At 39.4% G+C, this 1,153,433-nt stretch overlaps 5 protein-coding genes, 1 long non-coding RNA gene, 1 other non-coding gene and 2 pseudogenes across 7 annotated transcripts; 6 read left to right on the top strand and 3 right to left on the bottom strand.

Moving 5' to 3' along the window:
- Positions 1 to 161,111: 161,111 nt before the first annotated feature.
- On the bottom strand, positions 161,112 to 164,716 carry LOC147629868 (cationic amino acid transporter 6, chloroplastic-like). Its single transcript, XM_086810876.1, has 5 exons — positions 164,278 to 164,716; positions 163,964 to 164,186; positions 163,161 to 163,509; positions 162,759 to 162,990; positions 161,112 to 162,006 (listed from the first exon to the last, which is right to left on the bottom strand). Exons 1-5 carry the CDS (start codon positions 164,678 to 164,680, stop codon positions 161,408 to 161,410), a joined length of 1,806 nt encoding a protein of 601 aa, XP_086667002.1. The 5' UTR covers positions 164,681 to 164,716; the 3' UTR covers positions 161,112 to 161,407.
- A 311,879-nt stretch (positions 164,717 to 476,595) lies between these two features.
- LOC147629869 (small nucleolar RNA U3) lies at positions 476,596 to 476,798 on the top strand. The gene has a single exon (XR_015267806.1). It is a non-coding gene; the product is annotated as a small nucleolar RNA U3 (small nucleolar RNA).
- A 35,109-nt stretch (positions 476,799 to 511,907) lies between these two features.
- LOC147629870 (uncharacterized) lies at positions 511,908 to 512,417 on the top strand. The gene is made up of 3 exons (XR_015267715.1): positions 511,908 to 512,025; positions 512,109 to 512,192; positions 512,285 to 512,417. It is a non-coding gene; the product is annotated as an uncharacterized LOC147629870 (long non-coding RNA).
- A 293,180-nt stretch (positions 512,418 to 805,597) lies between these two features.
- LOC147629871 (uncharacterized) lies at positions 805,598 to 806,243 on the top strand. Its single transcript, XM_086810999.1, has 2 exons — positions 805,598 to 805,798; positions 805,884 to 806,243. Exons 1-2 carry the CDS (start codon positions 805,598 to 805,600, stop codon positions 806,241 to 806,243), a joined length of 561 nt encoding a protein of 186 aa, XP_086667125.1.
- A 5,163-nt stretch (positions 806,244 to 811,406) lies between these two features.
- LOC147629872 (putative L-type lectin-domain containing receptor kinase S.7) lies at positions 811,407 to 814,749 on the top strand (annotated as a pseudogene).
- A 180,565-nt stretch (positions 814,750 to 995,314) lies between these two features.
- On the top strand, positions 995,315 to 999,118 carry LOC147629873 (cationic amino acid transporter 6, chloroplastic-like). Its single transcript, XM_086810877.1, has 5 exons — positions 995,315 to 995,763; positions 995,855 to 996,077; positions 996,511 to 996,859; positions 997,030 to 997,261; positions 998,274 to 999,118. The coding sequence occupies exons 1-5, from the start codon at positions 995,361 to 995,363 to the stop codon at positions 998,867 to 998,869; spliced, it is 1,803 nt and encodes a 600-aa protein (XP_086667003.1). The 5' UTR covers positions 995,315 to 995,360; the 3' UTR covers positions 998,870 to 999,118.
- Positions 998,872 to 1,002,285, top strand: LOC147629874 (pentatricopeptide repeat-containing protein At2g34400-like). Its single transcript, XM_086811000.1, has 4 exons — positions 998,872 to 998,942; positions 1,000,681 to 1,000,795; positions 1,000,878 to 1,000,972; positions 1,001,187 to 1,002,285. The coding sequence occupies exons 1-4, from the start codon at positions 998,872 to 998,874 to the stop codon at positions 1,002,283 to 1,002,285; spliced, it is 1,380 nt and encodes a 459-aa protein (XP_086667126.1).
- Positions 1,002,286 to 1,002,477: 192 nt separating this feature from the next.
- Positions 1,002,478 to 1,003,823, bottom strand: LOC147629875 (UDP-glycosyltransferase 85A7-like). The gene is made up of 4 exons (XM_086811001.1): positions 1,003,492 to 1,003,823; positions 1,003,115 to 1,003,405; positions 1,002,771 to 1,003,011; positions 1,002,478 to 1,002,718 (listed from the first exon to the last, which is right to left on the bottom strand). Exons 1-4 carry the CDS (start codon positions 1,003,805 to 1,003,807, stop codon positions 1,002,478 to 1,002,480), a joined length of 1,089 nt encoding a protein of 362 aa, XP_086667127.1. The 5' UTR covers positions 1,003,808 to 1,003,823.
- A 32,479-nt stretch (positions 1,003,824 to 1,036,302) lies between these two features.
- LOC147629876 (actin-depolymerizing factor 11 pseudogene) lies at positions 1,036,303 to 1,036,853 on the bottom strand (annotated as a pseudogene).
- Between the last annotated feature and the right edge of the window lie 116,580 nt (positions 1,036,854 to 1,153,433).

Raw genomic sequence — 1,153,433 nt, forward strand, 5'->3', positions numbered from 1 at the left:
AATGATTATTCCATAACTAACTTCCATATAATGATTATTCCATAACTAACTCCCATATAATGATTGCATAATCTTTACATGTTTTTTGTTATCCCAATTTAGGCTATAACCTTAGTGCTAGTCGTCATCTAGGTATTATAAATGTCGCCCTTAGTGCGGGCTCTCACTAAGGGCAACCGTTGCCCTTAGTGAGGGTGTAGTAAGGGCCCTCAGTAAGGGTGGTGGTTCCCTTAGTGAGGGTGGGGGATGGCACCCCCTACTAACTAAGGGTGTCGATCACCCTTAGTTGGTGGGGGGGTCACCAACTAAGGGTGACGATTGCCCTTAGTTGGTGGGGGGGTCACCAACTAAGGGTGACGATTGCCCTTAGTTTGGTTACTCCTCCACCAACTAAGGGCGATGGTCACCCTTAGGTGGTGGGGGAGGGGGGCCTTAGTTGGCGACTCCCAACAAAATAAGGGCAACCATTGCCCTTAGTTGGTGGGGGTGTTGCCCTTAGTTGGTGACCCCCCCCCATCAACAAGGGTGACCACCGCCCTTAGTGGGAGGCGCACGTGCCTTCCCCACGCCCCCATTATGTAAGATTCCTCCCTCCAACTTTTGAGATGTAAAGGTGTAAGAACCTCCCCTTCTGCTCTTGTAATCATCCCCTCTTTGAAATGGAAGAAAGATCTTGTTTTGGCCTAGAGAGAGAAAATATCTAGAGAGATATAATTCAAAATTGAGATATCTTTGGATACAAAAATTCTCCTAGTGTCTAAAATGGATTCCCCTGAAACAGAAGTTCAAAATGAACTTTCCAATGTGCATTAAGAATTAATTGAAAATGGTCATAGGGCCTTAGCCTAAGGGGCTACATTTTCAGAAATTTTGGGATTATGGTCCAATTAAGGTTGCAATGGGCCAATTGGATTAATCCAAGCGTTGGGATGAGATAAATCCAAAGAATAAAAGAAAATACCCAAAAATGAGTAAATTCTCACATAAGATGAAGAGTTGACTGAGTACAAGGTTTATTAGTTAAAAATTAAGAGATATTAGTAAAAAAATTGAGATATTTTGGAGAAATGATGCATTTTTGACACCTTGGTATAAGGAGAGGGGGACCTTTGAGGTAGGCACCTTTTTCACATGTGTGGTTGGGTTTTTTAATTCAAAAAAATGTGATATTTTTATCTCTCCTCTCTCCTCTCTCCTAGAACAAACTAGATAGAAAAGGGAGCCAAATTGATCCAAATCTTGTCCAAATTGAGTCAAACTAAAGCTGGAAAATTCTAGAAACCATTTGGACTTGGTTAGTGGCCTCCCTCACCTATAAATAGACCCTCGTTCCTTTGTATTTTCATATTGGAGCTATACCATGCTAGTATTATCTTAAAATAATCATATTTCTATTATCACTTAAAATTTTCTCTCTCTTGGGAGCTTGGAGCTTCTCTCTCTCTCCAAAAACTCTTGAAGTTGCTCTTCTCCTCTTGGTGGACCAATTGATTGGTTGGAGGCTTTACCTGCTAATAAAGAATCAAGCCAAACTTGGAGGTAAAATTGATTTATATGGTTTTTTCAAATTATCTCAACAACGACTTTCTTCTCAACCCCTCTCAAGCTTGAGAAGCTTTCAAAATGCTAGTTTTTATTCAAATCAAGCTTTCCCTAAGTTTATTAATGTTTATTAAGCATTAAGTTAATCTTTATGCTTAATTATAATGCTTTCTTTAAGTAAATCTCTCTTTCTAAAAGAGTTGCCATCTTTATGGCTAAATCTCTCGGAAAAGAGATGCTTCTCAATGATAGTCTCTTAATTCAAATCTAAACTCTAGGCTCAATGAGCTTGTAAGATTCCTCCCCAGCCTCTTAGGATGTCCGATATCTTCCCCTGTAATCAAATCCCTCTTCAGAAATATAAAAGATCTTGTTTCTACCAGCAGTTTTGGCCTAGAGAGAGAAAATCTTCTAGAGAGTGGTAATTCATTTTTTAAATATTTTTGGATAGAAAAATATCTCATCTTATTAAAATAAGTTTCCCTGAAACAGAAGGTCAAAAATATTTTCAGAAGGTGCATTAGAAATCAAGTGTAATCTGTTCAAGAAGATTTTTTCAAAATTTTAAATTAACGTTCCTATGGGCCAATAAGATCAATCCATGTGTGGGGAGGAGATTAATCCAATTTGTAAAAGAAAAATACCCAAAAATGAGTAAATGCTCACATAAGATGAAGAGTTGACTATGTACAAGGGTTATTAGTAAAAAACTATGAGTATTACTAAAAAAATGAGATATTTTGGGTATAATGATTCCATTTTGACACATGTGTAAGGGGAGTCCCTTCAAGGAGGCGCCTACTTCACATGCTTGAATGAGTTTTAAACTCAAAAATAATGTGATATTTTTATCTCTCCTCTCTCTTGGATCAAACCGAATCAAAGGAACCAAACTAGGTCTAAATCTAGTCCAAATTCAACCAAACTGAATTTGGAAAATTCTAGAAATTAGTTGTTCTTGGTAAGAGCCTCCCTCTCCTATAAATAGAACCTGAGTTCTTTGTAAAAAAATAGGAGAATTATACTATGCCAGAATTATGCTGAAATAATGATAATTTTTACTATTCTCTAAAATTCTCTCTAAATTGAAGAAATTGGAGCTTTCCTCCTTCTTCAATCTCCATTGGTGGCTCTATCAATATACCAAACCAATTGATTGGTTGGGGGCCTCTATTGTGATCAAAGAATCAAGCAATTTGTAAGGTAAAGTGTGAATTTTGATCTTTTTCCATAATTTCTCGATGTTTCTCTCTTCTCAACCCCTCTCAAGCTTGAGAAGCTTAATTGGAATGGTTTTTTAATTCTATTGAAGTTAATTGATGAATGGTAGTAAGGAAATACATTAATTTCTATTTATGCTTAATTTGAATGGTTTTTATGATTTTTGTCTTCTCTAAAATGATTATGATGTTATGCCTCATTAAAAAAAGGCATTCCCATCTCTTCTTTAAATGACATTGAAATTTATTTACAATGGCATGAAAGGGATAATAGTTATTACTGCAAAAGGTTTGTACATAAAAAAATGGATTGTTTAAAACCATTACATAAAAAAATAAGTCGTCACATCACCTTCTTGAATAAATGGAGCATCAATAAAATACAAAAATGATAGTACACTTCAACAAACGAAGAGCGTAGCTACGTGAAGAACTGCCAAAATTTAAAAGAATCTATATATGGAAAAAAACATTCATGCAGCTATGCACAATGCAGCTACATCCACGTATATAATCATGTGAATAACCATGTAAACATGTATAGTTATGGACATAATCGCCCCTGTAGTTGCATATATAGTTGTAGACAAAAAAAAAAAAAAAACGGTGACATAATGGGGGAGGGATGTGGGGAATGTGTCTCCACATCTCTCCTCTATTTTATTCCCGTTTGTTTTTTAAATCACATTATTTAAACTTTTTTGTAAGAACACTAGTTAATCACATTTTTTTAAAACACTTAAAAAATAATCATAATACAATAATGTCATAGATTATATTGCAAATTACATAAGGTGTTTATGTCCAAAAATGAATAAAGATGAAGACATCAAAAAATAATTAAATTAATGTATTATATTTGTCTTCATGTTCATCTTTGGTCGCATCTTCACCACGTGCACCACCACCTTCGTCATCACCGTCACTTTCAACATTGTCGTCTTCCGACGTTAAATAGTGATACAATGCAAACGAGTTAGCTTTCATCTGTCAATTTTGTAGGCAACACCATTTTATGGTTTTAATGTTGCGGTTTAATTTTGGTGTTGTGTTACAGACAACTAGTGTAAGTTAATTGGAATGAAAAACTAGATTTTTTGATAGAGGATATGCTATACATCTTGGCAGCTAGCGCATTGCCAAATGACCACAAAGCATAAATTTTGGATATTTTGATTGATGGAAATTGGCAGAGGCTGAAGGATTTGCAAATCCCTAAAAGTAAGTAATAATTATTTTTCATATCTTCTTAATATTTACAAAGCACTCTATTTTGTTTGAATAACAATTTCAATGGCTGTATTTTCTTATACCTAGGATGAGAATTAACACTTTAAGAATACATATACGATGGGAATTACTTTTTTTGAATTTAAAAAAAAAACTTATTTTACACAATTTTAGAAAACTTCGCCGTAACCTCCTTTGTATGGCTGACCATTTTTCAAATTTTAACTCTCTAACATCAACTAGAATTTCACCAAGAGTAATTAAATCATTCTAATGTAAACAATTTCTACTTATTTGAGAAAAACATTATGAAAAACTTGATTCTATTCATTCATCTAGGATAAAGTTGGATGTGATGAGATGTATAGACGTGAATGTGAATGAATGGATGGATGTGAATGAATGTGATGAGATGTGAATTTGAGTGAATGGATGAATGTGATAAGATGTGATGTGATATGGAAAGATGTGGATGTGCTGTAATGTGGATGGAATGAATGTGATGTGATATGGATAGATGTGGATGTGATGTAATGTGGATGGAATGAATGTGATGTGATGTGGATGTGATGTAATGTGGATGGAATGAATGTGATGTGACGGAATGAATGTAATGTGGATGGAATGAATGTGATGTGATGTGGATGGAATGAATGTGATGATGTGAATGGATGTGGTGAGATGTGAATGGGTGTATGAGATGTGAATGGGTGTGATGAGATGTGAATGGTGTCCTCCCTTCCATGCCTTCTATGTAGTTTCCCCTCCACCCTCCTCAGGAATCGCCCATGAGTACACTCCTTTCTTTGTCACCTCTCTACCTTTTAGTATCCCCTTTGAGTTTGGAACTCCTCTCTTGGGTGTCGCCCATGAGTTGGGAACTCTCCTAAAATGAGCTCCTCTCCATATTTGGGTGCATCCTATGAGCTTCCCATGCCTTTCTTGGGTGCCTTCCATGAGCTTGTCACTCTTGTACTCAGTGCCTCTCCCCACCCTCATGTGCGGCCCCCCTGGGTTTTCCTTGCCTCACTTGGGTGACACCTATGCAGACATCACTCCTCCGTCTTTTTTGCGACCCATGATCTTGATGCCACTCCTCCTCAAAGTGGTGCCCATGCACTTCCTGCCACTCCTTGAAGTGTTTCCATGTGCTTTCTTTCGCTCCTCACTTCGATGCTCATGACATTGTTGACTATGTGCTAAGTCCACCCTCATGTGTTGCTCATGAGGCATATTCTCATGGGAAACCATGGCAATTCTATCTTTAACTATTAATTTTTCAACCTTAATGTGGAATCATAGTTTAGTGTACTAGATGCATTTCTAGGCATTTCCATGATTTGAAGTCCACATTTGGGGAGGGTCGGTGTTGGTGTGCTACAGAACCCAATATAGACCTATATCTCACTCTTTTGTAAGATGCATTCACATGGATTAACTACTAGATGCACACTTACGATGATTGTTTCTATTAGTGGCATACTAGGTACACATTATGCCACTTTTCGCATACCTTAGATTCATCATCGCACATGAACTTTAGGTGGGGTTTGTGAGGAGATGGATCTTGGAGAGTGGGGTTAAGGATGCTCTACTAAAAGATAAAAAACACTTGTGGGTGATGAAAAGTAGTAACTACTACATGAAAATGTTGGTCTTAGGGAAAAAAAGAAAAAGAAAAAAAGAAAAAAGAATAGAGGGGTTCATATCATGATGTAGCACCACACACTATAATTTTCATCCAATCTTATATGGATGTGTTATAAATTATAGCTTCGAATGTGTTCTCATGAGGTTATATGGTCCCTTGTATCCAAAATGTCTTCATGGAGTAGTGTTGTCCAAAATTATCATTTGGCTTCATATGTTTCTCAAGGAAATAAAAAGTACCCTCAGGACTAAATTGCCAAAGAAGCTAATAGTGATGAGCGGCTTAATCTTGCTCCGAGAGAAAACATCATCTCACAGTTGAGCAAGTGAGCTTTTGGAAATGAGTTTCAATATTGATCTTCAAGGTGGAGTGTGACAAGAAATCCCTCATTATGAAGCAGGTGGGTATACATCCTTGCCAAGTTACAATAAATTCAGTTCTAGAATAGGCAAGCCCACTAGACAAATAAGTACTAGAAAAGGACAATGAGACCTTGAAGGAAAAATATAAAGTTTTCTTGATGGAGAAGGAGAGCATATTGAAGGAGCATGAGGTGGCTATAGAGGAGAGCAAGAGGTTACAAGCTAAGTTCAAGATTGATCATATACATTTATTACCTGTGTATGTTTTTTTTTGTGATTCAATTTATAATCTCTCTTTTGTAGCTGTATCATGTTATTTACACCATAATATCAAGTTTCCCATCTGAGAGCATGCTATAAATTTGGAAGAATCAAAACATAGATGATGTGATGGAAGTATGCTACTAAAGGTGGAAAAAGGAGATGACTAAACCATCCTTAAGATCTCAATTTTGTCATAGCTTGTGCTATGAAGCATGAAGTCAGGGATCCACATTCTACCCAACATCAAAAGTAGTAGCTAGGCATGCAGATGATTGAGTCATCCTTTCAAGATATTCAATTTTATTGTAGCCTATGTTACAAATCATGAGGCCAAGGATCCACCTTCTACCCCCATGGAATATTTTTGGGAGCGTGGTAGTGCTATTTCAGAAACTACCCAAAAGATGTATATAATCTCTTCTTTAACTACTATGAGGATGAGTTTGGTTGGGTAGAAATGGTGTGGTTGATGGCACCTATATATACTAATATTATCTACTCTATCCACATAGTACCCTACGGGTGGCTCCCTAAGTTCCCCTACTAGAGAATGAGGGGAAGAAGTGCACGGACTCCCTCCTATGAGGGGGAGCACTGCATGGTTTCCCTCATACGTATACATAGGTGCCAATTCCCACTTTCCACACTATTATCTATGTATATGTTATTTTTCCTCTTCTATACTCTCAACCGCTTGAGTGTGGCAGCTCCCCCATAAGGCTACGTGGCTAACTCCCACCACAAGAGTGTGGGGCTCATGAGTCACACTCATGCTTGTTGAGAGAAGCTCACACGAAGATTAAACTTCATGATTTTATTCTGCAAGAAGATGTGGCCAGTTTCCCACAGTCATGGATCATCTTCAATTTTCTCATAAAAGGCCTTCCTAAGATCATATTCATGGATCATCTTCAATTGTCTCATAAAAGGCATGCCTAAGATCACATATCGAAAGTGTTAATTCCTTCAAGTCCATGATTAAAAATATGTAACCAAAGGTTAATCCACATGAGGTCACTCAGTTCACTCTTATCACACCCATGGGTAAAGAATTAGGGGAAATTCGAGCTCCAAAATGGCCCTTTAAAGGCTTTCTCTCTCTTCCTGGAATCTAGAAAAAGTGCATACATAATATTATTATATTGGATTCCTCTCCTTTTCTTTACTCTAAATTCCCCTTTTTTATATTTTCTAAAGATATTCAATGCGCTTATTTTATTCTAATGTTCTTAAATTCTACATAACTTCAACCACTATACGAGTGAAAATTCACAAATGTGAAAATCTAGTACTCTATAAAGTAGAAAAAAACGTACAATAATATTCATAGCATATGTAACTATGAAACTATATTTTTGACATAATTACAACATGGAACTCGAAGATGTTCATTGGAAATAGTTGCAATTTCTAAAAGAACTCAAATATATCTTGAAGCAAACTTAGTATTTTGAAGAAAAAAAACAGTGCATATAAAAACGTTTAATCTATATTCTTTTACCTTTCATGAAGTTATGGTGGTTGTTGTTAGGCAAGTTTCCCTCATTTAAAAGCCACTCTTCTCCATTCGAATTTCCCTCCATTCAAATCTTCATTCTCTCAAGGAAGCCTGTAAGATTTCACCTAAATCCCCTGTTTCCTCACATACGATTTATGCATGGATACCAACGAGGATAGATTTGACTTTCTGGTGTCTTCAAGAGGAACCAAAAAGTCATAACCTGATTCTTTTACTATTAGGAAGTGTTATTGCATCAAGAAGGGTATCAGAAGAAATGTTGCTCTACAGTGCTCAATGGAGGTATGAATATGTTTAGAGGGCATTAATTGTTATGTTATTTAAAACGCAAGTGTCTAAAATTAATGATAATATTTTACTACACTTATATTTTTGTAAATAAAGAAATTAATTACAATTTTAGTATTGTTTTATGGTCTGTAGAACATCAGAAACAATTCTAAGAAGTGATTTATATATGTGGACTTGGATGATGAGTATGCTCCAAGGTCTTCTAAGGTCGACCCTTATGTAATGCAATAGGTCAGAGAATTAGGGAGAAGTCATGTTGATATATAGGTGGAAGGATAAATTTACCCACCTTATCCCTCAACCTAACAACCACCTAAATTTTCAAACCTAGCTTCTTTGATCAAATATGTTTGTGAGGGAAATGCTAGCTTTCTTGGTCACACAACAAGGATTTCTAGTCAAGTGCAAAACTTTTTGATATCGTCACACAAAGGATGATGATGATGAAGAAACCTTGGATCAAATGGTTAAATTCTCGACTATCTAAAAAGGAGAATGAATACAATGAGTTGGTAGAAGTTTTTCATGCTCAGCATTTTCCAAAACCATGAATTGGAACAAAAAGCAAAGGATCTAGAGGCCAAGAACTACAAATTAAAGGTGGAATTAGAGAAGACATTCAAATGTGGGCCCACCTCTAATTTGGATGCACATGAACAAGTAAGAGAACAAAGACCGCATACTGCATTGTTAAAAAATAGTGGACAATACAAACGCAATATACATGCCAAGACTATTGTAACGTCCCTCCCAAGCCATGTATGTATGTGTCTCTTTTAATATAGATTTCAATAAGAAAAGAGAGTGTAATTAGAAAGAGTGAGACAATAAGGCTAGAAACATTAGAAAAGTGTTAGAATAAAAATATTAGCTCCAAAAAAATTCAAAAGAAATAAGAACATAAGAAAGAGATAAGTATCCCCAAAAATAGAATTTCGATTTTGGGTGATAAGAGGTCATATTTAGAGTACTTTTACACATTTAGAGTCCATGCATACTAAAAATGTGGAAAAACAACGCGTTTCTAAAGATGGTGCATTTGCGGCTATATACAGACGTTTTTGCCTATTCTGCCCGCGCTGGCTTGTAGACCAGATGCCTTCCCGTTCTTTTGACTGGTTACATGACTATATTCTGAGTTTTCATCAGAGAGTTATGACCGAAACAGTTTGCTGTTTCTATCAGGGTCTCTACATAGAGAAAACTGTGAGAAGACAGCAAGTAGCCTCAAGGTAATCCTAGAGTTTGAGATGCATATATCCCTTCATTCTTATCTAATATCTTAGAAAAGAAGCTTAGATTTTCTATGGTCTTTCGGAGGAAGAGACCAAAAACTCCATAGCTTTTCTTTTAGAGAAAGAATAGTATGCCGTAGCCTTGTAAGAGAAGGTTATTTTGCCATAGATCTTAGAAAGAGAGAAGAGTCACAGTATGAGTAAGAGGAGATAAAGCTTGGAGATAATTGGATGATTTCAATCATAAGAGAAGGTATTAGAAGACTCTATATTCTAAAGCTCTTGTTAATAAAACGAGCAAAGGCAACGATAAACGACAAATTTCTATAAGGTATATACATATTTTGTTTTTCAATTATATATCATTCTTAGGGGTTGAGGTATGGCCCCGGCTTCTCTATTGATTGTTACAGTGATCTATTTGATTGATTTACCATTTAAAGTTTGTATTCTTTTAAGCAATAGCATATGCCTGAATAAAGAATGTCTTATCGCAATCTCAAGTTGAAATGCTAAAATCTTTGTGAAAAGGATTGTTTTCTTGAGAAGGTAACATGGATTCTAGTACTATGGTTTAGTTGAATAAATGGATTGCTATCTTGGTTAAATTAAGGTACAGGTATAACTTCTCCCTGCCTTGACGCTGCCCCGTTCTTGTGCTTGTATAGCCGGACGGCGGAGACGTTAGTAAGGCCCGGAGTTGGCCCATGGTATCCCTCATACCATTGGGAGAATGAGGTTTGCCGATTGAGGCAAGTGATTGTGATGATGCTGCCTAGTTCTGAGGGCCCAGGCTAGTGCGGTGAATTAGCCCACCCTAGTGCGCAGACATCCCTCTGAGGGGCGGGAGGATCGAGCGATGGAGCCTGAGAGGGCGACATGCCGGCTTGAGTCCTCGCCAGCGGCCGACGATGAGGTGTATGGTCCCGTAGGGTTTTGCCCAGCATGTGGAGGCTGGAAGGCCGAATTCTAGATCATCGGCGGTATAAAGGAAAAGAATAAGAGAGCCAGTTTGGCTTGTATGAAATTGATTCATGTTTAAACTTTGTTTTTATAAATCTTATCTTTGGCATTATTGTATTCTGGAAAAAGACAAAGGCTGTTTTAATAAACCTTGTGAAAGGGCCTTAATTAAGGAACATGTTTGTTTATGTCAAACAGTGTGGTAGGATTAATTAGAAAACAAATTGACGCGTGAGTAGGGTGGAAAGTGGGAGGATGGAATGCCCCGACGGCACCATCCTACGGACGGGTGGACCCGATTAGTCGGGTAGCTTTCCAACATATTAAGTGAAAGCCCTACGTTAAATAGGTTCTCGGGCAACTCTATTCTAGAAGACTAGGCCAGCGGCTGTGCCTTGCATGGATGAGTAAAAAAGCGTTGCCTCTAGAAATCAAGACTTGTAGTTGCCCAATTTATGTGATCAATTACCCTATGGGTGATTTGATTTTAGAAGACCACGCTCCCCCTGCAGGATAGAACTAGGTCTTACCTATGAATCGTATCCTTGAATCTCTGTATGGTCAAGGTGTCGATGAGTAGGAAATTTTCTCTAAGATAAGACTTAGTGGACTATCTTAAGCGTTTCCCCCATTTGTGGAAGGGGGGAACCTTACAACTAATAAGCTGGAGAACCTTTAACAAGACAATGGAGAACTCTCATAAGCCTTGTCAAGACAGATTTCTAATTAAAAGTTTAAAATAATTAGTGATGATCTTGTGCATGCACGATTTCAAGATGTGAAGAATGCATTTACTACAACTAAAGATCAAGGTATTAATGACAAAGTGTATTTAAGTAGAGAATCCTATGCAATGATCTACAAACAAATGGATGTAGGTTTTAAGTCCGTGTGACAAAAAAAAACGGTAACTTCATTGTCATACCCTTTTAGTGTCATAAAAGCAAGGAAGAATTGAATAACTATGTACTTGAAATCATTAGTGAGCCTAAACACATAGTTCACTTGTATGTATTGAAGAATTTTTCTAAATAAGTGACCTTCAATTTAAATCCAAACAACAATTATGTCTTGGATGTGTGCAAATTGCAAGCTTTAATGGTGAAGTTCTATGATATGTCTGTTAAAGAATGTGGTGGCACACTGAAATTTGTACTAAAAATTGATGAGAGTGAATTTATGAAGAATAAGAAGATAGAAAGAGTAAGTTTGACATTGACGTAATAGGGCATTGGATCCTTCCATAAAGCAGAGTGATCCTTAGTACTTCAGTGTTCAATCTAAAAACAAAATTTGGTGGCTCACAACATTTAAGGTTCCAAAAGAGGATCAGAAGATCCTAAAGATGTTTTTGAATTTATAGAGATTCCCACAGCGGTTCAACATTAGAAAGCAAGTCAAATTCTACATGTGGATGGTTAGAGACTAAATAGTGGAATGGCATCTTGTAGGTGATCTGAAGACACTAAAGTGCATGTTTGGTATCTCAACTGTTGCAAATGTATAGTCCGCTTCTTTGTATTGCATGCGCTCAAGGAAAAGGGGTAAGAATGGAAAAAGGCTTGGAATATGCATGCTAGAAAGGATGGTGCACTGAATCATGATAAATTCATATAGGATGGCAGAACAATGGTTAGGGTGGCTCCAAAGTGGGACCCTATACTTGACATTCCTTTAACATGAGTTCATCCTTGTACACTACATGCCATCTATAGAACTGTGAAAATTTTGGTTTATGAATATATATGTTTTTTAGATAAGATGCAACCAACGTCAGATCCCTAAGCAATGTGTAAGAGAGTGGAGGAGGTTTCTTCATGCATGGGTCTACACAAAAAGGGAAAGTGGAAATCAAGAAAGATGAGAAGAGGTCAGGTACAATGTAAACCAAGTATTGGTGGAGCTAAGGCTAGAGAATTGTTCTCACCACAAAAGAACTATGAAGGCCATTTATTAGTTCTTCAACCATGGAAGTACGAGGCATGGAGGAATTTACACATGGTTTGCAAATGGAGTAATAATGGCGAGACTATAATTTTAGAGGCTAATGTATGGATTGCCTTTGATGATAAGGTTGCTACACTTCTATACAAAATGACATTCAATGAAGAAGATACCAACAAATAGGAGGATGCAGTTAGGAAAGAGGAGAAAGAAGCCAAATCCAATAGAACATATTGAATTCATGGGGCTTAATGCTTTGGATATTAAAAATTTGATTCTTCAATAAACTTCACAAATATAGATCAATGACTTAAATAAAATTTTGATTCGTTTCAATTTATGCTTGATTATATTCACCACATCCCATGGATACTTTCAACAAACGTTTAGACATTAAAAACATGGATATGACAATAGAGACAAATCAAAACGCCCCTGCTCGTACTCCATGATCTATAATCAACAATTTTACTTTAGAAGTGTCATTATATTACATTAAAAAACCATTTTTTAACAAGGGATTGGAGTCTCCTACTAGTCCTGATCCTGCCAACTAGCATCCTCTAGTGCATGAAACTTTTCCCTCTTTGAAGATGGCTCGGCATCATCCTACATCTATAAAACTGGCGGAACTCTCAATCATTTGAATCTTAGAGGGTCCCTTTTGCCATATTCACTTAGCATCTTGGGATCCTTGATCCCACATGTTAATCCATATTTGGTATAGGATAATTAATATTTTCTCATTAGACAATACACTTCGAAGACCTGCCCAAAGATTTGTACTGCGATGACGAGAATCACTTCTCCAAAGGCACGATTTTTTCTACATTTCCCCTAATAACGGGGTATTCCCCAAGATACCTAGATAATGTCTTGATTGCCAATAATCAAAATTTAGCTTTATTCTTTGAAATTTGTTTGTTTAATATATTGAACTATGGAAGTTTTAGCCCGTTAATATACTCTCCCAATGCCTAGCCCTTTCTGAGTCCTTCCACTCGTGATCATGATGTGCACATAAGAAAATCATCCTCATACATTACCAGCTACAAAACAAAGTTGTCCATAATCCAGCAAAATCAATGCAATAAGAAGCTTCATCATCATGATATATAAAATTATTGTAATCACACCTTTTGATTCTCATCATTAAGTAAATCATTTATCCATATGTTGATTGATGATTGGGCATCTGGGATATATGAAGACTTCTCTTTCCTTCCCAATTGATGAATATTGAGTATTTGCTGAATATCTTGAAATTCCTCTTTAGTGGGAAGGCTAGCTTCATAGTAGTGAAGAGAATCCTCCTACATCATTGATAATATCTAAGCAGGTGTATGGAACTCACTTTCCTTGCATTTGAATCCAGTAGAAGATGCTTATCCACACATGGATCAACCAAATCATCATCTTCTTCAAGATTTTGTGTGATGATGGCGAGACAATAGTCCTCCCTTGATGTCCAACAACACTTGAATATATATTAACAAGACATATTGGTTATCGTCTATTAGATATTATATTAACAAGACATATTGGTTATCGTCTATTAGATATTTAGGGAGTACTAAGGTCGGAATCTCCTTTGTTTCCTCTATCATAGTGGGGTCCTCGTCGGCAGCTATAACAACTTGGGTGTCCTCTCTTCTGAGGGTGTCAATGATAAAACATGTGATTATAAATGAAGCACACTCGGCGGGGGGTTCACCTCAAAAAAATTTAGTGTACCACGTGCGATGAAAAGGAGGGGTATTTTAATTCAAATTTTGGAAACATTTTAATAGGATTACAATAACAAGAGGGGTATTTTAATTCAACTTAAAAAAAAACTCCGTTAGTTCATAAGTAAAGAGGGGTGGTTTCATTGGGGGGAAACTTTTAGTTAAGGGTTTTTTAAATGCCCCTTGAACGCACGTGATACATATGATTTTTTAGAAGTGCACCCCCCAAGGAAGCACATAACCATCTTAACGATAAAAGTTTGTCTGCAATACTCACCAGGAATCAAGAGGCTGAGAAGCAAGTGTTCCTTTTTAGTAGACAAGTAAGTGGGAATATTGTAGTTAACGAGGACAATTGGCCATGTTGTCCACTTAATAGACGTTAAGCCAAAAGGGTTGATCCCGTCAATGCTAGGCCAAGACGTAAGTGTCATGGCTGGCTCTTAAAGGTTGGCCATTCCCTCTTTATATGTTGAAAAGCTTTGCAATAAGCATGAATTCTTAGTTTACTATCTCGAATCCTGTTATGTGCATGCCATGTTTGCAACTACACAAGATTGGGGGGCATCGAAACAACATCTCTAAACGAGGTGCAAGGGAAAAATGATGCAAGCACTTTTTCGGTCATAGAATCCTCTTTGTAGCATGGTTCTTTACACTTTGGAAACTCCATTACATTGGATAACTCCTTTTTGAACAACACACAATAATTGATGCAAGCATTAATGTGGTTATAATCCATATCGACTAGCGCCATCATAGCCTTAACCTCAGCTCATGTCTTTGTTGAAGAGAGAGGGAGAGAGACGAGACAAGAGACACCACATATGCTCCACAAGAATGAATCATATTAGTCACAAGTCACATATATATAGGCAAGACCTAGAGTGAGTTAGGGCTAGCTATATATAGCTCCAACACCCCCACTCAAATAAAGGTCTCCAGCTGCGAGTAAAAAAACCCTTGGGAGCCGCAAGGGATAAACCCAAGCTCCTACATATAAATGTACAATGCCACCTTAAAGTCCATGTGTAATGTGATTCTATATACAAAGTACAAAGAATAAATGTGCATGATGTGAAGTAATGTGTGAAGTGTCCTAAAGTCTATAGGCTATGTACAAGTCTAAAAACATTTGACATGACGTGAGATGTGCTAATCTCCAAAAAGAGAGGCTGCCCACAACTCCAAGTTCTGATCGCAAAAGTGTAAACCGAGCTTCATGAAGTCCTTTGGTGAGAATGTCTGCAATCATTCAATCATTTGGACAATGTTCTACCATTATTGCTCCTGTCCTTACTTCATGTAAGATCCCTGTTCCCACCGAGCAACGGATTCAGGATACTGGCAGCAGAAGTAGCACTTCTCGTGCGGGACAGGGGTCCCACATTCGGGGTCTCACCCATGGATATCCGGATAAGAGACTAATCCGTCGGTTGTTCCAAAACCAAACCCGGAAAAACTTCCTTTACCGGAAAGCACGGGTGATTCCACCAGGAAAACTTTTACTCTAACGTAGTCAAACCCTTACTGATCAAACAGATCCGACTGCATCTATAAAGATACTTGGTCAGATCAAGGAAGAAACTTGCACTTGGATCATTGGGATCAACGCTTTTTTCCCTATCAAGAGACACAGCCGTTGATTCCTATCCATAGAACAATTACTATCCGGGATTTACTTTATCTATCGTAGTAACAGAATTTGAGTCTCGATTTACGGATCCATCAGTCCAGCCTAACCCCATCCAATCCCATGGGTTAGCCAACCGCCCAACCACTGTAGTGATGGGATCCAATTAAGAATTTGGTTAGGTTTTGTCCCGGGTACCAAGGAAAAGAGTTCCAAGGCCCCCTAGCCAGAAGTTCATGCAAAATAAAACTAGTCACAGCACTTACACACCCAATATGAAATTGCCTTTTCACAGATTCAACTAGTTTTAAAACAATCCTTTAATAAAACCATAGTATCACTGATCACCATCTTCCAAATTATCCGGTTGATTCAATTTCCCATCATTCCTTCATCAGAGTATCTATGGCATCATTGGCAACTAGAACGCTCACCACCTGTCCACTCAGGGGCCGTTTCAATAGTTCCTAGCCCATAATACTCGACAATATAATCACTTATCAAGATGGACTCTCGTTGAAGATCAGCAAGATCAACCAACAGATCCATATAAAGAGCCATGGACTCATCTGTTGAGAACCAGCAAGGTCAGTCAACCAGATCCATGCCCGGTTTCAGAAAACAACTCTTACTCCTTGTTCCAATATCTTCCTCGACGCACGCGTGGGTATCCTGGGCGACCCAGAGCCTGAGCATCGTATGGTCAGCGCCCTCTAGGATCCTTCACAGGTGACCTAGCGCTTCACTCATAGGCCGCTTCCTTGGCCCCTCATCCACCGTACTGGAAGCTCACCATTTTAATCGCACCGAGGCTGGTCAAGACCTCGGCCGACCTTGCTACGCGAGACGTCCTCCATTGACTCTCCGTTCAATAGTTGTAACTTTATCAGTTAGTTCTCCACGACCTTAATCACAAGATGGTCAAAATGCTTTCCGAGCATTCTTGACATAAAACAGTCATTTACAAACATCATTTACAAACACTCACAAAATACAGTTTCTATATCGAATTCCGTCTTTCCACATTATCCCTCCTCAATCCACATTACTTATTCCACATTACTTATCCCTCCTCAATCCACATTACTTATTCCACACTCCCTTCATATGTACTCATTCTCATCCATTCATTCATATCAACGACACATTATTTCCCATACACATTCACCTTCATTATTCTTCATACACATCCATGCATACATCCATTTTCACATCCTTATTTATACATTCACATCCACATACATACCCATACATACAAATCCACATGCATACATTCACATCTACATGCATACATCCATACATACATACATCCATTTCCTCATTCCCATTCATATAACGCCATACGCCTTCTCATCTATTCTTTTCCATCACATCCATTCTCACCCTATCACAACCCATATATATCTTATCCCATCACATACATTTCTTACCTCATCCCATACACATCCTATCACTTCTTAACTCATCGTATCCCATCCTAACTCATCTCATATGCATCTTATCATATCTTATCACTTCCCATATCTTTTTATGCATACCTCTATGCATGAAATTCAATTATGCTAAAAGTAACACTTTTATAATAAAATATTCATCTCTTATGCATACCTCTATGCATGAATTTCAATTATGCTAAAAGTAACACTTTTATAATAAAATATTCATCTCTTATGCATACCTCTATGCATGAATTTCAATTATGCTAAAAGTAACCCTTTTATAATAAACTATTCATCTCTTATGCATACCTCTATGCATGAAATTCAATTAAGCTAAAAGTAACACTTTTATAATAAAATATTCATCTCTTATGCATACCTCTATGCATGAATTTCAATTATGCTAAAAGTAACCCTTTTATAATAAAATATTCATCTCTTATGCATACCTCTATGCATGAAATTCAATTAAGCTAAAAGTAACTCTTTTATAATAAAATATTCATCTCTTATGCATACCTCTATGCATGAAATTCAATTATGCATAATATAAAAATCAATTTCTCTAGGATTACAATGAATATCTTTCAATTAATCTAGGATGATAATTCCTAGAATATGGTAGGAAATCCTCTTTTCATGCTTTGAATGAAATTATTTTATGTGTAAATTTTTATAAAACTTTGCCATAGCTCCGCTAGTATAACTAATAAATCTCAATTATTTTAAAAGATAAGGCTTATCTTTAAGGAAATGATTAGAATGATCCCTAATTGGATCATCAACTCTTAATGGATTGAATCAAAAATAATCATGGAATACATAAACTAAAAGTATAGATAAAAAACCATTAATTTATTCTTAAGCATAGATTAATCTTGGATTAAGGAAAAGCTTTATGAAAAGCTTCATTTGGATTAAGAATGGGTCATGAGTATGACTATTTCTTAAGTGAGAGAGAGAAAAAAACCATTAGAATTAAACATAAATGGAAATTTATGTAATTCTTTACTATCATTAATCAATTAACTTCAATAGCATTCAAAAACCATACATCCTTATCTCTATGAAGATCCATCGTATCTCTGGTACCCAAGTGCCCCCTGCTAGGGGAGCCCAAGCCTGCACAGCTGCTCTAAAAGAAGCTCTTTCCAAGGCTTAGTGCCTGGAAGCAGCCCCCGAACAATAAGCTTCCCCAATAAGGCTCTACTCTAATCGATTGGATCTATAATAGCCAAGCCTCCCTGGGCCAGCGGAAGTGTAATAACTGCCCAAGCAACCTTTGCCCGGGCTGGCTGACCATCCTGCCCAGACCAAAGAAAGTTCCTGATGATCAGCCTCTGTACCTCGCTGATGCAAGAGCTTGAGAAGATCCAGCAAGACGTAATGTACCACATGGTTGCTAAAAACACCTGATTTGCCACCACCACCCTCCCAGCCAAGGATAGCCGAGCTGTACTCCAATACAAAAGCTTATTCCGAATGCTCAGAAGAAGTGGGGCAATCTACTACTCAGGTGACAAATCTAGTCCAATCTGGCATCCCAAATATCGCACTGCTGTGCTAGGAGGAATCCATCTAAACCCCGAGTCTGGGATCCATGCCGGAGTGGGAGCGCTACTGATCCAAAAGGCCACTGTCTTGCGCCAACTCCCGAAGCTGCACTAAAAACTTGGAGTGACTGCTCTACCCGAAGAAGATTGGCCTCCTGGCCATGCAAAAATAAGCCCGTGTCATCAACAAACTCAGCATCGAGTAGGTCCTCCCCTCGAACTGGGAGCTGGAGTCCTTGCAAACCAACCTCCTCGGCCGTCAGATACATGCTCATAGCCTCAGCAAAGAAGAGAAAAAGAAACGAGACCAGAGGACGGACTGATCCGGTCAACTCAAAACTCAACCCTCTGCCTCCTGCAATCACCTGACTACGAGCTGTGGAATATAGAGCCACCACCCCTCGAATCCACCCTGGCTCAAAGCCCAGGCAAAGCATAGTGCCCTCTTAGAAGCCCCAATCGACTCTATCGTATGCCTTCTCAAAATCAAGAAGCATCACGACCAAGTCCTTACCAAGAAATCTAGCTCGGGCCGTCTCCTCCCAGAAGGTGAAAATGTTGTCAAGGATACTACGCTCCTTGACGAATCCTGTCTGGGTAGTATGAATCAACTCCCCCAGGAAGGGCTGGATCCTCAAACTCAAGGCCTTTGCCAAGACCTTGTAGACAGTATTGAGGATCGTAATAGGCCTCCAATGCCGAATATCATCTGATACTCCCTCTCCCTTGGGGATAAGAAAGATCAAGCCCTCTGCAAAGCTCTGTGGCATCACCCTAGTGTCCAAAATATACTGAAAGCCCCTACGGAGGCCTGGCCCCAAAAGGTCCCAATAGCGCATAAAAAAGGCAGGCGTCAATCCATCCTCCCCTGGGTAACTATGATGCGGGAGGACCCTCAAGGCCTCAGCAAGCTCAACCTCTGAGAGAGGCTCACCCAGAACTCTACGCATACGATCTGTGACCCTTCTCTGCACATGGGCCCACACAGTCTGTTTGCAAGCATCCCGAGCCTCAGTGGGGCTGGCTCCGCTGAAAGCACGTCTCTATAGAACCCAGTGGCTATGGCTCTGATCTCCTCGAGCTCAGTAGCTACCGATCCGTCCGGCCTCCCAAGCTGGCGGATTCGTGCTCGAGCATGGCAGGGCCTAGTAATCTCAAAAAGCTCCCCAGTCACTCTATCACCAAGCTGCGTCCACTGAGAGGCCTGGCGGCGATAGTAAAACTCATGTCTTTGCTCCTCTGCCTCTCTAACCTCCTGGCGTGCCTGGCTCAGCTGCTGGGACGCCACCCACTCACATGTAGGCTACTGCTCCTAAAGGCGCTGAAGCGAAGCAAGGCTATGTCTCGGTCGGCGCTCCCTCTCGCGGGCCTCTCCCAACCGTGTCAAGGCTGTAGCGTGCAAAAAGGAGCTAAGCTCAATGAGTCCCTGGGCACACTGGCGTGCTGTCAGAGCTCTGACTATCATGCCATATCCTCTCAACGTCCTCAGCGAGACTAGGATCTGTAAGTACCCTCTCTGGGATCCTCAACTGCGATGCTGGTCTCCCGTGTCCTCTCCTCAAGAGTCAAAATAAATGGCGCATGGTCTGAAAAAGAGGTGCCAGCAAGAATGCCAACGGAGCCCCCTCACTCCCCTAACCTGTCGCCCACATAAAAGCGATCAATCCGTGATAGATTAGTCCCTCCCTGCTGCCGACGATCCGACCGAGAGAAAATAAGACTTTCCTAAGAGTGGGAGAAGGCCTCATGCTGCCATGCATCAGTGATCCTCAATGTCATGCAAAATCGCTCCCAAGCTGCAAGCTCCGTACTGTGCACTGTAACATGACTGCCTCCCACCCTATCGACCAGGTCCTCAAGCATGTTGAAGTCTCCCCCGACACACCAATGTGCGGCCTCTGGTAATGCATCCGTAACCTGGGTCCAGAACTCTGCTTTGGCACTAGCATGGTTGGGCGCATAGACATTGAGCACGCCAAAGAGCTCATCATGCGTCCTCAGAATGACATACTGTGCTCTACCAGGCACAATGATCCCGCGATCCACAATGGCCTGCCGCCGCCATACATCCACAATGACCATACATACGCCTCCTTGCCCACCCAAAGGGCCAAATCTTGCAGACCAAAAGGTATCCCATCTACCAAGAATCACCGAACCATATCTCTGGATCCTGCTCTCACCCAAATGGTGCTCCTGCATCAACAGAATATCAATACTGCCCCCGACCAGGCATCTCTGAAGCTCCTGCCTCAAGCAACCATGATATCGTATATAATGTGCACCGCCAAGGCCCTGTACATTCCATGAGATGATCCTCATGGATGACCTGCTGAGGTGGATGCTGTCTCAGCCGTACGGCGGGCCTTCGCAAGCGGCTTGGATGGAGAATAGTCCCCATCCGAGCGGCTGCGAATCTGCCCACCCGGTATACTGCAAGAATCCCGGATCATGCGCCAATGGCTACAGTGTCCCATGGCAACTGCCTCTCGCTCAGACAGAGCACCCTTGTGTATACATACATATCCAGGGTCGCGTTGTCGTGACGTGGGCGGTGTCGCTGGGAAAGCGCGGGGCTTTTGGATGTGAGAGTAACAGGTCACCAAAGACGGCTTTCACATTGTCATTTCACATAACCTCTTGCTTGATTACATGACAACACAAAACCTACATGAGATACAACTCAAAGGTGCTGATTTTTTTACATAAAGAGAAGGTATTCACACCAAAACATTAACTGCCTTTCACAAAAATTACTTCACTTTGGTGTCTCTGGAATTCCATTCTCCATTTCCTGGCACTGTATACATGCAAAATCAGCATAAACTACTCATGGAAATCAGGTCCACCACCAAACATGCAACATGGCCCTCCTTGATTATGAGAAGAAATGCCTCCCCAAGCTATCAGCAGCATGCAGCAAAGGTGTTCACCAACGCTCCATCAGGAAGCTCCAAACAATAAAAAAGACAAAAAAGGAACAGCCCAACCAGTTCAGCATGCAGGTGATCACTTCATCTGAAAGTATGTCCTTGTTCTTGTCTTCTATGCCCTCAGTCTGCACACACATTGTCTCATAGCATGCTTTAAATTGTCCGCTTCAGAGAAAGCAGAAAACGCTCCTACAGCATCCCCAGTACTACAGTTCTACATCCTGAACAAAACACCTCTTTCCTGTCTTCCGCTTCTCACACTTGAAAGCTATAAACCTCCAGTGAAAACAATACTGACCACCTTCGCAGAGTCAAGGCCCTCCCTAATATTTGCTCTGTTCTTTTTTAGCCTTCCTCCTCTGCACTGCTGGACAGCCCACGTTGCTCCTCATGTGGCTCTTCAAGCCCACACATGATCTGTGCAGCCTTCATCGAAAGAGTCCTGCACATCAACCCTTGTCAGTCTTCTCTGCTCAGTGTTCCCTTCACTCACACAGGTGGCTCTAGCCATGAGTTCTCCACGATTCCCGAAAACCTGCAGCTACGCCTAGCCACAAATCGCCCAGCTCCCCAGTTGTCAGCGTTTCCTCAGTAGCTGTGCTCCACGCCTCTGTCTGCTCGTTGCCCCCGTCCTCAGTCAGCTGCCAGTTGCTGCTTTATCTTCCCTCCCACCAGAGCTATATGGCGACTGGCTTTTCTCCTCCACGGCGTCTGCCCAGGCTCCAACCAGCACTTACTGCCCACCATCGTAGTGCTTGCTGCATACCACCACCCTCTCCGCCACTAAGTATGCCCAATAGAAGCCCACCCCAAACTGCCCTATCATGCTCACCTCTGCACCAACGCTGTACCACCCTTGGCTCTGTCTTGCAGCTATGCGAGAGAGCCCCCAACAGTTAACACGTCAGCCCACACGACCAGTTACCTTGTACAAGGTGGCTGCTTCTCACACGTCGGCAACAGCAGAGTCACCAGAGCGTCGCCTTCCATTAGCTTCCACACGACCAGAACTCTTCGCCTGAGAGCCTCCTCAGCAAAGCGACCCCCACACACACAAGGCTACCTCTTTTTCTCTGCAGCAGCTGCCGCACCCTGTTCCCTGAACCCTCTGGAAAAATCCTCCTCGCCAGCTTCTTCATCTTCTCGAAGATGCGCTGGCAGCCCTCTCAAAGCTCCACGCCCTTACTGCCAGCTGGCCACATCATCCTTTTTATTTTATTTATTATGAGGAAAAAGACCACCATGTTATTCTTTTCACACCAAGTCCATATCTCCATACCTTTTTTCTGCCCATGCCCACATACCTCAAATGCGACCTTGAGTGCCCACTCATTTGGACGCGCATACAACTCAAGTGGCCGAACAGTTGAGACCATCTCCAGCTACGTTCCGGACGAGCTTGCTTCCAGAATTTCAACATTGTCTCTGCACATTCACTTCCATCAAAACCCATAGCCTGATTGCCGCATCCACGACGCCCACACTGAGTCAATGGGTGCCCCCATGACTTTACCACAACACGAACAACACTCATGTACACAGTGGCACTTAATCTCATACATCTGGATTTACATTTAATGGCCTCACATGCATGGTTTCACACCATAGACGCGCCATAGCACGACAGCGTGCTAAGTCGGCCACAATGCGAACGACCAAATGACGAATCCCTGAGGCGTCCACACTCCCGGGATCAATGAAAAAATGAGCGAACTCCCATAGTTAGCCTATCACATCTGTCACCTCCAGATCGCTCACATGATGAGAAAACTCAATTGCCTGAGTCTTCAAGGTGCTAAGAGCGACCTCCAGGGTCCACTCCCGGTCGCAAGGGCCACAGAGAGGGAATGAGAAGGCCACCGCTGAATCAAGTGCCTCCTCCCCGCGAGCCGGAGGTATCACTATATGAACTCGGATGGGTGCTAGCTCATGGGGGTCCTCTGCTCCAAAAAGCCGTGTGAAGGAGTAATCAAAAGCCTCCGAACGCTGTCTAGTGTCGAGACGGCTTAGCCGACTGCGGATAGAGGATATCTGTGAAGCCCGAATCGGCATGGTAAGTCTCCTCTGCGGTGCTCGAGCAAGGTCGGTGCTCAAAGCCCTCCGGACTGGAGGTGAATGCCAGGGGACTGCCAACGCCTCCCGAGGAGCTAAGGCGAGCGAGGGGGGAGGAGGGGGGGGAGAGGGGGGTGGGGAAGGAGCCGCTGCCAAAATCGGAGCGAGGACGGGAGGAGGCGAAGGAGGAAGCGAGGCGGGAGGGGGGGACGGGGGAGAGAGGGGGGGCGAAGGAGGGGGTGCTGGCATCTCTTGGTCCTGAGTCGGTGCTAGGGTCTCCTCCTGGAGGGGAGCAAAGCTGTTCCTCACGGGAACCCAGTGATGCTGAGTCTGTGGCTGCTGCTGCATCGGTATTTGGGCGTGCTGTTGGGGCTGTCTCCCTCGTCGGTGCCCCTGTCTCCAGGCTGCCACTCCGAGGTCTCTGTGGGCTGAGCAGGTGTCCCGGAGGCTCCCTGTCGAGCCGCATCTGTGGGCAGGCCCTTAGGGGCCTGCTGCTCTGCGGTGCTAGTCGGGGTCTCCTGCGAGGGCAGGCCTTGGCCAGGTGGCCGACCTATCTACAAATAAAGCACTGGTTCGGGAGCCCCGAGAACTCCACTCTCTGATCAATCCATCGCCCCCCTATCCTAGGTAGCTGAATGACCTTCAGAAGGGAGGAGATGTCTGGAACCAACACTCTAACCGAAGATGGTTGATCTTAAGATGGGTCCAATATGGTAGCCGAAAAAAAATGGAGTACCTACACAAGGGATTGCTCTATGTGACCTTTAATCCAATTAGAGACTACACAAAACAAGATTGAAAAAACATTACTATACCTGTTCATGCCATCTGGAGGAAGAATATTTGTAGACTCCCAAATACGCTTCCAATCTGTTGCACGAAGTGTTTGTGGAGGAATGTTACTCTTACTAGCAACATATTTAGGATGATCTGAGGGGAGAAATCGATGATGATTATCGAATATGGTCTTACACAAACCGTCAGCATACTCATGTACTAACGAAGGGCCACAAAAAGGACATGTATGTTTACCTGATGTTTTCAAACCTGTTAAAATATAAATAAAAGTTAGAATAATAAAGTCAATATTTATAATTAATATATATAGTCAATAGTATTAGAGTAGGGAGGTAATTAGAATTCTTACCAGAACAATCGCTGTATCCTGGAAAGTCATGCATTGTCCACATCAACACTGCTTTTAAGTCGAAGGGTCGAGAGGAGGGAGGCCTACTAATGTCCACCACCGCAACACCTCTCCATAGTTCCTCCAACTCATCAATCAACGGTTCAAGATAAACATCCATATGCTTGACTTTATGTTTCCCTGGAATTAGAAGGAATAACATAAGATGTCCCTTCTTGATCGCCATTGATGGTGGAAGGTTGTAATTCACCAACACAACTAGCCACACGCTATATGCAGTGCTTTTGAAACCAAATGGATTCACTCCATCCATACCTAGGCCAAGTCTCAAGTTTCTGGGCTCTGTTTTAAAGCTGGGCCACTCATCTTCAATATGCTTCCAAGCAGGAGTGTCTGCGGGAATTCTCCACATGCCATCATCCGATCGATGTGAGGAATGCCATGACATGAGCTCTGCTATGGATTTGCACTTGAACATGTGTTTGATGCGAGGAATTATAGGAAAGTGTCGCAAGACTTTACGAGGTACATCAAAAAAAGAATGCAATCATTGACGCATGCATGTATGCGATCATAATCCAATCCTCCAAGAAATGTCACATAGCGCCTCGCTATGTCTCTTGAGGTGGGTAGTCTATTTCCCTTTGGAAGCGTGTTTGATAATAGCCTGCATCCAATATCATCAATTATAATTAGTCTTAAATCCTAAACCTTAAACCACTAATTCAAATTTGTAAGTTAGAATGCTTACTTCAATAATGCGTCAAGACTTGCATTGCTCCATCCATAAACTGTTTGTATATTGAGTAGTTCAAGTGAAGCACGTAAAATAGAGAATGTGCACCCTTCAAAAACCGGTGTCGATGAAGCCTTGTAAAGATGCTCTTGTTCCATATCATCGTCGTCCATACCTTTGGGATCATCCTTAAAAAGATTCCGCACCATATCATCAAGCACTTCCTCTTCCACAACTTCGTGGGGTGCAGGGCTATTGTCATCCCTTTCCCACTCATCTGTGACAATAGATCCCGAAGCTCCAGCATCATCTCGTCGATGCTTTGCGTGCTCTCGTCGCACGTAGGGCACCATGTTAGGGTGTGGTACTACATCCTGCTTCAATTAGAGTTTATATATTACAACTCTATTAATTTAATTTGGATACCATGAGTCATTTGAATACCATCAATTTACATCTACTCACCTCTAAACCTGTTTGATTCCATTCTCCATACATGGAGATGTGATTCAAGGTAATTCGACGTGCTCGTACAATGCATCCTTGACATCGATTACACATACATTTGATCCGTTGTCCCAACCACACATCGTGAGCGATTACGATGACGCATTGTCTCATCTTCCCCAGAACTGCTTGAGGAGGTTGATGACATCCTATGTACAAACCAGAAAACACAAAATCATAATATGTTTTTAATGAAAGTATAAAAATTGCGTGTATTAATGTGGCTATTTCCTAAAAATTGTGTGTATTAACGTGGCTATTTTCTAAAAATCGCGTGTATTAACGCAGGTAATTCTTGCAAAACGCGTGTATAAACGTAGCTAAGTTATCATACACGCGTTTATAAACGCGACGATCTGTTTAAACTAAAAATAGCCCGCCTTCCCCAAATAAAGATTTTGAACTAACATATCTGTTCTTTTTCGTTTTCGCCTCTTCCAACAGAAACGAAACCTAAGTGCAAGGAGGGAGCAGAGAAGGAGCACACACGGGAGGAAACCGACTAAGAAAGAAGACTTACTTTTTCAGAGGTGAGTCAGTTTGTCCTTTGCCTTGTCTCCTTCCTCAGATTTGTTTATGCTATTTTCTCTTTGCTTTTTGGGTTTGTCTCCGTCCTTTTGCTTCTGTGCACACGATTTTGGGTGAACGATTCTGACAGGGGCGACAGTGGGCCTTTTATAAGGACACATTGTCGGAGGTCGGTCGCTTTCAAAATTTTTTTTGCGCAGGTCGCGTGTAGAAACGCGTGTATAAACGCATGTATCCTGTCTGCACAGGCTGTTCACGCGGATATACACGCGTTTCTGGACGGGTGTATACACGCGGTTTATATACGCGTTTCTGGATGGGTGTATACACGAGACTGCGTTTCCTGTTTCTATGGTTTGCAGGCTGATAGGTGACTTGAATGATGATATTTGTGTGAGTCAAGAGACAGCCCATGATGTACATGAGGATTATTTTTACAGATTCTTTATGGATATTCCAGGTTCTTCATCTGATCCATTTGCATACAGCAATTGGCTGATGGAGATGCTAAATCATTTTGGGCGACATCCTGGTCCAGTTGAGCTTACAGAGTACATGTATGCCCATCCCCCTCCTTCCATGCCTGGTGTCTATACCCCTATCGCGAGTATGCAGGGCACTCCAGTGCCGTCTATGCCTACGAGTCCGACGAGACGGCATGCAGCTTCTCCTCTTCCACGTCCACCGAGGAGACATACCTCGTCCCAGACACACTCACGCACACCCTCCCAAGCACCATCACGTCAGGGCTTATAGCCACCATCACGTGCTCCCTCAAAGCCACCGTCACGTCAGGGCTCACAGCCACTGTCACGTAGACAATCCCCCAGTCGTGACTCCACCCGCAACAGTAGGAAGAGTGGGAGTGGAGGATGCGGCGGGTGCTTTGGTGGGGGAGGTGGGGGAGGTAGTAGGGCACGCGGTGAGAGAGGAGATAGAGGGAGAAGAGTTAGAGGAGACAGTTTGGAAGAGGAGGAGATGAGAGAGGTGGAGGGAGTGATCTGCTATGATGTGACGGATAGGGGTGGGATAGTGATGGATGCGAGGGGGAGGGAGGTAATGGAGTACATGTGTGGGGTAGTATCAAACTTGTATAGAAATTGTTTTATTAAATTTAAAGATCAAAATAGCCGATTAATTGGGGAGATGATAGAGGCCGTACATAGTCGGTACCCCAATCCCCCACATGCTACATTCTCGGATGTATGGGGAAGGACGCGAATAAGGGAGATCTTAAGTAATAAAAGATCTCACCTTAAAAAACTCGCGTATGATGATGGGCTAAATGTAGCTGCGGGTGGCTATCCTGCCGGAAAACCTGCCACTGCGCACAAACGCGAGTGGAAGGAGGCAAAGAAACGAGCAGAGGGTGGCATGAAGAGCAGGCAGCATGTGGAGGCACGACGGATCCAGATGGAGACCATTGGATCTTCGCATTTCGGATCTGGCGGCGTCGAGTCATGGGAGGCAGAGTTCGTAAGTATCTTGCCACTTTATTTGATTGTTTACTTAATTCATTGATTCTATGATTGTTTTAATCTTACAAATTGCGTTGATTATGATACAGCGACGGGTTACGGGGAGGAAGCCCACAACCCACGATACTGCATATGCTCGCCGGCATAGCAGACGTGACACGTGGGCCATCTTCAGAGCCGAGGGACGTATTACGAACGCGCAGTTTGAGATGGCCATGAGACCATACGGTCGACAGGTACTTGAAAACTCTAAACGAATGATTTTGGTTTATTGAATTACATATATATATACTTATATACTATATATTACTTGAATAGGCACAAGCTGGTGATGATTCACCCGCCGCCACTGGCAGAGGGTGGACGTGAGCACTACTCATCGGACATTCCGACCGATGTGAGCTCATCTGAGCATGGAGGGAGCACCGAGTCATCATCTGGGTCTGAGTAGTACTCAGACTTATAGTATCACATTCCATATTGAGGATGTGGTTGTATATATTTTTTTGTAAACTGAAGCCATGGGCTACTTCGAGATATGGACTCCCTTGTATATATGTGTGAAATTTTGATAGTAATATTGAATCGTGAATCGATAGTATTACATTCATGTCTGTCTTGAATCGTGTATTGACAATGTATGCATTCATGTCGTTCTTGTCTTAATCTTCCTCATGGATATGTTCTTCGTGGATGGTCTAATGCACAAAAAAAAAATCCAGAGTGTTATTGGGTGCTGGAATGCTGGAACAGCATTCAAGCACCAAATAGCACTCTCTGGATTTTTTTTTTGCTCTCTGTTTGCGTGTATAAACGCGTCAGAACTGCTAAAAGTTGCGTGTATATACGCGGAAAATCTATAAAACACGCGTGTATAAACGTGTCAAATCTGACAAATATGCGTGTATATGCGCATCTAAAGTAACAAAACGCGTGTATAGATGCTTGTATCAACGCGTCTAAATGCATCAGAACACGTGTATATGCCCGTGTATAAGCGCATCTGAGCAGTCCTATACACGCGCTTTTACATGCATGTCTCTGGACGCGATGATACACGGGCCCGTTACTTTTTTTCACAAGTCATTTTTAGCGGCTAGGAGCGCGGGTATGAGCTCGATCCCTTGTAGTGAACCCCAACAACTTCACCTAAAGTTCAACAAGAATGGAGGCCCAAGAAACAGCAAGCAAATCACTCAACCACTCTCGTCGTGCATTCAACATCAACGCAAGAGCTTGTCTATTCAAGCAAACAATCAACTGTCTTCCCTATTGCCTTGAAATCGTTTCAGCAACAAATTCAAGATCAAATACGGAGACTTAGGAGCACATTAAGAACAAAATAATAATGCTCTTGTCACTGCTCTATTAGTGAGAAATGAGCACACAAGAAGCTGTTTCTTGGAAATCATGATCTACATGACCCATGAAATAAAATTAAAAACCCTCGGAATCAAAACATGCAACTTCACCGAATTAAGCCATATTATGCAATAGCCACTATATATTTGTTAAGCTTATTGCTTACTATTCTTTTGGCTAAATTAATGTAGCAGCTGCTCCATGAGTACATATCTATACTCATGCACTGGATAACATTTGCACCAAAGCCTCACATCGACAACTTCCAAGTACATCTCTGGATGGGGGGGCCATGGTGGGCGAAAGCCTGGTTAATGATATAACCCATTGCCTAGAATTTTCCTTCAAATTACAAACCTCTCCAAATGACACCAGCATCTTCACAACTCAATGATTTTGAATCCCTAGTGAAGATCTCTATATTAGCCTCGCGAGTCGACGTAATTCTTTCAATCGTCACTAACAAGTGGCTACTTCAATTCATAGCAGTTCAATAAGAGTCTATATGACTCAATTCATGTACTTCATGTAAATCTGCTTCATAAGAGCACTTAAATATACATAAAAAAATAAAAAGCACATGGGAAAAAAAGACAGGATCAGGTCCTACTTAACAACATTTGACAAGAATCGTGCCACACAAAGGGACATCTTCACAAGCCAATTACTTCAAATGATGAATGTCATTTCAATGAATGAAATGAGGAACTGAGAATCAGAATCTTGTTCTGATAAGTCTATGTTCCTCCGGATCCTTCTCTCTTTTCTCTCCCATTATTAACATCTCTTAGTGTCCCCACTAACAAATATCACATGTAACCTTGCAGATGATTGCCAAAAACAAATTGAGCCCAAAAACAAAAGGGGACTCACACAATTTTTTATATATAAAAAAATGCAATCATTCGTAAAAAAACCCCAACCCCCCACCTCGTTAGGAATTACCAATAGACCACTAACCTCTTCATTCATTAACTAGCTTTTTTTACTTCTTCCGGAGGAACAAAGATATTTTAAGCTTATTCAAAAAAATGGATATTTGTATTTAGTTAAAAGAAGAATTTTTATCGTATTTAAGTAGAGAAAGATTTGAATTAATTTTTGGTGACAAAAGAGGAATTTTCACCAAAATTCCACCTAGAGAATTAGAGTTGATAGATTAAAGTGGTAGAAAGAATATCTTTAGATATTTATGTGAATAATTTACCAAATTGATATTTCCTAAAATTAGATTAAATGGAAGAAGAGTATTTTCATAAAAATCCGATATTCTCATATAAAACCATTTCTTAATCTATCATGGTTAAGAAGGAATGAAATTCAAAAAGTTGGAAATTTCTTACGGTGGTTAGAAGTTCAGTAGATGTTTATATGAAGAAATCCTTATTAGAACTAAACTGGATGATTTTGGTTAGACCACAACTATGAGAGGGACGGTTAGTAAACTACTTGTCCATCTCTTGTTCTGAATCAAGCAAAAAACTTCGTGATCAATTCTAGTTCTTAATACAAAGAATAGACTACCATTGAGTTAAACTAGTTTTCCCTTGACCGAAATCACCAAGAATCAAGTTGGACAGTCAGTCAAATGATGGGTAGATTACCTTGATGAGAGATCAATGATTCTTATTATGAAAATATGGATTTAAGAAAAAGGATTTTGTGGAACCAATCTTAAACCAGAAATTTTACTTGCATAGAACCTATGTTTTCTTTTAAAAGACTATTTTATGCTAGAATGCTGGAGGAAGCATTTGGTATGTGTTTAAACTAAGAAGAGGCTCGTTTACAACAGTTGGCAGGGAGTCGTCGAGAGACGTCGCTTGCGGCAAAGCCTACCGAGATCTTGACTAGCCTCGGTACGGTTAAAATGGTTCGCTTTTGGTACGATGGGCAAGGACCGACAAAGCGGTCCCTAAGTGAAGTGCTAGCACACCTAAGTAGGATCCTGGAGGGTTCAAATGACCAGGTGATGCACGGGCTCACTAGTTTCTAGGACACCCATGCATGCGTCGAGGAAGATTCGGATGGACTAAAAAGAATGACTTTTGTGAATCAAATTTTGATATTGGATCTCGTTGGTTGGCCAGCTGGTCTTCAACGGAGAGTCCAGATGATATATTTTGTAATACAATGGACTCAATATTTTGGAGGATTATGATCAGTAATACTATGATTTTCATTGAAGGATTGTTTTAAAGACATCCGATTCTGTTATAATGGCAATTTCATATTGGGTGTGTACGTGGTATGCCTACTTTAATTTTTGCATGGACTAGGGGGCCTGGGAACTCTTTTCCTCATCGGTACTCGGACAAAACATAACCAAATCTTTATAAAGGAATCCCACCAATACAGTGGCTAGGCGGTTGGCTAACCCATGGGCCGGTTGGCTGGTCGGGGGATTCCTATGATACAAATAAGTTACGATTAGTTATGTTAGTTAGATTAAGTCCTAGGAAGACCCTTGTTCTGTGGGAAGGAATCACTCGTTGTGCCTTGTTAAAGAAGGAAAAAAGCGGTGATTCTATGGACCAAGTGCAAGTCTCTTCTTTGATCTAACCATGTGACTTCAGGTTTGGTCGGATCAGTTTGAATAGTTAAGACTTTGACTCGTTAGATTAATTCTCCCCTTAGATCATTTCTTGGCGGAATCACCCGTGCCTTCCGGGCGAGGGAAGTTTTGCGGGTTCAGTTTCGGAGGAACCGCCAGACTAGTCTCTTGTCGGGATATCCGTGGGGCGACGAGGCCCCGAGTATGGATCCCTACCCCACGTGAGAGGCTAACGCTACTTTCGCCTCCAGCGCCCTCGGAGGGGGCACCGTCGAGGGGGCGGGGGTTTCACAGCTGGTATCAGATCTTTGTTGAAAGCTAATAAGGAAAAATGAATTCTTATCAAAAATTTGTAATAAAAACTCAAGCTAGATCTGAGGGGAAAAAGCATGGTCGACTCTTGTTGCTGCTGCAAGCAGCAGAGAGGAGAAGGCGGCTGTAGCGAAGAAGTCGAGGTAGTTGTTGGAAGCGTCTAGCGAGTCGACCTCATCTGTTGGTAAACTATGCAGCACGAGCATATCCTACGAAGTATTGGAAGTACCATTTGCAAGCGTCGGCACTGGAGAGGCCGTGGGTGAGCTGCGTCGTGTCTGCGCTGAAAAGAGTGCTAGAGCCGAAGGCGAGGATAAAGGCTCACTGGAGGCGTCTGGCTAGATACCCCCACTCGTGTTGATCAGGAGGCGGAGGTTGTGGGGTGGCGGAGAAGGGGGTGATAGTGAAGTAGAGATCTGCACAAATCAATCGAGAAGAGAGAAGCCTAGAGTCCAAAAAGGAGAGACCCTTGTAAGTCTTGCGGCAGAGAAGAGCCTCGCCACACAAAGAAACCATCATTCATTACAATATAAGTGAGCAAACCGTAGCTCACTGCTCACAGAGAAACAACACTGGCTAGAAGTTGGCGGCGAAGGCGAAGCAGCTGAGAACGAAGGGGCCGAGGAGGCAGCCGCCAGCAGACACACCCGCACAGCAGACAAGGAGGAGAAGGGCCGGCTGTGCTGCTGGAGGTGAAGGTGAAGGCGGCAGCTGTCTGCTGGAGGAGCTGACCACAGTAGGAAGAGAAGAGGCAGAGAAGGCAAAGGTAGGCAGCTGCAGTAGAGAGCGAGCGCAGGCGTGGCCGCAGTAGAAGGTGTCGAATCACAAGCGATAAGATAAGGTTAGTATTTTTATTTTTTTATTTTTTATTTTTTTTGTTTTGTTTTTTGGTTAATCTTTAATTTTTTAAAAAAAATCTGCTATTCCTGCATACAAATTTTCATGTTTTCTGCATTTTAAAAAAAAATAGAAATAAAAATAAAAAAAATAATTAAAAAAAGAGAGCTATAAATTAGGTGTTTTCTTTGGAGTCCACATTTTCTACATATTCTGTATTTTTTAATTTTTTGTAATTTTTTGCATAATTAGTGTAATCTACATAATTAGTATTTTTAGCATAATTCATATTTTTATGTAATTATTAAAAAATAAATAAATAAAATAAAAAATAATAATAAAATATGTATCTACTCACATATTCATGTTAGTTGCATTTAGTGGTTAGGTACGGTTTATAAAAAATATATATATACATATATATTTATATATACACATATATATATATATATAAATTTAAAAAAAATTTAAAACTGGACACAACAACGTGCTAAAAATAGCGTATGCATCTACGCTCGGGAACAATACTAGGGGGATGTAACACTAGTGCACCATCTAGGGTAACCACTCAAGGGAGCGGCACTCAATTGGTTGTTGGCAACTTGGAGAGCATTCTCGAGACATCTTTGGAGTCTCAAACAAAGAGCCTCTTAAGAACCGAGAGTGATATTTCAATGGACATAAACGAGTCATTTGGCATGAATAGACCATCCACAGCCATTGGTATGGTAGATTCTGCTAATCCATTTGAAATCCCAGATGGGGAGTTGATTGACAACATGAGACTCCATTTCTTGTATACAAATGCGCATGGCGGTGAGATCTACAAAGATCCAATGAGCTGGTTTGTTGTTAAAATTGTAGACATTCATTTTGCATTTGAACCAACACCATGGGTAAACTACCAAGACGATATGTACATGGATAGAAATGGAGTACGCTATGAGGTCACCAAAAATCCTGAACAAGTGGATGCTTTGGGTGTACTTCAACCTAGCGCACAAGCAAAGCAGAAAAAGGAGCTTCCATCGGATCCAAATGTGCTAGGAACATCGCGCAGACCTGGTACGCCCATTTCTTTACTTGAAGAATTGTTTTCTGAGCTTTTAAGCAAAAAGATCAAGAATCTGTGCGAGATTGTGTAAATAGGCTAAAGCAGTACATCAATCGATGCCCTGACGATGAGAAGCCAAGCCAAGGAAGATTAATTTCTATCTTCCTGGAAGGCTTACGAAACAAGACACTTCACGCTCATTTGTATGCAAAGAAGCATGTCATCTTCAATGAGTGTTGCATGGATGCCATGGATTACGATGACAACTTTGACATGACTGGCATGGGAAACCAACATAGTCATCAGAATGTAAACGTAGCTCTGGGAAGGGCTTTGACTCTAGTGTGCCATTAGTTAATCCAGATCAGATTGCCAAGATAGTATTGAAAAAGATGGGGCAATACTATAGACCTTCCTAACGACCCCAACCATCATACATGCATACTGTACCTACAGGCCCTTACGTCTGTGGAGAATGTGGAGGTAGCCATAAAACCGAGCAGTGCCCAACATTCTCACCATTGGTTGGCAATCAACCAACAAAGAAGTGGTGCCAGCTTTGTAAATGGAACTACACACATGTGACTTCGGACTACAATCACATTGTAAGGATACAAAGGGAATACTATAGACCTTCCTAACGACCCCAACCATCATACATGCATACTGTACCTACAGGCCCTTACGTCTGTGGAGGATGTGGAGGTAGCCATAAAACCGAGCAGTGCCCAACATTCTCACCATTGGTTGGCAATCAACCAACAAAGAAGTGGTGCCAGCTTTGTAAATGGAACTACACACATGTGACTTCGGACTACAATCACATCGTAAGGATACAAAGGGAACAAGCAAACAACTCTGCACCTAGACAGCAAGTTGTGAACCATGAGAGCACCTTAGTTGCTCAAGAGCAAGCACGGCCGGTGCTAGGAGCTCAACCTCCTCCACCTGGCACAGCTTCCTTTAGATATGTGGAATATGAGAATCCTGAATTAGGTATGGAATGGTTAGCTCTCAACTATGCTACATCGAAGTGGAGCATCCTCTTGTCGAACCCTACTTTGAGAACCCAACCGGACCAAGTCTAGTTCATGACTTTAATGGAGACCCAAGCTCTTTGATGCTTATAGGATGTCAGCCAACCAAGACTCAAGGTTATCCACGACCATATCCTACAAAGAGACTATACCCCACAACAAATAGGACCATGCTACGAATGTGGTGGACCACATTGGGCGAGAGAATGTCCAAACAAGAAACGACCCCTCTTAGCTAACATAGGCACAACATCTACGTTTCCACCTATAGAGAGGTTTTGCCAAGGGTGTAGCATTGACCATTTACCAAAGGATTGCTTGTTGAAGCTTGCGGATCCGGCAGCACAAAAAGCTAAAGCGCCCCTCAACTATGTTGAAGTGATTCCATCACCCACGACATCTGAGGAGGAGAATGAACTAGTGTCGCTAAGAGTAGTGACTAGAGCCTAAGTGCAAAAGAGTGTCAAAGAGGTTGTTGAGAAACCCTCTGAGATTAAGGTTCTATCCAAAGATGGAAAAGAGAGAAAGAAATCAACTCGACGTAAACCACGCAGCAAGGGGAGTAAGAAGTCGAAGGAGCAGAAGAGCTCTGATGGAGGAAACTCTATCCCAAAAGAGCTAGAAGGAATGTTGAAAACGAAACAAATCGGAGAGAAAACTCAAAATGAGCAAAAGGGAAAAGCATCCAAGTCTAAGGAAAGCTCAAGAGGATCAGTCCTTGTGGACAAGGTGTATGAGCCTTTAGATGCAGCGCTTCAAGCGTATAATAGTAGGATCACAGCTCTGATCGAGCTGCCTAAGAAGCTGCAAGAATATCCCAACCCTTGTGAAGAGACAATTAACTTGGCTATCCATAAGCAGTTGATTAGGGATACTCAGACTCTAATAGACAGCCCACCACCTATGTACGCAAGAGGACCTGCTTCTCTGAAGCCTAACTTAGAGACGATACCAGAAGCCACGCTAAGAATGGAAAAGGGAAGTGAAGTTGTATCTCTACATTTCCTAGAAATGCCTAAAGGAGATGATTTACCTCATATCAATGCAGAGGAGTCAAAACCATTGACTACCCCGGATTTTGGAGATGAAATTCCTGAAATAGAGGAAGCAGTAGCAAGGGAGATGTGGGAAGCGGTGCAAAAACAAGTTGAGGATCTAGCATCTTCTGACAAGTCACCACCCTTCTCTATAGTAGAATTCTCGAGTCAAAGGGTTCAAGAATTAGATGCTTTATCTCTACCAGATGATGCTCAGGCTGTTGTCTCAGCTCGGAGCAACAAGCTCACATGCAAGACACTGCCCTCATATTTAGGGCTGTACGAAGCACATAGCCAAATCATGCGAGTACCATCAATGACACGACAACCTCATCAGGAACGAGACATAGGAAGTTTGCAAGCTTTAATGTCGGCACCAGTTACGTGTAACATTCCACTCGCAGAGTTCTTAAAGCTTAGGCCAAGATTGTGGGGAGAAGTGGCTACACAATTAACGGAGCAAGGATTGTGGAACCAGAACATCCAAGTTAAGGAGTTGTTGAAGGCAAATGCTTCTGAGCTAATGCTTCAGCAAACAATTCCGGTTCCTGTGAGCAAAGTTGGTAAGCATTGTGAAGACGACGAAGGAAATGCTACGCTTCTTATGGAGATCAACAAAATTGAATTTATAGCTATTCTAGATAGCGGAGAAGGGGTGAGTATAGCAACAAAAACTGTATGGGAAATGTGGGAAAAACCTGCAATTAGAAGTACAAGGATGAGTTTGCAATTGGCAGACGAAAATCTAGAGAGTCCCATAGGATTGCTTGAGAACGTTATAGTCAAGTCATGTGGCATTGAGTACGGACATACCTTTGCTATCGTAGACTTTGGCAAGAACACAAATTACGAAGTGATCCTAGGAAGGCCATTCATGCGCCAATTCAAAATGATTCAAGACTGGGGTTACAATTACTTGTACCTTAGACATGAGAATGTAACCACGAGGGTGAATCTAAAAAACCATGCTTATCAAGATGTGACGCACTCTCCTGTGGATGAGTTTGATTCCGCTTCTTCAGAAGCATCGGGAGCAACTATGTCTGAAGGAAGAGCTGATCTATGGATCTGTGGAGCATCTTGTCGAGAATTGCAACCTGGAAATGTTACCATAGACATAAGTGTGACAAAGGAGGCGTATATCCCTATACCTTTTCCTGAGAACTTGATAGATCCCTTAGAATGGAACCATGTTTTAGCTACCATAGACACTTGTGCATTGCCAAGGCAAACACAGTTCTGTGATCCAAATGGGTATGAAATTATTCCCGTAAGAATGCTAAGACCAATCTATACAGAGGAACCTCAAGAAGCCCCTAGGTATGAAGCAAACAAATCATTATTGCTAGGAGATATGGTATCTGTAGAGGAAGTATCCCCTCTTGAGTACAGCTCAGCTGACAAAGGAGATGAGGATAGATGCTTAGAATCCTCTGATGGGAAGGATTCTGATGATGATGCCATAGTCCCTGAATCAGAGTTAGAGAAGATAAGATTGTTGTTAAAGGGCAGAGAGGTCTTGCTGAGTATTCCTAGTGACAAACCGAAATGTAAGTTTGCAAGAGTCACCGGAAGTTCCACAAAGAGAAGTCAAGGAAAAGAGACAACAACAACAAAAAGAAAGAGAAGATGTGGATAAAGAAGACTTTATTCCACCTCCAACCTTTGTAAGTAAGAACGAGTACTTGTACTACTTGGGAGCTGATGATTGCATCAAAGACGAGATGAAATGGAGATACGGCTTTCAATCAGTGCAAAAGCTAAACGGGAAGGAGAGTGACAACCCAAAGAAGAAGAGGAAATGGAAACCGAAGCTAAAATCTAAGGCTTCAGTGCATTCAGTCAAGACTGAACAAAGCACCATGACAAGAGTGGAGCGTAAAGCTCTAGTGCAAGAACAGAAGAGAATGCTAAAAGCACCATGGTCTTCCATGAGTGATGACTCAAAGGAAGAAGAGGATACCACAAATATCCCCTCAAACTTAAGAAATTCACCATACAAGATCGGAAAATAGTCTTGCAACAACCTATTCGACAGAAACCTGAGGAACTAGGAGTTTCCTATGATGGCCCTGAGGATGCCAAGAAAACAGACCTGGCAGAACCAAGCAAAGAGCCACGTAACGTGTGGATTGCCACAAACTTAACGGAGGAAGAATTGCTAATCGCTACTCTGAGATAATATCGAGATATATTTGCTTGGAGTTACAAAGACCTTAAGGGGGTAGATCCAAAGATCTGCCAACATACAATTCCCATGCGAGAGGATGCCAAGCCGTCCAAGCAGCGTCCTTACACATACAACGATAATTTTGCCAAAAAGATCAAAGAAGAGATTGACAAGCTGTTAGCAACTGAATTTATTTATGAGATTGAACATACAGAATGGGTTTCATCGATTGTGGTAGTACCTAAGAAGAATGGAAAACTACGAGTATGTGTTAATCTAAAGAAAGTAAATGCTGCTACTGTCCGAGACCACTATCCGCTTCCACTCACTGATCATGTATTGGAGAGGGTAGCTGGTAAGAGGGCATACAGTTTTCTTGATGGATTTTCGAGCTACAACTAGGTATCTATTGATCCCAAGGATCAACACAAAATTGCATTTGCTACAGAATGGGGAGTGTTTGCATATAGAGTCATGTCTTTTGGTTTGACTAATGCTCCATCCACCTTTTAGAGGCTGATGAGCCATGCGTTCAAAGAATACCTGCGATTATTTCTTGAAATATTCATGGATGACTTGTGTGTGCATTCCATAAACAGAGAAGAACACATAGAGCATCTCAAAAAAATCTTTGAGAAATGCAGAGTGTATCGCATATGCCTTAACCCTGATAAATGCAAGTTTATGGCTAGGCAAGGGAAGATTCTAGGCCACATTGTGTCTAGGAATGGTATATCCACGGATGCGGAAAAGATAGCTGTTATTGTTGAGCTACCTAGACCTTACAATGCAAAAGGGGTACAAGTTTTCATGGGTCATTGCGGCTACTATCGTAGATTTATCTACATGTACGCTGAAATAGCACGGCCATTGTACGCACTCCTTGTTGTGTTTGAATGGACAGAGGATTGTGAAGAAGCCTTTGAAAAGCTGAAGAAAGCATTAGTGATGGCACCTATTCTCAGGTCGCCGGATTGGGATAATTTATTCCACGTACATATAGATGCTTCGGCTTTTGCAATTGGCTGTATCTTAGCTCAACCACGCGAGAACAAAATGGACTTTCCAGTCTCATATGCTAGCCACCAGTTGAATAGTGCTAAAAAGAATTACACCACCACGGAAAGAGAAGGCTTAGCTATGATCTATGCTGTGAAGAAGTTTCGGCATTACCTTTTGGCCAACAAATTTACATTCTTCGTAGATCATCAAACTTTGCTTTACCTTGTGCACAAGCCATGTGCAATCGGAAGGATTGTACGCTGGTTTGTTATTCTACTTGAATTTGAATTTGAAGTAGTGGTAAAGAAGGGAAAAATGCATCAGCCCGGCGGGCTGATCATCTTTCTAGGATAACTTCAGAAGAATCACCCATTGGTATAGATGATGATATTCCTGACGCTACTCTATTCTTGGTTGAGACAGCACCAAGATGGGAAGAACCCATCATTCAAGTTTTAACGACAGGATTTGTTAACACCATTAGTCCCACCAATGAAAAGATAATGACCTTAGAGCATTGTGCATTGTGATCCTTATAAGCTTCTTTCTGGACGATTGTATAAATTGGGAAGAGATGGAATACTCCGTCTATGCCCTGACCCTGATCAATATGATGAGATTATCTCATATGTCCATGTGAGCCTAGGAGGCAGACATGTCTCTGGAAAGGATACGGTTAAAAGAGTTTTGTGGGAAGGATATTGGTGGCCAACACTTCATGCTGATATAGAAGAGTACGTACGGAATTGTTAAATTTGTCAACAAAGGAAACCCATTCCTCATGTGACTCTATTTTATATTTCAACAACACCCAATTGGAGTTCGTACATTGTGAAGTATTTGACGCAGGGTCATACGGATGATAAGATGCCTAGGCATAGAAAGAGAGCCATAGAGGTAAAAGCAGCGAGTTTTTAGATTATTGAAGGCCAGTTGTACAAAAGGGGCAAAGATGGAAACCTACGGACTTGTGTTTGTGAGAGTGACTACCTTAGCGTATTGACTCATGCACATTCAGGAGTTGGGGGTGGACATTTCTGTGGAGAAACAACTGCCAAACTTATACTATGGTCAGGACTATGGTGGCCTACGCTTTTTCATGATGCAACAGAGTATGTCAAACGATGTGATCAATGTCAAAGAGCCAAAACTCCTACCAAGTATAAGGACATGCCATTGAGACCAATTATGGGGGTTAGAGCTTTTGCCAAATGGGGAATTGATTTTGTGGGACCGATTAAACCAGCACGCCATACACATATCATTGTAGCCACAGATTATCTTACAAAGTGGGTAGAAGCAAAAGCCACAGTAAAAAATGATGCTAGGACCATTGCAAAGTTTTTATACGAACATGTGTTTACACGCTACGGTTTACCTATTGAGATTGTGAGTGACCAAGGTGTGCATTTTATCAATGAAGTCATTACCTTTCTTTTGGAAGACTTTATGGTCATCCATAAGAGGTCAGCGCCTTATCACCCGCAAGAAAATGGTCAAGCTGAGAGCACAAACAAGACTCTTTGCACTGCGCTTACAAAGATTGTTGAGGGACATAGAGCAGATTGGGAACAGAAACTTCACTCAGTTCTATGGGCTTACCATTGCTACAAAATGTCCATAGGCATGACACCTTTCAATCTAGTTTTTGGATTGGATGCGATCCTTCCGATAGAATTTATTGTACCTACACTTCGAGTTGCAAAACAACTTGAGTGGACGGATCATGAATTCTCTACACGGATCGATGAATTGGAGAGGCTAGATGAAGACAGGCTATTGGAAGTCATTGGCATGTATGCTGAAAAACGATGCCAAAAGCGTTGGCATGATACGCATGTGAAGAAGGGTTGCTTCAAGAGAGGTGATCTAGTGTTGCTTTACACATTGAAGAAACAAAAACGCAAGCTGAAAATGCGAGAACTTGGTCCATTTGTGATCAAAGAGCTTAGTGCGAGTGGTGCAGTAAGGTTGGAAACCTTAGACGGAGAGCCAATTACTAACTTCATCAATGGTAGCCGCTTGAAATGCTATGAAGAACCTCTAACAGATGATATGCTGATATGCATACATGCTAGTCAGACAAGTAAAAAAAGCTCAAGCTTTGTTACAAAGTTAAGCAAAAGAAGAAGCTAAGGCTAGAGTAGCAGTAGCACGAGAGCGCCGCAAGGCAGCTATCATGGCCATCCACTTGAATGATGATGAAGACTTTGTAGATCCCTTTCATATTGATGTAAGGATCCCTACTCAAAGAGTAATCTTTGCAGCGTCTACACTTATAGATATGGGAGCTGACTGCGATGTTTTGTCTTATGAAGCGTGGACATCATTAGGCCAACCATTGCTCACCAATGCATCATCGAACTTCCAGAGTTTCTCTGGTGATGAAACCCCAGCCCTAGGCAAGTGTTGTATTAATATGTCCATTCAGGATCAATCTATGCACAGACTTTTTATGTTGCTTAACAAGAGCCAAGCAGTGGTGGTGGATGTTGTTCTAGGCAGATCATGGATTAGAATCACCAGATGCAGTATAGACTGGAACTCATGACAATACACCTTGTTGGTAAATTCTACTCACCACCTTCACACACAAACCCTACTACATGTCTAAGAAAACATTCAGGATGGTGAAAGCTCCAGAGGCTAGCACACAACTTCAAAGAGTAGATCAGTAAGTCACAAGGCCAAATACCAAAACCAAGATCGGGCTGTATCTCGAGGCCCTATTCAAAGGTAGTGTTCAAGCAAGAGTAAAAAGAGAAAAAGTCAAAGGCGCAAAGGAACATGCCCATGTGAAGCCTAAAATCACTAAGCCATTTAGAAAGACCCTAGAACCAGCAGCCACCATAGAATAGGGTAAGAAAAGATTGTTTGAGTTTGGGGAAAGGAAGGTCATCACCAAGAAGGGGAAAGGAAGGTCATCACCAAGAAGGGGAAACTTCTTAAAGGAGTTTCCAGTGGAGGAATGGAGGTGCCGAATAGTCAATAGATGGAAGAGGATCTGGCTTCACTAGGCCGATCCATGCTGTTGACCCAGAGACTAGAGCAACATCAACAAGAAACCTCTAGGAAAGAAACATTCACCCATCATCAACTAATGGGCCCCACTGTGTTGGATCCACCATGCCCAAACCAGCCCCAATAGTGCCAGGCGGCCCATCTAGTTTTTTGGAAACCATAGAATTGGACTGGATGTAGGGAGTATTAGATTACTTGAATAAATGCATGACAAATGTCCCCAAATAAATGTCAAAACTACAAACAATCATAAGGAAAAAAGCTGTGGCATGTTCTAAGAGCACAAAGTCACGCAAGAATTGAGAAGCTAGCAAGAACCACTATAGGAAGAACTGCACAATCTTGAGGAGAGCATAAGCCAATCAAGTGGAAAACCTACAAAGGCAGGTATCAAAGATCCAAGAGGCCAAGAAAGGGCTAGGACAAGAGGCCTCCTCCCCCTCACCATCGCCTCATCTCCATCCGATCTCCCCCCTTGCCCCCCATTGCTTCGGCCACTCCAGGCACCTGGCAGAGCCAGGGGATGGTCTGCGCTAGCGCAGACCATCCCCCGCGCTCTACTGGGTGCTTGGAGTGGCCGGAGCAACGGGGGGCAAGGGGGGAGATCATGACCGCCTGGACTGCCTCCACCTCCACCTCCACCTCCACCTCCATCTCCATCCACCTCACCCTCCACCTCCATCTCCGCCTCCAGCATCGCCGCCTCCTCCGCCTCGAGCGCCGTGGCCGTCGACCCTCAAATTGCCACCTCCATCGCTGTGAACGCCTCGCCCTCCATCGGGGCAAGGGGGGAGATGATGACCGCCTGGACTGCCTCCACCTCCATCTCCACCTCCACCTCCACCTCCATCTCCATCCACCTCGCCCTCCTCCACCTCCATCTCCGCCTCTAGCGCCACCGCCCCCTCCACCTCCAGCGCCACCGTCGGCCCTCAAATTGCATTTCAGATAGCTATGAACACCTCATCTCCATTGCACATCTCCCTCCTTGCTCTCGTTGCTCCGGCCACTCCAGGCACCCGGCAGAGCCGGGGGATGGTCTGCACTAGGGTGGAGATCATGACCGCCTCCACCTCCACCTCCATCTCCACCTCCACCTCCACCTCCATCTCCACCTCCACCTCCACCTCCATCTCCACCTCCACCTCGCCCTCTCCCTCACCATCGCCGCCGCCCTCCACCTCCATCTGTATCCACATCGCCCTCTCCCTCACCATCGCCGCCGCCCTCCACCTCCATTTGTATCCACATCGCCCTCTCCCTCACCATCGTCGCCACCCTCCCCCATCTCTAAGCGCCCGGGCCATCTTCTCCACCGTCGCCACCTCCAACACCGTCGTCGGCTCTCAATTTTTCAGAAAGAGAAAACAACAACAGAGAAAAGTACCTTACTGTTCAAAGTTCACAGATGCATTCCCCAGTTGAGTTGAGAGTATCCACACCACCTCTTTTCCTTCACAGTAATCTTGAGATTATAACAAAAGATGTTTCTTTACCCATTTCATTCAAGATGGTTGGGTCTTTGATTTTGTAAGATTCCTCCCCAGCCTCTCAAAATGACCAACATCTTCCCGTGTAATTAAATTCCTCTTCAGAAATATAAAAGATCTTGTTTCTAACCGTTTTAACATAGAGAGAGAAAATATTCTAGAGAGAGAATATTCAGATTTTGAATATTTTTAGATAGAAAAATTTCTCATATTATTAAAATGAATTCTCCTGAAACAGAAATTCAGAAAGAACTTTTCAATGTGCAATTGGAATTAATTGGAAATGGGTATAAAGGACCTTAGCCTAAGGGTCTAGATTTTCAGAAATTTTTGGATTATGGTCCAATTAAGGTTCCTATGGGCCAATAGCATCAATCCATATGTAGGGAGGAGATAAATCCAAATTGTAAAAGAAGATACCCAAAAATGAGTAAATGCTCACATAAGATGAAGAGTTGACTATGTACAAGGTTTATTAGTGAGAAACTATGAGTAATATCAAAAAAATGAGATATTTTGGGTATAATGATTCCATTTTGACACATATGTAAGGAAGGGGAGTCCCTTAAAGGAGGTGCATACTTCACATAAGATGAAGAGTTGAAAATGTACAAGGTTTATTAGTAAAAAACTATGAGCAATATTAAAAATATGAGATATTTTGGGTATAATGATTCCATTTTGATACATATGTAAGGAAGGGGAGTTCTTTAAAGAAGGTGCATATTTCACATGCTTGAATGAGTTTTAAACTCATAAAAATTGAGATATTTCATCTCTCCTCTCTCCTCATTCAAGTCTAGCTCCAAAAGGTTAGCTTAACTGACCTAAAAATGGTCAAAAATTGACCAAACTAATTTAGAAAATTCTAGAATCAGTTTGTTTGGTTAGGAGCTCAATTTTTTCTATAAATAGAAGCCTTCTCCTTGTTGAAAAATATATAGTGTTTATGCATCGTTACTCTACTCCAACTAAGCTAAGAACTGTGAATTCATTAATAATTCACTAGTTTTTGAAGCTTCCCTCTTTCTTCAATCCCCATTGGTGGCTCCATCAACATACTTAATCAATTGATTGGTTGGGGGCCTCTACCGTGAACAAAGAATCAAGCAATTTGTAAGGTAATTAGTGAATTTTGATCATTTTCTATAATTTCTTAATGTTTCTCTCTTCTCAACCCCTCTCAAGCTTGAGAAACTTAATTGGAATGGTTTTTGAATGTTATTGAAGTTAATTGATGAATGGTAGTGAAGAGTTACATAATTTGATGAATGCTATTGAAGTTAATTGATTAATAATAGTTAAGAATTACATAAATTTTCATTTATGCTTAATTCTAATGGTTTTTATGTAATTTCTCTCTCTCACTCAAGAAATGGTCATACTCATGACCCATTCTCAATCCAAATGAAGCTTTTCATAAAGCTTTTCCTTAACCCAAGATTAAGCTATGCTTGAGGCCAAATTAATGGCTTTTTTCTATACTTTTAGTTTATGTATATTGATGATTCAATCCATTATGGATTGATGATCCAATTAGAGACCATTCTAATTATTTCCTTAATGATAAGCTTTATCTTTTAGAAAAATTTGAGATTTATCAGTCATAGTAGCGGAGCTATGGCAAAATTTTTATAAAAATTACGCATAAAATAATTTCATTCAAAGCATAAAAAGAGGACTTCCTACCATATTCTAGGAATTATCATCCTAGATTAATTGAAGATATTCATTGTAATCATAGAGAAATTGATTTTTATATTATGCATAATTGATTTTCATGCATAGAGGTATGCATAATAGATTATTATTTTAACATAAAAGTGTTACTTTTATCATAATTAGATTTCATGCATAGAGGTATGCATAAAAGATTATTATTTTAATGTAAAAGTGTTACTTTTAGCATAATTGAATTTCATGCATAGATGTATGCATAAAAGATGATTATTTTATTATAAAAGTGTTATTTTTATCATATTTGGATTTCATGCATTATGCATAAAAGTTGATTATTTTATTATAAAAGTATTACTTTTATCATATTTGGATTTCATTCATAGAGGTATGCATAAAAGTTGACTTTTTTTAATTATAAAAGTGTTACTTTTGTCATAACTAGATTTCATGCATAGAGGTATGCATAAAAGTTGATTATTTTATTATAAAAGTGTCACTTTTATCATATTTGGATTTCATGCATAGAGGTATGCATAAAAGTTGATTATTTTATTATAAAAGTGTGACTTTTATCATATTTGGATTTCATGCATAGAGGTATGCATAAAAGTTTATTATTTTATTATAAAAGTGTGACTTTTATCATATTTGGATTTCATGCATAGAGGTATGCATAAAAGTTGATTATTTTATTATAAAAGTGTGACTTTTATCATATTTGGATTTCATGCATAGAGGTATGCATAAAAGAATTACTATTTTAATATAAAAGTGTTTCTTTTATCATATTTGAATTTCATGCATAGAGATATGCATAAAAGTTGATTATTTTATTATAAAAGTGTTTCTTTTATCATATTTGGATTTCATGCATAGAGGTATGTATAAAAGTTGATTTTTTTTATTATAAAAGTGTTACTTTTATCATAATTGGATTTCATGCATAGAGGTATGCATAAAAGTTGATTATTTTATTATAAAAGTGTGACTTTTATCATATTTGGATTTCATGCATAGAGGTATGCATAAAAATTGATTATTTTATTATAAAAGTGTGACTTTTATCATATTTGGATTTCATGCATAGAGGTATGCATAAAAGTTGATTATTTTATTATAAAAGTGTGACTTTTATCATATTTGGATTTCATGCATAAAGGTATGCATAAAAGTTGATTATTTTTTTGTAAAAGTGTTACTTTTATCATATTGGATTTCATGTATAGAGGTATGCATAAAAGATATTCTTTTTATACTAAAAGTGTGATTTTCATCATAAATGGATTTTATGCATAACTTAGATGCATAAGAGAAATTCTTTTTTTCTAAAAGTGTAATTCCTACTAAATTGAATTTATGCATAAAAGATTGATTTTTAAATTCAAAGTGTCATTCTCATCTAAATTGAATTTATGCACAAGAAGATGCATAAAAGAATGGAATTTCAATTCAAAAGTGTTATTCTCATCCAAATTGAATTTATGCATATGAAGATGCATAAAAGATGGATTTTTAATTCAAAAGTGTCAATTCTCATCTAAATTGAGTTTATGCATAGGGAGATGCATAAGAGATGGAATTTTAATTCAAAAGTGTCATTTTCATTTAAAATAAATTTATGCATAGGAAGATGCATAAAAGATTGATTTTTAAATGAGATGTGATAATATGTGATAAGATGCGTATGGGAAGTGATAGGATGTGATAAGAGGTGTATGAGATGTGATAAGATGTGATAAGATACGTATGGGAAGTGATAGGATGTGATAAGAGGTGTATGAGATGTGAAAAGAGGTGTATGGATGTGATAAGAGGTGTATGAGATGTGAAAAGATGTGTATGAGATGTGATAGGATATGATAAGAGGTGTATGAGATGTGATAGAATGTGTTAAGATGAGTTAGGATGTGTTAAGATGTGTATGGGATGAGGTAGAGAGTGTATCTGATGGGATAAGATGTATATGGGATGTGTTAGGGCGAGAATGGATGTAGTATGGTTGGATGTATGGATGTAGATACGGATGTATGTATGTATGTGGATGTGGATGTATGAATGAGGATGTGAAAATGGATGTATGTATGTAGATGTGGATGTATGGATGTGAATGTGAATGAAGATGTGGATGTGGATGTATGGATGTAGATTCGGATGTAGATGTATGTATGTGAATGTGGATGTATGAATGAGAATGTAAAAATAGATGTATGCATGTAGATGCGTATGTATGAATGTGAAATTGGATGTATGTATAATGTGGATGTATGAATGAGGATGTGAAAATAGATGTATGCATGTAGATGCATATGTATGAATGTGAAATTGGATGTATGATGTGGACGTACGAACAAGGATATGTATGTAGAATAATGGATGTGAATGTGTATGTGAAATAATGTGTAGTCTATATGAGTGAATGGATGAGAATGAGTACACATTGAATGGAATAGGGAAAAAGTAATGTGGTCCGAGAGTGGATAATGTGGAAAGACGAGAGTTCGTTATAGAAACTGTATTTTGTGACTGTTTGTAAATGATTGTTTTATGTCAAGAATGTTGGGGAAGCATTTTGACCGTCTTGAGGATTAAGGTCATGAAGACCGAACTGATAAAGTTGCAACTACTGACGGAGAGTCAATGGAGGATGTCTCGTGTAGCAAGGTCGACCGAGGTCTTGACCAGCCTCGGTTTGATTTAAATGGTGAGCTTCCGGTACGGTGGATTAGGGACCAAGGAAGCGGCCTATGAGTGAAGCACTAGGTCACTTGCGAAGGATCCTAGAGGGTGCTGACCATACGGTGCTCGGGCTCTGGGTCGCCGAAGATACCCACACGTGCGTCGAGGAAGATATTGAAACAAGGAGTAAGAGTTGTTTTCTGAAACCGGGCATGGATCTGGTTGATTGACCTTGCTGGTCCTCAACGGATGAGTCCATGGCTCTTTTATATGGATCTGTGGGTTGATCTTGCTGATCTTCCACGGAGATTCCATTCTATTATATGAATATATTACCGGTTACTATGAGCTAGGAACTATGGAAAAGGCCCCTGAGTGAACAGGTGGTGAGCGTTCTGGTTGCCAATGATGCCATAAGTACACCGATGAATGAATGAATGATGGAAAATAAGGATTCAACCAGAGACTTTGAGGATTGTCATCAGCGACATAATGGTTTCATTAAAGGATTGTTTGAAAGTTAATTGATGCTGAGAAAAAGGCAATTTCATATTGGGTGTGTAAGTGGTGTGACTAGTTTTATGTTTGTATGAACTTCCGGCTAGGGGGCCTAGGAACTCTTTTCCCTGGTACCCGGGACAAAACCTAACCAAATTCCTAATTAGATCCCATCACTACAATGGTTGGGAGGTTGGCTAACCCATGGGACTGGATGGCCGGATTGATGGATCCGTAAATCAAGACTCAATTTCTGTTATTACGATAGATGAAGTAAATCTCGGATAGTAATTGTTCTATGGATAGGAATGAACGGCTGTGCCTCTTGATGGGGAAAAAAGCGTTGATCCCAATGATCCAAGTGTAAGTTTCGTCCTTGATTGACCAAGTACCTTTAAAGGTGCAGTCGGATCAGTTTGCACTTGGATCCCAATGATCCAAGTGCAAGTTTCGTCCTTGATTGACCAAGTACCTTTAAAGGTGCAGTCGGATCAGTTTGATCAGTAATGGTCTTGACTACGTTAGAGTAAAAAGTTATCCTGGTGGAATCGCCCATGCTTTCCGGATAAAGGAAGTTTTTCCGGGGTCGGTTTTGGAAAAACCGACGGATAAGTCTTTTGTCCGGATATCCGTGGTGGTGGACGAGGCCCCGAGTGTGGGACCCTAGCCCACGCAAGAAAGGCTACTTCCGCTGCTAGCACCCCGAATCCGTTGCGCGGTGGAAACAGGAATCTCACATAAGCTTTATCCCTTAGAAAAATTGAGATTTATCAGTCATAGCAGCAGAGCTATGGCAAAATTTTTATAAAAATTATGCATAAATTAATTTTATTCAAAGCATGAAAAGAGGACTTCCTACCATATTCTAGGAATTATCATCCTAGATTAATTGAAAGATATTCATTGTAATCATAGAGGAATTGATTTTTATATTATGCATAATTGATTTTCATGCAGAGGTATGCATAAAAGATTATTATTTTAACATAAAAGTGTTACTTTTATCATAATTAGATTTCATGCATAGAGGTATGCATAAAAGATTATTATTTTAATGTAAAAGTGTTACTTTTATCATATTTGGATTTCATGCATAGTAAAGATTATTATTTTAATGTAAAAGTGTTACTTTTATCATATTTGGATTTCATGCATAGAGGTATGCATAAAAGATTATTATTTTAATGTAAAAGTGTTACTTTTATCATAATTGGATTTCATGCATAGAGGTATGCATAAAAGATTATTATTTTAATGTAAAAGTGTTACTTTTATCATATTTAGATTTCATGCATAGAGGTATGCATAAAAGTTGATTATTTTATTATAAAAGTGTTACTTTTATCATATTTGGATTTCATGCATAGAGGTATGCATAAAAGATTATTATTTTAATGTAAAAGTGTTACTTTTATCATATTTGGATTTCATGCATAGAGGTATGCATAAAAGATTATTATTTTAATGTAAAAGTGTTACTTTTATCATATTTGGATTTCATGCATAGAGGTATGCATAAAAGATTATTATTTTAATGTAAAAGTGTTACTTTTATCATAATTGGATTTCATGCATAGAGGTATGCATAAAAGATTATTATTTTAATGTAAAAGTGTTACTTTTATCATATTTGGATTTCATGCATAGAGGTATGCATAAAAGTTGATTATTTTATTATAAAAGTGTTACTTTTATCATAATTGGATTTCATGCATAGAGGTATGTATAAAAGATATTCTTTTTATACTAAAAGTGTGATTTTTATCATAAATGGATTTTATGCATAACTTAGATGCATAAGAGAAATTCTTTTATTCTAAAAGTGTAATTCCTACCAAATTGAATTTATGTATAGGAAGATGCATAAAAGATTGATTTTTAATTCAAAAGTGTCATTCTCTTCTAAATTGAATTTATGCATAAGAAGATGCATAAAAGATTGAATTTTAATTCAAAAGTGTCATTTTCATTTAAAATGAATTTATGCATAGGAAGATGCATAAAAGATTGATTTTACTTCGGAAGTATTAATCTCCTTAAATGGAATTTATGCATAAATAAATGTGTAAAGAAATCTTATATCAAATATATAAGAATTATCTTGTATTCTATAAATAGATATGAGATGTGATAGGATGTGATAAGAGGTGTATAAGATGTGATAAGAGGTGATAAGATGCTTATGAAATAAGTTAGGAGGTGATAAGATGAATTAAGATGTGATAAGATGTGTATGGGATGAGGTAAGAAGTGTATGTGACAGGATAAGATGTATATGGGTTGTGATAGGGCGAGAATGGATGTGATGTAAAAGATTAGATGTGAAGGCATATGGGGTTATATGAATGGGAATGTAGAAATGGATGTATGTATGTGGATGTGTGGATGTGGAGATGAGAGTGTGGATGTATGAATGTGAAAATGGATGTATGCATGAAGATGTATATGCATAGATGTGAATGTGGATGTAGATGTGGATGTATAGATGTGAATGGAAATGTGGATGTGGATGTATGTATGTATGTGGATGTACATGTGGATGTATAGATGTGAATGGGAATGTGGATGTGGATGTATGTGAATGTGGATGTAGATGTGGATGTATAGATGTGAATGGGAATGTGGATGTGGATGTATGTATGTATGTATGTGGATGTAGATGTGGATGTATAAATGTGAATGAGAATGTGGATGTGGATGTATGAATGAGGACGTGATAATGGATGTATGCATGTAGATGTGGATGTATGGATATGAATGTGAATGTGTATGTGAATTAATAATGGATGTGGATGTGGATGTATGTATGTATGTGGATGTGGATGTATGAATGAGGACGTGATAATGGATGTATGCATGTAGATGTGGATTTATGGATATGAATGTGAATGTGTATGTGAATTAATGTGTCATCGATATGAGGAAATGGATGAGAATGAGTACACATTGAATGGAATGTGGAATAAATAATGTGGACTAAGGAGGGATAATGTGGAAAGATGAGAGTTCGATTTAGAAACTATATTTTGTGACTGTTTGTAAATGACTGTTTTATGTCAAGAATGCTGGGGAAGCATTTTGACCATTGTGTGGACAAAAATAGAGGCTGATAATTTGTACATATGTGTGCATGGCGTGTGTGAAGGTTTTGCTTTTGAGAGCGTTGCCAAGTGTACAGGCTGGGTGGTTTGGCAGTAAGCTGGTATATGCACATGTTTTTTTTTCGGAGCAGATGCGGGAGATCTGGAGTTTTATGGCAACAATATGGTGTGCAAATGGTTGCTAAAAGCAGGGCACCGACTGGGAAATTGTCGGGTTTAGTAAGTGAGTGCTGATGATGATGAGTTTGTGGGCAGCATTGTGTTGGAAATGTGTGGACGCCATTTTTTCTGAAAAAACACAAGAAAAGGAGGAGCCCTTAGTATTGGTAGCCATCATTATTGAGCTTTATAAATAAAAATATAATGTAGAGTGGCCACCCTATAAATTGCCATGTGGAGACTATTATGGGATGCCAGCTCGCTATCCAGAAGCTGCGAGAACGTGAAGGGAGTAGAGGAAGCGCCGCTCTGGTGATAACGGGTGAAGAGAGAAGCCGCGGGATATATGGTGTATGCCTGGTTAGAGAGCTGGCAAAGAGGACGGTTTGGAGAGGCCGCTTCGAAAAGGTGGATATGCAGGTACTGGTGATGGAGAGGCTCTTGGGTGAGCAAGCAAGCGCAAGACAGTAAGAGGCCCGTGTGTTTTTTGTGTGGCTAGCTGCAGCCACAGGCGGTGCAGGGAAGCGTGGGCTAAGGAGGTTAATTGTGTGAAGGGTAGGGGGTTTCTGGAGCGTGCAGGTGACGGGCTGGAAAGTCACCTAGGAGCAGCAGATGGAGGGGCCGTCACAGAGGATAGGAGTGGGGCTGCGGTTGGTGACTACTGGTAGCCAAGGGGAGCCACGTGGGGGTAAAAGGCAACGAAGAGGAGTTGACTGGGCGGAGGAGCCTGAAGGGTGACGACTGGCGCAGAGCACCCGATGATGAGAAGGCTAGATGAATTAACATGTGGCGACTGGGGAGGCACCAGGGAACGAGGAGAGTTGAGGTCGGAGCCCAGGAGTTGGCCGCCTTGTGGACAAGTGGAGTGCAGTTGTAGGTACGTGGCTAAAAGCTGCAGCAGACAGTGGTAATTGCAGACTGGCACAAGGGGAGGCTCTGAAGGGAGAAAGCCAAAGTGGAGTGGTTGCATGGTGCTGGAGGTCGCCTGGGGACAGTGAGAGGCAGAAGTTGGTGCAGAGCAGCAGACGTTGGACTACTGGGGTGGCCTATGCTAGTTTGAAGGTGAGCCGAGGCAATCCATGGTGGAGTTATTGCTGGGAATTGTGAAGAGCCCGGGTGATCAGTGGTCTGCAGGCACAGAGAGCCAGGGAGAGAGAGTGTGTGTGTGGTTTTTTTTATGGATTTCTACCTCTTCTGGAGACTCATGCCAGAGTTGTAAATTCTCTTTGATTAGCTGTGGTGGCTGGTGTTTGGTGATGCTAGAGAGTTCTTTTTGTTTCTTCGTTTGTTTGGGTACAAGTTGTGACAGCCAGATCTGAAATACAAGTCTTGTTCATGCTCTTTGGTCTGGTTTTCTGGTGTGTTAATATGCGTGTGTTTATATGCATGTGTAGAAGTGTGGCACCCTATAAGGGCGTAGACAACTTTACCGCTTCCGTGCCATCACCGTCTTGTGGATTAAGGTCATGAAGACCTAACTGTTAAAGTTGCAACTGCTGACGGAGATTCAATGGAGGACGTCTCGCGTAGCAAGGTCGACCGAGGTCTTGACCAGCCTCGGATCGATTTAAATGGTGAGCTTCCGGTACGGTGGATGAGGGACCAAGGAAGTGGCCTATGAGTGAAGCGCTAGGTCACCTGCGAAGGATCCTAGAGGGCGCTGACCATATGGTACTCGGGCTCTGGGTCGCCGAAGATACCCACACGTGCATCGTGGAAGATATTGGAACAAGGAGTAAGAGTTGTTTTCTGAAACCGGGCATGGATCTGGTTGACTGACCTTGCTGGTCCTCAACGGATGAGTCCATGGCTCTCTTATATGGATGATTGATCTTGCTGATCTTCAACGAGGATTCCATCTTGATTTTTATATATGAAAATATTGTCGGGTACTATGAGCTAGGAACTATTGAAAAGGCCCCTGAGTGAACAGGTGGTGAGCGTTCTGGTTGCCAATGATGCCATAAGTACACCGATGAATGAAGGACTGGAAATATGGATTCAACCACAGATTTTGAGGATTGTCATCAGTAAGATAATGGTTCATTAAAGGATTGTTTTAAAACTGGTTGAATCTGTGAAAAAGGCAATTTCATATTGGGTGTGTAAGTGGTGTGACTAGTTTTATTTTTGCATGAACATCCGGCTAGGGGGCCTGGGAACTCTTTTCCCTGGTACCTGGGACAAAAATCAAATTCTAAATTGGATCCCATCACTACAGTGGTTGGGAGGTTGGCTAACCCATGGGATTGGATGGGGTTAGGCTGGACTGATGGATCCGTAAATTGAGACTCAATTTCTGTTATTACGATAGATGAAGTAAATCCCGGATAGTAATTGTTCTATGGATAGGAATCAACGGCTGTGCCTCTTGATGGGGAAAAAAGCGTTGATCCCAATGATCCAAGTGCAAGTTTCTTCCTTGATCTGACCGAGTGTCTTTATAGGTGTAGTTGGATCAGCTTGATCAGTAATGGTCTTGACTACATTAGAGTAAAAAGTTAACCTGGCGGAATCGCCCGTGCTTTCCGGGTAAAGGAAGTTTTTCGGGTTCGGTTTTGGAAAAGCCGACAGATTAGTCTTTTGTCTGGATATCCGTGGATGAGGCCGCGAGTGTGGGACTCTGCCCCGTGCAAGATGTGCTACTTCCACTGCTAGTACCCCGAATTCGTTGCGCGGTGGGGACAACGATCTTACAGACTTGGAAGGTATTGTTTCATGTTTCTTCTTTATCGAGAGGCTTAGCAAGCACTAGTTCATGAGGCTTAGCACTAGTTCTATTTGTGGTAGAGATGGTTGGGTCTTTGACTTGGAACTAATATAAAAAGATACATATAATACTTAGAACCAATAAATGTATATATTTGTATATATTTTTTTATATTTGTAGATACATATATATTTGTATATTTTTTATAAAAAAATTTATCGTGACCATTCTCAATCGTGATTGCTCCACCTTGTTTTATCATTTCAACCGCCTTCATTCTCAATCGTGATTGCTCCACCTTGTTTTATCATTTCAGCCGCCTTACACACCTGACAATGATTGATTTGGCCTAGATACCTGATCTTCTATTTTTGTTTTATAAAGTCCACCTATTCCTTCATTTTTATATTTTCATTTCACATTTTTGTCTTTCCTATCCTATCTGCATCTTTGTATTGCCTTCCCTATGGAGCACACTGTCACCTTTGAGTGGGAGCTTGATGGCTGCACCAGCAAAAAATCTCAAACTTTAATACTTCTCCACCAGACTATGCTTGTCAGTCATGGATATCTACAAGGGTTTCTGCCTTCATCACATGCCTTTTCTAGAATGAAAGCTACTAGGACCAATGGAAGCCTATAGGAAATCATCGCTCATGATATGGAGGGCAATAAAAACTACCTTGTAGATATTACTCGAAGTAAAACATATATGCTACAATGTAGTCCTTTCTGTGCTGCTGATAGTCTTAATTCTAGTGCTAATGACATTGCCCAAGATGTCCGACATCTGGAGACCTCAATGGTGGTGGAGAAAGAATTAGGGACACAAAACACCCATGTTCATATCTCGAGCTCCTCCTCTGAGAGTGATTTGAATGGCTCAGCAACTGTTTTGCAACCAGGTGAAGGCACAAGCAATCCAAAACCTTCGAAGCACAATATCTCTGAAGATGAATGTATTGCTTAGAGAGTATACTTTCAGTTCTTCGTAAGAAGGAGCAACCTTCTCTTCTACGTTCATTGTTGAAAAAAGTTACTCGAGTCATCCAAGTCCAGGAGGTGCCAAGACATTATGATGGTGATTCCATCCTAGAGTTTCCACCAACATATGGCAAAATAGGAAATATGGAATGGAGAAAAAATATGATGGTCAACTATGGACACGTCTAGTAACATCAAACCTTTTTGTAAGTTGTACCGTGCGTATTAGATATTGTGTTGGTACTTTGGAGTGCCATAGGCTCAGCTGTCCTTTTTACTTGAACAATTAAAGGTATAACAACACCTTCTTTCATGGACATCTAACAAAAAAGATTGCAGTTGGACTTCTGACAGAGGATGAGAAAACTAAAATAGTTTGTCACTTTTGTCCCAAAACTGCACACTATGTGCAAGTGTGTAGATGTGTTGTGTATTACTACGTAATGCTTCGTGACACAACTATTACAAGAATGATGCTCCACACTGGGCTGCATAAACATCCAATTCAGCCAGGAACTTCAAGGTCAATGTTGGAGCGCGTGAAAATGTTTGTTTCTCAAGTGTTGAAAGCCCAGAGAAGTGCAGATCCTCGAAAAATACAAATGGATATTGTGAAGGATATGTTGTTTTCCTCCATGATGAATCAAAATGATGAGCTACCTACAAGTATTGGGGATCATGAGCTTTGCAATTTTTTGGAGGAGTTGAGTCCTCTTGTGGAAAACCAGAGGTGAGCATTCATTCTGTAACTTAAATATATTTGGATGTATTTTTCTACATTCGGTCCTCTCTTTATTGTGAAATTATGTTTTTTAGGTTTAGACGCATCGTATCCTAGGAGAAAAGAAAATTGATGCCGGGTAGGAGAGGGCTTTGATAGCATCCTTCTTATACAGAGAAGATCTCGCTATTCATTTATACAAGGTAGCCGTTTCCCAAGAGAACAAGGTGGCCCTGATGGACAAATGTTATGTCTTTAAGATGTCTTTGTGAGGACCAGCATCAGGCGTGGACTTGGTGAATCGCATGCGGTGTGATAGTGGAGGTGACTTGGCAAAGTCTTGGGTTTTGTTTGATCACACTCATCGAGTTTTTGGTTGGTCAACAATGGCTTGTCATGTTTATGACCCAAGGTGAGATTGTGTACTATTTTTTCCTTTCTTTCATTTACCTTGAATGATAGCTGATTGAAAAAAATTCTCTCCAAAATCCTATAGTGTTCAAGAGCTGTTGACGATTGCCACATGCGAAATGAAGGAGGAGGATACAAATAGCCAAGTACTATTTTGGGAAATGCTGAATAGCACAATGGAGCAATGCGGTTATGCACCCGCACACTTCTATGGGTTTATGGGCTGATGAACCAGGGTCAACTTGGTGTGCAGTTAGGACCGTTTTTGATGGGGCTCCGCACAACATTATGGAGGACATGGAGCGAATGTGCTTATTCCATTGGAAACAAAGTTTGATGAAGCATGCTAAACAATGCGTGAAGGCAGAAAGTTAACAACACCATATGACTTGTGTGAAGAATGGAGATTGGCAACCAATAAGGAGTCAGCTTTCTTAAAAAGTAAAGATATTCGTGAGTGGTGGAGAAATGGACATGTTCATGAGGGAAAAGTATCAGTAATAATGGATACGTGGATGAGTTGGTGGAAAGTACGAATAGCACATTGGGGCAACCTCATGTCAAGGGTGAGAAATTTTATGGAGAAATGATATGTTGTATGGATGTATTTGCATTGGAGTCAATTTTGTGAATTCATGTATGAAACCTCTTGTGTGCAGGTGGTCTTAAGCTCGGTGGATTTAGCACAAACCCCTCGAATAAACTTATCTGAAAGTGTACATGGTAGTTGGCTTGCTGGTGAAGGATATAAGGAAAAGGTTAGCTTGTATGATGCGTGCATTTCAAATATGGCAAACGCTTTACTACAAAGTGGAAAAAGCAATATGCATATCAGATGGGGAAACACAAAGGTGAGGGACCAAGCTTGAGCAAGTTGCTGGACAGGGTGGCAGCAAGGTCAAGACCGACACCACCACAAGTGGCTCGCATGGTCCATGAAACAGTAGCTAATACTCCTATGTATGAGGAATCAAGGCCTCTACATGGAGATAAGGAGACTATTCAACGGAAGAGGGTGAGGACAACGGAAGTAGACCAATGCTCACATCTTCCAGGTTATGTCATGCAGAGCAGACATCATCAAAATCGGGGAACAGTAAGAAGAGTAAGTTTTGGAGATAGATATAGAACAAACAGTGTAGCAAGTCATGCTTCAAGGGGAGGACCAAAAAGTCCAATGACTGGAGGAGAAACAAAGACGTCAGACATGAAGAGCCTAAAAAACAGTATGGCACAATGAGAAGAGGATGTAAAGGAAGAGGCCATTGGGGACGCACAATGTGGGCCATTAGACGAACCCCATTGAACTCAAAAGTCAAATGTTTGGGAGGTATTGATGGAAGAGTTAAGTGAAACTCATACATACAGGGAAGCTCTATTGGAGTTGTTGCCCCTAGCTTCTACTCCAGAGCGACGACATCCTGGTCCGGGAGGGCCAAAGGCTCAAATGATGTGGTTTTGTCCTTCAGATGTTTCGTGAACACACATGGCATGTAGATCCAAACATAATCTACAAGCCATCATACCTAGATATGTGGAAAGTGGATGTTGGGACCAACATAACCAGCCAAGAGGTAGAGAAATTAGTAAAGGCAGGGTTCAAGTTAGATGTTACTGAATGACATTAAGAACCTTTCGTGTCAGGGGTGGGAGAAACGTCCACACAAGCAGCGGGCAACAAAGAAAGTGACAAGAGGCCACATGATGCTACACATAATACAAAGAGATCAACCAAGTGGCGGCATTGGATCTCCAAAGAAACAGAAAAGAGGATTGGTAGTGCCAAGGCCATGACAGCGACAGTCCTTAATGAGAGTGCAATGTAGCCGTCCCCCTACTCTATTTTTCATTTGGCATGTGAGAGTGGAGAGGACTATTTTATACACATCAAGGTACAACCTTGGTGTACATGTCTTGATTTCATGCAAAGAGAATCTAGAGAAAAGTCTTACGTTGCATGTAAGCATATCTATTTTGTCTTCTTGTGAGTTTTGGGATTACATAAGAATGAGGATATGGTAATGCATCAACCGACATTATCACCAGAGGATGTGTGCAATATACTATCACATCCTTGAAGCAAGGATGTTTGTGCCTATACTTAAGCTTTAATCAAGCCTCTCATGTTTGTTCCTACTTAAGCTTGTAAGGAAATGTGAAGTCAATCTTTTTATAAGAAAATTTGAACCCAATATTTTTGTCTTGCTTTGGGATGGAGTATACTGTCACGTACTCTAAAGTCTTATTATAGCTTGCAATGCTATGGTAAAGGAGTTGTACCAACCATATATCCTCTTGTAAGGAAATGTGAAATCAATCTTTTCGTAAGAAAATATGAGCCGGGTATACTTGTTTTTACTTGTGTTGAAATAAATATTGGAAGAAAGGTACATGGATAGGTATGTTTGTGCCTATATTTAAGTTTCTTTGACATAAAATGTGTGTTTATATGTACGAAGGCAGGAAGGCAGGTATGTAGGTATGTATGTATGCATGCACGTATGTATGTATGCATTGTACAAATGTGTGTATATATGTATGTATGTATATATGTAGGAAGGTAGGTAGGTAGGTAGGTAGGTGTGTTTGAGAATATGCATGTATAATGTATGTATGTGAATGTATTTATTTATCTTTCATAAATACTTACTATATAAAAGCTCACCAAAATGTATCATTTTTCTTACAAGCTCGCATAAAACTATCTTATCTCCAAAAAGCTCGCCAAATAAAGCTCGCAAAAAAGTCAAACCCTTTCCATAGGGCTTTGATAATGGTGATTCAACATGAGAAACATCTTTTGGATTCTCTTAAAGTGTTGTCTTCATAATTTGAGTGTTCCCACCTCAATTACAACATTTTCATGCCAACTAAGCCCATAAGATGATGGATTTAGAAATGACCTTTGTGGTTGTGACCAGCCCCTTGTCCTATCAAGAGAAGTGTCAATCTTTTTCACACACCTTTCCACTTCATTTATCCCATCACCAAGCTTCTTGAAGCCCTCGATCATAGCATTGAACATTTGCTCCACGAGAACATTGCTTTGCCGTATATGCTTCACTATTTTGCCTCAAAAGCTCCCTGTTTTGGAAGCAAATATCCCTTTGTGCATCCTTCATAGCTTCAATGATAGTAACCTTTAGCATATCCAAAGTAATGTGCTCCAAAGAAACTTGTGCACTTTCACTTGTGTGCCCTGACATGCCCCCATTCACCATGTGATCACTCATGTCATGTAAAGGCATTCCCTGTTATTCAGAGTCACCCATAGTACCAAATTAGGTTTTTGGTGCTACGGATGTCGAAATTGAAAGATTAAAGTCTTGCCATGTTTGTCTCGATGGTGGGAGGAACACTTATATCACCCTAGATCACCACTTTGAACACCCCTATACCTCTCTGTTTTGACTTTTAGTTGACAGTCAACTATGAGGGGTTGACTATCCAAACCATCAAGGAATTGGAAACTTGTTGGCTCATTGGGAAGCTATTTAGTAGTGTTCTTAAGCTATGTAAACACCTTCAATTTAGTCCGCCTTGTTTTTGACTGAATTAGGATTTTCAGTCTGACAAAACTGTCCACTTTGTACCCTAAGATGGTGTCCAAATCAACCACTTCATGGCTAGTTAAGACCGCTTTAAGACACCCTTTTAAGAATTCCAAAGACCCTTGAGATATCTTGAGTGGATTGGGACTGAATTGAACTTATTTACCCACTACTGCAGAGCACAGGAAAATCATAAATAATTTACCATAGTCTCCTCGTAATTTGGCCCAAATCTCAGTAAAATGCAAAAATACTTGCCCAATATCCACTCATGATATAATGCCCCAAATGATCATCATCAAAAGCATATGCTTGCTCATGTAACCCTTATGCCTTGACCACTAATAAACATCCATGGCATACCCAATCAAGTGACCAATGGCTTCCATAGCCTCGGCATGCTTGCAATATAGTCGATTGTGTGTCAAAGAAGAGCTTTATTCTTGGCCGATCTCTCGGCCAAGCCTTCCTACCCTCGTACCTAGTCCAATTCTAGGCACAAGTAAGAGCCAAGTCTTCACATCCAAGTACCTAATCCCCCTCCTTACCGCTTTACCAAAAGCACACACGACAAGGAGAGTTCATGCCATGCTCCCCCCGGGCCTCTCCTCCAATGCCCGAGGTACCCTTTCAAGAATACTAGATACTATGAATTGAAGTGGGATACAAGTGAAGTTTATGTGGATGTAGCTTCAAAAGGATAAGATAGGAGTACTTACAATGTTTTTAGCATGACTCATGCTATTTCATTTCATCATTACAAAGAGCATGTACTCATGCTTTCCCCATTCATCCAAAGTGGTTCCGTCACATCAATTACACAAAAACAACATCCACATAGCATCCAAAATCATGTGATTCACAAGCACAACTCACTAATTTGCATCACTTCAATCCCCTTTGCCTTTATTCCATGGCTCTCATCAATGAACCAATCAATCAATCATATGGCAAGTAGACTCCAATTGGTTTAATGAACACCAAAGGAGTGATGCTTGCTTAATGCTTAAGCAAATCAAGAGCTCATATGCTGCATTCCAAAATACCTTCAATGGTGGTGGATGTAATGGCCATGCAAAAGCTTCTAAGTCTCATGAGCATTCCACCATTGCAATTAGCATGCAAGTGTTTAAAGCATTGACAATCAAATGCTTCAATCTATGGTTTCAAAAAGCTGGAAGAGAGGTTTTTAGAAATCTTGAAGCCATAGTGATCAAAAAGCTAAAAATGTCTTCATGCAATGCTTCCATCAATGGTGTTTAATGGAAGAGAGGTTTTCAAAAAGATTGAAGCCATAATAATTTTAAAAATAAACTGAAAATGCCTCCCACCAATGATTTCATATATATTATATCTTGATTAAACCTCTCTTTGCTTAATCCAAAATGCAGCTTCAAGGATTTATGGAGGAATTAAAATTGTTGTAAATTGTTGCTATTACCTTGAAGAGAATCCCTAAATTCGTGGGATAAATTGCTATAAATTGTTGTAAACGCAACGATTTTCTACTGTAGTGGCCTCAATGAAAAAGCCACAATGGAACCGGAAAAGAAACGACGTGACTTGCTACTCAAAGTCACCTCTGCTAAGCTTTTCTTCATTGCTACTCTCCATGACTGTGCATAGCATGAAGTAGAAAAAAAACGCAGCAAAATCGTAGCCACTAAAGTCCCTTGTTGCCAAGATTAATCTTGCCTAAGCTTAGGCTAAGCTTAAGGAAAAATTCTTTTGCTAAATGGAGCAAAAATTGCACCAAAACGGCCATAAAAAACCCTCAAACAGCACGCGTGTGTTAGTGAATCTCTACGCCATAGCACAAATTATCTAGCTCATTGGAAAGATCTTGAAATGCTTCATCAAAATCCTGAGACAATGTTGATCAATGGTAACAAGATGAACCCTATTTCCCTTAAAATCCAGCATGTGGAAAAGAAGAAACATAAATGTTTTGAGTAAGGCCACTAATCATGATTAATTCAAATTTTCCCCATGATGGAGTACCACATGATGAACACTCATGATGGAGTACCACATGCACTCAAGGGAGTACCACCATAGCCATGGAAGCATGGAGCTCCAAGAAGTATGATTTGATTAGTAAAAGCGTGTTATGCTCCTAGTTACAATATTCAGTTATATACTTGTCCACCTTTTCACACTCATTAATGTTGGGCCTCCATACTTGCCCAGTCATATCCATGCCCATGGGCTCTCTTTGAGTCTAATTCCAAGTCCCCTTCATTACACAATGGTCCTCACTGTGAGATGGCATGGCTACTATAGGTAAGTGAGCTAAGTAGCTACCACGAGCTAAGCTATCTAGAAAATCACCCACCATGCTCCATAAGGTAAAAGGAGTTTTGGTAACATTAGTTCATAGAATGACGGTGTAAGTATATAAGTTCTTGCCCTCCTCCCTTTCTCTGCGAGCTCTTCCTATTCATTTCTTACTTGATAGGGTCCTCCTAGTGGGTAAAGTATACTCACATCATCATGCCGTTGTGGTGTCTCTCCTACCATTTACTACAATAGTCTTGTCCCACAACACCTAAAATAGGTTCTATAGTGCTAGCATAATTAGGACGTTGCGTACAACATGTGATGCTCACAGGTAAAACGTGGTGCAAGGGGATGCAACTGTAGGTAAAATAGGTCCACAAAAGTTTATCCACTTGGGGGTGTCACTCAATAATATATGTGACTATCATGTGAGTTCAATAGAAGGACAAAATAAATTCTAGTTTTTGATATTTTTTTTATTTACAGAGGGGTATCATCTAAAGGATTTTGGAAAGAAATTACAAATTTGAATAGGAGAAGTGTGTGTTTTAATAATATAAAATTCACAAATAAGGGACTTTTAACACACGTGATATACAAGATTTTGATATACTAGGCTTTGATATAGTGAACCCCCCTATGTTACTCCAAAACATCGCTCCTCTAGTGGTGCATAAAAATCGTGTAAGTGGCTTGGCGAGGAGTAATACTTAGTCGCCCTTGATAGTACTATTACTAGCAATCCGGGTCCAGGATAGGGTCACTCGTATCGATCCACAAAAAGTCCATTCTCATGGCCTGTAGTCACAACATATTCATACTTCATTCTCTTATTTGACATGTGCTCTTTCTCCTCATCTTTTTTAATATTTTATTTGTTATAGTTAGTCAAATTTTTAGTATTTGTATAGTTGCTATATTGTTGTATTCTATTGGTGCAAGCTATATTGTCATGGGTTAGCTTTTTCTAACAGGCTCCCTCTTGATATGGACATTAAATTTTATTGGGGAGAAAAATGTGGAGGGTAAAAGTAATAATATTATCATAAGTCCCCCCTTCTGCTTTCTATCATACCTTAACCTTGCAAAAGATATTGTAGGTTTTTTATAACCATCCCTTCCAATTGTGCTTCATCAGTGTTGCTGGCTAGGAGAGCCCTTTGTTACTTGTCGTGGCATGTGAATTTATAGCTTTAATGGTGATAAAGTTCTCTCATAAGGCCGGATGGATCTTATGGGTTCTCGCTTATCGATGAGCAATGAAGTTGACACTTGTGGCAAGGGCGCAATTTGTACTTGCCGAGTGGGGGTCGCTCCAGGGAGATCAATGGTGTTGGGACTTGGATAGCCAACAATGGTTTTGTAACATTTTGTGATGTAGAAGCTTCACTACAATTGCCATATCTTGTATATGATAAGGTTTCTCTTTGGGATCCAGACTTGTTTGGGCATTGGTGGTGGTGAAGGTTCTTTTACAATAGTTTTCCCTTTGTTGGCATTTGAGCTATTGAAGCCTTTATCCATCATTGATGAGGAGATTTGGAAATTTGTAAGCGGTGGTAGTGAGACTAGTTATATACTTTTATGTTTTGGTATCTAAACACATTGGTTACCTGCATAGTATCCTTGAGCTTTCAATAAGGGTTTGCGTATCCATTTTGGTGTAACTTGTAATTTGGACTTCTTGCGCCATTTATTTTGTTGAGGCCCTCTTTGCTTCGTTGGTTGAGGTGGTACATATGGATAAATTTCCATAACCCATTACAAGGTAGATTTGAGTTGTCCCGTTTTTGTAGCTTTTTGTATCTAGTCATCCTTTGACATGCAAGTGTTTGCCTTGTGGAGGTAAAAGAATCAAGAGTTCCTTGAATAGTGGATGCTGAAGTGGAGGGGGTTTCCTTGGATTTTGTGGATGTTGAAGCTTACTCCTCGTTGTTGTAATTCTTGATAATAGTAAGAGTTGGCAGGGGTTTATGAGTAAAATGTTCAGGCATGGCTCCACCCATGGAGACACACCTTGTCGACCAGTCAATCATACGTTCAACGACTTTCATCCATGTGTGACGAAGTATTACCGGTTCAAGTAATGTCCTTTTGCAGGCATAACTAGAAAGTCTACCACTAGGTACTTATTTCCATCATAGTATGTCTCTATTTGCAGTAGCCCGAGAACCTTGATCACTCACTAGCTCAACAAATGGACATCCAAAGTGGGTAATGATGTTCTTATAGAAAAACTTAGTAGTCTCCATGTCATTAGCTTTTCGTGAAGCTCTTTCTTTAGGCCATTTCATTGCATAATCTATGGCAACAATGATGAAGTGTGCTTATGTGCCATGTGTAACAGCACTAATAGGCCCAATAAAATCTAACCCCATTTTTCAAAAGGTTTGTTGACTCTAACAGGATGCAGTGGAATTATTTCCTTCTTCTATGGCTTTGCACAATTTTGGCACTCGTCACATCCTTGGATAAATAGTGCACAATATTTGAAGATCATGGTACACCAATACCTCGATTGGACTATTTTTCTTGTCGTACATCACCTACAAAGTGTCCACCCAGAAACCCCTTGGTGTGCTTGTTTGATGATGTATAAGTATTCATCCTTGCTGGGGGCATCTTAATATGTCATCTTTACCACCTCTATAAAGAGATCCAGCAATAAGTTCGTAAGGCACACTCTCTTTTAGCAGCTTTCTTGCTAAATCTTTACGTAGTTCCCTTCCTTTTGGAAAACCATTAGCTAAAAAGTTAATGATTTTCTCGCTCCATTATAGAATAGTCTCAACCTTGAGTAGTGTAGCATCTAGTAACTCGTCGTCAACTCTGATTGGTGCTTCACTATTAGATATGCGGGAAAGATGATCGGCCCCATGACGTGTTTCTTGCCATGCCTTACAACAACCACTGTAAAATCAAACTCAAGAATAATCAACAACCACCTTTTCAATCCTTCCCATGGAGCATGGTTTGTTTACCAGATACAACAAGGCTTGATGATCAACATAGAAAAAAAAATATTAGCAAGAAGGTAATGCCAAAATTTCTTTACAGCATAAACCATTACTAACCCTTAATGCTTAGTGGTGGTGTAATTCATTTCAGCCTCATCTAGTTGTTGCCAACTTGCAAAACTAATAGAATAGTTAAATTTGTGGTCCCTTGGCTATGCTAGGACACATCCAATTGAAAAATTAGAGGCATCAATGTGTACATAAAATATGAGATCCTAGTTAGGTGTTGCAAGATTGGAGTACTGGCCAAGGCTTGCTTCAGTGCATCATAAGCTTGTTGAAAATCCTCTCTCCATATAAATACAATCAATAGCTTGTACAAAGAAAAAGCTACTTTTTCATAGAAAAGAATAAATTGATGGTAGTAGCCGACATGGCCCATGAATCTCTCAACTCCCTTGTAGTTGGTTGGTGGGGGTAATTCCAAGATGACCTTGATTTTTCTCTCATCAGTGGAAATCCCATTTTTGGACACTATATGCCCAAGAATAACTTTGTGTTTCACCCAAAATAAGCGTTTGTAAGGGTTAAGGATATGACACCTTTTTCAAACACCCTTTTTAGGCATGCTAGGTTCTCTTTACAAGATGAATGAATGCACAAATTGTCTAATAAAGCTTCAAGAAACTTTCTTAAAAAGTCCTTAAAAGTGGTATTCATAAGTCTTTGGAATGTGGTTGGTGCATTGGTTAGACCAAATGGCATAATTGTGTAAGCATACACACCATGCTGAGAGATAAAAATTGTTTTGGCTTGGTCCTCAGGTGCAATCAAAATTTGATTATAGCCTGAATATCCATCCAAAAAGCTATAAGCCTCCTTTTCCACAACTTGTTCAAGCACATGTTTTGAATATGTCACGGGGTAGTGATCCTTGTCATGGCAACATTCACTTTCTTCAAATAAACACACACTCTAAGTTTTCTATTTCTCTTGGGAACAACCATAATGGGTGAGACCCATTTTGAGTGTTCAATCTCCATAGATGAATCCATACTCAATGAGTTTATCAATATCCTCCTTAATGATGCTTGTATATTTGGAATTCATTAGATAGGGTTACTATTGTACTGGGGTGTACCATTGGGATGGTGCCTTATACCACCTCTGCAAGAACTCCCTTCATATCACGGCATGTCCAAGCAAAGCAATTCCTATAATCCTTGAGGAGAGCTACAAGCTTAGCCTCCTCAACCTTATTTAAGTCCTAATTGGCTATGTAGACAGGCTTATGATCTTCTCCTGCTTCAGCCAAATCTACTTCCTCGACCTTTGTAGGCCCATCATATACTCCTCCACTCTCACTTGTGGGGTTACATTTGGCATTATCAAACACTAACTTGAGTTCCCCTATGGTGTATGACTTGTAATGCTAGGTGCTAGGTGCTAGGTGCTAGGTGTAAAGCAGGCTCATTTCCCTTTCCTTCATTAGTTTCTTCACCTGCAGCCTTAGCTCTTGTTCCTCCTATAATGCGTTCACAATTTTGTTTCCTTTTAGCTAACTGATTCAATCTTGGTTCATCAGAGACTTCTACCTTAGCTATATTAATTGGGCATGACCTACAACACGTGACCTTTTGTAACTCCTCTCCCCAATTGTCTATAAACTTTTGATGTAATTCTACTACACCCATGTACTAGAGCCATTGGGCAATAGTTTTTCTTTCTTACAGCCTTCTATGATGATTAAGAGATGCTCCTTGGTATTTTTAAGAACTTCATCCCTTTCTTTCAATTGGGAATCCATATCAGATTTAGAGCTACTCCCTGTAGTTTCTTTTGATGTTGTCTCCTCTTTTTTTGTGGTGGTAACCAAGGAGCTTGTGTCGCTTTCACTCTCTACCTCAGACTCCTCACCACTATTGGTGCTTGATCTTGAGTCATCCCATGTCGCTTTCACTCTCTACCTCAGACTCCTCACCACTATTGGTGCTTGATCTTGAGTCATCCCATGTGAACTCAAGTTCACTATAACCAATCCCCTCAGAATCAAAAGGTAGAGTATGAATCATTAGGGGCACAATCTTAGGGAGCTCTTCACCCCATCAGGTGTAACCCATGTAGATTCTCTAGTTCCCCAACAGCTATTCATTGTGTCCATAAAATGTAGCTAGTTTAGATAATTTGCAGGCTCAATAGCTTGTTTGTTAGCATCCTTGTGGGGGGCTAGAGCCTTCCGCACATCATTCTCTTCTCTATAAGTATAGTAGTATTGTAGTGGGGTTGAATAAGTGGTGGTGTTTGAACAGTTTTCAGAAAGTCCTCCACTACCCATAGGATGTATGCAGTGTAGACATGGTTCTTAGATCATTCATGTACCATCTTTGTCTCTCTCATGAATGAAAATCCTAAGATCATTTCATATAATTTAGGTTGTTTAGAAAATTCCATAACAATGAAGGTATGTTTAACTTGATGTTTAAGAACTTAATGTTTAAATCTCGTAGCATCCTAATAGGTTTGGGGACCATTCTGTTAGCCATCTTGACAATGATGTATTAGACTTCTAGACATGGCTTGGCTATCATCTCCCAACATTTCTTGGTGATTATGCTTACTTTTGCATCACCATCTATGACTCCCATTACTGTGATGCCCTTGGCGTGACTGGTAGTAGTGCGTTACACTCATCACCTTCAAAGTATTGTCCTAGTTTGTTAAGTGTAATTTAAACCATAGATTTGGTATTTTCTTCTTCCACTAGGACTATTGATTTGGGTATAGCTCCAGGTGTCTCCACTGTATATTGGGGATGTTCCTTACGTATGTCAGCAAATGGTGGTAATATGACATTGATTTCTCCATTAAGGAGAGCTCTTATTGTTTCAATTCAAGATCTCCACTCAATTGGGTGGTTATAGCTGTACTGGTTGTGAGGCCATAAATTCTAATAATTTGGGGATATTTAGTGGTGCATTCATGAACTCTTTTCCATAAATAGGTGTGAGATTATAAAATCCATCTCCATGATGGGCTCAGAGTTTCCATATGGTAGTTTTTCCTTAAACCAATAAGGGATCAAATTATAAGAGGTTGAGGCATCAATCTCTTCCCTGGCGACACTTGGCACATCTAGAGGTATGCAAATCTCAGTAGTAGTAGATGTTAAGGTACTAGGGTGTATACTATCAGAGACTCTCACTTGCTTGAGTTTTGGTTCAAGATCCTCTTTTGTTTTCATAAATAAATCACTAAATTCTTAGAGTTTCTCAATCTCCTTCTGAGAGAGGGTCAAGATAAGAGCCAAGTTTTGTCATGTGTAATCTAGTTTCAGGAATTGCAAGTTCTTGTGGGGTCTCCTTCCCTGTGCTCTTGGTTTTGGAGGGTCCTACCTTGTTCAAAATCGGACCTTGTGTCCAAGGAGTCCAAGTCCTTATCTAGGTCCCTAATGAAGACTAGCTCTTGAGGTGTCCCAAGGTTTTTCTTTTTAATTTTCATCATTTTCCCATTCTTAACCAACTTTTTTCTCCTATTTTCCTTATTCTTCTCTTAGATTCTGCTACCAAGGCCACATATTATTTCTTGAGAACATTGTGGGCTTTTAGCTAGCATTTAAAGAAGTGTGATCTAGATTTTTTAGGATAGATCTGTCATTGAGTTTGATTACTTACCCCAATCATGTTTAGGGGTGTGATGATGGGTCCATCTGTGGACTTGTCACCACAATCTTGTTGTTGCGGCAGTATTTAATCCAATGATCTATCCCACAATGGTTACAAGTAGTTTGTGGCATGTTTGAGGGTACCGTTTGGTTGAGTTGAAGAAAATTAAAAGGGAATTCCTTAACTGGATGGGGACCTTGATAGTTGTAACATTGAAGAGGCAATCTTCTAGCTGTGGTGTTTATGTCCCGACCCCTTCCCATTGCAGCAAGTTGGTAAACTAGCTTGACTCCCTCTCTTCCATAAACTACTAATAGTTGATATGAATCTCTATGGGGACCTCAAAGAGGTGGGGGATGGGTTTGACAATCTTGGTAATCAATAGGCTCCTTGAAGCTTACTTGATTAAGAGGTGTCACCCTTGGTGGAGGTGGTTGGGATCCCAAGACTGGTGGTTGTAATGGCACATTGGGTACATGGTGCATGCCCTTTGATAGGAGTTGTTGCGTGGAATGTTCAACCATTTCTTGATTTATTACAGGACGGAGAGATGGTGTTTGTTACAGTACCAACAATGCTAGCTATGGTCAATTGTGTTGCCAATAGCCTATAGGCATGTTAGGCAATCTCAGACTTTGTGACCATAGCACACCCACAAAAGCTATAGTTACCATTGTAACAAACTCTTGAAATTGGAAATTTGCTATTGGTATGTCCTTGTTGCGACAAATGGAACACCAATTTAGATCTCTCCTTGGGTACATGTGCGCATTGTCCGAAGCCTTGGTAGCCTTCATTTCCTCTTGGAGGGCTTTTGAGAAGTCAGTCCAAGTCATTTCCGCTAAAGTATTACCTTTAGCTATAGGTTTTGTAGTGGCTGGTGCTGCTATGACCATTGGCTATTGACGTAACAGACTTAGAATTTGAAGGTCTTACTCCCTTTATCATCAAGTTATCCTTAAATTGGATGGCATTAGCCGTGACATCCTCCCACATGGTGATACCTCTAATGAACAAAACACTATGGATATGTTCATGTCAAACCTATGGAGGATAAATCAATCAAGCAATGTTGGAAAAGCACTCATGTAGAGAACAAAATGAGAGTTCAAATGCTTAAGATGACTAATAAAATATCTCACTGACTTTTCTTCTTTCTCAGATTTGTGTAACTCTGAAACCACACTCCACAAACCTGTCTCATGCACAATTACTTTAGGAATAACCTTTGAATCCCAATAACGTTTAGATGTTCTTCAACTCTCAGTCTGATACCAATCATCACCAGCCTTGCAATCTAGTGTAAGGCTAAATTTGTTGGTCTTTGCAAGCTCATTCTTCTTACCTAAGGCCTCGCAAACTTGATCAAAGACCTCGAGCTGTCTTCTACGATCGCCCTCTCCATTGAACTTGTGTGTAAGCTTCAAGATTTGTGTAGCCTTTTGAGAGCTACTTTGTCCATTATCTCTCATGATTGGTCCTATACTTTCAGCCATAGTTCTCCCCATTTCTTGTGTGTAAAGGCTACTGGATTAGTTGGAAGCATTGCTGTTGGAGGTATTGGTACAACATGGGCAACATGTGGTATGAAGGGTTCTGTTTGCGAGCATAATGGCATGAATCCTAGAGGAGTAACGTGAGTCCAATAGGTGGGGGGTCATATAGGAATTCCCATAAATACTGATGGCATATGAGCCTAAGGGCACCATTGGTCTAGTCATTTATGAGGATTTCTTTCTTTCTCTAGGGTGCATTGGCAAAGTAGAAGAGATGCAAGGAGTCAAGGATCTTGGATAAAGGTTCCTTCTTTTGCTGCCCTAGCTGATGAGGTGGATGCATTAACTAGGCCTAGAGCCATTGTTATAGAGACTTTTTCAACTATGGGAAATCTTGCATGGTTGGTCATAGGTGGTGTTGTTATGAGTGGTGTAGGACCTATTACCACAAAATCTAGAATTGTGCTAATAGCATCTTGGGTTGGTACCTCTCTACTATGGTCTCAGAATAATGTAAAGTCTAATCTTGTAGATTCTTGGAGTCCTGTGTAACCTAGAGCAGCAGTTGGGGCTTGGTCCATCGTGTAGGACTTTGGGTGATACTACAAAAGTAGGATCCACTAGAGTTAGGGTTCTTACTTCTTGCGAGACTGAGGATCCTTCCATCGACTCAAAATTTAACGATGTGTCATTGGCCCCTAGTGCAGGTCCTTGTACAATGCTAAACTAGGTTACGACCAAAGGTCTTGGCCTAGTGTAGGCTAGTATATGCTGAGCTCAATAGATGCGCTATCATCTAAATAGGACTCTAATACATGCCTAGATTGTATTAGATACACTGAGCTAGTGTAGGCTAGTATATGCTGAGCTCAATAGATGCGCTATCATCTAAATAGGACTCTAAGACATGCCTTGATTGTAGGTGCATGTGAGTATGGGGTATTGGAAGATCCTACAGATGCCCCATACAAGGTTGAGATTTCTATTCACTTTTTTGGGAAAATTTTCAAGCTGTCCCAAGTTTTTCTGAAACACGTTTCTGGTGTTTCTCTTAACCTGTCTTAACACCAAAAATAGTATACTTTTTTGGGTATAAAACCGGTCATGCGCTAGCTCCCATAGTTAAGAAAGCTCCTTAACTATGTAAAAATGTAATTTTTTGGGGTGTTACACAAGGTGCATCAACACGATCACAATAGCCTAAAATGATATTGGGTAAACTTATGTGTGCACTTTTCAAAAAAATTCCATACACTGCCCCCGGACCTTTTACATTTTCCTTTTTTTCTTTTTTATTTTTAAAATTTTTACTATTTTACTTTTTACGCTTTTGATTTATGGTTTTCGGTTTATGTTTTACGTTTACTCATTGGAAAAGGTTATTCCGGAAATCTTTTACTTGGGTCTGCACACATTTAATGCATCCAACCACTCAAAACGTAGCTGGAAATGGATATTGACAAGCTTTTAGACTTTTTGGGCTAGTGCCCTTGAAGCATGGATGCATTAAACACAGACTACTTGTCAAGATGCCCCATATTAGAGAGAGAATGAAGCTTAATTAACTCATGTTAATTACACTTATGCAAAAAGCACAAAATGTACAAAAAACACACAACTTTATGTGTTGCAAATCCTCCCCTAATTTCTATTTTATCTCAATTTCTCCACGTAAGGAGTCCAAATCGAGATAAATACTATGCTAGGAAATCAATTTTATGGTGTATTTAATAAGATTTTTTCAATTTCATATTCAATTGACTATTGTTTTCTTTTCAAATTTTAAAAATTCAAAAAACCAAAATTTGAACTTGTAAATGATAAGTTGGAGTAGAGTTAACCTAAATGCACAAATTACACAACTTATTGCAAATGCAAAAATTACAAAAATACGTGTAGAAATTACAAAATATGAACATAAATTCCTTAAGATTTCAATAACAATGTAATAAAATGAACAGATTTTCAAAATTTCATTCCTATTCTTGAAAAAAAAAACAAAAAACATAAATCAACCATATGCACCCACATATTCAAAATGTATTATGGCTATGTGGTGGGGTTATTTCCAATAGGAGCGCCACTTATGGCAAGCCCTTGCACCATAGAAGGAGTGCATCAGCAAACCAATGTCGTGGGGATTTGCCCGACCATACGCAGGAGCATAAAACAACTTAGTCAAGAAGCCAATATTCCATGAGCTAGCTCACAATTGCATGGGCAAGGTATGTCACTCACCTTGTGAATACTTGTACTCAGATTCTTGTAGAAGACAATGTTACCATGTAGGCGCACTCCAAAGCTCCACTCACCACCAGTGCCACAACCGTCACACTACACACAGAGAAATCTTGACTCTCCTCCCAGCTTACTCTCTCACATCCAAGCATGCACATATAAGATCTCACAAAAGCAAGCAAACAAGAAAGGAATAGCATAATATAGTAGATAGAGAAGAAGAGCGCTCTATTGAATTAGCATAAAAGAATGAGTCATGAGAGTTACATTTTAGGATTTGTAGGTGACCTCTAGGGTTCACACTCTTAGGCAGCAGCAGCGAAAGTTAAAAGTATGGTCCTTGGGCTCATTTAGCCACCCTCGCAAGTGTAAACACCTATTCTAAAGCTAGCACTCTCCACCTAAATTCTCGTGATGTGCCTTTAATATAGAAGCGGCGAGCAAACACGTAAAATATACAAAACATGGTTTTTATGTGAATTTCAAACATTCTGGTGCTTGTGGCCCCAAAGGTGGTGAAAATGATGTGGTGGCCGGCATCAATCCCATAGAGGTCTCTCGCAAGGGTTAACATTGTAAATCATACATATTCATATAGTATGCATACATTTGGATCATACATCTGACATTTGGAAGCATACAATATAAATCTCATCGTATACACGTTTGATTCTATGAAAAACAAAAATTGTTAGAGATCTTCAATTTTGATTTTTTGACATTTAAAGTACCTTCTTTTCAAGTGTGCTAAAAGATTAAGTTTTTTAGAGGGATAGGTTTAACCTTAAAAAATCCATTTGATGTACTGTGGATGAAGAAAAAGACAAAATCCATTCGGATGATAGTGCATTAAATGATGTGAGGTCCTCCTATAACCTACCTTATATTTGCAACATCACACTTATGACATGAAAGGAAATTACATCAAGAATATTTTCACATAAATGCTAGTGAGGAATCAATGGATCTCAGGGAGTATGCATTTATAGAAGGAACTATGATTCAATTTTATCTCCTTCACCAACCAATAATTTAAATAGTTTGTTAAGGGGAGTTGCACGTTACTTTAGGATGAAGAGGCTATCATAAAATATCGTGTCCTTAGGAGGAACAACAAGAAGATTTAGAGTTAAGGGGAGATGCAATTTCAAGGGACCTTGAAAGACAAGAGTAGGGACCTCTGGGAGAATGCTCACCTTTAACTTTCCCAAAGTTGCAAATTGAAGAGTTAGCAATTGAAGAACAAGAAGAAGAAGATGTTATGTTAATTTCCCTTGGAAGGATTCACAGAACAAGAGCTTTCAAAGCATCAAAACGCAATGATATACATTCACCAAAAGTAAAAGAGTTGGAAAGAGTGAGACTATGTATCAGTTAATTATGTAATAGCCATCAAACTAGAATTCTTAGGAGTGATTTTTTTAGAGTAAATGTCCATAGATAGATTTAAACGAGTCCTTGAGAGAAGTAAAAACCTAGCTCTGAATATAAATGTTGGTTACACCAGATTCATTAGAGACTCGGGGTGACTCTAGTGTAAGAATCTTATGAAAAATGAGACTCGTGTGGGTGACTGTAATGTAAGAATCTTATGAATAATTTGTGAAACATAAATTTAACCAATTAAGGAATCCCTAAATTCTACTATGAAAATAGATGTAGAAACTATAAATCTGAGATAAGCGGTCACACCAAGAGTGAGAGTAACTCCAAGTGTGATAGAGTCCAAAACAACAAGAGTACATACTATGAAATTAGGTCTGCATGTACGTTTAAGAATACACAATAGCGAAAGCTAGATCACCATAATACAAAGCACTAAATTATAGAAAGAAGTGGACTCGAGTAAAAAATGTTATTTCTTATAAAAGCTTGACTAGAAAATAAGGATGTCCACCCACCCATGTGCTCCAAGAAAAGATCTTCGATGGTGATCTAAACAAAATCTAGATGGAGGGAGGATGGAGGATGTCTTCCTTACAAGAGTGCTTGAGCAGCACAATGAACTAGATGATAAAGGAAGGGTGTCAAACTAGTTTATATAGTGCCCAAGGATGACATGGATGTGGGTTGGCCATGTGGGCCAACATGCATTCTTGGCATCCTTCTAATGTCCAAACAAGGAACTACTATTAGTATACACTCAATGCCTGCCTCTCAGCATGTATCTCACTTTGATGTATAAATGCACATTTGTTAGACCCCCGTTATGGATGAGTAGCCATGGTGTATATGTATTTAGTGGGAACCCCAGCTTAGATGCCGATGGGGTCATTATTGTGACCATTGATGATGGTTTAGGAGATGCTACCCCCCTAGCGAGGGTTCGGGGGGGTGGAAGGCCCTGAGGCGATCGTATGAGAAATATTCCCTCGGATACCAAGTCCATCATTAGTGGGAGGTGGTCGGTGGCTATGTTCTTGATACGCGGGTGGTGGCCGTATCTATGCAGTGTAATCGCCCTCATTGTATACGCATCTACCACACAGCCTACAATACTATATATGGACATGGTTATGGTTACCAGGAGCTACTAAGGCATCCAATGCTTGTGAGTATCCACTCCCTTCTACACCTCGTACCTACTCCATCCAAATTCTATCTAGATCTCCATCTAGTCTCTACTTGAGAGCGCATGGGTGGACAACACCATCACTTGTACCTCTTTGGTATAATTAGAATTTTAAATTCTTTCCAGTGTGTATCTATTGTGCTTTGTCTTGCTATCTCTTTCTGCTGTGCCATATTCTAATAACTATGTGGTGTCTAGGTGCTTATCACAATGGCTACTCCTCATAAAGGAGGCCTTACAAAATAAAGTACATCCGTCACCCATAGAAATAACACGAGGGTGAAGCATTGAGAAAAATCTTTTTCAATAATACCAACATTGCCAATTCATCCATACATTGACACTAGGATTGCTTCGATGATACGACGTAGAATGTTGAAATATCAATGTGTGAGAGTGCAACAAGTGTAGAGAAAGAGGGAGAGAATGCACATTAAAAGGGATCAAGAAAGACTAAAAGAGACGAAGAAAGACTAAGGGTCCTAGCTCAAAGGTTGATTTATATGGAAAAGGTGAAGTCAATGGATAAAAAGTAGCACATAAAAAGCACAAGGTGACACATGGAGTGTGAGCATTTATTGCCACATGGATGGCACAAGGGTGGACATAGCTTGTGATTTGGAAGCTCCATGAGAGCTATAAAAGGATGTACTTAAATCAATTTTCATACAAGATGATTATTGTGTCTTTTTTCTTGAGTTATTTCATTGTTAATTACATTATTTTTCAAGACTTCTCGCTCTCTTAATCACTTAACTATGGGGTTAATTAGTTTTGATCTTCCATCATAGACTAGCCTAACATGGTGTCTGATCCATGGTGGCTAGGATGTGGTGGATCTAGTTTAGGCTTAAATTTGGACTCCAAATCTTCCCTCAATACCTAGATATTTCCACCCAAAATTTAAATTTTAACATTTCCCCCCAAATTTTCAAGTTTAAAATATTTCTCCCAAATTTTGAAATCTTGAATCTTTCCCCCCAAAATTTCACATTTCACTCTCCATCTTCTCGAGAGGGAAGACACACCTCATTCTCTATTGGGAACTATTTGTAACAAAGGACTTTACAACAAAGGAACTATTTGTAACAAAGGACTTTACAACCAAGAAGGAGAATAATAAGTTCAACAAGTAAAATATTTCAAAGTATATGTGTATTAAGTATAATGCAATAAAGTGTTTATTATTTAGTATGTTTACCTATTTAATTAAGATTAATATTTATCATATTAAATATAATATAATCTTACATTAATATAAAGTATATTGATAATAAGCTATATTAATGTAAGGTTATATTATAGTTACCTAGGATTAATGTGTATCCAATAGCTTGGGAGTGTAGGGTTTGCCCCTTTTAAGCTAAGTGCAAGGTGAAAAAAATCAAAATATGTACTAGGAAAACTTCTCAAAGGTTTGCCATCTAAGTACTTTTCCTAGTTGATGCCCCTTATTTATGTCTTTTGTAAAGCTGGTGTAACTCAAGGTATGTATACCTTCAAGTGAAAACTTAGAGAAAGACTTTAAGTGTTTTTTTTTCCTTTTTTCTTTTAAGAAGAAAACCCACTTTCTTAAGAGTTTGGAGGGAGAAACTTTTGCCTTGCCTCCACAAGCCCATTTTTTAGAGGTGTCTATAGTTATTTAAAGGGTGATTGAGGTGAGATTTTTTGGCTTTATCTTCACTTCACCTTCTTCCTAGATCCTTAAAAGACTTCAAAGAGGGTTTTTGTTTTCATCTAACATAACCTAGGTAACTATCCAAATTAAAAAAACTTACCTAAAAAAACCTAATCTATCTCTCTATCACTTTGTCACTCACATATGCTCTCTCTCCCTCTTGATTTTATGCACTGGGGCGTTGATCTTCCTCCCTCGTGACTCTGTCTGCAATAGTGATGATCTTCCTCCCTCGTGACCCTGTGTGCAACAACGATGATCTTCCTAGCTCTCCCCGGTGCGCGTCGGTCTAGTTAATATGACTTCTCTCTCTCTCTCTCTTTGCCACCCTCTTTCCCTCTTTCTTTCAACTTCATCTCTCCCTCCCTTCCTCTTGGGTCCCTCTCTATTTCGCTTAGAATAATTATAAATAAGTAGCTATTTATTAATACTAATTGAATGAGTACTAATAAATTAAGAATAATAATAGGTATTATTAAGGTTAATTAATATTATTATCAATATAATTCATTTAAATTTTTTGGGGAGAAGGGAGAACAAAGCTACAAAATCCCCACACTTAGGAACACAGAAGGATATGTACATCCACGTGATCACGCGAGGAGCTAGGCAGGGTTCGAACACACAACACACTACTACACACACCCAGTCGAACCACTACACCAACTTTATATTTATTTAGTATGTTTACCTATTTAGTTCAGATTTATATTTATCATATTATTGGTTTGATGTGTTTTGATGTCTTCTTGTACTCAGGTGGCTCCCAAGGGAACTTGTTCTGGATAAAATCCAAAAACATTCTCTAGAGATTTTGGCGAACTATGTCTCCATCTTGAAGGGCATTGTACTGCCATCTGCTTATACACTCCAGGATTGCTATGAGTAAGTGAAGATAGAAGCACAGAGATACATGTTTCCATTGGTTGGAAAGATTGAAGTTTGTTCATGACACAAAGAGGTGCAGGCTCTGAAGAAGGTGGATATGGTGCAGATGGCTTCACAACGTCTAGTGAAAGCAACCAAAATGTGCATTGTTTTTTCTTTTTTCAACAAATATTTACTTTGTTTGAAGGAGAGGCATCTTTTTGGCCTGTTTGGGAAAGGCAGTGGATCTCTATGGGTAATGTGGAGACCACCATGTACCCCCAAAATTTCCATGGATAATTGTCCATGGGAGTTGGATAATTGTCCATGGTAGTTGGACATGGAGAAAGACCACATTCTAGAACAAGAGAAAGAGGAATTTAATGATGGGAAAGGGTACATGGGATGTGGGATGATCCCCCATTGTCAACACAACGTTCGTTGGGAAATTTGTGAAAACTTAATTAGGAGTCTGTTAGTTGTTCTTCCTAAGTTTGTTTGGGGGGTTTCAGGTGAAAGAAAAATAAAGTGGGGAGCCAATTTTGTTGAGCCGTATGTGGACCACATTGATGATGAGGATGAGCTGCCTTGCACTGGTGACGAGTGGGTGGCTTCCTTCTTTTGTAATTCTTGTGAACATTGCACTGTGGTGTTTGTGTGAAGGTTTTTCTTTGTTTTGTGCTCTTGCGCAAAGACTCTTTCTTCATTTGCATCTAACTTGAAGCTTCCTCTTTCATTCATTTTTTTAAAGGGAGTACACTACGTGTTTTGATGGTGTCTCTCCGTCGTGCATGGATGTGACTGGGGACTACATTGTGATCGGCCAGGCTTTTTCTAGTGGTCACAGAGACCCTATATACACATGCATCAACGAGTTCTTCACATTGAAGAATAGCCCTATGAGTGGTGCGCACAATAGGAAAGGGAAGCAGGTCCCCTGGGTGTGGCAATCTTTATTTTGTTGGACCTCCCATTTGGAGGGAGTCTCCACGGGAGTCCATAGAGGCCTCCATGAGTTGTGTTCATAGAGGACCATGTCCATTACGGTCTGTCTTTGGCAGCTTCTTCTCTTTCAGATAGTGGTTGGTTGGTGGTGGTGTCCTACATGGTAGGTTAGATCTTTCCTTGAAATCAATTTTATGTTCGCCAATTACTTGTTATGGGATCCAACTTAGTTAAGAGATTTGTGGAGGAGGTAGCATGGGGTGGATGGAGTGCTACTCACGAGTATATGAGTTTGAGATTTGGCGACGGATTGTGGTCTTCCATCACTCAGCATATGGTTACATTTTTGAACAAGAGGGCATCATGACAAAGGTAATGTGACTTGCTCTTTTTATGTGATGTGTCAGTTGCGTCACTGTTTCTATGGTGTTATGTAACTCGATTCTATTTGCATGGTAGAGTTTATACATGTTTCTTAAATGGAAACGTTGTTTCAGACTTCCATGATGTACTTTGTTCACAAAAGAGGGATGTTTGCACCCACTTTCACTCCAACGCGAGTAGTCCATTATTTGAGGCATTTCGAATCGGAGCCATGGACTCATGTGTTATACATTACCTCTGCTAGTGAGTGAGCACACTATCAGTGGTGAATTGGAGACTGAGGTGGGCTAGAGATGAGCCATACATTTCTTTCATTCTTCTTGGAGATGCTTTATCATCCACATGGTATTTTCCTAGAGTTAGGGTGTGGCATAATGCCTGCTCTAAAGGCATGCCTCCATTCAAAGAGATCATGTGTTTCATATGTGTTTCATTGGATGTAGATGATGCCATCATCTCTAGCTATGTAGATCCACACTTGTGTAGCTACACAATTGTAGGCTCTTCTTCGAGGATGATAATGAATGATATCTTAGATGATGAGATCAATGCTCATGCGGGGGTGAACCCCTATGATGACTAGTCAGCTTTAACAATTCCTTTTTGACTTCTTTTACTCCTTTTTGTAACATTTGGTGTGGAGGTTTTCTACTACACCGACATTCCCATTGTTCTTTTTTGTGTCTTTATCTGTATCATATGGAGTGTTCCTTGTTCTCACTATATGTCACTACAACACGTTAGGGGGCACAACCGCATTTCAGAAGTGCCTTTTTTTCTTGGGATGTTAGGAATTTTGTTCGCTTCTCTGTAGTGAAATATCATTGTTGAGAGCAACGTTGCTAACAATAGAATTTCCCTACTCCACAGTGAAATTTCATTGCTCCACAATAAAATTTCATTGCTGGTTGGACAGTGTCTTTAGTAGTGAAATTTCGCTGCTATATTGTGATTTTGCTGTTGAACAATAAAAATAGCAGCGAAATTATGGTGCTATTTTTGTTGCATGAAATTTTAGAGAGTTGTTGGATACTAAATTCTAAAAATACATACACACAAAAAATGATATATAGTTTTAAAAAAACATCCATTAAAACCCTTAGAGCCATGTTTGGAGAAAAAAAGAGATAGTTGAAAACTTTTGAGAAACAAAACAATGTCAAGATCATGAATCTATCCCATCTTGTAATAAATCCATATGTGTTGCTTCATCAATGTCTATATCTAATAGAAGCTAAAAGAAAAGATGGGGTTCTATAGCAATATCAATATCAATATCACTATCATGATCCAATGAAGCATTGTCATGATTGATAGGCGACTTATCATCTTCCTTCCGATTGATGTTTCTCATGCTCTTCATCGGCCCCATCCAAAATGTTTTCTTCATCGTCTTCTTCCAATGAGCCGATTTGAGGTAGTACTTGCACTTTATCCAGATCAAGGATAGCGAGCATGATATGACCTTTTTGGATCACCACCCAATAGAGGGAGGTTGTAATTCACCAATACAATAGGCCAAGGAGACCATGATGTGGATTTGAAGCCAAATGGGTTAACACCATCCATGCCCAAGACAAGACGTAAGTGACGAGGCTCATCTTTAAACTTTGGTCATTGATGCTCCACATGTTGCCATGCCAGTGACTCAGCTAACAATCCTCATGATGCCATCGACGATCAAGCAATGTGTATCATGCCATGTCATGAGTTCTGCAATCCCCTTACCTTTAAACATGTGTTGGATACGAGGAATGATAGGGAAGTGTCTCAGAACTTTTCGGGAAACTTTATATCCTTGCAAATCATCCCTATAGCGGCTCTCCCCACATTGTAGACATTGTGTTGCATCTTTATTTACCCCTTTAAATATCATGCAATCATTGGGACATGCATGTATTTGTGTAATCCATACCTAACATAGAGAGAATTTCACGACACCCATCTCATGAATCTTCTTGAGAAGCCTACAACATAGGGTAAGAAATCATATGTCAAAGGAGAGTATATAGAACATGAAATATTTTCTATTTGAGAGAATAGAATGAGGCAGTCTTACCAAAGAAGACTTGTGACACTTGCATCACTTCATCCATAAGTTGTTTACAAGTTTAATAGCTCCACGTTTACTTGCAGTGTGGAGTACAAACATTCCTCATACAAAGGGGTGCTTGTCTCTCTATGCAAATTTTCCTCCTCTTGTGACATTGGAACTTGCTCACTATCATGTATGACCTCCTGTCCAAAGAAGTCATTCACCATGTCATCCATGATGAGATTCTCTTTCTCCTCATGTGGCAATGATGGAGGGACCTCATTCATTGGTTGGGGAAGATGAGTCTCAGCCATGCTTTCCATATGAAGCCTTGCCACCTTTCACACTCTACCCGATGTCACCGAATGGTGTAGCATGTTACCTAGAGTTGTCCTATGGTTCTCCTCCATGTCATCATTTGCACTTGGTCGTGCCACTGCCTCATGAAGACCATATGTCCGCACATGCGTAATTGTTATATGATGTTGTCGTATATACTGGCACTTGCATTGATCACATATAAATCAAATTATTCCTCTCAACCATGCCTCAGATCCAACTTCTAGCCCTTGATGATTAGTGTCAAACATCTTTAACCTAGCCAAAACCAATTAAGGGTTCATAAAAAACACACAACAACATCCAGTACTATAAACAAAAAATTACCCAAGGTTTCGCTGCTAAATAGTGACCACAATAGTGTTTTTTCCCAGCGTAGCAGCCAAAAATATGTTTCTCAACAGTGAAAATCCATTGCCTGCGTGAAAATATGATGCTCACCAAGCAAAGCTAACAACAAAATTTTGCTGCTCAGAAGCGACCTACGAACTGTGACTCCCGCCTAAATCGCGCTGACGGGTTTCAATACCTACCTACTTCCGCTATCCTGCACATGCACAGCCTACAGCTGCACTCCCACTACAACTCATTTCTCAAGGGTTTTGCATCAATCAAGTCTCCCTCTCCAAGGTAAGCCCTTTCTTGCTTTCTTCATGGTTTCATGGTTTTGTTCAATCTTTGTCTTCTTCCAAGCTTTCATGGAAAGCTTGAACATAGCTTTATGTGAGCATTTATCCCTTCCCCTCTCTTTCCTCTCCCTTTCCCTAACCCTAGCCTAATGCATAGAGATCTAATAGAGAGCTTTGATGGAGAGCTCTCCATCAAAGATTTCTATTAAGCACTCTATACATAGAGCTACGGTTTAGGCTTAACATAAACTAGTTTTTCCATTCACTTGTGCGTTAAGAGTAGAATTTAGGGTACTCACCTCTTTTTTCTCTTGTTCTTCTTGCTTACTAATGTGTTAATGAGAGGACTAACTTTTTTATTTATTATGTTTCTTTTTTGTAGGATTATTCAAGTGAAGAGCAAAGTTTTGTGCATAGCCTCTCATACGGTAAGCCCTCTTTCTTCATTTTGGCTTATGCTTCTTGTCTTTGTGTTTTTGCACCCTTGGGTTTTGGGGATTAGGGTTAGGTCAATGGAAAATAGGCTTTATGCATAGCCCTCTTATGCAATAGGGACTTATGCATAGGCCTTATGCATAGCCCTCTTTTGCAATAGGGTTATCCATAGGCCTTATGTAATAGGGCTTATGCATATCCTTATGCATACTGCATATGTAAAGCCTTATGTAATAGGGCATAGGGCTATGCATAGGGCTTATGCATAGCCTTATGCATAGGCTATGCATAGCCCTCTTATGCAATAGGGATATGCATATGGCCTTATGAAATAGGGCTTATGCATAGGCCGTATGAATAGGGTGTATGCATACCCTTATGCATAGGGATAATGCATAGGCTTATGCATAGGTCGATGTATAAGCCATATGCATAGGCTGTATGCATAGGCCTTATGCTGCATAGGGTGTAGCATACCCTTACGCGCATAGAGCTTATGCATAGGCCCTATGCATAGCCCTCTTATGCAATATGCTGTATGCATAGGGCTTATGCATACGCATAGGGCCGTATGCATATAGGCCTTATGCATAGGGTGTATACATAGGGCATATGCATACCCTTATAATAGGGTTTATGCATAGGGTATGCATAGGCCTTATGCATAGGCCCTACGCATAGCCCTCTTATGCAATAGGCCATATGCATAGCACTTATGCATAGACCGTATGCATAGGCCATATGCATAGACCTTATGCATAGGCCGTATGCATAGGGCTTATGCATCACATATGCATACAGCTTATGCATAGTGCTTATTAACTAATGAACTAATGTTTTGATTTATTATGATAACTTTTTTTAGGTCTATTCAAGCGAACAACCACTAAGGGCATAGGCCACGCAACCGTTCATACGGATTTGGCTAGTAGAGGTAAGCCCTCTTTGTTTATGCTTCTTCTCTTTGTGTTTTTGCACCCTTGCACTACAACAGAATGAGGGTTTAGCAGCGAAAATAGCAGTGCTTTTATAGCTAGAAGGGTGTGGAGATGTCGGATCTATATCGCTTCTACTAAACACATTGCTATTTTTGCTGTAATGGGTTCGCTACTCGGCAGCTCTATTTCGTTTCTCAATAGAGATATTGTGCTGCTTAGCAGCGCTATTTTGCTGAGCAATGAAATAGCACTACTATTTTCGCTGCATTGGGTTCGCTGCTCTCAACAACGAAACTAGCAGCATTATTTCGCTGCTCTCAACAACGAAACTAGCAGCATTATTTCGCTGCTCAGCAGTGATATTGTGCTACTGAGCAACGAACATACTGCATAATAAAAAAAAAGCTGGGGCAATCTAGAGACTAGTTTGCTCAGGACTCCCCAGTCTTCCGTGGCTCTTTTTTTCTAATGTAGACACAGTAAAACTAACATAACTTCACATCATCATGGAAAAGTGTAATGTAAAACTTACAAATACCAAAAAGAAAAGACATTTACAAACCATGGTTTTAGGAATGTCAAAATTTAATTACAATACTTAGCAGAATTACATAAGTGTATGTTTCCAAAAAACTCATATAGAAGATAAAGCATAATAAAAACCTATGGAGCTAGGGGCTATCTAGATCTCATGAATGCTGTGCGATTGGTATTGTTCTTCCGACTCTAGCCCCTTCACTTCTCACATTTCCATTGCTATCGACATGGACATTGCACCACCGTTTCTAATTACATGATCCTAAAATGCAATAAAACTAACACAAGTGAGAAAGTTTTGCAAGAACAAAGAGATTTAGGGTTTAAGAATGTACTTACTTACCATGATTACTGTGGAGTGGAAAAAAGAACAGGGGAACAAGCCTCTATAGCTTCCCACTCCCCCAACCTTGGAATCACTAGCACAAAACAGGGGCACCATAGTCAAAGTAAACACCCAGCAAACACATACACTTCCACTATGTGCATGACGAGGTAATTGAAGGCTAGCACAAGGTGCACTGTGAGAGTGTAAACCCGTGGACTACACCACCAAACACGTCAATCACGCCTTCTCCTGCAAATCAACACACACAAGATACCAACACACAACCATAGCCAGATACATCACCAGTATCATTCATCTTGAATTCCCAGTCAACACTTCATACAAGCTTTTTCCGACACAGAAGCTTTTCCTCACACAACCATCTCACATACACGACACCTTCACATCAACACACAAGATGTATACTCACAAGGCTATCCCTACTCGCTACTAGGAGCTGCACCCCAGCAAGAAAAAAACTCTCTGGTATCACCAGACACCAGCCACCGAGAACTGGCAGAGCAAACAAACAAAAAGAACCCATCTCTTTCATCGCCAGCGCACAGCTGCAGTCGTTGGCCTTCCTCAGAAGGCTCCCAGCAACTTGCCTCCACTTCTCTCTCCTTCTCTCTGTGTGCTACCAGCCGCACGCCACCACCTCGCTTCTCTCTACAGTCGACCCCACCGTTACCCCAGGCGACCCACTCCACAACTTCACTGCTGCGAATAGCTACATCTCCAAACTCTCCACTACCAACAACTGCCAGCATCAAAACCAACCAAAGAAACACCTACCCCTCACTGCATCCAGAGGCGGCAACCACCACACAGTACATCGCTCTCTGACGTCGTCACAAGCCGACCTTCACTTCACATTCAACGCCTTCTCTCTCTGCTGCTTACAGTCGACATCTTCTTCTCTGACATCGTTGTGCTCTCCCTTTCTCTTATTGCAGTCCACACCACCACCTCCTTTTCTTGGCTTTGCTACGGATGCCTTTGTTCTGGAAGAACCCGCCACCCTAGCCTGAATCGGCATCTTTCCTTTTCATCGAATTTCCCTTATGCCATCTCCTTCACTACCATGCACACACGTAGCCACCTTCCTTTAATGCTTTCCTTTCTAGAACCATCTCATGCACACACTAAATTGGCATCCCCAACAATTAATTGCCCACATGTACTTGCACACCTTCGAATACAACCTACAAGTGCCCACTTTATTTTTTTGGGACACGCACACATAGAGAGCGACCGAATGACTGATACCATCTCCAACAGACCACGCTCCGGACAAGCCTGTACTAGCCTACTACCAAACCATCCACTCTGTACACCTGCCAGGGCATTCAGGGCAAAGCTTTTTTGCATGCCATGCATCCCATATGTACACAGGCCCAAAACACCTTTACAAAATTTTGCCTAACACTTACCAAGCATCTCCTCTAGTAATAACAATATATCCTTCATCTTGTACCCTATTAAATAGAGCTTGCAAACCCCGTTGTATTGCAAAAGCATGTTTTTCTTGCGTAGTAGGGAGCTAGCTCACTGCTTCAAGCTATAAACATACAAACAAATGAGTATTTTATAAAGTTATTATTAAAGATAACCTTCTTTAATCAAAAGATAAGATACAATGTGAGGCTAATATATACTTATAAATATTGTTGCGATATCGACTCCTCCTTCACGTGTAACATCACGCCTCAAGTTATTTGTCATCTATCCAAGAAAAAACGTAAATACTTAAAATTCTTATGCATAGGAAGCTACCGACAAGCGTTGGAAGCTTCCGGCATGCATTGGAAGCTATCGTCTTGCGTTGGAAGCTACCGGCATGCGTTGGAAGCTACCGGCATGCGTTGGTGGTTGCTACCGACATACGTAGGAAGCTACCGGCCTCCTGCATAGAAAGCTACCGGCATGCATTGGTTGCTACCGACATGTGTTGGTTGCTACGGGCATGCGTTGGGAACTACCGGCATGCATTGGAATATATCGGCATTCGTTGGTTGCTACCGGCATGCGTTGGAAGCTATCAGCATCATGTGTACATTGCTATTAGCGCATTGGTTATCGGCATGCGTTGGAAGCTATTGACATGCGTTGTTGCTACCCACATGCATAGGAAGCTACCAGCATGCATTGGAAGCTATCGACATGCGTTGGTTGTCTACTGGAATATGTAGGAAGCTACCAGCATGCATAGGAAGCTACTGGCATGCGTAGGTTTCTACCGGCATGCATTGGTTGCTACCAGCATGTGTAGGAAGCTACCGGCATGCTTTGGTTGCTATCGTCATGCATTGGTTGCTACCGGCATGCATAGGAAGCTACCAGTATGCATTGGTTGCTATCGTCTTCCATAGGTTGCTACCAGCATGCATTGGAAACTCTTAGGCATAGGAAGCTATCGGCATGCATTGGTTGCTACGAACATGCATAGGAAGCTATCGGCATGCATTGGTTGCTATCGGCTTCCATAGGTTGCTACCAGCATGCGTTGGAAACTCTTATGAATAGGAAGATACCGGCATGCGTTGGTTGCTACCGGCATGTGCTGGTTACTACAGGCATGCATATGAAGCTATTGGCATGTGTTGGTTGCTACCGGCATGCATAGGAAGCTGACAACATGCATTGGCGGGGCAGCTACTGGCATGTGTTGGTTCCTAAACTCATCCCTGCAAGTAATTGTCTTGCAAAAGGAGCCAATGGACAAAACATTAAGGTTCCAAGTTACTTTAGATACACTACTCAAACAATTGAAGGTAATATGGAATTTACATTCCATGTTACCTCCTCGATTCCCTTGAGTATAATGTCTTCCTTGTTGGTGAAACTTGGATAGGTGAATCGTTGTATTCAATAGATGAATCCATGCAAACAGTCACCTTGAACACTCCTGCAAGCAATGTAAAATTGCTCTACGGGAGGAAGAAACCTTGCACAATGAACCTCCAACAGATCTTACAGAAAAGATCCCTAGGATTCTAGTTGGACTGGACATTTGAAATAAAATCACCACAGCTCAAGCACAACTTTATCCAATATGAGAAGACAATCTCATGACTCTTGAGCTATGGGATTTATTAGGTCAACCAACACTCACGGCACATCCTGAAAGAATACACTATACACAAGACTTGAACATGCCATGTTTGGGGTACTTTGAACATACAATGTATATTGAAACTAACCCCCTCACTTGTAAGTTTTTTGTGGTTGAGTATGTGTTGGAAGAAGATTTGATCTTGGGGAATAAATGGACAGCTGCCCAAGCACCACTGTGCTTTGCGATAGAGTCATCATCATGGTCAATGATAAAAAGTTGACAATACCATAATACTGTGAGGAAGAGGATCCGACTTTAATGGATATCTATGATGCTGAACGCAAAAGGATACAAGCCTCTTCCACAAAAGCTCCTCTACACAATGACCTACCATCTGTGTCAACAACCAACTCTGATAAAGCCTCTACTCCTTCAACCCCATCCTCACCTACGAAGTTCAATGCCAGAACCTCACAATCAACATCTATTCCTAAAGAAGTTCCCACAGCCAAATTATCTATCTCTAATAGGGAACTTAAAGGAAAGGCCCAAGATCCTATGCATCTTCATCGACAAACCTCACCAAAGGAGACAACCACATGCTCAAAGTCCTCATCATTCAACAACCAATCCACAAGAGACTCTAACCTCATCATCAACAATGCCAATGAGTCTCAAACCTGCAGCCTTAGCACCACCCAAAGTCAAGGAGGTCCCCAAACCTTCCACATCAACCCTAAAGAAAACTCCACCAAGACTCCCACACTCACGATATCTTAATAGTATCAAACTGTGGGTGGAGAAACAGCTACTTGTACCTCAAGACTACTGGTGCCAATAAAATTTGGGTGCCTCAACAGTCAAAACCTCTTCGTCAACGTAGCACTCGAAAGCCAAGGAAGAAGAAGAGTACTCCACAACACCATCCACAAAAGCCTATGCGAGTTCCTAAAAGAACTCCACCAAGACTCCCACAGAGGAAGAAGTGTCTTCCCCCGAGATGGTCCTCTGACCATATTCATTAAAAGTGGAGGATTCCAACGAAGCTGGTAAAAATAGAGGGAACCAAATGGGTGTTCTTTGATGAAGGAAGGACTATGAGAGAAAATGTTTTCCTGACTCGGTGCAAGTTGAACAGGAATCAACAACTACTTCAAGAATAGTAGCAAGAGGAAACGATAGGGTGATGTATCAGGTTTTGTGACTTCTGTTTTAGGCTTGTTTTACCGGTGACATGTACGATGAGATGGTTGCTGTAGGTTTATTTATATAATATAATATATATAGATATTTCAAAAAAAAAGAGTTTGTGTATCTTTTGATTGTCCAACCAGTAAATTTTAGCAATTAAAAGTTCTACATTATATGCATCTTAGTTATTATATTAGATGACTTCTATGTATAATATGTGTTGACTTTTATGTGTGTGTGTGTGTGTGTGTGTGTGTGTGTGCGTGCCTGTATGCGCGCGTGCTCACAAGCTAGTCTTTTCATTAAAACAAATGACTTTTTTAGATTATCTTTGTATAAAAGTACTCACATGTGTTTTTTAAAAAAAGTAAATAAATAAATTCATACCATAGTACTTGTGCAATATGCCATGATAATTAGGCATGGAGAGAGTGTGAATGTTCCATAGTTTAACAAAGCTACCATCTATGTACAGAGCAAGTGAGAGTTGAGTATGCACACCAAGATCATATAATATCATAGTAGGATAAAGAGGTAGAGGCATCCTCTACCCACAATATATTTAGAGATTAGTGCAAGATATTATGGATTAGTACTTGGTTAACTAGGTTCTCTTGAGTAACTATATTTAGAGATTAGTGCAAGATATTATGGATTAGCACTTGGTTAACTATGCTCCCAAGGTTCAAGGTTGGAGTGTGAGATTTTTAACTCTAATTATAGCACAATGGAGCATGCAAATCTCTTAGATAGTCTAAGAGTCTCTTAATTTAAAAGATTGTTTTGTGCATTAGACTCACATTCAGTGCACCGTCGTCAAGTATTGTTGCAATGGTTGTGAATGGATATATATATATATATATATATATATCAAGTAATAGTAATAGGATTCATTAACTAGCGTAATGTGAAACAAGAGCAAATCGCCAAGACACGGTGCATGGTGAGATCTAAATACTTGCATGCATGATTATCAGCTACAGCAACCTCTTCTCACATGAACTGACAATTAATTCTCCTTCCATTAAGCCATGGGTCTTTTCCAATTCAATCCGTTCCGAAAATGTCAACCTTTTTTCACCGATACGGATGGCGACTCCTTGTGCGATTTACTGGTATTGGATTAAGCATTTACAAACTGATGAAAAAATTGACATTTCTGGTGTTCGACGAGGCATTTGGAAATCATAAGAATCATCCGAATCAGCGGCGTGATATAAAATCTTAGAGAGGCGTGTTTGCTGTGGAATTTTCGATATCCATGTACTTGCACTGTGCGTGCAAGGTAAGGTTGGAATGGTAGAAACAATGAGATCAAATTACACTGAAGGGGCCGCGCCGGGTGTAGCTAGGAAGCCATGTGCAATTTACACGTTTTTCTAGCTCTAATGAATCGCATGCTTTAGCTTCTGTTAAAACGCGCACGTTACCCCTTCACTTCAATAATGAGCAATTATATCATCGGTGATGATTTGGAATCAATTGTAATTATTCTCACGCGCAATATCACTGAAATCTTGACGCTTTTGATAGTAGCTTGCCTAACCTTTGCATGTGCGCTAATTAAGCTAATCTATCAACTCTGCGATCATCATGATGATACACGCTTAGCTTGTGACAACATGGTGAGAGGCAAACCAAGACTACTTGTTGATGGTGAGCTTAGGTTACGTTTGCGTATACCCAATGTTTTATTCTACAAGGGACGTTTGGATTCGACGAGACATTCAGCATTACCCATAATCCCATCCATGTGACCCTTGACCTTTTATATATAGAAGTAAAACCGAGTACAGCAGCATAGAAATAGAATATTGTGGGTAGCCTCCATGGCCGACCATCCAAAATCAGTGACAAGGGTGTTGGGAGGTCAACATAGCTACCTCTAACATGGTTTCATAGTTTGAAATGTGGATCATGTTGGATCGACGCCTTTCTCACGTTGCTTTGCAAGAGGGGGGGCACTAGCTAGTCTATATTTATCCTACACTTCATGGGAGCTACATGCATGGATCCTATAAGGTCCAAAGGGGGTGTCATCCTCTTCCACTTCCCTTACGGCTATGATTTTGAGGGGGGATTTTGAGGGGGGGAGCCAATTGAAATGCTTGGGACTCTTGTTGGAGCAGACACTAGCCTCCCATGTGTTCAAATTGTGGCTTACATGGAGAGCCATCTAGGATGCATTGGGAAGGATGTTAGATGGTCAATATACCATGTACATAGGCTTCCTTTAATATATAAGGGCAACTTCCTTTAGAAAAAGTCCAAAAGAAATTTTACATTAATTCTTAGTATTCACACAAGAACTCTCAATATGAGGCTTTATATGTATTAAATCAAATGAGTTTCTTTAGAAGATTCAAATACAAACTTTAACATTAGATAAGATAGAGTCTCATGCTAAATTTAGTCATATGGAGTCTTTATACATCTCATTTTCACCTCAATGGGGTAGATTACCTAAATATTTTGTTCGCTTTTTTATTTTTAAAAGACTTAAAATAAATTAACCTTTTTAGGGCTTCTTGTGGTTTGAATTATTAATCTATTAGTAATCCTTTATAAACCTATCTATTAGTATATTGTGTTATGGTTTTCTTCATTCATATTAAAAAGCTTTTCTTTCTCTCTCATAAATATTGTGTGGTGTGATGGTCATGTAAAAAGGAAGAACACAATAGGCTATTTATAGTTTAAGGTATTGCAACATATATATTTATGTAAGAATGAGTATGTCCTAGAAACATATCTACGTTTTGCATCCAGTACTCAAACTGGAAAATACACTACTGAAAAGACAAAAGTAATCCACATCATCTTGAACAATGTCATGGACACCACATTCTACTCCTTTGGAAGTAGAACTATTTTTGTTTCATGTTTTAGCTATCGTACGCCATTGTTTCGACCTCAAATAAATATAGTGCTTGTCACCAAAGAAAAAAAAGGAAGAATACTATAGGCTACTTATAGTTTAAGAGGTTATAGAGACTTTCTATTCACAACAACATTTGGCCATAAAGTGTTATTAAACCCATTTCGTGTGAGTGACCCTCTTTTTCCTGCTTACAAAATTAAACCCATGATATGTGAGTATACTTTAAAAAGTACATCTATGTTATGTTTTACTTATAAACTTTATCTTTTTAAATCCTCATGGTAGGCTTACATATTTTATTTTGAGAACCCTTATTTATGAACCTTGATGGCTTAACATGGTTCCTTATTTCCATAAAAGATTATAAATTTATCTTTGGCACATTAATAAACCTCTAATATTATTATATTATGTATAAGTTTTGGTAAACTTTTATTTCTTTGACACATTAGTAAACCTATAATACTAGTATATTAGAGGTTGTGTGTAAGTCTTTGGTGAGCTTTTGTTTCTTTAACTTATTAATAAACCTCTTATATTATTTGTGCAGCTTTTTGAGAAACTTTTGTGACTTACGCTTTTTGAACCCACATGGTAGGCTTATATTCATTGTTATTTTGAACCATGAGGGGTTCTAATAGGATGTCTGCAAAAAGTCCCTTTAGTTATGTTTTTTTAAAAACTTTCTACTAATAAGAGATGAACATGTACGAATTTATGGACTCTTTGGACCACATCACTCGTATAATCCTATAGTGGTCTCTTAAAAATTCATTACCTAGACTTAGCAAAGATAAAAATTATACCATCAATACCTTTAAAACCTCGTTATTGTTTTGTTCAATCTTCTTTCAAACCTTGTTTTATTTTTTATCTTTATCTACAAACTTTGCACCTCATTTTTCTATACCAAACAAAATAGTACAAGGATATAGAAGACATATTAAATTATCTCTTTACTTTAAAAAATGTTAGTATTATCAATGGCGATAATGATCTTGAACATGTATATAGCTTATCTCTAGAGTCTACAGCCCCACTAGGAGGAGAAGCCACAAATACCACCATGTCGTCGCATGTATAAGCCAGATCATTTGTAGAAATTTGTGCCATTTCCAGTATATGTAGGACACCATTACCATGAGATAGCATAGATCATCATCGCTAAAAAGGAAAGGCCGCATCTTCTTCTTTCATTTCTTCACACTGGATTCACATTGACAGCTTTAATAGCCTTCTTCTTTATACACATCTATAGGAGTCGAATGCAACATTCTTTTCTTTCTCCCATGAGAGCATGGATAGTTTCTCTCACTGTACAAAAAAAAGAGGGGCTAGAGGTGTTTATAGCGTAGCTTTTATAAAAAGACCTGGAAAAGTGTCAGGGCATAAGTGCCACTATAAGCAACACTATAAGCGCCACTATATCCCATGCTGACCGCCACTATATCCCACGGTATAAGTGCCACTATATCCCAAAGTATAAGCACTAATATTTGCCATGTTATTTTCACTATATCCCACGATATAGTGCCACTATAAGCGCCACTATATCCCATGTTGACCGCCACTATATCCCACGGTATAAGTGCCACTATATCCCAAAGTATAAGCACTAATATTTGCCATGTTATTTTCACTACTGAGAGGCATTAATAAAAATGATAGCGTTGCTATTTTTGTCGTTTTAGCAGTGTGTTGATAAAAAACAACGTCGCTATTTTCGCTTTTCACCTAGTGTTGATTAAAAAATCAACAGCGTGGCTATTTTTGTTGCTCAGTGTGACACTGATAAAAAAATGCCCCAATCTACCCAAAAAATAATATTTTAGTATATTAAAGAAAGTTCTAATTTGTACAAACAAACATATCAATATATGAAAATACATTTGAAACATAGTAACTCCCGAAATATTATTTGTATTAATTCCAAAATGTCATAAAAGGCGAGTTACATCCAAAATGGCATAACATGTAAGCTACATTGAGTATGGAGTTACACAACATAAAACACAATAGGCCGGTCTCTACTCCTCCTCCTCATCATCATATTCCTTCTTGTCCTCCTTGCTTATTGCCTCCTTGTCATCTTCCTATATTATACAAGATTAAGTAATATTAAAACACAAATTAGATAGATTATAAAACCAAAGGAAGTGAAACTTTTAAACTTGTTCAAACAAGTAACTTATAGTGGGCATAGCTTCATAGTTTAAAGCGACACCCTTGTTGCAACAATTCAAGCATGGTCGAGATTCCATTTCGATAAGCAAACTTGTACTCCTCAATCACGAGAAGGAGAAAAGCCAACTAACCACATTTTCCTATGTTAAACACACATAAAAAAAGAACAATTTATATAATTTTTAATTCTTTGAAAACTAAATTTTTAAATAAAAAATGTTAAGGGTTAAAATAATTACATACAACGAGGAAAGATGGCCCTCCACTCGTTCCAAGATGATAAGCCCCTCTTTTATGCATGCACTCGGGCTACTTCTCTTTGTTGCTTGAGTAGATCGTGATTTTCTCAATACGTCTTTTTGTCCTTCTTCCAATTGTTTTTTGATTCTCCTGGTTTCTTGATGCCACCACACTTGATGGCCATGGCAATTAATGATTTTGTATGACTCACATGTCCACGCATACGATCTAGCATCTTAAGGTCATTAAACTGTAAGTCAGGCTGTGGTACATGAAACTCTGTCTTCAATACACTTAGAATGTATTTCTTCTTTGTATTGTCTTGATTTATCCAGTCAATTCCCTAAATGTTTCTCAACTCAAGATTTACAAGGTGATTTATGCATGCTATAACATGCCTCTCCTTTCTATCCTCAATGATGCTCCCATATGTCCTCCTTTGGAAGCAGATCTATTACTTCCCCCAAAACAACCACCCCCACTAGAATGACGACCTCCATTAAAAGGAAGAGAAGGGGAAGACCTCCTATCTAACGAGGTCATGGTTTGAGGTTGTGGACTAGGTGCAATAGAAGAAAGGGGAGTGGGACAGTTGCAACCTCCATGTGAAGGCCCTCCACCCCCCAAACAACCACCCAATCACCTCCACCAAAACTACCCCACTAGAACAATGAGAAGAGGTATAACTCCTATATCTGATGAGGTTCTAGTACGAGGTCGTGGACTAGGTGCCACAAAAGAAAGGGGAGTGTACCGATTGCACCCTAAAATGGGCTAGATCCTACAATGGGAGTGGATAAGGGTTATAGGAGTGAGTATCGCACCCAAGAGTAGAACCACCCATTAGAGTACCCCCCATCAGAGTAGGGTTAATTGTGGAAGAAATTGAGGGTGGGGAAAAAAGGTTCCATACATTCTTTGCCCCATACTGATGCAACAGGCTAGTGGCCAACTGTGAGAGCCGTTCCATGTCCAAATCATCAATAATGGACACTGAACAATAGACCATTGGGTTTCGTGAGTCTGGATTGTCCCCCACATGTCTACATTATCAAAATGAGGTTATCATGTTTATAGAATAAGGAGGACTTAAAAATCAAATCTATTATGTGTATACCTTACGCATACACTCTATGCATAAGCCATAAGCTTGACATCCAAATAAAGCATAAGATAATATAAAAACTGAAACCCTGGCATCCAAGGGTGCAAACCAAATAAATGATAAAAATAAGAACATTGGAGTTTACCTTAAGAGATGGCATGATGCTCGGGATACTTGAGTTGCTGTATGTAGATAGAACGTAGACCTGTTTTTACACTCTAACACAAGAATGCTTAAATCTTAAATAACATAAGAAAGCTCAAAGCTTTAATAACACAAGAATACTTTAGACATATTATACTTCTCATGTGATATTAGAACTTTATTAATTCATTCGAGAATACTGCTGAGACAAGCAGGGTGGACAATGCCTCTTTTGGATCATAGCTTTTGAGGACTTTTTACACGCTCTGCAATATTAAAGACAAAGGTAATTTCTCTTTTAAAAGAGAATGATAACTAGTGAAAAGCTCGAGGGTTGTCCATCCACTATAGCCACCTACTCTCGGATAAGCACTCCTAACCTGACTTAACCAACATTTTAAATGGCCTACAATAATGCCCCATATCTCTATGCACAAGACTTGTGCAAAATCTCTATGCATAAGGTTGCGTAAAACGTACGCATAAGCCTTATGCATAAGATTGCATAAGGCTTATGCATAACCTATAAGCTTTATGCATTACGCAAAACCCTAAACTTCGCACCCAAGGGTGCAATAAAAATGAGTTTACATTAATGATTACATGAATAAGAGAGACTACCTCAACAATGTCAAGCTGAAGGAGGGGGCAACAATGCAAGACCTATAAAACATAACCTTAAAAAAAGTGATCAGTAACACATTTATGAGAAAAAAAAAAGCACATGCTTTAAGCTTTATGAACCATGATAGCACCATAATAATAATAAATTAAGCTTTAAGATCTATGCATGCATTCATAGAACCTATGTATGCTCTAATATATGACATGATCTCACTTCACACTACTTGCACGACCTCCTTACATTAGCATGCAATGTTACTTCTCACTGAAATCTAACATAAGGAGGTCTAGAAATCATTGTGATGACTATGTCTATACACGTAAAATCATGAATAGATCATAAGAAATATATGCTATATGTATAAGAGAGTATAAAAATTCAAAAAGCTTATGCTCTCCATCCATTCATAGCACTCCGCATCAAAAACACTTTATGCATAGATACATAACGCATGAAGTCTTATTCATAAATCTCATCCAAAAGCTTTATGCATAAAACCTTATGTGTTAATCTTTAAGCATGCTCTATGTGAGTGATTTATGCTTTAGAGCTAGATGCATTAAGCTCTATGCATAGAGCTTAATACATTGAGCTCAATGCATTAAGCTTAATGCATACAGTAAGCTATATGCATAGAACTTAATGCATAGATCTTAATGCATGAAGCTTACTACATTAAGCTCTATACATAGAGCTTAATGCATTGAGCTCAATGCATTAAGCTTAATCCATACATTAAGCTCTATGCATAGAACTTAATGCATAGATTTTAATCAGGGATTTAATATTCACGTGATCACAAGTTTTTTCTTGTTAATAACACATGTGAACATGTTAATAACATGTTTACATGATTACACGTTCACAAAATAGCAGGTTGCTGGTAACCTGGTAACCGGCCAAAATCCCACCGGGATTCAAAAAAACCCGACGGGCCCGTCGGGTATAATTAAAACCCACGCGAGAACCGTCGGGGCCATCAAAATTCCCACCGGGCAACATATTTCTATATATATGAAGCCCACGGGGGGCCCTTGGGGATTTATTACTTGACAGCAGTTTACACACAGGTAATGTCTTATCTGCATGTGGGTAGTGTGGGTGTGTGAGTACTCGTGCGGGCAGCCGCCCAGGGTCGACAAATCTGATTTGTAGAGACGGAAGTCAGAATTTGTAGTCAGTTTTGCAGTCAAAATTCAAAAACAATATCTGAATCATAGATGACATTTGATTTGCAGACTGAATCTGCTTTGCAGCAAGAAGGTAACTTTTTATGGTAAATTTTTAAAGGAGAAATCATAATATTATCAATTTAAAATATTTAAAATTTTAAGCAGCCAATTAAATGAACTTTGCGGATCCCTGTACAACATCCATGGCTCTCCGTTTAGCAAATTTAATGGGTCTCGGATTGGTGTGGTGCATCTTTCTTGAGGGCTGAATATGATTGTTGTATTTTAATTATGTGAGTGTGTCATGCGGAGTAAGAAGAAGAAGAAAAAATGTGAGGTTTGCATGAGTCGAAAGCATGAGGTAGAGGATTGTCCGTGTGCAATTGATGAGTGCTCAAAGGGCTATGCATGTAGGAAATGGTGTATGGTTGACCTATGCACAAAGTTTCATAAAATTATCCATAAAGTGCATATAGCATCATCTTGGGAGGAAATGAAGAATGCATTGGGAAGGTTAGATGACTTTGAGGATGTCTTCAAGAGTGCATATGAATGGTTAGCTGATCACAAAGGAGACAAGCGAAAGTCATGTTCGAGTAGGAAAAGCATTGGGAAGTTACAAAAAGCATGTGAGAAGTTGAGAGATGCATATGCGGATGAGTTTGAAGGGGAGTCAAGTGATGATGATGACATTTGGATTGGCATGGAGTTTGAAAGTCATCAAGTGGGAGTACCAAAGATGGTGAAGAAGGAGGTGCAAAAGGAGCTTGGCCAAGGGAGCCTCAAAGAGCCCTTAGATACCCCTGTACTATTAGAGTATACTCATGCAGTGACTGTGGAATTTCTATCAAACATATCTACACAAGAGAATTTGCAGTTGGAAGATGTTGCGGGATCGATACATGAATCCCATAAACAGATTTTGAACTTAGAAACCCAATGTGCTGAACAAACCTTACAGGAGTTTACACATGCTGATTGTGATGGTTTGTGAATTCAAGCAAAAAGTCAGACCATTGTGTCTGATGTCAAGGATCACGAAAATCATATTTTAGATTTTGAATGTTTTGAAGGACATATTTTGATGTCACAGGTTGATATTCAACAAGGAGATGTTTCAATTGCAGAGAATTTGAACAAGCGGATTGCTTTTTGTTTGGGACTGAATTGGGCTGAATCAGATAAAGGTCTTATCGATCAGATTGAGCAGGGGGATTGTCAAGAGCAAGTCATTGAAGAGTATAAAGTAGGTTTGACAAGTTTGGAGGATCAGCATATGATGTTTGACATGCAGGATGATGCAATTTTAAGCTTAAGTTTGATGGATGTGCATTCTAAAATGGATGTGGGAAAAGTTGTTCTCAATTCAAATATATTTTTGTTGAATGATGTGTGCTTTCAAGTTGATGACAGAATGGAGGTGGATTTGTGCAAAATGGAATGTCACATGTGGATGACAAATTCTAAAATACAGATGATGGCAGCCTCAGGAAACCCATTCCATCGTTGGATCACTACTACACACACATTCCCCAGGATGATCACTACTACACACACATTCCCTAGGATGATCACTACCACACACACATTCCCCAGGACAATGTGTGTGTTATGAGCCAGCCCCAAGAGACCCATTCCATTGTTCAATCAACACCTCCTACCATACAATGTGGATGCAGATGGTGTCCTCGTGATGATGGATGCATGAGGAAAGCAAGTCACGAACCCTATGCATATACTTGCGAACTTGGAGTTCATGAACTCCTTCAAAAAGTGGAAAGCACAAGATGAAATTTCTAAGCAATATGTTATGGATGTGCTTAAGTTGGAGTTCCTCGTGCCACATGCGCGTCTTTGCTTCTCCGACGAGTGGATGAAGAGGTGGATCAAGCTTTTTCTCTCTAATAGGAGATAAAATATCAAGAGAGCAGCAAAGAATAATTTGGAGAAGCCTAGCATGTGTACGGACGAGGAGTGGAGCATGCACATAGCTTCATGAGAAAGCACCCACGTGCTTTTCAACAACAAGCAGTGGCAAGTGCTTCCCGACTACGAAAGTAAGGGGCTTTGCACATCGGCTCCGGTAGGAAATCCTCCTTTTTTGCTCATTTTGTAAGTAGTCATTTCTTCTCTTCTTTCATATCATTTTGTACTATATTGTTTTCTTCAAATAATTGTATATTTTCTTAATTGTTTTTGGTAGAGGGAGGTTGTTGGGCATGACCCAACAAAGGAGGAGGGAGACTGTGGGCATGGATGCGTACGCAAGGTGTACGCAAGGTGTACGCTTGGATGAGTCCATTTTGGAGACTTAAGCAGATGAGGTAAGTGAGCCTAAACCATTCTTGTTTCTATGTCTAATTGTATTTTAATGCTCTTGCTTACCTTGCACTTGATGGCATGTATGTAGGATGAAGGGAAAGAAGAAGAGGAGGATCCAGATTATCAGCCTGAAGCAAGTGAAGAGGACGAGGAATCAGATGATGAAGATCACTCGTAATCCGATGAGGATTCCACTTAGACACCTCTGCATTATAAAAACTTTATGTATATATGGCCAAAGGCCCAACAATTTCTAAAACGTAATAACTTTTTGGGCTCAATTACATTCTCCACAATGTATGTGTTTCTTATATTTGTGTGTATGTTATAAATATAAAACTGTGACTCTGTTTTTGATTTAGGAAAAAGAGTTGGGACAGATTTGGGAGTCCTGTGCAGACTCCCCAGTTTGCCCCAGCTCTTTTTTTGCTTTGCAGAGCATTCACTGCTCAGTAGTGAAAATAGAAGTCGCTGCTCAAGAGTGAAAATAGTAACTCTTTTTGGGCGAGGAATCGTATGATGAAGATCACTTAGAACCCGATGAGGATTCCACACCTCTTCATTTTAAAAACTTTATGTATATATAGCCAAAGGCCCAACAATTTCTAAAATATAATAACTTTTTGGGCTCAATTGCATTCTCCATAATGTATGTGTTTCTTATATTTGTGTTTATGTTAAATCTAAAACTGAGACTCTTTTAATTTAAAAAAAAGAGATGGGACATACAGGGGAGTCCTCTGCAGACTCCCCAGTCCGCCCCAGCTCTTTTAATTTAAAAAAAAAGAGATGGGACATACAGGGGAGTCCTCTGCAGACTCCCCAGTCTGCCCCAGCTCTTTTTTTGTTGTGCAAAAATAGTTGTTGCTGAAAATAACAACTCCTTTTTTGCTATGTAGAGCATTAATTTCGTTGCTCAGTAGTGAAATTAGCAGCGAAATATCGCTGCTTGATAGTGATATTTTGCTAATTCGCAGAGGCGAGATGTCACTGCTGAGCAGCGATATTTTGCTGCTAAGGAGCGAACCCATTGTGGTGAAAATAACAGTGTCTCTAGCAGGTAAAAATGGCCCGACACCTACCTATCCTTCTAGTTATAAAAACACTGCTATTTTCGTTGTGAGAAACTCATTCTGTTTTAGTTGTGGCAATGGATGACTATTATTATCTTGATGTTTTGGGTATTTTACTTGTCCTTGGAACAAGTAGTATGGACACCGGCACTTAATTTCGTATTTGAATTCACCATGTCCTTTCGATCACTCTCTTTTTCGTTGACGATTTGAAATGTAATTAACAAATATATCCTTAACCTTTTGGGATTCAATGCAGGCTATGTATTGTTAACACATGTGTGCTTTTGTTGTCATTGTAGTGCATTGTCGGCCTCTTACACCTAGGATGCAACTCAAAGAATGCCTGTTGAAAAGAAGTATGAGAGGATATTCGTGATTTTATATGGATGATGAGTGAGGAGGGTTAGATAGTGTGCTAACAACCATCCTCTCAAATGATGTGTTTGATGTATTTGATGTCATGACATATACACTTTGAATGCCATTTGGATTTTATTTGGTTCATGGCTATGATGAGTGTGAGGAGGGTTAGATAATGTACTAACAATCATCCTCTCGAATGATGCATTTGATGTCTTTGATGTCATGACATGTATGCTTTGAATTCCATTTGGTTTTTATTTGGTTCATGGCTATGATGAGTGTGAGGAGGGCTAGACAGTGTGCTAACAACCATCCTCTCGAATGATGCATTTGCTATCTTTGATGTCATGACATGTACACTCTGAATTCCATTTGGTTTTTATTTGGTTCATGGCTCTCGCATGTATTGGTAGATTGTCAATATGAGCCAATGCTTGAAAAACACATGCTTGTAGGGTGATAAAGTGTTGATTGCTTTGTCTTGCATTGACTGTATTTTTGTACTCTGAGGATGTTGCATGATTTTCCATTTAGGGCTGCATGTTAAATCGAGAAGACTGAAATGATTTTAAAATATATTAGGAAGACTAAAATGACAAGACTTAAATGATCTAGGGCACAATAGGGTTTTTACCATCACTTGAGTTTGGGGCTTGCTCGGTTTTGTTTGCTCAGTGTATTGTATACCTCATCTTGTGTCTTCTTGTGTTGGTGTACGAGACTATTGAAGGTAATGCATGCAACTCCACCATCACTCTGAAGGGGGGTTGTTGGATATTTTGGAGCTATTTTGGAGTCTAGTTTAGTGTCCTTTGTGGTGTGAACACCCCTTATTTAGGTTTAGGGTCAAAAGACAAAGTCCTTTGTGCCTATAAAAGCATGTACTTGGGTCCTTCATTCTTACACAATGAGTGTCATTCAAGTTGTGGAATCTCTCTCACACTTGAGCTCTCTCTCTCTCTCCCTCTCTCTCTCTCTCTCCACACACTCCACCATGATGATGAAATTTCATCCTCCATAGTTCCATGTGTGATTCTATGGATGCCAACACTTCCATGCTCGAAGAAGGGTATCATCTAGTGGAAGTGTGTTCATACTATTAGGGGTCGAGGTTCCCACTCGTTTCCAAAACATTTTTTGAAAGCTCATAAGAGTCTATAATGGAGTTGATTTTGATTTTCGAGAGATTGTAGTTTGTCCCATCAAGCTTACCTTCGGTGAAGGATTGTGGACAAATGCGTAGGATTGGTGCAACAATAGATCAAAGCAACAGGATTGGTGCAGTATCCAAGGTAGAAGCCATCACTCCTAGTATTCTATGAAAAGAAAGACTAGTTTTTATACACTATTTTTGCTAAAAAGCACCTAAGATTTGATACCATATAAGAGTATAGCATACTGGAAAGATAGATAGGAAAACAAAGTGTAATAGACAATCATGGAGAGAATTTAAAATTATTTCCATTGGCTATTAAAATTTAAAAGTACCTAAGCTCTGGTACTATATAAGAATATAGCAGAGCGGAAAGATAGATAGAAAAACAAAGTGCAATAGATAAACAATGGAGATAATTTAAAATTCTAATATAGGTACAATATGTAATGGTGTTGTCCACCCGTGCACTCTCAAGTAGAGCTTAGATGGCGACCTCGAAAGACTCTAGATAAAGGTACTAAGTGTAGAGGGTGTGGATAATCATAAGCAATGGATACCTTAGCTTGTGATAACTATGTCAAAAATTTAATGGCTAGATTTTTTAAAAAATTATGGCAATCATTGTTAGAAGGCTTGTGAAACTTTTATAACATAATAATAAAAATTTCAATATTAATATAAATTACTCCAAACTCAGGTAGATTTAGATAGTTGTAATCTCGGGGGTTTCACTATATGTAAGATCTCTATATCACGTGTATTCAAGGCTTAATTTAAAAATCCCTTATCTATAAATTTTTCATGAATAAAATATACCTTTTTTCTATTCAATCTATAAATACCCCCTTTAAATGGTATCCTTCTGTATGTAAAAAATGTGTTAAAAAAGGATTTAGAAAACCCCCTCCATTGAACTCACGTGCTACACTTACATATTTATGAGTGACCCCCCCAAGGTTGTAATGGTCAATTTGATTTAAATAAGGGTTAATTTGAGTTTGGGAAGCCTATTTTTCATCCCCCATACAAACGAAAATCCTCATTTTGTGTCCATACAAGTTCAAAGACAACCATATTTAGGTTTGGTACTCTAGGCTTGGTAATGAATAAAGAATAGGAGCCATACCAAGCTCAAACCCAAGACTATTTAAGTTTGGTAATCTAGGCTTGGTAATGAATAAAGCATAGGAGCCATACCATTTGTATGCCTAATTCAACTTTTGTATCCTAGGCTTGGTGGGCACATGCCTCCTACATGTCTATGCCACCCTGTGTCCATCTCAACTTAGGGAGAACACTCCACATAAGCACCATGCCACATCAACTGCCCATGTCAATATGGTCAACCTAGCTGAGTTGCTAAGTCATCTTTCATGACACCTTTATGTACCACTTCCTAATATGTTTATATGGCATGTCATCTTATCATGTGATGCCATGTCATGCATGCATGTACATATGGATATGCCCTACCATTATCTCATCACACCACATCATCATCCACCCCACCCATGGCTACATGCATGCATGCGTCGAAACTTTAAATGGATTTTTAAACTATAGTTTAATTTATAATAACTTACTATAAAAATATTTTTATAAATAAAATATGTTTTCAAGCAACTCCAAGGAGAAATTAGCTATAACACTCCATATTTAAATTAAAAAATATAAGTTAATAAGTTAAAAATAAGACAATACATATGATTAGGAATATATAAAAAGTGTAAAAATATTAGATATTAAAACTATATGATAATGAGCTAGGTACTAAAAAAGTGCTCAATGTAGGTAGTTGAATCTGAAAACGTGCAAAAGGAAATTGATGTGCCCATTCGTGGGAGAGGCGCGTTTGATTCTGGGGTTGGCAGGGTCGTGTAGGAGTCCGAGACCTCTTGTGAAGTAAATCAATCTCACTTGCTTTCCATCAACGAGATTCTCCAAATCTCTTCATGAGCGTCAATTGCTTGTTCTTCTTGTAATGAAAGAATTGTCACTGACCTTTCAACCGTTCAACACAAACCTAGAAAACGCACATCATTTGTCCTAATCATTAAGTGCATTATAGACAGTATTGTGCATGTTTGTCTTAATCCGTTGACAAACGTGCCAAGGTGAGATAATAAAACCCCACATGCAAAATCTTCTTTCTTCTTTTGCGTAAATTTTCTATAGCTTACGTTTTCATTTGAAAAAGTAGATCACTAGCCATGCACAAGTCTATTAAAGGGACTAGCTATTTATGCAAGGTCTCTTTTGATGCAATCATAAAGCCACACTAAAGTGGATCTTTGAATTAACTAATTTGAGAGGTAATGACTACCTTGATTACAACAATATGGCACTCCACATTCCCCCTTAACATGATATAATAAAAATAATCACAAAGTCTCAAATTCTTCTCATTTTGTCTTGTCAATATTCTATGGTTTGGCAAAGATTTTCTTTTCATTGTGCATGGCATAGAGGATTTCTGCTTTCCTTCTTTGCCAAAATATTACCAAATCTGAGAATATCTTTAGAGCTTGGTTGTCAGCTGAGGGGTGTTGTGTTCATGATGTTTTCTAGGTGCACCAGTTAAAGCCCTCTCTTGAGCTTAATGAAGTTTGCTATTCATCTTCTAGGTGCACCAATAAAGCCTCTCTATTGACCCTTTCTAATAGGTTCATAATGACTCTTTTAAGGACCCCTAGTAAAAAGTTCAATGTTATTTCTAAACTCTCTCTCTCTCTCTCTCTCTCTCTCTCTCATTACTTCAAAAAGATGTTAAGTGTAATGTGATTAATCACATGATTTTGAGAAATATACTTGCTAAAGGTGTTGTCAATCCAATATTACGAGGACTCTTGAAGAGCTTATAACGCTATTTTCCAAACTAATTGTTAAGCCATTTTGTATCCTAATTTTGTAATAGTAATTTGATGTAAGGTGTTGACAATTTTCAAGAGTCTTTGTTTTTAGTCTATGATGTCCATGTAAAGGCTGATGTTATAACACCACAATCATTTTTTAGTTTGTTTATGGACTGTCTGGATGTTTGGCCTAGTGTGACCCACAATCACTTAAGTCTTTTTTTTTGAATCCTCGACCTAGTGTGAACATATGGCCATGGTATAAAAGTTGCTTTTGGAAAAAAGGTGTAAATAGACTCTTACACATAATTTTAGAATCTCTTTTCAAACTCATGTGTAAAGAAATGTAGAGTGTAAATTGAGAGAGCTACTCATTATGTGTTGTGCCTCTCTTGTTCACTTGTATTTATGTGTGAGGGAGTGACAATGAGAGAGTTAGCCTTCTTCCTTCTTGTGAGCTAAAGAAACTGTGGTGAGTGACACACCCATAAAGTAGACTTTGTGAGTGGAATGACCAAACGGAAGTAGCATCTTGGTGTTCCAACTCATTTATGGATGGGTGGCTAGTAAGTTGCCCATGTTAGTTATATCAGCACTTGTTCTAGCCTAGGTTAGAGTGAGAAGTAATATCTTTTGCGGGGCTAATTGGTTTCCTTTTGAAAACTTTCCTTGCTAGCAAACCTGCACACTTGAGATGTGAGTGGAGTGTGTGTGAGTAGAAGTTTTTTTTTTTGTTGATTTTTTTTTGTTTCTTTATGTTGCATTGAAACATGAGGACCATTAGAAAGAATGGGAAAATTGGGTAAATGAGTGTTTCGCTTTGTTTGCATGCTTAAAGTTTTATTCAATTTCACTTATTTTTTTCCCAAAAACTTAAAAATTCATTAAAAATAGTTGTAATACTTCCAATGAGTTAAAATGAGTGTATTGATGCTTGTTGCATCTAAAGAAGCTCATAAAGCTCAAACATTAGGAAAAAAGGGAGCTCATTTTGGGGCCTTTTACGGTTTGGAAAAATAAGCTCCATTTACAAGGGGAGACGTAGACTCATTGGTTTCTTGGTGGGTATTGACAAGGGTAGGTGTAGAGCATGCAGAAAATTCTATATCAACGTGTGAATGGCATGAGGAGCTAGAAGCTTCCTGTGAGTCCTCCCTTCCTGAGCTAGGTGGTATCGATCGATATCATTTGGGAATCCAAACTAGCTCTGGAAGAAGTGGTGTGGAGTACTCCGTTACCTCTCCCTTACCACCACGGTCTTGAATTGTCGTTGGGGTGGCAACATTTGGCTTACAAGATTTTACAGGCGATGCAGAGGAATTCAGCTTATGTTTAGGGACCCAAATCTGGTCATTCCCTTCGTAGTACCCTTGGGCTGCTCTAATAATATTTTAGGAATCTAACGTGATGTTACCTTGCCTTTTCTAGGGCGGGTAGCTGCTATATCTGGGCAATTCCCATCCACCACATCCTATATCCCAAATTTCCACATCCTAGTTTTATATTTGCAACAAAAAGTGATTTCGGCTGTTTGAAATTCCTAAAGCCTTCTCCTCGCGTTTTCCTGCAAATTCATGAGGCAGCCTGCTGGAACATGCCTTCAGTCATTTCAACCAGCCCAATTCAAAAGTCTACCTGCTTGTGGTATCTATTCTAATATCTAAGCTACATCACATCCCAAAAGTATGTGTGTTATACTATTAAACAAGAAGATAAGGATATAGAGAGTCTTACTGACCTGAAAGCTATCTATTTGATTGGGGATGGATATCAATAGAACCTAGAAGTTTGCAACAAAATGCGAGGAGAATGCTTAACATTTTTCAAATAGCCCTATATAGCGTTTTCCTGCAAATTCCTATATTTCTTTTGGTTTTCATTTCTTCCTCATTGTTTTGCTTTCTTTGGCCCTCGGGAATTCTTCCTAGTATCATCTACTATCCAGGAATCTGTGAGGTGATCCTAGCATTTTTGATTGGAGATGGATATCAACAAAAATGGAAAATTTGCACAACAAAATGCGAGGAGAGTACTTGACATTTTCCAAATGGCCCTACATCGTGTTTTCTTGCAAATTCCTGTGTCCCTTTTGGTTTTCACTTCTTCCTCATTGTTTTGCTTTCTTTGGCCCTGGGGATTTCTTCCTTGATGATGAGAAAAGTTTTTGCTTTGGAACAGTTGATTCTCAGGCCCCTCCTTTCAAGAGGAAGTTGGACTTTTCTGCTGCTATACTTAGACCACAGCAATCACCAGGTGAGTCATGTGTGCTCATGAAGGGAGTTGTTTGGTGATATCCTATACATTCCCTGATTGCATATGTCAGCATATAGAATTCATGATATATAAATTTTGGTTCAGGCAAAAAGAAGAGACTGGAGCAGAAAGCTGAGTCTTCCCTCTCAAAACAAAAGGAATCAGAAGAGCACAAATCTCCAGATTTGCTCCTATTTGACTTTCTTCACAAATTCAAGGCTCAGAGGAACTTCCACATATACCATAGTATTTTCAACAGGGAGTTCACTATGAGCTCTGTACTGGAGCATCACAGAGATTTTCTTTCAGACCATTGGGATACCTTCAAACAACTGACAGAGGCAGGAAGAATTGTGGAAGGTGAAAAGGTTTTTGTGCATATAAATCATATTGTCTCCACCATTGACAGGCTGAGGTACCATGTGAATAGAAGATTTGACAGCCTACCTGAGGAATATAAATTCAACTGTAACTTGCACACTAGAAAGTGTAGAGTGCTTGAGGAAACCATGGCATTCCTTATGTAAATTGTCTTCAAACAGTACTCTCTAGAAGAGCAAGGGCAGGAGGCTGAAGAAGAAGACACATCTGAAGCAGAGGAAAAAGAGGATGTTCCTGTGGCAACAGAAATGGCAGAGCAGGAAGAAGATATCACTCTCCAGGATGAGGGGCTGCAAGCGGCTGCTCTTGACCTTGTTCAACTGAGGACTGAAACTCTTAGGGCAGCACAGCCAGTTGAAGATTTTGATGTTCAGAGCAGCAACTATGCAGTGCCCATGCTTCCAGGTGTCTTGATTGGTGGTAAAGATTATGTCTTCCTCCATGATATAGAGTGTATGTTCAATTTGAGGGACGACTATGCCATTTCCCTTATTGCCCAGGCTTCAAGGCTTAACAAGGAGGTTGGCATAGAGGAGAAGGTATGATCTTGTTACTTCAAATCAAATACTTTATCTTGTGTTTAAATGTTTTGTAGTTGTGTATTGTCTCACTCCAATCTTTTGATATGTGGCAGCTACAAATTGAGGATGACACATTCCTCCAGAGAACAAGTGGAAGCAGGTCGGCTGGGTTTGGCAAAATGTCAAGCCTAGCTCATTATATTCATGATCTAGGCAGTGCTAAGATCTTGATTTACCATAGGCAGTTGAGCAACAATGGAGAAGCCATTGTTTACTTCTTTAAATGTTTGTCTAGGGTTTTAGGTGGACATGATTTTTCTTGGCAAAAGGAAAAGATCATTTTGATAGAGAGGTTGTCTGCCATAGATATATTTGGGGATTATGTGAATAAGCAGGCCTCTAGGGCCTACTTATTTGGGGATTATGTAAATAAGCAGGCCTCTAGGGCCTCTTACTTTTTGTCTTACACTTCTTATGCATTAGCATGTGGTGTTAAGGAGCCCAAATGTCTGGAGGGCTATGGAAAACACAAGCTCATAAGGTTTCGAGAGCCACCCATGATTGCATCAGGCGACACAATCCAAGAAAAAGAACACGTGGAGATAGGTGAAGACAAGGATACCCCTCCCAGACAAGCAACAGAGGCAAGCATTGATAAATAGACAGTCGACATCAAGCCAACAAGGAAGAAAAAGAGTCTAATCAAGATCAAAAAGAGAGTTCCGATTGGCAGGCCCTGGGAGAAATAGGATTTAGTCATCAAATATAGCATAAACATTATGTTGAAGTTGAACTGATTTGTACAAAGTCTTTGATCCTCTACCTTTCCCTTTTGCATTTGTCCCATCACCGTACGACACTTCAGTACTCTTCCCACACTCAGTAGCTTCTAAAAGCATTTGACTCAATAGTGTGTCTAGCATAATTAAGTAGTATTGATTGAATTTTTTGTGTGTAGCTCATGAATGTATTGATGCTTGTTAATATAGATCACATGTTTCATAAAAGAAATACTTTTGATAGAGTCTCAAAACATATAGGCATAACACCAAGAGTCACTTGTTCCACAAAATAAAAATCTATTGATTGAGTTTGAAAACATGTGGATATAACACCAATAAGTTACAAACTGCTATTCATGTTTACTTGTCCATTTATGGTTTCTAAATATCTTCGAATCCCTCCATTGTCTATGTCTCTCTGCTGCCATTGAATTGTCCAAAGTTTGTCTTCGTCTTTGCTTTTGGGCTAGAATAAAAGCAAGCTTGACTTTGGAGCTAGCAACTTTTCTTTTACCATGCAGGCTCTGTAGTATGCCTCGGTAAAACCATTGGAAGACTTCCTTCAGACTATTTGCCTTTTGACTCCCTTCGTAGTGTTGTGTGTGTCTGAAAAATGCATTACGTGCCATGTAGTGAGACTTCTCCATGCCTTGGGTAGACCAAATTGCTGGGCATCCATACTTTTTGACAAAATAGGGAAGGTGGTTGTAGATGATATGCTGTTTTCACAGAGACATAAGAATGCATAGTAAGTTATAAAAAAAAAGAGGATCACACTTAAGTAAAAGAACAAGACAGAACTTTACCATGTAGTGAGTTATATTGCAGGCTGTCCACGCGTCTTTCATTGACTTCCCAAAATGTTTAATTGCCTCTTCAAAGTTCTTGTAATCACTTTTTGTCCATGTTACATTGTCACAGAACATGAAGAGTTAATCAAGAGACCTCCACACCTCTGCCTTCACATTTCGTGCTTCCCCATCTTCCTCATGATCTTTCACGGCATTATGGACTTGCTTCCACAATCCATAATTAATCCTTGAAACTGTTCTACCTTGCCTTACTTGCTTACTATTGTGTTTGGGTCAAGACAAGAATCTTCTTGCCTTAACACCACCAATAGAGAATTGATTGGTACCTCCTTGCCATTGGTAGACTTTTTAAAATCCTTTGTGATATGAATATCACCTCCATGCAGACCTATATCGGATAACACTTTTTCCAATGCTTGAAGAGCATCCTTTATATATTTTTTTCAGGACGGAGTTTCCAAGCAAGTCCAATATACAAAAATACCAATTTCTCAATAATTCGACACAGACCATGCAATGTGCATATGTGAACATTACGTAGTCGAATGTCAAGAATAGCCTTGACGTCAGGGTCAACTTTATCTCTATTAGGTGCTCTCTTCCACCATTTGGAATCCATTACTTGAGCTGATTCTTTGCAGTAAAGACAAGGAGACTTTGAGTTGCCTCCTTTACTAACGTTATACATGCACTTAAGTGTTTTAAGATCCCCCGCCATGTGCCACTCTACTTGAAAATCACCTTTTCCTGCAACATGGAGATTCTCTCCTTGCACTTGTCTTTTATTTATTCTTGGTATTTCCGTGTGGTGAAACACCCAATCTAGTGTTTCATGGTCTTCTGTCTTTACCTGTGATTATAGAAAATGAAAGTCTTACTATAAAAGATTTGAAAACAATGACTAAAATCAAGTACGAAACAAAAAATGATCATACGAGGAACGAGCCTAACCACCATATGTGTTTCTCCGACTGCACACTAAAATACTTCGAACTCGCTTCAGTCATTCAATGATGTATCAAGTGCTCCATTCATCAATGTAATAGTAATCCTTTCCATTTTCTTTTCCTTTACAACCTCACACTCATCCAGTTTGATAACAAATTTCAAAATGCCTTTGCACTCCTCAAATGTTATTCCATAAAACTCGACCATTCTTCTTTGAAGTTGCTGTAGATCTACAAATATATTGTTTCAAGGGTCATACACAGTGGTTCCATTACCACCATGAAATATTTCTTCAATATGCTTGTCAATCTCATAGTCTTTTTGTATAACATGAATCGTGGAAGTGTGGCGGTATCCATGTAAATATTTTGAAAAAGTGCAATCATCAAGTTCAGTGATGGATTCTTTATGAGAGGTGTGCACACGTCGTCAAAAGAGATGCAGAATCTTCGGGAAACAAAAAAAAAACTAAGGAGATATTTAATGCAAAATCGTGTTAGTTAGACAAAAGATTATCTTATTCCTTTCTGAACTGACAGTTCTGTAGTCCTTACTGACAGTTCTGAGCCACGTTTTCGTATTTTACTATTTTTGAGGTCTTTTAGGAGAGAAATAAATCAAAAAATAGTGAATTTCTTACAGGGCTCCAAAATGAGCTCCCTTTTTCCCTAATGGTTACTTGTTGCAAAGCTAAAAAAAATGAACTTGCTAAAAACTCAAAGTTACTTGATAATGTCAAAAAGGTGAACTTGTTAAAACTTAAAGTTACTTGAAAATCTAAAAAAGTGAACTTGTTAAAATGTGTTTCTTTACAACTTGAAGTCTTGGATTTATGACTAAGTCATATAATGAATAACTCATTTTATATGTGATATAAAATAAAAATCTTATCTTCCAAGATTAGCACATATGGTAAATATAATCAACCAATCCATCGAGTACCACATGGCACACTTATTGGTACATTTCCTTGATATGTCATACAATTCAAAAATATGTCATTATATGTAATGAGTTGTACACTAACATTGGTAGATGGAAATTTGAGTATCATGCATATGTTTCAATTGTATGTTGAACATATTATTTTATACGTTAGATAAATCAGGTCAAACACCCCAAACATTTCATATAGTACATCATACTTCTAAACTTGTACACGTACGATTGATTCATGTGTCCTAAATTTGAGCCCAAACTGCTAGGTGATTTGATCTTGTATGGAAAGCCCTTGCACCATAGAAAGAGTGCAGTAACAAACCAATGTCATGGGGCTTTGCCCAACCACACTACTCGAGAGCATAAAATAGCTAAACCGAGAACCCAATATCCCATGGCCTAGCTCACAATTGCATGGGCAAGGTGTGTCACTCACCTTGTGAATACTTGTGCTCGGATTCTTGTAGGAGATGATATTTCCGCACAAAGCTCCACTCCACCGCCATCGCCATTTCCCGCACTCCAAAGGAAGCTCAACCCTCCTCAAGATTACTCTCTCACACTCTCTCTCTCTCACACATACAAGTAGGTAAGCACATCTAAGAGCTCAAACAAGCAAGAAATAATATAGTAGATAGAGAAAAAGAGCACTCTACTGAATTAGCATAAAACAATGAGTCATGAGAGTTACATTTTAGGTTTTATAGTTAGGTGATCTCTAGGGTTCACACTCTTGGGCATCCAAAGTTAAAAATCAAGTCCTTGGACTCATTTGGCCACCCTTGCTAGTGTAAAAACCTATTCTAAAGCTAGCACTCTCCACTTAAAATCTCGTGGTGCACCTTTAATATACAAGCGGTTGAGCACACACATAAAATACATAAAATACATAAAATACATAAAACATGTTTTTCAAGTGAATTCCAGACATTTTGGTTCATGTGGCCCAAAGGTGGTGAAAATGATGTGGTGGCCAACATCGATGCCATAGAGGTCTCCAGCAAGGGTTAACATACCCCCCTTCCCGATGTAGATTCCGTCCTTGGAATCTCTTGATAAAGATGTTTGAGGCTATATGTTGGATGCATGTTGGCATTGAAAATGTTGGAGGTCTTTGAAGATCTACAAGGCAACATGGTAGAATGAGTAAGATGCTCTTGTGGAAAATACTAAAATTTAGGCGTTATATGCAAACACCTAATCAAGCAGTGTGAGGAAAGATTTTTGCAACTTCTGAAATTTTCTAGTTAAGACAAGGGTAATATTAAGGTTGGTCCAAATTCAGTCTAAACTAAGATGGAGAAAAAAGCATGCCTTGGGTTATGACCTTAGTCTCTACACACTATTACCTTGATGAATCCATCTCTGGCTATTATTTAGCCTCATAAATGAAATTGCTAAGTGATTATTTACAAGTGTTCAATTTGATTCTTTTATGTTTTTTTAATTTAACAAGAAGAGAAAAATATAAAAGTAGGGAGCCACCCTGCAGAGACCTAAGCAATGGCCCAAAGACCTCATACAAGATTCTCTACCAACTGCTAATAAGTACCTCTACAACAATGGTTTTTTTTAATTGATGGGTTTTTAGCCACAAGGTCCCATTCCATGGAGATCAAGGCTACAGTTCCAAGGCTTCATCACTAAGAGACAAAAGTCCTATCTAGATTGCACATGGCGATGGTTCTCTTTCTTGTGGTTTTTTTTTATTTAAACTAGTTTCACTTTCACAATTCACCTAGGAGGCCCTACTCTAACTAAAGAGGGCACATTAAGGAAGATGGAGTGTTTGGCATACTCCTTTGGTAGACTTTAAGGTCGATCTCAGGAAGTATTGAACTAGGATTAAATCCTAAATGGTTATTCAAGTAGTAACAAGAAAAGTGAAAGACCAGTCACATAATGATGTAAGCAAGCATGCAAACAAATACTAAATGGGTGAATCATAAAAAATGTTGAGAGATGTAATCGTGGTGATGTGTGTATGTGGGAAAGCACCCTAGAGGTGCAAGATATTATGGCAAGATAAGAATTCCACATGTAATATTGAATGGTGTGTGAGTGTTGACCAAGAGAGTGGAAAAGGAGTTGCCACATGGATGATGATGTGTAAAGTGGGATAAGGCTAGAGGGCCTATATCATTGTATGGTTCATTTGTGAGATGCAATAGAATTGAGTGTTGAGTGTGCAATCTCTCTCTCTCTCTCTCTCTCTCTTATGGAGTTCTTAGTGTGGTATAATCCACCTTAATTATGTTGCTTAATCTATGTCTATCACCATGATCAATCCCATTTTAGGATTGTTTAACATGGTATCAGAGCTTGAGTGGTCTCTTGGTCATCTATATATAGTTTTTCTTGGTTATGAGTTCTTTGATTAAGCATTATTTTTAATTTATTATGAAAAAAATAAGCAAGCACACTCATATTATCATTTATATTTGCATTTGTGAGAATTTGAGAGAGATTTTCATTAGAAGATGACGACTAGAAGCTGCCAATTGAAGATTGCATCAAGGGAGATGCAATGGAGCCACCATCGTCAAGATTGAAGTTACCTCCACAACATCTTGGTCGCTTCCTTGTTTTTACAGTTTTATTTTGCCTCCCCCATGATGCAAATCTTCACTGTTTTTGCCTCATTTCAGTTTTGGTTGAGCATGGATTTGCTCAAGTTGGAAGGGTTGCTTTGTGATGGGACAGTTAATCCCATGGTTCTTTTCTTGCGGCGGGTAAAGAGGGGAGAAGGTGCAGGGTTTCTTTGCGATGGGAAAGCAAGTTTTGGCTCCTTTGGAATTCCATGTATGTGCATCAAGTAGAGGATGCACTCATGAATCTTGCTCAAGGATGATGAGCATCATTGGTGAAGGCCATTGGAGTCTCTCACAATTGCACCTAGGAGGGTTTCTCATTGGGAGAAACATGATGGAAGCACCCTAAATGCATGAAATGGAAGAGCATGTGCTTTCAAAGGCCATGTAGATGGTCAAGACCTCATGCAAGAGGTCAAGGATGCAAAGCATTACCGCTAAGTGGAGTTGCATACATAGAGAACTTAGCGCTCAGCATGGGAGCTCATGATGACCATATTATTGGTTGGAAAATTAATTATAATGGCAAATCAATAGTAGCAAGGACAAGCTACATGGTTGAAGAGAAAAATAATCATTGGCAAAGGTAGTCAATGGCAGTCTGTAGTGGAAACTTGGAAGCTTCAATTTCAAGCAAGAACATAGAAAGAAAGCTTTAAGGCCATCATTGGAGGAGGAAGCACCAATGTGAAAGCAGCATAAAAGAAGTGAAAAGCCTGCAAATGGAAGCTTAGCAAGCTTACTATGAAGTATTGTTGGTGCATAATTGAAGGGTAGTAACAAGAGTTTACCATTAAAGCTCGTATGAGCTTGCACAATATGTACAGGTAAGGAAGAAGACCTATATTTGGTTCCAACTATGGCAAGTAAGCTTGACAAGTTTTGTCTATGGCACTGAAAGGCTACAGAAGTAGCATCAGGTAGCATGAGTTAGCACATTATGTGCTAGAGAAATGGAGCCAGAGAAGGACGCAGTAGGATGAGCCACAACAATGCAAGCTTTTCATAAATGCTCAGAGAACAGCAGGTATAGTAGTTGGTGAAGAAGAAGATGACCATGAAGCGGGTTCCAGTGCAGAAAGAAAAAGAATGGCATAGAGGTAAGAAGGTTGCCAACAAATCTGCAGTGCTCTGTTGTTGCAGTGTGGGTCCATGTTGCAGAATTGGCATTCACAGTACCAAAGCTGGATAGTTGGAGTCCAGCTATGCAAGACGCATCTAGGACTCTAGGTTTGCAAAAAGAAAACAACATCGTAGCAAGGTCACAGGCATGTATGTAGCCGATTCGATGTAACTTGCAGATGTGGGGCCACGCTTGGCCAATTTGGTGCACTGTTTTCTTATAGTCGTCAGTGTAGAAGAAGTCAACACGAGTGTAGGAACAAAAAAAGGTAGACCAATAAACAACTAGCAGCTGGGCAGTATGAAGATAAGCTCAAAGATGCTTCGGAGAAGCTGTATGAAGCAGTGCAAGAAACAGCAGTGTAGTGCGCTCGGGCTATAGGTATATTTTGGGGTGCCTGTGTACGTGGCACCCAATGGGCCCAGTCACCCGGTCAATGGCCGATGATGGGCCCATTTGTAGACATATGTCCATAAGGTGTTATGGACATGTGTTTATTTCACAAGTGTGCACGCGGTGTAGTGGATAGGAGCTTTGCCTCCCTTGGCAAGGACCGGGGCTCGAATCATAGAAAACGCACCGACGTGTGTTCATAACTCTTTTGCACGGCTGTCTGTACCACTGTCTGTACTAAGGCGGTCACCGTAGGTGACCGCTCATGCTGGGGCCCGCGGGGGTGCCACCTGCGCTCGTTACCACATCAAAAAAAAATCCTTCATAATAATGAGAAAAAAGAAGAGCTTCATTTGGCAGCCACCACCGTTACGAACCATTGGCAGCAGTCAGAAGTCAGAATGGTATCCTCGGCTCAATAACACAAGCCCTTACCTCCAACGCGCAGGTGCAAGAAATTTTATGAAGATAATCTTGGTTGTGGATAACATTTTACAATATTGGATGTGGGTATCTCAAATAAATGTGTATGGTGTAAAAGAGCCTTAGCTAAAGGCAAGTTCATATGGAAGAGATATACAGCACATGAATGGTTTTTTGGTGATGAAGTGGGGTCACAAAGCGGTGTCCTCATAGCGAGATACGAGGAGTGCAAAGTGGTCATTCAATCCACACTTCGATGAGCCAGATGAGCTCCAATTTTAGAGGCACAAAAGGATGGATGTAGCCCTAATGAGAGACATGGTGATCTCGGGAGCCATGTATGTTTCTTTTTATTATATTTGTATGAGGGTTCCCTGCCTAGGCCATGAAGAGCCTCAAAAATGGATTGTATTTCTTTTTTCTTTTCACCCATGATTATGAGGGTAATCGTACTCGAGCAGATGAAAGCTCAAAACGAGAATAGTTTGTAATCACCCACATTGGTGTATGAGGGTTGCCCTGTCACATGAGGTCACCGAGAATCTTAAAATGGTTATTGTGATGTGTGCATGAGTGATGCATGTGTGAGGTGCATGCGCATGGGTTGGTTCCCACCCGAACTTCTATGTTCAAATCGGACTCTCAGTGGCTCCGCTGTGAGCGAGTTAGCTCAAAATGGTCTAGGTGTCTAAGATGGTAGACATGCGCACACATGTTCATTTGATGGACACTCCAATGTATCATTGAGGGGGAGTGTTGAGAGGTAGCGATTGTGCAATTGTTCAATGCTACATTTCATCAAGTCCACCCATGAATCACTTCCATAAACCAAAGCATCATCATCATCATTACCCAAAGCATTTTCATCATAAATGTAAGCATAAGGATCACAATAAACCAAATTATTTCTTTTATCCACACCATCATTTTGTGAATCCACATCATGTGCCACATCTTGATGGTTGGCAACCACAATACCTCATGCAATGTAACACCATGAAGATCTTCATAAGAGTTGTCTCCCTCATCAAGAAGAGTCTCATTGCATTCATCTTTATCCAAACAATTCTCCCCAAGAAGAGATCAATGCATTTTCTCTTCATCTTCCCCATCAACACTTGCATCTTCATGGCTGTCCCACTGGTTCATTTTCACACATCCATACATGCATTGAAGCGACTTGACATAAATCATTAGCATCACCTTCATCACTTGAAGTATTCCCATAGCAATGGCTTCCAATAAGAGATGTGGAATGAAGTGAAATCCTAGTAGAAAGGTCATGTATAGACGAGGTACGCTTGTAAAAGAGCTCCACTAACAACATGATCTCATTAAGAGCAATTTCATTGTCAATATCCATGATGCATTGGACCACTTGCATGAACGCTTTGCCTAATTTCTGCACAAATCCACCTATGATCTCCTTCTCCTCAATGTTAGGCACAAAAGTAGGCATCCCAATTTTGAATCCATTCCTTGAGCTGTATATAAGTGACTCCTTCCCCGTCAAAAGAGAACAAAGCTTCTAGAAATGATTCACCATGCTTGAACCATAAGCTTCCAATAGGAGTGGAAATCATACGAATCTACGATCCACAAATTCATCCTTTTTCAAGGACTTTGGTAACTTGGAGTGTATGACCTCATCATACAACCGTGCATACCTATCTTTGTCATCTTCATTGGAAATTATGGCTATTTTCTTTTGCTTTGACTCCATTAAATCTTGCCTATGCTTTTCTTCCTTTCCATAGGGCTTTGACAATGGTGATTCAACATGAGAAACATCTTTTGGATTATCTTAAAGTCTTGTCTTCATACTTTGAGTGTTCCCATTGGAAGTTCCCACCTCAATTACAACATTTTCATGCTAACTAAGCCCATAAGATGATGGATTTAGAAATGACCTTTGTAGTTGTGAGAAGCCACTTGTCCTATCAAGAGAAGTGTCAATCTTTTTCACACCTTTCCACTTCATTTATCCCACCACCAAGCTTCTTGAAGCCCTCAATCATAGCATTGAACATTTTCTCCATGAGAACATTGCTTTGCCGTATATGCTCACTGTTTTGCCTCAAAAGCTCCCTGTTTTAGAAGCAAATATCCCTTTGTGCATCCTTCATATCTTCGGTGATAGTAACCTTCAACATATCCAAAGTAATGTGCTGCTCCAAAGAAACTTGTGCACTTCCACTTCTATTTCCTGACATGCCCCCATTCACCATGTGATCACTCATGTCATGTAAAGGCATTCCCTCTTATTCACGGTCACCAATGCTACCAAATTAGGGTTTTTGGTACTACTGATGTCGGGATTGAAAGATCAAAGGCTTGCCACCACGTTTGTCTCGATATGATGATTACTAGTTATATACTTTTATGTTTTGGCATCTAAATACATTGGTTACCCTCGTATAATCCTTGAGCTTTCAATAAGGGTTTACGATATCCATTTTGGGGTAACTTGTAATTTGGACTTCTTGCGCCAATTATTTTGTTGAGGCCCTCTTTGCTATGGATAAATTTCCATAACCCATTTCAAGGTAGATTTGGGTTGTCGGTTTTTTGTAGCTTTTCTTATCTAGTCATCCTTTGACATGCAAGTGTTTGCCTTGTGGAGGTAAAAGAATCAAGAGTTCCTTGAATAGTGGATGCTGAAGTGGAGGGGGTTTCCCTGGATTTTGTGGATGTTGAAGCTTCCTCCTCGTTGTTGGTAATTCTTGATAATAGTGAGAGTTGGCAGGGGTTTATGAGTAAAATGTTCAGGCATGGCTCCACCCATGGAGGCACACCTTGTCGACCAGTCAATCATACATTCCACAACTTTCATCCATGTGTGACCAAGTATTACCGGTTCAAGTAATGTCCTTGCAGGCATAACTAGAACGTCTACCACTAGGTACTTATTTCCATCATAGTATGTTTCTATTTGTAGTAGCCCGAGAACCTTGGTATTCATACCATGGGTATCTTTCACTTTTAAAGAGGTATTTTACAAGTTGAGGTTTTCCCAGTTGGTTCCATGCATTGAAGAAAATTAGATTGTGACTAGCCCCTATATCAAGCAATGCATTGTAAAGCCCCTTACCATAAGGGCTAGGCAATTGAATGGATGCATGTAGAGGTGCAAATCCATACACCATTGGATTCCATTGAAACCATTTGATGCTTCTTCAATCATTGGTGTGACATTCAAGCCATCTTTATGCTTGGAATGTCAAGATACATGCCAAGATGGAAGGTCTTCATCAACATTTAGGGCTTCCAAACTAGAAACCCTAATTTCATGCAATTGGACAAAGATTTCTTATTGGTTTGCATTATTGATGCCTAGTGTTGAAATGTTTGAGGATTTTTCCATTCTTAACGTCATTCATTAAAATCACATAGCCTTGGAGTGAATTCATGCAAGGTCAAGATACTCATTGATGCTATGTGAATGAATTTTGATGCATTGGTGCATCTTGGTGAAATTGGAATGCATTGAAGTCAGGAATCAATACTTGTAATGGCACATGGTATGCTTATGTGAATGCTTAATACATATGTACTTGGAGGTGTTGATTACCCATGTTTTTGGCATGCCTATGTAAGAGGCATACATGTGTTTTGATTGATACTTTTGGAGCTATATGGTGTTGTGTAAGAAATTGGTCTTGATGAGATTGACATTATGATATTGTACATGAGTTCATGCAAAACATTGTAAGTCATTCTACCTATATCTTTGAAGTCAAATCACACCTCACATCACTTTGTACCCACATTCTATTCATAGAATCTTGATGTGTGAGAGGGTACCTTGGAATTTGGTTGGAGATGCCAATGGGAGCATGTCTTATATCTTCCTTGCCACCGTGAGTGCCGTGGTAAAGAGGTAAGGAAGAGGATTAGGTACTCAAAGTGAAGAAATGGCCCCAACTCTTGCCATTGGACTCAACTTTGGTAAGAGGGTGGGAAGGCTTGGCTAGGAGATTAGTAAGCAAAGCTCTCCATCAACAATCTATTTATTGGCTCAAACATCACATGTATTATTCCATTGGTCAATGCATTATGTAATGAAGATATACCTTGATGCTATGTCAATTGCCAAGAGAACATTGGCTGTGGTTTGCGTACATCAAAAATTTGAGATTTGGTCACTAATACAAAGAAGACCATGGAAAAATTTTCCAAAATTTACATGCATGGTTGGGATTGAGGGAAATTGTGAACACATATAAGTTTCTTTTGGATGCCAAAGATGCTTGGAAACAAAAAGGGTGGTACATGTGGAACATGCAGAAGGCAAATGGGTACCAAAGGAGCTCTTGAGCAAAATATGAAGATTCACAAAACCCTAATTTAGTAAAATTACATTAGGGATAGAGTTTGGGTGATTATATAGGCTCTTATTACTCCCTCATACCTTCCCAAAAAGCCTGAAACCTCTCCGTTCCAACATCATTTGGATCCCCAACTTGCCATTTTTCATTGGAGGTTAAACTTGTGCCTAGTGAGAAACAAACGAGCTATTTGGGACAAATGACATCATAGGATGGATGTACATCATTAGTTATTCCCAACAATCCATTGTACACCCGAATACGATGTCGTTTGGGGGTCAAACCTATATGGTTTACTTTGACCAGAAAGTCAAAACAGAGGATATCTACACTTTGTCTTTGGCCAAACCCTCTTAGTTATAGTTAGTACTTGTCATCACAAGCCCACACATTGAATCTCATCCAAATCCAATAACTTTTGAATACTCTATAGCTAAATTTTGATTTTCAGCAATGTTGTAAAAACCCTAAAACATAGAATATTAGGGATATTCAAAAAATTTCTATTCTTGAATATTTGCATTCTATACATCAAGAGATTTCAATATAGCCCTAGATCATTTAATTCTGACATCATTCAAGCCTTCTACCAGCCATTTCTCATTTTCAGCCATCATGCCAAGGGAATGTCTGTCTAAGCAAGGAATGGAATTTCATGAGATAAGGGAAGATAGGGAAATGGTGAATGAGGATCGTGTAGAAGAGATTGATGATGAGGGTGTGAATCTACAAGATGACAACATTATAAATGATGCGGCATGTGGCACATAGGGTCATGTGCAAATTGTGCCAAGTTTTGCAAATGTGGTCAATACATCAAATCATTTGGGGGGGAGCAAATGCACAAGAAATTCCCAAAATGACAAATAACACCATATTAGTGAATTTGGGAATTTCCCAATTCCCATTTTTGAATACTTAAAAAAGAGGACATGGATAACATGTTTGTAAGTTTCTCAAAACCCTATCATATGACCTATCGTTGGAAAGCGCTTGAAAAATGGAATCTAAAGAGCTATAAAGCGCTCATTTTGGATTAGTGGTGTTCAAGTTATGGTTAATCCAAACTTTTGACCACGTGTCCCAAACTTGTGAGAAATTCCCATATTCCCCAATATGCTGTTAAATCATATGTCACAAATGATGATGATGATGAGATGCATGATAGAAATCATGTCTCAATCATTTGTGGAACCCATTGTGCAAGAGCTAAGGGACTTACGTAATGGGATGAAGAGGAAGGATAAAGACAAAGGTGGATCATCTTACAAGGATGGACAAGCTTATATTGAAGACAAAGAGGATCAGCACCCAAGTTTCAATTCTACTCATGGTGATATGCGGCGCAAACCAATGTTTTACATACACACCCAATGATGTTAAAGGAAAATTTTATGCATCTCCATATGAAAGATCAAGATTCCCAAGGGGTAATGTTTGTATTCCATATTTCAAGGGAAATACTCATTGAGGTGGCGCTTCAAGACCTCATATTGAGGAAGGGTTTGATGATGCGTTTGAGAATAACAATGGTCAAATGTCTTCTTATTCACAAGCAGTGGATGGAAGAAAACAAGGTGTTAAGTTTCATGGTAGAGCCACTACTAGTGAAAGCAAGGAAAGATCAATCAATATATGTGAATTATTGGTAGTTCACCTCTTACTTTAAGGGGAGATGGAAGAGCTATCATACACTCTATTTTGAAAGAGGTTTTACTAAGGAAAAACAAGGACTTCCATTCACAATCACATTTGGTCATTGTATAGAATATGACTATACGGGGCTTTATGCACACAGTGTGGGTGTTGAAGTGGATGAGACGCTTGCTGTAATTTTTGGACAGCAAGTACATGAGGAGATCTCTATGCCGATTCTCTCTAGACAAGACACCACCAATGTACTCGTGGCCAATGGGAATACACAAGTTGAAAATGGTAATTCTTGGATTACTTCCATAAGTGCTTTGATGGATACATTTTCAGCTTATGATATGATGCCATGAGATCATAAAGACTTGATCAATGAGGATATTTTGGATGTGCATGCAATTGTGTTTGACACAAGGGATGATGATTCATGTGATGATGCACATGCAGATGAGGATGCATTTGACATATGCCATGCACATGTGGATGAGGATCATACATATGGTGAAGACATGCATTATTAGTTATGTTCACATTAGGCATCTTGATGATGATGCTTATGCAAGTGTTGATGATTCATCTACCATCATTATTTGTAATGTGGAGATCATCTATGTTGATGCGGATGATGGTAGTATGCATGTGCTACATATGATGAGGATGAGTTTTATGATGCTAGTGAGCATGTGCATGACATTATCAATGTGGATGACATTGATGTTATGGATGAAATTGATGATGAGGTTATTCAAGCAAGTGAGTAGCTATTAGACACTTCATGGAGGTTCTATGATGGGAACCCTGTCTATGACCCTTTCTTGGGAGATGAGTGGAGAGTCTATGATTTTTACCTCTATGAGGGTTATATGGACAGTTATGAGGATTATGCCTTGGTACATTTGGATCATGCTCAAGTAATCATTTGTGATGTAGATCATGCCTATGGACCTATGCATGGTGATGGATGTAGTGGAGACATGGACTCACATTTTATGGAGCATGCTATGGAGTATGGGGCATTCTCTTTTGATGATCATGGATGCCTATGCATTGATACAGACGTAGTCTATCAGGCATTCACTCTTGGACATGATGTATTCACCTATGATCTGAGTGGGTGGTGCTATACGGGCTATCATGTACCCGCAGGATCCTATGCATGGGTGCAATATCTTTTTGATCCAGGGGGATATTGGATGTATCTCATTGATGGATGTGGTGCATGATATTATCCATTTGATCCAGGAGGATGCAAGATTAATACAATTATGGGTCAGGCATGCCGTGGATCTCCATTTGATCAAGGTATCATTATCTCTAGCCTCACCGATGACAACCCTCCTATCCTTTCCATTCAATCTGGGCGGGTGCTGTGGACATGTTTTGATGCCAGATACATCTAGCCATGAGTGCATTTTTGGCTTTTGTATATAGCCTCTTGTATATGCTTGTGCATGACCACCCTTTGATTTCGAGGACGAAATCATTATAGGAGGGGATGGTTTGTAACGAAGTAGATTTGGTGTCACACGCACATGGGGAATGGATCCTAGGCACTTGGGTTTAGAGTCATTTACATATGTGCCTTTGGGGGCCTTGGGCCATAGGATACATTGGGCTCATGGGCATTGCACATGGGGAATGGATCCTAGGCACTTGGGTTTAGAGTCATTTACATATGTGCCTTTGGGGGCCTTGGGCCATAGGATACATTGGGCTCATGGGCATTGTACACACAACTTATGATCATTTTTTAGAGCTACTTTCTTGAATCTCTCATGCCCAAGCTTTCATGGTGAGCTTCTCCCATATGAGATGTGAGGATGGTGACCCACGCCCATGTTGTTACTCCATGCCTTGAGTGACCAACCCTAGTTTCTTCCAGCAATAATGTGTAGGGTAAGTGGGCCATTGGTCTAAGTTAAGAATTCTATTATAAAATCTCCTTAAAATCTTTAAAATTTTTTGTTAAGGAGGCTAGGGAACCTACGTTAAGAATGTTATTATAAAATATCCTAAAAACCTTTAAAGTTGTTTGTTGAGGGGGACCAAGGGGCTAATTTTAGAATGCTACTGCAAAATCCCCTGCAAACTTTCAATGTTTTTTTGTTAAAGCCTCTATTTTACGTTTTTTCTATCATTGAAATTGCCTTGCTACAAGGAATTTTATCCAGACATTTACTTGTGTAAAGTGTTGGAAAGATAAGGATTTCACTTTGCCAAAATAAGAACAAGAAAATACTAATGGAAAAAAAAGTAATTATGTAATTTAAGCATAGAAAATGGCAATCCAAAGCAAGCATGCAATATTTTTACCTTGTTTTTTTTACACTTTGAAACTACCTTCTACACTTTTCTCGCGCTTCTATATGGTAGACTTGTGTTTATTGTTGGGGGAAATTCTCTTATCACTTCTCTTACCCTATTGTATGAGGATGGGGAAGGGCGGTTTTAGAATGTGTGAGTGTGTGTGTGTGTGTGTGTGTGTGTGTGAGAGAGAGAGAGAGAGAGAGAGAGAGAGAGAGAGAGATTCTTAATTACCTTTTCCTTTTACCTTTTTGCTAGAGGCTTGAAGGTTGAGTTCCCACCTTGTTGAGTTTTAGATGTAAATCAATCCTCAAAGGTGAGAAAACCATTCTTGATTCATGTGTTAAATGAGGTGATAAGGTTGTCTCCCTGTAGGACGTTAATGCACCTTGATGCTAGATCTTTAGTAATAGCTAGAATTCCTATCATTGTCATCTTATCATGAAGGTTCTTGATCCTTGCATATTTGAGGTTCTTCTCCATGAGATAGTTTGTTCAAGGCTAACAAATTCTCAATATTGAGGATCCTTACCTAATATCAAGTCATGTGTTAGTTCTTTAGAAATGATTACGACTTTTGCTACCATTGACATTACTCAATTAGAGCCATAACATAATCATTGATGCTAGTGATAATGAAATATAGCATCTCTATATTCCTTCTTCACTAAGACAAAATAAGAGTAAGACACTCAAAAAAATCACATAATTTGGATCTCTTAGACCCTATGTCTTTTTGAGGATTGTGCTAGATGGTGTTACCCCATAATTGTAAGTTGATAGAACTGACCTAATCTTGAACCTTGACAGGACTAGTTGTTGATTGCCAGGCTTCTCTTTGAAACAAAACACTGGTGGGAAAACCCTTGCATTATAGCAATGAGTTGTGTCATTTACGTTGTGTACTAGAACTAGCCAAAAAGTCTTGGTCAAAGCCATGGTTGTGATAATAAGAAATTTGAGATTGTGGTACACACACAAGCACAAGCACAAGCACAAGCATAGGATCTTCCATGGGAAAAGCTAATAATAGAGTGAAAGTAAGTAGGGCATGGATAACAATATGGATATCATTTATAAAAATTGATTACAACAAGTGGCTTCTAACCCGTATGCTGTAGCAAAAGGAAATTTGATGGTTATCATATGAATGTAAAAAGTGATAAGATTGAGGCTATATGAAAAGATGATGCAAGTACATAAATGTACTAAAGAAATTATAGAGGGGTTGCAAACATAGTTTACATAAGGCGTGCAAGGTCAATCGATTGTCTAGATAATAGTCATTTGACTAGATAATAGCCGACCACTACAAGGTTGGTTCCAACTCCCCCAATTGATAATACCACAAAAACTTAGGTGATATTAGGCTACAAAAAGGCCTATAGTTATGGCACAAATTTTATACCCATTTAGACTTGTCTAAACACTCATACCGATGTGATACCTTGACAACAATTTATCTTGAGAAGATCTCATGTACCCTTAGTAAGACCGGATGTAGACATATAATCTCCTGCCTATATACAGTATCTTTGATATTGTAGCAAACCTATTTGATCCATTTCTAACCATCTAGCCTTGTGTTAACCCAATTCTAGGGTTAACAAAGGCTACCGCCATTATCTTACATCAAGGAGTCACGATAGATACACCAAAGGGTCATACATTCAAGATATGAAGCAATAGTGTCCAAAGTTACAACTTGGACGGGTGCCCGTAATGGTGCGAGGGAGTATTTATGGTGATTCCCGCTTCAAGAGCGTGTGGTAGCAAGCTAGGATAAATTCCTAAGTGATATACTTCATGGATATATTATGGAGTAGTCATTATAATAGCATTAGGCGTCTTATGAGCCAAAAGTGCCCAGCCGGCTACAGTTTAAGTGACTGTGAACACTTATGGAATGTATATAAGTGAATATCTCTCATAATACAAGAGACTATCCCATTGTGCAATTGAGTCTTGCTCTTGATAATCTTGTTACTAATCTCTCTCCCTAATGCATGCTAGTGAGTGTGTGTGAGTGAAGTGAGGTGAGAGGAGCGACGAGTACCCGTAGTGCAACGCAGCGGTGCGACAATGCTCACGACGGGAGGCATGGTGGAATTGATTCTGAAAGAGTTGTAGAGCTTGGAGACCTCAAGGGTTATGAGCTTAGCCATTGGAAAGATCCTCATGATAGTTGTGGTTCACCAAGTACTCTCCGTTTGGATGTGTTTCAAGGAGGGTTAGGGTGAGCCTTAATATTTTTGGCGTTGCTGTCAGGGAGAAATCCCTTCGCTTTTTCCATGATTTTTTTTCTAATCTACACATTACCCTTTGCCCATTATCTTGATTAATAGTTTTCCATGAAAAAGATGTGGATTTGATAGTGATTTGTGTATGATTTGGTGTAGAATAGCTCTCTTTCTTGTTTTTGAAAAGAATACCTTTTGCTTAATTTTTAGCTTAATTGGTTGTTTTTGTTGTTGTTATTGTGGTTTTTCATGTTCTTAGTTCTTGCACATAGTTTGTATTAGGCTTTGGTTGCATCCATTGCATCAAACAATGTAATAGAATGTAATTTTTAGTGAATGTTAGCTTTCTTTTTGTTTAACATAGAGCTAAGATCATTAATTTTAGCTTAATTGTATATTTGTTGTTGAAATTGTTTGCATTAGAGTGTTAGCAAGCATTAGGAGTAGCTTAATCTTTCAAAAATATTCTTAAAACCATCAAAAAATCCTTGAATTTGACTAATTTCTCTTAATGGACTGGTTTTTGTTATTAAGGGTGATTAATCTTGTCCAAGAGGTAAAAAATTTAGAAAATGTGTTAATTGGGGGTCTAAAATGATCATATGAGTAGTCGAAATTGGTGTTTTTGAGTGCTTTGAGAGCATCTAGATGCATCAAAACACCTAATTACATAAATTTTTTCATTAATTAGAGAAATTTGACTCTCTTTGCTTAATTTTTTCTTAAAAGAGGAGAGCACAATTAAGAGTCTAATTAATATCCTATTTTAGATTAATTTACACATTTATTGATGTACAAAGATTAGCATTCCCTTGCTCTATCCAATGATGTGCTCAATTGTGTGAATTAATTAGAGTCTTTGATTAGTGTAAAAGAGAAAAAGATTAGTGAAAAGATTAATCTTGGATTAATTTTTAATCATTTCTTTACATAACTCATTAAGGCTAATGAGCATTCAATGAGTAGATGCTCATGAGTTGTCAAATTGTCCATTTGGGAGTCATTTATGAAGGATGTAAGGAGTGTCATAAAAAGGTTGACTTTTTTGATTTCCACGTACCTTTTTGGAAAAATGCCCATATCTCTTTAATTTTAAATTCAAAAAATACCCCCCAAGAAGGAAAATTTGTATTTCCCACTAGACTCCCAAAAAAAAAATTTAAAGTTTCCGTGAAGTCCAATTCACAGCCTGAACCGATAAGGGTTCATGGCGTGAGACCCTCAAATCACGCGACCCAAAAAAAATGAATTTAATTTTTTTGTGAAGTTCGATTTACGACATGAACCGATAAGGGTTCATGGCGTGAGACCCTTGGTTCATGCGACCCCAAAAAAAAATTCTGTGAAGTCCAGTTCATGGCATGAGACCCTTCGTTCACGCGACCCAAAAAATAATATTTTTTTTTCCCCGTGAAGTTTGGTGCACGACGTGAACCATTTCTGCAACTTCACGACCTAAGGGTTCATACCCTCGGAACCCGCGAACCCGCGCCACAAAAAAAAAAGAATTTAATTTTTCCGTGAAGTTCGATTCACGACGTGAACCATTTCTATAACTTCACGTCCTAAGGGTTCACGCCCTCAGAACCCGCACCAAAAAAATGAGTTTAATTTTTACGTGAAGTCCAGTTCACATCGTGAACCATTTCTATAACTTCATGGCCTAAGGGTTCACGCCCTTGGAACCCGTGCCACAAAAAAAATGAATTTAATTTTCTCGTAAAGTCCGGTTCACGGCATGAACTGATAAGGGTTCACGCTGTGAGACCCTTCGTTCATGTGCCAAAAAAAAAAACGAATTTAATCTTTTCGTGACATTCGGTTCACGACGTGAACCGATAAGGGTTCACAGCATGAGACCCTTCATTCAGCGCGACTAAAAAAAATCAAAAAATTTAAAATCAGTGAAGTCCGCTTCAGGGTGTGAAAAGGGGTTGGTCGACAAAAACAAAACACCCATGTTTGGAGGCTCGTATCTCCTAAACTGTATATCCGATCAAGGAGTGCTCTAGAGCTCATCAGAAAGCTGACATCTTCGACTTCGGACTTGGCCGTCCGAAGTCTAAATTGATCATTTTGGCCTCCAACCAGTAGCCTTAAAACTCGACTCAGAAATCGCGGCAAAAAACAGCCCAAAAACTAAGAAAATCACAAAAAATAGCATGAAAATAATGAGGAGCCATATTCGGGATACTTTTTGATGGTCCAAACGATAAAATCACGGATAACTGAGGGAAACAAAGTTGTAGTACTCCAAAAATACTACAACTTTCTCATACAAAGTTTTTCAAAATTCCTTTTGGAACACCCTCCACCAAAAGGTGTTGCGAAACAGGGAAAAATTTTTAAATTTTTTTCCATCTTGAGACAACGATGGAAAATAGGTTTTAGGACCTCCTCTCCCATTTGGGAAGATACTAGCGCATGCTTTTCCTAGAAAATTATCTCTAAGGTCGTTCGCGTACGTATAGTGCCTAGGCTAATTAGGACAAATGGACACCCATTTGACCCAATGAAGAGAACACCAAGCCTCTTGAGGCTATAACACGGGCTGTGAAAGAATATAAATAGCAAAAAAAAAACTGTGTTTGCTCATTAAGGAGCATTTACGCAATTAGACATGGCCACGATAGAAAGCTTGCCTGGGATCAGACAAGGACTGGACCTAATGGGCTGACATCTTCGAGCCATTGAGATATATGCCGCAAATACACCTCTCAATACCATTGGCTATGCCAATAACAAGCGTGTTATCGAGTTTTACACCCCCTATCACTTCGATTCCACCAGACTTTGATCCCTTACCTATCAATCCCCCCACAAATCTTATAGGTACCAACCCTTTCTTGGATGCCCACACCTTGAACATACTGACTAGGAAGGGGGATAGCCCAAGGACTCAGTGAGTCTCTCCTAACAAAAGCACTCACCTTGAACATACTGACTAGACTAGGAAGGGGGGTAGCCCAAGGACTCAGTGAGTCTCTCCTAACAAAAGCACTCACATACGGTCTCAGTGACTCATACAGAAATACGACCAAAAATTTTCAAAATTATAGGTAAATACAACAGAACAACATACCCTCTTCAATTCATTCAAATGTTTGAACAGAGATGTAAAGCCTTTGGAAATCCCAACTGCCCCACTAAGGTACATGCATTGATTCTTAGAGGAAAAAGCTAGTCAATGGTTCATCACATTGATGCCAGCGATCAAGTCCAACTTTAAAACCTTGAAATCAGCCTTTATACATGGCTTTTTTAGACAAGGTGATCAGTGGAGTGTAGCAACAGAACTCTATTCAATTGAGCGTAAATCAAATGAATCCATTAGAGATTTTATCCTTCGGATAAAAATCTTGGACTCACGATGTGAGTCATGAGAAAAATTAAACCATTCTTAATTGAAGAGATGTTTCATGCTGGGCTTAAAGGATAATAGCTATCATTGTATCCAATCCGGAAACATTCGATCAATTATAAAAAAGCAGTACATTTAGATGACAACGTGATGGAAGATTATCATGCTACGACGTGTTCCTCATCTAAACCAAGTAAAGCAATGGCAAAAGAAGGATCGATCTCGGAATTGACATTCCCCGAATTCTATGCAGCCTTGCTTAAAACCTTCCAATCGACATCTCTAAGAGAGGTTGAGAGCCTTCAAAATCGGACATCCTTAATACCTCTACAAGTGAGGAACGAAATGCCTTGTGTTGAGTGCAATCACTATGACCATCCCAATCCCCATTATGCATACAAGGTACCTGTTCTTCTATACTGCATATATTGTAAAACCTTTGACCATGATACTAAAAAGTGTCACGCTTCATCCATAATTGACTCAAAACCTCCGTCTCCCGTGCACCAAACAGAAACAGTCCACCAAAGTGTAGAAACTATTCAAGAAGTAGTTAATCGAACACTTCAGTGTTTCTATTATCGTGGACCTCAGAAGGTGGCAGACTGCACAGTTTGGAATACTTCCATGCCCATAGTCACTGACACCTTGCCACCCATGTGTGAATAATGTGGCATTGGTCACATGTTCCAAGATTTCCCAAGATGAGTTGCTTCATTGCAACTTGCCCCATAAAATACAACTCTTAATATCTTAAGTGTACAAAACGGGCAATTGTCCACAGTACCCTTGAATGTGCTTACATGTTTACAAGCCAAGGCACAAGAAACAGGCAAAAGGAACACAAAAAAAAAAGACAATACCTCAACATGGTTGGAAGAACATGCTTTAAAACATAACCCAAAACAGAAAACAAATCCTTCTAAACCCAAGAAAGATAAGGGACTATAAACTATCAAACCAAGGTTGAATTAAAAGATAGGGAAAAGGAGCCTGTAGAGGACATAAACCCAAATGAGCCAAAAGATAGGGAAAAGGAGCCTCTAGAGGACATGAACCCAAAATAGCCAAAACCTATACATGATGCAAAATCATCCATCTCAAAGACAACCACACAAACCTTAAAACCCATAAGTGCGACACATGGTACAAAAGCCCAAAAGAAAATTTGATCTTGTCACATGGGCAAACATAATGAAAAAATGGCAATCCAAAGAAAGTCAGAAAATGAAACAAGTTCTAGTATGTCACTAAGTGAGGATGAAACAAGTTTTGACTCTTCACTCAGTGCACCACATAGACCAATCAAAGAACTAGAACCTGTGAGAAAGAAGAGATGAGAGAAGAGACAATATACTCAAGAACTCATCAGTGAACCACTAGCCAACTTGATTAGAAATGAACTACAATGCCTCATATATATAGGAAAGTTCCTCCACCCAAAAATGTGTGTAAATAGGAAAAAATGGAAATGAATGCTATAAATCCCAAAAATGCCTAGAGGCTAAAGAGTGTGCCACTAGCGTGACACCATCTGGAGATGACACCTATCCAACACCTCCTCTTCAGGTCCAGATGGGAGGTCAAGATGGGAGGACCAATGCCAACGCGCTGAAGAAGATAATCCAAGATAGGTTAAGGAAGAGGCTTAGTAAACAAATCAGCAACATTATCTTTGGTAGGACAATACTCAACCTGAATGCAACCTTCAGAAATCCAATCATGAACAAAATGAAAATGAACATCAATGTGTTTGGATCGTCCTCGAATAACTGGATTTTTGGCTAAAGCAATAGCACTCTGTGAATCTGAGTAGATGAGTGTCGGAGTAGATGAACATCCAAGGTGATTCAGAATTTGAGAAAGAGCATCAGACCTCTTAGGTAAGAAATAAACCCATGATTTGCGAGAGAAGTCATCCACAAGAAGCATATAATACTTGGATCCACCAAGTGATTGTACTTCCATAGGTCCTGCAAGATCAGCATGAATAAGCTCAAGTATGCGTGTGGCCCTATGAGTAGCCTCCTCTGGAAAAGAAGCCCGATGTTGCTTTCCTTGAGCACAAGAAGAACAAATATGATGGCGAGGTTTCTTAAGCTTTGGTAGACCTGTAACCATGTCATGTGAGACAAGATGTTGCAAAGTAGCAAGAGAAACATGGCCAAAGCGAAAATGCCATAGATCACTATCTTCATTAGAAACAAGTGCTTTAGGAGAAGCAAATAATTGATGAAGATGAGACTCATGTGGTGGCAACTGTGCTGTAAAAGAGCTTATATGATAAAGCCCAGCATTTTGATAACCATGTGCCACACAAGAAAGTAACTATCTATCAATGATTTCAATCACTTCATCATCAAAGTAAACCCCAAGACCTTTAGAAGTAGCCTTAGAGATAGAAAACAAGTTGGAAGACATCTTAGGCACATGCAAAACATCATGTAAGATAGCATCTCCAAAAGAGACATCACCAATACCAATCATCACAGGGAGAGACGAAGCATCACCAATGTGTACTGATGAAGAGATAGACTTATAGTTTTCCAATAAGGAAGAACTATTCGTCATGTGAGAGGTAGCACCACTGTCAGCAATCCACTCATCCGTAGTATGCGTATCAAGATCTTTGATTACCACAAGTGATGTGCCACATGAAGAAGTAGAAGACATAGCAACATATGCAATCTTGGTGTTACCGTCTTCCGTCTTGTCTTTGTTTTTGTCAAGAGAAGATATTGATGTAGAAGAACCCTTAGATTTGGATTCAAGTTCAGCTTTTACCTTCTTGGATGCTGCCTTCTTAGCAAAACAACGATCCTCCGTATGGCCACTCTACGACCACAGAAAGTGCACTCCTTGGAAGAATCCTTTAATTTGTCCTTGTCACCTTTGGTTGAAGAATCTTTAGCATTGGAATTAGAGCTTTTGCGTTGATCATTCCCCTTGCCTTTGCCTTGGCTTACAAAAGCCGAGTCCTTTTTGTTTTGCTTGTGATGAGTAAGGCACTTATCATGAAGAAGACCCATAGTCTCTTCAAAGGAAGGGAAAGGAACTCGAAGAAAGATGTTATCTTTGAACGATTCAAAAGAAGAAGACAATTTACCAAGTAGCTTCTGGACCGGATTGCTTACCAATGTACCAAACTCTTCAAGTTGCCGCTTGATTCGATTGAATTCTCCAAGCTTCTCCACTATGTTGTCGGATTCGGAGATAGAAAGCTTATCCAAATCTTCTTCCAACTTAGACATCTTAACCGTTGAAAGTCTTCCATATTGCATTTGTATAGCGTGCCATAATTGTTGAGCCGTACTACTTGTAGAGAGAAATTGAGACACAACCAATGTAGACATGCCATGCACAAGTAAAGCTTTGGCCCGTGCATCCATATAGGTTTGATATTGAGGAGACACCATATGAGGAGAAGTGATTATAGACCACACCCCGACGCTTTCCAAAAGAAGTTGCATAAACAAGGACCAAGTGTGGTAGTTGTTTGGGGTAAGCTTTTGTGAATCGAAAAGACTTGGAAAACTCAAAGATTGAGTGAATGGGTTAAAGGGCTGATATGATTGAGTGGGGAGAGGAGTAGTAGTGGAAGTAGTAGAAGGAGGAATCATAGTAGATGAAGTTTCCATAAAAGGCATAGATGATGTAGGGGGATATACAATAGAGGGCATAGAAGTATGTGGATAGGAAGGCATAAAGGAAAAAGAAGAAAGAGAGAAAGGATCCGTAGAAGGTAATGGATATGACGGAAAAGAGAAAGTAGAAGCACCTACTGTAGAAGGTAATGGATATGACAGAAAAGAGAAAGTAGAAGCACCTACCGAAGAAGGAATTGCACCAACTTCCGTTGTAGTAGTTGCCGGTCCAACCGTCTCGTAGGAGCTATAGGATCTATAGTATCTTCAAGTTTGCCTTTGTCTTTTGGAGTAGAGGACTTCGGAGATCCCATAGGGAGAGGACGGTGGGAAAACACAAGGGAAGAAGTGTCATACCTCCAAAAATGCAGCCAATAGATGGGATGTCCACCAAGGAAGTATCTCTAAAATATGCACAAAGATAGTGCAAAAACGCAGCCACAAAATGCAGCCGATCTATGAACCAATAGACTCCGTAGAAACCACCAAAAGAGGGCTGAGAATGTAGCCTTAGGTAGAAGGAGTATGGAAGAGTGGATTGTCTACAAAAACGCAAACACAAAGTGTGTAGCAAAATTGAATTTTCAGCCGCAATAGAAAGGTGTAGAAAAGAGAATGAATATGTACCTCAAAACACCATGAAGGGGGCTGAAGTTGATGATGAAAACGCAGCCAAGAAATGGCTACAAATCTCTCCACAAGAAGCCTCCAAAAAACGCTACAGCATGTAGGGAAAACTAGTTGGCAATGTTTTCACCACAAGTAGAGTTTAGGACTCGGATTGAAGTGCTTTAAAAACACACTTGTAGAGGATGGTAAGGGGCTGGTTTGAAGCCTTTTGTATCATTAAATGAGTGCAAGGATGATGAGTAAGGGCTTCTCTAAAAAACGCAAGCAGAAATTCTGCATGCAGATAGTCTGCGAAGAATAACTCAAAAACAGTGAGGAATTTGCGAAAACTTTCTTCTACAAAGTTGTAGACCACGATGATTCCAGTAGGTCAAGCAGGCACAATCCTCAAAAACGCATTTGTTTATCAAAAATTCAAAAAATAAAAAATGCCATTGAAAGCGTGGTTGTTGAAGAGGACTAGAGGTAGAGAGGAAGAAGGATAAGGAGGCTCTATGTGTGCCACCACCTTGCTCTGATACCATGTGAGAAAGAAGAGATGAGAGAAGAGACAATGTACTCAAGAACTCATCAATGAACCACTAGCCAACTTGATTAGAAATGAACTACAATGCCTCATATATATAGGAAAGTTCCTCCACCCTTTCCTCCACCCAAAAATGTGTGTAAATAGAAAAAAATGGAAATGAATGTTATAAATCCCAAAAATTCCTAGAGGCTAAAGAGTGTGCCACTAGCGTGACACCATCTGGAGATGACACCTATCCAACAGAACCCACCCAACCACCCCAAATGGATAAGAACGATCACATAACATATGCGAATTTCAAAAAGCAAGCTCAAGAGAGCATGCTTAGCTTCATTGAATGTCTTACAGGGTCACTGGGTGTGATTGAGCCTCATAATACCAATCCTAAAAAAGTAACCAAAATACAAAGCCCAGGGGAGTATCGCTTCCCCTTTCAAGAGGAAGACATGCTCTCTACAGAAGAGTCATTTGAGACAGATTGCACAAACTATATGCTTGAGAAAGCATGTGAGGAGTTTAATACTCCCCTTATTATGAGATTAAAGCAGTCTCTCAAAACCTCATTTGAAGGAATACTCTTCTCTCCTGATAAAGCCAACATCACATCGACACTTGCATCTTTAAGGGCTTAACATGAGTTGTACCAAGAAATAAAGAACTCCATAAAACAAGACTATGAGGATTCACAAGTTTCCAAACAGACCTTATTAAGAATTGTCAAAGGGCCAAGTGTGCCAGTGTACACATGGATACTCTTGAAAAAGATGAGAGCCAAACAAAGGATGAAAGTGAATGGGAGTATGAAACAAAAACAGGATATGAAGTTGAAACAAAAACTAAAACATCCATGGTTCCTTTGAAAAACACCCATGTTTGGAGACCCGTATCTCCTAAACCAATGAAAGGCGTTCTAGGTCTCATCCAAAAGCTGACATCGAGCTCTTCGACTTTCGACATGGTCGTCCGAAGTCAAAATCGATCATTTTAGCCTCCGACCAGTAGCCTCAAAATTCAACCCGAAAATCGAGGCAAAAAATAGAAACCATGAAAAATCATTACAAAAAGCGTGAAAACGATGACGAGCCATATTCAGGTTACTTTTTGAGGGTCTAAACAACAAAATCACGAACGACTCATGGAAACAAAGTTATACTCCAAAAATACTACAAATCTCTCGTACAAAGTTTTTCAAAATTCCTTTTGGAACACTAAAAAACGTGCTGCAAAACAAGAAAAAAAATCTATTTTTTTTCGTCTTGAGACAATGATGGAAAAAAGCTTTTAGGACCTCCTCTTCCATCTAAGAAGCTACTAGCCTACACTTTTTCCAAAAAAAATATCTCTAAGAGGTCGTTCATATATGCATATACCGCCTAAGCTAATTAGGCCGCATGGACACCCATTTGACCCAACGAAGAGAACGCCAAGCCCCTTGAGGCTGTAATGGGCTGTGAGAGAATATAAACAAAAGAAAAAAAAGTTTTTGCTCATTAAGAAACATTTACACAATCAAACGTGGCCACGATAGAGGGATTACCAGGGATCACACAAGGACTGAACCCAATGGTTGACATCTTCAAGCCATTGAGATCTATGCCACAAATGCACCTCCCAATACCATTGGCTATGCCTATAACAAGCATGTCATCAGGTTTTACACCCCCTATACCTTCGATCCCACATCGGGCTTTGGTCCCTTACCTATCATTCCCACAAATCCTATAGGTACGAACCCTTTCCTAGATGCCCATGCCCTGGACATACTAACTAGTCTAGGAAGGGGGGTAGGCCAAGGACTAGGTAAGTCTCTCTCAACAAAATCACTCACATACGGTCTCAGTGACGTACAAAAATATGACCGTATAAATTTTCAAAATTATGGGCAAATATGAGAGAACAATACACCCTTTTCAATTCATTCAAATGTTTGAACAGAGATGTGAAGCCTTTGGAAATCCCAACTGCCCCACTAAGGTACATGTGTTGAACCTATGCTTAGAGGGAAAATCTAGTCGATGGTTCATCACATTGATGCTAGTGATCAAGACCAACTTCAAAACCTTGAAATCAGCCTTTATACATAGCTTTTCTAGACAAGGTGATTAGTAGAGTGCAGCACCAAAACTCTATTCAATTGAGCGTCAACCAAATGAACCCATTAGAGATTTTATCCTTCGGATAAAAATCTTAGACTCACGATGTGAGCCATGGGAAAAATTAAACCATTCTTAATTGAAGAGATGTTTCATGATGGGCTTAAAGAATAAAAGCTTACACAACTTGATCATTGTATCCAATCCGAAAACATTCGATCAATGTTGTAAAGATTGAATACGTTTAGAGGACAACGTGCTGGAAGATGATCATAATACGAGGTATTCCTCATCTAAACCAAGTGAAGAAATGGCAAAAGAAGGATCGATCTTGGAATTGACATTCCTCGAATTGTATGTAGCCTTGCTTAAAACCTTCTAATCGACATCTCTAAGAGAGGATGAGAGCCTTCAAAACCAGACATCCTTAATGCCTCTACAAGTGCGGAACGAAATGCCTTGTGTTGAGTGCAATCACTATGACCATCCCAATCCCCATTGTGCATACAAGGCACATGTTCTTCTATACTGCATATATTGTAAAACCTTTGACCATGATACTAAAAAGTGTCCTGCTTCATCCATAATTGACTCAAAACCTCCATCTCCCATGCACCAAACAAAAACAGTCCAAAGGGTAGACACTGCTCAAGAAGTAGTTAGTCGAACACTTTAGTGTTTCTATTATCGTGGACCTCACAAGGTGACAGACTGCACAGTTTGGAATACTTCCATGCCCATAGTCACTGACACCTTGTGACCCATGTGTGAACAATGTGGCATTGGTCACACGCTCCAAGATTGCCCAAGATGAGTTGCTTCAATGCAACTTGCCCCACAAAATATAACTCGTGACATCTTAAGTGTACAAAACGGGCAATTGTCCACGGTACCCTTGAATGTACTCACACGCTTACAAGCCAAGGCATGAGGAATGGTCAAAAAGAACCCAAAAGACAATACCTCAACATGGGTAGAAGAACATGCTTTACAACAAAACCCAAAACAAAAAACAAAACCTTCTAAACCCAAGAAAGATAAGGGACTACAAACTGTCGAAACCAAGGTTGAATTAAAAGATAGGGAAAAGGAGCTTGTAGAGGAAATAAACCCAAAAGAGCTAAAAGCTATACAAGATGTAGAAGAATCCACCTCAAAGACTACCACACAAACCTCAAAACCCATATGTGCACCAAATTATACAAAAGTCCAAAAGAAAATTTGATCTCATCGCATGGGCAAGCATAATGAAAAACTGACAACCCAAAGAAAGTCAAAAACTGAAACAAGTTCTAGTACATCACTAAGTGAGAATGAAACAAGTTCTGACTCTTCACGCAATGCACCACATAGACCAATCAGGAAACTAGAACCCACCCAACCACCCCAAATTGATAATAATAATCACATGACATATGCAAAAGCAAGCTCAGGAGAGCATGCTTAGCTTGGTTGCTTGTCTTACAGGATTGAAGAGCGGTTCTCTCTACCGTGCAATATAGTGCTCATAGAGTACTACCGATCAACAGATGTGTTAAGAAACACAATGTCAATCCAAGGACTCGACCCGATTAGTGCATGAAGGCTTATCCCTTGAGGGAGAGCTCACATACACGAACCACCACTTGACGATTCAACCATTCAATGCCTCAATCAATCTCTCAATCCCTTAAACCCACTACACTAATCAAGAGAACAAGAAATGCATGGCAATCTCTTAATCCCATTCAAACATTGATTAAATCTTAGCTTTCCCTAATGTCAGCAAACCCATAAGCGTGCATCTACTAACCCCACAAGCTTAAGCAAGCATAGAATGTAACATTCACAAACCCACAAGCTCATAGAGAGAGTCTATCCATGAATAACTCATTGCAGAGCTTGCATCAATGGAGACTATACACACACACACTATAAGCATGCATACACAAGAGAAAGAAAGAAGCATTCAACTAATCATAGATTAATCTACTTCAATGATGCTAAAACAGATTAAGAAAAAGAAGTGGAGCTATACTCATTGGACCTTGATGCTCATTAGAGTACAATAGAGAGAGAGTTAGAGAGTTGCCATAGCTTGAGAGCTCAAGAGCTTCACTTAATAGCTTATGAGAATGGCCAAAAACATCCCCTTTCTTTAGCTAACATCTCTTTTATAGAGATGTCACTAACCCTAACCCTAGGCCTCTTTCACACATGGGCGGACAACCCCATAAGTGAGCCTTGCTTAATACACTTAGAACTCTCATTTAGAACCCACATTGGCCTAAAACAATTTACATTGCACTTCGGCACAAGAATATGGAAAAATTATGTGCGTCTTTATGTTCCCATGGCTACAATCCCGCTCTCTCGCATTAATTGCTTCCGGCCTCCTTCCATAATCCGTGTTCCCATGAGTGTTCCCGTGGAACATTCCCCCCTTCCTAGATCGCGCACGTCCTTGGGCGTGGTAGAAACAAAAGCTGCAAAAAACAATGGAAGACAAGTAAAGCCTTTTATTGAAAAAAAAACTAGCAATGACAATCTCACACGTGAGCATGCAAGTGAAAGGCCGATTAGAGTTTTAAAAGAGTGCTAAAAGAAGCGAGTAAAGACTAGTCAAAGTGAGACTAAGTGGTAGATAGTGCTATGCAAAGGCAAGTGTGCTTGTACACCGTAGGTTAGGACCGTAGTCTCAATGTCCTACAAGTGTTTAAGTTATTCCTAAGTGGCAACCCTACTCCTAAATATAAGTTATGGTGATTGAACCTGTCTTCTTCTTCTTTCTTTCTTTCTTTTCTTTTTTTTTGTGTAAAGAGCAGAAGATTAAAGAGAATTATTATTTTTAGCTTGATAAAGAGGAAGGTTCCATCCCAATGAGACCCAAGAAATGGCCAAGAGACCTCTGCCAAGAGTATCTAAAGGCCGCTAAGTATCTCAAGGGCGACAGACCCTTTTCTTTGTTTTTGACATACAGAGTATCCCATGAAGATGAGGGCATCAGTCTCGAGGGCGCATAATGTACCCAAGAGTCCTACCAGCATCTATCAAGGCTATAGAGTCCTTGTAGGTCTTCTTCTTAATCTTTTAGACGTCAATGTTCACCCCATGGAAACCAAGGCATCGGCCCCAAGGTGGTAAAACAACCCAAGGTCCTACCAAGCATTCCACATGGTCGTAGACACGTAATGTCACAAGTCACTTCTATATATTTTTTAGGGCATGTGTTTCGTGAATTTTTGTTTATCGTAGCACCTACCCCATACCTAAGAGGTAGCTACCACTAGGGATAACTAATATACTTCTAGAGCATAAGAACTTGGCATACTCCGTTGGTATATGTCTTACACTATCTTCAAATAGAAATACCTTCTACTGAGTCCTCTAAGAATCTAGAAATCACTCCACATAGTAACAACTAATTTAAAACTTAAACCAGCCAACTGTTTGTGAGCATGCAAACAATATATGCAAAAGTGAAAAGCACATAAAGAACAAAAGATTATGATTTGAATACACCTGTTGTAGTGCTCGTTGATGTGGCACGTTTGTCTTGATGCATTGCTGATGTGCAGATTGCTTCTTTTGCTCTTTGTAGGCATTGCATGTCTCCCCCCTTCCTAATTTGTGTGCACGGTAGGTGGACTATTGGAGCGTGTTTGTATGCTCTTTTTTAGCTGAGATCTCTGCAAAATGTCTTATTAACAAACAAGAAAAGAAAAGAATAAAATTTGTTATTGGTGCCAATCACCGAATATAGCCAAGGGAAAAAACCCACTGGGAGAAAAGTGCCTTGGCTTGTTGATCTTATTGTGGAGGTGATGAGCTTATCCTTGCACTGGCGGTGAATCCGTGTCCACAGAAAGATTGTATCAATCAGTTCAGGAATCAAGGACAACCCTATACAAAAGCCGGCCTCTCGGGAGAAGGTGGTAGAGGAAGGAGTGCTTCCTCGCTAAAATATGGCATTGGTTCTATGGAAAGGTTAAGCAGACAATTCCGATTTTGGAATTGCTCAATATAGGTGCTCATAGTGATCCAAAATAGACATGTTGAGGCTGGGGGAAGAAGGGCAAGATAGGTGGTTGCAAGTCATTTATGCATGTATCCCTCCATTGTTGTGCTTGAACCTCCTAAGGTAATCTACGTTGATTTGGTCCTCGGTCTGGTACTCTCACATCAAGAAGTTTATGGCATTGGGGTGTAATTCCCACAATTTGTTTCATTAAGCCCATGCCATATCGTCGAAAAAGTAAGAGCAGCATAGCCAACAAATGTGTGAAGCTTCCCCCTAATACGAGTTGTGCACACTCTTGACAATGTGGAAATGGATGATGTTGTTGATAGAATAAAGTGACAAAGTGATGCCCACAGCAAATTTCACCTAAGGGAGCATAAAAGTACCTAGAATGAGTTTGAAAAGGAGGAGCACTATAACCCCCGCGACGTTCAGGTTGAGTACTATCAGGGCCAATGCATGGTGGACATGTATCTCGCCAAGTATCCATCAGGAGGTATTTGGGCGTAGAACAATCCCTATCAAAAACAATGTAGTTAAGATCATCTCAAAAAGAACACAATCCTGTAAAGGCAGAAGGAACCACATTAGTAAAAGTGAGACTATTCAAACAGTGATCTACCAAAGAGCTTCAATTGTAGTGTTAATGTCTTACCTTTGTTTTTGGGTATGTCCTTCTTAAGAGGTGGGAAGGATAGCAATTGTCGAGGAATTTGAGCAAGATAAGAGGATTTAGGCAGTGAAGTGCTAGAATCTATGCTCAAAGGAGACTCATGTAAAGTTGGATTTTTCTTAGGTACACAAGTTGATGGTGGAAGTTTGTAACAAGGATAAGTTGGGACAACTGGTGATTCAATACATGTTTGGGGAAGGTCAACACAAGGAGATTTGTAGGTGCTATCACAACCACCTATCCTATCTTGAGGTTGTGTTGATTTCCTTTGCATCCACTGATATGAAAAACCAAGAGTGGCTTTTGGAATCTTATTGATACACTCTTCTAGCTCTAGCAAACCATGGCATTTGGGAAGCCAAAGTGCTGTTGCACCCTCATAATAGCCTTGTGCTTTAAGAACATGCTTTGGGACCCAATGAGTAACAACTTGAGGTTTAGGCTTGGAAAAGATATGCTTTTTAGGAGGTTTAGTAACTAGGCTAGATGGTACAAGTTTGTACGCATCTTTGGGTAGCCAAATTGACAATTCCTTCTTGCTTGGCCTACTTTGAGCAGTGACTAGAGTAGTTGGAACATGCCAGCCATGGCCCTCATTTGAGGACTCATCGATTATAATCCACATCATTTGTCTTGGCGCTTGAAGAGCAGATGTTGAAAGTGGGTTGTGTAAGGTAGAACTACCATCCTTTTGACATGATAAAACTCGTGGAGCAGCAGATCCCAAGATGCAATCAGAATCAATTTGCAATTTGTATTGTCTATTCTTCCAATCTAATGAACAATTGGTAGCACTTAACCATGATCGACCAAGAACAACCTCTACCACTGTGTTGGACTTACTAGCCACATAAAAGGGAACTGACATCTGGTGATCCTGAATGGACATCATAATGATACATTTTTCCTCTATGGGGTTATCTTCACCCGATAAGGTTCGTAAGTCAATAGGAATGTGCACAAGTGTTGGTTGTCCCAAGGCTACCCATGTGTCAAATGAGAGAACATTATAATCTGCACCAGAGTCAACTAAGGCAAAGACAAAGTAGGTAGTCTCATGAAGATGAAGACACACGTGAATATTGAAAGGATCGACATATTGTTCATCAGTAGCCAACTGTAAGATCAACACAGAAGCCTTACGATGCTCCTTGGCTTTTGCAACTCTAGCTTTAGCTTCTTCTTGAGCCTGACGTTTAAGTAGGTCATGTGCTTCTTTCCGTGTGTGGGCAGCATGCATTTATTGAAGCATGGCTTCAATTAATGGTTCATTGTATTTCTTGAGACGACTTCCATTAATGAAGTTAGGCATTTGCTCACCTTCTAGTGTCTCTAAACGCACTGCACCACTAGGAGTAAGCTCATTAATCACAAACGGTCCTAGGCCACATTTCTTGAGCTTTCGCTTATGCTTTTTAAGTGTGTACAAGAGCACAAGGTCCCCTTTTTTGATTCGGCTAGCTGTTACATTTCGATCATACCATTGCTTTTGTCTCCTCTTCTCGGCATACATCCCCATTACCGCCAATAAGCGAGTCTCATCAAGATTTTCCAATTCATCAATGCATTGAGAAAGCTCATGACCAGTCCAGTCCAATTGTTTAGCAACTCGTAGAGTAGGTACAAGAAATTAAATGGGAAGAATTGCATATAGCCCAAAAGCAAGCTCAAATAGGGTTGTGCCCACAGATGTTTTATAGGCTGTTCTATATTGTGCCCAAAGAACTGAGTGCAACTTTTGCTCCCAATCAGTCCTATGTCCCTCAACAATCTTTGTGAGTGCTGTTGTGCAGAGAATCTTGTTAGTACTATTAGCTTGACCATTGGTCTGGGGATGATAGGGTGCAGAACGCTTGTGAAAATTACCATAAATTCTTGAAGTAAAAACTCTATGACCTCATTCACAAAGTGCACACCTTGATCACTAATGATTTCAATAGGTAAGCCATAGCGTGTAAACACGTACTCATACAAGAACTTGGTTGTGGTTCTGGCATCATTTTTTACTGTAGCCTTTACCTCTACCCATTTGGTCAAATAGTCAGTTTTGCAACTGTAATATATTCGGCATGCGTGTGACGAGCTGGAGGCTTAATGGGACCAACAAAATCAATACCCCATTTGGCAAAAGCACGTGTGCTTAACATAGGCCGCAATGGCATATTGTCCTTTATGATGGGAGGTTTTGTCCTTTGACAATCGTCACAACGTTTTACATATTCTTCGGCATCCATTTGTAAGGTTGGCCACCAAACCACCTAATCAACTTAGCTGTGGTATTGCCCGAAAACACCTGCATGTGCATGAGTCAAGATTTTCAAGTAGTCACCTTCACATGCACACATGCGCAAGTTGCCATCCTTGCCCCTCTTGTAGATTTGGCCCTCTATCAGCATATATTTGGCCGCTTCAACTTCAATAGCACGCTTTTGATATTTAGGAATGGTTCGATCAGTATGACCATGCTGAAGATAGTCCACAATATACTTACTCCAACTTGGTGTAGTTGAAATTTGGAATAATGTGACATTATGAATTGGTTGTTGAATTTGACATGAAGCACATACGAACAAATTTTTCAGCATCCGCATGCATGGTAGGCCACCATTGCCCATCCTGAGTTATACGTCGCACACAAGTAGTAAGCTGATGCATGGATTCCACCAATACCCTCATGTGCCCATTCCAAGATCTCCTCATATTGGTCAGGGTTAGGTATAAGCCACAACACTCCACCATTACCCTGACGATATAATCTCCCTGAGATTAGCTTGAATGGTCGCCATAGGTCCACATTAGGACCCACTAGTTGTATCTGCCCACTTGTCAGATGGGTTCAGACCATTTAGGAGCTGTCTACAAGGAAAAGTGTTGAATCTAACATATCACACCCAGAGGAGCTTCTCCAGAGGTGATTCGAGACAAATGATCTGCCCTAAGAAAAGTTGTTCCTTTTCGGACTGCCACTTCAAAATCAAACTCAAGAAGGATGACAAACAACCTCACAATCCTTCCAGTTGCACAAGGCTTATTCACCAAATATAGCAGTGCTTGATGGTCCACAAAAAATATAAATTTGTTCGCCAAAAGGTAATGGCGAAACTTTTTCACTGCATATATCATGGACAAACCTTCTCTTTCTATTGTGGTATAATTCTTCTCAGCATTGTTCAACTGTCGCAACCATATGAGATTGGGAAATCCTTATTATGTTCTCTCGATTGAGCCAAAATACATCCAATTGCAAAGTTTGAAGCATCAATATGGACATGAAAGATTTGGTTCCAATCTGGTGCCTGTAAGATGGGTGCATACACTAATGCTTGCTTCAACTTTTCAAAGGATTCCTCACACTCGTCAGTCCAATTAAACCTTACAAGAAGAGCATATAATGGTCTGGCTATGACAGCGTACATGTAGATGAATCGACGATAATAGCCACAATGTCCCATGAATATTTGTACCCCTTTAGGGTTGATAGGCCGAGGTAATGAGACAATGACATCAATTTTATCCATATCTGTTGAAATACCATTGCGAGAAACAATATGGCCCAAAATCTTCCCTTGTCTTACCATGAATTTGCACTTGTCAGGATTCAAGCATATACGATAAACTTGACACTTTTGAAACACAAGTCTGAGGTGTTCTATATGATCATCACATGCTCTTGTGAGTGAATACATAAATCATCCATGAAGATCTCAAGAAATAGCCTAAGGTACTCCTTGAATACATGACTCATTAACCGCTAAAAGGTTGCAGGTGCATTTGTTAGACCAAATGGCATAACACGATAGACAAAGATGCCATCTTCAGTACGCAAAGGCTGTCTTGTGTTGATCCTTCAGATCAATTGACACTTGATTGTAACCGGAGAATCCATCCAAGAAACTATATGCCTTTTTCCCTGCAACACGTTCCAAAACATGATCCGTGATTGGAAGTGCGTAATGATCACGTACAGTAGCTGCATTTACCTTCTTGAGGTTTACACATACTCGAAGTTTGCCATTTTTCTTGGGCACCACTACAATAGGGGAGACCCATTTAGTGTGTTCAATCTCATAGATAAATTTTGCCTCTAAGAGCTTGTCTATTTCTTCTTTTATCTTTCGTGCAAAATTCTCATTGTAAGTATAAGGACGTTGCTTGGAAGGCTTTGCATCCTCTCGCAATGGAATTGTATGCTGACATATGCTTGGATCAACTCCTTTGAGGTCTTTATAACTCCAAGCAAAAACATTACGATACTCCTTTATTGTTTGAATTAATAACTTCTCCTCATCTAAGGACAAGTCTGTGGCAATCCACACATAGCGAGGCTGTTTTCTTGGCTCAGCGATATCAATTTTTTTTGCATCTTATGGACCATCATATGAAACCCCTGGCATGCTTGGCTTTTGTTGCATGGGCTGTTGAAGAACAATCTTCCGATCTTGAAGAGTGTACTCTATGAAGTTGGGGGGAACATTGAGACCTTGTTCTTGTCCACTTGAGTCATCACTAATTGAAGACCACACGGTTTTGAGCTCTCTTTTGCAATCTTGCATCAGAGTTTTTCGTTCAACCTTTATCTTTGCACTTTCGACACTCTCTTTTGAATTTGTTTGAGACTTGAGTTTTTGTTTTGGTCTCTTTGTTTTTTTGCAATTTTTGCTAACAGTTTTTAGCTTTTCTCTAGGTTGGAATCCATCTGATCATTTTACTTGGTTTTTGATACTATCTTGTGCTTGGACATAGTATAGATATCCATTCTTTCCTGAGAAGTGAGGTGGTGGTCGAGAGTGTTCATTCTTAAACTCCTCGTCTTCTTTTTGTATTCTCTCACATCGTTCCCTCTCATCTTGTTTACGGATTCTCTTATAGCTCTTACAGCATTTACGTTTAGGTCGGCTTCGAGGGATCTCTACTTGAACCTCCCTTCCTCTCAAGAGTAGGCGTGCCTTTCCTAACTCTTCCTTGGGGATTATCACATCATCATCAAAATCAGAGTCCCATCCATCTTCCTTATCAGCATCATTAGCAAATTTGAGTGTTAAATCCTCCACTGAGACTTCCTCTACATGCAGTGCTGTTGTGGATGCATCCCCATAGTACAAATCATCTAGAAGGTCACGTGGTTGTACCATTCGTATAGGAATAATGTCATATCCATCTGAGTCACAAAACTGAATTGGCTTAGGTAAAGCACATGTCGATAATGTTGCAAGGACATGACTCCATTCTAGGGGATCAATTAAGTGCTCAGGGAAGGGTTGTGGAATGTATGCCTCATCTGATACACTTCAATTACCCTTAAGTCTCTCAATGTTGAAATCCTTACATGAGGCTCCACACATCCACAAATCTTCTCGCCCATCTGACAATGTAACTCTTGAGCCCTCAGATGAAGCCTCGGGGGGGTCACTCGTATAAATATGTAAGTATCACGTGGGTTCAACAGAAGGACATTTTAAATATTTAAAACTTACAGAAATATATTTACAGAGGGGATTTATTTATTGTTTTTTTTTTTAAATTTACAGATTTGAATAGGAAAGGATACATTATATTCACTAAAAAATTCACAGATAAGGGACTTTTTAAATAGGCCTTGAACGCACGTGATATAGAGGATTTACATATAGTGACCCCCCTGAGGATGAAGCCGAATCAAACTCATCTATTGGAGACCGTGTTACATCACGATATGAGTGATTATTAGGTTGACCCTTGTGATGACAGAATCATGTCGAAGGGACAAATAATTGTATCCCCAAACTTGAATCATTTGAAATTGTCGCATGAATGGTCTACCCAATATCACTTCATAGTTTGGATGCTTTCCAAAATCCACTACTATAAATGTGTGCTCATATTCAATCCCACATGTGGTGACCAATATGTTCTCTAGCAGCCCAATGGGATGTTCTAAGCTTCCATCTGCTAGCTGCAAGCGCATCCTTGTACTCCTAATAGCTAGTTTGTCCCAATTTTTCCAAATGGACCTTGTCACAATGCCCACTCCTGCACCACTATCAAGTATTGCAGTTGAAGCTACTTTTCGCACTTCTAATGGGAGGGTACCATTTCCCTGATCGTCCTCACAAAATTTTCCTACTTTGTTGATAGGAACTGGCATAACATGCTTTGTCTCAGGGTGTATAGTACATTGATGGTGACCCTTTTGTAGCAATACCTCCTCTGACAAACATGTGGCAATATCATTCCACAACTCTGGTCGAAGCTTTATCAAATCAAGCAAAGGTAAGGTACAAGCCACTGGTGCTGACAAAATAGCTTGCACGATACCCATATCCATCTCTTTGCAAACCTTCTATGCATGGAGGGTATCCTCAAGGTTTGAGAACAGTTCTCATATTCTCCCAAATAGAGATGGTAAGGTTTTCATTGTATGCTTACTTCTAGGAGAAACAATTATTTGAACTTCCTCCTGGGTGCTTGGGCGTCTAAAGTTATTTTCTGTGCCCCTCGTAAAATCCACTTCAGAGAATGGAGGTGAAATAATAGAGGACATATTCTCCTTAACTTTCTCATGAACTGCTGCCCACATCTCATTTGCCATGTCCTCGTTAGCATCAATTACTCGACTCTGGGTGGGCTTCTCATCTTCTGGGCAATGATTAATGTACTGCTTCATCCTATTTACACAGTCTCTAACACTCTCAGTTTCGCCTTGCTTGAAAGAGTAGATGTTTGCTACTGTGTCATGCTGAATCCCCATCAAGGAAAAAGCAGCAATGAATCTCTCTTCCAAAACTCGTAAAGAAGATTTATCTAAAGCCTCTAGTGCCTAAAACCAAGCAAGGGCCTTTCCCTCAAGAGTGAGCCCAAATCCTTCAATTTGCGTATGCTTGTCAGTCACTTGCTCAGCTTGAACTGCTTGCCTAAATCATGGTCATATGGATCTCCCGACACTTCGTACTTCTTTACCAGTTTCAGCTGAAGAGTTGATGGCCTTACTCGTCTTGAATACTCATCATCAGGCCTACGGCCTCTCACTCTCAGTGGTTCCTCTCTTTGGTAAGGTGGTCCATATGCATCCCAAATTGGTGTGGGTCCCCTATTACCTGCCTCACCAACCCTCTCCATAGATCTTGTTACCGGCATTTCAGGAGGTGCATTTATGGGAGGCCGAGTGGGCTCCCCTACCCTCCGATTGTCATAGTGAGAGAAACGTTGTTGTGGTGTGATCCGTGGTCGCACTTTTGGTGTAGGATAATATCTTGGTACTAGAGTTGGGCTACTTGCAGTGGTCCACTTTGATGTTGAGGGTCCCTCTCTAGAACTCTCGTAGGGGAGGAGCAACAGTTTCTCTAAGAAAGGTTGTCTCTCCTGGTTTAGCTGTATTAGTTGAGAACACTTCCAAGAATAATGGTTGTCCTCTCCATGTGAGCTCATGAATCTCCTTCCAATCTAAGGTTCGGTATTCATTGGCCCATTTATCAACGATTCGGTTCTTGTATCCTGCAAGCTTCTCAACTGCCACCACAAGTGCTAGAGGAAGATCTAGCTCTGGCAATCTAGTTGTGGCATAATATCCTTCTAAAGAGTCCTTATAGACCTCGTGAAGTGGTTCATCCTAAAAGACCTTTGTCACTAGAATTTGTCGTACAAACTCCCATTGGTTCTCAGCCCCCTGATCCATTTTGCTCTTGCCTTTCCTGTCCCTTTCCAAATTTAGATCTACAAAAAGTAAATCATCTATGGATGGATTTGAGGACTGGGCATTGGATGGTCCAGGCATGTCCGGCTCAATGAGCCAATCATCTCTAGACTCCCTTGCTCCGGAAGGCTTCGATAAGTCTAGGAGCTCACTCTTAGAGAGTCCTCCTAACTTGTCTACATTCTCTGGATGATAGGTGACTTCGTAGCGAGCACCATCTCCGCCCATGTACATGTTACTCTGGTCATTGACTAGAGGTTCTCTATCAAGCTCTGAGAAAAAGTCTGCAATCTTAACGAGATACCATTGTTGTGGATCCCTAAAGATCTCAGCTCCTTGAGCATTCGTGTAGACATATTGAAGTCTCACATTGAGTGGTAACCCCATGATGTCAGCTTCAAATGGATTAAAAGATCTTGTGGGTGTCCTATTTGGGGCTAAGGGATGACTATTTGACGGCCCTAGATTGTCCATAGACAATGAGCTAGTTGTCCTGGAAAGGGTATCAGATTGGGATTCAAAAAAGGTTTCAGCAATATCTACCAAATTTCTTACCGATTGGGTCCCACTTTCTTGCGTAGGCACTCTAGAAGGTGCTCTAGACCCTATGGCAGTGTCTATATGACGTCCCGACCGCAAGTGCATAAGGTCAAATTTTAAGTTTTTTTTATTTATTTTTTATTTTTTATTTTTTTTATTTTTTTCCAAAAAAATGTAAAAATTTTCAAGTTCGCTCAAACTTTGCCAGAACCCATTTTGAACCCCCTCGAACACATTGGGCCAAAAAAATAGCGTATTTTCAGGATCAAAAATCGCCTAAATTTTTCCATAATGAACTCACTATGGGAAAATGGTTCCGGGACCAAAATTTCAACGATGGGTGTTTTCTAACTCCTCTCAAAAAGTTAGATAACCTCCCAATTTTTTGTGGCAGAAAATGATAAATTTTCCACTCTTTTTTTTTGCACCCCCTTATCCGGTGCCGCCGATGGCGGTCTTTATGGTGCGGTGTGTGGGTCTCTCCACGCGGTGCGCTGTTCATGCACAGGCGCCTTCTTTTATTATTATTATTTTTTCTTTTATGAAGTGCGTACTCAATGCGTGTGCAGGGAATTCAATGCGTGTGCAACTATGAGATTTGTAGCGAATTCAATGCGTGTGGCAGGGAACTCAATGCGTGTGCAGCTGTGAGATTTGCAGGGAAATCAAAATGTTCAATCTTCATGTGTGTGTACAGATTTCAGTTTCTCTACAGGTGCAGGTTTAACAGAGACCTAAAATGCACAAAATTAAAGATGTAGAAAACTAAACTAAGAACAGAAAATAAAACGAACATGCAAAAAATTGAAACTATAAAAATTAACCTCAGACAGCAAAAATTATCCTCAAACAGAATGACAGAAATGCAAATCAAGCCTCTCTCTTTCGCACACAAATTGAAATTGGTAGGTTTAGCGCCTACCTCCAATCCTTCCCGTGTGTTGAATCCTTGTCCTAACCTCAAGGGAGAGGCGTAGCTAGCCAATCGCACTCAAATTGCAAGACAATAAAGATAATTTAGTAAAAAATTAGTCTTAAATAAATACCAAAATTAGTCCCAAAGCCTACTCTCCTATCCAACGGTTTTGCAACCGATTGGAGCTTAACAAGGAGTGGTAGTGTGTGTATGCTACTCAACTAATATAGGCACTTGTTCCCCGACAGCGGCGCCATTGAAGAGCGGTTCTCTCTACCGTGCAATATAGTGCTCATAGAGTACTACCGATCAACAAATGTGTTAAGAAACACAATGTCAATCCGAGGACTCGAGCCGATTAGTGCATGAAGGCTTATCCCTTGAGGGAGAGCTCACATACATGAACCACCACTTGACAATTCAACCATTCAACACCTCAATCAATCTCTCAATCCCTTAAACCCACTACACTAATCAAGAGAACAAGCAATGCATGGCAATCTCTTAATCCCATTCAAACATTGATTAAATCTTAGCTTTCCCTAATGCCAGTAAACCCATAAGCATGCATCTACTAACCCACAAGCTTAAGCAAGCATAGAATGTAACATTCACAAATCCACAAGCTCATAGAGAGCGTCTATCCATGAATAACTCATTGCCAATGAAGTGGGAAAGAGCTTGCATCAATGGAGACTACACACACACACACTACAAGCATGCATACACAAGAGAAAGAAAGAAGCATTCAACTAATCATAGATTAATCTACTTCAATGATGCTAAAATAGATTAAGAGAAAGAAGTGGAGCTATACCATTGGAGCTTGATGCTCATTAGAGTACAATAGAGAGAGAGTTAGAGAGTTGCCATAGCTTGAGATCTCAAGAGCTTCACTCAATAGCTTATGAGAATAGCCAAAAACGTCCCCTTTCTTTAGCTAACATCTCTTTTATAGAGATGTCACTAACCCTAACCCTAGGCCTCTTTCACACATGGGCAGACAACCCCATAAGTGAGCCTTGCTTAATACACTTAGAACTCTTATTTAGAACCCACATTGGCCTAAAACGATTTACATTGCACTTCGGCACAAAAATATGGAAAAATTATGTAATCCGTGTTCCTGTGAGTGTTCTCGTGGAACAAGGATCATCGGTTGTGATTAAGCCTCATAATGCCAATCCCAAAAAAGAAACCAAAATACAAAGCCTAGAGAAGTACCGCTTTCCCTTTCAAGAGGAAGACATACTCTCTACAGAAGAGTTATTTGAGACAGATTGCACAAACTATACGCTTGAGAAAGCTTGAGAAAGCTTGAGAAAGCATGTGAGGAATTCGATAATTCCCTTATGAGATTAAAACAGTCTCTCAAAACCTCATTTGGAGGAATGATCCTCTCTCCTGATGAAGCCAACATCACATCGGCACTTTCACCTTTAAGGGCTCAACATGAGTTATACCAAGACATAAAGAACTCCATAAAATAGGACTGTGAGGATTCAAAAGTTTCCAAATAAACCTCATTAAGAATTGTGAGAGGGCCAAGTGTGCCAATGTACATATTGGGTACTCTTGAAAAATCTGAGAGCCAAACAGAGGATGAAAGTGAATAGGAGTATGAAACAGAGATGGGATCTGAAGCCGAAACAAAAACTGAAACATCCATGGTTCATTTGGAAGATTCTATCATGGTATGGTTGGATTTTCCTACAGGCAATGATGTTAAGCACAAATGCGCATTGATTAGCCCTCAAGCTAGTCATAACATCATGACAATAGACACTTAGGTGTCATTGGGACAACCTAAACTCATACCTACAAGTAATAGTCTTGCAAGAGAAGCCAATGGACAAAACATCAAAGTTCCACGTTACTTTAGCTACACTACTCAAACAATCGGTGGAGATATGGAATTTACATCCCATGTTACTCTAGCTTCCCTTGAGTATGATGTCATCCGTGGTGGAACTTGGAAAGGTGAATCATTGTATTCAATAGATAAATCTATGCAAATAGTCGCCTTAAACACTCCTGCGAGCGACGGGTAATGTACAATTACTATACGGGAGGAAAAGACCTTGGAGGAGCTGGAACTTCTAACATATCTTACTGAAAAGATCCCTACGATTATGGTTGCATTGGAAATTTCAAATAAAATAACAACAGCTCAAGCATAGCTTTATCCAACATGAGAACACAATCTCATGACCCTCAAGCTACGGCATTTGTTAGGTCAACCAACACTTACGACACATCCTAAAAGAATTCCCTTTACACCAGACTTGAATATGCCATGTTTGGGGTACTTTGAACATACAATGTATATTGAAACTAACCCCCTTACTTGCAAGTTTCATGTGGTTGTGTATGTGTTGGAAGCAAATTTGATCTTGGGGCATTAATGGACTATTGTTGCCCAAGCACCACTATGCTTTGCTAGTGATAGAGTAATCATGATGGTTAACGACAAAAAGTTGGCAATACCATACTGCAAGGAAGAGGATCCAACTTTAATGGATTTCTATGATGCTGAATGCAAAAGATTACTAGCCTCTTCCACAGAAGCCCCTCTACACAATGACCTACCATCTGCGTCAACAAACTCTGATAAAGCATCCAGTCCTTCAATCCCATCCGATACCAAAACCTCACAATCAACAGCTATTCTTGAAGAAGTTCCCACATCTCAACCTTCTATCTCTAACAAGGAACTCAAAGGAAAAGACCCGGAGCCTATGCCTCTTTATCGACAAACCTCACCAAAGGAGACAACCACATGCTGGAAGGCCTCCTCATCGACAACCACTCCACAAGAGACTCTAGCCTCATCATCGTCAACAATGCCCATGAGTCTCAAACGTGTAGCCTCCATGCCAACCAAAGTCAAGGAGTCCCCAAACCTTCCATATCAACCCAAAAGAAAATTTCACCAAGACAACCACAGTCAAGGTATCCTAATAGTATCAAAATGTGGGTGGCGAAGCAACTACTTGTAGCTAAAGGCTACTATGAAGGTACCAATCAAATTTGGGTGCCTTGACAGTCAAAGCCTCTTCCTCAATGCAGCACTTGGAGGCCAAGGAAAAAGAAAAGTACCCCACAACACCATCCACAAAAGCCTATGCGAGTTCCTCAAAGAACTCCACCAAGTCAACAAGTGTGGGTACCAAAAACACTACTGCAAGCACAAAGGTACTACCAAAGAAATACCGAAGCTTGGATTCCCAAGCACATCATAAAGTCCCCTAAGCTTACACAAAGAAGGGAGCCTCAGCACCAAGCACATCTGCCACCTGTTTATAATGTTCATCAAAGAAAGGTGCATGTGCATGTGTATGTGCTTCAACAACAAGGATATTATGATGGTAATCCCATCATATGGTTGCCAAAATGCCTCACCACCGACTTTAACCCTGACAGCTTCACCTAAAGTTTGACAAGATTGAAGGCCCAAGAAACAACAAGTAAATCAGTCAACCACTCTCGTGCATTCAGCACCAACACAAGAGCTTGTGTGTTCAAGAAAACAATTAGCAGTCTTACCTACTGCCTCGACAACATTTGAGCAACAAATTCAAGAATCAATACCCACGTCTCCAAAACGGAGACTTATAACGCATCAAGGACAAATTAACAATGCTCTTGTCACCCCTCTCGATGTGAGAAATAAGTGCACAAAAACCTATTGCTCGTAAGTCATGACCTAGCTGACCCATAAAATCAATTAAAATAAAAAAACCATCGAGGTCAAAACCTGCAACTTCATGGGGTCAAAACTTGCAACTTCATGAGATTCCATCTCACGGAATTCTAGTTCACGGCCTGCACTTTGACGGAATTCCATCTCACAGAATTCCAGTTCATGGCCTCCACTTTCACGGAATTCCATCTCACGGAATTACATTTCACGGAATTCCATCTCACGAAATTACACTTCACAGATTTCTAGTTCATGGCCTACACTTTCATGGAATTCCATCTCACGATATTACATTTCACGGAATTCCAAGTCACGGCCTGCACTTTCATGGAATTCCATCTCACGGAATTATATTTCATGGAATTCCAGTTTACAGCCTGCACTTTCACGAAATTCCATCTCACAAAATTAGAGTTCACGGAATTCCATCTCACAGCCTACACTTTCACGGGTTTAGGCCATTTCACGAAATATCCCTTCACGCCAAAAACCTGCACTCTCATGGGATTAGACCATTTCACAGAATACCCCTTCATGGCCAAAAAACCTGCAATCTCACGAGTTCAGGTTTCTCACGGCTTAAGAACCTACACTTTCACGATTTAAGCCTCATCACGGATTAAGCCATCTCACACATTAACACTTTCCCAAACAATCTTCAATAGCCATTATATATTTGTTAAGCTTATTGCTTACTATTCTTTTGGCTATGTTAATGTAGTACCTGCTCCATGAGTACATATCCATACTCATGCATAGGAGAACATTTGCACACCAAAACCTCAACACATCGATTTCCAGGTACATCTCTAGGGGGGGACGATGGTGGGCGAAAGCCTGGTCAATGGTACAACCCATTATCTGGAATTTTCCTTCAAATTACAAACCTCTCCAAATGATGATACCATCTTCACAAATCAATGATCTTCAATCCTTAGTGAAGATATCTATATCAGCCTTGCAAGTTGACGTAATTTTTTCAATCCTCACCAACAAGTGGCTACTTCACACAGAGTAGTTCACTAAAAGTCTATATGACTCGATTCTTGTACTTCATTTATATCTACTTCATAAGAGCACTTCAATGTACATAAAAACATAAAAAGCATATGGGAAGAAAAAGACAGGAACAGGCCCTACTCAACAACATTTGATAAGAATCTTGCCACACAAAGGGACATCATCAAAGGCCAATTTCTTCAAATGATGAAGGTCACTTCAATGAATCAAATGAGGAACTGAGAATCACTATCTCATTCTGATGATTAAGTCTATGTTCCTCCGAATCCTTCCCTATCTTCTCTCCCATTATTAACATCTCTTAGTATCCCCACTAACAAAGCTCACATGTAACCTTGCTTATGATTGCCAAAAACAAACTGAGCCATTTAAAAAAAAGCGGGCTCACATAAATATAAAAATGTAATCATTTGTAAAAAAATCCCACCCTCCATCCCATTCGGAATTCCCAATAAAAACCACTAACCTCTTCATTCACTAACTAGCTTTTCTTATTCCTTTCGCAGAAACAAAGACCATTGAACGTCACTCAACATCAAAGCCATCGACAAAGCTTGTTCATTCTCCCCACACAAAGGTCTTCAACGCAATCATAAGGATGCGATCGCCATCAGGAAGGGAGGATGCTAACCGAATTCTAGGGTTAATAAGATCTACCGCCATTATCTTACATCAAGGAGTCACGATAGATACACCAAAGGGTCATACATTCAAGATATGAAGCAATAGCATCCAAATCTACAACTTGGACAAGCACCCGTAATGGTGCAACGCGGAGTATTTATGGTGATTCTCGCTTCAAGAGCGTGTGGTAGAAAGCAAGTTAGGATGAAGTCCTAAGTGATGTACTTCATGGATATATTATGAGAGTAGTCATTGTAATAGCATTAGGCCTCTTATGAGCCTGAAGTGCCCGGTCGGCCACAATTTAAGTGAGAGTGAACACTTATGGACATGTATATAAGTGAATATCTCTCATAATACAAGAGACTCTCCCATTGTGCAATTGATTCTTGCTCTTGGTAATCTCTCTCCTCCCTAATGCATGCTAGTGAGTGTGTGTGAGTGAAGTGAGGTGAGAGGAGGGATGAGTACCCGTAGTGCAACGCGATGGTGTGACTACACCGTGGAATTTCTTCTCAATGAGTTGTAGAGCTTGGAGACCTCAAGGGTTACGAGCTCAGCCACCATTGGAAAGATCCTCACACGCGACAGATGTGGTTCACTAGGTAATCTCCTTTTGGATGTGTTTTAAGGAGAGTTAGGGTGAGACTGAACACCTTGAACAGTTCATCATTGTGTCTAGTGTCAAAATGAGTCTTGTTGGACATTTAGAGTGCTAAACCATGGTTAATTCTTAAAAAATGTACAATTATAGAGTGGTCTATTGTTTTTTAACACACATACAGACATGTTTATGTGCATGTGCACGTGCATAAATAAATAAATAAATACATAAGACATCCCTTAGGCTTTGAAAAGTGCTTATATTTGTAAAACATGAGTTAATCATATGCATGTAGTATAACTCATACCTAGCACTATACAACTTTTAACATCACAACCAAGTTGGCACACCACATGCAACACATAAGTCTTCACAAATGCAAGGAGCAAGATTTTAAATAGGATCTCTATGTGAGGAGCTAAATGTGTAAATGAGAGTAAGAATCCATAGTGCTAACTCATTACACACACAAGAGAGAGAGAGAGAGAGAGAGAGAGAGAGAGAGAGAGCATCTATAAAATAAAAATAAAAGGCTATGTAAGTTAATGATGTTGTTGAATGAATGGTATACACAATTTGTTTATGTTGCATGGTCCCACCAAAATCTAATGGGAGTATCGCATGGAAAATAACCACAAGACATATTGTTAATTTTCATTACATGATATGTTTGGTTTGTTGTCATGGAATGATTTATGAAACTGACATAAAATTAAAAATTTATGCCGTAAAATCATACAAGTTTTTCCAATTTATGTAATACCTTAGCACTACTACTGTGATTGAACTTTACCCTTGTTTTGAAATATTTCTATTTCCTTTTCAAAAGATGAGGTTTACTTTTACATTGGCCCAAAATGTCGATGTATAATTTTGGTCCTCTTTGAATCCTTTTGTGTCCTTTTCTTGCCTCCTCTCTCCCTTCCTAAAAACATTGCCCAAACAAGACTAGCGTTTTGAGAAGATGTCTCCTTTTCTCTCACCCACACCCACTTTATTTTGTAGTGATATACACTATTAAAAAAACTCCACATCCCAAAACCATATCATTAGAGAACACCGTGTGTAAAGGGATACCATGTATTGTGTCATAGTGCAACAACAGGTTTCCACTATCCACAACCACAACTGAGAAAACACAACCACAAGTGAGAAAACACACATCATGTAGAGATGTAAGAGAAGTTTGTTGTAGAAAAAATATATTTTATATCTTCCATTCTAAACTGTACATGTATGAATATTTGAGGGAATGTGCCAATCTACTCCATTGTCTTTCAACCTTTGACTCAGAGGCTTTGTTTTAATTTGATGACCATGTAAGGGAACCTATTTAACTAGGGCATCATATACGAAAGTAAACAAATTTTGAGGTGGACCTTATGACATGATTATATTAACCACAAATACAGACATTATGAATGGAAGATTGCATTGTGTGCACTAATGACCACCAGCTATAATTAATATAAATGAAAATTTCTTCTAATGTTTAGACTAGTTCAAGCATGGTAAGGACCTACAAGAAGCAGCGAGAACAAAACAAGAGAATATTCATACTCTTATGCATGTGAGAGCTCCCATGCATTGTGAGTTCTCTCTTATGCATAGAGAGCTCTCATGGATATAGATCTCATGTAGGAGAACTCTTACACTCTATGCAAATTTTGACCTCTCTATGCACGACAGATCTCATGCATCTTTTTTTTAAATGAGAGCTCTTACACTCTATTCAAATTGGATTTCTCATGTAGAAGAGCTCTCAAGAATTGAGAGCTCTTCTTCATAGATAGCTCTCGAGAACTGAGAGCTCTCATGCATTCTCATGATTCGTGATCTAGATCTTTTGCACATAGACAGCTCTCATGCATATGATCTCATGGAAATTACAGCTCTCATGCATATAGAGCTCTCATGTATAGAGATCTTATGCATAGATCTCACATGTGTAGAGGTCTCTTGCAAGGTAAGAGCTATCATGCATAGATCTCTCTTATATGCTAAGAGATCTCATGCATAGAACTCTCTTATGCATAGCTCTCATGTATAGAGCTCTCATGCATAGAGCTCTCTTATATGGTAAGAGATCTCATTCATAGATGTCTCATGCATAGATCTTTCTTGTATGGTAAGAGATCTCATGCATATATCTCTTGTATGGGAAGAGATCTCATGCATGAGAGCTCTTACACTATGAGAGCTCTATGCATTCTCTTACATTGTGAGAGATTTTATGCAGCATGCCAATTTAAAAAAACTCCCATATCACCCAGCTATGTGTGCCATTAATAGAAAGGGTTTAGGGGTTTGTGTTTACCTCGAGAGAAGGGAAAGGTGTTGGGGACCAAAACAAGATCTATGCAAATAGCTCTATGAATATCTATAAGAATATAGCCAAAAGGATTTCAAGAAGCTACAAAATAGCTTCTTGAATATCTATGCAAATAGCTCTATGAATATCTATGAATATAGCCAAAAGGATTTCAAGAAGCTACAAAATAAAATTTAAAAAAATAGTTTGAAGACACATTAACTTAGGATATGAGAATTCTAATGCATAGATCTAGGGTGAAAATTAGGAAGAAATAAAATATTTACATATCCTTAAAAAATTAAAACGTATAGAACTTAATAGAGTTACCTCATAGGATTTGAAAAAGAATTTAAAGAATCTATAAAATAATTTAAACAAATATTAAACATTAGTAGCTTAAATTAAAATGAAACTATCTCACACAAATGTTAACCCTTGGGGTTAACACCTAGGCTGACCTTGAGCTTCATTGACCACTCTAGGTGCATGTGCACGCACATGATTGGTTCACATTGTATTATTCATTTGATGCACATATTATATGGTTTACACCTTAGGCATAAGGTTGATTGGGTTCAACCACACCTCATTAGTTGTAATATATGAAATCTCACCCATGCTTGACATGTGGCATTGTATTTTCTATATAATGAGGGCATGGGTGAGGGAGAGTTCATTCCCCTTTACACTAGAGTTGGAATCTACTTTTGTGTCTTGTCCTTGAGTGAGAGTGTGAGCTTTCTCTTGTGCAAAGTTTCCTCTTCTTTCCCTTGCCCTCTTGTTAGTTCTTATGTGAGAGATTTCTTTTCCCTTCTTCTTGTCATGTAGCTAGTGAGGTGTGAGGTTGTGTTGCAAGAGGGAGGTTTGTGTGCTGGAGGGTTTTCATCTTGCTTCAAGGAAGATGGGGGGAGTGTATCCATCTTTTCTTGGGTTTCTTGCATGTGGAATGGTGAGAGCACTGTCTATGTCAGTGAGCTCTTAACCTTATCCTTGGTATTGTTCCTGGTGTTGAAGAGAGGGTTGTGTCAAGGGATGTATATAATGCTTCGATTGGGATTGTTAATGGTTTCTTATTCCTTAGTTCATTTCATTGATGAGGGTGTTAGGTAGTGTAGGTTGCCTCCAACCCTCACTCTCTCTTCATTCCTCTCGTCGTTAAGAGCTTGTGTGAGAGGCTTGTAGCCATTTGGGGCTCAAGCCTCCTATATGTCTTCCATCGGCATCCGAGATTTAAAATAGGATCTCTAAGTTTGGAGCCAAATGTGTGTAAGAGTGTAAGAAGCCACTGTGCTAACACTTGACAACACACATGCATGAGAGAGAGAGAGAGAGAGAGAGAGAGAGAGAGAGAGAGAGATCATATATAAAATAAAAATAAAAGTCTATGTAAGTTAATGATGTTGTTGAATAAATGGTATAGAATTTGTAAATGTTGTATGGTCCCACAAAAATCTAATGGGAATATAACATATGGAAAAGAGCCATAAGATATATTGTTAGTTTCCATTACACGACATGTTTGGTTGGTTGTCATAGAATGATCTCTGGAATTGATATAAAATAAAAATTTATGCCTTAACATCATACAAGTTTTCCCTATTTGTGCAATATCTTAGCACTACTACTGTGATTGGACTTTATGTACAAAAGAACAAACTCTTCTTTTTTTAATATTTTTATTTCTTTCTCAAAAGATGATTGATTTACTTTTACATTGGCCCAAAATGTTGCTCTATAATTGTGGTCCTCTTTGAATCCTTTTGCATGCTTCCCTTGCCTCCTCTGTCCCTCCCTAATAACATGGCCCAAACAAGAGTGGCATTACGAAAAGATGTCTCTTGTTCTTTCACCCAATCCCACTTGATTTTGTAGTGATACACACTACTAACAAAACTCCACTTCCCAAAATCATATCAATGAGAACACCCTGTGTAAAGGCATATAACCATGTATTGTGCCATGGTGCAACAAGTTTGTAAATAAGCCTTCACTTTCCACAACCACAACTGAGAAAACACCACCACAAGTGAGAAAACACACATGATATAGAGATGTAAGTAGAAAGAATATCTTTAATATCTTCCTTTCTAAATTGTACATGTATGCATATTTGACGGAATGTGCCAATCTAGTCCATTGTCTTTGAACCTTTGAGGTTTGTTTTCGATTTGACGACAGGGCTGAGGGCACCTATTAAACTAGGGCAGTATATACGAAAGTAAACACCTTTTGAGGTGGACCATATGACATGAATCTAACAACAACAGATGAATGGAAGATGGCGCACCAGTGACCACCACCTCTAATGTTTGGACTAGTTCAAGCTGATGGAGATTTTCGATGGAGGCAGTTGTGGAAAACGCGCAATTGTTGGTGGCTGGCGCCACCTTTACGGTAGTGCAGAGGGGCTTCCTACTAGCTGCAATGAAAAGGCCTGGCCTTGGCCGGGAGCATCGTCAAGTGGTATAGTGGTTTCAACTGATTTGATGGCGTGTGAAGCTGCATCGTGAGAGGCGTGTACACTGTAGGCCAGGTAGCAGAGCAAAGCAGCAGCCGACCATATCCCAAACCTTACAAAGGCTTGCACTTTGATCGAGCCCATCAGGAAGACATTGAGAAATATTGAAGCTACCGCCAGGAATGGCATCAGGGGAGCTTCCCAGTCGACTTTCATTCCATCATCAATGGTTGGGACCAGTACTTTGAAGGTAAGTGTCAAAACGAGGGCAACTGCAATCCCTAGTGCCAGCCCAGTACTGGCCTTACCTTCCCCCATTTGACGCCAGAACGTGACAAATCCAATCGACACGCATGATATTGAAATCAGAAAAGCTGCTGTCGGCCAAGGATTTGTGACTCCGCTCAACACATGACGCCTCACGATCAAGGCATTCGCAACCATGTAGAACACAAAGAGTGTGCCGATTGCAATCAGATCGAGGAGTACGTGCATGTCTGTGAAGAGAGCCACTATCGCAGTGCACGCACCTGCAAAATTAACAATAAGTAATTAAGGTCTACATGCGAAGATGAATTTGCTACTTCAGGTCTCCCCTTTATTAAAAAAAAAAACAATTCCTAAATTAGTAGTGTAAGTAGTCATTCAAAATAAAATTTATAGAATTCAAAAAAAAATCTCTCAAAAAGTACATGAAAATGCACATTCATTTTAGAATATTTTGATTTTAAACAATTTTTGAAAAAATCATGTAAGAAATTAAACGAATAATGTAATTTTAAGTGATAAATAGTAATAAATTAATTCTCGAAAAAAAAGTCATCATTAAAAGTTATTTAAATGTGACATAAATAACAATATAGGATTTAAAATAGTAAAGAAACATTGACTAGTTATATAACAAATTTAAAGTAAATGAGTTCGAAGAGTAACATGAATCTGATTAACCGGTGTGAAGAGAGGGAACCAACTGACTTAGCAACTCGACTAGACAGACTCTCTGGAGTCTGCAATGCTCATGGTGGAGAACTTCATTCTTCCATACAATTAGTTATTATATATACTATTTAATCGCCTACAATGATTGAATCAGACAATGGTGTGACAATAGGTTCGCCTTATAATACGGAATTGCCTTGCAGCATATATATATAATGGTACCCAATCGACTAGACTCTAGCTGCCGACCATTGCTATATATCCATTAAGGCGCAGCAATGCGAAAGTGGAGCATAAAATAGTACTTGATTAGATTTTAATAAATCGTTGCAGTTGAACTCACCTAGTACTATGGAGGCATTTAGAGGAGTCCCTGTGCGAGAATTTATTCTAGCAAACCAGCTTGGAATCACGTTTGCACGGCCTATCACACACAGATAGCGAGCTTGCCCTAGCATGGACACTAGTAGTGAGCTCAAAATACCAATACATGCGCCAACTCCCACAACATTGGAACCCCATTTCCACCCAGCTTTTTGCCGTAGAGCCATGGAGAAAGGTGCCGTTGGGTCTATCTGCAAGCAACATAATCAAAATATGCCACATACTAAATCAATAATTGATCTAATGATCACATTAACCATAAAAATTTCTGTGAATTCATTATAAAGTTTTATCTGATAAAAATTAAGGCAATAACCTCGCGCTAGTTGGATGAAGAGACCAGCTAATTATATCAATATACCTCATCATAAGGGAGAAGCATGACAATGGCCGCGGCCAGCAAACAGTATAGCACGGTTACCAAAACCACGGAGCCAGCTATGCCAATGGGCATTGTTTTGGAAGGCTTGTGCACTTCTTCGGCCATTGTTGACACGGCATCATATCCGATGTAGCTAAAATACACCAAAGCTGCTCCATTGAAAATGCCCTTCGCTCCAAAAGGAGAAAAACCTCCGGGGGAGTTGGGATTGCCAGGCTTTGTGAGGTTGCTTAAGGAGCCATTGGCAAAACCAGCCACCAGTATGAATGCAATCAAAGCAAGGTGAACGACGGTGATGACAACGTTGAGATTCGAGCTTATCTTGGTGCTAATGATCATTACCAACATGAATAACAGAAGGTTATAATTACACACAGCTACATAGATATAAATATGAAACTTCATCTTGGTGCTAATCATAAACATGAACAATAGAAGGTAACACACTGTCTGTAACTTTTGTTTATTGATCTGAATCAATGCCTTTAATTTGATAAGCCTTTTCTAATTATCAAGGGCGACTTTAATTATAAGTGTAGACATCTCTTCAATAGAACGCTGCCTAACAATCTTAATCATTCTTTTACACTACCCAACCTTTGACGTTCTTAATTGGCATAGACTAATAATAAAGTGATTGTATTACACATAATTGCTTAAAGAATAAAATATCAACCTTTGATATAAGCATTACCACTGTGAAATTTTCCTCATTTCATGGACATGATGTTTTGTGAGATAGGCTATAATTAGTGCCATTGGAAAAGTGTTATTTATAATACCTCCAACATATGCAAATTGTCAGAAGGATGATGACTGCAACTGCCGGGAAGTCTAGCATGTTGTAGCCGGGGGCTAACCCTTCAGCTTTGACACGCCACGTATCAGGGTTACTGACTCCGAACACAGTAGCTAAGTAGGAGGTGAAGCTACGAGCAACCACAGCATTGGATATCACGTACTCCATTATAAGGTTAGCTCCCGTAAGGTAAGCGGCAAATTCACCTTAAAAAACATCAAAGAAAGTTAATTCAGATCGCACTGCACTAATACGACCTTTAATAAGCTGATATAATTAATTAGACTGTGGTCTTACCTAGGGTTACGCGAAGGTAGCTGAAGGCGCCTCCAGCTGAGGGGACGTGGACTGCGAACTCGGTGTAGCAGAGGGCGGAGAGGAGGGCGCAAACGCCAGCTATGGCGTATGAAATAACGACGGCCGGGCCGGCGGAGACGTGGGCGGCTTGGCCGGTGGTGACGAGGATGCCGGCACCCATCATGCCACCAACACCCATAGCCATAACGTCCACCCAGCGGAGCCTACGTTGCATGTGATTATACCCCGGGGGATATCTCTCTGCTTCAGCCGTGCTAACAGCCGTAAACCTCTCCGTCAGCCGCGTCGGCGTCTCGCTCACCGCGGTGATGTACGCCGTTAGGGAGGCAAACGAGCTTGTGCAGGCATTTTCAACATCTTCTACGGCAGCGTCGACGCCCATTTCGCAGTGTGATGCTTAAAGTCTACCTGGACTCATGTATGTAATGCAAGTGTGGTGAGGATGATAGTGCAGCGTGGTAGCAGGAATCCATTATTAAAAGCTTTTTCCAGCGATCCGGGCGGGGCCCAAAAAAGGAGAATGTGAAAGGCCTGATTTGCACGGCACTCTCTCGCACGCGACTCTTTCGATTGTTTCGTGGCTCGTTCTCGTACATCACACAAGTAATAATGTATCACACCCAACAAAATCTCCCTTTCTTCCTTTTGCCAATGAGATTGTCAATCTTTTCCACATAATCTGGGACCCCCCCCCCCTTCAAATTACAATCTCTCTCTCTCACACACACGCCCCACACGTATGACGAAACCCCAATACTACATTAAAAAGATTTCATGTTTCTAGCTCACATGACTAGTGTGAGAAAAAGGTCTGACCCAAATGGTGAGAAACCTCCCTCCCTTAATAAAAAGGTACTAACTCCTAAATTTTAGAATTTTGAATGTACTTATAACTAGAACTCCCCAACATTGTGTGTAAGGATCGTGCCCATCTCTCTCCCTCACTCCTATGGCGTGCATAGTTTTCCTCTCTCTCTCTCTCTCTCTCTCTCTCTCTCATAATAGAAGATATATTATCAAAATTACTTTACAAATGGCCACATGGCCGCCATGTGATGTACTAGCATTCTCTCACTAATTACTCAGAACCACAGGTGTAGCTCGGAGTACCCTCATCCAATATATAGCCATGTCATTCTCCACCATTCTCCACCGAATGAGTTGATCACAAGGAAGAGCCTTGCCACAATAGTAGCCCTTATATACGACCTATGTGAGCTGTAATACTTACTTTTGTATCAAATATGAAGGTATTCCTACTTAACCAAATATGCCACAAACCTATCCACCTGAAAAAATGAAAGAAAACTGAATGTTTTGGATTATCCGGCCCATTCGGAATCTTGCCAAAAGTCCAGTCTATAACCTTTACTGGTCTTTCTCTCAACGGAATCCATATGTGAGAAAATAAATCCCACACCTTCTTTACCACCGAACATGAAATGAAAAGATGCGGGCTTGTTTCCAATCATCTCTCTCTCTCTCTCTCTCTCTCTAAGCTTGAAGGGCTAAGCATCTCCCTTTGTTTGTCACAAAACATGAGGGAAGGAAGGGTTGCAAGGGGGGGTTCGTTGCTTGAACATGTGGAGAAGGGGTGGTGCTCGAGATAGGTGTCATGTGGTCAAAACCTTCATAGAAATAAGGTTTAACAATCGGGCCCGTAGAGCCAATTAACTAATGCACTATCAGGAATTACGTGCATATGCACTACTAATATGAAAAGGGCCCAATGAATGTGAACGTAACTCTCTCTTCCAAGGTCTCTAACCACAAGGATCACCTAATGGTGCTACCATACATATAAAATATACCTTCACACACATCACTAGATTCACAAGCTTCCACATCCCCACATAGACTTGTGATGTGGTCGCTCGAAGGGTGAACCATAACATAGCTAGTAAACTTGTTTTAACAAATTGTTTGTAGGCTAGTGGTGAGGAGGTGTCTAAACTTGAAACTAATCATGTAAGTTTGATCCTTGGTGGTGCATAGTTTTGGTTTCTTCTTACATTTCAAGGCTTTTTTTTGTTCTCAAGGTGGTAGCCTAGTGGATAAGGCTTTGGACTTTCTATGGGAGGTCTTGGGTTCAAATCCTCATAGAGACTCCTTATACTAAGTGTGTGTTCGCATGTAGGTGGTGGGCATGTAGGCTACCATCTGCACACCTTAGGTCGTCATTGTTTGATTGTCTTGAAGCGTGCTTTCACCCTCCTTTTTGCAACGATCTGGTAAGAGTGTTGTGCAATGCTTGGCCTTCAAGCTCACGCTTTGGATTAGGGACGATGGTTACCATAGACATTAAAGATTGTGACTCAACTTGCGATGCCTAGTTTTACCAAATTTGTGCAAGGCCGAGCGACTAACTTGTGGTGTTCATCGTGCAGCTTGTCCACATTGCCTATAAAGTGTGGTATCCCCTTGGGATACTCGGGTGTTTGTAGCCGGGTGAAATTCCTATGTAGTACGACTAGGAATAGAATAAGACCTCATGGATTCCAAAATTTTGTGGGGTTCATCCTGCAGCTTGTTGTCCACACTACCCATAAAGTGGCCAATATTTGCAAAGGGTGGTATCACCTTGTGGTACTTGGGTGTTTGTAGCCGGGTGAAATTTCCCTGAATGGGACTAGAAATAGAATAAGACCTCAAGGCTCATGTACTAGAAATAGAATCAGACCTCAAGGCTCATGGATTCCAAATTTTGAAAATTCAGTTGTAAAACAGATTACTTTTTTCAATAAAATCCGATTGAGGTTGAGCTTCAAAGTCAACAGTCTTCCATTATGATGATGGTGTTGTGCGCATGCGTAATCTTGGCTTGACAAATCTTGTGTCTTGTAGCTCACTGCAAAATTCATAGTACTAGCAGCAGCGGCGAAGCAATTGGGAGGGTGAATAAAAGGTAATGCTGGCGGCGCTATGACCTTTCTCAGGTACCCAGGAGACCGGCACGTGCCGGTAGACTACCCGCTTCTCTGCCGTGGAAGGCGAAATGTGTCGTGTTGTTGTACCGAATTTGAAAAAGTTGGCACCAACTCGCCTGGATCGGGGATTCAGTGGTGTAATGTTAAGAGGCTGTGCGACATGAAGACATCGATAGCAATATGGGGGAGGTTCCCATCGGGCCTGACCCTGCTCAAGCACGCTTTGACTGTAAAGACTTGGTGTGAAGCCTTGAGGACAACGTCCCTCAAGATGGGGCCTAGGGTGAGCTAAAGAGGGGGCAGCGTAATACTAGGTACGGCTTTCATTGATCTCACGAATGAAATCATTACATTTTCGTCTTGGATAATGATGACTCCCAAACTTGATTTTGATGGTCATCCCCACGAGTTTAATATTATAAATATTCTCCCAAAAAAAGAGTTTTTTATTCGAAGAATACACTCTTCATTTTTCACCAAATTGGAAATTTAAAGAAAATAGCCATACTTTTTGAAAAAATTGCATTGCTACTAGTGTATTTTTTAAAGGTGGTTCAATTCATTCTCAACTAGCCATTTTGAGTTTTGAACTGGCCAAAGGTTAAGATGAGGCACAACTTTCCCAAACACTACCTTCCAATCACAAAAATGTAATTCTTTTGATAAATGCAAGAGAGGGTACTGAAATTAGCTACCATTGCAACCATGATAGTAGCTCAATTAGTAGACGGAGATGAGTGTTATCCCAAAGGTCGTGGGCTTGACCCTTGTTGTTGTGACTATGGTAGATGTTTAAAGAGAATGAGGAGGAGAGGGAGAGCTTCAAAACCTAGCAAGCAAACACACACACACAAGAGAGAGCAAGACGCAAGAGAGAGATGGATAGCTGAATTTTCTTCTATTCTATACTCAACCAACATAACATAAAGATTCTTAAGAGTACACACTATATGGGTTAGTACTCAACTACTACAACATAAAAGAGTCGATCCATAATGTGAACTCAACTAAATGAGCTGGTGTTATAACTATGCTAGTCTTTAGCAATCCAAAATGGCTGTCACACAGCCTGTCATCTCACTGGCTGCATATCACCCATAATCTCACCAACCATGCTAGTGGTATAGATGCGGAAGCTATTACACCCAGGCGGGTCATCAATGTCTATCGTAGTACTAGTTGAGCTCGATATCTTAACACTCCCCCTCGAGCTCAACTCCAGACACTGCACTCCAAGTAAGCTCCCGTGGAGCTTCTCTAAGCCCAATGCCTTCGTGAAGATGTCAACTACCTGATCCTTTGTGCTGACATATACCAAATCTACATCTCCTACTAGAACCTTCTTCCTCACAAAGTGATAATGCACCTCAATGCGCAAAACTATTATCCATTTAAAAATCAATATTATTAAAAAAATTTACAAGTCTAAATATTTATCATTACTAGATATATAAATATATCTTAAAATTTATATTTTGTTTTATAATTATATAACTACATTTTCTTTTATAATGTATTTTTTTTAAATTTTATTTAAAGGTTTTTTCTACACATAAAATTATTTTATGAAATATTAAATTTAAAAAATTAAAATTTTTAAATTAAATAACATGAACTTTAAAAATAATATTATTTATCTAATTTTAAAATATAGTCCTTTAAAATTAGTGATTTTGAATTCTTTTATATTAATAAGTTTAATATATCTTATTATTTAAAATTTTATATTTTATTTCTCTTTTTTTTTAAAAATACTAAATTATTCTTTTCAAGAATATATTTTTGAGAAAAATGGAAAGGTGCCACATGTCACAAGCGTGCATGCCACATGGCCTTTTCTTGACATGTGGCACTATTATGGCTGATGTGGTAATTCCATGATGTGGCATGCCATGTCATCAAGTGCGAGGTGGCATGCAAAGGTGGCAAGAAGATGTTACAGTAATGATGACTAGGATGATAAGGTGGGAAGTCAACTAGGTTGATCATGTTAACATGGAGGGTGGAGGTTGCAAGGTGCTTATGTGGATCCTCTTGAAGCTGATGTGAACATAAAGTGGCATGCATATATAAGATTTGTGTCTCCCCAAGCCTCACAAATGGCATGATATCTAGGCTTTGAATATTACTAAGCCTAGATTTGCAAACCTAATTAGGATTGGTTTTAGACTTGAAAAGGGGAGAGTGGACACAATATGGGAATTTTCACTTGGGAGGATTGAAAATGGACCTTCCCATACTCGAATTAAGCCAAATTGTTTTTAATAAATTCATGGTAACAAGTATATTGATCCCTAGAGTTTTTCAGATTGAAAGATTCAATATTTGATTTTCTAGAATAAAATTACAATTGATTTAATGGGCCCCTAACAATCATTACAAAGCTTCCAAAGTAAATCTACAAAAATCCAACTGTTAGATTTGTAATTTTACCTTAGATCCACATCCTACTACTCTTTCCCAATCTAATCATCACTAGATCCATATACAACTTGAGCATTTTAAATGGTAGATGTGGTGGGAGGACAAAATAGTGTGTTTTTCAACAATTCTAATGCCTTTTAAATGATATAGAAAATAGTAGAACACATCAAAAATTACTCCTCTATGTTATTTGAATTTGTGATATTCAAAGTGGCAACATCATATAAGTACTAATGTAAAAGTTATGGGCAATTTACTCACATTTAGTGTACAGGTCTGTCCAAACCTTCGACAAGGCCTATATACAATTTTGGTCCAAAGAAAAGGGCATTTGCAATTATTGGGATATTCGATCAGATTATAGCTTTAGTAGCCCAACTTTGCATCTGATGTTTCATTAGAAGACCTTGAAGTGAAAATCCTTGCCGAACTAGGAGAGATTGGCTATTATTTTTTTTAAAATGCTTGTTTTCAGGCTAAACCCAAGGGCGCCCAATAAATGAAACTAGATAACCTCATCTTTCAACCACCCAACTATGCATCATCTAGTAAACAAGGAGGTGATGATAGAAGTGAGCAGCTTTTTGTGATGCAACACATGCTCAGTTCCATAATAGGAGATGTGTCAAGATCTCAAGATACATGGTATGTGGATTCTGGTGCCTCTAACCATATGAATAGTCATGCTGAGTGGTTTAGAGACATGTAGAAAAAAAAACTAGCTTATGTAGAAACAAGTGATGATATTATGCATCCCATTGCGCATGTGAGTAAAGTGCCTTTGTCTATGCAGGATGACAAAATGAAGTACTTGGTAGATGTACTTCATGTTCCAAATATTACAAAGAACCTGGTTTCTGTTGGACAGATGATTGAGCAAGGTTTGCAAGTGAGGTTTAATCCTCAAGGATGTTTTTTGGAAGACTTCAAAAATCAATGTCGCTTGGTTGCACATGGCAACAAAAATGGTAGGATGTCCATGTTTATGCATGGAATAGGTGTCATTGCAGATATTGACATATGGCACCAGTGCATTGGTCATGTGAATGTACTACTGAAGTCTATGCAGGCCCAAAATATTGTTGTAGGTTTGCCAAAGTTTAAGGTTGAGGGTATGCAGAAAGTATGTGAAGCATGCCATCTTGGTAAGGAGGACAAACCTGATTTACCACATGAAAAGCATGTCAGTGCAAGGCCATTAGATGTTATACATTCGGATGTATGGGGACCAACCAAGACTACAACAGTTGTAGGTTGTAGTTATTATGTTACATTCATTGATGACCACAGTGCTAGGAAAGTGTGGTGACTACAATAGTTGTAGGTTGTAGTTATTATGTTACATTCATTGATGCCTACACTAGGAAAGTGTGGGTTTACCGCATGAAGGAGAAAAGTGAGGTGTTTTCTCACTTTCAAAGATTTAAAGCCTTGGCCGAGAAGGAAAAAGGCATGCAAATAAAATGCCTGAGCTCGTATGGTAAGAGAGAATATTTCTCCAATGAGTTCAATGATTTCCTGAGGAAGCAAGGAATCAAGAGACAGTTTACATGCAGGTACACTCTGCAACAACAGAATGGTGTTGCAAAAAGGAAAAACATGCACATTGTAGAACCTTTCTTATGATGTGGATGAGTCTCCTTTGCTTTGGATAGTTCATGAAGAACAAGTAAAGGAAATGGACACATTTTGTGATAGCTCATCCTCATAATTTAGCATTAGCTAATGCTCCATATGGTTTCAAAGCTCCGAGATCAGTTAATGTGAAGTATAGAGTAAGTGCTTATAAAAGAGTCATTTAAACTTTTCATAAAGTGAGTACTTGTGAATCATGGGCACTAGTATTTTTTCATGCTCATGATCAAATCACGGCCATTCAAAAAGTTTTCACAGATCTAAACATGGTGAAGCAAATAATTATATGGTAGTATTTCTACCTTTTGTTCTCCTTTAGCCTTTTTTTTAATGTTACTCTTGTGGTATTTGTGAATAGTGTCTTACTTGTAGGACCAAACCCAACATCCATGGGTATAAACTTGATGGGCTTTCTTGGGCATGTAAGTTTGTAACAATTTTTTGTTTTCACTCTCCATTTGGACTAAGAGCTCAAGGGACATATAATTTTGCATTGAAACTAAATCATACAAATGTGTTTAAGAGACTAGGCATTTGCTAAGAAGTTCAGGCATAAGGCTGGTGCATAAATGCAAGTGCCACCATAGGCAAGCTAGCCAGATGTCGCCGTGTGTCCAAGATCATTCATAACTTTTTTTAAGATCTCACTCCCTTTTCATAATTTATTGTTCTCTCTCCCTTATTGACCATCTTGACCTAGCCTTTACCTAGCTGAGTGTAGGGCTATTATTGATATTTGTGAGTGTTGAGAGAGGAGAGCGGGTGCTAAGATTCTTTATAGTGTTTGTCACTAATATTCATCCATAAAGAAGAGGAATACTTTTGATGCATTGGCAATATCCTTATTGCATAAAGAAACTGGTCATCATGAACTTCCATGCTGAGAAGTTATTCTTATCCAGCTTCTCGCTCACAATTTGGGATAAATTGTCAAACATGATTACCTATAGCAACTTACTAAACACTGTTTGTAAAAAACTTATGCACTTGCAAAAAATCTATAATCTCCCACACTGTGGTATTGTAAACTAAGTATAATACCATTGTATGTGAACCAGTCACATACACATACATTCGCTAATATCTGCAACACTTAGATTCTTTTCAAACACTATCTTGCAACTAAATTTTTGCGCTACACATTCTCAATGGAGTAGAAATTAGGCATATATAGTCAAAATCAACTCACAGAGTGCCTACAAAAATTTTGCAATGCCAAATTCGGTCCCAAAATGTGCTTGAATCATGTAGAAATGTGCAAACATGTTAGCTGCATATAATATGGTCTTCTTCCTTTATCAAAGAGGATGAGATAATTATTTTTCTTATCTACGTGTAGCTCTCACGGGGCTACAAACAGTGTTGGTCCAAAAGTAAAGAGGAAAAGAGATGGAAATACCCTAAGTTACCCGTGTACTACTTCCTTACTTACCTTGTTCTTGCCTCTTTCTTTCCTCCTTAGCTCTCACAAAAACTAGAGCTTTGATACCTAAAGAAAAGACAGGGAGAGTGAGAGCTCGAGTTCCTACAAGAAAACACACACACACACACACCCCCACAAGAGAGAGATGGATTGTTGAATTTTCTTCTATCTTTTTCTTTTCTCTACAACCATAAACTAAAGAGATAAGAGTAAATACTATAAGAGAAAGTACTCTTCTACCATAATATACAATGATTAATCCATAGTGTGAACCTCACTATATCAGCTGCTGGCAGCTACTATAATTATGCCATAATCTATTAATCCAAATTAAATATGGTTGTTACTTAGCTGCTTGTTGTCCCTGCTGGTGCTTTTGGCATATCAGCTGTAATCTCACTGACCATGCCACTAGTTGAGCTTGATATCTTAGCATGCCTTAGCATTGAAGCATTCTAATATGAGACTAGAAGAAAATGTAGGCTCCACTTTCAAGGAGAGAAAGTGAAGATTCCCTGGGCCATTGAAAAGTTATACATTCATATTTGCATTCATGTTTAAGGTTATCTTGATCACTCAATCATGAGAAGTTCTTGATTTCTTATCTAGATAGATGTGATGTATTGATTCTAATGTCATGGCATCCATGTCTCGATCCTAAAAGTAGTACTTTAGACATTACATGTATGCTTACGAGTACTTATGGAATTTCCTTTGGTGGAGTCAAATTTTACGAAGGTAATATTCTACAACCCTGTAAGAATCATAATGTAATAAGAGTTGGATGGGGGCTAGAACACTTTTGACAAGGAGGACAATGACAAAAAGGATGTTACAGTGGAGAGTAGTGAGAGGGAGGAGGTAGAGGAAGAAGTATTTTCCCTCGAGATGGTCCTCTAACCATATTCATCAAAAGTGGAGGATTTCAACAAAGCTGGTAGATAGAGAGGGAACCAAATGGGTGTTCTTTGATGAAGGAAAGACTGTAAGAAAAGATGTTTTCCTAACTCACTGTGCAAACTGAATAGGAATCAACAACTACTTGAAGAAGAGTAGAAAGAGGAAATGATAGGGTGATGTATCAGGTTTTGTGGCTTTTGTGTTAGGCCTGTTATAAAGGTGACATGTACAATGAGATGGTTGATGTAGGTTTATTTATATAATATATATAACTATTTTCCAAAAAGAAGAGTTTGTATCTTTTGATTGTCCGACCAATAACTTTTTGCAATTAAAAGTTCTACATTATATATCTTAGTTAAATTTATTTTATATGATTTTTATGTATATATGTCGTCTTTTGTGTGTGTGTGTGCACACACTCACAAGCTAGCCTTTTCATTAAAACAAATGACTTTTTTATATTATCATTATATAAAAGTACTCCCATGTGTAAAAAACATGATAGATATATTCATAGCACAGTACTTGCACAATATGCCATGATAATTAGGCATGGAGAGAGTGTGAATGTTCCATAATCTAACAAAGCTACCATCTATGTACAAAGCAAGTGAGAGTTGAGTATGCACACCAAGATCATATAATAATATAGTACGATAAAGAGGTCCTCCACCCACAGTATATTTACAGATTAGTGCAAGATATTATGGATTAGCCCTTAGTTAACTAGGTTAGCCTGGTTAACTATATTTAAGATTAGTGCAAGATATTATGGATTAGCACTTGGTTACCTATGCTCCCAAGGTTCAAGGTTGGAGTGTGAGATTTTTAATTATAATTATAGAACAATGGAGCATGCAAATCTCTTAGATAGAGTCTCTTCATTTAAGAGATTGTTTTGTGCATTACGCAGTTCTCACATTCTTTCATTTATGATATAAAATTGCACCATCATCGAGTATTGTTGCAATTCACTACAAGGAAAAGCGACCATAGGCGCGTTTATAGACGTGTTTTGACAACGTGCTTTAAAATGTTACGGGCACGTTTATAATCGCGTCTATAAACATGCATCTATAAGCGTATCTATACTGATATAAACGCACTTATAGACACGCATATAGACACATAAATAGACGCCTTTATAGCCTTTGTTATAGACGCGCTCTAGATTTAAAAAAAATTTCCATAGAGCTACCTGTGTAGATGTAGAGCTACATTTTCTACACATACAACTGCATTTTCTGCATAGGCAGCTTTCTGGTTTAAGGTTTTGCTTACTTGTACCTAGACAAATCAAGATCAGCAAAGATATCAACATAAAAACTTAAATTAAAGATAGATATGCACAAAAAGATTTGTGAAACACACTTCAAATATTGATTAAAGAAGATAAGAAATTACATTTTATATCAAAAAATTTCTCCATACATGATCGTAGCCCCATAAGGCTTGAATAAAAACATAGATACATAAAGAAGATGAAAAATTTCATCTGATATCTAAGAAATTATCCATACATGATAGTAGCCACATGAGGCTTGAAAAAGAAACATAGTTGAATAAACCAAAACTATACATGAAGAAAAACTACAAGGAGAGGAGTCATCACTCTTCCAGTCATCTTGTCCACCGCCTACATAAAGTGAAGATATATATAAATAAAAATAGAAAGTTTATAAAGGTCGAAACATGTTTTGTAAATAAAAATAAAAAGTATTACCAGCATTGGTGTTCTCCTTGCTCGATTGTATTGTTCGTCGGAGATGATCCCTTCATCATGAAGGTAATCCCATGTATCTCCTCTACTGTGGTGATGATGGTAGCCAGTCTTTGCTAGGGTAGGATCTCTACCCACAATGTCATGCTACATCGTGAAGGTAATCCCATGTATCTCCTCTACTGTGGCAACGATGGTAGCAGCCAGTCTATGCTAGGGTAGGATCTCTACCCACAATGTCATGCTACATCACAAGACAAACATTATAACACAACTCAAATAGAGATAATACAAAGAAAAGACATGAACTTGCACTATACATACAAACTCTGCCTCTCCCATGATGCACGATCTCCAGATCCAAAGTGCGACGATCCATATCGCTCCATTTGTATTCGTCGTGCTTCTCTTTGTTTTGTTGGTTCATTACTCCTTCTAGGACCTCCTTCTTGGCTTTCTTCCACTCACTCTTATGAGCAATAGATGGCTTGCCGTGTCCATTTTGATTAGCATCTATTCGGGCTTTCTCCTCCTTTGCATGTCTCCTTACTAGAGACCTCCTATTTTGAAGTATGTCTTTGATTTTATGTTGCGCCCATCTATTGTTAAACCTTTGGTTGTGATAATTAGGATACTTCTTGTGGATAGCTTTAATGCAATCATCCACTAGGCTCTCGCTTTGCTGCTTAAAATGTATAAAGCAGCCTTTATAGTGTGCAAAAACTACTTGATGCAAGTAGTTTACCACCTCCTTCCCACGAGAGTCATCAACTATGCTGCCCACATCTATGATATCATAATATGATATATCACCATGATGTGGTGGTGACTCTGAAGAACTATCCCCACCCCTAAAGCACTACCCTAGGCATCATCTATCTCCTCTACCTCCACTCGTAGTGCTAGTGCGGCGTGAGGTACGACCGCCACTATCTCCATGACTACCCTCCCTACGATGACGACTATCACTCTCTCATGAGAGCCATGACGACTATGAGGTGTCACATCTCCTGAAGGTGGAGGTGTAGGAGATGCATAAGTACTAATTGGGGCTGACCGATGAGGGGTGAATGTAAAGGCAGGTGAAGTGCCTAGCTAGGGTAAAGTGCTTGGCAAGGGACTCTGTTAGGCTTTGGGCGGCGGACCTGATGGTAAAGGGGTGCCTACTACATATAGGTTGCCAACTGCTCAGGGGTGGGAGTATAGCCAAAGATGCTCTCTATCTTCCTAGCAAACCGTTGCGATGAGAGCCTCAACCTATGGGTCTGTGTTGGGACAAGAGGACGAGGACCCAAGCCACATCTATACAAACAAAGAAAATATGAAAAAAATATTATGAAATGAAGACTTCCCGGCTCTTTAAGTCAATTGACCTTGGGAATCATCTCATTCTTCACAAAACACAAAAAATAAACAAATATTAAGAAAGCATATAAGCCGTTATGCAAGTTGGGAATCATCTCATTCCCGGCACTATATGCGTTATATGCAAGCTGTTACGCAAGCCTTGCATAAAGCATTATGCATAAAGCTTATGCATCAGTTCCTTAAGCGTGAGGCCTTCTGCATAAAGCCTTAAGCATGAGGTCTGAAGCATAAAGCTATGCATGAGGCCTTATGCGTAAATCTATGCATGAGGCCTTAAAGCTATGCATGAGGCCTTATGCATAAAGCTGCGCATGAGGCCTTAAACATAAAGCTATGCATGAGAAACATAAAGTTATGCATGAGGCCTTAAGCATGAGGCTTATCCATAAAACTATGCATGAGGCCTTATGCATAGAACTTATGCAAAAAGCACTATGCATAAGGCCTGAAGCATGAGGCCTTAAAGCATGAGGCTTTAAGCATAAAACTATGCATAAAGCCTTATGCATAAAGCACTATGCATAAGGCCTTAAGCATGAGACCTTATACATAGTTTTATGCATGAGGCCTTATGCATAAATCACTATGCATAAGACCTTAAGTATGCATGAACATTATGCTGCATAAAGCATTATGCATAAAGCTTATGCACAAACCTACAAAACAAATCCCTAGCACCCACCAAGGGTGAAATAATAATAGAGGAAAGAGAGAAAAGATATGAAAGCACTTACCTCTTTTTCTTCATGGTGAAAGAAAGGATTAGAGGACCTACAAAACCAACAAAAGGGTGAGCAAAAGAATAGTAAAGCTTATGCATAAAACTATGCATGATGCGTTATGTTTAAAGTACTATGCATAAGCATAAAACACTATGCATTATGTTTAAAAAAATACTATGCGTTGTGCAAGCCCTATGCAAGCCGTTACGCTTAGCATGAGGCCTTAAGCATAAAACTATGCATGAGGCCTTATGCATAAAGCTTATGCACAAAAGGGTGAGAAAAAGATTAGTAAAGCTTATGCATAAAGTGATGCATGAGGCATTATGTTTAAAGTACTATGCATAAGCTTAAAGTACTATGCATAAACTTAAAGTACTATGCCTTAAGCATAAAGCTTATGCATAAGGCCTTAAGCATAAAGCTTATGCATAAAGCATATGCATAAGGATAAAGCTTATGCATAAGGCTTATGCATAAAGCTATGCATGAGGCCTTATGCATAAAACTATGCATGAGGCCTTATGCATGAGAGCTTATGCATAAACTTATGCATAAAGGCTTATGTGCAAACCTACAAAACAAATCCCCAGCACCCAAGGGTGTAATAATAATAGAGGAAATAGAGGAAAGATATGAAAGCACTTACCTCTTTTTCGTGATGTTGAAAGAGAGGATTAGAGGACCTATAAAACCAACAAAAGGGTGAGAAAAAGATTAGTAAAGCATAAGGCATAAAGCTTATGCATAAGGCCTTAAGCATAAAGCATAAAGCATAAAGCATAAGGCTTATGCATAAGGCTTATGCATAAAGCTATGCATGAGTTCTTAATACTTATGCATAAAGCTTAGCATGAGGCTTATGCATAAAGAATAAGGCCTTAAGCATAAAGCATAAAGCTTATGCATAAGGCTTATACATAAAGCGTAAAGCATAAGGCATAAAGCCCATGCATAAGGCTTATGCATAAAGAATAAAGCTTAAGCATAAGGCCTTATGCATAAAGCTTAAAGCATAAGGCATAAAGCTTATGCATAAGGCTTATGCATAAAGTATAAAGCTTAAGCATAAGGCCTTAAGAAGAATGAGGCCTTATGCATAAAGCATGCATGAGCATTATGCATAAAGCTTATGGGAAAACCTACAAAACAAATCCCCAACACCCAAGGGTGCAATAATAATAGAGGAAAGATATGAAAGCACTTACCTCTTTTTCATGATGTTGAAAGAGAGGATTAGAGGACCTACAAAACCAACAAAAGAGTGAGCAAAAGATTACTAATGCATACATACAAAACCAATAAAATATTAAGAAGATTAGTAATGCATACATACAAAAGATCAGTAATCAAATATTAAGAAAATATAATAAACAAACCAAGAGGCCTACCTTGGTTATTTGTGATTTTTGAGGTGAAAATCTATAAAATAGCCAAAAAAAAGTGAGCTATATAAATACTTGATTGTCTTTTACAAAAGAAAAATAGGATTCAAGAAGAAGAGCAAGAGTAAGAGCAAGAGCAAGAAGAAGAACAAGAAGAAAAGGAGCAAGAAGAAGAATAATAGAAAGAGACTCACCACAACCTTAAGGTACGTACTAAGGTAAACTCTTACTCCACAGTCCTTTGTAAAGTAGATTTGCAGCATGGTGATGGAGCTTGAGAGGGTGAGAGAGCGTTAGAAGCTTGAGAGGGTGAGAGAGGATTAGAAATAGGGCAGGATGCTTTTTGGAAGAACTGTGTTTTGCCAAAATACTGGCAAAACACTCTCGAGTTTAATTCTTGATCTTTTTCGCCGCAGTGCACGTCTATAAACGCATATGTACACACATCTAAAAGCGTGTCTATAAACATGCCTATTCTGCAGAGTAGATGCATTTATAGACACGTGTACAGATGCGAAACAGAACAGTTTTTAAACACACATAGAAAGATGAAAATTATTTATTCTTTTTTGAATATGCAGGATGTCTTCATCAATCAGTACTTCTAGTGATGAGTGATGAGTCCCTTCGTGTTCAAAATCAAGATCGTTGGTTGCAACAACAAAAAAATGTATGTGTGATTATTGTTGAGGATGTATGCATCGACAATGTAGCATTACGATGAATCAAATTTCAATGTATGGAAAATGGAAACCGACGGGGTCAATGGTAAGTATACTTTGCTTAAATTGTAAGAATTTAATTAAGAATTAGTATTCAATGGAGACTCACATTGAAATACTCGTGTGTGTAGGATAATGTGCTGCACCCTTCTATGTTAACTCATAGGTGGCGTCAAGAGGCCAAGCATTGTAGAGAAATGGCAGAGGCTTCACAAAACGTAGAAGTGGTGGAGGATTAGAATGATGGAGATACAAGCCCACCACCCTTTTCTCATGAGCTGGTGGAGGAAGAGGTTTTAGAAGATATGGTACTTGCTCTATTTGCCAATGAGCGTAGTGAAAATGAAAAAGCCATGGAAAATGATCACCTTTATAATGCGGCTTCGACCCCACTTTTTGAGGGATGCACATATTCCATTCTACTTTTGCTGCTCTCGAGTTGCTCAACTTGCAAACAATCTATGGATGGATCAATGCAAGTTTAAATGCACTTCTCAAGTGAGTTTTCTACTTTAATAAATTGTCTACTTCCATTATAGATTTATAAGAAGAAATTAATTCTTTTATTACTATATTTGATTGTTTTGTTGATAGGCTTTTATCGAAGATGCTTCCAAAGGAGAATAAATTGCCAACCTCAAGAGACCAAGCAAGGCACTTTGTGACATCTATTGGAGGCTTGGATTATACTCGCATCCATGCACGTATCAATGATTGTGTTCTCTTCCATGGGATACATGTGGCGGTTCAAGAGTGTCCTATTTGTGGGGCGAGCCAAAATATCGAGAGAACCTTAAAGGTCTACATGTGCCGCGTAAGGTGTTGCGACATTTTTCCATCATTTCTCACATCCAACACATGTTCAAGTGCAAATCTATTGTAGAGCTCATGTCATGGCATTCCTCTCATCGATCGAATGATGGAAAGATGAGAATTCCCTGCGCAGACACTCCTGCATGGAAGCACATCGAGGAAATGTACCAAGCTTCAAGGAAGATCCTAGACATTTGAGACTTGGATTGGGTATGGATGGTGTTAATCCTTTTGGAATCAAGAGCACCTCATATAATATATGGCCAGTGGTAGTGGTGAATTACAACATTCCTCCATCCATGGCAATAAAGAAAGGACATGTCATGTTATCCCTTCTCATTCCTGGGAAACATAAGGTAAAGAATATGGATATATATCTTGAGCCCTTGATTGATGAGCTTGAGATATTTTGCAGAGGTATCCATGTGCATGACATATGTGAGCCTCCATCTTTCTCTTGAAGGCCATCTTGATGTGGACAATGCACGGCGAGTATTCAGGTGAGTCAAATGGGTTTCTATTCATGATGACTCTTTATTATCATTGTATTGTCTTTTGACATGCTTGAATGTGTATGTTGTTTAGGTCTCTCCACATCTAGATACCATGCATGTTCTATTTGTGGTCCATCATTGGTGGCATCTAGGTGAGAGAGCTCGAAGAAAGTGATATATGAGAATCATCATCGATTTCTCCCTCATCATCATCCCAAATTTGTTCGTTCTTGAATGGGAGTCCCTCCACATCCACTAAGTATGGGAGATTAAAAGGCATTAAGGAATGGAGTGGAAAGTCCTCCTCCTCCCAGCATGAATAGGTAATATATCTTTGACATAGAATTCCAATATAAGCTTTGATTCGAAAAGATAATCCTCTTAATATTTATTATTATTTGATAAGGTACTCTATCTTCTTTTGCCTACCATATTGGATGAGCCTCAAAATCAATCATCTTCTTGATCCAATGCACATCTTCAAGAATGTCGCCCCTCTAATATTTGGGAGCACTTGAGAGGAACTCCGGACTCCTTGCTTATAAGAGAGGATCTACAAAGCATAGAGAGGATACAAAGAGCTTGGCCACGAGAGGGACCAAATGGGAAGACAATTCTACCTCGAGCACCTTAGATATTGACAAAGAAAGAGAAGTTGGTGTAAAAGATGCCATTACTACATTATGTACTCCAACGGGATGCATGAGGTGTTTAAAAGGTTCCTTCACAACAAAGACAGAGAAGAGAGGTGTTAAGCAATTAACAGATTCGAATGGCTTTAAAACAATTCTTAAATAGAAATCGTAATATTTCTGATCATCATTTTCCAAAATTTTGAGTCCATTGTATTACAATAATATCCTCTCGACTCTTCGTTAAACATAAAAGCTCCATTGTTATTGTTGATGTATCAAAGAATAATCATATGCTGCAAGATTAGCAATGTCATTGCACACTCCACACTTCTTCAATGGCAACAAAAAACTCTATTTTTATAGGATGATAACTCATTTTATCATTAACAAGAGAAAAAATTAACACATTTGCAGAGAGAACCTCTATAGGATGTTAAATCACAATGGATATCTTTGATTTTGGTAAGAAACACCTTTATCATTTCACCTTCATTCACCTTCTCTTGTTGAAGCTGATTTTTGAGATTTTCAATCCTTGGGGGATTTGTGGTCTTGTACTGGGTCAACAAACAAGGCCCAGGCTTCTACAACTGTGGAGATATGTTAGAGCATGATTAGTACAATATCTTCCACTCTCTTTATTATGTCACTGAGAGCATCTGAGTCCCTTTGTCTCGAAGCGTGGATAAGGTCGGTAACAAGTGGTACATGGATGTTTATATCCCTTGTTTAGTGGGGGTGAAAACATTAAAACCAATGATTCTACCCCAAAGGAGAAAAGAATATCCTTAAGCTTGAACTTCTAATAATTTGTGCCATTAAGCTTTCTATATTGACACCAAATGGTGGTGGGTGGGGTCTTGCAGAAGATACCATTTCTCTAAAGGATTGCTAAAAAATAATTTGCAAAGAAGTTGTGTAGTATCAACATGGAGCTTTGATACCATATGTAAGAGCTTATAATGTGTAGTGTATACAAGAGATTACTCACAATAAGTAGGATCTTTCACAACACAAAACTTTAAAACTTAAAATTTCACAACAATAGAGATAGAGAAGAATACTTTATTATTGAAGTGATACAAAAGATGGTAAATCCCCACACCCATGTGCTCTTAAGTACAAGGGATCTTCAATGCTAAGGTTGTATACTAGTAGAGGCTAGGGAGTAAACTAATAGTGTGATGAATGATGATCTGTGTGGAGAAGGGGCTAGCTTTGTATTTATATAAGCTTGTATACATGGGGTAGCTTACCGCATCAGTCCATGGTCATAGATAGTCAATGACAATGTCCGTGATGTAGACTTGACCCATAAAGATGTTCTAGTGATTGCATAAGTCCTTCCACCTCCCACCACCAGCAGAGCTGAGCTCATATTAGGCCCTATTTGATCCCCATAAGGTTAGCATGGTGCCCAAGAGTAATTATAAGTAAGAGGTTGTTTTAGCTGATAATCATGCATGCAGGTATTTAGATCTCACCATGCACATCTTGGCCATTTACTCTTTTTTCACATTGCGCTAGTTAACAAATCCTATTAGATGGTCGTGGGTGATATATCATCCACAACAATCACTACAACATAAAGCAAGCATAGACGCATAAGTTACAGGAGCGTCTATAAGCGCGTCTACTTCTTTTGAAATTAGACGCTCTTGTAGACGCGTAAGTTACGACTACGTCTATACTCGCGTTTATAAACGCGTCTAGTTCCTTTAAAATTAGACGCGATTATAGATGTGTAACAAAGTGTATTAGTGGTACACATGCACATAGGAATGGACCTAGGCATATGGGGTTAGGGTCCATTTACACATGTGGAGCAAGTTTTTTCACGTGAAGATACACGCGATCCTGGATGAGATTTTACACACTCATTTACACGTGACTTCATGATGCATGATACACTTCATGATACATGATGCATAAAAATGGATTCTTTTTACAGATTCTTCATGGATCTAGGTTCTTCATGCGATCCATTTGCGTATGGTACTTGGATGATGGAGATGCTAAATCATTTTGGGTGCCACCCTGGCCCAGTTGAGCTTACAGAGTATGTGTATGCACATCCTCCTCTCCTAGATTCCCTGGTATAGTCACCCCGCTCCTGAGTGCCCATGTCACTCCACAACCTTTTGTGCCTGCGAGTCTGGCGAGATGGCAGGCTTCTCCTCTCCCATGCCCATCGAGGAGACATACCCCTTCCATGACACACTCACGCACCCCCTCCTAGGCACTGTCACGTCAGAGCTCACAGCCACCATAACATACTCCCTCACAGCCACCGTCATGCTTAGTGTCACATCCACAGTCACGTACACAATCCCCTAGTCTCGTGACTCCACCCGCAATACTACAGAGGAGAGCAGATGCCGCAGTAGGGAGAGTGGGAGTGGAGGATACGGCGGATGCTTTGGTGGGGGAGGTGGTAGGGCACGTGATGAGAGAGGAGATAGAGGGAGAAGAGTTAGAGGAGACAGTAAGGATGAGGAGGTGGTGAGAGAGATAGAGGGAGAGATATACTATGATGTGATGGATACGGGAGGGATAGTGATGGATGCGAGGGGGAAAGAGGTAATGGAATACATGCGTGGTGGGGTAGTATCAAACTTGTATAGAAATTGTTTATTACATTTAAAGATCAAAATAGCCGATTAGTTGGGGAGGTGATAGATGATGTACATAGTCAGTATCCCAATCCCCCACATGCGGCATTCTCGGATGTATGGGGAAGGACGCGAAAAAGGGAGATCTTAAGTAATAAAAGATCTCACCTTAAGAAACTTGCGTATGATGATCAGGTAAATCAAGCTGTGGAGTGGCTATCCTATCGAGAAACCTACCTGCCCCACAAACGCAAGTGGAAGGAGGCAAAGAAACGAGCAGAGGGTGGCGTGAAGAGCAGGTAGCATGTGAAGGCATGACGGATCCAAATGGAGACCATTGGATGTTTGCATTTCGGATCTGGAGGCGTCGAGTCGTGGAAGGCAGAGTTCGTAAGTATCTTGCCACCTTATTTGATTTTTTACTTAATTCATTGATGCGCTGATTGTTTTAATCTTACAAATTGTGTTTACAAATGACGGGCTATGGGAAGAAAGCCCATAGCCCACAAGACTGCATATGCTCGCCGGCGTAGCAGACGTGACACATGGGCCCTCTTCATAAACCGACGAGAGACAAATTACGGATGCGAAGTTTGAGATAGCCATGAGACCGTACGGTCGACAGGTACTTGAAAACCCTAAACAAATGATTTTGGTGTATTAAATTTTCAATTACATATATATATATATATATACTTATATATGATATATTACTTAAACAGGCACAAGCTGCTACTGCACCTGCTGCCTGCTGCTGATGCTCCTATCGTCGCTGATGATCCATCCACCGCTGCTCTTGCTCCTGCAGGGTGAGCACTACTCTTCGGACATGTATACCAATGTGAGCTCATCTGATCCTAGAAAGAGCAGCTCGTCATCATCTGAGTCTGAGTAGGACTCAAACTTATAGTATCACATCCGTATTGAGGATGTGGTTGTATATATATTTTGGTAATTGAAGCCATGGGCTTTTTTAGACAAACCAAATTGATTTTGTATATATTTGTTTATAATTGAACCCATGGGCTACTTTGACATATGGACTCCCTTGTATATATATTTTTACATAATGAAAGCCATGGGCTTATTTCAGCACATAAAATTTTGATAGTATTGCATTCATGTCTTTCTTGAATCATGTATTGATAATGTTGTTCTTGAATCCTGTATTGACAATGCACAAAATGTTCTTCGTGGATGGTGCAATGTACCCAAAAAAAATCCAGAGAGTGCTATTGGGTGCTCGAATGCTGGAATAAGTTTCACGCTTTCCTTCGTAATCAGCACTAGAAGCTCACCTCAAAATTAAGTAAGCCTATGCTTGCACTTGCGCTTTGATCTGAAGTGAAACAGCACTCCAAACCATCCACAATAGCGCGCGATTCAGGAACCCAGTAGCACTCAAATCATAGACATTAATCAAGCATTGACCACTCCTTGGTCTTGATTAGGAGGGGAATGTCTGAAACCCTAGGTAAATGCTTTGATCTAGATGGAAGAAACCTTGATTCGCAAAGGATCAACCGGAGGATAGAAGAGAGAGAAAAGCATAAACATTTTGATTAAGAAACTAATCATGATTAGTAGCAAATTTCCCCCAATTTTGGTCATGCTTTTCAAATTTTGGAGTAGCTATCCGAAATTTTGGTCCATAGTGACCCATAGCCCTCTAAAACTTAGATCCTACAAGTAAAATAAGATCACAAAATTGTATCCAGAACAAAAACTTATACTATGTCTTATGGTTTCTTGTGTATAGATAAAAATATATGGTAATCACAACCATATGTAAGCTCCTCCTCATCGTCGCTTATAACCTCATCGTAAGCTCCTCCTCATCGTCGCTTATAACCTCGCCACTATGTTTTGCATGTTGTATGATTTGTTGAAGCCATATATTAGAAGGAAACTCTAGAAGTTGAGCAAGTGAATTTGGGTATGGCAATGCTCTAGTTGTTTGACTCTTTCTAAAATTCAAACGAACTAGGTCTCTTTCCCTCTTGCTAGGCTATATCTCTCAATCCATTTCTCCATAGCACTTGAGTTGAGGATGCAAAATTTATTAATATTCTCTTGCAATGCAATATCCATTGTTCTCTGAATCTCTTGTCCTTGAGGCTCTTCCCCAACGAGCCGATCATCCTCTTCTTGTGTCCATAATCGGGGCATATCAGGGTGTGACGTACTAAGAAATAATGTTATGTATACAAGAGATTCTTGAACAAGCCATCCCATTGCCATAGTGCCCTCAGGTCAAGATTTTTGACAAACAAAACCTTATAATGTCTTCATAAATCTCCCGAGGAAAAACATCCATCGACTATGAACAACATTGAATATAGCAACCTCGTCAACCACATGAACAAGTAGGTGCAATTGAATGGTCAAGAAACTTGTTTGGAAAGAATTTCTCTGTCATTGTTACTACTTCAATGGAGTTTAGATGAGCTACTTCTAATGTATTTCTTCTAATCTCCTTCTTTGATATCCACCATACCACTGCACTAATCTTGTATATTTTGGCTCTTATGTCTTCCACCAAGGCAAACCTGAACCAGTCATAAGACTGCAAACCACTAATATCTTCATCTTTTGTGAATTCTCCATTCAAGCAATGCATACAACCAGTGGGAGTATGAAACTCACTTATGCACTTATTTACAGGCCGCTTTGATTAAGACCCAAGGTGCTCTAGTAGGGAGAATCACCTTCCCATTAGTTCTGCTCTGTGACCATAATTGTTGCATGCGATCCACCTCTTGTAGATCATCCCTTTGTGCCTTTCTCTCTTTAGTACCCTGTGATTATTTTCCAAAGCATATTGGTTATGTTCTTGAAAATGTGCGTAGGGTCAAGAAGATGATTGACTAAAAGATCACTCCAGTATAAGAGTAGATACAAGATGGATAGCCTCTTAATCTCGGAGGTGAACAAATTGGATCCACTTCCCCTGCCCTCCTCCAATCACTTGGCTTTAGCACACAAGGAGGCCTCCCTAGAAATCTCTCTCGCAACTCATGGTTGTCAAGGATATAATTTTTGTGGCCCTCGTAGATAACCTTCTTCAAAGATGTTGAGCACTAAGCCTCTAATCCAACCCCACATATTATGATGAGATATGCAAATAATACAAAATGATCAAAATCATGGAATTAAATTAGATCAAGAAATCTTAGAATAATTAACTTACCAGAGCACTCTCCATAGCCCAGCCAATCATGCATGGTCCACATAAGTATTCCTTGCACTGTTGCATCCCTTTCTCCTGCTTCCGAGCCTATGAGCTTGGATAACATGCCATAACATGCGTAGCTTGTCAACTAATGGAGCCAAATAGACGTCCATGTTCTTAACCTTGTACTTCCCTGGAACTATCAAGGAAAGTAAAAGGTGCCCCTTTTTTATTGCTAACCATGGTGGTAAGTTATAGTTCACTAGGCAAACGAGCCATGTACTCCATGATGAGCTTTGTAAGCAAAATGGATTGACTCCATCCATTGCTAGTCTGAGACAAATATGACGAGGATCTTCCCCAAAGTCCGCCCACTTCTCTCTTTTCCATGCTAGAGAATCAGTAAGCACACGCATGCCATCCTCTCTGGATCTCTAGTGTTTCGATGCCAAGTCATTAAAGATGCAATGGATTTGTATGTGAACATTTTTGAATACATGGAATGATAGGGAAGTGTCATAAGACTTTATCAGGGACCCTTTGTCCTTGGACATCTTGCCTTTATCTTGATGAACCACATTGTGGACACTCATGTGAAGAGTGGGGTACTCATGCCGAAAGAGAATACAATCATTTGGACAAGCATGGTGTGTGTTTGTAAGATTCCTCTCCCAACCCCTTTTTGATGTCTAGTATCTTCCCCTGTAATCAATCCCTCTTCAGAAATATAAAGACCTTGTTTCTAACTATTTTAGCCTAGAGAGAGAAAATATTCTAGAGAGAGAATATTCAGATTTTGAATATTTTTGGATAGAAAAATATCTCTTATAATTCAGATGAGTTTCCCTGAAACAGAAATTCAAAAAGAATTTTCCAATGTGCAATTGGAATTAATTGGAAATAGGTATAAAGAACCTTAGTCTAAGGGTCTAGATTTTCAGAAATCTTTAGACTATGGTTCAATTAAGGTTCCTATGGGCCAATAGCATCAATCCATGTGTAGGGAAGAGATAAATCCAAATTTGTAAAAAGAAGATACCCAAAAATGAGTAAATTCTCACATAAGGTGAAGAGTTGAAAATGTACAAGGTTTATTAGTAAAAAACTATGAGCAATATTAAAATGATGCCATTATGACACATATGTAAGGAAGGGGAATTCTTTAAAGGAGGTGCATATTTCACATAAGATGAAGAGTTGAAAATGTACAAGGTTTATTAGTAAAAAACTATGAGCAATATTAAAATGATGCCATTATGACACATATGTAAGGAAGGGGAATTCTTTAAAGGAGGTGCATATTTCACATGAGATGAAGAGTTGAAAATGTACAAGGTTTATTAGTAAAAAAACTATGAACAATATTAAAATGATTCCATTATGACACATATGTAAGGAAGGGGAGTTCTTTAAAGGAGGTGCATATTTCACATGCTTGAATGAGTTTTAAACTCATAAAAATTGAGATATTTCATCTCTCCTCTCTCCTCATTCAAGTCTAGTTCCAAAAAGTTAGCTTAACTGACCTAAAAATGGTCAAATATTGACCAAACTGATTTAGAAAATTCTAGAATCAGTTTGTTTGGTTAGGAGCTCAATTTTTCCTATAAATAGAAGCCTCCCCCTTGTTGAAAAATAGATAGTGTTTATGCATCGTTACTCTACTCCACCTAAGCCAAGAACTGTGAATTCATTTAATAATTCACTAGTTTTTGGAGTTTCCCTCTTTCTTCAATCCCCATTAGTGGCTCCATCAACATACTTAACCAATTGATTGGTTGGGGGCCTCTACCGTGAACAAAGAATCAAGCAAGTTGTAAGGTAATTAGTGAATATTGATCTTTCTATAATTTCTTAATGTTTCTCTCTTCTCAACCCCTCTCAAGCTTGAGAAGCTTAATTGGTATGTTGTTTTTAAATGCTATTGAAGTTTATTGGTGAATAGTAGTGAAGAGTTACATAATTTAATAAATGCTATTGAGGTTAATTTTCATTTATGTTTAAATTCTAATGATTTTTATGTAAATTCCCTCTCTCACTCAAGAAATGGTCATACTCATGACCCATTCTCAATCCAAATCAAGCTTTTCATAAAGCTTTTCCTTAACCCAAGATTAAGCTATGCTTGAGGCCAAATTAATGGCTTTTTTCTATGCTTTTAGTTTATGTATATTGATGATTCAATCCATTATGGATTAAGGATCCAATTAGAGATTATTTTAATTATTTCCTTAATGATAAGCTTTATCCCTTAGAAAAATTGAGATTTATCAGTCATAGCAGCGGAGCTATGGCAAAATTTTTATAAAAATTATGCATAAAATAATTTCATTCAAAGTATAAAAAGAGGACTTCCTACCATATTCTAGGAATTATCATCCTAGATTAATTGAAAGAATTTCATTATAATCATGGAGAAATTAAAATTTAATATCTTGCATAAAGGATAAATTTTTATATCAAAAGTGTTATTTTTACCATTTTTATTTCATGCATAGAAGTATGCATAAAAGAAAAATTTTTATATCAAAAGTGTTACTTTTATCATTTTTAATTTTCATGCATAGAAGTATGCATAAAAGAAAAATTTTTATATCAAAAGTGTTACTTTTATCATTTTTAATTTTCATGCATAGAAGTATGCATAAAGGAAAATTTTTATATCAAAAGTGTTACTTTTATCATTTTTAATTTTCATGCATAGAAGTATGCATAAAGGAAAATTTTTATATCAAAAGTGTTACTTTTATCATTCTTAATTTTCATGCATAGAAGTATGCATAAAGGAAAATTTTTATATAAAAGTGTGACTTTTATCATAATTGAATTTCATGCATAGAGGTATGCATAAAAGTTGATTATTTTATTATAAAAGTGTTACTTTTATCATAATTGGATTTCATGCATGGAGGTATGCATAAAAGATATTCTTTTTATACTAAAAGTGTGATTTTCATCATAAATGGATTTTATGCATAACTTAGATGCATAAGAGAAATTCTTTTATTCTAAAAGTGTAATTCCTACCAAATTGACTTTATGCATAAGAAGATGCATAAAAAAAAATTTGATTTTTAATTCAAAAGTGTCATTCTCATCTAAATTGAATTTATGCATAGGAAGATGCATAAAAGATTGAATTTTAATTCAAAAGTGTCATTTTCATGAATTTATGCATAGGAAGATGCATAAAAGATTGATTTTTCTTCGGAAGTATTAATCTCCTTAAATGGAATTTATGCATAAGTAAATGTGTAAAGAAATCTTATATCAAATATAAGAATTCTCTTGTATTCTATAAATAAGATATGAGATGTGATAGGATGTGATAAGAGGTGTATAAGAGGTGATAAGAGGTGATAAGATGAATTAAGATGTGATAAGATGTGTATGGGATGAGGTAAGAAGTGTATGTGATAGAATAGGATGTATATGGGTTGTGATAGGGCGAGAATGGATGTGATGTAAAAGAGTAGATGTGAAGACATATGGGGTTACATGAATGGGAATGTGGAAATGGATGTATGTATGTGGATGTGTGGATGTGGAGATGGGAGTATGGATGTATGAATGTAAAAATGGATGTATGAATGTGAAAATGGATGTATGCATGAAGATGTATATGCATAGATGTGAATGTGGATGTAGATATGGATGTATAGATGTGAATGGGAATGTGGATGTGGATGTATGTATGTATGTGGATGTAGATGTGAATGTATAGATGTGAATGGGAATGTGGATGTGGATGTATATGAATGTGGATGTAGATGTGGATGTATAGATGTGAATGGGAATGTGGATGTGGATGTATGTATGTATGTGGATGTGGATGTATGTATATATGTGGATGTGGATGTATGAATGAGGACGTGATAATGGATGTATGCATGTAGATGTGGATATATGGATGTGAATATGAATGTGGATATGGATGTGGATGTATGGATGTGGATATGGATGTGTATGTATGAATGTAGATAAGGGATGTGGATGTATAAATGAGGATGTGAAAATGGAGGTATGCATGTAGATGTGGATGTATGGATGTGAATATGGATGTGGATGTGGATGTATAAATGAGGATGTGAATGTGGATGTGAATGTGAATGTGGATGTGAATGTGGATGTATGGATGTGGATATGGATGTGTATGTATGAATGTGGATATGGGATGTGGATGTATAAATGAGGATGTGAAAATGGATGTATCCATGTAAATGTGGATGTATGAATGTGAATGTGAATTAATGTGTCGTCGATATGAGGAAATGGATGAGAATGAGTACACATTGAATGGAATGTGGAATAAGTAATGTGGACTAAGGAGGGATAATGTGGAAAGACAAGAGTTTGATTTAGAAACTGTATTTTGTGACTGTTTGTAAATGACTGTTTTATGTCAAGAATGCTGGGGAAGCATTTTGACCATCTTGTGGATTAAGGTCATGAAGACCTAACTGTTAAAGTTGCAACTGCTGACGGAGAGTCAATGGAGGACGTCTCGCGTAGCAAGGTCGACCGAGGTCTTGACCAGCCTCGGTTCGATTTAAATGGTGAGCTTCCGGTACGGTGGATGAGGGACCAAGGAAGCGGCCTATGAGTGAAGCGCTAGGTCACCTGCGAAGGATCCTAGAGGGTGCTGACCATACGGTGCTCGGGCTCTGGGTCGCCCAGGATACCCACGCGTGCGTCGAGGAAGATATTGGAACAAGGAGTAAGAGTTGTTTTGTGAAACCGGGCATGGATCTGGTTGATTGACCTTGCTGGTCTTCAATGGATGAGTCCATGGCTCTTTATATGGATCTGTTGGTTGATCTTGCTGATCTTCAACGAGAGTCCATCTTGAATTTTTATAAGTGATTATTTTGCCGAGTATTATGGGCTAGGAACTATTGAAAAGGCCCCTGTGTGGACAGGTGGTGAGCGTTCTAGTTGCCAATGATGCCATAGATACTCTGATGAAGGAATGCTGGGAAATTATGAATCAACCGGATAAATTGGAAGATTGTGATCAGTGGTACTATGGTTTCATTAAAGGATTGTTTTAAAGTTAGTTGATGCTAAGAAAAAGGCAATTTCATATTGGGTGTGTAAGTGGTGTGACTAGTTTTTATGTTTGCATGAACTTCCGGCTAGGGGGCCTTGGAACTCTCTTCCTTGGTACCCGGGACAAAACCTAACCAAATTCCAAATTGGATCCCATCACTACAGTGGTTGGGCGGTTGGCTAACCCATGGGATCGGATGGGGTTAGGCTGGACTGATGGATCCGTAAATCGAGATTTAATTTCTACGATAGATGAAGTAAATCTCGGATAGAAATTGTTCTATGGATAGGAATCAACGGCTGTGCCTCTCTTGATGGGGAAAAAAGCGTTGATCCCAATGATCCAAGTGCAAGTTTCTTCCTTGATTTGACCAAGTACCGTTAAAGGTGCAGTCAGATCAGTTGATCCGTAATGATCTTGACTACGTTAGAATTAAGAGTTATCCTGGTGGAATCGCCCATGCTTTCTGGGTAAAGGAAGTTTTTCCGGTTTCGGTTTTGGACAAACCGACGGATTAGTCTCTTGTCTGGATATCCGTGGGCGAGGCCCCGAGTGTGGGTCCCTGATCCGCGCATGAAGTGCTACTTCCGCTGCTAGTACCCCGAATCCGTTGTGCGGTGGAGACCGGGATCTCACAGTTGGTATCAGAGCATTTGGTTAATAAAGATCAACTGAGAAACCAATTATGTCAAAAATTTATCAAGAAGCACAAAAAAAGGTTGTAATTGTGTGATATAATTCATACAATTTGATATTCAAACTGAAATTCATAATTTGGTAATTGGGTCTTTAGATGGAAGTACCGCAATTATATAGAATCCTTGACTTGCTTGAGGCCTAGACATGATGGTATTTACCTTATAATTCCAAGGGCCGTGACTATACGTATATACCGAGAGTATAACTGCAGCTCTTTACTGACAGTATATACGAGTAAATCTAAGACTTGAAATTATAAGCGTTAATGCTATCCAGATGATGAATTCGAATGTGGTTGATATGATTTTTAATTCTGTTTGAGAATTGATGAATTGATTTGGATTCTGATTGAAAAATGATGATCCCTCAAAATTGGTTGAAGTGTAATAAGCTGAGCGAAACCTCAATGAGGATGAATTGGACGAGTCCCTGTGATGATATTCATAACTGGAATGATGATAGTGATTTCAGCAAATCACTATGAGATTAGTGGATTGTGCTGTCAAAGTGCTAGTGTTAACACTTGACTTGGTATATCAAGTTAAGGGATGACAAATTGAAAACTTGCTTGACTGAAATTCCCGTGGAGGAATGTTCAGAAAGAAAAATTTTCGATCTGATGGACCATTATCGTGTTAAAGATATGAATGATATGATCTGAAATGAATTGTTATTTAATGATGAGTTCTATATAAGGGATATTTATCCCCGTATTCTGTTGGGTTGACCAGAATATAAGGAACCCTAGAATAAATTGGATCTTAAGAAAAAGAGTTGTCCTCTACTTGGCGAGATGAGGACATCTCGCACTTTTTTAAGTGGGGTAGAATGTAAGATTCCTCCCCTGCCTTTGAGGTATACAGGAGTAAGAATCTCCCTTTTTGATCTTATAATTATTCCCTCTCTAAAATAAAAGAAAGATTCTGTTTAAAAAAAAAGGAAGACCCTTTTCCTAGAATACTTCTCAGGAGTCACGCTGTTTTAAGGATTCAGAACAATGAGTTCAGAAGTGAAAATCGATGTTTTGGATACCAAGGTTTTGGTTTTCATTCGAGTACGGTCCAAAAGAAGTTCTTTATCTCTTGGGGAGTATAAGAACTTATCCCCCAGATATTGTGAGCCTTATATCTGAATTCAATGAAAGTAGGTGACTTAGCCTACAAGCTTCTTTTACCTCCTCATCTCAAAGTTCTTAATGTATTTCATAGAAATATGTGCCAAACCCAAATCATGGAAAGATGGTAAAACTTCAGTGGCAAGTTACCGTTGGCTTCTAAGTTATGCTAGCTCCTTCCTTTATATAAGTCGTAACTTTTACTTGTCGTTCACAGTAATCTTACTCCCATCGATCTCCTTTCTTTCTTAATCTCCTTCATGGCTTGGCAACAAGAATTAATTTTATCCATAATGATTCCTCACCTTCAAGACGCAAGTGAGTCTGTGAAGAAGGATTTTATAGAACAGTATGAGCGCTCACTTTTTCCTCACCTAGGAACTTCTGTAGCGCAGACCAAATGGCGGACCTATCAAGACATAACTAGGGTAACACCCTGGGGTCAGCAGCACTTTCGTAACAATGTTCGCTTGGCCATGGTTATCGAAGCCTTGGGTTTGGGTCCTCGATACTACTGCGTCATGAGATCAAGACATCTTGGGTTTTCTGAGCGGGTCTTCTTACTGGCGTGTTTTCTTCCTCATGAGAAGATATGCCTTTACCCCGTTTTTGGCTTGCCTCTCAGAGGTCCTTTTGTTAGAACACCTCATACCACTGAGATAGGCGCAGCAATAACCCACAGAATCATTCCCATAGATGAGTTACCTTATACTTGTGCAGCTTGTGAGGACTGCTTTTGTGACCATATGATGGACGGGCTTATGGAAGTGTAAAGAGTTCCTCTATCTTTACTGTATAAGTTCCGAGAATGAATAAAGTTTAAATCTTGTTCGTATTTTGAATCTTGCTCTCTTTAAGACTTATCTTGGTGGTTAATCTTGATTAAAATTTTTCTCTAAGTCTCATATTCGTGAATCTTGCGAAATTACCCCTAGTTTGCGAGATGAGGGCATCTCGCGTTTTTTTAAGTGGGGTAGAATGTAAGATTCCTCTCCCAACCCCTTTTTGATGTCTAGTATCTTCCCCTGTAATCAATCCCTCTTCAGAAATATAAAGACCTTGTTTCTAACTATTTTAGCCTAGAGAGAGAAAATATTCTAGAGAGAGAATATTCAGATTTTGAATATTTTTGGATAGAAAAATATCTCTTATAATTCAGATGAGTTCCCCTGAAATAGAAATTCAAAAAGAATTTTCCAATGTGCAATTGGAATTAATTGGAAATAGGTATAAAGAACCTTAGTCTAAGGGTCTAGATTTTCAGAAATCTTTAGACTATGGTCCAATTAAGGTTCCTATGGGCCAATAGCATCAATCCATGTGTAAGGGAACCCTTCCTCAAAAAATTGAAGGTACCCACTTCTCTCCCTTTCTTGTTTCTCTAGTATGCAGCTTCTAATTGTGTCCTCTCCCTTCCCCCATCCATCTCTTGTTTTAGTTTTTTTTTTTGTCTCTAATATGCAGTTTCTAATTGTATGTTTGTTTTGTAGCTTCTAATTTATTGAGATTCCAGGTATAGCTCTTTACCTTTCTCTTGTTTTTGTTTGTTCATTTGCTTTTTACTTATTTTGGTAATTTCACCCTTGGGTGCTGGAGTTAGACCTAGATTATATTTAAGCATGCATGCATGTAACTGAAGGTATGCTTAAGGCTTGTGTATATGCTTAAGCATTATGCTCAAGCTCTATGCAAAAGGCTTAAGCTTAGACAAAGAGATTGAAGCTTCTGCATAGAGCTTCAAGTTTCTTGCTTATGTAAAGGTTTAGGGTTTATGTCTGTTGCCAATACAAGTGAATGGGTGTGTGCAGGAGCAAGCCCTTAGCAAGAGGCTGTAAAAGAGAGTCTGTAAATGAGTGGGTGTAGCAGTGAAAAGGTGAGTGGAATCTACTGGGAGAGAATAAAGGGGAGCATGAGAAGTTCTAGGATGTGTGGAGATATTCTAGGAAAAGTGAAGAGGTGGAGAGAATCAAGAAAAAGAGGTGGAGTGAATCAAGGAGAGATCAGTGGGATTAGATGCTTGGCATCTTGTGGATGCAAACACTATAAATTGAGGCATTGGCCTAATGAGTATTTGCTGGTTTTTGAGTATCCATGCCTACATTAAGCTATTAGTTAATTTCTCACTAATCTCATCCTAATCATCATCTAATCACTCACTAATGATGTTGATTCTTGCATTTGATCCACCATAGCTCGTCACATTGCTACAAATTTTACATGGTATCAAAACCAAGCTTAGGATTCATGTGGTTTCTAAGCCTAATTACCCTTTTAATAATTCTACTAATCATAATTATGAGATAATCCAATTTTTAGCTTTTTTTCAACTAGCCTATGTACCCCCAGCTGGTGGAGAAGCTCTCTCTCCCTTCACACATAACCATTGCTCTAGCCCTTTTAGAGGCACATACTAGACTCAAGGTCCTACACACAGCTCAAGGGAATCGGGCTAATTGAGTGTAGAAAGGCAACGATAGTGCAATTTTTAGGCGCCAGAGAATTCGGGAAAAGAGCTTCAAGCGACGCGCCTGCTTCGAATCGGTCTAATTCCAACTAGGCCGAGGGGTTTTCAAGCATGATCTACAAGGTGGTGAAATTGGTTTTTAATTTCATCATGAAAGATCCCTGCCCCCTTTGCGCAATGAATTGCGGGGTGCTAGCAGCAGAAGTAGCACTTCTTGCGCAACACAGAACCTCTCACTCGGGGCCTCGCCCACCACACGGATATCCGGACAAGAGACTAATCCCTTAGTTCTTCCAAAAACGAACCCGAAAAAACTTGGATCGCCTAGCAGACATAGAGGATTCCTCCAGGATACTTTATTCTAACGTAGTCAAGGTTATCATTAACCAAACTGATCCGACCAAACCCGTAAGTCACATGGTTAGAATAAGGAACATACTTGCACTTGGATCATAGAGACCAACGCTTTTTTCCTCATCAAGAGGCAGAGCCATTGATTCTTTTCCATAGAAAAAATACTATTTGGGATTTACTTCATCTATCGTAACATAATAGAATTGAGTCTCATTTTAGAGACCATCAGTCCAGCCTAACCCCATCCAATCCCATGGGTTAGCCAACCGCCAACCACTGTAGTGATAGGATCCATTTAGAAATTTGGTTATGTTTTTCCCTGGGTATGAGGGAAAAGAGTTCCCAGGTCCCCTAGCCAACGCTTCAATCAAACTGGTCACCTAGCACTTCACTCATAGGCCGCTTCCTTGGTCCCTCATCCACCGTCCGAAAGCTCACCATTTAAATCGAGGCTGGTCAAGACCTCCGCCAACCTTGCTATGCGAGACATCCTCCGTTGACAACTTTATCACTTAGGTCTCCACGACCTCATTCACAAGATGGTCAAAATGCTTCCCCAGTTTTCTTGACATAAAATAATCATTTAAAAACAAGTCATAAATACAATTTCTAATGAACTCTCATCTTTCCACATTGTTCCACATCATTTCTCGTTATTCCACATTCTTCTACATCAATTCACTTTGCTTATTCCACATCCAGTCATATATATTCCCATCATCCTTCATCCATTCTCATCCAATCATATCATATTACATCTATCCACATCTCATCACATCGATCCACATCACATCACATTCATCCATATCACATCTCATCACATCCAATTACATCTATTTAGATCCTCATCACATCACGTCACATCCATCCTCATCACGTCTCATCCATTCACACCTACCCATATCCACATCACATCACATCTCATCCATTCACATCTACCCCAATCCACATCACATCACATCATATCCATTCACATCACATCTCATCCATTCACATCTACCTAGATCCACATCACATCTATCCATTCCCATTACATCACATCCATTCAGATATCATCATATCACATTCACATCCATTCACATCTCATCGCATCCACTCACATCTCATCACATCCAGTCACATCTCATCACATCCATTTATATCTCATCACACCCATTCACATCCATCATACCTATTCACATCCATCACACCCATTCACATCAATCACATTCATTGCATCCACATCACATCACATACATTCCATCCACATCTCTCCTTATCACATCACATTCATTCCATCCATATCACATCACATTCATTCCATCCACATCTATCCATATCTCATCACATCTATTCACATCTCATCACATTCATCCACATCCATCCATTCATTCACATTAACATCTATCCACATCCATCCATTCATTCACATTTACATCTATCCACATTCATGCATCCATTCACATGCACATCTATCCACATTCATCCATCCATTCACATACACATCTATCCACATCCATCCATTCATTCACATTCACATCTATCCACATCCATCCATTCATTCACATGCACATCTATCACTTCACATCTCATTCTCATCCACATTACATCACATCCACATCTATCCATATCTCATAACATCCATTCACATCTCATCACATTCATCCACATCCATCCATTCATTCACATTCACATCTATCCATTCACATGCACATCCATCCATTCATTCACATGCACATCTATCCACATCCATCCATTCATTCACATGCACATCTATCCACATCCATCCATTCATTTACATTCACATCTATCCACATCCATCCATTCATTCACATGCACATCTATCACTTCACATCTCATTCTCATCCATTTACATCACATCACATCCATTCACATATCATCACATCTCATATACATCTCATCACATCCATTTACATCACATCACATCGCATCCTAATCTCATCACATCGCATTCACATCTTATCACATCGCATTCACATCTTATCACATCACATTTACATCCCATCACATCACGTTTAAATCTCCTCTTATCACATTCACATCTCATCTAATCACATCGCATCCATTTACATCCCGTCACATTCATTTACATTCATTCGACTCTATATCACATCCACTTTTAGTACTGTTTTCTACTTTCAATATCGATGGGATTTTTCTAAGTTTCTGCCAATTGCTTGGCCTAGTTAAAGGTACTTTTTCTCGATGGACATTTTCATATTCTTTCTCAAATTTCTCAAGTGAAATATATTCAATATTCTTCTTTTGAGTAAAAGATTCAGGGGATTTACAAAAATCAATTCTACCCATATTTCCCAATCAAATTAATAATGCTTAAAATTTCACTTTTGATAAATACTCATAATTTGAATTATGCCAAAAATTACTCTTTTACCATTTAATTTATTGGATCTCAATTATCATGGAAATTCCTCTTTTTTGCATAAAATAATTTTATCAAAAATTCCTCTTTTTCCATATAATTACTTGAATCTCAAATATCATGGAAATTCCTCTTTTTGCATAAAAATAAATTTACCAAAAATTTCTCTTTTTCCATTTAATTACTTGGATCTCAAATATCATGGAAATTCCTCTTTTTGCATAAAAATAAATTTACCAAAAATTACTCTTTTCTCTTAATCAATTAATTAAGCATAATTATAATAAAAATATTTCTCATGAATATGATGAAAATTATTCTTTTTGCATAGGATGTCCAGTCCTAGAATATGGTAGGAAGTCCTCTTTTAGCATTATACATAAAAATAAGATATGTATTATTTTTTAAAAAATTTACCATAGCTTTGCTGCTATTACTAATAATTCTTAAATTTTTCTAAAGAATAAAAACTTGTAATAGAAATATGATAGTAGTTCCTCTTTTATGCTTAAAATCAAATTATGAATTCAAATCATAATTCTAACCATAATCATAAACTTAATTATGATTATCTCACTAGATTAAGCTAATTCCATTATTTCTCTTTTTCCAAATTGATAGGATAATCTATTTCTTATTTAGAATCAATCAAAGTAGTTTTTAACTACTTATAAATAATCTAAAAGACATAACCATTATTTTGTTAACACAAAACCATAAAAATACCTTTTTCTTAATCTCTAGCTTATCAAGCCTAGAGTTTAGCTTTGAATTGAGAGACTATCATTGAGAAGCAACCTTTTTCAAGGGATTTAGCCACCCATAAGGATGGCTATTCTTTTAGAGAGAGAGATTTACTAAAAGAAAGCATTATAAATAAGCATAAAGATTAACTTTCTCTTAATTAAGCATTAAGACTTTAATGGAAAGCATGATTTGAATTAAAATAATTATTTAAAAATCTTCTCAAGCCTGATAGGGGTTGAGAAGAAGAAAGTCATTGAGATAAATTGAAAAAAAACCATAAAATTTGATTTTACCTCCAAGTTTGGCTTGATTCTCTATTAGCAATGAAGCCACTGACCAATCAATCGGTCCAACAAGAGGAGAAGAGAAACTCCAAGAGTTGTTGTAGAGAGAGAGAGCTCCAAGCTCCAAGAGAGAGAAAAATTTAAGGGATAGTAGAAAATATGATTATTTTAATATAATACTGGCATGATATAGCTCCAATATTTTTTTACAAAAGACTAAGGGTCTATTTATAGATGAGGGAGGCCACTAACCAAGTCCAACTGGGTTCTAGAATTTTCCAGGTTCAATTTGACTCAATTTGGACAAGATTTGGACCTCCAAGTTGGTTTGATCCAGGAGAGAGGAGAGATAAGAATCTCACAATTGTTTTGAATTAAAAACCCTTCCACACATGTGAAAAAGGCACCTACCTCAAGAGTCCCCCTCTCCTTACCAAGATGTCAAAAATGTATCATTATTCCAAAATATCTCATTTGTTTAGTAATATCTCATAATTTTTAACTAATAAACCTTGTACTCATTCAACTCTTCATATTATGTGAACATTTATTCATTTTTTGGTATTTTCTTTTATTATTTGGATTTATCTCATCCCAACACTTGGATTAATCCAATTGGTCCAGTGGAACCTTAAAGTGACATAAGTCTATGCAATGGATTCAATACTAATAGTGTATAGAATTTAACACCAATATTTCCTGTGTGATCTCTAGGTGGCCCCTTCATCAATCAATGTGGATATTCTTGCTCTTGTTTAGCCCCTTCATCAATCAATGTGGATATTCTTGCTCTTGTTTGGCCATGTGAACCTTTCTTATTATTATACAAAGGGATTTCTAAGTTCCAAGAAAAACATTGCACAAATTAGTTGAGTGTATTACACTTAAACAATCTAAGAATTACTTTTTAAGTTGTATTTAGTACCTTCAACTATATCTTCAATGGATATTTCCTCCACATTGCCTATCTATCTTGGATTGTTTATGAAACTGCATACATTATAATGAATAAGCACCCTTCCACACTGGGTTGGTTAAGTATTTAAACAAAGATGTTGATTGAAGTTATATGCAGTTCAACTTGGAAGCCTTATCTTTATAATTGGCGATAGAAGACCATGCATATGACCTGATGTTGTTCAGAGAGGAGCCAAGGGAGGCTTTACTCTTTTCATTCCTTCCTTCTTTCTTCTTTGTTCACAAAGAATCCATATGTTAGTGATAAATTATAGTATAGAAAATTTTAGAAAACAATTTCTCAACCTACTTGTGTAGGTATCTCAATTTTTTATAGGTTGTAGTGAGGTATCTTCATCATTCCCACTACCTTCTCCATCCTTGCTATCATCATCCTCTTCTTTATCTTTGTCAAAGAAACCCTCGAGATCCTCCTCTCTGTCTTCATCAGTGTTATTACTAGATTCTTTGTATTGCTCCTCTTTGGCTAGAACAGGTATTTTCTTACCTTTTTCTCTTCTCAATTCGAAGAATTACTCCCTAAACATCAATGTCGTATCATATTAGTGGTTAAAAATCCTTGTGTATGAACAACACTTATGTAAGAATACTATATTAAACTTTTAATGGTTTTGTCCCTCTTGTCCTCAATGCTTGAGCATATAACTTCTGCTCCTCTTTCAAAAATTAATCTTTATGGAAGTCAAGGAAGAGTTGATCCAATATTCCTCAAATTCATTAGGCACCAGACTCTTCTTCTCCTAGCATTTTTGAGTAGTACCTTGCATCGAAGGAATTTGATTCCATTTGGAGTCCCTCATGACTTTCTCAATGAGGTTGAGTCTTTTTCCCAACCCTGGAGCTCTTGTGCAATGGTGTCTACATAACAATGTACCACATAATCTTATAGATTGGCAAAGCAAGATTTTTTTAAAAAAAACATAAGAAGAAAATACTTCTTTTACCAAATGTTTTGTAGGCCGAATCATGATGGATTTGATTTCCTCATGAAGATATACAATTTCACCATTCTCTATTGGGAATTGTAGAGGTACTGTTTGGGGTTCTCAAACACAACACAACTAACTACTTCTGACACAGCAAAGACACCCCCATTAGGTAACACTAACTTCAATTCCCACATCAGGCTAAACACAAAAAGAGCATAGAGAACACGGATTGAGCAGAGATTTGCTAAACAAGATAGAGAATAACAGAACAGAACTGAAATACCATGTTTGATTGATCAAGATGAATCATACATTTCTTTCTCCTTCTTCTTCTCTTGTAAAAGACGACTACAAAGCCCCTATAAATAGGCGACTTCAGACAGTTTTGACGGTTGTAACTAGAATGTCACAAGACACTAACAGATGATATCCGACTAACCAGATCATAACAAACTCCGACTGATCAACAATCCGACTGAGTAGAATTCCGACTGAGCAAAGATACATATATCCGACTAAGCAACTATTAGGTAACTATTAGGTATTCTATCTGTAGTTCAACACATGGCACAGCCCGGTGGTTGATTTCAAGGAAATCGGACTTGAATTCACAATCCCTTGATCAGAAAAGACCGGCCACATGACAAAATTTTGATGCTGCTTCTTCAAATGTCAGGTACAACATCACTTTGCTGCTCAGCCTGCATCCCTTCAACAACTGAAACCTCCTTCAAAACTTCAGTCATCTCTGCTGATTTATCTTCCACTGAAGTCTCCACTGGCTGCTCACTCTGACTTGCTGTTTGCACACTCAAATTTATAATAGGTACTTCCACCTGAACTTCTAGGTCCTGAAACATTTCCTCCACAGTCCTATCACTCTGAATCTTCACACTCTACATCTCTTTCAGTTCCTGTACCTGCTGAATCCAGTACTCACGTTCTTTCTTCAACTGTCCAACCTCTTCTACCAATCTTGCCTCATGCTGAGTTACAAACCCTGTTTTCATAACATCATAGGGATAATTTATCATTGTAGACATCCTCTCCTTGATCATTCCCCAAGAATCCTGCATAGTGCTATGCATTTGTTGCTTCAGAATCTGTACATCCCCTTGTGCCATCAGCACTCCATTTACATCCAACTCTTCATTCATCAACATCTGTTTTTCCAGCACCTGTAAAGGCTGAAGTCTCAATTGCATTATTTCATTATTAACCTTCATTTCTGCATTATCTTTAGCCAATTTGTCCAACTCAGATGTAACCCTATCATCCATTTTTGCTGTCCATTCCTTGAAGATTCCTAAAGACATCTTAACCTTAGCTATCTCCAATGCATGTTGTTCCAATAACTGAGCCTTTTCAGCAATATGCGTCACCTTTGTCTGCTTCAATTCCTCCTCAAGCTGCTTCATCTGTGCACTTTTATCCTGGTAATCCTCTGAAGTTACTATCTCATTCACAAGATGCTGCTGCTCAATCTTTTCCTGCTGACTCTCTATGAAATACTGAAGTGCCTTCAGATACTGCTGAGCATTACTCACATCCTTCACAACAAACCCTGGTTGATTCACCACCTGTTCTCCAAACTAAAGTTTTGCAACTAACTTGCTTCCCCCCAATTCAAGTTTCCTCTTCTTGGACAGTGTAAAACTCTTCCCCAGCATCTTGGGTGTTTGTGAACCTGATGCATCAATCAAAGTCTGCACTTCTACACCCTCTACATACGGTTTTTTCTGAGCTCCATATATCACCTTGAAGGCCTCTGTCGGACTGTACCCAACTGTAAGCATGCTCTGATACAACTCCTTCTTGTCAGGCTCCAACTCATCACATTCCAACCCCTGCTCTACAACCTTCTCAGACTGCTGCTCTTTCTCTACGTTGCTGTATTTTTCTTTATCTGGCAACATAATCTCTCCCACTTCCACTTTCTGTGCATACTGAAACATTGCAGCTAAATAAGCACTCAACCTGCTATTTGATTGTGTCTTTCTCTTGTCCGACCCAAATATTTCTCCATGAATCTTGTCAAATAACCAATGTGCCCAGCTAACCTCCTCTCCTTTCTCTGCCCAAGACAATGGTGCATAATTTTCCTTCGACATGTAATCAAATTTTATAATAGAGCACATTCTTTCAAGATACCATTTGAGCTGTTCCCTCCTAGCATAGTTGACATTCCTTAACATATAATACTGTCTACCCCCTTCTCTGGGACCAAACTCCTTCTTCAAGGCTTCATCAAGACATTTTGGGATCACAGCATCCGAAACATAGGGTAGTTTAAATACTTCTGCAACCATTTCCACAGTAAGACTCACCTTTGAAGAAATTGCGCCTTTTGTTTTTTTGAGTATCTCCACCTGGCTTTTAGCATAGAAGTTATTCCTCCAGTCATCCCATGGCAAGCCTGCAAACTCCTGCAAACCGACTTGCTTCAACCATGTTGCATTCCCGGGTGCTGTCTTGTCTAGCTCTACTTTGAAATCGGTGTAGGGATCCATCAGCGACTGTGTAAGTTTGCCAGTAGACAACGGTGTAGGAAGCTCGTCTTCTTCCTCAGCCGCACGCTCCTCTTCCTCAGAGCTGCTAACATCAACTCTCATCGTTGCTCCCTTCCTACGAAGCCTCTTCTTCAGAGCATCCCGCTGCTCATCCTCCGCTGGTGGTTGCATGCCTGCAGAGCTCTTAGCTTTCGGCATGGTGAAAGGCGAGTGCAAGGAAAACGCAGAGAAAATGCGCGAGTGGTCTTGCATGGACGCTGGACAGAAAGGACCTCGCACACGCTTGTACGCGCGAAAAGTGCGATCAAAATCTGGCTGCCTCGAAATGATACTCTCCTTAAGTGTCCACTCACCGCTCAAATCAAGGTACCATGCAAAATTGTTAAAATTTTCAAAAACTCCGACTCTCTGAGATCCGACCCAGCAAAATCCAACTGAGTCCGAATCCGATGCAGACCCATATCCCTGTATTGTCGGACTTTCTTCTGGATCCATTTTCACCTGTTCCACCTGTATCAATGCTGAACTTGCCCAATCCAAATGTGGTGGTTTTCCTTGAAACTTTTTCAACCTGAACCCATTAATTGGTTTCTCAACCCTAGTTCCAAAAACATCAGCCACAATAAAGGTTCCTTGTCCCAGATCTTCAACAATTTGATAAGGCCCTTTGTATCTCAGTGTTAGCTTACCAGGATGAGGTCCCAACCTGGAATTGTACACCATCACCCAATCACCAACCTGAAACACCTTAAATTTGACATTCATACTCACCCAAGCCTGTCTTCTTCTTTGAATCACCTCAGTGATGTAAGAACTGACTAATCTGTCCTCTTCCAACTGCATCAAATACCTGCTCCTGTACTTCACTGACAAACTTGGAGACATTTTCTCAGCAGTTACTCTTAAACTTGGTACCACAAATTCCATAGGCACAACTGCTTCTAATCCATATACCAACCGGAATGGTGTCATCCCTGTTGTAACTTTAAAAGCTGTTCTATGAGACCACAAAGCAGAGTCCAGCTTCAAGTCCCAATCTTTCTGGTTATCCTGCACAATCTTCTTTAGGATCCTTACCAATGTCTTGTTGGTACTCTCAGCTTGTCCATTCGCCTGGGGATGATAAGCTGTAGACTTTTTGTGCATAATCATATGAGTTCTTGTTAGTTCAGAAATTACATCATTCAGAAAGTGAGTTCCCCTATCACTTACCAGTTCTACAGGACACCCAAACCTGGTCATGATATTGTGATACAAGAACTTTGCAACACTTGCAGCCTTGTTATCCTTCAGAGCTACAGCCTCAGCCCATTTTGTACAATAATCAGTAGCAACAAGGATATACCTGTTACCTCTTCGAGTTGTTGGTTTGACAGGTCCCACAAAATCAATTCCCCACTTCTGAAATGGTTCCAAAGGCAAAATAGGATGATCTGATATTCTATCTGAATTATCTGGCTGTCCAAGCTTTTGACAAATCACACATCTCTTGGCATATTCATGGGCATCTTTCAAAACTGTAGGCCACCACAAACCAGCCTGCAATATTTTCTTTCCTGTAATATCCCCTGAGAAATGTCCTCCTGCTGTTCCTGAATGTGCTTCCTGAATTACTGCCTTCTGCTCATACTCAGGTACACATCTTCTTATCACCTGGTCAATTCCCTTTTTGTACAATGCTCCAGCAATCACTAAGAATGGTCTACTCTTCAAAGCAAACTTCCTTCTCTGATCTGGAGTAAATTTTACTGGCATAAATCCCTCAGTTAAAAATGTCAAAAACTGATCATACCAGGAATCCGACTCAGCAGCCTGAACTTCAAACAATGGGGCATCTGGTAGATCATCATCCACACCACTTGGTGCTTCTCCAGTTTCCAACCTGCTAAAGTAATCAGCAATAGCATGCTCTTTTCCTGGAGTATGGACAATCACAAAGTCAAACTCCTGTAACAAAAGCATCCACCTGGCTAATCTTCCTGTCAACAATGGCTTCTTAATCAGATACAGCAGGGCTTGGTGATCCACATGAAATATTACCCTGTTCCCCAACAAATAATGCCTGAACTTATTCAAGGAATATACCATACCCAAAGCTTCTCTTTCAGTCACAGCATAATTCCTTTCTGCAGATGATAATATCCGACTGGCATAAAATACTGGCCTGTACCATCCTGTCACCCTCTCCTGCATCAGAATTGCCCCTACTGCTACATCTGAGGCATCAACAAAAATATGGAAAGGTAGAGTCCAATCTGGTGACTGCAAAACTGGTGCAACAGCTACCATTTTCTTCAACAATTGAAATGCCTTCTCTTGAGGCTCAGCCCACACAAAAGGCACATCCTTCTTAGTTAAATGTGTCAATGGTGCACAAATATTGGCTAAATATCTGAGGTACCTGGCATGCCATTTGATCTGACCCACAAACCTCATTACTTCCTTCACATTAGTAGGAGACTTTGCTGTTTGAATAGCCTCAACCTTCTTCACATCAATTGCCATGCCTTCCTGTGAGATCACATGACCCAACAAAATCCCACTCTTCACAGCAATCACACTCTTGTAAGGGTTCAAGGCCAGTCTGAACTGCCTACACCTCTCCAAACACAACTTCAGATGCATCAGATGTAAGTCCTTCTTACCAAAAACAGAGAAATCATCAACAAATACTCTCATGAAGTCTTGTAAGTGTGGCTCAAAAACCTTATGTGCCACATAATTGAAGGATGGTGGTCCATTTTTCAAACCAAAACTCATGACAGTAAAATCATATGCACCAAACTCAGTGATGAAAGCAGTTTTATGCTGATCCTCCTCAGCAACACTAATCTGATTGTAACCTGAAAAGCCATCCAGAAAGCTATACATTTCATGACCTGCTACAGCATCTAACACTGCATCACAAAATGGCATTGGAAAAGGATCTGTTATGGTTGCTGCATTGAGTTTCATGTAATCAACACATACTCTCAGCTTCCCATTTTTCTTAGGCACCACAATTATTGGAGATAACCATGTCACCTGGCTCACAGGTTTAATGAACCCGACTGCCAACAACTTATATATTTCTTCCTTCACCTGCAATGCAAAATTCGGATTCATCCTATACCTTTGCTGCACCACTGGAACTGCATCTGTTCTTAAATTAATCCGATGCTGATGTAATGCAGGATCTATACCCTTCACCTGAGAATACTCCCAAGCAAAGACATCTATATAGTCCTGTAACAACTGCAAAAGATCCTCCAAAAATTGTCCTTCCACCTGCACACTTACTTTCACCATCCTTGGTTCTGCATCTGTACCCAAATTCAGTTCCTTAAGATCATCTTCTTTAACCCGACTGGACGTGCCATACTTCTTGTCATAAATCCTTACAGCCATCTCTCCTGCCTCCTTTTGCTCTTGTTCCATCTGTTCCTTGGTAGCAATCTCTGTTTGCTGTTCCAGCAACTGTCTGAACACTCTCCCTTCAATCTCTTGACCTGGCAAGAACTCAGACTCTTCCTGATTCTGATATTCCACAAGCTGCAATATTCTTTCTACATCAACATCAAATAGTGGCACCACTGTTGGATTAGCCATTAAAAACTGTTCCTCCTCATCATCTTCTATTTCTTCAGCAAGATTAATTGTCTGTGCAAACAATGGCTTTTCTTTAAGAGACATATTTCTCTTACCCTGCATGGTTACAGTAATCTTCTTTTTCCCCTTGGTCAGAACCACCACATTCAATCCCCAATCCTGTTTAACTTTAGCCATTCTAAACCAAGGCCTACCCAGTAACATTTCATAAGGTGATAGTGATTCTGACATTCTGATTACCACAAAATTTACCAAGAATCCCATACCTGCAACTTCAATTTCCTGCTGCTTCAAAATTCCCAATGGTTGCACCCTGGTTTGATCTGCCATTTTCACCTGAAATGGTGCTGGGGCTAAACTTGCTGCACCCATTTCTTTGTATACAATTTCAGGGAGAATGTTAACCCCTGATCCTCCATCCAAAAGAACTTCATCAAACACCCTGCCCTGGTACTCAACCTTAATGACAGGAACCACAAAGTCAACATCTGCTGGATCAATGCTATTAACTGCTGGAACCAAAGTCGGATTATCTCCTGACTGCTGATCCTGAAGTCTTTTAAGCAATCTTTCCTTAAATGCTGGAACCAAAGCTAACAACTGATCTAATGACAATTGCAAGGGAGAATTTATGAGTACCTCAAACCAATCTTTGTCCCTTTCATCCTTCATCTTCACATGGCTTTCTGACTGATGCAGAACTAACTCTTCTTCATCCTCCAACTCCGATTCTTCTTGCTTGTCCTGATGCTTCAAAATTCTTCTTTGTACCTGGTCCCTGATGCCTTTTTGTTCCTTCCAATCAATTGGTCCTTTCTGTTTAGACCTGGTAACAGCCAATACCTCAATATCCTCAATATCCTCAGTATGCTCTTTGCTTTGCTGCTCCTGTATGTTTGGACCTTGCTTTACCTGTACCTGTTCATCTTCTAATTGAATCATGATTACATTTGCTTGAGCTGCTGGTTGATTCTGTTGTTGCTGCTGCCCCTGCTGGTTATTCTGATTGTACCTAATCACTGGGACACCTCTTTCTTCTCTATGTTTCACCCATAAGGCACATCCTGGCCCTATCCAATGATCTGGTGCTGAACAATAAACACAAGGCATGACTCTTGCCTGTCTTCCTTCATTGTTTTCCTGTTCCCTCCATGGTGGTCTATCAGATCTTGCTCTCTGAAATACTCCTCTGCCCCTAGTTGGAGCAGCCTGGTTTGCTGCAACCTCACCCCTGCCTCTACCTGCATAAGGTGTAGTCTGACCCCTGTTCTTGGGATTATACCAACATAAAGCTGTCGTATGCCCATCCTTGTCACAAATTTCACAGAACTTCTTTTCTTTTGGTGCTGCAACAGAATAACCTATCTTTCTCAATTTACTTACCAAATCCTCCTCTTTGGATTGCTTTGCTTTGGTCTTGTGCTTTTTCTTTGTCTTCACCTCTTCTTCCTCACTGTCGGATCCTACTTCTGAATCCTCCTCCTCAGAAGCGGATGCTGACTCTGGCTGGTCATCTGAATCCGAATCATTCTTTCTGGTGTGTTTGCCCTTGCCGCTTCCAAGTCTTTTCTCTACTCTAGCTGCTGCAATTACCAAATCATTAATTCCACCTGCAATATCAATGCTAGCCACTGCATTTTTAAGCCCACTTCTCAATCCTTTCAGAAAATAACCTGCCAGCATCTCATTGGTGGGTCTCTCATTTCCCTGTAACCTTTCAACCAGAATTCTGAATTTCTGAGCATAGTCCTCTACAAGCATCTTCTTCTGTCTGATGTCTCGGAGTTTTCTTAAAATGTCTGTTGGAGTCTTTTCCCTCCTGAATCTCTGTAAAAAGGCTATTCTAAGATCATCATATGTTGGGAAGTGTGGTATCCCATATTGGCTAAACCAACTCATGGCCTTCCCTTCTAGAGTTGCTGCAAATTGCTGCAATTTAACTGCATCATTGTACAACACAGTATACCTATTTGCTTCCCATTTTGTCTCAAACTGAGCTACATGACAATCAGCATCCTCCTTAGATCCTCCGCTGAATTTAGCTGCTTTCACCCTAGGGTTGGGTAGTTGTTGAGCCATCGGATTTGGCTGAGGTGGTTTCCTAGGTCTTTGCCTGGTAGCCCCCCTTAATGGGTTGAACTGAAGACTCCTTCTAACTCCTACAGACCTTCCTGTCAGGATTAGGGCGCCTAGAAGTCCCCCCACTAGCCTCCTCTCTGGTGCAACTGAACTTTCCCCCCCTTGGCCTATAACAATTTCTTCAGGGATTTGGTGTTCCTGATCATCTTCACCCTCGTCAGCATAATGAAACGGGTCAGGGTTACCAATTCGGGCCTGAGCCCTGGTATAGTAAACCCTTCCTACTCTTCTGTCCCCCTCTGACATTCATTTCCCTTCTCGTAACAGAACGGGACCAGCAGGATCGCCAATGTGTTTGGGGTTCTCAAACACAACACAACTAACTACTTCTGACACAGCAAAGACACCCCCATTAGGTAACACTAACTTCAATTCCCACATCAGGCTAAACACAAACAGAGCATAGAGAACACGGATTGAGCAGAGATTTGCTAAACAAGATAGAGAATAACAGAACAGAACTGAAATACCATGTTTGATTGATCAAGATGAATCATACATTGCTTTCTCCTTCTTCTTCTCTTGTAAAAGACGACTACAAAGCCCCTATAAATAGGCGACTTCAGACAGTTTTAGACGGTTGTAACTAGAATGTCACAAGACACTAACAGATGATATCCGACTAACCAGATCATAACAAACTCCGACTGATCAACAATCCGACTGAGTAGAATTCCGACTGAGCAAAGATACATATATCCGACTAAGCAACTATTAGGTAACTATTAGGTATTCTATCTGTAGTTCAACAGGTACGATTCTATCTTTACAAACATCGATAGAAATGCCTACATTTAGGCAAAAGAACACAATGAACTCTATGTCGTCCCAGCTTTAATTTGCAATACAATATTAGAACTAGCATGTACATTGTTGTGAACAAGATTCACGTGATCTCCTCTTGAAAAAGCCATACTATTTGCTAAACATAAAAAACAAACCAAAAATAAAAAATTGATTTTTTTTCCATCTTAGTAACAAAAGCAATGGAAAACTAATGACTGATTCAGATAGCTTGATTAATAACAACGATTAATAATCTATCAATTAAAAAAGTATCAAATAAAAATCTATCAATTTATCTCCAACAACAATAATTTTAATGATATATCATTTAAAATACATATGGAGAGGAGGGGGGGGGAATGGGCGCTAGCACCCAATCCCCCCTCCCCCTAAGGAGAGCAATGAGTGACGGGCCCTCCCCTTTCCCCCATTGGTGGGTAATGTGGTTCACGACTATTGCTCTCCTTAGGAGGAGAGCAAAAAAGAGGTTTACCAGTGGATTTGTGTTTTTGTTTGGGAGTTCTTCAATGAGTTGGAGCAGTAAGAAACAACCAAGAGTTACTTTGTTTAGTACAAAGGTAGAGTACATGGGTGCTGCTATGGCATTTTGTGGGGTAGCTTGGTTTTAGAAGCTACTTGGTGATATGGGTGAGCCTTTGGATAGGGCAAGTTTCATTTATTATGACAACATGAGTAGCATATAGTTGGCAAGTAACCCAGTATACCATGTTAGAATTAAGAACATTGAGGTGCATTATCACTTTGTGAGAGAGAAGGTTCTAGTAGGTGATGTAGATTTGATATATGTTAGCACAGAGGATCTGATAGGATGACATCTTCATGAAGGCACTGGGCACATAGAAGCTCCATAGGTTTAGGACCTTACTTAGAGTGTAGTGTGTGGAGTTGAGTTGGAAGGGGAGTGTTGAGATATCGAGCTCAACTAGTGCAGCAAGCATTGGTGACCCTCCTGGGTGATAGCTTCCGCACTTATGTCACTAGCATAGTTGGTGAGATTATGGTTGATATGCTACCAATGGATGACAAGATGTGTGATAGCTACTTTGGAGTACTAGAGTTATAGCATGGTTATAGCACAAGCTCATATAGTCAAATTCACACTATTGATTAACCATTGTATGTTATTGTAGGAGCGTAGTTTTCCTTCTAGTATGTACTGTTATCTTTTTAGTTGTATGGTTGTAGAGAAGATAAGAATATTGAAGAAAATTTAGCCATCCATCTCTATCTTGTGTGTGAGTGTTTCCTTGCAAGGAAATTAAGCTCTCCATCACTCCGTCATTCTCTTTAATTACCTAACTTGCTTGTCTAGCCAACTGTGTGCACCATAAACATCAAATAACCTATGAGAAACCCTTTAATTAATGTGAACTTGGTGTAAGGTAATTGTTGGGGTGAAAATGACAATCCGATTGACAGTAATGCATTAAACCATACTTTCTTAAACACACCCAACCTTTGGTTCCATCAACGATAATCCGATTGACAGTAATGCATTAAACAATACTTCCTTAAACCCACCAAGCACTCAGCAAAGTGCTTTAGTATTAAGAAGGTAATATAAATTTAAAATCTACCTTAAAGGGAGGAGATTTGGATTAGGAACATGGAATGAAAGAAAAGTAAAGAATGAATTTTAGATTTCCAACCAAGTGTCCTCCACAAGGGTAATCACATAATGTCTCCTTAACCACCATAAGCATGTAGCCTCAAAGCCAGGTAGGCATAGGAATAGTGCTATCGGAAAACCACCAAACCCAATCTCATGGTAGCTAAACCCACTTGAAAAGGATGCCTATGAGGTCTGTGTGCATTGTTGTGCACTCTAGACAACTCCTTGGCTACCACTTGTGGTAAAGCTACTCATAACCTAGGGCCATGACTACTATACCAAACATTGACTGCTTATCAGTTCCACCGTCTGCTAGCTATTGGTGTCACTTCGGTTGTCTGAACCATACTAACCATTGATTTCCCCTCAATGGCTTGCGTAAATCTTTCTTAAGCAAGCTTCTAGCTATGCATCGCAGCTCGACCCGTACATAATGTGGGCTTTTTCAAATGCGAAGAGGACGAAGATGGACATGCCTATGGTGAGCTTAAGCAAGCTATGGAGGATCGAATAGTCCCATCATGTGTTGGGCTGTACAGAGGTGGAGAGAGAACAAAGTCGAAGAGGAATGAAATGCTAGCTTGAGAGTATTGCACGAAGATGGACATGCCTATGGTTAGTTAGGAAAGCTATGGAGGATCAAACATTCCCATCATGTTGCGGTGTAGAGAGATAGAGAGAGAACAAAGTCGAAGAGGAATGAAATGCTAGCTTGAGAGTATTGCACGAAGATGGACATGCCTATGGTTAGTTAGGAAAGCTATGGAGGATCAAACATTCCCATCATGTTGCGGTGTAGAGAGATAGAGAGAGAACAAAGCTGAAGAGAAATGAAATGCTAGAGAGAGTATTGCATGATTCAATGAGTGTTTGATTGATATAAAACCCTTCACCAAATACATGCTTTTATAGTCATAAAGCCTTATCTTTTGACTCAAACAAGCTTGGACTAGTTCTTCCCAAGGAATCATCCTACACACTTGCACACTTGCATAATATCTAATCATTGTTCTCACACAAACACACACTACTAGTACATATTAGTACACTCACCAAGAATGTTTGATTGATATAAAACCCTTCACCAAATACATGCTTTTATAGTCATAAAGCCTTTTCTTTTGACTCAATCAAACTTAGACTAGTTCTTTCCAAGGAAGCATCCTACACACTTGCACACTTGCATAATATCTTATCCTAAGATGTTGTTCTCACACAAACACACACTAGTACATATTAGTACACTCACCAAGAATGTTCACATACTATGGCTACAAGCTACCCCTTTGACTTTGGAACCCATACAATGATAAATAGTAGGAGAACATGTGTTGTCTCCAACATCCCCCTATAATAAATGTTCTAATACCTAGGGATTGATACAATGATAAATACACATATGTTTTATCAAGTGAGACATATCTGGATACATTAGAGATCTATTGCCTATAGATTTGATACAAATCCAACTTGGAGGTTGGTTGTCAAATGTCAGGCCAAGAGGTCTTTGTGGTAGCAAGAGTAGCCTGAAAAGTCCAATCTAAGTCAACAATAAGATTGGCCTTTCTGGTGAGGCCTCCACTTCATTATCTTCTTTTTTATTATTTTCAACAATCAAAGCTTTGCTCTTTTGCTTCAAAAAACAGTTTGTTTCCTTATTACTTTTCTCACCACCGAATCCATATGATTAATTTAGTCTCTTTGTCCTAGGTCTGGAACTCTACCTTTAGCACAAAACACTAATTACTTTGTATTGCTAAACGGGTAAAAACAATTACGGTCAAACTTACACTATCAAGTCTAAAGCTACTAAAATGCTATCCCTACTCTAGAACAAAGGAGATACATATTGCCATGCTTAGTAAAGTGAAATTTATAAACAATCAAGCAACAAGAAAAATACAGAAAACATTAAAGATTGGCATGAGTTCACCTGTTTCTGTTAAAGCGCTGGTTGGTGAAGAACTGTTTGCACTTGATTGTATGACTGTCAGTTGCGGTACTAAAGCGGAAAATGTAGTTTGGTGCTTGTATCTATTTTATTCCAACAAAATAAACTAAACAGAAAGAAAATTAAAAGGACAAAAAATAAAAAACATTGGTGCTAAACACCGGATTTGGCCGAGGGGAAAAACCCAATGGGAAAAAGTGCCCTGGCTTCTAGTTCTTATTAAGAGAGTACAAGTGCTAGTCTTGCACTGGGGATGGATGTATGTTTGCATTCTCAGGTGGGTGGACATCAATAGCTTCAGGATGTAAAGATAACCCAGAACGTAATCCTACCCATGGAGAAGATGGCAAGGGAAGAAGTGCATCTTCACTAACATATGGTATGGGCACAGTAGGAAGGCTAAAGAGGCACCTATGGTTTTGAAACCGTTCTAAAGACTCACTCACATTGAGCCAAAACTCACATGTAGATTCATTGGGAAGAAGAACCTGCAAAATGGGAGGGGTTAGCAAACGAAGGGTGTCTTCGCGCCATGTTTGAGCTCTTTTCTCTTCCGGGAGTCTGTTGGTTGGGTCCACGTTGCGGCATCATAATTGCCCAGAGATTATGTCGTTGAGGTGTGACCCCCATGATCTGCTGCATCATACCAGTGCCATAGCAACGGAAGTATGTGCGACACTGCCAACATATATGGGAAGCATTCCCCAATACCATACGAGCACAGTCTCGACAGTGTGGAAACGGATGATGTTGCTGGTAGTATAACTCCACAAATTGTCTTCCACAGCAATCCTCACCCACTGGGGCATAAAAATATCGGGAGTGCGTCTGAAAAGGTGCAATGCTGTAGCCCCCTTGTGATGGTCAGGGTGAGTGCTATCTAGGTCCAAAGATGGACTGCATGTGTCCAGCCAAGTCTCCATTGGTTATTCTACACAACACATAAGGGAGTGTTCAGAATTTTTTTTTAATTTAATGCCAGTTGAACAAAGAATGCTAGTATGTACAGGCATGACAGAAATAGAGCTAATAGATTCGATAAATGAATTGCCAAAAAAGTAGCTTTAATAGCATGATAGCTCTTTCAAGAATGAGTTTGTTTTTTGATGTAACATTATGCAAATTGTGGGGTGTTGACGTATGGCACAGGTTCCTTTTTGTTGGACTCTTTTTTGGTAGCCATTTCAGAGTACGTGCAAGAGATTGAAGTTTAGTCGGAGCTGAGATTTTAGCGATAGGTATAGGAAATGCATTGGGACAAATAGGAGGAGGTGTGAATGGAGATGTTTGAACACTTCTGAGCTTTGGCAACCATATGGCAGCTGTGTTCTTGCCATCCCATTGGGCTTTCAAAATTTTCTTGGGTCTTCAGAGTGCCCAACTCTCACACCTATGACTGTAGACTTATGGCTGGTAATGTAATTTGATTAGGGAAAGAGTAGAATATTGACGACATTCCAAATAGTTGGAGTTGTAGGAAAAACGCTCTTTCCTTGATAGTCAGGGAGTCTACTTGTGTAGGAGCCAGATTGAAAGTTGTCAGCTTTGTAAGACAAACTTTGACATTACTTGTGTTTTGAGGAATAGACTCTGAACTTGATTCGGTTGCAATATCCTCCTTCTGATGTGTTGCCTCTAGGATAGAAGTGAGTAAAGGTACCCACTTGCCTTTTTCTTCTCATGTCAGTTTGGAGTATCCCTTCCTATTCGAGACCTTCTGATGATGTCCGATTGACGCGTCAGCTTGTGTTTCCACCTGGACTCTTTCAGGCTTGGTAAGGCGTGGTTTCCAGTATTGATTTGGTTTCTGTAAGTGAGGTGGTATTGACTGCTTTTGTTCTTGAGTAGATTCAAGAACATAATTATGTTTTGCTGTAGTAGTCCCTGCATTCTTTTTTGGTAGCCACAAGGTGGTAGCACCCTCGTAGTAGCCTTGTGCTTGTAGAACCTTCTTTGGGATCCACCGTTGTTGAGTGGTCTTGTTGGAACTGTTGGTTTTGGTGAACCTCCTCTTTAGCTTTGTATTCCTTGGATGTTCCTTAGCAGCATTGGGTCTTGGCTTGCGAGCTGCTTTAGGTAACCAAATTTGAATTCTAAGTGCTTCCCCCCTTCCGTAGCCTTGTGCATATAAGAGAGATGTTGGCACATGCCATCCTTGAGTATTGTCATTGTCATTATTCACCCAAATCATTGGATCTTTTGAGGATGTCTCTATCACAGTAGGGATGGTTTCCACTTTTTGAAAAGATGGGAGTGCCGAAGCACTTGATCCTATAAGGTGAGTAGAATTTACCAACAAGGTGTATTGTCATGAGTTCCAGTCTATACCGCATCTGGTTCTAATCCATGATCTGCCTAGAACAACATCCACCCCCACTGCTTGGCTCTTGTTAGCAACATAAAAAGTCACGTGCATGGATTGATCCTAAATGGACATATTAATACAGCACTTGCCTAGGGCTGGGGTTTCATCACCAGAGAAACTCTGGAAGTTCAATGATGCATTGGTGAGCAAAGGGTGGCCTAATGATGTCCACGCTTCATAAGACAAAACATTGCAGTCAGCTCCCGAATCTATAAGTGCAAACGCTACAAAGATTGCTCTTTGAGTAGGGATCCTTACTTCAATATGAAAGGGATCTACAAAGTCTTCATCATCATTCAAGTGGATGGCCATGATAGCTGCCTTGCGGCGCTCTCGTGCTAGTGCTACTCTAGCCTTAGCTTCTTCTTTTGCTTGACTTTGAAACAAAGCTTGAGCTTTTCTACGTGTCTGACTAGCATGTATGCATATCAGCATATCATCTGTTAGAGGTTCTTCATAGCACTTCAAGCGGCTACCATTGATGAAGTTAGTCATTGGCTCTCCATCTAAGGTTTCCAACCTTACTGCACCACTTGCACTATCGTTGATCACAAATGGACCAAGTCCTCGCATTTTCAGCTTGCGACGTTTCGGTTTGTCACTAGGAATACTTAGCAAGACCTCTCTGCCCTTTAACAACAATCTTATCTTCTCTAACTCTGATTTAGGGACTATGGTATCATCATCAGAATCCTTCCCATCAGAGGATTCTAAGCATCTATCCTCATCTCCTTCGTCAGCTGAGCTGTACTCAAGAGGGGATACTTCCTCTACAGATACCATATCTCCTAGCAATAATGATTTGTTTGCTTCATACCTAGGGGCTTCTTGAGGTTCCTCTGCATAGATTGTTCTTAGCATTCTTACGGGAATAATGTCATACCCATCTGGATCACAGAACTGTGTTTGCCTTGGCAATGCACAAGTGTCTATGGTAGCTAAAACATGGTTCCATTTTAAGGGATCTATCAAGTTCTCAGGAAAAGGTATAGGGATATATGCCTCATCCGTTACACTTCTATCTATGGTAACATTTCCAGGTTGCAAGTCTCGACATTTCAAGGTTGCAAGTCTCGACAAGATGCTCCACAGATCCATAGATTAGCTCTTCCTTCAGACATAGTTGCTCCCGATGCTTCTGAAGAAGCGGAATCAAACTCATCCATAGGAGAGTGCGTCACATCTCGATAAGCATGGTTTTTCAGATTCACCCTCGTGGTTACATTCTCATGTCTGAGGTACAAGTAATTGTAACCCCAGTTTTGAATCATTTTGAATTGGCGCATGAATGGCCTTCCTAGGATCACTTCGTAATTTGTGTTCTTGCCAAAGTCTACGATAGCAAAGGTATGTCCGTACTCAATGCCACATGACTTGACTATAACGTTATCAAGCAATCCTATGGGACTCTAGATTTCCATCTGCCAATTGCAAACTCATCCTTGTACTTCTAATCGCAGGTTTTTCCCACATTTCCCATACAGTTTTTGTTGCTATACTCACCCCTGCTCCGCTATCTAGAATAGCTATAGATTCAATCTTGTTGATCTCCACAGGAAGCGTAGTATTTCCTTCATCATCCTCACAATGCTTGCCAACTTTGTTCACAGGAACCGGAATTGTTTGCTTAAGCATTAGCTCAGAAGCCTTTGCCTTCAACAACTCCTTAACCTGGATGTTCTGGTTCCACAAACCTTGCTCAGTTAATTGTGTAGCCACTTGTCCCCACAATCTTGGCCTAAGCTTTAAGAACTCTGTGAGTGGAATGGTGCACGTAACTGGTGCCGACATTAAAGCCTGTAAACTCCCTATGTCTCGTTCCTGATGAGGTTGTCGTGTCACTGATGGTACTCGCATGATTTGGCTATGTGCCTCGTACAGTCCTAAATATGAGGGCAGTGTCTTGCATGTGAGCTTGTTGCTCCGAGATGAGACAACAGTCTGAGCATCATCTGGTACAGATAAAGCATCTAATTCTTGAACCCTTTGATTCGAGAATTCTACTATAGAGAACGGTGGTGACTTGTCAGAAGATGCTAGATCCTCAACTTGTTTTTGCACTGCTTCCCACATCTCCCTTGCTACTACTTCTTCTATTTTAGGAATTTCATCTCCAAAATCCGCGGTAGTCAAAGGTTTTGACTCGTCTACATTAGTATGAGGTGAATCATCTCCTTCAGGCATTTCTGGGAAATGTAGAGATACAACTTCACTTCCCTTTTCCATGCTTGGCGTGGCTTCTGGTATCGTCTCTAAGTTAGGCTTCAAAGAAGCAGGTCCTCTTGCGTACATAAGTTGTGGGCTGTCTATTAGAGTCTGAGTATCCCTAATCAACTGCTTATGGATAGCCAAGTTGATCGTCCCTTCGAGGGTTGGGATATTCTTGCAGCTTCTTAGGCAGCTCGGTCAGAACTATGATCCTACTATTATACGCTTAAAGCGCTGCATCTAAAGGCTCATACACCTTGTCCACAAGGACTGATCCTCCTGAGCTTTCCTCAGACTCGGATGCTTTTCCCTTTTGCTCATTTTGAGTTTTCTCTCCGATTTGTTTCGTTTTCAACATTCCTTCTAGCTCTTTTGGGATAGAGTTTCCTCCATCAGAGCTCTTCTGCTCCTTCGACTTCTTACTCCCCTTGCTGCGTGGTTTACGTCAAGTTGATTTCTTTCTCTCTTTTCCATCTTTGGATAGAACCTTAATCTCAGAGGGTTTCTCAACAACCTCTTTGACATTCTTTTGCGCTTGGGCTCTAGTCACTACTCTGAGCGACACTAGTTCGTTCTCCTCCTCAGATGTCATGGGTGATGGAATCACTTCAACATAGTTGAGGGGTGCTTTAGCTTTCTGTGCTGCCGGATCCGCAGGCTTCCACAAGCAATCCTTTGGTAGATGGTCAATGCTACACCCTTGGTAAAACCTCTCTATAGGTGGAAACGTAGATGTTGTGCCTATGCTAACTAAGAGGGATCGTTTCTTGTTTGGACATTCTCTCGCCCAATGTGGTCCACCACATTCGTAGCATGGTCCTGTTTGTTGCATGGTGTATAGTCTCTTTGTAGGATATGGTCCTGGATAACCTTGAGTCTTGGTTGGCTGAGATGCTATAAGCATCAAAGAGCTTGGGTCTCCATTAAAGTCATGAACTAGGCTTGGTCCGGTTGGGTTCTCAAAGTAGGGTTCGACAAGAGGATGCTCCATTTCAATGTAGTATGGTTGAGAGCTAACCATCTCCATTCCTAATTCAGGATTCTCATATTCCACATATCTAAAGGAAGCTATGCCAGGTGGAGGAGGTTGAGCTCCTAGCACCGGCCGTGCTTGCTCTTGAGCAACTAAGGTTCTCTCATGGTTCACAACTTGCTATCTAGGTGGAGAGTTGTTTGCTTGTTCCCTTTGTATCCTTGCAATGTGATTGCATTCTGAAGTCACATGTGTGTAGTTCCATTTACAAAGCTGGCACCACTTCTTTGTTGGTTGATTGCCAACCAATGGTGAGAAGGTTGGGCACTGCTCAGTTTTATGGCTACCTCCACATCCTCCACAGACATAGGGGCCTATAGGTACAGTATGCATGTATGATGGTTGGGGTCGGTAGGAAGGTCTATAGTATTGCCCCATCTTTTTCAATACTATCTCGGCAATCTGATCTGGATTAACTAATGGCACACTAGAGTCAGAGCCCTTCCTAGAGCTACGTTTATCATCCGGATGACTATCTTGGTTTCCCATGCCAGTCATGTCAAAGTTGTCATCGTAATCCATGGCATCCATGCAACACTCATTGAAGATGACATGCTTCTTTGCGTACAAGTGAGTGTGAAGCGTCTTGTTTCGTAAGCCTTCCAAGAAGATAGAAATTAATCTTCCTTGGCTTGGCTTCTCATCGTCAAGGCATATATTGATGTATTGCTTTAGCCTATTTACACAATCTCGCACAGATTCTTGATCTTTTTGCTTAAAAGCGTAAATTTGAGCTACCGCATTGTGCTTAATTCCCATTTTTGAAAACGCAGCTATAAAGCTCTTTTCTATCCCATCGAAAGATCACTTTGCCTCAGGCTCTAAAGTCTGAAACCATGATAAAGACTTACTCTCTAGCGTCAAGCCAAATCCTTCGATTTGTGTATGCGTATCCGTGACGACTTGCTCTGCTTGTATAGCTTGCTTAAAAACTGCTATATGGTCATATGGGTCACCGGATCCGTCATACTTCTTGACAAGATTTTGTAGCGTAGATGGTCTCACTTTTCTAGAATATTCATCATCATGTCTCCTATATGAGTCTCGGCCTCTAAATCTAGGCTCTTCAAATGTCAGTTCACTTGGTCTATGGGGTTCTCTTAAAGGTACATATCCACTTGCTCGTGGTCTTTCTTCTCCCCTAGATTCTCTAATAGCACCGGGTCTCCTCTTAGGATCAATCGTTGGAAAGACTGGTCCTTTAGCAGTTGTTCGCATGGAAGGTGCTGGTCGAAGAGCCACAATTGGGGTTCTAGCCCATGGTGGTGCTAGTGTTTCTCCTCGAAAGGCAGATTCATCTGGACATGCCGTGTCTAAGGTAGACACCTCAGTGAAAAGGGGCCTTCCTTTCCATGTCATTTCCCTAACCTCTGGCCATTCAAGGGTTCTAGAGTCGTTCCCCCATCTATCATGAACACGCTTAGTGAAACCTTCTAGATGCTCTACAGTTATTGTATGCGTGACTGGAAGCTCTAAGCTCGGGTGCTTAGTGGTTGCATAGTAGGTTTCTATCACATCCCTATACACCTCTTTAATTAGGTCATCTTGATAGATTTTAACTATTGGAATTTCTTTTACTATGTCCCATGGGTTTTTCTTGGTCTCTTTTTCTTTTCCCGTTCTTTCTCTATCCTCCCAATTCCTGTCGAAAAACAATTCTTCAAATAAAGAAATGGGCGTACCAGGTCTATGCGATGTTCCTGGCACATTTGGGTCTGATGAAAGCGCCTTCTTCTGCTTTGCTTGTGCGCTAGGTTGAAGTACACCCAAAGCGTCCACTTGTTCAGGATTTTTGGTGACCTCATAGCGTACTCCATTTCTACCCATGTACATATCGTCTTGGTAGTTTACCCATGGTGTTGGTTCAAATACAGAATGAATATCTGCAATTTTAACAACAAACCGACTCATTGGATCTTTGTAGATCTCACCGCCATGCGCGTTTGTATACAAGAAATGGAGTCTCATGTTGTCAATCAACTCCCCATCTGGGATTTCAAATGGATTAGTAGAATCTGCCATACCAATGGGTGTGGATGGTCTATTCATGCCAAATGACTCGTTTATGTCCATTGAAATATCATTCTCGGTTCTTGAGAGGCTCTCTGTTGTTTGAGACTCCGAAGATGTCTCGAGAATGCTCTCCAAGTTACCAACAACCGATTGAGTGCCGCTCCCTTGAGTGGTTACCCTAGATGGTGCACTAGTGTTACGTCCCCCTAGTCTGGTTCCCGAGCGTAGATGCATGCGCTATTTTTAGCACATTGCAATGTCCAATTTTTGATATATATATATATATATATATATATATATATATATATTTTAAAACCCTACCTAACCACATGAATATGTGTGTAAATATATTTTTTTTTATTTTTTACTAATTACACAAAAATATTAATTATGCTAAAAATACTAATTATGCAAATTACACTAATTATGCAAAAAATTACAAAAATTTAAAAAATGCAGAATATGCAAAAAATGTGGACTCCTAAGAAAACACATAATTTATAGAAAGTTTTTTTTATTATTTTTTATTATTTTTTTAACTTTTTATTATTTTTATAAAAAAATGCAAAAAACATGAAAATTGGTATGCAGATTTTGAAAAATTTAAAAATAATAAAAATAATAAAAATAAAAAATAAAAAATAAAATACTAACCTTATCCTTGCGAATCCTGCGCCGGCACCTTATCTTCGCCTTCGCTTCTCCTCGTCTGCTGCGGCTGCTTTCACCTCCTCGCTCCTCTACTGCCAGCCTCCCCTTCGCCTTTGCTCTCTGCTACCTTCAGCGGCCAGGCGCCCTCCTCCGCCTCGCCTGCTCTCTCTGCTGTGCGGGTGAGCTGACGCCACCTTCTCCTCCTTGCTCTCAGCTTCGCCTTCGTCGACGCCTTCTCTTTCAGCTCCGCCTCCTTCTTCTCTTTCTGCTGCCGGCACTTCTCCTCCTAGCCCTTCGCCACAGGCTCCTTACCCTCTACTGCCGCCCTTGCCTCCTTTGCTTCCTTCAGCGGCCAGGCGCCTCCACAGCTGCCGGCCACCTCACCTCTAGCCCTTCACGTTCTCTGCAGCCCTCTCTTCCTCGCCTTTGCCTTCTTGCCCTCTTCTCTGCTGACGTTGCGCCACCTCACCTCCAGGCTCTTCTCCTTCGCTGCGTAGTTTCGCCGGCCACCTCTGCTTCGCCGGCCACCTCAGATGCAGTCGCCGCCTTCGCCTCCTTGCGGCACCTTCAAAAATGCATGGGCCTATGCCACCAACTTCGTCCCCGACATGTCCTTTATCTAGCCGGTGTTGTTTCTCTGTGAGCAGTGAGCTACGCCACCGGCCTGCCAGCTCCTTCACCTCCTTGCGGCCCTTCAGCGGCCAGGCGCCCTCTCTCCTGAGGGTGAGGCAGAGATGGCCGCCTTGACTTGCATCCTCTACAAGCTTTGGATGTGCATTATTCAAGGTTTTGAGGACCTTCTAATTAATCGTTTAAAGATCCTCCTCTCGGCTTGGAGGAGTCTCTCCAAAATCAAGTCTAATGTGATAGACTTTTCAATTAGACTCGACCTTCTAAATAATCCATTAAATATCCTCCTCTCAGCTTGGATGAGTCTCTTTGTTGCCGTGCACACAAGACCAGCCACAAAGCACTTTAAAACTAATTTTTTCTAACTCTAATCTATGAACAAAACATGAACACAACAATGAAAGCAACCATCTCAACCGCACAAGTAAGTACTAATCTACTTTTTCTCTTCTAATCACTAGCTCCGAGATTCCACACTCGTGCTAACCCTAAACCTAAAAACAAAAAGAATTAGTGGTAGTAATGCAAGTTTCTCAACCAGTTTTGAGTCTTCTCCCCGGCAGCGGCGCCAATGGAGAGACGGAAGACTCTTTACACTTGTAGCAAGAGTAGCATGATCCGTGTGTAGCTCAATCCAATGGGATTTGCATCCCTTTCGGAGCTAGGGATTCAACCCGTACCGGTGCACGGAAGCTTATCCACGAATGGAGAAAATGCTATGAACACCACTACCTTGACATAGACTTTACACACACAAGCTCAATCTTGCCATAGCTCATTCACTCATCATCCCACTCATTCATGCATCCAATACAAGAAGAAAGCTAAGCTAATGCATACACAAGCTCAAAGCATACTTCATTCTCAAGCACTTACTTCCCTAGCATACACACAAACCTTGAAGCTTAATGGAACTTGAAATAAACATGCATTCTCATTCACTACTCAAGCAATGCCTTGCCCATGGATAAGCTACAAGCTATGGAGAAGCTTAAGCTTGAATCCACTACCACACAAAGCCTAATAGAGAATCCACAAGCATCAACAAAGAAGCATACACACTAGAGAATAAAGATGAGAAGAGAGAAAAACATCATCTCATTGCATTGAATTAGAAGAGCATTGCTCATACAATAGAGTAGATGGGGAGAGAGAAGAGCTTGCACCTCTATGAACAAGAGGGAGAGCTAGTCTCAAGAGAGCTCAAGCATGAGTTTGGCCCAAGTGTCGGTGAGCTCTCAAATGAGCAACTATTTATACTAAAACTCCTAAAACTCCCAAAACTTCCCATGTGGGATTATTCTCAAGCCCACTCCCACACTCACCTACAACTTGGAACTCTCTACAAGAGCCCTAAATAAGAATGTCAAGTCTCTTGTTTTCCTGCTTCCATCTTTGTGTTGCATCCTTGCATTGATCACCACTCGTCACGCAACACTTGCTAAACAATGAAACGATATACTTGCAAAACATCAAGCCTCTCTAGCAACCACCTCTCCAAGAAGAGCCCTTTCTTTTGACCAAATATTTAAGAGAAACTCTAGTGATTCAATAAATTATCATTCAAAATCAAACTACATGATGAACATAAAGATAATGATAACTAAGTACATACATGTTGAAAAGAATTCAAAATTATACAAATTCTTGACAAAAATAAAGATAAATGAAATTAAATACATATATATCATGAATGAGTTCATTCTCCACATCATGTTCCCGTCCAAGGTTCAAGTCTTTAACTTGATCACTATGAATTTAGAATACATTTTTTGGTGAGGAATAGTGTACAAATGTGGATAAGATAAGGCATGTCACCTATGTTACACATTTTTTAAAACTATTAAAATAAAGTATTATATGAAATTAGCTTCTATATAGAAATCTATGCTGAAAGGTTACTCTTGTTGAAGAAAGGTTACCTTGGTTGCTTGAATTGAGGCACAATGCGCCAGCTTTGTAGCCTCCTCCATTGTGTATAGGCATGCAAAGAAGCCAAATTGAGAGAGACACAAGTCGGTAAATTTAAAGGCCGAGGTATATAGATTATCATCAACTCTATTCCAAGATGGAGTCTTATTTATGGAGCAACCCTCTCCAACAATGTCAGATGGGAAGTCACCAAATATTAGCTCAACACAATGATCCAACATCTTCCCTTTCACCTTGCCTATAGTACAAATTATATTCAATGCTTCAATAATTCCACTCATAATGGTGGAGGGTTGCTTCCAATTCTACACATCCAAAGCCAGATCTACAATGCTTGCATTAAAGGTAAATATAATTCCTATCACAATTTTAAATGCTTGCATTAAAGGCAAATATAATTCCTGTCACAATTTTAAATGTTAGGATGGCTAGGTCAAGTAGGGACCTTCATTGTGATATATATGGAGACTCAATTCACCTTTTGGTTTCAAAATTTCTACTAGTGAATCTCCAATGTTCTCAATTTCCTCTCCACCAATGCTACTACTCTCTGCCTATGTTACTTGCCTCTTCCTTGCCCTGCAAGCCTGTTCTACTGTAAGATTCCTCCCTAGCCCCTCAAGATGTCCAGTATCTTCCCCTGTAATCAATCCCCTCTTCAGAATAATAAAAGATCTTGTTTCTACCTATTTTGGCTTAGAGAGAGAAAATGTTCTAGAGAGAAGCTATTCAATTTTTAGATATTTTTGGATGGAAAAATATCTCTTCTTATTAAAATAAATTTCCCCAAAATAGAAGTTCAAAAAGAATTTCAAAAGGTGCATTAGAAATAAATTATAATCTGTTCAAAAGGCCTTATCCTAAGGGTCCAGATTTTTCTGAAAGTTTTAGATTAAGGTTCCTATGGACGAATAAGATTAATCCAAATGTAGGGAGGAGATAAATTGAAAAATAAAATAAAAGTCCCCTTTAAATGAGTTAATGTTCAGAGAAGATGAAGAGTGGACTAAGGACCAAAGGAAATACTAAAAAAAAGAATTTTTGACACCTCAGAGAGTGGGGATTCCCCCTCATGAAGGAGGCACCTATTTCACATGTGTGGTGGAGTTTTAAACTCTTAAATAATGAGATATTTCATCTCTCCTCTCTCCTAATTCAAGTCTAGTTCCAAAAAGTAAGCTAAACTGACCTAAAAATGGTAAAAAATTGACCAAACTGATCTAGAAAATTCTAGAATCAGTTTGTTTGGTTAGAGGCTCATTTTTTCCTATAAAAAGAAGCCTCCCTCTTTGTAGAATCTTAAAAGTGTTTTATGCGCTGTTACTCTACTCCTCCCCCAGAGCAAAAAACATTAAATTCATTAATAATTCACTTGTTTTTTACTATTTCCTCTACAAAGAATTGGTGGCCACTCTTGATCCAAGCAAAATTAGAACCCTCAATCCCTCAAGCCAAAGGATAGCTCACAAAACTCCATGTAAGTTAGAAATTTTACTTTTTTCTAATTCTACTCTATGGTTTTATGATTTTTTGCTTTTTTTAATTTGAAATTGAATGTTATGCCTTGATGGAAAGGCTTCCCCCTTCTCTTCATTGTGAATTCAGCCCTTCTTTATCCAAGATGTGTAATTAAATAAATAGAGCTAAACTTTTCGTATTGTTTTCTCTTTAAAAAAATGAGAATTGATTAGATTAGAGTGCTAAATTCATCTTGGGGTGAATTCTAAGTAGATTTAGAATGTAAAAATTGAGAAATGGTCAGCCATACAAAGGAGGTTATGGCAAAATTTTCTTAAATTTTGTGGAAATACGTTTTATCTTTATGTTATTCAAAAAGAGTAATCTCCTCCGTTTGTGTATTCTAAAAGTGTTATTTTTATTCTATGCATAGAAAGATGTATATTGGAAATATTTTTATTATAAAAGTGTTACTTTCATCAATATTGATTTTTATGCATAAAGTGATGCATAAAAGATTTTTTTTAGTGTTACTCTCACCAGTATTGATTTTTATGCATAAAGAGATGCATAAAAGAATTTTTTTATTATAAAAGAGTGATTTTCATTAGATTTAAATTCTATGCATAGAAAGATGCATATTGGATATTTTTTATATTATAAAAGAGTGATTTTCATTAGATTTAAATTCTATGCATAGAAAGATGCATATTGGATATTTTTTTATTATAAAAGTGTGATTTTCATTAGATTTAAATTCTATGCATAGAAAGATGCATATTGGATATTTTTATTATAAAAGAGTGATTTTCATTAGATTTGAATTCTATGCATAGAAAGATGCATACCGGATATTTTTTTATTATAAAAGTGTGATTTTCATTAGATTTAATTTCTATGCATAAATAGATGCATAAAAGGATTTTCTTTTATATAAAAGTGTTATTTCCATTGAAGTTGGATTTTATGCATAAAAAGAGGCATAAAGAATTTTTATATCAAAATTAGAGTTCTCTTTGATTCTATGTTTAATTTCCATGAATAATTGATAAATGAATAAGTAAATACACTGTGAGAGAAAATTCTATCGTTTCATATTCACTCGGACAGTAATGAGAAAATTTAAAAAATATATCAAAGTCAAAAATTTAGATAAATTGATTAATTTATTCCTCATAAGAATTCGTGATTAGTTTAGAAATCAGTTAAGTGAATATTCAATGAATGAAATTCAATAAAATAGTGATTGAAATATCACCCCCTTTCGAGAAAGGTAGTTCAGAAAGAATCTTACCACCAGAATCAAACCCAGAATCAAACTTTGACCAAGACCAAACTCTTTGTCAGTTTCAAGGAAAGACGATGTGACCAGTTCAGGAAAATACACTCAAAATCACCCACCGAATCAGAAACTAAGTTGAGACCCTTTGATTTTGATCTGAGGATCAAGGTTACAGAATTCTAGGAATTCTGTTTGGAATTCAGACGTGCGATCTCAGGAAGTCTTGGGATACGGATTTAAGATATGCTTATTATATTCAAAGAAAATCAAAACTGAAAACTTGCATAGAAACCCTATTTTTCTTAAACGACTATCTTATGCCAGAATGCTGGAGGGAGCATTTGGTATATGTGTTTTTCTAAGGAAAGTTTGGTTGCAACAGCTAGTGAGTGTTCAAAGGACAGCTCACGCGGTAAACCTAGGTGTCTTGACCAGCCTCGGTAGAGTAAAAATGGTGTGCTTCCGGTACGATGTTGGACGAGGGCCGACGAAGCGGTCCTTGAGTGAAGTGCCAGGACACCTAAGGAGGATCCTGGAGGGTTCTGACCTGCAGGCGATGCATTTTCTTAGGGTGCCGCAAGGACACCCATGCGTATGTCATGGAAGATATTGTATGATGGATCAATGTTTATTTGTAATCTATTAGTGGATCTCATTTTGCTGACAGTTGGTCTCAACGGAGAGTCCAAAGTGATACTATTTTTTGTGAGAAACAAGGATTGGATGAAAATTTTGAGCTATGACATCTATAACCAATAATTGTTTATTAATGGATTGTTTTATAAATTAAAGTTTAAAGAGGAGTGTGTGTGTATTTGTATTCTAAAGTAAAAGTTAAGAAAGGCATTCAATTATGGGTGGGTGAGTACTTGTCTGGTTCTACCAATTCCAGTGGTTGGGTGGTGTTAACCCCCCATAGGCTAGAATTAGGAGAGTTTTAATAATAAAATTGATTAATAGGAATACGCTTAGAACTCGAGTAGTTAAATAAAAGCCTGAAGACTTCTCAAATGAATAGATCAATAGATGTGCCTGATTCAACTAGGAAAAAAGTGTTGATTCCTTCAAGTTAAGTCTGTGATAATTTTCCTTCTATCTGGTTTATTCAGATAAAGGTTATTTTAGTCTCTTGACCTCGTTATTCATTAAGAAATTCAAAAAGGTGGAATCGTCCCTATTTTCTGGGCATGGAAAATGTTTTGGTTTTAGTTTTCGGAATGACCACCAGCTTAGTCTCGTGTGCCCGGACATTATTTGAGAGCAAGGCCCCGAGTGGGAAACCCTGCCCCGCGCAAAAGGGAGCTGCTTCCACTGCCAGTAACCGAGAATCCGGTGTGTAGAGGGGGAAGTGGGATTATTTGCATCCTTGATGTAGAGGGGGAGGAGACACCCCTGATAGATAAGACGGGGGAGTCTTGGAGTGATGTATGGAAGACTACGAATAATAGGTTTGAGAAATTCTTAAAGAAAAATACATAGCGGGGTCTATACCTTAGGGGGAAAATGATCCACATACTTGATGATGGAAACAATCACCACAAAGCATTCATGGATTGAATCAAAAGAGGTGAGTATTATATTATAGTTGTTTATGTCAATGGTAAAATCTTGTATTCTGCTTATTTATAATTGTGTCTTAATGATGTAGAATACCAAAATGACTTGGTAATGCACTTTAGTGTTGCTTGTGATTTTGTTTCATTTAAGAAAAATGATGTTAGGGAACTCTTGTTTTCTCTCACCCGATTGAACAACTAAGAAATTTATCTCTCTCGATTCAACTTATGTATTCTCTCCTCTGATTGACCAATATGAATTTTGGGATGTTGATTGAAATGTTGTCCTATGTGGTAGGATAAATGACTCTGGGTTTGTTCCCAACACATTTGGAGATAAGCTTTTTTAGATTATAAGGAAATTTGGGAAATCAGACCTATATTGTTGAATTTGATGAAGAAGATAAGAAATGGACTGAAGCAAAGTTCAGCAAGATAGTTGATGCAAGAGGAAAAAAGGGCTGGTACAAGATTCCAATTCAAATACTCACAGAACTTGTTTTCAAGGTAATTTCCTACTCATAACTTGCATTTTTAAAAATGTCAGATCACATATATGTCTTCCATTTGCAAAAAAGTGAAAACATGAACTTTAATTAATTGTTCTTGTTTTGTTATATTATGTTTTCTATCAAAGGATAAGATGGGAAAAAAAAAGTGGATGAAAAGAAAAGGGCATGGATGATGAGGCTAGAAAAAAGGTCATAAGAGAGGTGGAGGTGTTATATAGAGGAAAGGCATAGAAGTATGCGAGGCTTGTAGATCCTCACAATGGTGAGTGTTACTGGTGTGTTGTGCTATCTCTTTGCCTTGGCATGAGCCAAGAAAACATGTTGCCATAAAGGATAAATTAAACATGATTGCTACTGCTTACATTAAATATGAAGACAAATCCTTTCTTGTGGGGATGCTTGACAATTCCCAATCTCTTATATGCACCTTGGGGTACTTACCTAGAGACAAGAGGAAGATACGAGATTGGTTTCACGTAATTGTTTATTGGCTTCAAATTTTTGAATTAGGGGTATCTTTATTACATGACATACATAATGCAGATAGGGTGAGGCTTTCTAATGACATTGTGTACATAAAGTATGTCATAACCAATATAAGAAAGTACTTTAAAAAGGCTTTCAAGACTCATCAAGAAAGCATTGTAGTCTTTGCAAGGCTACACAACATTGTGAGATGAAAAATAAGCCCCTCCTAAAGCCAATTCATAGATGTATAAAGTGTACACATGAGGGTGTGAAGTGTAAGATTCCTCCCCAGCCTCTCAAAATGTCCAGCATCTTCCCCTGTAATCAATCCCTCTTCAAAAATATAAAAGACTTGTTTCTAACTGTTTTAACCTAGAGAGAGAAAATATTCTAGAGAGAGAATATTCAAATTTTTAATATTTTTGGATAGAAAATTATCTCATCTTATTAAAATAAGTTCCCCTGAAACAGAAATTCAAAAAGAACTTTCCAATGTGCAATTGGAATTAATTGGAAATGGGTATAAAGGACCTTAGCCTAAGGGTCTAGATTTTCAAAAATTTTTGGATTATGGTCCAATTAAGGTTCCTATGGGCCAATAGCATCAATCCATGTGTAGGGAGGAGATAAATCCAATTTGTAAAAGAAGATACCCAAAAATGAGTAAATGCTCACATAAGATGAAGAGTTGAAAATGTACAAGGTTTATTAGTAAAAAACTATGAGCAATATTAAAAATATGAGATATTTTGGGTATCCAAAAATGAGTAAATGCTCACATAAGATGAAGAGTTGAAAATGTACAAGGTTTATTAGTAAAAAACTATGAGCAATATTAAAATGATTCCATTATGACACATATGTAAGGAAGGGGAGTTCTTTAAAGGAGGTGCATATTTCACATAAGATGAAGAGTTGAAAATGTACAAGGTTTATTAGTAAAAAAAAACTATGAGCAATATTAAAATGATTCCATTATGACACATATGTAAGGAAGGGGAGTTCTTTAAAGGAGGTGCATATTTCACATAAGATGAAGAGTTGAAAATGTACAAGGTTTATTAGTAAAAAAACTATGAGCAATATTAAAATGATTCCATTATGACACATATGTAAGGAAGGGGAGTTCTTTAAAGGAGGTGCATATTTCACATGCTTGAATGAGTTTTAAACTCATAAAAATTGAGATATTTCATCTCTCCTCTCTCCTAATTCAAGTCTAGTTCCAAAAAGTTAGCTTAACTGACCTAAAAATGGTCAAAAATTGACCAAACTGATTTGGAAAATTCTAGAATCAGTTTGTTTGGTTAGGAGCTCAATTTTTAGAAGCCTCCCCTTTGTTGAAAAATATATAGTGTTTATGCATCGTTACTCTACTCCACCTAAGCCAAGAACTGTGAATTCATTTAATAATTCACTATTTTTTGGAGCTTCCCTCTTTCTTCAATCCCAATTAGTGGCTCCATCAACATACTTAACCAATTGATTGGTTGGGGGCCTCTACCGTGAACAAAGAATCAAGCAATTTGTAAGGTAATTAGTGAATATTGATCTTTTCTATAATTTCTCAATGTTTCTCTCTTCTCAACCCCTCTCAAGCTTGAGAAGCTTAATTGGTATGGTTTTTTAAATGCTATTGAAGTTAATTGGTGAATAGTAGTGAAGAGTTAAATAATTTAATAAATGCTATTGAAGTTAACTTTCATTTATGTTTAAATTCTAATGGTTTTTATGTAATTTCTCTCTCTCACTCAAGAAATGGTCATACTCATGACCCATTCTCAATCCAAATCAAGCTTTTCATAAAGCTTTTCCTTAACCCAAGATTAAGCTATGCTTGAGGCCAAATTAATGGCTTTTTTCTATGCTTCTAGTTTATGTATATTGATGATTCAATCCATTATGGATTAATGATCCAATTAGAGATCATTTTAATTATTTCCTTAATGATAAGCTTTATCCCTTAGAAAAATTGAGATTTATCAGTCATAGCAGCGGAGCTCTGGCAAAATTTTTATAAAAATTATGCATAAAATAATTTCATTCAAAGCATAAAAAGAGGACTTCCTACCATATTCTAGGAATTATCATCCTAGATTAATTGAAAGATATTCATTGTAATCATAGAGAAATTGATTTTTATATTATGCATCATTGATTTTCATGCATAGAGGTATGCATAAAAGATTATTATTTTAACATAAAAGTGTTACTTTTATTAAATTTTAATTTTCATGCATAGAAGTATGCATAAAGGATAATTTTTATATCAAAAGTGTTACTTTTATCATTTTTAATTTTCATGCATAGAAGTATGCATAAAGGAAAAAATTTTATATCAAAAGTGTTACTTTTATCATTTTTAATTTTCATGCATAGAAGTATGCATAAAGGAAAAAAATTTTATATCAAAAGTGTTACTCGTATCATTTTTATTTTTCATGCATAGAAGTATGCATAAAGGAAAATTTTTTATATCAAAAGTGTTACTTTTATCATTTTTAATTTTCATGCATAGAAGTATGCATAAAGGAAAAAATTTTATATCAAAAGTGTTACTTTTATCATTTTTAATTTTCATGCATAGAAGTATGCATAAAGGAAAATTTTTTATATCAAAAGTGTTACTTTTATCATTTTTAATTTTCATGCATAGAAGTATGCATAAAGGAAAATTTTTTATATCAAAAGTGTTACTTTTATCATTTTTAATTTTCATGCATAGAAGTATGTATAAAGGAAAATTTTTTATATCAAAAGTGTTACTTTTATCATTTTTAATTTTCATGTATAGAAGTATGCATAAAAGAAAAATTTTTATATCAAAAGTGTTACTTTTATCATATTGGATTTCATGCATATAGGTATGCATAAAAGATATTCTTTTTATGCTAAAAGTGTGATTTTCCTCATAAATGGATTTTATGCATAACTTAGATGCATAAGAGAACTTCTTTTATTCTAAAAGTGTAATTTCCTACCAAATTGAATTTATGCATAAGAAGATGCATAAAAGATTGATTTTAAATTCGAAAGTGTTAGTCTCCTTAAATGGAATTTATGTATAAATAAATGTGTAGAGAAATCTTATATCAAATATAAGAATTCTCTTTTTTTTTTTTTTAGATATGAAATGTGATAAGATGTGATACGAGGTGTATGAGATGTGATAAGAATTGATAAGATGCGTATGAAAAGTGATAGGATGTGATAAGAGGTGTATGAGATGTAAAAAGATGTGATAAGATGTGTATGAGATGTGATAAGATTTGATAAGATGCGTATGGAAAGTGATAGGATGTGATAAGAGGTGTATGAGATGTAAAAAAAGATGTGATAAGATATGTATGAGATGTGATAGAATGTGTTAAGATGAGTTAGGATGTGTTAAGATGTATATGGGATGTGTTAGGACGAGAATGGATGTAATATGGTTGTATGAATGTGATGTGGATGTATACATGTAGATGTATATGTATGAATGTGAATGTTGATGTGGATGTGGATGTATGGATGTAGATACGGATGTGTATGTATGTATGTGGATGTGTATGTATGAATGAGGATGTGAAAATGGATGTATGTATGTAGTTGTGGATGTATGGATGTATATATGTAGATGTGGATGTATGTATGTAGATGTGGATGTATGGATATGAATGTGAATGAAGAGGTGGATGTGGATGTATGGATGTAGATACGGATGTGGATGTATGTATGTGAATGTGGATGTATGAATGAGGATGTGAAAATGGATGTATGCATGTGAATGTGGATGTATGAATATGAATGTGGATGTGTGGATGTGGAAATGGAGGTATGGATGTATGAATGTAGATGTGGATGTATGCATGTAGATGCGTATGTATGAATGTGAAATTGGATGTATGATGTGGACGTACGAACATGGATATGTATGTAGAATAATGAATATGAAGATGTATGTGAGATAATGTAGTCTATATGAGTGAATGGATGAGAACGAGTACACACTGAATGGAATGTGGAATAAGTAATGTGGTCCGAGAGTGGATAATATGGAAAGACAAGAGTTCGTTATAGAAACTGTATTTTGTGACTGTTTGTAAATGACTGTTTTATGTCAAGAATGCTGGAGAAGCATTTTGACCGTCTTGAGGATTAAGGTCATGAAGACTGAACTGATAAAGTTGCAACTGCTGACAGAGAGTCAATGGAGGACGTCTTGCGTAGCAAGGTCGATCGAGGTCTTGACCAGCCCCGGTTCGATTCAAATGGTGAGCTTCCGATACGGTGGATGAGGGACCAAGGAAGCGGCCTATGAGTGAAGCGCTAGGTCACCTGCGAAGGATCCTAGAGGGTGCTGACCATACGGTGCTCGGGCTCTGGGTCGCCGAAGATACCCACACGTGCGTCGTGGAAGATATTGGAACAAGGAGTAAGAGTTGTTTTCTGAAACGGGGCATGGATCTGGTTGATTGACCTTGCTGGTCCTCAACAGATGAGTCCATGGCTCTTTTATATGGATCTGTGGGTCGATCTTGCTGATCTTCCACGCAGATTCCATTCTATTATATGAATATATTGCCGGTAACTATGAGCTAGGAACTATGGAAAAGGCCCCTGAGATAATAGGTGGTGAGCGTTCTGGTTGCCAATGATGCCATAAGTACACCGATGAAAGAATGACTGGAAATAAGGATTCAACCAGAGACTTTGAGGATTGTCATCAGTGACATAATGGTTTTATTAAAGGATTGTTTTAAAGCTAGTTGATGCTAAGAAAAAGGCAATTTCATATTGGGTGTGTAAGTGGTATGACTAGTTTTATGTTTGTATGAACTTCCGGCTAGGGGGCCTTGGAACTCTTTTCCTTGGTACCCGGGACAAAACCTAACCAAATTATTAATTGGATCCCATCACTACAATGGTTGGGCGGTTGGTTAACCCATGGGACTGGATGGGGTTAGGCTGGACTGATGGATCCGTAAATCGAGATTTTAATTTCTATTATTACGATAGATGAAGTAAATCTCGGATAGAAATTGTTCTATGGATAGGAATCAACGGCTGTGCCTCTTGATGGGGAAAAAAGCGTTGATCCCAATGATCCAAGTGCAAGTTTCTTCCTTGAATTGACCAAGTACCGTTAAAGGTGCAGTCAGATCAGTTGATCCGTAATGATCTTAACTACGTTAGAGTAAAGAGTTATCCTGGTGGAATCGCCCATGCTTTCCGGGTAAAGGGAGTTTTTTCGATTTCGATTTTGGACAAACCGACGAATTAGTCTCTTGTCCGGATATCCATGGGCGAGGCCCCGAGTGTGAGACCCCTACCCGCGCACGATGTGCTACTTCTGCTGCTAGTACCCGAATCTGTTGCGTGGTGGAGACTGGGATCTCACAGTTGGTATCAGAGCAGGTTTTGAAAGCTAATAAAGATAATTAAATTCTTATCTGAAATTGGTAATAAGAATTCAGAAACAGCATTTTCATAATGTATTTTCATTCCGTAAGCTTCTTTAATAGAGAAATTTTAATCAAAGAAATTGTTTTTATAGATGGAAGTTCCACATTTATCTAGTATTCCCGACCTCACCCAGTCTCAAGATATGATTGCATTTGCCTTCGAGCATCTCATCTCTTCCGCTTCAACTCAAACAAGCCGAGCAAGACTCGCACGCCATTTCGCGGATTTATATTTTCCTACCCCAGCGGAGAGAATACAACATAAGTGGTTTGCAGGGCAATATGTCCACGCCCATTGCAACCGCCGTACAATGCTGTGGCAGAATCTCTCATTGACTATGATTCTGTTAAAGCTGAAAATGGTGCGTGGTGTCATTCTATATCATTCGACACCTCGAAATTTCAGACTTTCATGTCGAATTTATAGACTCCTTAGTCGATTTATCCCTAAGGAGAAAATAATAACTCCCTTCGTAGTTAGAGAACTTACGTAACAGGGCATGACTATGGCCCAGTACCGTCGTCTTATGCGTCTCTCGAGGAGATTTTGAATTTTGGAGCCGAGCCACTCTATGTACTTATTGCAACTTGTATATAAATATACAAATGTTTTTTTACGGACGATCGGATAAAGAAAAATCTATTTATCAGACTTAAGTCATAGATCTCCAATAAGATCAACTGAGGAGCCAATTATGTCAAAAGTTTATCAAGACGCACAAAAAGGTTGTAATTGTTTGATATAATTCATACAAATTGTTAATTCAAATTGAAATTCATAAATTAGTAATTGGGTCTTCAATTGGAAGTACCACAATTGTATGAAACCCTGACTTGCTTGAGACCTAGACATGATGGTATTTACCTTATAGTTTCGAGTATCATGACTATCCGTATATACCGAGGGTATAACTGCAGCTCTTTACCGACAGTATATACGAGTAAATCTAAGACTTGAAATTATAAGCGTTAATGCTATCCAGATGATGATTTTGAATGTGGTTGATATGATTTTTAATTCTGTTTGGGAACTGATGAATTGATTTGGATTCTGATTGAAAAATGATGATCCCTGAAAATGGGTTGAAATGTAATAAGCTGAGCGAAAACACAATGTGGATGATTGGGACGAGTCCCTGTAATGATAAATGATGAAAATGATTCAGCAAATCACTATGAGATTAGTGGATTGTGCTGTCAAATTGCTACTGTTAATACTTGAGACGATAGATCAAGTTAAGGGATGACAAATTGAGAACTTGCTTAACTTAAATTCCGTGGAGGAATGTTCAGAATAAAATTTTTCGGTCTAATGGACCATTATCGTGTTAAAGATATGAATGATATGATCTGAATGAATTGTTATTTAATGATGAGTTCTATATAAGGGGATTTATCCCCATATTCTGTTGGGTTGACTGGAATATAAGGAACCCTAGAATAAATTGGATCTTAAGCAAAAGAGTTGTCCTCTACTTGCGAGATGAGGACATCTTGCACCTTTTAAGTGGGGTAGAATGTAAGATTCCTCCCCCAGCCTTAGAGGTATGCAGGAGTAAGAATCTCCCTTTCTGATCTTATAATTATTCTCTCTCTAAAATAAAAGAAAGATTCTGTTTAAAAAGGGAAGACACTTTCCCCAGAATACCTTCTCAGGAGCCTACTTGTTTTAAGGATTCAGAACGATGAGTTCAGAAGTGAGAACCGGTATTTGGATGCCAAGGTTTTGGTCATCAGTTAAAAAGACTGCCCAACTCCTACCATGGAAAGGGCACAGGGAAGTCTAGAACCCAAATTCAGAGACCAATTCCTTCATACCAATCTAATCAGGGTCCGTCTCGGACAAGATTGCTTAACTCCATTAACTAGGTCCGACCCATTGATTAGGGTCGAGATGACCAGTCAAATGCTTGGCGACTTAGAGCATCAGATGCAAGCAATTCATAAAGATATAAACGCTGCCTAGGATTGACAGAGACAATATACGGATAAGAAGAGGACAGTCAGAGAAATCAAAGAAGTAGTTATAATCTTCAATTGAATACGGACCAAAAGAATTTCTTTATCTCTAGGGGAGTATAAGTAGTTATCCCCCAGATATTGTGGACCAAAGGAAGTAAGTGACTTAACCTACGAACTTCTTTTATCTCCTCATCTCAAAGTTCTTAACGCCTTCTATAGAATAATGTGCCAAACCCAAATCATGGAAAGACGGTAAAACTTCAGTGGCAAGATACCGTTGGCTTCTAGGTTACGCTAACTCCTTCCTTTATATAAGTCGTAACTTTTACTAATCGCTCACAGTAATCTTACTTCCATCGATCTCCTTCTTCTTAATCTCCTTCATGGCTTGGTAACAGGAATTAGTTTTATCCATGATGATTTCTCACCTTCAAGACGCAAGCAAGTCTGTGAAGAAGGATTTTATAGAACAGTATGAGCGCTCACTTTTTCCTCAATTGGGAACGTCTGTAGCTCAGACCAAATGGCGGACCTATCAAGACATAACTAGAGTAACACCTTGGGGTCAGCAGCACTTTCGCAACAATGTCCGCTTGGCCATGGTTATTGAAGCCTTGGGTTTGGGTCCCCGATACTACTGCGTCATGAGATCAAGACATCTTGGGTTTTCTGAGCGGGTCTTCTTACTGGCGTGTTTTCTTCCTCATCAGAAGATATGCCTTTACCCCGTTTTTGGTTTGCCTCTCAGAGGTCCTTTTGTTAGAACACCTCATACCACTGAGATAGGCGCGGCAATAACCAACAGAATCATTCCTATAGATGAGTTACCTTATACGTGTGTAGCTTGTGAGTGCTGCTTTTGTGATCATATGATGGATGGGCTTATGGAAGTGTAAAGAGTTCTTCTATCTTTACTGTATATGTTCCAAGAATGAATAAAGTTTAAATCTTGTTCTTGTCTTGACCCTACTCTCTTTGAGATTTTTTTAATTGGTGATTAATCTTAATTAAAAAGATTTCTCTCAGTCTCATACTTGTGCATCTTACGAAATTATCCCCAGTTTGCGAGATGAGGGCATCTCGCGTTTTTCAAGTGGGAGAGAATGTAAGATTCCTCCCTAGCCTCTCAAAATGTCCAGCATCTTCCCCTGTAATCAATCCCTCTTCAGAAATATAAAAGACTTGTTTCTAACTGTTTTAACCTAGAGAGAGAAAATATTCTAGAGAGAGAATTGATGTGATAAGAATTGATAAGATGCGTATGAAAAGTGATAGGATGTGATAAGAGGTGTATGAGATGTAAAAAGATGTGATAAGATGTGTATGAGATGTGATAAGATTTGATAAGATGCGTATGGAAAGTGATAGGATGTGATAAGAGGTGTATGAGATGTAAAAAAAGATGTGATAAGATGTGTATGAGATGTGATAGAATGTGTTAAGATGAGTTAGGATGTGTTAAAATGTATATGGGATGTGTTAGGACGAGAATGGATGTAATATGGTTGTATGAATGTGATGTGGATGTATACATGTAGATGTATATGTATGAATGTGAATGTTGATGTGGATGTGGATGTATGGATGTAGATACGGATGTGTATGTATGTATGTGGATGTGTATGTATGAATGAGGATGTGAAAATGGATGTATGTATGTAGTTGTGGATGTATGGATGTATGTATGTAGATGTGGATGTATGTATGTAGATGTGGATGTATGGATATGAATGTGAATGAAGAGGTGGATGTGGATGTATGGATGTAGATACGGATGTGGATGTATGTATGTGAATGTGGTTGTATGAATAAGGATGTGAAAATGGATGTATGCATGTGAATGTGGATGTATGAATATGAATGTGGATGTGTGGATGTGGAAATGGAGGTATGGATGTATGAATGTAGATGTGGATGTATGCATGTAGATGCGTATGTATGAATGTGAAATTGGATGTATGATGTGGACGTACGAACATGGATATGTATGTAGAATAATGAATATGAAGATGTATGTGAGATAATGTAGTTTATATGAGTGAATGGATGAGAACGAGTACACACTGAATGGAATGTGGAATAAGTAATGTGGTCCGAGAGTGGATAATATGGAAAGACAAGAGTTCGTTATAGAAACTGTATTTTGTGACTGTTTGTAAATGACTGTTTTATGTCAAGAATGCTGGAGAAGCATTTTGACCGTCTTGAGGATTAAGGTCATGAAGACTGAACTGATAAAGTTGCAACTGCTGACGGAGAGTCAATGGAGGACGTCTCGCGTAGCAAGGTCGATCGAGGTCTTGACCAGCCTCGGTTCGATTCAAATGGTGAGCTTCCGGTACGGTGGATGAGGGACCAAGGAAGCGGCCTATGAGTGAAGCGCTAGGTCACCTGTCTGCGAAGGATCCTAGAGGGTGCTGACCATACGGTGCTCGGGCTCTGGGTCGCCGAAGATACCCACACGTGCGTCGTGGAAGATATTGGAACAAGGAGTAAGAGTTGTTTTCTGAAACGGGGCATGGATCTGGTTGATTGACCTTGCTGGTCCTCAACAGATGAGTCCATGGCTCTTTTATATGGATCTGTGGGTCGATCTTGCTGATCTTCCACGCAGATTCCATTCTATTATATGAATATATTGCCGGTAATTATGAGCTAGGAACTATGAAAAAGGCCCCTGAGATAACAAGTGGTGAGCGTTCTGGTTGCCAATGATGCCATAAGTACACCGATGAAAGAATGACTGGAAATAAGGATTCAACCAGAGACTTTGAGGATTGTCATCAGTGACATAATGGTTTTATTAAAGGATTGTTTTAAAGCTAGTTGATGCTAAGAAAAAGGCAATTTCATATTGGGTGTGTAAGTGGTATGACTAGTTTTATGTTTGTATGAACTTCTGGCTAGGGGGCCTTGGAACTCTTTTCCTTGGTACCCGGGACAAAACCTAACCAAATTATTAATTGGATCCCATCACTACAGTGGTTGGGCGGTTGGCTAACCCATGGGACTGGATGGGGTTAGGCTGGACTGATGGATCCGTAAATCGAGATTTTAATTTCTATTATTACGATAGATGAAGTAAATCCCGGATAGAAATTGTTCTATGGATAGGAATCAACGGCTGTGCCTCTTGATGGGGAAAAAAGCGTTGATTCCAATGATCCAAGTGCAAGTTTCTTCCTTGAATTGACCAAGTACCGTTAAAGGTGCAGTCAGATCAATTGATCCGTAATGATCTTGACTACGTTAGAGTAAAGAGTTATCCTGGTGGAATCGCCCATGCTTTCTGGGTAAAGGGAGTTTTTCCGATTTCGATTTTGGACAAACCGACGGATTAGTCTCTTGTCCCGATATCCGTGTGGGCGAGGCCTCGGAGTGTGAGACCCCTACCCGCGCATGATGTGCTACTTCCGTTGCTAGTACCCGAATCTGTTGCGTGGTGGAGACTGGGATCTCACATGAAGGCTAAATGATATATGGCTATCAAATGGATAAAAGCACAGATGCGATAAATCAAAATAGAAAGCACATGGGAGACATAAGGAATAAGGGCAGGATGCATCCTAGAAGAAGGAAGGGTGGCGATGCAAACTCAAAAATCAAGATTGATTTCTTTGTTAGTGAACTCAAAGAGAGGAGCAAGCAATTATCAAAGAGAGAAGCTGGATATACCGCAATGGAGTGGACTTGTGGTGGGTTTGGTTTATGGAAAGTTGCAGACAAAAGGTCACATTATATGAGAAGGCCTGACTATATCAGAGTAGAGGGAGGCAGAACATCAAAGAATTTGTTAAGAGGTGGGTCTCTTAGTTTCTATGTATAGAACCTCTTTTAGAGACTTGGCCCAAGTGAGAATCGCTTAACGACAATAGCTAGGTGTCTATGGATGTTGTTACCTGAGAAATTTCAAGTCGTGGGAGAAAGTGATTCAGTGAAGAGACATCTATCAATGAAGAACACTACAGTATTTTGTTTTCTTTTTTTCTCTTCAAGCCTCAAGTCTCAGGGCTATTGAGACACTGAAGTGTTTTATATACGTAGGAAAATCTAAGAGTTTGAGTTGTATGAGTGGAAAATGTTTGTAAAGTCTATTGTCTTGAAGTTGTTTTGTGACATGTTAGCTGAGTTGATAGATTTTATGAAGATTAAGTCCTTATGGTTATCAGTTTGATGTTGGAGAAATCAATTATGAGTTAGTTTTACTAAATCAGAACCAATTAAAAAAGTACAAGAATAGTTAAGCGACATTAGCTGAGAGTGAGATGAGAGTCAGCTAAGGACATAGGAACCTTGTACTAGCTGGTTTGCGTGGATGATGAGAAGTGCTTGAGAGCCAGGTCCAACAGTTTGATCTATCTGTGGGGTCAGCCAAGTGGTTTTAAGGTTAGTTCCATGGTTGGTTTGAGTGGTGTGATGGTTTAGAATTGTTTGTGGACAGAAAGGAGAGGAATTATGGTGTCTATTTATTTTTATTTGGAGAGAAGGGTATGCCTCAGATAGAGCAGACAGAAGGGAGACGAAGAGATGGCAGCAAAGGACATTTGATTGATTCAGAAATCTTGAGAAGGAAGCCTTGAAGACTAGCTAATGCAAATAAGAGGAAGCCAATGTTAGCTAGATCAGTTTTAGAAACCCTTGGAAAAATAGTCATTTTAAGGTAGCTATGGGTCTACGACTGTCACTAGTGAACCAACAGAGTGATATCATGCTGAGATAAGAGTGGCCTAAGGGCTTGTTAATGCCAGAGGACACATGTGTGGAGGTTTTTGTTCTAGTTGAGCCTTTTGAGTCTGTTTACTCGGTTTCTATCGTACGATTCTACATTAGAATTTTGAGATAGAATCTAGTATACTTCAATCAGACAAGGGTCACAAGGTGGTTAACAAAGAGTCCAGGAAAGTCTTGGGGATGTGAGTGTGAGAAGCAGCTAATGGTGGAGAATAACTGAGGGATTCTAGAGGAGATTTTTTTGCCTTGAATAATAAGGAGGATTTCAGATAATCAGCTTTTGGAAAGGAGGGCTGACCTGAGAGGATAGTACGGTGGAGGGGGCACCAGGTAGGGAGGTTGGGAGGGTTTTGATGAGTGTTGGAGTTTCCCAAGGAGTAAGATGGAGCTAAGAGGATAGAAGCCAAGTTGATAGGTGCCCTTGGAGCTGGGAAGCTATCTAGAGAAGGGGTTTGAGAGCCTTGGGAGAAAACTGTGTACCTCCAGATTTTCTGAAAAAGGATAAGTTGTGTATTTGAGATATCCAAGAACTTTTGATGAAGTGTTGCATGGAGGAATCAAGCGAAGGTGTATTTGAGATATTCAAGAACTTTTGATGAAGCTATAAGGATGGCATCAGAATAGTGGAGGAAGAGGATGAGAAAGCAGGATCTGGAAAGGGAAGAAAGGAAAGAAAGGAGGCCTATGAAATCATCTTTTCCAATGAGTTTATGTATTTAGAGGGATGCTTATGTGGAAGCCCCAAGAGTTGAGGAACCAGGTAGAGAACATAATGGATTATATCAAGAAATTCAAAGGTTGACTTAGAAGGTGAGGATTTTAAACCTTGATGTCCTGGGGGTTCTAGAAACTAATTGGAACCAAGTAGAGAACATAATGGATTATATCAAGAAATTCAAAGGTTGACTTAGAAGGTGAGGAGTTTAAACCTTGATGTCCTAGGGGTTCTAGAAACTAATTGGAATTACGTGTAGGTACAACATGATGATGTGAATATGATTGCAATCATTATGGAAAAAGAAGAGTCATTTGATGAATCTCATGGTGTAGATCTAGATCAAAGTCTGTTGGAAGAAGAGATGGAAGTCCCATGCATTAAAGTCCAGGGAGCTTTGGAGCTGGATGCTAAGATGCATATTGAGAAAACTTTCACAACTTTGAAGGATAATCTAGAGTAAGATAGTGTTGTGAAGATATGTGAATACATTTTAGGGGTGATCAGGAGCTCAATGGATGTTAGGAACAATGCATGTAGAGAGGTCAAATTGGAGGATGTTGCTCCATGTTTTATTGGTACCTTTCTTCACGAGATTGATGTTGACTATTTTGATGAAGTTGCTAATGGCAATGGTGTTATAGTCAAAGTCGAGCCCTTAGATGTGGGGTATGTGGGTATCCTGCTAGAGGAGTGTGATGTAATTGTCTATGGCATGTGCAATGCAAAATATTTGGAGAATACGCAGAGTTTGCATAATGTGAAGAAAAGGTATGGTGATGACTTTTATGTAGATGGAGTTTTGCAGAGAGAAGAATGTTGTGAAAAAATTTGTGGCTCTATGTTGGAAGAAAATCACCTTATGTATGTGAATGTTTTTGGTGATGCCCTGAGAGTCATCTAGAGGAAAATCTCTTTAAAGATAAGGACATGTCTAGGAGAGGAGACAATGCTTTTTTAACTCATTGGTCAATGGTGAGTCTAAATGCAGAATTCATTCACATGTATTCAATAATTTTGCTAAAGAAGCAACCTTCGATTTAAATCCAAACAGCAACAATTATGTCTGAAATGTGAGCAAATTTCATGCTATTATGGTGAAGTTCTATGATATGTTTGTTAAAGAATGTGGTGGGACACTAAATTTTGTACTAAACCTTGATGAGAGTGAAATTGTGAAGCTCAAAAGATAGAAAGAGTAAGTTTGACATTGATGAATAGGGCATTGGATCCTTCCATAAAGCTAGGTGATCTCCTCAGTCCTTCAGTGTTCAATCTAAAAATTACATTTGGGGGCTCGCAACATTTGATATTCCAAAAGAGGCTCATGAGATCCTAAAGATGTTTTTCAATAGAGAGATTCCCACTATGGTTCAACGTCAAAAAGTAGGTGAAATATTACATGTGGATGGTTTTGGAGACTACTCAATGGAATGGCATCTTGCAGGTGATATGAAGACACTAAAGTGTATGTTTGGTATCTCAAATGCTACAAATGTAGAGTTTTCTTGTTTATATTACATGTGAACAAGGAAAAGGGATAAGAATGGAAAAAGGTGTGGAATATGCATACTGGGAAAAATGGTGCAATGACTCGTGATCAATTCATATGGGATGTCAGAATAATGGTTAGGAAATGGATGGAAAGTGGGACCATATACGACATTCCTTTAACAGAGTTAATCATTGTACACTACGTGTCGTCTATAGAATTGTGGAAAATTTGGTTTGTGAATATATGTTTTTTTTTCATATAAGATGCAACCAATGTTAGATGCCCAAGCAGTGTGTAAGAGAGTGGAGGAGGTTCTTTCATGTTTGGGTATACACAAAGGGAAAGTGGAAATCAATAAAGATGAGAGGAGGTCAGGTGCACGTGGAAATGTGCCATACAAACCAAGTATTGGTGGATCCAAGGCTAGAAACTTTTTTTCACGCAAAAGAGCCATGAAGGCCATTTATTAGTTCTTCAACCATGGAAGTATGAGGCATGGAGAAAGTTACACATGGTTGTCGCAAATCGAGTAATAATGGCAAGACTAGAATTACAAAGGCGAATGTGTGGATTTCCTTGATAAGGTTGCTACACTTCTATAAAAATTGACATTAAACAAAGAATATGCAAATGAATTTAAACAAGTTATGACCACATTTAACAAGTACATGGTGGAAGCATGGACATCAAATAGCATAACACATTATATGGTAAGATCCCTAATTTCGTATGTTCCTATGTTGTTTAGTGATTCTTATTGAAAATAACCAATGTGCACATGTCACTTTTATTCCAGTACATTTTGGAGGCTCATGGTCCCTATTTTACAAATCAAGGAAGCTTAGCTATCTTGTCTACCCAAGGCATGGAGCACTCACATTGGCAAGCTTGTTTGTGGGTTTCAGAAGGCCGTGACCTCCCATGGCAGTTGAATCCATGAAGTTAGTGCATTGAGGCAATTACTCATGTGGTGGTATACGAGGATTGCAATTAGGTTAGAGGAGAAAGAAAGTCAAAGCCAATAGAACATATTGAATTCACAGGGTTTAATGCTTTGGATATTGAAAATTTTATTCTTCAATAAACTTTACAATTATAAATCAGTGACTTGAATTAAATTTTGATTCATTTCAATTTATTTTTCACTATATTCAACACCTCCCATGGATACTTTCAAACTTTTAAACTTTTAGACATTAAAAACATGAATATAACAATAGACCCAAATCAAAATGGCCTTGATCATACTCCACGATCCATGATCAACAGCTTTACTTTAGAAGTTTCATTGTATTACATTAAAAAACTTATTTTTTAAAAGGATTGGGAATCGAGTACTACTCCTAATCTTGCAGACTAGCATCCTCTAGTTCGTGAAGCTTTGTCTCCTTTCAAGATGGTTTGGTATCATCCTGTAGCTCTGTAAAACTTGCAGAGCTCTTAGTCTTTTTAATTTAGGAAGTTCTTTAAGATTTCGTATGATGACGGTGAGACAATAGTCCTCCCTAATGTCAAACAATGCTTGAATATCTATTAACAGGTCATACTGGTTGTCACCTATTAGATATGTGAGGAGGACTAAGGTTGGAATGTTCTCTGTTTCTTCTACCACAACAAGGTCATCTCATCAGAGGCTGTAACAACTTGGGTGTCTTCTCTTATGAGGGCGTTAGTATCAAGATGCTCTTACTGAGGTCCCTCTCCTGGCTTACAGTCAATTTTATCTCCTCCACAACCTCCTGAACTTCATCATCTTTTGCACTTGGAAAGTTCCTCTCACCTCTCCTCACCTCCTTATATTAAAACTTTCTCATCCTGAAGCAGCAAATGCAAATAGCAAATAAACCCATAGTGGTAGTAGTCAACAAGACAACATTTATGCTTGTGTCCTCGCACTTACTGTGTGTCTTCTTGTTATTCTTTGGAACCTTTGAAATATCCTTGTTTACCTTATCTCTTGAGGATATGGAAGGAACAAGATCGTCACACATGCATGTACTGTCTAGGATGACTCCGTCATTCATGTTGAGATATCGAGCTCGTCTAGTGAGGCGGTGGCCACTGATGACCCAGCTGGGGGATAGGCCCCACACTTACACCACTGGCATGGTTGAGATCTTGGGTGATATGTGGCCAGTGGGATGACAGGCTGTGTGGCAGCCATTCTAGAGACTGGCATAGTTATAGCGCCAGCTCATTTAGTCGGGTTCACACTATAGAGAACCCGTGTATGTATTTGGTTGAGTACCTTTCATATTGTGTGTACTCTTATCTTGTATATGGTGTGTTGAGTGTTGAGTAGTGAAGAAGAAGATTTTCAGCCTCTCACCTTGTGTGTTCTCTATTAGGGTTTGTGAGTGTGTGTGTGTGCTTGCAAGAGCTCAAGCTCTCTTCCCCCCTGCATCTTTTCATGGTATCAGAGCCTGGTTCGTGCTAAGGGCTGAGCTGCAAGAAAGAGAACCACAGGAAGCGGTATGAGGGTAAGAGCTTCAACTACTCTTCCCTATTGTGTTGGTGACTACACCCTTGTCGGGAGCTCTACGGGAGGCACCGGCACGGTCTCTGATTGAGGAGCTTTCTTCGCGGGAGTAAAGCTATAGGGCAACTATACAATCCTATTGGACTACTATTTTTGGGCCGAAAACGCGTTTCAGGCGCGTCTGGACCTCCGTTTTTTAGAAAGCAGGCGATTTCGAGCACTGCGGGTAAGTCATCGATTCTCTGCAGAACTCTGTTTTAAGAACTGCAGGAAGACAGATTGACTGTGCAGACAGTGTGGGTGCTGCAAAGAGGTCTATAGTTGCCATTGGGTGTATGTATGCACATTGACGTCACTGGTTGTGACATTTGAGATTACGACAGTACCGCTGTGCAGAAAATACAGCAGTTTGTGCAAAAAAAAAACCAGAGTGCAGTTTCTGGTAAACTCGTGTGTTTGGCAAGATGTCAAATGATGGGATAAATCAGATTGGGGCTGAGAAGCTTGACAAGAATAACTTCCATAGGTTCAGGTTGACGAATTTCCTAATGGGAAAAGGCTATTGGGACTACATAGAAGGTGAGCATGAAGAAGCACCGGAGATACCGGATATAAATCCGACTGCTGCAGATGTGAAAGAGTTTAAAGACTGGAACCAAGGAGCCAGGAAGGTTATGTATTGGCTATCCATTAGTATACAGGACACCATGATTGGGCACATTCAGGATGCCAAGTCCCCCAAGGAGGCGTGGGACACCTTGGTAAAGCTCTATGAAACAAATACCAAGGCACGTAAGATACAGTTGAAGAATGAACTTCATACTGTGGAGAAAAAGAGCATGTCTGTGAATGACTATGCGTTGAAGATAAAGGGTATTGTGGAATCCCTTGCATCTATTGGTGTGTCAGTAGATGATGATGATAAGGTGGAAGTCTTTCTACGTGGTCTCAGGCCACAATACAAGGCGTTCAAGACATCCATTCAGACTCGGGAAAACATTCCCAACTTTACAGATTTGGTGTCTATGTTGATTATCGAAGAGAAGAGCTTGGGTGAAGACCAACAGTCTTCACAAAGCAAAAACAGTTCAGAGCAACAGGCCTTCTACACGAGTTCAGGAAGAGGACGAGGTAGAGGAGGCCATGGACACAGTCAAGGAGGTGGCCGAACAAGTAATCAGAATTATGGTCAGCAGCAGCAGCAACAACAACAGTCCCAGAATCAACAACAACAACAACAACACGCAGGTGGAAGAGGCAAATTCAGAGGCAAGGGGAGTCAAAGAGGCCGTGGAAACTGGCAAAGGCAATATAATGATGCACGTGAATGCTATTATTGTGGTAAGCCTGGACATGTGCAGGCAGAATGCTATAAGAAGCAGGCTGACATGCAAAATGGGAAAGTGCAGCAAAACAACTATGCATCCTCAAGCAGAAATAATGAGGATAATGAAAGGTTGTTTGTTATGCAGCATGTCGTGAATGCCATGTCTGAAAATGTTGATGCAGCACAAAAAGATAATGTATGGTATGTGGATTCAGGTGCTTCGAACCACATGATGAGTCATGGGGAGTGGTTCAAGGAGATGAAAAACCCGGAAAGACCAGGTTTTGTGGAAACAGGGGATGACCCTGCTCATCCAATTGCCCACGTTGGAGATGTGTCATTGTCTATGCAGGATGGCAAAGTGAAGTACCTTGCAGATGTACTTCATGTACCGAACATAACAAAGAATCTGGTTTCAGTTGGCCAGATGATTGAGCAGGGTTTGCAGGTTCGTTGTTATGTTGAAGACTTTAAAGACAAGTGCAGGTTGGTTGCAAAAGGCAACAGAGTGGGCAGAATGTTTACATTGAATGTAGACATGCCTAAAATGAGTGCTGCGATGTTTGCAAATGGTTCAGGAATTGTTGCAGACACAGACATTTGGCATAAAAGGATTGCACATGTAAATGTGCAGAGATTGAAGTCTATGCAGACAAAAGGAATTGTGACAGGGCTGCCAAAATTTAAAGTGGAAGGTATGCAGAAAATATGTGAAGCATGCCAATTTGGGAAGCAAACAAAGCATGTGTTTCCACGTAACAGATATGTGAGCAGAAATGCACTAGATATTGTGCATTCAGATGTATGGGGTCCTACGAAGACCATATCTATGGGAGGCTGCAGGTATTATGTGACTTTCATTGATGACCACACAAGGAAATTGTGGGTATATTTCATGAAGGAGAAGAGTGAGGTGTTCACTCACTTTTAGAATTTCAGAGTTTTGGTTGAAAAGCAAACAGGGAAATATGTAAAGCGCCTAAGGTCAGATGGAGGGGGAGAGTACTTCTCCAATGAGTTCTCTGAATTCTTGAGGAAGAATGGTATTCAGAGACAGTTTACATGCAGATACACTCCGCAGCAAAATGGAGTTGCTGAGCGGAAAAACAGGCACATTGCTGAGATTGCGCGAGCATTGATGGAAGAGAAGAATATGCCGCATTGCTATTGGGCTGAGGCTGTTTCTACAGCAGTATACATCATGAACAAGACTCCAACTACAGCCATACATGATGTAACTCCAGAGGAGAGGTTTACTGGCAGAAAACTAGATTTGTCTCATCTGAAAGTCTTTGGATGCATTGCATATGTGCATGTGCCAGATGAGCTGAGAACCAAGCTGGATCCAAAAGCTGAAAAATGTGTGTTTATTGGATACTCCCTTGAGCAAAAGGGGTATAGGTGTTATAACCCTGCTACACGTTGTCGTGACGTGGGCGGTGTTGCTAGGAAAGTGCGAGACTTCTGGCTATAAGAGTAAGTGGTTGAACTTCAAGGGGAATCACCAGCAAAAGCTAGAACCATCATAAATTTAAGACTCAGCCATACATGGGTAGTCAAAGCAAACGAAAGCCTCATGATCCAAGCCAAAAACGGGCATTAACATAGCTTGATTCATAAAACTCAACACATCAAACCCCAGAAAAACATCTCATAGGTATATACATCCAAGATTCACGGTCAGCATTGGCACCATAGTTCATATCAAAGACAAGGCTGACATCATCATAACATGTCATAAACATAGGACCTCAACTTTATGAACCATCACATCATATTCACAATACTGAGCCTTCAAGGCTTATGCATTCACTTTGCATTCCTTGGATCATAGACACATCAACAATATTTGCCAAGAGTTAGATTCCAAGCTTCACACCAACAAAATATAGCAAATCATATGATTTTGATCCCATGAAAGCATCACATAAAAACCACATGGTTGGGCAAGCTGTCCCACCCTCAGCACTTCCACATCAACCCTGGACAGCCCTGTATGCCTTAATTCACCTTTGTAAAACTGTATGAAGAAGTTGACCAGCTTAGTAGAGCCTGTATGCAAGTCAGCCAGCCTCTGGAGAAGTCGGCCAGCAGCATAGACACATCAGCACCACAATTGTGTTTGACCACGCTTTCAAAGTGAATTGATCAAACAACAATTTACATCAGCACAACGATCTGTATTCTGATTGCAGCTTCTCTGTACTAAACAACAGGAGAAGATGGTGACTCAGGCCCATTACACCTGCACGAGTTACTATGCAGCACCCATAGTATTTTGTTCTCTCGCCTTGAAAACTGCGACTCAAAGAGATAGCCTTCTTTTTCTCCTTCGCTGCACTCTGCAGTTCCCCGCCTGTCACCTACGGCGGCTCCTCCAGCAGCCACACCTACACGCTCCAGAGCTCCTTTGCTCTTCACACCGCGATCACCCCACGTCTGTCTGCTTCCGCCAGCTTGTGTAGCCAACTGCAGTGTCTCTCTCCACAAGGTTGCTCTCCCTCCACGGCTATTCAACGCAGCATACGATCTCTGCCTTTACTCTGTGGCCGCCTCTCCTCTCCAGCCGTCCTCTCTATATCCAATTGCAGCCCGTCACCTTTATTTGTTGGAAATTACAAGAGGCGTATCGCTAGATGCAGCCTGAATTCCTCTGTATTTTGAAATCCTACATGACATGAACAGAAACGGCCTCCTCGATTTTATTCCTTCTGGTTAGTTGGCAGACTGGTTCTCTCTTTTTTCTGCAGACTCCCTTGTGATATGCGTTCCTCTCCCACACTCTGGTTTTCTTCTTATTTTCCCCGCAAGGAAATCGGCGGCCCCCACCACCTTTTTCAGCTGAAAACACGTTTATTCCATTTTGAAATTCCACGCTGCGCCTACCATTCCATGCATATCTTTTGGAGTGATAACCATTAAAAAAAATCTAACTCCTTCACACCACAACTTTGCTAAGGGTGTTTCCAAGCCACATCAAGCTTCATTTGGCATCTTATTACACATATGACCTTGCCATCAGAAGCATATGATCATGACCACGAGCATTATATACCATAAAAGTTTTTTGTCTCAGTGTTAATATCGACTCAGCCATGATAGACACGTCTTATGAGCATTTCACCATCTCATGGAATCAGTAAAAGCAGTCAAACCCACAAGCATAATGCAGTCCTATCAAGGCACAGGGTTTCTGCTATCTCCAAAAATTCTCCATAAGCATAAAAACTCCACGATTCACACCACACTGTCAGAGGCTTTGAGACCTGGCTCAGCCTCAGCTCGTCTTATTGAACCTCATTTACAATATGAACATATGTACTCAGGCATCATATAATGACTCGTCATGGCACTTAACCCCATGCATCTGGATTTGCATTTAATGGTCTCATATGCATGGTTTCACACCATAGGCGTGCCATGGCACGACATCCTGGCTCAGCCTCAGCTCGTCTTATTGAACCTCATTTACAATATGAACATATGTACTCAGGCATCATATAATGACTCGTCATGGCACTTAACCCCATGCATCTGGATTTGCATTTAATGGTCTCATATGCATGGTTTCACACCATAGGCGTGCCATGGCACGACATCCACCCCCTCTAAACCTGCACATCCTCTGGTATGTGCCAAATCATCATCAAGATCCACATATAACTAGATGTCATCTTCTTCTTCTACATTACCAGGAAGATGATCCTCTTCCTCTTCAGCCATATCCATGTTATCATAATCAAACCTCTCATCCTGAGTTCCTTGTGAATCAAAAGGATCATTGTCAAGCCTTCTTTTAAACATCTTGATCCTTTTGCTTGCTACAAGATTCTTTATCTCTGTTCCATCAAGCTCACATAGAGTATACGTGGCATTTCCATGCACATGCTTGACAATGTAAGGGCCAAACCATCTTTTTGCAAACTTCCTTTGAATAGTGAACTGGTTGTCAAGACTACTATCATACATCAGGACCCAATCACCTTCTTCAATAGGTTTTGGCCGGAGTCTGTGTCTTCTATCAAATCTTTCTTTATTTTTCAACCTTGCATCTTTCAAGCGAGCTTTAGCAAGCTCTACATCTTCAGGCCTCCTCTCCAACTGCCTTATTCGCAATGCAAGGAGGTCTTCCCCGCTCAATCCTTCCATCCAGGGCAATACATTCCAAGTTGGAACTACTTCTTCAACTGGCATTACTGGCTTCTGACCATACATTAATTCTGCAGGCATGTATCCTGTTCACTGAGCTATGAGTTGTACGGTCAGCCCACAAGGCATATGGTAGCAGCCTTGGCCACTCTCGCATTCTTTCTCTGCATGCCTTAGCCAAAGCTTTAATGATTGGTGGAGGATGTCCTCGTTCACTTTTACCATTGCCCTCAGAATTGCAAGCACATGTTAGGGACAGTTTGATGCCAATTCTAGAGAAGAATTCCCTTGCTTCTTCAACATCTAGCTCACCCCTATCAGCTGTTATTTTCCCAACACAACCATACCGACAAATCACATCTTCCAAGAGAAATTTGCATACTGTTTCCGTACTCTTTGTTCTAAGAGCACGCTGATGGCACGGAAGCGGTAGAGCTGTCTACGCCTTTATAGAGCGCCACACTTCCACACACGCATGCAAACACACCAGAACACCAGACCAAAGAGCATGAACAAGACTTGTATTTCAGAAAGGACCTTGACCTTTACAGAGGTGGATATCCCAAAATATCCCAGACACCAGCTTTATCAGCACCCGCTCGCAATCAGCCCTCTCCAGCTCCTGGTCGCTCCAAATCCCTTCGCTCCTTGCTTCTCTGCAGCCGACCTTTTCACTCTCTACTTTGCACCTCAGTTGAAGGTTTCTCTGCTACACCACCCCAGCACACTGCCAGTCCTCAAGCAAAACCACAGCAACCACTTTCTTTGTCTCCAACCTAACAACCAGCCCAAAGCCAATAATACCAAGGCGGCTCCTTTAATTCGTCGCCAGCTCTGTCTGCACTCAAAGGCTCCCAGCTCTTTAGCGGACCACCAACTCTTGTGCTACCAGCCGCCCTTGCTTCTCTTGCGGCTGTAGATGAACCTAGTCACACACAAAACGGCCCTTTGTCTTCCATCCAAGCTCTATTCTCGCTACCCATCACAAGCCTACAGGTTTGCGCTAGCCTGTCAGCTGCGCACACTCTCCACACTTCTTTGCTGCACTTCACAAGAACTTCCACAACTCTGCGCCAGCCACTCGCATTTTGCCTTTCGCCAGCAGCTACCTCTTCACACTTTACTCTGCGCCAACCACTGCGCCCATCAACCCATAGGCGGCCTTCCTCGCCAGTCACCTTCCTCGCCTACAGCCCGTCACACCAACCTTCAGACCAATCGATGTCCCTCGCCAGGCAGCTTCTCTCACGGACCCCAGAGCCTCCTGCACAGTCGACGTCCCTTCCTCCACTCAAACAACACGGCCTCCTTCCCTCGCTTGGCTTCTCTGCACCGTGGCTGCAGTTAGCCACGCAGACACACAGCCCCCCATCTCTTCGTGCTCTCCCGGCTGCGTCTAGCTGCACTTCACCTGCAGATCTCTACACGGTAGCCATACCAGCAGCCATGCCTGCATGCTCCCCCGGCCCCCAGAGAGTCTCCTCGCTCTCTGCTTGTCCCCTGCGCAGCAACTCAGTGACGTCCTCTCCACTGCTACGTATAGCACCTGCGCCTCCGAGAGTCCCCCCGAACCCTGCACATGGCGAACATACTCTTCTTTTGAAGCCTACGCCAACTCGCCAGCTTCACCAGCTTCTAGACTGTGTGCTGGCGGCCGCTCCAACCTCCACGTAGATTTCCCTCCTATGGCCACGTTCACCATTTATTTATTTTATTTTGAAAAAGAAAGGCCACCATGTACTCTTTTCACACCATGCCCATATCTCCATATCTTTTTTCTGCCCATGCCCACATACCTCAAATGCGACCTTCAGTGCTCACTCATTTGGACACGCATACTGTTGAGAGTGTTGATATCCCAAGCTCATCTACATCTTCATCGGCAGTATATCATGAGCTTGAGAGGGGCTGTTGAGATATTCAAGCTCGATGTCAGTGTGAGCCAGCTATGCTATGTGCTGGCAGATTAGGTAGGAACATGTGTGAGACATAAATGACCGCGTGTCCAGCTGGTCATAGTGTGTGGACATTAGCTAGGGTTAGTAGAGTGTGGACACATCTCATTGTGTGTTGTGTGGAATATGGATTAGGGCATTATGCTTTGTGTGAGAGTGGATATGGCTTCCCTCTATGGTTAGGGTTTGCAATATACTTTAGGGTTTGCTCCTGTGTGTGTGTCTCCTCCTCCATTTACCGTTCTTTCAACATGGTATCAGAGCCTTGTGCTGTTTATTAGGGTTTATGTGTGAGTGAGTGAAGAGGGAGAGGAAGAAGCTGTGAAGCTGCCATTGGAGCTGTGAAGCACCGAATCTTATCAGATCTGAAAGCTAGGCCTACCGGGTAAGGTCTTCTAAACATCCTTGAGCGGATTGCAAGTGAAACAGGCAAAAGCAAAGCATTTTAGAGCAAATCAAATCAAGGTAAAATTCTGTTTTTTGAAGGTTTCCATTAAAGCTTGGGAACATTGATGTATGGTGGAAATATGTGTGATTCTGGCAAAGCAAACATGTATCTGACAATGAGAGATGTATTGGCAACTTCTATGCAAGCCCTACTATGATTTTGGAGCAATTTACATGCATTTGATTGAGTGAAATTACTGGTTTTTTGAGCTCTCACAAAACAAAGAGAAGACAGTCAAAAATTGATGCATTTGGAGCCTATTTTTGGTGAAAATCAAAGCATTGGTGGGTTGCACACATACCCAAGTGTGTTGGGCACCTAAATACAACATCAATTGTCACTTCAATCACTCCCAAACACCCTGAATGCAGGCGGCGCAGCCAGATAGGAGAAAACAGAGCAATTTTCTGGTTTTTTCACCACGAGGAGGTCGATTATCACTCGTTTGCTTGATATCTTCCACAACTCTCTTAGCAATTGGATGCTTTACATCTTGGAGAAGAGGGCTATGTGATTTGTTTGGTCAATGATGCTTAATTGAGCTGGGAATGAGCTGATTAAAACAGGCTGTCCACTGGTTGCAGAGAAACAGAGCATTTTAATCGAGCAATTAATATTTGGTGTTTTACAATTGGACAAATTCCTCTTACATGGAGTTGATGGACACTATTGCTAAGCCAATGAATGCCTGGTTGCTCAATTTGGTGAAATATTGAAGAAATTAGAGCCAAATCATTACTGGTTTTTCTGGTTTTTCTGGTTTTTCCAAAAACAGAGAAAGGGGTTTTCAAAATTGATAATTACACATGTCAGATGGAGTTGATACTCAACATTGAGGTTCATTAGGTGTCAATGCAAGTTGCCTATACTTGATTGCACCATTACATTGCGATCTGGAGCCTTGGAAGGCGTGTCAATACAGGGTATCCCGCACTGAGTGAGACAGTTCGTCTTGGATGATTACAGGTTGATTTTCTACATCAAATTTGGAGTTTGTTGGCTATATTGGAGTATCTGGAACATTCATTGGAGTGTGGTTGAGCTGAGGAAGGCTCATTTACAGATTTGAAGTGTGTGGAAGGTGTATGCATTGAGCAACATGTCGGACAATCCAGTTCAGATTGTTGGTGAAAAGCTGGATAGGAAGAACTTCCAGGCATGGAAGTACAGGATAAAGAGTTTCTTGAAAGGGAAAGGATTTTGGAATCTCATTACAGGTGCTGAGCCAGAGCCTGAGCTACCTCGGCAACCTACACAGCAGCAGCTTATTGCTCATAAGCAATGGTCAGAGAGAGCATTCAAAGTGCTGCATTATTTGTCTATATGCATTTCTGATGCTATGCTCATACACATTTAGGATGCTGAGAATCCCAAAGATGCATGGGATACTTTGGTCAAGATGTTTGATACAGATACGAGTGCTCGCAAGTCTCAATTGCGACACAGCAGATACACAATGTGAAAAGGAATAAAAGGAGCATACATGATTATGTGCAAGAAATCAAGAAGTTTGCAGATGCATTGGCCACAATAAATGCCCCCATGCCTGATGATAATTTGGTGGATATTGCCTTGCGTGGTCTTGGCAAGGAATACAAATCTTTTGATACATCTATCTCAGTGAGGAGTACAGGTCTACCCGACTTCGATGAGTTGGTTTCCCTCTTGTTGGTTGAGGAAATCAAGCTCAGTGATTCATTTTTGGATGCATCTACTAGCCATGATGATGGCAGAAATCAGGCTTTCTACTCGCAGAGAGGCTTTAGAGGCAGGGGGAGATTCGCATCACGTGGACGTGGTGGTAATGGTCGTGGATGGCAGGATAGACCTCCACAACAGAATTTTCAGCCTTCTTATGGTGCTTGAGGTGGTCGTGGATATGCACCACAAAGAGGCAGAGGTAACCCCCGTGGAAGAGGACGTTGGCAAGGCCAATAAAATGCTATGCAAGATGTGGAATGCCATTATTGTGGCAAATATGGTCATATGGCGAGAGATTGCTTTCGCAAACAGAATGATTTGAGAGGGGGAAGAGCACAACGTGGTGGTCATTATGGTGGAAACTATGCACAACATGGTGGTAACTATGCATCAAGTAGCAATGATGGAACTGCAAATCATTTGTTTGCCATGAAGCATGTTGTGGGTTCTATGACGACAAATGCTGAGAATGATGATACATGGTACATGGACTCAGGAGCATCAAACCATATGACATGTCATGGTGAATGGTTTGAGCACATGAAGCCCATGGATGTGAAGGGCTATGTGGAAACAGGTGATGATACCCAGCATGTCATTACACATGTTGGAAGTGTACCATTGGTCATGCATAATGGTCAGACAAAGTCTATGTCAGATGTGCTGTATGTGCCTTCGATCACTAAAAGCTTGGCCTCAGTTGGTCAAATGGTAGAACAGGGATTACACGTTAGATTCAACGAGCATGGATGCTTCGTTGAAGACTTCAAACATGGATGTAGAGTGATTGCTAAAGGCAAGAAAGAAGGAAGACTGTTTAAGCTGGATGCTGGAATTCCTGAGCTAAAATCAGCCATGTTCTCAAAGAGCAGGAATGTGGTACAGGATATTGATATGTGGCACAAGAGGATTGGCCATGTAAATATACAGAGATTAAAGAACATGCAAACAAGAGGCATTGTCAATGGATTGCCTAGGTTCAAATATGATGGACATATGCATGTTTGTGAAGCCTGACAGTTTGGGAAGCAGGCAAGATTGAGATTTCCTAGAGAAGGAAATATGAGTAACAGGCCACTTGAGATAGTACACAGTGATGTATGGGGTCCTGCACAAAACCCATCTATCAAAGGCAGCTTATACTATGTTATATTCATTGATGACTTTAGTAGGATGACATGGATATACTTTCTCAGGGAGAAGAGTGAAGTATTGGAAAAATTCATGGATTTCAAAGCTTTTGCAGAAAAGCAGTATGGCTGTTGGATTAAATGTCTGAGGACAGATGGAGGTGGTGAATACACCTCAAAAGCTTTTGAGCATTTCTTGAGGAAGCATGGAATAAGGAGACAATTGACATGCAGGTATACACCTCAGCAGAATGGTGTGGCTGAGAGAAAGAATAGAGTTATATGTGAAGTGGCAAGGGTGATGCTTAATGAAAAGAGCATGCCAGATTACTATTGGGCAGAAGCATGTGCTACTGCAGTATACATATTGAACAAAACACCTACAGCAGCCATTCATGGAAGCACGCCAGAGATGCGGCTCACAGGTTACAGGCCAGACATTGGACATCTTAAAGTTTTTGGATGCATAGCCTATGTGCATGTGCCTGATGAAAGAAGAAGGAAGTTGGATCCTAAAGCAGAGAAATGTATATTTGTGGGATATGCACAGGATCGAAAAGCCTACAAGTGTTATAATCCACAAACTAGACAAGTGGTCATCTCACGTGATGTGGTGTTTGATGAGCTTGCTAGTTGGTATAGAGCAAAAGATGAGGGTGTTATTGAGTCACTTGAGGCTGATGTACATGTGAACTTGCCACCACAAGCAAGTTCTAGTTCTACTACTATGTCTGGGCCAGCAGCAGAAGCTGAGAGTAGCAGTGTACGTCCATGGTCAGGACGTTTGAGGCATGAGAGTGTAAGCACTGGGAGTAGTGCTATGGATAAAGGTAAAAAGAAAGTCGAAGGAATTGGAATCACAGGATATGAGTCATCCAGTTCTGAAAGTTTGGATGAGGAGCTTGGCATACCTGTTTTACGCACACCTGGTGCTAGACAGGACAGATATGTGCCACCACATGCTAGAGTCACAGGTGTACAGAGTGACCCGCAGGCATTGCGGAGATCCCAGAGGGTCAGATATCCTGTTGACAGGTTGACATACAGAGATTTTGCTATGCACTATGCATACATGACATCTATGGTGAAGCATGTGGAACCTACATGCTATACAGAGGCTATTGGAGAGCATGTATGGAAAAAAGCAATGGATGTGGAGATGGACGCATTGGTCCATAATGATACATGGGACTTGGTTGCACTACCAAAGGACAAGAATGTTATTGGATGTAAATGGGTTTACAAAGTGAAGTGCAAATCTGATGGTTCTATTGAAAGACATAAGGCAAGATTGGTAGCAAAGGGTTATGCACAGACCCAAAGATTGGATTATGATGAGACGTTTAGCCCAGTGGCTAAGATGGGCACAGTGCAAGCAGTCATTGCTATGGCTGCAGCTAATGGCTGGGAAATGCATCAGATGGATGTTAAGAATGCATTTCTGAATGGAGATCTACAAGAGGAAGTGTACATGGCACAGCCAGAAGGGTATGTACACCCTAGATATCCCACTCACGTATGCAGGTTGAAAAAGGCATTATATGGTCTGAAGCAAGCACCACGTGCTTGGAGTGATAAGATGAGTAGATATCTTATCTCACTTGGTTTTCAGACTTCTACAGCAGATTCTTCACTGTATGTGAAGAAGACACAGCATGGGATTGTTTTACTAGTCATCTATGTGGATGACTTGATTATTACAGGTGATCATGGTGCAGATGTGATGCATGTCAAGAAAGCTTTGAGTGGGCAATTTGACATGAAAGATCTTGGTGAGTTGAGATACTTCCTTGGCATTGAAGTGGTGAAAGATCATGCAGGTACTTGGTTAGTACAGCGCCAATATGCCTTGGATATGTTGGCAAAGTATGGCATGACAGGGTGTAAGCCTATGAGTACACCATTGGAGCAAAATGTGAAGTTGCGGGCTGATTATGGCGAGGAATTGGATGATCCTTCTATGTACAGGAAGATGGTTGGTAGTCTCATATACATGACTATCACACGCCCGGATTTGAGTTATGCGGTGGGGCTAGTCAGCCAGTTTATGCAGAGCCCCAGGAAACCACATTTGGATGCAGTGAGACGCATCATGAGATATGTGAAAACCACAACACATTATGGTTTATTCTATGAGAGTGGTAAAAGCTTGGACATACATGGCTACACAGATGCTGATTGGGCAGGTAGCGCATATGACAGGAGGTCTACTAGTGGATATGCTTTTACACTTGGCAGTGCTGTGGTGAGTTGGAGTAGCAAAAAGCAACCTACAGTTGCTTTATCCAGTACAGAGGCTGAGTACAGAGGTGCAGCCATTGCTACGTGTGAGGCTATATGGTTAAAGAGTCTCTTGGCAGATTTATGTGAGCCTCTTGATGGCAAAGTTGTCATACATTGTGACAACATGAGCAGTATGCAGTTGGCAAAGAATCCAGTATTTCAGGCGAGGACCAAACACATAGAGGTCCATTATCACTTTGTCAGAGAAAAGGTGCTGGATGGTACAGTTGATCTTCACTATGTGAAGACTGATGAGCAGGTGGCTGATATCTTCACGAAGCCACTTAGCAGGGAGAAGTTTGAGTACTTCCGGACTATGTTGGGAGTACATGGGATGAGCTTGAGGGGGAGTGTTGAGAGTGTTGATATCCCAAGCTCATCTACATCTTCATCGGCAGTACATCATGAGCTTGAGAGGGGCTGTTGAGATATTCAAGCTCGATGTCAGTGTGAGCCAGCTATGCTATGTGCTGGCAGATTAGGTAGGAACATGTGTGAGACATAAATGACCACGTGTCCAGCTGGTCATAGTGTGTGGACATTAGCTAGGGTTAGTAGAGTGTGGACACATCTCATTGTGTGTTGTGTGGATTATGGATTAGGGCATTATGCTTTGTGTGAGAGTGGATATGGCTTCCCTCTATGGTTAGGGTTTGCAATATACTTTAGGGTTTGCTCCTGTGTGTGTGTCTCCTCCTCCTCTACCGTTCTTTCAACACATACAACTCAAGTGGCCGAACAGTTGAGACCATCTCCAGCTACGTTCCGGACGAGCTTGCTTCCAGAATTTCAACATTGTCTCTGCACATTCACTTCTATCAAAACCCATAGCCTGATTGCCGCATCCACGACGTCCACACTGAGTCAATGGGTGCTCCCATGATTTTATCACAACACGAACATCACTCATGTACACATGTACAAGTTGAGTCTGAGGTTCCCAAAAAACTACACACATATTTAGCAACCCCCTTTCTTCTGCTGAGACATTTATGTCCAGCAGCTGCACAATCAGAAACCACTTATCCCCCTGGATCAAACAAAAATCTCGGTGCATCTACCTTCCAATTCTTCAAGCATCCTTCTCCATCAAACAGCCATTGATACACCCTGTTCATAGCCTTCCATTTTCAGCAACCCCCTAGGCTCACCATATATGGCCTCATCACCATCTACTATTGTACTTCCTCCTCCAAACCAGCTCACATATCCTTGTGAGGGAAACAACCATCTCTCACCTCTATTCCCCTCTGACACATCCGACTCCCACTCATAGTCATGTACCGAAATAACGGACATCTCATCATCAATTCTCATCTCATGGTCACCCAATTTGCCACCCACATCACTCGCTTCCAACCCTTCCTCTGGGCTAACTGCCAGATCCGAACTATAACCAAAACACTCATCCATATGTTGAGCATCCACATGTGGTGTGTTCACCATACACTCACTTCCCTTCAGCCCATCAACATCACACACAACAACCTCATGCACTGTAGACTCATCATTGTCGCTTTCCTGCAGTTTCTCCAGCTTCAAGACCATTGGCGATCCTTCAAGATTCTCCACATCTTGCAAAGGCATCCCTACCAAGTCCAAGCTCCCCAAACTCCCAGGCAAAGCATCTTAGTCCCCCTGACCAACAACAATAGCCTCACATGCATCCTCACCACTCACAATCACCAACTCATTCTCTTGGGCATGACAAGGAACACACACCTTATGATCAGCATCCGCACCTGCGAAATCTATCGCACCATCATCCAAAGGAGCATCCGGCTCACCATCAGTCACACTATCACCCTCTTCCTGCTGCACAACTGGCATGCAAGTAATCTTCCCCAAGGAAGCCATCTTCAACAGATCATCCAGTGCACTATCCAGTACACTGTCCAGCTCACCATCCACACTCTCACAAGCTGCAATATCCAACTCATCACCTGAATCATCCATAGATACTCCACCCATAGTATCTTCATTAGTAACACCTTGATCATCACTCTCTACCTTGACTGGCTGAAGTACTGGCACCTGAAAGTCATTACTCTTCTCTGAATCAAAGAGGTCATCCAAGTTATATCCATACTCAAACTCATCAGGCTCCACAGCACTAGCATCACTTTCACAATCCACAGTATCATCAATAACCTCATCCTTCTCCTCCTCACCTCCTGTAAGCTCTTCAGGGTTGATTCCAAAAACCTTACTCTTCTCCATTTCCAACAGATTAATCTGTCCCATATCCTGCTCTCCAAATGTGACCTCATGGGCCTCACAAACATTTGGCTTAATTGCATCCTTCACCTGCATACTAGGACCAATCACCCTATCACTCATTCCCATAGACAATTGATATATTCCACCATTAGCTTTGGCTGGTCTTTCACATTGTGGACTGATATGACCCCACTCACCACAATTCCGGCATTGCACATCACACGGATACCCTCTCCCTCTTCCAATATCTGCTGAATTTCCTCCACATCCAGATGATGCATTAGTCTTCCTCCCCATATCACTTATGCCTCTTCCTCTTCCTGTAGATTCTATCCAATTCAAGCTTAAAGACTTCATGAGCTCCACTGCATCATGAACCTCCCTCCTCAAAGAGTCCTCTTGTTTAGGAACAACAGCAGCTTTTCTTCCAGGATGCATACTCTCAATCTGTGGCACCTTCACAAATCTCTTCGGCTCTTCCTGCATTCCCATGTGTCTCTCAGACGCTTCACCTTCCACTCCTTCTCACGAGCAACTCTGACAGCCTCCTCAAAGCTATCCAGGTTCTTCAGGTCCACTTTCAGACGGATTGTTGGCTCCAGACCAGCCACAAACCGCTCCCTCTTTATCATCTGTGGGGGTACTTCAGGAATCAAAGCCTCACACCATAGACTCCACAGTCTACCAAACTCTATCAAATACTGATCCACATCCTGACTGTCCTTCTGCTGAATATTACACAACTCCTTCCACACTTCATTCGGACTCCTCACACGGGCAAACTCTCCCAAGAATGCAGCTCTGACTACACGGTACTCAGGATCCTATTGATGAATGTTCCTGTGTGTAGTCACAAACATCTGTAGCCATGTTTTTGCATCACCCTGTAAGCAATAAGCCAAAATCTGAGAAAGGATCTCCGGGGTTGCCCTGTCTTTCATCAAGGCTGTAAACTCCATCTTTTCCAGAAACCTGACTGCACTTTCCTGTGGCAATCCCCAATACTCTGGAAAATCCTGAGCCATCTTTCCAAATCTTGCTTCACACAGCCCCTATCTTCTTTCACAAACCAGAGGAAATATGCTCCTCTGTGGAGGCACCAAAAAGTGATGGCACGGAAGCGGTAGAGCTGTCTACGCCTTTATAGAGCGCCACACTTCCACACACGCATGCAAACACAACACCAGACCAAAGAGCATGAACAAAACTTGTATTTCAGAAAGGACCTTGACCTTTACAGAGGTGGATATCCCAAAATATCCCAGACACCAGCTTTATCAGCACCCGCTCGCAATCAGCCCTCTCCAGCTCCTGGTCGCTCCAAATCCCTTCGCTCCTTGCTTCTCTACAGCCGACCTTTTCACTCTCTGCTTTGCACCTCAGTTGAAGGTTTCTCTGCTACACCACCAGCACACTGCCAGTCCTCAAGCAAAACCACAGCAACCACTTTCTTTGTCGCCAACCTGACAACCAGCCCAAAGCCAATAATACCAAGGCGGCTCCTTTAATTCGTCGCCAGCTCTGTCTGCACTCAAAGGCTCCCAGCTCTTTAGCGGACCACCAACTCTTGTGCTACCAGCCGCCCTTGCTTCTCTTGCGGCTGTAGATAAACCTAGTCACACACAAAACGGCCCTTTGTCTTCCATCCAAGCTCTATTCTCGCTACCCATCACAAGCCTACAGGTTTGCGCTAGCCTGTCAGCTGCGCACACTCTCCACACTTCTTTGCTGCACTTCACAAGAACTTCCACAACTCTGCGCCAGCCGCTCGCGTTTTTCCTTTCGCCAGCAGCAACCTCTTCACACTTTACTCTACGCCAACCACTGCGCCCATCAACCCATAGGCGGCCTTCCTCGCCAGTCACCTTCTCTCCTTCTGTGTTCACCAGCCTTTGCCTTTAACGCCAGCACCCTCTGTGACCAGCCCGTCAGCTTTTGCAACTGGATCTCTTCCCTTCGCACGGGAGTCTTCTTTGCACCTACCTCTTCTCACGCCTGCAGCCCGTCACACCAACCTTCAGACCAATCGACGTCCCTCGCCAGGCAGCTTCTCTCACGGACCCCAGAGCCTCCTGCACAGTCGACGTCCCTTCCTCCACTCAAACAACACGGCCTCCTTCCCTCGCTTGGCTTCTCTGCGCCTGTGGCTGTAGTTAGCCACGCAGACACACAGCCCCCCACCTCTTCGTGCTCTCCCGGCTGCGTCTAGCTGCACTTCACCTACAGATCTCTACACGGTAGCCATACCAGCAGCCACGCCTGCATGCTCCCCCGGCCCCCAGAGAGTCTCCTCGCTCTCTGCTTGTCCCCTGTGCAGCAGCTCAGTGACGTCCTCTCCACTGCTACGTATAGCACCTGCGCCTCCGCCGAGAGTCCCCCCGAACCCTGCACATGGCAAACATACTCTTCTTTTGAAGCCTATGCCAACTCGCCAGCTTCACCAACTTCTAGACTGTGTGCTGGCTATCGCTCCAACCTCCACGTAGATTTCCCTCCTATGGCCACGTTCACCATTTATTTATTTTATTTTGAAAAAGAAAGGCCACCATGTACTCTTTTCACACCATGCCCATATCTCCATACCTTATTTCTGCCCATGCCCACATACCTCAAATGCGACCTTCAGTGCTCACTCATTTGGACACGCATACAACTCAAGTGGCCGAACAGTTGAGACCATCTCCAGCTACGTTCCGGACGAGCTTGCTTCCAGAATTTCAACATTGTCTCTGCACATTCACTTCCATCAAAACCCATAGCCTGATTGCCGCATCCACGACGTCCACACTAAGTCAATGGGGTGCTCCCATGATTTTATCACGACACGGACATCACTCATGTACACATGTACAAGTTGAGTCTGAGGTTCTCAAAAAACTACACACAACGCCCCTCTACCTGATTTGTCAAATCTTCTCTTGCAAGTGCTATGTACCGCATCTGCCAAATTCCCAAAGGCATTGTAACTAGATCCACTACCCATTTGTAGTGCATGGCAGGTCGGTAGGTTGGTTGCAAGCCATCACGATGTCGCACATTTGAGTACATTTGACATATCATGCATGTTTCCACATATCGGGAAATATCCTTGTACATTCCTTTCCACCAATATTTTTCCTTTATTTTGGTAAAGGTGGCCCACACACTTCGATGTCCAGCCCAGAGACTCTCATGGAATTCTTTCACAAGCTTCCCTTGAGTCTCTTTATCACATATGACTCTCTGTGTGGCATAGCATTCCTCTGCTTAGGATGCTTCCAGAGGTACCCATCCTTTAGAAAATAACCATATGCTTTTTTGCGGATCCTCTTAAATTCTGAGTCAGACCAACTTCCCTGTCTTGTCAGAGTACTCAAGTATTGACCAATAAGCAACCAATCTCCTTCATACATTTCCTCAGTAAAAGACTCAAGTGCATTTGATAGGCAAATATGGTCCCCCTTTGCATATGCAATAGTGTAGAACTTTGTACCCACATCATCAATGTCACTAATCATCTCTTTTTCATCTTCATACCTGGCTCTTGATAGCATATCTGCAACTGAATTATCTTTTCCCGTAATATGCTCAAACTCAGGATTTAGTGACTTGATATAGGCAATCCACCTAAGCATAGTAATATCTGGAGTGGTACAACTTGCTATCATCCCAAGAAGTGGCAAGCAATCAGTTTCCACAAGTACAGATGCCCCAATAAGATATTCTTTTTCACATTTTAGAGCAGTGACTATTCCCCATAACTCTCTCTTGATCTGCGGATATTTTCTTTGTCGGATGCTTAATACCTTTGCTCCAAATCTGATTACATACCTGTGATCATCCTCCTCATCTTGCCCTACTGCCCATCCTATCCCAGTAGGACTAGTATCAACTGTAACAATCACAGGCCTGCCACACTCATAATCTGCCTTCCTCAGAGTAGGTGATGATTGGAGCAAACATTTCAGCTTCCGCATAGCTTTAGTATGTGCTACATTCCACAAAAATTTTTGATTTTTCCTCAAGAGTTGATAAAGAGGATCTGCTACATGCGCATAATGTGGGATCCAAATAACATAAAAGACACATGCGCCAAGAAATCTCCTCAGCTCTGTAACATTAATGCATATCTCTTTCATTCTTTGTATTGCATCTATCTTGGCTGGACAAGGTCGGCGTCCATTAGTGCTACAAAGATGTCCCACTATTAGCACTTCACCAACTCCAAACACTGATTTCAGTCCAAACAAAGTAAGATTCACTTCTTCAAGCCTGGATAGAATCATATCACAATCCTTTATATGATTTGCCACAAACTTGTGGCACCCTTTTGAATCCAAATCCCCATCTTTGTCTTTCTCATCACAGCCTTTTATTGGCACATCATCCAGAAATGGCATAATTATTTGTGGTATGAAGTCTCGCAGGACTTTATTCATTCCATTCATCATATGTGCCACTGAGTTGGTGGCTCCCTGTGGGGTAAGGTACACATCCGTACTAATCCCAAAGGAGTTCTCATTGTGGTCAAGTCCCTGCTTTGTATATCCAGCTAGAACTAATCATATCCCGAATACAGATCACCCATAGAGTATATAGCTTTCCCTGCAATTGCTTCTGCAAACTCATCCACAATCGGACCTGCTCCCACATTCCTGATTGTGACTTTGTTTACAGGTTGCATGTCTTGAATAAAGCGCAATGTCCCATTTTTCTTTGGCACAGTAAACCATCTGTTGGAATATGGAGCACATGATGGCTCCAAAATTCCCATCCTAATCTTTTCTTTTAGTAATTCCATCAACTTTGGCAAGAGAGCCTTTGGCACTGGAATTGGCCGCCGCAGGTTCCAGGGCGCATGTGGAACAGTAAAGATCACCATTGGTGCTATTACACTTGGATCAACACAGCCTATCTCATGCGGCTAAAAAGCAAAGGCTTTCCCATGTCTCACAAGCATTTCCTCAAAGCATTTCTTTTCAACTGGCAACAGGAAATCCTTCTCACCAATCTCAGCTCTTTTAGAGTTTCCTGTGTAAACTTATGCCCAATTTTCTTCGGATCTCTAAGATTTGGTTGCATAGAAGCTTCATCTATTTTCTCCTTGCTTCTTGGTGGCAAAGGCAAGGCAACTGGTCTTACCTTCTTTGCAACTGTTTTGTACTTTGTATCAACATGAGCATCCATCTCGCAATTCATGTTTTTACATTCCACCCCCTCAAATTCCCGGATTATATTATACATCTCCACAGATGACACCTCTATCATCTCATTTCCACCCTGTAAGCATGCTCTTCCCATATCAAAAAGCACATCCATAGTATCTACAAATGACACCTCATCAAGCACCTCTGAAATAAACTCATTCTTCTCCAAAAGACCACACTGCTCAAGACTTTTTTGTTCATTTTGTACATGTCTACGCATGCCATGCTTCAAATCCTTGCTTTTTACAAAGACCAGTGACCCATAGCTAGAGAATCCTTGAAAATTTGCTGAAAAGTTATTTACATTGATTGAGTCCTGCGAGAACTCATTTTCCCTCGTACCATTGGAATCCCGCTTTACAATGGCACTTGGCCAAAATCCCTCATCTCCCTGTAATTCATGAATTCTCTGTTTATCTTTGGGAGTGACTGTGCTCGAAGAGACTCACGATTCCTTTCATGGTTAATGCAAACTGTCAAAAACTGAACAGCTTTTTTGCCATCTTTACTCCTTATTCTTGCATATGCCGAGCCATCATCCAAAACCTTTGTTTCCATCCTTACAGCTGTAATGTAGGGTTGCCCAAGGATGAGGGGATACGATGACATCTCCTGAACAAAAAAGTTCTGATCATCCTTCACATCCCCTATAGTTACCCTTACATTTGGACATGCTGCATAGAGCTCTCCAGATGAGTTATTAGCTACTTTAATCATCCACCCATGATCCACATCCATTGGCCACTTACATTTGTTGTAGAGATTTTTAGCCATAAGATTTATTTCAGACCCATGATCAATTAGAGCGACATATGGCTCTTCCAAATCACCTATCTTGACAAGGGTTTCAGTAGTTGCTCTTGCCCAATGGCTCCTGGAGTAATGACTCTTTGTAAGAACTTCTTTTTCATCATCCTCTTCCACAAAGCGCACTTGTCGTGCCCCATCAGCAGAGTGATTACATTCCACCACATTTTCTCTCTCTTCCTTTTGCTGTACCTGTACTCCATGAGTCTTGGAAGTGCTTGCCTCCCCTTGTGATGGAATAGATTCAATTATGGACTGCCTTTTTCTTCGTATAATATCAATTATCTCATCATGAAATTCTTTCTTTGCAATCCCCAAGACTTCCCCTAGTGTAAATTCCACCCTGCTGTTTAGAATCCTCTCTTCAAGCACCTTTTTGAGATCTGTTGCAGCTTCAATATCAGATTGAAGCTTGTAGAGTGGACTTTTCCCTTTACCCTTCTCCTTCTCATGCTTCATTTTTGCTGGCACTTCTTCCATTGATACTTCCTGTGGAGGTCTGCTATGCAGTGGAGGCATATTTGATGGCCCAGGATCCTTCTTTTCACTTCCACGTGTAACTCTTTTTGATGGCCCTCCTTCCTCATTTTTCCTTTTACGCTTATCCTCTACCTGTGCCTCATTATTCTGGCATTTAGCAATGTAGGCATGAACAGATAAAGAATCCACAGGCTCCTCCCAACCAGTCTCAAGACGTATACAGTCACCTGCCTCATGCAAAGCTTGCTTAGACACCTTCTTTGATGCAATTAATTCCATTGTTGATGGCCAAAAGTCTTCATTCTCATAATCTTCATCATTCTCAGATCCCTGCTTTGATTGACCAGCCTTTAATCCATAGGTTGCTGCCTCAACCATAGAGATGGCATGACTAGCAGCCATATCCTCAACCAGCTTTTTCATCCCTCCCTTCCCAAAGTTTGTACTCAATGGAAGTCTAGTCTCTGTAAGGTGGATTTTCCCATCTTTGAAAAACACAAGTTGATTTTTAAGGGCTTCTTTATAGCTAGCACAATCTTTCTTTGCATGTTCTGGGTCATCACACCATATGCATCTGTATATAAACCCTTCTTTACTTTGAGGCCTTTGCATAGAAGCCTGCCCTAATGGTAGCCCCTTTTCTTCAATCCTGGACATCTTCAATTTTAGGTCACGCATACCCTTAATAAGCTCATCCATCGGCCCTTCTACCTTTGGGATTGTAGCAGCTGGTTTTGGTAGATTCTCAGGGGTAACAGCAGTTATAGGGGTTGCAGAGCTCATCACCATTTTATCCCTCCTTCGTTGCCGCTTTGCTAGCATAGTGACCGCATCCTCAACATCATTCCAATCACTCTTTAGTCCCTGCTCTGTATCCTTATCCTCGAGGAGAATTTCTAGTTTTTCTTGGAGATCTTTCCCAGCTGCTTGTAAGAAGAGCTCTGTTTTTTCTCTGTCCAAAGTTGTACGCTCTATCCTTGACAGCTGGGCATAGCGCTTCTCAAACTCTCTTAGCAGCTCTGTGGCAGAAATTCCCATTTTAGGTTTTGTGACCCATTCCAAGAAAGTTCGTTTGGTCACTCGCTCAGAATCCTCCATGAAATATTCATCCTTTAAAGCAAGCTTGAACTCCTCCCAATTTCTGCCACCATGTGCTGTCTGCAATCCTCTTATGCGCTCTCTTATTTCAGGAACACATACCAGCTCAAAACTTCAAACCATATCCTCCTCAGTCACCCTGTTTAGCTCCATTTCCTTTATGTAATTGCGCAGGTACTTTGTGATATCCTTTCCATCAAATTGATCCACCTTTTTCACAATTGATTGTAGTGCTTTGGTCGTGGAAATTTGTCCCCTCTCAGCAGCTTGCTGCTGTTGCATGTACATAGTAAACATCTGAAACATCTGCATAACTCCGGGGTCAAAATGAACCCCCTGACCCTCAGAATTCTCAGCCATAGCTTCCCTGTATATTTCACCACACTCTCACCCCAGCAGTTTCACATCGGGTTCACCAGAAAGCTTTCGTGACGTGGGCGGTGTCGCTGGGAAAGTGCGAGACTTCTGGCTGTAAGAGTAAGTGGTTGAACTTCAAGGGGCATCACCAGCAAAAGCTAGAACCATCATAAATTTAAGACTCAGCCATACATGGGTAGTCAAAGCAAACAAAAGCCTCATGATCCAAGCCAAAAACTGGCATTAACATAGCTTGATTCATAAAACTCAACACATCAAACCCCAGAAAAACATCTCATAGGTATATACATTTAAGATTCACGATCAGCATTGGCACCATAGTTCATATCAAAGACAAGGCTGACATCATCATAACATGTCATAAACATAGGACCTCAACTTTATGAACCATCACATCATATTCACAATACTGAGCCTTCAAGGCTTATGCATTCACTTTGCATTCCTTGGATCATAGACACATCAACAATATTTGCCAAGAGTTAGATTCCAAGCTTCACACCAACAAAATATAGCAAATCATATGATTTTGATCCCATGAAAGCATCACATAAAAACCACATGGTTGGGCAAGCTGTCCCACCCTCAGCACTTCCACATCAACCCGGGACAGCCCTGTATGCCTTAATTCACCTTTGTAAAACTGTATGAAGAAGTTGACCAGCTTAGTAGAGCCTGTATGCAAGTCAGCCAGCCTCTGGAGAAGTCGGCCAGCAGCATAGACACATCAGCACCACAATTGTGTTTGACCACGCTTTCAAAGTGAATTGATCAAACAACAATTTACATCAGCACAACGATCTGTATTCTGATTGCAGCTTCTCTGTACTGAACAACAGGAGAAGATGGTGACTCAGGCCCTTTACACCTCCACGAGTTACTATGCAGCACCCATAGTATTTTGTTCTCTCGCCTTGAAAACTGCGACTCAAAGAGATAGCCTTCTTTTTCTCCTTCGTTGCACTCTGCAGTTCCCCGCCTGTCACCTACGACGGCTCCTCCAGCAGCCACACCTACACGCTCCAGAGCTCCTTTGCTCTTCACACCGCGATCACCCCACGTCTGTCTGCTTCCGCCAGCTTGTGTAGCCAACTGCAGTGTCTCTCCCCACAAGGTTGCGCTCCCTCCACGGCTATTCAACGCAGCATACGATCTCTGCCTTTACTCTGTGGCCGCCTCTCCTCTCCAGCCGTCCTCTCTATATCCAATTGCAGCCCGTCACCTTTATTTGTTGGAAATTACAAGAGGCGTATCGCTAGATGCAGCCTGAATTCCTCTATATTTTGAAATCCTACATGACATGAACAGAAACGGCCTCCTCAATTTTATTCCTTCTGGTTAGTTGGCAGACTGGTTCTCTCTTTTTTCTACAGACTCCCTTCTGATATGCGTTCCTCTCCCACACTCTGGTTTTCTTCTTATTTTCCCCGCAAGGAAATCGGCGCCCCCCACCACCTTTTTCAGCTGAAAACACGTTTATTCCATTTTGAAATTCCACGCTGCGCCTACCATTCCATGCATCTCTTTTGGAGTGATAACCATAAAAAAAAATCAAGCTCCTTCACACCACAACTTTGCTAAGGGTGTTTCCAAGCCACATCAAAAGAAGCTTCATTTGGCATCCTTATTACACATATGACCTTGCCATCAGAAGCATATGATCATGACTACGAGCATTATATACCATAAAAGTTTTTTGTCTTAGTGTTAATATCGACTCAACCATGATAGACACGGCTTATGAGCATTTCACCATCTCATGGAATCAGTAAAAGCAGTCAAACCCACAAGCATAATGCAGTCCTATCAAGGCACAGGGTTTCTGCTATCTCCAAAATTCTCCATAAGCATAAAAACTCCACACTGTCAGAGGCTTCGAGACCTGGCTCAGCCTCAGCTCATCTTATTGAACCTCATTTACAATATGAACATATGTACTCAGGCATCATATAATGACTCGTCATGGCACTTAACCCCATGCATCTGGATTTGCATTTAATGGTCTCATATGCATGGTTTCACACCATAGGCGTGCCATGGCACGACATCCTGGCTCAGCCTCAGCTCGTCTTATTGAACCTCATTTACAATATGAACATATGTACTCAGGCATCATATAATGACTCATCATGGCACTTAACCCCATGCATCTGGATTTGCATTTAATGGTCTCATATGCATGGTTTCACACCATAGGCGTGCCATGGCACGACAACGTGAGTTGAGGGTAAGCAGGGATGTTGTCTTTGATGAGATGAGCAGCTGGTATGCTGCTGAAAAAGAAGCTGCTGGGGCTGATGTGAGTGGAAGTGTGGTTGCACAGAATGCAGGTCAGCAATCATAGTCCTTGAGTGGACGAGGAGAGTCCTCATCTAGTGGGTTTGTTGATAGACCATGGAGTGGTAGGCTGCGTCATAATACCAGCCCTGCAAATGTGATTACTACATCACGAAAAGGAAAAGAGAAAGTGGTTGAGCCCCTTGGTATGCCTAACATTTCTGCAGGGCATTCTCATGTTGATGGAGAATCTAGTGGCTCAGATATGAGCCTTGATGAGGAGCTTGGGATCCCAGCTATGAGAACACCTGGTGTAAAGAAGGCTATGGAAGCCATGAATGAAAAGCTGCGAAGATCAGGGAGAGTGAAGAACCCTGTGCAGAGATTTACATATGATGGTTATGTGGCACATCACTATGCATATATGGCAAAGGTTGTGTAGGTTGTAGAGCCCACATGCATTGATGAGGCTGTTGGAAATGTGTGTTGGGAGAAAGCTATGGATGAGGAGATGGATGCACTATATGGAAATGAAACTTGGGATTTAGTGCAATTGCCTGAAGGCAAGAAAGCCATTGGATGCAAGTGGGTGTACAAAGTTAAACATAACAGTGATGGAAGCATAAACAGGTACAAGGCTAGATTGGTAGCCAAAGGATATGCGCAGACATATGGGATTGATTATGAGGAAACTTTCAACCCAGTTGCCAATATGGCAACAGTGAGAGTTGTGATAGCAGTGGCTGCGTCAAAGCAATGGTCTTTACATCAGATGGATGTAAAGAATGCATTCTTGCATGGGGATTTGCAAGAAGAGGTGTATATGCTGCAGCCACCTGGTTATGAGGATGTGGGTCACCCCGAGCATGTTTGCAGGTTGAAGAAAGCCTTGTATGGCTTAAAACAAGCACCAAGAGCATGTTCTGACAAGGTTTCTGAATATCTTGTCACTATTGGCTTTCATGCAGCCAATGCAGATTTCTCATTGTATGTGAGACATGGTGATAGAGGAGTTGTGCTTGTTGTCATCTATGTAGATGACTTGATCATTACGGGGGACCATGATGCAGAGATCTTTGATGTAAAGATCTTGCTTAGACAGAAGTTCGAGATGAAGGATCTGGGGGAGCTCAGATATTTCTTGGGCATTGAGGTGATTAGGTCACCACATGGTATTAGATTACTGCAGAGGCAGTATGGCTTGGACATGTTGTCCAAATATGGTATGACAGGCTGTAAGCCTATTTCTGTGCCATTGGATCAGAATGGCAAGTTGAGTGCAGATTCAGGAGAGATCTTGGAGGATCCTACTATGTACAGGAGCATAGTAGGAAGTTTGATCTACATGACGATCACCAGACCAGATTTGAGCTATGCTGTTGGGTTGGTGAGTCAGTTTATGCAGGTTCCACGGAAACCGCATTTGGATGCAGTGAGACGCATACTGAGGTATGTGAAGTCTACTTTGCATTGTGGACTATTCTATGAGACTGGGATAGAGATATGTGTACATGGGTACACAGATGCTGATTGGGCTGGTAGTATCTCAGATAGGAGATCTACTAGTGGATTCATGCTTTCTTTGGGGAGTGCTGCTGTGACTTGGAGCAGCAAGAAGCAGCCTACGGTTGCTCTATCGAGTACAGAGGCCAAGTACAGAGGAGCTGCTATGGCAGCATGTGAGGTAGCTTGGTTGAGAAAGCTACTTGTAGATTTGGGTCTATCAGTGGATAGACAAGTCATTTTCTGTGACAACATTAGCAGTATACAGTTGGCCAGGAACCCAGTGTTTCATGCTCGTACGAAGCACATAGAGGTCCACTACCACTTCGTCAGAGAGAAGGTCTTGGCAGGAGACCTTGACCTTGTTTATGTCAGCACAGAGGATCAGGTAGCTGACATCTTCATCAGGGCTTCGCTTGGTGTACATGAGATGGAGTTGAGCTCGAGGGGGAGTGTTGAGATATCGAGCTCGTCTAGTGAGGCGGTGGCCCCACTGATGACCCGTCTGGGGGATAGGCCCCACACTTACACCACTGGCATGGTTGGTGAGATCTTGGGTGATATGCGGCCAGTGGGGTGACAGGCTGTGTGACAGCCATTCTAGAGACTCGCATAGTTATAGCGCCAGCTCATTTAGTCGGGTTCACACTATAGAGAACCCGTGTATGTATTTGGTTGAGTACCTTTCATGTTGTGTGTACTCTTATCTTGTATATGGTGTGTTGAGTGTTGAGTAGTGAAGAAGAAGATTTTCAGCCTCTCACCTTGTGTGTTCTCTATTAGGGTTTGTGAGTGTGTGTGTGTGCTTGCAAGAGCTCAAGCTCTCTTCCCCCCTGCATCTTTTCAATTCAAAGTTGCCTCCCGGTATTTGTTAAGCTCACCCTAACATGTCATGGGAATTTTCCAATCTGGTGATCTCAAGCTAGGCTCAACAGCTCCACCATAACTGCTCACTGCCATCCTCCCGTACTCATCACACCGAGGCAGTTACTCTATCCAGCGAGCGACGGGTGGGGAAACATCTCTCGCACAGATCGTGTGGTGGGATATCCCACAAAATATGATCCCGATGGTAGCCTAATTATTCAATAAAGAGGGAGAGAAGAAGTAAGAGGGGAGAATCAGAGAAAGGTGATTAGTACTAATCACTCCCAAATCCTAACCCTAATCATACATGCTATATTAGAGTTGCAAGAGAGAGGGAGAGAGAACACTCCACTTCTATTGCACAAATGGGAGAATGAGTTACAAACAAGAGAAATTGGCTTTTATAATTTCAAGCCTTTTCCCACTAGGCTGCCAGAGTAAGTGACTTGAGGTGCCTAAAGCATAGTTACAAGGCTTTTCTCTATGGTTTGGCCAACTGACCAAAATCCTCTTATTTGTGCTACAAATGTAAGATTCCTCCCCAGCCTCTTAGGATGTCCAGTATCTTCCCCTGTAATCAATCCCCTCTTTAGAAATATAAAAGATCTTGTTTCTGCCTGTTTTTGCCTACAGAGAGAAAATGTTCTAGAGAGAGGTTATTCAAATTTTGAATATTTTTGGATGGAAAAATATTTTTTCTTATTAAAATAAGTTCCCCCAAAACAGAAGTTCAAAAAGATTTTCAGAAGGTGCATTAGAAATCAAGTATAATCTGTTCAAGAGGCCTTATCCTAAGGGTCCAGATTTTTGAAAAATTTTAAATTAAGGTTTTGAGGGGCCAATCAGATTCATCCAAATGTGTGGAGGAGAAGATAAATAGAATAAATAAAGAAAATCTCCCCAAAAATGAGTAAATACTCACATAAGATGAAGAGTGGACTAAGGACCAAAAGAATTACTAAAAAAATGGATTTTTGACACCTCACAATGGGAATTCCCCCTCATGAATGAGGCGCCTACTTCACATTTGTAATGGAGTTTTAAATCGTAAAAAATTGAGATATTTCATCTCTCCTCTCTCCTAATTCAAAGCTAGTTCCAAAAAGTAAGCTAAACTGACCTAAAAATGGTCAAAAATTGACCAAACTGATCTGGAAAATTCCAAAATCAGTTTGCTTGGTTAGGAGCTCACTTTTTCCTATAAATAGAAGCCTCCCCCTTTGTTGAAGCTTAATAGTGTTTTATGCACTTTTACTCTACTCCACCCCAGAGTCAAGAACTATGAATTTCTTAATAATTCATTAAGTTTTGACCATTCCCTCTTCTAAAGAATTGGTGGCCACTCTTGTTGCAAACAAGAGTAGATCCCTCAAACCATCAAGCCAAAGGAAAGCTCCCAGAATTCTTGTAAGTTAGTAATTTTACCTTTTCTTTATTCTTTTAATGGTTTTTCTAATCTTGTTTTGTTTAAATTGAAAACTCTAATGCTATGCCTTGCTGGAAAGGCTTTCCCCCCTCTCTCATTCTTAAAATCAGCCCTTCTTTATCCTAGTTAAGTGATCTAATAGTGGGAATTAAACTTTTCATATTGTTTCTCTTTTAAAAGTGAATTTGATTAAATTACAGTGCTTAAAACCAATTGGAGATAATTTTTAAGTAATTTTTAAGTTAGGAAAATTTAAAAATTTATCAACCATACAAAGGAGGTTATGGTGGCAAAATTTTTCTAAAATTTGGTGAAATAAGTTTTATCTTTTATCATCCAAAAAGAGTAATCCCCACCAATTGTGTATTCTAAAAGTGTAATTTTGATTGTATACATAAATAAATGCATAACGAAGTTTATTTTTATTCCAAAAGAGTTATTCTCATCAATTTTCATTTTATGCATAGAAAGATGCATAAAGAAATTTATTTTTATTTCAAAAGAGTTATTTTCATCAATTTTCATTTTATGCAGCAAAAGAGTTATTTTCATCAATTTCCATTTTCTACATAGAAAGATGCATAAAAAATTTTATTTTTATTCCAAAAGCGTTATTTTCATCAATTTTCATTTTATGCATAGAAAGATGCATAAAGAATTTTCATTTTATGCATAGAAAGATGCATAAAGAAATTTATTTTTATTTCAAAAGAGTTATTCTCATCGATTTTGATTTTATGCATAGAATGATGCATAAAGAAATTTATATTTATTTCAAAAGAGTTTTTCTCATTAAAATTGAATTTATGCATAGAAGATGCATAAAAGATTTATTTTTATTTTGAAAGTGTTATTCTCCTTAAAATGGAAATTATGCATAAATAGATGTGTAAAGAATCTTTATATATAAAAAATAAGGATTCTCTTGCATTCTAAGAATGGATGTGGATGAGTGTATGTGAAAGGATAGATGTGGATGTGTATGTGATAAGTATGGATGTGAATGTATGTGAAAGGATAGATGTGGATGTGTATGTGATAAATATGGATGTGGATGTATGTGAAAGGATAGACGTGGATGTGTATGTGATAAATATGGATGTGGATGTATGTGAAAGGATAGACGTGGATGTGTATGTGATAAATATGGATGTGGATGTATGTGAAAGGATATATGTGGATGTGTATGTGATAAGTATGGATAAGGATTTATGTGAAGAATAGAAGTGGATGTATGTTAAAGAATGGATGTGGATGAGTGTATGTGCTGAAAGGATAGATTTGGATGTGTATGTGAAAGGATAGATGTGGATGTGTATGTGATAAGTATGGATGTGGATGTATGTGAAAGGATAGATGTGGATGTGTATGTGATAAATATGTATGTGGATGTATGTAAAAGGATAGATGTGGATGTGTATGTGATAAGTATGAATGTGGATGCATGTGAAGAATAGAAGTGGATGTATGTTAAAGAATGGATGTGGATGAGTGTATGTGAAAGGATAGATGTGGATGTGTATGTGATAAGTATGGATGTGGATGTATTTGAAAGGATAGATGTAGATGTGTATGTGTATGTGATAAATATGGATATGGATGTATGTGAAAGGATAGATGTGGATGTGTATGTGATAAGTGTGGATGTGGCTGGATGTGAAAGGATAGATGTAGATGTGTATATGATAAGTATGGATGTGGATTTATGTGGGAGAATATATGTGGATGTAAATGTGGGAGAATATATGTGGATGTAAATGTGATGGATATGAACGAGAATTGAAGCGATGAGATGTGAAGTAAATTGGATAGATATGAATGATAAGGGATGTGAATGAAAAATATAGGATGTGAATGAATGATAAGGGATGTGAATGTATGTGATGTGATGTGAATCGGGATGATGTGAATGAATGATAAGGGATGTGAATGGATGTGATGTGATGTGAATCGTGATGTGAATGAATGATATAGGATGTGAATGAATGATAAGGGATGTGAATGGATGTGATGTGATGTGAATCAGGCTGTGAATAAATGATAAGGGATGTGAATGGATGTGATGTGATGTAAATTGGAATGTGAATGAACGATAAGGGACATGAATGAATGTGTTAGCGTGTAAATTTGGATGTGAATGAATGAAATGTGATGTGAAATGAATGTGAAAAGATGCGATGTAAACTGGATAGATGTTAATGTATGTGAAGTGATGAGATATATGGGTAGATGCAAGTGGGTGAGATCTGATGAGAAAAATGAGGAAATAAGTGATCTCAAGATAGAAAAAGATGTGATTAGATGAGAATGGGAATGGGAATGCTTATGAAATAATGTGGATTGATGTGCATGGATGTTTGAATGATGTGGATTGACGTGTGGATTGATGTGGATGGATGTATGGAAGATATGGATGGATGTGTGGATAATGTGGATTGATGTGGATTGGTGTGTGTATGATGAGTGAATGATGTGGATGATGTGGATGGATGTATGAATGAGGTGGATTGATGTGTGGATAATGTGGATTGATGTGCATGGATGTTTGAATGATGTGGATTTACGTGTGGATTTATGTGGATGGATGTATGGATGATGTGGATTGATGTGTGTATGATGCGATTGGATGTGATTTGATGTAGGAATGATGTGATGTGATAGGGATCGATGATGAAAATAAAATTGTGGTAAGATGAAAATAAAAGATGAAGTCTAATGTGTGTTGAAATATACAAGTGAATAGGGTGTGTGCGGGAACAAGCCCTTGGCTAGAGGCTATAAAAGAGAATCTGTAAATGTGAGAGAACCTGTGAAAAGGTGAGAAGAATCTACTGGGAGAGAATAAAGGGCACGAGGAGATTTAAGAGATATGGAGATATTCTGGGAGGGGTGGAGAGAATCAAGCAAAAGAGGTGGAGTGAGTCAAGGAGAAATCAGTGGAATTAGATGCTTGGATGTAAACTCTATGAATTGAGGCATTGGCCTAATAAGAATTTGGTAGTTTTTTATTATCCATGCCTACATTAAGCTATTAGTTAATTACATGTCTTAATTATCATCTAATCACTTTGTCAATGATGTTGATTCTAGCATTTGATCCACCATAGCTCATCACATTGCTGTAATTTTAGCATGGTAAGAGAGTCAAGACTAGAAGCCATCAAGTTTATGAGCCCATTATCTAGTTAATTAGGATTAGTAGATAATTAGAAAATAATCAAATTTTTAGTTATTTTCAAGAAGCTTTCTGTACCCCTAGCCACCCCAGTGGAGGAGCTCCCTCTCCTTGTGGGCTCAAAATTAGCCCAAACCTCTTTAGCCACACATAGCCAGCCTCTCCACGATTCATCCAAGCTAATCAAAAGCGCAAACTGCCAACGCAAATTGCAAAAAATCGTGAATTAAGAGGCACCATTTTTTTGAGGTGAATTTGATTTCTCTGCTGCTCCAGATCAAATGGGTCTAATTCCTCTTAGCCCTGAGGGTTTTCAACAACCTGATGAAGTCATAATTTGATTTGATCAAGTCTACAGTGAGATCTAAGCTCTTCATCAAATCTGTAGGTGACTTTGGTAAAACAGAGATTAAGCATTCAATGTTTGGTCAAATCTTGTGTTTATTGGATTAATCCTCTACTAGACTAGTTGCTATTGATGGCCTTGAAAGGATTTGAGCTCATTTGAACTCTAAGGCCTTAGATTTGGGCTCCCCGCATACTCTGTTTTCTACACACAAAATAGAGAATTAATTTGTTAATCAGTGATTAATCAATGCTAATCACTATTTTTTGGTGCAATTGAGGGTTCAAATTAACCATTAGATATCTGATACAGATTCCTATAACTTCAGATTGCGATTCGGAGTTGGTTTGATACTCCAACCATTCCGTACAAATTGGTTACCCTTGATTTAATATAGTTTTTGGTAAAATTATGTTGATAAATTTGTGGTAATCATTATTTTACATTTAATCCTTGGTTAATGCCTGCAAATCACACTCAAATTCAAGATTATTCATAGATGGAGTTGCATTTGGGAATGTGCATAAGAATGAATGCTATATGCATTATGTATTGGGCACATTACATCAGTGTAAAAATGGGATCAGACACTGCCCTTGTCCAGAATAAGGCAAGAGGTAAGACCTCTTGCATAGATTTGGATTTGCATTGCATAATGATACAAGATAAAAATCAAAAGCCTAAAAGAACTATCAACAAAACATTTAAACATGTTACTCACATGGAGCAAGAAGAACTGACGGACAAGCTTATGGCCCCAGCCATGAAAGATTAAGAACATCTCTTTCCAAGAAGAGGATCCACACCAAGAAGAAGAGCTAAAGGAAGCATTGAAGGAAGACATGGACGCGTGAACAGAAGCTTCCACAAGAAGACTGAAGGAAAAGGAAGACATGGATGCGTGAAGAGAAGTTGCCACAACAAGAAGACTGAAGACAAGAGAAGATGTGAGGCTCCAAAGAGTGAGGAGCCATGTGAAAATCTCTGACAGAGATAGAGAGAGAGAGAGAGAGAGAAACCCCACAACCCAATGTAACCTACCCCAACAAAGTAAAACCACCTTTGAGCCATCGATGATGTAGGCCACGTGGTAGATGTATGTGTGAGCACTTTAGTCAAGGTCGTGAGCACTTATAGTAGCCTTGGACACATAGAGAGAGAGAGTGCCAAGGACTATGATTTTAGGGACTTGAGGCACTAGTCGCGGACTATTAAGTAAGAGAGAAACTTGGTACAGGGTCCAGGTGTGCTAAGTTCAATTGAGGGGAGGTGTGCTAGGCACTGGTCTCGCGGACTATCAAGTAGGACTATCAAGTAAGAGGGAAACTTGGTATAGGGTCTAGGTGTGCTAGGAGTATTCACTTGAGGGGAGGTGTTGAAATATACAAGTGAATAGGGTGTGTGCGGGGACAAGCCCTTGGCTAGAGGCTGTAAAAGAGAATCTGTAAATGTGAGAGAACCTGTGAAAAGGTGAGAAGAATCTACTGGGAGAGAATAAAGGGTAGCATGAGGAGATTTAGGAGGTGTGGAGATATTCTGGGAGAGATGGAGAGAATCAAGCAAAAGAGGTGGAGTGAATCAAGGAGAAATCAGTGGGATTAGATGCTTGGATGTAAACTCTATAAATTGAGGCATTGGCCTAATAAGAATTTGCTGGTTTTTGATTATCCATGCCTACATTAAGCTATTAGTTAATTACTCACTAATCATATCTTAATTATCATCTAATCACTTTGTTAATGATGTTGATTCTAGCATTTGATCCACCATAGCTCATCACATTGCTGTAATTTTAACAATGTGAAAGGATGCGGAGTAATGAGAAAAGATAAAAATATTGTGGAAACTGTATTTGTTTGTGAAATTTGTTTTTAAATGACTGTTTTATGTCAAGAATACTGAGGAAGCATTTTGACCGTCTTGTGAATGAGGTCATGAGACCTATTTGGTTTAAGTTGCAACTATTGACGGAGAGTCATCGGAGGATGTCTCGCGTAGCAAGGTCGACCGAGGTCTTGACCAGCCTCGGTTTGATTAAATGGTGAGCTTCCAGTATAGTGGATGAGGGACCAAGGAAGCAGAATATGAGTGAAGCGCTAGGTGACCTGCAAAGGATCCTAGAGGGTGCTGACCATACGGTGCTCAGGCTCTGGGTCACCAAAGATACCCACATGTACGTCGGGGAAGATATTAGAACAAGGAGTAAGAGTTGTTTTCTGAATTCGGGCATGGATCTGGTTGATTGACCTTGCTAGTCCTCAACGGATGAGTCCATGGATTTTTTATATGGATCTGTTGGTTGAACTTGCTGATCTTCAACAGAGATTCCATCTGGATATTTTTATGTGATTATATTGCCAGGTACTATTAGCTAGGAACTATAGAAAAGGCCCCTGAGTGAACAGGTGGTGAGCGTTTTGGTTGCCAATGATGCCATAGGTACACCGATAAAGGAAGGAATTAGAAATTAGGATTTAATTGGATAATTAGAGGAATATGATCAGTAACACTATGGTTTCATTAAATGATTGTTTTAAAGATTGTTGAATCTGTGAAAAAGGTAAGTTCATATTGGCTGTGTAAGTGGTGTGACTAGTTTTATGTTTGCATAAGTATCCAGCTAGGGGGCCTGGGAACTTTTTTCCCTGGTACCTAGGACAAAACCTAACCAAATTCCTAATTGGATCCCATCACTACAGTGGTTGTCTAACCCATGGGACTAGATGGGATTAGGCTGTGGACTGATGGATCCATAAATCGAGACTCAACTTTTGTATAGTACGATAGATGAGGTAAATCCTGGATAAAAATTGTTCTATGGAAAAGAATCAACGGCTGTGCCTCTCAATGAGGAAAAAAGCGTTGGTCTCTATGATCCAAGTACAATCTTTTCCCTGATCTGATTATGGGACTTACGGGTTCGGTCAGATCAGTTCAGTTAGTTCAGGCTTTTGACTACGTTAGAGAAAAGTTATCGTGGAGGAATCGCCCGTGCTTTCCAAGTTCAGTTTTGGAAGAACGGATGGATTAGTCTCTTGTCTGGATATCCGTGGTGGGCGAGGCCCCGAGTGTGGGACCCTGCCCCGTGCAAGAAGTGCTACTTCCGCTGCTAGCACCCCCAAATTTGTTGCGTAGTGGGGTCAGGGATCTTACATCAAAGCTCAATACTTTGGAGTGTATTTAGGGTGTTTCCCTCATCAAATGACAAGATTTATAATATAGCGTCAGCTCCCATTACATAAGTGCACAAACATAGTTGTTGTAGGAATGTGTTAACCAATTGTGGTTAACATACTCCCCTTCATAAACGCAATCACGTCCTTGTGATTGGTAACGGGAGAGTGTCACACTTGGTTGTTTCTTCTGTCTCTCTGGAAATCAGAGGAGGTGAGGGAGTTAGTAAAATGGAAAGAACTTAGTGGAGTACTGGCGAGACGATTAAGTATCCTATTAGTTATATGGGCTTTTATGAGGTGGATTATTTGTATAGGCTAATAGTACTCGTTATTTTGTGTTTAGTGTTTTTTCTTATTTGTCGCCTTTGTGGCAGGACATCCTCATTATAGATGAGTTAGAGTACTTGAATTAGTAGACTAGTATGGAATACTTAATGGCTAGTATCCAAGTGGTAGGTGGTGGCATGAATAAGGAGTTAATAAAAAAAGGGTGTTAGTAAGAAATTGGTGAGGGGGGAACTCCAGAGGGACAAGGAGGCAACACCCATGGAAACTACTTGTTGCGGGTGTGGTGTTCTCTCTTTTTTTTTCTGTGCTTTCTCTTCTTCTATTCATTGTAGCTCAGGGAATTGGGATCTTGTGTTGATAGGAATGGTAGTCGATGGCAAGGATCCAAAGCTGTTGTTGAGAACAAGAAGAAGTTATGGGTGGGGTGGATTAGGCATGAAGCACAGTTATTTGGGTGAAGAGGGGGTGATTAAGAAGATCAAGGCAATGGATTGTACCATGGACCACTCTTGTGCCCACCATGGTCCCCCCTTTGAGAGATGTACCTAGATGGCTTTTGATGATGAGGCTTTAAGAGGTGTGTGCGCATAGGAAAGATCCCTATGAGAATTGTAGGTGTTGTGAATGGGTGAGGGAGAAAGGTTTTCCTCTGGTCTTGATCACCTTGATATTCCTAGTCACCTAGAGACTGTCTTTTTTTTCTGTTTCTTTTTTTTTTTTTGTTCCTCATGTGGATGAGGAACTACATGTGCTTATTGGTCAACACCCCTAAAGAGGGTTTTGTACTGATTAGCCCATTTGGCTAGATTTGTGAGATTACCCTTACGTTTATCCTTGAGTTTGGTCTTTATGTGGGTGAGGACTTACATGTGTTTATTGGTCAGCACCCCTAAAGAGGGTTTTGTACTAATTAGACAGTTTGGCTAGATTTGTGACCTTACCCTTGAGTTTATCCTTGAGTAGTTAGATAAGCTCTAAAGTTTGAAGTATTGCCCCTTGGTTTGGTGACAAAGTCAAGGGGTAGGATGGAGTGTCATGGAAGAGGCTCCTTTGGGTGAGAGGGCTAGGAAAATGGTGCTTTGGAGTGGCCATGCATTGTGTGTGGGAAAGTCTATAGGATTTAGTTGGACCAACTGTTGAGGTATATGTTGTGGGATCCAAATGATGGAGTTGCCAGCATGAAAGCCTTGATATTTGAAGAGGCGAGTGGGCACCCATGCTTGCCGAGTGATGAAGGTCCATGGTTTTCAAGGCTTCTTGGCTTTTGATCGATAAGTCTTTCATCTAGGAGTAGGTTGTTAATGCTGAGGATAGGCTATTGATTGTGGCTTTGGGAGCCATAGGTGTGCGGTGCCTTCATGGAAGCCTTGAGCTTTGAGCATGCTTTGCAAGGCACCAACAATCGTTGGCTTCGCTATGCTTGGGGTTGCCTAACCTGTGGCCGTGGGACCTTGTGTCATAGTTTTTTGGGGAGTCTTTGTGGTAGATGGGCATAGGAAGCATTCTAGGTAGACAACTGTCAGGGTTGCCTTCATAGTAGCCTTGTGCTCATACTAGGCGGTTGGGGATAAGCCAACGTTGAAGGTTTTTCTTAGGGGTGGTATTTGTTGTCTTGGTGTGCTTCTTGTGCTTGGGTTTCAGAGATGGTCATTTGGGGATCCAAAGTTCTATGTAGCCATTGTAGAATTCCTTAGCTGTAAAAAGATTCTTGGACACCCACCATTGATTATCATGATAAGGTAACATGTCGGGGTTATTACAGTGTGGGTGGTTGTCGAGGACGTAGAGTTGAGGGGGATTGTCGAGGATGATGCTTGATGGAGGGTTTCAATAGTTCCCTTTTCACCAAAATTTGGTGAGGCATGGGGTGGGGGAACAGAAGCATTTGTTTGGACATTTCGACTCTGATCAATGGGTTAGACCAAGTCAACGATTTAAGGCAATCTTAACCATACAAAGCATTGAAAGGACTCATCTTAATGCTCCGATGATAAGAAGCATTGTAAGAAAAATGACTTAACCACCGAAGGATATCTTCTATTACTCGATTCACCGTTTTCGTCTGGCCATTTGTTTTCGGGGTGATAGGCTGTGCTGAGATCCAAGAAAGTTCCTATTACTTCAAAGAATGTAGCCCAAAATTTTGATGTGAATTTGGGATCTCTGTCACTTACTATCCTCCTAGGTAAACCATGCAATCTGAAGATCTCGTTAAGGAAAACTCTGGCAATATCCACTGCAGAGTATGTTTCTTTCATTGGAATCAGATGGGCAACTTTGGTTAGCCTGTTTATGGTCTTTTTTGTCTAATCTCCAAATGTTTCTCTCTTCTCAACCCCTCTCAAGCTTGAGAAGAATTCAATTGAATGGCTTTTGAATACAATTGAAGTTCTTTAATGAAATTGTAATGATAAAACACATAAATTTCCATTTATGCTTAAATTATAATGTTTTTAAGCATTTCTCTCTCTCCCCAAAAGAGTGGTCATTCCTATGACCTATTTTATATTCAAATGAAGCTTCTCATGAAGCAATTCTCTAATCTAAAAGTAATTTCTGTGCTTGTCAAATTGAGGTCAATTAAGTAGCTTTTTATTGCTTTGATGCTATTTAATTTATGGAAAATTTATGAATCAAGCCCATTATTGGATATTGATCCAATTAATGGTTTTTCTAATCATAGGGATATTAATAAACTTTATGCTTTCAAATTATTTGAGAATTATCAGTAATAGTAGCGGAGCTATGGCAAATTTTTTGAAAAATTAACACATAAATCATTTTCATTCATAACATGAAAATAGGACTTCCTACCATATTCTAGGATTAATCATCCTAGATTAATTGAATGATTCTCATTATAATCATGAAAAAATTGATTTTTATGTTTATGCATAAATAGTTAATTAGAAAAAAGAAGAATTTCTAGTAATCCATTTTTATGTTAAAAGAGAAATCCACATGACAATGGAAATCCATGTATCCAATGAAGTAAGTGAAAAATTGTGATGCTAAAATAATTTTTATTTTATCCAAAAATTAAAGAAGGATTTTAGTTAAATTTATTTTTTTAATAGATAAGTTTAAATGATGAAAGAGGAATTCCCACCATATTGGAATTCAAATATTTAAATGAGGAAAGTGTAATTTCTAGTATAAAGGAATTAATGGAGATTTTTATTTAAATTTTAAGAGAAAATTTAGTTAAATTTATCTTTTTGCATAGATAAGTTAAAATGATGAAGAGGAATTCCCACCATATTGGAATTCAAATATTTAAATGAGAAAAGTGGAGATTTTTATTTAAATTTTTAAGAGAAAATTTAGTTAAATTTATCTTTTTTCATAGATAAGTTTAAATGATGAAAGAGGAATTCCCACCATATTGGAATTCAAATATTTAAATGAGAAAAGTGGAATTTTTAGCTTAATGGAATTAATGGATATTTTTATGTAATTTTTAAGAAGAATTTTAGATTGATTCAGTTTATGGTAAAAGAGGAATTCCCATGATAATTGGATTGCACTCATTGAAATTAGAAAAAGAAGGATTTCAAGTTTATTAAAAAAAATAGGTATTGATATTTTAGTTAAAAGAAGAATTTTTATTATATTTAAGAAAAGATGGATTTGAAATAAATTTTAGTGTCAAAAGATGAATTTCCACCATAATTCTACCTTATGAATTAAGGTTGAGAAATTATATGATAGAAGGAATATCTTTGGATATTTTAATTGGTTAAATCACTAAATGGATATTTACACAAAACTAGATGTTTATCTGAAGAGAATCATTGTAGAACTAAACCAAATGAATTCGGTTAGATTATGAGGAGGGACGAACAGTAAACCTTCTTGTCCATATCTGGATCTGAGTCAAGTAAAAATTTTGGGACCATTCTAATCACAAAGAATAGACTACCGGAACTAAACTAGTTTCTCCTGACCGAACTCACCAATAATCTAGTTGGACAATCAGACTAAATGATGAGTGGATTACCTTAATGAGAGATCAAGGATCCTCATTATGAAACTGGGAATTATGGAAAAAGGGTTTTTGGAACCAATCTCAAACTGAAACCTTACTTGCATCCATTGGAACCTCTGTTTTTTTATTCAAAGGACGGTTTTACACCAGAATGCTGGACGAAGCTTTTGGCTTATGTTTTTCTAAGAGGAGGTTCATTGGAACAGCTGGTGGGGAGTCGTCAAGGGACGTTGCTCGCGGCAAAGCCTGTCGAGGTCTTGACAGCCTCCTCGGTACGGTTAAAATGGTGTGCTTCTGGTACGATGGGCGAGGACCGACGAAGCGGTCCCTGAGTGAAGTGTTAGGACACCTAAGGGAGGATCCTAGGGGGTTCTGACTAGGCGATGCACGGGCTCGCAGTTGCTAGGACACCCATGCGTATGTCCAGGAAGATTTTGGATGGACTAAAAGGAAAGATTTTTGGAAACCAAATTTTGATACTGGATCTCGTTGGTTGGCCAGCTAGTCTTCAATGGAGAATCCAGAGGATATTATTGTAATACAATGGACCCGGAATTTTGGAAAATGATGATCAGAAATATTATGATTTCTATTGAAGGATTATTTTAAAGCCAGTCTAATCTATTGAAGGATTATTTTAAAGCCAGTCTAATCTATTATAGTAATTTCATATTGGTGTGTACGTGGTATGCCTACCTTAACTTTTGCATGAATTGTCGGCTAGGGGGCCTGAGAACTCTTTTCCTCGGTACCCGGGTAAAAACACAACCAAATCTTTATAAAGGAATCCCACCAATACACTGGTCGGATGGGGTTAGGTTGGTGGATCAGAGGATTTCTGAGAAACAACTAGATATGATTAGTTATGTTAATTAGTTTAAATCCTAAGAAGACCTTGTTCTGTGTGGGAGGCGATGAGCGGCTATGCCTCGTAAATGAGAAAAAAAGTGGTGATTCCATGGACCAAGTGCAAGTCTCTTCTTGATCTGACTATGTGACTTCAGGATTGGTCAAATCAGTTTAACTAGTTAAGACTTTGACTCGTTAGAGTAATTCCCTGTTAGAAGATTTTTCCCTGGTGGCGGAATCGCCTGTGCCTTCCGGGTGAGGGGAGTCTTCCGGGCCCGGTCTCGGAGAGGGACCGCCCGGGCTAGCCTCTCGTCCTCCCCGGACATCCGCGGGCGAGGCCCCGAGTGTGGATACCCACCCTGCATGGGAGGCCGACACCGCTTTCGCCACCGGTAGGTGCACTGCGGCGGGGGAGGGGATCCCACATACATTGAATGTAAATATGTCTGAACTGAGTGTTGCAATGTTTGCAAATGGTTCAAGAGTTGTTTAAGATACATACATTTGGCATAAGAGAATTAGGCATGTAAATGTGTAAAGAATAAAGTGTATGCAGACTAAAGAAACTATGCGGCTACCTAAGTTTAAAGTTGAAGGTATACAGAAAGTATGTGAAGCATGTCAATTTGGAAAGAAAACAAAGCATGTATATCCACATGATAGAAATGTGAGAAGGAATGTACTAGATGTTGTGCATTCAAATGTATGGGGTCTTGTGAAGACCATACCATGTCTACAGGGGGCTGCACGTACTATGTAACATTCATTGATGACCACACGAGGAAAGGGTGGGTGTATTTCATGAAGGAGAAGAATGAAGTGTTCACTCAATTTCAAAATTTCAGAGTGATAGGCTGAGAAACACACAAGAAAGAATGCGAAGTGCCTAAGGTCAGATGGAGGAGGAGAATACTTCTCCAATGATTTCTCTGAATTATTGTGAAAGAATGGCATTCAGAGATAATTTACATGTAGATACACTGTGTAGCAAAATGGAGTTGCTGAGCGGAGAACTGGGGGACACCATCCTCCTAGCTGCAAGGGTACCAACTAGACCTGCAACTGCCCCCAACCCTCCAGCTGACTCAATCAGTCACTTTTTCACCCTCCCAACCTCCTTGTTAGACCTAGCTAGTGGCTTCAAATGTGCTCCCAGGCTAGCACTCACCTCTAGCACCTCATATATTTCATGAAAAAGACTCTATTGACCATAGCTAACAACCAGCTCATGCAGAACAGGCTAATTTTGCCTTCAAATGTCTCCACTTGGCTCCAGGTAGAAAACTATCCTCCAGGATCCCTCGTTGTTCTCTAATGTTAGCTGACCTTTTATTCCCAACCCCAGGACCTTACTGGACCCTTGCTGATCCATAGCTAATAGCAGTCATTCAGTGATACTCTTTTGACTGCTCTAGATGAGAAACACCTGGCCTCACAAAAAAAGAGTAAAATGACTTCGAAGACATAATTGGGGGTAGAAATTTCCTTCCACTGGTCTGCCAGACCATCCAAGACCTTTAGGCTGCTCCAAATCCAAAGAGATATCACTCTCAAGACTCTCAGCTTGCTCCAAATGACTATATTCTTACTCTTCTGATCATTCTGACTCAACGGACTCTACTAGGTTAGAAATTCTCTTTTCTATGTCCGTAGACACCTCTAAACCCTAAGACCACTTCAAACTAATCAAGATATCTCACTATAGGCACTCTGTTGAGAGCAGCAGAGCAAGCTCACATCTGACTATCTTGTCAAAACTTACCCATTTGCCTCACTCTCCTCTTTGTCAGGTGAAATGTTTAAGCTCCCAAAACATTCAAACCTAGCTAGGATCCATCACTACAAACCCTGAGTTGATAGCAAATGACATCATGATGCCATAGAAACACCTTATGCCCATTAGCCTTTTTGATATGTTTGCTGACAACAAACATTGCAAAATATTACACACACTCACTCAGACAAGCTAAAGCAAGGTCACTACTCTTTTAGCTAATGATATTGATGCCCACTTGACACCTAGCCAACTGTGTATTCTCTCTTCTAGCATAGATTGAGCTAATTCTCACCCAGCAATAATTTACCAGTCATTAGATTCACACAAAGATATGCAAACTCCACAAACTCAATGAAAGATACTCATACACAACAATTAAACATCAATAGAAAGATCTCCCAAACCATCCACAGTTGACACCACCCAAACTATTAGATTTCTTTTGATGGACAGGAACTCCTCAATTTCTCAATAGTCTTGAGACTTGGGGCCTCAAGAAATTCAGAAGGCTTTGGGGTTCTCCACTGATAGATCTTAGCGAGATGACTGCTCTTCACTACATCATCTTTGTTAAAAAATAGGTAGAGGGAGAGGAGACACACACACACAGGAGCAAACCCTAATGTATATTGCAAACCCTAACCATAGAGAGAAGCCATCTCCCTTCTCACACAATGCATAAAGCCGTAATCCATAATACACACAACACACTATGAGTTGTGTCCACACACATCTAACCCTAGCTAATGTCCACACACTATGACCAGCTGGACGCGGTCATTTATGTCTCACACATGCTGCTACCTAACATGCCAGCACATAGCATAGCTGGCTCGCACTGACATCGAGCTTGAATCTCAACAGCCCCTCTCAAGCTCATGATGTACTGCCATAGATGAAGATGTATATGAGCTTGGGATATCAAGGCTCTCAACACTCCCCCTCAAGCTCATCCCATGTACTCCCAACATAGTACGGAAGTACTCAAACTTCTCCCTGCTAAGTGGCTTTGTAAAGATGTCTGCCACCTGCTCATCAGTCTTCACATACTGTAGATCAACTGTACCATCCAACACCTTCTCTCTGACAAAGTGATAATGGACCTCTATGTGTTTGGTCCTTGCATGAAATACTGGATTCTTGGCCAACTGTATACTGCTCATGTTGTCACATTGAATGACAACTTTGCCATCAATAGGCTCACCCAAATCTGCCAAGAGACTCTTTAACCATATTCCTTCACAAGTAGCAATGGCTGCACCTCTATATTCAGCCTTTGTACTAGATAAAGCAACTGTAGGTTGCTTCTTACTACTCCAACTCACCATGGCACTTCCAAGTGTAAAAGCATAACCACTAGTAGACCTCCTATCATATGAGCTACCTGCCCAATCAGCATCTGTGTAGCCATGTATATCCAAGCTTTTACCACTCTCATAAAGTAGACCATAATGTGCAGTGGTCTTTACATATCGCATAATGCGTCTCACTGCATCCAAATGAGGTTTTCTAGGGCTCTGCATGAATTGGCTTACTAGCCCCACATCATAACTCAAATCCGGGCATGTGATAGTCATGTAAATGAGACTACCAACCATTTTTCTGTACATAGATGGATCATCCAACTCCTCACCAAAATCAGCCCGCAACTTTACATTCTGCTCCAAAGGTGTACTCATAGGCTTACACCCTGTCATGCCGTATTTTGCCAACATATCCAATGCATATTGGCGTTGCACTAACCATGTACCTCCATGGTCTTTGATCACTTCAATTCCAAGAAAGTATCTGAACTCACCCAAGTCTTTCATGTCAAATTGACCACTCAATGCTTTCTTGACATGCATCACATCTGTACCATGATCACCTGTGATAATCAAGTCATCCACATAGATGACAAGTAAAACAATCCCATGATTTGTTTTCTTCACATAGAGTGAAGAATCTGCTGTAGAAACCTGAAATCCAAGGGAGATAAGATATCTGCTCATCTTATCACTCCAAGCACGAGGTGCTTGCTTCAAACCATATAATGCCTTTTTCAATCTGTATACATGAGTGGGATATCTTGGGTGTACATAACCTTCTGGCTGTGCCATATACACTTCCTCTTGTAGATCACCATTTAGAAATGCATTTTTGACATCCATTTGATGCATTTCCCAACCATTTGCTGTAGCCATAGCAATGACTGCTCTCACTATTCCCATCTTTGCCACTGGACTAAATGTTTCATCATAGTCCAAACCTTGGGTTTGTGCATAACCCTTAGCTACCAATCTTGCTTTATGTCACTCAATGGAACCATCATACTTGCACTTCACTTTGTAAACCCATTTACAACCAATGACATTTTTGTCCTGTGTGGTAGTGCAACCAAATCCCATGTATCATTATGAACCAATGCGTCCATCTCAACATCCATTACTTTCTCCCATACATGCTTTCCAATAGCTTCTGTATAGCATGTAGGTTCCACATGCTTCACCAAAAATGTCATATATGCATAATGCATAGCAAAATCACGGTATGTCAACCTGTCAACTAGATATCTGACTCTTTGGGATCTCTGCAATGCATGCGGATCACTCTGAACACCTGTCACTCTAGCATGTGGTGGCACATATCTATCCTGCCTAGCACTAGGTGTGCGTAAAACAGGTATGCCAAGTTCCTCATCCAAACTCTCTGAACTAGATGACTCATAACCTGTAATTCCAATTCCTTCAACCTTCTTCTTTCCTTTGTCCATAGCACTACTCCCAGTGCTCACACTCTCATGCCTCAAACGTCCTGACCATGGACGTACAGTGCTACTCTCAGCCTCTACTGCTGGCCCAGACATAGTAGTAGAACTAGAACTTGCTTGTGGCAAGTTTACAGACACATCAGCTTCAAGTGATTCAATGACACCCTCATCCTTTGCTTTGTACCAACTAGCAAGCTCATCAAACACCACATCTCGTGAGATAACCACTTGTCTAGTTTGTGGATTGTAACATTTGTATGCCTTACGATCCTGTGCATATCCAACAAACACACATTTTTCTGCCTTAGGATCCAACTTCCTCCTTCTCTCATCAGGCACATGTATATAAGCTATGCATCCAAAAACTTTGAGGTGTCCAATGTCTAGCCTATAACCTATAAGCCACATCTCTGAAACAAACCTGTAATCCCTGTTCCACCATTTGACCAACTGAGGCCAAGCTTTTTGTGATAGAAGGCACATACGATACATCTGACATAGATTTTGTTTGACCATTGTGCATAACCAATGGTACACTTCCAGCAGGTGTAATGGCATGCTGAGTATCATCTCCTGTCTCAACATAGCCTTTCACATCCATGGGCTTCTGTGAGATCCCTGTTCCCACCGCGCAACGGATTCGGGGTACTAGCAGCGGAAGTAGCACATCATGCGTGGGTAGGGGTCTCACACTCGGGGCCTCGCCCACGGATATCCGGACAAGAGACTAATCCGTCGGTTTGTCCAAAACCGAAACTGGAAAAACTTCCTTTACCCGGAAAGCATGGGCGATTCCACCAGGATAACTCTTTACTCTAACGTAGTCAAGATCATTACGGATCAACTGATCTGACTGCACCTTTAACGGTACTTGGTCAAATCAAGGAAGAAACTTGCACTTGGATCATTAGGATCAACGCTTTTTTCCCCATCAAGAGGCACAGCCGTTGATTCCTATCCATAGAACAATTTCTATCCGGGATTTACTTCATCTATCGTAATAATAGAAATTAAATCTCGATTTACGGATCCATCAGTCCAGCCTAACCCCATCCGATCCCATGGGTTAGCCAACCGCCCAACCACTGTAGTGATGGGATCCAATTTGGAATTTGGTTAGGTTTTGTCCCGGGTACCAAGGAAAAGAGTTCCAAGGCCCCCTAGCCGGAATTTCATGCAAACATAAAACTAGCCACACCACTTACACACCCAATATGAAAATTGCCTTTGTCTTAGCATCAGCTAACTTTAAAACAATCCTTTAATGAAACCATAGTACCACTGATCACAATCTCCCAATTTATCCAGTTGATTCATAATTTCCCATCATTCCTTCATCAGAGTATCTATGGCATCATTGGCAACTAGAACGCTCACCACCTGTCCACACAGGGGCCGTTTCAATAGTTCCTAGCCCATAATACTCAACAATATAATCACTTATCAAGATGGACTCTCGTTGAAGATCAGCAAGATCAACCAACAGATCCATATAAAAGAGCCATGGACTCATCCGTTGAGGACCAGCAAGGTCAGTCAACCAGATCCATGCCCAGTTCCAGAAAACAACTCTTACTCCTTGTTCCAATATCTTCCTCGACGCACGCGTGGGTATCCTGGGCGACCCAGAGCCCGAGCACCGTATGGTCAGCACCCTCTAGGATCCTTCGCAGGTGACCTAGCGCTTCACTCATAGGCCGCTTCCTTTGGTCCCTCATCCACCGTACCGGAAGCTCACCATTTTAATCGAACCGAGGCTGGTCAAGACCTCGGCCGACCTTGCTACGCGAGACGTCCTCCATTGACTCTCCGTCAGCAGTTGCAACTTTATCAGTTAGGTCTCCACGACCTTAATCACAAGACGATCAAAATGCTTTCCCAGCATTCTTGACATAAAACAGCCATTTACAAACAGCATTTACAAACAGTTTACAAATACAATTTCTATATTAACTCTCATTTTTCCACATTATCCCTCATGCAATCCACATTACTTATTCCACATTTCATTTATATGTGTACTCATCCAATCCTATCATTTTCCATCTCTTCACTTCAGATTCCTTCACATCACATATCATATATTCACATCCATATCCACATCCATACATCCACATCCACATCCACATTCACATCCATACATCCACATCTACATGCTTATCTCCATTTTCACATCCTCATTTATACATCCACATCCCATATCCACATTCATACATACACATCCATATCCACATCCATATCCGCATTCATACATACACATCCATATCCACATCCACATGCATACATTCATTATCACGTCCTCATTCATACATCCACATCCACATACATACATACATCCACATCCACATTCCCATTCACATCTATACATCCATATCTACATGCACATTCACATCCATACATCCACATCTATATCCTCATTCACATCCATACATCCACATTCATGCATCCACATCTACATGCATACATCCATACATACACATCCACATTTACATCCATGCATCCACATCCACATCCTCATTCACATCCATACATCCACATTCATACATCCACATCCACATCCACATTCACATCCATACATCCACATCTACATGCTTATCTCCATTTTCACATCCTCATTTATACATCCACATCCCATATCCACATTCATACATACACATCCATATCCACATCCACATGCATACATACATCCACATCCACATTCTCATTCACATATATACATCCATATCTACATGCACATTCACATCCATACATCCACATCTATATTCTCATTCACATCCATACATCCACATTCATGCATCCACATCTACATGCTTATCTCCATTTTCACATCCTCATTTATACATCCACATCCCATATCCACATTCATACATACACATCCATATCCACATCCACATGCATACATACATCCACATCCACATTCCCATTCACATATATACATCCATATCTACATGCACATTCACATCCATACATCCACATCTATATGCTCATTCACATCCATACATCCACATTCATGCATCCACATCTACATGCTTATCTCCATTTTCACATCCTCATTTATACATCCACATCCCATATCCACATTCATACATACACATCCATATCCACATCCACATGCATACATACATCCACATCCACATTCCCATTCACATATATACATCCATATCTACATGCACATTCACATCCATACATCCACATCTATATGCTCATTCACATCCATACATCCACATTCATGCATCCACATCTACATGCATACATCCATACATCCACATCCACATTCACATCCATGCATCCACATCTACATCCTCATTCACATCCATACATCCACATTCATACATCCATACATCCACATTCATACATCCACATCCACATCCACATTCACATCCATACATCCACATCTACAAGCTTATCTCCATTTTCACATCCTCATTTATACATCCACATCCCATATCCACATTCATACATACACATCCATATCCACATCGAGATGCATCTTATCATATCTTATCACTTCCCATATCTTTTATGCATACTACTATGCATGAAATTCAATTATGCTAAAAGTAACACTTTTATAATAAAATATTCAACTTTTATGCATACCTCTATGCATGAAATCCAATATGATAAAAGTAACACTTTTGATATAAAAAAATTATCCTTTATGCATACTTCTATTCATGAAAATTAAAAATGATAAAAGTAACACTTTTGATATAAAAAATTATCCTTTATGCATGATATTAAAATTCAATTTCTCCATGATTATAATGAAATTCTTTCAATTAATCTAGGATGATAATTCCTAGAATATGGTAGGAAGTCCTCTTTTTATGCTTTGAATGAAATTATTTTATGCATAATTTTTATAAAAATTTTGCCATAGCTCCGCTGCTATGACTGATAAATCTCAATTTTTTCTAAGGGATAAAGCTTATCATTAAGGAAATAATTGAAATGATCTCTAATTGGATTATTAATCTATAATGGATTGAATCATCAATATGCATAAACTAAAAGCATAGAAAAAAGCCATTAATTTGGCCTCAAGCATAGCTTAATCTTGGATTAAGAAAAAGCTTTATGAAAAGCTTCATTTGGATTGAGAATGGGTCATGAGTATGACCATTTCTTGAGTGAGAGAGAGAAATTACATAAAAACCATTAGAATTTAAACATAAATAAAAATTAACTTCAATAGCATTTATTAAATTATGTAACTCTTCACTACTATTCACCAATTAACTTTAATAGCATTTAAAAAACCATACCAATTAAGCTTCTCAAGCTTGAGAGGGGTTGAGAAGAGAGAAACATTGAGAAATTATAGAAAAGATCAATATTCACTAATTACCTTACAAATTGCTTGATTCTTTGTTCACGGTAGAGGCCCCCAACCAATCAATTGGTTAAGTATGTTGATGGAGCCACTAATGGGGATTGAAGAAAGAGGGAAGCTCCAAAAACTAGTGAATTATTAAATGAATTCACAGTTCTTGGCTTAGGTGGAGTAGAGTAACGATGCATAAACACTATATATTTTTCAACAAGGGGGAGGCTTCTATTTATAGGAAAAATTGAGCTCCTAACCAAACAAACTGATTCTAGAATTTTCTAAATCAGTTTGGTCAATAATTGACCATTTTTAGGTCAGTTAAGCTAACTTTTTGGAACTAGACTTGAATGAGGAGAGAGGAGAGCTGAAATATCTCAATTTTTATGAGTTTAAAACTCATTCAAGCATGTGAAATATGCACCTCCTTTAAAGAACTCCCCTTCCTTACATATGTGTCATAATGGAATCATTTTAATATTGCTCATAGTTTTTTTTTACTAATAAACCTTGTACATTTTCAACTCTTCATCTTATGTGAAATATGCACCTCCTTTAAAGAACTCCCCTTCCTTACATATGTGTCATAATGGAATCATTTTAATATTGCTCATAGTTTTTTTTACTAATAAACCTTGTACATTTTCAACTCTTCATCTTATGTGAAATATGCACCTCCTTTAAAGAACTCCCCTTCCTTACATATGTGTCATAATGGAATCATTTTAATATTGCTCATAGTTTTTTACTAATAAACCTTGTACATTTTCAACTCTTCATCTTATGTGAGCATTTAAGGGACTCCCCTTCCTTACATATGTGTCATAATAAAATCATTATACCCAAAATATCTCATATTTTTAATATTGCACATAGTTTTTTACTAATAAACCTTGTACATTTTCAACTCTTCACCTCATGTGAGCATTTACTCATTTTTGGGTATTTTCTTTTTACAAGTTGGATTTATCTCCTCCCTACACATGGATTGATGCTATTGGTCCATAGGAACCTTAATTGGACCATAGTCTAAAGATTTCTGAAAATCTAGACCCTTAGGCTAAGGTTCTTTATACCTATTTTCAATTAATTCCAATTGCACATTGGAAAATTCTTTTTGAATTTCTGTTTCAAGGGAACTCATCTGAATTAGAAGAGATATTTTTCTATCCAAAAATATTCAAAATCTGAATATTCTCTCTCTAGAATATTTTTCTCTCTCTAGGCTAAAACAGATAGAAACAAGGTCTTTATATTTCTGAAGAGGGATTGATTACAGGGAAAGATACTAGACATCAAAAAGGGGGTGGGGGAGGAATCTTACATTCTACCCCACTTAATAAATGCGAGATGTCCTCATCTCGCAAACTGGGATAATTTCGCAAGATGCACGAATATGAGACTTAGAGAAAAATTTTAATCAAGATTAACCACCAAGAAATGTCTTAAAGAGAGCAAGATTCAAAATAAGAACAAGATTTAAACTTTATTCATTCTCGGAACTTATACAGTAAAGATAGAAGAACTCTTTACACTTCCATAAGCCCGTCCATCATATGATCACAAAAGCAGTCCTCACAAGCTGCACAAGTATAAGGTAACTCATCTATGGGAATAATTCTGTTGGTTATTGCTGCACCTATCTCAGTGGTATGAGGTGATCTAACAAAAGGACCTCTGAGAGGCAAGCCAAAAACGGGATAAAGGCATATCTTCTCATGAGGAAGAAAACATGCCAGTAAGAAGACCCGCTCAGAAAACCCAAGATGCCTTGATCTCATGACACAGTAATATCGGGGACCCAAACCCAAAGCTTCAATAACCATGGCCAAGCGGACATTGTTACGAAAGTGCTGCTGATCCCAGGGTGTTACCCTAGTTATGTTTTGATAGGTCCGCCATTTGGTTTGCGCTACAGAAGTTCCCAAGTGAGGGAAAAGTGAGCGCTCATACTGCTCTATAAAATCCTTCTTCACAGATTCACTTGCGTCTTGAAGGTGAGGAATCATTATGGATAAAACTAGTTCTTGTTGCCAAGCCATGAAGGAGATTAAGAAAGAAAGGAGATCGATGGAAGTAAGATTACTGTGAGCGACAAGTAAAAGTTACGACTTATATAAAGGAAGGAGCTAGCGTAACTTAGAAGCCAACGGTAACTTGCCACTGAAGTTTTACCGTCTTTCCATGATTTGGGTTTGACACATTTTTCTATAGAAGGCATTAAGAATTTTGAGATGAAGAGGCTAAGTCACCTACTTTCATTGAATTCAGATATAAGGCTCACAATATCTGGGGGATAACTTCATTGAATTCAGATATAAGGCTCACAATATCTGGGGGATAACTTCATATACTCCCCAAGAGATAAAGAACTTCTTTTGGGCCGTACTCGAATGAAGACCAAAACCTTGATATCCAAAACATCGATTCTCACTTCTGAACTCATTGTTCTGAATCCTTAAAACAGGTGGGACTCTTGAGAAGTATTCTAGGAAAAGGGTCTTCCTTTGTTAAACAGAACTTTATTTTATTTTAGAGAGGGAATAATTATAAGATCAGAAAGGGAGATTCTTACTCCTGTATACCTCGAAGGCTGGGGAGGAATCTTACATTCTACCCCACTTAAAAAGTGCGAGATGTCCTCATCTCGCAAGGTAGAGGACAACTCTTTTTCTTAACATCCAATTTTATTTTGGGGTTCCTTATATTCTGGTCAACCCAACAGAACACTGGGATAAATATCCCTTATATAGAACTCATCATTAATATTCAGATCATATCATTCATATCTTTAACATGATAATGGTCCATTAGACCGAAAAATTTCCTTCTGAACATTCCTCCACGGGAATTTCAGTCAAGCAAGTTCTCAATTTGTCATCCCTTAACTTGATCTACTGATCAAGTGTTAACAGTAACAATTTGACAGCACAACCCACTAATCTCATAGTGATTTGCTGAATTCATTATCATCATTCTAGTTATGAATATCATCACTGGGACTCGTCCCATTCATCCTCATTGTGGTTTTGTTCAGATTTTTATATTTCAACTAATTTCAGAAATCATCATTTTTCAATCAGAATCCAATTCAATTCATCAATTCTCAACAGAATTAAAAATCATATCAACCACATTCGAATTCATCATCTGGATAGCATTACGCTTATAATTTCAAGTCTTAGATTTACTCGTATATACTGTCAGTAAAGAGCTGCAGTATACTCTCGGTATATACGGGTAGTCATGGCTCTTGGAATTATAAGGTAAATACCATCATGTCTAGGCCTCAAGCAAGTCAGGGATTCTATATAATTGTGGTACTTCTATCTGAAGACCCAATTACCAAATTACGAATTTCAGTTTGAATATCAAATTGTATGAATTATATCACACAATTACAACCTTTTTGTGTTTCTACATAAATTTTTGACATATTTGTCTTCTCAGTTGATCTTTATTAACCAATTTGCTCTGATACCAACTATGAGATCCCTGTTCCCACCGCGCAACGGATTCGGGGTACTAGCAGCGGAAGTAGCACATCATGCGTGGGTAGGGGTCTCACACTCGGGGCCTCGCCCACGGATATCCGGACAAGAGACTAATCCGTCGGTTTGTCCAAAATCGAAACTGGAAAAACTTCCTTTACCCGGAAAGCATGGGCGATTCCACCAGGATAACTCTTTACTCTAACGTAGTCAAGATCATTACGGATCAACTGATCTGACTGCACCTTTAACGGTACTTGGTCAAATCAAGGAAGAAACTTGCACTTGGATCATTAGGATCAACGCTTTTTTCCCCATCAAGAGGCACAGCCGTTGATTCCTATCCATAGAACAATTTCTATCCGAGATTTACTTCATCTATCGTAATAATAGAAATTAAATCTCGATTTACGGATCCATCAGTCCAGCCTAACCCCATCCGATCCCATGGGTTAGCCAACCGCCCAACCACTGTAGTGATGGGATCCAATTTGGAATTTGGTTAGGTTTTGTCCCGGGTACCAAGGAAAAGAGTTCCAAGGCCCCCTAGCCGGAATTTCATGCAAACATAAAACTAGCCACACCACTTACACACCCAATATGAAAATTGCCTTTGTCTTAGCATCAGCTAACTTTAAAACAATCCTTTAATGAAACCATAGTACCACTGATCACAATCTCCCAATTTATCCACTTGATTCATAATTTCCCATCATTCCTTCATCAGAGTATCTATGGCATCATTGGCAACTAGAACGCTCACCACCTGTCCACACAGGGGCCGTTTCAATAGTTCCTAGCCCATAATACTCAACAATATAATCACTTATCAAGATGGACTCTCGTTGAAGATCAGCAAGATCAACCAACAGATCCATATAAAAGAGCCATGGACTCATCCGTTGAGGACCAGCAAGGTCAGTCAACCAGATCCATGCCCAGTTCCAGAAAACAACTCTTACTCCTTGTTCCAATATCTTCCTCGACGCACGCGTGGGTATCCTGGGCGACCCAGAGCCCGAGCACCGTATGGTCAGCACCCTCTAGGATCCTTCGCAGGTGACCTAGCGCTTCACTCATAGGCCGCTTCCTTGGTCCCTCATCCACCGTACCGGAAGCTCACCATTTTAATCGAACCGAGGCTGGTCAAGACCTCGGCCGACCTTGCTACGCGAGACGTCCTCCATTGACTCTCCGTCAGCAGTTGCAACTTTATCAGTTAGGTCTCCACGACCTTAATCACAAGACGATCAAAATGCTTTCCCAGCATTCTTGACATAAAACAGCCATTTACAAACAGCATTTACAAACAGTTTACAAATACAATTTCTATATTAACTCTCATTTTTCCACATTATCCCTCATGCAATCCACATTACTTATTCCACATTTCATTTATATGTGTACTCATCCAATCCTATCATTTTCCATCTCTTCACTTCAGATTCCTTCACATCACATATCATATATTCACATCCATATCCACATCCATACATCCACATCCACATCCACATTCACATCCATACATCCACATCTACATGCTTATCTCCATTTTCACATCCTCATTTATACATCCACATCCCATATCCACATTCATACATACACATCCATATCCACATCCATATCCGCATTCATACATACACATCCATATCCACATCCACATGCATACATTCATTATCACGTCCTCATTCATACATCCACATCCACATACATACATACATCCACATCCACATTCCCATTCACATCTATACATCCATATCTACATGCACATTCACATCCATACATCCACATCTATATCCTCATTCACATCCATACATCCACATTCATGCATCCACATCTACATGCATACATCCATACATACACATCCACATTTACATCCATGCATCCACATCCACATCCTCATTCACATCCATACATCCACATTCATACATCCACATCCACATCCACATTCACATCCATACATCCACATCTACATGCTTATCTCCATTTTCACATCCTCATTTATACATCCACATCCCATATCCACATTCATACATACACATCCATATCCACATCCACATGCATACATACATCCACATCCACATTCTCATTCACATATATACATCCATATCTACATGCACATTCACATCCATACATCCACATCTATATTCTCATTCACATCCATACATCCACATTCATGCATCCACATCTACATGCTTATCTCCATTTTCACATCCTCATTTATACATCCACATCCCATATCCACATTCATACATACACATCCATATCCACATCCACATGCATACATACATCCACATCCACATTTCCATTCACATATATACATCCATATCTACATGCACATTCACATCCATACATCCACATCTATATGCTCATTCACATCCATACATCCACATTCATGCATCCACATCTACATGCTTATCTCCATTTTCACATCCTCATTTATACATCCACATCCCATATCCACATTCATACATACACATCCATATCCACATCCACATGCATACATACATCCACATCCACATTCCCATTCACATATATACATCCATATCTACATGCACATTCACATCCATACATCCACATCTATATGCTCATTCACATCCATACATCCACATTCATGCATCCACATCTACATGCATACATCCATACATCCACATCCACATTCACATCCATGCATCCACATCTACATCCTCATTCACATCCATACATCCACATTCATACATCCATACATCCACATTCATACATCCACATCCACATCCACATTCACATCCATACATCCACATCTACAAGCTTATCTCCATTTTCACATCCTCATTTATACATCCACATCCCATATCCACATTCATACATACACATCCATATCCACATCCAGATGCATCTTATCATATCTTATCACTTCCCATATCTTTTATGCATACTACTATGCATGAAATTCAATTATGCTAAAAGTAACACTTTTATAATAAAATATTCAACTTTTATGCATACCTCTATGCATGAAATCCAATATGATAAAAGTAACACTTTTGATATAAAAAAATTATCCTTTATGCATACTTCTATTCATGAAAATTAAAAATGATAAAAGTAACACTTTTGATATAAAAAATTATCCTTTATGCATGATATTAAAATTCAATTTCTCCATGATTATAATGAAATTCTTTCAATTAATCTAGGATGATAATTCCTAGAATATGGTAGGAAGTCCTCTTTTTATGCTTTGAATGAAATTATTTTATGCATAATTTTTATAAAAATTTTGCCATAGCTCCGCTGCTATGACTGATAAATCTCAATTTTTTCTAAGGGATAAAGCTTATCATTAAGGAAATAATTAAAATGATCTCTAATTGGATTATTAATCTATAATGGATTGAATCATCAATATGCATAAACTAAAAGCATAGAAAAAAGCCATTAATTTGGCCTCAAGCATAGCTTAATCTTGGATTAAGAAAAAGCTTTATGAAAAGCTTCATTTGGATTGAGAATGGGTCATGAGTATGACCATTTCTTGAGTGAGAGAGAGAAATTACATAAAAACCATTAGAATTTAAACATAAATAAAAATTAACTTCAATAGCATTTATTAAATTATGTAACTCTTCACTACTATTCACCAATTAACTTTAATAGCATTTAAAAAACCATACCAATTAAGCTTCTCAAGCTTGAGAGGGGTTGAGAAGAGAGAAACATTGAGAAATTATAGAAAAGATCAATATTCACTAATTACCTTACAAATTGCTTGATTCTTTGTTCACGGTAGAGGCCCCCAACCAATCAATTGGTTAAGTATGTTGATGGAGCCACTAATGGGGATTGAAGAAAGAGGGAAGCTCCAAAAACTAGTGAATTATTAAATGAATTCACAGTTCTTGGCTTAGGTGGAGTAGAGTAACGATGCATAAACACTATATATTTTTCAACAAGGGGGAGGCTTCTATTTATAGGAAAAATTGAGCTCCTAACCAAACAAACTGATTCTAGAATTTTCTAAATCAGTTTTGGTCAATAATTGACCATTTTTAGGTCAGTTAAGCTAACTTTTTGGAACTAGACTTGAATGAGGAGAGAGGAGAGCTGAAATATCTCAATTTTTATGAGTTTAAAACTCATTCAAGCATGTGAAATATGCACCTCCTTTAAAGAACTCCCCTTCCTTACATATGTGTCATAATGGAATCATTTTAATATTGCTCATAGTTTTTTTTTACTAATAAACCTTGTACATTTTCAACTCTTCATCTTATGTGAAATATGCACCTCCTTTAAAGAACTCCCCTTCCTTACATATGTGTCATAATGGAATCATTTTAATATTGCTCATAGTTTTTTTTACTAATAAACCTTGTACATTTTCAACTCTTCATCTTATGTGAAATATGCACCTCCTTTAAAGAACTCCCCTTCCTTACATATGTGTCATAATGGAATCATTTTAATATTGCTCATAGTTTTTTACTAATAAACCTTGTACATTTTCAACTCTTCATCTTATGTGAGCATTTAAGGGACTCCCCTTCCTTACATATGTGTCATAATAAAATCATTATACCCAAAATATCTCATATTTTTAATATTGCACATAGTTTTTTACTAATAAACCTTGTACATTTTCAACTCTTCACCTCATGTGAGCATTTACTCATTTTTGGGTATTTTCTTTTTACAAGTTGGATTTATCTCCTCCCTACACATGGATTGATGCTATTGGTCCATAGGAACCTTAATTGGACCATAGTCTAAAGATTTCTGAAAATCTAGACCCTTAGGCTAAGGTTCTTTATACCTATTTTCAATTAATTCCAATTGCACATTGGAAAATTCTTTTTGAATTTCTGTTTCAAGGGAACTCATCTGAATTAGAAGAGATATTTTTCTATCCAAAAATATTCAAAATCTGAATATTCTCTCTCTAGAATATTTTTCTCTCTCTAGGCTAAAACAGATAGAAACAAGGTCTTTATATTTCTGAAGAGGGATTGATTACAGGGAAAGATACTAGACATCAAAAAGGGGGTGGGGGAGGAATCTTACATTCTACCCCACTTAAAAAATGCGAGATGTCCTCATCTCGCAAACTGGGATAATTTCGCAAGATGCACGAATATGAGACTTAGAGAAAAATTTTAATCAAGATTAACCACCAAGAAATGTCTTAAAGAGAGCAAGATTCAAAATAAGAACAAGATTTAAACTTTATTCATTCTCGGAACTTATACAGTAAAGATAGAAGAACTCTTTACACTTCCATAAGCCCGTCCATCATATGATCACAAAAGCAGTCCTCACAAGCTGCACAAGTATAAGGTAACTCATCTATGGGAATAATTCTGTTGGTTATTGCTGCACCTATCTCAGTGGTATGAGGTGATCTAACAAAAGGACCTCTGAGAGGCAAGCCAAAAACGGGATAAAGGCATATCTTCTCATGAGGAAGAAAACATGCCAGTAAGAAGACCCGCTCAGAAAACCCAAGATGCCTTGATCTCATGACACAGTAATATCGGGGACCCAAACCCAAAGCTTCAATAACCATGGCCAAGCGGACATTGTTACGAAAGTGCTGCTGACCCCAGGGTGTTACCCTAGTTATGTTTTGATAGGTCCGCCATTTGGTTTGCGCTACAGAAGTTCCCAAGTGAGGGAAAAGTGAGCGCTCATACTGCTCTATAAAATCCTTCTTCACAGATTCACTTGCGTCTTGAAGGTGAGGAATCATTATGGATAAAACTAGTTCTTGTTGCCAAGCCATGAAGGAGATTAAGAAAGAAAGGAGATCGATGGAAGTAAGATTACTGTGAGCGACAAGTAAAAGTTACGACTTATATAAAGGAAGGAGCTAGCGTAACTTAGAAGCCAACGGTAACTTGCCACTGAAGTTTTACCGTCTTTCCATGATTTGGGTTTGACACATTTTTCTATAGAAGGCATTAAGAATTTTGAGATGAAGAGGCTAAGTCACCTACTTTCATTGAATTCAGATATAAGGCTCACAATATCTGGGGGATAACTTCATTGAATTCAGATATAAGGCTCACAATATCTGGGGGATAACTTCATATACTCCCCAAGAGATAAAGAACTTCTTTTGGGCCGTACTCGAATGAAGACCAAAACCTTGATATCCAAAACATCGATTCTCACTTCTGAACTCATTGTTCTGAATCCTTAAAACAGGTGGGACTCTTGAGAAGTATTCTAGGAAAAGGGTCTTCCTTTGTTAAACAGAACTTTATTTTATTTTAGAGAGGGAATAATTATAAGATCAGAAAGGGAGATTCTTACTCCTGTATACCTCGAAGGCTGGGGAGGAATCTTACATTCTACCCCACTTAAAAAGTGCGAGATGTCCTCATCTCGCAAGGTAGAGGACAACTCTTTTTCTTAACATCCAATTTTATTTTGGGGTTCCTTATATTCTGGTCAACCCAACAGAACACTGGGATAAATATCCCTTATATAGAACTCATCATTAATATTCAGATCATATCATTCATATCTTTAACATGATAATGGTCCATTAGACCGAAAAATTTCCTTCTGAACATTCCTCCACGGGAATTTCAGTCAAGCAAGTTCTCAATTTGTCATCCCTTAACTTGATCTACTGATCAAGTGTTAACAGTAACAATTTGACAGCACAACCCACTAATCTCATAGTGATTTGCTGAATTCATTATCATCATTCTAGTTATGAATATCATCACTGGGACTCGTCCCATTCATCCTCATTGTGGTTTTGTTCAGATTTTTATATTTCAACTAATTTCAGAAATCATCATTTTTCAATCAGAATTTTCAATCAGAATCCAATTCAATTCATCAATTCTCAACAGAATTAAAAATCATATCAACCACATTCGAATTCATCATCTGGATAGCATTACGCTTATAATTTCAAGTCTTAGATTTACTCGTATATACTGTCAGTAAAGAGCTGCAGTATACTCTCGGTATATACGGGTAGTCATGGCTCTTGGAATTATAAGGTAAATACCATCATGTCTAGGCCTCAAGCAAGTCAGGGATTCTATATAATTGCGGTACTTCTATCTGAAGACCCAATTACCAAATTACGAATTTCAGTTTGAATATCAAATTGTATGAATTATATCACACAATTACAACCTTTTTGTGTTTCTACATAAATTTTTGACATATTTGTCTTCTCAGTTGATCTTTATTAACCAATTTGCTCTGATACCAACTATGAGATCCCTGTTCCCACCGCGCAACGGATTCGGGGTACTAGCAGCGGAAGTAGCACATCATGCGTGGGTAGGGGTCTCACACTCGGGGCCTCGCCCACGGATATCCGGACAAGAGACTAATCCGTCGGTTTGTCCAAAACCGAAACTGGAAAAACTTCCTTTACCCGGAAAGCATGGGCGATTCCACCAGGATAACTCTTTACTCTAACGTAGTCAAGATCATTACGGATCAACTGATCTGACTGCACCTTTAACGGTACTTGGTCAAATCAAGGAAGAAACTTGCACTTGGATCATTAGGATCAACGCTTTTTTCCCCATCAAGAGGCACAGCCGTTGATTCCTATCCATAGAACAATTTCTATCCGGGATTTACTTCATCTATTGTAATAATAGAAATTAAATCTCGATTTACGGATCCATCAGTCCAGCCTAACCCCATCCGATCCCATGGGTTAGCCAACCGCCCAACCACTGTAGTGATGGGATCCAATTTGGAATTTGGTTAGGTTTTGTCCCGGGTACCAAGGAAAAGAGTTCCAAGGCCCCCTAGCCGGAATTTCATGCAAACATAAAACTAGCCACACCACTTACACACCCAATATGAAAATTGCCTTTGTCTTAGCATCAGCTAACTTTAAAACAATCCTTTAATGAAACCATAGTACCACTGATCACAATCTCCCAATTTATCCAGTTGATTCATAATTTCCCATCATTCCTTCATCAGAGTATCTATGGCATCATTGGCAACTAGAACGCTCACCACCTGTCCACACAGGGGCCGTTTCAATAGTTCCTAGCCCATAATACTCAACAATATAATCACTTATCAAGATGGACTCTCGTTGAAGATCAGCAAGATCAACCAACAGATCCATATAAAAGAGCCATGGACTCATCCGTTGAGGACCAGCAAGGTCAGTCAACCAGATCCATGCCCAGTTCCAGAAAACAACTCTTACTCCTTGTTCCAATATCTTCCTCGACGCACGCGTGGGTATCCTGGGCGACCCAGAGCCCGAGCACCGTATGGTCAGCACCCTCTAGGATCCTTCGCAGGTGACCTAGCGCTTCACTCATAGGCCGCTTCCTTTGGTCCCTCATCCACCGTACCGGAAGCTCACCATTTTAATCGAACCGAGGCTGGTCAAGACCTCGGCCGACCTTGCTACGCGAGACGTCCTCCATTGACTCTCCGTCAGCAGTTGCAACTTTATCAGTTAGGTCTCCACGACCTTAATCACAAGACGATCAAAATGCTTTCCCAGCATTCTTGACATAAAACAGCCATTTACAAACAGCATTTACAAACAGTTTACAAATACAATTTCTATATTAACTCTCATTTTTCCACATTATCCCTCATGCAATCCACATTACTTATTCCACATTTCATTTATATGTGTACTCATCCAATCCTATCATTTTCCATCTCTTCACTTCAGATTCCTTCACATCACATATCATATATTCACATCCATATCCACATCCATACATCCACATCCACATCCACATTCACATCCATACATCCACATCTACATGCTTATCTCCATTTTCACATCCTCATTTATACATCCACATCCCATATCCACATTCATACATACACATCCATATCCACATCCATATCCGCATTCATACATACACATCCATATCCACATCCACATGCATACATTCATTATCACGTCCTCATTCATACATCCACATCCACATACATACATACATCCACATCCACATTCCCATTCACATCTATACATCCATATCTACATGCACATTCACATCCATACATCCACATCTATATCCTCATTCACATCCATACATCCACATTCATGCATCCACATCTACATGCATACATCCATACATACACATCCACATTTACATCCATGCATCCACATCCACATCCTCATTCACATCCATACATCCACATTCATACATCCACATCCACATCCACATTCACATCCATACATCCACATCTACATGCTTATCTCCATTTTCACATCCTCATTTATACATCCACATCCCATATCCACATTCATACATACACATCCATATCCACATCCACATGCATACATACATCCACATCCACATTCTCATTCACATATATACATCCATATCTACATGCACATTCACATCCATACATCCACATCTATATTCTCATTCACATCCATACATCCACATTCATGCATCCACATCTACATGCTTATCTCCATTTTCACATCCTCATTTATACATCCACATCCCATATCCACATTCATACATACACATCCATATCCACATCCACATGCATACATACATCCACATCCACATTCCCATTCACATATATACATCCATATCTACATGCACATTCACATCCATACATCCACATCTATATGCTCATTCACATCCATACATCCACATTCATGCATCCACATCTACATGCTTATCTCCATTTTCACATCCTCATTTATACATCCACATCCCATATCCACATTCATACATACACATCCATATCCACATCCACATGCATACATACATCCACATCCACATTCCCATTCACATATATACATCCATATCTACATGCACATTCACATCCATACATCCACATCTATATGCTCATTCACATCCATACATCCACATTCATGCATCCACATCTACATGCATACATCCATACATCCACATCCACATTCACATCCATGCATCCACATCTACATCCTCATTCACATCCATACATCCACATTCATACATCCATACATCCACATTCATACATCCACATCCACATCCACATTCACATCCATACATCCACATCTACAAGCTTATCTCCATTTTCACATCCTCATTTATACATCCACATCCCATATCCACATTCATACATACACATCCATATCCACATCCAGATGCATCTTATCATATCTTATCACTTCCCATATCTTTTATGCATACTACTATGCATGAAATTCAATTATGCTAAAAGTAACACTTTTATAATAAAATATTCAACTTTTATGCATACCTCTATGCATGAAATCCAATATGATAAAAGTAACACTTTTGATATAAAAAAATTATCCTTTATGCATACTTCTATTCATGAAAATTAAAAATGATAAAAGTAACACTTTTGATATAAAAAATTATCCTTTATGCATGATATTAAAATTCAATTTCTCCATGATTATAATGAAATTCTTTCAATTAATCTAGGATGATAATTCCTAGAATATGGTAGGAAGTCCTCTTTTTATGCTTTGAATGAAATTATTTTATGCATAATTTTTATAAAAATTTTGCCATAGCTCCGCTGCTATGACTGATAAATCTCAATTTTTTCTAAGGGATAAAGCTTATCATTAAGGAAATAATTAAAATGATCTCTAATTGGATTATTAATCTATAATGGATTGAATCATCAATATGCATAAACTAAAAGCATAGAAAAAAGCCATTAATTTGGCCTCAAGCATAGCTTAATCTTGGATTAAGAAAAAGCTTTATGAAAAGCTTCATTTGGATTGAGAATGGGTCATGAGTATGACCATTTCTTGAGTGAGAGAGAGAAATTACATAAAAACCATTAGAATTTAAATATAAATAAAAATTAACTTCAATAGCATTTATTAAATTATGTAACTCTTCACTACTATTCACCAATTAACTTTAATAGCATTTAAAAAACCATACCAATTAAGCTTCTCAAGCTTGAGAGGGGTTGAGAAGAGAGAAACATTGAGAAATTATAGAAAAGATCAATATTCACTAATTACCTTACAAATTGCTTGATTCTTTGTTCACGGTAGAGGCCCCCAACCAATCAATTGGTTAAGTATGTTGATGGAGCCACTAATGGGGATTGAAGAAAGAGGGAAGCTCCAAAAACTAGTGAATTATTAAATGAATTCACAGTTCTTGGCTTAGGTGGAGTAGAGTAACGATGCATAAACACTATATATTTTTCAACAAGGGGGAGGCTTCTATTTATAGGAAAAATTGAGCTCCTAACCAAACAAACTGATTCTAGAATTTTCTAAATCAGTTTGGTCAATAATTGACCATTTTTAGGTCAGTTAAGCTAACTTTTTGGAACTAGACTTGAATGAGGAGAGAGGAGAGCTGAAATATCTCAATTTTTATGAGTTTAAAACTCATTCAAGCATGTGAAATATGCACCTCCTTTAAAGAACTCCCCTTCCTTACATATGTGTCATAATGGAATCATTTTAATATTGCTCATAGTTTTTTTTTACTAATAAACCTTGTACATTTTCAACTCTTCATCTTATGTGAAATATGCACCTCCTTTAAAGAACTCCCCTTCCTTACATATGTGTCATAATGGAATCATTTTAATATTGCTCATAGTTTTTTTTACTAATAAACCTTGTACATTTTCAACTCTTCATCTTATGTGAAATATGCACCTCCTTTAAAGAACTCCCCTTCCTTACATATGTGTCATAATGGAATCATTTTAATATTGCTCATAGTTTTTTACTAATAAACCTTGTACATTTTCAACTCTTCATCTTATGTGAGCATTTAAGGGACTCCCCTTCCTTACATATGTGTCATAATAAAATCATTATACCCAAAATATCTCATATTTTTAATATTGCACATAGTTTTTTACTAATAAACCTTGTACATTTTCAACTCTTCACCTCATGTGAGCATTTACTCATTTTTGGGTATTTTCTTTTTACAAGTTGGATTTATCTCCTCCCTACACATGGATTGATGCTATTGGTCCATAGGAACCTTAATTGGACCATAGTCTAAAGATTTCTGAAAATCTAGACCCTTAGGCTAAGGTTCTTTATACCTATTTTCAATTAATTCCAATTGCACATTGGAAAATTCTTTTTGAATTTCTGTTTCAAGGGAACTCATCTGAATTAGAAGAGATATTTTTCTATCCAAAAATATTCAAAATCTGAATATTCTCTCTCTAGAATATTTTTCTCTCTCTAGGCTAAAACAGATAGAAACAAGGTCTTTATATTTCTGAAGAGGGATTGATTACAGGGAAAGATACTAGACATCAAAAAGGGGGTGGGGGAGGAATCTTACATTCTACCCCACTTAAAAAATGCGAGATGTCCTCATCTCGCAAACTGGGATAATTTCGCAAGATGCACGAATATGAGACTTAGAGAAAAATTTTAATCAAGATTAACCACCAAGAAACGTCTTAAAGAGAGCAAGATTCAAAATAAGAACAAGATTTAAACTTTATTCATTCTCGGAACTTATACAGTAAAGATAGAAGAACTCTTTACACTTCCATAAGCCCGTCCATCATATGATCACAAAAGCAGTCCTCACAAGCTGCACAAGTATAAGGTAACTCATCTATGGGAATAATTCTGTTGGTTATTGCTGCACCTATCTCAGTGGTATGAGGTGATCTAACAAAAGGACCTCTGAGAGGCAAGCCAAAAACGGGATAAAGGCATATCTTCTCATGAGGAAGAAAACATGCCAGTAAGAAGACCCGCTCAGAAAACCCAAGATGCCTTGATCTCATGACACAGTAATATCGGGGACCCAAACCCAAAGCTTCAATAACCATGGCCAAGCGGACATTGTTACGAAAGTGCTGCTGACCCCAGGGTGTTATCCTAGTTATGTTTTGATAGGTCCGCCATTTGGTTTGCGCTACAGAAGTTCCCAAGTGAGGGAAAAGTGAGCGCTCATACTGCTCTATAAAATCCTTCTTCACAGATTCACTTGCGTCTTGAAGGTGAGGAATCATTATGGATAAAACTAGTTCTTGTTGCCAAGCCATGAAGGAGATTAAGAAAGAAAGGAGATCGATGGAAGTAAGATTACTGTGAGCGACAAGTAAAAGTTACGACTTATATAAAGGAAGGAGCTAGCGTAACTTAGAAGCCAACGGTAACTTGATAGAAATCGGTATGCTCCAAGCTTCACAGCTTCAATGGCAAGCTTCATAGCTTTTCTTCACAGCTTCTTCCCCCTCTTCTCTACTCACTCATAAACCCTAATAGATAGCACAGGGCTCTGATACCAAGTTGAAAAATAGGTAGAGGGAGAGGAGACACACACACAGGAGAAAACCCTAATGTATATTGCAAACCCTAACCATAGAGAGAAGCCATCTCCCTTCTCACACAATGCATAAAGCCGTAATCCATAGTACACACAACACACTATGAGTTGTGTCCACACACATCTAACCCTAGCTAATGTCCACACATGACCAGCTGGACGCGATCATTTATGTCTCACACATGCTGCTACCTAACATGCCAGCACATAGCATAGCTAGCTCGCACTAACATCGAGCTTGAATCTCAACAATCTTCATTCACGACTTGAAATTTCAAAGAAATGAGCATCAATAGATATCCAGATGCTATCATGGAGTAGTTTTGACTTGGACCAAGTCTCTAAACAGAGGTTATGTACAAAGAATCTAAGAGACACACCTCTTAGCCAATTCTATGATCTTTTTCCTCCCTTTTCTTTGATCTAGCGAAGCCTCCTCACATAGCGTTGCACTTCTCTCTCTACAACCTTCCATAAATAAAACTAGTCTCTGTAGGAGTCACACTCCATTGCAGTCTACCTACCTTCTCTCTCTAGTAGTTGCTAGCTACCTTTTCTCAGAGAGTCGTGTCAAAAGATCTCGATTTCTCTTCTTGAATGTCATTGCCTCCTTTCTCTCCTTGTCGAGGAGAGCCTTATGTCGCCTGGCTTCCATGATCGCCCATATTGTTTCTATTTTTGTTTAGTGCACCTAAACTTTTACCCTTAACTACCACACATCTCTTGCCACCTTGGATTCACACCAAGACTACTATCTACAAACTCCTTCTATCTACACATTGTGTTTTGGAGGGACTCATGTTGCTCCCTACCTATAGCCAATCTCCCTAAATGAAACACATTCACATGTTTCACTATCTTCTTTTGCTCCAGACTTATCTCACCCTCTAACCATCCTATAGGGCTTTATATAAAACCAAAGCTTAATCAAGCACCTCATCATCCTCCTAGATCAAAAGGGGTATAAAAACATCTCTCACTATCTTTGGTCTATTCTGATCCACCTGCCTCAATCAAATACTTTCAAAGATTATGTTTATAACATCAATGCGCCACCTCTCTCAAATATAAATACCTAACAAGACCTTCTCTCAGCCCTTTTTCTATTCCCTCCACTCATAAACACCCTTGACTCACCATGATATTCGGTATTCTTTTCAACTCTACATGTCTTCGTCAAGCCTTCATTAAAAAATTCATTATGTTGCCATTCAACTATACCATGCCTTCATATATCATTCTCCTCTTTCCCAAATACATCTTTACAATTAAAAAGCTTTCCATCCAGTCCATCTTCAGGTACACCATCAAAAACATTCTCATACATAAGACCATTATTTTCCAACATAGAGTCATAGATTTTATCATCGCATTCCCCCTCCTGTATAACAACATCGATATAGAAGACATCATCACACTTATTCTTCAGATCAACCCAATGCTACATCTTCTTCAAAATTCTCTACATCACGTAAACCACATCCAAGCACATCACATTCATTGAGTTGGATCCCCTCATCTGTTATGTGTACATGATATGTGCATATACTAGGAGGCTAACCCACATTAGGCTTGTGAGCATGGGAGTATGGGAACAAGATCTAGTGGAGCATGGGTTAGGATTAACCTTAAGGGTTGAGGTTAGGGTGAGGCATCCAAGGGTCACACATGGGAAATGGAAAGTCAAGACTTAGGGTTTTAACATCATCTAAGGGCTCATTATCATCTATAGTACCAATCCCATTATCAACTCCATCCAAACATTTAACATCCATCTCATCAAGAAAGGTTCAAACCAAACATAGAGAATCATCCTTGAACCCCGCTTGTCCACACACATCATCCTTAACATCCACTGAGCTCCCAGTCATCTCTATAATACAATTAGAATGCTCCACAGAGTTTTCTTCCTTCATATTATCCTTCAAAATTGTGTCAGCTTCTTTAATATTCACCTTAGCATCTAGCTCCAAAGTTCTCTGGATAGCAGTGCATGGGACTTCCATCTCTGTTTCTAATAGACCCTGACTTAGATCTATCTCATAGGACTCATCTGATAACTCTTATCCTTATATTATAGCTCCAACCATATTCATATATCCACATTTCCCCTTAGGCGGCACCTGATCCCAATCAGCTCCAAGAACCTCCAACACAACAAGATTAAAGCTCCCAACCTACTCAATCAATCTTTGAATTTCTTGATGTAGTCCATTCTGCCCTCTACCTAGTTCCTCTGCCCCCCTTGGGGTTTCCACACATGCTTCCCTTGCATATGAAAAATTCATTAGCAATGCTTCCACCATAGGCTTTCTTGCCTCCCTTTTGTTTCTTTCCAGCTCCTGCTTCCTCCACTATTCTGAAGCCAGCCTCATAGCTTCAACAAAGGTTGTTGGACCCCTCAATTCTACCTTTTCCTTGATTCCCTCATGCAACACTTCAACAAACTTATCGTTTTTCAAAAAAATGTGGAGGTATGCAACTTTCTCCTAATGCTCTCTGAATCCTTCTCCAAATAGATTCAAACCTATCCCCAAAGGTTAGGATATCCTCATCCTCTGGCAATTTAACTTGTTAATCTCCATGCATAGATCTTCAAGTCTTTTTGGATTCCCCTACCTTCCTCTCAAGGCTTCCTTTAAATTATTCCATCTTCCTCTCCCAATCTCTTTGGCTTTATATTCAAACCATTCTCTGGCTACATCTTCCAACAACAAATTTGCCATCCTCAACTTATAGGCATCTTCATCTCTGTTATCCTCAACTTATAGGCATCTTCATCTCTGTTATCCTCAAAGCCACAAATTCAATCCTCCTAAAAGGAACTAGGCAGAATCCTCATTCTTCTGACCTATAAACACTTCATATCCAAGATCATCCACCATTGGTCCTCAGTTGACTAGCAAGTGGACTCCAACTTGCTGGATGAGAGCCCTTAATAGGAATATTCTGTTGATCCTCAATGGGGGAATCAAAACAATGTGTGGTGGCTGGTTGATGGCCTCTATACACCACTAGTAGGCACACAAGAAGAAGACACAGTGGGGTAAGAACTAGGGGGACACTCAAATCCAGCTCCGAGGGCACCAGCCAAACCTGCAACTATCCCCAATCCTTCAACTCACTAAATTGGACACTTCTTCACTCTCCCAACCTCCCTATAAGACCCAGGTGATGGATTCAGATGTCCTTTTAGGTTAGTAGTCATCTATAGCACCTCATATCTTTCATCAAAAAGACTCTCCTAACCACAATTGATAAAAACCAACTGACCAATTTCTCCTCTCACTAACGTAGAATTGGCTGATTCTGCCTCCAAATATGTCTAGTTGGCCTTAGGAAGAAAACTGTCCTCTATGATCCCTCCATTGTCCCTCTAATGTCAACTAACCTTTTATTCCCAACCCCAAGACCTTCCTAGACCCTTGCTAACCCACAATTGATAGCATTTGATACTCTTCTATTTGCTTTGGCTGAGAAAGACCCAGCCTAATAGAAATAGAGTAAACTGACTCAAAAGACATAATTGGCGTAAAAACTTCCTTCCACTTGTCGGCATACCATCCCAAACTTTTTGGCTGCTCCAAACTCAAAGAGATATCACTCTCAAGACTCTCAGCTAACTACAGATGAATTATGACACTTCTAACCATTCTAACTCAATCGAATCTACTAGGTCATAACTCCTCTTTTTTGTCTCCACAAAAACATCTAAACCCTTAGACCACTTCAAAAAACTGATCAAGATATCTTTCTATAAGCACTCCGCTATGATAGTAGTAGGCTCACATATGACTGATTTCTTAAAACTAACCCATTGAAGCAGACTCACTCTCCTCTATGTCAACTAAAACTTTTAAGCTCTCAAAACATTCAAACCTAGATAAGATCCATCACTACGAACCCTCAGGTGCTCTAAAAGCAATTGACACCTTGCTGCCATAGAAGCCCCCTATGCCCATTAGCCTTTTTGATTTGGTGATAGATGCTGACATTCTAGACTATTAGACCTGACACACAAACAGTTTACACTCACTTAGAGAAGCTAAATCAAGGTCACTACTCTTTTAGCTAATGATAGTGATACCCAGTTGACTCTGTATTCTCTCTTCTGGCACATGTTGAGCTAGTTTTGGCCCAACCATTGTTTACTAGTCATCAGAATCACATACTCAGATACTCAAACTCCACAAACTCAATAAAAGCTACTCATACACCACAACTAAACATCAAAACAAATATCTCCAAAACCATCCACAGGAGATAGACAAGAACTCCTCAATGTCTCAATAGCCCTGAGACTTGGGGTCTCAAGAAAAAAGAAGAAAAGTCAGAAGACGTTAGGGTTTTCCACTGAAAGATTGTTAAGCGACCATTCTTCATTGCATCATCTTCATCCACGACTTTAAATTTCACAACAACCAGCATCAATATATATCCAACTGCTACCATCAAGTAGTTTTGACCAAGACCAAGTCTCTAACAGAGGTTCTATACTGAAAATCTAAAATAAACACCTCTTAGTCATTTCGCTAAACTTCTGTCTCCCTCTACTCTGATCTAGTCAAGCCTCCTTAGACAGTGCTTCCCTTCTCTCTCCAACCTTCCATAAATAAAACCAGTCTATAGGAGTCCACTCCACTGTAGTCTACTCACCTCCTCTCTTTAGTATTTGCTAGCTACCTTCTCTCAGAGAGTCCTATCAAAGGATCTCAATTTCACTTCTTGAATATCATTCCTGCCTTGCTCTCCTCCAAGAGCTTATGACGCCGAGCTTCCATGATTGCCCATACTGTTCTTATTTTTTATTAACGCACCTGCACTTTTACCCTTGGCTGTCACCCATCTCTTTCTACCTTGGATTTGCAACACTACTATCTACACACCTTCTATCTACACATTGTGTTTAGGAAGGGCCCATTTTGCTCCTCACAATGTCAAGGGAGGAGAGCTAGATTTTTTAAATTCTCACTCTCTCTCTCCGCAGCACAATCAAATTCTCTATCTTTTATGCCTAGTGATGTGGTAAATGATTTTTGTGGTCTCTTTTTCCTCATGAAAGCTCATCATCATTAAGGGTCCTAAACACAAATTGGATTCTTGCTTAATCCTTGTTGTGTTGCACATGCACATGATATTGGGGTGGAATTACTTGAAAGAATCCCTAAAGTTTTTAATCACCACCAATTAAAGAGGGAAAGTGATATTTTTATTGTGGTTAATTTAATGCCTCCCTACCAAGTGCATTTACAAGTGTGGTGTGCTATTGTTGATTGGACACCTTGTGCACATCTTGTGAAATTTAGTGTTGTAGATCTAAGTCAGAATTCTAAGTGGGAGTAGATGAGACTCACTATAATGCTACTTGCATTATAAGCTTGAGGACTTATAAGACTAGAACTTTGATTCTCCACCCAACCATATCCCAAATGGACCCTAACCATCTGCACCATCTACATCCCTTTTACTTTCAACTTAATGCCTTTTAACCATTGCTTTAGGTATTTCTGATTTGAAATCCTCTTAACCTTATTTATATACAAAGGTTTTACATGTAAAAAAATCATTTCCAGTCTTACCTTATAGTGTTTCCTTTTAGTCTCATAACACTCACACACTAAGATCTATGGGGATGATTAAGTTGATAATTGTCTGTTGTACCACACAACCATTGAAATTGTTGCGTTGCTAGTTGGTGAGGAGAGTTATTAGTTATAAATCTTCTACCAGAATTGGAGGTGGGAGTAGATGAGACTCACCCACCCACCATTGGCAAGGAGTTTTATTTTATTAGAGTGGCAAGTTGGTTGTTGATTACTGCAAACCTATATTAATAGCTTGTGGTTTAGCACTTTGTTTTATTGCAATAATGGTGTGAAGGAATCTTTTATGGTGTCGTGTTTGTGTATTTAATTTCCTTATTTACTTCACATTAACATATCAACTAGAATCTAATCTGTTAAGAGAAAAATTGTTTGTGTCCTACCTAGCACGTGGGTCTCCTCACTCACAAACATGAGCCTCATGCCTCTCAGCCTCCTTCATGTTTCCTCTAAGGTGTGAGTCTGTAATGAATTAGGTTTGGGTGCACATGCACATGGGGGGGATTAGGCACTTGGGCTTAGGGACATTTACATGTGTACTTTTGGGAGCCTTGGGCTATATAGGCATAGGGCTCATGGACATTGTACCCTTTCTTATCATATTCACTCTATAGACATTCATGTCTTCTTGGTGCTCATGCCCAAGCTTTCATGGTGGTGAACTTCTTCCATCATATGAGAGGTGAGGGTGGTGACCCACACCCATATTGTCACTCCATGCTTTGAGTGGCCAACCCTAGTCTCTTGCATTGGTATCAGAGCTTGGCTAAGATCCCTAGGATCAAAGTCCTTGGCTTAGATCTTTGCTTAGGGAGTGATTAGTGAATCATTTTTGGATTATGCTTAATCTAATTTTTAGTATGTTTTTTTTAAATCTTGATTAATGATAATCATTTTTGGATTACTATTAATCTAATTTTTAGAAATGTATTTTCTTAATCTTGATTAGTATTAATCATTTTTAAAATTTATTTTTACACAGTTTTCAGATTTGCTAATTTCTTGTTTGACAAGATTAGCAAAGAAATTTCTAGTAATCATTTTTAAATTTGTATTAAATACTATTTTCAAAACCCTAATTCACTTTAGTGTTTGATTTCTTGAACTTCTTGATCTTGATTTTTGAATTAGGGTTTACAGAGATTTTAGCAACCAATATTGAGGGATTTTCTTGCAATATCTTGCTTAGAGAGCTCACAGTTCCAAATTTTAATCCTTTGAGCTCTTATTTCTTCAAGAACAAACCTTACATTCCAAGATCTTGAGTTCTTGGAAGAAACATTGCAAGAAACATGTTGTGTAGAAAATCTAGGTTGCTATGCCTGCAGAGTTTTCAAAAAATTGTGCAGATTTTCATATTACTGTGCAAAGTATTTAGATTGTAGAGTTTATGCATAGTATAGATTGTTGTGCAGAAATTTGATATAGTTTCAAGAAAGTATGCAAAATCTTGGTGCAAATTTCAAGAGTATGTGTAGTTAATATAGATTTTCAAGGATTGGTGCAGATCTACAGTGGAGAACAGAGCAATATACAAATTATGCAAAGTTTATTGTGCTAAAATCAAATCTTGACACAAAAAGTGAATAATTTTCAAGAATAGTGCAAAGCAACGCAGATTTTTCAAGAGATTACAAAGACAGTGCAGAAATCAAATCTTGAGAAGATCGGACAACACATCAACAATTTCATAAACATTGAAGAACTTATGAAATTTCAAACAAGTATTGGACCCCATTTCAACATTCTTGGCCAAGATCAACATACAACAACAAAACTAGAGTACAACAACAAGCTGGGAACAGAAGGCTCATTGACCAGTCTGTCATCAACGAGCTCTTAAGTTTTTAGCCTTTCAGCAAAAACTAATCCACATTCTAGGATTTTGAAAAGAAAACCCGGTCCACAAATCTCTTCTCTCAGCAAAATGCATAGTAAGGAAGGGCACCTTCACCGATAGTGTCAGAGGCAACACAGGCTTAACTACTTTCAGGCAAAAAAATAATTATTGCAAAAAACACTATAACATACCGGCTAGATACCGACTGTACCGCCGAGGATATTGTGAGAAAGAAGAGATGAGAGAAGAGACAATGTACTCAAGAACTCATCAATGAACCACTAGCCAACTTGATTAGAAATGAACTACAATGCCTCATATATATAGGAAAGTTCCTCCACCCTTTCCTCCACCCAAAAATGTGTGTAAATAGCAAAAAATAGAAATGAATGCTATAAATTCCAAAAATGCCTAGAGGCTAAAGAGTGTGCCACTAGTATGACACCATGTGGAGATGACACGTATCCAACACCTCCTCTTCAGGTCCAGATGGGAGGACCAACGCCAACGCGTTGAAGAAGATAATCCAAGGTAGGTTAAGGAAGAGGCTTAGTAAACAAATCAGCAACATTATCTTTGGTAGGACAATACTCAAGCTGAATGCGACCTTCAGAAATCCAATTACGAACAAAATGAAAATGAACATCAATGTGTTTGGATCGTCCTCGAATAACTAGATTGTTGGCTAAAGCAATAGCACTCTGTGAATCTGAGTAGATGAGTGTCGGAGTAGATGAACATCCAAGGTGATTCAGAATTTGCTGAAGCCAAAGTGCTTCAGAAGTGGCATCAAGATATGACTTGTACTCTGCTTCGGTCGATGAAGAAGAAGTAATTCGCTGCTTTTGACATTTCCAAGAAACAAGTCCTTTACCAAACATAAAACAATAGCCTGACATGGAACGCCTAGTATCAATACACTCTGCCCAATCAGAATCTGAGTAACCAATAAGTGTATCTCCACCTGCATAAGAAATGCCATACTCAAGAGTTCCATGAAGATATCGAAGAACCCTCAAAGCTGCGTGCCAATGAGATCGTTGAGGCTGTGAAGAGAACTGGCTGAGAATACTCGTAGCATAGGAGAGATCTGGCCGAGCGTTAACCAAATAAAGTAGAGAACCAATAAGCTGGCGATACTATGTAGAATCAACCTCAGGGGAATCATCATCTTTGGATAATTTGGAATTAGGATCCATGGGACAAGTGAGTGATGCACAATCACGCATGCCATATTTCTCAAGCAACCTTAAAGTATACTTCTTTTGACAAAGAAAGATGCCAGAAGCAAATTGCCACACTTCTAAACCAAGAAAATAGTGTAGTCTAAGATCAGTCATGGCAAATGATGTTGTGAGTTGAGTTTGAACCCATTTGAGTAGATCCAAATTAGAGCTAGTGAGTGTCAAATCATCCACATAAAGCACAAGAATGCATATATCATCATCCACAATAAGCACATAAAGATTAGGATCTGCATGAGTCCTCTCAAAATGTAGAGAAAGGAGAAAACTGTCAATCTTCTGATACCAAGCTCGAGGAGCTTGCTTAAGACCATAAAGAGCTTTCTGTAATAAATACACATCATGTTCATGACCCTGTGCAATAAAACCTTCAGGTTGTTCCACATAAACTTCCTCCTCTAGATCTCCATTCAAGAAGGCAGATTTAACATCCATTTGATATATAGGCCAGGCATAGTGAGAAGCAAGAGCAAAAATAACACGAATAGTAGATATCTGGCAGTAGGAGCAAAAGTTTCATCAAATTCTTCACCTTCTCTTTGAGCATAACCTTTAGCAACAAGGCGTGCCTTGTACTTATCAAGAGTACCATCAGAATGAAACTTGACTTTGAAAATCCACTTAACACCAATGACCTTTTTATGTGAAGGTCGTGGAACTAACTGCCATGTGTTATTAGATTCAATAGAAGAAATCTTTGCTTGCATTGCTTCACACCAATGTGGTAAGGAAAGAGCTTCCTTAACCGTTTCAGGCTCAAACACATCACAATATTTACTGAAGGGCGTGTACGTAAGACACGTGTAGTAGATTGTTGAGCATCTGAAAGTGATATACCTGAATCCTGAAGTAGAGAGAGAACCCATTTTGGAGGACCAGAAGTCCGTGTAGAATCCAATGAAGTAGTAGGTGTCACAATCAAAATGGATGAAGGGGATGAAGCAGGAACTGATGGTGTAGATGAGGATGAGGCTGTAGGGAATGAGAGAGGCCCAAGCTCAAGAGATGGAAATGGATCTGAGAGAGATGTAGAAGGTGGTAACTCATCAAGACCAAAAACATGCTCATCAAAGATGGCATCACATGAAAGAATAATATCCTCACGCGAGGAGTGTAGGGTATGGTGGTTTGTCGTTGTATGCCTTTTGAAGCTAGAAAATCCTCAAATGCTATAAACTCACCTCCATTGTTAGTCCTGAGAATGGGCAAGACAAACCTTAAAATGAGAAAGAGCATCGAACCTCAAAGATGGCATCACACCATTCTGCTAAGGAGTGTAGGGTATGGTGGTTTGTCGTTGTATGCCTTTTGAAGCTAGAAAATCCTCAAATGCTATAAACTCGCCTCCATTGTCAGTCCTGAGAAAAGATACCTTTTGACTTGCTTGATTCTCCATTTGGGCAAGCCAAACCTTAAAATGAGAAAGAGCATCAGACTTCTTAGGTAAGAAATAAACCCATGATTTGCGAGAGAAGTCATCCACAAGAAGCATATAATACTTGGATCCACCAAGCGATTGTACTTCCATAGGTCCTGCAAGATTAGCATGAATAAGCTCAAGTATGCGTGTGGCCCTATGAGTAGCCTCCTCTGGAAAAGAAGCCCGATGTTGCTTTCCTTGAGCACAAGAAGAACAAATATGATGGCGAGGTTTCTGAAGCTTTGGTAGACCTGTAACCATGTCATGTGAGACAAGATGTTGCAAAGTAGCAAGAGGAACATGGCCAAAGCGGAACATGCCATAGATCACTATCTTCATTAGAAACAAGTGCTTTAGGAGAAGCAAATAATTGATGAAGATGAGACTTATGTGGTGGCAACTGTGCTGTAAAAGAGCTTATATGATAAAGCCCATCATTTTGATAACCATGTGCCACACAAGAAAGTGACTGTCTATCAATGATTTCAATCACTTCATCATCAAAGTAAACCCCAAGACCTTTAGAAGTAGCCTTAGAGATAGAAAATAAGTTGGTAGACATCTTAGGCACATGCAAAACATCATGTAAGATAGCATCTCCAAAAGAAACATCACCAATACTAATCACAGGGAGAGACGAAGCATCGCCAATGTGTACTGATGAAGAGATAGACTTATAGTTTTCCAATAAGGAAGAACTATTCGTCATGTGAGAGGTAGCACCACTATCGGAAATCCACTCATCCGCAGTATGCGTATCAAGATCTTTGATTACCACAAGTGATGTGTCACATGAAGAAGTAGAAGACATAGCAACATATGCAATCTTGGCGTTACCGTCTTCCTTCTTGTCTTTGTTTTTGTCGTGAGAAGATGTTGATGTAGAAGAACCCTTACATTTGGATTCAAGTTCAGCTTTTACCTTCTTGGATGCCGTCTTCCTAGCAAAACAACGATCCTCCCTGGCCACTACGACCACAGAAAGTGCACTCCTTGGAAGAATCCTTTGATTTGTCCTTGTCGCCTTTGGTTGAAGAATATTTAGCATTGGAATTAGAGTCTTTGTGTTGATCATTCCCCTTGCCTTTGCCTTTGCCCTTGCCTTGGCTTACAAAAGCCGAGTCCTTTTTGTTTTGCTTGCGAGTAAGGCACTTATCATGAAGAAGACCCATAGTCTCTTCAAAGGAAGGGAAAGGAACTCGAAGAAAGATGTTATCTTTGAATGATTCAAAAGAAGAAGGCAATTTACCAAGTAGCTTGTGGACCGGATTGCTTACCAATGTACCAAACTCTTCAAGTTGCCGCTTGATTCGATTGAATTCTCCAAGCTTCTCCACTATGTTGTCAGATTCGGAGATAGAAAGCTTATCCAAATCTTCTTCCAACTTAGCCATCTTAACCGTTGAAAGTCTTCCATATTGTATTTGTATAGCGTGCCATAATTATTGAGCCGTACTCCTTGTAGAGAGAAATTGAGACACAACCGCCGATGTAGACATGCCATGCACAAGTAAAGCTTTGGCCCGTGCATCCATAGGAGGAATGGCCTCCTCTTCCATAAGAAGAATGGTTACATTCATGAGATTGTTAATCCATGTTGTAGTTGAGTTGGTTAGGCTATTGTCTTCCTCTTCCTCTTTGAGTGTTGAATCTTCCTCTTTCTCTTGTTGAAAGAAGGGCTTTATGATTTGTGCTTGTAGAAGCACTTGTAGAGCCACCATCATGAATGTTCTTCATAGCTGCTTGTCTTTGATCCTCATCCCTAAGAATCTGCTCCGTCTCATCTAGTGATGGTTTTTGCCTTAGAACGATTAGACCTTGAACAAGGCCCCCATATCCTTCCTTCAAGGCATGAATGATGATTGTAGATAGCTCATTATGTGTCATTTTGTCTCCAACAGCAACCAATTGTTGATGTAGATCTTTCACTCTTTTGATGAAGTTTGTGGCAGTCTCTCCTTTATTCCTCTTTCTATTGGTAAGCTCCGATCTCAAAGCAATTTGCCATGACGTACTCTTTCACTCATAGATGTTCGTCAAGGTCTCCCAAGATTTCTTAGGAGTCTTCACATCCATTAGATGGCTGAGAATATCATCCTTGACACTCAGCTTCATCATATGGACTGCAAACATGGCCTTCTTGTCCCATTTTGCCAATGCTTCCTCATCATCAGCTTCTTCATCATCATCAGCTTCATCCGGTCTATCCATAGAAACTATCTCCCAATAATCTTGAAAGAAAAGGAGTGATTCCATCTTCATTTTCCAAGTGGCGTAGTTGGTTCCATTGAGCTTCTCAGCTCCCTCCAAGTGTAGACTGTGCAGACTAGGTGCCATTCTCTGCTTCAAGCAAACAAAGCAATGAATGGGGATTTTCACTCACACCAAGATCATGTAAGGCAAGACTCTAAGATGCCTGCTCTGATACCAAGAAAAGAATTGGAGATGGAGAGGAATTGAGACATGTTCTCAATCAACAAGACAATTCCAATATGCAAGAAACAATACTGCACTTTTATTCAATGGAGTAGAGTAGCAATGACTACTACGTACAAATCATGGGCTAATCCCCAAACCCAAAACTAACACCAAGAGGTTCAATAAGCTCTGATATGTCAATGCGTACAATATCAAGAGTGTTGGCTACAATCAGCACCACACTACACTCTCAACACTACACAGTATGTGTGTGTCTCACTCTCCAACTATATCCAAGACTGCAAACTGCAATTGTAGAAGAATTGATGTATCTCACACTTGTGAGTGAACCACCACCAATCCTTTGGTAGGTAGATGCTCCATAATATGGGAAACAACTATTCTTCACGCTCCATGAGCTAGAGGATCAATTTTCTTTAGTTATTGAGGTCGCCAAGTAGGTAGGTAGGTGTAGTCCAGAATTCTACAGAGGTACGTAGATAGCTAACTTGCAAGATGTATATATCATTCTAGAAATCTGATCTGGAAGATCCTAACGGTGAGGTTGTTGTCCATAAAGAGAGGAACAATTCATCTCTTAACTGCTCCAAACGTTAACGGTGGGATTGAGAGATATTAATACTTGCATACAGCAAAGTTAGCATCCAAAATTTTTCTCCTTGATTGAAGGAGTCTCTTTCACGTGATGTGTGCTATCAAAGGTACATCCAAAGTCAATTCTATGAACTTAGGCATGTACATTAAAACATATCACCATCAAGGTATCAACCTTGACTTTGCTCAATCAACCTTTGTGAAGAGATCGTATTGAGCTTGCATACTTTAACAGGAAGCATGGCCAAGGGGTGGCTAATACAAGAGTCACTAGTGTACATTTTTGAGTTCCTTGGTCAAAAGGAGGAGGATATGCCTCTGTTGTGGAAAAATAAGGACAATGAGAAGATAGTTGGTGAGGTCTCCCAAGGTAAAGGAAAGGACCAAAGAATGAATTCAACACTAGCAGAGAGAAGGCCAACAAGTTTTGCATGTTGAATCATCCTACCATGGAAAAGTGGCTTCAAAAGTATGAATATGTGAAGGTGGAACAAAGAAATGCACGACAAGCCTTTAGGAGACAAAATAGACAACGAAACATCAGGTACCCTGAGGAATTGGAGGATTTGTCTCCTTTCATGAGCCTAATATGGCTAGACAATGCTTTAACAAAGGCTCGAGAAGAGGGTCAAAGAGTCACTGACATCGAATGGGAGTTTTGTAAAGGTTACAGTGGAAAGGTATATAATTAATGATCAATACTACATTACTTGTATTTATTGTATGACTCTGTCATGCAAATAATTACTACATTCTTTATTTGCAAAAGTAAAGATGATTATTATTTCATGTTGGTGTGTGTTACTTTGTAGTATTTATCATTTGGAGCATTATGGTCAACGGATGACATTTTTGAGTGGAGCGGATAGACAAAAATTGTACAACATTTGAATCTAGAGTGATGGCAAAGTTTGAGCAACAAAGCCAAACAAGTGCAAGTGACACAAACATTTGTATATAAGATATAGAATATTTTGGGGCTTGATTCAAGATATTCTAAAAATATATTTTTAGTTAACCTTTTACATGTTTATCTTTGATGTGCAATGGTTTAAAGTGATCATGGAAGGACAGGGTGCAACTATCCATAGAGATAGATGAGGTTTTGTGGAAGTTTACTCCACAAAATTATGGAATGATCTACGTGATACATTCGTTCCTCCACAACATTGTGAATAGGTATATATAAATGATGTTATTTTTATAATAATTGATTAGTTATTCTTGCATACATTTTATATATACATACAATTTATATGTATGGTCAAAAATTAAATATGAGGTCGTTTTTCAACCAAATCCGGTTGACAAAAAGTGGTGGTAAATTAGTGAAGTTGCTCCTCGCTCTCCAAGCAAATTTATAAAGATAAAGAGCTTATACATGTCTCTATGGATACTATCTCTATGGATACTTCGACAATAAGTACGACACCATCAATGACTAATGTCAAAAGTGAAGAGGATTTCGAAGTTATACGTCCTAATGATATACTTGATCATAATGATGTAGTGCAGCTTGTAAAAGCTGAGAATGAACAAGGTAATGAAGTGGATGAAATTCCAATAAATGGTACCTCAATTGAAGTTACCTATGAATCAGATAATAACCATGAATTCATTTTGATGAAGAAATATCATTGAGTGGAGAGCTAATCTATATAGACATTTTTACACATTCAGACTTGGCACAAGATGAACGAGAGGATTACATAATGTAATTATCAAGTAATTGTATAGTTTCAAGTTATATTATACTTTTTCACAAATTTCTACATGCAAAAAAAATTGAATTTTTCTCCAAATACTGACTCTAATACCGAGCCTAATTCCACTTCTTATACTGAGGCTATTACCGACTCCAATACTACCGAGACCTAATACCAACTGTAATATCGAGCCTTATTATCGACTCTGATACCAACCCTAATACCAAGCCCCGTAACTTTCACCTAAAATTTGATCCCCAAAAAACTATATTCCCAAACTATCGGGTGCTCGGTATCTGGTCAATATGTTGTAGTGAAAGTAAGTTGATAGTTATAGGAAAATCTTGATGCATGCCTAGCAAAAATGGTTTCAATCCATGCATGATGAACAAATTTGCAGACAGTTGCATATATACATGGAAAGGTTAATGAAATGCATGCCAAATTTAACAATCTAGAGCATTTGCTTGCAAAAAGTGTGTTAGAAGACTCAACAGAAGTGCCATCACTGAGTTGTGGATGTGTGCATGATCCTAAGTGGATCCTCTAACAAAGAGGATTAATGTCCTAACAGTATACATCAATTAACAGTTAACAGTTTAGGAAGGGATACGCATATGAAATTCTTACAATGCTTTGAAGAAAGTTTGAGCAACAAATATCCAAAGACATGTGGTCTTCTCTGTAAACATTTTGTAAGATTCCTCCTAGCCCCTCAAGATGTCCAGTTTCTTCGCCTGTAATCAATCCTCTTTTCAAAATAATAAGAGATCTTGTTTCTACCTGTTTTGGTCTAGAGAGAGAAAATGTTCTAGAGAAAGATAATTCAGTTTTTAGATATCTTTGGATGGAAAAATATCCCTTCTTATTAAAATAAATTTCCCCGAAAGAGAAATTTCAAAAAGAAACTCCTAAGGTACATTAGAAATAAATTATAATGTGCACAAAAGACCTTAGCCTAAGGGTCCAGATTTTTTAAAAATTTTGGATTAAGGTTCTTTTGGATCAATAAGATTAATCCAAATATAGGGAGGAGATAAATTGAAGAATAAAAGAAAAACCCCCCAAAAATGAGTAAATGCTCACATAAGATGAAGAGTGGACTACTAAGGACCAAAGAAAAGAGTAAAAAAACTGAATTTAGACACCTCAGAGTGGGGATCTCCCCTCATGAAGTAGGTGCCTTTTTTTCTCATCATTACCCCCAATTTTTAATCAATAAAATGATATATTTCATCTCTCCTCTCTCCTATTTCAAACTCCTATTTCAAAACTAGCTCCAAAAAGTAAACTGACCCAAAAATGGTTAAAAATTGACCAAACTGATCTCAAAAATTCTAGAATCAATTTTCTTGGTTAGAGGCTCACTTTTTCCTATAAATAGAAGCCTCTCCCTTTGTAAAAGCTTAATGGTGTTTATGCACTATTACTCTACTCCTGTCCTGAGCCATCTACATTGAATTTCTTAATAATTCAATTGTTTTTGGCCTAATCCTCTCCAGAGTGAATTGGTGGCCACTCTTGCTTCAAACAAGAGTAGAACCCTCAATCCCTCAAGCCAAAGGAGAGTTTACAAGCTCCATGTAAGCTAATTTTCTTACCTAACAAATTTTAAATCTATGGTTTTCTTGATTTTTATGTTTTGCAGTTAGTTGATTGCTATGCCTTGATGAAAAGGCCACCCCCTTCTCTTCTTTACATTCCAGCCTTTCTTAATCCTAGAAAGATTAACTAAGGGATTAATTAAACTCTTCTTATTATTTACTCTCTTAAATTTAGAAAATTATGTAGATTAGAGTTCTATGAATCTAATTTGGGTTAATTTAAGTTAAATAAAGAATGAAAAAAATGAGAAATGGTCAGCCATACAAAGGAGGTTATGGCAAAATTTTCCAAAATTTTGTGGAAAAGAAGGTTTGTTTTTATGTTATTTCAAAAGAGTAATTCTCACCATTTTTGCATCTAAAAGAAATATTCTAATTACTCCATGTACATATTCACCTATGAATATGCATGGTTATCACTGATATTAATTATTAAATTTGATTTTTATGCATAGAAAGATGCATAAAGGAATTTTTTTATTATAAAAGTGTTATTCTTATTAAATTTAATATATATGCATAGAAAGACGCATAATGGAAGAACTATTGTGAGACAAACCATCTGGACTGAAATACCCAAACCTGGTCAGATCTTAAAACTTACCTCAGGAAGAGGTTTTGTCCTCCGGGCTTCCTGGAAACCAAAATGAATGAGTTCTTGGAACAACTGAAGCAGGATAGCTAGATGATTGAAGAATACCATCAAGCATTTGCCCTTCTCCTCAAATATTCTCCACTTTTGGATAAAGAGTAGCTGATGGCCAGATTCATTCGACGGATGAAGGAGACATTGGACACATTAGTGGACACATTAGTGAAAAATGCCAAACTAGTCTCAATGGTGGTGGGCTAAAGCTATCAGAATGCCAAAGGACTTTGCTAAAGCATTTGTTGTTAAGGTCCCGCCAAAGCCTACACCCTCAAACGTTAAAAGGTTCTAAACCCCAGGAAGTGCTTGAAACTTTCCACCCCCAAAGAGGCACCAAGGCCCTAATCAGAACAAAGATGCTGGGAGATTCAGAAGTGAAGGAAGACCCTTCCCTCAGAACACCTTCTCAGGAGCCCCACCTCTTTCAAGGATTCAAAGGGATGAGCTTAGAAGTGAGAACAGGTGTTTTGGGTGTTAGGGTTTTGGTCACTAGCTTAAAGACTGCCCGACTCCGTCCATGTCAAGAGGATAGGGAAGTCAAGGACCCCACAAGAGTGCAGAGACCAACCCCTTTGTATCAGGGTCCATCTCGCCAAAATCAGGGCAATCCTAGGAGGACTCTAGCTCAACCATCTGCCTCTGTTCAGAGTAGTCTCAGAACTCCCTCTCCCAGAACTAGGGTAACCAAAGAGAAAGAGTTCCGCCCCAATCTAGAGCAGCCAGAGCAGTTACGATACCAGAAGTAGTGGAAGAGGAAAGAGGTCATATTTATGCCGTGATTGAAAACGAAGGGCCGAATTGTCAATTCTCTATCATCCATACTCTAGCTGAGTATAAGCGTAAGCCATTCAAGCTTTTGATTGATTCAGGCAGTACTCATTCATATATTTCCCCATGATGCTTGCATAAGCTAGTCTTAGAACAGAAATCAGGGAAACCTATGCAAGTTGAATTAGCGAGTGGGAAGATTCTTTTCACTCACCACCATGAGACACATTGTATTCAGTTTAATCTAGATGGGAATGTAACTGACTGCTAGTTCAGAGTCTTACCTTTGGGAGATTTTGACAGAATCCTTAGAATGGATTGGCTCCACAAAAATCAAGCTAACATTCATTGTCACAATGGAACCATTTCCTTCTGTGACCTTCACGGGAACAAAGTTCAAGGAACTGAAATTTCTAGATCCCCAGATCTGCTTAGTAAAAGCTTCTAGGTTACTGAAAGGACTTAGAAAGAAGCAGCTCATTTATGTTGTCAAAATGAATCTGGTAGACACAAAGTTAAAGGCTAAAGAACCAGAATGGTTAAGTGAGTATGATGATTTATTTCCAGCAGAGCTAACTGAGATGCCTCCATTCGAGAAGTAGATCATGAGATAGAATTGACCCTCCGAGCTCAGCCAGTAGCCCAGCGCACCTACAAAATGCCAGTCCCTGAAGCCATTGAACTCAAGGAACAGCTTAGGCAGCTCTTAGAACAAGGGTTTGTAAGACCTAGTGTTTCACCTTGGGGAGCGCCAGTTCTCTTTCAGAAAAAGAAGGATGGAACGTTAAGACTCTGTGTGGATTATAGAGGTCTCAATCAACTGCTGCTGATAGTTAAGAATACGTATCCTATCCCCAGAATTGATGAGCTTCTAGACAGGCTAAATGGATCCCAGATCTTCACAAAGATAGATCTCAAATCAAGGTATTACCAGATCAGGATTAATGATCAGGATATCCCAAAGACAGCCATCAATACTCGCTATGGGCACTATGAATTTACTGTCATGCTATTTGGATTGACAAATGCTCCAGCTACATTCAATCGCCTAATGTAGGAAATTCTCAGAGAATACTTGGATGATTTTGTTCTTGTTTTCTTTGATGATATTCTGATTTACTCAAAGAATGCAGCTGACCATGAAGCTCACATCTGTAAAGTTCTTGTTGAGATTCTAAGGAAGCACCAACTCTTTGCAAAAAAGAGCAAATGCACTTTCTCTATCGACCATGTTGAATACTTGGGCTTTCTGGTATCCAAAGACGGAATTTCTCCAGATTCCGCTCTAGATTCCGCAAAAGTCCAAGCAGTCATAGATTGGCCTGAACCAAAGACAGTGAAAGAAGCTAGAGGATTCTTGGGATTAACTGGTTGTATAGAATTTTTATACCTAAGTATGCTCTCACATAGCTTTCCCCCTGACTAATCTTCTCAAGAAGAATACCTCGTTTTAATGGTCTATCAGGTGTCACAGTGCTTTTGATAAGCTGAAGACGGCCTTGGTAACCAATCCAATTCTGAAGTTGCCAAATTTCTCTCTACCCTTCAAGGTAGTAACTGATGCTAGTGGTTTTGTCCTCGGAGGTACGCTCATGCAGGAAGGTCATGTAGTGGACTATGAATCCCGAAAACTCAAAACACATGAGAGAAATTATGTTGTCCATGACTTGGAGCTACTTTCAGTAGTCTATGCCCTCAAGTTATGGAGACATTACCTACTGGGTCAAAGATTCACTTTGACGATGACAGATCATTAGAGCTTAAAGTGGATCTTCACTCAGAAGGATCTCAACATGTGCCAAAGAAGGTGGATGCAGACCCTGCAGGAATTTGATTTTGAAATCAAGTACCGCCTAGGCAAAGAAAATGTGGTAGCAGATGCCCTCACCAGAAAAGCCTCCTTGCTTGCAAAATCATAGTGGTGTCAAATCCATTGATTAATGAAGCAAGAGAGAAGATCATGCAGGTATATTCTTTGGCCCTATTGCTACCCTACTTATGCAGGAAAGCAAAACTCCTCAGGAGTTGAACCGAGTTCAAGGGTACAGCCTGGATGAAGGAATTATGTATTATAATAGCAGGCTATGCATTCCCAATGACGAGGAAACTAAGGGTCAAATTTTGAATGAAGCCCATGATAGCCTTATAGCAGGACATCCAAGTTTCATCAAGACCTACATGTATGTAAAGAAAAGCTTCTTTTGGATTGGACTAAAAAAGGATGTACTTAATCATGTACGTCAATGCCTAATATGTCAGAAAGTCAAAGCTAAGAGAGTAAAAATGCTTGGGAAGTTACATCCATTAGACATTCCCCAGATGAAGTGGGAATGTATCAGTATGGATTTTATTACTAGACTACCTTCAGTGCAATCAGGTTACAACTCCATCTTCGTGGTAGTTGACAGACTAACCAAAGTTGCCCATCTGATTCCTGTAAAAGAATCCTATACTACAGTAGAGGTGGCTAGAGTGTTCCTCAAGGAAATCTTCAGATTGCATGGCCTACCCAAGAGAATAGTAAGTGATCGAGATCCCAAATTCCCGTCAAGATTCTGGACTGCATTCTTTGAAGCAGTAGGAACTTTTTTGGATCTGAACACAGCTTAGCACCTCGAGACTGATGGTCAAACAGAAAGGGTGAACCAAGTAATCGAAGATATACTTTGGTCATGCTGTGGCAAGGAACCCAAGAAGTGGCTAAGCTATCTGCACCTAGATGAATTCGCCTACAATGCTTCTTATCACCAAAGTATTGGGATGAGCCCTTTCAAAGCTCTGTATAGACAAGACTGCATAACACCATTACTTTGGTCCGACCCATTGATTAGGGTCGAGATGTCCAGATAGATGCTTCATGGAGCAGTAGATGCAGTCAATCCCCAAGGATATAAAAGCTGCCCAGGATAGAGAGAAGTTGTATGCAAATAAGAAGAGGTCAGACAAAAAATTTGAAGAAGCAGATATGGTCTTCATTCGAGTACGCCCCAAAATAAGTTCTCTATCTCTTGGGAATTACAAGAAGTTTTCCTCCAGATACTGTGGGCCAAGGGCAGATATAAATCCAACCTGAAGAGATCCTTGATGTTCGAGAGAAGGTTCTCAGGAATAGAATTCTGAGAGAATTATTAGTCAAATGGAAGTTCTATCCTTTTGAAGACGCCACTTGGGAGAAAGAAGCCGAATTGATGCGGGATTACCCCTAGTTTGCGAGATGAGGACATCTCATGTTTTTCAAGTGGGAGAGGATGTAAGATTCCTCCCCAGTCCCTCACGATGTCTAGTTTCTTCCCCTGTAATCAATCCCCTTTTTCAGAATAATAATGTGAGATCCCTGTCCCCACCGCGCAATGGATTCGGGGTACTAGCAGCGGAAGTAGCACTTCATGCGCGGGGCAGGGTCCCACACTCGAGGCCTCGTCCACGGATATCCGGACAAGAGACTAATCCGTCGGTTTTTCCAAAACCGAAGCCGGAAAAACTTCCCTTACCCGGAAAGCACGGGCGATTCCACCAGGAGAACTTTTTACTCTAACGTAGTCAAGATCATTAACTGATCACGCTGATCCGACTGCACCTATAAAGATACTCGGTCGGATCAAGGAAGAAACTTGCACTTGGATCATTGGGATCAACGCTTTTTTCCCCATCAAGAGGCACAGCCGTTGATTCCTATCCATAGAATAATTACTATTCGGGATTTACTTTATCTATCGTAATAACAGAAATTGAGTCTCGATTTATGGATCCATCAGTCCAGCCTAACCCCATCCAGTCCCATGGGTTAGCCAATTGCCCAACCACTGTAGTGATGGGATCCAATTAAGAATTTGGTTAGGTTTTGTCCCGGGTACCAAGGAAAAGAGTTCCAAGGCCCCCTAGCCGCCCGGAAGTTCATGCAAACATAAAACTAGTCACACCACTTACACACCCAATATGAAATTGCCTTTTTCTTGGCATCAGCTAACTTTAAAACAATCCTTTAATGAAACCATTATGTCACTGATGACAATCCTCAAAGTCTCTGGTTGAATCCTTATTTCCAGTCATTCATTCATCGGTGTACTTATGGCATTATTGGCAACCAGAACGCTCACCACCTGTTCACTTAGGGGCCTTTCCATAGTTCCTAGCTCATAGTAACCGGCAATATATTCATATAGCAGAATGGAATCTCCGTGGAGAATCAGCAAGATCAACCCACAGATCCATATAAAAGAACCATGGACTCATCCATTGAGGACCAGCAAGGTCAATCAACCAGATCCATGCCCGGTTTAAGAAAACAACTCTTATTCCTTGCTCCAATATCTTCCACGACGCACGTGTGGGTATCTTCGGCGACCGAGAGCCCGAGCACCGTATGGTCAGCACCCTCTAGGATCCTTCGCGCAGGTGACCTAGCGCTTCACTCATAGGCCGCTTCCTTGGTCCCTCATCCACCGTACCGGAAGCTCACCATTTAAATCGAACCGAGGCTGGTCAAGACCTCGGTCGAACTTGCTACGCAAGACGTCCTCCATCGACTCTCCGTCAGCAGTTGCAACTTTATCAGTTCAGTCTTCATGACCTTAATCCTCAAGACGGTCAAAATGCTTCCCCAGCATTCTTGACATAAAACAGTCATTTACAAACAGTCACAAAATACAGTTTCTATATCGAACTCTCGTCTTTCCACATTATCCCTCCTCAATCCACATTATCCCTCCTCAATCCACATTACTTAATCCACATTCCATGTATTCATTTTCATCCATTTACTCATATCGACGACACATTATTTTCCATACACATTCACGTTCCTTATTCTACATACACATCCATGCATACATCCATTTTCACACCCTCATTCATACATCCACATCCACATACATAACCATCCATCCACATCTCCATGCATACATCCACATCCATAATCACATTCACATCCATACATCTACATCTACATGCGTACATCCACATCTCCATGCATACATCAATATCTCCATGCATATATCCACATCCATAATCACATTCACATCCATACATCTACATCTACATGTATACATCCACATCTCCATGCATACATCAACATCTCCATGCATCTATCCACATCCATAATCACATTCACATCCATACATCTACATCTACATACATATATCCACATTTCCATGCATACATCAATATCTCCATGCATACATCCACATCCACATTCTCATTCACATCTATATATCTACATCTACATGTATACATCCGTTTTCACATCTACATCTACATGTATACATCCGTTTTCACATTCATACATCCACACTCCCATTTTCACATCCACACATCCACATACATACATCCATTTCCTCATTCCCATTCATGTAGCCCCATACGCCTTCACATCTATTCTTTTACATCACATCCATTCTTGCCCTATGATAACTCATATACATCTTATCTCATCACATACACTTCTTATCTCATCCCATACACATCTTATCACGTCTTAACTTATCTTATCACATCCTAACTCATCTCATATGCATCTTATCACATCTTATCACATCTCATACACCTCTTATCACAGCTCATACACCTCTTATCACAGCTCATACACCTTTTATCACATCCTAACTCATCTTATCATATCCTAACTCATCCCATATACATCTTATCCCATCACATACACTTCTTACCTCATCCCATACACATCTTAACTCATCTTATCACATCTTAACTCATCTTATCACATCCTAACTCATCCCATATGTATCTTATCACATCTTAACACATCTCATACACCTCTTATCACATTTCATACACCTCTTATCACATCTCATACACCTCTTATCACATCCTAACTCATCTTATCACATCCTAACTCATCCCATATACATCTTATCCCATCCCATATACATCTTATCCCATCACATATCTATTTATAGAATACAAGGGAATTCTTATATTTGCTATAAGATTTCTTTACGCATCTAATTATGCATAAATTTCATTTAAGGAGACTAACACTTTTGAAATAAAAATCAATCTTTTATGCATCTTCCTATGCATAAATTCATTTTAAATGAGACTGACACTTTGAATTAAAATTCAATCTTTTATGCATCTTCCTATGCATAAATTCAATTTAGATGAGAATGACACTTTTGAATTAAAATCAATCTTTTATGCATCTTCTTATGCATAAATTCAATTTAGATGAGAATGACACTTTTGAATTAAAATCAATCTTTTATGCATCTTCTTATGCATAAATTCAATTTAGTAGAATTACACTTTTAGAATAAAAGAATTTCTCTTATGCATCTAATTTATGCATAAAATCCATTTATGATGAAAATCACACTTTTAGTATAAAAATATCTTTTATGCATACCTCTATGCATGAAATCCAATTATGATAAAAGTAACATTTTTACAATATAATAATCATCTTTTATGCATACCTCTATGCAAGAATTTCAATTGTGATAAAAGCAACATTTTTACAATATAATAATCATCTTTTATGCATGCCTCTATGCAAGAATTTCAATTGTGATAAAAGTAACACTTTTACAATAAAATAATCATTTTTTTGGTAACATTTTTATAATAAAATAATAATTTATTTTTTTTCACCTCTATGCACGAAATTCAATATGATAAAATTAAAATTTTTATAATAAAATAATCATTTTTTTTCTTTACAGTTTTACAATAAAATAATCATTTTTTTTCATACCTCTATGCATGAAATTCAATATGCTAAAAGTAACACTTTTATAATAAAATATTCATCTTTTATGCATACCTCTATGCATGAAATTCAATTATGCTAAAAGTAACACTCTTAGAATAAAATATTCATCTTTTATGCATACCTCTATGCATGAAATTCAATTATGCTAAAAGAAACACTTTTATAATAAAATATTTATCTTTTATGCATACCTCTATGCATGAAATTTAATTATGCTAAAAGTAACACTTTTATAATAAAATATTCATCTTTTATGCATACCTCTATGCATGAATTTCAATTATGCTAAAAGTAACACTTTTATAATAAAATAATCATCTTTTATGCATACCTCTATGCATGAAATTCAATTATGCTAGAAGTAACACTTTTATAATAAAATAATCATCTTTTATGCATACCTCTATGCATGAAATTCAATTATTCTAAAAGTAACACTTTTATAATAAAATAATCATCTTTTATGCATACCTCTATGCATGAAATTCAATTATGCTAAAAGTAACACTTTTATAATAAAATAATCATCTTTTATGCATATCTCTATCCATGAAATTCAATTATGCTAACAGTAACACTTTTATAATAAAATAATCATTATAAAAAAAACTTAACATTAATCAATTAACCATTCACCTAGGATAGAGAATGGTTGGTTTTGTTAGAGAAGAGAGGGGAATGCTTTTTGTAATGAGGCCTAATATTATAGAGAAGACATAAAGCATAAAAACCATTTAAAACCATAAAAATCCATAAAATAATTAAAGAAAGAAGAATCCCCGACTTACTAATGACTTTGAAAGCTTTCCTTTGGCTTCATGGTTTGAGGGTTCAACTCTTGTTTGAACAAGAGTGGCCAACCAATCTTTGGAAGAGGGAAATGTCAAAAACTAATGAATTATTAATAAATTCATAGTTCTTGGCTTGGGTGGACTAGAGTAACCATGCATTAAACATTGTTGAGTTTCAACAAAGGGGAAGGTCTCTATTTATAGGAAAAAGTGAGCTCCTAACCAAACAAACTGATTCTAGAATTTTCCAACTTAGTTTGGTCAAATTTTGACCATTTTTAGGTCAGTTGAGCTAACTTTTTGCAACTACACTTGAACTAGGAGAGAGGAGAGATGAAATATCTCAATTTTTATGAGTTTAAAACTCATTCAAGCATGTGAAATATTCACCTCCTTTAATGGACTCCCCTTCCTTACATATGTGTCAAAATGGAATCATTATACCCAAAATATCTCATATTTTTAATATTGCTCAGTTTTTTACTAATAAACCTTGTACATTTTCAACTCTTCATCTTATGTGAGCATTTACTCATTTTTGGATACCCAAAATATCTCATTTTCAACTCTTCATCTTATGTGAGCATTTACTCATTTTTGGATACCCAAAATATCTCATATTTTTAATATTGCTCATAGTTTTTTACTAATAAACCTTGTACATTTTCAACTCTTCATCTTATGTGAGCATTTACTCATTTTTGGATACCCAAAATATCTCATATTTTTAATATTGCTCATAGTTTTTTACTAATAAACCTTGTACATTTTCAACTCTTCATCTTATGTGAGCATTTACTCATTTTTGGATACCCAAAATATCTCATATTTTTGATATTACTCATAGTTTCTTACTAATAAACCTTGTACATAGTCAACTCTTCATCTTATGTGAGCATTTACTCATTTTTGGGTATCATCTTTTACAAAATTGGATTTATCTCTTCCCCACACATGGATTGATCTTATTGGTCCATAGGAACCTTAATTGGACCATAATCCAAAAATTTCTGAAAATTTAGACCCTTAGGCTAAGGTCCTTCATACCCATTTCCAATTAATTCCAATTGCACATTGGAAAGTTCTTTTTGAATTTCTGTTTTAAGGGAACTTATTTTAATAAGATGAGTTATTTTTCTATCCAAAAATATTCATAATCTAAATATTCTCTCTCTAGAATATTTTCTCTCTCTATGTCAAAACAGGCAGAGACGAGATCTCTTATATTTCTGAAGAGGGAATTGATTACAGGGGGAAGATGCTGGACATTTTGAGAGGTTGGGGAGGAATCTTACATTCTCTCCCACTTAAAAAACGCGAGATGTCCTCATCTCGCAAACTGGGGGTAATTTCGCAAGATGCACGAATATGAGACTAAGAGAAAATTTAATTAAGATTAACCACCAAGAAAAGTCTCAAACAGAGCAAGACTCAAGACAAGAACAAAGATTTCAACTTTATTCACTCTTGGAACATATACAACAAGATAGAAGAACTTTTTACAATTCCATAAGCCTGTCCATCATATGGTCACAAAAGCAGCACTCACAAGCTGCACACGTATAAGTCACCTACTTTCTTTGAATTCAGATATGGACCACAATATCTGGGGGATAACTTCTTATACTTCTCAAGAGATCAAGAACTTCTTTTGGGCCGTACTCGAATGAAGACCAAAACCTTGGTATCCAAAACACCTATTCTCACTTCTGAACTCATCGTTCTGAATCCTTGAAACAGGTGGGCTCCTGAGAAGTACTCTGGGAAAAGGGTCTTCCTTTTTTAAATAGAATCTTTCTTTTATTTTAGAGAGGGAATAATTATAAGATTAGAAAGGGAGGTTCTTACTCCTGCATACCTCGAAGGCTGGGGGAGGAATCTTACATTCTACCCCACTTAAAAAGTGCGATGTCCTCATCTCGCAAAGTAGAGGACAACTCTTTTTCTTAAGATCCAATTTATTCTGGGGTTCCTTATATTCTGGTCAACCCAACAGAATACGGGGGTAAGTACCCCTTATATAGAACTCATCATTAAATAACAATTCATTCAGATCATATCATCCATATTTTTAACACGATAATGGTCCATTAGACCGAAAAATTTCTTTCTGTGAACATTCCTCCACGGGAATTTCAGTCAAGCAAGTTCTCAATTTGTCATCCCTTAACTTGATCTAACGAGTCAAGTGTTAACAGTAGCAATTTGACAGCACAATCCACTAATCTCATAGTGATTTGCTGAAATCATTATCATCTTTCTAGTTGTGAATATCATCACAGGGACTCGTCCCATTCATCCTCATTAAGGTTTCGCTCAGCTTATTACATTTCAACCAATTTTCAGGAATCATCATTTTTCAATTCAGAATCTAAATCAACTCATCAGTTCTCAAACAGAATTACAAATCATATCAACCACATTCGAATTCATTATCTGGATAGCATTCATGCTTATAATTTCAAGTCTTAGATTTACTCGTATATATTGCCGGTAAAGAGCTGCAGTTATATCCTCGGTATATACGGGTAGTCATGATACTTGAAAGTATAAGGTAAATACCATCATGTGTAGGTCTCAAGTAAGTCCGGGATTCCATATAATTGCGATACTTCCATTTGAAGACCCAATTACTAATTTACAAATTTTTAGTTTGAATATCAATTTGTAGACCCAATTACTAATTTACGAATTTTTAGTTTGAATATCAATTTGTATGAATTATATCACACAATTACAACCTTTTTGTGATTCTTGATAAATTTTTGACATATTTGGCTTCTCGGTTGATTCTCATTAACCAAATGCTCTGATACCAACTGTGAGATCCCTATCCCCACCGCGCAATGGATTTGAGGTACTAGCAGCGGAAGTAGCACTTCATGCGCAGGGCAGGGTCCCACACTCGGGGCCTCGTCCACAGATATCCGGACAAGAGACTAATCCATCAATTTTTCCAAAACCGAACCCAGAAAAACTTCCCTTACCCGGAAAGCACGGGCGATTCCACCAGGATAACTTTTTACTCTAACGTAGTCAAGATCATTAACTGATCACGCTGATCCGACTACACCTATAAAGATACTCGATTGGATCAAGGAAGAAACTTGCACTTGGATCATTGGGATCAACGCTTTTTTCCCCATCAAGAGGCACAGCCGTTGATTCCTATCCATAGAACAATTACTATCCGAGATTTACTTTATCTATCGTAATAACAAAAATTGAGTCTCAATTTATGGATCCATCAATCCAGCCTAACCCCATCCAGTCCCATGGGTTAGCCAACCGCCCAACCACTGTAGTGATGGGATCCAATTAAGAATTTGGTTAGTTTTTGTCCCGGGTACCAAGGAAAAGAGTTCCAAGGTCCCCTAGCCGGAAGTTTATGCAAACATAAAACTAGTCACACCACTTACACACCCAATATGAAATTGCCTTTTTCTTAGCATCAGCTAACTTTAAAACAATCCTTTAATGAAACCATTATGTCACTGATGACAATCCTCAAAGTCTCTGGTTGAATCCTTATTTCCAATCATTCATTCATCGGTGTACTTATGGCATCATTGGCAACCAGAATGCTCCACCTGATAAAATACATTATGAACTTTGAGATGAGGAGGTAAAAGAAGCTTGTAGGCTAAGTCACCTACTTTCTTTGAATTCAGATATGGACCACAATATCTGGGGGATAACTTCTTATACTTCTCAAGAGATAAAGAACTTCTTTTGGGCCGTACTCGAATGAAGACCAAAACCTTGGTATCCAAAACACCTATTCTCACTTCTGAACTCATCGTTTTGAATCCTTGAAACAGGTGGACTCTTGAGAAGTATTCTGGGGAAAGGGTCTTCCTTTTTTAAACAGAATCTTTCTTTTATTTTAGAGAGGGAATGATTATAAGATCAGAAAGGGAGGTTCTTACTCCTGCATACCTCGAAGGCTGGGGGAGGAATCTTACAAATAAGAGATCTTGTTTCTACCTGTTTTGGTCTAGAGAAAGAAAATGTTCTAAAGAGAGGTAATTCAATTTTTAGATATCTTTGGATGGAAAAATATCCCTTCTTATTATAAAAAAACTCCCTCGAAACAGAAGTTTAAAAAAGAAACTCCTAAGGTGCATTAGAAATAAATTATAATGTGCACAAAAGACCTTAGCCTAAGGGTCCAAATTTTTAAAAATTTTTGGATTAAGGTTCTTTTGGACCAATAAGATTAATCCAAATATAGGGAGGAGATAAATTGAAGAATAAAAGAAAAACCCCCCAAAAATGAGTAAATGCTCACATAAGATGAAGAATGGACTAAGGACCAAAGAAAAGAGTAAAAAAACTAAATTTTGACACCTCAGAGTGGGGATCTCCCCTCATGAAGTAGGCGCCTTTTTTTCTCATCATTACCCCCAATTTTTAATCAATAAAATGATATATTTCATCTCTCCTCTCTCCTATTTAAAAACTAGCTCCAAAAAGTAAGCTCAATTGACCCAAAAATGGTCAAAAATTGACCAAACTGATCTGGAAATTTCTAGAATTAAATTGCCTGGTTAAAGGCTCACTTTTTTCTATAAATAGAAGCCTCTCGATTTCTAAAAGCTTAATGGTGTTTATGCACTGTTACTCTACTCTTGTCCTGAGCCATCTACATTGAATTTCTTAATAATTCAATTGTTTTTGGCCTAATCCTCTCCAAAGCGAGTTGGTGGCCACTCTTGCTTCAAACAAGAGTAGAACCCTCAATCCCTCAAGCCAAAGGAGAGCTTACAAGCTCCATGTAAGCTAATTTTCTTTCTTATTTACAAATTTTAAATCTATGATTTTCTTGATTTTTATGTTTTGCAATTCATTGAATTAAATTCAAATGCTATGCCTTGATGAAAAGGCCACCCCCTTCTTTTCTTTACATTCCAGCCTTTCTTGATCCTAGAAAGATTAACTAAGGGATTATTTAAACTCTTCTTATTGTTTACTCTCTTGAATTTAGAAAATTATGTAGATTAGAGTTCTATGAATCTAATTTGAGTTAATTTAGGTTAAGTAAAGAATGAAAAAAATAAGAAATGGTCATCCATACAAAGGAGGTTATGGCAAAATTTTCCAGAATTTTGTGGAAAAGAAATTTTGTTTTTATGTTATTCCAAAAAAGTAATTCCCACCATTTTTGCATCTAAAAGAAATATTCTAATTACTCCATGTACATATTCACCTATGAATATGCATGGATATATTAATTATTCAATTTGAATTTTATGCATAGGAAGATGCATAAAGGAATTTTTTTTATTATAAATGTGTTATTCTTATTAAATTTAATTTCTATGCATAGAAAGATGCGTAATGGATTTTTTTTAAATTATAAAAGCGTTATTCCCATTGAAATTGAATTTTTATGCATAGAAAGATGCATAAAGGAATTTGTTTTATTACAAAAGTGTTATTCTTATTAAAACTCATTTTTATGCATAGAAAGATGCATAAAGAAAAAATTTTATTATAAAAGTGCTATTCTTATTAAATTTAATTTCTATGCATAGAAAGATGCATAATGGATAGAAGTGTTATTCCTATTAAATTTAATTTCTATGCATAGAAAGATGCATAATGGGAATTTTTTTATTATAAAAGTGTTATTCCCATTGAAATTGACTTTTATGCATAGAATGATGTATAATGGAATTTTTTATTATTATAAAAGTGTTATTCTCATTAAATTTTATTTTTATGCATAGAAAGATGCATAAAGGAATTTTTTAATTACAAAAGTGTTATTCTTTTTAAAATTGATTTTTATGCATAGAAAGACGCCTAAAGAAATTTTGTTTAATTATAAAAGGGTTATTCCTTTTAAATTTAATTTCTATGCATAGGAAGATGCACAATGGAATTTTTTTTATTATAAAAGGGTTATTCCCATTGAAGTTGATTTTTATGCATAAATAGATGGATAAAGAATTTTTATATCAAAATTAAAATTCTCTTAAATTCTATGAGTATTTGATAAATGAATATTTAAATACGCTAAGAGAGAATTTTCTATCATTTTATACACACGGATTGTAAAAAGAAAATTCAAGAAATCTATCGAGATCAAAATATTCAGATAAGTGATTAATCTATTCCTCATTGGAATTCATAACTAATTTAGAAATCAGTTAGGTGAATATTTAAAGAAAGAAATTCAGTAAAATAGTAACTGAATTATCAAACCTTTTCGAGAAAGATAGTTCAGGAAAAATCTTATCCGACTCGAACCGTGAATCAGACTATGACCAAGACCAAACTCTTCTGTCAGTTTCAAGGAAAGAAGGTGTGACCAGTCTAGAAAAATCCACACAAAACACCCGCCAAATTTGAAACTAAGTTTGAGACCCTTCGAATTGATCTGTGGGTCAAGGTTAGAGAATTCGAGGAATTTTGGTATGAAATTTAGAATTCCGTTCAAGAAGTTATGGGGATACTGAATGAAGAAATACTCATTGTATTCAAAAGAAAATCAAACTAAAAACTTGCATAGAAACCCTGTTTTCTTAAAGGACTGTCTTACTCTAGAATGCTGGAAGGAGCATTTGGTATATGTTTTTATAAGGGAAGTTCGATTGCATCAGCGGGGAGTATTTAAAGGACGGCTCACGCGGCAAAGCGTGACCAGCCTCGGTATGGTTGAAAAGTGGTGTGCTTCCGGTATGATGGGCGAGGGCCAACGAAGCGGTCTCTAAGTGAAGTGCCACGACACCTAAGGAGGATCCTGGAGGGTTCTGACAAGGCTATGCACGGGCTCGCGGTGCCTAGGACACCCATGCGTATGTCATGGAAGATATGTATGATGGACAAAATGATTATTGTAATTCGAAACTCGATCTCGTTGTTGTGACCAGTGGGTCTCAACGGAGAGTCCAGAGAGTGATACTATTTTTTGGACTGGATGGAAATTTTGAGTTATGATATCTGTAACCAATAATTGTTTGTCAATGGATTATTTTATATGTTAAAGTTTTAAAGAGGAGTGTGTGCGTATTTGTATTCGCAAGCAAAAGTTAAGAAAGGCATTCAGTTATGGTGGGTGGGTAAGTAATTGTCTGGTTCTACCGATTCCAGTGGTTGGGTGGTGGCAAACCCATGTAGGCTGGAATCACTAGAGTTTTAATAATTAAAATTGAAATAATAGGAATACGCTTAGAATTCGAGTAGTTAAATAATACCCTGAAGAATTTCTCAAATGAGTAGATCAACGGCGGGTGTGCCTGATCTCGGGGTTAGGAAAAAAGTGTTGATTTCCTCAGATGATTAGATCAATGGCTATGCCTGAATTTGGGTTAGGAAAAAGCGTTGATTTTTTCAAATTAAGTGAGTGATAGTTTTCCTTCTATTTGGTTTAATAAGGTGAAGGGTAGTTTAATCTCTTGAACCCGTTAGAAAAATTCATCAAGAAAATAAAAAAGGTGGAATCGTCTCCGTTTTTTGGGAAAGGAAAATTTTCCCGATTTTGGTTTCGGAATGACCACCAGATTAGTCTCGTGTCTGGACATTCGAGGGCAAGGCCCCGAGTGGAAAACCCTGCCCCACACTGCTAGCAACCGGGAATCCGGTGCGCGGAGGGGACAGAGGGGTCTCACACATTTGAAGAAGCCATGTGTGAGTAATAAGGGTTATAAATACTTAGCATAAGCAGTGTATTAAAAAAGATATACTAGATATCTAATAAGACTGGAGTGTAGCCATAAGGAAAAACATTGCTTAAAGAAGCTTGCATTCAACCATCATTTTTGGACATGGTAGATACGAGCTTGGCTAACATGGCATAGTTCTCCAGTTGCTATCTATAATTGAACTCGGCTTGGAGTTGCATAGCTGGTTAGCTAGCAATCATTATTTTGCAAGCTTTTCACAACAATAGAAAGTTTTCTCTAAAACTCTTGAAGGTCATCACCGCGAGCTTCAATACAGCCAGGCCATCACAAGCTCTCAACACCAGTAAATAGATTGCAATAACTACACATAAAACGGAGCATCTAAGCATCGTTACCTTCACGCACTAGGAAGCAGCATGTACAAGCAGTGCACAGTATTCACAGTGCAACAGTGGAGTGAAGCAAGCTATAGAAGGATTCATTCATTTACACCATGGCGTCTATAAGATTCCTCCCTCTAGCTTTTGAGATGTAAAGGTGTAAGAACCTCCCCTTTTGTTCTTGTAATTATTCCCCTCTCTGAAATAGAAGAAAGATCTTATTTTACCATGTTCTGGCCTAGAGAGAGATAATCCAAAATTGAGATATATAATAGAAGTTCAAAATGAGCTTTCCAATGTGCATTAGGAATTAATTGAATTTGTATATAAGGGACCTTAGTCTAAGGGTCTACATTTTGAAAAAAAAATAGATTATGGTCCAATTAAGGTTTCAATGGGCTAATTGGATTAATCCAAGTGTTGGGATAAGATAAATCCAAAAGAATGAAAGAAAATACCCAAAAATGAGTAAATGCCCACATAAGATGAAGAGTTGACTTAGTACAAGGTTTATTAGTTAAAAATTATGAGATATTACTAAAAAAAATGAGATATTTCGGAATAATGATGCATTTTTTACACCTTGGTAAGGAAAGGGGGCTCTTGAGGTAGGCGCCTCTTTCACATGTGTGGAAGGGTTTTTAATTCAAAAACATTGTGATATTTTTATCTCTCCTCTCTCGTGGATCAAACAAAATAAAAAAGGGAGCCAAACTGGTCCAAATCTTGTCCAAATTGAGTCAAACTGAACATGGAAAATTCTAGAACTGAGTTGGACTTGGTTAGTGGCCTCCCTCACCTATGAATAGACCCTCAGTCATTTGTAATAAAATATTAGAGCTATACCATGCCAGTATTATATTAAAACAATCATATTTTCTAATATCCTTTAAATTTTCCTCTCTTGGGAGTTTGGAGCTCTCTCTCTCTCTACAACAACTCTTGCAATTGCTCTTCTCCTCTTGGTGGACCAATTGATTGGTCAGGGGCTTCACTACAATTAGAGAATCAAGCTAAATTTAGAGGTAATTTTTTTTATATGATTTTTTCCAATTTATCTCAATCACTTTATTCTTCTCAACCCCTCTCAATCTTGAAAAGCTTTCAAAATGATTGTTTTAATTCAAATCAAGCTTTCTTTAAAAATCTTAATATTTAATTAAGAGAAAGTTAATCTTTATGGTTAATTATAATGCTTTCTTTAAGTAAATATCTCTCTATAAAAGAATAGCCATCTTTATGGCTAAATCCCTTGAAAAAGGATGCTTCTCAATGATAGTCTCTTAATTTAAAGCTAAACTCTAGGCTTGATAAGCTAGAGATTAAGAAAATAGTAGTTTTATGATTTTGTGTTAACAAAATAATGGTTAATTCTTTTAGATTATCTATAATAAGTAGTTAAAAACTACTTTGATTGATTCTAAATGAGAAATAGATTATCCTATCAATTTAGAAAAAGAGAAATAATAGAATTAACTTAATCTAGTGGGATAATCATAATTAAGTTTATGATTATGGTTAAAATTATAATTTAAATTCATAGTTTGATTTTAAGCATAAAAGAGCAACTACTTTCATATTTTCATTACAAGATTTTATTCTTTAGAAAAAAATTAAGAATTATCAGTAATAGCAGTGAAGCTATGGTAAAATTTTAAAAAAATAATACATATCTTATTTTTATGCAGAATGCTAAAATAGGACTTCCTACCGTATTCTAGGATTGGATATCCTATGTATGTGGATAGATGTGAATGTGAATGAATGGATGGATGTGGATAGATGTACATGTGAATGAATGGATGGATGTGTTGATAAATGAGATAGGATGTGTGAATGAATGGATGGATGTGGATAAATGAGATAAGATGTGAATGGATGTGATGAGATATGGATAGATGTGGATGTGATGTAATGTAATGTGGATGTAATGAATGAGATGTGATGTGGATAGATGTACATGTGAATGAATGGATGGATGTGGATAAATGAGATAAGATGTGAATGGATGGATGTGGATAAATGAGATAAGATGTGAATGGATGTGATGAGATATGGATAGATGTGGATGTGATGTAATGTAATGTGGATGTAATGAATGAGATGTGATGTGGATAGATGTGCACGTGATGTAATGTGGATGGAATGTATGTGATGTGATGTGGACGTGATGTGATGTGGATGCAATGAATGTGATAGATGTGAATGGATGTGATGAGATGTGAATGGATGTGAATGTGATGTGATGATATCTGAACGGATGCAATGAGATGTGAATGGATGTGATATGATGATAGCTGAATGGATGAGATGTGATGTGAATGGATGAGATGTGATGTGATGTGATGTGGATTGGGGTAGATCTGAAGGAATGAGATGTGATGTGATGTGATGTGGATACGGGTAGATGAGATTGGATGAGATGTGATGAGGATGGTGTGACATGATGTGATGAGGATCTGAATAGATGTAATTGGATGTGATGAGATGTGATGTGGATACGGGTAGATGAGATTGGATGAGATGTGATGAGGATGGTGTGACGTGATGTGATGAGGATCTGAATAGATGTAATTGGATGTGATGAGATGTGATGTGATGTGATAGATGTGATGAGATGTAATATGTTATGATAGGATGAGAATGGATAAAGTGTAAGATCTCTTTCCCCACCACGCAACGAATTCAAGGGTGCTAGCAACGGAAGTAGCACTTCTTGCGCGGGGCAGGGTCCCACACTCAGGGCCTCGCCCAATGGATATCCGGACAAGAGACTAATCCATTGTTTCTGATAAAAAACAGAAGCAGGAGGGAGCACACACAAGAGAAGCAAACCCCTACCCTTGCTTGTTCTTATCACCTCAATGCCAAGAAAGAACCTTAAATCACCAAGGTCTTTCATATCAAACTCTTTGCATAAAGAGGCCTTAACCTCATCAATTCCTTTCCCACAATCACATGTGATAATCAAATCATCAACATAAATGACTATCATCACGATACCATCATGTGTCTTCTTCACATAAAGTGAAGAGTCTGCATTTTCAACCACAAATCCAATACTGACAAGATATCTGCTGATCTTGTCACTCTAAGCACGAGGTGCTTGCTTCAAACCATAGATTGCTTTCTTTAACCTGCAAACAAAGGTATGATATTTTGGATGTATATATCCTTCTGGCTATTCCATGTACACCTCTTCTTGTAGTTCACCATTCAAGAAAGCATTTTTTACATCCATTTGATGTAAAGCCCAACCTTTTTGTGCTGCTAGTGCAATGATAGACCTCACTGTAGCCATCTTAGCCACTGGGCTGAAAGTTTCATCATAATCAAGACCATAAGTTTGTGCATATCCTTTAGCGACCAGCCTTGCCTTATGTCTCTCTAGGCTGTCATCTGCTTGCACTTGACCTTATACACCCATTTGCAACCAATTGCATTCTTTCCTTGAGGTAACTCAGCCAATTCCCATGTATCATTTTTGTCCAAAGCATCCATCTCTTCATCCATGGCTTTCTCCCATACATGCTCTCCAATAGCCTCTGTATAGCATGTAGGTTCCACATGCTTCACCATAGATGTCATGTATGCATAGTGCATAGCAAAATCTCGATATGTCAATCTTTCAACTGGATATTTGACTCTCTGGGTTCTCCGCAATGCATGCGGATTACTCTGTACACCTGTAACTCTAGCATGTGGTGGCACATATCTGTCCTGCCTAGCACCAGGTGTGCGTAAAACAGGTATGCCGAGCTCCTCATCTACACTCTCAGAACTAGATGACTCATAACTTGTGATTCCAATTCCTTCGACTTTCTTCTTGCCTTTATCCATAGCACTACTCCCAGTGCTCACACTCTCATGCCTCAAACGTCCTGACCATGGACGTACACTGCTACTCTCAGCTTCTGCTGCTAGCCCAGACATATTAGTAGAACTAGAACTTGCTTGTGGCAAGTTCACAGGCACATCTGCCTCAAGTGAGTCAATGACTCCCTCATCTTTTGCTTTGTACCAACTAGCAAGCTCATCAAACACCACATCTCGTGAGATGACTACTTGTCTAGTTTGAGGATTATAACATTTGTAGGCCTTTCGATCCTGTGCATATCCAACAAATACACATTTCTCTGCCTTAGGATCCAACTTCCGTCTTCTTTCATCAGGCACATGGACATAAGCTACGCATCCAAAGACTTTGAGATGTCCAATGTCTGGTCTGTAACCTGTAAGCCGCATCTCTGGCGTGCTTCCATGAATGGCTGCTGTAGGTGTTTTGTTCAGGATATACACTGCAGTAGCACATGCTTCTGCCCAATAGTAATCTGGCATGCTCTTTTCATTGAGCATTGCCCTTGCCACTTCACATATGACTCGATTCTTTCTCTTAGCCACACCATTCTACTAAGGTGTATACCTGCATGTCAACTGTCTTCTTATCCCATGCTTCTTCAAGAAATGCTCAAAAGCTTTTGAGGCGTATTCACCACCTCCATCTGTTCTCAAACATTTAATCCAAAAGCCATATTGCTTTTCTACAAGAGCTTTGAAATCCATGAACTTTTCCAGCACTTCACTCTTCTCTCTCAGAAAGTATATCCATGTCATCCTGCTGAAATCATCTATAAATGTCACATAGTATAGACTGCCTTTGATAGATGGATTTTGTGCAGGGCCCCATACATCACTGTGTACTATCTTAAGTGGCCTATTACTCATATCTCCTTCTCTAGGAAACCTCAACCTTGCCTGCTTTCCAAACTGACAGGCTTCACAAACATGCATATGTCCATCACATTTGAATCTAGGCAATCCACTGACAATGCCTCTTGTTTCCATGTTCTTTAATCTCTGTATATTGACATGTCCAATCCTCTTGTGCCACATGTCAATGTCCTGCACAATCCCATTGCTCTTTGAAAACATGGCTGAGCTCAATTCTGGTATGCCTGCATCCAATTTGAACAACCTTCCTTCCTTCTTGCCCTTGGCAATCAATCTACAGCCATGCTTAAAGTCTTCCACAAAACAGCCATTCTCATTGAATCTTACTCAACCATTTGGCCTACTGATGCCAAATTCTTTGTAATGGATGGTACATATAGTACCTCTGACATATTTTTCACATTTCCATCATGCATCCTCAAAGGCACACTGCCAACATGTGTTATAAGTTGCTGAGTATCATCTCCTGTGACCACATAACCATTTGTACCCAATGGTTGCATCTTCTCAAACCACTCACCATGACATGTCATGTGGTTTGAGGCACCTGAATCTTCTCAAACCACTCACCATGACATGTCATGTGGTTTGAGGCACCTGAATCCATATGCCATGACTTATCTCCAGCATTCTGAGAATCCATTGTCCCCATAATGTGCTTCATCGCAAAAAGATGATTTGAACTCCCATCATTGTTACTAGTAGATGCATAATTTCCATGTTGTGGTCTTCCATTCCTCACATCATTCTGCTTTTTGTAACAATCTTTTGCCATATGTCCAAGTTTGCCACAATAGTGACATTCAATCCCATTCAAATTTTGTTGAGGACCTTGCCATCGTCCTCTACCATGAGCACCTGTTCCAACTCTCCCCCTATGGGATTGAAATCCACGACCTCCACGTGATCCAAATGATGATTGTGAATTTTGAAAATTTTGATTTGATTGTGGTTGAGGAGACCTGTCATTCCAACCACGTCCTCCACGGACTCGAGAAGTAAATCTCCCCCTGCCTCGAAAGCCTCTAGATGAGTAAAAATCCTGATTCCTTGCATGCTCATCATTACTGGATGAGGATGCACCACCTGTAATATTCATACCACCAAGTCCAAGCTTCAATTCTTCCACAATGAGCAATGACACAAGCTCATTAAAGTCTGGCATTCCTCCCAACCTTACTGAGATGGAAGTGTCAAAAGATTTGTATTCTTTACCTAAACGACGCAATGTGAGGGCAACCAAATCATCATCATCCATTGGGGCATGGATTGATGACAAGGAATCTGCATAAACCTTGATTTCCTGAACATACTCATGTATACTCCTATTCCTTCGTGTTACACTGTGAATCTGTTGCTTTAGTTGTATCTTCCTTGCACCAGTGTCTGTCTCATACATTCGGCACAATATACCCCATGCTTCTTTTGGTGTATCTGCATCTTGGATGTGAATAAGCAAGGCATCTGTTACACATATTGAAAAATAATGCAACACTTTCGAAGACCGCTCTACCCATTGCTTGTGAGCCAGCAACTGAGCATTATTTGGTTGAGGAGGTAGGAATGGCTCCGGGTCTTCATCCGACACGAGACTCCATAAACCTTTGCCTTTCAAAAAACTATTCATTCGAAACTTCCACACTTGAAAGTTAGTTCTGTCAAGCTTCTCTCCAACAATTTGTATCGGACCATCTCCCATGTTGGGATGTACCCCTTTGATCACAATGTATGAAGTACCTGTAATGCTCCAAATCTCTCCAAATCACATCAAATGATTGCAATATATGTGCTTTTGGATCCCACAATGCTTCATCAACAATGTATACTCGATCAAGGTTGAAAACAAATGATACTTCTTCACAAAAAATTTTCTGGTTTTTTTTTTCGCCAGAGAACCAGTCAAAGATCTTGCTCTAATTCCTTCAAATATTGTTCAAATTTTATGTTTATGCATTCATTGGCTTCATAACACATTTCTCCAACATATCCTAGAAGGGTTTGATCAAATTCTTCAAGGTTAATGAGAACCACCAATTTTTGTAGCTCCCTGGTTTGCCTTTTTCTGCATATGTTAGGTACCACCTCTCACTAAAAGTGCTCTATCTCCTTCAAATCTTATCCAAATTCAAAACTTTTTGAATCAAAAGTTTAGCAACTCATAGGACTTTACTTGTACCAAAGGAATTAGGCCAATTTGATATAAACAAGGATTAATGCCTTGATTAATAATGCTCTGTTTCTAGACAGACTTTCTCCAAACCTGCACACCTCTGATAAATGACTTCAATGAGCTCCAAATACATCAAATGAGATGCAACCAAGCTTCAAAATGCCTTAGCAATGTCTTTGATAAACTCCCCAAGCTTTGAATGGCATCAAATGGAGTAGTAATGAGTGAATTAGACCAAAAAGTATTCAACCTGTCCAAGAACCTGCACAGAGATGCGCCGCCTGCTCGAGAGGGTTGTAGAAGAGGGGAAATTCACATTTGAGTGGATAGGTCTCTTAGCAATGACCTAATCTATCATGGGTATAAAGGGAAAGCTCCAATTTTGAGTAGAATTGCCACGTTTGATCCTCCACGGGGCATGTATTCTCTGGTTTGCAGGAGTCAAAAAAACCAGAATTTTTCTTTCACAAATCTCCTGAAATACATCAATGTTTCATGCAATGGTTTGCTCCAGTGTTGCTAATACATGTGCCCTTTCACAATACATGAGAACCTCTGTGTTTCCTTTGTATTTGCCCCAATACATTTGACAAAATACATTCCTTCACAAGCTTTCCATGAAAGCTTCAAAACCAGAAATTTCCTGCTTGCTTTATGCACTTGCTCTTTGGCACCTGCAATCTGCTCAAGGGAGTTTTGCTACTCTTACCAGTTAGGCCAAGCTTTAGATCTGTAACCAAGGTGAGCTCCACAGCTTTCTTTTGCTCCACAGCTTTAGTGGAAATCTTCACAGCTTCTTCTTCTTCTTCCCTCTTCTCTCACTCACTCTCACAACACAACTAATGAGCTCTAGGCTCTGATACCATGATAAAAAACAGAAGCAGGAGGGAGCACACACAAGAGAAGCAAACCTCAATCCATATCCATCAATCATAAAGAAGGAGAGAAGCCATAGTCACCATCTCTCTCACACACACAAAGGAGAACACAACATAGTGTTATGTCCACACTACAAAGTAAACCTAATGTAATGTCCACACCACACATGACCAGCTGGACGCGGTCATAAACACACCACACGATATCTATCTACCATACTGTCACTCTGTCAGCACCCATGTGCTATCCTCCAGCTGTATCCGAGCTTGACATTTCAACAGGTTCTTCCAAAACCGACCCCGAAAAAACTTCCCTTGCTCGGAAAGCACGGGCGATTCCTCTACACACACGTAGTCAAAAGCCTTAACGAACTGAACTGATTTGACCAAACCCATAAGTCCCATAGTCAGATCAGGGAAAAGATTGCACTTGGATAGAGACCAACACTTTTTTCCTCATTGAGAGGCACAGCCGTTGATTCTTTTCCATAGAACAATTTTTGTCGAGGATTTACTTCATCTATCGTACAATAACAGAATTGAGTCTCAATTTAGGGATCCATCAGTCCAGCTAGTCCCGTGGGTTAGCCAACCGCCCAACCACTATCCCCGGTAGTACCAAGAAAAAGAGTTCCTAGCCCCCCTAGCCGGATATTCAAGCAAACTTAAAAGTAGTCACACCACTTACACACCCACTACTTACACACCCAATATGAAATTGCCTTTTTCACAGAATCAGTTATCTTTAAAAACAATCATTTAATAAAACCATTGTGTCACTGATCATAATCCTCAAAATCTCCGGTTGAATCCTTATTTCCAATCATTCCTTCATCGGTGTATCTATGGCATCATTAACAACGAGAACGCTCACCCCCTGTCCACTCAGGGGCCTTTTTGATAGTTCCTTAGCTCATAGTAACCAACAAAAAATTCACATATCAAAAATGGAATCTCCGTTGAAGATCAGCAAGATCAACCAACGAATCCATATAAAAGATCCATGGACTCAACCGTTTAGGACCAGCAAGGTCAATCAACCAGATCCATGTGCGAATTCAGAAAACAACTCTTACTCCTTGTTCCAATATCTTCCACGAAGTACGTGTGGGTATCTTCGACGACCCAGAGCCCGAGCACCGTATGGTCAGCACCCTCTAGGATCCTTTGCAAGAGACCTCGCGCTTCACTCATAGGCCGCTTCCTTGGTCCCTCATCCACCATACTGGAAGCTCAACATTTTAATCGAGGCTGGTCAAGACCTTAGCCGACCTTGCTACGCGAGACTTCCTCCATTGACTCTCAGTCAGCTGTTGCAACTTTATCAGATTAGGTCTCCGCGACCTCATTCACATTCACTCACATCTTGACATAAAACAGTCGTTTAAAAATAGTTCAAAAATACAGTTTCTATAACGAACTCTCGTCTTTCCACATTGCTCCACATCAAACCACATTATTTAATTCCACATTCATTTTATAAGTATTCCTATTCTCATCCAATCTCATCATTTTCATCTCATCACATCTTTCCTCAATTTATCCTCATTAGAATCTCATACACTCACATCTACCCATATTCACATCTCATCACATCACATTCATTCACATCTCATCCATTCAGACCACATCACATTCACTCACATCTCATCCATTCAGACCACATCACATTCACTCACAACTCATCCATTCAATTTACCTTACATCTCATTCATTCACATCTATCCCGATTCACATCCCATCACATTCACATTCATTCTCATCACCATTATATCACCTCACTTCTATCCACATCATATCTCATCACCATTATATCACATCACTTCTATCCACATCATATCTCATTCATACACATCTCATCTCATTCATCCACATCCATCCAATCGTTCACATGTACGACTACTCATATCTATTCATAAATTCATATCTATCACTTCACATCCACATATATTCATGTCACATCACATCACATTCTTTCACATACACATCTATATCCGTTCTTTCACATACATCCACATCCATTCTTTCACATACATCCACATCCATTCTTTCACATACTCATTCACATCCACTCTTCACATACACATTCACATCCATTCTCCTCATACACATCCTTATCCATTCTTTCACATACTCATTCACATCCATTCCTCACATACACATTCACATTCATTATCATCACATACATTCACTCACATCCAATATCATTCATTTACATTCTCATTCACATGAGATCCATCCCATCTATTCATTCATCATCTATCTAATTCAGATCTTATCTCATCACATCTATTCACCTCTATTCACATCACATACATCCATCCATTCTTCTCATCTATCTAATTCCCATCACATCTATTCACCTCATATTCTCATCACTTCTATTCACATCACATCCATCCATCCATTCACATCTATCTGATTTGCATCACATCTCATCACATCTGTTCACCTCATATTCTCATCACTTCTATTCACATCACATCCATCCATCCATTCACATCTATCTGATTCGCATCACATCTCATCACATCTAATCACCTCATATTCTCATCACTTCTACACATCACATCCATCCATTCATTTCCATCTATCTGATTCACATCACATCTATTCACCTCTCATTCTCATCACCTCTATTCACATCACATCCATCCATTCATTCACATCTATCTAATTCACATCACATCCATCCATCCAATCATCATCTATTTTATTCACATCTTATCTCATCACATCTATCTGATTCGCATCACATCTCATCACATCTAATCACCTCATATTGTCATCACTTCTAGTCACATCACATCCATCCATTCATTCCCATCTATCTGATTCACATCACATCTATTCACCTCTCATTCTCATCACCTCTATTCACATCACATCCATCCATTCATTCGCATCTATCTAATTCACGTCACATCCATCCATCCAATCATCATCTATCTGATTCACATCTTATCTCATCACATCTATTCACCTCATATTCTCATCACTTCTATTCACATCACATCCATCAATCATCTATCTGATTCACATCTTATCTCATCACATCTATTCACCTCACATCTCATCACCTCTATTCACATCACACCCATCCATCCAATCATCACATCTATTCACCTCACATCTCATCACATCTATTCACATCACACCCATCCGTCCAATCATCTATCTAATTCACATCTTATCTCATCACATCTATTCACCTCATATTCTCATCACTTCTATTCACAAAATTTAAACATAGAATTTAAGAGGATTCTAATTTTTGATATAAAGATTCTTTATGTATCTATTTATGCATAATTCAAATTTAAGGAAAGTAACACTTTTGAAATAAAATTAAATCCTTTATGCATCTTTCTATGCATAAATTCAATTTTAATGAGAATAACACTTTTGAAATAAAAATAAATCTTTATGCATCCTTCTATGCATAAATTCAATTTTAATGAGAATGACAATCTTGAAATATAAAAAAATCTTTTATGCATCCTTCTATGCATAAACTCAATAATAATGAGAATGGCACAATAAAAATAAATCTTTTATGCATCCTTCTATGCATAAATTCAATTTTAATGAGAATGACACTTTTGAAATAAAAAAAAATCTTTTAGAATGCACAAGCAAAAGGAATTACTCTTTTAGAATAACCTAATGATAAACTTTAGTTCCACAAAATTTAAGAAAATTTTATCACAACCTCCTTTGTATGGTTGACCATTTCTCAATTTTAACATTCAATTTATGACTTGAACTAATCCAATTTATGACTTGAACTAATCCAATTTGAATTCTAATATCTCTAATCTACTCTATTTTTCAAAAATCAAGAGAGTAAGAGTTTAATCAATCTTTTAATTAAACTTTCTAGGATTAACAAGGACCGAATTGTAAAGAAGAGAAGGGGGTGACCTTTCCATCAAGGCATAGAATGAGATTTTAATTCAAACATTTACAAAGCATAAAATTTAAGAAAACCATATATTAGAATTTAAAAAAAAGTAGAAGAGTTTTTGTGAGCTTTCCTTTGGCTTGAGGGATTGAGGGTTCTACTCTTGTTTGCAGCAAGAGTGGCAACCAAATTCACTTGGAGAGGATTATGTTGAGATATGGAGCTTATCTAGCGAGGCGGTGGACACTGATGACCCGCCTACGGAATAGGCCCCACACTTACACCACTGGCATGGTTGGTGAGATCATGGGTGATATGCGGCGAGTGGGATGACAGGCTGTGTGGCAGCCATTCTAGAGACTGGCATAGTTATAGCGTCAGCTCATTTAGTTGGGTTCACACTATAGAGAACCCTAGTATGTATTTGGTTGAGTACCTTTTCATATTGTGTGTAGTCCTATCTTTGTATATGGTGTGTTGAGTGTTGTGTGAAGAAGAAGAAGATTTTCAGCCTCTCACCTTGTGTGTCTCTTTTAGGGTTTTGTGACTAAGCAAAGGGCTCTCAACTCTTGAGCATGATTCTTGAGATATCCACTGTGCAGGAGGGCAGTGCAGGTGGGAAGGTGAAGTGAAGGGGTAGTGAAAGAGTAAAAGTTGTTTTTTGTTTTTTTTTTCCATTTCTTTTGTCTTTTACTTCCCAATTTAGGGTTTGGACCCTTTTTCACATTTTGTCCTTCACACTTTGGCCATGCCAATTCCATTTTGGCCAAGCCAGACCTTTGGCCATTTCCGATGCCCATTCATTTTTGCCAACCCACACTCTAGTGCTTTTGATCACTTATCCTCGCCCATATTCCATACTCTTCCTCACCCGACAAAGCATCTCTCAAGGTGGCAAACATCTTCTTGTAGGAAGTAATATGCTTTGTAACACTTGAATCAAAGAAAAATCAACACCCAATAATGATAGACAAGAGGAATGTAGATCACTGCATGTGACTATTAAATCATAGCCATCATGTGTGAAATTAGCTTCCTCTGAATTTTTAGTTATGGTGGCAACAAGAACTTATTGCTTCTTCTTCTGCTCACTCGATTTTTGCTTCCAACATTCCTCAATGACATGACTAGGTTTACAACAATAGTTGCATATCTTCTTCTCAGATTTCTCCTCTTTGGGCTTAGGGGATAGTGCTGTACCCTTAAGTTTAGCACAAGAAGGATCCCCAATTTTTTATTTGCCATAATAGGAGGCATCAAAAACTTGATTGTTGCAAGTAAGCATGTTGTTCCGATTGGAATAAGATTTCTCTTCGTACAAGAGAGATACCAACTCATCAAATGTGTACAAATCTATATTCCTCTTTGTTAGGAGGCGAAGAGTGGTAGCAAATTATGGATAGGACTCAGGGAAACCATTGACATCTAAAGAGATAACAGAACTATTAGGAATCACCTCATCAATATTGATCAACTACTATACTACCAAAAAATCCTATATATCACATGCGTTTTAGGAGTATAACCCCACAAAAATGAGTAAATACTCACATAAGATGAAGAGTGGACTAAAGACCAAAGAACAAAATTAAAAAACTGAATTTTGATACCTCAGTGTGGGGATCTCCCCTCATGAAGTAGGCGCCTTTTTCTCATCATTACCCCTAGTTTTTAATCAATAAAATGAGATATTTTTCTCTCTCCTCTCTCCTATTTCAAATCTAGATCCAAAAAGTAAGCTGAACTGACCCAAAAATGGTCAAAAATTGACCAAACTGATCTGGAAAATTCTAGAATTAGTTTTCTTGGTTAGAGGCTCACTTTTTCCTATAAATAGAAGCCTCCCCCTTTTGTAAAAGCTTAATGGTGTTTATGCACTGTTACTCTACTCTTGTCCTGAGAGCCATCTACATTGAATTTTTTAATAATTCAATTGTTTTTTGCCTAATCCTCTCCAAAGTGAATTGGTGGCCACTATTGCTTCAAACAAGAGTAGAACCCTCAATCCCTCAAGCCAAAGGAGAGCTTACAAGCTCCATGTAAGCTAATTTTCTTTACGAATTTTATTGAAAAATCTATGGTTTTCTTGATTTTTTTGTTTTGCAAATGATTGAATTAAATTCAAATGCTATGCCTTTGATGAAAAGGCCACCCCCTTCTCTTCTTTACTTCCAACCTTTCTTAATCCTAGAAAGCTTAACTAAGTGATTAATTAAACTCTTCTTTTTGTTTACTCTCTTGAATTTAGAAAATTGTGTAGATTAGAGTTCTATAATTCTAAATTGGATTAATTACGTTAAGTGGAGAAAGATAAAAATGAGAAATGGTCAGCCATACAAAGGAGGTTATGGCAAAATTTTCTAGAATTTTGTGAAAAAGAAAGTTTATTTTTATATTATTCCAAAGGAGTAATTCCCACCATTTTTGCATCCAAAAGAAATATTCTAATTACTCCATGTACATATTCACCTATGAATATGCATGGATATCACTGATATTAATTATTAAATTTGATTTCTATGCATAGAAAGATGCATAATAGATTTTTTTTAAATTATAAAAGTGTTATTCTTTTTATTAAAATTAATTTCTACACATAGAAAGATCCATAAAGGAAATTTTTTATTATAAAAGTGGTATTCTTATCAAAATTGATTTCTATGCATAGAGAGATGAATAATGTAAATTTTTTATTATAAAAGTGTTATTCTTATTAAATTTGATTTCTATGCATAGAAAGATGCATAAAGAATTTTTTTTATTATAAAAGTTTTATTCTTATTAAATTTTATTTCTATGCATAGAAAGATGCATAAAGGAAATTTTTTATTATAAAAGTGTTATTCTTATTAAATTTGATTTTTATGCATAAATAGATGCATAAAGAAATTCTTTTTATTTTAAAAGCGTTATTCTTGTGAAATTTGATTTTATGCATTAATACATGCATAAAAGGATTTTTTTTATAAAAGTGTTATTCCCATTAAAGTTGATTTTTTTGTATAAATAGATGCATAAAGAATTTTTATTTAAGAATTAGAATTCTCTTCTATGTTTAAATTCTTTGAGTATTTGATAAATGAATAATTAAATACTCTAAAAGAGAGAAATTTCTATCCTTTTATACTCACACGGATTGTAAAAAAGAAAATTTAAGAAATCTATCGAGATAGAAATATTCAAATAAATGATTAATTTATTCCTCATTGGAATTTATAACTAATTTAGAAATCAATTAAGTGAATATTCAAAGAAAGAAATTCAGTAAAATAGTAACTGAATTACCAAACCTTTTCGAGAAAGATAGTTTAGGAAAAATCTTATCCGACTCGAACCTTGAATCAGCCTATGACCAAGACCAAACTCTTTCGTCAGTTTTGAGGAAAGAAACTGTGACTAGTTTAGAAAAATACACTCGAAACTCCCGCCAAATCTGAAACTAAGTTTGAGGCCCTTTGAATTGATATGTGGATCAAGGTTATAGAATTCGAGGAATTCTGGTATGAAATTCTAAATTGTGATCAAGAAGTTTTGGTGGGAAAAACTAATTCAAGAAATACTCCTTGTATTCAAAAGAAAATCAAACTGAAAACTTTCTTAGAAACCCTCTTTTCTTAAAGGATTGTCTTACGTCGGAATGCTGGAGGGAGCATAAGGTATATGTTTTTCTAAGGGAAGTTCGGTTGCAACAATTGGCGCGGGAGTGTTCAAAGGACTGCTCACGCGGCAAAGCCTACCTAGGTCTTGACTAGCCTTGGTACGATTGAAAAATGGTGCGCTTCCGGTACGATATCTCTTTCAGAAAAAGAAGGATGGAACGTTAAGACTCTGTGTGGATTACAGAGGTCTCAATCAGCTGCTGACAATTAAGAATAAGTATCCTTTCCCTAGAATTGATGAGCTTCTCGATAGGCTAAATGGAGCCCATATCTTCACAAAGATAGAGCTGAAATTAGGGTATTACTTGATCCTCAGATCAAAATCAAAGGTCTCAACGTCCACCCGTCCATAGGATAGTGCCGTTGGGGCATTCCATCCTCCCACTTTCCACCCTACTCACGCGTCAATTTGTTTTCTAATTAATCCTACCACACTATTTGACATAAATAAACATGTTCCTTAATTAAGGTCCTTTTTCACAAGGTTTGTTAAAATAGCCTTTTTACACAATACAATCATGCAATACAATCATGCCAAAGACAAGATATATATATAAAAAGTTTATACATGAATCAATTCCATACAAGCCAAACCGGCTCTCTTAATCTTATACTGTCGATGATCTAGAATTCGGTCTTCCAGCCTCTACATGTTGGAAAAACCCTACGGGACCATACACCTCATCGTCGGTCGCTGGCGAGGACTCAAGCTGGCCTGTTGCCCTCTCAGGCTTTATCGCTCGATCCTCCCGCCCCTCAGAGGGATGTCTGCACACTAGGGTGGGCTTATTCACTGCACTAGCCTTGGCCCTCAGAACTAGGGAGTATCATAATCTCTCGCCTCAATCGGCGAACCTTATTCTCCCAATGGTATGAGAGATACCTTGGGCCATTCCCGGGCTTTACTAACGACGCCGCCCGGCTACACAAGCACGGAACGGAGTTAACGTTGAAGCTAGAAAAAAAACTTGCACTCTTTAAAGATAATAATTTCAATGCAATTTATTGAATATAGCATTACACAATTCGTAAAGATAACAATTTCAATGCAATTTATTGAATACAGCATCACATAATTCGTAACTTCATACAATTTTATGTCATTATTTTAAAAGGAAAAGATACACATTTATTAACACTAATTTAAGAAAAAACTCTTCTTTAAAAAAATAACCAAGCTAACCTGGCCACCATTTCCTTGAGGAGCTTGAAAAGGGAGGGTTGGAGCCGCATCGGGAGCATCTTCCCTAATCTCGTTGTTGCGCGCTCCATTTGAGGCAATATTTTGACATCTCCGAGAAGGGGCCATCTTGGGCGTCGCCTTATAGTGCTCGCTCTCGTGATCGAAACGCTTCAGTCGGATCTCAATTTTGAGATCGTTTGCTCACCATATGAGCAAAAGATTATAGCGCATGAACCCTTTCTTAAGGCAAAAAACCCTTATTAAAGTCTACGCAAATGGGGGGGGGGGAATTGTGAGATGTCCTTAAGAGAAAAAACATGGAGAGGGCTGTGAGGGTTGCTGTAAGTCTACGGGGGGGAGAGAGAGAGAGAGAGAGAGAGTTAAGGACACTGCCTCCTAGCAAGAGGTGGATGGAGGAAAATTGCCTTATCTGAAAAGAGGCAAATGAGGGGGGTGTGAGAGGGGCGGCTGTACCACCGCAAGTGCGTTGCACAGGGACAGATAATGGTATGGACGATGGTACAACAGGACATACGCGTGTATAATTTCATCTTTGTTTACACCTTAAGATAGCAAATGAAGATAGACTCCTCGGTCAAGGTGGAGGTGAACGAATTTTTATTGGCAAAGACTCAGCCCTCTGCCAGTATATTTCAAGGATACCTCCAAGCGTCCTGATCATTTACAATGAAAAATATTCAGATGATCCACACATTCCATTGATGGCCTTAAAGTTTTTGTCATCATAATTAGGATATGGAAGGATACAGCACAATGTAGAAAATATAATGTTGATAGAGGATGAGGAAGCTATACGTATTTTTGGATATGCACCAAGGTTGTGGGCATCGAGGGCAGGATAATTTTTGTGTTATGTGGCGTATGCAAAAGCAATTCCTGATCTGAATACCCATGCTGTTGGAGGCTATCAACACCAAAAGCTATTAAGTTCTATAGGAAAACTACCCAAAGAAGACAAGGCTAAGTAGTTATCCAAAGGTGAGGGCCAACAACTGCCCAAAGAAAGCCCTAAAAAGGAGGGGAGTCTCTTTGAATGAAGACAAACAATTGAAGCGAAAAAGAAGACTTTTTTAAGAGTCTTTTTCCACTTATATTGAGAATAAATTTTATTTCAATTTATGTCACTTTGAATTTTTCTCCTTCTCAATCACCATTTTGCATAAAGATACACTTTATTTAGCATGATCAATATTTATAATATACTAATGTTAATAACAGTGATTGTTTTTGTGTTGTATAAACTAACCTGATTTTTAAGAATTTCATTGTATCATTGCATTTGCCTTTGGTAAAATGTGTTGAAAAGTTCTTGTAGTGCATTTTTTTTTGTTTTTCCACCACCATGTTGAGTTGTACCACCACCATGTTGAGTTTTTTTATTTTTCCACCACCATGTTGAGTTGTACAAAAATAGTTGATACGTGTGTCATAGTGTGTTTTTTTAATGCCTTGAGTCTTCCATGTAGCAAGAGGCCCTTGGTTCCTCACAAATTATGGGCCATGTGCAAAAACAATTGCTTCACATAAAAAAAACATAATAATCATTTTATATCATATTAATTAGTCAATATACAAATTACATGAAGAGAAAACTCTTACTTGGTAGAAGGTTATGTCCTTGTTTCCCCAGACAGTTACAATTGTTTCCACAAATGTCTTGATTGTTGTTTTAAACTCACTTGCGTAATTGTCTTCACTCGTTTGCTTACATAAGAGTTTTATAAAATTATCAAGCTCTATCCGGCGCCTCATACAAAGCTTTGTCATCCTTGGATCACTAGCTTGGTTAGTTGTTTTCTAGCATAGAGATTTCCAACATTCCCATACTGATGTAACTTGTTTGTTTTCATATCTTTACAAGAACCTCCTAGCTTTGGCTCCTCCCATTGACACATTTGTCAGAACATTACTAGTGGTACTTGATTTGTTGTCATCCTTTTGAAATTGCACATGTCCACCATGAAATCCCATGTTAGAAAGTAAAATCTCACATTGCTCTAAACATGCATCCTATAGCTCTAATGGCAAAATGGAATGAGCATAGTCAAGATGAAGCTCTAGTATTTTAATTTCTGCATGTAAACTACAAATGTGAACTCTCTCTAGTTATATAGGAAGTATGGGATCCTAATTGGGATCCCTAGGCACAATACATGGTTCATCCTTGAATTCGGCTACTTTTGTTGACTTTCCCTTGCTCCTGGTCTTTGATTTCCCTTTATCCTTGGTCTAGTCTTTATCACCAGTTACTTTCTTTGTCTTGTCTCTAGATGGAGGCTTTGTACAATCCATTGTAGGGTTGTACCAATCCGTACTATTCATTCACAGAGGCATGGGTTTACACATCTAGGACCACCACACACCCCATACATGTACTTCAATGCTTTCAAGTCGGCATTCATGTGCCACTCGACTATCAGCACTATATTGATTCTTTCCATTTTTTGATGTTTGATAATTTATGCCTAATCAAGCTTGATAACAAAAATAAGATTACCCTCACAGTCCTATATTGTGTGCTGATAGAACTTCACTATGGCTGATCGGACCCTTCTAACATCTATAAATATGTTATTATATATATAGTTGAATATTGATTTCTTTTTTAAAAAAAACTTCTCTAAAGTTATTAAATCGTCAATGTGTTTGTATTCACCTATTGTAAGATTCCTCCCCCAGGCCCTCAAGATGTCCAGTTTCTCCCCTGTAATCAATTCCCTTTTCTGAGAATAATAACAGATCTTGTTTTTATTTGTTTTGGCCTAGAGAGAGAGAATATTCTAGAGAGAGATAATTCAATTTCTAGATGTCTTTAGATGAAAAAATATCCCTTCTTATTAAAATGATTTTCCCTCGAATAGAAATTCAAAAAGAACTTTCCAGCGTGCAATCGGAATAAATTGAAAATAGGTAAAAAGGACCTTAGCATGAGGGTCCAGATTTTTTAAAAATTTTGGATTAAGGTTCCTATGGACCAATAAGATTAATCCAAATGTAGGGAGAGAAGATAAATTGAAGAATAAAATAAAATTCCCCAAAAATGGATAAATACTCACATAAGATGAAGAGTTGACTAAGGACAAGGTTTATTAGTTAAAAAAGAAGAGATATTTAGAGGAAATGATGCATTTTTGACACCTTAGTGTGGGGAATTCCCCTCATGAAGGAGGCACCTATTTCACGTGTGGATGAGTTTTAAACTCACAAATAATGAGATATTTTCATCTCTCCTCTCTCCTATTTGAACTAGATCCAAAAAGTAAGCTAAATTGACCTAAAAATGGTCAAAAAGTGACCAAACTCATCTGAAAAATTCTAGAATCAGTTTGCTTGGTTAGAGGCTCAAACGTGTTATTCTCATTAATTTTGATTTTATGCATAGAAAGATGCATAAAGGAATTTATTTTTATTTTAAAAGAGTTATTCTCATTAATTTTGATGCTATGCATAGAAAAATGCATAAAGGAATTTTTTTTATTTCAAAAGAGTTTTTCTCATTAATTTTGATTGTATGCATAGAAAGATGCATAAAGGAATTTATCTTTATTTCAAAAGAGTTATTCTCATTAAATTTGATTTTATGCATAGAAAGATGCATAAAGGAATTTATTTTTATTTCAAAAGAGTTGTTCTCATTAATTTTGATTTATGCATAAAAAGATGCATAAAGGAGTTTATTTTTATTTCAAAAGAGTTATTCTCATTAATTTTGATTTTATGCATAGAAAGATGCATAAAGGAATTTTTTTAAATCTCAAAAGTGTTATTCTCATTAAAATCGAATTTATGTATAGAAAGATGCATAAAGGATTTAATTTTATTTCAAAAGTGTTATTTTTCTTAAATTTGAATTATGCATAAATAGATGCATAAAGAATCTTTATCTTAAAAAAATAGGATCCTCATTCTATGTTTAAATTCTGTGGAATAGAGGTGATGAGATTTGAGGTGAATAGATGTGATGAGATAAGATGTGAATCAGATAGATGATTAAATTCTGTGGAATAGAGGTGATGAGATTTGAGGTGAATAGATGTGATGAGATAAGATGTGAATCAGATAGATGATTGGATAGATGTGATGTGAATAGAATCAGATAGATGATTGGATAGATGTGATGTGAATAGAAGTGATGAGAATATGAGATGAATAGATGTGATGAGATGTGATGCGAATCAGATAGATGGTTGGATAGATGTGATGAGAATATGAGATGAATAGATGTGATGAGATGTGATGCGAATCAGATAGATGGTTGGATAGATGTGATGTGAATGGAAGTGATGAGAATATGAGATGAATAGATATGATGGGATGTGATGTAAATCAGAGAAATGTGAATGAATGGATGAGATGTGATGTCATGTGAATTAGGATAGATGTGAATGAATGAATGGATAAGATGTTATGTCATGTGAATCAGGATAGATGTGAATGAATGAGATGTGAGGTAAAATGAATGAGATGTGATGTGAGCGAATGTGATGTGGTCAGAATGGATGAGATGTGAGTGAATGTGATGTGGTCTCAATGGATGAAATGTGAATGAATGTGATGTGATGAGATGTGAATGAATGTGATGTGATGAGATGTGGATATGGGTAGATGCGAGTGGGTGAGACTGATGAGGATAAATTGAGGAAAGATGTGATGAGATGAAAAATGACATGATTGAATGAGAATAGGAATCCTTATGAAATGGTTGTGGAATTAAATAATGTGGGTTGATGTGGAGCAGTGTGGAAAGACGAGACTTCATTATAGAAACTGTATTTTTGAACTGTTTTTAAATGACTGTTTTATGTCAAGAATGCTGGAGAAGCATTTTGACCGTCTTGTGAGAATGAGGTCGTGGAGACCTAATGTGATAGTTGCAACAGCTGAATGGAGGGCGTCTCGCATAGCAAGGTCTCGACCGAGGTCTTGACCAGCCTAGGTTTGATTAAAATGGTGAGCTTCCGGTATGGTGGATGAGGGACCAAGGAAGCGGCCTATGAGTGAAGCGCTAGGTCACCTGCGCAGGATCCTAGAGGCTCACCATATAGTGCTCGGGCTCTGGGTCACGGACAAAACCCACGCATGTGTCGTGGAAGATATTGGAACAAGGAGTAAGAGTTGTTTTCTTAATTCGTGCGCATGGATCTAGTTGATTGACCTTGCTGGTCCTCAAACGGATGAGTCCATGGCTCTTTTATATGGATTCGTTGGTTGATATTGCTGATCTTCAATGGAGATTCCATTTTGATGTGTGAATATATTGCCGGTTTCTATGATCTAGGAACTATCAAAAAGGCCCTTGAGTGGACAGGTGGTGAGCGTTCTGGTTACCAATGATGCCATAGGTACACCGATGAAGGAATGATTGGAAATAAGGATTTAACCAGAGATTTTGAGGATCATGATCAGTGACACAATGGTTTCATTAAATGATTATTTTTAAAGATAGGTGATTCTGTGAAAAAGGTAATTTTATATTGGGTGTGTAAAGTGGTGTGACTAGTTTTAGGTTTGCATGAATATCCGGCTAGGGGGCCTGGGAACTCTTTATCAAAGTCAGATCAAGGAAAGGATTGCACTTGGATCATAGAGACCAACGCTTTTTTCCTCATAGAAAGGCATAGCCATTGATTCTTTTCCATAGAACAATCTTTATTTGGGATTTACTTCATCTATCGTACCATAACAGAATTGAGTCTCATTTTAGGGATCCATCATTCCAGCTAACCCCATCTAGTCCCATGGGTTAGCCAATCACCCAACCACTGTAGTAGTGATGGGATCCAATTAGGAATTTGGTTTGGTTTTGTCTTGGGTACCAGGGAAAAGAGTTCCCAATCCCCCTAGCCGAATATTCATGCAAACTTAAAACTAGTCACACCACGTTACACACCCAATATGAAATTGCCTTTTTCACAGAATCAGTCCAAGATACCGGAATTTTTAACAATTCCATCTTTAAAAATAATCATTTAATGAAACCATTGTGTCACTGATCATAATCCTCAATATCTCCGATTAAATCGTTATTTCCAATCATTCCTTCATCGGTGTACCTATGGAACCAGAACGCTCACCACCTGTCCACTTGAGGGGCCTTTTCGATAGTTCCTAGCTCATAGTAACCGGCAATATATTCACACATCAAAATGGAATCTCCGTTGAAGATTAGCAAGATCAACTAATGGATCCATATAAAAGAGCCATGGACTCATCCGTTGAGGACCAGCAAGGTCAATCAACCAGATCCATGCGCAAATTCAGAAAACAACTCTTACTCCTTGTTCCAATATCTTCCACGATGCACGTGTGGGTATCTTCAGTGACCTAGAGCCCGAGCACCGTATGGTCAGCACCCTCTAGGATCCTTCGCAACAGGTGACCTAGCACTTCACTCATAGGCTGCTTCCTTGGTCCCTCATCCAATGTATCGGAAGCTCACCATTTTAATCGAGCCGAGGCTGGTCAAGACCTCAGTCGACCTTGCTACGCGAGACGTCCTCCATTGACTGTTCGTCAACTGTTGCAACTATCAGATTAGGTCTCCATGACCTCATTCACAAGATGGTCAAAATGCTTCTCCAGCATTCTTGACAAAAAACAGTCATTTAAAAACAATTCAAAAATACAGTTTCTATAACTAACTCTCGTCTTTCCACACAGCATTCTTGACAAAAAATAGTCATTTAAAACAGTTCAAAAATACAGTTTCTATAACAAACTCTCGTCTTTCCACATTGCTCCACATTAACCCACATTATTTAATTCCACAACCATTTCTACCCATATCCACATCTCATCACATCACATTCATTCACATTTCATCCATTCAGACCACATCACATTCACTCACATCTCATCCATTCAGACCACATCACATTCACTCACAGCACATCTCATCCATTCAGACCACATCACATTCACTCACATCACATCTCATTCATTTTACCTCACATCTCATTCATTAACATCTATCCTGATTCACATGACATCACATCTCATCCATTCATTCACATTTATCTGATTTGCATCACATCTATTCATCTCATATTCTCATCACTTCTATTCACATCACATCTATCACATCTATTTATCTCATATTCTCATCACTTCTATTCACATCACATTTATCTGATTTGCATCACATCCCATCACATCTATTCATCTCATATTCTTATCACTTCTATTCACATCACATCTATCCAATCATCTATCTGATTCGCATCACATCTTATCACATCTATTCATCTCATATTCTCATCACTTCTATTCACATCACATCTACCCAATCATCTATCTGATTTACATCTTATCTCATCACATCTATTCACCTAACATCTCATCACCTCTATTCACACAATTTAAACATAGAATTTAAGAGGATCCTAAATTTTTTTATATAAAGATTCTTTATGCATCTATTTATGCATAATTCAAATTTAAGGAAAATAACACTTTTGAAATAAAATTAAATCCTTTATGCATCATTCTATACAGAAATTTGATCTTAATCAGAATAACACTTTTGAAATAAAGATAAATTCCTTTATGCATCTTTCTATGCGTAAAATCAAAATTAATGAGAATAACTCTTTTGAAATAAAAATAAATTCCTTTATGCAACTTTCTATGCATAAAATCAAAATTAATGAGAATAACTCTTTTGAAATAAAAATAAATTCCTTTATGCATCTTTCTATGCATAAAATCAAATTTAATGAGAATAACTATTTTGAAATAAAAATAAATTCCCTTATGCATCTTTCTATGCATAAAATCAAAATTAATGAGAATAACTCTTTTGAAATAATAATAAACTCATTTATGCATCTTTCTATGCATAAAATCAAAGTTAATGAGAATAACTCTTCTGAAATAATAATAAATTCCTTTATGCATCTTTCTATGCATAAAATCAAAATTAATGAGAATAACTCTTTTGAAATAAAAATAAATTCTTTTATGCATCTTTCTATGCATAAATTCAATTTTAATGAGAATGACACTTTTGAAATAAAATAAATCTTTTAGAATGCACAAACAGAAGGAATTACTCTTTTAGAATAACCTAAAGATAAACTTTAGTTCCACAAAATTTAAGAAAATTTTGCCATAACCTCCTTTGTATGGCTGACCATTTCTCAATTTTAACATTCAATTTGTTACTTGAATTAATCCAATTTGAATTCTAATATCTCTAATCTCCTCCATTTTCTAAAAATTAAGAGAGTAAATAATGAAAAGAGTTTAATAAATCATTTATTTAATCTTTCTAGGATTAAGAAGGGATGAATTGTAAAGAAGAGAAGGGGGTGGCCTTTCCATCAAGGCATAGCATCAGATTTTAATTCAAACATTTTCAAATCATAAAATTTAGGAAAACCATAGATTTAAAATTCACAATAAGTAAGAATTAAGCTTACATAGAGTTTGTAAGCTTTCCTTTGGCATGAGGGATTGAGGGCTCTACTCTAGTTTGCACCAAGAGTGGCCACCAGTTCTTTTCAAGAGGATTTGGTAAAAAACAATTGAATTATCAAGTGAATTCAATGTATTTGACTTTGTGGAGGAGTAGAGTAACGGTGCATAAACACTATTAACCTTTTACAAAGGGGGAGGCTTCTATTTATAGGAAAAAGTGAGCCTCTAACGAAGCAAATTGATTCTAGATTTTTTCAGATCAGTTTGGTCACTTTTTGACCACTTTTAGGTCAGTTTAGCCTACTTTTTGGATCTAGTTTAAACAGGAGAGAGGAGAGATAAAAATATCTCATTATTTGTGAGTTTAAAACTCATCCACACATGTGAAATAGGTGCCTCCTTCATGAGGGGAATTCCCCACACTGAGGTGTCAAAATTGCATCATTTCCTTTAAATATATTTTCTTTTTTAACTAATAAACCTTGTCCTTAGTCAACTCTTCATCTTATGTGAGTATTTACTTATTTTCGAGGGATTTTCTTTTATTCTTCAATTTATCTCCTCCCTACATTTGGATTAATCTTATTGGTCCATAGGAAGCTTAATCCAAAATTTTCAAAAAATCAGGACCCTCAGGCTAAGGTCTTTTTTACCCATTTTCAATTTATTCCAATTGCACACTCGAAAGTTCTTTTTGAATTTTTGTTTTAGGAAAAATCATTTTAATAAGAAGGGATATTTTTCCATCCAAAGATATCTAGAAACTGAATTATCTCTCTCTAGAACATTTTCTCTCTCTAGGTCAAAACAGATAGAAACAAGATCTGTTATTATTCTGAAAAGGGGATTGATTACAGGGGGAGAAACTGGATATCTTGAGGGGCTCGGGGAGGAATCTTACATCCTATACCACTTAAAAAATGCGAGATGTCCTCATCTCGTAGGTGGAGTATGATCTCTTTCATCTTCGTCTTCTTCTTCAATCACTTCAAGTGTTACTGTCATGGAAGTGGATGGCCGATTTGGAAACAACTCTCTTTTACTTCCCCGATTCTGAGACAGAGGTCTTGCATTACTTTGGTTTGAAACTGTGGGTTGCTTAGAGGGTCTACCTCTGGGATTTCCCTGATTTTGGCAGGTAGAAACCTGATTACTCTGGAAGGAAGGAGCTGGAGTCTGAAATCTTAATCCCTGATTTCCCTTCCATGAAAACCTTGATCCAAAAGGAGTTGGAAAATCCATAGTGCGATGTCCAAATCCTTGACAGTTATAGCATTTCGCTCCCTTGTTTAAGGGTGGAACTTCTGAAGTTGAATTCCAGGGGATTGAGTTTCGAGAAAAAGACATTTCTTCCATTCTAGAACTTCCCATATCCTGGGCGACCCTGATATCTCTTAGGCCGTGGTGGCAGGTTGGAATCACCTTCTGGAACTAAAAACCTTTTGAAAGGTGATGGTGCTAGCTTTGGTGAGACCTTGACATCAAAGGCCTTGGAGAAATCCTTCGCCATCTGCACTGCTTCGGCCATGGAAATTGGCTTGGCGTTCTTCATTCAGAGGTGGCCAGTATTTGAGAAGGAGAGCAAACGCATGGTGATATACTTCAATAGTTCTACTCCCTTGGGTTAGCTCTAAGAATTTGTTCATCTTTGTTTCCAAAAAATCGGGAGGACAAAACCTCGTCCTTAAGTAAATTTTGAGATCATTCCAAGTCTAGGTATTCCGATCCAGACGGTTTGTCTCGTAGTGGTTTCTCCATGCCACTCTGGCTATTTCTACTATCTTCAGCCTTGCAAGAGCTATTTTTCTCTTCTCGTTGTACCCGGTGACATCAAAGTACTCTTCCGTTGCTTCGATCCACTTCTCCATAGCCTCACCCAAGTTTTCCCCTTCACCCTTGAAAGGCTTAGGCTACAAACTATGAAGAGTTTTACGAACATCCAAATCGAGATTTTCCACACAGAGTTGGGGGTTATAATTACTACCACGACCACCTCGATCCATGTTCCTATCAATACGAAAAATCTTGTTAAGTCCCTTTATTTATGATTCAAATCTGATTTTTTATTCATCTGATTCTGGGGTTCTTTAGATAGGTCGGTTCCCCACAAAATCGTGGGATAAAGATACTCGCATTATCAGATAACAATTCATTCAAAACATACCATTCATATCTTTAACACAATAATGGTCTATTAGACCAAAATTTCCATCTCAACAGTACTCCATGGGGGGGGATTTCAATTTTTTAGATTTTTAATTTGTCATACGTTAACTTGATCCACTAAGTGAAGATTTAACAGTAGCAATCTGGCACAATCCACTAATCTCATACTGATTTATTGAAGTCATTATCATTATTCGAGTTACGAATATCAACACAGGGACTCATCCCATTCATCCTTATTGTGGTTTTGCTCAGTTTATTGCTTTTCAACCAAAAATTCAAGAATCCTCATTTTTTTCAATCAGAATCCAATTCAACTCATCAGTTCTCAATCAAAATTTTAAAATCATATCAACCACATTCGAATTCATCATCTATATAGCATTTTAGATTATAATTTCAAGATCTTAGATTTACTCGTATATACTGCCAGTAAAGAGCTACAGGTACACCCTCGATATATACAAGTAGTCACGGTCCTTGGAACTATAAGGTAAATACCATCATGTTTAGGCCTCAAGCAAGTCAGTGATTCCATATAATTACAGTACCTCCATCTGAAGACCCAATTATCAATTTAGGAATTTCATTCTGAATATCAATTTGTATGAGTTTCATCACACATTTCCAACCTTTTACTGCTACTTCTTAAATTTATGACATTCTTGGCTTCTCAGTTGATCCACTTTAGCCAAATTGCTCTGATACCAGCTAAAAGATCCCTGTCCCCCACCGTGTAATGAGTTCAGGGTGCTAGCAGGCGGAAGTAGCACTTCCTGCGCACGGGGTAGGGCCCCACACTCGGGGCCTCGCCCACGGAGATCCGGACAAGAGACTAATCCATCGGTTCTTCCAAAATCAAAACCGGAAAAGCTTCCCTTGCCCGGAAAGCACGGGTGATTCCTCCATGATAAATGTTTCTCTAACGTAGTCAAAAGCCTTAACAAAGTGAACTGATTTGACCAAACCCGTAGTATCAAAGTCAGATCAAGGAAAGGATTGCACTTGGATCATAGAGACCAATGCTTTTTTACTCATAGAGAGGCACAACCATTGACCCTTTTCCATAGAACAATTTTTATTCGGGATTTACTTCATCTATCGTACCATAACAGAATTGAGTCTCATTTTAGGGATTCATCATTCCAGCCTAACCCCATCCAGTCCCATGGATTAGCCAACCGCCCAACCGCTGTAGTGATGGGATCCAATCAAGAATTTGGTTAGGTTTTGTACCGGGTACCAGGGAAAAGAGTTCCCAGGCTCCCTAGCCGGATATTCATGCAAACTTAAAACTAGTCACACCACTTTACACACCCAATATGAAATTGCCTTTTTCACAGAATCAGCTATCTTTAAAAATAATCATTTAATGAAACCATTGTGTCACTGATCATAATCCTCAAAATCTCTGGTTAAATCCTTATTTCCAATCATTCCTTCATCGGTGTACCTATGGCATCATTGGTAACCAGAACGCTTACCACACTTGTCCACTCAGGGGCCTTTTCAATAGTTCCTAGTTAATAGTAACCGACAATATATTCACACATAAAAATGGAATCTCTGTTGTGAAGATCAGCAAGATCAACCAACGGATCCATATAAAAGAGCCATGGACTCATTCGTTGAGGACCAGCAAGGTCAATCAGCCAGATCCATGCGAGAATTCAGAAAACAACTCTTACTCCTTGTTCCAATATCTTCCACGACACGTGGGTATCATTAGTTACCCAGAGCCCAAGCACTGTACAGTGAGCACCCTCTAGGATCCTTTACAGGTGTGACCTACGCTTCACTCATAGGCCGCTTCCTTGGTCCCTCATCCACCGTACCGGAAGCTCACCATTTTAATCGAATCGAGGCTGACTTGCTATGCAAGACGTCCTCCATTGACTCTCCGTCGTCAGCTGTATCAAATTAGGTCTCCACGACATCATTCACAAGACAAAATGCTTCTCCAGCATTCTTGACATAAAACAGTCATTTAAAAACAATTCAAAAATACAGTTTCTATAACGAACTCTCATCTTTCCACACTGCTCCACATCAACCCACATTATTTAATTCCACAACCATTTCGTAAGGATTCCTATTCTCATTCAATCACATCATTTTTCATCTCATCACATCTTTCCTCAATTTATCCTCATTAGATCTCACCCACTCGCATCTACCCATATACAGTTTCGGTCAGATCAGTTCAGTTAGTTAAGGCTTTTGACTACGTTAGAGAAAAATTTATCCTGGAGGAATCACCGGTGCTTTCCAGGCAAGGGAAGTTTTTTCGATTATGATTTTGGAAGAACGGATGGATTAGTCTCTTGTCCGGATTTCCATGGGCGAGGCCCCGAGTGTGGGACCCTACCCCGTGTTCGTTGTTTTTGCTAGCACCTTGAATTCATTGCATGGTGGGGACAGGGATCTTACAGCTGGTATCAGAGCAATTTGGCTAAAGTGGATCAATCGAGAAGCCAAGAATGTCATAAATTTAAGAAGTAGCAGTAAAAGGTTGGAATTGTGTGATGAAACTCATACAAATTGATATTCAGAATGAAATTCCTGAATTGATAATTGGGTTTTCAGATGGAAGTACTACAATTATATGGAATCCCTAACTTGCATGAGGCCTAGACATGATGGTATTTACCTTATAGTTCCAAGGACCATGACTACCCATATATACCGAGGGTATACCTACAGCTCTTTACTGGTAGTATATACGAGTAAATCTAAGATCTTGAAATTATAAGCTAAAATGCTATCCAGATGATGAATTCAAATGTGGTTGATATGATTTTAAAATTCTGATTGAGAACTGATGAGTTGAATTGGATTCTGATTGAAAAAAATGATGATTCCTGAATTTTTGGTTAAAAAGCGATAAACTAAGCAAAACCACAATGAGGATGAATGGGACGAGTCCCTGTGTTGATATTTGTAACTCGAATGACGATAATGACTTCAACAAATCACTATGAGATTAGTGGATTGTGCTGACAGATTGCTACTGTTAACTCTTGACCTAGTGGATCAAGTTAAGGGATGACAAATTAAAAATCTATAAAATTGAAATCCCCCATGGAGTACTGTTTAGATGGAAACTTTGGTCTAATAGACCATTATTGTGTTAAAAATATGAATGATATGTTCTGAATGAATTGTTATCTAATAATGCGAGTATCTTTACCCCACGATTTTGTGGGAAACTGACCTATCTAAAGAACCCCAGAATTAGATGAATCAAAAATTAGATTTGAATCATAAATAAAGGGGCTTAACAAGATTTTTTGTATTGATAGGAACATGGATCTTGTCGTGGTAGAAATGATAACCCCCAACTCGATGAGAAAGAGCTCGACTTGGATGTTCGTAAAACTCTTCATAATTCGCAGCCTCCTAGGGCCTTTCAAGGGTGAAGGGAAAAACTTGGGCAAGGCTGTGGAGAAGTGGATCGAAGCAATAGAAGAGTACTTTGATGTCACCGGGTACAACGAGAAGAGCAAAGTAGCTCTTGCAAAGCTGAAGATAGTAGAAACAGCCACATTAGGAACTCAATGGAGTCTTCTTGGGCCCTTTTATTTGGCAGTTTAAGGGAGTCAAACCTTTTCTCTTAAGAAGAAACGTTTTCTAATTAGAAGCTTCAAAACGGCTACTTTATTCGAATTTGAATTTTGGGGGGGAAATGGAATTTAAAATCTAGCGGATAAAACCATATCATGTAACATATCTATGGAAAGCTCTTGATGCGTAGATCACGGATCTATAATCGCCGCTCAAATCGGAGCTTGTATGTAGAAGTTATGGAGGTCCGAAAATTGTAAAATTGCCCCCTCCCCTTTTTGGGGGAAAAAGTGCACCCTTTGACCACTCTTACACCTCTCTTACAAACCATTGGTTTTTGCTTGCATGGCGGGCTCCTATTTGTCAAAAAGTTAAACGTTTCCATAACCTCATGGCAAATTAAAGGGCCCAAAAAGACTCCATTGAGTTCCTAATAGAGTGGCATGGAGAAACCACTGCGAGACAAACCCTCTAGATCTGAACACCCAGACTTGGAATGATCTCAAAATTTACCTAAGGACGAGGTTCTGTCCTCCCGACTTTTTGGAAACACAGATGAACGAATTCTTAGAGCTAACCTAGGGGAGCAGAACTATTGAAGTATATCACCAAGCGTTCGCTCTCCTTCTCAAATACTCACCATCGATGAATGAAGAGCCAGGTTCATTCGGGGACTGAACGAACCTTTGAATATTTTGGTGAAGAACACCAAGCCAGTTTCCATGGCCGAAGCAGTGCGGATGGCAAAGGATTTCTCCAAGGCCTTTGATGTCAAGGTCCCAGCACCATCACCTTTCAAAAGGTTTTTAGTTCCAGAAGGTGGTCTGGATTTACTAGTGCGCTAGACCTTGAACTTTGGTCGTCACCCCACTGATGTCAGGGCCAGTACCCTCTTGGAATTTGAAGTTATCTGTGAAATCCATAGCATCATGGCAACACTCATTGAAATTTGTATGCTTCTTTGCATAGAGATGTGTGTGCAGTGTTGAACTTTTAAGTCCTTTTAAGAAGAGAGAAATTAATCGTTTCTGGGTGGGCTTCTCATCTTCTGGGCAACAATTAATGTACTGCTTCATCCTATTTACACAGTCTCTAACACTCTCAGTCTCGCCTTGCTTGAAAGAGTACATGTTTGGTACTATGTCATGTTGAATCCCCATCAAGGAAAAAGCAGCAATGAATCTCTCTTCCAAAACTCGTATAATAAAGAAGATTTGTCTGAAGCCTCTAGTGCCTGAAACCAAGCAAGGGCCTTTCCCTCAAGAGTGAGCCCAAATCCTTCAATTTGTATGCTTGTCAGTCACTTGCTCAGCTCGAACTGCTTGCCTAAATGCTGCTACATGGTCATATGGATCTCCCGATCCTTCGTACTTCTTTACAAGTTTCTGAAGAGTTGATGGCCTTACTCGTCTTGAATACTCATCATCGGGCCTATGGCCTCTCACTCTCAGTGGTTTCTCTCTTTGGTAAGGTGGTCCATATGCATCCCAAATTGGTGTGGGTCCCCTATTACCTACCTCACCAACCCCCTCCAAAGATCTTGTTACCCGCATTTCAGGAGGTGCATTTATGGGAGGCCGAGTTGGCTCCCCTACCCTCCGATTGTCATAGTGAGAGAAACGTTGTTGTGGTGTGATCTGTGGTCGCAGTTTTGGTGTAGGATAATATCTTGGTGCTAGAGTTGGGCTACTTGCAGTGGTCCACTTTGATGTCGAGGGTCTCTCTCTAGTGAATTCTCGTAGGGGAGGAGCAACAGTTTCTCCAAGAAAGGCTGTCTCTCCTGGTTTAGCTGTATTAGTTGAGAACACTTCCATGAATAATGGTTGTCCTCTCAAGATGAGCTCACGAATTTCCTTTCAATCTAAGGTTCGGTATTCATTGGCCCATTTATCAACGATTCGGTTCTTGTATCCTGCAAGCTTCTCGACTACCACCACAAGTGCTAGAGGAAGATCTAGCTCTGGCAATCTAGTTGTGGCATAATATCCTTCTAAAAGAGTCCTTATAAACCTCTTGAAGTGGGCCATCCTGAAAGACCTTTGCCACTGGAATTTGTCGTACAAACTCCCATTGGTTCTCAACCCCCTGATCCATTTTGCTTTTGCCTTTCATATCCCTTTCCAAATTTAGATCTACAAAAAGTAAATCATCTTTGGATGGCTTTAAGGACTGGGCATTGAATGGTCCAGGCATGTCCGGCTCAATGAGCCAACCATCTCTAGACTCCCTTGCTCTCGAAGGCTTTGATAAGTCTAAGAACTCACTTTTAGAGAGCTCCCCTAATTTGTCTACATTCTCTGGATGATAGGTGACTTCGTAGCAAACACCATCTCCACCCATGTACATGTTACCCTGGTCATTGACTAGAGGTGCTCTATCAAGCTCTGAGAAAAAGTCTGCAATCTTAACGAGATACCGTTGTTGTGGACCTCTAAAGATCTCAGCTCCTTGAGCATTCGTGTAGACATATTGAAGTCTCACATTGAGTGGTAACCCCATGGTGTCGGCTTCAAATGGATTAAAAGATCTTGTGGGTGTCCTATTTGGGACTAAGGGATGACTATTTGACGGCCCTAGATTGTCCATAGACAATGAGCTAGTTATCTTGGAAAGGGTATCAGATTGGGATTCGAAAAAGGTTTTAGCAATATCTGCCAAATTTCCTACCGATTGGGCCCCACTTTCCTGCGTAGGTACTCTAGAAGGTGCCTTAGACCCTATGGCAGTGTCTATATGACATCCCGACCGCCGCAAGTGCATAGGGACCGAAATTTGGACGATGGTGTTTTCTAACTCCTCTCGAAAAGTTAGATAACCTCTCAATTTTTTGCGGCAGAAAATGAAAAATTTTCCACTCTTTTTTTTTTACACCCCCTTATCCCGGTGCGGTGGCGGTCTTTATGGTGCGGTGTGTGGGTCTCTCCGCGCAGTCGGCTGTTCATGCATAGCTGCCTTCTTTTATTATTATTATTTTTTTTCCTTTTTTGAAGTGCGTGTGCAGTGAACTCAATGCATGTGCAGTTGTGAGATTTGCAGCGAATTCAATGCGTGTGCAGCTATGAGATTTGCAGCAAATTCGAAATGTTCAGTCTTCATGTGTGTGTACAGATTTCAGTTTCTCTATAGGTGCAGGTTTAACAGAGAACTAAAATGCACAAAATTAAAGATGCAAAAAACTAAACTAAGCTAAGAACAGAAAATAAAACAAACATGCAGATGCAGTTCTCTCTACCGTGCAATATAGTGCTCATAGAGTACTACCGATCAACAAATGTGTTAAGAAACACAATGTCAATCCGAGGACTCAACCCGATTAGTGCATGAAGGCTTATCCCATGAGGGAGAGCTCACATACACAAACCACCACTTGACGATTCAACCATTCAACACCTCAATCAATCTCTCAATCCCTTAAATCCACTACACTAATCAAGAGAACAAGCAATGCATGGCAATCTCTTAATCCCATTCAAACATTGATTAAATCTTAGCTTTCCCTAATCCCTGCAAACCCATAAGCGTGCATCTACTAACCCACAAGCTTAAGCAAGCATAGAATGTAACATTCACAAACCCACAAGCTCATAGAGAGAGTCTATCCATGAATAACTCATTGCCAATGAAGTGGGCAAGAGCTTGCATCAATGGAGACTACACACACACACACTACCAGCATGCAGCATACACAAGAGAAAGAAAGAAGCATTCAACTAATCATAGATTAATCTACTTCAATGATGCTAAAACAGATTAAGAGAAAGAAGTGGAGCTATACTCATTGGAGCTTGATGCTCATTAGAGTACAATAGAGAGAGTTAGAGAGTTGCCATAGCTTGAGAGCTCAAGAGCTTCACTCAATAGCTTATGAGAATGGCCAAAAAACGTCCACTTTCTTTAGCTAACATCTCTTTTGTAGAGATGTCACTAACCCTAACCCTAGGCCTCTTTCACACATGGGCGGACAACCCTTGCTTAATACACTTAGAACTCTCATTTAGAACCCACATTGGCCTAAAACGATTTACATTGCACTTCGGCACAAAAATATGAAAAAATTATGTGCGTCTTTATGTTCCCATGGCTACAATCCTGCTCTCTCGCATTAATTGCTTCCGACCTCCTTCCATAATCCGTGTTCCTGTGAGTGTTCTCGTGGAACAACCAACCTTTGGTATTATCTCCCCAACTAGTCTCTTCTGCAACCACACTAGTACAGTAATACTCGATGACATTACCAATGGAGTCTGAGAGTTTATTGAGTCCAAAACAAGAGCACTATATGAGAAATATGATTCATATGTATATCAAGAGCAACCGCCAGCCATTGACTATGCCTCCTTGTTTTGAAGCCATGTATCGTGCAACAAAGACTAAGATACTTAAATAACATACATGTCTAGATTTGTATATACATCTCTTGCTTTCACCAAACCAAAATATATTCAACCCCTTAAACATATGCAAAGGGATATGTATATAAATCTTCATAAGAGCTCACTAGATGACACTTTTCTTTGAGATACTCTCCTGTTCCGAGAGTCCACCAACAAGAGAGCTATGACATTAGGGCTAAAAATGTTTAAAAAGAGGCCACATTTTAATCACTTATACCAGATTTGGATTAATCTTTGAAGGAATAGAAATGTGACATTAAATATGACATTGGGTGTCATATCCACTTTTTACTAACTTCACTAGTTATGGCTATTTTAGTGGGTTATCACCACTTTAATGTGATACAACACGGCTATGTCAACATCACTTTAGTGGTGGGTTTCAACTTCAAGGGCCTATCCTCACGTGCCAAATGTCAATACTTCAAAAAGAAAAAATTTAAAATTTAGGTTCCCCCAAAAATAAGTAAATGCATTTGAATTCCCTAATCTACCATGAGTGTACCTCTTTGTAATCATCTTTTGTGTCATCCTCTCCTCTATTCATAATCTAACAATGTAAAGACAACAACCTAACCTGAGGTGCACTCCAAATGCCATTTCATCATTCATTCTTCATAATGTTAAAGATGATGTGAGGGTGTGTGGAATGGCATAAACTTTAAATTAAATGATTTGGTGATGATGCAACCGTCATGCAAAGGTCCTCATAGAATAAAAAGGCAAAGAAGAGGCTTAGGAAAATACCATTGGAAGGGACGTATCTTGGAATTCAAGATAGCAAAAGATTGATGGAAGGCAAATGTGCAACATGTGTATACGACAAGAGAGATTCACATGCATCCTTCTACTCTAGCATCTGCATCACAAGATCATTGTAAGATATCTTTTGTCATCCTACTTATATTGTTTATGATTCTATGGCTTATTCACATGTGTTGTGTATGTGATAGATGTTTTTAGTGGCAACCTGTGGAGTCATTCACCAGGACTTTCAAAGCCATGCATGATGCTGATCTTGGGAAGGTATTATTTTTTGATCAACCATTTGCTTTTTTCATTGGTAAACATATAGTTTTATACAATGCTAAGTATATTGTCCCTACAAGACCAGAAGCTTATAGAAGACTAGAGAGTTTGGCTATACCAATCCTAAATTCTTTAGATTAGGACTTTCCAAACAAAGATACTCTATTAGCATTTAAATCCAAGATTGTCTTGGATATTTTTAGAAGTCTATGAAAGCATTTCGAAGGATTTCTAAGAGGATTAGGCTATCATGGTTTATACCTCTTCATGTGTTTAGGAGGAAAAAAGAAATGTGGCTATCTACACATATGTCTGAGTTTGACTTGGATAATGTAGTTGGAGCAGAATGGAAAGTGAATGAAATCATCCATAGGGGTGATCTTATAAAATTTAATGCTTGCATTGAATTTGTGGTGATGGCATACATCTCTTTGCAAACATTGTACATTATCTTAGAGTACTGACAATGAAAAAAGAGTAGAGGGACTTGCATTGAATATGTGGTGATGGCATACATCTCTTTGCAAACATTGTACATTATCTTAGAGTACTGACGATGAAAAAAGAGTAGAGGGACTTGGATGCCACTAGATTTAGAGGAAAAATTAGTGTAGTATGACCTAACAATCAACTTGAGTGATGATGACAATAGAGTCATCTCTATAAATACAAAATGGACATTGAGGGATGTGCATACGTCCTTGGAATTTCTATTAGACGCCATACCATCAGACTACAAATTTAAGGTAGATGGTATTATGGTGGGAAGAAGGTCCAAAAATACTTTTAGTTGCATGAAAGTTTTGCCCCCTATAATCGTGAAGTTTTCTTAATCCAATATAATTTTGCACCCATGTATCTCATCTTGTTGATTCATTTTGAAAAATAGTTATTCAACATTATTAAGACAAGATGAATAATGTTAAATGAGAAACAATATATTTATTACAATGGTAGTATCTATACAAATTGGTTGCTTACAATGTATGAGAACAGAGAACTATCTACTTTAGAGGGTCACTGTCCATAGAAGCCTTGACCTCTTCGTCTTCCGGCCTTGGTTGGCGTGGACTCTAATTTCTTAGATGTTTTCTTTGACGTGACATCTTTTTCCTTAGATTGTTTTTTTTCCAGAATCCTTTCCCTTCTCCCTATGTATGTCGTTTTCTTCTTCCCGAATTTCAACAGAGACATCATAGGTACTTTCCTTTTTGATGGCTTCTTTGCCATCATAGGTGGGTTTGATGGTGGTGGTGAATTTGGATTTGCAGGAATATTCACATGATTATCGAGCATTAGTCGGATTGCCTTTGCTCTCACCTAGCAAATGTATGTGTTTGTATAACACAAAGTTGTGAACTGTAAACAATCATGACCAAAACCTTAGTATATATTAGGATATAAACAACTTTGTGTTTGTATAACACAAAGTTGTGAACTACAAACAATCATGACCAAAACCTTAGTATATATTAGGATATAAACGTTTAAAGAAAATATTTAAATTTTTACCTACTCTTTTTATGTGTCGATCAAAAATACTCATAGCTACTCTTTTTGATATGTTTATTAGAAATTCTGATTGCAAATATCTCCATGTGTTTGTGACCACTCTCCATCCACATGAGCTTTTGTCAGTTTGTAATGAAAACTATAGCAATGATAGTGCTTCTTTAGACTTTTAACTAAAGCTTTATTACAAACTTAAAAGTTATCATTTATGTTATGATTACTTACAAGCAAAATGAAAAACTAATGTGGAGTTTTATTTTCGAGGAGTGGAGGATGAAGTGTTCCTAATGTTCCTATTATGTGTTTAGATGCCCTGCAAAATAACAAATTGCATAAATTATTCAATCTAATACACATTGAATCTTAAACACAATCTCTATTAATTTTAAAAACTTACAATTTGGCTTCTCCATGCATACCAAACATGGAATTGGAGAAAAATGTCTTTTTTCTCTTGATATCAATTATAATTATTGAGATATCGAGCTCATCTAGTGAGGCGGTGGACACTGATGACCCGCTTGGGGGATAGGCCCCACACTTACACCACTGGCATGGTTGGTGAGATCATGGGTGATATGCGGCCAGTGGGATGACAGGCTGTGTGACATCCACTCTAGAGACTGGCATAGTTATAGCGCCAGCTCACTTTCTTGGATTCACACTATAGAGAACCCTTGTATGTATTTGGTTGAGTACCTTTTCATATATGTGTACTCTTATCTTGTATATGGTATGTTGAGTGTTGAGTGAAGAAGAAGAAGATTTTTAGCCTCTCACCTTGTGTGTTCTCTATTAGGGTTTTGTGAGTGTGTGTGTGCTTGCAAGAGCTCAAGCTCTCTTCCCCCTGCATCTTTTCATGGTATCAGAGCCTGGTTCATGCTAAGGGCTGAGCTGCAAAGCAAGAGAACCACAAGAAGTGGTACGAGGTTAAGAGCTTCAACTACTCTTCCCTATTTGTGTTGGTGACTACACCTTTGTCGGGAGCTCTACGGGAGGCACCGGCAAACGATCTCTGATTGAGGAGCTTTCTTTGCAGGAGTAAAGCTATAGGGCAACTATACTGTCCTATCGGACATAATTTAGAATTTTGTGGGCCGAAAACGCGTTTCGGGCGCGTTTGGACCTCCGTTTTCAGAAAGCAGACGATTTCAAGCACTGCGGGTAAGTCTTTGATTCTCTCTAGAACTCTCTTTTAAGAACTCAAGGAAGATAGATTGTCTGTGCAGACACTGTGGGTACTGCAAAGAGGTCAACAGTTGCCATTGGGTGTATGTATGCACATTGAGGTCACTGGTTTGTGACATTTGAGTGTACTGTAGTACCGCTATAGAAAATACAGCAGTTTGTGTGTAAAACAAACCCGAGTGCTGTTTCTGGTAAAATTGTGTGTCTGGCAAGATGTCAAATGATGGCATAACCCAGATTGTGGCGGAGAAGCTTGATAAGAATAACTTCCATGCTTGGAGGTTCAGGTTGACAAATTTCCTCATGGGAAAGGGCTATTGGGACTACATAGAAGGTGAGCATGAAGAGTCACCAGAGATACCCCAACTACTTTGCAGATGTGAAAGAGTTAAAAGACTGGAACCAAGGAGCCAGGAAAGTTATGTATTGGATCTCCATTAGTATACAGGACACCATGATTGGGCACATTTAGGATGCCAAGTCCCCCAAGGAGGCGTGGGACACCTTGGTAAAGCTCTATGAAACAAATACCAAGGCACTTAAGATACAGTTGAAGAATGAACTTCATACTGTTGAGAAAAAGAGCATGTCTGTGAATGACTATGCATTGAAGATAAAGGGTATTGTGGAATCCCTTGCATCTATTGGTGTGTCAGTATAGATGATGAGATGATAACGTGGAAGTCTGTCTACGTGGTCTTGGGCCACAATACAAGGCGTTCAAGATGTCTATTCAGACTCGGGAAAACATTTCCAATTTTACAGATTTGGTGTCTATGCTGATTATAAAAGAGAAGAGCTTGGGTGAAGACCAACAATCTTCACAAAACAAAAACAGTTCACAGCAATAGGCCTTCTACACAAGTTCAGAAAGAGGACGAGGTAGAGGAGGCCGTGGACATGGTCAAGGAGGTGGCCGAACAGGTAATCAGAATTATGGCCAGCAGAGCAGCAACAACAACAATCCCAGAATTCACAACAAAACAACAACAACACACAGGTGGAAGAGGCCAATTCAGAGGCAGGGGGAGTCAAAGAGGCCGTGGAAATTGGCAAAGGTAGTATAATAATGCACGTGGATTTTTTTATTGTGGTAAGCCTGGACATGTGCAGGCAGAGTGTTATAAGAAGCAGGCCGATATGCAAAATGGAAAATTGCAGCAAAACAACTATGCATCCTCGAGTAGAAACAATGAGACAGGACTCCAACTGCAACCATACATGATGTAACTCCAGAGGAGAGGTTTATTGGCATAAAACCTGATTTGTCTCATCTGAAAGTTTTTGGATGCATTGCATATGTGCATGTGCCAGATGAGCTGAGAACTAAGCTGGATCCGAAAGCTAAAAAATGTGTTTATTGGATATTTCCTTGAGCAAAAGGGATACAGGTGTTATAACCCTACTCCACGTGAGTTGAGGGTAAGCAGGGATGTTGTTTTTTATGAGATGAGCAGCTAGTATGCTGTTGAAAAAGAAGCTATTGGGGCTAATGTGAGTGTCAGTGTGGTTGCACAGAATGCAAGTCAGCAATCACAGTCTTTGAGTGGACCAGGAGAGTCCTCTTCTAGTGGGTCTGTTTTGATAGACCATGGAGTGGCAGGCTGCGTCATAATACCAGTCCTGTAAATGTGGTTAGTACATCACATAAAGGAAAAGAGAAAGTGGTTGAGCCCCTTGGTATGCCTGACATTTCTGCAGGGCAATCTCATGTTGATGGAGAGTCTAGTGGCTCAGAGATGAGCCTTGATGAAGAGCTTGGGATCCCAGCTATGAGAACACCTAGTGTAAAGAAGGCTATGGAAGCCATGAATGCAAAGCTGTGAAGATCTGGGAGGGTGAAGAATCCTGTGCAAAGGTTTGGTTATGTGGCACATCACTATACATATATGGCAAAGGTTGTGCAGGTTGTAGAGCCCACATGCATTGATGAGGCTATTGTTGGAAATGTGTGTTGGTAGAAAGCTATGGATGAGGAGATGAATGCACTATATGGAAATGAGACTTGGGATTTAGTGCAATTGCATGAAGGCAAGAAAGCCACTGGATGCAAGTGGGTGTACAAAGTAAAACATAACAGTGATGGAAGCATAAACAGGTATAAGGCGAGATTGGTAGCCAAAGGATATGCGCAAACATATGGCATTGATTATGAGCAAACTTTCAGCCCAGTTGCCAAGATGGCAACTGTGAGAGTTGTGATAGTAGTGGCTGCGTCAAAGCAATGGTCTTTACATCAGATGGATGTAAAGAATGCATTCTTGCATGGGGATTTGCAAGAAGAGGTGTATGTGTTGCAGCCACCTGGTTATGAGGATGTGGGTCACCCCGAGCATGTTTGCAGGTTGAAGAAAGCCTTGTATGGCTTAAAACAAGCACCAAGAGCATGGTCTGACAAGATTTTTGAATATCTTGTCATTATTGGCTTTCATGTTGCCAATGCAGATTTCTCGCTGTATGTGAGACATGGTGATAGAGGGGTTGTGCTTGGTTGTCATCTATGTAGATGACTTGATCATTACGGGGGACCATGATGCAGAGATCTTTGATGTAAAGATCTTGCTTAGACAAAAGTTTGAGATGAAGGATCTAGGGGAGCTCAGATATTTCTTGGGCATTGAGGTGATTAGTTCACCACATGGTATTGGATTACTACAGAGACATTATGGCTTGGACATGATGTCCAAGTATGGTATGACAGGCTGTAAGCCTATCTCAATGCCATTGGATCAGAATGGCAAGTTGAGTACCGATTCAGGAGAGATTTTGGAGGACCCTACTATGTATAGGCGCATAGTAGGAAGCTTGATCTATATGACGATCACCAGACCAGATTTATGCTGTTGGGTTGGTGAGTCAGTTTATGCAGGTTCCACGGAAACCGCATTTGGATGCATTGAGATGCATACTGAGATATGTGAGGTCTACTTTGCATTGTGGACTATTCTATGAGATTGGGACAGAGATATGTTTACATGGGTACACAGATGCTAATTGGGCTGGTAGTATCTCAGATAGGAGATCTACTAGTGGATTCATGTTTACATGGGTACTGTAAGATTCCTCCCCAGCCTCTCAAGATGTCCAGCATCTTCCCGTGTAATCAAATCCCTCTTCAGAAATATAAAAGATCTTATTTCTAGAGAGAGAAAATTATTCTAGAGAGAGAATATTCAGATTATGAATATTTTTGGATAGAAAAATAACTCATCCTATTAAAATAAGTTTCCCTGAAACAGAAATTCAAAAAGAATTTCCAATGTACAATTGGAATTAATTGGAAATAGGTATAAAGGACCTTAGTCTAAGGGTCTAGATTTTCAGAAATTTTTGGATTATGGTCCAATTAAGGTTCCTATGGGCCAATAGCATCAATCCATGTGTAGGGAGGAGATAAATCCAATTTGTAAAAGAAGATACCCAATGCTCACATAAGATGAAGAGTTGAAAATGTACAAGGTTTATTAGTAAAAAACTATGAGCAATATTAAAAATATGAGATATTTTGGGTATCCAAAAATGAGTAAATGCTCACATAAGATGAAGAGTTGAAAATGTACAAGGTTTATTAGTAAAAAAACTATGAGCAATATTAAAATGATTCCATTATGACACATATGTAAGGAAGGGGAGTTCTTTAAAGGAGGTGCATATTTCACATAAGATGAAGAGTTGAAAATGTACAAGGTTTATTAGTAAAAAAAACTATGAGCAATATTAAAATGATTCCATTATGACACATATGTAAGGAAGGGGAGTTCTTTAAAGGAGGTGCATATTTCACATAAGATGAAGAGTTGAAAATGTACAAGGTTTATTAGTAAAAAAACTATGAGCAATATTAAAATGATTCCATTAAAACACATATGTAAGGAAGGAGAGTTCTTTAAGGGAGGTGCATATTTCACATGCTTGAATGAGTTTTAAACTCATAAAAATTGAGATATTTCATCTCTCCTCTCTCCTAATTCAAGTCTAGTTCCAAAAAGTTAGCTTAACTGACCTAAAAATGGTCAAAAATTGACCAAACTGATTTGGAAAATTCTAGAATCAGTTTGTTTGGTTAGGAGCTCAATTTTTCCTATAAATAGAAGCCTCCCCCTTGTTGAAAAATAGATAGTGTTTATGCATCGTTACTCTACTCCACCTAAGCCAAGAACTGTGAATTCATTTAATAATTCACTAGTTTTTGGAGCTTCCCTCTTTCTTCAATCCCCATTAGTGGCTCCATCAACATACTTAACCAATTGATTGGTTGGGGGCCTCTACCGTGAACAAAGAATCAAGCAAGTTGTAAGGTAATTAGTGAATATTGATCTTTCTATAATTTCTCAATGTTTCTCTCTTCTCAACCCCTCTCAAGCTTGAGAAGCTTAATTGGTATGTTTTTTTTTAAATGCTATTGAAGTTTATTGGTGAATAGTAGTGAAGAGTTACATAATTTAATAAATGCTATTAAGGTTAATTTTCATTTATGTTTAAATTCTAATGATTTTTATGTAAATTCTCTCTCTCACTCAAGAAATGGTCATACTCATGACCCATTCTCAATCCAAATCAAGCTTTTCATAAAGCTTTTCCTTAACCCAAGATTAAGCTATGCTTGAGGCCAAATTAATGGCTTTTTCTATGCTTTTAGTTTATGTATATTGATGATCCAATCCATTATGGATTAATGATCCAATTAGAGATCATTTTAATTATTTTCTTAATAATAAGCTTATCCCTTAAAAAAATTGAGATTTATCAGTCATAGCAGCGGAGCTATGGCAAAATTTTTATAAAAATTATGCATAAAATAATTTCATTCAAAGCATAAAAAGAGGACTTCCTACCATATTCTAGGAATTATCATCCTAGATTAATTGAAAAAATTTCATTATAATCATGGAGAAATTGAATTTTAATATCATGCATAAAGGATAAGTTTTTATATCAAAAGTGTTATTTTACCATTTTTATTTTATGCATAGAAGTATGCATAATGGTTAAATTTTTATATCAAAAGTGTTACTTTTACCATTTTTATTTTCATGCATAGAAGTATGCATAATGGATAAATTTTTATATCAAAAGTGTTATTTTTACCATTTTTATTTCATACATAGAAGTATGCATAATGGTTAAATTTTTATATCAAAAGTGTTACTTTTACCATTTTTATTTTCATGCATAGAAGTATGCATAATGGATAAATTTTTATATCAAAAGTGTTATTTTTATCATTTTTTATTTTCATGCATAGAAGTATGCATAATGGATAAATTTTTATATCAAAAGTGTTATTTTTATCAATTTTTATTTTCATGCATAGAAGTATGCATAAAGGATAAATTTTTATATCAAAAGTGTTATTTTTATCAATTTTTATTTTCATGCATAGAAGTATGCATAAAGGATAAATTTTTATATCAAAAGTGTTATTTTTATCAATTTTTATTTTCATGCATAGAAGTATGCATAATGGATAAATTTTTATATCAAAAGTGTTATTTTTATCAATTTTTATTTTCATGCATAGAAGTATGCATAAAGGATAAATTTTTATATCAAAAGTGTTATTTTTATCATTTTTATTTTCATGCATAGAAGTATGCATAAAGGATAAAATTTTATATCAAAAGTGTTACTTTTATCATTTTTATTTCATGCATAGAAGTATGCATAATGGTTAAATTTTTATATCAAAAGTGTTACTTTTATCATTTTATTTTCATACATAAGAGTATGTATAAAGATATATTTTTATTATAAAAGTGTTACTTTTATAAAAATTGATTTTAATGTATAGAGGTATTTTAAAAAAAAAGATAAATTTTATTCGGAGATCGACGTAAATGAATATTCCTCGAGAAATCCATGTTTTGAAATTGTAAACAAATATTCATTGTAGGAAATTTTAGAAAAAGAGAAACTAACATAGTACCTTTCGAGAAGATAAATTTAGAGAGAACCTTTCAGACCTAAACTTGGACTTAGATTATTGATCAAGGCCTAATTCCTTGGTGAGTTTCAATCAATGACGATGTGCCCAGTTCGGGGAAAATGTATTCAATCATCCATCGAATCAAAAACTAAGTTAAGACTTGTGACTTGATCTAAGAATCAAGTTAACAGAATTTGAAGAATTCTGTTTGGAATTGAAAATTGAATCTAGGGATTTATGATATACTCATGGTAGTCAAACAAAAATCAAAACTATAAACTTGCATAGAAACCCTGCCTTCTTAAAAGACTGTCTTACGTCAGAATGCTGGAGGGAGCATTTGGCATATATGTTTATCTAAGGGAAGTTCGGTTGCAACAGCTGGCGGGGAGTGTTCGAGGGACAGCTCACGCGGCAAGGCTTGCCGAGGTCTTGACCAGCCTCGGTATGGTTAAAATGGTGCGCTTCCGGTACGATGGACGAGGGCCGACGAAGCGGTCCCTGAGTGAAGTGCCAGGACACCTAAGGAGGATCCTGGAGGGTTCTGACCAGGCGATGCACGGGCTCGCGGTGCCGAGGACATCCATGCGTATGTCGAGGAAGATATTATATGATGGACCTATGTTTTTTTTTATAATCTATCACTGGATCTCGTTGTTGACTTGCTGGTCTCAACGGAGAGTCCAGAGTGATACTGTTTTGTTGAGAAACAAGGACTCAATGAAAATTTTGAAGTATGACATGTATAAATCGTAAATTGTTTATCAAGGATTGTTTTTATCAAAGTTTTAATAAAGAGGAGTGCGTGCGTATCTGTTTTCTAAAGCTAAAGTTAAGAAAGGCAATTCAATTATGGGTGGGTGAGTACTTATTTGGTTCCACCGATTCCAGTGGTAGGGTGGTGGCTAACCCATGGGCCGGATGGGGTTAGGCTGGAATCAGTGGAGTTTTAATAATCAAATTGCAAAATCTTAGGATTACGCTAAGATTCGAGTAGTTAAATAATCTCCTGATAAATTTTTCAATAAGTAGATCAACGGCTGTGCCTGACCTGGATCAGGAAAAAAGCGTTGAATTTACTAAAATGATCAAATTATATCAGTGATAGTTTCCTTCTATCTGGTTTATCCAGTTAAAGGATAACTTAGAATTGATCACGTTAGAAAAATTCGTTTTAAAAAAAAAATTCATAATGGCGGAATCGCCCCCGCTTTCCGGGCATGGGAATTTTTCCCGGTTTTGGTTTTTTGGAGTGACCACCAGCCTAGTCTCGTGCCCGGACATTCGAGAGCGAGACCCCGAGTGAGAAACCCCGCCCCGCGCATGTGGGGGCTGCTTCCGCTGTTCGGCTACCGAGAGTCCGGCGCGCGGAGGGGGCGGAGGGATCTCACAGTTGGTATCAGAGCGAAATTGAAAGCTAATAAAGATAATTAAATTCTTATCTGAAATTGGTAAAAGAATTCAGAAACAGCATTTTCATAATGTATTTTTATTCCGTAAGTTTCTTTAATGAAGAAATTTTAATCAAAGAAATTGTTTTTATAGATGAAAGTTTCCCATTTATCTGGTATTTCCGACCTCACCCAGTCTCAAGATATGATTGCATTTGCCTTCGAGCATCTCATCTCTTCCGCTTCAACTCGAATAAGCCGAACAAGACTCGCGCGCCATTTCGAGGATTTATATTTTCCTACCCCAGCGGAGAGAATTCAGCATAAGTGGTTTGCAGGGCAATATGTCCATGCCTCTTGCGACTGCCGTGCAATGCTGTGGGAGAACCTCTCATTGGCTATGATCTTGTTAAAGCTGAAAATCGTACGTGGCGTCATTTTGTATCATTCAACGCCTCGGAATTTCAGGCTTGCATGCCAAGTCTACAGACTTCTTAGTTGTTTTATTCCTAAATGGAATATAATAGCTCCCTTGTCAGTAAGTGGACATTTGTATCAGGGCATGGCTATGGCCCAATACCGTCGTCATATGCGTTTCCTAAGGAGATTTTAAATTCTGGAGCCGAGCTGCTCTATGTACATAATGCAACTTTTATATAAATAAAAAAATGTTTTCCGGGAAAAAAAAATTCCTGTTATATAAATGATTGTTTACAGCAGTGGACGATCTGCTGATAAAGAAAAATCTATTATCGGACATATGTCATAGATCTCCAATAAGATCTTGTCTTGTTTAAGAAATTGTTTTTTTTGAACTCTTAAGTCATAGGATCTCATGAATAATATCAAAATAAAAATTTATTAATATATAAATTTTGGCAGAATCATGAGACGAGGAAACCGTGGTCGTCAGCCAGACCCTGTCTCTGAAGATGACGAGCTTGACCTTGATGTTCGCAAGGCTCTTCATAGGACTCAGCCAGGACCCTTCAAAGGAGAAGGGGAGAACTTGGGCGAGGCTGTGGAGAAATGGGTGGAAGCCATGGAAGAGTATTTTGACGTCACAGGATACAATCAGCGGAGCAAAATGGCTCTTGGCCGGCTGAAAATAGTGGAAACAGCCAGGGTAGCATGGAGGAACCACTGTGACACCAATCATCTGGACAGAAATACTCAATCCTGGAATGATCTAAAAACCTATCTAAGAAAGAGATTTTGCCCTCCTGGATTTTTAGAAACCAAAATGAACGAATTCTTAGAACTAAAGCAGGAGAGCAAAACCATCGAGGAATATCACCAGGCCTTTGGCCTTCTACTCAAATATTCACCACCTCTTGATGAAGAGCAACTCATGGCCAGGTTCATTCGAGGAATGAACGAACCCTTGGACACACTGGTCAAAAATGCCAAGCCAGTGTCCATGGCTGAAGCAGTAAGAATGGCAAAAGATTTTGCCAAAGCTTTTGTAGTAAAGGTCCCACCAAAACCTGCACCCTCTAACTTTAAGAGATTCCAAGCCCAGGGAAGTACTTCCAACTTTCCACCCCCAAAGAGGCAGCAAGGCCTGAATCAGAATCAGGATGCAGGAAGATTCAGAAGTGAAGGAAGACCCTTCCCCCAGAGTAATTTCTCAGGAACCTCACCACTTTCAAAAAATCAAAAGGATGAGCTCAGAACTGAAAATCGATGTTTTGGATGCCAGGGTTTTGGTCACCAGTTAAAAGACTGCCCGACTCCTACCATGTCAAGGAGACAGGGAAGTCAAGAACCCCAAATTCAGAGACCAACCCCTTCATTCCAGTCTAATCAGGGTCCGTTTCGCCCTAGCCAGGGAAACCCCAGAAGAATTCCAGCCCAGCCATCTACCTCTATCCAGAGTAATCTCAGAACTCCTTCCCAGAATTGGAACAACAAAAGAGAAAGAGTTCTACCTCAGACTGCAGCAGCCAGAGCAGTCACAATTTCAGATGTAGGAGAAAGGGCAGATCTATGCTGCAATTGAAAATCAAGGGCCTAACCAGCAGTTCTCAGTCATCCATACTCCAGCAGAGTATCAGGGTAAGCCTTTCAAGCTTTTGATTGATTCAGGCAGTTCTCATTCATTCATTTCCCCTGGATGCTTGCGTAAGCTAGTCTTAGAACAGAAATCAGGGAAACCTATGCAAGTTGAATTGGCCAGTGGGAAGACTCTTTTCACTCACCATGAGACAGATCTTATCCAGTTCAATCTAGATGGTAATGTAACCGATTGTCAATTCAAAGTCTTACCTCTAGGAGTTTTTGACGGAATCCTTGGAATGGATTGGCTCCACAAATATCAAGCTGACATACACTGTCACAATGGAACCATTTCCTTCCATGACCTTCACGGGAACAAAGTCCATGGAACTGGAGTTTTCGGATCTCCAAACCTTCAGTTAGTAAAAGCTTCCAGGTTACTGAAAGGACTTAGGAAGAAGCAGCAAATTTATGTTGTCAAAATGAACCCAGTAGACTCAAAACTTAAAGCTAAAGAACCAGAATGGTTAAGTGAATTTGATGATCTATTCCCAGCAGAGCTAACTGAAATGCCTCCAATTCGGGAATTAGATCATGTGATTGAATTGAACCCCGGAGCTCAACCAGTAGCCCTACGCTCTTACAAAATGCCAGTTCCTGAAGCCATCAAACTCAAGGAACAGCTTAGGCAGCTGTTAGAACAAGGGTTTGTAAGACCCAGTGTTTCGCCTTGGGGTGCGCCAGTTCTTTTTCAGAAAAAGAAAGATGGAACACTTAGACTCTGTGTGGACTACAGAGGTCTAAATCAGCTGACAGTTAAGAATAAGTATCCTATCCCAAGGATTGATGAGCTTTTGGACAGGCTAAATGGAGCCCAGATCTTCACAAAAATAGATCTCAAATCCGGGTATTACCAGATCAGGATCAATGATCCAGATATACCAAAAACAGCCATCAATACTCGCTATGGGCATTATGAATTTACTGTCATGCCGTTCGGATTAACTAATGCCCCAGCTACATTCAATCGCCTAATGCAGGACATCCTCAGAGAATACTTGGATGACTTTGTTCTAGTTTTCTTTGATGACATTCTGATTTACTCAAGAAATGCAGCCGACCATGAGACTCATGTCCGAAAAGTTCTTGAGGTTCTAAGGAAGCATCAACTCTTTGCCAAAAAGAGCAAATGCACTTTCTCTGCCGACCACGTTGAATACTTGGGTTTCCTGGTATCCAAAGATGGAATTTCTCCAGATTCCGCAAAAATCCAAGCTGTCATAGATTGGCCCGAACCAAAGACAGTGAAAGAAGTCAGAGGATTCTTGGGATTGACTGGTTGGTATAGAATTTTTATACCAAAATATGCTCTCATAGCTTCCCCCCTGACTAACCTTCTCAAAAATAATATCCCATTTCAATGGTCTGCCAAGTGCCAAAGTGCTTTTGATAAGCTGAAGACCGCCTTGGTAACCAGTCCCATTCTGAAACTGCCAGATTTCTCTCTACCCTTTGAGGTAGTAACTGATGCAAGTGGTTTTGCCTTGGGAGGTGCACTCATGCAGGAAGGTCATGCAGTGGCCTATGAATCCCGAAAGCTCAGAACACATGAGAGGAATTATGCTGTCCACGACTTGGAATTGCTTTCAGTAGTCTATGCCTTAAAGTTGTGGAGACATTACCTACTGGGTAAAAGGTTTACTTTGATGACAGATCATCAGAGCTTAAAGTGGATCTTTACTCAGAAGGACCTCAACATGCGCCAAAGAAGGTGGATGCAGACCTTGCAGGAATTTGATTTTGAAATCAAGTACCGCCCAGGCAAAGAGAATGTGGTAGCAGATGCTCTCAGCAGAAAAACCTCCTTGCTTGCAATTACTGTAATATCAAATCCTTTGATTACTCAAGCAAGTGAGAAGATCATGCAAGATAGATTCTTTGGCCCTATTGCTACCCTACTTATGCAGGAAAGCAAAACTCCGCAAGAGTTGAACAGAGTTCAAGGGTACAGCCTGGATGATGGCATTATGTATTATAACCGCCGCAGGTTATGCATTCCCAATGATGAGGGAACCAAGAACCAAATTCTGAATGAAGCCCACGACAGCCTTATTGCAGGACATCCAGGTTTCATTAAGACCTACATGTCCGTAAAGAAAAGTTTCTTTTGGCCTGGTTTGAAAAAGGATGTGATGAATCATGTACGTCAATGTCTGACATGCCAAAAAGTCAAAGCTGAAAGAGTAAAAATGCCTGGGAAGTTACATCCATTGGACATCCCCCAGATGAAGTGGGAATGTATCAGTATGGACTTCATTACTGGATTACCTTCGGTGCAATCAGGTTACAACTCCATCTTCGTGGTAGTCGACAAACTAACCAAAGTTGCCCATCTGATTCCAGTAAAAGAAACCTACACTGCAGTGGATGTGGCCAGAATGTTCCTCAAAGAAATCTTCAGATTGCATGGCCTACCGAGGAGAATAGTAAGTGACCGAGATCCCAAATTTACTTCAAGGTTTTGGACTGCATTTTTTGAAGCAGTGGGAACTTTCTTGGATCTCAGCACAGCTTATCACCCTGAGACCGATGGTCAGACTGAAAGGCTAAACCAAGTAATTGAAGATATACTTCGGACATGCTGTGGCAGGGAACCCAAGAAGTGGCTAAGCTATCTGCATCTACTCGAGTTCGCCTACAATGCTTCTTATCACCGAAGTATCGGGATGAGCCCTTTTAAAGCTCTGTATGGACAAGATTGCTTAACTCCATTAACTTGGTCTGACCCATTGATTAAGGTCGAGATGTCCAGACAGATGCTTGACGACATGGAGCAACAGATGCAGTCAATTCGTAAAGATATTAAAGCTGCCCAGGATAGACAGAAGCAATATGCGGATAAGAAGAGGGCAAATAGAGAATTCAAAGAAGCAGATATGGTCTTCATTCGAGTACGGCCCAAAAGAAGTTCCTTATCTCTTGGGAAGTACAAGAAGTTATCACCCAGATATTGTGGGCCATATCTGATTACAAAGAAAGTAGGTGACTTAGCCTACGAGCTTCTTCTACCTCCTCATCTCAAAATTCATAATGTATTTCATGTAAGCCTTCTAAAGGAATATGTTCCAAACTCAAATCATATGCTTGATGATGAAATCCTAACCTCTTCAACCCAAGGACACATGGAACTCCAACCTGAAGAAATTCTCGATGTTCGAGAAAAGCTTCTCAGGAACAGAATTCTCAGAGAATTATTAGTAAAATGGAAGTTCTATCCTTTTGAAGATGCCACCTGGGAGAATGAAGCCGATCTGTTGCGGGATTATCCCCAGTTTGCGAGATGAGGACATCTCGCGTTTTTCAAGTGGGAGAGAATGTAAGATTCCTCCCCAGCCTCTCAAGATGTCCAGCATCTTCCCGTGTAATCAAATCCCTCTTCAGAAATATAAAAGATCTTATTTCTAGAGAGAGAAAATTATTCTAGAGAGAGAATATTCAGATTATGAATATTTTTGGATAGAAAAATAACTCATCCTATTAAAATAAGTTTCCCTGAAACAGAAATTCAAAAAGAATTTCCAATGTACAATTGGAATTAATTGGAAATAGGTATAAAGGACCTTAGTCTAAGGGTCTAGATTTTCAGAAATTTTTGGATTATGGTCCAATTAAGGTTCCTATGGGCCAATAGCATCAATCCATGTGTAGGGAGGAGATAAATCCAATTTGTAAAAGAAGATACCCAATGCTCACATAAGATGAAGAGTTGAAAATGTACAAGGTTTATTAGTAAAAAACTATGAGCAATATTAAAAATATGAGATATTTTGGGTATCCAAAAATGAGTAAATGCTCACATAAGATGAAGAGTTGAAAATGTACAAGGTTTATTAGTAAAAAAACTATGAGCAATATTAAAATGATTCCATTATGACACATATGTAAGGAAGGGGAGTTCTTTAAAGGAGGTGCATATTTCACATAAGATGAAGAGTTGAAAATGTACAAGGTTTATTAGTAAAAAAAACTATGAGCAATATTAAAATGATTCCATTATGACACATATGTAAGGAAGGGGAGTTCTTTAAAGGAGGTGCATATTTCACATAAGATGAAGAGTTGAAAATGTACAAGGTTTATTAGTAAAAAAACTATGAGCAATATTAAAATGATTCCATTAAAACACATATGTAAGGAAGGAGAGTTCTTTAAGGGAGGTGCATATTTCACATGCTTGAATGAGTTTTAAACTCATAAAAATTGAGATATTTCATCTCTCCTCTCTCCTAATTCAAGTCTAGTTCCAAAAAGTTAGCTTAACTGACCTAAAAATGGTCAAAAATTGACCAAACTGATTTGGAAAATTCTAGAATCAGTTTGTTTGGTTAGGAGCTCAATTTTTCCTATAAATAGAAGCCTCCCCCTTGTTGAAAAATAGATAGTGTTTATGCATCGTTACTCTACTCCACCTAAGCCAAGAACTGTGAATTCATTTAATAATTCACTAGTTTTTGGAGCTTCCCTCTTTCTTCAATCCCCATTAGTGGCTCCATCAACATACTTAACCAATTGATTGGTTGGGGGCCTCTACCGTGAACAAAGAATCAAGCAAGTTGTAAGGTAATTAGTGAATATTGATCTTTCTATAATTTCTCAATGTTTCTCTCTTCTCAACCCCTCTCAAGCTTGAGAAGCTTAATTGGTATGTTTTTTTTTAAATGCTATTGAAGTTTATTGGTGAATAGTAGTGAAGAGTTACATAATTTAATAAATGCTATTAAGGTTAATTTTCATTTATGTTTAAATTCTAATGATTTTTATGTAAATTCTCTCTCTCACTCAAGAAATGGTCATACTCATGACCCATTCTCAATCCAAATCAAGCTTTTCATAAAGCTTTTCCTTAACCCAAGATTAAGCTATGCTTGAGGCCAAATTAATGGCTTTTTCTATGCTTTTAGTTTATGTATATTGATGATCCAATCCATTATGGATTAATGATCCAATTAGAGATCATTTTAATTATTTCCTTAATAATAAGCTTATCCCTTAAAAAAATTGAGATTTATCAGTCATAGCAGCGGAGCTATGGCAAAATTTTTATAAAAATTATGCATAAAATAATTTCATTCAAAGCATAAAAAGAGGACTTCCTACCATATTCTAGGAATTATCATCCTAGATTAATTGAAAAAATTTCATTATAATCATGGAGAAATTGAATTTTAATATCATGCATAAAGGATAAGTTTTTATATCAAAAGTGTTATTTTACCATTTTTATTTTATGCATAGAAGTATGCATAATGGTTAAATTTTTATATCAAAAGTGTTACTTTTACCATTTTTATTTTCATGCATAGAAGTATGCATAATGGATAAATTTTTATATCAAAAGTGTTATTTTTACCATTTTTATTTCATACATAGAAGTATGCATAATGGTTAATTTTTTATATCAAAAGTGTTACTTTTATCATTTTTATTTTCATGCATAGAAGTATGCATAATGGATAAATTTTTATATCAAAAGTGTTATTTTTATCATTTTTTATTTTCATGCATAGAAGTATGCATAATGGATAAATTTTTATATCAAAAGTGTTATTTTTATCAATTTTTATTTTCATGCATAGAAGTATGCATAAAGGATAAATTTTTATATCAAAAGTGTTATTTTTATCAATTTTTATTTTCATGCATAGAAGTATGCATAAAGGATAAATTTTTATATCAAAAGTGTTATTTTTATCAATTTTTATTTTCATGCATAGAAGTATGCATAATGGATAAATTTTTATATCAAAAGTGTTATTTTTATCAATTTTTATTTTCATGCATAGAAGTATGCATAAAGGATAAATTTTTATATCAAAAGTGTTATTTTTATCATTTTTATTTTCATGCATAGAAGTATGCATAAAGGATAAAATTTTATATCAAAAGTGTTACTTTTATCATTTTTATTTCATGCATAGAAGTATGCATAATGGTTAAATTTTTATATCAAAAGTGTTACTTTTATCATTTTATTTTCATACATAAGAGTATGTATAAAGATATATTTTTATTATAAAAGTGTTACTTTTATAAAAATTGATTTTAATGTATAGAGGTATTTAAAAAAAAAGATAAATTTTAATCGGAGATCGACGTAAATGAATATTCCTCGAGAAATCCATGTTTTGAAATTGTAAACAAATATTCATTGTAGGAAACTTTAGAAAAAGAGAAACTAACATAGTACCTTTCGAGAAGATAAATTTAGAGAGAACCTTTCAGACCTAAACTTGGACTTAGATTATTGATCAAGGCCTAATTCCTTGGTGAGTTTCAATCAATGACGATGTGCCCAGTTCGGGGAAAATGTATTCAATCATCCATCGAATCAAAAACTAAGTTAAGACTTGTGACTTGATCTAAGAATCAAGTTAACAGAATTTGAAGAATTCTGTTTGGAATTGAAAATTGAATCTAGGGATTTATGATATACTCATGGTAGTCAAACAAAAATCAAAACTATAAACTTGCATAGAAACCCTGCCTTCTTAAAAGACTGTCTTACGTCAGAATGCTGGAGGGAGCATTTGGCATATATGTTTATCTAAGGGAAGTTCGGTTGCAACAGCTGGCGGGGAGTGTTCGAGGGACAGCTCACGCGGCAAGGCTTGCCGAGGTCTTGACCAGCCTCGGTATGGTTAAAATGGTGCGCTTCCGGTACGATGGACGAGGGCCGACGAAGCGGTCCCTGAGTGAAGTGCCAGGACACCTAAGGAGGATCCTGGAGGGTTCTGACCAGGCGATGCACGGGCTCGCGGTGCCGAGGACATCCATGCATATGTCGAGGAAGATATTATATGATGGACCTATGTTTTTTTTTATAATCTATCACTGGATCTCGTTGTTGACTTGCTGGTCCCAACGGAGAGTCCAGAGTGATACTGTTTTGTTGAGAAACAAGGACTCAATGAGAATTTTGAAGTATGACATGTATAAATCGTAAATTGTTTATCAAGGATTGTTTTTATCAAAGTTTTAATAAAGAGGAGTGCGTGCGTATCTGTTTTCTAAAGCTAAAGTTAAGAAAGGCAATTCAATTATGGGTGGGTGAGTACTTATTTGGTTCCACCGATTCCAGTGGTAGGGTGGTGGCTAACCCATGGGCCGGATGGGGTTAGGCTGGAATCAGTGGAGTTTTAATAATCAAATTGCAAAATCTTAGGATTACGCTAAGATTCGAGTAGTTAAATAATCTCCTGATAAATTTTTCAATAAGTAGATCAACGGCTGTGCCTGACCTGGATCAGGAAAAAAGCGTTGAATTTACTAAAATGATCAAATTATATCAGTGATAGTTTCCTTCTATCTGGTTTATCCAGTTAAAGGATAACTTAGAATTGATCACGTTAGAAAAATTTGTTTAAAAAAAAAAAAATTCATAATGGCGGAATCGCCCCCGCTTTCCGGGCATGGGAATTTTTCCCGGTTTTGGTTTTTTGGAGTGACCACCAGCCTAGTCTCGTGCCCGGACATTCGAGAGTGAGACCCCGAGTGAGAAACCCCGCCCCGCGCATGTGGGGGCTGCTTCCGCTGTTCGGCTACCGAGAGTCCGGCGCGCGGAGGGGGCGGAGGGATCTCACAGGTACACAGATCTACTAGTGGACAGAGATATGTTTACATGGGTACACAGATGCTAATTGGGCTGGTAGTATCTTAGATAGGAGATCTACTAGTGGATTCATGTTTTCTTTGGGGAGTGCTACTATGACTTGGAGCAGCAAGAAGCAGCCTACAGTTTCTCTATCCAGTACAGAGGCCAAGTATAGAGGAGATGCTATGGCAGCATGTGTGGTAGCTTGGTTGAGAAAGCTAGTTGCAGATTTGGGTCTATCAGTGGATAGACAAGTTGTCATTTTCTGTGGGACAACATTAGCAGTATACAGTTGGCCAAGAATCTAGTTTTTCATGCTCGTACGAAGCATATAGAGGTCCACTACCATTTCATCAGAGAGAAGGTCTTGGCAGGAGATCTTGACCGTGTTTACATTAGCACAGAGGATCAGGTAGCTGACATCTTCACCAAAGCATTGGGTACAGAGAAGCTCCACAGATTCAGGGCTTCGCTTGGTGTTCATGAGATGGAGTTGAGCTCGAGGGGGAGTGTTGAGATATCGAGCTCATCTAGTGAGGCGGTGGACACTGATGACCCGCCTGGGGGATAGGCCCCACACTTACACCACTGGCATGGTTGGTGAGATCATGGGTGATATGCGGCCAGTGGGATGACAGGCTGTGTGATATCCACTCTAGAGACTGGCATAGTTATAGCGCTAGCTCACTTTCTTGGGTTCACACTATAGAGAACCCCTGTATGTATTTGGTTGAGTACCTTTTCATATATGTGTACTCTTATCTTGTATATGGTGTGTTGAGTGTTGAGTGAAGAAGAAGAAGATTTTCAGCCTCTCACCTTGTGTGTTATTTATTAGGGTTTTGTGAGTGTGTGTGTGCTTGCAAGAGCTCAAGCTCTCTTCCCCCCTGCATCTTTTCAATAATTACACTCCAATGGCTCCTAAAAAATAGAGAAAAGAAAAAATAATTGTTAGAGATGTATAAAAAGACATAAAACAAAGTAAAACATATTTGAAATAAAATACTTACTTTTCATTATATGGTACAATTACATATTGCACCTTTTCAATGTCGCATCTCCTCAACCATTCTTCCAACCGTGCGAAATTGGTGCTTGCTTCTCTTACATAAATTGAGACTATGGGTTCTAGCAAAAAGATAGCAAAATAGGCCTCTAGGAGTAGGGTGGAAAAAAGAAGCCTACAAAAAACAAACAAGAGGATAAATTAGGTAGTTATCTTCAAAAAATAAATCAATAGATAAAGTTTTAAAAAAGATATCTTACATACTTGAGAGATATCAAGATCACAACATCATTTATTTATTGATTTCTCTCTAACAATATATACATGTCTGAAGGTGCTATGTCAAGATACTCTGCACGATCAGCAAAATCCTTCACATGAACAACAAGTTGTCTAGGTACATTCCTTAAATCTTGTAGATTCTATGTCAACTCATCTCCCATTTTTATTTCTTCATCAACCCTCCTTTCTTCCTCAAATTCCATCTGTTCTTTGGCCTTCTCATTCTTTATTTCATCTGCAGTCCTAGTATCCCTATCATGGGTAACATTCTCAATCTTAATACTTGCATCTTTAGGTTTTCTAGCGGACATTCAAAATATTGAATTCTCTAGGATCACTCAATGGTATAGGATGAAATAACTTCTTAAATCAATATCTTATTAGCCTACAGGTGTGCATATCTTTGTCCATAAAAGTGACCCTATGCACATGGGCAGAAAAAATGTAACTATCAATAAAAAAGTCTATGATGAAATCCTCTGAAGCTTCTTGAAGGGAACATATTGCATTGCTAGTCCATCTCATCCCAAGCTTCCATTCATCACAAATCTGTCTTCACAACTCTCATGAAAGTAAGCTTGGGCATGAGTAACTCAACATGTTTATGAACTTTCCTTATCTCTCTTAGGGAATTCAAATGCTGATTGATTCTCTTTTTCAACTTCTTCTTTTGAAGATGCGCTTTTACTGTTTTCTCTACCAACCCTAGACTTGGTCCAAATCTCCTTACTATTTTCTTTATTCTAGCCATCTAAGCTAAACCTATCAATCAACAACAATCAAATATGGCTTCATATAAGAACTTGCTTCATTTTGGATACAGATATGGTGGAAAAGAACATATACTATATATCATATGTACATGCAATTCATTATACAGATATGGTGGAACATGATACAGTACAACATTTCATATGTACATGCAATTTATGCAGACCACTCTAGGAGAATAGAAAATGTTACACAAAATTCAACGGCCTAGAAACAGGTGCGGGTTAGTGTGGGATGCTCAAGCAAAAATGGAAAGACAACGCGATATAAGATAACATGTGTCACCGGATCGTCCTAATTGCACCATCTTTCCTCAATGGTTCCTAAGCAAGTGGATGCCATTTCACTCATACATATGCTATTGTTGCTTCAAATCCTACACTCCCCGGTGAAAGCCTCCATTGGGAAACACTCTTGACTAGATGTCCCCCAGACCAGGTTGCTGGGGGAAGCTTTGCACATTTTTGATAGAAAGATAGAATAATTATGGCTATACATTGGGGTTAAGACAAGGGAATAAGGGGAAGCATCACCATTAGCTTAGAGGACTAGCATGAGCATAGCATAACATAGAAAGAAAGTGCAAGGGTAGCGATCTGGAGTCAAAAGATCCACAATAGTGTGTGTTGTCTTTCCTAGTTTGGCAGATGGGGAATCTCACAAACATGGAGGAGCTCAAGGGGCTGATGGGAAGGCAGGTTGTGCGTGAATGGACGGGTCGGATTGTGTAGATGTACCTCGTTTGAGGTTCTTAAACGGTCTTGATTTCATCTTGTTATCTCGAATGAGATATGTGGAACCGATGAGATTGCATCTCTATACCTCGAACGAGATATTTCAGTGGGTCAAGATTATATTTCAATATCTCGTTCGAGATATGTGGATGCTAGAGATGGGCTGGTTGAATATGCTGAATGTACATTTGAGCGGGATGTCTAGGGGGATCCACGGTGGCATTGATGTGGATCCGAGTGACATGAATATCTCGATACCCACCCATGAAGCCACAACAACAGCAGCAGAGCGAATGAGGAGTGTACTACCTACAGGTCCTCATCTTTGTGGAGCATGTGGCGGTAACCATAAAACTGAAGAATGTAATACCTTTTCTCCTCTAGTCACAAACCAACCCACAAAGAAGTGGTGCCAGGCCTGTGCTTGGAATTATACCCACACCACACAGGAATGTACTCGCATTGCAAGAATGAGACAGGAGCGTGAGCAGCAAAGGGGTGCAGTGGCTCCACAAATGCATCAACAGTATACTAATTTTGAACGTAAGCCACCGCCGATGGCACAAGAGCAAGCACGACCTGTACTTGGAGCTCAACCTCCTGCTCCTGGGACTGCTCCTGTGAGGTTTGTTGACTACGACAACTCAAATATGTGTAGAGACTTGGTAAACCCAAGCTATGTGGAGGAGGAATATGCATCAGATTCATCCAAGGAAAATCTCTTTGAAAGTCTTGCATATCCAAGCCAAGCACTGGAGCCTCAACCGCCGGGGGAACAAAATTCTTTGATGTTGCTAGTTGGCTACCAACCTAGGACTCCAGGCCCCTCAGGTCAATGGCAGCAAAGGAAAGTAGAAGCCAAACTAATGGGCCCCTGTTATGAGTGTGGAGAACCCCATTGGGCTCGTGATTGTCCACATCGCCCAAGGCAAGCAGCTCGATCCAATACAAGAGTACCACAGTTTCCACCAATTGAAAGATATTGTCTAGGGTGTTGTGTAGAACACTTTCCAAAGGATTGTTTGTTGCTGAAACCACATGAGGAAGGCACCTCTCAACCAAAGGTCTCACTCAACTTTGTAGAGGCAGTTCCATCGCCACCTTCATCAGAGAATGAGGATGTTGTGCCACTTAGAGTCATGACTAGATCACAGACACGAAATGCCGAAATGCAGACTGATGAGACACCTCGAACTAGGGATGCAAAGGCAAATCTAGTGGACAAGACCCTACATTCCAATAGAAAAAGGACCACTAGGAGGAAAAAGAACCGCAACAAGCAAACTAAGAGTGCATCCAGTAGTTCTCAAGAAGTCTCTAAACAAAACATGAAGGATCAAGCTTTTACATCCCAAGAAGTGCATGAGGAGCATCAACCTCAATCTGGGCCTAGTGCTAAACAAGATGAGGCTAGTACAATCGACGATAGTTCTGGGGGTTCTATTTTTTTGGATAAGGTGAACGAGACTCTAGATGCCATCATTGATGCTCATAGAAGTCGCATTGCAGCTTTATCTGAGCTACCCACGAAGCTTCAAGAATACCCAAACCCTCACGGGTGAGGAGAAGATCAATCTAGCTGTACATCAGCAACTCATTAGGGAAGCTCAATCAATACTTGAGGGCCCACCTCCACCTATCCCTCGAGGCCCAACCTTTCTTAAGCCAACATTAGAAACCATACCAAAAGTGTCATCAAGTTGGGAAATGAAAAGTGAGCTGATCTCACAAGCTCATAGCGAGAAGTCTGCACCAATTGACACCCCATTGAAAGAAGGCATTCTGCCACCACCTAGTCTTGCCTTCCCATGCAATGATGAAGTTATTGATGCTAACGAGGACATGGCAAATGAGATGTGGGTAGCAGTTCATGAGAAAGTTAATGAGAATATATCCTCTATTATTTCACCTCCATTCTCTGAAGTGGATTTTACCAGGGGCACAGAAAACAACTTTAGACGCCCAAGCATCCACCAGGAGGAAGTTCAAACAATTGTTTCTCCTAGAAGTAAGCATACAATGAAAACCTTGTCATCTTATTTGGGAGAATATGAGAACTGTTCTCAAACCTTGAGGATACCCTCCATGCATAGAAGGTTGACAAAGGAGATGGATATGGGTATCGTGCAAGCTATTTTGTCAGCACCAGTGGCTTGTACCTTACCTTTGCTTGATTTGATAAAGCTTCGACCTAAGTTGTGAAATGATATTGCCACATGTTTGTCAGAGCAAGTATTGCTACAAAAGGGTCACCATCATTGTACTATACACCCTGAGACAAAGCATGTTATGCCAGTTCCTATCAACAAAGTAGGAAAATTTTGTGAGGATGATCAGGGAAATGCTACACCCTCCCATTAGAATTACGAAAAGTAGCTTCAACTGTAATACTTGACAGTGGGGTGCAGGAGTGGGCATTGTGACAAGGTCCATTTGGGAAAAGTGGGGCAAACCAGCTATTAGGAGTACCAAGATGCACTTGCAGCTAGCAGATGGAAGCTTAGAACATCCCATTGGGCTGCTAGAGAACATATTGGTCACCACATGTGGGATTGAATATGAGCACACATTTGCAGTAGTGGATTTTGGAAAGCATCCAAATTATGAAGTGATATTGGGTAGACCATTCATGCGACAATTTCAAATGATTCAAGATTGGGGATACAATTATTTGTACCTCCAACATGATTCTGTCATCACAAGGGTCAACCTAAAGAATCACTCATATCGTGATTTAACAAGGTCTCCAATAGATGAGTTTGATTCTGCTTCATCTGAGGGCTCAAGAGTTACATTGTTAGATGGGCGACAAGATCTGTGGATGTGTGGAGCCTCATGTAAGGATTTCAACACTGAGAGACTTAAGGGTAATCAAAGTATATCAGATGAGGCATACATTCCACAACCCTTCCTTGAGCACTTAATTGATCTCCTAGAATGGAGTCATGTCTTTGCAACATTATCAACATGTGCTTTACCTAAGCCAATTGAATTTTGTGACTCAGATGGATATGACATTATTCCTATATGAATGGTACAACCATGTGACCTTCTAGATGATTTGTACTATGGGGATGTATCCACAATAGCACTGCATGTAGAGGAAGTCTCAATGGAGGATTTAACACTCGAATCTGTTAATGATGCTGATAAGGAAGATGGATGGGACTCTGATTTTGATGATGATGTGATAATCCCCGAGGAAGAGTTAGGAAAGGCACGCCTACTCTTGAGAGGAAGGGAGGTTCAAGTAGAGATCCCTCGAAGCCGACCTAAACGTAAATGCTGTAAGAGCCATAAGAGAATCCGTAAACAAGATGAGAGGGAACGATGTAAGAGAATACAAAAAGAAGACGAGGAGTTTAAGAATGAGCACTCTCGACCACCACCTCACTTCTCAGGAAAGAATGGATATCTATACTATGTCCAAGCACAAGATAGTATCAAAGACCAAGTAAAACGATCAGATGGATTCCAACCAGGAGAAAAGCTAAAAACTATTAGCAAAAATCGTAAAAAAACGAAGAAACCAAAACAAAAACTCAAGTCTCAAACCGATTCAAAAGAGAGTGTTGGAAGTGCAAAGATAACGGTTGAACAAAAACCTCTGATGCAAGATTGCAAAAGAGAGCTCAAAACCGCATGGTCTTCAATTAGTGATGACTCCAGTGGACAAGAACAAGGTCTCAATGTTCCCCCCAACTTCACATAGTACACTCTTCAAGATCGGAAGATTGTTCTTCAACAGCCCATGGGACAAAAGCCAAGCATGCCAGGGGTTTCATATGATGGTCCAGAAGATGCAAAAAAAATTGATAGCGCTAAGCTAGGAGAAGAGCCTCGCTATGTGTGGATTGCCACAGACTTGTCCTTAGATGAGGAGAAGTTATTAATTCAAACAATAAAGGAGTATCGCGATGTTTTTGCTTGGAGTTATAAAGACCTCAAAGGAGTTGATCTAAGCATGTGTCAGCATACAATTCCATTGTGAGAGGATGCAAAGCCTTCCAAGCAATGTCCTTATACTTACAATGAGAATTTTGCATGAAAGATAAAAGAAGAAATAGACAAGCTCTTAGAGATAAAATTTATCTATGAGATTGAACACACTGAATGGGTCTCCCCTATTGTAGTGGTGCCCAAGAAAAATGGAAAACTTCGAGTATGTGTAAACCTCAAATGCAGCTACTGTACGTGATCATTACCCACTTCCAATCACGGATCATGTTTTGGAACGAGTTGCAGGGAAAAAGGCATATATAGTTTCTTGGATGGATTCTCCAATTACAATCAAGTGTCAATTGATCCAAAGGATCAACACAAGAGAGCCTTTTCTACTGAAGATGGCATCTTTGCCTATCGTGTTATGCCATTTGGTCTAACAAATGCACCATCAACCTTTCAGCAGTTAATGAGTCATGTATTCAAGGAGTACCTTAGGCTATTTCTTGAGATCTTCATGGATGATTTATGTTTTCACTCACAAGAGTGTGATGATCATATAGAACACCTCAGACTTGTGTTTCAAAAGTGTCAAGTTTATCGTATATGCTTGAATCCTGACAAATGCAAATTCATGGTAAGACAAGGAAAAATTTTGGGGCATATTGTTTCTCGCAATGGGATTTCAACAGATATGGATAAAATTGATGTCATTGTCTCATTACCTTGCCCTATCAACCCTAAAGGGGTACAAGTATTCATGGGACATTGTGGTGGCTATTATCGTCAATTCATCTACATGTACGCTGTCCTAGCCAGACCATTATATGCTCTTCTTGTAAAGTTTAATTGAACTGACGAGTGTGAGGAATCCTTTGAAAAGTTGAAGCAAGCATTAGTCTCTGCACCCATCTTACGGGCACCAAATTGGAACCAAATCTTTCATGTCCATATTGATGCTTCAAACTTTGCAATTGGATGTATTTTGGCTCAATCGGGAGAACATAATAAGGATTTCCCAATCTCATATGCTAGTCGACAGTTGAACAATGCTGAGAAGAATTATACCACAACAGAAAGAGAAGGTTTGTCCATGATATATTCAGTGAAAAAGTTTTGCCATTACCTTTTGGCAAACAAATTTATATTTTTTGTGGACCATCAAGCACTGCTATATTTGGTGAATAAGCCTTGTGCAACTGGAAGGATCGTGAGGTGGTTTGTCATCCTTCTTGAGTTTGATTTTGAAGTGGCAGTCCAAAAAGGAACAACTCATCTTAGGGCAGATCATTTGTCTCGAATCACCTCTGGAAAAGCTCCTGTGGGTGTGGATGATGATATGTTAGATTCAACACTTTTCCTTGTAGAGACAGCTCCTAAATGGTCTGAACCCATTTTAGAAATTTTGACAAGTGGGCAGATACAACTAGCGGGTCCTAATGTAGACCTATGGCGACCATTCAAGTTAATCTCAGGGAGATTATATCGTCAGGGTAATGATGGAGTGTTGCGGCTTATACCTAACCCTGACCAATATGAGGAGATCTTGGAATGGGCACATGAGGGTATTGGTGGAATCCATGCATCAGCTACTACTTGTGTGCGACGTATAACTCAGGATGGGCAATGGTGTCCTACCATGCATGCGGATGCTGAAAAATTTGTTCGTAACTGTGCTTCATGTCATATTCAACAACCAATTCATAATGTCACATTATTCCAAATTTCAACTATACCAAGTTGGAGTAAGTATATTGTGGACTATCTTCAGCATGGTAATACTGATCAAACAATTCCTAAATGTCGAAAGCGTGCTATTGAAGTTGAAGTGGCCAACTATATGCTGATAGAGGGCCAACTCTACAAGAGGGGCAAGTATGGCAACTTGCGCATGTGTGTATGTGAAGCTGACTACTTGAAAATCTTCACTCATGCACATGCAGGTGTTGGGGGTGGACACTTTTCGGGCAATACCACACCTAAGTTGATTAGGTGGTCTGGGCTTTGGTGGCCAACCTTACAAATGGATGCCGAAGAATATGTGAAACATTGTGACAATTGTCAAAGGACTAAACCTCCCATCACAAAGGACAATATGCCATTGCGGCCTATGTTAAGCACACGTGCGTTTGCCAAATGGGGTATTGATTTTGTCAGTCCCATTAAACCTCCAGCTCGTCACACGCATGCCAAATATATTATAGTCGCAACAACTGACTATTTGATCAAATGGGTAGAAGCAAAGGCTACAGTCAAAAATGATGCCAGAACCACAGCCAAGTTCTTGTATGAGTACGTGTTTACACGCTATGGCTTACCTATTGAAATCGTTAGTGATCATGGTGTGCACTTTGTGAATGAGGTCATAGAGTTTTTACTTCAAGAATTTATGGTAATTCACAAGCGTTCTGCACCCTATCATCCACAGACCAATGGTCAAGCTGAGAGTACTAACAAGATTCTCTGCACAGCACTCACAAAGATTGTTGAGGGACATAGGACTGATTGGGAGCAAAAGTTGCACTCAATTCTTTGGGCATATAGAACAGCCTATAAAACATCTGTGGGCACAACCCCATTTGAGCTTGCTTTTGGGCTAGATGCAATTCTTTCCATTGAATTTCTTGTACCTACTCTATGAGTTGCTAAACAATTGGACTGGACTGGTCATGAGCTTTCTCAACGCATTGATGAATTGGAAAAGCTTGATGAGACCCGCTTATTGGCGGTAATGGGGATGTATACTGAGAAGAGGAGACAAAAGCAATGGTATGATAGAAATGTAACAACTGGCCGATTCAAAAAAGGGGACCTTGTGCTCTTGTACACACTTAAGAAGCATAAGAGAAAGCTCAAGAAACGTGGCCTAGGACCGTTTGTGATTAATGAGCTTACTCCAAGTGGTGCAGTCCGTTTAGAGACACAAGAAGGTGAGCAAATGCCTAACTTCATTAATGGAAGTCGTCTCAAGAAATACAATGAACCATTAACTGAAGTCATGCTTCAACAAATGCATGCTGCCCACACACGGAAACAAGCACATGACCTACTTAAACGTCAAGCTCAAGAAGAAGCTAAAGCTAGAGTTGCAAAAGCCAAGGAGCGTCGCAAGGCTTCTGTGTTGACCTTACAGTTGGCTACTGATGAACAATATGTCGATCCTTTCAATATTCACGTGTGTCTTCATCTTCATGAGACTACCTACTTTGTGTCTGCCTTAATTGACTCTAGTGCAGATTATAATGTTCTCTCATTTGACACATGGGTAGCCTTGGGACAACCAACACTTGTGCACATTCTTATTGACTTACGAAGCTTCTCAGGTGAAGATAACCCTATAGAGGGAAAATGTGTCATTATGATGTCCATTCAGGATCACCAGATGTCAGTTCCCTTTTATGTGGCTAGTAAGTCCAAGGCAGTGGTAGAGGCGGTTCTTGGTTGATCGTGGTTAAGTGCTACCAATTGTTCATTAGATTGGAAGAATAGACAATACAAATTGCAAATTGATTCTGATTGTATCTTGGGATCTGCTGCTCCATGAATTTTATCATGTCAAAAGGGTGGTAGTTCTACCTTACACAATTCACTTTCAACATCTTCTCTTCAAGCTCCAAGACAAATGATGTGGATAATCGATGAGTCCTCAAATGAGGGCCATGGCTAGCATGTTCCAACTACTCTAGTCACTGCTCAAAGAAGGCCAGGCACGAAGGAATTGTCAATTTGGCTACCCAAAGATGCGTACAAACTTGTACCTGCATCTAGCCTAGTTCTCCTAAAAAGCATATCTTTTCCAAGCCTAAACCTCAAATTGTTACTCATTGGGTTCCAAAGCATGTTCTTAAAGCACAAGGCTATTATGAGCGTGCAACAGCACTTTGGCTTCCCAAATGCCATGGTTTGCTAGAGCCAGAAGAGTGTATCAATAAGATTCCAAAAGCCACTCTTGGTTTTTCATATCAATGGGTGCAAAGGAAATCAACACAACCTCTTCAAGACAGGATAGGTGGTTGTAATAGCACCTACAAATCTACTTGTGTTGACCTTCTCCAAACATGTATTGAATCACCAGTTGTCCCAATTTCTCCTTGTTACACAATTCCACGATCAACTTGTGTACCTAAGACAAATCCAACTTTACATGAGTCTCCTTTGAGCATAGATTCTAGCACTTCACTGCCTAAATCCTCTTATCTTGCTTAAATTCCTCGATAATTGCTAACCTTCCCACCTCTTAAGAAGGACATACCCAAAACCAAAGGTAAGGCATTAAAACTACAATTGAAGCTCTTTGGTAGATCAGTGTTTGAATAGTCTCACTTTTACTAATGTGGTTCCTTATGCCTTTACAGGATTGTGTTCTTTTTGAGATGATTTTATCTACATTGTTTTTGATAGGGATTGTAATGATGGATATGAGTGTATAAAGTTTGAAGTTTCTAAATTTCATTGTTCTATGCCCAGATACCTCCTGATGGATACTTGGCGAGATACATGTCCCCCATGCATTGACCCTGATAGTACTCAACCTGAACATAGCGGGGGTTATAGTGCTCCTCCTTTTCAAACTCATTCTAGGTACTTTTAGGTGAAATTTGCTGTGGGCATCACTTTGTCACTTTATTCTATCAATAGCATCACCCATTTCCACATTGTCAAGAGTGTGCACGACTCGTATTAGGAGAAGCTTCACACATTTGTTGGCTATGCCGCTCTTACTTTCGACGATATGGCACAGGCTTAATGAAACAAATTGTGGGAATTACACCCCAACGCCATAACCTTCTTGATGTGAGAGTACCAGACCGAGGACTAAATCAACGTAGATTACCTGAGGAGGTTCAAGCACAACAATGGAGCGATACATGCATAAATGACTTGCAACCACCTATCTTGCAAGCCCTCCTTCCCCCAGCCTCAACATGTCAATTTTGGATCACTATGAGTACCTATATTGAGCAATTCCAAAAATCAGAATTGTCTGCTTAACCTTCCCATAGAACCAATGCCATATTTTAGCGAAGAAGCACTCCTTCCTCTACCACCTTCTCTAAAGGCCGGCTTTTGTACAGGGTTGTCCTTGCATCCTGAAGTGATTGATACCTTCTTTCCAGCAGAAGTGGATACGGATCCACCACCAGTGCAAGGGTAGGCTCCTCAACTCCACAATAAGATCAACAAGCCAGGGCACTTTTCTCCCACTGGGTTTTTTCCCTCGGCTATATTCGGTGATTGGCACTAATAACAAATTTTATTCTTTTCTTTTCTTTTCTTGTTTGTTAATAAGACATTTTGCAGAGATCTCAGCTAAACAAGAGCATACAAACACGTCCCAATAGTCCACCTACCGTGCACACAAATTAGGAAGGGGGGAGACATGCGATGCCTACAAAGAGCAAAGAGAAGCAATTTGCACAACATCAGCAATGCATCAATGCAAACGCACAACATCAACGAGCACTACAATAGGTGTTTTCAAATCATAATCTTTTGTTCTTTATGTGCTTTTCACTTTTGCATATATTGTTTGCATGTTCACACACAGTTGGCTGGTTTAAGTTTTAAATTAGTTGTTACCATGTGGTGAGTGATTTCTAGATTCTTAGAGGACTTAGTAGAAGGTATTTCTATTTGAAGACGGTGTAAGATATATGCCAACGGAGTATGCCAAGTTCTTATGCTCTCGAAGTATATTAGTTATCCCTAGTGGTAGGTACCTCTTAGGTATGGGCTAGGTGCTACGATTAATAAACAATTTATGAAAATCATGCCCTAAAAAATATATACAAGTGAATCGAAACATGACGTGTCTACAGCCATGTGGAATGCTTAGTAGGACCTTGGGTTGTCTTAGCACCTTGGGGCCGATGCTTGGTTTCCATGGGGTGAACACCGACGTCTAAAAGATTAAGAAGAAGACCTTCAAGGACTCTATCGCCTTGATAGATGCTGGTAGGACTCTGGGGTACATTATGGGCCCTCGAGACCAATGCCCTCATCTTCATGGGGTACTCCTTATGTCAAAAAGAAAGAAAAGGGTCTGTCACCCTTGAGATACGTAGCGGCCTTTAGATTCTCTTGGCGGAGGTCTGTTGGCCATTGCTTGGGTCTCATTGGGATGGAACCTTCCTCTTTATCATCTTTTACACACACACACACATACACACACAAAAAAAAAAGAGAAAGAAAGAAAGAAATAAAGAAAGGTCCAATCACCATTGCTCATATTTAGGAGTAGGGTTGCCACTTAGGAATAACTTAAACACTTGTAGGACATTGAGACTGTGGTCATAACCTGTGGTGTATAAGCACACTTGCCTTTGCATAGCACTATCTACCACTTAATCTCACTTTGACTAGTCTTTACTCACTTCTTTTAGCACTCTTTAAAACTCTAATCGGCCTTTCACTTGCATGCTCACATGTGAGATTGTCATTGCTGTTTTTTTTTTCAATAAAAGGCTTTACTTGTCTTCCATTGTTTTTTGCAGCTTTTGCTTCTACCGTGCCCGAGGACGTGTACGATTTAGGAAGGGGGAATGTTCCACGGGAACACTCACGGGAACACGGATTATGGAAGGAGGCCAGAAGCAATTAATGCGAGAGAGTGGGATTGTAGCCATGGGAACATAAAGACGCACATAATTTTTCCATATTTTTGTGCCGAAGTGCAATGTAAATTGTTTTATGCCAATGTTGTCCGCCCATGTGTGAAAGAGGCCTAGGGTTAGGGTTAGTGACATCTCCACAAAAGAGATGTTAGCTAAAGAAAGTGGACGTTTTTTGACCATTCTCATAAGCTATTGAGTGAAGCTCTTGAGCTCTCAAGCTAAGGCAACTCTCTAACTCTCTCTATTGTACTCTAATGAGCATCAAGCTCCAATGAGTATAGCTCCACTTCTTTCTCTTAATCTGTTTTAGCATCATTGCAGTAGATTAATCTATGATTAGTTGAATGCTTCTTTCTTTCTCTTGTGTATGCTGTATGCTTGTAGTGTGTGTGTGTGTAGTCTCCATTGATGCAAGCTCTTGCCCACACTGGATAGACTCTCTCTATGAGCTTGTGGGTTTGTGAATGTTACATTCTATGCTTGCTCAAGCTTGTGGGTTAGTAGATGCACGCTTATGGGTTTGCAGGCATTAGGGAAAGCTAAGATTTAATCAATGTTTGAATGGGATTAAGAGATTGCCATGCATTGCTTGTTCTCTTGATTAGTGTAGTGGATTTAAGGGATTGAGAGATTGATTGAGGTGTTGAATGGTTGAATCGTCAAGTGGTGGGTTGTGTATGTGAGCTCTCCCTCATGGGATAAGCCTTCATGCACTAATTGGGTCGAGTCCTCGGATTGACATTGTGTTTCTTAACACATTTGTTGATCGGTAGTATTCTATGAGTACTATATTGCACGGTAGAGAGAACCGCTCTACATTGGTATGAACATTGTTGCTGGCTAAAGTAGGTAATATTTCTTGAAAACGAGAAAGATTTGGCATATTTCAAAGATTCCATAAAAAAAGGCCAATTTTTTACCTCTTTTTCAAAAGTGGTCTACGCATGCATATAGTACCATCCAAAAATGATAACATTTAGGACACTGTGCATTTTTTAATAAAACATGAGATGGAAAAAAAACTTGGCTTGCTTACTTTTTGATATTACAACTAAAAATCTAATAATAATTATTTTAAAATATACCAAAATGGAGACATCATTTATCATTACCATCTTCAATTCAAAAAAGAAATTGATACAACTCTAAAAAAGAGCTATTTTCTAGACATACAACTCATGGCATAGTTATTGTTTCTCATCACGTCACTGCTACCTATACCATCACCATCACTAGTTGGTGTGCCTTCCCTAAGGAGGTAGATGAGGCATGCTCTTCATCACTATCCACAAAGACAGTTTTTTCTTCTATACCTTCTCGGTGTCCGTCAGTCGAGACCCAACACTATTAAGAGACTAAGGTTTTGTAAAAGGGGAAGAGAAGGGTGTGTGTGTGAATGGACTTATGGTCCACTAGCTCACCTATTTAAAGGTGGAGCTAGAAGGCATTTTTTAGATGAGCAAGAAGCCTAGTTGTATTTTGAGAAACTTAATATAAGCAAGATATTTTCTTGTATTTTGTGAGTCTCTCTCCTCCACATAATGATCTGAGAAGTTTTACTAGTTCATTTCACAAGCAACCTCCCTAAGCAGAGAGCCATGGAAGGCAGATTTATTTGGGGGCTTGGGCATTCCCATCCCTCTGCTAGTACATTCACACCAACCCCCACTCCTTTGCATATACCCATGTGCACCCCACCTACTCTCATCACTCATGTACATGTAGATGTGGTAGTAGTTTAGGTGGTCGTTGTGGTGGGAGTGTTGGTAGAGATGGATCTACCCCCCCTACACATCAGTACCCACCATCTCCTCACATACAATGCACCATGCACACCTAGGAGTCTAAGAATCCTCACAAAAAATCCACAAAGATAGTTTATCATGTGCGTAATGGAGAGGTGGTGTAGGATGAGACAGGGAAGAAGATGAAAGTGTGTATTTGCCAACTACATAAGATTTAGTTTATGCATGAGGTGATGAAGAAGTGGGAATATTTAGAGCAAGACAAAAATAACTTCGTCATCTCACAACTTAAGAGCGAGTACACTGTTGAAATGGACACACCAACTACTATTGTTGGGGCTGGTAGCATTCTTTCCTTAGGGGATTATCTCACATAGTGAATTTAGGGATTCAAATTGAATATATAAATTGAATATAAATTTAGGGATTCAAATTGAATATATAAATAAGATAAAAGGGGCCCTTCTCTTCATCCCTCCAACATCCTTTATGGGTGATTGGGTGATGGGATACGGAGGTTGGGGGGCCCTTATGTTGTGTCTGAGAGGCATTCTTTATGAGTATTTACAACGCCGAACTCTAATCATACATTGGTATCAGAGCCGAAAAGGCTATATGTTGGCTATTGTCGTCGTACTTTGTGTGATCATTCTTTAACAGGGTTGTTGTGGGAGTCACGTCCAGACGACACGTGGCTGGTGGTGATAAGTTAGGTGATGCAAGCTATGTGAGGTGGCATGTCGAGCATTCACTGGCTAGCACGTGGACATTTGAGTTGGGTGTGTGCGTGGTGTTTTCAAGTTGCTCTTGTAGCTCCTTTTCCTTTTGTTAAAGGTAACTTTCCTATGGTATAAGTTTCTCTCTCTCTTCTTTAAGTGTCTTTTGAAGTGGGACACAACTTTTGGCATGTTCCTCAAGCTTTTCTTGTAGTTCCTTTTCCTTTTGTTAAAGGTCACTTTCACATTCTATAAGTTTATCTATGTCTTCTTTAAGGGTCTTTTGAAGTGCAACATTTATATCTGTTCATGAACCCATGTTTTTTCACTTGTGTGAGAAGTCTCTCAAGTGCTATGAGTTCTTCAACTCTACTTCAATTAGCATCTCAATCATGTACTAATGGACTTATAGTCTTGTCTTTAAATTGCTTCTTTAAATCTATAAACGAATAGCTTTACCTCATGATATTGTCTTCTACTCAAATTTATTTCCATAGTGATAAACTCTAACGAGTGATCAATCGTTATAATTGTATGATTTTGACAGATTATTCACGCTCTTATATGCACCAAATTGTTAAGAACTGAAAGGTTAAGAGAAGAAGCTTATTAGGTATATGAGACATGTTTGATGGAGATAATTGGTAATCTCCAAGAGAGTTTTCTCCCAAAAAATAGATGATCCCCTACTTTTTATTTCCTTTGCTTTTGGAAGTAGGATGATCTACTCTTGTGTTCTTCTTGCTTTTCAAAGTATGATAACTTTTTTGTATTTTTTATTAAAAAACTTTCATATAATCAAACAAGCTTAAAAACAAGTATGATGATAGGTCCTTAAAAAAATATGGCTAGTATTTAAGGAGTCTTCTTCTTGCACTTACATTTAACTCCTCGCTACTTGAACAAGACAAGGTGCAATCACTAATGATGAAAGAATTTACATCAGAAGAGTAGGCTATGAATAAAGAGAGAATACAAATTTGTATGTGGTTAGAGGAAAAGATGAAAGTATATAATGATGTGACTAGAGGAAAAGATGCAAGTTCACAATGATGTGCACATGAAGATTGACCAAGGAATCAAGGCTAAGAGACCTTCACACTAGTGAATGTCAATAAATGACAAGAAGAAATTTGGAAAAATAAAGCAATAATTGGTTATCATTGTCATAAACCCGCACAAATGAAAAGATCTTTCTAGAAGCTTAAATGCCTCAATTACCATAAGACATAATTCTTTGCATATCACTAGGGCTTGTTACACATGCAGAAAGATGGGACACTAGCTCAAAATCATTCTCAAAATAATCTACTACAACCAAGACACATGATATGGTGAAGGAAGCTAGTATCCAGACAATATTTCTCCAACATTATTAATGAGAAAGAAGACTTGATCAATAATGTGGTTAAGGGGGAGGATATGAAGGTTGTGCAATCAAACAATGAGGTTTGACATTCAACAAAACCATCAAAGATGTGACTCCACGAATGTGTCACTAAATTAGAACAAGGATGCTAAAGTTAAGAATATGAATAACCATCATATACATGAGGCTTATTGTTGAAATAAGGGAGAAAAGAGAGAGAAGACTTGTTAACATGGAGTGGGGAACATGGGACATCATTTACATGGAGTCCAATACCTAGGTGAAGGTCACCATGGAAGCTTGGGCATGATTTCCAAGAAGACATAGATGTCTATATGATAAAAGGGACATCGTTTACATGGAGTCCAATACCTAGGTGAAGGTCACCATGGAAGCTTGGGCATGATTTCCAAGAAGACATAGATGTCTATATGATAAAAGGGGTAAGAAAGGGTACAATATCCATGATTCCTATACCTAATATAGACCAAGGCTCCCAAAAGTACACATGTAAATGACCCTAAGCCCAAGTGCCTAGGCCCCCATCCCCCATGTGCATGTGTCTACCAAATCTACTTTATTACAAACCATCCCCTTCTATAATGACTTTGCCCTCACAATCAAAGTGTGGTCATGCACAAAAAAAAATATAATGGCTATATACAAAAAACCTAATACATGAGTGTGTCTCCACCGTAGAGGACCAATACCAATACCAATACATGAATCTCATAACACTTTATGGTCAAATGGAAAAGATAAAGGACTCTTGTCGATGATAAGGCTAGTAGGGTATCCTCTAGGATCAAATGGAAAAGATATCAGTGTCTCCCTGATGAGGTAATCTATACAACTACGACTGCATAAATGTAATTTTAATCCAAGACATAGGCTCCAAATCCACGGATCTCAAACCACCTTGATTGAATGGAAAAAATAGAGAGCCAATGTTTGTGAGATGAAGCCAATGTGAATGATTAAGCTAATGCTAGTGACGAAGCTAGGTAGTATGAGTCCCTCTGGTCAAATTTATAAATATAGTATGCACCATGGGATCATCGAATTCAATGTATCAATAGCTCTTGGGTCCAAAGGAAAGCTCAAGTTTGAGGGATATCTCATAAGCCCATCCTTGCGAAACTAAAACATGGAATTCACATCCAATGTATCTCCCAAATGGAAGCAACACTCCTAGCTAGAATGTCAAATGGTCCATGTAGATGAAGACCAAGAGACATCACAAATGCCATGTAATCATCTACCATACATCCCAAGTGGCATATGATGCACCCAAAGATGAATGTTAAAGCTCCAAAGAAACTAGGGTTACAATCATGGAAACCAAAGAAACACATCTCAAAATTGGCATCACGCAAAAATCCATGTGAACCAATGCCATCATTCACTATAGCATATCTCGAATCATCTAAGGCATGATCCACTGCGTCAATGTGTGTATAGGCATGATACAAAATATGCAGCATGCCCTCATGTGTGAAACACTATGCATATGTGTGGTCCTCCAAAAAAAAAAGCATTCTCAATAGGATCACCATAAGCATCATCATCACTAAATACTGATAGTGTATCCACACATGAGACGGCAGTGGCATCATCCACCAAATCACTGACCATGTCATCCTCACAATATCTAAATTAATCATGAGCATGGTCTATGTACATCAATGGTATCCATGTGTAGCCTATATCCCAAGGTAGGTTAACCTCTGTAATCAATGGTATCCATGTGTAGCCTATATCCCAAGGTAGGTTAACCTCTGTAATCACTGTAATCACACTAGATCTAAGAAAATGTCCAAATCAAATATAAATCTCTCTAGATCCAAAATCCTACCTCTCTTGCAAGGTCTATCCTTATAAAAATCATCACTACTCTCATGCACTATCCTTGACTTCTCAAATACATGAACTCTATCCACATGATTAGTGCAAGGAATGCTATGAATACTAGGAGTAGTGGCTGCATCGGTGATATCTCCACAAATAGAAATCCTTGAAGAATATGCTGATGCATTTGGACACTAGGAGCTCAGATCTATGCTCATAGGTGTGTCTTGCACTCGTATATGCAAAGAATCACTAGGAGCTCAGATCTATGCTCATAGGTGTGTCTTGCACTCGTATATGCAAAGAATCACTAGGAGCTCAGATCTATGCTCATAGGTGTGTCTTGCACTGGTATGCTCATAGGTGTGTCTTGCACTCGTATGCAAAGAATCACTAATCTCAAGTGTGGTAATGGATGCATCACTAATCTCAAGTGTGGTAATGGATGCATCACTAATCAAATGCACACTATCCTCAATAATGTCACCAGAATGATCCGTAGAAAAGATGATTGTGGCATAGAAGTGTTGATTCTTGGTATGCTCATTGCCATCTCTACCCTCAAGAGCATGTCCACACGATCTGACTCACACACATAAATATCACATACATCATCATCATGTGCATGTGTTAGTGGCATCATGTGCATATGTGTTAGTGGCATCATGTGCATGTATATCACTATGATCTTGTGCATGTGTGTGTGATATATCAATGTCATCATGTATATGTGTGTGCAATACATCATCATCATCATAAGAAAAAGCTCAATGTATGATATGTCAAAAAATCCCAAGTACATAGGCCATGTTCCTTTTATAGTCCTAAAGTCATATGTGCCCTAGTACTAAATGCCTAAATATACCTTAAGTCTCCATGTGCCTAGGCCATTCCCCATGTACATGTGTATCTTAAAATCACTTTATTATAACCACCCCATCCTACAATGATTTAGTTCTTGAAAGCAAAGGGATCATCACAAATAACATATATAAGAGGCTATATATAAAAGCCAAAATCGACCATAACTAGGTGTCAATGCCAAAGCAAATGGATGTCAAAAACATCAGGTGTATTTGAGCCATGAGTCTTGTTATTGCATTCACAAATGGGATAGGATTTCTCAAAATTGATCTTTGAGTTAGCCCTCCCACTCCAATCATGTTGAGCGGTGTGATGGTAGGACCATTCTACTAATTTGCAACCACCACTTTCATTGGGCAATCTTTTATCCAATGATCTATGCCACAATGATTACAAGTTGTAGGTGGCATCTTGGAAGATGTAGCTTGGGTGATTGGTTAGTCCCTGATGGGACATACAGAGACTTGGTGTGGTCCTTGACAATGATATTGAAAAGGCATTATCTTAGCATTAGAGTTGATGTCTTGACCTCTTCCTATTGTGGCTAGCTGGTATACTAGATTGACTTTGCCTCTTGCATTGACTACAAAATAGTTTGGATAAATCTGTGTGGAGTCCTCAAAAACATGGGAAGAACTGTCCAAGTCAACCTCGTATTTTGGACACTCAAAAGGCTCCTCTAAACCTATATCATTCAATAGTGTGATCCTCAGGGGGGTGGAGGTTGAGGTCTCAAAACTAGTGGAGGTAATGACACATTTTGTGCATTGTAAATCCCCCTTGTAAATAGGTTGTTGTGCCATTTTCTCATCATTGGGTTAAGGTGCTGCAATAGGCATTATGTCTTATGACTATGATGGAGCTAGTACTAATGAGGTATGCAAGCATTTGCAAGTGTTTGCAAATGCGTGTGGCCTCATGACCATAGCGTCTACAAAAAGTACAATTTTCATTAGAGCATGCCCTTAGGGGACTAGAAACTCACTAGTCGAATTCCCTTGTCGGCAGATTAAGCACCATTGAAGGTCTCTCCTTGGGTACATATGTACATTTTCTAGAGCTCTATTGGCCTTCATTCCCTCTTGGAGTGCTTTCATGAAATCTGTGAAATTCATCTCTGCTAAAGTCTTACCTTTATCCATGGGTTTAACTATAGAAGCTCTATGTCCCATTACTCTGGAAGAAACATATTTAGAATCTGATGTTTTGGCTCTCTTAACCATCAGGTTATCTTCTAGTTGGATGGCATTTGTATTGACTTCATACCGTGTAATGATCCCTCTAATGACTAAGCCATTATAAATCACTTTGTGGTTAAGCCCATGGAGGAATCTATTGAATAGTTGATTACTCAAATAGCATTCATACGGAAGGAAACGAGAGTTCAAATGCTTGAGATGGCTAATGAAATCTCTAACTGATTCCTCTTCTTCTCCTTCAGCTTTGTGTAGTTATGAAGCTACACCCATAAGACTCCTTCACACACAAATTGCTTAAAGAAAAATCTCCCAAGAGCGGTGAAGTTCAAGTGTTCCTCAACCCTGAGAGTTCAATACCAATCCCAAACCTTACATGCCTAATTGTAGACTAAAGGCATTGGTCTTGGAAGCCTCATTTTGTTCTCCTAGGGTCTCACACACTTGATCAAATACGTCCAAATGTCTATTAGGATCACCATCTCTAGTGAATTTATGAGTTAACTTGTCTATCTAGGCACCCTTTCCATGGTTATGTTGACCACCACCCATCTCTCACAATAGGCACCATGCTTTTTGTTGTGCTCTTCCCAAGGGCTCTGCAATAGCAACAACAAAGTCTGTGGGATAGAGCTGGTGCTAGCAAAACAAGAGCAAGGATAGGTGCATGTAAGGTTGCACTACGTGGTATTGCATGAGGATGCTTGAAAAACCAATTTTGAGGTATGTTTGCCTAGATTATTTCAAGTTCATGCCCAAATTAATGTTTTTCATTTTTGAAATCGAAAAAAATATAAAAAACCAGAAATGCAAAAATCAACTAAAACATGAAATACAGAATTGAAAAGCATGATTTTTATAGAAATCGACCAAAAATAAATACACATTTGAAATTATAAGAAAAAAATGCATCAAAAAACATAAATAATGCAATAAAATGATAATTTTTGAGATTTTTATTAATGTTCCTTTCTTGAAAAAAATAAAAATTTCACAAAAATGAACCACACAAGCATTCAAGATGCATTGTGGCTATTCCCTTGCACGACACTACTTATGGAAAGCGCTTGCACCATAGAAAGATTCCAAGAACCAACCAATGTTGTGGGACTTTGCCCAACCACACTCAGGAGCATAAAACAGCTCAATCAAGAAGCCAATGTTCCATGACCTAGCTCACAATTACATGGGCAAGGTGTGTCACTTACCTCGTGAATACTTATGCTTGGGATTCTCGTAGGAGATGATGTTTCTACATAGCCGCACTCCAAAGCGCCACTCCACTGTCGCCACCACCGCCGTAGTCCAGAGGCAGCTCATCCCTCCTCATAGCTTACTTTGTCATCACACTGACTCTCTTAGATGCAAACATGCAAGCACACATAAGAAAGTAAGCAATATCACAAGATAGTAGATAGAGAAGAAGAGCACTGTATTGAGTTAGCATAAAAGAATGAGTCATAAAAATTACATTTTAGGTTTTGTAGTAGGTGACCTTTGTCTTGGGCGGCCAAAGTTAAAATATTGGTCCTTAGACTCATTTGGACGCTCTCTAGCTAGTCTAAACACCTATTTTAAAGCTATCACTCTCTACCTAAAATCCCGTGGTGCGTCTTTAATATACAAGCAGTGACCACCACACATGTTAAATATACAAAACATGGCTTTCAACAAGTGAATTCCACACATTCTGATGCCTGTGGCCCAAATGTGAGATCCCTGTTTCCACCGCGCAACGGATTCGGGGTGCTAGCAGCGGAAGTAGCCTTTCTTGCGTGGGCTAGGGTCCCACACTCGGGGCCTCGTCCACAGATATCCGGACAAAAGACTAATCCGTCGATTTTTCCAAAACCGAACCCGGAAAAACTTCCTTTATCCGGAAAGCACGGGCGATTCCACCAAGATAACTTTTTACTCTAACGTAGTCAAGACCATTACTGATCAAACTGATCTGACTGCACCTTTAAAGGTACTTGGTCAATCAGGGACGAAACTTGCACTTGGATCATTGGGATCAACTCTTTTTTCCCCATCAAGAGGCACAGCCATTGATTCCTATCCATAGAACAATTACTATCCGGGATTTACTTCATCTATTGTAATAACAGAAATTGAGTCTTGATTTACGGATCCATCAGTCCAGCCTAACCCCATCCAGTCCCATGGGTTAGCCAACCTCCCAACCACTGTAGAGATGGGATCCAATTAGGAATTTGGTTAGGTTTTGTCCCGGGTACCAGGGAAAAGAGTTCCCAGGCCCCCTAGCTGGAAGTTCATGCAAACATAAAACTAGTCACACCACTTACACACCCAATATGAAATTGCCTTTTTCTCAGCATCAACTAACTTTCAAACAATCCTTTATTGAAACCATTATGTCGCTCTGATGACAATCCTCAAAGTCTCTGATTGAATCCTTATTTCCCGTCATTCATTCATTAGTATACTTATGGCATCATTGGCAACCAGAACGCTCACCACCTGTTCACTCAGGGGCCTTTTCCATAGTTCCTAGCTCATAGTAACCGGCAATATATTCATATAACAGAATGGAATCTCCGTGGAAGATCAGCAAGATCAACCCACAGATCCATATAAAAGAGCCATGGACTCATCCGTTGAGGACCAACAAGGTCAATCAACCAGATCCATGCCCGGTTTCAGAAAACAACTCTTACTCCTTGTTCCAATATCTTCCTCGACGCACGTGTGGGTATCCTCGGTGACCCAGAGCCCGAGCACCGTATGGTCAGCACCCTCTAGGATCCTTCGCCGCCGCAAGTGACCTAGCGCTTCACTCATAGGCCGCTTCCTTGGTCCCTAATCCACCGTACTGGAAGCTCACCATTTAAATCGAACCGAGGCTGGTCAAGACCTCGGCCGACCTTGCTACGCGAGACGTCCTCCATTGACTCTCCGTCAGCAGTTGCAACTTTATCAGTTCGGTCTTCATGACCTTAATCCTCAAGACGCTCAAAATGCTTCCCCAGCATTCTTGACATAAAACAGTCATTTACAAACAGTCACAAAATACAGTTTCTATAACGAACTCTCGTCTTTCCACATTATTCACTCTCGGACCACATTACTTATTCCCTATTCCATTCAATGTGTACTCATTCTCATCCATTCACTCATATAGACTACACATTATTTCACATACACATTCACATTCATTATTCTACATACATATCCATGTTCGTACGTCCACATCATACATCCAATTTCACATTCATACATATGCATCTACATGCATACATCTATTTTCACATCCTCATTCATACATCCACATTATACATACATCTAATTTCACATTCATACATACGCATCTACATGCATACATCTATTTTCACATCCTCATTCATACATCCACATTCACATACATACATCTACATCCGAATCTACATCCATACATCCATATCCACATCTTCATTCGCATTCACATCCATACATCCATATCTACATACATACATCCATTTTCACATCCTCATTCATACATCCACATCTACATACATACATACATCCGTATCTACATCCATACATCCATACTACATCCATTCTCGCCCTAACACATCCCATATACATCTTATCCCATCAGATACACTCTCTACCTCGTCCCATACACATCTTAACACATCCTAACTCATCTTAACACATTCTATCACATCTCAAACACCTCTTATCATATCCTATCACATCTCATACACATCTTATCACATCTTTTCACATCTCATACACCTCTTATCACATCTTTTCACATCTCATACACCTCTTATCACATCCTATCACTTCCCATACGCATCTTATCACATCTTATCACATCTCATACACCTCTTATCACATCCTATCACTTCCCATATGCATCTTATCACATATTATCACATCTCATTTAAAAATCAATCTTTTATGCATCTTCCTATACATAATGCATTTTAAATGAAAATGATACTTTTGAATTAAAATTCCATCTCTTATGCATCTTCCTATGCATAAACTCAATATCGATGAGAATTGACACTTTTGAATTAAAAATCCATCTTTTATGCATCTTCCTATGCATAAACTCAATTTAGATGAGAATTGACACTTTTCAATTAAAAATCCATCTTTTATGCATCTTCCTATGCATAAATTCAATTTGGATGAGAATAACACTTTTGAATTGAAATTCCATTCTTTTATGCATCTTCCTATGTATAAATTCAATTTAAATGAGAATGACACTTTGAATTTAAAAATCAATCTTTTATGCATCTTGTTATGCATAAATTCATTTTGGTAGGAATTACACTTTTAGAATAAAAGAATTTCTCTTATGCATCTAAGTTATGCATAAAATCCATTTATGATGAAAATCACACTTTTAGTATAAAAAGAATATCTTTTATGCATACCTCTATACATGAAATCCAATATGATAAAAGTAACACTTTTACAATAAAATAATCAACTTTTATGCATACCTCTATGCATGAAATCCAAATATGATAAAAGTCACACTTTTATAATAAAATAATCAACTTTTATGCATACCTCTATGCATGAAATCCAAATATGATAAAAGTCACACTTTTATAATTAAATAATTAACTTTTATGCATACCTCTATGCATGAAATCCAAATATGATAAAAGTCACACTTTTATAATAAAATAATCAACTTTTATGCATACCTCTATGCATGAAATCCAAATATGATACAAGTCCAATTTTATAATAAAATAATCAATTTTTTTGCATACCTCTATGCATGAAATCCAAATATGATAAAAGTCACACTTTTATAATAAAATAATCAATTTTTATGTATACCTCTATGCATGAAATCCAAATATGATAAAAGTAACACTTTTATAATAAAATAATCAACTTTTATCCATACCTCTATGCATGAAATTCAAATATGATAAAAGAAACACTTTTATAATAAAATAATCAACTTTTATGCATACCTCTATGCATGAAATTCAAATATGATAAAAGAAACACTTTTATATTAAAATAATAATTCTTTTATGCATAACTCTATGCATGAAATCTAAATATGATAAAAGAAACACTTTGATATTAAAATAATAATTCTTTTATGCATACCTCTATGCATGAAATCCAAATATGATAAAAGTAACACTTTTACAATAAAATAATCATCAATTATGCATAACATAAAAATAAATTTCTCCATGATTACAATAAAATTCTTTCAATTAATCTAAGATGATAATTCCTAGAATATGGTAGGAAGTTCTCTTTTCATGCTTTGAATAAAATTATTTTATGTGTAATTTTTATAAAAAAATTTGCCATAGCTCCGCTACTATGCCTGATAGATCTCAATTTATTTTGAAGGATAAAGCTTATCATTAAGGAAATTATTAGAATGATCCCTAATTGGATCATTAACCCAATAATGGGTTGAATCATCAATATTCATGAAATATATAAACTAAAAGCATAGAAAAAAGCCATTAATTTGACCTCAAGCATAGATTAATTCTTGGATTAAGGAAAAGCTTTATGAATTCATTTGGATTGAGAATGGATCATGAGTATGACCATTTCTTGAGTGAGAGAGAGAAATTACATAAAAACCATTAGAATTAAGCATAAATGGAAATTTATGTAATTCTTAACTATCATTAATCAATTAACTTCAGTAGCATTCAAAAACCATTCCAATTAAGCTTCTCAAGCTTGAGAGGAGTTGAGAAGAGAGAAACATTGAGAAATTATAGAAAATGATCAAAATTCACTAATTACCTTGCAAATTGCTTGATTCTTTGTTCACGGTAGAGGCCCCCAACCAATCAATTGGTTAAGTATGTTGATGGAGCCACCAATGGGGATTTAAGAAAGAGGGAAGCTCCAATTTCTTCAATTTGGAGAGAATTTTAGAGAATAGTAGAAATTAGCATTATTTCAGCATAACTCTAGTATAGTAAAATTCTTCTATTTTTTTCAAAGGACTCGTGTTCTATTTATAGGAGAGGGAAGCTTTAACCAAAGCTAACTGAATTCTAGAATTTTCCAAATTCAGTTTGGTTGAATTTGGACTAGATTTAGATCTAGTTTGGTTCCTTTTTTATTCGGTTTGGTTCCATTTTGATTTGGTTTGATTCAAGAGAGAGGAGAGATAAAAATATCACATTAAATGGAATTATTATACCCAAAATATCTCATATTTTTAATATTGCTCATAGTTTTTTACTAATAAACCTTGTACATTTTTAACTCTTCATCTTATGTGAGCATTTACTCATTTTTGGATACCCAAAATATCTCATATTTTTGATATTACTCATAGTTTCTTACTAATAAACCTTGTACATAGTCAACTCTTCATCTTATGTGAGCATTTACTCATTTTTGGGTATCTTCTTTTACAAATTGGATTTATCTCCTCCCTACACATGGATTGATGCTATTGGCCCAAAGAAACCTTAATTGGACCATAATCTAAAATTTTTGAAAATCTAGACCCTTCCTTTATACCCATTTTCAATGAATTCCAATTGCACATTGGAAAATTCTTTCTGAATTTCTGTTTCAGGGGAATTCATTTTAATAAGATGAGATATTTTTCTATCCAAAAATATTCAAAATCTGAATATTCTCTCTCTAGAATATTTTCTCTCTCTATGCCAAAACAGGCAGAGACAAGATCTCTTATATTTCTGAAGAGGGAATTGATTACAGGGGAATATGCTGGACATTTTGAGAGGCTGGGGAGGAATCTTACATTCTCTCCCACTTGAAAAACGCGAGATGTCCTCATCTCGCAAACTTGGGATAATTTCGTAAGATGCACGAATATGAGACTTAGAGAAAAATTTAATTAAGATTAACCACCAAAAAAAAAAAGTCTCAAGGAGAGTAAGATTCAAGACAAGAACAAGATTTAAACTTTATTCATTCTTGGAACATATACAGTAAAGATAGAAGAACTCTTTACACTTCCATAAGCCCGTCTATCATATAATCACAAAAGCAGCACTCACAAGCTGCGCACGTATAAGGTAACTCATCTATGGGAATAATTCTGTTGGTTATTACCGCACCTATCTCAGTGGTATGAGGTGATCTAACAAAAGGACCTCTGAGAGGCAAGCCAAAAACGGGGTAAAAGGCATATCTTCTGATGAGGAAGAAAACACGCCAGTAAGAAGACCCGCTCAGAAAACCCAAGATGTCTTGATCTCATGACGTAGTAGTATCGAGGACCCAAACCCAAGGCTTCAATAACCATGGCCAAGCGGACATTGTTACGAAAGTGCTGCTGACCCCAGGGTGTTACCCTAGTTATGTCTTGATAGGTCCGCCATTTGGTCTGAGCTACAGAAGTTCCCAAGTGAGGAAAAAGTGAGCGCTCATACTGTTCTATAAAATCCTTCTTCACAGACTCGCTTGCATCTTGAAGGTGAGAAATCATCATGGATGAAACTAATTCTTGTTGCCAAGCCATGAAGGAGATTAAGAAAGAAAGGAGATCGATGGAAGTAAGATTACTATGAGCGACAAGTAAAAGTTACAACTTATATAAAGGAAGGAGCTAGCGTAACCTAGAAGCCAACGATATCTTGCCACTGAAGTTTTACCGTCTTTCCATGATTTGGGTTTGGCACATTTTTCTATAGAAGGCATTAAGAACTTTGAGATGAAGAGATAAAAGAAGTTCATAGGCTAAGTCACCTACTTTCTTTGGTCCACAATATCTGGGGGATAACTACTTATACTCCCCTAGAGATAAAGAAATTCTTTTGGTCCGTATTCAAATGAAGACTATAACTGCTTCTTTGAATTCTCTGATTGTCCTCTTCTTATCTGTATATTGTCTCTGTCGATCCTGGGCAGCGTTTATATCTTTATGAATTGCCTGCATCTGTTGCTCTAAGTCGCCAAGCATTTGACTGGTCATCTCGACCCTAATCAATGGGTCGGGACCTAGTTAATGGAGTTAAGCAATCTTGTCCAAGACGGACCCTGATTAGATTGGTATGAAGGAATTGGTCTCTGAATTTGGGTTCTAGACTCCCCTGTGCCCTTTTCATGGTAGGAGTCGGGCAGTCTTTTTAACTGATGACCAAAACCTTGGTATCCAAAACATCGTTTCTCACTTCTGAACTCATCGTTCTGAATCCTTAAAACAGGTGGGCTCCTGAGAAGGTATTCTGGGAAAAGTGTCTTCCCTTTTTAAACAGAATCTTTCTTTTATTTTAGAGAGGGAATAATTACAAGATCAGAAAGGGAGATTCTTACTCCTGTATACCTCTAAGGCTGGGGGAGGAATCTTACATTCTACCCCACTTAAAAGATGCAAGATGTCCTCATCTCGCAAGTAGAGGACAACTCTTTTGCTTAAGATCCAATTTATTCTGGGGTTCCTTATATTCCGGTCAACCCAACAGAATATGGGGATAAATATCCTTTATATAGAACTCATCATTAAATAACAATTTATTCAGATCATATCATTCATATCTTTAACACGATAATGGTCCATTAGACCGAAAAATTTCCTTCTGAACATTCCTCCACGGGAATTTTAGTTAAGCAAGTTCTCAATTTGTCATCCCTTAACTTGATCTACCGTCTCAAGTATTAACAGTAGCAATTTGATAGCACAATCCACTAATCTCATAGTGATTTGCTGAATCATTTTCATCATTTATCATTACAGGGACTCATCCCAATCATCCACATTGTGGTTTCGCTCAGCTTATTACATTTCAACCCATTTTCAGGGATCATCATTTTTCAATCAGAATCCAAATCAATTCATCAATTCCCAAACAGAATTAAAAATCATATCAACCACATTCGAATTCATCAACTAGATAGCATTAATGATTATAATTTCAAGTCTTAGATTTACTCGTATATACTGCCGGTAAAGAGCTGCAGTTATACCCTCGATATATACGGTTAGTCATGATACTTGGAATTATAAGGTAAATACTATCATGTCTAAGCCTCAAGCAAGTCAGGGTTTCATATAATTGCGGTACTTCCATTTGAAGAACCAATTACTAATTTACGAAATTAGTTTGAATATCAATTTGTATGAATTATATCTCACAATTATAACCTTTTTGTGCTACTTGATAAATTTTTGACATATTTGGCTTTTCAGTTGATCTTTATTAGCCAATTCGCTCTGATACCAACTGTGAGATCCCTGTTTCCACCGCGCAACGGATTCGGGGTGCTAGCAGCAGAAGTAGCCTTTCTTGTGCGGGCCATGTTGAGATTCAAGCTCGATGTCAGTATGAGCCAGCTATGCTATGTGCTGGCAGATTAGGTAGGAACATGTGTGAGACATAAATGACCGCGTGTCCAGCTGGTCATAGTGTGTGGACATTAGCTAGGGTTAGTAGAGTGTGGACACAACTCATTGTGTGTGTGTGGATTATGGATTAGTGCATTATGCTTTGTGTGAGAGTGGACATGGCTTCCCTCTATGGTTAGGGTTTGCAATATACATTAGGGTTTGCTCCTGTGTGTGTGTCTCCTCCCCCTCTACCGTTCGTTCAACATGGTATCAGAGCCTTGTGCTGTTTATTAGGGTTTATGAGTGAGTGAGTGAAGAGGGAGAAGAAGAAGCTGTGAAAAGAAGCTGTGAAGCTGCCATTGGAGCTGTGAAGCTTGGAGCACACCGAATCTTATCAGATTTGAGAGCTAGGCCTACTGGGTAAGGTCTTCTAAACATCCTTGAGCGGATTGCAGGTGAAACAGGCAAAAGCAAAGCATTTTAGAGCAAATCAAAGTAAAGCAAAATTCTGGTTTTTGAAGCTTTCCATTAAAGCTTGGGAACATTGATGTATGGTGGAAATACATGTAAATCTGGCAAAGCAAACATGTATCTGACAATGAGAGATGTATTGGCAACTCTTATGCAAGCCCTATTGTGATTTTGAAGCATTTTGGAAGCATTTAAATGTATGGAAGTCTTTGGTTTTTGAGCTCACACAAAACAGAGAGAAGACAGTCAAAAATTGATGCATTTGGAGCCTATTTTTGGTGAAAATCAAAGCATTGGTGGGTTTCACACATACCCAAGTGTGTTGGGCACCTAAATACAACATCAATTGTCACTTAAATCACTCCCAAACACCCTGAATGCAGGCGGCGCAGCCAGATAGGAGAAAACAGAGCAATTTTCTGGTTTTTTCACCACGAGGAGGTCGATTATCACTCGTTTGCTTGATATCTTCCACAAATCTCTTAGCAATTGGATGCTTTACATCTTGGAGAAGAGGGCTATGTGATTTGTTTGGTCAATGATGCTTAATTGAGCTGGGAATGAGCTGATTAAAACAGGTTGTCCACTGGTTGCAGAGAAACAGAGCATTTTAATCGAGCAATTAATCTCTGGTGTTTTACAATTGGACAAATTCCTCTTACATGGACTTGATGGACACTATTGCTAAGCCAATTAATGCCTGGTTGCTCAATTTGGTGAAATATTGAAGGAATTAGAGCCAAATCATTACTGGTTTTTCTGGTTTTTCTGGTTTTTCCAAAAACAGAAAAAGGGGTTTTCAAAAATTGATAATTATACATGTCAGATGGAGTTGATACTCAACATTGAGGTTCATTAGGTGTCAATGCAAGTTGCCTAGACTTGATTGCACCATTACATTGCGATTTGGAGCCTTGGAAGGCGTGTCAATTCAGGGTATTCCGCACTGCGTGAGTCAGTTCATCTTGGATGATTACAGGTTGATTTTCTACATCAAAATTGGAGTTTGTTGGCTACCTTGGAGTATCTGGAACATTCATTGGAGTGTGGTTGAGCTGAGGAAGGCTCATTTACAGATTTGAAGTGTGCGGAAGGTGTATGCATTGAGCAACATGTCGGACAATCCCGTTCAGATTGTTGGTGAAAAGCTGGATAGGAAGAACTTCCAGGCATGGAAGTACAGGATAAAGAGTTTCTTGAAAGGGAAAGGATTTTGGAATCTCATTACAGGTGCTGAGCCTGAGCCTGAGCTACCTCGGCAACCTACACAGCAGCAGCTTATTGCTCATAAGCAATGGTCAGAGAGAGCATTCAAAGTGCTGCATTATTTGTCTATATGCATTTCTGATGCTATGCTCATACACATTCAGGATGCTGAGAATCCCAAAGATGCATGGGATACTTTGGTCAAGATGTTTCATACAGATACGAGTGCTCGCAAGTCTCAGTTGCGACAGCAGATACACAATGTGAAAAGGAATAAAAGGAGCATACATGATTATGTGCAAGAAATCAAGAAGTTTGCAGATGCATTGGCCACAATAAATGCCCCCATGCCTGATGATGATTTGGTGGATATTACCTTGCGAGGTCTTGGCAAGGAATACAAATCTTTTGATACATCTATCTCAGTGAGGAGTACAGGTCTACCTGACTTTGATGAGTTGGTTTCACTCTTGTTGGTTGAGGAAATCAAGCTCAGTGATTCATTTCTAGATGCATCTACTAGCCATGATGATGGCAGAAATCAGGCTTTCTACTCGCAGAGAGGTTTTAGAGGCAGGGGGAGATTTGCATCACGTGGACATGGTGGTAATGGTCGTGGATGGCAGGATAGGCCTCCACAATAGAATTTTCAGCCTTCATATGGTGCTCGAGGTGGTCGTGGTTATGCACCTCAGCGAGGCAGAGGTACCCCCCGTGGTAGAGGACGTTGGCAAGGCCAACAAAATTCTATGCAAGATGTGGAATGCCATTATTGTGGCAAATATGGTCATATGGCGAGAGATTGCTTTCGCAAACAGAATGATTTGAGAGGGGGAAGAGCACAACGTGGTGGTCATTATGGTGGAAACTATGCACAACATGGTGGTAACTATGCATCAAGTAGCAATGATGGAACTGCAAATCATTTGTTTGCCATGAAGCATGTTGTGGGTTCTATGACGACAAATGCTGAGAATGATGATACATGGTATATGGACTCAGGAGCATCAAATCATATGACATGCCATGGAGAATGGTTTGAGCACATGAAGCCCATGGATGTGAAGGGCTATGTGGAAACAGGTGATGATACCCAGCATGTCATTACACATGTTGGAAGTGTACCATTGGTCATGCATAATGGTCAGACAAAGTCTATGTCAGATGTGCTGTATGTGCCTTCAATCACTAAAAGCTTGGCCTCAGTTGGTCAAATGGTGGAACAGGGATTACAGGTTCGCTTCAATGAGCATGGATGCTTCGTTGAAGACTTCAAACATGGATGTAGAGTGATTGCTAAAGGCAAGAAAGAAGGAAGATTGTTTAAGCTGGATGCTGGAATTCCTGAGCTAAAATCAGCCATGTTCTCAAAGAGCAGGAATGTGGTACAGGATATTGATATGTGGCACAAGAGGATTGGCCATGTAAATATACAGAGATTAAAGAACATGCAAACAAGAGGCATTGTCAATGGATTGCCTAGGTTCAAATATGATGGACATATGCATGTTTGTGAAGCCTGTCAGTTTGGAAAGCAGGCAAGATTGAGATTTCTTAGAGAAGGAAATATGAGTAACAGGCCACTTGAGATAGTACACAGTGATGTATGGGGTCCTGCACAAAACCCATCTATCAAAGGCAGCTTATACTATGTTACATTCATTGATGACTTTAGCAGGATGACATGGATATACTTTCTCAGGGAGAAGAGTGAAGTATTGGAAAAATTCATGGATTTCAAAGCTTTTGCAGAAAAGCAGTATGGCTGTTGGATTAAATGTCTGAGGACAGATGGAGGTGGTGAATACACCTCAAAAGCTTTTGAGCATTTCTTGAGGAAGCATGGAATAAGGAGACAGCTGACTTGCAGGTATACACCTCAGCAGAATGGTGTGGCTGAGAGAAAGAATAGAGTTATATGTGAAGTGGCAAGGGCGATGCTTAATGAAAAGAGCATGCCACATTACTATTGGGCAGAAGCATGTGCTACTGCAGTATACATATTGAACAAAATACCTACAGCAGCCATTCATGGAAGCACGCCAGAGATGCGGCTCACAGGTTACAGGCCAGACATTGAACATCTTAAAGTTTTTGGATGCATAGCCTATGTGCATGTGCCTGATGAAAGAAGAAGGAAGTTGGATCCTAAGGCAGAGAAATGTATATTTGTTGGATATGCACAGGATCAAAAAGCCTACAAGTGTTATAATCCACAAACTAGACAAGTGGTCATCTCACGTGATGTGGTGTTTGATGAGCTTGCTAGTTGGTATAAAGCAAAAGATGAAGGTGTTATTGAGTCACTGGAAGCAGATGTGCCTGTGAACTTGCCATCACAAGTAAGTTCTAGTTCAACTACTATGTCTGGGCCAGCAGCAGAAGCTGAGAGCAGCAGTGTACGTCCATGGTCAGGACGTTTGAGGCATGAGAGTGTAAGCACTGGGAGTAGTGCTATGGATAAAGGCAAAAAGAAAGTTGAAGGAATTGGAATCACAGGATATGAGTCATCCAGTTCTGAAAGTTTGGATGAGGAGCTTGGCATACCTATTTTACGCACACCTGGTGCTAGACAGGACAGATATGTGCCACCACATGCTAGAGTCACAGGTGTACAGAGTGACCCGCATGCATTGCAGAGATCCCAGAGGGTCAGATATCCTGTTGACAGATTGACATACAGAGATTTTGCTATGCACTATGCATACATGACATCTATGGTGAAGCATGTGGAACCTACATGCTATACAGAGGCTATTGGAGAGCATGTATGGGAAAAAGCAATGGATGTGGAGATGGACGCATTGGTCCATAATGATACATGGGACTTGGTTGCACTACCAAAGGACAAGAATGTTATTGGATATAAATGGGTTTACAAAGTAAAGTGCAAATCTGATGGTTCTATTGAAAGACATAAGGCAAGATTGGTAGCAAAGGGTTATGCACAGACCCAAGGATTGGATTATGATGAGACGTTTAGCCCAAAGGCTAAGATGGGCACAGTGAGAGCAGTCATTGCTATGGCTGCAGCTAATGGCTGGGAAATGCATCAGATGGATGTTAAAAATGCATTTCTGAATGGAGATCTACAAGTGGAAGTATACATGGCACAGCCAGAAGGGTATGTACACCCTAGATATCCCACTCACGTATGCAGGTTGAAAAAGGCATTATATGGTCTGAAGCAAGCACCACGTGCTTGGAGTGATAAGATGAGTAGATATCTTATCTCACTTGGTTTTCAGATTTCTACAGCAGATTCTTCACTGTATGTGAAGAAGACACAGCATGGGATTGTTTTACTAGGCATTTATGTGGATGACTTGATTATTACAGGTGATCATAGTGCAGATGTGATGCATGTCAAGAAAGCTTTGAGTGGGCAATTTGACATGAAAGATCTTGGTGAGTTGAGATACTTCCTTGGCATTGAAGTGGTGAAAGATCATGCAGGTACTTGGTTAGTACAGCGCCAATATGCATTGGATATGTTGGCAAAGTATGGCATGACAGGGTGTAAGCCTATGAGTACACCATTGGAGCAAAATGTGAAGTTGCGGGCTGATTATGGCGAGGAATTGGATGATCCTTCTATGTACAGGAAGATGGTTGGTAGTCTCATATATATGACTATCACACGGCCGGATTTGAGTTATGCAGTGGGGCTAGTTAGCCAGTTTATGCAGAGCCCCAGGAAACCACATTTGGATGCAGTGAGACGCATCATGAGATATGTGAAAACCACAGCACATTATGGTTTATTCTATGAGAGTGGTAAAAGCTTGGACATACATGGCTACACAGATGCTGATTGGGCAGGTAGCGCATATGACAGGAGGTCTACTAGTGGATATGCTTTTACACTTGGAAGTGCCGTGGTGAGTTGGAGTAGCAAAAAGCAACCTACAGTTGCTTTATCCAGTACAGAGGCTGAGTACAGAGGTGCAGCCATTGCTACTTGTGAGGCTATATGGTTAAAGAGTCACTTGGCAGATTTATGTGAGCCTCTTGATGGGAAAGTTGTCATTCATTGTGACAACATGAGCAGTATACAGTTGGCAAAGAATCCAGTGTTTCATGCGAGGACCAAACACATAGAGGTCCATTATCACTTTGTCAGAGAAAAGGTACTGGATGGTACAGTTGATCTTCACTATGTGAAGATTGATGAGCAGGTGGCAGACATCTTCACGAAGCCACTTAGCAGGGAGAAGTTTGAGTACTTCCGAACTATGTTGGGAGTACATGGGATGAGCTTGAGGGGGAGTGTTGAGAGTCTTGATATCCCAAGCTCATCTACATCTTCATCGGCAGTACATCATGAGCTTGAGAGGGGCTGTTGAGATTCAAGCTCGATGTCAGTATGAGCCAGCTATGCTATGTGCTGGGAGATTAGGTAGGAACATGTGTGAGACATAAATGACCGCGTGTCCAGCTGGTCATAGTGTGTGGACATTAGCTAGGGTTAGTAGAGTGTGGACACAACTCATTGTGTGTGTGTGGATTATGGATTAGTGCATTATGCTTTGTGTGAGAGTGGACATGGCTTCCCTCTATGGTTAGGGTTTGCAATATACATTAGGGTTTGCTCCTGTGTGTGTGTCTCCTCCCCCTCTACCGTTCGTTCAACAGGCCAGGGTCCCACACTCGTCGGGGCCTCGTCCACAGATATCTGGACAAAAGACTAATCCGTCGGTTTTTCCAAAACCGAACCCGAAAAAACTTCCTTTACCCGGAAAGCACGGGCGATTCCACCAGGATAACTTTTTACTCTAACGTAGTGAAGACCATTACTGATCAAACTGATCCGACTGCACCTTTAAAGGTACTTGGTCAATCAGGGACGAAACTTGCACTTGGATCATTGGGATCAACGCTTTTTTCCCCATCAAGAGGCATAGCTGTTGATTCCTATCCATAGAACAATTACTATCCGGGATTTACTTCATCTATCGTAATAACAGAAATTGAGTCTTGATTTATGGATCCATCAGTCCAGCCTAACCCCATCCAGTCCCATGGGTTAGCCAACCTCCCAACCACTGTAGAGATGGGATCCAAGTAGGAATTTGGTTAGGTTTTGTCTCGGGTACCAGGGAAAAGAGTTCCCAGGCCCCCTAGCCGGAAGTTCATGCAAACATAAAACTAGTCACACCACTTACACACCCAATATGAAATTGCCTTTTTCTCAGCATTAACTAACTTTCAATGAAACCATTATGTCGCTCAACAATCCTTTAATGAAACCATTATGTCGCTCTGATGACAATCCTCAAAGTCTCTGGTTCAATCCTTATTTCCTGTCATTCATTCATCAGTGTACTTATGGCATCATTGGCAACCAGAACGCTCACCACCTGTTCACTCAGGGGCCTTTTCCATAGTTCCTAGCTCATAGTAATCGGCAATATATTCATATAACAGAATGGAATCTCCGTGGAAGATCAGCAAGATCAACCCACAGATCCATATAAAAGAGCCATGGACTCATCCGTTGTTGAGGACCAGCAAGGTCAATCAACCAGATCCATGCCTGGTTTCAGAAAACAACTCTTACTCCTTGTTCCAATATCTTCCTCGACGCACGTGTGGGTATCTTCGGCGACCCAGAGCCCGAGCACCGTATGGTCAGCACCCTCTAGGATCCTTTGCAGGTGACCTAGCGCTTCACTCATAGCCTGCTTCCTTGGTCCCTAATCCACCGTACCGGAAGCTCACCATTTAAATCAAACCGGGGCTGGCCAAGACCTCGGCCGACCTTGCTATACGAGACGTCCTCCATTGACTCTCCGTTAACAGTTGCAACTTTATCAGTTCGGTCTTCATGACCTTAAATCCTCAAGACAGTCAAAATGCTTCCCCAGCATTCTTGACATAAAACAGTCATTTACAAACAGTCACAAAATACAGTTTCTATAACGAACTCTCGTCTTTCCACATTATCCACTCTCGGACCACATTACTTATTCCCTATTCCATTCAATGTGTACTCATTCTCATCCATTCACTCATATAGACTACACATTATTTCACATACACATTCACATTCATTATTCTACATACATATCCATGTTCGTACGTCCACATCATACATCCAATTTCACATTCATACATACGCATCTACATGCATACATCTATTTTCACATCCTCATTCATACATCCACATTATACATACATCCAATTTCACATTCATACATACGCATCTACATGCATATATCTATTTTCACATCCTCATTCATACATCCACATTCACATACATACATCTACATCCGAATCTACATCCATACATCCATATCCACATCTTCATTCACATTCACATCCATACATCCACATCTACATACATACATCCATTTTCACATCCTCATTCATACATCCACATTCACATACATACATATATCCGTATGTACATCCATACATCCATACTACATCCATTCTCGCCCTAACACATCCCATCAGATACACTCTCTACCTCGTCCCATACACATCTTAACACATCCTAACTCATCTTAACACATTCTATCACATCTCATACACCTCTTATCATATCCTATCACATCTCATACACATCTTATCACATCTTTTCACGTCTCATACACCTCTTATCACATCCTATCACTTCCCATACGCATCTTATCACATCTTATCACATCTCATACACCTCTTATCACATCCTATCACTTCCCATACGCATCTTATCACATATTATCACATCTCATTTAAAAATCAATCTTTTATGCATCTTCCTATGCATAATGCATTTTAAATGAAAATGATACTTTTGAATTAAAATTCCATCTGTTATGCATCTTCCTATGCATAAACTCAATTTAGATGAGAATTGACACTTTTGAATTAAAAATCCATCTTTTATGCATCTTCCTATGCATAAACTCAATTTAGATGAGAATTGACACTTTTCAATTAAAAATCCATCTTTTATGCATCTTCCTATGCATAAATTCAATTTGGATGAGAATAACACTTTTGAATTGAAATTCCATTCTTTTATGCATCTTCCTATGCATAAATTCAATTTAAATGAGAATGACACTTTGAATTTAAAAATCAATCTTTTATGCATCTTCTTATGCATAAATTCAATTTGGTAGGAATTACACTTTTAGAGTAAAAGAATTTCTCTTATGCATCTAAGTTATGCATAAAATACATTTATGATGAAAATCATACTTTTAGTATAAAAAGAATATCTTTTATGCATACCTCAATACATGAAATCCAATATGATAAAAGTAACACTTTTACAATAAAATAATCAACTTTTATGCATACCTCTATGCATGAAATCCAAATATGATAAAAGTCACACTTTTATAATAAAATAATCAACTTTTATGCATACCTCTATGCATGAAATCCAAATATGATAAAAGTCACACTTTTATAATAAAATAATCAACTTTTATGCATACCTCTATGCATGAAATCCAAATAGGATAAAAGTCACACTTTTATAATAAAATAATCAATTTTTATGCATACCTCTATGCATGAAATCCAAATATGATAAAAGTCACACTTTTATAATAAAATAATCAATTTTTATGCATACCTCTATGCATGAAATCCAAATATGATAAAAGTAACATTTTTATAATAAAATAATCAACTTTTATGCATACCTCTATGCATGAAATCCAAATATGATAAAAGTAACACTTTTATAATAAAATAATCAACTTTTATGCATACCTCTATGCATGAAATCCAAATATGATAAAAGAAACACTTTTATAATAAAATAATCAACTTTTATGCATACCTCTATGCATGAAATCCAAATATGATAAAAGAAACACTTTTATATTAAAATAATAATTCTTTCATGCATACCTCTATGCATGAAATCCAAATATGATAAAAGAAACACTTTTATATTAAAATAATAATTCTTTTATGCATACCTCTATGCATGAAATCCAAATATGATAAAAGTAACACTTTTATAATAAAATAATCATCAATTATGCATAATATAAAAATCAATTTCTCCATGATTACAATAAAATTCTTTCAATTAATCTAGGATGATAATTCCTAGAATATGGTAGGAAGTTCTCTTTTCATGCTTTGAATAAAATTATTTTATGTGTAATTTTTATAAAATTTTTTGCCATAGCTCCGCTACTATAACTGATAAATCTCAATTTATTTTGAAGGATAAAGCTTATCATTAAGAAAATGATTAGAATGATCCCTAATTGGATCATTAACCCAATAATGGATTGAATAATTAATATTCATGAAATACATAAACTAAAAGCATAGAAAAAAGCCATTAATTTGACCTCAAGCATAGATTAAGCATAGAAAAAAGCCATTAATTTGACCTCAAGCATAGAAAAAAGCCATTAATTTGACCTCAAGCATAGATTAATTCTTGGATTAAGGAAAAGCTTTATGAAAAGCTTCATTTGGATTGAGAATGGGTCATGAGTATGACCATTTCTAGAGTGAGAGAGAGAAATTACATAAAAACCATTAGAGTTAAGCATAAATAAAAATTTATGTAATTCTTAACTATCATTAATCAATTAACTTCAATAGCACTATTATGTAACTCTTCACTACCATTCATCAATTAACTTCAATAGCATTCAAAAACCATTCCAATTAAGCTTCTCAAGCTTGAGAGGGGTTGAGAAGAGAGAAACATTGAGAAACTATAGAAAATGATCAAAATTCACTAATTACCTTACAAATTGCTTGATTCTTTGTTCACGGTAGAGGTCCCCAAACAATCAATTGGTTAAGTATTTTGATGGAGCCACCAATGGGGATTTAAGTATGTTGATGGAGCCACCAATGGGGATTTAAGAAAGAGGGAGGCTCCAATTTCTTCAATTTGGAGAGAATTTTAGAGAATAGTAGAAATGGAATTATTATACCCAAAATATCTCATATTTTTAATATTGCTCATAGTTTTTTACTAATAAAACTTGTACATTTTCAACTCTTCATCTTATGTGAGCATTTACTCATTTTTGGATACCCAAAATATCTCATATTTTTTATATTACTCATAGTTTCTTACTAATAAACCTTGTACATAGTCAACTCTTCATCTTACGTGAGCATTTACTCATTTTTGGATATCTTCTTTTACAAATTGGATTTATCTCCTCCCTACACATGGATTGATGCTATTGGCCCAAAGGAACCTTAATTGGACCATAATCTAAATTTTTTGAAAATCTAGACCCTTAGGCTAAGGTCCTTTATACCCATTTCCAATTAATTCCAATTGCACATTGGAAAATTCTTTCTGAATCTCTATTTCAGGGGAATTCATTTTAATAAGATGAGATATTTTTCTATCCAAAAATATTCAAAATCTGAATATTCTCTCTCTAGAATATTTTCTCTCTCTATGCCAAAATAGGCAGAGACAAGATCTCTTATATTTCTGAAGAGGGAATTGATTACAGGGGAATATGCTGGACATTTTGAGAGGCTGGGGAGGAATCTTACACCAAAGGTGGTGAAAATGATGTGGTGGCCAACATCGACACCACAGAGGTCTCTCGACAGGGTTCACAACATGTAAACACAAGCACTAGTGTTAATCATTTTTTATTTTTTTTAATGAGAAAGTTAACCATTCTCCCACCACTTGTGTTGATGTGATGATGAAGCTAGCCATGTATCCTCTAGGATCAAATGGATAGGCATGATGCACATCACGGACCCCCACCAAAGCTAACATAATAGTAGATATTGGATTAAGAGAAAAGCTTAAATCTAGGAATAATATCACAAGCCCATCCTTGTAAAACCATAGTGTGAATCTAACACCCAGGGAAGGAAGCACAAAACTCCTAGCCAAAATGTTGAGAAGTACTGGCACACTATGTAGGCCAAAGCCAGGATGTGTTGTAGCTACATCAATATTATGCCACATAAACAAATACTATACATCAAAATCCCAAGTGGCATGTGATACACCGACATATAAATGTCTTGACTCCAAATAACATAGGATTGTGTCGACACAGCCATGGAAGCTAAAGGAAAATAACTCATGGGGTCAACATGCAAGATCAAATGTGAACCAAGTCATCCCATGTAACATCACTCAAAAAATAAAATGCATGATCCACTACATCAATATGTATATGAGCATGATCCATACCATGCACCGTATCCTCTTGTGCACAACCCTCTATATGTGTGATTCTCCAAGATAAAAGCATGATTTGCCGATAGGATCACCATAAGCATTATCATCACACTGAATATTGACAATATGACCACACATGAAAGATAAGTAGAATCATCCACCAAATAAGTAACCATGGAATTACCAAGGTCACTAAGTGTTATGGCTCACCCAAACCCTCGTCACAAAACACATTCAACAAGAAGATTACTTGGCAAACTACAAACTGTCGTGGTGGGGATCTTTCCATTGGTCGAGCTCGTAACCCTTGAGGTCTCTAAGATCCATAACTCCTTGAGAAGCAATTCCACCATGCCTCTCGCGAGAGTTGTCACACCACCGTGTTGCACTACGTGTACTTGTCCCTCCTCTCACTTCACTTCACTCACACACACTCACTAGCATGTATTAGAGAGAGATTAGCAAGAGCAAGACTCTATTGCACAATGAAAGAGTTTTTTGTATTATGAGAGATTTTCACATATATACATGGCCATAAGTGTTCACACTCACTTAAGCTATGGTCGGCCAGGCACTTTAGGCTTATAAGAGGCCTAATGCTATTACAATGACTACTCTCGTAGTATATCTATGAAGTAGATCACTTGGGACTTTATCATAACTTGCTACCACATGATCTTGAAGTAGATCATTATGGGCACCCATCCAAGTTGTGTATTTGGATACCATTACTTCATATCTTGAATTTATGACCTTTTGGTGTATCTACCTTGACTCCTTGATGTAAGATAATGGAAGTAGCTCTTGTTAACCCTAGAAATGGGTTAATATTTCCCCCTTCCTAATGTCGTTTGTGTCCTCGTGTGATCACATTCAAGACCTCTGTGTGGAGAGAATTGACAAGCTTTATTGATGTCTTTTAGTGTTAAGTGATGTTCAATGGTCCTCGTTCCTCTGGAAGGAATAAGAAAGGCTATTTAGTAAATGAAAAGGTTAGTAATTAGCGGGAATTCCTAACGGGGTGGGGATGGTGGGGATTTTTGCGAATGATTACATTTTTATATTTTTGTGAGCATTTTTTATGTGGGTTATATTTTTTGCTCACTTTGTTTTTGTCAATCATAAGCAAAGTTACATGTTATTTGTGTTATTTGAGAAACTAAGAGATGTTATTAATGGAGGATAAGAAAAGGAAAGATCCAAAGGAATGTAGACAAAATCATCAGAATGAGATTATGATTCTCAGTTCCTCATCTGATTCATTGTAGCAACACTTATCTCTTGAATAATTTAGCCTTTGATGATGTCCTTTTTTGTGGTAGGATTCTTGTCAAATGTTATTCCTGCATGCTTCTTCCCATGTGCTTTTTATCTTTTATGTATATTTAAGTACTCTATGAAGTAGATATACATGAAGTACATCAAATGAGTCAAATGGACTCTTATTGAGCTGCGGCTTGTTAAAGTAACCTCTTATTGGTGAGGCATGAAAGAATTAAGACCCAACTTGCGAGGCTAATATAGACATCTTCACTAAGGATTAGAGATTAATGTATTGTGAAGACTTTAGTTTTCATTTGGAGAGGTTTGAAATTTGAAGGAAAATTTTAGGTGATGGGTTGTACCATTGATCAAGCTTTCTTCCACCATGGCCTTCCCATCAGGAGATGTACGTGGAAATGTTTTGATGGTGAGGCCCTAGTGAAAATGTTCTCCAGTGCATGAGTATTAATATGTAATGAACTATTACATTAATTTAGCCAGAAGAATAAGAAGCTATAATCTTAACAAAAATGTATTAGCTCTATTGAATATCTTTGGGAGTTTCTTGTGATATTCTATCATTTTTAGGTATCCCATTTGTGTGGATCCCTTGTGTTTTTGTTTTTTTGTTGTTGTTTGTTTTTTTTGGTTACCACCTTCTTGCGAGCAACAGGTTTTGGCCATAGGCTCCTTTTTTAGAGAATAGGTTTTTATGTCTGCAACGTAGCTTCTATACTCATGCTTCTCATCTAGAGTGGTGCAAAGAACATTGTGAGTTTGTCCTTGATGTGTTCATAAGTCTCTGTTTGCAGACGCAGGAATGATTCTTGAATTTGTGGCTCAATTGTTGTCGAGGCGGTAGTTTTAGCTTCTGGTTGGTTGCCATTGGTGGTGATTATTGAATGCGCAAGCTCTTACATATGTGTTGAATGCACAAGATGGGTTGAGTGGCATGCTTGGTAATGATTTGGAATCCAAGCTTTGGTATTAACTTGGTAGTACGCTTGAGCTTGCAATAATATTTTTGGTACCCACACTTGTTGAGTGGATGGAGTTCTTGGAGGAACTCACATAGGTTTGTGTGGACAACATTGTGGAGTACTTTTATTCTTCCTTGGCCTTGCAATTTTGCATTGAGGAAGAGGTTTTGATTATTGAGGCACCCAAATTGGATTAGCACATTCGTAGTAGCCTTGAGCTACAAGTAGTTGCTTCTCCACCCACATTAAGATACCTTGATTTTGTCTATCATGATTGAGTTTTCTTTTTGGTTGAAGCGAAAGGTTTGGGGCCCTCCTTGATTTTGGTTGGCGTTGAGGCTATGGGTTTGCGAAGTCCTCATAGGTGTTGTTGTGATAATGAGGCTTGAGTCTCTTGTGGAGTCGTTGGCTGTTGATGTTGAGGCTTTTGAGCATGAAGCCTTATCCTTTGGTGAGGTTGGTTAATGAAGAGGCGTTGGCTTCGGGGATTTTCCCTTGAGTTTCTTGTCGGTATGGTATTGTCAACTTTGTGTTGTTGGCCATCATGATGACCCTATTTGTAAGATTCCTCCCCAGCCTTTCAAAATGTCCAGCATCTTCCCCTGTAATCAATCCCTCTTCAGAAATATAAAAGACTTGTTTCTAACTGTTTTGACCTAGAGAGAGAAAATATTTTAGAGAGAGAATATTCAAATTTTTAATATTTTAGGATAGAAAATTATCTCATCTTATTAAAATAAGTTCCCCTGAAACAGAAATTCAAAAAGAACTTTCCAATGTGCAATTCGAATTAATTGGAAATGGGTATAAAGGACCTTAGCCTAAGGGTCTAGATTTTCAGAAATTTTTGGATTATGGTCCAATTAAGGTTCCTATGGGCCAATAGCATCAATCCATGTGTAGGGAGGAGATAAATCCAATTTGTAAAAGAAGATACCCAAAAATGAGTAAATGCTCACATAAGATGAAGAGTTGAAAATGTACAAGGTTTATTAGTAAAAAACTATGAGCAATATTAAAAATATGAGATATTTTGGGTATCCAAAAAGGAGTAAATGCTCACATAAGATGAAGAGTTGAAAATGTACAAGGTTTATTAGTAAAAAAACTATGAGCAATATTAAAATGATTCCATTATGACACATATGTAAGGAAGGGGAATTCTTTAAAGGAGGTGCATATTTCACATAAGATGAAGAGTTGAAAATGTACAAGGTTTATTAGTAAAAAAACTATGAGCAATATTAAAATGATTCCATTATGACACATATGTAAGGAAGGGGAATTCTTTAAAGGAGGTGCATATTTCACATAAGATGAAGAGTTGAAAATGTACAAGGTTTATTAGTAAAAAAACTATGAGCAATATTAAAATGATTCCATTATGACACATATGTAAGGAAGGGGAGTTCTTTAAAGGAGGTGCATATTTCACATGCTTGAATGAGTTTTAAACTCATAAAAATTGAGATATTTCATCTCTCCTCTCTCCTCATTCAAGTCTAGTTCCAAAAAGTTAGCTTAACTGACCTAAAAATGGTCAAATATTGACCAAACTGATTTAGAAAATTCTAGAATCAGTTTGTTTGGTTAGGAGCTCAATTTTTCCTATAAATAGAAGCCTCCCCCTTGTTGAAAAATAGATAGTGTTTATGCATCGTTACTCTACTCCACCTAAGCCAAGAACTGTGAATTCATTTAATAATTCACTAGTTTTTGGAGCTTCCCTCTTTCTTCAATCCCCATTAGTGGCTCCATCAACATACTTAACCAATTGATTGGTTGGGGGCCTCTACCGTGAACAAAGAATCAAGCAATTTGTAAGGTAATTAGTGAATATTGATCTTTTCTATAATTTCTCAATGTTTCTCTCTTCTCAACCCCTCTCAAGCTTGAGAAGCTTAGTTGGTATGGTTTTTTTGAATGCTATTGAAGTGAATTGATGAATGTTAGTGAAGAGTTACATAATTTAATAAATGCTATTGAAGTTAATTTCCATTTATGTTTAAATTCTAATAGTTTTTATGTAATTTCTCTCTCTCACTCAAGAAATGGTCATACTCATGACCCATTCTCAATCCAAATCAAGCTTTTCATAAAGCTTTTCTTTAACCCAAGATTAAGCTATTCTTGAGGCCAAATTAATGGTTTTTTTTTCTATGCTTTTAGTTTATGTATATTGATAATTCAATCCATTATGGATTAATGATCCAATTAGAGATCATTTTAATTATTTCCTTAATGATAAGCTTTATCCCTTAGAAAAATTGAGATTTATCAGTCATAGCAGCGGAGCTATGGCAAAATTTTTATAAAAATTATGCATAAAATAATTTCATTCAAAGCATAAAAAGAGGACTTCCTACCATATTCTAGGAATTATCATCCTAGATTAATTGAAAGATATTCATTGTAATCATAGAGAACTTGATTTTTATATTATGCATAGTTGATTTTCATGCATAGAGCTATGCTTAAAAGATTAAAGTGTTACTTTTATCAAATTTTAATTTTCATGCATAGAAGTATGCATAAAGGATAATTTTTTTTATATTAAAAGTGTTACTTTTATCATTTTTAATTTTCATGCATAGAAGTATGCATAAAAGATAAAGTTTTTATATTAAAAGTGTTACTTTTATCATTTTTAATTTTCATGCATAGAAGTATGCATAAAGAAAAAAATTTTATATCAAAAGTATTACTTTTATCATTTCTAATTTTCATGCATAGAAGTATGCATAAAGGATAATGTTTTTATATCAAAAGTGTTACTTTTATCATTTTTAATTTTCATGCATAAAAGTATGCATAAAGGATAATTTTTTTTATATTAAAAGTGTTACTTTTATCATATTGGATTTCATGCATAGAGGTATGCATAAAAGATGATTATTTTAATGTAAAAGTGTTACTTTTGTCACAATTGAATTTCATGCATAGAGGTATGCATAAAAGTTGATTATTTTATTATAAAAGTGTTACTTTTATCATAATTGGATTTCATGCATGGAGGTATGCATAAAAGATATTCTTTTTATACTAAAAGTGTGATTTTCATCATAAATGGATTTTATGCATAACTTAGATGCATAAGAGAAATTCTTTTATTCTAAAAGTGTAATTCCTACCAAATTGACTTTATGCATAAGAAGATGCATAAAAAAATTGATTTTTAATTCAAAAGTGTCATTCTCATCTAAATTGAATTTATGCATAGGAAGATGCATAAAAGATTGAATTTTTAATTCAAAAGTGTCATTCTCATCTAAATTAAATTTATGCATAGGAAGATGCATAAAAGATTGAATTTTAATTTAAAAGTGTCATTTTCATTTAAAATGAATTTATGCATAGGAAGATGCATAAAAGATTGATTTTTCTTCGGAAGTATTAATCTCCTTAAATGGAATTTATGCATAAGTAAATGTGTAAAGAAATCTTATATCAAATATAAGAATTCTCTTGTATTCTATAAATAGATATGAGATGTGATAGGATGTGATAAGAGGTGTATAAGAGGTGATAAGAGGAGATAAGATGAATTAAGATGTGATAAGATGTGTATGAGATGAGGTAAGAAGTGTATGTGATAGGATAAGATGTATATGGGTTGTGATAGGGCGAGAATGGATGTGATGTAAAAGATTAGTTGTGAAGGCATATGGGGTTATATGAATGGGAATGTGGAAATGGATGTATGTATGTGGATGTGTGGATGTGGAGATGAGAGTGTGGATGTATGAATGTGAAAATGGATGTATGTATGAAGATGTATAATGTGGATGTAGATGTGGATGTATAGATGTGAATGTGGAATGTGGATGTGGATGTGGATGTATAGATGTGAATGTGGAATGTGGATGTGGATGTATGTATGTATGTGGATGTAGATGTGGATGTATGTATGTATGTGGATGTAGATGTGGATGTATAGATGTGAATGGAAATGTGGATGTGGATGTATGTGAATGTGGATGTATGGATGTGATTGTGAATGAAGAGGTGGATGTGGATGTATGGATGTAGATATGGATGTGTATGTATGTATGTGGATGTGTATGTATGAATGAGGATGTGAAAATGGATGTATGTATGTAGATGTGGATGTATGGATGTGATTGTGAATGAAGAGGTGGATGTGAATGTATGGATGTAGATACGGATGTGGATGTATGTATGTGAATGTGGATGTATGAATGAGGATGTGAAAATGGATGTATGCATGTGAATGTGGATGTATGAATATGAATGTGGATGTGTGGATGTGGAAATGGAGGTATGGATGTATGAATGTAGATGTGGATGTATGCATGTAGATGCGTATGTATGAATGTGAAATTGGATGTATGATGTGGATGTACGAACATGGATATGTATGCAGAATAATGAATATGAAGATGTATGTGAGATAATGTAGTCTATATGAGTGAATGGATGAGAACGAGTACACACTGAATGGAATGTGGAATAAGTAATGTGGTCCGAGAGTGGATAATATGGAAAGACAAGAGTTCGTTATAGAAACTGTATTTGTGACTGTTTGTAAATGACTGTTTTATGTCAAGAATGCTGGAGAAGCATTTTGACCGTCTTGAGGATTAAGGTCATGAAGACTGAACTGATAAAGTTGCAACTACTGACGGAGAGTCAATGGAGGACGTCTCGCGTAGCAAGGTCGATCGAGGTCTTGACCAGCCTCGGCTCGATTTAAATGGTGAGCTTCCGGTACGGTGGATGAGGGACCAAGGAAGCGGCCTATGAGTGAAGCGCTAGGTCACCTGCGACGAAGGATCCTAGAAAGTGCTGACCATACGGTGCTCGGGCTCTGGGTTGCCGAAGATACCCACACGTGCGTCGTGGAAGATATTGGAACAAGGAGTAAGAGTTGTTTTCTGAAACCGGGCATGGATCTGGTTGATTGACCTTGCTGGTCCTCAACAGATGAGTCCATGGCTCTTTTATATGGATCCGTGGGTTGATCTTGCTGATCTTCCACGGAGATTCCATTCTATTATATGAATATATTGCCGGTTACTATGAGCTAGGAACTATGGAAAAGGCCCCTGAGAGAACAGGTGGTGAGCGTTCTGGTTGCTAATGATGCCATAAGTACACCGATGAAAGAATGACTGGAAATAAGGATTCAACCAGAGACTTTGAGGATTGTCATCAGTGACATAATGGTTTTATTAAAGGATTGTTTTAAAGCTAGTTGATGCTAAGAAAAAGGCAATTTCATATTGGGTGTGTAAGTGGTATGACTAGTTTTATGTTTGCATGAACTTCCGGCTAGGGGGCCTTGGAACTCTTTTCCTTGGTACCCGGGACAAAACCTAACCAAATTCCAAATTGGATCCTATCACTACAGTGGTTGGGCGGTTGGCTTACCCATGGGATCGGATGGGGTTAGGCTGGACTGATGGATCCGTAAATCGAGATTTTAATTTCTGTTATTACGATAGATAAAGTAAATCCCGGATAGTAATTGTTCTATGGATAGGAATCAACGGCTGTGCCTCTTGATGGGGAAAAAAGCGTTGATCCCAATGATCCAAGTGCAAGTTTCTTCCTTGATCTGACCGAGTATCTTTATAGGTACAGTCGGATCAGCGTGATCGGTAATGATCTTGACTACGTTAGAGTACAAAGTTATTTGGTGGAATCGCCCGTGCTTTTCGGGTAAAGGGAGTTTTTCCGGTTTCGATTTTGGACAAACCGACGGATTAGTCTCTTGTCCGGATATCCGTGGGCGAGGCCCCGAGTGTGAGACCCCTACCCGCACACGATGTGCTACTTCCGCTGCTAGTACCCCGAATCTGTTGCGTGGTGGAGTATGGGATCTCACAGTTGGTATCAGAGCGGTTTTGAAAGCTAATAAAGATAAATAAATTCTTATCTGAAATTGGTAATAAGAATTCAGAAACAGCATTTTCATAATGTATTTTCATTCCGTAAGCTTCTTTAATGAAGAAATTTTAATCAAAGAAATTGTTTTTATAGATGGAAGTTCCACATTTATCTGGTATTCCCGACCTCACCCAGTCTCAAGATATGATTGCATTTGCCTTCGAGCATCTCATCTCTTCCGCTTCAACTCAAACAAGCCGAGCAAGACTCGCACGCCATTTCGCGGATTTATATTTTCCTACCCCAGCGGAGAGAATACAACATAAGTGGTTTGCAGGGCAATATGTCCACGCCCATTGCAACCACCATACAATGCTGTGGCAGAATCTCTCATTGACTATGATCCTATTAAAGCTGAAAATGGTGCGTGGTGTCATTCTATATCATTCGACGCCTCGAAATTTCAGACTTTCATGTCGAATCTATAGACTCCTTAGTCGATTTATCCCTAAGGAGAAAATAATAGCACCCTTCGCAGTTAGAGAACTTATGTAACAGGAAATGACTATGGTCCAGTACGGTCCTCTTATGTCTTCTGAAGAGATTTTGAATTTTGGAGCCGAGCCACTCTATGTAATTATTGCAACTTGTATATAAATATACAAATGTTTTTTTTACGGACGATCGGATAAAGAAAAATCTATTTATCAGACTTAAGTCATAGATCTCCAATAAGATCAACTGAGGAGCAAATTATGTCAAAAGTTTATCAAGATGCACAAAAAGGTTGTAATTGTTTGATATAATTCATACAAATTGTTAATTCAAATTGAAATTCGTAAATTAGTAATTGGGTCTTCAATTGGAAGTACCACAATTGTATGGAACCCTGACTTGCTTGAGACCTAGACATGATGGTATTTACCTTATAGTTTCGAGTATCATGACTATCCATATATACCGAGGGTATAACTGCAGCTCTTTACCGACAGTATATATGAGTAAATCTAAGACTTGAAATTATAAGCGTTAATGCTATCCAGATGCTGATTTTGAATGTGGTTGATATGATTTTTAATTCTGTTTGGGAACTGATGAATTGATTTGGATTCTGATTGAAAAATGATGATCCTTGAAAATGGGTTGAAATGTAATAAGCTGAGCGAAACCACAATGTGGATGATTGGGACGAGTCCCTGTAATGATAAATGATGAAAATGATTCAGCAAATCACTATGAGATTAGTGGATTGTGTTGTCAAATTGCTACTGTTAATACTTGAGACGGTAGATCAAGTTAAGGGATGACAAATTGAGAACTTGCTTAACTTAAATTCCGTAGAGGAATGTTCAGAAGGAAATTTTCGGTCTAATGGACCATTATCGTGTTAAAGATATGAATGATATGATCTGAATGAATTGTTATTTAATGATGAATTCTATATAAGGGATATTTATCCCCATATTCTGTTGGGTTGACCGGAATATAAGGAACCCCAGAATAAATTGGATCTTAAGCAAAAAAGTTGTCCTCTACTTGCGAGATGAGGACATCTTGCACCTTTTAAGTGGGGTAGAATGTAAGATTCCTCCCCCAGCCTTAGAGGTATACAGGAGTAAGAATCTCCCTTTCTGATCTTATAATTATTCTCTCTCTAAAATAAAAGAAAGATTCTGTTTAAAAAAGGAAGAACCTTTTTCCTGAATACTTCTCAAGAGTCCCACCTGTTTTAAGGATTCAGAACAACGAGTTCAGAAGTGAGAATCGATGTTTTGGATATCAAGGTTTTGGTCTCGAGTACGGCCCAAAAGAAGTTCTTTATCTCTTGGCAAGTATAAGAAGTTATCTCCCAGATATTGTGGACCAAAGAAAGTAGGTGATTTAGCTTACGAACTTCTTTTATCTCCTCATCTCAAAGTTTTGAATGTCTTCTATAGAAAAATGTGCCAAACCCAAATCATGGAAAGACGGTAAAACTTCAGTGGCAAGTTACCGTTGGCTTCTAAGTTACGCTAGCTCCTTCCTTTATATAAGTCGTAACTTTTACTTGTCGTTCACAGTAATCTTACTCCCATCGATCTCCTTTCTTTCTTAATCTCCTTCATGGCTTGGCAACAAGAATTAGTTTTATCCATAATGATTCCTCACCTTCAAGACGCAAGTGAGTCTGTGAAGAAGGATTTTATAGAACAGTATGAGCGCTCACTTTTTCCTCACCTAGGAACTTCTGTAGCGCAGACCAAATGGCGGACCTATCAAGACATAACTAGGATAACACCCTGGGGTCAGCAGCACTTTCGTAACAATGTCCGCTTGGCCATGGTTATCGAAGCCTTGGGTTTGGGTCCTCGATACTACTGCATCATGAGATCAAGACATCTTGGGTTTTCTGAGCGGGTCTTCTTACTGGCGTGTTTTCTTCCTCATGAGAAGATATGTCTTTACCCCGTATTTGGCTTGCCTCTCAGAGGTCCTTTTGTTAGATCACCTCATACCACTAAGATAGGTGCGGCAATAACCAACAGAATTATTCCCATAGATGAGTTACCTTATACTTGTGCAGCTTGTGAGTGCTGCTTTTGTGTTCATATGATGGACGGGCTTATGGAAGTGTAAAGAATTCTTCTATCTTTACTGTATAAGTTCCGAGAATGAATAAAGTTTAAATCTTGTTCTTGTCTTGACCCTTACTCTCTTTGAGACTTTTTTAATTGGTGATTAATCTTAATTAAAAAATTTCTCTCAGTCTCATACTTGTGCATCTTGCAAAGTTACCCCCAGTTTGCGAGATGAGGGCATCTCGCGTTTTTCAAGTGGGAGAGAATGTAAGATTCCTCCCCAGCCTTTCAAAATGTCCAGCATCTTCCCCTGTAATCAATCCCTCTTCAGAAATATAAAAGACTTGTTTCTAACTGTTTTGACCTAGAGAGAGAAAATATTCTAGAGAGAGAATATTCAAATTTTTAATATTTTTGGATAGAAAATTATCTCATCTTATTAAAATAAGTTCCCCTGAAACAGAAATTCAAAAAGAACTTTCCAATGTGCAATTCGAATTAATTGGAAATGGGTATAAAGGACCTTAGCCTAAGGGTCTAGATTTTCAGAAATTTTTGGATTATGGTCCAATTAAGGTTCCTATGGGCCAATAGCATCAATCCATGTGTAGGGAGGAGATAAATACAATTTGTAAAAGAAGATACCCAAAAATGAGTAAATGCTCACATAAGATGAAGAGTTGAAAATGTACAAGGTTTATTAGTAAAAAACTATGAGCAATATTAAAAATATGAGATATTTTGGGTATCCAAAAAGGAGTAAATGCTCACATAAGATGAAGAGTTGAAAATGTACAAGGTTTATTAGTAAAAAAACTATGAGCAATATTAAAATGATTCCATTATGACACATATGTAAGGAAGGGGAATTCTTTAAAGGAGGTGCATATTTCACATAAGATGAAGAGTTGAAAATGTACAAGGTTTATTAGTAAAAAAACTATGAGCAATATTAAAATGATTCCATTATGACACATATGTAAGGAAGGGGAATTCTTTAAAGGAGGTGCATATTTCACATAAGATGAAGAGTTGAAAATGTACAAGGTTTATTAGTAAAAAAACTATGAGCAATATTAAAATGATTCCATTATGACACATATGTAAGGAAGGGGAGTTCTTTAAAGGAGGTGCATATTTCACATGCTTGAATGAGTTTTAAACTCATAAAAATTGAGATATTTCATCTCTCCTCTCTCCTCATTCAAGTCTAGTTCCAAAAAGTTAGCTTAACTGACCTAAAAATGGTCAAATATTGACCAAACTGATTTAGAAAATTCTAGAATCAGTTTGTTTGGTTAGGAGCTCAATTTTTCCTATAAATAGAAGCCTCCCCCTTGTTGAAAAATAGATAGTGTTTATGCATCGTTACTCTACTCCACCTAAGCCAAGAACTGTGAATTCATTTAATAATTCACTAGTTTTTGGAGCTTCCCTCTTTCTTCAATCCCCATTAGTGGCTCCATCAACATACTTAACCAATTGATTGGTTGGGGGCCTCTACCGTGAACAAAGAATCAAGCAATTTGTAAGGTAATTAGTGAATATTGATCTTTTCTATAATTTCTCAATGTTTCTCTCTTCTCAACCCCTCTCAAGCTTGAGAAGCTTAGTTGGTATGGTTTTTTTGAATGCTATTGAAGTGAATTGATGAATGTTAGTGAAGAGTTACATAATTTAATAAATGCTATTGAAGTTAATTTCCATTTATGTTTAAATTCTAATAGTTTTTATGTAATTTCTCTCTCTCACTCAAGAAATGGTCATACTCATGACCCATTCTCAATCCAAATCAAGCTTTTCATAAAGCTTTTCCTTAACCCAAGATTAAGCTGCCAAATTAATGATTTTTTTTCTATGCTTTTAGTTTATGTATATTGATGATTCAATCCATTATGGATTAATGATCCAATTAGAGATCATTTTAATTATTTCCTTAATGATAAGCTTTATCCCTTAGAAAAATTGAGATTTATCAGTCATAGCAGCGGAGCTATGGCAAAATTTTTATGAAAATTATGCATAAAATAATTTCATTCAAAGCATAAAAAGAGGACTTCCTACCATATTCTAGGAATTATCATCCTAGATTAATTGAAAGATATTCATTGTAATCATAGAGAAATTGATTTTTATATTATGCATAGTTGATTTTCATGCATAGAGCTATGCTTAAAAGATTATTATTTTAACATAAAAGTGTTACTTTTATCATATTTGGATTTCATGCATAGAGGTATGCATAAAGGATTATTATTTTAACATAAAAGTGTTACTTTTATCAAATTTTAATTTTCATGCATAGAAGTATGCATAAAGGATAATTTTTTTTATATTAAAAGTGTTACTTTTATCATTTTTAATTTTCATGCGTAGAAGTATGCATAAATATAAATTTTCTATATTAAAAGTGTTACTTTTATCATTTTTAATTTTCATGCATAGAAGTATGCATAAAGGAAAATTTTTTATATCAAAAGTGTTACTTTTTTCATTTTTAATTTTCATGCATAGAAGTATGCATAAAGGATAATTTTGTTATATCAAAAGTGTTACTTTTATCATTTTTAATTTTCATGCATAGAAGTATGCATAAAGGATAATGTTTTTATATCAAAAGTGTTACTTTTATCATATTGGATTTCATGCATAGAGGTATGCATAAAAGATGATTATTTTAATGTAAAAGTGTTACTTTTGTCACAATTGAATTTCATGCATAGAGGTATGCATAAAAGTTGATTATTTTATTATAAAAGTGTTACTTTTATCATAATTGGCTTTCATGCATGGAGGTATGCATAAAAGATATTCTTTTTATACTAAAAGTGTGATTTTTATCATAAATGGATTTTATGCATAACTTAGATGCATAAGAGAAATTCTTTTATTCTAAAAGTGTAATTCCTACCAAATTGACTTTATGCATAAGAAGATGCATAAAAAAATTGATTTTTAATTCAAAAGTGTCATTCTCATCTAAATTGAATTTATGCATAGGAAGATGCATAAAAGATTGAATTTTTAATTCAAAAGTGTCATTCTCATCTAAATTAAATTTATGCATAGGAAGATGCATAAAAGATTGAATTTTAATTTAAAAGTGTCATTTTTATTTAAAATGAATTTATGCATAGGAAGATGCATAAAAGATTGATTTTTCTTCGGAAGTATTAATCTCTTTAAATGGAATTTATGCATAAGTAAATGTGTAAAGAAATCTTATATCAAATATAAGAATTCTCTTGTATTCTATAAATAGATATGAGATGTGATAGGATGTGATAAGAGGTGTATAAGAGGTGATAAGAGGAGATAAGATGAATTAAGATGTGTATGAGATAAGGTAAGAAGTGTATGTGATAGGATAAGATGTATATGGGTTGTGATAGGGCGAGAATGGATGTGATGTAAAAGATTAGTTGTGAAGGCATATGGGGTTATATGAATGGGAATGTGGAAATGGATGTATGTTTGTGGATGTGTGGATGTGGAGATGAGAGTGTGGATGTATGAATGTGAAAATGGATGTATGTATGAAGATGTATAATGTGGATGTAGATGTGGATGTATAGATGTGAATGTGGAATGTGGATGTGGATGTGGATGTATAGATGTGAATGTGGAATGTGGATGTGGATGTATGTATGTATGTGGATGTATAGATGTGAATGGAAATGTGGATGTGGATGTATGTGAATGTGGATGTATGGATGTGATTGTGAATGAAGAGGTGGATGTGGATGTATGGATGTAGATACGGATGTGTATATATGTATGTGGATGTGTATGTATGAATGAGGATGTGAAAATGGATGTATGTATGTAGATGTGGATGTATGGATGTATGTATGTAGATGTGGATGTATGGATGTGATTGTGAATGGAGAGGTGGATGTGAATGTATGGATGTAGATACGGATGTGGATGTATGTATGTGAATGTGGATGTATGAATGAGGATGTGAAAATGGATGTATGCATGTGAATGTGGATGTATGAATATGAATGTGGATGTGTGGATGTGGAAATGGAGGTATGGATGTATGAATGTAGATGTGGATGTATGCATGTAGATGCGTATGTATGAATGTGAAATTGGATGTATGATGTGGACGTACGAACATGGATATGTATGTAGAATAATAAATATGAAGATGTATGTGAGATAATGTAGTCTATATGAGTGAATGGATGAGAACGAGTACACACTGAATGGAATGTGGAATAAGTAATGTGGTCCGAGAGTGGATAATATGGAAAGACAAGAGTTCGTTATAGAAACTGTATTTGTGACTGTTTGTAAATGACTGTTTTATGTCAAGAATGCTGGAGAAGCATTTTGACCGTCTTGAGGATTAAGGTCATGAAGACTGAACTGATAAAGTTGCAACTGCTGACGGAGAGTCAATGGAGGACGTCTCGCGTAGCAAGGTCGATCGAGGTCTTGACCAGCCTCGGCTCGATTTAAATGGTGAGCTTCCGGTACGGTGGATGAGGGACCAAGGAAGCGGCCTATGAGTGAAGCGCTAGGTCACCTGCGAAGGATCCTAGAGGGTGCTGACCATACGGTGCTCGGGCTTTGGGTCGCCGAAGATACCCACACGTGCGTCGTGGAAGATATTGGAACAAGGAGTAAGAGTTGTTTTCTGAAACCGGGCATGGATCTGGTTGATTGACCTTGCTGGTCCTCAACAGATGAGTTCATGGCTCTTTTATATGGATCTGTGGGTTGATCTTGCTGATCTTCCACGGAGATTCCATTCTATTATATGAATATATTGCTGGTTACTATGAGCTAGGAACTATGGAAAAGGCCCCTGAGAGAACAGGTGGTGAGCGTTCTGGTTGCTAATGATGCCATAAGTACACCGATGAAAGAATGACTGGAAATAAGGATTCAACCAGAGACTTTGAGGATTGTCATCAGTGACATAATGGTTTTATTAAAGGATTGTTTTAAAGCTATTTGATGCTAAGAAAAAGGCAATTTCATATTGGGTGTGTAAGTGGTATGACTAGTTTTATGTTTGCATGAACTTCCGGCTAGGGGGCCTTGGAACTCTTTTCCTTGGTACCCGGGACAAAACCTAACCAAATTCCAAATTGGATCCCATCACTACAGTGGTTGGGCGGTTGGCTTACCCATGGGATCGGATGGGGTTAGGCTGGACTGATGGATCCGTAAATCAAGATTTTAATTTCTGTTATTACGATAGATAAAGTAAATCCCGGATAGTAATTGTTCTATGGATAGGAATCAACGGCTGTGCCTCTTGATGGGGAAAAAAGCGTTGATCCCAATGATCCAAGTGCAAGTCTCTTCCTTGATCCGACCGAGTATCTTTATAGGTGCAGTCGGATCAGCGTGATCGGTAATGATCTTGACTACGTTAGAGTACAAAGTTATCTGGTGGAATCGCCCGTGCTTTCCGGGTAAAGGGAGTTTTTCCGGTTTCGATTTTGGACAAACCGACGGATTAGTCTCTTGTCCGGATATCCGTGGGCGAGGCCCCGAGTGTGAGACCCCTACCCGCACACGATGTGCTACTTCCGCTGCTAGTACCCCGAATCTGTTGCGTGGTGGAGTATGGGATCTCACAGTTGGTATCAGAGCGGTTTTGAAAGCTAATAAAGATAATTAATTTCTTATCTGAAATTGGTAATAAGAATTCAGAAACAGCATTTTCATAATGTATTTTCATTCCGTAAGCTTCTTTAATGAAGAAATTTTAATCAAAGAAATTGTTTTTATAGATGGAAGTTCCACATTTATCTGGTATTCCCGACCTCACCCAGTCTCAAGATATGATTGCATTTGCCTTCGAGCATCTCATCTCTTCCGCTTCAACTCAAACAAGCCGAGCAAGACTCGCACGCCATTTTGCGGATTTATATTTTCCTACCCCAGCAGAGAGAATACAACATAAGTGGTTTGCAGGGCAATATGTCCACGCCCATTGCAACCACCATACAATGCTGTGGCAGAATCTCTCATTGACTATGATCCTATTAAAGCTGAAAATGGTGCGTGGTGTCATTCTATATCATTCGACGCCTCGAAATTTCAGACTTTCATGTCGAATCTATAGACTCCTTAGTCCATTTATCCCTAAGGAGAAAATAATAGCACCCTTCGCAGTTAGAGAACTTATGTAACAGGACATGACTATGGTCCAGTACGGTCCTCTTATGTCTTCTGAAGAGATTTTGAATTTTGGAGCCGAGCCACTCTATGTAATTATTGCAACTTGTATATAAATATACAAATGTTTTTTTTACGGACGATCGGATAAAGAAAAATCTATTTATCAGACTTAAGTCATAGATCTCCAATAAGATCAACTGAGGAGCAAATTATGTCAAAAGTTTATCAAGATGCACAAAAAGGTTGTAATTGTTTGATATAATTCATACAAATTGTTAATTCAAATTGAAATTCGTAAATTAGTAATTGGGTCTTCAATTGGAAGTACCGCAATTGTATGGAACCCTGACTTGCTTGAGACCTAGACATGATGGTATTTACCTTATAGTTTCGAGTATCATGACTATCCGTACATACCGAGGGTATAACTGCAGCTCTTTACCGACAGTATATACGAGTAAATCTAAGACTTGAAATTATAAGCGTTAATGCTATCCAGATGCTGATTTTGAATGTGGTTGATATGATTTTTAATTCTGTTTGGGAACTGATGAATTGATTTGGATTCTGATTGAAAAATGATGATCCTTGAAAATGGGTTGAAATGTAATAAGCTGAGCGAAACCACAATGTGGATGATTGGGACGAGTCCCTGTAATGATAAATGATGAAAATGATTCAGCAAATCACTATGAGATTAGTGGATTGTGTTGTCAAATTGCTACTGTTAATACTTGAGACGGTAGATCAAGTTAAGGGATGACAAATTGAGAACTTGCTTAACTTAAATTCCGTAGAGGAATGTTCAGAAGGAAATTTTCGGTCTAATGGACCATTATCGTGTTAAAGATATGAATGATATGATCTGAATGAATTGTTATTTAATGATGAATTCTATATAAGGGATATTTATCCCCATATTCTGTTGGGTTGACCGGAATATAAGGAACCCCAGAATAAATTGGATCTTAAGCAAAAAAGTTGTCCTCTACTTGCGAGATGAGGACATCTTGCACCTTTTAAGTGGGGTAGAATGTAAGATTCCTCCCCCAGCCTTAGAGGTATACAGGAGTAAGAATCTCCCTTTCTGATCTTATAATTATTCTCTCTCTAAAATAAAAGAAAGATTCTGTTTAAAAAAGGAAGAACCTTTTTCCTGAATACTTCTCAAGAGTCCTACCTGTTTTAAGGATTCAGAACAACGAGTTCAGAAGTGAGAATCGATGTTTTGGATATCAAGGTTTTGGTCTCGAGTACGGCCCAAAAGAAGTTCTTTATCTCTTGGGAAGTATAAGAAGTTATCTCCCAGATATTGTGAACCAAAGAAAGTAGGTGATTTAGCTTACGAACTTCTTTTATCTCCTCATCTCAAAGTTCTGAATGTCTTCTATAGAAAAATGTGCCAAACCCAAATCATGGAAAGACGGTAAAACTTCAGTGGCAAGTTACCGTTGGCTTCTAAGTTACGCTAGCTCCTTCCTTTATATAAGTCGTAACTTTTACTTGTCGTTCACAGTAATCTTACTCCCATCGATCTCCTTTCTTTCTTAATCTCCTTCATGGCTTGGCAACAAGAATTAGTTTTATCCATAATGATTCCTCACCTTCAAGACGCAAGTGAGTCTGTGAAGAAGGATTTTATAGAACAGTATGAGCGCTCACTTTTTCCTCACCTAGGAACTTCTGTAGCGCAGACCAAATGGCGGACCTATCAAGACATAACTAGGGTAACACCCTGGGGTCAGCAGCACTTTCGTAACAATGTCCGCTTGGCCATGGTTATCGAAGCCTTGGGTTTGGGTCCTCGATACTACTGCGTCATGAGATCAAGACATCTTGGGTTTTCTGAGCGGGTCTTCTTACTAGCGTGTTTTCTTCCTCATGAGAAGATATGCCTTTACCCCGTTTTTGGCTTGCCTCTCAGAGGTCCTTTTGTTAGATCACCTCATACCACTGAGATAGGTGTGGTATTAACCAACAGAATTATTCCCATAGATGAGTTACCTTATACTTGTGCAGCTTGTGAGTGCTGCTTTTGTGATCATATGATGGACGGGCTTATGGAAGTGTAAAGAATTCTTCTATCTTTACTGTATAAGTTCCGAGAATGAATAAAGTTTAAATCTTGTTCTTGTCTTGACCCTTACTCTCTTTGAGACTTTTTTAATTGGTGATTAATCTTAATTAAAAAATTTCTCTCAGTCTCATACTTGTGCATCTTGCGAAGTTACCCCCAGTTTGCGAGATGAGGGCATCTCGCGTTTTTCAAGTGGGAGAGAATGTAAGATTCCTCCCCAGCCTTTCAAAATGTCCAGCATCTTCCCCTGTAATCAATCCCTCTTCAGAAATATAAAAGACTTGTTTCTAACTGTTTTGACCTAGAGAGAGAAAATATTCTAGAGAGAGAATATTCAAAATTTTAATATTTTTGGATAGAAAATTATCTCATCTTATTAAAATAAGTTCCCTTGAAACAGAAATTCAAAAAGAACTTTCCAATGTGCAATTCGAATTAATTGGAAATGGGTATAAAGGACCTTAGCCTAAGGGTCTAGATTTTCAGAAATTTTTGGATTATGGTCCAATTAAGGTTCCTATGGGCCAATAGCATCAATCCATGTGTAGGGAGGAGATAAATCCAATTTGTAAAAGAAGATACCCAAAAATGAGTAAATGCTCACATAAGATGAAGAGTTGAAAAATGTACAAGGTTTATTAGTAAAAAACTATGAGCAATATTAAAAATATGAGATATTTTGGGTATCCAAAAAGGAGTAAATGCTCACATAAGATGAAGAGTTGAAAATGTACAAGGTTTATTAGTAAAAAAACTATGAGCAATATTAAAATGATTCCATTATGACACATATGTAAGGAAGGGGAATTCTTTAAAGGAGGTGCATATTTCACATAAGATGAAGAGTTGAAAATGTACAAGGTTTATTAGTAAAAAAACTATGAGCAATATTAAAATGATTCCATTATGACACATATGTAAGGAAGGGGAATTCTTTAAAGGAGGTGCATATTTCACATAAGATGAAGAGTTGAAAATGTACAAGGTTTATTAGTAAAAAAACTATGAGCAATATTAAAATGATTCCATTATGACACATATGTAAGGAAGGGGAGTTCTTTAAAGGAGGTGCATATTTCACATGCTTGAATGAGTTTTAAACTCATAAAAATTGAGATATTTCATCTCTCCTCTCTCCTCATTCAAGTCTAGTTCCAAAAAGTTAGCTTAACTGACCTAAAAATGGTCAAATATTGACCAAACTGATTTAGAAAATTCTAGAATCAGTTTGTTTGGTTAGGAGCTCAATTTTTCCTATAAATAGAAGCCTCCCCCTTGTTGAAAAATAGATAGTGTTTATGCATCGTTACTCTACTCCACCTAAGCCAAGAACTGTGAATTCATTTAATAATTCACTAGTTTTTGGAGCTTCCCTCTTTCTTCAATCCCCATTAGTGGCTCCATCAACATACTTAACCAATTGATTGGTTGGGGGCCTCTACCGTGAACAAAGAATCAAGCAATTTGTAAGGTAATTAGTGAATATTGATCTTTTCTATAATTTCTCAATGTTTCTCTCTTCTCAACCCCTCTCAAGCTTGAGAAGCTTATTTGGTATGGTTTTTTTGAATTCTATTGAAGTGAATTGATGAATGTTAGTGAAGAGTTACATAATTTAATAAATGCTATTGAAGTTAATTTCCATTTATGTTTAAATTCTAATAGTTTTTATGTAATTTCTCTCTCTCACTCAAGAAATGGTCATACTCATGACCCATTCTCAATCCAAATCAAGCTTTTCATAAAGCTTTTCCTTAACCCAAGATTAAGCTGCCAAATTAATGGTTTTTTTTTCTATGCTTTTAGTTTATGTATATTGATGATTCAATCCATTATGGATTAATGATCCAATTAGAGATCATTTTAATTATTTCCTTAATGATAAGCTTTATCCCTTAGAAAAATTGAGATTTATCAGTCATAGCAGCGGAGCTATGGCAAAATTTTTATAAAAATTATGCATAAAATAATTTCATTCAAAGCATAAAAAGAGGACTTCCTACCATATTCTAGGAATTATCATCCTAGATTAATTGAAAGATATTCATTGTAATCATAGAGAAATTGATTTTTATATTATGCATAGTTGATTTTCATGCATAGAGCTATGCTTAAAAGATTATTATTTTAACATAAAAGTGTTACTTTTATCATATTTGGATTTCATGCATAGAGGTATGCATAAAGGATTATTATTTTAACATAAAAGTGTTACTTTTATCAAATTTTAATTTTCATGCATAGAAGTATGCATAAAGGATAAATTTTTTTATATTAAAAGTGTTACTTTTATCATTTTTAATTTTCATGCATAGAAGTATGCATAAAAGATAAATTTTTTATATTAAAAGTGTTACTTTTATCATTTTTAATTTTCATGCATAGAAGTATGCATAAAGGAAATTTTTTTATATCAAAAGTGTTACTTTTATCATTTTTAATTTTCATGCATAGAAGTATGCATAAAGGATAATTTTTTTATATCAAAAGTGTTACTTTTATCATTTTTAATTTTCATGCATAGAAGTATGCATAAAGGATAATTTTTTTATATCAAAAGTGTTACTTTTATCATATTGGATTTCATGCATAGAGGTATGCATAAAAGATGATTATTTTAATGTAAAAGTGTTACTTTTGTCACAATTGAATTTCATGCATAGAGGTATGCATAAAAGTTGATTATTTTATTATAAAAGTGTTACTTTTATCATAATTGGATTTCATGCATGGAGGTATGCATAAAAGATATTCTTTTTATACTAAAAGTGTGATTTTCATCATAAATGGATTTTATGCATAAGAAGATGCATAAAAAAATTGATTTTTAATTCAAAAGTGTCATTCTCATCTAAATTGAATTTATGCATAGGAAGATACATAAAAGATTGAATTTTTAATTCAAAAGTGTCATTCTCATCTAAATTAAATTTATGCATAGGAAGATGCATAAAAGATTGAATTTTAATTTAAAAGTGTCATTTTCATTTAAAATGAATTTATGCATAGGAAGATGCATAAAAGATTGATTTTTCTTCGGAAGTATTAATCTCCTTAAATGGAATTTATGCATAAGTAAATGTGTAAAGAAATCTTATATCAAATATAAGAATTCTCTTGTATTCTATAAATAGATATGAGATGTGATAGGATGTGATAAGAGGTGTATAAGAGGTGATAACAGGAGATAAGATGAATTACGATGTGATAAGATGTGTATGAGATGAGGTAAGAAGTGTATGTGATAGGATAAGATGTATATGGGTTGTGATAGGGCGAGAATGGATGTGATGTAAAAGATTAGTTGTGAAGGCATATGGGGTTATATGAATGGGAATGTGGAAATGGATGTATGTATGTGGATGTGTGGATGTGGAGATGAGAGTGTGGATGTATGAATGTGAAAATGGATGTATGTATGAAGATGTATAATGTGGATGTAGATGTGGATGTATAGATGTGAATGTGGAATGTGGATGTGGATGTGGATGTATAGATGTGAATGGAAATGTGGATGTGGATGTATGTGAATGTGGATGTATGGATGTGATTGTGAATGAAGAGGTGGATGTGGATGTATGGATGTAGATACGGATGTGTATGTATGTATGTGGTTGTGTATGTATGAATGAGGATGTGAAAATGGATGTATGTATGTAGATGTGGATGTATGGAATGGATGTGAATGTATGGATGTAGATACGGATGTGGATGTATGTATGTGAATGTGGATGTATGAATGAGGATGTGAAAATGGATGTATGCATGTGAATGTGGATGTATGAATATGAATGTGGATGTGTGGATGTGGAAATGGAGGTATGGATGTATGAATGTAGATGTGGATGTATGCATGTAGCTGCGTATGTATGAATGTGAAATTGGATGTATGATGTGGACGTACGAACATGGATATGTATGTAGAATAATGAATATGAAGATGTATGTGAGATAATGTAGTCTATATGAGTGAATGGATGAGAACGAGTACACACTGAATGGAATGTGGAATAAGTAATGTGGTCCGAGAGTGGATAATATGGAAAGACAAGAGTTCGTTATAGAAACTGTATTTGTGACTGTTTGTAAATGACTGTTTTATGTCAAGAATGCTGGAGAAGCATTTTGACCGTCTTGAGGATTAAGGTCATGAAGACTGAACTGATAAAGTTGCAACTGCTGACGGAGAGTCAATGGAGGACGTCTCGCGTAGCAAGGTCGATCGAGGTCTTGACCAGCCTCGGCTCGATTTAAATGGTGAGCTTCCGGTACGGTGGATGAGGGACCAAGGAAGCGGCCTATGAGTGAAGCGCTAGGTCACCTGCGAAGGATCCTAGAGGGTGCTGACCATACGGTGCTCGGGCTCTGGGTCGCCGAAGATACCCACACGTGCGTCGTGGAAGATATTGGAACAAGGAGTAAGAGTTGTTTTCTGAAACCGGGCATGGATCTGGTTGATTGACCTTGCTGGTCCTCAACAGATGAGTCCATGGCTCTTTTATATGGATCTGTGGGTTGATCTTGCTGATCTTCCACGGAGATTCCATTCTATTAGATGAATATATTGCCGGTTACTATGAGCTAAGAACTATGGAAAAGGCCCCTGAGAGAACAGGTGGTGAGCGTTCTGGTTGCTAATGATGCCATAAGTACACCGATGAAAGAATGACTGGAAATAAGGATTCAACCAGAGACTTTGAGGATTGTCATCAGTGACATAATGGTTTTATTAAAGGATTGTTTTAAAGCTAGTTGATGCTAAGAAAAAGGCAATTTCATATTGGGTGTGTAAGTGGTATGACTAGTTTTATGTTTGCATGAACTTCCGGCTAGGGGGCCTTGGAACTCTTTTCCTTGGTACCCGGGACAAAACCTAACCAAATTCCAAATTGGATCCCATCACTACAGTGGTTGGGCGGTTGGCTAACCCATGGGATCGGATGGGGTTAGGCTGGACTGATGGATCCGTAAATCGAGATTTTAATTTCTGTTATTACGATAGATAAAGTAAATCCCGGATAGTAATTGTTCTATGGATAGGAATCAACGGCTGTGCCTCTTGATGGGGAAAAAAGCGTTGATCCCAATGATCCAAGTGCAAGTTTCTTCCTTGATCCGACCGAGTATCTTTATAGGTGCAGTCGGATCAGCGTGATCGGTAATGATCTTGACTACGTTAGAGTACAAAGTTATCTGGTGGAATCGCCCGTGCTTCGCGGGTAAAGGGAGTTTTTCCGGTTTCGATTTTGGACAAACCGACGGATTAGTCTCTTGTCCGGATATCCGTGGGCGAGGCCCCGAGTGTGAGACCCCTACCCGCACACGATGTGCTACTTCCGTTGCTAGTGCCCTGAATCTGTTGCGTGGTGGAGTATGGGATCTCACACTATTACTAGAAAAGCATAGTGGCGCTTGTGCAACAATAGTCCATTTATGCCCCAAGATCAAATCTACTTCCAACATATAGGCAACCACAAAAAATTTACACATAAGGGGGTTACATCCTATATACACATAAGGGGGTTACATCCTATATACATTGTTTGTTCAAATTACCCTAAACATGGCATGTTAATGTCATGTGAATGGAATTTTCTCAAGATGAGCATTGAGTTTTGGTTGACCTAACAAATCCCATAACGCGAGGGTCATGAGAATGTGTTCTCATTGTGGATAAAGTCGTGCTTGGACTGTGGTGATTTTATTTTAAATTTCTAGTCCAACCTTAACACTTGGGATATTCTATGTAAGATATGTTGGGAGTGTGTTAGATATCCGTAACGCCGCTACGGGCATTACCACGAGAGGGGACGGCCTCTGGCTCACCACCCAGCCATAGAGGAAGAATGAGGATTGCCCCTCATTCCCCAAGCTATATAGTGTGTGGCCTGCCGTCCACACTAGCCTGGCCGCCCATGACTCCGCATGGGCGTCCTCTCCCACTGAACCCCGGATATGGCCATCCGGTCTGCCGTCGGTCAAGGCATTACAGCCTACGTGACATTACCCCCCCCTTAAGAAGAGTTTTTGTCCTCGAAAACAAACTGGGGAAACCTTTTGGAAATTGCACTACGGCATTCCCAGGTAGCTACCTCCTCATCCCTATCTGTCCATTTAACAAGTACCTCCTGGTACACTTTATGTCGGGTCTGTCTATCACGATACTGTAGAATCTTTTCAGGTTCATGTGGTATCTTTGGTGGTTCTATCAAGTCCACCAAAATCTCTGGAGAAACTGCGTTCTCTAACCCGTGAACTGATTTCTTCAGTTTACTGACATGGAAGACAGGATGGACTTGAGAACTCTCCGGTAACTCAAGTTTATATGCTACGTCCCCAATCTTCTTAAGGATTTTAAAAGGACCACAATATCTCGGAGAAAGTTTATCACACTTTCCCGTTTTCATGGTTTCTGACTGCGTAGGAACCTTGAGGAATACAAAGTCACCTTCTACAAAGGTCACCTTTCTTCGTCCTTTATCCGCATAAGTTTTAGCGCGATCCTGAGCGCTACGAATGCTCTCACGTGCTTCTCTGAGCATATCATTCATATCTTCAAGGAAATCCTTGACAGATTGAATCTTCTCCTTTTCTAGGCCTACAGCCATTGGAGATCTCGGCTGGAATCCATACATTAACATGAATGGTGTAAATCCAGGTGCTGAGTGTTTGGAGCTGTTATAGGCAAACTCCAGTAAGGGTAAGTACTCTTCCCAATTAGATTGCTTCTTACTAACATAAGAACGCAACATATCCTCTAGAATTTGGTTAACTCTTTCAGTTTGACCATCAGACTCCGGATGATCTGCCATACTCATACTCACAGTAGTATCCAGCTTTTTGAAGACTTCCCTCCAAAAATGACTGCTGAACTTTCTATCTCTATCCGACACTATATCTGCGGGCAGGCCATATAGCTTGTAGAGATGTTCAATAAAGAGTTTTGCCAACTCTGGCGTTTTAACAGTTTTCTTCGTGGCAATAAACTTTGCCATTTTAGTTAACCTGTCCACTACCACCCACACCGAGTCATTCCCTCGTGGGTAAACCAGTAATGAAATCCATGGAAATGCTTTCCCATTTCCCTTGAGGAATCTCCAGCGGATGGAGTAGTCCTCCAACCTTAAGACATTCATGTTTATTGACCTGGCACTTATTGCATTTCAGCACATAAGTCTGGACGTCCTTAAACAAACTAGGCCAATAAAACTGTCTTTTTACTAGTGCATAGGTCTTCTGAATCCCGGGATGACCCGTACTTGGACTATCATGACTTTCTTTAAGAATTTGGGCCCGAAAGTTACCAATAGTTGGTACACATATTCTACCCTTGTAGAGTAAGTACCCGTCGTCAATGGAGTAATTAGCATATTTCTCCCCCCGACGAAGTTTATCACTCCCCTTTGAAGGCCTGGCAGTCAAAGGTGATGAAGGGCCTACGTCAGAACTCTCCGGTTCCAAACTATACCCAAAAGACACGGCTAGTCTCTCCGGACTAACTCTCGCTTCCCTTCCCGTTGCACCTTCGGCCAGTCTCTCCGGACTAGCAATACGTGCCAACGAGGGAGGTGGTCGCATCTGTGAAGAAGTGCATACGCGTACAGCGCGCCAGACCTCTGTAAAAGATGGATCATGCTCACATAAACCACGTAGGGACTTCAAGAAATCATTCTTGAAGACTGTGAAACTAAGTTCATTAATCTGTGGCATGCGACTAAGTGCATCTGCCACCACGTTATACTTACCTTTCTGGTAACGTATCTGAAGGTCAAACTCTTGTAGAATCTCCACCCACCGAGCTTTTCTACCCTTCAGTTCATTTTGACTTGAAAGCCATTTCAGACTTTCATGGTCCGTCCGGACCTCAAAAGTGGCACCATATAAATAGTGTCTCCACTTTTTCAGTGCATGAACTATCGCTAGTAACTCTCGCTCATAAGCCGAGTAGTTACGTTGCGCACGATCTAACTTTTTACTTTCAAATGCAATTGGGCATCCCCTTTGCATAAGTACGGCCCCAATGGCCTCATTACTAGCGTCTGTTTCCAAAACAAACGGCTCATTCGGATCGACAATTGTCAAAACAAGTGCAGCTGCCTTGAGCTTGTCAAAGCTCTTCTGTTGGGCGTCCCCCCAACTAATGTTTTTTGTTTTTGACCGTCAGTCAACGGGACTGCGATCTTCCCGTAGTCCTTCACATACTGTCGGTAGAACCCCGACATGCCAAGAAAAATCTGCAGTTCCTAGAGATTCTTCGGCGCTGGCCATTTAAGAATAGCCTCTACTTTTTCTGGCTCCATCCGCGTACCATCGGCGGATATAATATGGCCAAGGTAGTGAATTTCTGTTTCAAAAAATTCACATTTGCTTTTCTTTACAAATAATTTGTGCTCTCGCAACAACTTGAACACTAGACGCAAATGCTCTATGTGTTCTTTCTGTGTCTTACTGTACACAAGAATATCATCTAGGAAAACTACTACGAATTTTCCCAGATATGGACGTAAAATACTGTCCATCAGCCCAAATGGCATAACCAAAAACTCAAAATGCCCGAAACGAGTCCTAAATGCTGTCTTCGCAACATCTTCTTGTTTAATTCTAACCTGATGATACCCAGATCTCAAGTCTATTTTTGTGAAGTATCTCGATCCATAGAGTTGATCAAACAACTCATCCATGCGTGGCATCGGATACTTGTTCTTAATCGTTATCTAATTAAGAGCCCTATAGTCTATGCACATCCGCATAGATCCGTCTTTCTTCTTTACCAGAAGAATAGGCGATGCCCACGGACTTGAACTAGGCCGAATAAAGCCTTTGTTCAAATATTCCGTTAATTGTTTTTCCACCTCCTGTGCCTCGGAGTGGCTTAATCTATAAGCAGGTTTGCTTATAGGTTTTGATCCTGGCATAACTTCGATGCCATGGTCTACTTCCCTAGATGGTGGTAAACCATCTGGTAAATCATCAGGAAAAACATCTTGAAATTCCTCTAATAAATTCGTTAAAGTATCTACGTACTTTTTCTTTAATGTCTCATTCACCTTGGATTTTTTCTTGTTTGAATCACATGCATGCCAAACAGGGTTTTCAAACAGTGGGTCTCGTCCAAGGTTATTTTGTTTTTCTTGTTTGTCTACGCAAACATCATTTATCGTTTCATCTACGGAAACAGAATTCAAAAGAGGGTAACAAGCATATACCTCTGCTATCTGGTCTCTGCGGACCGCTGTACACAACTCCATGGAGGAAATAAGTGGTGTGGCAGGGACAGTACGGTCGCCCTACAGGGTGATGACTCTACCTCCATGCTCAAAACATAGCGTGTTATGTAAGTAATTCCGAGCTAGACTAGGGCCCAAGCCATACAGCCACTCCCTGCCTAGATATACGTCTGCTCTGGCTAAGTGCATGACCTGAAAGTCAAGCGGAGCCTTGTAGTCCTGCATAGATAATGGGACTCCCAATACTACGGTATTCCATACCGTTTTGTCATATCCGTTGGCTAGGCCAACAGTATACTCATGATCACTCCGGGTCTCAGTCAATCCCAATTTCTTGACTAACGAGTAGTTCAAGAAGTTGTGACTAGCTCCATCATCAATAAAAACTGTGACTCTACGGCCACCTATGGTGCCATACATGCGCACCATGTCATGCGGACCTACAGTAGGCTGCCACATCACTGGTGTCACTGAACAAGCGTGATGCTCATCACAATGACACACTATCACCTCTCTGAACTCTGCGGAACTGAGAGGGAGTCTCTGCACTGTATGCAACTGCCTAGAAGATTTACCATCTTTTTTGGGCTCGTTGCCACTCGTGCTGGCTTTAGGCTTTGGACACTCAGCCTTCGTGTGCCCTACTTCATTGCAATTAAAGCAGCGATTTTCCTTTCGCGCTTTAATATATTGCTCTTTCTTTTGGTTTTCGGTGTCTCTTTTTTTTCTGGATGGTCGCGGTTTTTTAGACCAATGACCACCCTGTCCTTCCTGGTCCGTCCTATCCCCTTGTTTGTCACTGCAGAACCCTTTTCTTTTGAGGCTTGACCTCCTCTTTTCACTACCCTCGGCCCTGCTAGAACCACCACGCGCACTACGACGCTTGATGTCATCGAATATCTGTGCATATTGAATTCCCCCTGCTAAGTCTTTAGGCTGTAGGGGTTCTACGTACTCAAGGTAATCATCTTTGAGGCCTCTCTTAAAGCCCCGCAATGTTTGGAATGCATCGATTCCTTTTAACTTGAGTACTATCTCCCTATAGTTTGAGATGTACTGAGTTAGGGATTTGTTCTCCATCGAGCACTTGTTCCATAACTCCCAGGTTCTCTCTGCCTCATTAACAGGCAAAAATTCTTTTCGAAACATTGTTTCAAATTCCGTCCAAGTGGCAGGGCGAGTTGTCAGACTCATCCACCACTTGTACGCTTTGCCGGTTAAAGAGAGGCTAGCCTCTACGGGCTGTATACGGCTAGGCTGCTGTCGCAGCGCGTGCAAATCTGACCACTTCGCTAGAAACATATTGATTGAGTCCTTGTTTCTCTCCTTTTTCTCGCCACCAAAACTAGGCGGCTTTAAGTCTTTTAACAACGACGAAGCTGTCACTACGGACGGCCCCGCAGGCGCGGCCTGTACTCCTGCAACCACTGGCGAGGCTATGCTCACCCGTGCTGTAGGAGCTCGGCTACCACGAGGAGTCGGAGTATTAGCCGAGGCGGCTGTCAGTGCATCTAAACCGTGTGGAGATGCTCTGTAGCATCGTGACTAAATCAGCCTGGACTTTACCCATAGTATTCAATTTGGCATTAAGATATTTAAACAGTCCACTAGAGAGCTCCGTCTCTGTCAGGACATCAGCAGGGTCTAGTAGGTCATAGTCATCATCGTCATAATCCAAGAGGTCCTCCTCGGTCCCCTCGGCGACGTCAGTGTTCATGTCCTCTGGCTCATCGGCCAGAAAGGGGTCATCAACCAATGCGGCCGCTGCGGGCTCGCTGGGTCCTAAGGCAGGGTCAATAGACGAGGAGGGCGCTGGCGGATCACGAGTGATCGATAAGCGCGCTCTAGACCGCGAACAACGGTCGGGCGTGTACGGCCTGACAATTCGGTCGGGGTCAAACCCGCGACCGAGGACAAGAGACTGGAAAAACCTAGAGAAGTAGAAGGCGGTGGGGACACACTACCCCTAGCAGACATTTTTAATTCTTGCAAAAAATAATGCGAGAACTCGAAAATTACTAAAAAAAACGCTAATAAAAATGAGCAATGGTGGAGAGAGAATAATAGTCACCCCCCTTTACGGTCGCCTGTCGATTTGTTGCGTTGCGAGCCCCTACAAGGACGCTTCCGGGATGCTCCAATCCACGAGAAAATATGCCTGAATTCATAACAAAAATTAATCTCCAGAAACACTTATTTCGTGTCGGGATTATTTCTTGCGGGGATGATTTTCTTCCCCAGCCGAGAAAGAGGGTTCTTTGAATTCTTTCATATAATTCACAAAAATGAATAATGAAAATTATTTTTATTTTAAAAAAAATAAATGTTTTTTTATTTTTTATTCCCTTTTTTTCAGGCCGTTGGTGGCTGGCTGCTGGTTGCTGGTCGCCGGTTGTTTGGTGGGTTGGCTGGCGCCATTCCTGGCCGGCGGCTGCCGCCTGGCTGGCCGCCATGGCTGGTCGGCGCCGCCGCCCATGGCTGGCCGCCTCGGCCTGCCTGGCCTCCGCCGCCAGCCTGGCTGGCTTGGTCGTGTTAGACGAGAAGGCGACGTTGCCAGATACTGTGGAGGCTACTGAAGCTCGCGCCCCACAAACACCGTCACACACAGCTTCGAGTAGCTAAATGCGACGGCTTGTTTCTCTCATAGCGCATCGAAAGCAGACAGAGGTGCGAGCTGAGAATGTTCGGTCGTACATCTTGCCTGAGCATTCCTGCTCTGACAAGTCGCACAGCCCGAATGACGAAAGGAGGCTCAGCCGCCAGAGCGTGAATAACTTGCCAGGGCTGCTGGGTGTCCCCGCCCTCCGCCCTGCGCCTTGATGACCGTCCCGCCGTGCTCATTCCGCCGGTGGTGAAGGCTGCTGGGCGATCTGACGGGTGTTATCCCCACCCCGCCATTAACGTATAAGTGGGCTGGCCTGGCTGGTTTTCGCCGCCCCACCCCCCACACACACAGGTTTCGTGGGGTTGGTCTGCCCCCCCCCACCTCAACACTGTCGTTTTTTTTTTGAAAACCTTCAACGCACAGTTTTTCAAAGCGATTCAACGCAGAGAAAAAAAATGAAAAACAAACAAATTTTGCTTACCTCGATGCTCTGTGTGACGGGGAGAGAGAATGAGAGAGAGAGAGAAAGAGTTCTTCCCTTCCAAAGTCTTGGCCCTCCTCCCTCCACACATTCCCTTGTGGAGATAAGGGTGAGAAGATTGTGGATGAAAACCACCTCGGTCCCCCGTTCGCGCGCGGACTCTCACGATCCCTTCGAACCATGCTCTGATACCAGTGTTAGATATCCGTAACGCCGCTACGGGCGTTACCACAAGAGGGGACGGCCTCTGGCTCACCACCCAGCCATAGAGGAAGAATGAGGATTGCCCCTCATTCCCCAAGCTATATAGTGTGTGGCCTGCCGTCCACACTAGAGCCTGGCCGCCCATGACTCCGCATGGGCGTCCTCTCCCACTGAACCCCGGATATGGCCATCCGGTCTGCCGTCGGTCAAGGCATTACAGCCTACGTGACAGAGTGTCAGCTCCTCCAAGGTCTTTTCCTCCTGTAAGAGAAATTTCACAATGCTTTACACGAGTGTTCAAGGTGACTTTTTGCATGGATTCATCAATTGAATACCATAAGTCATCTACCCAAGTTCCACCCAAGATGACATCATACTTAAGGGGATTTGGGGTAACATGGAATCTAAATTCCACATTGTCCGTCGATTGTTTGAGTATCATAGCTAAAGCAAACTGGAACTTCAATGTTTTGTCCATTGGCACCTCTTGCAAGACCATTGTATTTAGGGATGATTTTAGGTTGTCCTAATGACACCTAAGTGTCTATTGTCATGATGTTATCACTAGCTCGAGGGCTGATCAATGCACATTTGTGCTTAGCATCATTGCCCATAGGAAAATCTAACCATATCATAATAGAATCTTCAAGTGGAACCATGGATGTTCCCGTATCCAATTTAATATCAAGTCCTTTATTTTAACCTTGGTTTTGAGAGTTTTTTGGCCCTTTTTTTTCTTGGGTTTAGAAGGTTTTGTATCCTATTTTGGTTTTTGTTTTAAAACATGCTCTTCTACCCATTTTGAAGTGTTGTCTTTGATATTCTTTTCGATTTTTTCACATGTCTTGTCTTGCAAGAGTATACACACATTCAAGGGTACCATGGACAATTACCCATTTTGCATACTCAAAATGTTAAGAGTTGTATTCTGCAAGACAAGTTGCATTGAAGAAACTCGCCTTGGGAAATCTTTGAATATGTGATCGATGCCACATCGCTCACATATGGGTTGAAAAGTTGAAAAGATGCAATGGAGAAGGGATCTTGAGCTCTTACAAGCACACACACACTCACACAAACCCTAGAAGAGAACACACAAGATGAGAGACTAAAAATTGTTGTTCTTCTTCAACAAAAGAGATCTACAAAGGAGATAAAGTGACTAACACACACACTAAAGTGGAGTGGGTAGATGTGGACTAGTCGATGGAGTCCATATGTAGAATCTCTAGCAAAGATATGTTGGTGCTAGCTACCAAATCCATTAGTGACATAAATGTCGGGCAGTCATGCAAGTGCCTTGTGAGTGTTAGTCCATGTGGAGCTTGACATCTCAACACTCCCCCTCAAGCTCAACTCCAGCTCCTGAACTCCAAGCATATCTCAAAATCTACAGAGCTTCTTAGCTCCCAAGGCCTTTGTGAAGATGTCAGCGACCTGATCCTGTGTGTTGACGTAGGCCAAGTTGATGTCACCTACCAAGACTCTCTCCCTGATGAAGTGGTAATGTATCTTAATTTTTTTGTCCGCACGTGGAAAAGTCGGTTCCTAGCCAACTGTATACTACTAAGATTTTCACAATATATGATAAAACTTCTCTCCACATGCAACCCCAAATCAGCAAGTAGCTTGCGTAACCAAGCTACCTCACATGTTGCCAGTGGGCAGCTCCTCTATACTCTATCTCTGTACTCGACAAGGCAACTATTGGTGGCTGCTTCTTACTACTCCATGTCACAATAGCACTCCCCAATGAAAACATAAATCCACTGGTAGATCTCTTGTCTGAGATGCTACTTGCCTAATCTGTATCTTTGTACCCATATAACTTAAATGGTACACATGCTGCATACAACAATGCATAATAAATAATGACCTCAAATACCGAAGTGTGCATCGCACACTCTCAAGATGTGGTTTGCATGGAACCTGCATAAACTAGCTCTCTAAGCCAACATTGTAACTCAATTTTGGCATGCTGATCGTGACATAGATCAAACTCCTTACAATCTTCCTGTACATAGTGGGATCCTCCAACACATATTCTGCATTCACACACTGAGCTTTCCATTAAGATCTAATGTCACCAAGATTGGCTTACAACCAGCCATCACATACTTGGACAACATGTCCAATACATACTGTCTCTGTGACAGCCAAATACCATCCGGTGTACGAATGACCTAAATGCCCAAAAAGTAGCATAAATCTCCCAAATCCTTTATGTCCAACTTCCTTTTGAGAATACTTTTCACGTGCTCAATATCTTCCAAGTTGTCACCCCCAATAATAATATCATCTACATAGATGGTGATGATCACAATACCCTTATCACTCTTGCGCACATACAAAGAGTGATCTGCATCTGCCATATGAAAACCAAAAGTGAGAAGATACTCAAAAATCTTGTCATGTCATGCTTGTTGAGCTTGCTTCAGCCCATACTACAGGGCCTTACAAAGATTTGATACATATCGTGGGTGAGACCTTTATCCTTAAAATTAGGTGGCTAATCCATCTACACTTCTTCTTGCAAATCACCATTGCACGAACACATATTTTACATCCATCTAATGTAGAAACTAGCAATAGCACTAAATCCCAAGTCTCATTTCCATACAATGCATCCATATCCTCATCCATAGCTTTCTCCCAATATAAATTTCCAATAGCCTCATCAAAACATGTGGCTCTACAACATGCATAACTTTTTCCATGTAAGCATAGTGAGGTGCCACGTAACCATCTTAAGTCAACCTCTGCACAAGGTTTTTGACTCTTCCAAATCTTCATAACTATGCATTCATGGATTTCAAAGCCTTCTTTACACCAGGTGTCCTCATTCTCGATATCTCAAGCTCCTCATTAAGGCTCATCTCTAAGCCACTAGACTCTCCATTAACAAAAATAATGCGCTGCAAAAATATCAGGCATACCAAGGGGCTTAACCACTTTCTCTTTGCCTTTATGTGATGTACCAGCTACATTTCCAAGACTGGAATCATGATGCAGCCTACCACTTCATGGTCAATAGAACCATTGCATGAGGACTCTCCTGGTCCACTCAATGTCTGTGATTGTTGACCTGGATTCTGTGCAACCACATTTCCACTTACATCAGTCCCCAAGATCATCTTCTTCAACAGTATACTAGCTACTCATCTCATCAATTATAACATCCCTGCTTACCCTGTTTTATGAAACTTATACCAAAATCTTTGTTTTTTCAAGCTCTATCCATTGATATTTTCAATACTCTTTTCTAAGTAGCACATAAAAAGTTATGGCTGTGTTTGAGCAGAGAGATTTGTGTATTTGGGATAGTTTTGATACTTCTCACTAAAACAATCATACCTTTGTGCTCGCTTCTTCGCTTTTTATGAAACTTATATCAAAATATTTTTTTTTCAAGCTCTATACATTGATGTTTTTGAGACTCTGTTTTGTGTAGCACAGAAAAAATTATAGCTATCTGATGAGAGCTGATTATTCACTTTGGGAAGTTTTATTGGTTTCTTTCTTTTCTTGAAAATGATGCGGCCCAACCATCCGATCCATCCAAATGAGCCGTTTCAATATACTCTTGTAGTCCTCTCCAATTGGAAGTCTCTTTTGCTTCACTTCATGAATCAACCATTTGCTTCCTTTCTCTATCTTTTCCCTCTTCGCTCATTAGAGCTTAGTGTGACCACATGAGTAGCTTGCTTCCACATCTATTATAAGAAGATCCTCTACTCCCTTGGGCGACGTCAACCCACCATGCATCTTGGAAGTTACTTCTCTAGTGAGGAAAATCGGTACCTCTCCCCACAACTGCAACCAAGTATAGTAACAGTGTTGGTAATGTCTACTAAAACAGTCATAACTTTGTGCTCGCTTATCTGTTTTTAGATGAAACTTATATGAGAATTTGTGTTTTTTAAAGCTCTATACACTTGTGTTTTCAATACTCTATTTTGAGAAGCATAGAAAAAGTTATGTCTGTCTGATCAGAACAGACAGTTTTGACACTTCTCACTAAAACAATCATAACTTTGTGCTTGCTTTTCTGTTTTTTATGAAACTTATACCAAAATCTTTGTTTTTTCAAGCTCTATCCATTGATATTTTCAATACTCTTTTCTAAGTAGCACATAAAAAGTTATGGCTGTGTTTGAGCAGAGAGGTTTGTGTATTTGGGGTAGTTTTGATATTTCTCACTAAAAAAATCATACCTTTGTGCTCGCTTCTTCGCTTTTTATGAAACTAATATCAAAAAAAAAATCAAGCTCTATACATTGATGTTTTTGAGATTCTGTTTTGTGTAGCACAGAAAAAATTGTAGCTATCTCATCAGAGCTGATTATTCACTTTGGGAAACTTTATTGGTTTCTTTCTTTTCTTGAAAATGATGCGGCCCAACCATCCGATCCATCCAAATGAGCCGTATCAATATACCTCTTTCACTTCACATCGTATTGAGCCAAAATATTTTCTTCCAGCAAAGACTTACCCTCACTTTGGGAGATGATCGCTTGGCTCAAATTAATGCTTCCCCAGAGCCTTCTTTCCTACTTCCTCCTCTGGACTACAATCTCACCTTCGATGTCTATGTATTTGTTTTGATCTAGGGAGATAGAGGGAGAGAGTTTGTTCCTTTTGATTTCTTTGATACCAAGACGGCCTCCCCTTCCTCAACTTTTAGGTTTGAGATGTGACCGAAGTTAAACCCCCAACTTTGTGTCACATCTTTTGGTGGAGATGACGGATAGGTTTTGCTTAGAATCCTTCTATTATAACCTCATGATCCCGATTGATTCAAAGAAGGGAAGATCATCTTTGAAAGAAAAATTTTATGGCTTCTACCCATCTTTTGGTGTAAGATTTTCAGCATTCCAATGTTCCATGGATCGGAAGGAGAAGACCCAAGGAGTTATCTCCGAGAGTTCAATCGTGCATGCCGCTTAACGGGTTGGTCTATGAAGAAGCGGACTAAAATTCTTCCAGACTTCTTGCCAGAAGATACTAAGAGTGATTGCGACAACTTGATTGGGGCAATGAAGGAGAGATTTGGGACACTGGAGTCACCAAATGCTTTACTATTGAAGTTGGATCCAAAAGGAAGGAGAGTCAGTTTCTACCTTCTTAGTGAGGTATGAGGCCTTGTTCATTAAGTATTAACGGGATGCTTTACATGTTGTTGCTTCTTCTTCATCATCTTCTACAAGGAACTCTAAAAAGTGTTTAGCAATGGAGCACCTTAAGATGAGAAAGTTTGTCACATGGCTTTGGATCCTGGCTTGCGTGGAAAAGTTCTTAGCAAGATTCCTAGTAATTTCAAAGAGGTGCTTCACATTGCTTTTAAAAAGGAGGCTGCCCTTCAAATTGAGGTTGCGTTCCAACCTTGTGCAAATGTGCCAACTCAACCACCTCCGGTAGAGGTAGCCTCAACATCTCAGGTACCAGCTCCATCCACTGGATCACAATATTGCACAACTTATGGCAAAATTTATTGATTTGAAGTTGCACTTAGTCAATGCAAGGCTACCTAAGGCTCCATGTACTGAGGATAAGCCTAGGGATAAAAGCAATGTTATGTGCTATGAATGTCAAGAAAAGGGACACTATCATCTTGAATGTCCAAAATTGAGGAAAAGAGAGGATAAAAGTGTAGCACTTCTGGAAGAAATATATTCAGAAGAAGAAGAAGAAGAAGAAGAAGAAACCTTGATTCCATTGATGGCAAGAAGGAATCGTAGAACTAGGAGTGATGATGAAGAAGAAGAAGAAGAAGAAAGAGAAGAAACAAAAGAAGAAGAAGAAGAGAAAGAGGAGAAACAAAAGAAGAAGAAAAAGTCATCTAGGAGGAAAATTGGATAATCGGATTTTCCTCTTAGACAAGGATCTCTTAGTTATAACCTTTTATAACAGACCTTATGGAGAAAACTGCACAAATCACATTTGGACAACTTTTGGCACTCTCTCCAAAACTGAGGAAGGAATGGGGTAAGTTAGCTAGCACAAGAGAGTCCAAGAAAAAGAAGAAGAAGGGTAATGGGATCCCTATGGCTCAAAAGGTAGACATAGATATGGGGGATAATGTTCTGTGAGATTGATGTCATCATTGATGGGCGAAGAATTTCTAATGCATACATTGATGGAGGTGCATCAATAAATGTCATGAGTGAAAAAATAATGAAAGATGCTGATTTGAAGTTGACTTCTATTAACTCTCCCTATCGCATCAAAATTGCTAATAATACTAGGGTGAAAATGCTAGGAGTGGTAAAGAATCTGGTAGTGGATGTATGTGGTATCTCTGTGCCTACAACTTTTGAGGTTATTCTTAGCCAGATGCTAGGGTTTACCCATTGATCTTGGGAAGGCCATGGCTTTGCCATGTGAAGGCGTTCAAAAGTGGGAGATAGATGATCTCATTCTTCAAGGAGAGCATAAGAAGATCCGCCTACAACATTAAGAGTCGCCACATGAAAGGGGTAAGAGATGAATCTTCAACGTTCGAGAGTTCAGAGTCAGAGTCATCCAATGATGAGGAGATAAGTGACAGCTCCAGGGTGTCCATCTTAGAAGGAGAGGTGGAAGGAGTTGTGTTTGGCCTTTGCCTAGGCATCGATTGGTGGGGGGGACACTGAAGGAGAGGGAACCTTGGTGGAAGAATATTCTTCAATCATGCCTGAGAAAGAGGAACTCATCAATCTTCGCCAAAACAAAATGGGCTTCTTCTTGATGAGTCCGTTAACAGGTAGTACTGAGAGGGAGAATTACTTGAAAATGTTGGATGGTTTTCATAACCTTTTTGCAAATAGCTTCTCACAGGTACACCAAGTTACCTTAGTAGAGTACAAAATTGATCTCAAACCCCAAAGCAAGCCAGTGGTGCAATGGTTGTCAATTGGGAGTGGTACAAGAAGAGGTGCTCAAGAAGGAGGTAAATAGCTTACTTCAAAAGCTGGTTTTATTTTTCTAGTAGAAAATTCAGAGTGGATTTCTCCAGTGTGGTCATTCCCAAGAAGGGTGGAAAATGGCATCTTTGTGTGGATTTTTACCCTTTAAATGCATGTACAAAGAGAGATTATTTTCCTCTACCCTTTCAAGATGATATCTTGAACCAAGTTGTAGGCCATGAATTTTATTCAGTGTGTGATGGATACTCTGGATACTTTCAAATTCGGATTTGTGAGGAAGATCAAAGGAAGACCTCATTTGTTACCCCCTGGTGGGGAGTGTATGCCAATAGGGTGATGCAATTGGCTTAACCAATGCATCAGCAACTTTTCAACAACAGTTCATGAGTTAGGTATTTGCACCTTACTTTGAAAGTTTAAGGAGTCTTTTTGGATAATTGTTGCATTTATTCAAGTCGTGTGGATCACTTGGAAAAGTTGAGGATGGCCTTGCAAAGTGTTGATGATGTAAAGGGTTGTCTCAATCCTCGAAAATGCCGCTATGAAAGAAGCTGGTTCTTTTGGGACATGTTATCTCCGAGGAAGGCATAGAGATGGACCCTGAGAAGGTACAAGCAATTATGGACCTTCCACCACCTTCCAATGTAAGGGAGGTAAGGAGGATTTTAGGTAAAACAAAATATTATTAACGCTTTGTTGACATGTTTTCTAAGAAGATGTATCCTATAAATTTGTTGACAAAGAAAAATCTTTCCTTCCAATGGGGACTAGAGCAAAATCAAGCCATTTGTTTGCTTAAGGAATGCATGAGTCAAGGTCAGATTATGCAACCTCCTAGGTGGGGGGATGACTTTTATGTGAATCCAAGTGTGTCATCACATTCAATGGGTGCTATACTCTTGCAAAAGGGTGATCAAGGACACATGAAACTAGTATATTATGCAAGTTAACAAATCACTGATGCTGAGGAGAGAGATGGTGAAATAGAGAGAGAAGGTTTATCTTTGGTCTTTGTAGTGAAGAAGGTCAGGTCATACTTGTTGCCTCACCCTTTTTTCTTCCTTACATCTCAGCCTTCTTTACAATTCCTCATTCGTAAACCCAACCCTGCAGGAAAGTTTGCAAAGTGGCTTTGTGAGCTTCAAGAATTCTCTTTCACTTTTATTACAAAAAGAACCACTGAGCCTCTCTTGCAGATTTGCTTACAGCAGGTAGGGAAGAAGAAGAGGAAGGAACTAGGACAGGGAAACAAGTATGTGATGATTTGGAGACTCCACCAACCGCTTTCACTCTGCATTTTGATGGAGCCTTTAGCCCTTCCAAGCAATGTGGGGCTTGGGGGGGATAGTCTTATTTGATCTAGAAGGAAAACAGGTACGGGCCAAGGGTAGGGAATTTCTAAAAGCTATATCAAATAATGTGGCTGAGTACAATGCCTTGATTTTTGGATTAGAAGATTGCCTAAAGGAGGGCGTGAAAGAGGTAGAGGTTAAAGGGGATTCTCAACTAGTCCAAGAAAAATATCTTGCTTATTAAATTGTTTATGAATACAACTAGGCCTTGCTCAATTTAAAATGCCTCCTAGCTCCATCTTTAAATAGATGAGCTAGTGGACCTTAAGTCCCTTCACACTCACACCCTTCTCTTCCCCTTCTACATAACCTTAGTCTCTTAATAGTATGCACATTGGGGATTTGGATGGACGTAGTGATGGTAATTAACACAAGGCGTTTCACCCATCACTTTGAGAGGAATTAAGAAGGTTTGGTTTTGAGGGAGGTTATCCTCTCTCTAACACTTTGGATTAAGTCTTTGAAGCAAGATTGGGTAGAATTTAGGGAATGAAAAGTTTGAGATCAATGTTTCTTTAGTCGTTTCTTCACTAGGTTTAGATGAGGATCATCTCATATCATGATCATCCTTCATCATGTCGTCATCTAAGTGTATTGCTTTTTTACAACAATGATCGAATGTTTCCAAATTGGATACAATGATCAAGTTGTGTAAGTTGTTTTCTTTATGCCCATCATGAAACATCTCTTCAATTCAGTATCTTGGGGGATTCGCTATATGTAAACTCTCTATATCACGTGCATTCAAGGACTAATTTAAAAACCCCTTATCTGTAATGTTTTCATGAATAAAACACACCCTTTTTCTATTCAATATGTAAATACCCTCTTTAAATAGTACCCTTTGTATGTAAAAAAGGGATTTAAAAAACCCCTTCTATTGAACCCTCATGCTACGCTTACATATATATGAGTGACCCTCCCCCCCCTTGAGTTCAGTATCGTTTAGTTTTTTCCATGGCTCACATCATGAGTCCAAGATTTTTCTCAGAAGGATAAAATATCTAATGGTTTTGTTTTGTTTTTTCTTAATTTTATAAAGTTCTCTTGTTACACTTCACCTATCACCTTGTCTTGAAAAGTAGTGGATAAATGATATTTTCAAGGTTGTGAAATTCATCTTAATCGCAGGCATCACATCGATTAGCCTTTCCCACACTAAGCAAAGGTTAAATGCGTGTACCTTGGTGGGGCAATTTGGATTTCCAAAGGCTTCACATCTCTATTCAAACATTTGCATGAATTGAACAGGATGAATTGTTCCATCATATTTGCCCATGATTTTGGAAATCTGTATGGCCATGTTTTGAGATGAGTAACTGAGGCCGTGTGTGGGTGCTCTTGTGGTTAGGATCTCATTTAGTCCTTGGGTAACCCCCCTTCCTAGATTAGTCATCAGTATGTCCAAGGTTTGTGCATTTATGGGTTGCAAAGGATTGGTACTTTACACTTTTAAAGGCTTAGGACTTGTGGTAGTGCTAGGAAAGGGACCAAATCTCAAAGGGATAAATCTAATAGGGGGTGTACAACCCGATGACATGCTTGTTGTCAGCATGGCAAATGGTATTGGGAGGTGCATTTGGGGCATGGATCTCAATGGCTTGAAGATTTCAGCCATTGAGTTCAATTGGGTGGGTCAATGTAGTCCCTCTATTATTGCCATATCTTGACATTGCCAGTTGCTCCTTGATGAGCAGGCACACGTTTCATTTTTTTGGGTTTTCCTACAACCGATAGCCTCAAGTATTAAGGGACTAAGGTTATGTAGAAGGGTGTAAGGGACTAAGGTTATGTAGAAGGGTGAGAGAAGGGTGTGAGTGTGAATGGACTTAAGATCCACTTGCTCACCTATTTAAAGTTGGAGCTATGAGGCATTTTGTAGTGGAGCAAGACCTAGTTGTATGCATAAACAACTTAATAAGCAAGATATTGTTCTTGTACTTTGTGAGTCTCTCCTTTCCACACACTTGATCTAGCATGAGCACCACGTTTTCTCAACATGGTATCTAGAGCCAGGTTGATTAGAACCACTTGTGGTGTAGAATAGGTCAAAAATCTTCATTTTTTCTTATCTTCCCTTGTGTGGAGCACAACCCTCTGCTGGTGGAGGCCTTCCAGCAGCTTGTAGAGAGCATATCTCTTAAAACTTTCTTCATGGGAGATGTAGAGGAGCGGTAGGCGCTTCAGATCATACTGCCAATTGTTTGAATGGTTCACACTCCATCGCGGCATTTCGACTGTAGTAGCCCGACGTCAAATTTCTGTAGCGCAGCAGTCTGTACATCCATGCTCAGCATGTAGTCCATCATTGCCCATGGGACTTGAGGGATTTTGAAGCATTGTTCTTGTACTTTGATGGTCTCTCCTCTCCACACACTTGATCTAGCATGAGCACCACGTTTTCTCAACATCAAGAGGCTTGGGGCACCTTTCTCTAGGTTAAATGAGGGTCCGTTTGTCCTAATTTGTTTAGGCATTAAGTGCACGTGAACAACCTCTTAGAGATATTTTCCAAAAAAAATTTGTGTGCCACTACTATCCCATATGGAAGCCGAGGTCTCGAAAGCACATGTGATTGCCCTCTTAGGATAAACTTTTCCAAAAAAAGTGAACGCCCTCTTAGGATAAATTTCTTTTAAAAAAGTGGATGCTAGTAGCATCCCAAATGGAGGAGGAGATATGAAAACCTATTTTCCATCACTCTCTCAAGATTTTAAAAAAAAATTGGAAAGATTTTTCCTATTTTGTAGCCCATTTTTTATTGTGTTCCAAAAGGAATTTGGAAAAATGATGTATGAGAGAGTTGTTGTATTTTTGGAGTACTACAACTTTGTCTCCCTATTTTTTTAAAACAATTTTAATGTTGTTTAGATACTCAAAAAGTAGCCTAAACATGGTACACAATCATTTTCGAGCTATTTTGGGTGATTTTTAGTGCTTTAAGGCCCGTTTTTTGCCTCCATTTCTGGGTTGAATTTTGAGGCTCTTGGTCAAAGGCCAAAATGATGGGTTTTTCCCTCAGACGTTCAAGAGACCAATTTCGAAGAGCTCAATTCAGGCTTTTGGATGAGCACTAGAATGCGTTCATCGACCTCACGGTTTAGGAGATGTGAGCCTCCAAACAAGGCTGTCTTCTATACTCTTCCCCCCCCTGGGACCCTTTTCACGGCGTGAAAGTCAGGGACCTTCCATGCCGTGAAATGGAGCTTTTCACGATTTGTTTTTCTTCACAAACCTTTTTCACACCGTGAAAGTCGAGGAACTTTCACGCCATGAAATGTATCTCATACGTGAAAGGGGGGTTTCATGGATTTTTAAATTTATTTTTGCTTCACGGACCTATCTCACACTATAACGTAGAGGATATCTCACACCGTGAAATGCATCTCACATGTGAAAGATATTTCATGATTTTGTTTTCACAACGTGGGTAACTTTCATGATGTGAAAGTGCAGGACATTGTAGAGAGCGAGAAAAATAGAGATGCCTCTATAGCAGCACTCTCCCACAGCTTAGAACAACCCCAAAGATGAGAAAGGGGGAACAGCTAGGGCTGGACCATACACTCGCAAACACACCCAATATCACACACATGCTCAAATGCACATCCACCCTCTTCAAACCACCCGAACACACACCTAGATCCACCCAAATGCACACATCTGCCAAGAAAGAGGGGAGTAGGTCACATCAACTACTTAACCCTCGTAATTCAATTGATATTCGTGGGCATAGGGATGATAACCCTCGTGTACAAAGGCTATACGCCAATAAGCAACAATCAAGAGGGAAATGATGAAGAGAACCTCACTCACATCAATCCTCACAAAAAACAACTCACAACATTGTCATCATGGCCACCACAAGCCTACACATCAAAAATCCACAAACACCACACTCATACTCAAGCCCCATTGGCACACACCACTCCAAACACCATAGCTTTTTCATTTGGCAAAGCTTCAGCAAATTTCGAACACACTCAAAGAATAAAACAGAGGCACCACCCATGAGAAGGCAAGGGACCTACACTCAACATCACCATCCTCGTGCATGGGAAAACACCAACATACAATAACAACATCTCAACACTTATCTCCGACACGAGGGCACCTCAATTTCAATGATGGGAATAGATATGACTGGATGTAGAATAAGCAAAGTGAATTGATTTAGAAGAATGTGGAATAACGAGAAATGATATGGAACAATGTGGAAAGATGAGAGTTTGTTAGAAACTGTATTTATAACATGTTTTTAAATGACTCTTTTATGTCAAGAATGTTGGGAAAGTATTTTGACCATCTTGTGAATGAGGTCATGGAGACCTAAGTGATAAAGTTGCAACAGCTGACGGGCAGTCAATGGAGGACATCTCGCGTAGCAAGGTTTGTCGAGGTCTTGACCAGCCTCGGTTTGATTTAAATGGTGAGCTTCCAGTATGGTGGATGAAAGACCAAGGAAGCGGCCTATGAGTGAAGTGCTAGGTGACCTACGAAGGAGCCTAGAGGGTGCTGACCATACGGTGCTCAGGCTCTGGGTTGCCAAAGATACCCATGCATGCGTCGAGGAAGAAAAATGGAACAAGGTGTTAGAGTTGTTTTTCTGAATTTGGGCATGGATTTGGTTGATTGTCCTTGTTGGTCCTCTCAGTGTGCATCGAGGAAGAAAAATGGAACAAGGTGTTAGAGTTGTTTTCTGAATTCGGGCATGGATCTGGTTGATTATCCTTGCTGATCCTCTCATTGGATGAGTCCATGGCTCTTTTATATGGATTTGCTGGTTGATCTTGCTGATCTTCAATAGAGAGTCCATCTGGATTTTGTTATGTGATTATATTCTCGGGTACTATGAGCTAGGAACTATTGAAAAGGCCCGTGATGAGTGAACAGGTGGTGAGTGTTCTGGTTGCCAATGATGCCATAGGTACACCGATGAAGGAATGATTGCAAATTAGAATTCAAGCTGGATATTTTGGAGGATTATGATCAGTGATACTATGCTTTCATTAAGAGATTGTTTTAAAGAAAGTTGAATCTGTGAAACAGGCAATTTCATATTGGGTGTGTCAGTGGTGTGACTATCTTGAAGTTTGCTTGAAGCACCGGCGGCTAGGGGGCCTGGGAACTCTTTTTCCTAGTACCCCCAGGACAAAACATAACCAAATTTCTAAATGGATCCTATCACTACAGTTGTTGGGCGGTTGGCTAATCCATGGGATTGGATGGGGTTAGGTTGGACTCATGGATCCCTGAAATGAGACTCAATTCTATTAAGTTACGATAGTTGAAGTAAATCCCAGACAACCCTTGTTCTATGGAAAAGAATCAAGATGTGCCTCTTGATGAGGAAAAAAGCGTTGGACTCTATGATCTAAGTGCAAGTCTTTTCCTTGATCTGACCATGTGACTTACGGGTTCGATCGGATTAGTTTGGTTAGTTAAGGCTCTTAACTATGTTAGAATAAAAATATCCTAGAGGAATCGCCTATGTCTGCTGGATGAGGAAAGTTTTACCGGGTTCGGTTTTGGAAGAACTGAGGGATTAGTCTCTTGTTTGGATATCCATGGGCGAGGCCCTGAGTGAGAGGTTTTGCCCTACGCAGTAAGAAGTGCTACTTTCGCTGCTAGCACCCTCAAAATTCGCTGCGCGGAGGGGGAAGGGATCTTTCATTTAAGCCTTATGCATAAGGAGGTTTAAGTATAAGCCTCTTAGGCTTATGCATAAGAAAGAGAGAGAGAGAGATATAGAGAAGATAATACCATTCAAAAACTTTAAACATAAGAATCTTATGCATGAGAGAGAGAGAAAGAGAGAGTGAAGAGAATACCAATCAAAAACCCTAATTCTAAACATACCATTCAAAAACCATGAATATATGAAGAGGTGGGAGAGACAAGTGGGATAGAGATTACCTTATGAGGAATCATCCTTAGGAGAAGAATTAAGAGGAGACTTTGTTAGGAGAGGACAAAGGATGAGGTGTAGCCATCATGAGGAAGAGGTACAACACAGGGAGCAAAGGGGAGGGAAGCGTAGCGAAATAGTTGCGACTCGACACGGGCAGGTTTATTTGAAATTATTTTATTTTTTTAACAGAGCGTCTATAATTGCATTTATAGGCACGTCTAGAGACGTGTCTATAAGAGCGTCTATATCATATAGACGTGCTTATAGACTTGTCTATAGACGTGTCTATAGACGTGAGTATAGACGCGCCTATATACGCACATATAGCCATGTAAATAGCCGCTTAAATCCCGCCAAAATGCAAATTTGCCCATGGCCCCTCTCTCACTTCCATCTCTCTATAGTTTGCGAGTCTATGTTCTCATTCTCTTGTAGTGTGCCAGACTACAAATCGTTGGAAGATCTAACTCTATCTCAGAGGGGTAAACAGGGTCATCCCATAGGTCATCTACTCACCAAAATTGTTGATGATGAAATCCCAACTCGATGAAGGAAGGACAAGATCCGCACTTGGCTCAAGGAAGTCAATGCCTTTTTCTCCCTCGTGTGAGGCACAACCATTGACTCATTCCCCAAAAATAAATCTTGTCTAGGTCCTTAACTACTACGGAATGCTCTTTCCCTATAATATATGTTGGATAGTACCCGACTAATCGGGTTCTCTCGTCCAAATAATGGTGCTATCTTGGCATTCCTTCTCCCACTTTTCATGAGTACTCACCCATCATTTTTAGTTATCTAATTAAAATACCACACTATTTTACTTTGATACATAGAAATAGGATAATTAATTATTTTTGTTACAGTTTTCATTAAGATAGCCCTTTCAAATGATTTTGAAGATAGCCTTTTGTCAAGCACAAGAAATTTATCAATAGAATTTCAAAACTTCAAATTCATATTCCAAAATCCATTGCCAAAAACTAGCAATAATATTACAGCTTTGCTATGGCGAGCTTAGAGGGAAGCAAGAGAGAGTGTAGGATAGACATTTCTGGATCATCTCCACTCACTTTACACAACTTTCTCCTTATGATTTCTTCTAGATAATTCAAGTGAATTATCTTTATACCTAGTTCACAAACTTACTAGTGCGTGCTAATGGCGTGCTCCCTGATCTAGGTGTTTCCCGCTTAAACAATGAGTAACATCACAATTCCTCCCCCTTAAGAAATGTTTTCATCCTTAAAAACATCATTGGAAGTTGGGAAACCATTTCTTAATGGTGCTTACTCTCTCCCACATGTAGAACTCTCTTCTGATGAATAATCTTTCCACTTAACTAAACATTCTTTATAGATAGTATGTCTAGTTCTCTTTTCACGAGTGTCTAGTATCTTCTCTGGCTCATGTGGAAGTGATTGTGTGTCAATGAGTTCTACTATATTCTGATCATCTTGTACAAGGTTATCAGATTCACCCAGTCTCTTTTTGAGCCTGCTTACATGGAACACTGGGGATGTACTCCACTTGTTTTTGGTAAATGTAGTTTGTAAACCATATCTCCTACTCTCTAAGTACTGTGAAAGGTACACAATACCTAGGTGATAACTTTGGACATGGTCCAGTATTCATGGTCTCAGATTGTGAAGGCACTCTTAAATAGACTTGCTCTCCTTTCTCAAAGGTAAGAGGTCCCCCATGAGGATTAGTATAGGCTCTAGCTTCTTAAGCTTTCCTAATACAACTTTTTCAAGACTTAGCATTCCATTCATATCCTATGGAAAATCTTTAGCTGCATGTACCTTTACAAACTCTACTATAGGTAAATAGTCTTCTCCCAATTACTTTGCCATTTAGTAACATATACTCATAACATATCTTCTAGGATTTGGTTAGCTCTTTTAGTTTGCCCATCTGTTTGTGGATGCTCATATCAGCAGTGCTCATACTAAGTTTAGTATCTAATCTTGTAAAGATAGCTCTCCAAAAATGACTATTGAATTTCCTATCCCAATCAGATACAATGTCTGCTCGTGACCATACAATTGGTATAGGTTCTCAACAAACAATCTAGCCAATTTAGCAGTTTTTACATGAGATTTAGTTGGAATAAACCCAACCATTTTGGTTAACCTATCCACAATTACCCAGACAGAGTTGTGCCCTCTCTGTGTTTTAGGTAATCCTATAATAAAATCCATGGAGATACTCTCCCATTTCCGTGAAGGAATGTCTAAAGGGTGGAGAAGTCCTCACAATTTCAGTCTCTCGGCTTTATTGATATGGAATTTACTACATTTGACTACATAGTCAAGGACATCCTTATACATTCTTCACCAATAAAACTATCTTTTAACAAGGCCATAGGTCTTGTTAACTCTTGGGTGTCCCACACTAGGACTATCATGACACTCATAGAGTATCTGGCGCCTCATTTCTTGGTCCTTTGGAACACACACTCTACCCTTGTGAAGTAGGTAGCCATCATCTATGGCAAAATTCTTCCACTTGAATCCTTCTTGAGCACTCTCGTCAATGCTTCCTCATTGGAAACCTCATCATTAGAATCCCCTTTTTCAATGGTTTCCCATATCTTGGAATATGCAGGATCAACCTCACATTTCCCTCTCATTGACTCAAGAAGATCATTAGTGAATTGAGTAAATCTCAACTCCTTTATCATTGGCATTTGACTAAGGGAATCTACTAGAACATTTTATCTTCCCTTATGGTATCTTAATTCATAGTCGAACTCTTGTAAGAGCTCGGCCCATCTAGTCTTACAACCCTTCAAATCCGTTCGATTAGAAAGCTACTTAATGCTCTCTTGATCAAAAACTATCATAACTTTGGCACCATACAAATAGTGGCTCCATTTATTCAAAGCATGAACTATAGCATACTAGTATTACAGTTTCTCTATGGCGAGAACGTTTTGGATCAACTCCACTCACTTCACATGACTTTACCCTTGTGATTGCTTCTAGATAATTCAAGTTAATTATATTTAGACCTAGTTCACACACTTATAGTGCGTGCTAATGCCATGCCCCTTGATCCAAATGTTTCCTGCTTAAACTATGAGTAACGTCACAAATAATTTGGGTATATTCCCTATCACCCACAAAACTAACGACACCTTGGGTCCATAATCCTATTCTTTATTCCATCAAAGGGTCTAGAATACGGTACTCCCATTTGACTCAATCGTGGGAGGGGACTCCAAGGGCTCTCCATCCCTCTTCATCGATAGATAGGGAATCAGTATTCAATGCTCGTAGCCTCAAGCACCCCCTCCCCCTCTAAGGGTGTGCCACTACTTGGTTGGCTTTTATTTCCACCACTTGTCCCTTGCTTTAGTAATAACTACTTGTAGCTCATCCACCTTAAACCAAGTGGGGCAAAAATTCTAGGAGATGGAGGGAAAGTCCTGGCTATCTTTGTAAGCTGCCTTAGAACCTCTCTTCATCTAAACAATCATGGCATGGAGTATCAATTTCTCAATCAAGTAAACCACATCAAGCTATCACGGATTTAGATTTTCAAAAAGCCTCTCTAACCTAAGAAGACATTTCTTTTCCAAACAGGTTACTTTCAACTAAATTAAAATAAGTATGAATGCTCCTTGATCTCACTGGCATGAACACCATTGGTTTTAGATAGTTTTCTTAAAGACATTCCTAGGTCAACTAGGTCTCGAGAGAGAAAGATGCATGCCTTAAAATCAATGCATAACTTGAAATGCATCCTACCTCGACCATATTTTGAATGCCTTAAAATCAATGCATAACTTAAAATGCATCCTACCTTAAAATCAATGCATAACTTGAAATGCATCCTACCTGGCATCTGTGGCAAGGAAATGGTTTTCTCTGAAGTGCCTCATCCATCATTGGAACAGGTGGTACTTGGGCCACACATCCACGTCTATGGGCCATTTAAAATCAAACCTCGCTTAAACAGTTAGAGCAAAGAAAAAGAACTACCGTAAATTGATGAAATCACAAAAAGGTGAGAATTATACATTAAGAGTACCTTAAAATTGGGAAAACAATCCTAAATTCTAATTCTAGAAATTTTCCTAAATTAATCAAAAATTTTAGGGATTTTCCACCTGTTGTTTTAATTTTGTAGCTATTTTGGGATACTTTATCATACTTTTCTTGCATAAAAATGATTTATTATAATTTATAAATAACATATTTTAGAACATCAAATCTATGTCTCTAGTTTAATTGAATTTTCTCATTTTTTAAAAGCAATTTTCACTATAATTTTATAGCTAATTACCTAATTTCTATGCTAGTAAATATTTGTGCAAATCAAAAAATTAAGAAAAAATGTGGGAAAATATAAATCAGTTGAAAAAATTAACTCCATTTTTTTCCAAAATTTAATATAATCCTTCAATACTTGTCCCTAATTTATTACAAGAAAAATGGATAATTTTATGTCATTCTGAATTTTATGTACCCTAATTAAAAACATGGTTAAATTATCAAAAAACTAAAACACTTACATTCCTACATTTTCAACCTATAATTTATTAGTTGATTCTGAAATTTCTAGTCAATTTGAGATAATTTTCACATAAAACGTGCATAAATTAATATTCTAAATGCTCTAAATTAGTGAAATTCAAGAAATTTTAAAAAACTTAAAGAGAATTAATCTAAGTAATCTAACTACTAATTTTAGGTATTTTAATCAGCATAATTAGTTCATTTTCAATAAATATTACACCTAAAATTATAAAGAATAATTAAAATCTACTAAATTTTTATGTGTAGCTTGAGGTTAGATATAATTTTTTTATCAAGGTAGATAGATAAATAATCTAAGTAATTATGCAATAATCTAGAGAATTTACACCAAGCTAGAGAATTTACATTGAGATTTCAACATTATTAGAGCGTAGAATTGAAAATTAAGAAAATTGACATAATAACAACGTACCTTGAGAGAGAATTTGAGAGGTCCAAGGTTGAAGCATGAGAGTCTCAACTCACCCACCAAATGAGAAGGAGATGTCCCTTTATACACAGGAGAGTGCTTGGGGCAGAGCCCTTACACTTTTACGTAGAAAGGGGAGGCCCAAAAGATCCAAAAAGTCATGAATTTTTTCATGCATTTAGGTGTGTTTTCAGCCCTATATTCACCCCTATGCATGCTCCCTTTATCCCTTAGAATGGTGGAAAGTTGTTTGACCACTTTGGTTAAAGCTAGGGAGAGGATAAACCATTCAATTTATCACTTCTTTAATTTTTCATTGGTGGACAAATAACCATTCAACCCTTGCAATTAAATAAGCATTTCAACCCTTGCAATTAAATAATCATTTCAACCCTTGCAATTAAATAACCATTAAACTTTTCAAGTTGAATTAAATGGTAAGGGAGTTTTTTACAGGAGTAAGGATGTGCAGATAAGTACATTACACCATCAAGCCTACTCTTGATTAAATCCATAGTGGAAACTCTCCCTTTCAACTTCTACATAAGCTCTATGATTTTTGATTTTATTTTTGCACATATGCATGAGTATCCTTCAGTTATTTAAGCTCTTTCTTCAAGGACACTACTTCAGCAGTGAAGCTGTGAAGCTGTGAGGCCTTAGTGGGAGTGGTCATGCTTGCTTGTCCCATAAAGTTCTCCTACTTTTTTGACTTTTATAATCGAAAAATCTCTTGAGTATTTTGTAATCTGAATGGGCTTGTTGGAGTTCCACCTTGTATGTCATTTATTCAACTCTTCGAGACTAGGTAGATTACATTAGTTTTTATCTCCTATTTGGCCGGACAACTAGAGTGTGAAATGGGCACTTAAGTTTTGTATAAAAGTGAGTGAAAGTGAGGAGATAAGGGCTTTTTGACAAATTCTTGTACTCTCAAGAGAGCTTCCGTTGTAGAGAAATTGAGCATTATTGCTTGAAGTTGAAAATGGCCATGGCAAAAGCAGCACATTGATTTCTCTCTATTCATGTATGATGTGTGGAAAGATTATTAAATTGTGGGTTGCTCATTCTCTCTTCTCAAATATATACTCTATCTTATGCTTAGAAAAGCTATTGAGCTTAACCAAGTGTTAAATCTTTGAATGTATGATGTGAAGAGCTTGCAAAGGCCTTCAATGTGTTAATTGTTAAGATGTCAAGCTCAACATGAGATAACACAAATAATAGGCCTCGATGACCATTACGGCATTCACTTCACTAGTGTGTTTGGTATTTGATGATGCGATAGATCTTTGCCAGTGATTCTACAGTTGGCCTACACCCACTTACACATCGAGTTATGGCATACTTACTTTGCCAGCTCACCTCTCTAGCATGTTCACATTAATTATGTGTCTTCAAGGAGGCAAAATGAAGATAGACTTGAGCAGTTGTTTGTTATGTAGCACATGATGAATACAATGTTTGTTTGTTATGTAGCACATGATGAATACAATGATTACAAATGTATCCACACGTGAGGATGTACAATATGTAGATTCAAGTGCTCTAACCACATGTAATCTCAAGTGTGGAGAGTGGTTTGGAGAATTGAAAGACCCGGATATACCAGGTTATGTGGAAACAAGTGATGACACAGCTCATCCCATTGCTCATGTTGGTAAAGTGTCTTTATCTATGATGGAAAAATGAAGTACTTGGCTAATGTACTTCATGTGCCAAATATTACAAAGAATCTAGTTTTTATTGTCTAGATGATTGAGCAGGGTTTATAGATTTGGTTTAACTCGGATAGCTATTGTGTCCAAGAATTTAAAGATAAATGTAAGTTAATTGCAAAGGGAAAACGAGTGGGAAGAATGTTTACGTTGGATGTAAATATGCATGAGGTGAAAGCTTCCATGTTTGTTCAAAGTGTCGGGGATGTAGAAATTTGGCATAAGCGCATTGGTCATGTGAGTGAGTAGGGATTGAGGAATATGTAGTCAAAACAAATTGTTCCAGGTTTGCCCAGGTTCAAGGTTGATGTGAGTGAGTAGGGATTGAGGAATATGTAGTCAAAATAGATTGTTCCAGGTTTGCCCAAGTTCAAGGTTGATGGTATGCATAAACTATATGCAGCATGTTAGTTTGGAAAGCAAACAAAGATTGTCTTTCCTCATGAAAGGAATGTATGTAAGAAGCCACTTGAGGTGGTTCACTCAGATGTGTGGGGTCTTACGAAGACTACGTATATGTATGGATGTAGGTAATATGTTTCTTTCATTGATGACCACACACGAAAAGTGTGGGTCTGTTTCATGAAGAGAAAAGTGAGGCTTTTGCTCACTTCAAGTATTGCAAAAATATGGTTGAGAAAGAAATAGCTTTTTAGGTTAAATGCCTAAGATCAAATATGGAGGGGGAGAGCACCTCTCCAATGCGTTTTTTTATTATTTGCATAAAAATGGCATTCAGAGGTAGTTCACATGTAGATACACACCATAACAAAATGGTGTTGCTGAATGAAAGAAAAAACATATTGCAGAGGTTGCGCATGAATTGAGGTCTGAGAAGAATTTACCTCATTCTTATCGGGTTGAAGCAATTTTTACTGATGTGTATATTATGAATAGTGATGTACATGATGTAATGCTAGAAGAGAAGTTTACTAGCAGAAAACTAAATTTGTGCACAATCTGGAAAAATTCAGCAGCAAATTAGACTCCAAGGCTGAGAAATGTATATTTGTGGGCTATTCCCTTTAGCAAAGGGAATACAAGTGTCACAACCCTCTCACACATGAGTTGCGAGTGAGCAAGCATGTTGTGTTTGATGAGATGAGTAATTGGTATGGTAATGTAAATGAGTCAATTGGGGCTACAACTAAAGAGCACAAGGTTACACAAAATATAGGGCAACAATCACATAATTTGAGTGGACCAAGAGAGTCCTCTATTATTGGATCTATTGATTGACCATGTAGTGGTAGGCTATGTGCACAGGTCATTCCGTCGGGTAAGTCACATGTATCATGAAAAGTCAAGGAGAAGGTTGGTGAGTCCCCCCCATATGGATGATTTGTCATCCAGATATTCTTTTATGGATGTAGACTCAGATGGCTTTGAGCAAAGTCTTAATGAGGAGTTTGGGATTCTAGTTGTTAGGACACATAGTGCGAAGAAGGCAAATGAGCTACAAAGATGCCTTGTAGTGACTTGGGCCCATGTAGGTCAGGTAGAGTTAGAAATCTTATGCAGATATTGTTATATGATGGCTATGTAGCTCATCATTATGCATACATGGCTAAGCTTGTGCAGGATGTAGAGCCCACATGTTTTGAGAATCTTGTTAGCAATGTGTGTTGGGAGAAAGCAATTGATGAAGAAATGGTTGCGCTTGATGTGAATGAGACTTGGGATTTGGTGACTTTTCCTGAAGGCAAGAAGGCTATTAGATGTAAATGGGTCTACAAAGTAAATCATAAGACTAATTGGAAGCATTGAAAGGTACATGGCAAGGATAGTCGCCAAAGGATATGCTCAGACGTATAGTATGGATTATGAGGAAACTTTCATTCTTGTTGCTAAAATGGCAATCATGGGAGTTATCATTGCAATGGCTGCATCAAAAGGTTGGACCTTGCATAAAATGTATGTAAAGAATGCCAGCTTGCATGGTGAATTACAAAAGGAGGTGTATGTGGAGTAGCCACTCGCTTATGAGGATGTTAGTCACCCAAATTATGTATGCAGGCTATGTAAAGCCTTTTATGGATTGAAACAAGTGCGTTGAGAGCATGGTATGATAAAATCAATGAGTATCTTGTCACCATTGGCTTTCATATGGTGAAATAAAATCATTCACTCTATGTGCATAAGAGTGATTGGGGCATTGTATTCATTACCATTTATGTGGATGAGGTGGAGCATGTAAAAAGTCTTCTCAAGCAAAAACTTGAGATGAAGGATTTGGGTGAGCTGAGATACTTTCTTGGCATTGAAGTGATTAGGATGTGTGAGGGCATATGGTTGTCCACAGATGGTTGTCCACAGAGGATGTATGCATTGGACATGTTGTCCAAGTATGTTATGGTTGGTTGTAAGTATATTTTTGTACCATTAGATCAAAATGGCAAGTTGAGTTCCCATGTAGGTGATGTGTTAGAGAATGCCACTATGTATAGGGAGATAGTTGGCAGTCTCATATACATGTCTCATATACATGATGATCTCACGAGGCTAGACATGAATTACATTGTTGGCTTGGAAAGTCAATTTATGCAGGTTCCTAGAAATCCACATTTAGATGGTGTGAGGTGCAGAATATGATGTGCAGTCCACACTTGATTATGTGCTCTTTTGTGAGGTAGGTGTACCATTGGAGTTGTATAGTTGCTAGAAGTATCTCTGACAAGAGATCTACTGGTTGATTCATTTTCTCTTTTTGGGAGTGTGGATGTGACTTGGAGCAACAAAGAAATAGCTGAGAGTTTCTTTGTCAAGTATAGAGGCAGAGTACAGGGGTGTTGCAGTGGCAACATGTGAGGTAGCTTGGTTACACAAGCTACTTGATGATTTGGGCATGCATGTGGACAGGAAGGTTTTTGCATTTATTGTGACAATCTTAGTAGCATACTATTCGCTAGAAACTGAGTGTAGCATGCACACACCAAACACATTGAGGTCCTATCACTTCATTAGGGAGAAGGTCTTGGAAGGCGACATCAGCTTGGTTTACGTCAACATAGAAGAGCAGGTTGCAGACATATTCACCAAGGTCCTCCCCAACTCCTTAAAAGTTGTTCCCAAATTTAAGCTTCAAGCCATATATTCAAGATATATATCATGTCCCATCAAGTGAGAGACACGAGACAGTCTCTCAGAATCCAATATAACTGAAGAGTCCATGTCCCAAATAAATGGGCAAGACAAAATAAGTCTCCATAATACCAATATCAAAATCATGTCCCAAATAAATGGGCAAGATAAAACAGTCCCATGAGTCCAAATATCATAATCATGTGCCAAAATGAATGGGTAAGAATTCCATGGAAGATATGCTAGACAAAGGCACAAGAGCCAACTATGTTTCAATTGTCAATATTAATGAGATAATCATATTCCAATGAAAATCACCAACAAGGTGCTAAGACACTTAAATAAGTCCCATGCACAAGAAACTAGTGCCTCGCACAGAAACATGTGCTATGCACAGAAACTAGTGCCATTCTAGATCACAAACCATGGTTTTAGAAAATCGGGTTCTCCATAGTTAATATCATAGGTATACCCTAGTTCTCCTAGTTTATAGCCATTTTGGCCAAATGAGAAACAACAAATATAATCCATAAGATCCATGTATCTGTATAATTGAGTAACAAACAAGCTCAAGACACACAAAAATTTGCCAATACACATGATCCTTGGCGTACACATAAGTCCCATGCCAACCGGGTATGCAGTCCATGTTGGTACTTTGATCACACACCTTGGATGAGAGGTGGGCTCAAGTCGCAGGCATAGATAGCCTGGTGTTCCATAAGCATTTCTGCTACACAATTTATAGGCATTTCGGCCACCAATTCACACTACCCTCTCAAGTGCCCATGTTCTCTTCCATCTTCTCTCTATTGTTCCACCCATACATGGTAGAAATAGTATTCAAGCGAGCATGTAGGACAAGAGAATACTACACAAGGTATGTTGTGCTTGACACTACCCTAAAGTGCCCATGTTCCCCTCCATCTCCTCTCTATTGTTTCACCCACACATGGTAGAAACAATCTTCAAGAGATCACATAGGACAAGAGAACACTACACAGGGTATGTGAACCATGAGTTCCATAAGTCCAATGCATCCCAAATTAAGGGAGCCATAAACAATGTTTCCCTGAAACTATCTCAAGGCAAACAACAACACCTTTCTCCTTGCATGGCTATACAAGGGTTAGTGAACATAAAAAACACTTCATAGTATAAATAGCAAAAGCACCAACTTTGCAAACTCAAAGTATACTTAGCTTTTATTTGCCAGGTTGGTATCTCCTCACCATATCCCGAGATATATCTCCATATAGCTTACTTGTAAGCTTGATAATATAATTCATAATATCTATATGGAAAGAATTCTAAACGTGTGCACATAAAGCCAACTCCATACTTCCAAGATAAATTTTGTGAATTCATAAATCCTTAGACCAATATGTCTATTGCTCATGCTCATGCTCTTGCTTCGTAGGCTATGAAGTGGTTGACCATGCTTAACAACAATGATGGTAAGTGTGGTCTCCGCTTGAGATCTTTTCTCTTCCTTATTGATAGAAGGAAGCCTCTGCTTCCAAGGAAGCATATGCTCTGATACCAATGAAACTCACGGTTCTTGGGGGACTAGGGCCTTTGACACACTTATTGATACCATCAATGCATATTAAAACATTTAAACATGGCCAGAGCCTTAACTCACATCCATCCTCACTTTGCATAAAACATTGTTAATCCCATTTTGGATTAGCAAGTATGATCCTCCAATTGAGGACATTAATAAGTGTCATGAAAAGGCACTATAAAAGTTGTACATTATGAGATATTGTCCACCCAAGGTCTTAGTTAAGTAAGTTTTGGGCACCCAAGTGTGAATAAGGGCCAAATGTATGTAAGACATTTTCTCATAATGAAAAGAGAATCCCCCTTTGTGCTATTAAGAGCTCTTCTTTTTGTCTTGAAAGATATTGAGAGAGAGCATTCTAGCATTTGTGCCTCTTCTATGCTTCTATGTTTCATGATTGTGTGATAGAGTGAGAGAGAGTGATTGCCTTATGCAACGGTGCGAGCGACTCTATAGTGACAGCATGGAAGTGGAGCTTGGAGGTTTGGAGCTTAACAAGTGAGCTTAGAGGCCTCAAGGGACTCAAGTTTGAAGCATTGGTAAGTGCCCTATGATAGTTGTGTTCTATTGCTTTTCCTTTAGGTGAATGCATTGAGTTCCTTCTTGGAGGTGTGGTAGCCTATAACATTTTTGGTGCCACTACCGGGGAAGCACCTTTGTTTCTTCTTTCCTCTTGGAGTTTCAGCTCCCATTGCATAAGATTCATGATTGCCTTTGCATTCTGGTATTGCGTTGTTTAGGAAATGAATGGATAAGATTTGTGTGGAAGTTTAAAAAATGTGAGAAATTGGTTGTGTTTGTTGTGTATGTGTGTGGAGTGGTCTTGGAAGAGAGCTTCATTGTTTTTTCTAGTTAATTTTGATAGTCAACATGAACGAGCAGGTTGGTGTTATGTTTTTTCTTCTTTTCAAAACATTTCCAAAAATCAAAAAAACAAGGAGCCAGTAACTGTGCCTTGAACTTGTATTACACTCCTTAGGCATGGCACAATCATTTTGGAGACGATTGAAGAAGTATTTTGCATCCAGAATCACATTAGTCGTCGACGCGGGAAGTTCCCATGTGAAACTGCAAGAAAATCGTTCATGACGTGAACCGTCAACTTCACGCCGTGAACCACTCCTGACATCAATGCTGCGATTAACGGTGCAATTCACGGGATTGCCTTGCCAAAAATACGTAGCCTTATCTTGACACCTCTGACACCATGAGGTCTGACAAAATTAAGAATCGTGAACATGCAGAAAATCGTTCACGATGTGAACTATTTCAGAACACTTCACGGCGTGAACCATTCTTACTTCATGACGTGAACCATTTTAGAACCCTTCACGGCGTGAACTATTTTTAAGTTCACGTCATGAACCATTTTAGAACCCTTCATGGCGTGAACTATTTTTTAGTTCACGACGTGAACCAATTACTTTTCACAAGGTGAAACATTACCTCTTCACAGCATGAACTTTTTCTACAATCTCACACCTAGCAAGCAAGTCGGAAATATGACTGTGGACTAGATCAATAATGCAATACTAGAGAAAATGAAGGTAAAGGCATGAGCATAACCATCTTTACTCCCATAGGAAATTGGTATGGTGCTCTATGTGCAGATTGAATCACACTACCACTGAATGTCCATAGTTAAGAGTAAGGCCACTACTCTATTATGCACACTGTGTCAAACTAGGGAATCATGACACTTCCATGTGCAAATATCCAAGGTTCCAAACAGTTTTCCAACTATCGGCACACCGAGGGCTCCATTGGCCTTACGAGCACCACCTATGTAAATCACCGTAGCTATAGAGGACAGCCCAACTCTTCCTATTTACCTAGGGGGATGATTCGGGTACATGACACTTCACCTCTACTACCATCTGTTCTACAACCACCACAGGCTAAATTGATTGAAGAGCCATTTCAAAAGATATTGATATGGTACGTCAAGTAGAACTTAGTGGAGAGTATTATGAGGAAGCTGTGAAGATTGCACCTGAATTCTACAGAATAACATGCTAGTACCTGTGTTTCAAACCACGATACAGTGGAAGGGTAAGGACATGAACTCAAACATGAGGAAGGGTAAGGACATGAACTCAAACATGAGGAGAGGACCGCTACAATGTTTTGTCTTTGGTGGGCCACATCGAATTGTTGAGTGTCCAAACAAGAATGTAGTTCATACGCAGCAACCCCAATAATTGACTTCCCCACCCAATGACATGCCAGTACTTACTTGTACTAAATGTGGCATTGATCATTTGATCAAGGATTGTCCATACCATGCAAGTGGTTTGACTTCCACTTCTAAAATCAAGCCACCATCTGGACCATTAGTGTGCAACCTCGAAATATCACACCATTCAATGTCCTGACACACGAGCCCAGGCCCAATTGGGGGACAAGGGGAAGAACCAAGCAGATGCGACCAGTTCTAGAACTAGCCAGAGGAGAAGAGTAAAAAAAAGTGGGTAAGGGTGATACCAGGGTCACAATCCAAAATGGATCCAAAGAAGATATGATCGACACTAGGTCCACCCAACCGAGAGAAGCAGCAGATCAAGCAATCAACCAAAAAGAGCTTGAACTAGAGGAGCAAAGGGAAAGACCATCAACACCTAAAGGAGTCGGTGAGTATCCAAATTTCGAAGAGGAGATAAGGAAGCTCGAAGATGCGAGGGCCTTAGTAGAATAATGTTAAAGGCTTCATGAAGCTAATCTAAGGGGTCTAACCATGTCAGGGATACAATGTATCCAAGAAATGAGCCAATAAAGGAAAGAGAATTGGACATACCTACTCCAATTCCAAAAGAAATGGAAGAGGGATCTTAAGCAAACACAATTTTTAGGATGTTTGAGGAAAATGCGCAGGGTGTGTCCATCCATTCCTTCCTTAGGGATGGATACGAGACACACACATGGAGGGAACCCTCAATTCCCAGAGAACCCAAAGACATAGGAAGCCTCACGGCTGTACTGTCCATGTCTGTGCAAATGACATTGGGGAAACTGCTACACAATTCACCAACACTATGGATAGACATAAAGGAATGGGTGGAATTGGCAGAAAGAAACATCTCATCCATTCACTCATATCGACATCACATCATTTCACATACACATTTGCATTCATTATTCCACATACACATCCACATTCGTACATCCACATCCATACATCCACTTCCACATCCGCATTCATACATACGCACATCCATATCCACATCCATACATCCACATCCACATCCACATTCATACATCCACATCCATACATCCATTTCCACATCCACATCCATACATCCATTTTCACATCCACATTCATACATCCATTTCCACATCCACATCCCCATTCACATTCATACATCCAAATCCAAATCCACATTCACATTCATACATCCACATCCACATCTACATTCATACATCAACACATCCATTTCCACATCCACATCCACATCCACATCCACATCCATACTTCCACATCCATATCCACATCCACATTCATACATCCACATCCACATCATCCATTCATCCATCTACATCAACCCACATCATGCACACATCAAACCACATCATCCATACATCAATCTACATTAATCTACATCATTCACACATCAAACCACATCATCCATTCATCCATCTACATCAATCCACATCATTCACACATCAAACCACATTATCCATATATCCATCCACATTAATCTACATCATTCACACATCAAACCACATCATCCATACATCAATCTACATTAATCTACATCATTCACACATCAAACCTCATCATCCATTCATCCATCTACATCAATCCACATCATTCACACATCAAACCACATCATCCATACATCCAACCACATTAATCTACATCATTTACACATCAAACCACATCATCCATACATCAATCTACGTTAATCTACATCATTCACACATCAAACCTCATCATCCATTCATCCATCTACATCAATCCACATCATTCACACATCCGATTCACATATCATCATTCATTCACGTCCCTTATCATTCTTTCATATCACGATTCACATGCCATCACGTTCCTTCACATCCTATACCATTCATTCACATCCTAATTCACAGGACATCACATCCATTCATCCATTTTTGTTTATCTGATTCATATCACTTCCATCCATCCATTTACATCTATCTGATTTCTATCCCATCTCATCACATCTATTTATAGAATGTAAGATAATTTTAATTTTTTAATATAAAGATTCTTTACGCATCTAATTAGGCATAAAGACAACTTTAGTAGGAATAACACTTTTATAAAAATCCTTTTATGCATCTATTTAGGCATAAATTCAATTTTAAGAAAAATAACACTTTCGAATTAAAAATAAACTTTTTATGCATTTTACTATGCATAAATTCCATTTTAATGAGAATAACACTTTCAAAATAGAAATCAATGTTTTATGCATCTATCTATGCAATAAATTCAATTTCAATGAAAATAATACTTTCGAAATAAAAATAAATCTTTTATGCATCTTTCTATGCAAAAAATCAAAATTGATGAAAATAACTCTTTTGAATTACAGATAAAATTCTTTATGCATCTATTTATGCATAAAGTCGAAATTGATGAAAATCTCTCTTTTATATATAAAAGAATTTCTTTTATGTATCCATTTATGCATAAAAATCATTTATGATGAAAAACACACTTTTCATATAAAAAGAAATCTTATGCATAGAAATCCATTTATGATGAAAATAACACTTTTATAATCAAAATAAAAATTTCAATATGCTTCCTTCTATGCATAGAATTGAATTCTAAAGAAAGTAACACTTTTTTAATAAAATATTTTTAGTATGCTTTTTTCTATACCTAGGATGAAAAATAACACTTTAAGAATACATATACGATGGGAATTACTCTTTAAAAAATAAAAGGTAAAACTTATTTTACACAATTTTTAGAAAATTTTACCATAACCTCCTTTGCATGGCTGGCCATTTTTCAAATTTTAACTCTCTAAAATCAACTAGAATTTCACCAAGAGTATTTAAATCATTCTAATGTAAACATTTTCTACTTATTTAAGAAAAACATTATGAAAAACTTGATTCTATCCATTAATCATTCATCTAGGATAAAGAAGGGTTGGATTTACTAAAGAAGAGAGGGGAATGCCTTTTTAATGAGGCATAACATCATTATTCACTTTAAAGAAGACAAAAATCATAAAAAACCATAAAATGAAATAGAAAAGAGAAGAATCTCCAACTTACAAGGAGAATTTGAGAGCTTTCCTTTGGCTTGATGGTTTGAGGGATCTACTCTTGTTTGAAACAAGAGTGGCCACCAATCTTTAGAAGAGGGAAAGGTCAAAAACTAATGAATTATAAGTAAATTCACAGTTTTTGGCTCTGGGGAGAAGTAGAGTAACAGTGCAAAAACACTATTAAGCTTCAACAAAGTGGAAGGCTTCTATTTATAGGAAAAAGTGAGCCTCTAACCAAGCAAACTGATTCTAGAATTTTCCAAATCAGTTTGGTCAATTTTTAACCATTTTTAGGTCAGTTTAGCTCACTTTTTGGATCTAGTTGAAACAGGAGAGAGGAGAGATAAAAATATCTCATTATTTGGGAGTGTAAAACTTTCCCACACATGTGAAATAGGTGCCTCCTTCATGAGGATAATTCCCCCATACTGAGGTATCAAAATGCATCATTTCTTGTAAATATCTCTCTTTTTTAACTATTAACCTTGTCCTTAGTCAACTCTTCATCTTATGTGAGTATTTACTCATTTTTGGGGGATTTTCCTTTTATTCTTCCATTTATATCCTCCCTACATTAGGATGAATCTTATTGGTCCATAGAAACCTTAATTTAAAATTTCAAAAAAATCTGGACCCCTAGGATAAGGCCTCTTGAACAGATTATACTTGATTTCTAATGCACCTTCTGAAAATCTTTTTGAGCTTCTGTTTTAGGGGAAATTATTTTAATAAGATGAGATATTTTTCCATCCAAAAATATTTAATAACTAAATCATCTCTCTCTAGAAGATTTTCTCTCTCTAGGCCAAAACAGGTATAAACAAGATCTTTTATATTTCTGAAGAGGGATTTGACTACAGGGGAAGATACTCGACATCCTGAGAGGCTGGGGAGGAATCCTACATTCTACCCCACTTAAAAAACGCGAGATGTCCTCATCTCGCAGGTGGAGTATGGTCTCTTTCATCTTCTTCTTCTTCTTCAATCATCACTTCCAGCGTTACTGCCTTGGAAGTGGACGGCTGATTTGGGAACAACTCTCTTTAACTTTCCCTATTCTGAGAGGTGGAGGTCTTGCATTACTTTTTTGGATTGAAACTGCAGGTTTGATAGAGGGTCTACCTCTAGGATTTCCCTGATTTTGGCGAACAGAACCCTGATTACTGTAGAAGGAAGGGGCTAGAGTCTGGAATCTTGATCCCTGATTTCCCTGCCCTAAAAACCTTGATCCTAAAGGACTTGGGCAATCCATACTGCGATGTCCAAATCCTTGACAGTTATAGCATTTCACTCTCTTGTTCAAGGATGGAACTTCTGAAGTTGAAATCCAGGGGATTGAGTTTCGAGAAAAGGACATTTCTTCCATTCTGGAACTTCCCATATCCTGGGTTTGACCCTGATATCTCTTAGAAGGAGGAAGGTTGGAATCATCTTCTGGGAATAAAAACCTTTTGAAAGGTGATGGTGCTGGCTTTGGCGGGACTTTGTCATCAAAGGCTTTGGCAAAATCCTTCGCCATCCGAACTGCTTCAGCCATAGAAACTGGCTTCGCATTCTTCACCAAGATATTCAAAGGTTCATTGAGTCCCTGAATGAACCTGGCCATCAGCTGTTCTTCATCCAGCGGAGGCGAGTATCTGAGGAGGAGGGCGAATGTTTGGTGATATGCTTCAATAGTTCTACTCCCCTGGGTTAACTCTAAGAACTCGTTCATCTTTGTTGCAAAAAGTCAGGAGGACAGAACCTCATCCAGGTTTGGGTATTTTGATCGAGATGGTTTGTCTTGCGTGATTCCTCCCTGCAACCCTGGCCATTTCCACAATCTTCAACCTAACAAGAGCCATCTTGCTTCTCTCATTGTAGCCAGTTACATCAAAGTATTCCTCCATGGCCTCAATCCACTTTTCTACAACTTCACCTAACTATTCCCCTTCACCCTTGAAGGGACTAGGCTGCGATCTATGAACAGAGTTTTACGAACATCCAGGTCGAGCTCTTCTTCATCGAGTTGGGGGTTAACATTTCTACCAAAACGACCTCGATCCATGTTCCTATCAATACAAAAATTCTTGTTAAGTTTCTTTATTTATGATTCAATCCGATTTTTGATTCAACTGATTCTGGGGTTCTTTAAATAGGTCGGATCCCCACATAATCATGGGGTAAAGATATATAGAACGCATTATCAAATAACAATTCATTTAGAATATCTCATTCATATCTTTAACACAATCCGACTTTTGACTCAACTGATTCAGGTCGGCTCCCCACATAATCATGGGGTAAAGATATATAGAATGCATTATCACATTAGGGAAAAAGGGAGCTCATTTTGGGGCCTTTTACGGTTTGGAAAAATAAGCTCTCAACCAATGAACAGAGGGCCAACGTAACGTTGGAAATTCACAAAAATAAAAGAAAATAGATAAAAGAAACAATATTTTATGTAGGTACAAGCGTGCTACATTAATGTGGAGATTGGTTTTTTATTCTCACAAGATCTTTGGACATGAAGATAGAATCTAGTCTGACATTTTCTCTGACAAGGGCCTTCCCGCTTCCACCTCCCTTTGAACTTTGAATTGTTGTGCTGCCTTTCCTTCGAAAGGTCTACCATTCTACACCACTACCTCATTGTGCAGCAACCTCTTCTTTTCCAAAACTGCTCCCTTGATCCAGTTTGGCTTAGAGTAAGATGTTTCTTGTCAACTATCTGTCTGCCTACTTTCTCTTTCTTGAAACTTCACTTTGTTATCTTGTTTACATTACTTTGCTGTGGTTACAGATTCACAAGGTATCCATGGTGAATAAAAACTATGGTCGTTCTTGTGGAAGACGCTCTGTGGATGATAATGCTATGAAGGCAGAATTATACCACACATCCTTACCCCGTCGACGTGCTTCTTCTATTTCTTCGGTAGAGAATTCAAGTACAGTCAAAACGGAAGGAACTTGGGAAAGGTTTACTGTTTCGAAAGGAGCATGGGTGCTCATGCAACCTAGTAAAAGAAAGAGACCCCAGACAAAAAATATTTTCTTGGCATCATGGAAGGGAAGAGTACGAGATTTTAAAATCACCAGAGGAAAGATATCGGTGAAAGAAGTTTTGATTCAGCATGTGTACATGCATAAAGAACTTGTCTTGCGAGACTATCCAAATGATCTTCCGCAACACAGGCCTAATTGTATATTTTTCTATTGTGGTTTTGTTCTTTATGAGGTGCATGGATTTTTAAGACAAAGCTTTCTTTCTTTGCTTATTGATATTCTTGTGTTATTTTATTTCAGATTTATACCCTTCATCGTATGAGACATGGCAAAACATCGATTGTGTTCTGGGATTTATAGATGTTTTGCATGGATCGATAGGAGAACAACAATACGAAGGTCGATGTGCAACAGAGCTAGCTCAATCCGGTATATTTTTTACTGATCATTTTTATCAGTTGGCTGGACAATGCAAACACACATGGTGTGTTAAGAAAACAAGACCTTCCAGCATGGAATTCAGTGGATTGGCCTCTCCCACATTTTAGTGTTACAGAGGCATATAGAGCCAAGCTTTTCAAAGAAGTACAGAAAGCTCTGAGGCCCAATATTGCCACAAGGATAATAAAAATTTCTTTGTGCATGCCTCTCACAGTTTTTGTAGACTTGTTTAATACCTTTCCAGTGAAGGTTTCAAAAACAATGTTCACAGTTAAAGCAACAAGTCTGGCATGCATGCCACAATTTTTGGATAAAGGTTGGGATAAGAAGACATGTAGTTCAGTGTTTTGTGAGGTTGTCCAACCTTCTATGCAACTGAAGTACATGGTTGCATCACAAAATTTCATTTTTTCTTTTTATTATAAGCGCAGTCGAATGCTAGGTACAAAACTAGTCCCTATGGATCAAGATGAAGATTCTTTTGGTGCAGAAAATAAACTTCTTGATATTGATGTTGTTGAGAATGGTGATGTGCTAGTCAATATCACATTAAGACAATGTTGATCCCTAGCTCAATTGCGCAATGACATTCTATTTGAGACAGAAGGTTCTATTTCAAAGGACTTTTTATTTATCTACAACAATAAGAAGGTATACCATGTGACTTATCCTAGTCTCATTAAGCACTGCTATTAGTTTACTTTACCCTATTATTTCATATTGCTTTTTTGCAGGTGCTCAAAAGAAGAGAGAGATCAATAAAATGCAAAGACATTGAAAATTTTAAAATTGAGATAACACAGACTCCATAAACAAAGGTATTATATTCAGAAATGTAAAATTCTGTACAGAAGTGTTTAATTACATATGTAGAACATATTCTTGACAACAATTTTCTATTTATCTGAAGGTTGATCTAGAGGCTGCTCTACATGGTCCAAGCTCACCGTATCATCTTTATTTGGAGAATCTACTTTCTGTTGCTCCATCTTGTCGTGTACAGTCTCTTGGTGCTGCTCCATTGTCTCCTCTACTGCCCCTGGAGAATCTGTTTGCTGTTGCTCCATCATTTCCTCAATAACATCAGCAGCAGCAGGTCCTTGTTCTTGTGGCTTCTCCTCATCAGCACTAGGTTCTTGTTCTTGTGGCACCACATCTGCATCATCTGTGTCATCAAGGTGTATGACACCTTCTCGGACTTTAGAGCTCTCGCCTAACTCGACAGTAGCTGGTACAATAGGTTTGGGGAAGGCATACTTCAAAAACTTCCAAATTATATCAGCTCTGAAACTATACACATAGCTCGAGTTGAAGCTATCTTCTCTCATCTGCAATGAGATATGATGATTTAGAACACTTTGTACCAATATCAAATTTTTTGAAGCTAAATGAAAATTATTTTTTCTTACAAGCTCTGGCTGTCCTATCTCAAAATAGCTTGAAAGTATATATTTGGCACTAATCAGCACTCTCCAGCCACAGCTACTTGAATCATCTTGTTGTGGTGTCTGGATAGTTGGAAAGATATGTTAGAAAGTGTTAATGTCTGAACAAAATAAAATTATTCAATAAGTTCAAAGGCATAGCATGAAATAGACATCAGTAGAGGGAGCAACTTTCTACCTCTAAATCTATTGGCTCTATTGAATCCAAAAGATTGACATTAGGAGGACACTCATCCAATGCATCTAGAAGTCTTCTAATACAACTGCAATACATATAATTCAGTTAGTGTGCATTAAATCCAAATAATGAAGTTTGAAGTTAAAAATAGCACACAAACCACTTACAATTTAACCTCTCTGTGTGTGTTTCTAAGAGAGTTGAATAAAAAGCATTGCTTCTGCTGGATGTCAATAGAAGCAAAGCTCCAGTGGTCACTGCATAAGGAAAAAAGCATTAAGAAATCAAAGGCTACAAGAGTACTCAATCTTGAAGGAAAATCCCAAAAGAAGCAGCCACACACATACTTGTTATGGTATGGAAGTAGCAAAATATCAACATGATCAAAATCACAGTGTCTGAACCAATTGGAAATATCCATGGGAGTTTCCTTTGGATCTCTTAACTTGAAGGAAATTGCAGGATCAATAATATAAACTGTATGCTGTACAGCATGGTTCAGCCAGCTTCTCATCATGCTACATTGGACAAAACAATAATTAATAAGGTGTAAGGGAGGAGGTACAATAAGGATTGTTTTGCAAACAAATGTAAAATAAAAGACACTTACTAGAGCATTGCAAGAATGATAGTATCTGAGCAATACTCATTCTTATGAGCCAATGCTGCCAAGCATGCTCTTGTCAAGTCAAAATTATTCTCTGAAAAATCATCTTCAATATGGACAACTATGTTAGGGCCCAGCTCCTGCAACCTTCTTTGTATCTGTAGCTCCATCTGTACAGTCTCCACATTTATAGCAGATTTGGATTCCTCTATTTGCTGCTTCAGTGACTCCTCATAAGCAGCTTTCCCTCTGGTGCTCATTGAGTGGGTCACTTCAACAACCTTCACCTTGTCTGCCTTCAATTTCCTTGTAGGTGGAATTAATAATATGTCTCTCATTTTAATGTCCTACCATTCCACAGGATGGACCAGCTTGTCATACCTCCACCTCACTCTGGACAATGTGTTGAAGTCCTTGGCCATCAGAGTTACCCTGTGAGCATGGGTTGCTAAGCATTGCATCTTCAAAGTACTTCTCCAAGTAATCCTCTGCCATTTCCTGTAAGGAAAGAATGGCAGTCTTGTTCCACCTAAAACCAAGGTGCCAGCTATCACAAATTTCTCTCACTAGCCTCTGAAAAGGTGCCTTGGGGATTGCAAAGCCTATAGCTTTTTGCTGTTTCCTGATCTCCTTTAGCACACCAGCAGAATGCTTTAACCTCTTGGACTTTTGCTGCAGCATGCTCATTGGCTTCCCCTTCCTGCCATGTGCAACTCTTCCTTTTGTAGGCACACTAGTTTCCTTGACATCAGCCCCAGCTGCTGCTGCTGCAAGCCCTGGCCCCTTGCCAGACCTCCTTGCAGTTGCCTTGGTTCTTGCTTCACTCTGAAAAGGTCCATACAAAGCAATAGTAAAAGATTAGAAACATGGAGAACATAGAATGATTAAAGAAGGTGATGACAAATTGGATAAAGCAAAATTAAACAATTTGCAACAAAACGCGATTATGATGATTTGAAATTTGTAACAGCTCAAAATCGTGTTTTTTTGCAAATACTTCAAATAACATGCTATTGCATTCATATGATGAATTCTCTATCTTTCCAACTATAAACAATATGTATTGAGTTTATAGAAGAACTATGCAGGCCTGAAATGGGTGGATGAAGAAGCATTTTAAAATTTGCAACAAAATGCGATTTGGACTATTTTGAGATTTCTAAAATCCTCTCCTCGCGTTTTGCGGCAAATTTTAGAGACAACATACTTCAGCATGCCTTTAGTCATTTCAGTGTGTATGCAGCTTGGTGCAACATGGATTGAGCCTATGGACATCAAGAAGTGATCAAACTCTCATTCAACAGGCCCAAATAAAAAGTCTTCCTGCTTCTACATGCAGTGGAGAAAATCTAAAAAATGCATATAATATTTATCATAATATGTAACCTACATCACATCAATCAATTCCTTACCCTAATATACTATTAAACAAGAAGAAAAGGAAAATGATTTTCTTACTAACCTGGAAGCTATCTGCAAGTGTGCTGTGCTGATGATGAGTATCCTGTGCTGGGTATGAACCTTTGCTGCTAGTCTGGATACTGATGGTGTAGAGTAGGGAGGTAGAGATGCAAGAGAACTGAGTTAGGAGAGTAGATTATTACAAAATACAAATAATGCAGTTATTAAATACCACACGTGTGAGATATAGTCGTTTTTTAACACGTGTGGGTCCCACCAAATCTTTTGGAATTTGAAATTTATGGGTCACTTTTTGCCTTGGAAATTGTGCCAATCATGATTTCATAATTAGATCCATTAACACTTTTCCCTCCCCGTATTCCATCCCTGCCAGCACCCTCCCATCATCCTTTTCTTTCCCACTTTGACCACTTTCTACCCAACACACTCCATCCACTCTGCAACCTGTCTGAAGACTACTACCATTACCAGATCTCCAGGTTACCAGTGCTACAGCTCAGTTTTGGAAGAGAGCAGGAGAATCTCCAGGGCTATTCCAACAGTATGGAAGAGGAAAAGAAAGGTCAGAGATCTATACCCTTTCCAATGTTTTCTGATATATATTTCTTCCATCTGTAGAATTCTTAAATCTCAGTGCCTAGAAATCTAGCAGATCACCCTAGGATTTGATTAGAGATGGATATGAGTAGGATTCAGAATTTTGCAACAAAATGCGATTATAGTGGTTTACATTTTCCAAATGCTCCAAATCGCGTTTTCCTGCAAATTCTGATATTTGTTTCAGTTTTTTATTTTTTTCCTCCTTCTTTTAATCTCTTTTGCACTGGGGAATTCCTCCTTGCATCATTTACTGTCCTAAACATTGTGAGATATCCCTAGCACTTTGATTGGAAATGGATGTCAATAGAAATTTAGAATTTGCAACAAAATGCGAGGAGAGCACTTTACATTTTTCAAATGGATCTGCATCGCGTTTTGTTGCAAAGTCTTGTGTCTCTTTTGGTTTTTACTGTTTGCTCATTGTTTTGCTTTCTATGTCCATGGAGATGTCTTTCTTGATGATGAGAAATGTTTTTGCTTTGGAACAGTTGATCCTCAGGCCCCTCCTTTCAAGAGGAAGTTGGACTTTTCTGCTGCTATACTCAGACCACAGCAATCACTAGGTGATTCATTTGTGCTTATGAAGAGTTTTGTTTGGTGATATCCTATACATTATCTGATTGCATATGTGAGCATATAGAATTCATGTTATATAAATTTTGCTTCAGGCAAAAGCAAGAGACTAGAGCAGAAAGGTGAGTCTTCCCTTTCAAAACAAAGGGAACCAGAAGAGGACAAATCTCCAGATTTGCTCCTATTTGACTTTCTTCACAAGTGCAAGGCTCAAAGGAACTTCCACATATACCACAGTATTTTCAACAGGGAGTTCACTATGAGCTCTCTCTTGGACCATCACAGAGATTTCCTTTCAGACCATTGGGATGTCTTCAAACAACTGACAGAGGCAGGAAGGATTGTGGAAGGTGAAAAGGTTTTTGTGCATTTAAATCATATTGTCTCCATTGACAAGCTGAGGTACCATGTGAATAGAAGGTTTGACAGCCTGCCTGAGGAATATAAATTCAGCTATAACTTGCACACCAGAAAGTGTAGAGTGCTTGAGGAAAACATGGCATTCCTTATGTACTTTGTCTTTCAACAGCAATCTCTAGAAGAGCAAGGGCAGGATACTGAAGAAGAAGATATATCTGTAGCGGAGGTAAAAGAGGATATTCCTATGGCAACAGATATGGCAGAGCAGGAAGAAGATATCAACCTCGAGGATGAGGGGCTGCAAGTGGCTGCTCTTGACCTTGTTCAACTGAGGACTGAAACTCTTAGGGCAGCACAGCCAGTTGAAGATTTTGATGTTCAGAGCAGCAACTATGCAGTGCCCATGCTTCCAGGTGTCTTGATTGGTGGTAAAGATTATGTTTTCCTCCATGATATAGAGTGTATGTTCAATTTGAGGGAGGACTATGCCATTTCCCTTATTGCCCAGGCTTCAAGGCTTGACAAGGAGGTTGGCATAGAGGATGACCATTCACTGCTAGCTTTGGAAACAACCTTTGATCCTGCAGAGGCCCTTACTATTTGTTTTAAAGAGGCTGAAAGTTTCCAAGAGCCAGATGAAGCTGCCTTCCAGCTCACCCAGGAAGCTATGAATCTCTCATCACTTCATAAGGAAAAACTTAAAGAAGAGGCTGGACTGGAGGGGAGAGGAATAAATCTTTGGAAAGATGAACTTCTTGTTGCTGATGAAAATGAGAGGGTATGATATTATTACTTCAAATCATATACTTTATGTTGTGTTTAAATGTTTTGTAGTTATGTATCATTGTCTCACTATAATCTTTTGATACATGGCAGCTACAAATTGAGGATGACACATTCCTCCAGAGATCAAGTGGAAGCAGGCCAGCTGGGTTTGGCAAAATGTCAATCCTAGCTCATTATATTCATGATCTAGGCAGTGCTAAGATCTTGATTTACCATAGGCAGTTGAGCAACAATGGAGAAGCCATTGTTTACTTCTTTAAATGTTTGTCTAGGGTATTAGGTGGACATGATCTTCCATGGCAAAAGGAAAAGATCATTTTAATAGAGAGGTTGTCCGCCATAGATATATTTGGGGATTATGTGAATAAGCAGGCCTCTAGGGCCTCTTACTTTTTGTCTTACACTTCTTATGCATTAGCATGTGGTGTTAAGGAGCCCAAATGTCTAGAGGGCTATGGAAAACACAAGCTCATAAGGTTTCGAGAGCCACCCATGATTGCATCAGGCCACACAATCCAAGAAGAAGAACACGTGGAGATAGCTGAAGACAAGGATACCCCTCTCAGACAAGCAACAGAGGCAAGCATTGATAAACAGAAAGTCGACATCAAGCCAATAAGGAAGAAAAAGAGTCCAATCAAGTTCAAAAAGAGAGTTCCGACTCGCAAGCCTTGGGAGTAATAGGATTTAGTCATCAAATATAGCACAAACATTATGTTGAAGTTGAACTGATTTGTACAAAGTCTTTGATCCTCATCAGTTCCTTGTCCGTACGGACGATCAGTACCCTTCTGCATTTGTCCCATCACCGTACGACACTTCAGTACTCTTCCCACACTCAAAAGCTTCTAAAAGTGTTTGACACTCAGTATTTTATTGGTAAGGATCAACAGTATGTCTAGCATAATTAAGTAGTATTGATTGAATTTTTTGTGTGTTAATATATGGATGTATTGATGCTTGTTAATATAGATCACATGTTTCACAAAAGACTTACTTTTGATGGAGTCTCAAAACATATAGGCATTACACCAAGAGTCACTTGTTCCACAGAATAAAAATCTATTGATTGAGTTTGAAAACATGTGGACATAACACCAATAAGTTACAAACTGCTATTCATGTTTACTTGTCCATTTATGGTTTCTAAATATCTTCGAATCCCTCCACTGTCTATGTCTCTCTGCTGCCATTGAATTGTCCAAAGTTTGTCTTCGTCTTTGCTTTTGGGCTAGAATAAAAGCAAGCTTGACTTTGGAGCTAGCAACTTTTTTTTTAGCATGCAGCCTTTGTAGAATGCCTCGGTAAAACCATTGGAAGACTTCCTTCAGACTATTTGCCTTTTGACTCCCTCCATAGTGTTGTGTGTGTCTGAAAAATGCATTACGAGCCATGTAGTGAGACTTCTCCATGCCTTGGGTAGACCAAATTGCTGGGCATCCATACTTTTTGACAAAATAGGGAAGGTGGTTGTAGATGATATGCTGTTTTCACAAAGACATAAGAATGCATAGTAAGTTATAAAAGAAAAGAGGATCACACTTAAGTAAAAGAAGAAGACATCACTTTACCATGTAGTGAGTTATATTGCAGGCTGTCCATGCGTCTTTCATTGACTTCCCAAAATGTTTTATTGCCTCTTCAAAGTTCTTGTAATCACTCTTTGTCCATGTTACATTGTCACAGAACATGAAAAGTTGATCAAGAGACCTCCACACCTCTGCCTTCACATTTCGTGCTTCCCCATCTGCCTCATGATCTTTCACGGCATTATGGACTTGCTTCCACAATCCATAACTAATCCTTGAAACTGTTCTACCTTGCCTTACTTGCTTACTATTGTGTTTGGGTCGAGACAAGAATCTTCTTGCCTTAACACCACCAATAGAGGGCTTGATTGGTACCTCCTTGCCATTGCTAGACTTTTTAAAATCCTTTGTGATATGAACATCACCTCCATGCAGACCTATATCGGATAACACTTTTTCCAATGCATGAAGAGCATCCTTTCTATTTCTTTCGGGACGGAGTTTCCAAGCAAATCCAATATACAAAAATACCAATTTCTCAATAATTCGACATAGAGCATGCAATGTGCATATGTGAACATTACATAGTGGAATGTCAAGAATGGCCTTGAAGTCAGGGTCAACTTTATCTCTATTAGGTGCTCTCTTCCACCATTTAGAATCCATTACGTGCGCTGATTCTTTGTAGTAAAGACAAGGAGACTTTGAGTTACCTCCTTTACTAACGTTATACATGCACTTAAGTGTTTTAAGATCCCCCGCCATGTGCCACTCTACTTGAAAATCACCTTTTCCTGCAACATGGAGATTCTCTCCTTGCACCTGTCTTTTAATTATTCTTTGTATTTCCGTGTGGTGAAACACCCAATCTAGTGTTTCATGGTCTTCTTTCTTTACCTGTGATTATACAAAACAAAAGTCTTACTATAAAAGATTTGAAAACATTGACTAAAATCAAGTACGAAATAAAAAATGATCATACCTGGAATGAGCCCAACCACCATATGTGTTTCTCCGACTGCACACTAAAATACTTCGAACTCGCTTCATTCAATGATGTATCAAGTGCTCCATTCATCAATGTGATAGTAATCCTTTCCATTTTCTTTTCCTTTACAACCTCACACTCATCCAGTTTGATAACAAATTTCAAAATGCCTTTGCACTCTTCAAATGTTATTCCATAAAACTCGACCATTCTTCTTTGAAGTTGTTGTAGATCTACAAATATATTGTTCCAAGGGTCATACACAGTGGTTCCTTTAGCACCATGAAATATATCTTCAATATGGATATATGGTCCAATAAACTCATCTATACTTTCATTCAAATGACCTCATCTTCCACACTGTTGCTGGATTTGGCAGTAAAACTCGTTTAATCCTTTGATCTCTCAAAGTTGAGGATATCGCATGGAAAATCAAACTATATCCCTTCCTGCTAACTCCACTAACATCAAGAGCCTCTTGGATTGTAGTACCATCAACTTGATTATTGGATATAAAGTCCTCTACAACATTGCGTTTGATTCTTTTGTATTTTTTTTCTTCAATCAAACCTTTTGCTACACCACAAGAAAGCAATCCTTTCATTTGTTTAACTGGAAGAAGGTTGGGATCCATATTTTCTTTTGCAGGCTCCAATAATTTCCTATAGTAACAATATAGTAACAACACAATATGCCTATATTATTCAACACTTCCAATCCTGTTTTGCATTAATGGACAAAATACATATAGTCATTTGAGAGTATTTTTGAGTTTAAAAAATAAAAAATTGCAAACTAACCTTGCTTCCTGAATTCTTCGCTTGCATCCACCAGTCCCAGCCTTCAAATTTGCAATGTTTTTAATCTTCCTACTTCGTTGTCTGTCTCCAAGCATGGTTCTCTTCCTTCTTGATCTTGTTAACTCTTTTTTACTCTTTGAATGCTCCTCAATTTCATTCTGCAACTGCTGCTCCAATTTTGCACGAATAGCTATCTCTTGAATCCTGGCTCCCTTTTCTTGTAGGTACATTATTTTATATGTTTCTGCAAATGCAAACTGTGCTGAAATATAACCAAGAAGTCCATTTTGTCCATCGCCCGCAAACCTCAATAGTGTGGTTGGATTGACAAATGGAGGTGTAGAGTTTTGTACTAGACATTTTGGATATATACTTCCATCACACCATAAGTCAATATGTTGGAGCCCTTCTCTTCTCATATTTTTCCGTTTTGTTGAGCATTTAGCACCGTATCCTTTCGTCTTTTTTGTGCTGGAGCATATTGTTCTTCTAAGTCGATGTGAAGATGATATAATCGCTTCTTCTGAGATTGTACTTCACTAGTATCGGCCATTTTTGTGCTTCTGAGGTTGCAAAGTTGGCTTGTCAATCTCATAGTCTTTTTGTAACATGAATTGTGGAAGTGTGGCGGTATCCATACAATCATTAAGTTCAGTGATGGATTCTTTATGAGAGGCCTGCACACGTCGTCAAAAGAGATGCGAAATCTTCGAGAAACAAAAAAAATTAAGGAGATATTTAATGCAAAATCGTGTTAGTTAGACAAAAGATTATCTTATTCTTTTCTGAACTGACAGTTCAGTGGTCCTTACTGACAGTTCTGAGCCACGTTTCCATATTTTATTATTTTTGAGATCTTTTAGGAGAGAAATAAATCGAAAAATAGTGAATTTCTTACAGGGCCCCAAAATGAGCTCCGTTTTTCCCTAATGAATAACAATTCATTTAGAATATCTCATTCATATCTTTAACCCAATAATGGTCCATCACACTGAATTTTTCAATATGAACAGTCCTCCATGGGGATTTCAATTTTTTAGATTTTTAATTTATCAACCCTTAACTTGATCCACTAATCAAAATTTAACAGTAGTAATCTGCCAGCACAATCCACTAATCTCATAGTGATTTGTTGAAGTCATTAACATCATTCCAGTTATGAACATCATCACAGGGACTCGTCCCATTCATCCTCATTGTGGTTTTGCTCGGCTTATTACATTTCAACCAAATTTCAGGAATCATCATTTTTCAATCAAAATCCAAATCAACTCATGAGTTCACAACAAGAATTTAAAAATCATATCAACCACATTCGAATTCATCATCTGGATAGCAATAATGCTTATAATTTCAAGTCTTAGATTTACTCGTATATACTGCTAGTAAAGAGCTGTAGTTATATACTGCCAGTAAAGAGCTGCAGTTATACCCTCCGTATATACGGATAGTCATGGTCCTTGGAATTATAAGGTAAAGACCATCATGTCTAGGCCTCAAGAAAGTCAGGGATTCCATGCAATTGTGGTACTTCCATCTGAAGACCCAATTACTAATTTATGAATTTCAGTTTAAATAACAATTTGTATGAATTTCATCACACAATTCTGATCTTATACTGCTACTTCATAAATTTTTGACATTTTTGGCTTTTTGGTTGATCCATATTAGTCAAATTTCTCTGATACCAGCTGTGAGATCCCCCTCCCCACCGTGCAACAGATTCGGGGTGCTAGCAGCGGAAGTAGCACATCTTGCACGGGACAGGGTCCCACACTCGGGGCCTCGCCCACGGATATCCGGACAAGTGCCTAATTCCTTGGTTCTTCCAAAACCAAACACGAAAAAACTTCCCTTGCCCGGAAAGCACAGGCGATTCCTACAGGATAAAATTTTACTCTAACGTAGTCAAGGTCATTACTGACCAAACTGATCCGACCGAACCTAAAGTCACTTGGTCAGATCAAGGAAGAAACTTACACTTGGATCATAGAGATCAACGCTTTTTTCCTCATTGAGAGGCACAACCGTTGATTCTTTTCCATAGAATAATTTTTGACCGGGATTTACTTTATCTAACGTACCATAACATAATTGAGTCTCAGATTTAGGGATCCATCAGCCTAACCCCATCCAGTCCCATGGGTTAGCCAACCGCTCAACCACTGTAGTGATGGGATCCAATTTAGAATTTGGTTAGGTTTTGTCCCGGGTACCAGGGAAAAGAGTTCCCAGGCCGCCTAGCCGGATATCCATGCAAATTTAACATTAGTCATGCCATTTACACACCCAATATGAAATTGCCTTTTTCACAGATTCAGCCATCTTTAAAACAATCATTTAATGAAACCATAGTATCACTGATCACAATCCTCCAAATTATCCGATTGAATCTTAATTTCCAATCATTCTTTCATCGGAGTATCTTTGGCATCATTGGCAACCAGAACGCTCACCATCTGTCCACTCAGGGGCCTTTTCAATAGTTCCTAGCTCATAGTACCCGGCAATATAATTACTTATAAAAATCAAGATGGAATCTCCATTGAAGATCAGCAAGATCAACCAACAGATTGATATAAAAGAGCCATGGACTCATCCGTTGAGGACTAGCAAGGTCAATCAACCAGATCCATGCCCGATTTCAGAAAACAACTCTTACTCCTTGTTATAATATCTTCCATGACGCAATTGTGGGTATCTTCAGTGACCTAGAGCCCGAGCACATTATAGTCAGCACCCTCTAGGATCCTTCGCAGGTCAAGCGCTTCACTCATAGGCCGCTTCCTTGGTCCCTCATCCACCGTACCGGAAGCCCACCATTTAAATCGAACCGAGGCTTGTCAAGACCTCGGCTGCCCATGCTACATGAGATGTCCTCTGTTAGCTGTTGCAACTTTATCAGTTAGGTCTCCACGACCTTAATCACAAGACAGTCAAAATGCTTCCCTAGCATTCTTGACATAAAATAGTCATTTACAAACAGGTCACAAATACAGTTTCTATAATGAACTCTCATCTTTCCACATTATCCCTCATCAGTCCACATTACTTATTCCACATTCCATTCATATGTGTACTCATTCTCATCCAATCACATCATTTTCCATCTCATCACATCAGATTCATTCACATCACATATCATTTATTCACATCCCAATTCACATATCACATCTTATCCATTCACTCATATCGACGTCACATCATTTCACATAAACATTCGCATTCATTATTCCACATCCATACATCCACTTCCACATCTGCATTCATACATACACATCCATATCCACATCCATACATCCACATCCACATTCATACATCCATACATCCATTTTCACATCCACATTCATACATCCATATCCACATCCACATCTCCATTCATATTCATACATCCACATCCACATCCACATCCACATTCACATTCATACATCCACATCCACATCTACATTCATACATCAACACATCCATTTCCACATCCACATTCATACATCCACATCCACATCCACATCCACATCCATACATCCACATCCACATCCACATCCACATCCACATCATCCATTCATCCATCTACATCAACCCACATCATCATGGCAACAGTGGGATAATACGGAAGGGCATGACACATGTTGAGATGGCAAAATCAATCATACAGGGCTTCATAGATAATAATGCCGATCAAATGCCACATAGGTCAAGGACAACTATGCATGGAGCTCGCGAGACCCAACGTGTTCTACCAACAATGTACAAACAGGTGGACATATTGCGTGAAGTGAATGACACACTTGTCTGGTTCGAATACCGGCCACTGTCACAACCATCATTCTCAAGCTTGTGGAACACAGAGTTCAAGACAGTTAGTTTATCAAAAACCAGTACCTTCTCAAAATGCGACATTTGTACGGCAATCAAGGTCAAGTTGGAATCAACAAAAAATCAAGAGGAGCGTGCCAGATACATGGCACAAACAAGGGCACACATGTTGAAACAAATGAGTTGTAGAAATCTATACTATGCTTGGAGGAGCTCTTCCGAAATGAACCCAAACAGGTATTTGTGTATTATACATGATAAGATGGACCAGAGCAAGACTGCCATACCACAAATTAAACCAGTTCCTAAATCTCTCAATGGGGTTGAGAGGCTTCCAGTATCCTTAACAGGAATGCTCAATCATGGACATGGACAAACAGCTTATGGTCACTTTGCCTTGGGGTTATGGCCAAGTGATCCCAACTTCACAATTTCATCTCTCTCAAAATGTTTAAGAAACTTAGAAAGAGGAGAGCAACACATGTATGGTGACTTGAGCTCACAAAACTCAGATGCTGAACCACGAACAGATCTTTTTGATTGTGTTTTGTCTACTATGGCCCTGTATTAGCATATGGAAGTACTGAAGGAGAGAAATGCATATTGCAAGCAGAGCATTGAGGATGCAGATGCAGAGACAGAAACAAATGTGGATATAGAGGGAAATTGTTCTTCACATGTGCAGTCAGTCTTTCATACTAACACACATGTGCAAGATAGGGGCAATGGAAATGCATCAAGTTTAATGCCATCAAATTCAAGGACATTTTTTAAGAGATTGCCAAGGACGTTGTTGTTGCAACTTGACAATTGTGGTTCTGAAAATAAGAACCGTTATGTATTTGCCTATCTATCCCTATTGGTTGCACGAGGAGTGTTTGACATGGTGCAGCTTGGTTTTCTTATGGTTGGTCATACTCATGAAGATATTGATGCATTGTTCAGTCGCTTCTCTGAGAAGTTAAGGAAACAAACCATTTTCACATTTCCACATTTGATGAAGATCTTTAATGAGTGTGTTAGCATGCATCCTCAAAGGCTTTGTCAAGGGATGCTTACATGATGGAGCCGATAGCTTGATTGGACATTCAAAGCCATTGCAATTCAGGTTTTATAGGAGTGATGGAATACCTTTGATGCAATACAAAGTACACCCCAAAAATGTTGATTGGTTACCAGAAAGCGGTATAGAGTTATGGAAGAGAAATGACTAGGGAGGACCCAAGCTTCCTGAAGGTTTTCCAAAAGTATTGCCACCCTTTGAGTATGTTAAGGAAAATGAGAAGGTTGTGGAGGGCTTAAAAAAACATGTCAATTGGTGGAAAGAGCACTTGCAAGAGAAAGGAGACCAAAGTGATTATGCTAAGTGGATCAATCCGGTCCTTGCCTATTGGGAGAATCTTATGCTAGACATGCAAACCCCTAGTGCAAGGGAAGACATTGGATTTTATGACTTTTGGCCAAGGAGTGTATGCAAAAAAGCTGAGCCTCTTAACCTTTAAGTGGAGGATAATGTAGATGAAGGGTTTGATGTAAATGAGGACCATTATTGTGGTCCAATGCGCAACAAACCTACTGAAGAGTTCAACCCGACTCTTGATGTGTCTAAAGGAGATTTTGCGCTTGTACAACCTTGTGATGCAAATTACCCAATATGGTTGGGAGTGACAACAAGTGATGTTGATCAAAACAACAACTCGATAAACTACCTACAAGTTCAGATACAATATTGGGCACCAATTTCAAAGAAGAAGAATGCAAGTGATGTGGAGGTTTATAAGGATTGCTGGAACAAGTATTGGCGAGAGAACAGAAATGATCCTCAGCGCTGGGAAGATACTAGCTGCATCATTTGGGCATGGAAGCCCAAGGGTGGACGACTTCCAGAGAAAATCAAGATTCCAAAGGCTATAATACTGAAGGCCAAACAGAATCAATTGAATCAACATGTCAGTGCAGTTGAGCAAGAATAATTTGTTAGCATATGGGCAACTAGCTTCGTAATCTTTTAGCAATGTTGTATGAAGCTACCAAACTCATAGTTCGATCATTATTCAGATTGTAAGGCTTTCTTAAGCTTTTAGATTTATGGTTCACCCATTGTTCAAGAATTTTGATTCAATACAGATGGTGATCTTTTTAATTCTATCACCTAGACTTTCTTACAACTTAAAGTTACATTGAATATCCTTTCTTTGTTAAAATTTCTGTATTTGATGGTCAACTGGAGGCTATGTGATATAAACAAGCTTAATTCCTGGTGTGCAGGAAAATTTACATCCCACCACCAACATCATATACACTTGTTACAAATGTACAATAGTATATAAATCATATCGCATTATTCAAATGCTTGTTGAGAACATCCAATAATAAATCTTGCAGATCGTACAATAAACATTGTATTGGATCTAACAACAAAGAATGCTTGTTGAGAACATCCAATAATAAATCTTGCATATCGCACAGTAAACATTGTATTGGATCTAACAAAGAATTGTCCCAAAATTGTGCATATTTCCCAAAATTCCTAAATTTGAGTTAAAGATAAATTTAGGAATTTTGGGAATTATTCGAGTCCCATTTCTTATAGGATTGGTTGGAAACTCGGTATTTTTATGTAGTTTGAGCTAACATCTATTTGTTGGTGCACTCTTTGTGCCAATAGATTATATCTTGACACAACTATTTGGCGTATTTGTTTGTAGTTGTATAGATACATACGTGACACTAAACTTAATTGAGATTATACAACACCTTTCATATGAAGAAGATAATGTTAAATACTATCTCCACTTTGAGACATTGAAGTAAAAACATGGGGTTTATTTAATTTGCCAAAAGAATTCTAAATATCATTATAAAAAGGAACCTTAGAAAGGAGAGATCTCTAAAGGGTGTGATGTTAGAAACAACAAAACAAAAAATAAATCTCAATGACAGTAACAATATGCTAAGTTTACGATTGATCCACAGATAAAAACCCATCTTAGATACTATATCAAGATTATAAATCATGATATATATGCTCAAATTTGAGGGACATTGAAGTAAAAACATGGGATGATAATGCCAAAGAACACTTGCTACATTCAATGAGATTATTACATTCAAGCTTACAATTTATCCGAAGACAAAAACCCTTCGTCAAGATAATAATTGAGTACAAATTGTATCTCAAACATAGCGTTTTCTCATGTATTGCTCCAATACATACAAAGTTTCTCTATCGTAAGCTGCTTCATTTACTAAAGTGTTGCAAGTATACTCCCGTTTGTTCTTTGCATAAATCCAACCAAGTAACCATGCACTGATTGTTGTCTCCAAAAAACTTTGAAGCTCCTCTATATTTTGATTCCACATCTTTGGAAAAATCAAGTAGGTTCCGGGCATATTCCACATTACATTGTAGAGGGTATCATCAAAAATTAGTGTGTTATTTCCATCCAGGTCATGAAAAATTCTCCATGCTACATCTAAGTTTTTGTGGTATACAAATCGATATCCAATAAGAAGATCCGTCTTTTGACATGCTGCATGCCCTGCTACGACCTTAAACTTTTGATGGTGCCGAGGAAAGCACAACTCAAGAATGCATCGAGTCCTTTGTAGTCTATTAGTACTCGAGATCCATACCTCAAACCATTGCATACAAAAATCAAGGAAAGTGAATGCATCTTTGCGAATCAAATGCCAAACACTTGTATTCTCTTCCACAAGATGCATATGTTTGGCCCAGTCTGGACATACATCACCATGTTGCATCTCAATGGTCTTATGTAAAACACCATTGAGTTCAAGTATCAATACTCTTCTTTGTTTCCTTATTGTATCTGGGGGTGGTGGAACTCTTTTGCCTCTAGGTACATAAGTCACCAATGATTGGTCCCACCTCAATAGTAAGTTTTCTGCACACTTGAAATCAAAGCTATATGCTTCAACATATCCTGTTGAAAACAAAATGTTTGGTTAATGTACATTCAAAATTTTGAATAAATATATTATGTGCCAACAACATAAATTCATCCATGATATGGATGGTCTTAAACCTTCATAGACAAATGCTCCAATACCTCATTAGTTCAACCAAAAAAATAAAAGAGTGAGTATATTGTCAATGCTAAATTTCATCAAATTTATTGAATATGATGTATAAAAGATTTTCACTATTGAGATAATTGAGTCTATCCAAATTAAATTATGAAGATATTCATAGCCTTACACCTCGACAAGGCAATATATTCAATAAAAAACAAACACATCTTTATTGCAATCGAATTGCAAATATTGACAAAAGAGATAATCAAACAGTCAGTTTGAAGGCATTTGATTTCTTGATACAATAGTGTAAAGATTTGGCTCGTACAATCCAAAAATTAAACCCATCTAAGCACATTGTTTTGGCCAAATCCTAAGTCTATCTTATGGGCTTTTAGGTACAAAATGGCTCCAAACATTCTGCACCCAACAAGTCTTGATATTTGTGCAGATCCCATACTTCAAACTGCACGTTTAGACCTCAGAAATGGTTTCCTTCGACCTGCAGCAACAACTAGTTTGGGTTAGGTTGGAATCTGATTATACTGTCACTCAATGTTTAATGAAACCAGACATTATCCTACCCATAAGCTCAAGTAAGCCTTTTGTAGCCTTGATATGTATGCTTTTGCTGCAACTCCACTTATGAGATGACCACGATCATATCCCAAGCGAGTAGCATAAGCAATAGCGTGTTGATCACTCAAAATCCTTCTTTTGTAACACACTTTTAACAAGCTTAGCTGGTCTTTGGATAGTAATGGTACTCTAGCTTTGGATGCCAACATTGCTAGATCCTTGCTTATAGATTCTACTTCTCTTTTTTCCCCTCTTGATTGGACATACTTTAGCTTATCACCATATAATGGTAAGTGTGAAGATGCAGAAGATGAGTTTTCCACTTCTTCTCGCAAAAATAGGGAGGTGAATTGGAGCCATTCTTCCAGTACATCTTGAAAATCGATAAATAAATTATGGCCATGTGTGATAGGAGATTGACCTAGCCGATTAAGCAAAATAATAGACCTAATGTCATTTGTATTATTTAGATTTAAAAGGTAGGGTAGAAGGTCATTGCACAGTACGTAGTCGTGCCCTCCTTGAAAACTTTCAGGGAAGAGACAGTTGTCTTTTGGATTAACACATCCCTTGAAAGGGCTATCATCAATAAGCAATGTATTCTTCTTATTGCAAATATCTTGGAACTGATTCCAAACCTTGAGTAAAGGTTTAAACATAGCCTCAACAGTAGGCTTATCTGGCCTATACACTTTTCGAAGATTATGGATATAACATTCTTCTTGTCCCCACACCATAAAGAAATGATATTTCTTATGTGCATACTGTTCAAGAGTGTTTACATAGGCACAAACATTCTTGTGTAGCATGGTGGACCAAATACCAACATGAAAGTACTGGCAAATCTCATCCAAAAATTCAAAACACCCGGGGCAAATAACAACTGTGGTGCGACCAATATCAATTCGAATACAATTTGTTTGTGGATGCCTCTTCTCTTCCTTGTTGAGTAAAACTCCATTAAGATCAAGTATAAGTGCATGTTTCTTTATGGTGATTGCACGAGGAATATTTTTTGCATACAATACAGAAGAATGATAACACTTTAATGTGTTTACATACTTAACAATATTAAAACAAGTGATCCTATATTATCAATGAGAGCTAATTACAACAAAACATCCACAAGTTTACTTTCGTTTCATGCTCCCATACTCATCTATGACAATGGCTCCTAGACTTGATTGCATTTCCCTATTGATTGGTGAAGATTGAAATACTAATCTATCTCCATCTCTCTCAAAAGAATATAAACTTCCTAGAGGCCTACTCTTTTGTGTATCAGAACGTAGCTCCTCAACACGTTGCTCTATTTCTTGCGTACTTAACTTGTGATTGTTAGAAGTAGCTATACCTGCAAAAACAACTCTCGCTGAGAAACATACTTTTTAACACACAAAATTGCTGAATAAATCATCTTAAATAACATCCTATTGAAAAAGATATACCTTTAGGTTTCTTGGCACCCTCTGCCACCACAGAGTCCTTGATTTCAACTATTCTCTCTTTATTCGTAGCATATGTAGCCTCATCAATTTTTCAACACCCTCTGCCCCCACAGAGTCCTTGATTTCAACTATTTTACCTTTATTTGTAGCATATGTAGCCTCATCCATTTGTTCAACAATCTCTTCTTGTCTCTCCTTGGTTGCAGAAGTCTCTTGAAGCTCTTCATTAACTTTATCTTTATTCTCACTAACCTCAACATTAACTTGCAAATTAGGAATGTCCTTAGTCTCTTCCTATCACTTGAAGGCCTTGAAGATGTTTGCAAAGCTGAATCATCGATGTGATCTACCTCCACCATGTTGTCTTCATTATTTCTAGCATTTAAATCATGAGAGTTGATCTCTCTAGTAGGGCTTTCATGATGATGTTCTAGTTGAGCAATGTTATCTTCGTCTTTCCCTTCTTTGTATATATCTGTAAAATTAAAATAAAATGCTATTACTTTTAGGATTTAAATAATACACCAAGGCTAATACAATACTAGTCATTTTTATATCTACACATATACTTTGTATCCAAACTTAGATTACTAAACTTCGACTGATGTACCATAATGAATTAGGAACCATAACATAAGAGTCAAACTTGAGTTTGAGCCTCACTTACAAGGGCAACGTAAAGATCGCTCAACTTGAGATTGTGCGTTGTGTTGGAAGACATCCCCAAGGTTGGACATAAGTGGAGGTACGGTTGAAACTTAAGTTTGAGCCTCACCGCTACACTAGGATATGGAGTAAGTGTAATTTCTTAATAGTAAGTGTGCGTCATCATTTGTATTAGGCTCAAACTTAATTTTGAGCCTCATTGCTACACTAGGATATGGAGTAATTTCTTAATAGTAAGTGTGCATCATCATTTGTACTAGACGTTGGCATGAAATAAAGGATAAAAAGCCAATGTATTAATCAAAAGACAAATAATTATTTCAACAAATCCACACTTTGAACAAAACCTATGCTAATATTAGTTGTTGATAAGCTCCTTTCAATGATCACCATTTGTTGTACATTCATAATAAGCACTATCAATGCACTTTTCTACCTTTCTTTGGTTGAGAGCTTGATGGACTATGAGCATGGAAAGCCTTGTTGACATCTGTATCCCCAATCTTCTCAACGGCCATAGCAACCCCAACATTTGTAGCTTCCATGGCTTTTGCAGAATCCAATATATCATCACCATTCCCACCTTCATCATCATTTTCATGCCTTCCAATATCTTCAAAATTGTCTTCGGCATCCTCATTGAATAGATCATCATTCCCTTGGTCCTCTTCATTCCTTTGCCCTGCATCTTCAAAGTCTGTAGCATCCCCAAATTCTTTATCATCATCTGTGTCATTTTTGTTGTCAATATCATCACCTTCCTCTTCGTCCTCTGTACTTGGTGGGTCATCAATGTGAAGATTTTGAAGGTTCTTTTTTTCTGCATCATCTAGTGTTTGCTTTTTTGTGCCGCCACTTGCACCACACCACTCTTGCAAGGACGGGTGACCATCTAAAAGAGCAGAGCACTTTGATTCTAATGCCATCGCTTCCAAATCATCTTTGCATAAAGCAATACATCGTCTCTTCTTTAGCAAGCTCTCCTCTAGCACAACTCCACCACAATATATCTCTACAACATAGCTCTGTTCAGGACAAAACCCTGTGATGAGACCATCAATAAAGCCTTTGTTGATGAATTCTCTATTTTGGCCACTAGATCCTGAGATGAATACAGTTTTTGTGAGAACCTTATCAATGGCCTCAAACTTGTCAACCTTGCTGATGAAAAGAATAACAGTTGCAATCTCAACTGTTCCAGATGTCCAGACATCATCTTTTTGTGTGTGGATCACACCAAATTCATAGTGCACCTTTGTTGACTGGCTAGAAATCCCTTCAATAAGCATTCCAATGGTGATGAAATCAACAAAACACACAAGAATATATTCATATTGTGAGTTTAGTGTGTTCAAAGCAAGTGCCAACTTGGAGAAAAATTCTGACGAGAGCTGCTCCTTTGTACCATGTAGGTCCATGATTGCCAGCTGAAATGGTACATGCTCTTCACTACAAAAGGCTATAATCTTTGTCATATCAAAACCCACCCCCCTAATTTTCCAAGGAATAGACTCTTGTTGAGATACAATACCCATAGATGCTCTATATAGGTGATTCAGTAAAGTTACTACACTTTTTGGAAGTGAAGGATTTTTTTTGAAGGATTGAGAGCATCCCTAACAAAGGACTGGCTGTAACTCCTCAATTGATTATACTCATACTCCCCTAGCTTATATGTCTCACACACCTGTTCCCAAGTAATCTTTTCCCTTGTCAGATCAAAATAGAAGGCGGTTATTGCATCTTTGAGAACTCGATCTGTTTTTAGCTTCCAAGCCATCTCCTCCATATCCATTCTTTGATGGGTTTGCTTTCCCTTTTTAAGAAATATTCTCTTGTCAAGAAGTGATGTTTGAATGTCCAAAACTTCACTCTTCTGAAGGCCTAAAATGCACCTAAACAACGTTGGGCCTAGTTGGACTGTTCCTGGTGCCTGCTGAATTTGCCCACTCTTCAAAGTTGGAAGTCTGAGATTTTGATCAAGACCTTTAGTTTGGGTTTCTCCCTTTGTATTTGGTAGCAAGCCTTTTGCATAAAGCCTCATGATCTTAACCCAGTTCTGCCATACATCATCATCACATAGAAGCAAGTGTAAATCATTTTTGACAAAGTTCTTATGTAATGTGTGCTCCGTGGTCTCCACAAAGGCCTGCAAAGTTGCAAAGTAAGAAGTTAGCCCCCTCACTATAGATATCACAAAATATTAGGAGGAATTATGCATCTATGGGTTTTCAATCATTTGAAGCTTATGCTCAAACTTGAGTTTGAGCCTCACTTGCAGTGCTAAACTAGTATATAATGGTGATGCTCGATCTTAGGTTTGAGCATCACCTCCGTATGCAAATCTAGCACTTGCAAGTGAGGCTCCAACTTAAGTTCGAGCCATAATTAGATATGCAAGTGCTACACCATCACAGAGAGATGAGGCTTGAAGTTCAATTTCAAACCAAACTATTAAGTTTATGTAGTTTGAGAAGAAGCCTTACATGCATCTTTCTTATGCTACTGCTATACTTAAAACTATAGATCTATGAAGAAGTAAAGAAGAAGTAATGTAGGTCTATGATTTACCAAGATATAGCAAAGAATCAAAAGAGTACCTTCCAAGACTCGTCCATCTTCGGTTGATTGACACCAGGCAAAGGTTTACTAGGACGACCGTTTGCATGCCATTGTGCTCGAGCTTGTAGAAGTTGATCGAGGAATGGCTCCTTTTGCATTGACTTTGCAACAGATAAATTCGCATCCTTGGAAATGTCACGAGAAATCTTGGGCGGGCAATTTACAATTATCTTAGATCTCCTGAACCTGAATTGCTGACGCAGTGGAGGGGTCACTTTAGCCATATCTAGAGCTTGCAAGCTTTTTGCAGCACTAATGGAGTGTTGACCAGAGATAATCCAATATTCAACTTTATGAATATCTTCTTTTGCGAGTTTATCAAGGGGTTGTTTTGTAGCACGATTACAGGGCATCAAAATTGCAAGTATCTCCTCTTGCTTTGGGTCCTCAATAAAGTCTTGGGTCAAAATACGAACCCAATCCTTATTTAACCTTCTATACACATAGTTTGAAGGAGCAGGATAACATTTCATCACATCAATGTTGAAGACCTCATTTAGACCAAAGGGATAATTTCCCTTCTTTATTTCTAATGAGATAATTGCTTTGCTGCCCTTGTTTAGAGTCTCAACCTCCATTAGCTCGTCATCGGACGCATCTATCTCCTTTGAACCACTTGCTGGTTTTGTCCTTTGCCTCTTTAAAGAGATTTCTTGAACCTTTGTAGAGTGCTTTGCCTTTCTCTTCTTTGCAAGTGCTTGCTCCTCTTCTTGCACTTGAGAGCCTGCCATGTCTTCAGCTGCTATTGTGCTTACATCAAGGGCTTTTATTTTGCCACCCTCCTTTTTATGTTTTAAAGAAGTTGCACCAGCATTTGTAGATGCTTCAAGTGCACTCTTCACTATGGCCCTGCCTTTTTTCTCCACAATTTTCCTAACTTGAGTGGTTGTCTCCTTTTCACGTATGGACTTTTTTCGTGAATCCAAAGCCTTCTTTGCATGCCTCACTGCTTTCACCAGGTCCTCCACATTATCCACCCCTGAGTCTTCTTGATTGGAAAATTCAATGATCTTCAATCCTAACTTTACAATACAATTGTCCTTTCCTAGTTTACTGCCAGTCATGTTTGCTGGGTGAAAAGTTTCCAATGATAAGCAAAACTTATTTGCTTTTGTAGTTTCTCCTTCTGGCAATACAGTGCATGTGAAGCATGGGTTTGCTCTTGCATCCACATCATCCTTTGCGCCTACCACAATCCCCATATCTCCCTATGATGTATCACCTTGAGACAAAAACAAATGGAGGACTCCTTTAAAGCTTGCACTAGCATCGTAGCTATCCACAAACCATTTTACTCCTTCTTTGTTACTCAATTCGAAGGTTTTATCCACCTTAATTCTAGGAGTGACACTTTTAGCTTGAGTTGTTGTTTCGAGAGCATCCAGAGTAAAGATTGGTGCACCATGTGGTTGCGAGGTAGCGGGCGCTCTGCTAGCTTCCATTCCTGTGAAGCAAAAAAAAGTTTCAAAACCTTAGAAAAAAATGGATTTAAATACTACATATCAAATCAAAACCTATCAAACTTAAGAAACTTAATGCATGCTACAAAAAGTTTTCTTGAATAGCAAGAGCCTCACTTGCATTTACTTAATCTATACAGAAGCTCGACTTAAGGTGGAGCCTAGATCCAAGTTGTGCACTCATATGCTAGGGGTACGCTAGCATAGAGAGACAAGGCTCAAACTCAAGTTTGAGCCTTAAGGCGAAGTTCCATGTATGGGAGGCTTGAACTTAAGTTGGAGTCTTAAGAGGCCAGAGTACACTAGCATGGAGAACAAAGGCTCAATCTGAAGTTCGAGCCTTAAGGCCAGTGTACACTAGCATCGAGAGCCAAGGCTCCAACTCTAGTTCGAGCCTTAAGGCCGGTGTACACTAGCATGGAGAACAAAGGCTCCAACTCAAGTTCGAGCCTTAAGGCCGAGGTGCACTAGCATGGAGAGCAAAGGCTCAATCTGAAGTTCGAGCCTTAAGGGACCGAGATGCACTAGCATGGAGAGCAAAGGCTCAAACTGGAGTTCGAGCCTTAAGGAGCCGGGGTGCACTAGCATGGAGATCAAAGGCTCAATCTGAAGTTCAAGCCTTAAGGGACCGGGATGCACTATCATGGAGAGCAAAGGCTCAAACTGGAGTTCGAGCCTTAAGGGACCGGGATGCACTAGCATGGAGAGCAAAGGCTCAATCTGAAGTTCGAGCCTTAAGGGGCCGGGGTGCACTAGCATGGAGAGCAAAGGCTCAAACTCAAGTTCGAGCCTTAAAGTCAGAGTACACTAGCATGGAGAACAAAGGCTCAATCTGAAGTTTGAGCCTTAAGGGACTGGGATGCACTATCATGGAGAGCAAAGGCTCAAACTGGAGTTCGAGCCTTAAGGGACCGGGATGCACTAGCATGGAAAGCAAAGGCTCAATCTGAAGTTCGAGCCTTAAGGTGCACTAGCATGGAGAGCAAAGGCTCAAACTCAAGTTCGAGCCTTAAATCCAGAGTACACTAGCATGGAGAACAAAGGCTTAATCCGAAGTTTGAGCCTTAAGGCCAGTGTACACTAGCATCGAGAGCCAAGGCTCCAACTCAAGTTCGAGCCTTAAGGCTGGCGAGAGCCAACTCAAGTTCGAGCCTTAAGGCCGGTGTACACTAGCATCGAGAGCCAAGGCTCCAACTCAAGTTCGAGTCTTAAGGCTGGCGAGAGCGAAGGCTCCAACTCTAGTTCGAGCCTTAAGGCCGGTGTACAATAGCATGGAGAACAAAGGCTCCAACTCAAGTTCGAGCCTTAAGGCCGGTGTACACTAGCATCGAAAGCCAAGGCTCCAACTCAAGTTCGAGCCTTAAGGTTGGCGAGAGCCAAGGCTCCAACTCAAGTTCGAGCCTTAAGGCCGGTGTACACTAGATTGGAGAACAAAGGCTCCAACTCAAGTTCGAGCCTTAAGGCCGTACACTAGCATCGAGAGCCAAGGCTCCAACTCAAGCTCGAGCCTTAAGGTTGGCGAGAGCCAAGGCTCCAACTCAAGTTCGAGCCTTAAGGCCGGTGTACACTAGATTGGAGAACAAAGGCTCCAACTCAAGTTCGAGCCTTAAGGCCGGTGTACACTAGCATCGAGAGCCAAGGCTCCAACTCAAGTTCGAGCCTTAAGGTTGGCGAGAGCCAAGGCTCCAACTCAAGTTCGAGCCTTAAGGCCGGTGTACTAGATTAGAGAACAAAGGCTCCAACTCAAGTTCGAGCCTTAAGGCCACACTAGCATCGAGAGCCAAGGCTCCAAGTCAAGTTCGAGCCTTAAGGTTGGCGAGAGCCAAGGCTCCAACTCAAGTTCGAGCCTTAAGGCCGGTGTACACTACACTAGTTTGGAGAACAAAGGCTCCAACTCAAGTTCGAGCCTTAAGGCCGGTGTACACTAGCATCGAGAGCCAAGGCTCGAACTCAGCCTTAAGGCCGGTGTACACTAGATTGGAGAACAAAGGCTCCAACTCAAGTTCAAGCCTTAAGGCCGTACACTAGATTGGAGAACAAAGGCTCCAACTCAAGTTCGAGCCTTAAGGCCGGTGTACACTAGCATCGAGAGCCAAGGCTCCAACTCAAGTTCGAGCCTTAAGGCCGGTGTACACTAGCTCTCGATGCTAGTGTACACCGGTGATGGCACGGAAGCGGTAAAGCTGTCTACGCCCTTATAGCATGCCACACTTCCACACACGCATGCAAACACACCAGAACACCAGACCAAAGAGCATGAACAAGACTCATATTTCAGAAAAGACCTTGACCTTTACAGAGTCGGATATCCCAAGATATCCCAGACACCAGCTACACCAAGCACCGCTCGCAATCAGCCTGCTCCAGCTCCTGGTCGCTCCAAAATCCGTTCACTCCTTGCTTCTCTGCAGCCGTCCTCTTTGTTCTTTGCACTGCACCTCAACTGAAGACCACTCTCTCCTTCACCACCAGCACATGTTGCAGATGACTCAGTCTCCCCAACAGCCCACTATTCCATCATCTCTCTCTTTCTCTTTGTACCACCCACTACGCTGTCCGCTCCAGCCTGTCACCTCTTTGACCAGCAGCTCCAGCTCACTCTAGGCTCCACACAAACACCTAGAACCCACACTCACCAGCCATTACAAAGCTTCACCTAGCACGCTTAGTGCTTCTGGAAGGTGGTCTCTGCTTATCACCAACCAGCGACCCCATTGTTCACTTCTACGTCCAGCCACTTGCGCCAGTCACCTTGTCTCTTTATCGCCCAGCTCCTCTACAAACCCTTTCTTACACATGCACTCCACAGCCAGCTCTCTGTCAGCTTCTTCAGCAGAATCATCTGCTTCTCTGCGCCCAGCTGCACTCACTACTGTAGCCCACACACACAACACACCAGGGGGTCTCTTCCCGTCGGTTCCCCGCCGTCTCCACGTTCAAGCAACTCGGCGGCCGCTCCAGCCACCGCACAAACACTCAAAGCCTTCTCTGCACCTTCTGCTGCGCTCGAGGCCCCTCCTCTAAGCAACCAACACGGTGGCTCCTTCACCTCAGAGAGTCCCCCCACTGCTGTAGTGCCACCACACCCGCGGCTGCACCCCGTCGGCTCCCTGTCAAACACACACACAGCGGTGGCCTCCTGCCCCCCGTCTCTGTGTCCACTTCTCTCCCCGCTGCTCTTCTCTGCAGCAGCCCCTCTCGTTGGCTCCTTGCAGTCCTACTCCCTTGCACTCCTGGTTGTCTCCCTCCTCTGCGCTTCCCTGCAGCGCCTCACACCAACACACACCCGGGGGCCTCCTCCCAGTCGGGTCCCCTTGCAGTCCCCCCAGTCCCGGCTGCACCAGTTCTACACGACCCCCTCCTCAGCAACCACCCGCCTTCCTCCTTTTTCGTTTTTGCAGCTGGCGCCGACTCCACGATCACCTGCTTCCAGAAGCATGCGTTGGCAGCCCCCTCAACGCTCCACGCACACACCTTTTTATGGCCATTTTATCCATCATTTATTTATTTTTTTCAAAGGCCTAAAGATGGCCACCCATATTGCTTTCACACCCACTAATTTTAAAGGCAACAAAGGCCCCTTCACCTATTAATTGCCCTCCCTTCCTCTTTCTTCAATGCGACCTTCGGTGCCCACTCATTTGGACGCGCACACAACTCAAGGCGACCAGTTGAGACTATCTCCAGCTACGTTCCGGACGAGCTTGCTTCCAGAATTTCAACGTTGTCCCTGCACATTCACTTCCATCAAAACCCATAGCCTGCTTGCCGCATCCACGACGCCCACACCAAGTCAATGGGTACTCCCAGGACTTCACCACAACACCAACAGCACTCATGTACACATGTACAAGTTGATTTTGAGGTTTCCACAAAACATCACACATATTTAGCAACCCCCTTTCTTCTGCTGAGACATTTATGTCCAGCAGCTGCTCAATCAGAAACTACCTATCCCCCTGGATCAAACAGAAATCTCGGTGCATCTTCCCTCCAATCCTTCACGCATTCCCCTCCATCAAACAGCCATTGATACACCCTGTCATAACCTTCCACTTCCAGCAACCCCCTTGGCTTTTCACATATAGCCTCATCACCATTAACTGTCACACTTTCTCCTCCAGACCAGCTCACATAACCTTGTGGTAGAGACAACCACTCCTCACCTCTACTCCCCTCTGACACATCTGACTTCCACTCATAATCAGATACCGAGATAACACTCATCTTATCATCAACTCCCATCTCATGGTCGCAATCCAACTTGCAGCCCACATCACTAGCTTCCAACCCTTCCTTTGGGCAATCTGCCAGACTCGAACTATAACCAAAACACTCATCCATTTGCTGAGCATCCACATGCGGTGTGTCCACCATACACTCACTTCCCTTCAGCCCATCAACATCACACACAGCAACCTCGTGCACTGTAGACTCATCATTGTCGCCTTCCTGCAGTTTCTCCAGCTTCAAGACCATTGGCGATCCTGCAAGATTCTCCACATCTTGCACAGGCATCCCTACCAAGTCTAAGCTCCCCAAACTCCCAGGCAAAGCATCCTGGTCCCCCTGACCAACAACAATAGCCTCACATGCATCCTCACCACTCACAACCACCTCATCCTCTTGGGCATGACAAGGAACACACACCTTATGTTCAGCATCCACACCTGCGAAATCTATCGCACCATCAACCAAAGGAGCATCCAGCTCACCATCAGTCACACTATCACTCCCTTCCTGCTGCACAACTGGCATGCAAGTATTTGTTTCCTTCTCCAAGGAAGCCAACTTCAACAGATCATCCAGTGCACTATCCAGTACACTGTCCAATTCACCATCCACACTCTCACCACAGGCTGCAATATCCAACTCATCACCCGGATCATCCATACGGGCTCCATCCACAGCATCTTCACTAGTGACACCTTGATCATCACTCTCCACCTTGACTGGCTGAAGTACTGGCACCTGCTCACAATCCACAACATCATCTATAACCTCATCCTTCTCCTCCTCACCTTCTGAAAGCTCTTCAGGGCTAATTCCAGAAACCTCATCCTTCTTCATTTCCAACAGGCTAACCTGTCCCATACCGTGCTCTCCAAATGTGACCTCACGGACCTCACAAACACTGGGCTGAATTGCATCTTTCACCTGCATACTAGGGCCACTCACTCTATCACTCATTCCCCAAGACAATTGATATATGCCACCATTAGCTTTGGCTGGTCTCTCACATTGCGGACTCATATGACCCCACTCACCACAATTCCGGCATTGCACATCACACAGATACCCTTTCCCTCTTCCAATATCTGCTGAATTTCTTTCAAAACCAGATGATGCATCAGTCTTCTTTCCCATATCACCTATGCCTCGTCCTCTTCCTGCAGATTCTATCCAATTCACACTTAAAGACTTCATGAGCTCCACTGCATCATGAACCTCCCTCTTCAAAGAATCCACCTGTCTAGGAACAGCAGCAGCTTTCCTTCCAGGATGCATACTCTCGATCCCTGGCACCTTCACAAACCTCTTCGGCTCTTCCCGCATTCCCATCTGCCTCAAATGCTTCACCTTCCACTCCTTTTCACGAGCAACTCTGACAGCCTCCTCAAAGCTATCCAGGTTCTTCAGCTCCACCTTTAGACGTATCGTTGGCTCCAGACCTGCCACAAACCGCTCCCTCTTTATCATCTGCGGGGGTACTTCAGGAATCAAAGCCTCACACCATAGACTCCACAGTCTACCAAACTCTATCAGATACTGATCCACATCCTGACCATCCTTCTGCTGAATGTTACACAACTCCTTCCACACTTCATTCGAACTCTTCACATGGACAAACCGTGCCAAAAAGGCAGCTCTGACTACACGGTACTCAGGATCCTGTCGATGAACATTCCTGTGTGCAGTCACAAACATCTGCAACCATACTTTTGCATCACCCTGCAAGCAATAAGCCAAAATCTGAGAAAGGATCTCCGGGGTTGCCCTGTCTTTCATCAAAGCTGTAAATTCCATCTTCTCCAGAAACCTGGTTACATTTTCCTGTGGCAATCCCCAATACTCCGGAAAATCCTGAGCCATTTCCAAAATCTTTCTTCACACAGCCCTTATCTTCTTTCACAAACCAGAGGAAATCTGCTCCTCTGTGGAGGCACCAAAAAGTGATGGCACGGAAGCGGTAAAGCTGTCTACGCCCTTATAGCATGCCACACTTCCACACACGCATGCAAACACACCAGAACACCAGACCAAAGAGCATGAACAAGACTCATATTTCAGAAAAGACCTTGACCTTTACAGATTCGGATATCCCAAGATATCCCAGACACCAGCTACACCAAGCACCGCTCGCAATCAGCCTGCTCCAGCTCCTGGTCGCTCCAAAATCCCTTCACTCCTTGCTTCTCTGCAGCCGTCCTCTTTGTTCTTTGCACTGCACCTCAACTGAAGACCACTCTCTCCTTCACCACCAGCACATGTTGCAGATGACTCAGTCTCCCCAACAGCCCACTATTCCATCATCTCTCTCTTTCTCTTTGTACCACCCACTACGCTGTCCGCTCCAGCCTGTCACCTCTTTGACCAGCAGCTCCAGCTCACTCTAGGCTCCACACAAACACCTAGAACCCACACTCACCAGCCATTACAAAGCTTCACCTAGCACGCTTAGTGCTTCTGGAAGGTGGTCTCTGCTTATCACCAACCAGCGACCCCATTGTTCACTTCTACGTCCAGCCACTTGCGCCAGTCACCTTGTCTCTTTATCGCCCAGCTCCTCTACAAACCCTTTCTTACACATGCACTCCACAGCCAGCTCTCTGTCAGCTTCTTCAGCAGAATCATCTGCTTCTCTGCGCCCAGCTGCACTCACTACTGTAGCCCACACACACAACACACCAGGGGGTCTCTTCCCGTCGGTTCCCCGCCGTCTCCACGTTCAAGCAACTCGGCGGCCGCTCCAGCCACCGCACAAACACTCAAAGCCTTCTCTGCACCTTCTGCTGCGCTCGAGGCCCCTCCTCTAAGCAACCAACACGGCGGCTCCTTCACCTCAGAGAGTCCCCCCACTGCTGCAGTGCCACCACACCCGCGGCTGCACCCCGTCGGCTCCCTGTCAAACACACACACAGCGGTGGCCTCCTGCCCCCCGTCTCTGTGTCCACTTCTCTCCCCGCTGCTCTTCTCTGCAGCAGCCCCTCTCGTTGGCTCCTTGCAGTCCTACTCCCTTGCACTCCTGGTTGTCTCCCTCCTCTGCGCTTCCCTGCAGCGCCTCACACCAACACACACCCGGGGGCCTCCTCCCAGTCGGGTCCCCTTGCAGTCCCCCCAGTCCCGGCTGCACCAGTTCTACACGACCCCCTCCTCAGCAACCACCCGCCTTCCTCCTTTTTCGTTTTTGCAGCTGGCGCCGACTCCACGATCACCTGCTTCCAGAAGCATGCGTTGGCAGCCCCCTCAACGCTCCACGCACACACCTTTTTATGGCCATTTTATCCATCATTTATTTATTTTTTTCAAAGGCCTAAAGATGGCCACCCATATTGCTTTCACACCCACTATTTTTAAAGGCAACAAAGGCCCCTTCACCTATTAATTGCCCTCCCTTCCTCTTTCTTCAATGCGACCTTCGGTGCCCACTCATTTGGACGCGCACACAACTCAAGGCGACCAGTTGAGACTATCTCCAGCTACGTTCCGGACGAGCTTGCTTCCAGAATTTCAACGTTGTCCCTGCACATTCACTTCCATCAAAACCCATAGCCTGCTTGCCGCATCCACGACGCCCACACCAAGTCAATGGGTACTCCCAGGACTTCACCACAACACCAACAGCACTCATGTACACATGTACAAGTTGATTTTGAGGTTTCCACAAAACATCACACACCGGCCTTAAGGCTCGAACTTGAGTTGGAGCCTTGGCTCTCGATGCTAGTGTACACCGGCGTTAAGGCTCGAACTTGAGTTGGAGCCTTTGTTCTCCAATCTAATGTACACCGGCCTTAAGGCTCGAACTTGAGTTGGAGCCTTGGCTCTCGATCCTAGTGTACACCGGCCTTAAGGCTCGAACTTGAGTTGGAGCCTTGGCTCTCGATGCCGGTGTACACTAGCATCGAGAGCCAAGGCTCCAACTCAAGTTCGAGCCTTAAGGCCGTAGATTGGAGAACAAAGGCTCCAACTCAAGTTCGAGCCTTAAGGCCGGTGTACACTAGATTGGAGAACCAAGGCTCCAACTCAAGTTTGAGCCTTAAGGCCGGTGTACACTAGATTGGAGAACCAAGGCTCCAACTCAAGTTCGAGCCTTAAGGCCGAAGTTGAGTTCGGCCTTAAGGCCGGTGTACACTAGATTGGAGAACAAAGGCTCCAATTCAAGTTTGAGCCTTAAGGCTCCAACTCAACTCGAGCCTTAAGGCCGGTGTACACTAGCATCGAGAGCCAAGGCTCCAACTCAAGTTCGAGCCTTAAGGCCGGTGTACACTAGCATCGAGAGCTCTCGATGCTAGTGTACACCGGCCTTAAGGCTCGAACTTGAGTTGGAGCCTTGGCTCTCGATGCTAGTGTACACCGGCCTTAAGGCTCGAACTTAAGTTGGAGCCTTGGCTCTCGATGCTAGTGTACATCGGCCTTAAGGCTCGAACTTGAGTTGGAGCCTTTGTTCTCCAATCTAGTGTACACCGGCCTTAAGGCTCGAACTTGAGTTGGAGCCTTGGCTCTCGATGCTAGTGTACACCGGCCTTAAGGCTCGAACTTGAGTTGGAGCCTTGGCTCTCGATGCTAGTGTACACCGGCCTTAAGGCTCGAACTTGAGTTGGAGCCTTTGTTCTCCAATCTAGTGTACACCGGCCTTAAGGCTCGAACTTGAGTTGGAGCCTTGGCTCTCGATGCCGGTGTACACTAGCATCGAGAGCCAAGGCTCCAACTCAAGTTCGAGCCTTAAGGCCGGTGCACACTAGATTGGAGAACAAAGGCTCCAACTCAAGTTTGAGCCTTAAGGCCCCGGTGTACACTAGCATCGAGAGCCAAGGCTCCAACTCAAGTTCGAGCCTTAAGGCCGGTGTACACTAGCATCGAGAGCCAAGGCTCCAACTCAAGTTCCAGCCTTAAGGTGGAGTCTATATCCAAGTTGTGGAGTCTATCTTGGATCAGTTTTATAGGTTCTCGACATATGTGAAGATACAAAAGAGAGCAGCAAGTGGTGCTAACAATCTACGACGAGCAACGATCGACAAATGACACACTTAGCGTGCAATCAAGTAAGCGTTTATATTAGTGTAGACAATCATTTAAAGAAGGACTTACTTTCTGAAGTCTCCGATGTTGCACAGTCTTGATCTTGACGGATGCTTGAGGTATCCGAGGAAAGGAAACCGCTAGAAACGCAGGGCTGTAGGGAGATCTGCTCCAGGGTGCGCTTGAAACGCAGGGCTTGATCTGCTCCAAGGTGCGCTTGAAACGCAGGGCTGGATCTGCTCCAAGGTGCGTTTGAAACGAAGCTCTGCAGAGGGCGCGTTGGAAACGCAGGGAGCGGAGAGTTTTTGCTGCGAGAGATCTGCTTCAGGGCGCGCAGTTTTTTTGTATGGGTGAAACGGGAGGTCGGCCGTTTTTTTTTGTGAGGGAAGACGAAGGCGGGTGCGCAGGTTTTTTTTGGCGAGGTCGAACGATTCTAGTTGTTTGCGAGGGAAGGGGAAGGCGATTTTTTTTCCGAGAGAGAGAAGGCGAAAAAAATTTAGGGGTCGGGGGGGAATTTCGGGGTGCGGGCGGAATTCCGTTGGGGGGGGGGGATTTCGAATTTCCGTTGGGGGGGAATTTTTGAATTCGAATTTCCGTTGGGGGGGAATTTTTGAATTTGAATTTGGGGGGGCGGCCGTTAGGGGGAATTTTTGAATTTGAACTTGGGGGGGGCGGCCGTCAGGGAGGCTAGCTGCGCTGCCGGGAGAGGGGGGGTTCTGCGCGACGCGCCGACGGAGGAGGAGCTAGCTGGGGGGGGGGGTTCTGAGCGCGCCGACGGAGGAGGAAGGGAGGGGTTCTGCTCGCCGCCGGGAGGGGGGGGTGTTCTGCGTGCGCCGACGGAGGAGGAAGGGAGGGGTTCTGCTCGCCGCCGGGAGGGGGGGTTCTGCGCGCGCCGACGGAGGAGGAAGGGGGGAGGAGAGAGGGTGGCTGCAGCGGAGGGGGAGTGGGTTGCGCCGGGAGGGGGGGGTTGTGCTCGCCGCCGACGGAGGAAGGGGGAGGCGCGCGACGGAGGAGGAGAGAGGGTGGCTGCAGCGGAGGGGGAGCTGGTTGCGCCGGGAGGGGGGGTTGTGCTCGCCGCCGACGGAGGAAGGGAGGGGGAGCTGCTCGCCACCGGGTTCTGCGCGCGTCGACGGAGGAGGAAGGGTGGCTGCAGCGGAGGAGGATTTGCAAATGTTCGAGGGAGGACGGAGGAGCGCCGGGCCGGCTCGGCAGAAAGCTGGGTTTCGGTTTCGGTTTCATTCCCCAAGCCCAGGCCCAGGCCCAGGCCCCAGGTCCCAGGTCTTTTGATAATAGTTACTTTCACTTTTGGTTATATACTCATCTTCATCCACACCCCACTTGTTCTATGGGATTAGGCTAGTTTCCCCACTTGTGTAATAGACAAGGCTCGAACTCAAGTTTGAGCCTTGAGCTTGAGATTTCTTGTTTTCTTCCCTATTTTTCCCATACACCCAATATACTTATATACTCATCTTCATCCACACCCCACTTGTTCTATGGGATTAGGCTAGTTTCCCCACTTGTGTAATAGACAAGGCTCGAACTCAAGTTCGAGCCTTGAGCTTGAGATTTCTTGTTTTCTTCCCTATTTTTCCCATACACCCAATATACTTATATACTCATCTTCATCCACACCCCACTTGTTCTATGGGATTAGGCTAGTTTCCCCACTTGTGTAATAGACAAGGCTCAAACTCAAGTTCGAGCCTTGAGCTTGACCTTGAACTTGAGATTTCTTGTTTTCTTTCCTATTTTTCTCATACACCCAAATATACTTATAAACTATGCGATTAAAAATTCAACTACAATCTATATAATGCACAATGGCTCATTCCCGACATGAACCCAAACAGTAATTTGTGTATTATACATGATAAGATGGACCAGAGCAAGACTGCCATACCACAAATTAAACCAGTTCCTAAATCTCTCAATGGGGTTGAGAGGCTTTGTAAGATTCCTCCCCCACCCCCTTTTTGATGTCTAGTATCTTTCCCTGTAATCAATCCCTCTTCAGAAATATAAAGACCTTGTTTCTATCTATTTTAGCCTAGAGAGAGAAAAATATTCTAGAGAGAGAATATTCAGATTTTGAATATTTTTGGATAGAAAAATATCTCTTCTAATTCAAATGAGTTCCCCTGAAACAGAAATTCAAAAAGAATTTTCCAATGTGCAATTGGAATTAATTGAAAATAGGTATAAAGAACCTTAGCCTAAGGGTCTAGATTTTCAGAAATCTTTAGACTATGGTCCAATTAAGGTTCCTATGGACCAATAGCATCAATCCATGTGTAGGGTGGAGATAAATCCAACTTGTAAAAAGAAAATACCCAAAAATGAGTAAATGCTCACATAAGATGAAGAGTTGAAAATGTACAAGGTTTATTAGTAAAAAACTATGAGCAATATTAAAATGATTCCATTATGACACATATGTAAGGAAGGGGAGTTCTTTAAAGGAGGTGCATATTTCACATAAGATGAAGAGTTGAAAATGTACAAGATTTATTAGTAAAAAACTATGAGCAATATTAAAATGATTCCATTATGACACATATGTAAGGAAGGGGAGTTCTTTAAAGGAGGTGCATATTTCACATAAGATGAAGAGTTGAAAATGTACAAGGTTTATTAGTAAAAAAACTATGAGCAATATTAAAATGATTCCATTATGACACATATGTAAGGAAGGGGAGTTCTTTAAAGGAGGTGCATATTTCACATGCTTGAATGAGTTTTAAACTCATAAAAATTGAGATATTTCATCTCTCCTCTCTCCTCATTCAAGTCTAGTTCCAAAAAGTTAGCTTAACTGACCTAAAAATGGTCAAATATTGACCAAACTGATTTAGAAAATTCTAGAATCAGTTTGTTTGGTTAGGAGCTCAATTTTTCCTATAAATAGAAGCCTCCCCCTTGTTGAAAAATAGTTAGTATTTATGCATCGTTACTCTACTCCACCTAAGCCAAGAACTGTGAATTCATTTAATAATTCACTAGTTTTTGGAGCTTCCCTCTTTCTTCAATCCCCATTAGTGGCTCCATCAACATACTTAACCAATTGATTGGTTGGGGGCCTCTACCGTGAACAAAGAATCAAGCAAGTTGTAAGGTAATTAGTGAATATTGATCTTTCTATAATTTCTCAATGTTTCTCTCTTCTCAACCCCTCTCAAGCTTGAGAAGTTTAATTGGTATGGTTTTTTTTTAAATACTATTGAAGTTTGAATAGTAGTGAAGAGTTACATAAGTTAATAAATGCTATTGAAGTTAATTTTCATTTATGTTTAAATTCTAATGATTTTTATGTAAATTCTCTCTCTCACTCAAGAAATGGTCATACTCATGACCCGTTCTCAATCCAAATCAAGCTTTTCATAAAGTTTTTCCTTAACCCAAGATTAAGCTATGCTTGAGGCCAATTTAATGGCTTTTTTCTATGCTTTTAGTTTATGCATATTGATGATTCAATCCACTATAGATTAATGATCCAATTAGAGATCATTTTAATTAATTCCTTAATGATAAGCTTTATCCCTTAGAAAAAATTGAGATTTATCAGTCATAGTAGCGGAGCTATGGCAAATTTTTTATAAAAATTATGCATAAAATAATTTCATTCAAAGCATAAAAAGAGGACTTCCTACCATATTCTAGGAATTATCATCCTAGATTAATTGAAAGAATTTCATTATAATCATGGTGAAATTGAATTTTAATATCATGCATAAAGGATAATTTTTTTATATCAAAAGTGTTACTTTTATCATTTTTAATTTTCATGCATAGAAGTATGCATAAAGAAAAAAATTTTATATCAAAAGTGTTACTTTTATCATTTTTTAATTTTTCATGCATAGAGGTATGCATAAAAGTTGAATATTTTATTATAAAAGTGTTACTTTTAGCATAATTGAATTTCATGCATAGAGGTATGCATAAAAGATATGGGAAGTGATAAGATATGATAAGATGCATGTGGATGTGGATGTGGATGTATGAATGTGGATGTATGGATGTGGATGTATGGATGTGGATGTGGATGTATGAATGTGGATGTATGGATGTGGATGTGGATGTATGGATGTGAATGTGGATGTGGATGTGGATGTATGAATGTGGATGTATGGATGTATGAATGTGGATGTATGGATGTGAATGAGGATGTAGATGTGGATGCATGGATGTAAATGTGGATGTGGATGTATGGATGTATGCATGTAGATGTGGATGCATGAATGTGGATGTATGGATGTGAATGAGGATATAGATGTGGATGTATGGATGTGAATGTACATGTAGATAAAGATGTATATATGTGAATGGGAATGTGGATGTGGATGTATGTATGCATGTGGATGTGGATGTGGATGTATGAATGTGGATGTATGGATGTGAATGTGGATGTGGATGTGGATGTATGAATGTGGATGTATGGATGTGGATGTGGATGTATGAATGTGGATGTATGGATGTGAATGTGGATGTGGATGTGGATGTATGAATGTGGATGTATGGATGTATGAATGTGGATGTATGGATGTGAATGAGGATGTAGATGTGGATGCATGGATGTAAATGTGGATGTGGATGTATGGATGTATGCATGTAGATGTGGATGCATGAATGTGGATGTATGGATGTGAATGAGGATATAGATGTGGATGTATGGATGTGAATGTACATGTAGATAAAGATGTACATATGGGAATGGGAATGTGGATGTGGATGTATGTATGCATGTGGATGTGGATATGGATGTGTATGTATGAATGTGGATATGGGATGTGGATGTATAAATGAGGATGTGAAAATGGAGATAAGCATGTAGATGTGGATGTATGGATGTGAATGTGGATGTGGATGTGGATGTATGAATGTGGATGTATGGATGTGAATGAGGATGTGGATGTGGATGCATGGATGTAAATGTGGATGTGTATGTATGGATGTAGGCATGTAGATGTGAATGCATGAATGTGGATGTATGGATGTGAATGAGGATATAGATGTGGATGTATGGATGTGAATGTGCATGTAGATATGGATGTATAGATGTGAATGAGAATGTGGATGTGGATGTGGATGTATGTATGTATGTATGTGGATGTGGATGTATGAATGAGGACGTGATAATGAATGTATGCATGTGGATGTGGATATGGATGTGTATGTATGAATGCGGATATGGATGTGGATATGGATGTGTATGTATGAATGTGGATATGGGATGTGGATGTATAAATGAGGATGTGAAAATGGAGATAAGCATGTAGATGTGGATGTATGGATGTGAATGTGGATGTGGATGTGGATGTATGGATGTGGATATGGATGTGAATATATGATATGTGATGTGAAGGAATCTGAAGTGAAGAGATGGAAAATGATATGATTGGATGAGTACACATATAAATGAAATGTGGAATAAGTAATGTGGATTGCATGAGGGATAATGTGGAAAAATGAGAGTTAATATAGAAATTGTATTTGTAAACTGTTTGTAAATGCTGTTTGTAAATGGCTGTTTTATGTCAAGAATGCTGGGAAAGCATTTTGACCGTCTTGTGATTAAGGTCGTGGAGACCTAACTGATAAAGTTGCAACTGCTGACGGAGAGTCAATGGAGGACGTCTCGCGTAGCAAGGTCGGCCGAGGTCTTGACCAGCCTCGGTTCGATTAAAATGGTGAGCTTCCGGTACGGTGGATGAGGGACCAAGGAAGCGGCCTATGAGTGAAGCGCTAGGTCACCTGCGAAGGATCCTAGAGGGTGCTGACCATACGGTGCTCGGGCTCTGGGTCGCCCAGGATACCCACGCGTGCGTCGAGGAAGATATTGGAACAAGGAGTAAGAGTTGTTTTCTGGAACCGGGCATGGATCTGGTTGACTGACCTTGCTGGTCCTCAACGGATGAGTCCATGGCTCTTTTATATGGATCTGTTGGTTGATCTTGCTGATCTTCAACGAGAGTCCATCTTGATAAGTGATTATATTGTTGAGTATTATGGGCTAGGAACTATTGAAACGGCCCCTGTGTGGACAGGTGGTGAGCGTTCTAGTTGCCAATGATGCCATAGATACTGTGATGAAGGAATGATGGGAAATTATGAATCAACTGGATAATTTGGGAGATTGTGATCAGTGGTACTATGGTTTCATTAAAGGATTGTTGATGCTAAGAAAAAGGCAATTTTCATATTGGGTGTGTAAGTGGTGTGGCTAGTTTTATGTTTGCATGAAATTCCGGCTAGGGGGCCTTGGAACTCTTTTCCTTGGTACCCGGGACAAAACCTAACCAAATTCCAAATTGGATCCCATCACTACAGTGGTTGGGCGGTTGGCTAACCCATGGGATCGGATGGGGTTAGGCTGGACTGATGGATCCGTAAATCGAGACTCAAGCTTTTGTTTTTACGATAGAAAAAAATAAATCCCGGACAGTAACTGTTCTATGGATAGGAATCAACGGCTGTGCCTCTTGAATGGGGAAAAAAGCATTGATCCCAATGATCCAAGTGCAAGTTTCTTCCTTGAACTGACTAAGTATCTTATAGATGTAATTGGATCATCTCGATCAGAAATGATCTTGACTACGTTAGAGTAAAAAGTTATCCTGGTGGAATCGCCCGTGCTTTCCGGTAAAGGAAGTTTTTTCGGGTTCGGTTTTGGAACAACCGACGGATTAGTCTCTTATCCGGATATCCATGGGCGAGGCCCCGAGTGTGGGACCCCTGTCTCGCGCGAGAAGTGCTACTTCCGCTGCCAGTACCCCGAATCTGTTGCTCGGTGGGAACAGGGATCTCACAGTTGGTATCAGAGCCTTTGGTTAATAAAGATGAACTGAGAAGACAAATATGTCAAAAATTTATCAAGAAGCACAAAAAGGTTTTAATTGTGTGATATAATTCATACAATTTGATATTCAAACTGAAATTCGTAATTTGGTAATTGGGTCTTCAGATGGAAGTACCGCAATTATATAGAATCCCTGACTTGCTTGAGGCCTAGACATGATGGTATTTACCTTATAATTCCAAGAGCCACGACTACCCGTATATACCGAGAGTATACTGCAGCTCTTTACTGACAGTATATACGAGTAAATCTAAGACTTGAAACTATAAGCGTTAATGCTATCCAGATGATGAATTCGAATGTGGTTGATATGATTTTTAATTCTGTTTGAGAATTGATGAATTGAATTGGATTCTGATTGAAAATTCTGATTGAAAAATGATGATTTCTGAAATTAGTTGAAATATAAAAATCTGAACAAAACCACAATGAGGATGAATGGGACGAGTCCCAGTGATGATATTCATAACTGGAATGATGATAATGAATTCAGCAAATCACTATGAGATTAGTGGTTGTGCTGTCAAATTGTTACTGTTAACACTTGATCAGTAGATCAAGTTAAGGGATGACAAATTGAGAACTTGCTTGACTGAAATTCCCGTGGAGGAATGTTCAGAAGGAATTTTTTCGGTCTAATGGACCATTATTCATGTTAAAGATATGAATGATATGATCTGAATATTAATGATGAGTTCTATATAAGGGATATTTATCCCAGTGTTCTGTTGGGTTGACCAGAATATAAGGAACCCCAAAATAAAATTGGATGTTAAGAAAAAGAGTTGTCCTCTACCTTGCGAGATGAGGACATCTCGCACTTTTTAAGTGGGGTAGAATGTAAGATTCCTCCCCAGCCTTCGAGGTATACAGGAGTAAGAATCTCCCTTTCTGATCTTATAATTATTCCCTCTCTAAAATAAAAGAAAGTTCTGTTTAACAAAGGAAGACCCTTTTCCTAGAATACTTCTCAAGAGTCCCACCTGTTTTAAGGATTCAGAACTGTAAGATCCCTGTTCCCACCGAGCAACGGATTCGGGGTACTGGCAGCGGAAGTAGCGCTTCTCGCGTGGGACAGGGGTCCCACACTCGGGGCCTCGCCCACGGATATCCGGATAAGAGACTAATCCGTCGGTTGTTCCAAAACCGAACCCGGAAAAACTTCCTTTACCGGAAAGCACGGGCGATTCCACCAGGATAACGTTTACTCTAACGTAGTCAAGATCATTTCTGATCGAGATGGTCCGATTACATCTATAAGATACTTAGTCAGTTCAAGGAAGAAACTTGCACTTGGATCATTGGGATCAACGCTTTTTTCCCCATTCAAGAGGCACAGCCGTTGATTCCTATCCATAGAACAGTTACTGTCCGGGATTTATTTATTTATTTTTTTCCTATCGTAAAAACAAAAGTTTGAGTCTCGGTTTACGGATCCATCAGTCCAGCCTAACCCCATCCAATCCCATGGGTTAGCCAACCTCCCAACCACTGTAGTGATGGGATCCAATTAAAAATTTGGTTAGGTTTTGTCCCGGGTACCAAGGAAAAGAGTTCCAAGGCCCCCTAGCCGGATGTTCATGCAAAATAAAACTAGTCACACCACTCACACACCCAATATGAAATTGCCTTTTTTCCAACCAGATTCAACCAGTTTAAAACAATCCTTTAATAAAACCATAGTATCATTGATCACCATCTTCCAATTTATCCCATTGATTCTTAATTTTCCATCATTCCTTCATCAGAGTATATATGGCATCATTGGCAACTAGAACGCTCAGGGGCCGTTTCGATAGTTCCTAGCCTTTAATAATTTTCCATCATTCCTTCATCAGAGTATATATGGCATCATTGGCAACTAGAACGCTCAGGGGCCGTTTCGATAGTTCCTAGCCTTTAATACTTGGCAATATAATCACTTATCAAGATGGACTCTCGTTGAAGATCAGCAAGATCAACCAACAGATCCATATAAGGGGCCATGGACTCATCCATTGAAGACCAGCAAGGTCAATCAACCAGATCCATGCCCGATTCAGAAAACAACTCCAACTCTGTTCCAATATCTTCCTCGACGCACGCGTGGGTATCCTAGGCAACCCAGAGCCCGAGCACCGTATGGTCAGCACCCTCTAGGATCCTTCGCAGGTAACCTAGCGCTTCACGCATAGGCCGCTTCCTTGGCCCCTCATCCACCGTACCGGAAGCTCACCATTTTAATCGCACCGAGGCTGGTCAAGACCTCGGCCGACCTTGCTACGCGAGACGTCCTTCATTGACTCCCCGTCAGCAGTTGCAACTTTACCATCACGACTTTAATCACAAGACGGTCAAAATGCTCCCCCCAGCATTCTTGACATAAAACAATCATTTACAAACAGCATTTACAAACAGTATTTACAAACAGTTTACAACACAATTTCTATTTTAACTTTCATTTTTCCACATTATCCTTTATCAATCTACATTACTTATTCCATATTCCATTTATATGTATACTCATCCCATCACATCATTTCTATCTCATCACTTCAGATTCCCTCACATCACATATCGCATATTCACATCCATACATCTACATCTATATGCGTACATTCACATCTACATACATACATCTACATCTCTATGCATACATCTACATCCACATTCACATTCACCTCCATACATCTACATCTATATGCATACATCTACCTCCACATTCACATCCACATCTATACATCTACATCTACATGCATACATCCACATCTCCATTCGTATCTACATCTACATCTATACATCTACATCTACATGCATCCATCCACCTCCACTTCCACATCTATATCTATACATCTACATCTACATGTATACATCCACATCTCCATTCACATCTACATCTATACATCTACATCTACATGCATCCATCCACCTCCACATCCACATCTACATCTATACATCTACATCTACATGCATACATCCATATCTCCATTCCCATCTACATCTATACATCTACATCTACATGCATCCATCCACCTCCCTATCCACATCTACATCTATACATCTACACCTACATGCAAACATCCACATCTCCATGCATGATAAAATTCTTTTAATTAATCTAGGATGATAGTTCCTAGAATATGGTAGAAAGTCCTCTTTTTATACTTTGAATGAATTTATTTTATGCGTAATTTCTATAAAAATTTTGCCATAGCTCCGCTACTATGACTGATAAATCTCAATTTTTTTCTAAGGGATAAAGCTCATTATTAAAGAAATAATTAGAATGGTCTCTAATTGGATCATCAATCCACAATGGTCTCTAATTGGATCATTAAGAAAACAATTAGAATGGTCTCTAATTGGATCATCAATCCATAATGGTCTCTAATTGGATCATTAAGAAAACAATTAGAATGGTCTCTAATTGGATCATCAATCCATAATGGTCTCTAATTGGATCATCAATCCATAATGGTCTCTAATTGGATCATTAAGAAAACAATTAGAATGGTCTCTAATTGGATCATCAATCCATAATGGATTGAATCATCAATGTGCATAAACTAAAGGCATAGCAAAAAGCCATTAATTTGGCCTCAAGAATAGCTTAATCTTGGATTAAGGAAAAGCTTTATGAAAAGCTTCATTTGGATTGAGAATGGGTCATGAGTATGACCATTTCTTGAGTGAGAGAGAGAAATTATAAAAACCATTAGAATTTAAATATAAGTGGAAATTAACTTCTATAGCATTTATTAAATTATGTACCTCTTCACTACTATTCACCAATTAACTTCATTAGCATTTAAAAAAAAACCATACCAATTAAACTTCTCAAGCTTGAGAGGGGTTGAGAAGAGAGAATCATTGAGAAATCATAGAAAAGATCGAAATTCAATATACTTATCTTATGATTTGCTTGATTCTTTATTCACGGTAGAGGCCCCCAACCAATCAATTGGTTTAGTATGTTGATGGAGCCACCAATGGAGATTGAAGAAAGAGAGAGGTATCAAAAAACTAGTGAATTATTAAAGAATTCACAGTTCTTGGCTTAGGTAGAGTAGAGTAACAAGGCATAAGAGACTATCTAATTTGGCTTAGGTGGAGTAGAGTAACAAAGCATAAGAGACTATCTAATTTGGCTTAGGTGGAGTAGAGTAACAAAGCATAAGAGACTATCTAATTTGGCTTAGGTGGAGTAGAGTAACAAAGCATAAGAGACTATGTTTTTCTTTCAACAAGGGGAGGCTTCTATTTATAGGAAAATTTGAGCTCCTAACCAAACAAACTGATTCTAGAATTTTCCAAGTCAGTTTGGTCACTTTTTGACCATTTTTAGGTCAGTTAAGCTAACTTTCTGGAACTAGACTTGAATGAGGAGAGAGGAGAGATGAAATATCTCAATTTTTATGAGTTTAAAACTCATTCAAGCATGTGAAATATGCACCTCCTTTAAAGAATTCCCCTTCCTTACATATGTGTCAAAATTGTATTGCTCATAGTTTTTTACTAATAAACCTTGTACATTTTCAACTCTTCATCTTATGTGAAATATGCACCTCCTTTAAAGAACTCCTCTTCCTTACATATGTGTCATAGTTTTTTTACTAATAAGCCTTGTACATTTTCAACTCTTCATCTTATGTGAAATATGCACCTCCTTTAAAGAACTCCCCTTCCTTACATATGTGTTTATTTACTAATAAACCTTGTACATTTTCAACTCTTCATCTTATGTGAAATATGCACCTCCTTTAAAGAACTCCTCTTCCTTACATATGAGTTTATTTACTAATAAACCTTGTACATTTTCAACTCTTCATCTTATGTGAGCATTTACTCATTTTTGGGTATCTTCTTTTACAATTTGGATTTATCTCCTCCCTACACATGGATTGATGCTATTGGCCCATAGAAACCTTAATTGGACCATAGTCTAAAGATTTCTGAAAATCTAGGCCCTTAGACTAAGGTTCTTTATACCTATTTCCAATTAATTCCAATTGCACATTGGAAATTTCTTTTTGAATTTCTGTTTCAGGGGAACTTATTTTAATAAGATGAGTTATTTTTCTATCCAAAAATATTCATAATCTGAATATTCTCTCTCTAGAATATTTTCTCTCTCTAGGTTAAAACAGTTAGAAACAAGGTCTTTATATTTCTGAAGAGGGATTGATTATGGGGGAAGATACTAGACATCAAAAAGGGGGTTGGGGGAGGAATCTTACATTCTACCCCACTTAAAAAACGCGAGATGTCCTCATCTCGCAACTTGGGATAATTTCGCAAGATGCACGAATATGAGACTTAGAGAAAATTTTAAATCAAGATTAACCACCAAGAAAAGTCTTAAAGAGAGCAAGATTCAAAATAAGAACAAGATTTAAACTTTACTCATTCACGGAACTTATACAGTAAAGATAGAAGAACTCTTTACACTTCCATAAGCCCATCCATCATATGGTCACAAAAGCAGTCCTCACAAGCTGCACAAGTATAGGGTAACTCATCTATGGGAATGATTCTGCTGGTTATTGCCGCACCTATCTCAGTGGTATGAGGTGATCTAACAAAAGGACCTCTGAGAGGCAAGCCAAAAACGGGGTAAAGGCATATCTTCTCATGAGGAAGAAAACATGCCAGTAAAAAGACCCGCTCAGAAAACCCAAGATGCCTTGATCTCATGACACAGTAGTATCGGGGACCCAAACCCAAAGCTTCAATAACCATGGCCAAGCGGACATTGTTACGAAAGTGTTGCTGACCCCAGGGTGTTACCCTAGTTATGTTTTGATAGGTCCGCCATTTGGTCTGCGCTACAGAAGTTCCTAGGTGAGGAAAAAGTGAGCGCTCATACTGTTCTATAAAGTCTTTCTTCACAGACTCTCTTGCGTCTTGAAGGTGAGAAATCATCAGGGATAAAACTAATTCCTGTTGCCAAGCCATGAAGGTGATTAAGAAAGAAAGGAGATTGATGGGAGTAAGATTACTGTGAGCGACAAGTAAAAGTTACGACTTATATAAAGGAAGGAGCTAGCGTAACCTAGAAGCCAACGGTAACTTGCCACTAAAGTTTTACCGTCTTTCCATGATTTGTTTGACACATTTCTCTATAGAAGGCATTAAGAATTTTGAGATGAGGAGATAAAAGAAACTTGTAGGCTAAGTCACCTACTTTCATTGAATTCAGATATAAGGATCACAATATCTGGGGATAACTTCTTATACTCCCCAAGAGATAAAGAACTTCTTTTGGGCCATACTCGAATGAAAACCAAAACCTTGGTATCCAAAACACCGATTCTCACTTCTAAACTCATTGTTCTAAATCCTTAAATTAGGCGTGACTCCTGAGAAGTATTTTAGGAAAAGGGTATTCCTTTTTTAAACAGAAACTTTCTTTTATTTTAGAGAGGGAATAATTATAAGATCTGAAAGGGAGATTCTTACTCCTATATACCTCGAAGGCTGGGGAGGAATCTTACATCCTACCCCACTTAAAAAGTGCGAGATGTCCTCATCTCGCAAGGTAGAGGACAGCTCTTATTCTTAAGATCCAATTTTATTCTGGGGTTCCTTATATTCTGGTCAACCCAACAGAACACTGGGATAATTATCCCTTATATAGAACTCATCATTAAATAACAATTCATTCAGATCATATCATTCATATCTTTAACATGATAAGGTCCATTAGACCGAAAAGTTTCCTTCGGAACATTCCTCCACGGAAATTTCAGTTAAGCAAGTTCTCAATTTGACATCCCTTAACTTGATCTACCGGTCAAGTATTAACAGTAGCAATCTGACAGCACAACCCACTAATCTCATAGTGATTTGCTGAATTCGTCATCATCATTCTAGTTATGAATATCATCACAAGGACTCGTCCCATTCCCCCTCATTGTGGTTTCATTATATTTCAACTAATTTTTAAAAATCAACATTTTTCAATCAGCATTTTCAATCAGAATCCAAATCAATTCATTCATTCTCAAACAGAATTAAAAATCATATCAATCACATTCGAAATCATCATCTAGATAGCATTAACGCTTATAATTTCAAGTCTTAGATTTACTCGTATATACTGTCAGTAAAGAGCTGCAGTATACTCTCGGTATATACGCGTAGTCACGGCCCTTGGAATTATAAGGTAAATAATATCATGTCTACGCCTCAAGCAAGTCAGGGATTCTATATAATCGCGGTACTTCTATCTGGAGAACCAATTACCAAATTATGAATTTCAGTTTGAATATCAAATTGTATGAATTATATCACACAATTATAACCTTTTCGTGTTTCCTGATAAATTTTTGACATATTTGTCTTCTCAGTTGATCTTTATTAACCAAACGCTCTGATACCAACTGTAAGATCCCTGTTCCCACCGAGCAACGGATTCGGGGTACTGGCAGCGGAAGTAGCGCTTCTCGCGTGGGACAGGGGTCCCACACTCGGGGCCTCGCCCACGGATATCCGGATAAGAGACTAATCCGTCGGTTGTTCCAAAACCGAACCCGGAAAAACTTCCTTTACCGGAAAGCACGGGCGATTCCACCAGGATAACGTTTACTCTAACGTAGTCAAGATCATTTTTGATCGAGATGGTCCGATTACATCTATAAGATACTTAGTCAGTTCAAGGAAGAAACTTGCACTTGGATCATTGGGATCAACGCTTTTTTCCCCATTCAAGAGGCACAGCCGTTGATTCCTATCCATAGAACAGTTACTGTCCGGGATTTATTTATTTATTTTTTTCCTATCGTAAAAACAAAAGTTTGAGTCTCGGTTTACGGATCCATCAGTCCAGCCTAACCCCATCCAATCCCATGGGTTAGCCAACCTCCCAACCACTGTAGTGATGGGATCCAATTAAAAATTTGGTTAGGTTTTGTCCCGGGTACCAAGGAAAAGAGTTCCAAGGCCCCCTAGCCGGATGTTCATGCAAAATAAAACTAGTCACACCACTCACACACCCAATATGAAATTGCCTTTTTTCCAACCAGATTCAACCAGTTTAAAACAATCCTTTAATAAAACCATAGTATCATTGATCACCATCTTCCAATTTATCCCATTGATTCTTAATTTTCCATCATTCCTTCATCAGAGTATATATGGCATCATTGGCAACTAGAACGCTCAGGGGCCGTTTCGATAGTTCCTAGCCTTTAATAATTTTCCATCATTCCTTCATCAGAGTATATATGGCATCATTGGCAACTAGAACGCTCAGGGGCCGTTTCGATAGTTCCTAGCCTTTAATACTTGGCAATATAATCACTTATCAAGATGGACTCTCGTTGAAGATCAGCAAGATCAACCAACAGATCCATATAAGGGGCCATGGACTCATCCATTGAAGACCAGCAAGGTCAATCAACCAGATCCATGCCCGATTCAGAAAACAACTCCAACTCTGTTCCAATATCTTCCTCGACGCACGCGTGGGTATCCTAGGCAACCCAGAGCCCGAGCACCGTATGGTCAGCACCCTCTAGGATCCTTCGCAGGTAACCTAGCGCTTCACGCATAGGCCGCTTCCTTGGCCCCTCATCCACCGTACCGGAAGCTCACCATTTTAATCGCACCGAGGCTGGTCAAGACCTCGGCCGACCTTGCTACGCGAGACGTCCTTCATTGACTCCCCGTCAGCAGTTGCAACTTTACCATCACGACTTTAATCACAAGACGGTCAAAATGCTCCCCCCAGCATTCTTGACATAAAACAATCATTTACAAACAGCATTTACAAACAGTATTTACAAACAGTTTACAACACAATTTCTATTTTAACTTTCATTTTTCCACATTATCCTTTATCAATCTACATTACTTATTCCATATTCCATTTATATGTATACTCATCCCATCACATCATTTCTATCTCATCACTTCAGATTCCCTCACATCACATATCGCATATTCACATCCATACATCTACATCTATATGCGTACATTCACATCTACATACATACATCTACATCTCTATGCATACATCTACATCCACATTCACATTCACCTCCATACATCTACATCTATATGCATACATCTACCTCCACATTCACATCCACATCTATACATCTACATCTACATGCATACATCCACATCTCCATTCGTATCTACATCTACATCTATACATCTACATCTACATGCATCCATCCACCTCCACTTCCACATCTATATCTATACATCTACATCTACATGTATACATCCACATCTCCATTCACATCTACATCTATACATCTACATCTACATGCATCCATCCACCTCCACATCCACATCTACATCTATACATCTACATCTACATGCATACATCCATATCTCCATTCCCATCTACATCTATACATCTACATCTACATGCATCCATCCACCTCCCTATCCACATCTACATCTATACATCTACACCTACATGCAAACATCCACATCTCCATGCATGATAAAATTCTTTTAATTAATCTAGGATGATAGTTCCTAGAATATGGTAGAAAGTCCTCTTTTTATACTTTGAATGAATTTATTTTATGCGTAATTTCTATAAAAATTTTGCCATAGCTCCGCTACTATGACTGATAAATCTCAATTTTTTTCTAAGGGATAAAGCTCATTATTAAAGAAATAATTAGAATGGTCTCTAATTGGATCATCAATCCACAATGGTCTCTAATTGGATCATTAAGAAAACAATTAGAATGGTCTCTAATTGGATCATCAATCCATAATGGTCTCTAATTGGATCATTAAGAAAACAATTAGAATGGTCTCTAATTGGATCATCAATCCATAATGGTCTCTAATTGGATCATCAATCCATAATGGTCTCTAATTGGATCATTAAGAAAACAATTAGAATGGTCTCTAATTGGATCATCAATCCATAATGGATTGAATCATCAATGTGCATAAACTAAAGGCATAGCAAAAAGCCATTAATTTGGCCTCAAGAATAGCTTAATCTTGGATTAAGGAAAAGCTTTATGAAAAGCTTCATTTGGATTGAGAATGGGTCATGAGTATGACCATTTCTTGAGTGAGAGAGAGAAATTATAAAAACCATTAGAATTTAAATATAAGTGGAAATTAACTTCTATAGCATTTATTAAATTATGTACCTCTTCACTACTATTCACCAATTAACTTCATTAGCATTTAAAAAAAAACCATACCAATTAAACTTCTCAAGCTTGAGAGGGGTTGAGAAGAGAGAATCATTGAGAAATCATAGAAAAGATCGAAATTCAATATACTTATCTTATGATTTGCTTGATTCTTTATTCACGGTAGAGGCCCCCAACCAATCAATTGGTTTAGTATGTTGATGGAGCCACCAATGGAGATTGAAGAAAGAGAGAGGTATCAAAAAACTAGTGAATTATTAAAGAATTCACAGTTCTTGGCTTAGGTAGAGTAGAGTAACAAGGCATAAGAGACTATCTAATTTGGCTTAGGTGGAGTAGAGTAACAAAGCATAAGAGACTATCTAATTTGGCTTAGGTGGAGTAGAGTAACAAAGCATAAGAGACTATCTAATTTGGCTTAGGTGGAGTAGAGTAACAAAGCATAAGAGACTATGTTTTTCTTTCAACAAGGGGAGGCTTCTATTTATAGGAAAATTTGAGCTCCTAACCAAACAAACTGATTCTAGAATTTTCCAAGTCAGTTTGGTCACTTTTTGACCATTTTTAGGTCAGTTAAGCTAACTTTCTGGAACTAGACTTGAATGAGGAGAGAGGAGAGATGAAATATCTCAATTTTTATGAGTTTAAAACTCATTCAAGCATGTGAAATATGCACCTCCTTTAAAGAATTCCCCTTCCTTACATATGTGTCAAAATTGTATTGCTCATAGTTTTTTACTAATAAACCTTGTACATTTTCAACTCTTCATCTTATGTGAAATATGCACCTCCTTTAAAGAACTCCTCTTCCTTACATATGTGTCATAGTTTTTTTACTAATAAGCCTTGTACATTTTCAACTCTTCATCTTATGTGAAATATGCACCTCCTTTAAAGAACTCCCCTTCCTTACATATGTGTTTATTTACTAATAAACCTTGTACATTTTCAACTCTTCATCTTATGTGAAATATGCACCTCCTTTAAAGAACTCCTCTTCCTTACATATGAGTTTATTTACTAATAAACCTTGTACATTTTCAACTCTTCATCTTATGTGAGCATTTACTCATTTTTGGGTATCTTCTTTTACAATTTGGATTTATCTCCTCCCTACACATGGATTGATGCTATTGGCCCATAGAAACCTTAATTGGACCATAGTCTAAAGATTTCTGAAAATCTAGGCCCTTAGACTAAGGTTCTTTATACCTATTTCCAATTAATTCCAATTGCACATTGGAAATTTCTTTTTGAATTTCTGTTTCAGGGGAACTTATTTTAATAAGATGAGTTATTTTTCTATCCAAAAATATTCATAATCTGAATATTCTCTCTCTAGAATATTTTCTCTCTCTAGGTTAAAACAGTTAGAAACAAGGTCTTTATATTTCTGAAGAGGGATTGATTATGGGGGAAGATACTAGACATCAAAAAGGGGGTTGGGGGAGGAATCTTACATTCTACCCCACTTAAAAAACGCGAGATGTCCTCATCTCGCAACTTGGGATAATTTCGCAAGATGCACGAATATGAGACTTAGAGAAAATTTTAAATCAAGATTAACCACCAAGAAAAGTCTTAAAGAGAGCAAGATTCAAAATAAGAACAAGATTTAAACTTTACTCATTCACGGAACTTATACAGTAAAGATAGAAGAACTCTTTACACTTCCATAAGCCCATCCATCATATGGTCACAAAAGCAGTCCTCACAAGCTGCACAAGTATAGGGTAACTCATCTATGGGAATGATTCTGCTGGTTATTGCCGCACCTATCTCAGTGGTATGAGGTGATCTAACAAAAGGACCTCTGAGAGGCAAGCCAAAAACGGGGTAAAGGCATATCTTCTCATGAGGAAGAAAACATGCCAGTAAAAAGACCCGCTCAGAAAACCCAAGATGCCTTGATCTCATGACACAGTAGTATCGGGGACCCAAACCCAAAGCTTCAATAACCATGGCCAAGCGGACATTGTTACGAAAGTGTTGCTGACCCCAGGGTGTTACCCTAGTTATGTTTTGATAGGTCCGCCATTTGGTCTGCGCTACAGAAGTTCCTAGGTGAGGAAAAAGTGAGCGCTCATACTGTTCTATAAAGTCTTTCTTCACAGACTCTCTTGCGTCTTGAAGGTGAGAAATCATCAGGGATAAAACTAATTCCTGTTGCCAAGCCATGAAGGTGATTAAGAAAGAAAGGAGATTGATGGGAGTAAGATTACTGTGAGCGACAAGTAAAAGTTACGACTTATATAAAGGAAGGAGCTAGCGTAACCTAGAAGCCAACGGTAACTTGCCACTAAAGTTTTACCGTCTTTCCATGATTTGTTTGACACATTTCTCTATAGAAGGCATTAAGAATTTTGAGATGAGGAGATAAAAGAAACTTGTAGGCTAAGTCACCTACTTTCATTGAATTCAGATATAAGGATCACAATATCTGGGGATAACTTCTTATACTCCCCAAGAGATAAAGAACTTCTTTTGGGCCATACTCGAATGAAAACCAAAACCTTGGTATCCAAAACACCGATTCTCACTTCTAAACTCATTGTTCTAAATCCTTAAATTAGGCGTGACTCCTGAGAAGTATTTTAGGAAAAGGGTATTCCTTTTTTAAACAGAAACTTTCTTTTATTTTAGAGAGGGAATAATTATAAGATCTGAAAGGGAGATTCTTACTCCTATATACCTCGAAGGCTGGGGAGGAATCTTACATCCTACCCCACTTAAAAAGTGCGAGATGTCCTCATCTCGCAAGGTAGAGGACAGCTCTTATTCTTAAGATCCAATTTTATTCTGGGGTTCCTTATATTCTGGTCAACCCAACAGAACACTGGGATAATTATCCCTTATATAGAACTCATCATTAAATAACAATTCATTCAGATCATATCATTCATATCTTTAACATGATAAGGTCCATTAGACCGAAAAGTTTCCTTCGGAACATTCCTCCACGGAAATTTCAGTTAAGCAAGTTCTCAATTTGACATCCCTTAACTTGATCTACCGGTCAAGTATTAACAGTAGCAATCTGACAGCACAACCCACTAATCTCATAGTGATTTGCTGAATTCGTCATCATCATTCTAGTTATGAATATCATCACAAGGACTCGTCCCATTCCCCCTCATTGTGGTTTCATTATATTTCAACTAATTTTTAAAAATCAACATTTTTCAATCAGCATTTTCAATCAGAATCCAAATCAATTCATTCATTCTCAAACAGAATTAAAAATCATATCAATCACATTCGAAATCATCATCTAGATAGCATTAACGCTTATAATTTCAAGTCTTAGATTTACTCGTATATACTGTCAGTAAAGAGCTGCAGTATACTCTCGGTATATACGCGTAGTCACGGCCCTTGGAATTATAAGGTAAATAATATCATGTCTACGCCTCAAGCAAGTCAGGGATTCTATATAATCGCGGTACTTCTATCTGGAGAACCAATTACCAAATTATGAATTTCAGTTTGAATATCAAATTGTATGAATTATATCACACAATTATAACCTTTTCGTGTTTCCTGATAAATTTTTGACATATTTGTCTTCTCAGTTGATCTTTATTAACCAAACGCTCTGATACCAACTGTAAGATCCCTGTTCCCACCGAGCAACGGATTCGGGGTACTGGCAGCGGAAGTAGCGCTTCTCGCGTGGGACAGGGGTCCCACACTCGGGGCCTCGCCCACGGATATCCGGATAAGAGACTAATCCGTCGGTTGTTCCAAAACCGAACCCGGAAAAACTTCCTTTACCGGAAAGCACGGGCGATTCCACCAGGATAACGTTTACTCTAACGTAGTCAAGATCATTTTTGATCGAGATGGTCCGATTACATCTATAAGATACTTAGTCAGTTCAAGGAAGAAACTTGCACTTGGATCATTGGGATCAACGCTTTTTTCCCCATTCAAGAGGCACAGCCGTTGATTCCTATCCATAGAACAGTTACTGTCCGGGATTTATTTATTTATTTTTTTCCTATCGTAAAAACAAAAGTTTGAGTCTCGGTTTACGGATCCATCAGTCCAGCCTAACCCCATCCAATCCCATGGGTTAGCCAACCTCCCAACCACTGTAGTGATGGGATCCAATTAAAAATTTGGTTAGGTTTTGTCCCGGGTACCAAGGAAAAGAGTTCCAAGGCCCCCTAGCCGGATGTTCATGCAAAATAAAACTAGTCACACCACTCACACACCCAATATGAAATTGCCTTTTTTCCAACCAGATTCAACCAGTTTAAAACAATCCTTTAATAAAACCATAGTATCATTGATCACCATCTTCCAATTTATCCCATTGATTCTTAATTTTCCATCATTCCTTTATCAGAGTATATATGGCATCATTGGCAACTAGAACGCTCAGGGGCCGTTTCGATAGTTCCTAGCCTTTAATAATTTTCCATCATTCCTTCATCAGAGTATATATGGCATCATTGGCAACTAGAACGCTCAGGGGCCGTTTCGATAGTTCCTAGCCTTTAATACTTGGCAATATAATCACTTATCAAGATGGACTCTCGTTGAAGATCAGCAAGATCAACCAACAGATCCATATAAGGGGCCATGGACTCATCCATTGAAGACCAGCAAGGTCAATCAACCAGATCCATGCCCGATTCAGAAAACAACTCCAACTCTGTTCCAATATCTTCCTCGACGCACGCGTGGGTATCCTAGGCAACCCAGAGCCCGAGCACCGTATGGTCAGCACCCTCTAGGATCCTTCGCAGGTAACCTAGCGCTTCACGCATAGGCCGCTTCCTTGGCCCCTCATCCACCGTACCGGAAGCTCACCATTTTAATCGCACCGAGGCTGGTCAAGACCTCGGCCGACCTTGCTACGCGAGACGTCCTTCATTGACTCCCCGTCAGCAGTTGCAACTTTACCATCACGACTTTAATCACAAGACGGTCAAAATGCTCCCCCCAGCATTCTTGACATAAAACAATCATTTACAAACAGCATTTACAAACAGTATTTACAAACAGTTTACAACACAATTTCTATTTTAACTTTCATTTTTCCACATTATCCTTTATCAATCTACATTACTTATTCCATATTCCATTTATATGTATACTCATCCCATCACATCATTTCTATCTCATCACTTCAGATTCCCTCACATCACATATCGCATATTCACATCCATACATCTACATCTATATGCGTACATTCACATCTACATACATACATCTACATCTCTATGCATACATCTACATCCACATTCACATTCACCTCCATACATCTACATCTATATGCATACATCTACCTCCACATTCACATCCACATCTATACATCTACATCTACATGCATACATCCACATCTCCATTCGTATCTACATCTACATCTATACATCTACATCTACATGCATCCATCCACCTCCACTTCCACATCTATATCTATACATCTACATCTACATGTATACATCCACATCTCCATTCACATCTACATCTATACATCTACATCTACATGCATCCATCCACCTCCACATCCACATCTACATCTATACATCTACATCTACATGCATACATCCATATCTCCATTCCCATCTACATCTATACATCTACATCTACATGCATCCATCCACCTCCCTATCCACATCTACATCTATACATCTACACCTACATGCAAACATCCACATCTCCATGCATGATAAAATTCTTTTAATTAATCTAGGATGATAGTTCCTAGAATATGGTAGAAAGTCCTCTTTTTATACTTTGAATGAATTTATTTTATGCGTAATTTCTATAAAAATTTTGCCATAGCTCCGCTACTATGACTGATAAATCTCAATTTTTTTCTAAGGGATAAAGCTCATTATTAAAGAAATAATTAGAATGGTCTCTAATTGGATCATCAATCCACAATGGTCTCTAATTGGATCATTAAGAAAACAATTAGAATGGTCTCTAATTGGATCATCAATCCATAATGGTCTCTAATTGGATCATTAAGAAAACAATTAGAATGGTCTCTAATTGGATCATCAATCCATAATGGTCTCTAATTGGATCATCAATCCATAATGGTCTCTAATTGGATCATTAAGAAAACAATTAGAATGGTCTCTAATTGGATCATCAATCCATAATGGATTGAATCATCAATGTGCATAAACTAAAGGCATAGCAAAAAGCCATTAATTTGGCCTCAAGAATAGCTTAATCTTGGATTAAGGAAAAGCTTTATGAAAAGCTTCATTTGGATTGAGAATGGGTCATGAGTATGACCATTTCTTGAGTGAGAGAGAGAAATTATAAAAACCATTAGAATTTAAATATAAGTGGAAATTAACTTCTATAGCATTTATTAAATTATGTACCTCTTCACTACTATTCACCAATTAACTTCATTAGCATTTAAAAAAAAACCATACCAATTAAACTTCTCAAGCTTGAGAGGGGTTGAGAAGAGAGAATCATTGAGAAATCATAGAAAAGATCGAAATTCAATATACTTATCTTATGATTTGCTTGATTCTTTATTCACGGTAGAGGCCCCCAACCAATCAATTGGTTTAGTATGTTGATGGAGCCACCAATGGAGATTGAAGAAAGAGAGAGGTATCAAAAAACTAGTGAATTATTAAAGAATTCACAGTTCTTGGCTTAGGTAGAGTAGAGTAACAAGGCATAAGAGACTATCTAATTTGGCTTAGGTGGAGTAGAGTAACAAAGCATAAGAGACTATCTAATTTGGCTTAGGTGGAGTAGAGTAACAAAGCATAAGAGACTATCTAATTTGGCTTAGGTGGAGTAGAGTAACAAAGCATAAGAGACTATCTAATTTGGCTTAGGTGGAGTAGAGTAACAAAGCATAAGAGACTATGTTTTTCTTTCAACAAGGGGAGGCTTCTATTTATAGGAAAATTTGAGCTCCTAACCAAACAAACTGATTCTAGAATTTTCCAAGTCAGTTTGGTCACTTTTTGACCATTTTTAGGTCAGTTAAGCTAACTTTCTGGAACTAGACTTGAATGAGGAGAGAGGAGAGATGAAATATCTCAATTTTTATGAGTTTAAAACTCATTCAAGCATGTGAAATATGCACCTCCTTTAAAGAATTCCCCTTCCTTACATATGTGTCAAAATTGTATTGCTCATAGTTTTTTACTAATAAACCTTGTACATTTTCAACTCTTCATCTTATGTGAAATATGCACCTCCTTTAAAGAACTCCTCTTCCTTACATATGTGTCATAGTTTTTTTACTAATAAGCCTTGTACATTTTCAACTCTTCATCTTATGTGAAATATGCACCTCCTTTAAAGAACTCCCCTTCCTTACATATGTGTTTATTTACTAATAAACCTTGTACATTTTCAACTCTTCATCTTATGTGAAATATGCACCTCCTTTAAAGAACTCCTCTTCCTTACATATGAGTTTATTTACTAATAAACCTTGTACATTTTCAACTCTTCATCTTATGTGAGCATTTACTCATTTTTGGGTATCTTCTTTTACAATTTGGATTTATCTCCTCCCTACACATGGATTGATGCTATTGGCCCATAGAAACCTTAATTGGACCATAGTCTAAAGATTTCTGAAAATCTAGGCCCTTAGACTAAGGTTCTTTATACCTATTTCCAATTAATTCCAATTGCACATTGGAAATTTCTTTTTGAATTTCTGTTTCAGGGGAACTTATTTTAATAAGATGAGTTATTTTTCTATCCAAAAATATTCATAATCTGAATATTCTCTCTCTAGAATATTTTCTCTCTCTAGGTTAAAACAGTTAGAAACAAGGTCTTTATATTTCTGAAGAGGGATTGATTATGGGGGAAGATACTAGACATCAAAAAGGGGGTTGGGGGAGGAATCTTACAAGAACAATGAGTTCAGAAGTGAGAATCGATGTTTTGGATATCAAGGTTTTGGTCTTCATTCGAGTACGGCCAAAAGAAGTTCTTTATCTCTTGGGGAGTATATGAAGTTATCCCCCAGATATTGTGAGCCTTATATCTGAATTCAATGAAAGTAGGTGACTTAGCCTACAAGCTTCTTTTATCTCTTCATCTCAAAATTCTTAATGCCTTCTATAGAAAAATGTGTCAAACCCAAATCATGGAAAGACGGTAAAACTTCAGTGGCAAGTTACCGTTGGCTTCTAAGTTACGCTAGCTCCTTCCTTTATATAAGTCGTAACTTTTACTTGTCGCTCACAGTAATCTTACTTCCATCGATCTCCTTTCTTTCTTAATCTCCTTCATGGCTTGGCAACAAGAACTAGTTTTATCCCTAATGATTTCTCACCTTCAAGACGCAAGGGAGTCTGTGAAGAAAGATTTTATAGAGCAGTATGAGCGCTCACTTTTCCCTCACTTGGGAACTTCTGTAGCGCAGACAAAATGGCGGACCTATCAAGACATAACTAGGGTAACACCCTGGGGTCAGCAGCACTTTCGTAACAATGTCCGCTTGGCCATGGTTATTGAAGCTTTGGGTTTGGGTCCCCGATACTACTGCGTCATGAGATCAAGGCATCCTGGGTTTTCTGAGCGGGTCTTCTTACTGGCGTGTTTTCTTCCTCATGAGAAGATATGCCTTTACCCCGTTTTTGGCTTGCCTCTCAGAGGTCCTTTTGTTAGAACACCTCATACCACTGAGATAGGCGCAGCAATAACCCACAGAATCATTCCCATAGATGAGTTACCTTATACTTGTGCAGCTTGTGAGGACTGCTTTTGTGATCATATGATGGACGGGCTTATGGAAGTGTAAAGAGTTCTTCTATCTTTACTGTAGAAGTTCCGAGAATAAATAAAGTTTAAATCTTGTTCTAATTTTGAATCTTGCTCTCTTTAAGACGTTTCTTGGTGGTTAATCTTGATTAAAATTTTTCTTTAAGTCTCATCTTCGTGCATCTTGCGAAATTATCCCAGTTTGCGAGATGAGGACATCTCGCATTTTTTAAGTGGGGTAGAATGTAAGATTCCTCCCCCACCCCCTTTTTGATGTCTAGTATCTTTCCCTGTAATCAATCCCTCTTCAGAAATATAAAGACCTTGTTTCTATCTATTTTAGCCTAGAGAGAGAAAAATATTCTAGAGAGAGAATATTCAGATTTTGAATATTTTTGGATAGAAAAATATCTCTTCTAATTCAAATGAGTTCCCCTGAAACAGAAATTCAAAAAGAATTTTCCAATGTGCAATTGGAATTAATTGAAAATAGGTATAAAGAACCTTAGCCTAAGGGTCTAGATTTTCAGAAATCTTTAGACTATGGTCCAATTAAGGTTCCTATGGACCAATAGCATCAATCCATGTGTAGGGTGGAGATAAATCCAACTTGTAAAAAGAAAATACCCAAAAATGAGTAAATGCTCACATAAGATGAAGAGTTGAAAATGTACAAGGTTTATTAGTAAAAAACTATGAGCAATATTAAAATGATTCCATTATGACACATATGTAAGGAAGGGGAGTTCTTTAAAGGAGGTGCATATTTCACATAAGATGAAGAGTTGAAAATGTACAAGATTTATTAGTAAAAAACTATGAGCAATATTAAAATGATTCCATTATGACACATATGTAAGGAAGGGGAGTTCTTTAAAGGAGGTGCATATTTCACATAAGATGAAGAGTTGAAAATGTACAAGGTTTATTAGTAAAAAAACTATGAGCAATATTAAAATGATTCCATTATGACACATATGTAAGGAAGGGGAGTTCTTTAAAGGAGGTGCATATTTCACATGCTTGAATGAGTTTTAAACTCATAAAAATTGAGATATTTCATCTCTCCTCTCTCCTCATTCAAGTCTAGTTTCAAAAAGTTAGCTTAACTGACCTAAAAATGGTCAAATATTGACCAAACTGATTTAGAAAATTCTAGAATCAGTTTGTTTGGTTAGGAGCTCAATTTTTCCTATAAATAGAAGCCTCCCCCTTGTTGAAAAATAGTTAGTATTTATGCATCGTTACTCTACTCCACCTAAGCCAAGAACTGTGAATTCATTTAATAATTCACTAGTTTTTGGAGCTTCCCTCTTTCTTCAATCCCCATTAGTGGCTCCATCAACATACTTAACCAATTGATTGGTTGGGGGCCTCTACCGTGAACAAAGAATCAAGCAAGTTGTAAGGTAATTAGTGAATATTGATCTTTCTATAATTTCTCAATGTTTCTCTCTTCTCAACCCCTCTCAAGCTTGAGAAGTTTAATTGGTATGGTTTTTTTTTAAATACTATTGAAGTTTGAATAGTAGTGAAGAGTTACATAAGTTAATAAATGCTATTGAAGTTAATTTTTATTTATGTTTAAATTCTAATGATTTTTATGTAAATTCTCTCTCTCACTCAAGAAATGGTCATACTCATGACCCGTTCTCAATCCAAATCAAGCTTTTCATAAAGTTTTTCCTTAACCCAAGATTAAGCTATGCTTGAGGCCAATTTAATGGCTTTTTTCTATGCTTTTAGTTTATGCATATTGATGATTCAATCCACTATAGATTAATGATCCAATTAGAGATCATTTTAATTAATTCCTTAATGATAAGCTTTATCCCTTAGAAAAAATTGAGATTTATCAGTCATAGTAGCGGAGCTATGGCAAATTTTTTATAAAAATTATGCATAAAATAATTTCATTCAAAGCATAAAAAGAGGACTTCCTACCATATTCTAGGAATTATCATCCTAGATTAATTGAAAGAATTTCATTATAATCATGGTGAAATTGAATTTTAATATCATGCATAAAGGATAATTTTTTTATATCAAAAGTGTTACTTTTATCATTTTTAATTTTCATGCATAGAAGTATGCATAAAGAAAAAAAATTTATATCAAAAGTGTTACTTTTATCATTTTTTAATTTTTCATGCATAGAGGTATGCATAAAAGTTGAATATTTTATTATAAAAGTGTTACTTTTAGCATAATTGAATTTCATGCATAGAGGTATGCATAAAAGATATGGGAAGTGATAAGATATGATAAGATGCATGTGGATGTGGATGTGGATGTATGAATGTGGATGTATGGATGTGGATGTATGGATGTGGATGTGGATGTATGAATGTGGATGTATGGATGTGGATGTGGATGTATGGATGTGAATGTGGATGTGGATGTGGATGTATGAATGTGGATGTATGGATGTATGAATGTGGATGTATGGATGTGAATGAGGATGTAGATGTGGATGCATGGATGTAAATGTGGATGTGGATGTATGGATGTATGCATGTAGATGTGGATGCATGAATGTGGATGTATGGATGTGAATGAGGATATAGATGTGGATGTATGGATGTGAATGTACATGTAGATAAAGATGTATATATGTGAATGGGAATGTGGATGTGGATGTATGTATGCATGTGGATGTGGATGTGGATGTATGAATGTGGATGTATGGATGTGAATGTGGATGTGGATGTGGATGTATGAATGTGGATGTATGGATGTGGATGTGGATGTATGAATGTGGATGTATGGATGTGAATGTGGATGTGGATGTGGATGTATGAATGTGGATGTATGGATGTATGAATGTGGATGTATGGATGTGAATGAGGATGTAGATGTGGATGCATGGATGTAAATGTGGATGTGGATGTATGGATGTATGCATGTAGATGTGGATGCATGAATGTGGATGTATGGATGTGAATGAGGATATAGATGTGGATGTATGGATGTGAATGTACATGTAGATAAAGATGTACATATGGGAATGGGAATGTGGATGTGGATGTATGTATGCATGTGGATGTGGATATGGATGTGTATGTATGAATGTGGATATGGGATGTGGATGTATAAATGAGGATGTGAAAATGGAGATAAGCATGTAGATGTGGATGTATGGATGTGAATGTGGATGTGGATGTGGATGTATGAATGTGGATGTATGGATGTGAATGAGGATGTGGATGTGGATGCATGGATGTAAATGTGGATGTGTATGTATGGATGTAGGCATGTAGATGTGAATGCATGAATGTGGATGTATGGATGTGAATGAGGATATAGATGTGGATGTATGGATGTGAATGTGCATGTAGATATGGATGTATAGATGTGAATGAGAATGTGGATGTGGATGTGGATGTATGTATGTATGTGTGTGGATGTGGATGTATGAATGAGGACGTGATAATGAATGTATGCATGTGGATGTGGATATGGATGTGTATGTATGAATGCGGATATGGATGTGGATATGGATGTGTATGTATGAATGTGGATATGGGATGTGGATGTATAAATAAGGATGTGAAAATGGAGATAAGCATGTAGATGTGGATGTATGGATGTGAATGTGGATGTGGATGTGGATGTATGGATGTGGATATGGATGTGAATATATGATATGTGATGTGAAGGAATCTGAAGTGAAGAGATGGAAAATGATATGATTGGATGAGTACACATATAAATGAAATGTGGAATAAGTAATGTGGATTGCATGAGGGATAATGTGGAAAAATGAGAGTTAATATAGAAATTGTATTTGTAAACTGTTTGTAAATGCTGTTTGTAAATGGCTGTTTTATGTCAAGAATGCTGGGAAAGCATTTTGACCGTCTTGTGATTAAGGTCGTGGAGACCTAACTGATAAAGTTGCAACTGCTGACGGAGAGTCAATGGAGGACGTCTCGCGTAGCAAGGTCGGCCGAGGTCTTGACCAGCCTCGGTTCGATTAAAATGGTGAGCTTCCGGTACGGTGGATGAGGGACCAAGGAAGCGGCCTATGAGTGAAGCGCTAGGTCACCTGCGAAGGATCCTAGAGGGTGCTGACCATACGGTGCTCGGGCTCTGGGTCGCCCAGGATACCCACGCGTGCGTCGAGGAAGATATTGGAACAAGGAGTAAGAGTTGTTTTCTGGAACCGGGCATGGATCTGGTTGACTGACCTTGCTGGTCCTCAACGGATGAGTCCATGGCTCTTTTATATGGATCTGTTGGTTGATCTTGCTGATCTTCAACGAGAGTCCATCTTGATAAGTGATTATATTGTTGAGTATTATGGGCTAGGAACTATTGAAACGGCCCCTGTGTGGACAGGTGGTGAGCGTTCTAGTTGCCAATGATGCCATAGATACTGTGATGAAGGAATGATGGGAAATTATGAATCAACTGGATAATTTGGGAGATTGTGATCAGTGGTACTATGGTTTCATTAAAGGATTGTTGATGCTAAGAAAAAGGCAATTTTCATATTGGGTGTGTAAGTGGTGTGGCTAGTTTTATGTTTGCATGAAATTCCGGCTAGGGGGCCTTGGAACTCTTTTCCTTGGTACCCGGGACAAAACCTAACCAAATTCCAAATTGGATCCCATCACTACAGTGGTTGGGCGGTTGGCTAACCCATGGGATCGGATGGGGTTAGGCTGGACTGATGGATCCGTAAATCGAGACTCAAGCTTTTGTTTTTACGATAGAAAAAAATAAATCCCGGACAGTAACTGTTCTATGGATAGGAATCAACGGCTGTGCCTCTTGAATGGGGAAAAAAGCATTGATCCCAATGATCCAAGTGCAAGTTTCTTCCTTGAACTGACTAAGTATCTTATAGATGTAATTGGATCATCTCGATCAGAAATGATCTTGACTACGTTAGAGTAAAAAGTTATCCTGGTGGAATCGCCCGTGCTTTCCGGTAAAGGAAGTTTTTTCGGGTTCGGTTTTGGAACAACCGACGGATTAGTCTCTTATCCGGATATCCATGGGCGAGGCCCCGAGTGTGGGACCCCTGTCTCGCGCGAGAAGTGCTACTTCCGCTGCCAGTACCCCGAATCTGTTGCTCGGTGGGAACAGGGATCTCACAGGCTTCCAGTATCCTTAACAGGAATGCTCACTCATGGACATGGACAAACAGCTTATGGTCACTTTGCCTTGGGGTTATGGCCAAGTGATCCCAACTTCACAATTTCATCTCTCTCAAAATGTTTAAGAAACTTAGAAAGAGGAGAGCAACACATGTATGGTGACTTGAGCTCACAAAACTCAGATGCTGAACCACGAACAGATCTTTTTGATTGTGTTTTGTCTACTATGGCCCTGTATCAGCATATGGAAGTACTAAAGGAGAGAAATGCATATTGCAAGCAGAGCATTGAGGATGTAGATGCAGAGACAGAAACAAATGTGGATATAGAGGGAAATTGTTCTTCACATGTGCAATCAGTCTTTCATACTAACACACATGTGCAAGATAGGGGCAATGGAAATGCGTCAAGTTTAATGCCATCAAATTCAAGGACATTTTTTAAGAGATTGCCAAGGACGTTGTTGTTGCAACTTGACAATTGTGGTTCTGAAAATAAGAACCGTTATGTATTTGCCTATCTATCCCTATTGGCATGAGGAGTGTTTGACATGGTGCAGCTTGGTTTTCTTATGGTTGGTCATACTCATGAAGATATTGATGCATTGTTCAGTCGCTTCTCTGAGAAGTTAAGGAAACAAACCATTTTCACATTTCCACATTTGATGAAGATCTTTAATGAGTGTGTTAGCATGCATCCAGCACCCTTTCTCCTACAAAAGGTGGCAGACTTCAAAGGCTTTGTCAAGGGATGCTTACATGATGGAGTCGATAGCTTGATTGGACATTCAAAGCCATTGCAATTCAGGTTTTATATGAGTGATGGAATACCTTTGATGCAATACAAAGTACACCCCAAAAATGTTGATTGGTTACCAGAAAGCGGTATAGAGTTATGGAAGAGAAATGACCAGGGAGGACCCAAGCTTCCTGAAGGTTTTCCAAAAGTATTGCCACCCTTTGAGTATGTTAAGGAAAATGAGAAGGTTGTGGAGGGCTTAAAAAAACATGTCAATTGGTGGAAAGAGCACTTGCAAGAGAAAGGAGACCAAAGTGATTATGCTAAGTGGATCAATCCGGTCCTTGCCTATTGGGAGAATCTTATGCTAGACATGCAAACCCCTAGTGCAAGGGAAGACATTGGATTTTATGACTTTTGGCCAAGGAGTGTATGCAAAAAAGCTGAGCCTCTTAACCTTCAAGTGGAGGATAATGTAGATGAAGGGTTTGATGTAAATGAGGACCATTATTGTGGTCCAATGCGCAACAAACCTGCTGAAGAGTTCAACCCGACTCTTGATGTGTCTAAAGGAGATTTTGCGTTTGTACAACCTTGTGATGCAAATTACCCAATATGGTTGGGAGTGACAACAAGTGATGTTGATCAAAACAACAACTCGATAAACTACCTACAAGTTCAGATACAATATTGGGCACCAATTTCAAAGAAGAAGAATGCAAGTGATGTGGAGGTTTATAAGGATTGCTGGAACAAGTATTGGCGAGAGAACAGAAATGATCCTCAACGCTGGGAAGATACTAGCTGCATCATTTGGGCATGGAAGCCCAAGGGTGGACGACTTCCAGAGAAAATCAAGATTCCAAAGGCTATAATACTGAAGGCCAAACAGAATCAATTGAATCAACATGTCAGTGCAGTTGAGCAAGAATAATTTGTTAGCATATGGGTAACTAGCTTCGTAATCTTTTAGCAATGTTGTATGAAGCTACCAAACTCATAGTTCGATCATTATTCAGATTGTAAGGCTTTCTTAAGCTTTTAGATTTATGGTTCACCCATTGTTCAAGAATTTTGATTCAATACAGATGGTGATCTTTTTAATTCTATCACCTAGACTTTCTTACAACTTAAAGTTACATTGAATATCCTTTCTTTGTTAAAATTTCTGTATTTGATGGTCAACTGGAGGCTATGTGATATAAACAAGCTTAATTCCTGGTGTGCAGGAAAATTTACATCCCACCACCAACATCATATACACTTGTTACAAATGTACAATAGTATATAAATCATATCGCATTATTCAAATGCTTGTTGAGAACATCCAATAATAAATCTTGCAGATCGTACAGTAAACATTGTATTGGATCTAACAACAAAGAATGCTTGTTGAGAACATCCAATAATAAATCTTGCATATCGCACAGTAAACATTGTATTGGATCTAACAAAGAATTGTCCCAAAATTGTGCATATTTCCCAAAATTCCTAAATTTGAGTTACATCAAACCTCATCATCCATTCATCCATCAACATCAATCCACATCATTCACACATCAAACCACATCATCTATACATCCATCCATATTAATCTACATCATTCACACATCAAACCACATCATCCATACATCAATCTACATTAATCTACATCATTCACACATCAAACCTCATCACCCATTCATCCATCTACATCAATCCACATCATTCACACATCCGATTCACATACCGTCATTCATTCACATCCCTTATCATTCATTCATATCACGATTCACATGCCATCACATTCCTTCACATCCTATACCATTCATTCACATCCTAATTCACAGGACATTACATCCATTTATCCATTTTCATTTATCTGATTCATATCACTTCCATCCATCCATTTACATCTATCTGATTCATTCACATCCTAATTCACATGCCATCACATTCCTTCACATCCTATACCATTCATTCACATCCTAATTCACAGGACATCACATCCAATAATCCATTTTCATTTATCTGATTCATATCACTTCCATCCATCCATTTACATCTATCTGATTCCTATAACATCTCATCACATCTATTTATAGAATGTAAGAGAATTTTAATTTTTTAATATAAAGATTCTTTACGCATCTAATTAGGCATAAAGACAATTTTAGTAGAAATAACACTTTTATAAAAATCCTTTTATGCATCTATTTAGGCATAAATTTAATTTTAAGGAAAATAACACTTTCGAACTAAAAATAAACCTTGTATGCATTTTATTATGCATAAATTCCATTTTAATGAGAATAACACTTTCAAAATAAAAAAAACTTTTATGCATCTATCTATGCATAAATTCAATTTCAATGAAAATAATACTTTCAAATAAAAATAAATCTTTTACACATCTTTCTATGCATAAAATCAAAATTGATGAAAATAACTCTTTTGAATTAAAGATAAAATTCTTTATGCATCTATTTATGCATAAAGTCAAAATTGATGAAAATCTCTCTTTTATATATAAAAGAATTTCTTTTATGTATCCATTTATGCATAAAAAGCATTTATGATGAAAAACATACTTTTAATATAAAAAGAAATCTTATGCATATATTTATGCATAGAAATCCATTTATGATGAAAATAACACTTTTATAATCAAAATAAAAATTTCAATATGCTTCCTTCTATGCGTAGAATTAAATTCTAAAGAAAGTAACACTTTTTTAATAAAATATTTTTAGTATGCTTTTTTCTATACCTAGGATGAAAAATAACACTTTAAGAATACATATACGATGGGAATTACTCTTTTTGAATAATAAAAGGTAAAACTTATTTTACACAATTTTTAGAAAATTTTACCATAACCTCCTTTGTATGGCTGGCCATTTTTCAATTTTTAACTCTCTAAAATCAACTAGAATTTCACCAAGAGTATTTAAATCATTCTAATGTAAACATTTTCTACTTATTTAAGAAAAACATTATGAAAAACTTGATTCTATCCATTAATCATTCATCTACTAGGATAAAGAAGGGTTGGATTTACTAAAGAAGAGAGGGGAATGCCTTTTCAATGAGGCATAACATTATTATTCACTTTAAAGAAGACAAAAATCATAAAAAACTATAAAATGAAATAGAAAAGAGAAGAATCTCCAACTTACAAGGAGAATTTGAGAGCTTTCCTTTGGCTTGATGGTTTGAGCGATCTACTCTTGTTTGAAACAAGAGTGGCCACCAATCTTTAGAAGAGGGAAAGGTCAAAAACTAATGAATTATGAGTAAATTCACAGTTTTTGGCTCTGGGGAGAAGTAGAGTAACAGTGCAAAAACACTATTAAGCTTCAACAAAGGGGAAGGCTTCTATTTATAGGAAAAAGTGAGCCTCTAACCAAGCAAACTGATTCTAGAATTTTTCAGATCAGTTTGGTCAATTTTTGACCATTTTTAGGTCAGTTTAGCTCAATTTTTGGATCTAGTTGAAACAGGAGAGAGGAGAGATAAAAATATCTCATTATTTGGGAGTTCAAAACTTTCCCACACATGTGAAATAGGCGCCTCCTTCATGAGGGTAATTCCCCCATACTGAGGTGTCAAAAATGCATCATTTCTTCTAAATATCTCTCTTTTTTAACTATTAACCTTGTCCTTAGTCAACTCTTCATCTTATGTCAGTATTTACTCATTTTTGGGGGATTTTCCTTTTATTCTTCCATTTATCTCCTCCCTACATTAGGATGAATCTTATTGGCCCATAGGAACCTTAATTTAAAATTTCAAAAAAATCTGGACCCCTAGGATAAGGCCTCTTGAACAGATTATACTTGATTTCTACTGCACCTTCTGAAAATCGAAAATGTATGCATCACTTCCTCCTCCGAATTTTAGTGAAAACTAGATGCATGTGTTAGATACCATAGATGTGATGCAACCCAAAGGGACCCAATATGTGGAATCTCAAACGGTTCTCACTACCTCTATATGTATAGTCAATCGGCAACCCATTTATGAAGAATCAAAAGAGGAAGCCTCTAGCATAGAAGGGATTGGATCACAAGGCCGTACCAACGCTCAATGCCTCAGAAGATGGCAAAAACAAAAACGATATATTGCTTGAAGAAATGCCCTATTACGAAGAAAACCCACGGATGCCCAGTGGGGCTGAGATACCTCGAAGCCACTAAGGTACACGATGAGTTTTATAAGTATTGGGGTGAGTAATTGAGTAAGATATCACTGGGGGAAAAACATAAGGAGAAAGTCATCCTTCAAGAGCTAGAAACACCTAAGCTTATGAAAGCTGGGCGTTGAAAACGAAACAAAGCTCTGGTAGAAGCCAATCGAGATAGAAAATTCATGGCTAAAACCAAAAGTGAAAATAAGGATAAACCAAACTTGCTCTTAGTATGAGACCATTTCAAAACCTACATTGTTGAGATGAATGAAAAGTGGTCCAACTAATGGCAAAAAGGGTTAAGGAAGATGGGATGTCCACATCATACAATGGCCCAGATGAAGTGAAGGAAGTTGATATTTGCGAGACCAGGGGAGGAAGCCAAACCTATATATATTGCTAATAAAGGACTTGACTTCGGCAGAAGAAAGTGAGCAAGTTACCCTCCTTAAGGAATTTAAGGATTTTTTCACCTGGAATTACAAGGAGATGAAGGGTGTACCACCGGAGGTGGTGTAGCATACGATCCCAATCATGGAAGGATCAAGACCAACCTGGTAGAAACCATACCAGATGAATCCTAAGTATGCAACGATTGTAAAGGAATAATTAGATAAACTTATTGCTGTGGATTTCATCTATGAGATAGAACATACGGATTGGTTTTCACCAATTATAATAGTGCCAAAAAAGATTGATAACCTTAGGGTATATGTTGATTTTAAAAAGGTTAATGCAGCTACTAGGAAAGACCATTATCCATTTCCCTATACGAAGCATGTTTTGGAGAGAGTGGTGAAGAAGCTTACAGCTTCTTGGATGGATTTTTACGCTACAATCAGGTGTCAATAGCACCAGAGGACCAGCATAAGATAACTTTTAGTACAATGTGGGGGATGTTTGCATACAAAGTCATGCCCTTTGGTCTCATCAATGCCCCAGTAACATTCCAATGATTGATATGCATAGCCTTCAAAGACTACTTGTGAGGTCCCTGCCCGCCCGCTCTGGGACTCCTGCCGATGACGGCAGAAGCGGCGTCGGCCTCCCGCGCGGGGCAGGGGTCTTGCACACTCAGGGCCTCACCCACGGATGTTCGGGATGAGAGGCTAGGGGTCGGTCCCTCCGAGACTGGGCCCGGAAGACTCCCCTCACCCGGAAGGCACGGGCAATTCCGCTAGGAAGGGGAAAATCTTTTAACTAGGAGATTACTCTAACGAGTCAAGTCTTGACTAAATTAAACTGATTTGACCAAACCTGAAGTCACATAGTCAGATCAAGAAGAGACTTGCACTTGGTCCATGGAATCACCACTTTTTTCCTCATTTACAAGGCATAGCCGATGATCCCTTCCCATAGAACAAGGTCTTCTCAGGATTTAAACTGATTAATGTAACTAATCGTATCTAGTTGTTTCACAGGAATCCTCCGATCCAGCCACCAGTTCCAACAAACCTCCTTTAGAAAAACATAAGCCAAATGCTTCCTCCAGCATTCTGGCGTAAAACAGTCCTTTGAATGAAAAACAAAGTTTCCAATGCAAGTGACATTCCAGTTTGAGATCGGTTCCAAAGACCCTTTTTCCAATAATTCCCAGTTTCAATAATAAGGATCCTTGATCTCTCATGAGGGTAATCTACCCATCATTTTATCCATTTATCCAGCTAGATTCTTGGTGAGATTGGTCAGGGAAAAACTAGATTAGTTCCGATAGTCTAGTCTTTGGATTTAGTAACTGGAATTGGTCACGAAGTTTTTGTCTGATTCAGTTCGAGAGAAGGACAATTAGGTTTACTGTCTAAACTCACGTAGTCTAACTAATTTCATTCAGTTTAGTTCTACCAGGATTCCTTTCAACTAAACATATAGCTTTTGGGTAAATATCCATTTAGTGATTTTACCCATTCAATTATCCAAGATATTCTTTTTCCCACATAAATTCTCAACCTTAATTCATTAGGTAGAATTATGATGGAAATTCATCTTTTGACATCAGAATTTAATTCAATTCCATCTTTTCTCAAATATCATGGAAATTCATCTTTTAACTAAAATATCAATACTTATTTTTTTGAATAAACTTGAAATCCTTCTTTTTCTCATTTCAATGAGTGCAATCTAATAATCATGGAAATTTCTCTTTTTCATAAATTAAATCTATTAAAATTCTTCTTAAAATAACCATTAATTCTTTTAAGCTAAAAATTTCACTTTTCTCATGTAAACATTTGAATTCCAATATAGTGGGAATTTCTCTTTTATCATTTAAACTTATCTATACAAAAAGATAAATTTAACTAAATTTTTCTCTTAGAATTTGAATAAAAATCTCCATTATTTTCTTTGCACTAGGAATTTCACTTTCTTCATTTAATTAATTGGATTCCAATATGGTGAGAATTCCTCTTTTATCATAAAAATTTATCTATACAAAAAGATAAATTTAACTATATTTTCTCTTAAAAATTAAATAAAAGTCTTCATTAATTCCTTTGCACTAGGAATTATACTTTCATTATTTAAATATTTGAATTTCAATATGGTAGGAATTCCTCTTTCATCATAAAAATTTATCTATACAAAAAGATAAATTTAACTAAAATCTTTCATAAAATATACATTATTTTAGCATTCCAATTGTTTTCTCTAAATCATTGGAATACATAGATTTCCATGTCATGGGGATTACTCTTTTAACATAAAAATTAAATTACTAGAAATTTCTCTTTTTTCTAATTTACTAATTATGCATAAACATAAAAATCAATTTCTCCATGATTACTATGAGAATCATTCAATTAATATAGGATGATAATTCCTAGAATATGGTAGGAAGTCCTCTTTATATATTATGAATGAAAATGTTTTATGTGTAAATTTTCTAGAAATGTTACCATAGCTCCGCTACTATTATTGATAATTCTCAATTTATTTGAAAGAATGAAGTTTAATATTATTGATATGATTAGAATGACCACTAATTTGATCATTATCCAATTATGGATTGATTCATACTTTCTCTATAAATAAAAATCATAAAAGCATTAAAAAGCTATTATTTTGGCCTCTAATTAAACAAACAAAGAAATTACTTTTGAATTAGAGAAATGCTTCATGAGAAGCTTCACTTGGATTGAGAATAGGTCATAGGAATGACCTTTCTTTGGGGGGGAGAGAGAGAAATGCTTAAAAATCATTAAAATTAAGCATAAATGGAAATTTATGTGTTTCCTTATTATTATTCATAAAAGAACTTCAATAATAATTAAAAACCATTCAAACTAAAGCTTCTCAATCTTGAGAGGGGTTGAGAAGAAGAAACATTTGGAAATTATAGAAAAAAGACCATAATCCACTCTTTACCTCCTAGAATGCTTGATGCTTTAGTCACTGTAGAGGCCCCCAACCAATCAATTGGTTTGGTATGTTGTAGGAGTCACCAAGAAAGATTAAAGAGAGAGAGAAGCTCTAATCTCTTTAATTTTATAGAGGTTTTTAGAGGATAATAGAAATTAAGCTTAGTTTAGAGTAATACTGGCATAGTTTAATTCACAGATAATAATAGAAATTAAGCTTAGTTTAGAGTAATACTGGCAGAGTTTAATTCACAGATAATAATACAAAGGAATGAGGGTCTATTTATAGGAGAGGGAGGCCACTAACTGAGTCCAACTAAGTTCTAGAATTTTCCAGCTTCAGTTTGGCTGAATTTGGACAAGTTTTGGACCAATTTGGCTCCCTTTTTTATTTGGTTTGATCTAGGAGAGAGGAGAGACAAAAATATCCAATTATTTTTTAGTTTTAAACTCATCTAAGGATGTGAAATAGGTGCCTCCTTAAAAGTCTCCCTTTTCCTTACACATGTGTCAAAAATGCATGATTACTCCAAAATATCTCTTTTTTTTATCAATACTTCATAATTTTTAACTAACAAGCCTAGTACTTGGTCAACTCTTCATATTATGTGGGCATTTACTCATTTTTGGGTATTTTCTTTTATTCTTTAGATTTATCTTGTCCCAACACTTGGATTGATCTTCTTGGTCCATAGGAACCTTAATTGGACCATAATTAAAAAAAATTCGAAAGTGTGGACCCTTAGGCTAAGGTCTTCTGAATCAATTTTAATTAATTCCAATTGCACTTTGGAAAATCTATTTTGATTTTCTATTTCAGAGAAACATTTTTTGATATTTGTAGAATTTTTTTATCCAAAAATATCCCAGTTTTGATTTACCACTCTCTAGAAATTTTTATCTCACTAGGCAAAACAAGGCAAAAAGGATATTTTCTTGTATTCAGAAACATAGAATGATTACAAGGGATTGAAGTAGAGGCTTATTCAATATTCAAGCTGAGGAGGAATCTTACACTACTTGCAAAAGTGGTTGGAGGTATTCATTCATAATCTGTGTGCACACTCTTGATGGGCAGACCATCTGATTTGCCTAAGGAAGGTTTTTAAGCAATGTCGATTATATCATATATCCCTAAACCCTTTAAAGTGCCAATTTTGGGTTAAACATGGTGTGATATTGGGAAACATTGTCTCAAAGAACGATATATTTACGGATGATAGCAAGGTTGTTGAGATTCAAGCTCGATGTCAGTGTGTGCCAGCTATGTTATGTGCTGGCATGTTAGGTAGCAGCATGTGTGAGACATAAATGACCGCGTCCAAGTGGTCATAGGTGTGTGGACATTAGCTAGGGTTAGAAATATATGGACACAACTCATAGTGTGTCTTGTGTATTATGGATTATGGTTTTATGCATTGTGTGAGAAGGGAGATGGCTTCCCTCTATGGTTAGGGTTTGTAATATACATTAGGGTTTGCTCCTGTGTGTGTGTCTCCTCTCCCTCTACCTATTTTTTCAACATGGTATCAAAGCCTGGTGCTCTCTATTAGGGTTTATGAGTGAGTGAGAGAAGAGGGAGAAGAAGCTGTGAAGAAAAGCTATGAAGCTTGCCATTGATGCTGTAAAGCTTGGAGCACACCGATTTCTATCAGATCTGAGAGCTTGGCCTACTGGGTAAGGTATTCTAAACATCCTTGAGTGGATTGCAGGTGATTCAGGCACAAGCAAAGCATGTTAGGGTTGCCCAAAGCAAAGGAAAATTCTGGTTTTTTAGAAGCTTTCCATTGAAGCTTGGAAGCAGTGATGTATGGTGAAATAAATGCAAATCTGGCAAAGAAACATGTATGTGACAAGGATGAATGTGTTGGAAACTCATGTACAAGCCCTACACTGATTTTGGAGCAATTTTGATGCATTTGAATGAGTGAAAATTATTGGTTTTTTGACTCTCACAAAAAAGAGAAATAGAGGTCAATTTTTGATGAAATTGGAGTAAGTTTTTGGCAAAAATCATACCATTGATGGATTGCACACTTGCCTAGGTGTGTTAGGCATCTAATTGCATCATCAATTAGTACTACAAACACTCTAATTCCCCCCTACAGCAGGCGGCGTAGCATCTACAGAGAAACAGAGTACTTTCTCAATTTTTTGATAAGTGGACTCAAATCCACTGATGTGACTGGTTAACTTCCAAATTGGCTTAGAAAATTTGTGGTACACAAATTTGTGGCTTAGAAAATTTGTGGTACACACTAGTGAGAAGGATGATACATGGTTGGTTTGATCAATTATGCCTTATGGAGCTGGAATTGAGCTGATTAAACATGCTGTCTCTACTGGTTACAGTGAAACAGAGTGTGATTAATCGATCAAAAACTCTCTCGTCTTACACAATTGGTCTAATTCCTTTTACATGGAGTTAGTGGACATTATTTCTAAGCTAATGAATGCCTCGTTGCTCAATTTGGACAAGGATTGACGAAATTAGAGCAAATCTACTACTGGTTTTTCTGGTTTTTCTCAGAACAGAGAAGGGGGTTTGACAAAATTGATATGTATACACCTCGGTTGGTGTTGATTTGCAACATTGAGGTTGTTTAGGTGTCAATGCAAGTTATGCACACTTGATTGAACCACTACATTGCAATTTGGAGCCTTGGAAAGCGCATCAAAGTAGGGTATCTTGGACTGCGTGAGCCAATTCATTTTGGATGCATACAGTTTGATTTTCTACATCAAAATTGAAGTTTGTTGACTACTTTGGAGTATCTGGAACACTCATTGGAGTGTGGTTGAGCTGAGGAAGGCTTGTTTACAGATTTGGAAGTGTGCCGAAGGTGTATTGCATTGAGAAAATATGTGGGATAATCCAGTACAAATTATGAGTGAAAAGCTGGATAGGAAGAGCTTCCAGGCATGGAAGTACAGGATCAAAAGTTTTTTGAAGGGAAAAGGTTTTTGGAATCTCATTACAGGTGCAGAGCCAAAGCTGGAACTACCCCGACAACCTACACAACAGCAGCAGGTTATAGCTCATAAGCAATGGTCAGAAAGAGCATTCAAAGTGTTGCATTATGTGTCTATATGTATTTCAGATGCTATACTCATCCACATACAGGATGCTGAGAATCCCAAGGATGCATGGGATACATTGGTAAAACTGTTTGATACAGACACTAGTGCTTGCAAGTCTCAATTGCGACAACAGATACATAATGTGAAGCAAAATAGAAGGAGCATACATGATTATGTACAAGAAATAAAGAAGTATGCAGATGCATTGGCAACAATCAATGCCCCCATGCCTGATGATGATTTGGTAGACATTACATTGCGTGGTCTTGGCAAGGAGTATAAATCTTTTGATACATCCATCTCGGTTCAGAGTACAGGTTTACCAGACTTTGATGAGTTGGTTTCACTCTTGCTTGTTGAGGAAATCAAACTCAGTGATTCTTTTCAGGATGCATCTACTAGCCATGATGATAATGGCAGAAATCAGGCTTTCTACTCACAAAGAGGATTTAGAGATAGGGGGAGATTTGCGTCACGTGGCCATGGTAATGGTCGTGGATGACAGGACAGGTCACCACAATAGAATTTTCAGCCTACATATGGTGCTAGAGGTGGTCGTGGATATACACCTCAGAGAGGCAGAGGTAATCCTAGTGGTAGAGGACATTGGCAAGGACAACAAACATCTATGCAAGATGTTTGTTGGCAAGGACAACAAACATCTATGCAAGATGTGGAATGCCATTATTGTGGGAAATTTGGTCATATGGCGGCACGTGATTGTTTCCACAAACAGAATGATTTGAGAGGGGGTAGAGCACAACATCGTGGACATTATGCACAACATGGTGGTGGAAATTATGCATCAAGCAGTAATGATGGCAGCACAAATCACTTGTTTGCCATGAAACATGTTGTGGGATCTATGATGACAAGTGCTGAAAATAATGACACTTGGTATATGGACTCTGGAGGAGCATCAAACCATATGACTTGTCTGAAAAGATGCAGGGGGGAAGAGAGCTTGAGCTCTTGCAAGCACACACACACACTGACAAAACCCTAATAGAGAACACACAAGGTGAGAGGTACTCAACCAATACATACACGGGTTCTCTATAGTGTGAACCCGACTAAATGAGCTGGCGCTATAACTATGCCAGTCTCTAGAATGGCTGTCACACAGCCTGTCATCCCACTGGCCGCATATCTCCCATGATCTCACCAACCATGCCAGTGGTGTAAGTGTGGGGCCTATCCCCCAGGCGGGTCATCAGTGGCCACCGCCTCACTAGACGAGCTCGATATCTCAACATCCAATGCTTTGGTGAAGATGTCAGCTACCTGATCCTCTGTGCTGACATAAACAAGGTCAAGGTCTCCTGCCAAGACCTTCTCTCTGACGAAGTGGTAGTGGACCTCTATGAGCTTCGTACGAGCATGAAAGACTGGGTTCCTGGCCAACTGTATACTGCTGATGTTGTCATAGAAAATGACAACTTGTCTATCCAATGATAGACCCAAATCTGCAAGTAGCTTTCTCAACCAAGCTACCTCACATGCTACCATAGCAGCTCCTCTGTACTCGGCCTCTGTACTCGATAGAGCAATCGTAGGCTGCTTCTTGCTACTCCAAGTCACAGCAGCACTCCCCAAAGAAAACATGAAGCCACTGGTAGATCTTCTGTCTGAGATACTACCAGCCCAATCAGCATCTGTGTACCCATGTACACATATCTCTGTCCCAGTCTCATAGAATAGTCCACAATGCAAAGTAGACTTCACATACCTCAGTATGCGTCTCACTGCATCCAAATGCGGTTTCCGTGGAACCTGCATAAACTGACTCACCAACCCAACAGCATAGCTCAAATCTGGTCCGGTGATCGTCATGTAGATCAAACTTCCTACTATGCATCTGTACATAGTAGGATCCTCCAAGATCTCTCCTGAATCTGCACTCAACTTGCCATTCTAATCCAATGGCACAGAAATAGGCTTACAGCCTGTCATACCATACTTGGACAACATGTCCAAGCCATACTGTCTCTGCAGTAATCCAATACCATGTGGTGACCTAATCACCTCAATGCCCAAGAAATATCTGAGCTCCCCTAGATCCTTCATCTCGAACTTCTATCTAAACAGGATCTTTACATCAAAGATCTCTGCATCATGGTCCCCCGTAATGATCAAGTTGCACTTTCCCATTTTGCATGTCAGCTTGCTTTTTATAACATTCTGCCTGCACATGTCCAGGCTTACCACAATAATAGCATTCACGTGCATCATTGTACTGCCTTTGCCAATTTCCACATCCTCTTTGACTCCCCCTGCCTCTGAATTTGCCTCTTCCACCTGCGTGTTGTTGTTGTTGTTGTTGATTCTGGGACTGTTGTTGTTGTTGCTGCTGCTGACCATAATTCTGATTACCTGTTCGGCCACCTCCTTGACCGCGTCCACGGCCTCCTCTACCTCGTCCTCTTCCTGAACTCGTGTAGAAGGCCTGTTGCTCTGAACTATTTTTGCTTTGTGAAGACTGTTGGTCTTCACCCAAGTTCTTCTCTTCGATAATCAGCATAGACACCAAATCTGTAAAGTTGGGAATGTTTTCCCGAGTCTGAATAGACGTCTTAAACGCCTTGTATTGTGGCCCGAGACCACGGAGACAGACTTCCACCTTGTCATCATCATCTACTGACACACCAATAGATGCAAGGGATTCCACAATACCCTTTATTTTCAACGCATAGTCATTCACAGACATGCTCTTTTTCTCCACAGTATGAAGTTCATTCTTTAACTGTATCTTACGTGCCTTGGTATTTGTTTCATAAAGCTTTACCAAGGTGTCCCACGCCTCCTTGGGGGACTTGGCATCCTGAATGTGCCCAATCATGGTGTCCTGTATACTAATGGATAGCCAATACATAACCTTCCTGGCTCCTTGGTTCCAGTCTTTAAACTCTTTCACATCTGCAGCAGTAGGATTTATGTCCGGTATCTCCGGTGCCTCTTCATGTTCACCTTCTATGTAGTCCCAATAGCCTTTTCCCATCAGGAAATTAGTCAACCTGAACCTCCAAGCATGGAAGTTATTCTTATCCAGCTTCTCAGCCACAATCTGTGTTATGCCATCATTAGACATCTTGCCAAACACACAATTTTACCAGAAACTGCACTCTGGTTTTTCCTGCACAAATGCTGTATTTTCTGCACAGCGGTACTGCAGTCCACTCAAATGTCACAACCAGTGACCTCAATGTGTATACATACACCCAATGGCAACTGTAGACCTCTTTGCAGCACCCACAGTGTCTGCATAGTCAATCTGTCTTCCTGCAGTTCTTAAAACAGAGTTCTGCAGAGAATTGATGACTTACCCGCAGTGCTCGAAATCGCCTGCTTTCTGAAAAACGGAGGTCCAGACGCGCCCGAAACGCGTTTTCGACTTGAAAATTTCAGTCCAAAGGACTTCGAAGGACTATATAGTTGCCCTATAGCTTTACTCCCGCGAAGAAAGCTCCTCAATCAGAAACCATTTGCCGGTGCCTCCCGTAGAGCTCCCGACAAGGGTGTAGTCACCAACACAATAGGGAAGAGTAGTTGAAGCTCTTACCCTCGTACTGCTTCCTGTGGTTCTCTTGCTTGCAGCTCAGCCCTTAGCACGAACCAGGCTTTGATACCATGAAAAGATGCAGGGGGGAAGAGAGCTTGAGCTCTTGCAAGTACACACACACTCACAAAACCCTAATAGAGAACACACAAGGTGAGAGGCTGAAATCTTCTTCTTCTCTACTCAACACTCAACACACCATATACAAAGATAAGAGTACACATAATATGAAAGGTACTCAACCAATACATACACGGGTTCTCTATAGTGTGAACCCGACTAAATGAGCTGGCGCTATAACTATGCCAGTCTCTAGAATGGCTGTCACACAGCCTGTCATCCCATTGGCCGCATATCTCCCATGATCTCACCTGTGAGATCCCTGTTCCCACCGAGCAACGGATTCACGATACTGGCAGCGGAAGTAGCACTCCTCGCGCGGGACAGGGGTCCCACATTCGGGGCCTCGCCCACGGATATCCGGACAAGAGACTAATCCGTCGGTTTGTCCAAAACCAAAACTGGAAAAATTCCCTTTACTCGGAAAGCATGGGCGATTCCACCAGGATAACTCTTTACTCTAACGTAGTCAAGATCATTACGGATCAACTGATCTGACTGCACCTTTAACGGTACTTGGTCAAATCAAGGTAGAAACTTGCACTTGGATCATTGGGATCAACGCTTTTTTCCCCATCAAGAGGCACAGCCGTTGATTCCTATCCATAGAACAATTTCTATCCGGGATTTACTTTATCTATCGTAAAAACAAAGTTGAGTCTCGATTTATGGATCCATCAGTCCAGCCTAACCCCATCCGATCCCATGGGTTAGCCAACCGCCCAACCACTGTAGTGATGGGATCCAATTTGGAATTTGGTTAGGTTTTGTCCCGGGTACCAAGGAAAAGAGTTCCAAGACCCCCTAGCCGGAAGTTCATGCAAACATAAAATTAGGCACACCACTTACACACCCAATATGAAATTGCCTTTTTCTTAGCATCAGCTAACTTTAAAACAATCCTTTAATGAAACCATAGTACCACTGATCACAGTCTTCCAAATTATCCGGTTGATTCTCAAATTTCCCATCATTCCTTCATCATTAGAGTATCTATGGCATCATTGGCAACTAGAACGCTCACCACCTGTCCACTCAGAGGCCGTTTCCATAGTTCCTAGCCCATAATACTCGGCAATATAATCACTTATCAAGATGGACTCTCGTTGAAGATCAGCAAGATCAACCAACAAATCCATATAAAAGAGCCATGGACTCATCCGTTGAGGACCAGCAAGGTCAGTCAACCAGATCCATGCCCGGTTTCACAAAACAACTCTTACTCCTTGTTCCAATATCTTCCTCGACGCACGCGTGGGTATCCTAGGCGACCCAGAGCCCGAGCACCGTATGGTCAGCACCCTCTAGGATCCTTCGCAGGTGACCTAGCGCTTCACTCATAGGCCGCTTCCTTGGTCCCTCATCCACCGTACCGGAAGCTCACCATTTTAATCGAACCGAGGCTGGTCAAGACCTCGGTCGACCTTGCTACGCGAGACGTCCTCCATTGACTCTCCGTCAGCAGTTGCAACTTTATCAGTTAGGTCTCCACGACCTTAATCACAAGACGGTCAAAATACTTCCACAGCATTCTTGACATAAAACAGCCATTTACAAACAGCATTTACAAACAGTTTACAAATACAGTTTCTATATTAACTCTCATTTTTCCACATTATCCCTCATTAATCCACATTACTTATTCCACATTCCATGTATATGTGTACTCATCCAATCACCTCCTTTTCCATCTCTTCACTTCAGATTCCTTCACATCACATATCATATATTCACATCCATATCCACATCCATACATCCACATCCACATCCACATTCACATCCATACATCCACATCTACATGCTTATCTCCATTTTCACATCCTCATTTATACATCCACATCCCATATCCACATTCATACTTACACATCCATATATCCACATCTACATCCACATACATACATACATCCACATCCACATTCCACATTCACATCTATACATCCACATCTACATTCACATTCACATACATCCACATCCACATTCCCATACATCCACATCTATACATCCACATTCCACATTCACATCTACATTCACATTCACATACATCCACATCTACATTCACATTCACATACATCCACATCCCCATTCCCATTCACATCTATACATCCACATCTACATCCACATACATACATACATCCACATCCACATTCCACATTCACATCTATACATCCATATCTACATCCACATTCACATACATACATCCATTTTCACATTCCCATTTATATAACCCCATATACTTTCACATCTAATCTTTTACATCACATCCATTCTCGCCCTATCACAACCCATATACATCTTATCCTATCACATACACTTCTTACCTCATCCCCCCATACACATCTTAATTCATCTTATCACATCCTAACTTATTTCATAAGCATCTTATCACCTCTTATCACACCTCTTATCACATCCTATCACTTTCCATACGCATCTTATCAATTCTTATCACATCTCATACACCTCTTATCACATCTTATCACATTTCATATCTTTTTTTTTTAAAGAGAATTCTTTTATTTGATATAAGATTTCTCTACACATTTATTTATACATAAATTCCATTTAAGGAGACTAACACTTTCGAAATTAAAATCAATCTTTTATGCATCTTCTTATGCATGATTTCAATTTGGTAGGGAATTATACTTTTAGAATAAAAGAATTTCTCTTATGCATCTAAGTTAAGCATAAAATCCATTTATGAGGAAAATCATACTTTAAGTATAAAAAGAATATCTTTTATGCATACCTATATGCATGAAATCCAATATGATAAAAGTAACACTTTTGATATAAAAATTTTTCCTTTATGCATACTTCTATGCATGAAAATTAAAAATGATAAAAGTAACACTTTTGATATAAAAATTTTCCTTTATGCATACTTCTATGCATGAAAATTAAAAATGATAAAAGTAACACTTTTGATATAAAAATTTTCCTTTATGCATACTTTTATGTATGAAATAAAAATGATAAAAGTAACACTTTTGATCTAAAAATTTATCCATTATGCATACTTCTATGCATGAAAATAAAAATGGTAAAAATAACACTTTTGATATAAAAATTTATCCTTTATGCATACTTCTATGCATGAAAGTAAAAATGATAAAAGTAACACTTTTGATATAAAAATTTATCCATTATGCATACTTCTATGCATGAAAATAAAAATGGTAAAAATAACACTTTTGATATAAAAATTTATCCTTTATGCATAATATTAAAATTCAATTTCTCCATGATTATAATGAAATTCTTTCAATTAATCTAGGATGATGATTCCTAGAATATGGTAGGAAGTCCTCTTTTTATGCTTTGAATGAAAATTTTTTATGCATAATTTTTATAAAAATTTTGCCATAGCTCCGCTGCTATGACTGATAAATCTCAATTTTTCTAAGGGATAAAGCTTATCATTAAGAAAATAATTAAAATGATTCTCTAATTGGATCCTCAATCCATAATGGATTGAATCATCAATATACATAAACTAAAAGCATAAGAAAAAGCCATTAATTTGGCCTCAAGCATAGCTTTATCTTGGGTTAAGGAAAAGCTTTATGAAAAGCTTGATTTGGATTGAGAATGGGTCATGAGTATGACCATTTCTTGAGTGAGAGAGAGAATTTACATAAGAATCATTAGAATTTAAACATAAATGAAAATTAACTTCAATAGCATTTATTAAATTATGTAACTCTTCACTACTATTCAAACTTCAATAGCATTTAAAAAAAAACCATACCAATTAAACTTCTCAAGCTTGAGAGGGGTTGAGAAGAGAGAAACATTGAGAAATTATAGAAAGATGAATATTCACTAATTACCTTACAACTTGCTTGATTCTTTGTTCACGGTAGAGGCCCCCAACCAATCAATTGGTTAAGTATGTTGATGGAGCCACTAATGGGGATTGAAGAAAGAGGGAAGCTCCAAAAACTAGTGAATTATTAAATGAATTCACAGTTCTTGGCTTAGGTGGAGTAGAGTAACGATGCATAAACACTATATATTTTTCAACAAGGGTGAGGCTTCTATTTATAGGAAAAATTGAGCTCCTAACCAAACAAACTGATTCTAAAATTTTCTAAATCAGTTTGGTCAATATTTGACCATTTTTAGGTCAGTTAAGCTAACTTTTTGGAACTAGACTTGAATGAGGAGAGAGGAGAGATGAAATATCTCAATTTTTATGAGTTTAAAACTCATTCAAGCATGTGAAATATGCACCTCCTTTAAAGAACTCCCCTTCCTTACATATGTCATATTTTTAATATTGCTCATAGTTTTTTACTAATAAACCTTGTATATTTTCAACTCTTCATCTTATGTGAAATATGCACCTCCTTTAAAGAACTCCCCTTCCTTACATATGTCATACTTTTAATATTGCTCATAATTTTTTATAAATAAACCTTGTACATTTTCAACTCTTCATCTTATGTGAAATATGCACCTCCTTTAAAGAACTCCTCTTCCTTACATATGTCATACTTTTAATATTGCTCATAATTTTTTACTAATAAACCTTGTACATTTTCAACTCTTCATCTTATGTGAAATATGCACCTCCTTTAAAGAACTCCTCTTCCTTACATATGTCATACTTTTAATATTGCTCATAGTTTTTTTACTAATAAACCTTGTACATTTTCAACTCTTCACCTCATGTGAGCATTTACTCATTTTTGGGTATTTTCTTTTTACAAGTTGGATTTATCTCCTCCCTACACATGGATTGATGCTATTGGTCCATAGGAACCTTAATTGGACCATAGTCTAAAGATTTCTGAAAATCTAGACCCTTAGGCTAAGGTTCTTTATAGCTATTTTCAATTAATTCCAATTGCACATTGGAAAATTCTTTTTGAATTTCTGTTTCAGGGGAACTCATCTGAATTAGAAGAGATATTTTTCTATCCAAAAATATTCAAAATCTGAATATTCTCTCTCTAGAATATTTTTCTCTCTCTAGGCTAAAACAGATAGAAACAAGGTCTTTATATTTCTGAAGAGGGATTGATTACAGGGAAAGATACTAGACATCAAAAAGGGGGTGGGGGAGGAATCTTACATTCTACCCCACTTAAAAAACGCGAGATGTCCTCATCTCGCAAACTGGGATAATTTCGCAAGATGCACGAATTATGAGACTTAGAGAAAAATTTAAATCAGGATTAACCACCAAGAAAAAGTCTCAAAGAGAGCAAGATTCAAGATAAGAACAAGATTTAAACTTTATTCATTCTCGGAACTTATACAGTAAAGATAGAAGAACTCTTTACACTTCCATAAGCCCGTCCATCATATGATCACAAAAGCAGCACTCACAAGCTGCACAAGTATAAGGTAACTCATCTATGGGAATGATTCTGCTGGTTATTGTCGCACCTATCTCAGTGGTATGAGGTGATCTAACAAAAGGACCTCTGAGAGGCAAGCCAAAAACGGGGTAAAGGCATATCTTCTCATGAGGAAGAAAACACGCCAGTAAGAAGACCCGCTCAGAAAACCCAGGATGCCTTGATCTCATGACGCAGTAGTATCGGGGACCCAAACCCAAAGCTTCAATAACCATGGCCAAGCGGACATTGTTACGAAAGTGCTGCTGACCCCAGGGTGTTACCCTAGTTATGTCTTGATAGGTCCGCCATTTTGTCTGCGCTACAGAAGTTCCCAAGTGAGGGAAAAGTGAGCGCTCATACTGCTCTATAAAATCTTTCTTCACAGACTCCCTTGCGTCTTGAAGGTGAGAAATCATCATGGATAAAACTAATTCTTGTTGCCAAGCCATGAAGGAGATTAAGAAAGAAAGGAGATCGATGGAAGTAAGATTACTGTGAACGACAAGTAAAAGTTACGACTTATATAAAGGAAGGAGCTAGCGTAACTTAGAAGCCAACGGTAACTTGCCACTGAAGTTTTACCGTCTTTCCATGATTTGGGTTTGGCACATTTTTCTATAGAAGGCATTCAAACTTTGAGATGAGGAGATAAAAGAAGCTCGTAAGCTAAATCACCTACTTTCTTTGGTCCACAATATCTGGGAGATAACTTCTTCCCAAGAGATAAAGAACTTCTTTTGGGCCATACTCGAATGAAGACCAAAACCTTGATATCCAGAACATCGATTCTCCTTCTGAACTCATTGTTCTGAATCTTAAAACAGGTGGGACTCTTGAGAAGTATTCAGGAAAAAGGTTCTTCCTTTTTTAAACAGAATCTTTCTTTTATTTTAGAGAGAGAATAATTATAAGATCAGAAAGGGAGATTCTTACTCCTGTATACCTCTAAGGCTGGGGGAGAATCTTACATTCTACCCCACTTGAAAAGTGCGAGATGTCCTCATCTCGCAAGGTAGAGGACAACTCTTTTTCTTAAGATCCAATTTATTCTGGGGTTCGTTATATTCTGGTCAACCCAACAGAATACGGGGATAATTATCCCTTATATAGAACTCATCATTAAATAACAATTCATTCAGATCATATCATTCATATCTTTAACACGATAATGGTCCATTAGTCTGAAAATTTTTCTTCAGAACATTCCTCCACAGGAATTTTAGTTAAGCAAGTTCTCAATTTGTCATCCCTTAACTTAATCTACCGTCTCAAGTGTTAACAGTAGCAATCTGACAGCACAATCCACTAATCTCATAGTGATTTGCTGAAATCATTATCATCATTCCAGTTATGAATATCATCACTGGGACTCGTCCCATTCATCCTCATTGTGGTTTCACTCAGCTTATTACATTTCAACTAAATTTCGAAAATCGTCATTTTTCAATCAGAATCCAATTCAATTCATCAATTCTCAAACAGAATTAAAAATCATATCAACCACATTCGAAATCATCATCTGGATAGCATTAACGCTTATAATTTCAAGTCTTAGATTTACTCGTATATACTATCGGTAAAGAGCTGCAGTTATACCCTTGGTATATACGGATAGTCATGATACTCGAAACTATAAGGTAAATACCATCATGTCTAGGTCTCAAGCAAGTCAGGGTTCCATACAATTGCGGTACTTCCAATCGAAGACCCAATTACTAATTTACAAATTTCAATTTGAATTAACAATTTGTATGAATTATATCAAACAATTACAACCTTTTTGTGCGTCTTGATAAACTTTTGACATAATTTGCTCCTCAGTTGATCTTATTGGAGATCTATGACTTAAGTCTGATAAATAGATTTTTCTTTATCCGATCGTCCGTAAAAAAAACATTTGTATATTTATATACAAGTTGCAATAATTACATAGAGTGGTTCGGCTCCAAAATTCAAAATCTCTTCGAGAGACGTATAAGACGACGGTACTGGGCCATAGTCATGCCCTGTTACATAAGTTCTCTAACTGCGAAGGAAATTATTATTTTCTCCTTAGGGATAAATCGACTAAGGAGTCTATAAATTTGACATGAAAGTCTGAAATTTCGAGGTGTCGAATGATATAGAATGACACCACGCACCATTTTAAGCTTTAACAGGATCATAGTCAATGAGAGATTCTGCCACAGCATTGTACGGCGGTTGCAATGAGCGTGGACATATTGCCCTGCAACCCACTTATGTTGTATTCTCTCCACTGGGGTAGGAAAATATAAATCCTTGAAATGGCGTGCAAGTCTTACTCGGCTTGTTTGAGTTGAAGCGGAAGAGATGAGATGCTCGAAGGCAAATGCAATCATATCTTGAGACTGGGTGAGGTCGGGAATACCAGATAAATGTGGAACTTCCATCTATAAAAACAATTTCTTTGATTAAAATTTCTTCATTAAAGAAGCTTACGGGATGAAAATACATTATGAAAATGCTGTTTCTGAATTCTTATTACCAATTTCAGATAAGAATTTAATTATCTTTATTAGCTTTCAAAAGCGGCTCTGATACCAACTGTGAGATCCCTGTTCCCACCGAGCAACGGATTCACGATACTGGCAGCGGAAGTAGCACTCCTCGCGCGGGACAGGGGTCCCACATTCGGGGCCTCGCCCACGGATATCCGGACAAGAGACTAATCCGTCGGTTTGTCCAAAACCAAAACTGGAAAAATTCCCTTTACTCGGAAAGCATGGGCGATTCCACCAGGATAACTCTTTACTCTAACGTAGTCAAGATCATTACGGATCAACTGATCTGACTGCACCTTTAACGGTACTTGGTCAAATCAAGGTAGAAACTTGCACTTGGATCATTGGGATCAACGCTTTTTTCCCCATCAAGAGGCACAACCGTTGATTCCTATCCATAGAACAATTTCTATCCGGGATTTACTTTATCTATCGTAAAAACAAAGTTGAGTCTCGATTTATGGATCCATCAGTCCAGCCTAACCCCATCCGATCCCATGGGTTAGCCAACCGCCCAACCACTGTAGTGATGGGATCCAATTTGGAATTTGGTTAGGTTTTGTCCCGGGTACCAAGGAAAAGAGTTCCAAGACCCCCTAGCCGGAAGTTCATGCAAACATAAAATTAGGCACACCACTTACACACCCAATATGAAATTGCCTTTTTCTTAGCATCAGCTAACTTTAAAACAATCCTTTAATGAAACCATAGTACCACTGATCACAGTCTTCCAAATTATCCGGTTGATTCTCAAATTTTCCATCATTCCTTCATCATTAGAGTATCTATGGCATCATTGGCAACTAGAACGCTCACCACCTGTCCACTCAGAGGCCGTTTCCATAGTTCCTAGCCCATAATACTCGGCAATATAATCACTTATCAAGATGGACTCTCGTTGAAGATCAGCAAGATCAACCAACAAATCCATATAAAAGAGCCATGGACTCATCCGTTGAGGACCAGCAAGGTCAGTCAACCAGATCCATGCCCGGTTTCACAAAACAACTCTTACTCCTTGTTCCAATATCTTCCTCGACGCACGCGTGGGTATCCTAGGCGACCCAGAGCCCGAGCACCGTATGGTCAGCACCCTCTAGGATCCTTCGCAGGTGACCTAGCGCTTCACTCATAGGCCGCTTCCTTGGTCCCTCATCCACCGTACCGGAAGCTCACCATTTTAATCGAACCGAGGCTGGTCAAGACCTCGGTCGACCTTGCTACGCGAGACGTCCTCCATTGACTCTCCGTCAGCAGTTGCAACTTTATCAGTTAGGTCTCCACGACCTTAATCACAAGACGGTCAAAATGCTTCCACAGCATTCTTGACATAAAACAGCCATTTACAAACAGCATTTACAAACAGTTTACAAATACAGTTTCTATATTAACTCTCATTTTTCCACATTATCCCTCATTAATCCACATTACTTATTCCACATTCCATGTATATGTGTACTCATCCAATCACCTCCTTTTCCATCTCTTCACTTCAGATTCCTTCACATCACATATCATATATTCACATCCATATCCACATCCATACATCCACATCCACATCCACATTCACATCCATACATCCACATCTACATGCTTATCTCCATTTTCACATCCTCATTTATACATCCACATCCCATATCCACATTCATACTTACACATCCATATATCCACATCTACATCCACATACATACATACATCCACATCCACATTCCACATTCACATCTATACATCCACATCTACATTCACATTCACATACATCCACATCCACATTCCCATACATCCACATCTATACATCCACATTCCACATTCACATCTACATTCACATTCACATACATCCACATCTACATTCACATTCACATACATCCACATCCCCATTCCCATTCACATCTATACATCCACATCTACATCCACATACATACATACATCCACATCCACATTCCACATTCACATCTATACATCCACATCTACATCCACATTCACATACATACATCCATTTTCACATTCCCATTTATATAACCCCATATACTTTCACATCTAATCTTTTACATCACATCCATTCTCGCCCTATCACAACCCATATACATCTTATCCTATCACATACACTTCTTACCTCATCCCCCCATACACATCTTAATTCATCTTATCACATCCTAACTTATTTCATAAGCATCTTATCACCTCTTATCACACCTCTTATCACATCCTATCACTTTCCATACGCATCTTATCAATTCTTATCACATCTCATACACCTCTTATCACATCTTATCACATTTCATATCTTTTTTTTTTTAAGAGAATTCTTTTATTTGATATAAGATTTCTCTACACATTTATTTATACATAAATTCCATTTAAGGAGACTAACACTTTCGAAATTAAAATCAATCTTTTATGCATCTTCTTATGCATGATTTCAATTTGGTAGGGAATTATACTTTTAGAATAAAAGAATTTCTCTTATGCATCTAAGTTAAGCATAAAATCCATTTATGAGGAAAATCATACTTTAAGTATAAAAAGAATATCTTTTATGCATACCTATATGCATGAAATCCAATATGATAAAAGTAACACTTTTGATATAAAAAGTTTTCCTTTATGCATACTTCTATGCATGAAAATTAAAAATGATAAAAGTAACACTTTTGATATAAAAATTTTCCTTTATGCATACTTCTATGCATGAAAATTAAAAATGATAAAAGTAACACTTTTGATATAAAAATTTTCCTTTATGCATACTTTTATGTATGAAATAAAAATGATAAAAGTAACACTTTTGATCTAAAAATTTATCCATTATGCATACTTCTATGCATGAAAATAAAAATGGTAAAAATAACACTTTTGATATAAAAATTTATCCTTTATGCATACTTCTATGCATGAAAGTAAAAATGATAAAAGTAACACTTTTGATATAAAAATTTATCCATTATGCATACTTCTATGCATGAAAATAAAAATGGTAAAAATAACACTTTTGATATAAAAATTTATCCTTTATGCATAATATTAAAATTCAATTTCTCCATGATTATAGTGAAATTCTTTCAATTAATCTAGGATGATGATTCCTAGAATATGGTAGGAAGTCCTCTTTTTATGCTTTGAATGAAAATTTTTTATGCATAATTTTTATAAAAATTTTGCCATAGCTCCGCTGCTATGACTGATAAATCTCAATTTTTCTAAGGGATAAAGCTTATCATTAAGAAAATAATTAAAATGATTCTCTAATTGGATCCTCAATCCATAATGGATTGAATCATCAATATACATAAACTAAAAGCATAAGAAAAAGCCATTAATTTGGCCTCAAGCATAGCTTTATCTTGGGTTAAGGAAAAGCTTTATGAAAAGCTTGATTTGGATTGAGAATGGGTCATGAGTATGACCATTTCTTGAGTGAGAGAGAGAATTTACATAAGAATCATTAGAATTTAAACATAAATAAAAATTAACTTCAATAGCATTTATTAAATTATGTAACTCTTCACTACTATTCAAACTTCAATAGCATTTAAAAAAAAACCATACCAATTAAACTTCTCAAGCTTGAGAGGGGTTGAGAAGAGAGAAACATTGAGAAATTATAGAAAGATGAATATTCACTAATTACCTTACAACTTGCTTGATTCTTTGTTCACGGTAGAGGCCCCCAACCAATCAATTGGTTAAGTATGTTGATGGAGCCACTAATGGGGATTGAAGAAAGAGGGAAGCTCCAAAAACTAGTGAATTATTAAATGAATTCACAGTTCTTGGCTTAGGTGGAGTAGAGTAACGATGCATAAACACTATATATTTTTCAACAAGGGTGAGGCTTCTATTTATAGGAAAAATTGAGCTCCTAACCAAACAAACTGATTCTAAAATTTTCTAAATCAGTTTGGTCAATATTTGACCATTTTTAGGTCAGTTAAGCTAACTTTTTGGAACTAGACTTGAATGAGGAGAGAGGAGAGATGAAATATCTCAATTTTTATGAGTTTAAAACTCATTCAAGCATGTGAAATATGCACCTCCTTTAAAGAACTCCCCTTCCTTACATATGTCATATTTTTAATATTGCTCATAGTTTTTTACTAATAAACCTTGTATATTTTCAACTCTTCATCTTATGTGAAATATGCACCTCCTTTAAAGAACTCCCCTTCCTTACATATGTCATACTTTTAATATTGCTCATAATTTTTTATTAATAAACCTTGTACATTTTCAACTCTTCATCTTATGTGAAATATGCACCTCCTTTAAAGAACTCCTCTTCCTTACATATGTCATACTTTTAATATTGCTCATAATTTTTTACTAATAAACCTTGTACATTTTGAACTCTTCATCTTATGTGAAATATGCACCTCCTTTAAAGAACTCCTCTTCCTTACATATGTCATACTTTTAATATTGCTCATAGTTTTTTTACTAATAAACCTTGTACATTTTCAACTCTTCACCTCATGTGAGCATTTACTCATTTTTGGGTATTTTCTTTTTACAAGTTGGATTTATCTCCTCCCTACACATGGATTGATGCTATTGGTCCATAGGAACCTTAATTGGACCATAGTCTAAAGATTTCTGAAAATCTAGACCCTTAGGCTAAGGTTCTTTATAGCTATTTTCAATTAATTCCAATTGCACATTGGAAAATTCTTTTTGAATTTCTGTTTCAAGGGAACTCATCTGAATTAGAAGAGATATTTTTCTATCCAAAAATATTCAAAATCTGAATATTCTCTCTCTAGAATATTTTTCTCTCTCTAGGCTAAAACAGATAGAAACAAGGTCTTTATATTTCTGAAGAGGGATTGATTACAGGGAAAGATACTAGACATAAAAAAGGGGGTGGGGGAGGAATCTTACATCACCAACCATGCCAGTGGTGTAAGTGTGGGGCCTATCCCCCAGGCGGGTCATCAGTGGTGGCCACCGCCTCACTAGACGAGCTCGATATCTCAACATTGTCATGGTGAATGGTTTGAGCATATGAAGCCTAAGGATGTGAAAGGCTATGTGGAAACAGGAGATGCCATTACACATGTTGGAAGTGTACCATTGGTTATGCACACAATGGTGAAACAAAGTCTATGTCAGATGTATTGTATGTGCCTTCTATTACAAAAAGTTTGGCCTCAGTTGGTCAAATGGTGGAACAGGGTTTACAGGTTCGTTTCAATGAGCATGGTTGCTTCATTGAGGATTTCAAAAATGGATGTAGAGTCATTGCCAAAGGAAAAAAAGAAAAGGCAGGTTGTTTAAGCTGGATGCTGGAATTCCTAAGTTAAAATCAGCCATGTTCTCTAAAAGCCAAAATGTGGTACAGGACATTGGCATGTGGCATAAGAGGATTGGACATGTGAATATACAAAGGTTAAAGAACATGCAAACAAGAGGCATTGTTAGTGGGCTACCTAGATTCAAGTATGATGGGAATATGCATGTTTGTGAAGCCTGTCAGTTTGGAAAGCAGGCGAGGTTGCAATTTCCTAGAGAAGGCAACATGAGTAGCAGGCCACTTGAGATAGTACATAGCGATGTATGGGGTCCTGCACAAAATCCATCCATTAAAGGCAGTTTATATTATGTGACATTCATTGATGATTTCAGCAGAATGACATGGATATACTTTCTCAGAGAGAAAAGTGAAGTGTTGGGAAAGTTTATGGACTTTAAAGCTTTTGCAGAGAAGCAATATGGTTCTTGGATTAAATGTTTGAGGACAGATGGAGGTGGTGAATACACCTCAAATGCTTTTGAGCATTTCTTGAGAAAGCATGACATAAGAAGACAATTGACTTGTAGGTATACACCTCAGCAGAATGGTGTCGTTGAGAGAAAGAATAGAGTCATTTGTGAAGTGGCCAGGGCGATGCTCAATGAAAAGAGCATGCGAGATTATTATTGGACAGAAGCATGTGCTACTCCGGTGTATATACTTAATAAGACACCCACAGCAGCAGCCATACATGGAAGTACGCCAGAGATGCGACTTACAAGTTTTAGGCTAGACATTGGACACCTCAAAGTTTTTGGATGCATAGCTTATGTACATGTGCCTGATGAGAGAAGGAGGAAGTTGGATCCTAAGGCAGAAAAGTGTGTGTTTGTTGGATATGCATAGGATCGAAAGGCATACAAATGTTACAATCCACAAACTAGGCAAGTGGTTATCTCACGAGATGTGGTGTTTGATGAGCTTGCTAGGTGGTACAAAGCAAAGGATGAGGGTGTCATTGAGTCACTTGATGCTGATGTGCATGTGAACTTGCCACAAGCAAGTTCTAGTTCTATTTCTATGTCTGGGCCAGCAGAGGCTGAGAGTAGCACTATACATCCATGGTAAGGACGCTTGAGACATGAGAGTGTCAGCACTAGGAGTAGTGCTATGGATAAAGGAAAGAAGAAGGTTGAAGGAATTGGAATTACAGGTTATGAGTCGTCAAGTTCTGAGAGTTTGGATGAGGAACTTGGAATACCCGTTTTACGCACACCTATGCAAGGCAGGATAGATATGTGCCACCACATGCTAGAGTGATAGGTGTTCAGAGTGATCCGCATGCATTGCAAAGATCCCAAAGGGTCAGATATCCAGTTTGACAGGTTGACATACCGTGATTTCGCGATGCATTATGCATATATGACGTCTTTGGTGAAGCATGTGGAACCTACATGCTATATAGAAGCTATTGGAAAGCATGTATGGGAGAAGGCAATGGATGTTGAGATGGACGCATTAGTTCATAATGACACATGGGATTTGGTTGCATTACCATACAGGACAAAAATGTTATTGGTTGTAAATGGGTTTACAAAGTGAAATGCAAGTCCCCGATGGTTCCATTGAGCGACATAAAGCAAGATTGGTAGCTAAGGGTTATGCACAAACCCAAGGCTTGGACTATGATGGAAAATTTAGTCTAGTGGCAAAGATGGGAACAGCGAGAGCAGTCATTGCTATGGCTACAATTAATGGTTGGAAAATGCATCAAATGGATGTGAAAAATGCATTTTTAAATGGTGATCTACAAGAAGAAGTGTATATGGCACAGCCAAAAGGGTATGTACACCCAAAGTATCCCACTTATGTATGCAGATTGAAAAAGGCATTATATGGTTTGAAGCAAGCACCTCGTGCTTGGAGTGATAAGATGAGCAGATATCTTATCTCCATTGGATTTCAAGTTTCTACAGCAGATTCTTCACTCTATGTGAAGAAAATAGATCATGGGATTGTTTTACTTGTTATCTATGTGGATGACTTGATTATCACAGGTGATCATGGTACAGATGTGATGCATGTCAAGAAAGCATTGAGTGGGCAGTTTGACATGAAAGACTTGGGTGAGTTGAGATACTTTCTTGGGATTGAAGTGATCAAAGACCATGCAGGTACATGGTTAGTACAACGCCAATATGCATTGGATATGTTGGCAAAATATGGCATGACAGGGTGTAAGCCAATGAGTACACCTTTGGAGCAGAATGTGAAGTTGCAGGCTGATTTTGGTGAGGAGTTGGATGATCCATCTATGTATAGAAAGATGGTTGGTAGTCTCATTTACATGACTATCACACGCCCGAATTTGAGTTATGCTGTGGGGCTAGTAAGCCAATTTATGCAGAGCCCCAGAAAACCTCATTTGGATGCAGTGAGACGCATTATGCGATATGTAAAGACCACTGCACATTATGGTCTTCTTTATGAGAATGGTAAAGACTTGGATATACATGGCTACACTGATGCTGATTGGGCAAGTAGCTCATATGACAGGAGGTCTACTAGTGGATATGCCTTTACAGTTGGAAGTGCCGTGGTGAGTGCCGTGGTGAGTGCCTTTACACTTGGAAGTGCCGTGTGGTGAGTTGGAGTAGTAAGAAGCAACCTACTGTTGCTTTATTCAGTACAGAGGCTGAATACAGGGGTGCAGCCATTGCTACTTGTGAAGGAATATGGTTAAAAAGTCTTTTGGCTGATTTGGGTGAGCCTATTGATGGCAAGGTTGTCATTTATTGTGACAACATGAGCAGTATACAGTTGGCCAAGAATCCAGTGTTTCATGCGCGGACCAAACACATAGAGGTTCATTATCACTTTGTCAGAGAGAAGGTGCTGGATGGTACAGTGGATCTACAGTATGTGAAGACTAAAGTGGCTGACATCTTTACCAAGCCACTTAGCAGAGAGAAGTTTGAGTACTTCCATACTATGTTGGGAGTACGTGGGATGAGCTTGAGGGGGAGTGTTGAGAGCCTTGATATCCCAAGCTCATCTACATCTTCATCTATGGCAGTACATCATGAGCTTGAGAGGGGCTATTGAGATTCAAGCTCGATGTTAGTGTGTGCCAGCTATGCTATGTGCTGGCATGTTAGGTAGCAGTATGTGTGAGACATAAATGACCGCGTCCAGCTGGTCATAGTGTGGAGATTAGCTAGGGTTAGAAGTGTGTGAGACATAAATGACCACGTCCAGCTGGTCATAGTGTGTGGAGATTAGCTAGGGTTAGAAGTGTGTGGACACAACTCATAGTATGTCTTGTGTATTATGGATTATGGTTTTATGCATTGTGTGAGAAGGGAGATGGCTTCCCTCTATGGTTAGGGTTTGCAATATACATTAGGGTTTACTCCTGTGTGTGTGTCTCCTCTCCCTCTACCTGTTTTTTCAACAAAGGTCAAGTTGATCTTGAAACTTTCACCACCCACTAATTACAAAGGTGTGCAAAGATTTATGGGTCACATTGGGCATTACCGCCGCTTCATAATCTTCTATGCTGAAATTGCCAAGACATTGTACAAGCTACTCATTGTCTTTGAATGGACTAAGGAATGCCAGGAAGCATATGATCGATTGAAGCAGGCATTGGCTGGCACGCCAATTCCAAGACCCCCCCAATTGGGACCTCATATTTTATGTGCATATCGATGCATCAAACTTTGCTATTGGATGTGTACTAGCACAGCCCAATGAGTTCAAATTGGACTATTTAGTATGCTTCGCTAGTCATTAATTGAATGATGTAGAGGTGAATTACACCACCATAGAGCGAGAAGGGCTGGCCATGGTTTACATTGTCACAAGAAGTATCGACATTACCTATTGGCCAACAAATTCATATTCTTCGTGGACCATTAGCCTTATTATACCTGGGGAACAAGCCTTACACCACAAGAAGTGTCACACACTGGTTGATATTACTATTGGAATTCAACTTTACAGTTACAGCGGTAAGGAAAGAGACACAACATGTGTTGGCCGATCATATGTCAAGAATTCCAAATGGGGAACCAGCAAACTCGTGTTGATGATGACCTCCTTGATGCTTGTTTGTTCAAACTGGACATGGTGTTGATGATGACCTCCTTGATGCTTGTTTGTTCAAACTGGACATGGTGCCCGAATGGAGCGACGAGATATCAAATTATCTATCTTATGGTTTTTGTACCCTTGAACAAAGATAAAATGCAGTGGCTTATCAAGCTTGTTGTACCTTATCAATTAATTACGAGAGAACTATATAACCTAGGTAAGGAGAATGTCCTAAGAAGATGTGTGAGAGAAGATGAGTTCGTCAATGATATTGGATGAAGCTCATTCAGAGATAGCTGGAGGGCATTTTGCTGGAGAGATTATAGCTCGCAAGGTACTTCAAATAGGATTATGGTGGTCTACGTTGTTCGGGGACACCATAGAGTTTGTCAAAAGGTATGAAGAATGTCAGCGATTTGCTATCCCATTACAAAGGGACAAGATGCCGCTCACCCATGTTATTGTAAGACAACCCTTCGAGAAATGGGGGATAGATTTTGTTGGACCTATCCATCACAAGCCCGACATCTGATTGTGGTGACCACGGAATATTTCACCAAATGGGAAGAAGTCAGAGCCTCGAAGCGAGCTGATGCACAAATAACAACAAAATTCTTAATTATCCCGAGATTCGGCTGCCCATTAGAATTAGTTAGTGATCGTGGCTCACATTTCATTAATGAGGTGATTGATAATTTACTTGTTGGATTATTAGTAGTCCATCGGAAATCATCACCTTATTATCCATAGGCTAATGGTCAAGTAGAGAGTACAAACAAAATTTTTTGTACTATCTTGATGAAAACTTTGGAAGTAAGTTGAACGGATTGGAAGCATAGCCTTATGGGCATACCAAATATCATATAAGGTAGCGACGCGATACACTCCCTTTCATCTAGCTTATGGTGTTGAGGCACTAATGCCTATGGAATACCTAGTTCTGAGCTTAAGGATTACAGTGCAAGAACGTCTGACGGAGAATGCCTTAGCTAAAAGGTTTATCGATTAAGAGAAGCTTGATGAGACCAGACTAATTGCATCCCCTGGACTCATGGTCGAGAAACTATGCAGAAATCATTGGTTCAACAAAAACTTGAAATAAAAAGAATTAGAAATGGGGGACTTGTCCTCATGTATGGTGTAGGAAATAGCAGGAAAAAGAAACTCAGGTACAAAGGCCTAGGACCCTTCTGAGTGTCTGAGATCACATCTCAGGGGCCGGTTAGAATTGAGACAATTGACGGCATACAGATGGAGGGTTACGTCAATTGGGAGCAAACTCAAAAAGTATTTTGGACCACTGACCCAAGAGATGCTCTTGCAAGAACATCTCTTAAAATAACAAAAATAGCTTGCAAAGGAAAAAATCCGGCAAGTTCAAGAAGAAGCTAAGACAAGGGAGGCCAGAGCCAAACAATTACTCCAGAAGATAATGTTGCATGTGAACATGGCTTCCTTAACTCTCTTGGGGGGAGGAAGAGGAATTGAACATTGAGCTAGCATGACTCAGGGTGTTGACTCAGGGTGGAACTCTCTATGGCTAAATGCCATGCAATGAGCATTGCATTAATAGATATGGGATTAAGTCATAACATGATCTCATTTGAGACATGGGTAGCCTTAGATAGACCACACCTTAAACCCACCAATGCACAAGAGCGCAACGCACTTGACAACTACAAAAGCTGAGGGATTTTTAAGTATTAACATTTCCATCAAAAATAATTCCTTGGTTGGAAAGGTGTTTTCCATGCCTGCAAGTTCCATGGAAGAGTAAATGATCCTAGGACGATCTAGGATTTGCACCAAAAATTGTAATAGCCAATGAGAGAAGAGGACTTCGCTGCTGAATGATAGTGACAATGTTATATTCGTATTTTCATAGAGCCTGAAATACACAAGAAGTAGGCCATGATTGAGGAGACAGCAACACCAAGCACGCTCTCCGTGTGGTACTCCTCCATACGTCAATGCCAACCTGGGTGCCAAGAGCCTCGCCCATCGACATAGGCACAAACACCGGATCTGTAGGAGCTACACGAAGGGCTGGTGGAAGCCACCTACCCTGGTCCTAGAGATGGCCTCGGCCACACCACCACTAGGCCAATGGCTAGTGTAATCCACCTTCTCCCCTAAGACAAACTCCGCATATAATTGCTTTGTGAAGTATATGGGAATCTGGCGGTTTTTTGACATCCTCCCATATGCGACAACATATCGACTATAGATATGTGTCGCCATACAAGGATGCGAACACCGTGAAATAGTAAGGGCCTTGCCTACCTAGGCCTCATCCCATGACTATCAAGAAAAAGATCTAAGTAGGCTCCATCCCTAATCAGACCAAGATCACAAACCTGACAATATGTCACGCCATGTGACATAGGAGCAATGCGATGGTGGGCTATCCACTCATCTACAACATAAACAATATCCTGAAGGCTACGAAGCGACGATAGCATTACCTCCAAGTCTGCCAAGATATGTAATGTAGACGGTGTGTCTATAACACTCCTATGCATAGCTACTAATGCGGGGTCTATCTCCGCGAGAGATGAGGTCCATAATAGACGAGCAGCCCTCCTCGCGGCCCTCCATGCTAAAACCTAAGCCTAAAACAAACGGGCAAGGTGTAAGGTCTAATGTGAAAGATCCAATGCTTAGTGCTAGTAGCACTAATGAAGCTAGTAGCACTAATGAAGCTATTAAATAATGCCATTGGGCCCACTAATGCTAGTAGCACTAATGAAGCTAGTAGCACTAATGAAGCTATTAAATAATGCCAATGGGCCCACTAATGCTAATCCAAATCAAGAGAGCAAGGAGAGTGAAAGCAACTTGTGACAATGAGGCGAAAAAAAAAACTTTCCAATTTTATAATCTCGATCAAGGTTCGGTGGCATGCACTTTAGGGTTTGCAAGATGTACGCTCTGGATGTACGCACGATTTTAGGGTTAGTGAGACAAACTGCCAAGATACACATTTGATTTTAGGGTTGGTGAAGGATCGACGCCTGCGATTTGCATTCACTACCTCATTCGAGGTACATGGACGGCTTAGATTTTAAGTCATTATCACGATCGAGGTATGTTTGACGGTCGAGATTCATTTCATACCTCGATCGAGATATGTAAACGGTTGGGATCGCATGTTTAAATGTGCATGAATGGACGGGTCAGACATTAGGAGAAGGTTGAGGTCTATAGGGGCCCTTTAAGCTACCATATTATGATTTTAATGACTTTTTGTTAAAATGTTAAGTTTCTTTGACTTTAGATACCTTCTTATTCTTCAAATGGCGAGAAGTTTGAATTTCAAAGTTTCCCGCCAAAATTGAATTTAAAATTGAGTGGGCAAAACCATATCATGTGACATATCTATGGAAAGAGCTCAGCGAGTAGATTCTGGATCTCTAATCTCCGACAAATTTTGAGCTCATATGTAGAAGTTATGGATGTCCGAAATTTCAAAAACTTTCCCCCCCACTTTTTGGGAATGAAAAGTACAAAAAGGCATCTTCTAGAGAATCTTTTAACCACCTTTAATCACCCAACATTTTTGTATACATGGCATCACATGATTGGCCCTTTTCCTTAATAACCTTTTAATCACATGGCATCTTAAAGGGCCCCTATCGACCTAAACCTTCCCCTAATGTTGTGTAGATGTACCTCGTTTGAGGTTCTTAAACGGTCTTGATTTCATCTTGTTATCTTGAATGAGATATGTGGAATGGATGAGATTGCATCTCTATACCTCGAACGAGATATTTCAGTGTTCAAGATTATATTTCAATATCTCGTTCGAGATATGTGGATGCTAGAGATGGGCTAGTTGAATATGCTGAATCCACATATCTCGTTCGAGATATGTGGATGCTAGAGATGGGCTGGTTGAATATGCTAAATGTACATTTGAGCGAGATGTCTAGGGGGATCCACGGCGGTGGCATTGATGTGGATCCGAGTGACATGAATATCTCGATCAAGATAGTGTGGTGGTGCTGGTGACATGGATGGTGACTTGAAACCCAGACTTGCTAGCATGGCATTAGTTGGTATCTCATCCGAGATATGTCACTTTAGGCTTGGGAGGCATATGTCATGTTTTAATTTATGGCGATATCATGATTGAGGTACTCCACCTGAGATGCGTTGATGTCCCAATTTTAGAGAGATTGAACAAAAATGAGTACCCTCATCTTGCAACCAACCAACATTAAATTCAGATTGGCTAGGTCACATTCATAAGTTGCAATCCATGCAACAAATAGATGGCAAGGATGTGAATGCAATAATAGAAGATGAAGATAATCCATTTAGTGATGTTTTATTGTATGGAATTAATACTGTTCCAACAAGTAGTTGATCTCAATGGCTCGCAGATAAACATTGCGCCAAGTGAAGGAAATCATCCTCTGAGCTTATTCAAAGATGAGCATTGTGAGGAACTATCATTCCCTTCTATTTTCTATGGTGAGCCACTAAAATATCACGATCTGGCCATCAAAAACTACCACATTATATCAAATGGGAATTATTGCATAAGGATAGGTGATTTGATCAAAGCATCAAAAATCTATTTTTTAAGGCAATGGAAATCATGACACAAAAGGTGTCTTCTATATGCAAAGGAAAACTCAAAGAACATTCACTTCATCATGTGTTAAAGATGTTGCACAGGACACCAACATTGAAAAAATTATGCATTCAAGGCTAGGCTACAAAGATTTTGACACTTTGCGAACCTTGGCTAATTAAAAAGAGAAATTAAAGAAGAATTTGTTTACAATGATACGATAGCTAGGGGCTCCCATGTTTTTTGTTACTTTTTCATCGGCTGAAAAGCGATGGGAGCTGTTGATAAATTGCCTCATTGCCCTTAACCCACAGGTGTTCTCAACAAAGACTCATCTTTGATGACATTATGCTAAGGAAACGCTTGGCCCCTCAAGAAATTATCCACTTGTTTTTAACAAGAGGTGCAGGAATAGGGAAGACATATACCTTACTTCTGCTTGTTCAAGGTCTTATTAGAGTGTACAATCAACGCTCTAATTTCACCCATGACTCACCCTCTATACTTATGTTGGCGTATAGGAGCAAGGGCACATTTAACATTGGGGACACCACTATACACTCATCAGCACTACACTTGCCTTTGGTAACTACTTCACGTACAACCCTTGCTCCTGAAAAGCCGGGCGCGCTCTCCGGATTGTATGAAAACTTGCAATGTGCCATCTTTGATGAGGTTTCTCTCATAGGGAGTAACACCTTTTTCCTAACTAACGAAAGGTTGTGAGCAATTAAACAAGTTCATGATAAGCCATTCGGAAGTCTTGGCATGATCTTGTGTGGTGACCTTTGCCAGGCTAGCCCAGTTCGTGACCATTAGGAATTTTTTGGATGCAAAAAGAGCCTCCTAAGGATTCCTAATTTTAAGGGATTAGAGCTTAAAAAGTTAGGCTTAAGGGAGACAAAGGCTATGATGACCCCTATTTTTTGCCTTACCACATCAGCCATACCCCCCTAGTTTCACTTTTTAAAGGGAATATTCTCATACTCTCTCTTACTTTTTGACTTTTCTCACTCTCTCTTACTTTTTGAATTTTTTATCTCTTCACTCTCTACAAATTGAATCTTTCTTGTCAGTTTGAAATCTCCTTTCTCATTAACTCCCACCATATCTCCCTTCCACATCAGCAAAAAATTCTCGTATTTAGGTGGGTCCCAAAAAGTAAAAAATTTTATTTTATTATTTTTTTACATTTTGAGGTGGAAAAAACACCACCCAACCAATATGTATGAATTTTTTATCTTCACTACTCTCTACAAATTGAATCTTCTTGTCAGTTTGAAATCTCCTTTCTCATTAACTCCCACCATATCTCCCTTCCACATCAGCAAAACATTCTTGTATTTAGGTGGGCGCCAAAAAGCGAAAAAAAAATTATTTTTTATTTTTTTACATTTTGAGGTGGAAAAAACACCACCCAACCAATATATATGATGAAAATAATTTTTCCCTCAAAAAAGCTTGTAATTCAAGGGTCACGTCAAAAGCCTGTCGTCAGGAGCCATCCATAAGTAACTGTCAGGTCCCCACAACCCCATAAACATAACTAACTGTCAGGAACCACTACATCCATGAGATCCCGAAATAGTGGGAACCCCAAAAATTATTATTTTTTAATTTTTCTCATAAATGTAATTTATTGATGAAAAACTCCACGTTAGTATATTTGTATATCAAAAATATCATTTTCTACTTAGAAAAACGGATTTGTGCTAAACCTCCAACAACAAAGTTTTAACAGTCTCTCTCACTCACTCTCTCTCTCTCTCTCTCTCTCTCTCTCTCTCTCTCTCTCTCTCTCTCTCTCTCTCTCTCTCTCTCTCTCCCCCTCTCTGAGGATCTCTCTGCTTTAGCTTCTTCCTCTGCTTAGCTATGGAGCCTTTGCAAGCTATGTGTGTAGCCCCTTGTGAAGCTAGAAAACGAAAGGTTGATTTACACATTCGTATTCCTGAAGAGTATGGTAGCTCTAAAAAAACACATCCTACTAATGCACAATCTATCCAAGCTCTCGTAGGATAGCTAAGGAGAAAAATGTAGATCTTTGGGTTGATGGGCATCTCTATCCAATTGACCCTTCATTAAGAGCAAACCCTCCTTTCCGCAATTTATCATCTTTTATGTAATTTGTTGGTGAAGGAGAGCTTGGCTTGTTAGGATACTGTAGAAGATTGACTACAAGTGGAGCTTGGCAAACCCATATTCTCCAATCTCAATTGCAAGCATCACAATTCAGCCTTTTACAATGTCAAGAAGGACTTAAAACATCATCAGATAAAATGAAAGAGATCCTCGCAGAGAATGTGGAGAAGGATGCAAAGATTCAAAGGCTAGAGGAACTTATCAAACGACTCAAAGTAACGCCAAATAGTGCTCCTGAACCTAAAAAGACATTGGCTGGTATAGAATCTCTTGTGTTTAAAGGTGGAGCACGGAAGAAAAGGATTCGTACAACAAAGTAAGTAACATAAACTTTCAGTGATTTAAACAAAATAGTCATGATTTATGTTCTGCCAGGAATTTTTTGCAAGAGGTGTGTGGTTCTAATGAAGAGGGATGGAAGGATTCGGTCAGAGCCATTCTGAATACCAAGGATATTCTCTCAATTATTACTGACCCTCATCATCCTAAAATACGTATTGTCAGCAATGTGGTGAGCGAGATTACCACCTCCATTGATTCTTCGCGTTAATTCAACATGCTTGTGATGCGGCTGGAATCAGCATGAAAGGGTACCAAGCAATCCGTCAGGTTGTAAAAGATGCATTTCTAAGACAAGGAATCACTAGCACTTTATTTCCTACACTCAAGGTGATTCACAATGTCAAGCATATCAATAATGATGATGTGCAGCGAGCTATATGTAAGTTTTATCATGTTGAGGAGGGCACACTAACATTAGACACAGGGTCAAGCAGAAAGAAAATCAAGACAACAAGTACAGAATTTCACTATGATGTTTACAATAACATCTTTGTTCATATTGAGAGACTACAACAAGCTATGGTGAAGTTCTATGGTCTTTCAGGTGAGAACTTGCAATTGCTACTATTCATGTTTTTCAGTAGAAAATGAAGACGATTATTTTTTTTGAATATTGAAAATTACGGTTTATTTATAGTTTTGGGAAGCGCACTTTCATTTGTGCTCAAGCTAGATGAGTGCCAAATTGTGAAAGATCGGAAGCTAGGACGTATGATCATTATGCTCATGAATGAGGCCATGATATGTGCATGGGAAAAGACTACCAAACCAAGTTTTAGTGTGCAATCTAAGAAAGAAGTCTGGTGGCTTGGTGCATTTGAGAGGTAGCGAAGGAGACACATGAGGTATTGACGTGGATATTTGAAAGGACTCCCTGGATAACAGATGTAATCAAAAAGCAAATTGATGGTCAACTTTTAGATGTAGAAAACATAGGAAAGTTCAAGGTGGATTGGCATCTTGGGGGAGGATTGAAGACAATTAAATGCATGAAGGGTTGTGCTCAAGGCGCGACATCAAGATGGCCTTGTCCATACTGCAATGCTCAGATTGATATTCCTAGGCAGAAAAAGACAAATGGAAAAGGTATACAGAAGGTTGGTTCTGTTGGAAAGGATACTTGGAAAGGTCCCAAGAAAGGGAAGAAGCAATAGGAAGATGTAGTAGATCCAACCGAGTCAAGTGATGATGAAGATGAGGAACAACCAAATGCAAGATGGGTGGAAGGTGTCATGTCTCCTGATATGCTAGGAAAACCAAACTGGAATTCAAATTGGAGCCCCATCATTAATTTTGTACTAAAGAATATTCACTTTTTGCACACTTCATGCAGTCATGAGAATATTTAATCGATTGCTTAAGTGCCATATCGATTATGCATTCACAATGCCTACACAAGAGAGGAAAGTTACAGCCCTTGGTAAATTAGAGCATCTTTTGAATTCTCTGGGCTGCCATGGCAGAAACATGAAAGTGAATAAGTAGGCCTCTGGTATGTCATATGAGGTTGCTGAGAAGGTCTCCATGACTGGTGGATCAAAGGCAAGGAGATTTTTGGAGAAGCCAGCAAACATAGAGAATTCAAAGAAGACTTGGAGACTCTGGAGAGACCTGTGTGCAATCACCACAAATGTAGATTGTCTAATGCCAGCTCTTGTAAATATACGCAAACAGGTTTGGATAAATTTCAATAACATGGTTCGCATTATGAATCAAAGTAGCACAACTGCCCAGAACGAGCATCATTCAAACAACATATCATAGAATTCACCAAAAGTGTGCTAGGTGCTTGGGGGGAGAGTAAAGTAACACACTATATGTACAGTAAAAAAATAAATTGGTATTTTAACCTTGACTTTTTCTAATTAAATTCTATTATCATGTGTACCGCACATAGTTTATGCACATGGTGGGTATTTCATGAACAAGTATGGATCGCTCGACATGTGGAGTACCTAAGATTAAATTCTATTGTCATGTGTACAGCACATAGTTTATGCACATGGTGGGTATTTCATGAACAAGTATGGATCGCTCGACATGTGGAGTACCCAAGGGATGGAGAAATCACATTTTAAAGCAAGGGGGGTTTATTTCAAAAATACAAGACATGGAGGTGGAGCTTCTGTAGGGCAGGAACACGTACAAACTATCTACAAGAGATGTTCAATTGGTTTTATCACAAAACCTTTGGAAGGGTATTGGTTAGGGAGCGGGCCCAACAATCTAAGCTTGCGCAAGAGGCATGCAAGGCTGCAAAAAGTCATGCTCAGTGCTTGAATGGTTGCAGACCAATGCTCCCCATAGGCATGGTGCTTGGCATGCACGAATGAGGAGACAATGGAGGCGTTGGGTTGTGCATGCACCAACATAAATCTAGATGTAATAAGGCTAAGAAAATAAGTTTAGTTAGGTTTTTTTGCCCTTAAAAAAAACTATTAATAGTTCCTTCTCTCACTTAATTTTCATTTCACTTTTTTAGAGAGCTTGAGCTCAAGATCTAGGTAGGCACCCATGTAAGGACACGAGCACATCATGACGTTAGCATAGTCGTACATGGATATGGCATGCACCAAGAACACCGCACGTGTTACCATGCCTTCACAAAACACAGTGCAAGGCACCCAATGACCACATACTGGTGACACCATGGAAGAAAGTGACCCCTTGGATTCTAGGACATGCCCAATGGGATCACCAGAGTCCAACCCTCCTCCCACAGCAACACCAACACACACATGCAGGCCCTTCTAGTGGGCACAAGCGTGTGAAGAAGACCCCATAATACAACCACCCCAGAGATCAAGACAGAGAGGCCGATGATGAGCAGTTCGACTGGGTTGGTGAAAACATTCCTACATTGCATAGTAGCACCATAGGTGGCAAGACCCTACTACTAGGACAGGGTCCCCTACCTACCCGCGAGAACCTTGATGATACACAGACCTGTACCACAGCAATAGGGGAGGAGGAGGATTCAGACTATGAGAGAGACCAAGAGGAAGGTTCCTACAAGTGCACGTAAGCGTAGAAAGGTCAAGCTCTTCAAGCCAAGAGAGTCCAAAAACCTCACCAAAATGCACCAACACAACACAGAGATCTCCAAGGAGAAGGATGCGCCAAGGGCATAGGGCTCTACAAAAAATCAAGTTTCATCAGAGGAACACTGAGTTGCTGATAATAAGAAGAGCCCCTTTCGCTTGCACAGTGAAGGAGATTCTCCAATGATATAGAACAGAGTTTCGTGTACAGCAGGGGTTGCCCTTGAAGCATTGCAAGAAGCCTCTAAGGCTTACCTTGTTGGGCTTTTTGAAGACACCAACCTCCTTGCTTTGCAATACATGCAAAGAGGATTACCATATCTGCTCCAAGGGCATGCAACTAGCTCGGCGCATTTCGAGGTGAGCGAGACACGATCTAGAGATCTTAGATGTTAACCTTATTTTTGAAGCAACTCTTTTGTTTCAAACCTCCCTTTGTAAAACAAGCCTATTTGGCTTTCATATGTAACCTTCTGATAATTAAAATTTTAAGTTTCTCTTACAATGTCTTGGTGTCATCATGTTTGTTTAACATGGAGTGTCATGTGCCAGTTTGTCACCCAAGGCATCAGAAATGCTCCTAGAGAACTGAGGAAGCTGTGCCAGAACAGTGCGAATTTGGCCTCTGTTTACGGCGATGTAGACTCAAAATTCACATTGTTCTGGCACTTATCCCCTAGCCACTCACGATCATTTCTGACACATTTATAATGAAGTTGAGCACACGAATTATGAGAAACAATAGTTTACAAGATAAAAACACCTTTAATCATTTGTATAAATACAGTGTTTATCATCCACCAATGCATCATAATTACTCCTTGAGGACTGGGGAAGGTATGCTAGAACAGTGCGAATTTAGGCTCTGCATAGCGGCAATGCAGGCTCAAAATTCACACTACTCCCCTAGCCACTCAAGATCATTTTCTGAAAACAACTTTAATCATGTGTAAAATTACATTGTTTGTCATCCACAAATGCATCAGAATTGCTCCTGGAGGACTGGGGAAGCTATGCCAGAACAGTGCGAATTTAGGCTCTGAAGCGGCGGTGTAGGCTTAAAATTTGCACTGTTTAGGAACTGCTCCCCCAGCCACTCAGGATCATTTCTGATGCATTTATAATGAATTTGAGTACATTAATTATAAAAAATAGTAATTTACAAGATAAAAATACCTTTAATCATGTGTAAAAATATATTATTTGTCATCCAATGCATAAGAATTGCTCCTAGAGGGCTGGGGAAGCTATGCTAGAACAGTGCGAATTCAGGCTCTACAATAGTAGTGCAGGCTCAAAATTCACACTGTTTTGGCACTACTCTCGCAGCCACTCAGAATCATTTCTGATGCATGAAGTTGAGTACATTGATTATGAAAAACAATAATTTACAAGATAAAAATACCTTTAATCATGTGTAAAAATACATTAGAATTGCTCTTGAGAAGGGCTGGGGAAGCTGTGCCAAAACAGTGCCAATTTGGGCTCTACAGCAGCGATGCACGCTCAAAATTTGCACTGTTCAAGCGCACTGCTCCCCCAGGCTCCCAGGGTCATTTCTGATGCATTCACAAAAACATTGATGGTACAAACTAGAAAAAACAATGATATACTTGATGAAAATATTTTTGCAAAAACTGTATTGTATTCATAATAAGAAGTGATACATCATCTTTACGAAAGCTTTCTTACAATATTGAGCTTCCTTCTCTTGTTATTGGGAAAAGTGTGCTTAAGGAGTGATTAGGCTATTTCTTGAGGATCCTCTATGCCTATGCTTTTAGCTATACCTATACGAGCAAGAAGCTTACCCCTAAATCCAGAACCAAAAACATCAAAGGCAAGGGAGTTTTTAATCAAAACTATACATTTGGTGCTCTGTGCCATCATAGAGGCTACACATAGCACCTTAGAGAGGGCTTTCAAAAAGAAGAGAGTGAAGGCAGATTGAGGGGTGTAGTCACTGTGGATAATGGCAATGCCATCCACAGGAAGCCGACCAAGATAGTGCGCCAACGTAGCATCATGTCCATGGACCTTGGCCTCGTCTCTGCTGCCGCCGCCTCCCCTAGCAAATGCGTCAATTTCAACCACCCTCTGCAATCAAAGGAAAAATCAAAATATTTTCCTATACATAATTACAAATGTTTCTAAGTTGTAAAAGAACAATTATTACCTCTTGCTCAATGTCTTCTTTTGCCAAAGTGTTGTTGGGGGCGGAGAGGTCAATCGAGGACTTAGCCTCATCCTTTTTAGGTGCTTTGGTCTCGTCCATCACTCTAGCAGCAAGGGTATCCTTTTCAGCCTCTAGCTTGTCTTGTAAGGTTTTGAATTCCTCCTCTGGAACTAGGGCTTGCTCCGCGGTCTCAACCACAGTTTCCTTGACCAAAGCAACTGTCTCTACAATAGATTCTCCAAGGGGTAATATAACACTATCTAGGTGAGGACCGAGGTTGGATGTATCAAGATCCACCTCACATCGCATGCATATAATGCCCAATCATTCATCTATTCTCTCAAGCCAGCTACCTTTTCAAGGTCATGAAGAAATAAGTATTCTTCACCTTCCACTACAATGGTGCTCAAGAGATTGATCTCAAGCTCTGGCAGCACCTTGCTCTCCTCGTGTGGGGAAGATGGCCTCGCATCTTCTACTACAGTGGGCTGTTTAGGTGCAGATTGTGCACCCTCTGGAAAGTGCTCTGATGCAAGCTGCTCTTCCACACCAGCACTCGTTCTTCCTACTACCTTCACTTCCTTGTCCCTTAAATACCCTGCCAACTGCAATGCAGGCATCTCTACCTCCTCGCCCGCGCTGATGAGGAGCGCAAAAGTGGTGAGCCACGAGAGGAACCTAGTTCCTAAATTGCCATTCCCCAACCTCTTCACCTCCTGCTTATCAAAGGTACAGTAAGCTCCTGCGGGGATGCAGATGTCGATGAAGCGTTCAAGGCACTAGTGGATGTAGGGGTGGGCATATTGTTGAATGTACTTAAGCAGCTCAACAGGCACCCATCGATCATTGTGGCAATGGGGAAAGGTGATGGAGTGGGGAGCCAAGTATTGCTCCATGTATTTAATCTGCGTCTCATAATGTTGGGACGCAAGGGCAAGCAACTTTTCAAAGTTGACTTCACGAGCGAACATGACAAAGAGCTCGCTCTTGCCCACCCACGGGGTGGTGGAGAGGAACTCACAGAAGTTGTCAAAGTGGGTAGCCATATGAATGCAAAGAGATAGTGTGAGCTCGTGCTTGGTTTTTATCGCATGAAAATGAGAAAGAAGACACCTTTGGCTATTTATAGTTAAAATTTAAAGTTTGGCCTTTTCACACTAGACCACTAGACAAAAAAATTACAGTTTGCAAAAATATTAAGATTTTAATTAAATAAAGATTGGTTAAAAAAGATCCTGTTACAAAATTACAAGCATGTTATCTAATCTAAAATTGTTATAATGTCTTCATTTTTTGCCCCTCTTGTGACATTTACTTCATGTTGATCTCCATCTCGTTGACTTGAAAGCTTGTCATTGCCTTCACCTTGATCCTGAAACTCTTGCCCCTCACGTGCATCAAAACACCTTGCTACTGAAAATTCAAGGTCCCCCATTTGCCATGATTCTAAGACCATGGTTGTCCCCTCCTTACGCTTCCCAATCTGTAAAAATATAGAAAGTGTCACAATAACCAAAAAGTGTAGGGGTTAATTCTAGACATGTAGTGGAATCAGATATACCTTTCTTCTTATCAACTTGAAACTTGACTCTTCCACATTATCAAAGCCCATGATGCTAAAGTGTTGATGCAGGTCTACTAGGCTCCAATGCTTGCTTGCTGCCACTCACTCAATCCATCCATTTTGCATCATCTCACGGCTACCTCAATAGGCATAATTTCTTCTTCTGAGGCTTGAAGTGGGATCCATGTCCCATGCTTTTGCATCCATCTTTGCTAGTGCAGACGCATGTACAAAATAGAGCATGCCTTCAAGAACCTGAAAGACACTGTAGAATCTACTACATTACACTTGTACACACAACATCACCTTGATGTGACCCCTCATTAACCTCCCAACCCTCTCCTAGTAATCCTTGAATGAGGTCAAATCGTACCTCCTTACAAATATACATTGTTTTTGTTTGGTGCATTGGCATGGAATTGAACATGTGCATAAAAACATGTAAAGGACAAAACCAATTTCTAAGCCCTACTTGTTGAGATATCGGGCGGTGGCCACTGATGACCCGCCTGGGGGATAGGCCCCACATTTACACCACCACTGGCATGGTTGGTGAATTCATGGGAGATATGCGGCCAGTGGGATGACAGGCTGTGTGACAGCCATTCTAGAGAGACTGGCATAGTTATAGCGCCAGCTCATTTAGTCGGGTTCACACTATAGAGAACCCGTGTATGTATTGGTTGAGTACCTTTCATATTGTGTGTACTCTTATTCTTGTATATGGTGTGTTGAGTGTTGAGTAGAGAAGAAGAAGATTTTCAGCCTCTCACCTTGTGTGTTCTCTATTAGGGTTTTGTGAGTGTGTGTGTGTGCTTGCAAGAGCTCAAGCTCTCTTCCCCCCTGCATCTTTTCATGGTATCAGAGCCTGGTTCGTGCTAAGGGCTGAGCTGCAAGCAAGAGAACCACAGGAATCGGTACGAGGGTAAGAGCTTCAACTACTCTTCCCTATTGTGTTGGTGACTACACCCTTGTCGGAAGCTCTACGGGAGGCACCGGCAAACGGTCTCTGATTGAGGAGCTTTCTTCGCGGGAGTAAAGCTATAGGGCAACTATACAGTCCTTCGGACTAAAATTTTTGGGCCGAAAACGCGTTTACGGGCGCGTCTGGACCTCCGTTTTTCAGAAAGCAGGCGATTTCGAGCACTGCGGTCATCGATTCTCTGTAGAACTCTGTTTTAAGAACTGCAGGAACACAGATTGACTGTGCAGACACTGTGGGTGCTGCAAAGAGGTCTACAGTTGCCATTGGGTGTATGTATGCACATTGATGTCACTGGTTGTGACATTTGAGAGTACGACAGTACCGCTGTGCAGAAAATACAGCAGTTTGTGCAGAAAAACCAGAGTGCAGTTTCTGGTAAAATTGTGTGTTTAGCAAGATGTCTAATGATGGCATAACACAGATTGTGGCTGAGAAGCTAGATAAGAATAACTTCCATGCTTGGAGGTTCAGGTTGACGAATTTCCTGATGGGAAAAGGCTATTGGGACTACATAGAAGGTGAGCATGAAGAGGCACCGGAGATACCGGATATAAATCCGACTGCTGTAGATGTGAAAGAGTTTAAAGATTGGAACCAAGGAGCCAGGAAGGTTATGTATTGGCTTTCCATTAGTATACAGGACACCATGATTGGGCACATTCAGGATGCCAAGTCCCCTAAGGAGGTGTGGGACACCTTGGTAAAGCTTTATGAAACAAATACCAAGGCACGTAAGATACAATTGAAGAATGAACTTCATACTGTGGAGAAAAAGAGCATGTCTGTGAATGACTATGCGTTGAAGATAAAGGGTATTGTGGAATCCCTTGCATCTATTGGTGTGTCAGTAGATGATGATGACAAGGTGGAAGTCTGTCTACGTGGTCTTGGGCCACAATACAAGGCGTTTAAGACATCTATTCAGACTCGGAAAAACATTCCCAACTTTATAGATTTGGTGTCTATGCTGATTATCGAAGAGAAGAACTTGGGTGAAGACCAACAGTCTTCACAAAGAAAAAACAGTTCAGAGCAACAGGCCTTCTACACGAGTTCAGGAAGAGGACGAGGTAGAGGAGGCCGTGGACGCAGTCAAGGAGGTGGCTGAACAGGTAATCAGAATTATGGCCAGCAGAGCAGCAACAACAACAGTCCCAGAATCAACAACAACAACAACACGCAGGTGGAAGAGGCAAATTCAGAGGCAGGGGGAGTCAAAGAGGCTGTGGAAATTGGCAAAGGCAATATAATGATGCACGTGAATGCTATTATTGTGGTAAGCGTGGACATGTGCAATCAGAATGTTATAAGAAGCAGGCTGACATGCAAAATGGGAAAGTGCAGCAAAACAACTATGCATCCTCAAGCAGAAATAATGAGGACAATGAAAGGTTGTTTGTTATGCAGCATGTTGTGAATGCCATGTCTGAAAATGTTGATGCAGCACAAAAAGATAATGTATGGTATGTGGATTCACGCGCTTTGAACCACATGACGAGTCATGGGGAGTGGTTCAAGGAGATGAAAAACCCGGAAAGACCAGGTTTTGTGGAAACAGGGGATGACACTGCTCATCCAATTGCCCACATTGGAGATGTGCCATTGTCTATGCAGGATGGCAAAGTGAAGTACCTTGCAGATGTACTTCATGTACCGAACATAACAAAGAATCTGGTTTTAGTTGGCCAGATGATTGAGCAGGGTTTGCAGGTTCGGTTTAACCCTGATGGATGTTATGTTGAAGATTTCAAAGACAAGTGCAGGTTGGTTGCAAAAGGCAACAGAGTGGGCAGAATGTTTACGTTGGATGTAGACATGCCTGAGATGAGTGCTGCGATGTTTGCAAATGGTTCAGAAATTGTTGCAGACACAGACATATGGCATAAAGAATTGGACATGTGAATGTGCAGAGATTGAAGTCTATGTAGACAAAAGGAATTGTGATAGGGCTGCCAAAGTTTAAAGTGGAAGGTATGCATAAAATCTGTGAAGCATGCCAATTTAGAAAGCAAACAAAGCATGTGTTTTCACGTAACAGATATGTGAGCAGAAATGCACTAGATGTTGTGCATTCAGATGTATGGGGTCCTACGAAGACCATATCTATGGGAGGCTGCAGGTATTATGTGACTTTCATTGATGACCACACAAGGAAAGTGTGGGTATATTTCATGAAGGAGAAGAGTGAGGTGTTCACTCACTTTCAGAATTTCAGAGTTTTGGTTGAAAAGCAAACAGGGAAATTTGTAAGGTACCTAAGGTCAGATGGAGGGGGAGAGTACTTCTCCAATGAGTTCTCTGAATATTTGAAGAAGAATGGTATTCGGAGACAGTATACATGCAGATACACTCCGCAGCAAAATGGAGTTGCTGAGCGAAAAAACAGGCACATTGCTGAGATTGCGCGAGCATTGATGGAAGAGAAGAATATGCCGCATTGCTATTGGGCTGAGGCTGTTTCTACAGCAGTATACATCATGAACAAGACTCCAACTGCAGCCATACATGATGTAACTCCAGAGTGCCCATCTTCTTCCCACTAGATGAGGGACCTGCATTTTCCTTGGGTCTAGCTGTATGCCTTACACGAGCCATCTGAAAACGCAAGCAAGTGCAAAAAACTTAGCTATTCAGTAGTACACGATTAACAATTCACCATAAAGCGAGAGAGGGTGGCCAAGAAAGCAATATGCACTTCCTCGCGTTATGGTGAATCCATTCACCACATGAATCCTTTGAGCTTTGATCTTGCGTTATAGTGAATTGATTCACCATAACGCGAGACTAAGGGCCAGTCAAAGCAAAACAATCCTCCTCGCGTTATAGTGAATCGATTTACTACAACGGGAGGAGGATTATCGCGAATCTCTTACCATTCCATCTTGCATTTTGGTGATTCGATTCACCATAACACATGGAGCCGTATTGAGATTCTAATGGCCCATCGTCTACTTTAAGGTGAATCGAATCACCATGGCAGAGGGCAAACAATCAAAGAAAAAACAATGGAAGAGGGCAAACAGTCAAAGAAAAAACAAAACAATCAAGGAATATACAAGAAACTCACAAAACAATCAAGTAATATACAAAAACTCACATTTCATGCGTGGGAGTGAATGGAGACTGTCGTGTAGGAGGTGAATTAATTGACACCAATAAGAGGTGGATTATCATGAATCCTTTGCCATTTGATCTTGCGTTATAGTGAATTGATTCACCATAATGCGAGACTAAGGGCCAGTCAAAGCAAAACAATCCTCCTCGCGTTATAGTGAATCGATTTACTACAACGGGAGGATGATTATCGCGAATCTCTTACCATTCCATCTTGCATTTTGGAGATTCGATTCACCATAACACATGGAGCCGTATTGAGATTCTAATGGCCCGTCGTCTGCTTTAAGGTGAATCGAATCACCATGGCAGAGGGCAAACAGTCGAAGAAAAAACAATGGCAGAGGGCAAGCAGTCGAAGAAAAAACAAAACAATCAAGGAATATACAAGAAACTTACAAAACAATCAAGTAATATACAAAAACTCAGATTTCATGCATGGGAATGGATGGAGACTGTCGTGTAGGAGGTGGAATATTGGTTCAGTACTGTGGGGGTAGTCGGAAGTCACCTGGAGGCAAGCAGGAGGACGGACAAGGCGAAATCGATAAGAGGACAAAAAGGTGACGTGATTAATGGCTTTGATTAGTCTTTAGAGCGAACACACGTGCTGGCGGGCTGTTAGGGTGACTAGGCGGTGCTAACATGTCGCATAGCATTAAAAAGGGTTTTTAATTGCCTCTCTTGTTTTGATTAGTCTTTATAGCATGCACACGTGTTAGGTACATGGCGGGCTGCCATATGTGGCATTCATGGAATGGCGGAAGAAAACGTGGCGCTGACGTGTCACATAGCATTAAAAACGGTTTTTAATTGCCTCTCTAGGATACCTATCTCATTTATTACCTCTCTTGGAGTTCGTATTCTCATTTATCTCCCCACCAACGGCCTTCATCTCCATCAAACGACTATCTCCTCCAACCCTCCTTCATCAATCATCCTCCTTCATCCTCCTGTATCAAACGACAAAGACAAACCTCCAACCTCCTTCATCTCCATCAAAGATAATGACAACCTCCTTCATCTCCATCTCCTACGACATTTGTATACAATTCGTTTTCTTGGTATTTTTATCTCTTTTGTGCTTCCTTCTTCTTTTGTTATTTCGTTCTTTTGGTTTCATTCTTGCAGAACTCCTTGCTTTGTCTTTTCATCGCACTAAGGTGAATTGAAAACCTATGACTCCTCCAATTATGGTGAATTGACTGCTGCGAGGAAGACTATTTTAATTCGTTTGGCACCTCCTCTCTCAGTATGGGTACTTGAGAAGTATCTTTATTTGTAATTCACCATAACGTGAGAGGCAGCGCCAAAGGATGAAAAAGTCCTCATGTTGCGATGAATCAATTCACGAAGGTCCCATAGGAAGCACAATATTCCTCCTCGCATTATGGTGAATCGATTCACCATAACGCGAGAAGAGGTCCTTGACGAAGCTGCAATTTTATTTACGTTAGGGAAAATAGATTCACTACAACGCGAGGAGGAATACCTGGATTCCTCTGGCATCTCCTCTCGCGTTATGTTGAATCCATTCACCACACAGAGATTTGGTGTTTAAGACCGACTGTCTCTTGATTCATTGCTTGAACTAATATTTTCCATGTCTTATCTAAACCCTTGAATTTAGCCATGGCACAAGTTCAAGTCGAGTTTGATGCGGACGAAGAGATTAAAGAAACACCTGCAACTTTGTTGTATGACTTCCTCTACAAATGTGGACGTCGTGATTTGCACCCTTCGATTTCGTTGATGTTCAATTGCGATTTTTCTCTGGAGGATATACATTTTCTAGCCATCCCGAATACTTTGAAGAGGCAAAGCAAGAGTTTGATGAGCTCACAAATGAAGATACAGTGATGATTGATGGGAAAAACCACATTCATTTTAATCTCAAGGTGTCGCCGGAGAAGAAGCAGAGGTTAAACAGGGATTGGCACAAGGTACCATGTGATAAGAAGAGAGCTTTGCCATGCCCTTTTCACAAAAGAAAATGCCACTTGATGGAATACTCTTATGCCTTCTTATGCATCTTGCACATGGACATGCAATTAACAGATGAAGAATGTACAGAGCCGCATGCGACAAATGAAAGTGAAGACACGGTTTCTCGTTAGGCTAGTCCCACCGTTGAGGATGTTGCTGAAGAGGAGGACACTCCTCATGTGATTGAGGAGTTCAATGTTGAAGAAGAGAGGAAGCTCAGTTCGGCGGTTGATATTGAGGCAGTGAGAGAACAAAACACTGATGTAGGTCAGCTCTTGTGATTGAATCAGATGACTTCTCCCCCATTCCAACGCCATTACTCCCCTCCTACCAAGTAGGAGATTCAGAGTATATATTGCTGATAGACATACAACATGTATTTAACTTAATAGATAAGTACTTACTAGTGGATAGCCATGTGAAAGACACCGAGTTCCTATCTGCTCTGCAGCAACACTAAAGATGATCTATGCTATGCCCTTAAATATGAAGGAAAAGATGTCACAGAGGAAGAGCTACAAGAAGCAAGGGAAGGACTGAATATTACCAACATGGGAGGGTTTAGGGATGTGCCAAGTAAGACAACGGAAATCGTTCCTAGTTCGAGCACAAATTTATGGCAAGACGCCCTGCTTGAAGCAGATGAGAACCAAGAGGTTATTTTCTTCTGTTGTGTTTTTGTACTTTTGTTGCGGATTTGGCTTTATCAACTTTGTCCTGAAATGTTTGGTGATGTTGTTTCTGGGCTAATGCTCCTTTATTTTTTCAGTTGGAAATATATGAAGACACATTCCTCAAACGTGCTTCAGGCAAGCGTATGGTGGGATCGAGCCACGATTCGACACTAGGAACATATATACATCGCCTAAAATTCCCTCAAATTGTGATATTTCATGCTAGCTTCTCCAAGGACCATGCAAGTTTTCCTCTGATGGCGATAAAGACTCTATCCAAGTATTTAGGTGGCTATCACTTAAGGCTGAATGCAAACAAGGCAATACTTTTGGAGCGGCAAGCAGCTGTTCGAATTTTTGGGGAGGGACCAGGAGTATATTCGTTGAGATGTAAATATTATTTAACATATGCTGCTTACGGCTTGGCATGTAGAATCATAGATCCTAATCTATTGAGTGATTGCGGGAAGAAGCATCTTCTTAGAACAGCAAGGCCAATGGTCCCTGTTGTGCCATTGATAGAGGATGAAGAAGATGTTGAGGGCTCGGCTGGGGGAAGTCTCTGCTCCAGATTAACAGATTTAGATTGTTCCAGTTGTTGCTAAGAAGTTTCCTTAAATTTCTCAATACTCTTCTTGCTTATCATTAAAAACTATGAAATGTATATATATTGAAAACATTTATATGGGACATAGATGAAAGCTCTTGTTCTTTTAAAATCTTTTAAAGTTACATCATTGTTTTATAATATGTATTTCCATAATCAATTATCTTCCACACTCTGCCCTGTCTTTGTCATTGTCTTAGCCATTCAGCATGATTCTGCCTTCCCTGTGAGGAGACATATATTGATCGTCTCCGTTCAGTCTGCATCTCTCTTATTGCACATGACACAGCTGATTTAGACTGTTTGATCTTCACACGAGCCCTCACTTGAATCTGCCTATACCACCACTAACATAGTTGCTTCATAGGATTACTTTTCTTCACTCCTCCTCCATGTTGAGTGGCCCTTTGATAGGCACAACGTGCTTGCCAATGAGATCTTTCCATGCCTTGGGTAGACCAAATCCCAAGGCTTCCAAACTCTTCCGCAAAAAAGGTTCCATGTGCATGCAAAATGTGCTACAAATGCTCAACAACAACAAGACATTTAGTATCATACAATATATTTTGAACAACAATAAAAACTCAAAGCTGTAGGTATTCAAGTAATAACCATGTATTGTGTCAAGTTTGTCGCACCCCATGCCTTTTCATATAGCTAGTGTAGAACTCTATCACAACTGCCTCAAATTTCTCAACATCCCCATCTTCAAACCTTGCTTTTTGCAACAAAGGTGCTAGGCGATCAAGTGCCAACCACGCTTTGGCCTTTGCCACCCTTGCTTGTCCTGAAGAGCCTCGATCAGGTACAGCTGCATGAAGCTTCCTCCACACCTCAAAATCTGTACCCAGATGACCTCTCTGGGTATGATTAGATAAGAACTTTCTGGCTTTTGCACCTCCAAAACATGGTTTGCTAAGAACATTTCCTGTCTTCCTTGATCTTCTCAAGTCCTTCTCAATCTTCACTTGACCACAATGTAAACCTGCATCTGAAAGCACTTGCTCTATTTTTTTAATAGTTCTTTCACTCTCTAATGTTGGTTTCATAATCCATGAAACTTCGATGTACATGTAGACTAGTTTCTCAATTATTCTCACCAGCGCATGCAAAACACAAATATAAACTCTGATCAAAGGGATAGCGAGAATTGGATCCCAATTAGGATCCACTCCTGGAGCATCATGATTTGGGGCTTCACGCCTATTACTGATTGCATTTAGGCATTTCCATTCTCTCTCTTTTCCTCCTTTGGAGACACCTCATTCGGTCATGCAATACAGGCAAGGATACTTGGCCATTGCTCCTTGGGAAATACCAAACATGCATTTCAAGGTTTTAAGATCTGCAGCCAGGTGCCATTCAACCTCATATTCACCATATCCTTCTACATAAAGCTTTTCACCATTCGACTGCTCTACTGGATAGTGGAAGGAAGCTCAGTCTGGTTAAAGTACCACTTTAGAATTTCATGGGTCTCTGTTGGAACCTGTTAACAAGAGGCCAGTTAAATTGTCTACAACATCTAATGGATAGCAACATAATATACTTTTTTTAAAAATGGATAGCACGTCACCTCAAATGCAGCCAGCCACCAAATCTCATTTTCGGATTGTACACTAAAGTGCCTCTCATTAGCATTACTGATACTTGCATCCAAAGCTCTATTCATTAAAGTCAAGCTAACCCTTTCCAGCTTCTGTCCTTTGATCACCTCACTCTCATCAAGTTTTAAAACAAATTTCAGCCTTCCATTGCACTCATGTACACTGATGTCATAAAATTTCACCATAGCCATTTGTAATTTCCGAACATCCATAATGAAATTGTTGAACTCTGTAAGCTCTATGATTTTCTGTTCCCCGCTCTTTTTAGTCACTGTCAATGTACTAGACACGTGACAAGGCTCTCCAACAAGTTCGACCATTCCCAAGTTGCGAATATTTCGAGCTTTGTTCACGTGAAATGGTTTTGGAATGGGAATTACTGTTTTTTTTCCAAGCTTAGAATTGAAACCTTCTTTAACTTTATTAAACAACATCCTGTAAGACTTTGTGCTTATGCAGCCATGTCACATATACCTTGTGCATCTGCAAGAGTGAATGCTTCACTCACCTTCTGCAAGGATTGCTTTGCTATGTCTGATCGAAGTCTTTCAAACTTAGGATGATGTATTGCTGACTCCACGATGTCTTTTGTCAGAACTTTGCCAAATATATTAGAACCTTGCTCTTTTGGACCCACAACATCTGTGACCATCCTGAAGCAACAACGATAGCTATTTCGGTCCATCATTCATCTAACTATACCACCCCCACACCCAATCACCCCCATCTCTAAAAAAGGAACTAAAGATGAAAATGAAAAGTGAGTGCTCAAAGAAATTATAGATCCCAATACCTGCAAGCTTTTACACGACGCTTCCATTGGCCACCTCCAACATTGAATTCTTCCAATGGTTTGAACTGTCTCTTGTGTAATCGAGCACCCAATGGCGTGTCTTTCAAATATTATAATTTTTTGTTGAGCTTTTCAAGTTGTTTTCTAAGGTGTGCATTCTCACTCTCCAAAGTGAAATTATTGATTTCTCGAACTGCCAAAATTTCATTCTTCTCTTTAATAGTGTCCTGCATCTTACGAATAGTCTGCTGCTACAAATGATCAATCTCTTTTTGTAACCCAGAACAAACTTTTGCTTTGTCCTCATATGAAGCTTGCAAAGCTGTTGTTTGTGAACGATGCCAAGTAAAAATTCGCACCTTCAAGCATTTTTATTCTGGCATCTCTATCACTCAAATGTCTTTCAAAGATACTTTGACATTGGCCAAACAATCTTTTGCAATATCCAAGCAATCCATTTTCACCCTCACACAAAAACTTGAAGAAACTTGTCAACCCAAAGAATGGTGGAGATTAAGAGGAGGTTGGATGATCTGGTGGGTAAATACTACCATCCAACCATAGGTCCATATTTTTCTTTCCTTCATTTCGAAGCTCAGTAATGTGGGCTTCACATGCTTGCCTAGACCAATTTCTCTTACACAGCAGGGAGCATAATCGGCTTATACTTGGAAGTGGATGTCCACCTTTTTCTTCTTTTGTTTCATAGGTTCCATTGCATTGTTCTGTGCTTTAACAACACCAAAAAGCATCATGAACTCACACTTTAACCAAAAGAAACCAAAGATATTACACTTATCTCCCGTGTGAAGAAGATTGCTTCATTAAAACCAAAAGACAACATCACTAAATAATACCTCCTTGTCCATCAAACAAACTTGTTGGTATCCTGGATGCACCAAAATGTACACAATACTTATAAGCACAACCCTCACTTGAAAAAGGTAAGAAATGGGATTGTTATTCATGCACAAGTAGGTATGGCGCATGAAGAACAAATACTTTTCCATTCTTTTTCAAAACTTGTCGCCTTGAGAAGAAGAGAAAATCAAAAACTTCCCGCTCAAAACAATTCGGATTTGGAGTGGTTGTGGTTGTGGAATTGGGAAGACAATGAGGGAGACAATGCAAGATAATGGGTTGCAGGATAGGAGGGGATTACCCTGGGCCGACTCCCGGCCTCGCTATATCCTCCGCCCGGCTACACAGGCAAGCACGGAGTTAGCTAAGGGGGGGGAGAAGCTGTACCTGCATGTTAGCAATAAACCAGCAGTATATCCAATAAAAAGAGACATAGCCTTTATTCAATGAATTCACATATTAACAAAAACCATCGTTTCGGAAAGACAATGATTCAAAAGCAAGATTATTTTCCTATAACTTTACTTAAGAGTAACCATAAGGTACTTTAGGCCATCTATACTAGGGGTTTAACCTTGGTCCCTTTCCTATTATTTCGAATCTTTGCATTAAGCTTCATAAGAGAGAATTTTACTTAAACTTATTAAATGACCAACCTGGTTATCGTTTTTGTGCCTATTCGCTTCAAGAGGGGCGAAGTCGATTTTTGCAAGGACGCGATTCGCTTCATTTCCTCCTTGGGCAGCGCGTGGTTCTTCAATTCGGCGGCGTTTCGGCGCCATAGGAGCACTAGAGTTTTAAGAGGATAGAGAGAGAACGAGGTGAATATAAGAGGTTGGGAGCGTGGAGAGAAAAGAGAGAATTCTATTGGTTCAAACGGATTCGAAAACAGAGTCCGTTTGGGGTAGGAAAAGCTTGTTGGGCTTATGGGTAGGAACGACGTCTTAGCCTAAGTTTAAGTCGCCGCATATGGGGGGGGAATTGAGAGGGTGTCCTTAACTTGGAGAGCTCTTGAGAAGAGTGTGCGTCTAGGGGGGCCTAGGGAAGAGTAAGGCAAGGGTTGGAGGAGAAGCACACTTTAAGTCTATTCACACAGGGGGGCGAGAAGAGTGTAGGACATGTCCTAGAGCTTGAGGGAGGGCTTGCGCGTAGGGCCTTGCTGGGGGCTTGTCTGGAGAAGGGGGCTGGGAGGGTCCTTTTATAGGTGCTAGAGGGTGGACGTCCGGGTGCGGGAAGGTGACACCTGGGTGGTGTAGGTGTCCGGGAGAGAGTGTGGGCGTGAGACACCTGGGGGGGAGGTGTCTCGAGGAGAGAGAAAGTGTGACACATGGGGGTGGAGGTGTCCCCAAGAGAGAGAGAGCGCGACACCTGTGGATAGAGGGTTCTGGGAGGAGGGGGTACGTGCAGGGGTGTGCTGGAGGGTGCGTCTAGGTCGTGTACACGCTTGGGTGTCTTGGGTGGATTGTCGGTTTTTTTCACGGGCGGCACCCGTGGTGGGGCCCACGCCGGCCGCCCGCCGTCGTCCCGGGGGGGTCAAAAAAAAAATTTTGACGGAAATGTCCGGTCTTGCCCCGTGACCATGGGGGCGTGTTCCATTCGTTGATTAGACGCCTGGATAGTTACTATTTTAGGTCAGAAGTTCGCAAATTAAAGGCTTAAAAGCTTAATTAAACCCATTCCGGGTGCCCGTTTTTAGTTCAAAAAAAACTATTTTAAGCGTAAAATTACGCGTAGATTCCAAATTTGGATTCAAAATTACAAATTTCTAAGCAAAAATGGCTCATTTTCCAAAAATAGAAGTTTTTTGATCATAAAAATGACAAACTAAGTTATATTTTTCAACTCTAAAGCAAGTACATTGTTATTTACAATGGGTATGTTACATCCTTCCCTACTAAAAGAACTCGAGATGTCCTCATCTCGGCACGAATTCTGGGTAATTCTTTTGGAGGGTTGACTCTTCCTCCCAAGTGGCATCCTCCTCAAGGTAATCTTTCCATTCCATCCCTAAGGATTCTATTGCGAAGCACTCTTTCTCTAGAGTCGATGATTCTATTAGGTCTCATTTCAAGGACTCCCTGAGTTGGCATTACAATTTGTTCATCATCAAGAACATGATCAAGATGAGGCACATATGGCTTTAGTAAGCTTACATGGAATACATCATGGATTTTGAGGTGGGTTGGGAGGCGAAGTTTGTAGGCATGTTTTCCCAAACATTTGATGACTTCATAAGGCCCACAATACCTTGGACTCAGCTTCCTAAATTTTCCAAGAGATAAAGAACTTCTCTTTGGCCGCACTCGAAGAAAAACTTTGTCTCCTTGCTGGAAAATTCTTTCAGATCTTTTGGTATCAGCATAATGCTTCTGTCGATCCTGGGCGGCTTTAATATCCTTACGAATAGCTTTGGTTTGTTCTTCCATTTCTTCAAGCATCATCCTAGAGGCTTCAACCTTTAGTGTGGGGTCAGAGAAATTTAAGGGGGATAAACATTCCTGACCATAAAGAGCTTTGAATGGTGACATCCCTATGCTTTGGTGATAGGATGTATTGTAAGAGAATTCCACTAGAGGGAGATACTGAATCCACTTCTTTGGTTCACGCCCACAATAGGCTCTCAGGATGTCTTCTATAACCTGATTAACTCTCTCAGTTTGACCATCTATTTCTGGGTGGTAAGCTGTACTGAAACAAAGTTGTGTTCCAATAGCCTGGAATAATGATGTCCTGGAATAATGATGTCCAGAACTTTGAAGTGAAGTCAGAGTCCCGGTCACTGACTATTCTTTTTGGCAATCCATGAAGCCTAAAGATTTCCTTGATGAAAAGGCGGGCAATATCAGAAGATTTAAATGTCTTCTTTACTGGGATAATATGGGTCACTTTGGTAAGCATATCCACAACTACTAAAATAGAATCATATCCTCCTTGTGTTGTGGGAAGACTTGTGACAAAATCCATACTGATACATTCCCACTTCATCTGAGGAATGTCTAGAGGTTGGAGTTTCCCAGGCATTTTGATTCTTTCAGCTTTAATCCTTTGACATGAAAGGCATTGTCTGATGTATTGAAGGATATCTCTCTTCATTTCAGGCCAAAAGTAACTTCTCCTTAAGACATTCAAGGTTTTTGCATAACCTGGGTGTCCTACTACGGGGCTATCATGAGCTTCATACAAGATCATCTTCTTTAGTGTAAGATCTTTGGGAATACATAACCTATGCATGAAGTAGAGGCATTCATCATCGAGGGTGTACCCCTTGATCAATACATTTTCCTTTTCTGTGGGTGCCTCCTTGTGAACTAGGCTTACCAGCTTTTGGTAATCAGAGTCATGAGGTGAAACCTGCTTTACCTTCTCTAGGATGGGGTTATTTGGCATAGAGATTGCACTTAGGAAGGATTTGCGACTAAGGGCATCTGCTACAACATTATCCTTTCCAGGACGAAATTTGATATCAAAATCAAACTCTTGCAGAATCTCAATCCACCTCCTTTGCCTCATGTTGAGATTGGGCTGGGTGAATATCCACTTTAAGCTCTGGTGGTCAGTTACAAGCAGAAACTTACGGCCTAGGAGATAGTGTCTCCATAACTTGAAACAATGAACAACTGCAAGGAGTTCCAAATCATGGGTGGCATAATTGACTTCATAGGATTTAAGCTTACGAGAAGTGTAAGCCACAGGCCTTCCTTCTTGAATTAAGACACCACCAAGTGCAAGGCCACTAGCATTAGTGACAACCTCAAACTCTTTGGTGAAGTCGGGGAGCTTCAGAACTGGTGCTGAGGTGAGGATAGTCTTAAGTTGGCTAAAACTGATTTGGTGGATTGGTAACCATACTATCTTACATTCCTTCTTGAGGAGATCAGTTAAGGGTGTGGCTATCTTGGCATAATCCTTGATGAAGATCCTATACCATCCTGTGATGCCTAGAAACCCACGGATTTCTTTGACTGTCTTAGGGGGTGGCCATTCCAATATATCCTTGACTTTGGCAGGGTCTACTGAGATGCCCTTTGAGGAGACAATGAACCCTAGATATTCAATTTGGGAAGTGAAGAAGGTACATTTGCTTTTCTTGGCATAGAGCTTATGTTCACGCAGTATTTGCAATACTTTGCGTACATGCTCCTCATGTTCCTCTTTTGACTAAGAATAGACCAAGATGTCATCAAAGAAGACAAGGACAAATTCATCCAAGTAGGGTCGGAAGATATCCTGCATCAGGCAGTTGAAGGTGGCGGGAGCATTGGTTAGTCCGAATGGCATGACTGTAAATTCATAGTGGCCATAGCGGGTATTGAAAGCGGTTTTGGAGATATCTGATTCCTTGATCCTAATTTGATAGTAGCCAGACCTTAAATCCATCTTGGAGAAAACTTTGGATCCATAAAGTCTGTCAAGAAGTTTGTCGATGCGAGGAATGGGGTATTTGTTTTTGACAGTGACCTTGTTTAGGCCTCGGTAGTCAATACAAAGACGAAGTGTGCCATCCTTCTTTCTCTGGAAAAGAACAGGCGCTCCCCATGGGGAATTACTAGGGCGAATGAATCCTTGCTCAATGAGCTGCCTAAGTTGTTCCTTGAGCTCTATGGCTTCAGAAAGAGACATTTTGTAAGGTCTCCTTGAAACTGATTCAGCCCCAGGGATTAACTCAATCCCATGATCTACTTCTCGAGATGGGGGTAGTTTTGTAAGTTCCTCTGGAAAGATATCTGAAAACTTCTGGAGCCAAGAGGGTTCTAAATCTGGGTTGCTTTCTTCTACCTTGTTGAGTTTGACAAGGAAGATCTGTTGGCCCTTGCGCACTCCCTTAAGAAGGCGATTAGCTTTGACCAAATGAAATTTGGGTTTACCTGTTTTTCCCTGGGCTAATACTACCTGTCCTTGACTATTCTTAAAGGTGATGCTTCCTTCAGCACAGTGAATGTCAGCATTGTTTGCAATTAACCAATCCATACCAAGGATTCCATCATAAATCCCTAATGGTAAGCTTCTAAAATACCCATGGGTTGATTCACCATCCAATTCAAATTCAAGATCTCCCACACAATGTTGGGATACTTCTTCTTTTCCACTAGCTAACTCAACAATCATTGCTTGGGCTGGTTTTTGATCTAACTGTAACTTACGCAAGCATTTTGGAGAAAGAAATGAATGCGTACTACCACAATCAATCAAGAGCTGGAAAGATCTACCTTGATAAGTAGCTGGAGCTTGGATAACAGAAAACTGCTGATTAGGTCCTTGATGTTCTACAGCTGCATGAATGGTGGCTTGCTCTTCTTCTTCCATCTCTAAAGTCGGTTCACCAATCATAGAGCAGACACGGGCAATCACTCCATGACCTCTACCACGTCCACCACTACCTCGTCCAGCCTGGCGGTTATTAGGAGTCCCACGACCTTGAACTCCCCGGCCGCCTTGTGGAGCAGGAATGACACTAGGATTGAGAGAGGGTCTTGCAAGTTTGGGGCATTCATTCCGAAAGTGACCAACTTCATTGCAATAAAAGCACCTTTGGTCCCCATAGGATTCTGAAGTGGAATTAGCATAACTGCGGGGGATAAAATTATTGGGGTACTGACCAATAGAGTTGTGGCGGAAATTCGATTGGTAATTCCTCTGAAGGCGCCCCCTTGGGTTAGACTCAGGATAGACTCTCTTCTTTGTTTGACCACTCTTTACTTCTTTAGCCAGAGGTTTGGCTCGGGTAAGAGCATCTTGCAAGGTAGTTGGCCTCATTTCTTCAAGGCGAGAATCCAAAGGTTCATTCAGTCCTTGGCAAAATCGGGCCACTTGTTGAGTGATCGACATAGGTGGAGCATATTTGCCAAGTGTGACAAATTTTGAGTAGTATTCCTCCAAGGTTAAGCTAAGCTGCTTGAGGCTGAAGAACTCGTTTATCTTAAAAGATTCATGAGATGGGGGAAGATAACGGCCCTTCACAGCTTGCTTAATGTCACTCCAGGTTTGGGTATCTTCAGTGACGCCCTTATCTCGGCACCATTGCTTCCACCAAAGTTTTGGCGTCCCCGGTAAGACGGAATCTGGCAAGCATGGATTGATTCCCAATTCCTGTACCAGCAGCCGAAAAGTAATCATCCATGGCTTCTATCCAAACTTCTGCATTCCTTTCAATCTTTGAACCTGCCCCATTAAATGAGGGAGGTTGCATTTGTTTGAGGAGAAGCTTCTTCTCCTGTGTATCTGTATATAATGCATTGGGAGCAAGAAGTTGACGATCCTGGTTATCAATATGAAGCTAAATTTAGAATCATGTCACTTAGGCGGTTTAATACACATAAGACAATGAGTGTGAAAATCAAAACCTTTTATTCCAAGCTTTAATATTTACAAGTAAACCAAGCCATTTACAAGGATTGGACTAAATCCAATCTTATTTATTTACATGGTAGTCTTCTAGGGAACCTAATAAAGATCTGCGGTGGTAGCATTGAAAAAGTAGGGGGGTTCTCCCATGGTTTCAAGAATCCGATAAGTCTCTGGTAGGGGAGGTAAACCTCGTCTAGAAAGACGGGTAACGGCTACTCTATCAGGGGATACAACTTGAGTCACCCTATCATAAACCCATCGATTCTGCAACACGCGATTCCCATCGATAGTGACATAGGTGTTACGAGGAGTGCCAATAAACCAGAACAGGCGAACCATCCGCAACATCTCGGCATATCGGCGGATCTGCCTCAAGTCGTTGGTGAGATTGCCGATGTGCTCAGCTCGAATGATGAAATAGGTAGATCGACGATGCCAATACTCAGCTCTGTTCCATCCCCTTTCGATGCGAGTGTAAAAAGGAAGGGTTAGCTTGTCTACAATGTGCATCATAGTGTCACAGAACTCGAATTCAGAAGAGCGACAAGCAGTCATGAACATGCATTGGAATACCAGGAAGCGAGAATAGGGATCCATCTCGTCCTCCTGCGTCCAGCCGTAACTAGATTAGTTTAACAAGAATTCCTAGAGCAACAAGAGAATACAATATGAAATCTCCCAAGTCTAAACCTGCTCTGATACCACGTGTAAGGACCCCGACCCGTAGAGCGGGGGAATCCTTTTGATAGGCAGTTAAGTCTCGTGTTATTTTTCGATTGACGACACCTCGATCTCGTAGAAATACGAGGTTACGAGCAAACGGACGGACCTAACTCTATCTCGCAAGGGAAGCGTAGTCATCCTAAAGGAAATTCTAATCCCCAGCACGAAATGTGCGTGGAGATGGAACAAGACCCACACTTGGTTCAAGGAAGCCAACGCCTTTTTCCCCCGTATTTCATGAGGCACGTCCGCTGGCTCGGTCCCCTAAAACAAATCTTGTTCGTGACTCTACTATTCCCTAAGTATCGTAAGTTACGACTAGTAGAAAGCTACCCAACTGATCGGGTCCACCCATCCTTAGAATGGTACCGTCAGGGCATCCATTCTCCCACTTTCCACACACTCACCCGTTCGATTGTTTTCTAATTAAGTCCTACCACAGTGTGAAACACTTAAAAACAATTTCCTTTGTTAATTAATTACACTTGATTCCTTAAAAAAAATCTTCCTTAGCACAACATTGAAATCAACAAACATACTTATAGTAAAAAAAAAAATTACAAAGACCCTGGAACCGGGCCGATATTCCAATCCAAACTTCATGTCCAAACCATAACCATAACCATAACCACAATCCAATCACAACCACAACCACAACCACAACCACACCGATGATCTAGAATTCGATCTTCCAGCCTCAACCAGCTGGGTAAACCTCACGGACCGTCTCCCCTCGTCGTCAGCCAGCCGATGAGGGCCAAGCCGTCTTGTCACCCCCTCAGGTACTGCCGCTTGTACCAAACCCTCTCGCCCTTCGGAGGGGACGTCTCCTCATGAGGTGGGGGTTAAGTCACCGCACTAGCCTGGACCCACAGAACTAGGCAGCATATATACATCACCCTGGTGGTGAAATCCAATTCCCAGTGGCATAGGAGGGGATTACCCTGGGCCGACTCCCGGCCTCGCTATATCCTCCGCCCGGCTACACAGGCAAGCACGGAGTTAGCTAAGGGGGGGGAGAAGCTGTACCTGCATGTTAGCAATAAACCAGCAGTATATCCAATAAAAAGAGACATAGCCTTTATTCAATGAATTCACATATTAACAAAAACCATCGTTTCGGAAAGACAATGATTCAAAAGCAAGATTATTTTCCTATAACTTTACTTAAGAGTAACCATAAGGTACTTTAGGCCATCTATACTAGGGGTTTAACCTTGGTCCCTTTCCTATTATTTCGAATCTTTGCATTAAGCTTCATAAGAGAGAATTTTACTTAAACTTATTAAATGACCAACCTGGTTATCGTTTTTGTGCCTATTCGCTTCAAGAGGGGCGAAGTCGATTTTTGCAGGGACGCGATTCGCTTCATTTCCTCCTTGGGCAGCGCGTGGTTCTTCAATTCGGCGGCGTTTCGGCGCCATAGGAGCACTAGAGTTTTAAGAGGATAGAGAGAGAACGAGGTGAATATAAGAGGTTGGGAGCGTGGAGAGAAAAGAGAGAATTCTATTGGTTCAAACGGATTCGAAAACAGAGTCCGTTTGGGGTAGGAAAAGCTTGTTGGGCTTATGGGTAGGAACGACCTCTTAGCTTAAGTTTAAGTCGCCGCATATGGGGGGGGAATTGAGAGGGTGTCCTTAACTTGGAGAGCTCTTGAGAAGAGTGTACGTCTAGGGAGGCCTAGGGAAGAGTAAGGCAAGGGTTGGAGGAGAAGCACACTTTAAGTCTATTCACACGGGGGGCGGGGGGGGAGAAGAGTGTAGGACATGTCCTAGAGCTTGAGGGAGGGCTTGCGCGTAGGGCCTTGCTGGGGGCTTGTCTGGAGAAGGGGGCTGGGAGGGTCCTTTTATAGGTGTGGAGTGTGGACGTCCGGGTGCGGGAAGGTGACCCCTGGGTGGTGTAGGTGTCCGGGAGAGAGTGGGGGCGTGAGACACCTGGGGGGGAGGTGTCTCCAGGAGAGAGAAAGTGTGACACATGGGGGTGGAGGTGTCCCCAAGAGAGAGAGAGCGCGACACCTGTGGATAGAGGGTTCTGGGAGGAGGGGGTACGTGTAGGGGTGTGCTGGAGGGTGCGTCTAGGTCGTGTACACGCTTGGGTGTCCCGGGTGGATTATCGGTTTTTTTCACGGGCGGCGCCCGTGGTGGGGCCCACGCGGCCGCCCGCCGTCGTCCCGGGGGGGTTAAATTTTTTTTTTTGACGGAAATGTCCGGCCTTGCCCCGTGACCATGGGGGCGTGTTCCATTCGTTGATTAGACGCCTGGATAGTTATTATTTTAGGTCGGAAGTTCGCAAATTAAAGGCTTAAAAGCTTAATTAAACCCATTCTGGGTGCCCGTTTTTAGTTCAGAAAAAACTATTTTAAGCGTAAAATTACGCGCAGATTCCAAATTTGGATTCAAAATTACAAATTTCTAAGCAAAAATGGCTCATTTTCCAAAAGTAGAAGTTTTTTTTATCGTAAAAATGACAAACTAAGTTATATTTTTCAACTCTGAAGCAAGTACATTGTTATTTACAATGGGTATGTTACAATAAAGAACTCAAAAATGACGCACTTGCTTTGTCCATATCACCATCCCAAGGGATCGCTTACAAGGCCCCTTTTTGAGTCCAAATTTTCCCTAATGTGGAGCCCAGACTCCATTCTCATCTCTTGTATTATGCAACACAAGCTCTTCCACCTTCTCCCTAGGTCTTCTCTCACAATACTGGAAGAGGCCATGGTGGTAAGAAAAGAGAAGAAGGGAAAAGAAAAGCTTGTTTTACAACAGAGGAGTGGAGAGGAGAGAAAGTTCAGGGTTTTAAATGCAACAATGGAAAGCTTAAAAGAGGGTTAGAGTTTGAGAATAGGCTTCCTGAACCTAGAGTAAACTAAAGAGGGATAGAGTTTCTGTAGCAATGGAGAGGGAGGGAGCTTGAGAGAGAGAGAGGGAGGGAGAGTGAGAGGGAGGGAGATTGAGAAGGAGGGAGAGCTTGAGAGAGATGGAGTTTCTGCAGCAACAATGGAGAGCTTAGAAAAGGAACAAAGAGGGAGAGGGAGCTTGAGAGACTGAGGGAGCTTGACAAGGAGGGAGAGCTTGAGAGGTATGGAGTTTCTGCAGCAATGGAGAGATTAGAAGAGGAAGAAAGAGATTCAAAATGAGCTTTCCAAACCTAGAGTATGTTGGGGGAAAGTTTGAGAGGAAAAACACACTTTTGGGAAAAAGTTAAAAATATTCAATTTTAGGGTTTTTAATCTGCACGATTCTAGGTGGGGGGACCTCTAAGTTTGGGCCCAGGAGGTTGTTGAGATATCGAGCTCATCTAGTGAGGCGGTGGACACTGACCCGCCTGGGGGATAGGCCCCACACTTACACCACAATGGCATGGTTGGTGAGATCATGGGTGATATGCGGCCAGTGGATGATAGGCTGTGTGATATGCGGCCAGTGGGTGATATGCGGCCAGTGGATGATAGGCTGTGTGATAGCCATTCTAGAGACTGGAATAGTTATCGCGCCAGCTCACTTTGTTAGGTTCACACTATAGAGAACCCTTGTATGTATTTGGTTGAGTACCTTTTCATATGTGTGTACTCTTATCTTTGTATATGGTGTGTTGAGTGTTGAGTGAAGTAGAAGAAGATTTTCAGCCTCTCATCTTGTGTGTTGTCTATTAGGGTTTTGTGAGTGTGTGTGTGTGCTTGCAAGAGCTCAAGCTCTTTTCCCCCCTACATCTTTTCATGGTATCAGAGCCTGGTTTATGCTAAGGGCTGGCTGCAAGTGTCAGGATAAAATCTGAAACGTGTTTTGGGTCTGTGTACATATGCTATGTGTGGTATGTGAATAAAGCTTTGCTCTGAAATGCCCTGGCAAATGTATAGGTTGAGTGGTTTTACAGTGAGTCAGTATATGCACGTGTTGTTTTGGGAGCAAATGCTGGGATTTAAAAGTCTTATGGCAACTTCATGGTGTGCAGATGGTTGCTGAAAGCAGGGCACCGACTGGGAATTGGTCACGATTGGTAAGTTGATGTAGCTGATGATTCAAGGCTGTGGGCAGATATTGTAACTTTTGTTTTGGAAGGTCCGGCCCGGTGTAATGATTTGAAGCATAAGGAGAGAGGAGTCTTTTAGCATTAGTGTGACCATTATTTTGTGGCTTTGAGGCTTTTAAAAAAATAAAAAAATATAATATAACATGGCCAATAAAAAATAGCTACGTGAGGGTTCTTTGTGGCTGCCAATGCACCATCCCCAGAAGGTGGTGATGAAGGAAGATGAGTTGGCCGCTTCGAAAAGGGGAGCCAGGGGTCCAGTAGCGGGTAGCACTAGCCGAGGCGCTGCAGAAAAGAGAAGAAGGCCGTCTTGTACGTGAAGAAGATCGCTGGCGCTGCAGATAACCAGAGGCGAGGAAGGGCACCAGAGAGGAAGCGGCGCAGGCCACGTGAGAAGGTGGCCTTGCTTGTAAGTGCGGGCTGGTGTAACCAGCGTGGTGAAGCCTTGGTGTAAAAGGCTGGAGCGCAGCCAGATGTGCGAAGGAAGTATAGGTGGTGGCCACCTTGTGAAAGCTATGGAGAGGCTTCTTCAAGGGCTGGCGGGTATCGTTGCTGCAGAGAGGCGAGAGAGGTAAAGTTGCCGCCTAGAATAAGATGATGCTGAGGCACTCGAGAGACAGAAGCTGGCAAAGAATTGAAAGAGCCACCTAGTAGGAGCAGGCTAGGGACTGGTGATTGTACAGGAGAGGCACAGTCGGGGAGGTGATCGTGGAGAGCTCACGACTGGGAGCTACCTGTGTGAGTGAGGGGAGCATTGAACAAAGAAAGCTGGCAAGAGAGGATGCACAGGGCGCAGTTGCTGGGACTCATGAAAGGGCTGGAGATGATCGAAGAGAAGGCTACGCAGCCGTAGGCGAGAAGGGCTAGTGTGTGAGATGCTGCAGAACAGAGGCGAGGGGAGCCACAGGCTGGCGGTTAGAAGAGTTGGCCGCTTTGTCGGAGTAAGAAGGGACGCCTGGTGGAGTTGCTGCAAAGGGAGAGGCAAGCGAAGGAGCCGCCTTGTGAGATGAAGGCCTGGAGCGAATGAAGTGCAGAGGCGCTGGGGACCAGTGGACCGCCTTGCTGAAGAGAGAGGGAGCTAGAGAAGAGGAACGCTGGAGTGCAGCCCGCAGGTGTAAAGGGGTGTAAAGGGCCAGTGGGCCACCTTGGGAAGAGCGAGAGGGAGGCAAGTTGTCAACCATGGCTGTTTAGTGTGAGGTTGCCGCCTGTGAGCAGTGGAGGCGCTTGAGAGGCGCAGGCCTTGTAAGAAGGTGGCCTTGTGAAAGGAGACCTCCTAGTAGCAGAGACTGGCAGCTACAAAGACTCTCTGGTAATTCTGCAGAGTTGAGGCGAAGTTTGATGTGGCTTGGACTGGATACAAGAGCAAGGTTGGTGAGGGTGTGTGAGCTATGAGAGGGAGTGTGTGATGTGTTAATAACGGAAATGGTGGCAGTTGTGAACTTGTCTTTGTGTGATTGCTAGCCTACTGATGTGATCAGGCTGGAGCTCAACAAGCTTCTATCACTATTTTCTATGTTTGTGTTTGGACAATTATAAGTTTCCCTCTGTACTCCCCTGATTGAATTGCAAATTAAGAAATAGAGGTGTCTTGTTTTTCCAATTTGAGCCTGTGGGTGGTGTGTGATAATGGTGAATGGATGAGGGTAAAGGAGTAAGGATATGAGGAAAGGTGTGGTCTGTTTTGCTGAATTTCTTTCCAGCTAGAGAAGCTGGTGGTGTCCCTCGCGCTTGTGAGTGTTCTGAAGGTGGTGAGTCGGCAAGCTATAGTGGCCTTCTTGTGTTCCTAAGCTGCCTCACCATCCTTCTGGTGCCCCCACTAAGGATTGCTCAAGTGTCTCTTACGAGGGTGTATGCCCCAGAGTAGGAGATTGAAGGAAGGTGTTTTCTGCTTTTTAATCCACTGAGGAGCTTTGAAGAGCTCGTCGCCATCAATTGGCGGTTGTTGAATTTAGGTGGATGTGCAAAGTGGTGGTGGTGGATTCGACATCGATTTGACGATCAACTGTGGCTTAAAGAGGAAGCAGTGCTGCAGGTGGCCAGGTATCTCAAGTGGTCTATTTAAGGTTGTGTATGGCATAAGATGGCCATGAATGTTTATTGGGCGAACCTTGGCATCCAAGCCAAGTGGTTAAACTATGTGGATGCTATTGTTCCATTTAATGGATATGGCGATGTGGCCGAGTTTATAGCATATGCAGAAGACAGATGCCGAGTTCTTGGCGTATGGGGTGATGAGGTCAAGGCCAGTTTCTTGTCCCAAGCATTCGAAGGTGAGGTCAAAGAGTGGTTTATTGAATTACCATGGAGAGTGCAATCTAGTTGGAAGGCCATCCGATACCAGTTGTTGGCACATTTCAACCAAGGATTGTGTTTAAACGCCTTGCATGCTTTGAAGGAGCAATGGCAGCTGATAGGAGACTATGAAGCCGCTTTCAATGTGGTCTGGGGAGCTTATGTAAAGGTCTCATTCTTTGATGAGATAACATTGGTACAGTTGAAGGACATGAACCTAAGGGTCTATAGGGCAGCCAAAGATGAGCTTGCAGCTATGAAGAGTTTCCAGCTGGAGGCATTAGTGATGATGAAATCCACTCAAGTGGTGCAGAAGATTAAAGAAGCCTTGGAGACAACAGCAGAGTCAAGCAACGACAAAGACCAGCAGGCTTTGAGATGCCTTGTGGATTTGAGCTACTTGGAATTGCCTCCAACAATATGGCTAGAGACCGATACATCGGATGAAAGAGATGAGGATGAAGATACTGCGAGTGCTGATGACAGTGAAGAGAGTGCTTCACTTGAAGATGAGAAAGAGGGCAGAGGCCAAGAGGATCCGTCGATGACGGTGACACCTTTGGGTGAAGAGAATGGTTTTGTAAGGGTCGACAGTGTTGGTGATGCCTTCTCTTGTGTCGAAGAGACATTGCTATGTGAAGACCTTGTCCAAGATGAGATGACCGACGACTTGGCAAGTGTTGAGGAGAATGAAAGCAATGAAGTGTTTGAAAACAATTTGAATGCTCAGTGCCAGGAGCGGCTTGTAGCGGAGGTAATTCCCACTGATGTGGTAAATGTGTATGCAGGTGTGCCTAGTGATGTGGACGACTTTTCAAGCCTTGAAGAAGAATTACCAGCAGAAGGTGTGTATGCTATGGCTAATGCAAATGGCCATTCACTTGAAGTTATGGAGTTGCAGAGGTTGCCTGTGAGGCTGGATGATGATGTACAGGTTGTAGACCAAGGTTGGAAGCAGGAAGTGGAGACCACACAAGTGCAAGGTTTTGTGAGTATAAATGTTATGGCTAGTATGGTTCAAAATGCTTGCTTGTTGGTGGTCATTAGTGAACTGGCCATGTCTTTATTGTGTTGGGGTGGAAACTTGTTAAGCATATGCTATGCCCAAGTGGTGGATGAAGAGTTAGGGGTGCTGTCTGATGATGAAGATAAGAGCGGTGATGAGGTGGATATGGTCAGGGAACAAGTGAGGAACCACTGTGTATGACCCTTGGAACAATATATTTGTAGATCTACAACAACTTCAAAGAAGAATGGTCGAGTTTTATGGAATAACATTTGAGGAGTGCAAAGGCATTTTGAAATTTGTTATCAAACTGGATGAGTGTGAGGTTGTAAAGGAAAAGAAAATGGAAAGGATTACTATTACATTGATGAATGGAGCACTTGATACATCATTGACTGAAGCGAGTTCGAAGTATTTTAGTGTGCAGTCAGAGAAACACATATGGTGGTTAGGCTCGTTCCAGGTATGATCATTTTTTTGTTTCGTACTTGATTTTAGTCATTGTTTTCAAATCTTTTATAGTAAGACTTTTGTTTTCTATAATCACAGGTAAAGATAGAAGACCATGAAACACTAGATTGGGTGTTTCACCACACAGAAATACCAAGAATAAATAAAAGACAAGTGCGAGGAGAGAATCTCCATGTTGCAGGAAAAGGTGATTTTCACAGCAAGTCCATAATGCCGTGAAAGATCATGAGGCAGATGGAGAAGCACGAAATGTGAAGGCAGAGGTGTGGAGGTCTCTTGATCAACTCTTCATGTTCTGTGACAATGTAACATGGACAAAAAGTGATTACAAGAACTTTGAAGAGGCAATTAAACATTTTGGGAAGTCAATGAAAGACGCATGGACAACCTGCAATATAACTCACTACATGGTAAAGTTCTGTCTTCTTCTTTTACTTAAGTGTGATCCTCTTTTTTTTTATAACTTACTATGCATTCTTATGTCTCTGTGAAAACAACATATCATCTACAACCACCTTCCCTATTTTGTCAAAAAGTATGGATGCCCAGCAATTTGGTCTACCCAAGGCATGGAGAAGTCTCACTACATGGCACGTAATGCATTTTTCAGACACACACAACACTACGGAGGGAGTCAAAAGGCAAATAGTCTGAAGGAAGTCTTCCAATGGTTTTACCGAGGCATACTACAGAGGCAAAGTCAAGCTTGCTTTTATTCTAGCCCAAAAGCAAAGACGAAGACAAACTTTGGACAATTCAATGGCAGCAGAGAGACATAGACAATGGGGGGATTCGAAGATATTTAGAAACCATAAATGGACAAGTAAACATGAATAGCAGTTTGTAACTTATTGGTGTTATGTCCACATGTTTTCAAACTCAATCAATAGATTTTTATTTTGTGGAACAAGTGACTCTTGGTGTTATGCCTATATGTTTTGAGACTCCATCAAAAGTATTTCTTTTATGAAACATGTGATCTATATTAAACAAGCATCAATACATCCATGAGCTACACACAAAAAATTCAATCAATACTACTTAATTATGCTAGACACACTATTGATCCTTACCAATAAGGTACTGAGTGTGTACTGAGTGTCAAACGCTTTTAGAAGCTACTAAGTGTGTACTGAGAGTGTGTACTGAGTGTCAAACGCTTTTAGAAGCTACTGAGTGTGGGAAGAGTATTGAAGTGTCGTACGGTGATGGGACAAATGCAAAAGGGAAAGGTAGAGGATCAAAGACTTTGTATAAATGAGTTCAACTTCAACATAATGTTTGTGCTATATTTGATGACTAAATCCTATTACTCCCAGGGCCTACCAATCCGAACTCTCTTTTTGATCTTGATTGGACTCGTTTTCCTGGAGAGTGATATCTAATTCTTGTTCTGCCATTTCTGTTGCCACAGGAACATCCTCTTTTTCCTCTGCTTCAAATGTGTCTTGTTCTTCAGCCTCCTGCCCTTGCTCTTCTAGAGAGTACTGACTAAAGACAATGTACATAAGGAATGCCATGGTTTCCTCAAGCACTCTACACTTTCTGGTGTGCAAGCTACAGTTGAATTTATATTTCTCAGGCAGGCTGTCAAATCTTCTATTCACATGGTACCTCAGCCTGTCAATGGAGACAATATGATTTATATGCACAAAAACCTTTTCACCTTCCACAATTCTTCCTGCCTCTGGCAGTTGCTGTTTGAAGGTATCCCAATGATCTGAAAGAAAATCTCTGTGATGCTCCAATACAGAGCTCATAGTGAACACCCTGTTTGAAAATACTATGGTATATGTGGAAGTTCCTCTGAGCCTTGCATTTGTGAAGAAAGTCAAATAGGAGCAAATCTGGAGATTTTTGCTCTTCTGATTCCTTTTGTTTTGAGAGGGAAGGCTCAGCTTTCTGCTCCAGTCTCTTCCTTTTGCCTGAACCAAAATTTATATATCATGAATTCTATATGCTGACATATGTAATCAGGGAATGTATAGGATATCACCAAACAACTCCCTTCATGAGCACACATGACTCACCTAGTGATTGCTGTGGTCTAAGTATAGCAGCAGAAAAGTCCAACTTTCTCTTGAAAGGAGGGGCCTGAGAATCAACTGTTCCAAAGCAAAAACTTTTCTCATCATCAAGGAAGAAAACCCCAGGGCCAAAGAAAGCAAAACAATGAGGAAGAAGTGAAAACCAAAAGGGACACAGGAATTTGCAAGAAAACACAATGTAGGGCCATTTGGAAAATATCAAGTACTCTCCTCGCATTTTGTTGTGCAAATTTTCCATTTCTATTGCTATCCATCTCCAATCAAATGCTAGGATCACCTCAAAGATTCCTGGACAGTAGATGATACTAGGAAGAATTCCCCAGGGCCAAAGAAAGCAAAACAATGAGGAAGAAATGAAAACCAAAAGAAATATAGGAATTTGCAGGAAAACGCGATATAGGGCTATTTGGAAAATTTTAAGCACTCTCCTCGCATTTTGTTACAAACTTCTAGGTTCTATTGATATCCATCTCCAATCAAATAGATAGCTTCCAGGTCAGTAAGACTCTCTATATCCTTATCTTCTTGTTTAATAGTATAACACACATACTTTTGGGATGTGATGTAGCTTAGATATTAGGATAAATACCACAAGCAGGAAGACTTTTGTATTGGACTGGTTGAAATGACTGAAGGCATGTTCCAGCAGGCTGCCTCATGAATTTGCAGGAAAATGCGAGGAGAAAGCTTTACGAATTTCAAACAGCCGAAATCGCATTTCGTTGCAAATATAAAACTAGGATGTGGAAATTTGGGATATAGGATGTGGTGGATGGGAATTGCCCAGATATCTGGACATCAAGAATTCTATGGATGGAAGAAATATATATCAAAAAACATTGAAAAGGATATAGAACTCTGACCTTTCTTTTCCTTTTCCATGCTGTTGGAGTTGCACTGGTGAATCTTCTGCTCTCTCCCAAACTTGAGCTACAGCCTAGGTAACCTGGAGATCTAGCAGTGGTAGTAGTCTTCAGGTAGGTTGCAGTCTGGATGGAGTGTGTTGGGTAGGAAGGGATCAGAGAGGGAAGGAAAAGGATGATGGGAGGGTGCTGGCAAGGATGAAAGACGGGGAGGGAAGAGTGGTTATGGAACTGATTATGAAATCATGATTGGCACAAGTTCCAAGGCAAAAAGTGTCCCATTCACAGTGCCAAGTTTCAAACTCCAAGAGATCTGGGTCCCATCCACACGTGTGAAAAAACGGCTCCATCATTTAGTATCTGCCTTTTTGTATTTTGCACTAATCTTTTCCCTCTTGTTTAATCTCTCCTGTCTTGGCCCTCCCCTCTCAGCTCTCTTGCCTCCCTACCTCCCTACTCTGCACCATCAACATCCTGACCAGCAGCACAGGTTCATCCCCAGCACAGGGTATTCATCAACAGCACAGCACACCCACAGATAGCTTCCAGGTCAGTAAGACTCTCTATATCCCTATCTTCTTGTTTAATAGTATAACACATACTTTTGGGATGTGATGTAGCTTAGATATTAGAATAAATACCACAAGCAGAAAGACTTTTGAATTGGGCTGGTTGAAATGACTGAAGGCATGTTCCAGCAAGTTGTCTCATAAATTTGCAGGAAAACGCGAGGAGAAGGGTTTAGGAATTTCAAACAGCTGAAATCGCGTTTTGTTGCAAATTCACTTTTGGGGCCTTTTTTGGCCGTTTCTGGGCCTCCGGATGTCCGATTCCAGCATTTCAAGTGCCGCTTTTGGGGTTTTGGGCCGTTCCGGACGCGTTTGCAATGTCAGAATCACCAAATTCTGCACAGAAAATAATTTTTTTAAAGATTCAAATTGGATCACCTTATTAATGTGACACGCTTCTATGAACATACAGTACTATTTATTTTTCTTATTTTCATCTTCTTTTGTTGAATTTTCAACGTAACGTTGGCCCACTCCTGATTGGTTGAGAGCCTATTTTCTCTCTCTTCTAAAATGCCCCAAAATGAGCTTCCTTTTTTCCTAATGTATTGTATTTAGTTGTAAAGACAGAGAAATCACTGCAGGAATGTACCAACATGTTACTTCAAGTATTTGCAGGAAAACGCGAGAGTGAGCTATTAGGAATTTCAAACTGTCGAAATCGCGTTTTGTTGCAAATTTATAAATGTTGCTTCATCCACCCCTGTCATTGCCTTTTTGTATCATTCCATGTTCTCCATGGCTGTAATCTCTTTCCATTGCTTTGTGTGCAGCTTGTCAGAGTGATGGCTAGAACCAAGTCAACTGCAAGGAGTGCTGGCAAGGGGCCAGGGCTTGCAGCAGCAGCAGCTGGGGCAGGTATCAAGGAATTTAAGGGAAGAGTTGCACATGGCAGGAAGGGGAAGCCAATGAGCCTGCTCCAGCAAAAGGCCAAGAAATTGAAACATGGTGCAGGTGTGCTAAAGGAGATCAGGAAGCAATAGAAAGCTATAGGCTTTGCAATCCCCAAGGTACCTTTTTAGAGACTAGTGAAAGACATATGTGATAGTTGGCACCTTGGTTTCAAGTGGAACAGGACTGCCATTTATTCCTTATAGGAAATGGCAGAGGATTACTTGGAGAAATATTTTGAAGATGCAATGTATGGCAGGACATCAAGATGAGAGACATATTATTAATTCCACCTACAAGAAAGTTGAAGGTAGATGAGGTTAAGGTTGTTGAAGTAACCCACTCAAAGAACACCAGAGGGAAAGCTACTTATGAGGAGTCACTGAAGCAGCAAATAAAAGAATCCAAATCTGTTATAGATGTGGAGACTGTACAGAGGGAGCTGCAGATACAGAGAAGGTTGCAGGAGCTGAGGCCCTAACATAGTTGTCCATATTGAGGATGAAACTTCAGTGAATAATTTTGACTTGACAAAACTATGCTTGGCAGCATTGGCTCATAAGAATGAGTATTGCTCAGATACTATCATTCTTGCAATGCTCTAGTAAGTGTCTTTTATTTTACATTTGTTTGCAAAACAATCCTTCTTGTACCTCCTTCACACCCTACCCTAATTATTGTTTGGTCCAATGCAGCATGATGAGAAGCTGGCTTAACCACGCTGTACAACATACAGTTCATATTATTAATCCTGCCATTTCCTCCAGGTTAAGAGATGCAAAGGAAACTCCCATGGATATTTTCAATTGGTTCAAACACTGCAATTTTGATGTTATCGATGTTTTGCTACTTCCATACCATAACAGGTATGTGGATGACTGCTTCTTTTGGGATTCTTCTTTAAGATTGAGAACTCTTGTAGCCTTTGATTTCTTAATGCTTTTTTCCTTACACAGTGACCACTGGAGCTTTGCTTCTATTGATATCCAGCAGAAGCAATGCTTTATATTCAACTCTCTTAAAAACACACACAGAGAGCTGAAATTGTAAGTGGTGTGTGTGCTATTTTTAACTTTAAACTTTATTATTTTGTTTTAATGCACACTAACTGAATTATATGTATTGTAGTTGTATTAGAAGGTTTCTAGATGCATTGGATCACTGTCCTCCTAATGTCAATCTTTTGGATTCAATAGAGTCAATAAATTTAGAGGTAGAAAGTCATTTCCCCTACTGATGTCTATTTCATGCTATGCCTTTGAACCTATTGAATAATTTTGTTTTGTTCAGATGTTAACAGTTTCTAATATATCTTTCCAACTGTATAGACACCACAACAAGATGATTCAAGTAGCTGCGGGGCTGCTGGAGAGTGCTGATCAGTGCCAAATATATACTTTCAAGCTATTTTGAGATAGGACAGCCAGACCTTGTAAGAAAAAATAATTTTCATTTAGCTTCAAAATAATTGATATTGGTACAAAGTGTTCTAAATCATCATATGCCATTGCACATGAGAGAAGATAGCTTCAGCTTGAACTATATATATAGTTTCAGAGCTGATACAATTTGGAAGTTTTTGAAGTATGCCTCTCCCAAACCTATTGTACCAGCTACTGTCGAGTTGGGTGAGAGCTCTAAAGTCCGAGAAGGTGTCATACACCTTGATGACACAGATGATGCTGATGTGGTGCCACAGGAACAAGGACCTAGTGATGATGAGGAGAAGCCACAGGAACAAGGACCTGCTGCTGATGTTATTGAGGAGAAGATGGAGCAGCACAGCAAACAGATTCTCCAAGGGTAGTAGAGAAGATAATGGAGCAGCACCAAGAGATTGTACAGGACAGGATGGAGTAGCAGAAAATAGATTCTCCAAAAAAAGATGATACGGAGAGCTTGGACCATGTAGAGCAACCTCTGGATCAGGCTGTAGATAAATAGAAAATGGTTGTCAAGAATATATTCTACATATACAATTAAACACTTCTGTACAAAATTTTACTTTATTGAATATAATACCTTTGTTTATGGAGTCAGTGTTATCTCAATTTTCAAATTTTCAATGTCTTTGCATTTTATTGAACTCTCTCTTCTTTTGAGCACCTGCAAAAAAGCAATATGAATCAATAGGGTAAAGTAAACTAATAGCAGTGCTTAATGAGACTAGGATAAGTCAGATGATCTTGTTTTCTTAACACACCATGTGTGTTAGCATTGTCCAGCCAACTGATAAAAATGATCAGTAAAAAATATACCCGATTGAGCTAGCTTTGTTGCACATCTTCCTTGGTATTGTTGTTCTCCTATCGATCCATGCAAAACATCTATAAATCCCAGAATACAATCGATGTTTTGCCATGTCTCATACGATGAAGGGTATAAATCTGAAATAAAATAACACAAGAATGTCAATAAGCAAAGAAAGAAAGCTTCATCTTAAAAATCCATACACCTCATAAAGAACAAAACCACAATAGAAAAATATACAATTAGGCCTGTGTTGCGGAAGATCATTTGGATAGTCTCACAAGACAAGTTCTTTATGCATGTACACATGCTTAATCAAAACTTCTTTCACCGATATCTTCCCTCTGGTGATTTTAAAATCTCGTACTCTTCCCTTCCATGACACCAAGAAAATGTTTTTTGTCTGGGGTCTCTTTCTTTTGCTAGGTTGCATGAGCACCCATGCTCCTTTCGAAACACTAAACCTTTTCCAAGTTCCTTCCGTTTTGACTGTACTTGAATTCTCTACCGAAGAAATAGAAGAAGCAGGTCGACGGGGTAATGATGTGTGGTATAATTCTGCCTTCATAGCATTATCATCCACAGAGCGTCTTCCACAAGAACGGCCATAGTTTTTATTCACCATGGAGACCTTGTGAATCTGTAACAACAGCAAAGTAATGTAAACAAGATAACAAAGTGAAGTTTCAAGAAAGAGAAAGTGGGCAGACAGACAGTTGACAAGAAACATCTTACTCTAAGCCAAACAAGATCAAGGGAGCAGTTTTGAAAAAGAAGAGGCTGCTGCACAATGAGTCAGTGGTGTAGAATGGTAGACCTTTCGAAGGAAAGGTAGCACAACATTTCAAAGTTCAAAGGAAGGTGGAAGCGGGAAAGCCCTTGTCAGAGAAAATGTCAGACTAGATTCTATCTTCATGTCCAAAGATCTTGTGAGAATAAAAAACCAATCTCCACATTAATGAAGCACGCTTGTACCTACATAAAGTATTGTTTCTTTTATCTATTTTCTCTTATTTTTGTGAATTTCCAACGTTACATTGGCCCTCTGTTGATTGGTTGAGAGCTTATTTTTCCAAACCGTAAAAGGCCCCAAAATGAGCTCCCTTTTTCCCTAATGAGGGGTTGGCTAAGTATGTCAGGATAAAATCTGAAACGTGTTTTGGGTCTGTGTACATATGCTATGTGTGGTATGTGAATAAAGCTTTGCTCTGAAATGCCCTGGCAAATGTACAGGTTGAGTGGTTTTACAGTGAGTCGGTATATGCACGAGTTGTTTTGGGAGCAAATGCTGGGATTTGAAAGTTTTATGGCAACTTCGTGGTGTGCAGATGGTTGCTGAAAGCAGGGCACCGACTGGGAATTGGTCATGATTGGTAAGTTGATGTAGCTGATGATTCAAGGCTGTGGGCAGATATTGTAACTTTTGTTTTGAAAGGTCCAGCCCGGTGTAATGATTTGAAGCATAAGGAGAGAGGAGTCTTTTAGCATTAGTGTGGCCATTATTTTGTGGCTTTGAGGCTTTTTAAAAAAATATATATATATATAATATAACATGGCCAATAAAAAATAACTACGTGAGGGTTTTTTGTGGCTGCCAATGCACCATCCAGAAGGTGGTGAAGGCGTGAAGGAAGATGAGTTGGCCGCTTCGAAAACGGGAGCCAGGGGTCCAATAGCGGGTAGCACTAGCCGAGGCGCTGCAGAAAAGAGAAGAAGGCCGTCTTGTACGTGAAGAAGATCACTGGCGCTGCAGATAACCAAAGGTGAGGAAGGGCGCCAGAGAGGAGGCGCAGGCCTCGTGAGAAGGTGGCCTTGCTTGTAAGTGCGGGCTGGTGTAACCAGCATGGTGAAGCCTTGGTGTAAAAGGCTGGAGCACAGCCAGATGTGCGAAGGAAGTATAGGTGGTGGCCACCTTGTGAAAGCTATGGAGAGGCTTCTTCAAGGGCTGGCGGGTATCGTTGTTGCAGAGAGGCGAGAGAGGTAAAGTTGCCGCCTGGAATAAGATGATGCTGAGGCACTCGAGAGACAGAAGCTGGCAAAGAATTGAAAGAGCCACCTAGTAGGAGCAGGCTAGGGACTGGTGATTGTACAGGAGAGGCAGAGTCGGGGAGGTGATCGTGGAGAGCTCACGACTGGGAGCTGCCTGTGTGAGTGAGTGAAGCACTGAACAGAGAAAGCTGGCAAGAGAGGATGCGCAGGGCGCAGTTGCTGGGACTCATGAAAGGGCTGGAGATGATCGAAGAGAAGGCTACGCAGCCGTAGGTGAGAAGGGCTGGTGTGTGAGACGCTGCAGAATAGAGGCGAGGGGAGCCACAGGCTGGCGGTTAGAAGAGTTGGCCGCTTCGTCGGAGTAAGAAGGGACGCTTGGTGGAGTTGCTGCAAAGGGAGAGGCAAGTGAAGGAGCCGCCTTGTGAGATGAAGGCCTGGAGCGAATGAAGTGCAGAGGCGCTGGGGACCAGTGGACCACCTTGCTGAAGAGAGAGGGAGCTAGAGAAGAGGAACGCTGGAGTGCAGCCCGCAGGTGTAAAGGGGTGTAAAGGGCCAGTGGGCCACCTTGTGAAGAGCGAGAGGCAGGCAAGTTGTCAACCGTGGGGCTGTTTAGCGTGAGGTTGCCGCCTGTGAGCAGTGGAGGTGCTTGAGAGGCGCAGGCCTTGTAAGAAGGTGGCCTTTGTGAAAGGAGACCTCCTAGTAGCAGAGACTGGCAGCTACAAAGACTCTCTGGTAATTCTGCAGAGTTGAGGTGAAGTTTGATGGACTGGATACAAGAGCAAGGTTGGTGAGGCTGTGTGAGCTATGAGAGGGAGTGTGTGATGTGTTAATAACGGAAGTGGTGGCAGTTGTGAACTTGTCTTTGTGTGATTGCTCGCCTGTTGATGTGATCAGGCTGGAGCTCGACAAGCTTCTATCACTATTTTCTGTGTTTGTGTTTGGACAATTGTAAGTTTCCCTCTGTACTCCACTGATTGAATTGCAGATTAAGAAATAGAGGTGTCTTGTTTTTCCAATTTGAGCCTGTGGTGTGTGATAGTGGTGAATGGATGAGGGTAAAGGAGTAAGGATATGAGGAAAGGTGTGGTCTGTTGTTGCTGAATTTCTTTCCAGCTAGAGAAGCTGGTGGTGCCCCTTGCGCTTGTGAGTGTTCTGAAGGTGGTGAGTCGGCGAGCTATAGTGGCCTTCTTGTGTTCCTAAGCTGCCTCACACAAGCAAGAGAACCACATGAAGTGGTACGAGGGTAAGAGCTTCAACTACTCTTTCCTATTTGTGTTAGTGACTACACCCTTGTCGGGCGCTCTACGGGAGGCACCGGCAAACGATCTCTGATTGAGGAGCTTTCTTCGCAGGAGTAAAGCTATAGGGCAACTATATTGTCCTATCGGATCGAGTTTTTTGGGCCGAAAATGTTGAGATATCGAGCTCGTCTAGTGAGGCGGTGGCCACTGGCTGATGACCCGCCTGGGGGATAGGCCCCACACTTACACCACTGGCATGGTTGGTGAGATCTTGGGTGATATGCGGCCAGTGGGATGACAGGCTGTGTGAACCATTCTAGAGACTGGTTAAGTTATAGCGCCAGCTAATTTAGTCGGGTTCACACTATAGAGAACCCGTGTATGTATTTGGTTGAGTACCTTTCATATTGTGTGTACTCTTATTCTTATATATGGTGTGTTGAGTGTTGAGTGAAGAAGAAGAAGATTTTCAGCCTCTCACCTTGTGTGTTCTCTATTAGGGTTTTGTGAGTGTGTGTGTGTGTGCTTGCAAGAGCTCAAGCTCTCTTCCCCCCTGCATCTTTTCATGGTATCAGAGCCTGGTTCGTGCTAAGAGTTGAGCTGCAAGCAAGAGAACCACAGGAAGCGGTACGAGGGTAAGAGCTTCAACTACTCTTCCCTATTTGTGTTGGTGACTACACCCTTGTCGGGAGCTCTACTGGAGGCACCGGCAAATGATCTCTGATTGAGGAGCTTTCTTCGCGGGAGTAAAGCTATAGGGCAACTATACTGTCCTATCGGACTTGTCCTACCGGACAACATTTTCTGGGCTGAAAACGCGTTTCGGGTGCGTCTGGACCACCGTTTTTCAGAAAGCAGGCGATTTCGAGCACTGCGGGTAAGTCATCGATTCTCTGCAGAACTCTGTTTTAAGAACTGTAGGAAGATAGATTGACTGTGCAGACACTGTGGGTGCTGCAAAGAGGTCTACAGTTGCCATTGGGTGTATGTATGCACATTGAAGTCACTGGTTGTGACATTTGAGAGTACTACAGTACCGCTGCAGAAAATACAGCAGTTGTGCAGGAAAAACCAGAGTGCAGTTTCTGGTAAAATTGTGTGTTTGTCAAGATGTCTAATGATGGCATAACACAGATTGTGGCTGAGAAACTGGATAAGAATAACTTCCATGCTTGGAGGTTCAGGTTGACGAATTTCCTGATGGGAAAAGACTATTGGGACTACATAGAAGGTGAGCATGAAGAGGCACCGGAGATACCGGATATAAATCCGACTGCTGCAGATATGAAAGAGTCTAAAGACTGGAACCAAGGAGCCAGGAAGGTTATGTATTGGCTCTCCATACAGGACAACATGATTGGGCACATTCAGGATGCCAAGTCCCCCAAGGAGGCGTTGTCGTGACGTGGGCGGTGTCGCTGGGAAAGCGCGAGGCTTCTGGCTGTGAGAGTAAGTGGCTGAACTTCAAGGGGCTTCACCAAGCAAAAGCTAGAACCATCATAAATTTAAGACTCAGCCATACATGGGTAGTCAAAGCAAACGAAAGCCTCATGATCCAAGCCAAAAACTAGCATTAACATAGCTTGATTCATAAAACTCAACACATCAAACCCCAAAAAAACTTCTCATAGGTATATACATCCAAGATTCACGGCCAGCATTGGCACCATAGTTCATATCAAAGACAAGGCTGACATCATCATAACATGTCATAAACATAGGACCTCAGCTTTATGAACCATCACATCATATTCACAATACTGAGCCTTCAAGGCTTATGCATTCACTTTACATTCCCTCAGCACTTCCACATCAACCCGGGATAGCCCTTAACAGTAAACAGTCGTTGACTGTTTTCAAGTCATTTTTCCGCACTGCTTTCTGTAGCATATGCTGTAGGTGCATGGAATCCAGCAGCTCAGAGTGCCCATTCTCACGTGCCACATCATGGGGTGTCTTCTTTTCATGGTTTCTGACATTGATGTCGGCACCTTCTTTGAGAAGAAACTGTACAATTTCTTCAAAACCTGCAGCTGCAGCAATGTGTAGAGGTGTGCAGCCGTCCTGGCACTGTCTATTGAAATCGGCCCCACCTTGAACCAGCCTCACAAGCACCTTAGAATGCCCAACTGTCGCAGCCTCATGCAAAGGTGTCCTCCCTCTTTCTCCCTTTTTCCACGTGCCCTCTGTGCCAGTCAGCTGCGCAGCTCTTCTGTGCTTGCTGCTGCACCAGCCACTTTGCTCTCCACTCCAGAACTCGTAGGCCACCACACCTTCCAGCCGTCGTCTGGGTCTGCACAACAACACCTCCGCGCTTTCCTTTCTGCAGCGCCTATACCAGGCAGCTATCCGCTACCCGAGAGTCTCCTCCCTACAGCCGGCACCTCAGTCACCACCTCTGAGGCGGCCACTATTCGATTCGCTGCAGCTCTTCTCTCCAAGCGATCTTCTACAAGGTAGCTTCTCACCTCGTCTCGCCTCTCTGCAGCAAATCCTCCTGGCGTGTTCCCGCTTTATCACCAATCAGCCTCTACAATCCAAGGCCGCCCAGCAGCCCTTCTTAGTGCACCCGGCAGCCCACACGGCGGCTAACTGTAAACTGTTCTTGCTCTTCTCTCCAAGCGCCTGCAGCCAGCAGACCGTCTTTATTCCTGGCGGCCACTTTTCCTCTCTCGCTTTTCTGCAGCGTTCCAGCCAGGGTCCGTTGCGCCCTCTGCTCCCTGCACTTGTAGACTACCACCGCCTCTCTGATCCTCCCTTCCGCAGCGCCAGCTCGCCACCCTCTGGAACATCACGCTGGCCGGCTTCCAGAAATATGCGCTGGCAACTGTGTTTATCTCCCACGTGATTATCTTATATGTGGCCATATTTTCCATCATTTATTTTATTAAAGCCACCAGTTTTTCCATTTCACACTAAATACCCAAGGCAACATAGCCCCTCGTTATTTTTTTTTATGCCCTTCCTTCCATACACACTTCAATAAAGCTTCAAGTGCCCACACATACCAAATGGCCGCACACACATACGAACCATCGAATAGCTGACATCTTCTCCATCATCTGACCTCTCACCCGACAGGCCTGCAACAAGCTCAAAGCCAATACCGTCAACCCTTAACACCTGGCGACGCCCTTAAAAGCAAAACCCTCCACACGCCATACATCCCATATGTACACAGGCACTTAATCCCATGCATCTGGATTTGCATTTAATAGCCTCACATGCATGGTTTCACACCATAGACGTGCTGTGGGGCAGGACATCCACCCCCTCTAAACCTGCACATCCTCTAGTATGTGCCACATAGGTCCTGTATCTTAGCAATCACATCTGAATGGTTTTGCTTTCCCACCTGGATCAAATACCAACCGCTTTTGGCATATGTGCCATATCCTTTGCTCATATGAAGCCCTATCCTCACTTAGATTCCCTGCATATGCATGATTACCCTCATCATTCAAAGTGGGATGCTCTTCAAAATGATTTGCTTCAAAATTTTCCTCAGGCCATCTTTGAAGCCTTTGCACCACATATTGTATGGCCACACCAAGTAACAACTGCATTAACAGCATGGAACACACACTTGGTAACATCCCATCCAAATCTACCGTGCCCGAATCCAGCTCACCCACTGACAAACATTCATTCTTCTCATCCAAAGACGGAAAAGCATCAACACATACAAAGTCCAACAAGGCATCATCGAGAATAGCCTCCAGATCTGAATCAATCTCATCACAATCATTTGGCTTACATAACACCTGCATATCCTCACTTGCAACCGACAGTTGACTAGCATCAAGCATAGAAGAGCCCAAAGCTGATGGGGATCTATTATATACCATGAAATCATCCAATGCATCATCTAGGATAGCATCCAATCCAGGATCAATCACATTGAAGCCATTATCATCTTGCAATCCCACATGTTGATTATCATGAACATTCATACCCCCATAACTATATCCATTTGGTTGCTCATATGCAGCCTCATGAGGCTCTGTGACCACACTTTGCATATCCTGCATGTTATCTCCCAGTATTTCTTGATACCTGTCTGTAGATGGGCTTAGATTTATGGGTCCCTCACCCGAGTACCCTTGAATCTGTATGTCATTGAACCCTGTATGATTCAAAAAGACAGATTCAATTTCCCTCTCCAAATCATCATCATAAACAGGCTTCCAAGCTCGAGATTGTTGCTCACAAACGTGGTTGCAAGGTAACCCTGACACTGATGACATAGCATCACCCTGTTTATTGTTGGAACACCCTGTTAGCATTCCAGAATAACCCAAATCCAAAGAACCTTGGCAACCAGCTTCAGAAGCAACATCACTGTTGGAATCACCCATATCACTCACCCCCTCTAAATCAATCACACATACTTGTGGCCCATCTGCATATTCATGTACATCATCCTGCTTATAAGCATCATAACCAGATAAGAATGCAGTAATGATAGCATCTTCTTCTTGTCTTAGATCTTCAAACTCTGCAATCATGCTTTCAGCAAGAAGCATTGGTTCCTGCTGTTCTTCACACATATGATACGACACCTGAGGAATACCCTTCAAATGAGCACTTTCGTCATGAGAATCCTCAAGTTTACACAGCTTACTTTGATTTCTAATTTCCAATCATCCTTTCATCAGTGTGCCTATGGCATCATTGGCAACCAGAACGCTCACCACCTGTCCACTCAGGGGCCTTTTCAATAGTTCCGAGCTCATAGTACCCGGAAATATATTCACTTATAAAAATTCAAATGGACTCTCCATTGAAGATGAGCAAGATCAACCAACAGATCCATATAAAAGAGCCATGGACTCATCTGTTCAGGACTAGCAAGGTCAATCAATCAAATCCATGCCCGAGTATAGAAAACAACTCTAACACCTTGTTCCATTTTCTTCCTTGATGCACGCGTGGGTATCCTCGGTGACCCAGAGCCCAAGCACCATATGGTCAGCACCATCTAGGATCCTTCTAGCGCTTCACTCTTAGGCCGCTTCCTTGGTCCCTCACCCACCGTACCGCGAAAGCTCACCATTTAAATCAAATCAAGGGTGGTCAAGACCTCGGTCGACCTTGCATCGTCCTTCATCCATTCTCATATCCAATCACATCATATTACATCTCATCACATCTATCCACATGTATCCTCATCACATCTCATCCATTCTCATCTACCCATATCCACATCACATCACATCACATCCATTCACATCTCATCTCATCCATTCACATCTACCCCGATCCACATCACCACATCCATTCACATCGCATCCCATCCATTCACATCTATCTCGATTCACATCACATCACATCACATCCGTTCTCATCACATGTCATCTATTCACATCTATCCCGATTCACATCACATCCATTCACATCACATCTCATCCATTCACATCTACCCTAATTCACATCACATCACATCACACCCATTCTCATCACATCTCATCTATTCACATCTATCTCGATTCACATCACATCACATCACATCCATCCTCATCACATCTACCCTGATTCACATCACACCCATTCTCATCACATCTCATCTATTCACATCTATCTCGATTCACATCACATCACATCACATCCATCCTCATCACATCTCATCCATTCACATCACAAAAGATCACATTCATTTCACATCACATCACATCACATCCATTCACATCTATTTACATCACGTTACATTCACATCTATTTACATCACGTCACATTCACATCTATTTACATCACCTCACATTCACATCCATTCACATGTCATTGCATCTATTCATATCCATCACATTCATTGCATTCCCATCCCATCACATACATTCTATTGACATTACATTACATCACATCCACGTCTATCCACATCATATCTCATTCATTCGCATCCATCACATTTATTCACATCACATCCATTCCCATCCATCACATTACATCCATCCATTCACATCCATCACATCACATCCATTCACATCCATCACATCATATCCATCACATTCATTCTCATCACCATTCCATCACATACATTCTATCCACATTACATCACGTCCACATCTATCCACATCATATCTCATTCATACACATCCCATCTCATATTCATTCATTCACATGAACGTCTATTCACATCTATCCATTCACTCACATTTACATTTATCACTTCACATCTTATCACATTCACATCCACATATATTCACATCACATCACATTTCATCCACATCTCTTTACACATCACATCACACCCATACATATCATCACGTCTCATTCCTATCTATCCACATTCACATCCACATCCCTTTACATCACATCACATCCACATCCGCATCCACATTACATCACATCTTATCGCATCCACATCCACATCCATTTACATCACATCACATTTTATCACATAACCTTACATCTCATTCTCATCTCATCATTCACATCCACATTCATTTACGTCACATTTGTTCACATACACATCCACATCCATTTACTTCCCATCTCATCCACATTCATTTTCATCACATCACATCCTATCACATCCCATTCACATCTTATCACATCCATTCACATCCTATCGCATCCCATTTACATCTTATCACATCCACTCACATTCTATCCCATCCCATTCACATCCTATCACATCCCATCCCATTCACATCCTATCACATCCCATTCACATCTTATCACATCCATTCACATCATATCCCATCCCATTTACATCTTATCACATCCATTCACATCCTATCCCATCCCATTCACATCCTATCCCATCCCATTGACATCTTATCCCCATTTAGTAGCTTTTCCTACTTCGATACAGATAATGGTACTTTTTCTAAATTTTTGCCAATTGCTTGGCCTAGATAAAGGTTCTTTTTCTCGATGGATATTTCCATATTCTTTTTCAATTTCTCAAGTGAATTATATTCAATATTCTTCTTTTGAATAAAAGAATTCATGGGATTTACAAAAATCAATTCTACCCATATTTCCCAATAATGCTCAAAATTTCACTTTTGATAAATACTCATAATTTGAATTATGCTACAAAATCCTCTTTTTTCCATTTAATTTATTGGATCTCAAATATCATGGGAATTCCTCTTTTTACATTTAATTGATTGAATTCTAAATGTCATGGGAATTCCTCTTTTATCATCAAGAAAATTTATCTAAAATTCCTCTTTTCTTTAATAAAAATATCCATTAATTCAATATGCCAAGAATTTCACTTTTACTTTTTAAATGATTGAATTCCAAATGTCATGGGAATTCATCTTTTATCATTTAAATATTTCTCATAAAATAAATTTATCTAAAATAAAATATCCACTAATTCCAATATGCTAAGAATTTCACTTTTACTTTTTAAATGATTGAATTCCAAATATCATGGGAATTTCTCTTTTATCAGTTAAATATTTCTCATGCATAAAATAAATTTATCTAAAATTTCTCTTTGAATTTTAATAAAATATCCATTAATTCCAATATGCTAAGAATTCCACTCTTTCTATTTAAATGATTGAATTCCAAATTTCATGGGAATTCCTCTTTTGTCATTTAAATAAAATTTACCATAATTTTCTCTTTTCTTAACTATTTAATTATACATGAACCTTAACAATTAGTTTTCCATTGAATGTGATGAAAATAATTCTTTTATCCTAGGATATTCAATCCCAGAATATGGTAGGAAGTCCTCTTTTCAAGTATGCATGAGAATGAGTTATGTATCAATTTCTTAAAAATTCTACCATAGCTCCGCTGCTATTACTAAATTGTGGAAGAGCTAGGGAGAAGGTGGAAGAGCTTGTGTTGCATAATACAAGAGATGAGAATGGAGTCTGGGCTCCACTGGGTTGAACTTCAAGGGGCTTCACCAAGCAAAAGCTAGAACCATCATAAATTTAAGACTCAGCCATACATGGGTAGTCAAAGCAAACGAAAGCCTCATGATCCAAGCCAGAAACTGGCATTAACATAGCTTGATTCATAAAACTCAACACATCAAACCCCAAAAAAACTTCTCATAGGTATATACATCCAAGATTCACGGCCAGCATTGGCACCATAGTTCATATCAAAGACAAGGCTGACATCATCATAACATGTCATAAACATAGTACCTCAGCTTTATGAACCATCACATCATATTCACAATACTGAGCCTTCAAGGCTTATGCATTCACTTTACATTCCCTCAGCACTTCCACATCAACCCGGGACAGCCCTTAACAGTAAACAGTGGTGGACTGTTTTCAAGTCATTTTTTCGCGCTGCTTTCTGTAGCATATGCTGTAGGTGCATGGAATCCAGCAGCTCAGAGTGCCCATTCTCACATGCCACATCATGGGGTGTCTTCTTTTCATGGTTTTTGACATTGATGTCGGCACCTTCTTTGAGAAGAAACTGTACAATTTCTTCAAAACCTGCAGCTGCAGCAATGTGTAGAGGTGTGCAGCCGTCCTGGCACTGTCTATTGAAATCGGCCCCACCTTGAACCAGCCTCACAAGCACCTTAGAATGCCCAACTGTCGCAACCTCATGCAAAGGTTTCCTCCCTCTTTCTCCCTTTTTCCACGTGCCCTCTGTGCCAGTCAGCTGCGCAGCTCTTCTGTGCTTGCTGCTGCACCAGCCACTTTGCTCTCCACTCCAGAACTCGTAGGCCACCACACCTTCCAGCCGTCGTCTGGGTCTGCACAACAACACCTCCGCGCTTTCCTTTCTGCAGCGCCTATACCAGGCAGCTATCCGCTACCCGAGAGTCTCCTCCCTACAGCCGGCACCTCAGTCACCACCTCTGAGGCGGCCACTATTCGATTCGCTGCAGCTCTTCTCTCCAAGCGATCTTCTACAAGGTAGCTTCTCACCTCGTCTCGCCTCTCTGCAGCAACTCCTCCTGGCGTGTTCCCGCTTTATCACCAATCAGCCTCTACAATCCAAGGCCGCCCAGCAGCCCTTCTTAGTGCACCCGGCAGCCCACACGGCGGCTAACTGTAAACTGTTCTTGCTCTTCTCTCCAAGCGCCTGCAGCTAGCAGACCGTCTTTATTCCTGGCGGCCACTTTTCCTCTCTCGCTTTTCTGCAGCGTTCCAGCCAGGGTCCGTTGCGCCCTCTGCTCCCTGCACTTGTAGACTACCACCGCCTCTCTGATCCTCCCTTCCGCAGTGCCAGCTCGCCACCCTCTGGAACATCACGCTGGCCGGCTTCCAGAAATATGCGCTGGCAACTGTGTTTATCTCCCACGTGATTATCTTATATGTGGCCATATTTTCCATCATTTATTTTATTAAAGCCACCAGTTTTTCCATTTCACACTAAATACCCAAGGCAACATAGCCCCTCGTTATTTTTTTTTCTGCCCTTCCTTCCATACACACTTCAATAAAGCTTCAAGTGCCCACACATACCAAATGGCCGCACACACATACGAACCATCGAATAGCTGACATCTTCTCCATCATCTGACCTCTCACCCGACAGGCCTGCAACAAGCTCAAAGCCAATACCGTCAACCCTTAACACCTGGCGACGCCCTTAAAAGCAAAACCCTCCACACGCCATACATCCCATATGTACACAGGCACTTAATCCCATGCATCTGGATTTGCATTTAATAGCCTCACATGCATGGTTTCACACCATAGACGTGCTGTGGGGCAGGACATCCACCCCCTCTAAACCTGCACATCCTCTAGTATGTGCCACATAGGTCCTGTATCTTAGCAATCACATCTGAATGGTTCTGCTTTCCCACCTGGATCAAATACCAACCGCTTTTGGCATATGTGCCATATCCTTTGCTCATATGAAGCCCTATCCTCACTTAGATTCCCTGCATATGCATGATTACCCTCATCATTCAAAGTGGGATGCTCTTCAAAATGATTTGCTTCAAAATTTTCCTCAGGCCATGTTTGAAGCCTTTGCACCACATATTGTATGGCCACACCAAGTAACAACTGCATTAACAGCATGGAACACACACTTGGTAACATCCCATCCAAATCTACCGTGCCCGGATCCAGCTCACCCACTGACAAACATTCATTCTTCTCATCCAAAGACGGAAAAGCATCAACACATACAAAGTCCAACAAGGCATCATCGAGAATAGCCTCCAGATCTGAATCAATCTCATCACAATCATTTGGCTTACATAACACCTGCATATCCTCACTTGCAACCGACAGTTGACTAGCATCAAGCATAGAAGAGCCCAAAGCTGATGGGGATCTATTATATACCATGAAATCATCCAATGCATCATCTAGGATAGCATCCAATCCAGGATCAATCACATTGAAGCCATTATCATCTTGCAATCCCACATGTTGATTATCATGAACATTCATACCCCCATAACTATATCCATTTGGTTGCTCATATGCAGCCTCATGAGGCTCTGTGACCACACTTTGCATATCCTGCATGTTATCTCCCAGTATTTCTTGATACCTGTCTGCAGATGGGCTTAGATTTATGGGTCCCTCACCCGAGTACCCTTGAATCTGTATGTCATTGAACCCTGTATGATTCAAAAAGACAGATTCAATTTCCCTCTCCAAATCATCATCATAAACAGGCTTCCAAGCTCGAGATTTTTGCTCACAAACGTGGTTGCAAGGTAACCCTGACACTGATGACATAGCATCACCCTGTTTATTGTTGGAACACCCTGTTAGCATTCCAGAATAACCCAAATCCAAAGAACCTTGGCAACCAGCTTCAGAAGCAACATCACTGTTGGAATCACCCATATCACTCACCCCCTCTAAATCAATCACACATACTTGTGGCCCATCTGCATATTCATGTACATCATCCTGCTTATAAGCATCATAACCAGATAAGAATGCAGTAATGATAGCATCTTCTTCTTGTCTTAGATCTTCAAACTCTGCAATCATGCTTTCAGCAAGAAGCATTGGTTCCTGCTGTTCTTCACACATATGATACGTCACCTGAGGAATACCCTTCAAATGAGCACTTTCGTCATGAGAATCCTCAAGTTTACACAGCTTACTTTGATTTCTAATTTCCAATCATCCTTTCATCAGTGTGCCTATGGCATCATTGGCAACCAGAACGCTCACCACCTGTCCACTCAGGGGCCTTTTCAATAGTTCCGAGCTCATAGTACCCGAAAATATATTCACTTATAAAAATTCAAATGGACTCTCCATTGAAGATGAGCAAGATCAACCAACAGATCCATATAAAAGAGCCATGGACTCATCTGTTCAGGACTAGCAAGGTCAATCAATCAAATCCATGCCCGAGTATAGAAAACAACTCTAACACCTTGTTCCATTTTCTTCCTTGATGCACGCGTGGGTATCCTCGGTGACCCAGAGCCCAAGCACCATATGGTCAGCACCATCTAGGATCCTTCTAGCGCTTCACTCTTAGGCCGCTTCCTTGGTCCCTCACCCACCGTACCGCGAAAGCTCACCATTTAAATCAAATCAAGGGTGGTCAAGACCTCGGTCGACCTTGCATCGTCCTTCATCCATTCTCATATCCAATCACATCATATTACATCTCATCACATCTATCCACATGTATCCTCATCACATCTCATCCATTCTCATCTACCCATATCCACATCACATCACATCACATCCATTCACATCTCATCTCATCCATTCACATCTACCCCGATCCACATCACCACATCACATCACATCCATTCACATCGCATCCCATCCATTCACATCTATCTCGATTCACATCACATCACATCACATCCGTTCTCATCACATGTTATCTATTCACATCTATCCCGATTCACATCACATCCATTCACATCACATCTCATCCATTCACATCTACCCTAATTCACATCACATCACATCACACCCATTCTCATCACATCTCATCTATTCACATCTATCTCGATTCACATCACATCACATCACATCCATCCTCATCACATCTACCCTGATTCACATCACACCCATTCTCATCACATCTCATCTATTCACATCTATCTCGATTCACATCACATCACATCACATCCATCCTCATCACATCTCATCCATTCACATCACAAAAGATCACATTCATTTCACATCACATCACATCACATCCATTCACATCTATTTACATCACGTTACATTCACATCTATTTACATCACGTCACATTCACATCTATTTACATCACCTCACATTCACATCCATTCACATGTCATTGCATCTATTCATATCCATCACATTCATTGCATTCCCATCCCATCACATACATTCTATTGACATTACATCACATCCACGTCTATCCACATCATATCTCATTCATTCGCATCCATCACATTTATTCACATCACATCCATTCCCATCCATCACATTACATCCATCCATTCACATCCATCACATCACATCCATTCACATCCATCACATCATATCCATCACATTCATTCTCATCACCATTCCATCACATACATTCTATCCACATTACATCACGTCCACATCTATCCACATCATATCTCATTCATACACATCCCATCTCATATTCATTCATTCACATGAACGTTTATTCACATCTATCCATTCACTCACATTTACATTTATCACTTCACATCTCATCACATTCACATCCACATATATTCACATCACATCACATTTCATCCACATCTCTTTACACATCACATCACACCCATACATATCATCACGTCTCATTCCTATCTATCCACATTCACATCCACATCCCTTTACATCACATCACATCCACATACGCATCCACATTACATCACATCTTATCGCATCCACATCCACATCCATTTACATCACATCACATTTTATCACATAACCTTACATCTCATTCTCATCTCATCATTCACATCCACATTCATTTACGTCACATTTGTTCACATACACATCCACATCCATTTACTTCCCATCTCATCCACATTCATTTTCATCACATCACATCCTATCACATCCCATTCACATCTTATCACATCCATTCACATCCTATCGCATCCCATTTACATCTTATCACATCCACTCACATTCTATCCCATCCCATTCACATCCTATCACATCCCATCCCATTCACATCCTATCACATCCCATTCACATCTTATCACATCCATTCACATCATATCCCATCCCATTTACATCTTATCACATCCATTCACATCCTATCCCATCCCATTCACATCCTATCCCATCCCATTGACATCTTATCCCCATTTAGTAGCTTTTCCTACTTCGATACAGATAATGGTACTTTTTCTAAATTTTTGCCAATTGCTTGGCCTAGATAAAGGTTCTTTTTCTCGATGGATATTTCCATATTCTTTCTCAATTTCTCAAGTGAATTATATTCAATATTCTTCTTTTGAATAAAAGAAATCATGGGATTTACAAAAATCAATTCTACCCATATTTCCCAATAATGCTCAAAATTTCACTTTTGATAAATACTCATAATTTGAATTATGCTAAAAAATCATCTTTTTTTCATTTAATTTATTGGATCTCAAATATCATGGGAATTCCTCTTTTTACATTTAATTGATTTAATTCTAAATGTCATGGGAATTCCTCTTTTATCATCAAGAAAATTTATCTAAAATTCCTCTTTTCTTTAATAAAAATATCCATTAATTCAATATGCCAAGAATTTCACTTTTACTTTTTAAATGATTGAATTCCAAATGTCATGGGAATTCATCTTTTATCATTTAAATATTTCTCATAAAATAAATTTATCTAAAATAAAATATCCACTAATTCCAATATGCTAAGAATTTCACTTTTACTTTTTAAATGATTGAATTCCAAATATCATGGGAATTTCTCTTTTATCAGTTAAATATTTCTCATGCATAAAATAAATTTATCTAAAATTTCTCTTTGAATTTAAATAAAATATCCATTAATTCCAATATGCTAAGAATTCCACTCTTTCTATTTAAATGATTGAATTCCAAATTTCATGGGAATTCCTCTTTTGTCATTTAAATAAAATTTACCATAATTTTCTCTTTTCTTAACTATTTAATTATACATGAACCTTAAAAATTAGTTTTCCATTGAATGTGATGAAAATAATTCTTTTATCCTAGGATATTCAATCCCAGAATATGGTAGGAAGTCCTCTTTTCAAGTATGCATGAGAATGAGTTATGTATCAATTTCTTAATAATTTTACCATAGCTCCGCTGCTATTACTAAATTTTTTTAATATTTTTGAAAAGAATAAGACAGTAATGTAATTATGATAGTATAACTATCTTTTAACCTTACATCCAATTTATGGATTTAACTCATAAGATTACCATAATTTACTAGCATATAAGTATAAAAAACCATTTTCTTAACCTCTAGCTTCACAAGCCTAGAGTTTGATTTTTGTGAATTGAGAATTTCTCCATGGGAAGCATCAATTGAATAGAGAATTGGTCATAGGAATGACCATTCTTGGGGAAGAGAGAGATAAACATAAAAAGTATCCATAAATGTAAACTTTTCTTAATTATTCATTACAACTCTTAAGAAAAGCTTGATTTACATTATAAACACTTAATTTAGAAACTTCTCAAGCTTGAGAGGGGTTGAGAAGTGAAAACATTGAGAATAGTAGAGAAAAACCATAAAATTACACTTTACCTCTTATTTTTGCTTGCTTCTCTATCTTAGAAGAAGCTCCCAACCAATCAATTGGTTAGTGTGTTGAAAGGAAAGCTCCAAGGATGATTGAAGAGAGAGAGAGGCTCCACTCTCTCCAAAAGTAGAGGATTTCTTAGGGATAATAAAAAATATCATGATTTTAATGTAATACTGGCATGGTATAGTTCATAGATTTTTTTACAAAATAATAAGGATCTATTTATAGGTGAGGGAGGCCTCTAACCAAGTCCAACTAGGTTCTAGAATTTTCTAGGTTCAGTTTGGCTAAATTTGGACAAGATTTGGACCTAGTTTGGCTCCCTTTTGGTTTGGTTTGGTTTGATCCAGGAGAGAGCAGAGATAAAAATATCACAATTGTTTTGAGTTAAAAACTTCACCACATGTGTGAAATAGGCGCCTCCTTGAAGTCTCCCTCCTCCTTACCAAGGTGTCAAAAATGTATCATTATACCAAGATATCTCATTTTTTTAGTAATATCTCATAATTTTTCACTAATAAACCTTGTACTCAGTCAACTCTTCATCTTATGTGGGCATTTACTCATTTCTAGGTATTTTCTTTTATTCATTGGATTTATCTCCTCCCCACACTTGGATTGATCCTATTGGCCCATAGAAACCTTAATTGGACGATAATTCAATTTTTTTTGAAAATCTAGACCCGTAGGCTAAGGTCCTTTATACACATTTTCAATTAATTCCAATTGCACATTGGAAAGTTCTTTTTGAATTTCTATTTCAAGGTAAACCATTTTAGACACTAGGAGGATTTTTATATCCAAAAATATCTCAATTTTGGATTACCTCTCTCTAGACATTTTCTCTCTCTAGACCAAAACAGGGTAAAACAAGATCTTTCTTCTATTTCAGAAAGGGGAATAACTACAAGATTAGAAGGGGAGGTTTTTACACCTATACACCTTAAAAGTTAGAGGGAGAAATCTTACATGCTACTACCCTACTTTAAAAACGTGAGATGACCTCATCTCATAGCTAGAGGACAACTCTTTCCCTTAAGATCCAACATATTCTGGGGTTCCTTATAGTCTGGTCAACCCAACAAAATCCTAGGATAAAGATTCCTTCATATAGAACTCATTATCAGATAACAATTCATTCAGAATATATACATTATAATGGTCCATTAGATCGAAAACTCCATCTGAACATTCCTCCATGGGAGTTTGAGTTATGCAGGTTTTTAATTTGTCATCCCTTAACTTGATCCCCTGATCAAGTGTTAACAGTAGCAATCTGTCAGCACAATCCACTAATCTTATAGGGATTTGTTGAAGTCACAATCATCATTCTAGTTATTATCATCATCACTGGGATTCGTCCCATTCATCCTCATTGTGGCTTTGTTAAACTTATCTTCTTTCAACTAGAATTGAGGAATCATTATATTTCATCCTCATTGTGGCTTTGTTAAACTAAACCCGAAAAAACTTCCCTCACCCAAGAAGCATAGGCGATTCCTCCAAGATACTTTTATTCTAACGTAGTCAAGGTCATCACTAACCAAACTGATCCGACTAAACCCGTAAGTCACATAGTCAGATCAAGGAAAAGACTTGCACTTGGATCATAGAGACCAATGCTTTTTTCCTCATCGAGAGGCACAACCGTTGATTCTTTTCCATAGAAGAAGGACTGTCTGGGATTCACTTCATCTATCGTACCATAACAGAATTTAGTCTCATTTTAGGGATCCATCAGTCCATCCTAACCCCATCTAGTCCCATGGGTTAGCCAATAGCCCACCAACCATTGTAGTGATAGGATCCATTTAGAAATTTGGTTATGTTTTGTCTCGGGTACCAGGGAAAAGTGTTCCCAGGCCCCCTAGCTAGCGCTTCATGCAAACTTCAAGATAGTCACACCACTTACACACCCAATATGAAATTGCATTTTGCACAGATTCAGCTATCTTTAAAACAATATTTTAATGAAACCATAGTATCACTGATCATAATCCTTCAAAATATCCGGTCGAATTCTAATTTCTAATCATTCCTTTATCGGTGTACCTATGGCATCATTGGCAACCAGAACGCTCACCACCTCTCCACTTAGGGGCCTTTTCAATAGTTCCTAACTCATAGTACCCGAAAATATATTCACTTATAAAAATCCAGATGGACTCTCCATTGAAGATCAGCAAGATCAACCAACAATTCCATATAGAAGAGCCATGGACTCATCCATTGAGGACTAGCAAGGTCAATCAACCAAATCCATGCCCACATTCAGAAAACAACTCTAACACCTTGTTCCATTTTATTCCTCGATGCACGCGTGGGTATCTTCGACGACCCAGAGCCCAAGCACCGTATGGTCAGCACCCTCTAGGATCCTTCGCAGGTCACCTAGCGCTTCACTCATAGGCCGCTTCCTTGGTCCCTCATCCATTGTACCGGAAGCTTACCATTTAAATTGAACCGAGGCTAGTCAAGACCTTGGCCGACCTTGCCACGCAAAACATCCTCCGTTCACTCTCCACCATCAGTTGTTGCAACTATATCAATTTCATCTCCACGACCTCATTCACAAGATGGTCAAAATGCTTCCCCAGCATTCTTGACATAAAACAGTCATTTAAAAACAGGTCATAAATACAGTTTCTAACGAGCTCTCATCTTTTCACATCATTCCACATCATTTCCCGTTATTCCACATTCTTCTAAATCAATTCACATTACTTAATCCACATCCAATCATATGTATTCTCATCGTCCTTCATCCATTCTCATCCAATCACATCATATTACATCTCATCACATCTATCCACATCTATCCTCATCACATCTCATCCATTCTCATCTACCCATATGTACATCACATCACATCACATCCATTCACATCTCATCTCATCCATTCACATCTACCCTGATCCACATTGTTGAAAATACAAGTGAATAGGGTGTGTGTGGGAACAAGCTCTTGGATAGAGGCTGTAAAAGAGGAGATGTAATTGTGAAAGAACCTGTGAAAAGGTTAGAAGAATATACTGGGAGAGAATAATGGGTAGCATGAGGGAGTTTAGGAGTGTGGAGATATTCTGGGAGATATTCAGGGAAAAGAGAAGAGGTGGAGAGAATCAGGCAAAAGGTGGAGATATTCTGGGAGTGAATCATGGAGAAATCAATGGGATTTGATGCTTGATGTAAACTCTATAAATTGAGGCATAGCCCTAATGAGAATTTGCTGGTTTTTGAGTATCCATGCCTACATTAATCTATTTGCTAATTATTCACTAATTACGTCTTAATCATTTGCTAATCACTTTGTTAATGATGTTGATTCTAGTGTATGATCCACCATAGCTCATCATTATGCTCAAATTTCAACATGGTATCAGAGTCATGCCTAGAATCAATCAGATTTATGAGCCCATTAGTGAATTAATTAGGATTAGTAGGTAATTAGCAAAAAAATCAATTTTTAGTGAGTTTTTCATCTTCCCCTTCACCCCCAGTCAGTGGAGGACTCCATTCTCTTTGCACACATAACATTAGGCTAAGCCCTTTTAGGCACTTATAGTAGACTCATAGGGCTACACTGAACTCAATTCTTGTGGGCCAATTCAACGCAGAAATGCAGATTTTTGCAGAATGAAGGGCACCATTTTTCTGAGGGATTTTTGCCATTGCTACTTGCTCAAATCAAATTGCTTCAATTCCTCCTAGCCCAAGGGGTAATCCAGCATGCTCTATAAGCTGGTGAAGATAGAAATCAATTTCATCAAGTCTACAGTGAGATCCAAGCTCTTCATCAAATCTGCAGGTGACTTTGGTAAAATAGAGACTAAGCTTTCATTATTTGGTCAAATCTTGTGTTTCTTGGCTTAATCCTCTACTAGACTCATTGCTATTGATGCCTTTGAAAGCATTTGAGCTCATTTGAAGTGGAAGGCACTAGATATGGGCTCCCCGCATACTCTGTTTTCTGTACACAAACCAGAGCATTAATTTGCTAATCAGTGATTAATCAGTGCTAATCACTGTACTTTGGTGCAATTGAGGGTTCAAATTAACCATTAGGTATCTGATACAGATCCCTATAACTTCAGATTTCAAATCGAAGTTGGTTTGATACTCCAACCATCCCGTACAAATTGGTTACCCTTAATTTAATGTAATTTCTGGGAAAATTGTGCTGATAAAATTGTGAAAATCATCATTTTGCATTTAACCTTTGGTTAATGCCTGTAAATATCACTCAAATTCAAGATTATTCAGAGCCAGAGTTGCATTTGGGAATGTGCATGAGAATGAATGCTATACGTATTATGTATTGGGCACATTGCATTAGTGTAAAAACGGGAACAAACACTGCCCTTGTCCAGATTAAGGCAAGAGGTAAGACCTCCCGCATAAATTTGGGTTTGCATTGCATAATGATACAAGATAAACATAAAAATCCCAAAGGAACTATCAGCAAAACATTGAAACATGTTGCTCACATGGAGCAAAATGACCTGACGGACGAGCTCATGGCCCTAGCCATGAAAGAAGAAGAATATCTCTTCCCAAGAAGAGGATCCACACCAAGAAGAAAAGCTGAAGGAAGACATGGACACGAGAAGAGAAGCTGCCACAAGAAGAGAAGCTGCCCCAAGAAGACTGAAAGAAGAGACGGACGCGTGGAGAGATGCTGCCACGGACAAGAAGACTGAAGACAAGAGAAGATGTGAGGCTCCAAAGAGTGAGGAGCCATGTGAAAATCTCTGAGAGAGAGAGAGAGAGAGAGAGAGAGAGACCCCACAACCCAATGTAACCTGCCCCAACAAAGTAAAACCACCTCTGAGCCACCGCCGATGATGTAGGCCACGTGGTAGATGTATGTGTGAGCACTTTAGTCAAGGTCGCGGGCACTTATAGTAGCCTTGGACACATAAAGAGAGAGAGTGTCAAGGACTATGGAGTTTAGGGATTTGAGGCACTGGTCGCGGACTGTCAAGTAAGAGAGAAACTTGATACAGGGTCCAGGTGTGCTAAGATAACTTGAGGGGAGGAGTAGACACTGGTCGCGGACTACTAAGTAAGGGGAGGCAAACTTGGTATAGGGTCTAGGTGTACTAGGAGTATTCACTTGAGGGGAGGTGTTGAAAATACAAGTGAATAGGGTGTGTGTGGGAACAAGCTCTTGGATAGAGGCTGTAAAAGAGAAGATGTGATTGTGAAAGAACCTGTGAAAAGGTTAGAAGAATCTACTGGGAGAGAATAATGGGTAGCATGAGGGAATTTAGGAGTGTGGAGATATTCTGGGAGATATTCAGGGAAGAGAGAAGAGGTGGAGAGAATCAGGCAAAAGGTGGAGATATTCTGGGAGTGAATCATGGAGAAATCAATGGGATTTGATGCTTGATGTAAACTCTATAAATTGAGGCATAGCCCTAATGAGAATTTGCTGGTTTTTGAGTATCCATGCCTACATTAATCTATTTGCTAATTATTCACTAATTACGTCTTAATTATTTACTAATCACTTTGTTAATGATGTTGATTCTAGTGTATGATCCACCATAGCTCATCATTATGCTCAAATTTCAACACACATCACATCCATTCACATCACATCCCATCAAGTTACATCTATCCCGATTCACATCACATCCATTCTCATCACATGTCATCTATTCACATCTATCCTGATTCACATCCCATCCATTCACATCACATCTCATCCATTCACATATACCCTGATTCACATCACATAACATCACACCCATTCTCATCACATCTCATCTATTCACATCACATCACATCACATCCATCCTCATCACATCTCATCCATTCACATCACAGCAGATCACATCCATTTCACATCACATCATATCTATTTACATCACGTCACATTCACATCTCATTGCATCTATTCACATCCATCACATTCATTGCATTCCCATCCCATCACATACATTCTATCCACATTACATCACATCCACGTCTATCCACATCATATCTCATTCATTTGCATCCATCACATTCATTCACATCACATCCATTCACATCCATCACATCATATTCATCCATTCACATCCATCCATTCACATCCATCAAATCCATTCATATCCATCACATTCATTCTCATCACCATTCCATCACATACATTCTATCTACATTACATCACGTCCACATCTATCCACATCATATCTCATTCATACATATCTCATCTCATATTCATTCATTCACATGCACGTCTATTCACATCCATCCATTCACTTACATTCACATTTATCACTTCACATCTCATCACATTCAGATCCACATATATTCACATCACATCACATTTCATCCACATCTCTTTACATCACATCAAACCCATATATATCATGATATCTCATTCTTATCTTTTCGCATTCACATCTCATTCCTATCTATCCACATTCACATCCACATCCCTTTACATCACATCACATCCACATCCGCATCCACATCCATTTACATTACATCACATCTTATCGCATCCACATCCACATCCACAAAAAATTCCGATCAAGAAGTTTTGGGGATACTGATTCAAGAAATAATCCTTGTATTCAAAAGAAAATCAAACTGAAAACTTTTCGCATTCACATCTCATTCCTATCTATCCACATTCACATCCACATCCCTTTACATCACATCACATCCACATCCGCATCCACATCCATTTACATTACATCACATCTTATTGCATCCACATCCACATCCACAAAAAATTTCGATCAAGAAGTTTTGGGGATACTGATTCAAGAAATACTCCTTGTATTCAAAAGAAAATCAAACTGAAAACTTGCTTAGAAACCTTGTATTCTTAAAGGAGTGTCTTATGCAAGAATGCTGGAGGGAGCATTTGGTATATGTTTTGCTAAGGGAAGTTCGATTGCAATAGCTTGTGGGGAGTGTTCAAAGGACGGGTCACACGGCAAAGCCTACCTAGGTTTTGACCAGCCTCGGTATGGTTGAAAAATGGTGCGCTTCCGGTACGATGGGCGAGGGCCGACGAAGCAGGCCCTGAGTGAAAAGCCAAGACACCTAAGAAGGATCCTGGAGGGTTTTGACCAGGAGATGCAGGGGCTCATGGTGCCTATGAAACCCATGCGTATGTTATGGAAGATATGTATGATGGACGAAATGATTATTGTAATCTATTACTGGATCTCGTCGCTCGCTAACCAGTTGGTCTCAACGGGGAGTCCAGAGTGATACTATTTTTTGAGAAACAAGGGACTCGATGGAATTTTTGAGTTATGACATCTGTAACCAATAACTGTTTGTCAATGGATTATTTTATACGTTGAAAGTTTTAAAGAGGAGTGTGTGCGTATGTGTATTCGAAAGCAAAAGTTAAGAAAGGCATTCAATTATGGGTGGGTGAGTAATTGTCTGGTTCTACCGATTCTAGTGATTGGGTGGTGGCTAACCCATGGGCTGGATGATGGGGTTAGGCTGGAATCAGTGGAGTTTTAATAATTAAATTGAAATAATAAGAATACGCTTAGAATTTGAGTAGTTAAATAAACACCTGAAGAATTTCTCAAATGAATAGATCAATGGTTGTGCGTGACTTCGGTTAGGAAAAAAGTTTTGATTTCCTCAAATGATTAGATCAATGGCTGTGCCTGATTTCGGTTAGGAAAAAAGCGTTGATTTCTTTAAACTATGTCCGTGATAGTTTTCCTTCTATCTCGTTTAATCTGTGAGACCCCTCTATCCCCTCTGTGCACAGGATTCCCGGTTGCTAGCAGCGGAAGTAGCTTTCTCTTGTGCAGAGCAGGGTTTCCCACTAGGGGCCTCGCCCTCGAATATCCAGACACGAGACTAATTTGGTGGTCATTCCGAAACCGAAATCGGGAAAATTCCCCTTGCCCAGAAAACGGGGACGATTCCACCTTTTTGATTTTCTTAACGAATTTTCTAACGGGTTCAAGAGATTAAACTATCCTTCACCTGATTAAACCAGATAGAAGAAAAACTATCACTAACTTAGTTTGAAGAAATCAACGCTTTTTTCCTAACCGAGATCAGGCAGCACAGCCGTTGATCTAATCATTTGAGGAATTCAATGCTTTTTTCCTAATCGAGATCAGGCACAGCCGTTGTTCTAATCATTTGAGGAATTCAATGCTTTTTTCCTAACCGAGATCAGGCACAGCCGTTGATCTAATCATTTGAGGAATTCAATGCTTTTCTCCTAACAGAAGTCAGGCGGCACAGCCATTGATTTACTTGTTTGAGAAATTCTTCAAGTTTTTATCTACTCGAATTCTAAGCGTATTCCAATTATTTCAATTTAATTATTAAAACTCCACTGATTCCAGCCTAACCCCATCCAGCGCATGGGTTAGGCCCATGGGTTAGCCACCACCCAACTACTGAAATAATCGATAGAACCGGACAATTACTCACCCACCCATAATTGAATGTGAATATTCACTTAACTGATTTCTAAACTAGTTACCAATTCCAATGAGGAATAATTTAATCATTTATCTAAATATTTTGATCTTGATGGATTTCCTTAATTTTCTTTTTACAATCCATGCGAATATAAGACGATAGAAATTTCTCTCTCAGAGTATTCAATTATTCATTTATCAAATACTCATATAATTTAAACATAGAGTTTAAGAGAATTCTAATTTTGATATAAAAATTCTGTTATATCAAAATCAAAATATTTATGCATAAAAATCAACTTCAATATGGGAATAACACTTTTAATAAAAAAATCCTTTTATGCATAAAATCAAACTTAATAGGAATAACACTTTTAAAATAAAAAGAATTTCTTTATGCATCTATTTATGCATAAAGATCAATTTTTATAAAAATAACACTATCATCAATGAAGTAAAGAATTAAGCAATTAGTTACATGAGTGGAAAGAGCATATAAAGAGCTTCCTAGCCATATGATTAATTTTAGAAATCAATACCCGAGTGATGAGTAATTACCAGTTGAAATTTGGGTATTGGACCACAAAAACTGCACTTCCCTCTCTTTGCATGAAACATCGATTTTCACGTAGCCTCTTGCTTCTCAGCTCCTTCATGATTCAAGCTAGAGGGTAAGGGTTAACATTGCTCAATGGACAATCGTAAAGATTTACCTATGGTCCCCAAAGTCTTTCCACATTCTCATTTACTGCTAAAACCATTGGTACCTCCAAAGGAGGGCGGCAATAAGGCAAGGGCTTTCTTGAGAAGTCACAGGCCCACCAAGATAATAACTCCTTATCCCACTTATCATGAATCATCAAAGAGCTTCAAAATTGGGTTAAGCATGAGGAGCTAATACTAAATGAGATATTCACATGTAAAGAGAGTGTTTGAATAAGGGTTTGAAAGATAAGAGAATGGCAATGACACAAAATGCTCAATTGAGGAGGCTTCATTCATTGATTTGAAAGGGAGAGGAGGGCTCCTTTTATAGGTGTAGAATCACCCTCTCTTCCATTGTTACAAATTACAACATAAAAATCTTCAACCCTTCAGTGACATAAGGGTAGATGTCACTATCAATTGTCCTCTTAGTCTAAGTCTTCTATTGATTATTAAATTGAAGACTTTTTGACTTTGAAAGTGTGATGAGATAATAGCCAAGTCAAGTGGCATGTAGGTGGAGATCCCACTTACACATGGCGGAATTCTCCTCTTCCATGTAGACCTTCTAGAAGAATCTTTCCCAATTATGCACCTACACACACTCCTCCACATGCCTTCCACACTCCCCAACTTGTAGCCTTATGGTGAATACCATATTAATAATACAATAAAAATCCATATGAGCATGAAGGCCCACTTTTATTTTCCACATCACTAGCCTATCTACCATACCAAAGTATTTATCAAGCATACTTGTGGCATTTACAATGTGTGCACCCTAAATCAAGTAAAACCATTATATTTGAAGATAGAATGTTGTTATCAAGGTAGCCGCCAAGCTTTCGCATTACCACGCCGTTATTCCATTGTGGGCGTCGCAATATTCTTGGACAAGCTTCCACCTTATTATCATTGAGAAACCATCAAAATATGCACAAAATTGAAAATGAAAGATATCAATTTTTCATGTCACATCTTTCCCCCCCGAGCAGATCCTCCATGCTTGTCTTGGGGGTCTGCTGGCCATGGTGCTCGTCGTCGAGGGTAAAATATCTTTAGCCGGTACTCATTGGCATGTTCGGGAGCCTCCTCGCCACTTGCATCCTCTAGAAGATAGGTGTTATTTTTGAACTTTTGCTTTATCTTGAAGGGGCCTTCCCATCGTCGAAGAAGTTTCTTATCTAGCCGTTTCTCCACATGGCCATCATACCACATGACTAAGCTTGCTTGCTTGAGTTCTGGCTTCTTCTTCTTCTTCGTGTGAGAGTTTCATGCCTTGCCTTGCACCGTTGTTGTGCAGCCTCCAAATTTTGAAGTGCCTGAAGTCGCCTCTCATCCAAGGTCTCCAGTTGTACAAGGCATTGGGCATGTGTTTCTTCTTCATTATTCAAGCGTGCAAAAGATGTGTGAAGGCTTGTGATTTCCAATTCTATTGGCAAAATAGCCTCCATTCCATAAACTAACTGAAAAGGTGTGAAACCAAGAGAGAGTTTGTGAGTTGTCCTATAGGCCCATAGGACCTCTGGCGAATGCACATCCCATTTTCTCTTGATAGTATCCACTAGCTTAGATAAAGATCCACAAAGCAGTCCATTAGTTTTTTCTACTAAACCATTACATTGGGGATAATAGGGAGTTGACATAGCATGCTTTATTTTTAATTTCTGCACCAAAGCTTCAATCAAGTAATTCCTGAAAGACCTCTCCCCATCCGTAAGGATTTCCAATGGACACCCAAATCGGGCACATATGTATTCCTTGAGAAAGGATGCCACAGCTACTGCCTTATTATTGACACCATGGCCTTTGCTTCTGCCCACCTTGTTGCATAATCTGTGGCCACCAATATGTAATACTTCCCATGTGAGGAACGAGGAAGTGGGCCCACAAAATCTAATCCCCACCTTTCAAATGGACCATATGCTGGGATAGGGTTTAAGGGTCCGGGAACCAATTGCTTATGCCCATATGCCTGGCATACTTCATAGCTTCTGCACCACTCATAGACATTTTTGCTAAGTCAAGGCCAATAATACCCTGTGTTGGATCCTCCGAGTTGTGCTGGCTGAGGCAAAGTGACCTGAACATTCATGACATAATTCCATAATCCTTTTAGATTCTTCCAGGCTCACTACCCTCCTAAGAATCTTATCCTTACCTTGCTTGTAAAGAACATCCCCTAGAATTGTGTAAGGATGAGCTTTCCTTGTAAGCCTTTGCTTCTGTTGAGGATTCAATCCAGGAGGGAAGTATCCTGTATCTAAATAGTGTTGAACATCTTGGAGCTCAGGCCAACCTATATCCATTAATGCAAGAGTAGCTACTTTGAAAGAAGCCAAGGTTTTAGTAGCCAATTCATCAGCCTTTTGATTATCTTTTCGTGTTAACAGGCACAAATTTACAAAACTCAAAAGCTTCTTTTAACTCCATTGCCCTCTTATACAATTATTGGAGATTAGGACTCCTTGCCTTATATTCTCCTTTCATTTGTGCGGATGACCAATTGTGAATCCCCTTTAACCTCTACTTCTTTAATTTTATCTTTTATGCAATCTTCTAATCCCCAAATTAATGCATTATACTCAGCCACATTATTTGATATAGCCTTTGGAAATTCCCTATCCTTGGCCCATACCTCTTTTCCTTCTGGATCAAATAAAACTATCCTCCTAGCCCCACATTGCCTAGAAGGGCTAAAGGCTCCATCAAAATGCATATTGAAAGCAGTTGGTGGTGTCTCCAAATCTTCATATACTTCTTCCTTTGTTCCTCTTCCTTCTTCCTCTTCCTTCCTTATAAGCAAATCTGCAAGAGAGGCCCTAGTGGAGTTTTCTGTAATTAAAGTGAAAGAGAATTCTTGAAGCTCGCAAATCCACTTTGCAAACTTCCCTCCTGTAGGATTGGGTTTGCGGACCAAGAATTGTAAAGAAGGTTGAGATGTGAGGAAGAAAAAAAGGGTGAGGTAATAAGTAGGACCTGAACTTCTTTACTGCAAAAACAAGAGACAAACCACCTTTCTCCATTTCACCATACCTCTCCTCGGCATCAGTCAGTTTGTCGGCTTGCATAATACACTGGTTGCATATGCCCTTGCTGTCCTCAAAGGCAGGACTAAAACCACAGGATCACATCTCTGTGAAGATCCATCTAATACTCTGCGGCAACAAGCCTCGAAGGCTCGGCCTTTTGCAAGAGTATAGCACCCACTGATGAATGTGATGAGACACTTGGGTTCACATAAAAGTCCTCCCCCCACCTAGGAGGCTGCACAATTGGACTTTGACTCATGCATTCCTTGAGCAAACAAAAAGATTGAATTTGATCGGGCCCCCATTGGAAAGAAACATTCTTCTTTGTTAACAGATTTATAGGATACATATTCTTAGAGAACATGTCAACAAAGCGCTGGGCTTACTTTGGGGCTTGAGATCAATCTTGTGCTCTACTAGGGTAACTTGGCGTACTTGTGAGTAGCTGTTTGCAAAAGGTTAGGAAATCCATCCATTATTTTTAAGTAATTCTCCCTTTCAGTACCTGCTGCTATGGACTCATCAAGAAGTTCATTTTGTTGGTGAAGACTAGTGAGGTCCACATCTCCTTTCTTGCACATGGTTGAAGAAGCTTCCCCTTCCAAGGCTCCATTGCCTTCAGCATCCCCTCGATCCCTTCCCAAGGAAAGACCAAATGCAACTCCCTCCACCTCCCCTTCTGAGATGGAATCCTCGGAGCTACCACTTGTCTCCTCTTCATCGGATGACTCTGACTTTGAACTTTTGAAAGTTGAAGGTTCATCTCTTACCACTTTCTTGCGACGACTCTTGATGTTGTAGTGGACCTTCTTATTCTCACCTTGTAGAAGAAGATCACTTGTCTCCCACTTTTGAATTGCCTTCACTTGGCAAAGCCATGGCCTACCCAATATCAATGGGTAAGCCCTAGTATCAGGCTTTGTAGGAATGACCTGGAAAGTTGTAGGCACAGAAATACCACATACATCCACTCCCAAATTCCTGAGAATTCCTAAGGTTTTCACCCTAATATTATTAGTAAGTTTGATGCGATAGGGAGAGTTAGAAGAAGACAACTTTAAATCGGCATCTTTCATTGTTTTTTCGCTCGTGACATTGATTGACGCACCTCCATCAATGTATGCATTAGAAATTGTTTTCCCCTCAATGATGACATCAATCATAGGCACATCATCTCCTACATCAATATCCACCTTTTGAACCATAGGAGTCCCATTATCCCTCTTCTTCTTTTTCTTAGATTCCCTTGTGCTAGTTAGCTTACCCCATTCCTTTCTGAGCTTTGGAGGGAGTGCCAAAAGCTGCCCAAATGTGATTTGTGCCGTTTTCTCCCTAAGATCTGTTAAGAGGTCATAACTAAGAGATCCTTGTCCAAGAGGAAAGTCAGATTGTCCAATTTTTCTCCTAGAGGACTTCTTCTTCTTCTTATTTTTCTCCTCTTCTTCAGATTTATCTTCTTGTTCTTCTTCTTTGTGACTCCTAGTTTTATCTTCTTGTTCTTCTTCTTCCTGACTCCTAGTTTTATGACCCCTTTTTGCCATTAATGGCATCAATGTTTCCTCTTCTTCTTCTCAGCATGTTTCCTCTAAAAGTGCTAAACTTTTATCCTCTCTTTTCCTCAATTTTGGACACTCAGTGCGATAGTGCCCCTTCTCTTTGACATTCATAGCATGTGACACTACTTCTATCCCTAGGTTTATCCTCAGCTCGTGGAACCCTAGGTGGCCTTGCATTGACTAAGTGTAACTTCAAATCAGCAAATTCTGCCATAAGTTGTGCAATGTTATGATCCAAGGATTGAGCTTGTACCAGAGATGTTGAGGCTATCTCTACTCGTGGGGTGGGGTTGGCACACTCGGAGAAGATTGAAATGTGGACTTGTTATGAAGAGTGGCCTCCTTCTTAAAAGCAATACAAAGAGCCTCTTTAAAATTAGTGGGATCTTTGCTAAGAACTTTTCCATGCAAGCGGGGATCTAAAGCCCTGATAAACTTGCTCATCTTAAGGTGCTCCATTGCTAAAGAACTCTTTGAATCTTCCATAGAAGGTGAAGAAGAAGAAGCAACAACATGTAAATCAGCTTGTTGATATTTGATGAATAAGGCTTCATACCTCACTGAAAAGACAGAAACTGACTCTCCTTCCTTTTCCAAAATTTGATCCAATTGCAATAGTAAAGCATTTGGTGACTCGACTATTCTAAATCTCTCCTTCATTGCTTTGGTCAACCTTTCCCAATCATTCTTGGACTCCTTTGGCAAAGCCTCATGCCAAGTTAAGGCCACACCCTCCAAGAAATGTGGAAGTATTTCTGCCCTCTCCTTCATAAACCAACCCGTCAAGCGGCATGCTCGGTTAAACTCTCGGAGATGACTCCCCGGGTCTTCTCCTTCCGATCCTTGGAACACCGGAATGTTGAACATCTTGCACCAAAAGATGAGTAGCAACAAAGGGAAATTTACTTTTTTCAAAATAACTTTTCTTTAATCATGCGGGACCTTGAGGTTATAATAGAATAATTCTAAGTAAAACCTGCCCGCTGTCTCCACCAAAAGATGTGACACGAAGTTGGGGTTTGGACTTCGGTCACTTCTTAGAATCAAAACACACTTGTATGAAACCTCACAGCCTCCTCACCTCCCTTTCTCTCCCTAGGTTAAGATAAAGATATACACATCAAAGGTGAGATCACAATTCATGGAAGGAAAGATGAAAGGCTCCGGAGAAGCAAGAATTTCTACCAGTCTTGCAGCTCCAAACAAGAGGGCGATTCTTTGTTGGAAGAAAATCTTGCAACTCAGGATTATGTGAATGGAAACATACGGGGAATATTGGTAAGGTTCATCCGTTCCAATTGGGTGATTTGGTCGAAACAAATTAAAGAAAATGAATATAGCAATCACTTATAACAGGATAAGACACATGCGATTGGCCTTTTGATAAGAGATTAAGAGGAATTAATCATTATTAAGAAGAAAGAATGGCCAAAAGTCTATAAAAACAGAGATACACAGAGAATTACAGTTTTAAATACATATAGATTGTGCAAAGAGGATTACATAGGTACGTAGATCTTGAAAAGAGCTTCGCACCCATATAAAAACTTTCAAAAACGGACAACCGAGTGAAACGTTATGAGCATTTTACTACAAGACTATAAAACTACCAAAATTCGCCTAAAAGTTAGCAACTTTGGGAGAAATTCTGATCATCAATGAAGTAAAGGATTAAGCAATTAGTTACATGAGTGGAAAGAGCATATAAAGAGCTTCCTAGCTATATGATCAATTTTAGAAATCAATACCCGAGTGATGAGTAATTACCGATTGAAATTTGGGTATTGGACCATAAAAACTGCACTTCCCTCTCTTTGCATGAAACCTTAATTTTCACATAGCCTCTTACTTCTCATCTCCTTTATGATTCAAGCTAGAGGGTAAGGGTTAACATTTCTCAATGGACAATCGTAAAGATTTACCTATGGTCCCCAAAGTCTTTCCACATTCTCATTACCGCTAAAACCATTGGTACCTCCAAAGGAGGGCGGCAATAAGGCAAGGGCTACCTTGAGAAGTCACAGGCCCACCAAGATAATAACTCCTTATCCCACTTATCATGAATCATCAAAGAGCTCCAAAATTGGGTTAAGCATGAGGAGCTAATGCTAAATGAGATATTCACATGTAAAGAGAGTGTTTGAATAAGGGTTTGAAAGATAAGAGAATGGCAATGACACAAAATGCTTAATTGAGGAGGCTTCATTCATTGATTTGAAAGGGAGAGGAGGACTCCTTTTATAGGTGGAGAATCACCCTCTCTTTCATTGTTACAAATTACAACATAAAAATCTTCAACCCTTCACTGACATAAGGGTAGATGTCACCATCATTTGTCCTCTTAGGCTAAGTCTTCTATTGATTATTAAATTGAAGACTTTTTTACTTTGAAAGTGTGATGAGATAATAGCCAAGTCTTAGTGGCATGTAGGTGGAGATCCCACTTACACATGGGGGAATTCTCCTCTTCTATGTAAGCATTCTAGAAGAATCTTTCCCAATTATGCACCTACACACACTCCTCCACATGCCTTCCACACTCCCCAACTTGTAGCCTTATGGTGAATACCATATTGATAATACAATAAAAATCCATGTGAGCAGAAGGCCCACTTTTATTTTCCACATCACTAGCCTATCTACCATACCAAAGTATTTATCAAGCATACTTGTGGCATTTACAATGTGTGCACCCTAAATCAAGTAAAACCATTATATTTGAAGATAGAATGTTGTTATCAAGGTAGCCGCCAAGCCGCCGCATCACCACACCGTTATTCCATTGTGGGCACCGCAATCTTCTTGGACAAGCCTCCACCTTATTACCATTGAGAAACCATCAAAATATGCACAAAATTGAAAATGAAAGATATCAATTTTTCATGTCACACTACTATGGTGAGGCAGGTAGTCGCTGGTGTGCTGGAGATACCATAGGTGCTTGAGATGGGTATTGCTTTATTAGAGGATGCCAATGAGGAGTATACAGGTTTATTTAGTGAAATGGTAAAGTGAGTAGGAGGGTTTGTCAAAATTGCCTTTGTATGTTGACACAAGTGATGAGGATGCTAGCATGAATAAGTAGTCATATGTGCATGAATATATGGATAGTGGTGTGGGTAAGGATGTTGATGCTTTGTTGGATGACACCTTGAAGAGTGTTTGTTGTTTGTTTGAAGAATCTATTGTTATAGGTGATGCTGCATAAGTTTATCCCCATGTGAGTGTTAGAGTATGTGTCAACAATGATGAAGTGTTAGATGTTGTGTGCAAACTTTGGAATAAGGACACGATGGATGCTGTGACCAAGAGATGCAACAAGTGGTTGAGTTAGGCTCTTTGGATGCCAATGTTTAGGTTGTTCCTGGATTTTGGTAATGATGGTGTGGAGAATAGAAATATGTGTGAAAGTTTGATAGAGAAAAAAATAATTGCAAAGTGTGGTGAGTTGTGTGAAGAACTAACATTTGACAAGGATGGAGAGCTAGCGAGAAGGCAGAATAGAGAGTATGCATGGATGATGCAACCATTTGATAGGGTGCAAAGTGCTAAGGATGTTATTTGCATATTGTTTACTAGTATTTGATCTAGGTGGGTGGATGAAGGTAGTTGGATGGCTTTTGAGAATGGCACTGTCATACCCATTCGATCCAAGTGGATGGCTTTTGAGAATGGTGTCATACCCATTTGATCCAAGTGGATGTTGAAAAGATGTATGGAGCCTTCTATTGATGTTTATAAAGTTGTATAAAGTGGTCTGTGTAGGAGAGGATTTTGAAGCTTAAAAGATATGGTGAAATACTTTCAGTGTTTCACCTAGGAGTTGGGAAATATGTGAAGAGAATCATGAGCCCATCCTAAACATGATGTGTAGAAAAAGATATGTATATATGATAGTGAGAGATGGATCCCAAGTGGCCAAAGGTAGCACATGGCAAAGTGGTTAAAGAGAATGTTTGCCAATGAAATAATAAAGTGCATGGGAAAACAAAGAAGATGAGAGGTGCTACTTTCTAGAAGAAAACAAGGTGGTGATGCAATCCAAGAAGGAGAATCAGGGAAGTTTCAACGAGAGTTGTGACAGAGGTGGGTGTGTCTCACCAAGAGGGACTGTCCAAGAAGAGGTGGCTAGAGAGACCACCAGAGAGAGAGCGACTGAGGTGGAGATGTGACCTACAAGACAACTTTCTTTGCATAGGCTAGAGTTCCTACAATTTTTTTCAAGTTTTGAGAAGAGAAAGATAGTGCATTGTGAGAGGTTTGGTTGGATAAGAGCAAAGGGAGAGCTAAAGACTAGAAGATCGGCTAGGAGGTATGTCCTCTAGGATCTCTATGTATCACCTCTATTAAAGACTTGATTCAGTTCAATACCTGCTCACAAGTACAGTAGTTGTTGAGTGTCAGCTAAGTGCTGATTTATATGTGTGTGAAGATAGTTTAGTGCAGAATTACTAATGTAGTCTATTTGTGGGGGATGCCTATGTTGTTTTGTGTTTTCTTTTGATATTACCTCAGTGCCTAGTCTTGAGATCTTGTAATGGCCATATGGGGAGGGATGCATCACAAGGACTTAATATCTCCAAGTGAGAGACACGATAGTAGCACTCCACCCAACCAATAGTATCTCCTATAATTCAATGAAAGGGACTTTAAGAAACAAATTAATAGAAGGTACACATTTGTAAAGAGGCTAGGATTATTACCTCCTATGGAGGCATCACAAGAAGCACTCTAGAATATAATAGAGCAAAAGCTGCCAATGAAAAACCATAGCAAACATGATCCTCTAAATGTGCATCCCATTGTGGACGTGGCACCTATCAGTGGAGGACTCCGCCAGATGGGAGATCCAAGAACACCAAATCTACAGCCCATGACACTAATCATCCCTTCCTAAAATATCTTCTTCCCTTACTTGCACACCTAAGCATATGCTCATGGACTTCAGTGTAGGTGGTGTTCTTTAATCCCTCAATGAAATCATGTCCTATCTCCACATAATCACGAATAGAGTTGGGTTCTGTGTGTAGCACAACAAGGCCCATGGTATCCTTGTGATAATAAACATAGGAAATGGATTTCTTTTGACATGTAGCCTATCACGCCCACCTACACAAAAAACGGTAGACACATAACTCAAAAACATAGGAAATGGATTTCTTTTGACATGTAGCCTATCACGCCCACCTACACAAAAAAAGATAGACACATAACTCAAAGGAAGATAATTCTTAAAGATTGTTACAACATAAAGCATAGATTCCCACACATCTTGTTAACACTTTTATATTAAAATAATAATCTTTTATGCATACCTCTATGCATGAAATCTAATTATGATAAAAGTAACACTTTTATGTTAAAATAATAATCTTTTATGCATACCTCTATGCATGAAAATCAATTATGCATAATATAAAAATCAATTTCTCTAGGCTTACAATGAATATCTTTCAATTAATCTAGGATGATAATTCCTAGAATATGGTAGGAAGTCCTCTTTTCATGATTTGAATGAAATTATTTTATGCGTAATTTTTATAAAAATTTTACCATAGCTCCGCTGTATGACCGATAAATCTCAGTTTTTCTAAGGGATAAAGCTTATCATTAAGAAAATAATTAGAATGATCCCTAATTGGATCATTAATCCATAATGGATTGAATCATCAATATTCATGAAATACATAAACTAAAAGCATAGAAAAAAGCCATTAATTTGACCTCAAGTATAGATTAATCTTGGGTTAAGGAAAAACTTTATGAAAAGCTTCATTTGGATTGAGAATGGGTCATGAGTATGACCATTTCTTGAGTGAGAGAGAAATTACATAAAAACCATTTGAATTAAACATAAATGGAAATTTATGTAACTCTTAACTATCATTAATCAATTAACTTCAATAGCATTCATCAAATTATGTAACTCTTCACTACCATTCATCAATTAACTTCAATAGCATTCAAAAACCATTTCAATTAAGCTTCTCAAGCTTGAGAGGGGTTGAGAAGAGAGAAACATTGAGAAATTATAGAAAAGATCAAAATTCACCACTTACCTTATAAATTGCTTGATTCTTTGTTCACGGTAGAGGCCCCCAACCAATCAATTGGTTTAGTATGTTGAAGGAGCCACCAGTGGAGATTGAAGAAAGAGGGAAGCTCCAATTTCTTACAAATTGGAGAGAATTTTAGAGAATAGTAAATATTAGCATTATTTCAGCATAGTTCTAGAATAGTAAAATTCTTCTCCTTTTTTTCAAAGGATTCATGTTCTATTTATAGGAGAGGGAGGCTTTAACCAAAGCTAACTGATTTCTAGAATTTTCCAATTTCAGTTTGGTTGAATTTGGACTAGATTTGGACCTAGTTTGGTTCCTTTTTGATTCGGTTTGGTTCCCTTTTGATTTGGTTTGGTTCAAGAGAGAGGAGAGATAAAAATATCACATTATTTTTGAGTTCAAAACTTATTCAAGCATGTGAAATATGCACCTCCTTTAATGGACTCCCCTTCCTTACATATGTGTCAAAATGGAATGATTATATCCAAAATATCTCATATTTTTAATATTGCTCATAGTTGTTTACTAATAAACCTTGTACATTTTCAACTCTTCATCTTATGTGAGCATTTACTCATTTTTGGATACTCAATTTATCTTATTTTTTTGATATTACTCATAGTTTTTTACTAATAAACCTTGTACATATTCAACTCTTCATCTTATGTGAGCATTTATTTACTCATTTTTGGATACTCAATTTATCTCATTTTTTTGATATTACTCATAGTTTTTTACTATAATAAACCTTGTACATATTCAACTCTTCATCTTATGTGAGCATTTACTCATTTTTGGGTATCTTCTTTTACAAATAGGATTTATCTCCTCCCTACACATGGATTGATGCTATTGGCCCATAGGAACCTTAATTGGACCATAATCCAAAAATTTCTGAAAATCTAGACCCTTAGGCTAAGGTCCTTCATATCCATTTTCAATTAATTCTAATTTCACATTGGAAAGTTCTTTTTGAATTTCTATTTCAGGGGAACTTATTTTAATAAGATGAGTTATTTTTCTATCCAAAAATATTCATAATCTGAATATTCTCTCTCTAGATTATTTTCTCTCTCTATGCCAAAATAGGCAGAGACAAGATCTCTTATATTTCAGAAAAGGGAATTGATTACAAGGGAATATGCTGGACATTTTGAGAGGCTGGGGAGGAATCTTACATGGTGCCCAAGAAAAATGGAAAACTTCGAGTATGTGTAAATCTTAAGAAGGTAAATGCAGCTACTGTACGTGATCATTACCCACTTCCAATCACGGATCATGTTGAACGAGTTGCAGGGAAAGAGGTATATAGTTTCTTGGATGGATTCTCCAGTTACAATCAAGTGTCAATTGATCTAAAGGATCAACACAAGACAGCCTTTGCTATACTACTACTGAAAATGGCATCTTTGCCTATCATGTTATGCCATTTGGTCTAACAAATGCACCAGTAATCTTTCAGCGGTTAATGAGTCATGTATTCCAGGAGTACCTTAGGCAATTTCTTGAGATCTTCATGGATGATTTATGTGTTCACTCACAAGAGCGTGATGATCATATAGAACACCTCAGACTTGTGTTTCAAAAGTGTCAAGTTTATCGTATATGCTTGAATCCTGACAAGTGCAAATTCATGGTAAGACAAGGAAAAATTTTGGGCCATATTCTTTCTCGCAATGGGATTTCAACAGATATGGATAAAATTGATGTCATTCTCTCATTACCTCGGCCTATCAACCCTAAAGGGGTACAAATATTCATGGGACATTGTGGCTGTCCTGCGTTGTCCTGCCAGACCATTATATGCTCTTCTTGTAAAGTTTAATTGGACTGACGAGTGTGAGGAATCCTTTAAAAAGTTGAAGCAAGCATTAGTGACTGGACCCATCTTATGGGCACCAGATTGGAACCAAATCTTTCATGTCCATATTGATGCTTCAAACTTTGCAATTGGATGTATTTTGGCTCAATTGGGAGAACATAATAAGGATTTTCCAATCTCATATGCTAGTCGACAGTTGAACAATGCTGAGAAGAATTATACCACAACAGAAAGAGAAGGTTTGTCCATGATATATGCAGTGAAAAAGTTTCGCCATTACCTTTTGGCAAACAAATTTATATTTTTTGTGGACCATCAAGCACTGCTATATTTGGTGAATAAGCCTTGTGCAACTAGAAGGATTGTGAGGTGGTTTGTCATCCTTCTTGAGTTTGATTTTGAAGTGGCAGTCTGAAAAGGAACAACTCATTTTAGGGCAGATCATTTGTCTCGAATCACCTCTGGCTAAGCTCCTGTGGGTGTGGATGATGATATGTTAGATTAAACACTTTTCCTTGTAGAGACAGCTCCTAAATGGTCTGAACCCATCTTAGAAATTTTGACAAGTGGGCAGATACAACTAGCTGGTCCTAATGTGGACCTATGGTGACCATTCAAGTTAATCTCAGGGAGATTATATTGTCAGGGTAATGATGGAGTGTTGCGGCTTATACCTAACCCTGACCAATATGAGGAGATCTTGGAATGGGCACATGAGGGTATCGGTGGAATCCATGCATCAGCTACTACTTGTGTACGACGTATATCTCAGGATGGGCAATGGTGGCCTACCATGCATGCGGATGTTGGAAAATTTGTTTGTGACTGTGCTTCATGTCAAATTCAACAGCCAATTCATAGTGTCACATTATTCAAAATTTCAACTACACCAAGTTGAAGTAAGTATATTGTGGACTATCTTAAGCATGGTCATACCGATCGAACAATTCCTAAACATTGAAAGCGTGCTATTAAAGTTGAAGCGGCCAACTCTATGCTGATAGAGGGCCAACTCTACAAGAGGGGCAAGGATGGTAACTTGTGCATGTGTGTATGTGAAGCTGACTACTTGAAAATCTTGACTCCTGCACATGCAGGTGTTGGGGGTGGACACTTTTCGGGCAATACCACAGCTAAGTTGATTAGGTGGTCTGGGCTTTGGTGGCCAACCTTACAAATGGATACCGAAGAATATGCGAAACGTTATGACGATTGTCAAAGGACCAAACCTCCCATCACAAAGGACAATATGCCATTGTGGCCTATGTTAAGCACACGTGCTTTTGCCGAATGGGGTATTGATTTTGTCGGTCCCATTAAACCTCCAGCTCATCACACACATGCCGACGAATATATTATAGTCGCAACTAACTATTTGACCAAATGGGTAGAAGCAAAGGCTATAGTAAAAAATGATGCCAGAACCACAACCAAGTTCTTGTATGAGTACGTGTTTACACGCTATGGCTTATCTATTGAAAACGTTAGTGATCAGGGTGTGCACTTTGTGAATGAGATCATAGAGTGTTTACTTCAAGAATTTATGGTAATTCACAAGTGTTCTGCACCCTATCATCCCTAGACCAATGGTCAAGCTGAGAGTACTAACAAGATTCTCTGCACAGCACTCACAAAGATTGTTGAGGGAGAACAGCCTATAAAACATCTGTGGGCACAACCCCATTTGAGCTTGCTTTTGGGCTAGATGCAATTCTTCCCATTGAATTTCTTGTACCTACTCTACGAGTTGCTAGACAATTGGACTGGATTGGTCATGAGCTTTCTCAATGCATTGTTGAATTGGAAAATCTGGATGAGACCCGCTTATTTGGCAGTAATGGGGATGTATGCCGAGAAGAGGAGACAAAAGAATTGGTATGATCGAAATGTAACAACAACTGGCCGATTCAAAAAAGGGTACCTTGTGCTCTTGTACACACTTAAGAAGCATAAGCGAAAGCTCAAGAAACATGGCTTAGGACCGTTTGTGATTAATGAGCTTACTCCTAGTGGTGCAGTGCATTTAGAGACACTAGAAGGTGAGCAAATGCCTAACTTCATTAATGGAAGTTGTCTCAAGAAATACAATGAACCATTAACTGAAGTCATGCTTCAACAAATGCATGCTACCCACACACGGAAAGAAGCACATGACCTACTTAAACGTCAGGCTCAAGAAGAGGCTAAAGCTAGAGTTGCAAAAGCCAAGGAGCGTCGCAAGGCTTCTGTGTTGGCCTTACGGTTGGCTACTGGTGAACAATATGTCGATCCTTTCAATATTCATGTGTGCCTTCATCTTCATGACTGCCTACTTTGTCTCTGCCTTAATTGACTCTGGTGCAGATTATAATGTTCTCTCATTTGACACATGGATAGCCTTGGGACAACCAACACGTGCACATTCTTATTGACTTACGAAGCTTCTCAGGTGAAGATAACCCTATAGAGGAAAAATGTGTCATTAGGATATCCATTCAGGATCACCAGATGTTAGTTCCCTTTTATGTGGCTAGTAAGTCCAAGGCAGTGGTAGAGGTTGTTCTTGGTCGTTCATGGTTAAGTGCTACCAATTGTTCATTAGATTGGAAGAATAGACAATACAAATTGCAAATTGATTCTGATTACATCTTGGGATCTGCTACTCCACGAGCTTTATCACGTCAAAAGGGTGGTATTTCTACCTTACACAACCCACTTTCAAAATCTACTCTTGAAGCTCCAACACAAAGGATGTGGATAATCGATGAGTCCTCAAGTGAGGGCCATGGCTGGCATGCTCCAACTGTTGGAGCTCTATATATGGCTCACTCTACCTAACTTGGTCTCACCTATATATATGTATCTTGTCCTCAATATGAATCAGTCTTTGGGAGCGTACATGATGTGTCTCTTGTCTCGTCTCTTTCTCTCTACATTTCAACATGGTATCAGAGCATCTATGAGGGAAGCATCTATGTCTTCTTGTTAAATTCATGATTATAATTTCATGTCTTACAAGATTGTTCTTTGATTATGTGTTGTCTACATGATTTTATAGCTTAACTTGTTGTAATTAGAGTTGTTTCTTAATCGCGTCCTTAGGTGCAGGTGCGTAGATTGTATTGTGCTGGTGAATCCTATCAAAAAAGTTTGTCAAACGGAGTTGTGAGTCAAAAGTTATGACAGTTCAGGCAAACTGCATCTGTAAAACAGCAAAACAGGTTCTTTGTGTGAGCACACAGGTTTCGTCTTCATCAAGTGTCTTTGTGAGCACACAGGTTTCGTCTTCGTCAAGCGTTTTTAGCAACCCGCCCAAATCTAGCTTCTTCGTCAAGCGTTTTTAGTAAACCCCCAAATCTAGCTTTTTCGTCAAGCGTCTACCAATGAATCTTGCGTCCCACGTCTCGGATTTTGCTATTTTTAGCAAAGCGACCAATCTAGCTTTTTCATCCAACGTCTACCAATGAATCTTGCGTCCCAAGTCTCGCTATTTTGAGGACTCTTTTCTTATTGACGTCTCTTATCTCTTGCAGTCGTCCTTGTCTATGGTGTGCAGATTTTGTGATTTTATCTTATACGTCTTCTCACAGATAGATATGGCTATGACTGTTCTCGTCAATGGTTTTCCTTCTGGCCAACGTTCTATTCCTTCTTTTCAAGGCCAAGGGTTTCCCGATTGGAAAGCAAAGATGCTGTTAATTCTTGACGGCGATGAGCTCTCAGATGTTGTTATTGGCAATTCTCTATGTCCGTCTCAGCCTATTATTCCGAATTCTGACAACGTTCTTATCACGGAAGGCCCTGTTTTTGATGCATGGCGTCTTGCTTATATGGATTGGCAGAGGCGTGATAAAGCAGCTCGTCGGTACATTCTTTCTGCTCTTAGTGATTCTCTCATGCTTGATGTGTATGACTTTCCTACTTCCCATGACGTATGGGAGTATCTTATAGCAAATTTTCAGAAAAAGTCTGTTACAGAAACACTTTATTTGAGAGGTTTGCTTTCAAAGTTACAGTATGAAGTTGGTACTGCTATGACGGGACATATTGATTCTTTCAAATCTATTATTAATCAACTTGCTGCTGCGGGTGATCCTGTTCCACGAAAGCAACTTATTATAATTCTTCTTGATACAATAAAGGATCCGTCTTATGACAACATTGTTACCATTCTTTCTAACAAGGACGGTCTTGATTTTGACCAAACTTGCATATCTTTGATTGAGTATTCTCAACGTCAACAACGACGTAGTGTTGGTCATGATGCAGTTATGTTTTCACAACAAGAGGAGCCTGAGTCACAACAGTTGGAACGGGCCTTTAATGTGCGAAGGCGTTCTTTTCAACGAGGCAACCGTAGAGGTGGTCGTCATGGTGGTAGTTTCTCTCGTCTCAAATTTCCTAACAAGCATTGTTCTTACTGCAATAGGAATGGTCATACTGAAGATGACTGTTGGGCACGTCAATATGATGAAGAACACAACATTACCACAAAACAACCACGTTTATCTAGAGATTCTTCTTCTTGTGATTATTGTGGAAAATCTGATCATTCCTCTTCCATGTGCTTTAAGCGTCGATTTGATGTAGATAGAAATCGAGCATATGCAGCCGAGCATCATGATAATGTTATGCCTGAAACAAGTTGTGTTTTATGTTCAGTTCCCCCAGACAGAATACTTCATGTACGTGATGGTTCACTTTTCATTATTGATTCTGGTGCTACAGGAAATATGACATATGAATCTAAGTGGCTACATAACTATCATTCTTTACCTGTTAAGCGTGTTGTTTATCTTGCTGATGATACAACTTGCCAAGTCAAGGGCATTGGAGATTTATATCTTGGCACCTTATCTTCTTCAACTCGAGTTTTACGAGGGGTTTTACATGTCCCAGAACTTCAACGTAATCTTCTTTCAGTCGCAAGACTTGTTGATCTTGGTTTGTTTGTTGGATTCGACCACACCAAATGCCGCATTGAGAAAGATGGACAGATTATTGCAACTGCTTCTCGTAATGGCAATTTGTTTGAGCTCTCTCTTAATGATGCTGTAGCAAATGTTGTCACTGCTCCAGGGGATCATGATTGCAAGATATGGCATCATCGCTTTGTTCATGCTGATTTCTCAAAGCTTCTTAATCTTCATCGTCAAGGTCTTGTACTCGGAATGGATCTTAAAGCTCATCCTCATATGGGAATCTGTGAGTTTTGTGCTCTTGGCAAACACAATCGTAAACCCTTTCCTATCTCGAATTTAGTTCATTCTCATGATTTGTTGGATCTTGTTCATATCGACATTTGTGGACCTTTGCCTCCATCGAGAACACAACATCGTTATTTCATTACGTTTATTGATGATTACTCACGGTATACAGTTGTTTTCTTGCTTCAACAAAAATCTGAGGCGTTATCTGTTTTTAAGCAATTTCACAAGGCTGTCGAACTTCAAATTGGACGTCGCCTCAAGAAACTTCGCAGCGATAATGGTGGAGAATATGTGTCTCGTGAGTTTGAGAGTTATTGTACGGACCATGGTATTCATCATGAACATACAATTCCATATTCACCTCAACAGAACGGTGTTGCTGAACGTAAGAATCGCACTATTATCAATGCTATACGATGTATGCTGATTCATTCTGGGTTATCTCGTGTCTTCTGGAGTGAAGCTCTCTTGACAGTAGTCTTTGTTCAGAATCATCTCCCTACTACTGCTCCTTCTGGTAAGATACCCATCACAGCATGGACAGGTGAAATTCCTTCTATATCTCATTTTCGAACCTTTGGATGTATTGCTTACATTCATGTTCCTAAAGAAACACGAGCAAAGCTTGATGCTCCTGGCCTTAAAGTTATTTTTATAGGGTATTCTGACACTTCCAAAGGCTACAAATTCTATGACCCGTCCTCCAAGAAAGTGCTTGTGAATCGTGATGCTATTTTCAATGAACAGCTTATGGGCGGTACATGGTCCATGGATGATTCTGATGATACTAAATCTTTGCTTCAAGCTTTTCCATTCTTGTGTGATGATGAATCTTCTTCTATAGAGCAAATTTCCTCTTCACAACCATCTAAAGAGCAACTTTCCTCTTCACAACCATTGATTCCGAATGCTGTCATTGATGATGTTGACATTTTTATTGATCTGCCTATTGATTTTGAGCATGGTTCTTGTCATGTTTATGATGAAGATTTTGAGGCTAATGTTTTCTCTACTTCTGAAGATCCAGCCACGTACAGTGATGCTATATGTTCTCCACAAAAGGATCAATGGCAAGAGGCTATGGAAGCAGAGTATGATTCTCTTATCTCTAAAGGTACATGGATACTCACTGAGCTACCTCCTGGCCGTACTGCCATTAAGTGTAAGTGGGTATATAAGACAAAATTTAAAGCAGATGGATCCTTTGACAAATTCAAGGCACGTTTAGTTGCCAAAGGTTATTCTCAAGTTGCTGGCGTTGATTATCACGAAACCTTTTCACCAGTTGTTGGCATTACTAGTATTCGGGTTTTATTGGCATTTGCTGTTCAATTTGACTTAGAAATTCATCGGATGGACGTGCGCACAGCTTTCTTGAATGGAGATTTGAATGAAGAAATTTACATGGAGCAGCCAGAAGGATTTGTTATTGCAGGGAAGGAAGATCTTGTTGCTCGTCTTCATAGGGCTTTATATGGTCTTAAACAAGCTTCACGGGCCTGGTACATCAAGTTTGATCTTTTTCTTACCTCCCATGGTTTTCTCTCTTGCTCTTCTGATCCCAACTTATTTACCAAACACCAAAATGGTAGTTTTGTAATCCTTGCCCTTTATGTGGATGATACAATCCTTGTTTCCAATGATTTGGGATTTCTACACCAAAGTAAGCAGTTGTTATCTTCGGCATTTGATATGGTGGATCTTGGAGAGCTTCACTCGTGTCTTGGCATTCAGATTCAAAGGGATCGCAGTAAAGGTATTTTATTACTTCGACAGTCAAAGTTTATTGAAGATACTATTAAGAAGTTTGGTTTGGAATCTGCACATTCAGCAACTACTCCTTGTCTTGCGAGTTCCATAAAAACACTTCTGATGGTGGTGGCCAGCTTGTTACAAATCAACCATATGCTAATTTGGTTGGATGTCTTCAAGTTGTTGGTTTGAACACTCGTCCTGACATTTTGTTTATTGCTAACTATCTCGGGCAACACCTTGCATGTCCTTCTCTTAAGCATTGGTCTTCAGCAAAGCGCGTGTTGAAATACTTGAAAGGCACTATAGATTATGGTTTGGTTTATCAACGACAATTCACATCCGACTCCATTCCATCTCTTTCTCTTTTGGGTTACACAGATGCAGATTGGGCCAGCTCACATTTATCTATGCGATCTACTAGTGGCAATTGTTTCTTCATTAATGGTTGTCTTATTTCTTGGACCAGCAAGAAACAACGTTGTGTTGCAGTTTCTACAACCGAATCTGAATATGTTGCGGCATCACTTGCAGCTCGTGAACTCATTTGGCTTCGACAAGTGTTGACAGATATCGGCCATTCTCCTCTTTCTAGTACACCCTTGCGGTGTGATAATCAGAGTGCTATTAGTCTTGCAAAAGACTATGTCCAACATAACAAGTCAAAACATATTGCTGTGCATTACCATTATGTTCGATATGAAGTACGCAAAGGCACTATCATGATTGAACATTGTCCAAGTGACCAGATGATTGCAGATATTCTTACCAAAGGTCTCAATGAGTCACGCTTCATTCTCTTGTGCTCAGAGCTTGGAGTTGCCTCGGGCTCACTCTTTCTAGATTAGGCTCTTTACTCTTATGGTAGCTTTGTACATAAATCGTTGTAATCTTCTAGACACCATGCACTTTGCACATTCCACAATTGCTCACTATGACCTCTTGGTCCTTTTGTATATTTGTACATAGATGCACAATGCACTTTCACATCATTACTTCTGGTTCATATTTTCACATTTGTATAGGGGCTTGGGTTTTTCCCTTGTACTCCCCAAGGGTTTTTTCATCCATAGCTAGAGACCCTTGTTTGAGTGGGGGTGTTGGAGCTCTATATATGGCTCACTCTACCTAACTTGGTCTCACCTATATATATGTATCTTGTCCTCAATATGAATCAGTCTTTGGGAGCGTACATGATGTGTCTCTTGTCTCGTCTCTTTCTCTCTACATTTCAACACCAACTACTCTGGTCACTGCTCAAAGAAGGCCAGGCAAGAAGGAATTATCAATTTGGCTACCCAAAGATGCATACAAACTTGTACCATCTAGCCTAGTTGCTAAACCTCTTAAAAAGCACATCTTTTCCAAGCCTAAACCTCATATTGTTACTCATTGGGTCGTCCCAAAGCACGTTCTTAAAGCACAAGGCTATTATGAGGGTGCAACAGCACTTTGGCTTCTCAAATGTCATGGTTTGTTAGAGGTAAAAGAGTGTATTAATAAGATTCCAAAAGCCACCCTTGGTTTTCCATATCAGTGGGTGCAAAGGAAATCAACACAACCTCTTCAAGAACCTCTTCAAGATAGGATAGGTGGTTGTGATAGCACCTACAAATCTCCTTGTGTTGACCTTCCCAAAACATGTATTGAATCACCAGTTGTCCCAATTTCTCCTTGTTACACTTCCACCATCAACTTGTGTATCTAAGACAAATCAAACTTTACATGAGTCTCCTTTGAGCACAGATTCTAGCACTTCACTGCCTAAATCCTCTTATCTTGCTCAAATTCCTCAACAATTGCTATCCTTCCCACCTCTTGAGAAGGACATACCCAAAACCAAAGGTAAGGCATTAACACTACAATTGAAGCTCTTTGGTAGATCAGTGTTTGAAGTCTCACATTTACTAATGTGGTTCCTTATGCCTTTAGAGGATTGTGTTCTTTTTGAGATGATCTTATCTACAATGTTTTTGATAGGGATTGTAATAATGGATATGAGTGTATAAAGTTTGAAGTTTCTAAATTTCATTGTTCTACGCCCAGATACCTCCTGATGGATACTTGGCGAGATACATGTCCACCATGCATTGACCCTGATAGTACTCAACCTGAACATCACGGGGGTTATAGTGCTCCTCCTTTTCAAACTCATTCTAGGTACTTTTATGCTCCCTTAGGTGAAAATTGCTGTGGGCATAACTTCTCCTCCCTGTTCCACGGGAACACTCACGGGAACACGGATTATGGGGAAGGAGGCCGGAAGTAATTAATGCGAGAGAGCGAGATTGTAGCCATGGGAACATAAAGACGCACATAATTTTTTCATATTTTTGTGCTGAAGTACAATGTAAATCATTTTAGGCCAATGTGGGTTCTAAATGAGGTTCTAAATGAGAGTTCCAAGTGTATTAAGCAAGGCTCACTTATGGGGTTGTCCACCCATGTGTGAAAGAGGCCTAGGGTTAGGGTTAGTGGCATCTCTACAAAAGAGATGTTAGCTAAAGAAAGTGGACGTTTTTGCCATTCCCATAAGCTATGGAGTGAAGCTCTTGAGCTCTCAAGCTATGGCATCTCTCTAACTCTCTCTCTATTGTACTCTAATGAGCATGAAGTTCCAATGATGAGTATAGTAATCCAAGGACTCGACCCGATTAGTGCATGAAGGCTTATCCCATGAGGGAGAGTTCACATACACAAACCACCACTTGTTGACGATTCAACTATTCAACACCTCAATTAATCTCTCAATCCCTTAAATCCACTACACTAACCAAGACAACAAGCAATGCATAGCAATCTCTTAATCCCATTCAAACATTGATTAAATCTTAGCTTTCTCTAATGCCAGCAAATCCATAAGCATGCATCTACTAACCCACAAGCTTAAGCAAGCAGAGAATGTAACATTCACAAACCCACAAGCTCATAGAGAGAGTCTATCCATGAATAACTCATTGCCAAAGAAGTGGGCAAGAGCTTGCATCAATGGAGACTACACACACACACTACAAGCATGCAGCATACACAAGAGAAAGAAAGAAGCATTCAACTAATCATAGATTAATCTACTTCAATGATGCTAAAACAGATTAAGAGAATGAAGTGGAGCTATACTCATTAGAGCTTCATGCTCATTAGAGTACAATAGAGAGAGAGTTAGAGAGCTGCCATAGCTTGAGAGCTCAAGAGCTTCACTCCATAGCTTATGGGAATGGCAAAAAACGTCCACTTTATTTAGCTAACATCTCTTTTGTAGAGATGCCACTAGCCCTAACCCTAGGCCTCTTTCACACATGGGCGGACAACCCCATAAGTGAGCCTTGCTTCATACACTTGGAACTCTCATTTAGAACCTCATTTAGAACCCACATTGGCCTCAAACGATTTACATTGCACTTCGGCACAAAAATATGGAAAAATTATGTGCGTCTTTATGTTCCCATGGCTACAATCCCGCTCTCTCGCATTAATTGCTTCCGGCCTCCTTCCATAATCCGTGTTCCCGTGGAACATTCTCCCCTTCCTAAATCGTGCACGTCCTCGGGTGCGGTAGAAGCAAAAGCTACAAAAAATAATGGAAGACAAGTAAAGCCTTTTATTGAAAAAAACAAAACCAGCAATGACAATCTCACACGTGAGCATACAAGTGAAAGGCCGATTAGAGTTTTAAAGAGTGCTAAAAGAGGTGAGTAAAGAGTAGTCAAAGTGAGACTAAGTGGTAGATAGTGCTATGCAAAGGCAAGTGTGCTTGTACACTGTAGGTTATGACCGCAGTCTCAATGTCCTACAAGTGTTTAAGTTATTCCTAAGTGGCAACCCGACTCCTAAATATGATCAATGGTGATTGGACCTTTTTTTCTTTTTTCTTTTTTCTTTTTTCTTTTTCTTTTTTTTTCCTTTTTCTTTTTGTTGTTGTGTGTGTGTAAAAGATGATAAAGAGGAAGGTTCCATCCCAATGAGACCCAAGCAATGGCCAAGAGACCTCCGCCAAGAGAATCTAAAGGCCGCTAAGTATCTCAAGGGCGACAGACCCTTTTCTTTCTTTTTGACATAAGGAGTACCCCATGAAGATGAGGGCATCGGTCTCGAGGGCCCATAATGTACCCCAGAGTCCTACCAGCATCTATCAAGGCGATAAAGTCCTTGAAGGTCTTTCTTAACCTTTTAGACATTAGTGTTCACCCCATGGAATCCAAGGCATTGGCCCCAAGGTGCTAAGACAACCCAAGGTCCTACCAAGCATTCCACATGGCTGTAGACACGTCATGTCTAAATTCACTTGTATATATTTTTTTGGGCATGATTTTCGTAATTTTTTTATTAATCCTAGCACCTAGCCCATACCTAAGAGGTAGCTACCACTAGGGATAACTAATATACTTCGAGAGCATAAGAACTTGGCATACTCCGTTGGTATATATCCTACACCGTCTTCAAATAGAAATACCTTCTACCAAGTCCTCTAAGAATCTAGAAATCACTCACCACATTTTAACAACTAATTTAAAACTTAAACCAGCCAACTGTGTGTGAATATGCAAACAGTATATGCAAAAGTGAAAAGCACATAAAGAACAAAAGATTATGATTTGAATACACCTGTTGTAGTTCTCGTTGATGTTGTGCAGATTGCTTCTCTTTGCTCTTTGTAGGCATTGCATGTCTCCCCCCTTCCTAATGTGTGTGCATGGTAGGTGGACTATTGGGGCGTGTTTATATGCTCTTGTTTAGCTGAGATCTCTACAAAATGTTTATTAACAAACAAGAAAAGAAAAGAAAAGAATAAAATTTGTTATTGGTGCCAATCACCGAATATAGCCGAGGGAAAAAAACCCAGTGGGAGAAAAGTGCCCTGGCTTGTTGATCTTATTGTGGAGTTGATGAGCTTACCCTTGCACTAGTGGTGGATCCGTGTCCACTTCTTCTGGAAAGATGGTATCAATCACTTCAGGATGCAAGGACAACCCTGTGCAAAATCCGGCCTCTAGAGAAGGTGGTAGAGGAAGGAGTGCTTCCTTGCTAAAATTTGGCATTGGTTCTATGGGGAGGTTAAGCAGATAATTCCGATTTTGGAAATTCTCAATATAGGTTCTCGTAGTGATCCAAAATTGACATGTCGAGGCTGGGAGAAGGAGGGCTTGCAAGATAGGTGGTTGCAAGTCATTTATGCATGTATCCCTCCATTGTTGTTCTTGAACCTCCTCAGGTAATCTACGTTGATTTGGTCCTCGGTCTGGTACTCTCACATCAAGAAGGTGGCATTGGGGTGTTATTCCCACAATTTGTTTCATTAAGCCCGTGCCATATCGTCGAAAGTAAGAGCGGCATAGCCAACAAATGTGTGAAGCTTCTCCTAATACGAGTCGTGCACACTCTTGACAATGTGGAAATGGGTGATGCTGTTGATAGAATAAAGTGACAAAGTGATGCCCACAGCAATTTTCACCTAAGGGAGCATAAAAGTACCTAGAATGAGTTTGAAAAGGAGGAGCACTATAACCCCCGCGATGTTCAGGTTGAGTACTATCAGGGTCAATGCATGGTGGACATGTATCTCGCCAAGTATCCATCAGGAGGTATCTGGGCATAGAACAATGAAATTTAGAAACTTCAAACTTTATACACTCATATCCATCATTACAATCCCTATCAAAAACATTGTAGATAAGATCATCTCAAAAAGAACACAATCCTCTAAAGGCATAAGGAACCACATTAGTAAATGTGAGACTATTCAAACACTGATCTACCAAAGAGCTTCAATTGTAGTGTTAATGCCTTACCTTTGGTTCTGGGTATGTCCTTCTTAAGAGGTGGGAAGGATAGCAATTATCGAGGAATTTAAGCAAGATAAGAGGATTTAGGCAGTGAAGTGCTAGAATCTGTGCTCAAAGGAGACTCATGTAAAGTTGGTGGATTTGTCTTAGGTACACAAGTTGATGGTGGAATTGTGTAACAAGGAGAAATTGGGACAACTGGTGATTCAATACATGTTTTGGGAAGGTCAACACAAGGAGATTTGTAGGTGCTATCACAACCACCTATCCTATCTTGAAGAGGTTGTGTTGATTCTTGGATTTGAGAGTGGATTAGCAAGAGCTAAGGAGGATCAAACATGGTTATAGTCATGATTAGGTCATGATTAGAAACATGATTAAGAGTGGATTAGAGATACTAATGAGACATGGCTTAGGCATATTCATGTAAACACACTAGTTACTTCTTCATTAGCAAGAGCCTCTTATATAGGCAAGTAGTACATGACCACATGACATCACCTATGATGTCTTACAAGCATAAAAGGCCATCTCCCCCCATGTGGGTATGCCATCTCCCCCATGTGGGTATGCCATAAATGAGAAATATTCCCTCTAGGCTATATTTGATGTAGGCGCCCTTTTGTGGAGGTGTCTTGAGTGAAGTAATCAAGGTTACATAGCCCCTTTCAACCTTTGAATGGATTTGGGTGTAATATCCAACAAACCCTCCTTCAACCAAATCCATGACAATGCTACCTTTATGATGGCAATTCTAGGTTCTAGTTACAACATACAAAAACTAGTTATGATGACCATGCTGGTGCCCGTAGGTCTTATTCCAGTTAGGTTTACAATGCTAGCAATGATGGATGATGCTAGAATACCATAGTAAAGCTTACAATGAGATAGTTATGTTTAGGATGGAGAGGTTTTTAAACATGGTATGGGCTATCCCTTGATTTTACTCAAAAGGCCCAATCTTCTTCGATAAAATTGGCCTCTTCGGAGGCCTCTTCTTGCAGCTCTTCTTTGTCTTGACTTGCGAGAAATGCCTTTTGTGCCTTTTGTTTGAAGAAACAATTTTCTTCAATATGATTGTCCTTGCCGCAGAATCCACAAGTCTTCTTCTTTCCTTTTGTGTCGATGAAGTTCTTCTTCTTGAAGTGTGACTTGTTGTTGGAGAAGTATGCCCCTTCCATTATCCCTATATTCTCTTGCTTCTTCTTGTACTCCTCAAGGAGTGCAGCTTCAATGGCTTCTAAAGTAGGATCCGGAAGATTCATGAGAGTTGACACTAAGTGCCCATATTCATCATAAGGCATGCTTTTCAATAAAACTGCAATGGCATCTTCTTCATCTATTGGTGCTCCTATTGTTGCAAGTTGTGACATTAGGCTTTTCATATAATTAAGATGAGTAGGTAAAGACTCAGAAGCTTTCTTTTCAAGTTTAAAGAATTGGATTTTCAGCCCTATCTTGGAATGCTTCCCTTTTGCCCCAAATAATTTCTCTAAGATTTCCCATGCTTCAGCTGAGTTGTTTGCATTAGAGATATGATGTATGTAGTTGTCACTTAGACCTAATGCAATTATGGCAAAAGCTTTCTCATCTCTAGGTAACCATCCTTGTTCACCATCTCTAGTGGTAGGTTTTTTCTCCTTTCCACTAGCAACTCCCCACAGACCTTTCTTCATGAGAATAAATCTTACTCTAACTTGCCAGGTATGAAAGCCTACCCCATTAAACTTATCAACATGGAATGAGGATGTAGACATGATGATAAAGCAAGGTCTTACCACTTGAGTATCCCTCAAGGGCAGTGTCTAATGCTTTTACAAGATTAGATACCTTCACCAAATAGATGAAGGTTATTTATGAAAAATTCAGACCAATCATGCCCTCCTAAAACATTGTTTGCTCTTGAGTTGTAGACATTGTTTCTTACCCGTCTCCTCGGCTTTCTGCTTTTCTTCTTAGGCCTCAAATGTTGAATGTTCGATGATTCAGCATCAGATGGTTCAGCCATTGTGATTCAAAAAATGATGTAAACAATATCATCATCACAATATATTAATATCATCAAGTATATGGTGACCAATGTGATAAATGCTTTCAAAACAACTTCCAAAAATTGGGTCACTTGGAGTACTTGAAGGAGGTAGAAGCCTAGGTCAAAGCATCTAATGCTTTAAGTGCTTTAAATATCAGAGATTTGAGACTATTTTAAGCACAAAACATTGGTGATTAAGTTGAATAATCACCCATTAATTTACTGTTAAGAACTGAAGCTTCAGAAGCTCTGTCAGTCCTACAGCCACCAAACCACGCAGCCATTCGTGATTCTGACCAGATCAGCGTGTTCGCAGCCTACGAAAACCCTTGAGGCTCTGAGGAATTAGAGCTTGGTGACGCGATGGCGATGGGGCAGCGTTTTCCCCCAAATAAAAAGGCGCCGGTTTCTGCTGCAATGCCGATGGCTCCAGGCAATTTCTGGCTAATTCCGCCCGTCAGCACCTTCGTGTTTGAGTTGAGAATGGGCAGCTGAAAGCTTGTGGTGAATCTTGAAGTGGGTAGTGAGATATTGAAGCTCCATGGACTGCCTGTCTTTCAGCCTAGATAATAGGAGAGGATAAGATATGATTAAGTTAATAAATTGCTAATTAATCCCTAATAAGTGAGCTTTGGATGATGTAAAACCTGCTCTGATACCAAATCTTGGATTTGAGAGTGGATTAGCAAGAGCTAAGGAGGATCAAACATGGTTATAGTCATGATTAGGTCATGATTAGAAACATGATTAAGAGTGGATTAGAGATACTAATGAGACATGGCTTAGGCATAATCATGTAAACACACTAGTTACTTCTTCATTAGCAAGAGCCTCTTATATAGGCAAGTAGTACATGACCACATGACATCACCTATGATGTCTTACAAGCATAAAAGGCCATCTCCCCCCATGTGGGTATGCCATCTCCCCCATGTGGGTATGCCATAAATGAGAAATATTCCCTCTAGGCTATATTTGATGTAGGCGCCCTTTTGTGGAGGTGTCTTGAGTGAAGTAATCAAGGTTACATAGCCCCTTTCAACCTTTGAATGGATTTGGGTGTAATATCCAACATTGATTTCCTTTGCACCCACTGATATGGAAAACCAAGGGTGGCTTTTGGAATCTTATTAATACATTCTTTTACCTCTAGCAAACCATGACATTTGGGAAGCCAAAGTGCTGTTGCACCCTCATAATAGCCTTGTGCTTTAAGAACATGCTTTGGGACCCAATGAGTAACAATATGAGGTTTAGGCTTGGAAAATATGTGCTTTTTAGGAGGTTTAGCAACTAGGCTAGATGGTACAAGTTTGTACGCATCTTTGGGTAGCCAAATTGATAATTCCTTCTTGCTTGGCCTTCTTTGAGCAGTGACCAGAGTAGTTGGAACATGCCAGCCATGGCCCTCACTTGAGGACTCATCGATTATTCACATCATTTGTGTTGGAGCTTCAAGAGAAGATTTTGAAAGTGGGTTGTGTAAGGTAGAAATACCACCCTTTTGACATGATAAAGCTCGTGGAGTAGCAGATCCCAAGATGCAATCAGAATCAATTTGCAATTTGTATTGTCTATTCTTCCAATCTAATGAACAATTGGTAGCACTTAACCATGAACGACTAAGAACAACCTCTACCACTGCCTTGGACTTCCTAGCCACATAAAAGGGAACTAACATCTGGTGATCCTGAATGGACATCCTAATGACACATTTTCCCTCTATAGGGTTATCTCCACCTGAGAAGCTTTGTAAGTCAATAGGAATGTGCATAAGTGTTGGTTGTCCCAAGGCTATCCATGTGTCAAATGAGAGAATATTATAATCTGCACCAGAGTCAATTAAGGCAGAGACAAAGTAGGTAGTCACATGAAGATGAAGGCACACATGAATATTGAAAGGATCGACATATTGTTATCAGTAGCCAACTGTAAGGCCAACACAAAAGCCTTGCGACGCTCCTTGGCTTTTGCAACTCTAGCTTTAGCCTCTTCTTAAGCCTAACGTTTAAGTAGGTCATGTGCTTCTTTCCGTGTGTGGGCAGCATGAATTTGTTGAAGCATGACTTCAGTTAATGGTTCATTGTATTTCTTGAGATGACTTCCATTAATGAAATTAGGCATTTGCTCACCTTCTAGTGTCTCTAAATGCACTGCACCACTAGGAGTAAGCTCATTAATCACAAATTGTCCTAAGCCATGTTTCTTGAGCTTTCGCTTATGCTTCTTAAGTGTGTACAAGAGCACAAGGTCTCCTTTTTTGAATCGGCCAGTTGTTACATTTCGATCATACCATTGCTTTTGTCTCCTCTTCTCGGCATACATCCCCATTACCGCCAATAAGCGGGTCTCATCCAGATTTTCCAATTCATCAATGCATTGAGAAAGCTCATGACCAGTCCAATCCAATTGTTTAGCAACTCGTAGAGTAGGTACAAGAAATTCAATGGGAAGAATTGCATCTAGCCCAAAAGCAAGCTCAAATGGGGTTGTGCCCACAGATGTTTTATAGGCTGTTCTATATGCCCAAAGAACTGAGTGCAACTTTTGCTCCCAATCAGTCCTACGTCCCTCAACAATCATTGTGAGTGTTATGCAGAGAATCTTGTTAGTACTCTCAGCTTGACCATTGTTATGGGGATGATAGGGTGCAGAACGCTTGTGAATTACCATAAATTCTTGAAGTAAAAACTATATGACCTCATTCACAAAGTGCACACCCTGATCACTAACGATTTCAATAGGTAAGCCATAGCGTGTAAACACGTACTCATACAAGAACTTGGCTGTGGTTCTGGCATCATTTTTTATTGTAGCCTTTGCTTCTACCCATTTGTTCAAATAGTCAGTTGCGACTATAATATATTCGGCATGCGTGTGACGAGCTGGAGGTTTAATGGGACCGACAAAATCAATACCCCATTTGGCAAAAGCACATGTGCTTAACATAGGCCGCAATGGCATATTGTCCTTTGTGATGGGAGGTTTGGTCCTTTGACAATCGTCACAACGTTTCACATATTCTTTGGCATCCATTTGTAAGGTTGGCCACCAAATCCCAGACCACTTAATCAACTTAGCTGTGGTATTGCTTGAAAAGTGTCCACCCCCAACACCTGCATGTGCATGAGTCAAGATTTTCAAGTAGTCAGCTTCACATACACACTTGCGCAAGTTACCATCCTTGCCCCTCTTCTAGAGTTGGCCCTCTATCAGCATATAGTTGGCCGCTTCAACTTCAATAGCACGCTTTCGATGTTTAGGAATTGTTCTATCGGTATGACCATGCTTAAGATAGTCCACAATATACTTACTCCAACTTGGTGTAGTTGAAATTTGGAATAATGTGACATTATGAATTGGCTGTTGAATTTGACATGAAGCACAGTTACGAACAAATTTTTCAGCATCCGCATGCATGGTAGGCCACCATGCATGCACATGCATGGTAGGCCACCATTGCCCATTGTCAGGCGTTTTTCTGAGACGTCTTTTTGGCTAGTGTATATATGGTGTGCATGGCTTGTGTGCAGAGGTTGGCTTTGAATGCGTGTGCAGAGTGATTTTGTGGATGGTTTTGTTTTGAGGCTGGTTCGAAACGTGGTCAGCTTGAGATGGTTTCAGCACTCGGTCGCTTATTTGTGTGGGCGTCCAAGAAATACAATGGGCACAAGAGTTGCAATTGAAGGTGTGGAAGGCGTGGGCATTTAGAGGTAATGGGGCCATGTGCCATGGACATGGTGTGAAAGGTTGGAGTGGCCATTTTAGGTAAAATAAATATATTTAATATTATATGGCCAAAAAAAGCAAGGGAAGCGTGGAGCTAGTGGTGGCCGCCAGCGCACATGTTTGGAAGCTTTGCGAAGGTGGTGAGTCGGCGCTGCAGAAGAAAAGCGAAGGCCGTGTTGTTTCTGGATGGGGGTTCCCAGGTGCAGCTGCAGTAGGAAGCCAGAGGGTGCGCGGCTGGAAGACAGAGCAAAGGGGGAGCTCTTGGGCGTAACAGCTGGTGAGTGTAGAGCGCAGTAAGAAGAGAAGCCCTGGGGTGTGTGGCCATCGTGCAGAGGCTGGCCCCCCCTTGTGAAGTGCAGCCACAGGCGGACAGTCGTCGAGGTGAGCCTGGTTGATGGGCTGACAGCACAAGGTTCAACGAGTGGAAACAGTGCCAAGCGGGCTGACCGCGTGAGAAGAGAAGCAGGGTAGGGTGCGCAGCAGCTGTTGGGTTGGCGACTGCTGATTTGTAGAGATGAAGTGGGTGCAGAAGGCGTCACAGGTGACTGATTGGCGTAAGGAGCTGGTGTGAAGGCTGGTCGCCTTGGTGACTGGGTGGCGGCTGCTGGAGCGCACACCCGTGTGAAGAGGCGAGGTTGGTGCACAGCTGAAGGGCTGGCGCTTACAGAGAGCAAGAGGAGCGCAGTGTAGCTACGCTGCAGGTATACGGAGTGGAGACCCTCCCGTGTGAAAAGGCGAGTGGACGCCAACGTGGGTTGACAGGCTGCCAGCATGAGTGGACGGGCTGGTGAGCCTATGGACTGTGGGCGCAGCTGCAGGACACACACAGAGGAGACCTCCCGTATGAGAGAAGACGGCGATGGGCGCAAGGTAAGAAGAGTGTGAAGTGTGGACAACGTGTGAAGAGGAGAGAAGGCGTTGGCTGGTGGGGCGCTGCCTGTGGGAACGAGACGGGTGCTGGCATCAAAGGGAGCTGCTAGCGGGGACAAAGAGGAGCAGATAAGCTGCAAGTGACAGGTTGGCTGGTGTGGGCCGCCTAGAAGACAGGACAGAGGACAGAGTGGGTACCGAGTGAGATTGAGAGAAAGGTTGGTTGCTGCTTGGTGGTGGGCCGGTAGCAGGGCAGATAAGCTGCCTGGGTTTGTTGGGAAGCTGACAGAGGATCAGCCAGAGAGTGAGAGAGAGACGTGTTTGGGTAGCTGCTGCTGACGACACATGCAGAAGTGATGGGTCGCAGAGGACTCGAGGGTTAGCTGGTGTGGGCGCCTTCTGGAGCGAGAGTGGCCGGGTTCATTCTGATGTGGTTGGTACAGCAGGCAGGCGAGTGGATTATGTGGTGATCGGGGATGTGGTGTATCCTCGGCGGCTGACAGGCCTGAGTGTTTTGTTTGTGAGTTGTGTGAGTAAGGCTTCTGTGTCGGGAGAAGCTTGTATGATGTTTTGATCTGGAATATAAGCTGGGTGTTTGTCTTGGTTTATGGTGCCCCTGTTTTGGGCTGTCTGTCTGGCGTGGGTTGGGTGGTGAGTGAGAGAATTATTCCAGCCGATGGCTGGTGGTGCCCCCGTTCGTGTGTGTTATTCCAAGTTTGCGAGGTGGAAGGGCTATAGAGGCAGGTCTTTCTTTCTTTTTTTCACCTCACATCCTTCTGGTGCCCCCACTGAGGAGTTGCTCAGGCATTGTGTGACTGAGGAGTGGCTCTTTCTGGTATAGTTTCACTGAGGATTTCTCAAGGATTGTCCCACTGAGGAGTGGCTCTGGCGTTGTTCTTTGCCTAGAAGGGCGTGTGTTCTACTGAAGAGAGCTCAGGGATTGGCATAGGTTGTCATGATGTGGTCCTATCCAGAGTTTCATGGCAGGAAGGGTGAAGATGTGGTTGACTTTTTGGAGCAGATGGAGTTGGCATGCATTAGCAACCATGTCACAGATGAAGAGCAGGTTCTGAAGCTGATAAGGATCTTTTTGAAGGGAGATGCCAGAAGCTGGTTTAAGGGTTTTGAAGCATAGGATGCTGGTGTTTTGACCTTGGACAGGTTGAAGGAAGGGCTTTTGGAGCGATTTCAGCAAGTGGAGGATTCGAGTGTGCTTTGGCAGGAGCTGAGCATCTTGAAGCAGGTACATGGACAATCACTGGATGATTTTGTGAAGGTATTTACATGTTTGTGGGGTAAGTGGTGTATGACATTGAAGCAGGGAGTTCCTCCTATGTTTCTGAAGAAGAGCTTGTTTATTGATGGTTTGCTACCCCATTTGAGGGTCAGGGTTGAGTTGAAGAATCCCAGGTCATTTGATGATGCTGTTAGGGTTGCTAGGGAAAAGGAAGGAAAGGTTTTGAAGCAGATGGAGATGGGTATATATCCGTATGAGGGTGTTGTGTCTGTAAGGGATAAGCAGGTAAATTTGGTTGAGGTGGATAAGAGTCCTATGGAAAGGTTGATTAGACAAGAGCGTCAAAGGCCGAGACAGGTACAAAGGGGTATGTTTTATATGCCTTCTGATTTTTTTCCAAAGTTTGAAAAGCATGTGCAGGTGGATGAGAAGCAGTGGATGAGAAGCAGGTGAAGCTGGATGAAAAGCAAGATGAGGAGTTGCCAGTGGATTCTTCTTTGGATTTGGACGTCGTGGCTGTTCACCATGACAGGGATCTGGATGATATGCATGTGCATGGAAGTAAAGAGGATGATGCCTTGGGATTAGCTGATGATAAGAAGGAAGAGGAGCTGGATACAGGGTGCTTTGAGGATGATTCTTTGCCAGATTCTGCAAGGGAGGAGGATGGGGTAGAGACTTCTGATGAAGTGAAGACGGATGCGGATGTGGAGAGCGTGGAGGAAGATCCTATCATTATGGATTTTCTTGGACAGCTGGATGATGGTATGGTACCTGCGATGGATGATGTAGATGTTGTTGCATCTGATGGATTAGGTGCTGGGGAGTCTTTGGACGAGAATACCAGGGGGGTTGGCAACACTGAAGAAGGTATGCATGCTGATTTGGCTGATGAGGAGCGTTGTGAAGTGAGTATTGTGCCTGAGGATGATATATGGGAAATTGCTAGCCTGGATGAACAGGAGCCAGAGGTGGAGATGGATGCTGATATGGCTGAGAGTGTGGCAAAGGCTTCTTTGCAGATTGCTGAAATGCTGAAAGCAAAGTCTCTGGAGGACAAGGATTCTGAACCAGTTGAGCTGGATGGTTGTGATGAGATGCCTGAAATACAGGAGCTGGAAGTGCTGGTGGATACTGCTGATGGAGAGGATGTGGATTTTGGTGTGCAGAAAGGTCAAGATGCTGGAACCTGGCCTTCACAGGTGTTGATGGATTGGATGCTAAATGCTGGGATGCCACAGGTTTTGAAGACGAAGAGGTTTGTTGTGGGTGAAGTGGATGTGAATAATTTGATGATGCATGTGGTGGATGTTTGGTGCGCAGTGATGCAGCCATGGTGTTTAACGGATGCTGGGGAATGGGATGGTGAACAGATGTTTCCTTTTGATCCTGGTGGATAGTTATCGGACTATGCTGAATGCTGCTGAGCATGAATGCTCTAGCAGATGGGGGGGTGGCAAAGTATGTCAGGCGTTTTTCTGAGACGTCTTTTTGGCTAGTGTATATATGGTGTGCATGGCTTGTGTGCAGAGGTTGGCTTTGAATGCGTGTGCAGAGTGATTTTGTGGATGGTTTTGTTTTGAGGCTGGTCCGAAACGTGGTCAGCTTGAGATGGTTTCAGCACTCGGTCGCTTATTTGTGTGGGCGTCCAAGAAATACAATGGGCACAAGAGTTGCAATTGAAGGTGTGGAAGGCGTGGGCATTTAGAGGTAATGGGGCCATGTGCCATGGACATGGTGTGAAAGGTTGGAGTGGCCATTTTAGGTAAAATAAATATATTTAATATTATATGGCCAAAAAAAGCAAGGGAAGCGTGGAGCTAGTGGTGGCCGCCAGCGCACATGTTTGGAAGCTTTGCGAAGGTGGTGAGTCGGCGCTGCAGAAGAAAAGCGAAGGCCGTGTTGTTTCTGGATGGGGGTTCCCAGGTGCAGCTGCAGTAGGAAGCCAGAGGGTGCGCGGCTGGAAGACAGAGCAAAGGGGGAGCTCTTGGGCGTAACAGCTGGTGAGTGTAGAGCGCAGTAAGAAGAGAAGCCCTGGGGTGTGTGGCCATCGTGCAGAGGCTGGCCCCCCCTTGTGAAGTGCAGCCACAGGCGGACAGTCGTCGAGGTGAGCCTGGTTGATGGGCTGACAGCACAAGGTTCAACGAGTGGAAACAGTGCCAAGCGGGCTGACCGCGTGAGAAGAGAAGCAGGGTAGGGTGCGCAGCAGCTGACGGGTTGGCGACTGCTGATTTGTAGAGATGAAGTGGGTGCAGAAGGCGTCACAGGTGACTGATTGGCGTAAGGAGCTGGTGTGAAGGCTGGTCGCCTTGGTGACTGGGTGGCGGCTGCTGGAGCGCACACCCGTGTGAAGAGGCGAGGTTGGTGCACAGCTGAAGGGCTGGCGCTTATACAGAGAGCAAGAGGAGCGCAGTGTAGCTGCGCTGCAGGTATACGGAGTGGAGACCCTCCCGTGTGAAAAGGCGAGTGGACGCCAACGTGGGTTGACAGGCTGCCAGCATGAGTGGACGGGCTGGTGAGCCTATGGACTGTGGGCGCAGCTGCAGGACACACACAGAGGAGACCTCCCGTATGAGAGAAGACGACGATGGGCGCAAGGTAAGAAGAGTGTGAAGTGTGGACAACGTGTGAAGAGGAGAGAAGGCGTTGGCTGGTGGGGCGCTGCCTGTGGGAACGAGACGGGTGCTGGCATCAAAGGGAGCTGCTAGCGGGGACAAAGAGGAGCAGATAAGCTGCAAGTGACAGGTTGGCTGGTGTGGGCCGCCTAGAAGACAGGACAGAGGACAGAGTGGGTACCGAGTGAGATTGAGAGAAAGGTTGGTTGCTGCTTGGTGGTGGGCCGGTAGCAGGGCAGATAAGCTGCCTGGGTTTGTTGGGAAGCTGACAGAGGATCAGCCAGAGAGTGAGAGAGAGACGTGTTTGGGTAGCTGCTGCTGCTGACGACACATGCAGAAGTGATGGGTCGCAGAGGACTCGAGGGTTAGCTGGTGTGGGCGCCTTCTGGAGCGAGAGTGGCCGGGTTCATTCTGATGTGGTTGGTACAGCAGGCAGGCGAGTGGATTATGTGGTGATCGGGGATGTGGTGTATCCTCGGCGGCTGACAGGCCTGAGTGTTTTGTTTGTGAGTTGTATGAGTAAGGCTTCTGTGTCGGGAGAAGCTTGTATGATGTTTTGATCTGGAATATAAGCTGGGTGTTTGTCTTGGTTTATGGTGCCCCTGTTTTGGGCTGTCTGTCTGGCGTGGGTTGGGTGGTGAGTGAGAGAATTATTCCAGTCGGTGGCTGGTGGTGCCCCCGTTCGTGTGTGTTATTCCAAGTTTGCGAGGTGGAAGGGCTATAGAGGCAGGTCTTTCTTTCTTTTTTTCACCTCACACCCATCCTGAGATATACGTTGTACACAAATAGTAGCTGATGCATGGATTCCACTGATACCCTCATGTGCCCATTCCAAGATCTCCTCATATTGGTCAGGGTTAGGTATAAGCCGCAACACTCCATCATTACCCTGACGATATAATCTCCTCGAGATTAACTTGAATGGTCGCCATAGGTCCACATTAGGACCAGCTAGTTGTATCTGCCCACTTGTCAAAATTTCTAAGATGGGTTCAGACCATTTAGGAGCTGTCTCTACAAGGAAAAGTGTTGAATCTAACATATCAAGGAAAAGTGTTGAATCTAACATATCATCATCCACACCCACAGGAGCTTCGCCAGAGGTGATTCGAGACAAATGATCTGCCCTAAGATGAGTTGTTCCTTTTTGGACTGCCACTTCAAAATCAAACTCAAGAAGGATGACAAACCACCTCACAATCCTTCCAGTTGCACAAGGCTTATTCACCAAATATAGCAGTGCTTGATGGTCCACAAAAAATATAAATTTGTTTGCCACCAAAAGGTAATGGCGAAACTTTTTCACTGCATATATCATGGACAAACCTTCTCTTTCTGTTGTGGTATAATTCTTCTCAGCATTGTTCAACTGCCCTAGCATATGAGATTGGGAAATCCTTATTATGTTCTCCCGATTGAGCCAAAATACATCCAATTGCAAAGTTTGAAGCATCAATATGGACATGAAAGATTTGTTCCAATCTGGTGCCCGTAAGATGGGTGCAGTCACTAATGCTTTCTTCAACTTTTCAAAGGATTCCTCACACTCGTCAGTCCAATTAAACTTTACAAGAAGAGCATATAATGGTCTGGCTAGGACAGCGTACATGTAGATGAATCGATGATAATAGCCACAATGTCCCATGAATATTTGTACCCCTTTAGGGTTGATAGGCCGAGGTAATGAGACAGTGACATCAATTTTATCCATATCTGTTGAAATCCCATTGCGAGAAACAATATGGCCCAAAATTTTCCCTTCTCTTACCATGAATTTGCACTTGTCAGGATTCAAGCATATACGATAAACTTGACACTTTTGAAACACAAGTCTGAGGTGTTCTATATGAACATCACACTCTTGTGAGTGAACACATAAATCATCCATGAAGATCTCAAGAAATTGCCTAAGGTACTCCTTGAATACATGACTCATTAACCGCTGAAAGGTTGCTGGTGCATTTGTTAGACCAAATGGCATAACATGATAGGCAAAGATGCCATCTTCAGTAGCAAAGACTATCTTGTGTTGATCTTTTGGATCAATTGACACTTGATTGTATCCGGAGAATCCATCCAAGAAACTATATGCCTTTTTCCCTGCAACTCGTTCCAAAACATGATCCGTGATTGGAAGTGGGTAATGATCACGTACAGTAGCTACATTTACCTCTTTGAGGTTTACACATACTCGAAGTTTTCCATTTTTCCTGGGCACCACTACAATAGGGGAGACCCATTCAGTGTGTTCAATCTCATAGATAAATTCTGCCTCTAAGAGCTTGTCTATTTCTTCTTTTATCTTTCGTGCAAAATTCTCATTGTAAGTATAAGGACGTTGCTTGGAAGGCTTTGCATCCTCTCGCAATGGAATTGTATGCTGACATATGCTTGGATCAACTCCTTTGAGGTCTTTATAACTCCAAGCAAAAACATCGCGATACTCCTTTATTGTTTGAATTAATAACTTCTCCTCATCTAAGGACAAGTCTGTGGCAATCCACACATAACGAGGCTCTTCTCCTGGCTTAGCGATATCAATTTTTTTTGCATCTTCTGGACCATCATATGAAACCCCTAGCATGCTTGGCTTTTGTCGCATGGGCTGTTGAAGAACAATCTTCCGATCTTGAAGAGTGTACTGTGTGAAGTTGGGGGGAACATTGAGACCTTGTTCTTGTTCACTTGAGTCATCACTAACTGAAGACCATGCGGTTTTGAGCTCTCTTTTGCGATCTTGCATCAGAGTTTTTTGTTCAACCGTTATCTTTGCATTTCCAACACTCTCTTTTGAATCTGTTTTGAGACTTGAGTTTTTGTTTTGGTCTCTTTGTTTTTTTATGATTTTTGCTAATAGTTTTTAGCTTTTCTCCTGGTTGGAATCCATCTGATCATTTTACTTGGTCTTTGATACTATCTTGTGCTTGGACATAGTATAGATATCCATTCTTTCCTGAGAAGTGAGGTGGTGGTCGAAAGTGTTCATTCTTAAACTCCTCCTTTTCTTTTTGTATTCTCTCACATCGTTCCCTCTCATCTCGTTTATGGATTCTCTTATGGCTCTTACAGCATTTACATTTAGGTCGGCTTTGAGGGATCTCTACTTGAACCTCCCTTCCTCTCAAAAGTAGGTGTTCCTTTCCTAACTCTTCCTCAAGGATTATCACATCATTTTCAAAATCAGAGTCCCATCCATCTTCCTTATCAGCATCAATAGCAGATTCGAGTGTTAAATCCTCCAGTGAGACTTCCTCTACATGCAGTGCTATTGTGGATGCATCCCCATAGTACAAATCATCTAGAAGGTCACACGTGGTTGTACCATTCTTATAGGAATAATGTCATATCCATCTGAGTCACAAAATTGAATTGGTTTAGGTAAAGCACATGTCGATAATGTTGCAAGGACATGACTCCATTCTAGGGGATCAATTAAGTGCTCAGGGAAGGGTTGTGGAATGTACGCCTCATCTGATACACTTCGATTACCCTTAAGTCTCTCAATGTTGAAATCCTTACATGAGGCTCCACATATCCATAGATCTTCTCGCCCATCTGACAATGTAACTCTTGAGCCTTCAGATGAAGCAGAATCAAACTCATCTATTGGAGACCTTGTTACATCACGATATGAGTGATTCTTTAGGTTGACCCTTGTGATGACATAATCATGTCGGAGGTACAAATAATTGTATCCCCAATCTTGAATCATTTGAAATTGTCGCATGAATTGTCTACCCAATATCACTTCATAGTTTGGATGCTTTCCAAAATCCACTACTGCAAATGTGTGCTCATATTCAATCCCACATGTGGTGACTAATATGTTCTCTAGCAGCCCAATGGGATGTTCTAAGATTCCATCAGCTAGCTGCAAGCACATCCTGGTACTCCTAATAGCTGGTTTTGTTAGAAAACATGGGAGTTCAAGGATGGATTGAGCACATGATTAGAGCAAAGATTAAGAATTAGGAAGCAAGGCTATGCTTAAACATGGCAAGATTAGCTAAAGACAAATCATATGAGTATAATGACAATGTGAGTAGGGCAAAAGCTTGATAATTTCTTCATTAGATGAGGAGCCTTTAAATAGGCTAAAGTACAAAAGGATTGAGGAGATTAGGATCTAATCCTAATCAAGATGCTTATCACTTGCCTAGAAGCGAGCACCCAAAGCCTAGAGTAGAGTGCAAGATGTAGAGATTCTCCACTAAGGCATATAAAAAGCTAAAAATAGAACCATCCAAAAAAGGAGCTACTAACCCTTAGAGAAATAATCTACTAAGGTCCACTACTAAAGCCATGCTACTAAACCTTAGAGAAATAATCTACTAAGGTCCACTACTAAAGCCATGTAGAGGGGCCATAAATTCCAATACTCTCCCTGGACCTCAACATGGCCAAGAAGTGTGAAGGAATACCAAAATACCCTCCCATGTTCCAAACACTAACTATGGGACTATCCAAGAAGATTTGCCCTCCCAGGAGGCAAATGTCTAAAATGTTACATGAGCTATATCATATGGTGCTAAGAGGTAACCTACAAAAGTCCCACTACTACTACTAAAAAAGTTACATGAGCTACATCATGTGGTGCTCAGAGGTAACTATCCAAAAGTCCCACTACTACTACTAAGAAAGTTACATGAGCTACATCATGTGGTGCTCAGAGGTAACATACATCAAGAAAACTTCAAAAAGCCCAATCAGAGTCAATAGAAGCAAAATTTGCTTCTTCTTCCTTTGCCAAAACTTCTTTTTCCTCAACCAAGTGTGCTTTATCCTTCTTTTTAAAGCAAAAATTCTCTGAATGACCTTTAAGACCACAAAAACTGCATATCATCTTCAACCTGCATGTGTCAACTTTGCGTCCTGACTTTTCACAATGGGAGCACGATACTTTTGATTTGCTTAATACCATTGCATTGTCAACTTGGAAGTGACCTTCTTTGTCCATTTTTCTTTCTTCTTCCAGGATAGAAGATTGTTTGGGACATCATAGCATAGCAGAGGCTACACTCCAACCCACACACTTTGTTAATCCGTGAATGCAACCCGGTTAGCGCATAGAGGCTATCCCGAATGGGAGAAGATGAGTTAACCACACACTAATGACTTCTAGTCCTACTCCTTCTTCATCACTCAAGCAATCAATCTTACATAATCAAAGCATCAAGATTAGGCTACACTTAAGCATAAAAATGCAACTTACGCAAAGAATCTAACATGCAAAGAGCTATCACACAAGCCTCAACTACACATCATTTCATGCACAAGCTTCATCACATGCACTCTACAAATCAGATTTTAGCATCAAAACATCATTAAAAAATCTAGATTAGCAAGTGTGTAGACCATAACCTCATATCATTGAAAATGTAGAGAATAGAGAGTACAAGATTGAAGCATGAATGGAGATGGAGAGCCTTGGGAGAGAACATGAGAAGGAGATATGGAGCAAGCTCTCTCTATGAGCCTCTCAACCAAATGACCAAAGAGTCCTCGCTAGCTCTCAAATGGGCCACCTTTTATACAAAAACTCTAGAACTCCCAAAAGTTCCCATGTGGGATTATTGTCAAGCCCTCTCCCACATTCATCTACAACTTGGAACTCTTTTCAAGAGCCCTAAGTGTCTTTTTTGTTGCATCCTTGTATTGATCTTCATTCGTCATGCAACAAAGATTCTACCTTTTTTAAGGTTAGATCTGGTACATTCTTTAAAGTGGTGATCAAAGTGCTGTAAGTGGAAGGTAAACTTTTAAGCAAAACAACCAATGACTATTTCATCTTTTAGAATTTCTCCTTCACCGGCAAGCTGAGAGAGAAGACTTTTAGCCTTATTGAGGTGAGTTGAGAAACTTTCATTAGCTTGCATCATTATCCCAAAAAATTCTATCATGAGGTTCATTAAGGTGCCTTTCCCTTTGGCTCCAAATAACTCCTCCAATGTATCCCATGCTATTTTGGAGGTGTTGCATGCACTAATATGATGAATGAAATTATCATCCATACTCAGCACTAGAAGGGCAAGTCCCTTTTCATCTTTAGTTATCCATTCTGCTTTCTCATCTTCTTTGTCTCTGCCATTTGGACATTTATTATTACCATTGACAATATTCCAAAGTCCCTTCTTTATGAGAAGGAATTTTGCCTTGACTGACCAAGTAAAGAAATTAGTGCCATCAAACTTAGTAAGCCCTTTATCCTTGTGTTCTGACATGCCAAAAAAAACGACTCACTCAAACAAATTACATGCATGGGAAATCAAAGTTGCCTTCCCCATATAAATGTAATACTTCAAGATAGGATGATGGAATCCGAGAAGTGGGTTTGTTTTTGGCATGAACTTTGTTAATGGATTTGACTTTGGCTTTCTTCACGGCTTTAATATATTTGACATACTTTGCATTGTTGGAATCACATGAAGAGGGCATGTTGAGCTTACAAAAAATAGTGATTAATATCCACTAATCACTCATTAGTGATTGAGTTCACTATTTTGAAAAACCAAAAAACTGGGCCACCTTGGAGTGAAAGAATGGATGCCTTTCACTAAATATTTTCAAAAAAGCTTCAACATGCTTCAATAGCAATGTGTCCACATGATAATCATCACCCTAAACACTTGATTAAGTAAATAAATCATTACTTAATCTCTGTTTTGACCAAAGTACCTTCTGTAGTTGCCACAGTGCTAGAGGAGCTATAAGCAATCGTTTTCAGCCAAATCTGATGCTACAAGCGCGTTCGCCATGCCCGAAAACCCCCGGGGCTGAAGGGAATTAGATCAATTTGTAGTGGTTGACTCAATTTTTGCAAAAAATCAGATTTTTCCCTTCATGATGATGGCGACAATGATTCCACCTGCTGTGAGCTGCGTTTTGCTTCGTGCCTTCACGTGGAGGGTCGCCTAGGAGTTAGCTTGAAGCCCCTAAGAGGGCTTGATCAGTGGTGAAGTGGTTTGTGCACAGCAAGGCAAAGTTCAGCTATGGGTGCAGATGAGCTATGGTGAGAAAAGGTAAAAGTGACTTAATTAATGAGGGATGATTAACAAATGAGATTAGGGACTACACATAGCTTGAGAGTGACTAACTTGGCTTTGATACCATGTTAGAAAACATGGGAGTTCAAGGATGGATTGAGCACATGATTAGAGCAAGGATTAAGAATTAAGAAGCAAGGCTATGCTTAAACATGGCAAGATTAGCTAAAGACAAATCATATGAGTATAATGACAATGTGAGTAGGGCAAAAGCTTGATAATTTCTTCATTAGATGAGGAGCCTTTAAATAAGCTGAAGTACAAAAGGATTAAGGAGGAGATTAGTATCTAATCCTAATCAAGATGCTTATCACTTGCCTAGAAGCGAGCACCCAAAGCCTAGAGTAGAGTGCAAGATGTAGAGATTCTCCACTAAGGCATATAAAAAGCTGAAAATAGAACCATCCAAAAAAGGAGCTACTAACCCTTAGAGAAATAATCTACTAAGGTCCACTACTAAAGCCATGCTACTAAACCTTAGAGAAATAATCTACTAAGGTCCACTACTAAAGCCATGTAGAGGGGCCATAAATTCCAATACTCTCCCTGGACCTCAACATGGCCAAGAAGTGTGAAGGAATACCAAAATACCCTCCCATGTTCCAAACACTAACTATGGGACTATCCAAGAAGATTTGCCCTCGCAGGAGGCAAATGTCTAAAACGTTACATGAGCTATATCATATGGTGCTCAGAGGTAACCTACAAAAGTCCCACTACTACTACTAAAAAAGTTACATGAGCTACATCATGTGGTGCTCAGAGGTAACTATCCAAAAGTCCCACTACTACTACTACTAAGAAAGTTACATGAGCTACATCATGTGGTGCTCAGAGGTAACATACATCAAGAAGACTTCAAAAAGACCAATCAGAGTCAATAGAAGCAAAATTTGCTTCTTCTTCCTTTGCCAAAACTTCTTTTTCCTCAACCAAGTGTGCTTTATTCTTCTTTTTAAAGCAAAAATTCTCTGAATGACCATTAAGACCACAAAAACTGCATATCATCTTCAACCTGCATGTGTCAACTTTGTGTCCTGACTTTTCACAATGGGAGCAGGATACTTTTGATTTGCTTAATACCATTGCATTGTCAACTTGGAAGTGACCTTCTTTGCCCATTTTTCTTTCTTCTTCCAGGATAGAAGATTCTACCTTTTTTAAGGTTAGATCTGGTACATTCTTTAAAGTGGTGATCAAAGTGCTGTAAGTGGAAGGTAAACTTTTAAGCAAAACAGCCAATGACTATTTCATCTTTTAGAACTTCTCCTTCACCGGCAAGCTGAGAGAGAAGACTTTTAGCCTTATTGAGGTGAGTTGAGAAACTTTCATTAGCTTGCATCATTATCCCAAAAAATTCTATCATGAGGTTCATTAAGGTGCCTTTCCCTTTGGCTCCAAATAACTCCTCCAATGTATCCCATGCTATTTTGGAGGTGTTGCATGCACTAATATGATGAATGAAATTATCATCCATACTCAGCACTAGAAGGGCAAGTCCCTTTTCATCTTTAGTTATCCATTCTGCTTTCTCATCTTCTTTGTCTCTGCCATTTGGACATTTGTTCTTACCATTGACAATATTCCAAAGTCCCTTCTTTATGAGAAGGAATTTTGCCTTGACTGACCAAGTAAGAAATTAGTGCCATCAAACTTAGTAAGCCCTTTATCCTTGTGTTCTGACATGCCAAAAAAAACGACTCACTCAAACAAATTACATGCATGGGAAATCAAAGTTGCCTTCCCCATATAAATGTAATACTTCAAGATAGGATGATGGAATCCGAGAAGTGGGTTTGTTTTTGGCATGAACTTTGTTAATGGATTTGACTTTGGCTTTCTTCACGGCTTTAATATATTTGACATACTTTGCATTGTTGGACTCACATGAAGAGGTCATGTTGAGCTTACAAAAAATAGTGATTAATATCCATTAATCACTCATTAGTGATTGAGTTCACTATTTTGAAAAACCAAAAAATTGGGCCACCTTGGAGTGAAAGAATGGATGCCTTTCACTAAATATTTTCAAAAAAGCTTCAACATGCTTCAATAGCAATGTGTCCACATGATAATCATCACCCTAAACACTTGATTAAGTAAATAAATCATTACTTAATCTCTGTTTTGACCAAAGTACCTTCTATAGTTGCCACAGTGCTAGAGGAGCTATAAGCAGTCGTTTTCAGTCAAATCTAATGCTACAAGCGCGTTTGCCATGCCCGAAAACCCCCAGGGCTGAAGGGAATTAGATCAATTTGTAGTGGTTGACTCAATTTTTGCAAAAAATCAGATTTTTCCCTTCATGATGATGGCGACAACGATTCCACCTGCTGTGAGCTGCGTTTTGCTTCGTGCCTTCACGTGGAGGGTCGCCTAGGAGTTAGCTTGAAGCCCCTAAGAGGGAGCTTGAAGCCCCTAAGAGGGCTTGATCATTGGTGAAGTGGTTTGTGCACAGCAAGGCAAAGTTCAGCTATGGGTGCAGATGAGCTATGGTGAGAAAAGGTAAAAGTGACTTAATTAATGAGGGATGATTAACAAATGAGATTAGGGACTACACATAGCTTGAGAGTGACTAACTTGGCTCTGATACCATGTTAGGAAACATGGGAGTTCAAGGATGGATTGAGGACATGATTAGAGCAAGGATTAAGAATTAGGAAGCAAGGCTATGCTTAAACATGGCAAGATTAGCTAAAGACAAATCATATGAGTATAATGACAATGTGAGTAGGGCAAAAGCTTGATAATTTCTTCATTAGATGAGGAGCCTTTAAATAGGCTGAAGTACAAAAGAATTAAGGAGGAGATTAGTATCTACTCCTAATCAAGATGCTTTTCACTTGCCTAGAAGCAAGCACCCAAAGCCTAGAGTAGAGTGCAAGATGTAGAGATTCTCCACTAAGGCATATAAAAAGCTGAAAATAGAACCATCCAAAAAAGGAGCTACTAACCCTTAGAGAAATAATCTACTAAGGTCCACTACTAAAGCCATGCTACTAAACCTTAGAGAAATAATCTACTAAGGTCCACTACTAAAGCCATGTAGAGGGGCCATAAATTCCAATAGGTTTGCCCCACTTTTCCCAAATGGACCTTGTCACAATGCCCACTCCTGCACCACTATCAAGTATTGCAGTTGAAGCTACTTTTCACACTTCTAATGGGAGGGTAGCATTTCCCTGATCGTCCTCGCAAAATTTTCCTACTTTGTTGATAGGAACTGGCATAACATGCTTTCTCTCAGGGTGTATAGTACAATGATGGTGACCCTTTTGTAGCAATACCTGCTCTAACAAACATGTGGCATTATCATTCCACAACTCTGGACGAAGCTTTATCAAATCAAGCAAAGGTATGGTACAAGCCACTGGTGCTGACAAAATAGCTTGCACGATACCCATATCCATCTCCTTTGTCAACCTTCTATGCATGGATGGTATCCTCAAGGTTTGAGAACAGTTCTCATATTCTCCCAAATATGATGGTAAGGTTTTCTTTGTATGCTTACTTCTAGGAGAAACAATTGTTTAAACTTCCTCCTGGATGCTTGGGCGTCTAAAGTTGTTTTCTGTGCCCCTGGTAAAATCCACCTCAGAGAATGGAGGTGAAATAATAGAGGACATATTCTCATTAACTTTCTCATGAACTGCTGCCCACATCTCATTTGCCATGTCCTTGTTAGCATCAATAACTTCATCATTGCATGGGAAGGTAAGGCTAGGTGGTGGAAGAATACCTTCTTTAAATGGGGTGGCAATTGGTGCAGACTTCTCGCTATGAGCTTGTGAGATCAGCTCACTTTTCATTTCCCAACTTGATGACACTTCTGATATGGTTTCTAATGTTGGCTTAAGAGAGGTTGGGCCCCGAGGGATAGGTGGAGGTGGGCCCTCAAGTATTGATTGAGCTTCCCTAATGAGTTGCTGATGTACAGCTAGATTGATCTTCTCTCAAGAGGGTTTGGGTATTCTTGAAGCTTCTTGGGTAGCTGAGATAAAGCTGCAATGCGACTTCTATGAGCATCAATGATGGCATCTAGAGTCTCGTTCACCTTATCCACAAAAATAGAACCCCCAGAACGTTGTACTAGCCACATCTTGTTTAGCACTAGGCCCAGGTTGAGGTTGATGCTCCTCATGCACTTCTTGGGATGTAGAAGCTTGATCCCTCATGTTTTGTTTAGAGACTTCTTGAGAACTACTGGATGCACTCTTAGTTTGCTTGTTGCGGTTCTTTTTCCTCCTAGTGGTCCTTTTTCTATTGGAACGTAGGGTCTTGTCCACTAGATTTGCCTTTGCATCCCTAGTTCGAGGTGTCTCATCAGTCTGCATTTTGGCATTTCGTGTCTGTGATCTAGTCATGACTCTAAGTGGCACGACATCCTCATTCTCTGATGAAGGTGGCGATGGAACTGCTTCTACAAATTTGAGTTAGAACTTTGGTTGAGAGGTGCCTTCCTCATGTGGTTTCAGCAAACAATCCTTTGGGAAGTGTTCTACACAACACCCTAGACAATATCTTTCAATTGGTGGAAACTGTGGTACTGTTGTATTGGATCGAGCTGCTTGCCTTGGGCAATGTGGACAATCACGAGCCCAATGGGGTTCTCCGCACTCATAACAAGGGCCCATTAATTTGGCTTCTACTTTCCTTTGCTGCCATTGACCTGAGGGGCCTGGAGTCCTAGGTTGGTAGCTGCCTAGCAACATCAAAGAATTTTGTTCCCCTGGATGAGGTTCCAGTGCTTGGCTTGGATATGCGGGACTTTTAAAGAGATTTTCCTTGGATGAATATGATGCATATTCCTCCTCCACATAGCCTGGGTTTACCAAGTCTCTACAAATATTTGAATTGTCGTAGTCAACAACCCTCACAGGAGCAGTCCTAGGAGCAGGAGGTTGAGCTCCAAGGATAGGTTGTGCTTGCTCTTGTGCCATCGGTGGCTTACGTTCAAAATTAGTATACTGTTAATGCATTTGTGGAGCCACTCCACCCCTTTGCTGCTCACGCTCCTGTCTCATTCTTGCAATGTGAGTACATTCCTGTGTGGTGTGGGTAAAGTTCCAAGCACAGGCCTGGCAACACTTCTTTGTGGGTTGGTTTGTGACTAGAGGAGAAAAGGTATTACATTCTTCGGTTTTATGGTTACCGCCACACGCTCCACAAAGATGAGGACCTGTAGGTAGCACACTCCTCATTCGCTTGCTGCTATTGTTGTGGCTGCATGGGTGGGCGATAGGTTTGTCCCAATCTCCTTAGTACTAGGTTAGCTATGTGGTCTGGATTTACTAGCGCGCTAGACCCTGAACTTTGGACATCACCCCACTGATATCTAGGTTTCACCTTAGGGCCAATACCATCTTGGAATTTGAAGTTATCTGTGAAATCCATAGCATCATGGCAACACTCATTGAAATTTGTATGCTTCTTTGCATAGAGATGTGTGTGTAGTGTTGAATTTTTGAGTCCTTTTAAGAAGAGAGAAATTAATCGACTCTGGGTGGGGCTTCTCATCTTCTGGGCAACGATTAATGTACTGCTTCATCCTATTTACACAGTCTCTAACACTCTCAGTCTCGCCTTGCTTGAAAGAGTAGATGTTTGCTACCGTGTCATGTTGAATCCCCATCAAGGAAAAAGCAGCAATGAATCTCTCTTCCAAAACTCGTAAAGAAGATTTATCTGAAGCCTCTAGTGCGTGAAACCAAGCAAGGGCCTTTCCCTCAAGAGTGAGCCCAAATCCTTCAATTTGCGTATGCTTCTCAGTCACTTGCTCAGCTCCAACTGCTTGCCTAAATGCTGCTACATGGTCATATGGATCTCCCGACCCTTTGTACTTCTTTACCAATTTCTGAAGAGTTGATGGCCTTACTTGTCTTGAATACTCATCATAGGGCCTACGGCCTCTCTCTCAGTGGGAACTGTTCCTCTCTTTGGTAAGATGGTCCACATGCATCCCAAATTGGTGTGGGTCCCCTATTACCTACCTCACCAACCCCCTCCAAAGATCTTGTTACCCGCATTTCACGAGGTGCATTTATGGGAGGCCGAGTTGGCTCCCCTACCCTCTGATTGTCATAGTGAGAGAAATGTTGTTGTGGTGTGATCTGTGGTCGCACTTTTGGTGTGGGATAATATCTTGGTGCTAGAGTTGGGCTACTTGTAGTGGTCCACTTTGATGTTGAGGGTCCCTCTCTAGTGAACTCTCACATAAGGGAGGAGCAACAGTTTCTCTAAGAAAGGCTATCTCTCCTGGTTTAGTTGTATTAGTTGAGAACACTTCCATGAATAATGGTTGTCCTCTCCACGTGAGCTCACGAATCTCCTTCCAATCTAAGGTTCGGTATTCATTGGCCCATTTATCAAACGATTCGGTTCTTGTGTCCTGCAAGCTTCTCGACTACCACCACAAGTGCTAGAGGAAGATCTAGCTCTGGCAATCTAGTTGTGGCATAATATCCTTCTAGAGAGTCCTTATAGACCTCTTGAAGTGGGTCATCTTGAAAGACCTTTGTCACTGGAATTTGTCGTATAAACTCCCATTGGTTCTCAGCCCTCTGATCCATTTTGCTCTTGCGTTTCCTGTCCCTTTCCAAATTTAGATCTACACAAAGTAAATCATCTATGGATGGCTTTGAGGACTGGGCATTGGATGGTCCAGGCATGTCCGGCTCAATGAGCCAATCATCTCTAGATTCCTTTGCTCTGGAAGGCGTTGATAAGTCTAAGAACTCACTTTTAGAGAGCTCCCCTAATTTGTCTACATTCTCTAGATGATAGGTGACTTCGTAGCGAACACCATCTCCACCCATGTACATGTTACCCTAGTCATTGACTAGAGGTGCTCTATCAAGCTCTAAGAAAAAGTCTGCAATCTTAACGAGATATCGTAGTTGTGGATCCCTAAAGATCTCAGCTCCTTGAGCATTCGTGTAGACATATTGAAGTCTCACATTGAGTGGTAACCTCGAGGTGGTAACCCCATGGTGTCGGCTTCAAATGGATTAAAAGATCTTGTGGGTGTCCTATTTGGGACTAAGGGATGACTATTTGACGGCCCTAGATTGTCCATAGACAATGAGCTAGTTGTCCTGGAAAGGGTATCAGATTGGGATTCGGAAAAGGTTTCAGCAATATCTGCCAAATTTCCTACCGATTGGGTCCCACTTTCCTGCGTAGGTACTCTAAAAGGTGCCCTAGGCCCTATGGCAGTGTCTATATGACGTCCCGACCGCAAGTGCATAACGTCAAATTTTAAGGTTTTTATTTTCTTTAATATTTTTTTTTCAAAAAAATCCAAAAAATTTCAAGTTGGCTCAAACTTTGCCAGAACCCATTTTGAACCCCCTCGAACACATTAGACCAAAAAAATGGCGTATTTTTTCGGATCGAAAATCGCCTAAAATTTACCAGTTTTTCATACTGAGTCACTATGGGAAAATGGATCCGGGACCAAAATTTCGACGATGGGTGTCGTCTAACTCCTCTCGAAAAGTTAGATAACCTCCCAAATTTTTGCGACAGAAAATTTAAAATTTTTCACTTTTTTTTTGGCACACCCTTATCCGGTGCGGTGTGTGGGTCTCTCCACACGCGGTGTGCTGTTCACACACGACCGCCTTCTTTTATTATTATTATTTTTTTCTTTTTTTTTGAAGTGCGTGTGCAATGAACTAAATGCGTGTACAGCTATGAGATTTGAGTTCAATGCATGTGCAGTGAACTAAATGCGTGTGTAGCAAATTCGAAATGTTCAATCTTCATGTGTGTGTACAGATTTCGGTTTCTCTACAGGTGCAAGTTTAACAAAGAACTAAAATGCACAAAATTAATGATGCAAAAAACTAAACTAAGCTAAGAACAGAAAATAAAACGAACATGCAGAAAACTGAAACAGTAAAAATTTTCCTCAAACAGAATGACAGAAATGCAAAAACAGGCCTCTCTTTTTTGGCACACAAATTAAAATTTGCAAGTTTAGCGCCTACCTCCAATCCTTCCCGTGTGTTGAATCCTTGTCATGACCTCGAGGGAGAAGTGTAGCCAGCCAATCGCACTCAAATTGCAAGATAAATAAAGAGAATTTAACAGTAGCAGATTAGTCTTAAATAAGTACCAAAATTAGTCCCAAAGCCTGCTCTCCTATCCAACAGTTTTGCAACCGATTGGAGCTTAATAAGGAGTGGTAGTGTGTGTACGGTGCTCAACTAATGTAGGCACTCGCTCCCCGGCAATGGTGCCATTGTAGAGCGGTTCTCTCTACCGTGCAATATAGTGCTCATAGAGTACTACCGATCAACAAATGTGTTAAGAAACACAATGTCAATCTGAGGACTCGACCCGATTAGTGCATGAAGGCTTATCCCATGAGGGAGAGTTCACATACACAAACCACCACTTGACGATTCAACCATTCAACACCTCAATCAATCTCTCAATCCCTTAAATCCACTACACTAACCAAGACAACAAGCAATGCATAGCAATCTCTTAATCCCATTCAAACATTGATTAAATCTTAGCTTTTCCTAATGCCTGCAAATCCATAAGCGTGCATCTACTAACCCACAAGCTTAAGCAAGCAGAGAATGTAACATTCACAAATCCACAAGCTCATAGAGAGAGTCTATCCATGAATAACTCATTGCCAAAGAAGTGGGCAAGAGCTTGCATCAATGGAGACTACACACACACACTACAAGCATGCAGCATACACAAGAGAAAGAAAGAAGCATTCAAGTAATCATAGATTAATCTACTTCAATGATGCTAAAACAGATTAAGAGATTGAAGTGGAGCTATACTCATTGGAGCTTCATGCTCATTAGAGTACAATAGAGAGAGAGTTAGAGAGCTGCCATAGCTTGAGAGCTCAAGAGCTTCACTCCATAGCTTATGGGAATGGCAAAAAACGTCCACTTTCTTTAGCTAACATCTCTTTTGTAGAGATGCCACTAACCCTAACCCTAGGCCTCTTTCACACATGGTCGGATAACCCCATAAGTGAGCCTTGCTTAATACACTTGGAACTCTCATTTAGAACCTCATTTAGAACCTCATTTGGAACCCACATTGGCCTAAAATGATTTACATTGCACTTCGGCACAAAAATATGGAAAAATTATGTGCGTCTTTATGTTCCCATGGCTACAATCCCGCTCTCTTGCATTAATTGCTTCCGGCCTCCTTCCATAATCCATGTTCCCGTGAGTGTTCCCATGGAACAGAAAGCATCCAGTAAACCAACCAAACCTACGTGAGCCATGTGACATGGATGACACAATAATCACAAGAAGAAGAATCTCTAGATAAACGTGGTTGTTTTGTGGTAATGTTGTGTTCTTCATCATATTGACGTGCCCAACAGTCATCTTCAGTATGACCATTCCTATTGCAGTAAGAACAATGCTTGTTAGGAAATTTGAGACGAGAGAAACTACCACCACGACGACCACCTCTACGGTTGCCTCGTTGAAAAGAACGCCTTCGCACATTAAAGGCACGTTCCAACTATTGTGACTCAGGCTCCTCTTGTTGTGAAAACATAACTGCATCATGACCAACACTACGTCGTTGTTGACGTTGAGAATACTCAATCAAAGATATGCAAGTTTGGTCAAAATCAAGACCGTCCTTGTTAGAAAGAATGGTAACAATGTTGTCATAAGACGGATCCTTTATTGTATCAAGAAGAATTGTAATAAGTTGCTTTCGTGGAACAGGATCACCCGCAGCAGCAAGTTGATTAATAATAGATTTGAAAGAATCAATATGTCCCGTCATAGCAGTACCAACTTCATACTGTAACTTTGAAAGCAAACCTCTCAAATAAAGTGTTTCTGTAACAGACTTTTTCTGAAAATTTGCTATAAGATACTCCCATACGTCATGGGAAGTAGGAAAGTCATACACATCAAGCATGAGAGAATCACTAAGAGCAGAAAGAATATACCGACGAGCTGCTTTATCACGCCTCTGCCAATCCATATAAGCAAGACGCCATGCATCAAAAACAGGGCCTTCCGTGATAAGAACGTTGTCAGAATTCGGAATAATAGGCTGAGACGGACATAGAGAATTGCCAATAACAACATCTGAGAGCTCATCGCCTTCAAGAATTAACAGCATCTTTGCTTTCCAACCGGGAAACCCTTGGCCTTGAAAAGAAGGAATAGAACGTTGGCCAGAAGGAAAACCATTGACGAGAACAGTCATAGCCATATCTATCTGTGAGAAGACGTATAAGATAAAATCACAAAATCTGCACACCATAGACAAGGACGACTGCAAGAGATAAGAGACGTCAATAAGAAAAGAGTCCTCAAAATAGCGAGACGTGGGACGTAAGATTCATTGGTAGACGCTGGATGAAAAAGCTAGATTGGTCGCTTTGCTAAAAATAGCAAAATCCGAGACGTGGGACGCAAGATTCATTGGTAGACGCTTGACGAAAAAGCTAGATTTGGCGGTTTGCTAAAAACGCTTGACGAAGACGAAACCTGTGTGCTCACAAAGACACTTGATGAAGACGAAACCTGTGTGCTCACACAAAGAACCTGTTTTGCTGTTTACAGATGCAGTTTGCCTGAACTGTCATAACTTTTGACTCACAACTCCGTTTGACAAACTTTTTTGATAGGATTCACCAGCACAATACAATCTACGCACCTGCACCTAAGGACGCGATTAAGAAACAACTCTAATTACAACAAGTTAAGCTATAAAATCATGTAGACAACACATAATCAAAGAACAATCTTGTAAGACATGAAATTATAATCATGAATTTAACAACAAGACATAGATGCTTCCCTCATAGATGCTCTGATACCATGTTGAAATGTAGAGAGAAAGAGACGAGACAAGAGACACATTATGTACGCTCCCAAAGACTGATTCATATTGAGGACAAGATACATATATATAGGTGAGACCAAGTTAGGTAGAGTGAGCCATATATAGAGCTCCAACAACCTTGATATACTTTTGGGGGTGCACACCTCAAAAGGGAATTCCCTTAAGATGTAGACGTAGCCAAATGAATCTCAGCATTGTCATGATGGTGTTGAAAATGAGGTATAACTCACATCATTCAGAATTGCACTAACAAAACTACCTAAGCAAGTGATCAAGGACCCAATTATAGAAAAAGCCTCAAGCTCTGTAAGATTCCTCCTCGGGCTGAATTTTGATTAAGCCTCTACTTCAATCCCTTGTAATCATTCTATGTTTCTGAATACAAGAAAATATTATTTTTCCTTGTTTTGCCTAGTGAGATAAAACAATCCTAGAGAGTAATAAATCAATATTGGGATATTTTTGGATAAATAAATTCTACAAATATCAAAAAAATGTTTCCCTAAAACAAAAAATCAAAATAGATTTTCCAAGGTGCAATTGGAATTAATAAAAATTGATTTAGAAGACCTTAGCCTAAGGGTCAAGATTTTTGAAATTTTTTTGATTATGGTCCAATTAAGGTTCCTATGGACCAATAAGATTAATCCAAGTGTTGGGACAAGATAAATCCAGAGAATAAAAGAAAATACCCAAAAATGAGTAAATGCCCACATAAGATGAAGAGTTGACTAAGTACTAGGTTTACTAGTTAAAAATTATGAATTATTATATGCATAAAATCAATTTAAATGAGAGTAACACTTTTGGAATAAAAATAAATCCTTTATGCATCTTTCTATACATAAAATCAGTTTAAATGAGAATATCACTTTTGGAATAAAAATAAATCCTTAATGTATCTTTCTATGCATAAAATCAGTTTTAATGAGAATAACACTTTTGGAATAAAAATAAACCCTTTATGCATCTTTCTATGCATAAAATCAGTTTTAATGAGAATAACACTTTTGGAATAAAAATAAATCCTATATGCATCTTTCTATGCATAAAATAATTTTTAATGAGAATAACACTTTTGGAATAAAAATAAATCCTTTATGCATCTTTCTATGCATAAAATCATTTTCAATGAGATTAACACTTTTGGAATAAAAATAAATCCTTTATGCATCTTTCTATGCATAAAATCAATTTTAATGAGATTAACATTTTTGGAATAAAAATCAATTCTTTATGCATCTTTCTATGCATAGAAATCAAATTCGATGAAAACAACACTTTTATAATAAAAATTTCTATTATGCATCTTTCTATGCATAGAAATTACATTCAATGAAAACAACACTTTTATAATAAAAAGATTTCCAATATGCATCTTTCTATGCATAGAATTTAATTTCAATAATTAGTATCAGTAATATCCATGAATATTCATAAGTGAATATGTTTATGGAGTAAATAAGAATATTTCTTTTAGAATGCACAAACGGTGGGAATTACTCTTTTAGAATAACATAAAAATAAACTTTATTTTCCATAAAATTTAAGAAAATTTTGCCATAACCTCCTTTGTATGGCTGACCATTTCTCATTTTTTAACATCCTATTTTCAATTTAAAATTAACCCCAATTTGAACTAAAGTACTCTAACATTACGGGAAGTTTGAGGTCTATAGGGGCCCTTTAAGCTGCCATATTATGATTTTAATGACTTTTTGTTAAAATATTAAGTTTCTTTGACTTTAGATACCTTCTTATTCTTCAAATGGCTAGAAGTTTGGATTTCAAAGTTTCCTGCCAAAATTGAATTTAAAATTGAGTAGGCAAAACCATATCATGTGACATATCTATGGAAAGAGCTCAGCGAGTAGATTCTGGATCTCTAATCTCCGACAAATTTGGAGCTCATATGTAGAAGTTATGGATGTCCAAAATTTCAAAAACTTTCCCCCCACTTTTTGTGAATGAAAAGTACAAAAAGGCATCTTCTAGAGAATCTTTTGATCACCCAACATTTTTGTATACATGGCATCACATGATTGGCCCTTTTCCTTAATAACCTTTTAATCACATGGTATCTTAAAGGGCCCCTATAGATCTCAACCTTCCCCTAATGATCTACTCAATTTTCACTTTCTAGTGAGTAAACAATAAAAAAGTTTAATTAATTTATTTGTTACTCATTTTAGGATAAAGAAAGGCTGAATTCTTAAGGAAGAGAAGGGGGTAGCCTTTTCATCAAGGCATAACATCAGGATTCACTTTAATCAACTATATAAAAAAACAAGAAAATCAGAAAACCATAGATTTGAAATTAAAAAGTAGAAATTTTAGCTTACATGGAGTTTTGTAAGCTTTCCTTTGGCTTGAGGGATTGAGGGTTCTACTCTTGTTTGGATCAAGAGTGGCCACCAATTTCTTTGGAGAGGATTTAGTCAAAAAATAATTGAATTATCAAGTGAATTTAATGTAATTGGCTCTAGGTAGTAGGAGTAGAATAACAGTGCATAAACACTATTAACCTTTTACAAAAAAGGAGGCTTCTATTTATAAGAAAAAATGAGCCTCTAACGAAGCAAACTAATTCTACAATTTTCTAGATCTGTTTGGTCAATTTTTATGATTTTTAGGTCAGTTTAGCTTACTTTTTGGATCTAGTTGAAACAAGAGAGAGGAGATATAAAAATATCTCATTATTGTTTACTAGTTTAAAACTCTTCCACACATGTGAAATAGGTGCCTCCTTCATGAGGGGAGATCTCCACACTGAGGTGTCAAAAATGCATCATTTCATCTAAATAACTCTTCTTTTTTAACTAATAAACCTTGTCCTTAGTCAACTCTTCATCTTATGTGAGCATTTACTCATTTTTGGGTGTTTTTCTTTTATTTTTCAATTTATCTCCTCCCTACATTTGGATTAATCTTATTGGTCTATAGGAACCTTAATTAGAGCATAAATTAAAAATTTATGAAAATCTAGACCCTTAGGCTAAGGTCCTTTATACCTATTTTTAATTAATTCCAATTGCATATTGGAAAGTTCTTTTTGAATTTCTATTTCAAGGGAAACCATTTTAAACACTAAGAGGATTTTTATATCCAAAAATATCTCAATTTCAAATTACCTCCATCTAGACATTTTCTCTCTCTAGGCCAAAACAAGGTAAAACAGGATCTTTCTTTTATTTCAGAGAGGGAAATAATTATAAGATCAGAAGGGGAGGTTCTTACACCTTCAAAAGCTGGAGGGAGGAATCTTACAAATACAATGATGAGAAGGGCATAAATAATGAATCAAGGAAAAAAGTTCAAAGATCAGACAAGGGACAAAAATTATCTTCAAACGTAAGCTAGAAATATTCCAAACAAAACACACTCCACAAGGTCCTCTTAAGAAATGGGTTTGAAAGGAATTTCTAGGTACACAAGGCTATTACCAACGCCATACAACAATATGGGTGCCCAAATTCCACCCAAATCTCATTGTTGCAAATACCTATAGATACAAAGAAAAGGACAATAAGGGCATCCAGAGCCAAATACTGACTAAAACAAATGCAAGGAATGCACAAACATTGGTGTGGAGGAAGAAGCCAATCCAACAAGATGATGAACTAAAGAAAACAAGCCTACTACTTGTACCCACCAGGACAGAAGAGATGGGCAATGTTATTGAAAAGAAGAAGGAGAAGGTGCAACAAATGGATACAAATACAAAGAAGAAGGAGAAGATATAACAAATGGACATAGATACAAACCCAAATCAACAGGATTCAGTAGAAGCACTCTTTAGTTGGATGGCATAAAAAAGCCATTTTCTTAACCTCTAGCTTAACTAGCATAGAGTTTGATTTTTGAATTGGGAATTTATCAATGAGAAGCATCCATTTGAATAAAGAAATAGTCATAGGAATGACTATTCTTTTGGGAGAGAGAGATATACATAAAAAGCATCCTAATTAAGCATGAAGATTAACTTTTTTGTGATTAATCATTAGAGTTCTTATAGAAAGCTTGATTTGCATTGAAAACAATTAATTTGAAACTTCTCAAGCTTGAGAGGGGTTGAGAAGTGAAATCTTTTGAGAATATTAATGAAAACCATGAAATTACTTCTTACCTCTAGATTTGGCTTGCTTCTTTATTTTAGAAGGAAGCCCCAAACCAATCAATTGGTTTAGTATGTTGAGAAGAAAGCTCCAAGGATTGTTGAAGAGAGAGAGAAGCTCCAATTTCTGCAGAAGTAGATATTGGCATGGTATAATTCACAGATGAGAATACAAAAGAATGAGGGTATATTTATAGGTGAGGGAGGCCACTAATTGCGTCCAACTAATAACTAGAATTTTCTTGCTTCAATTTGGCTGAAGTTGGACAAGATTTGGACCAGTTTAGCTCCCATTTTGATCCAGTTTGATCCAGGAGAGAGGAGAGATAAAAAAATTTTGAAGTAAAAATCCTCCCACGCATGTGACGGAGGCGCCTACCTCAAAAGGTCTCCCCTTCCTTACCAAGGTGTCAAAAATTCATAATTTCTCCAAAATATCTCATTTTTTTAGTAATATCTCTTAATTTTTAACTAATAAAACTTGTACTCAGCCAACTCTTCATCTTATGTGAGCATTTACTCATTTTTGGGTATTTTCTTTCATTAATTGGATTTATCTCATCCCAACACTTGGATTAATCTTATTGGCCCATAGAAACCTTAATTGGACCATAATCCAAAAATTTCTGAAAATCTTGACCCCTAGGCTAAGGTCTTTTAAATCATTTTTAATTGATTCCTAATGCACCTTGGAGAATTTATTTTGAACTTTTGTTTCAGGGAAATATATTTTTGATATTTGTAGAATTTCTTTATCCAAAAATATCTGAGGAGGAATCTTACATCTGCTATTTTCTCTTTGCCTTTATGTAATGTACCAACTACATTTTGTGAGGACTCGTATTATGATGCAGCCTACCACTCCATGGGCTATCAATAGAACCACTGGATTAGGACTCTCCTGGTGCAGTCAATGATTGTGATTGTTGACTTGCATTTTGTGCAACCACATTTCTACTTACATCCGCCCCAACATCTTTTTTAGAAGCATACCAGCTACTCATCTCATCAAATCATCCCTGCTTACCCTCAATTCACGTGTAGCAAGATTATAGCATCTATATCCATTTTTCTCAAGGGAATACCCAATAAACACATATTGTTTTTCCTTTGGATCTAGCTTAGTATGCAACTCATCTGGCACATGCACATATGCAATACATCCAAAAACTTTCAAGTGAGATAAATCAGGTTTCCTGCGCCAGTAAACATCTCCTTTGGCATAACATCATGTACGGCTACAGTAGGAGTCATGTTCATGTTATAAACTGCTATAGACATAGCATCAGCCCAATAGCTATGTGGCATATTCTTCTCTTGCATCAATGCTCGTGCTATCTCTACAATGTTCTTGTTTTTCGGCTCAGTAACTCCATTTTATTGTGGAGTGTATTTACATGTAAATTATCTCTGAATGCCATTCTTTTGCAAGAATTCAGAGAACTCATTGGAGAATAAATGCACAACATCTAGTACATTCCTGCTCACATTTCTATCATGTGGAGATACATGCTTTGTTTCCTTTCCAAATTGACATGCTTTACATACTTTTTGCATACCTTCGCAGGTCCCCATACATCTAAATGCACAACATCTAGAACATTCCTTCTCACATTTCTATCATGTGGAGATACATGCTTTGTTTCCTTTCCAAATTGACATGCTTTGTTTCCTTTCCAAATTGACATGCTTTACATACTTTTTGCATACCTTCAACTTTAAACTTAGGCAGCCCTGTCACCCGTTTTTAGTCTACATCGACTTGATTCTTTGTACATTTACATGCCCAATTCTCTTATGCCAAATGTTTGTATATGCAACAACTCTTGAACCATTTTCAAACATTAAAGCATTCACTTCAATTCTTCCCACTCTTTTGCCTTTTGCAACCAACCTGCACTTATATTTAAAGTCTTCTACACAACCCTGCTCAATCATCTGGCCACAACAGAAACTAGATTCTTTATAATGTTCAGAATATGAAGTACATCTGCAAGGTACTTCACCTTACCATCTGCAAGGTACTTCACCTTACCATCCTGCATAGACAATGGCACATCTCCAAGATGGGCAATTGGATGAGCAGTGTCATCCCCTGTTTCAACAAAACTTGATCTTTCAAAGACTCTTCATATCCTTGTACCACTCATCATATCCTTGAACCACTCATCATGACTTGATCTTTCAAAGACTCTTCATATCCTTGAACCACTCATCATATCCTTGAACCACTCAAGCTATTGGGGCTGATGTGAGTGGAAGTGTGGTTGCACAGAATGCAGGTCAGCAATCACAGTCTTTGAGTGGACCAGGAGAGTCCTCATCTAGTGGATCTGTTGATAGACCATGGAGTGGCAGGCTGCGTCATAATACCAGTCCTGCAAATGTGATTACTACATCACGTAAAGGAAAAGAGAAAGTGATTGAGCCCCTTGGTATGCCTGACATTTCTGCAGGGCATTCTCATGTTGATGGAGAGTCTAGTGGCTCAGATATGAGCCTTGATGAGGAGCTTGGGATCCCAACTATGAGAACACCTGGTGTAAAGAAGGCTATGGAAGCCATGAATGAAAAGCTGCAAAGATCAGGGAGAGTGAAGAACCCTGTGCAGAGATTTACCTATGATGGTTATGTGGCACATCACTATGCATATATGGCAAAGGTTGTGCAGGTTGTTGAGCCCACATGCATTGATGAGGCTATTGGAAATGTGTGTTGGGAGAAAGCTATGGATGAGGAGATGGATGCACTATATGGAAATGAAACTTGGGATTTAGTGCAATTGCCAGAAGGCAAGAAAGCCATTGGATGCAAGTGGGTGTACAAAGTTAAACATAACAGTGATGGAAGCATAAACAGGTACAAGGCTAGATTGGTAGCCAAAGGATATGCGCAGACATATGGGATTGATTATGAGGAAACTTTCAGCCCAGTTGCCAAGATGGCAACGGTGAGAGTTGTGATAGCAGTGGCTGCGTCAAAGCAATGGTCTTTACATCAGATGGATGTAAAGAATGCATTCTTGCATGGGGATTTGCAAGAAGAGGTGTATATGTTGCAGCCACCTGGTTATGAGGATGTGGGTCACCCCGAGCATGTTTGCAGGTTGAAGAAAGCCTTGTATGGCTTAAAGCAAGTACCAAGAGCATGGTCTGACAAGATCTCTGAATATCTTGTCACTATTGGCTTTCATGTAGCCAATGCAGATTTCTCATTGTATGTGAGACATGGTGATAGAGAGGTTGTGCTTGTTGTCATCTATGTAGATGACTTGATCATTACGGGGGACCATGATGCAGAGATCTTTGATGTAAAGATCTTGCTTAGACAGAAATTTGAGATGAAGGATCTGGGGGAGCTCAGATATTTCTTGGGCATTGAGGTGATTAGGTCACCACATGGTATTGGATTACTGCAGAGACAGTATGGCTTGGACATGTTGTCCAAGTATGGTATGACAGGTTGTAAGCCTATTTCTGTGCCATTGGATCAGAATGGCAAGTTGAGTGCAGATTCAGGAGAGATCTTGGAGGATCCTACTATGTACAGGAGCATAGTAGGAAGTTTGATCTACATGACGATCACCAGACCAGATTTGAGCTATGCTATTGGGTTGGTGAGTCAGTTTATGCAGGTTCCACGGAAACCGCATTTGGATGCAGTGAGACGCATACTGAGGTATGTGAAGTCTACTTTGCATTGTGGACTATTCTATGATACTGGGATAGAGATATGTGTACATGGGTACACAGATGCTGATTGGGCTGGTAGTATCTCAGATAGAAGATCTACTAGTGGATTCATGTTTTCTTTGGGGAGTGCTGCTATGACTTGGAGCAGCAAGAAGCAGCCTACGGTTGCTCTATCGAGTACGAAGGCCGAATACAGAGGAGCTGCTATGGCAGCATGTGAGGTAGCTTGGTTGAGAAAGCTACTTGCTGATTTGGGTCTATCAGTGGATAGACAAGTTGTCATTTTCTGTGACAACATTAGCAGTATACAGTTGGCCAGGAACCCAGTCTTTCATGCTCGTACGAAGCACATAGAGGTCCACTACCACTTCGTCAGAGAGAAGGTCTTGGCAGGAGACCTTGACCTTGTCTATGTTAGCACAGAGGATCAGGTAGCTGACATCTTCACCAAAGCATTGGGTACAGAGAAGCTCCGCAGATTCAGGGCTTCGCTTGGTGTACATGAGATGGAGTTGAGCTCGAGGGGGAGTGTTGAGATATCGAGCTCTAGTGAGGCGGTGGACACTGATGACCCGCCTGGGGGATAGGCCCCGCACTTACACCACTGGCATGGTTGGTGAGATCTTGGGTGATATGCGGCCAGTGGGATGACAGGCTGTGTGACAGCCATTCTAGAGACTGGCATAGTTATAGCGCCAGCTCATTTAGTCGGGTTCACACTATAGAGAACCCGTGTATGTATTTGGTTGAGTACCTTCCATATTATTGTGTACTCTTATTCTTGTATATGGTGTGTTGAGTGTTGAGTAGAGAAGAAGAAGATTTTCAGCCTCTCACCTTGTGTGTTCTCTATTAGGGTTTTGTGAGTGTGTGTGTGTGCTTGCAAGAGCTCAAGCTCTAGTGAGGCGGTGGACACTGATGACCCGCCTGGGGGATAGGCCCCGCACTTACACCACTGGCATGGTTGGTGAGATCTTGGGTGATATGCGGCCAGTGGGATGACAGGCTGTGTGACAGCCATTCTAGAGACTGGCATAGTTATAGCTCCAGCTCATTTAGTCGGGTTCACACTATAGAGAACCCGTGTATGTATTTGGTTGAGTACCTTCCATATTATTGTGTACTCTTATTCTTGTATATGGTGTGTTGAGTGTTGAGTAGAGAAGAAGAAGATTTTCAGCCTCTCACCTTGTGTGTTCTCTATTAGGGTTTTGTGAGTGTGTGTGTGTGCTTGCAAGAGCTCAAGCTCTCTTCCCCCCTGCATCTTTTCATCTTTTGATCTACAAGATTGAGGATTTTAAGTGGTAGCTATTGTGGGTACAAAAAGTGGCGTATATTATAACACTTTAAAGACCTTGAAATATTTGAAGAAAATAGACAAATATCTTAAAATTTTCTCAAAAAATCAAGTTAAGCTCCATATTATGTGAAGATCTAAGGTACAAAGTGGTAATCTCAAATGAGTTTATATGTAAAAGATATTAGCATTTTATGGAATCAGCTCAATTTTGGGACAGGGTGTATACATTGACTTTATACCTAAGAAAATGAGGACTTTTGACTATCTAATGCTTAATCAAATTATGCAACTATATTTACAACTTTGAATATGATGTTCCAACAAAAGAACTTGAAACAAAATTCCTTCATTTACTAGGAGAGATTAGCCACTAAAGGTAAACAAATGCCTGTTTTTTTACTGTTTACAGCGTGCCTGAGTGGACAAAACTGGGCACCCTGATCTTGCAACCACCCCAAATCCCATTGATTTCTCCATGATTCACTCCCAGAATATCTCCACCTTTTGCCTGATTCTCTCCACCTCTTCTCTTTTCCCTGATTATCTCCCAGAATATCTCCACACTCCTAAATTCCCTCATGCTACCCATTATTCTCTCCCAGTAGATTCTTCTAACCTTTTCACAGGTTCTTTCACAATTACATCTCCTCTTTTACAGCCTCTATCCAAGAGCTTGTTCCCACACACACCCTATTCACTTGTATATTTCAACACCTCCCCTCAAGTGAATAATCCTAGCACACCTGGACCCTGTATCAAGTTTCCCTCTTACTTGATAGCCCGCGACCAGTGCCTCAAGTCCCTAAACTCCATAGTACTTGACACTCTCTCTCTCTATGTGTCCAAGGCTACTGTAAGTGCCCGCGACCTTGACTAAAGTGCTCACACATACATCTACCACGTGGCCTACATCATCGGTGGCAGAGGTGGTTTTACTTTATTGGGGTAGGTTACATTGGGTTGTGGGGTCTCTCTCTCTCTCTCTCTCTCAGAAAAGATGATCCGACTCCACTTCCCTTGGAGCCTCCATGAAGTTTACCGATGTCGTTCCTTCTTCACTGGGTTTGCTGTAGCAGTCTCTCGCCATGTGTCCTGGCTTTCCACATTTGTGGCAAGTGAAGGTCCTCCCTCCTACTCTGCCTCTTCCTCATCCTCGTCCTCGAGAGAATCCTCCTACTCTGCCTCTTCCCCATCCTCGTCCTCGAGAGAATCCTCCTCGGGTGAAGAATGCTTTTTCCTCTCCTGCTGATGAGTCGAGCCCTTTCTTCTGTTTGCCTCTGCTCTCTTGCTCCAGTAGAGCTGCTTCTATCTCATGTATCTTCAATTCAGGTACATTCTTTAGTGTTGCTACAATGTTTTCATAATCTCCTTTGTCCACACTCTTCAAAAGTACAGCTAAGCTTCATCATCTTCTACCTTTTTGCCAATAGCTGCCAGCTATTGCTTAATGCTTTTATATTTGTTCAAGTGTGTGATTAAAGGTTCACTTTCCTTCATGTCCAATTTGTAGAATTGCATTAATAGATTTATCTTGGAATTTTTTGCTTGTGTACCAAATAATTTATTGAGTTCATCCCATGCATCTTTTGCCCACTGTATCCCTGTGATGTGATGAATGATTTCATCATTTAAACTGAGTGCAATAAGTCCCAATGCTTTTTCATTCCTACTCTTCCACTCATTTTACCCTCTCTCTAGGCATTCATCTCTCCCTTCAACTAATCCCCACAGATTTTTCCTCATCAGCAAATACATGGTTTTTGTCTGCCATGTATAAAACTGTTCCCCATTAAATTTGGCTATTTCCTGTGCTGAACTCATGGTGATGTGAAGGGGGTCTTACCTCTTGATCCAAATTCAAGATTCAAGGGCAGTGTCTACCCTTTCACAACTCAATCTGGTGTTTAATAGATGATTACAACAATTTTATCAGCATAAAATCACCAGAAATTACATTAAATTAAGGGTAACCAATTCGTACGGGATGGTTGGAGTATCAAACCAACTCCGATTTGTAATCTGAAGCTTTAGGGATCTGTATCAGATACCTAATGGTTAATTTGAACCCTCAATTGCACCAAAATACAGTGATTAGCACTGATTAATCACTGATTAGCAAATTAATGCTCTGGTTTGTGTGCAGAAAACACAGTATGCGGGGAGTCCAGATCTGGTGCCTTCCACTTCAAATGAGCTCAAATGCTTTCAAAGGCATCAATAGCAATGAGTCTAGTAGAGGATTAAGCCAAGAAACACAAGATTTGACCAAATAATGAAAGCTTAATCTCTGTTTTACCAAAGTCACCTACATATTTGATGAAGAGCTTGGATCTCACTGTAGACTTGATGAAATTGATTTCTGTCTTCAGCAGCTTGTAGAGCATGCTTTATTACCCCTTGAGCTAAGAGGAATTAGAAAGATTTGATCTGATGAAGTGGAGATCTGCAATTTACTCAAAAAAATCAGCGCTGGCCAAATCGTCGATTTCTCCTCATAGCGCTGGGTTTGCTATGTTTTTTTGATGGGCTTGTAGCCAAAGATGTAAGCTATGATATGCTAGAAGCTTGTGCCCTAATTGTGAGTGTGCAAGGTGCTAGAGATCCTCCACTGGCTGGGGGTGAAGGGGAAGGTGAAAAACTCACTAAAAATTGATTTTTTTTGTTAATTATCTACTAATCCTAATTAATTAACTAATGGGCTCATAAACCTAATTGATTCTAGGCATGGCTCTGATACCATGTTGAAATTTGAGCAAAATGATGAGCTATGGTGGATCAAATACTAGAATCAACATAATTAACAAAGTGATTAGCAAATGATTAAGACGTAATTAGTGAATAATTAGCACATAGATTAATGTAGGCATGGATACTCAAAAACCAGAAAATTCTCATTAGGGCTATGCCTCAATTTATAGAGTTTACATCAAGCATCAAATCCCATTGATTTCTCCATGATTCACTCCCAGAATATCTCCACCTTTTGCCTGATTCTCTCCACCTCTTCTCTTTTCCCTGATTATCTCCCAGAATATCTCCACACTCCTAAATTCCCTCATGCTACCCATTATTCTCTCCTAGTAGATTCTTCTAACCTTTTCACAGGTTCTTTCACAATTACATCTCCTCTTTTACAGCCTCTATCCAAGAGCTTGTTCCCACACACACCCTATTTACTTGTATATTTCAACAATGAGCAGCTGGTATGCTACTGGAAAAGAAGCTGTTGGGGGCTGATGTGAGTGGAAATGTGGCTACACAGAATGCAAGTCAGCAATCACAGTCTTTGAGTGGATCAGGAGAGTCCTCACCTAGTGTAGACCATGGAGTGGCAGGCTACGTCATAATACGAGTCCTGCAAATGTGATTAGTACATCACATAAAGGCAAAGAGAAAGTGATTGAGCCCTTATTATGCCTGACATTTCTACAAGGCATTCTCATGTTGATGGAGAGTCTAGTGGCTCAGAGATGAGCCTTGATGAGGATCTTGGGATACTAGCTGTGAGAACACCTGGTGTAAAGAAGGCTATGGAAGCCATGAATGCAAAGCTACGAAGATCCGGGAGAGTGAAGAATCCTGTGTATAGGTTTACCTATGATGGTTTTGTGGCACATCACTATGCATACATGGCAAAAGTTGTACAGGTTGTTAAGCCCACATGCAGTAATGAGGCTATTAGAAATGTGTGTTGGGAGAAAGCTATGGATGAGGAGATGGATGCACTATATGGAAATGAGACTTGGGATTTAGTGAAATTGCCTGAAGGCAAGAAAGCCATTGGATGCAAGTGGGTGTACAAAGTATGTGAGATCCCTCTGCCCCCTACCGGTCTCCTGGTAGCTGACAGCGAAAGCAGCCCCCTCATGCACGGGGCAGGGTCTCTCACTCGGGGCCTCACCCCCACAAATGTCCAGGCACGAGAATAGGCTGGTGGTCACTCCGAAAACCGAAACCGGGAAAATTTCCCATGCCGCCCAGAAAGCGAGGACAATTCCACCTTTTTGAATTTTCTTAATGAATTTTTCTAACGAGATCAAATCTAAACTATCCTTCACCTGAATAAATCAGATAGAAGGAAACTATCACTGATATAATTTGATCATCTAAGCAATTTCAACGCTTTTTTCCTAATCAAGATCAGGCATAGCTGTTGATCCACTCAATTGAGAAAATTATCAGGGAATTAACTAACTACTCGAATCCTAGCGTAATCCTAAGATTTTTTAGTTTGATTAATAAAACTCCACTGATTCCAGCCTAACCCCATCCGGCCCATGGGTTAGCTACCACCCTGCCACCACTGGAATCGGTAGATCCAAACAAGTACTCACCCACCCGTCTGTCAACTACCACGAAAATGGAGTTGTAATGTGATTGCACTGAAGGTAATCCAGTAATAAAATCCATACTAATACATTCCCACTTCATGTGGGGGATGTCCAATGGATGTAACTTCCCAAGTATTTTTACTCTTTTCGCTTTGACTTTGTGGCATGTCAGACATTGGCGTACATGATTCAGTACATCCCTTTTTCAGACCAGGCCAAAAGAAGCTTTTCTTTACAGACATGTAGGTTCTGATGAAACCTGGATGTCCTGCTACAAGGCTGTCATGGGCTTCATTCAAAATTTTACCCTTGGTTCCCTCATCATTGGGAATGCATAGTGTGCGATTATAATACATAATGCCATCATCCAAGCTGTACCCTTGAACTCTATTCAATTCCTGTGGAGTTTTGCTTTCTTGCATAAGTAGGGTAGTAATAGGGTTAAAGAATCTATCCTGCATGATCTTCTCTCTTGCTTCAATAATCAAGGGATTTGATACTATAGTAATTGCAAGCAAGGAGGCTTTTCTGTTGAGGGCATCTGATACCACATTTTCTTTGCCTGGGCGGTACTTGATTTCAAAATCAAATTCCTGCAGGGTCTGCATCCACCTTCTTTGGTGCATGTTGAGATCCTTCTGAGTGAAGATCCACTTTAAGCTTTGATGATCTGTCTTCAAAGTGAACCTTTGTCCCAGTAGGTAATGTCTCCACAACTTCACGGCATATACTACTAAAAGTAGTTCTAGGTCGTGGACAGCATAATTCCTCTCATGCGTTCTGAGTTTTTGGGATTCATAGGCCACTGCATGACTTTCCTGCATAAGTGCACCTCCCAAGGCAAAACCACTGGCATCAGTTACTACTTCAAAAGGTAGAGAGAAATCTGGCAGCTTCAGAATGGGACTGGTTACCAAGGCGGTCTTTAGCTTATCAAAAGCACTATGGCACCTGGCAGACCATTGAAACGGAATATTCTTCTTGAGAAGATTAGTCAGGGGGGAAGCTATAAGAGCATACTTTGGTATAAAAATTCTATACCGACCAGTCAATCCCAAGAATCCTCTGACTTCTTTCACTGTCTTTGGTTCAGGTCAATCTATGACTGCTTGGACTTTCGTGGAATCTGGAGAAACTCCATCTTTTGATACCAGAAAGCCCAAGTACAACATGGTCGGCAGAGAAAGTGCATTTGCTCTTTTTGGCAGAGAATTGGTGCTTCCTTAGAATCTCAAGAACTTTTTGGACATGAGTCTCATGGTCAGCTGCATTCTTTGAGTAAATCAGAATGTCATCAAAGAAAACTAGAACAAAATCATCCAAGTATTCTCTGAGGATGTCCTGCATTAGGCGATTGAATGTAGCTGGGGCTTTAGTTAATACGAATGGCATAACAGTAAATTCATAATGCCCATAACGAGTATTGATGGCTGTTTTCGGTATATCTTGATCATTGATCCTGATCTGGTAATACCCAGATTTGAGATCTATCTTTGTGAAGATCTGGGCTCCATTTAGCCTGTCTTTCCAGAAGCTCATCAATTCTTGGATTTCATTCAATCCCTTGTTTCACAAAAACAGTACCAATCTGAACTCTCCGTTGGGACCAGCTGGTCAGCAACAACGAGATCCAGTAAAAACAGATTACAATAATCACTTCATCAACATACATATATATATATCTTTCTCGACATACGTATGGGTATCCTAAGCGCTGCGAGCCTGTGCATCGCCCGGTCAGAACCCTCCAGGATCCTCCTTAGGTGGTGTCACCCAGGGACTGCTTCGTCGGCCCTTGCCCATCATACCGGAAGCACACCATTTTTCACCATACCCAGGCTGGTCAAGACCTCGGTAGGTTTTTGCCACGTGAGCTGTCCCTCGAACACTCCCCGCCAGCTGTTGCAACCGAACTTTCCTTAGTTAAACACATATGCCAAATGCTCCCTCCCCAGCATTCTGGCGTAAGACAGTCCTTTAACAAAACAGGGTTTCTATGCAAGTTTACAGTTTTGATTTTGTTTGAATACCGTGAATAAATCTTAAATCTGTATCCCAATACTTCTAGATCCAGGTCTGAATTCCAAACAGAATTCCTTGAATTCTATTAACTTGATCCTTAGATCAAAATCAAAAGTCTTAACTTAGATTCAGATTTGGTCGGAGAATTGTGTGCATTTTTCCTGAACTGGACACATTGTCATTGTTTGAAACTGACGAAGGAATTAGGTCTTGGTCAATAGTCTGAATCAGAGTTTTGGGTCTGGAAAGGTTCTTTCCAAACTATCTTTCTTTAAAGGTAATATTTCATTTTCTCTTTTTCTAAATTTTGTTCATTGAATATTTGCTTATAGATTTCTAAACTAATCATTAATTCCTAGGAGGAATAAAATAATCATTTATCTCGATCTCCGACTTCGATAATTTATTTGAATTTTCTCATTCCCATCTTAGTGAATATGAAACGCTAGAATTTTCTCTCACATATTATCTGCTTATTCATTTTTCTAATTTTTATGAAAATTAACAGAGGATTAAGGAGAACCCTTATTTAATTATAAAGATTCTATATGCATCTAATTATGCATAAAATCCAATTCTAATGAAAGTCACACTTTTATCATCATAAAAATCATTTATGATGAAAATCACTCTTTTAACATGAAAGAATTTATTTTATGCATATGTTTATGCATACAAATCATTTATGATGAAAATCACTCTTTTAATATAAAAGAATTTCTTTTATGCATATGTTTATACATGAAAATTATTTATGATGAAAATCACACTTTTAATATAAAAAAATATCTTTTATGCATATGTTTATGCATAAAAATCATTTATGATGAAAATCACACTTTTAATATAAAAATTATCTTTTATGCATAAAAATCATTTATAATGAAAATCACACTTTAAATATTAAAAAAATATCTTTTATGCATATGTTTATGCATAAAAATTATTTATAATGAAAATCACTCTTTTAATATATCAAAAATATCTTTTATGCATATGTTTATGCATAAAAATCATTTATGATGAAAATCACACTTTTAATATAAAAAAATATCTTTTATGCATATGTTTATGCATAGAAATCAATAATGATAAAAGTAACACTTTTATAATAAAAAAATATTCTTTTATGCATAGAAATCAATAATGAAAAAAGTAACACTTTTATAATAAAAACAATATTCTTTTATGCATACTTTTATGCATAGAAATCAATAATGATAAAAGTAATACTTTTATAAATTTAAAAAAATATTCTTTTATGCATAATTTTATGCATAGAAATCAATAATGATAAAAGTAACACTTTTATAATAAAAACAAATATTCTTTTATGCACACTTTTATGCATAGAAATCAATAATGATAAAAGTAACACTTTTATAATAAAAAATATATTCTTTTATGCATACTTTTATGCATAAAAATCAATCATCATAAAAGTAACACTTTTATAATAAAAATATATTCTTTTATGCATACTTTTATGCATAGAAATCAATAATGATAAAAGTAACACTTTTATAATAAAAAAATATTCTCTTATGCATACTTTTATGCATAGAAATCAATAATGATAAAAGTAACACTTTTATAAATAAAAAAATATTCTTTTATGCATACTTTTATGCATAGAAATTAATAATGATAAAAGTAACACTTTTATAATAGAAAAATATTCTTTTATGCATAAAAATCAATAATGATAGAAGTAACACTTTTATTAAAAAAATATTCTTTTATGCATACTTTTATGCATAAAAATCAATATGATGAAAGTAACTCTTTTATAATTAAAAAAATATACTTTTATGCATTATTTTATGTATAAAATCCATAATGAAGAAAGTAACACTTTCATAATAAAAAAATTATCAATATGTATATTTCTATACATAGAATTTAATTCTATTGAAAATCATTCTTTTATAAAAATTAATCAATATGCATCTTTCTATGCATGAATGAAAATGACACTTTTAGAATAATCTAACGATGGGGATTACTTTGATTAAATAAAGATGAAATTTATTTCACAAATTTTCAAAAATTTTACCATAACCTCCTTTGTATAGCTGACCATTTTTTAATTTTTAACTCTCTAAAATTAATTAGAATGTTCACCAAGAGTATTTAAATCATTCCAATGTAAACATTTTCTACTTATTTAAGAGAACATTATGAAAAACTTGATTTTATCCAATAATCAATTATCTAGGATAAAGAATGGTTGGATTTACTAAACAAGAGAGGGGAATGCCTTTTTTTTAATGAGGCATAACATCATTTCATTTTAGAGAAGACAAAAATCATAAAAAACCATAAAAGAAATAGAAAAGAGAAGAATCTCTAACTTACATGGATAATTTGAGAGCTTTCCTTTGGCTTGATGGTTTGAGGGTTCTACTCTTTTTTGAAACAATAGTGGCCACCAATCTTTTAGAAGAGGGAAGGTCAAAAACTAATGAATTATGAGTAAAATTCACAGTTTTTGGCACTTGGGAGAAGCAGGGTAACAGTGCAAAACACTATTGAGTTTCAACAAAGGGGAAGGCTTCTATTTATAGGAAAAAGTTAGCTTCTAACCAAGCCAACTGATTCTAGAATTTTTCAGATCAGTTTAGTCAATTTTTTATCATTTTTGGGTCAGTTTAGTCCACTTTTTGGATCTAGTTGAAACAGGAGAGAGGAGAGATAAAAATATCTCATTATTTGGGAGTTTAAAACTCTCCCACACATGTGAAATAGGTGCCTTCTTCATGAGGGAAATTCCCCCATACTGAGGTGTCAAAAATGCATCATTTCATCTAAATATCTCTCTTTTTTAACTATTAACCTTGTCCTTAGTCAACTCTTCATCTTATGTGAGTATTTACTCATTTTTGGGAGATTTTCTTTTTATTCTTCTATTTATCTCCTCCCTACATTTGGATGAATCTTATTGGTCCATAGGAACCTTAATTTAAAATTTTGAAAAAAGCTTGACCCCCAGGATAATGCCTCCTGAACAGATTATACTTAACTTCTAATGCACCTTCTGAAAATCTTTTTGAACTTCTATTTCTGGGGAACTTCTTTTAATAAGATGAGGTATTTTTATATCCAAAAATATTTAAAAACTAAATATTCTCTCTCTAAAATATTTTCTCTCTCTAGGCCAAAACTAGTAGAAACAAGATCTTTTATATTTTTGAAGAGGGATTTGATTATAGGGAAAGATACTAGACATCTTGAGAGGCTGGGGAGGAATCTTACAAAGTAAAACATAACAGTGATGGAAGCATAAGCAAGTACAAGGCTAGATTGGTAACCAAAGGATATGCGTAGACATATGGCATTGATTATGAGGAGTAAACTTTCAGCCTAGTTGCCAAGATGGCAACAGTGGGAGTTGTGATAGCAGTGGCTGCATCAAAGCAATTGTCTTTACATCAGATCGATGTAAAGAATGCATTCTTGCATGGGGATTTGTAGAAAGAGGTGTATATGTTGCAGCTACCTAGTCATGAGGATGTGTCACCCCTAAGCATGTTTGTAGGTTGAAGAAAGCCTTGTATGGCTTAAAACAAGCACCAAGAGCATGGTCTGAAAAGATTTCTGAATATCTTATCATTATTGGCTTTCATGTAGCCAATGCAGATTTCTCGTTGTATGTGAGACACAGTGATAGAGCGGTTGTGCTTGTTGTCATCTATGTAGATGACCTAATCATTACAGGGGACCATGATGCAAAGATCTTTAATGTAAATATCTTGCTTAGATAGAAGTTTGAGATGAAGGATCTGTGGGAGCTCAGATATTTCTTGGGCATTGAGGTGATTAGGTCACCACATGGTATTGGATTACTACAGAGAGATAGTATGGCTTAGACATGTTGTCTAAGTATGGTATGACAGGCTATAAGCCTATCTCAGTGCCATTGGATCAAAATGGCAAGTTGAGTGCAGATTCAGGACAGATTTTGGAGGATCCTACTATGTATAGGTGCATAGTAGGAAGCTTGATCTACATGACGATCATCAGGCCAGATTTGAGCTATGCTGTTGGGTTGGTGAGTCAGTTTATGTAGGTTCCTCGGAAGCTGCATTTGGATGCATTAAGAGGCATACTGAGGTATGTGAGGTCTACTTTGCATTGTGGACTATTTTATGAAACTGGGACAGAGATATGTGTACATGGGTACAAAGATGCTAATTGGGCTCTGGTACTATCTCAGATAGAAGATCTACTAGTGGCTTCATGTTTTCTTTGGGGAGTGCTACTGTAACTTGGAGTAGCAAGAAGTAGCCTACGGTTACTCTATCCACTACATAAAGGTGCTGCTATGGCAGCATGTGAGGTAGCTTGGTTAAGAAAGCTACTTGCAGATTTGGGTCTATCAGTGGATAGACAAGTTGTCATTTTCCGTGACAACATTAGCAGTATACAATTGGCCAAGAACCTAGTTTTTCATGCTCGCACACAAAGCATATAGAGGTCCACTACCATTTTGTCAGAGAGAAGGTTTTGGCAGGAGACGTTGACCTTGTTTATGTCAGCACACAGGATTTGTTGAAATGTCAAGCTCGTATACAGCTGGAGGATAGCACATGGGTGCTGACAGAGTGACAGTATGGTAGATAGATATCGTGTGGTGTGTTTATGACCGCGTCCAGCTGGTCATGTGTGGTGTGGACATTACATTAGGTTTACTTTGTAGTGTGGACATAACACTATGTTGTGTTCTCCTTTGTGTGTGTGAGAGAGATGATGACTATGGCTTCTCTCCTTCTTTATGATTGATGGATATGGGTTAGGGTTTGCTTCTCTTGTGTGTGCTCCCTCCTGCTTCTGTTTTTTATCATGGTATCAGAGCCTAGGGCTTATTAGTTGTGTTGTGAGAGTGAGTGAGAGAAGAGGGAAGAAGAAGAAGAAGCTGTGAAGGAAGCCATTGGAGCTTGGAGCAAAGGAGAAGCTGTGGAGCACACATCGGCATCAGATCTGAGAGCTAAGGACCATTGGTAAGTGTAGCAAGACCCCCTCTGCGGATTGCAGGTATCAAGAGCAAGTGTAAGAGAAGATTAAAGGTGCAAAAGCAAGCAGAAAATTTCTATTTTTGAAGCTTTAATGGAAAGCTTATGAAGGAGTGTGTCTTGGCAAATGTATTGGATCAAATGCAAAGCAAACACTGAGGCTCTCATGTATTGTGAATGAACACATGTATTAGCAACTTTGGGGCAAGTCATTGCATGGGAAATTGATGCATTACAGGCAATTTGTGAAGGAAAAAAATTTGGTTTTTTGGACTCTACAAAAAAACAGAGAACATATGCCCAGTGGAGGACCGATTGCAAAAGCTAGAGGAAGAATTGAGCCAAACCCTTCAAGCACAAGTTGTTTTAGGTCATTGCTAAGAATCTTATCACCTCAATTGTGAATTTCCCCTCTTCTATAGCCCCTAGGAGCAGGCGGTGCATTCTGGAGCAGCTTCTTGGATAGTTTGCAATGATTATGGCCTAATTCCCTCATTTGGACACCAAATTGGATGCTTTAAAGCTTGGAGTACTTAGCAAAAGTGTGATTGAGAGTAAGATAACATTTGGGGCATCTCATTTGATGTATTTGGTGCTCATTGAACTCAATTAGCAGAGGGTTGCAGGTTTGCAGAAAGTCTGTCCAGAAACAGAGCATTATTAATCAAGGCATTAATCCTTGTCTATATCAAATTGGCCTAATTCCTTTGGTACAAGTAGAGTCCTATGAGTTGCTAAACTTTTGATTCAAAAAGTTTTGAATTTTGATAAGATTTGAAGGAGATAGAGCATTTTTAGTGAGAGGTGGTACCTGACAGATGCAGAAAAAGGCAAACCAGGGAGCTACAAAAATTGGTGGTTCTCATTCACCTTGAAGAATTTGATCAAACCCTTCTAGGATATGTTGGAGCAATGTGTTAGGAAGCCAATGCAAGTTGAATCATTTCATTTGGACAAGATTTGAAGGATTTAGAGCATAATCTTTGACTGGTTACTGGCGACTGGCAAGAAAAAAACCAGAAAATTTTTTGTGAAGAAGTATCATTTGGTTTCAACTTTGATCGAGTGTACATTGTTGATGCATCATTGTGGGATGTTAATGCACACAATTTGCAAGCATTTGATGTGATTTGGAGAGATTTGAAGCTTTACAGGTCCTGCATACAATTTGTCAAAGGGGTACATCTACTATATTTTTGCAACAATGGGAGATGGTCCGATACAGATTGTTGGAGAGAAGCTTGACAGAACTAACTTTCAAGTGTGGAAGTTTAGAATGAAGAGTTTTTTGAAAGGCAAAGGTTTATGGAGTCCCGTGTCAGATGAAGACCCGGAGCCATTCCTACCTCCTCAACCAAATAATGCTCAGTTGCTGGCTCACAAGCAATGGGTAGAGCGGTCTTCAAAAGTGTTGCATTATTTTTCAATATGTGTAACAGATGCCTTGCTTATTCACATCCAAGATGCAGATACACCAAAAGAAGCATGGGGTATATTGTGCCGAATGTATGAGACAGACACTGGTGCAAGGAAGATACAACTAAAGCAACAGATTCACAGTGTAACACGAAGGAATAGGAGTATACATGAGTATGTTCAGGAAATCAAGGGTTATGCAGATTCCTTATCATCAATCCATGCCCCAATGGATGATGATGATTTGGTTGCTCTCACATTGCGTGGTTTAGGCAAAGAATACAAATCTTTTGACACTTCTATCTCAGTAAGGTTGGGAGGAATGCCAGACTTTAATGAGCTTGTGTCATTGCTCATTGTGGAAGAATTGAAGCTTGGACTTGGTGGTATGAGTCTTACAGGTGGTGCATCCTCGTCAAGTAATGATGAGCATGCAAGGAATCAGGCTTTTTACTCATCTCGAGGCTTTCGAGGCAGGGGGAGATTTACTCCTCGAGGCCGTGGAGGACGTGGTTGGAATGACAGGTCTACTCAACCACAATCAAATCAGAATTTTCAGAACTCACAGTCATCATTTGGATCACGTGGAGGTCGTGGATTTCAATCCCATAGGGGGAGAGTTGGAACAGGTGCTCGTGGTAGAGGACGATGGCAAGGTCCTCAACAAAATTTGAATGGGATTGAATGTCACTATTGTGGCAAACTTGGACATATGGCAAAAGATTGTCACAAAAAGCAGAATGATGTCAGGAATGGAAGACCACAACATGGAAATTATGCATCTACTAGTAACAATGATGGGAGTTCAAATCATCTTTTTGCAATGAAGCACATTATGGGAATAATGGATTCTCAGAATGCTGGAGATGAGTCATGGTATATGGATTCAGGTGCCTCAAACCACATGACATGTCATGGTGAGTGGTTTGAGAAGATGCAACCATTGGATACAAATGGTTATGTGGTCACAGGAGATGATACTCAGCATCTTATAACACATGTTGGCAGTGTCCCTTTGAGGATGCATGATGGAAATGTGAAGAATATGTTAGAAGTGTTATATGCACCATCCATCACAAAGAATTTGGCATCAGTAGGCCAAATGGTTGAGCAGGGATTACAAGTAAGATTCAATGAGAATGGTTGTTTTGTGGAAGACTTTAAGCATGGCTGTAGATTGATTGCCAAGGGCAAGAAGGAAGGAAGGTTGTTCAAATTGGATGCAGGCATACCAGAATTGAGCTCAGCCATGTTTCCAAAGAGCAATGGGATTGTGCAGGACATTGACATGTGGCACAAGAGGATTGGACATGTCAATATACAGAGATTAAAGAACATGCAAACAAGAGGCATTGTCAGTGGATTGCCTAGATTCAAATATGATGGACATATGCATGTTTGTGAAGCCTGTCAGTTTGGAAAGCAGGCAAGGTTGAGGTTTCCTAGAGAAGGAAATATGAGTAACAAGCCACTTGAGATGGTACACAGTGATGTATGGGGCCCTGCACAAAATCCATCTATCAAAGGCAGTCTATACTATGTGACATTTATAGATGATTTTAGCAGGATGACATGGATATACTTTCTGAGAGAGAAGAGTGAAGTGTTGGAAAAATTCATGGATTTCAAGGTTCTTGTAGAAAAGCAATATGGCTGTTGGATTAAATGTTTGAGAACAGATGGAGGTGGTGAATACACCTCAAAAGCTTTTGAGCATTTCTTGCGAAGCATGGGATAAGAAGACAGTTGACATGCAGGTATACACCTCAGCAGAATGGTGTGGCTGAGAGAAAGAATCGAGTCATATGTGAAGTGGCAAGGGCAATGCTCAATGAAAAGAGCATGCCAGATTACTATTGGGTAGAAGCATGTGCTACTGCAGTGTATATCCTGAACAAAACCCCTACAGCAGCCATTCATGGAAGCACGCCAGAGATGCGGCTTACAGGTTACAAGCCAGACATTGGACATCTCAAAGTCTTTGGATGCGTAGCTTATGTCCATGTGCCTGATGAAAGAAGACGGAAGTTGGATCCTAAAGCAGATAAATGTGTATTTGTTGGATATGCACAGGATCGAAAGGCCTACAAATGTTATAACCCTCAAACTAGACAAGTAGTCATCTCACGAGATGTGGTGTTTGATGAGCTTGCTAGTTGGTACAAAGCAAAAGATGAGGGAGTCATTGACTCACTTGAGGCAGATGTGCCTGTGAACTTGCCACAAGCAAGTTCTAGTTCTACTAATATGTCTGGTCCAGCAGCAGAAGCTGAGAGTAGCAGTGTACGTCCATGGTCAGGACGTTTGAGGCATGAGAGTGTGAGCACTGGGAGTAGTGCTATGGATAAAGGCAAGAAGAAAGTTGAAGGAATTGGAATCACAGGTTATGAGTCATCTAGTTCTGAGAGTTTGGATGAGGAGCTCGGCATACCTGTTTTACGCACACCTGGTGCTAGGCAGGACAGATATGTGCCACCACATGCTAGAGTTACAGGTGTACAGAGTGACCCGCATGTATTGCGGAGATCCCAGAGAGTCAGATATCCAGTTGAAAGATTGACATATCGAGATTTTGGTATGCACTATGCATACATGACATCTATGGTAAAGCATGTGGAACCTACATGCTATACAGAGGCTATTGGAGAGCATGTATGGGAGAAAGCCATGGATGAAGAGATGGATGCTTTGGACAAAAATGATACATGGGAATCGGCTGAGTTACCTCAAGGAAAGAATGCAATTGGTTGCAAATGGGTGTATAAAGTAAAGTGCAAGCTAGATGGCAGCCTAGAGAGACATAAGGCAAGGCTGGTCGCTAAAGGATATGCACAAACTTATGGTCTTGATTATGATGAAAATTTCAGCCCAGTGGCTAAGATGGCTACAGTGAGGTCTATCATTGCACTAGCAGCACAAAAAGGTTGGGCTTTACATCAAATGGTTTGCAGGTTAAAGAAAGCAATCTATGGTTTGAAGCAAGCACCTCGTGCTTGGAGTGATAAGATCAGTAGATATCTTGTCAGTATTGGATTTTTGGTTGGAAATGCAGACTCTTCACTTTATGTGAAGAAGACACATGATGGTATCGTGATGATAGTCATTTATGTTGATGATTTGATTATCACAGGTGATTGTGGGAAAGGCATTGATGAGGTTAAGGCCTCTTTATGCAAAGAGTTTGATATGAAAGACCTTGGTGATTTAAGGTTCTTTCTTGGCATTGAGGTGATTAGAACAAGCAAGGGTATATGGTTGGTGCAAAGGCAATATGCACTTGACATGCTGGCAAAGTATGGTATGACAGCATGCAAACCAATGTTGACACCATTAGAGCAAAACATGAAGCTTAGGGCTGATTTGGGTGATGAGCTTGATGATATCACCATGTACAGGAAAATGGTTGGTAGCCTTATCTACATGACCATTACGAGGCCAGATCTCAGTTATGCAGTTGGTTTGGTGAGTCAGTTTATGCAGAGTCCTCGTAAACCTCACTTGGATGCTGTGAGACGTATTCTGAGATACATCAAAACTACCGTGCATTATGGTCTTTTCTATGAGGCAGGAAAAGACATGCATGTCTATGGATATACAGATGCAGATTGGGCCGGTAGTGCATATGACAGGAGGTCTACCAGTGGCTATGTTTTCAGCCTTGGTAGTGGAGCTGTGAGTTGGAGCAGTAAAAAGCAACCTACAGTTGCTTTATCTACCACAGAGGTAGAGTATCGTGGAGCAGCCACCATAGCTGCATGTGAGGCTATGTGGTTGAAGAAGTTGCTAGATGATGTCAAGTTACAGAGTGATATGAGAGTTGTCATTCATTGTGACAACATGAGTAGTATTCAGCTTGCTAGCAACCCAGTTTATCATGCCAGGACCAAACATATTGAGGTCCACTACTCGGGGGGGTCACTCACAAAAAAATGTGAATATCACGTGCGTTCAACAGAAGCATAATTTTAATTTATGAAACTTACATAAATATATTTACATAAGGGTATGATTTCAAAATTTTTCAAAAAAAATTACAGATTCATAAAGAAAAGGGGATATTATATAGATTAAAAATTTCACAAATAAGGGATTTAAAATATAGGCCTTGAACGCACGCGATAGGGATATTTAACATATAGTGACCCCCCCGAGGTCCACTATCATTTCATCAGAGAGAAGGTGCTAGATGGGCATGTTGATTTGACATATGTGCAGACAGATGAGCAGGTTGCAGATATCTTTACCAAAGCACTTGGTAAGGATAAGTTCGAGTATTTCCGTACTAGATTGGGATTCCTAGAGATGGACATGTCGAGCTTGAGGGGGAGTGTTGAAATTTCAAGCTCGTATACAGCTGGAGGATAGCACATGGGTGCTGACAGAGTGACAGTATGGTAGATAGATATCGTGTGGTGTGTTTATGACCGCGTCCAGCTGGTCATGTGTGGTGTGGACATTACATTAGGTTTACTTTGTAGTGTGGACATAACACTATGTTGTGTTCTCCTTTGTGTGTGTGTGAGAGAGATGATGATTATGGCTTCTCTCCTTCTTTATGATTGATGGATATGGATTAGGGTTTGCTTCTCTTGTGTGTGCTCCCTCCTGCTTCTGTTTTTTATCAGGATTAGGTCGTTGACATCTTCACCAAATCATTGGGTATAGAGAAGCTCCGCAGATTCAGAGCTTTGCTTGGTGTACATGAGATGGAGTTGAGCTCGAGGGGGAGTGTTGAGATATCAAGCTCATCTAGTGAGGCAGTGGACACTGATGACCCGCCTGGGGGATAGGCCCCACACTTACACCACTGGCATGGTTGGTGAGATCATGGGTTATATGCGACCAATGGGATGACAGGCTGTGTGACATCCATTCTAGAGACTGGCATAGTTATAGTGCCAGCTCATTTAGTTGGGTTTACATTATAGAGAGCCCTAGTATGTATTTGGTTGAGTACCTTTTCATAGTGTGTGTACTCTTATCTTTGTATATAGTGTGTTGAGTGTTGTGTGAAGAAGAAGAAGATTTCTAGCCTCTCACCTTGTGTGTTCTCTTCTTTTAGGGTTTTGTGAGTGTGTGTGTGTGCTTGCAAGAGCTCAAGCTCTCTTCTCCCCTACATCTTTTCAGACTAGTACAGGTACTTAATAGTAAAAAATGAGGATTTATTAGACAAAATTTAGAATTTCGACACCTCAGGAGCTCATGAAGGAGGCGCCTATAATCCTCATAATTACTCCAATTTTTTAATCAAAAAAATGAGATATTTCATCTATCCTCTCACCTCTTTCAAACTAGATCAGAAAAGTTGGCCTAACTGGTCCAAAATGGATCAAGCTGAAGCTGGAAGCCTCTAGATCCCAATTGGAATTTGTTGGTGATCTCCCTCACCTATAAATAGATCCCCATTCCTTTTTATTTTCATCTTAGTGTTTTTATATGCTAATGTAATTTTTAATTTAGTGTATTTCCATTATCTCTCTACCTTGCCTCTCCATCGTGAAGCCTTGGAGCTTCACTAATCATCTTCTTCTCTTGGAGATCACCCTCTTTTACTTGGTGGACAAGCTTCTTCTTTGAGGGCTTCACATCTCCCTAAAGAATCAAGCCAAAAACCAAGGGTAAGCCTAAAATAATGGTGTGTTTCTCTCTTTTTGAATGGTAACCTTCTTGCTAACCTCTCTAATGCTTGGGAAGCATTTTAATCCATGGATTCTTCTTAAAACCACTCTTTTATTGATTTATGTTGTTTAAATGCAGCATTGTTAATCTCTTATGCTCAAAAGTAATGTTTTTGAATTGTAAATCTCTCTTTTTGAAAGAATACTCACCTATATGGCTAAATCCTTCTTGGAAGGATAGATCTTAGCCCTAATCTCATTTTCATACCCAAAACTCTAGGCATAACAAGCTAGAGATTGATATTAAGCATTTTTATGATTTTTAATCTAATTAAAATGAGGATTAATTCATTTAAGCTTGTTTTATGTCAAGAAAATTCATATTTATTCATTTTAAGTTGAAAGAAGGTTTTTGCATAATAAATTGTATTCTAAAAGTGTAATTTTAACCATTCTCATTTCATAGAAAATGCAAGGAAACTATGGTTAAATGTTATCATTAGAAAATGAAGGTATATTTATAAATTAAATTTTATGCTAAAAGAGAAACTTTGAGTATTCTCATTTTATAGAAAATGAGGGAAAACTATGGAAGCATTTTTATCATTAGAAAATGAAGTTTATGCATAGATTAATGTTTATGCTAAAAGTGGAATTTTAAGCATTCTCATTTCATAGAAAATGTGGGAAAGTTATGGTAAACTCTTTTAGAAAATAAATTTATGTATAAATAATTTTTATATTAAAAGTGTAATTTTGAGCATTATCATTTCATAGAAAATGTGGGAAAGCTATGGAAAAATTTGTCATTAGAGAATGAATTTATGCATAATAGATTTTATGCTAAAAGTGGAGTTTTGAGCATTATTCATTTACTAGAAAAATAAATAAGGTTATGCATAAATTTTCTAGACTCGTTCAATTTATGAGAATTATGGAAATGATTCATTTAGATAAAAATGAATTAGTGTTTATCCTGAAAGAGGAAATATGGGTATAGTTGATTTTGTAAATCCCATGAGATCGTATGCATAAATCTTTTATTCAAAAAGAAGGATATTAAACATATTTTATTTTGGGAGAATTGAGAAAAGAATGTGAAAATATTCATAGGAATGCATCGAGAAAACATGGATAAATGTTTTATTAGAAAGACGAATCATGAACACATTTAGCTTTTGGAATTATGAAGTATGCGTCTAGAATCTCAAAAAATAGAATCTTGGGTACATTTTGAATGGGAATAGGATTTCCCAGAAAAAGATCAAAAATATGCTTAGTGAATGAATGTAATTCCTCATGAACTGAATTATTCCTAGATTCCTTAGGAAAGGAATCTCGAATCCTTGAAAGGATGGAGGATCCAAAAGTGAATGGAAATTTAGATTTAACGGAATTGAGTTGAGAAAAAGTTACCTTTAACTAAGCCAAGTAATTGGTAGAGACGTAAAAAGTTATGTCAGTATGAGCAGTAGAGTAATTGTACTTTTGACCTCCTTAATTGAGGAACAAGGATTCTGGTAACTAGATCAAGGAAAGTTGATAATCAAACCTAATTCTTACTCAAAGCGAGAAGAGACCATCTTGTTTGTGGAAATTGGATTGATGTGGGAGTGATGTGGGGTGAGTGTAGCAATGTGAGCAATGATGTGAAGTGATGCGAATTGATGGGAAATGATGTGTGTTGATGTGGATTGATGTGAGGAATAATGTGAAGTGCTGTGGATTGATGGGAAATGATGTGGAGTGATGTGGAATTGATGTGGGATGATGTGAATGAATGTGGAAATGATGTGGGATGATGTGAATGAATGTGGAAATAATGTGGGATGATGTGAATGGATGTGAATTGATGTGGAATGATGTGAATAGATAAGGAAATATGTGAATGGATGTAAATGGATGTGGAATGATGTGATGTGAATTGATGTAGAAGAATGTGGAATGATGAGAAAAGATGTGGAATGATGTGGAAAGATGGAAATTTTGTTGAAAATTGGATTTACATATGAAACCTGTTTTTTTAAAGGATCATTTTACATCAAGAATGCTGGGGGGAAGCATTTTGACTATCTTGTGGAATGAGTTCGTGGGGACCTAAGTGAAAATGTTGCAACAGCTGATAGAGAGTCAAAGAAGGACATCTCGCGTGGCAAGGTCTCGGTCAAGGTCTTGACCAGCCTCGGTTCGATTAAAATGGTGAGCTTCTAGTGGTATGGTGGATGAGGGACCAAGGAAGTGGCCTATGAGTGAAGCACTAGGTGACCTGCAAAAAAGGAGCCTAGAGGGTGCTGACCATATGGTGCTTGGGCTCTCGGTCGCCCAGGATACCCACACGTGTGACGGAGGAGGAAAATGAGTTGGAGTTGTTTTCTGAATATGGGCATGGATCTGGTTGATTGGCCTTTCTGGTCTTCTCAACGAATGAGTTCATGGTTCTTTTACATGGATCTTGTTGGTTGATCTAGCTGATGTTCAACGGGGAGTCCTTATGGATTTTTATGAGATTATATTCCTGGGTATACTATGGGCTAGGAACTATTGAAAAGGCTCGTGAGTGAAGTAATAGGTAAGCTTAGAGAAACTTGACAGGTGGTGAGCATTTTGGTTGCCAATGATGCCATAGGTACATTGAGGAAGGAATGACTCGAAATTGGATTTTTTCGTTGTTGGAAAGTGGAAAAGTTGAAAATTGGACCTGGAAATGGAATCCAAAGGATTATGATGGAAACACTGTGGTTTTATTACAATGTTGTTTTGGAATTAGTTGAGTCTAAGAAAAGGCAATTTCATATCGCGGGGGTGCGTAAGTGGTGTGTCTGTTTAATTTTGGATGAGAGCCAGCTAGGGGACCTGGGAACTCACCTTCTGAAATTCTTTTTGAACTTCTGTTTTGGGGGAATTTATTTTAATAAGAGATATTTATCCATCCAAAAATATCTAAAAAATTAAATAATCTCTCTCTAGAATATTTTCTCTCTCTAAGCCAAAATAGGTAAAAACAAGATCTTTTATTTTTCTAAAGAGGGGATTGATTACAGGGGAAGATACTGGACATCTTGAGGGCTGGGGAGGAATCTTACAATTTTCATCACATTCAATGGAGAACTAATTTTTAAGGTTTATGCATAATTAAATAATTAAGAAAAGAGAAAATTATGGTAATTTTATTTAATGATAAAAGAGGAATTCCCATGACATTTGGAATTCAATCATTTAAATGGAAAAAGTGGAATTATTAGCATATTGAATTAATGGATATTGTTATTAAAATTCAAAGAAGAATTTTAGTCGAAAGTACAAATAAAATCCTATCTACCATTCTCACCAAAACAGTGGAGGCTAGCCACAACGACTAGGAACATAAACTTTTGACTGCACTTTGGGCTTATACAACTTCATCTAAGGTAGCAACTAACGCTACCCCTTCAGTTTAGCCTATGGCATTGAAGCAGTCATGCCCATGGAGTTCTTAGTCCCAAGCCTATGTGTGTTAGAGTGCATGAAAAACTCATCGAAAATGCTTTGTTACCTGTTCAAACTTGAAAGGCTCGATGAAACATGCCTCCTTGCAGTCTACAACATGATTATTGAAATATAAGGGCGACATGGTCCTCTTATTGAGCACAAAAAAACATAAGAAAAATCTTAAACTCTATGGGTTAGGACCTTTTCTGGTCTCTAAAATCACACCATAGGGCACTGTGCGTATTGAAACCCTTAATGGTATCGAGATGGCAAGATACTTCAATGGTAGCAAACTTAAATGCTATTATAGCTCTCTCACTGAGGCCACTTTGAAGGCCATCCATGATAGAAAAAACAACGAAAACAAGACCATGAGGATATGAAAAAAACTGCACAAGAAGAGGCCAAGGCGAGGGAATCCAAGCTAAGGCAAAAGCATATTATGGTTAACATGGCCCAAGTCATCAACTTAGAAGAAGACTCGGAGGTGAAGCGAGCTCTGTTATGGTTAGGAATGACCACATCAACTAGCTTTGCCCAAAAGTTAGCTCTTGTTGATACAGGGGCTAGTTACAATTTACTGTCCTATGAAACATGGCACTCCCTTGGGGGACCCACATTTAAAGAAATGAAAAGATGTAGGGGAGAAGACAGCTTGAGCTCTTGCAAGCACACACACACACACACACAAATCCTAGAAGAGAACACACAAGGTGAGAGGCTAAAAAATTATTCTTCTTCTTCACACAAGGTGAGAGGCTAAAAAATTATTCTTCTTCTTCACACAAAAAAAAGAGGTCTACAAAGAAGATAAAGTGACTAACACACATAATAGAGTATATACAAGCGGTCCATAATGTGAACATGCTAAGAGGAGTGGGTAGGTGTGGAATAGTCGGTGTAGTCTAGCTATAGAATCTCTGGTAAAGATATGTCGGTGCTAGCTACCAAACCCGCCAGTGATGTAAATGTCGAATGATCATGCAGGTGCCTTGTGAGTGTGAGCTCATGTTGAGCTTGACATCTCAACACTCCCCCTCAAGCTCAACTCCAGCTCATGAGCTCCAAGCATATCTCAAAATCTGTGGAGCTTCTCAACTCCCAATGCCTTTGTAAAGATGTCAGCAACCTGATCTTGTGTGCTGACATAGGTGAAGTTGATGTCACCTGCCAAGACTCTCTCCCTCATGAAGTGGTAATGTACCTCAATGTGTTTTGTCTGCACATAGAAAACTAAGTTCCTGGCCAACTATGTACTGCTAAGATTGTCACAATATATGACAACCTTTCTCTCCACATGCAATCCCAAATCAGCCAAGTAGCTTGCATAACCAAGCTACCTCACACGCTGCCACCGTAGCTCCTCTATACTTGACAAGGCAATTATGGGCTGCTTCTTGCTACTCCATGTCACAGCAGCACTCCCCAATGAAAACATAAATCACTAGTAGATCTCTTGTCTGAGATGCTACTTGCCCAATTTGCATCTGTGTACCCATATAGCTCCAATGGTACACCTGCTACATAGATCACTGCATAATCAAAAGTGGCCCTCAAATACTATAGTGTGCGTCTACCATCCTACATAGACAATGGCACATCTCCACCATGGGCAATCGGATGAGAAGTGTCATTGTGAGACCCCCACCCCCTCTGCGATGCCCCCTCTGAGGGCACTGGCAGTGGAAGCAGCATTAGCCTCTCGCGCGGGGTGGGAATCCACACTCGGGACCTCGCCCACGGATGTCCGGACAAGAGACTAGCCCGGTGGTTCCTCCGAAACTGAACCCAGAAAAACTTCCGTCGCCCAGAAGGCAAGGGCGATTCCACCAGGAAAATCATTTGACGAGAGAATTAATCTAACGAGTCAAAGTCTTATCTATTCAAACTGATCCGACTGAACCCAAAGTCACATGGTCAGATCAAAGAAGAGACTTGCACTTGGTCCATAAAATCATCACTTTTTTTATCCTTTACAAGGCGGCACAACAACCGCTGATTCCCTCCCACGGAACAAGGGTCTTCCTAAGACTTAATCTAACTAACGAACTAATTGTAACTTATTTGTATCGCTGGAATCCCCCGATCCATTCTAACCCCAACCGGCCCATGGGTCGGCCCATGGGTTAGGCCCATGGATTAGCCAACCGCCCAATCACTATATTGGTGGGATTCCTTTAAAAACATTTGGTTATGTTTTGCCCACGTACCGCGCCAAGGAAAAGAGCTCCAAGGCCCCCTAGCCAGTGTTTCAAGCAAAATTTAAGGTAGGCATACCACGTACACACCCAATATGCCATTATAATAGATTCGGCTGTCTTTACAACAATCTTTCAATGAAAATCATAGTATTGCTGATCATAATCCTCCAAAATATTGAGTCTATTGTTTTACAAAGTATATCATCTGGACTCTCCGTTGAAGACCAACCAACGAGATCCAATATCAAAATTTAATTCACAAAAGTCGTTCTTTTCAGTTCATCCGAATCTTCCTCGACGTACGCATGGGTGTCCTAGCAACCACAAACCTGTGCATCACCTGGTGAAAACCCTCTAGGATCCTACTTAGGTTTCCTTGCACTTCACTCAGGGACTACTTCATCGGTCCTCGCCCATTGCACCGGGGAAGTGCACCATTTTAACCATACCGAGGCTGGTCAAGACCTCGACAGGCTTTGCTGTAAGATTCCTCCCTCTAGCTTTTGAGGTGTGCAGGTGTAAGAACCTCCCCTTCTAATGTTATAATTATTCCCCTCTTTGAAATAAAAGAAATATCCTGTTTTACCCTATTTTGGCTTGGAGAGAGAAAATACCTAGAGGGAGGTAATTCAAAATTGAGATATTTTTGGATATAAAAATCCTCCTAGTGCTAAAATTATTTCCCTTGAAACAAAAATTCAAAAGAACTTTCCAATGTGCAATTAGAATTAATTGAAAATATGTAAAATGGACCTTAGCCTAAGGGTCCAGATTTTCAAAAAAATTTGGATTATGGTCCAATTAAGGTTCCTATGGACCAATAAGATTAATCCAAATGTAAGGAGGAGATAAATTGAAGAATAAAAGAAAAACCACCCAAAAATGAGTAAATGCTCACATAAGATGAAGAGTGGAGTCTGACTAAGGACCAAAGAAAACAATTAAAAAATTGAATTTTAACACCTCAGTGTGGGGATCTCCCCTCATGAGGTAGGCACCTTTTTTCTCATCACATTACCCGAATTTTAAATCAATAAAGTGAGATATTTCATCTCTCCTCTCTCCTATTTCAAAACTAGATCCAAAAAGTAAGCTAACTGACCAAAAAATGGTCAAAAATTGACCAAACTGATCTGGAAAATTCTAGATTCAGTTTTTTTGGTTAGAGGCTCACTTTTTTCTATAAATAGAAGCCTCCCCCTTTGTAAAAGCTTAATGGTGTTTATGCACTGTTACTCTGCTCCTGTCTTGAGCCATCTACATTGAATTTTTTAATAATTCAATTATTTTTGGCCTAATCCTCTCCAAAGTGAATTGGTGGCCACTCTTGCTTCAAACAAGAGTAGAACCCTCAATCCCTCAAGCCAAAGGAGAGCTTACAAGCTCCATGTATGTGATGGGATGGTTATGAGAATGAATGTGGTGGATATGAATGAATGAATGTGATGTGATGTGATGAGATATGAATGAATGTGATGTGATGAGATATGGATATGGGTAGATGCGAGTGGATGAGATCTGATGTTGATAAATGAGAACAAATGTGATGAGAAGAAAAATGATGTGATGAGAAACTAATTAGAAACTTCTCAAGCTTGAGAAGTGAAATCATTTGAGAATATTAACAAAAACCATAAAATTCCTTCTTACCTCAAGGTTTAGCTTGCTTCTTTATCTAGAAGTGAAGCCCCCAACCAATCAATTGGTTTAGCAAGTTGAGAAGAAAGCTCCAAGAGTTGTTGAAGAGAGAGAGAGAAGCTCCAATCTCTCCAAAAGTAGAGGAGTTTTAAGGGATAATAGAAAATATGAATATCTTAATGTAATACTGGCATGGTATAGCTCACAGATGAGCATACAAAAGAATGAGGGTCCATTTATAGGTGAGGGATGCCACTAACTGAGTCCAACTAGGTTCTGGAATTTTCTAGCTTCAGTTTGGACAAGATTTCGACCAGTTTAGCTCCCATTTTGATCTAATTTGATCCAGGAGAGAGGAGAGATAAAAATATCATAATATTTTTGAATTAAAACCCTCCCACACATGTGGAGATGCCTACCTCAAAAGGTCCCCCTCTCCTTACCAAGGTGTTGAAAATTCATCATTCCTCCAAAATATCTCATTTTTTTTAGTAATATCTCTTAGTTTTTAACTATTAAACCTTGTACTCAGCCAACTCTTCATCTTATGTGAGTATTTACTCATTTTTGGGTATTTTCTTTTATTCATTTGATTTATCTCATCCCAACACTTGAATTAATCCTATTGGCCCATAGGAACCTTAATTGGACCATAATCCAAAAATTTCTAAAAATCTTGACCCTTAGGCTAAGGTCACTTATATCATTTTTAATTGATTCCTAATGCACCTTGGAGAATTTTTTTTGAACTTCTATTTTAGGAAAGTATATTTTTGATATTAGGAGAATTTTTATATCAGAAAATATCTCAATATTAAATTACCTCTCTCTAGAATTTTTCTTCTCTCTAGGCAAAATCTAGGAAAAATAATATTTTCTTGTATTCAGAAATAGGGAATGATTAAAGGGGATTGAGGTAAAAGCTTATTCATTATTCAGGCTGAGGAGAAATCTTACATCCTCTCCCACTTGAAAAACATGAGATGTCCTCATCTCGCAAAGTGGGGGTAATCTTTTGCCAACTCTTCTTCTTTCTAAAGAATTTGTCCTGCATGATTTTCTCCCTTTCTTCACAGATTAATGGATTGACACCACGGTAATTGCAAGCAAGGAGGCTTTTCTACTGAGCGCATTTGCTACCACCACATTTTCTTTCCCCGGCCGATACTTAATTTTAAAATCGAATTCCTGCAGGGTCTACATCCATCTCCTTTGACGCATGTTAAGATCCCTTTGGGTGAAGATCCACTTCAGACCTTGATGACCTATCATCAAGGTGAACCTCTGTCCCAAAAGATAATGTCTCCATAACTTTAGAGCATAAACTACTGAGAGTAACTCCAAGTCATGATGAGAACGGCATAATTTCTCTCATGTGTTCTGAGTTTTTTGGATTCATAGGCCACTGCATGACCTTCCTGCATAAGAGCACTGCCTAAGGCAAACCCACTGGCATCAGGAACTACCTCAAAAGGTTTGGTAAAATCTGGCAATTTAAGGACAAGTTAAAGGGGATGCTATCTGAGCATACCTAGGTATAAAGATCCTATACCATCCGATTAATCCTAAGAATCCTCTGACTTCCTTTACTATCTTGGGTTTCGGCCAATCTACGACAGCTTGGATCTTTACGGGGTCAGGAGAAATCCCATCTTTTGACACTATGAATCCCAAGTATTCCACCTCGTCTCAACAGAAAAAGAACACTTGCTCTTTTCTGCAAAGAGTTGGTGTCTCCTTAGGATTTCCAGGACCTTGTGCACATGATCTTCATGATCTGCAGCATTCTTTGAGTATACCAAGATATCATCAAAGAAGAGAAGAACAAAATCATCCAAGTATTCTTTGAGAATATCCTGCATAAGACGATTAAACTTCATCGGGGCATTAGTCAATCCAAACGACATGACTGTGAACTCATAATGCCCATAGCGAGTATTAAATGCTGTCTTCGAGATGTCCTGTTCTTTGATTTTGATCTGGTAGTACCCGGAATTAAGATCTATCTTTGTGGACATTTGGTCCCACCTAACCGATCCAAAAGTTCATCAATCCTTGGGATAGGATACTTATTTTTAATTGTTAATTGATTCAGTCCTCTGTAGTCAATACAGAGGACTGAATAGTCAATACAGAGTCTTAACGTTCCATCTTTCTTCTTTTGAAAGAGAACGGGTGCACCCCAAGGTGAGACACTCTGGGGGTCGTACGAATCCCTGCTGTAACAGTTATCTTAACTGTTCCTTAAGTTCTATGGCTATAGGGGACTAGCGTTTCGTATGCACGCTAGGCTACTGGCTAAGCTCCGGGGGTTAACTCGATCTCATGATCTACTTCACAAGACGGAGGCATCTCAGTCAGCTCTGCAGGGAACACATCTGCATACTCACTTAACCAATGTGGTTCTTTAGCCTTGCATTTTATGTCTACTAGATTCATCTTAACGACATAAACAACTTTCCTCTTTCTGAGCCCTTTTAACAATTTAGAAGCCTTGACTAATTGCCGCATTGGGGATCTGGAAATTCCAGTTCCTTGAACTTTATTCCCGTGAAGGTCAAGGAAAGAGATGGTTCCTTAATGAATGTTAGCCTGATTCTTATGGAGCCAATCCATTCCAAGGATTCCATAATAGACTCCCAAGGGTAGGACTCTAAACTGGCACTCTATTACATTCCCATCTAGACTAAAAGAAGGTCTGGTCTCAAGGTGTGTGAAAAGAATCTTTCCACTAGCCAATTCCACTTGCATAGGTTTCCCTGATTTTTTATTTAGGCTCTAACTTACGTAGACATCTTGAGAAAATAAAAGAACAAGTATTGCTTGAATCAATCAAAAGCTTGAATTTCTTACCCTGGTACTCTTCTGGAGTCTGGAGGACTAAAAATTGACAGTTATTTCCCTGATGCTCTATTGCGGCATAGATCTGTCCTTTTTCTTCCTCCACTTCCTGAGCTATAGTAACGGCTCTAGCTGCTACAGTCTGAGGTAAAACTCTCTCTCTTTGGTTTCCCAATTCTGGGAGGGAGTTCGGAGACTCCTTTGCATGGAGGTTGCAGGTTAAGCTAGCACTCTTCTAGGGTTGCCTTGGGGGACTAATACGAAGGAGTCTGTCTCTTAATTCTGAGACCTAGGCTTCCTTGGCCTACAGAAGGAGATGGGCAATCCTTGAGCTGGTGCCCAAACCCCTGAAGCACCTATTCTTACTTCGAAGCTCTTCCCTCTGCATTCTTGAAAGAGCCAGAGTTCTTGAGAAAGAACTTTGAGGGAAAGGTCTTCCTTCATTCTTGAAACTTCCTGACTGAAGATTCTGGTTGGGACCTTGGTGTCTCTTTGGAGGCGGAAGGTTGGAAGAACTTCCCAGTGTCTAGAATCTCTTGAAGGATGAGGGACTTTTGGGAGGACTTTAACGATGAAGGCTTTGGCAAAGTCCTTCGCCACTCTTATAGCTCTCGCCATGGAAACTGGCTTGGCATTCTTGACCACGGTGTCTAAAGGTTTGTTCATTCCCCGAATGAACCTGGCCATAAGTCGCTCTTCGTCTAGCAGTGGTGATGAGTACTTGAGGAGAAGAGAAAATGTCAGGTGATATTCTTCAATAATTTTGCTCCCTTGGTTTAGCTCTAAGAATTCATTCATCTTGGTTTCTAAAAATCCAGGGGGACAAAATCTCCTCCTTAGATAGGCTTTAAGATCATTCCAAGACTGGGTATTCCTATCCAGATGGTTGGTGTCGCAGTGGTTTCTCCATGCCACCCTGGTTGTTTCCACAATTTTCAGCCTAGCAAGAGCCATTTTGCTCCTCTCGATGTAGCCAGTGACATCAAAATATTCCTCCATGGCTTCAACCCATTTCTCCATAGCCTCACCCAAGTTCTCCCCTTCACCTTTGAAGGGTCCTGGGGCTGAGTTTTGTGAACATCAGGGTCAAGCTCTTCTTCATCTGTGAGAGGATCTGGCTGACGGCCACGGTTCCCTCACCTCATGATTCTGCCAAAAATGATACATTATTAAATTTTTATTTTGATTTCGTCCACAAGATCCTAAGACTTAAGAGATTCAAAAAATAATTTCTTAAACAACATAAACGATCTTATTAGAGATCTATGACATATGTTCGAGTAACAGATTTTTCTTTATCAATTCGTCATATAATAAACAATCACTTATACAATAGGGAATTTTTTCACAAAACATTTCTTTATTTAAATAAAGGTTGCAATATGTACATAGAGCATCTCGACTCCAAAAAGTCAAAATCTCCTCGCTAGATGCATAGGACAGCGATACTGGACTATAGACATGCCCTGATACAAATGTTCCCTTACTGCCAAGGGAGCTACTATCTTCTCGTTAGGAATAAAGCGACTAAGAAGTCTGTAGATATGGCCGGAAAGTCTGACTCTCAAGGCGTAGGGTGGTATAAAATAACACCATGTATCACTTTTAGCCTCATCACAATCATGGCCAATGAGATATTCTGCCTCAGCATCGCGCGGTGGTCACAAGAGGTGTGGACATACTGCCCTGCAAACCACTTGTGTTGCCATCTCTCTCCTGGGTCGTCAGGGAAATATAAATCCTCGAAATGGCCTGCGAGTCAGGATTGGCTCGTTCAAGTTGTAGTAGTGGAAGAGATGAGATGCTCAAAGGCAAAAGCAGTCATATCTTGTGACTGGGTGAGATCGGGAATACCGGATAAGTGTGGAACTTCCATCTATAAAACCAAATTCTTTGATTAAAAATCTCATTAATGAAGCTTAAGGAATGAAAATACAATATGTAAATGCTCTTTTTGAGTTTTTATTATAAATTTCTAATAAGAATTCATTTATTGTTATTAACTTTCAACAAAGCTCTGATACTAGCTATGAGATCCCCACCCCCTTCGCGATGCCCCCTCCGAGGGCGTTTGGCAACGAGGGAAGCAGCTTCAGCCTCTCACATGGGGCGGGGATCCACACTCAGGGCCTCGCCCCCCATGGATGTCCAGACAAGAGACTAGCCCAGCGGTTCCTCCGAAACCGACGAACCCAGAAAAACTTCCCTCACCCGAAAGGCAAGGGAGATTCCACCAGAAAAATCATCTGACGGGAGAATTAATCTAACGAGTCAAAGTCTTATCTATTCAAACTGATCCGACCGAACCCAAAGTCACATGGTCAAATCAAAGAAGAGACTTGTACTTGGTCCATAGAATCACCACTTTTTCTCTCCTTTAACAAGGCACAACCGCCCGCTGATTCCCTCCCATAGAACAAGGGTCTTCCTAAGACTTAATCTAATTAACAAACTAATCATAACTTATTTGTATCGCAGGAATCCCCCTATCTAGCCTACCCCAACTGGCCCATGGGTTAGCCAACCACCCAACCACTGTATTGGTGAGCTTCCTTTATAAAACTTTGGTTATGTTTTGCTCGGGTACCAAGAAAAAGAGTTCCCAGGCCCCTTAGTCGGCGTTTCAAGCAAAATTTAAGGTAGGCATACCACGTACACACCTAATATGAATTTTCCATTATAACAAATTCGACTGTCTTTACAACAATCTTTCAATGAAAATCATAGTATTGCTGATCATAATCCTCCAAAATATTGAGTCCATTATTTTACAAAATATATCATCCAGACTCTCCGTTCAAGACCAACTGGTCAACCAACGAGATCCAATATCAAAATTCGATTCACAAAAGTCATTCTTTTCAGTTCATCCGAATCTTCCTCGACGTACGCATGGGTGTCCTAGCAACCGCGAACCCGTGCATCACCTGGTCAGAGCCTAGAATCCTACTTCGGTGTCCTAGCACTTCACTCAGGGACCGCTTCGTCGGTCCTCGCCCATCATACCGGAAGCGCACCATTTTAACCATACCAAGGCTAGTCAAGACCTCGACAGGCTTTGTCGAGCGACGTCCCTCGAGAACTCCCTACTACCAGCTATTGCTGCAAAAACCTCGACAGCACCATTTTAACCATACCAAGGCTAGTCAAGACCTCGACAGGCTTTGCCGAACGACGTCCCTCGAGAACTCCCTACTACCAGCTATTGCAAAAACGAGCCTCTTCTTACTTAAACACATACCAAATGCTTCCTCCGGTATTTTGGCATAAAACAGTCCTTTAAAAGAAAACAGATGTTCTATGCAAGTAAAATTTCCGATTTGAGATTGGTTCCACAAAACCCTTTTTTCCTTAATCCATATTTTCTTAATGAGAATCATTGATCTCTCGTCAGGGTAATCTACTCATCATTTGACTGAATGTCCAACTAGATTCTTGGTGATTTCGGTCAAGGGAAAACTAGGTTAATTCAACTGAATGCCTATTCTTTGTATTACGAACTAGAATTGGTCACACAGTTTTTGCTTGATTCAGATCGAGAGATGGACAAGTAGTTTACTAGCCGTCCCTCTCACAATCGTGGTCTAACCAAAATCATTCGGTTTATTTCTAACTTTGATTTCAAGGATTTTTTTCAGATAAACATCTACTGAACTTCGAACCTAAGAAAATTCCAACTTTTTGAATTTCATTCTAACCATAAGAAATGGTTTTATATGAGAATATCATATTTTTATGAAAATACTCTTCTTCCATTTAATCTAATTTTGGGTAAATATCAATTTGGTGATTTATCCACATAAAATATCTAAAGATATTCTTCTACCAATTTAATATATCAACCCTAATTCTCTAGGTGGAATTATGGTGAAAATTCCTCTTTTGTCACCAACAAATTTAATTTAAACCTTTCTCTACTTGAGTACCACAAAAATTATTCTTTTAATTAAATACAAATATCCATTTTTTAATTATGCCAAGAATTCCACTTTTACCATTTAAATGATTGAATTCCAAATGTCATGGGAATTTCTCTTTTATCATTTAAGAATTTCTCATGCATAAAATAAATTTATCTAAAATTCCTCTTAAAATTAAATAAAAATATCCATTATTTCAAATATACCAAAAATTCCACTTTTACCATTTAAATGATTGATTTCCAAATATCATGGGAATTCCTCTTTTATCATTTAAAATTTCTCATGCATAGAATAAATTTATCTAAAATTCTTCTTAAAATTAAATAAAAATATCCATTATTTCAAATATGCCAAGAATTTCACTTTTACCATTTAAATGATTGCATTCCAAATGTCATGGCAATTCCTCTTTTATGGAAGTTGTTCATGTCAAGCTTCTCTGCAACAATCTCGTTTATTCCATCATTCGACATCTTATCTGCAACACAAATTTTTTAAAGACAGCACTCGTGTTTGACCTACACAAACTGCTGTATTCTCTGTATAGCGGTACTATACTGCACCAAAACTGTCACAACCAATGATCTTGATCTGTATACATACACCCAACGGTAACTTTGTGACCTCTTTGCAATACACACAGTGTCTGCACAACCAAATGCCCTTCCTGCAGTTCCAAAAATAGAGTTCTGCAGAGAATCAAAACTTACCCACACTGCCCGCGTGAACACCTCCGAACTAAAAAACGGAGGTCTACACACGCCCAAAACGTGTTTTTAACCCCAAAAATGTCGTCCACCAATGGACAATATAGTTGCCCTATGGCTCTTGCAAAAGAAAGATCCTCAATCGGATTTCGTTTGCCGTTGCCTCCTGAAGAGCTCTTGACAAGGGTGTAGTAGCCAACACAAAGGGAGAAGAGTAGATGAAGCTCTTACCCTTGTACCACTTCTTGTGCTTCTCTTGCTTGCCTCTCAGCCCTTTGCATAAAACAGGCTCTGATACCATGAAAATATGCAGGGGAGAAGAGAGCTTGAGCTCTTGCAAGCACACACACACTCACACGAACCCTCCTAGAAGAGAACACACAAGGTGAGAGGCTAAAAATTCTTCTTCTTCTTCACACAACAAAAGAGATTTACAAAGAAGATAAAGTGATTAACACACATAATAGAGTATATACAAGCGGTCCATAATAGAGTATATACAAGCGGTCCATAATGTGAACACACTAAGATTTTGGCTTGTGGCCATGTTACCATCCTAATGGATGGATGAAGAACCAGTTCCTGTCACTTCCCCATGCCACGAACTCCCATTCCCACCACCCACAAATACCCCAACACATCACTCTTATCATTCCGTTCCCCCCAAAAAAAGGCCTCTCACATGCCATTCGCACAAATTCCTCTCGCACCCACATAACCACCAACACACAGTGGTAGCATGCTCTCACATCATCAAATCACAAGCAGCTGCCACACCACCTTCTTGTACTAACCAAACTAACACTGCTAACCATCCTAACAAATCTTCACAGGGTTTGATATCACACCACTGGGTGCCCAAATAAATTCTTGTAGGGGGGACAAGGCTAATATGAAGGAACATCTCCATTGTGGATCCCCAAAATGTCCCACCATCCCCCTCACCAACAAGCATCCACAGTTTCTTGTCCCCCAGCATAGGCCCCTCATTCACCAACCTCAAGCCTACAAGGTATAGGATCAACACAAATCCATGCGTCCTCCTAGGTGATCTGACCCTCAACCGAACTCTAAGCCTACGCACTCAACCCTTTAGTGGATCCCAAAATATCTTCTTCTCGCTCAACATGACTATGAAGGTAATCATACCCTATGGATCCCCAAGCCTCTCCAACCTACGCCCCTACCTTATGTGATGCCTCAGTCACCTACCCTTCAATGGGCACCCCCAAGGCAACATCTACAGTTAAGATTACTTAAGAAAAAGGGAAGCAAAAAGTCCTATGTGTGACACAGTCACACCCAAGCCACCACTAACAAATGTCATTACAGATATACCTTCATTTGTTAGCAATTCCTTCGCCTATCATTCAGAGGCTTGATAGGACTCTGAAACTCCCTTTCACTCCCTCACCCCCCTAGCTACTTCCTTGCCACTCACATCGGAATCTCTTCAAGAAGTGCTACCCCCTCCTTCGCCATCACCAAATTGGCATAAACTCCTTTCTTTTCTCATGTTCCCTAGGGAACCTCTCTTAAGATTTCATGTTAGATTGGCCCTTAGGCCAATCTATACATGTGCATAGAAAGATTGAACCTTGCAATAGAAATCTACAAAGTCTATGCTGGTAGCTTGGCCCTAGTGCCAAGCTACCATGAATAAATCTACAAAGCCTATGCTGGTAGGTTGGCCCTAGTGCCAGTGATCACTCCCTCTCTTTGTGCAATGAAAGACCTTGTTTACCCCGTTCTAACCTAGAGAGAGAAAATAATTCTAGAGAGAGGATAGCACATCTTGGAAATATTACTTATGGAGAAATTATCCCAGACTTTATTATCACATTCCTCAAAGCACAGTATCTTAAAAAGGATTTTCAGTTGTGAGATATTTTGGACAGTGGATACACATCGCACATAAGGTAAGAATTAAGTCTAGTGGAATTTTAATAAATCCTTTTGATGAAAAATATTCTTCTAGGCTCTATAGTATAGATGAAACGATTAGAAACCAAAAAGGATTTATAGATTGGGTTAAAATCTTGGACGGTGGGTGCATGGAAACACACCCTTATTAAAAAATGATAGTGTAAACATTTTCAAAGGCCAAAAATAAGAGATCATTCTAGATATCAATATTTACACACATGGAAAATGTGGAACATTGGAAAAATAGAAGATAATTGGCATAAAAAACATAAAATATTCAAGCATAATGAGGTGGCAAACAAGTGGCAAGTGGTGGCATAGACTTGGGAGAGTGTGACTATTGTCATAATGAGCAAATTGACACCTTGCAAGGAGAGGGAATCACACTTCAAGGGGGAGCCTAGAAATCACATCAATGGGCCATTTTTTAATTCCAAAAAGTACATGAGGTGGCTAGATATTTCCTCTTTTTTTAGATTGGCATAACTAGGCCAATTTTGGCTAAAATTAAGCTAGATTAAATAGGAATCTCTAAACTTAGAGGGCGCCCCCATCTCCCCTATAAATAGAGCCTCCCCCTTTGTAAAAAGTCAGAGAAAACCTCATTCTAGTGTATTTTTCTCATATTTCCCTTCCTCTCCCTAGCTTTGGGGCTTCACTAAACCACTTCATCTTGCCCTAATCCTCTCCATGGTGGTGGCCATGGCTCTCTTCTCTTGAAGCCTACTCCTCTCCATGGCATTCTAGCCTCTTCTCTTAAAGGTGAACCCTATTTTGAAGGCTTCTTCTTCTTCTTCTCTTGAAGGCTACCTCTTCTTGAACGCTAAACTCTTCCCTCCAAGCTCAAGAAGCACGCTCGTGAACACTAAGAGTAATCCTAAACCATGATGTTTATACTCTCTTCTTCTCTTATGTAATGATTTGGAAGCATGTAAGTCATGGTGTCCTTCTCTAAGATGTGTTTATGAGCTCTTTTAGATCTTTAATCCCTTCTTAATCATTAGGACTTTCTCTCTTCTCTTCGACATTCTTTGGAAGCTCTCCACTCCATGGTTCGTCTCCTAAATCATGTAGAGTTGATCTATATATCTTCATGTCTAAGTATGAATCATGTTGAATGCTAAAAAGAAGAAGTTTTTTCATAATTATATATTCATATTCATGTATGTGTATATGTGAATCATAATGTGGATCAACCAAGAAGCCAAAAATGTTAAAAATTTATGAAGGAGCAGTAAAAGGTTGTAATTGTGTGATAAAATTCATACAAATTGTTATTCACACTGAAATTCATAAATTGGTAATTGGGTCTTCAGATGGAAGTATCGCAATTGCATGAAATCCCTAACTTGCTTGAGACTTAGACATGATGGTATTTACCTTATAGTTCTAAGGACTGTGACTACCCGTATATACCGAGGGTATAACTGCAGCTCTTTACTGGTAGTATATACGAGTAAATCTAAGAAGTGAAATTATAAGCATAAACGCTATCTAGATGATGAATTTGAATGTGGTTGATATGATTTTTAAATTCTGGTTGAGAATTGATGAGTTGATTTGGATTCTGATTGAAAAATGATGATTCCTAAATTCTCGTTGAAATGTAATAAGCTGAGCAAAACCACAATGAGGATGAATGGGACGAGTCCTTGTGATGATGTTCAAACTGGAATGACGTTAATGACTTCAGCAAATCACTATGAGATTAGTGCATTGTGCTGATAGATTGCTGCTATTAACACTTGACCCAGTGGATTAAGTTAAGGGATGTCAAATTCAAAATCTGTATAATTGAAAATTTCCATGGAAGACTGTTCAGATAGAAATTTTGATCTAATGGACCATTATTGTGATAAGGAATTGAATGTTATGATCTGAGTGAATTGTTATCTAATGATGAGTTCTATATAAAGGATATTTATCCCAGGATTCTGTTGGGTTCACCAGACTATAAGGAACCCCAAAATCAGTTGAATCTTAAGAGAAAGAGTTCTCCTCTAATTTTTGCGAGATGAGGACATCTCGCGTTTTTTAAGTGGGGTAGGATGTAAGATTCCTCCCTCCGGCTTTTGAGGTGTGCTGGTGTAAGAACCTAATCTTCTGATCTTATAATTATTTCCCTCCCTCAAATAAAAGAAAGATCCTGTTTTACCCTATTCTAGCCTAGAGAGAGAAAATGTCTAGAGGGAGGTAATTCAAAATTGAGATATTTTTGGATATAAAAATCCTCCTAGTGTCTAAAATGGTTTCCCCTGAAACAAAAATTCAAAAAGAACTTTCCAATGTGAAATTGAAATTAATTAAAAATAGGTATAAAGGACCTTAGCCTAAGGGTCCAAATTTTCAAAAAATTTTGAATTATGCTCCAATTAAGGTTCCATGGACCAGTAAGATTAATCCAAATGTAGGGAGGAGATAAATTCAAGAATAAAAGCAAATCTCCCAAAAATAAGTAAATGCTCACATAAGATGAAGAGTTGACTAAGGACAAGGTTTATTAGTTAAAAAAGAAGAGATATTTAGAGGAAATGATGCATTTTTGACACCTGAATGTGGGGATCTCCCCTCATGAAGGAGGCACCTATTTCAAATGTGTGGGGATCTCCCCTCATGAAGGAGGCACCTATTTCAAATGTGTGGAGGAGTTTTAAACTCATAAATAATGAAATATTTTCATCTCTCCTCTCTCCTGTTTCAACTATAAAATTTTATGGATAATAAAGTTTATTTTTATGCTATTCTAAAAGAGTAATCCCCACCGTTTGTGCATTCTAAAAGAAATATTTTTATTTACTCCATGTACGTATTCACCTATAAATATGCATGGATATCATTGATATTAATTATTGAATTTAATTTCTATGCATAGAAAGATGCATATTGGAAATCTTTTTATTATTATAAAAGTGTTGTTTTCATTGAATTTATTTCTATGCATAGAAATATGCATATTGAAAATCTTTTTATTATAAAAGTGTTGTTTTCATTGAATTTAATTTCTATGCATAGAAAGATGCATATTGGAAATCTTTTTATTATAAAAGTGTTATTTTTATTAAATTTGATTTTATGAATAGAAAGATGCATAAAAGATTTATTTTTATTTCAAAAGTGTTATTTTCATTAAAATTGATTTATGCATAGAAAGATGCATAAAGAATTTATTTTTATTTCAAAAGTGTTATTCTCATTAAAATTGATTTTATGCATAGAAAGATGCATAAAGGATTTATTTTTCTTTCAAAAGTGTTATTCTCATTAAAATTGATTTTAGAAAGATGCATAAATGATTTATTTTTATTTCAAAAGTGTTATTCTCATTAAAATTGATTTTATGCCTAGAAAGATGCATAAAGGATTTAATTTTATTTCAAAAGTGTTATTTTCCTTAAAATTAAATTTATGCATAAATAGATGCATAAAAGGATTTTTATAAAAGTGTTATTCTCACTGAAGTTGATTTTTATGCATAAATAGATGCGTAAAGAATCTTTATATCAAAAATTAGAATTCTCTTAAATTCTATATTTAAATTCTATGAATAGATGTGATGAGATGTGATGTGAATCAGATAGATGTGAATGGATGGATGGATGTGATGTGAATAGAGGTGAATAGATGTGATGTGAATCAGATAGATGTGAATGGATGGATGGATGGATGTGTAGATGTGAATAGAGGTGATGAGATATGATGTGAATAGAGGTGATGAGATGTAATGTGAATAGAGGTGATGAGATGAGATGTGAGGTGAATAGATGTAACGAGATGTGATGAGAATCACATAAGTGTGAATGAATACATGGACATGATGTAAATAGAGGTGATGAGATGTGAGGTGAATAGATGTGATGAGATGTGATGTGAATCAAATAGATGTGAATGGATGGATGGATGTGATATCAATAGAGATGATGAGATGTGAGGTGAATAGATGTGATGAGATGTGATGTGAATCACATAGATGTGAGGTGAATAGATGTGATGAGATGTGATGTGAATCAGATAGATGTGAATGGAATCAGATAGATGTGATGTGAATCAGATAGATGTGAATGGATGGATAGATGTGATGCGAATAGAGGTGATGAGATGTGAGGTGAATAGATGTAACGAGATGTGATGAGAATCAGATAAGTGTGAATGAATGGATGGGTGGTTGTCATGTGAATAGATATGAGGTGAGTAGATATGATGAGATGTGATGTGAATCATATAGATGTGAATGAATTGATGAGATGTGATGTCATCTGAATCAGGATGTAAATGAATGATATGGGATATGAGTGGATGATATGTAATGAAAATGGATGTAAAGGTATAAGTGAAGAATGGATGTGAAAGTATTTGTGAGAAAATTGATGTGAATGAGTATGTGAAAGAATGGATATAGATGTGTATGTGAAAGAATGTGATGTGATGGAAAGAGATATGATGTGTCATAAATATATGTGGATGTGAAGTGATAGATATGAATGTATAGATAGATGTGAGAAGTCATACCTGTGAGTGAACGATTGGATGGATGTGGATGAATGAGATGAGATGTGGATGAATGAGATGAGATGTGTATGAATGAGATATGATGTGATATAAGAAGGTGATGGATATGAATGAATGTGATGTGAAGGGATGTGAATCGGGATAGATGTGAATGAATGAGATGTGAGGTAAAATGAATGAGGTATGATGTGAGTGAATGTGATGTGGTCTGAATGGATGAGATATGAATGAATGTGAGGTGATGAGATGTGGATATATGGGTAGATGCGAGTGGATGAGATCTGATAAAGATAAATTGAGGAAAGATGTGATGAGATGAAAATGATGTGATTAGATGAGAATAGGAATACTTATGAAATGGATGTGGATTAAATAATGTGGATTGATGTGGAACAATGCAAAAAGACAAGAGTTTGTTATAGAAACTATATTTATGACCTGTTTTTAAATGGCGGTTTTTTGTCAAGAATGCTGGGGAAGCATTTTGACCGTCTTGTGAATGAGGTTGTGGAGACCTATTCTGATAAAGTTGCAATAGCTGACGGAGAGTCAATGGAGGACGTCTCGCATAGCAAGGTCGGCCGAGGTCTTAACCAGCCTCGGTTCGATTAAAATGGTGAGCTTCCGCTGCGGTGGATGAGGGACCAAGTAAGCGGCCTATGAGTGAAGCGCTAGGTCACCTTCAAAGGATCCTAGAGAGTGCTGACCATACGGTGCTTGGGCTTTGGGTCGCCAACAATACCCACACGTGCAGTGGAAGATATTGGAACAAGGAGTAAGAGTTGTTTTCTGAATTCGGGCATGGATCTGGTTGATTGACCTTGCTAGCCCACAACGGATGAGTCCATGGCTCTTTTATATGGATCTGTTGGTTGATCTTGCTAATCTTCAACGGAGATTCCATTTTGATATGTGATTATATTGTCGGTTACTATGAGCTAGGAACTATCGAAAAGGCCCCTTAGTGGTTAGGTGGTGAGCATTCTGGTTGCCAATGATACCATAGGTACACCGATGAAGGAAAAGTTACAAATTAGGATTCAACCAGATATTTTGGAGGATTATGATCAGTGACACTATGGTTTCAGCACACCTCAAAAGCCAGAGGGAGGAATCTTACATCCTACCCCACTTAAAAAACGCGAGATGTCCTCATCTCGCAAAAATTAGAGAAGAACTCTTTCCCTTAAGATCCAACTAATTCTGGGGTTCCTTATAGTCTGGTGAACCCAACAGAATCCTGGGATAAAGATCCTTTATATAGAACTCATCATTAGATAACAATTTACTCAGATCATAACATTCAATTCCTTATCACAACAATGGTCCATTAGATCGAAATTTCTATCTGAACAGTCCTCCACCCACGGGAATTTTCAATTATACACATTTTTAATTTGACATCCCTTAACTTGATCCACTGTGTCAAGTGTTAATAGCAGCAATCTGCTGTCAGTACAATCCACTAATCTCATAGTGATTTGCTAAAGTCATTAACGTCATTCCAATTATGAACATCATCACAAGGACTCGTCCCCATTCATCCTCATTGTGGTTTTGCTCAGCTTATTACATTTCAACCAAAATTCAGGAATCATCATTTTTCAATTAGAATCCAAATCAACTCATCAGCTCTCAACCAGAATTTAAAAATCATATCAACCGCATTCGAATTCATCATCTAGATAGCATTTATGCTTATAATTTCAAGTCTTATAATTACTCGTATATACTACCAGTAAAGAGCTGCAGTTATACCCTCGGTATATACAGGTAGTCACGGTCCTTGGAACTATAAGGTAAATACCATCATGTCTAGGTCTTAAAGCAAGTCAGCGATTCCATAAAATTGCGATACTTCCATCTGAAGACCCAATTACCAATTTATGAATTTCAGTCTAAATAACAATTTGTATGAATTTTATCACACAATTACAACCTTTTACTGCTACTTCATAAATTTTTGACATTTTTGGCCTCTCGATTGATCCACAGTAGCCAAATTGCTTTGATACCAATTGTAAAATCCTTGTCCCCACTGCGCAATGAATTCAGGGGTGCTAGCAGCAGAAGTAGCACTTCTTGCGCGGGGCAGGGTCCCTCACTCGGGGCCTCACCCACAGATATCTGGACAAGAGACTAATCTCTCGATTCTTCCAGAACCAAACTCGGAAAAACTTCCCTTACTCGGAAAGCACGGGCAATTCCTCCACAATAAAATTTTTACTGTAGCATAGTCAAAAGCCTTAATTAAGTGAACTGATCTTACCGAACCCATAAGTATCAAAATCAGATCAAGGAAAAGATTGCACTTGGATCATAGAGTCCAACACTTTTTTCCTCATTGAGAGGCATAGCCGTTGATTCTTCTCCATAGAAATTATTTTATCCAGGATTTACTTCATCTATCATACCATAACAGAATTAAGTCTCATTTTAGGGATCCATCAGTCCAGCCTAACCCCATCTAGTCCCATGGGCTAGCCAACCGCCCAAACCACTGTAGTGATGGGATCCAATTAAGAATTTGGTTAGATTTTTTTCCGGGTTCCAGGGAAAAGAGTTCCCAGGCCCCCTAGCCGGGTATTCATGCAAACTTAAAATTTATCACACCACTTACACACCCAATATGAAATTGCCTTTTTCACAGAATCAGCTGTCTTTAAAATACCTCTCTGAAATAAAAGAAAGATCCTGTTTTGGCCTAGAGAGAGAAAATGTCTAGAGGGAGGTAATTCAAAATTGAGATATTTTTGGATATAAAAATCCTCCTAGTGTCTAAAATGGTTTCCTCTAAAACAGAAATTCAAAAAGAACTTTCCAATGTGTAATTGGAATTAAATAAAAATAAGTATAAAGGACCTTAGCTTAAGGGTCCAGATTTTCAGAAATTTTTGAATTATGCTCCAATTAAGGTTCCTATGGACCAATAAGATTAATCCAAATGTAGGGAGGAGATAAATTGAAGAATTAAAAAAATCCCCCAAAAATGAGTAAATGCTCACATAAGATGAAGAGTTGACTAAGGACAAGGTTTATTAGTTAAAAAAGAAGAGATATATAGAGGAAATAATGCATTTTTGACACCTCAATGTGGGGATCTCCCCTCATGAAGGAGGTGCCTATTTCACATGTGTGGAGGAGTTTTAAACTCATAAATAATGAGATATTTTCATCTCTCCTCTCTCCTGTTTCGACTAGATCCAAAAAGTGAGCTAAACTGACCCAAAAATGGTCAAAAATTGACCAAACTGATCTGGAAAATTCTAGAATTGGTTTTCTTGGTTAGAGGCTTATTTTTTCCTATAAATAGAAGCCTCCCTTTTTGTAAAAGGTTAATAGTATTTATGCACTATTACTTCACTCCTCCCCAAGTCAAATACATTGAATTCACTTGATAATTCAATTGTTATTGACTAAATCCTCTCCAAAAGAATTGGTGGCCACTCTTGATCCAAACAAGAGTAGAACCCTCAATCCCTCAAGCCAAAGGAAAGCTCACAAAACTCCATGTCAGCTAAAAATTCTACTTTATTATTTCTAATCTATGGTTTTTTGATTTCTTTATTTTTTTTAATTGATTAAAGTGAATCTTGATATTATGCCTTGATGAAAAGGCCACCCTCTTCTCTTCCTTAAGAATTTAGCCCTTCTTTATCCTAAAATGAGTAACAAATAAATTAATTTAAACTTTTCTTATTGTTTACTCTTTAGAAAGTGTAAATTGAATAGATTAAAGTACTTTACTTCAAATTGGGATTAATTTTAAAGTGATATTAGAATGTAAAAATTTAGAAATGGTCAGCCATACATAGGAGGTTATGGAAAAAATTTCTTGAATTTTGTGGACAATAAAGTTTATTTTTATGTTATTCTAAAAGAGTAATCTCCACTGTTTGTTCATTCTAAAAGAAATATTTTTATTTACTCCATGTATATATTCACCTATGAATATGCATGGATATCATTGATATTAATTATTGAATTTAATTTCTATGCATAGAAAGATGCATATTGAAAATCTTTTTATTATAAAAGTGTTGTTTTCATTGAAATTAATTTCTATGCATAGAAAGATGCATATTGAAAATCTTTTTATTATAAATGTGTTGTTTTTGTTGAATTTAAATTCTATGCATAGAAAGAAATCTTTTTATTATAAAAGTGTTATTTTCATTAAAATTGATTTTATGCAGAGAAAGATGCATAAAAGATTTTTTTATTTCAAACGTGTTATTTTCATTAAAATTGATTTATGCATAGAAAGATGCATAAAAGATTTATTTTAATTTCAAAAGTGTTATTCTCATTAAAATTGATTTTATGCATAGAAAGATGCATAAAGGATTTATTTTTCTTTCAAAAGTGTTATTCTCATTAAAATTGATTTTATGCATAGAAAGATGCATAAAGGATTTATTTTTATTTCAAAAGTGTTATTCTCATTAAAATTGATTTTATGCCTAGCAAGATGCATAAAGGATTTAATTTTATTTCAAAAGTGTTATTTTTCTTAAAATTAAATTTATGCATAAATAGATGCATAAAAGGATTTTTATAAAAGTATTATTCCCACTGAAGCTGATTTTTATGCATAAATAGATGCGTAAAGAATCTTTATATCAAAAATTAGATATCTCTTAAATTCTATGTTTAAATTCTATGAATAGATGTGATGAGATGTGATGTGAATCAGATAGATGTGAATGGATGGATGGATGTGATGTGAATAGAGGTGATGAGGTGTGAGGTGAATAGATGTGATGAGATGTAATGTGAATCAGATAGATGTGAATGGATGGATGGATGTGATGTGAATATAGGTGATGAGGTGTGAGGTGAATCATCAGATAGATGTAAATGGATGGATGTGATGTGAATAGATGTGATGAGATGTAATGTGATGAGATGTAATGTGATGGATGGATGGATGTGATGTGAATAGATGTGATGAGATGTAATGTGAATTAGATAGATGTGAATGGATGGATGATTGTGATGTGAATAGAGGTGATGAGGTGTGAGGTGAAAAGATGTGATGAGATGTAATGTGAATCAGATAGATGTGAATGGATGGATGGATGTGATGTGGATAGAGGTGATGAGATGTGAGGTGAATAGATGTGATGAGATGTGATGTGAATCAGATAGATATGAATGGATAAATGGATGTGATGTGAATAGAGGTGATGAGATGTAATGTGAATCAGATAGATGTGAATGGATGGATGTGATGTGAATAGATGTGAATAGATGTGATGAGATGTAATGTGAATCAGATAGATGTGAATGGATGGATGGATGTGATGTGGATAGAGGTGATGAGATGTGAGGTGAATAGATGTGATGAAATGTGATGTGAATCAAATAGATATGAATGGATAGATGGATGTGATGTGAATAGAGGTGATGAGATCTGAGATGAATAGATGTGATGAGATGTGATGTGAATCAGATAGATGTGAATGGATGGATGGATGTGATGTGAATAGAGGTGATGAGATATGAGGTGAATAGATGTAACGAGATGTGAGGTGAATAGAGGTGATGAGATGTGAGGTGAATAGATATAACAAGATGTGATGAGAATCAGATAAGTGTGAATGAATGGATGGATGGATGTGATGTGAATAGAGGTGATGAGATGTGAGGTGAATAGATGTGATGAGATGTGATGTGAATCAGATAGATGTGATTGGATGGATGGATGTGATGTGAATGGAGGTGATGAGATGTGAGGTGAATAGATGTGATGTGAATCAGATAGATGTGAATGGATGGATGGATGTGATGTGAATAGAGGTGATGAGATGTGAGGTGAATAGATGTAACGAGATGTGATGAGAATCAGATAAGTGTGAATGAATGGATGGGTGGTTGTGATGTGATGTGAATCAGATAGATGTGAATGGATGGATGGATGTGATGTGAATAGAGGTGATGAGATGTGATGTGAATAGATGTAACGAGATGTGATGAGAATCAGATAAGTGTGAATGAATGGATGGGTGGTTTTGATGTGAATAGAGGTGATGAGATATGAGGTGAGTAGATGTGATGAGATGTGATGAGTAGAGGTGATGAGATATGAGGTGAGTAGATGTGATGAGATATGAGGTGAGTAGATGTGATGAGATGTGATGTGAATCATATAGATGTGAATGAATGGATGAGATGTGATGTCATCTGAATCAGGATGTAAATGAATGATATGGGATATGAGTGGATGATATGTGATGAGAATGGATGTAAATGTATAAGTGAAGAATGGATGTGAATGTATATGTGAAAGAATTGATGTGAATGAGTATGTGAAATAATGGATATAGATGTGTATGTGAAAGAATGTGATGTGATGGAAAGAGATGAGATGTGTCATAAATATATGTGAAAGAATTGATGTGAAATTAATGAGTATGTGAAATAATGGATATAGATGTGTATGTGAAAGAATGTGATGTGATGGAGTGAACGATTGGATGGATGTGGATGAATGAGATGAGATGTGTATGAATGAGATATGATGTGGATAGAAGTGAATGAGATATGATGTGGATAGAAGTGATGTGATATAATGGTGATGAGAATGAATGTGATGGATATGAATGAATGTGAATGTGATGGATATGAATGAATGTGATGTGAAGGGATGTGAATCGGGATATATGTGAATGAATGATATGTGAGGTAAAATGAATGAGGTGTGATGTGAGTGAATGAGGTGTGATGTGAGTGAATGTGATGTGGTCTGAATGGATGTTAGTGAATGTGATGTGGTCTAAATGGATGAGATGTGAATGAATGTGAGGTGATGAGATGTGGATATGGGTAGATGCGAGTGAATGAGATGTGAGGTGATGAGATGTGGATGAATGTGAGGTGATGAGATGTGGATATGGGTAGACGCGAGTGGATGAGATCAGATAAGGATAAATTGAGGAAAGATGTGATGAGATGTGGATATGGGTAGACGCAAGTGAATGAGATGTGAATGAATGTGAGGTGATGAGATGTGGATATAGGTAGACGCGAGTGGATGAGATCAGATAAGGATAAATTGAGGAAAGATGTGATGAGATGAAAATGATGTGATTAGATGAGAATAGGAATACTTATGAAATGGATATGGGTAGACGCGAGTGAATGAGATGTGAATGGATGTGAGGTGATGAGATGTGGATATGGGTAGATGTGAGTGGATGAGATCTGATAAGGATAAATTGAGGAAAGATGTGATGAGATGAAAATGATGTGATTAGATGAGAATAGGAATATTTATGAAAATGGATGTGGATTAAATAATGTGGATTGATGTGGAACAATGTGGAAAGACGAGAGTTCGTTATAGAAATTGTACTTATGACCTGTTTTTAAATGGCTGTTTTATGTCAAGAATACTGGGGAAGCATTTTGACCGTCTTGTGAAAGAGGTTGTGGAGACCTAGTCTGATAAAGTTGCAACAGCTGACGGAGAGTCAATGGAGGACGTCTCGCATATCAAGGTTGGCCGAGGTCTTGACCAGCCTCGGTTCGATTAAAATGGTGAGCTTCCAGTACGGTGGATGAGGGACCAAGGAAGCGGCCTATGAGTGAAGCGCTAGGTCATCTGTGAAGGATCCTAGAGGGTGCTGACCATACGGTGCTCGAGCTCTGGGTCACCGACGATACCCACACGTGTGTCATGGAAGATATTGGAAAAAGGAGTAAGAGTTGTTTTCTGAATTCGGGCATGGATCTCGTTGATTGACCTTGCTGGTCCTCAACGGATGATTCCATGGCTCTTTTATATGGATCCGTTGGTTGATCTTGCTAATCTTCAACGGAGATTCCATTTTGATATGTGATTATATTGCCGGTTACTATGAGCTAGGAACTATCGAAAAGGCTGTTGAGTGGTCAGGTGGTGAGCGTTCTGGTTGCCAATGATACCATAAGTACACCGATGAAGGAAAAATTACAAATTAGGATTCAACTGGATATTTTGGAGGATTATGATCAGTGACACTATGGTTTCATTAAATGATTGTTTTAAAGACAACTGATTCTGTGAAAAAGGCAATTTCATATTGGGTGTATAGGTGGTGTGACTAGTTTTAAGTTTGCATGAATACCCGGCTAGGGGACCTGGGAACTCTTTTCCCTGGTACCCGCAACAAAACCTAACCAAATTCTTAATTAGATCCCGTCACTACAGTGGTTGGGCGATTGGCTAACCGATGGGACTGTAGGCTGGAGTGATGGATCCCTAAAATGAGACTCAATTCTGTTATGGTACGATAGATGAAGTAAATCTCGGATAAAGATTCTTCTATGGAAAAGAATCAACAGCTGTGCCTCTCAATGAGGAAAATGGCGTTGGTCTCTATGATCCAAGTGCAATCTTTTCCTTGATTTGATTTTGATACTTACAGGTTCGGTCAGACCAGTTCACTTAATTAAGGCTTTTGACTACGCCAGAATAAAAATTTTATCCTAGAGGAATCGCACGTGCTTTCTGAGCAAGGGAAGTTTTTTCGGGTTCGGTTTGGGAAGAACCGACGGATTAGTCTCTTGTCCGGATATCCGTGGGCGAGGCCCCGAGTGAGGGACCCTGCCCCATGCAAGAAGTGCTACTTCCGCTGCTAGCACCCCTGAATTCGTTGCACGGTGGGGACAGGGATCTCACATATCATCTTCATCAACGATCGACTCCGATAAAGTATCTACTCCTTCAATCCCATCCTCACCTATGAAGTTCGATGCCAAAACCTCACAATTAGCAGCTATTCCTGGTGAATTTCCCAGAGCCAAACAATAACAAGGAAATCAAAGGAAAGACCTCAAAGCATATGCATCTTCATCGACAAACCTCACCAAAGGAGACAACCACATGCTCAAAGGCTTCGTCATGGACAGACACTCCACAAGAGACTCTAACCTCATCGTCATGGACAGACACTCCACAAGAGACTCTAACCTCATCGTCATATCAATAATTCCCATAAGTCTCAAATCTACAGCCTCAACAACACTAGCCAAAGTCAAGGAGGGCCCCAAACCTTCCACATCAACCCTAAAGAAAACTCTACCAAGGCTCCCACAATCACGATATCTTAATAGTATCAAAATGTGAGTGTGGAGAATGTAGCTCAAGGCTACTATGAAGGTGCCATCAAATTTGGGTTCCTCGACAGTCAAAACCTCTTCCTCAATGTAGCACTAGGAATCCAAGGAAGAAGAAGAGTACTCCACAACACCATCCACAAAAGCCTATGCAAGTTCCTCAAAGAACTCCGCCAATGTAACAAGTGTGGGTACCAAAAACATTGCTTCAAGCACTAGGGTACTACCAACCAAAGAGCTACCAAAGCTTGGGTCCCCAAGCGCATAACAAAGTTCCCTAATCTTGCACAAAGAAAAAAGCCTCAATACCAAGCACATCGGCCACCAAATTACAGTGTTTATCAAAGATGGGTGCCTGTGCATGTACTTCAACAACAAGGATACTATGATGGTAATTCCATCATATGGTTGCCAAGATCAAACAATGTGAAAAAAATCTCACCACCACTGATTTCAACCCCAACAACTTCACCTTAAGTTTGACAAAACTGGAGGCCCAAGCAACAACATGCAAATCGCTCAATCACTCTCGTGCATTCAGCACCAACACTAGAGCTTGTCTGTTCAAGCAAATAATCAGCAGTCTTCCCTACTGCCTCGACATCATTTCAACAATAAATTCAAGAATCAATACGGAGACTTAGGAGCAAATCAGGAACAAAATAACAATGCTCATGTCACCTCTCTAGAAGTGAGAAATGAGCGCACAAGAAGCTGTTGCTTTGCAAATCATGACCTAGATGACCCATTTTAAAAAAAAACCTCGAGGTCAAATCCTGCAATCTCACGAGTTCAGGTTTCTCAAAAATACAGTCTCACAGCTTAAGCACTTGCACTTTCACGATTTAAGCCTCATCGAATTAAGCCATATCACGCATTACCACATTTCCAAACGATCTTCGATAGCCATTATATATTTGTTAAGATTATTGTTACTATTCTTTTGGCTAAATTAATGTAGCAGCTGCTCCATGAGTACCTATCCATACTCATGCACTAGAGAACATTTGCACCAAAGCCTCACCATTGACAAATTTCAGGTACATCTCTAGATGGGGAGGCCATAGTGGGTGAAAGCCTAGTCAATGGTACAACCCATCGCCTGGAATTTTCCTTCAAACAACAAACCTCTCCAAACGACGCCACCATCTTCATAAATCAATTATCTTCAATCCCTAGTGAAGATATCTATATTAGCCTCGCAAGTCGACATAATTCTTTCAATCCTCACCTACAAGTGGCTTTTTCAACACACAGAGCAGTTCAATAAGAGTCTATATGACTCAATTCTTGTACTTCATGTAAATTTGTTTCATAAGAGCACTTAAATATACATAAAAACATAAAAAGCACATGGACGAAGAAGACAAGAACAGGTCCTTCTCAACAACATTTGAAAAGAATTTTTCCACACAAAGGGACATCATCAAAGGCCAAATTCAGCAAATGACGAATGTTGCTTCAATGAATCAAATGAGGAATTTAGAATCACCATCTCATTCTGATGATTAAGTCTACGTTCCTCTGGATCCATCCCTCTTCTCTCCCATTATTAACATCTCTTAGTATCCCCACTAACAAAAATCGCATGTAACCTTGCCGATGATTGCCAAAAACAAATTGAGCCCAAAAAAAGGGGGCTTAAATAAATGAAAAAATGCAATCATTCGTAGAAAACCCCACCGTCCACCCTGTTAGGAATTCCCAATACACCACTAACCTATTCATTAATTAACTAGCTTTTCTTATTCCTTTCGGAGGAACAAAGACCATTGAACGTCACTCAACATCAACACTATCGACATATCTTGTTCATTCTCCCCACACAAAGGTCTTCGCGATCATGATGAGGACGCGATCGCCATCAAGAAGGGGGGATGTTAATCCAATTCTAGGATTAACAAGAGCTACTGCCATTATCTTACATCAAGGAGTCATGGTAGATACACCAAAGGGTCATACATTCAAGATATGAAGCAATAGTGTCCAAAGCTACAGCTTAGACGGGCACCCGTAATGGTGTGACGGAGTATTTATGGTGATTCTTGCTTCAAGGAGCAAGTGGTAGCAAGATAGGATGAAGTCCTAAAGTGATGTACTTCATGGATATATTATGAGAGTAGTCATTGTAATAGTATTAGGCCTCTTATGAGGCTAAAGTGCCCAGCCAGCCATAGTTTAACTGAGTGTGAACACTTATGGCCATGTATATAAGTGAATTTCTCTCATAATACAACATGCTCTCCCATTGTGCAATTGAGTCTTGCTCTTGCTAATCCTCTTGCATCAAATCTCCCTCCCTAGTGCACGCTAGTGAGTGTGTGTGAGTGAAGTGAGGTGAGAGGAGGGACGAGGACTCGTAGTGCAACGCGGCAGTGTGACAACACTCCGGGAGACGCGATGGAATTACTTCTCAAGGAGTTGTAGAGCTTAGAGACCTCAAGGGTTATGAGCTCGGCCATTGGAAAGATCCTCACGATAGTTGCGGTTCACCAGGTAATCTCTTTTTGGATGTGTTTCATGGAGGATTAGGGTGAGCCATAACAAGAACTTGAACTAGATTTTTCTTAGCCTCTACTTCTTCGTCGGGTTAGTCATTATTTTATTCTTCTCCTTTTGGGGAGCAAGGAGCATCAAAGTAGGATTCTCATTTTCTATTGAAGATGCTAATTCCCCAAGATCGTGGTCACTAAATGACATGTTGTTGTTGGAAACATGGATCCTCCCACTTCCCAAGAGGTCCCCATCTTAGTTGTGTTCCTACACAAGCGCGCTTAACTAAGGTGTTCCACAAATTGGTCTAGTCATCCAGACCCCAAAACCTTAAGGTGTTTGTGAGACCCCACTGCCCCCTCCGCGCACCAGATTCCCGGTTGTTAACAGCGGAAGTAGCTTCCTCTTACACGGGGCAGGGTTTCCCACTCGGGACCTTGCCCTCAAATGTCCGGGCACGAGGCTAATCTGGTGGTCATTCCGAAATCGAAACCGAGAAAATTTTCCTTATCCGAAAAACGGGGACGATTCCACATTTTTATTTTCTTAACGAATTTTCTAACGGCGTCAAGAGGCTAAACTATCCTTCACCTGATTAAACCAGACAGAAGGAAAACTATTACAGACTTAACTTGAAGAAATCAACGCTTTTTTCCTAACCGAATCAGGCACAGCCATTGATCTAATCATTAGAGGTCTTCAGGTTTTTATTTAACTACTCGAGTTCTAAGCGTATTCCTATTATTCAATTTCATTATTAAAACTCCACTGATTCCAGCCTAGGCCCATGGGTTAGCCACCACCCAACCACTGGAATCGGTAGAACTAGACAATTACTCACCCACCCATAATTGAATGCCTCTCTTAACTTTTGCTTTCGAATACAAATACGCACACACTCCTCTTTAAAACTTAACTTATAAAACAATCCATTGACAAACAGTTATTGGTTACAGATGTCATAACTCAAAATTTCCATCCAATCCTTGTTTCTAAAAAAAAATAGTATCACTCTGGACTCTCCGTTGAGACTAGCTGGTCAGCAAACGAGATCCAGTAATACAGATTACAATAGTCCACTCTGGACTCTCCGTTGAGACTAGCTGGTCAATCCAGTAACAGATTACAATAGTCCACTCTTCATCTTACTCATTTTTGGGATTTCTTCAATTTATCTTCTCCCTATATTTGGATTAATCTTATTTGTCCCTCAGAACCTTAATCTAAAATTTTCAAAAAAATCTGGACCCTTAGGCTAAGGTCTTTTGAGCAGATTATAATTTATTTCTAATGCACCTTAGATATTTTTCCATCCAAAATTATCTGAAAATTAAATTATCTCTCTCTAGAATATTTTCTCTCTCTAGGTCGAAACAGGTAGAAACAAGATCTTTTATTATTCAGAAAAGGAGATTGATTACAGGGGAAGAAACTGGACATCTTGAGGGGCTGGGGAGGAATCTTACATCCTCTCCCACTTGAAAAATGTGAGATGTCTTTATCTCACAAATTGGGGGTAATCGCGCATCAGTTCAGCTTCATTCTCCCAGGTGGCGTCTTCAAAAGGATAGAACTTCCATTTGACTAATAATTCTCTTAGAATTCTGTTCCTGAGAACCCTCTCTCGAACATCAAGGATTTCTGCAGAGGTTGGAGTTCCATCAGCCCTTGGGTTGAAGAAGTTAAGAGTTCATCATTAAGCACATGATTTGGGCTCGGTACATACTTCTTAAGTAAGCTGACATAAAATACATTATGTACTTTGAGATGAGGAGGCAGAAGAAGCTCATAGGCTAAGTCACTTACTTTCTTTATAATTAGATATGGCCCACAGTATCTGGGGGATAGCTTCTTGTACTTCCTAAGAGATAGAGAACTTCTTTTGGGTCGTACTCGAATGAAGAACATATCTGCTTCTTCGAATTTTCTGTTTGACCTCTTCTTATCTGCATACTGCTTCTGTCTATCCTGGGCAACTTTTATATCTATGCGGATTGACTGCATCTGCTGCTCCATGTCGTCAAGCATCTGTCTGGACATCTCAACCCTGATTAATGGGTGGGACGATCAAGTTAATGGTGTTAGGCAATCTTGTCCATACAGAGCTTTCAAAGGGCTCATCCCGACACTTCGGTGATAAGAAGCATTGTAGGTGGACTCGACTAGGTGCAGATAGCTTAGCCACTTCTTAGGTTCCCTGCCACAGCATGACCAAAGTATATCTTCGTTTACATGGTTCACCCTTTTAGTTTGACCATCGGTCTCGGGGTGATAAACTGTGCTGAGATCCAAGAAAGTTCCTACTGTTTCGAAAGATGCAGTCCAGAATCTTGACATGAACTTGGGATCTCGATCACTTACTATTTTCTTGGGTAGGCCATGCAATCTAAAGATTTCCTTAAGGAACACTCTGGCCACATCCACTGCAGTGTAGATTTCATTTAGTGGAATTAGATGGGCAACTTTGGTTAGTCTGTCAACTACCACAAAGATGGAGTTGTAACCTGATTGCACTGAAGGTAGTCTAGTAATAAAATCCATACTGATACATTTCCACTTTATCTGGGAGATGTGTTGAAATTTGAGCATTGTCACGAGCTATGGTGGATCAAACACTAGAATCAACATCATTAACAAAGTGATTAGCAAATAATTAAGATGAGTGGATAATTAGCAAATAGATTAATGTAGGCATAGATACTCAAAAACTAGCAAATTCTCATTAGGGCAATGCCTCAATTTATAGAGCTTACATCAAGCATCAAATCCCACTGATTTCTCCATGATTCACTCCACCTCTTTTCCCTGATTCTCTCCACCTCTTCACTTTTCCCAGAATATCTCCACACTTCCTAAATCTTCTCATGCTACCCTTTATTCTCTCCCAATAGATTCTTCTCACCTTTTCACAGGTTCTTTCACATTTACTCATTCTCTTTTACAGCCTCTAACCAAGGACTTGTTCTTGCACACACCCTATTCACTTGTATTTTCAACACCTCCCCTCAAGTGAATACTCCTAGTACACCTAGACCCTATACCAAGTTTGCCTCCCCTTACTTGATAGTCCGCGACCAGTGTCTACTCCTCCCCTCAAGTTATCTTAGCACACCTGGACCCTGTATCAAGTTTCTTTCTTACTTGACAGCCCGCGACCAGTGCCTCAAGTCCCTAAACTCCATAGTCCTTGACACTCTCTCTCTCTATGTGTCCAAGGATACTATAAGTGCCCGCGACCTTGACTAAAGTGCTCACACATACATCTACCACGTGGCCTACATCATCGGTGGCTCAGAGATGGTTTTACTTTGTTGGGGCAGGTTACATTGGGTTGTGGGGTCTCTCTCTCTCTCTCTCTCGCTCTCTCAGAGATTTTGACATGGCTCCTCACTCTTTGGAGCCTCACATCTTCTCTTGTCTTCAGTCTTCTTGTCGTGGCAGCTTCTCTCCACGCGTCCGTCTCTTCTTTTAGTCTTCTTGGGGCAGCTTCTCTTCTTGTGGCAGCTTCTCTTCTCATGTCCATGTCTTTCTTCAATGCTTCCTTTAGATTTTCTTGGTGTGGATCTTCCTCTTGGAAAGAGATATTCTTCTTCTCTCATGGCTGGGGCCATGAGCTTGTCCGTTAGGTCTTCTTGCTCCATGTGAGCAACATGTTTCAATGTTTTGCTGACAGTTTCTTTGGGCTTTTGATGTTCATCTTGTGTCATTATGCAATGCAAACCCAAATTTATGCGGGAGGTCTTACCTCTTGCCTTATTCTGGACAAGGGCAGTGTCTGATCCCATATTTACACTGATGCAATGTGCCCAATACATAATGCGTATAGCATTCATTCTCATGCACATTCCCAAATGCAACTCTGGCTGTGAATAATCTTGATTTTGAGTGAGATTTACAAGCATTAACCAAGGGTTAAATGCAAAATGATGATTATCACAATTTTATCAGCACAATTTTACCAGAAGTTACATTAAATCAAGGGTAACCAATTTGTACGGGATGGTTGGAGTATCAAACCAACTCCGAATTGTAATCTGAAGTTACAGGGATCTGTATCAGATACCTAATGGTTAATTTGAACCCTCAATTGCACCAAAATATAGTGATTAGCACTGATTAATCACTGATTAGCAAATTAATCCACTATTTTGTGTGCAAAAAACAGAGTATGCGGGGAGTCTAGATCTGGTGCCTTAGACTTCAAATGAGCTCAAATGCTTTCAAAGGCATCAATAGCAATGAGTCTAGTAGAGGATTAAGCCAAGAAACACAAGATTTGACCAAATATTGAAAGCTTAATCTCTGTTTTACCAAAGTCACCTGTAGATTTGATGAAGAGCTTGGATCTCACTGTAGACTTGATGAAACTGAATTCTGTCTTCACAAGCTTGTAGAGCATGCTGAAAACACCTTGGGCTAAGAGGAATTAGAGTGATTCACCCTGAGTGAGTGTAGATTTGAGATCTTCTGCTGAAAAACGTAGCCTGCTAAAACAGCAATTTCTCCTTCATCCGACGGCGGTTTGCTACGTTGTTTGGATGAGCTTGAAGAGCTATAAGATACCTATCATGTGCTAGAAGGGTTTGGCCTAATTTTATGTGTGCAAGGAGAGGGAGATCCTCCACTGGCTGGAGGTATAGAGGTGAGTTGAAAAAAGAGGAAAAATTATAATTTTCTACTAATCCTAATTAGCAAAATAATTAGCAAGATAATGGGCTCACAAATTAGCATCGCTCTGATACCATGTTAAAATTTGAGCATTGTGATGAGCTATGGTGGATCAAACACTAGAATCAACATCATTAACAAAGTGATTAGCAAATAATTAAGATGTAATTAGTGGATAATTAGCAAATAGATTAATGTAGGCATGGATACTCAAAAACCAGCAAATTCTCATTAGGGCAATGCCTTAATTTATAGAGCTTACATCAAGCATCAAATCCCACTGATTTCTCCATGATTCACTCCACCTCTTTTCCCTAATTCTCTTCACCTCTTCACTTTTCCCAGAATATCTCCACACTTCCTAAATCTTCTCATGCTACCCTTTATTCTCTCCCAGTAGATTCTTCTCACCTTTTCATAGGTTCTTTCACATTTACTCATTCTCTTTTACAGCCTCTAACCAAGGGCTTGTTCCTGCACACACCCTATTCACTTGTATTTTCAACAGGATGTCTAATGGATGTAATTTCCCAGGTATTTTTACTCTCTCCGCTTTGACTTTTTGACAAATCAGGCATTGACGTACATGGTTAAGTACATTCTTTTTTAGTACAGGCCAAAAGAAGCTTTTCTTTACAGACATGTAGGTCTTGATGAAACCTAGATGTCCTACTATAAGGCTATCATGGGCTTCATTTAGAATTTGACCCTTAGTTCCCTCATCATTGGGAATGCATAGCCTGCTATTGTAATACATAACTCCTTCATCCAAGCTGTACCCTTGAACTCCGTTTAACTCCTGGGGAGTTTTGCTTTCCTGCATAAGTAGGGTAGTAATAGAGCCAAAGAATCTATCCTGCATGATCTTCTCTCTTGCTTCATTAATCAATGGATTTGGCACCATTGCGATTGCAAGCAAGGAGGTTTTTCTCTTGAGTGCATCTGCTACCACATTTTCTTTGCCTGGACGGTACTTGATTTCAAAATCAAATTCCTGCAGGGTTTGCATCCACCTTCTTCGGCGTATGTTGAGATCCTTCTGAGTGAAGATCCACTTTAAACTCTGATGATCTGTTATCAAAGTGAATCTTTGACCCAGTAGGTAATGTCTCCACAACTTCAAGGCATTAGTGAAAGTAGCTCCAGGTCATGGTTGGACAGCATAATTTCTCTCACGCGTTCTCAGTTTTCGGGATTCATAGGCCACTACATGACCTTCCTGCATGAGCACACCTCCCAAGGCAAAACCACTGGCATCACTACCTCAAAGGGTAGAGAGAAATCTGGCAATTTCAGAACGGGATTGGTTACCAAGGCGGTCTTCAGCTTATCAAAAGCACTCTGACACCTAGTAGACCATTGAAACGGGATATTCTTTTTGAGAAGATTAGTCAGGGAGGAAGCTATGAGAGCATACTTAGGTATAAAAATTCTATACCAACCAGTTAATCCCAAGAATCCTCTGACTTCTTTCACTGTCTTTGGTTCAAGCCAATCTATTACTACTTGGACTTTTGCAGAATCTAGAGAAATTTCATCTTTGGATACCAGAAAGCTCAAGTATTCAACATGGTCGTTCGGCAAAGAAAGTGCATTTGCTCTTTTTGCAAAGAGTTGGTGCTTCCTTAGAATCTCAAGAACTTTTCAGACGTGAGCTTCATGGTCATCTGCATTCCTTGAGTAAGTCAAAATATCATCAAAGAAAATAAGAACAAAAACATCCAAGTATTCTCTGAGAATGTCGTGCATTAGGCGATTGAATGTAGCTGGGACATTTGTCAATCCAAACGGCCTGACTGTAAATTCAGTACATCTTTATGCTCTCTGTAGATTCTCACGTGATTCTCACGTTTCACTTATGTAAAATTTTATATGCTTCTTTTTGGATAAATATTTAAGTACACTCCACCTTTTAATTCACACATGTGAAAGTATGTCTTTGAAGTCAATATTAGATAAAATGGAAAAAATCCCTCAAAATGGGAATGTATTTAAAAATTTTGTTTTGGCCATAACTCGAACATGCAAACTCCAAATTTGTCAGACAAAGTAGATCTAGATTCTACTTTTCAAGCTCTTTCCAATAATATGTCACATGAATATGTTTTGACAAACTTTTGGATGAGTTTACTATACCCCCAATTTTTTCATGGGAATGGGATTTTTCCCACTTTATCTAATATTGACATTTTGTGTCTTATGGATTTTTCTTGTGTTTCTTTAAAGCAAAAATTTGTATATTTATTTTTTTGGACAATTATTTAATTAAACTTCACTCTTTAATTTGTATCCATGAAAGTACGTCTTTGTGTCTCATGAAAATTTTTTATGTTTATTTCTCTACTATATATAATAATCATTAGAGTAACAATGCTTAGTAAAATAAATAACTTTCATTGTATATCTCTTTATAAAAGCTTATCTTCTTCATAAAAAATATTTTTTTATAATTATTATTATATAATGTTTTTTTATATATTGATTTGCCATATAGTAATACTTTACTATATATATTACTATATAGTAATTGGTTGATTATTAATTACTATATAGTAATATTTTGCTATATAGATTACTATATAGGAAAGTTTTCTTAGATCAATTTACTATATAGTAAATGCTTTCATGACTTTTGCTATATAACAACTTTTTATTACATACTTTACTATATAGTGATTTTTCACTAGTTTATTTTCTATATAGCAAGTGTTTTCCTAGAATGAAGATCTAGGAAGTGTTCCACTTTTCCTAGATCCGGACTTTTACTAGATATGTTCATTTTTTCCAGTAAACTATCTAGCAAAATATTTTTTTTGGATCAATAATATTTATTTATATTAACTGTTCAAAATCTGGCGTACATTCCCCCCAAAGACTCAATTGTCTACTCTTTTTTAACCTCAGTCAAGATTTAACAAAGAAATTCCCATCTTTCATCCTCACACAAGAAACAAGCCTGATCCCATGAGATCTGATACCCTAGCAATAAGCAAGCCTCCATCACATAGCCTCAGTAGTGCAACCCCAAGGGGATTGTTTTCCTAACATACCCCCATGCTTTGACTAAACCTTGACAGCAGGTCTAGTGCCAACCGCGTTTTCAATAAAGGCAACAAATATGTGATTCGTCTATGTTTCAAATTCATTGTGCTACTGTAGAGAGGATGGACACTTCAAATACCAATGTCCTGTAGAGAGGATGGACACTTCAAATACCAATGTGCGAGAATGTGTTTCAAATTCCTTGTGCTACTGTAGAGAGGATGGACACTTCAAATACCAATGTCCGATGTTTCTAGAACATGAGGAGGCTAGAAAAATCTCCGTTGGGCAGACGGTAGACGCAAGGGACAAGGGCCAAGCAGGAGTGATGGCAGTAACTAGGAGCATGGCTCAGACAAAGCAGATCCCAACCTACGTTCTGCTGGCACATAAAAGAAATAGTGAGGGAACAAACTAGGATGAGCAACATCAAGTGCGACAACAGGTACAAAAGATGGTTGAGGAGAGGAATTTGGGGAAGGTCTTTCCGATGCTTCCGCCCATTCCAGAGGAGCCACCAATTGTTGACTCACCGATGGTGGCCAGTGCTGTCAAGGAGATTGTGCAGGAACCAGACGGGAAGACAAAACCGACAGGACAGGTGTCGACAAGTGCTACAGAAGCCGAAAGTAGCAAGGCAACCAACAAAGGGAAGGAGAAACAAGTAGAAGTTGAAGAAAGAGCGGAAAGCTCAGCTCAGGCGGAGAAAGCCACAAGGAAGAAGGAACGAGTAGAAGCCAAGGACAAGGCCGAAAGCTCAGCTCAAGTAGAAAAGGCTGCTGAGTTTAACCTATGGAGTGAGCGGAAGAAAATGCCACTACAGATGACGGCAGAGCACTTGTTGGCATTAGTGCCAAACTTCTGGGAACAGATGACGGTGAGAATACAAGAAGAAAGGGGTCATGTGACAAAACCAGTTGAGGTAAACACAGTAGAAACAAATACTGCTGCAATAAGTGATGAGAGTATACTGGTGATCAATGTCCGTCTTAAAGGGACAGCGGTGCACGAAACCTAACTAGATGGTGGCTCGGGAGTGAATGTGTTGTCAAACTCATTATGTGCAGAATTGGGAATCAGGGCGCTAGAACCAGCACCATTTGCAGAGATCAAAGGAGAGTTCAATCGTACGGACTGATCAAGAATCTAGAGCTGGAAGTAGCAGGTATCAGGTATAGCATAGTAGCCATAGTGCTGAAGATGGAGGATGTAAGCGGCGCATATCCCTTGTTACTTGGCCAACCCTGGCTTTGGCAAGCAAAAGCGAAGCAGAACCGGGAAACTAATACAATCTCACTGTGAAGGGGAAAGAAGAAAGTGCGACTGTCTGTACACTCCAAGGCAACAGTTAGGACGCCCCTAAGATCGCAGTATGCCGAAGGGATTAATATGGCCGATGGGTTCGATGAAGACGAAGAGACAAGGTACCTGAACAGTAATGAAAGAAAGCCTGGTAGGATTGTTTGAAATAGATATAGCTTCCATTTTGGAAAGATATAGTGCAGGAAAGGAAGCAAAGGAATCAAAGGAGGAGGAAAAGAAGCGACGAGAAATAGAGTTCGATGACATTTTTGGGGGACAGACAGAGGAAAGGAAAGAGGTGCGTGCAACAAGAGATGGCCGAAGAGACAGCCAAAATTCCAGACTGGGAGGATCTCCTGAAAGAGGAAGAAGCCTTTGAGAAGGAGACGAGACATTCAAGGAGGGTCAAAGGGGATAAACTGCTGAGTTTGAATTTAGGGACATATGCAGAACCAAGGATGGTTCGGGTCGGTGCAAAACTAGATGACAACTTCAAAATAGAATTGCATAAATTACTACATTCCTTCAAAGCTACGACAACATGAAGGGAATTGATATGAAATTCTTTTAGCATCAGATAGTACTAAAAGAAGATGCAGTCCCGATTTGCCACTAGCGGTATTGGATGAATCCCAACTATGCAACGAGAGTAAAGGAGGAGATAGTCAAGCTCCTGAAAGTAGGGTTCCCTTACCTAGTGGAAAAGGCTACGTGGTTGTCAGCCATAGTGATTGTCCCCAAGAAAAACAAAAAAGCTTAGGGTGTGTGTAGATTACAGAAAACTGAATGCCGCAACAACGGTCACATATCCATTCCCCCTGCCGCGTTCATAGATGCTTTGTTGGATGCAGTGGCCGGCGGGCAAGAGATGTACTCATTTCTAGATGGATTTAGTGGATATAACCAAGTCAGAATGGCACCTGAGGATCAAGAGAAAATAGTGTTTATCATTGAGTGGGGAGCTTTTGATACTAATGAATTTCGGGCTGAAGAATGCACCTGCAACGTTTCAGAGAATGGTCAAAGAGATCTTCGAGGAGTTTCTGCAAACATTCATGAGAGTCTTTTTAGACGACTCCAGTGTCTTTGGGAAGAAAAGCAAGCACCTAGAGCACTTGGAGCTTTGCTTGCTCAAGTGTCGAGCAGTGCAACAACTGAGCCTAAATCCAATGGAGTGCGCTTTTTGTGTAAACAGTAGAATGCTCTTAAGGCACATAGTCTCAGCAAACGGAGCGGCAATAGATCTCGGAAAAGTGGAGGTAACGAGGCTAGCTAAGGTGCCGAAGACAACCGAAGAGCTCATCAAGTTTCTAGGGCAAGTGAGATGGCACAACTGTATGTTGAGATATTTGGCAGATGTAGCCTCACCCCTAAACCAGCAAGATGAAAAAGAAAGACCTGAATTGGGATGCTAAATGTGACAAAGCATTCAGAATGTTGAAGGTGATGCTATCGAAGGCACCAATAGTGTGACCACCGCAGTGGGACTTACCCTTTTACATCTTTGTAGATGCCTCGAACATTGCTATCAGGAGTGTGCTAATGCAGGAAAAGGAGCCAAAGTAGTTCAGACCAGTGTTCTATGCCAATGGTCGATTAAGTGTAGCATTCGGTTACCAAAAGAGAAGCACTGGGAATGATATACTTAGTGAATAAGTTCAGACACTACCTGCTTGGGTAACAAGTTCATCTTCCATGTAGATCATTGGACATTGATGTATCTAGTGGCAAAGCAATCACTACACAGCAAACTTACACGTGAGATGTTGATACTCATAGAGTTTGAGTTCACAGTAGTGCACACGCTCGAGAAGTCACATGCTGTAACTGACTCCCTCTCTAGGCTGGAGAATGATGGAGCAAAAGGAGGAGTACCAGAACTCTTCACCATTGCTTTACAGCAAGGGATGAATTCGTGGTACGAAGAGATACTGAACTTCTTCCAGAAGACGGGAATGTTTCCACAAGCTTTCTCAAGGGATAGAAGGAAGCGGCTTGCACTGCAAAGCCAACACTTCTTCAGAGTGATTGCAGAGCAATTATACAAATTCGGAGGGGATGGAATACTCAGGAGGTGTGTACCACCACATGAAAAGGAAGCAGTCCGTGTGCAGGACACTTTGCAGTGACAGCTAGAAAGATACTGTAGGCGGGATTATGGTGGCCAACGGTGTGGTCCGACACAGCAAAATGGGCTAAACAATGTGACCCTTGTCAGAGATTGGGCCAACCAACCATCATGGACAGAATGCAGCACAACCCAATTCTACCACTTGAGCCATTTGAAAAGTGGGGATTGGACTTTGTTGGTTCGATCACCCCACCGTCTCACCCGGGGCGAAATATATATATTCCGGTAGCAATAGACTACTGCACGAAGTCGGTGGAGGCCAAAGCATTAAAGGACAACAAGGCAAAATCTGTGGTTGGCAAAATTTCTGTACGAAAATATATTGACCGGATTTGGCTGGCCGATTGAATTGGTCAGTGATCAGGGAGCGCATTTTCTGAATCAAGTGATACAGGAATTGACAACAAGGCATATGATTATCCACAAGAAGTCTATAGTATACTACCTGCAGGCAAAAGGTGAGGCCGAGTCCACAAACAAAATTCTGCAAAGAATTTTGAAAAATGTGGTGGAGGAGCACAAAACATATTGGGACAAGAAATTGCATTCGACATTGTGGACGTTTCGGACGGCCTATCAGCAGGTAACAACAGGATTAACCCCGTTCCGGATGGCGTATGGGCTTGAAGCGGTAGTGCCGATTGAGTTCTTGGTGCCCACAATGAGAGTTGTAGTCATGGAGAGACTCTTCGAAGACGAGTCCCTGCAAAACAGGATGGAAGAGCTCCTTAGATTGGATGAAGATCGACTCTGACAGCTTACTGAGTGAGCACATCAGTGCAAAACCGAAGGAAAAGTTGGGTGGCAGTCAACGGGTACCGACTCAGGCCTTATTTCGGGCGGATGCCGAAATACCCTTTTACCGAAGAACATGAAGACAAAGCAGCCGAAGGGCATTCGGAAATTGGTTCGGAGGTTCTTTAAGTATCGGCTGGAGTAGTGGAGTAATCGGTTTTGCGGTGATGGATATTTTTAATTATTGGATTCGATTTACCCAATTTTTTGGATATTAATGAGCTAGTCCTTTTTCCCCAATTTTGAGGACCACGTGTCGCTCATGCATTGCCTTGAACAGCCCGCAAGACCAGGAAAGGGGAACCCGCACACAGAACGTAGAAGAGAAGGCTGGCACAAATCCTTTCACATGACGAGGATGAAGACGAAGAGGTAGAGATAGCGTAGAAGGGCAAAGAGCCTGGTGTGAGCAGAAGGAGAACTAGTGCTCACTGTTCCCGTAATGTACTTGCGCAACTAGATTCGCTGACATCTGAGCACATTAACTACATAGCAGAGTTGGCCGAGCAGTATGCTCGAAAGGAGAGCGAAAACACACTCCTGAAGTGCCAAGTTTGTGAAGCTGAGGAACCGGACATGGTTGCAATCAACGCAACAGAGGTTGAGAAGATCAGTGTTCAGTTGTCCGAAGGAATGCAAAATGCGTGGACAAAGCACTTGGAGGCACTCGAACGCATCCTCTCAGTCACACGAACCTGAGGATGATGATGCAGATGTAGATCAGCCACACGAACACCAACCGACCCTGGCAGATGTAAATTTTTAGAGAAATATTTATTGGCCGAACATGTAAATACCGAACGCCATAAGGGCGCTACACCCAGCGGCAGCTCAAATTGCCGCACTGCAGATGCGGCCACATCACAAATTGATGTAAATATGCTCTGGACGAATAAGCCCTCGATTGACCTGTAGATAGAACACATGCGGCAAGTAATGGCCGAATTACATGACATGCCAGATGCCCAAATGTAAATTGTGCACCTCAGAGCTAGCTTGAAATGGCAGTAGAAAATGCTCGCACAAGGAACTTTTTGGTGGTTCCCTATACAGTCAACTTTACCATATATATATATATATATATATATATAGGAAATTTTGAGAGATTTCCTGGTTATGTTATGTGGACGGAAATTTTCTATATATATTTAGACAATCCTATTTCCCATTTACTCAATCCTCTATATGTAGGAAATTTGGGCTTATATCTAGGTAATTCAATTTCATATATAAGAAATATGGGCTAGTATCTAGGTAATTAAATTTCCTATATAGAGAGTATGAGCCAATATCTAGATAATTCAATTTACTATATACACAATATGGGCCAATATCTAGGTAATTCAATTTCCTATATAGAGAATAAATAAGAAATATAGGCTATTATCTAGATAATACAATTTTTTATATAGAGAATTGATTGCATATGTGGAGAATCGAACCACAAATGAGTAAATGGTTATTTAAAAAAATTACTTATTTTTAAAAAATTGGTTACTTCAGAACTTTTATACTTAATTATTCAATCATCAATATTATTACAAATTGAAATACTTAAATTCTTCTCTCTCTCTCTCTCTCACACACACACACACACTTAGAAATCAAAGGTTTGAGATGAAGGATCTGGGGGAGTTTGAGCTACTGAGCTATTGTAACCTTGATGTAAGACATCAAGCAATCTTTTTTCGGTTTATATTCAGTGTATGTGCATTTTGGTATAGTGTGAATGTTTGAGTTAGTATGAAAAGGTTAAGTAAAAGAAAGTCATAAAGAGAATAGAGTAGTTTAGGTAGGTTAGTTTTTGAGTGTTAGATGAGTAACAATACAGCTTGGCCTTAAGACCAAGGTATACACCCATTGTTGAGTACAACTTAGCCCTAGGGCCAAGCTATGAGCACAAGAGGCCATGCTAGATACTTTGTTTATTACAAAGCATGGCCGTAAGGCCAAGCTATATTCTTTAGTCTACATAGCTTGGCCCTAGGAGAAAGCTATGTGCACAAGAAGATACAACTTGGCCCTAGGACCAAACTATGCACACAAGAGCATAGAGCTTGGTCCTAAGCTATACACTTTTGTACAAAAATTTGTTTATTAATGTGAATCCTAAGACAATTATAACAAGAGTGTAAAACTTGGCCTTAGGGAAAAGCCTAAGGCCAAGCTATGTGAGCAAGTGGATGTAGCTTGGCCCTATGGACAAGGTATGTGCACAAGTGGGATCCTTGGCTAGTTTATAAACCCTAGGGCCAAGCTGTTTATTAATGTGGGTCCTAATACAACTTTAACAAGATGCAACAATGATAGAAACTTCTTAGATCCTAGGGGAAAGTGGGGGCAAGCTATTTATTAATGCATGTCCTAAGAGAAAGGAGGGTGCTAAGAATCAAGCTAAGCAGACTAACCAATAGGGAAAGGACTCAACTGGTCATGCAACAGAGTTCAGTGGAGAAGGAAAAACTCCAAACAGAGAGTGGACAAGTAATCAAACTAAACATAAAGACAAGATGGGAAAGGAAACTGAGTGGGAAGAGATCTCGTATAAGAAAGGAGACAAAGCAATTTTTCCCAAAGACAACCTCTACAGGAGATCACTTATAGGCAAGGAAGCAAGTCAAATATCAAAAAAGATGCTAGAAATAAGGAAAAAGAGTTTGCAGTTCTGCTAGAGTATGACTCTTTAGTAAGAAATGACATTGACATTAAAGAAACCAAATTTAGTAGGCACAAAATTATCAACATATTTTGTGAGCTGCTTGAACCTCTACTTGAATATTTTCGATTGGAAAATGTATCATTGTTTGGAAAAGTACCATCTTTTGAGTTTGTGTATGCTATTCATTTCTTGGGAGACTTGCTTTCACACTTGACTATTCTTAAGAAAGTATTTCAAAAAACATATGTTGATGTTACTGCTATCCCATGAATAATAGATGCACAAATATATGCTATGGAAATGGAATTTATCATGGAACCGACATTGGATATAAATGCAAGTAGGTAAGATAGTTTAGGCTATCCTATTATTCCGGACTATGGACCATCTAAAGGGTTGCTTTATGCATTGAGAGCCTCTATTAGGGTTCAAAACTTTAGAAGCATTGAGCTTAGATGTAATCAAGATGGATTAGATCTTAATCGTGTGATAACTTTTCAAAAGTCAATCACATCTCATGTTATATAAAACATGAAGAAAAGATTTAGTGATAACTCGATATTGAGTTGTTTGAAAATATTATCCCCTTCATGTTATCCTCTAACAATTGAGAAATTTTGGAGGTGATGAACTAGAACAACTTATAAAATTTTATGGAGAAAGTAAAATCACAGAAGGAGAACATACCATAGAAGGCTTTATAAATCCTATCTCTTTGAGAAGAGAGTATCAAACCTTCAAAATTCAAGCTATTACTGATTGAAAAGGATGGAACCTCCAGGACACATGGGCTTATATTAGTAAACAATGATACTTTGAGAAAGAAGTATGGAACTTCGCTTAAACTAACACATATAGCTTTATTACAATGTTGTAGTACTGCTGTTTGTGAACGTGGGTTTAGTATCAAAAATATCATCAAGTCCAAATTAAGAAATTAAGAAATATCATCATCAAGTCCAAAATATCATCATCAAGTCCAAATTAAGAAATTCTCTCACCACTAAAAGTGTCTCTACTTTGATGAGAGTTTCAATCGAAGGTCCCCCATTGGCGGAGTTCGACTTTGATGAGGCGTGATGATGTGAAGACTACAAGGCATATCTACGGCTTTGAGGAGAATTAATGAAAGGTAAAGTATATGAAGTTTTCTACTCTTCTTAAATTTATAAGTGTAATTTCGACATTGAACTTCATGATTTTTATGAATGTTAGGTCAGTGTGTTAGGTCAGTGTGTAATGAGAATCAAAGATCACGAGGATGATGCAAGAAGTTCAATTTCATGAAACTATTGAAGATGGTGGTGGCTATTATGAAAAAAGCAAATTCTTCTTTTGATATCATGAAAGGAGTTTCATTTTCATGGAAATATTGATGATGGTTTCTATTATGAACAAAGCGAATTCCTCTTCCATTGTAAAATTGATGCAAGGAGTTTCACTTATGGTTTCTATTATGCAAAGAGTTTCATTTTCATGGAAAAATTAAGCAAATTCTTCTTTTGATATCATGAAAGAAGTTTCATTTTTATGGAAATATTGATGATGGTTTCTATTATGAACAAAGCGAATTCCTCTTCCATTGTAAAATTGATGCAAGGAGTTTCACTTATGGTTTCTATTATGCAAAGAGTTTCATTTTCATGGAAAAATTGATGATGGTTCTTATTATGAACAAAGAAAATTCCTCTTCCATCGTAAAACCTTCAAGTTGCTCTTAATGAGAAATTATTATCTTTTTTCCTCCAATCTGTCCTTTCATTGTGGCTCTAAAAATCTTCATTTTTAAAGATATTTTGTTAAATTTTTGAGAAGCTTTTTGAAGGTTTTTCAAATGTTAAATGGTTGCAAAGCTAGTTGCATCCACAATATTTAGCTATTGATTGACTACTACGCCAAGAGTGCATAATTAATACCACCAAGGCACACATCCCAACAGGTAAGACTCAGTGCTCGAAATAAATCTTTTTTTAGAACATTTGAGAAACCTTTGATTTCTAAGTGAGAAGGTTTTGACACTAACATAGTGGTAAATTAATTTTTCCCTACCAATGTGAAAGGTCACTATGACATCAAATTTTTGGCTAGAAAACAACCCAATCTTTGAATTCTTAGAGTTTATCACGTGAAGTCCTTATCTTTATGTGAATGGCCGGCACGATATTGCAAATCGTCCGGGGTCCGGCAGTCGAGCAGTTAACACCGCGCCAAATACGATCTTGAACAGTTGACCGCTTGATGTGAACTCACAAGATTAGTCAGCAATTAACTAGCATAATCGTTCACATTAATTTTGAAAACCGCGTCTTAACAGGAAAAAACTAATAGCAAGCCGCGTAGCAATTAACTGTATTAGACCACGCCAATGCATAATCAATATGCTAATATAAGCTGCAGGCCTCCATTAACATTACTAATATACTAGCCTATTGGGCAGGGCGCTTTTGGGCCTATTGGGTAGTAGTTCAGCCGCGCCCACTGATCAATCCGCGCGCGCCAATTAATGAAGCAGCAGCAGCAAGTGCGCCATGAGCTTGTTGCCAACAGTATTAATGGTGCTAAATATTTGCAGCAGCAGCAGGGGTATAATATTGATAAAGGCCCTCCAATTTGAGCACCCCGCTTTCGACCGCCCGGAGGACGTTGCCAACATCACCTTCGTCACTCAAGGCTGGTACACCGATGGTCCCAACGCCTCTTACAACGATTCCGCCCTCTGGCTCACCCCTGCGTCTGGAAATGCCTCCCAAGATTACACAAATCTGGGCAGAATCGTGTACAAGGATCCCATCCTCTTCTTCTCCGACAATACCAACACTGCCTTGTCTTTCATTACATCCTTCACCTTCCAAATCACCACCACCGCTCCTGACGGAGCGTGTGGCAGCGGTATGGCTTTCTTCATCTCTGAGACCCAGCAGGCTCCCAATAACAGCAATTATGAAGGAACCTTTGGTCTGAAAAATCCATATAATCCCACTCCGGCAGAAGACGCAAACCGTTTCTTTGCGGTGGAGTTCGATTCTCGTCTACATACCATTAATCTGGATCCAAGCTACAGTCACATCGGAATCGACATCAACTCTGTCACATCTTCTAACACCACTGATACAACCAAGGGAAACCCTTTCTACCCAGATCTCTACCTCTACAGTAACTACACCTTCATAGCGTGGATAGAGTACAGCGCTTCCAGAAACCTTATCCAGGTTTGGATGACCAATATCAACACCAGTACCTCTCGCGAGCGTCCTGCCTATCCTTGCTTGCAGCTCCATTACGATCTATCAACCCTTTTCCTGCAAAGGTATGTATATGTTGGGTTCTCAGCTACAAGCGCCCCTCTATCGCGAGGCCTGGAAGGGCATGCAATTTACTCTTGGAACTTCAGTAATGAGGAGCCATTCACTAATAAAGGTCCAAACATAAACAGTAATTTCAAGCCTGGCGTTGCTCTAGCTGCCGCACTGGGCAGTGGTTTGTTTGCGTTAATGGTGCTGGGTGCAGGTGTATACATGTGGATTGTAATAAGGAGGCGGAGGCGCAACGCAACATATCGGCCAAGCAATGCCAATAACGACATACAAGATGCGTTGAGGGCCGTGCCACGCTACAGCTACAGAGATCTACACAGGACTACCCAGGGCTTCGGTGAGAAGAACAAGGCCGGTGAAGGTGGATTCAGTAGCGTGTACAGAGGGACCCTGGCAGATGGATGTGTAGTGGCTGTGAAGAAGCTGAAGGAGAGTGTGCGGATGGAAGCTGAGTTCTGTGCAGAGATAGGCATCCTCAGCCGGATTCGGCACCGCTACTTGATGGAGCTGCAGGGATGGTGCTACGAGAACGGTGAAGCCCTGCTGGTGTACAAGTTCATGCCAAACGGCAGTTTGAATGGGTTTCTGTTTGGCAAAAAGAAAGGCACGCTGGGGAGAGAGACAAGGCTCAGGATTCTGGAAGGGGTGGCTGCTGCTCTCGCGTACCTGCATGGGGGATTGGGGGAATGCGTGCTCCACAGGGACGTGAAGGCGGCCAATGTTCTGTTGACGGAGGAACTTGAGCGATTTTGGGCTAGCCCGCCTGATACGACACGATGAGATGGTGAGCATGACGGCGGCGGGGACACCGGGCTTCGTGGCGCCGGAGCTGGTGTACAGGGGCAGGGCCACCGAGAAAGCGGATGTATACAGCTTTGGGGTGCTTGCACTGGAGGTGGCATGTGGGCGGCGAGCCTGCATGGACAGGTCACTGCAAGGCAATATCTGGTCGATTGGGTTTGGCGGCTTCATGATGCAGAGCACAGCAACATCACAGACGCCCTTGCCCCAAGTATCTTGGACGATGTGGTCCTTAACGCAGCTGATGATGAGCAGGCGCTGATGCAGGTAAAGCTGCAATGGAGGTGCGTTCTGCACGTTGCTCTCTTGTGCTGCCATCCTTCCCCAGAGTCGCGCCCCAGCATGAGGCAGGTTACCCAAGCTCTTCACGATAGGGTGCTGCTGCCCCTTCCCACCACCAGTCCAGCTTACCCTTACACCCCCACCACAAATAGATCACCGAGTATACAACCGCAAGACCATCATTATCATCGGCAACACCACCGTCAGTCTGTGCGTGCAGTCGATCCCGTAATTAAAATAGCCGGCTCAACTAGCTCTGCTTCGACGTCGTCGACCACATCTTCTGGCCTTCGTAGTACGTACTAGTACAGCACTAGGCCTGTCCACCGAAAGTAGCATGACACAGCCTCCTCCCGATTCTGAACCTGTGTCTCCTCGTTAATTCTGTATACAGTCATTAATAGCGCCATTGTACATTTGTTCATTTTCCACTTCTACATTACCGTTGCATTTAGCGGTCCATTTAAGTGCGTTGGGAATTTCAATTTGGTCCACAAGTTGTTATAACCACTTAGGGCCTGTTCACACGACTACATCTGAGCGACCTCCAGGCCTCCCAGAGGGTAGTTCAAGCCACTTGGAGTTAGAGCCCAGCCAGTCAAATGTTTGGTGCCATTTCCTTAACAAACAATTAATTTTAACTTCACACGTAATGTAACTAAGACTTTTCAAATTTCAAGAGCGTCGATTTCTCCACCTCTCTCTTACTCCTCCTCCCCACTTGGTTTCTCCACCTACGGACTTGATTCCTTGCCCACAAGCTGATTCTTTGCCCACTCTACTGCTCCCCACAAGCCAACGCTAGCCACCATCATGCCTCCCTCTTCTCCAATTCGCCCCTTTCCCTTCTCATTGTTGGGACTATTGTCTGGCAAAATTTTGTAAAAGTGTTTTGGGCTTGTGTACATATGGGATGCATGGCATGCAAAAAAGCTTTGCCCTGAATGCCCTGGAAGGTGTACAGAGTGAATAGCTTTGTAGTAGGCCAGTACATGCATGTTTTTTTTCTAGGAGCAGGTGCTTGAGGTTTGAAGTTTTTTTTCATTGTAGCTGTGCGTATGGCCTTGGAGAAGATTGGTCTCCAATGTGTGGAAAGCTTGCGGAAAGCCTTTGATGTTGGAAGCCTTTGGGCTTTGATGCATGTATGTTGGAACAAGGTGGTTTCATGCTCTTTTGAGAGCTCTTGGTAATGCCTCCATGTGGAAATATATGGGAACCCCAATTGGCATGATGGCTGGTCAATCCTGGGCTGATTCTGGATGTCGTTCTCTGGTGCCATGTGTATGTGGGTGTTGGCCATGTTTAGGAAGCACGTGGTTGCTCAAGCCGGCTGGAAAAAGGACGAGCGTACACGATCATCAAAGCATGGAAGCACAGAGAGGAGAAGTTTTGCCGGGCGCTGCTCTTAGTGATTGTGTATGCCAAGTGTGGTGCTGTATCAAGAGCCTGGTGAGGAGGAAGCTTGTTACACACACATACACGCTGCTTTCCTCTCTCTCTCTCTCTCGTGATCAGGCTGTAGCCGCAGACAAGGGGAATTTAATCCATGATGAGATATCAAGGTAGGGGTTGATAGAGTATGATATTGTGCGGGGTGGAGTGGTGCTGTGTGCCAGGCCCAGTGTTGACTCCAAAGGTTTGAGAGGAGTGTGAATGAAATCTGCATATGTGTCCGGGTGTTTTCCTCTTCCGTAAAAGATCTAGAGGCTGTTGTGGTTAGAAGAGGGTCATTGTGCTGTTTTTCTGGTGTGGGTGGGTGGGTGGTGTGGGTGGTGTGGTGAACCATGTGAGAAGTGTTCCAGCCAGTGTGCTGGTGGTGCCCTAGGCTCGTGGTGTTTCCAAGGCTGTTGGATGGACAGCTATAGAGGCAGGTGATTACGTGGTCTGGAATTTCCAACAGCTTTTTCGTGCCCCCACTAAGGAGGGCCAAGTGTTTTTCTTCACCTACAAGGGTGTATGTCCCATAGGAAAGAGACTTGTACCGCTTCTTTTGGCAGGGATTGTTGCAGATTTTCATGATGTGGTCTTATCCAGAATTTCATGGCAGGAAGGGTGAAGATGTGTTTGACTTTTTGGAGCAAATGGAGTTGGCATGCATTAGCAATCATGTTACAGATGAAGAGCAGGTTTTGAGGCTAGTAAAGATTTTCTTGAAGGGAGATGCCCGAAGCTGGCTTAAAGATTTTGAAGCACAGGATGCGGCATATGAGCTACATGGTATTTTGACCTTAGACAGGTTGAAAGAAGGTCTTTTTGAGCATTTTCAGCAAAGCAGAGGAGCCTAGTGTGCTTTGGCAGGAGTTGAGCATCTTGAAGCAGGTCCATGGAAAATCACTGGATGATTTTGTGCAGGTATTTACATGTTTATGGAGTAGGTGGTGTACGACATTGAAGCAGGAAGTTCCTCCTATGTTTCTGAAGAAGAGCTTGTTTGTTGATGGTTTGTTACCCCGTTTGAAGGTCAGCGTTGAGTTGAAGAATCCCAAGTCATTTGATGATGCAGTTAGGGTTGCGAGGAAAAAGGAAGGCAAGATTTTAAAGCAGATGGAGATGGGTATTTTATCCGCATGAAGGTGTTGTGTCTGCAAGGGATATGCATGTAAACTTGGTTGAGGTGGATAAGAGTTCTATGCAAAGTTTGATTAGACAGGAGCCTCAAAGGCCTATGCAGGTGCAAAGGGGGATGTTCTATGTGCCTTCTGATTTTTTTCCAAAGGCATGTGAAGGTGGATGAAAAGCACGTGAAGAAGCAAAGTGAAAATGTGTGTTTGATACATGATGTGGATGTAGCCAAGGTTTTCCCTATTGATGTTGCGATTGAAACTAAGGATGTGCATGTTGAAAAGCAAGATGAGGAATCTAGGTCAAGGTTTGAGACTTTTGCAGATGAGGAGTTGCCAGTGGATTCTTCTTTGGATTGGGACGTCATGGCTGTGCATGACAATGATTTGGATTGCTCTATTGAAGATCATTTGCATTCGGATCTGGATGACATGCATGCACATGGAAGCAAAGAGGATGATGCCTTGGGATTGGCTGATGATAAGAAGGAAGAGGAGTTGGATACAAAATGCTTTGAGGATGATTCTTTGCCAGATTCTACAAGGGAGGAGGATGGGGTAGAGACTTGTGATGAAGTGAAGATGGTTTGCAATGCGGATGTGGAGAGCATGGAGGAAGATCCTATTGTTATGCTAATCCTGTGTGCTGACATAAACAAGGTCAAGGTCTCCTGCCAAGACCTTCTCTCTGACAAAATGATAGTGGACCTCTATATGCTTCGTACGAGCATGAAAAATTGGGTTCCTGGCTAACTGTATACTGCTAATGTTATCACAAAAAATGACAACTTGTCTATCCACTGATAGACCCAAATCTGCAAGTAGCTTTCTCAACCAAGCTACCTCACATGTTGCCATAGCAGCTCCTCTGTACTCGGCCTCTGTACTAGATAGAGCAACCGTAGGCTGCTTCTTGCTGCTCCAAGTGTAACAAGACCGTTCTATACAGTATAGAATATTGGTAGATAACAAGACAAGATCAAATAGATAGAGAGAGAGAGAGAGATTTTATTATATTGCAAGAGAGGTTACAGCGGAAAAAGTACTTCTATATACAGAAGCTCGACCACTTGACCACCTCCGAGTGTTTGTATGCATAGGCTGCCTTGATCACACTCACACTCGCAATCACACTCTCAATCGCAATCACGCTCTCAATCACATTCACAATTGTAATCACAAGAGGTCTCGCGATATATGTGTCACACACACACTCGCGGTATGCCGAATATAGAGAGACGCGGTATGCCGAATATAGAGAGACGCGTTCGCCCAAAATAGCCGAAAGCGAGACGGTGCTCCAAAAACGCGCGACCCTTTCCTGTAAATTTGGCGCGTGGTCAATGCTACAAAAACGTGGTAAAAAAAAACAAAAGAAAACTTTTCGAAAAGATTAGCAAAGTTGAGTTTTTTTTTTTAACCACGTTTTTTTTAAACACTGGAAAAATCGACCCTTCTTCAAGCTTTCGTATCTCCAAAACTGATGAGAATTTACCTGCGCTCGTGAGATAGTGTTTTGTTCTCCTCGGTGAGCTCTACAAGCGTTGTGAGACACTCTCTCTCCAGACTTGCCTCCTCTGACAAAAAACAGACTTTAATATTGAATTTTATAGAGAGTGAAAAACAGGCATTTTCTTACGTTTTCTCCAATCTAAGACATTAAACGAGATTGAAAACGACTAAAGTATAAAACCTTCACTCTGGCAAAGTTGTTCTATGTGATAAGGGCTACATTTTATACATACAAAACTTTTCCTAATTCAATCCATAACATGCTCAAAAATCAATCCCAATGTATGCACTTGTGAAGGTGGGATGAGTCACTGTCAGAACATGCCCATATGAGACTTTGCACAAACATCCAAAATCACCTAAAAATTAATTTTAAACTTTATCTACATGCATGACACAAAAAAGTTTATTATGGCCTACAAGGGTCTATTACACCAAGTTACAGTAGCACTCCTCAAAGATGAAACCACTAGTAGATCTTCTATCTGAGATACTACCAGCCCAATCTGCATCGATGTACCCATGTACACATATCTCTGTCGTCCCAGTCTCATAAAATAGTCCACAATGCAAAGTAGACCTCACATACCTCAGTATGCGTCTCAATGCATCCAAATGCGGCTTCCATGTGGAACCTGCATAAACTGACTCACCAACCCAATAGCATAGCTCAAATCTGGTCTGGTGATCGTCATGTAGATCAAGCTTCCTACTATGCGCCTATACATAGTAGGATCCTCCAAAATCTCTCCTGAATCTGCACTCAACTTACCATTCTGATCCAATGGCACTGAGATAGGCTTACAACCTATCATACCATACTTGGACAACATGTCCAAGCCATACTATCTCTGTAGTAATCCAATACCATGTGGTGACCTAATCACCTCAATGTCCAAGAAATATCTGAGCTCCCCCAGATCCTTCATTTCAAACTTCTCTCTAAGCAAAATCTTTACATCAAAGATCTCTGCATCATGGTCCTCCATAAAATGATCAAGTCATCTACATAGATGACCAACAAGCACAACCCCTCTATCACCATGTCTCACATACAGCGAGAAATCTGCATTGGCTACATGAAAGCCAATAGTGACAAGATATTTAAAAATCTTGTCAGACCATGCTCTTGGTGCTTGTTTTAAGCCATACAAGGCTTTCTTCAACCTGCAAACATGCTCGGGGTGACTCACATCGTCATAACCAGGTGTGTGCAACATATACACCTCTTCCTGCAAATCCCCATGCAAGAATGCATTCTTTACATCCATCTGATGTAAAGACCATTGCTTTGACGTAGCCACTGCTATCACAACTCTCACTGTTGCTATCTTGGCAACTGGGCTGAAAGTTTTCTCATAATCAATGCCATATGTCTGCGCATATCCTTTGGCTACCAATCTAGCCTTATACCTGTTTATGCTTCCATCATTGTTATGTTTTACTTTGTACAGCCACGTATCCAATGGCTTTCTTGCCTTTAGGCAATTGCACTAAATCCCAAGTCTCATTTCCATACAGTGCATCCATCTCCTCATCCATAGCTTTCTCCCAACACACATTTCCAACAGCCTCATCAATGCATGTGGGCTCTACAACCTGCACAACTGTTGCTATATATGCATAGTGATGTGCCACATAACCATCATATGTAAACCTTTGCACAGGATTCTTGAGTCTCCCAGATCTTCGCAGCTTTTCATTCATGGCTTCCATAGCCTTCTTTACACCAGGTGTTCTCATAGCTGGGATCCCAAGCTCCTCTTCAAGGCTCATCTCTGAGCCACTAGACTCTCCATCAACATGAGAATGCCCTGCAGAAACGTCAGGCATACCAAGGGGCTCAACCACTTTCTCTTTTCCTTTATGTGATGTACTAATCACATTTGCAAGACTGGTATTATGATGGAGCCTGCCATTCCATGGTCTATCAAAACAGAACCACTAGATGAGGACTCTCCTGGTCCACTCAAAGACTGTGATTGCTAACTTGCATTCTGTGCAACTACACTTCCACTCACATCAGTCCCAACAATAGCTTCTTTTTCAGCAGCATACCAGCTGCTCATCTCATGAAAAACAACATCCCTGCTTACCCTCAACTCACGTGTAGCAGGGTTATAACACCTGTATCCCTTTTGCTCAAGGGAATATCCAATAAACACACAATTTTCAGCTTTTGAATCCAGCTTAGTTCTTAGCTCATCTGGCACATGCACATATGCAATGCATCCAAAGACTTTCAGATGAGACAAATTAGGTTTTCTACCAGTAAACCTCTCCTCTGGAGTTACATCATGTATGACTGCAGTTGGAGTCCTGTTCATGATGTAAACTGCTATAGAAACAGTCTCAGCCCAATAGCTATGCAGCATATTTTTCTCGTTCATCAATGCTCGCGCAATCTCAGCAATGTGCCTGTTTTTTCGCTCAGCAACTCCATTTTGCTACGGAGTGTATCTGCATGTAAACTGTCTCCGAATAATATCATTCTTCTTCAAAAATTCAGAGAACTCATTGGAGAAGTACTCTCCCTCTCCATCTGACCTTAGGCACTTTACATATTTCCCTGTTTGCTTTTCAACCATAACTCTGAAATTCTGAAAGTGAGTGAACACCTCACCCTTCTCCTTCATGAAGTATACCCACACTTTCCTTGTGTGGTCATCAATAAATGTCACATAATACCTATAGCCTCCCATAGACATGGTCTTCGTAGGGCCCCATACATATGAATGCACAACATCTAGTGCATTTCTGCTCACATATCTGTTACGTGGAAATACATGTTTTGTTTGCTTTCCAAATTGGCATGCTTCACATATTTTCTACATACCTTTAACTTTAAATTTTGGCAGCCCTGTCACAATTCCTTTAGTCTGTATAGACTTCATTCTCTGCACATTCACATGTACAATTCTTTTATGCCAAATGTTTGTGTCTGCAACAATTCCTGAACCATTTGCAAACATCGCAGTACTCACTTTAGGCATGTTTACATTCAACGTAAACATTCTACCCACTCTGTTACCTTTTGCAACCAACCTGCACTTGTCTTTAAAGTCTTCAACATAACAACCATCTCAGGGTTAAACCAAACCTACAAACCCTGCTCAATCATCTGGCCAACTGAAACCAGATTCTTTGTTATGTTCGGAACGTGAAGTACATCTGCAAGGTACTTTATTTTGCCATCCTACATAGACAATGGCACATCTCCAACATGGGCAATTGGATGAGCAGTGTCATCCCCAATTTTCACAAAACCTGGTCTTTCAAGGTTTTTTATCTCCTTGAACCACTCCCCATGACGTCATGTGGTTCGAAGCACCTGAATCAACATACCATACATCATCTTTATGTGCTGCTTCAACATTTTCAGACATGGCATTTACAACATGCTACATAACAAACAACCTTTTATTATCCTCATTGTTTCTGCTTGAGGATGCATAGTTGTTCTGCTACAATTTCTCATTTTGCATGTCAGCTTGCTTCTTATAACAATCTACCTGCACATGTCCAGGCTTACCACAATAAAGGCATCCACATGTATTATTATACTGCCTTTGCCAATTTCCACGACCTCTTTGACTCCCCCTGCCTCTGAATTGGCCTCTTCTACGTGCGTGTTGTTGTTGTTGTTGTTAATTTTAGGACTGTTGTTGTTGCTGCTTGCTGGCCATAATTCTGATTACTTGTTTGGCCACCTCCTTGATCACATCCACGGCCTCCTCTACCTCATCCTCTTCCTGAACTTGTGTAGAAGGCCTGTTTCTCTGAACTGTTTTTGTTTTTTGTGAAGACTTTTGGTCTTCACCCAAGCTCTTCTCTTCTATAATAAGCATAGATACCAAATCTGTAAAATTGGGAATGTTTTTCCGAGTCTGTATAGACATCTTGAACGCCTTGTATTGTGGCCCGAGACCACGTAGATAGACTTCCACCTTATTATCATCATCTACTGACACACCAATAGATGCAAGGGATTCCACAATACCCTTTATCTTCAATGCATAGTCATTCACAGACATACTCTTTTTCTCCACAGTATGAAGTTCATTCTTCAATTGTATCTTACGTGCCTTGGTATTTGTTTCATAGAGTTTTACCAACATGTCCCATGCCTCCTTGGGGGACTTGGCATCCTGAATGTGCCCAATCATGGTGTCATGTATACTTAATTATAGAGAGCCAATACATAACTTTTTTGGCTTCTTGGTTCCAATCCTTGAACTCTTTCACATCTGCAGCAGTCAGATTGATATCTGGTATCTCCGATGCCTCTTCATGCTCACCTTCTATGTAGTCCCAATAACCCTTTCCCATCAGGAAATTATCAACCTAAACCTCCAAGCATGGAAGTTGTTCTTATCAAGCTTCTCAGCAACAATCTGGGTTATGCCATCATTTGATATCTTGCCAGACACAAATTTACCAGAAATAGCACTCTAGTTTGTCATGCACAAACTGTTGTATTTTCTACAGTGGTACTATAGTATACTCAAATGTCACAACCAGTGACCTCAATGTTCATACATACACCCAATGGCAACTTTTGGCCTCTTTGCAGCACACACATTGTCTGCATAGCCAATCTGTCTTCCTGCAGTTCTTAAAATAGAGTTTTGCAGAGAATCGATGACTTACCCGCAGTGCTCAAAATCGCCTGCTTTTTGAAAAACGGAGGTCCAGACGCGCCTGAAACGCGTTTTCTGAAAAGATGCAGGGGGGAAGAGAGCTTGAGCTCTTGCAAGCACACACACACACTCACAAAACCCTAATAGAGAACACACAAGGTGAGAGGCTGAAAATCTTCTTCTTCTTCACTCAACACTCAACACACCATATACAAGAATAAGAGTACAACAATATGAAAGGTACTCAACCAAATACATACACGGGTTCTCTATAGTGTGAACCCGACTAAATGAACTGGCGTTATAACTATGCCAGTCTCTAGAATGGCTGTCACACAGCCTGTCATCCCACTGGCCGCATATCACCCAAGATCTCACCAACCATGCTAGTGGTGTAAGTGTGGGGCATATCCCCCAGGCGGGTCATCAGTGGCCACCGCCTCACTAGACAAGCTCGGTATCTCAACACTCCCCCTCGAGCTCAACTCCATCTCATGTACACCAAGCGAAGCCCTGAATCTGCGGAGCTTCTCTGCACCCAATGCTTTGGTGAAGATGTCAGCTACCTGATCCTCTGTGCTGACATAAACAAGGTCAAGATCTCCTGCCAAGACCTTCTCTCTGATGAAATGATAGTGGACCTCTATGTGCTTCGTACGAGCATGAAAGACTGGGTTCCTGGCCAACTGTATACTGCTAATGTTGTCACAGAAAATGATAACTTGTCTATCCATTGATAGACCCAAATCTGCAAGTAGCTTTCTCAACCAAGCTACCTCACATGCTGCCATAGCAGCTTCTTTGTACTCGGCCTCTGTACTGGATAGAGCAACCGTAGGCTGCTTCTTGCTGCTCCAAGTCACAGCAGCACTCCCCAAAGAAAACATGAATCCAATGTAGATCTTCTATCTGAGATACTACCAGCCCAATCAGCATTTGTGTACCCATGTACACATATCTCTGTCCCAGTCTCATAGAATAGTCCACAATGCAAAGTAGACTTCACATACCTCAGTATGCGTCTCACTGCATCCAAATGCGATTTTCGTGGAACCTGCATAAACTAACTCACCAACCCAACAGCATAGCTCAAATCTGGTCTGGTGATCGTCATGTAGATCAAACTTCCTACTATGCGCCTGTACATAGTAGGATCCTCCAAGATCTCTCCTGAATCTGCACTCAACTTGCCATTCTGATCCAATGGCACAGAAATAGGCTTACAGCCTGTCATACCATACTTGGACAACATGTCCAAGCCATACTGTCTCTGCAGTAATCCAATACCATGTGGTGACCTAATCACCTCAATGCCCAAGAAATATCTGAGCTCCCCCAGATCCTTCATCTCAAACTTCTGTCTAAGCAAGATCTTTACATCAAAGATCTTTGCATCATGGTCCCCCGTAATGATCAAGTCATCTACATAGATGACAACAAGCACAACTCCTCTATCACCATGTCTCACATACAGCGAGAAATCTGCATTGGCTACATGAAAGCCAATAGTGACAAGATATTCAGAAATCTTGTCAGACCATGTTCTTGGTGCTTGCTTTAAGCCATACAAGGCTTTCTTCAACCTGCAAACATGCTCGAGGTGACCCACATCCTCATAACCAGGTGGCTGCAACATATACACCTCTTTTTGCAAATCCCCATGCAAGAATGCATTCTTTACATCCATCTGATGTAAAGACCATTGCTTTGACGCAGCCACTGCTATCACAACTCTCACCGTTGCCATCTTGGCAACTGGGCTGAAAGTTTCCTCATAATCAATCCCATATGTCTGCGCATATCCTTTGGCTACCAATCTAGCCTTGTACCTATTTATGCTTCCATCACTGTTATGTTTAACTTTGTACAGCCACTTGCATCCAATGGCTTTCTTGCCTTTAGGCAATTGCACTAAATCCCAAGTTTCATTTCCATATAGTGCATCCATCTCCTCATCCATAGCTTTCTCCCAACACACATTTCCAACAGCTTCATCAATGCATGTGGGCTCCACAACCTGCACAACCTTTGCCATATATGCATAGTGATGTGCCACATAACCATCATATGTAAATCTCTGCACAGGGTTCTTCACTCTCCCTGATCTTCGCAGCTTTTCATTCATGACTTCCATAGCCTTCTTTACACCAGGTGTTCTCATAGCTAGGATCCCAAGCTCCTCATCAAGGCTCATATCTGAGTCACTAGACTCTCCATCAACATGAGAATGCCCTGCCGAAATGTCAGGCATACCAAGGGGCTCAACCACTTTCTCTTTTCCTTTACGTGATGTACTAATCACATTTGCAGGACTAGTATTATGATGCAGCCTGCCACTCCATGGTCTATCAATAGACCCACTAGATGAGGACTCTCCTGGTCCACTCAAAGACTGTGATTGCTGACCTGCATTCTGTGCAACCACACTTCCACTCACATCAGCCCCAACAGCTTCTTTTTCAGCTTCTTTTTCAGCAGCATACCAACTGCTCATCTCATCAAAGACAACATCCCTGCTTACCCTCAACTCACGTGTAGCAAGGTTATAACACCTGTATCCCTTTTGCTCAAGGGAGTATCCAATAAACACACATTTTTTAGCTTTTAGATCCAGCTTAGTTCTCAGCTCATCTGGCACATGCACATATGCAATGCATCCAAAGACTTTCAGATGAGAAAAATCTGGTTTTCTGCCAGTAAACCTCTCCTCTGGAGTTACATCATGTATGGCTGCAGTTGGAGTCCTGTTCATGATGTATACTGCTGTAGAAACAGCCTCAGCCCAATAACTATGCGGCATATTCTTCTCTTCCATCAATGCTCGCGTAATCTCAGCAATGTGCCTGTTTTTCCGCTCAGCAACTCCATTTTGCTGCGGAGTGTATCTGCATGTAAACTGTCTCCGAATACCATTCTTCTTCAAAAATTCAGAGAACTCATTGGAGAAGTACTCTCCCCCTCCATCTGACCTTAGGCACTTTACATATTTCCCTGTTTGCTTTTCAACCAAAACTCTGAAATTTTGAAAGTGAGTGAACACTCACTCTTCTCCTTCATTAAATATACCCACACTTTTCTTGTGTGGTCATCAATGAAAGTCACATAATACCTGCAGCCTTTCATAGATATGGTCTTTGTAGGACCCCATACATCTCAATGCACAACATCTAGCGCATTTCTGCTCACATATCTGTTACGTGGAAACACATGATTTGTTTGCTTCCCAAATTGGCATGCTTTACATATTTTCTGCATACCTTCCACTTTAAATTTTGGCAGCCCTGTCACAATTCCTTTTGTCTGCATAGACTTCAATCTCTGCACATTTACATGTCCAATCCTTTTATGCCAAATGTCTGTGTCTGCAACAATTTCTCAACCATTTGCAAACATCGCAGCACTCATTTCAGGCATGTCTACATTCAATGTAAACATTCTGCCCACTCTGTTGCCTTTTGCAACCAACCTGCACTTGTCTTTAAAGTCTTCAACATAACAACCATCAGAGTTAAACCGAACCTGTAAACCCTGCTCAATCATCTCGCCAACTGAAACCAGATTCTTTGTTATGTTCGGTACATGAAGTACATCTGCAAGGTACTTCACTTTGCCATCCTGCATAGACAATGGCACATCTCTAACATGGGCAATTGGATGAGCAGTGTCATCCCCTGTTTCCACAAAACCTGGTCTTTTCGGGTTTTTCATCTCCTTGAACCACTCCCCATGACTCGTCATGTGGTTCGAAGCGCCTGAATCCACATACCATACATTATCTTTTTGTGCTGCATCAACATTTTCAGACATGGCATTCACGACATGCTGCATAACAAACAACCTTTCATTATCCTCATTATTTCTGCTTGAGGATGCGTAGTTGTTTTGCTGCACTTTCCCATTTTGTATGCCAGCCTGCTTCTTATAACATTCTGCCTGCACATGTCCAGGCTTACCACAATAATAGCATTCACGTGCATCATTATATTACCTTTGCCAATTTCCACGGCCTCTTTGACTCCCCCTGCCTCTGAATTTGCCTCTTCCACCTGCGTGTTGTTGTTGTTGTTGATTCTGGGACTGTTGTTGTTGTTGCTGCTGCTGGCCATAATTCTGATTACCTGTTCGGCCACCTCCTTGACCGCGTTCACGGCCTCCTCTACCTCGTCCTCTTCCTGAACTCGTGTAGAAGGCCTGTTGCTCTGAATTGTTTTTGCTTTGTGAAGACTGTTGGTCTTCACCCAAGCTCTTCTCTTCGATAATCAGCATAGACACCAAATCTGTAAAGTTGGGAATGTTTTCCCGAGTCTGAATGGACGTCTTGAATGCCTTGTATTGTGGCCCGAGACCACGTAGACAGACTTCCACCTTGTCATCATCATCAACTGACACACCAATAGATGCAAGGGATTCCACAATACCCTTTATCTTCAGCGCATAGTCATTCACAGACATGCTCTTTTTCTCCACAGTATGAAGTTCATTCTTCAACTGTATCTTACGTGCCTTGGTATTTGTTTCATAGAGCTTTACCAAGGTGTCCCACGCTGTCGTGCCACAGCACGTCTATGGTGTGAAACCATGCATGTGAGGCTATTAAATGCAAATCCAGATGCATGGGATTAAGTGCCTGTGTACATATGGGATGTATGGCGTGTGGAGGGTTTTGCTTTTAAGGGCGTCGCCAGGTGTTAAGGGTTGACGGTATTGGCTTTGAGCTTGTTGCAGGCCTGTCGGGTGAGAGGTCAGATGATGGAGAAGATGTCAGCTGTTCGATGGTTCGTATGTGTGTGCGGCCGTTTGGTATGTGTGGGCACTTGAAGCTTTATTGAAGTGTGTATGGAAGGAAGGGCAGAAAAAAAAATAACGAGGGGCTATGTTGCCTTGGGTATTTAGTGTGAAATGGAAAAACTGGTGGCTTTAATAAAATAAATGATGGAAAATATGGCCACATATAAGATAATCACGTGGGAGATAAACCCAGCTGCCAGCGCATATTTCTGGAAGCCGGCCAGCGTGATGTTCCAGAGGGTGGCGAGCTGGCGCTGCGGAAGGGAGGATCAGAGAGGCGGTGGTAGTCTACAAGTGCAGGGAGCAGAGGGCGCAACGGACCCTGGCTGGAACGCTGCAGAAAAGCGAGAGAGGAAAAGTGGCCGCCAGGAATAAAGACGGTCTGCTGGCTGCAGGCGCTTGGAGAGAAGAGCAAGAACAGTTTACAGTTAGCCGCCGTGTGGGCTGCCGGGTGCACTAAGAAGGGCTGCTGGGCGGCCTTGGATTGTAGAGGCTGATTGGTGATAAAGCGGGAACACGCCAGGAGGAGTTGCTGCAGAGAGGCGAGACGAGGTGAGAAGCTACCTTGTAGAAGATCGCTTGGAGAGAAGAGCTGCAGCGAATCGAATAGTGGCCACCTCAGAGGTGGTGACTGAGGTGCCGGCTGTAGGGAGGAGACTCTCGGGTAGCGGATATCTGCCTGGTACAGGCGCTGCAGAAAGGAAAGCGCGGAGGTGCTGTTGTGCAGACCCAGACGACGGCTGGAAGGTGTGGTGGCCTCCGGGTTCTGGAGTGGAGAGCAAAGTGGCTGGTGCAGCAGCAAGCACAGAAGAGCTGCGCAGCTGACTGGCACAGAGGGCACGTGGAAAAAGGGAGAAAGAGGGAGGACACCTTTGCATGAGGCTGCGACAGTTGGGCATTCTAAGGTTCTTGTGAGGCTGGTTCAAGGTGGGGCCGATTTCAATAGACAGTGCCAGGATGGCTGCACACCTCTACACATTGCTGCAGTTGCAGGTTTTGAAGAAATTGTACAGTTTCTTCTCAAAGAAGGTGCCGACATCAATGTCAGAAACCATGAAAAGAAGACACCCCATGATGTGGCACGTGAGAATGGGCACTCTGAGCTGCTGGATTCCATGCACCTACAGCATATGCTACAGAAAGCAGCGCGGAAAAATGACTTGAAAACAGTCCACGACTGTTTACTGTTAAGGGCTGTCCCGGGTTGATGTGGAAGTGCTGAGGGAATGTAAAGTGAATGCATAAGCCTTGAAGGCTCAGTATTGTGAATATGATGTGATGGTTCATAAAGCTGAGGTCCTATGTTTATGACATGTTATGATGGCTATGAGAATGCAAAGAACAGTTCACGGCATGAAAAGTCAAAGAACTGTTCATGTCATGAATAAATTTTTGTACTTTCACGTGCCCAAAACTTTTACTTCAGACTCAGAAATCCAAACTATCTTGTTATAATTTTTACTAGTCTCTCAAGCACTTCCTTAATCTTAATGTGACAATACCAGATTCATGAGCTAGATCTGGTTAAATCGTGAAATTGTAGAAATAGTTCACGTCGTGAAATGGAAACCCTTCACATGTGAGTTCCTATCCAGATAATGTCGTGAAAGGAAATTGGTTCACGTCATGGACATGCGATGAAATAATCCACCGTACCGGAAGCTCACCATTTTAATCGAACCGAGGCTGGTCAAGACCTTGGCCGACCTTGCTACGCGATACGTCCTCCATTGACTCTCCGTCAGTAGTTGCAACTTTATCAGTTAGGCTCCACGACCTTAATCATAAGACGGTCAAAATGCTTTCCCAGCATTCTTGACATAAAACAGCCATTTACAAACAGCATTTACAACAGTTTACAAATACAGTTTCTATATTAACTCTCATTTTTTCACATTATCCCTCATTAATCCACATTACTTATTCCACATTCCATTTATATATATACTCATCCAATCACATCATTTTCCATCTCTTCACTTCAGATTCCTTCACATCACATATCATATATTCACATCCATATCCACATCCACATCCATATCCATATCCACATCCATTTATATATGTACTCATCTAATCACATCATTTTCCATCTCTTCACTTCAGATTCCTTTACATCACATATCCTATATTCACATCTATACATCCACATCTACATCCACATTCACACATTTCCATACATCTACATCCACATTCACATACATCCACATCCATATTCCCATTCACATCTATACATCCATATCCACATTCCCATTCACATCTATACATCCACATCTACATCCACATACATACATACATCCACATCCACATCCACATTCCCATTCACATCTATACATCCACATCTACATCCACATACATACATACATCCACATCCACATCCACATTCCCATTCACATCTATACATCTACATCTACATGCATACATCTACATCTCCATTCACATCCACATCTATACATCTACATCTACATGCATCCATCCACATCTCTATTTACATCCTCATCTATACATCTACTTCTACATGCGTACATCCACATCTCCATGCATACATCCACCTCCACATTCACACTCACATCCATACATCTACATCTACATGCAAACATCCACATCTCCATGCATAATAAAATTCTTTTAATTAATCTAGGATGATAGTTCCTAGAATATGGTAGGAAGTCCTCTTTTTATGCTTTAAATGAATTTATTTTATGCGTAATTTCTATAAAAATTTTGCCATAGCTCCGCTACTATGACTGATAAATCTCAATTTTTTTCTAACGGGTAAAGCTTATCATTAAGGAAATAATTAGAATGGTCTCTAATTGGATCATTAAGAAAATAATTAGAATGGTCTCTAATTGGATCATCAATCCATAATGGTCTCTAATTGGATCATTAGGAAAATAATTAGAATGGTCTCTAATTGGATCATCAATCCATAATGGATTGAATCATCAATATACATAAACTAAAAGCATAGAAAAAAGCCATTAATTTGGCCTCAAGCATAGCTTAATCTTGGATTAAAGAAAAGCCTTATGAAAAGCTTCATTTGGATTGAAAAGGGTCATGAGTATGACCATTTCTTAAGTGAGAAAGAGAGAAAACCATTAGAATTAAATATAAATAGAATTTTATGTAATTCTTTACTATCATTAATTAATTAACTTCACTAGCATTTCAAAAACCATACCAATTAAGCTTCTCAAGCTTGAGAGGGGTTGAGAAGAGAGAATCATTGAGAAATTATTGAAAAGATCATAATTCACTATACTTATCTTATAATTTGCTTGATTCTTTGTTCACGGTAGAGGCCCCCAACCAATCAATTGGTTTAGTATGTTGATGGAGCCACCAATGGGGATTGAAGAAAGAGAGAAGTATCAAAAACTAGTGAATTATTAAAGAATTCACAGTTCTTGGCTTAGGTAGAGTAGAGTAACAATGCATAAGACATTATATATTTTGGCTTAGGTGGAGTAGAGTAACAAAGCATAAGACACTATATATTTTGGCTTAGGTGGAGTAGAGTAACAAAGCATAAGACACTATATATTTTGGCTTAGGTGGAGTAGAGTAACAAAGCATAAGACACTATATATTTTTCAACAAGGGGGAGGCTTCTATTTATAGGAAAAATTGAGCTCCTAACCAAACAAACTGATTCTAGAATTTTCTAAATCAGTTTGGTCAATATTTGACCATTTTTAGGTCAGTTAAGCTAACTTTTTAGAACTAGACTTGAATGAGGAGAGAAGAGAGATGAAATATCTCCATTTTTATGAGTTTAAAACTCATTCAAGCATGTGAAATATGCACCTCCTTTAAAGAACTCCCCTTCCTTACATATGTGTCATAATGGAATCATTTTAATATTGCTCATAGTTTTTTTACTAATAAACCTTGTACATTTTCAACTCATCTTATGTGAAATATGCACCTCCTTTAAAGAACTCCCCTTCCTTACATATGTGTCATAATGGAATCATTTTAATATTGCTCATGGTTTTTTACTAATAAATCTTGTACATTTTCAACTCTTCATCTTATGTGAAATATGCACCTCCTTTAAAGAACTCCCCTTCCTTACATATGTGTCATAATGGAATCATTTTAATATTGCTCATAGTTTTTTTACTAATAAACCTTGTACATTTTCAACTCTTCATCTTATGTGAGCATTTACTTATTTTTGGATACCCAAAATATCTCATATTTTTAATATTGCTCATAGTTTTTTACTAATAAACCTTGTACATTTTCAACTCTTCATCTTATGTGAGCATTTACTCATTTTTGGATATCTTCTTTTACAAATTGGATTTATCTCCTCCCTACACATGGATTGATGCTATTGGCCCATAGGAACCTTAATTGGACCATAATCTAAAAATTTCTGAAAATCTAGACCCTTAGACTAAGGTTCTTTATACCTATTTCCAATCTAGACCCTTAGACTAAGGTTCTTTATACCTATTTCCAATTAATTCCAATTGCACATTGGAAAATTCTTTTTGAATTTCTGTTTGAGGGGAGCTTATTTTAATAAGATGAGTTATTTTTCTATCCAAAAATATTCATAATCTGAATATTCTCTCTCTAGAAGAATTTTCTCTCTCTAGGCTAAAACAGTTAGAAACAAGGTCTTTATATTTCTGAAGAGGGATTGTTTACAGGGGAAGATACTAGACATCAAAAAGGGGGTTGGGGGAGGAATCTTACAGGGATGGTGTTAGGAGAGGCAAAGCAGCCAATGTCTCTTTTGCATTGCATTTCATCTCTTTCAGTGCTTTAACAATTGAGTACACTTTGTCATTTCATCTCTTTCAGTGCTTTAACAATTGAGTACACTTTGTCATTTCTCTTTTGTGAAATCTTTGCCTCCTCAAACTTTTGTTTTAGTGAATTCAAGCTAATATCTTCTAATTGTAGCGTCTTCTTCACATGTTCTTCACATCAGCACCAATTTGTTAACCTTTTCTATATAGCCTAATGGGATGAAGGAGGGATTATCACAAGCATAAACTCTAAACCCTCCTAGATGCATCTTTTCTCGACACTAGGGTTGTTGCAAATTTACTACTTCATAAATAGCTTGAGTGGGAGAGCTCTTTGTTCACCACCTTCTTTTCCTCCTTTTTAAGGACTTAGTGGGGCAATATGGATGATTCAGAAGCCACCATCTTGGAGTAGTGGCTATTAAAATAGCCCCCCTTTTGCATTTCTTCAATATACTCTTTTGCAAATTTATCCCATGCAAACATGATTGATTTGCCCTTCCTTATGTCCTTTGGACTAAACTCGACTCAGGGATTGCACTACTAGAAAATCCTAAGTATCACGTGTGTTTAAGAGGTATTTTAAAAACCCCTTGACTAAAAAATTTCTCCCAATAAAAAAACCCCTCTTTACTTATGAACTAACCGATTTTTTTCTAAATTTGAATAAAAAAACCCCTCCTATTAATGTAATCCTATTAAATTTTCTCAATGTATCTAATTAAAAAACCCCTCCTATTGAACTCACGTGGTACACTAACATTTTTTGAGGTGAAGCCCCCGAGAAACTCGAGCAAGTAGCCCTAGAAAATGTGACCTTGACCTCTTGGTTTGTTGGCTTCTTTTGGTATACCTTCCAGTGGAAGAGTGCAAGACATGAATACATCTCTGTGTGCATACCACTGTAGTTAATGTGGTACTCTGAGGGATCCCTGGGATGGTTGAACAAATATAGCCACTCCTCCTCACCACATCATAGTCCTTAAGCCAAAAAATCTTTTTGGCTTAAAACTAGGGATCTAAGGGTTGTAGATCTTATCGAGCCTCAAGAGAAATATCCAAGGCAAGTGAATGAGTACTTTACATCCTACAACATCAAGGATATAGTGCTACATAGTGAGAAGGATCAAAGAGCCCTACGCAAAGAGCCACATGTTGGTGACCCTATTTTGGTCAAAGAAGTAAATCTTGTTGGCCTTGGTGAATAAACTAAGATAATTTTTATTGCCAAGGAGAATTGATAGCCTTGCTCAAGGTATTTTAAGATTTTTTCTCCTAAAAATACATTTACATGAAGAAATTTCCATCAAAAGTGGTGTAACACACCATCCCTCTCATGAAGGTGAACAATTGTCCAAAAAATGAAAATATCACATGAAAATCTTAAAGGTTAGTGCCATCACACCATTATTGATAACTATTCCTTGCCTTACACTGACGACAAGTTGGAAAAATTCATCCTGAGGCAAAAGATTACAACTTCTTGGATGGTGGCTTCTTAGGTTACAATTAAGTGACAGAACACCCCCTGCCTTACATTGACCACATGTTGGAAAGATTCACCCTAAGCAAAATATTATATATTCTTGAATGGTGGATTCCTAGACTATAACCAAGCAATGATCAACCCTAGTTGATCAATACAAGATATCATTTTCTATGGAATGGAGAGCCTACACATGTGTAGCACATCATCACATTCAGCTTGACCAACCATCTGATGTATGAATGTGGAGGATGCTATCACATATCCACATGAGATATATTTATCTCCTAGATATATCTACTTGGTTATTTTTATATGTGATATTACTTAGGCTTTACAAGTGGTTAAGAGAGGAGAAGCCTTGGATAGGACTGAGCATTTTCTTTTTTGAGAGGATTTTCATAGCATTTTGATCAAAGCCACCTTCTAGGGTCTCTTGCTAGCAATTTGGGAGAGCTATAGCCATGAGTTGAAGATGTCTTTCCTTTTTTATGGTTTAAAAGTCTTGGGTGACTAGGAGATTGATGCCTAGGGAGAGGTATTGAGTTTGAGGCTTGGGTTGTTTGGTAGCTTAGTTAGGTGACGGTTGCTATTTCCTATAGGTGTAGAGGCCATCTCTAGAAAAACTGAATCATTTTTTTGGTGCCCCACACACTGAGGACGTAATTTACATCTTGGTCCAAGGTTTTTTGTGATCTTGATTTGCTATTGTAAAGAGGAGAACAATGGGATATTTTCTAAACTTTTATGGAGGATCAAGTGAGAGTGTATAAGACTATTTGGTTGAGCTAGAGCTTTTATACTTCTAGTCAAGAAGAGACACTATCGAGGAGAAATTGAGGACTACAATCTTATTTCTTAAGGATAAAGCCGAAGTATGGTTTAGAGCCTTGGCTGATACTTGGAATAGCTAGGCTCTGTTTTTTGAAGCTTTTATGACAAAGTAAGGGAGAGGAGAAACTTCAAAATCTATTTGGATGCATCTCCAACAACTTAAACAAAGGACTTTAGAGGAATATTATACATATGAAGCTCAGTTTTTTCAAGACCTATGGGATAAGTGGAAAATATCACTACAAGGAGTTGCACCAAATTTTATGGAAAAAGATAGATTTATAAAAGGACTACATCCCATTCTAAAAAGTAAGGTATTAGGTAAATTTCCTCAGAATTTTGATGAAGCCATTAGTGCAGTTAGGAAAAAGGAGAAATAGATTTGAACAGGAAATGACTAGGGGTAGGGTAGAGTGCATCAGATTTCAAAAGAGGATCATGGAGCTACTCATCAATAAAACTAGGGATGTACCACATATTCTCATCTGCATCAAAGGCTTACTCATCAATTAGAAAATATGAATTTGCATATGATGTAAGGTTTGGGAGAAATAATTGAAACTTCTAAAGGCTATGTACTTGATGAAAAAGGGGAAAGGATGACAAAGGCAAATATGTGGATATGCAAGAGAATCCAGAAACCTTATGTGTTGAGATATCGAGCTTGTAGGATCCCTGTTCCCACCGAGCAACGGATTCGGGGTACTGGCAGCGGAAGTAGCGCTTCTCGCGCGGGACAGGGGTCCCACACTCGGGGCCTCGCCCACGGATATCCGGATAAGCGACTAATCCGTCGGTTGTTCCAAAACCGAACCCGGAAAAACTTCCTTTACCGGAAAGCACGGGCGATTCCACCAGGATAACTTTTTACTCTAACGTAGTCAAGATCATTTCTGATCGAGATGATCCAATTACATCTATAAGATACTTAGTCAGTTCAAGGAAGAAACTTGCACTTGGATCATTGGGATCAACGTTTTTTTCCCCATTCAAGAGGCACAGCCGTTGATTCCTATCCATAGAACAGTTACTGTCCGGAATTTATTTTTTTTTCTATCGTAAAAACAAAAGTTTGAGTCTCGATTTACGGATCCATCAATCCAGCCTAACCCCATCCAATCCCATGGGTTAGCCAACCGCCCAACCACTGTAGTGATGGGATCCAATTAAAAATTTGGTTAGGTTTTGTCCCGGGTACCAAGGAAAAGAGTTCCAAGGCCCCCTAGCCGGATGTTCATGCAAAATAAAACTAGTCACACCACTCACACACCCAATATGAAATTGCCTTTTTCAACCAGATTCAACCAGTTTAAAACAATCCTTTAATAAAACCATAGTATCATTGATCACCATCTTCCAATTTATCCAATTGATTCTTAATTTCCCATCATTCCTTCATCAGAGTATCTATGGCATCATTGGCAACTAGAACGCTCAGGAGCCGTTTCGATAGTTCCTAGCCCATAATACTTGGCAATATAATCACTTAACAAGATGGACTCTCGTTGAAGATCAGCAAGATCAACCAACAGATCCATATAAGGAGCCATGGACTCATCCATTGAAGACCAGCAAGGTCAATCAACCAGATCCATGCTCGATTTCAGAAAACAACTCCAACTCTGTTCCAATATCTTCCTCGACGCACGCGTGGGTATCCTAGGCAACCCAGAGCCCGAGCACCGTATGGTCAGCACCCTCTAGGATCCTTCGCAGGTAACCTAGCGCTTCACGCATAGGCCGCTTCCTTGGCCCCTCATCCACCGTACCGGAAGCTCACCATTTTAATCGCACCGAGGCTGGTCAAGACCTCGGCCGACCTTGCTACGCGAGACGTCCTTCATTGACTCCCCGTCAGCAGTTGCAACTTTACCATCACGACTTTAATCACAAGACGGTCAAAATGCTCCCCCCAGCATTCTTGACATAAAACAATCATTTACAAACAGCATTTACAAACAGTATATACAACAGTTTACAACACAATTTCTATTTTAACTTTCATTTTTCCACATTATCCTTCATCAATCTACATTACTTATTCCATATTCCATTTATATGTATACTCATCCCATCACATCATTTCTATCTCATCACTTCAGATTCCCTCACATCGCATATCGTATATTCACATCCATACATCCACATCTATATGCGTACATTCACATCTACATGCATACATCTACATCTCTATGCATACATCCACATCCACATTCACATTCACCTCCATACATCTACATCTACATGCATACATCCACATCTCCATTCCCATCTACATCTATACATCTACATCTATATGCATCCATCCACCTCCACATCCACATCTACATCTACATGCAAACATCCATATCTCCATTCCCATCTACATCTATACATCTACATCTACATGCATCCATCGACCTCCACATCCACATCTACATCTATACATCTACATCTACATGTATACATCCACCTCCACATCCACATCCGTATCTATACATCTACATCTACATGTATACATCCACATCCACATCTATACATCCACATCTACATGCATACATCCACATCTCCATTCACATCTACATCTATACATCTACATCTACATGCATCCATCTACCTCCACATCCACATCTACATCTATACATCTACATCTACATGTATACATCCACCTCCACATCCACATCCGTATCTATACATCTACATCTACATGTATACATCCACATCCACATCTATACATCTACATCTACATGCATACATCCACATCTCCATTCACATCTACATCTATACATCTACATCTACATGCATCCATCCACCTCCACATCCACATCTACATCTATACATCTACATCTACATGCAAACATCCACATCTCCATGCATAATAAAATTCTTTTAATTAATCTAGGATGATAGTTCCTAGAATATGGTAGGAAGTCCTCTTTTTATGCTTTGAATGAATTTATTTTATGCGTAATTTCTATAAAAATTTTGCCATAGCTCCGCTACTATGACTGATAAATCTCAATTTTTTTTCTAAGGGATAAAGCTCATTATTAAAGAAATAATTAGAATGGTCTCTAATTGGATCATCAATCCATAATGGTCTCTAATTGGATCATTAAGAAAACAATTAGAATGGTCTCTAATTGGATCATCAATCCATAATGGTCTCTAATTGGATCATTAAGAAAACAATTAGAATGGTCTCTAATTGGATCATCAATCCATAATGGTCTCTAATTGGATCCTTAAGAAAACAATTAGAATGGTCTCTAATTGGATCATCAATCCATAATGGTCTCTAATTGGATCATTAAGAAACAATTAGAATGGTCTCTAATTGGATCATCAATCCATAATGGTCTCTAATTGGATCATTAAGAAAACAATTAGAATGGTCTCTAATTGGATCATCAATCCATAATGGTCTCTAATTGGATCATCAATCTATAATGGTCTCTAATTGGATCCTTAAGAAAACAATTAGAATGGTCTCTAATTGGATCATCAATCCATAATGGTCTCTAATTGGATCATTAAGAAACAATTAGAATGGTCTCTAATTGGATCATCAATCCATAATGGTCTCTAATTGGATCATCAATCCATAATGGTCTCTAATTGGATCCTTAAGAAAACAATTAGAATGGTCTCTAATTGGATCATCAATCCATAATGGTCTCTAATTGGATCATTAAGAAAACAATTAGAATGGTCTCTAATTGGGTCATCAATCCATAATGGATTGAATCATCAATGTGCATAAACTAAAAGCATAGCAAAAGCCATTAATTTGGCCTCAAGCATAGCTTAATCTTGGATTAAGGAAAAGCTTTATGAAAAGCTTCATTTGGATTGAGAATGGGTCATGAGTATGACCATTTCTTGAGTGAGAGAGAGAAATTATAAAAACCATTAGAATTTAAATATAAGTGGAAATTAACTTCTATAGCATTTATTAAATTATGTAACTCTTCACTACTATTCACCAATTAACTTCAATAGCATTTAAAAAAAACCTTACCAATTAAACTTCTCAAGCTTGAGAGGGGTTGAGAAGAGAGAATCATTGAGAAATCATAGAAAAGATCAAAATTCAATATACTTACCTTATGATTTGCTTGATTCTTTATTCACGGTAGAGGCCCCCAACCAATCAATTGGTTTAGTATGTTGATGGAGCCACCAATGGGGGTTGAAGAAAGAGAGAAGTATCAAAAACTAGTGAATTATTAAAGAATTCACAGTTCTTGGCTTAGGTAGAGTAGAGTAACAAGGCATAAGACACTATATATTTTAGCTTAGGTGGAGTAGAGTAACAAAGCATAAGACTCTATCTAATTTGGCTTAGGTGGAGTAGAGTAACAAAGCATAAGAGACTATGTTTTTTTTCAACAAGGGAAGGCTTCTATTTATAGGAAAATTTGAGCTCCTAACCAAACAAACTGATTCTAGAATTTTCCAAGTCAGTTTGGTCACTTTTTGACCATTTTTAGGTCAGTTAAGCTAACTTTTTGGAACTAGACTTGAATTAGGAGAGAGGAGAGATAAAATATCTCAATTTTTATGAGTTTAAAACTCATTCAAGCATGTGAAATATGCACCTCCTTTAAAGAGCTCTCCTTCCTTACATATGTGTCATAGTTTTTTTTTACTAATAAACCTTGTACATTTTCAACTCTTCATCTTATGTGAAATATGCACCTCCTTTAAAGAACTCCCCTTCCTTACATATGTGTTTTTTAAACTAATAAACCTTGTACATTTTCAACTCTTCATCTTATGTGAGCATTTAAGGGACTCCCCTTCCTTACATATGTGTCATAATAAAATCATTTAAGGGAAATATGCACCTCCTTTAAAGAACTCCCCTTCCTTACATATGTGTCATAATGGAATCATTTTAATATTGCTCATAGTTTTTTACTAATAAACCTTGTACATTTTCAACTCTTCATCTTATGTGAAATATGCACCTCCTTTAAAGAACTCTCCCTTCCTTACATAGGTGTCATAATGGAATCATTTTAATATTGCTCATAGTTTTTTTACTAATAAACCTTGTACATTTTCAACTCTTCATCTTATGTGAAATATGCACCTCCTTTAAAGAACTCCCCTTCCTTACATATGTGTTTATTTACTAATAAACCTTGTACATTTTCAACTCTTCATCTTATGTGAAATATGCACTTCCTTTAAAGAACTCCCCTTCCTTACATATGTGTTTATTTACTAATAAACCTTGTACATTTTCAACTCTTCATCTTATGTGAGCATTTACTCATTTTTGGGTATCTTCTTTTACAATTTGGATTTATCTCCTCCCTACACATGGATTGATGCTATTGGCCCATAGGAACCTTAATTGGACCATAGTCTAAAGATTTATGAAAATCTAGACCCTTAGGCTAAGGTTCTTTATACCTATTTCCAATTAATTCCAATTGCACATTGGAATTTTTTTTTAAATTTCTGTTTCAGGGGAACTCATCTGAATTATAAGAGATATTTTTCTATCCAAAATATTCAAAATCTGAATATTCTCTCTCTAGAATATTTTTCCTCTCTAGGTTAAAACAACCACAAACAAGATCTCTTATATTTCAGAAAAGGGAATTGATTACAGGGGAATATACTAGACATCAAAAAGGGGGTTGGGGGAGGAATCTTACATTCTACCCCACTTAAAAAACGCGAGATGTCCTCATCTCGCAACTTGGAATAATTTCGCAAGATGCACGAATATGAGACTTAGAGAAAAATTTTAATCACGATTAACCACCAAGAAAAGTCTTAAAGAGAGCAAGATTCAAAATAAGAACAAGATTTAAACTTTATTCATTCACGGGACTTATACAGTAAAGATAGAAGAACTCTTTACACTTCCATAAGCCCGTCCATCATATGGTCACAAAAGCAGTCCTCACAAGCTGCACAAGTATAGGGTAACTCATCTATGGGAATGATTCTGCTGGTTATTGCCGCAGCTATCTCAGTGGTATGAGGTGATCTAACAAAAGGACCTCTGAGAGGCAAGCCAAAAACGGGGTAAAGGCATATCTTCTCATGAGGAAGAAAACATGCCAGTAAGAAGACCCGCTCAGAAAACCCAAGATGCCTTGATCTCATGACACAGTAGTATCGGGGACCCAAACCTAAAGCTTCGATAACCATGGCCAAGCGGACATTGTTACGAAAGTGCTGCTGACCCCAGGGTGTTACCCTAGTTATGTTTTGATAGGTCCGCCATTTGGTCTGCGCTACAGAAGTTCCTAGGTGAGGAAAAAGTGAGCGCTCATACTGTTCTATAAAGTCTTTCTTCACAGACTCTCTTGCGTCTTGAAGGTGAGAAATCATCAGGGATAAAACTAATTCCTGTTGCCAAGCCATGAAGGAGATTAAGAAAGAAAGGAGATTGATGGGAGTAAGATTATTGTGAGCGACAAGTAAAAGTTACGACTTATATAAAGGAAGGAGCTAGCGTAACCTAGAAGCCAACGGTAACTTGCCACTGAAGTTTTACCGTCTTCCCATGATTTGTTTGACACAATTTTCTATAGAAGGCATTAAGAATTTTGAGATGAGGAGATAAAAGAAGCTTGTAGGCTAAGTCACCTACTTTCATTGAATTCAGATATAAGGGTCACAATATGTGGGGGATAACTTCTTATACTCCCCAAGAAATAAAGAACTTCTTTTGGGCCGTACTCGAATGAAAACCGAGTCCTTGGTATCCAAAACACCGATTCTCACTTCTGAACTTATTGTTTTAAATCCTTAAAACAGGTGGGACTCCTGAGAAGTATTCTAGGGGAAGGGTCTTCCTTTTTTAAATAGAAACTTTCTTTTATTTTAGAGAGGGAATAATTATAAGATCAGAAAGGGAGATTCTTACTCATGTATACCTCGAAGGTTGGGGAGAAATCTTACATTCTACCCCACTTAAAAAGTGCGAGATGTCCTCATCTCGCAAAGTAGAGGACAGCTCTTTTTCTTAAGATCCAATTTTATTCTGGGTTCCTTATATTCTGGTCAACCCAACAGAACACTGGGATAAATATCCCTTATATAGAACTCATCATTAAATAACAATTCATTCGGATCATGTCATTCATAACTTTAACACGATAATGGTCCATTAGACCGAAAAATTCCCTTCTGAACATTCCTCTACGGGAATTTCAGTTAAGCTAGTTCTCAATTTGTCATCCCTTAACTTGATCTACCGGTCAAGTGTTAACAGTAGCAATCTGACAACACAACCCACTAATCTCATAGTGATTTGCTGAATTCATTATCATCATTCTAGTTATGAATATCATCACAGGGACTCGTCCCATTCCGCCTCATTGTGGTTTCATTATATTTCAACTAATTTTTAAAAATCAACATTTTTCAATCAGCATTTTCAATCAGAATCCAAATCAATTCATTCATTCTCAAACAGAATTAAAAATCATATCAATCACATTCGAAATCATCATCTAGATAGCATTAACGCTTATAATTTCAAGTCTTAGATTTACTCGTATATACTGTCAGTAAAGAGCTGCAGTATACTCTCGGTATATACGGGTAGTCACGGCCCTTGGGATTATAAGGTAACTACTATCATGTCTAGGCCTCAAGCAAGTCAAGGATTCTCTATAATTGCGGTACTTCCATCTGAAGACCCAACTACCAAATTACGAATTTCAGTTTGAATATCAAATTGTATGAATTATCTCACACAATTATAACCTTTTTGTGTTTCTTGATAAATTTTTGATATATTTATCTTCTCAGTCGATCTTTATTAACCAAATGCTCTGATACCAACTGTAGGATCCCTGTTCCCACCGAGCAACGGATTCGGGGTACTGGCAGCGGAAGTAGCGCTTCTCGCGCGGGACAGGGGTCCCACACTCGGGGCCTCGCCCACGGATATCCGGATAAGCGACTAATCCGTCGGTTGTTCCAAAACCGAACCCGGAAAAACTTCCTTTACCGGAAAGCACGGGCGATTCCACCAGGATAACTTTTTACTCTAACGTAGTCAAGATCATTTCTGATCGAGATGATCCAATTACATCTATAAGATACTTAGTCAGTTCAAGGAAGAAACTTGCACTTGGATCATTGGGATCAACGCTTTTTTCCCCATTCAAGAGGCACAGCCGTTGATTCCTATCCATAGAACAGTTACTGTCCGGAATTTATTTTTTTTTCTATCGTAAAAACAAAAGTTTGAGTCTCGATTTACGGATCCATCAATCCAGCCTAACCCCATCCAATCCCATGGGTTAGCCAACCGCCCAACCACTGTAGTGATGGGATCCAATTAAAAATTTGGTTAGGTTTTGTCCCGGGTACCAAGGAAAAGAGTTCCAAGGCCCCCTAGCCGGATGTTCATGCAAAATAAAACTAGTCACACCACTCACACACCCAATATGAAATTGCCTTTTTCAACCAGATTCAACCAGTTTAAAACAATCCTTTAATAAAACCATAGTATCATTGATCACCATCTTCCAATTTATCCAATTGATTCTTAATTTCCCATCATTCCTTCATCAGAGTATCTATGGCATCATTGGCAACTAGAACGCTCAGGAGCCGTTTCGATAGTTCCTAGCCCATAATACTTGGCAATATAATCACTTAACAAGATGGACTCTCGTTGAAGATCAGCAAGATCAACCAACAGATCCATATAAGGAGCCATGGACTCATCCATTGAAGACCAGCAAGGTCAATCAACCAGATCCATGCTCGATTTCAGAAAACAACTCCAACTCTGTTCCAATATCTTCCTCGACGCACGCGTGGGTATCCTAGGCAACCCAGAGCCCGAGCACCGTATGGTCAGCACCCTCTAGGATCCTTCGCAGGTAACCTAGCGCTTCACGCATAGGCCGCTTCCTTGGCCCCTCATCCACCGTACCGGAAGCTCACCATTTTAATCGCACCGAGGCTGGTCAAGACCTCGGCCGACCTTGCTACGCGAGACGTCCTTCATTGACTCCCCGTCAGCAGTTGCAACTTTACCATCACGACTTTAATCACAAGACGGTCAAAATGCTCCCCCCAGCATTCTTGACATAAAACAATCATTTACAAACAGCATTTACAAACAGTATATACAACAGTTTACAACACAATTTCTATTTTAACTTTCATTTTTCCACATTATCCTTCATCAATCTACATTACTTATTCCATATTCCATTTATATGTATACTCATCCCATCACATCATTTCTATCTCATCACTTCAGATTCCCTCACATCGCATATCGTATATTCACATCCATACATCCACATCTATATGCGTACATTCACATCTACATGCATACATCTACATCTCTATGCATACATCCACATCCACATTCACATTCACCTCCATACATCTACATCTACATGCATACATCCACATCTCCATTCCCATCTACATCTATACATCTACATCTATATGCATCCATCCACCTCCACATCCACATCTACATCTACATGCAAACATCCATATCTCCATTCCCATCTACATCTATACATCTACATCTACATGCATCCATCGACCTCCACATCCACATCTACATCTATACATCTACATCTACATGTATACATCCACCTCCACATCCACATCCGTATCTATACATCTACATCTACATGTATACATCCACATCCACATCTATACATCCACATCTACATGCATACATCCACATCTCCATTCACATCTACATCTATACATCTACATCTACATGCATCCATCTACCTCCACATCCACATCTACATCTATACATCTACATCTACATGTATACATCCACCTCCACATCCACATCCGTATCTATACATCTACATCTACATGTATACATCCACATCCACATCTATACATCTACATCTACATGCATACATCCACATCTCCATTCACATCTACATCTATACATCTACATCTACATGCATCCATCCACCTCCACATCCACATCTACATCTATACATCTACATCTACATGCAAACATCCACATCTCCATGCATAATAAAATTCTTTTAATTAATCTAGGATGATAGTTCCTAGAATATGGTAGGAAGTCCTCTTTTTATGCTTTGAATGAATTTATTTTATGCGTAATTTCTATAAAAATTTTGCCATAGCTCCGCTACTATGACTGATAAATCTCAATTTTTTTTCTAAGGGATAAAGCTCATTATTAAAGAAATAATTAGAATGGTCTCTAATTGGATCATCAATCCATAATGGTCTCTAATTGGATCATTAAGAAAACAATTAGAATGGTCTCTAATTGGATCATCAATCCATAATGGTCTCTAATTGGATCATTAAGAAAACAATTAGAATGGTCTCTAATTGGATCATCAATCCATAATGGTCTCTAATTGGATCATCAATCCATAATGGTCTCTAATTGGATCCTTAAGAAAACAATTAGAATGGTCTCTAATTGGATCATCAATCCATAATGGTCTCTAATTGGATCATTAAGAAACAATTAGAATGGTCTCTAATTGAATCATCAATCCATAATGGTCTCTAATTGGATCATTAAGAAAACAATTAGAATGGTCTCTAATTGGATCATCAATCCATAATGGTCTCTAATTGGATCATCAATCCATAATGGTCTCTAATTGGATCCTTAAGAAAACAATTAGAATGGTCTCTAATTGGATCATCAATCCATAATGGTCTCTAATTGGATCATTAAGAAACAATTAGAATGGTCTCTAATTGGATCATCAATCCATAATGGTCTCTAATTGGATCATCAATCCATAATGGTCTCTAATTGGATCCTTAAGAAAACAATTAGAATGGTCTCTAATTGGATCATCAATCCATAATGGTCTCTAATTGGATCATTAAGAAAACAATTAGAATGGTCTCTAATTGGGTCATCAATCCATAATGGATTGAATCATCAATGTGCATAAACTAAAAGCATAGCAAAAGCCATTAATTTGGCCTCAAGCATAGCTTAATCTTGGATTAAGGAAAAGCTTTATGAAAAGCTTCATTTGGATTGAGAATGGGTCATGAGTATGACCATTTCTTGAGTGAGAGAGAGAAATTATAAAAACCATTAGAATTTAAATATAAGTGGAAATTAACTTCTATAGCATTTATTAAATTATGTAACTCTTCACTACTATTCACCAATTAACTTCAATAGCATTTAAAAAAAACCTTACCAATTAAACTTCTCAAGCTTGAGAGGGGTTGAGAAGAGAGAATCATTGAGAAATCATAGAAAAGATCAAAATTCAATATACTTACCTTATGATTTGCTTGATTCTTTATTCACGGTAGAGGCCCCCAACCAATCAATTGGTTTAGTATGTTGATGGAGCCACCAATAGGGGTTGAAGAAAGAGAGAAGTATCAAAAACTAGTGAATTATTAAAGAATTCACAGTTCTTGGCTTAGGTAGAGTAGAGTAACAAGGCATAAGACACTATATATTTTAGCTTAGGTGGAGTAGAGTAACAAAGCATAAGACTCTATCTAATTTGGCTTAGGTGGAGTAGAGTAACAAAGCATAAGAGACTATGTTTTTTTTCAACAAGGGAAGGCTTCTATTTATAGGAAAATTTGAGCTCCTAACCAAACAAACTGATTCTAGAATTTTCCAAGTCAGTTTGGTCACTTTTTGACCATTTTTAGGTCAGTTAAGCTAACTTTTTGGAACTAGACTTGAATTAGGAGAGAGGAGAGATAAAATATCTCAATTTTTATGAGTTTAAAACTCATTCAAGCATGTGAAATATGCACCTCCTTTAAAGAGCTCTCCTTCCTTACATATGTGTCATAGTTTTTTTTTACTAATAAACCTTGTACATTTTCAACTCTTCATCTTATGTGAAATATGCACCTCCTTTAAAGAACTCCCCTTCCTTACATATGTGTTTTTTAAACTAATAAACCTTGTACATTTTCAACTCTTCATCTTATGTGAGCATTTAAGGGACTCCCCTTCCTTACATATGTGTCATAATAAAATCATTTAAGGGAAATATGCACCTCCTTTAAAGAACTCCCCTTCCTTACATATGTGTCATAATGGAATCATTTTAATATTGCTCATAGTTTTTTACTAATAAACCTTGTACATTTTCAACTCTTCATCTTATGTGAAATATGCACCTCCTTTAAAGAACTCTCCCTTCCTTACATAGGTGTCATAATGGAATCATTTTAATATTGCTCATAGTTTTTTTACTAATAAACCTTGTACATTTTCAACTCTTCATCTTATGTGAAATATGCACCTCCTTTAAAGAACTCCCCTTCCTTACATATGTGTTTATTTACTAATAAACCTTGTACATTTTCAACTCTTCATCTTATGTGAAATATGCACTTCCTTTAAAGAACTCCCCTTCCTTACATATGTGTTTATTTACTAATAAACCTTGTACATTTTCAACTCTTCATCTTATGTGAGCATTTACTCATTTTTGGGTATCTTCTTTTACAATTTGGATTTATCTCCTCCCTACACATGGATTGATGCTATTGGCCCATAGGAACCTTAATTGGACCATAGTCTAAAGATTTATGAAAATCTAGACCCTTAGGCTAAGGTTCTTTATACCTATTTCCAATTAATTCCAATTGCACATTGGAATTTTTTTTTAAATTTCTGTTTCAGGGGAACTCATCTGAATTATAAGAGATATTTTTCTATCCAAAATATTCAAAATCTGAATATTCTCTCTCTAGAATATTTTCCCTCTCTAGGTTAAAACAACCACAAACAAGATCTCTTATATTTCAGAAAAGGGAATTGATTACAGGGGAATATACTAGACATCAAAAAGGGGGTTGGGGGAGGAATCTTACAGAGCTCGTCTAGTGAGGCGGTGGGCACTGATGACCCGCCTGGGGGATAGGCCCCACACTTACACCACTGCCATGGTTGGTGAGATCTTGGGTGATATGCGGCCAGTGGGATGACAGGGTGTGTGACAGCCATTCTAGAGACTGGCATAGTTATAGCGCCAGCTCATTTAGTTGGGTTCACACTATAGAGAACCCGTGTATGTATTGGTTGAGTACCTTTCATATTATGTGTACTCTTATCTTTGTATATGGTGTGTTGAGTGTTGAGTGAAGAAGAAGAAGATTTTCAGCCTCTCACCTTGTGTGTTCTCTATTAGGGTTTTGTGAGTGTGTGTGTGTGCTTACAAGAGCTCAAGCTCTCTTCCCCTTGCATCTTTTCATGGTATCAGAGCCTGGTTCGTGCTAAGGGCTGAGCTGCAAGCAAGAGAACCATAGGAAGCGGTACGAGGGTAAGAGCTTCAACTACTTTTTCCTATTTGTGTTGGTGACTACACCCTTGTCGGGAGCTCTACGGGAGGCACCGGCAAACGATCTCTGATTGAGGAGCTTTCTTCGTCGCGGGAGTAAAGCTATAGGGCAACTATAAAGTCCTATGGAATAGATTTTTTGAGCCGAAATCGTGTTTCGGGCGCGTCTGGACCTCCGTTTTTCAGAAAGCAGGCGATTTCGAGCACTGCGGGTAAGTCATCGATTCTCTGTAGAACTCTGTTTTAAGAACTACAAGAAGATAGATTGACTGTGCAGACACTCTGGGTGCTGCAAAGAGGTCAACAGTTGCCATTGAGTGTATGTATGCACATTGAAGTCATTGGTTGTGACATTTGAGAGTACTACAGTACTACTACTGCAAGAAATACAGCAGTTTATGCAGGACAAACCAGAGTGCTGTTTCTGGTAAAATTGTGTGTTTGGCAAGATGTCAAATGATGGGATAACCCAGATTGTGGCTGAGAAGCTTGATAAGAATAACTTCCATGCTTGGAGATTCAGGTTGATGAATTTCCTGATGGGAAAGGGCTATTGGGACTACATAGAAGGTGAGCAGCATGAAGAGGCACCAGAGATACCGGACATAAATCTGACTGTCGCAGATGTGAAAGAGTTTAAAGATTGGAACCAAGGAGCCACGAAAGTAATGTATTGGCTCTCCATTAGTATACAAGATACCATGTTTGGGCATATTCAGGATGCCAAGTCCCCCAAGGAGGCGTGGGACACCTTGGTTAAACTCTATGAAACAAATACCAAGGCACACAAGATATAGTTGAAGAACGAACTTCATACTGTGGAGAAAAAGAGCATGTCTGTGAATGACTATGCATTGAAGATAAAGGGTATTGTGGAATCCCTTGCATCTATTGGTGTGTTAGTAGATGATGATGATAAGGTGGAGGTCTGTCTACGTGGTCTCACGCCACAATACAAGGCGTTCAAGATGTCTATTCAGACTTGGGAAAACATTCCCAACTTTACAGATTTGGTGTCTATGCTGATTATAGAAGAGAAGAGCTTGGGCGATGACCAACAGTCTTCACAAAACAAAAACAGTTCAGAGCAATAGGCTTCTACACAAGTTCAAGAAGAGGACGAGGTAGAGGAGGCCATGGATACGGTCAAGGAGGTGGCCGAACAGGTAATCAGAATTATGGCTAGCAACAGCAACAATAACAGTCCCAGAATACACAACAACAACAACAACAACACGCAGGTGAAAGACGCAAATTCAGAGGTAGGGGGAGTCAAAGAGGCCATGGAAATTGGCAAAGATAGTATAATGATGCACGTGAATGCTATTATTGTGGTAAGCCTAGACATGTGCAGGCAGAATGTTATAAGAAGCAGGCTGACATGCAAAATGGGAAAGTGTAGCAAAACAACTATGCATCCTCAAGCAGAAATAATGAGGATAAGGAAAGGTTGTTTGTTATGCAGCATGTCGTGAATGCCATGTCTGAAAATGTTGATGCAGCACAAAAAGATGATGTATGGTATGTGGATTCAGGTGCTTCGAACCACATGACAAGTCATGGGGAGTGGTTCAAGGAGATGAAAAACCCGGAAAGACCAAGTTTTGTGGAAACAGGGGATGACATTGCTCATCCAATTGCCCATTGTGCCATTCTCTATGCAGGATGGCAAAGTGAAGTATCTTGCAGATGTACTTCATGTTCCGAACATAACAAAGAATCTGGTTTCAGTTGGCCAGATGATTGAGCAAGGTTTGCAGATTCGGTTTAACTCTGATGGTTATTATGTTGAAGACTTTAAAGACAAGTGCAGGCTGGTTGCAAAAGGCAACAGAGTGGGCAGAATGTTTACGTTGAATGTAGACATGCCTGAAATGAGTGTTGAGATGTTTGCAAATGGTTCAGGAATTGTTGCAGACACAGGCATTTGGCATAAAAGAATTGGACATGTGAATGTGCAGAGAATGAAGTCTATGCAGACTAAAGGAATTGTGACAGGGCTGCCAAAATTTGAAGTGGAAGGTATGCAGAGAATATGTGAAGCATGCCAATTTGGGAAGCAAGCAAAGCATGTGTTTCCACGTAACAGATATGTGAGCAGAAATGCACTAGATGTTGTGCATTCAGATGTATGGGGTCCTACGAAGACCATGTCTATGGGAGGCTGCAGGTACTATGTGACTTTCATTAATGACCACACAAGGAAAGTGTGGGTATACTTCATGAAGGAGAAGAGTGAGGTGTTCACTCACTTTCAGAATTTTAGAGTTTTGGTTGAAAAGCAAACAGGGAAATATGTAAAGTGCCTAAGGTCAGATGGATGGGGAGAGTACTTCTCCAATGAGTTCTCTGAATTTTTGAAGAAGAATGGTATTCGGAGACAGTTTACATGCAGATACACTCCACAACAAAATGGAGTTGCTGAGTGGAAAAACAGGCACATTGCTGAGATTGCGCGAGCATTGATGGAAGAGAAAAATATGCCGCATAGCTATTGGGTTTAGGCTATTTCTACAGCAGTATACATCATGAAGAGGGGCTTTCATGTACACCAGCAGCATGTATGAGAGACATGGTGATAGAGGGGTTGTGCTTGTTGTCATCTATGTAGATGACTTGATCATTACGGGGGACCATGATGTAGAGATCTTTGATGTAAAGATCTTGCTTAGACAGAAGGTTGAGATGAAGGATCTGGGGGAGCTCAGATATTTCTTGGGCATTGAGGTGATTAGGTCACCACATGGTATTGGATTACTGCAGAGACAGTATGGCTTGGACATGTTGTCCAAGTATGGTATGACAGGCTGTAAGCCTATTTCCGTGCCATTGGATCAGAATGGCAAACTGAGTGCAGATTCAGGAGAGATCTTGGAGGATCCTACTATGTACAGGCGCATAGTAGGAAGTTTGTTCTACATGACGATCACCAGACCAGAGATATGCGTACATGGGTACACAGATGCTGATTGGGCTGGTAGTATCTCAGATAGGAGATCTACTAGTGGATTCATGTTTTCTTTGGGGAGTGCTGCTGTGACTTGGAGCAGCAAGAAGCAGCCTACGGTTGCTCTATCCAGTACAGAGGCCGAGTACAGAGGAGCTGCTATGGCAGCATGTGAGGTAGCTTGGTTGAGAAAGCTACTTGCAGATTTGGGTCTATCAGTGGATAGACAAGTTGTCATTTTCTGTGACAACATTAGCAGTATACAGTTGGCCATGAACCCAGTCTTTCATGCTCGTACGAAGCATATAGAGGTCCATTACCACTTCGTCTTAGAGAGAAGGTCTTGGCAGGAGACCTCGACCTTGCTTATGTCAGCACAGAGGATCAGGTAGCTGACATCTTCACCAAAGCATTGGGTACAGAGAAGCTCCACAGATTTAGGGCTTCACTTGGTGTACATGAGATGGATTTGAGCTCGAGGGGGAGTGTCGAGATATCGAGCTCGTCTAGGAAGGCGGCGGTGGACACTGATGACCTGCCTGGGGGATAGGCCCCACACTTACACCACTGGCATGGTTGGTGAGATCTTGGGTGATATGCGGCCAGTGGGATGACAGGCTCTGTGACAGCCATTCTAGAGACTGGCATAGTTATAGCGCTAGCTCATTTAGTTGGGTTCACATTATAGAGAACCCGTGTATGTATTGGTTGAGTACCTTTCATATTATGTGTACTAGGCTTATCTTTGTATATGCTGTGTTGAGTGTTGAGTGAAGAAGAAGAAGATTTTCAGCCTCTCACCTTGTGTGTTCTCTATTAGGGTTTTGTGAGTGTGTGTGTGTGCTTGCAAGAGCTCAAGCTCTCTTCCCCCCTGCATCTTTTCATTATGGAGGTCACTATATAAGAATTGTGTACATTACGTGTGTTCAAGCCCTATATAAAAAATCAATTATCTATGAATTTAATTAAAATAAAATGAAACCCTTTTTATTTATGTAAATTGATTATTTTTTTCCCAAAATCCTTTAAACAATACCCTTATGTGAATATACTTCTGTAAACTTATGTAAAAAAAAGAAATAAAAATTTCTTTCCATTGAACTCTTATGCTATCTCACATATTCTTAAAGAAGTGAGTCCCTTGAGCCGGAAACAAGTAAGAAGAAGAAGAAGATCAAAAAGAAGGTAATCCTTTCTCATTTTCCATTAGAACATGGTCAGAGACTCTATAAACTTTTAGAAGACTTAAACATAGGAAAAGGAACAAACATCACATAGTCTCAGCTTTTGGAGTTAGCACCAAAGATGAGAAGACAATGGGTAGGGCTATTAGCATCAGATTACCCAAGAAGAAAAGAATTGTTCATTCAAATCTACTCAAACTCAAGCCACAAGATGATGTGGAACCCATTTTGGATGATTGGATAGGATCTCAAAGGTATACATAAATGGTGGAGCATAGGTGAGTCATCAATCTCTAAAACTTACAATGTGTGGTATAGAATCTAAAGTGGAAAATGGGAAACATGTTTACTTGTACTCAAGCTAGCCTTTGAGCTTTAGCAAATGGTATATTTTGAAAGCTTTCATTAGGAAGATTATGAAGAAAACCGGTTTAAATAGGTTAAAGAGGTGTTAGCTACTCTTTCTACCATCATGCAACTTGATTGGAATGCAATATTCTATATAGGACCAAGAATATGATCTAATTTAGTAGGTTTAGTGTTGATGTAAAAGGATGTAAAGCAAGGGTACATGAGACCTATGTACTTTGAAAGTAGGGTACTTCATACTAATGAAAGAAAGTATGTAAAGCAAGGGTACATGAGACCTATGTACTTTGAAAGTAGGGTACTTCATACTAATGAGAAAATATTCTAAAGTGGAATAGATGATGTTATGAGTGATTTCTACAGTTAAAAAATTTAGATCTTATCTTCTTCCTAAAGAGTTTATGGTCATCACATATGAATCTACATTTCATTATGTGGCACAACATATGAACACCTCGTTAAATGTATCATAGAGCTTCAAGAATTTCATTATAGTTTCATAGTGAAAGACAACACAAGAGTCAATCTTTTTGACATTCTGGCATATAGGTATCATAAAGAACCAAAAAGGGGAGGATTTGAAGTCAAAGAGGAAAGGTTCTTTCTGATTTGATTTGAGTTTCCTCTTTTTCACTGGCATAAGATTAGCCTCTTCATCTATTTTCTCTGGCATAAGATTAGCCTCTTCATCTATTTTCTCATCATCTTTCAATTTAGCTTCCTTAAACTCTATGATGATGTTTCTATTACCTTCTTAATTTGGATGAATAGGTGGATTTAGTGGGGCTAGTCCTCCTATTTGTACAAGCCTTCTTTCTTGCATAGGTGGTGGGGTAACCCACCGTCTTAATTAAACACCCTTCCTACTTGTTTCGGTCTCTGTAATATGGTTGGCCTAATTTGGACAAGAAGTAATCTCCCCGAATGTCCTCTAGGAATTGGATAATTTTCAAATTCTAAGAAGGGTTCCATTATCTAAAGAGATTTCACATATTATGCATGCATATCATGATCATATTTTAGGTGAACATTTTGAATTTGATCTTATAGCCAAAAAGATTCTGCAAGTTGGATATGTATGGGCAAGTTTGCATAGAGATGTCGCGAAATAGTGGGGGTGAAAAGGATGTTTGGGAAAGAGGAAACTAACATGAGAACCGAGGATACCTATTCTTAATCAAGGACTCTTTACTAAATGGAGAGTGGATGCCATAGGGGTATGCACATGAACTGAGCCAAAACATCTGAGCCAAAAAGTTTGAGCTAATTTTTTAAATTCTTTTTTATTCATATGTTAATTCAAGAAAAAATCATGGTATAGTTTTTTAAACGAGCACAAAAGCACGAGGATAAGATGCTTTGTACAATTACTCTCTTCTAATCTCTAGGATGAGCATGAGGGCCAATGGTAACTAGTTATTGGTTGTTTACACAACAAGTAGAACATGAGTCCATCAATTAGTTTGTAACAAAAGATGATATGAAGTAAGCTAGAGATTCCATGCTCTACTTGAATAGAGTATCATAGTGCCATTAAAAAGGCATGGTATTTTGTGTTGTTAGAAGAGCATATCACAATTACATATGATAGGATACCACATAGCACAAATAAGGTGTCCTTAATATACAAAAAGAACCTAATTTGGAGATCAGTTCTCTACATGAGGGGATATCACTAGCATAACAAAAGAAGGTCTCCATATCATAAGAAAAAGCCAAACTATAGACCATTGCTACATAAATGGGCAGAGTTAGACCATAATACCAAAAAGCCCATCTAGAGATCATTGCTACATACAGAAGCCTTAGTTTAAGCTTATGATTTTGTATATCCAAACCTAAAATCTTTAAGAACACATGGTATATATGGTGGCATGGAACATAACGCTCGATGCGACAAGACCTACGAAGAAAATCCTCACATGTACAAGAAGGAAAAATGGAGATTGTCACTATATAATGCCATCCTCTCCTTTCAGACCCAATTGTTGATAGTGAACTCAACATATGCTCTATCCTGCACCACATCAATATGTAGAACCACACACTCTATGACCATTGTTGAATCAATTATGTTTTGCATTTCCTTAGTGATTGTTTTTATGTAGATCACCTTTCATCCATCTTAAAATTCTGGTCTTGCTTTACCTCCCACATTGGCTACCTGTACTCTCCTAGATTGTTTTATAGCATTTTCTTCCTTTATTCCATCAAGAACAAATCCACCTTGTAGAAGGTTTTTAACTTCAAATTCAGTAAGTGTTGTTCCTTTTGCCACCACCCACCTTGCAGGGGCATCCCAGGCAACCCATGTATAGTATTTGTTGGGTTCCATGTGTGATCCACATTGTCTCCACAAAAGTAGATCATTTGTGCACAAACATCATGTTCATTACTTGATATTCTAATTCTACCATAAAAGCATGAGGAAGGGATGCCCTCCTTTCTTGATATTCCCTTTGAGTCAATGATCTTATTGCACTTTGTCTTCTTTCTTGGAAGATATCCTTGGCATCGAAAAACACTCCCAAGATTTGTGCAACGAATGGCCCACATGGTTTGATTTCTCTCCACCTCTTGCACAGATGACACATTAGGTCATTTTTAGGGCCGTGTAATAAAATCATCAATTCTTATTTTCTCTCTCCAGAAAAAAACTTGAAATGTTAAAATAAAGAGAACGTAAGAGTCATAAAAGTGTACTCTCTGAGCGAGAGATGTAAATCTTCTCCTAGGTGGATGTCATAAAGTTCATTGGAACCTTCTTTGAATTAATACATTTGAAACTGCAAGAATAAAGTTAGTTCAGGAGGATGTTATTGCACGAAAGATAGTTTAGAGGGAATGAGAACCTTCATCTCCAATTTCAAAAGACAAATGCAAGCTTTCTCTCACCATAGCGAGACATATTCTTTCACTCTGCCTCATATCCAACTTACTCATTTTTAGAACACTTCAATGGAGAACAACCATGTACACACTCATTTTATTGAAGAGTCTAATCATGAAAGCATTAAGAGAAAGTAGCATCTGCACATTGATCTAGATAGTGAGATGCACCCATTCAAAAATGCAGAAGTGGTCAGCTATTGCTCTCATTAGATGTCAAAGATCATATGAGGTTGTCGGGGAAGCAACACATAGATCTTTTGTGTGATGGCTCCATCAATCCTATTGGCCTCCATCTTCTTCACATCCTCCCTTTTCAAATCCCACAACTCTCTTGCGTTTTGCAGGTGATGGTGCCAAAGGCTTACTAGGATATTGCAAGTCAATTTCATACATGCAAGAAAGAGAGAAGCATTATTCACAACATTTAGCAATTGAGCTTCTTGGCTTGTCTGCTGAATGGAAGACACAAAAAGTTAGATTGGAAGAACAAGAGTGTCAAATCAACAAACTAAGAAGTGACCTCCACAAATACAAAGAAAAAGACACAAGCATTGGACTGCGCATATGGAGAAGAAAGCTCAAAAACGTCAAGAACATGAGGCTCGGTTCTGGAGGTCCGAAGAAGAGAATCCAAGACATAAGCTAAGATTGCACTCAATGCATTCCTATTCACATGTCTTCTATATTAGCAGTTAATATTTTTTTATTTGCAGGGCTGCTTTGTGATTTACAGGCTCTCTATGTTAGTAATGAGTAGTGTTGTATTTGTAGGGTTCTCATAAATCCTGATAAAGAGAATATCAATCCCAATATTAATCCATCAAAGCAACTGAAATCATTAGTAACATCAAGAATTGCAAGAGAAATGATAAAGGACAAGAAGTTCAAGGTGGTTCAACGAGATATAGTGGATGAATTTGTAACTAACAATACAGTTTTGGTTGCAGATATTCAATCCGCCAATGGGTTCAAGTGGAGTCAGTCTCGTAACGTTTATGGTGCCATCCAGAAGTCAGTGTCATCAGTATTTGAGGCCAAAGGAAATAAAGCAAAGCTATTTCCAACACCTACAAAAGTTTGGAGACATAGGGAGGATTTAAACACAGAACAACTTCACTATGTTGGTCACTCATACCACATTGTAGGAGAGTTTAAGGGAGAAGGTGGAAGCATATTCTAGAATGAACACAACAATATATTCATGGACTTTGAGCTCTTGCAAAAGAGAATGGTGGAGTTCTATGATATTACATTTGAGGAGATAGGATGTGTACTTCAATTTGTCATCAAGCTTGATGAGTGCAAGCTTATCAAGCTTGATGAGTGCAAGATTATCAAGGAGAAAAAGATGGAAAGGGTCACAATAATACTTATGAATAGGGCTCTTTCTAATTGCAGTAGGGATGATCCAAAGTATTTTAGCATGCAGCCTGAGACAAACATTGGTGGGCTAGGTTCATTTAAGGTCAAGAAAGAGGACCATGAATCCTTGTTTTGGGTATTTCATCATACACATATCCCCAATCTCATCAAAGAGAAGATGAGTGTAATTAGGATGCTCCATGTAGAGAAAAGGGGGGACTTTCAAGTTGAATGGCATCTTGTGGGTGACTTGAAGACTCTCAAGTGCTTATTTAATTGCAACAAAGGGGCAAATGCAAAGTCTCCATGTCTTCACTGCATGGACTCTGCAATGGTGATGAACTCTAATTGGTGGAGACAAACAGTGAGTAGACAAATTTTGGATGAGAACTTTAAACCAATGTTTTAGATTCCTTTTTCCAATGTGCATATGCGCATGCTTCATGATTTGTATTCTATCATAGAGAAACTGGTATATCTCTACATTGTCTTTGCTTGGAAGATCAAGAATGTAGCATAGAGGAAAGAAGCCATCTGTGCATTAGAGAAGGTGCTATTTGAAATTGGACTACATGGAGGTAATGTCCAGATTCTGAAGGAGGACACTAAAAAGTCATATAATATAAAGGAAGTTCCAATGAATCCCTCTATTAGAGGTGTTAAGGAAAGAAGATTTCTTTCCAAGCCAATGAATAATCATCACACCACAAAACCACAAAGTTAGGAAGGCAATATACAACAACCTATACAAGCACCTATACAAGCAGAATCGAATATGCTTCAAGGAAGAAATGTCAAAGACTATGTTTGACGTTTGATACTCTGTTCCAAATGTTTAAGAAAGTCAACTATTCCTAGCAAGACAAAAAGAGCTTTCAATACAACTTACAAGCATTCAAAAAAGCATTCATCAGAGCTTCTTGGACTGACACCAACATTACACACTACATGGTATGTTTCTAGCTTACTCTTGTTTCCTAGCCCTTAATACAACTTACATTGTATATTTTCTAGCTTACTCTTGTTTCCTAGCCCTCAATACAACTTACATTGTATATTTTCTTAGGTAGCATATTCTCTACAACCACATGTCTTACTTTATCAACAAGTATGGAGATCCTAGCATTTGGAACACACAAGGGCTTGAGAAATCACACTATATAGCTCGAAACACATATTCTAGGCACACACAACATGGTGGTAGAAAAAGTAAGGCAAACAGCCTACAAGAAGTGTTCCAATGGTTCTATAGAAGGATACTGCAACAACTACACAAAAACGAAACATTGAGGTCATCCAAACTGAAAGCATTTTGTAAGGTTCCTCCCTCCATATTTTGAGATGTCACTGATGACAATCCTCAAAGTCTCTGGTTGAATCCTTATTTCCAGTCATTCATTCTTCGGTTTACTTATGGCATCATTGGCAACCAAAACGCTCACCACCTGTTCACTCATCAGGGGCCTTTTCCATAGTTCCTAGCTCATAGTAATCGGCAATATATTCATATAATAGAATGGAATCTCCGTGGAAGATCAGCAAGATCAACCCACAGATCCATATAAAAGAGCCATGGACTCATCCGTTGAGGACCAGCAAGGTCAATCAACCAGATCCATGCCTGGTTTCAGAAAACAACTCTTACTCCTTGTTCCAATATCTTCCACGATGCACGTGTGGGTATCTTCGGCGACCCAGAGCCCGAGCACCGTATGGTCAGCACCCTCTAGGATCCTTCGCAGGTGACCTAGCGCTTCACTCATAGGCCGCTTCCTTGGTCCCTAATCCACCATATCGGAAGCTCACCATTTAAATCGAACCGAGGCTGGTCAAGACCTCGGCCGACCTTGCTACGCGAGACATCCTCCATTGACTCTCCGTCAGCAGTTGCAACTTTATCAGTTAGGTCTCCTTGACCTTAATCTACAAGACGGTCAAAATGCTTCCCCACCATTCTTGACATAAAATATTCATTTACAAATAGTTCACAAAATACAGTTTCTATATCGAACTCTCGTCTTTCCATTTTATCCTCCTTAGTCCACATTACTTATTCCACATCCCATTCATATGCATCATCATCCATTCACTCATATCGACAACACATTATTTCGCATACACATTCACATTCATTATTCTACATACACATCCATGCATACATCCATTTTCACATCCTCATTCATACATCCACTTCCACATATATACATCCACATCCGTATCTACATCCATACATCCACATCAACATCCACATCCACATTCATATCCATACATCCACATTCACATTCATACATACACATCCACATCCACATTCACATTCATACATACATATCCGTATCTACATCCATACATACATATTACATTCATTCTCGCCCTACACATTCCATATACATCTTATCATATCTCATACACCTCTTATCACATCTTATCACTTCCCATACGCATCTTATCACATATTATCACATCTCATACACCTCTTATCTCACGACTTATCACATTTTATATCTTTTTATAGAATACAAGAGAATTCTTAAATTTGATATAAGATTTCTCTACATTTTTATTTATGCATAAATTCCATTTAAGGAGACTTAGAACACGTTCGAATTAAAAATCAATCTTTTATGCATCTTCCTATGCATAATTTTATTTTAAATGAAAATGATATTTTTGAATTAAAATTCAATCTTTTATGTATCTTCCTATGCATAAATTCAATTTGGATGAGAATTGACATTTTTGAATTAAAAATCTATCTTTTATGCATCTTCCTATGCATAAATTCAATTTGGATGAGAATAACGCTTTTGAATTGAAATCTTATTCTTTTATGCATCTTCTTGTGCATAAATTCAATTTAGATGAGAATGACACTTTGAATTAAAAATCAAACTTTTATGCATCTTCTTATGCATAAATTTAATTTGGTAGGAATTACACTTTTAGAATAAAAGAATTTCTCTTATGCATCTAAGTTATGCATCAAAGTTATGCATAAAATCCATTTGTGATGAAAATCACACTTTTAGTATAAAAAGAATATCGTTTATGCATACCTCTATGCATGAAATCCAATATGATAAAAGTAATACTCTTACAATAAAATAATCAACTTTTATGCATACCTCTATGCATGAAATTCAATTATGATAAAAGTCACACTTTTATAATAAAATAATCAACTTTTATGCATACCTCTATGCATGAAATTCAATATAATAAAAGACACACTTTTATAATAAAATAATCAACTTTTATGCATACCTTTATGCATAAAATTCAATTATGATAAAAGTCACACTTTTATAATAAAATAATCAACTTTTATGCATACCTTTATGCATGAAATTCAATATAATAAAAGACACACTTTTATAATAAAACAATCAACTTTTATGCATACCTTTATGCATGAAATTCAATTATGATAAAAGTCACACTTTTATAATAAAATTATCAACTTTTATGCATACCTTTATGCATGAAATTCAACTATGATAAAAGTAACAATTTTGATATAAAAATTTATCCATTATGCATACTTCTATACATGAAATAAAAATGATAAAAGTAACACTTTTGATATAAAAATTTATCCTTTATGCATACTTCTATGCATGAAAATAAAAATGATAAAAATAACACTTTTGATATAAAAATTTATCCTTTATGCATACTTCTATGCATGAAAATAAAAATACTAAAAGTAACACTTTTGATATAAAAATTTATCCATTATGCATACTTCTATGCATGAAATAAAAATGGTAAAAGTAACACTTTTGATATAAAAACTTATCCTTTATGCATAATGTAAAAATTCAATTTCTCCACGATTATAATGAAATTCTTTCAATTAATCTAGGATGATAATCCCTAGAATATGGTAGGAAGTCCTCTTTTTATGCTTTGAATGAAATTATTTTATGCGTAATTTTTATAAAAATGTTGCCATAGCTCCGCTGCTGACTGATAAATCTCAATTTTTTTAAAGGGATAAAGCTTATCATTAAGGAAATAAGAGAAGAGAGAAACATTGAGAAATTATAGAAAAGATCAAAATTCACCATTTACCTTACAAATTGCTTGTTTCTTTGTTCACGGTAGAGGCCCCCAACCAATCAATTGGTTAAGTATGTTGATGGAGCCACCAATGGGGATTGAAGAAAGAGGGAAGCCCCAAAAACTAGTGAATTATTAATGAATTCACAGTTCTTGGCTTAGGTGTGGAGTAGAGTAACGATGCATAAACACTATATATTTTTCAACAAGGGGGAGGCTTCTATTTATAGGAAAAATTGAGCTCCTAACCAAACAAACTGATTCTAGAATTTTCTAAATCGGTTTGGTCAATATTGACCATTTTTAGGTCAGTTAAGCTAACTTTTTGGAACTAGACTTGAATGAGGAGAGAGGAGAGATAAAATATCTCAATTTTTATGAGTTTAAAACTCATTCCAGCATGTGAAATATGCACCTCCTTTAAAGAACTCCCCTTCCTTACATATGTGTCAAAATAGAATCATTATACCCAAAATATCTCATATTTTTAATATTGCTCACAGTTTTTTACTAATAAACCTTGTACATTTTCAACTCTTCATCTTATGTGAAATATGCACCTCCTTTAAAGAACTCCCCTTCCTTACATATGTGTCAAAATGGAATCATTATACCCAAAATATCTCATATTTTTAATATTGCTCATAGTTTTTTACTAATAAACCTTGCACATTTTCAACTCTTCATCTTATGTGAGCATTTACTCATTTTTGGATACCCAAAATATCTCATATTTTTAATATTGCTCATAGTTTTTTACTAATAAACCTTGCACATTTTCAACTCTTCATCTTATGTGAGCATTTACTCATTTTTGGATACCCAAAATATCTCATATTTTTAATATTGCTCATAGTTTTTTACTAATAAACCTTGTACATTTTCAACTCTTCATCTTATGTGAGCATTTACTCATTTTTGGGTATCTTCTTTTACAAATTGGATTTATCTCCTCCCTACACATGGATTGATGCTATTGGCCCATAGGAACCTTAATTGAACCATAATCCAAAATTTTTTGAAAATCTAGACCCTTAGGCTAAGGTCCTTTATACCCATTTCCAATTAATTCCAATTGCACATTGGAAAGTTCTTTTTGAATTTCTATTTCAGGGGAACTTATTTTAATAAGATGAGATAATTTTCTATCCAAAAATATTAAAAATCTGAATATTCTCTCTCTAGAATATTTTCTCTCTCTAAGTTAAAACAGTTAGAAACAAGTTTTTTATATTTCTGAAGAGGGATTGATTACAGGGGAAGATGCTGGACATTTTGAGAGGGTGGGGAGGAATCTTACATTCTCTCCCACTTGAAAAACGCGAGATGCCCTCATCTTGCAAACTGGGGGTAATTTCGCAAGATGCACAAGTATGAGAGTGAGAGAAAATTTTTAATTAAGATTAATCACCAATTAAAAAAGTCTCAAAGAGAGTAAGGGTCAAGACAAGAACAAGATTTAAACTTTATTCATTCTTGGAACATATACAATAAAGATAGAGAACTCTTTACACTTCCATAAGCCCGTCCATCCTATGATCACAAAAGCAGCACTCACAAGCTGCGCACGTATAAGGTAACTCATCTATGGGAATAATTCTGTTAGTTATTGCCGCACCTATCTCAGTGGTATGAGGTGATCTAACAAAAGGACCTCTGAGAGGCAAGCCAAAAACGGGGTAAAGGCATATCTTCTGATGAGGAAGAAAACACGCCAGTAAGAAGACCCACTCAGAAAACCCAAGGAATCTTGATCTCATGATGCAGTAGTATCGGGGACCCAAACCCAAGGCTTCAATAACCATGGCCAAGCGGACATTGTTATGAAAGTGCTGCTAACCCTAGGGTGTTACCCTAGTTATGTCTTGATAGGTCTGCCATTTGGTCTGAGCTACAGACGTTCCCAAGTGAGGAAAAAGTGAGCGCTCATACTGTTCTATAAAATCTTTCTTCACAGACTCACTTGCGTCTTAAAGGTGAGAAATCATCATGGTGGATAAAACTAATTCCTGTTGCCAAGCCATGAAGGAGATTAAGAAGAAGGGAGATCGATGGAAGTAAGATTACTGTAAGTGATAAGTAAAAGTTACGACTTAAATAAAGGAAGGAGTTAGCGTAACCTAGAAGCCAACGGTATCTTGCCCACTGAAGTTTTACCGTCTTTCCATGATTTGGGTTTGGCACATATTTCTATAGAAGGTATTAAGAACTTTGACATGAGGATATAAAAGAAGTTCTTAGGCTAAGTCACTTACTTTCTTTGATCCACAATAGCTGGGGGATAACTACTTATACTCCACTAGAGATAAAGAAATTCTTTTGGTCCGTATTCAAATGAAGACTATAACTGCTTCTTTGAATTCTCTGACTGTCCTCTTCTTATCTGTATACTGTCTCTGTCGATCCTGGGCAGCATTTATATCTTTATGAATTGCCTGCATCTGTTGCTCTAAGTCGCCAAGCATTTGACTGGTCATCTCGACCCTAATCAATGGGTCGGGCCTAGTTAATGGAGTTAAGCAATCTTGTTCGAGACGGACCCTGATTAGATTGGTATGAAGGAATTGGTCTCTGAATTTGGGTTCTAGACTTCCCTGTGCCCTTTTCATGGTAGGAGTCGGGCAATCTTTTAACTGATGGTCAAAACCTTGGCATCCAAAACACCTGTTCTCACTTCTGAACTCATCATTATGAATCTTTAAAACAGGTGGGCTCCTGAGAAGGTATTCTGGGTAAAGTTTCTTCCCTTTTTAAACAGAATCTTTCTTTTATTTAGAGAGGGAATAATTATAAGATCAGAAAAGGATATTCTTACTCCTGTATACCTCGAAGGCTGGGGGAGAATCTTACATTCTACCCCACTTAAAAAGTGTGAGATGTCCTTATCTCGCAAAGTAGAGGACAACTCTTTTTCTTAAGATCCAATTTATTCTGGGGTTCCTTATATTCTGGGGTTCCTTATATTCTGGTCAACCCAACAGAATACGGGGATAATTATCCCTTAAATAGAACTCATCATTAAATAACAATTCTTTCAATCATATCATTCATATCTTTAACACGATAATGGTCCATTAGACCGAAAAATTTCTTTATGAACATTTCCCCACGAAAATTTCAGACAAGTAAGTTCTCAATTTGTCATTTCTTAACTTGATCTAACGAGTCAAGTGTTAAAAGTTGCAATTTGATAGCACAATCCACTAATCTTATAGTGATTTGCTGAAATCATTATCATCATTTATCATCACAGGGACTCGTCCCAATCATCCATATTGTGGTTTCGCTCAGTTTATTACATTTCAACCCATTTTCAGGGATCATCATTTTTCAATCAGAATCCCAATCAATTCATCAGTTCCTAAACAGAATTAAAAATCATATCAACCACATTCGAATTCATCAACTAGATAGCATTAATGCTTATAATTTCAAGTCTTAGATTTACTCGTATATATTGCCGGTAAAGAGCTGCAGTTATACCCTCGGTATATATGGATAGTCACATGATACTCGAAACTATAAGGTAAATACCATCATGTCTGGGTCTCAAGCAAGTCAGGGTTCTATACAATTGCGGTACTTCCAATTGAAGTCCTAATTACTAATTTACGAATTTCAGTTTGAATAACAAATTGTATGAATTATATCACACAATTACAACCTTTTTGTGCGTCTTGATAAATTTTTGACATAATTGGCTCCTCAGTTGATCTTATTGGAGATCTATGACATAAGTCTGATAAACAAATTTTTCTTTATCCGATCGTCCGTAAACAATCACTTAAATAACAGGAAAAACATTTGTATATTTATATACAAGTTGCAATAAGTACATAGAGTGGCTCGGCTCCAAAATTCAAAATCTCCTCAAGAGACGCATAAGATGACGGTACAAGGCCATAGTCATGTCCTGTTACATAATTTCTCTAATTGCGAAGGGAGCTATTATTTTCTCCTTAGGGATAAATCGACTGAAGAGTCTATAAACTCGGCAAGCAAGTCTGAAATTTTGAGGCGTTGAAAGATATAGAATGACACCACGTGTCATTTTCAGCTTTATCAAAATCATGGCCAATGAGAGGTTCTGCCTCAGCATTGCATGCCGGTTGTAAGAGGCGTGGATATATAGCCCTGCAAACCACTTATGCTGTTGTCTCTCCACTAGGTTAGGAAAATATAATTCCTCGAAATGGCGTGCGAGTCTTGCTCGACTTGTTCGAGTTGAAGCGGAAGAGATGAGATGTTCGAAGGCAAACGCAATCATATCTTGAGACTGGGTGAGGTCGGGAATACCAGATAAATGGGGAACTTCCATCTATAAAAACAATTTCTTTGATTAAAATTTCTTCATTAAAGAAGCTTACGGAATGAAAATACATTATGAAAATGCTATTTTCTAATTCTTATTACCAATTTCAGATAAGAATTTAATTATCTTTATTAGCTTTCAATTTTGCTTTGATACCAACTGTGAGATCCCGGACTCCACCGCGCAACGGATTCGGGGTACTAGCAGCGGAAGTAGCACATCGTGCGCGGGTAGGGGTCTCACACTCGGGGCCTTGCCCACGGATATCCGAACAAGAGACTAATCCGTCGGTTTGTCCAAAACCGAAACCGGAAAAACTTCCTTTACCCAAAAAGTACGAGCGATTTCACTAGGATAACTCTTTACTCTAACGTAGTCAAGATCATTACTGATCAAACTGATCCGACTGCACCTCTAACGGTACTTGGTCAGATCAAGGAAGAAACTTGCACTTGGATCATTGGGATCAACGCTTTTTTTTCCTTCAAGAGGCACAGCCGTTGATTCCTATCCATAGAACAATTACTATCCGAGATTTACTTCATCTATCGTAATAATAGAAATTAAATCTCGATTTACGGATCCATCAGTCCAGCCTAACCCCATCCAGTCCCATGGGTTAGCCAACCGCCCAACCACTGTAGTGATGGGATCCAATTAAGAATTTGGTTAGGTTTTGTCCCGGGTACCAAGGAAATAAGTTCCAAGGCCCCCTAGCCGGAAGTTCATGCAAACATAAAACTAGTCACACCACCCAATATGAAATTGCCTTTTTCTTAGCATCAGCTAACTTTAAAACAATCCTTTAATGAAACCATTATGTCACTGATGACAATCCTCAAAGTCTCTAGTTGAATCCTTATTTTCAGTCATTCATTCATCGGTATACTTATGGCATCATTGGCAACCAGAACGCTCACCACCTGTTCACTTAGGGGCCTTTTCGATAGTTCCTAGCTCATAGTAACCGGCAATATATTCATATAATAGAATGGAATCTCCGTGGAAGATCAGCAAGATCAACCCACAGATCCATATAAAAGAGCCATGGACTCATCCGTTGAGGACCAGCAAGGTCAATCAACCAAATCCATGCCCGATCTCGGAAAACAACTCTTACTCCTTATTCCAATATCTTCCACAACGCACGTGTGGGTATCTTCGGTGACCCAGAGCCCGAGCACCGTATGGTCAGCACCCTCTAGGATCCTTCGCAGGTGACCTAGCGCTTCATTCATAGGCCGCTTCCTTGGTCCCTAATCCACCGTACCGGAAGCTCACCATTTAAATCGAACCGAGGCTGGTCAAGACCTCGACCGACCTTGCTACGCGAGACATCCTCCATTGACTCTCCGTCTCAGCAGTTGCAACTTTATCAGTTAGGTCTCCTTGACCTTAATCTACAAGACGGTCAAAATGCTTCCCCAGCATTCTTGACATAAAACATTCATTTACAAACAGTTCACAAAATACAGTTTCTATATCGAACTCTCGTCTTTCCATTTTATCCTCCTTAGTCCACATTACTTATTCCACATCCCATTCATATGTGTTCATCATCATCCATTCACTCATATCGACAACACATTATTTTCCATACACATTCACATTCATTATTCTACATACACATCCATGCATACATCCATTTTCACATCCTCATTCATACATCCACTTCCACATACATACATCCACATCCGTATCTACATCCATACATCCACATCCACATCCACATCCACATCCACATCCACATTCATATCCATACATCCACATCCACATCCACATTCATATCCATACATCCACATCATCCACATTCATATCCATACATCCACATCCACATCCACATTCACATTCATACATACACATCCACATCCACATTCACATTCATACATACGAGATACATACATATCCATATCTACATCCATACATCCATATTACACCCATTCTCGCCCTACACATTCCATATACATCTTATCATATCTCATACACCTCTTATTACATCTAATCACTTCCCATACGCATCTTATCACATATTATCACATCGCATACACCTCTTATCTCACGACTTATCACATTTTATATCTTTTTATAGAATACAAAAGAATTCTTATATTTGATATAAGATTTCTCTACATTTTTATTTATGCATAAATTCCATTTAAGGAGACTTAGAACACTTTCGAATTAAAAATCAATCTTTTATGCATCTTCCTATGCATAATTTTATTTTAAATGAAAATGACACTTTGGAATTAAAATTCAATCTTTTATGTATCTTCCTATGCATAAATTCAATTTGGATGAGAATTGACATTTTTGAATTAAAAATCCATCTTTTATGCATCTTCCTATGCATAAATTCAATTTGGATGAGAATAACGCTTTTGAATTGAAATATTATTCTTTTATGCATCTTCTTGTGCATAAATTCAATTTAGATGAGAATGACACTTTGAATTAAAAATCAAACTTTTATGCATCTTCTTATGCATAAATTCAATTTGGTAGGAATTACACTTTTAGAATAAAAGAATTTCTCTTATGCATCTAAGTTATACATAAGATCCATTTATGTGAAAATCACACTTTTAGTATAAAAAGAATATCTTTTATGCATACCTCTGCATAAAATCCAATATGATAAAAGTAACACTCTTACAATAAAATAATCAACTTTTATGCATACCTCTATGCATGAAATTCAATTATGATAAAAGTCACACTTTTATAATAAAATAATCAACTTTTATGCATATCTCTATGCATGAAATTCAATATAATAAAATACACACTTTTATAATAAAATAATCAACTTTTATGCATACCTTTATGCATAAAATTCAATTATGATAAAAGTCACACTTTTATAATAAAATAATCAACTTTTATGCATACCTTTATGCATGAAATTCAATATAATAAAAGACACACTTTTATAATAAAATAATCAACTTTTATGCATACCTTTATGCATGAAATTCAATTATGATAAAAGTCACACTTTTATAATAAAATTATCAACTTTTATGCATACCTTTATGCATGAAATTCAAATATGATAAAAGTAACACTTTTGATATAAAAATTCATCCATTATGCATACTTCTATGCATGAAATAAAAATGATAAAAGTAACACTTTTGATATAAAAATTTATCCTTTATGCATACTTCTATGCATGAAAATAAAAATGATAAAAATAACACTTTTGATATAAAAATTTATCCTTTATGCATACTTCTATGCATGAAAATAAAAATACTAAAAGTAACACTTTTGATATAAAAATTTATCCATTATGCATACTTCTATGCATGAAATAAAAATGGTAAAAGTAACACTTTTGATATAAAAACTTATCCTTTATGCATAATGTAAAAATTCAATTTCTCCACGATTATAATGAAATTCTTTCAATTAATCTAGGATGATAATCCCTAGAATATGGTAGGAAGTCCTCTTTTTATGCTTTGAATGAAATTATTTTATGCGTAATTTTTATAAAAATTTTGCCATAGCTCCGCTGCTATGACTGATAAATCTCAAATTTTTTTAAAGGGATAAAGCTTATCATTAAGGAAATAATTAGAATGGTCTCTAATTGGATCATTAATCCATAATGGATTGAATCATCAATATACATAAACTAAAAGCATAGAAAAAAGCCATTAATTTGGCCTCAAGCATAGCTTAATCTTGGATTAAGAAAAAACTTTATGAAAAGCTTCATTTGGATTGAGAATGGATCATGAGTATGACCATTTCTTGAGTGAGAGAGAGAAATTACATAAAACCATTAGAATTAGGCATAAATGGAAATTTATGTAATTCTTAACTATCATTAATCAATTAACTTTAATAGCATTCATCAAATTATGTAACTCTTCACTAACATTCATCAATTAACTTCAATAGCATTCAAAAACCATTCCAATTAAGCTTCTCAAGCTTGAGAGGGGTTGAGAAGAGAGAAACATTGAGAAATTATAGAAAAGATCAAAATTCACCATTTACCTTACAAATTGCTTGTTTCTTTGTTCACGGTAGAGGCCCCCAACCAATCAATTGGTTAAGTATGTTGATGGAGCCACCAATGGGGATTGAAGAAAGAGGGAAGCTCCAAAAACTAGTGAATTATTAATGAATTCATAGTTCTTGGCTTAGGTGGAGTAGAGTAACGATGCATAAACACTATATATTTTTCAACAAGGGGGAGGCTTCTATTTATAGGAAAAATTGAGCTCCTAACCAAACAAACTGATTCTAGAATTTTCTAAATCAGTTTGGTCAATATTTGATCATTTTTAGGTCAGTTACGCTAACTTTTTGGAACTAGACTTGAATGAGGGAGAGGAGTGATGAAATATCTCAATTTTTATGAGTTTTAAACTCATTTAAGCATGTGAAATATGCACCTCCTTTAAAGAACTCCCCTTCCTTACATATGTGTCAAAATAGAATCATTATACCCAAAATATCTCATATTTTTAATATTGCTCACAGTTTTTTACTAATAAACCTTGTACATTTTCAACTCTTCATCTTATGTGAAATATGCACCTCCTTTAAAGAACTCCCCTTCCTTACATATGTGTCAAAATGGAATCATTATACCCAAAATATCTCATATTTTTAATATTGCTCATAGTTTTTTACTAATAAACCTTGTACATTTTCAACTCTTCATCTTATGTGAGCATTTACTCATTTTTGGATACCCAAAATATCTCATATTTTTAATATTGCTCATAGTTTTTTACTAATAAACCTTGTACATTTTCAACTCTTCATCTTATGTGAGCATTTACTCATTTTTGGGTATCTTCTTTTACAAATTGGATTTATCTCCTCCCTACACATGGATTGATGCTATTGGCCCATAGGAACCTTAATTGGACCATAATCCAAAAATTTCTGAAAATCTAGACCCTTAGGCTAAGGTCCTTTATACCCATTTCCAATTAAGTCCAATTACACATTGGAAAGTTCTTTTTGAATTTCGGTTTCAAGGAAACTTATTTTAATAAGATGAGATACTTTTCTATCCAAAAATATTAAAAATCTAAATATTCTCTCTCTAGAATATTTTCTCTCTCTAGGTTAAAACAGTTAGAAACAAGTCTTTTATATTTCTGAAGAGGGATTGATTACAGGGGAAGATGCTGGACATTTTGAGAGGCTGGGGAGGAATCTTACATAAGGTACAAACATTTTGAATATTAAAAGAGGAATTTTTGGCACATTTCAAAATATGGGTGTTTTTATTTATTTGAAAGTGAAATTTTAAGTATTATCATTTCTTAGAAAATATGGGGAAGCTATGGAAAAATTTATATCATGAGAGAATGAGTTTATGCATAATAAATTTTATGCTAAAAGTAAAGTTCTGAGCATTATTCAATTATCAAAAAAATAAAGACGGTTATGCATAAATTTTCTAGAATTATTCAATTTATGAGAATTATGGAAATGATTCATTTAGATAAATGGATTAGTGTATAATTGATTTTGTAAATCCCATGAACCTTTTATTCAAGAAGAATATTGAGCATATTTTATCTTGAGAAATTTGAGAAAGAAAGTGAAAATATTCATATGAATTCATTGCGAAAACATGGATAATTCTTAATCAAAAAAATAAATTTTGAACACATTTAACTTTTGGAATTTTGAACTATACATCTGGATTCTTGAGAAACAGAATCAGTACATTCTGGAACGAACAACCAGAAACACGCTTAGTTGGATAAACATGAATACTTATGACTAACCTATCCCTAGATTCCCTGGGAAAGGAATCTGGAACCCTTGAAAGGATCAAGGATCCAAAAAGTGAACAAAAATTTAGATTTAATGGAATCGATAAAAAGTTACCTTTAACTAAGTCAAGTAATTGGAGGAGACTTAGAAAAGTTCTGTTAGTGCTGATAGTAGAGTAATTGTACTTTCAACCTGAATGAATGGATGCAATGTGATGTGAATGGACGTGATTAGATATGGAATGATGTGAATGGATGCGATATGATGTGAATGGATGCGATATGATGTAAATGGATGTGAATGGATGCGATATGATGTGAATGGATGCGATATGATGTGAATGGATGTGAATGGATGCGATATGATGTGAATGGATGTGAATGGATGCGATGTAATGTGAATGGATGTGAATGGATGCGAATGGATGTGAATGGATGTGAATGGATGCAATGTATGTGAATGATATGATGTGAATGGATGTAGGAAGATGTGAATGGATGCGATGTAATGTGAATGATATGATGTGAATGGATGTAGGACGATGTGAATGGATGTGATGTAATGTGAATGGATGTGAATGGATGCGATGTAATGTGAATGATATGATGTGAATGGATGTAGGATGATGTGAATGGATGTGAATGGATGCGATGTAATGTGAATAATATGATGTGAATGGATGTAGGACGATGTGAATGGATGTAGGACGATGTGAATGGATGTGATTGGATATGGAATGATTTGAATGGATGTAGGACGATGTGAATGGATATGAATGGATGTGGAATGATGCAATGTGAGTTGATGTAGCAGAATGTGGAATAATCAGAAATGAAGTGGAATAATGGGAGGTTGTTGGAAACTTTATTTGTATATAAAATCTATTTTTAAAGATTGTTTTATGTCAAGAATGCTGGGGAAGAATTTTGACTATCTTGTCAAATAAGGTTGTGGACCTAAGTGAAAAGGTTGCAATAGCTGACGGAGAGTCAATGAAGGATGTCTCGTGTGGCAAGGTCGACTAAGGTCTTGACCAGCCTCGGTTTGATTAAAATGGTGAGCTTCTGGTGTACGGTGGATGAGGGACCAAGGAAGCGGCCTATGAGTGAAGCACTAGGTGACCTGCAAAGGAGCCTAGAGGGTGCTAACCATACGGTGCTCAGGCTCCTACCATGTCAAGAGGGCAAGGAAGTCAAGGACCTAGAATGCAGAGACCAGCCCCTTCCTATCAGTCAAATCAGGGTCCGTCGTCTCGTCAAAATCAAGGCAATCCCAGGAGGAATCCAGCTCAGTCATCTGCCTCTGTACAGAGTAATCTCAAAACTCCCTCCCAAAACTAGGGTAACCAAAGAGATAGATTTATGCCCCAGTCTGCACAGCAGCATCCAGAGCGGTTACAATAGCAGAAGTAGTGGAAGAGGAGAGAGGCTAGATTTATGCCGCAATTATAACCAAGGACCAAATCATTAATTCTCAATCATCCATACTGTAGAGCTGAGTATAAGGGTAAGTCATTCAAACTTTTGATTGATTCAAGCAGTACTCATTTATCTATTTCCCCTGGATGCTTGTGTAAGCTAATCTTAGATCAAAAATTAGGGAAACCTATGCAAGTTGAATTGGCGAGTGGGAAGATCCTTTTCACTTACCATGAGACATATCGTATCTTAATCTAGATGGGAATATAACTGACTTTCAGTTCAGAGTCCTACCTTTGGGAGTCTTTGACGGTATCCTTGGAATGGATTGGCTCCACAAAAATAGCCGACAGTCACTGTCAAAATGGAACCATTTCCTTCTGTGACCTTCACGGAAACAAAGTTCAAGGAACCGAAATTTCAAGATCCCCAGGTCTGCAATTAGTAAAAGCTTCTAAATTACTGAAAGGACTTAGAAAGAAACAGCTCATTTATGTTGTCAAAATGAATCTAGTAGACACAAAGTTAAAGACTAAAGAACCAGAATGGTTAAGTGAGTATGATGATTTATTCCCAACAGAGCTAACAGAGATGCCTCCAATTTAGGAAGTAGATCATGTGATAGAATTGACCCCTGGAGTAGCCCAGCGTACATACAGAATGCGAAAAACGCTTGACGAAGACGAAACCTGTGTGCTCACACAAAGAACCTGTTTGCTTATTCAAAGAACCTGTTTTGTTGTTACAGATGCAGTTTGCCTGAACTGTCATAACTTTTGACTCACAACTCCGTTTGACAAACTTTTTTGATAGGATTCACCAGCACAATACAATCTACGCACCTGGTTTTGGTTTTAAGGACGTGATTAAGAAACAATTCTAATTACAACAAGTTAAGCTATAAAATCATGTAGACAATACATAATCAAAGAACAATCTTGTAAGACATCAAATTATAATCATGAATTTAACAAGAAGACATAGATGCTTCCCTCATAGATGCTCTGATACCATGTTGAAATGTAGAGAGAAAGAGACGAGACAAGAGACACATCATGTACGCTCCCAAAGATTGATTCATATTGAGGACAAGATACATATATATAGGTGAGACCAAGTTAGGTAGAGTGATCCATATATAGAGCTCCAACACCATGCACTTTGCACATTTCACAATTGCACACTATGACCTCTTGGTCCTTTTGTATATTTGTACATAGATGCACAATGCACTTTCACATCATTACTTCTGGTTCATATTTTCACATTTGTATAGGGGCATGGGTTTTTCCCTTGTACTCCCCAAGGGTTTTTTCATCCATAGCTAGAGACCCTTGTTTGAGTGGGGGTGTTGGAGCTCTATATATGGCTCACTCTACCTAACTTGGTCTCACCTATATATATGTATCTTGTCCTCAATATGAATCAGTCTTTGGGAGCGTACATGATGTGTCTCTTGTCTCGTCTCTTTCTCTCTACATTTCAACACAGAATGCCAGTCCCTGAAGCCATTGAACTCAAGGAACAACTTAGGAAGCTGTTAGAATAAGGATTTGTAAGACCCAGCATTTCACCTTGGGGAGCGCCAGTTCTCTTTCAGAAAAAGAAAGATGTAACGCTAAGATTCTGTGTGGATTACAGAGGTCTCAATTAGCACAGTTAAGAATAAGTATCCTATCCCCAGAATTGATGAGCTTTTGGACAGGCTAAGGGTATTATCAGATCAAGATTAATGAGCAAGATATCCCGAAGACAGCCATCAATACTCGATATGGGCACTATGAATTTATAGTCATGCCCAAATGCTCCAGCTATATTCAATCGCCTAATGCAAGACATTCTCAGAGAATACTTGGATGATTTTGTCCTTGTTTTCTTTGATGATATTTTGATTTACTCAAAGAATGTAGCTGACCATGAAGCTCACGTCCGAAAAGTTTTTGAGATTCTAAGGAAGCACCAACTCTTTGCTAAAAAGAGCAAATGCACTTTATCTGTCGACCATATTGAGAATACTTGGGCTTCCTGGTATCGAAAGACAGAATTTCTCTAGATTCCGCAAAAGTCCAAGCAGTCATAGATTAGCCTGAACCAAAGACAGTGAAAGAAGTCAGAGGATTCTTGGGATTAACTGGTTGGTATAGAATTTTTATACCTAAGTATGCTCTCATAGCTTCCCCCCTGACTAATCTTCTTAAGAAGAATATCCGGTTTCAATGGTCTGCCAAGTGTCAGAGCGCTTTTGATAAGCTGAAGACCACCTTGGTAACCAATCCCGTTTTGAAGTTGCCAGATTTCTCTCTACCCTTTGAGGTAGTAATAACTGATGACAGTGGTTTTGCCTTGGGAGGTGCGCTCATGCAAGAAGGTCATGCAGTGGCCTATGAACCGAAAACTGAGAACGCATGAGAGAAATTATGATGTCCATGACTTGGAGCTACTTTTAGTAATATGTGCCCTGAAGTTGTGGAGACATTACCTACTGGGTCAAAGATTCACTTTGCTGATAGATCATTAGAGCTTAAAGTGGATCTTCACTCAGAAGGATCTCAACATGCGCCAAAGAAGGTGGATGTAGACCCTGCAGGAATTTGATTTTGAAATCAAGTACCGCCCAGGCAAAGAAAATGTGGTAGATGCCCTCAACCAAAAAGCCTCCTTGCTTGCAAAATCACAGTGGTGTCAAATCCATTGATTAATGAAGTAAGAGAGAAGATCATGCAAGATAGATTCTTTAGCCCTATTGCTACCCTACTTATGCAGGAAAGCAAAATTCCTCAGGAGTTGAACTGAGCTCAAGGGTACAGCCTGGATGATGGAATTATGTATCACAATAGTAGGCTATGCATTCCTAATGATGAGGGAACTAAGGGTCAAATTCTGAATGAAGCCCATGACAGCCTTATTGCAGGACATCCAGGTTTCATCAAGACCTACATGTCTATAAAGAAAAGCTTCTTTTGGCCTGGACTAAAAAAGGATGAACTTAATCATGTACGTCAATGCCTGATTTGTCAAAAAGCTAAAACAGAAAGAGTAAAAATGCTTGGGAAGTTACATCCATTAGACATCCCCCAGATGAAGTGTTAATGTATCAGTATGGATTTTATTACTAGACTACCTTCAATGCAATCAGGTTACAACTCCATCTTTGTGGTAGTTGACAGACTAACCAAAGTTGCCCATCTGATTCCAGTAAAAGAAACCTACACTGCAGTGGATGTGGCCAGAGTGTTCCTCAAGAAAATCTTTAGATTGCATGGCCTACCCACCAGGAGAATAGTAAGTGATCGAGATCCCAAGTTCATGTCAAGATTTTGGACTGCATTTTTCAAAGCAGTAGAAACTTTCTTGGATCTCAACATAGCTTACCACCCCAAGACCGATGGTCAAACAGAAAGGGTGAACCAAGTAATCAAAGATATACTTCGGTCATGCTATGGGCAGGTAACCCAAGAAGTGGCTAAGCTATCTGCACCTAGTCGAGTTCACCTACAATGCCTCTTATCACCGAAGCATCGGGATGAACCCTTTCAAAGCTTTGTATAGACAAGAGTTCCTAGCACCATTAACTTTGTTCGACCAATTGATTAGGTTCGAGATGTCCAGATAGATGCTTGACGATATGGAGCAACAGACGTAGTCAATCTGTAAAGAATTAAGAGCTGCCCAGGATAGGCAGAAGCAGTATGCAGATAAGAATAGGTCATACATAAAGTTCGAAGAAGCAGATATGGTCTTCATTCGTGTATGCCCCAAAAGAAGTTCTCTATTTCTTGGGAAGTACAAGAAGTTATCCCCCAGATACTGTGGGCCATATCTGATTACAAAGAAAGTAGGTGACAGCCTATGAACTTCTTTTGCCTCCTAATCTCAAAGTACATAATGTATTTCATGTCAGCCTACTTAAAAAGTATGTATCGAGCCCGAATCATGTGCTTAATGATGAACTCTTAACTTCTTCAAACCCAAGGGCTGATGGAACTCCAACCTGAAAAAATCCTTGATGTTCGAGAGAAGGTTCTCAGGAACAGAATTTCAAGAGAATTATTAGTCAAATGGAAGTTCTATCCTTTTGAAGATGCCACTTGGGAAGAAAGAAGCTGAACTGATGCGAGATTACCCCCAGTTTGCGAGATGAGGACATCTCGTGTTTTTCAAGTGGGAGAGAATGTAAGATTCCTCCCCAGCCCCCAAGATGTCCAGTATCTGCCCCTGTAATCAACCCCATTTTAGAATAATAAAAGATCTTGTTTTTACCTGTTTTGGCCTAGAGAGAGAAAATGTTCTAGAGAGAGATAACTCAATTTTTAGATATCTTTGGATGGAAAAATATCTTTTCTTATTAAAATAAATTCTCCCGAAACAGAAGTTTAAAAAGAATTTCCTAAGGTGCATTAGAAATAAATTATAATCTGCTAAAAAGACCTTAGCCTAAGGGTCATGATTTTCTAAAAATTTTGGATTAAGGTTTTGAGGGGCCAATCAGATTAATCCAAATGTAGGGAGGAGATAAACTAAAGAAATAAAGAACCCCCCCCCAAAAAAAATGAGTAAATACTCACATAAGATGAAGAGTGGACTAAGGACCAAGGAAAATAGTAAAAAAACTGATTTTTGACACCTTAGAGTGGGGATTCCCCCTCACAAAGGAGGCGCCTTTTTTTCTCATCATTTCTTTCCATTTTAAATCAATAAGATGAGATATTTCATCTCTCCTCTCTCCTTATTCAAGTCTAGTTCCAAAAAGTAAGCTGAACTGACCCAAAAATGATTAAAAATTGACCAAAGTGATCTGGAAAATTATAGAATCAGTTTGCTTGGTTTGAGGCTCACTTTTTCCTATAAATAGAAGCCTCTCCCTTTGTAAAAGCTAAATAGTGTTTATGCACTGTTACTCTACTCCTCCTCCCCAGAGCCAAAAACATTGAATTCACTTGATAATTCAAATTTTTTTGACTAAATCCTCTACAATGAATTGGTGACCACTCTTGATCCAAACAAGAGTAGAACCCTCAATCCCTCAAGCCAAAGGACAGTTTTGAAAACTCCATGTAAGTTAAAAATTCTACTTTTTTAAAATTCTAGTCAATGGTTTTCTGATTTCTTTGCCTTTTAATGTAAATATGGATGTTATGCCTTGATGAAAAGGCTTCCCCCTTCTCTTCCTTAAGAATTCAGCCTTTCTTTATCCTAAAACGAGTAACAAATAAATTGATTTAAACTTTTCTGATTGTTTACTTACTCACTTGAAGTGAAAATTGAGTAGATTAGAGTGTTTTACTTCAACTTGGGATTAATTTTAAAGTAAATTTAGAATGTACAAATTGAGAAATGGTCAGCCATACAAAGGAGGTTATGGTAAAATTTTCTTAAATTTTGTGGAAATAAATTTTATCTTTATGTTATTATTAAAGAGTAATCTCCACCATTTGTGTATTCTAAAAGAAATTCTTTTTATTTTAAAAGTGTTATTTCTATTTTATGCATAAATAGATGCATAAAAGGATTTTCTTTTATATAAAAGTGTTTTTCTCATTGGATTTAATTTCTATGCATGAAAAGATGCATAGAAGATTTTTTATTATTATAAAAGAGTTATTTTCATTTGATTTAAATTCTATGCATCGAAAGATGCATATTGGAAATTTTTTTATTATAAAAGTGTTATTCTCATTGGATTTAATTTCTATGCATGGAAAGATGCATAAAGGAATTTTTTTTATTTTATAAAAGAGTTATTTTCATTAGATTTAAATTCTATGCATGGAAAGATGCATATTGGAAATTTTTTTATAATAAAAGTGTCATTCTCATTAGATTTAATTTCTATGCATGGAAAGATGCATAAAAGAAAATTTTTTATTATAAAAGAGTTATTTTCATTAGATTTAAATTCTATGCATAGAAAGATACATATTGGAAATTTTTTTAATTATAAAAGTGTCATTCGGTTTCTTGTGTGCCTAGTTTTTCTGTGACATACTTTGGACAATATGATGAGTTATCTTCCTCAAGATTTATAATTTTGGGTTTTCGATGCCGGGTAACGATAATGTTATCACCAAAAGTATGCCACTCACTACTTCCCCCACCAATCTGCTGTGCTTGACGGACTTGGAGCTTTTGTTGTTCTGGCCTTGTCTATAAACTTTGTTATTGTAGGGCCTGATATGTGATATTTACCTTGCAAGAATGCATGTTTCTTTGTGGATTGCAAGAGGGCATTAGTGAGGTGTAAAATAGTTACATCATATAAAGAGATGGTTCCCCTGAAACCCTCTCCTACTATAACCCCAGCTTGCATGTTTTGTTTCTGCTAGATTGGTGGTCAGCATGTGCAGCACACTAGTGTCATCAACATCCTATAATAGGAGATTAAGTTAATTGCAAGCTCCAACCATATTCTATAACTAGATAGTTAAGTTGACAATTCAGATTCTAAATACAACTATTATTTTCAAAAACCAAGAAAGTAATACTTACCCCTACAAGATGTTTTCTCCAATGTGGATATCTAGTATGCCATCAACTAAGCCAACAATTCATGGTTGGTAAGATTTCATCAGAATTTACTGTTCATCCACCACAATCTAATGTGTCAGAATTTTAAAAGTGAATCTTCCTCACCGAATGTGCAATGCCACTAACAACATAGTTGCTTGTTCTCTTCCTGAAAATTCCTAACTACATATTGACTGCATCGATGTTTAAGCTTTGTTCCAAATACTAAATAAATGAATGCTCACGATCTTCCAATATATTCTATGGTCCATTATTATAGGCTGTCATAAAACTGCCCTCAAGTTATCTCTAGCCTCATTAGCCACCATGAAGCCAAAAACATGTGGCTTAGAAAAGCATTTTTGGACCACAACATTGTAATCATTTCCCAAAAAATCACTTGTTCCACAATGTCCTCCTCTTTCATTTCTTAAGTTGCAATTGTCATGAGCTCTTGCAGGCTGCACGCCATCATACAATAACTAGAAAAGTACAAAAGACAAGGTCAAATGTTTTAAGAATTTTACAAGACCAAACTATACCTTGGATCATATACATGTGTAGCTATTGTTGTCCATCCTTGCACATGCCTAACGTGAACAAAACAAACCAAGGCCTTCCTCAAATCCCTGTCTCCTATTAGGCACATACGGTTCACCAGATCTAAACCCAATGCAGGCCTTGTGGTTGACATTTTAAACATGTAAGACCGCTCTGACTCATCCAAATCTTTCCCAAGAAGACGACTACCATGGAAGAACTTAAAAGTGCATTGTCTCTTCAATTCTAGGATATTTGACTCTTCTCCTTACACTGAATTGTTGATCCTAGAAGCACGCAGCATCCTCCTGAATCTATAAGAGAATTGGAAAACTTAACAAACTATGTAAACTTTAAGTTCACAAGAATTACCAAACAATTAAAATTAATATGTAATTAACATTACCTTTGACATTGAATTAGGGAATGCATGTTTTTTAATAATAGTGACAACTCCATGTTACTAATAGTGATTCATTATTTGTATGCTTCTTGATAATTTCATCCAATACAAGTTGTTTGGTGATATCCATTTGTACCTTCCTTGAACCACTTCTAGCCACCTTTGAAATTGCCTCTTGCACAAGTTCTCTTATCTTTTACCATCCCTGCCTTGATGTGCCCCTTTGCACCTCATGCAAATGTTTCCCTTAATGTATCATCAATCTTGACATATGTGGGTTAGCAGGCATACAATAGGCATGAGGACCAAGTTTCCCACACATGGTTCCTCTGTAGTGGGTCTAGCTAACTGGATAGGTATAAGATGATCTACACTGGCATCATTTTGTGGTTTGATTGCAAAAACTTTCAATCCAAAGTGAGGACATAATATTCCATCAAAATCATCAGCTTTAGTAATATAAAAGCCATGTACAGTTCTAACAACAAGATCACTCTCCAAAACCTCCTACCAAAATGTGAAAAGAAGTTTTCTCCATGGCAAGAAAAGCTCTCAGAAAAGCAGCTCACAAGCACACAACAAATTAATGACAAACGAATTCAAAATCTAAACACTAATTCCATACAAATTAGCAAACGTTATATACTCATTTTTTAAAATAATCATTATTTTTATAAACATAAAAATATCATTTTTTAAAAAATAATCATTATTCTGATAAACATAAAAACATTCTTCAATCGTTATAAATAGTGTCATTAATACACAAAATCTAAAATTTATTTTCAGTAATTATACTATATAATCAATGCTTGTAAAACTAACTCTCATTTAATGATTATTCCATTTCCATATAACTCCATAACTAACTACTCCCATATAATGATTGCATAATCTTTACATGTTTTTGTTATCCCAATTTAGGCTATAACCTTAGTGCTAGTCGTCATCTAGGTATTATAAATGCCGCCCTTAGTGCGGGCTCTCACTAAGGGCGATCGTCGCCCGTAGTGAGGGGGTAATAAGGGCCCTCAATAAGGGTGGTGGTTTCCTTAGTGAGGGTGGGGTATGGCACCCCCTAAGGGCGTCGGTCACCCTTAGTTGGTGGCGAGGTCACCAACTAAGGGCGACGATTGCCCTTAGTTGGTGACTCCTCCACCAACTAAGGGCGATGGTCACTCTACACGGTGGGGGAGGGGGGCCTTAGTTGGCGACCCCTAACAAAATAAGGACAACCGTTGCCCTTATTTGGTGGGGGTGTTGCCCTTAGTTGGTGACCCTCCCCCCACTAAGGGTGACCACCGCCCTTGGTGGGAGGCACACGTGCATTCCATGCCCTTAGTGGGAGGCACACGTGGGGGAGGCACACGTGCCTTCCCCACGCCCTTAGTGGGAGGCACATGTGGGGGAGGCACACGTGGGGGAGGCACACGTGCCTTCCCCATGCCCCCATTATGTAAGCTTCCTCCCTCCATCTTTTGAGATGTAAAGCTGTAAGAGCCTCCCCTTCTATTCTTGTAATCATTCCCTCTTTGAAATGGAAGAAAGATCTTGTTTTACCTTGTTTTGGCCTAGAGAGAGAAAATATCTAGAGAGAGATAATTCAAAATTGAGATATCTTTGGATACAAAAATTCTCCTAGTGTCTAAAATGGATTCCCCTGAAATAGAAGTTCAAAATGAACTTTCCAATGTGCATTAGGAATTAATTGAAAATGGTATAAGGGACCTTAGCCTAAGGAGCTACATTTTAAAAAAACTTAGATTATGGTCCAATTAAGGTTGCAATGGGCCAATTGGATTAATCCAAGTGTTGGGATGAGATAAATCCAAAGAATAAAAGAAAATACCCAAAAATGAGTAAATGCTCACATAAGATGAAGAGTTGACTGAGTACAAGGTTTATTAGTTAAAAATTAAGAGATATTAGTAAAAAAAATGAGATATTTTAGAGAAATGATGCATTTTTGACACCTTGGTAAGAAGAGGGGGACCTTTGAGGTAGGCATCTTTTTCACATGTGTGGTTGGGTTTTTTAATTCAAAAAAATATGATATTTTTTATCTCTCCTCTCTCCTAGAACAAACTAGATAGAAAAGGTAGCCAAACTGATCCAAATTGAGTCAAACTAAAGCTGAAAAATTCTAGAAACCACTTGGACTTGGTTAGTAGCCTCCCTCACCTATAAATAGACCCTCGTTCCTTTGTGTTTTCATATTGGAGCTATACCATGCTAGTATTATCTTAAAATAATCATATTTCTATTATCACTTAAATTTTCCTCTCTCTTGGGAGCTTGGAGCTTCTCTGTCTCTCCAACAACTCTTGAAGTTGCTCTTCTCCTCTTGGTGGACTAATTGATTGGTTGGGGGCTTCACTTGCTAGTTTTTATTCAAATCAAGCTTTCCCTAAGTTTATTAATGTTTATTAAGCATTAAGTTAATGTTTATGCTTAATGTTTTTATTCAAATCAAGCTTTCCCTAAGTTTATTAATGTTTATTAAGCATTAAGTTAATCTTTATGCTTAATTATAATTCTTTCTTTAAGTGAATCTCTCTCTCTATAAAAGAGTAGCCATCTTTATGGCTAAATCTCTTCGAAAAGGTATGCTTCTCAATGATAGTCTCTTAATTCAAATCTAAACTCTAGGTTCGATGAGCTAGAGGATAAGAATTGATATTTTCATGATTTTGGATTAGTGAAAATAATGGTTAATCCTTTTTAGATTGTTTATAAGTAAATAAAGATTACTTTAATTCATTCTAAATGAGAAAAGAATTATCCCAATAAATTGGGAAAAGAGGAATGTCTAAATTAACTTAATCTAGTGGAATAATCATAATTATGTTTATAGTTATGGTTAAAATTATGATTTGAATACATAGTTTGATTTTAAGCATAAAAGAAGAACTTCTATCATATTTTCATTGCAAGATTTTATTCTTTTAGGAAAAATTGAGTTTTATCAGTAATAGCAGTGATGCTATGGTAATTTTTTTAGAAAATAATACATATCTTATTTTTATGCATAATGCTAAAATAGGACTTCCTACCATATTCTAGGATTAGACATCCTATGCAAAAAGAATGATTTTTATCATATTCATGGGAAATAATGTTTTTGTATTTATGCATAAATATTTAATTAAGAGAAAAGAGAAATTTTTGGTAAATTTTTTTATGCAAAAAGAGGAATTCCTATGATATTCGAGATCCACACAATTAAATGTTAAAAGAGAAATTTCAGGCATAATTCAAATTATAAGTATTTATCAAAAGTGGAATTTGGACTATTATTATTTTTATTGAGAAATCATTAGGAAGTGAATGGGGTCTTCTTGGGCCCTTTAATTTGCCCAAGCCTAATCAAGGTGATTAAAGAATAGCCAAATGGGGGGTTGCCATGTGGACTGAAATGTTGGGTTTTTAAGAGAGGTGTAAGAGTGGTCAAAGGGTGCACTTTTTTCCCCAAAGAGGGGGGGGGGACAATTTTACAATTTTCGGACCTCCATAACTTCTACATACAAGCTCCGATTTGAGCGGAGATTACAAATCCGTGATCTACGCATCAAGAGCTTTCCATAGATATGTTACATGATATGGTTTTATCCGCTAGATTTTAAATTCCATTTTTCTCCCAAAATTCAAATTCGAATAAAGTAGCTGTTTTGAAGCTTCTAATTAGAAAACGTTTCTTCTTAAGAGAAAAGGTTTGACTCCCTTAAACTGCCAAATAAAAGGGCCCAAGAAGCCTTCCATTGAGGTCCTAATGATGGGTAGAATTGATTTTTGTAAATCCCATGAATCTTTTATTCAAAAAGAAAAATACTGAATATATCTTAATTGAGAAATTTAGGAAAGAATGTGAAAATATCCACTGATAAAACTTGGATAATTCCTATTCAGAAAACGGAATCTGGAATCCCTGGGAGGATCGAGGGTCCAATGAGTGAACATAAGTTTAGAATTAGTTCTCATTAATGAAGGTTAAGGAATGAAAATACAATACGTAAATGCTCTTCCTGAGTTTTTACTATTCAAATCCAATAAGATTTGTTTTCTCTTTTTAAACCTTCACAACACTCTGATACTTAGATTTAATGGGATCAAGAAAAAGTACCTTTAACTAGGTCAAGCAATTGGCAGAAACTTAGATTAGTCCTATCAGTATCGAAAGCAGAGAAATTGTACTAAAAGTGGATGTGATGAGATGTGAATGTGAATGAATGGATGGATGTGAATGAATGTGATGAGATGTGAATGGATGAGATGTGATGTGATAGATGTGAATTTAAGTGAATGGATGGATGTGGATGAATGTGATAAGATGTGATGTGATATGGAAAGATGTGGATGTGATGTAATGTGGATGGAATGAATGTGGTGTGATATGTATAGATGTGGATGTGACATAATGTGGATGGAATGAATGTGATGTGATGTGGATGTGATGTAATGTGGATGGAATGAATGTGATGTGATGTGGATGGAATGAATCTGATGTGATGTAAATCAATGATGTGAATGGAAGTGATGAGATGTGAATGGGTGTGATGAGATGTGAATGGGTGTGATGAGATGTGAATGGTGTCCTCCCTTGCATGCCTTCTATGTAGTTTCCCCTCCACCCTCAGGAATTGCCCATGAGTACACTCCTTTCTTTGTCACCTCTCTACCTTTTAGTGTGCCCTTTGAGTTTGGAACTCCTCTCTTGGGTGTCACCCATGAGTTGTGCACTCTCCTAAAATGAGCTCCTCTCCATATTTGGGTGCATCCTATGAGCTTCCCACGCCTTTCTTGGGTGCCTTCCATGAGCTTGTCACTCTTGTACTCAGTGCCTCTCCCCACCCTCATGTGCGGCCCCTGGGTTTTCCTTGCCTCACTTGGGTGACACCTATGCACATATCACTCCTTCGTCTTTTTTGCGACCCATGATCTTGATGCCACTCCTCCTCATAGTGGTGCCCATGCACTTCCTGCCACTCCTTGAAATGTTTCCATGTGCTTCCTTTTGCTCCTCACTTTGACGCTCATGACATTGTTGACTATGTGCCAAGAACACCCTCGTGTGTTGCTCATGAGGCATATTCTCATGGGAAACCGTGGGGCAATTCTATCTTTAACAATTAATTTTTCAACCTTGATGTGGAATCATAGTCTAGTGTGCTAGATGCATTGCTAGGCATTTCCATGCTTTAAAGTCCACATTTGGGGAGGGTCGGTGTTGGTGTGCTAGAGAACCCAATATAGACCTATATCTCACTCTTTTGTAAGATGCACACATGGATTAACTACTATATGCACACTTATGATGATTGTTTCTATTAGTGGCATACTAGGTACACATTATGCCACTTTTCGCATACCTCAGATTCATCATCGCATAGGGACTTTAGGTGGGGTTTGTGAGGAGATGGATCTTGGAGAGTGGGGTTGAGGGTGCTCTAGTAAAAGATAAAAAACACTTGTGGGTGATGAAAAGTAGTAACTACTACATGAAAATGTTGGACCTAGGGCCGGTCTTAGGGAAAAAAAGAAAAAGAAAAAAAGAAAAAAGAATAGAGAGGTCCATATCATGATGTAGCACCACACACTATAATTTTCATCCAATCTTATATGGATGTGTTATAAATTATAGCTTTTCATGTGTTCTCATGAGGTTATTTGGTCCCTTGTATCCAAAATGTCTTCATGGAGTAGTGTTGTTCAAAATTATCATTCGGTTGCATATGTTTCTCAAGGAAATAAAAAGTACCCTCAGCACTAAATTGCCAAAGAAGGTAATAGTAATCTTGCTCGGAGAGAAAACATCATCTCATAGTTGAGCAAGTGAGCTTTTGGAAATGAGTTTCAGTATTGATCTTCAAGGTGGAGTCGGACAAGAAATCCCTCATTATGAAGCGGGGGTGGGTATACATCCTTGCCAAGTTATAATTCGGACAAGAAATCCCTCATTATGAAGCGGGTGGGTATACATCCTTGCCAAGTTATAATTCGGTTCTAGAATAGGTAAGCCCACTAGACAAACAAGTACTAGACAAGGACAAGGAGACCTTGAAGGAAAAATATAAAGTTTTCATGATGGAGAAGGAGAGTGTATTTGCATGAGGTGGCTATAGAAGAGAGCAAGAGGCTACAAGCTAAGTTCAAGATTGATCATATACATTTATTACGTGTGTATGAATTTTTTTGTGATTCAATTTATAATCTCTCTTTTGTAGCTGTATCATGTTATTTACACCATAATATCAAGTTTCCCATCTAAGAGCATGCTATAAATTTGGGAGAATCACAGCATAGATGATGTGATGGGAGTATGCTACTAAAGGTGGAAAATGGAGATGACTAAACCATCCTTAAGATCTCAATTCTGTCATAGGCTGTGCTATGAAGCATGAAGCCGGGGATCCACATTCTACCCAACATCAAAATTAGTAGCTCAGCATGTAGATGATTGAATCATCTTTTCAAGATCTTCAATTTTATCATATCCTATGTTACAAATCATGAGGCCAAGGATCCACCTTCTACCCCCATGGAATATTTTTGGGAGCGTGCTAGTGCTATTTCAGAAACTACCCAAAAGATGCATATGCTTGCAAAGTTTGGTCACCATCAGAGCATGTTCGGGTTAGCAATTAGCACCCAATGCGGATTTTTCAAGTCTCTTGGTGCTTGAGAGGCCATGGAAAATCACGCTCTTCCCTATACCATTGTACCCAAACATGCTCCGATGGTGACCAAACTTCGCAGGCATGTTGGTGGGTGCCCACCCCCACATGCTTGAAAAGTTTGGTCACCACATTGGAGCATGTGTGGGCTAGCAATTAGCGACCAGCGTGGATTTTTCAAGTCCCTTGGTTCTTGATAGACCATGGAAAATCCCGCTCTTCTTCATGCCATCGTACCCAAACATGCTCCGATGGGGACCAAACTTTGCGAGAATGTGGGGGGGAACCCACCTCCACATGCTTGTAGAGTTTGGTTACCATCCTCTTCTTTAACTGTGAGGATGAGTTTGATTCGGTAGAAATGGTGTGGTTGATGGCACCTATATATACTAATATAATCTACTCTATCCACATAGTACCCTATGGGTAGCTCCCTAAGTTCCCCTACTAGAGAATGAGGGGGAGAAGTGCACGGGTTCCCTCCTATGAGGGAGAGCACTGCATGGTTTCCCTCATATGTATACATAGGTGCCAATTCCCGTTTTCCACACTATTATCTATGTATATGTTATTTTTCCTCTTCTATACTCTCAACCGCCTGAGTGTGGCACCTCCCCCCTAAGGCTACATGGCTAACTCCCCACCGGGCAACAAGGCTTGATTACCCTCCCTCTATCTTTTCCTTCCTTCCCCCATTGTAAGATTCCTCCCCAGCCTCTCAGGATGTCCAGTATATTCCCTATAGTCAAATCCCTCTTCAGTAATATAAAAGATCTTGTTTCTACCAGTTTTGGCCTAGAGAGAGAAAATCTTCTAGAGAGTGGTAATTCACTTTTTAAATATTTTTGGATAGAAAAATATCTCTTCTTATTAAAATAAGTTCCCCCGAAACAGAAGTTCAGAAAGATTTTCAGAAGGTGCATTAGAAATCAAGTATAATCTGTTTAAGAGACCTTATATCCTGAGGGTCAAGATTTTTTCAAAATTTTAAATTAAGATTTCTATTGGCCAATAAGATCAATCCATGTGTGGGGAGGAGATAAATCTAATTTGTAAAAGAAAAATACCCAAAAATGAGTAAATGCTCCCATAAGATAAAGAGTTGACTATGTACAAGGGTTATTAGTAAAAAACTATGAGTATTACTAAAAAAAATGATATATTTTGGGTATAATGATTCCATTTTGACACATGTGTAAGGAAGGGGAGTCCCTTCAAGGAGGCGCCTACTTCACATGCTTGAATGAGTTTTAAACTCAAAAATAATGTGATATTTTTATCTCTCCTCTCTCTTGGATCAAACAGAATAAAAAAGGAACCAAACTAGGTCCAAATCTAGTCTAAATTTAGCCAAACTGAATTTAGAAAATTCTAGAAATCAGTTGGTCTTGGTTAGAGCCTCCCTCCCCTATAAATAGAACCTGAGTCCTTTGTAAAAAAATAGGAGAACTATACTATGCCAGAAGTATGATGAAATAATGATAATTTTTACTATTCTCTAAAATTCTCTCCAAATTGAAGAAATTGGAGCTTCCCTCCTCCTTCAATCTCCATTGGTGGCTCCATCAACACACCAAACCAATTGATTGGTTGGGGGCCTCTACCGTGATCAAAGAATCAAGCAATTTGTAAGGGTAAGGGTGAATTTTGATTTTTTTCTATAATTTCTCAATGTTTCTCTCTTCTCCACTCCTCTCAAGCTTGAGAAGTGTAATTGGAATGGCTTCTTAATGCTATTGAAGTTAATTGATGAATGGTAGTAAGGAAATACATAAATTCCCATTTATGCTTAATTTTAATGGTTTTTATGATTTTTGTTCATCCTTTATAAACCTATCTATTAGTATATTGTGTTATGGTTTTCTTCATTCATATTAAAAAACTTTTCTTTCTCTCATAAATATTGTGTGGTGTGATGGTCATGCAGAAAGGAAGAACACAATAGGCTATTTATAGTTTAAGGTATTGTAGCATATATAGTTATGTAAAAATGAGTATGTCCTAGAAACATATCTACATTTTGCATCCAGTAATCAAACTAGAAAATACACTACTGAAAAGACAAAAGTAATCCACATCATGTTGAACAATGTCATGGACACCACATTCTACTCCTTTGGAAATAGAACTATTTTTGTTTCATGTTTTAGCTATCGTACACCATTTTTTTAGACCTCAAATTAATATAGTGTTTGTCATTAAAGAAAAAAAAAGTAAGAATACTATAGGCTACTTATAGTTTAAGAGGTTATAGAGACTTTCTATTCATCACAACATTTAATCATAAAGTATAATATTTGGTCATATAGTGTTATTGAACCCATTTCGTGTGAGTGATCCTCTTTTTCTTGCTTACAAAATTAAACCCATTATATGTGAGTATACTTTCAAAATTACATCTACATTATGTTTTACTTATAAACTTTATCTTTTTAAACCCTCATGGTAGGCTTACATATTTTATTTTGAGAACCCTTATTTATGAACCTTGATGGCTTAACATGGTTCCTTATTTCCATAAAAGATTACAAATTTATCTTTGGCACATTAATAAAACTCTAATATTAGTATATTATGTATAAGTTTTGGTAAAATTTTATTCCTTTGACGTATTAACAAACCTATAATACTAGTATATGAAAGGTTGTGTGTAAGTTTTTGGTGAGCTTTTGTTTCTTAAACTTATTAATAAACCTCTAATATTATTTGTGCAATTTTTTGAGAAACTTTTGTGACTTACGCTTTTTGAACCCACATGGTAGGCTTATATTTATTGTTATTTTGAACAATGAGGGGTTCTAATAGGATGTCTAAAAAAAGTCCCTTTAGTTATGTTTTTAAAAACTTTCTAATAAGAGATGAACATGTGCAAATTTATGGACTCTTTGGACCACATCACTCGTATAATCCTATAGTGGTCTCTTAAAAATTCAGTAACTACATAGAGACTTAGCAAAGATACAAATTATACCATAAATACCTTTAAAACCTTGTTATTGTTTTGTTGCATCCTCTTTCAAACCTTATTTTATTTTTTATCTTTATCTACAAACTTTGCACCTCATTTTTCTATACTAAACAAAATAGTACAAGGATATAGAAGACATATTAAATTGGCTCATTACTTTAAAAAATGTCAGTATTATCAATGGGGACAATGATCTTGAACATGTATAGAGCTTATCTCTAGAGTCTGCAGCCACTAGGAGGAGAAGCCACAAATACCACCACGTCGTCGCATGTATAAGCCAGATCATTTGGAGAAAATCACCCCATTTCCAGTATATGTAGGACACCATCACCATGAGATAGCATAGATCACCATTGCTAAAGAAAGGACGCATCTTCTTCTTTCATTTCTTCATGCTGGCTTCACATTGACGGTCTTAATGGCCTTCTTGATACACATCTTCTTCTTTCATTTCTTCATGCTGGCCTCACATTGACGGCCTTAATGGCCTTCTTGATACACATCTTCTTCTTTCATTTCTTCATGCTGGCCTCACATTGACGGCCTTAATGGCCTTCTTGATACACATCTATAGGATTTGAATGCAAAATTTGTTTCTTTCTCCCATGAGACCATGTGGATAGTTGCTCTCACTATACAAAAAAAAGAGGGGCTAGAGGTGTTTATAGCGTAGCTTTTATAAAAAGATCTGGAAAAGTGTCAAGGCATAAGTGCCGCTATAAGCGGCACTATATCCCACGTTATAACCACCGCTATACCCCATGGTATAAGCGCCACTATATCCCAAAGTATAAGTGCTAATATTTTCGATGTTATTTTCACTGCTGAGCGGCACTAATAAAAAATGATAGGGTCGTTCATCACGATTTCCACCACTCACCTAGTGTTGATAAAAAAAACAACAGCATCGCTATTTTTGTCGCTCAACGCAACACTAATAAAAAATGCCCCAATCTACCCAAAAAAAATTAATTTAATATATTAAAGAAAGTTCTAATTTGTATAAACAAACATATCAACATATGAAAATACATTTGAATCATAGTCACTCTCAAAATCTTATTTGTATTAAAAACCAAACTCCATAAAAGACGAGTTACATCCAAAATGGCATAACATGTAAGCTACATTGAGTATGGAGTTACATATGGAGTTACACAACATAAAAAAAAATAGGTCGGTCTCTTCTCATCCTCCTACTCCTCCTTCTCCTTATCATCCTTCTTGTCCTCCTTGATTATTGCCTCCTTGTCATCTTCCTACTCCACACAAGATTAAGTAATATTAAAACACAAATTAGATATATTTCTAAAAGATTATAAAACCAAAGGAAATGAAACTTTTAAACTTGTTCAAACAAGTAACTTACAGTAGGCATAGCTTCATAGTGACAACCTTGTTGCAACAATTCAAGCATGGTCGAGAGCCCTTGCAATAAGCAAACTCATACTCCTCACGAGAAGGAGAAAAGCCATTTTCCTATGTTAAACACACATTAAAAAAGAACAATTTATATAATTTTTAATTCTTTGAAAACCAGAGTTTTAAATACAAAATGGTAAGGGTTAAAATACTTACAAAATGAGCAAGGAAAGATGGCCTTCCACCCGTTCCAAGATGAGAAGCCCCTCTTTTATGCATGTGTACTCGGTCTGCTGCTCTTTGTTACTTGAATAGATCGTGATTTTGCCAATACTTCTTTTTGTCCTTCTTGCAATCTTTTTATGATTCTCCTGGATGCCACCACACTGGAAATCAATGATTTCCTATGACACATGTCCGCGCATACGATCCAGCATCTTAAGGTCATTAAACTGTAAGTCGGGCTGTGGCACATGAAACTCTGTGTTCAATACACTTAGAATGTATTTCTTCTTTGTATTGTCTTGATTTATCCAGTCAATGTCCTAAATGTTTCTCAACTCAAGATTTACAAGGTGATGCATGCATGCTATAACATGCCTGTCCTTTCTATCCTCAATGATGCTCCCATTTGTCCTCCTTGGAAGTAGATCAATTACTTTCCCCAAAACAACCACCCCCACTAGAACTATGACCTCCACTAAAATGAAGTGAAGGGGCAGACCTCCTATCTAACAAGGTTGTGGACTAGGTGCCATAGAAGAAAGGGGAGTGGGACGGTTGCAACCTCCACGTGAAGGCCCTCCACCGCCAAAACAACCACACACCGCAACCACCCCCACCAGAACAACCCCACTAGAACAAGGAGAAGAGATAGAACTCCTATCTAATGAGGTTCTGGTACGAGGTCGTGGACTAGGTGCCACAAAAGAAAGGGGAGTGGACAAATTTCACCCTAAAATGGACTAGATCCTACAATGGGAGTGGATAAGGGTATAGGAGTGAGTTACCCAAGAGTAGAACCACCGCCAACTGTTCCAACGAACCTCCTCTTAGAAAAACATAAAGCCAAATGCTTCCTCCAGTAATCTGGCACAAAACAATCCTTTAAATAAAAAAACAGAGGTTCCAATGCAAATAAAATTCCAATTTGAGATTGGTTCCAAAAATCCTTTTTCCATAATTCCCAGTTTCATAATGAGGAAACTTGATCTCTCATCATCAGGGTAATCTACCCATCATTCAGTCTGATTGTCCAACTAGATTCTTGGTGAGGTCGGTCAGGAAAAACTAGTTTAGTTTTGGTAGTCTATTCTTTGTGATTAGAAATTTGAATTGGTCTCAACGAAGTTTTTACTTGATTCAGATTGAGAGATGGACAAGTAGGTTTACTATCTATCCCTCTCGTAGTCTAACCAGTTTAGTTCTACAAGGATTCCCTTCAGATAAACATCTAGTTTTGGGTTAATATCTATTTAGTGATTTTACCAATTAAAATATCCAAAGATATTCCTTCTATCACATAATTTCTCAACCTTAATTCATTAGGTAGAATTATGGTGGAAATTCATCTTTTGACACTAGAACTTAATTCAAATCCATCTTTTCTTAATTATCATAAAATTTCTTCTTTTTAACTAAATATCGTACCTCTTTTTTTTTAAATAAACTTGAAATCCTTATTTTTCTCATTTTAATGAGTGGAGTCCAGTTATCATGGGAATTCCTCTTTTACCATAAATTAAATCTATTTAAAATTCTTCTTAAAAAATTCATAAAAATATCCATTAATTCCATTAAGCTAAAAATTCCACTTTTCTCATTTAAATATTTGAATTCCAATATGGTGGGAATTCCTCTTTCATCATTTAAACTTATCTATGCAAAAAGATCAATTTAACTAAATTTTCTCTTAAAATTTAAATAAAAATCTCCATTAATTCCTTCACACTAGGAATTACACTTTCCTCATTTAAATATTTGAATTCCAATATGGTGGGAATTCCTCTTTCATCATTTAAACTTAGAGAAATACACTACTTGAGTATGCATAGGGTTGGGAGAACTTGGGCATTAAGTGATGCATTGTGTGAATATGCACATGATATGAGCAACGCATTGCTTGAGTATGCACTGACATACATTTTCACGCCTACTTAGATGTCAGATGAAGAACTAGAGAGGTTTGAGAGAGAGAGAGGTTTAGTGGACTTGGTGTAGTCTATGGCCTAGTCTCTCCACTAGTTCAACCTTAACTACTTGTTCACCAAAACCAATCATGTACTAAGAAATCTTGAGGGTATCCTAGTGGTGTGATGGCGCCACACAAAGCCCTCCCATAGGTAACAATGTTGACATTATGTTCTGGAAATTCTATCAAAGGAATCTAGGCCTTTCATGGAGCCTTCTAAGTGCATTGTCATGGACAAGAAGTTGCCATTCCATTTCAAGCTTGTGCTGGACAATGATGGAATAGGACCCATACCTAGAAGGAGATGAAAGTGGATGGCTTTCCAACTTACTTATGGGAGGTCGACGTGTCTAAAGACCCATCTTGAGGTGAGGATAAATGATAACTTGCCACCTTGTTTCTTCTTTAAAACGACTAACACACGGTTCTAAGGGATTCCCCCCTCTCGGTTGGTTTTTCCCATCTAGACCAAAATCTTTAATGCATCAGTATATTATGAAGTTTTTTACATCAAGCTCCTCATTATTTCATATAAGCAAAACTTCATTTCTGTTATCACCATCATAGAATCATGTATCATAAAATTTGGGTACTTTATCCATGGTAGAGTGAGAATAAAAAGCTAGTTCTCATCCTCCCCAAGTTTCGAGATGCTAGTTGCATCAAAGTATAGTTCAATTGCATGTTGGATGCACATCATCTATTTGGAATTTTTCAAAAATTCAAACACTCTTGGCTTCATCTTTAATTTCAATGGTGTAACTAAATCATTATTGTCAAGAGAGTGTTTAATGATAGCTCTAGTTTTGAAGATTAAACTTCATGATTTTATTCTGCAAGAAGATGTGGTCAGTTTCCCATAGTCATGGATCATCTTCAATTTTCCCATAGTCATGGATCATCTTCAATTTTCTTGTAAAAGGCCTTCCTAAGATCATATTCATGGATCATCTTCAATTGTCTCATAAAAGGCATGCCTAAGATCACATCAAAAGTGTTAATTCCTTCAAGTCCATGATTAAAAATATTTAACCAAAGGTTAATCCTCATGTGGATTAACCAAAGGTTAATCCACATGAGGTCACTCAGTTCACTCTTATCACACCCATGGGTAAAGCATTAGGGGAAATTCGAGCTCCAAATTGGCCCTTTAAAGGCTTTCTCTCTCTTCTTGGAATCTAGGAAAAGTGCATTAGGGGAAATTCGAGCTCCAAATTGGCCCTTTAAAGGCTTTCTCTCTCTTCCTGGAATCTAGGAAAAGTGCGTACATAATATTATTATATTGGATTCCTCTCTCTTTTCTTTACTCTGAATTCCCCTTTTTTATATTTTCTAAAGATATTCAATGCACTTATTTTATTCTAATGTTCTTAAATTCTACGTAACTTCAACCACTACGAGTGAAAATTCACAAATGTGAAAATCTAGTACTCTATAAAGTAGAAAAACAAGTACAATAATATTCATAGCATATGTACCTATGAAACTATATTTTTGACATAAGTACCACATGGAACTCGAAGATGTTTGTTGGAAATAGTTGCAATTTTTAAAAGAACTCAAATATATCTTGAAGCAAACTTAGTATTTTGAAAAAAAAACAGTGCATATATACATATCCATATCCACATCCATACATCCACTTCCACATTCATACATCCACATCCACACCCACATCCACATCCACATCCACATCCACATCCACATCCATACATCCATTTCCACATCCACATCAACATTCATACATCCACATCCACATCCCCATCTCCATTCATACATCCACATCCACATTCACATTCATACATCCACATCCCCATCTACATTCATACATCCACATATCCACATTCACATTCATACATCCATATCCACATTCACATTCATACATCCACATCCACATCTACATTCATACATCCGCACATCCACATTTACATTCATACATCCACATCCACATCTACATTCATACATCCACACTTCCATTTTCACATTCATACATCCACATCCACATTCATACATCCACATTCCCATTCACATTCATACGTCCACATCCATATTCACATTCATACATCCACATCCACATCTACATTCATACATCCACACATCCACACATCCACATTCACATTCATACATCCATATTCACATTCACATTCATACATCCGCACATCCACATCTACATCCACACATCCACACATCCACATTTACATTCATACATCCACATCCACATCCACATCCACATCCACATCCACATCCACATCCACATCCACACATCCACATTCACATCCATACTTATCACATACACATACATCTTTCCTTTCACATACATACATCTACATCCATTCTTTCACATACATATATCTACATCCATTCTTTCACATTCATACATCTCCATCCATTCTTCGTTCATTTTCACCTATCTGATTCATTTCACATCCTCAAATCTATTTATAGAATACAAGAGAATTCTTATTTTTGATATAAGATTTCTTTACACATCTATTTATGCATAAATTCCATTTTAAGGAGAATAACACTTTCGAAATAAAAATCAATCTTTTATGCATCTTCCTATGCATAAATTCATTTTAAATGAGAATGACACTTTTGAATTAAAATTCAATCTTTTATGCATCTTGTCATGAATAAACTCAAAATTGATGAAAATAACTCTTTTGAACTAAAAATAGATTTCTTTATGCATCTTTCTATGCATAAAATCAAAATTGATGAGAATAACACTTTTCATAGATTAATAATTCAAACAACAAGAAGCCCTAAAAAGGCTAATTTATTTTAAGCCTTTTAAAGATCATAAAGCGAACAAAATATTTAGGTAATATACCCCATTGAGGTGAAAATGAGATGTATAAAGACTCCATATGACTAAATTTAGTGTGTAATGTTTTTTAAGAATCACAAGAAGCCTTTCTCTCAGCAAGTTAAGCAAGAGTAAATGTAAATTAAAGAATTGGTTTGTGAGAATAATTGAGAATCTATCTTATCTAAAGTCAAATTTTGAATTTGAATATTCTAAAGAAACCCTTTTGGTTTAATACAAATAAAGCCTCATATTGAGAGTTCTTGTGTGAATACTAAGAATTAATGTAAAATTTCTTTTGGACTTTTTCTAAAAGAAGTTTCCCTTATATATTAAAGGAAGCCCATATACATGGTATATTGACCATTTAACATCCTTCCCAATGCATCCTAGATTGCATGTAAGACATCCACAATTTGAACACATGGGAGGCTGGTGTCTCCAACAAGAGTCCCAAGCATTTAAATTGGCTCCCCCCCCTTAAAATCATAGCCTTAAGGGAAGTGGAAGAGGATGACACCCCCTTTGGCCCTTATAGGATCCATGCATGTAGCTCCCATGAAGTCTAGGATAAATATAGACTAGCTAGGGCCATTAACCCCCCTCTTGCAAGCAACATGAGAAAGGCGTCGATCCAACATGATCTGCATTTCAAACTATAAAACCATGTTAGAGGTAGCTATGCTGACCTCCCAACACCCTCACTAATTTTGGATGGTCGGCCATGGAGGCTACCCACAATCCAATCATGTCAGAAGATCGTGTAGTTAGTGGAGATTCCCAAGTTTATTAATAGGCTCAGAGAGTTCAATGAAGGTTTTCAAGCCCAACATCGGCCCCTTACACCCCACCGACCCCCCCTTCTCTTCCTCTCCCCTTCACCCTAGCCCAAAATCACGAGTAAGGGGAAACTTAAGATCATTGCCCATTCAACTCTTATAGGCCTTATCAGTGTAGATGCCTTGCCATATGGGATATATCTAGGCAAGACAAACCCATTTGATCCCTCTCAAGTAGTGTGAAAAATGCAGCCATCCAACAGGTTCAACAAGCTTGAAATTCATAATAAATAATTGGCTTATAAGAATTATATAAAAGTACCGTGTGAATTCAATTTTAAAATGTAATATTACTTTCCTCAAAGAAGCTATAGGTTGTTTAACAAAATCAATGCTCAAGAGGAATATTCTTTTTTGAGATATGATGTATTATTTGACTTGAGACTTGAAGAGAGTCCTTAGACATGCTTAATAGCGCCAACTAGTAGGTGACAACCCAGAGATCACAAGATGCCCCTTCTTTCTGAAATTCATCAGAGAATGCCATCAAGAATGCAATTCCACATTAAAGACCATTAAAGAACTAGATTTGGGAATCACAAAAAGATGACATACTTAAAGTTAAATTTTCTTTCTTTCTCAATTTTGAAAACAACATCGAGGTAGGGCACTACAACCAAATCTATGCTTTACCTTGTTTCTAAGAGTAGGCCATCACAATAAATTCTCATGATAATGTCCCACACTTACTCTTTGACTAATTGGCACTAATTGGCAAAGATGGTACACATAAAACATTGTTAAGATTTCTCTCTCCGTGGTATAGTTTTTCTTTGAAATGTAGCTTTTTTCTTTGTACTTGCTTGGTCATTTAGGATTATAAGGGAGTTGGGCAAAGAGGAAGGATGGTTTTTTGTTCTAACGTTAGATGACAATACATATTTCTATGAGGAACAAAAAAAATATTCTATTTCTATACTGCTGTTGTGAGATCCCTGTCCCCACTGTGCAACAAATTTAGGGGTGCTAGCAGCGGAAGTAGCACTTCTTACACGGGGCAGGGTCCCTCACTCGGGGCCTCGCCCCCACGGATATCCAGACAAGAGACTAATCCATCGGTTCTTCCAAAACCAAGCCCGAAAAAACTTCCCTTGCCCAGAAAGCAAGGGCGATTCCTCCAGGATAATTTTTCTCTAATGTAGTCAAAAGCCTTAACTAACTAAACAGATCTGACCGAGCCCGTAAGTCCCATAGTTAGATCAGGGAAAAGATTGCACTTGGATCTTAGAGACTAAGGCTTTTTTCCTCAATGAGAGGCAAAGCCGTTGATTCTTTTCCATAAAAACAATTTTTATCCAGGATTTTACTTCATCTATCGTACCATAACAGAATTGAGTCTTAATTTAGGGATCCAGCTAGCCTAACCCCATCTAGTCCCCTAGGTTAGCCAACCGCCCAACCACTATAGTGATGGGATACAATTAAGAATTTGGTTAGGTTTTGTCCTAGGTACCAGGGAAAAGAGTTCCCATAGTCGGATATTCATGCAAACTTAAAACTAGTCACACCACTTACACACCCAATATGAAATTGCCTTTTTCATAGAATCAGCTATCTTTAAAAACAATCATTTAATAAAACCATTGTGTCACTGATCATAATCCTCAAAATCTCCAGTTGAATCCTTATTTCCAATCATTCCTTCATCGCTGTACCTATGACATCATTGCCAACCAAAACACTCACCACCTGTCCACTGAGGGGCCTTTTCGATAGTTCCTAGCTCATAGTAACTGTCAATATATTCACATATCAAAAATGGAATCTCCGTTAAAGATCAGCAAGATCAACCAATGGATCCATATAAAAGAGCCATGGACTCATCCGTTGAGGACCAGCAAGGTCAATCAACTAGATCCATGCCCGAATTCAGAAAATAATTCTTACTCCTTGTTCCAATATCTTCCTCGATGCACGCGTGGGTATCGTCTGTGACCCAGAGCAGCCGGAGCACCATATGGTTAGCACCCTCTAGGATCCTTCACAAGTGACCTAGTGCTTCACTCATATAGGCCACTTCCTTGGTCCCTCATCCACCTTACCAGAAGCTCACCATTTTATTCAAACCGAGGTTGGTCAAGACCTTGGCCGACCTTGGCACATGAGACATCCTCCATTGACTCTCCGTTAGATGTTGCAACTTTGTCATTTAAAAACAGTTCAAAAATATAGTTTCTATAACGAACTCTCGTCTTTCCCCATTGCTCTACATCAACCCACGTTATTTAATTCCACAACCATTTCATAAGTATTCCTATTCTCATCCAATCACATCATTTTCATCTCTTCCCATCTTTCCTCAATTTATTCTCATCAGATCTCATCCACTCGCATCATCTCATCACATCATCTCATCGCATCTTTCCTCAATTTATCCTCATCAGATCTCATCCACTCGCATCTACCCATATCCACATCCCATCACATCACATTCATTCAGATCTCATCCACTCGCATCTTTCCTCAATTTATCCTCATTAGATCTCATCCACTCACATCTACCCATATCCACATCTCATCACATCACATTCATTCAGATATCATCCATTCAGACCACATCACATTCACTCACATCTCATCCATTCAGACCACATCACATTCATTCACATCTCATCCACTCATACCACATCACATTCACTCCTCACATCACATCTCATTCATTTTACCTCACATCTCATTCATTCACATCTATCTCGATTCACATCTATCTCATTCATTTTACCTCACATCTCATTCATTCACATCTATCTCGATTCACATCTATCTCATTCATTTTGCCTCACATCTCATTCATCCCATCACATCACATTCATTCATATCCATCATATTCACATTCATTCATATCCATCACATTCACATTCATTCATATTCATCACATTCACATTCATTCAGATCTCATCCATTCAGACCACATCACATTCACTCACATCCCATCCACTCAGACCACATCACATTCACTCACATCACATCTCATTCATTTTACCTCACATCTCATTCATTCACATCTATCTCGATTCACATCCCATCACATCACATTCATTCACATCACATCTCATTCATTTTACCTCACATCTCATTCATTCACATCTATCTCGATTCACTTCCCATCACATCACATTCATTCATATCCATCACATTCACATTCATTCATATCCATCATATTCACATTCATTCATATCCATCACATTCACACTCATTCATATTCATCACATTCACATTCATTCATATCCATCACATTCATATCCACATATATTTATGACACATCACATGAAAACCTCTATGGTTAGTATTGCTTACCTATTGTCCAAAGGCCCTTCTAATCTACGTTGTACATCGCACATTCACCAGGGTGTGTAAGGAGAAGCCAGAGCCCTCGGTGTGAGCTATAATGGTTGCCACTTGATACACAGTACCAATAACAATAATAGGGCCATTGTCATCTAAGATTGTCTCACAAATCTGAAGCAATGCATGCTCCTCTCCATCTACGTGGCATCAGAATGACATACACAAAAAACATATTGTTTACCTCTTGTCGAAAGTTCCTTCTAATCTACGTAGTACATATCGTACATTCACTAGGGTGTCTAAGAAGAAGCCAGAGCCCTCAGCCTGAGCTATAATGGTTGCCACTTGATACACAGTACCTATAACAATAATAGAGCCATTTTCATCTAATATTGTCTCACAAATCTGAAGCAATGCATGTTCCTCTCCATCTACATGGCATCACAATGACATATATAAAAAATGTAAGCATGGCATACAGGAAACATATGCACAACAGCACATAATATTTTAATTAAGGGAAAATCATCTTATCACTCACATGTGCAAAGATTCCTTGGTGGGACAATGTCATTGGGGTAGCCATGAATGGAACCTCCTATCGCAACCTCACTACAATACAATCACACAAAGTTCTTGTATTGACACCTTTCACATTAAAGGTCATGTCTCCCACATTGACCTTCTACAATATACTAAAGATATGTTCTAGCTCAGGTGGAAACTCTTGGTTCATAAGTGCATGGCCTATCATCATTGTAGAATGATGTTATGCCACACCATGTTGACTAGAGTTATACATCAATTGTGATTACAAGATATAAAAAGACACACCTTTACAATCCTTTCACATGTGGTCACAATTGATTATTACACTTGTTAACACCGAGGTTTCTATATTGGTAGAGGAACTAGTACTTTGATGTTCGCTCAAAGCGTTGTGAGGACTACTGTCATGGGGTATGACGAGGCTGTTGAGATATCGAGCTCTAGTGAGGCGGTGGACACTGATGACCCGCCTGGGGGATAGGCCCCACACTTACACCACTGGCATGGTTGGTGAGATCTTGGGTGATATGCGGTCAGTGGGATGACAGGCTGTGTGACAGCCACTCTAGAGACTGGCATAGTTATAGCGCCAGCTCATTTAGTCGGGTTCACACTATAGAGAACCCGTGTATGTATTTGGTTGAGTACCTTTCATATTGTGTGTACTCTTATTCTTGTATATGGTGTGTTGAGTGTTGAGTAGAGAAGAAGAAGATTTTCAGCCTCTCACCTTGTGTGTTCTCTATTAGGGTTTTGTGAGTGTGTGTGTGTGCTTGCAAGAGCTCAAGCTCTCTTCCCCCCTACATCTTTTCATGGTATCAGAGCCTGGTTCGTGCTAAGGGCTGAGCTGCAAGCAAGAGAACCACAGGAAGCGGTACGAGGGTAAGAGCTTCAACTACTCTTCCCTATTGTGTTGGTGACTACACCCTTGTTGGGAGCTCTACGGGAGGCACCGGCAAACGATCCCCGATTGAGGAGCTTTCTTCGCGGGAGTGAAGCTACAGGGCAACTATACAGTCCTCTGGACGTCCTTCGGACTGAAATTTCCAGGCCAAAAACGCGTTTCGGGCGCGTCTGGACCTCCGTTTTTCAGAAAGCAGGCGATTTCGAGCACTGCAGGTAAGTCATCGATTCTCTGCAGAACTCTGTTTTAAGTACTTCAGGAAGACAGATTGACTGTGCAGACACTGTGGGTGCTGCAAAGAGGTCTACAGTTGCCATTGGGTGTATGTATGTGCATTGAGGTCACTGGTTGTGACATTTGAGTGGATTGCAGTACCGCTGTGCAGAAAATACAGCAGTTGTGCAGGAAAAACCAGAGTGTGGTTTCTGGTAAAATTGTGTGTTTGGCAAGATGTCTAATGATGGCATAACACAGATTGTGGCTGAGAAGCTGGACAAGAATAACTTCCATGCTTGGAGGTTCAGGTTGACTAATTTCCTGATGGGAAAAGGCTATTGGGACTACATAGAAGGTGAACATGAAGAGGCACCGGAGATACCGGACATAAATCCTACTGCTGCAGATGTGAAAGAGTTTAAAGACTGGAACCAAGGAGCCAGGAAGGTTATGTATTGGCTTTCCATTAGTATACAGGACACCATGATTGGGCACATTCAGGATGCCAAGTCCCCCAAGGAGGCGTGGGACACCTTGGTAAAGCTTTATGAAACAAATACCAAGGCACGTAAGATACAGTTGAAGAATGAACTTCATACTGTGGAGAAAAAGAGCATGTCTGTGAATGTCTATGCGTTGAAGATAAAGGGCATTGTGGAATCCCTTGCATCTATTGGTGTATCAGTAGATGATGATGACAAGGTGGAAGTCTGTCTACGTGGTCTCGGGCCACAATACAAGGCGTTTAAGACGTCTATCCAGACTCGGGAAAACATTCCCAACTTTACAGATTTGGTGTCTATGCTGATTATCGAAGAGAAGAACTTGGGTGAAGACCAACAGTCTTCACAAAGCAAAAACAGTTCAGAGCAACAGGCCTTCTACACGAGTTCAGGAAGAGGACGAGGTAGAGGAGGCCGTGGACGTGGTCAGGGAGGTGGCCGAACAGGTAATCAAAATTACGGCCAGCAGCAGCAGCAACAACAACAGTCCCAGAATCAACAACAACAACAACACGCAGGTGGAAGAGGCAAATTCAGAGGCAGGGGGAGTCAAAGAGGCCGTGGAAATTGGCAAAGGCAATATAATGATGCACGTGAATGCTACTATTGTGGTAAGCCAGGACATGTGCAGTCAGAATGTTATAAGAAGCAGGCTGACATGCAAAATGGGAAAGTGCAGCAAAACAACTATGCATCCTCAAGCAGAAATAATGAGGACAATGAAAGGTTGTTTGTTATGCAGCATGTTGTAAATGCCATGTCTGAAAATGTTGATGCAGCACAAAAAGATAATGTATGGTATGTGGATTCAGGCGCTTCGAACCACATGACGAGTCATGGGGAGTGGTTCAAGGAGATGAAAAACCCGGAAAGACCAGGTTTTGTGGAAACAGGGGATGACACTGCTCATCCAATTGCCCACATTGGAGATGTGCCATTATCTATGCAGGATGGCAAAGTGAAGCATCTTGCAGATGTACTTCATGTACCGAACATAACAAAGAATCTGGTTTCAGTTGGCCAGATGATTGAGCAGGGGTTGCAGGTTCGGTTTAACCCTGATGGGTGTTATGTTGAAGATTTCAAAGACAAGTGCAGGTTGGTTGCAAAAGGCAACAGAGTGGGCAGAATGTTTACGTTGGATGTAGACATGCCTGAAATGAGTGCTGCGATGTTTGCAAATGGTTCAGGAGTTGTTGCAGACACAGACATATGGCATAAAAGAATTGGACATGTAAATGTGCAGAGATTGAAGTCTATGCAGACAAAAGGAATTGTGAGAGGGCTGCCAAAATTTAAAGTGGAAGGTATGCAGAAAATATGTGAAGCATGCCAATTTGGGAAGCAAACAAAGCATGTGTTTCCACGTAACAGATATGTGAGCAGAAATGCACTAGATGTTGTGCATTCAGATGTATGGGGTCCTACGAAGACCGTGTCTATGGGAGGCTGCAGGTACTATGTCACTTTCATTGATGACCACACAAGGAAAGTGTGGGTATATTTCATGAAGGAGAAGAGTGAGGTGTTCACTCACTTTCAGAATTTCAGAGTTTTGGTTGAAAAGCAAACAGGGAAATATGTAAAGTGCCTAAGGTCAGATGGAGGGGGAGAGTACTTCTCCAATGAGTTCTCTGAATTCTTGAAGAAGAATGGTATTCGGAGACAGTTCACATGCAGATATACTCCGCAGCAAAATGGAGTTGCTGAGCGGAAAAACAGGCACATTGCTGAGATTGCGCGAGCATTGATGGAAGAGAAGAATATGCCGCATTGCTATTGGGCTGAGGCTGTTTCTACAACAGTATACATCATGAACAGGACTCCAACTGCAGCCATACATGATGTAACTCCAGAGGAGAGGTTTACTGGCAGAAAACCAGATTTATCTCATCTTGCATATGTGCATGTGCCAGATGAGCTGAGAACTAAGCTGGATCCGAAAGCTGAAAAATGTGTGTTTATTGGATATTCCCTTGAGCAAAAGGGATACAGGTGTTATAACCCTGCTACACGTGAGTTGAGGGTAAGCAGGGATGTTGTATTTGATGAGATGAGCAGCTGGTATGCTGCTGAAAAAGAAGCTGTTGGGGCTGATTTGAGTGGAAGTGTGGTTGCACAGAATGCAGGTCAGCAATCACAGTCTTTGAGTGGACTAGGAGAGTCCTCATCTAGTGGGTCTATTGATAGACCATGGAGTGGCAGGCTGCGTCATAATACCAGCCCTGCAAATGTGATTACTACATCACGTAAAGGAAAAGAGAAAGTGGTTGAGCCCCTTGGTATGCCTGACATTTCTACAGGGCATTCTCATGTTGATGGAGAGTCTAGTGGCTCAGATATGAGCCTTGATGAGGAGCTTGGGATCCCAGCTATGAGAACACCTGGTATAAAGAAGGCTATGGAGGCCATGAATGAAAAGCTGCGAAGATCAGGGAGAGTGAAGAACCCTGTGCAGAGATTTACATATGATGGTTATGTGGCACATCATTATGCATATATGGCAAAAGTTGTGCAGGTTGTAGAGCCCACATGCATTGATGAGGCTGTTGGAAATGTGTGTTGGGAGAAAGCTATGGATGAGGAGATGGATGCACTATATGGAAATGAAACTTGGGATTTAGTGCAATTGCCTGAAGGCAAGAAAGCCATTGGCTGCAAGTGGGTGTACAAAGTTAAACATAACAGTGATGGAAGCATAAACAGGTACAAGGCTAGATTGGTAGCCAAAGGATATGCGCAGACATATGGGATTGATTATGAGGAAACTTTCAGCCCAGTTGCCAAGATGGCAACGGTGAGAGTTGTGATAGCAGTGGCTGCGTCAAAGCAATGGTCTTTACATCAAATGGATGTAAAGAATGCATTCTTGCATGGGGATTTGCAAGAAGAGGTGTATATGTTGCAGCCACCTGGTTATGAGGATTTGGGTCACCCCGAGCATGTTTGCAGGTTGAAGAAAGCCTTGTATGGCTTAAAGCAAGCACCAAGAGCATGGTCTGACAAGATTTCTGAATATCTTGTCACTATTGGCTTTCATGTAGCCAATGCAGATTTCTCATTGTATGTGAGACATGGTGATAGAGGGGTTGTGCTTGTTGTCATCTATGTAGATGACTTGATCATTACGGGGGACCATGATGCAGAGATCTTTGATGTAAAGATCTTGCTTAGACAGAAGTTTGAGATGAAGGATCTGGGGGAGCTCAGATATTTCTTGGGCATTGAGGTGATTAGGTCACCACATGGTATTGGATTACTGCAGAGACAGTATGGCTTGGACATGTTGTCCAAGTATGGTATGATAGGCTGTAAGCCTATTTCTGTGCCATTGGATCAGAATGGCAAGTTGAGTGCAGATTCAGGAGAGATCTTGGAGGATCCTACTATGTACAGACGCATAGTAGGAAGTTTGATCTACATGATGATCACCAGACCAGATTTGAGCTATGCTGTTGGGTTGGTGAGTCAGTTTATGCAGGTTTCACGGAAACCGCATTTGGATGCTGTGAGACGCATACTGAGGTATGTGAGGTCTACTTTGCATTGTGGACTATTCTATGAGACTGGGACAGAGATATGTGTACATGGGTACACAGATGCTGATTGGGCTGGTAGTATCTCAGACAGAAGATCTACCAGTGGCTTTATGTTTTCTTTGGGGAGTGCTGCTGTGACTTGGAGCAGCAAGAAGCAACCTACGGTTGCTCTATCGAGTACAGAGGCCGAGTATAGAGGAGTTGCTATGGCAGCATGTGAGGTAGCTTGGTTGAGAAAGCTACTTACAGATTTGGGTCTATCAGTGGATAGACAAGTTGTCATTTTCTGTGACAACATTAGCAGTATACAGTTGGCCAGGAACCCAGTCTTTCATGCTCGTACGAAGCACATAGAGGTCCACTACCACTTCGTCAGAGAGAAGGTCTTGGCAGGAGATCTTGACCTTGTTTATGTCAGCACAGAGGATCAGGTAGCTGACATCTTCACCAAAGCATTGGGTACAGAGAAGCTCAGCAGATTCAGGGCTTCGCTTGGTGTACATGAGATGGAGTTGAGCTCGAGGGGGAGTGTTGAGATATCAAGCTCTAGTGAGGCGGTGGACACTGATGACCCGCCTCGGGGATAGGCCCCACACTTACACCACTGGCATGGTTGGTGAGATCTTGGGTGATATGCGGTCAGTGGGATGATAGGCTGTGTGACAGCCACTCTAGAGACTGGCATAGTTATAGCGCCAGCTCATTTAGTCGGGTTCACACTATAGAGAACCCGTGTATGTATTTGGTTGAGTACCTTTCATATTGTGTGTACTCTTATTCTTGTATATGGTGTGTTGAGTGTTGAGTAGAGAAGAAGAAGATTTTCAGCCTCTCACCTTGTGTGTTCTCTATTAGGGTTTTGTGAGTGTGTGTGTGTGCTTGCAAGAGCTCAAGCTCTCTTCCCCCCTACATCTTTTCAGAGGCACTCCTACAAAGAGTACAATTTTTAAGTGCATACACCATGCAAATACTTTACATTATCATTACCAATGAGTAAAATCATACCTGGCAATTTCATTTGGATTGGAGTCAGGTCACCCACCAGGCTAGGTTGATTAATATGTCGCACAATGGTGCATTTGGCATTCACCTCTTTTCAAGATTATCTAAATCCATAACTTAATCTATGTTAGTATCCAAACAATGTAACAATATTTGTTGCATGACCAACTTATTAAACTTTTGGGATTGCCTCGATCTTGCTAGTTGCTATCATCAAAATCACTTTCATCATATTTTGATGGGAGAGGTATTAAAGTCATCCTCTTCCTTTAGTGCCTTTACTTTTTCCTTTTCCTTCATTGAATCCTTCTTTGGCACTTTTTTCCCTTCATCATTATCATCCTCTTCATCTTCATCATCCCCTTAATATTTCATAAGACCTTTACCCTTCCCTTGAACATGTGATTTTTCATGTAGACGTATAGGCTTCACAATATAATTCACGATTTGAAAAGATATAAGAAATAATATTTAAAATAAACTAAAATATCTAATTGTATAGTTCATACCATGGTTGATGGCTTAGATTTACAAGCCTGAGTATACATCTCCTTTCTTGCTCTTGGGAAATTTGCCACTTGGAAGTCAAGGAACAAAGGGTATCTCTTGTATATCCCTGCATCCCAAAGATCTACTATGTATACATAGTTCTCTCATGTTTTGGATTGCATCAATCTTTTAACCTTGCAGGCACATCCATAATATATTTCTATGCATGGCACTTACAAATCCATCTACACATTATTATTTTTGATTATTTTACGAATATAAGATTAAAACTAAGTAGTAAGTAAGCTTTGTAGAATGTTACATACCTAAACACAGCACGCTTGGAAGCCTTGATGACCAACAAGGTTTGAAGATACCACACCTTGTTTCTTTAGGGAACCAACCATTTCCTTGAACAACTTCCAAGAATACAGTCTCCTAAGATTGGTGAGGTCCTCTAGGAATGTATTTGAAAACATTACCGTGTACCTTTCTAATATTTTTGCAAGGATAGCTGCACCCTATGCTCCAATTCCATGCCATATGACTTCTCTTTGAAGTCAATCCCTTAATGAACTTGCATTTGTTGTGTTGCCATTGAAATTGTTATTCAAACAAAATTGAGTGCTTTGTATATATCAAGAAGACAGGGAAAAATTTATTACTTACTTTTAGAGATTTGTGAATCCTTCAGTCTCTGCAAATTGTCATTAATCAAAATACCCAAAATATGTGCTTTGTGGTCATTTGGCAATGAGCTAGCCGCCAAACTGTCCCAATTAACTTGTGCTAGTCATTTGGAACATAACACTAAAATTAAATCGAAACATTAAAACCATAAAATGTTATTGGCTATGAAATAGACACAGGAAAGAGTTTAGGATTTATTACTCAAAGATACCTTCCCCTTGTGCTGGGTTTGCAATCAGCGCGAGTTGCCTTATAGCATGTCTCCACTTTCTCTCATCCTTATAAAATTTTGTTCTCCATTTCTCTTTAAACTCATGTGCAAGCAAACTATCAACTACGGGGTCAATATCTTGGATGGTTTCAAGATACTCATCCTATTATTCATGAACTACAAAATTAGTGGATAATATGAAAATGTTAAACATATATTGCGAGTGTCAAAAGATTGAAGGCTTAGCTAGAATACTATTTAATGGCAAAGTTCTGAAAGCTTGCAGTTATACCAAGATGGGTGGCCCTTTTTTTAATGTGTCAAAGAATGCTTTTCCATCCATGCCTTGTTAATCTCTCTAGTGTGCATCATAATCGTTTCTTTGTTTGTCAATCCCCCAAGAGCCCTAACAAGGCACACTTTGTCCATAAGGGAATGAGAAAAATAGCCCAATTCATTCATCCTATGGCAAAAAATTTTAACATTATGTGATGAAAGATTGAAACATAGTACGTCAAATATTTGTAATTCGAAGAGACTTAAGACATATATTCTCTTACCTGTTTAAGTAATCTATCATTGTGAGAACCTCCCCCCTCACTATCGTCATTGAATTCAACAAGGATAGTGTCGACACATGGATTTCTTGATGTGACGTTCTTGAATGCTACAGTTAGATAGTGTAAATCTAATTAATTTTAAAACTATTTTATTTAAAAAATGACTGCATTCAAAAAAGTGGGCAATTTAAGTAGGCTCACATTTTTAATTTCATCTACCCATGCCATAACTTGATGATTTCCGTCCCACACATACAACATCTTGTTGCTAATGAATTCCCACTCTGTGCCTTTGATCATATTCTCAAACTCTTCATTTTTCAATCGTCATATGTCATTCCATGTAATAACATCACCTTGAGTCACTTCTCTTACATGATTATGGGATGAGGAGATAAAGGAAATGAACCTGAATCTATCGCCAACATAGCCATTCATATAGATTCTCCTTTCCAACTTCTTGTACCTAAACTGCACTCTTTGTATAGAGAGGTTAGGCACAAGTCTGCACAAGGGAATAGGTGGCAAAGGAGTGGATTTCACCACTTGCAATGCACACGCACACACATGCTATGCTTGGTAATATAAAAAAGATACCTTATGTAAGATTTGAAAAAAAGTGGTTAACAACTACCTTCACTCTGCTAAGACTGTCTTGTGTAGGAGTTCTAATTGCAAGCGAGTTGCATGATTCACCATGAAACCCTCTTCATTTTCTCACCTTCTTTTTCAATTCCCACATCCACCTCTCCTACTTATTTAGTTTCTTTAATGGAATTTGAAGAAGCACCTTTCTTTGAAGACTTCGCAACTCGACTTGGATTCCTTTGAGGAGGATTCCAATCAACATCATCTTCCTCGTGCACTTTCTTGCTTTTCTTCATACTTGTCACTTCTTGGCTTGCATGTCTGGCACGTGTGCTCTTTACATGTTTTGCATGCTTTGGATGTGGGCTTTCCTTTTATGTGTTTTCTAAACACATCAACATATACAAGACAGATTGTTGTCAAAAAACCACTTAAAACGATCATAATTGGAAAGTTGGAGAGAGATAAAATAAGACTTACGCAATCTCTGGTTGGCCACACACTTATGTGTCCTTTGGTTTGATTTAACTTGGAGAGAAAAAGATTAAATTTAAAAACATTTAGGGTTTTGAAAAAAGAGAAAGATGGAACAAAGAAGAAGACATGAGAGGAAAGAAACAATGAAGAAAAGAGAAAGGAGAGGAGGGGAAAAGGAATATATATATATATATATATATATATATATATATATATAGAGAGAGAGAGAGAGAGAGAGAGGAAAAAAGAGAGTCTGTGGGTGTGTGTGGGTGTGTGTGAGAGAGAGAGAGAGGGAGAGGGAGAGGGCTGTGATTTTAGGGTTAAGGGAGGGAGTCTGTGAGAGAGAGGTAGAGAGGATTGTCCTTTTATGGGTTTAGATAGGGGAAGAGGGAAGTGTTTTGCTTTTGAGGGGGGGTGTTTTTCTTTTAGGGGGGGACCGTAGTGTGCGTTTTGCTTTCAAGGGAGAGGGTTGCTGCATTTTCATGTAGGGAAGGGGAGGAAAGCCGCGTTGTGTGAAGTTTTTGGGGAACCTCAAACTCAACTTGTACATGTGTACATGAGTGTTGTTCATGTTGTGGTAAAGTCATGGGAGCACCCATTGACTCGGTGTGGGCGTTGTGGATGTGGCAATCAAGCTAGGGGCTTTGATGGAAGTTTATGTGCAGGAAAAAATGATAAAATCTTGAAAGCACAAGCTTGTCCGGAGCGTGGTCTACTAGAGGTCCGCTGAGATGATATCAACTACTCGGTCGTTTGGAATTGTGTGCGCATTCAATATATAACTGGGGGCAATTAAAGATTGCAATTGAGAAGTATGTGGAGCACGGGCAATTAGGAAAGAAAGGGCCAATGTATGCAAGAGCATGGTGTGAAATGAAGAGTAATGTAGCCATCCTTGAGGCCTTAGGGAAAAGGAAAGAATAAAAATAATGATAAACGTGGCCACTAAAAGAATGGCCATGTGGAAGCTTTGTGCTGCTGCCAGCATGAGGGAAGGCCGCCTTGTAGAAGGTTGGGGGGCTCTCGGGCGTAGCTGGGGATACACAAAGAGGGGAGGTCACCCTGGAGAGAAGCTGCAGCAGTGGGAAGGCTGAAGCGTGGACAAAACATCCCTGGTACAGAGGTGGTGTTGGAAGTGGTTGGAGCCGCCTGTGGTGGCAAGAGTCGTGGGTTCGTGTGAGGCTGGCGCTAAAGCCAGCGGACTGGCGTCAAGTCGAAGGGTTGACGGGTTTGTGAAGTGTAGGTACGTGGCTGCAAAGCAGGTGACTGGAGCAGCGGGCAAAATCGCTGTGAAGAGGGTGGTATGGCCGTCGTGTAGAGGCTAGGCGATGTGGGACACAGCTGTAGGCGAAGAGGGTCCTTCGTGAAGAGCCAGAGTGGCTGCCAGCGCAAGGAGAGAAGGCCTCAAGGTGTGTAGCTGCTGGTGGTGGTGAAAAGCTGATAGGGCTTGGTGAGGACAGCCGTTTGGGCTGGTGAGCGTGGAGGGCACGCGTAAGAAAGAAGCAGAGGGCTGGTGTGGGCCAGAGGCTGGTGGACAGCAGAGGCTGGGTCTTCTGCAACAACAGAGAGACGTTAACAGACTGGGACTACAAGAGAAAGAGAGAAAGGCTGGTGGCAACATCAGAGGGTTGCCGCCTGGAGAGATAGAGAAGGGATTTGGAAGGACCCAGAAGAGCTGGCGACTGGCTGGAGATCCCTGGGGATGCAGTGAGGGGTAAAGTGTGTTGCTCTCGGTTTTCTGGTGGCTGGCAGTGGGGCAGATAGAGAAGACGAGAAGAGGGAGCCACCTTGGTGCTGTGGCTTGGACTGGATGTTGGGCTGGCTGCAGGTGTTGACAACGATTGGAGGGATGCTTCTCTGGTGAGGTGTGGTTAGCGACCAGAGAGAGGGAGGTTCAAAGGTGTAGCTGTGGTTTTGCTTTGGGAACTGGCAGTGTGCTGATGATGTAGGAGAGAGTGGCCTTCAGCTGAGGTGCAGTGCAGAGAAGGAAAGAGGTTGGCTGACTGCTGTGCAGAGAAGCAAGAGTGAATAGATTTGGAGTGACCAGGAGCTGGAGTGAGCTGATTGCGAGTGGATGCTAGATAAAGGTAGTTCTGAGGATATCTGGGATGTCCAACTCTGTAGAAGTGAAGGTCTGTTTTGAAATATAAGTCTTTTTCATGCTCTTGGGTCTGGTGTTCTGGTGTGTTTGCATGCGTGTGTGGAAGTGTGGCACTCTATAAAGGCGTAGACAACTTTACCGCTTCCGTGCCATCACTTTTTGGTGCCTCCACAGAGGAGCAGATTTCCTCTAGTTTGTGAAAGAAGACAGGGGCTGTGTGAAGAAAGATTGAAGATATGGCTCAGGATTTTCTGGAGTATTGGGGATTGCCACAGGAAAGTGCAATCAGGTTTCTGGAGAAGATGGAGTTTACAGCTTTGATGAAAGACAGGGCAACCCCGGAGATCCTTTCTCTGATTTTGGCTTATTGCTTGCATGGTGATACAAAAGCATGGCTACGGATGTTTGTGACTACACACAAGAATGTTCACCAACAGGATCCTGAGTACCGTGTAGTCAGAGCTGCATTTTTGGCACAGTTTGTCCATGTGAAGAGTCCGAATGAAGTATGGAAGGAGTTGCGTAACATTCAGCAGAAGGATGGTCAGGATGTGGATCAGTATTTGATTGAGTTTGGTAGACTGTGGAGTCTATGGTGTGAGGCTTTGATTCCTGAAGTACCCCCATAGATGATAAAGAGGGAGCGGTTTGTGGCTGGTCTAGAGCCAACCCTCCGTCTGAAAGTGGAGCTGAAGAATCTGGATAGCTTTGAGGAGGCTGTCAGAGTTGCTCGTGAGGAGTGGAAGGTGAAGCGTTTGTTCATGCAAACAGTCACCTTGTGAACACTCCTGCTGCAAGCAATGTAAAATTGCTCTACGGGAGGAAGAAACCTTGCACAATGAACTTCCAACATATCTTACAGAAAAGATCCCTAGGATTCTGGTTGGACTGGACATTTGAAATAAAATCACCATGAGAACACAATCTCATGACTCTTGAGCTATGGGATTTGTTAGGTCAACCAACACTCATGGCACATCCTGAAAGAATACAATGTACACAAGACTTAAGACTTGAACATGCCATGTTTGGGGTACTTTGAACATACAATGTATATTAAAACTAACCCCCTCACTTGCAAGTTTTTTGTGGTTGAGTATGTGTTGGAAGAAGATTTGATCTTGGGGAATAAATGGATAGTTGCTGCCCAAGCACCACTGTGCTTTGCTAGCGATAGAGTCATCATCATGGTCAACAATAAAAAGTTAACAATACCAAACTGCTAGGAAGAGGATCTGACTTTAATGGATATCTATGATGCTGAATGCAAAAGGATACAAGCCTCTTCAACAAAAGCCCCTCTACACAATGACCTACCATCTACGTCAACAACCAACACTGATAAAGCCTCTACTCCTTCAACCCCATCCTCACCTATGAAGTTCAATGCCAGAACCTCACAACAATCAACATCTATTCCTGAAGAATTTCCCACAGCTAAATTATCTATCTCTAATAGGGAACTTAAAGGAAAGGCCCCGAATCCTATGCATCCTCATCGCTCGACAAACCTCACCAAAGGAGACAACCACATGCTCAAAGTCCTCGTCATCGACAACCAATCCACAAGAGACTCTAACCTCATCATCAACAATGCCAATGAGTCTCAAACCTCCTGCAGCCTTAGCACAACCCAAAGTCAAGGAGGTCCCCAAACCTTCCACATCAACCCTAAAGAAAACTCCACCAAGAATCCCACACTCACGATATCTTAATAGTATCAAAATGTGGGTGGAGAAGCAGCTACTTATACCTTAAGACTACTATGAAGGTGCCAATAAAATTTGGGTGCCTCGATAGTCAAAACCTCTTCCTCAACATAGCACTTGAAAGCCAAGGAAGAAGAAGATTACTCCACAACATCGTCCACAAAAGCCTATGCGAGTTCCTCAAAGAACTCCACCAAGACTCCCACACTCACGATATCTTAATAGTTTCAAAATGTGAGTGGAGAAGCAGCTACTTGTACCTCAAGACTACTATGAAGGTGCCAATAAAATTTGGGTGCCTCGAAAGTCAAAACCTCTTCCTCAACCTAGCACTTGAAAGCCAAGGAAGAAGAAGAGTACTCCACAATACCATCTACAAAAGCCTATGTGAGTTCCTCAAAGAACTCCACCAATGCAACAAGTGTGGGTACCAAAAACACTACTGCAAGCACAAGGGTACTACCAAAGAAATACCAAATCTTAGGTCTCCAAGAGCATCACAAAGTCCCTTAAGATTGCACAAAGAAGAAAGCCTCAACACCAAGCACATCAGCCCACCAAATTACAGTGTTCATCGAAGATGGGTGGCTGTGCATGTATGTCAACAACAAGGATACTATGATGGTAATTCCATCATATGGTTGCCAAATTCGAACATTGTGAAGAAAACCTCACCACCGACTTCAACCCCCAACAACGTCACCTAAAGTTCAACAAGAATGGAGGCCCAAGAAATAGCAAGCAAATCACTCAACCACTCTCGTGCATTCAGCATCAACACAAGAGCTTGCGTGTTCAAGCAAACAATCAATAGTCTTCCCTATTGCCTCAACATCATTTCAGCGAAAAATTCAAGATCAAATACGGAGACTTAGGATCACATTAAGAACAAAATAATAATGCTCTTGTCACCCCTCTAGAAGTGAGAAACGAGCGCACAAGAAGCTGTTGCTTTTGCAAATCATGATCTACATGACCCATAAAATAAAATAAAAAACCCTCAAAATCAAAACCTACAACTTCACCGAATTAAGCCATATCACGCAATAGCCACTATATATTTGTTAAGCTTATTGCTTACTATTCTTTTGGCTAAATTAATGTAGCAGTTGCTCCATGAGTACATATCCATACTCATGCACTGGATAACATTTACACCAAAGCCTCACATCGGTAACTTCTAGGTACATCTCTGGATGGGGGGGCCATGGTGGACGAAAGCCTAGTCAATGATACAACCCATCGCCTAGAATTTTCCTTCAAATTACAAACCTCTCCAAATGACGCCACCATCTTCACAACTCAATGATTTTGAATCCCTAGTGAAGATCTCTATATTAGCCTCCTGAGTCGACGTAATTCTTTCAATCGTCACCAACAAGTGGCTACTTCAACACATAGCAGTTCAATAAGAGACTATATGACTCAATTCTTGTACTTCATGTAAATCTGCTTCATAAGAGCACTTAAATATACATAATAACATAAAAAGCACATGGAAAAAAAAGACAAGATCATGTCCTACTTTAACAACATTTGATAAGAATCCTGCCACACAAAGGGACATCATCACAAGCCAACTACTTCAAATGATGAATGTCACTTCAATGAATGAAATGAGGAACTGAGAATCAGAATCTTGTTCTGATGATGATTAAGTCTCCTGCCACACAGGGACATCATCACAAGCCAACTACTTCAAATGATGAATGTCACTTCAATGAATGAAATGAGGAACTTAGAATCAGAATCTTGTTCTGATGATTAACTCTATTCCTTCGACGGATCCTTCTCTCTTTTCTCTTCCATTATTAACATCTCTTTTAGTGTTGCCAACCACTAACAAATATCACATGTAACCTTGCCGATGATTGCCAAAAACAAATTGAGCCCAAAAACAAAAAAGGGACTCACACAATTTTTTTAAAAAAAAATGCAATCATTCGCAAAAAAACCCCAACCCCCCATCCCGTTAGGAATTACCAATACACCACTAACCTCTTCATTCAGTAACTAGATTTTTTATTTCTTTCGGCGAAACAAAGACCATTGAACATCATTCAACATCAAAGCCATCGCCAAGGTTTATTCATTCTCCCCAAACAAAGGTCTTTAACGTGATCACGAGGATACGATCGCCATCAAGAAGGGGGGAATGCTTATCCAATTCTAGGATTAACAAGAGCTACCACCATTATCTTACATCAAGGAGTCACGGTAGATAACGAAAGGGTCATACATGCAAGATATGAAGCTATAGTGTCCAAAGCTACAACTTGGATGGGCGCTCGTAATGGTGTGATGGAGTATTTATGGCGATTCCCGCTTCAAGAGCGTGTGGTATCAAGTTAGGATGAAGTCCTAAGTGATGTACTTCATGGATATATTATGAGAGTAGTCATTATAATAGCATTAGGCCTCTTATGAGCCTGGTATCAAGTTAGGATGAAGTCCTAAGTGATGTACTTCATGGATATATTATGAGAGTAGTCATTATAATAGCATTAGTCCTCTTATGAGCCTAAAGTGCCTGGTCGGCTGCCATCGTTTGAGTGTGAACACTTATGGCCATGTATATAAGTGAATTTCTCTCATAATACAAGATACTCTCCCATTGTGCAATTGAGTCTTGCTCTTTCTAATCCTCTTGTTGATCTCTCTCCCTAATGCATGCTAGTGCATGTGTGTGAGTGAACTGAGGTGAGAGGAGGGATGAGGACCCATAGTGCAACACGGCAGTGTGACAATGCTAGACGCGGTAGAATTTCTTTGCAAGAATATGTAGAGCTTAGAGACCTCAAGGGTTACACACTCGGCCATTGGAAAGATCCTCATGACAGTTGTGTTTCACCAGGTAATCTCTTTTTGGATGTGTTTCAAGGAGGGTTAGGGTAAGCCATAATAGTGAGGACAAGGTTCGTTTTGCTGAGGTAGGATGACACTTCTTACATTCATAAACATGGTTGACTTTACATTCTTACTTAAAATTTGGGATAAATTATCAAACATGATTACTGTTGATAGTGCAACTAACTAAATATTGTTTTGCAAAAACAATTTACACTTACAACAAATCTATAATCTCCAACATTGTGGTATTGTATACCTACTATAATGCCACTGTATGTGCACTAGTCACATACACTTAGATACTTTGCAAAGACTGCCCTGCAACTAGGTTTTTGCTACACATTTTCACTAAACTGGAAATTGGGCATATATTGTAAAAATTGACGCTCACAAAATTCTTGCATAAATCTTGCAATGCCAAATTGCCTCCCAAAACATACCCGAATCATGTAAAAATGTGCAAACATGTTAGTTTCATATAATATGGTCTTCTTGCTTTACCTAAGAGGATGAATCAATCTGAGACAATAACTTTCTTGTTTGCTTGTAGCTCTCACGGCTACCAACGATGTTGCTCCAAAATCAAAGAGAGAAAGAGGTACAAATACCCTAAATTACCCGTGTACTACTTCCTTGCTTACCATGTTCTTACCTCTTGCTTACCTCCTTATCTCTCACACAAACTGGAGATCTGATACTACCTAAAGAGAATACAACAGAGAGGGAGAGCTCAAGTTCCTATGAGAAAACACACACACACAAGAGAGAGATGGATTGCTTAATTTTCTTCTACCTTTTTCTTTTCTATACAACCATAAACTAAAGAGATAAGAGTATATGCTATAAGAGAAAGTACTCTTCTACCATAATATACAATAATTAGTCCATAGTGTGAACCTGACTATACGAGCTGATGTTATAACTATGCCACAATCTACTAATTCAAATAAAAAATGGATATTACTTAGCTTTTAAAAGTTTTACATTCATATTTGCATTCATGTTTAAGGTTATCTTGATCACTCGATCATGAGGGGTTATTGATTGCTTATCTAGATAGATGTGATATATTGATTGTAATGTCATGGCATCCTTGTCTCGATTCTAAAAGTAGTACTTTAGACATTACATGTATGCTTAAGAGTACTTATGGAATTTCCTTTGGTGGACTCAGATTTTGCTAAGGTAATATTCTACTGTACCGTAAGAATCATAATGTAATAAGAGTTGGATGGGGACAAGAACACTTTTGAGAAGGAGGACAATGAAAGCAAGGAAGTTACATTGGAGAGTAGTGAGAGGGAGGAGGACACCAAGGAGGTAGAGGAAGATGTGTCTTCCCCCGAGATGGTCCTCTGACCATATTCATCAAAAGTGGAGGATTCCAACGAAGCTGGTAAAAAAAGAGGGAACCAAATGGGTGTTCTTTGATGAAGGAAGGACTATGAGAGAAGATGTTTTTCTTACTCAGTGTACAAGTTGAACAAGAATCAACAACTACTTCAAGAATAGTAGCAAGAGGAAATGATAGGGTGATGTATCAGGTTTCGTGACTTCTGTTTTAGGCTTGTTACCGGTGACATGTATGATGAGATGGTTGATGTAGGTTTATTTATATAATATAATATATATAACTATTTCAAAAAAAAAGAGTTTGTGTATCTTTTGATTGTCCAACTAGTAAATTTTAGCAATTAAATTGTCCAACTAGTAAATTTTAGCAATTAAAAGTTCTACATTATATGCATCTTAGTTATTATATTAGATGACCTCCATGTATAATAAGTGTCGACTTTTATGTGTGTGTGTGTGTGTGTGTGTGTGTGTGTGTGTACGTGTGTGTGTGTGTATGCGTGCGTGCTCACAAGCTAGTCTTTTCATTAAAACAAATGACTTTTTTAGATTATCTTTGTATAAAAATACTCACATGTGTTTTAAAAAAAGTAAATAAATAAATTCATACCATAGTACTTGTGCAATATGCCAGGATAATTAGGCATGGAGAGAGTGTGAATGTTCCATAGTCTAACAAAGCTACCATCTATGTACAGAGCAAGTGAGAGTTGAGTATGCACACCAAGATCATATAATATCATAGTAGGATAAAGAGGTAGAGGCATCCTCCACCCACAATATATTTAGAGATTAGTGCAAGATATTATGGATTAGTACTTGGTTAACTAGGTTATCTTGAGTCACTATATTTAGAGATTAGTGCAAGATATTATGGATTAGCACTTGGTTAACTATGCTCCCAAGGTTCAAGGTTGGAGTGTGAGATTTTTAATTCTAATTATAGCACAATGGAGCATGCAACTCTCTTAGATAGTCTAAGAGTCTATTAATTTAAAAGATTGTTTTGTGCATTAGACTCACATTCATTGCACCGTCGTCAAGTATTGTTGCAATGGTTGTGAATGGATATATATATATATATATATATATCAAGTAATAGTAATAGGATTCATTAACTAGCGTAATGTGAAACAAGAGCAAATCGCCAAGACACGGTGCATGGTGAGATCTAAATACTTGCATGCATGATTATCAGCTAAATCAACCTCTTCTCACATGAACTGACCATTAATTCTCCTTCCATTAAGCCATGGGTCTTTTCCAATTCAATCCGTTCCGAAAATGTCAACCTTTTTCACCGATATGGATGGCGACTCCTTGTGCGAATTACTGGTATTGGATTAAGCATTTACAAACTGATGCAAAATTGACATTTCTGGTGTTCGACGAGGCATTTGGAAATCATAATAATCATCCGAATCAGCGACGTGATATAAAATCTTAGAAAGGCGTGTTTGCTTTGGAATTTTCGATATCCATGTACTTGCACTGTGCGTGCAAGGTAAGGTTGGAATGTAGAAACAATGAGCTCAAATTACACTGAAGGGGCCGCGCCAGGTGTAGCTAGGAAGCCATGTGCAATTTACACGTTTTTCTAGCTCTAATGAAGCGCATGCTTTAGCTTCTGTTAAAACGCGCACGTTACCCCTTCACTTCAATAATGAGCAATTATATGACTTCAATAATGAGCAATTATATCATCGGTGATGATTTGGAATCAATTGTAATTATTCTCACGCGCAATATCACTGAAATCTTGACGCTTTTGATAGTAGCTTGCCTAACCTTTGCATGTGCGCTAATTAAGCTAATCTATCAACTCTGCGATCATCATGATGATACACGCTTAGCTTGTGACAACATGGTGAGAGGCAAACCAAGACTACTTGTTGATGGTGAGCTGAGGTTACGTTTGCGTATACCCAATGTTTTATTCTACAAGGGACGTTTGGATTCGACGAGACATTCAGCATTACCCATAATCCCATCCATGTGACCCTTGACCTTTTATATATAGAAGTAAAACCGAGTACAGCAGCATAGAAATAGAATATTGTGGGTAGCCTCCATGGCCGACCATCGAAAATCAGTGACAAGGGTGTTGGGAGGTCAACATAGCTACCTCTAACATGGTTTCATAGTTTGAAATGTGGATCATGTTGGATCGACACCTTTCTCACGTTGCTTTGCAAGAGGGGGGGTTAAATGGCACTAGCTAGTATTTATTTATCCTACACTTCATGGGAGCTACATGCATAGATCCTATAAGGTCCAAAGGGGGTGTCATCCTCTTCCACTTCCCTTAAGGCTATGATTTTGAGGGGGGGAGCCAATTGAAATGCTTGGGACTCTTGTTGGAGCAGACACTAGCCTCCCATGTGTTCAAATTGTGGATGTCTTACATGGAGAGCCATCTAGGATGCATTGGGAAGGATGTTAGATGGTCAATATACCATGTACATAGGCTTCCTTTAATATATAAGGGTGACTTCCTTTAGAAAAAGTCCAAAAGAAATTTTACATTAATTCTTAGTATTCACACAAGAACTCTCAATATGAGGCATTATATGTATTAAATCAAATGAGTTTCTTTAGAAGATTCAAATACAAACTTTAACATTAGATAAGATAGAGTCTCACGCTAAATTTAGTCATATGGAGTCTTTATACATCTCATTTTCACCTCAATGGGGTAGATTACCTAAATATTTTGTTCGCTTTTTTATTTTTAAAAGACTTAAAATAAATTAGCCTTTTTAGGGCTTCTTGTGGTTTGAATTATTAATCTATTAGTAATCCTTTATAAACCTATCTATTAGTATATTGTGTTATGGTTTTCTTCATTCATATTAAAAATCTTTTCTTTCTCTCATAAATATTGTGTGGTGTGATGGTCATGTAAAAAGGAAGAACACAATAGGCTATTTATAGTTTAAGGTATTGCAACATATATATTTATGTAAAAATGAGTATGTCCTAGAAACATATCTACGTTTTGCATCCAGTACTCAAACTGGAAAATACACTACTGAAAAGACAAAAGTAATCCACATCATCTTGAACAATGTCATGGACACCACATTCTACTCCTTTGGAAGTAGAACTATTTTTGTTTCATGTTTTAGCTATCGTACGCCATTGTTTCGACTTCAAATTAATATAGTACTTGTCACCAAAGAAAAAAAAGGAAGAATACTATAGGCTACTTATAGTTTAAGAGGTTATAGAGACTTTCTATTCACAACAACATTTGGCCATAAAGTGTTATTAAACCCATTTCGTGTGAGTGACCCTCTTTTTCTTGCTTACAAAATTAAACCCATGATATGTGAGTATACTTTAAAAAGTACATCTATGTTATGTTTTACTTATAAACTTTATCTTTTTAAGTCCTCATGGTAGGCTTACATATTTTATTTTGAGAACCCTTATTTATGAACCTTGATGGCTTAACATGGTTCCTTATTTCCATAAAAGATTATAAATTTATCTTTGGCACATTAATAAACCTCTAGTATTAGTATATTATGTATAAGTTTTGGTAAACTTTTATTTCTTTGACACATTAGTAAACCTATAATACTAGTATATTAGAGGTTGTGTGTAAGTTTTTGGTGAGCTTTTGTTTCTTTAACTTATTAATAAACCTCTTATATTATTTGTGCGGCTTTTTGAGAAACTTTTGTGACTTACGCTTTTTGAACCCACATGGTAGGCTTATATTCATTGTTATTTTGAACCATGAGGGGTTCTAATAGGATGTCTGCAAAAAGTCCCTTTAGTTATGTTTTTTTAAAAACTTTCTACTAATAAGAGATGAACATGTCTCGAACATGTACGAATTTATGGACTCTTTGGACCACATCATTCGTATAATCCTATAGTGGTCTCTTAAAAATTCATTACCTAGACTTAGCAAAGATAAAAATTATACCATCAATACCTTTAAAACCTCGTTATTGTTTTCTTCAATCTTCTTTCAAACCTTGTTTTATTTTTTATCTTTATCTACAAACTTTGCACATCATTTTTCTATACCAAACAAAATAGTACAAGGATATAGAAGACATATTAAATTGTCTCTTTACTTTAAAAAATGTCAGTATTATCAATGGGGACAATGATCTTGAACATGTATATAGCTTATCTCTAGAGTCTACAGCCCCATTAGGAGGAGAAGCCAGAAATATCACCATGTCGTCGCATGTATAAGCCAGATCATTTGTAGAAATTTGTGCCATTTCCAGTATATGTAGGACACCATTACCATGAGATAGTGTCACGTAGGCTGTAATGCCTGACCGACGGCAGACCGGATGGCCATATCCGGGGTTCAGTGGGAGAGGACGCCCATGCGGAGTCATGGGCGGCCAGGCTAGTGTGGACGGCAGGCCACACACTATATAGCCTGGGGGATGAGGGGCAATCCTCATTCTTCCTCTATGGCTGGGTGGTGAGCCAGAGGCCGTCCCCTCTCGTGGTAACGCCCGTAGCGGCGTTACGGATATCTAACACTATGTCACGTAGGCTGTAATGCCTGTGACCGACGGTAGACCGGATGGCCATATCCGGGGTTCAGTGGGAGAGGACGCCCATGCGGAGTCATGGGCGGCCAGGCTAGTGTGGACGGCAGGCCACACACTATATAGCCTGGGGGATGAGGGGCAATCCTCATTCTTCCTCTATGGCTGGGTGGTGAGCCAGAGGCCGTCCCCTCTCGTGGTAACGCCCGTAGCGGCGTTACGGATATCTAACAGATAGCATAGATCACCATCGCTAATAAGGAAAGGCCGCATCTTCTTCTTTCATTTCTTCACACTGGATTCACATTGATAGCTTTAATAGCCTTCTTCTTTATACACATCTATAGGAGTCAAATGCAACATTCTTTTCTTTCTCCCATGAGAGCATGGATAGTTTCTCTCACTATACAAAAAAAAGAGGGGCCAGAGGTGTTTATAGCGTAGCTTTTATAAAAAGACCTCGAAAAGTGTCAGGGCATAAGTGCCACTATAAGCAACACTATAAGCGCCACTATATCCCATGTTATAACCGCCACTATATCCCACGGTATAAGTGCCACTATATCCCACGGTATAAGTGCCACTATATCCCAAAGTATAAGCACTGATATTTGCCATGTTATTTTCACTGCTGAGAGTCACTAATAAAAATGATAGCGTTGCTATTTTTGTCGTTTTAGCAGTGTGTTGATAAAAAACGTCGCTATTTTTGCTTTTCACCTAGTGTTGAATAAAAAATCAACAGCGTGTCTATTTTTGTTGCTCAGTGACACCGATAAAAAAATGCCCCAATATACCCAAAAAATAATATTTTAGTATATTAAAGAAAGTTCTAATTTGTACAAACAAACATATCGACATATGAAAATACATTTGAAACATAGTAACTCCCGAAATATTATTTGTACTCAATCCCAAATGCCATAAAAGGCGAGTTACATCCAAAATGGCATAACATGTAAGCTACATTGAGTATGGAGTTACACAACATAAAACACAATAGGCCGGTCTCTACTCCTCCTCCTCATCATCATCCTTCTTGTCCTCCTTGCTTATTGCCTCCTTGTCATCTTCCTATATCATACAAGATTAAGTAATATTAAAACACAAATTAGATAGATTATAAAACCAAAGGAAGTAAAACTTTTAAACTTGTTCAAACAAGTAACTTATAGTGGGCATAGCTTCATAGTTTAAAGCGACACCCTTGTTACAACAATTCAAGCATGGTCAAGATTCCATTGCGATAAGCAAACTTGTACTCCTCACGAGAAGGAGAAAAGCCAACTGACCACATTTTCCTATGTTAAACACACATTAAAAAAGAACAATTTATATAATTTTTAATTCTTTGAAAACTAAATTTTTAAATAAAAAATGTTAAGGGTTAAAATAATTACATACAGCGAGGAAAGATGGCCCTCCACTCGTTCCAAGATGATAAGCCCCTCTTTTATGCATGCACTCGGGCTACTTCTCTTTGTTGTTTGAGTAGATCGTGATTTTCTCAATACGTCTTTTTGTCCTTCTTCCAATTGTTTTTTGATTCTCTTGGTTGCTTGATGCCACCACACTTGATGGCCATGGCAATTAATGATTTCGTATGACTTACATGTCCACGCATACGATCTAGCATCTTAAGGTCATTAAACTGTAAGTCGGGCTGTGGTACAATGAAACTCTGTTTAGAATGTATTTCTTCTTTGTATTGTCTTGATTTATTCAGTCAATTCCCTAAATGTTTCTCAACTCAAGATTTACAAGGTGATTTATGCATGCTATAACATGCCTCTCCTTTCTATCCTCAATGATGCTCCCATATGTCCTCCTTGGAAGCAAATCTATTACTTCCCCCAAAACAACCACCCCCACTAGAATGACGACCTCCACTAAAAGGAAGAGAAGGGGAAGACCTCCTATCTAACCAGGTCATGGTCTGAGGTTGTGGACTAGGTGCAATAGAAGAAAGGGGAGTAGGACGGTTGCAACCTCCATGTGAAGGCCCTCCACCCCCCAAACAACCACCCAACCACCCCCACCAAAACTACCCCACTAGAACAATGAGAAGAGGTATAACTCCTATATCTGATGAGGTTCTGGTATGAGGTCGTGGACTAGGTGCCACAAAAGAAAGGGGAGTGTACCGATTACACCCTAAAATGGGCTAGATCCTACAATGGGAGTGGATAAGGGTTATAGGAGTGAGTAACCCACCCAAGAGTAACCCACCCAAGAGTAGAACCACCCATTGGAGTACCCCCCATCGGAGTAGGGATAATTGTGGAAGGAATTGAGGGTGGGGCAAAAAGGTTCCATACATTCTCTACCCCATACCGATGCAACAGGCTAGTGGCCAACTGTGAGAGCCGTTCAATGTCCAAATCATCAACAATGGACACTGAACAATAGACCATTGGGTTTCGTGAGTCTGGATTTTCCCCCACATGTCTACAATATCAAAATGAGGTTATCATGTTTATAGAATAAGGAGGACTTAAAAATCAAATCTATTATGTGTATACCTTATGCATACGCTCTATGCATAAGCCATAAGCTTGACATCCAAATAATGCATAAGATAATATAAAAACTGAAACCCCGGCATCCAAGGGTGCAAACCAAATAAATGATAAAAATAAGAACATTGGAGTTTACCTTAAGAGATAGCATGATGCTCGAGATACTTGAGTTGCTCTATGTAGATAGAACGTAGACCTCTTTTTACACTCTAACATAAGAATGCTTAAATCTTAAATAACATAAGAAAGCTCAAAGCTTTAATAACACAAGAATACATTAGAAATCTTATACTTCTCATGTGATATTAGAACTTTATTAATTCATTCGAGAATACTGCTGAGACAAGTAGGGTGGACAATGCCTCTTTTGGATCATAGCTTTTGAGGACTTTTTACAGGCTGTGCAATATTAAAGACAAAGGTAACTTCTCTTTTAAAAGAGAATGATAACTAGTGAAAAGCTCGAGGGTTATCCATCCACTATAGCCACCTACTCTCGGATAAGCACTCCTAACCTGACTTAACCAACATTTTAAATGGCCTACAATAATGCCCCATATCTCTATGCACAAGACTTGTGCAAAATCTCTATGCATAAGACTTTTGCATAAGGTTGCATAAAACGTACACATAAGCCTTATGCATAAGATTGCATAAGGCTTATGCATAACCTATAAACTTTATGCATTACGCAAAACCCTAAACTCCGCACCCAAGGGTGCAATAAAAATGAGTTTACATTAATGATTACATGAATAAGAGAGACTACCTCAACAATGTCAAGCTGGAGGAGGGGGCAACAATGCAAGACCTATAAAACATAACCTTAAAAAAAGTGATCAGTAACACATTTATGAGAAAAAAAAAGCACATGCTTTAAGCTTTATGAACCATGATAGCACCATAATAATAATAAATTAAGCTTTAAGATCTATGCATGATCTATATGCATGCATTCATAGAGCCTACGTATGCTCTAATATATGACATGATCCCACTTCACACTACTTGCACGACCTCCTTACATTAGCATGCAATGTTACTTCTCACTGAAATCTAACATAAGGAGGTCTAGAAATCATTGTGATGACTATGTCTATACACATAAAATCATGAATAGATCATAAAAAATATATTCTATATGTATAAGAGAGTATAAAAATTCAAAAAGCTTATGCTCTCCATCCATTCATAGCACTCCGCATCACAAACACTTTATGCATAGATACATAACGCATGAAGTCTTATTCATAAATCTCATCCAAAAGCTTTATGCATAAAACCTTATGTGTTAAGCTTTAAGCATGCTCTATGTGAGTGATTTATGCTTTAGAGCTAGATGCATTAAGCTCTATGCATAGAGCTTAATACATTGAGCTCAATGCATTAAGCTTAATGCATACAGTAAGCTATATGAATAGAACTTAATGCATAGATCTTAATGCATGAAGCTTACTACATTAAGCTCTATACATAGAGCTTAATGCATTGAGCTCAATTCATTAAGCTTAATGCATACATTAAGCTCTATGCATAGAACTTAATGCATAGATTTTAATCAGGGATTTAATATTCACGTGATCACAAGTTTTTTCTTGTTAATAACACATGTGAGCATGTTAATAACATGTTTACATGATTACACATTCACAAAATAGCAGGTTGCTAGTTACCTGGTAACCGACCGAAATCCTGCTGGGATTCAAAAAAACCCGACGGGCCTGCCGGGTATAATTAAAACCCGGCGGGAACCACCGGGGCCTTTAGAATTCCCGCCAGGCAACATATTTCTATATATATGAAGCCCGTGGGGGGCCTTGGGGATTTATTACTTGACAGTTGTTTACACACAGGTAATGTCTTATCTGCATGTGGGTAGTGTGGGTGTGTGAGTACTCATGCGGGTAGCCGCCCACAATCGTAGTGCGCGGCTAGATGTGGGTGGTCTCTTAATCGAGGCACCCCACCTGATTTTGCTGCGTGGCATAGCTTACACTCCCAATCTATGAATCGGTCACCGATGTTAATTGCATATTGCCACACTATTCCAGGTGCCTTTTTTTCTGCTATTCTGAATTTGGGCGCTATTAGAAGTATCGCTAGGTCCAACGTTTTCTATGTAGCCAAGCAAAAATCTGAAACTAGTTTGAATCTATTTTGACAAAAATAAAAGATCGTCATATATGTTAATCATCATATATGTTGTTTATTGTTTTTATTTTAAAAGAGAAAGACATATATGACGATTCATGCAACGATTCATGCTAATTGCAAAGGATGACTGAAAGTTTTTTGCCTATAGGAATTTTATTTTTCAACTTACAAAATCGTAGATATTAATTTTTGCTAGACTTTTTGTGTCCGACAAGACAAGACGAATGCATAAATGTGTATTCTAAGATTAAGATACATGTAATTGACAACATGCATACAATGCACATTGCACCCCCGATGAACGATGTCTTTCGTACCCAATTAAGGATACTTTAAATAAATCAAAGATCTATGATTGCCCAATACTCTAGTATAGGACAAAAAACCTTCTCTAAGACTCTAACATTGACAAAGCAAATCAAAGATCTATGTTTGCCCAACACTCTAGTATAGGACAATAGACCCTTGTCTAATAAAGACTATATCAAATATCAAGAACCAATACAAGCCCCTAAGGAGGACTCTTGGCTCCATCAAACCATTCATAGAGCAGAATAAGGTAGACTACCTGTGCTGCTCGAACGCAAAGTTGAAGTGACTCCAACTTTGTCCCTAAATCTCTGTGAGTATTAGCTACGAACCACACTCTGCCCACAATTCAAAGAATTGAGGACTAGTGGCTCAGTAGCCTTAGGAGTGCCAACAAGGAAAGATAATAGCCCCTAAGATAAGGATGTTCTTCCCTAGAGGACGCTGCTAGCCAACCGAGAGCTCTATAAGCACTTCAAGGAAAGATGTGATGCCCCCAAAACAAGGACAATCTTTCCAAAAAGCCGGCTGAAGGGTGTCGAGCGCCTTTTATTAATAAGAAATATGCCCGTCGGGATTCTTTGTTTCCCGACGGGGCCCGTTGGGAAACAAAGAATCCCGGCGGGTTTACAAGAATAGTAAGTTTTGGCCGGTAAGAGATCCAGTCTTGTGAATATATGTTGTGATCACATGTTTTAGAATGTTAATAACACGTTTTGTTAATGTGATCACGAATTTGTGAACACGTTTATGAAATCCCTCATTTTAATGCATGCATTAAGTTTAATACGTTTATAAGCTTAATGCAATAAACCTAATGCATAGAGCTTAATGCGTGCATTAAACTTGATCCATAGATTAAGCTTAATGCATAGATTAAGCTTAATGCATAGAGCTTAATGCATTAAGCTCGATGCATAGATCTTAATGCATGGATAGAGCTTAATGAGTAAATTAATCTCGATGCATAGAGCTGAATGCATGCATTAAGCTCTTCTACCTTGCAATGTACAACTTTGGAGTTGAAGATTTCTATGGATTTGGTACATCCTAAATATTTTGGATCGAAAGCTGGGTGATGAATGGAAGAAGGTAGTACTCTCTTTAAAATGGAGTGAAGACAGTTTTGCATGCATTAAGCTCTTCTATCTTGCAATGTATGTCTTGAAAGTCATTACGACCTTGGAGTTGAAGATTTATATGGATTTAGTAGATCTTGAATATTTTGGATCGAAAGCTGGTTGATGAATGGAAGAAGGCAATACTCTCTTTAAAATGGAGTGAAGATAGTTTTGATTCATTAGAAAATCTAAATTTACTTGCTTAGTGTGATGCGAGCACAAATGTGAGGTTGTGATGGCTTTCACTTTTTAAAGCAAACAAGACTACAAAAGCTATGTTTTCTCTTCTCAAGGTTGAGCACAACTATAGAATGTGATATTCCAACTTTATTGGCTCTAAGGGTGGTTTCTTTTCAAGATTTATCGTAGCACATTGGTTTGATGTGTTTTGGTGTGTTGTCCTCAGGTGGCTCCCAAGGGAACTTGTTCTCAACAAAATCCAAAAACATTCTCTCAAGATTTTGGCAAACTATGTCTCCATCCTCAGGGCATTGTGTTGCCATCAGATTATAAACTCTAGGATTACTATGAGTAAGTGAAGATAGAAGCACGAAGGTACATGTTTCCATTGGTGGGAAAGACTGAGGTCTGTTCGTGAGGACACAAAGAGGTGTAGGCTCTAAAGAATGTCGATATGGTGCAGATGGCTTCAGAACATCTAGTGTTTAGGTACATACAACCTAGCCTCCCCACTTTGGATCCCTCTTTGCTCGGCTTTGTATATTGGTTCTGTTTTGGTCGAGTTTTGAAAGAAACCAAAATGTGCATTGTTTTTTATTTTTTCAACAAATATTTACTTTGTTTGAAGAAGAGGCATCTTTTTGGTGGTTTCCTTGTCTGGGCAAGGAAGTGAATCTCTATTGGGTAATGCGGAGATCATCATTTACCCCCAAAATTTACATTCGCTCAACTATTGGGAGTTGGATAATTTTCCATGGTGGTTAGACATGGAGAAAGGCCACATCCTAGAACAAGAGAAAGAGGCATTCAAGACGCATTCAATGATGGGAAAGGGTACATCGGGATGATCCCCCATTGTCAACACAAGGTTGGTTGGGAAATTTGTGAAAACTTAATTAGGAGTCTGTTAGTTGTTCTTCCTAAGTTTGTTTGGGGGCTTTCAAGTGACAAAAAGAAAGCGGGGAGCCAATGTTATTGAGCCGTATATGGACCATATTGATGATGAATTGCCTGCCACAAAGAGGATGAGCTGGCTCACACTGGTGAGTGGGTGGCTTCCTTCTTTTGTAATTCTTGTGAACATTGCATCGTGGTCTTGTTTTGTGCTCTTGCACAAAGACCTTTCTTCATCTGCATCTAACTTGAAGCTTCCGCTTTCATTTATTTTTTTGAGGGAGCACACTACATGCTTTAATGTTGTCTCTCCGTCGTGCATGGTTGTGACTCAGGACTACATTGTGATCAGCAAGGCTTTTGATAGTGGTCAGAAAGACCTTATATACAGATGTATCTAGGAGTTATTTACATTGAAGAATAGCCCTATGAGTGGTGTGCACAATAGGAAAGGGAAGTAGGTCCCATGGGTGGTAGTCTTTGTTTTGTTGGACCTCACATTTGGAGAGAGTCTCCACGGGAGTCCACAGAGACCTCCATGGGATGTGTTCATAGAGGACCATGTCCATTATACGGTCTGTCTTTGGAGAGAGTCTCCACGGGAGTCCACAGAGACCTCCATGGGATGTGTTCATAGAGGACCATGTCCATTATACGGTCTGTCTTTGGGGTGGCTTCTTCTCTTTTAGGTAGTGGTTGGTTGGTGGCGGTGTCCTACATGGTAGGTTAGATCTTTCCTTGAAATCAATTTTTTGTTTGCCAATTACTTGTTATGGGATTCAACTTAGTTAAGAAGTTTGTGGAGGAGATAGCATGGGGTGGATTGAGTGCTACTCACGAGTATATGACTTGGAGATTTGGCGACGGTCTTCCATCACTCGGCATATGGCTACATTGAAAAAGAGGGCATCTTGAGACAGAGGTAATGTGACTTGCTCTTTTCATGCGCTGTGTCAGTTGCATCGCTGTTTCTATGGTGTTATGTAACTGGATTCTATTTGCATGGTTGAGTTTATACATGTTTCTTGAATAGAAACATAGTTTCAGATGTCCATGATGTACCTTGTTCACATAAGAGGGATGTTTGCACCCACTTTCACTCCAACACAAGCAGTCCATTGTTTGAGGCATTTTGAATGGGAGCCATGGACTCATGTGTTATGCATTACCTGGTAGTGAGTGAGCACTATCAATAGTGGAGAATTGGAGTCTGAGTTAGGCTAGAGATGAGCCATACATTTCTTTTGTGCTTCTTGGAGATGCTTTGTCATCCACAGGGTATTGTCCTAGAGTTAGGGTGTGGCACAGTGCCCGCTCTAAAGGCATGCCTCTATTTAAGGAGATCATGTGTTTCATTGGATGTAGATGATCCCTTCATTTCTAGCTATGTAGATCCATACTTGCATAGCTACACGATTGTAGGTTCTTCTTCAAGGATGATAGTGGATGATCTCTTGGAGGATGAGATCGATGCTCATGCGGGGGTGAACCCCTATGCTGAGTAGTCAGCTTTGACAATCCCTTTTTGACTTCTTTTGCTCCTTTTTGCTACATTTGGTGTGGAGGTTTTCTTCTACAATGACATTCCCATTGTTCCTTTTTGTGTCTTTATCTGCATCCTATGGAGTGTTCCTTGTTCACTATATGTCACTACAACATGTCAGGGGCACAATAGTGTTTCAGCAATGCTTTTTTTGTTGGGATGTCAGGAATTCTGTTCACACTCCTCTCTGTAGAGAAATTTCACTACCTAGCAATGAAGTATCGTTGTTAATAGCAATGTTACAAACAACAAAATTTCTCTGCTCAACGAAATATTGTTGTTGAGAGCAATGCTACTCCACAGTGAAATTCCACTACTGGTGAAGAGCAGTGTCTTTAGTAGCAAAATTTCGTTGCTATACTATGATTTTGCTACTGCTACACTGAAAATAGCAGCAAAATTACGGTGCTAGTTTCATTGCATGAAATTCTAGAGGTTTGTTGGATGCTGAATTCTAAAAATACATGTCCCATACACAGAGAAAATGATATGTAGTTTTAAAAAAACATCCATTAAAACCCTTGGAGCTACGTTTCAAGAAAAACAAAAGATAGTTAAAAACTTTTGAGAAGCGAAACAATGTTAAGATTATGAATCTATCCCATCTTGTAATAAATCCATATGTGTTGCTTTATCAATGTCTATATCTAATGGAATCTCAAAGAAAAGATGGGGTTCCATATTAATATCAATATCACTATCATGATCCAGTGAAGCATTGTCATGATTGATAGGTGACTCATCATCTTCTTCCGATTGATGTTCCTCATGCTCTTCATCGGCCTCATCCAAAATGTTTTCTTCATCATCTTCTTCCAATGAGCCAATTTGAGATAGTACTTACACCTCATCCAGAGCAAGGAGAGCAAGCATGATATGACCTTTCTTGATTGCCACCCATAAAGGGAGGTTGTAATTCACCAATACAATAGGCCAAGTAGACCATGATGTGGACTTGAAGCCAAATGGGTTAACATCATCCATGCACAAGCCAAGACGTAAGTGACGAGGCTCATCTTTAAACTTTGGCCATTGATGCTTCACATGTTGCCATGCCAGTGAATTAGCCCAATCCTTATGATGCCATCGGTTGAGCGATGAGTATCATGCCACGTCATGAGTTCTACAATCCCCTTACCTTTAAACATGTGTTCGATGCGAGGAATGATAGGGAATTGTCTCAAAAACTTTTGGGGAACTTTATATGCTTTCAATCCCTATAAAGGCTCTCCCCACATTGTAGACATTGTGTTGCATCTCTATAAACCCCTCTAAATAGCATGCAATCATTGGGACATGCATGTATTTATGTAATCCATACCTAGCATACAGAGAATTTTATGCATGTATTTATGTAATCCATACCTAGCATACAAAGAATTTTACGACACCCATCTCGTGATTTCGGTAATAGATTTTGAGGGGAAAGAATCTTCTTGAGAAGCCTACAACATTAGCAAGGAGAGTATATAGAACATGAAATATTTTCTATTTGAATGAGGCGGTCTTACCAAAGAAGACTTGTGACACTTGCATCACTCTATCCATAAGTTGTTTGCAAGTTCAATAGCTCCAAGTTTGCTTGCAGTGTGGAGTATGAACATCTCTCACACAAAGGGGTGCTTGTCTCTCTGTGCAAGGTTTCCTCCTCTTGTGACATTGGAGCTTGCTCACTATCATCTATGACCTCCCATCCAAAGAAGTCATTCACCATGTCGTCCATGATGAGATTCTCTTTCTCATGTGGCAATGGTGGAGGTACCGCATTCATTGGTTGGGGAAGATGAGTCTCAGTCATGCTTTCCATATGAAGCCTTGCCACCTTTTACACTTTACCCGATGTCACCGAATGGTGTGGCCCTGTTACCTAGAACTCTCGTATGGTTCTCCTCCATGTCATCATCTACACTTGGTCGTGCCACTGCCTCATGAAGACCATATATACTGGCCCTGCATCAATCACACACACATCAAATTGTTTCTCTCAACCATTTCTTAGATCTAACTTCTAGCCCTTGATGATCACTATCAGACATCTCTAACCTGGCTAAAACTGATTTAGGATTCATACAAAACACACAACAACATCTAGTACTATAAACAAAAAACTATCCAGGGTTTCGCTGCTAAATAGCGACCACAATAGCGCTTTTTTGTTGCACAGCAGCCAAAATCCGCTGCCCACCTTCGAAAATACGCTGCTTCACTAAGCTAGCAACAAAATTTTGCTACTCAGCAGCGACATGCGAATTGTGACTCCCGCCTAAATCACTGTCGATGATGACGGGTTTCAATACCTACCTACTTCCCCTATGCTGCACATGCACAGCCTTCACCTGTGAGTATTCCTCCCACCACAACTCATCTCTCAAGGGTTTTGCATCAATCAAGTATCCCTCTCCAAGGTAAGTCCTTTCTTGCTTTCTTCATGGTTTCATGGTTTTGTTTAATCTTTGTCTTCTTCCAAGCTTTCATGGAAAGCTTGGACATAGCTTTATATGAGCTTTTCTCCCTTCCCCTCTCTCTCCTCTCCCTTTTCCTAACCCTAGCCTAATGCATAGAGCTCTAATAGAGAGCCTTGATGGAGAGCCCATCATGAAAGCTTTCTATTAAGCATTCTATACATAGAGCTAGGGTTTAGGCTTAACATAAACTAGATTTTCCATTCACCTATGCAATAAGAGTAGAGTTTAGGATACTGACCTCTTTTTTCTCTTTTTCTTCTTACTAATGTGTTAATGAGGACTAACTTTTTTATTTATTATGTTTCTTTTTTGTAGGATTATTCAAGTGAAGAGCAAGGTTTGGGCATAGCCTCTCATATGGTAAGGCGTCTTTCTTCATTTTGGTTTATGCTTCTTTTCTTTTTGTTTTTGCACCCTTAGGTGCCGAGGATTAAGGTTAGGTCAATAGGCAATAGGCTTTATGCATATCCCTCTTATACAATAGGGCCTTATGCATAGGCCCAATGCGTAGGCCTTATGCAATAGGGCTTATGCATAGCCTTATGCAATAGGGCATAGGGCTATGCATAGGGCCTATGCATAGCCTTATGCATAAGCTATGAAAAAGCCCTATGCATATGGCCTTATATCGTTGCCTGCTAAACACAGTTATTTTTGTTGCAATGGGTTTGCTGCTCAACAACGAAACTAGCAGCGCTATTTCACTACTCAGCAGTATTATTTCATTCAGCAGCAAAATAGCGCTGCTATTTTCGGTACAATGGGTTCGCTGCTCATCAACAGTGAAACTAGTAGCATTATTTTGCTGCTCAGTGTGATGTTACACTACTGAGCAGCGACTACTGCATTTTTTAAAAATGCTAGGACAAACTGGGGAGTTTACACAGAACTCCCTAGGCTGCCCTAGCTTTTTTTTTCTAATGTAGACACAGTAAAACTAACATAACTTCACATCATCACATCGACAAGTGTAATGTAAAACTTACAAATACCAAAAAGAAAAGACATTTGTAAACCATGGTTTTAGGAATGTCAAAATTCAATTACAATACTTAGTGGAATTACATAAGTGTATGTTTCCAAAAAACTCATATACAAAATAAAGCGTAATAAAAACCTATGGAGCTGGGGGCTATCTAGATCTCATGTTGTGCGATTGGTATTGTTTCTTGTGGCTCCAGCCCCTTCACTTCTCACATTTCCATTACTATCGACATGGACATTGCACCACCGTTTGTAGTTACATGATCCTAAAACGCAATAAAACTAACACAAATGAAACAATTTTACAAAAACAAAGAGGTTTATGGTTTAGGAATGTACTTACTTGCCATGCTTGCCAAGCATCTCCTCTAGTAATGACAATATATCCTTCATCTTACACCCTATCAAATAAATCTTGCAAACCTCGTTGTAATGCAAAATCATGTTCTTCTTGCGCGTAGGAGGGCAGTCCACTGCTTCAAGCTATAAACATACAAACAAATGAACATTTTAGAAAGTTCGTATTTAAGATAACTTTCTTGAATTAAAAGATAAGATAAAATTTGAGGCTAATATATACTTACAAATATTGTTGCAATATCGACTGCTCCTTCACGTGTGTAACATCATGCCTCAAGTTATTTGCCATCTATCCAAGAAAAAACATAAATACTTAAAACTCTTATGCATAGGAAGCTACCAGCATGCATTGGTTGCTATTGGAATGTGTAGGAAGCTATCGGCATGCGTAGGTTGCTACCGGCATGCATTGGTTTCTACCGGTATGCATAGGAACTACCGGCATACGTTGGTTGCTATCGGCATGCATTGGAAGCTACCGGCATGCGTAGGAAGCTATCAGCATGCATTGGGTGCTACACCGGCATGCGTAGGAAGCTACCGGCATCCGAGCAGCATGCGTTGGTTGCTACCCGCATACGTAGGAAGCTACCAGGATTGCACTCAAAGCTACCAGCATGCGTTGGTTGCTACTGGCATACGTAGGAAGCTACCGGCATGCATAGGAAGCTACCAACATGCATTGGTTGCTACCAGCATGCGTAGGAAGCTATCGGCATGCATTAGATGCTATCCGTATGCTCTGGTTGCTATCGGCATGCATTGGTTGCTACCGGCATGCATAGGAAGCTACCGGCATGCATTGGTTGCTACCGGCATGCGTTGGAAATTTTTAGGCATAAGAAGCTACCGGCATGCATAGGAAACTACCAACATACGTTGGTTGCTACCGGCATGCATTGGTTGCTACAGGCATGCATAGGAAGCTATTGACATGCATTGGTTGCTAACGACTTCCATAGGTTGATACCGGCATGCGTTGGAAACACTTATGCATAGAAAGCTACCGGCATGCATAGGAAGCTACGGGCATGCATGGGATGGTGAATTACAGCTGTTTTCTTTTGATCCTGGAGGATAGCTATTGGACTTTATCTTTTTGCTGCTGAGCATAAATGCTCTAGCAGATAGGGGGGTTGGCAAAGTATGTCAGGCAAAAATTTGAAAGGTGTTTTGGGCTTGTGTACATATGGAATGCATGGCATGTGAAGACCTTTGCCCTGGAATGCCTTGGCAGATGTACAGGGTGGATGGTTTTGTTTTAGGCTTGTTACAGGTTTGTCCGAAGTGTGCTTTGCTAGAGGTGGTATCAGCCATTTGGTAGCTCTAAATGTGTACGCGTCCAAAATGGAAATGGGCACTCGTAGTGTGCATGGAAGCATGGGCAATTAATTATTGAGGGGACCAAGGTTGCCTTGAATATAGTGTGAAAAGGAAGGTTGGAGGGTGGTAGATTCTTCCAAAAAAGCAAACATCCAAGGTGGCAGTGGTGGCGGGCACGTGAAATAGATGAGGGCTATGACAACTGGCAAGCAGGTGGGTTCTTCCAGAAGGTGGTTGTGCTGGCGATGGATTAAAGAGAAAAAGGAGCGAGTGGTGTGAGGTGGGTGGGGAGCATAGGAGAGCGGCCGGCAGAGCAGAGGAATGAGAGAGGTGCTCTTGCTGGGAGGCCGCCATGAAGCTGGTAGCGCAGGGGTGCAAAGGAAGAGTTGAGGGTTGCTATGGTGCTGACGACAACCGAAAGACACCGACAGGGTTGGTGGACAGCATGGCTGACAGCGCAAGGGAAGAGAGACTGGTGGCCAGTTGAGGATCGCCACGAAGAGAGTGAGAAGCTCGCGGCTACAGAGACAAGTGGGGGTCATCGCTCGGTGGTTAGCATAGCCGGATGCGCAAGAGAGGTGATGCTAGTTGGGTTTTTTGGTAGCCGACGGTGACTGACGCAAGCGAAGGCAAGAGAGGTAGCCGTTTCAGAGAGTGTTGGCGACACACACAAAAGTGATGGGCTGCAGAGAAGTTGAGGGTTGCTGGTGGGGCGCCCTCTCAAGAGAGAGAGATTGGCCGGGTTCTTTCTGGTGTGGTTGGCGCAGCCACCACGGACGCTACTGGTGGCTGGTCGTTTCGTGTATGGTTGCCGTTAGGAGAGAGAGTGCAGTGCAGAGAAGTGTTGATGGGTCGTGTGGTTGAAGAGGCTTGGTCGTCAGACATGCAAGGTTGTAATTCCAGAGGTGGTGAGGCCGTGGTGGAATTTCCTTTTGGCAGTAAATCCAAGCCTAAGTGTTTGTAAGGTTGTGTGAGTAAGGCTTCTGTGTCGGAAGAAGCTTGTATGAAGTGTTGACTGGGAATTTAGTTGCTGGGTGTTTACTTTGATTATGGTGCCCCTGTTTTGTGCTGTATTTCTGGTGTGGGTGGTGTGGTGAGCCGTGAGAGAAGTGTTCCAACGGGTGGCTGGCGGTGCCCCCGTTTGTAGTTGTTGTATCGAAGTTGGGAGGTGAAGGGCTATAGAGGCATGGTCTTTTTTTCTTCTTTTCACCTCACATTGGCATGCGTAAGAAGCTACCGGCATGCATTGGTTTCTATCGGCATGCGTTGCTACCAGCATGCATCGGAAGCTACCGGCATGTCATTAAGTACCGACATGCTTAGGTAGCACGTGATATGTAATGGGAGCTTCCGATGCATTCCGGTAGCTACATGCATGCCTAGGTAGCACTCGCCTAATGCATAATCCTTATGCATAAGGCTCATGCATACTATGCATAAGGTTTATGCATAGCATTCATAGCTTGCATGAGACTACGCATTTGTAGCCTGTATAAAGCTATGCAATAAGCTGTATGTATAAACCTTATGCATAAGCTGCCGCATACATGAGGCTTATGTATTAGAAATATGGATAAGCTTAATACATAAGCCTCATGTATGCGGCTTATGCATGAGCTCATACATAAGCCTCATGTATACGGCTTATGTGTGAGGCTTATGCATGAAACCTCATGCATAAAGCTTATGTACCTGGCTTATGCAATAGCCATATGCATAAGCTTTATACATAAGACTTGTGCATATGTCTTATGTATATGGCTTTATACATGATGCTTATGCATACGGCTAATACATAATCCCCATGCATAAGCTTATGTATAAGGCTATACATAGAGGCTTATCACTAATGCATAAGCTTTATACATGAGGCTTATGCATGAGGCTTTATGCAAAAGTCTCATGCATAAACCTTATGTATAAGCCTCATGCATGAGGTTTATACATTTGGTAATGCATGTCTTATGCATGAGGTTTATGCACTACCCTTATGTATGAGGCTTATCCATAAGGCTAATGCATAAGCTTTATGCACTAGCCTCATACATGAGGCTAAGGCATATGGCCACCTCTAGAGAGGAGCTATGCTATCCATATAGGGGAGAAAAAAAAACAAATCCTAAAACTTACAAACCCTGTAACATGTAAAAGCATAAGAGAGGAAACATAAAAGGGAGATCTATATATCTTACCTTATGAGGCTTCTATGTGTGGATAACCTACAAAATCAAACCAAATAAAGGAAAAAAGTATTAGTAACCCTAATCTTAACCCTAATAGAAAGCATATACAAAACCCTAATCTTAATAAAAATCTTAATGAAAGTTTTTGCATGACATAGAAAACTTATTGAATCTTTCTTTTCCCTTCTCATTATAGCGTAACCCTAACCCTAGCTTCTATATAGAAAATATAATAGAGAGCTTTGATGGAGAGATCTCCATGAAATCTCTTTATTAGAGTTTCTATATAGAAGCTAGGGTTAGGGTCAAGCTTCAATGAAAAGGAAAAAAGAAGAAAAGAAAAACTTAAAAGGGAGGAAAGAGAAGGGAAATACTCACAAGCAAGCTTTCATAGAAAGCTTGTTTGCATAGAAAATGAAAAAAAACAGTAGACATACCTTGCTTGATCTTGAGGAGGATAGGGTAAAGAGGTAGAAGTAATATAAAAGGAAAAAACCTGCAAAAAAAAAACTTAGAGTACAAGTTTACTATATTCAAAAGATAAAACTACATGGTGGCAAAATAAAGCGGGATATTTTTACAGTATAACAGCGTTTTTTGGCTCTGCTATAGACACTGCTTGGTTGGGATTTCTCGCTGCTAAACACGCTGCTTAACAGCGAAAAAGTACTGCAGAAGTGATAGATCGTTGTTGAGCATCTTGAAAACCCTCGATATTTTTCTTCTAAAAACGCTGCACAAAAACACTGCTAAAAAATGTTGCTACGCTCCCGAAATGTAGTAGTGTTGGGTGTTGGGATTAGATTTAAATCAAGAGCCTATAGGCCTTATGCATAGGCTATGCATAGCGTATGCATATGGTATGCATAATCCCTATGCACAAGGTATGCATATGCTATGCGTAGGCCTTATGCATAGCTATGCATACCCTATGCATAGGGTGTGCATAGGCTATGCATAGGGTATACATATGCTATGCATACCCTATGCATAGTCTATGCATAGGGTATGCATATGCTGGGGTTTAGGTCAAGAGATATTGGGCATTGTTATGTGCCATCTAGAATGTTGCTTATGTCAGGTTAGGAGGGGTTATATGCGAGTAAGTGGTTATAGTGGAGGGGGAGCCCTTGATCTTCTCACTATAATTCTCTTGTAAAAGAGGAGGTGCCTTTGGATTTAATAGTGGGGAGTGTGTGGAAAGTCCTCAGAAGCTATCATCTGAAAGGGGCATTGTCCACCCTGCTTGTCTAAGCATTATTGTAGGAGATCGTACAATGTCCTAATATCACAGGTTGTATTTTTTGTCTAAGCTTGTGTTGTTGTTTTCTCTTGGTTAGCTTAACGTTGATGAGGTAAGTAGCCTTATTCATTCAAGCTCATGTTTATTGCACCCTTGGGTGTGCTGGATTTAGGAAATGGACTTATGCATAGAGATATGGGACATTGTTATATGCCATCTAGAATGCTTCTTGTGTCAAATGGACTTATGCATAGAGATATGGGGCATTGTTATATGCCATCTAGAATGCTTCTTGTGTCAAGTTAGGAGTAGACTGAGTATGTGGTTATATAGTGGAGGGAGATCCCTCGATCTTCTCACTAGAGGAGCTACCTTTGGCTTTAATAGTGGGGAGCATGTGGAAAGTTGTCTAGAATAGACCTTTTGGCAGATTACCTTAAGTCATATGTATGGGTTTTGAAAGTTGGTTAGCTTTGGGATCTTGGAAGGTAGAGAGTCATGGGAAGTCTATATAGTTGGAGCCATTTTGTTCAGTGGTACACGAATATGGTTCTTGGTAGAATTTCTGTGTAGCTATGGCGGATTTCTGAATGCAAGATGTAGTTTTTCAGTCTATCATTCGTGTTTCCTATACTTTGCATATTCAGTGTCTTGAGTGTAGATATAATGTAGTAGTGATTTGAGAGGAATGTGTGTGTTTTGAAACTGAAGTTCTGTGTGTGTGAGGATTTTCTTGGTCTGACAAGAGTAGGAGTCATCTAAAATGATAGTTCCTATGTGACAATTTCTTGCGCAAAAAAACTGTTTGGCTATGAGTAAAGTAAACACTGGCGATCACAGTGCTTATGAAGGGTGTTCATGGTCGAGTTTACTCTCTTCTGTGAGAAGGACGAGTGCTAGAAATGATGCCGAGCAGTGGTTTTGGTGGTAGTTACGCTGACAGTTATGGTTTTTGAAAGTCAGATATTGAATGATTGTTTGTTCTAGAGAATTCACAGCAGCCTGTTCATTCGTATTTCACAAGGTGGGCAGCGAGGCGGTGTCAGGCAAAATTTTGTAAGGTGTTTTGGGCTTGTGTACATATGGGATGCATGGCATGTATAAAGCTTTGCCCTGGAATGCCTTGGCAGATGTATAGGGTGGATGGCTTGGTAGTAGGCTTGTACAGGTTTGTCCGGAGTGTGGTCCGCTAGAGGTGGTACTAGCCGTTCGGTTGTTTGAATGTGTGCATGTCCCAAATAATGGGCACTGGTAGGTTGAATTCGAAAGTGTGCAGAGAACATGGGGGCAATTAATTATTGAAGGGGCCAATGTTGCCTTGAATATGGTGTGAAATGGAAGGAGAAGGTGGCTATGTGTGCATAGTGTGAGGTGAAAAAAAAGAAGAAAGAACCTGCCTCTATAGCCCTTCCACCTCGCAAACTTGGAAACACTACCACGAATGGGGGCACCACCAGCCACCGGCTGGAACACTTTCACTTTGTTCACCACCCAACCCACGCCAGACAGACAGCAAAAATAGGGGCACCATAGACCAAGTAAGCACCCAGCAATATATTCCCACTCAAAACATTTCATACAAGCTTCTCCCGACACAGAAGCCTTACTCACACAACCATAAACAAAACACTCAGGCCTGTCAGCCGAGGATACACCACATTCCCAATCACCACATGATCCACTCGCCTGCCTGCTGTACCAACCACATCAGAAAGAACCCGGCCACTCACTTCAGAAGGCGCCCACACCAGCTAACCTTCAACTCTCTATAGCCCATCTACTCTGCATGTGTCGTCAGCAGCAGTTCGACCATCATCTCTCTCTCACTCTCAGTGCTGATCCTTTGTCAGCTTCACCCTTGAATACTTCTCTCTGCAGTGCTACCGGCCCACCAAGCAGCAACACCTATCCTTTTCTCTGTCTCACTCGGCACCCTGCTCTGTCCACAGCCCTGACTCCTAGGCAGCCCACACCAGCCACCGGCCTTCTACCATATCCACAGCCACACGCTGTCCACTCTGACTGACCGAACCCTTCACGGCAGCTTCCCTGTAGTTGCCTTTCTCAGCCCCTCATCCAGCTATGGCTTCACCAAGCCCGTCCTCTCTGCTTCTGCGCATCCAACTGCCCTGCAAGTCTTCTTGCACGTGCCCTCCACGCATGCCTTCAGCACCTACCTTGCCCATAGGCGGCCTCCTCACGCCAGGCCATGCAACTTATGCACACCTCAAAGGCGCTCAACTCTGCGCTCTCGCTACAGTCACCTAGACCCCACCTTTCCCCTTCATCTCTGCACCATCCACAGCGCTGACCAGCCTTGCCTTCAGCTCTGCTCCATGCTTCCAGCACCTCTACGCTGCCTCGATCACCCTCGCCAGCCACCTCAAAGCCCACTGGCCACCTGTCTCACAAACACTTCAAAACCACTTACTCTTCACACGGGAGGCCCCACCCGTCTCTGCTGCCCGTCAGCCCTTCGACCAGCAACGCTCCTCAGCTGCGTTCCACTGTATCGTCACCTGCAGCTTACCTCTTTGCTGCGCATCACCAGCGTGTGTAGCTATGCCTACCTTTCCCCTTCATCTCTGCACCATCCACAGCACTGACCAGCCTTGCCTTCAGCTCTGCTCCACGCTTCCAGCACCTCTACGCTGCCTCGATCACCCTCGCCAGCCACCTCAAAGCCCACTGGCCACCTGTCTCACAAACACTTCAAAACCACTTACTCTTCACACGGGAGGCCCCACCCGTCTCTGCTGCCCGTCAGCCCTTCAACCAGCAACGCTCCTCAGCTGCGTTCCACTGTATCGTCACCTGCAGCTTACCTCTTTGCTGCGCATCACCAGCGTGTGTAGCTATGCCCAAGAGCCCCCCATCTTTCTCAGCCGGCGCTCCTCCACTTTATCTGCACGCTGTCGACTCGCCACCTTCGCATGTCTTCTGGAATATGCGTTGGCAGCCACCTAAAGCTCCCATGTGGCCTTTGCACTTATGGCCATGTTTTTATATTATTATTCATTTTCTTTTATTTCCTCTAATGCCTAAGAGATGGCCACACAATTATGCTTCTTTTCACACCATGTCAAGGCACATTGGCCACATCATCAATTGCTTGCCCATGCTCCACACACCTCTTTCTCAAGGCAACCCCGACCCCTTCAGTCTTTAATGCCCATGCCTCCATACACATTCCAAATACACCTTTAATTGCCCAGTTATATATTGGACGCGCACACAATTCCAGACAACCGAGTAACTTATGTCATCTCCAGCAACCTCTCACCGTACAGGCCTGCAACAAACCAAATTCAAAAGCATCCACCCAGAGCCTCTGGCAATGCATTCCCAAACAAAGCTCTTCACACACACCATGCATTCGTATGTACACGAGCCCGAAATACCACTCAGAAAAACGCCTGACATATGGCAGCAAAGGAGGTGGTGCAAGAATGTTTAACGAAAGGGAAGATGCCAATTTGGGCAGGTGGCGAATCCTTCCAGAAAAATGGTCGACGGCAAGCATGGCTGATAGCTGGCGGTAAAAAGCAGGTTTTTTTTAAGGGAAGGTGGCCGCTTCCGAAGTAGAGAGGCATGGAGTGTGGGCTGGCTAGTGAAGAAGCCGCTTCAACTACTACAGGCGTGGACTGCACCGAACGAGGGGGCCCTCTGAGCACGCCAACGGCAGAAGAGAACGAGGGGCTGGCGCTGAAGAGGGGAGCTACCGTGGCTAGAAGTGTGTGTGAAGGTGGTCGGATGCAGTGCAAGCGATGACAGGTTGGCAACGTCGACGGGCTCGGACTGTTCCAGCCGGTGGTAGCTGAAGCATGGAAGAAAGGGAATAGAGTCTGGTAGCGCAGAGGGATCACTCTAGTGGCCGGGTTCTTCTTTGTGTGGTTGGCACAGCCGCAGGCGCAAGAAGAGGGCAAGGGGCTAGAGAGAGCCGCCTAGGAGATGCTGTTACTGATAGGTTCGCTATGGCTAGTAGCGAAGAAGAGGAGGGGCTAGAGAGTGGCTGGGTTTTTATGTGTGTGGTTGGTGCAGCAGCTGGCGACAGACAGAGATGGGCTGCCTTGGGCGCTGGCGATAACAGAAGCATGTGGCTTTTGTTTTTAGCGCTGACGGTGCTGGTAATGATAGAGATGGTTGCATAGCTGTGGTGACTAAGTTTCTTGTTGAGGCTCCACGACGGCTAGTGGCTCCAACTACAGCGAAGGAGATGAGAGGGTCGACTGCAGACAGGGATTTCACTGACGTAAACGAGAACATGTGAACATGTTAATAACATATGTTAATAATACAAAAAATCTTATGATCACATGTTATATTCACAAAGCTTTCACAAGGGCCTAAAAAGATTATCTTTGTCGGGCATAAAAAATCTTTTTAGGTGGCCACTGACCTGCTATTATGTGAAGATGGTAACATGAGAACATGTGAATAGCTTATTCCCATGTGTAGCCAAGCTTTTAAGGGGTTCCCAAATGGCAAGTGACCTGTTATTTTGTGAATGGTAACATGAGAACATGTGAATAATTTGTTCACATGTGTTATTATCACAAAAAAACTTGTGATCACGTGAATATTAAATCCCTGACTGCAGATGCAGTGGATTATGTGCCGATTGAGGATGTGATGTATCCTTGGTCAAAGTGTTGATGTGTTTGTGGTTGAAAAGGCTTGGTTGTCAGACGCAAGGTTATAGTTCAAGAGGCAGTGAGAGGCCATGGTTGAATCCCCTTGGCAGTAAATCCAAGCCAGAGTGTTTGTAAGATTGTGTGAATAAAGGCTTCTGTGTCGGAAGAAGCTAGTATGAAGTGTTGGTTGGGAATTTCACGAAAAAATGATACAGGTGATGTATCTGACTTTGGTTGTGTTGGTATCCTGTGTGTGTTGATTTGCAGGAGAAGGCGTGATTGACGTGTTTGGTGGTGTAGTCCACAGATTTACACTCTCACAGCGCACTTTGTGCCAGCCTTCGATTACCTCGTCATGCACACGGTGGAAGTGTATGTGTTGCTGGGTGTTTACTTTGATTATGGTGCCCCTTGCTTTGTGTTGTCTTTCTGGTGTGGGTGGTGTGGTGAACCGTGAGAGAAGTGTTCCAGCCAGTGTGCTGGTGGTGCCCCAGGTCCGTGGTAATTTCCAAGGCTATTGGATGGACAGCTATAGAGGCAGGTGATTCCGTGTCCGGAATTTTCGACAGCGGCAAGGGTTGCAGCAAGCACAAGATTATTGGAATCAAGAACGAGGTGGCAAAATTGGAGTCAGAGGGTCAACAAATTTGATTTGCAGACAAAAGTTAGAATTTGAAGTCAGTTCTGCAGTCAAAATTCAAAAACAATATCTGAATCACAGATGACATTTGATTTGCAGACTGAATCTGCTTTGCAACCAGAAGGTAACTTTTTATGGTAATTTTTTTAAGGAGAAATCATAATATTATCAATTTAAAATATTTCAAATTTTAAGCAACCAATTAAATAAACTTTGCGGATCCCTGTATAGCATCCGTGGCTCTCCGTTTAGCAAATTTAATGGGTCTCGGATTGGTGTGGTGCATCTTTCTTGAGGGCTAAATATGATTGTTGTATTTTAATTATGTGAGTGTGTCATGGGGGGTAAGAAGAAGAAGAAAAAATGTGAGGCTTGCATGAGTCGGAAGCATGAGGTAGAGGATTGTCCGTGTGCAATTGATGAGTGCTCAAAGGGCTATGCATGTAGGAAATGGTGTATGGTTGACCTATGCACAAAGTTTCATAAAATTATCCATAAAGTGCATACAGCATCATCTTGGGAGGAAATGAAGAATGCATTGGGAAGGTTAGATGACTTTGAGGATGTCTTGAAGAGTGCATATGAATGGTTAGCTAATCACAAAGGAGACAAGCGAAAGTCATGTTCCAGTAGGAAAAGCATTGGGAAGTTACAAAAAGCATGTGAGAAGTTGAGAGATGCATATGCGGATGAGTTTGAAGGGGAGTCAAGTGATGATGATGACATTTGGATTGGCATGGAGTTTGAAAGTCATCAAGTGGGAGTACCAAAGATGGTGGAGAAGGAGGTGCAAAAGGAGCTTGGCCAAGAGAGCCTCAAAGAGCCCTTAGATACCCCTAATCTACCACTAGAGTATACTCATGCAGTGACTGTGGAATTTCTATCAAACATATCTACACAAGAGAATTCGCAGTTGGAAGATGTTGCGGGATCGATACATGAATCCCATAAACAGATTTTGAACTTAGAAACCCAATGTGCTAAACAAACCTTACAAGAGTTTACACATGTTGATTGTGATGGTTTGTGAATTCAAACAAAAAGTCAGACCATTATGTCTGATGTTGCCGAGGATCACGAAAATTAGATTTTTGATTTTGAATGTTTTGAAGGATATATTTTGATGTCACAGGTTGATATTCAACAAGGAGATGTTTCAATTGCAAAGAATTTGAAGAAGCGGATTGCTTTTTGTTTTGGACTGAATTGGGCTGAATCAGATAAAGGTCTTATCGATCAGATTGAGCAGGGGGATTGTCAAGAGCAAGTCATTGAAGAGTATAAAGCAGGTTTGACCAGTTTGGAGGATCAGCATATGATGTTTGACATGCAGGATGATGCAATTTTAAGCTTAAGTTTGATGGATGTGCATTCTAAAATGGATGTGGGAAAAGTTGTTCTCAATTCAAATATATTTTTGTTGAATGATGTGTGCTTTCAAGTTGATGACAGAATGGAGGTGAATTTGTGCAAAATGGATTGTCAGATGTGGATGACAAATTCTAAAATACAGATGATGGTAGCCCCAGGAGACCCATTCCATCGTTCGATCACTACTACACACACATTCCCCAGGACAATGTGTGCGTTATGAGCCAGCCCCAAGAGACCCATTCCATCGTTCGATCAACACCTCCTACCATACAACGTGGATGCAGATGGTGTCCTCGTGATAGATGCATGAGGAAAGCAAGTCATGAACCCTATGCACATACTTGCAAACTTGGAGTTCATGAACTCCTTCAAAAAGTGGAAAGCACAAGATGAAATTTCTAAGCAATACGTTATGGATGTGCTTAAGTTGGAGTTCCTCGTGCCACATGCACATCTTTGCTTCTCCGACGAGTGGATGAAGAGGCGGATCAAGCTTTTTCTCTCTAATAGGAGAGAAAATATCAAGAGAGCAGTAAAGAATAATTTGGAGAAGCCTAGCGTGTGTACGGACGAGGAGTGGAGCATGCACGTAGCTTCATGAGAAAGCACCCACAACAACAAGCAGCGGCAAGTGCTTCCCGACTATGGAAGTGAGGGGCTTTGCACTTCAGCTCCGGTAGGAAATCCTCCTTTTTTGCTCATTTCGTAAGTAGTCATTTCTTCTCTTCTTTCATATCATTTTGTACTATATTGTTTTCTTCAAATAATTGTATATTTTCTTAATTGTTTTTGGTAGAGGGAGGTTGTTGGGCATGACCCAACAAAGGAGGAGTATGACTGTGGGCGTGGATGCGTATGCAAGGTGTACGCTTGGATGAGTCCATTTTGGAGACTTAAGCAAATGAGGTAAGTGAGTCTAAACCATTCTCGTTTCTATGTCTAATTGTATTTTAATGCTCTTGCTTACCTTGCACTTGATGGCATGTATGTAGGATGAAGGGGAAGAAGAAGAGGAGGATCCAGATTATCAGCCCGAAGCAAGTGAAGAGGACGAGGAATCAGATGATGAAGATCACTCGGAATCTGATGAGGATTCCACTTAGACACCTCTGCATTATAAAAACTTTATGTATATATGGCCAAAGGCCCAACAATTTCTAAAATATAATAACTTTTTGGGCTCAATTACATTCTCCACAATGTATGTGTTTCTTATATTTGTGTTTATGTTATAAATATAAAATTGACTCTGTTTTTAATTTAAGAAAAAGAGTTGGGGCAGACTTGGGAGTCCTGTGTAGACTCCCCAGTTTGCCCCAGCTCTTTTTTTGCTTTGCAGAGCATTCACTGCTCAGTAGTGAAAATAGAAGTCACTACTCAAGAGTGAAAATAGTAACTCTTTTTGGGCGAGGAATTGTATGATAAAGATCACTCGAAATTCGATGAGGATTCCACACCTCTTCATTTTAAAAACTTTATGTATATATAGCCAAAGGCCTAACAATTTCTAAAATATAATAACTTTTTGGGTTCAATTGCATTCTCCACAATGTATGTGTTTCTTATATTTGTGTTTATGTTAAATCTAAAACTGTGACTCTTTTAATTTAAAAAAAAGAGATGGGACATACAGGAGAGTCCTCTGCAGACTCCCCAGTCCACCCCAGCTCTTTTTTTGTTGTGCAAAAATAGAAGTTGTTGCTGAAAATAACAACTCCTTTTTTGCTATGCAGAGCATTCGTTGCTCAGTAGTGAAAATAGTAGTGAAATATCATTGCTCGATAGTGATATTTTGCTGTTTCGCAAAGGCGAGATGTCACTACTGAGCAGTGATATTTTGCTACTGAGGAGCGAACCCATTGTGGTGAAAATAACAGTGTTTCTAGCAGCAAAAATGGCCTGATACCTACCTATCCTTCTAGTTATAAAAACACTGCTATTTTCGTTGTTAGACCCTCATTCTGTTTTAGTGTGTGGCAATGGATGTCTATTATTATCTTGATGTTTTGGGTATTTTACTTGTCCTTGGCACAAGTAGTATGGACACCGGCACTTAATTTCGTATTTGAATTCACCATGTCCTTTCAATCACTCTCTTTTTGGTTGACGATTTGAAATGTAATTAACAAATATATCCTTAACCTTTTGGGATTCAATGCAGGCTATGTATTGTTTACACATGTGTGCTTTTGTTGTCATTGTAGTGCATTGCCCTCTTACACCTAGGATGCAACTCAAAGAATGCCTGTTGACAAGAAGTGTGAAAGGATGTTCGTGATTTTATATGGATGATGAGTGTGAGGAGGGTTACATAGTGTGCTAACAACCATCCTCTCAAATGATGTGTTTGATGTATTTGATGTCATGACATATACACTTTGAATTCCATTTGGTTTTTATTTGGTTCATGGCTATGATGAGTGTGAGGAGGGTTAGATAATGTACTAACAATCGTCCTCTCAAATGATGCATTTGATGTCTTTGATGTCATGACATGTATGCTTTGAATTCCATTTGGTTTTTATTTGGTTCATGGCTATGATGAGTGTGAGGAGGGCTAGACAATGTGCTAACAACCATCCTCTCGAATGATGCATTTGCTATCTTTGATGTCATGACATGTACACTTTGAATTCCATTTGGTTTTTATTTGGTTCATGGCTCTCACATGTATTGGTAGATTGTCAATATGAGCCAATGCTTGAAAAACACATGCTTGTAGGGTGATAAAGTGTTGATTGCTTTGTCTTGCATTGACTCTATTTTTGTACTCTGAGTATGTTGCATGATTTTCCATTTAGGGCTGCATGTTAAATCGAGAAGACTGAAATGATTTTAAAATATATTAGGAAGACTAAAATGACAAGACTTAAATGATCTAGGGCACAATAGGGTTTTTACCATCACTTGAGTTTGGAGCTTGCTCGGTTTTGTTTGCTCAGTGTATTGTATACCTCATCTTGTGTCTTCTTGTGTTGGTGTACGGGACTATTGAAGGTAATGCATGCAACTCCACCATCACTCTGAAGGGGGGTTCATTGGATATTTTGGAGCTATTTTGGAGTCTAGTTTAGTGTCCTTTGTGGTGTGAACACCCCTTATTTAGGTCTAGGGTCAAAAGACAAAGTCCTTGGTGCCTATAAAAGCATGTACTTGGGTCCTTCATTCTTACACAATGAGTGTCATTCAAGTTGTGCAATCTCTCTCACACTTGAGCTCTCTCTCTCTCTCTCTCTCTCTCTCTCTCTCCTCTCTCTTCACACACTCCACCATGATGATGAAATTTCATCCTCCATAGTTCCATGTGTGATTCTATGGATGCCAACACTTCCATGCTCGAAGAAGCAAATCATCTAGTGGAAGTGTGTTCATACTATTATTGGGGTCGAGGTTCCCACTCGTTTCCAAAACATTTTTTGAAAGCTCATAAGAGTCTATAATGGAGTTGATTTTGATTTTCCAGAGATTGTAGTTTGTCCCATCAACTTCAGTGAAGGATTGTGGACAAATGCGTAGGATTGGTGCAACAATAGATCAAAGCAACAGGATTGGTGCAGTATCCAAGGTAGAAGCCATCACTCCTAGTATTCTATGAAAAGAAAGACTAGTTTTTATACACTATTTTTGCTAAAAAAGCACCTAAGATTTGATACCATATAAGAGTATAGCATACTGGAAAGATAGATAGCAAAACAAAGTGTAATAGACAATCATGGAGAGAATTTAAAATTATTTTCATTGGCTATTAAAATTTAAAAGTACCTAAGCTCTGGTACTATATAAGAATATAGCAGAGCGGAAAGATAGATAGAAAAACAAAGTGCAATAGATAAACAATGGAGATAATTTAAAATTCTAATATAGGTACAATATGTAATGGTGTTGTCCACCTGTGCACTCTCAAGTAGAGCTTATATGGCGACCTCGAAAGACTCTAGATAAAGGAAGTACTAAGTGTAGAGGGTGTGGATAATGGTAAGCAATGGATACCTTAGCTTGTGATAACTATGTCCAAAATTTAATGGCTAGATTTTTTAGAAAATTATGGCAATCATTGTTAGAAGGCTTGTGAAACTTTTATAACATAATAATAAAAATTTCAATATTAATATAAATTACTCCAAACTCAGGTGGATTTAGATAGTTGTAATCTCAGGTTGTAATGGTCAATTTCATTTAAATAAGGGTTAGTTTGAGTTTGGGAAGCCTATTTTTCATCCCCCATACAAACGAAAAATCCTCATTTTGTGTCCATACAAGTTCAAAGCCAACCATATTTAGGTTTGGTAATCTAGGCTTGGTAATGAATAAAGCATAGGAGCCATACCAAGCTCAAACCCAAGACTATTTAAGTTTGGTAATCTAGGCTTGGTAATGAATAAAGCATAGGAGCCATACCATTTGTATGCCTAATTCAACTTTTGTATCCTAGGCTTGGTGGGCACACGCCTCCTACATGTCTATGCCACCCTGTGTCCATCTCAACTTAGGGAGAACACTCCACATAAGCACCATGCCACATCAAGTGCCCATGTCAATATGGTCAACCTAGCTGAGTTGCTAAGTCATCATTCATGACACCTTTATGTACCACTTCCTAATATGTTTATATGGCATGTCATCTTATCATGTGATGCCATGTCATGCATGCATGTACATATGGATATGCCCTACCATTATCTCGTCACACCACATCATCATCCACCCCACCCATGGCTACATGCATGCATGCGTCGAAACTTTAAATGGATTTTTAAACTATAGTTTAATTTATAATAATTTACTATAAAAATGTTTTTATAAATAAAATATGTTTTCAAGCAACTCTAAGGAAAAATTAGCTATAACACTCCATATTTAAATTAAAAAATATAAGTTAATAAGTTAAAAATAAGACAATACATATGATTAGGAATATATAAAAAGTGTAAAAATATTAGATATTAAAACTATATGATAATGAGCTAGGTACTAAAAAAGTGCTCAATGTATCTGAAAACGTCCAAAAGGAAATTGATGTGCCCATTCGTGGGAGAGGCGCGTTTGATTCTGGGGTTGGCAGGGTCGTGTGGGAGTCCGAGACCTCTTGTGAAGTAAATCAATCTCACTTAGTTTCCATCAACGAGATTCTCCAAATCTCTTCATGAGCGTCAATTGCTTGTTCTGCTTGTAATGAAGGAATTGTCACTGACCTTTCAACCGTTCAACACAAACCTAGAAAACGCACATCATTTGTCCTAATCATTAAATGCATTATAGACAGTATTGTGCATGTTTGTCTTAATCCGTTGACAAACGTGCCAAGGTGAGATAATAAAACCCCACATGCAAAAGCTTCTTTCTTCTTTTGCGTAAATTCTCTATAGCTTACGTTTTCATTTGAAAAAGTAGATCACTAGCCATGCACAAGTCTATTGAAGGGACTAGCTATTTATGCAATGTCTCTTTTGATGCAATCATAAAGCCACACTAAAGTGGATCTTTGAATTAACTAATTTAAGAGGTAATGACTACCTTGATTACAACAACATGGCACTCCACATTCCCACTTAACATGATATAATAAAAATAATCACAAAGTCTCAAATTCTTCTCATTTTGTCTTGTCAATATTCTATGGTTTGGCAAAGATTTTCTTTTCATTGTGCATGGCATAGAGTATTTCTTCTTTCCTTCTTTGCCAAAATATTACCAAATCTGAGAATATCTTTAGAGCTTGGTTGTCAGTTGAGGGGGGTTGTGTTCATGATGTTTTCTAGGTGCACCAGTTTTAAAGCCCTCTCTTGAGCCTAATGAAGTTTGCTATTCATCTTCTAGGTGCACCAATAAAGCCTCTCTATTGACCCTTTCTAATAGGTTCATAATGACTCTTTTAAGGACCCCTAGTAAAAAGTTCAATGTTGTTTCTAAACTCTCTCTCTCTTTTTTTTTTTGAGGAAACACAGAGCTATAATACTGGGTATGAAAAAAACCCCAAAGTGCCAGAGGTGGCCTACTGAGGGGGCATACAAACTGTGCAGTGGGAGGCGTGAAGCCTGTGAGCAGTCGATGCTACATCACGGTGGATGATGTGATGTGTGCAATATGAACCACTGTGGGGGAGTGTACTCCCATCTAGCATGTCCTCCAACAATCCTGAAGAAGAGACCCGTGCGCCCCCAACGACGAATGAAGGCCTGGAGTCTGTCCTGAGCTGTCTGTGAAGGCCGACAGGAATCATCATACGTGGAACGCAGTGCACGGATAAGATCGAGCCAAATCAGGACTAGAGTATCACGTGTCGATTGCCGCGTGTGACTAAGGACATGGAGACAACGAGCTCTCCAAATGTTCCACATCGCAATCGCGGCAATCACCATAAAAACATCATCCCTCTGCCAATGCTCCATGTGCAAGGCGTCAGGAGGAATCATACTGAGGTACCCCCTCCGATACCCCGTCGCCGTAAGCATAAGCACAGCATCAGTGCCCTCACCCTCAAAGAACACATGAGGTCCCGGCCAAGGAAGGAGCCATAACACAGACCCCCAACTGAGGAAACCTGCATGCTGACCAGCTCTGCTGAGGAGAAGAGCCACTGCTCGCCAAACAGAGGAAGCCATAGGACACGACCAGAGGCAGTGGGCCTGAGACTCCTGAACCTGATGATCACAGCATATACAAATGGGATCATGGCCCATCAAGGCACCCCAAGTGCCGACAGCAAGACCAGCATGAGCAGTCAACCAAAAAAAGAGAGTGATCTGCCGAGCAATCCTCAGCCTCCAAATAGATACCCAATACTGTGCCAGGAAGGCATGAGAGAGACCTGCATGTAGCCAAGTGCCCGAACGCGTAGGTCTATGTAACTGTCGTCGAAGCAAGCAGTGCCTCCCAATCCGAACAGTATACCCGAAAAAGGAAATATGCCTAGCGCCGGGCTCCACAGCAGGCCACTCCCATTCCCCGGGGTCCCAAGTCAGCTGCGAAAGAGGCCGTCCCTCCCAGATCCATAATCGCCAACGGGAAGCCATACCAATGTGAAAAGACGGGTCCACCTCCCGTCTTTTCCTGAAAGAGCCAACAACACGGATGGGAGTCCAGTCAGCCTGACGCAGCTCCTCTAGGCAACCCAAACCATGAAACTGTAATCTAACATGGCCAAAAGCATCTGGCATGCCCATAGGGATAAAAACCATAGGCCAATAACAATGAGAGCTCCAAACAAGAAAGGGAGTACCTGCAGTACCAAACATGCATAACCATCCTGAGTGCTCAGGCATCTCATGTAAACCCCGAATGGCACGATCCCAAAGCTCTGGAATAGCTGCATCAATCTCTGCAATCCGAGGCAGAATACCCCTGCCTATGGAGAACTCCTCCCCAATAAAATCTGCCGGAAGCTGCCGCGTCTGCGACCAAGCATGCATCGAAGCAGCCAGGCCGCTATCCCAAGCCGCCCAGTCAATGTGCTTCCTCTGGCCAAGCTGGCGACCCTCAGTATCCAACACATGGGGATTCCAGATCAAGGGCTGACGCTCAATCTCTGGCAGAGAGGCAGGAGAACGTCTATGCATGCCCTGTCTCATGGAGATCCATATCTGTAAAATGGAGCGCATGAAGGGTGACAGATGAGCTGTACGCAGAGGAGAATCTGAAAAAATATAGCGTATACACGCAGCCCAAGTATGACCATCGCGGGTTCCCAACTGCGGGGTCTCTCTCTCTCTCTCTCTCTCTCTCTCTCTCTCTCTCTCTCTCTCTCTCTCTCTCTCTCTCTCTCATTACTTCAAAAAGATGTTAAGTGTAATGTCATTAATCACATGATTTTGAGAAATATACTTGCTAAAGGTGTTGTCAATCCAATATTATGAGGACTCTAATGCTATTTTCCAAACTAATTTTGTAATAGTAATTTCATGTAAGGTGTTGACAATTTTCAAGAGTCTTTGTTTTTAGTCTATGATGTCCATGTAAAGGCTAATGTTATAACACCACAATCATTTTGTTTATGGACTGTCTGGATGTTTGGCCTAGTGTGAACCACAATCACTTAAGTCTTTTTTTTTGAATCCTCGATCTAGTGTGAACTTATGGCCATGGTATAAAAGTTGCTATTGGAAAAAAGGTGTAAATAGACTCTTACACATAATTTTAGAATCTCTTTTCAAACTCATGTGTAAAGAAATGTAGAGTGTAAATTGAGAGAGCTATTCATTATGTGTTGTGCCTCTCTTGTTCACTTGTATTTATGTGTGAGGGAGTGACAATGAGAGAGTTAGCCTTCTTCCTTCTTGTGACCTAAAGAAACTGTGGTGAGTGACACACCCATAAAGTAGACTTTGTGAGTGGAATGACCAAACGGAAGTAGCATCTTGGTGTTCCAACTCATTTATGGATGGGTGGCTAGTAAGTTGCCCATGTTAGTTATATCAGCACTTGTTCTAGCCTAGGTTGGAGTGAGAAGTAATATCTTTTGCGGGGCTAATTGGTTTCCTTTTGAAAACTTTCCTTGCTAGCAAGCCTGCACACTTGAGATGTGAGTGGAGTGTGTGTGAGTAGAAGTTTTATTTTTTGTTTCTTTATGTTGCATTGAAACATGAGAACCACTGGAAAGAATGGGAAAATTGGGTAAATGAGTGTTTCGCTTTGTTTGCATGCTTAAAGTTTTATTCAATTTCATTTGTTTTTTTCCCAAAAACTTAAAAATTCATAAAAAATAGTTGTAATACTTCCAATGAGTTAAAATGAGTGTATTGATGCTTGTTGCATCTAATGAAGCTCATAAAGCTCAAAGTTACTTGCAAAGCTTTAAAAAAATGAACTTGCTAAGAACTCAAAGTTACTTGATAATGTCAAAAAAGTGAACTTGTTAAAACATAAAGTTACTTGAAAATCTAAAAAAGTGAACTTGTAAAAATGTGTTTCTTTACAACTTGTAGTCTTAAATTTATGACTAAGTCATATAATGAATAACTCATTTTATATGTGATATAAAATAAAAATCTTATCTTCCACGATTAGCACATATGGTAAATATAATCAACCAATCCATTGAGTACCACATGGCACACTTATTGGTACATTTCCTTGATATGTCATACAATTCAAAAATATGTCATTATATGTAATGAGTTGTATGCTAACATTGGTAGCTGGAAATTTGAGTATTATGCATATGTTTCAATTGTATGTTGAACATATTATTTTATACGTTAGAGAAATTAGGTCAAGCACCCCAAACATTTCATATAGTACATCATACTTCTAAACTTGTACATGTACGATTGATTCATGTGTCCTAAACTTGAGCCCAAACTGCTAGGTGATTTGATCTTGTATGGAAAGCCCTTGCACCATAGAAAGAGTGCAGTAACAAACCAATGTCATGGGGCTTTTTCCAACCACACTCGAGAGCATAAAATAGCTAAACCGAGAACCCAATATCCCATGGCCTAGCTCACAATTTCATGGGCAAGGTGTGTCACTCACCTTGTGAATACTTGTGCTCGGATTCTTGTAGGAGATGATATTTCTGCACAAAGCTCCACTCCACCGCCACCGCCATTGCCCGCACTCCAAAGGAAGCTCAACCCTCCTCAAGATTACTCTCTCAGATACAAGTAGGTAAGCACATCTAAGAGCTCAAACAAGCAAGCAAACAAGCAAGAAATAAGATAGTAGATAGAGAAAAAGAGCACTCTACTGAATTAGCATAAAACAATGAGTCATGAGAGTTACATTTTAGGTTTTATAGGTGATCTCTAGGGTTCACACTCTTGGGCATCCAAAGTTAAAAATCAAGTCCTTGGACTCATTTGGCCACCCTTTCTAGTGTAAAAACCTATTCTAAAGCTAGCACTCTCCACCTAAAATCTCGTGGTGCGCCTTTAATAAACAAGCGGGTGAGCACACACATAAAATACATAAAACATGTTTTTCAAGTGAATTCCACACATTTTGGTTCATGTGGCCCAAAGGTGGTGAAAATGATGTGGTGGCCAACATCGACGCCATACAGGTCTCCAGCAAGGGTTAATATACCCCCCTTCCCGATGTAGATTCCGTCCTTGGAATCTCTTGATAAAGATGTTTGAGGCTATATGTTGGATGCATGTTGGCATTGAAAATGTTGGAGGTCTTCGAAGATCTACAAGGCAACATGGTACAATGAGTAAGATGCTCTTGTGGAAAATATTAAAATTTAGGTGCTATGCAAACACCTAATCAAGCAGTGTGAGGAAAGATTTTTGCAACTTCTGAAATTTTCTAGTTAAGACAAGGGTAATATTAAGGTTGGTCCAAATTCAATCTAAACTAAGATGGAGAAAAAAGCATGCCTTGGGTTATGACCTTAGTCTCTACACACTATTACTTTGATGAATCCATCTCTGGCTATTATTTAGCCTCATAAATGAAATTGCTAAGTGATTATTACATGTGTTAATGAAATTGCTAAGTGATTATTACATGTGTTAATGAAATTGCTAAGTGATTATTACATGTGTTCAATTTGATTCTTTTATGTTTTTTTAATTTAATAAGAAGAGAAAAATATAAAAGTAGGGAGTCCCCCTATAGAGACCTAAGTAATGGCCCAAAGACCTCATACAAGATTCTCTAATAACTGCTATAATAAGTACATCTACAACAATGGTTTTTTTTAATTGATAGGTTTTTAGCCACAAGGTCCCATTCCATGGAGATCAAGGTTACAGTTCCAAGGCTTCATCACTAAGAGCCAAAAGTCCTATCTAGATCGCACATGGCGATGGTTCTCTTCTTGTGGTTTTTTTATTATTTAAACTAGTTTCACTTTCACAATTCACCTAGGAGGCCCTACTCTAACTAAAGAGGGCACATTAAGGAAGATGGAGTATTTGGCATACTCCTTTGGTAGACTTTAAGGTCGATCTCAGGAAGTATTGAACTAGGATTAAATCCTAAATGGTTATTCAAGTAGTAACAAGAAAAGTAAAAGACCAGTCACATAATGATGCAAGCAAGCATACAAACAAATACTAAATGGGAGAATCATAAAAAATGTTGAGAGATGTAATCGTGGCGATGTGTGTATGTGGGAAAGCACCCTAGAGGTGCGAGATATTATGGCAAGATAAGAATTCCACACGTAATATTGAATGGTGTGTATGTTGACCAAAAGAGTGGAAAAGGAGTTGCCACATGGATGATGATGTGTAAAGTGGGATAAGGCTAGAGGGCCTATATCATTGTATGGTTCATTTGTGAGATGCAATAGAATTGAGTGTTGAGTGTGCAATCTCTCTCTCTCTCTCTCTCTCTCTCTCTCTCTCTCTCTCTCTCTTATGGAGTTCTTAGTGTGGTATAATCCACCTTAATTATGTTGCTTAATCTATGTCTATCACCATGATCAATCCCATTTTAGGATTGTTTAACATGGTATCAGAGCTTGGGTGGTCTCTTGGTCATCTATATATAGTTTTTCTTGGTTATGAGTTCTTTGATTAAGCATTATTTTCAAGTTATTATGAAAAAAAATAAGCAAGCACACTCATATTATCATTTATATTTGCATTTGTGAGAATTTGAGAGAGATTTTCATTAGAAGATGACGACTAGAAGCTGCCAATTGAAGATTGCATCAAGGGAGATGCAATGGAGCCACCATCGTCAAGATTGAAGTTACCTCCACAACATCTTGGTTGCTTCCTTCTTGTTGATAGTTTGATTTTGCCTCCCCCATGATGCAAATTTGCACTATTTTTGCCTCATTTCAGTTTTGGTTGAGCATGGATTTGCTCAAGTTGGAAGGGTTGCTTTGTGATGGGACGGTTAATCCCACGGTTCTTTGCTTACGGCGGGGCGGGTAAAGAGGGGAGAAGGTGCATGGTTGCTTTGTGATGGGAAAGCAAGTTTTGGCTCCTTTGGAATTCCATGTATGTGCATCAAGTAGAGGATGCACTCATGAATCTTGCTCAAGGATGATGAGCATCATTGGTGAAGGCCATTGGAGTCTCTCACAATTGCACCTAAGAGGGTTTCTCATTGGGAGAAACATGATGGAAGCACCCTTAATGCACGAAATGGAAGAGGATGTGCTTTCAAAGGCCATGTAGATGGTCAAGACCTCATGCAAGAGGTCAAGGATGCAAAGCATTATAGCTAAGTGGAGTTGCATACATAGAGAACTTAGCGCTCAGCATGGGAGCTCATGATGACCATATTATTGGTTGGAAAATTAATTATAATGGCAAATCAATAGTAGCAAGGATAAGCTACATGGTTGAAGAGAAAAATAGTCATTGGCAAAGGTAGTCAATGGCAGTCTGTAGTGGAAACTTGGAAGCTTCAATTTCAAGCAAGAACATAGAAAGAAAGCTTTAAGGCCATCATTGGAGGAGGAAGCACCAATGTGAAAGCAGCATAAAAGAAGTGAAAAGCCTACAAATGGAAGCTTAGCAAGCTTACTATGAAGTATTGTTGGTGTATAATTGAAGGGTAGTAACAAGAGTTTACCATTAAAGCTCGTATGAGCTTGCACAATATGTACAGTAGGTTGTGTGGTAAGGAAGAAGCCCTAGATTTGGTCCCAACTATGGCAATTAAGCTTGATAAGCTTTGTCTATGGCACTGAAAGGTTGCAGAAGCAGCATCAGGTAGCATGAGTTAGCACATTATGTGCTAGAGAAATGGAGCCAGAGAAGGACGCAGTAGGATGAGCTACAACAATGCAAGCTTTTCATAAATGCTCAGAGAACAGTAGGTATAGTAGTCGGTGAAGAAGAAGATGACCATGAAGCGGGTCCCAGTGCAAAAAGAAAAAAGAATGGCATAGAGGTAAGAAGGTTGCCAACAAATTTGTAGTGCTCTGGCAGTGTGGGTCCGTGTTGCAGAATTGACATGCACAGTACCAAAGTTGGATAGCTAGAGTCCAGCTATGCAAGACGCATCTAGGACTCTAGGTTTGTAAAAAGAAAACAACATCGTAGCAAGGTCACAGGCATGTATGTAGCCGATTCGACGTAACTTGCAGATGTGGAGCCATGCTTGGACAGTTTGGTGCACTGTTTTCTTATAGTCGTCAGTGTAGAAGAAGTCAACACGAGTGTAGAAACAAAAAAAAGGTAGACGAATAAACAACTAGCAGCTGGGCAGTATGAAGATAAGCTCAAAGATGCTTCGGAGAAGCTGTATGAAGCAGTGCAAGAAACAGCAATGTAGTGCGCTCAGGCTATGGGTATATTTCGGGGTGCCTGTGTACGTGGCACCCGGTGGGCCCAGTCACCCGATCAATGGCCGATGAGACGGGCCCATTTGTAGATATATGTCCATAAGGTGTTATGGACATGTGTTTATTTCACAAGTGTGCACGCGGTGTAGTGGATAGGAGCTTTGCCTCTCCCTTGGCAAGGACCTGGGCTCGAAACACAAAAAACACACCGACGTGTGTTCATAACTCTTTTGCACGGCTGTCTGTACCACTATCTATATTGAGGCGGTCACCGGCTAGGTGACCGCTCATTCTGGGGCCCGCGGGGTGCCACCTGCACTCGTTACCATAAAAAAAAATCCTTCATAATAATGAGAAAAAAGAAGAGCTTCATTTGGCAGCCACCGTTATGAACCATTGACAGCAGTCGAAATTCGGCCAGCCCGTAAAATGGTATCCTCAGCTCAATAACACAAGTCCTTACCTCCAGCGCAGGTGCAAGAAATTTTATGAACATAATCTTGGTTGTGGATAACATTTGACAATATTGGATGTGGGTATCTCAAATAAATGTGTATGGTGTAAAAGAGCCTTAGGTAAAGGCAAGTTCATATGGAAGAGATATACAGCACATGAATGGTTTTTTGGTGATGAATTGGGGTCACAAAGCGGTGTCCTCATAGCGAGATACGAGCAGTGCAAAGTGTTCATTCAATCCACACTTCGATGCGCCAGATGAGCTCAAATTTTAGAGGCACAAAAGGATGGATGTAGCCCTAATGAGAGACATGGGGTGATCTCGGGAGCCATGTTGTATGTTTCTTTTTATTATATTTGTATGAGGGTTCCCTGCCTAGGCCACGAAGAGCCTCAAAAATGGATTGTATTTCTTTTTCCTTTTCACCCATGATTATGAGGGTAACCGTACTCGAGCAGATGAAAGCTCAAAATGAGAATAGTTTGTAATCACCCACATTGGTATGAGGGTTGCCCTATCACCTGAGCTCACCGAGAAGCTTAAAATGGTTGTTGTGATGTGTGCATGAGTGATGCATGTGTGAGGTGCATGCACATGGGTTGGTTCCCATGTGAACTTCTATGTTCAAATCAGACTCAGTGGTTTCACGAGTTAGCTCAAAATGGACAAGGTGTCTAAGACACGCGCACACATGTTCATTTGATGGACACTCCAATGTATCATTGAGGGGGAGTGTGGAGAGGTAGCAATTGTGCAATTGTTCAATGCTACATTGATATGGGTGATGGGTGAGTTGTGGAGGAACACCTCGATTAAGAGGGGGTGTTGAGAGATGCAATCGTGGTGATGTGTGTATGTGGGAAAGCACCCTAGAGGTGCAAGATATTGTGGTAAGATAAGAATGCCACATGTAATATTGAATGGTGTGTGAGTGTTGAGCAAAAGAGTGGAAAAGGAGTTTCCACATGGATGATGATGTGTAAAGTGGGATAAGTCTAGAGGGCCTATATCATTGTATGGTTCATTTGTGATATGCAATAGAATTGAGTGTTGAGTGTGCAATATCTCTCTCTCTCTTATGGAGTTCTTAGTGTGGTATAATCCACCTTAATTATGTTGCCTAATCTATTTCTATCACCATGATCAATCCCATTTTAGGATTGTTTAACAAAAAAGACTGAAATTGAAAATAATAGCAATAGTTGAGGTTGAGTTTAGAATACACTTCAACAAGTGTGAAAAATTGGTCCATCCAAGGTTACAAGTACACTGAAGTTGTAAATATAGATTTGGTGGGTAAGACTGCACCCAATAACTTATAATTCAAACTCATCTAGAAATCTCATCATCATATAACCATAGCTCGTAAGCATGCTTTGATTCGACATAGGATAGGTTGATTTTTTCCCTCACTTGGGTTTTCTTTTCTAATATATATGTCTCCTCTAGTATACTAGGCAATGTGTAATGATGGGAAAAAGAAAGATTGCACTCATAATGGAGTACCACATGCACTCATGATGGAGTACCACATGCACTCAAGGGAGTACCATACCACCATATCCATGGAAGCATGGAGCTCCAAGAAGTATGATTTCATTAATAAAAGTGTGTTATGCCCCTAGTTACAATATTCACTTATATACTTACCCACCTTTTCACACTCATTAATGTTGGTCCTCCATACTTGCCAAGTCATATCCATGCCCATGGGCTCTCTTTGAGTCTAATTCCAAGCCCTCTTCATTACAAACCATCCCCACCCAAAGGTTTCATCCTCGAAACCATGTATGGAGCAATGTATGGGGTGCTGTTGGGAATCTTCTTGACTTCCCTCACTCATGAATGCAGAATTACATTTATTGCAACTCGAAAAGTGCCTCACACAAAAGAACTCCACATAGAGCTATCTACTTATTTGATGTACATATGGACTACTCTCTATGATATCCATACGCCCACGCAGTCTTGTTGAGCATTGATTGATGAATGGTGAAGTACACCAATGGCCATGGCTATCCATACAGTAAATTTGCAAAGCAATGACACCTTTCATGCCATCATCCCATCCATGCATATAGCTGTCCAAAGACACCATACATGTGTACTTATTTCATAAAGACTCAAGCATAAGGTAATAGGTGACCCACACCAAGTCCCCATTAATAAGGTTTACTTCGGAAAATGCCCAATTCAAAAGGAAACCCATCGGCTTCAAATGGCAATGCATAGTATCCACCCGGGTCATATGGAAATCTATCCGCTTTTCAAGTGGCAATGCATGCTATCCACGCGAATCGTATGGAAATGAATCCACATCAAGCATCTTTCCATGTATACCACGATCAAATGGGTAAGAAACATCATGGTTGGAAGTGTCATCACCAACCAATGATCTGCCACATCAAGTTCACCCATGAATCACTTCCATAAACCAAAGCATCATCATTACCCAAAGCATTTTCGTCATAAATGTCATCATAAGGATCACAATAAACCAAATTATTTTTTCATCCACACCATCATCATCATCATTACCCAAAGCATTTTCGTCATAAATGTCATCATAAGGATCACAATAAACCAAATTATTTTTTTCATCCACACCATCATATTGTGAATCCACATCATGTGCCACATCTTGATGGTTGGCAACCACAATCCCTCATGCAATGTAAGACCATGAAGATCTTCGTAAGAGTTGTCTCCCTCATCAAGAAGAGTCTCATTGCATTTATCTTTATCCAAACAATTCTCCCCAAGAAGAGATCAATGCATTTTCTCTTCATCTTCCCCATCAACACTTTCATCTTCATGGCTGTCCCACTGGTTCATTTTCACCATCCATACATTCATTGAAGTGACTTGACATAAATCATTAGCATCACCTTCATCACTTGAAGTATTCCCATAGCAATGGCTTCCAATAAGAGATGTGGAATGAAGTGAAATCCTAGTAGAAAGCTCATGTATAGACGAGGTACGCTTGTAAAAGAGCTCCACTAACAACATGATCTCATTAAGAGCAATTTCATTGTCAATATCCATGATGCACTGGACCACTTGCATGAATGCTTTGCCTAATTTCTGCACAAATCCACCTATGATCTCCTTCTCCTCAATGTTAGTCACAAAAGTAGGCATCCCAATTTTGAATCCATTCCTTGAGCTGTATATAAGTGACTCCTTCCCCGTCAAAAGAGAACAAAGCTTCTAGAAATGATTCACCATGCTTGAACCATAAGCTTCCAATAGGAGTAGAAATCATACGATCCACAAATTCATCCTTTGTCAAGGACTTTGGTAACTTGGAGTGTACGACCTCATCATACAACCATGCATACCTATCTTTGTCATCTTCATTGGAAATTATGGCTATTTCCTTTTGCTTTGACTCCATCAAATCTTGCCTATGCTTTTCTTCCTTTCCATAGGGCTTTGACAATGGTGATTCAACATGAGAAACATCTTTTGGATTATCTTAAAGTGTTGTCTTCATACTTTGAGTGTTCCCATTGGAAGTTCCCACCTCAATTATAACATTTTCATGCTAACTAAGCCCATAAGATGATGGATTTAGAAATGACTTTGTGGTTGTGACCAACCCCTTGTCCTATCAAGAGAAGTGTCAATCTTTTTCACACACCTTTACACTTCATTTATCCCATCACCAAGCTTCTTGAAGCCCTCAATCATAGCATTGAACATTTGCTCCATGAGAACATTGCTTTGCCGCATATGCTCACTGTTTTGCCTCAAAAGCTCCCTATTTTAGAAGCAAATATCCCTTTGTGCATCCTTCATAGCTTCGGTGATAGTAACCTTTAGCATATCCAAAGTAATGTGCTGCTCCAAAGAAACTTGTGCACTTCCACTTGTGTTCCACTTGTGCACTTCCACTTGTGTTCCCTGACATGCCCCCATTCACCATGTGATCACTCATGTCATGTAAAGGCATTCCCTCTTATTCACGGTCACCCATGGTACCAAATTAGGGTTTTTGGTGCTACCGATGTCGGGATTGAAAGATCAAAGGCTTGCCACGTTTGTCTCAATGAGAGGAACACTTATATCACCCTAGATCACCACTTTGAACACCCCTATACCTCTCTATTTTGACTTTTAACTGAAAGTCAGCTATGAGGGGTTGACCATCCAAACAGTCAAGGAATTGGGAACTTGTTAGCTCATTGGGAAGCTATTTAGTAGTGTTCTTAAGCTATGTAGACACCTTCAATTCAGTCCGCCTTATTTTGACTAAATTAGGGTTTTTAGCCTGATAGAACTATCCACTTTGTACCCTAAGATGGTGTCCAAATCAACCACTTGATGGCTAGTTAAGACCGCCTTAAGACACCTTTTTAAGAATTCCAAAGACCCTTGAGAGACCTTGAGTGGATTGGGACTGAATTGAACTTCTTTACCCACCACTGCAAAGCGCAAAAAAATCATAAAAATTTTGCCATAGTCTCCCCGCAATTTGGCCCAAATCTCAATAAAAATGCAAAAATACTTGCCCAATATCCACTCATGATATAATGCCCCAAATGATCAGCATCAAAAGCATATGCTTTCTCATGTAACCCTTATGCTTTGACCACTAATAAACATCCATGGCATACCCAATCAAGTGACCAATGTCTTCCATAGCCTCGGCATGCTTGCAATATAGTTGATTGTGTGTCGAAGAAGAGCTTTATGCTTGGCCGATCTCTCGGCCAAGCCTTCCCACCCTCGTACCTAGTTCGATTCTAGGCACAAGTTAGGGCCGAGTCTTCACATCCAAGTACCTAATCCCCCTCCTTACCACTTTACCAAAAGCACACATGACAAGGAGAGTTCATGCCATGCTCCCCCCGGTCCATTCCTCCAATGCCCATGGTACTCTCACAAGAATACTAGATACTATGAATTGAAGTGGGATACAAGTGAAGTGTATGTGGATGTAGCTTCAAAAGGATAAGATAGGAGTGCTTGCAATGTTTTTAGCATGACTTATGCTATTTCATTTCATTCATTACAAAGAGCATGTACTCATGCTTTCCCCATTCATCTAAAGTGGTTCCGTCACATCGATTACCACAAAAAAAACATCCACATAGCATCCAAAATTATGTGATTCACAAGCACAACTCACTGATTTGCATCACTTCAATCCCTTTTGCCTTTACTCCATGGCCCTCATCAATGAACCAATCAATCAATCATATGGCAAGTAGACTCCAATTGGTTCAATGAACACCAACGTAGTGATGCTTGCTTAATGCTTAAGCAAATCAAGAGCTCATATGCTGCATTCCAAAATACCTTCAATGGTGGATGTAATGGCCGTGCAAAAGCTTCTAAGTCTCATAAGCATTCCACCATTGCAATTAGCATGCAAGTGTTTAAAGCATTGACAATCAAATGCTTCAATCTATGGTTTCAAATAGCTTGAAGAGAGGTTTTTAGAAATCTTGAAGCCATAGTGATCAAAAAGCTGAAAATGTCTTCATGCAATGCTTCCGTCAATGGTGTTCAATGGAAGAGAGGTTTTCAAAAAGATTGAAGCCATAATAATTTTAAAAATAAACTGAAAATGCCTCCCACCAATGATTTCATATGTATTATGGCTTGATTAATCCTCTCTTTGCTTAATCCAAAATGCAGCTTCAAGGATTTATGGAGGAATTGATATTGCTGTAAATTGTTGCTATTACCTTTGAAGAGAATCCCCTAAATTCGTGGGATAAATTGCTATAAATTGTTGTAAATGCAACGATTTGCTGCTATAATGGCCTCGATGAACAAGCCACAATGGAAAAAGAAACGCCGTGACTTGCTGCTCAAAGTTGCCTCTGCTAAGCTTTTCTTCACGGCTACTCTGCGTAGCATGAAGTAGAAAAAAAAAAACGCAGCAAAATCGTAGCCATTAAAGTCCCTTGTTGCCAAGCTTAATCTTGCCTAAGCTTAGGCTAAGCTTAAGAAAAAATTCTTTTGCTAAATGGAGCGAAAATCGCACCAAAACGGCCATAAAAACCCTCTAAAATAGCATGCGTCTGTCAGTGAATCTCCACGGCATAGCACAAATTATATAGCTCATTGGAAAGATCTTGAAATGCTTCATCAAAACCCTAAGACAATGTTGATCAATGGCAACAAGATGAACCCTATTTCCCTTAGAATCCAGCATGTGGAAAAGAAGAAACATAAACGTTTTGAGTAAGGCCGCTAATCATGATTAATTCAAATTTTCTCCATGATGAAGTACCACATGATGAACACTCATGATGGAGTACCACATCCACTCAAGGGAGTACCACCATAGCCATAGAATCATGGAGCTCCAAGAAGTATGATTTCATTAGTAAAAGCATGTTATGCTCCTAGTTACAATATTCACTTATATACTTGCCCACCTTTTCACACTCATTAATGTTGGGCCTCCATACTTGCCCGGTCATATCCATGCCCATGGGCTCTCTTTGAGTCTAATTCCAAGCCCCCTTCATTACACAATGGTCCTCACTGTGATATGGCATGGGTACTATAGGTAAGTGAGCTAAGTAGCTACCACAAGCTAAGATATCTAGGAGATCACCCACCATGCTCCATAAGGGAAAAGGAGTTGGTAACATTAGTTCATAGAATGATGGTGTAAAGAGGGGTATCATCTAAAGGATTTTGAAAAAAAATTACAAATTTGAATAGGAAAAGTGTCTTTTAATCATATTAAATTCACAGATAAGGGACTTTATATACCCCTTGAACACACGTGATATACAAGATTTTGATATACTAGGTTTTTGATATAGTGAACCCCCCCTATGCTGCTCCACCACAACATTGCTCCTCTAGTGGTGCATAAAAATAGTGTAAGTGGCTTGGCGAGGAGTAATACTTAGCTGCCCTTGATAGTACTATTACTAGCAATCCGGGTCCAGGATAGGGTCACTCGTATTGATCCACAAAAATTCCATTCTCATGGCCTGTAGTCACAACATATTCATACTTCATTCTCTTATTTGACATGTGCTCTTTCTCCTCATCTTTTTTAATATTTTATTTGTTATAGTTAGTCAAATTTTAGTATGTGTATAGTTGCTATATTGTTGTACACTATTGGTGCAAGCTATATTGTTGTACACTATTGGTGCAAGCTATATTGTCATGGGTTAGCTTTTTCTAACAGGCTCCCTCTTGATATGGACATGAAATTTATTGGGGAGAAAAATGTGGAGGGTAAAAGTAATAATATTATCATAAGTCCCCCCTTTTGCTTTCTATCATACCTTGACCTTGCAAAAGGTATTGTAGGCTTTTTATAACCATCCCTTCCAACTATGCTCCATCAGTGTTTGGTGGCTAGGAGATCCCTTTGTTACTTGTCGTGGCATGTGAATTTATAGCTTTAATGGTGGTAAAGTGCTCTCATAAGACCGTATGGATCTTATGGGTTCTCGCTTATAGATGAGCAATGAAGTTGGAACTTGTGGCAAGGGCGCAATTTGTACTTGCGGAGTGGGGGTCACTCTAGGGAGATCAATGGGGTTGGGACTTGGATAGCCAGCAATGGTTTTGTATCATTTTGTGATGTAGAAGCTTCACTATCCAATCGCCATATCTTGTATATGATAAGGTTTCTCTTTGGGATCCAGACTTGTTTGGGCATTGGTGGTGAAGGTTCTTTTACAATAGTTTTTCCTTTGTTGGCATTTGAGCTATTGAGATTTAGAAATTTGTAAGCGATGGTAGTGAGACTAGTTATATACTTTTATGTTTTGGTATCTAAATACATTGGTTACCCTCGTATAATCCTTGAGCTTTCGATAAGGATTTGGGTATCCATTTTGGGGTAACTTGTAATTTGGACTTCTTGCACCAATTATTTTGTTGAGGCCCTCTTTGCTTCGTTGGTTGAGGTGGTACATATGGATAAATTTCCATAACCCATTTCAAGGTAGATTTGGGTTGTCACTTTTTTGTAGCTTTTCTTATCTAGTCATCCTTTGACATGCAAGTGTTTGCCTTGTGGAGGTAAAAGAATCAAGAGTTCCTTGAATAGTGGATGCTAAAGTGGAGGGGGTTTCCCTAGATTTTGTGGATGTTGAAGCTTCCTTCTCGTTGTTGTAATTCTTGATAAACAGTGAGAGTTGGCAGGGGTTTATGAGTAAAATGTTCAGGCATGGCTCCACCCATGGAGACACACCTTGTCGACCAGTCAATCATACATTCAACAACTTTCATCCATGTGTGACCAAGTATTACCGGTTCAAGTAATGTCCTTGGTTTGCAGGCATAACTAGAAAGTCTACCACTAGGTACTTATTTCCATCATAGTATGTTTCTATTTGCAGTAGCCCGAGAACCTTGGTATTCCTACCATGGGTATCTTTCACTTTTAAAGAGGTATTTACAAGTTAAGGTTTTCCCAGCTGGTTCCATGCTTTGAAGAAAATTAGATTGTGACTAGCCCCTATATCAAGCAATGCATTGTAAAGCCCCTTACCATAAGGGATAGGCAATTGAATGGATGCGTGTAGAGGTGCAAATCCATACTCCATTGGATTCCATTGAAACCATTTGATGCTTCTTCAATCATTGGTGTGACATTCAAGCCATCTTTATGCTTGGAATGTCAAGATACATGCCAAGATGGAAGGTCTTCATCAACATTTGGGGCTTCCAAACTAGAAACCCTAATTTCATGCAATTGGACAAAGATTTGTTTTTGGTTTGCATTATTGATGCCTAATGTTGAAATGTTTGAGGATTTTTCCATTCTTAACCTCATTCATTGACATCACATAGCCTTTGAGTGAATTTATGCAAGGTCAAGATACTCATTGATGCTATGTGAATGAATTTTGATGCATTGGTGCATCTTGGTGAAACTGGAATGCATTGAAGTCAGGAATCAATACTTGTAATGGCACATGGTATGCTTATGTGAATGCTTAATACATCTGTACTTGGAGGTGTTGATTACCCATGTTTTTGGCATGCCTATGTAAGAGGCATACATGTGTTTTGATTGATACTTTTGGAGCTATATGGTGTTGTGAATTGGTCTTGATGAGATTGACATTATGATATTGTACATGAGGTCATGCAAAACATTGTAAGTCATTCTACCTATATCTTTGAAGTCAAATCACACCTCACATCACTTTGTACCCACATTCTATTCATAGAATCTTGATGTGTGAGAGGGTACCTTGGAATTTGGTTGGAGGTTCCAATGGGAGCATGTCTTATATCTTCCTTGCCACCGTGAGTGCCGTGGTAAAGAGGTAAGGAAGAGGATTAGGTACTCGAAGTGAAGAAATGGCCCCAACTCTTGCCATTGGACTCTAAACTTTGGTAAGAGGGTGCGAAGACTTGGCTAGGAGATTAGCAAGCAAATCTCTCCATCAACAATCAATCTTTATTGGCTCAAACATCACATGTATTATTCCATTGGTCAATGCATTATGCAATGAAGATATACCTTGATGCTATGTCAATTGCCAAGAGAACATTGGCTGTGGTTTGAGTACATCAGAAATTTGAGATTTGGTCACTAATACAAAGAAGACCATGCAAAAATTTTCCAAAACTTACATGCATGGTTGGGATTGAGGGAAATTGTGGACACATATAAGTTTCTTTTGGATGCCAACGGTGCTTGGAAACAAAGGGTGGTACATGTGGAACATGCGGAAGCCAAATGGGTACCAAAGGAGCTCTTGAGCAAAATATGAAGATTCACAAAACCCTAATTTAGTAAAATTACATTAGGGCTAGAGTTTGGGTGATTATATAGCTCTTAGTACTCCCTCATACCTTCCCAAAAAGCCTTAAACCTCTCCGTTCCAACATCATTTGGATCCCCAACTGGCCATTTTTCATTGGAGGTTAAACTTGTGCCCAGTCAGAAACAACGAGCTATTGGGACAAATGACATCATAGGATGGATGTACATCATTAGTTATTCCTAACAATCCATTGTACACCCGAATATGATGTCGTTTGGGGGTCAAACCTATATGGTTACTTTGACCAGAAAGTCAAAACAGAGGATATCTACACTTTGTCTTTGGCCAAACCCTCTTAGTTATAGTTAGTACTTGTCATCACAAGCTCACACATTGAATCTCATCCAAATCCAATAACTTTTGAATACTCTATAGCTAAATTTTGATTTTCAGCAGTGTGTAAAAACCCTAAAACATAGAATATTAGGGATATTCAAAAAAATTCTATTCTTGAATATTTGCATTCTATACATCAAGAGATTTCAATAGAGCCCTAGATCATTGAATTCCGACATCATTCAAGCCTTCTACTAGCCATTTCTCATTTTCAGCCATCATACCAAGGGAATGTCTGTCTAAGCAAGGAATGGAATTTCATGAGATAAGGGAAGATAGGGAAATGGTGAATGAGGATCGTGTAGAAGAGATTGATGATGAGGGTGTGAATCTATAAGATGACAACATTGCAAATGATGCGGCATGTGGCACATAGGGTCATGTGCAAATTGGGCCAAGTTTTGCAAATGTGGTCAATACATCAAATCATTTAGGGGGAGCAAATGCACAAGCAATTCCCGCAATGACAAATCATATGTCACAAATGATGATGATGATGATGAGACGCATGATAGAAATCATGTCTCAATCATTTGTGGAACCCATTGTGCAAGAGCTGAGGGACTTGCGTAATGGGATGAAGAGGAAGAATAAAGACAAAGGTGGATCATCTTACAAGGATGGACAAGCTTTATAATTGAAGACAAAGAGGATCAGCACCCAAGTTTCAATTCTACTCATGGTGATATGCGCAAACCAATGTTTTACATACACACCCAATGATGTTAAAGGAAAATTTTATGCATCTCCATATGAAAGATCAAGATTCCCAAGGGGTAATGTTTGTATTCCATTCAAGGGAAATACTCATTGAGGTGGTGCTTCAAGACCTCATATTGAGGAAGAGTTTGATGATGCATTTGAGCATAACAATGGTCAAATGTCTTCTTATTCACAAGCAATGGATGGAAGAAAGCAAGGTGTTAAGTTTCATGGTAGAGCCACTACTAGTGAAAGCAAGGAAAGATCAATCAATATATGTGAATTATTGGTACCATTCATTAGTTCACCTCTTACTTTAAGGGGAGATGGAAGAGCTATCATACACTCTATTTTGAAAGAGGTTGGCTTTACTAAGGAAAAACAAGGACTTCCATTCACATTCACATTTGGTCATTGTATAGAATATGACTATACGGGGCTTTATGCACACATTGTGGGTGTTGAAGTGGATGAGACGCTTGTTGTAATTTCTGGATAGCAAGTATATGAGGAGATCTCTATGCCGATTCTCTCTAGACAAGACACCACCAATGTACTCGTGGCCAATGGGAATTTGGATTACTTCCATAAGTGCTTGTTAAGGAGGCTAGGGAACCTACGTTAAGAATATTATACAAAAATATCCTAAAAACCTTTAAAGTTGTATGTTGAGGGGGACCAAGGGGCTAATTTTAGAATGCTACTGCAAAATCCCCTGCAAACTTTCAAAGTTTTTTTGTTAAAGCCTCTATTTTATGTTTTTCCTATCATTGAAATTGTCTTGCTACAAGGAATTTTATCCAGATATTTACCTGTGTAAAGTGTTGGAAAGATAAGGATTTCACTTTGCCAAAATAAGAACAAGAAAATACTAATGGAAAAAAAGTAATTATGTAATTTAAGCATAGAAAATGGCAATCCAAAGCAAGCATGCAATATTTTTACCTTGTTTTTTTTACATTTTGAAACTACCTTCTACACTTTTCCCATGCTTCTATATGGTAGACTTGTGTTTATTGTTGGGGGAAATTCTCTTATCACTTCTCTTACCCTATTGTTGGGGGCCACTCTCTTATCCCTTCTCTTACCCTATATGTAATACTACTATGAGGATGGGGAAGGGCGGTTTTAGAATGTGTGTGTGTGTGTGTGTGTGTGTGTGTGTGTGTGTGTGAGAGAGAGAGAGAGAGAGAGAGAGAGAGATTCTTAATTACCTTTTCCTTTTACCTTTTTGCTAGAGGCTTGAAGGTTGAGTTCCCACCTTGTTGAGTTTTAGATGTAAATCAATCCTCAAAGGTGAGAAAACCATTCTTGATTCATGTGTTAAATGAGGTGATAAGGTTGTCTCCATGTAGGACGTTAATGCACCTTGATGCTAGATCTTTAGTAATAGCTAGAATTCCTATCATTGTCATCTTATCATGAAGGTTCTTGATCCTTGCATATTTGAGGTTCTTCTCCATGAGATAGTTTGTTCAAGGCTAACAAATTCTCAATATTGAGGATCCTTACCTAATATCAAGTCATGTGTTAGTTCTTTAGAAATGATTACGACTTTTGCTACCATTGACATTACTCAATTAGAGCAATAACATAATCATTGATGCTAGTGATAATGAAATATAGCATCTCTATATTCCTTGTTCACTAAGACAAAATAAGAGTAAGACACTCAAAAAAATCACATAACTTGGATCTCTTAGACCCTATGTCTTTTTTAGGATTGTGCTAGATGGTGTTGCCCCATAATTGTAAGTTGATAGAACTGACCTTGTTGTCGATAAAGATCCTTGAAAATACTTCATGAAATCTCCATAAAATGGGCTGCAATTGATGCATAACCTCAACCAAATGAGTCCCATGTCCTTGCCTTGTATCATAATGATCTTCCAAGTGTGTTGTTGGAGTAGAATAATGGCCCCAACAATGGATCCTCCAAGCTATCCAGAAATTACAGCAAATCTGTCCAAAAATTACAGCATATGTAATCCTCATGTAATGCCTATTATCCACATGCTAAACATGCCACTTCGTATCTTAGTCCCAAACTATATTGAGTGGAAAAACCATGTATCTTGAATACATGCTCCATAAATTGCTTGGCAATGTGAGAGGCTCCATATATAGTCTTGGAAACAATGAAATGGCTGATTTGGTGAGTCTATCCACCACCCAAAGACTCGATCCCATCCATGCTTTGTCTTTGGTAGACCCATGATGTAAGCCATAGTGTCAAGTTTATCATTGACCTCCACATTTGTAGCCATAGAATCCATCTGTGCATTGATTTCCATTAGCATTTGTAGGAGGGCGTCATTGGAGACAGAATGTGAGGAATACGAGGTATACTTGGGGACACTCCCAACATTCATTTCTTCCTCCACTTCTCTTGGAGCTTGCCCAAAATTTTCCTCCGGCACATCCAAAATGCCATGCTCCATTGCTTCCTCCCCTTCTACTCCTCGGAGGCCAATGTATTGCGCCTCGGCAGTCATCCCTTAGGTTTCGGTGCCATAAAATCCATGTTTTTTTTAAAAAATGGCGATAGATTGCAATAGGGTTGTCGTATTAAAGAGATCTATAGCTTGATAAAGAGCTAATGAGATACTCTAAATCCCTATGTAAAGACCCAAAATAATTGAAATGTGCTACTACTCTCTGTTTTAGGGTTCTCAGTGATATGGGTTGAAATAGTATTTTGGCTATATCTTGAGCTAGAAATATCGGAATTCAAAACTTTCTTGCTCAAATAGAAGATCTTGATGAGTTCTACAAGTCTATGTGATTAGACCTATGAGACCATAAACTCCCTATGAGACAGAATTAGGGTTTCTCAGTCCTGGTGGTAAAACCCTAATTTTTACCCTAAAGGAATATCGAATTTCAAAGGTTAAGGGCTTGTTGGGTAGATCTAAGGAATTACTAAGGCCTTGTATAATCATCTTTAATTCAGTCCTAAAGGATTTTGTCTGAATTAGGGTTTTGACAATTCTGTAAAATCTTGCCTGAGTGACTTTCTTACCAATGGCTTCCCGCTTGCCCCAATTCACTTGTTCAAGCATCCAACACTCCATTGACATCCAAAATCTCATAATATGTGCTCACCAATGCCCATAACTCCAACCATGCATAGGATTTTGGAAAATTTTTAACATGGTCTCCTTTGTATTAGGAGCCAAATCTCAATCTCCTAAGCATCAAATTTTAGCATCAACAATCATTGGCATGTTGCATAAACTACATAACACCTTGCCCCGATGTTTGCCTCAACCAATAGGCATCAAATCCATGCATAACCCAAGTGGATCACTGCAATACATGTACCAATGTCTTTGATAAAGCGCATCAAAGCTTGCTAATCTCCTAGCCAAGCTCTTTCCACCCTCCTTACCTAGTCCAATTCTAGGCACAAGTTAGGGCCATGTCTTTCCCACCAAGTACCTAATCCTCCACCGTACCGCTTTCCCACGGCACTCACGGCATGGTGGATTCAAGCCATGCTCCCCTCGGGCCTCTTCTCCAATGCCCGAGGTACCTCACAACATACTAGATGCTAGGAATGGAAAGTTGTGAGAACAATTGTGATGTGGTAGTGTGCTTTGCTTGAATGTAAAAGCAAGCAAGATTACTTACAATCACATGGCATGACTTATGCCCTTTTTACAACTCATTCATTACAACCAAAGAGCATGGACTCATGCTTTTCAATCAAATCCTAAGAATCTTCCCTCCATCCAACAAAACCACTCAACTCCAATCACCACAACAATAGCATGTGAGGGTAAGCAAGATCAATAGCTCAATCCACAATCTCATATGCATGCACACACTCCATCTGACTCCTCATAGCATATAAGTGGCTCAATGGCATCCAATACCCTTTGCAATGCTCAAAGATATGAGAATATGTGTCATATCAATGCAAAAATGGTGCTAATAGCTCATTCATGGGTTCCATAACTCTTCTAATGCATAGAATCACATCCATTGCATTCATGTGCATGCATAATACCATTCATTTGATGAAGATTTCCCTTCTCTAATGACCAATGGCATCCCAATGGAGAATGGTAAGCCATAGATTCATCATAAGGGCATGAATGTTTGCTTGAAAAAGGCATCCCACATATGGCTCAATGGCAAATGAGAGCAAATAGTTTGCTACATACTCCCATTTTTGGTATATAGACAATACCAAAATGAGCTAATTAAGCATGTAGGAAACCCTAATTTCTATAATTTAGGGATTTCCACACATGGAATCCCCAAACTTGCCCTTGATTACAATGGAAGCTTTGATTCATGGAAAATGTTGAATAGCCACTTACCAAAGAGTGTTTAGAACCACCATTGATTGATCTTGATGAAGGAAATTGCTTGAATGCCTCTATTCTTGAAGACTTTATTCTCTGTTTTTGGAAGTTTACCATAGCCACGAAATCACCAAGAAACCCTTGCAAATGGACTCCAACTTCATCTCCACCCTTTGTGCTAAGCTTATAATACTTTGGCTAAGCTTCTTGGACTTGGGAATCATCAAATGGAGCCATGACCTTTGCTCACACAGCCAGCACTATCGCAAAGCAACAGCCTAACGGGTAGAAATTGCTATGAGGAAACCCACGAAATGCTCAAGAATGGCTCAAATATATGGCATTGAAGCTTCTAATGTTGAGCAAATGGTGTTATGGAAGGTACATGACCATGAAATTCTCTGGTTCTAGGATTTGAGTGAGGGAAAGAAGAGGGACCATAAAATTTCAGAAAATCCTCTCAAAATTGAACTCTACCTCTTCCTCACTCATGAGTTGCACAACAAAAACCCTAAGGATTTGAGCTCAAACGAGGTATGTATGGAGACTAATGGCCATGGAAGCTCCAAGAAACAAATAATTGGTGAAAAACATGAGGATTAAAAAAACATTAATCAAGATTAGTTAATTTTCCCCCAATTTTGGTCTTACAGTTCAAATTTTTGCTACGGGCACCCCAAAATTTGGTCCCAAAGTCTAATTTTTTTTACCAAAATTGATCAAAATGGGGCCTCTAGCATCCAAATCTCTCCTAATTTCCCAAGATAAATAGATTTAGAGAATGATTAGGGAGCATTAACCAAGGAAGGACTAAGAAATTCAAGAAAATTTATAAGAACATTAAGAAAATCAAGAAATACCAATCTCATGCACCAAAACCTTGAAAATGGATCAAAATCAAGGATTTGATACCAAATGGAATGGATATAGAGTTAAAGATGAAATCAAACACATGAAAGATGAATTCTAGCATCCATTACACATGAAATTAGCATTTCCAAGCATCATAGCCAAAGATGAACAAGAGAGAGAATCCATATGTGTATGTAGCAAAGAGAAAGATATACAATGGCCTAAGTGTGTTAACCTCTCACCAAGAGGATGGCTTGAAAGCTAGCCATGAGCCTTGACCATAGATGGCCATCGCCATAGTAGGAGGCAAAGGTACAATGGAATGTCCAAGATTGGCAAAATGACAAAAGGTCCTATCCATGTGCCCAAGGCCCTATTTATAGTGTTTTACCCATGGGCCCATTTACATATATGCTATAGGTTCATGACAGTCAAGACCTCAAGATATATGGTATGTGGATTCTGGCACCTCTAACCACATGACTAGTCATACTGGCACCTCTAACCACATGACCAGTCATACTGAGTGGTTTAGAGATATGCAAAAAATGAAAAAACGAGGTTATGTAGAAACAGGTGATGATACTGCGTATCCCATTGCGCATGTTGGTAAAGTGCAATTGTCTATGTAGGATGACAAAATCAAGTAGTTGGTTGATGTACTTCATGTTCCAAATATTACAAAAAACCTGGTTTTTGTTGGACAAATGGTTGAGCAGGGTATGCAAGTGAGATTTAATCCTCAAGGATGTTTTGTGAAAGACTTCAAAAATAAGTGTCACTTGGTTGCAAAGGGTAATAGAAATAGCATGATGTTTACTTTGGATGTGAACATGCCTAAGATAAAGGCAGCCATGTTTGTGCATGGAAGAAGTGTCATTGCAGACATTGACATATGGCACAAACGCATTGCTCGTGTGAATGTATGACGACTGAAGTCTATGCAGGCCCAAAATATTATTGCATTTTTGCCAAAGTTTAAGGTTGATGGTATGAATAAGGTATGTGAAGCATGCCAACATGGTAAGTAGACCAAACATGCTTTCCCACATGAAAAGCATGTCAGGTGCAAGGCCATTGGATGTCATACATTTAGATGTATGGGGACCGACCAAGACTGCAAACAATTGCAGGTTGCAGGTACTATGTTACATTCATTGATGAACCAGACTAGGAAAGTGTGGGTTTATTTCATGAAGGAGAAAAGTGAGGTGTTTGTTTAAAGCCTTGGTCGAGAAGGAAAAAGGCATGCAAATAAAATGCCTAAGCTTAGATGGTGGGGGAGAATATTTCTCCAATGAGTTCAGTGAGTTCCTAAGAAAGCAGGGAATCAAGAGGCAGTTTACGTGCAGGTACACTCCGCAACAATAGAATGGTGTTACAGAAAGGAAAAACAAGCACATTGCAGAGTGGCATGTGCCTTGATGGTGGCTGAAAAGAATATGCCACATTACTTTTGGGCAGAAGCAGTAGCAAAACTGCTGTACATTATGAACAGGACACTCACTCTGTAGCTGTTCATGGTATAACTCCAGAACATAAGTTTACAGGCATAAGACTGGATGTGTCTCACTTGAAAGTGTTTGGGTGTATTGCATATGTACATGTTCCTAATGAAGTGAGAACAAAGTTGGATCCAAAGGCAGAGAAATGCATCTTCGTTGGTTATGCTATGGAGCAAAAAGGTTATAGATTCTATAACCCTACCACTCGTGAGATGCGAGTAAGCAGAGATGTCTTCGATGAGATGAGTAGCTAGTATGCACTAGTAGTTTAGATACCCTGATGACAGGTTGAGATATGATGGATATACAGTCCATCATTATGCTTGCATGGTAAAAGCAATATAGGAGGTTGAGCCCACTTGCTTTGAGCAAGAAATTGGAAATAAGAAATGGGAAGATGCCACCATGGATGAGGAGATGGCAGCATTGGATGCAAATGCAACATGGGAGTTAGTGCCTTTGCCTATAAGGAAAAGAAGGCAATTGGATGTAAGTGGGTGTATAAAGTCAAGCACAATGCTGATGGTTCAGTGAGAAGGTACAAGGCAAGATTGGTTGCCAAGGACTATGCGCAGACTTATGGCATAGACTATGAGGAGACATTCACCCCGGTTACAAGAATGGCAACCGTGAGAGCTGTCATTGCTATGATTGCAACGAAGGGTTGGTCTTTACATATCAAATGGATGTAAAGAATGCTTTCTTGCATGATGATTTGCAAACAAGAAGAAGTGTACATGATGCAGCCACCAGGGTATGAGAGTGATGCACATCCAGATTTTGTGTGCAGGTTACGCAAAGCCTTGCATGACTTGAAGCAGGCACCCAGATCATGGTCAAACAAGATCGGGGAGTATCCTGTTACCATTGGATTTCAGATATCCAATGTAGATTTTTCACTATATGTGAAAAAGATAGATAGAGGGATCATGCTATTAGTCATCTATGTGGATGACTTGATTATCACTGGTGATAGTGATGCAGACATACATGATGTCAGGATCCTTTTGAAGCAGAAGTTTGAGATGAAGGATTTGGGTGAGCTGCGGTATTTCTTGGGCATAGAGGTGGTGAGATCACCTCAGGCATTTTGCTATTGCAGAGGCAATATGGCTTGGACATGTTGTCCAAGTATGGTATGCTAGGATGTAAGCCTATTTCAGTGCTATTGGAGAAGAACACAAAGCTTTCCGTAGATAGAGGTGAGCTTTTGGAGGACCCCATTACATACATGCACATAGCGGGTAGTTTGATCTACATGACCATTTTACAAGGCCAGACTTGAGCTATGCTGTTGGACTTATGAGTCAGTTTATGCAGGCCCCTAGGAAGCCACACTTGGATGCGGCTAGACGGATCCTCAGGTACATAAAGTCCACAATTGATTATGGACTTTTCTATGAGACTGGTGTCAGGATAAAATCTGAAAGGTATTTTGGGTCCGTGTACATATGGGATGCGTGGTGTGCGATAAAAACTTTGCCCTGAATGCCCTGGCAAGTGTACAGGTCGAGTGGTTTTACAATGAGCTGGTATATGCATGTGTTTTTTTAGGGAGCAAATGCTAGGATTTGAAAGTTTTATGGCAACGATGTGGAGAGCGGGTGGTTACTAAATGCAGGGCACCGACTAGAAATGGTCATGATTGGTAAGTGGGTGCTGCTGATGATGAGTTGTGGGCAGACGTTGCATAATTTTGGAAGGTTATGGAGGCGGTGTGATGACTCGAAGTACAAGGAAGAGGAGGGGTTCTTTTAGTATTGAGTGTGGCTATCATCTTGGAGCCTTAAAAAAATAAATAAAAATATATTGATTAGTGTGGCCACTTTGTGAGGGGTTACGTGGAGATTAGTCTCGCTGCCAGCGCAGCATCCAGAAGCTGGCAAAAGTTCGAGGAGAAGGCCGCCTGGAAAAAGAGGGTCGTGTTTTGTGTAAGACACGGAGCTGGAAAAAGCGTTGCAGCTGCGGCCGGAAGGTGGAAGTTGCCGCCTGGTACGAGAGCTGCTGGAGAAGCTTGCAGAAGCGTGGCAGCAGTGATGAAGAGGAGGGGCGCTAGCATAGAAGGGATGACTTGCTGAAGGCCGTCACTGTGCAGGCAAAGAAAAGCTGGCCGCTTAGTGTGTGGAGGCAGAGCTGGCAGGTAATAAGGCGAAGACGCTAGCGAGGTACTGAGGCAGCTGGCGTGAAGGCGAGGAAGCCTGGAAAGCTGCAGCAGCAGAGCAGGAGAGCCGCCTTGAGATAGCCGCCTAGAAGGAGTAAGCTGCAGGGTCGCCAAAAGGAAAAAAAACACCTGGAGGGCATAGAGACCAGAGGCGAGGCGATGGGTAGTAGTTTGCGAGGTGGAAAGGCTGACGACGGCTGAAAGCAGTGTGCAGGCAAGCTGTAGAAGCGTGGGCTGGCGCAAGGATGAGGCCACAGGTGGGCTTTGGTCATTCAGCTACGTCAACGTGCAACGCAAGACAAGAGGGCCATGTGGGAGCCAGTTGACAAGGGTCGTGTTTTGTGTAAGGCTGGCACTCAAACAAACGGGCTAGAGGTGCTGGTCGAAGGATTGATTGGCTGGTGAGCGTAGAGGGCACGCGTAAGTGGAAGCCGGGCTGGTGCAGCTGAAACAAGGTGAGGGCCCTGATGGGAATGTGGCGGCTCTGCTGAGAGAAGCTGGATTGGTGCAGAGCAGCTAAAGGCTAGAGGCGACTGGGGAGGCGCCAAGAGATGAACTGAATGTGGAAGGCAAGGAAGCCGGGCTGGAAGGTAGCTGGTTGCAGGTGAGACTAAGGGATGCAGGTAAAGAATCAGGCTGGTGTGGGCTTTGAGTGTTGTGGCTTGGGCTGGATGCAAGAGAAGGTGATGCTGCGTTGGGCAGTGGTTCGTGGTGCTGAAGAGATTGTGCAAGGCTCTGGTGGTGGTTGGTGAAGCTGCTGGTCAAGACATACAGAGAGTGGGAGCTGCTGAGTTGAAGGTTAGCTAGTGTGGGCGCCTTCTAGAGAGGAGTAGCAGGTCTTGTGTGGGCGATGATTGCAGGCAGTGAGTGAATGCTAACCAGAGAAAGAGCCTTGGTGTTTTGTGTGTGTTGACTGAAGAGGTGCTGATGTGTGGGCTGGAGACTGTGGGGCTCGCCTACGACACTTGGCAGGTAGCAGCAGCTGGACAGAGAGTAGCCGGGCTACAGAGGAAGTGAAGAAGGGTTGCTGGTGTGGGCACCCTCTGGAGATTGCAGAGACCGGGAGACAGAGGCTTGGTTGTCAGACGCAAGGGTGTATTCCCTTGGCAGTAAATCCTGGCCAGAGTCCTGGTCTTTGGTGTATTTGCTGTGTTTATACAGTGTGTATGGTGCTGTGTGTTTTGCTGAATAATCATCTGTTCATTGTGGTTCTGACTGTCTTATGGTGTGGGTGGGTGGCGAATGGTGAGAGAGTGTTCCAGCTGGTGGCTGGTGGTGCCCCCGTTCGTGTGTGTGTTTCCAAGTTTGCGAGGTGGAAGGGCTATAGAGGCAGGTTCTTTCTTCTTTTTTTCACCTCACATCCTTCTGGTGCCCCCACTGAGGATTTGCTCTAACATTGTTTGACTGAGGATTGCTCAAGTGTCTCTTACAAGGGTGTATGCCCCAGAGTAGGAGATTGAAGGAAGGTGTTTTCTGCTTTTTAATCCACTGAGGAGCTTTGAAGAGCTCGTCGCCATCAATTGGCGGTTGCTGAATTAAGGTGGATGTGCAAAGTGGTGGTGGTGGATTCGACATCGATTTGACGATCGACTGTGGCTTAAAGAGGAAGCAGTGCTGCAGGTGGCCAGGTATCTCAAGTGGTCTATTTAAGGTTGTGTATGGCATAAGATGGCCATGAATGTTTATTGGGCGAACCTTGGTATCCAAGCCAAGTGGTTAAACTATGTGGATGCTGCTCTTTCATTTAATGGATATGGCGATGTGGCCGAGTTTATAGCATATGCAGAAGACAGATGCCGAGTTCTTGGCGTATGGGGTGATGAGGTCAAGGCCAGCTTCTTGTCCCAAGCATTCGAAGGTGAGGTCAAAGAGTGGTTTATTGAATTACCATGGAGAGTGCAATCCAATTGGAAGGCCATCCGATACCAGTTGTTGGCACATTTCGACCAAGGATTGTGTTTAAACGCCCTGCATGCTTTGAAGGACCAATGGCAGCTGATAGGAGACTATGAAGCCGCTTTCAATGTGGTCTGGGGAGCTTATGTAAAGGTCTCATTCTTTGATGAGATAACATTGATACAGTTGAAGGACATGAACCTAAGGGCCTATAGGGCAGCTAGAGATGCAGCTATGAAAAGCTTCCAGCAGGAGGCCTTAGTGATGATGAAATCCACTCAAGTGGTGCAGAAGAGTAAAGAAGCCTTGGAGACAAAAGCAGAGTCAAGCGATGACAAAGACCAGCAAGCTTTGAGATGCCTTGTGGATTTGAGCTACTTGGAATTGCCTCCAACAATATGGCTAGAGACTGTTTCATCGGATGAAAGAGATGAGGATGAAGATACTGCGAGTGCTGATGACAGTGAAGAGAGTGCTTCACTTGAAGGTGAGAAAGAGGGCAGAGGCCAACAGGATCCGTCGATGACGGTGACACCTTTGGGTGAAGAGAATGGTTTTGTAAGAGTCGACAGTGTTGGTGATGCCTTCTCTTGTGTCGAAGAGACATTGCTATGTGAATACCTAGCAATGAAGTGTTTGAAAACAATTTGAATGCTCAGTGCCAGGAGCGGCTTGTAGCGGAGGTAGTCCCCACTGATGTGGTAAATGTGTATGCAGGTGTGCCTAGTGATGTGGTAAATGTGTATGCAGGTGTGCCTAGTGATGTGGATGACTTTTCAAGCCTTGAAGAAGAATTACCAGCAGAAGGTGTGTATGCTATGGCTAATGCAAATGGCCATTCACTTGAAGTTATGGAGTTGCAGAGGTTGCCTGTGAGGCTGGATGATGATGTACAGGTTGTAGACCAAGGTTGGAAGCAGGAAGTGGAGACCACACAAGTGCAAGGTTTTTTGAGTATAAATGTTATGGCTAGTATGGTTCAAAATGCTTGCTTGTTAGTGGCCATTAGTGAACTGGCCATGTCTTTATTGTGTTGGGGTGGAAACTTGTTAAGCATATGCTATGCCCAAGTGGTGGATGAAGAGTTAGGGGTGCTGTCTGATGATGAAGATAAGAGCGGTGATGAGGTGGATATGGTCAGGGAACAAGTCCAAGAGATTGAAGTGAAGCTGCCGCCGCTGATCAACCCTATGTTGCTAGATGAAATGTCATGCTATATGCAGGTTGGTGCAGTGTTTGTTGTAACAGGGGGGTTGGCTTTATTAATGTTGCAAATAGGTTGCACCATGTGGAGTTACTGGAATGCTTGCACCAAGGATGCAGTGTTGAAAATGCTGGATGATGATGAAGATTGGGGTTTTGATGACCCGGAAGTGGAAATAGATGCAGAGCAACAGGTAATGGTATCCAAGGCCTTGCAGCGAGTTCAAGAAATGCGTAGCCAACAATTGGCAGAGGCTAGGTGCCAGTTGGAACTGGAGAATATGTTAGATGTGCTATATTCGGACAATGATGATGATTGGTGCAGCGAGTTACAGGACTATGGGAATAGCAGAGGGGTGGAGATGGATGAAATATCACTGCAGCTAGTATTTGACCCAGGTGGGGAAAGGACAACGATGCAAAGGTCTTGGGCCATATATTGCTGGCTGTTTGACCCGGGTGGCATTTGGTGAAATCAAGTATTGGGGATGTACATATGGCTTTCATTTGAGTTTGGTGTGTGAAGTAGGTGTTATGGTTTGTGTGTCAGTTTGTTGTTTATAATAAATGGGACAGAGGTGAAGGTGCAGGCAGAGGGGGATGACTATACCCCGGACAAAAGACAGATGAAGTGTATGATGCTGCTGCTTGGCATAAAAACCTACCGCAGGCTGGGGGGTTGGCTAAGTATGTCAGGATAAAATCTGAAAGGTATTTTGGGTCCGTGTACATATGGGATGCGTGGTGTGTGATAAAAACTTTGCCCTGAATGCCCTGGCAAGTGTACAGGCCGAGTGGTTTTACAATGAGCTGGTATATGCACGTGTTTTTTTAGTAAGCAAATGCTGGGATTTGAAAGTTTTATGGCAACGGTGTGGAGAGCGGGTGGTTACTAAATGCAGGGCACCGGCTGGAAATGTTCATGATTGGTAAGTGGGTGCTGCTGATGATGAGCTGTGGGCAGACGTTGCATAATTTTGGAAGGTTATGGAGGCGGTGTGATGATTCGAAGTACAAGGAAGAGGAGGGGTTCTTTCAGTATTGAGTGTGGCTATCATTTTGGAGCCTTAAAAAAATAAATAAAAATATATTGATTAGTGTGGCCACTTTGTGAGGGGTTACGTGGAGATTAGTCTCGCTGCCAGTGCAACATCCAGAAGCTGGCGAAAGTTCGAGGAGAAGGCCGCCTGGAAAAAGAGGGTCGCGATTTGTGTAAGACAGAGAGCTGGAAAAAGCGTTGCAGCTGCAGAAGGTAGAAGTTGCTGCCTGGTACGAGAGCTGCTGGAGAAGCTTGCAAAAGCGCGGCAGCAGTGATGAAGAGGAGGGGTGCTAGCATAGAAGGGATGACTTGCTGAAGGCCGTCACTGTGCAGGCAAAGAAAAGCTAGCCGCTTAGTGTGTGGAGGCAGAGCTGGCTGGTAATAAGGCGAAGACGCTAGCGTGGTGCTGAGGCAGCTGGCGTGAAGGCGAGGAAGCCTGGAAAGCTGCAGCAGCAGAGCAGGAGAGCCGCCTTGAGATAGCCGCCTAGAAGGAGTAAGCTGCAGGGTCGCCAAAAGGAAAAAAAACACCTGGAGGGCATAGAGACCAGAGGCGAGGCAATGGGTAGTAGTTTGCGAGGTGGAAAGGCTGACGACGGTTGAAAGCAGTGTGCAGGCAAGCTGTAGAAGCGTGGGCTGGCGCAAGGATGAGGCCACAGGTGGGCTTTGGTCATTCAGCTACGTCAACGTGCAACGCAAGACAAGAGGGCCATGTGGGAGCCAGTTGACAAGGGTCGTGTTTTGTGTAAGGCTGGCACTCAAACAAACGGGCTAGAGGTGCTGGTCGAAGGATTGATTGGCTGGTGAGCGTAGAGGGCACGCGTAAGTGGAAGCCGGGCTGGTGCAGCTGAAACAAGGTGAGGGCCCTGATGGGAATGTGGCGGCTCTGCTGAGAGAAGCTGGATTGGTGCAGAGCAGCTAAAGGCTAGAGGCGACTGGGGAGGCGCCAAGAGATGAACTGAATGTGGAAGGCAAGGAAGCCGGGCTGGAAGGTAGCTGGTTGCAGGTGAGACTAAGGGATGCAGGTAAAGAATCAGGCTGGTGTGGGCTTTGAGTGTTGTGGCTTGGGCTGGATGCAAGAGAAGGTGATGCTGCGTTGGGCAGTGGTTCGTGGTGCTGAAGAGATTGTGCAAGGCTCTGGTGGTGGTTGGTGAAGCTGCTGGTCACGACATACAGAGAGTGGGAGCTGCTGAGTTGAAGGTTAGCTGGTGTGGGTGCCTTCTAGAGAGGAGTAGCTGGTCTTGTGTGGGCGATGATTGCAGGGAGTGAGTGAATGCTGACTAGAGAAAGAGCCTTGGTGTTTTGTGTGTGTTGACTGAAGAGGTGCTGATGTGTGGGCTGGAGACTGTGGGGCTCGCCTACGACACTTGGCAGGTAGCAGCTGGACAGAGAGTAGCCGGGCTACAGAGGAAGTGAAGAAGGGTTGCTGGTGTGGGTGCCCTCTAGAGATTGCAGAGACCGGGAGACAGAGGCTTGGTTGTCAAACGCAAGGGTGTATTCCCTTGGCAGTAAATCCTGGCCAGAGTCCTGGTCTTTGGTGTATTTGCTGTGTTTATATAGTGTGTATGGTGCTGTGTGTTTTGCTGAATAATCATTTGTTCATTGTGGTTCTGAGCTGTCTTATGGTGTGGGTGGGTGGCGAATGGTGAGAGAGTGTTCCAGCTGGTGGCTGGTGGTGCCCCCGTTCGTGTGTGTGTTTCCAAGTTTGCGAGGTGGAAGGGCTATAGAGGCAGGTTCTTTCTTCTTTTTTTCACCTCACATCCATCTGGTGCCCCCACTGAGGATTTGCTCTGACATTGTTTAACTGAGGATTGCTCAAGTGTCTCTTGCGAGGGTGTATGCCCCAGAGTAGGAGATTGAAAGAAGGTGTTTTCTGGTTTTTAATCCACTGAGGAGCTTTGAAGAGCTCGTCGCCATCAATTGGCGGTTGTTGAATTAAGGTGGATGTGCAAAGTGGTGGTGGTGGATTCGACATCGATTTGACGATCGGCTGTGGCTTATTGAGGAAGCAGTGCTGCAGGTGACCAGGTATCTCAAGTGGTCTATTTAAGGTTGTGTATGGCATAAGATGGCCATGAATGTTTATTGGGCGAACCTTGGTATCCAAGCCAAGTGGTTAAACTATGTGGATGCTGCTCTTTCATTTAATGGATATGGCGATGTGGCCGAGTTTATAGCATATGCAGAAGACAGATGCCGAGTTCTTGGCGTATGGGGTGATGAGGTCAAGGCCAGCTTCTTGTCCCAAGCATTCGAAGGTGAGGTCAAAGAGTGGTTTATTGAATTACCATGGAGAGTGCAATCCAGTTGGCCGATACCAGTTGTTGGCACATTTCGATCAAGGATTGTGTTTAAACGCCCTGCATGCTTTGAAGGAGCAATGGCAGCTGATAGGAGACTATGAAGCCGCTTTCAATGTGGTCTAGGGAGCTTATGTAAAGGTCTCATTCTTTGATGAAATAACATTGGTACAATTGAAGGACATGAACCTAAGGGCCTATAGGGCAGCCAGAGATGAGCTTGCAGCTATGAAGAGTTTCCAGCAGGAGGCATTAATGATGATGAAATCCACTCAAGTGGTGCAGAAGAGTAAAGAAGCCTTGGAGAAAAGAGCAGAGTCAAGCGATGACAAAGACCAGCAGGCTTTGAGATGCCTTGTGGATTTGAGCTACTTGGAATTGCCTCCAACAATATGGCTAGAGACCGATACATCGGATGAAAGAGATGAGGATGAAGATACTGCGAGTGCTGATGACAGTGAAGAGAGTGCTTCACTTGATGAGAAAGAGGGCAGAGGCCAAGAGGATCCGTCGAAGACGGTGACACCTTTGCGTGAAGAGAATGGTTTTGTAAGAGTCGACAGTGTTGGTGATGCCTTCTCTTGTGTCGAAGAGACATTGCTATGTGAAGACCTTGTCCAAGATGAGATGACCGACGACTTGGCAAGTGTTGAGGAGAATGAAAGCAATGAAGTGTTTGAAAACAATTTGAATGCTCAGTGCCAGGAGCGGCTTGTAGCGGAGGTAGTCCCCACTGATGTGGTAAATGTGTATGCAGGTGTGCCTAGTGATGTGGACGACTTTTCAAGCCTTGAAGAAGAATTACCAGCAGAAGGTGTGTATGCTATGGCTAATGCAAATGGCCATTTACTTGAAGTTATGGAGTTGCAGAGGTTGCCTGTGAGGCTGGATGATGATGTACAGGTTGTAGACCAAGGTTGGAAGCAGGAAGTGGAGACCACACAAGTGCAAAGTTTTGTGAGTATAAATGTTATGGCTAGTATGGTTCAAAATGCTTGCTTGTTAGTGGCCATTAGTGAACTGGCCATGTCTTTATTGTCTTGGAGTGGAAACTTGTTAAGGATATGCTATGCCCAAGTGGTGGATGAAGAGTTAGGGGTGCTGTCTGATGATGAAGATAAGAGCGGTGATGAGGTGGATATGGTCAGGGAACAAGTCCAAGAGATTGAAGTGAAGCTGCCGCTGGTCAACCCTGTGGTGCTAGATGAAATGTCATGCTATATGCAGGTTGTTGCAGTGTTTGGTTTAACAGGGGGGTTGGCTTTATTAATGTTGCAAATAGGTTGCACCATGTGGAGTTACTGGAATGCTTGCACCGAGGATGCAGTGTTGAAAATGCTGGATGATGATGAAGATTGGGGTTTTGATGACAAGGAAGTGGAAATAGATGCAGAGCAACAGGTAATGGTATCCAAGGCCTTGCAGCGAGTTCAAGAAATGCGTAGCCAACAATTGGCAGAGGCTAGGTGCCAGTTGGAACTGGAGAATATGTTAGATGTGCTATATTCGGACAATGATGATGATTGGTGCAGCAAGTTACAGGACTATGGGAATAGCCGAGGGGTGGAGATGGATGAAATATCACTGCAGCTAGTAATTGACCCAGGTGGGGAAAGGACAACGATGCAAAGGTCTTGGGCCATATATTGCTGGCCGTTTGACCCGGGTGGCATTTGGTGAAATCAAGTATTGGGGATGTACATATGGCTTTCATTTGAGTTTGGTGTGTGAAGTAGGTGTTATGGTTTGTGTGTCAGTTTGTTGTTTATAATAAATGGGACAGAGGTGAAGGTGCAGGCAGAGGGGGATGACTATACCCTGGACAAAAGACAGATGAAGTGTATGATGCTGCTACTTGGCATAAATGCCTATCGCAGGCTGGGGGGTTGGCTAAGTATGTCAGGATAAAATCTGAAAGGTATGTTGGGTCCGTGTACATATGGGATGCATGGTGTGCGATAAAAACTTTGCCCTGAATGCCCTGGCAAGTGTACAGGCCGTGTGGTTTTACAATGAGCTGGTATATGCACGTGTTTTTTAGGGAGCAAATGCTGGGATCTGAAAGTTTTATGGCAACGGTGTGGAGAGCGGGTGGTTACTAAATGCAGGGCACCGGCTGGAAATGGTCATGATTGGTAAGTGGGTGCTGCTGATGATGAGCTGTGGGCAGACGTTGCATAATTTTGGAAGGTTATGGAGGCGGTGTGATGATTCGAAGTACAAGGAAGAGGAGGGGTTCTTTTAGTATTGAGTGTGGCTATCATTTTGGAGCCTTAAAAAAATAAATAAAAATATATTGATTAGTGTGGCCACTTTGTGAGGGGTTACGTGGAGATTAGTCTCGCTGCCAGCGCAGCATCCAGAAGCTGGCGAAAGTTCGAGGAGAAGGCCGCCTGGAAAAAGAGGGTCGTGTTTTGTGTAAGACACGGAGCTGGAAAAAGCGTTGCAGCTGCGGCCGGAAGGTGGAAGTTGCCGCCTGGTACGAGAGCTACTGGAGAAGCTTGCAGAAGCGCGGTAGCAGTGATGAAGAGGAGGGGCGCCAGCATAGAAGGGATGACTTGCTGAAGGCCGTCACTGTGCAGGCAAAGAAAAGCTGGCCGCTTAGTGTGTGGAGGCAGAGCTGGCTGGTAATAAGGCGAAGACGCTAGCGTGGTGCTGAGGCAGCTGGCGTGAAGGCGAGGAAGCCTGGAAAGCTACAGCAGCAGCAAGAGAGCCGCCTTGAGATAGCCGCCTAGAAGGAGTAAGCTACAGGGTCGCCAAAAGGAAAAAAAACACCTGGAGGGCATAGAGACCAGAGGCGCGGCGATGGGTAGTAGTTTGCGAGGTGGAAAGGCTGACGACGGCTGAAAGCAGTGTGCAGGCAAGCTGTAGAAGCATGGGCTGGCGCAAGGATGAGGCCACAGGTGGGCTTTGGTCATTCAGCTACGTCAAGGTGCAAGGTAAGACAAGAGGGCCGTGTGGGAGCCAGTTGACAAGGGTCATGTTTTGTGTAAGGCTGGCGCTCAAACAAACGGGCTGGAGGTGCTGGTCGAAGGATTGATTGGCTGGTGAGCATAGAGGGCACGCGTAAGTGGAAGCCGGGCTGGTGCAGCTGAAACAAGGTGAGGGCCCTGATGGGAATGTGGCAGCTACTGAGAGAAGCTGGATTGGTGTAGAGCAGCTAAAGGCTGGAGGCGACTGGGGAGGCGCCAAGAGATGAACTGAATGTGGAAGGCAAGGAAGCTGGGCTGGAAGGCAGCTGGTTGCAGGTGAGACTAAGGGATGCAGGTAAAGAATCAGGCTGGTGTGGGCTTTGAGTGATGTGGCTTGGGCTGGATGCAAGAGAAGGTGATGCTGCGTTGGGCAATGGTTCGTGGTGCTGAAGAGATTGTGCAAGGCTCTGGTGGTTGGTGAAGCTGCTGGTCACGACATACAGAGAGTGGGAGCTACTGAGTTGAAGGTTAGCTGGTGTGGGCGCCTTCTAGAGAGGAGTAGCTGGTCTTGTGTGGGCGATGATTGCAGGCAGTGAGTGAATGCTAACCAGAGAAAGAGCCTTGGTGTTTTGTGTGTGTTGACTGAAGAGGTGCTGATGTGTGGGCTGGAGACTGTGGGGCTCGCCTAGCAGCTGGACAGAGAGTAGCCGGGCTACTGAGGAAGTGAAGAAGGGTTGCTGGTGTGGGCGCCCTCTAGAGATTGCAGAGACCGGGAGACAGAGGCTTGGTTGTCAGACACAAGGGTGTATTCCCTTGGCAGTAAATCGTGGCCAGAGTCCTGGTGTTTGGTGTATTTGTTGTGTTTATACAATGTGTATGGTGCTGTGTGTTTTGCTGAATAATCATCTGTTCATTGTGGTTCTGAGCTGTCTTATGGTGTGGGTGGGTGGCGAATGGTGAGAGAGTGTTCCAGCTGGTGGCTGGTGGTACCCCCGTTCGTGTGTGTGTTTCCAAGTTTGCGAGCTGGAAGGGCTATAGAGGCAGGTTCTTTCTTCTTTTTTTCACCTCACAACTGGTACAGAGATACAATTGCATGGATACACAGATGCCGATTGGGCTAGTAGTATTGCAGACATGAGATCTACCAGTGGTTTTATGTTCTCATTTGGAGTGCTGCTGTGAGTTGGAGCAGTAAGAAGCAGCCAACAATTGCCTTATTGAGTACAGAGGCAAAGTACAGGGGTGCTGCTATGGCAGCTTGTGAGGTAGCTTGGTTTCAGAAGCTATTTGGTGATATGGGAGAGCCCGTGGGGAAAGGGCAGTTGTCATATATTGTGACAACATGAGTAGCATATAGTTGGCCAATAACCCAATATATCATGCTAGAACGAAGCACATTGAGGTGCATTATCACTTTGTGATGAGGGAGAAGGTTCTAGCAAGAGATGTAGATTTGGTATATGTCAGCACAAAGGATCAAGTAGTTGACATCTTCACGAAGGCATTGGGCTTAGAGAAGCTCCACGGGAGCTTACTTGGAGTGCAGTGTATGGAGTTGAGCTCGAGGGAGAGTGTTAAGATATCGAGCTCAACTAGTGCTATGGCGGACATTGATGACCCGCCTGGGTGATAGCTTCCGCATCTACACCACTGGCATGGTTGGTGAGATTATGGATGATATGCAGCCAGTGAGATGATAGGCTGTGTGACAGCCATTTTGGATTGCTAGAGACTAGCATAGTTATAGCACCAGCTCATTTAGTTGAGTTCACATTATGGACCAACTTTTTTATGTTGTAGTATTGAGTACTAACCCATATAGTGTGTACTCTTAACACTAGTTTGGTACCAAAACAGGACACTTGAGTGTCCTTTTTTGGGGGTTGCGAAAAAAAATCAAACTCCTAATGTAAGCTTTAAAAACCAAAATGCTTCATTGGGCATGTAGAACATAACTCTATGCTTATGTAAAAAATGCTAAACATATAAAATGCCTTTTTATTTGGAAGTACATAAGCAACAAAGTAGCATATGTCTTGAAAATGAACATTTTTCATGATTTTTTCAAATATGCAAGCATCATTCTCTCAAAAAAAAAATCCAATGATATCAATAGCATTTTTCCCAAGATATTTTGATAGCATACATCAGTCCAAGGAGGTAGAAGTTCACCAAAAAAATCATTTTCCTTTCCTAGACTTTTTTCCAAAAAAGTTGTATAAAATCAGCAAAAGTAACGCGTATTATCAAAACTCAATCACGCCACTAAAAAATAATGTAGCCCTATCAATGAGAATGTTGATTATTGGTTTTCATGCTTGAGATGAGATAAATAAGCCATAATTTGATGTGTATGACACTAACTTAGCCTCCACTTAAGTAGGTTCTTATCGCCTAGTTCTAAAAAAACTATAAAAAATAAAAATACAAAATTTGATCATCTTTTATCAAAAACTAATCATAATTATGCTTGCACAAGTATTCTACACCTATAGTTACAACAAATAATGCACTTACACAGCTTTTTCCTTTGATGAAAATCAAAATTAGGCTCATAATTAGACATTTTATGTATTAAAAACAGGTTGCGCAAAAGGCCATGTATGAGAAGAGGCCCAAAAAGTGGCTCTAAAGTTTTGGAAAATTCAAAACAAAGCAGTATTTACCCTATATAACATGGGTGCACCTCAAGTTTTACATTATTAGCTTACATATGGAAGGAGAAAAATTCATGCTCCACCTGTATAAAAAACGTCATTTCAATATTAGCGAGTCAAAAATTTATCCAATAATTGTCGTTTGATGATTCCAAGATTTAGTTTACATCATGGGCTTTCCATCAAGCCAAGTTTCATGATCAAACTATGTCCTTTCAAAAAGTTATGTCCAAATTACTACTATTTTAAAAACAGCAAAAATCATGCGTTTTATCAGCATGTGTCTAAGAAAATTAAAATATTATCTTGCAAAAGCTAAGAAAAGTGCAATTTAAAAAATCTCAAGGATTTTTTGGGTCTTGAGGAACATCTATGGATGTTAAGCATTTCAAAACTCTTAATAGATTGCCCACAAAAATTCAAGAAAAATGCTAACTTTTCAGGACACTTTAGTGTCCAATTACAGAACTAGTGTTAAGAATCTTTATGTTATGTTGGTTGAGTATAGAAAAAGAAGATGAGAAGAAAATTCTCTTGTGTCTTGCTCTCTCGTGTGTGTGTGTTTGCTTGCTAGGTTTTGAAGCTCTCCCTCTCCTCATTCTCTTTACACATCTACCATAGTCACAACATCAAAGGTCGAGCCCACAACCTTTGGGATAACACTCATCTCCGTCTACCAATTGAGCTACTGTCATGGTTGCAATGGTAGCTAATTTTAGTACCCTCTTTTGCATTTATTAAAAGAATTACATTTTTGTGATTGGAAGGTAGTGTTTGGGAAAGTTGTGCCTCACCTTAACCTTTAGCCAGTTCAAAACTTAAAATGGTAGTTGAGAATGAATTGAACCACTTTTAGAAAAAACACTAATAGCACTGCAATTTTTTCAAAAAGTATGGCTATTTTCTTTAAATTTCCATCTTGGTGAAAAATGAAGAGTGTATTCTTTGAATAAAAAACTCTTTTTTTGGGAGAATATTTATAATATTAAACTCGTGGGGATGACCATCAAAATCAAGTTTGGGAGTCATCATGATCCAAGACGAAAATGTAGGTGACCCCAATGCATGACGTAGTGATTTCATTCGTGAGATCAATGAAAGCGGTACCTAGTATTATCGAGGAAGGTCTTCTTCTTGTGTGGGGAGGCAGCATGGTGGGCACATGGCGAGTTGGTGCCAACTTTTTCAAATTCGGTACAACAACACCGCCTTCCAATTGGGCGGCAGAGAAGCGGGTAGTCTACCGGCACGTGCCGGTCCCCTGGGTACCTGAGAAAGGTGAGCACTTTATAGCGCCGCCAACCCTCCCAATTGCTTCGCTGCTGCTGCTAGTACTATGAATTTTGCAGTGGCTAAATTGAGCTACAAGACACAACATTTGTCAAGCCAAGATCACGCATGCGCACAACACCATCATCATAATGGAGACTTTGAAGCTCAACCTCAATCGGATTTTATTGAAAAAAGCACCATCATCATAATGGAAGACTCTTTACTTTGAAGCTCAACCTCAATCGGATTTTATTGAAAAAAGTAATTTGTTTTACAACTGAATTTTCAGAATTTGGAATCCATGAGCCTTGAGGTCTTATTCTATTTCTAGTCCCACACATAGAAATTTCACCCGGCTACAAACACCCAAGTACCACAAGGGGATACCACCCTTTGCAAATATTGGCCACTTTATGGGTAGTGTGGACAAGCTGCACCCCACAAAATTTTGGAATCCATGAGGTCTTATTCTATTCCTTGTCGTACATAGGAATTTCACCTGGCTACAAACACCCGAGTACCCCAAGGGGATACCACACTTTATAGGCAGTGTGGACAAGTTAGTTGCTCAGCCTTGCACAAATTTGGTAAAACTGGGCACCACAAGTTGAGTCACAATCTTTGATGTCTATGGGTAACCATCGTCCCTAATCCAAAGCATGAGCTTGAAGGCCAAGCATTGCACAACACTATTATCAGATCGTTGCAAAAAGGAGGGTGAAAGCAAGCTTCAAGACAATCAAACAATGACGACCTAAGGTGTGCCAGATGGTAGCCTACATGCCCACCACCTACATGCGAACACACACTTAGTATAAGAAGTCTCTATGAGGATTTGAACCCAAGACCTCCCATAGAAAGTCCAAAGCCTTATCCACTAGGCTACCACCTTGAAACAAAAAAAAAAGCCTTGAAAGGTAAGAAGAGGACCGAAACTATGCACCACCAAGGATCAAACTTGCATGATTAGCTTCAAGTTTAGACACCTCCTCACCCACTAGCCTACAAACAATTTGTTAAAACAAGTTTACTAGCTATGTTATGGTTCGATTAGTTGACCATCACCCTTCGAGTGACCACATCACAACTCTATGTGGGGATGTGGAAGCTTGTGAATCTAGTGATGTGTGTGAAGGTATATTTTATATGTATAGTAGCACCATTAGGTGATCCTTGTGGTTAGAGACCTTGGAAGAGATAGTTACGTTCACATTCATTGGGCCCTTTTCATATTAATAGTGCATATGCACGTAACTCCTGATAGTGCATTAGTTAATTAGCCCTAGGGGCTCGATTGTTAAACCTTATTTCTATGAAGGTTTTGACCACATGACACCTACCTCGAGCACCACCCCTTCTCCACATGTTCAAGCACCAACCCCCCCTTGCAACCCTTCCTTCCCTCATGTTTTGTGACAAACAAAGGGAGATGCTTAGCCCTTCATGCTGAGAGAGAGAGAGAGAGAGAGAGAGAGAGAGAGAGAGAGAGAGAGAGAGAGAGAGATGATTGGAAACATGCCAGCATATTTTCATTTCATGTTCGGTGGCAAAGAAGGTGTGGGATTTGTTTTCTCACATATGGATTCTGTTGAGAGAAAGACCACTAAAGGTTATAGACTGGACTTTTGGCAAGATTTCGAATGGGCCGGATAACCCAAAACATTCAGTTTTCTTTCATTTTTTCAGGTGGATAGGTTTGTGGCATACCTGATTAAGTAGGAATGCCTTCATATTTGATGCAAAAGTGAGTATTACAACTCACATAGGTCGCATATAAAGGCTACTATTGTGGCAAGTCTCTTTCTCTTGCGGTCAGCTCATTTGGTGGAGGATGAGGGTACTCCGAGCTACACCTGTGGTTCTGAGTGAGGGAATGCTATTACATCACATGGCGGCCATTTGTAAAGTAATTTTGGTAATATATCTTCTACTAAGAGAGAGAGAGACAGAGACAGACACAGACACAGAGAGAGAGAGAGAGAGAGAGAGAGAGAGAGAGAGAGAGAGAGAGAGAGGAAAGCTATGCACGCCATAGGAGTGAGGGAGAGAGAAGGGCACGATCCTTGCACACATCAAAAGTTAGTGAAAATACCATCTTTGCATTTTTTACCTTCTTAATATGTGAAGGTCTTATAACCTTTGAAATTCACATATAACATAATCCAAAACCATAGTCATCAAGAATGCTTGTTGGTTAAATATTTGAATTTTTTAGAAACACTGCAAGGGGGGTATTTGTATGTAGCCTGGAAAAGCTGACAATAGATTTTTTTTATAGTAATAAAAAAAGGAGAAAGCAGCTGAGGTTTCTTTTTCATTTTTTTCGACTGACCTTTGGCCCAAGATCCTCCTATGGCTATTGATTTTTCACCACCCTGAAGGCCACCAACCCATATGAGCTTAATTATCCACCCGTAGTAGGCGATGCAGCCAAGGAAGATCCAAGAACCCATGACCTCTTGGTCCTAGGAAAACACCTTCACCACTTGAGCTATCACATCATTGGCTAGTTTTGAGGTTTGTTTTTTGTCCTCACTCAACCCCTACTTTTGGGGAGGGATTGAACTTGCAATGAAGGAAAAGAAAATTCAATTTTGGTTGTGTGTGAATAGGATGTTACAAAGTATGGGAACCCAAATGGCATTAGTTGTTGTAGGCGGCTTGTATCCATAGCCTTGTTGTATAAAGGACCAACCGTAATGGATTGATCTCCTTTTATCATGTTTTCAAAGCATAATTTCTTAGTTATCTTGTGAACCATTGATCTTTCAAAGACCAAAATGCCAAGAAAAGTATGAGCTTGTCGTTTAAATGTGAGTGTTAAGTAGTGTGCAAAAAAAAAATGGGGGTTTAGAATATATGAATAAGGCTTACAAAAGGTACACCTATGAGGGTTTCAAAATTCCTATATGTTGGGGAGTTCTAGTTATAAGTACATTCAAAATTCTAAAATTTAGGAGTTATTACCTTTTTATTAAGGGAGGGAGGTTTCTCACCATTTGGGTGAGACCTTTTTCTCACACTAGTCATGTGAGCTAGAAACATGGAGATAGTTGAAGTCTTTTTAATGTAGTATTGGGGTTTCGTCATACGTGTGGGGCGTGTGTGTGTGTGTGAGAGAGAGAGAGAGAGAGAGAGAGAGAGAGAGAGATTGATTTTGTAATTTGTGTGTGTGTGTGTGTGTTGGGGGGGGGGGTATATTATGTGGAAAAGATTGACAATCTCATTGGCAAAAGGAAGGAAGGGAGCTTTTGTTGGGTGTGCTGCATTATTACTTGTGTGATGTACGAGAACGAGTTACACGAAACAATCGAAAGAGAGCATTTGCGTTCGAGAGAGTGCCGTGCAAATCAGGCCTTTCACATTCTCCTTTTTGGGCCTCGCCCGAATCTCTGGAAAAAGCTTTTAATAATGGATTCCTGCTACCACGCTGCACTATCATCCTCACCACACTTGCACCACATACATGAGTCCAGGTAGACTTTAGAGCATCACACTGCGAAATGGGCGTCGACGCTGCCGTAGAAGATGTTGAAAATGCCTGCACAAGCTCGTTTGCCACCCTATCGGCGTACATCACCGCGGTGAGCGAGACGCCGACGCGGCTGACGGAGAGGTTTACGGCTGTTAGCACGGCTGAAGCAGAGAGATATCCCCCGGGGGATAATCACATGCAACGTAGGCTCCGCTGGGTGGACGTTATGGCTATGGGTGTTGGTGGCATGATGGGTGCCGGCATCCTCGTCACCACCGGCCAAGCCGCCCACGTCTCCGCCGGCCCGGCCGTCGTTGTTTCATACGCCATAGCTGGCGTTTGCGCCCTCCTCTCCGCCCTCTGCTACACCGAGTTCGCAGTCCACGTCCCCTCAGCTGGAGGCGCCTTCAGCTACCTTCGCGTAGCCCTAGGTAAAACCACAGTCTAATTAATCATATCAGCTTATTAAAGGTCGTATTAGTGCAGTGCGATCTGAATTAACTTTCTTTGATGTTTTTTAAGGTGAATTTGCCGCTTACCTTACGGGAGCTAACCTTATAATGGAGTACGTGATATCCAATGCTGTAGTTGCTCGTAGCTTCACCTCCTACTTAGCTACTGTGTTCGGAGTCAGTAACCCTGATACGTGGCGTGTCAAAGCTGAAGGGTTAGCCCCCGGCTACAACATGCTAGACTTCCCGGCAGTTGCAGTCATCATCCTTCTGACAATTTGCATATGTTGGAGGTATTATAAACAACACTTTTCCAATGGCACTAATTATAGCCTATCTCACAAAACATGTTGTCCATGAAATGAGGAAAATTTCACAGTGCTAATGCTTATATCAAAGGTTGATATTTTATTCTTTAAGCAATTATGTGTAATACGATCACTTTATTATTAGTCTATTCCAATTAAGAACGTTGGGTAGTGTAAAAGAATGATTAAGATTGTTAGGCAGCGTTCTATTGAAGAGATGTCTCCTGTAACACTTATAATTAAAGTCGCCTTTGATAATTAGAAAAGGCTTATCAAATTAAAGGCATTGATTCAGAGCAATAAACAAAAGTTACAGACAGTGTGTTACCTTCTATTGTAAGATGAAGTTTCATATTTATATCTATGTAGCTGTGTGTAATTATAACCTTCTGTTGTTCATGTTGGTAATGATCATTAGCACCAAGATAAGCTCGAATCTCAACGTTGTCATCACCGTCGTTCACCTTGCTTTGATTGCATTCATACTGGTGGCTGGTTTTGCCAATGGCTCCTTAAGCAACCTCACAAAGCCTGGCAATCCCAACTCCCCCGGAGGTTTTTCTCCTTTTGGAGCGAAGGGCATTTTCAATGGAGCAGCTTTGGTGTATTTTAGCTACATCGGATATGATGCCGTGTCAACAATGGCCGAAGAAGTGCACAAGCCTTCCAAAACAATGCCCATTGGCATAGCTGGCTCCGTGGTTTTGGTAACCGTGCTATACTGTTTGCTGGCCGCGGCCATTGTCATGCTTCTCCCTTATGATGAGGTATATTGATATAATTAGCTGGTCCCTTCATCCAACTAGAGCGAGGTTATTGCCTTAATTTTTATCAGATAAAACTTTATAATGAATTCACAGAAATTTTTATGGTTAATGTGATCATTAGATCAATTATTGATTTAGTATGTGGCATATTTTGATTATGTTGCTTGCAGATAGACCCAACGGCACCTTTCTCCATGGCTCTACGGCAAAAAGCTGGGTGGAAATGGGGTTCCAATGTTGTGGGAGTTGGCGCATGTATTGGTATTTTGAGCTCACTACTAGTGTCCATGCTAGGGCAAGCTCGCTATCTGTGTGTGATAGGCCGTGCAAACGTGATTCCAAGCTGGTTTGCTAGAATAAATTCTCGCACAGGGACTCCTCTAAATGCCTCCATAGTACTAGGTGAGTTCAACTACAACGATTTATTAAAATCTAATCAAGTACTATTTTATGCTCCACTTTCGCATTGCTGCGCCTTAATGGATATATAGCAATGGTCGGCAGCTCGAGTCTAGTCGATTGGGTACCATTATATATATATATATGCTGCAAGGCAATTCGGTATTATAAGGCGAACCAACATATAGCAATGGTCGGCAGCTCGAGTCTAGTCGATTGGGTACCATTATATATATATATATGCTGCAAGGCAATTCGGTATTATAAGGCGAACCAACATATAGCAATGGTCGGCAGCTCGAGTCTAGTCGATTGGGTACCATTATATATATATATGCTGCAAGGCAATTCGGTATTATAAGGCGAACCTAGTCACACCATTGTTGATTCAATCATTGTAGGCGTTAAATATTATATATAATAACTAATTGTATGGAAGAATGAAGTTCTCCACCATGAGCATTGCAGACTCCAGAGTCTGTCTGGTCGAGTTGCTAAGTCAGTTGGTTCCCTCTCTTCACACCGGTTAATCAGATTCATGTTACTCTTCGAACACATTTACTTTAAATTTGTTATATTGCTTTAACTTTTATTTGCTAATCTACATCAATAACTTGTGTTAATTTCCATGAATTTGTCTATGCAATCTGTACGACTATTTTAATCGATTAACTAGTCAATGTTTCTTTACTATTTTAAATCCTATATTGTTATTTATGTCACATTTAAATAACTTTTAATGATGACTTTTTTTTCGAGAATTAATTTATTACTATTTATCACTTAAAATTACATTATTCATTTAATTTTTTACATGATTTTTTCAAAAATTCTAAAATGAATGTGCATTTTCATGTACTTTTTGAGAGATTTTTTTTTGAATTCTATAAATTTTATTTTGAATGACTACTTACACTACTAATTTAGGAATTGTTTTTTTTTAATAAAGGGGAGACCTGAAGTAGCAAATTCATCTTCGCATGTAGACCTTAATTACTTACTGTTAATTTTGCAGGTGCGTGCACTGCGATAGTGGCTCTCTTCACAGAGATGCACGTCCTCCTCGATCTGATTGCAATCGGCACACTCTTTGTGTTCTACATGGTTGCGAATGCCTTGATCGTGAGGCGTCATGTGTTGAGCGGAGTCACAAATCCTTGGCCGACAGCAGCTTTTCTGATTTCAATATCATGCGTGTCGATTGGATTTGTCACCTTCTGGCGTCAAATGGGGGAAGGTAAGGCCAGTACTGGGCTGGCACTAGGGGTTGCAGTTGCCCTCGTTCTGACACTTACCTTCAAAGTACTGGTCCCAACCATTGATGATGGAATGAAAGTCGACTGGGAAGCTCCCCTGATGCCATTCCTGGCGGTAGCTTCAATAGTTCTCAATGTCTTCCTGATGGGCTCGATCAAAGTGCAAGCCTTTGTAAGGTTTGGGATATGGTCGGCTGCTGCTTTGCTCTTCTACCTGGCCTACAGTGTACACGCCCCTCACGATGCAGCTTCACACGCCATCAAATCAGTTGAAACCACTATACCACTTGACGATGTTCCCCAAGGCCTGGCCTGTTCATTGCAGCTAGTAGGGAGCCCCTCTGCACTACCGTAAAGATGGCGCCAGCCACCAACAATTGCGCGTTTCCACAACTGCTTTCATCGAAAATCTCCATCAGCTTGAACTGGTCCAAACATTAGAGGTGGTGGTCACTGGTGCCAAGAGAAGGAGCTAGCCCCCAACGCCATCTTCCATTCATCTGTTGTTGTTAATACATTCATGTCATATGGTCCACCTCAAAAGGTGTTTACTTTCGTATATATTGCCCTAGTTTAATAGGTGCCCTCAGCCAACCTCAAAGGTTCAAAGACAATGGTCTAGATTGGCACATTCCGTCAAATATGCATACATGTACAATTTAGAAAGGAAGATATTAAAGATATTCTTTCTACTACAAAGTTCTCTTACATCTCTATATCATGTGTGTTTTCTCACTTGTGGTGGTGTTTTCTCACTTGTGGTTGTGGAAAGTGAAGGCTTATTTACAAACTTGTTGCACCATGGCACAATACATGGTTATATGCCTTTACACAAGGTGTTCTCATTGATATGATTTTGGGAAGTGGAGTTTTGTTAATAGTGTGTATCACTACAAAATCAAGTGGGATTGGGTGAAAGAACAAGAGACATCTTTTCATAATGCCACTCTTGTTTGGGCCATGTTATTAGGGAGGGACAGAGGAGGCAAGGGAAGCATGCAAAAGGATTCAAAGAGGACCACAATTATAGAGCAACATTTTGGGCCCATGTAAAAGTAGATCAATCATCTTTTGAGAAAGAAATAAAAATATTAAAAAAGAAGAGTTTGTTCTTTTGTACATAAAGTCCAATCACAGTAGTAGTGCTAAGATATTGCACAAATAGGGAAAACTTGTATGATGTTAAGGCATACTTTTTTATTTTATATCAATTCCATAGATCATTCCATGACAACCAACCAAACATGTCGTGTAATAGAAACTAACAATATGTCTTATGGCTCTTTTCCATATGCTATATTCCCATTAGACTTTTGTGGGACCATACAACATTTACAAATTCTATACCATTTATTCAACAACATCATTAACTTACATAGACATTTATTTTTATTTTATATATGATCTCTCTCTCTCTCTCTCTCTCTCTCTCTCTCTCTCTCTCTCTCTCTCTCTCTCTCATGCATGTGTGTTGTCAAGTGTTAGCACAGTGCTCGGGGGGGGTCACTTAGTATAAAAAATGAATATCACGTGCGTTCAACAGAAGGAATTAAAAAAAAATTGACTTACAGATATTTATTCACAGAAGGATTTATCTCAGAGCATATGTATGTATTTACAGAAGGTACTTTTTTATTGATAAATTTGACCAAAGGTTGTAAAGATAAGAAAGGTATAGGTGTAGTGGTTTAAGCTGCAAGAGCATAATTTTCCACACAATGGATCCAGGTTCAATATTGGGAAGATTTTTTCCTGGATATAAAATTTGATTTTTATTTGGGTTGCAACGTGATGATTCTGAAATAAAAAGACATTTGATAATATTTGAATTTGCTTTTACTACACACGATTTATAGGTGCGCATTCAAAACAGGCGGGTAGTGTTGGCAGACGGGACCCAAACTCAGGTACGCAGCTCTCTCTCTCTCTCTCTCTTCTCTCTCTCTCAAGCACAAGAAAACTCAGGTACGTAGCTCTCTCTCTCTCTCTCTCTCTCTCTCTCTCTCTCTCTCTCAAGCACAAGTAAACTCAGGTTTGATTTTAACGATCAAACCTTCTCTTTTTCTTAAAAAAAATGGTCAGGCACGTAGGTGATGCGGCCCACCATGAGCACCGCGCAGTTTGATGGTCGGATGAGGTGCTTGAGGCTGTTGCGTGGTTGATTAGGAGCTACCGACGGGGTCACAACAGGCCAAAGAAGGCGGCTGTTGGTGGCAGGCATCGAAGGCAGTGTTGTCAGAACTACACACTAGCTGAGGAGCCAGCGAGGAGCAGCAGGTCTGTACGGCTTATGCTCTCTCTCTCTCTGCTTGATTTCTGCCAATCTTCCGAGGTGTTTTGACCTTTCCAAGGTGCCTTTGCAGAACCACGCATTGATGCTTGCCAAATCCAACTTGGCATTCCAACCTTATGAAGCTGGGGAAGATATCTTGCACTGCATTTTGAATGAAGCAAGCAGGTTGGATAAGCTCTTCTAATATGAGAGAGAGAGAGAGAGAGAGAGAGAGAGAGAGAAATGAAATGAAATGAAATGTTGTATTAAATGTCTTTAGAAGGCCAAAATGACCTATGAGACCAAAAAGATTACATCCCAATAGAATCTGATTCTCTGTCTGGAAAATAAATGAAATGAACAATATAAATTCTAAAATCTAGGCCTGCCATACATCAAGACCGGACCTTGATGAGGGTAAGAAGTTGCATGATGAGGCCCGGAGGAAAGGCTTCACTACCAACGTCTTTGTCTGTACTGCCCTTGTGAGCATGTATGGCAAATGCGGGGTGATTGTGGAAGCAGAGAATGCATTCAGTGAGCTGTCACAGCACAACATGGATGCCATCCCATGGAACGCAATGCTGTCAGCATATGTTGAGCAGGGTGAAGGAGAGAAGGCTTTACAGGCTTATCGACAAATGCAAGAGGAAGGTGTAAGTGCAAACCAACAGACATTTGTGGCTGCCCTTCAAGCATGTGGTATACTCGCAGAGGAAGAAAGCAATGTGGAGGGCGAATTAACCATAGTAATGGCCTTGGAAATTGGCCAGGCATTACATGCTGAGGCCCAAAGGAAGGGCTTCAGTTCAAATGTCTTTGTTGGTACCACCCTTGTGAGTATGTATGGCAAGTGTGGGACCACTGTGGAAGCAGAGCATGTGTTCAATGGGCTATCACAGAGCAATATTGTGCCGTGGAATGCACTGTTCTCAGCATATGTTGAGCGCGGTCAAGGAAAGAAATCTCTTCTTTCCTATATACAAATGCAAGAGGCAGGCATGAACCCGAATCAGAAGACATTCGTGGTTGCCCTTCAAGCATGTGGCAGTCTTGTAGAGGACTGTATTGTCATGGAGAGGCAATGCTCCAAACTCATGCTTCTAGAAATTGTTCAAGCCGTACATTCTGAGGTTCTGAGGAAGGGCTTCACTTCAGATACCTTTGTTGGTACCACTCTTGTGAGTATATATGGGAAGTATGGAACCATTGTGGAAGCAGAGACAGTGTTTATTGGGTTGTCCCAGCGGGACACTGTATCATGGAATGCAATGCTTGCAGCATATGTTGAGCAGGGTCATGGACAGAGGGCTTTGCAATTGTACAGACAAATGCAAGAGGAAGGTGTGACTTCTGACCGGCAAACACTTATAACTGCCTTGCAAGCATGTGGCTCTCTTTCAGAGATGAAAGACACTACTGTAGTGCTGGGACCAGAGGGATTTGAAGCCCTTCAGAAAGCCTCTTACAACATAGGGTTGCAACCACAGAAAGCTTGAAAATTTCTGAGATGAAAGACACTACTGTAGTGCTGGGACCAGAGGGCTTTAGAGCCCTTCAGAAAGCCTCTTACAACATAGGGTTGCAACCACAGAAAGCTTGAAAATTTCTCTAAACTTTAGACATAAACATATTTTTTTTTCAAGATCAACCTAGTTTTAATGGCCTTCAAATTGAAGGTTAGGGTTGGGTTAGGGTAGCCCTCCTAGTACATTGTCAATGAAGACTTGTATGTTCTTGAGAGAGGAGCCCTCCTTGTGGGATGCGGCCCTTACAGCAGCCTCCCTCCACTGCCTGGCTCTAGCTTTGAGGGCTTTCCCCTTTTGACCTTGCATCAGCTCGATCACCTTCTTTTCAACCTCCTTTTGGTGAACGAACCCTTCAGCTCCTCTCTCCAGGCTCAGCCCCACCTTCCAACTCTCCACTGCACATCTGTAATTCATAGCCTGGTCGGACATGGATGACCAGCCAAGCAATGGCACACCTGCGCTGATGCCTTCCAAGGTCGAGTTCCAGCCAGTGCGTGAAGAAACCACCCACGGCTTCATGGAGGAGGACTTTGAGCTGGGGCGCCCATGGGATGATCAGGCCGCGTGCTTTTGGTCTCTCTAGAAAGCCTTCCGGCAGCTCTGCTGATTTACCTCCTGTCATCAGCCCCAAGCGGACAACCCACAAGAAGGGCTGTTGGCTGGCCTCCAAGCCAAGGGCGATCTTTGCAATCTGCTCTGCAGTCATCATAGGGAGGCTACCGAAAGAAACATAGATCACAGACCCCGCCGCCTGCTTGTCCAGCCAGCCCAAGCAGCTCTCATCCTCGGCCGCCCACACCGCAGTCGCCACACTGCTCTCCGTCTCCTTGAAAAACGAAGCGGGCAGCAACGGGCCGACTGCCAACACGCGATGCTCCTTCTTCAAAGCAGCCATGGTCTCTTCCTCCCAGCTCGTCGAAGGTGTTCATCAGTATGCAGTCCGCCTCTCCTATGCTCTCAAAAGGGCATATAAATAGCTTAAACATGAAATCCTCAGGGTCATAGCACTGCACAAAACCATTCATCTCTTCGAACTTCAAGGGCGGCACACCAGGCAGGCTGCAAGTAATCACGTCGGAAGGCTGAGAACCTAAGTGACACCTTAATCATATAAGTATCACACCTCAATTAGATCTAAAAATTGAGCTACGACGTAATAATTAACCCTATCCATACCTTTTGGGGGCCTGTACCCTTTGGCCACCATCAACAATGAGGCATAGCTCGCTGCTGCAGATTGTGTCCAAAACGACACAAACGGCAACCCAAGCTTCTTCGTAGTCTTGTGCACATTGCTTAAAAACGTGTTGGCGATGATGCACGTGACGGGAGGGTATTGGAGCAGGAGGCCTTGCATCAACTCCTCAAAGGAGCGTGCATAGCCAGAATCGAGAGCAACCAGCAGGTCGACCATGTCAGTGGTGCGGCCATGCTCGGGGGGCAAACCATCGGGAATGTAAACGAAGCTTATGTTGTTAATCTGATCACTCATGCGGGATCTATTGTACTCAGTGGATTTGAAGCCTCTGTTATATAAAATAGTACAAGGAGTAGCAGGCGGTCTGCACACCCATAAATCTCAAAAAGAAAATAAAACTATGCCCTAGCTAGTCTTAGGTTGTGGAGCTGCAAGGAACTCACGCTTCACATCCATCTCCAGCATTCTGTATGAAGCAAACAATGAAGCAAATTACAATGACATGAAGTTATCCAATTGACATGAAGCAAACAATGATGTCTCCCACAGCATACATGCTTCACTGTAGCAGCAACATATGCATGGTTCTTTACTAGAACTAGGCCTACTAGCCTCTGCCTTAGAGTCACCTAAAACAAGCTTTTTCTTCATTAACTTAATTGGCTTTTGTGTTGTTTGGAATCCTTCCATCAGAGCTGCTGGCTGCTTCTAACGGTTCCTCCACGCTCAGCATCTTACAGTCATTCTTCTCTAACAGATGTGCTCCAGGGCCATTAACCTTTAGATCAAAACCCTGCTCATGTTTTCTATTTTTTGAAAATGTATTGCTGATATACTTTGTTGATATTGCATGCCACAATCTATTTTTTATGTGAGGTTGATGTTGCATGCCACAATCATAGCTTAAAAACATACTTTGTGTCGCAGGCTAGATGGGATCTTTTTATAAGATTCAAGTGATCAATGATGATAATGAGGATGATTTAGGCCTTGTGAGGCTAAAGAATGATAAAGACGAGCCCACCTTTGCTTTGGTTCGTGAGCAGATAGAGGGCGATGAGCTTGTGATTGGATCCTTCGTCTTCATAGAGGAAAATTATATTATAAAGAAACGACAAGAAGAGCGATGGACACTCAACAATAAGGTTCAAGTACGCATTGAGAGGAGTGCCAATAGCATGCATGAACTTCCTTCTCCAAGTAAGCGACAATGCTCAAATCATATTGATAACAAGAAAGGTGACACTTTGAGTGGCTCCACTTCCAAGCTTACAAGCAAATTGTTAAGTGCAAGTGTTCTTGAGCAATGGGAACAAGAATGTATTAGAACAAAACTAAAGCTGAAACAGATGAAGGTTGAAAGGGATGATAGGTTTGAATTACATAGTGAAGATGTCAATGGGAAAGCTCTAGTTCGAATATGGTGTCATGAGTGCAACTCTTTGTATGGCGTAGGTTCAATAGAAGGGAAGTATGCTGCATATAATTGTCTTGCTAACTTTATGAGAACCCACATCTTGGAGAGCAAAAGACATGAAAAAAATTATATGGCATTTCGGGGGCTTGGAAAGGAGTCGATGCAACGTGTGCAGGCTGATGAAGAACAAGATGATAGGAAAGAAATAGAGGCTTCAATAGAGACTCTACGCTTCAATGAAGGTATTGTTCAACCTTCATAAAGTTACTTAAATGTTTGAAAGATAGAATGGTTTTGGAAAGTCGATTTTGTAACTTGTTTGACTTTGTTATGTGTTGTATTTGCATGTAGGTTGGGACTTTGAAGTCGTTGCAGCCACACTACATGATTTTAAAGACAAAAGCTTTGTTCGTGTGAGGTGTAAGTATGATGACACATGGCTACGTTTGTGTCCTCCAAGGTCAGATCTGTGTACCATTCTCACAGAGCACTCAAAGTCAATCTTGCACACAAAGGCAGTCATGATGGAGGAGTTGCAAACATCCAAGCCAGTTCTAAGTGGCTTACGTGGACGTCCTCGAAAGGGGAAGGAGCATGATCCAATGCAAACATCTCTCAGCAAGTTTGTGGTTTCTACAAAGTTCGAAAGATGAGCTCATGGTGGTGATTCTCCTTCACTCTATAACAATGAAGAAAGTGGGAAATTTTCAATAGGTTTGAATTTTTTATGTTGGGGTTTATGGATTCACGAAATCAAAGTGAACAACAAGAATATTAGTGTGAAACCTTTGCTAGATGATCAATGTGGTGGGAAGCTTTGGTTTGCAGAGCCTTTCACAAAGGCTATCCTAAATGATGGAACTTCAACCTTTCACATAGATGGTTGCTTTCGTCATATTAGTTGTCCACGTGTTTCCAATAATGGGCAGCCATTTGAAGCTTTCTCATGCAACAATTGCAAGGGTATACCTAAGCTTCATGATTTTAGGATGAGATTATATAGGGAGAAGACGGCGGAGAAGAAGAGAGGCACTAGAGGAACGGATTGCGGAAGAAGATTAGACTTTCTCACTAAACAAGAGCTTCGGCAACCAACTTTCATTGCTAAGAAGCATGCAAGAGATCTCACCCTCAAACTATGGTCAGCAAAGGCTCATATTGCTGTCCTTTCGGTGCGACTACGAACTTTAAGGGAAGAAAGCATGGAGTCCCTAAACCGCAAGGATGTAAAGAGGTTTTGTAACAATATAGTAGAAGCCCATAGACTAGGTAAGTTTGGTGGAAAACCTGCTCTATGGGACTTCTTACAGGATGTGGCTACAAACATGTCGAGGCCAAAGGGGCAGGCAAGAGATATAGTGCAAACACTAAGGCTTTGTTTGAGGTTGCAAGGATGTGGGGTGGACCAAGGTTGCATGATTTTCTTGCTGCCAACCTCAATGGCCCTTCACTCTCAACGACAAAAAGAGGCCAAAGACTTGCCACACAATTTTTACCGGGCATACATGGCTATATCTTTGATGCCATTGCTGAAATATATCAAAACGAGAAAGAAAAACATGGAATCAAATCACAAATTCCTTTCATCTTGGTGGAGGATGAGACCGCCATAAAGAAACGGATAAGGTAAACATAGTATAATGCAAAAGTAGTTCTGATGAGACATGTTGAATCATAGTGGCTCTTACATATTTTATGTTTTCAATCTTAATATTGTAGGTGGAACCCAAAAGATGACACGCTTGTTGGATTTGATGGATACAAGGTGGAGAGCCATGAGTGTGGAACGTCAAGCTTAATCAAAGTTGGAGCGGGAAAAATAGGCTATGACATAATTGTTAAAGCATTTGAGAATCATGTGATTGGTGGTTATGCAAGAGTTTTTGTGGCAAACCCACTTCATGAAGCACTTCCACGCTTAGTTTTGGTTGCTCATTGCACTTGTAATCGATTTGATGCATGTTTTGTTCGAAGACAATGGGCTGAGATTTTGAGCTTATGGGATGAGAAGCTCAAGTCTAAAGTAGGTCCGATTATTGGACACGCCTCAGATGGAGATAGTCGCCGAAGAATGTTGATGCTGGCTGATTATGTTGATAAACATGCTACTAGATTCAAGATTGGATGGGATGGATGGCCTCTTTCCGCCAAATTGTCAAACGGAGATGTTTTAGGCATGCATGATCAGGACTTTGTACACAATGGAAAGAAGCTCGTCAATATTCTTGATAAACCAAAGCGTCAGTTGGCTCTTGGTGATGTATGGGTTACCTTGAACCATGTTACCATTGTATATGATTCCTTTGTTGTTGACAAGCATATGCTCAGGGAAGGCGATATGAGGCGAGATGATCGTCAAAATTGGGAAGTAGCTCAAAGGATATGTAGCAGACAAGTGCAATGGTGTTTGGGAGAGTTGGCAAACAATGGGCAGCACAGAAAAGAGCGGAGTATGGTAGGGACACAAGCCTACCTTGAAATTTGTGGAGACTATATTGACATTTTCTTATCTCCACACTTGAGCTTGGCGGGGAGAGTTCATTTAGCAGCCAAAGTGACTTTTTTCTTTCAGATTTGGAGATCTTGGATATTACAACATCCAACATATACACTATCAGCAAACTTCATTAGCAAGGAGACATTCTTGGATGTGCAAATCTCTTGCCATTTTGTGGTGTTGCTAATAAAGTATTTCAGAGACTTTCACCCAAGCTTGAAGTGCCCTCTATATCTCACCGGCACAGATGCGGCTGAAATCTTCTTCAGCAAAGTCGGAAGTATGGTTGGGCAAGAGCGTACTTATGACTTGATGGACATGCTTCACAGCATAGGCATTTTGAATAGGCTTGCCCATTTTGAATGCAAGGAGGATGGTGTGGCATTCATAAGAGCTCACAAGAAGCAGGAACATATATGGAGAGAGTTAAATCTTAACGAGGACTTGCAAGAAGCCAATTTAGGTGACTATGATTGTGTTTCAACTGATGAGGTCATTGCTACCTTGCAAAAAGGATTGCAAAGTGCCCAAGAATTATGTGAACGCTTACACATGAGACCAAAAGGTAAAGAGGACAAGAAATGGTGGGTGCAGCCTTGGTCCATTAGAGTGTTTGACACATATGCAAATTCAAATCTACAAGACTCTGATACAGATGAGGAATATCCTACTGAGGTGGGCCATGCATTAGATTCAGATGAGGATGCTTCTACAAGTGAAATAAGGCATGTAGTAGATTCCATTTTGGATGAGAAAGAAGAGGTGAACCCGGTTGTTGAAGTTGAAGACAATAAGTTTCTCTTCAAGTCTACATTGGTCAGCCAGCTCAATGGCAATCCAACTTTGTCAAAGGATAGACTTACCAGGGTCCAACAAGGTGTGTACTATGCCAAAGAAGAAAAAAAGTATATGGAGACAAATGAGAATTGATTTGGCATTGGTTCAGATTGTGCTGTGTTCTTTCATGAACAAATAGTACAAGGGAAGATCACAAGGTCATGTAAGCCAAGCTCTTCAGGAGGCAAGAAGAAAGCCAAAAGTGTATGGTATCTGGGACGAGTTCAAAAGATGAGAAGAATGGTTAGTGGTGCATGTGTGAAATATAAGCGAGGATTTAGCCTTTCAGATAGGCCATCAGGGGTGGAGGTTCAACTTGGTTGGTATCAAAAAGCAAAAGGAACTAGGTGCTTTACGTATGACCTAACCGACCTTGATATGATAAGCATTGATAGCGTCATCGCTCTCGCAAACCTTACATATGATTGTGGCAGCAACAAGTATGAACTTGATGAGAATGATTGGAAGGTCTTTAATGATTTTGTGAGGGATCACTAGGTACGCAGAAAGGATGCATCTGTTTTTTTTTTCTTTGTTTGATGAGACATACTTTGTATGAGTTTGAAAAATAATTCAAAATATGAAAATCTCATTGACTCAACATCTTCTTTGTCTCATGCAAGAATTTGAATTGGAGAATGAAATCTTCAGATTTTGAGAAGGTGACCATCGACAATGTGTATTTATCTTTTTGTACATCTATAAAAATCGATACAGATTATACAAAATGTATAGCTATTAGATGTATTAGTTTTGCTAGATGTGTCCACAATATTCTATCTTATTTTTTGCAAAAATAATTCTAGAGTGTATGAGATGTATAGGTCCCATATGTATGATTTGAGCAAGGATTTGAGCAAGATGTATCGACATGGTAATTTTGTTATAACCATGCTGCAAGTGGATGTTTCAGATAATATTTAAGAAAGTATTGTGGTTGTTTCAATGGATTTAGCATGAGGCTAACAGAGTCACTTTTGTTTGCGTCTCGAAAGCTTATGAGTTGTTTGTCTCGAGATCTCTCCCTATACTTGATCAGAGGCTTTGAGTTTGCACATGGGCTTTTTAGTGGCCAAGGATTTTCATGCCTTGATGTGGGACATTGCAGCCAGCAATGAGCAGCAAATCAGCCCCACACTTTTTGACACATTTTACGAAGGCAACAGCTGGGTCATTTCATCTCTAGCTTGTGGTTGCCATTCAAGCCACTTTTGGGCTGCATTTGGACATGGGCTGGGGTCATTTTGATGTGGCCATTAGTGTTGGTCTTGAGAAGTTGGAATGAAAGTGTACATTTGATAATTTTCAGCCATTTACAGGTCATGAACATCATGGTTTCTCAACCAATTTGTTGTCCACAATTTATGTTTGATGCATGTTGACGCAATGTGCTCTGTAATCACTGTGATTTGTTAGTAGTAAATGGTTGATGTTGGAGTGGGAGATTGGTATAATCTCAGCTTGGAAATCTCAAGTCATTGTTGTCTTGGACCAGTGTTTGAGCAGTGTTGATACTTAGTATTTGAGCAGGTGTTGATGCTGAGTGTTGGAGCATTGTGAATGTATTTTTGGTTGCATCTTATATGGGACTTGCATGGTCTCATTGAGTAGTGGACATTGGGGCTATGTATTGTAAATACTTATGGCCCTTGATGACTCCTAAATGTTTGGCAAGATGTGCTTATTGATTAGGAGTGATACTTCTTTGGTCATCTGTATGTAACATTTTGGATTCAAATGCTTTGAGGATCGTGTTGGTCATGTATGTTATGGTATGCTCCATGGATTGAGTAATCTTTTGGAGTTTTGAGACTTCAATTGGAGCTATAGTCAAAATTTTTTTGTCTTGAGCTTATGCATTGTTTATGCTTGGCATTGTTTGCCAAGCATAAACAATGCATAAGAGTAATAGTAGTTTATGCTTATGCATTGTTTACTCTTAGCATTTGTTTTGCCTAGAGCTTGCTTGAGCTTTTGTTTTGGACATTGGGAAAGTACTTGGTGGATACTTTTGGATCCACTGGGAGAGCTCTAGATTGAGCTAGTTGATTGAGAATATGCATTGAGAGTTTATGCAAGACAGGTCATGGGATTTGACTTGTGGTTCTAAACAACTCATGGTTAGTTGATCTATTGATATGCATAGAGCTACTCTCTTGCTATGCAATTTGGTATCATGGAGCTAGATACTGTGGGTTGTACTCTCATTCGTGGGCATTAGAGCTATGACTTATACTCTTAGTAGCTTGTTCAAAATATCACAAATGAAGAGCTTACAATGTAGCGACTTTCATAGTTCAAAACAGTTGCATTTGTCACTTTCAAAACCCCCCAATACTTCTAGAGTGACTTAAAATGAATTACATATCTCTTACACAAGGGATTTTAAAATTATTCTATAAAAAAAAATTTATTGACAGAAAGGGAATTATATATTTTATCAAAAGTTACAGAAAGGGTTTAAAAAATGGCCAGTGTAGGTTACATAGGGATTTATAAAATAGGCCATGAACGCACGTGATATAGGCAATTTTGCTAAGTCACCCCCCTGAGGCACAGTGGCTTCTTACACTCTTACACACATTTGGCTCCAAACTTAGAAATCCTATTTTAAATCTCGCACACCGATGGAAGACGTATAGGAGGCTTGAGCCCCACATGGTTGCAAGCCTCTCACACAAGCTCTCAACAACGAGAGGAATGAAGAGAGAGTGAGGGTTGGAGGCAACCTACACTACCTAACACCCTCATCAATGAAATGAACTAAGGAATAAGAAACCATAAACAATCCCAATCCAAGCATTATATACATCCCTTGACACAACACTCTCTTCAACACCACGAATAATCCCAAGGATAAGGTTAAGAGCTCATTGACACAGACAGTGCTCTCACCGTTCCACATGCACGAAACCCAAGAAAAAATGGATACACTCCCCCCATCTTCCTTGAAGCAAGATGAAAACCCTCCAGCACCACACAAACCTCCCTCTTGCAACACAACCTCACACCGGCTAGCTACATGACAAGAAGAATGGAAAAGAGATCTCTCACATAAGAACTAACAAGAGGGCAAGGGAAAGAAGAGTAAACTTTGCACAAGAGCAAGCTCACACTCTCACTCAAGGACAAGACACAAAAGTAGATTCCAACTCTAGTGTAGAGGGGAATGAACTCTCCCTCACCCATGCCCTCATTATATAGAAAATACAATGCCACATGTCAAGCATGGGTGAGATTTCATATTTTACAACTAATGAGGTGTGGTTGAACCCAATCACCCTTATGCCTAAGGCGTAAACCATATAATATGTGCATCAAATGAATAATACAATGTGAAAAAATCATGTGCGTGCACATGCACCTAGAGTGGTCAATGAAGCTCAAGGTCAGCCTAGGTGTTAACCCCAAGGGTTAACATTTGTGTGAGATAGTTTCATTTTAATTTAAGCTACTAATGTTTAATATTTGTTTAAATTATTTTATAGATTCTTTAAATTCTTTTTCAAATCCTATGAGGTAACTCTATTAAGTTCTATACCTTTTAATTTTTTAAGGATATGTAAATATTTTATTTCTTCCTAATTTTCACCTTTCTAGATCTATGCATTAGAATTTTCATATCCTAAGTTCATGTGTCTTCAAACTAATTTTTTTTAAGGATATGTAAATATTTTATTTCTTCCTAATTTTCACCTTTCTAGATCTATGCATTAGAATTCTCATATCCTAAGTTCATGTGTCTTCAAACTAATTTTTTTTAATTTTATTTTGTAGCTTCTTGAAATCCTTTTGGCTATATTCTTATAGATATTCATAGAGCTATTTGCATAGCTCTTGTTTTGGTCCCCAACACCTTTCCCTTCTCTTGAGGTAAACACAAACCCCTAAACCCTTTCTATTAATGGCACACATAGCTGGGCGATATGGGAGTTTTTTTAAATTGGCATGCTGCATAAAATCTCTCACAAGGTAAGAGAATGCATAGAGCTCTCATAGAGTGTAAGAGCTCTCATGCATGAGAGCTCTATGCATGAGAGATCTATGCATGAGATCTCTTCCCATACAAGACATCTATGAATGAAATCTCTTACCATATAAGAGAGCTCTATGCATGAGAGCTCTATACATGAGAGCTATGCATAAGAGAGTTCTATGCATGAGATCTCTTACCATATAAGAGAGATCTATGCATGATAGCTCTTACCATGCAAGAGACCTCTACACATGTGAGATCTATGCATAAGATCTCTATACATGAGAGCTCTATATGTATGAGAGCTGTAATTTCCATGAGATCATATGCATGAGAGCTGTCTATGTGCAAAAGATCTCTCATGAATCATGAGAATGCATGAGAGCTCTCTATGCATGTGAGAGCTCTCAGTTCTCGAGAGCTATCTACTATGAAGAGCTCTCAATTCTTGAGAGCTCTTCTACATGAGAAATCTAATTTGAATAGAGTGTAAGAGCTCTCATTTTAAAAAAACATGCATGAGAGTTCTCGTGCATAGAGAGGTCAAAATTTGCATAGAGTGTATGAGTTCTCCTACATGAGCTCTATATCCATGAGAGCTCTCTATGCATAGGAGAGAACTCACAATGCATGGGAGTTCTCACATGCATAAGAGTATGCATATTCGCTTGTTTTGTTCTTGCTGCTTCTTGTAGGTCCTTACTATGCTTGAACTAGTTTAAACATTAGAAGAAATTTTTATTTATATTAATTATAGCTGGTGGTCATTAGTGCACACAATGCAATCTTCCATTCATAATGTCTGTATTTGTGGTTAATATAATCATGTCATAAGGTCCACCTCAAAATTTGTTTACTTTCGTATATGATGCCCTAGTTAAATAGGTTCCCTTGCATGGTCATCAAATTAAAACAAAGCCTCTGAGTCAAAGGTTGAAAGACAATGGAGTAGATTGGCCCATTCCCTCAAATATTCATACATGTACAATTTAGAATGGAAGATATAAAATATATTTTTTCTACAACAAACTTCTCTTACATCTCTACATGATGTGTGTTTTCTCACTTGTGGTTGTGTTTTCTCAGTTGTGGTTGTGGATAGTGGAAACCTGTTGCACTATGACACAATACATGGTATCTCTTTACACACGGTGTTCTCAATGATATGGTTTTGGGATGTGGAGTTTTTTTAATAGTGTATATCACTACAAAATAAAGTGGGTGTGGGTGAGAGAACACGAGACATCTTCTCAAAACGCTAGTCTTGTTTGGGCAATGTTATTAGGAAGGGAGAGAGGAGGCAAGCAAAGGACACAAAAGGATTCAAAGAGGACCAAAATTATACATCGACATTTTGGGCCAATGTAAAAGTAAACCTCATCTTTTGAAAATGAAATAGAAATATTAAAAAATAAGGGTAAAGTTCAATCACAGTAGTAGTGCTAAGGTATTACATAAATTGGAAAAACTTGTATGATGTTACGGCATAAATTTTTAATTTTATGTCAGTTTCATAAATCATTCCATGACAACAAACCAAACATGTCATGTAATAAAAATTAACAATATGTCTTGTGGTTATTTTGCATGCGATACTCCCATTAGATTTTGGTGGGACCATGCAACATAAACAAATTGTGTATACCATTCATTCAACGACATCATTAACTTAGCCTTTTATTTTTATTTTATAGATGATCTCTCTCTCTCTCTCTCTCTCTCTCTCTCTCTCTCTTATGTGTGTAATGAGTTAGCACAGTGGATTCTTACTCTCGTTTACAGATTTAGCTCCTAACATAGAGATCCTATTTAAAATCTTGCTCCTTGCATTTGTGAAGACTTATGTGTTGCATGTGGTGTGCCAACTTGGTTGTGATGGATATATAGCAATGGTCGGCAGCTCGAGTCTAGTCGATTGGGTACCATTATATATATATATGCTGCAAGGCAATTCGGTATTATAAGGCAAACCTAGTCACACCATTGTTGATTCAATCATTGTAGGCGTTAAATATTATATATAATAACTAATTGTATGGAAGAATGAAGTTCTCCACCATGAGCATTGCAGACTCCAGAGAGTCTGTCTAGTCGAGTTGCTAAGTCAGTTGGTTCCCTCTCTTCACACCGGTTAATCAGATTCATGTTACTCTTCGAACTCATTTACTTTAAATTTGTTATATTACTTTAACTTTTATTTGCTAATCTACATCAATAATTTGTGTTAATTTCCATGAATTTGTCAATGCAATCTGTACGACTATTTTAATCGATTAACTAGTCAATGTTTCTTTACTATTTTAAATCCTATATTGTTATTTATGTCACATTTAAATAACTTTTAATGATGACTTTTTTTTTCGAGAATTAATTTATTATTACTATTTATCACTTAAAATTACATTATTCATTTAATTTCTTACATGATTCATTTAGGAATTGTTTTTTTTTAAATAAAGGGGAGACCTGAAGTAGCAAATTCATCTTCGCATGTAGACCTTAATTACTTATTGTTAATTTTTGCAGGTGCGTGCACTGCGATAGTGGCTCTCTTCACAGAGATGCACGTACTCCTCGATCTGATTGCAATCGGCACACTCTTTGTGTTCTACATGGTTGCGAATGCCTTGATCGTGAGGCGTCATGTGTTGAGCGGAGTCACAAATCCTTGGCCGACAGCAGCTTTTCTGATTTCAATATCAGGCGTGTCGATTGGATTTGTCACGTTCTGGCGTCAAATGGGGGAAGGTAAGGCCAGTACTGGGCTGGCACTAGGGGTTGCAGTTGCCCTCGTTTTGACACTTACCTTCAAAGTACTGGTCCCAACCATTGATGATGGAATGAAAGTCGATTGGGAAGCTCCCCTGATGCCATTCCTGGCGGTAGCTTCAATATTTCTCAATGTCTTCCTGATGGGCTCGATCAAAGTGCAAGCCTTTGTAAGGTTTGGGATATGGTCGGCTGCTGCTTTGCTCTTCTACCTGGCCTACAGTGTACACGCCTCTCACGATGCAGCTTCACACGCCATCAAATCAGTTGAAACCACTATACCACTTGACGATGCTCCCCAAGGCCTGGCCTGTTCATTGCAGCTCTGCACTACCGTAAAGATGGCGCCAGCCACCAACAATTGCGCGTTTCCACAACTGCTTCCATCGAAAATCTCCATCAGCTTGAACTAGTCCAAACATTAGAGGTGGTGGTCACTGGTGCCAAGAGAAGGAGCTAGCCCCCAACGCCATCTTCCATTCATCTGTTGTTGTTAATACATTCATGTCATATGGTCCACCTCAAAAGGTGTTTACTTTCGTATATATTGCCCTAGTTTAATAGGTGCCCTCAGCCAACCTCAAAGGTTCAAAGACAATGGACTAGATTGGCACATTCCGTCAAATATGCATACATGTACAATTTAGAAAGGAAGATATTAAAGATATTCTTTCTACTACAAAGTTCTCTTACATCTCTATATCATGTGTGTTTTCTCACTTGTGGTGGTGTTTTCTCAGTTGTGGTTGTGGAAAGTGAAGGCTTATTTACAAACTTGTTGCACCATGGCACAATACATGGTTATATACCTTTACACAGGGTGTTCTCATTGATATGATTTTGGGAAGTGGAGTTTTGTTAATAGTGTGTATCACTACAAAATCAAGTGGGATTGGGTGAAAGAACAAGAGACATCTTTTCATAATGCCACTCTTGTTTGGGCCATGTTATTAGGGAGGGACAGAGGAGGCAAGGGAAGCATGCAAAAGGATTCAAAGAGGACCACAATTATAGAGCAACATTTTGGGCCAATGTAAAAGTAAATCAATCATCTTTTGAGAAAGAAATAAAAATATTAAAAAAAGAAGAGTTTGTTCTTTTGTACATAAAAACCAATCACAGTAGTAGTGCTAAGATATTGCACAAATAGGGAAAACTTGTATGATGTTACGGCATAATTTTCTATTTTATATCAATTCCATAGATCATTCCATGACAACCAACCAAACATGTCGTGTAATGGAAACTAACAATATATCTTATGGCTCTTTTCCATATGCTATATTCCCATTAGATTTTTGTGGGACCATACAACATTTACAAATTCTATACCATTTATTCAACAACATCATTAACTTACATAGACTTTTATTTTTATTTTTATTTTATATATGATCTCTCTCTCTCTCTCTCTCTCTCTCTCTCTCTCATGCATGTGTGTTGTCAAGTGTTAGCACAATGGCTTCTTACACTCTTACACACATTTGGCTCCAAACTTAGAGATCCTATTTTAAATCTCGCATGTCGAATCCCGATGGAAGACATATAGGAGGCTTGAGCCCCAAATGGTTGCAAGCCTCTCACACAAGCTCTTAATGAGAGGAATGAAGAGAGAGTGAGGGTTGGAGGCAACCTACACTACCTAACACCCTCATCAATGAAATAAACTAAGGAATAAGAAACCATTAACAATCCCAATCGAAGCATTATATACATCCCTTGACACAACCCTCTCTTCAACACCATGAATAATTCCAAGGATAAGGTTAAGAGCTCACTGACATAGACAGTGCTCTCACCATTCCACATGCAAGAAACCCAAGAAAAGATGGATACACTCCCCCCACTGTCTTTGAAGCAAGATGAAAACCCTCCAGCACACAAACCTCCCTCTTGCAACACAACCTTACACCTCACTAGCTACATGACAAGAAGAAGGGAAAAGAGATCTCTCACATAAGAACTAACAAGAGGGAAAGGGAAAGAAGAGGAAACTTTGCACAAGAGAAAGCTCACACTCTCACTCAAGGACAAGACACAAAAGTAGATTCCAACTCTAGTGTAGAGGGGAATGAACTCTCCCTCACCCATGCCCTCATTATATAGAAAATATAATGCCACATGTCAAGCATGGGTGAGATTTCATATATTACAACTAATGAGGTGTGGTTGAACCCAATCACCCTTATGCCTAAGGTGTAAACCATATAATATGTGCATCAAATGAATAATACAATGTGAACAAATCATGTGCGTGCACATGCACCTAAAGTGGTCAATGAAGCTCAAGGTCAGCCTAGGTGTTAACCCCAAGGGTTAACATTTGTGTGAGATAGTTTCATTTTAATTTAAGCTACTAATGTTTAATATTTGTTTAAATTATTTTATAGATTCTTTAAATTCTTTTTCAAATCCTATGAGGTAACTCTATTAAGTTCTATACGTTTTAATTTTTTAAGGATATGTAAATATTTTATTTCTTCCTAATTTTCACCCTAGATCTATGCATTAGAATTCTCATATCCTAAGTTAATGTGTCTTCAAACTAATTTTTTTAATTTTATTTTGTAGCTTCTTGAAATCCTTTTGGCTATATTCTTAGATTCATTGAAGCGACATTCATCATTTGAAGAAATTGGCCTTCGATGATGTCCCTTTGTGTGGCAAGATTCTTATCAAATGTTGTTGAGTAGGGCCTGTTCTTGTCTTTTTCTGCCCATATGCTTTTTATGTTTTTATGTATATTGAAGTGCTCTTATGAAGTACAAGAATCGAGTCATATAGACTCTTATTAAACTGCTCTGTGTGAAGTAGCCACTTGTTGGTGAGGATTGAAAAAATTACGTCAACTTGCGAGGATGATATAGATATCTTCACTAAGGATTGAAGATCATTGATTTGTGAAGATGGTATCATCGTTTGGAGGGGTTTGTAATTTGAAGGATAATCCCAGATAATGGGTTGTACCATTGACCAGGCTTTCGCCCACCATCGTTCCCCCATCTAGAGATGTACCTGGAAATCGATGTGTTGAGGCTTTGGTGCAAATATTCTCCTATGCATGAGTATGGATATGTACTCATGGAGCAGGTGCTACATTAACTTATCCAAAAGAATAGTAAGCAATAAGCTTAATAAATATATAATGGTTATTGAAGATCGTTTGGGAAAGTGTTAATGTGTGAGATGGCTTAATCCGTGATGAGGCTTAAATCATGAAAGTGTAGGTTCTTAAGCCGTGAGAAACCTGAACTCGTGAGATTGCATGTTTTTTAGCCATGAAGGGGTATTCTGTGAAATGGTCTAATCCCATGAGAGTGCAGGTTTTTGGAGTGAAGGGATATTTTGTGAAATGGCCTAAACCCGTGAAAGTGCAGGCTGTGAGATGGAATTCCGTGAACTGTAGTTCTGTGAGATGGAATTTCGTGAAAGTGCAGGCTGTAAATTGGAATTCCATGAAATGTAATTCCGTGAGATGGAATTCCATGAAAGTACAGGCCGTGACTTGAAATTCCGTGAAATGTAATATCGTGAGATGGAATTCCATGAAAGTGTAGGCCATGAGCTAGAAATCTGCGAAATGTAATTTTGTGAGATGGAATTCAGTGAAATGTAATTCTATGAGATGGAATTCCGTGAAAGTGGAGGCCATGAACTGGAATTCTGTGAGATGGAATTCCGTGAAAGTGCAGGCCGTGAACTGGAATTCCGTGAGATGGAATTTCATGAAGTTGCAAGTTTTGACCCCGTGAAGTTGTAGGTTTTGACCTCGATGGTTTTTTTATTTTAATTGATTTTATGGGTCAGCTAGGTCATGACTTACGAGCAATAGGCTCTTGTGCACTTATTTCTCACATTGAGAGGGGTGACAAGAGCATTGTTAATTTTTCCTTGCTGCGATTATAAGTCTCCGTTTTATAGACGTGGGTATTGATTCTTGAATTTGTTGCTCAAATGTTGTCGAGGCAGTAGGTAAGACTGCTAATTGTTTTCTTGAACACACAAGCTCTTGTGTTGGTGTTGAATGCACGAGAGTGGTTGAGTGATTTGCTTGTTGTTGCTTGGGCCTCCAATCTTGTCAAACTTTAGGTGAAGCTGTTGGGGTTAAAGTCGGTGGTGAGGCATTTTGGCAACCATATGATGGGATTAACATCATAGTATCCTTGTTGTTAAAGCACATGCACATGCACCTTTCTTTGATGAACATTATAACAGGTGGCAGATGTGCTTGGTGCTGAGGCTTCCTTCTTTGTGTAAGCTTAGCAAACTTTATGATGTGCTTGGGGATCCAAGCTTCGGTATTTCTTTGGTAGTACCCTTGTGCTTGCAGTAGTGTTTCTGGTACCCACACTTGTGTGGTTGTCTCCTTTGGTGAGTAAAGAGGCATAGGCTCTGGGTTTTTTCCTTTGAGTTCCTTGTTAGAGATAGAAGGTTGAGCTGTGGGAACTTCTTCAAGAATAGCTGTTGATTGTGAGGTTTTGGTATCGGATGGGGTTGAAGGACTGGATGCTTTATCGGAGTTTGTTGACGCAGATGGTAGGTCATTGTGTAGAGGGGCTTCTATGGAAGAGGCTTGTAATCTTTTGCATTCAGCATCATAGAAATCCATTAAAGTTGGATCCTCTTCCTTGCAATATGGTATTGCCAACTTTTTGTCATTAACCATCATGATTACTCTATCACTAGCAAAGCATAGTGGTGCTTGGGCAACAATATTCCATTAATGCCCCAAGATCAAATATGCTTCCAACACATACACAACACATACACAACCACAGGAAACTTGCAAGTAAGGGGGTTAGTTTCAATATACATTGTATGTTCAAAGTACCCCAAGCATGGCATATTCAAGTCTGGTGTAAAGGGAATTCTTTTAGGATGTGTCGTAAGTGTTGGTTGACCTAACAAATCCCATAGCTTGAGGGTCATGAGATTGTGTTCTCATGTTGGATAAAGCTATGCTTGAGCTGTTGTTATTTTATTTGAAATTTCAAATGCAACCATAATCGTAGGGATCTTTTCAGTAAGATATGTTAGAATTTCCAGCTCCTCCAATTTCTTTTCCTCACGTATAGCAATTGTACATTACCCGTCGCCGCAGGAGTGTTCAAGGTGACTATTTGCATAGATTTATCTATTGAATACAACGATTCACCTTTCCAAGTTCCACCGCGGACGACATCATACTCAAGGGAATCTAGAGTAACATGGAATGTAAATTCCATATCTCCACCGATTGTTTGAGTAGTGTAGCTAAAGTAACGTGGAACTTTGATGTTTTGTCCATTGGCTCCTCTTGCAAGACTATTACTTGTAGGTATGAGTTTAGGTTGTCCCAATGACACCCAAGTGTCTATTGTCATGATGTTATGACTAGCTTGAGGGCTAATCAATGTGCGTTTCCAACCATACCATGATAGAATCTTCCAAATGAACCATGGATGTTTTAGTTTTTGTTTCGGCTTCAGATCCTGTCTCTGTTTCATACTCCTATTCACTTTCATCCTCTGTTTGGCTCTCAGCTTTTTTAAGAGTACCCAATATGTACATTGGCACACTTGGCCCTCTCACAATTATTAATGAGGTTTATTTGGAAACTTGTGAATCCTCACAGTCCTGTTTTATGGAGTTCTTTATGTCTTGGTATAACTCATGTTGAGCCCTTAAAGGTGAAAGTGCCGATGTGATGCTGGCTTCATCAGGAGAGAGGATCATTCCTCCAAATGAGGTTTTGAGAGACTGTTTTAATCTCATAAGGGAATTATCGAATTCCTCACATGCTTTCTCAAGCATATAGTTTATGCAATCTGTCTCAAATAACTCTTCTGTAGAGAGTATGTCTTCCTCTTGAAAGGGAAAGCGGTACTTCTCTAGGCTTTGTATTTTGGTTTCTTTTTTAGGATTGGCATTATGAGGCTTAATCACAACCGGTGATCCTGTAAGACAAGCAACCAAGCTAAGCATGCTCTCCTGAGCTTGCTTTTTGCATATGTCATGTGATTATCATTATCAATTTGGGGTGGTTGGGTGGATTCTAGTTTCCTGATTGGTCTATGTGGTGCATTACGTGAAGAGTCAGAACTTGTTTCATTCTCACTTAGTGATGTACTAGAACTTGTTTCATTTTTTGGCTTTCTTTGGGTTGTCAGTTTTTCATTATGCTTGCCCATGCGATGAGATCAAATTTTCTTTTCGGCTTTTGTATAATTTGGTGCACATATGGGTTTTGAGGTTTGTGTGGTGGTCTTTGAGGTGGATTCTTCTACATCTTGTATAGCTTTTAGTTCTTTTGAGTTTATGTCCTCTACAGGCTCCTTTTCCCTGTCTTTTAAATCAACCTTGGTTTTGATAGTTTGTAGTCCCTTATCTTTCTTGGATTTAGAAGGTTTTGTTTTTTGTTTTGGGTATTGTTGTGAAGCATGTTCTTCTACCCATGTTGAGGTATTGTCTTTTGGGTTCTTTTTTACCATTCCTCGTGCCTTGGCTTGTAAGCGTGTGAGTAAATTCAAGGGTACCATGGATAATTTCCCTTTTTGTACACTTAAGATGTCACGAGTTATATTTTATGGGGCAAGTTGCATTGAAGCAACTCATCTTGGGCAATCTTGGAGCGTGTGACCAATGCCACATTGTTCACACATGGGTCACAAGGTGTCAGTGACTATGTGCATGGAAGTATTCCCAACTGTGCAGTCTGCCACCTTGTGAGGTCCACGATAATAGAAACACTAAAGTGTTCGACTAACTAATTCTTGAGCAGTGTCTACCCTTTGGAGTGTTTCTGTTTGGTGCATTGTAAGATTCCTCCCCCAACCCTTTTTGATGTCTAGTATCTTCCCCTGTAATCAATCCCTCTTCAGAAATATAAAGACCTTGTTTCTAACTGTTTTAACCTAGAGAGAGAAAATTATTCTAGAGAGAGAATATTCAGATTATGAATATTTTTGGATAGAAAAATAACTCATCTTATTAAAATAAGTTCCCCTGAAACAGAAATTCAAAAAGAATTTTCCAATGTGCAATTGGAATTAATTGGAAATAGGTATAAAGAACCTTAGTCTAAGGTCTAGATTTTCAGAAATCTTTAGACTATGGTCCAATTAAGGTTCCTATGGGCCAATAGCATCAATCCATGTGTAGGGAGGAGATAATTCCAAACTGTAAAAAAGAAGATACCCAAAAATGAGTAAATGCTCACATAAGATGAAGAGTTGAAAATGTACAAGGTTTATTAGTAAAAAACTATGAGCAATATTAAAAATATGAGATATTTTGGGAATAATGATTTTATTATGACACATATGTAAGGAAGGGGAGTCCCTTAAATGCTCACATAAGATGAAGAGTTGAAAATGTACAAGGTTTATTAGTAAAAAACTATGAGCAATATTAAAAATATGAGATATTTTGGGAATAATGATTTTATTATGACACATATGTAAGGAAGGGGAGTCCCTTAAATGCTCACATAAGATGAAGAGTTGAAAATGTACAAGGTTTATTAATAAAAACTATGAGCAATATTAAAATGATTCCATTATGACACATATGTAAGGAAGGGGAGTTCTTTAAAGGAGGTGCATATTTCACATAAGATGAAGAGTTGAAAATGTACAAGGTTTATTAGTAAAAAACTATGAGCAATATTAAAATGATTCCATAATGACACATATGTAAGGAAGGGGAGTTCTTTAAAGGAGGTGCGTAATTTCTCTCTCTCACTCAAGAAATGGTCATTCTCATGACCCATTCTCAATCCAAATGAAGCTTTTCATAAAGCTTTTCCTTAATCCAAGATTAAGCTATGCTTGAGGCCAAATTAATGGCTTTTTTCTATGCTTTTAGTTTATGCATGTTGATGATTCAATCCATTATGGATTGATGATCCAATTAGAGACCATTCTAATTATTTCCTTAATGATAAGCTTTATCCCTTAGAAAAAACTGAGATTTATCAGTCATAGTAGCGGAGCTATGGCAAAATTTTTATAGAAATTACGCATAAAATAATTTCATTCAAAGCATAAAAAGAGGACTTCCTACCATATTCTAGGAACTATCATCCTAGATTAATTAAAAGAATATTATTATGCATGGAGATATGGATGTTTGCATGTAGATGTAGAGGTATGGATGTGAGTGTGAATGTGGAGGTGGATGTATGCATGGAGATGTGGATGTATGCATGTAGAAATAGATGTGTAGATGAGGATGTTACAAATGGAGATGTGGATGGATGCATGTAGATGTAGATGTATAGATGTAGATGGGAATGGAGATATGGATGTATGCATGTAGATGTAGATGTATAGATATAGACGTGGATGTGGAGGTGGATGGATGCATGTAGATGTAGATGGGAATGGAGATATGGATGTATGCATGTAGATGTAGATGTATAGATGTAGATGTGGATGTAGAGGTGGATGGATGCATGTAGATGTAGATGTATAGATGTAGATGTGAATGGAGATGTGGATGTATGCATGTAGATGTAGGTGTATAGATGTAGATGTGGATGTAGAGGTGGATGTATGCATGTAGATGTAGATGTATAGATGTAGATTTGAATGTGGAGATGGATGTATGCATATAGATGTACATGTATGGAGGTGAATGTGAATGTGGATGTGGATGTATGCATAGGGATGTAGATGTATGCATGTAGATGTGAATGTACGCATAAAGATGTGGATGTATGGATGTGAATATACGATATGTGATGTGAGGAAATCTGAAGTGATGAGATGGAAATGATGTGATGGGATGAGTATACATATAAATGGAATATAGAATAAGTAATGTAGATTGATGAGGGATAATGTGGAAAAATGAAAGTGAAAATAGAAATTGTATTGTAAACTGTTTGTAAAAGCTGTTTGTAAATGATTGTTTTATGTCAAGAATGCTGGGGAGAGCATTTTGACCGTCTTGTGATTAAGGTCATGATGGTAAAGTTACAACTGCTGACGCGGAGTCAATGAAGGACGTCTCGCGTAGCAAGGTCGGCCGAGGTCTTGACCAGCCTCGGTGCGATTAAAATGGTGAGCTTCCGGTACGGTGGATGAGGGGCCAAGGAAGCGGCCTATGAGTGAAGCGCTAGGTCACCTGCGAAGGATCCTAGAGGGTGCTGACCATATGGTGCTCGGGCTCTGGGTCGCCTAGGATACCCACGCGTGCGTCGAGGAAGATATTGGAATAGAGTTGGAGTTGTTTTCTGAAATCGGGCATGGATCTGGTTGATTGACCTTGCTGGTCTTCAATGGATGAGTCCATGGCCCCTTATATGGATCTGTTGGTTGATCTTGCTGATCTTCAACGAGAGTCCATCTTGATAAGTGATTATATTGCCGAGTATTAAGGGCTAGGAACTATCGAAACGGCCCCTGAGCGTTCTAGTTGCCAATGATGCCATATATACTCTGATGAAGGAATGATGGGAAATTAAGAATAAATGGGATAAATTGGAAGATTGTGATCAGTGATACTATGGTTTTATTAAAGGATTGTTTTAAACTGGTTGAATCTGTGAAAAAGGCAATTTCATATTGGGTGTGTGAGTGGTGTGACTAGTTTTATTTTGCATGAACATCCGGCTAGGGGGCCTTGGAACTCTTTTCCTTGGTACCCGGGACAAAACCTAACCAAATTCTTAATTGGATCCCATCACTACAGTGGTTGGGTGGTTGGCTAACCCATGGGATTGGATGGGGTTAGGCTGGACTGATGGATCCGTAAATCAAGACTCAAACTTTTGTTTTTTACGATAGATAAAATAAATCCGGACAGTAACTGTTCTATGGATAGGAATCAACGGCTGTGCCTCTTGAATGGGGAAAAAAGCATTGATCCCAATGATCCAAGTGCAAGTTCTTCCTTGACCTGACCAAGTATCTTATAGATGTAATTGGATCAGCTCGATCAGAAATGATCTTGACTACGTTAGAGTAAAAAGTTATCCTGGTGGAATCGCCCGTGCTTTCCGGTAAAGGAAGTTTTTCTGGGTTCGGTTTTGGAACAACCGACGGATTAGTCTCTTATCCGGATATCCGTGGGTGAGGCCCCGAATGTGGGACCCCTGTCCCGCGCGAGAAGTGCTACTTCCGCTGCCTGTATCCCGAATCTGTTGCTCGGTGGGAACAGGGGGATCTTACAGTTGGTATCAGAGCCTTTGGTTAATAAAGATCAACTGAGAAGACAAATATGTCAAAAAAAAATTTAGAAAGACAAAAAGGTTATAATTGTGTGATATAATTCATACAATTTGATATTCAAACTGAAACTCGTAATTTGGTAAATGGGGTCTTCAAATGGAAGTACCGTAATTATATAAAATCCGTGACTTGCTTGAGGCCTAGACATGATGGTATTTACCTTATAATTCCAAGGGCCGTGACTACCCGTATATACAGAGAGTATACTGCAGCTCTTCACTGACAGTATATACGAGTAAATCTAAGACTTGAAATTATAAGCGTTAATGCTATCCAGATGATGATTTCGAATGTGATTGATATGATTTGTTTGAGAATTGATGAATTGATTTGGATTCTTGTTGAAAATTCTGATTGAAAAATGATGATTTTTAAAATTTAGTTGAAATATAATGAAACCACAATGAGGGGGAATGGGACGAGTCCCTGTGATGATATTCATAACTAGAATGATGATAATGAATTCAGCAAATCACTATGAGATTAGTAAGTTTTACTGTCAGATTGCTGCTATTAATACTTGACCGGTAGATCAAGTTAAAGGATGTCAAATTGAGAACTTGCTTGACCGAAATTTCCGTGGTGGAGGAATGTTCCGAAGGAAACTTTTCGGTCTAATGGACCATTATCATGTTAAAGATATGAATGATATGATCTGAATGAATTGTTATTTAATGATGAGTTCTATATAAGGGATATTTATCCCAGTGTTCTGTTAGGGTTGACCAGAATATAAGGAACCCTAGAATAAAATTGGATCTTAAGAAAAAGAGCTGTCCTCTACCTTGCGAGATGAGGACATCTCGCACTTTTTAAGTGGGGTAGAATGTAAGATTTCTCCCCAACCTTCGAGGTATACAGGAGTAAGAATCTTCCTTTCTAATCTTATAATTACTCTCTCTCTAAAATAAAAGAAAGTTTCTGTTTAAAAAAGGAAGACCCTTTCCCTAGAATACTTCTCAGGAGTCCCACCTGTTTTAAAGATTTAGAACAATGAGTTCAGAAGTGAGAATCGGTGTTTTGGATACCAAGGTTTTGGTTTTCATTCGAGTACGGCCCAAAAGAAGTTCTTTATCTCTTGGGGAGTATAAGAAGTTATCCCCCAGATATTGTGACCCTTATATCTGAATTCAATGAAAGTAGGTGACTTAGCCTACAAGCTTCTTTTATCTCCTCATCTCAAAATTCTTAATGCCTTCTATGAAAAAAAATGTGCCAAACCCAAATCATGGAAAGACGGAAAAACTTCAGTGGCAAGTTACCATTGGCTTCTAAGTTACGCTAGCTCCTTCCTTTATATAAGTCGTAACTTTTACTCATCGCTCACAGTAATCTTACTCCCATCAATCTCCTTTCTTTCTTAATCTCCTTCATGGCTTGGCAACAGGAATTAGTTTTATCCCTGATGATTTCTCACCTTCAAGACGCAAGAGAGTCTGTGAAGAAAGATTTTATAGAACAGTATGAGCGCTCACTTTTCCCTCACTTGGGAACTTCTGTAGCTCAGACCAAATGGCGAACCTATCAAAACATAACTAGGGTAACACCCTGGGGTCAGCAGCACTTTCGTAACAATCTCCACTTGGCCATGGTTATTGAAGCCTTGGGTTTGGGTCCCCGATACTACTGCATCATGAGATCAAGGCATCTTGGGTTTTCTGAGCGGGTCCTCTTACTGGCGTGTTTTCTTCCTCATGAGAAGATATGCCTTTATCCCATTTTTGGCTTGCCTCTCAGAGGTCCTTTTGTTAGATCACCTCATACCACTGAGATAGGTGCGGCAATAACCAGCAGAATCATTCCCATAGATGAGTTACCCTATACTTGTGCAGCTTGTGAGGACTGCTTTTGTGACCATATGATGGACGGGCTTATGGAAGTGTAAAGAGTTCTTCTATCTTTACTGTATAAGTTCCGTGAATGAATAAAGTTTAAATCTTGTTCTTATTTTGAATCTTGCTCTCTTTAAGACTTTTCTTGGTGGTTAATCGTGATTAAAATTTTTCTCTAAGTCTCATATTCGTGCATCTTACGAAATTATCCCAAGTTGCGAGATGAGGACATCTCGCGTTTTTTAAGTGGGGTAGAATGTAAGATTCCTCCCCCAACCCCTTTTGATGTCTAGTATCTTCCCCTGTAATCAATCCCTCTTCAGAAATATAAAGACCTTGTTTCTAACTGTTTTAACCTAGAGAGAGAAAATTATTCTAGAGAGAGAATATTCAGAATTTGAATATTTTTGGATAAAAAAATATCTCATATAATTAAGATGAATTCCCATGAAACAGAAATTCAAAAAGAATTTTTCAATGTGCAATTGAAATTAATTAGAAATAGGTATAAAGAGCCTTAGTCTAAGGGTCTAGATTTTCATAAATCTTTGGATTATGGTCCAATTAAGGTTCCTATGGGCCAATAGCATCAATCCATGTGTAGGGAGGAGATAAATCCAAATTGTAAAAAGAAGATACCCAAAAATGAGTAAATGCTCACATAAGATGAAGAGTTGAAAATGTACAAGGTTTATTAGTAAAAAACTATGAGCAATATTAAAAATATGAGATATTTTGGGAATAATGATTTTATATGGAAGGGGAGTCCCTTAAATGCTCACATAAGATGAAGAGTTGAAAATGTACAAGGTTTATTAGTAAAAAACTATGAGCAATATTAAAAATATGAGATATTTTGGGAATAATGATTTTATATGGAAGGGGAGTCCCTTAAATGCTCACATAAGATGAAGAGTTGAAAATGTACAAGGTTTATTAGTAAAAAACTATGAGCAATATTAAAAATATGAGATATTTTGGGAATAATGATTTTATTATGACACATATGTAAGGAAGGAGAGTCCCTTAAATGCTCACATAAGATGAAGAGTTGAAAATGTACAAGGTTTATTAGTAAAGAACTATGAGCAATATTAAAATAATTCCATTATGACACATATGTAAGGAATGGGAGTTCTTTAAAGGAGGTGCATATTTCACATAAGATGAAGAGTTGAAAAAGTACAAGGTTTATTAATAAAAAACTATGAGCAATATTAAAATGATTCCATTATGACACATATGTAAGGAAGGGGAGTTCTTTAAAGTTGGTGCATATTTCACATGCTTGAATAAGTTTTAAACTCATAAAAATTGAGATATTTTATCTCTCCTCTCTCCTCATTCAAGTCTAGTTCCAAAAAGTTAGCTTAACTGACCTAAAAATGGTCAAAAAGTGACTAAACTGACTTGGAAAATTCTAGAATCGGTTTGTTTGGTTAGGAGCTCAAATTTTCCTATAAATAGAAGCCTTCCCTTGTTGAAAAAGATATAGTGTCTTATGCATTGTTACTCTACTCCACCTAAGCCAAGAACTATGAATTCTTTATGTAGATATAGTGTCTTATGCATTGTTACTCTACTCCACCTAAGCCAAGAACTATGAATTCTTTATGTAGATATAGTGTCTTATGCATTGTTACTCTACTCCACCTAAGCCAAGAACTATGAATTCTTTATGTAGATATAGTGTCTTATGCATTGTTACTCTACTCCACCTAAGCCAAGAACTATAGTGTCTTATGCTTTGTTACTCTACTCCACCTAAGCCAAAATATATAGTGTCTTATGCATAGTTACTCTACTCTACCTAAGCCAAGAACTGTGAATTCTTTAATAATCCACTAGTTTTTGATACTTCTCTCATTCTTCAATCCCCATTGGTGGCTCCATCAACATACTAAACCAATTGATTGGTTGGGGGCCTCTACCGTGAATAAAGAATCAAGCAAATTATAAGGTAAGTATATTGAATTTTGATCTTTTCTATAATTTCTCAATGATTCTCTCTTCTCAACCCCTCTCAAGCTTGAGAAGCTTAATTGGTATGGTTTTTTAAATGCTATTGAAGTTAAGTGGTGAATAGTAGTGAAGAGTTACATAATTTAATAAATGCTATTGAAGTTAATTTCCATTTATGTTTAAATTCTAATGGTTTTTTTGTAATTTCTCTCTCTCACTCAAGAAATGGTCATACTCATGACCCATTCTCAATCCAAATGAAGCTTTTCATAAAGCTTTTCCTTAATCCAAGATTAAGCTATGCTTGAGGCCAAATTAATGGCTTTTTTCTATGCTTTTAGTTTATGCATGTTGATGATTCAATCCATTATGGATTGATGATCCAATTAGAGACCATTCTAATTATTTTCTTAATGATAAGCTTTATCCCTTAGAAAAAATTGAGATTTATCAGTCATAGTAGCGGAGCTATTGCAAAATTTTTATAGAAATTACGCATAAAATAATTTCATTCAAAGCATAAAAAGAGGACTTCCTACCATATTCTAGGAACTATCATCCTAGATTAATTAAAAGAATATTATTATGCATGGAGATATGGATGTTTGCATGTAGATGTAGAGGTATGGATGTGAGTGTGAATGTGGAGGTGGATGTATGCATGGAGATGTGGATGTATGCATGTAGAAATAGATGTGTAGATGAGGATGTAAATGGAGATGTGGATGGATGCATGTAGATGTAGATGTATAGATGTAGATGGGAATGGAGATATGGATGTATGCATGTAGATGTAGATGTATAGATATAGACGTGGATGTGGAGGTGGATGGATGCATGTAGATGTAGATGTATAGATGTAGATGGGAATGGAGATATGGATGTATGCATGTAGATGTAGATGTATAGATGTAGATGTGGATGTAGAGGTGGATGGATGCATGTAGATGTAGATGTATAGATGTAGATGTGAATGGAGATGTGGATGTATGCATGTAGATGTAGGTGTATAGATGTAGATGTGGATGCAGAGGTGGATGTATGCATGTAGATGTAGATGTATAGATATAGATGTGAATGTGGAGGTGGATGTATGCATATAGATGTACATGTATGGAGGTGAATGTGAATGTGGATGTGGATGTATGCATAGGGATGTAGATGTATGCATGTAGATGTGAATGTACGCATAAAGATGTGGATGTATGGATGTGAATATACGATATGTGATGTGAGGGAATCTGAAGTGATGAGATGGAAATGATGTGATGGGATGAGTATACATATAAATGGAATATAGAATAAGTAATGTAGATTGATGAGGGATAATGTGGAAAAATGAAAGTTAAAATAGAAATTGTATTGTAAACTGTTTGTAAAAGCTGTTTGTAAATGATTGTTTTATGTCAAGAATGCTAGGGGGAGCATTTTGACCGTCTTGTGATTAAGGTCGTGATGGTAAAGTTGCAACTGCTGATGGGGAGTCAATGAAGGACGTCTCGCGTAGCAAGGTCGGCCGAGGTCTTGACCAGCCTCGGTGTGATTAAAATGGTGAGCTTCCGGTACGGTGGATGAGGGCCCAAGGAAGCGGCCTATGAGTGAAGCGCTAGGTCACCTGCGAAGGATCCTAGAGGGTGCTGACCATACGGTGCTCGGGCTCTGGGTCGCCTAGGATACCCACGCTGTCGTGACGTGGGTGGTGTCGCTGGGAAAATGCGGGACTTCTGGCTGTGAGAGTATGTGGTTGAACTTCAAGGGGCACCACATTTATATAAACATCATCACAATAAAAACCATGAGCAAAGAGAACTCATAATCCCATAAACACCTTAAACCGTAGCCAACAGGCTCACAGAAACCTGTCACCTTTACTATTCACAGGCTTCCTAAAAAGACATAGATGATCATGGTCTTCCTCAGCAACATACTTCCAGATGACGTGAAAAGATAAGGACAATTGACACTGTGTTAGCAAAAATTTAGCGATCCCAATTCTCTGGTTCTGCGAGTCAGATTTGATGTACATGCTCGACGATGATCTCACACAACAGAAAAGTTGCACTACACCTCGTCCTCCTGCTATCAAGTGCTTGCCTTTGGCATCCCATGCTAGACAGTTGACAGGTCCTCCAAATTCTACCATCTGCAACAGCTTGCCCTTGTCCGACCAGACGAGAATGATTCCATCGAGAACAAGACTGAAACTTTTGCCACTTCATCCATCAGAGGATCCAGAGGCTATACAGCTAACAGGCCACCAAGATATCATCAAAGGTGCTACCATGGAATCTGAGACCCAAAAGCCCTTAATAGGAGTGTTCCCTGAGTTTCTCGATGTCTACTTCAGTCGGATCAGTGGCCTGGACTTCATAATGGACTTCCAGCTCCCGCTTGAAACGATCCTTTGAACTTGCATACGGCATCTTGGTCCTCACACGGGACACATCAGGAGACCAGGCGATGAAGAAGATCTTGCTCTTCTGGCAGTTATCTTCTGTAACGAAGTCGAAGTCGTAAACGGCATATCTGCAATCCTTCTCGGGAAGAGAGATTATATACAGAGAAAGGCCCCTTCCCCGAGGCCCCCCCCCATCCACACACAACTACTCTCTGTCCATTCTACAGAGAGCCCCCTCTCCAATATATTTTCTCAGAATAGCACGCCTCCTGGATATCCAGAATTTCCCGCAGATAAGGCGGGGATTTCCTCTTTTGCAGCAAAATTTCTGGGTTTTCCCATTTTGGCATTACACGCCCTCCATTTTCCTTGCATTTTTCAAAGAGTTGATAAGCATCAACACTTAAGGCTCTTTACACCTCATTCTTCCCAAGGGGCTGTTCCCACACAAAGCATCCCAAGCTCGACAACATTGTATAGCCTCCCTTCTAACAGCTTGTTTAGGGTCATCCAGTGCATCCATAAAGCTCGTAAATCCCGACTCTCCGAAGAGGAAATACACGTGCATATGGTAGCCCTACAACTGCACCTGGATTTGTATTTTATGGCCTCACTTCCATGGTTTCACACCATAGACGTGCCATAGCACGACATCCACCCCCTCTAAACCTGCACATCCTCCGGTATGTGCCACCAAGTTGCTATGTAGGCTAATCTTCTTCAAATCTATACTGATTTGAATGTCACCCTCATGTTCATCAAATTTTGACACGTTATCTTCAGCTTCTTCATCCTCTGAACCCACATTCTCATCAAGGCTTTCCTGACGGGTTGAATTTCCTGTATTGATCATCCTGCTCATAAGAAGCCTATTTTCAAGGGTTGTTAAAACTCCATCTCCATTCTCTTGCCAGCTAATGCAACTTGCACAAGTGTTGGTTTGGCATCCCCCTAGTTGAAATTCTCACAGCTTTTACTTTCATAAGATACAGTTTGATTGTTCTCAGAGCAGTCCACAACTGTGTTTCTATCGAGAATATCTGCAAAAGATAGCATTGCATCGTAGTATTGCCCATCTTGCATGGTTAAGCCACCATCATCCTTGTTCAAACCTTCTAGTGATAATGGGGTTGAACCCCATTGACATTAACCTTCCCTGTTGTCTCAGAGGCTGGTGCCTTACGCTCAGGGTAGTCCATATCTCTTATCTTTGATATGCCAAGTTTTGAACACCCTGGCTGCACTCTCCAGACTCCCACATTTCATATACATATTGATAAGGGAAATCCCAACCACTGCATCTAACTCAAAGCCACTAGCCATCAAGCGAGCATGGACTAGCTTGCCTTGGGAAAGGGCAGCTATACTTGAACATGCATTCAAGGCACTGATAAGAGTAACATTATTGGGCATTTGCCTCTCCTGTTGCATTTTGTTCAAAAAGTCCTGCTTGTCCATGTCCATGATCTCCATACCCTGCGATCAGTGCTGTCCATGAGATCACATCTCTAACCAATAGCCCATCAAACACCTCCTGTGCTTCCACAAGCAGGCCACATTTGGCATACATGTCCAACAAGGTACTACCAACAAAAGTTTCTGATTCAAAACCCTCTTTTGCAATCTCAGCATGTACTTCTTGTCCCCTTTTTAGAGATCCTATCCGGCTGCAAATTTTCAAACTGCCAACAAATGTGACAGCATTTGGGAACACGCCTTCCATTTGCATCTGTTCCAAGCAGTGTAATGCTTCTCCATCAAGTCCACAGTCAGCATACCCCGAACTCGAAACAGTCCACGCAACTACATCTCGTGCTTCTAGCTCATCAAACACTTCATGCGCCTCAGCAAGTAAGCCACATTTTGAATACATCTCAACCAAACTATTGCCAGCAAAAGTGTCTGATTCCAATCCCTCTCTGACAAGACCAGCATGTACTTCTTGGCCTTGTTTAACCCATTTCAGCCTAGCACAAGCTTTTAATAATGCCTGAAGAACATACTTGTTAAGTTGAGCACAATTGTGTTGCATTTGATGGAACAGTTCAAAGGCATGCTGATATTCTCTGCATTCGAGATAGCCTTCCAGAAGAGAAGGCCAGAAACACCCATTCTGTTGTGCAAATCTACGAAAGACCTGCTCCGCATCCAGAGTTCTTCCGCATTTCACAAACATTGGGATAAGGTGATTTCTTAGTAGCCTATGAGCTTCCAGCCCATTGTAACACACGTGTAGATGAACACACTTTGCACATGAAGAATCTCTCCTTTTTCTGCATTTCTGCAAGATGGATGTTAAGCTTTCCACCGATGGCAGCTGGACCATCTGCTCCAAAGAAGCCAATGCCTCCTCTAAACTCAAAGTCTCCCAACCCTTGGCCTCTTGCACTTGTGCATCCATTTGCACTCTAGGAGTGGATCTAGATCCAAATGCTTGTGCATGGTTTGCTGGCTCCTCCTGAAAAGCAGAACTCGATCACGATGGACCAGCACATGCATCAAGGGCACTAACAAAGGTGACCAGATCTGGCATCAATCCATGCAACAGCATGAGATCAAACAGGAAAAGTGCATGACTACCTTTCCCATATTGAGCATATGTAGCAATCATAGCAGTCCAAGAGACGGAATCATGGTGAAACATGCTGTTAAATTCTCTTTAAGCATACTCTAGCTGCCCACAATTGCCATACATGGTGATAAGAGCCGTACCCACTGCAATATCCATTTCAAATTCACTGCCATACATGCAAGCATGCATCCACATACCTGCTTTGAGAGTGGATTAGTGGGTAAGAGCGGTGAAGAGGCTAATGAAGATGAACTTGCGAGGCAAGAATCCTTGAAGCTGCATTTGCCCTACTAGGTGGAGGGCTTCAATGTGATGTCCATGCATAGCATGAGCTTTGATGGCAAAATTCCAAGCGAAGAGATCCAGCTGATGCATTCTGGCAAACAGGGAGTGCACCTCATCCAGGGCACCACAGCTGTCGTACATGTGCAAGAGAAGGTTGACCAGAAGCAGGCTTTGCTCGTGCCCATGTGTGATGATGTAGTCGTGGGCATGTCTGCCTTCCAGTAAAGCCTTCGCCTTCCACCGATGCCCTGTACTGCTTCAAATCACCATGAGCTTCTTTTCAAAGACTCTAATTGGTTGCAGTCATTAACTGGCACATAGTTTATTCATGTATTACAAATGAGCATTCCATGTGTACATATAATGCCATCATATATGGCTTTCCTGAACAACGAGTAGAGCTTTAATCTCCATGTTCATACACTCAATTCTACACCATTCTGCATTGGCATTCCTTTTATCCTTCTGATGTTTTGGGCTTTCTCTATGTCGAACCATTCATTCAGATTATCATTGCATACATTTAGCCCTGTTTTTCAAAGAGTTTATTTCAAATATTCCGACAATTAGAGTACAAAGAAGTGTCCACCTTTCCGGCATTCATAAGTTCTTGAGCATTCTATCTGTTTTGCAACTTGTAGGGAAGACCTCAAGTCAATACAAGCTCCTCACCTTCCTCAGCTATCAGAAAGGTCGAGTGTCGTAAGCCCTTGATACAAAGGGTTAGCTTCAAGTCACTACAAGCTCCTCTCTATCCTTGGTTATTGGAATAGATGAGTGTCATAGGCCCTTGAAGTGGCAAGAATGGATCAAGTCATTGCAAGCTCCTCTCCTTCCTCAGCTGTCGAGAAGGATGAGTGTCACAAGCCCTTGTTGCCATTCTACAGTTCTAAGAGAGAACTACAAGTCTATACAAGCTCCTTGCCACCCCTTTCTCCTGAGGTGAACAAGTGTCATAAGCCCTTGTAATCCTTCTTCTTCCCTAATAGTTTTATTATGGAAGACTACAAGTCCTATAAGCTCCTGGCTCTCTCTTTTCGAGAAATGCATCAGTGTCATAGGCCCCTATAGCCTTCTTTGCTTTGTCTGCCATTATTTTTACCTCCTTTGCATCCTTGTCATGCTTTAGAAGTTCTCCAAGCAGCTAAGATATAGCATCATTATAGTATATTTCCTTCATTTTTGTACCTGCCTTTCAGAAAGCCCTGATTGTGTATCTATTTGCTCTAATTTTCCTCAAGCATCATCTTGATTTGTATGTCATCTTGCATGTATCCATACATTCCAGATATCATATCGTTTTTCATCCAGCATTCAAATCAGATAACATTACCTTTGTTTTCCCACTTCACCCAGCCTTCTTTCGACTGCCTGTTGCTGTTGCATGTAGAGCACAAACGCCTGAAACATCTGCATGGTGTTGATGTCCGGACGAAATCCTTGCTGCTCCTGTTGATCACCCATGATTCCCCTTCTACTCTCACCCCAGCTGTTTCACGTCGGGTTCACCAAAGAATGTCATGACGTGGGTGGTGTCGCTGGGAAAATGCGGGACTTCTGGCTGTGAGAGTATGTGGTTGAACTTCAAGGGGCACCACATTTATATAAACATCATCACAATAAAAACCATGAGCAAAGAGAACTCATAATCCCATAAACACCTTAAACCGTAGCCAACAGGCTCACAGAAACCTGTCACCTTTACTATTCACAGGCTTCCTAAAAAGACATAGATGATCATGGTCTTCCTCAGCAACATACTTCCAGATGACGTGAAAAGATAAGGACAATTGACACTGTGTAAGCAAAAATTTAGCGATCCCAATTCTCTCGTTCTGCAAGTCAGATTTGATGTACATGCTCGACGATGATCTCACACAACAGAAAAGTTGCACTACACCTCGTCCTCCTGCTATCAAGTGCTTGCCTTTGGCATCCCATGCTAGACAGTTGACAGGTCCTCCAAATTCTACCATCTGCAACAGCTTGCCCTTGTCCGACTAGACGAGAATGATTCCATCGAGAACAGGACTGAAACTTTCGCCACTTCATCCATCAGAGGATCCAGAGGCTATACAGCTAACAGGCCACCAAGAGATCATCAAAGGTGCTACCATGGAATCTGAGACCCAAAAGCCCTTAATAGGAGCGTTCCCTGAGTTTCTCGATGTCTACTTCAGTCGGATCAGTGGCCTGGACTTCATAATGGACTTCCAGCTCCCGCTTGAAACGATCCTTTGAACTTGCATACAGCATCTTGGTCCTCACACGGGACACATCAGGAGACCAAGCGATGAAGAAGATCTTGCTCTTCTGGCAGTTATCTTCTGTAACGAAGTCGAAGTCGTAAACGGCATATCTGCAATCCTTCTCGGGAAGAGAGATTATATACAGAGAAAGGCCCCTTCCCCGAGGCCCCCCCCCATCCACACACAACTACTCTCTGTCCATTCTACAGAGAGCCCCCTCTCCAATATATTTTCTCAGAATAGCACGCCTCCTGGATATCCAGAATTTCCCGCAGATAAGGCGGGGATTTCCTCTTTTGCAGCAAAATTTCTGGGTTTTCCCATTTTGGCATTATACGCCCTCCATTTTCCTTGCATTTTTCAAAGAGTTGATAAGCATCAACACTTAAGGCTCTTTACACCTCATTCTTCCCAAGGGGCTGTTCCCACACAAAGCATCCCAAGCTTGACAACATTGTATAGCCTCCCTTCTAACAGCTTGTTTAGGGTCATCCAGTGCATCCATAAAGCTCGTAAATCCCGACTCTCCGAAGAGGGAATACACGTGCATATGGTAGCCCTACAACTGCACCTAGATTTGTATTTTATGGCCTCACTTCCATGGTTTCACACCATAGACGTGCCATAGCACGACAACGCGTGCGTCAAGGAAGATATTGGAACAGAGTTGGAGTTGTTTTCTGAAATCGGGCATGGATCTGGTTGATTGACCTTGCTGGTCTTCAATGGATGAGTCCATGGCCCCTTATATGGATCTGTTGGTTGATCTTGCTGATCTTCAACGAGAGTCCATCTTGATAAGTGATTATATTGCCGAGTATTAAGGACTAGGAACTATCGAAACGGCCCCTGAGCGTTCTAGTTGCCAATGATGCCATATATACTCTGATTAAGGAATGATGGGAAATTAAGAATAAATGGGATAAATGGGATAAATTGGAAGATTGTGATCAGTGATACTATGGTTTTATTAAAGGATTGTTTTAAACTGGTTGAATCTGTGAAAAAGGCAATTTCATATTGGGTGTGTGAGTGGTGTGACTAGTTTTATTTTGCATGAACATCCGGCTAGGGGGCCTTGAAACTCTTTTCCTTGGTACCCGGGACAAAACCTAACCAAATTCTTAATTGGATCCCATCACTACAGTGGTTGGGTGGTTGGCTAACCCATGGGATTGGATGGGGTTAGGCTGGACTGATGGATCCGTAAATCGAGACTCAAACTTTTGTTTTTTACGATAGATAAAATAAATCCGGACAGTAACTGTTCTATGGATAGGAATCAACGGCTATGCCTCTTGAATGGGAAAAAAAGCGTTGATCCCAATGATCCAAGTGCAAGTTCTTCCTTGACCTGACCAAGTATCTTATAGATGTAATTGGATCAGCTCGATCAGAAATGATCTTGACTACGTTAGAGTAAAAAGTTATCCTGGTGGAATCGCCCGTGCTTTCCGGTAAAGGAAGTTTTTCCGGGTTCGGTTTTGGAACAACCGACGGATTAGTCTCTTATCCGGATATCCGTGGGTGCGGCCCCGAATGTGGGACCCCTGTCCCGCGCGAGAAGTGCTACTTCCGCTGCCTGTATCCCGAATCTGTTGCTCGGTGGGAACAGGGGGATCTTACAGCATGTTAGATTTTAAAGAAACATTGTTAACACTAGTTCTGTAATTGGACACTAAAGTGTCCTGAGGACACTAAAGTGTCCTGAAAGTTAGCATTTTTCTTGAATTTTTGTGGGCAATCTATTAAGAGTTTTGAAATACTTAACATCCACAGATGTTCCTCAAGACCCAAAAAAAATTTGAGATTTTTTAAATTGCACTTTTCTTAGCTTTTGCAAGGCAATATTTTAATTTTCTTAGACGCATGCTGATAAAACGCATGATTTTTGCTGTTTTCAAAATAGTAGTAATTTGTACATAACTTTTAGAAGGGACATAGTTTGATCATGAAACTTGGCTTGATGGAAAGCCCATGATGTAAACTAAATCTTGGAATCATCAAGCGATAATTATTGGATAAATTTTTGACTCGCTAATATTGAAATGATATTTTTTATACAGGTGGAGCATGAATTTTTCTCCTTCCATATGCAAGCTAATAATGTAAAACTTGAGGTGCACCCATGTTATATAGGGTAAATACTACTTTGTTTTGAATTTTCCAAAACTTTAGAGCCACTTTTTGGGCCTCTTCTCATACATGGCCTTTTGCGCAACCTGTTTTTAATACGTAAAATGTCTAATTATGAGCCTAATTTTGATTTTCATCGAAGGGGAAAGCTGTGTAAGTGCATTATTTGTTGTAACTATAGGTGTAGACTACTTGTGCAAGCATAGTTATGATTAGTTTTTGAAAAAAGATGATCAAATTTTGTATTTTTGTTTTTTACAGTTTTTTTAGAACTAGGCGATAAGAACCTACTTAAGTGGAGGCTAAGTTAGTGTCATACACATCAAATTATGGCTTATTTATCTCATCTCAAGCATGAAAACCAATAATCAACATTCTCATTGATAGGGCTACAATTTTTTTTAGTGGCGTGATTGAGTTTTGATAATACGCATTACTTTTGCTGATTTTATACAACTTTTTTGGAAAAAATTCTAGGAAAGGAAAATGATTTTTTTGGTGAACTTCTACCTCCTTGGACTGATGTATGCTATCAAAATATCTTGGGCAAAATGCTATTGATATCATTGGATTTTTTTTTTGAGAGAATGATGCTTGCATATTTGGAAAAATCCTAAAAAATCCTGAAAAATGTTCATTTTCAAGACATGTGCTACTTTGTTGCTTATGTACTTCCAAATAAAAAGGCATTTTATATGTTTAGCATTTTTTACATAAGCATAGGGTTATGTTCTACATGCCCAATGAAGCATTTTGGTTTTTAAAGCCTACATTAGGAGTTTGATTTTTTTTCGCAACCCCCAAAAAAGGACACTCAAGTGTCCTGTTTTGGTACCAAACTAGTGTTAAGTTTTGAAGTTTATTTTGGGATTTTTTAGAAAATGCAAAGGAGATGCTGTCCAAATTTTTTGCAAATTTGTACATACATATATATATACGTACATACATAGTTCATGTTACATTTAAGGTTTGGCATATCAAATTTGAAAGAAACATTGTTAAGTTTTGATATATACATACCTACATACATATACATATACATAGATACATATACCTATATATATATACATACACATACATATACATAGATACATACCTACATACATATACATATTCATATGCATATACACATACATATACATGTACATATACATATACATCTACATACATATATATATACATATACAAAAAGGTCTGGGGATTTCTATTTTTTTACAAAATTATCTTGATCTATTTCTTGAAGAATTTATGAATTGCCAATCTGAGCTTGAAAGAGAGCCCCCAACTCAAGAAGACTCTAGAATACCTTCCCTGCAGCCAACAAACTTGACCCAGTCTCCAGTAGTTGGATCCTCACGCGCGTGGCCCCAAAACCATCCACACCACCACTGTCACGAGTGCCACAATCACACCAAGAGCATACATCTACATCATCTCAAGTGCAACGTGAGAGGCGAACAAAAAGACGTCTTGACATTATGCATGATGTTCAAGAGGGAGACCACACAAATGAAGATCAAGAGAGAGACCCTCCAGAGCATCTTCAAGAGGGGGAGGTGTCAGGAAAACGTGACATCATGGACATGACTAGTAAGAGTACTTTCCATCGCAAATTTATTTTGAGAAATGTGTGCTTTCCAAATGCATCTCATTTTTGTCTTGTTTACTTGCAGGTGAGAGATGTTCTTCACACATATTGCTGGTAGACGTCCACACTCTTTGGGAGGGCTCAGATAGGTAAAAAGAATAATTTCACCATATAATTAGTTTTCCAAGTTATACTTACCAAAACCAAACATCATAAATCTTTTATATAGTGTGGAAGAATTCTTGAAGATGAAGATTCCCAAGGCTCTATCTCATAGAGGTGCTCCCTCAGATGCAGTGGCTCACCTCGTATGGGCTGACTTTCCTACAAGTTTACAGGTTGTTGATGTAGATACAGATGGGTGTCCCTCATGGAATCAAGTTTCTTCATCATTGATACGTGCCACACTCAGTTTTGTTGGTTTGTTTGTGGCTGATGAGGGTTGGTTTGTGTGTTTGAGTCTAATGGATCAACTTCCTAAAATATATTCCATGGGAAAGAAAGTTGGATTGGTCATGCATCGAACAATGTCTGTTCATGTGGAATCAAGTTATTTGTATGAGAATGGAGAACGGGTAAGTCATAATCTCTCAAATATTTCCCTTTATGTATACATGTTATGTGGTATGGATATCCAAACATAATGTTTTCTCATTATGGTAGGTGGATACATTGGCACTTAGTATATTCTATAGAGTAAATTTTCATGTTCCTATTATTGATCATGAGGCTGGGAAAAATGTTTCAAAGAAGTTATTCAATGATCAACGAAATTTCATTTTTGAGAAGAATAAGAAGCATCCATTCCAACGCACGATGGTCTTGGAGCGCTACATTTGAGGTGGTGCAGAAAGATCTCCTATGTTCTTTAGGTGACACAATTTTCATTCTGTTCATTTTCATAGCTACTTTTTCAAAATACTTAGATGCACATTTATGATTGTATTTCATTGTAGGTGGCTAGTGGAGACCTTCTCAAGTGAAGGAGATGGTGTCTTGGACATTTTTGTAGGATGTGGAGGCTTGGGACGTGCATGCCAAGAGTTAAAAAGGCACTATATGGGGATAGAAAATGACATGGAGGTAGCCAAAGCATGTCTGGGAGATTTCTCATTAGGTCGGGATGACAAGTAGAAGAATGCTATAATTTGTGGATCAAAAGACTTTGTAATCGAGATTTTCATGGTTTGGAAGTTTAAAGATCGAAATATACAATTTTGATCTTTAAAGGATTGTTTTTTATATTTAAGTAAGTACAAAAGTATGTATGTATGTATGTATGTATATATGTTAGTATGTAGGTAGCTCTTGCATGTATGTATGTATATGTATATTTTGTATGTGTATATGTATGAGGTGCATGAATTTAGATAGGTATATGAATATATGTAATTATATCAATAAGTATGATGTGGATCTAAAGGATCTAAAGACTTTGTAATCCAGATTTTCATGGTTTGGAACTTTAAAGATCGATATATACATTTTTTATCTTTAACGGATTTTTTAATATTTAAGTAAGTAAGAAAGTATGTATGTATGTATGTATGTATATATGTTAGTATGTAGGTAGCTCATGCATGTATGTATGTATATGTATATTTTGTATGAATATATGTAATTATATCAATAAGTATGATGTGGATCAAAAGACTTTGTAATCAAAATTTTCATGGTTTGGAACTTTAAAGATCGATATATACATTTTTTATCTTTAAAGGATTGTTTTTTATATTTAAGTAAGTAATAAAGGATGTATGTATGCATGTATATATGTTAGTATGTAGGTAGCTCTCGCATGTATGTATGTATATGTATATTTTGTATGTGTATATGTATGAGGTGCATGAATTTAGATAGGTATATGAATATATGTAATTATATCAATACGTATGATGTGGATCAAAAGACTTTGTAATTAATATTTTTATAGACTGAAATTTATATTGTTCATCATTCAAAGCTTGTTATTTATATGTAAGTTCTTGGTCCTTTACAAAGCTCATAGTAAGTTCATGGTCCTTTGCAAAGCTCGGACTAATTGTTCATTGCTCCAAAAAGCTCGGCAAAAAAAGCTCACAAAAAAAATCCCCCTTTGCGTCATACATTCAGCACACTCAAGCTTCAATGGAGAGCTTGCAAAATAGAAATTTCTCTTTACTCAAATTTGGTGTTGTTTGTGTTTTTGCACCTGCAGTCCACTCAAGGATGTTTAGTAGTCCTTACCCAGTAGGCCAGGCTCTCAGATTTGATGGAAATCGGTGTGCTCCAAGCTTCACAGCTCCAATGGCAAGCTTCACAGCTTTTCTTCATAGCTTCTTCTCCCTCTTCTCTCACTCACTCACATAAACCCTAATAGAGAGCACCAGGCTCTAATACCATGATGAAAAATAGGTAGAGGGAGAGGAGACACACACACAGGAGCAAACCCTAATGTATATTGCAAACCCTAATCATAGAGGGAGAGGAGACACACACACAGGAGCAAACCCTAAGAGAGCACCAGGCTCTAACACCATGATGAAAAACAGGTAGAGGGAGAGGAGACACACACACAGGAGCAAACCCTAATGTATATTACAAACCCTAATCATAGAGGAAAGCCATCTCTCTTCTCACACAATGCATAAAGCCCAAATCCATAATCTACAACACACACTATGTGTTGTGTCCACACACTGCTAACCCTAGCTAATGTCCACACAACTATGACCAGCTGGACATGGTCGTTTATGTCTCACACATGTTACTACCTAAAATGCCAGCACATAGTGCAACTGGCACAAGCTGACATCGAGCTTGAATCTCAACAAAATGGGACTTGCATGACTCCATGACTTGAGGTATGTAGTGAGTGCCAATTCATTAGTCCTACCAATCCCTTGCACCACCTAAACATTTGTTGTATGTGAGGGATAATAGGAAAGTAGCAAAGAACCTTTGCAAGGATAGGAGAACCTTGAAGGTCCTTTTGATATCACTCCATTCCACACTTTGGGAAATTTGTAAAAGAGGCGAGGTCCTTTTGATATAGCACACAATAGTGGGGATAAGCATGGATAGATGTCTAGTCCATATCTATGCTTGCCAAATTTTTCTTGGCATCTACACGGGAGCTTGGCAGACTATTCTCTATTGGAAGAAGAGAGGACTTTAGGATTTGAAATAATGATGTCACACTATATCACTCTAGACGTACATCGTGTGCAAGTTTAGAATGGAAAGACATGCTTGAAGAATGGATGCACAAGAACTTGCAAATATTGGCATTGACACATGCCATAGTCAATCCTCTATGGGATAACTCTTGTATGCTTCCTCATTGTCGAGCTGTCCACCACTTCTAGAAGAATCATTTTTAAAGAAAGTTGCAATCATGTCTTCCATGTTTGTGTCATGGATTATGTTGCTTTGAGTTTTCTGTAGGACTTCAAACCTTACTGCATGGCAAATATCCACTACTGGGGTTTGATCATTGCCACGCTTGTGGGACGTTTGGACTAAAGAGAAATCCATGTCTTGGTGCTTGGCAAAAGCTTCCACTTGGGCTTCCACAATGGTATTATCAAAATGTCCAAAGTTCTCTACATGCATCATGCTAACATGTCTTTGGCGTAGTTTTGACCCTTTACATTTCTTGCATGGACACATGACACACTTAGCCAAGTACGCATCTACGTTTGATGCCATCTTATGCCACACACGTCCAATGTCTTCAACTCCTACCTACCACACTATACAATCATACTATGATCACAATTTGGTTTCGATTCTCTCAAAAATAAAACACAAAAAAGTTGAGCTTCCAAACCAATATACCCCCTTATAGTTCTAAAAATTTGGCACATGCAAGCAACCCCCTATAGCCTGGGATAGAAATCCAGCTCTATTCTTCGAGGAGTTTTTTGGTGTTCATGCATGTGAGCATATACACTCATACACACTTGGTTATGCGCATATGTGAGTGCATGAGTGCTAATTTATGTGCATGAGCACTCACATGAGCATATATATACACATATGCACTTATGTGTAAGCACATATTTGCTCGTATGAGAACATATGTGCTCTCACATGAATCGTATGTGCATGTCAGAGCACATATGCATCCTAATGAGGCTTGAGCGCACATACACACATATGCATCCTAATGAGGCTTGAGCGCACATACTCACATATGTGCTTATGCTTAAGCGCATATGCACTTGTATGAGCACATGAGTGCATATGAGTTTGTGAGAGCACATATGTGCTCACACATAGCGTATATGCGCATGCATGAGCACATATGTGCTCACACATAGTGCACACATGAGCGTATATGCTCACATATACACTCATATGCACTAATTTGTGCACATATGTGAGTGCATATGCACTAATTTATGTGCATATGCAGTCACATGAGCACAAATGTGCTTATGCATAAGTGCATACGCACACATATGCGCATGCATGAGTGCATATCCACCCACATGAGAGCATATACACACTTATGCACTCATGTGAGCACATATGAGCTAGTATGAGCACATATGCACTCACACCTAGCGTATATGTGCATGCATGAACGCATATGCATGCCTATACACTCATATGCGCTAATTTGTGTGCATATGCACTCACATGAGCATAAAGTTGCTTATGCATAAGTGCATATGAGATCATATGCACATGTGCAAGCGCATATGCATGCACATGAGTGCATACACACATATGCACTCATGTGAGTGCATATGCGCTAGTAAGCACATATGCGCTCACACACAACACATATGTGCATGCGCTCACATGAGCCCATATGTGTGTATAGGTGATAATTTTTGTGCATATGTGAGTACATATGCACCAACATGAACACAAATAAGCTTATGCATAAGCGCATATGCATTCATGTGCATATGTGCCCACATGTCACCAGCTTGGACATTTCCCAATATGAAAGGGGTCTAGTGGACTCTAAGATGTCTTAATATTTGGAAAGTAAAAGCTTTGAAAATGGGGGATTATCTTGCATTAAAAGAATCACACTCCTAAAATTTAGGAGAGTTACTATTTTTGGCTTGACTCTGATGATGGAAATTATGTTCGCGTCATTATGTCTCGAATTGAACAAATACCAAGAGTTTTCAAAGTACATATGACAAATGGGCTACCAATTGGGATATTTTTAGAGTTAAAATTTATGGAATGACCCATCTCTTAGATTTGGACATGTGGCAATAAAGTGCACCAAAGCGAGACAAGTGGCCTGACACTTGTTTTAGAAAGTGGATCAACATGAGACAAGTAGCCTCACACTTGTCACTTTAGGTTTTGTGTGGCTCTCCACTTGTCATCATAGCCTTCTCTTTCCTTTTTCACTCATGGGAGCCCTAAATCTATAAATTGGAGCCCTCTCTCTTCATAAAGGAGGCTGTCATGCTGCAAACTAGCCTCTACAACCATTATGGGGGTTGTCCTAATGATGGCTACTCTCTCTCTCTCTCTCTCTCTCTCTCTCTGGGGCTACCCATGAATAATACTGGCTAGGGGTTGTTTTGGTGTCTTTTGTCGCGCAAAGAAATACTGAAGCCAAGGGTATTTAATCATTCTATTATGATTTCTAGCCATTGTACTTGTTATACCAGCCCTTGTACTTATTGTACCAGCTACTATATCGATTGTACTAGAGCCATTATACTTGCTATACCAACAACTGTACCTCCTATACCAACCCTTGTACTTGTTATATCGGCTAAATAGAGAGTTCTACTTGTTGTACAAGCTCTATTGCATGAAAACCCGTGGTTTTTGGGGAAGAATTCGTACCCACACAAAGGTATATGGTTTTTATTGTTGGCTCGACATTTCTATAGCTATGTGCAGCTGAATTTTATGGCAAGTTGGGCTGTGTTATGACATTTGTATATGGATAATCCAGCATCTCCCATGGGGAGATTAAGGCCCTCAAAGCTTGTACATGATATTATTGTCCTTGGGTAATAAAATACTCCACGGGGGAGGGGGTCGCAGACCATTCTGGCCCTCAAAGCGTGTACATGAAATTATTGTCCTTGGGTAATAAAATATTCCAAGGGGGGGGTCGGCCGGCCCATTCCGGCCTCTATGTGGTGTCACATGTGCAAGCTCCATTTTCAGCATTTGTGGATGTTTTGTTCAGCTTTTATGTTTGTTATAGGCTACCACACCTCCAAGAGGGAACTCAATACATTCACCTAAAGGAAGAGAAAAAGAACACAACTCTTGTAGGGCACTTACCATTGCTTCAAAACTGAGTCCCTTGAGGCCTCCAAGCTCACTTGTTAAGCTCCAAACCTCCAAACTCCACCTCCACGCTGTCATTGTAGAGTCGCTTGCACCGTCGCATAAGGCAGTCACTCTCTCTTACTCTCCCACACACAAGCATGAAACATACAAGCATAGAAGAGGCACAAATGCTAGAATGCTTCTCTCTCAATCTCTCTCAAGACACAAAGAAGAGCTCTTAATAGCACAAAGGGGTTTCTCTTTTCATTATGAGAAAATGCCTTATATACATTTGGCCCTAATTCACACTTGGGCACCCAAAAATTACTTAACTAAGGCATTGGGTGGCCAATATCTCATAATGTACAACTTTTATAGTGCCTTTTAATGTCCTGAATTGGAGGAGCATACTTGTTAATCCAAAATGGGATTAACATCCCCCCTACCTGATGTAGGTTCTATTCTCAGAACCTATTTTATCGAGGTCGAAAGACCTGGTCACCAAACTAATGATGGTAAAAGATTTGGCTTGAAACTCCAACGGAGTCCATCTTCTCTTTAGTGGCACGTACAAGGGGTCAACTTATTGAGTTGGTGTGGCACACACATATAGACATGGGTGTACTCTAGAATTGTTAGGAATTCCTTTCTCTTCAGTCTGGCTGTATTCTGAAATCCTCTAACTTGGGATGTGCATCACTTCTGAGAGTTGTTGCATAGCCCCCTCGTGTGTGGATTGGGTGTGCTTTCCTCCACCTGGGACGCAATAACTGATCATGAATGTAACTACTCGGATTTATAGTAGGTCGTCCAATTGTGGATTGGCTAATTTGGTCTGTTGTGCCATGTTAGACCACAACGTACCCTCTCCAACCAAAGGTAGTAGTTTTTCTAAATCTGGGCGAGGTGCTCGGCGTAGAGGTACCATAATGTTGTTTTGTTGGCATGACCTCAGAGTAGGCCTCGGGTAGAATCCTTTGAGTCGGCGCAAATGGTGTTATTTGCATTAACACCTTGAACATTAGCTTTGGCTTTAGTACTGGATTTCCAACTCAAATGAAGCCTTCATACTCTGCACCAGACAATGACTCCAAAATTGTGTCATCAGTAAAAGCTCCAATATTGTCTTGGGGGAGAGTATGGCGTACCTCGTGATTTTTTCATGGGGGGGACAGGTGAGGTGCCGGTATCTCCTCACAGGTGAGAGGGTTAGTGGGAAGATCTATATAATGAATAAGGAATGAGAGTAGAAAAAATGCAGTTGGCTTGAGACTTGTTAGTAGGTGGTGCAATAGGATATGGATTAAGTAGTTTGCGACATTAGAATATACTGGGTAAGTGGAGATGGAAGATGAAGTTGGTGTCTCTTCTTGACCTTGGCTTGAAAAGCTGGGAGGGTGGATCGCTAGGTTTGTGGGATTTCAAAAAATCTCGAAGTTCAAGGATATCCTCAGGACTTGTGTTAGGATATTCAATATGGGTGGTATTAAAAGTGTAAAGGACACTGGTTAACATGGATTCTAAATGTTTGTAGATATTATGGTATAGTTTTAGAATACCAAAAGGGTGATATAAAGAAGACTCACATAAGTTTAAGTTCTGGTGCGTATTGTAGACTTCTAACCATCCATGGCTTATAATCCATTGATAACTTTGTGCTACCACCTGTAGTTGGCCAGTGTTTCGAGTATATCATCTAGAACAAATAGGTCTAATTTTTTGACACTGTTGTCCAATATTTCAGAGTTTTGTAGTACCCGACACCAACTAGGAAGGTTTAACACAATAGGGTGCAATGGATGAAAGTAAATATCTTGTGGATTAGTTAATATTATATCTCCCTGCAAAATTCCCATAATGATAGTGGGATGAGCATCATGCTCAGCATTTTGCTTAATGAGGGTTAGTTCACCTAGGGCTAGGTCCTTAGACAGATATATATTATATTGAATCAATGAGAGGGTTAGTGTAGACAAAAATAGAGTAAGAGTTTGAGAAGGGGCCTGAGGAATTACTGGCAAAACTGACCTATCTCCAAGGCTTGCTCAAGGAGTAGGCACATTTCATCTATAGGTTCTTTTCTTTGACTGTGGTCCTGTAGGCCAGTTGGCATTCAAATTCTTGTAGACCGGAGTCATTGGTGCTAAGGAGGTTTGATATGGCTGTTTCTCAGACCATCCTTGCTGCATCCAACTCCTCAAAGCACGTGGTTGCTTCCTCCTGGGCGGCACGTCTGGCGGTAGCCTCTCTTTCTTAAGCTTCTGTGATTCTCTGAAGTCTTTCGGCAGCCAGTCTTTGACTGTCTTGTAACTTTTGGGTGACTTGTGCCATTGCCTTTTGGTGTGCTATCACCATTCTCTGCTACATATCAACTTGATTGGTGCTAATGGTATCATTGAGGGCTCTCACCTTTTCTACATGTGCCTTGTTTTGTGCGTTTCTTTTCTTGTTCCAAGTGAGTAGCCCTTCTTTCTGCTTCCTGAAGACTTAAGGATAACTGCTAGATCTGGCTTTGTAGCTCCTCTTCTTTGGCTAGGGATGTATGCTACAGCTCTCGTACTTGTGCTAGGCATGAATGGCTATTAGCTCGTGGTTGTGGGTAACTTCCTTTTGGAGTTGCTCCTCCTTAGCCTGCTCCAGCTTCACCTTAAGATTCGTATTCTCTTTAATTCTCTGGACAATAGTTTGGCTGAGAACCAAATTATTATTTTCCATCGCTTTGTACCTGGCCTCTTGCTCCTCGGTGGCCTTTAAACGCTTCATGATCACATCTCGATATGTGGACTCTACTACTTTCAAGTGTTCTTTTATGCTTTGTACTCTTGTGGTGTTGGAATCTCGAACTTGCTTCTAGAGTGCAACATTATGATCATGAAGCATAGTGAGGAGATGGCAGTGCCATACTCATTGCTCCTGCTCCCAAAGTGCTGTACTTGTGCCCACTGTCCCATCCACTCCAACATGCGGCAGGTTCAGTAGCCCATCCAAGCCTTCCATAGTTTCCTGCATGAACTGTTCATAGTCTATATTCTATAGGAATGACAGATGTGGTATTGTTTCTTCGTCCTTCAGATGCCTTCTTTTGCTCGGTCTGGATGTATCTTCATCTCTTGGTCTTTTACGTGTGTCAAGTGGCGTTGCTGGATCTTGCACTCGGATTGATATTTCTATTTCAAGATCTCAAGATTCTTCAGCCGCCGTCACACTGCTTCTGTTTCCTGTCTCTGGCTCCATTTCCACAGGTGTGTCTGTCATACTAGAATCCTTGAGCGGAGATAGGTTTTTGTTTTGTTTTTTTTTTTTTAAAGAGCAGAAGATTAAAGAGAATTATTATTTTTAGCTTGATAAAGAGGAAGGTTCCATCCCAATGAGATCCAAGCAATGGCCAAGAGACCTCCGCCAAGAGAATCTAAAGGCCGCTAAGTATCTCAAGGGTGATAGACCCTTTTCTTTCTTTTTGACATAAGGAGTACCCCATGAAGATGAGGGCATCGGTCTCGAGGGCCCATAATGTACCCAAGAGTCCTACCAGCCCAGTCCTCCTCCTTCTCTTCATGGACTTTCACGATTCTGTTCAGCAGCACCTTGTTATAATCCACTGGCTTCACCTGCATGACTAAAGACATTGCCCCCTTCAACCCTTCTCTATTGGTTCATCTCTGATGTTCTCATATTCAGCTCCATTGGAATTATAGGAGCTCTTCTTTAGCATAGCATACATGGACATCCATTCAAAGGCATGGGAGTGTATCTTGAGTGGTGGTGGTTGCTGTGCAGAGCTTCATGGATTAGATCTTCCGTGATCAGGACTTGCTCTCTGTTGTGCCATTAGCCTTCGTTACTGTACCCTACTTGGTGGCTTTTTCTTATGTTTTGATGTACTCGGCACAAAGCTCCATGTTGATATTCTTGGGAAGAATCTGTGCCATTTGTTGAGGCCCACCTTCTCTAGTTTGTCCTTTATAAGTCTCTTCCAGAATTTAGAGGCACTTTGGGTTGTGGTACTATAGTGCCACCTTTCCATGTGTCATATGGATTATTAAGGGACTAAGGTTATGTAGAAGGGTGAGAGAAGGGTGTGAGTGTGAATGGACTTGAGGTCCACTTGTTCACCTATTTAAAGGTGAGGCCATGAGGCATTTTGTATGTGAGCAAAGCCTAGTTGTATGCATAAGCAACTTAATAAGAAAGAGTTTTTTTCTTGTACTTTTTGAGTCTCTCCACTCCACACACTTGATCTAGCATGAGCACCACGTTTTCTCAACATGGTATCAAGAGCCTAGGTGATTTGAACCATTTGTGGTGTAGATTAGATCAAAAATATCCATTTTTTCCTCATCTTCCTTGTGTGGAGCTCAACCTTCTCATGGTTGAGGAGCTACAACAACTTGTAGAGTGGATATTTCTCTGTGATTTCAACTAGGGAGTTGTAGAACAGCCCCGGGCGCTTCAGTTCGTACCGGCAATTTTTGAAGACCATTCACACTCACACCCTTCTCTCACCCTTCTACATAACCTTTGTCCATGTTGAGAAAACGTGGTGCTCATGCTAGATCAAGTGTGTGGAGAGGAGAGACTCAAAAAGTACAAGAATAATATCTTGCTTATTAAGTTGCTTATACATACAACTAGGCCTTGCTCTCATACAAAATGCCTCATGGCCTCCCCTTTAAATAGGTGAACAAGTGGACCTCAAGTCCATTCACACTCACACCCTTGTCTCACCCTTCTACTCAACCTTAGTCTCTTAATACCCCCCCTCAATACCAACTATGGAAGGATGGAATAGGTGGTATTGGACATAAGATGCCTTTATAGCATTAGGCGTACAAGGCTTGGAATATAGGTGTGATTATCTAGGATTTACAAAAGTGTTCCTAGAGCCTTAGAGGCTATTACATTGATGCCATCTAAGTCTTTATTTGTTTGTCGATGAAGATGTACACCTCAATGATGGTGCACCCCACTCTTTGTGTTTGCTTGGCTTCTTGTAGATGACATGCTTAGGAGATACATGCCATTGCTTCCACCATGTGCTTTCCACCTTCACCATTCTCACACAATTATCATAAAGCAGGCTGCCACCATTGCTTAAGTGGTTTGCTTTTAGATGGTCCTCCAATATGCTCGATGCTTCCTTGAATACCATATCTCCTCCATGGGTAGTGAGGTAGATTTAAATGGGGAAAGGAAAGGGAGGGTCTTACCACTTGCCTTATGCATTGGTCAAGGGCAGTGTCTACTCCACAATTACAATAGCTTTTATGCATGTTAGTTACAAGATACCCATTAGGGTTTGAAGATTCAAGATTAGTGAAAATGAGTAATTGGTTGAGGTAAATGCTCAAACAAATAAGGTTTAACATCTTTGGCTCAAGAAGAAGGAGGGACATGGCTCATAATGTTGCCAATGCCTCTTACAAAAGTAATGCCAAAAGATGCTTAAAATCATGACAAACAACAAGGTAGAGCACTTAGGGATGCTATGCTCAACCTTACAACTCATCTTGGATGATGAAAATGCAGAATATGCAGCGGAATAACATGCCTTGGGCTTGGGAAACGAGAACATACAGCTTATGGCTTGCCTATGCCTCTTACAAACAAGGGCCTCAAGGGTAATACACATAAACATTTAAGATGAACACTTAGTGTACATGTGTTCAACTTTAAAACAACTCAAAAATCTGAGTTTGATGATGAAAAAACCAGAATTCTTCAACCTCTTTAGCTTATGAGGTGAAGACAATTGGTTCATGGTTGCACCATTTCTCTTTCGAAGAAGTGGTTGACGATGAAGACTTGAATGTGGCACTTATGGTGTGTGCCCGGCCTCCATGTTGATGAAGAAGAGGCTCCTTAATGTAAATGACCTCCTCCTTTGATGGTTAAGGCCACCTTAGTGTTGAGCAACACTTTAGTTTATTAATATCACCATTAGTGTGTATAAAACATAATTAGTACTAAAAAGCATATTTTTAGTGTCAAATGATACTTATTTTAGTGATTAACTCACCATTAGTGTTTAATAACACTATTAGTGTTTAAGAACACTTTTCCTTTATTGGATTAATAGAGTAATTAGTGTTAAACAACATAATTAGTGCTTAGAAGCACACTTAATCACTTTGAAAGCTTAAAAATTGATGTTGATGTTGAAGCTTGACGGGCATGAGGCTTATGGCTACCTCATGTGGATGAGAGCCACTTCAAAATCAAGATACAGATCAGCAATACTCATTCACACTCACACTTGAGTGATTAGAGGAAGGGAGTAGTTGATTAGAGCAAGAAAACCCAAAAAAACAAGCTTTAATGGAGAGCCTGAGGGAAAGGAAGAACCACCACCTGGTCTTTTGCTGATTGCCCACGCGTTCGTGGTCATTTTGAGCTCAGATTACAGCTGTGGAGTCCTCATACATTGGGCTACCAAAGCCCTAATACTACTTGCCTTATTGTGGTCTACAACCAAGCAATGGCTGTACGACCAGCGCTGTCGTGCCATGGCACGTCTATGATGTGAAACCGTGCATGTGAGGCCGTCAAATACACATCCAGATGCATGAGGTTATGTGCCATGACGAATCATTATATGATGCCTGAGTATATATGTTCATATTGTAGATAAGGTTCAATAAGATGAGCTGAGGCTGAGCCAGGTTTTGAAGCCTTTGACAGTGTGGTGTGAATTGTGGAGGATTTTTTTTATGCTTATGGAGAATTTTGGAGCTAGCAGATATCTTGTGCCTTGATAGGACTGGATTTTGCTTGTGACATTAGCACTGAGACAGAGAACTTAATGGTGCATATTGGTCGGGATCTTGATCGTATGCTTTAAATGGCAAAATCATATGCACAATAAGGATGCTAAATGGAGCTAAGGCGTGAGAAAAACCTTTAGAAAGGTTATGGTGTAAAGGTGAAAAGGAGTTTGATTATATACATGTATATATATATATGGTCAACACTCTTTAACCTTAAAGCTAAGGTTATGCTTTGTAACCTTAGTGCTAAGGTTAACAAAGCGCAATTGGGGATTTTCTAGAAAACGCGCAGCTTTCTTTTAAATGGTATGGACAGCTGGACAAAGGTGGTGGGTGTGGGCACCGAGATCGCCGCGGGGGAAAGAGGAAAGACACCGGAGACAAACGGCGTGAACCAGAGGGAAAGGATTTCTGCAGCGTTGAAGGAACAGCGTCGGATGGACCAGAGCTCTTAATCCCTTGCATATATAAATTGCTTGTGCCTTGTAGGTGCTAGAATTAGAGTGTAATTCTAGTACTACATAATGATATAACTATGGAAAAATCCATTTTCAACATCAGCACCCAGCGATGCTGCTCCAGATTTTCCACCTTCGCGTAATCGGCGTGTAGCTTATGGTTGGTGAAGCGAATAAAGAGATCTACGCTTGTAAATCACAGTTAAGTGTTTTGTTAATTTATTTTCTTTAAAAGTTACTCTCATTCCATATGAATTGAGAGAATCGTTTAAACCATACATCAAAAGAAGTTTGGAAATGAATAGAAGGATTTTGGGGAAAAAGCTAAGGAATTTGGAGCTCGGAGAATTGTGAAAAATGCATTGAAGTTGAGGGTAATTTGCCTTACTTCCTTCTCATATGGATTTTGGAAATTATGAGTATGTCAAAGCTATGCCAAATGCTATATTTTGCTTGTGAGATGTTAGGACATTAAGGCAGGTTTTCAGGTGATAAAAAATACATCTCAAAATAAAGGTTTTGAGGGCACTGGATGTAATGGATGTAGCTGGCTACATGAATATTGGGAAATTTGGAAAGCTTTGCTATGTATACATGTGAATGGTTCAAAGGATTTCATGCAATTCTGTGCAATCATCTGGATGATTTCAAGGATGTATTGAGGCAAGTTGACACATGTATTTGTCATTGGAAATAATGATATTCAATACTCCTTGGAAAAATTTGTGCGTGAAATTCCTTGTTGGATTTGACATTCACTCTCACAGCTAGAAGTTTCGTACTTTCCTGGCTGTACCGCACACTTCACGACAGCGCAGAGCAGGCGGCGGCTTCAGACAGCAATGCCGCACCGAATGCAGGACTAATCACCTAATTGGCAGTACGATTAGATGCGCCGGCAGCTCCTCTACAACTTTCATGAAGAATTCGTGGAGAGATATGCCCTCTACAAGCTTGTGGAAGGCCTCCAATGGCTGGGGGTTGAGCTCCACACAAGAAAGATGAGCAAAAAATGGATATTTTTTACCTAATCTACACCACAAGTGGTTCAAATCACCTAGGCTCTAGATACCATGTTGAGAAAACGTGGTGCTCATGCTAGATCAAGTGTGTGGAGAGGAGAGACTCAAAAAGTACAAGAATAATATCTTGCTTATTAAGTTGCTTATACATACAACTAGGCCTTGCTCTCATACAAAATGCCTCATGGCCTCACCTTTAAATAGGTGAACAAGTGGACCTCAAGTCCATTCACACTCACACCCTTCTCTCACCCTTCTACTCAACCTTAGTCTTTTAATATGACAGTCCCATAGAAGTGGCACCACTTTAGTCACCACCCTAAAGAACATACCGAATCCCACCCTCGAAGGAGTCATCCAATCATGTCTTGATGAAGAAAAGAGGCCAAAGGGACCAAGTGAATCTTCACATGCAACCACTTCATCGACTATGGAACAAGCTTTGTCACATCGTAGTCAAAGTAAGATGTGCCTATTGTAAAAAGGTGGGACACTTGGCAAATAATTGTTGGGTCAAATACCCCAACAAAATGAAATGTAACAAATGTAAACAAACGGGGCATATTACTTCTAAATGTCCTAACAAAGAGTCAGAGGCCAACTTTGTATCAACCTCTACCTCTTCTGAGAAATTGTTTCAATTCTCAAGGTAATCACACCTATATTCCAAAGCCTTGTACGCCTAATGTTATAAAGGCATCCTATGGTCCAATACCTCTTATTCCATTCTTCCATAGTTGGTATTGAGGGGGGGTATTAAGGGACTAAGGTTATGTAGAAGGGTGAGAGAAGGGTGTGAGTGTGAATGGACTTGAGGTCCACTTGTTCACCTATTTAAAGGTGAGGCCATGAGGCATTTTGTATGTGAGCGAAGCCTAGTTGTATGCATAAGAAACTTAATAACTTAAGAGTTTTTTTCTTGTACTTTTTGAGTCTCTCCACTCCACACACTTGATCTAGCATGAGCACCACGTTTTCTCATCATGGATCTCCCTGATGATGGCACCATGGAAGGTTTGGGCATATGGGCGCAGGTAATTCATCTTTGGTCCCTATGTTGGCCTCTTCTTTTGGCTCTTGGGGCTTTTGGGTTTAAGGTTGTTAGCCATATACATGCACTTCTATCATAGCATGTGTGAACACACTGTTAGGAGGTGTCTTTTCATTTATACCTTTTCACATCCCATGCTTAATAACAACCACCATCGTGAATATAACTCACACATTCTTTCATGCAACTGTAAGGAATAGATGAAGCTTTAATGGCAATTGTTTTCAGTGTGTTCTTGTGAATTACGTTGAAGATTTGCATTTAACACTCGGTGGTTCTAAGTAGATTTTGGGGTGCCTGTGTACGTGGCACCCCACGGGCCCCAGCATGAGCGGTCACCTAGCTGGTGAGTGCCTCAGTATAGACAGCCATGCAAAAAAGTTATAAACACACGTCGGTGCGTTTGCTGTGATTCGAACCCAAGTCCCTGCCAAGGGAGGCGAAGCTCTTATCCACTACACCGCACGCACACTTGTGAAATAAACACATATGTCCATAACACCTTATGGACATATGTCTACAAATGGGCCTGTCACACGGCCATTGACCCCGGGTGACTAGGAAAAAGTGAGCCTCTAACCAAGCAAATTGATTCTAGAATTTTCTAGATGAGTTAGGTCAATTTTTGACCATTTTTGGGTCAGTTGAGCTTACTTTTTGGATCTAGTTTTAAAATAGGAGAGTGGAGAGATGAAAATATCTCATTTTATTGATTAAAAATTGGGGGTAATGATGAGAAAAAGGCGCCTACTTCATGAGGGGAGATCCCCACATTGAGGTGTCAAAATTCAGTTTTTTAATTCTTTTCTTTTGTCCTTAGTCCACTTTTCATCTTATGTGAGCATTTACTCATTTTTGGGGGGTTCTTCATTTATTCTTCAATTTATCTCCTCCCTACATTTGGATTAGTCTTATTGGTCCATATAGGAACCTTAATTGGACCATAATCTAAAAATTTCTAAAAATCTGGACCCTTAGGCTAAGTCCTTTATACCTATTTTTAATAAGTTCCAATTGCACATTGGAAAGTTCTTTTTGAATTTTTGTTTCAAGGGAAACCATTTTAGACACTAAGAGGATTTTTATATCCAAAAATATCTTAAATTTGAATTACCTCCCTCTAGACATTTTCTCTCTCCACCAAGCCAAAACAGGGTAAAATAGGATATTTCTTTTATTTTAGAGAGGGGAATAATTATAAGATCAGCAGGGGAGGTTCTTACATCTGCACACCTCAAAAGCTGGAGGGAGGAATCTTACAAGTGCCATACAAAACAAAACGAAGGCATGTATTTTGCCTTGAAATTCTAGTTAAGTCCTTAAATTTTTTTTGATTCCATGTGAACCTAATAGGGTAAAACGTTCAAAAATCAAACACAAGGTTACTATGTATTGATAGATACTTATTCAGTTGAATGATAAGCTAGAAAGGGTCTCAAGTGAGAACAACTAAATACGCTTACCAACAACTTTCCTAGTTTGTTTTCGCGGACAAAGACTCTTTAGGAGGCGGTAATGTCATGTAGCGGCATGTGTGAGTCACTCGTTTTGCATTAGCATAGCTCGTCTAGACACGGAGAGACCACATGGCAGAGTGCGTGTGGCGAGGGTGTCCAAGGTTCAAGGGGTGAGAGCGTCCAAGTTCGAGTTCCGTTGGGAGGTCGGGCTAGTGTGGACAAGTAGCCACCACTATAAAATTTTGGTAATGAGATGTTATCTAAATTATCCTCTACAGTTGGGTGGTGACAACAATCTCTCTACCTCTCTCTAGATATGGCAAATTACCACGACATAACACCACCTAAAACCAAGGTACCATATTTAGGCTCAGTGAAAACATATTAATTACTGCCCTTACAAGCTCTAATTAATATGTTATTGCCCTAAGGTTTTAATCGTAGGGCCCTAAGGTCAAAGAAAAAGGAAATGCAGCTAGGCCAAGCAAAAAAAGAAACCAAAGCGCAACGCAATGCAAAGAAAAAAAAAGGAGTGGAATGCAATGCAGCCCTCTACCTCTCTCTCTCTCTCTATGCTGTTATTCTGCCTTTTAGTAGCATTTTGAGGTGGTTAGAAAGAATCTAGAGATGTCTTCCAAATTCAAAAAAAAATCAACGCCAAATTCATTTTTTTTTCTAGGCCCCACACAATATATTTTTTTCCAAATGTAAGGTTTACATTGTAAGGTTCTATTCTCTCAACTAATTAATTAATGTGAAAGAGAATTTACATACCATGTTAAGTTATTTAACATACATAAAATAGTATAATAGTTTAACCAAGGTTCTTACATGCAGGTAACAAGTAGAGCACAAACTTGGAACCATTAATCTCTAATTGTTTTTGCATGCATATGCATGTATGTGAGTGCACATCTTACAACAATTAGCCAACACATCAATAAAATACAATACCTTAAAATACATCCAATCAAAGTAGAATTTTGTATCATTTATTATAGTTTATGATCATGGTTTCCAAAAAAACAATTTCATAGGGCTCTAAGAAGCCCTAAGCCGAATAATAGGAAAATTATGGCAATAATTTCTTGCTTGAAAATTGAGATTAGAACCTTTAAAACGTGTATAAACAAGAAGAAAGAAGTATTAAAAATAGTTTTATCTTGACATGTGCTTTAATTATGTGAAAGCTTGAAAATCAAAATATCCTCTACCCTTCCAATATCTTTTTCTAGTAAAAACATAAGTAAAGATGCTGGTATGTCAACATTCATGAGTATTTTAATCCTTTGAACATGCAACATTTGACAATCAATAGTATGCTAAATACCAAATAGTTGATCAAATCATAGGGGTTTATACCATGCCCGTTGTTCTAACCACTATAACTTTTCCTATGAATAGGGTGAGATTCTTTAGGCTTAGTATTGAATAGTTATTATTTTAGGAAAGTACATTAATTCACACAATCATCCTCAAATATAAAAAAGAACTACAAGTAAAACTTCTACTATCATGGAATAACACAAACCAAGTAATCTCTCCTAGTTTGTATGTATGTATGCATGGAAGCCAAGATAGTATGAAAAGTGCTAATGTTTGTAGCAAAGAAAAGATAGAGTTAACCAACCAAAGTATAAAATTTTTAATATGCAAAATTAATAGAGACTCAACCAAAATATGTTCATTAATCATCACTAGGGTATAAACCAATCTGATATGTAGTAAAGCATTATTCAACATAACCACACAAATCTATAACTTTTTGCTAATTAAAAAAAGTACCATATAAAATTTCAAATTATAAATATACCAAAATTTGATTTCTATATCTATTTGAAGACAAAAATTGCTATAAATTGTAGCTTTTGCATGCATGTATGTCCTTAGAAGGTTACAAGAGATGTGCATCCATGAAGTGAAATTATCAAAGTAATAACGTGCATAAGAAACATAAGTAGTTTTTGGTAAAAAATATATCACATGGATAAAGATTTTACCTATTACTTTGGGGACGTCTAAAAGTTTGTGCACATTATGTTATCATTGTATTTTAATAAATAATGAGCATTGTAATGTGTATGATTGGGGCCTAACATTCTAGGTAGCATGTGTCATTACACGATAGCATAACATATGGGGTAACCAACATGTGTTATACAAAGTGATGTGTTCTTTTATACTAGCATGATCAAATGTAGGAGGAGAAGAGGGATAAAAAGATTTAATTTGAGCTTGCTACTAAATATTTCTCAAGGGACTTAGTAATTTCGGCACATTTGGCAAATCTTTTAGTTTGAAAGTCTCTATTCATATGAACCACACTTGTGAATATGATCTTTACAGTGAAGCCTTGTAAATAAAAATTCAAATTGTTAAAAGTCACTATCATATCCACTTAATCTCCTAGAAGAAGTGCCTTTCAAAGATAGAAACAATAAGGTGAATTGAGTCTATATGGATCACATGGGACACACAATAATGCCTTCCTTGTGGATGAAATTTAGTTTTTGCCAAGTGGCACTATGTTTCAATAAATATTCAAATACCCTTGCAGGGGGTTTGGCCACATGCAAAAGGAGGATGATTGTACCCATTTTTCTATTACTACCCATCTTTGATTATGTGTTGTTAGTTCAATAATTAACCCAAGCTATCCTAAGTTTGTAATCTTTTATGTGCATGCAAGTGATGTATGTGTTTGTGTGAGTAGTAGCAACTCTCCTTTACTTTCCTTCTTACATTGGTATTAGAGCAGTAGGAGGAGAGAGTGATGTATGTGTTTTTTTGAGAAGCATATCTCCTTTAATTTCCTCATTGCATTGGTATCAGAGCATTAGGAGATACAGTGACATTTCTTTTAATTTTTTGTGGCAGTATTTTATTTTGGGAGAAGTATGATAATCACTCTCCAAAAAATTTAGATTTGCTTAAGTTATAATTTAGATTTTGGGAGAACGTTTTCATCAAAACAAATTCAAGCGTGAAGGTCTCTATGAATTTTAGAGCTTTCTTTTTGAAGAAGAAGGAGAGTTATTCAAATCTTTACTCCAAAAACTTTAAAAAGAACAAAACTTTGAAAGAAAAGAAAAGCTTTTAAAAAGGCTTTAATTTGAAGATAAAGTCAATCTTGTACTCAAAAGAAAAGAAGACAAAAATCAAAGATGAATGCTTCTTTTAAGATTTTCATCAAATTTTCTTTGAAGAAAATTTCTTTTAAGAAAGAAAATCTTTGAAAAACTCTACTCAAAAAGTTTTTAAAGGAAGTTTTTCAAGGTACTCGTTTTACCTTCCAAAGCTTTAAAATCAGAGATTTCAAATTTCTCCTCATCGCATGTCCCACAACATTGAATTACCAAATTTTAGCATAATATAATAATCTTTAAAACAAAATCTTGTATTGAAGCTTTGAAACGGCTAATTAAAAATTTGAATTAAAGGCTTCAAGAGATTTACTTGAAAGGCTTAAAAAGCCTTATACTATAAATGAAAGCAAACATACAAGCTAAAGGAGGGAGGGATAGGTAGGCAAGCGAGTGCCCATGGGAGGACAAGAAGTCCCCTTTTTTCGGAGGGAGAGGGGAGGCACCCATCGGAGGAAAGAGCATGGACTTGTGGGAGGGATGAGTGGGTAGGCAAGCATCAAAAGGAAGGTCTTTGTTTGGATGAGTTTTGGGTGGATGGGAACACACATCGAGAACTTAAAATACAAAGATCTAACATTTTCTTTAAAATAAAATGTTGTGGTTTTTTTATACTAAAAGCATCAAAATTGTTTGTACTTTTTAATTTAGTTTTTATGAATTGATGTGTAAAACATTAGCCACATTTTAATACATTAAACTTACGTGTGCCTAAATCATCAAGAACATTTCAAAAATGAAATGATTTAGAAAGAAAAAAAATATGTTGTTTCTATATTGATGTATATGTAGTTATCTTTTGCAATGTTTTTTTCAAGAAAAAATTATCTTTGTTAATGACATTCTAAAAAAGGAATGTTGTTTTTTGTGAAAATAGAAATGAGATAAGGTTTCAATCATATAGGTAAAATGTTTTATGACAATCTATTATGTGTTTTTTGTGTTTGTGTGAATAGTTAAGTCTCCTTTATCCTACTTACACCCCAAGATATTGTGCGTATGTATGCATATATGCCAATAATATAAGAGGGAAACAATAGATATCTCCAAAATAATAGAGTGGCCTATAAATCCATGATTTCCATCATTTCCATCATCACTAGATAATTTAGGGTTAAAATTTTATGAAGACTTATTTCATATACTAGTCTAACCATTTGAACATCTAAGGAATAAGGCTTAATGAAGTTTAAGTTATATATGCCTCCAATAAGAAAAATAAGAAATTTTAAGTAGAGTAGCAACACTCTACAAAAACCATGTTTTTGGAAGAACACATAACCAAGGAAAGAGTCAGCTAATGATAAAGGGATGTGTTTACCTAGTCTTGATTTTCTCATTATATAGGTTTTATGGATGTGGAGAATTTAAGAGATGCAAATGTAAAATGGTCCCACCATGAATATGCGAGTGTAGCACCAAACTATGTAGCCAACCTACTAGGTACTCTCAAAGAGGATTTTTCTCAAGCAAAAAATATTGAGAAGGTAGGGAAATGGCACAACAAGTATTGAGAAGGTAGGGAAATGGACTTTGGGGGGGAGGGAGAAAACAATATAAGCAATTTTTGATTACTTATTAAACTTTTGATGATCACATATTTCATCCATTAGGAAGAATAAGACATAGAATATGAACAAGTTTCACCCATTCCAAAATGTCTTGTGAGCAAAAACAAAGATAAAAAACCATTTAAGAGAAGAACAAAAAGACGGTGCCAAAACATCTTCTTTATTCAGTAGAATGAGAAAGAGTTGATTTACAAAACTTCATGAGATCCAACCTCTTAAAGCCCCAAATCATGACTATTTAAATTCCCAAAAGATGTCCCTTGAAATCTTAGACTACATACTAATGGTTGACTAAGTTTGAGTTTTAAATAAACAATAAATGAAAATTAGGCGGCGTTAAGGCACACCCGATGCATGAATTTTTGACAAAAATGAAACTTGAATCCCATAATCCCTTGATTTTGTTGATTCTCATGTAGCCATAACCTAACCATTTGGTGGATAAAATACAACTCACCCATTTTGATTCTCCTACAAATCACATATAGGCTTATGTGCTTGCATACCACCAGTATTAAGAACATACTCCTCCATATGCTCTATAGGTTTGTGCTTGAGGTTTGTGATTGCCTACATTAGAAACTACATCAAATTGAATATATGCTATAGTTTGCACTACATCTTCAAATTTTTTGGATTTTGCAAATTTTCAGGTGTAGCAACAAGTGTTTCTCCAACATCAGATACATTTTTTTAAATTGGTTACACATTGGTATCAACCTATTGATTAAAAAAATAACATTAGTAGTCCCCTCAAGTATAAGACGAATCTGTTTTTGCATCTCTTTGTTCTCCAATTGCTTTGTCATATCCAAAATCTAATAATGCAACAATTTGATATCTTCAGTTACTTCAATCTTTTCAAAAGCTTCATAACACCTTTGCAAGACATTCATTAACTTGGTTTGGATTTCTTCCCAATTTCCTCTTTTAATAAACTAATTTTACATGTCCTCCACTCAAATTGGGATAATAAATAATCCTTCAACATCATTTTCTTTATCCACCATATCTCTATTTGTTTTTCTACCTTCTTTTGTGCACTCAACATCTCCATCAAAATTCCAATCTTCGATTCGGAGTAATAATATTCTCTGTCAACATGTTTAGTTGATCTAGAAATGCAATCTTCACCTCATTTGTAAGGTCCCTAGCCTAGTTTGACAAAAAGGGAAGAACCTTTGATAGTCCATCAAATCCTTTTTTAGCATCCCAATGGATGACATCTTTGCCTCTCTAAGGTGCCACTACAAGGAAAAGCAACCATAGGCATGCCTATAGATGCGTTTTGACAATGTGGTTTAAAATGTTACGAGCGCGTTTATAAGAGCATCTAAGAGTGAGTCTACTGTGACAGGCATCTATAAGTGCATCTATAGGCACATCTATAGGCACGTCTATAATGATATAGATGCACTTATAGATGCACCTATAGACATGCCTATATACGTGCCTATAGATGCGCCTGAAGACGCCCCTATAGATGCAGTTTGGAATTTAGAAGTTTTTCCAGAGAGCTGCATGTGCAAATGTACAGCTGCATTTTCTGCACATGCATGCAACTGCATTTTTTGCCCAGGCAGCTCTCTGATTTAAGGTACAAAAGCAAACCTACAAAACAAATCCCCAGCACCCAAGGGTGCAATAATAATAGAGGAAAGATAGAAAAGCACTTACCTCTTTTTCGTGATGTTGAAAGAGAGGATTAGAGGACCTTAAAAACCAACAAAAGGAAGTCTTCGCGGGATACGACTCCACCCAAAGCACAAGGAGCTTGTGCCCCCATAATTGTAAACAGAAAATGTACGCCCATATTTAGATTTCAAATAGTTCATCTTAATTAGCTAGTTCATGTTGTTAACATCAATCATCATTTAAAGGTTTGTCAGACCAATCACTCTCGGGGTTTGATCTAATATAGAATGTGTTAGTTAAAATTGAACGGATTTAAAGAGATGAAACACCGATGAGAGCAAGGACACATGACCGCGGCCGATAGAACCTAGTGACCTTCAGTCCTCCCAATCTATTTACTCAGTTTCCTAGAATGTTCTAAGCAGCATAGAGTCTCTATTATGTTGCATTTAGGTTTGATTCCAAACCTCTCGTATAGGGAGTTCATTGTCAATTTGTGCAGAGAAGACATGACCTGGTCTCCTTTCTTCTTAGCTTCCTTCATTTCCCCATAAATCTCCAGCATGAATTTGGAGAACGGTCTTTCTATCTTCTCGAATAAATACCCATACCTAAGTTAAACTTTATACCCTATTTTGCTAATTTGATCTCTTCTGTGAAGTAGACGCTCATGAAGGTCCCAGTGGGAAAAAGTAGAGTTCCCTTCTCGAGGTCCTTGTAGGGTAGTAAAGGCACCTTTATGGTATCGCGACACGCTACTTTTGCTTCATGCATAAAGCTATGCATGAGGCTTATGCATATAAAGCACTATGCCAGCCCACGCTAACCTAAACAAAACCGTACCACCCCAGCACTATGCATTAAGCATGCATGCATAGAGCTTAATGCATGCATAGAGGTCTACGCATAGAGCTTAATCTATGCATAGACTTTTATGCATTATGAACCACTGTTCTAGCATAGCTTCCCTAGCCCTCTAGGAGTAATTCTGATGCATTGGATGATATCGATGACAAATAATGCATAGAGGTCTACGCATAGAGCTTAATCTATGCATAGATTTTTATGCATTATGAACCACTGTTCTAGCATAGCTTCCCTAGCCCTCTAGGAGTAATTCTGATGCATTGGATGCATAGCTTCCCTAGCCCTCTAGGAGTAATTCTGATGCATTGGATGACAAATAATGTATTTTTACACATGATTAAAAGTATTTTTATCTTGTAAATTATTATTTTTATAATTAATGTACTGAACTTCATTATAAATGCATCAAAAATGATCCTGAGTGGCTGGGGGAGTATTGCCAGAGCAGTGCGAATTCTGAGCCTACAGCGCCACTACAGAGCCTAAATTCGCATTGTTTTAGCATAGCTTCCCCAACCCTCCACGAGCAATTTTGATGCATTGGATGACAAATAATGTAATTTTACACATGATGCTATTTTTATCTTATAAACTATTGTTTCTCACAATTAGTATACTTAGCTTCATTATAAATGCATCAGAAATGATTTTGAGTGGTGGCTGGGGGAGCAGTGCCAGAACAGTGCAAATTTTGAGCCTGCACCGCTACTGTAGAGCCCAAATTCGCAGCACTGTTTTGGCATAGCTACCCCAGCCCTCGAGGAGTAATTCTGATTAATAATGTACTTTTACACATGATTAAAGATATTTTTATCTTATAAATTACTATATTTATAAATAATGTACTCAACTTCATTATAAAAATGCATCAAAAATGATCCTAAGTGGCTAGGGAAGCAGTGCCAGAACAGGGCAAATTTTGAGCTTGCAGCGCCGTTGTAGGGCCTAAATTCGCACTGTTCTGGCATAGCTTCCTGTAAGATTCCTCCCCAGCCTCTCAAAATGTCCAGCATATTCCCCTGTAATCAATTCCCTCTTCAGATATATAAGAGATCTTGTCTCTGCCTGTTTTGGCATAGAGAGAAAATATTTTAGAGAGAGAATATTCAGATTTTGAATATTTTTGGATAGAAAAATATCTCATCTTATTAAAATGAATTCCCCTGAAATAGAAATTCAAAAAGAACTTTCCAATGTGCAATTGGAATTAATTGGAAATGGGTATAAAGGACCTTAGCCTAAGGGTCTAGATTTTCAAAAATTTTTGGATTATGGTCCAATTAAGGTTCCTATGAGCCAATAAGATCAATCCATGTGTGGGGAGGAGATGAATCCAATTTTGTAAAAGAAGATACCCAAAAATGAGTAAATGCTCACATAAGGTGAAGAGTTGAATATGTACAAGGTTTATTAGTAAGAAACTATGAGTGATATTAAAAATATGACATAATTTGGGTATAGTGATTCCATTTTGACACATATGTAAGGAAGGGGAGTCCCTTCAATTCTCACATAAGATGAAGAGTTGAATATATACAAGGTTTATTAGTAAGAAACTATGAGCAATATTAAAAATATGAGATATTTTGGGTATAATGATTCCATTTTTAATACATATGTAAGGAAGGGGAGGGCCTTCAATGAGGCGCCTAATTCACATGCTTGAATGAGTTTTAAACTCATAAAAATTGAGATATTTCATCTCTCCTCTCTCCTCATTCAAGTCTAGTTCCAAAAAGTTAGCTTAACTGACCTAAAAATGGTCAAAAATTGACCAAACTGACTTTGAAAATTCTAGAATCAGTTTGTTTGGTTAGGAGCTCAATTTTTCCTATAAATAGAAGCCTCCCCCTTGTTGAAAATATATAGTGTTGAATGCATTGTTACTCTATCTCACCCAAGCCAAGAACTATGAATTTATTAATAATTCATTAGTTTTTGACATTTCCCTCTTCCAAAGATTGGTTGGCCACTCTTGTTCAAACAAGAGTTGAACCCTCAAACCATCAAGCCAAAGGAAAGCTTTCAAGTCATTAGTAAGTTGGTGATTCTTCTTTTCACTTATTTTATGGTTTTTATAGCTTTAAATGGTTTTTATGCTTTATGTCTAAAAATGTTATGCTTCATTACAAAAAAGCATTCCCCTCTCTTCTCTAACAAAACCAACCATTCTCTATTCTAGGTGAATGGTTATTTGATTGATATCAAGTTTTTTATAATGATTATTTGTATGCATAAAAGATGAATATTTTATTATAAAAGTGTTACTTTTAGCATAATTGAATTTCATGCATAGAGGTATGCATATAAAAGATGAACATTTTATTGTAAAAGTGTTATTTTTAGCATAATTGAATTTCATGCATAGAGGTATGCATAAAAGATGAACATTTTATTGTAAAAGTGTTAATTTTTAGCATAATTGAATTTCATGCATAGAGGTATGCATAAAAGATGAATATTTTATTGTAAAAGTGTTATTTTTAGCATAATTAAATTTCATGCATAGAGGTATGCATAAAAGATGATTATTTTATTGTAAAAGTGTTACTTTTAGCATAATTGAATTTCATGCATAGAGGTATGCATAAAAGATGATTATTTTATTGTAAAAGTGTTACTTTTAGCATAATTGGATTTCATGCATAGAGGTATGCATAAAAGATGAATATTTTATTCTAAAAGTGTAATTCCTACTAAATTGAATTTATGCATATAAGAAGATGCATAAAAGTTTGATTTTTAATTCAAAAGTGTCATTCTTAATTAAAATGAGTTTATGTATAAGAAGATGCATAAAAGATTGATTCAGAAGTGTCATTCTCATTTAAAATGAATTTATGCATAGGAAGATGCATAAAAGATTGATTCTATTTCAAAAGTGTTATTCTCCTTAAAATGGAATTATGCATAAATAGATGCGGAAAGAAATCTTATATCAAATATAAGAATTCTCTTGTATTCTATAAATAGATATGGGAAATGATAGGATATGATAAGATGCATATGAGATGTGATAAGATGTATATGAGATAAGTTAGGATATGATAAGATGAGTTAAGATGTGATAAGATGTGTATGGGATGAGGTAAGAGGTGTATGTGATGGAATAAGATGTATATGGTTTGTGATAGGGCGAGAATGGAAGTGAATGTGAATGTGGATGTGGATGTATGCATGGAGATGTGAATGTATGGATGTGAATGTGAAAGTGGATGTGGATGTATGCATGGAGATGTGGATGTATGCATGTAGATGTAGATATATGGATGTGAATGAGAATGTGGATGTGGATGTATGGATGGAGATGTGGATGTTTGCATGTAGATGTATGGATGTGAATGTGAATGTGAATGAGGATGTATGCATGGAGATGTGAATGTATGGATTTGAATGTGAATGTGAATGTGGATGTGGATGTATGCATGAAGATGTGAAGATATGGATGTGAATGTGAATGTGGATGTGGATGTATGCATGGAGATGTGGATGTATGCATGTAGATGTAGATGTATGGATGTGAATGTGAATGTGGATGTGGATGTATGCATGGAGATGTGGATGTATGCATGTAGATGTACTTGTATGGATGTGAATGAGAATGTGGATGTGGATGCACGCATGGAGATGTGGATGTATACATGGAGATGTTGATGTATGCATGGACATGTGGATGTATGCATGTAGATGTAGATGTATGGATGTGAATGTGAATGTGGATGTGGATGTAGATGTATGGATGTGAATGTGAATGTGAATGTGAATGTGAATGTGGATGTGGATGTATGCATGGAGATGTGGATGTATGCATGTAGATGTGGATGTATGGATGTGAATGAGAATGTGGATGTGGATGTACGCATGGAGATGTGGATGTATGCATGGAGATGTTGATGTATGCATGGAGATGTGGATGTATGCATGTAGATGTAGATGTATGGATGTGAATGTGAATGTGGATGTGGATGTATGCATGGAGATATGGATGTATGGATGTGAATGTGGATGTGGATGTGGATGTATGGATGTGAATGTGAATGTGGATGTGGATGTATGCATGGAGATATGGATGTATGGATATGAATGTGGATGTGGATGTGGATGTGGATGTATGGATGTGAATATGGATGTGATGTATGAATAATGAATGTGAATGTGTATGTAAAATAATGTGTCGTCGATATGAGTGAATGGATGAGAATGAGTACACATGTGAATGGAATGTGGAATAAGTAATGTGGACTAAGGAGGAATAACGTGGAAAGATGAGAGTTCATTATAGAAATTGTATTTGAAAACTATTTGTAAATGACTGTTTTATGTCAAGAACGCTGGGGAAGCATTTTGACCGTCTTGTGGATTAAGGTCATGGAGACCTAACTCATAAAGTTGCAACTGCTGACAGAGAGTCAATGGAGGACGTCTCGCGTAGCAAGGTCGACCGAGGTCTTGACCAGCCTCGGTTTGATTTAAATGGTGAGCTTCTGGTACGATGGATGAGGGACCAAGGAAGCAGCCTATGAGTTAAGTGCTAGGTCACCTGCTACTACGAAGGATCCTAGAGGGTGCTGACCATACGGTGCTCGAGCGCTCTGGGTCGCCAAAGATACCCACACGTGCATCGTGGAAGATATTGGAACAAGGAATAAGAGTTGTTTTCTGAAACCGGGCATGGATCTGGTTGATTTACCTTGCTGGTCCTCAACGGATGAGTCCATGGCTCTTTTATATGGATCTGTGGGTTGATCTTGCTGATCTTCCACGGAGATTCTATTCTGTCATATGAATATATTGCCGGTTACTATGAGCTAGGAACTATGGAAAAGGTGTTGAGATATCGAGCTCTAGTGAGGCGGTGGACACTGATGACCCGCCTAGGGGATAGGCCCCGCACTTACACCACTGGCATGGTTGGTGAGATCTTGGGTGATATGCGGCCAGTGGGATGACAGGCTGTGTGACAGCCATTCTAGAGACTGGCATAGTTATAGCGCCAGCTCATTTAGTCGGGTTCACACTATAGAGAACCCGTGTATGTATTGGTTGAGTACCTTTCATATTATGTGTGGACTCTTATCTTGTATATGGTGTGTTGAGTGTTGAGTAGAGAAGAAGAAGATTTTCAGCCTCTCACCTTGTGTGTTCTCTATTAGGGTTTGTGAGTGTGTGTGTGTGCTTGCAAGAGCTCAAGCTCTCTTCCCCCCTGCATCTTTTCATGGTATCAGAGCCTGGTTCGTGCTAAGGGCTGAGCTGCAAGCAAGAGAACCACAGGAAGCGGTACGAGGGTAAGAGCTTCAACTACTCTTCCCTATTGTGTTGGTGACTACACCCTTGTCGAGAGCTCTACGGGAGGCACCGGCAAACGATCTCCGATTGAGGAGCTTTCTTCGCGGGAGTGAAGCTACAGGGCCACTATATAGTCCTACGGACTGAAATTTTTGGGCCGAAAACGCGTTTCGGGCGTGTCTGGACCTCCGTTTTTCAGAAAGCAGGCGATTTCGAGCACTGCGGGTAAGTCATCGATTCTCTGCAGAACTCTGTTTTAAGAACTGCAGGAAGATAGATTGACTGTGCAGACACTGTGGGTGCTGCAAAGAGGTCTACAGTTGCCAATGGGTGTATGTATGTGCATTGAAGTCACTGGTTGTGACATTTGAGAGTACTACAGTACCGCTGTGCAGAAAATACAGCAGTTGTGCAGAAAAACCAGAGTGCAGTTTCTGGTAAAATTGTGTGTTTGGCAAGATGTCTAATGATGGCATAACACAGATTGTGGCTGAGAAGCTGGACAAGAATAACTTCCATGCTTGGAAGTTCAGGTTGACGAATTTCCTGATGGGAAAAGGCTATTGGGACTACATAGAAGGTGAGCATGAAGAGGCACCGGAGATACCGGATATAAATCCGACTGCTGCAGATGTGAAAGAGTTTAAAGACTGGAATCAAGGAGCCAGGAAAGTAATGTATTGGCTTTCCATTAGTATACAGGACACCATGATTGGGCACATTCAGGATGCCAAGTCCCCCAAGGAGGCGTGGGACACCTTGGTAAAGCTGTATGAAACAAATACCAAGGCACGTAAGATACAGTTGAAGAATGAACTTCATACTGTGGAGAAAAAGAGCATGTCTGTGAATGACTATGCATTGAAGATAAAGGGTATTGTGGAATCCCTTGCATCTATTGGTGTGTCAGTAAATGATGATGACAAGGTGGAAGTCTGTCTACGTGGTCTCGGGCCACAATACAAGGCGTTCAAGACGTCTATTCAGACTCGGGAAAACATTCCCAACTTTACAGATTTGGTGTCTATGCTGATTATCGAAGAGAAGAGCTTGGGTGAAGACCAACAGTCTTCACAAAGTAAAAACAATTCAGAGCAACAGGCCTTCTACACGAGTTCAGGAAGAGGACGAGGTAGAGGAGGCCGTGGACGCGGTCAAGGAGGTGGCCGAACAGGTAATCAGAATTATGGCCAGCAGGAGCAGCAGCAACAACAACAGTCCCAGAATCAACAACAACAACAACACGCAGGTGGAAGAGGCAAATTCAGAGGCAGGGGGAGTCAAAGAGGCCGTGGAAATTGGCAAAGGCAATATAATGATGCACGTGAATGCTACTATTGTGGTAAGCCAGGACATGTGCAGTCAGAATGTTATAAGAAGCAGGCTGACATGCAAAATGGGAAAGTGCAGCAAAACAACTATGCATCCTCAAGTAGAAATAATGAGGACAATGAAAGGTTGTTTGTTATGCAGCATGTTGTAAATGCCATGTCTGAAAATGTTGATGCAGCACAAAAAGATAATGTATGGTATGTGGATTCAGGCGCTTCGAACCACATGACGAGTCATGGGGAGTGGTTCAAGGAGATGAAAAACCCAGAAAGACCAGGTTTTGTGGAAACAGGGGATGACACTGCTCATCCAATTGCCCACGTTGGAGATGTGCCATTATCTATGCAGGATGGCAAAGTGAAGTACCATGCAGATGTACTTCATGTACCGAACATAACAAAGAATCTGGTTTCAGTTGGCCAGATAATTGAGCAGGGTTTGCAGGTTAGGTTTAACCCTGATGGGTGTTATGTTGAAGATTTTAAAGACAAGTGCAGGTTGGTTGCAAAAGGCAACAGAGTGGGCAGAATGTTTACGTTGGATGTAGACATGCCTGAAATGAGTGCTGCGATGTTTGCAAATGGTTCAGGAGTTGTTGCAGACACAGACATATGGCATAAAAGAATTGGACATGTAAATGTGCAGAGATTGAAGTCTATGCAGACAAAAGAAATTGTGACAGGGCTGCCAAAATTTAAAGTGGAAGGTATGCAGAAAATATGTGAAGCATGCCAATTTGGGAAGCAAACAAAGCATGTGTTTCCACGTAACAGATATGTGAGCAGAAATGCACTAGATGTTATGCATTCAGATGTATGGGGTCCTACGAAGACCATATCTATGGGAGGCTGTAGGTACTATGTCACTTTCATTGATGACCACACGAGGAAAGTGTGGGTATATTTCATGAAGGAGAAGAGTGAGGTGTTCACTCACTTTCAGAACTTCAGGTTTTTGGTTGAAAAGCAAACAGGAAAATATGTAAAGTGCCTAAGGTCAGATGGAGGGGGAGAGTACTTCTCCAATGAGTTCTCTGAATATTTGAAGAAGAATGGTATTCGGAGACAGTATACATGCAGATACACTCCGCAGCAAAATGGAGTTGCTGAGCGGAAAAACAGGCACATTGCTGAGATTGCGCGAGCATTGATGGAAGAGAAGAATATGCCGCATTGCTATTGGGCTGAGGGTGTTTCTACAGCAGTATACATCATGAACAGGACTCCAACTGCAGCCATACATGATGTAACTCCAGAGGAGAGGTTTACTGGCAGAAAACCAGATTTGTCTCATCTGAAAGTCTTTGGATGCATTGCATATGTGCATGTGCCAGATGAGCTGCGAACTAAGCTAGATCCAAAAGCTGAAAAATGTGTGTTTATTGGATACTCCCTTGAGCAAAAGGGATACAGGTGTTATAACCCTGCTACACGTGAGTTGAGGGTAAGCAGGGATGTTGTCTTTGATGAGATGAGCAGCTGGTATGCTGCTGAAAAAGAAGCTGTTGGGGCTGATGTAAGTGGAAGTGTGGTTGCACAGAATGCAGGTCAGCAATCACAGTCTTTGAGTGGACCAGGAGAGTCCTCATCTAGTGGGTCTGTTGATAGACCATGGAGTGGCAGGCTGCGTCATAATACCAGCCCTGCAAATGTGATTAGTACATCACGTAAAGGAAAAGAAAAAGTGGTTGAGCCCCTTGGTATGCCTGACATTTCTGCAGGGCATTCTCATGTTGATGGAGAGTCTAGTGGCTCAGATATGAGCCTTGATGAGGAGCTTGGGATCCCAGCTATGAGAACACCTGGTGTAAAGAAGGCTATGGAGGCCATGAATGAAAAGCTGCGAAGATCAGGGAGAGTGAAGAACCCTGTGCAGAGATTTACATATGATGGTTATGTGGCACATCACTATGCATATATGGCAAAAGTTGTGCAGGTTGTAGAGCCCACATGCATTGATGAGGCTGTTGGAAATGTGTGTTGGGAGAAAGCTATGGATGAGGAGATGGATGCACTATATGGAAATGAAACTTGGGATTTAGTGCAATTGCCTGAAGGCAAGAAAGCCATTGGATGCAAGTGGGTGTACAAAGTTAAACATAACAGTGATGGAAGCATAAACAGGTACAAGGCTAGATTGGTAGCCAAAGGGTATGCGCAGACATATGGGATTGATTATGAGGAAACTTTCAGCCCAGTTGCCAAGATGGCAACGGTGAGAGTTGTGATAGCAGTGGCTGCGTCAAAGAAATGGTCTTTACATCAGATGGATGTAAAGAATGCATTCTTGCATGGGGATTTGCAAGAAGAGGTGTATATGTTGCAGCCACCTGGTTATGAGGATGTGGGTCACCCCGAGCATGTTTGCAGGTTGAAGAAAGCCTTGTATGGCTTAAAACAAGCACCAAGAGCATGGTCTGACAAGATTTCTGAATATCTTGTCACTATTGGCTTTCATGTAGCCAATGCAGATTTCTCATTGTATGTGAGACATGGTGATAGAGGAGTTGTGCTTGTTGTCATCTATGTAGATGACTTGATCATTACGGGGGACCATGATGCAGAGATCTTTGATGTAAAGATCTTGCTTAGACAGAAGTTTGAGATGAAGGATCTGGGGGAGCTCAGATATTTCTTGGGCATTGAGGTGATTAGGTCACCACATGGTATTGGATTACTGCAGAGGCAGTATGGCTTGGACATGTTGTCCAAGTATGGTATGATAGGCTGTAAGCCTATTTCTGTGCCATTGGATCAGAATGGCAAGTTGAGTGCAAATTCAGGAGAGATCTTGGAGGATCCTACTATGTACAGGAGCATAGTAGGAAGTTTGATCTACATGACGATCACCAGACCAGATTTGAGCTATGCTGTTGGGTTGGTGAGTCAGTTTATGCAGGTTCCACGGAAACCGCATTTGGATGCTGTGAGACGCATACTGAGGTATGTGAAGTCTACTTTACATTGTGGACTATTCTATGAGACTGGGACAGAGATATGTGTACATGGGTACACAGATGCTGATTGGGCTGGTAGTATCTCAGACAGAAGATCTACCAGTGGATTCATGTTTTCTTTGGGGAGTGCTGCTGTGACTTGGAGCAGCAAGAAGCAGCCTACGGTTGCTCTATCGAGTACAGAGGCCGAGTACAGAGGAGCTGCTATGGCAGCATGTGAGGTAGCTTGGTTGAGAAAGCTACTTGCAGATTTGGGTCTATCACTGGATAGACAAGTTGTCATTTTCTGTGACAACATTAGCAGTATACAGTTGGCCAGGAACCCAGTCTTTCATGCTCGTACGAAGCACATAGAGGTCCACTACCACTTCGTCAGAGAGAAGGTCTTGGCAGGAGACCTTGACCTTGTTTATGTCAGCACAGAGGATCAGGTAGCTGACATCTTCACCAAAGCATTGGGTACAGAGAAGCTCCGCAGATTTAGGGCTTCGCTTGGTGTACATGAGATGGAGTTGAGCTCGAGGGGGAGTGTTGAGATATCGAGCTCTAGTGAGGCGGTGGACACTGATGACCCGCCTGGGGGATAGGCCCCGCACTTACACCACTGGCATGGTTGGTGAGATCTTGGGTGATATGCGGCCAGTGGGATGACAGGCTGTGTGACAGCCATTCTAGAGACTGGCATAGTTATAGCGCCAGCTCATTTAGTCGGGTTCACACTATAGAGAACCCGTGTATGTATTGGTTGAGTACCTTTCATATTATGTGTGGACTCTTATCTTGTATATGGTGTGTTGAGTGTTGAGTAGAGAAGAAGAAGATTTTCAGCCTCTCACCTTGTGTGTTCTCTATTAGGGTTTGTGAGTGTGTGTGTGTGCTTGCAAGAGCTCAAGCTCTCTTCCCCCCTGCATCTTTTCAAAAGGCCCCTGAGTGAACAGGTGGTGAGCATTCTGGTTGCCAATGATGCCATAAGTATACCGATGAATGAATGACTGGAAATAAGGATTCAACCAGAGACTTTGAGGATTGTCATCAGTGACATAATGGGTTCATTAAAGGATTGTTTTAAAGTTAGCTGATGCTGAGAAAAAGGCAATTTCATATTGGGTGTGTAAGTGGTCTGACTAGTTTTATGTTTGCATGAACTTCCGGCTAGGGGGCCTTGGAACTCTTTTCCTTGGTACCCGGGACAAAACCTAACCAAATTCCTAGTTGGATCGCATCACTACAGTGGTTGGGCGGTTGGCTAACCCATGGGACTAGATGGGGTTAGGCTGGACTGATGGATCCGTAAATCGAGACTCAAATTCTATTATTACGATAGATGAAGTAAATCTCGGATAGTAATTGTTCTATGGATAAGAATCAATGGCTGTGCCTCTTGATGGGGAAAAAAGCGTTGATCCCAATGATCCAAGTGCAAGTTTCTTCCTTGATCTGACCGAGTACCTTTAGAGGTGCAGTCGGATCAGTTTGATCAGTAATGGTCTTGACTACGTTAGAGTAAAAAGTTATCTTGGTGGAATCGCCCATGCTTTCCGGATAAAGGAAGTTTTTTCGGGTTCGGTTTTGGAAAAACCGACAGATTAGTCTCTTGTCCGGATATCCGTTGGACAAGGCCCCGAGTGTGGGACCCTGCCCCACGCAAGAAGTGCTCCTTCCGCTGCTAGCACCCCGAATCCGTTGCGCGCTGGGGACTCGGATCTCACAGTTGGTATCAGAGCATTTTGGTCAATAAAGATCAACTGAGAAGCCAAATATGTCAAAAATTTATCAAGAAACACAAAAAGGTAGTAATTGTGTGATATAATTCATACAATTTGATATTCAAACTGAAAATTTGTAAATTAGTAATTGGGTCTTCAAATGGAAGTACCGCAATTGTATGGAACCCCGACTTGCTTGAGGCCTAGACATGATGGTATTTACCTTATACTTCCAAGTATCATAATTGCCCGTATATACCGAGGGTATAACTGCAGCTCTTTACCGGCAGTATATACGAGTAAATCTAAGACTTGAAATTATAAGCATTAATGCTATCCAGATGATGATTTCGAATGTGGTTGATATGATTTTTAATTCTGTTTGAGAACCAATGAGTTGAATTGGATTCTGATTGAAAAATGATGATCCCTGAAAATTGGTTGAAATGTATTAAGCTGAGCGAAACCACAATGAGGATGAATGGGACGAGTCCCTATGATGATGTTCATAAATAGAATGATGATAATGGTTTCAACAAATCACTATGAGATTAGTGGATTGTGCTATCAAATTGCTACTGTTAACACTTGACACGGTAGATCAAGTTAAGGGATGACAAATTGAGAACTTGCTTGACTGAAATTCCTGTGGAGGAATGTTCAGAAAGAAATTTTTTCGGTCTAATGGACCATTTATCATGTTAAAGATATGAATGATATGATCTGAATGAATTGTTATTTAATGATGAGTTCTATATAAGGGATATTTATCCCAGTATTCTGTTGGGTTGACCAGAATATAAGGAACCCTAAAATTAATCTGATCTTAAGAAAAAGAGTTGTCCTCTACTTGTTGCGAGATGAGGACATCTCGCACTTTTTTTAAGTGGGGTAGAATGTAAGATTCCTTCCCCAGCCTTCGAGGTATACAAGAGTAAGAACCTCCCTTTCTGATCTTATAATTATTTCTTTTCTAAAATAAAAGAAAGATTCTGTTTAAAAAAGGAAGACCCTTTTCCCAGAATACTTTCTCAGGAGCGCACCTGTTTTAAGGATTCAGAACGATGAGAACCGGTGTTTTGGATGCCAAGGTTTTGGTCATCAGTTAAAAGACTGCCCGACTCCTGCCATGTCAAGAGCACAGGAAAGTCAAGAATCTCGAATTCAGAGACCAATTCCTTCATACCAATCTAATCAGGGTCCGTCTCTCGGACAAGATTGCTTAACTCCATTAGCTAGGTCCGGCCCATTGATCGGAGTAGAGATGTCCAGAAAAATGCTTGACATCATGGAGCAGTAGATGCAGACATTCATAAAGATATAAAAGCTGCCCAAGATCGACAGAAGCAGTATGCTGATAAGAAGAGGTCAGTCAGAGAATTCAAAGAAGCAGATATGGTCTTCATTCGAATACGGCCCAAAAGACGTTTTTTATCTCTTGGGAAGTATAAGAAGTTATCCCCCAGATATTGTGGGCCATATCTAAATTCAAAGAAAGTAGGTGACTTAGCCTACGAGCTTCTTTTATCTCCTCATCTCAAAGTTCTTATTGCCTTCTATAGAAATATGTGCCAAACCCAAATCATGGGAAGACGATAAAACTTCAGTGGCAAGATACCCCGTTTTGGCTTCTAGGTTACGCTAGCTCCTTCTTTTATATAAGTCGTAACTCTTACTTATCGCTCGCAGTAATCTTACTTCCATCGATCTCCTTTCTTTCTTAACCTCTTTTATGGCTTGGCAACAAGACTTGGTTTTATCCATGATGATTTCTCACCTTCAAGACGCAAGCGAGTCTGTGAAGAAGGGTTTTATAGAACTGTATGAGCGCTCACTTTTCCCTCACTTGGGAACTTCTGTAGCTCAGACCAAATGGCGGACCTATCAAGACATAACTAGGGTAACACTGTGGGGTCAGCAGCACGTTCGTAACAATGTCCGCTTGGCTATGGTTATTGAAGCTTTGGATTTTGGTCCCCGATACTACTGCGTGATGAGATCAAGGCATGGTGGATTTTCTGAGCGGGTCTTCTTACTAGCGTGTTTTCTTCCTCATTAGAAGATATGCCTTTATCCCGTTTTTGGCTTGCCTCTCAGAGGTCCTTTTAATAGATCACCTCATACCAATGAGATAGGTGCTGCAATAACCGGCCGAATTATTCCCATAGACGAGTTACCTTATACGTGTGTAGCTTGTGAGTACTGCTTTTGTGACCATATGATGGACGGGCTTATGGAAGTGTAAAAAGTTCTTCTATCTTTATTGTATATGTTCCAAGAGTGAATAAAGTTGAAATCTTTGTTCTTGTCTTGAGTCTTGCTCTCTTTGAGACTTTTCTTGGTGGTTAATCTTAATTAAATTTTCTGTCAGTCTCATATTCGTGCATCTTGCGAAATTATCCCAAGTTTGCGAGATGAGGACATCTCGCGTTTTTCAAGTGGGAGAGAATGTAAGATTCCTCCCAGCCTCTCAAAATGTCCAGCATTTTCCCCTGTAATCAATTCCCTCTTCAGATATATAAGAGATCTTGTCTCTTCTTTTTTGGCATAGAGAGAGAAAATATTCTAGAGAGAGAATATTCAGATTTTGAATATTTTTGGATAGAAAAATATCTCATCTTATTAAAATGAAATCCCCTGAAACAGAAATTCAAAAAGAACTTTCCAATGTGCAATTGGAATTAATTGGAAATGGGTATAAAGAACCTTAGCCTAAGGGTCTAGATTTTCAGAAATTTTTGGATTATGGTCCAATTAAGGTTCCTATGAGCCAATAAGATTAATCCATGTGTGGGGAGGAGATGAATCCAATTTTGTAAAAGAAGATACCAAAAATGAGTAAATACTCACATAAGGTGAAGAGTTGAATATGTACAAGGTTTATTAGTAAGAAACTATGAGTGATATTAAAAATATGAGATAATTTGGGTATAATGATTCCATTTTGACACATATGTAAGGAAGGGGAGTCCCTTCAATTCTCACATAAGATGAAGAGTTGAATATGTACAAGGTTTATTAGTAAGAAACTATGAGCAATATTAAAAATATGAGATATTTTGGGTATAATGATTCCATTTTGACACATATGTAAGGAAGGGGAGTCCCTTCAATTCTCACATAAGATGAAGAGTTGAATATGTACAAGGTTTATTAGTAAGAAACTATGAGCAATATTAAAAATATGAGATATTTTGAGTATAATGATTCCATTTTTGACACATATGTAAGGAAGGGGAGGGCCTTCAATGAGGCACCTAATTCATATGCTTGAATGAGTTTTAAACTCATAAAAATTGAGATATTTCATCCCTCCTCTCTCCTCATTCAAGTCTAGTTCCAAAAAGTTAGCTTAACTGACCTAAAAATGGTCAAAAATTGACCAAACTGACTTTGAAAATTCTAGAATCAGTTTGTTTGGTTAGGAGCTCAATTTTTCCTATAAATAGAAGCCTCCCCCTTGTTGAAAATATATAGTGTTTAATGCATTGTTACTCTATCTCACCCAAGCCAAGAACTATGAATTTATTAATAATTCATTAGTTTTTGACATTTTCCTCTTCCAAAGATTGGTTGGCCACTCTTGTTCAAACAAGAGTTGAACCCTCAAACCATCAAGCCAAAGAAAAGCTTTCAAGTCATTAGTAAGTTGGTGATTCTTCTTTTTACTTATTTTATGGTTTTTATAGCTTTAAATGGTTTTTATGCTTTATGTCTTTTCTAAAAATGTTATGCTTCATTACAGAAAAGCATTCCCCTCTCTTCTCTAACAAAACCAACCATTCTCTATTCTAGGTGAATGGTTATTTGATTGATGTCAAGTTTTTTATAATGATTATTTGTATGCATAAAAGATGAATATTTTATTATAAAAGTGCTACTTTTAGCATAATTGAATTTCATGCATAGAGGTATGCATAGAAGATGAATATTCTATTATAAAAGTGTTACTTTTAGGATAATTGAATTTCATGCATAGAGGTATGCATAAAAGATGAATATTTTATTGTAAAAGTGTTATTTTTATCATAATTGAATTTCATGCATAGAGGTATGCATAAAAGATGAATATTTTATTGTAAAAGTGTTATTTTTAGCATAATTGAATTTCATGCATAGAGGTATGCATAAAAGATGATTATTTGATTGTAAAAGTGTTACTTTTAGCATAATTGAATTTCATGCATAGAGGTATGCATAAAAGATGAATATTTCATTCTCATTTAAAATGAATTTATGCATAGGAAGATGCATAAAAGATTGATTCTATTTCGAAAGTGTTATTCTCCTTAAAATGAAATTATGCATAAATAGATGCGGAAAGCAATCTTATATCAAATATAAGAATTCTCTTGTATTCTATAAATAGATATGGAAAATGATAGGATCTGATAAGATGCATATGAGATGTGATAAGATGTGATAAGATATATATGAGATGAGTTAGGATGTGATAAGATGAGTTAAGATGTGATAAGATGTGTATGGGATGAGGTAAGAGGTGTATGTGATGAGATATGATGTATATGGTTTGTGATAGGGCGAGAATGGAAGTGAATGTGAATGTGGATGTGGATGTATGCATGGAGATGTGAATGTATGGATGTGAATGTGAATGTGGATGTGGATGTATGCATGGAGATGTGGATATATGCATGTAGATGTAGATATATAGATGTGAATGAGAATGTGGATGTGGATGTATGCATGGAGATGTGGATGTATGCATGTAGATGTAGATGTATGGATGTGAATGTGAATGTGGATGTATGCATGGAGATGTGAATGTATGGATGTGAATGTGAATGTGGATGTGGATGTATGCATGGAGATGTTGATGTATGCATGGAGATGTGGATGTATGCATGTAGATGTAGATGTATGGATGTAGATGTAGATGTATGGATGTGAATGTGAATGTGGATGTGGATGTATGCATGGAAATGTGGATGTATGCATGTAGATGTAGATGTATGCATGTAGATGTAGATGTATGGATGTGAATGAGAATGTGGATGTGGATGTACGCATGGAGATGTTGATGTATGCATGGAGATGTGGATGTATGCATGTAGATGTAGATGTATGGATGTGAATGTGAATGTGGATGTGGATGTATGCATGGAGATATGGATGTATGGATATGAATGTGGATGTGGATGTGGATGTATGGATGTGAATATGGATGTGTATGTATGAATAATGAATGTGAATGTGTATGTGTATGTGAAATAATGTGTCGTCGATATGAGTGAATGGATGAGAATGAGTACACATGTGAATGGAATGTGGAATAAGTAATGTGAACTAAGGAGGGATAATGTGGAAAGATGAGAGTTCATTATAGAAATTATTTTTGAAAACTATTTGTAAATGACTGTTTTATTTCAAGAATGCTCGGGAAGCATTTTGACCATCTTGTGGATTAAGGTCATGGAGACCTAACTGATAAAGTTGCAACTGTTGATGGAGAGTCAATGGAGGACGTCTCGCGTAGCAAGGTCGACCGAGGTCTTGACCAGCCTCGGTTTGATTTAAATGGTGAGCTTCTGGTACGGTGGATGAGGGACCAAGGAAGCGGCCTATGAGTGAAGCGCTAGGTCACCTGCGAAGGATCCTAGAGGGTGCTGACCATACGGTGCTCGAGCTCTTGCTGCCAAAGATACCCACACGTGCGTTGTGGAAGATATTGGAACAAGGAATAAGAGTTGTTTTCTAAAACCGGGCATGGATCTGGTTGATTGACCTTGCTGGTCCTCAACGGATGAGTCCATGGCTCTTTTATATGGATCTGTGGGTTGATCTTGCTGATCTTCCACGGAGATTCCATTCTGTTATATGAATATATTGCCGGTTACTATGAGCTAGGAACTATGGAAAAGGCCCCTGAGTGAACAGGTGGTGAGCGTTCTAGTTGCCAATGATGCCATAAGTATACCGATGAATGAATGACTAGAAATAAGGATTCAACCAGAGACTTTGAGGATTGTCATCAGTGACATAATGGGTTCATTAAAGGATTGTTTTAAAGTTAGTTGATGCTGAGAAAAAGGCAATTTCATATTGGGTGTATAAGTGGAGTGACTAGTTTTATGTTTGCATGAACTTCCGGCTAGGGGGCCCTTGGAACTCTTTTCCTTGGTACCCAGGACAAAACCTAACCAAATTCCTAGTTGGATCGCATCACTACAGTGGTTGGGTGGTTGGCTAACCCATGGGACTGGGGTTAGGCTGGACTGATGGATCCGTAAATCGAGACTCAAATTCTGTTATTACGATAGATGAAGTAAATCCCGGATAGTAATAGTTCTATGGATAAGAATCAATGGCTGTGCCTCTTGATGGGGAAAAAAGCGTTGATCCCAATGATCCAAGTGCATGTTTCTTCCTTGATCTGACCGAGTACCTTTAGAGGTGCAGTCAGATCAGTTTGATCAGTAATGGTCTTGACTACCTTAGAGTAAAAAGTTATCCTGGTGGAATCGCTCGTGCTTTCCGGATAAAGGAAGTTTTTTCGGGTTCGGTTTTGGATATCCATGGACAAGGCCCCGAGTGTGGGACCCTGCCCCACGCAAGAAGTGCTCCTTTCGCTGCTAGCACCCGGAATCCATTGCGCGGTGGGGACTGGGATCTCATAGTTGGTATTAGAGCATTTTGGTCAATAAAGATCAAAATGCTGGTCACAAGAGGTGTGGACATACTGCCCTGCAAACCACTTGTGTTGTCGTCTCTCTGCTGGGTGAGGAAAATATAGATCCTCAAAATGGCGTGCGAGTCTTGCTCGGCTCGTTCGAGTTGTAGAGCGGAAGAGATGAGATGCTCGAAGGTGAACGCAATCATGTCTTGTGATGACTGGGTGAGGTTGGGAACACCAGATAAGTATGGAACTTCCAACTATAAAAACAATTTCTTTGATTAAAAATTTAATGAAGCTCAAGGAATGAAAATACAATATGAAAATGCTTTTTGTGAGTTTTTATTCTGATAAGAATTTGCTTATTCTTATTAGCTTTCAAAAAAGCTCTGATACCAGCTACCTATGAGATCCCCCCTCCCGGGCTTCGACAGTAGAAGCAGCGTCGGCCTCCCGTGCGGGTCGCGGATCCACACTTACAGCCTCGCCCCATGGATGTCCGGATGAGAGGCTAGCCCAAGACGTTCCTCCGAAACCGGGCCTAGAAAGACTCCCCTCGCCCGGAAGGCACGGGCGATTCCGCTATGGGAAAATCTTCTAACGGGGGGATTATTCTAACGAGTCAAAGTCTTAGCTAGTTAAACTGAACCTGAAGTCACATGGTCAAATCAAGAAGAGACTTGCACTTGGTCCATGGATTCACTGCTTTTTTCCTCATTTACGAGACACAGTCGTCGACGATCCCCTCCATAGAACAAGGTCTTCTCAGGATTTAATTTAATTAACATAACTAATCGTATCTAGTTGTTTCACAAGAATCCTCTGATCGAGCCTAAACCCATCCAGCCCATGGGTTAGCCAACCCATTAGGACCTCAATGGAAGGCTTCTTGGGCCCTTTTATTTGGCAGTTTAAGGGAGTCAAACCTTTTCTCTTAAGAAGAAACGTTTTCTAATTAGAAGCTTCAAAACGGCTACTTTATTCGAATTTGAATTTTGGGGAAAAAATGGAATTTAAAATCTAGCGGATAAAACCATATCATGTAACATATCTATGGAAAGCTGTTGATGCGTAGATCACGGATCTGTAATCTTCGCTCAAATCAGAGCTTGTATGTAGAAGTTATGAAGGTCCGAAAATTATAAAATTGCCCCCCCTTTTTTGGGGAAAAAGTGCACCCTTTGACCACTCTTACACCTCTCTTAAAAACCCAACATTTCAGTCCACATGGCAACCCCCCATTTGGCTATTCCTTAATCACCTTGATTAGGCTTGGGCAAATTAAAGGGCCCAAGAAGACCCCATTCACTTCCTAATGCACCTGACCACTGTATTGGTGGGATTCCTTTATAAAGATTTTGTTGTGTTTTGCTCGGGTACGAAGGAGGAAAAGAGTTCCTAGGCCCCCAAGCTAGCGATTCATACAAAAATTAAGGTAGGCATACCACCTAATATGAAATTGCCATCATTTATAACAGATTCCGCTGGCTTTAAACCAATCCTTCAATAGAAATCATAATATTACTGATCATCATTTTCCAAAATTCCGAGTCCATTGTATTACAAAATGTGTCCTCTGGAGTCTCCGTTGAAGACCAGCTGGCTAACCAACGAGATCCAGTATCAAAATTTGGTTCCCAAAATTCTTTCTTTTAGTCCATCCAAAATCTTCCTTGACGTACACATGGGTGTCCTAGCAACCCCGAGCCCGTGCATCACCTGGTCAACACCCTCTAGGATCCTCATTAGGTGTCCTAGCACTTCACTTAGGGACCGCTTCGTCAGTCCTCACCCATCGTACCCACCCATCATACCGGAAGCGCACCATTTTAACCATACCAAGGCTGGTCAAGACCTCATCAAGCTTTGCCGCGAGCGATGTCCCTTGATGACTCCCTGCCACCACAGCAGTTCCAACAAACATCCTCTTAGTAAAAACATATGCCAAATGCTTCCTCCAGCAATCTGGCATAAAATAGTCCTTTGAATGGAAAAATGAGGTTTCAATGCAAGTAAAATTCCTAGTTTGAGATTGGTTCCACAAAACATTTTTCTCCATAATTCTCGGTTTCATAATGAGGATCCTTGATCTCTCATGAGGGTAATCTACCCATCATTTTGTCTGTCTGTCCAACTAGATTCTTGGTGAGTTCGGTCAAAGGAAAAACTAGTTTAGTTTCGGTAGTCTTTTCTTTGTGTTTAGGAAGTGGGATTGGTCACTAAGTTTCAGATTGAGAGATGGACAAGTAGGTTTACTGTCCGTACCTCTCGTAGTCTAACCAAATTCATTTGGTTTAGTTTTAACAAGGATTCCCTTCAGATAAACATCTAGTTTTTGGGTAAATATCAATTTAGTGATTTTTCCAATTAAAATATCCAAAGATATTCTTTATTCCACATAATTTCTTGACCTTAATTCATTAGGTAGAATTATGGTGGAAGTTCATTTTTGACACTAAGATTTAATTCAAATCCATATTTTCTTAAATATCATAAAAAATCTTCTTTTAACTAAATACCAATACCTATTTTTCTGAATAAACTTTAAATCCATCTTTTTCTCATTTAATGAGTGCAATCCAATTATCATGGGAATTCCTCTTTTACCATAAATTAAATCTATCTAAAATTCTTCTTAAAAATTACATAAAAATATCCATTAATTCCATGAAGCTAGAAATTCCACTTTTATCATTCAAATGTTTGAATTCCAAATATGGTGGGAATTTCACTTTCATCATTTAAATTTATCTATTCAAAAAGATAAATTTAACTAAATTTTCTCGTGAATTTCTCTATAAATTCTTTTACACTAGAAATTACATTTTTCTCATTTAAATGGTTGAATTCCAATTATGGTGGGAATTTAAATGTATCTATGCAAAAAGATAAATTTAGCTAAATTTTCTCTTAAAAACTGAATAAAAATCTCCATTAATTCTTTTACACTAGAAATTCTATTTTTCTCATTTAAATGGTAGAGCTCCAATTATGGTGGGAATTATTCTTTCATCATTTAAATTTATCTATGTAAAAAGATAAATTTAACTAAAATCCTTCTTTAATTTTTAAATAATATATACATTATTCTGCTATTCCAATATTTTCTCTTTCCTCATTGGAATACATGGATTTCTATTGTCATGGAAATTTCTCTTTTATCATAAAAATGAATTCCTAGAAATTTTCCTTTTTCTTAATTAACTATTTATGTATAAACAAAAAAATTAATTTTTCCATGGTTATGATGAGAATTATTTAATTAACCTAGGATGATTTATCCTAGAATATGGTAGGAAGTCCTCTTTTCATATTATGAATGAGAATGAGTTATGTGTTAATTTTTCAAAAAAATTACCATAACTCCGCTGCTATTACTGATAATTTTCAATAATTTTGAAAGCATAAAGTTTAGTAATACCATATTGTAGAATAGCTATTATTTGGATCAATATCCAATTGGACTTGATTCTTATGTTTTTCATAAATTAACTAGCATAAAAGCATTAAAAAGACACTTCTTTGGCCTCTAATTTGACAAGCATAGAAATTACTTTTAGATTTCAGAATTGCTTCATGAGAAGCATCATTTGAATATAGAATAGGTCATAGGAATTTTGCCATAGCTCCGCTGCTATTACTGATATTTTTTATTAATTTTGAAAGTATAAAGTTTAGTAATACCATATGATAGAATAACTATTATTTGGATCAATATCCAATTATGGACTTGATTCCTAAGTTTTTCATAAATTAAGTAGCATAAAAGCATTAAAAAGCCATTTCTTTGGCCTCTAATTTGACAAGCATAGAATTTACTTTTAGATTTGAGAATTGCTTCATGATGAGAAGCATCATTTTTTTGAATATAGAATAGGTCATAGGAATGACCATTCTTTGGGGGAGAGAGAGATATGCTTAAAAAACATTTTAATTTAAGCATAAATGTAAACTTTATAAGATTTATCACTAGAATTCATTGGAGAGCTTCAATTGCATTAAAGAGCCATTCAATTAAATGCTTCTCAAGCTTGAGAGGGGTTGAGAAGTGAGAAACATTTTGAGATTAAGAAAAAAGACCATAAACAACTTTACCTCTTAATTTGCTTGGTTCTTTAGTCTATGGAGAGGCCCCTAACCAATCAATTGGTTTACTATGTTGATGAAGACTCCAAGGAAGATTGAAGAGAGAGAGAAGCTCCAATCTCTCCAATTTCTAGAGGATAATAGAAAATAAGCTTATCTTCGAGTAATATTGGCATAGTTTAGTTAACAGATGAGAATACAAAAGAATGAGGGTCTATTTATAGGTGAGGGAGGCCACTAACTAAGTCCAACTAAGTTCTAGAATTTTCCAGCTTTAGTTTGCCTAAATTTGGACACAAGAGTTGGACAAGTTTGAATCCCTTTTCTGATTTGGTTTGATCCAGGAGAGAGGAGAGATAAAAATATCCTATTATTTTTGAGTTTAAAACTCCTCCACACATGTGAAATAGGCACCTCCTTGAAGGCCCCCCTTTTCCTTACCAAGTGTCAAAAATGAAAGATTACTCCAAAATATCTCATTTTTTTAGTAATATTTCATAATTTTTAACTAATAAATCTTGGACTCAGTCAACTTTTCATCTTATGTGGGCATTTACTCATTTTTGGGTATTTTATTTTATTCATTGGATTTATGTCATCCCAACACTTGGATGAATCTTATTGGTCCATAGGAACCTTAATTGGACCATAAACCAAAATTTTCAGAAAGTCTTGACCCTTAGGCTAAGGTCTTCTAAATCATTTTTAATTAATTCCAATTACACCTTGGAAATTTTTTTTGTTTGTTTGTTTTAGGTAAACATATTTTTGATATTTGTAGAATTTATATATCCAAAAATACCTCAATATTGATTTACCACTCTCTAGAAATTTTTGATATTTGTAGAATTTATATATCCAAAAATACCTCAATATTGATTTACCACTCTCTAGAAATTTTTATCTCACTAGGCAAAACAAGGAAAAATAATATTTTCTTGTATTCAGAAATAGGGAATGATTATAGGATATTGAAGTAAAGGCTTATTTAATATTCAGGGTGAGGAGGAATCTTACAGTTGACCTAACAAGTCCCATACCTCAAGGGTCATGAGATTGTGTTCTCATGTTGGATAAAGTTGTGCTTGAGCTGTGGTGATTTTATTGGAAAGTTTCAATCCAACCAAAATACTAGGGATCTTTTCAGAAACCTTAGGAATAGTTGGTAACAACTGTAGTGAAGTGAAGTAAAGAACTGCTACATGTGCAGATGGCGGAGTAGTTGACAAAAGATGTGCAATAGTTGTGGCCCGTGGGAAAATTGAGGGACAAGGCGAAAAGGGGAAGAGGAACAATTTTGAAGGGAATTTTGGGGAAGAAGAAGGAAGATTGAGAAGGGGAGGACAGATCCAAGGTTTGTTTTTGGATAGCAACTCAACGGAAGCTTGTAGTTTGTTTGGACTGATATGGGACTCGAATTGGGAAGATTTGGGCTTGCTTAAAGTAGAGAGTGCAAAGAAGATATAGGACCTTGTAGGATGATGGGTTCCCTAGGATATTTGTGGTGTTTCATCTCTATTGGAACTTGAATGTGACCAAGGATTGCTCAGTTTTTTCTCAGCTCTATGTTTGGTGGTGGTGTGCATGTGTGATTGCATAGCCTTTCTTGTGTCTGATCTTGTGGAATTGAAGATTTGGGACAAAGTTGTTGTGGTTCCTAGCTTCCTTTATTATTGATATCTATATGTCTCAAGGCTATTGAGACACAATTGTGTTTCTTATCTATCTGATGAAAACAGAGGGTTTTGGATTGTTTGTGTTGTGAGGGGATACATAGATTTTATTTAGATATATAAATGTGGATGGTATTCTTTTTATTGTAATGATGAGGTTGAACCACTGGAGGTATAGGTTTGTTGTCTGGGATGTGTATTCCAAGTAAGTTCTGACTATTAAACATTGTTAAATAGGTGTAGGGTTTATTTTGTGTCAGCCAAACATCTAAATAGTCAGCAAGTTTTGTGAAGGGATCTTGTTATGACCTATTTGAGTAGTTGATAGGAGGTGGTTCTAAGGCAAAACCAATGGCTTTAGGTGTGTCTCAGGACAATTGTCAGTTTTCAGAAGGCTTTTTTGTCTATAGGGTTTCTATGGCAGGAGTCTGACAATAGTGGTCAGCTAAGAGTTTATGTGGCTTGGTTCTGGTTTAGTTTAAGTTCTTTAAGACTCTTAGCTGAGTCACAAGAGAGAAAATCTATGTGAGTCAGGTCAGTTTGTTTTGATGGGGGAAAACAATCCATTTGGAGGCAGCTATGGGCTTGTAGTAGCCAACAATGAGCCTGTAGGGTGATCTCTTGTTATTGATCTTAGAAGTGCTTGAGGGACTGTAAAAGTCTGAGGACGTTTGGAGAAGTTTGTGTGTTAGATAAGCCTTCGGAGATAGATGGTTCTATTGTAGAATTCTGAGGTAGAACTCTGTAGGAGGAAGATTAAGGAAGGGTCAGAAGAGGAACAGAAGGACATTCAAAAAGCAAGGGAGTGTAGCTACAAGGTCCGCAGAGAGAGGAGACACTCGAGGATGGTAGAGGACATTGGAGGATCAATTTTGGACTCAGAAATCCATCAGAATTGAGAAGGAGGTAATAGTGAGTTTTTGCTTTGTCTACAGTTAAGAGAGTTTAATGTCATATAGTGGTTAGCTGCTTAGTTCTAAGATGTTTGAAGACAAGGTTGTGAGACTAGCTAATTGTGGACTTTGGGACTCTAAAGAGTAGATTCTTGACAGGAAATAAAGAGAGGACTTTGGAGGTAGGTTTTAGCCAGTTCTATGGCAATTGTTGTAAGAACGTCTATAAGCATGGTTATTTGCACGGTTTTAGCATTGTGCTGGTAGCTATGCACATAGTTGTGGGAAATTGTTTTTATATTTTTAGATACTTTGAATTTTTTTTGTCTCTTCACGCGGTTGTACTCTTTGTTTATTGTAGTGAAAGTGAAATCTAGTGAGCTCTTATAGAGATTAAATTATGGATCCCTTTTCATATGCTTAAGGGGCTGAACAACTTTTGTTTGGTGATAGCAAGAGATGTATGTACAAAGCTAGAGAGGTATGCTATTGAAGTTTCTCTCACTTTGTTTCACTATGGATTAAAACAAGGAGGGATAATCAATGGCTAGGGGTTGTTTTGGATATCCATACAAATCATACTGTACAATTAGGGCTAAAAACGATGAAAAAAGGCCGTGTAAGGATTGGATTAACTTTCTTTATCAAAGTGATTGAACCAAAATAGTAGAGATAAATAACTATATTAAATGCATCTCTTTTACCTATATTTAGAGGAGAGTGTTTTTAATATGCCATCCATCACGTATCTATATTCTTTAATTCACCTATCCTTTTAGCATCCCTCTTACCTACTTTAGTACATGCTAACCCATTCCTAGGGTTAACAAGAGCTACTACCATTATCTTACATCAAGGAGTCAAGGTAGATACACCACAAGGTTATACATTCAAGATATGAAGCAATGGTGCCAAAAGCTACAACTTCAATGCCTGTAATGGTTTGACATAATACTTATGAGCGATTCCCACTTCTAGAACGTGTGGTAGCAAGTAGGATGAAGTCCCAAGTCAAGTATTTCATGGATATATTATGAGAACTATAGTCATTGGAATAGCATTAGGCCTCTTATGAGCCTAAATTTTTTTGGTCGGCCATAGTTTAAGTGAGTGTGAAAACTTATGGCTATGTATATAAGTGAATATCTCTCATAATACAACATACTCTCACCATTGTGCAATTAAGTCTTTCTCTTGCTAATTCTCTAGGTAATCTCTCTCCCTAATGCATGCTAGTGAGTGTGTATGAGTGATGTGAGGTGAGAGGAGGGAAGAGTACGCGTAGTGAAGCGTGGCGCTATGATAACACTTGCGGGAGGCATGGTGGAATTGCTTCTCAAAGAGTTGTAGAGCTTGGACACCTCAAGGGTTATGAGCTCCGCCATTGGAAAGATCCTCAACACAATTGTGGTTCACCAAGTAATCTCTTGTTGGATGTGATTCAAGAGTGGTTAGGGTGACCCATAACATTTTTGGTGCCGTTGTTGTAAGATTCCTCCCCAGCCCCTAGAGATGTCCAGTTTCTTCCCCTGTAATCAATCCCCTTTTTAGAATAATAAAAGATCTTGTTTTTACCTGTTTTGGCCTAGAGAGAGGTAATTCAGTTTTAAGATATCTTTGGATGGAAAAATATCCCTTCTTATTAAAATAAATTCTCCCAAAACATAAGTTTAAAAACAAACTCCTAAGGTGCATTAGAAAAAAATTATAATGTGCACAAAAGACCTTAGCCTAAGGGTCCAGATTTTTTAAAAATTTTGGATTTAGGTTCTTATGGACCAATAAGATTAATCCAAATGTAGGGAGGAGATAATTTGAAGAAGAAAAGAAAACCCCCCCCAAAAATGAGTAAATGCTCACATAAGATGAAGACTGGACTAAGGACCAAAGAACACAATTAAAAACTGAATTTTGACACCTCAGAGTGGGGATATCCCCTCATGAAGGAGGTGCCTTTTTCTCATCATTACCCCAAATTTTAAATCAATCAAATGAGATATTTTCATCTCTCCTCTCTCCTGTTTCAAAACTAGATCCAAAAAGTAAGCTGAACTGACCAAAAAATGATCAAAAATTAACCAAACTGATCTGGAAAATTCTAGAATCAGTTTGCTTGGTTAGAGGCTCACTTTTTCCTATAAATAGAAGCCTCCCACTTTGTAAAATCTTAATGGTGTTTATGCACTGTTACTCTACTCCTGTCCTAAGCCATCTACATTGAATTTCTTAATACTTCATTTGTTTTTGACCTAATCCTCTCCAAACTGAATTGGTGGCCACTCTTGCTTCAAACAAGAGTATAAACCTCTATGGTTTTCTTGATTTTTTTATGTTTTGTAGTTAATTGAATTAAATTCAAATGCTATGCCTTTGAGGAAAAGGCCACCCCCTTCTCTTCTTTACATTCTAGCCTTTCTTAATCCTAGAAAGATTAACTAAGGGATTAATTAAACTCCTCTTATTGTTTAATCTCTTGAATTTTGGAAAAATTATGTAGATTAGAGTTCTATGAATGTAATTTGGGTTATTTTAAGTTAAAAATAGAATGATAAAAATGAGAAATGGTCAGCCATACAAAGGATTTTATGGCAAGATTTTCTAGAGTTTTGTGGAAAAGAAAGTTTGTTTTTATGTTATTCGAAAAGAGTAATTCCCACCATTTTTGCATCTAAAAGACATATTCTAATTACTCCATGTACGTATTCACCTATGAATATGCATGGATATCACTGAAATTAATTATTAAATTGATTTTTATGCATAGAAAGATGCATAATGGAAACTTTTTTATTATAAAAGTGTTATTCTCATTAAATTTTATTTCTATGCATAGAAAGATGCATAATGGAAATTGTTTTATTATAAAAGTGTTATTCTCATTAATTTTACTTTCTATCTGTAGAAAGATGCATAATGAAAATTGTTTTTATTATAAAAGTGTTATTCTCATTGAATTTATTTCTATGAGTAGAAAGATGCATAATGGAATTTTTTTAATTATAAAAGTGTTATTCTCATTAAATTTAATTTCTATACATAGAAAGATGCATAATGGAGATTTTTTTATTATAAAAGTGTTATTCCCATTAAATTTAATTTCTATGTATAGAAAGATGCATAATGGAATTTTTTTTATTATAAAAGTGTTATTGTTATAAAAAATGATTTTTATGCATAGAAAGATGCATAAATAATTTTTTATTATAAAAGCATTATTCTTATAAAAATTGATTTTTATGCATAAATAGATGCATAAAGAAATTCTTTTCATTTTAAAAGTGTCATTCTTATCAAAATTATTTTTATACATAAATAGATGCATAAAAGGATTTTTTTATAAAAGTGTTATTTCCATTGAAGTTGATTTTTATGCATAAAGAATTTTTATATCAAAATTAGAATTCTCTTAAATTCTATGTTAAAATTCTATGAGTATTTGATAAATGAATAATTAAATACTCTAAGAGAGAAATTTATATCGTTTTATATTCACACGGATTGTAAAAAGAAAATTCACGAAATCTATCGAGATCAAAATATTCAGATAAATGATTAATTTATTTCTCATTATAATTTGTAACTAATTTAGAAATTATTTAAGTGAATATTCAAAGAAAGAAATTTAGTAAAATAGTAACTGAACTATCAAATCTTTTCGAGAAAGTTAGCTCAGGAAAAATCTTATTCGACTTGAACCGTGAACAAGGATTTAATATTCACGTGATCACAAGATTTTTTGTGATAATAACACATGTGAACAAGTTATTCACATGTTCGCATGTTATCCTTCACAAAGTAACAGGTCACTTGCCATTTTGGGAACCCCTTAAAAGCTTGGCTACACATGGGAATAAGCTATTCACATGTTCTCATGTTACCATCTTCACATAATATCAGGTCAGTGGCCACCTAAGAAGATTTTTTATGCCCGACAAAGATAATTTTTTTAGGCCCTTGTGAAAGCTTTGTGAATATAACATGTGATCACAAGATGTTTTGTGTTATTAACATATGTTATTAACATGTTCACATGTTTTCATTTACGTCAATGAAATCCCTGACCGTGAATGAGACTATGACCAAGACAAAACTCGTTTGTTAGTTTCGAGGAAAGAAGGTGTGATCAGTTTAGAAAAATACACTCAAAACTCCCGCCAAATCTGAAACTAAGTTTGAGACCCTTCGAATTGATGTGTGGATCAAGGTTAGAGAGTTTGAGGAATTCTGGTATGAAATTCAGAATTCTGATCAAGAAGTTTTGGGGATACTGATTCAAGAAACACTCCTTGTATTCAAAAGAAAATCAAACTGAAAACTTGCATAGAAACCCTATTTTCTTAAAGGACTGTCTTACACCAAAATGCTGGAGGGAGCATTTGGTATATGTTTTTCTAAGGGAAGTTTGGTTGCAACAATTGGCAGCGGGGAGTGTTCAAAGGACAGCTCACGTGGCAAAGCCTTGACTAGCCTCGGTATGGTTGAAAATGGTGCGCTTCCAGTACAATGGGCGAGGACTGACGAAGCGATCTCTGAGTGAAGTTTCAGGACACCTAAGGAGGATCTTGAAGGGTTCTGACCAGGCGATCCACGGGCTCGCGGTGCCTAGGACACCCATGCGTATGTTGTAAGATATGTATGATGGACAAAATTATTATTGTAATCTGCTAGCGAGAGTCCAGAGTGATACTGTTTTTTTTAAAGAAATAAGGGACTGATATCTGTAACCAATAATTGTTTGTCAATGGATTATTTTATATGTTAAAGTTTTAACACTAGTTCTGTAATTGGACACTAAAGTGTCCTGAGGACACTAAAGTGTCCTGAAAGTTAGCATTTTTCTTGAATTTTTGTGGGCAATCTATTAAGAGTTTTGAAATGCTTAACATCCACAGATGTTCCTCAAGACCCAAAAAAAATTTGAGATTTTTTAAATTGCACTTTTCTTAGCTTTTGCAAGGCAATATTTTAATTTTCTTAGACGCATGCTGATAAAACGCATGATTTTTACTGTTTTCAAAATAGTAGTAATTTGTACATAACTTTTAGAAGGGACATAGTTGGATCATGAAACTTGGCTTGATGGAAAGCCCATGATGTAAACTAAATCTTGGAATCATCAAACGATAATTATTGGATAAATTTTTGACTCGCTAATATTGAAATGATGTTTTTTATACAGGTTGAGCATGAATTTTTCTCCTTCCATATGCAAGCTAATAATGTAAAACTTGAGATGCACCCATGTTATATAGGGTAAATACTACTTTGTTTTGAATTTTCCAAAACTTTAGAGCCACTTTTTGGGCCTCTTCTCATACATGGCCTTTTGCGCAACCTGTTTTTAATACGTAAAATGTCTAATTATGAGCCTAATTTTGATTTTCATCAAAGGGGAAAGCTGTGTAAGTGCATTATTTGTTATAACTATAGGTGTAGACTACTTGTGCAAGCATAGTTATGATTAGTTTTTGAAAAAAGATGATCAAATTTTGTATTTTTATTTTTTACAGTTTTTTTAGAACTAGGCGATAAGAACCTACTTAAGTGGAGGCTAAGTTAGTGTCATACACATCAAATTATGGCTTATTTATCTCATCTCAAGCATGAAAACCAATAATCAACATTCTCATTGATAGGGCTACAATTTTTTTTAGTGGCATGATTGAGTTTTGATAATATGCGTTACTTTTGCTGATTTTATGCAACTTTTTTGGAAAAAATTCTAGGAAAGGAAAATGATTTTTTTGATGAACTTCTACCTCCTTGGACTGATGTATGCTATCAAAATATCTTGGGAAAATTGCTATTGATATCATTGGATTTTTTTTTTGAGAGAATGATGCTTGCATATTTGGAAAAATCCTGAAAAATCTTGAAAAATGTTCATTTTCAAGACATATGCTACTTTGTTGCTTATGTAATTTCAAATAAAAAGGCATTTTATATGTTTAGCATTTTTTACATAAGCATAGGGTTATGTTCTACATGCCCAATGAAGCATTTTGGTTTTTAAAGCCTACATTAGGAGTTTGATTTTTTTTCGCAACCCCCAAAAAAGGACACTCAAGTGTCCTGTTTTGGTACCAAACTAGTGTTAAAGAGTAGTGTGTGCGTATATGTATTCGAAAGCAAAAGTTAAGAAAGGCATTCAATTATGGGTGGGTGAGTAATTGTCTGGCTCTACCAATTCCAGTGGTTGGGTGGTGTCTAACACATGAACACTATATTAGATAATTTGGGAAAAATCCCATTCCAATTTGAAAAATGGGAGCATGGTGAACTTGTCCCCAAAAGTTTGTCGGAACCCCCTCATGTGACATATCATCGGAAAGATCTTGAAGTGTAGAATCTAAATCTATGATCTCCGACAAATTTGGAGATAGTATGTTTAAGATATGTCCAAAACTATATGGAGTAATTGATTCCCAAAATGTGAGATTTTTTCCAAATTATCTAATATTGACTTCATGGGCCGGATAGGCTAGAATCAGTGGAGTTTCAATAATAGGAATACGCTTAGAATTCGAGTAGTTAAATAAAAACTTGAAAGTTTCTCAAATGAGTAGATCAACGCTTGTGCCTGATTTCGGTTAAGAAAAAGCGTTGATTTCTTCAAGTTAAGTCACTCATAATTTTTGTTATATTTGGTTTAATCAGGTGAAGGATAGTTTAGCCTTTTGACCGCGCTAGAAAATTTGTTAAGAAAATAAAAAAGGTGGAATTGTCTCCATTTTCTAGGCAAGGAAATTTTCTCAGTTTCGATTTCGAAATGACCACCAGATTAGTCTCGTGTCTAGACATTCAAGGGCGAGGCCCCGAGTGGGAAATCCTACCTTGCGTAAGAGGAAGATACTTTCGCTGCTAGCAACTATGAATCCGGTGCGCGAAGGGGGTAGATCGGTCTTAAAGCTGGTATCAAAGCGCTATTGTAAACTTACGAAACAACAAGAGAAATTGCCTTAAAATGTAAAGTAAATCTGGGAAATAATATTTTGACTTGGTAAGAATATGTTGAAATAAACTTCATAAATTGAACTAGATTTTTAGATGGATACCCCGAAGTAGTGGAAAAATGGATTGAGGTAATGGAAGAGTGTTCTGATGTAACCGGTTATAACGAGCGGAGCAAGATGACTCTCGCCAGATTGAAAATTGTGGAAACGGCCAAAGGTCACATGGAGGAAACATTGCGAGAAAACCATCTCGACTGAAATACCTAGACCTGGTGAGATCTTAAAGCTTACCTCAAGAAGAGGTTCTGTCCCTCCGAACTTCTTGGAAACCAAAATGAACGAGTTCTTGGAACTGAAGTAGGATAGCTGGATGATTGAAGCATACCATCAGGCATTTGCCCTTCTCCTCAAATATTATCCACTTTTGGATGAAGAGCGGCTGATGGCCAGATTCATTCGAGGGATGAATGAGCCATTGGACACTTTAGTGAAAAATGCCAAACGAGCCTCAATGGTAGAAGCTCTCAGAATGGCAAAGGACTTTGCCAAAGCATTTGTTGTTAAGGTCCGGGAGAAGCCTGCACCCTCAAATTTTAAAAGGTTACAAACCCCGAGAAGTGCTTCAAACTTTTTTTCCCCAAAGAGGCAGCAAAGCCCTAATCAGGATCAAGATGTTGGGAGATTCAAAAGTGAAGGAAGACCCTTCCCTCACAACACTTTCTCAAGAGCCCCACCTCTTGCAAGGATTCAGAGGGATGAGCTTAGAAGTGAGAACAAGTGTTTTGGGTGTCAGGATTTTGGTCACCAGCTTAATGACTGCCCGACTCCTGCCATGTCAAGATGATAGGGAAGTCAAGGACCCAGAGTGCAAAGACCAGCCCCTTTGTATTAGTCAAATCCTGGTCCATCTCGCCAAAATCAAGGAAATCCCAACCATATGCCTCTGTTCCACTACAAGAGTAGAAACTTGTAGTGACCCTTACGGGGGTCGCTACAGAAGTCGTTCCAAAGGTCGCTCTTGACCATCGTTTAAACGACCTCTATAGCAACGTTTTTGCGATGCATAAACGACGCTTTTTGGGTGGCATAAACCACGTTTTAAGGGTGGCATATACATCGCATTTGGGTGGCATAAACGACGTTTTGAGGGTGGCATAAACCACGTTGTTAGGTGGCATCAACGACGCTATTTGAGTGGCATAAACACCCAAGTTTGGGTGGCATAAGCGACCCTATTTGAGTGGCATAAACGACCCTACGAAGGTGGCATAAACGACCCTATTTGGGTGGCATAAACGACCCTACGAAGGTGGCATAAACGATCCTTTTTGAGTGGCATAAACACCCAAGTTTGGGTGGCATAAGCGACCCAATTTGTATTATTTTTTTTAGCCGTTGGGGTCGCTCAAAAGACCTTTGTTCTGAACGTTTTTTTTTAGCCGATGCGCATTCTCTCTCTCTCTCTCTCACACACATTATCTCCACGTGTCTCTTGCACACACATTCTCTCTCTCTTTCTCCCTCTCTCTCTCTCTCTCACACACACACACTTCACATAAACATTAGTCTTTCTCTCTCTCTCTCTCTCTCTTTCTCCCTCTCTCTCTCTCTCACACATACACACACACTTCACGTAAACATTGGTCTCTCTCTCTCTCTCTCTCTCTCTCTCTCTCATACACACTTGCTTCTTTATCACACACACATCTGTACGTATACAAACATCATAAAAAATCTCTCTTTCTCTCTCTCTCTCTCTCACACACACACACATACGCACACGCATTCATGTACGACAAAAGATCCAAGAATCGACATACATCGACTTTTGAAAAAGCAATGGCCGACATCGATTACGGTAAGTATCAATTAAATTTTGCAATCAATTAACATTTAAATCTGTAGATTTGGGAGGTAGACACTTCAAAAAACTCTTGATAGATATAACACATGTGCATCATGGCCAAAAACACATACATAAAGAAAATGTTAATGAAAGAGCGCCATCATTCTCAATGAGCGACTATATGTACCAAAAAAATATGTCTACAAACTTAGCACTAAATGGCTCTATCATTAATCGGAGTCATCGGAGGAAGAGTCATCCTCTTGTACATTCTTGGGTGGTTGCGATGATAACCCTACTGCTACCTGTCGAGCAACCTCGTCCACGTCGTTCTCACCATTTTGCTCCTGCAATTAAAAATGTCTATTAGCTATTTGAGTTAAAAAAAAACCACATAACATATAACATGCAGATCTTGATTGGCATAAAATAATATTTGATAGAATTACTTACAAAAGCATCGGGTGTCGGCATCTCCTTCTGTAGCGCTCTGTAGCCGTAAATTGTGGCTCTTCGTATCTCGTCTGCAGATGGCGCTCGACCATAATCCTTTCTCTGTCATTTAAACATTGCATATATATAAGTAAGAAGTGAATTGAATGCATATGAGATCATAGATACATGGATACATATATATATATATATATATATATATATATACAAATAGCTATAGATAGACGAACAAAAAATTTGTGCACTTACAAAGAGTGCTCGAAAGCCACTAGAGCCCATCCAGCCAAGCCAAGAGGTGTGCCCTGACTGGACATGAGCCTGTGCTGCCTCCTGCAAATTAAATGCGCTTTTATATGAATATATAATTAATGCTATTCGAGAAGTACCTATCATATGCATTGAGTGAATTAACTTTGTGTACCTTCTGTTGAGGCCATGTCACTATCAACAAGCGAATCTCTTTCCTGAAGTGCCGCCAAGAATCTCCGCACATCGCAAGTGAGCGTGTATGCTCAGGGACGACCGCAAATTTCCTAAGCATTTAACAACAGTGTGTTATTACAAGGTTTCACAATTTACGATCAATAAACATATAGATGGATATATAAACACATATACATAGGTAGGTGGATAGATAAATAGATAAATGTAGCGGTCTGTATGCGCTATGGATGCTCAATTGGGTGCATTTGGAGAGCGTACTGGCTCTCTGAATGGACCAATTGCACATCCATAGTGCATACGGACCGGCCGACGGTCCATATATGCTATGCTAACGCATTTGGGTGCATGTCAATTACACCTTGAAGAACTATTTTGTGCAAGGTTACTGTAAGCCTCTAATATGGACATAAGTACAGTAAGAAGGTATGATTACAAATTAACTAGTTTCTGCTGAGGGAAGAACATTATTCCTAACCTAGGGGATAAGCAAATATGCATTGTGTGCTACCATAGCGTTTACAAACACTTCTAGGATGATTTTGTATGTGTATTATTTTTGTTCAAGTATTCTTTGATTTTTAATGATATTAATATGACATTAATATTTTATGAATGCAGATTCCGGGTCATCCTCTGGGACACCGCCTCCTCCCACTCTTCCTGTGCGTCCATCTGTAGTTGCGAGAGGAGATGGTTCCTCTTCTTCCACGTCATCTGCGACACTAGGCGACTCATAAACATATTACGTTGAAAGAATCCCATGTTGGTGTGCAGCATGCCATGGCACTCATCGACGAATGCGACGCATATGTTTTGCCCATATGGAGCAGTATGGTCCATGTCCTGATATGCCACCGCAAGAGGAACGGGAGCATCCCATGGTAAGTGATGTCATTTTAGAACTATGTATAAATTCATATCCAAGTTTACTCCGCACTATTAATCGTGTTCCATGTGTGTCTCACCCTTCATATAATCAACAATGATGCATTATTCAGCACGTACCAGTTCTACATCCTCGATTTCATGAGGATTGTGAAGACCATGAAATTGATCCTTCATTCCTTCCATGCACACGATATGGTCAAGCCGTTTTTCAGTTGCAAATGGAGGCATCATCAACTTCTTTGCCCCTTGGTGCCCAATCAGAGACATTGGGTGATCATCCATTGCCTGATCATCTTCTATCTCTCATTCAAACGTACGATCGTAGACGCTATGGAGGATGGTTGGGAGCAACCCTTCCAGCAGACGGAGAGGTTTTCAGCTTTTGGGGTGCTCGATATGTGATTGCACCATCTACCATTCCCAATGGTGGACGAGGTCTCTTTATTGCACAGGATTTACGCGTGCCCGCAAACTCAGAAGGGGCCATGCATCGAAGACAAGAAGCACTTTATTGCACAGGATTTACGCGTGCCGCAAACTCAATGACTAGTAGCATTAACAACATCATTTATGCACCTAATCCCCAATTTGCTGAGATTGTATGCCCGAATCGGCTCTTGCAGGGCCAATGGAGAATCAAAAACAGCACTCCAGTAAATGCTTTCCTGCCGAAGGGAATTGGCATGAGACAAAAGGAAGGGTGCCCAATGAGCATGCGAAAGGACCTGTTTCCAATCGCAAAATAAGTGAAGTGGCAAAAGGGCAGCCTGGGATAGAACCTACAAATCTGCCCAAAATGACCTCCCAGTGATCAGTGATCCATGCACCATGTCCAGAAGTGCGTAAGGCTGTGCACATGGTTGCAAGCATATGAGTCCATGGCTGCGTCTGACAAAAAAAGGTGAGTAGGAGAGGAATTTTCCTTGCCAAGACATGATGCGCAATATTCAGCACATTCAATCCGCCATGCATCCTTGGGGAACAAACGTTTGCCATCCGCATAAGTCTTAAAGCTTTAGCACAGAAGACTTTGTTTTCCATAACAGCTCCATAGCCTGAGACATGAAAGCAGAAGTGTCCTGAGAGGTCCAATGTATCAAAGGCAAATAGTACTGAACATAGGCCATGATAATCGACTGGACAATCCGGAGCCTAACATGGAGTGGCCAGGTGGAGAGCTTCCAGTAGTGGAGCTTGGCATGAAGTTTGTCAAGAATCCACTTTAACTGTTGTTTCCTAGTGATGTACCAGCCAATAGGGTAACCAAGATGGCGGACCACAACATAGGGTTGCATAATGTGTCTGGGCCATAAAAGAACATGCCAATCATATAAATGTAGATGTATGAGGCTAGATTTGTCAAAATTGACATGCAGGTCAGCAGCCATGCCATATATAGAGAGAGTGTCCATAAGAGTCTTCAACTACTGTGGAGAATTATGCTGCATAAAGAAGGAGTCATCTGCATATGCCTGAGCCATAAAGGGAGGGGCTCCAGGAATCTGAAGACCAATGAGAAGGTCCTACGCGGTAAGATGATCCAAGTATCTGAGAAGTGGGTGAGTGGCAATGGCAGTGGACACCTTTGTCTGACCGAACGACCCAAGGACCAAGATTGAGAAAGATGATTACAAAGGATGCATTGGGCTGTAGAGTCAGCATACAAGCAATAGATGACATTAGCCATTTTTGGCCCGAATCCCATCTGAGCCATTGTCTGTGAGATAAAATCCCAGTTGACCATGTCAAAAGCTTTAGCAAAGTCCACTTGCATAATAAAAACATCCTGGTCAGAATAATACCCTATTTCAATGGTATGCCAGGTGTTAGCGCGCTTTTGATAAGCTGAAGACGCTTGCCAAATTTCTCTCTACCCTTTGAGGTAGTAATAACTGATGCCAGTGGTTTCTCCTTGAGAGGTGCGCTCATGTAGTAAGGTCATGCAGTGGCCCATGAATCTCGAAAACTTAGAATGCATGAGAGAAATTATGCTGTCCATGACCTCGAGCTACTTTGAGTAGTCTATGCCCTGAAGTTATGGAGACATTACCTACTCGGTCAAAGATTCACTTTGATGACAGATCATCAGAGCTTAAAGTGGATCTTCACTCATAAGAATCTTAGCATACGCCAAGAAGGTGGATGTAGACCCTATACGAATTTGATTTTGAAATCAAGTACCGCCCAGGTAAAGAAAATGTGGTAGCATATGCCCTCAGCAGAAAAGCCTCCTTGCTTGCAATTACAGTGGTGTCAAATCCATTTATTAATGAAGCAAGAGAGATCATGTAGGATAGATTCTTTGGCACCCTATTGCTACCCTACTTATGCAGGAACCCTACTTATGCAGGAAAGTAAAACTCCTCATCACAGGAGTTGAACCAAGTTCAAGGGTACAGCTTGGATGAAGGAATTATGTATTATAATAGTAGGCTATGCATTCCCAACAATGATGAGGGAGCTAAGGATCAAATTCTAAATGAAGCCCATGATAGCCTTATAGCAGGACATCCAGGTTTCATCAAGATCTACATGTCCGTAAAGAAAAGATTCTTTTGGCCTAGACTAAAAAAGGATGTACTTAATCATGTACATCAATGCCTGATATGTCATAAAGTCAAAGCCAAGAGAGTAAAAATGCCTGGGAAGCTACATCCATTGGACATCCCCGAGATAAAGTGGGAATGTATCAGTATGGATTTTACTGGACTACCTTCTGTCCAATCAAGTTACAACTCCATCTTCGTGGTAGTTGACAGACTAACCAAAGTTGCCCATTTGATTCCTGTAAAATAAACCTACACTGGAGTGGATGTGGCCAGAGTGTTCCTCAAGGAAATCTTAAGATTGCATGGCCTACCTCAGGAGAATAGTAAGTGATCGGGATCCTAAATTCACGTCAAGATTCTCGACTACATTCTTTGAAGCAGTAGGAACTTTCTTGATCTCAGCACAGCTTACCACCCTAAGACCGATGGTCAAACAGAAAGGGTGAACCAAGTAATCAAAGATGTACTTCCGTCATGCTGGTAGGGAACCCAAAAAGTGGCTAAGCTATCTGCACCTCTAGTGGAATTTGCCTACAATGCTTCTTATCACCAAAGTATCGGGATGAGCCCTTTCAAAGCTCTGTAGGACAAGACTGCCTAACACCATTAACTTGGTCCGACCCATTGCTTAGGGTCAAGATGTCCACACAGATGCTTGACGACATGGAGCAACAGATGCAGTCAATCCGCAAGGATATAAAAGCTGCCCAGGATAGACAGAAGCAATATGTAGATAAGAAGAGGTCAGACAGAAAATTGGAAGAAGCAGATATGGTCTTCATTCGAGTACGCCCCAAAACAAGTTCTCTATCTCTTGGGAAGTACAAGAAGTTATCCCCGAGATACTGTGGGTGACTTAGCCTATGAACTTCTTTTGCCTCCTCATCTCAAAGTACATAATGTATTTCATGTGAGCCTACTTAAGAAGTATGTACCGAGTCTTTATCATGTGCTTAATGATGTGAGCCTACTTAAGAAGTATGTACCGAGCCTACTTAAGAAGTATGTACCGAGCCTTAATCATGTGCTTAATGATGAACTCTTTACTTCTTCAACCCAAGGGGCAGATGGAACTCCAACCTGAAGAAATCCTTGATGTTTGAGAGAAGGTTCTCAAGAACATAATTCTGAGAGAATTATTAGTCAAATGGAAGTTCGGTTGTATCCTTTTAAAGATGCCACTTAGGAGAAAGAAGCCGAACTGTTGCGGGATTATCCCTAGTTTACGAGATGAGGACATCGCACATTTTTTCAAGTGGGAGAGAATGTAAGATTCCTCCCTATCCCCTCAAGATGTCCAATTTTTTTCCCTGTAATCAATCCCCTTTTCTGAATAATAAAAGATCTTGTTTCTACCTGTTTTGGCCTAGAGAGAGAAAATGTTTTAGAGAAAGGTAATCCAATTTTTAGATATCTTTGGATGGAAAAATATCCCTTCTTAATAAAATAAATTCCCCCGAAATAGAAGTTTAAAAAGAAACTCCTAAGGTGCATTAGAAATAAATTATAATGTGCACAAAATACCTTAGCCTAAGGGTCCAGATTTTCTGTAGATTTTGGATTAAGGTTCTTATGGACCAATAAGATTAATCCAAATGTAGGGAGGAGATAAATTGAAGAATAAAAGAAAAACCCCTCGAAAATGAGTAAATGCTCACATAAGATGAAGAGTGCACTAAGGACCAAAGAAAACAATTAAAAAACTGAATTTTGACACCTCAGAGTGGGGATCTCCCCTCATGAAGGAGGTTCCTTTTTCTCATCATTACCCCAAATTTTAAATCAATAAAATGAGACATTTTCTTCTCTCCTCTCTACTTTTTCAAAACTAGATCCAAAAAGTAAGCTGAACTGACCCAAAAATGGTCAAAAATTGACCAAACTGATCTAGAAAATTCTAGAATTAGTTTGCTTGGTTAGAGGCTTGCTTTTTCCTATAAATAGAAGCCTCCCCCTTTGTAAAAGCTTAATGGTGTTTATGCATTGTTACTCTACTCCTGTCTTGAGCCATCTACATTGAATTTCTTAATAATTCTATTGTTTTTGGCCTAATCCTCTCCAAAGTGAATTGGTGGCCACTCTTGCTTCAAACATGAGTAGAAACCTCAATCCCTCAAGCCAAAGGAGAGCTTACAAGCTCATGTAAGCTAATTTTCTTGCTTATTTATGAATTTTAAATCTATGGTTTTCTTGATTTTTTATGTTTTGCAGTTAATTGAATTAAATTCAAATGCTATGCCTTTGAGGAAAGGGCCACCCCCTTCTCTTCTTTACATTCTAGCCTTTCTTACTCCTAGAAAGATTTACTAAGGGATTAATTAAACTCTTTTAATTGTTTACTCTCTTGAATTTTAGAAAAATTGTGTACATTAGAGCTCTATGAATCTAACTTGGGTTAATTTAAGTTAAAAATAGAATGATAAAAATGAGAAATGGTCAGCCATACAAAGGAGGTTATGGCAAAATTTTCAAAATTTTGTGGAAAAGAAAGGTTATTTTTATGTTATTCCAAAAGAGTAATTCCCACCATTTTTGCATCTAAAAGAAATATTCTAATTACTCCATGTACATATTCACCTATGAATACGCATGGATATCATTGATTTTTATGTGTAGAAAGATGCATAATGGAAAATTTTTTATTATAAAAGTGTTATTCTCATTAAATTTAACTTCTATTCATAGAAAGATGCAGAATGGATTTTTTTTTATTATAAAAGATAGAAAGATGCATAATGGAAATTTTTTTATTATAAAAGTGTTATTCTCATTAAATTTAATTTCTATGCATAGAAAGATGCATAATGGAAATTTTTTAATTATAAAAGTGTAATTCTCATTAAATTTAATTTCTATGCATAGGAAGATGCATAATGGAAATTTTTTTATTATAAAAGTGTTATTCTCATTAAATTTAATTTCTATGCATAGAAAGATGCATAATGGAATTTGTTTTTATAATAAAAGTGTTATTCTCATTAAATTTGATTTTTATGCATAGAAAGATGCGTATTTTTATTACAAAAAGTGTTATTCTCATTAAATTTTTTTATGCATAAAGGAAGTTTTTTTATTACAAAAGTGTTATTCTTATTAAAATAGATTTTTATACATAGAAAGATGCATAAAGGATTTTTTTATTATAAAAGCGTTATTCTTATAAAAATTGATTTTTATGCATAAAGAAATTCTTTTCATTTTAAAAGTGTTATTCTTATCAAATTTGATTTTATGTATAAATAGATGCATAAAAGGATTTTTTTTATAAAAGTGTTATTTCCATTGAAGTTGATTTTTATGCATAAACAGATGCATAAAGAATTTTTATATCAAAATTAGAATTCTTTTAAATTCTATGAGTATTTGATAAATGAATAATTAAATACTCTAAGAGAGAAATTTCTATCGTTTCATATTCACACGGATTGTAAAAAGAAAATTCAAGAAATCTATAGAGATCGAAATATTCAGATAAATGATTAATTTATTCCTCATTGGAATTCGTAACTAATTTAGAAATCAGTTAAGTGAATATTCAAAGAAAGAAATTTAGTAAAATAGTAACTGAATTATCAAACCTTTTCGAGAAAGTTAGTTTAGGAAAAATCTTATCCGACTCGAACCTAAGACCAAATGACCAAGACCAAACTCTTTTGTGAGTTTCAGGAAAGAAGGTGTGATCAGATTAGAAAAATACACTCCAAACTCCCACCAAATCTGAAACTAAGTTTGAGACCCTTCGAATTGATCTGTGGATCAAGGTTAGAGAATTCAAGAAATTCTGGTATGAAATTCAAAATTCCAATCAAGAAGTTTTGGGGATACTAATTCAAGAAATACTCCTTGTATTCAAAAGAAAATGAAACTGAAAACTTGCATAGAAACCCTGTTTTAAAGGACTATCTTACACCTGAATGCTGGAGCGAGCATTTGGTATATGTTTTTCTAAGGGAAGCTCGGTTGCCTGGCAGGGAGTGTTCAAAGGACAGCTCATGCGGCAAAGCCTGCCCTGGTCTTGACTAGCCTTGGTATGGTTGAAAATGGTGTGCTTCCGATACGATGGGCGAGGGCCAACGAAGCGGTCCCTGAGTGAAGTGCCAGGACACCTAAGGAGAATCTTGGAGGGTTCTCACCAAGCGATACACAGGCCCGCGGTGCCTAGGACACCCATCCGTATGTCGTGGAAGATATGTATGATGGACGAAATGATTATTGTAATCTATTACTAGATCTCGTGTTGCTGACCAACTGGTCTCAATGGAGAGTGCAAAGTGATACTGTTTTTTTTTTAGAAATAAGGGACTGGATGGGAATTTCGAGTTATGATATCTATAACCAATAACTGTTTGTCAATGGATTATTTTATATGTTAAAGTTTTAAAGAGGAGTGTGTGCATACTTGTATTTGAAAGCAAAAGTTAAGAAAGGCATTCAATTATGGGTGGGTGAGTAATTGTCTGGTTCTACCAATCCCAGTGTGGTTGGGTGGTGGCTAACCCATGGGCTGGATGTAGGCTAGAATTAGTGGAGTTCTAATAATTAAATTGAAATAATTGGAATACACTTAGAATTCGAGTAGTTAAATAAAAACCTGAAGAATTTCTCAAATGAGTAGATCAACGGCTGTGCCTGATTTCGGTTAGGAAAAAAACCTTGATTTTCTCAAATGATTAGATCAACGACTGTGCCTGATTTCGGTTATAGCGTTGATTTCTTCAACTGATAGTTTTCCTTCTATCTCGTTTAATTAGGTGAAGGATAGTTTAGCCTGTTGACCTCGTTAGAAAATTCGTTAAGAAAATAAAAACGGTGGAATCGTCCCCGTTTTTTGGGCAAGGAAAATTTTCCCGGTTTGTTTCGGAATGACCACTAGATTAGTCTTGTGTCCAGACATTCGAGGGCGAGGCCCCGAGTGTGAAACCTTGCCCTGCGCAAGAGGAAGATACTTCCGTTGCTCTAGCAACCAGGAATCCGGTGCACGGAGGGGGCAGAGGGGTCTCACAGCTGGTATCAGAGCATTGTTGTAAACTTATGAAACAGCAGCATAAATTGCCTAAAATTTTAAAGTAAATATGGAAAATAATGTTTTCACTTGTTAAGATTATGTTGAAATGAACTTCATAAATTGAAAAACTCATAAATTAAAGTGGATTTTTAGATGGATATCATAAATCTATCTAGCATTCTTGGACTCTCCCAGAGTCAGGATATGATCGCCTTTGCCTTCGAAAATCTCATCAACTCTGCTACAACCCGAGAAAGGAGAGTGAGATCCAGTAGAGCGACGTCAGCTTATGTGGTTCTCTGGAGGGGGAAGTATTAACATCAATACTAATCAACGAGAGAGACTCAGGCAGAATATCTCGCTAGCCATGATCTTGATAAGGCTAGGAGTTATTCATTATGTACAACTCCATAATCATTCACCGAGGAATTTTAGAATTTCTTGCCGTATTTTTAGACTTCTTAGTCGCTTTATTCCTAGGAGAATAATTACAGCACCATTATTCAGTGAGGATGAATCGTGTATATCATAGCATGTGTCTATCGCGGTATCAACTTTTTATGCGTACGCGATTGAGGCGGTGACTTTTGGAGCCAAGACGCTCTATGTATATATCAAAAATGTTTGATAATAAATGATGTTTTGCAAAAGATTCTAAATTGTTTTTGTGGTTGTGAATATTGGTTAATAAAATTATCAGAGTGAATCTTGTTTTCAAGAATTATGATGGAATATTTATCTGTTTACAAAATAAATCTCAAAAATTAAAGTCATAAATCTGATGATAGAGTTAAGTTGACAAAAATATGGTTTTGTCAAAATCATGAGGCCATTAGGAACTCAATGGAGTCTTCTTGGGCCCTTTAATTTGCCATGAGGTTATGGAAACGTTTAACTTTTTGACAAATAGGAGCCCGCCATGTAAGCAAAAACCATTGGTTTGTAAGAGAGGTGTAAGAGTGGTCAAAGGGTGCACTTTTTTCCCCAAAAAGGGGGGGGGCAATTTTACAATTTTCGGACCTCCATAACTTCTACATACAAGCTCCGATCTGAGCGGAGATTATAGATCCGTGATCTACGCATCAAGAGCTTTCCATAGATATGTTACATGATATGGTTTTATCTGCTAGATTTTAAATTCCATTTTTCCCCCCAAATTCAAATTCGAATAAAGTAGCCGTTTTGAAGCTTCAAATTAGAAAACGTTTCTTCTTAAGAGAAAAGGTTTGACTTCCTTAAACTGCCAAATAAAAGGGCCCAAGAAGACTCCATTGAGTTCCTAATGGCACGGCCCGTGCTGCTAGGTAGCCGGATCCTCTTACCGATGATGAAGAGTTAGATCCGCACGTTCGTAAAGCCCTGCACCGATCCCAACCTGGTCCCTTCAAGGGTGAAGGGGAACAATTAGGAGAAGTACTGGAAAAATGGATCGAGGCAATGGAAGAGTATTTTGATGTAATCGGTTATAACGAGAGGAGCAAGATGGCTCTCGCCAGATTGAAATTTGTAGAAATGGCCAGGGACGCATGGAAGAACCATTGCGAGACAAACCATCTCGACTGAAATACCTAGACCTGGTCAGATCTTAAAGTTTACCTCAGGAAGAGGTTTTGTCCTCCGGGCTTCCTAGAAACCAAAATGAATGAGTTCTTGGAGCTGAAGCAGGATAGCTGTACGATTGAAGCAGGATAGCTGTACGATTGAAGCATACCATCAGGAATTTGCCCTTCTCCTCAAATATTCTCCACTTTTTGAATGAAGAGTAGCTGATGGCTAGATTTATTCGAGGGACGAATGAGCCATTGGACACTTTTGTGAAAAATGCCAAACCAATCTCAATGGCAAATGTTGTCAGAATGCAAAGGACTTTGCCAAAGCATTTGTTGTTAAGGTCTCGCCAAAGCCTGCACCCTCAAATTTTAAAAGGTTCTAAACCCCGGGAAGTGCTTCAAACTTTCCACCCCCAAAGAGGCATCAAGGCCCTAATCAGAATCAAGATGCTAGGAGATTCAGAAGTGAAGGAAGACCCTTCCCTCATAACACTTTCTCAGGAGCCCCACCTCTTTCACGGATTCAAAGGGATGAGCTTAGAAGTGAGAACAAGTGTTTTGGGTGTTAGTGTTTCGGTCACTAGCTTAAAGACTACCAGACTCTTGCCATGTCAAGAGGACATGGAAGTCAAGGACCCAGAGTTCAGAGACAAGCTCCTTTGTATCAGTCACATCTCGCAATCGTAGATCATGAGATAGAATCGACCCCCGAAGCTCAGCCAGTAGCCAAGTGCTTGTACAAAATGCCAGTCGCTGAAGCCATTGAACTGAAGGAAGAACTTTGGCAGTTGTTAAAACAAGGGTTCGTAAGACCCAGTGTTTCACCATGGGGAGCGCCAGTTCTCTTTCAGAAAAAGAAGGATGGAACGTTAAGACTCTGTGTGGATTACAGAGGTCTCAATCAGCTGACACTTAAGAATAAGTATCATATCCCTAGAGTTGATGAGCTTCTCGATAGGCTAAATGGAGCCCAGATCTTCATAAAAATAGATCTCAAATCAGGGTATTACCAAATCAAGATTAATGATCAAGATATCCCAAAGACAACCATCAATACTCTCTATGGGCACTATGAATTTACTATCATGCCATTTGGATTGACAAATTCCCCAACTACATTCAATAGCCTAATGCAGGACATTCTCAGAGAAAACTTGGATGACTTTGTTCTTGTTTTCTTTGATGATATTCTGATTTTTTCAAAGAATGCAGCTGACCATGAAGCTCACGTCCGTAAAGTCTTGAGATTCTAAGGAAGCACCAACTCTTTGTAAAAAAGGAGCAAATGCACTCTCTGTCAACCATGTTGAATACTTGGGCTTCCTAGTATCCAAAGATGGAATTTCTCCAGATTCTGCAAAAGTCCCAAGTAGTCATAGATTGGCCTAAACCAAAGACAGTGAAAGAAGACAGGGGATTCTTGGGATTAACTGGTTGGTATAGAATTTTTATACCTAAGTATGCTCTCATAGCTTCCCCGTTGACTAATATTCTCAAGAAGATTATCCTGTTTTAATGGTCTTCTAGATGTCAGAGCATTTTTGATAAGCTGAAGACCGCCTTGGTAACAAATCCTGTTCTGAAGTTGCCAAATTTCTCTCTACCCTTTGAGGTAGTAACTGATGCTAGTGGTTTTGCCCTGGGAGGTGCGCTCATGCAGGAAGGTCATGGAGTGTCCTATGAATCTTGAAAAATCAGAATGCATGAGAGAAATTATGATGTCCACAACTTGGAGCTACTTTCAGTAGTCTATGCCACCCTGAAGTTGTGGAGACATTACCTACTAGATCAAAGATTCACTTTGATGTGACTGATCATCAGATCTTAAAGTGGATCTTCACTCAAAAGGATCTCAACATGCGCCAAAGAAGGTGTCACATCAAAGATTCACTTTGTTGTGACAGATCATCAGATCTTAAAGTGGATCTTCACTCAGAAGGATCTCAACATGCGCCAAAGAAGGTGGATGCAAACCGTCCAGGAATTTGATTTTGAAATCAAGTATCGCCCAGGCAAAGAAAATTTGGTAGCAGATGCCCTCACAGTAGAAAATCCTCCTTGCTTGCAATCATAGTGGTGTTAAATCCATTGATTAATGAAGCAAGAGAGAAGATCATACAGGATAGATTCTTTGGCCCTATTGCTACCCTACTTATGCAGGAAAGAAAAACTCCTTAGGAGTTGAACCGAGTTCAAGGGTACAGCCTGGATGAAGGAATTATGTATTATAATAGTAGGCTATGCATTCCCAATGATGAGGGAACTAAGGGTCAAATTCTAAATGAAGCCCATGTTATCCTTATAGTAGGACATCCAGGTTTCATCAAGACCTACATGTCTGGAAACAAAAGCTTCTTTTGGCCTCGACTAAAAAAAGATGTACTTAATCATGTATGTCGATGCCTGGTATGTCAAAAAGTCAAAGTCGAGAGAGTAAAAATGCCTGGGAAGTTACATCCATTAGACATCCCCTAGATAAAGTGGGAATGTATCAGTATGGATTTTATTATTGGAGTACCTTTAGTGCACTCAGGTTACAACTCCATCTTCGTGGTAGTTGACAGACTAACCAAAGTTGCCCATCTGATTCTAGTAAAAGAAACCTACACTGCATTGGTGGATGTGGCCAGAGTGTTCCTCAAGGAAATCTTCAGATTGCATGGCCTACCCAGGAGAATAGTAAGTGATCGAGATCCCAAATTCACGTCAAGATTCTGGATTGCATTCTTTGAAGCAGTAGGAACTTTCTTGGATCTTAACACAGCTTACCACCCCGAGATCGATGGTCAAATAGAAAGGGTGAACCAAGGAATCGAAGATATACTTCGGTCATGTTGTGGTGGCAGGGAGCCCAAGAAGTGGCTAAGCTATTTGCACCTAGTCGAATTCGCCTACAATGCCTGTTATCACTAAAGTTTCAGGATGAGCCCTTTCAAAGCTCTGTAGGACAAGACTGCCTAACACCATTAACTTGGTCTGACCCATTGATTAGGGTCGAGATGTCTCGATAGATGCTTCATGACATGGAGCAGCAAATGCAGTCAATCCGCAAGGATATAAAATCTGCCGAGGATAGATAGAAGCAATATGCAGATAAGAAGAGGTCAGACAGAAATTTCAAAGAAGTAGATATGGTCTTCATTCGAGTACGCTCCAAAAGAAGTTCTCTATCTCTTGGGAAGTACAAGAAGTTATCCCCAAGATACTGTGGGCCATATCTGATTACAAAGAAAGTAGGTGACTTGGCCTATGAACTTCTTTTGCCTCCTCATCTCAAAGTACATAATGTACTTTATGTTAGCCTACTTAAGAAGTATGTACCAAGCCCGAATCATGTGCTTAATGATGAACTCTTAACTTCTTCAACCCAAGAGCAGATGGAACTCCAACTTGAAGAAATCCTTGATGTTCAAGAGAAGGTTCTCAGGAACAGAATTCTGAGAGAATTATTAGTCAAATGGAAGTTCTATCCTTTTGAAGACACCACCTGGGAGAAAGAAGCTGAATTGTGGCAAGATTATCCCCAATTTGCAAGATGAGGACATCTCGCGTTTTTCAAGTGGGAGAGAATGTAAGATTCCTCCCCAACCCCTCAAGATGTCCAGTTTCTTCCCCTGTAATCAATCCCCTTTTCAGAATAATAAAAGATCTTATTTCTATTGTTTTAGCATGGCGAGAGAAAATACTCTAGAGAGAGGTAATTCAATTTTTAGATATCTTTGAATGGAAAAATATCTGTTCTTATTAAAATAAATTTCCCCAAAACAGAAGTTTAAAAAGAAATTCCTAAGGTGCATTAGAAATAAATTATAATGTGCACAATAGACCTTAGCCTAAGGGTCCACATTTTCTAAAATATTTTGGATTAAGGTTCTTATGGACCAATAAGATTAATCCAAATGTAGGGAGTAAATAATTTGAAGAATAAAAGAAAAACCCCCCAAAAATGAGTAAATGCTTACATAAGATGAAGAGTGGGACTAAGGACCAAAGAAAACAATTAAAAAACTAAATTTTGACACCTCTCTCAAAGTGGGGATCTCCCCTCATGAAGGAGGTGCCTTTTTCTCATCATTATCCCAATTTTTAAATTAATAAAACGAGATATTTTCATCTCTCCTCTCTACTATTTCAAAACTAGATCCAAAAAGTAAGCTAAACTAACCCAAAAATGGTCAAAGATTGACCAAACTGATCTCGAAAATTCTAGAACTAGTTTGCTTGGTTAGAGGCTTACTTTTTCCTATAAATAGAATCCTCCCCCTTTGTAAAAGCTTAATGGTGTTTATGAACTGTTACTCTACTCCTGTCCTGAGTCATCTACATTGAATTTCTTAATAATTCAATTGTTTTTGGCCTAATCCTCTCCAAAGTGAATTGGTGGCCACTCTTTCTTCAAACAAGAGTAGAAACCTCAATCCCTCAAGCCAAAGGAGAGCTTACAAGCTTCATGTAAGCTAATTTTCTTGCTTTTTTATGAATTTTAAATCTATGGTTTTCTTGATTTTTTTATATTTGGAGTTAATTGAATTAAATTCAAATGCTATGCCTTTGAGGAAAAGGCCACCCCCTTCTCTTCTTTACATTATAGCCTTTCTTAATCCTAGAAAGATTAACTAAGGGATTAGATAAACTATTTACTCTCTCAAATTTTAGAAAAATTTTGTAGATTAGAGTTCTATGAATCTAATTTGGATTAATTTAAGTTAAAAATAGAATGATAAAAATGAGAAATGGTCAGCCAACAAAGGAGGTTATGGCAAAATTTTCCAAAATTTTGTCGAAAAGAAAGTTTGTTTTTATGTTATTCCAAAAGAGTAATTCCCAATATTTTTGCATCTAAAAGAAATATTCTAATTACTCCATGTACATATTCACCTATGAATATGCATGGATATCACTGAAATTAATTATTAAATTGATTTTTATGCATAGAAAGATGCATAATGGAAATGTTTTTATTATAAAAGTGTTATTCTCATTAAATTGAATTTCTATTCATAGAAAGATGCATAATGGAAAATTTTATTATAAAAGTGTTATTCTCATTAAATTTACGTTCTATGCATAGAAAGATGCATATTGGAAATTTTTTTATTATAAAAGTGTTATTCTCATTAAATTTAATTTCTATGCACAGAAAGATGGATAATAAATTTTGTTTTATTATAAAAATATTATTCTCATTAAATTTAATTTCTATGCATAGAAAGATGCATAATGGAATTTTTTTTTGTTATAAAAGTGTTATTCTCATTAAATTTGATTTTTATGCATGGAAAGATGCATAAAGGAATTTTTTTATTACAACAGTGTTAGTCTTATTTAATTTACTTTTGATGCATAGAAAGATGCATAAAGGAATTTTTTATTACAAAAGTGTTATTCTTATTAAAATTAATTTTTATGCATAGAAGTATGCATAAAGGAATTTTTTTACTAAAAGTGTTATTCTTATAAAAATTGAATTTTATGCATTAATAGATGCATAAAGAAATTATTTTCATTTTAAAAGTGTTATTCTTATTAAAATTGATTTTATGCATAAATAGATGCATATGCATAAACCGATGCATAAGAATTTTTATATCAAAATTAGAATTCTCTTAAACTCTATGTTTAAATTCTATGAGTATTTGATAAAAGAATAATTAAATACTCTAAGAGAAATTTCTATGGTTTTATATTCACACGGATTGTAAGAAGAAAATTCAGAAAATCTATTGATTTTGAAATATTCAAATAAATGATTAATTTATTCCTCATTGGAATGTAACTAATTTAGAAATCAATTAAGTGAATATTCAACGAAAGAAATTTAGTAAAATAGTAATTGAATTATCAAACCTTTTCGAGAAAGTTAGTTCAGGAAAAATCTTATCCGACTCGAACCATGAATCAGACTATGAGCAAACTCTTTTGTCAGTTTCAAAAAAAGAAGGTGTGATCAGTTTAGAAAAATACACTCAAAACTCCCGCCAAATCTGAAACTAAGTTTGAGACTCTTCGAATTGATCTATGGATCAAGGTTACAGAATTCAAGGAATTTTGGTATGAAATTCAGAATTCCGATCAAGAAGTTTTGGGGATACTAATTCAAGAAATACTCATTGTATTCAAAAGAAAATCAAATTGAAAACTTGCATAGAAACCTTGTTTTCTTAAAGGACTGTCTTACGCCAAAATGCTAGAGGGAGCATTTGGTATATGTCTTTCTAAGGGAAGTTTGGTTACAACAGTTGGCGGGGAGTGTTCAAAGGACAGCTCACGCGGCAAAGCCTGTGAGACCAGCCTCCTCGGTATGGTTGAAAATGGTGCGCTTCTGATACGATGGGCGAGGTCTCACAAAGCGGTCACTAAGTGAAGTGCCAAGACACCTAAGGAGGATCCTAGAGGGTTCTGACCAGGTGATGCACATGCTCCCACCCATGCGTATGTCGTGAAAGATATGTATGATGGACGAAATGATTATTATAATCTATTACTTACTGGATCTTATTGTTGTTGACCAGTGGGTCTCAAATCGTTTTAGACACTATAAGAAACTATTGGAGCCTGCAAAAGAAAATATGGATCCCAACCTTCTTCCAGTTAAACAAATGAAAGGATTGCTTTCTTGTGGTGTAGCAAAAGGTTTGATTGAAGAAAAAAAATACAAAACAATCAAATGCAATGTTGTAGAGGACTTTATATCCAATAATCAAGTTGATGGTACTACAATCCAAGAGGCTCTTGATGTTAGTGGAGTTAGCAGGAAGGGATATAGTTCCATTTTCCATGCGATATCCTCAACTTTGAGAGATCAAAGGATTAAACGAGTTTTACTGCCAAATCCCGCAACCGTGTGGAGGATAAGAGGTCATTTGAATGAAAGTATGGATGAGTTTATTGGACAATATATCCATATTGAAGAAATATTTCATGGTGGTAAAGGAACCACTGTGTATGACCCTTGGAACAATATATTTATAGATCTACAACAACTTCAAAGAAGAATGGTCGAGTTTTATGGAATAACATTTGAAGAGTGCAAAGGCATTTTGAAATTTGTTATCACACTGGATGAGTGTGAGGTTGTAAAGGAAAAGAAAATGGAAAGGATTACTATTACATTGATGAATGGAGCACTTGATACATCATTGACTGAAGCGAGTTCGAAGTATTTTAGTGTGTAGTCGGAGAAACTCATATGGTGGTTAGGCTCGTTCCAGGTATGATCATTTTTTTTTCGTACTTGATTTTAGTCAATGTTTTTAAATCTTTTTTAGTAAGACTTTTGTTTTCTATAATCACAGGTGAAGACAAAAGACCATGAAACACTAGATTGGGTGTTTCACCACACGGAAATACCAAGAATAATTAAAAGACAAGTGCAAGGAGAGAATCTCCATGTTGCAGGAAAAGGTGATTTTCAAGTAGAGTGGCACATGGCGGGGGATCTTAAAACACTTAAATGCATGTATAACATTAGTAAATGAGGTAGCTCAAAGTCTCCTTGTCTTTACTGCAAAGAATCAAATCAAGTAATGGATTCCAAATGGTGGAAGAGAGCACCTAATAGAGATAAAGTTGACCCTGACTTCAAGGCAATTCTTGACATTCCACTATGTAATGTTCACATATGCACATTGCATGCTCTATGTCAAATTATTGAGAAATTGGTATTTTTGTATATTGGATTTACTTGGAAACTCCGTCCTGAAAGAAATAGAAAGGATGCTCTTCATGCATTGGAAAAAGTGTTATCTGATATAGGTCTGCATGGAGGTGATGTTCATATCACAAAGGACTTTAAAAAGTCTACCAATGGCAAGGAGGTACCAATCAAGCCCTCTATTGGTGGTGTTAAGGCAAGAAGATTCTTGTCTCGACCCAAACACAGTAGTAAGCAAGTAAGGCAAGGTAGAACAGTTTCAAGGATTAATTATGGATTGTGGAATGCCGTGAAAGATCATGAGGCAGATGGGGAAGCACGAAATGTGAAGGCAGAGGTGTGGAGGTCTCTTGATCAACTCTTGTTCTGTGACAATGTAACATGGACAAAGAGTGATTACAAGAACTTTAAAGAGGCAATTAAACATTTTGGGAAGTCAATGAAAGACGCGTGGACAGCCTGCAATATAACTCACTATATGGTAAAGTGATGTCTTCTTCTTTTACTTAAGTGTGATCCTCTTTTTTTTTATAACTTACTAATATGCATTCTTATGTCTCTGTGAAAACAACATATCATCTACAACCACCTTCCCTATTTTGTCAAAAAGTATGGATGCCCAGCAATTTGGTCTACCCAAGGCATAGAGAAGTCTCACTACATGGCACGTAATGCATTTTTCAGACACACACAACACTATGGAGGGAGTCAAAAGGCAAATAGTCTGAAGGAAGTCTTCCAATGGTTTTACCGAGGCATTCTACAGAGGCTACATACTAAAAGAAAAGTTGCTAGTTCCAAAGTCAAGCTTGCTTTTATTCTATCCCAAAAGCAAAGACGAAGACAAACTTTGGACAATTCAATGGCAGCAGAGAGACATAGACAATGGAGGGATTCGAAGATATTTAGAAACCATAAATGGACAAGTAAAGATGAATAGCAGTTTGTAACTTATTGGTGTTATGTCCACATGTTTTCAAACTCAGTCAATAGATTTTTATTCTATGGAACAAGTGACTCTTGGTGTTATGCCTATATGTATTTCTTTTGTGAAACATGTGATCTATATTAACAAGCATCAATACATCCATGAGCTACACACAAAAAATTCAATCAAAACTACTTAATTATGCTAGACACACTATTGATCCTTACCAATAAGGTACTGAGTGTCAAACGCTTTTAGAAGCTACTGAGTGTGGGAAGAGTATTGAAGTGTCGTACGGTGATGGGACAAATGCAAAAGGGTACTGATCGTCCGTACGGACAAGGAACTGATGAGGATCAAAGACTTTGTACAAATCAGTTCAACTTCAACATAATGTTTGTGCTATATTTGATGACTAAATCCTATTACTCCCAGGGCCTGCCAGTCGGAACTCTCTTTTTGAACTTGATTGAACTCTTTTTCTTCCTTTTTGGCTTGATGTCGACTGTCTGTTTATCAATGCTTACCTCTGTTGCTTGTCTGGGAGGGGTATCCTTGTCTTCAGCTATCTCCACGTGTTCTTCTTCTTGGATTGTGTGGCCTGATGCAATCATGGGTAGCTCTCGAAACCTTATGAGCTTGTGTTTTCCATAGCCCTCCAGACATTTGGGTCCCTTAACACCCCATTATTACACAACTACAAAACATTTAAACACAAGATAAAGTATTTGATTTGAAGTAACAAGATCATACCTTCTCATTTTCATCAGCAACAAGAAGTTCATCTTTCCAAAGATTTATTCCTCTCCCCTCCAGTCCAGCCTCTTCTTTAAGCTTTCCCTTGTGAAGTGCTGAGAGATTCATAGCTTCCTGTGTGAGCTGGAAGGCAGCTTCATCTGGCTCTTGGAAATTTTCAGCCTCTTTGAAACAAATAGTAAGGGCCTCTGTAGGATCAAAAGTTGTTTCCAAATCCAGTAGTGAATGGTCATCCTCTATGCCAACCTCCTTGTCACGCCTTGAAGCCTGGGCAATAAGGGAAATGGCATAGTCCTCCCTCAAATTGAACATACACTCTATATCATGGAGGAAAACATAATCTTTACCACCAATCAAGACACCTAGAAGCATGGGCACTGCATAGTTGCTGCTCTGAACATCAAAATCTTCAATTGGCTGTGCTCCCTAAGAGTTTCAACTGGCTGTGCTGCCCTAAGAGTTGAACAAGGTCAAGAGCAGCCACTTGCAGCCCCTCATCCTCGAGGTTGATATCTTCTTCCTGCTCTGCGCCATATCTGTTGCCACAGGTTGATATCTTCTTCCTGCTCTGCGCCATATCAGATGTATCTTCTTCTTCAGCCTCCTACCCTTGCTCTTCTAGAGAGTGCTGATGAAAGACAATGTACATAAGGAATGCCATGGTTTCCTCAAGCACTCTACACTTTTTATATGTGGAAGTTCCTCTGAGTCTTGCACTTGTGAAGAAAGTCAAATAGGAGCAAAACTGGAGATTTGTCCTCTTCTGGTTCCCTTTGTTTTGAAAGGGAAGACTCACCTTTCTGCTCCAGTTTCTTGCTTTTGCCTGAACAAAAATTTATATATCATGAATTCTATATGTTGACATATGCTATCAGGAAATGTATAGGATATCACCAAACAACTCTCTTCATGAGCACACATGAATCACCTGGTGATTGGTGTGGTCTAAGTATAGCAGCAGAAAAGTCCAGCTTCCTCTTGAAAGGAGGGGCCTGAGAATCAACTGTTCTAAAGCAAAAACTTTTCTCATCATCAAGGAAGAAATCCCCAGGGCCATAGAAAGCAAAACAATGAGGAAGAAGTGAAAACCAAAAGGGACACAGGAATTTGCAAGAAAACGCGATGCAGGGTCATTTGGAAAATGTCAAGTACTCTCCTTGCATTTTGTTGCTAATTCTCCATTTCTATTGACATCCATCTCCAATCAAATGCTAGGAACATCTTACAGTGTTCTGGACAGTAAATGATACTAGGAGGAATTCCCCACAGCCAAAGAGAGCAAAACAAAGAGGAAGAATGAAAACTAAAACTAATATAAGAATTTGTAGGAAAACGCGATTTAGGCCATTTGGAAAATGTAAAGCACTCTCCTCGCATTTTGTTGCAAACTTCTAGGTCCTATTCATATCCATCTCCAACAATCAAATCCTAGGGTGATGTACCAGATTCCTAGGTAGTAAGATTCAATAATTCTATAGATGGAAGAAATATATATCAAAAAACATTGAAAAGAATATAGATCTCTGACCTTTCTTTTCCTCTTCCATACTGTTGGAGTTGCCCTGGTGATTCTCCTGCTCTCTTCCAAACTTGAGCTGTAGCATAGGTAACCTAGAGATATGGCAGTGGTAGTAGTCTTCAGGCAGGTTGCAGAGTGGATGGAGTGTGTTGGGTAGGAAGTGATCAGAGGGGGAAGGAAAAGGATGATGGGAGTGTGCTGACAGGGATGAAAGATGGGGAGGGAAGAGTGTTAATGGATCTGATTATGAAATCATGATTGGCACAATTTTCAAGGCAAAAAGTGCCATTCACATGTGTCAAATTTCAAACTCCAAAAGATCTGGGTCCCATCCACACGTGTGAAAAAACGACTACATTCCACATGTGTGGTATTTATTAGACTTTATTTGTATTTTGCACTAGTCTATTTACTCCTGTTTAATCTCTCCTAACTCAGCTCTCTTGCCTCTTTACCTCCCTACTCTACACCATCAGCATCCTGACCAGCAGCACAGGTTCATCCCCAGCACAGGGTACTCATCACCAGCACAACACACCTACAGATAGCTTCCAGGTCAGTAAGACACTCTATATCCTTTTCTTCTTGTTTAATAGTATATTAGGATAAGGTAGTGAGTGATGTGATGTAGCTTAGATATTATGATAAATATTATATGCATTCCTTAGCTTTTTCCACTGCAAAAACAAGCAGGAAAACTTTTGAATTGGGCTTGTTGAGTGAGAGCTTGATCACTTCTTGCCTTCTATAGACTCAATCCATCTTGCACCAAGTTGGAAACACACTGAAATGACTGAAGGCATGCTCCAGTATGCTGCCTCAAGAATTTGCAGGAAAACGCAAGGAGGAGGCTTTAGGAATCTCAAACTACCCAAATCCCATTTTGTTGCAAATATAAAACTATTGCTTCATCCACCCCTATCATTGTGATTTTGTGTCTTTCTAGGCTATTCAAGGCTGTATACTCCTTGCATAAACTCAATCCATATTGTTTGTAGTTGTAAAGACAGAGAATTCACTGTAGGAATGTAATAGCATGTTGTTTCAAGTATTTGCAAGAAAACGCGAGGGTGAGCTGTTAGGAATTTCAAATTGTCAAAATCACGTTTTGTTACAAATTTATAAATGTTGCTTTATCCACCTTGTCATTGCCTTCTTGTATCATTCCATGTTCTCCATGGCTGTAATCTTTTTCCATTGCTTTGTATGCAGCTTTTCAGAGTGATGGCAAGAACCAAGTCAACTGCAAGGAGGGCTGGCAAGGGGCCAGGGCTTGCAGCAGGCAGCTGGGGTAGGTATCAAGGAATCTAATGTGCCTCCAAAGGGAAAAGTTGCACATGGCAGGAAGGGGAAGCCAATGAGCCTGCTCGAGCAAAAGTCCAAGAGATTGAAACATTCTGCAGGTGTGCTAAAGGAGATCCAAAAGCAACAGAAAGCTATAGGCTTTGCAATCCCCAAGGCACCTTTTCAGAGACTAGTGAGAGAAATATGTGATAGTTGGCACCTTGGTTTCAGGTGGAACAGGACTGCCATTCTTTCCTTACAGGAAATGGCAGAGGATTACTTGGAGAAATACTTTGAAGATGCAATGCTGGTAGCAGCCCATGCTCACAGGGTAACTCTGATGGCCAAAGACTTCAACACTTTGTCCAGAGTGAGATGGAGGTATGACAAGCTGGTCCATCCTGTGGAATGGCAGGACATAAAAATGAGAGACATATTATTAATTCCACCTACAAGAAAATTGAAGGTAGATAAGGTGAAGGTTGTTGAATTAACCCACTCAAAGAGCACCAGAGGGAAAGCTCCTTATGAGGAGTCACTGAAGTAGCAAATAAAAGAATCCAAATCTGCTATAGATGTGGAGACTATACAGATCGAGCTGCAGATACAGAGAAGGTTGCAGGAGCTAGGCCCTAACCTAGTTGTCCATATTGAAGATGAAACTTCAGAGAATAATTTTGACTTTACAAAACCATGCTTGGCAGCATTGGCTCATAAGAATGAGTATTGCTCAGATACTATCATTCTTGCAATGCTCTAGTAAGTGTCTTTTATTTTACATTTGTTTGCAAAACAATCCTTATTGTACCTCCTCCTTTACACCCTACCCTAATTATTGTTTGGTCCAATGTAGCATGATGAGAAGCTAGATGAACCATGCTGTACAACATACAGTTCATATTATTGATCCTGCCATTTCCTTCAAGTTAAGAGATCCAAGGAAACTCCCATGGATATTTCCAGTTGGTTCAGACACTGTGATTTTGATGTAGTCGATATTTTGCTACTTCCATACCATAACAAGTATGTGGGTGACGGCTTCTTTTGGGATTTTTCTTCAAGATTGAGAACTCTTGTAGCCTTTGATTTCTTAATGCTTTTTTCCTTATGCAGTGATCAGTGGAGCTTTGCTTCTATTGACATCCAGCAGAAGCAATGCTTTTTATTCAACTCTCTTAGAAACACACACAGAGAGCTAAAATTATAAGTGGTTTGTGTGCTATTTTTAACTTTAAACTTTATTATTTTGATTTAATGCACACTAACTAAATTATATGTATTGCAGTTATATTAGAAGGCTTCTAGATGCATTGGATCACTGTCCTCCTAATGTCAATCTTTTGGATTCAATAGAGCCAATAGATTTAGAGGTAGAAAGTCGTTCCCTCTACTGATGTCTATTTCATGCTATGCCTTTGAACTTATTGAATAATTTTGTTTTGATCAGATATTAACAGTTTCTAACATATCTTTCCAACTATCCAGACACTACAACAAGATGATTCAAGTAGCTGCGAAACGACTGGAGAGTGCTGATTAGTGCCAAATATATACTTTCAAGCTATTTTGAGATAGGACAGTCAGAGCTTGTAAGGAAAAATAATTTTCATTTAGCTTCAAAAAATTTGATATTGGTACAAAGTGTTCTAAATCATCATATCTCATTGCAGATGAGAGAAGATAGCTTCAGCTCGAACTATGTATATAGTTTCAGAGCTAATACAATTTGGAAGTTTTTGAAGTATGCCTCCCCCAAACCTATTGTACCAGCTACTGTCGAGTTGGGTGAGAGCTCTAAAGTCCGAGAAGGTGTCATACACCTTGATGACACAGATGATGCTGATGTGGTGCCACAGGAACAAGGACCTAGTGCTGATGAGGAGAAGCCACAAGAACAAGGACCTGCTGCTGCTGATGTTATTGAGGAGATGATGGAGCAGCAGCAAACAGATGCTCCAGGGGTAGTAGAGGAGACAATGGAGCAGCACCAAGAGACTGTACACGACAGGATTGAGCAGCAGAAAATAGATTCTCCAAATAAAGATGATACGGTGAGCTTGGACCATGTAGAGCAGCCTCTAGATCAGCCTGTAGTAGATAAATAGAAAATGGTTGTCAAGAATATGTTCTACATATATAATTAAACACTTCTGTACAGAATTTTACTTTATTGAATATAATACCTTTGTTTATAGAGTCTGTGTTATCTCAATTTTCAAATTTTCAATGTCTTTGCATTTTATTGAACTCTCTCTTCTTTTGAGCACCTGCAAAAAAGCAATATGAAACAATAGGGTAAAGTAAACTAATAGCAGTGCTTAATGAGACTAGGATAAGTCAGATGGTATACCTTCTTATTGTTGTAGATAAATAAAAAGTCCTTTGAAATAGAACCTTCTGTCTCAAACAAAATGTCATTGGGGAATTGAGCTAGGGAGCAACATTGTCTTAATGAGATATTGACTAGCACATCACCATTCTCACAACAACATCAATATCAAGAAGTTTATTTTCTGCACCAAAAGAATCTTCATCTTGATCCATTGGGACTAGTTTTGTACCTAGCATTCGACTGCGCTTATAATAAAAAGAAAAAATAAAATTTTGTGATGCAACCATGTACTTCAGTTGCATAGTAGGTTGGACAACCTCACAAAACACTGAACTACATGTCTTCTTATCCCAACCTTTATCCAAAAATTGTGGCATGCATGCCAGACTTGTTGCTTTAACTGTGAACATTGTTTTTGAAACCTTCACTGGAAAGGTATTAAACAAGTCTACAAAAACTGTGAGAGGCATGCATAAAGAAATTTTTATTATCCTTGTGGTAATATTGGGCCTCAGAGCTTTCTCTACTTCTTTGAAAAGCTTGGCCCTATATGCCTATGTAACACTAAAATGTGGGAGAGGCCAATCCACTGAATTCCATGCCGGAAGGTCTTGTTTTCTTAACACACCATGTGTGTTTGCATTGTCCAGCAACAACAACTGATAAAAATGATCAGTAAAAAAAATACCGGATTGAGCTAGCTCTGTTGCACATCGACCTTGGTATTGTTGTTCTCCTATCGATCCATGCAAAACATCTATAAATCCCAGAATACAATCGATGTTTTGCCATGTCTCATACGATGAAGGGTATAAATCTGAAATAAAATAACACAAGAATGTCAATAAGCAAAGAAAGAAAGCTTTATCTTAAAAATCCATACACCTCATAAAGAACAAAACCACAATAGAAAAATATACAATTAGGCCTGTGTTGCGGAAGATCATTTGGATAGTCTCGCAAGACAAGTTCTTTATGCATGTACACATGCTGAATCAAAACTTCTTTCACCGATATCTTCCCTCTGGTGATTTTAAAATCTCGTACTCTTCCCTTCCATGATGCCAAGAAAATGTTTTTTGTCTGGGGTCTCTTTCTTTTGCTAGGTTGCATGAGCACCCATGCTCCTTTCGAAACACTAAACCTTTCCCAAGTTCCTTCCGTTTTGACTGTACTTGAATTCTCTACCGAAGAAATAGAAGAAGCAGGTCGACGGGGTAAGGATGTGTGGTATAATTCTGCCTTCATAGCATTATCATCCACAGAGTGTCTTCCACAAGAAGCTTTTATTCACCATGGAGACCTTGTGAATCTGTAACCACAGCAAAGTAGTGTAAACAAGATAACAAAGTGAAGTTTCAAGAAAGAGAAAGTGGGCAGACAGACAGTTGACAAGAAACATCTTACTCTAAGCCAAACAGGATCAAGGGAGCAGTTTTGGAAAAGAAGAGGCTGCTGCACAATGAGGCAGTGGTGTAGAATGGTAGACCTTTCGAAGGAAAGGCAGCACAACATTTCAAAGTTCAAAGGAAGGTGGAAGCGGGAAGGCCCTTGTCAGAGAAAATGTCAGACTAGATTCTATCTTCATGTCCAAAGATCTTGTGAGAATAAAAAACCAATCTCCACATTAATGTAGCACGCTTGTACCTACATAAAATATTGTTTCTTTTATCTATTTTCTCTTATTTTTGTGAATTTCCAACGTTACGTTGGCCCTCTGTTGGTTGGTTGAGAGATTATTTTTTCAAACCGTAAAAGGCCCCAAAATGAGCTCTCTTTTTTCCTACGACGACCATGTCTATGGGAGGCTGCAGGTATTATGTGACATTTAGATGACCACATAAGGAAAGTGTGGGTATACTTCATGAAGGAGAAGGTTGAGGTGTTCACTCATTTTCAAAATTTCAGAGTTATGGGGTTAAAAAGCAAAAAAGAAAATATGTAAAGTGCCTAAGGTCAGATGGAGGGGGAGAGTACTTCTCCAATGAGTTCTCTGAATTTTTGAAGAAGAATGGTATTCAAAAACAGTTTACATGCAAATACACTCCGTAGCAAAATGGAGTTGTTAAGCGAAAAAACAAGCACATTGCTGAGATTGCGCGAGCATTGATGGGAGAGAAGAATATGCCGCATAGCTATTGGGCAAAGGTTGTTTCTATAGCAGTTAACATCATGAACAGGACTCCAACTGTAGCCATACATGATGTAACTCCAGAGGAGAGGTTTACTAGCAGAAGACCTGATTTGTCTCATCTGAAACTCTCTGGATGCATTGCATATGTGCATGTGCCAGATGAGTTGAGAACTAAGCTGGATCCAAAAGCTAAAAAATGTGTGTTTATTGGGTATTCCCTTGAGCAAAAGAGATACAGGTGTTATAACCCTGCTACATGTGAGTTGAGGGTAAGCAGGTATGTTATTTTTGATGAGATGAGCAACTGGTATGCTACTGAAAAAGAAGTTGTTGGGGCTGATATGAGTGGAAATGTGGTTGCATAGAATGCAAGTCAGCAATCACAGTCTTTGAGTGGACCAGGAGAGTCCTCATCTAGTGGTTTAGTTGATAGTGATGAGGATCTATGAGAAAACCTGGTGTAAATAAGGCTATGGAAGCCATGAATGCAAAGCTGCAAAGATCTGGGAGAGTGAAGAATCTTGTGTAAAGGTTTACCTATGATGGTTATGTAGCACATCACTATGCATACATGGCAAAAGTTGTACAGGTTGTAGAGTCCACATGTATTGATGAGGCTATTGGAAATGTGTGTCGGGAGAAAGCTATGGATGAGGAGATGGACGCACTATATGGAAATGAGACTTGGGATTTAGTGCATTTGCTTGAAGGCAAGAAAGCCATTGGATGCAAGTGGGGGAACAAAATAAAACATATTAGTGATGGAAGCATAAGCAAGTACAAGGCAAGATTGGTAGCCAAAGGATATGCATAGACATATGGCATTGATTATGAGGAAACTTTCAGCCCAGTTGCCAAGATGGCAACATGGAGAGTTTTGATAGCAGTGGTTGCATCAAAGCAATGGTCTTTACATCAAATGGATGTAAAGAATGCATTCTTGCATGGGGATTTGCAGGACGAGGTGTATATGTTGCAGCCACCTAGTTATGAGGATGTGGGTCACCCCGAGCATGTTTGCAGGTTGAAGAAAGCCTTGTATGGCTTAAAACAAGCACCAAGAGCATGGTCTGACAAGATTTCTGAATATCTTGTCACTATTGGCTTTCATGCAGCCAATGCAGATTTCTCGCTATATGTGAGACACAATGATAGAGGGGTTGTGCTTGCTTTCATCTATGTAGATGACCTGATCATTACGAGGGACCATGATGTAGAGATCTTTGATGTAAAGATCTTGCTTGGACAAAAGTTTGAGATAAAAGTTTGAGATGAAGGATCTAGGGGAGCTCAGATATTTCTTGGGCATTGAGGTGATTAGGTCACCACATGGTATTGGATTACTGCAGAGATAGTATGGCTTGGACATGTTGTCCAAGTATGGTATGACAGGCTATAAGCCTATCTCAGTGCCATTGGATCAGAATGGCAAGTTGAGTGCAAATTCAAGAGAGATTTTGGAGGATCCTACTATGTATAGGCGCATAGTAGGAAGCTTGATCTACATGATCACCAAACCAAATTTGAGCTATGCTGTTGGGTTGGTGAGTCAGTTTATGCAAATTCCTCGAAAGTCGTATTTGGATGCATTGAGATGCATATACTGAGGTATGTGAGGTCTACTTTGCATTGTGATCTATTTTATGAAACTAGGACGACAGAGATATGTGTACATGGGTACACAGATGTTGATTGGGCTGGTAGTATCTCAGATAGGAGATCTACTAGTGGCTTCATGTTTTCTTTGGGGAGTGCTGCTGTGACTTGGAGCAGCAAGAAGCAGCCTACGGTTGCTCTATCCAGTACAGAGGCCGAGTACAGAGGTGCTGCTATGGTAGCATGTGAGGTAGCTTGGTTGAGAAAGCTACTTATAGATTTGGGTCTATCAGTGGATAGACAAGTCATTTTCTATGACAACATTAGCAGTATACAGTTGGCCAGGAACCCAATTTTTCATGCTCGCACGAAGCATATAGAGGTCCACTACCATTTTGTCAGAGAGAAGTTTTTGGCAGGAGACGTTGACCTTGTTTATGTCAGCACACAGGATCAGGTCACTGACATCTTCACCAAAGCATTGGGTACAGAGAAGCTCCGCAGATTCAAGGCTTCACTTGGTGTACATGAGATGGAGTTGAGCTCAAGGGGGGGAGTGTTGAGATATCGAGCTCATCTAGTGAGGCGATGGACACTGATGACCCGCGTGGGGGATAGGCGCCACACTTACACCACTGGCATGGTTGGTGAGATCATGGGTAATATGTGGTTAGTGGGATGATAGGCTGTGTGAGAGCCATTCTAGAGAGACTGGCATAGTTATAGCGCCAGCTCATTTAGTTGGGTTCACACTATAGAGAACCCTAGTATGTATTTGGTTGAGTACCTTTTCATATTGTGTGTACTCTTATCTTTGTATATGGTGTGTTGAGTGTTGAGTGTTGTGTTAAGAACAAGAAGATTTTCAACCTCTCACTTTGTGTGTTCTCTTTTAGGGTTTTGTGAGTGTATGTGTGCTTGCAAGAGCTCAAGCTCTCTTCTCCCCTACATCTTTTCATGGGGTTCATTCTATATCAACTCTACTGGATAGGAGTTCCATCCTCTTTTAAGTTGATCTTGTGTTGATAAAAGCTAGGATCAATCCCTATATCAACTCTACCGGATAGGAGCTCAAGCTCTCTTCTCCCCTGCATCTTTTCATGGGGTTCATTCTATATCAACTCTATGGATAGGAGTTGCATCCTCTTTTAAGTTGATCTTGTGCTGATAAAAGCTAGGATCAATCCCCTGCATCTTTTCATGGGGTTCATTCTATATCAACTCTATGGATAGGAGTTGCATCCTCTTTTAAGTTGATCTTGTGCTGATAAAAGCTAGGATCAATCCCCTTCATGGCTGAGTAATTTTAGGAGCCTTCCTTTGAATTTATGATTCAATTTGGCACTGATTGTGACTTTTTTTGGCTCTTGGTCATCCCCCAGGTTCATCTTCTTGGAATTTGATGTTCTGCTTGTTGAGTTTAGATTCCTTCTGCTTGAGATCCATCATGGCCTTTTCTTGCTTAGCTTATAGTTCTACCACATTGTCCTGAGTTTCCTCCTCCTCTTTCTTTGCACTTGCTTCATTTAGGAGCACCTCAGGGTGAGCCACTAGGAATTTTGGATTGTGTCTCTGTACAATCCTTTCTATATAGTGACAACAAATCTGGATTTTCTTTCATGTTTTGTTGTTCTTTGTCATCTTCTACCCCTTTCAGGTAGTTTATACCTTTTTCATACATCAATCCGGCTTGCCAGATTTAGCTCGTCTTTTCCTATGATCAAGATGTAGACTTTTTTTTCCCCTCAAGATTGTGATCTTGCTCATATCCGAGTTGTGCTTTATGCTTCCATTTCCGAGCCACGGTCTTTCCAATAGCATGGAACATGCACCCGCTATCTCAGTCATTTTAGGACTATAAACAATGGCAGCAAAAAACATGCATCCTGCCACTTCTATTTGTTCTTCCTTGATTGTACCAACTTCTTGAACTCTTCTTTGATGAGCCATGCTGGTCTCTTGAAAACAGAACTAGCTGCATGTTTGTGATACCTAGCTTTTTGGCTAGGCTATCTGATATTATGTTCACTTCTGAGCCTCCATCCAGAATGGCCCTCACCACTATCCTCCCTCCCATCTTGATGGGTCATTTTTGGAATGGACGTGTCACAAGTCTTGGATTGTTTGCACATTCCTTGTCGGAGTTTTCAACTTCTTACGAGGGCATCTGTAGTTTCTCATTTGGTACTATGACCTAAAGCAGCATTTGTCTATAATTGGGAACCAGATTCAACATTTTGTGTAGTGGGTTATTCAATTTCATCTTGCTAAGATCCTCCCACAAGTCATATTTCTTCATGGATTTTTTGCTTTTCTCCTTGTCAATGGGCATCCCTTGGCCTCTATACATTCTTCCTTCTTTCTCCTTTTCTTCCCTTTCCTTTTCTTGACTTTCCCTTGTCAGTTTTTTTATCCGAATTCCATCTAGATTTCCTTCCATATCCTTTCCCACTACAACACGTTGGGGGCATAGCAACATTAACTACTAGTAGCTATGTTCTAGAAGTATTTATTCGGTTAAGATGTCGAGGATTTTAGTTGCTGCCCTGTAGTAAATATCATTGCTCATCACAGAAGTGCCTATAGGGCAGCGAAATTTCATGGTTGTTTTGTTGTTGTGGGGAGTAAAAATTTATTGATGTTTTGCTACTGGAGGGCAGCGAAATCTCACTGCTCTCAGTAGTGAGTATAACAACATGAGTATAACAACAACATTTTCTTGCTATACTATAATTTTGATGTTGGAGCAACAAAATTGCACTGCTATTCTCCGTGCATAAAATTTTCGAGAGTGTTTAGGTGTTGAATTTAAGTTATACATGTCACATACACACAAAAAATGATTATAGTTTTAAAAAAACATCCATCAAAACCCTTGGAGTCATGTTTTGAGCAAAAAAAAAGATAGTTGAAAACTTTTGAGAAGGGAAACAATGTCAAGATCATGAATCTATCACATCTTATAATAAATCCATATGTGTTGCTTCAAAAAATGTCTATATGTAATGGAAGCTCAATGAAAAGATGGGGTTCCATATCAATATCACTTTAAATATCCAATGAATAATTATCATGATTCATAGGTGACTCATCATCTTCTTTGGATTGATGTTCCTCATGCTCTTGACCAGCCTCCTCCAAAATGTTTTCTTCATCATCTTCTTCCAATGAGCTAATTTCAGGTAGTACTGGCACCTCATCTAGAGATTCAACCTCCACATCTTGATCTTAAAAGATATGCCTCTAATGAAGGGAAACTTGTATAACATAGCACCACTTTGGATCAATTTGATTGGCATAAAACACAACCTAATATCACAAAGCAAAGGGGTTACACTTTTATTATACTACGGAGAAATACCTAGTTGGTACGATGAGATGGTACAATTCATGTTTGACTTGTCCTTTCCAAAGTAAATGTCCAGAGATCAAAGGAAAGAGTTGACTCTCTTGAGCAAGTCATTCATGGTGGTAGAAGGTCATCTCTACAAGATGGGCACTAATCAAATACTAAGAAGATGCATCCTTGAACATGCGCAACATGAAGTGTTGGTAGAAGCGCACCAAGGAATAAGCGGAGGGCACTTTTCCAAAGAAGTTACAGGGCGTAAAGTGTTCTAGGTGGGCTTGTGATGGGGCTGACTGCATTAAAAGACATGCACAAGTTTACAAAGTAGTGCGATTTGTGCCAGAGGCTAGGGTAACCAAATGATGTAGCAAAATACCTCACAATCCAATATTTCCCCTAGAGCCGTTCTAGAAGTGGGATCTAGACTTTGTTGGCCCATTCAAGCTAGTAGCTCAGCAAATAGGAAACAAATACATTTTGATGGCTACACATTACTGCACAAAATGGGTAGAGGCCAAGGCCCTTAGAGACTGTAAGGTACCATCAGTAGAAAAGTTTCTCTATTAAACTATCACGACAAGACTAGAATGCCCAATAGAGATAGTCTATAACCAAGGGACCCACTTCCTTAATGAAGTGATCAAGAAGCTGATAGAACAACATATGATAGTATATAAGAATTCAACAACAGTCTACTACCCAAAGGCAAATGAGAAAGCAAAACCCACCAATAAATTCCTAAAGGGAAAGTGAATGAGAACAGGATCGACTGGGACACAAAGTTACACACTTAGCATTGTGCACATTTCAACCAACGTAAAAGAATGTAACATGACTTACACCTTTTAGCATGGTGTATGGATTGGAGGCAGTAGTGCCCATGGAGTTCCTCACATAGAGCTTGAGGATTGTAGTATCAGAAAGGCTCTCTTTGGAAGAATCAAATTTACACAAGGTTGAGAAACTCCTTAATTTGGATGAAAGGACACTGCACAATGCATGGACAACCGAAAGTGTACAGAAAAGGAGGAAGTTGCAAGTGGACAAGAACATAAAATTCAAGATCTTCAAAGAAGGAGATGCAATCTTGCTTTTCTCATCAATAATGGGACCCACATAGGAAAATTGAAAATGAGATGGATGAGCCCATTCAAAATTGTTAGAAAAATGGGGATAGGAACATTTGAGTTGACAAGTTTGGATGAATAAAGCCTAAGGAAACTAGTGAATGGTTAATAATAAGGCTGAAGCCTTATTATGAAAGAATGCTAGAGCAATAAATAAGAGTGTGTCCATAAGGAAAAGTGTGTCTAGATCCAGATTCATAGAATTTTCAACAAGTAGAATCCAAGTCTAGTCAAGAGAAGGAGAATGTCCCAATAAATACAGGAGCCGAATCTAGTCAAGATGATCAAGAATTGAAAGCTGGATAAGGTTTTAGAGAAAATAAAAATAGAAGAAAATAAAATCCAAAATCAAGTATTACATATGTAAATATGATTGCAGTGTGTACATAGATTGAGGAGCCAGCTAGCAGCAATGTGGAATTGGTAAGAAACTTGAGGTTGTCGCCCCAAAAAAGGACATCTAGATGAAAAGGGAAACATGTCGCATCAGTTGCCTATATCAACCTAGTCATTTTAATGACCTTGGTGCAGCACATTCATGGTCAGATTGTGAAAGGTGTTTGGGAAAATCATGGTGATGTCGGAGCAGTTATGGCCATACCTAGGGAAGGCGTGCATCACGACAATGACAAAATACTTCTCTACCGAAGGCGTAATTCGCAAATCACTATGCAAAAATTCCTTACTACCTTATGCTCTAAACTCTACTACTAATAAACATTGCTTTCACCCCCGCCTTCTCTCTCAAACCAAGCACATTCAAAGATGAAGAAATGGTAGAATTCGAGTACCTCTCTTGCACCTTATATAAGGAGGTAGATATGCATTCCCATAGAAGATGGGATTGAAGTAATTTGCAAAGTTGGCCTGGGAGGAGATTCAACATAACTTCAAGGCCATGGAACAGATGGAGCAATTGTAAAAATTGAATATCATCACTTTCCCATTAGGTGAGAAGAGAGTGTTCAACCCCCTATACATCACTGAGGTATTTAAATTGACTACCAAGGGGGAGGCTTAGATGAAGCCTACTGATTGATGACATCCTAATTAATGAATTAGGCCCGCTCTTGAGGGCAAGTCCAAGGAGTTCAAGATCACTGGAACAACAGAGAAAGACAGACAAAAGAAAATGTGCTTTGTGGTGGAGATGATCAATATCACCCATAAGCCATATTGCATGTCGAGAAAGGCCTTTGCGATGGTGAAGGCTGCGGAAGCTAGAAAAAAGGTGGCTTTAGAAGAAGTACTATATCACAATCTAAAGGACCAAATAGGAAAGATCAACCACCCAAACAAAAAAACAAAGATTGGCCCCTATCTGGTAGCCATGTTAAATGCACAAGTGGGAAGACCACAAAGAAGATGCCAGGCAAAAAGAGGATGCAAGGCACACGGAAGACGCAGGCCCCAAAGAAGATGCTACTAAGAAGTCCGAGGAACAAGTGAGTTCCAGACAAGGAAAAGATGAGGCGATGTTAGGAAAGAAAAGAATTTTTGAATTTGACAAGAAGAAGACAAGAAAGAAGGGGAGGACTACCAAGGAAGGGAGTAGTGGGCCAATTGAAGTAAAAAGCAGCAAACAACTTAAGGAGGACATGGCCAAAATTAGAAAGTCCATCCTGTCTCACATCAGCCAGAGCAACAGTAGCAAACAAGAGGCTACAACCACTACAAACCTTGCAGCTTGAAGCACATTGGTATGATCTCTCTGCAGTAGCTAGTGCTATAAATTTTTCTGAATCCATTGACACAGACTGGGTGCAAGGAGCTCTCAACTACCTCCAAGGATGCATGAAAGATGGATTGAAGAAGATGACCAAGCTGCATCATGTGATTAGTAAAAAGGACATGGCCAACTAGATTATAAGGAGCGAGTAGGAACCTTTGCAAGAAGAGTTGTGCAGGAGGAGGATGGAGGCAAATTGCCTGAAAGAAATTTAGAGCCAAATCCAAGATCTCCAGAAGGTTAATAGAGAGATTAGAGTGGAAATGGAGAAGATGAAGTAAGCAATGGCCCAGAAGGAACAAAACAATGTGCAACTGTACATATATCTGGAGAGGGCCAAGGAAAGACAGGCTATAACAGAGGGCCAAGTTGCCTTATTAACATTAGGAAGTGAATGGGGTCTTCTTGGGCCCTTTAATTTGCCCAAGCCTAATCAAGGTGATTAAGGAATAGCCAAATGGGGGGTTGCCATGTGGACTAAAATGTTGGGTTTGTAAGAGAGGTGTAAGAGTGGTCAAAGGGTGCACTTTTTCCCCCAAAAGGGGGGAGGCAATTTTACAATTTTCGGACCTCCATAACTTCTACATACAAGCTCCGATTTGAGCGGAGATTATAGATTCGTGATCTACGCATCAAGAGCTTTCCATAGATATGTTACATGATATGGTTTTGTCCGCTAGATTTTAAATTCCATTTTCCCCCCAAAATTCAAATTCGAATAAAGTAGCCATTTTGAAGCTTCTAATTAGAAAACGTTTCTTCTTAAGAGAAAAGGTTTGACTCCTTAAACTGCCAAATAAAAGGGCCCAAGAAGCCTTCCATTGAGGTCCTAATGGAGAGGAGCACTTTAGAGTCATAAGGAAGTGCAAGCCACAACCGATAGAGATGAGATTGAGTTGGTGAAGGCAGAAGCTAGGCTAGTGGTCCTGGACACCAAAGAGTTTTTGGATGTCTACAAGTTGGTGGCAAAAAAGATGGAGCAATGGGAAGGTCATGCAATCGAGGATCTAAAGAAAGTGTGGGGGGAATATCTAAACAAATTGAGAGCTTTAATTCAATCCCCCACACCTTCTTGTTGTAGACAGATGGTGCCCTACCATTCACAAGATTAAATTCTAGAGGGAGGATTCGAACATATGAATCCATCCCGCTTATAGGCTTGGAACCGATAAAAGTTTTTGAAGTAGCTAGACCTAGCAAAGAGGCCAAGGAGGCCGGAACCAATGGGGGGGAGGTGCCACCAGGGAAAAGGAGCAGTTGAAGACTGAAGTGGAAGTCTCAAAAATGAGGTCCACCCTCCTAAATGGAGATGGAAAGAAGTGAGTCATGAAAACATATGGGAAGGGGAAAGGACTTGTTATATGCAAAGGGTCATCAATGGACCTAATCCTTGATGAGGAGATCAAGGAACATGTGTGGGCAACTTTTTGAAAAGAAACTAGAGGAAAAAGAAAATTACGAGGCTGCACTGAGAGCATAAATTGAAGAGCTGGAGGCTTTGGTTGAAGAGTTCAAAGAGAAGTAGAAATAGGATAAAAGTCATAAAAGGATATAGAGGTTGCCATGCTTGCAAGAGTGACAAGAGGACGAGGAGGAGGAAAAAGGATAGTGAACGATCTAAATGTTGCGCATTGACAACAACTCGCATTGAGCTCTAGAAAAGACAAGAACAAACGGATGCCATGATAAGGGTACACGAAGAAGAAGTGCAAATAGCCCAAGCTAACCTCAAGAAAATATAGGATTAGATGAACGTCAAAGAGATACACGTCGAGGAAGTGAGAGAAAAAGATAAAATGATAGAGGACTTCCAAGGCTGGGTAAAAAGGGAAAAGGGGGCAAAAGAAGACTTGCAGAAAAAGAGTCTAGGACAAAATATGCCTAAGGAGCATGGGCGTCTGGTAGGGAACTACCCTTAAATATATGCAACCTTTAATCTACACCACTCAGTAGGTAGGTGCCATGAGACCTTACAACTAGGAGGAAATTAAAAAATTAATGAGCAAGCTAGAAGTGTCAAAGAGAGAGATAGGGCCAAAGTAGCTCTCCAGTAGGAGCATCAGGACAAGGAGGAAACCCCTCCCCTAGATCTAGAGCAATACATGGAAATAGTGGGCTCTTATGACTTACGAATCCGAGTGAGGAGGCAAAAACTCATTCAGAGAGCTACTCTGCTACATCCCCTTGCCAAAAATGGAGTCACAAAATGGGGAAAGGAATTTCCATAGTCGGAACATACAGAAAAACCACCCTATGGGTGGAAATGGAGTCCGGGCAGGAAAAGAAGGCCAAAAAAACCTGAGCAAATGGTCTTTGGGTGTTATCAACCCAGAGCAAAAAGAGCCCCATGTCTTAGCATAGACATGGCTACGTAAAAAAAGGAGAGGAAAAGTGAAAGGCATCCAGAGGCGTGGCTGGCCCATTGATGTGCACTTCCGAAGAGTTGATGAGAGGATAGAAATAGGGCATGCCTGGATAAGTACCATGAAGAGGTCTTACGAGCAAAGGTATTTCAACAATCACCCCATCAAGTTCATCTCACAAGGCATTACGACATAACCACTAGCAGACGAAGGCGGTTAGAATAGGCCATAGGGAGTTTGGAAGGGAGGATCCAAACTTAGAGATAATCCAAAAACATAATTTTTATGAACAGCAATTGTGGGCTTTGCTGTTGGCGCATCGTCCACCATGATCGCGAGGTGCGACCAATCAGCCCATTTGGCTGCCGCCCCAGATCCCTACCCGAACTCACTGTTGTGCAATAAACCGAACCTTCTTGTTTTGTAACAAACTTATAACATCCTCTTGATATATGAGTAGTACCCATGGTTGTAATAATAAAGGAAAAAGGAGAATGAGTCAGATAAGGGGATAGAGGAGTTAGAGTATACTTGGTCTACCTGGCTAAGATTGTAGGGAAGGAGTGCATTCCTTTCTGGAAGCCCAAGGGAGAGGAACAATACGGAATAGAGGAATGGGAGAGTTGAGTGTAAGGGATAGAGGAGTTAGAGTATACTTGGTCTACCTGGCTAAGATTGTAGGGAAGGAGTGCATTCCTTTCTCGAAGCCCAAGGGAGAGGAACAATACGGAATAGAGGAATGGGAGAGTTGAGTGATCATTTCAGATTGCTAAGGCATTATATTGTATTACTCAAGAATGGATGGTCTTTATCTTACTGGTCTTTGTCTTACTATTGTTTCTCTCTATTCATGTCTGTTTATTGAGTGTTCCATCTTGTGTTAAGTTTGGTCTTGTGTGGACGTGGAATACTTTTTGAATTCAGGACAACCTTAGGAACTAAAATGCTTTGCATTCATAATCAATATCCCCATGCCTAGGCAGACATGTAGCTCAACGTCATTGCATTGGTGTATTGCATTAACTACTCCTCTAGAGCGGACTAGGTGGTGGTGCGAAACCATGTAAGTGCCAGGTCTTGACTGGACACTGTCACCCCATTCTATATTTAGAGATGTTGTACCTAGTTATACGTACTATTTTACCCACAACATTGGTATAGGATTAGGTAGACTATGGCAGCCTCAAATTCTACCATTTTTACTCATCATATATTACCATTTGCAGACATTTGATCACTTTATATACTTTTTACTCTTGTACGCTTACATATATTCACATGAGCTTTTATTTTTGCTCAACTTTGTGCACAAATATAGATTTTTGAATTATAATTTTATGCTTAGCAATGTTATAATCCACCATATTGAACTGACCTTTGCTCACTTGTGTACTTAACCTTCGAGAGAGATTTTTGAATTATAATTTTATGCTTAGCAATGTTATAATCCACCATATTGAACTGACCTTTGCTCACTTGTGTACTTAACCTTCGAGAGAGAGATTTCTTTAATGTGTGCTCAATCCAAATCGCGTCGAGAGGAAGAGAGAGAGAGAGAGAGAGAGAGAGAGAGAGAGAGAGAGAGAGAAGTAGTACTTTGATATTGTATGTATGTGTGAGTAAGGGAGAGGAGTATTGTAATAAGAGAGAGAGAGAGAGATACTGACAGAGAGAAACGTTGCACTCTAATGTGTATAAGTGTGTGAGACAGCGAGAAACATTGCACTATTACACCAGTTTTTAATCAAGTAAAATAGCCGTTAGGCATCACTTCCGTGTTGCTCGGCATCAACACCATGTTACAGGTATCATTCATGCCATCCTTTAGGCATCCCATAAGCCATGCTTATACATCGCTTAAGTGACGTCAGGTTGTCACTATGAGCATCACATAAGCGACACACAATAGAGATGAGATTAAGCGCACAAAGGTGTTGTTGTAGTGAGAGTTTCAACATTTGAGAGAGATAGAGAGGTTGTGTGTGTGAGAGAGAGATAGTGCACGTGTGTGTATGTGTGTGTGTGTGTGTGTGTGTGTGTGAGAGAGAGAGAGAGAGAGAGAGAGAGAGAGAGAGATAGTGCACGTGTGTGTGTGTGTGTGTGTGTGTGTGTGTGTGAGAGAGAGAGAGAGAGAGAGAGAGAGAGAGAGAGAGAGAGAGAGGGGGGGGGGAGAGAGACAAAGATAGGCATTACATGTAAGATAACCACAAGAGAAACTTTAATCTAAATTAAAATTTAATTAATGTAGATTATATATGTATATATAATTTCATTTATATTAAATAGATATATGGAGGTAGGCTTGGAGAAGGGTAGAGAGAGAGAGAGAGAGAGAGAGAGAGAGAGAGAGAGAGAGAGAGAGAGAGAGAGAGAGAGAGAGAAGCTTTTAACGTCATAGGAACAATCCCAAGAGACCAAAACGATCTATCCGACAAGAAGCGAGATTCAAACACATGACATGTTGAATATCAACTCCATGAGAGATAAAATAGAGAGAGAGAGAGAGAGAGAGAGAGAGAGAGAGAGAGAATAAAAGAAGATTTTCATAAAATATAGATATAAACATAATGAAATTAAATATTTGTATGCATGTTTGTGTATTTTAATTTTTATTTATAAATACTACATGTGTGTGTGTGTGTGTGTGTGTACTATCTATTTTGCACACATTTTTGGGAGGGGAGGGGACACATGGTGGTTGGAAGAGGGACAAGTTTTGGGGTGGAGGAAAGAGAAAATGAGTGGGAAATGGGAGGAGCCATATAAGAGAGAGAGGGGGGGACGTATACGCCACATATTGGGGGAAGGGGAAGAGAGAGAAAGAGGAATAAGGGGGGAGAGAGAGAGAGGAGCAATAAGATGGGAAAAAAGTATAGACCACTTATTGGGGGAAGGGAGAGAGAGAGAGAGAGAGAGAGAGAGAGAGAGAGAGAGAGAAGTGTAGGGATAGGTTGAGATTAAAATAAATAAATAAAAAATATAACATAATAATATAAAAATATATAGTAAATAAGTATAGAATATATATAGAATACATATATATATATATATATATAATAGATTGTGTGTGTGTGTGTGTGTGTGTGTGTGTGTGTGAGTGTGTGTGTGTGTGTGTATACATAATATATTATGTGTATCCAAAATCTTCGATGTCTAGTTTTGGTACTCGCGTCAAAATGAAAATCAAAATACAAAGATATAAACCAATATTTATATATCCTAAATATTTGATAGATATTGAAATAAGCGTCAAAATGATAGTCAAAATAAGCATCTATATTTGGGTCCGAATAAGTGTCAAAATCACACATCAAAATTGACGTTAAAACAACATCAAAACAAGCATCGATAATAGCATTGAAAATGACAATAAGAATCTATATTTGGGTTCGCATAAGTGTCAAAATGATAGTCAAAATAAGCATCTATATTTGGGTCCAAATAAGCGTCAAAATCAGACGTCAAAACAAGCTTCGATAATAGCGTCCAAACAGCTATCGAAAACATATTTTTTCATTTTTTTGTTTGGTGTGATTTTTGAAAAAAGTTCAAGTGTTTTTAGTTTTCATAGTCCTTATCAACCCACTTTTTAGTTACTTTTCAAATAAATACAAAGATATATAGTAATATTTATGAAATTAATATGCCAATATTTGCCTTCCAAAGCTTGCATTAATGATCCTAAATACAAGGATATATGTAGCAATATTTAGAATAAATTATGACAAGTGTTTGACAAAGCTTACATTAATAGTCCCAAACAAGAAAATTGTGACAAAAAATAAGTAATTCTTTCAAAAAAAAAGAAATAAGATGTTATATCTCATCATTGACTCTCTCATCCTCATCTAGATCATGGCTCCAGATACATCTATTTCTAGAAAAACCTCTCCATCTGCATCTTTGTCAATGGTTGTAGCCTCATTTGTTGTAGGAGTAGAAGATAGTGTTCAACCGTACCGTCCTCTTCTATTTCAGGCATTGGAGATGGTTATGTTGAAAGTTGTTCTTCTATTTCTTCATCAAATTCCAGATTGGCCCATTGTGTTTGTTTCTAGTTAAAGTTCTAGTTGTTGAATTACTATACCTTCATTTGATCCTTCTTCTATTTGTTCAACTAGATTAATATCTACTTATTGTGCTTCTTGAGTGGCTCCTCAACCTCTACTTCATCTGGTATTTCCATATCTTCAAATATTTGTTTACTACGTAGATCAAATTGGATTACAAAAAACCACCTATGATCTCTCGGGTCTTGAAGAAGACCTGCTCACAATTCTCTGGTACCACAAATGTGTGCCTTTGGTTTGTCCATATCTGTGTGGACTCTACATGAACAAATCTGCTCTTATCTCTGTGCATGCTTTCTTGTGGTTCTTGGGTCACCAGCTTGAACCACTCCACATAAAAAATGAGCATATAATACTTTCTAAACCCAACCTTGATAATGTCTTATATCGTTCCATAGTAACAAAGCATGCCAACTTCACTGCTGCACTTGAATGACTTCCTTGCATGAAAATTGCCTTGACATCGCAATCAAATGTTGTTCTCTTTTTATCTATTTTCTCCACTTGAAAGTGAAATGTGTGACCAAAGTGCACCAAAGTTGCGATTGTGTAAGCAAAAGAAGATCATGAAATTGAATCAAGAACAAAAATTTATACAAGACTATGTCTTACGGTTTCCTGTGTACATAGAAAAACTCACTTACATGGTAATCACAACAATATGCAAGCTCCTCCTCCTCGTCACTTGTAACGTAAGCTAACCTGACCCAAAAATGATCAAAAATTGACTAAACTGATTTGGAAAAATCTAGAATCAATTTGCTTGGTTAGGGGCTCACTTTCTCCTATAAATAGAAGCCTCCCCCTTTGTAAAAGCTAAATGGTGTTTTATGCACTATTACTCTACTCCTACCAAGAGCCATTTACATTGAATTTTCTTGATAATTCAATTGTTTTTGGCTTAATCCTCTGCAAAGAAATTGGTGGCCACTCTTGCTTCAAACAAGAGTAGAACCCTCAATCCCTCAAGCCAAAGAAAAGCTTACAACCCCATGTAAGCTAAATTTTTCTTACTTTTAATTTTAAATCTATGGTTTTCTTCTTTTTCTTGTTTATTTAGTTAATTAAAGTAAATTCTAATGCTATGCCTTGATGAAAAGGCCATCCCCTTCTCTTCTTTACAATTCAGCCTTTCTTTATCCTATAATGTTTAACAAAAAGATTAAATAAACTTTTCTTATTATTCACTCTCTTGGAAATTGAAAATTGTGTAGATTAGAGTCCTTTACATCTAATTGGGGTTAATTTAAATTGAAAAAAGAATGTTAAAAATGAGAAATGGTCAGCTATACTAAGGAGGTTATGGTAAAATTTTCTAGAATTTTGTGGAAAAGAAAGTTTATTTTTATGTTATTCCAAAAGAGTAATTCCCACCGTTTGTGCATGCTAAAAGAAATATTCTAATTTACTCCATGTATATTTTTTTTAATTTTAAAAGTGTTATTCTCATTAAAATTGATTTTATGCATAGAAAGATGCATAAAGGATTAATTTTATTTCAAAAGTGATATTCTCATTAAAATTGATTTTATGCATAGAAAGATGCATAAAGGAATTATTTTTATTTCAAAAGTGTTATTCTCATTAAAGTTGAGTTTTATGTATAAAAGGTTTTTTTACAAAAGTGTTATTCCCACACTAAAGTTGATTTTTGTGCATAAATAGATGCGAAAAGAATCTTTATATCAAAATTAGAATTCTCTTAAATTCTATGTTTAAATTCTATGAATAGATGTAATAAGATGTGATGAGAATCAGATAGATGTAAATGAATGGATGGATGGATGTGATGTGAATATGGGTAATGAGATGTGAGGTGAATAAATGTGATGAGATGTGATGTGAATCAAAGAGATGTGAATGAATGAATGGATGGATGGATGTGATGTGAATAGAGGTAATGAGATGTGAGCTGAATAGATGTGATTAGATTTGATGTGAATCAGATAGGTGTGAATGAATGGATGGATGTGAGGTGAATAGATGTGATGAGATGTGATGTGAATCAGATAGATGTGAATGAATGGATGGATGGATGTGATTTAAATAGAGGTGATGAGATGTGAGGTGAATAGATGTGATGAGATGTGATGTGAATCAGATAGATGTGAATGAATGGATGAGATGTGATGTCATGTGAATCAGGATGTAAATGAATGATATGTGATGAAAATGGATGTGAATGTATAAGTGAAGAATGGATGTGGTTATGTATGTGAATAATGGATGTTGATGTATGTGAAAGAATGGATGTGGTTATGTATGTGAAGAATGGATGTGGATGTATGTGAAAGAATGGATGTGGTTATGTATGTGAAGAATGTGATGTGGATGTGTATGTGAAAGAATGTGATGTGGATATGTATGTGAAAGAATGTGATGTGATGTAAAGAGATGTGATGTAACATGAATATATGTGGATGTGAAGTGATAGATATGAATGTATAAATAGATGTGGGTAGTCGTACATGTGAACAGTTGGATGGATGTGTATGAATGAGATATGATGTGGATAGAGGTGATGTGATGCTATGCATATAATAGAATGGTGATGAGAATGAATGTGATGGGAATCGGGATGTGAATGGATGAGATGTGAATGAATGTGATGTGATGAGATGTGGAGATGGGTAGATGCGAGTGGATGATGATTCCTGAATTTTGGTTGAAAAGTGATAAGCTAAGCAAAACCACAATGAGGATGAGTGGGATGAGTACCTATGATGACTTGTGGCTTGTGCTGACAAATTGCAACTGTTAACACTTGACCCAGTGGATCAAGTTAAGGGATGACAAATTAAAAATCTGTATAATTGAAATTCCCATGGAGGACCATTCAGATGGAAATTTTGATCTAATGGACCATTATTGTGTTAAAGATATGAATGATATGTTCTGAATGAATTGTTATCTCATAATGAGTTCTATATGAATATCTTCATCCCATGATTCTCTGAGGAGCTGAACAATCTAAAGAACCCCAGAATTAGTTGAATCTAAAATTGGATTTGAATCATAAAAAAAGAGAATTAACAAGAATTTTTTTATTGATAGGAACATGGATCGAGGTCATCCCCATGATAATCCCCAACTCGATGAGGAAGAGCTTGACTTTGATGTTCGTAAGACTCTTCATAGATCGGAGCTTGGACCTTTCAAGGATGAAGGGGAAAACTTGGGCGAGGCTGTGGAGAAGTGGATCGAAGCAATTGAAAAGTACTTCAATGTCACTGGGTACAATGAATACAGCAAAATGGCTCTTGCAAGGCTAAAGATAGTAGAAATAGCCAGAGTGGCATGGAGAAACCACTGCAAGACAAACCGTTTGGATCAGAATACCTAGACATGGAATGATCTCAGAATTTACCTAAGGACGAGGTTCTGTCCTCCCGGCCTTTTGGAAACAAAGATGAACAAATTCTTAGAGTTAACCCAGGAGAGCAGAACTATTGAAATATATCACCAAGCGTTCGCTCTCCTCCTCAAATACTTGCCACCGCTGGATGAAGAATAGCTGATGGCCAGGTTCATTCGAGGACTGAACGAACCTTTGAATATCCTGGTGAAGAAGGCCAAGCTAGTTTCCATGGCCAAAGCAATGCGGATGGCGAAGGATTTCACCAAGGCCTTTGATGTCAAAGTCCCGCCAAAGCCAGTACCATCACCTTTCAAAAGGTTTTTAATTCCAGAAAGTGATTCCAACCTTCCACCGCCTAAAAGATATCAGGGTTAAGCCCAGGATATGGGAAGTTCCAGAATGGAAGAAATGTCCTTTTCTCGAAACCCAATCCCCCCTGGAATTCAACTTCAAAAGTTCCACCCTTGAACAAGGGAGTGAAATGCTATAACTTTCAAGGATTTGCACATCACAGTATGGATTGCCCAACTCCTTTTGGATCAAGGTTTTCAGGGAAGGAAAATCACGGATCAAGATTCCAGACTCTAGCTCCTTCCTTCCAGAGTAATCAGGTATCTTTCTGCCAAAATCAAGGAAATCCCAGAGGTAGACCCTCTTACCAACCCGCAGTTTCAATTCAAAGTAATGCAAGACCTCCGTCTCTCTCAGAATAATAGGGGAAGTCAAAGAGAGATGTTCCCAAATCGGCCGTCCACTTCCAAGGCAGTAATGCTCGAAGTGATTGAGGAAGATGAAAGAGATCATACTCCACCTATGAGATGAGGACATCTCGCATTTTTTAAGTGGGGTAGGATGTGAGATTCCTCCCCAGTCCCTCAAGATGTCCAATTTCTCCCCCTGTAATCAATCCCCTTTTCAAAATAATAACAGATCTTGTTTTTATCTGTTTTGACGTGGAGAGAGAAAATGTCTAGAGGGAGGTAATTCAAAATAGAGATATTTTTGGATATTAAAATCCTCCTAGTGTCTAAAATGATTTCCCTTGAAACAAAAACTCAAAAAGAACTTTCCAATGTACAAATGGAACTAATTAAAAATAGGTATAAAGGACCTTAGCCTAAGGGTCCAGATTTTTGAAAATTTTTGAATTATGCTCCAATTAAGGTTCCTATGGACTAATAAGATTAATCCAAATGTAGGGACGAGATCAATTGAAGAATAAAAGAAAAACTCCCAAAATGAGTAAATGCTCACATAAGATGAAGAGTTGACTGAGTACAAGGTTTATTAGTTAAAAATTAAGAGATATTTAGAGAAAATGATGCATTTTTGACACCTCAGTGTGGGGATCTCCCCTCATGAAGGAGGCACCTATTTCACATGTGAGGAGGAGTTTTTAACTAAAAATTAATGAGATGTTTTCATCTCGCCTCTCTTCTGTTTCAACTAGATCCAAAGAGTAAGCTAAACTGACCTAAAAATGGTCAAAAAAACTGACCTAAAAATAATGAGATGTTTTCATCTCTCCTCTCTCCTGTTTCAACTAGATCCAAAGAGTAAGCTAAACTGACCCAAAAATGGTCAAAAATTAACCAAACTGATCTCGAAAATTCTAGAATCAGTTTGCTTGGTTAGAGGCTCACTTTTTCCTATAAATAAAAGCCTCCCCCTTTGTAAAAGCTTAATGGTGTTTATACACTGTTACTCTGCTCCTGTCCTGAGCCATTTACATTGAATTTTTCTAATAGCTCAATTGTTTTTGGCCTAATCCTCTCCAAAGAAATTGGTGGCCACTCTTGCTTCAAACAAGAGTAGAACCCTCAATCCCTCAAGCCAAAGGAAAGCTTACAACTCCAGTCTCCATGTAAGCTAAATTTTCTTACTTTTTTAATTTTAAATCTATGGTTTTCTTGATTTTCTTGTTTTACAGTTACTTGAATTAAATTCAAATGCTATGCCTTTGAGAAAAAGGCAACCCCCTTCTCTTCTTTACAATTCAGCCTTTCTTAATCCTAGAAAGATTAGTTAAATGATTATTTAAACTTTTCTTATTGTTTACTCTCTTGAATTTTGAAAATTGAGTAGATTAGAGTCCTATACATCTAGATTGGGTTAATCTAAGTTGAAATTAGAATGATAAAAATGAGAAATGGTCAGCCATACAAAGGAGGTTATGGCAAAATTTTCTAGAATTTTGTGGAAAAGAAAGTTTATTTTTATGTTATTCCAAAAGAGTAATTCCCACCGTTTGTGCATTCTAAAAGAAATATTCTAATTACTCCATGTACATATTCACCTATGAATATGCATGGATATCATTGATATTAATTATTAAAATTGATTTCTATGCATAGAAAGATGCATAATAGAAATTTTTTTATTATAAAAGTGTTATTTTCATTAAATTTGATTTTACGCATAGAAAGACATATAAAAGATTTATTTTTATTTTAGAAGTGTTATTTTTATTAAATTTGATTTTATGCATAGAAAGATGTATAAAGGATTTATCTTTATTTCAAAAGTGTTATTCTCATTAAAATTGATTTTATAAAGAGAAATATGCATAAAGGATTTATTTTTATTTCAAAAGTGTTATTTTCATTAAATTTGATTTTTTGCATAGAAAGATGCATAAAGGACTTTTTTTATTTCAAAAGTTTTATTTTCATTAAATTTGATTTTTTGCATAGAAATAGGCATAAAAGATTTTTTAATTTCAAAGTATTATTCTCATTAAAATTGATTTTATGCATAGAAAGATGCATAAAAGATTTATTTTTATTTCTAAAGTGTTATTTTCATTAAATTTGATTTTATGCATAGAAAGATGCATAAAGGATTTATTTCTATTTCAAAGTGTTATTCTCATTAAGATTGATTTTATGCATAGAAAGATGCATAAAGGAATTCTTTTTATTTCAAAAGTGTTATTCTCATTAAGATTGATTTTTATGCATAGAAAGATCCATAAAGGAATTATTTTTATTTCAAAAGTGTTATTCTCATTAAGATTGATTTTTAAGCATAGAAAGATGCATAAAGGAATTATTTTTATTTCAAAAGTGTTATTCTCATTAAGATTGATTTTTATGCATAGAAAGATGCCTAAAGTAATTATTTTTATTTCAAAAGTGTTATTCCCATTAAAATTGATTTTTATGCATAAATAGATGCATAAAGAATTTTTATATCAAAATTAGAATTCTCTTAAATTCTATGTTTAAATTCTATGAATAGATGTGATGAGATGTGAGGTGAATAGATTTGATGAGATGTGATGTGAATCAGATAGATGTGAATGAATGGATGGATGGATGTGATGTGAATAGAGGTGATGAGATGTGAGGTGAATAGATGTGATGAGATGTGATGTGAATCAGATAGATGTGAATGAATGGATGGATGGATGTGATGTGAATAGAGGTGATGAGATGTGAGGTGAATAGATGTGATGTGAATCAAATAAATGTGAATGAATGGATGAGATGTGATGTCATGTGAATCAGGATGTAAATGAATGATATGGGATGTGAACAATGGATGTGAATGAGTATGTGAAAGAATAGATGTGAATCAAGATGTAAATGAATGATATGGGATGTGAGTGGATGTATGTGAAATAATGGATGTGAATGTGTATGTGAAGAATGGATGTGAATTAGTATGTGAAAGAATAGATGTGAATGTATGTGATGAAAATGGATGTGAATGTGTATGTGAAGAATGGATGTGAATGAGTATGTGAAAGAATGGATGTGGATGTATGTGATAGAATGGATATAGATGTGTATGTGAAAGAATGTGATGTGATGTAAAGAGATGTGATGTGACATGAATATATGTGGATGTGAGGTGATAGATATGAATGTATGGATAGATGTGAGAAGTCGTACACAAACACCATATTAGATAATTTGGGAAAAATCCCATTCCCATTTGAAAAATGGGAGCATGGTGAACTTATCCAAAAGTTTGTCAAAACCCCCTCACGTGACATATCATTGGAAAGATCTTGAAGAGTAGAATCTAAATCTATGATCTCCGACAAATTTGGAGTTAGTATGTTTAAGATATGTCCAAAACTATATGGAGTAATTGATTCCCAAAATGTGAGATTTTTTCCAAATTACCTAATATTGACTTCACATGTGAATGATTGGATGGATGTGGATGAATAAGATGAGATGTGTATGAATGAGATATGATGTGGATCGAAGTGATGTGATATAATGTGGATAAAATATATGTGATAGGATGGTTATAAGAATGTATGTGGTGGATATGAACGAATGAATGTGATGGATATGAGTGAATGTGATGTGATGTAAATGGAGATAGATTTGATGTGTGATGTGAACGAATATGATGTGATAAGATGTGGATATGGGTAGATGCGAGTGGATGAGATGATCTGATGCGAATAATTGAGAAAAGATGTGATGAGATGGAAATGATGTGATGAGAATGGGAATACATATTAAATAAATGAGAATTGATGTGGAACAATATGGAAAGACGAGAGTTCATTATAGAAACTGTATTTATGACATGTTTTTAAATGATTGTTTTATGTCAAGAATGCTGGGGAAGCATTTTGACCGTCTTGTGAATAAGGTCGTGGTGGGGAGACCTAATCTGATAAAGTTACAACAGTTGACAGAGAGTCAATGGAGGACGTCTTGTGTAGCAAGGTCGGCCGAGGTCTTCACCAGCCTCGATTCGATTCAATGCCTGAGTGGACAGGTGGTGAGCGTTCTGGTTGCTTATGATGGCATAGATACACCAATGAAGGAATGATTGGAAATTAGGATTCAACTGGATATTTTGGAGGATTATGATCAATGACACTATGGTTTCATTAAATGATTGTTTTAAAGACAGTTGATTTTGTGAAAAAGGCAATTTCATATTGGGTGGTGTGACTAGTTTTAAGTTTGTATGAATATCTGGCTAGGGGGCTTGGGAACTCTTTTCCCTGGTACTCAGGACAAAACCCAACCAAATTATTAAATGGATTCCATCACTACAGTGGTTGGGCGGTTGGCTAACCCACGAGACTGGATGGGGTTAGGCTGGACTGATGGATCCCTAAAATGAGACTTCATTCTGCTATGGTACGATAGATGAAGTAAATCTGAGATAAAAATTATTCTATGGAAAAGAATCAATGGCTGTGCCTCTCAATGAGGAAAAAAGCATTGGTCTCTTTGATCCAATTGCAATCTTTTCCTTGATCTGACTATGGACTTACGGGCTCGGTCAGATCAATTCAGTTAGTTAAGTCTTTTGACTATGTTAGAGTAAAATTATCCTGAAGGAAGGGAACTTTTTTCGGGATCGGTTTTGGAAGAACCGATGGATTAGTCTCTTGTCCGGATATCCGTGGGCGAGGCCTTGAGTGAGGGACCGTGCCCCGCACAAGAAGTGCTACTTCCATTGTTAGCACCCCTGAATTCGCAGCGCGGTGGGGACAGGGATCTTGAACTTGTGGGAGATCCAATATCCTTTTGTCTGTTTTCCCCCTCTTTATCTACACCTTGTTTTATGCTAGTGTCCTACCCTTCACCTACCGCTTGCTTCATTTTAGCAAGATATCTATGTGTAGCATCATTCTTTGCTTGATGTATAATGGCATTTGCCACTTCAGCACCCTGTTGTGCATGTCCCATCTCTTTGTTCTCCATTATATTACTCCCACCACCTGACTTAAACGTAGAAACCAGACCTGCTTTTGGAGTTGGCTATGGAGTGCATTTTTGGCCCATTCAAGAAACTCTTGAACTGTTGGAGGCTTCTCTAGATCTGTACCTATCTCCACATTGCTCTTAACTATTTCTTCAAAAGAGGTTGTTGTTATAATATCCTCCAGTGTGTCCATGATTTGCTTGATATTGAATGACTATTTCTTTGCAATCGTGATGTACAACATGAGATTCAAAAAAGTGAAGTGAAGTCCAATTTTTTTTCAAAATATATTATAGAAATTTACTTTGTTCCTAAATAGGAACTATGGACACACATTGCCTTGCAGTATTAGGGATTTTTTTATGGCACCCTGGTTGCTGCACACAAGTCTCCCTAGTAGCACAGGTACTAGCAAAACATAGAGGGTGATATCGGTGTCTAAATGCCAACATGTACATCCCAACCACATCCTTTGCCTCCATTTCTAGACCACAACCAGCACAATTCACATCCAGATATATTGTGATGAAGTCACAAGCCTCTACATTTTGTGGTGTAGGGGTAATTGTCAGCAATCCAGCACCTCTAAGATGCTAAACTAAGGCCTCCTTAAATTCAAAGTGGCAGACTCCTGCATTCTCTTCAGTCAAGGCCTTTTTGTATCTTACCAACAAGGAGAACATCATTTACTAAAATCAGTATTTTCAAGAACATCATCATTATCATCATGAAAAACTAAGTACCAAGCAATACAAGGCCACAAAGTAACCACTTGTGCTAGGAAGTTTTAGACACCTTTTTAAAGATCTAAGTGCCTTGGCCACTACAAAAGAGCTTAAGCTTCTACAAAAGTGCTATGAGCCGAGCAAAAATTTCTTTTCAAGATCTTAAATGGAATAAAAAGTGCTTCGGGCACTACAAACGTTCTTTCTAATATCCTAAGGATAATAAAAACTGATTTGGGAATTACAAAAATGCTTTCCAATATCCTAGATAAAAAACGAGCTTTGGGCACAACCAAAGGACTTTTGGGCTCTACTAAAGTGCTTTCCAAAATCTTGAAAAGAAGGACAAGTGCTTTGGGCACTGCAAAAGTGCTTTCCAATATCCTAAAGGTAAAAAAGTACTTTTGCACTACAAAAGGAATTTTGGGCTTTACAAAAGTGTTTTTTAAGATCCCAAAGACAATAAAAAGTTCTTTTGGGTTCCCCAAAAATGAACACTTCTTTCCATCATTCCAATCACAATAAAAAGTACTTTTGGGCACTATAAAAGGACTTTTGGGCTATCCAAAGTGCTTTCCAAGATCTTAAATACAATAAAAAGTGCTTTGGGCACACTAGAAAAATACTTCTAGGCACTACAAAAGTGCTTTGGGCTCTATAACTTGCTTCCGTGACACAATAAATTGCATTTAGTGATTTTAAATTTCTTTTATCAAACTTATAAAGTGCTTTAAAACACTTAAAAAGTACTTATTAACATAGACAAAGCTTTTTATTGAGAAACTCATAATTTTGTTACCTGTAATTCTTGAAACATGTCTTTGTTACTAGATAATGGATCCACGCCACATAAGGACAACCCTTTCTTGCATGCTTCGATCTACCCTTGCCTGTGCCCTATTTGCACACTGTCTGGAGAAGGTGTTGCTCTTATTTCCTCAAGCTATCTTTCTAAGCTGTCTCACTTAGCCATGAGCATTTGTGCCGTGCAACCGAGGTTTCTTCTTGGTGCAATATGTTGTATCTCAAGATTGCTCTCATAATCAATTTTACGAAGGCTCAAAATTTGTGCTTTCTCTAGCATAGTTGCTTTTTCTCTCTCGTGGATCATGTTGTCCTGCTAAATTATCTCAAAAGTAGCCAATGCTCAAAGCGGTTTGATGTCTACACTCTTAGAAGGGCCACTCCCCCCCCAAAGTACCCTTCTCTAAGGCTACACTCCTAGCACCACATGGAGGGCCATTGACCTTGGAAGCTCCCTTCTCTGAGGGTGCACTCCTAGAAGCACACGTAGGGCCATTGACCTTGTTTCATTTGTTAATTTTCAGATCAAGCCCTCTGCATGATGAGCTCACATTCCTCAAAACATTCCCCCCAAATAGTGTCCATTCTCTTGTATGTTCATCTGGATTTTCTAGGGCTGCATGACATTTCTCATACACAAGCACCTTAAAAACTTTGTTGGTAGCTCACCATTGTTGGGGGGGCCTAGTACACCTTCTGGTACAACAGCCGGCATTCTTCAACAAATTCAAGCTTAGACTGTATTCTGGATGCAACTCCTCAGTTGTGTAGCAAAATTTGGCCAAATGAGGATATTCATAATCCTTTGTCGTCCGCTTACCATCCCTTGAAGGGAAGACTAGAAGACATCAGTCTAGAAGCCATAAAAATTATTACCTTTAACTTGCATGAGACACAAAGCATCAAAACTATAAACATGCATCACCATGACCTTAAGGATTCAATGTTAACAAAGAAAATACATGGTTTTGGGACTTGTGTACAACAAAGGACACAGGATTGTTCTTCTTGGCGAGAGTCCTCATATGGAGGTGTTGCTGTGGGGGAACTGAGTTAAAGAATCTATGCCAAAGCTGAAGAAGGAAATTAAGGGTTTGAGACCATTGAGAGATGGAGTCGTTCTTCACAGGATACATGCAAATTTGAAAGTATCATGAAAAAGTGGCACAAAGTGAACCTTGGTATGGTTTCATGATTACATATGAAACGGACAAAGGTGCGTAGTTATTACCTTCTTCTTTTTTTTGGGTTTTCTATTTGGGGTTTTCAAGAAATCTAAACCATTTTTCTAGAACTACTAAAATGAGGTTTTGGTCATCCAGTGAATGATGTAGAGGAAAGGTATGCCTTAAAGCACATGTATGCCATCCTCGAGCAATTCAACGTGAACTAGGGAGATGTGGTCAACATGATACGTCTCTACATTTTGCACCCATCAAATAGTTTTTGCCTCGCCATTTCTGAATTTTTGCATTATGAATATTCTTTGTAGGGACCAATGGTAAACCCTCAGGCCACTTAGATTTTGAGCCATGAAAATGACAACAGTTGTTGTTTTGAAAAAATTGATGGAAATTTGGATTCTAGAATCTACTTTATTCACAAACTGGATTCTGGAATCCAGAGTTCCATTGGGACTGACATTTCTATCATGACATTGAATGTTTTGTTCAAAAAAGAGAAACTTTGGTCCATAATGAACGAAAATGTCACTTTTATTAGATGAAAAATTCAGCCCACCGACTGAAGAAATTTTCGTTCGACGTAATCCAAATTTTCATCGATGGGGAAAAAAAATCCGGCAACAAAAATTTCAATCCATCGACAAAAATTTCAATCCGTCGATGGAAATTTGGATTCCAAAATCCAAGTGGATTTTAGAATCCAAATTTTCATCGACGGAAATATTTTTGTCGACGGAATTTTTTCCACTTGAAATTTTTTCATGGACAAACTAAATTTTTCGTCCAATAAAAGTGAAAATTTCATCCATTATAGACCAAAATTTCTCTTTTTTCAGATGAAAATTTTACTCTCACGATAGAAAGGCCATTGGGTCCAAAATTTTAGATTCTAAAATCCATTTTGTCAACAAAGTGGATTCTAGAATCCAAATTTTGATCAATTTTTCAAAACGACAGCTGCTATCATTTTCATGGCTCAAAATCTAACTATTATAAACTAAAAACTATGTTTTTGCAAAGACGATAACTCTAAATCGAACGTTAGATCAAAATAAATTAAACTAATAAATTGTAGCACTCACTACCATCTAAAGCTTGACCATTTGGATCGTTGATTTTCTATTTGAATCTAAAGAAAATGGTTCTTTTAAAAAGCCTCATCTATGGTCATAGACTCCATATACCTACTTATCCTAATATCAAATATATGCTCTAATTCCATGACTAGATGAAGTGAAATGGTTTTGGGATGAAGTTAGTTCAATTTTTGGAGAAAAAAGTACATTTTTGTAATTCTAAGTAAAGAATGTATTATACATTACATAGACATGCATGAATAATTAGTAGTTTTAAAGTATTAGATGTTGTATTGACCTTGTTTTTTCTATTTTGTTATTTGACATGAAAAGTTAAAAAAATCACCTTTAAATTAGAAATATGTACATTTTTTAAAAGAATTCTAAAACTATGCTTATTTTATAAAATTAATAAAAACATTTCTCTTCAATGTCTCTAAAATAGTGTAAAATTGATCAATATTTAGGACTAGTGAAAAAATCAAGACAGCTTGTTGGAAACGACAACTCATGACTCGTTTTGTTGTTTTTCATGGCTCAATGTTCGGCTTCTTCGGCTCTCTTTTTATGCCAACAATCCTTTACTATGTGACCAATTGTGTTGCAATGATGTTAGGTTATCTTTGTAGTCCTTAGTATTGGTCCTCTTGATAGGAGTGCTTTCTCTTTAATTGATGTAGCTTGAGTTGTCTTCCTTCAAATACCGTTCTCCTCTTCTATGAGTGCTAATTCCACTCCTACAATGGTTGGATCTTGGAGGTTCTTCAAGGTAGCCATAGCTAAGGGGCCATACTCCTCAAGTGTGATGTTTTTAACAATATGGCTACATGGGATCCTCTTCTTCCACTCGTGCCCCAATACCATCCAATTGTGCCCCAATTGTTTTGTTATACTCTTTATTTGGTTAAGGTGTGCTGAAAACAATTCACTATCTTTAATGTCCAAGCTAAATAATTATATTTTAAAGCTTATTTTTAAATTATTTTGCTTTGCTTGAAATAATTTCTCTAGCTCATCCCAAGCACCCTTAGATGCATCTTG

The sequence above is a fragment of the Cibotium barometz genome, chromosome 17, assembly GCF_041138505.1.
Source record: "Cibotium barometz isolate CiBa-2024 chromosome 17, ASM4113850v1, whole genome shotgun sequence".
NCBI classification, from domain to species: domain Eukaryota; kingdom Viridiplantae; phylum Streptophyta; class Polypodiopsida; order Cyatheales; family Cibotiaceae; genus Cibotium; species Cibotium barometz.

Bases quoted from the DNA above. Each gene is read 5' to 3' on its own strand.
- LOC147629868 (XM_086810876.1), bottom strand. From the start codon at position 164,680: ATGGGCGTCGACGCTGCCGTAGAAGATGTTGAAAATGCCTGCACAAGC. The intron at 163,510-163,963 runs GTATTATAAATA...AATGATCATTAG, and splicing joins ACAATTTGCATATGTTGGAG to CACCAAGATAAGCTCGAATC. The intron at 162,007-162,758 runs GTGAGTTCAACT...TTAATTTTGCAG, and splicing joins AAATGCCTCCATAGTACTAG to GTGCGTGCACTGCGATAGTG.
- LOC147629871 (XM_086810999.1), top strand. From the start codon at position 805,598: ATGGACAGAATGCAGCACAACCCAATTCTACCACTTGAGCCATTTGAA. The intron at 805,799-805,883 runs GTACGAAAATAT...CAAGTGATACAG, and splicing joins CTGTGGTTGGCAAAATTTCT to GAATTGACAACAAGGCATAT.
- LOC147629873 (XM_086810877.1), top strand. From the start codon at position 995,361: ATGGGCGTCGACGCTGCCGTAGAAGATGTTGAAAATGCCTGCACAAGC. The intron at 995,764-995,854 runs GTAAAACCACAG...ATGTTTTTTAAG, and splicing joins CTACCTTCGCGTAGCCCTAG to GTGAATTTGCCGCTTACCTT. The intron at 996,078-996,510 runs GTATTATAAACA...AATGATCATTAG, and splicing joins ACAATTTGCATATGTTGGAG to CACCAAGATAAGCTCGAATC.
- LOC147629874 (XM_086811000.1), top strand. From the start codon at position 998,872: ATGGCGCCAGCCACCAACAATTGCGCGTTTCCACAACTGCTTTCATCG. The intron at 998,943-1,000,680 runs GTCCAAACATTA...GTGGTTGATTAG, and splicing joins ATCTCCATCAGCTTGAACTG to GAGCTACCGACGGGGTCACA. The intron at 1,000,796-1,000,877 runs GTACGGCTTATG...GTGCCTTTGCAG, and splicing joins CAGCGAGGAGCAGCAGGTCT to AACCACGCATTGATGCTTGC.
- LOC147629875 (XM_086811001.1), bottom strand. From the start codon at position 1,003,807: ATGAGTGATCAGATTAACAACATAAGCTTCGTTTACATTCCCGATGGT. The intron at 1,003,406-1,003,491 runs GTATGGATAGGG...GGTGTCACTTAG, and splicing joins AGGGTACAGGCCCCCAAAAG to GTTCTCAGCCTTCCGACGTG. The intron at 1,002,719-1,002,770 runs GTGTGCCATTGC...TATGAATTACAG, and splicing joins CTTGGAAGGCATCAGCGCAG to ATGTGCAGTGGAGAGTTGGA.